The sequence below is a fragment of the Lissotriton vulgaris genome, chromosome 1_1 (genome assembly GCF_964263255.1).
Source record: "Lissotriton vulgaris chromosome 1_1, aLisVul1.2, whole genome shotgun sequence".
In the NCBI taxonomy this organism is placed as follows: Eukaryota; Metazoa; Chordata; class Amphibia; order Caudata; family Salamandridae; genus Lissotriton; species Lissotriton vulgaris.
Window position 1 is genome coordinate 1,878,825,463 of NC_141685.1, and position 1,153,433 is coordinate 1,879,978,895.

At 43.8% G+C, this 1,153,433-nt stretch overlaps 1 protein-coding gene across 2 annotated transcripts; it reads right to left on the bottom strand.

The window, feature by feature from the left end:
- Positions 1–152,172: 152,172 nt before the first annotated feature.
- On the bottom strand, positions 152,173–822,403 carry CTTNBP2 (cortactin binding protein 2). Of its 2 annotated transcripts, XM_086919417.1 has the most exons (23): positions 822,281–822,403; positions 741,302–741,409; positions 574,873–575,094; positions 488,204–489,863; positions 479,347–479,550; positions 461,895–461,994; positions 429,421–429,571; positions 425,477–425,731; positions 417,433–417,550; positions 411,680–411,955; positions 401,557–401,652; positions 393,960–394,039; positions 372,883–372,969; positions 372,697–372,796; positions 335,758–335,910; positions 290,440–290,627; positions 286,431–286,609; positions 258,850–259,055; positions 249,198–249,383; positions 219,942–220,005; positions 196,175–196,307; positions 179,039–179,125; positions 152,173–153,418 (listed from the first exon to the last, which is right to left on the bottom strand). In XM_086919417.1, the coding sequence occupies exons 1-23, from the start codon at positions 822,350–822,352 to the stop codon at positions 153,173–153,175; spliced, it is 4,971 nt and encodes a 1,656-aa protein (XP_086775543.1). In that variant the 5' UTR covers positions 822,353–822,403; the 3' UTR covers positions 152,173–153,172. The 2 variants fall into 2 exon arrangements, with proteins under 2 accessions (XP_086775543.1, XP_086775544.1); XM_086919418.1 differs by lacking the exons at positions 574,873–575,094; positions 741,302–741,409; positions 822,281–822,403 and having other exon boundaries at positions 488,367–488,502.
- Positions 822,404–1,153,433: the final 331,030 nt, after the last annotated feature.

Consider the following 1,153,433-nt stretch of genomic DNA (forward strand, 5'->3'; position numbering starts at 1 on the left):
TTGATGAGGTCCCCTAGTTGCACCCCAGGGACCCTTAGGATTCAAGGGGACTTAATCCCCCAACTTCAAACGCGCCAGAGGTGACATGTGTGCAAAAACACCCTCTAGCTCATTTTAATTTGTGGAATTAATTCCTCTTCAATCCAGAGGTCCCCTGGGGGCCAACTAGCCCACCAGGTACCTCCAATAAGTGCCACAGAGCTGCATTGCAGAGTGTTGTAACAAGCATTTGCAATGCAATAGGTCTCGCATTAGGAATGTTTGAGCTATTGGTATTGTAAATGACAAATTTTGTATTTATGTGTTGGTTTTGAAAATAGCTAAATTAATAGCTTTGTCATTTACAATGCCAATAGTTTTAACTTTCGCAAATGTGACACCTATAGCATTTGTAATGCAATGTGTGTTGTATTTACGTGACTTAGATGTATTGATGTTACAAATAACAATGGCTTTTAATTTTTTAAATAATTAATACTTAACTAAAAGGTATTGTAATGTATAATGCCAATAGCTTAAACTTTTGTAAATAACTTTTGGGAAGATTATGTTCAATATATTTTATTGTGACGAAAATCCAAGAACAGAAGCGAAAACATTTAACATCTTTTTATGACATTTGTAATAAAGCTTGAAACATTGACAGAACATATTTGAACCAGTTGTTGTTGAATGGTTGCACAGATTGATGCTGTGGTGGCGATGAGTGATGTTGTTTTGGCGACAAGTAATGCTGTGGCGTTCAGTGATGCTGTTGTAGCGCATAGTGATGTTGTGATGCCCCTGAGTGATGCTGTGGTGGTGCTGAGTGATGCTATGGTGATGCAATAGATAGAGTGAGTGCGATAGATAGATAGAGGGAGGGAGGGCGATAGAGGGAGGGAGGGCGATAGAGGGAGGGAGGGCGATAGAGGGAGGGAGGGTGATAGAGGGAGGGAGGGCGATAGAGGGAGGGAGGGCGATAGAGGGAGGGAGGGCGATAGAGTGAGGGAGGGCGATAGAGTGAGGGAGGGCGATAGAGTGAGGGAGGGCGATAGAGTGAGGGAGGGCGATAGAGTGAGGGAGGGCGGTAGAGTCAGTGAGGGTGGTAGAGTGAGTGAGGGCGGTAGAGTGAGTGAGGGTGGTAGAGTGAGGGTGGTAGAGTGAGGGCGGTTGAGTGGTAGGGTGAGGGCGGTAGAGTGAGGGCGGTAGAGTGAGGGCGGTAGAGTGGTAGGGTGAGGGTGGTAGAGTCTCCCAACCAGAAAAAAATTGGAGGTGGGGCGATTAACTAATGAGGAAGTAAAAAAAAAAGCATTAAAAATGCAATAGGTCTCGTCTTTGATTAATTTAAAGCCATTTGCTTTGCTATACAATACCATTAGCAAAGCAAATGGCTTTAACTTAATCAAAGGCAAGACCTATTGCAATTTCAATACTTTTTTAGCTGTCTCCCACAAGTGCTTACCACCCCACTCGTGTTGCTTTCTCTCATCCTATTCGCTTTTTCTTCTTGCGCGCTATTATCTCCTTTTTTTTGTTTTGGTTTTGGTCTAAAAATAATTTTCTTCTGCCATCCTAGATCAGTACACCATGGTACCCATGTCATTCTGCTGGTGCACACTGCCCTAGAGATGTAGGTTTCCTGGGCAATCTGATCACACTCTTTTCGCACCATCATAGGATTTCACAAATATTGCATAGGTGACACTTGAATCCTGTTCACCGACACGCCACAGGCAGTCAGGTTTTTGAACATTTTAACATTTGTGCCCCATCTCGATGATGATAAAACTTCGCCACGTTTTAAGATGATGGTGATCTGGGCGCCTATGTGCACCGGACTCCTTCCTGGATGGTATACTTCAGTACTGGTTTCCTTATGCAGCCTCCCCTATCTGCAACATTCAAAATAAACCCGGAAGTGAACAGCTGGGACCACCCAGGCGGAACGGAGATTATGAAGGAAGGTAGATGCAGAACCTGGGAAAATTACAGAGCAAGCATCATTACAGACCATGGCGGGGACATCTAAAGAGCACCAGCTGTGACCCTGCCCTGCTGTGTACCTAGTGAGGGCTGCCTGTGCCTGTTCTTTGCTGTCTCAAGGGGACCACGCCTGCTGTGCCCCATCTCCTGTAATGTCCATAGGTCAGCAGTAGTTGTCTCTAGTATCGAGCAGGGGTGTAGCTATCAATGTTGCAACAGGTGCAGTGGTCCCAGTGCTCTCTTCAGGTCTTGTGGTGTCCGTAGTTTATTAAGTGTGTTTCTTGGGTCTGACCGGGTTCCTAGGTGCGCGCGCTTCCTTGCCCTGGCACAGCCATTTTTTTCTATAAGCCAGCCTGCCGGTCTGTCCGGTCTAAAAATTTCTCTAGACGTTCATACTGCACGTGCTGATACTGTAGGTGTGAAACTCTCCCTTGTTAGCCGTACGTCAGTGACCCTAGAGGACATACAGAGCGCTGAGCGAAAAATATAGTGTGTTATCCCATTTGGCACGATTTCCAACCGTTCAACCCAAGGACAAATAACCCCAAGTGGGGGGGAACATTAACATCACATGCCCAAAAATCTTAATGCTTTAAAAAACACAATCATTTAAACACAGTGCGGTAGTTTAGCGCTTGTACTTTTAACATTCACAAATCAAGGTACTGTAAGGTAAATAACACACCCCGCACGCTTCAAGTTAAAGTAACTAAACAACAGGGTGTTTTAATAAAAACATGTGAAAACGCAAACAGACAATAAGCAAATTAACAGCAGACACCCACATAAAGAAATAAAATGCAACTCATTGAGATCTTTATGCTAAAACGAAGCACTGAACGTTGTTGGTAAGATGCATAACGTGGATCACGTCTATTCTACTAAAATTATTGTTTAAGAATGGCTAGCTAGAAATAGCACTATGTACATCTCTACCTACTAAATTGGAACTTTCTGATTTGTTGAATTAATAACAGGCTAAAGTTGTGAATTCAAGGTGAAAGTGTGTTTCAGAATTTATACGCTAAAGACAAATGGCTGAACGTCCAAATATATTTAAAGCAGATTTTAGAGTGAAATCGTGTTGGAAGCCCAATTACTAAATTTTTGTGCTGAGGTGCTGCAGAGGTGATTGGCATGGGAGAGGCATTCGAAATTAGCAAAGCAATTTTCACATTACTGCTGACATCACTGCCTGATGCACCCAAGGTGAAGTGATCACTGCTGGTAATCTTTCATACTGTGGGCACATGTGATCTTGTCGGATGTGGTCACTATTAGAACACCAATATTAGTAGTGCACAATGATTTTAATTAAACATAAGTGGCTCTTAGAACACAATGGGCTGGTGGTCCCAGTGTATACCCTCAAATAGATCCTGAAAGCGTAAGCACAGCAGCTGATTGCACAACACAAATGCGATAGCACGATGTAGTGGAGTATACACTCATTCTGAAAAAACACGTTTTAGAGAAACATTTGCATGTTATGGATTTTAAGGTATAGCACTCAAGTTAAAGGCAGTAATGAGGACAAACGTAAACATTCGGAATTTGGGCGCATGCGATACTTAAATAAGAACCATTTTTAAAACTATACAGATTCGAACTCGTAAACAATAGGTCAATGTGCGGCGCGGGAGCGTATGTGCAATACTATCGGACAAATGACAGTTAATCAATGGCACTTTTACACAGGAACACGACATACCCGAGAAGAATTGCACTATCTCTTCTTTATCACACCCGAATGGGAGACCGCGAAGACGAGCAAAACCATCGTTCGCCGTGTCTGGGCTGTTAGGGCCTATGTGTTTTAAAACCCAATCCACGTTATTCGACCTAAACACTGAAACAATGAGGGGGAAACGGGTTATGAGAACATGGTTGTCGAGGAATACAGGATTATGAACTTTGATGTGACACTCCAAACCAACCTTCAACGTATCGATGGCCCATTATTTCACGGTCCTTTTTCAGTGCCATTTTCACGTCTTCTTCGTCTTCCAGTTCAACAAAAGCATCTCCACTAGGCCTCCCCTCGCGGGTGTAAATAAAACGAATACCTACAGCTCCATTCAATATTTTGCACTCTTGGGGGGGAAAGTAAATGAATTGTTCAATTGAACACTCAGCCAGAAGCCAACTTCCAAAGCGTCTCAGACTAAGATGAGAAGCGACGTCTCCCTCAATAGTGAAGCCGCTCACAAAGCTAAAGCATAGTTAAACAAGCCGTGGGCGTGCACACTCCCGAACTTCCGGTTTCGGGAACACTCCCGAACTTCCAGTTTTGGGATGTGAACGCTCACGGCTGTCGTGGGGCGGGACTTATGTCTTTCGGAGAAGCCCGCGCCCACGGAGTGGATGGCCCAGGGGACTGGTGGCACCAGTGGCGGCTGAGGCCACTGATGCGGTAAGTGGGGCTTGGGGGGTTGGCACGTGTGTGTGTGTGTGTGCGTGTGTGTGTGCGTGTGTGCGTGTGTGTGTGCCTGCGTGTGTGTGTGCCTGCGTGTGTGTGCGCGCGACTGAGAGAGAGGCATGGCTGACTGACTGAGATGTGCACGGCTCCGGGGGGCAGGGCATGCGCGTCAACGCTGTGAAATCGCCGCGCGTGCCCCTGTCTACGTCCCTTGAGAGCCGACTTAATAACAATAGGTCTCGAGCGAGACCTAAAAAGGGGCATGGCCTATGAACGCCTCTCTGCAACGCAGCTCACTGGTGCATTCTGGAGGTACCTGGTGGGCTAGTTGGCCACCAGTGACCCTCAGGATTAAAGAGGAATTTTTTCCCCAACTTAAAACGCGCCATGGGGGTGTTTGCACACATGTCACGTCATGCCTGCCCCCTTCCTTCACTACTGTGCAACCACGCCCCCTGGAGAGTTGTACGTTGAGGAATTAATTCCTCTTCAATCCTGAGGGTTCCTGGGGGCTAACTAGCCCACTAGTTACCTCCAGTATGCACCAGGGAGCTGCGTTGCAGACAGGTGTTCAGAGGCCACTCCCCTTTTTACACCTCTCTGGAACGGCAGCTCTGTGGTGCTTACTGGAGGTACCTAGTGGGCTAGTTCGACCCTAGGGACCCTCAGGATTCAAGAGGACTTAACCGCCCAACTTAAACCGGCCACAGGGCGTGTTTACACAGTAGTGAAGGGAGAGGACCGGGCCTGAGGTGACATGTGCAAACACGCCCTGTGGCGCGTTTTAAGTTGGGAAAATAATTCCCCTTCAATCCTAAGGGCCCCTGGGGGCTAACTAGCCCACCAGGTGCTTCCACTAAGCGCCACTGTGCAGCGTTGCAGAGAGGTGGTCCAGGCCGTGCCCCTTTTTACACCTCTCTGCAACTGGTGCTTACTGGAGGTACCTAGCGGGCTAGTTTGACCCTAGGAACTCTCAGGATTCAAGGGGACCTTATCCCCCAATTTAAAACAGCCGCAGGGCATGTTTGCACACATGTCACCTCAGGCCCTCCCCTCCTTCACCAGTGTGCAAACACGCCCTGTTGAGTCAAATTCCTGCATGTTATATGCTGATGATACTGTCTTATTGGCTAGAACCGCATTGGGTCGCCAGACTTTGTTAGATGGTTTTGTGAGTTACATGAATCAATTAGACCTTTCCACCAACTATAGCAAATCCCAGGTAATGGTGTTTGGGGCTAAAAAGACTAAGTTAAGATCTTTTCATGTACAGGGCAACAGTCTGTCTAAGGTATAGCTTTAGTTTTATTTCGGGGTGGTCTTTGATAATCAGAATACTTTGGGGCACTGCTTGAAGACAATAAATTAGCTTTTCTGAAAACTCTAGCTGCACTTTTTTTTCCCTCTAAAATTAGTCATAAACCACTGAACGCCCTGAGTCTGTCCCAGTGGTCACTTATGGTCACTTATGGTAGTGATCATTATTCCCTGTGTGAGCGCATGTGTGCGCGTGCATTCTAACTTTCTAGTGCGCAGTCTGTAGTGTGAAGCACGCACACTTCACCATTCACACAAGAGGCCGTTTGCAGCTGCTTTAAATAACATGAGCTGCATTAGAAAACAGTCACTTCTGTGATGGAAAACCACTGGGAGAAGTGGAGGCAATATAGTGTGGAGAAGGCAGAAGCAGTTCACTGTGGAAGAGGCAGTGTAGAGAGAGATGGGGTGATGCAGAGGTTCAGAAGCAGGGCTGGGCGTAATTGGTTGACTGGGACTGTGCCCTTAGCTGAAAGAAACTTTGATGTTTGTTGTGGGGGAAGGGATCATTGCATTGTGACAGAGGTGTGAGGAAGATGGGAGGAGGGCAGGGGATTGATGGGGTGTAACAATTACACTTAAGTACATTAAGGGCTGGTCACAAGGTGCGCACTTGCCACTTGCTTCATAAGTGTTGAAATTGGCAGCGGCTACAGTAATATACAGACAACAGTGGTGTCTCTGATAAATGTATTTTTTTACTGCCATGCATCAATTGGCATTATTTGAATGCCTGGTAATAATATTAAGTTTAAAGTGCACAGTGCATTGTTCGAGCTTAGAAAGGGACAGCTGATGCTTGTGGATAAAGATCAGTCTGATAGTTCTTAGTGCATCCGTGCAGAGGCCCCTTTTAGAATCTGAGCCATTAATCATGCAGCAACCATCACCCAAAATAAGATATAGCCTCTTCAAAATACAAAAATCCACTGATTAAAAGTACGTTTAAAAAAAATAACCATTCTTTCCCTCCCCCATAGCAATGTGGTTTGTGAACTGAGGAAAGTAAGTTGTCATGTGCACTCTGTATGTGGCCCACATTCTTGAATAGAGGGCAACATTATAGTCTAGTAAATCAAAACAATATGTTTGTATGCCTCTTATGCTGGACTCACTTATTTAAAGATGCTTTCAAATATGATAATAAAGAAGATGGCATATTGCTGAAATAAACGATTTGCTTACGGTCACACAATTTGGTTATGAGAGAAAGCTGGGATCAATCGCAGGTTTTCTAGTTTCATTGTGTACAAATCAGCCACTAAATGGGTGTTTGAACTGTGAAATACAGCAATAGTCAGCATTCTGTGGGCCCCTCTGGCCCGAGCCCCAGTGTCTTTGCACCTGCTGCACCAATGGAAGCTACACGTCTGCACAACACTAATTGTATCTGTTGCAAAGCCATCCTGTGCCCTGGGTACCCCCAACTTTTTGCTGACTGGAACTGGTGGTAACTGACTCTGACCCTGGGCTCTGTTTAACCAGGCCCAGGGCCAAGCTAGAAGGAACACGTTAGAATACAGTTAAGACACCCAACATACACTAGGGTACACTATGTATGGTGGGGTACTCCTGTAATTGGCATGCCCTACCCCATAAGCCCCTAGTATGTAATAGGGAAGGGGATTGAAACTACCTAGAAGTCTCCAGTATCCTGGGCCATGGCAGTTTAGAAGCCAGCAGATTTTCTGCACCAGCATGTGTGCAGTGATGAAGCCAGAGGTCAGTTTAAAAGCAGCACTGGTTGCCAGGACAGCTTTTAAACCTTAAATTGTGCCCAAACTCGACTTTTGGGGTAGGGGCCCTAAACAATAAAACAAACTACCATGTTTTTGCATATTAGGGATCCCCAGGGTCTCCCCTAGGTATCCCAGGGGTTGGGGGTCAGTTATCTATAAGGTACGCCCTTATAAAATGAGTTTTTATATGCCTGGGTAAAGTGAAATTTTCCATTTCACTCCCCACCTTGTATTAAAGAGCTGCTCAAATTCGACGTTGATGTTAGAAGAACTTGGTATGGAAGATCTACAATATTTCTGCAGATTCAGAACTCCTGAAGTCTTCCCTAGTTGCACAGGGGGTGGGGGTCCTGTAGAAATTAGGGAAATACTTATAAAATATGGTTTTATAAGCCCTGGTGCTAGAAAAGTGGCCCAAGTCATTGTCCCCATTGCAACCCCCATGGCCCATATGTTAACATGGTAGGAAGTTATTGATTAATAGATAATTGATAGGAGAGGACTAGCCGGACCATTCAAAGACTTCCCAGAATGGTAGTAGTAAATCCAACAATATGATATTGTTGAATTTCTCCTAAAGTGTACATACAAGATTGGTCAGAGTTAAGTGGATTAGCCAGGTTGCTTTGAAGAGGTGATAAAGAACCCCTCTCCTGGGAGGGCAGTTTGTTGGTCTATAGGAATGCCAGGCCAGGGGGTGGAGTCGTAAACCATCCTCTTTATAGGCAGAGGGGAGGCCTGGGTTTCAGTTTCAATCTGACACTCTTGACCCAGAGTCAGGGCTAGGCTTAAGGAAGGTATGTGCAGATGGTAGGGGGGAGAGAGTTCATGGAAATAAGCCATCCCAGGGGGTGTGTTTAGCCAGCTCTTACCTCCTTGCTGGAAAATCAGCCATTATGGATTTAGAAGAATGGTGCACTCTGGGACAAACCAATGCCACACTCTAGAGGATGTGGTCATAACTATGAGGAGTTGCCCTGCTCTCATTGGTCAGCAGTGACCTGGTGCTTGACCCAGAGAATGTTGAAAAAGTATCTGGAAGGGGCAGAGCCCTCCAGATCTGCTGCTTGAAACTGAATTAAGCAAGAAGTGCCCTGCTGAAAAGATTTTGCTGTACAAGGAACTCTAAGGCCTGACCTCTGAGGACTACACCAAGTGAAACTGCAGCCCTGTGGATTACCTTGCTGCAAAAGGATTCAGTGGACTCCCTGCAAGCTACAGGTTAATAGAGCTGACCTGGACAGCCCCACAAAGAATTCAAAGCCTGGAGTACCAGTGGATTTGTTAGGGTTTTGTTCAAGTGGATTGCGGAATTGAAGTTTCACACTTTCAAGGACCCTCTTGGAGATTCTAGAACCTTGAATGGCGTGTTGGATACTTTGGGACCCGTAAGTAGAAGTCCAGGAAGGTGTTTTAACTGGACCCCTCTTGCTGAAGAAGGCGGCCCACCACAGTGGTGAGAAAATTCTTCAGAACAATTTATAAAGGTGTGTCCCTGACAGAGAAAACGAAATGACTAAAAGGGGCACTGTTGGTTTCTAAGCCCTAAAACGTGACTAATCTTTAAAAATTCATATCTCTGGTTCCCTACAGTGGATTTTTTCGTTTTGGTGTCATTTAAAAGGTAAACATATTACCTATTTTTATAAATTGGTGTTGGATTTATATTTTGCGTGGTGTTTCAATTATTTACTGAAATTGTGTTTTTAAATGCTTTACACACCTGTCTTTGAAGTTAAGCCTGTCTGCTCGCAGCCACATACCAAGGATAGACCATAGGAATAATTTTCTAAGACCTATGCTGGGTCCTATCAAGTGTTAGTGGCTTTATTGCTAGTGGCAGACCTACATTTGCCCCTACCAATAACCCACTTTCCAACAGTATCATTTTCTTTTACAGGCACAGGTTCACTGTTTTCATTTATTGGGCCTGCTCTGACGTTAGTACCAGGGAAGTAGCTATCATTGGTGCAGCAGGTGCAGTGGCACCAGGGGCCATATATTCTCCTATCCCCACAACAGTCAGAAGGGCCATTTCCCATGCTTGCTCCATAGCCCATGGCATAATGTTATGCTACTGGCATTTACCTGGTCTTTCCAAAATATGCATAAACCTTAGCTACGTGCCACTGCTATCAAATATGGAAGACTGCATTTTTTGACAGGAAAGTGAATTTGCTCAGGACTTCACACAGGTAACAATACCATTATTATGTGTAATTGCAGCACCACTGTCTGGGCAGGTGTGAACCCTTTGCCTGCCTCTTCTTGGTTCCTGCAGGCTTCCCATCAACCTGAAATAAAGCTTTTCATTTGTAACATGTAGAAGTAATAATAATCACGGTACAGTACATGCAATAATAAAGCCACCTGTTTTGGAAATGCACACCACACACATTCTTACATTAACAGTCACTCCATTACCAGCCATGTTTGCCCATTTATGCTGAGATGCATGAATGCTTCATGTAATCTTTCATTGTGCATTACTTAAGAGGATGAGGATTTACAAATGTATATTTGCAGTTTAATACACACTATATGATAGTGCATACTGTGGACTGAGTTGCAGCCATGTGTCTTATTAAGTAAAAACAGTGGGTGTGTGATTATGATGGGACATGCTTGAGAGCTTTGTACTTACTTAAGGCAGAATGCAGTGCCAGTTTCTCACAGTGCCTGTCAGTGAGTCCTAAAGCTGTTCATACTACATGCAGCTCCAATGTTGGCTTACGTACAAATCAAAGAGAGTGTGAAAAGATAGGCCAACATGACTGCAGCAAAGTAGGTCAAATATATATTCTGTTCACTTCATCAAGCGCTGGAGATTTGAGTAACAACTCTCCAACAGCTCACTATATTAGCAATGACTTAAATGGCTTGGGTAGCAGCACTCCAGTCGATCAGAGTGAATTTACCCCCATTACCCCTCCGAAAATGTTCAAGTCAAGTCAAGTCAAGTCAAAGAATTTATATAGCGCACTACATACCCAGAGGGTTTCAAGGCGCTTAGGAAGGGGAGGAGGATTACTTGTCAAATATCCACGTTTTAAGTTGCTTTCTGAATGTTAAGTGGTTCTGGGTAAGGCGAAGGTAAGCGGGGAGTGAGTTCCATGTTTTAGCAGCCAGGTATGAAAAGGATCTGCCTCCCATGGTGGTCTTGTTGATGCGAGGTACAGTGGCGAGGGCTTGGCCGGAAGAACGTAGTTGGCGGGAGGGGGTGTAGAAGGACAGTCGAGAGTTGAGGCATTCTGGACCGATGTCGTAGAGTGATTTGTGTGCGTGGGTGAGCAGTCGGAAAGTAATCCTCTTCTTGACGGGTAGCCAGTGGAGGTCTTTAAGGTGACCAGAGATGTGTTCGCTGCGTGGGATGTCTAATATGAGTCTGGCTGAGGCGTTTTGGATTCGTTGGAGTTTCTTCTGGAGTTTTGCGGTAGTACCTGCGTAGAGGGTGTTTCCGTAGTCCATACGGCTCGTGACCAGAGCGTGGGTGACTGTTTTCCTTGTTTCGGAGGGGATCCAACGAAATGTTTTTCTGAGCATGCGAAGAATGTTGAAGCAGGAAGAGGATACGGCGCTGACTTGTCTGTTCATTGAGAGTGAAGAGTCCAGGATGACGCCTAGGTTCCGTGCGTGGTCTGTCGGGATGGGTGCTTTTCCGAGGGCTTCCGGCCACCAGGAGTCGTCCCATGCGGAGGGGGATGTACCTAAGATGAGGACTTCTGTTTTGTCTGAGTTCAGTTTTAGACGGCTTTGTTTCATCCATTCGGCGACTTCTTTCATTCCTTCGTGTAGGTTGGTTTTGGCGGTGCTGGGGTCATTGGTGAGAGAAAGGATCAGTTGAGTGTCATCCGCGTAAGAGATGATGTTGAGGTTGTGTTGGCGTGCGATGGCCGCGAGGGGGCTCATGTATACGTTGAAGAGGGTGGGACTGAGAGAGGATCCTTGTGGTACGCCGCAGATGACTTCAGAGGCCTCGGATTTGAATGGTGGAAGGCGGACTCTCTGGGTTCTTCCAGTGAGGAACGAGGTGATCCAATCAAGTGCTTTTCCTTGGATTCCGATGTTATTGAGGCGTTGTAGAAGGGTGCTGTGGCAGACTGTGTCGAATGCTGCAGAGAGGTCAAGGAGGATGAGGGCGACTGTGTCTCCATTGTCCAGTAGAGTACGAATATCATCTGTTGCTGCGATGAGGGCGGTCTCAGTGCTGTGTTTTGCTCGGAAGCCAGATTGTGAGGGGTCGAGGGATTTGTTGGCTTCGAGAAAGGCGGCGAGCTGGTTGTTGACTGCTTTCTCGATGACTTTGGCCGGGAATGGAAGAAGCGAGATGGGGCGGTAATTTTTGAGTTCGGTGGGGTCCGCTGTGGGTTTTTTCAGGAGGGCGGTGAGTTCAGCGTGTTTCCAGTCTTCCGGGAAGGTGGCGGAGATGAAGGAGCAGTTGATGACGTCTCGGAGGTGCGGTGCTATGACGGAGTCTGCTTTGTTGAAGATGTGGTGAGGACATGGGTCTGTGGGGGATCCTGAGTGTATGGAGTTCATCAGGCGGATGGTGTCCTCAGTGGAGATTGGGTTCCAGTCGTTGAGGGTGTTCACGGGGGGAAGATGATCAGCAGATGGTAGGGTGGGTTGGTTTCCGGGTTGGTTGTCAAAGCTGTTGTGGATGTCTGCGATCTTGTTGTGGAAAAATGAGGCTAGGGAGTCGCAGAGGGTTTGAGAGGGGGTGATGTCGTTGGAGTTGGCCGAGGGATTGGAAAATTCCTTGACGATGTTGAAGAGTTCCTTGCTGTTGTGAGCGTTGTTGTCGAGTCGATCCTTGAATGCTGCTTTCTTGGCTTTTCGGATTAGTTGGTGGTGAGTGCGGGTGGCGTTTTTGAAGGCGTCTTTGGTGCTGGTGGTTGGGTCTTTTTTCCAGGCCTTTTCAAGGGAGCGGCAGAGTTTCTTGAACTTCTTGAGATCATTGTTCAACCATGAGGCCTTCTTGCTGCCAGGTTTGTTTTGACGTTTTTTCAGAGGTGCTAAGGTGTCAGCGGTGTTGGATAACCATAGGGTGAGGTTAGCGGCGGCTTCGTTAGCGTTGGAGGAGGGGGCTGGGGTGTGTTGAAGGAGCGATGCGGAGATTTGGTCCGTGGTGGTTTTGTTCCAGTTCCTTTTCAAGGTAGGTTGGAGGTGGATGCTGGGTTTTGGTTTGTTGTAGGTGAAGTGAACGCATCTGTGGTCAGTCCAGATGAGGTCCGTAGTGTGGCTGAAGGAGACATGGTTGCTGGAGGTGAAGATGGGGTCGAGTGTGTGGCCTGCGATGTGGGTGGGGGAAGTGACCAGTTGTTTAAGTCCGAGGTTGGTGAGGTTGTCCACGAGGGTGGCGGTGTTGCGGTCGTTGATCTTATCGAGGTGAAAGTTGAGGTCTCCCAGAAGGATGTAGTCTTTGGAGGGGAGCGCGTGAGGAGTGATGAAGTCCGTGATGTCTTCACTGAATTTTGCGCGGGGTCCTGGTGGTCTGTAGAGGAGGGTGCCTCCATTCTACCAAATCCGTATCTCCCTACGACCCGTGCACCCCTGCCATTCTTATGCAGATCCATGTACTTATAGCTCCCTATCTGACCAACATCTTTAATAGGATGTTTGCTGCAGGAATTTGTCCCATCATGTGGCAGAAGGCCTCTATCCTTCAACTTCTTAAGAAGCCCAATCTGGGCCCAGAAAATCCAGCCAACTACTGTCCTATTTCCAGACTGCCCTTCCAGCGAAGCTAATAGACAAAAATGATAAATACTCAACTGACACAATTTATTCAAACTAATCATCTATTGGACTCCGCACAATTTGGTTTTATGGCTGAGCACAGTACAGAGACTACATTGATCAAAAACACAGATGAGTTAAGAACCATCTTGGATGAGGGAGGCATGGCAGCCCTCATTCTTCTTGACTTATCTGCGGCCTTTGATACAATGGGTCATTCCGCTCTGATCCTTCACCTCAAACACCTTGGCATCAATAACAAAGCTCTTGCCCTGCTATGGTCCTTCCTGACGGGCAGAGAATATTCAGTGATGTTGAAAAATGTCACATCCAAACCATTCTTTCTTCCTTGTGTGGTCCTTTAAGGGTCCCCACTCAGCCCTTACTTTTTAACATCTAAGTCACTGAATTAACATCCCTTATCAGCTCTTTTGGCTTCTCACCCATGTCTTACACTGATGACACACAAATTGTGTTGTCTACCTCCAACAACCTCCACTACACTAACTTCCAACTTCACAACAGCTGGAGAGCTATCAGCAATTGGATGGGCAAACATTGCCTTAAATTGAACTCTGACAAAACCGAGGTCATCCTCTTTGGTAATAATCCACAATTCTGGAATACCACTTGCTGGCGCACAGAACTAGGAGCACTCCCATCCCCAGTCCAAAAAGCAAAAAACCTGGGAGTCTTAATTTATGACAAGTTACATTTTAGCAAACGCATCAATTCAGTGATCTCCTCATGCTTCAACACCCTCAGATTCATCAGGAAAATCTTCCCCCTTATTCCCCCCAACTCGAGGAAAACAGTAATCACCTTGTTAATCCTTAAAAAACGGGATCATTGCAATGGACTGCACCTAAATCTCTAAAAGCAACATCTGAATAAACTGCTAAGTGTACAGAATATGGCTGTTTGACTCCTCCTTGACCTTCTGAAATTCCAGTCAGTCTCCCAAGACATTAAAGGACTCCACGGGTTATATTTCGGCAATCAAATTAAATTTAAAGTACTGTCTTACCTACAAAGCTCTCCACAACTTCGGCCCTGATCATCTTAAATAATTCCTAGTGTGGTATGAACCCAGTAGGGACCTGCAATCCAAAGGCTCTCTGAAGGTCACCCGCCCCAGATTCAAAAGACTTACATTGGGTGGTAGTTGTTTTGCCGTAGAAGCCCCTATACTCGGGAATGCATTACATTATAACATCGGAGCTGCTTCCTCCTTATTAACCTTTAGAAAACTGCTGAAAATCTTGCTTTTTAACAATTAGCATCCTTCTCACTCCGTATTTGTTATACTTAGTCAGCGCCAAGACACCCCTGGGTGTACATGTGCTTTAAAAAATGTATGAACATGACATATATGTTATATGTGACTGTGGAAAAATGTGTGCAAGAGTTATACAACTTTCCAACTAAGACAGCACCAAAGAGAAACAAAATGTAGCATTTGGAGCAGGTGAGTGGGTGTGTAATGTGTGTGTTGGTGGTGTCGAAGCAGAGGAGGTGAAATGAAGTATGTTCAGGAGAGAGAGAGACACAAGAAGAAAGAGATGACATGTGAGATATGCATATTGAAGATTTCAGAAAGCTGTGGGGACAAAAAGGATACGTGTTACGGGCAGATATTTTCAGTTCACATTATCTTGACAAAATTATTGCTCTCATTTGTTTGATACAGCAAAAAAGCATTGGAAAAGTGAATAGGTCTGGCTTGTTTCAGTCCTAGGTCCCATTGTTGTGCTATGCCTGATGTAGTAACTGAAAAATCTCTTTGTTATGGTATCCGTAACCTGATGTGATATTGAAGAATGGCTCTTGAGGTTACAATCTGATTCTGCATATTCAGTGCAATGAAACAGTTAGGTGTCAGGTTTTTGGGTTGTGGCAGTCTGCTGCCCAATTCCTATGGTGTCAATGTTTGTCATCCTCATTTTGCTGTGCCGTCATCTATTGTAATACAAATACATTCGAATTCAACTGTAAACAAAATGATCTCTTTATAGTTTGAAAGAGTCTTTGACTTTTTTTGCTTGCCACTTGCTGTATCATTACATTTGGGATATTCTAAAGGATCGTATCTGGCAACCCTCCCAATGAATTTTCAGTCTTGCATAGTTCTACCTCTCATGTAGAATGAATGCCAGGGAAAAGCTAAATCACAGAAGGACTAACACACAAAGCAGGTTTATAAACCTGTTCAGCATAACAAATGCTAATAAAGAAACATGTGAGTACACACATGCCTGTTTGGCCTAGAGTGGAAATCCAGGTAACTCTTGCATGCATTGTCAGTTTTTAACAAACATAGCCTTAGCTGCAGGGCACAGAGATGTTACATTGCTGCACTCAGAGGAAATAAATTAGAAGGCAGGGCCGTTTCTGCCATTAGGCAAGTCTAGGCGGCCGCCTAGGGCGGCAAAAGGGGGAGGGCGGCAAAATAGTGTAGGTAGCAGCACCTGTGAGTGGAGTGCAAGCGCACCTGCTTGTACATGCTGCGCGCACCCTAGCTAGTGGTGTGTGGAGTGGGCCGGCGGTATACACTACCAGTGTATGTGTGGGTCCCCAGCGCCGTCAATCTTGTAGCGCGGTATAGTGCTACCTATGACAATGACGGCCTTGGCATCATTTCTGGTCAATCCCCAAGCGGTGCTTCAGCAGCCATTGACGGTGACGCGTACCACCCTCTCTTTCTCGGCGCACGGGGGACGGACTGAGGTCTGCACAAGTCTGCAAACAGCACATCTGGGATATGTTCCGCATCCCACATAGAGCAGCACATGAACTCGGGGACGTGCTTTTCACCCGAGCGCAGGTGAGTCACCGCAGTTAGTGAGTGAAGCTATGTTTAGAACACGCAGGCCTGCGAACATGTAAAATATTTCGGATGTAATGTTATAAAAGACTGAGGCCTGTGAGTCCCCCAGCTCGTCCTCACAGCCCCAAAGATGGGCGGACAACAGAGCCAGGACTGAAGGGTAAATTTCTCTGCCCTCACTTCCCAGAGAAATCTATTTATTTCGTTTCTAATGACCATGCCTTTTTCTTCTGTGGGTCATAAATAATTTGCACCTCACATGAGCCTCAAAGGCCCCAAACGATCAATTGGTGGGTGAAACTAGCCTCACGCTCCAAACTTCATTTTATTAAAGATAGTCCATGAGAGTGGCATTAGGCTTAGGCAGACTGGCGTTGTTCATAGATCACTTGTTGTTTCGAGTAGGTCGCTCAGCTGAAAGTTCCGGAAAATTACCATCAGGTATGTCAGAGGCGTGACAACTGAAAATTATCTCGGCGCTGTGATGTATTCTACCAGGCTATGTTCTGATTTGAGGGCGTCTGAAAAACTTGGGAGCATTCAATTTTCTCTGTCTTTCACTCACTATATTGCCATGGCAAAAACATTGAGATACATTAAAGAAAATCATAAAAAAGCTGCTGCAAACCTGCATGACCTGTGTGTCCTTAATGAGCAATGGCGTATCAAATAATAATGGCCCCCAGCAGAAATTGAAAAGGGGCCCATGAGTCTCCCATATCGCACAGCTATTCCTTGGCCTTGGGCTTAATGGGGGCCCTTTCGCCTCAGGGGTAGCAGGGACTTTCGTAACGCCACTGTTAATGAGTATGAACTTATATGAGTTATATTCCTGTTTTTGTTGAGCATTTTATATCTAAAAAATGCTCTCTTTTTCAGCCCAACTTCTTGCTTATTGAAATAGGGAATCATTCTATAAAGAATATAGGAATATGTTGTTACATTTTCCTTGTAAAACCTTCAATCACCACAATTGCAATCTACGGGATGTATTAACCCTACAAACTTCCTCTGAGTTCCAAGGGGTAGCGCCGCCAGAGGTATATGGATGTTGGTGCTGGGTTTTAATATCAAATGCATTAATTCTTCTAGCCTGTATGACGGTGGGAGAGAGTGATGGTAGTAAAAGGGAGGGGGCGGCATTTTTCAATTCTCGCCTAGGGAGACAAAACACCTAGAAACGGCCCTGTTAGAAGGAACATTGGTAGTGATGTCTGGTGCTACGTTCATTTGAGGGAACTTCAGGTGGCAGAGAACAGCTTTTGTAGGCTTTTCTTGGCAGTTCCAGCATCTACCTTGGTTTTTATGGTTAATGAGGAACTGGGGCTCCTCTAGCTCTCAAATCTTATTGCACTTCGCCCCCTGATTATGTGGCTTATCATCTGGGTAAGCCCGGAAAATTTCCTGGACAGAGAAATACTTCAAGACTGTTTGAGTGGAGGTCAATTAAACGGTTGACTTATATTAGGGACACCTTTGCTAGGTTAGGTAGGCCTACCTTGCTCGACTTACCCTCTTCCATCTCTAAAGATGATATTGCCTAGATCAGGAATTAGAATAATATTGCAGAGGTCATCCGAGAAGGAAACCTTTGAGTTGGATAAACCTACGGTATGCAGCAAGGCTCTAATAAGCACAGGTCCTGTCATTGAGTCGTATTTGCTCACTAATATTAATGCCCATCATAGATTTCTCCTTACTAGATTCAGGTTTTACCAGTTTCACATGCTGTTAGCTTTTCCTAAAACTATCGACTGGAGCACAAAGTTAAGCCTTAGTGCTTGTGACAATTTTTTGCCCCAGGATTTATTGCACTTTGTTTTCTTTTGTGGCTAGTATGATACGCCCCGAAGAATGTTTGTGGCTGAGAAAGTTGTTTGATGAAGGAAGTCGAAATGTACCTGCTGCCAGTTTTCTGGGTATGAAGGTGCTTGAGGACATGTCATTTATATTATTATAGTCCTTGTAAAATTTATGATGTGCTTTTTAATCTTTTAGTTGTGATGTACAATTTTTTTTAACGTACGTTTTTATTGATATCAGTCACTTACCGATAAAGCTCCTGGTTTGTAATGAATATTATGTCTTTATGGATATAAGTGGCATATTGCCATATCACTTGGAATGTTGTATTTATTGTGTGAATTGTATGTATTTATTCATGCCTATTGCACTGTTATGGCCTTTTTTAGACCAAATAAAGTTATTTTTCTATATTTTGATGACGTAGTTATTATATTATAGATATAATTAAGTGTGTGCAAAGTCGAGGAAGTGAGAAATGCACATCATTTTGTTGTGTTGAAATAAGTAAAATGTTGTGTTGTGTATTCCATATGAAATGCATTCTTGTATCAGTTTTGTATCCAATGACATACTTCCCACTACAGAAATAGACCAAAAAATAGAAGGGCTTTCAAACAAGAGCCACTCACATTCTGTCCATTCCCATTACCCTGTACTCTCGCAATAGAATGTTTCCCCAGAGTGGTCCCCAGTCACGCCTTGTAGTGTAATGTCGTACTTGTGTGGAATTTTCCATAAAACCCATAAAACGCATAATGGGAAATGGCAGGAAATGCTTGCATAAATTAAAGATTGAAACAGTGAACAATTATGAGGTTTGGCTTCAAGTCGCTATAGCTGTCATATAAACCTCATCTCAACAATTTTCTAAAGTGCAAGAAGAAGAGTTACAGATAGAGAGTGAGCTTTTGTCCCTGACGACCTCTCCTTTTTAGAACTGGCTCCAGGCAGCTATCCCTGTCATAAAAACCTTGTCTCAACAATTTTTTAAAAAGCACAATAGGTAGATGCACAGACAGACCTCTTCCTTCATTGTGTTTTGTGTGTTTTCCATGGCTCTCCATTGTTTTGGTTGGATCTCTATCAAGAGAATGGCATTTCTTGTGGATTGTTACATTATCCTATTTGTTTTCTCAAAAGGTTTTGGTGATGGGGCTCAAGTATTCCTTTTGATAACCCGCATATGCAACATGAAATGCAGCTTATAATTGAGTCAGTGTGCAATTAATTTGCTAAGTTATGTTTTTTAATTGCTTAGGAAATGCGTGCTGTTTGGGGATATTCACCTGTTAGAAAAGATGTTGGGGCACATTTATCAAAATTTCATGCAGTGCAGCGAGCCACCTTGCTCTGCTGCAATGTGTGATAGGAAAGTGCAGGAATGTGCCCTATTTACATTATGGAGTGCATCAGCTTTACCGCATTCAAAAAAGAGAGTTTGACAAAGCCGCCAAACTACATGGCATCAAAACAAGCATGGATGGTCCGTTCTACAAACCTTCACCGATTCGGGTCCACCACCCTATTTTCTAAGTCACATATCTCCATTGATTTGGCACTCCTTGCTTTTAATCTGTTTGAGAGCCTTTCCATCAAAAGACCAGGTGCCAGCCTGGAAACAAACCTGGTCGGACCCTTATTGCCTTTTATGTGAATGTTTCGAGGAAAGTGTATGTCACTTCCTATGGACTACGGGAACACCCTCTACGCCGGAACCACAGCCAAACTACAGAAAAGACTCAAGCCCGTACAGAACGCTTCTGCGCGACTCATCCTGGACAACTCCAGTCATAGCCACATCTCTGCCCATCTGAGAGACCTGCACTGGCTCCCCGTCAGCAAGAGGATCACGTTCAGACTCCTCACCCACGCACACAAGGCTCTCCACGACATAGGCCCCAAATACCTCAACAGCCACCTCACGTTCTACGCACCCACCCGCCAGCTTCGATCCGCCAGCCTCACCCTCGCCACCGTCCCACGTTTTCGCAGAGCCACCACCAAAGGAAGATCCTTCTCCTACCTGGCGGCTAAGGCATGGAACTACGGCTGACCCAGGACCACCTCTCCTTCAGGAAACAACTCAAGACGTGGCTTTTCAAGCAGTAGCGGCTCCCCCCCCCCTCCTCCCAGTGCCTTGAGACCCTAGTGGGTGAGTAGCCCGCTTTACAAATGTTGTTGATTGATTGATTGATTGAAATGCATCTGCCCCGCTGTCAGTCACCTCTGACAGAAACTCCTATGGACGTTTATACGGGCTCCCCAGATAAGATCCTGTCACCCCGCTGTGATGTCTCTATTAAACAGCATTGGCTCCAGCATACTTGTAGGGCAACAACGTTTTTATTACAAGTAAAAAGACTGCTATCCGTGCAGCAGGGTCATCGCATGGGGACATTGTTGCACAGTTCAGCCGAAGGTACGCTACCCACGATTTGGCTGCACAGCATTTTGGCTAGCAATAGTTTATTGCAGTGCAGCCCTGTTGGGACTTCCAGCCCCTCCAGGGCTTAACTGGTTCTAACTGTACTTACGCTTTCATGTGATTGACTTTATTTACACAGCAGATTGTATTACTGGAATGCATGGTTTACTCACCAGTTCAGATGTAGACTTTTTTTATTTTTTTATTTTTGCAATGGTTTATTTATTTTCAATTTGCAAACATTTTAATTAATCAGCAAATAAAGATTTACTACTACATTATACGGCGCATACCTGTCTTTTCCCTGCCCTGGCGCACATTATGCTGCTAGCACCAACACAGGCACCCTCGAACCATGGTGCATGGGTGCCTGAATTGTAAGCAGGATTGTTGTGGAGCAGGAAGGGACAATCCTCTGAGTCATTTTTCTCTTTCTATGTGTACTGCAGAAAGTGGAGAGTTGTAGCATTTTGACAATTTCCCAGATCTACCAATAATGCTAAATCTGGGACTGCGCCAAAATCCATGGATGGATGCGTGGGAACAGCCACGCTCCAACCATGGAATGCCTCCCTGGGGCAGAGTAAGGCAAGACAGTGATATGCACTGCCTTACTCGAGATTGATCAGGCCGCACAGGCCCACACAGGGTGGCCTTGTGCGGCTTGATAAATCCTACTTACTAGTTTTGTCACCCTTGCACCTAATTGCATGGCACAAGGGCGGCACAAGTGCATGATAAATAGGGACCATAATGTTCTTTACTAATCATAGATGTGTCTTCAGTAATTTTAATTTACTGACATGATAACATATTATTGGGTTTAGAGTTTTTTGTGTAAATAAATTTAAAGCATGTGCAAAGTTAACCTTTCCTAAAGTCGCAACAAAAACTGTTATCTTCAAAGCTATATTTTGCTAGTATGTCTTTTAACTTCCCTACTTAAAACAAAAATATAATTTCTGTCACCTTTTTCTACCACACTTTTCATTAAAGTACAGCTTAACTCTACCAATACAATCTGTTAGGCAAAGATGATCTATGTATAGCTTCCATAGTCTTGTAGCCCAAGATTTTCCTTCCTTACGGGTTTTTCTTCTAGGACAATTTGGTGTAAGGAGAGCCATAGCTATGTGTAGTACAGCGTGGGCAGTAGAACTGGGGGTTGTGGGTGTGATGGTCCCATTGCAATCCAAATAAGGAGTTTGTTGCTATTATATCAGACATAGGGGCCCGAATTTCTGTGCTTACATTAGGGCCATTTGCACCATTGCTAAGCCACTAGGAGCAACACACACAAAATTGCTAAACTATTGACAAACACTTCCTCTGGCAAAAGCCAGACCTCATTGAGGGCCTGAAGAATCTGACCACGTCACTTACATCCTGATGGCGTACCATTAGTTTCCCTTGCACGCTATCACTATTTTCAAAACCACCTCTATCAACTACAAGAAGATCACAAAGGGCATTCCCTCCAATGTGGCTGACAAGTTCACCAACTATGGTGGCTGTTGGCACAGCCAGGGCACCAACTTTCTAGATACAAAGAACCACAACAAATAAAAACAAGACTTCAGACCTTTGCCATCGATGTAACGACTTCTGAATTGACATCCCCTTATCCATCAGGATGAATCCAACCCACAGCTATTTAGGAAAGAGCTGAATACACACATCTTTAAAGAACATTACACCCTAATGAAATAACAAATCATGCCCACTCTCAACCTACCTAAATCACTTTCCTTTGACACTGTGCAGTTCTCTGCTGTCTTTCCACTAGGTTTGTGCTATACAAATACCACATACATACATACATACCTATAGGCTTTGCTAAAGCTTGATACGTTTGATTAAATGGTGATTCCACTATTCATTGCAAATCATTGCTTTCAAATTAAAGGAAGGGTTTGGGGTGGTTGGTTCTTTGCAATTGCTTTATGATTGATTAATGCAGAGAGGCTGTAATGCCCTTACTTATCAACACATTTTCCCATAAACACAGAAAGGGTAAAAACCTTTGCTACCTCGGCGTTAGCCCCTAAATGTGTTCTGGGAGAGGTGGTCTTCATTTATTTCAATTAACCAACACAATTGTTAACAATAATGTTTAAATGGATTAAAGGGATAGTGTAGGAATAGACAGACAGGGCCTCAGTTACCAAGTCAGTTCAAGTTTCACTGCAACTAATATATGGAATTGGGTTGACTAACTAGTCCAAATTCATTTCTGCAATTCACAAAAGGGTTAATTTGCAATTAAACACCTAGGGGCACCGGAATACGTTCTGCAAAAACTTCAGCGGATTCAGAATTGTGCTGCACACACGCTGCTTCAGCTCCCACGAAGAGCGTCAGTAGAATCCGGGATGAGGACTTTGCACTGGCTCCCGGTTAGGGAGAGAATCAAATTTAAAGGCATGTGTATCTCCCACCAAGCCTTCTGGAAAACTGGCCCCAAGATTAACCACCCTTTGCTCTCCCCTTACCACCCCAGCGAACAGCTCCGCTCTGCCCATGCATTCCTGGCCGTAGCTCCTCGGATTAGGAGATCAAGAGCTGGAGGCAGGTCCTTTACCTTCAACGCCGCCAAACTGTGGAACTCGCTCCCTCTACACCTAAGACCCAATCCTAACCTGTCATCCTTCCGCAAGCAGCTCAAAACCTTCCTCTTTATTAAACAAAACTAACTCCTAAACCTGTTGTACCATGAGGCACTATCCTTTTTTTCTCAGCGCTTGGACGCCCGAGGGCAGCAGTTGCGCTTAATAAATCCCCTTTTCATTTCATTTCATTCAAACGCCTGCAATATTAACCATGTATGGTACAAGTAAATGTACTCCCATGAGAAATAAGTAGTGTTCTAGAAGGAGGCCATCCCAAGAAGTTTCTGCACATCCACAAACTTTTTTGATCTTTCCAAAATATCCCCTGGGTGCATTACCACCTCGGAAATTATAAGATTCTTGCTCATATCAACGGCAGAAATAAGTCTGGTAATACTCTCAAAATTGGTTGGGCTTAAAGGATAGGATTTTTTCCTACGCCACAAAATATTCTCTACAGAGGAAAAAAGAGAAACGGCGATTGTACCAATGTAGAGCCAAGAATATATATAAAGAATATTGAGCCGAATACCTTGAAGGCTGAATCCCAAAATCTGAGGCCCATTGCCTTTAATGAGGCGAGAATATGCATCCCCTCTACCCTGCGAAAGGAGGTCAGAAAACCCAGAGTACGAAGTGCCTGCTGGAGCAACAAGAGTGTGGTTCCTGCTTTCCAGCGTCCCTCTGACGGACCTGCAGACTGTAAACTCTGGATGACAGTACCTCATGCCGCAAAGACTTGTAGTGGTGCTGCAGGGAGGGCAATCAAAAGAATAAAGAATCCTGACTTCAATCTACGACGTTTTTCAGCAACGGGCCTGCTCTTCAATACTAATAAAATCACTTAAAAAGCAGCTGATTACACCAACTGGTGTGTCCCCGCACTGGACGCCACTCTCCAGAAAGCCTGGAAGGAAAAAACGACTCTAGAACAGTGTCATGATGAACGCAAACCTCACAACTGAAAGAGTCATGTTTTCAATCGTTACTAGAAAATATTTGCTGATGGCTCAATTCACAGAAAGAGGGTTAGTGTGTTCCAATTTTTGGCTGCCAGGTAGCCAAACGAGCGCACACCCATTCTGGCTCTTAAGACTTTAGGGACTTTGACCAGGTGGCTGCCCGTTGACCTAAGATGGCGGGCAGGGTGATGAGGAATGCGAAGATGGTGAAGATAGCTAGGCCTTTACCCTGTAGACTCCGATGGCAAAAGCACAGGGCTTTGAAAATAAAAAATGTTCTCAATAGGTAGCCAGTGCAGGGCGTCACGGGCTTTCGAGGACGAGGCTCTTCAAGGTAAGTTAAGAACCAGGTGTGCCGCCGCATTCTGGTTATGTTGCAGCCTGCGGAGACACTTTTTTTATGCTCCAAGATATAGAACATTTCCATAGCCCAGCTGGGACGTTACAAGAGCATAAACCAGGGGTTTCTCTGCCGAGACAGGGAGAATGTCCAGGGTTTTTCTCAACATTTTGTGAATCCCAAAACGTTTCACTGTAACCTTCCTAGTGTGAGTTTCAAAGGAAAGTTTGGAGTCCAGGCAGACTCCTAAATTTGTTGCTTCCTCCTTTGGGATGTACATTGGGCCCAGAGTCTGGGGCCACCAAGCCGAGGACCAGGTGGAGGGAGACAACCCAATGACCAGGACCTCGATTGTGCTGCCGTTCAACTTGAGGCGGCTGCTCGAAATCCATGGAGTGAGGTCACTCAGGCAAAGGAGAACTGGGTAACTGCAACTTCCGAGTTCTGGGGCAGAGTAACAATAAGCTGCGTGCCCTTCATCTGCATGCCTACGTAGTGTCTCCGTGGTGTGAAGTTGTGCTGACTCCGTAGAGTACCCAGCCTTAAATCCTGATTGCGTGGGATGGTAGAGGCTGTGTCGATTAATGTGCGCAACCAATTGAGAGTTTACTGCCTTCTCTGCTATGTTAGAGAAGTAGGGCAGGCGTGAGATAGGGCACAGGTTATCCAATAAGCCCGGATCAGCAGAAGGTTTTTTCTTTAAGGGGAGGACAACCACCTGTTTCCACTTACACTGGACCTACCCACAGCTGAAACAGAGCTCCAGGAGTAGCTGTACATAAGGCAATAATACGTCCAGACCTTCCCTGATAATTTCAGGCGGGGCTGGGTCCACTGGGGAGCCAGATTTGGTGCTTAAAGCTATGCCTTTTACATCTTCCAACGCTGGAGGGGAGAACTCCAAGAGGAGATTGCCCTTGACTGCCAGGATACTCTCAGGTTGAGGAAGTGTGCCATTACGGGTCTCATGAGGAAAGGAGTCATATATTTTGGATATCTCAAGGCAAAGAATCAACAATCTGGTTGCACAACTCAGGATAACAAGTGACAGGAGCAACGATTCTATCTAAGGAGGATACATCTTTAAGGATGGAGAACAGTTCTTTGGGAGAATTATCAGCTTGCTCTATTATTTTGTTGCAATATGCAGCACAGGTTTTCTTAATAAGGGTATGATAGTTCTTTAGTTCTAACTTCTAGGCAGTCTTATTGCTATCGGAGAAGTCTTTCCTACATTGAGACTCTAATCGCTTGCAGGATTTTTTTGCTATCAAAAGATCTTCATTGAAGCACGGAAGTTAGTGTTCCGGGTAGCAACTTCATACAGTGCTTTGACAATACACTCATCCACTGCTATGTTGGAGACATTTATATCCTCACTCATTTGGGGACGTCTCTGCTGAAGAGCTTGAGTGAAGTTCACAGCATTAAATTTGGTCCATTTCCTGCGCACAGTGGTTGGGCAGGTTCTGGCTGGTGGGGGGGTTAGGTAGAGAAATAAAAAACACAACGAGATGGTGATCAGACCAGGGTACTGGTGTCGGGACTTCAACCTCCAACTCTGGGCAGTTTGAGAAGATGGGGTCTAATAATTGACCTAGCTGATGAGTATGGGATGTGGATTTCAGTTCTGGCTGTATAGCAGCTAGTTTCTGGCAGAGCAATTGAGCTTCATTGCTCGTAAAGTTGTCAGAACCATCAAGTTATTGTAGCGGAGCGCTGGGTGAACCACTGTTTCCACTAGACTCGAAATTGTTGGCCAGATCCAGAACCATATATCACATGGTCATCAGCTGCCGCTAGAGAAAGCTGATTCACTGTTGTCAATATTGGCCATTTTCAAATTACATTTTAGGGATAGTTGATAGATAATAGCTTTCCTTCCTCTGAGCTTGATAGGGTGATCCTATCTCAGGATGCCATAGTCCTGAGAAAGAGCTTGCAATATCTCTGGGGCAGAGCCTCATTCAGCCATGTCTCCGTGAGAAACATGGTGTCTGGTTAATGGTCTAAAATATTGCAATAGATTTCAAATGTGTGTTTGCTAAGCGACCTACAATTAATAAGAAGGAGCTTTACTTTGTGCTCTTTCCTGGAGCCTACCTTCAATACAGTTGATTTAAACAGACAATGGCTGCAGCAAAGTATATCTGCCTCAGTGGATAAAGTGTGGTGGCAAGATTCCAGAGTCGGTGGTTCCAACTCTTTTAAATGATCAGCCAAGTACCTCAGAGGCTGGTCGCTCATAAAATGGGTAGGGGTTCTGGCTGCGGACAGGTGCAGATGGGCGTGCCATGGAGAAGATGATCGCCTCCACAAGGAGGAAAAGATATACTAAGGGCGCCAGGCACCTCCCAGCAATATGTGCTTACAATGATATTTAAAGTCTCATTAAAAGAGTGAAGGATAGTGTAGTTAAAACATGACACAACATTCCAGCCAGAGTGGAGACCCACTCAGGGGGAAATCAGAGCACCAAACGAGCGTTCCTACCAGGAGTGGAGTCCAGCGCATCCGTGTTGCAGGCATAGAAGAGAAGACCTCCTCGGGGGCGTGGGCAGAGCAGGCCAATCGGGTGCAGCGGGCTGTGAAGCGAAACAACTTGCCGCGCCCTGCACTCGGTATTCGGTGATTTCAGGTCCAGGGAGTGAGCGTCATGCAGCGGTAAGTAGAGGGGGGGAGCCAAGCAACTCTGGCACCGGGGTGCTACAAGGAAACAACAGAGGCAAAACACCATCTCTTACAGAGAAAAAGGAGGAAGATATGTTGTGCAATCCCGCTGCTCCCTTATTATGCTCCTATTTCTTTTAGTAGTAAATACATTGTTGCATTTTGTACTGCACGAAAGGCCGAAAATGTATAATTAAACTAAGCTTCATATACCAATGTGTAAAAGAGTAGCTGAAAGCAGGAGATTATACAGACCGGAAAGAGTTAACGTTTCATTTGACTCTACTGAGATTTAATTGGTCGTAGAAACGGGATTTCCTAACATGGTTGCAGGATGTCTTTTATTTTATAGACACTGGTACAGACTGCACTCAGACTTGGATCCCTTGTAGGTCTATAAAAACTAGCACCGATATTGTAGGTCAGAAACGAAAAGCACACAGTTGTTGAAAAACTCTGAGCAACTTTTCCAAAGTGCTGCAAAGACGTGTAGCATTTTAAAGTAACAGTTGTCACCAGCGGACGTACAATACTTCTACTTACCTCAAACGTACTGAAAACAATTAAAGAAGAAAGACGTTACTTGCAAGAAGCAATGTATATTCAATTTAACTCTTTAAACTGCACAACACATTCTATTATCTTTGTTTATTTTTTGTTATTGACTGCGACATTTGGGAATGCTCTTAGACGGAGAGGCTAAATACGGTTCCCAACTGAGAACAAAATTGTTATAAGACAGAGAGTAACAGTGCATACCTATAATGTCAGCACTGAGTTCCAGGTCACAATGCTAATCCAGTCATGTTCTTTTTATGCACAATGCCAATATCCCGGGATCTGCACCTTGTTCAAGATTGCAGGCGCCACATCGTTTACAAAGCTGACGTACCTCATGCCACAGGCCTGTATTTTTGTGTTTCAACGCCTTTATGTCTGAGTGAACCCGCAGCATTGTTTAGATCGGAAGGAGATTTACATTAGTGAACGGCGGAAAACCAGACTTTTGCTGCCATCTGCAGATTGTCACCAGACAAACTCAGGGTAGTTTTCTTCTGTCAGCACTGACAAAACAACATGCCATTGATTACACACACTGGGCCTATTCACAAAACAATGCTGAAAGTTAGGGGTGGGCAGAACTCGGAGAGTTTCACTTCACGTAATTCCAGGGAGTTACATAAAAACTCCGCCAGATTCCGCAGATTACCACGAACGGCGACTTGCCAGAGGGCGCTGCTTCTTTCTGCCGCATGAGTAGATGTTCTCCTTGAGTGACAGCTTTCTCACCGTGAACGGTCGCATTGAGAAATGTCGCCTTCGAGCCAGGGACGGCTCTAGGCTCATGGCGGCCCTGGGCAGGGAGCGTAGGTAGGGGGCCCCCGAAGGAACGCAGGCGCGGAGGTCAGTGAAGGTGGGGGGTCGGGGTGTTTGAAAGTGGAACAGAGCCATAGGCCGTCAAATCCCTGCCAGGGTCTGCCACGCTAATATGTATTTATCCTCAGAGGATTATTATATTAAGTATATATATATTGGCGTGGTGGCCCCTCGGGTTTGGGGGCCCTGTGCAGGTGCACAGCTTGCACATGCCTAAGGCCGCCCCTGTTCGCCACACAAACATCGCACTAGGGGATCAACTTTTCGCTCGCCAATTTACCATAATCAGTGGTTGGCGGAGTTTTGTCAGATCGCAAGTGGGCAAAACTCCACGAACTCCGCCAGTGGAACAGAGTTTATCGCAAATACGTACTCATATAAGCCAGAATATTTTCCATCCTGCTTTTTGGTTATTGATAAAGCCATTCCAGGTTATGCCTGTAAAGCTGCACCAGTCGAAGAGGGTGTAATGGTGCAACTCTTTTTGATTTTGTTTTTGCCTTGAGGAAATATTTTCCACAACCGTCTCTTACACCCCATTGAAATGTGTGGCTAGTTCGAGTCCCTTCGAATCCATGAAAAACATTTACTCCTATGTTCTTGACAGGAGTACATACCCATTTCCTGGCAGGAAATGGCCAGAGAAGATACCACAAACTCACCTATTTGTGATTACTAACGAACACCTACGAAAGTTCTCTCCCCACTCCTTGAGTGGGAATTAGTCCTATTTAACATTATATGATTCTGGGATGATATATATAATGTGATCTGCGACTAGAGGATCACCTTTTGTGAATTCATTTCAGTAATAAACCCAGTCATTTGTTATTGCAGATCTGATTTACGATCACAAATGATTTTCCGAGGTTCCCCATTGCACTGTGTTTGCATCAGGATAGGTCTTGCTTCAGTCTAATATATTTGGAACTTTAGAGAAAAAATATGAATTTGAACTTGTTTCATTGCTTGCACAGGATGGTCGTTTTGGTCCCTTGATTCATTTCTACAATTCGGCAGCGGTGTCACATTTTTACAGTTCATTTGTTATTTTTTAATGAGTTTTTTTAACCCCTTGTTGCTAATAGAAACAACGCTGTATACCATTGATGGACGTTCCATACAACATAAGCACAAGATAATTTCTCTTCCAATATGTGATGAGCCCTTACCTTTAGGATAACTCAAGTTGCTGACATTTATGTGAATAATAATGGCCCATCAGGCATTTACTAATGCCATAAGCAAGCTTAGGGACGGCTGATCCTTACACAGGTCTCCTCGAATCATGGTTGTAATCGATTTGAATGAGAGATCAACTTACCTGGCAGAGTAGGGGGGAGAATTCCGACTAAATAGGTCTTGCTCGGTTCCACTTTGTTCAAATTGGCTCAAAGAAGATTACATTATTTTGAACAATTTTAACGTTGGTTTTCAGTTCAAATCAGGTTTCTTCAGCCACTTTGAACTCATTATTTAATATATAAATAAGTCCAAGAGAACGCTCAAAAGAGACACCGCTTGTCAGGAACCACAGATCTCAGGAAGCTTCAATCATCCATGGAGGGCGCAATTGTAGGAGAATTAGATCAGCAGGAGGTTCTTGGTCCGAGTTAACACGGAACCAGCATTTTAGAATGACCACCGGTTGCGAACTCGGGTTAGCGGTCTAGTCGTCAAGAGAATCGTCACCGGCGTTCAGGTGAGGTGCGCGCTAGATTCGAGCTGCGCACTTCACCACGGTTCATACCTGAGGAGGAAGTGTGTTTTGGACTCTGGAGTATTTCAGTCAGAATTTGCTTTCTAGGAAGTGTTAGGCGAGTGTATTCGTCTCGCTAACGCAGAGTTAAGAGAAGTAGTTGCCAGCTGGGTGTTTTCCACAAAGTTTGTCATCTTGAAGGACGTTTCCAAAGAAGTCGGCAGTCGGTTATCTGTGAAGAGATAACGGCAAAACCAGAGCTAAGTCACGTATTCGCAAAGAATGCTACAGCATTACATCACATAGCAAAATTTGATATACTTACCTTATATGCAACGAAATAACTCGCATAGAAATACTTTCTTGAAAAGGTTGAACAAAATTACCGGATTCATTCTAGAGGAAAGAAAAGAGAAGCAAAGGCATCAGTGATTTGATATGAACTTGAATAACTAAACTAAAAAGAATAAAGAAGAAAAGCATACACAAGAGAGCAGCGAAAATACAGTTCAGCTTGATAATTAATTAAGTGAGTAAAGGGAATAATAAGAGAATATAAAAGGGTCAAGGTGTAGCTAACAGCGTGATAACAACTGTTAATTGTATGCGCAGATATCAGGCAGAACGAGAGGAAAAGAGAATCACTAGGAAGAAGACTAACACACACGTCAAAAAATTATAAGTGAGTAAAGAAAGTATCAGAGAATAATAAGGGCCAGGAGGTCTTGTTAAGAACGAATTAATGAATGTTATTTTAAATGCGCAGACTTGAAAACCTAGAGAAGAGAGAAAAACATAGAAAGACAAGGAGTGCGTCACTGTTCACCTGTGAAGACATAACAGAGGCTACACATGATGAAAACCAGTCTAATGTAAACTAGAGGAGAGAGGCTAGTTCTTGGAAGCTATAGGTAGGTGTAAAAGAGAGTTAACAAATACAATCTAGTGAGAGTAGTAGAGTAGGAAATCTCAGATAATAATAACAGTCTCATTACAGGTATCCTATTGAACGGTCTGCAGGACGAACTGACGAAAAGGACAACCAAGACGGTCTCTTCTCTTCTCTTCTGTGTCTGTTGTTTTATCCAATATCCCCCTTCCCCTTAGGTAATAATTTGGAGTCTTGTTTCAAACCAAGCTCCGGATTGTTGTCAGGGTGGATTTGGCACAAGGCATCTCTGTTTCTGTGCTACAAAACAAAAGCGTATTTAAGGTTCTGACAGAGTGAAGTGCCCACATTGCACTTAGCACCGAGCAGAGATGGCTGAGGGAATAGATGTCCAGAGTTTAGGAGTGATTCTAGATACAATTCAAAAAGAGTTGAGCGCAGTTAGGGAATAAAATCAAAACCTTAAGGCAGAGATAATTAGCTCCAGAAAAGAAACTGCAGAACTGGCACAAAGACTTAGACAACCATTTAGTTCAGGGCAAGACGCTTCAGGCTCCTTCTCATAGAGTTCGAGTAGGGCAACCACTCAAGTAATCTTTTCCTTTTCTCCAGTCATTCCTATAGCAGCCCCAGAACGATTTAGCGGTGACCTTCAAAAGGCGCAAATATTTATTACACAGTGTTCACTACATTTCCTATGTCGCCCTTCAATTTTCCTTGACGCACAGTCTAGAGTCGCTTTCGTGTTGTCGTATCTCAGTGGAGATGCAGCGTCTTGGTCGCTACCTTTGATAACAAAAAATGATCCAATCTTATGGAATTTCGAAGAATTCAAACAGGAATTTCTTCAAATCTTCGACCGAAGAAGAATATCACAGGCGGTGGACAACAAATTACTTGACTTAAGACAAGGAAATCGAGATGTGGTTTCCTATCTGGCACAATTCAATAAACTGGTGGTGGAGACTAACTGGCCTGAGAGCAAGAGAGCGGCAGTCTTCTATAGAGGGTTGAAAGACGAGCTGAAAGATGTGCTAGCTGGAATACCAAACAGACCAACGGAGATTTCAGCATTGGTGGACCTGGTGTTGGAAATAGATTTTCGACAAGGAGAGAGAAAGGAAGAGAAAAGAAAAGACTTTAGACCAACCGTTCCAAGGTTCGACAGAGTCAGATCTGAGAACAATCGGGGAAATGATGGAGAATCTGTTCTGGAGCCAATGGACATTGGAATCATACGTGGTCCTTTGACAAAAGAGGAAAAAGAAAAAAGAAGGTCAGGTAACCTGTGCATGTACTGTGGATCTAGGGGCCATTTTGTTAGGAATTGTCCAAGGAAACCCAAAACAATATTCAAGCCGAAGGAAAACTGATTGTACCACCTGTTGGAGGAGTTGGACAGGTGGGTGCGATTCAAGAACAAACTCCCAAGGAGCATAGGGTAGCAAATACCTTGCAGTCAATGGAAATTAGATTCAGAAACAAGACATTAACAGACGTTTCGGTTATGATTGATTCAGGAGCCACAGGAAACTTTTGTGATTTGAAGTTTGCCGATAAGGCTGGAATACAACCAATCAAGAAATTCAAGAGTGAACCCGTCAGAGGGGTTGATGGAACTAACTTATCTTCGGGTCCAATTGTGAGCCACACAGAGATAATTCACCTTATTTCCAGTGATGGGCATGCAGAAAGAATCCTATTTAACTTGATCGATGCTCCTCAATTCGAATTGATACTTGGTCTACCTTGGCTCACTGAGCATAATCCCAAGATTGATTGGTGTGCAAGAACCATACAAATTAATTCAAGTTATTGCTTGGAAAATATCTATGGGAATCACGAAAGAATTCGAGAATCAAATCCAGCCTATTCGCTGTGTCAGAATGGTGAGACGATATGCATCATCGATGCTCAAGAGATACCAGAGGAGTACAAGGAGTTTGAAGAAGTGTTCAATGAGGTGGAGGCAGAACAACTTCCGCCCCACCGAGTTTATGATTGTAAGATAGAAATTGAACCAGGTTCAAATCTGCCTTGCAGTAGAGTGTACGCCCTGACGGAAAAGGAACACCAGCATCTGAAGGAGTACTTGGACAAATACCTAGCTAACGGTTTTATTCGGCCGTCGCAATCCCCTGTGTCATCACCCATATTTTTCTTGCCGAAGAAGGATGGGGATTTGCGAATGTGCATCGATTATAGAGCTATAAACAAAATAACCAAGAAGAATCAGTATCCATTACCTCTAATTTCAGTGTTGCTAGACCAGGTCAAAGGAGCTCAGATATTTACCAAACTCTACCTGAAGGGGGCCTACCACCTGGTAAGGATGCGTGAAGGCGATGAGTAGAAAGCCTTTCGGACAAAATTTGGACTGTTCGAATACCAGGTTATGCCTTATGGGCTTTGTAACGCCCCAGCTGCTTTCCAGCATTTCATAAATGAAGTTTTAAAAGGAGTACATCGATCAATGTGCAATTGTATACATTGACGATATTCTAATTCATTCCACAGATACGGAGAAACATTGAGATCAGGTCAAAGGGGTCATCAGCAAATTAAAAAAACATCGGCTATTTGTGAAGCTGGAAAAATGTGCATTCCATGTCTCAAAGGTAGAGTTTTTGGGATTCATCATTTCTCCTAATGGGATACTAATGGACAAGAAGAAGATCAAATCAGTGGTTGGTTGGAAGTCACCAGCGAGTGTCAAAGAAGTTCAGAGCTTTATAGGCTTTGCAAATTTCTATCGAAGATTCATTAGTGAATTTTCACGAAAAATTCTACCCCTAACTAAACTGCTGAAGAAAGGAATTCAGTTCGAATGGTCGAAAGAGGCGGAAGAAGCATTTGAAGCCCTAATACAGGACTTCACTTCAGCACCAATTTTACCGGATCCCTCGGAACCTTTCTACGTAGAGACAGATGCCTCAGATCAAGCGGTGGGAGGAGTTTTATCTCAACGGAACAAGGTGACTGGGCAACTGCATCCAGTTGCCTATAGGTCCAGAAAATTGAACCCTGCAGAAATCAACTATACCATCACGGAGAAGGAATTGTTGGCCATAAAGGACGCATTCAAGCAGTGGCAACACTATCTCATGGGAGCACAGCATCAAGTAACGGTGTTTACGGATCATCGTAATCTGAAATTTTTGAAAACAACAAGGACGCTTACTCCTAGACAGTAAGGTGGTCATTGTATTTCGCAGACTACGACTTTGTGATCACCTACAGGCCGGGAGCGCAAAACGGAAAGGCTGATGCTCTATCCCGGTTAGGCACAGAAAATTCTAGGACTCCTGTAGAAAACCAATCGATCATCCCGAGTGACAAGATTATTGGAGCCCTGACCTCAATTAATCTGGAAAAGAGTATCTCCGAAGTGATGGATTCTGAAGCCATGCTTCATTGGGCGAAGGAAGGAGCATCATTCGTCAATTGCCTTACTTTCGGGAAACCTTATTCATACCCACTAAAGAGTTGTAGCGACAAGTCATGCAAGAAGGTCACGACGATAAACTGGCAGGACATAAGAGAGAGACGAAGACGAAAGAACTAATTAAGAGACACTATTGGTGGCCTGAGATGTCTAAAGACATAGAGGACAATGTGAAGACTTGTGAGATTTGTGCTCAGGGAAAATCTGAACGGCAATCCCCGAAGGGTCTGCTTCAGCCTATGCCTACACCACCTTATCCCTGGCACACTGTAACCTTAGACCTTATCACAGATTTACCACTTAGTCAAGGACACAACACAATTTTGGTGGTAGTCGATTCTCTCACCAAAATGGCACACTTTATTGCCTTAAAGAGTGTTCCAAATGCAAAACAATTAGCCAATCATTTCAGTACAGAGATAGTGAGAATACATGGCATCCCTAAGATTATAATCTCAGACAGGGGAACCCAATTCCTTTCTCATTTTTGGAAATCGTTCATGGAGGGTTTAGGAACAGAAGTGAGGTACTCCACCAGTTATCATCCCGAAACAGATGGTCAGACTGAAAGGGTAATCAAGAGTTGGAACAATATCTCAGGTTGTTTCTTTTGAAACAAGAAGGGAATTGGTCTGATTATTTGTGGGCAGCTGAGTTTGCCCACAATAATGCTAAAAACGTCTCAACTGGGTTTTCCCCGTTCTATATGAATTACGGTAGACACCCAAACTCAACGATCAGACAAACCGAAATATCAGTTCCAGCTGTTGAGGAAATAGTGACCCATCTAGAACAGGTTCATCAGAGTGCTAAGGAAAATCTTGAACTAGCAAAGGAAAGGTATAAAACCTATGCCAACAGGAAAAGGAGAGAGGGACCCCCAATCGAAAAAGGGGACCAAGTCTGGTTGAGTACAAAAAATCTGAGATTAAAAGGAAACCGAAAATTCCAGCCCAGATTCATAGGTCTTTTTCCAGTGGAAGAAAAAATAAGTCAAGTGACTTTTCGAATTACCCTGCCACCTAAGCTAAGAATCCATCCGGTCTTCCATGTATCCTTGCTGAAGCAGGCTTCAGTAAATTTACGAAAGACCTTGCCTCCAAAAGCTGTTCAGGTCGAAGACGGAATAGAGTTTGAGGTGAAAGAAATTTTAGACTCTAAGTGGTCTAAAAGACAGTTATACTATCTGGTGGACTGGAAGGGCTACGGCCCAGAGGAGCGATCTTGGGGAAAAGACGAAGATGTTCATGCTCCCAGGCTACTAAAAAAGTTTCACCAACGATTCCCTACCAAGCCGAGACGGAAGGAATCTACCTTGTTGGGGGGTACTGTCAGGACCCACAGATCTCAGGTAGCTCATCCATGGAGGGCGCAATTGTAGGAGAATTAGATCAGCAGGAGGTTCTTGGTCCGAGTTAACATGGAACCGGCATTTTAGATTGACCGCCGGTTGCGAACTCGGGTTAGCGGTCCAGTTGTCAAGAGAATCGTCACCGGAGTTCAGGTGAGGCGCGCGCTAGATTCGAGCTGCGCACTTCACCGCAGTTCTCACCTGAGGAGGAAGCGTGTTTTGGACTCCGGAGTATTTCAGTCAGAATTTGTTTTCTAGGAAGTGTTAGGCGAGTGTATTCGTCTCGTTAATGCAGAGCCAAGAGAAGTAGTTGCCAGCTGGGTGTTTTCCACAAAGTTCGTCATCTTGAAGGACGTTTCCAAAGAAGTCGGCAGTCGATTATCTGTGAAGAGATAACGACAAAACCAGAGCTAAGTCACGTATTCGCAAAGAATGCTACAGCATTACATCACATAGAAAAATTTGATATACTTACCTTATATGCAACGAAATACCTCGCATAGAAATACTTTCTTGAAAAGGTTGCACAGAATTACTGGATTCATTCTAGAGGAAAGAAAAGAGAAGCAAAGGCATCAGTGATTTGATATGAACTTGAATAACTAAACTAAAAAAAATAAAGAAGAAAAGCATACACAAGAGAGCAGAGAAAATACAGTTCAGCTTGATAATTAATTAAGTGAGTAAAGGGAATAATAAGAGAATATAAAAGGGCCAAGGTGTAGCTAACAGCGTGATAACAACTGTTAATTGTATGCGCAGATATCAGGCAGAAAGAGAGGAAAAGAGAGTCACTAGGAAGAAGACTAACACACACGTCAAAAAATTATAAGTGAGTACAGAAAGTATCAGAGAATAATAAGGGTCAGGAGGTCTTGTTAAGAGCGAATTAATGAATGTTATTTTAAATGCGCAGACTTGAAAACCTAGAGAAGAGAGAAGAACATAGAAAGACAAGGAGTGCATCACTGTTCCGCTGTGAAGACATAACAGAGGCTACACGTGATGAAAACCGATCTAAGGTAAACTAGAGGAGAGAGGCTAGTTCTTGGAAGCTATAGGTAGGTGTAAAAGAGAGTTAACAAATAAAATCTAGTGAGAGTAGTAGTGTAGGAAATCTCAGATAATAATAACAGTTTCATTACAGGTATCCTATCGAACGGTCTGCAGGACGGGCTGACTAAAAGGACAACCAAGACGGTCTCTTCTATTCTCTGTTTGTTGTTTTATCCAATATCCCCCTTCCCCCCCCAGGTAATAATTTGGAGTCTCGTTTCAAACCGAGCTCCGGATTGTTGTCAGGGTGGATTTGGGACAAGGCATCTCTGTTCCTGTGCTACAAAACAAAAGCGTATTTAAGGTTCTGACACCACTAATTAAACAACTAGAAGAAATTCTTGATTTAATTCCATCTGATAGCTTTACTATAATTGGTGGTAATTTTAATTGTTGTTATGAGCCGCTAAGTGGTATGGAAACTGTTTTTGATGAGGAAGACCTGGCATTGGGCATCCTCTTACTTAGAACAGAAAGACAGATGGGGTGCACTGTTTCTGCATTACAGATTCTAGACTTTACGATAGAAAAAGGATTACAATCCTGTAATGGAAGAAGCCCCTCTGATTTTATGCGGTCAAAAACGTTCTCAAGCGGTCAATCGTCCTCTTGTATTGACTACATTATGATTAGTGTTGTATATTGGCTGTTTGTGACCAATTTTAGAGTAGAGCCCAGGAGGGAAAGTGATCACTTCCTGCTTTGCTTAGATCTTGAGGGGGAACACTTTCAGAATTTGCACATACTAGATCAAGAGGAATTCCAGCCTATAATGTGCAATAATAAAAGGGCAGGTAAATGGCCCCTTATATTAGGAAACCTTGAACCCCTTACCTTTATTTATAATATTTTTTAGGATCTTCTTTCTTCTTTTCTTCTAAATCAGGATTCGAACCCTATACCAATTACCCAAATCCATTTATCAATAATGGAAAATATCAAACCTCACTTAACTAAGCCAGGGAGAAGGAAATGTTCTAATAGTAATAATACATTTCTGTCTAACCCGTGGTTTAATGAAGACTGTAGGAAAGCTAAAAAGAGTCTAATCAAAGCGCTAAGGCTGAAAGAACTGGGAAAGGTTAGATTAGAAAGGAGACTTTATAACCAGGTACTAAAAACTACACGCAGAAATTGGGAGGACTCCAGTTGGGAAGATCTGTTAGGTGCCGCAAAAACAGGAGATCAAACCTTATTTTGGAGGATCGTTGCAAATGGCAATAATATTAGTAAACCGGTCCAGGACCATAACCTAGACCTCAAAACATGATTTAGCCATTTTGCACAATTATATGCATGTCCAGGGCCCTTAGTAAGTGAGCATCAATGTACCATTATAGACTTGATGGAGTCGAGCGACCTTGAACCCCTACATTTTAGTATTGCAGATACTGAGCAAGCTACAGCTGCCATTAAGCTATCCGAAGCGCCGGGACCAGATAAAATCCCATGGGATCTATTTAGGCATGCTCCTGATGTATCGGCTCCATACCTTATTTACTATGTAATGCAATAAGTAAAGGTTAGCCTATCCCCCTATCATGGAAGGGTGCGGAGATCGTCCCATATATAAGAAGGGTAATAGAGACGGTCCCGCAAATTTTAGACCCATCAGTCTAATAGATATCACCCAAAAGGTCTATTCTAAACAGTTACTGGAAAAACTAAACAAATGGATAGTGGATAACAGTATTTTGTCAACTTGCCAGGCAGGTTTTAGGAAAAGAACCAGTACCATTGACCAGGTATTTAGGTTACAAAATATAGCCTGGAAATACACCAAACTAAGGCAAGGCAATCACTACGTGGCCTTTATTGACTTAAAGGCTGCTTTTGACTCAATTCCTAGAGACCTGTTGTGGGTAAACCTATTGAAACAAGGGGTTCCAAGAAACATACTAGTGCAGCTTATCAGACTTCGTGAAGATAACTTTGCCAAGGTGCGTTGGGGTAAAGGTGGGGAGCTTAGGGAGAAAATACCGGTTGGGAGGGGGTACGCCAGGGGTGCGTCCTGGCACCCACCTTGTTCCTCCTTTATGTTAATGACATGGTTGAGTTCTTGCAAAAAACAAACCATGATTCCCCAAAATTGGGTGGTATCCATATATGTGCCTTGACATTTGCAGATGACACTATCTTGCTCTCACAGACACCGAGGGGATTGCAAAGTGTATTGAACAAACTTGATGTGTGCTGCAAATTAAAAGGCCTGGAAATAAATCCTATGAAAACAAAATATATGGCTATCAGGCCACATAAAAGTAAGAGTAACATTATGCTGAATGGCGCTAATTTAGAGAGAGTCAAAACATTTGTTTACCTGGGGGTCACTATAGATTCCACCCTTTCATGGCATCCACACATAAAACAATCTAGGACTATCTTAACGCAATATGCAGCACCCATTCTGAAAAAAACTTCATGCCACTAGAATAAAGGCTATTACACCTGCATTGGAGGTTTATAAATCCAGAGCGCAAACAGCCGCTTTGTATGGCTCTGAATTGTGGGGAGGAGAGCAGCTCTCTATACTTATTGTGGGAAAAAATAGGGCTTTAAGAGCGATGGTCCCCCTTCCCCAAAATACCCCACTGATTCCTTACACCTATGATTTGGGGCTAAAACGCATTGAACCTAGGGCTGTTTGGATGACACTATCTTACTGGATAAGGATATGGGTTACTGAGGAACTTTTCATTTATAGGCAGGCATTGGGAGAATTACTTGCATTGGATATCCATGTCAGTTTCCCTTGGTTGGCTAATGTCCGTAAATGACTCTTGGATTTGGGCCTACGGAAATTTTGGACTGATCCTGGTGCGCTGACCATTGAATCTAAAAGGGAACTAAAAAATGTTTATCGGAACTTTATTTCACGTAAAGTCACTTTGAATTGTGAACATGGTTCATTAACAACTGAATTTCTAATGTTTAAGCCAACTCCCTGCTTCGAAATATTTTTAGATCAGATTGAACCACCACTCGCGAAAATACTCTACCTCAAATTCAGGTATGGTATCCTCCGAGTTGGAACATTTACATCCAAATGGGAAAGGCCTCAGAAGAGTGAAGAAGATAGCAAGTGTAAAATGTGCCACTTAGGTGAGTTGGAGGACGTAGCACATATCCTTTTTTTCTGCCCAACCTATTTTTATGCTAGAAGAAAGTACATAAAACCGTTGGGGAGGAAATTGGGCATTAGGAAGTTTAACGATATGCTACGTATCCTAAAGACTGATAGTACACAACTAATAGTATTTGGTATTAGTAGATTCCTGTTGGCTATCAATTTTATGAGAATGAAGATAGGATTTAAGTTTTAATTATCTACTTATACTAGAGCACTTTAGAATACAATCTTGTACTGTTGGAATAAACTGATGGACATTCTTTCTGCACTTGCACATTGCACTTTATATTGAAGTACTCAATGAAAAGTTGATTTTTATTTATTTATTTAACTGATTTTAATACAAAGGTTAAAGGGTCAAGTTTTTACATTCCGAAATTGTAGTCAGCCATTAAAAGCATTTTAGTATTTTATTTATATATTGTAGTCTTATCTCTTTAAATATGCCTTTTGTATTTTGCACTGAAGTAAAGATCCTCAAACTTGTGTGAATATAATTATAAAAATCTGTGAAACCCATGTAGGTTGTTTTAAATGTAGGAATTCTAGAGGTTTGTTGTACTAGATTGATATAATGTACTTTTTTAACATTTTTTGCTCTTTTATGATTCTATGAATCGAATAAAGATGTTTTTTTTTAAACCTGTGAAAAAAGACTGGCACCATAACTGTGAAGAACATAAAAGAGAAGCTGGAGTGACAGTCCGACAGCATCCTGAGAGTTGAACAAAAGATCCAAGAGTGTGTGATGGCAATGAAAGACCTGTAGAACGTTCAAGTCTTTAGTCAAAGGACATGTCGTGTCTGGTGTAGTTGAAGAACAGGCTAGAATTTTTAGATGGTTTCTGGAAATGCACTCACTTGCAATTTTGGCACTTATTGCTAAACTTTCATCGCATGCTCTTTGTGGGATCATGAGAGAGGTCATTTTGGATCTGTGGGTACTCTGGTTGGGGGACATGACTGGAGTCACCGGAAAGGCCTTCAGATTCCCCAGAGGCTCAGGGCATTGAAAAATAGAGTGAGCAGCACCATGATAGTGATTCTCCAAACCCCTGACTGGAGAAAGCAGATACTGCTAGCAGCTATGCAGAGAGAAGCAGAAGAAAGCCAACATCTCTAGATAAAAAGGTGTCCTGATCTTCATAAAGCAAGAGGGGGGATCATAGCATCTTGGGTTGCTCATTAGCCATTGAGTGGAGTATGTTGGACAGAGGTTTGTGCATGCACAGGTGGAAGCAGCAACAGCCTTCCTGGACAGTCTGGTATCCAACAAAGGGTGATTTGAATAGAGCTGAGTGGAGGTTAAATTTAGAGGCTTACCTGGATTTAGGGTGATTCTCTACCTCTCCCATGAGTAAGGTCTAGGGATTACCCGCTCTTCAATGAGGATTGTCGCATATATATCCATTAATACAGTTTTAGAATTCAAGAAAATGCCCTGGATTTTGGTATTCCCAAAATGAATTAAGGTAATTGTGGCAGCTGGAAGCATACAAATGCATTGTCAGTTAGTCTGTCATTCAAATACCTTCCAAACCTCAGAATCAAGAATGGCATTATTGTTATCATACCTCACTGCTTGATTGATCCTGACAGTCAGTGACGATAAACATCTTGTTTATGAATTAAATTAGTTCAAGGGTGTGATCTGTAGAAAGTTGTCCAAGGAGCAAATGTAAGATAAGATAACAAAGAGCTCTTCCCTTATCTGAAATTAGTTTAGTTGGAGTCTGAGCCATTAGAGCCCAAAAGAGATTCTAATTTCTGTAGAGGTCTTCAAGATGAGTAAAATAACACGGTAGCTCAGGTTGTTAATATACCCACCAAATGTGATACCTTTTTAGAAAATTGTTGTCATGTTAAATTTAACTGTAGTGAAAAGAAAGGTGAGAGAACATTGGTATTAATACAACACCTCTTGTCGAACAATAAAAGTTATAATAAGGTTGCAACCAACGGCTATATGCCAAGAGCTGATAGAAATCTAAAACAGTGACAGGAGGTCTAAGGGTGAGCGGGACGAATGGAAAGCCATGATTCTATTCAACGTTTGTGGCTTGGTCAAGTTTTTTATAAAGTAGCACACATATTTCCCTAGTTGAAAGACTTCAGACATGTTTTTTACATTTTTATCTGCTACAAGTATAGTCATACCTGTTGCCCCCACCCCCAAACATACAAGCATAATGTGAGAAGCAAATTGAATAGTGAGGTCTTCTGGACACATCAATCATTATACATTTGAGACCCTTTTAAATTGCTAGATGGCACAAAAGATATACGAATTAGACCTCATAGTTCAATTACCCTTTGGTATGCTAAGTTCAGCAGAATGTGGGAAAGATATTCAGTAGGCCATCAGGCCTTTAAAGACTGGCAGATGCAGAACAGCTGCTAAAAAATGTAAGTTGTCCCATTCAATATATTTAGAGTACATATGTTTATATATTCTCTAAATAGGAGGGACAGGGTTCCTGCCCTATTGACCACCATTCTGATCACACCCGTTTTTGGTGGATGCCCTTCACCAGCTAAAGGCTAAATAATATCAATGGTCTTTTGAGGTAAATTTGTCTTTTTGTCACTCAACACTGTACTATTCCAGAAAAAAAAGAATACCATTAAGAACCAGTACTAACCACCCATGTTTGCAATTATGCTCAATCCCTCATGCCATTTAAGGGAATCATGCTCCGTCCATCACCACCCCCTTTTGTACCGCTTTTGGCCACCATAAGTGTGGCAGGGTATGCTCAGACGTGAGTCCCTTGCTCACTTTGCCACTGGATTCAAGCAAGCCGGGCTGAAGACGGCTGGAATGCCAGAAACCGGTCCTCGGAAGCTTGTTTCCGGTCCAGGGAAGACATGGCTTGGCAGTTCGGGCTGGGCTGTTCCCATGAGGCACAGGATCAGACTGATTTGCATATAGCCATGTCTGAACTGGGGTGGCAGAGTGGGCTAAAGAACGGTGATGGATTAAACCCAGATCTTTTGACTGGGTGTGAGTGTTTGATTGATTCAGATGCTCCGTCCATCACCACCCCCTTTTGTACCGCTTTTGGCCACCATAAGTGTGGCAGGGTATGCTCAGACGTGAGTCCCTTGCTCACTTTGCCACTGGATTCAAGCAAGGCGGGCTGAAGACGGCTGGAATGCCAGAAACCGGTCCTCGGAAGCTTGTTTCCGGTCCAGGGAAGACATGGCTTGGCAGTTCGGGCTGGGCTGTTCCCATGAGGCACAGGGTCAGACTGATTTGCATATAGCCATGTCTGAACTGGGGTGGCAGAGTGGGCTAAAGAACGGTGATGGATTAAACCCAGATATTTTGACTGGGTGTGAGTGTTTGATTGATTCAGATGCTCCGTCCATCACCACCCCCTTTTTTACCGCTTTTGGCCACCATAAGTGTAGCAGGGTATGCTCAGACGTGAGTCCCTTGCTCACTTTGCCACTGGATTCAAGCAAGCCGGGCTGAAGACGGCTGGAATGCCAGAAACCGGTCCTCAGAAGCTTGTTTCCGGTCCAGGGAAGACATGGCTTGGCAGTTCGGGCTGGGCTGTTCCCATGAGGCACAGGGTCAGACTGATTTGCATATAGCCATGTCTGAACTGGGGTGGCAGAGTGGGCTAAAGAACGGTGATGGATTAAACCCAGATCTTTTGACTGGGTGTGAGTGTTTGATTGATTCAGATGCTCCGTCCATCACCACCCCCTTTTGTACCGATTTAAGGGAATCATTGCATGTGGTCAAAGCCGAAAAGATGGAAAATGAAAGACAGAATTTAAGGCTAGACATGACTTGTACGAAAAGTAGATTATGGCATTTGGGTTATGTAAGGATTTGATCATCTTCCATTATATTTCATAAAGAATATATTGAACATACAAACATCTTTGCGATTATTTATTGAGATTATAGACATATTCTGTTTATGAGGCCCAGCATATCATCCACATCCAAAAGGTTCTAGAAATACTGTGTGATAATCTTCATGTGGAAAATTGATCTGGTTACGCTGGTTTGCTCCTTAGCTGTCATCAAATTCCTTAAGCCACAAGGAAGAAAGCCTAATCCCCCATTCATTGCTGGAGGGCAGACAATTTTCAGCCAAAACTTCTCTTCCACCTTAAAGTCTGGGATGGGCTTAATCTGTCAGTTCTAGCCTACATAGCAGTTTTAGGGGGAGAATTTCCAAAAAGTCATGCAGCAGACCCCCACGAGGTTGCGCTGCATTGCACGACACAGAGGGAACAGGAGAGTGCCATTTCCTCAAAAACATGGCTCGCTCCTCCCCTTTCCCTTGCACCAGCGCTGATTTCAGTTGCCATGCACCATGCACACACCTTAGCTCCGTAGCGCTAGGGTGTGTGCATGAGAGTAGCATAGGTTTTGTACAGGAAGGTTTTCCTTCCTGTACAAAATACTATACTAGGCACGATTCAAATCGTTTATCACTTTGCATATATGCTGCACAGTGCAGCACGCATGCAAAGTTGGAAAAGCACAGCGGAGTGAAAGCATTTTTCCTGTTAACGCCTCCTTAGAAGGGTGTAACGGGGTCGGGGAGGGAAGCAGGGAAGACTGGTGGAACCCTGATTGTGCCCCTTCTGCTCTACAGACTGCAACACCGAGGGATGAATGGGAACAGGATCAGGGTTCCACCAGTCTTCCCTGCTTCCCTCCCCGACCCCGTTACAAAGGGGCATTGACTTTTGACGCAAAACCATTACAATTCTTTGCAAATATGGTTTTGCATCAAAAGGCATGGGTGGTTCCATGGGAACGCCCATGTACCAACCATGTAACGACCTTCAGCACAAAGTAACGCAAAGCAGTGCCTGTCAAGGTAGGGGCCACTCAACCGGCCGTCAGTTCCACCAGAATGCTCAAAGGGGACAAGGCCCCAGACAGTATCAGGACCAGTCCCAATATGAGAACATTTACCTGACAAGAGGACATCATGGTAAAAGCAGAGGCTTGCGAGGAGTAGTGGCCATATGAAGTCCTGGTGAGTATTTCCCCTTCTTCTGGTCTAAAAATAGGGGGGCGACTGGCGAATTTTTTCCTGGTATAGGTTTCCCTCACAGGGGATGTATGGGTCCTTCAGACTGTGCAAGGGTTCCATTTAGACTATCTAGGGGAGCATGTCCAGAGGTCCAGACCCCGTCCCATTCAGTTCTCTCTCCAGGAGACCGCCCTCATGGACGAGGAAGTGACATCCCTCCTTGACAAGGGCGCCATCTCTCCCGTCTCTCCACATCCTGCAGGCTCTATCAGCAGTATATTCTTGGTTGACACGACTGATGGTGAAAAGAGGCCGGTCATAATTCTGAGCGGATTCAACGAGTGGCTAATGTATCACCACTTCAAGATGGAGGCTATTCACTTCCTCAGAGACGAATTGCGACCTCAGGATTGGATGGTGCGCCTACACCTAAAAGGCGCCTACCTGATAATCCCAATTTTTCCTCCACACAGACGTTTCCTTTGGTTCGTTAGGTGTCATCAAACTTACGAGTTTTGCGCTCTTCCATTCGGATTGTCCTCAGCTCCCTGGTGCTTCCCCAAGGTTCCCAAACCAGTGGTGGAGTTCCTGAGAGCTTGAGGCATTCGGATGATTGTTTATCTGGACGACCTCCTTCTTATGGGGGCTTGCCTTTGTCAGTTGTCGGCGCATCTTCAGATGGCAGCAGATCTACTTCAGGGCCTTGGTTTTGTAGTAAACGAGAAAAAAGCCCCTGTTACAGCCCTCTCAGTCCATCACCTTTTTGGGGTTTGTAATAGACTCCACCTCCTCCACGCTCAGTCTTCCCCCCAGGAAGGTATGAGAAATCCGGCACGAACCCGGACGTGTCCTTTCCAGGAAACAGGTTTCCCTCCACCAATTGGCTTGATTTGACAGCCTCCTTTCAGTGTCCATACAAGCTATTTTCCCAGGACAGCTCCATTATCGGGCCCTGCAGTGCCTGAAGGTGTATTTCCTTCACAAGGGGTTCCCTTACTCCCACAAAGTTTCCTTGTCCAGCGAGGCTCGTGAGGAGATGCAGTGGTGGTTAGACCACATGGATGCCTGGTACAGCTGCACGATTTTCTGCTCAGCCCCAGACCTGGGTATAGAGTCTGATGCCAGCAGGTTAGGATGGGAAGCCAGGTGCGGAGACCTCTCTACGGATGGTTTGTGGTCTCCCAACGAACATAAGATACATATAAATTGTTTAGAGCTTCTGGCGGCATCTTTCACAGTCCGCTGCTTGACGAGGGAATCAGTGCAGTCATGCGGCCTTCTCAAGATGGACAACATTTCAGCAGTCCGGTATATAAACCAACTGGGGGGCACCAGACCCAAAGCCCTTTCGTACCTAGCTTCTGGTAGTACTGCCTGGACAGTCAGGTAGCAGTGACAGTGGAATACTTGCGAGGCCGGGAGAACCAGGAGGCAGACTTTCAATCCCGCAATTTCTGGGATTCCAGCCTCTGGGTGCTCGAGCTGAGCATATTCACGATGTTGAACAACCGCTGGGGTCCCTTCTCAGTGGATCTGTTTGCCTCGTGGCTAGACCACCAGCTTCCCCGGTTTTTCACCTGGTGGCTGGATCCCTTGGCAATGACTACAGACGCTTTTATGCAGGACTGGAGCTTGAAGAAGGGGTATGCATCCCCTCCGTTTGCGATGATCATGAGATCTGAAGCTCAGGATTGGCGTCAAAACGCAGAGTTGGTCATAATCACCCCCTATTGGAGGTCACAAGTCTGGTTTCCAGTTCTTCTGGAACTTTTGTGATATTCTCCAATCCTACTCCCCCAGTCTCTGACTCTCCTTCTGAGTCCCGACAAGGATCCACATCCTCTGGTGCGGACAAACTTATTGTGGCTCATGGCGTGGATGATTTCAGGGGACGATTGGAGGTCCCAGGACTTTCGCAGGAGGCTTAAACCTTTAAATCCAAGGCTTGGGTGGCAAGCACTGTCAAGACATTCAGATCAGCTTGGGGCAGATGGTGCCGTTGGTGTTTACGATAGGGTTTCGATCCCCTGGTCGCCGGTGTAGTGCAAGTCATCAATTTCTTGGCACAACTGGAATCCAAAGGTAGGGCGTATGTGTTGATAAACACCTTTTGCTCTGCCATTTCCTCCGGACATGTACCAGTAAATGATGCATATGTGGGCGAACACCCTTTGGTATGCAGGCTTCTGCGGTGTATTCGACCTCCAGAACTTCGCTACTCCACCCTTTGGGGTGTGAACCAAGTGCTTAACTTATTTTTGTCTTGGCAACCAAACAGTTTACTTTCCAGAAAGGAGCTTTCGGCAAAATTAGCTATCCTTCTATGCCTCATCTCCTGTAGACGAGACTCTGATGTCAGAGTTTTAGATGTCTCAAGTAGAATGTTTACTCTGAATGGGGTGACTTTCACTCTCCTTAGAAGAACGAAATGTCATTCCAGGGTCATCTCTTACTCAGAGTTTCCAGATTCCCCAAAACTGTTTGTTGTTAGATATCTTACAGCATATGAAGAAATGATGGAGGAGGTTCGTCCACCAGGTGAATGTCAGCTTCTTATTGCTCTTCGGAAACCTTTTAAAGTGGTCTCTTCTCTTACCATTACTAGATGGGTAAGATGGGTGATGCAGGAAGCAGGCATCAGTCTCCTCACTTTGGTGCCCATTTGGCACAGGGGGCTATGGCCTCCAAAGCATTCGGCTTGGGTGCCCACCTTGCGGATATCCTCAATGCCGCAGATTGGTCTTCGGACTCAACATTCAAGAGATTTTATTTCAAGCTGGTGCTGGACATGGCTCACCTCATTGGGAGCAAGCTTTGAACTAGCATAATCCTCGACTCCAGTCTTGACATAGAATGAAAAAATGTCCTAGCTATCGTAATGGAAAGTCCAAAGAAGGACAGCCTCCCCGTATGCGAGTAAGTATTTTGCTTTTATTGAGTGGGTTTGGTAGGGAACTATTGCTCTGTAATGCACTAACTATGTGTCCTCTTATCTTTCGCAGGTTTTGTAGTTTTGGCTCAGATGGTAATGTGCTCCCTATCTTCACAGTTTCTGATGCGAACAAACAGGAGGCATGAAGGTGCTCCAACGGCTGGCTTCGCGCAATGAAAGAGGACAAACGGCCAGTGACAGAGGACAATGTTGGTCTATGAGCCCCCTGATTGGACAGTGTTACTATGCCACAATTAGATTTTTCTATGTATTTTTGCTAGACTACCTTTTTCCTATGATGTTGGGAAACATAGTTGTTTGTTATCCTTTTAATTATCCGCTATGTTAATAAAGTGAAGAAAGAAGGCATCTCTGTAGCTTGACCATGAAGTCAACTTTATGGCCCTTGGAGTCCACTTCTTTTCCCTGTTTACTATCAAGAGTTGATGCAGTCCTTCAGGGCTCCTCTCAGGTAATAGACAGCAAGTCCAGGCCTTTACTGTTCTTTCTCAGGTCCAGCAGTATTCTGAAGTGTGTGCCTGGAGATTCCACATGTTTGCCTGGACAAGCAAGTAGTTTGGACTCCTGGGCACGCCCCAACCAATGGGACAAATGTTCCTGAGGCCAACCCTGTCCACTTTTTGTATTTCCAAGTTAGTGAACATCTTCAGCCATACTAAACATGGAGTTTGAGGGCTGGAGGTATGTGGAAATGTACTATGGTAATCCTAGTGTCATCCCACATATGACACTAAAATCCAGTTTGAATCAGCCACAATTAACCTAGAGACAGAAGTCTGCTAAGACAAAGCAGGTTTCATCAGCAAAAAGACAGCGGATGCAAGAATTGTTTTGCCATCTGTTTCCCATCCTTTGAAGTGCATCTTGAGTGCTATAATTTAATCTAGCAGACCTGTAAGCCAGGATTTTACATTCCAGCAAGACTTGACAAAGTAATGTCAAAAAGGATGCTCACAGCCTCTACCCTGCATATTCTATGAGGCAGGACGATAGCCATTGACCGCTTCAGGTTAGCTTTTCTTTTTGCTCCGGAGAGGTATTTCACTCCTATACAAATGCTAATTACTTGTTGGCAGAAGTTGGAGAGCAAATGCAAATTTAGCCTTCAGAAAGTTCAGGCAGGGAAAAGGCAACTTTCTAAAAGTTACTTTTTCTTAATATAGATTGGAAACCTAACGTCACTTACGTTAACATTAGATAGTTACATGTACTACTTTAAAATACATTGAACCTTGCCTTGCGGACTACAGTGGCCTAATAAAGTTACGTATTAATACTTAAGAGTGAGGTTTGAACCTTTCAAAAGGGTTTATTTAATAAAATAATATTGTATCTCCTAAAGAAAGGAAACATGCACAAGTTCAAGGTACAATCGTCGATATTTATTTGTAAGCCTGAGGAGAAAGTCACAGAACAACTGGTTCCAAGGTATCTCCATCTTTCATAGACACTCTCATGTTATTTATGCATTGTTGTTTATATAAATTAATATTACACAAGTTGACTCATCACCAAACCTAGACAGGGTGTGCAAGGTCAAGGTTTATCAGCACGAAAATTCTCAGGATAGTTAAAATATCCACCACCTGAAAGTACACGAGTTGCACATTGATAACAGTAGAAAAAGAGGTAACGTTTTCAAAGGAACTTGAGGACAGACAAGGGTATTTGTTAGCAAGCCACAATTTTTGACAGCTTATAAGATGGTGGTCTTTATGCAAAATGAAATCCCATGTTTTTGCAGTTCCACTCACCTGTAAGACCAGGAGCCGCAAAAACGGAGATAGCCCTACCTCTCACCTCCAGACCAACCTTTCACACTGCACAGGCAATACGAATGGTTTGACCTGAGGGTAAAAGAGGGAAAAAATAATATCAGGGAGAAGGTTGGGAGTCCGGAATGCTGCAGTGACCACACTGTGAGGACTGGTTCTGTTCTGGGAAATCCCTCTCTTAGTGATTTTGACTGTTTCAGAAATCATCTAGTAAAGGTCACAATCACAAGGACACAAGATAGGTAACCAGCAACACCACTCTCAGAGAAGACCTCACCCAAAAACATAAATCCTGGAAACATGAACAGGCACTCACCAAGTCAAATGCGTATGCAGGCACCTTTTCCCTAAAAATCTCCAGAAGTAGAAAAGTAAAACCAAAATCAAGCCCAGGAATTGCAATTATTTTCATAGGAACCAACATTCATCCAAAAGGCCAGAAAACACAGTCATGATGGTATCCCCAAAATGCTATAAGGAAGCATGAAAGGCACACTGCTCAGATTCAAGCATGTCCATGAGAGCAGCCCTGGTACAAGGTAACTAAGGATAATGTCAGAGATCCCACCATACTATGGGATAAAAATAACAGCACCTAAGAAAACTAATACGTATATACCTAGAGTACAGTGCACTGACCAAAATAACATATCTAAGGAAAACAATACATGCGAGCATTGCTGGCCCAATCCTGCCAGTGGGTAACCAATGAGAATGTTCAAAGTAATGACTCGCAGAAGGAACTTTTCTGGTCCAAAATACGGGCTTCCTCAGAACGCGACCAGAGTCTTCAGAGAACAAAAAAAATAGAGAAAATGAAGGGTGACCCAAGCACCAGCAGCACGAGTCCAGGAACTGCAGGGAAAATACAGCAAGTAGTGCCGCGCTGGGGAACACACAAGGAAATCCAAAAACTCCTGAGGCTGACCTAGCAAAGATACTTCTGATTGGAGGAACAAGAAGGAAAGTTAAGAAGGACTGTGGAAGCAGGGAATGTGCATTAAGTAGACCATGCCCCAGCGAGATCTTGGGTCATCCAGGAAACACAGGCTGTAGGAAGGCATGATCAACAACAAGATACGGTGAGGAGAAAAGCAATCATTTCAGATGCACACATCTAGTAAACCCTGTGGAAATAAGGAGTTAGCTTCGAGGAGTCATGTTCCTCCTGCGTGTTTGTCATGGATACACACTGAGCAAATAGACCAGGTGGTAACAAATATATGTATATTTCAATAGATTTGCAAATACAGTTCTTTATCTCAATCGCTCCTTTTGAACTGATGTTCAACCATTAGGCAAACTTTATTCTAATTTTATTACCATCACATTTTCAAATTAACTTACCTTTTACTTTTGTGAGAACATTCTAGCTTTTTCATCAGACATTTTTCTTACTACACATGTTTATACACATTTAAATACATGAGTGTAATACACTAATGAATACACAGCATATTAGCAGGCGACTACTATAACCAAGGCTTTTTTTTAGCAGCCACTAAATCCAGTTTACGAATAGGGACCCTATAGAAGCCCATCATTGTCTTTCAGTTACCTCATGTATTTGATGTCCAATATCAAAATATCATGGAGCTTTTCCACTGCTTTGTACTCACTTGGAGCATTATCTGGGATGGAATAGAGCACTCAGTTTTAATCATCCTACAGACCTTGCCTTTCTCAGCTAGTATCATGTCTACTCCCAGCATCTTCTTTTTCCCCTAAGTACAGAATTGTCAATGCATGCTTTTGTAAAATTTCCTTTTGTCATTTTAGCATAGTAGGAAATACCCATACTATATAGCAAGAACCTCCCCAATTGTTTGGTAACCAGGTGTAAGCCCTTTGCCCACATATAAAATAAACTTGATTCCCCTGATACATTGGGTAGCCTAATGAGAAAGTGATGCTTATATTGAAATGCTGCTTACATTCACGATCCCCTAATGGTACCCTACCTTCATCTGTTAGACAGATGCTCCCCTTAACTTAAAAGGCACAGGATAGGCAGGGCTGCATCGTTCCAGATTAGATCTAGAAATTTGCTACGATGTATTGTAGTAATTAGTAAGGGTTCCTCTTCCTAATTACCTGACATCTCCTATTCCGTAGATCCAGAAGATATGGCAACCTGCCTATTATATTCCGAATAATATTTTTATTGTGGGTTTTCTAACCCTTCTTTGCACCCTCCCAAAGGTAAAAGTCCTAAATAGAGACCAAAATGCATAACAGGATGCATTTAATGGTAGAAGTATGTGTTAGAAATATGGCCTCCTGTTAACTTCGGCAGGCATTTGTAAGCAGATTAATTTCCTCATGGTATGCATTTATCATTTGTACATCTACATTGGCATGAAATTCTTTGGTGTGTTATTTATATAAGTCTAAGTCATTACCATTTTAATTCTTTCCCGTGTTCCTGGCGTTGCTGTAGCATATGCCATGTATATTATCACTATAAAAAATGCTAATGTCGTTAATATGGTCATTATTATTAGTCCAAATGATGGTCCAGAAAACAGTTTTCTTTCATTTCCTACCCATGGTACAGACTCTTTCATTGTCTGTGTCACGAAGCCCCCAGAGGTTACTAGTACTTGTGAGGTTCCAAATTCAGTATGTATTACTTGTGGCTAATTGTATTGGGGTTTATCCGTATGCACTGCTTACAGCAAATCTGTTTGCTTGCCAGACTGTTCTTGACTCATCGCTGGAGGTGACCTTTTTACATGTTACCCCAAAACCGGTCCCAGGATACATGGTTATGGTCCAGGGAGGAACCGGCTTGGCTGTTCGGGCTAGACTGTTTCAATGAGGAACAGGGTCAAGACTGACTTGCGTATGGCTGGGTCCAAACTGGGGTGGCATAGTGAGCAAAAGAATGATGGATTTAACCTAGATCTCTTGACTGGCTGTGAATGTTTGATTCATTCCGCATTCTGTCCATCATTTGTTGCTGCAACACTTTTCGCCCTAAGTGGGATGGGTATGTCCAGACATGGGTTCCTTGCTCACTGTAATACCTATCTTAAGTGAAATATACACTTAACCTCTGTTCACTGTTGCTGATGTGGTTCTAACTTTAGAACAACACTCTACATTTTTCTAGTTCTACTGTATGACACAATGATACTCAATACACATCAATTAATTTGATCTTGTTCATATTTACTCAATGAACTTGATACTTCAAAGGTACTTCTATGTGTAGAACTATGTTCAGAACATTTCAAAACATTATTGTTATCAATCACAATAAATCTAGTACATTTTTAACATGATCAAAATTAAATTTGTAATATCATCCTATCCTAGACGACTCTTCTTTGTGCCCAATGCATTTCAAGCTCTACAAGCTCTTCATCAGGGGCCTGTGGACTGAATGTGATATTCAATTACTCAACTGTAATTATTAAATATGCTGGACATCAGATATTCACAAGGTACACGGCACGAAAAGAATAAAAAGAATAAAAGAGGGTGTAACAAGTTTTTTTTTTTCTTGCTCACTGTGCCACTGGATTCAAGCTAGCCTGGCTGATGAGGGGTTACCTCGAAACTGGTCCCATGAGGCTTGTTTCTGGTCCAAGGAGGACTGGACTGGACTGGACTGGACTGTTCGGGCTGGACTGTTCCCATGAGGAATAGTGTCAAGACCGATTTGCAAATGGCTGGGTCCAAACTGGATTGGCGTAGTAAGCAAAAGCACAATAGATTTAACCCTGATTTTTTGATTGGGGGTGAATGTTTGATTCATTTAGCATTCCGTCCATCATTTGTTGCTGCAACACTCTTTACATGCAAAGCATGTATCCAGTTCTCATAGCCCATTCACTTTACTCCAGTGTTGATCACCAACAGGACATGTACTGGGCCCTTCCACCTAGACTGTAGGTAGCTGTTTATCTGAAAGTTATTTGCATCACCCACTTGCACAGCGCAATGTTGTGACTAGCTTCACTCAGAGGTGTGGGCAACATGCTCATCACCTTTTGGTGCAAACTTTGCACGCTTTTAGTCAGCTGTATGCAATAGTCTCCCATTAGGCCATCCGGAAGATGCATTGTGGCAGTGTACTGCGGTGCCCCCATACTCGCAAAAGTCGTCCAGGAATTATTTTATAAGGACTCAGGAAATTAACAGAGCATCCTTTTTCTTTGTTGGATAGCTTCTATTTGGCCTGAGAATATGCAGACTAATCCCAGTGCATATCGATACTCATTCCTTGGAAACATGTCAATGAAATCCATTAAAAAAAAGTCAAAAGGTGTTTTTAGGAGGTGCAAAATATGTGGGGGGAGTCTGAGTTCCCTTTACAGCATTATGTTGTGCACAAACCATACTGTATTTACATATCTGCTCTGCAGTCTTTCTAAACTTGGTGTTACTCCTCCATGTACTGAACTATGTGCACATTGCATCTCTCCCTAAATGCTCTGGACTGTGTTTGGATAATGCCATTTGATGGACCATAGAGTTTGGCAATCTTATATGATCATCCCACTCCTTCCACATTCCATCTACTTGTTTCCCAGTTTTGGCCCATGTAGTCAGTACCTCCTGTGTGGCAAGTTTTTGCAGGTCCTCAACACTGTCTGTTTAAAGTTAGTTCATTTGTACAGCTGTCTGAAATAAATAAGACAGATAGGTAAGGGAACCGTTCCTTTATGCTGTTTCCTTTACTACTGCAGCAGCAAAAGCAATCTCCTTCCCCAAACCATCCATAATTTTCCTATGAGCACTACATTTTATATAATGGCCACTTGCTTGGGTAAGGCTAAAGCATTTAGCAACTTTCCAATTCAGAAACCATGTTGTGTTTTTTGACCTTGAGAGGTGAGAAATCTTCTCTCCTTCAACAGTTTTCCAAAATGATGAGCCACGCCAAAGACATACTGGCTATTAGTGTAAATGTTCACAATTAGTCTGTTACTTAATTCACATGCTGTAGTCACTCCCATAATCTCGGTACCTTGTGCAGAACATTGTGATATTTTGCATGTCTCCACCACTGTCTCAAGGTAGTAATGACAAATGCTGCTGTTGCTCTACTGTTTAAGTTAGAAGCAAGAGCCATCTACCCGCAGGTCTCCGTATCTTTGCTGTAACAGGGTATCAGTTATATCTGGTCTTCCTCTGGTTTGTTCCTCTTATCAAAACACAATCATGGGGTACTTTACTGTTGGATGTTGGCAATGGTGGCAGTGTGGCAGGATTCAGAGTTTTACATCTGTGCAGAATTTCATTGGGTGCATATAGGCATACTTCGTAATGTGTGCTTGTTTAGTGAGATTGTCTTGCAATGCTATCATCCTCCCTTTCAATAAGTTTGTTCCTTTTCCATATACTGCCTTCTTATTATTGCTGACTGTGCCACGGACGGAACAGTGGCACCAAGGCTGGAGGTGCTGTGCCATGGTGGCATCACTAGCATCAGATTCTACTTCTGCTTTTCCACAAGCATGATGTAGTGAAACTTTGATGTTCTTTTAAGAAAGATATGGGGGAGGGGCACCAGTCTTGGCTCTAACCCCAGAGTCTGGGGTTGTCATGTGGTTAATCGCTTGCATACTAAGAGAACAGAAAACAGGAGTGGTTAGGAGGAACTTGCCTTTGGCCACATTTATTTATGGCTTTATTGATAAATATCTGTATGGAAAGAGCTTTCTCAATTCAATTCTGGTCCCTTTTATTATGGTAAGCCTCTTTCAATTCCTGAAATAAAGTATACTGATGTGTATGCAGAGGTCATCATGGTGGATAGGAAATAAGGACCATCATATTTCTGAGGCCAGAGAACACTACATGTCACACAGGAGCCGTCCGTTCACGATAGACGGCTACCGGGAACCAACGGAGGAGGGATACCTAACTACGGCACACCGCCAACTGAGAAAACGAACCCGTTTTTAGATGTTTTCCGATTGATGGATCCCCTCCCGGTTACTGCCTGAAATGCACCCGTATTCAGCGCTAAATCTTGAAGACTCTGACACACCTAATAGGGCGGAACATAGCGGATAGAACGTAATCTCGCTTCTGACTCCACTGGATATTCCACCCCTACTTACCTACTTTTTTGAATCTGAAAAACTCAGTGCCCTGAAGAGTCGTGTTGACTCAACGGCACACGACGAAACACGTGTCGGCATATTGTGACATTCCTCAAGTCTGGATACAATAAATCATCACCATGCTGGGACAAGAAACACACTAAAGAATCTGCTTCTGTTCATTTATTCATACTTGTTATTGTACTCAATTGTGTGACACTTTATTGTAGTTGCGAGAGCACAGCTGTATAAATGTCACACAGGAGGGAACTCCTACACTTTCTTGGGAACACTGATGAATAATATTGTAGAGAGCTTGATGAGCAGCCTGAAATATGTTGTACAATGTATCCTTATGCATTACAAGCTGGAAGTCACGGTCCACAAGCTATTTATGTGCTGATTGAGAAAATCATTTTTTCTGGATTTAATTCTTGCACCCTGGCATAGAGTGGTGATCTGTTTGGTAACTCCAAATCACCTCTATTCTTGTCTTCTGAATTCTTTGCGTTTGAAATCATAAGAGAAGAACAGATCTGCGTTGCAATGTCCTCTTTTTGCCACATTTCCTTACTTTTTTGACATTTTCTCTTAATCATATGAACAGTGTGCAATGTTTAAATAAAATTATCCAATATTATTTCAACCAACTTAAACAGTCACTCAAACTCACATCTAGGTGCTAGATTAACAAGAGGGTAAAGATTGAAAATACTCATGATGAAGATACAGGGACAAAGCAATGCTGCACAGTGCTAACAGCCAGATAGAACACAACATCAATTTCTCACAAGTAGGAAGTATAGATGTAAGGAACATGCACTAGAGGTGCCTGGCCTTTGAAAAGACTTGCTGCCTTGATATGCTTGAAACAAAACTCTTTGGACACCGCTCACAAAACACTTTTTTGCACACCATGCAGGCCCTAGACAGCGGAGCCTCTTGCCCTGTGATGTGTCAGCAGAGGACTTTCTGTCCTGCACTACTCACAAGAAACGTTTCTACATTATAATCATGATTTACACCCATATAACCATATGACCATATAACTTATTTACAACTTGCCCTTCTACTTGCCAAAGTCTATATCCATCTTGTCACCACAAAATACATTTATAAAAATCTGGTGCTCTGCTTAATGAGGCAAACCTACACTCCCCTATGCGGTGATAACCTATATGCAGTAGACATCCTAAAATAGGAGTATATAGACAATAGCAACTATGTGGCCAGTTCACATATATACATCTTCATCCTATTGTAGGGGCATGTAACTTTGATAAATTAGAAACATTCCCATTTCAAAACTCTTTTGTAGTCATTATTCATGGGCAGGCGTGTCAGGGAACTCCAAGAGGTACATTAGTGAAAGGTTATCTTCATGAATATTTCATCATCATTTCATCAACATTTGTTTTTAGGTTAACCTCTCTACATTAAAATCATTTGTACTCTGTGTGATTATTTTTTTGGACGAACATGCTCCTGTAAAAGTAAAATAAATTAGGAATAAGATGAGTGGCTCAACAACGACCATCACAACAAAGGTATTAAAGGAAAAATTATGTTAGGCAAACCTGGTGGCATCCGGACTGCATTGACCTTTCAGAGTAAATCCAGGAATTAGCAGGGCTCACTTCCTGGCACTGCGAGGATAGTGAGTTTGTGCAAGGATTGTGGTGGCCGCCCGCACGTAGAGTCTTCAAACTATTTGATGTCGAGACCCCCTTGTCAAACATTTTTAGGCGTAAGGACCCTTTCTGACAAAATTTTCTAGAAACTGGTTCTCCTCATCATCAACATCTATCAACAACCATAAATGCCCCTGTTAGACCTGGCATCTTTTGGCATGTTTCCCCTGTTTTTTCCCATTCTGACCTTCTTATGAAATACGGTGCATTCCAGTCCTTTTTCCTTCACAAATTGCTACATAGCACCAACGTAGGCAGGATTGTTTTTGTGCCGGAAGAGGCACCTACCTTCACCAAAACAATCCTATGGGGTGTTTTCCTATTTCTATGTGAGCTGCAGAATGCAGCGTGCATGGAAAAATGAAAAAACAAGGAGAAATGTTTTAATTTCTCGTTACGCCTCCACTGAAGAGGTGTCAGTGTTTTGGAGCTGCAATAGGTTTACGTGATTTTGTAAATAAGGGGCAGCATCAAAATCCATGGGCTTTGTGTGGGAACCCCACACAAAGCCCATGGAACCCCTCATTGACGCAGAGTAAGGCAACGCAGTGACTTGCGATGCTATGTCTTACTCCATATCTATAAGGCAATGCAGAGCCATGCAGGGTGACCTTGCACCGCCTCATAGGTAAGGTTGAAACGCTTGCCCCACCGGAGCATCAAAAAAGTGATGCTCTGGCGATGCAAGCCTCTCATACATAAGCCCAAAATATTTTGTACGTTTTTTAGGTCTTTCACCTTCAGGTATCTACAGATAAAATAATGGGCAGCGTAAATGAAAAATACATTTAAAAAAGTTATTGCTCAGTGGGAAATGCACTGTAGTACATTATAACATTTCTAATAGTTAATGCACTGCAGAGGTCTGTGTGTAACCAGAGAATCTTGATTGGTGCAGTGGAGAATACTGATGTGTCGTTTTAGTGCTACGAAGTCACAGCCTGTGACGGAAAGCACTGTGGATATGTAAGTCAATTTTTAATACTTGCATTACAAACAGGGTAAGATAGAATGCTGCAAAACAAGTGAATAGTTTTACAATAAAATGGTTCTTTCAAAATGCAGTTTTAATAATGCCAGAGTGTATGTAATGCAGTTTTCTTTTTTTACATAACTGTCCCTTCAACACCTCTTTAGGGGCACTAAGGGTTGTGTAAATGCAGTTAAAATTAAAAGCAAGAACTTCTCCCAGCCCAGTTTCTAACTCTTTGCACTTACACTAAAAAAAACACATCTTTGTCTTCACAAAGAGCCAGAATGATGATGCGCTCCTGTAAAAGTAAATTAAATTTGATGAGTCACTTACCCCAACAATACATACTCAATGTCACTGCCCCCCTCGTGGCACATTACAGTTTCACTTATGGCTGGTGGGAGCGCATTGCTGGCTCAGAGAACCACTTCTGGTGAGTGTGATGCCCCCCAGCTCTCCTCCGCAAATGCCAGCCATGCTGGTACTTGGCCTGGCTGTGTTGTGTCAGCGAGCACGGATTGATGATGGAACAAGGTGTCGTGTTCTTATCTAGGACCCTAATTCGATATTCCCGATTTATGCCCTTGTGAGGTTATAATCAATAATGTCCTGACAACGGCATAATAATCAGATTCATATTCAGTAATAGCCCATGCAATCCAAAGCACAGCACGGCTACTCCCATCGACTCCTAGAAAGCACAGCGCCTTCTTTAAACAAACCAAGCCTTCAGCAGCCCGGGAAAACCCCCTGCTTTTGTTTTGATTTGAACAAGAACTCCTGAAGTCCTGCAAGAACTGTTAGTTCTTGGTGACGTCTTATGTCCAACCTTACGTCAAACCCGGCACCTTTCAGGTATAAAATACCAACAGTTGCCTTAAGCAAACACACAGTGGTTTGGAGAAGAGCGACCATCTACTTGCCCGAGAGCCCAGCTGATGCGAGTGCCCGCGGAAGCCGCCCCTCCTGTTTGACGCACTGAGAGAGACGCTGTCTTTTTCTCCAGACGAGAAAATCCAGCTCTGGTGTTTCCAGCCTACCCTTGTGGGTTGCTGGGATATCGAGTCCTGAGGAAAGAGATACCAGACCTCCCACATTCTAATACCAAGGTACGGAGTTGACTAAACCCTTAGGAGAATTCTTGATGCAGATTCTTGGCAAAACTATCTTAACCAACTTCACTTAACATCGCTACTTACTTGTCCCTTCCAGAGTATTAGGCTTAAGCCAGGTACACCGGGGTAGGCTTAGTTAGAAGCAACAGTTGAGTATTTTAGTCAATGTATTTGTGTATGTATATATTTTATCCATTTTAAAGTATCATATGGCTAAGAAACCGTATCAATGTTTTTACAGTATTATTTCATAATACTACCTTTACTGTACGCACTTTACTTTACTCTAAGTATTGCAATTGTGGCAATTCACTTCTCTTGTATGAGAAAGAAGACTGAAAACGCCCGTCTCTCTATTTCTCTGCACTCTGGTGAAACTAAGTATGCACTGATGACTGAGTGAAATATCTGTCTATTGTTTTCACACAACTCTAGAGATATACTCTTATTCTGAGGGAGCAAAGTTGTCATGTTTATGCGGTTGTCGGAAACTGAATCCCTTCTTGTCTGAGCCAGGGAAGGTTATCCATCCCTCTTCATTCAAGAAAGTTTCCAGTGACCTCTGAGCTAGCTGGCGGAAACCTAAATTAAGTTTAACATAGTCAGTAGAGACCTAGATGACCTCAGTCCTACGTCTACACTGCTGTTTATGTTATTCCAATGGGCAGCGCCTATTGGGAAAATAGGAACTACACTACATGGCGCCCAACGTTTGGTAAGGCGATAATCTAACGCAAGACAATAGAGTAACTCAGTCGTGCTTTTTCACACAGAACCCTTTCCCCGTAAACACTCCAATAGACGTCTGGAGTGGGTGAAAGGTTAATATCCGCCGGAACTTAATAGGAGGAGAATCCTATGTATTAGTTTCTGGGTTTGATCAACGTTGAAGGATACAGTGTTCCAAAATATTGTGCACCTAATCTTTGTTTCCTTGAAACTCGATCTGCAACAGAAAACTTTCAGTCAGTAAAATGACAGAAAGTGACGAAGAAAGGGAGCGAGTAAGACTAGCAGCTCGACTCTTAGAGGAAGACACAAGTCTTCATGAAACCGTACGGATGCAATACTCATTCCGGTCAATCTAAGAAGAACTATAACTCTAAAACTTATAGAAAATGGCCTGACACCGCGAGGTGATAGAGGCACACGAATATTGGCAGACAGAGGTATTCTATTCATGGATACACTTTCCAGCAGCACACGCTACGACAAAAGACTTCCACTATTACAAAATAGAGGAACCTCCGGATGAATACACTCCTTTCGATGAGATTGAAATCCCACTAAAATACCAAGAGCACCTGCTTTGGTTTAAAGGCGCCCTAAAACATAATAATCACATCACCAGGCTCGGTCCACTAGGTAGACGAGGAGCAACGTGGCCGGTTCTAGCCAGCTACACACCACATCCAGACATTGAAAAAATGTCAGTTCCTGAACTTTTAGCTCAGCTAAAACTCTTAATTAAAATACATAGACAATTAGTCCAATATGTCATGCGGACCTCAATAGTTCAACCGACATTTAACATTCCACAGCAGACCCCGCACCAGGGGACCATAAACAAAATCACACCACAAAACATACAATCATGTCTTGGTAAAGTACCCATAAAACGTGAACAAATTCCATTTTGGTAAGCACAGAAAATTACTCAAATAGAGGTAGTATTTCCTGATACTACGCCTACTGATGAACACAGAATTCTGACTATCTGTCTCCCAATGGGGATCGCACCACATGTGGAGGACTGTGACACTTGGGGCACAGTCTTTGCTTCCATCTACACAAAAACACACGGTGTCCCGTCTATGGCGGTCATACCAGATGTATTAAGACAAATTCAAAACGAATACGGTCCAGAACCAGCTTTAACTCTAGGTATGAAATTACTAAAAGACTTCAAGCTGGTCTCGGCTATATTACTAGCCAACATAAAAGTTGAAGCAGCATCTGTGGCGATTCGCCAGAAACTGAAGGAAACAGATATAGCAGCCCAACCATTGGAACTTGCCAGAATCATAGAAAAATCCTATAAAGAGGTAGGAAGAGATAGTTTGGGTGGGAAACCGATAAAACCCCAAGTAACTGAAAATCCTGAAAAATCATTTATTAAAAATAATTTAAAGACTCCAAAAAAGAGCTGGGATGGTAATAAACAATCCAATCCCAGGGAAAAACGTTTCCAGTCCAGAGGAAGGTCTCCTCAGCGTAGAGAGAGATCTCCAGGCCGAGAAGACAAGTCTCCCCAAAGGGAACCCTCTGAAAAAAGATACAACCTTAGAGATAGGGATAAAATAAGAAAACCAGACAGATATCAAGATGTTGATACACGTCCCTCTAGATCATTCTCACTAAATCCTTCTCGATCTTCCTCACAGAAATCAGAAAGAAGAGGACGATCAGAACACAGAGAAGAGCACGCCAAGTCCAAAGACAAGGAACCTGCTCATCAAAGTAAAGAATTACAATTTCCCAGAAAGAAGGTAGCAAGTATTTAGATTAAACATGCCGAGAATTCTGAGGACACACCTGAAAAACGGAGAGTGGGCACAGACAATGCTAGACAGCGGAGCAGAAGTGACCATAGCTCACAAGACCCTGATGAATCTTCTGGAGACAGTGGACACGAATGAATACATTCAAGTGGAAACTGCAGACACACGAGTTAGTGTGCCCCATAAGCTATATGAAATAACATTACGTATAGAGGGAGATAGAACCAGGAAAATAAAAAGTCTCTTTTGGGAAAAACTTTCAAAAGGCTATGACATTCTGTTAGCTGAGAAAGACTGGACACCAGAGTTTGTCAGGGTGTGCCCTCATGGCGAACAAATGATTATGCCTGCCTTCTCGAATCTTATCCCGACTCACAAAAAATGTACTTATGCAAGAAAATGGGCAGTAGCCCAAGCTCCTGCTTTATATAAAAATCATGTAGGATGGGATGAGGACTCACCTCACCACAAGATCCAGTTAAAAAACTCAGCCCACTGCACAAAGGCAGTACCCAGTTAAACAAGAAGCTAAAAAACAAGTCAGGGAGATCTTAGATCAACTTGAATACCAAGGGGTGATTGAAACATGCACCTCTCAAAGGAGCAATCCTTTGTTTCCTGTCTCCAAGCCAGACGATTCATATCGTCTAGTTTTGGACTACAGACACCTAAACTCTTGTTGTAAAACATTTGCAGTGCAAAACTCACATAATGCAGCACTAATGAATAACATTGTGTGAAAAAGATATAAAACGACACTAGACATCTCTAATGGATTCTTCTGTCAAAATATTGCGCCAGAAAGCAGGTATTTGACCGCTTTCTCAATATTTGGATCGCAAAAACAATTTTGCAGACTCCCACAGGGATTCAAGAATAGCCTAGGATTATTCTCAGCAAGAGTAACAGAGTTACTACAAATATATGATGATGAAGCATTATCATATGTCAATGACATCTATCTCACAGATCATGACTTGGAGACTCACTTAAAAAGGGTGCACACCATAATACTTGGACTTGCCTCAGAGGGTTACAAATTCAACTTTAAAAAGTCACAAATTGCCCATTTAACTGTCCTATTTTTAGGTTATGAATTATCAAGTGAAGGCAAAAGCCTGGCAGACAATTTCTTAGAGAAATGTGCTATACTCCAAGCACCAAAAACGCTGAAGAACTTACAATCACTACTAGGTTTCCTGAATTTCGGAAGAAGATACATTCTAAATTACGTGGAGAGGGTTAAACCTCTATGAATTAATAAAACCAGATTTCAAACAAATGAATTTTGAGATCACTACAAACAGACATGTTAACTAAAACAAAATTGCAAACAGGTGAGAACACATGCAATCTTGTAATCCTTTTTACAAAGGATTGCTGCCTGATTGTGCCGGTGCCACTGCCATTTGCTTCGCGTTCACGCTGTTTGGGCCCCAATACTGTAGCGCTTTTGGCCTGCTGCCATTTTGTTGTTGTTGTTGTGCCTCTCTGCCTGGATCTCCACCCCGCTCCCGCCTCCCAGCTGATCCTCCCTCCCACTAATACCGTAAGCCCCGCTCCCCCCGTTGTAGCGCTGTGACCGTCCTGTTCGTAACAGAAGCGGTCGCTCCTCATGCTGCTCCCCGCTCTGCCTGCCACCTGGACTGCTGTCTGCTACCTCGCCTCGCTCCCACATTTGCCTTTGCCTGCTCGAGTATCGCAAATACACTGTAGCGCTAGACTGCCTGATAGTTTGCTAATTTGTTGATCATTTTAAATCGTAGCGCTTTGATTGCCGAAGTACGCTTTATTTATATTTTAAATAGTGCTGCGCTGCCTGTAATATTGATTGCTGCCTGATTGTGCCGGTGCCACTGCCATTTGCTTCGCGTTCACGCTGTTTGTGCCCCAATACTGTAGTGCTTTTGGCCTGCTGCCATTTTTTTGTTGTTGTTGTGCCTCCCTGCCCGGATCTCCACCCCGCTCCCGCCTCCCAGCTGATCCTCCCTTGCCCCTCCCTTTCCACTATCCACATATGACAGATGCCTTTGCGCGCAGCGTTCACGGGCAGCGGACGCGCCCCATGCGTGCCGAAGGTAAGCCCGTCTACGCCCGTCCGCGCCTGGACCGCGCCCAGGGCCAGACCCCCTGCCCCCCGTAATTCCCACTTCACCCACATAACGTACGACGCCGCATCCCTCTCTGCTCTAAACCCCGGCTGACTCCCAAACTGCTACCAAGCCGCCCCAGGACACACCCATGGACCCTTCACCTGCCACTCCTGCAAGTTCGACTGCATCAGGACCCTCACCAAATCCACTAATTCCAAACAGAGCTCCGACTACAACCACCTAAAGTGCATCCTGCTCAACACCCGCTCGGTCCACAGACACTCCATTGAACTTTGGAACCTACTCGACACCACATCGCCGGACATCGCCTTCCTTACAGAAACCTGGATGAACGCCTCATCGGCGCCCGACATCACCATAGCTATCCCGGACGGCTACAAGATCATTCGAAAGGACCGCATCAACCAAACGGGAGGAGGAATAGCCATCGTCCATAAGAACACTATCCGCATCACGACCAGTTCCGACGATAACCTCGCTACCGCCGAACACCTTCACTTCCAGATCCACACCGACCACAAGACCACACTCAGAGGCACCCTCATCTACAGACCTCCAGGACCCCGCACACAATTCAGCGAAGACATCACTGACTTCATCAGCCCACATGCCCTCCCCTCCAAGAACTACATCCTACTGGGAGACCTAAACTTCCACCTGGAAAAGAATAATGACTACAACATCACCACCCTTCTGGACAACCTGGCCAATCTCGGACTCTAACAACTTGTTGACACCCCCACCCACCTTGCCGGACACACGCTCGACCCAATCTTCACCTCCAGCAAACACATCTCCTTCGATCACACCACAGCTCTCCATTGGACGGACCACAGCTGCGTTCACTTCAACTACAAAAAGACCACGATCCACATCCCCCCACAACCTATTCCCCGGAGAAACTGGAACAAAATTACTACCGACCAGCTCTACACATCGCTTCACATAAACCCTCCTGCCAAATCATCGGACCCAAACCAAGCAGCCACCAACCTCACACATTGGATCACCCGCAGCGCCGACGAACTAGCACCCTTGAAAAACCATCAAATCAAGCAAGGTATCAAAAAAGCTCCCTGGTTCAACAATGACCTTAAGAAATCCAAGAAGTTCTGCCGCACCCTCGAGAAAGCCTGGAGAAAAAACCCAACCTCTGACAACCTGGCCTCCTTCAAGAACGCCACCCGCAAACACCACCAACTGATCCGATCCACCCAGAAATCAGCACTCAAAGATCGACTTGACAACAACGCCCAAAATAGCAAGGAACTATTCAACATCGTAAAAGAATTTACCAAGCCCACCGCCGGCACCAACGACATCACTCCCTCCCAAAACCTCTGTGACTCTTTATCCTCATTCTTCCACAACAAAATCGCCGACATACATAACAGCTTTGAAAACCAGTCCGAAGACCAATCAAACAATCTTTGCGCCTGGAACCCAATCACTACTGAAGACACCATCCGCCTGATGAACTCCATCCACTCAGGATCGCCAACCGACCCATGCCCCCACCACATTTACAACAAAGCAGACTCCATCATCGCACCCCATCTCCGCGACGTCATCAACTGTTCCTTCAACTCCGCTACCTTCTCGGAAATCTGTAAACATGCCGAACTCAGCGCCCTCCTGAAGAAACCCACAGCAGACCCCTCTGAACTTAAGAACTACCGCCCCATCTCGCTCCTCCCATTCCCTGCCAAAGTCATTGAGAAAGCCGTCAACAATCAGCTCGCCACCTTCCTTGAATCCAACAAATCCCTCGACCCCTCACAGTCCGGCTTCCGAGCCAAACACAGCACCGAAACCGCCCTCATCGCAGCCACTGATGACATCCGCACGCTACTGGACATTGGAGAAACAGCTGCCCTCATCCTACTTGACCTCTCCACCGCCTTCGACACAGTCTGTCATAACACCCTTATACAACGCCTCAGCAACGTCGGACTACAAGGAAAAGCTTTGGACTGGATCATCTCGTTCCTCGCAGGAAGAACCCAGAGAGTCCGCCTCCCCCCATTCAAATCAGAGGGCACCAAAGTCATCTGCGGCGTACCACAAGGATCATCACTCAGTCCCACCCTCTTCAACGTCTACATGAGTCCCCTCGCATCCATCGCCCGACAACACAACCTCAACATCAACTCCTACCCAGACGACACCCAGCTGATCCTCTCCCTCACCAAAGAACCAAACACCGCCAAAACAAATCTACACGAAGGAATGAAAGAAGTAGCCGAATGGATGAAGAACAGCAGTTTAAAACTGAACTCGGACAAAATGAAAGTCCTCATCTTAGGATCATCCCCTTCTGCCTGGGACGACTCATGGTGGCCACCGGCCCTGGGTACAACACCCATACCTACAGATCACGCACGTAACCTGGGCTTCATCCTAGACTCCTCCCTCTCGATGACCAGACAAGTCAACGCCGTCTCATCATCATGCTTCAACATCCTACGCATGCGCAAAAAAATATTCCGTTGGATCCCCACCGAAACAAGAAAAACAGTCACCCAAGCACTGGTCACAAGTCGACTGGATTATGGAAACACCCTTTACGCCGGAACCACAGCTAAACTACAGAAAAACTCCAACGCATCCAAAACGCCTCAGCCAGACTCATATTGGACATCCCCCGTCAAGCTCACATTTCCGGTCACCTGAAAGACCTCCACTGGCTCCCCGTCAACAAGAGAATAACGTTACGTCTCCTCACCCACGCACACAAGGCCCTCTACGACCTAGGACCCGAATGCCTCAACACACGACTGCCCTTCTACACCCCCACCCGCCAACTACGATCGTCCAACCAAGCCCTCGCCACAATTCTGCGCATCCATAGATCCACTATGGGGGGAACCCCCACTTAGCGGCCAAAACCTGGAATTCTCTCCCCACCCACCTCCACCTTACACAGAACCACCTCTCCTTCAGAAAGCAGCTAAAAACCTGGCTATTCGATAAGTAAAGCACCCACCCTCCCTCAAGCGCCTTGAGACCCTCTGGGTGAGTAGTGCGCTATACAAATTCCTGAACTTGAACTTAAACTTATCCGAGTCATCCCAGGAAGATGGGGTTCACATACCTGACCTCTAATGAGGGAGAAACGGTACCTATAGCTTACAAATCACACTTGTACACTCAAGCTGAAATGAAATTCAGCTCCACAGAGAGAATTCTAACTGCGGTTAAAACTGCTGTAGCAAAAGAAAGAGCCCTAGCCCAAGGCAGAAGAATATCTGTTTTTTCAGCAGAATCAGCCCTTGAGGCATTAACAAGTCCTCGTAACTTGGTTAAAGGAGTATTAGATCCAGAATGGATAGAATGGGAAACTTCTTTTGCTACAGAGGACGTTAAATACTATTTTGACCCAAATCTGAAAAAATTAGCTGATCTAGTATATGAACGCGAATATCCTCTGCCAGCTGAAATTCTGCCTCTAGAAAAATATACCTGCGTAATCTACATGGACAGATACGCACAACACTACGATGTAGAAAATAAATCCTATGATGCAGCGTGCGCAATTGTTAAAGGTCGCTGGCGCTCTGGTAAATTCAAACCAATGATTACCAAAACAGAATCACTCAGGAAATGTTCAGCTCAGCGAGCTGAAATAAGAACGTTAAAGATGGCGCTCGAAAATGCCGATCGTGAATTCCCCATACTAATAGTGTGCGATTCGTATTTCTGCGTCAAATCCTATAACAGTGACATGCAGAAATTGATCAAAAATGGTTACAAAGATGACACAGGTGCCACAATAAAGCATAAAAAGCTTTGGGAACAGGTAGTTCTTTTACAGAAAGAACTACGAAAGACTCACGTGATACACGCATTGAGTCATCAACGTGATGGCGTTCACGTTGCAGGGAATTCATTGGCTATCACAGCCACAGCGGAAGTGGTTCACCCGGCTTCCGTAGCCACTAAAAAGCGTTCAGAAAATACATAGATGGGGAAACCATGCTAGCGGTGAAAGCCTCATTAAAAGGCAATTATTCAGCACTACCTCTCAACTATCCACTCAGTAATACATAAATAATTGATGCAAACTCCGTTCCGTTTGCTCGAATCCCTGGAGTGGGGGATAGGGTAATTCCAAACACGAACCGGAGAATCTTCTTACTACAAGAAGCACATATGGGGTTGGGTCTGAGGCACCAAGAGATCCTGAAATCTCTGATGGAACTACAATTGGAGTAGTGACCGTAGATATCTACTATTTTGCAAAGAATTGCAAGGACTGCAACAGAGATCGCAGTTTAGAACCGGTCCTGCCTGTAGCCCAGATACCACTATTAGAAAGCATTAGGCTCTCTATATCGCAGAAATCCAGTCGGAGAAATGCGTCCCCATAATAATTAAGACTGAATTCACTTAAAATGTAGGCCCCCAGCACTCGGCTGACGCCAGAACAGTTATAAAAGATTTGCGAGTCTTTATCGGCACATACGCAATTGGCATGCTACATTCTGATCAGGGTCCTGCGTTTAGCTCTCGAGCTTACAAAGAGGCCATGAACAGTATGGGCATCACATTGCGGTATTCTTCTCCCTTCCATCCTGAGGGAAATGCGGTTGTGGAAAGAAAAAACTGGGACATAAAGCAATCTATAACGGCGAGGGTATTAGGTTCGGGTGATGGGTGGGTCAAACATTTAACAAGTGTCCAACGTAGTCTTAATAATCCGCCAAGAAACTCTCTAAAAGGTCTCACTCCATACGAACTATTGTTCGGAACTAGAATGCTTATTCAGGACTTAGATAGTCATACTTCAGTGGTAGAAGAAAAAAGCTTTGATATCAAAGATCGTTTGGCTGTTTTACAGGATTTAAATGAAACAAGAAAAAACCTGAGTAACATAAAGTTGAAACAACAGTCAAAATCCACTGAAGAAAAACCTACTTGTCTTAGCTATCAACGGAACAAGATCAGTAGTACTACCGGCCCTTGCTGGTAAAAAGGAGAACCGAGTTGTATCCATCGACCTGGTAAAACCACAATCATGTGGCCAATAATAATTAGTAGGCCAAGTGGACTCCCAAGAAATAGCAGAATACCAAAGTTTGCTACAATCCAAGAGGCTCATGCTGAGAGACTAATCAAAAATGAAAAATCTGCAATGAATAAAAAAGGACTATGCAATAATGCCATGGAACTTGTGCCTCTTGAAACCCAAATAATAACAGTTCGTCAAGAAACACCAATCTACAATGATGTAGCTTCAGACTATTCTAATGAAACAACGAAAAATGCAAAAGCAAATGAAAAACCGGAAGCAATTCCAACAATTGACAGAACTGCATCAGGCTACTTCATCAACTTCGACAATTTCTCTGAAGACCCAAGCGAACATGAAGAAACGCCTCCAACACAAAGTTTTAAAAACAAAGTAATTGAACTTTTTCACCAACCGAAAGAGACATATCTAATGTCACCATGGATTGAATTTTGGATTGTGTTAGGTGTACTTTTCCTCCTGCTTTGGCTAATCATGGTTATATGTTTGGGAAGATTCATTGAAGGAAAATATAGTACAATGGACACAGCAAGTCAGAACATCAACTTGGTCCAAAAGCCACACACATCTTCTCACATCGAGAAAAGAGACCTGTCATCAGTGAACATAACAGCCATTCCAATACCTGGTGGGGTAGCATGGGACAGAACTGATTATGACATTTTGGGCCCGGTCGAGCTTTTAAAGTATTCCCACAGCTCAAGATTTCATTAAGTGACTTTGTAACACCTAGTACCTTCTCTGATGACTGGGACTTTGGAAACATTAATAATATGATGTCAGATTTAGTAATGTCAGCAAAATTTACAGAACAAGATTACTTGCAGGGTTCGTCCAATTATGAGGAGCGTTACTGCTACAACCATTATGGTGATCACTATTTGCATAAAAGTGCTCAAGCTAGAAATGTTTTTTCTTTTAACCAGTGGGAACACTGTCCAACACCACCAAAAGGCAGTTCTAAAAAGTTTTCTGATAAATTCCAATACTTCTCAGGACTTAATAACAGTGACCCAAGAACGTTTTATTTTAAAATGTCAAATAGAACAGGAATGAAAACAATGTTGACAAATACTAAATTGATATATTCAGAAAAATTTTATGACGAAATGTTTACATTAGGTTTTGAAATTTGGAAAAATACCATTGAAACAAAAACAATCTGGGGTTCCAAAGGTTGGCAAGTACAAGGCCTAGAAGCACTGTTTAGGGCCTGCATGATCCCAGAACAAATTATTTTCTTGAATGACACAGTTCAACAAACTACTTGTCTTGGCCTTGCTAAGATAAAAGACATGAACACACCGTCTATTCCAAAACCCATGCCTGATAGTGACAGCACTACTGATATGGAGATAGACGTTTCTGATATTTTATACCAAAACAGAACACATACTGATTGAAAAAAGTGGTTGAGCTGGCCAACAGACACGAATAACTATCAAGATAGATTCCTGAACAAAACACAGGGGTTCAAAATTACCAGACCAGACCCTAGATATTCCCAGAGACAACATCCAGGGATAGTTACAACATACAGTGTAGGGAAACTATGCCTTGAGTGGCTACAGAAATCCACACTGGCTGAAATTAAGCAACACTTGACTTTACTTAAAGATGGTGCAGACTTGCGTGATTTCATAATGGGACCACGCAAATAGCGTCAAAATCGTTTCATAGCGGCCGGTATACACGCTGCATACAACGAAGCATGGAAAGTAATGCAAATTGAAACTGCTGAAAAAATACGATAAATTGATCGTATTCATTTGGAAAAATCACTTTCTGTTGTGGACAATGGGTTAACGACTCTGTCAGAATATATTCACTGGACAGTTTTGTATCATCTGCCTTTGATATAATAGAGCAGGACTTACTAATGCTACAACATGGTCAGTCTCAATTACGTTCTATTGTACAGCTTGGATGGACATTGCAAAATCTGCGTTCAGGCTACGTACCATGGCGTCTAATCAACACAACGTCATTATTCGGTCTCTTTAACCTTACTGATAAACAAATCAGTTTGGCACAAAAAGGAGAAGATTATACAATCCTGAGCATTGAAAAACTCGAGAGATTACCATTGACAATGTCAGAAAGACCTGTCATTGAATAGATTACAACTCCGATAACAACTTTCCAGTTTAATTACTGTCAAGAGTATATACCAGCAGGCCAGTATGAAAAGTTGGGTAAAAATACATCAAATCAACCTGGGATTTACCTTATACACACAGATGTTACAGTGAAGGAAACAGAGAGATATTTCTTAGTGGCAAAAATTGAAAAAAATCACTAAGCGGTACACTTCTGTGTCAGGGAATTAATTTGCATGGAGCCTGCGAAAGGTCTTCAAATAACCTTTCATGTCACCTGCATGGCACACCTGCAAAACAGATAGAGCCATTCTTCAGACCAGTTTCAAACGGTAGTTACATTTTAATAAGTGACCACAGCTGTTGTGGCATGCTGCCAGGAAAAGCCTATCTGACAACTGTAACTTCCAGGGCCATTTGCTGTATGCAAGTTTTGTAACCACACAGCAATCCAGATATGGGGGCTGCGCTATGGCCTCGGTTGAATATCTCTTCTATTCGAATTGATACTTTAAGCAGAATGAAGTCTATTCTTTTACAAACAACTGTGCCTCTAACGTCATCAAAAGAAACATATGATCTGCAAGTTGCAAGGACAGCAGCAGAGATACATACCTTTTTATCAACAAATTGCCCCATACATTTCGTAGAAGTGTTGAGCCAAATCTTAACCATGTCTGATACCAGTGGCATCGCACATGTATTTAAGACAATTTTTTTGGGACTGTTAGCACCCTTTGAAACAGTTCTGGGCATCTTTCCAAATTTTATCCACTCTGTCTTGGCGGCCTACCCTTAATCTTGGGACTCGTAGCAGGAATTGTATTGTTGCTTCTTCTGTACCGATATGGCAAGCCAATCCACAGGCAAGACTCTAGCAATGATGGAAGAAACAATCCTAGCAATACGATACCGAGACCGTATCACTAAGGTCCTCGGATTGGCCCGGCTAAGAGATCTAAGTACAACTTGGTTTCTTTCATTCAGACCGATCTGGAAAGACTGCATCATACCTGTGCTTCGATGTCTGCTATGCAGAGAAGAATGCATGTTGGACATCTGTCTTACACTACAATCAGCAGTACCAATGGATATCGATACTTTGCTAGTTCCGGTAACAACTCATGCATCGTGTTGTCCCCAGCGGCTACCGATTTTGATGACGGCATTCGTTGAGACTTCACCACTACGAGTATGTGGCGGTGAGGTAAGAGAGGAAAGCAGCACCGAACAGGTACAGCCTTCTGTGAGCATTGCTGATCCCACCATCGATGATAGCACTTATGTAGAAAACTGCACAGTTGCAGCATTTTCATACTTGGTCGAACTTTCACCTGATGTGGTAGACCTATTCTTTGCGAACATGTCTGAAACAATGTTCTCTCCATCCAACGAGAATAACTCTTAGGAAAAACAATGAGCACACAGCGTTCCCTGAACTCTGAATTCGGCCTTCAGTTTTTGATAAACAAAGCTACAGAAAATATTTGGAACTTTTGCCCTGAAAGCGAAATCATTTTTGCCCATATTTTCAAAATATTTACCTTTTGTTTTGGCACATGGCACTCTGCTTAAAGTAGAACTATCTTTAGAGAACAGACCTTCTATTTTAGGATACTAGAGACAATATTTTAACTCAGCCTCTAGCACATATAACAGACATTTGTATGAATATGTGATGAAATGGTCTCGACCTTCTTTTCTGTATTTAGAGCCATTTCATGTGTAATTTTTTCAATTTGTTCAGTTAAAATATAAATGCATTTCTCTGAATGATAACACTGCTTGAAAAGCGTACAGTACAAATACTCATTTTCCGTGTATTTACCGTATACCATTTCAAATGCGAAATATGTATTTTGGGGTGGGTCGGAAAAAAACACATGCACCTTTGAATGTTTAATATTGCTGAGTTTTAATAATGATGGACATCAATTCGTGGAGTGGGTGTTGTGTTCTTATTCAGGACCCTAATTCGATATTCCCGATTTATGCCCTTGTGAGGTTATAATCAATAATGTCCTGACAACGGCATAAGAATCAGATTCATATTCAGTAATAGCCCATGCAATCCAAAGCACAGCACGGCTACTGCCATCGACTCCTAGAAAGCACAAAGCGTTCTTTAAACAAACCAAGCCTTCAGCAGCCCGGGAAACTCCCCCCTGCTTTTGTTTTGATTTGAGCAAGAACTCCTGAAGTCCTGCAAGAACTGTTAGTTCTTGGTGACATCTTATGTCCAACCTTAGGTCAAACCCGGCACCTTTCAGGTATAAAATACCAACAGTTGCCTTAAGCAAACACACAGTGGTTTGGAGCAGAGCGGCCATCTACTTGCCCGAGAGCCCAGCTGATGCGAGTGCCCGCGGAAGCCGCCCCTCCTGTTTGACGCACTGAGAGAGACGCTGTCTTTTTCTCCAGCAGAGAAAATCCAGCTCCGGTGTTTCCAGCCTACCCTTGCGGGTTGCTGGGATATCGAGTCCTGAGGAAAGAGATACCAGACCTCCCACATTCTAATACGAAGGTACGAAGTTGACTAAACCCTTAGGAGAATTCTTGATGCAGATTCTTGGCAAAACTATCTTAACCAACTTAACTTAACATCGCTACTTATTTGTCCCTTCCCGAGTATTAGGCTTAGGCCAGGTACACCGGGGTAGGCTTAGTTAGAAGCACCAGTTGAGTATTTTAGTCAATGTATTTGTGTATTTATATATTTTATCCATTTTAAAGTATCATATGGCTAAGAAACCGTATCAATGCTTTTACAGTATTATTTCATAATACTACTTTTACTGTCGCACTTTACTTTACTCTAAGTATTGCAATTGTGGCAATTCACTTCTCTTGTATAAGAAAGAAGACTGCTCAATAAATAACACCTTTTTATTGAAAACGCCCGTCTCTCTATTTCTCTGCACTCTGGTGAAACTAAGTATGCACTGATGACTGAGTGAAATATCTGTCTATTGTTTTCACACGACTTTAGAGATATACTCTTATTCTGAGGGAGCAAAGTTGTCATGTTTATGCGGTTGTCGGAAACTGAATCCCTTCTTGTCTGAGCTAGGGAGGGTTATCCATTCCCCTTCATTCAAGAAAGTTTCCAGTGACCTCTGAGCTAGCTGGCGCAAACCTAAATTAAGTTTAACATAGTCAGTATAGACCTAGATGACCTCAGTCCTACGTCTACACTGCTGTTTATGTTATTCCAATGCGCAGAGCCTATTGGGAAAATAGGAACTACACTACAAAGGAACATGGCGGACAGGCCCAGTCCCGACGTGCACTGGGTAAAGTGGTCCAAGAGGAGAGGATCGACTCCAACTTGCAACCCTGCACTCACTCGGTTGCGATACAAGTTTGACCTTTTGTTGCCATGGGGCGTAATTTTCTAGAATTGCATTTTCCCTGCCTAGGAACTATTAGCAGTATCAAGGGGTCCTTTATTTTGACATTAGATTTACCCACAGCTTGTCTGTGTGGGACTGAAATTTCTTTTTATCTATGCTTCACTATTTAATCACGGTTTGCTATCTTTTTCTCTCACTCGTAATACTTCGTGACTTTCAATTTGTCGGATTCATTCATTTTCTCCACTCTTGCTTGAACTTAATTTCTTCTTTATTATTGGATCTGTTGTCATAAATCACAATTTTCTTTTCTCATTTATTTATTCTCATTCTATTTCCCGTTCTTATTATGGACCAATTAAAAACATTTTAATTACTGATGAAGAGTTTGCCACTTTAGTAGGCTCTAATACGAACTTTGGTAACATCACCAATTCCAACATTAGAGTTAATGATGATGTCAATCAAACGTATGGAGGCACAGGGAGAATTTATGTTATGTTATCATTTAGGGTTCGTACCATCCCAGGCCTGTTTGTTCACATCAAACAGTTCCGGGAAAAATGGACAATGATCGCAAACAGATGTTTACGAGATCTAATGATTCTTACTGTGGAGACTGCTAAAGAGTTAGTAGCACTCAAAAATGAACTCGCAGAACTAGAAGAAAATATCCAAAAAACAAATGCCCTTGAAGAGGCAAAAAGAAATTAGAGGAAGCAGACAGAGAAATATCTTCATTTACAGAATACCTACTCAAACGTAAAACAGACAAATTGAACAAAGACATACGTTATAATTCTCGTGAAAAGACTTACCCCTATTCAGAAGAATTTTTTGTATAAACAAAACCAATATTCAAATGAAGATAGTCCAAGGAATCATTGAGTTCATACTTTCTACAATACCTCAGTTTCTGAGGGGAAAAGTAACACATATCATTATGATCAACAAGGACACTGTAAACCATTTGATGTCAAGCAAGGCATGATGCAACCTTTTTTAGGCCAGCGAGGTGCCCGTAGGGGCAGACAAAAAGTTTGTTTCCAGACTCAATCCTGAGGCAACTGTCAAACTCAATATTACCAGCCGAACATTCAACATATGCTGGAAACCCGCAACGGCCAATACTGGAGGCAGGGAACATGATACCAATTTTCAATCTATCCTCTGTACCTCTAGATGCTCCCTGTACTACACTCCTGTCTAAAGGGCTGTCATTTGTGCCGAATGCTACCGCTAATACATTTGAACTATATCAGGACATTGTGACCTTTTTTCATAAGATCAGACTTAAAAAATTATTTGCAGATACCGAAATACAATCCACCACAGCACAGAACATATCGGGATTAACGAACCCTCTCCATGTTCACTCCTTCATTAGATCAATTAAATCTGGTGGCTGCAGTTTTTGAACATACAGTACTTAATCGCCTAGACAAAGCGACTCGCTACATACCCAAACCTGTCAACAATCTGAGTCAAGAAGAATTCACTTCCCTTCAGTGCATTTCTCAGGAGAAATCACTTACCATTAAGAGTTGTGATAAGGGAGGAGGCATCGTTGTCTTAGACACATCCACTTATGAATGTAAAATGAAAACTTTACTTAATGATCTGAATTTTTACATCAAGATCTCTACAGACCCTACGTGTAAAGTGGCATTTCAAATCCAACAGTTGACCTCCATCGCATTTCGAAATGGAGACATCTGTAATAAAGAGTTTGACTATCTGCACCCAAAATGCAATGCATTTATGGGGTTCCTAAAATTCACAAAGACGCTAAAGATCAGCGTTTCGCCCCATAGTCTCTACTATTGGGCCGATCACAGAACCTCTCTCGAAATATGCAGACAACTTGTTGAGGTCCCATATACCTAAAATTCTGAGATACATTATGGCCACAAGAGCCATCATCAATAAAGTTGAGAATCTTCCATTTAATCATGTCAGACACACCTTAGTAACATTAGATATTGAATCACTGTATAGTAACATCCCCCAGATAGAAGCTGTTGAGACTGTTACTTGGTTTATTGGCACATTCAACATCCAATGCCCTAAAACTTTCCTTCTTAAATGCCTGAAAATCGTGCTTACTGAAAATACAGTTGAATTTGGAAAGACTCTTTACAAACAATTCAAAGGTGTAAGTATGGGGGCCTCGTTAGCTCCATCTGTGGCCAATAACTACATGGCGCTCTTTGAAGTGAAATTCATTCACAATGAAATTGCGTCTTTCTTTGGATCAGTCACACATTGGTCCAAATATATTGATGCTATTTTCTTTATCTGGACCAACACTGAAGAATGTCTGACTGAATTTCTACAGTGGTTATATCTGTGCAACATTGATCTCAAATTTACGGCTCATACTAGTCAATCACAAGTGGAACTCATAGATATTGTCATTTGACACAACAGTGGTATCTTGGAGGTCGATCTCTTTGTCAAGCCAACTGCATGAAACACTCTACTGCATTATGACAGTTACCACCTGCACGCTCAGAAACACAGTATACCGTTTGGGCAGACTGCAATGAAACTGTTATAACCTGCAAGATTTCGACCGACAAGCAACAACAATGAAAGCTAAATTCTTAGCTAGGGGTTATACCCATCGACTTATTAGTGAATCATACAAAGGAGCAAGATTCTACAACAGAGATGCCCTCTTAAAATCAAGTACCATTCCAATAGCCACACAGTTGGTTTGTGTCACTAAACATTCAACTATGAATGAGAAAATCAGACAGATCATTAATTACAATTAGGCTATCTGGTTTTAGGTTTAAACCTATAATAACTGAGAAAACCCCACCGAAAGGAAAATAGCCATCACCAGTGTAAACATATAAACACTGAAAAAACACCTTTGCAACCACAAACTAAGTGCCATTCAATGAAAGGAAAAGATGAGGGAAAGAGACATTGTTATTTCTTCCTGAAGGGGCCAATACAATGTAGCTTTGTTGTAAAAGGTAGCATCAAGAAAGACTGGGCTACCATTATTCTGCTTGAGTTGTGTTGTTTAAGGATGTCACTAAAACAGTGTCTCTTCTTCTTCTGCTTTTTTCAGTTTTGTGGTCTTTGGTCTAAAGATACAGTGTTTATAAGCATTTTTTAGGCCTTTTTAGTTATTTTTTAAACAATAGAGAATCTTAAAATAGCATAATCATATTTGATATTTTGGCTACATTTGATTTCACTGATAGGTAAAAAGGCTGGGTTCATAAGAATCGTTCCTAATATGTACCATCACATCTACCCACAGACAGAGAATGGGTGAAATCCTTTGGTACATCAGCCCCATTTTCTAGTGAGTCAGTGTTGATTGCAAGTGAATTGCCACACATCCCAAGCTTTAAACATTCAATGCAAGATGTAGTGACAGGTATATGTGAAAAGAATGTTGTCACTAAGCATCTAAGATAGTGGTGAAAATATGACACCAGACATTTGGTAAAAATGGAACGCAGTGTCGCTTGGAATGCTGCTGTAAAACATTTCTACCAAGTTCAATAAAGATTAGAGTGATATTGTTTGTATTTGCAGTTATTCAGCTATGTATGTGAAAAAGTTGTATGATGGTCTGTCAAAATCGATACCTGAGCTGAAGTGCTTCGCTCTAAGAGATCCTTGTCACTTGCTAGACGGTATGCTGAAAGCATCTTTACAATCTTTACAATCTTCAGAATTAATGAAGAATGCTTTTGACTTTGTAGTCCATTCTGGTGCAGTAAAAATTTATTTGGACCTTATATACCTCATCAGTGCAGAAAGCAAGCAATAAATGAAATTAAATTAAAATTCCATAAACCCCCGGAAAAACACTGTTTCTGTTATTTTTAATGGCACGGAAATGTGTAACCACTGATAACCACTGTTTTTTTAAGGTATTGAAAAAACCCCACCAGAATTTACCATAAATAGAAACTGAAAACAGAAATGCCTAATTATAATTGGCACATCTTAAACAGCGATACCGACCAGAAACACAAACTCCCAAATCCTCTATTTGCCCAGTGGAGGAATAAAAACATCAATGACATTGTCATGCATTCACGGTTCATAGAGGGCGTACAGTTCATTCAGAAAACCATTGACGGTTTAGCACCTGTGAGAGAAACTTTTAAATATTCGCAATGTAAATCATGCACCACTGTCATTGAAGGGGATACATTCACCCATGATGGATACACTATTACAGCAAAAAAATTATTTAACTATAAAACAAAAAATATGATCCAACTCCTACTTTGTCCATGCAGTTTGGGCTATGTAGGAGAAACTTTCAATACTTAGCTCACTGAACATCGATCTGCAATCCACACCTCCAAAACTACTGCACCGTTGGTGAAACATTTTCTTGATTTAAAGCATACAGCCAATGACATTAGATGGCTTATAATGAAAAATGTAGCTAACTGATGAAAGTAGAAGCAATGAAATTCGTAAAAGGGGGGACCCAGGGGGAGTTGGGCGTGAGCCGGTCTCCCCCTGGGTTAATTCGCACGTGGAGCAGGCAACCAGGTGCGGGGGATTAGGTCCGGGTAGAGAGGCGCGCGGGGAGGGAAAGTTTATTATTGGGGCCTGGCGGGGCAGGAAAGACACTGTGTCCGTGGGAGGCGGGAGGTGGAGGTATACATTTTTGATATTAGTGTTGCACACTTACTGGGGTCCCTGGGGCGTCGGTATGGCGGTGTCAGCGGAGGTACGCGAGGCGATGAGGAATTTCGAGTTCGCATGAGTGTGTTTAATGATAGACCCTGGGGTGATGTGGACTCGGTGTTATGGCTGCAATGGATGGTGTCCTCTCAACCGCCTGCTACTACTCACACTGCGAGTGGGTTGTCAGTATCTTACCGGCCCTTTCAATATTGTCCAGCCCAGCCAGGGGTGGGGTTTAGTGGCAGGGGGCAGCCAGCAGTTTTTGGGGCCTGTTGGAATATCAACAGAGGTTTTTGCAGTAGGCCGTTCTGTAGACACACGCATGAGTGCTCTCAATGTGGAGGCAGACATCCCCTCACACAATGTTTCCCAGGCCAGAGATTCAGTGATCAGGGACAGGGGCAGAGGGGGAGAGGCCAGGCCCTACAGTTTGTTCCAAAGGGCTCATACACCCATTAGGTTGGAGCAATGGCTGGCAGCATATCTAGATACTGAAGCTGCGAAAATAATGTTTTGGGGTTTCAAAGATGGATTTAAGATCGGTTACCAAGGTCCCCGTCAGAGCCGGTGGTCGGACAACTTAAAATCTGCTAAAGAACTCCCTCAGGTTGTTGAGCAAAAGTTATGGGCTGAAGTCAAAGCAGGCAGAGTTGCTGGTCCTTTTGTTCATTGTCCAATGCAAAAATTGATTGTGTCTCCTCTGGGGGTGGTACCGAAAAAGAAGGCTGCGGAGTTCCGTTTGATACACCACCTGTCTTGGCCCGAAGGCTCCTCTATTAATGACTTCATAGTACCTGAAGATTCTAGTGTTTCTTACGCATCGGTGGATGATGCATTGAGGTTGGTGAGATTGGCAGGTAAAGCAGCTCAATTGGCCAAAAGTGATATACAGTCTGCGTTTAGGCTTCTGCCCATCCATCCTTCTGACTTTGGTCTGTTGGGTATGAACTTCCAGGGAGCGTTCTATGTGGATAAAGTTCTGCCCATCGGGTGTTCGGTATCTTGTGCGCTATTTGAAACATTCAGTACCTTCTTACAGTGGCATTTTACCTACATTAGTGGCCATGAGCTCATCTGTCACTATTTGGACGATTTTTTGTTCATTGGTGTCCAGAATTCAGGGCAGTGTCAAAAAGCGCTACACATTTTTCAAGACATGACTCAGGAGCTTGGTGTGCCTTTGGCGGTAAACAGTCAAAATATTGAGTAAAATATCGAATGGACATATTATCGAGTTTAAAATATAGAATGGACAAAATATCGAATGGAGAGCATATAGACATCAAAAATATCATTTTTGAGGTAAGTAATGTAATATCGAATGTTAAAAATATAGAAAGTTAAAATATAAAAGTATATAATATAGGTTAACAAAATTATCGAATTTTTATTAATATCGAATTTTTTATAGTGTTTTTATGTTATTATATGTGTGAAAAGTGTGTATTTATGTTATAATTTATTTTAATTAATGAATTTTATTTTTTTAATTTTTGCATAATTTAATTCTGTAGCGGGTTGTGGGTTTATAGGGGAATAGGGTGGGAAGTAATTTAATTATAAATAATTAAATATGTAAATTTCTTAATTGGTATTAATTTTTAATTAATTGTTGAGTAATTTATATTTGGTAATTAATTAAATTTTAACTGGCAATTCATTTTAATTAATTGATTAATTGTAATTATGTTAATTTTACTCATTTATTTTCTGTAGCGGGTTGTGGGTTTATAGGGGAATTGGGTGGAAAGTAATTTATTTATAATTATTTAAATATGTAAAATTATTTATTGGTATTTATTTAGAATTAATTGTTAATTATTTTTTTATGGGTAATTAATTAAATTTTAATTGCCAAATAATTTTATTTAATTGATTAATTGCTAATTATGTTAATTTTACAAATGTATTTTCTGTAGCGAGTTGTGGGTTTATAGGGGAATAGGGTGGGAAGTAATTTATTTATAATTCATTAAATAATTCAATTTATTTAATTGCATTTAATTTGAACTAATTGTTAATTAATTTTTAATTGTTAATTAATTAATTGTTAATTTGTAATTCATTTGTATTAATAGGTAACTAATTGTAATAATTAATTTTAATTTGTAATTTTAATTGATTAATCATTATATTAAATTGGTAATTACTTTTAATACTTTTTTTATAGATATTAATTTATATTTTTTTTAATAATATATGAAGTATTTACTTTCCCTACTGTTGCACTCTCTGGAGTGGGAAAAGTAATTATTACCCCTACGCTAGCCAACGCTTTCCCTACTGTTGCACTCTTTGAAATGGGAATAGTAATTTTAAACCCTACGCTATCCCATGCTTTCCCTACTGTTGCACTCTTTGAAATGGGAATAGTAATTTTAACCCCTATGCTATCCAGCGGTTTCCCTACTGTTGCACTCACTGGAGTGGGAATAGTAATTTTTACCCCTACGCTATCTAACGCTTTCCCTACTGTTGCACCCACTGGAGTGGGAATAGTAATTTTTACCTCTACGCTATCCAACGCTTTCCCTACTGTTGCACTCACTGGAGTGGGAATAGTAATTTTTACCCCTACGCTATCCAACGCTTTCCCTACTGTTGCACCCACTGGAGTGGGAATAGTAATTTTTACCCCTACGCTATCTAATGCTTTCCCTACTGTTGCACCCACTGGAGTGGGAATAGTAATTTTTACCTCTACGCTATCCAACGCTTTCCCTACTGTTGCACTCACTGGAGTGGGAATAGTAATTTTTACCCCTACGCTATCCAACGCTTTCCCTACTGTTGCACCCACTGGAGTGGGAATAGTAATTTTTCCCCCTACGCTATCCAACGCTTTCCCTACTGTTGCACTCTTTGGAGTGGTGATAGTAATTTTAACCCCTACCCTATCCAACACTTTCCCTACGGTTGCACTCTTTGGAGTGGGAATAGTAATTTTTACCCCTACGCTATCCAACGCTTTCCCTACTGTTGCACCCACTGGAGTGGGAATAGTAATTGTTACCCCTACGCTATCCAACGCTTTCTTTACTGTTGCACTCACTGGAGTGTGAATAGTAATTTTTACCCCTATGCTATCCAATGCTTTCCCTACTGTTGCACTCTTTGGAGTGGGAATAGTAATTTTTACCCCTACGCTATCCAACGCTTTCCCTACTGTTGCACTCACTGGAGTGGGAATAGTAATTTTTACCCCTACGCTATCCAACGCTTTCTCTACTGTTGCACTCACTGGAGTGGGAATAGTAATTTTTACCCCTACGCTATCCAACGCTTTCCCTACTGTTGAACTCACTGGAGTGGCAATAGTAATTTTTACCCCTACGCTATCCAACGCTTTCCCTACTATTGCACTCTTTGGAGTGGGAATAGTAATGTTTACCCATACGCTATCCAACGCTTTCCCTACTGTTGCACTCTTTGGAGTGGGAATAGTAATTTTTACCCCTACGCTATCCAACGCTTTCCCTACTGTTGCACTCTTTGGAGTGGGAATAGTGATTTTTACCGCTACGCTATCCAACGCTTTCCCTACTGTTGCACTCATTGGAGTGGGAATAATAATTTTAACACTCTTGCTATGCTACGGTAATAATATTGTATATTTTTTAATAATAATATGTTAATATATATATATATGTTTTAACAAATAAAATTGTATTATTTTTTTAATAACTTAAATTAATTATTTAATAATTTTAAGGTTATTTAAGTATTTTTAAGTATATATATATATATTTTTTTTAATTTTACATTAATTTTAATAAACTCGATATTTTTATAAAGTGCATATTTTTAAACGATATTTTTTATTCGATATTTTTGTACTTACCTGTTTGTAGATAGGACTTCAATATTTTTGTAGTCGATATTTTAAATGCCTATATTTTTGTAGTCGATATTATGTCACTGATCCGCCTTTGGCACATGACAAAACTGAAGGTCCTAGTACCACACTGACATTTATGGGGATAGAGATAGACACTTTGGAAATGGTGGTGAGATTGCCAGCGGACAAAGTTCAGGACATTTCAGCCTTTTTGTCCTCAGTGTTGGAGGAGCGTAAACTGGAGCTCCGGAAGGTGCAGAAATTGTTGGGATACCTGAATTTCGCCTGTAGGGTAGTTAGAGCTGGGAGAACTTTCTGTAGGAGGCTTGGAATGTCATCGACTGGGGCCTATCTCCCACACCATAGAGTGGGCATTTCAACAGCAATCAGGGCGGATCTGTCCATATGACTCACCTTCCTCAAGGACTTTAATGAAGTATCTTTGTTTTTTGCGGACGAAGATATGATTTGGCTAGTGCAGGTATACATTGATGCTTCTGGTGCTAAAGGCTTTGGCATTTTCTGGGAGGGGTGGTGGTGCGCGAAGAGTTGGCCCTTGCATTGGTGGCGGCAGGGTCGCAGTATCGCCTTTATGGAGCTTTTTCCGCTCCTGAATGCATTGTATGTTTGGGGCGAGGAATTTCAGAATAGAACTGTTTTGTTCAATGTTGACAACCTAGCGGTGGTAGAGTTGTTTAACAGGCAAAAGTCCAGGGATTCGCGAGTGTTGCGGTTGTTACGTGCTTTCATGCTTACGTGTCTACAGTTGAACATTATTTTTAAAGCGAAACATATTCCTGATTTAAATAATTGTATAGCAGACGCTCTGTCTCGTTTTCAGTGGGAAGAATTCCGCAGGCTGGATCCTGGGGCAGAGCCCAACAAGACTCAGATCCCACAGTGCGTCTGGGCATGGGGGGAGTGAGAATTGTCAAGTTAGTAGAGCAATCAGTAGCGGAATCCACCAGAGAAAGCTATCAACAAGCCTGGAACGAGTTCTTGAGTTATGGTAACAGGTTTCATATACATGGGATGGTGATTGATGAGGAACAGTTTTTGTTGAATTTCGTTTTGCACCTGATAGATAAAGGTCTTTCTCACACTACTATTTCTGGCAAATTGGCTGGCATTTCGTTTTATGGGCAGTCAAGACGGGGTAGGGATCTGGTCGGGGGTATTAGTGAGGAAGGTTCTTAAGGGGTTGGGTAGGGAACTGGCTGGTAACAAACAGTTGCGAAAGCCGGTGTCTTTTGAGTTGCTGCAAAGGATGCTTTTGCAGTTGCCCTCTTGCTGCTATGAGTTTGAGTGTGGCGGGTTTAAGTTATTTTTTTTGGTTGTTTTTTAGGGCATTTAGGGCCTCTGAGTTACTAGGTTTAAGGAATGGGGTAGGCATTTAGAGTAATGAAGTTTTTGTTGAAGGCCACAGGCTGCGAATTTGGTTGAGGGCTTCTAAGACTGACCAATTAGGCAGGGGGAAATGGGTTTTCTTGAACAAGAGTGGTATGGAACTTTGTTGTCCTGTTAGAGAATGGGAGGTTTTTCAGGCTTCTTCTTTTTTCACACCTGGGTATGTATTTTGTCATGTACAGGGGAGGCTGACTTTAGTGGCTCAGTTGCGAAAGGTGCTCATTAGTCTAGGTGAGAATCCACAGCATTTTGGAACGCACTCCTTTCGCATTGGAGCAGCTACAGAAGCTGCAAGGTTGGGGTGGTCGTGGTCTTGGTCAGCCATATGCAGGATTGGTAGGTGGAAATCCAGATGTTGCGAAAAGTATATGAGGAAATGATTTCAGTGGTTCTGTTTCCCTTGTTAATATTTGTTTCTCTATCTAGGTCTGATTGGCAGACTTACACACTTTAAGAGGACAACTCGGATAGTAGGACACTCCTTCATTAAATGGGCTGCTGTTTATGCTGAGCAAACATTTGTGGGAGATCGCTTGGACTCACAAGTGTTAACCATGAGTTGATATGGAATGGAAAAGGGGGAATGCGTTGGGGTGGGTTGTTCCCAGTTTTGTCTCTGATGTGTTCTAGGGGGGCCATCCGGATTTGCTGGTCATTCACCTTGGAGAGAACGATCTAGTAGACTTATCAGGTCTGACTCTGATCAAATTAATGAAATTGGATCTATCTGTCATCAAAGACAAGTGGGTGAGCACCACGGTGGTTTGGACAGAATTCATCCCGCGGCTGCATTGGAGAGGAGCAAGAAGCCATGCAGCTTTGGAGAAGGCGAGAAGAAAACTTAACAGAGCTATGCGTCTCTTCTGTGGGGGCATGGAAGTTACTGTTTTATTCTCACCCTACCCTAATATACAGAGTACTGAGGGGCATCTTTTTCGTACGGATGGGGTCCACCTGTCTCAAATGGGGCAAGCATTTTATTTACTGGAATTACGGGATTTGATTGCACAGATTTGGAAAGAAAATATATGGTGCTCTAGGGAGAGGACTTGAAGGTTCTCTTTGGTGGGGCAGGAAAACTCTGTACGGTTTTCCTGGTTGGTGGTTTTTCTGGGGGGTGGGCAGCCTGGAGCCGGTTTGTCCATCCTCAAAGGGGGGAGGTGGGGTACACAGCGGAAGGAAATGAGGGGGATCTCAACTGGAGTCAGTTCCTTTCTGGGTTTGGTTGGGTTAACTTTGTTGGGGTTTAGGTTTTGTAGGCAGGATTTGCTTTATCTGACAAATGGCAAGATGTTTTGGAAAGAATATTTACTTTGCACCTGTCTTAATAAAGTTGCCTTACTTGCTAATAAAGAATTTGTGGACAGTGAGTTATATTGCGAGGGGGGAACCAGGGGGAGCTGGGCGCATGCCGGTCTCCCCCAGGTTAATTCATGCATGGACCAGGCCACCAGGTGCGGGGGATTAGGTCCAGGTAGAGAGGCGCGCGTGGAGGGAAAGTTTATTAATAGGGGCCTGGCGGGGCGGGAAAGACACTGTGTCCGTGGGAGGCGGGAGGCGGAGGCATAAACTTTTGTACCACCCACCCTTCCCTCTTTTTTCGCCTTTTATGGGTCCCGGTTTGGTTATTGGGTTAGTCAGCTTTGGTTTTTGCCATTGCTGTCTTACACTATTTGCCACTCTAAAACAGGTTTAGCTTAGTTGTTAGACTTGGTAGGAGGTTTTTCTGGGGGGTGGGCAGCCTGGACGGGTTTGTCCATCCTCAAAAGAGGGAGGTGAGGTACACAGCAAAAGGAAATGAGGGAGATCTCAACTGGAGTCAGTTCCTTTCTGGGTTTGGTTGAGTTACCTTTGTTGGGGTTTAGGTTTTGTAGGCAGGATAAATTAGGTTTGGGGATTTGCTTTATCTGACAAATGAAAAACCAAAACGAGCAACAATATTGCCACTTACTTCTTTGTGAGGCTACTAGTGACCACTCAACCTACCGAACTAAACAGTAAATCTCAGGACGCTCTTTTCAGACCAGAATGAATCAATTATTTTTAATCTTCAAATTTCAACAAAACATATTTAGAAAAGATTTCATAACATTAGAAAACATTGCCTACCTCACTCCAATTTCTCTCATACAAAGACACAATCATTCACTCAACCATACAACCTATACAAACCATGAAAAAGCTATACATCAGTTGATACAAAAGTTATTTACAATTCAAATTAGTACAACACAGCATAGGAACAAATTTACATTTTTTTACAATATTTTGTTTTTGTACAACAATCCTAATGCTGTAGAAAGGAGGTCTACGCGTTTCAATAACCCTTAATTTAAGGGAAATCTCATCAGGACCACGTAGATGTGAATGGAAAAGAAAGGCGTGAGTCAATCTGCTAGAAGACCCACCCTCTGTTACTTCTAACATTAAGGAGGGAACCTAATCCTACCTCAAAGGTGCTCGTTTTCTTTGGGTTTGAATGCTGTAAACAGAAAGACAGGTACAAACTCTACTTAGTTTCAATATTATATGCGTTGCTGTCTTAAGACCAAGTACCAAACAACGAATCAAATATACTCACAGGCTTCGCATTCAGCACAGCCTATTATTCAGAGGGGAGTGAAATCTGTTTAATGAAAATTTATATGTCAGTGGTGGTTTTACGAAAGCGATATCGAATCATTTCCAAGTACATTGTATCGTTTAAATTAAGGCATTAGCGGTGGGCTTCTTACTTGTGACGTGGCGTGATCCACAACCCAGCATTTGGTTATGTGGAGGCGGGCGAAACAAGTCGCGCCTGTGGGAGTCAAGAGTATCGGGGTTAGTCGGCCATGCGTAACGCAATGGTGTTTAAAGCCAGACGCTGCTTGGTCTCTTGAAAGTCTATGTTTACCTTATTTGCACGATCAGTGTAGCAGAACAGGTCTTCACGCCATCAGTCTCCGTCTCTTTCTTCACGAGACTGCCGCGATCAAGGCTGAACTGGTGTTTTTACGTTTGGGCGTCCTGTTACTTCCTGGTATAAAGGATTCTGGGATTTGTAGTTTTAGAACAACAAAATCGCCACTGATAAATATCCAATTGGTAAAAGTTGAACTTCTTGCTTCCGTTATCCATACGCCTGTTACATACATCTCGATCAAAAATGGGATTATAGCTAAATCGGTGCAAGGGCAGCTGCCAGTCTTGCTCCTTCAGAAAAAATTTCAAAGAATGTTCTCAAGGGGTCGGGGCTAGATCTAACATAGCTCCTTTTCGTTCAGACGTCTTATCACGTGTGCTCACAGTCGATATAATTCTGACATTTCATTTAGACCATCAATGGCTGTATTAAATTTGACTATTAGCATGGCTTCATGGCGTGACAGTTTCTCTTCGATTTCACCGCCTCGCGGGTCCTTCTCGATTTTGGCCATAGCTGTCCATTTTAACTCATCCACAGTATGGTTGTTGGTCATCTAGTGATTAACCAGAGGCGCAGTAATCACATTGTTCTTAATGCGTGATTTATGCTGGCTTATTCTGCATCGGATCTCTTGACTAGTTTTTCCGATATACAATTTTCCACAAGGGCATTTTATGCCACATATGACAAATCGTGTTTTGCAATTAGAGAATTTTTCATGTTTCCAGTAAATCTGTTTATGTTGAAAGAGGGTACCTTCCTCTGTGCTCGAGCAACAGGTGTATGAGCCGCATTTATTGTGTCCCTGTATTGGTGGCAGTCCCAGGAGAGAGCAGACTGTTGGTTGTTTTTTCTTCATAGCTGCTCTCACTAGATGGTTTGACAAATGGCAAGATGTTTTAGAAAGAATATTTACTTTGCACCTGTCTTAATAAAGTGGCCTTTCTTGCTAATAAAGAATTTGTTGACAGTGAGTTATTGCGCAATAAGAGAAGTATTCTGAATTTTTGTTTAGACACCTACAAGCGTGGACTTAACAGCGAAATACCAAGGAAGAATGCAATCTGTTACATTTCGTAATATACATTATCCATATGTTTAGTTGTGAAGCACCAACTCAATATCATTATCATTATTCAGGCACGACTCAACCTACCTGCCTTGCGGCTGAGCTGCCTCTTGCGATGTATTATTCACATCACGTTACTCCTATAGTTTCTATCTGGTACTTTTAAGATACATAGGGATACCCCCTATGGTTTAGGGGGCATTTCTCTGTTCTGTTCCTCTATGTAGGAAAAAATATACCAATCAGTGCATATTTTGTATTCCTCAGTCTACGTCATATTGTAGACACATTCTTGGGAAGTTACCACACTTTATCCATCTGGTTCTGACAATTTCGTTTTTTGTTACATTTATATTAGTTTCATTATATTGACTCCTAACCGTCCTCTATTTTTGAAGCCTTTTTGACCAGGGCACTGTCTGTGTTTGATTCACACTTCAAACAATTGATGTATATGTTTTCATAGACGTACCCCTTTCTACTATCTTTTGACTTCCGTATTCATTTAAATACGCTACTCCTTGGTTAGTGTTCCAGTTCTTATTATTCACGGAACGCGGACATACGTGATGATGTAATCATGTGGCACCACAACTTTTAAAACCGTCTCTTGGCCACAATTACCATCTTTGACTAATTGACTGGACCGCTGCCACCTATCCGTAAATTACTTGCGTTTGTAACAGAAAGCTATGCGCATTGAAATAACAAGATCCCGTATATATTTTATAGTCCGAATAGTCAGAGGAACACATATTTCCTGTATGCCTTTCTAATAGCATTTTTGAGCAAGCAAAGTAACGCGCACTGAAACAGCAAGATATGTATACACTGTATATTTCAGAACAGTCAGAGAATCATGCATATCCTGTATGTTTTTCAGTGGGTTTGTCACATTCTTTTTGCTGTAACGAAAAGAACACATTGGGAGTTTTTTCCATACTAATTGAGCCACGATTTAAATTAAGGCTATCTGCCGCTATATTTAGTCCGTGTATGCAAAATTGAATCTTCTGTCCATTATTAAAGTCCTACCCACCGAGGAATATCAATCAAACACATTACTAAATAACTTATTGTTTTCATTTATTTTTTACTCTTAATAGAGCACAACACGTAGTTAGTGACATCTTAGGAACCATCGACCAAAAGTATAGTGATGTGACACCGCTCACTGAAGGAACCCAGCAGTTATCCCTTGAGAAGTTTTATATATACATCACTAGCAATCCCAGTACAAGATTAAACAGTGACTGAATTATACGTTAACCTGTTTTTATTTGAAATCTATAAGATACTGTGTCTTTACAATACTAATCAGTTTTTTATTTACATCCGTACTCTCTTTGTCAATAGAAAAACCTTTCCACTCCAGTCTTTGGATTCCAGTCCACGGTAACTTGGGCTTAACTGCCGAGTGAGACTTGTGGAGGTACTCTTATCTCAAACATCTCCCCATCCTCTAATCTGGAAGTAGAGTTCTTTGGACTACTATTAAATATGTGAGATTCACACAATGTAATCTGTTCCTTTTAGAACCTACACACATTGCTAATTAAAGCATTTTTTATCTTCATCCGTTGGTCCATTTGGCTGCTTATGGTAAGCATAAGACCGACACAACTTGTTTTTTTTATTAACCTCACCCACTCTCCCTATTACCAAACTATTATGGGGACACTGTTTTCTATTCACAAGTGACATCTTTCAGTCACCTAAGGCACAAGTATTACTTCATCATGTGAAGGAGTACTGTCTTCCCCTTTCCTTTCTTGTACCCTTATCTGAATCACTCACCAGTTTCCCCTCTTTTGAGTTAGGGAGTAAGAAAGGCTTGCCACTATGCTTATATTGAGAATTTTAATTAGACTCAGTGTACACTTATGTATTTTTATGTTTAGGAATTATTGTGGCTTTCCTGAAGAAGGCATCTAATACGCAGAAACGCATGTAGAAAACAAAAAAATTAATCACTCAGCCACTTATGTAAATCCTCAAGTATCTAAATTTTCTTGTTCATTGTCAAATTATAATAATATCTAAACCATTGTTCACTTTGACCTTTATGCATGTTCGTCTATTGTAAATATTTGTATTGGTTTATTGTAGGAGGTAGGTTGTAATGTTATTTTTTGGCTTTTTATGTTTGTGGAAATATTTATTTAATCTCCATGATATCATTATCTGAAATTGTATCAATAAAATGAAGTTTTAATGAAAATTTGTGTGCACTGAGTTTGCAATATCATGATTGTGTTGGAGTAGGTTGCGATACAAGTTTGAACTTTTGTTGCCTAGGGGCGTTATTGTCTAGAACTGCAGTGCAGGGTGGCCAGGCTGCTGAGGCACCTGGCACCACTCAGCTGTGGCCGCAGGCCCCATTGACTTCAGATAGTGCGCAGCAGTACTGTTTGATAAATCTTCGAGCACCGACCTCAATGAAAGCTTCCAGCAGAGTGCCTGGGAAATACATACAGGCTGTCAAAGGCTTTCAGTTGACCCAGCTGGGCCTTGCAGCGATACACATTAGCCTTCTGTGGTAGGAGAGGAACGTCCTGGTGTGTGTGGGCACCAGGTTCTTACACCTCCTCAGAATGGCAGATATGCCAATCTTCCAACAGATGGAAGCTGTTTGTGTCACACAAAGAGGGAGTGAAGTGACCCCCCAGTGTATAGAGTCAGTGGCAGGTAAATTCAGTCCACACCATCTCCAAATCTTTATGCTGCTGAGGCCCATCCTAGCTAAGCAGCACAACATGGTGCAATCTGCAGGGTGGGCTCCCGGCTGCGCTACCTCAAGCTGGCTCAGACTGCCACACTTAAATGAACCCTACCCGCCCAATTTTGTCACACTATTGGCTGTTGCGATTGGGCAACTGATCACATTACCGAACTCTCGTAATGGGTGTTGGGTGAAACATTGCACCCAGCAGAGCCCAGAGCAAACTGAGCCACCCCCAAGCTAAGCTTGCCGGCTGCAAGCAGCACAGACATGCGGTGTCATCTAAGAGCTTTGCTTATAGTGTTGTGTTAATTAGCAGTGCTCTGGCGTTTGTTGACGAGGTGCTATAAATGCATGACAATGCATTTCAGAGCAGAGATGCTGACCACCACACTGAAATAAGTTAGTTTAACCCCTGAAGCATTGTACTTGGCAGGCCTGTCAAGTACCATGCATCATTTTATAGAACAGAAGTTGAGTAACTGGAGGCACTTGGTTTTCTCTGAACAGCTTGTATATAGATTGAAAACAATGTCCTGTAGTGGTTACCCATCTACTGGTGTTTGATTGTTTATATGAACTCAGCTACCCATGAAGTGTATGGTCAAGGGTTAATGTACATCACACAAGTTTGCTTTACTTAAGGGAGTTGTATGTGTGATGGCATTGATGATGCTATATAGTATTCTGAGCTATTTGGTACTTACTTTCAAACCTCTAATGCCATACCTGCGAGTATTTATTTTTTATTTTGACTGACTCAAAGGTGGAACCGTGTAAAATAAAAGGATTCACAGGCTCCCACGCATCTATTTTTGAAAGCCCCCAGGTGGGCCAAATCCCGGGGGCATGAGGTTAATCAAGGAGGGGGGCTCCTTCTAGGCTTTTCTTAAGCCCCGGGGGTCACCACCTCTCTGGGACACTGAACACTATAAATGCGGGGGTGCTTGGCTCCACCACAGCCCTGGGGACCACCACCTCTCGAGGCACATACATTAATTTGAGGGAAAAACAATGCGGGGGAGGCCCTATGGCCTTCCCTGCAGCCCGGGGACTGCTACCTCCCCGGAGCAGTAATAATATGCGGGGGACCCGCTCGGCTCTCCCACTGTCTCAGGGACTGCCATCTTCCTAGGGCACATAAACATTTTATTATTTTGAATACGCTTACAGCCTCCCCCGCAGCCTCTGGGACCGCCACCACCTGCAGCCCCCTCCCTAGATTTATACTTTAAAAAAAAGTAAGGGACGGCCCCCGGGGATGGGGTCCTTGGGGCCCAAATCGGGATGGGGGAGCCATGAGACCTCCCTTCCCATAATCAGCCAGGGGAAGGGGGCTGCATGGACCCCCTTTCCATTCTAAAAAATGCCTGGCCTGGGGGATGGCATCCCTGGGGAAAAATTCAGCTCAGGGAAGGGGGCCATGCGATCCTCCACCCATAGAAAAAATAAATAGACCCACCCCTTTCTCAACTACTCTGCAAATGTGCCTCATTGCATGCTGCTAGTTGGAGAATGAAGGCCCCCATCACCGCTGAGAGTCCTTAAGGGCCAACAAGACCTCCTGTTGCCTCCAGTAAATCCCACTCAGCTGGATTTCTGAGAGGTGGTCAGATGCCATGCCCCCATATGCCACCACTTTGCAAACATGCCTCCCAGCTCACTGCTCGTAGGGGGATGATATCCCCTAGCCTCCTGAGGGCCTCAGGACTAAAGCAGACTTCTTCACCCAACCAGGAGTGCGCCAGGAGGCCTGTTTGCAGAGTGGTGGAGAAAGGAGACATGGTCTCTGATGACCTCTCAGCAATCCAGCTGTGTGGGTATTACTGGATGTAACAGAAGGGATAGTTGGCTCCCAAGAACCTTCAATAGCCAAGAGGCCCACTCAGAGACTCATGCACCCATTGACACATCCACTCAGACACGGACACACCCACTTTCAGAACTACTAAGTTTCTCATGCACCCACTGACACCCACTCAGAAAGTACCTTGTGCACTCACAGACCCACTGAGACAGTTATGCACTCACTTGCACACACACTTATACACTCAGAAAACTACTCACAGAGCCATTGCCACAGGCATAGAGTGAAACTGAAAGTAATTAAACTTAAATGTGCTTTTGTGCATTGAGTTTGTGCTTTTGCTTTGCGGATCCGTGATGGAGTTGCAACTCCAGATTACTTTTTAAATCAAATGATTTAATGTGAAAATGATTCAGTATTTGGTAAAAGGATGGCTCTCAGAAGAGGCTTTGGGTTTATTGTGTGTAGATGATTACTTCACATAAAACAGGATGTAGCCTTTCAAGTTGTCAATTAATATCTTTTTGCCTTTCTCAGAGAAATGTTCTCCATTCCTTCTATATAAATGTTCCATTTCAAAGCACAAGTTGTTGTAGGTGGAGCCCATGTTGTGGTCTCTAAGGAATGCAGAAACAGTTTAATTTATCATGTTTCCTGGCTTTGTCTATTTGTGGACATAATTTGCCTGACCATTTCCATTTCTGCCTTTGGCAAATGTTGGAGAACACCAAGGCAGTGCGAGGGAAATGTGCAATTATTTGGCCAAAGGTCTCTTTCACTACTATTTCCAAATCTACACCAGTAAGTGTGCCTATGTCATTGTCACCACAGTGCACAACTAAGAAATCTAGATGTTGGCAATCTGCAACGTTCTCAACCAAAGGCAGCAATTTCTTCCACTTTAACCCTCTCTGCCCAATCCAAGTAAAGTCCACATTAGGCAAACCAAAGTCTCTGTCAATGCAACTCTTTCTAGCAGCCTCTCTGGCCCAAAAAACATATCTGTGACCCACAATCCACACTCTAACCATGTTGAAGGAATGAGCAGTAGTACACAGGAAAAGACTGCAGCTGAATGTGACAGTTAGTAGAATGAAAGACAGTTAAAATGGAGGAGTGGACCTGGTTTAAGAAAAGTATGTCTTTTATTCGATGGTAACATTAATTTTGCATCTGAAAATAGGTAGTGATTTAATTAGCAAAGTAAGTGGAGCTGTGATTGGCTATGGATACATGTAAAAGAAGTTACACTATTGTGGATGTGCCTACATTTTCAAATATTCAACCAAACCTGCTACATTTTAACTTGAAGCTGGTATGCTACAGTTAGAAAGTGGTATGAACTTTTGACTTACTGGTACAGTAGAATGTTTCAAACAAAGTTGCTATGAGAAGTGAGGTGAAGGAGTGTGGGTGCAGTGGTTTAAATAGGTTCAGTGACTAAATATTGAGGGACATAATATAGAATTCCCAAAATATCGACTCCAAAATTTCGAAGTACAGAATATAGAATCCCTATCTACAAACAGGTACTAAAATATTGAATCCAAAATATAGATTGTTAAAATATAGTCAACTAAAATATCAATTTTTTTAAATGTATTCAAAATAATATAAAAGTAATTACATATTAAAAACAATTAAATAAAACATACTTAAAATAATGTAAAAAAGCTTAAAATGTAAAAATAATAAATGTAATGTAAAACAAAAGTAGAGATTTTGTTGGATAGTGAGAGGGTAAAAATTACTATTCCCACTCCATCGAGTGCAACAGTAGGGAAAACGTTGGATAGCGTAGGGGTAAACATTACAATTCCCACTCCAAAGAGTGCAACAGTAGGGAAAGCGTTGGATAGCGGGCGGGTAAAAATTACTATTCCCACTCCAGTGAGAGCAACAGTAGGGAAAGCGTTGGATAGCATAGGGGTAAAAATTACTACTCCCACTCCAGTGAGTGCAACAGTAGGGAAAACATTGGCTAGCGTAGGGGTAAAAATTACTATTCCCACTCCAGTGAGTGCAACAGCAGGGAAAGCGTAGGATAGCATAGGGGTAAACATTTCCATTTCCACTCCAGTGAGTGCAACAGTAGGGAAAATGTTGGATAGGAGGGTAAAAATTACTATTCCCACTCCAGTGAGTGCAACAGTAGGGAAAGCGTTGGATAGCATAGGGGTAAAAAATCTTGGGGCATATTACCAACAACTAGCGATAATTTTTGTCTCTAACTTGTTTAGAGACAAAAATTATCGCCGCACATCGGCGATTTTTATCGCAGATAAACCTTGCTATTAGCAAGGTTTATCGCAGATAAACCTTGCTATTAGCAAGGTTTATCGCAAATGCGATAAAAAACGGCCGCAATGCATGAATATCGCTGAAAAGTCAGCGATATTCATGCATTATCGAGCAAATGCTCTTAGCCATGTTATCCACCTCCCATTGGATAACATGGCTAAGAACTGCTCAGGGCAGGTGTTAGCTTTTGGAGATATTCGCGCTTAGCGCGAATATCTCCAAAAGTTGGTAATAGGAGATAGCGATGTTAGCGACTGTTTCCAGTCGCTAACATCTTGGCACGCCCACTTTGCATGTCATTAGTGATAAATATCACTGACATGCAAAGCGGGGCCCAAGATGGTCGCTATCTCCTATTAGCTGTCACTAACTGGTGTTAGCGACAGCTTGGTAATAGGGAGATAATTTTATCTCCGCTTTCTTGGCTTTTAAAACCAAAAAAGCGGAGATAAACCCCCTTGATAATATGCCCCACTATTCCCACTCCTGAGAGTGCAACAGTAGGGAAAGTAATGATTCAATATTAAAATAAGATTACATTAATTATCCATACTAATAAAAAATGAATTACAAATAATTACCAATTTATAAAAATTAATTACCAATTAATACTTAATTATCAATTAATTATCAATACATATAAATACAAATAAATATTTACTTTCTTACAATTAAAAACGTACCACCCTATTCCCCTATGAACCCACAACCCGCTCCAAATAATTAAAATTCAATTAACATAATTATCAATTAATAAAAATTAATACCAATATAAATGTATCACCAATTAATAAAAATAATTAAAAATTAATAATTAATTATGAAGCAAATAATTATCAATACATATAAATACAAATAAGTATTTACTTTATTACAATTAAATTACTTCCCACCCTATTCCCCTATAAACCGACAACCCGCTCCAAATAATAAATAATACAATCAACATAATTATCAATTATTAAAAATGAATTACCAATTAATAAAAATTAATTACCGATTAATAATTAATTATCAATACATATAAATAAAAATTAAATTACGTAACATTCATTACTTAAAAAAAATTAAACATATATTACAAAATAATACATAATTTTAACACATATACTACCATACATAACACTAATTGATTAATCGATATTTTAAATTCGATATCATGGAAATCGATATTTCCTACCCCAATTTCGATATTCTGACTAACTATATTTTGGTGATTTGATTCGAGTCGATATTCTGGCCTGTCTATATTTTCGATTCTATATTTTGGGCGTTCACCGTGTAAATGCACTGTAGTTTGAAACCACAAACTAGAATACTTTAGAGATGGTATATGTTCTGAAATGGAAATTTCCCAACTCAGGAATATGATAGGATGTAAAATGTAATTGCAAAATGGTAGTTATATTATGGCAAATGCTTTTACGGACTCCCTTATGAATTTGCAACTTCATCACAAAGGTATATGGGGAGGCTGCGCTAGGCACTACAAATTCACAAACAGGCACTAGCAGACTGGGATTCTTGTCAGGAGTGTATGAAAGGGTTAAAAAACTGACCAATGAAAAGTAGTATAGGAACAGCAAAAACAGTCAACCGCACCTGGTACATTTGAACTAGAAGCTGGTATGCAACATTCAGAAAGTGGTGTAAACTTGTGACTTACTGGTACAGTACAACTTCAAACAAATTTGTATGGGAAATGTGGTGAAGAAGTGTGGGGGCAGGATTGTAAATACACTGTAGTTTGAAACGACAAACTAGAGTACTTTAGAGATGGTATATGTTCTGAAATGGAAATTTTCCAACTTAGTATAATGATAGGATGTAAAATGTAGTTGAAAAATGGTAGTAGTATTATTGTAAATGTTTTTATGAACTTCCATATGGATTTGCGACTTCATCATAAAGTTACATGGGGAGGCCACACTTGGCATCGCGGATCCACACACAGGCACTAGCAGATTGGGATTCTTGTCAGGAGGGTATGAAAGGGTTACAACAAACTGGCCAGTAAAATGTAGTGTAAGAACAGGAAAAAAATGAAAGGAAAGTTTGAATTTACTAAGTACATCAGTATCACTGGTAAAAAAGAGGGGACATTTGCCATTACTGTTTTTTTCTTACAGAGAGTGGTTCTTTTTTTTAAAACATATTTTTATTAATTTTCTCAAGTGTACAAGTCTTATTAACAAGTGTTCATACTGTGCACATTATATTGTAGTAAAGAAAACAAACAAGACTCAGACTTACATTTGTATATACGTTTTAGCAGGTAGTACACGGTATAAGCAGTAGTACATAGTAACTCAGTTACATTCCAGGACTTTTGCTTCATATAAAAGATGTACACTGTCCCGTTTGTTATCCAACATAGTGGTATGAGTGTTCACCTGATGTGTACATGTGATCTATTATTGTGCTTCCATATCTATGGCTATAAATTCTCCCAACATTGTATTCCATTCCAGTGAGATGGGTATTTTTCTTAATCCTTTCGGTTCCTCCAGCTTAAGCTCCACAGCTTTTGCTCTGCCCCATCTAACCATTTCAATATACCAATCTAATATCAAAGGTGCTCTGGCCATTTTCGATCTCATAGTGATATTTCTTTTAGCTACTATCAAGGGCAAATTCGTAAATTTGCATACAGAGCTATTCCCAAAAGGCAATATTCCAGTGTCTCACTGTTTCGCACCAGGGACACATTTTTTATTATTCCCTGTATTGATGACCAGTACTGGGTCAGCCTCGGGAAATCCCATAACATATGTATTAGATCCGCGTGTGAGGAATGGCATCGGGGGCATGCGTCTGCTGTATCTGGGAACATTAAACTCAATTTGTGCGGGATCAAATAAGCACGGTGTACAATCATAAGATGTATGAATTTAAATTTGGGGTTTCTGGATATCTTTTTCGGGTATTCCATTTGTGAGAAGAAATTCGAAGTGAATGTGGTAAAATTAGAGAATCAACAAAGCAAATTCACAGATATGTCAATAATGGGGACATTGATAATGTATGTATATATATATATATATATATATATTCACTTAAAAAACCATAGGTTTCAGGCCTTATATAGTTAGGAATTAGCATTTAAAAAACCAATAAAATTGCTCCTGTATAGTTAGTTGTACTAACTATATTTCGCGCACCCGCAATCCACTGCTGATGATGTCACATATTACATCATTCATGACATGTCGTGATAGGGTCCGTCCAGCACTCTTGTTTTACATTTACTTTCTCTGTGGTATAATCTCTTTCTTAGCAAGGGAACCGGATCTAGAACCACTTTTTGCCGACAGGATAACGTTTGCCTACAATAGATCCAAAAATTTGAAAGAACTGCTAAAAAAGAAAAATGAACCAAAAGAAATTAATCACAAAGGCATGCAGAGATGCGAAAATTGCATTCATTGCAACAACGTAATGACAGGACATTTGTTTACACACCCAATGACAGGCAAGAAGGTGACCTTGTTACACTCAGGAACATGTGATACGAAGAATGTCATATATGGAATCAAGTGTCCATGTGGAAAATTGTATATAGGTCAGACAGAGAGAAAAATAAAAGTAAGAATAACTGAACACAAAAGTAATATCCGCTTGAAAAATTTGAAATCCACATTGGCAACACATTGGCTAGAAGCAGGACATAATGTAGCACAATTGCGTTTTACAATACTTGAAGTCATCAAACCTCACCCTGAAAAAGACACACACAAATCAAGACTAAGATCAGAATACTTCTGGATAAAGAAAATGGGCAGCCTACAACCAAATGGACTGAATGACAGGATAGAATTATCCTGCTTTTTATAAAGAGACTGTGTAAAGCCGACTTTATTTGCCTGCATGACAACCACAATGAGAACTCCCCTACCTAAAATGGCCGACACCAAAGTTGATTTAACTTGTATTTTCCTTATTATTTGCATTAGTATATGTCATCAGAGTCTTTTTTACTATGTGATAGCTTAGCTAAATAACAAACAGGAAATGTTGAACTATACTGCACTGCTAAAACATCGAGTGAACATGTCTCGTAATTATTTTTATTTTTATTTTTTAATTTATGGTTTAATTTCTCTCTGTTAACATAGATTCCTTCGAAAGAGACAATTCTTATAGCTGTGCAAGTTTTTAGCATATGTTTAAACAAAAAAATAAGGACTGTAAAGCAGTCCGATGTTGCGATCACATGATCGCTAATAGAGCCAATCAGAGAACAGAGAGCTTTAAATAGCGGCCCACAGACTGTAAGGAAGTAGCGGATTCGCCGAGAGTGCGCAAGTGAGGGACGTTTTTCATTTCTCAGTAAGTACAGCGTGAGAGAGGTGCAGATTGTTTGTTAGGGTAAACTTTGTTTGGTTTAGAACGAATCCAAAGTTAAACGGAGGGTATTAGGCTTTTCTTTTATGGCATTTCATTGTAAAGGTTTCTATATGGTTTTTTTGGTGTTTGGCATATTTATTAGCGCTAACACGAACAAGGATTTGTGGTGTAAATAGTGATAACGATCGACAAAATAGGTCATTTCGTGAATTATAGATGTTTGTTTGCTTTTTGAGAATATAGTGGTTTAAATCACATATAAATGTTAATGCATATATGTACCTAAGTTCAAGGGCTGATTGCAACTTTTTCTTGATTTTTTCATTAGAGACCCCCGAAGAAGGGTCACCATAGACCCGAAATGCATTGGGTAAATGGGAGATGATAAATAAAATTGTCCTGGAAACGAAAGAATTCAAATGAATGAGAAAGAAGTAATAAACAGAGATCTTTGAAAATAAGGAAAACTGTATGGATCATTATTATTTTGATATACATGCATACCTGAGGAGAACCAAGTGGCTCATGTGAAAGTGTGCAGCGCGTTACCATTTAGACATTGGGATCCCCCAGTGTCTCACTTTTCGCATCATTCATGACATGGTCAGTGACATCACTGATGACATCTCAAATGACATCACTGACGAGGAGTCGATCCAAATATTGCTGGTGCAAAGCGTGGTTTATTCAATAGATGCCAGCGCTGCCTTCACAAAAACCGTCCAGACTTGAGGCCGCACTCCTCATTCAGGTGGGTATCAAACCATTTATTGTTAAACATGCAGCTTCCCATCTCGTTCAAGGAATCCCTTGGCACGGCGCGTTTCGAATCCATCATGATTCTCTTCAGAGGCCGACATCAGAAAACAGTTCTTTGCTACCACACCCCCTTTATGCACTTACATATTTAAATGGCCCCTGATGTGCCGTTGTAAACGAGTTAATTGTTCACAGTGCATTGTGGGGCGTGTAGTTAATTCATGGATTTTTTAACACTCAAGTGCTTTTTGTTATTCTTCAGTACAATAGTGGGATAAGTTTAACAGTCCTCCGGTGGGTCCCAGCTAGAACTCTGCATGTTTGCAATCCTATCACCTTCAGCGCTCATGCAAAGAGGAACTTTATGCCTCTGGCGGACCGTTGCTTTGCTTTTCGGGCGGTGCGTCGCCTCCATGGCCGGAACCGCCGTGTTGATTGCCTTCACAAAAAACACCCAGATTTGAGGCTTCACTCCGCATTCAGGTGGGTATCAAACCTTTTATTGTTAAGTATGACGCTTCCCATTTCGTTCAAGAAATCCCTTGGCCTGACGCGTTTCAAATCCATCATGATTCTCTTCAGAGGTCGACATCAGAAAACATGCATTTTATAACACTCCAGTGCTTTTTGTTATTCTTCAGTACAGTAGCGGGATGAGTTTAAAAGCCCTCTGGTGGGCCCCAGATAGCACTCTGCATGTTTGCAATTCTTTCTCCTTCAGCGCCCATACAGATAGGACCCTTGCATTGCTTTTTGGTTGGTGCGTTGCCTCCATGGACAGAACCGCTGTGTTAATTGCCTTCACAAAAACCGCCCAGATTTGAGGCCACACTCCGCATTCAGGGGGGTATCAAACCTTTTATTGTTAAACATGCAGCTTCAAGTATGTACCTTTGGCGATTTTGAATCATGTAGTATGCATTAATATCTATATTCAAACAGTCTACATTTATAATGTATTTTAAGCACTACACTGTTGAAAGATGCGTTGAAGCACGTCATAACAATTTAGTTTCATAGCAAACATGGTATTGTCCAAACGTTGTGAGACGGCGGCTATAATAGTGATATTAGTCCTATGTTGATGTCTCTGTGAGACCCGAGGTTGCAGTCCTACCTCTGTTGCACATTTTTCATATGTAATGGACTCCATGTCATTGCTTCACTTGTGTGATCAAGGCTGCCTGACGGCAGAAATTCGTCACATTAACGATTTATGACAAAATAAATCGGTGTTTGTGGATTTTGCAGTGTTATTCCTGAGAGCAAGTCTTACTTTGTTTGAACTCTGGATGGATATACATATATATATATATATATATATATATATATATATATATATATATATATATATATATATATATATACTAGCAGCCCGTCCCGTCGTTGTCCGGGTATGAAATAGAATGTCTGCAATGGTTGTAATAGGCAAGGGAATTTTATTTTAAAATTTCACGGTATACAACATTTTTTGTTTCATTTGATTTTGGAAGGTTATTAAATTGGTTTTCGACATTGCCGGACCTAGGGAGTACGACATACAACTGTCCATGAGTGAAGCAGCCTTCTCGTAAGTCTACGCCTATGACTTTGTATGTTTGACCTTGAGATTTTTTAATGGCGGAAGCAAATGCAATGTTATTAGGGAACTGCAAGCTTTTAAATCGAAATGATAGATCAGTAGGGATCATGGGTATGCGTGGAATGTGAGCTAACTGTCCTGCAGCTGGGCAAGAGAGAATAGTTGCTTTAATGACATATGGCAAAAGAGTTTTAACTTGTAGGCGCATACCACTGCATAGATTGGGCGGATGTAGGTTCTGTAATAACATGATAGGAATTCCGAATTTAATTTTGAGTATATGAGGTGGAAGTCCGGAAGGGTTAAGTGAGTTTAGGAATGCTTGAGGTGAATGCACGGCGTCTTGAGTATCTAATACTGCATCAATGGATTTATAGACTTTGGCGTCACCCAGGACTTGTAGTAGTATGTGTTCATTGATATGGTTGACACTTGAGTTTCTGGCCGCAACTATAGCTCTTTCGCAAATCCATTGGTAGTCTTTTGTGAAAATATGCTCAATGTCAGAGTATACACGGTCTATGAGGTCATGTAAGCTACAGGCAGGCGTACCTAAGTTGTGTATGTGAATATTGCCATTTGTGTTAGGTACTTCTCCATTACTCAATTGTAGTAGAAGATCTGCAAATTGAGTATCTCCACCTCCCAAATGTGTCCTCATGTTAGTGCGTAAGGTGAGAAATTGTAAAGAGTTCCAGAGGTGTGATGCTTTTAAGCATGCTTTCAGTATATCAGCACGCATTCCTCTTGGAACCACAGGAAGAGTTTGTCGGAAGTAACCAGCAAACACAAAAGTAACACCACCCATAATCTTTGTGGAACTCCTAATGTCTTTCAGAGTTCTGTCGACGGCCTCGATATGTGAGCGGTGTGTCATAGTTCATTCGTCCCACATGATAAGAGACACATTTTGAAGCAGCGTGCCTAATGATCCGTTTTTCCATATAGAGCATGTAGAATCCTTTTCCAGGGAAACTGTCAAAGGTAGCTTAAATGTTGAATGTGCGGTTTTCCCTCCAGTTAGCAAAGTTGCACCTATTCCAGAAGAGGCAGCAGCAAGAGCCAATAGTCCTAAAGAGCGTACTTTGGCTAGTATGAGGTTTATTAAGTAAGTGTTGCCAGTACCTCCAGGGGCACCTAAGAAGAATAATTTGCCTTGTTTGGTCTCCACACTATGAACTATGCTGTTGTAGGCGAGTGTCTGATCAGGAACTAAGTTTGGCAAGTGCTGTGCAAGGTATTGATGTAAGTTGTGTATACTATCTCCGTTTTCTGTATGGTTGTACGTTCTATGGATTGTCCTGACCGCTGGTGGCAGGTTGAAATCTGGTAAGGATTTCTCGCTTAGTAGATACAATGAGTCTTCTATTTGTATGAGTCCCTGGTTAAAGATGTCATTGCTGATTGGCATTGAGTTATCATGTGTTTGCTGATGCATAGTGTGCAGTATATCTTCACGTAGATGATCTTTATATTCGTCCCATAAAGCCATTGGATCTGATGGGTTACAAAACAACAGAATAGTAACAAATAAGTCACATAGTTTTGACGGAGAATCAGAAAGGGCTGCATCAGCGAATGTATGTTTCCAATGTTCGTCGTCTTCAATAAGACCGAGTTGTTTACACGCCGCTTGATAGGTAGGCATTATTTGGTCATTAACGGTCAAAAGAGTATCAACCCCCGTAGGCCCACGAACATGTTGTAAAGGAATGTGTAAGTGGAAGCACGCCGATTGGTTTGGGTGAATACTGTACATCCTACCAAGAGTAGAGTGTTTACTTACCCCTGGGTGGCTTAATACCTCTTTAACTTTAATTCAAAGGTTGAATTAGCCCACGTATAGTGTTGCGGATCTTCTTGGTATAGCAATGTTTTTGCAAAAGTGTCAGACTCACACAATTTGAAGAACGCAGTAAGAGTTATGGGCGTTGGGTTCTGTACTACGTGTTTCAAGTTTTTGTCATGGAAATATACTCTTTGTCCATTAGGTAGATGTACGGCCAGATGTGTGACAATGGGATGCCTTTCATGAATGTGAAACTCTAGAAGCCGCCACACTGCCTCTGATGTGCTAATATAACTGCCATTGACATATGTTTCTATCTCATTGTGTTTGTTTTCAATAGTAGCAGTTGCCTGATCCGAGCCTTTGTTAATATATTTGCAAATATATTTGATAGCTTTAACCGATTGGCAGTATTCAATATTAATGTGAGCATTAAAACTGCGGCACAATACAGGCGAATATGAAAATACCCACTGATTATTGACAGTGACCTCCTGTCCTCTGACAGTGATTGTGACAGTATGTCCACCATGCTCCAGACTTCTCCTATGGTAAATGGGATAACCATTAACACCAGTTTCGGTCTCATTAGTGAGAGTGTGTGGGTATTTTTTAGTACAAATGCAGTTTTTCATACATGGTGAAAGAATGTTGTGTTCACCACACGGGCCATGTAACATGTTTTTTTTGATGATCATAAATAGTAGTTGATCGGTGACAGGATCAGGCAGCTCAGCGGATATAATGTGATCAACCTCGTCTGGCTGTATTTTTGGTCCAAGCCACAATAGGATGTGTAAGTGAGGCAGCCCTCTCTTTTGCCATTCGATAGTAAAAATGTAAGCTTTTGCAGCTCCAAATGTAGCCTTTTGTGTCAGCAGCTTCATGAGTGCTTTCACCTTCAAATTGAATACACGCGCGACTATGTCATGTCTATCGCATGATCTTTGTCTTGTGAATAATTGAGCTTTAATTTCTGGTCACTCTGGATTGCATGTGAATGTGATAAACAAATCGGGTCTACCATACTGCCTGACGTATGTCATGCCATCTTGCGTCTTTTCATGCATGTTCCTTGGTGAACCAGTGAAGGTAGCTGGTAATATAACGTGTTGTCTAATATCGAGTGCATTAACGTTCTGATCTTGATTAACGGCATCTTTTAAATTGATGTAGTTGTCCGCACGTAGTTGTGTTTGATTACGCCGGATAAAGTCCAGTCTTTCCGTGATCGTCTTTGCCATCATATCCACAATGTATTGATTAAATAGATTGCAGAACCAATGCAAGGTATTGAAAGTGCCGGATCTAACCACAAGAGTATTGGCATAGTACTGCATGCGTGTTACCGTTTTGTTATTAACAGAACAGGCTTGTGGTATATTCGGACAATACCAGTCCTCCCCTTTAGGGAATAGAATGGGGTATTGTAAAGGATCATATGATCTAAGACAATGTCGCGGGCCCTTTGTTTTCGTTCACTAAAAGAACAGCAACCTCATCTGTGGTGGGTGCATTATATCTGCCACAATGTGAATTTGGAGGACGTTGATCAGCGTGGATAATTATTTGCAAGTCATCACTTTTGAAATTCATCTCATAGTTGTACTTCAGGGACTGAATGTAGGTGTTATGAGTGTGCAATGTGTCCTGTAGTTCTTGAATAAGCTGTATGTTTAAATGTGACACCATGTGTGACCATGCGTCTAGTTGTTGCTGTTGCGATAGGAAATATATTTGTAGAAACTGTGGAGGCTTGCCTTCTTGTGGAAGCAGACTGCCAATTAAGTGGTATAACTGCCCATATATTATAAATGTTGGCATGAAATTCCCTTCCCTTACTTCATTTGCCCCAAAGGATGTCATTTGGAAGAGAGTATTGTAACGGCGTGTGTTTGTTAAGAAATTACTTGAAAGTGGATGAGTCCCATCAAGAAGTTGTCTAATGAGTACAGGTGGATCTTGAATGTTGTTGATAAGTACCTTTCATGAGGAGCAGCAAAGCCCTTGAGGTTCAGCCTTCCATTTAAGTGCGTAGCACTTGTTACAGACATTGTCCATGTTTCCAGTGTTTACATGTGGATGGTTGATGTAGTCAGTAAGTAGGTTGTAGTGGAATGCAGATCTGACAGTGTGTACAGTGTGTGGCTGTTGGAGTAAATAGAGTAGTGGTACTTGTATTTCAGATTGCAGTGTTGTCCGTAATAAAGTTGTTGTTTCAGGTATGTTGTGTGTGTTCTGCTGCTGACCATCAATGAAAGTGTGAGGTATGTGTGTTTTCATGTTGTTAGGCTCTGTGGTAGTGGAGGTGGTGGCCTGTGCACTCCTGTGAGCAAGACGGTCTGAACGGCGTATAGTTTAATCAGTGCAAACAGCAGAGGTTGATGGAGCTGACGTGTTTGGTAACATTTGCTCATGTGTGTCCTGGCTTTTCCGTATGTGCTTATTCTTCTGTGCCAGTGTTTTATATGTTGTCCTTGCAAGTTGTGTCTTCCTCTTCACCATTGTTGCTTGCCCTTGGAGTTGAGTTTACAATTACAATGATAATGAGTGTGTGGCTGACCTTGACTGTTGTAGAATAGTTATCCTTGCGATAATCTGTGTTGCAGGCAGCGTTTTAAATTGTGTAATGAGGACGTTTACATGCATGAAGTGGCACAATACTTAGCCATGTATGTGCACATACTGTGTGCACCTCGGAGTAAGATGTATTTGCAGATGTATATAGTGTCCATGTCCTCCCCCTACGTAGGTAGGGCAGATCTGTAAGGCACATCCGTTACAATCCGCTCCTTGTCCCATACGTGAATTATAATGAACGGAGGACCGACTATGTCCATGAAAACCTGTTATTTACAGTGAGTACACACATTTAAATATAAATTGATACTTGTATAGCGCACTACCCACCCGCAAGGGTCTCAAGGCGCTTGTACGAATACCGCTGTGGAACCCATCCTGGCTTTCCCTGTGAGGCGTCCACTCCTGGGCACCCGCAAGGTGGAGGCCAGGCATCCTTAGCGTTGTGGGGGCCGTTGTGGAGATTAAGCAAGCTATTGCCCAGAGTTGCAGAGTGGGACTCCATGATTGGAATAGGCACCGAGGCGAGAATTATCAGGTCCGTGGAATTTTGAGCCCAAGACCCGCCGAGGCGGGGAATTGAACCCTGGTCCCGGGCCAGACCTCAGGGTCTGTGGCTCTAACCATTGAGCCACACAAATCGTCACGTATGCAGCATTAGGTAAGTATCACAAAAGGTAAAATGAGTCAGATGCCTTCTTTAACAATGACCTTGCACGCCGTCTTTTACCTGTTCAGTTTAGTTGTGCATATAGGGTAACGGTACTTGTCCATTGCTGTGCAACATGGGCGTCTGCTTGTGCAGCCAGTGTGAGGAACCGGACTTGTGACATGTGCCTCAGCAGGGGTAACGTTTGCAGCCTGTGTGTGCTGTGTAGTCCGTTGGTGTGACTGTCCCCGACAGCGTTGTGGTTGATGTTGTGCGCCTGGTGTTCAGTCCTTTATGCTGAGAGTTCAGTGCGTGACAGCTTGCACGTGACGCTGTGTGTGTGTGTGTGTGTGTGAAAGAGCAGTCTGTTGAATTTTGTGTTTCCCCGCTGGTACGCTGACTTGCCTCAGCCCCCGCCTGAGCACCGGAGCAATCTGTTAAGGTGTGTGGTGGCTCCAGCCGCATGTGTGTTTGTTCGCTGTAGTTGAGGCCACTGCAAAATGCGAAGTGTGTGAGCCGGGAACGTGTTTACCTGCTGTCTTGCCAGTTAGACGACCCACTTGGTGTCAACGGGCGAATGCGCCGCAAATTGGCAAAAGCACTGCCCAGTGGTATTGTAACGGTAGTTGCCCCCAGAACGCTTGGCGCAAGCGGTGGAATACAGCTTGGTTTGAGACACGCCCATCGCTGTATGCACACGCCCCCAGGACAACGCACACGCCCACAACGGAGTACTGTGAACGCCTATTTTACACGCCCCCAGCTCAACGCACACGCCCACAACAGAGCACTATGAACGCTTGTTTTCCAGGATTGCTGCACCTCATTTTCTACGAATGCCATGCCCATCGATGTATGGCCACACCCCCAGGACAATGCACACGCCCACTTGGGAGTACTGTGAACGCTTTGTTTTTCGGAATGCCGCGCCCATCGCTTTGTATGCATACCGCGCATTTTGCTGTATGCACACGCCCTCAGCACAACACCCGAGCAGAACGCCCATGCCCACAAAGGACTACTTTGCCCCTAAGGTTCTTTTACCCTTCTAATGTATATGGTGGGCAGCTGTATAGCCTATATCCATTTGCTGCAACTGTCCTTTCCAATGCTGTATTAGGTGTTGTGATTGGTGCTGTGGTTTCTGAGATTACCCGCCTCAAAGGCCTCTCTCTTTATAATATTAGTATGGATATATATATATATACTAGCATCCCGCCCCAGTGTTGCCTGGGGCAGGAAGGGGCTGGGGGCAGTACACCCGGTCCCGCCCCGACCCCCTCCCGCACCGACTCCCTCCCGCCCTGACTCACTCGCGCCCCCCTCCCGCCCCAACTCACTCGCGCCCCCTCCCGCCCCAACTCACTCGCGCCCCCCTCCCGCCCCAACTCACTCGCACCCCCTCCCGCCCCGACTCACTCGCGCCCCCCTCCCGCCCCAACTCACTCGCGCTCCGACATTTGCATCACACAGTCTCACTTTCCCTTTCCTTACCTGTGCCGCCACTCGTCCCTGCACAGCCGCTCGTCACTGCACCACCCTCCTCCTTCGTCATCACGCACATCGCGTAGCGGCCAGCGCTAGGTCCCGGCCGGCGCTACTTTCAGGGGACTACTTTGTTTACAAACTTAATTTTTTTTATTTACTTTTTTTAAAAAAATTTATATAGCCTATGTCCATTTACACACCCTGACATTTTCATAGATGTATCGGGTGTGTAGATTGGCGCTGTGGTTCCCGAGTTTACCTGGCCAAAAGGTGCAAGTTCTCTCTTTATAATAGTAGTATAGATTATATATATATATATATATAACATTGGCCTTTGGAACTGCAGGTACCACAATGCCTTACAAACAGGAAGTAATCCTGACATTCAAGTACCACCGGAGGAAGTGAAACCTAACATCTATCATTGGACTGCAGAAACCAACGGTGCACAAGCGGTGTAAATGGCTCACCTTGAGAAAGTTCAAGCAGAACGAAACGCGTCGGAAAATGCCACATGCTGTTCCTGTTTAAATAAATTGGCGAAAAAACAAAGGTTCGTGTTGCGACTCAATTACTTTCCGAGAGGGGAGAAGTGTGAGAATTAATATCGGCTGGCTCCGCCGAAGAGAAACGCACCACCAGAAGAGCGCCATCATCCTCCAACCTGGAGCCTCTCTGCGGACTCGTACAAACGAAGAGGGGGATGCGGTGCCGCCAGGAACCTGCCCTGGTATTGGACCTGGGTCAACTTTGAAAGTGAGCGGACCTGGGGAACCTTAGCACACACAATCTTGTGTTTTAATTGAAAATAAAAATGACTCCAATTTCGGAACAGTAGTAAACTACATCACCCACTGGAGGGAAATAAACATTGGCCTTTGGAACTGCAGGTACCACAATGCCTTACAAACAGGAAGTAATCCTGACACTCAAGTACCACCGGAGGAAGTGAAACCTAACATCTATCATTGGACTGCAGAAACCAACGGTGCACAAGCGGTGTAAATGGCTCACCTTGAGAAAGTTCAAGCAGAACGAAACGCGTCGGAAAATGCCACATGCTGTTCCTGTTTAAATAAATTGGCGAAAAAACAAAGGTTCGTGTTGCGACTCAATTACTTTCCGAGAGGGGAGAAGTGTGAGAATTAATATCGGCTGGCTCCGCCGAAGAGAAACGCACCACCAGAAGAGCGCCATCATCCTCCAACCTGGAGCCTCTCTGCGGACTCGTACAAACGAAGAGGGGGATGCGGTGCCGCCAGGAACCTGCCCTGGTATTGGACCTGGGTCAAGTTTGAAAGTGAGCGGACCTGGGGAACCTTAGCACACACAATCTTGTGTTTTAATTGAAAATAAAAATGACTCCAATTTCGGAACAGTAGTAAACTACATCACCCACTGGAGGGAAATAAACATTGGCCTTTGGAACTGCAGGTACCACAATGCCTTACAAACAGGAAGTAATCCTGACACTCAAGTACCACCGGAGGAAGTGAAACCTAACATCTATCATTGGACTGCAGAAACCAACGGTGCACAAGCGGTGTAAATGGCTCACCTTGAGAAAGTTCAAGCAGAACGAAACGCGTCGGAAAATGCCACATGCTGTTCCTGTTTAAATAAATTGGCGAAAAAACAAAGGTTCGTGTTGCGACTCAATTACTTTCCGAGAGGGGAGAAGTGTGAGAATTAATATCGGCTGGCTCCGCCGAAGAGAAACGCACCACCAGAAGAGCGCCATCATCCTCCAACCTGGAGCCTCTCTGCGGACTCGTACAAACGAAGAGGGGGATGCGGTGCCGCCAGGAACCTGCCCTGGTATTGGACCTGGGTCAACTTTGAAAGTGAGCGGACCTGGGGAACCTTAGCACACACAATCTTGTGTTTTAATTGAAAATAAAAATGACTCCAATTTTGGAACAGTAGTAAACTACATCACCCACTGGAGGGAAATAAACATTGGCCTTTGGAACTGCAGGTACCACAATGCCTTACAAACAGGAAGTAATCCTGACACTCAAGTACCACCGGAGGAAGTGAAACCTAACATCTATCATTGGACTGCAGAAACCAACGGTGCACAAGCGGTGTAAATGGCTCACCTTGAGAAAGTTCAAGCAGAACAAAACGCGTCGGAAAATGCCACATGCTGTTCCTGTTTAAATAAATTGGCGAAAAAACAAAGGTTCGTGTTGCGACTCAATTACTATATATATATATATATAGATATAGATATAGATATATATAGATATATATATATCCTACTGGCGGTTGCCAGTAGGTAGTTATAGTTAGAGCCTAGTTTTCATAGGAAGCATTTTTTGAATTGTTAATAACTTTAGCGTTGGTTGACGAATCTTTGCGAAATTCTCAAAAAAAAAGGCAATCCCGGTCAGCTCCTATCAAGAAAGTTTGGGGGTGAATCACCAAGCAGGGGCGGATAAAAAAGGGGGGACCCAAAAAGAGTTTTCTTCATGTTCATCTCCATAGGAAACTTTATCAAAGGTTACAGCTCGAACTGCTGAACGGAATTACAGCAAATTTGTCAAAAAGGTAGCGCTTGGGTCAGAATGCGTCCTTTTTTTTAAAAAATGTTGTAAATCTGTTCAGTAGTTGCTGAGAAATTCGATAAATAAAAGTAAAAAAATCAATTTCCCATAGGAAACTTTAGCCAAGGCTACAGACCGGATGGTATTTTTTGATTCAGAAAGCTACCTCTTGTAAAATGGCGTTAATCCGTTCAGTAGTTTTGCTGAGAAAATCAAAAAATATAAAGGTAGGGGCGTGATGGGTTTGCGAACCTGTCCGATCACGAGCTTTATTCTAATTGGCTGCCAACACTCCAAACCAGGAAGTGTTGGCAGCCATCTTGTGACTCTGTAGAACTGAGTCACAAGAAAACAGTAAAAGAAAGTGAAAAATGATGAAAAGGGGGCAGGGTAGTAACACCCTGACCCCCTAAGCCTGCTCAGGGGGCCCCACAAAGACCCCCCCCCCCCATCAAAACATCAAAATCTGTGCTGGATGCGCGAATCCGGATGAAATGTAAAAGAAATATGCAGCGGGGCTCCCCCATTTCATTTAAATGAGCCCCAGGTGGGCTAGGTCCCGGGGGCAATCGTATAATTATACTGCCACCTTCTCGGGGCTAAGTAAATTTCCTCCTGGCCCACCCGAAGCCCAGGGGACCACCACCCCGGGGCTTTGAAAATAGAGGGAGGGGGCCCCCCTCCTGGAGCGCTTGAAGGCCCTGGGGACCGCAACCCTCCGGCTCCGTCAATGTCCCAGGGTGTCCACCCTCCGGGACATCACCGTTTGCTATGACAAGGCAGGAGCATGGCTTCCACCCTGTGATGGCAAACCCTGGTTGGATTTGTTCAGTTTGTTGAAGCGAGAGGAGGAATACCTCCCCTCGCTTCAATAAAGGAAATGAGAATTGCTTTTGGACAAGGGAAGCTGCATGTTAGCAGCTACTGTAGCCCAAAAGCAATGCCGGCTCCCGCAGGAGGCAGGGAGCCGGTGGGACGGTGGGGGCTTTGGGACTCCCCCACGGTCCCCAACAGAGAGGCCTGGCCCCAGGAGATGGGGTCGCATGAGCCAGAAGTTGCCTGGGAGGGGGGCCACGCCCCACTACCCTTTAAAAAAAAAGAAATGTAGATCTGGGCATGCCTTGGGGGATGGGGTCCCCGAGGCGAATGTAAATTAATGAAAGTAAACTTTTTTTGTCAAAAAGTTTGGAGTCGCGACCCTAGCGCGGCCCCTAGTGTGAACAGGAAAGGTGCACGGCTCTTAGCGCGGCCCCCTAGTGTGAATACAAAAGCTCCGTGGCTCTCAGAGCGGCCTCCTAGTGTGAACGCGCTGGGTGCGCGGCTCTCAGCGCGGCACTTGAGTACTTCTCAGGTCTTTAAAACACTGAGAGGCATATTCTCAAAGACACTCACGAAGTTAACAGCACTTTATCACTGCCAAATAGTGATAAATTAAATGCACTATTCACAAGCTGGTGCAAACAGCCCATATCACCAGTTTACCAGCGAAAGCAGCCTCAAAAAACATCATCACGGATGACCGCCCAAATATCGCTAATGTGTGCAGAGTAGGCGTTCCCGTGCAAAAAACTGCGAACACACCACTTCACAACTTTCTCAATCACCAGCATAATCGGCCAAGAGAACACAAAATAGGCAATAAGGTGTGTTAGCACCAGGAAGTTTACACCTGCTCTGACCTGGTGTAAAGCCGTACTACAACCTACAACCTGCAACCTGAAAGGGAGCCCAGCCCACAGCCACACCTGAAAGACAACAGATGCCATGGAGCCAACGATCATGCAGCACGGACACCCAAGAGTGCCCCAACACCCCCTGCCACCACCCCCTTTGTCCGCCATCCCTCCTGATCCCCCGATACACAAATGTGACAACAACCTTCTGAAATCTGGAACGTAACAAATCGGCTGATGTCGCACAATTATAGCAATCAAGATGCATGTGAGGGAGGACAAATGAGAATCATCATCTATGGATTTACATATAAAACAGTTTATTTAAACAAAACAAAAAAAATACAGGCATGGTGTGTCATCCCTAGACAATCTGTGAATCACAGCCTGCAAGACAAAAAGCAAGTGAGAGAGAGAGGAAGAGAGAGAGGAATAGAGAGAGAAAGAGTGAGAAAGAGAGAGGGAAAGAAAGAAAGAGAGAGAGGAAGTGAGAGAGAAAGAGAAAAAGAGTGAGAGAGAAAAAGGAAATGAGAGAAAGAGTGTGAGAGAGAAAGAGAGAGAGAGGAAGAGAGAGAGAGAGAAAGTAAGAGATGTAGAGGGAGAGTGAGTGCCGACACTGCAGGCAATACCCTCACAGCTCACCTTTCCACCACCGGTGTGTCTCCAACCACGTGCCAGGACATACTGCAGCCCTCAGGCTTACTCAAACATAATATAGAATCAGTAATGGCAGAGTACATACAACTGCACAATACTTTATCTCTGTCCTGCCGCTGTGCACCTAGGCTGCTGCCCCCATCCACTCTCACCACCCAGAGGTGTCTGCCCACCCCTGCGCACCCAGGCTGCTGCACACCATCCACTCCCACTGCTCAGAGGAGACTGCCTGCCGCTGCACAAACAAGCCTCTCTGCTCACCTTCCGCCACCAGCGTGTGTCCAAGAGGGTCCACCACATGCTGAAGTAAGCCCCAAGTCTGGGGCCCGCATCCTTGGCAGCCAGAAGGTCGCACATTTGATTCTGGGTCTTGATATCGCAATGGCTGAGAACATATCAATGCATCGCGCGACAAGTCATCTTTGTGTTGCGTATACACGGTCCAACCGGGTCCACAATCCAAATCGGGTCTTGATTGCCAGGATGGTGTATCGAGGCATACGCATCATCGCAGGCTGCACACCCGCTCAGCTCTGGTGGCACTAACTCAGTGGAACTCAAGTCATCGCCACATGGTGGGAGGCCCGTGTCGGGCAAAGTGCCTCGGCTGCCACCTTCTCTGCTTCATCGGAGAGAATGGAAATGGCCTCCAGCACGTGCACCCGGCCCTTTTTATAGGCAGGGTCACATGTCCTGTGATGCCTGTGCTGCATGGGTGTGATGTGGGTGAAACCAGCCATGAAGGAGTGGCTGTGGCATGCTGACAACTAGACCTGTGATCAGCAGATAACTACAGGGAAGACCTGGGACATGTAGCATTGTCGTTCCTTCCCTGTAAGCATAATCGAAGAGGGCTGGCTGAAACGCATATCTTTCACGACTTTACCAATATGGCGGTTTGAATTCGTGCACACACCAAGATGGATACACAATGGGTGCGTGACTCCACTTTTTTCTCAAAAAAATAATATATTTAAGTATTTAATGAAAAAGAAGACATTATATACTTTTAATAACAAACACAAAAAATTACAAAAACTATTTTTAGGATGTTTACAAATTGTCACCAAACAAAATCAAAATTACTGAAAAAACCATTGATTTAATGAATGTTATAATTAGAAATTAGCATTTAAAAAACCTTTGAAATTAACAAAAAAAAACATAGGTTTCAGGGACGTTATAATTAGAAATTAGCATTTCAAAAACCTTAGAAATTCACTGAAAAAACCATAGGTTCCCGGGACGTTATTGTTAGTTGGACATTTCACTCGTATAAAACCTTATAAATTCCGCCGTTATAGTTAGTTCAGCTAACTATAACTGGCACCCCGCAATGCACTGCTGATGATGTCACATATCACATCAATCATGACATGGTCAGTGACATCACTGATGACATATCAAATGACATCACTGATGACATCATCTACATGGTAATCTGATGCACCTCCTCATACCCTAATATAACCTTTGATACACCAACCCTAAAATACAGACTTCCATTTTCGAAACCATAGACACACCAATACCAGTTACTACATACGCATTCACTGATTCCTAGGTCTACACACACACCCACTCATTCACCCATACAATCACTCATACATTAGTCACTCATCAATACAACACTATCATATGCACTCATATACCTATACAGACACTCACACACCGCCACTCATCCAGAGTTACTCATACACCTCGTCAATCATGCAAAGAATCAATCACACTTCCATTTACTCACCTACACAGTTATACACACACTACCTCACTTATCCATACAGATACTAACGCATACTTACTCTCTTATACAATCACTGATACAAGTACACACTCATTCATACAGCCACTCTCACAATCACGGACTCTCAGGTATAGTCATTTCTGTACTCCAACACTCACATATACTGCCTTTTACAAATGCAGTTACTCACACATGTACCACATAGACACCCATTCACCCACCAACACACCCATACACACACTCACCCACCCATACAGCCCTTCACGGATGCACTCTTGAACCCATACACCTAGTGAATCACCCACTCACACATCTATGCACAGAGTCAAATACACCCACCCACCCACACAGACACAGTGGCACCCATGCAGATACTCTGACAACCAATCAATTACACATATAGACACCCATGTAGCTACTCACCAATCCATGCAGCCGCGTACACACCAACTGACAGACTGATACAGACATTTACACAGATTAGTCACTACCCCATGCATTCAGACAGACACGTTTAATCACTGACTTATACAGTCAGTCACGTACCTACTAAATCATATATTCAGACACTCAAACACCCACTCATACTTCAATACACATTTGCATATATATTTATAAAACATATTTGAACTTTACAGAAACACACAGTCACTGGACACACAGTCACTGGATGATGTAATCAGTGATGTCATCAGTGATGTCATTTGAGATGTCATCAGTGATGTCATCAGTGATGTCACTGACCATGTCATGAATGATGTAATATGTGATGTCATCAGCAGTTCACAGCGGGGGCACGAGTTATAGTTAGCTAAACTAAATATAACCACGGAATTTCTATGGTTTTGTACGAGTGAAATGTCCAACTAACTATAAGATCCCTGAAACCTTTGGTTTTTTTCAGTGAAAAAAAATAAAATATATATATTTACATTCATATGTATAGTGACTTATAAGTCAATTTACTGCAATAAACTGTGAATATCAGTTATATATCCTGTATCATACCTTAAGAGGGATGAAATAATTGCTCATATCTATACAACTATTATAAAGGAAGAACTTTGAACATTTGAGGCGGGTAAACTCGGGAACCACAGCGCCAATCCATACACCCGATACGATTGTAATTGTCAGGGTGTGCAGATGAACATAGGCTATATAAATTAAAAAAATATAAGTTATTTAAAAAATTTACGAGAAAAAAAAAGTAGTCCCATGGAAGTAGCGCCGGCCGTGACGTGCGTGCTGACATCAAGAGCGCGGGGAGGAGCGGCGTCCAGGAGCGCGTGGAGGAGCGGTGGACATGAGCGCGGGGAGGAGCGGCGGACAGGCTGGGAGGAGCGGAGAGGAGCGGCAGACAGGCTGGTAGGAGCGGAGAGGAGCGGCGGACAGGCTGGGAGGAGCGGAGAGGAGCAGTGGACAGGCGGGGAGGAGCGAGAGGTGTCGTGGACAGGCGGGGAGGAGCGGCGAGGAGCGGCAGACAGGCTGGGAGGAGAGGCGGACAGGCGGGGAAGAGCGGCGAGGAGCGGTGGACCGGTGAACTCAGGAGCGCGGGGAGGTGCGGCGGATGAGGTAAGGCTGCGGGGGACCCACAGACAATGTCGGAGCGGGTGGGGGCCATGGCGGGCGGGGGCCCTGACGCCTGATTGCTCCCGGACAAGGTCGGGACGGGCTGCTAGTATGAAGTGAAGTGCTTATAGAACTAGTCGACCATTTGAACAGTAACTAATATATTCATGTAAATAATTTTACATATACATGTTTGGATAATGAAAAAGCCACTAACAAATGCTGTTAGGTACTGAGCCACATAGATGCAGTTAGGCAACTGAAAACTGCTTTAGTAGTAAACTGAATATTTTTCTTTCCTACATATAGTTCTGTTAGCGTATCTGCAAATGATATATTTAATTTGTTTGTAAGGATGTAGTTCAGTGCTGTAGCTGTGATAGGATCTGTAATTGATATACTAGTAGATGTATTGTATGTCTGATTGTGCAACACAGAGAAGGAATTTAAATATGTGGAAGACATGAGACTGCTGAACCATTGTTTGGATTTTACACAGCTATTTTGAACTAATATTTAGAACACTCTGCAAAGTCTTCATTGTACCTTCAATTAAATATAAATCATCCCTAAATTAAGCTGTAGGCAGTTAATAGTGAAGGAATGGGAGTGTTTAAAAGGAAAAGCATGTAGTTTCAACTTTTAGTGAGTAAGAAACTTACTTACAGAGCAATAAACTCAGTTAAACATGCACTCATGTATCCATGCACTCACTGAGATATCTAATTAGAAAACCTCAGACCCAGTAATACACTCAGTGTGACAGTTACGGATGCACTCTCTTAGCCATACTGCAAATCACATACTTATGTGTAAAAGTATAAAGCCAGATATACACGCAGTGAGAGAGTGGCAAAGAGCAGTGTTAAGCCCAGATGGCTAACAGCATGCCCCGTCACTTTAGAAACGCAGGGCTGTACCATATTTACAACAGTACGGTTCAGCCCTGCGCTTCTCCCTGCTCTGGAGGTAAATGTAGCGGCCTAGCGCCAAATCAGGCACCCTTGCAGCATAGTGTAAGCGTGCCTGATAGTAGGAAATGATTGTTTAGGTGCAGGAAGTTGCCCCTTTCTGCACATAAACAATTTTAAATGGTGATTTGTAACTTCTGTGTGTGCTGCTTGTGTAGCACACATGGAAGTTGCAACTGGTAGTTTTTACATGATTGTTTGTGTGCAGGAAGGGACACCTTCCTGCAGATAAACAATCATACATGGCGTTTTGCTGTTTCCATGTGTGCTGCACAATGCAGCACACATAGAAACAGCAAGAATGAGGAGAAACAAAGTATTTCTCCTTATTTCACCTGTTTAAGACAAGGTTTTCCCTGACATGAATTTTGGCACTGCTCCATATTTACACCACCCTTATAAATATGGGGCAGCGTCAAAATCAATGGGTGTTGCAGCGAAATGCCCATCGCAACACCCATTGCCCACCCCTTTCACGCTAAGGATAGCGTGAAAGGTGCCTTATTCTCAAGGTGGCGTTAAGCCATCTTAAGTGGCTGAACTCAGCCCTGTGAATAAGGTGAAGTCCCTATCGCCACAGAAACGTCAGAAAAAGTGACGCTCCTATGGGGATAGGGGCTTGTAAATATGCCCTTTATTTAGATAACCAATGACACATGCACATAGGCACTGAGATATTGTATTAGAAATGTACTGAGAAACTGACACTAAGTAGTCACTCCTTGAGACAAGTAGGCATTTAAACATGTCTTTCATGTGTTCCTATAGAGCCACTATACATGCAGTTTTCTTGCTAGGGTGACATGACATTCAAACACACTGCTAAGCCTTAAAGTCCAGTTCTACAACATATAAGTCACCCCTAAGTCAGGCTGTAGGTACGCTATAGGACAGGGCACTATGAGCTTTATAGATACCACATGTTGCATCAAGTTTGATTGAGTTACATGCACACTTGCAGACCCATTTGTACAGTTACAGAGTCAGTCTTCTACCTATACTGCAACTCACATACCTATGTGCTAAAGGATAGGCCCAGTAATACACCCATACAGACCGTGACAACCCCAACTCACACATGCATACAGCTCTGATGAATCCAGTAGTATTAGAGGGACTTTCATGCATAGTTCAATTCCCCAATATTCACTAACACAGCTAGTAAGCAATCCATGCAGTTCCCTGTATACACAATTAGATACCCATCGAGTTATTAAGAAAGGCAGACATAAACCCACATGCTAACTCAGATAACCAGTGACAGGTCTTAAACTGCTCTCCTACTAAGTATAAGTAACTCTTAAGGAAGGGCATATGTATTTATAATGGAAAATTAAATGCTTAACTTATGTAATTTTAAAATACAAAATTAAAAGCTCCAAAGTTCTACTTCTATTTGAAAACCGATACCTAAAATGTCAAATAAAAATCAAAGAAGAAAGAAACAGAGGAAAGGATTCTGGCCCACATGCATCATTGTTTCATTTTGCACTTCCTAATTTGCGATTTTTAGGGAATCGCAAATTAGGAAATGCAAAATGGGATGCATGTACATTTTCTCAAAATATTTGAGAATCGGTAAAAATCGCAATTTTTACTGATTCTCAAATATTATGCGATTAGCAAAGTGCGAATTCGCAATTCCCATTCATTCCTATGGGCTAAAATGCCCATAGGAATGAATGGGAATTGCGAATTCACACTTAGAATATCGCAAATCCTGAGTGCATTTCAAGGGTGGAGAGGGGGGTTCAAATGACCCCCCCCCCTGCACCCATGAAATGTTGTTTTCGCATCATGTTGCACACACACATATCCTAAGGACATGTGTGTCCGTAACATGAATGTGTAAAAAATGCTTTTTCAGCGTTTTTAACACCTTTTGCAAATTTCCCGAGTGGTTCAACCACTCGGTAAATTTGACACCCTAATTGCGCATTCGCAATTATAAAAGTAATCATGCATTGCTTTTAAGAAATCGCAAATTTGCGATTTCTTAAAAGCAATCGCATTTTTAGAAATCTCAAAAATGTTGCGATTTCTAAAAATGCTTGATGCATTCCAAAAAGCATTTTTGGAATCGCAAACGGCCGATTTTAAGGAATCGCACCGTTTGCGACTCCAAAAATGCTTGATGCATGTGGGCCATAATGTGCATGCAACAAAGAAAGAAAAGGGCCAGAAAGTGACATTGTGGTTAAGGAGAAAACAACTGCTGGAAGAAAACTAAGAGTTTTCTTAAAATAATATCTACAAAGTTACAAACTGAGCAAAACCCAGTACATCAGCTACAAAACGGATAAATCTAAATACCAGTAAGTCTAATAAATCATATCAGAAAAGAGATAGATTATCAAGGATACAAAGGAAGTTTAAATAAAATAAAGTCAGAATGCTTCATAGTAGGGTAACTCAGAATCTCCTATGTACTATGAAATAGTATAAAAGAAGAAGAGAAGTAGTGAAACAAAAGGAACATGTTGAGGCTCTAGTTGATAAGGCATTTGTCCTGAAGAGAAAGCTATTTATTTTGATTCTGCAAAGAATGAGAACACTGGATAAAAAAGTGTTGTCAATGAAAAGAAGATATCAAAAGAAAAGACTAGTCAATAAAAGTAATTTCAGTCAAATGTTCAATGGAAGCATTCTTCCAGTACTAAGCCTTTCTTAAATGAAGGAGGCTACCTGCAAGAGAACACATTAGTACATGTAGTTGAAAGGATAACAATGGAACTCCCATTCCAAAAGAGGAGATAGTTCCTATGATGGTAGAGGAAGTGAAAGCAAAAGAGGTATATGGAAGATGTGGACATGCCGTTGTGTCCAAATGGAACAGTAGTAGTATTTGCAATGTTTGACAGCAATCTATTGATATATTGAGAAACTTCCTACGTAACATTCCATTCAAAAGTGTGAAACAGAAAATAGGGATTTTACAAGGATTAGATCCATGCAAATTAAGGAAATATACAAATTTACAGAGATAATCACTGGAGTGTTTATCAAAGAAAGTGTGCCAAAGTACTTTAAAATGTTAGGCATTTACCAATCTAAAATGCTAAATTTAATTAGGAGGCTTTAGTACCTCAAAACTCCTGTCCTGTGTTTAGGAGAAAGGAATAGAGCTCTTTTGTATGGTACAGTAGCAGAGGAAGAAAAAGTTTGTGAAAATGTTCAATTTCATTTCTTTGGTCCTGAGGAAAAGTGTAGGGAAAATGAGGAGAAGGAATGTACAAGTGAGGAGGAACAGGAGTCGAGTATTCGTGTTGATAACTTTACAGAAGAGTTTAGAATATTTAACACAGTTTCTTCAGAGAAACCAAACTGTGTTTGTATTTGTTGTCAATGCACTCACTACAAAAGTCAAACTCTCAACTTTGATCTGTACTCAAAAACTGAACAAGAGCACAATGATAAGTGGCAAGAATTTACTGTTTATTTATTTGTAGAGGAACGGTTTCAGTTGTCTGCACAACAGATTATATGTAAGTACTTTGACGATATGTTAAAGGAAAACAAGATGCCAGCTAGAACAGTACATAACAAGATAGAATTAGTATCTATTACAGTAGAACTTGTAGTACAACTTGATTAATTTGATGGAATGAATGCGTATTGGTATTGCCGTCATGGAAAGCTGAAATATATGTTAAGAAAACTACGTGCACCTATTTGGATTCTGACTCTCAGCTGTGTTGAGTAAATCTTGGATGACCTGCATGCATTTTTGAGAGAAGCAAACTCAAGCATAAAGGATACCAAAGTGAAGACAGCCAAGAACTTTGCTCCTTGGATTCTGCAAATGTTTGCAGATATTTTAACCACAGGTTACAATCCATGATGTCTTTCAACAACAAAAAAAAGTAATCCTCCTTTTGGTGAAGTTGTTGATTTCTTTTCGCACCAAGAGTACCAAGCATGAGGTGCTAGTCACATTTACATGCTATTATGGATAAAGGATGCATCGAAACTTGGAACTGACAGCGATGAGTCAGTCTGGTCTTTCATACAACAGTATGTTGGATGTGCCTTGCTTAGAGACGGTAGTGAAAAGGGCTTGAGACAACCAGTGCTACAATTTCAAACTCATAGAAGTGGGAAGTATTGTCGACGAAAATACAGTTGCAAAGGGGAATTTTACACGAGATGTCGATTTGGATTCCCACAACCTGCGATTTCACAAGGAAGAGTGAACAGTTTTATGTCTGCAGACATACAGTAACACCTAAATCACTGAAACACACTTACAACCTGAGAAGAACAGGGGCCTTCAAATACATAAATGACTACAAGCCTGTGATTCTGAAGATTTGGAATGCAAATCTCGATCTACAATTTGTTGCAGACAACTCCATTGCTGTTGCTCGATACATCACTTGATCCATTACAAAATCAGAGAAGACAGAAATAAAGGCGATGTAGGAGGAGATTTCTGCACAGAAGAGTCTATCAAAGAAATTGCACATCTTCGGCTTGAAAATGCTTTCCCATAGGGAGAAGGGCCCCGATGAGTGTTGTGACCACCTGAGCTTGACGAATTTGTTCTCAAAGTCAAAGGGGATTGTTTGGGCGAGTGTTGGACATGGCCCTTCTTAGAGGGATTTCCCTGACACATTTTGCTTTTTGCCTGCCTGTTTTTTGCTGACTCTCTTTTCATGACCTTAGGACTCTGGGCACTGTCCCATTATACTGCTGTGGGTAACTGTGTGTGCCCTTCCTACACATGCCAGGAAGTGGTGCTTACTTGATAGGATTAGGTGTCGTACCTGTGAGTGCTCTGTAAAAAGGTACACCACAGAACCAGGCTGGGTCCAGCACTGGCTAGTAGTAGGACGCAACACTGATTGTGCCAACCACTGGAATAGCTTGTCAAACATTTATCATGCTCAGGTTGGCCTTTCTCACTCATCAAAATAAACAACAAAGGCCTCACCTCAATTACACCTACTCCTAACAGGAATGACAATCCAAGGGTTTTCAATAACTTTCACAATTCCCTTGAGTCCGATAACTTACACTACTCTGATTTGTCACAATGTGTCTATCTCTACCTAAAAAACCATCGTCCAGGCTAAATTCCACCTCCCACCAAGAAAATGTGCGAGGGAAGAGAGAGAGTACCTCACGGTAGCGACACCAAAGGGGTTGCTGGCTGGTACTCACAATTTACCCACTTCTCATTATCGGCAACTCTCTCTCTTTGTGTGTGGGAAAGAAGAAAGAAAAGTATATATTCTCACATAAACAGAATATAGTGAAAAAGTAATAGTCAGTGCAGCAACCGTGCTTGCTATTCAATCTGTGTGCTCATTGAACCCCTGTGAGAACCAGTGAACATAATTTGCACCTTTAAAACCCGGTAGGGCTTGCTGGCCAACCAGTTTTATTTCAAGCTGCAAGCCCTCCCCATTAAAAATGGTTACCAATAAACCATAATCAATTCAACATTGCCAACATTTTTCGTTGCCACAATTTCTCGCAACTTCATCAGGGCTGATAGGGGCTCCAACTCTCAGTCTTCACTTTAAAATTCTCCCAAAACCTGTGATGGTATTAAAAACAAGGGCCAGTCATGAGTATCCATCTGCCTTCATCAAAGGCATAATGAAATCCAAAGTTTGTTAAAGCACACAATTAACTAATTCCAGCACACATTCTTAAACTGACGGTAACGAAGTCACTGCATACCTGCAACCATATGGACACGTGTCCTTTGATCACGTGTCCGCGGAAGGCCTATCCATGTAGGTTTGTAACAAAACATAAAGGACACCAAGGATGATTAGCTTCTGTTGCCTTTATTGCTCTTTTCAAACTTGCCACCCTCAACACGAAATATGCACTTGTGTGAGTCATTCTATCTCCGACATCACTTTTATCACTGTCTTTATCATTTAGTATTATACCCGGTCCTCAAAACCGCTCTCCTTAAGTTTGTCATTCACTTGAAACAACCATGTGGTTTTCTCAGCAGTTTCCGTTATCCATGCCTACCCTTAACTCTCACACTGCACGTCTGTGTAACCCAAGGCCACCAACCTCCTTACCCATGCAGAGTCCCACCGGCGTGTTTGAAGGTCCAGCATTGAGCTCACACCACCGTGGGATTTGACAAAGCTCTTACCCACGCCCTGTCCACGCGTCAGCTTCCGGCATCAAACACGCTCTTGGTATTTCGGTGGCGGCCATCTTAGAACAGGCAAACTGGCCACCACGCCCCTGAATCAAGTTTTCAAATGATGTTTTCCAATCAGATTTTAGTTCTATCACGTTCTAATATCATACAATCCAGGAATTATCACAAAATGTATAGCAGCGTCATATTATGCATTCTGCATATCCTAAAAAGCGATAATAATAATTATTTACTTGATAGATCCACTGCTGTATTGCAAGCAATATTTTGTTTATTGAGATCATAAAGTCACTTTTTATAATTACAACAACAAATTGCAGCATAATTTTCGCTTTATCCTCAGTTATATCTGGTTGACCAAACTCGCTAATCCTACTGTAATTCCACTTATACCAGTGATCACATCGCTATCTCTCTGCCATGATCATGATGCCTATTGGCACATGGAGGGGAAGGGATAAACAAAGATATGTAAACTCTTAGGAGTATATGCTAACCACAGCGATAAACTCAGAGATAGACCCCCAGCATCGCCCCCAAAAATCTCCTGATGTGTATGGACGCTCCACAGAGGACCAATTCTCATCATGACTCAAAATAGTCTAGATATAAAAAACCACTCTGAGTTGATAACGTGGGGGCTGAACGATCTACTTCACCTATATTCCTCAATATTTTCATGCATATGCCTGCCCATCTCAACGTTTGCTAACCTTACTCTATTCAATGGAATCATTCAATCCCTCCCGATCTACTCGTTCGGAAAAAATCCATTCAGCCTCCTTTCTTGCTAATATAGTTTCAAGGTTGTGTGTATCACCCACCACCTTCTCAAGGACAATCCATCTCAGATCCCTGAGATTGTGTCCCTTTTCAGTAAAGTGTTGCACTTAGCGTGTTGTCAATTTATTCGCCTTGATTGTGCTTAGATGTTCTTGTATACGCACTTTTACTTTGCGTGAAGTTAGACCAATGTAATGTAATCCGCAACTGCAGGTCAACCTATAAATCACATTGGGCGTGTTGCAATTCCTGAACATGTTCAAAAACCAGGTTCTGCCATCATGTAGAGTGACATTTTTGGTTGCTTGTGTAAGACTGCATACCGAGCATCCTCCACACGGATAGTGACCTGCTGGAAGGGATTTTGACTGTAACCTCACAGGTATGCGAGTATGGACCAACTTATCCTTGAGATTAGGGGCTCTTTTGAACGCAAAACATGGAATTGGCATCTTACTTGTGGCAGTGTCTAGAATGGACCAATGCTTTCTCATGATTTGTCTCATTTTAGTGGAAAGGGGATCGAAAATGGTTACCACTGGTAGACAGTCTTTCCTCTCCTTGATATTTCTCTCCAACAGAGCTTCACGTAGAGTATTCAATGTTCGCTTGCGGACCTTCTTGATGATCCTCATAGGATATTCCCTCTCCCTCAGTTTCATCACTAACTGTTATGACTGTTCCATAAAGGTACCAGTCGTAGAGCAATTGTGCCGGTAGCTCAAAAACTGGCCCACCGGGAGATTATCCCTTAGGGCTCTGGGGTGGAATGAATGGTAATGGAGGAGGGAATTTCTGTCCGTTGTTTTGTGATGGACATTGGTGGCCAACTTCTGATTCATGACAGTAATATCCACATTTAAATATTCAGCAGATATGGCACTGATAGTCCATGTGAAATGTAGACACTCCTCGGCTTGATTCAACCAAGTAAAGAATGTCTTCAAATGGTCCTCTGTACCTTTCCAGATACAGAGGACATCGTCAATATACCTCCACCACAAACAGATATTCTCCTTAAAAGGGTTCCTGGAGTGGTGGATGACATTCTCCTCGAACTGGCCCACATAAATGCAGGCCAGACTCGGGGCAAATGTAGCCCCTATTGAAGTCCCCGACACCTGCAGATACAATTGGTTATTGTATTCAAAAGGTTTTTGGAAGTGCCAGTTTGATACATTGCAAGATGAAGAACTGGGGCGTATCATAAAACCATTCGAGCGTCCCCAGAGCCCGCGCTGCTGCCACCAGCTTGGCATCCTGGGGGATGCTGGTGTGTAACGATTCGATGTCAATATTCACCAGCAGTTGGTTCTGAGGGTCGAATTCAACGTCCTTCAAAATATTCAGTATGTCAGTCGTATCCTGTACATACGAACTTTGTGTAATTACTGCCTCCCTCAAGAAAAAAATCAGCAAATAGGGATAATGGCTCCAAGACAGAATGGATGCCTGAAACGATCAAGCGCCCTGGTGGCGGAAGCTGGGGCTTATGAATCTTTGGCAAGATGTAAAATGCCAGAACACGCGGTTTCATATTAATAATGAAATCTGCCTCTTTAGATGTTATCCACCTCTTCCCTCCAGTGTCCACCACCATGCTTTTGATCATGTCGAGGAGCTCAGGTGTCAGACCCCGCATCAATGGATGATAATTTGTGCGGACCCCCAACAGTCTCAACACTTCCGCTTCGTAATCACAAGTATTGAGCACGACTACGGCTCCACCTTTATCTGCTTTTTTAATCATGATAAGGTTATTATCTTGCAACGATTTTACAGCCAGCCAGTCAGCCTTACTCATATATTATTTGAGGATATTTGCTCCTGAGTTTGTTCGAGAATTTCAATATCATGTAATACTCGCTGTTCAAAAAAAGCCACCTCAGAGCTCCATCAGCCAACCCTGAGGGAGCCTTCACTACCATCAGAGCGGTCCTAGGGTAAGTCCCAAAGGGTGAAGCTCTGGGTAGGTGAGCGGCTGGGTAGGTGCACATGTGTGTTCTCTGCCCGCTTAGTGAAGAACCCCCAGGTGGGTTTTTCCCTATCTAGGGTTCGGCTCTTACTATGGGACACCTCGTGGTTTGTGCAGATTCTCTTGCTGTTGCCTTATGGCTTAGGGGGAGTTTCCCACTGTAAATGCCATGTGAAGGTGTGTGCACCATTTCTACCCATGTTAGGAAGTGGTACTTATCTGATGTTTGTAAGGCTGATGTGTGCATACTTGCACCTATGGTGGTTTTAAACATGTGTCTAGTCTGCCATTTCAGGTCGGTGTGTGCACTTGCACCAATGATTTGCTGAAACATGTGTCCAGACTGCCATTGCAGGCTGGATTATCCACTTGCACCAATGATGTGCTTAAACATGTGTCCAGCCTGCCATTGCAGGCTGGTATGCACACACTGTACCTATGGGGTTTCTAATCAACTGTCCAGCCTGCTGTTGCACGCAGTTGTGCACACTTGCTCTCATGGTGTTACTAAACATGTGTCCAACCTGCCATTGCAGATCTGTGTGCGCGCAATTGCACATCTGATAAGGCAGCCTTTAAAACCACTAGCCATCTTGAGAGGACCTTACACTTAGGTACATCCTAAGGGGTGAAGTGAGTGGTAGGTGATAGGTCGGGCCAGATGTGTCTCCTGCCCAGGTAATGAGGAATAACCATGTGTGTTTTCACTGGCTATGAGGTTTGTTCCTCCCATTGGTTAAACTTGGGAAATTGTTGAGATTACTTCAGGCTGCAATAAAAGATTGCAGCCTCATCATTTTTCCTATCAATGAATTCACAATGACAACCCCTTTCCTGCGGTAATGTGGTTTTGTCATCAGTACCTTAGAAATGCGACTCCTAGAAAGTGGGCATTTCTCTGCTCTAAAACTCTTTGTGTGTCTTTAGCTTGACTCCAGTCCACACTGGAGGCTGGGGAGCACATCTGATACATTCCCCGGTGACAGCTATAAGACACTGTACATGCAGATGCAGACCTCTGCCATTTGCCGGCCTGGCTGGATAAACTGGAGGAAGACGTTTTGACACTTGGACTCTGGGAGCCAGATCATGGTCCTTCTAAAGATTCATATCTGCATTCTGTGGCCTCTTGGCAGGCAGGACCAAAATTTAGGGGAGACATCTGTGGTTCAAAGCGAAACTTCTGAATCACCCACGACTTCAAAGGCTCACTACAGTATAACTATTGGTGCTATAATTTCGGCACAGCAGAGTAACACTTGTGGGGACATGGGACCGAAGAACCTTGAACTGTGTGGTGCCCACTGCCAGAGGAATCTGTAGTGCACAAGGTTGATTACTGCTGTTGAAAGGGACTGTGCGTACTTTCTGAATAGTAGCTTGCCTGGGCTGACTACCTTCTTGTGTGTAGCACCCTGAAGTGTGCTCTCCAATGGCTTGTTGGCTTGCCCCCTGTTCTTTCGGAGGTCTCAGGGATATCATAGAGTGCTTACAAGGGACCCACACCGTCCAATTGTCACACCTGAAGATCCATGCCCTCTTAAGTGCCCACATCATCTGCTGGATCCCAACTGGTAGCGTGGCGTGAATGTGAAACTAAGAGTTGTGCCTGGAGACTGGATTGCCTTGTGCTGAGCCCAAGAAATCCTGTCCACATCTAAGGTGTGGAGACCTCTACACCTATAAGTTCTGTTGGTGGTGAGCAAATTCACCTGTTGTGGGATCCAGTGTGTTCCGCTTCATCAATCGTGTCACATCTATCTCGTGCAACATACCTCCTGCATGCTCATTGCGTGCACTGTCTGATTCACAGTTTGCGACCTTTAGAGGTTAGGGCATAACTGTAGTAGTGTGTGTGAAAGGAATTGCCTGGTGTGACCAGTATCAACACACACCAGGCACTGTGCCTCATTTCCAGGGCACTATGAGTGAAGGGAGACTGCAATGCAACAAGCATGACAGGAAAGTGTAGAATTTGAACACTTAGTAGCACAACTGAATTATGAACACAAAGAAATGTATATTTGAGTAAAAGATAAAAATAGAACACAGATTTCAGAACAAATAATGTAAATGCTCATCAAGTAAGCCAATTCTACTATACATCAGTGGTCAAGCTGGCACTGGAAAATGATTTTTATTTAAAGTACTCACTGGTTAGCTACAGAGGACTACAGAATCTAATTTATAATGTTTAGTAACAGCACCAACTGGATTAGCCGCGCACAACATCAAAGGAATTAATTTACACAGACTTCTAATGCTACCTGTTGAACATGACAATAAACTAGAATACCAGAAGTTATCTGGTGAAGCTTGGCATGAGGTGTCAAGAGTACTAAAGAAATGGACGCTTTTGATCATCGATTAAGTATGCATGGTTTCCAACTTAATGATTACCTTCATACCCTTAAGAATGCAGCAGATTTTAAAAACATTTGGGGCAGGGAGTCCATAATTCAAGTCAGTTTGAGGACATCCCGGGTCCAGTCTTTTTTTCACTAGTTCTGCACCTTTTTTCACATTTGATCCCATTCGGTGTTCTTTTTATGTGTTGTATTGTCTTCCCCTCCCTATTGCTCCACCTCCTGCGTTGGCTAGCGCAGAGGTGTGTTAGCAGCCCTATGATGAAGCGTGACACAGCTTGCTGTGTGTGAGGGCAGTTTTAGACACCTGGCTATCTCCCCTGGTACCCAATAGATCATAGCGATCTGGTTTTTATGAGTCCTACTTCTCTTATGTGTATTTAGGTCATCACAGGACGTCGAAGTGGGACATATATTCCTCCTACCCCTTACTCTTTTTGTGTAGTGGGCCATTTTGTATAGGCAGCTGGTGTGATTTTGTCATAGGCCTGCATGCATTCTTGTTTTTAGGGTCTACTGCTTCTTGTTGTGACCATGTGGGTGGTGGCCATTTTGTGTATCCAGCCAGTGTGCTTTCCCTATAGGCCTAAATATCTTCCCTTTGTTCCCAATGAATGTCTCCCTACTCATTGTAGTTGTTGATGACAAGGTGGCACTGGCAGGCAGCCATTTTATGCGTACAACTAAATTCGGCCCTTTGCTGCATGGATGGTTGAGCAATGAGAGAGCAATTTAATAACTTAATATTATATCTTTGACGATAACCTCTCTTATGCTTAATTGTTTTAATTTACATCATTCAATACATTTTTTTAATTGGTAAATTATAGTTTATATTCTTTCCATTTTTTTTACATTTGTGTATACTTTTTTTAGATTTTTTTTATTCGAACTATTTCGCACTATATCTGGCATCAATCAACTCCATGTCTGTAATAGGTGCACAATAGCATTAATTGTCTAGGGATTATTCCTTCTATTATCATTTGTCAGCTGCACCTCCCTGAGTGCAACATCACAAGTGTGTGAGGTCACGGGATGCACATTACAGTTTCATCTGCATGTTTTTGTTTTTGCTCTCTCTTATCCTTCCTGAGTGTACAGTCAGTCACCATTAAAGTTTATGTTGATGTGGTTTTTCCTTTTACGAATAGTTATATACTGTATTGTTAATTAAGCGAGTAACCAGTGACTAAACTAAATGATATTGTGTTTGTTTGTACTACTAATTGAATAGCAACAGTGCCACCTTTCACTGATGTCCTTCTTGCTTCTTTTCGTTTAGGTGCACAACAAGAGATAACATCACCCACAGCACTGCCATGGCATGTGATTGACCTACACATCACAGACATCTCTATAACTTGTGAAGCTAAGTGCCACTGCTAACTGACATCTTCAAGATGGCCCAAAAGAAAGGTTCTAAAACTGCTACCAAGAAAGTGGCCAGTGAGAAGAAAAAGCATACCACCACCACCACTACTGGTATGTCGCCTCAGATGTTGTTTGGAAAACAATGAACTGTGACTGCTGCACCGGCCTCTGGGGAGCAAGCTGGAAGCAGCACCACCAAATCAGTGGACCCACCCCAATCTGGGCCCAAGACCATGTCTGTCACAGAATCAGCCAATTTAATCAAGGCAAAGCCGACAAGCAGTGATGTTGACATTGACTTATCTTTATTACAAAGTAGTACCCAATCATTGCAGGAAACTCAGAAGTGAACAACAACAAGAACATCAGCCACAACTGCCAATAGTAGTTCCTCCGAAATAGGAGCAGTTCAAGAGATGGAGCTTCATGCTGAGGAAATAGAGCAATCTAATCCAGAAGATCCATTATCTTACAGATCTCCAGCTAGAAAAAGGAGGGTTAGTGGTACATCATCTTCTTCTTCAAGCCCCCTTCTGATGATCTAAACACCACTTGGATCCTGCCTCAGTCTGAAAATGAGACATGCAACAAGACGACTCAGATGAGGCTAGGGAAAAGGAAGGTTCAAGAAAGCCTTAAAGTTATTGAGGCAGATGTAGTAGAGGAGGACAACGAGCCAATCATCATGGATGTTAGCCAAGCCCCATTGAAGAAAAACTTTATCCCATTTCCAACTTTCTGGGGGGATGTGGCAGTGGCACCACAGATCCAACCATCGCCAGCTGCCATATTTGCAAAGTCCCAGCAGTGACCTACATCCACAACCACCTCAGTAGAAGAAGGTACTGTAGAGAGTCAAATGTCAAAACTTCTACCTACCACCAGTTCATCTGACAGTGGCACTACCCTCAGAAAGTTGGACTCCCTAGTTTGGGACTTCTTTTTGGTTAGTCAGAAAGAGGGAACATTGCTTTATGCTACCTTTGCGGAGCAAGTGTTAGTCGAAGTAAGCTTGATACAAACTATGGTACGGAGGGCCAAACAACCCATTTGATAAAGCACTATACGGTTTGTTGGGAGGCACTCCTTAGTGGCCAAAAAACTGCAAGTGTTGTTGGTGAAGGGGATGAAAGTTGGCTGAGCAGGGAATCTGATCCGATCATGGTGAAAGGTGAAAAAGGTGAAGAAGAGGAAGACATTCTCACTGCCCAGCAGTGCAGTTGTATCACCCACATCAGCAACATCGCAATGGCACCAGACTCAGGTCGAGACACAGAGACTGCACCGCTAAAAAAGCGCATTGAGCCTACCACGCCTCCTCTCAAGAAGTCACCTGCATTCGTGGCATCAGGAAAGAAAATAAATCAGGCTACTATTCCTGCCATGTTTACGCCAGAGGAGCAGTATGAACGTAACCACCCAACGGCCTGTTTTTGCAACACAAAGGTGGCTAAAATGTTAGCGCTGGACCTCCTCCCTTTTTTATGTGGAAGGGGTGGGTTTTCTTGAATTTGTGGCAGCCATCTGACCAGGTTCCTAGTTGGTCCAAATTTGCCAGTGTTGCTGTTCCAACGCTACATCATGATGAGCTTGAATTGCTTGGACAAGCGTTGCAGCAGAGTGCTGTTTACAGTATCCACCTGACAACATACATGTGGACCAGTTGCTAGTGACTGATTACATGGGCATCACTGTACACTGGATTTTTTTGTGGGGAGGACTAGAGAAAAAATATCTGCAGGTGTTGACACTGCTGAGATTTTTAAAGCTGCTCTGAAGCATGCAACAGTAGCGATGTTCGCAATGGAGAACTCCCATACAAATGCAAACATTTTGGAAGACTTTAACAACAAGGTCTTTGAATGGATGCGACCAAGAAGGTTTAAGATTGGATTTTTTGCCATGGACAATGACAGTGATATAATTAAGTCTGCGTTCTAGCTGCTGAATGGCATGCACCGCTTCTTACGCACATGTGATGATGCGGTCACGTCATCATGCTTAGCCACGCCCCGGGCCACTGCCGGGAAGCGTTTAAAGAACTGTAGCCACCATCTTCAGTTACCGGCAGGATCTCGAGAAGACCGGAATAGGTGAGGTTGGCGGGCAGTCAGCATTGAGGAAGTAAGTGTCCACCATTAGACTTAGGCCCGATTCGACTCCACTTAGCCACAATTTCCATTGTGTAGAGCTCCAGTACTCACTTATATGCCGCATTTGTTTCTCAACAGTGTTTGACTACAGGAGTCCCCCCCCCTTCCGGGATCCATTACAGCTACTTTATTCACGTAGCTGGTGTAGGATACTTCTGGCTTTTTACGTTTACGCACACGTTTACTTTTGTGACAATAAGAATGTTTTAATATCGCATGCTTTTGATTGTGCATGCATTCACAGCAAGGCAAATTTCTTCCTGGACCACCAGTTCTAGGTCATCTCTACTGGTAATAACATTTACTATGTAGAGTCCAAACAGTAGCTTCAAATATTATACCTTGATTCGGGCTGCGATCGCATAGATATGTGGTCAGGCAGTCAGTTTAGAATGTTCATTATGAGACATGCATGCCTGCACCAACCACCATGCATGAAATTGCATACACTACGTGTATGTTCCATGTTTATGTCAGAATGACTGTATGAAAAGAATTCTAGAAACAGACTCATGGAGTGCACTTGAATACATAGGTAAGCATATCACGAGCAAAAGGATAATGAAGCTAGAACTGAACAGTCACAATTATGCTTCTCTACATGTCCTTTATGTTGTGTTTTGTCTTCCAGGTTTTAACCTGACGGTGGGTCCGCAAATACGGTTACACCACTGCATCCACAGCACACCTTAGTGTGTGCTGAAAAAATTCAAGTAGCTTTATTCTTTTTTTGCCACATCACATTTCACGTTGTATGGTCCTGATGAAAGCCTCATTATTGTTGACGAGGGTGAAACATGTCGACCGGTGTTTAGGGGATAACGAAGACCAATATTTCATCTTCACTATATCCCCATTCTCTTTTTGACTGTGTCCTAGGACCCCGGGAATAAAACATTATCAGTAGGGCTCCCAGTTTTATGGTATTTATATTTTTAACATTACCGTCTGTATTTATCCATATTTATTTTTTGGCCATCTTATTGGTATTTATCCATATTTATTTTGTGTTTTGTGAACATATGAGGCGATAACTAGTATATTTCTGCATTTATATAATGGATAAACCTTGGACTCATACTTTGAAGAATGTCAGATTTTAGCACATTACACAGCCAAAAATAATAAACCCACATTAATAAAATAGTATAATAGCATATATACATGTTGAGATGTGCAGTAATTTAAGCACATCCCACTGAGCTTTGTCGGTTCACGTGCTGCCATTGTGTACAGCTATTGGCCTGAAAGTCATCAATCTCAGCATGGTGAGTCACTCAAAAGAAGCCATATTATCAGTATTTTTCTGCATTTAAAAATAAATACAGACAGGAAAGACAGTGTTTCCTGTCTGTATTTAGCTGTAAAAATCAGAAAAAACAGAAAACAGGGAGTCCTAATTATCAGTAGGGGATCACAGAGGCATTTTTAACATCACCACTTTGAGCACACATCACATTGAAAAAACAAACCAGCTCCGCTGTAACTCAGGCGTGTAAGCGCAGCTGCGTTGCATTCGGCAGCCCAGCTGGGAACCCAATGATGAAGCATGCCACCAACTAGGTTGGTGGGCGAGGGTTCTTTTTACAAACCAATTTGGTTCCTTGCATTCCAGTATATGAGAGTCGTCTTGGTATGAGGATTCACTAGTCGGCCCGTTCACTTTGTTCTAGATTACTGTTAAATAGGGAAAAGGACGTACCCCATTGTCCTTCCGTGCTCTCTTTTTGTTACTTTAGTAATATAATTAAGGCCATGGATGATGGTGGTTATTTCAGGGTCCAGTGGTTGGTGCACTGCATCAACATCAGAGTACAGGACTTTAAAAAAAAAAGAAGACCAAGTTAGCAACTTACTGCTCACCTGCAGAAGAATATGCACTCATTTCAGCCATTCATTTAAAGTCCAGGAACATCTGAGGTTCATTCAGCATGATAATAGAATGCCAGTTAAAGCACTCATTCAGGAGGTGCTAACATGCTGGAACTCCACGTATTGCATGTTTGATGGCTGTTTAAACTGTACAGACCCATCAATAAATATGTCATGGAAAAAGGGGATGCAGCTGTGAAAGTCATGATCATTGAGATGGACCAATGTGGCCGAGTCAAATGCCTGACAGAGGATGCTGCTTCCTTTTGAAGTGTTCACACGAGGACAGTACCATAGGCCAAGCTATCCCATTGTTGCAGATGCTACAGGAACAGCTAAAGGACGTGTGTGCAATATACACAGGCGTGGAGGAAAAAATATGTGTATGACTTGGTGCAGAGATTAACCCTTCACTTGTCTGCTAAACATCTGTGCCATAATTCTTGATCCACAGTACAAACCATTACTGTCCACTTTCCTTCCTTTTTCAGACAGGGATGTTAGAAAATACAAAACATGGATAGTTGAGCAAGGCAGTGAGCTAGAAAAAGATTGGCAGGGAATTAGAGGCTCACTGCTCCAGGGCACACGTCCTGTGGGGCAGCCTTCAAGTTCAGTTCAGAGCCTGAGGGCAGTGCTATTGGCATACAGCAGCCAAAACCAACAACAAGAACACAGTCAACAACAGGACCAGTGGCATCAGCCCCAAAATCTGCAACTGAGTGGTTTCTACTGGCAGGGCTTACATCTAGTGCAGAGGTTAACGGAAAAAGAGGTCAAGCAAAGTGGAGCACCAGCAATGAACATTGAGTGAAAGGTCCAGGCCTAATTGTATGAAGCAACAGAGGTCTACCTTGATCAAAACCCATTGGTGTATTGGTATGGGAAGAGGCACCAATGGCCAGTGCTCAGCAGTCTGGCAATAAACTATCTGGCTTGACCTGTAGCCAGTGTCTCCGCTGAGCGTGTTTCAGGCCTGCTGGTGCCATTGTCACAATGAGAAGGACCAGTCTCTTGCCCCAAAACATGGAGAGATTAACCATGATCATAATGAATCAGCACTTTATATACCTGATTACATTATACCTGAAGTACCACAGGAGGAAGATGAGGGAGACTCAGGTCATAGAAGTAGTGTGTTAGATGACCTACTTCTGAGCGAACCACCAGAGTTTCAGGACGAGCTCTACTTCCCTGACTACTAGGTCTGGGCCAACAACAGTCCTAAACCTTTCTGTATCAGTCTATAGTCTATCACTGATCTGCTTTCTTTCTTTGACACTCAAAAAAAGATATAGCTAGGGAACATTTGCTTTACTTATTTGTGTTTTTCTGGTTCGCCAAGTCATCCCCACCATCTTACTCTTACTCTGAGACATATTTTATTGCCAGATTGAAGTTGCAGCTGTGTGCAGTCAAGAATTCCCAACTCACCCCTGAAAGCCATTTCCCTGAGGCCAGGCATTGGACTGAGAATACAAACAAATGTGTGCCTGCCTCCAACCCTGGGCTGTGACTATCTGTCCTTTCCTAACCTAGAGGGACTGCCCCACATGTGATATTATAATTTGATTTACACTGGCAATTCTTTGCTTCGTGAACAAATGAACGATCTGCGTTCTGCAATGTACCCCCAATCCATCATGGTGAGCACAACGGCAGGACACGCAAATGCTGACATGCATTACACGTTGAGTGATTGTTGTTTGCTATTATGTGAACTTGTTGTGATGTGTCATCATCACTTCTTGTTGTTCAACAACAACATTCTACTACTACAAGCCGATCTAGTGCATTTTGAGTCTTGACTCAGGACACAGTTGGTACGGAGTTGGATGCAATACTCTGAGTCAAACTCCGGAGGATCACAGATGTTGGAATATCTCAGGGAGTGAGCGTTACTAGGTCGAGTACTGCCAACAGAAGAATATGAAAGTTTTCAAATTCACAGAAATCAACCAATTTTTATGATGACTTTGAAGTTGCCTGAAAGTAAACAACAGACCTCCACAAGTCTGTGTAGTGGTGGTGAGTGATGACTGACAGCGGTGCATTGATTTTTTACTTGATTTGGAAATGCTATGTTGCTGGGGGGTGTGTGTACTCAGTGCTGTCTGGTTCAAATTCAAGGCTAAGTGGTGTTTGGGTGAGGGGGCCGTTGTTGAAGGTGACTGCCAGAAATAGGCATGTAGATACGTTACCTCTGAGTCTTCCTCCTTATGCAGTTTAACTTTTCTCCTTGATTCTTCAATATCATTTTTGTTTTTCAATGTACAGGCCCTTTACCCTGCGCCATACTGGAAAAACAATATAACATACTCACACTTTCCTTACCGAACCGCATCCACCAGGTACCCAAGATTGACTGACATTCCAAGAGGAATGCAGATGCAACTCCCAATTTGGCAATACAGTATCATTTGTTCTCTTCCATCATTAGAACTGTGTGTGTTGTTTATATTTGTTTACTTGACTCCAACTGATATTTAAATTTTATTTTCAAAGTATCTTTTACAGCTCGGTATAAAAGAACATAATGTAACTTGGATCTCTCTGGGGACAGATGGGCAATTTGATTTGGTTTACCTGTACTAGTACTCATAATCATGCATGCATTTCCTTTTCCTCCCATAAAAGATTTATGATGGTCGGCTGCCAAGATGAATGTTGTCCTTGTGTAGTATTTGTCTTTGTCAAATCTCTCCCTCAAATCCCCCTTCCCATTCCTTCATCGAAACCCTAACCCTCTTCCGCTGGGCACTGTGAGTTATTGAGGTGGGAGTAAATTAAATATACACAATTTATTGATCCCACACTTGGTGGGGTGGATGTGGTGAAAGCAACACCAACTCAAGGCAGGGCAATAATCTTCTGCTGCTCTAAGTATAGCCCACACACACTGGTAATATTGTATATATTAGATTGCCCACTCATGCACAGTATCCAATATTTTTTTTCTTCATAGGAACATAATTCATAATTGCCAGCATCATCATACTTCCAGCACTAAATGTTTCGCTTTTCCACTTCATAGCTTGAGTTAACTTCATTTTGTAACTTTTACTAGCTCACAATTCTGATTATTTTAGTTTAGCTTGCTTATCATATTTTCTAGTTTGGCTCTCTTCTTCTTGTTTACTGTTAGTTGTACTCTCGTCTCCCTCTGGTAACTGTCATTTGTTTTGCAAAGCTTGCATCAAAAACAGCATTAACTCTGCTTTTATTTCACTTTAATTAGTTCCTTGAAATGAATATTCCTTGTCCTACAGTTTGGGTTTGGCTATGAGGGAGTGGAACCTTGATTCTGGATCTGGTGATTTTACTAATATTCGACTAGTGGCTAGCATGCTGCTACTGTCACCTACCACTTTCATGGCACCTTGGGAAACCATGCAGCCATCGCTTTGCCTAATCATAGGTAAGAGAAGAACTGTGGGGGATTCATTGTTGAGCTGCAATCAATATACAATGGGAATTCACACACCCACACCCCCTCAAAGTCCTTAGGGATTAATATAGTTGCAGACTGCAGAGACTAGGAGAGAGTAGTAGGATAAGTGAGGGTACTGCATAACAATTTTTTGGTGTGTTACACTATAGGCCGATTTTAAAAACTGGCTGCAGGCCTGCGGCAAAGGAAACAGTGAGAAGTAAAAGAGTAACCCCCCAAAAAGATTTCAATTATATGTATAACTATAAACAAAATTTTTTCCTAACAAATATAAACTCACGACACCTGGTCTACACCTTTCCCTAACCCCAACCAATATCTAAAGTAAAGAAAGTCCAAAAACGTAATTGTCCATAAATCAAATGTCCATACATAAATACACAAAAAAAAATAAGATTGCCCAAACTCCCACTCTCTCCCCAACAAGTCCCACTCACCAAACAAAAGATTAAAAAGGGGGCAAGAGAGGCCTAGCAGAGGGCTAGGAACTTCCTCTCCAACCTGTCAAAATGCTCCTATATCCTGACTTCCAGGTGCGCAATCCTTTGGAACATGTGGCGCTGAAAGTCTCTATAGAGTCTATAGGGGGGAGCAGCAGTGGTTGAATGGTGGCGGGTGGCTGCCTGACCACAGCGCTGTACTACCGGAACACTGGGGCCAGACTGGGGCCCGGGGCATTGGAGGCTAGTATCCTGGACAGTTCAATCTATCTACTCTACATTTCCTAAACCTAACTAGCCCGCCTATTCCAAAGACTTTGGAATAGAAGTTCTGATCTCATTCACAATCATTCTCAACCCCCTTTGATGGGCCTAATCACTAAATCTGCATTTTGTCTTTAAATGCATATATGGATGCATGCATACACCAAATTGGTTGGTTGCTTGTCATTGTATGAGCTACAGAAAAGGTTCTAATAACTGAAGTGAGAGGACACTCACCACTAAATTACCAATACTAATAACCACTATCTTAGTGAAGGACAAAGGAAAGGAGTCTCTCTCTAGTCTGCATTACTTAACTTAAGTTCTTAGATAATCCCAAAGTTTCAAACAAGTACGATTAGGTAGCGTAGAGCACCTATCTAAATTAAGGATCACATAATATAAGATTTGTAAACGTAACTTACCTGCATGTGAGCATCATGGTTTCTATTTGGGAAAAAAACATTAGCAAGCATATAGAACACACAAGAAAAAATAATATTAATAATTAGCTACTCACCAAGCCCTGCAACCTAAACCCCTAGCAGGTCCAGCAGGTACTGCCCTCGGTCCAGGATGTCGGACCACCAGTGCATCAGATGATTGTGGGAGCGCCGGATCCCACAGCAGTGATACACTGCCTGGTGCACCCTAGCACAGAGCTGCTGGCATAACCCGAGCCCTGTACCCGGACCCAGGCTCATCCCCTGCAGCCAGGGTGGAGTGGAGGTGGCACTGCACAAAAAAAAAAAAGTGCTGCAACCACCACATCTGAAAACAATGCCCAGGGCTGCACCCCTTACAGGCACTGCCTTCCGCAAGGAAGGCAGCTCTTGTTTTCTGCCTTTTTCGTGGCACACTTGACATAAGGAAGAAAACAAATTAGGGAAGAAGTAGAGAGAAAAAAATGCAAAACTCAATAAAAACACGCAAAAAAGTAGAAAAACCTCAAAATATACACTTAGGAAGACAGAGGGAAAGATAATAAAAAAAGATAATAAAAAAGAGCAGTAAAAATGTTTTGGGAAACAAGGACTGAAAAGATTAGGAAGGATTCAAAAACTAGGCCCAGGACCATAACAGAGAAGAAAACAAGATGGCGTAGTGCAGTTTGCGTGTGATATTCCTCCCCCCCCCCACCCCACCCCCGAACAGGTAATCCGCATTGCCGTATAGCAGAAATGTCATGCGAACAGGTGGAACTCCGCATAGCGCAGTGGAGTTTTTTTACAGCTTCGCGGAGTTCCACATAGTGCAGCTATGCAAACTCCGCCCAGGCTTACTATTTTGGGTCTTTAGGAAATGTACACCATCTCATGGTAATCATAAACAAATATTCATGCCTTCCTTTGGTGGAAGACCTATCTTCGACAACCCATGACAAAGTCATAGAATGGCTTGATGACATCTTTGCAACTTGGGACCCCCTTGAAATCCTCAAATCTGATAACAGCCCGCCTTTTAACAGAAAAGTGTTCAAACAATTTCTTGTCCAAACTCACATCAAACTCAAAAGGAGTACACTCCTCTGGCCCTAGGCCAATGGTTTAGTTGAAGGATTCATGGGAACCCTCAAGAGGGTCATGCAACGAGCATGTATGGAGGGAGTCAATCTAAATTAAGCCCTGTGCCTGACCATTCAGGCCCATTGATCAGCCCCTCCCTCCACAATTAGTGAGGGTCCATCCACTTTGCTATTTTGGAGAGCCATTAGAACAAAACTACCTCAATGGACCCTGTATCAGTGAATACGACAAGGTTCGAGACACCAACACGACACAGAAGAGGAAAATGAAAATGTATGCAAATCAATGTCGTCATGCCCAGGAGATGGCCTTTGACAAAGAAGACTGGTTACTGGTTAAGCAGGGACGAAAACAGACACTCCTTTTGATGCTATGTTACAGCTTGGAACTTGAAAGGGACATATGGTGATAGCACTTTGTACTGGACAATTCACACATTTCAAAAACTTACCAAGGGACAAATCACATTTTAAACACTTACCACAACACTTGTGGAGTTATGAAAACATGCATGAGATGACCCTGCCAACAGGTCTGGCTCAAGTGCCTTAGCCTATGCTGCCTTTGACTGATCAGGGTGGACCTCGACCATCTCAGATCACTCCAGCCGGCTGATAAGTGGGGGCACCTCGTCGACTAATTGAGGAAATTGGATTTTAGTGATGTATGCCATTTTTTATTCAACAAAGGGGAATATGTAGCATATTGATGTGATGCGATCTAAGACCCTTGTGGTTCTGGGCGGACTCTGGAGAGGAAATACGTGATATGCGGGAAGGAGTTAGGATGTGGTTAACGTGAAGTATGATGCAAAGTTCAGTGTGAGAGTGTATGCTGAGGAATAAAATAATGCTTGATAGCAACTTCTGTGTGGCGTAGTTGATCTGCATGCTCCTGGGCAGGGGAAGACGCTACAATACTGAAGTCACCCAACCTTGTATGCCCAGACTGTGCCTGTGAATTGCTCTGCTGTATTCCAACTGCCAGGCTTGCCATTAGGAATGCCACAGATCAGCCAGTCGATCTTAATGTCATTTCTCCTGACAAGTTAGAGACCACCCACTGACATTCTGCAGACATGTTGAGCTGCAGTTTGCTCTATTTCCTACTCTGGTTGCTTACAGCCAAGCCAGCTATCAGCCTTTGATTGTGGTGAATGACAAATGGGACCCTTTGGCGCTAGCGGCTTTGTGAAGGTCTTGATCATCATGTTCTGAGGTTCCCTTTATGTACTGCTCTGACATATCAGAAATTCTTATTATGAAATTAATCTACCTACAAACTCTTCAGAGCTATTAGCCTCTCAGGAAGAGCTGCACCCTGGGGCAGTGGGCCGTCATTGCTCATCATGCTAGAGAGAATCATTGTTCCCTGTAACATGTGTGCGCACACTGCCTTCCCCCAGCGTGGACATATGTGCATAAGTCACTGCTTCACGCTAGATTACTGGACTATTCACCAGCCACAACCTTTAAAATGTGAGTGGCACAAAAAGAAATTTTTATTGGCTCTGAAGTGCAGAGAGACTTTCAGGTGCGTGTACAAGGCTGGGCTCAAGAGAAGTACATTGTGCAACCAGTGCTTCAGAAGGTAAGTCTTTCCCTGCCATCTGCCTGTGGTATTTCATAACAGCCCAGAGCAGGCGACAGTTACACATGCTGTTTGCACTATTTGTGTCAGGAGCCAGCAAGGATGGTCGCATCTAGAGTCACAGCGCCAAAATGTTTTTTAGGTCTCGCCTACGCAGCGCTCAAGCGCTGCTTAGGAGGGACCTCGTGGCATCGCTTTGTACTTTCTTGGAAACTCGTGCATGTTTTGCACTGTTTCCAATGAGTACTTGTGCATGCAGAGCGTTTGCCTTGTGGGAGCGTGCAGTGGTGCCATCAGTTTGCAATTAACATGCTTGCTCCTGCAAGGTAAATGTTGAGGCTGCTCAGGGCTCAGCTTGTGTAAAGCTCCCATCACAAACACGCCCCTCCCTCTGCTGTGAGCTCCTCGAACTTGAGCAAATGGCACTGAAACCAGCGACGCTCCTCCCTAAAAGACCATTAAATACTGTCTCCATTTCCTCGATAGTTATTGCTTCGTTCAGTAGGGCTTGCTCTCAATACTAATTTTTGACAGAAAAGTTCAATATCCGATTCCTCAGGGTCATGTTGTTTATATAGCTCTTGATAAAACTCGTGAAAGAAGCCCATAATACCCTCCTCTGTGCCAACTGTGTTACCTACCTCATCAATCAGACTACATTTTTTGAGAGGATTGTCTAGCTCTAAGTCTTTGTGCAAGACATTACCTGGTCGACACTCCGTACTCATATCTACTTTGTTTAAAAGTGTTATATTGAAGGGCAATCTCCTTGCACCAAGCCATATTTATTTTGGTTTTAGCGGATGCCATTTTACTACAAATACTTTTAACATCTGCCCCTGTCTAAGAATTTGTATTAAATCCAATTACACTTCCCGAAGCTCATCCAATAACTGGTGAATAGCTATTTGTCCTTGTTTTACTTTGGAAAACCAAAATCTAATAAATCCCTTGTCCAGGAAATCATATGAACTCCAAATGCCTTATCATTCAATAATATAATATCATTCAATAATTTCCTAAAAATGTCCTCCGACCCTTACACTGGCTAATCGTATACAAATTCAGCAGGAGGAGGCCATGATCAGCCGTAATCCTGGGCCAAACCTGCATTTTTGCTCCAACTATGAATGCCTTAGACATATAAATATAATATAATCTTACCAGTTTTTTATGCGGATGTGAAAATAAACGTATATCCAGGATCTGACGTCCTCCATGTGTTCACTAACATGTGATCCCTCAATAATTGAGCTATGGCCCTAAAGACTTTGGGTTTAAGGCCAACATACTTATATTTAGGGCATATATTTGTCCCTCTAAGTGAATGTTAAAATCCCCACATAAAATCAATTGAGTGGGCCAAAATGCCAATTCGACATTTAGATTTTCCAATATATTAGCTTAGTCTGCATTTGACCCATAAACCGAACAAATTGTACACTTAGTTGTTCCTATTAAACATTCAACAATCGCCCATCTGCCATAATTATCGACCAAAGCCCACCCTGTTCCCATGATACCGCCATGTGCCAAAATTGCTACGCCTCTATTGGAAGTGGCCTGCCTAGTCACAGCAAGAATTGTATACCTAATTCTTCCATCAGTTTACATTTGGCCCAGGTTATATGTGTTTCCTGAAGACACAGGATATCTGATTTTATTATACGCATTTCTGCAGCAATTCTACACCTTTTATTACTATTATTGAGGCCGCAGACATTAAAAGAACATATCCGGATACCCTTAGCTGCCATATCTCAGGTTAAGGACCAAAACCAAATGACTCATTCTTAATATTTTCCTATTGCTTATTAGTCGTCTCGCTAAAAATAAAGGTACTTGCACATGGATTGATTTTTTTATGAAATGCAACCCCCCACCATCCCCTCGCACCAACCCTGAAACCCCCCAGTGCACCCAGCCCCCACCCCCCAACCAAGCACCCCCCTCCCCACTCTCTCTCCCCAATTTGGAGGCAATTGGGCCCAAGGCCCTGTGATGCCGATTGAGATCTCCCCCGTGTTCCCCCATCCTACCAATCACAATCTAGCTGGCATAAACCTAAATAAATTACATTGCAAATCATTTCTCAGTTCACTTGTCATTCTATAGCATGAACATAATATTAACACAACCAATTTATACCAAGTTATACCATCTATTAGATACTGCAACATTACACGCGGCTAAGAGGGCAAATACTTTCCAAATACGAAAATAAACATTCATATTAAGGCCAAATATTCTTTCACAGTAGACTCTGAGGTAAAAAACGTGTTTGGCCCTTAAAAAGTACTTTAAGGGTAGCTGGATTTAACAAAAAACGCTTGCGCTCCCTTTCCCTCAAGGGTATTAATTAACTGACGTAGTTACCATATTTTCTCCACAGTTAGGTGGTAAAAATCAGGTTGAACGAAAAATTGTGTTCCCTTAGCAGCCCCCTTTTTTGTCTGGCCGTACCATGTTATATATCGCCTGTTGTGCCAGAAAATTACTCAGGCAAATCAGAATGGCTCGTGGTCTGATATCCTTATCGCCCAGGTTTGTTGGTCTCTGTTTGAAAGGAAACCTATGTGCCTGCTACACTTCGTTGAGTCAGTTCCAATCCGTTAATTCAGGGAAGGCTTCTATGAATAGATCCGCTACAAATTTGCAAAGATCTTATCCCTCTATACCCTAAGTAATTCCTAAAATCCGCAAATTATTCCTCCAAATAAATTTTTCCAAGTCTACAAATTTAGCTCGTACATCTTCATTGTATTGCTGCGAAGCGTCCACCGTTGCCCTTTGACTAGTCAGATCGTTTTCCAATGTGGAAATTCTTGCTTCAGCCTCATACAGTCTTTCTGAAAACTCAGTACATGATTTCGCTATCCGCCTAACAGCATTCTGGAGTTTTCAACAAGCGACGTGTGTTTTGGCACTTTCCATATGTGTCTCAGCCCTGTGTTCACACACCTCTTCCCGTAGAGGTCCGCTCAGCATGACAGCATTCCTGCTGCCGCCGCAGTCAGTCCTCACAGCTGTGAGACTCACTCGCTGGAGCGCCGATGCCCAACCTGTGAAAACTACTCAATCACAGCTTCTCAATCTCAGCCTCGGCTTTCCGACTGAATGGCCATCAGCGTTGGCGTTCGCAAATCCGGACGATCAATCGAAGCCAACAACGTGCCAAGAGATAAGTCTATGAATGTAGTGATGGAGGAACTGCTCCAGAGCTCCTCACTTACACGTCCAGCACGGACGCCATATTGCCTCCTCCTGTCCCATTAGGACAGTTAGCATATGGAAAAGCAGCTGTCCAGATAAATGACCATTAGAAATGTATCAGTTACTTTATCCAGTGCTGAAATGTGCCTGCTGGGTCTCTTCCTGCAAGCCCAGCTGGGACATGCCCCCCCCATCTTGGGACGAGGCTACAATCATAGTGTTTAAAAAGAAGGACAAGCCCCCTAATATACCAGGATCATATAGACCGATATCATTGCTAAACGATGACAGCAAACTCTATGCTAAGATTTTAGCTAATAGGTTAATGCTGGTTATTACGCCCTTGGTCTCAATGTCTCAACATGAATTAATTCCAGGTAGAAGCACCATTAATCACATTCACAGAGTTATTGCTCCTATTGCTAATGTCCACCATAATGAGCTGGGCCTAATATTCCTCGACGTGGAGAAGGCGTTTGATCGTGTATCGTGGGTTTTTATGTGGGGAATTATGGTCAGAATGGGGTTTGGGCCCGAATGTATTAAGTCGATTCAAAGTATGTATAATGCACCGAGAGCCAGAATTTGTGTCATGGGCAGGGAATCTCAGCAAGCTGTTATTAATAGGGGAACAAGGCAGGGATGTCCCTGCTCCCCACTACTTTTTGCATCGTATATAGCCCCTTTCATCCAGATGCTTGAACAAAGTAACATAATATAGTCTATGGAATGTGGGCTTTATCAGACACGTGTTCTAGCATATGGAGATGATATTGTGATAGCCTCTGCAGATCCTGCAGAGCCTTTAAGGGAGATAGAAAAGCTGGCTCTAGAATTTGGGGAGGGGTCGGGATATAAAATAAATGCAGCCAAAACTCAGATAGTGTGCACTTATCAGGTCAGTCCGAGAGAGAGCCGGGTAACTGATGAAGCTCGGAATCTTGGCATTAAAATTAGAATATCCCTACAAGAACTAATTGAGGTTAATTGGGGTGGCATTATCTCAGCGGTTAACTACCAGTTAGATTGTTTAGAATGTCTAGTTGAAAGACGAAATGTCCTAAAAGTGATTGTCCTTCCTAAAGTACTGTATTATTCTAGAGCAGTACCTCTAGAGTTAACAAACAAACTGCTACAAGGGATTCAATTAATTTGCAACAGATTCATGTGCAAATTAATCCTTCATTAACAAAAAGAAACATGTAACAAGCAGTTAACAAAAAGAAACATTCAGGACTAAAAGTAACAATATACCATCTCACATGCAGGCTTTAATCAAATCTGTTAGAAATCTCTTCAACTACACTGCATACTGTCTTTTCTTAACCTCTTTAGAGGATCCTTTCCACACTGACCAGCATGCCTCCCTTTTTTCTACTAATTACATCCTAACACCATCATACTAGTGGTAAATATAAAACTCTTATATCTTCACTTTTAATTTTGATGACTTAGAAGGTCCCAAAGGGGTGCGTGTAAATAGGAGCAGCTGTGTGGGGTATGTTTGTGTTTATCTGTGAATTCTTTCTGCCTGACGGTGTGAAACTTTGCAAACAAGTCGGTCTACCAACGTGTGCTAATGGCCACCTGTTGTTTTCTCTGAATAGTGCATGCATGTGTTCATCTGTGTGTTTATTTGTTGTATGGCTCTTCAATCCCTGGCAAAACATGTACCCACAAGAATACCCTGCATAGCTAAAAAGCGAGCCCTATTGGCTATGCCATTGCCTGTTTTTATTGTGAATGTCACTGGTTCTATTAAAAGCGCCCCAGATGTTGGGCTGTGGGTGTGTAATTTATCTCGCGTACCGTCAGTCCGGTACCTCGGACCTGCAGTCCAATGTCCCAAGGCTCTGGAAAGAGGAAAGGCCTGCCGTTCTCCGCATTGCATCACCATTTCTTGTTGCTTTAAGAGATTGCAAAGGCCCGGACATAGAGAATTGGAAAGAAAAAGCATATGTACTCATCTGTAACATGAATCGTCTGCCTTTCTTTATTTAATTATTAGTCAGGGATCGTTAACCCAATTCTAGAACACATTTAAAAGTGCTTTCAATGTATATTTTCTGTTTGAAGGATGTAGAGATTAAGGCTACAAATACTGGCTTTAGGTGATTTTGTTAATTTTTCTGCCAGCCAGGATATTAAAATATCTAGAATACCGACCCAGTGGCAGGACTTTTTGTGAAAGAAGTTTGGCCATCAGTCTAAATGCATGTGCATACACAACAGAACTCGGTACTCCACTCTCACCTTTACTTCCACCTCACCGGACACCTGACACACTTGGGTAAAAGTCGCATCGCTGCTGAATATTTGGCCCTACAAACTGTTTATTTCGATTCTCAAGGGTAGGGTGACCAGGTGCCCTGGATTTGTCAGGACGGTCCCCGTTTTTCACCAGCTGTCCGGGCAGATTTTGAGAAATTTAGCTCATGTCCCGGTTTTTGGAGAGGTGCGACTAAAAACGGGGGGAGGTGTTTTTTATGTTTTGCAAAGTAGGGATAGTTAGCAGTTGTTCCAAGAAAGCAATCTAATTCACAGGCAAGCTACTGGGTTTAAAAATTGCATCTTATGTATCTACCTACTGCCTGTTTTGTAATTCTCTGCTGAGGAGCACTTACATTCTGTGCCCTTGCTTGACAAAGTTAGTCCTTCTTCTATTTTTGTGAACTGTCCCTTTTTTGCTTTAAAATTCTGGTCACCCTATTCAAGGGAGCACACAGAATGACAGCGATCCTCAGCAGAGAATTACAGAATAGGCAGAAGCTTGCCTGTTCATTAAATTGCTTTCTTTAAACAACTGCTAACTATCTCTGCTTTGTAAAACATAAAAAAGCACCTAGAACTGTTTTCAGTTGACCCTCTCCAAAAACCAGGACAGGAGCAAAATTTCATGAAATCTACCGGGACAGCTGGGGAAGAACCTGGTCACCCTAGGCATGTGTGATCCAGAAACAGCAAACCAGACATATGATTTACAATCACAAAGACATCGCCCCGTGTTATTCCCTTTATATCTTTATTTATTGTGTCTCAGATCATCCTAGGTCCTCGAGGCCTTTCAGTCAACATATGTGCGGCTCCATTCTTTTCTATAAACCTCCATTAAAGGCAGCCAACTGGTCAGTTCTTCTGCATGGAGGCGCAGGAGGACATGCTGATCAGACAAGGGACATTACCTGGATCACAAGAAAGAAGGACTCTGACTTCACTTATAAATACTTAAAGCACAATATATTCAAAAATGACGGATCCATACACATTCTAGAATGGTGCTCACTGGCCAGTTGTTGACCACACTGAAATACACTGTGCAGAAAAGATTCAATTGTGAGGTAGGCTCCATCTCCCAACTGGAAAAAATTGGGCAGAATAGATTCCATAGTGTGGCCGGCTCCAAATTGTAATTAAAACACTGAGCAGAACAGACTGGAAGGGAACAGGTTTCAGCTCCATATTGGACTACACTGGGTAAAAAGGATTCAATTGTGTGGCAGGCTCCTGCAGCAATAACAGGGAAGTAGCCTATGATCACAAGGAGGCAATAAACTAACAAAACCTAATTGGGAGTCTGTGAATCTTAGGAGTCATAGTATATTGGAATTGAAATGATGGATCGACTAACAATTTTTCTCCCCTCGAGGCTTTTATGCTGATAAAAAGAACCATCGACCTGAGGTTCCAGAGCGGATCTAGAACATGGGACCCGGCTCATAAAATACATTGCAAAACTGTTGCAAAGACCCTATTGAATGGAGCTATATGTGTGAAATGCACCTTATAATTGTCACAGATTTATATACTTGCGTGCTGTGCTCGCATGCTTGATGCACATAGTCTTGGCTGCAGCGCACAGAGATCTTGCACTGCCATACACAAACAATTAGAGGGAACATTGGTGAGAATGTGTTTCAACTATATGTTCCAAAAGAAACATCATTATTTTAATGTCTGATTCATGTCAACAACTTCAATTTTGCAATCATTTTTTTTCCACCCAATTTCAGCTCACTGATTGCTTGCATTTTCTTTCTAGAAAAAAAGCGCTGTTCTTGATGTGAAGTTTATGGATTTTGTAATAATTGTAGAGTATTTTTTACTGGTAACGTTATTTTTGTTTTGTATTTTCAAAGTACGAATCGGCATTAAAACGGGAAGTGAAGGGTAGCAAAACACAGTTGAGCATTTAAACTTAGTTTCTACTATTACAAGAATAAGTAGAACTTGATGTAAAATGTTACAGATGCTGGCAATTGATGTTACTGTGCAGGACAGGGACTAAAGGTTGCACTTTTTAAGTTAGGCGACCAGGTCTCTGTATCTGACTGGCATGGTGTGCTATCTTAAGCAAATTAGTATTTTTGAAATGGTTTCAATTCATCAGCTGTAAACTAGAAGAACCTAGAAATGTGCTCTTGTGATGTTAGGCACAATGAAAGATATGTTTCTAATCGTAATGCATGCTCAATAAATAATTTTCAGCAGTGTTATTCATTGTATTATCCCACAGAAAAAAAGACAATTTCATAGGCATAAACTCAGGCATCCAGTTGTGGATCAAAGGCTTTGTCTCAAAGTCTTCAGTGGGGAGGGAAGCAAAGCTTTCTTCTTCCAAAATGGAAATTGTGAAACCAACTTCAGACTTTCACTATTAATATTCACAGTTAGCTTGTCGTCTGCAGAGACATTAGGAAACAACTGAAGGCTGTTGTGAAGAACACACAACTATCATTATCACTACAAGTCCCTTAGATCCTATACAACTACCAACTGTGCTGAATCCTAGTAGGTAACTGTGAGAAATAGGTTCCCACCCCATTTAAATCCCTTAATTTTTGGCTTTTTGGACTATCTGGTTTATAGACTTCAGCCATGTGTGGGCCTCACTACCTGAGTTTTACTCGCTGTAAGCTCTGTTATAATGGATCGTGAGTACTCATCACCAGTGTCTACCTTTTAAGATAAGGCTGACTGCTGCTTAGCTAGGATAAGGGTCACTAGGCTGGTTGTGTGTGAACACTTTCTCGGACATGTGTACTGGCTGAGTGCGCGAGACTAAGTATCTGGTATCTACACACAAGTAGTTCATCAAAGGGTGAACCCTTCAAGGGTTGGTGCTGACCTGTGTAGGCCTTATATTACTTTGTGGGCATTTATAATGTAAGTACATCTCTAGTGCTTCACTGAAGTAGATAGAGTATTATACATTAAACGGCAAAATCTGCATCAAAGGCTCCATAGGTAGGCCTAGAAATGAGTGTTGCATACAATGCCAATGGTAAATCAAGATGCTAAATGCAGATTACATTATTTTAAACATATCTACATAATGATGTACCATTTTCTCAAACTTGGCTTCTAATTAAATCTGGACCTTACAATCACCCTGCTGAGACAAATTAACTACCCTCCTGGCAAGTTGGAGGATTAAAACCCTTACCACACAATGGGGCGATTAGGCAGTTTTTAGGCTTGCTCCTAGGTAAATGTAAATGTAAATGTAAAATGTAAATGTAGTGTATTTTGTAAAGCGCACAGCTGCCCCAACGGGGCGTCCCGGCGCTGTATAACGCTGTGGAACCCATTCTTGGCTCTCTCTGTGTGATGCCCCTTCTGGGCACCCCCAAGGTGAAGCCAGGCATCCCAATGCTGTAGGGGCCGTTGTGGAGATTAAGCAAGCTATTGCCCAGAGTTGCAGAGTGGGACCCATGATTAGAGTAGGCGCCGAGGCGAGAATTATCAAGTCCGCAGACATTGAGCCCAAGACCTTGCCGCGTCAGGACTTGAACCCTGGTCCCGTGCCCGATCTCTGCTTCAGAGTCTGCCGCTCTAACCAGTGAGCCACACCCTCCCCCCCTCTCTGGGAGGGGGGAGGGTTGGGGAGGAATGTGCATGTTGTAACTACAATACACAGAGCACCTGGCCTGGGAAGGCTCAACCCCACAGAAACAAAGGAGGGTAGCCTTTAAAAAGGTTTGATGGGAACGGACCACACAGCTGTGGCAGTTAGGGGCTGGGCATTGACTCTCAGAGGAGGTATTTCATTAGAATAGACTGTATCATCTTAGAAATTAAACAAATACTTGGCAGGAGGTTGGGACAGTGGTGGATTGATGAGGTCTCCCTAGAATCTATCAAAAGTGGCTAGCATCTGGAATGTCCTACTTCCTCATTCAAACCCATGCACAAGAGGGAGACTTTGAAGAACAGTGATGCCAAAGGACTGTCCAGTAGAGCGAGAGAAACCTGGTCCCCTACTGTTATGTTTATTTGTAAAGCACACCATCTGTGGATTTCAGAATTTTTAATTTCAGTTGGTGCACAGGGACTAGGATTGGTTTCTTCCAAGGGGACAGTAGAGGGATGTACCTACTTGGGGAGTAGACACTGAAGGTTCGTCTAGATCTTCTATGAACTAGTGTGGCATCCAGATGGAAGGGGACCTTAATTTCTGCTGGACCAGGTGCTCTGCAAGTCCCGAAAGGAGGCAGTGGGAGCTGGAGGGGGCATGGCACATGCCAGGCTCCCAGACAGGAGACCTGTTTTGTGTGAGAAGTGAGAACAGTAAAAACCAGGCTAAAACGTAGAGGCCAGGATGCCTGAAAATACCCTCCTGGTGACTGAAGCATACCACCACATGCAAAATGCAACCTTCCCCATGCAGTGAATGATTACAGGCATTAATGAAGGACACTGTAAGAGGTTACCATCCTTACTGGTTTTAATGGCATTGCATTGGTTTATCGTGACATATTGTTGCTTTATAAAGGTGACACCCTGACACAGCCAGTAGGCCTGAATTTTGATAACTACACCCTATAGTATTGTATTTCGTATTGTTGATTTAGAGTGTAGGGCTAGCTAGGAGTGTGAACTGTAAGGAGGGAGCCCCTATAGGTATTTTTACCTTTTATTATGTATGTATTTGTAAATTAATGTATAGTATTAAGTAGAGTGTGTGTAAAAAAGTATTTAGCTTTTTATAAGTAAAGGCACTGGCTAGTCAATTATTTATTGACTGGTGTTTATTGCATGCATGTGGCCTGGAGTTACTAGCCTATACCACCTCCCCGGAGTTGGTCTCTGCCTAGCTACCCTGAGATAGTCAGGTGGTACAACAGTGTTGTTGGTTCCCAGTCGACTGAAGGTCTACCTTTTTCTTGTGATGGACCCACATCCTGTGCAACTAATAAACCACAGTAACATGATGCAACCTAACTTCTTTTCTGTAGAACACATTGGTCAGTATCCCAGTCTGTCTTCCACTATTTTACTGGCCGCAATGCTCCTCTCTACACTGCTTTACAGTCAAGTGTGTTACACAGCACTACCCAACTCTTTGCAGATAGACCACACTAACCAGCACCTCTCCCATCCATAAATACAAGCACCTACATATATTTCATGGGCAGAGAACAGCTATTTAGGTTCTACTTGTACCAGCAATGCACACTATAAACAATAGTCGAAATATAAGCATAATGGTGTATAAAATAAATACAGTAAGAACAAAACCATTTTTAATTTACCATTCCTTCAGAACTGCAGCAAACAACATCAAGCACTACAAAACGGAAGAACTTTCTCTGTGAGGGTTCACATATGTTCGAAATCACATTTTCACTTGTTTTTCATGTTTTCTGTTAACAGTTACTATAGTGGCAGACAACCAGGGACTCAAAATTCTCACCACACCCATCCCCAGGACTAAAGTAAACAACCTCCATTAACTCAATTCTCAAAGATACAAAGGATGTCTCAAATTGCCACCTTTACAATACAAAAGGGAGATGCTAAAACATTACTTGGCATTTAATGCATTAGGATTTCAATTTGGTACAGTAGTGAAAATGTAAATGACATAATTGTAAAGTACTTTCTATTTAAGAAAAATATTTCAAGATAAATATTGTACTTTTTATGAAACCACAAACCCATAATACACTAGGGAACCATTATGGATATTCCACATATGGCTTGTTGTGAATAGTAACTGTTCAGTGTCTCCTAAAGGATTGTTATTGCCACATTCCATTTATTCTCAGAAACGTAAAGATAAGATCTTTATCTTACAGATATATGTACAGATGCAGTGAGCCTATAATGTACATAACTATGCACAAAGTACAGTTAAACACAAGAGGTTCATTGAATATTCCTCTATACATTTTGTAGTAATAACCCTGAATATTAACCAGTAACAACTTCAAACTATAGCAATTATGTTCATATTACAGACGATTTAAAAAATATTGTGGTCTCAGGTATCCAATACTGTAGTTCAAATCAACACCATTTCAAATGAAAGGAAATACAACTTTAGCTTTACATAAACATATATAAAAACAATTTATTTACATATAAATGTTTCTGTGGTCCCATATACACATTATATATCAGGGAAACTACTCCTTTAATATGTACATAAATAATACTTTGCATTTATTAAATATGATACAGAATAAGTAAACCTTGAATAGAAAGTTTTTTAGGCAGGTCTATTTGTTAGGTTTATCTATCTGTGTGCTTTTGTGCAAGTTCCAAATCTCATCATTTGAGTTGTTATTTAGCTCTATTTGCCTTGTATTGCTGCTGCTTCTTTTGGTGCTCTTAGAAGAGTGAGACAGTTTATTCTTCGGTACAGGAAGAAGGGACTTAACTTTGGAATCACTCCATCCCATCTTTGATGCACTGAGTTGTTCAGTGGTTCTATTGCTGCTGCTGCTCAGAGGACAGAACCCATCCTGAAATTAGAAATGCCACTGGTGAGTACCTTTATTTTCTTCGTGCACACGTTCAATAATCAGACAATTTAAAAATGGCAGTGGGCGTAATTATAGGAAAACTGACCTATTTCTTTAACTCTCGTTGGAGGTAGTGATTTCATGTAATTAAATCTCAACATACGGGATCAAAGACAAAGAGACTGTGTAACATATGAGGGCAGAGGATAGCCACCTCGAATTCACCATAAAGTCAGAAAAACAATGGGATGGGTATACACCACCACATCACTTGATTTAGGAAATGATCATTAAAATAAAATGTATCTATGTTTCGTAAGCCACTACTATTCATTAGAAAGGCATGGTTTATTTTGTCTGTCTGATGTTACCAGCTAACAGCAAAGTTAATAAAATCACACAAACCAGTCTTCCTTAGATCTGGTTTAACATCTTCTCCATACATTTTGAAACAATGAATAGGATTAAAGGGGTGTATGACAGAACCAAGCATGCCATTAGAGTGCATGCCTTTCTAACACTTAACAACTCATATGGCTTTACATTTTTTTTTTTTTTTTATCCTCATTTGCCTGGCCCTCCTCTTATTTAGCCTCCAACTGCCATCATTCGAGTCAGCAGGAGAAGGCCCGAAGAGGAAACGGGGATGACTCCAAACTAGATATTAAAACCTGTTGAACCAGCCATTGAACCGAGAGGAGGGGCCTAGTTCTTGGAGCTTTAAGGCATAATCATAGGACCGGGGAAAAAAAAAAAAAAAAAAAAAAAACCAAAAAAAAAACCCCGGTTACTGTCTCCACTGAACCAAAAAGTTCCAAAAAGCCAGGTTTCGTGAGCCACAAGATCTCATCATGTCTGTTTTAGAAGTTGCATACAGAGATGACAGCCAGTTTGCATGTGTTGGTGCCGAGTTTTCTGTCCAAACCTTGCATATCTCTCTTCTTGCAAGCAATATTGCATAGAACAAAAATTTCCTTGCATGACCCTTTATGCTGTTATTCCATCCGAATATAATCAGGGGTAGTGTGATAGGTACCGAGATGTTAAGAATAGAATCCAAGGTCGCTTTCACTTCATTCCAGAACTGTAATATATTAGGACATTCTTTAAACATGTGGATGTCCAAAGCCGCAATATAATTGCATTTATTACATTTCTTCCCTGAGATGAATTTAGACAGTTTTAAAGGGGTAAAATAGGCTCGATGTATCGTAAAGAAGTGGTTACGCCTAAGCCATGCAGGTTTAACGCACTTATATAACAAGGTACAGGATTTCTGCCAGATTTCGATACTTTGGACCCCAAGTTCTGTTCCCCACAATTGTTCCGGCAGGGTAAATTCTCCATCGATCTCTTCTAACAGATTCCAGTACCACTGCGAAACTTCTTTGCCCCCTCCTGGTTGTTCTACCAATTTTTCTTCAATGGTGCTGCTCTTCCCAAGTGTTACCCCTGACCTAGCCAATGCTTTGACCCAACTGTCTAGTTGTATAAACTTGAACCTCGAAAACTCTGAGCCCAGTTGTTCCCGTAGCTCTACCCAGGGCCTGAGTGATTCACCTGCCAACAACTCTCCCCATGTTAATAATCCTCCTTCTCTCAGCGGGATTGCCAGCCTATCTTTCAGACAAAGCGGCAACCCCGGAGATTCCCAGATGGGAGCAAAATTTGAAAAATATGGCAGACCGAGTTTTTTCCTTATCTGTGACCAGGCCTTTGCCTGGGATGTAAGAATTTTTAATTTTACTTTTTTAAAGTACTTCTGATCCCCGTATTTAAACATAAAACCATTAGTTGGTAAACCAGCACCAATCAGCATAGCTTTAAACATGAGACCAATAGATGTGTTAGAAGGAACTTTTAAAAGCATTCTGGAGTGGGACAGCTGAAAAGCCCAGGAATAGTACTGCAAGTCAGGCAAAGACAGTCCCCCCTTTTCCCTCCTCCTCCTCAATTTCTTCCATGCCACTCTCGCTGATTTATAGTTCCAGACAAAGGAGTTAAGCTCTCTCTGACACTTCTCCAAGATTGCCTTGTCAAAAGCGAGAGGGATGGTATTAAAAATAAAAGTGAATTTAGGGAGGATAGACATCTTTATCAGATTTATTCTACCGAGGATAGTCAGTGGAAGATTGGACCAAGATTTTAACAGTTTCCTACTCTCTTTGAACACTCTCTCAAGATTAACTTGGGCAATTTTGCCGACATCATGTACTACTCGAATACCCAGGTATCGCATTGAGTTGGTTGCATCCAGCTGTAGATCTGGGATGTTCCATGCCATGATGTCGGTTTTGCTTGGGTTGATCTCATATCCTGAAATGCGACCAAACTCTTCGGCTCTCTTGATTACCTCTGGGAATGTAGTCTCCGGCTCTGAAGTGAAAATTAAAATGTCGTCTGCATAGAGAGCTACCCGCCTTTCCCACTCCCCAAATCTGAAAGATGGAATAAGTGCATTCCGTCTTAGGACTTCTGCAAACGGTTCGATGTACAGATTGAAGAGGAGGGGGGAAAGCGGGCAACCCTGTCTAGTGCCTCTCGTGATTTTAAATGAGTCAGACAATGTACCATTTATTAAGAGCCGTGCAGATGGTGAGTTATACATAAGTACAACAGTGCGACAAAACTTATTTATTATTTATTTTTGAATTTTATAGAGCGCACGGCTACCCCCGAGGGGGTGTCCCGGCGCTAACAACTAATGAGCTCAAAGAAGGAGGAGAGAATCAAGAAGAGAACAACCAAGTCTTTAGTTTGCGGCGAAAGATGGATTCAGTGGGGACAAATCTTAGCTCCAAGGGGAGGTTATTCCACAGTCTAGCTGCTGCTACTCCAAAAGCTCTACCGCCTACTCTAGAAAGGCGGAAGCGTGGGACAACCAAGAGACGTAAACTATTGGATCGTAAGGATCTCACAGAGTGTGATAGAACAAGACGTTTTTTCAGATAGCCTGGGCCAAGATTGTTCAAGGCTCGAAAAGCAAGAATCAGTATCTTAAAGTGGATCCGTTTAGTAATAGGGAGCCAATGCAGTTGTTTACGATAGAGTGCTACAGATTGTCGAAACGGAATGTTGCCAATCAATCTGGCAGCGGCATTCTGCACAATTTGCAGACGTTCAATCTGGTACAGAGGGGCACCTGCGTAGAGACTGTTCGCATAGTCCAAGTGAGACGTGATCAGTGATTGAACCACCGTTCTACGAGCATTCAATGGGAGGTAAGGCAGAATCTTTTTAATCATACCCAATTTCGCAAAACAGGCAGATGTAGTCTTAGTGATGTGAGGAGCACAAGAAAGGGTATTATCAAACAGGAAGCCCAGATTGCGAACTGTGACAGCTGGTATCGGGGGGGGGTCAAGGACCACTGGCCACCACAGGCTGGATGGAATAGGAGTTTTCTGATTAAAAAACATAACCTCCGTTTTATCAGTATTAAGCCTGAGGTGGTTGGTGGTCATCCAATTGCAGATGTTATTTAAACACTGACGAAAGTTGGCAAAAGAGGTGTCAGAGTGATCCCTAAAAGAAAACACCAGCTGGGTATCATCAGCATAGGAGATCACTCTGACTCCCCAAGATTCCACCACCTTGGCCAGAGGGGCAAGATATACATTAAATAATAAAGGGCTCAGGGCCGAGCCCTGGGGGACACCACAAAGAAGAGGTTTCTCAGTCGAAGTAAAAGGTTTCAGAAAGACCCTCTGAGAACGATCCTTCAAGAAGGAACTAATCCAGGTCAACACAGTACCTCCTATGCCCAACTGGCACAGGCGATCCAATAAGATTGTGTGGGAAACCGTATCGAAGGCGGCGGATAGGTCGAGGAGGACCAACATGGCCTCCTCGCCCCTATCCACACACTCTCTAACAGTTTCGGAGACTTCAAGGAGAGCTGTCTCCGTACTGAAGCCTGCTCCGAATCCCGACTGAGAGTCATGGAGAAGCAGATTAGTCTCCAGAAATTCAGCCAATTGCAGTTGGACTGCTTTCTCCAAGATCTTAGCTGACTGGGGAAGAAGGGAAATGGGCCGGTAGTTTGAGAAGAGGCTAGGATCTGAATGCGCCTTTTTTAAGATCGGGACCAGCATGGCCTCCTTCCAAATGGAGGGAAACTGGCCTGAACCCAGAGAACAATTCCAGATGTCGAGAAGGGGCTCAATCAATATAGGGGCAAGAATACCCATCATGGTAGCCGGAATCAGATCAAGAGGAGAGCCGGATTTGCACTGTGTAATTAGTCTCTGAGAAGACTCAATAGTCATCTCCTTAAAAGATTCGAGGAGAGGGATGTCCCTATCTATCTCACTAGGGGCTGGTGAGATACCCTCTGGGGGGAAGGAGGACCTGATGGTCACGATCTTCTCCTGAAAGTATTCGGAGAGACCACTACACAGTACCTGGCTGGCCGGGATCTGAGAAGATAAGGCCGCTGGATGCGAAAAGTCCTTCACAATTTTAAAAAGGGATTTGGAGGAATTCCTAGATTTCTCGATTTGGAGGACAAAAAAATCTCTCATAGTTGACCGTTTTAAGGAGAGAAACTTTCTCAGAGCGGATTTATAAACAACTTTGGCCTCTGGATCATAGTTTTTTCGCCATAGACGTTCAAGTTTTTTACAACGGCTCTTCTCCTCCCTAAGCGTCTGGGAGAACCAGGGTGATGAAGGACGAGATCTAGCAGACGTGATGGATTGGAGGGGCGCGATGGTATCTATGGCGCTCAGCAAAGTTGCATTGAATTCGGACACCATTTCATCAACAGTGTTACAGGACGAGGGTGCATGACCATTAAGCAGAAGAGGACTCAAGGTGGCGCAGGTTACTTTGTGCCATTTTCTCCTGACCTCCTTATTGAGTACAGTAGGTAAGGGCGCCAAGATAAGGGGAAGATCAAAAGGCACGAGATAGTGGTCCGACCAGGTAAGAGGGAGAGGTGGATGAAGCAGGATGTCCAGGTGCCCTGAGAAGACCAAATCCAAAGTATGGCCTGCTTTATGCGTGGGGCCCTGAACTAGTTGAGGGAGATTTAGACCCCTCAAAGCATCCAGAAACTGGTTAGCCGGAGAGCATAGAGGATCATCCACGTGTAAATTGAAATCACCAAGTACAATAAAATTCGAGTGTTTAAGAGACAGGTCAGCAATCAAATGTACAAGCGACATAAGAGAGCCAGACGAGGCAGTAGGTGGATTGTATACTAGAATCCCAGCTAAGATAACAGCCGCGGAATCTGCCAGAGTAAAGTACATGGCTTCAATTTTACCAATATTTCCAAGTTTGGTAGTCGTCAATTTGAAATGTGCCTTAGCAATAATAGCAATACCCCCGCCCATTTGGCCACCCTCACGATGACAACCTTTGAAGAGGTAATCAGGAGGCGTGGCCAAAAGAATATCGGGGTTCGAGGAATCCTTCAGCCACGTCTCAGTGAGAAATAGTACATCCCATGTGTCCGCAGTAAGGGATGACCAGATCTCACCAGCATGGCGTGGCAGGGAACGACAGTTAAGCAACGCAGTTTTAAGCGTTGGGGCTAGAGTATGACGCTTACTTATGTTACCGTTTTGGGTAAAACGTTTCTTCGCTGGTCGCAGACTAAAAGCACATAGTGAACATTTAAACGAGGAATCCTCTAATTGGCTGGGACAGCATAAGGGAATCAGGGAACATGCCCTAGGGCGCAGTTGTAGTAGTGCTATTTTGGACCAGATAATGTTAGAAACCCCTACGGAACGGGCAGGGGGACCGGCACTAGGCACGGGCCAGGCACGGACGGGCGCAGACGGGCTTGTCTTAGGCGCGCCATCGGCGCGCCCGCTGCGCACGTCCGCTGCGCGGACGGGAAGTCCCATTGTTTATATACATGAGGAGGGTGGGAGGCGGCCAGAACTGGACCGCTCCCCTGCCTGTCCCAAGATGGCGGCTGTCCCTCTCTGTGCCGGCGTCAGCGCCAATATCGGCTGATCCGGTGGGGAGAGACGTGCAGGGACCCTCCGGCGAAGTAAATCTCGCCTTCAAGGTAAATGCACCAATGTGGTAGTAAAATAGGAACACATAAAATATATACAGTTTTTAAAATCAGCGACCCAACAAAGTGCAAAGCGCAAGTGTGGAAAGAGAGAAGCGCCCCCGGCTTTCCGCCTCAGGGGAAGAGCAAAGTTAGTCTGGCTGACCGCTCACACAAGCGCGCCTTAAGTAAACAAGGGAGGGCGGGAGGCGGCCAGAACTGGACCGCTCCCCTGCCTGTCCCAAGATGGCGGCTGTCCCTCTCTGTGCCGGCGTCAGCGCCAATATCGGCTGATCCGGTGGGGAGAGACGTGCAGGGACCCTCCGGCGAAGTAAATCTCGCCTTCAAGGTAAATGCACCAATGTGGTAGTAAAATAGGAACACATAAAATATATACAGTTTTTAAAATCAGCGACCCAACAAAGTGCAAGTGTGGAAAGAGAGAAGCGCCCCCGGCTTTCCGCCTCAGGGGAAGAGCAAAGTTAGTCTGGCTGACCGCTCACACAAGCGCGCCTTAAGTAAACAAGGGAGGGCGGGAGGCGGCCAGAACTGGACCGCTCCCCTGCCTGTCCCAAGATGGCGGCTGTCCCTCTCTGTGCCGGCGTCAGCGCCAATATCGGCTGATCCGGTGGGGAGAGACGTGCAGGGACCCTCCGGCGAAGTAAATCTCGCCTTCAAGGTAAATGCACCAATGTGGTAGTAAAATAGGAACACATAAAATATATACAGTTTTTAAAATCAGCGACCCAACAAAGTGCAAAGCGCAAGTGTGGAAAGAGAGAAGCGCCCCCGGCTTTCCGCCTCAGGGGAAGAGCAAAGTTAGACTTCTCCCCAAAGTTAAACTTCTTCAAGACGTCGCTGAGATAGGGCCAGTTCACCCTATCAAAGGCTTTAGCCGCGTCTAAAGTGAGTGTTGCCAACGGAAGGGAAAAGGATGTGGCAATATCAATTGCCCCCACAAGATCATACGTTAGGTCGGATAGCTGGCGACCTTTAATGAATCCCTTCTGGTCCTGATGTATAATTTCCCCCACTACCGAACCCAGTCTAGATGAAATGATGGACGCAAAAATCTTATAATCGCTGTTCAATAGTGATATTGGGCGATATGACCCACATAAAGTTGGGTCTTTGCCAGGTTTGGGGATCAGTACTATGGTGGCCTCACTCCAAGATCGAGGAGGGTCATGGCCCTCCCTCAAGATACCATTAAAGAGGGCTGTTAAAGTTGGGACAATTACATCTATCAAGGCGCGGTATAATTCCCCTGGAAGCCCATCGGGGCCTGCAGCTTTGCCATGTTTTAGAGACCTAATGACCTTCCTCACTTCTGCTTCGGAGATATCCATCTCGATCCCTTCACGTTGTGCAAATGAAAGGGATGGTAGAGATATCTGGTTTAACCATAGGTCCCTAGTATGTTGATCGTCGAGGATATCTTCCCTGTATATCTCCTCGAAGAATTCCCTAAAGGCTGTACTAATTTCTTGGTTAGATGTCCTAACCCCGCTTTCTCCCTCTACATTGATTTCTCTTATATAGCTTTTGGCCTGATCAGCCTTAACCCTCCAGGCCAAAATCTTGCCCGCTGTTTCCCCAAATTCAAAGTTAGAAATTTTGCTCGCCTCCCATCTCTTCGTTACTCTCTCTTGTAAGATATTTTCTAGTTGGATTTTTAAATCAGACATATTCTTTTGGTCTTGAAGAGAGCCAACTGAGGCTTCAAGCCTCTGCTCAATTTTTCCTAGCTCTTGTTCAAGATTTTGAATTTTCAATCTGTAGATTTTACCCAGGTGGGAGGCTCTGTTTGTTATACAACCTCTCAAGTATGCTTTTAAAGCCTCCCAGACTGTACCAAGGGAAGCTGAGCACAAATTAATATCCAAGAACATACTTGTTTCGCTCTTCAAGAATGTCACTTCCTCTGGTTCTAATAAAATGGTACGATCAAATGACCAAGAGGGGTGTTTGATTTGAGCTGGAAGTTTTAGAGTAAATAAAAGAGCCGAGTGATCCGATAAGTGAGAGGGAATATAATTAATACTGGTTATAGAGTTTTGGAGGCAGTAACTAAATAAAGCAAAATCAATTCTTGAGGTATGTTTGTATTTTAAATTTCTATAGGATATCCCTTGTTTAGTGCCCGCTTTTTCTCTCCATAGATCTGCCAGGCCTATTTGATATGGCTTTACATTGTATGTCTTTACTAAGCAACATATTACCATGCATATGTCTTTTCTATGAAAATATAAGTATTTTGTAGGTAAGTATAACACCTTTTTGTGTGTGTGTGTGTGTGTGTGTGTATATATACACACACATATCCATACTTAATATAATAAAGAGAGAGCCCAACACCTTTGATGCGGGTAATCTCAGGAACCACAACCCCAATCACAACACCCAATACAGCGTTGGAAAGGGCAGTTGTAGCAGAAGGACATAGGCTATGCAGACGATCACCATATACACTTAAAAGGTAAAAGAACCATGCCAGCAAAGTAGTCTCTTGTGGGCGTGTCTGCGTTGTGCTGTGGGCGTGTGCTGGGGGCGTTACAAACGCTGGGGGCGTGTGGTACGTTCTGCCCTTCATGCCATGTCTCATATTGTGAGATAATCCCACCCGGCTCCCTTTAAATACCCCTGCACCCCATAATCATAACCCACCCTTACTCCTTAAAATACCCCAACACCCTTAAACACTAACCAATCTTAACCCTATAAATATACCCTGTACCCCAAAACCCAAACCTACCCTAAGCCCTAAAATTACCCCTCTACCTCAAAACCCATACCTACCCCTGAACCCTAAAAATACCCCTGTACCCCAAAACCCACACCTAGCCCTGAACCCTAAAAATACCATTGTACCCCAAAACCCAAACCTACTGCTGAACCCTAAAATACCCCTGTACCCCAAAACCCAAACCTAGCCCTGAACCTTTAAAATACCCCTGTACCCCAAAACCCAAACCTACCCCTGTACCCTAAAAAATACCCCTGTACCCAAAAACCCAATTCCAGCCCTGAACCCTAAAAATAACCCTGTACCCCAAAACCCAAGCCTATCCCTGAACCCTAATATACCCCTGTACCCCAAAACCCAAACCTAGCCCTGAACCCTAAAAATACCCCTGTACCCCAAAACCCAAATCTAGCCCTGAACCATTAAAATACCCCTGTACCCCAAAACCCAAACCTACCCCTGAACCCTAAAAATACCCCATACACTAAAACACAAACCTAGCCCTGAACCCTTAAAATACCTCTGTACCCCCAAACCCATACCTATCCCTCAACCCTAAAACTACCCCTGTACCCCATAACCCAAAACTATATCTGAACCCTTAAAATACCCAAACACCCAAAACATATACCTCAGTACCGCAAAATATATACCCCTATACCCATACTTACCATATCCAAACATTTTAAAAAACATGCTTTTACCATTCATGCATTTACAACGAATTTCATTGTAAATGTATGCATGGTAAAAGCATATAAAATGTAATGCCATGCGTTATAATGGCATTGCGGAGTCATGGTACTTTCGTAATGAAAGTATGCGGAGTGATGGTATGCGGAAAGAAAGTTGCGGAATAATGGGTGTTTACCCACCCCTGGTAAGTACATTGGTGGCACGGCGGTCCACATCTCCAGCAACATACTCATATTTTTTCACTACCATTTGAAAAATGCACAGGTCTCTCTCATTGATGGCCAGCACAGACATACGCTTTTAGACACACCTCCCGCCACAAGTTCTATAATTGCGAACTTTAGAGCTGGGGAGCTACGTTCGAATCTCGGCATCAGCTAAACATCCTGTGATTCCAGGCAAATCACTTTGTCTCCCTGTGCCTACCACAAATGAATGTGTTCTTCTGTAATGTAAATTGTGCTCATGCCAGGTTGTCAAGTTCGTGCTATATAATATTGCAAGGAAAAATAAAGTAGAGAAACTCGAGTTCACACACTACTGAACGCGCACTCTTAAGTGCATCAGCAGTGCACTGTGAATCGGAGCGTTTCACAGGCCTGTCACAGATAAGAAATGCTATCAAAACGAAAACCTACAAAACAATATACTACTGGCCGGCAGCAATTGATACCCGGACAACGTCGGGACGGGCCGCTAGTGTATATATATATATATATATATATATTCACTGAAAAAAACCAAAGGTTTCAGAGACTCTGTAGTTAGGCTCAGATTTCATTCGTACAACACCATTCAAATTCATCAGTTACCTGAGCTAACTATAACTTATGACCGCTCAGTGGGTGACTATGTGAGTGGGTGTGTGAGTGCTTCTGTGGATGAAGTCATCAGTGATGTCACTTACCATGTCATGAGTGATGTAATATGTGAGGTCATAAGCAGAGCATTGTGGGGGAGTAAGTTGTAGTTAGCTCAGGTAACTATAATTGCTGAATTTCAATGGTGTTGTACAACTGAAATCTGAGCCTAACTATAACGTCCCTGTAACCTTTGTTTTTTTGAGCTTTTGGGCTCTGATACCTGCCGTGAGGGAAACAGCTCGAGGGACTCCCGCACTGCTGTGAGGGTAACGGCCATTGCAATCACCACCCACCATCCACACTGCTAGGGGTCTGGACTACAACCCCCAGCAGCCCACCACTGGTGCAGTGAATACACGTCATCTAAGCGCCTCCAGCCGCCACCACAAAAGTCCTCGCGACCTCCTGCAGTCCGGGACGTGCTTTTTGGCTCTGATACCTGCCATAAGGGAAACGGCTCGAGTGACTCCTGCACTGCTGTGAGGGGAACAGCCATCGCAAACACCACCCACCATCCACGCTGCTAGGGGTCTGGACTACAACCCCCAACAGCCCACCACCGGTGCGGGGAATCCACGTCATCTAAGCACCTCCAGCCGCAACCACAAAAGTGCTCTGGACCTCCCACTGCGCGGGAAGGGCAGGCCCGTCCTTGCCTGTCATTGCCAGGAAGAGGCAGGGCATGGCCACCTCCCTTGCATTCACCATCCAGGTCCTCCCTACAGATACTGTTGCTATTGCTTTGTGTTATTATACTTTTTCCCCCCAGCCAGCAGAGGTGCTGTCCGGAGATCTGTAAACCTAGACCATTTTTTATTCGCCCTGGTGGTCTTGTCGTGAGCTATCCATTTCATAATGAACCTGTCTTTGTTAACATTACTGGACTAAAAACTCCATCCTGAGTGCCTGGAACTTGAACTGTATTTTGAACTTTAGTGTCATCCTACAATTCAACTGTTTTTATTAAAATACTGCTGTCTATTTTAAAAGCACTTAGCACTTTTCTGAGGATTGCAACAACGGTTTCGAGGTGCTTTTATTCCAAGCTATTTTAGTATTTTGTGTCTTAGTTTTGAATTGTATCCTTGAACATTGCACTTTGCACATTATACTATGTAATTGGCCAATAACTGTAGGTTATCATTATATCAGGGATTGGTGTATTTTCTATAGGGTGTTTACAGCCCAATATTAATGAGCAAGCGGAAAGCAAACGTGGGGAATAGTGTGGTCGACGCGCTGGATGCCTTCATTCTGAGGGCAGAATCTGCCCTCATACATGAAATTCAATTGACAGAAAGATCCAAAATCCCCGCTAGGTAGACTTTCCCTAACCCCTGCATTCCCTGACTCCTTGCCGGCAATAAGCCAGGATGTCTCCATAGTTAGACGAGTCCACCACCTTTAGTACCCTCAGCTACAATGTTAAATTCTGGTTCTTGTCCCTCTAAGGAGCACAAACCCACCCCTGTGAAAACCAAAACAACCACTATAGGCCAGATAGCTAACCTTAAATAAATCGATAATAAGGAATCCTCCAATACAAAAAGGAGGGGCTGAGGTTGTACAAAATCAAAACCTGCTCAGGGGATCCCTGGATGGCCCTCCCATCTGCATCCCCCCCCCCCACCCCCAAGATTTAATAATGTGGGTAACTCAATCTCCATGAACCAGACTTTGGTAGGGAAATCTATTGATAGCACAGAGGGGAGCTTTTGGATAAGGCAGGAAACCCTGTTATCCACCATGCTAGACCCCATGCTTTAATAAATAAGTGTGATAGAAGCCAGGCTAGCTACACTAGAGGGGTCCATTGGTTGTAATCCTCCAACTATTCAGGCAGCGAGCACACCCACTGACTCTGTTGACATGGTCATGAAGGGTAAAAGAGGGGTGCGGGAAGGGGCAGAGGTTGGGCCTACCGTAAGAATTACAGCTAATGGTGAGGCACAGGACATGAATAGTCCTATTAGTACTGGGCCAAGAGGCCCAGACACCAGGGCTATTTCATGCCAGCCCCTCAGTACAGCAGGATTACCTGTGTCCCATAGGGAAAGGAGGCAGGAGGGTATGGATCACCAATTATCGAGCCTTCCAACCATAGGCCTCCCACCTGAATCTACCCCATATGTAGTGGTACTGGGGAATGCACATTCTCTCCCTACTGGGGCAAAGGAAGACTATGTGCAACTAAGAAATAAAGTAACTCACTGGTTCTCACATAATAATAAAACATTAATGGCATATAGGGTCAGTTGGATAGGGAACTCATGCAAAACAGACAGAGGAGATTGTGTTATCGTAAACTTTTATAAACCCTTTTACTGCCGGGCACATTTTATCTAGGGACATTAGTCTCACCCCACTATCCGGATCTGTTATTAAGGCTTTACCCCTAGGTTACTTCTACAAGCCAGCCACCCATAGAGAAATGCCAGAGCATGGTCATAGGGCACGCCATTTAGGAGATTGGCCAAATAAATAAGCTCCCGGCAACAGCCTTCCGTCCCAGCCTATTATGCTTCTAAATCAGATGTGCAGCTACACAGCACTCAAACTCTGGAGTAAGACAACAGATTTGCAGCTCTATTTGGGCTGGAGAATTGCGATTGACTGCGGGCTTCTGCACCACCTGGACCTCAATGTGCTATATCCCCCCAGACTCCAAGGGCTGTAGCCGTGAGGCATACAGCAGCGAGGTCCAATCATTATTTATCTTGGAATATTGCTGGGTTGGCTAATAAATTTCATGACCCATGGTGGGTACGTTATGTGAAGCAATACACCGTAATTAGCTTACAAGAAACATGGTCGGTGGACTGTATCCTTTTCATAGAAGGCTACAAAGCATTTTTTGTCCCGGCCACTCCTTCGGCGAGTGGAAGACCAAGGGGTGGTCTAGTTACTTACATCTCTGTGCCCATTGATTGTAGGTTGCAAGTAATCCCAACTACACACAGGGGAATTTTGGCATTGTCAGCAACTAGGGGGCATACTAGATGGGGAATTCTCAATTTCTACAACTCGGTGGCCTGTTCGCATGAGGAGTGTAACATTACCAACTTGGGAGGATTCATAAAAAAGTCATAAAAAAGTCTATGGGCCCCTGGTTTTCATAACCTCCTGGTTTCTGGCGATTTTAATATACACCCTTGTGGTAATCCTCTAACATCTTGTATTTCGGAGATGGGTTGCCCTCGTATGACGGGTTTTCATTTTGAACACCATCCTCAAGGGGAACTGCTGAATAATATGTTGAACAAACTAGATATGGTGGTCATTATGTACTTAACTGACCCAGCCACCAAGTTCCCTGTACCAACATTTAAAGGAAATGGAAGAGGATCTTTTATGGATTTTATCTTATTTCTGCGGCGTTGCAATCCTTTATTAATGGTTTTAATATTGTAGACAGCGAATTCAGTGACCATAATCCTGTAACAGTTAACATGTCGGGCCTTCTAGCGATAAAAAGAGGCAAGGTCCCCATCAGTGGTACCCTGAAACCGAAGGATGGAAAGCATAGACTAAAGTGGTCCCAAGTATCTCCTGCCAGCCTTTACAATAACGTGAAATTAGTTTGTGCCCATGAATTGAAATTATGTACAGCTGAGAGGTCCACCCTTAATGAGATTCTTTGTGCCTATGAAGTATTAGCGCAAAAAGTGGGGGAACTGTTAAGTGTTCCGGCTAGAAGCATTGCTGCACACGGCCCCAGATGGTTTGACTCAAATTGCTCCAAATCGTCTAAGAGGCTGAGTGAAACCAAGAAATCAATCTGAGGTCCGTGTATGTCGCACGGAATATAAGTTAGCCTTGGCCAAACGAAAGGAAGCTCTGAAGGAAGACGCATGGAAGGAGCTGATTGACTCTAGTACCTTGAGGAACAGCTTGAGGTTTTGGAGGGTAGTGAATGGGCCCCTATTTGCCAAGGAAGGGGGGAGGTCATTGCAGCCCACATCACAGAGGACGAGTGGGTACTCATGTTTGATTGTCTGCCCGACTTTAACCGTAGTGAACCCCAGAATAGGAAGGTTGCTGTGATCAGTTTTGACAGGAGTGAGATCATGGAAGGGATTCTAGGGCTAACGGTTAACAAAGCCCCAGGCCCAGATGGGATCCCTCCTGATCTATTCAAGTCAGACCCCTTGTTCTGGGCCCCGATTCTAGAATCTCTATTTAATACTGCGGCAAAGAATGGGTGCCCTCAGTCCTGGGCTTCTTCCACCATAGTCCCAGTTTTTAAGGAGGGCAACATAAATAGTACTTACTGCTACAGAGCTATTTTGCTTATTGAATCAGTGGTCAAAGTGGTGGGCCGGGTCCTTTTACAAAGATTAAACACATGGGCAGATGAAAACAGGATCATGTCCGACGCCAAGTACGGCTTCCGGCCGAGGCGCTCTACTGTTGCTCAGTGTCTCAATTTATATATGGTATTGAGCAAATACACTGTTGCGCATTCCGGAACCTTCCACCTTGCCTTCATGGATCTGTCATCTGCTTTTGACTGTGTTAATAGGACCAAGCTGTGGAAGTCGACGGGGGCAATGGGGGTGGAAGATAGTATTGTCAATTTTCTTGAGGACCTGCACTCATCAACCAAAGCTAGTGTCAGGTTCTCACAAGATCTGCAGGTTTCAAGGGACATCAAGATCAAGAAAGGAGTCCGCCACGGCTGCATTCTGGTGCCATTTTTAAATTAATGAACTAGAAAGTGTGCTGTTGGCAACTGGAGCTGATTTCCACCGCATATAGCTGACGCGGCCAAACAACTTAGCAAAACTGAGAGGTAAGCTCCTGAGGCGGAAGCCAGGAGCGAGGCACTATCTTTGAAAATAATTGCGGTCACAGATTGCTTGTGATTTTAAAACTATGTGGTGTCACTAATTGCCTGTGTATTTTTTTAAAGAAAACAGACTGCTTGTTTATTAAGAAAACTTCACCTTCTTAGACCTTCTGAGACCCAGTTGGTGTACGCAGCAGAGCCAGCGCTGACGCTGCACGCTGGGCAGATACTCCCCCTCGCGCCCTCCCGCCACGAGCGGAGGCCACGCCCCCTCTTAGGCCACGCCCCCTCTATCCTCAGCCCGAACACCATAAATTATGTGCATTTTTCGGTAGCGCAGCGGGCGCCAAAACCCCTGCCCTTTCTTCTACAGATCTGCTAACCTATAATAGACAGGTCCTATGGAACTTATGCCCGCCGATAAACGAGTGTTGCAAGCACAAAATGGAGGTCAAATGCCGACATTGCACATTTAAAACCTGTAAACAGATAGGTAACGGAGAACGGACTATGAGCCTCAGAGGAGGCTTGTTAAACTGTCGATCCCTCCCGAGACACGCCTTACAAATTTGGGACCTGCTCTTAGAGGAGGACCTGGATATACTCTTTCTGACAGAGACATGGCTGGGGGTAGACTCCGACCCTGAGATCATCGAATCCCTTCCACCAGGCTATAGTATAGCCAGGGTGGACTGACCGTCTGGCCGCGGAGGTGGGATTGCAATGATTAACAAGGCCCCCCTGATATGCTCCCTCGAACCTCTTGGAATAGAGAACTGCGAAGCTGGCAAATTCGCACTGAAGCTTGGCCAACAGGATCACATCTCAGGTGTCCTCCTTTACAGACCTCCTGGGACCCTGGGAAAGTTTAGGCAGAGTTTGCAAGAACACCTTGAACACCTAGCACTTAGACATAGGAAGGTTCTCCTTTTGGGTGATCTTAATATTCACTTTGATGATATCCAGCTAAAGGAAGCCACGGAGATGAGGCAGGAATTACAAAATGCAAATCTGGTACTAATAAATCAAACACCCACACATACCCATGGCCATCTATTGGACCCGGTGTTTGCCAACTAGGACGGCTTAACCACGAGTACTCCTAACCCACTTCCCTGGACAGACCATTTCCTAGTCCCTTTTGAAATCTGCACTTTAAGTAAGCCTACCCCCCAGTTGAATGGCAAAAATAGCTACCCATACCGCAAATAGAAAACATTTTCTCAACCCATCTTTAGCGAGCTGCTACGTTTAGGTGGGATGCCGGGAGGCACAGATAGTGAAAGTGCAGATCAAAACTTAGAAACCCGGATCCTTGATGCCTTGAACAAGGTAGCCCCTCTTGCCACGGCCAAACAGGGGAATAGAGTTAGGAAATCGGCCCCATGGTATAATATAGATCTGCAGTCGATTAGATCAGATTGTAAAAAGCTAGAAAGACATTGGCGCAAGGACAAGAATGAATGCACTAAACTTCAATATAGAACAGCCCAGAGAAGGTACCAAAAACAGGTCAGAGCTGCAAAAGCCATCTTTTATGGAAACAGAATTAGGGAGGCGGACTGCTCATCCAGAGAGCTCTTTAAAATTTATAAAGAAATTTCAGTCGTCGCACTCTCCAATGTTCCGGAAACTGATTCAGTTATGGAATGTAACAAGGTGGCAGAATATTTTGCCAATAAGGTTAATAAAATATACAGCTCTTTCTCCAAATGTCCTACGAATGGAGAAACATTTATAGAACTGAAGGAAGGGGCGTTGTTAAATTCAAAACCGAGGTTACAGTGTTTTAGCGTACCACCCAGTAAAGAACTTGAAATCATCTGAACTAGTATAAAATCGGGCTCGCCGCGGGATCCCGCCCCTCCACGGGTCCTGGACGCCAGCATAACGGTCTTAGAACCTTACATCCGCCACGTCCTCAGGACATCCTTTGACTCCCAAACCCTTCTGATAAACTGGAAAAAGGCAATTATGCTACCTATTAGAAAAAAAACCTAATGTAAGCCATGATGTCCTGGAGAACCTACGACCGATTTCTCTACTGCCCTACACCGCAAAAATTGCAGAGAAAATTGCAAATGTACAACTGATGGAATTTGCAGAGAAGAATAATCTTCTACACCCATCCCAATCGGGTTTCCGAGGAGGCTTCTCTACTGAGACGGCCTTATTACGAGCCACCGAAACTCTACGTCTAGGAGCTGATGCAGGCCTAACCATGGCACTGGTCATGCCTCAGTGCAGCGTTCGACACTGTAGCACATATCACCTTGCTACAGTGTCTGAACAGAGGAGGTGTAACTGATAGAGCACTAGGTTGGCTGAAATTGTTTCTGACGGGCAGAAGCTTTCAGGTTCAACGGGGCTCGTTTCAGTCGGAAGAGAGGGCATTAGAGCAGGGGGTACCTCAGGGCTCTGCCCTAAGTCCTACCCTTTTTAACCTATATATGGCCCCCATGGCAGAGCTAGTCCAATCATTTGGCGTAGAGATTGTCTCCTATGCCGACGATACACAGCTCTTACTCACCCTCTCCCATACTCCTGCCGCTGGAGCCAATCATTTCTGAGCCTGTATGCTAGCATTGGCCACTTGGATGGATAATCACTGCCTAAAATTAAACGGCTCCAAGACAGAAGTCCTGGTGGTTGGGGGGGATCAACGGCTCTGGACATGTGACTGGTGGCAAAGCTGTTTAGGCGCCATGCCTACACCATGCCCTGAAGCGAAGAATCTAGGGATATGGATGGACCCCAAACTCTCTTATGAAACACACACCAACCGCTTAGTAGGCAAGTGTTTTGGAGTCCTAAGGACTCTCAATAAAACCCTGGACCTCCTTCCTTTGGAGGCTCGGCGTACTATGACCCAGGCATTGATTACGTCATGCCTCGACTACGGGAACGTCCTCTTCTTGGGAGCTTCGAGTAAAAGCATAGGACGACACCAGATACTGCAAAATGCCGCAGCCCGCCTAGTGCTTGGACTCCCAAAAAGAGCCAACTCTGGAACCGCCCTGAAAACTCTCCACTGGCTCCCAGTGAATAAAAGAATAATGTACAAAGCCCTCCTAATATGTCATCGGATCCTTTGGAACAAAGCTCCCAGCTAACTGACAGGTCTGGTTACCTGGTATGAACCACGCAGATCGCTTAGATCGGGCGGCATGGGCAAGCTTGTAACCCACCGCTACAGGAGAGAAAAAATGGGAGGGAGGTCCTTTAGAGTGGCGGCTGCCATAGGATGGAACAAACTTCCCATCAGTCTCCGCATTGAGCCTTCCGAAACCATTTTCCGACGTCAACTGAAAACTCACTTGTTCCCCTTATAACTTTACTTATGCCTACTGCCTTGTACTCTCCTCTCCTCTGGCGAGCTTTCTTCTCCCTTTTAGCGCGGGGACACGCCGAGATGGCGTAATCCATGCGCTCTATAAATGTCTTTATTATTATTATTAGGACGGCGGGGCATTCCTGTTTTGCTTTACGCGGATGACACCGTCCTAATATCTAGAACTGAACTGGGCTTACAAACCCTCTTAACTGCCTACCTGGGATTTATGACAGAACGGGACCCGACTATGTCCTATGTCATGAAGGTAGGGAAACATACGAAAAGGAGCTTTCAGTTTAGATCCGGCAACGATAAAATTCCCTGCACGAGTGTCTTCTCCTATCTAGGAGTCCTATTTGACAATCAACTAAAATAGGACCCCTTAATTCAGAGGAAAAAAGGGGACCTGGCCCGGGTCAATGCAGCAATTTTCAACTTTGCCTCTAAAGTGGGGAAGAAATCGACAGGAGCTATGCTACAAGTTTACCAAGCCAAAAGCTTAGCCATAGCAACCTACAGTAGCGAGATCTGGGGACACTCGGCAATAAAACCCCTCCAGGTAGTGGAAAATGGGTTCCTAAAAAGATGATTATGTGTCCCGCAAGGAACCGTCAACATGGCTGTACATGAGGAACTGTGGGTACCTACCCAAGTGACACTCTTGCTCTGCGCCCTCTGATCTTTTGGTTAAAATGTTGGCTAAATGACGATATAATTTTCACCAAATTGATTCTAAGGGAATGTCTGGCCCTAGACAATATGGCTCATATCCCCTGGCTTAGCTACATCAAAAGAGGGTTTGAACGGATTGAGCGGGGCGTTTTATTCTTTAAGCCAGATGTTATTGATAAAAAGGATGCAGAATTAACCAAGACAGCCTTTTTGAACCAAAGGCGATTAGATCGGGAGGCAGAAGAGGTACGGAAACCAAGTGTACGGGCACACCTTCTTTTAAAATGAACACCTTTGCCAGAACCATATCTTATGGGATCTATGACGACACATGAGAAGTTCCTTCTAACAAGGTTTCGGATGAATCTTTTCCACCTCCTGTTGGCAAGACCCAAGGGGGCCTCAAGGGGCCAAGTGTTGGCTCCCTGTGTCTGCGAAGGAAAGTCTCCATAGGATTTGCTGCACGTCATGTTCTTTTGGAGACTGTATGTAGTCCCCAGGAGGCAACAACACTTATGTATCTACAACTGTTGAAGGATGACTGTACCATTTTTATTGTAGGGTTTTTAAAAGCATCTTTAAAAGGCAATTTATGGACATGTAGAGTCTATTCACTAAGACATGTTTACAGATGATTTATTGTATGAATATGGAGCTTGCTTCTTTTTTAATATTAAGTCAATAACCAATTGTTTTTTTTAATGTAAGCACCTGTGTAACTTTTATGGTTTTGTAAATATAAACCGAATAAAGTTTATTGACTGACAGTGAATTTCTAAGATTTTTTTAAATTGTATTTCCTACCTGTAACCATTGAGACTCAGTGTGTCAGTGAGTGTATGAGTGTCAGTGAGTGTATGAGTCTGTGAGTGGGTGTGAGAGAGTCTGAATTTTGCTACTGCCTCCATGAGTGTCTGGGCCTGTGAGTGGGTGCAGGAGTTCCTCAATGGGTCTGTGAGTAGGTGAATGAGTATCTGAGTGGGTCTGTAAGTGGCTGTGAGACATCATAGTGGTTCAGTGAGTGGGTGCATGAGTGGGTTTGTGAGCTGGTACGAGTGTATCTGTGAGTTGGTGCATAAATATCTGAGTGGGTCTATAAGTGCGTGTGAGTGTCTGAGTGGGTCTGTGAGTGGGTGTATGTGTCTGAGTGGGTCTGTCAGTGGGTGTGTGAGTGACTGGGCCACAAAAAAAACATGCCTGTGACTTAATCCAACAAGACTCTACAGTTTTGCACTAAATAATTACGCAAGTAGAGTACTTTCTATTTATTTATTACTAAGTGCTTCCAACTCCTTGGGTAAATGTCCAGTACGTATTCTACTCTACAGCTAGGTAATGGCGTATGGGGAAATGTCACTGGTGACCTTATGTGCATTTTGGCAATGTGATTGTTCCTGCTGTGTATGTGATTGTTCCTGGTGTGGCTTTATCAAGAGATATCTGATAACTTAAATCCTTCTAAAGATAAGACAAAACGAGACTACAAAGAAGTAAATCTCCACAAAACAAAGGTCTTTCTTCTTAACTATATAAAGCATGTGCTTCTTTGTTTGGTGGAGATGTCCTCCTATTCCACGGCATCAACAACGCCTCACCAAATCGGCAGGAAAAGTGCTGGAGGCGCCGCTTGTTAAGCTGTCCATCTTCCTGGCACAAGGCAGGAAGACCTTTGCATACCACTATGATGGGTGAGGCCAAATGGCGAAGCTTCCAAGTTATTTGTATATTTGACTACTTGCAGCACTTTTATGGGAGAACCGTGGACTCTGCTTTCACCAGGTAAGGACAAGAAAAGACTCATCATAGTCACTACAGATTGTGTTCACTAGCTCAAAGATGCATTCACCTCCAAGAAGCATTTCCGATCGTCATTCAATATGGAATTGCAGAGAAAACACTCTTGCTTTGCCTTCACCAACCCACTAGTTAGAATAATTTGTCTTTTGCAGAAGTGGAGCTTCAGTTAGGGCACTGCTATGTTTATGTTTGTAAATGCTTTCTTCTGAGGTTTAATTTCAGTGAAATAAGCATCAGGGCCAGAATGGCCCGGGAACTCTATCCCCCGGGGCTAGGTCGTGACTTATTAGGAGAGGGATCTGTGCAGCACCCACCGACTGATTTGAGCCCCGGGGGTTCGACCTCCCTGGGCCAAGCCAAAATTAAATGGGGGCGGTGGACCGCACGGCCCCCCCTTCACCGGGCTGATTTCAGCCTTTGGGACCCCATCCCCTGGGGCCTGCCCACATTTCAAAGGGGGAGGGGCCGTGTGGCACACCTTTATTAGCTGATTTTGGCACCACGGGACTTAGCAGGAGCCAGCGGGCAGCGGTCCCCCACCTTTTTTTAGAAGCATTTGGCCCTAGGGAGGTGGGTGTCCCTGGGGTCTGGGGTGGTCTGCAAAGCCATACCCATCTATTTTTTATGTAAAACCTTGGGGAGGTGGTGATCCCAGGGTCCGAGGGGGTCCATGCACCCCCTGCAATAATATAAAAAAGACCCCCAGGGGGGTTGTGTTTCCTGGGGCACAAATAAGCCCTAGGAGGGGGGCCCTGTAGACTCACACTTGATGATTAAACTACACATGCCCCCCGGACTTGGCCCACTAGGGGGAATATCAAAAGCAAGCTCAGGGGACTGTGTTTTTTTAAATATATATAATTCACTGTGACATTCGAGAATTTAGCCACAAATTGGAAAAAAAATGTGGCCCTCTAGGACCGCACGACCAAGTCTAGGGCGTTAGGGTATTAGTACTCTGCCCTGCTTTTTTGGGGGGGACTCGGCTGAAATAACACTTTAGTTGCAGCTTAGATCTCTTATTGATTCACATACCAGATACAGAAATGGAAACATACATTAAAATAAAACATTATATATACTGGTGTGAAAATAGCTGAATGATTTGAAGGTGCGCTGCAGCATAAATATTTTTCCTTATGTAGACTCCTTTACTAAAAGCAACATCTCAGGTCTCATAGTAACTACTAGCAAAGAAGGTTTACAGTAATATGGTAATACCTGATTAATTTACAGAAATACAATGAATGGTTTTCGATATCCAGACCTGAGGTGATTGAATGTGAAAAGGTGTGGTTAAAAGTGTTAACTCTGGCTTCCCCCCCATGCTTCTGCACATTTGAAGTCTCGAGGTAATGACACGCCTTAGCTTTATTACCTCTGAACAATATTACCTTAATACTTAGCATAAACCTCTAAATGAGGCAATCTACAGCAAACATAAAAAATATAGAGGAAATATATTTTGACCAAGCATATAACCTTGGAAAAGTTTATAAGCTATAACTGTCAAAGTATAAGTATATTTAAGTGGTGCAGGGACAATTTTCAGAGTGTGGGTGCTGTCATCACATTACATGACCTAAGCAGGAGAGTGGTGAAAGTGCAGTATGTAGCCAGCCGGTGGATTTTTGAAGCACACTCTCTCAAATATATTATACAGCGTGGTGTGGTACTGCACTGCTATTTACGGACAGCACATTTTTCTTTGAAATGGACACTAGAGTTTACCAGTAAACCTATATTGTGCACAAACGACAGGTTTCAGCAAATAATTATAATTTGCACACCGATAAGTAAAGTTTCTGTTGAGCTAATCAAGATCTACAATGCCAAATGTGTTTCTGGTGCCACCTATGGGAGTGGGGTGTGGGGTTTTGCAGATCCTACACCCATCCAGGTAGATGAAAACTCCTTCCTGAAATTTATCCTTGCAGTACCTAAGAGCACCTCTAACTATAACTGCCATGCAGAATTAGGACTCCCATATATATCTGATTTGATTAAGCTTGAGCCTGTGCTTCTATGGCACAGGCTAGGGACTAAAGAAGAAACCATGCTGAATAGAGGCATCCTGTCAGATATTTTGAAATTAGAAGGAGAAATGAGGATATCATGGCTGAGCTATGTGTGTACGTTTTTTACGGATATTGGAAAATTAGAATACTTTCTAAATCCTCTCACTATTTCAGCCATTTCAAGAAAGGACTTGAGGAAGGAGGGTTTGTCCTTCTTGGACTCCTTAAGAATAACATCTGAGATCCTAAAACCTACTGTCCTGCAACATCATTTGATATTAACAACTTTTAATATTCAATATGAGAGATTTTATTTATCTCGTTTTAGATTTGGAGTTTTTCACAGACTGGTTAGTTTTCCTACTGTAAAAGACTGGTCACATGATTTAACACCTTGGCTGCTAATGGTTTTCCCCTCCTGTGCTGATCCTCATCGAACCTCATTGTTCATTACGAGCTAAGCTCCTCATAAGCACAGCTCCACTGTGCCTCATGACGAGCTGAGCTCGTCATGAGCATGGAAGGGGCTAAAGCCCTGTCCCTGTGATGACGTGTCGCCACAAAGTACCATGCATGTCCTTTTATTTTGTAAATTTTATAGATTACTTAGATGCAGTCTTTTACTACCTTTATTGAAAGAGATGGGCCTGCGTCAATCTTGCTTGGCTATGCTAACTACTCAATATTTGGATAATCAACAATGTGTTGCAATAATCACAGTGTTTTTTAAAAGAGTGATCTATTGTAGAAAAACCAGGATTATATAGTATATTTTGCATTAGAGAAATGATGCCTTAAATGGAATTTTGACATCAATGAATTTATGAGTATATGCTCTTTTTACGTTTCTGTTGTGATACTGTGATAATTTAAAATGAATTGTAATGAATTGTAATGTAATAATGTTTTTATGTATGCTTTTATGATTGCTTTTAACTATCGAATAAAGCTTTATTCGACTGATTGATTATTAGTTTTGATCCTATTAAAAAGGTTTGTTCCTATCACACTTCAGAATTACAGAAATGCTTAATTTGTGCTTTCTTAAACTGCTGATATATTTTGAAATTCCCGTGCAGTACATTTGAAGGTACTTAGAAGTTGTTTCAAAAAACAAAAAGGCATTCTACATTGTTTCCTTCCCATCTACCTGTACTCCAGCAAGATTGTCACATAAATAATTTTACTAAATTCTCTTCCAGCCTCCGTGTTAAACACATAAGCAGCAAATCATCCAAAGACATTTGACCTTTTTTTTAAACATATAGCAAATGACCATATTAACACAGTTTGTGATTTTATTCACTATATAATCTAAATCTTAAAAATTGCATATCTCAGTTGTACCAATTGGATTTTAGCCCACTGCCAAGGGCTATACGGGTTGTTAAAGGCCCTGAAATTGAGTGAAGTTTTACATTAAAAAGGGAGACAGAGGAAGACAAATATTTGAATGTTGTAGCAGAAGGCTTATACCAGTCATTATAAGCCCAGAGCTACACCACTGTTTTCAGTGGAACTCCCAACATTCCGATGTTCTAATAAATTTTACTCAATTTTTCTAAATTGGTGTGGGATTTTTCTTGTGTTGTGTTTTCACATTATTTCGGTTTGCATGCTGCATAAATACGTTAAACGTTACCTCTAAGTTCAGCCTGACTGCTATGTGGCAAACTGCCAGAGTGTTAAGCATAGGTTAATTTGGGGTCTGCTTGTTTCTCATCCTGACAAGATTGTAGTTGCTGCATGAGTAGGGTTTCAACCCCCTCAACCAGTAACGGTAAGTCTTACAATATGGGACTGTGCTTCTCTCTTCATTTGATGCAACCCAGTAATGCAACTTTGGTTGCTGTGCTACATTGCAACAAAAGATAGTAAATCTGGTCCTAACTTTCCAGAAAAGTCACAACACTGTTATGTGAATGACCTTCAAAACATATCAGTCCTTTCATCAACCGGTGGAAGAAATGGGTAAAAACAGAATTAATTGGTGCAGATTCCTATTGCTTGTAGAATTGCCAAATTCAAGCTGAAACTCCTCGCAGGAGTAGCCAAAGAGAGGGATGAGAGCAGCAAAGTATGTAGCCTCTGACCTTGTTAGTGTTCACGTTCACATAGTAGTCACAAATTATTTTAGACGTTCTTTTATTGGCTAAATGGTTATTATTCTATACTCAAGGATTTACTAGGTTTCAACATGTTCTATTCAAGTTTAGTTTAATTATTGACAGGATTAATTAGATGACTGCACCGTTCTGCGGAACAAACACATTGGACAATACTTGAAATTATCATAGTATACTACACATTCCCCTATTACTCATGACGGCATTTGAGCTCATTGGGTACAATATCAAAACAATGGTATTTATTTGTTCATGGATAAAGCTAGAAATGAAAGAAAATAATTCCCTAATGCAATTATGTTGCAGAATCGAAATTTTCAAAATGTTTTAAGTTAATGCAAGGTGGTCAATCGGGCTTCATTCGAATATGTTTCTGCTTGGGTGATTAAAACTATTTTCTCGAAGCCTTTACATTGTAAAGGGTATTATAGTGAGGTAAATGCACTATATTTGGTATCTCTGAACTTCTCAACAAGTAACATTCATGATGTTTACCTTCACACTTACATTAAGAAACCAATCAAATGCAGTGTTTTTGGACGTGATGGACACCTTCTGCCACCTACCTTATGTGGATTCGAAAGTGTTGTCGAAGACGTTGGGTCATTCTGAGAGTCTCTGAACAATGAGAAACGATCCTCAGAATTTCCAATCTGAAACAGATGAGAACAAACATTGATGCTAGTGTTATGAATTATTTTAAATTCCTTCCCAAGAGTCTGCATTGAAGATTTAGGGCTATTCACGCAAGTTACGACAGAAACACGAAGTATCAGGAAAGCTGTGTTGTACAAGTATGTTCTGAGATCAACCTGCATTTGTTATTCACAAAATGGAGCCATCATTCGCATCATCTCACACTGCCACAGTTGGGGGTCATCCATACTAACAAGATTTGCAGCAAAATTATTTTACACCATTTATACATCTTCCAAAACACACAAAAATTGTTTTGGACAATTATGGAGACTCTACTGTGTGCACAGGTTCAGAACCTGTCTCGGAAAAGAATCACTGGTTTACTTCGTCAAGGGAATTGAATATCACTTACGGTCATGCGCAGATACTAATGAAACAACCACTCCACTTTCTCTTTCTGTTAAACATCTGGTGTGATCTGTTACCGAATCCTTCTAAGACTTTGTGGAAGTCTTGCTGGGGATCAAAGACTTAAAGCCGCCATTGGACCAAGTCATTATCAGTATAACTTTTGAATGCTCTCCAAATGGCAAACCATCTCTATTGTTTAACGTCCTGATTTTATATATTTTATTGTGAACAATTCATCCTTATCTCATTGCTCACTTGGGACAGTATTAGAGATAGAGGTGGGGAAGAATGGGGGTCATAATGTATGTGTGCACCAATTTTTAGTGCTCTTGGGATACTTGGTATTACAGGCTGCCCCAGAGCACATGTAGCAGCGGCACAGTATCAACAGGGTGCTCCCTCATTTGCAAGGGGATGTGGCACCATGCAAATGAAGGATAGCTTTGCTTTTTCACCCTTGCTGCATTCAGATGTGAGCACAGAGGCAAAAAAGCGGTCAGAGGACACACTGATTGTTAGTCACAAAGAAAAGGTGCATCCCCCTGGAGTGAGCCTTAAAAGTGGGGAAAAGGGTCACAGAACCAAAGCAGATATCATCCAACCGGCAGGTGCAGTCACTTGCTGAAGCTGTCTGCAGGGGAACTCTGCCCCCTTTGTAATGAAGGATGTGTTGCAGACTGCAAAGTGACGTATGGACCAGTTTCTTCAAACAACCATTCAGCTTTTCACTAATTTACTGCCTTCAGGACTGGCGCGAGTTAGTAGCTGCTCTGTGAACAACGCAAAAACTATAATAGGGCACAGTAACAAGGTCTGTGGCTGGCGCAGGCCAGGGCATAAGGTCCTTTACATAATATGGCCTCTGAACAAGATCAGACTTGCAGTATGTGAAACAGTGTAGTTTCACATTCTCTTTGTAGACACTTACAGTCTTTACTTCTCAGATTAGGCCGGTTACACAGCACCTCTCCGACCCTCTTTATTCCCCATGATAAAGTTCAACATGTACATCACCACTGCATTCCTGAAGAGGTTCTTTACTTCCCTTACTTATTATTCTCCTCTTTAGCCCATTAAGGTGACTGTCGCCTCTCAAGTAAAAATAATCACCCTCCACTAGTTAGAACTTTAACAGATATTTTCGTAGCTCTTTTATTCAGAATGGTATAGTCTAGTGATTGAGCAGTGCTTACAAGGGACATTTATGAAGTAGAAATCTAGCAACCAAGGTTAGCAGAGTCCATCGCAGTGACAATTAAATATACAGGTGAAAGGCAAGTGCTGTCAGTACAGTCTTCAGCATTTCCTTTAATTGTTGGTAGAAGGGGGTAGCTTTGTATATTTCCAGTTCAGCTAAGAGTACAAAAATATTGTAAAACTTTGGAAAAATGTTGGATCTTATTCTATGATCCCCTCAAAAAGTTCTCTTGAATCAAGCACAACAAGCTTATGAAAGGTGATCCATGTCAAAATCAATTCTCGGGCTAAATAAAAAAGGGTTCCACATTGTAGACACTCCTGGGGCCATTTAGACTTGAAGGCGTACAGTCTCTCTTACTTAGAGCTCCTCAGATGCCTGACACCACAATGAGTGACTCCCTCCACAGCAGTGAAGGTTTGTTGTGCAAATTGCATGCATAAGACACACGCTTCTCGAACATTTTTGTATTGAGAAAATAAACTCCCACAGTCACAGTACTTATTGATCTTAGACAAAGGGGGCACCACTGCCCTGGTCCTCCTAGGCCTTTTAGCTGCATTCTATACTGTTTCACCTACCAAACAGCAAAAATTAATCTGTGAAGTTGGGGTGAGACATCTTACTTGTCCAATCAAAACCAGGTTGCATTTTGGGCAGAGGCAAACTCGATTAAGTAAGCAGTTAGGGGGAGCATAGAGATAATCGATTAACTATGAAGCTTGATAAATGGGACAGAAGACTGAATTATTTGCAAATTACAATGATTATCGAGGGATAATCAAGAATTATTGTAATTTTCTTGGTGAATTGCAAGGTTGAAACGCTGACATCTGAGTGGGACTTAGTGCTTGTATAAATGGACCCAAAGGAGACTGCTCGAGTGCAGAATACCATTCAGTTAGAATGAGTGACAAAAGCGGTGCAATGCATGGGGTTTTAGGCGGAACTAGGAGGCAACGATTTACCCAGTGCTGAGCCAAGGATGGACTACTTATTGATGAAGGGAACCAGCAAAGAAAGTAGAAGAGGTAGAGAGGGCCTTCAAAGTCAGGGTGAGAAGCTTCAAATGGGCTGCAGCTTCTGCTAGCTCCAGAGTGAGCATGTCAAGGGAGAGAGGAAGTTTGGTGGTGTACGAAATAAGTAGAAGAGGAGTCAAAGTTGATCCCATTGTTGAGTGACAAGGAGAACTTCATGCAGGATAAAATTACAACAATTTATCTAATGAGTTAAAGTGTGATGTGCCGAAATTTGAGACAAGACTCAGATTTTCAACACAGGCAGTTATCGCTATGGCAGAAATAAAAGATTCAAAATGTGTTGAAGCATCAACTAGGATTCCAAGGTTTTTAGCTTTGACGAAGCAGTAAGAGACATCAGGAGGGAAAGAGATTGAGGGAGCAGAAAGATGTGACCTGAAGCTGGAAAATAGGTGATTCAGTTATGGCTTAGTTTCCCATTACTGGGTGCATTGTAAAGAGTCTTAGAACATTTGTTTTTTGGGTGTTGAGTTGATGACTGAGCAAAGTGCGAGAAAATATGGACAGCATTAGCAAAGAGGTGATGAGAAGATAGTAGGTAGTAACACAGAAATATGATGTAGCGGGAGAAGTTCTTTTGGTACATGGCTGAACCATAAGAGAAGCTATTAAGAGGTGATTTGATTGTAGTGAGAGCAATGACAAGAAATGCAAAGGTTTTTTGCAAGATTTACTAGTCAACTGCATTAAAAGGCCCAGATTGGTCAATAAGGTAGCAAGGCAATGGATGTGAGCATTGCTAATAAAGTCAAATACATGAAAGACAAATTGAGCTTAGAGGAGTGGAGGGCTTCAGGAACTGAATAGGGAGGTTGCGTACAATGTACAAAGTGAAGTAGAAAAGACACTTTGTTAAAGATTTTTTAGGAAAAAAAGCAGTTTATGGGAGCCAACAGCTGGTGGGTGTGAAACCCCAACAGCCACTGTTAAGTTTCGGATGTGGGAATACCACAGCAGACTTGAAGTAAAGGGAGTGTACCCTTATGAGAATGGGTGGATTTAACAATTATTGGGGAGTAGAACTAGACTTACTCCAGAGTTACAGAGATTTGTAAATCTGAGAATATAAAGAACCATTAGGACTGCATGGATTGTTCCTCTTGTTAAGGGTGGGGAAAATCCAACTAATGGATGCACCAATGAATAAGGTAAAGTTGACAGAGAAGACTATTGATGAGAGAGAAGTGTAAGAAGGAGCTGGCTGTTAAGAGTGGCAAGTATGGATGTGATGTTCTTTATATTATTATGAATGGATGTACTCGTATCTTCAGCTAGGGGACAAATGGAGGATATAATAGTATGAAGGGACATGAGAGGAGTGAGATATTTATATGGGACACACATTTAAGTTGAGGCAAGAGCAGCAAAATAAGGTGGTGGCTGTATTAGGCTTTCTCTTCATCAGGAGGGGTGATTAGTGTCTGTATGTACTCCTTGAAATGTCCAGGAACTGTAACTTTTAACTATTTTTGCTGCCAGGTGTGTCTAATGGATTTTATGGAACAGATGTTGAGAGAGGACTGGGGTTGTAAATAGGGGTGGAGGGTAGGTACAAAGTGGGTAATGGAAATTAAGGACAGAATGAAGAATTCCATTAAATGCATTAAGAGAAATTAGACTTTGTTGGTAAATGAATATCATTGTAAATATGGTTAAAGAACTTGGTGTATGTATATTTGGAATGGTAGCAGAGTGGCATGAGAGTATACAGGAGGATGATACTGTGATCACAGCATGGCGGATCACTAGTGGCTTAGGTGTGGTTGAGATTAGGACTATTTGATTGCCATGGGAATGGGTAAAAAAAGTTGGCAAACGAATGATCAGAGAGATTTTGGGAGCAAAAGGTATTTTAAATATATATTGTCTTTAAAGTGGTGAAGAAGGTGATTGGCTCGCAATCCAGCATGAGGACTTCAATGACCTTTGCTATGGATAGTGGAACACCCAGGCAGGTGCCTGCTCACTACGATCTCTGCTCAGCAGCACCCTGGCATGGCAGCAGGGCTCCAGGGGAGATGTTCACACTTGGTGTCCCTCTGCAGCACTGATCCCCAAATATATGGTGTCTGGTGTGATGATGAGCTTGGGTGGCATACACCTTGCCTTGAAAATATGCAGAATGGGAACTAAGTGATTAGCCAGGAAGGTTCTTGTAGTATAGGATTGATTAAATGGTTGCATGATTTGTGGGTTATGAACATGTGTCTATTGCATAAATGTCCACTTTGTTATGGCAGAAAGTTTATTTAAGAGCCCAGTGATCAGTAAAATGTCACCTTCAATAAGTGTTAGAACAAATTTTTCCTTGCAAAGCACTGACTAAGATGTCTTTCAGGACCAAAGCATGATGTGTCTCTCTATATTTAGACATTGAGTCAAATACATGGCAAAGGGGGAAACAGACTACTCTGTATTATAAATACCCTTCTGCCATATATACCCTTAATTAGTGAGCTATCTGTTTTTCCACAGACACAGTATTCACTTTGTAATGATGTATAAATGGCATCATAATGTGAGATGTAAAATAATGTCAAGAATAAAGAATGTTGAGGGAACATTCATGGGATATACCAAAGAGAAAATGAAGTACTATGCAAAAAAAGGAAAAACTTATCAAGGCAAAGATTATCAAATTGGTGATTTAGTTTTAGTTAAACAGCAGCAAGTTAAGAAATCACAAACTAGATTTCACCCAATGCCTTTGAAAGTTACAAAAATACATGACACAGCAATGACTGAAGAAAATGATAGCAGAACAATTACAAGAAACAAGTATTTCTTTAGGAAAGTTGCAACAGGCAATGTACAGAGAAACATGCAACCAAATGATCAACAAGATGAGTGGATACAAATGTCAAATAAAATCAGCAATGGAAAAAAAAAATGAAACACAGTTTAAAGGAAAACGATTGTGTTACAAATGTGGATTTCAATTTCCACATCAGAAGAAATGTCCAGCATTAGGACAACAGTGCAAAGAATGCAAAGGTTATAACCATTTTGCAAGTGTTTGCAGATTTAAGAAAGAAAAAAAACAAAGTTCGAAACAAGTTAATCCAATTAAAAAAAAATTGGAAATGCTACATTTATAAGACACATGGAAGGAACTGAAGAAGAATATGATGAAGAAGAAGAATTTGTGCAGCCAGAAAGATTATACATGATGCAGGAAAGTGACATTCACCAGCAGATTATTTGTCTAGACACCCATCTTTAACAACAGATGCACAACTATTAGAGGCAGAAGAATACATACACTTTATAGTGAAATCAGCAATGCCAAGAGTTGTGAAAGAAAATGAACTAAATGACGAAACGGAGAAAGATTATACTCTTCAAGAGGTGAAGAAAATCATACATGAAAATAAGTGTAGATTGATAAATAAAGGAAGTCAATTTCAAATTAATATTAGGAAAAATGATATGTTGGCGTTTAAAAATATAAATTCGGAATTATCTATAACCTCCTCAGGAATACTACTCAGAGGAACAAAAATAATAATACCAGACAGTCTTCAACGTCGTGTAATTGATTTGGCTCATGAAAGTCATTGTGGTGTATCAGCAACAAAGAATTTTCTAAGAGAGAAACTATGGTTCCCAAGGCTGGACAAACAAGTGGAAGAAATTGTTCAGTCTTGTTATATCTGCCAATGTACCGTAAAGGAGAAAGGAATTGAAGAGTTGCACATGTCGGATTTTCCAAATGCTGTTTGGTCAAACGTGGCAGCAGATTTTTATGGGCCTTTGGATTCTGGGCATTACCTACTGGCAGTGGTAGATGAATATTCTCGTTTTCCAATTGTAAAATTGATATCATCTACGTCTACTTCAACAGTACTTCCAATATTAGATGAAATATTTTCAACATGGGGAATACCTAGTATATTGAAAACAGACAATGGGCCACCATTTAGTGGAGAGGATTTTGGAAAATTTATGAACTATTTGGGAATAGTACATAGGAAGATAACTCCAATGTGGCCTAGAGCAAATGGAATGGTAGAAAGATTGATGGCAACAATTAAAAAGGGAGTACAAAGAGCAAAACGTTCACAGATTTCAGTAAATCAAGCTTTGTGTCAAATTTTAAGAGACTATAGAAATACCCCTCATCCATCAACTGGGAAGTGACATTCAGAATTAATGTTTGGGCAATCAAGGAGAACTCGATTATTACAATTACCTGCAAGTCCACCAAAAGCACATGAAGAAGCCTTAAAACAGGACAAAGAGGCCAAAGAGAAAATTAAGTACTATGCAGAAAAAGGAAAAATGTATCAAGGCAAAGATTATCAAATTGGTGATTTAGTTTTAGTTAAACAACAGCAAGTTAAGAAATCACAAACTAGATTTCACCCAATGCCTTTGGAAGTTACAAAATACATGGCACAGCAATGACTGCAGAAAATGATAGCAGAACAATTACAAGAAACAAGTCTTTCTTTAGGAAAGTTGCAACAGGCAATGTACAGAGAAACATACAACCAAATGATCAACAAGATGAGTGGATACAAAGGAGATCAGAAAGAATTTCAAAAAGACCCGAGAGACTAATTGAACAATGTTAATCTATTTATTTATTTAAATTATTTCACTTATTTTAGGGGGGAGGAGGGGGGGGGAAGAATGTAATGATGTATAAAGGACATCATAATGTGAGATGTAAAAGAATGTCAAGAATAAAGAATGGTGAGGGAACATTCATGGGATATACCAGGACAGATATGGAAGCTCATTTACAAGCTCCTTTAAAGATATATTAATTAATTATAATTAATGTGTCTAATGGGTTTCTTTACACACTTCATTGTTAGTAATTCTTCAGCTTGATCATGGTTTATCTCATTGATACATGTTCACAAACTCACTAATGTATTACTGCTCTTGATTCATTGTACAAATAATACAAATGGCATATAAATGGTGTGTCGTATATGTAAATATGCGTGAATCATGTATATGTGAAACGAACCACAGATCTAAATGTATTTCCATAAAGGATCCATACAGCACCAGTGGGCAATCTATCAGTTGTGAACCATCATTAAGTTTTATTTGGAGGTTCATAAAACTCCATATTTTCTTTATGTAATCACTTCTGAGACCTGTATTTTATTTGGTAAATGTTGGCAAATTTACTAGAGGGACAATTACAATGGGTATATGCTTGACCTATGGCACCTGGGTGGGGTTGTATCTATAAAATAATGTTCTGATATTTAGAAAACCATATTTACATTTTGTATTTAAGAGATTGCACACTGCTGCAATTCACAGGTGGAACATTATTTTTCAGTGTTCAGTCCCTGTGGTTCCTTAGTTTACAATGTTCTGATGTGCAGGATTCAAGTCTGCGCAACTGCAATTCCTTATTACCATGGGGCGTTGTGCCTATTACATAAAACTTCCAAAATGAACTGATGTCAAACCGATACTTGTGTATCCACTTTTGACTTATCTGAGTCATATGTTTGAGATGCTTGTTTCTTGTGCATGAGTAACAGTCTTGAATAGGCAAACTAATAAATGAAATAACAAAATGTAAATCACACAAGCCAAAGCAACTGTGGATTTGCCTAGGGACAGATATGCAGTGGTGTTTTCAACATACCAAATTACATTAAAGGTTTAATATCATTTACTTCAAATATCTACAGATGTCCATGCCAATGCCAATTTTCAACAAACCAAATGCAAACGATCACATGAAAATTTAAATGCTAACTGTTGGACCGGTCACCCTTGGTCTTCTCCAAACGCTTTGCCTTCACGTCTCCTATTTTTGCCAATTTGTTGACCTTAGGACTCCGTGCACTGTACCACTTCAAATCAGTGCTAATGTGCGTGTGCTCTCTCCTCCCAGACATGGTAGAATTGGCTTATACCCAAAAGGCACATTTGATTTACTTATAAGTCCTTAGTAAAGTGGTACCTACATGTACCCAGGACCTGTAAATGAAATGCTACTGGTGAGCATGCAGCACTGATTCTGCCACCCACTTATGTCACCATTTCAGCCTGTGTGTGCATTTCGACGTAGCAAAAAAACCTTTTACTTATAGCCAAAAAGTATCCCTTCAGGAGTTCAGATGCCTCCACAGGAAACAAAGATGGGGGGATTGTGTTAAGTACCACACCTATACACTATTCCAACTGGCATAGGGAAGAGGAAGACACACTTTTTTTATACAACCCTCATCCACTCAACTAGACAGTGAGGATGCAAAGAGGAGACTAGTATAAGTCATGAATGTTGTTTTGCATGAGTATTACTTGCTCCATGCATGCTTTAAGTAGTTTGTGTGCCGCACTAAAAAGACACATAAGACACGTCATTACGGGAGTGACTACTTTACGAGCCCACCCTGATGAAAACATGGGCCCTTCTTAGGACGTCAGAACAGGACTGAAACATGTTGGTGAATTAGGGTCATAGCACCATCACATCCAAAAAACCCTATATAGTCATTGTTTTAAACCTTCCCATCCACCTCACTAATAAAGGGATAACTTGGGAGTGGATGAGGAAATTTTATCTTTAAACTTACGTCCCCTAACTAACAACTAACAACTTCATAAGAGCTCACTGGAATATGGTTGAGCCCACCCTGACCTCTAAGAGTCACAGTGAAACCGATGATGAAGCATGCCACTATTAGAGTGGGTGAGGGTTGTATAAAAAAAGCTTTTTTCCTCTTGCCTACTGCATTTGGAGTAGTGCATATGTGTGACATGTAACATAATAGCCCCTCTTTTTTCCTGTGAAGGAGTCTGACCTCCAGGAGGGATACTCTTTGGTTATTAGTCAAGTCAAGTCAAGTCATAAAATTTATATAGCGCACTACATACCCAGAGGGTCTCAAGGCGCTTAGGGAGGGAGGAGGATTACTTGTCAAATATCCACGTTTTAAGTTGCTTTCTGAATGCTAGGTGGTTCTGGGTGAGGCGAAGGTAAGTGGGAAGTGAGTTCCATGTTTTAGCTGCCAGGTATGAAAAGGATCTACCTCCCATGGTGGTCTTGTTGATACGAGGTACAGTGGCGAGGGCTTGGCTAGAAGATCGTAGATGGCGGGAGGGGGTGTAGAAGGATAGTCGTGAGTTGAGGCATTCTGGTCCGATTTCGTAGAGTGCTTTGTGTGCGTGGGTGAGAAGTCGGAAAGTGATCCTCTTATTGACGGGTAGCCAGTGGAGGTTTTTCAGATGACCAGAGATGTGTTCGTTACGCGGGATGTCTAATATGATCCTGGCTGAGGCGTTTTGGATTCGTTGGAGTTTTTTCTGGAGTTTAGCGGTAGTACCTGCGTAGAGGGTGTTTCCGTAGTCCAATCGGCTCGTGACCAGAGCATGGGTGACTGTTTTTCTGGTTTCGGTGGGGATCCAGCGAAATGTTTTTTTGAGCATGCGAAGAATGTTGAAGCAGGATGAGGAGACGGCGTTGACTTGTCTGTTCATTGAAAGTGAAGAATCCAGGATAACACCTAGGTTCCGTGCGTGGTCTGTCGGGATGGGTGCTTTTCCAAGGGCTTCCGGCCACTAAGAGTCGTCCCATGCAGAGGGGGAAGTACCTAAGATGAGGACTTCTGTTTTATCTGAGTTCAGTTTCAGACGGCTGTGTTTCATCCATTCGGCAACTTCTTTCATTCCTTCGTGTAGGTTAGTTTTGGCGGTGCTGGGGTCATTGGTGAGTGAAAGGATCAGTTGAGTGTCATCCGCGTAGGAGATGATGTTGAGGTTGTGTTGGCGGGCGATGGCCGCGAGGGGGCTCATGTATACGTTGAAGAGGGTGGGACTGAGTGAAGATCCTTGTGGTACGCCGCAGATGACTTCAGAGGCCTCTGACTTGAATGGTGGAAGTCGGACTCTCTGGGTTCTTCCGGTGAGGAACGAGGTGATCCATTCAAGTGCTTTTCCTTGTATTCCGATGTTTCTGAGGCGTTGTAAAAGGGTGCTGTGGCAGACTGTGTCGAAGGCTGCAGAGAGGTCGAGGAGGATGAGGGCGACTGTGTCTCCATTGTCCAGTAGAGTTCGAATGTCGTCTGTTGCTGCGATGAGGGCGGTCTCAGTGCTGTGTTTTGCTCGGAAGCCAGACTGTGAGGAGTCGAGGGATTTGTTGGCTTCGAGGAAAGCGGCGAGCTGGTTGTTGACAGCTTTCTCGATGACTTTGGCCGGGAAAGGAAGGAGCGAGATGGGGCGGTAATTTTTGAGTTCGGTGGGGTCCGCTGTGGGTTTTTTCAGAAGGGCGCTGAGTTCAGCGTGTTTCCAGCTTTCCGGGAAGGTGGCGGATTTGAAGGAGCAGTTGATGACATCTCGAAGGTGCGGTGCTATGACGGAGTCTGCTTTGTTGAAGATGTGGTGAGGGCAAGGGTCTGTGGGGGATCCTGAGTGGATGGAGTTCATCAGGCGGATGGTGTCCTCAGTGGAGATTGGGTTCCAGTCGTTAAGGGTGTTCAAGGGGGGTGAAAGTTCAGCATATGGTTGGGTGGGTTGGTCGCCGGGTTGGTTGTCGAAGCTGTTGTGGATGTCTGCAATTTTGTTGTGGAAGAATGAGGCTAGGGAGTCGCAGAGGGCTTGAGAGGGGGTGATGTCGTTGGAGTTGGCCGAGGGATTGGTGAATTCTTTGACGATGTTGAAAAGTTCCTTGCTGTTGTGGGCGTTGTAGTCTAGTCGATCCTTGAACGCTGTTTTCTTGGCCTTTCGGATTAGTTGGTGGTGTATGCGGGTGGCGTTTTTGAAGGCGTCCTTGGTGATGGTGGTTGGGTCTTTTTTCCAGGCCTTTTCAAGGGAGCGGCAGAGTTTCTTGGACTTCTTAAGATCATCGTTGAACCATGAGGCCTTCTTGCTGCCAGGTTTGCTTTGACGTTTTTTCAGTGGTGCTAGGATGTCGGCGCTGTTGGATAACCATAGGGTGAAGTTGGTGGCGGCTTGGTCTGGGTTAGAAGAGTGGTCTGGGGTGTTTAGAAGGAGCGATGAGGAGATCTGGTCGCTGGTGATTTTGCTCCAGTTTCTTTGCAGAGTCGGTTGGGGTGGTTGATGGGTTTCGGCTTGTTGTAGGTAAAGTGAACGCAGCTGTGGTCAGTCCAGAGGAGAGCCGTAGTGTGGCTGAAGGAGACGTGATTGCTGGAGGTGAAGATAGGGTCGAGAGTATGACCTGCTATGTGGGTGGGGGAGGTGACCTCCAGTCCTCAATGTGTTAAGAATTAAACATTTTGCCTGACCTAAACTTTCCATTTTAATACATGTAAGTCACCACTAGGGTAGGCTCAGAGTGCAGTGTATTTTAAAAGTTCAACATGTACTTTTAAGTTTTGCTTGTCCTGGTAGGGAAATACGTAATTATAAAAACTAGTTTTTAATTACAAGGCCGACCATTCCCGTAAGATAACATTGGGTTTCCTTATTACATTTAATAAGTGATAACTAAGGAATAGTAATTTAAAGCCCTGTTTAATTGAAAAGCCAATTTGTAAGTCACAATTCTGAAAATGGCACTTTGTGAAAGCCGGCTTTGGCTTGTACTAACAATTTGGTGCCTACCCCCTGTACCTGGGTCACATGACTAGGTGTAGCTGGAGGTTAGTCCTTGTGTGTTGCTCCCAGACAGCGAGACAAAGGGAAGACAGGTGTTGAGATGTGCCACTCTGACTTAACGAGGGGGCAGAGCTGTCACCTACCACACTTGCATATCACAAAGGGCATGTCTAAACCCACTCACAAAGAATGTCACTAGTTGTTTGTGTCCCCCAGACAAGCTGGGGCCAGGGCGGGGAGGAAGGGGATGCCTGACAACTCCGGGAGTGGAAACCCCCAAAACCTGCTCCTACTTCAAACTGGGTATCAGGTATAAATAATGGAACCACCGACCCAACTCTTAAGTACACATCTGGACCTATGGAACACTGAGAGGGAGGAGTGCTGTGCTGCTGCTGTATTGTGCTGCCCTCCTGTCTGATTGAGGACCAGGCCTGCATCTTGAGCTCAGGCAGGACCACCACAGTGTGTCCAAGGGATAGTTGGCGGTCCTCCTCGAGGACTGAACAGGCTGCAATAACCTTGAACACAGCACCTGGACTCAGCCAACTGTAAGTCCTGCCCTCCCAAGTTGTGCCACCCCAGTCCTGGATCCTTGGAAGTGGGCCTGAATGTGCTCTTCCAGACCATCTGTAGTTCAAGCAGAACAGACGCAGGATGATGAATCTCAAGACTCCGCATTTGAACTGCTGCACAACGCATCTCCAAAACCTTGCAATACCTCTGCTGATCGCCACATTTACAATGCAGGCCTCTGCATCACTATGCAAACAGGATTTCAGGTACTTTGTTCAGCTGGTCTAACTGGTTCCCTTTAGCCTCCTGCGCTTCATTGTGGTCGGCCTGAACGTGTGGCTTTGTCCCGGTCTAGCACGAACAAATAACAGTTGACGTTTTTGTGCTTTTTGTCGGTATTGTCACTTAAATCATTACAAATGCATAGCTCTGGTTCCATTGATTGGTTGTTTGTCATTTTGGTCTTCAATTATTTATGAGTAGGGTTTATTCCCTCCCTTGACTCGTAAACCATTTTCTTACACTGACCATACAGAAGTGAATCATACTGTAAGAAACTGGGTTAGTAGTTGAGAGAGGTGGAAGCCCCACTCAAATAATAAAACAATCCTTGTCAGGTAGAACCACAAAAATCACTACATTAATCTGTGCGTAATCCTCGGGTAGATTGGAACAAAGCAGTTAGGTTTAATTAGCTGCATCCAAACAGTAACAAAGTGAAAACATAACACAAACAAATCCCAAACCAACAAAAAAATAATAGAATACATTTTAATAAATTAAACTACACCAACACCAACATGAATAAAATCCAGTCAGTAGAACTGGATCTATGCAGTTTAAAAGCCCGGAGTAAAAGTAGTGCCAAAAAGCACAAATTGTCAACTGGGGGTATCTAGTTGCGCTGACTGGGAAAAAATTAACACAAGATCAGGCAGACCATGATGGAGTGTGGACTGGGGGTAGGACAGAGTTTGGCCCGCCGGAAAGTATACATGTAGTGCTTGGGTTGAGCTGCAAAGGTCCTTCATTGTGCTCTGTGGAGTTTGCTTGCTGTATTGGTTCCGATGGGGCTGTCGATCAGGAGCTATGATGTGTTGCAATCTGAAGTCCTGGATCAAGTTGCATTGTGCTGTGTCGGTTCTGGTGAGGCCGATGATCAGGGCTGGTGAAGTGCTACAATGCAAGGTCCTGCATCCAGTTGCGCTGGTTCCCATGAGGCCTATGATCTGGAATTTCGAGGCACTGTGATTTTAAGTCCCACGTTGAGTTATGGTGGCTTTGAGGGAACCCTTATTTGGACAAGCAGGAGTACACTCTGGTGTCAGCCAATGATCCAGGACTCGCTCCATCATAGGCCAGTAGCATGGCACAAGTAGGACCAGTTGGATCTGATCAGCTGGGAAGACGAAGGACAGGTCTCTCCAGCTCACAAAGGAGGCCAGCCAAAAAGCCTTTGGAGTCACTCTGCTGGTCCTGGGTTGACAGTAAAATGTCTAGCCTTCCTTCCTGAGGCAGCAGGGCAGTCCCTTCGGCATCAGTGCAGTCCTTTTGGCATCAGGGCAGCAGAGCCGTCCCCCTTCTGATTCTTCCACAAGTCCAGATGGGATCTGATGAGTTGTGCAGGAGTTATATTTTTACCTAGTGACAGCATTTGATGTGAAGGGACTCACTATTACTCCCACATCTGGTTCTACCATTCCAATGTCAATGCTCCAAGACGTCTGAGGTGACAAAAGACTAGTGTCAAGTTCCTTTGTGTGTGCAGGCGGCAAAGCCTTTTTAAAATGTAAGCTGGTCTGGGTACAGCCCCGCCCACAATCATATTAGCAGGAGGGCCTCCCCCCAATCATATTAGCAGGAGGGCCCATCATGTCCACACCTAATCCCATTTTTTGGCACTATCTGGGAGGAAAACTCCAATAGCAGAGCCATGCACAGTCATGTGACTGCGGATGCTGGCAGAAGGCACAAATGGTTAGGATAAAAAAATGCCAACTTCTGAACTTAGCATTTTCAGAAATACGACATAAACCCAACTTTAGAATTAAAGAAGGTATTGAATTATAATTCGTTTGAGTGTAAACATTATTATCCTATCTGCTCCCACACAAAGTGAAAGTTGTGACAGACCTTTCACTGCTTGTATTCCTAGGCCAATGGCCAAGAAGACAACCATGAAACTGTACAGACTTTTGGAACACCAGTGAAGAAGGTATAGGGCAAGTCCTATAGTTTTGAACTTTTTATTAGCTGCTTTAAAAAAATATTCACTGCTATGAATGAGTTACTGTGTATATAGGACAGAATTTTCCAAAGCCTATTTCAATTCAAACACATTCTACATGGAGAATGACTTTATCTTGGCGTCCAGTAAATGTGTACTGTTACTCCCAGTGACTGTGTATGAAAACCACAACTAGCAAATTTTCTTAATTTTGCTTCCATAGATAAATTTTCCTTCAAAAAGGCATCCGTGTTTATTTTCTAAGACCACATGTTCTCTTTGTCAGATTAACTTTATTTTTGTGGCACTGTGATCATTGCATTTTGTGCCAAACTATACTAATATGGGAATGTTAACTTGCTTATGTCTTACCTGTTATATTGAGTTGGTGTTGATTTTCCATGTTCCGCATTCAAGAAAGCCCACACTGCTTGTACAAAATTGCAAGCTAGTTACCCCGCAACAGGAACCTGTTTACTTATGAAGAATCTGATAGTTTTGGTCTTATGGGAGCTCAACCACAGCTCACAAAAATAATGTGGTCCCTCTCCTTCATAGTTTATGAGCCTGGTTTCTTACGATCTAACCTAGTCTACGACCACATAGTCTATAATCTAATTTCAACAACTCAAATAATGTTGGCATTAACTATTTGGTTGCTTTTCAGTCACGGAACGTTGCCTGTAAAAGACATGAAATTACTTGTGCTGGCCTATCATAACATAATGTGCTGGGGAGAAAGTTAGAGTAATGAATCCATGGCACCTATACAATAATATTGGTGTTAGGGACTTGCTGGTCAATCCGTTAGATCTATAAATAGAGAATGTATAAATAGAGAATGTATAAATCGAGAACTAAAGTCTCCTTGAAAGTGAGAAGCTTGACTTCTAATGTAGCATCTTCCTCTTTGAATAATCCAACATAGCATCAGATAAGACCTCATGGCTGCAATTCGAGCCAATTGCATCAATAATATGCTCGATTTCTACTAACAGGGTTGCATCTTTAGAACATGGAAACCTAAACCCAATATTTTCAGATCTGTAGATGATTGAGATATTAACACTAAAATAATGTATGGATCATCAATGCCACTGGACACCAGAAACACATTGGGATAATGCTCAGGTCTTTGAACTAGAGGCTTGTTCATGAATTACTGTTTTATTTTTTTGTGAGCCAAGGTATAGCATTTGACTTTACATCTGTTACAATATAGAATTGTTTTGACTGAACAGAGTTTAAAATGGTCCCCTGGCTAATGGGCTATGCAGAAGCAAAATGGGATTGACAATCAAATAGACAAATGGTTAGAAATGAATGCCTCCTAACCCCTTTATGTATGTATATATGTGTGCATTTTTATGTATGAGTTTTTATTAAATGAGTCTAAGGCAGCTAAAGTTGCCTCTTGACCTAAAAAAAGCAAGTTGCCTACTCACGAAGAGTGAGAACAAGAAAGACCCTGACAAATTTCAGACAGCTTAAACCTGTTTACTGCTGCATTAAAAGTTACTCACTGAGTGAAATTCTTGCTCATTTCCCTAAAATTCTGATGCATATATATGGGCTCCAAATGACAAGAGAAAACTGCAAGTACATATTTACAACAATGTATATTTTACAGCTTCGGTATATATTTATACATTTCTGTGAAAATTACAATTTACAATGCACTTAAAGTGCATTAAAACACTGGAGTGTTGGGAGATCCATTGAAGTCTAAAAAGTGGCTTTGGGCTTATAATGGCTGGTATAGGTCTTCTGCTCCAACAGTCCAATGGTTGTCTTTCAGTTTCTCCCTTTTTAATCCATAACATTCTACATTCAGTGGGAGGAATGTCCTAACAGCCGTATAGCTTTTCTGCCTTTGGTTAAAGAAATGTGTCCCTCATTAAAGGCCCTCGTCCATGGCTTGGCTTTAACAATCAGTATATCCCTTGGCAATGGGCTACAAGTCTATAATATATATCTCTTACAATATATTCCACAAGTTATATCCTTTTCTTTGACCTCTCTAGTTCATAAATTATGCTTTTTCATTTGTTGCACCACAAATGTACACATAAACTGGCCAAAGATCTTCTTCAATAATAGGGAAAAGGATTAACATTTTTTTTTATATCTTCACCTTTCTGATATCGGGCTCCGATTTGCTGAAACACATACTTTGAAGTTCATGTACAAGATCCACCTCATCGTCCGAACCATGTGAAGACTGCTGCTCCAAGTTCAACACTCTTGCCTGGTTATTCTGCCAGTCTCTACAGAAAAAAGCAAGCAGCAAGATGGTGAAATGTAATACATATGTTAACTGTCCATGTAACAGCCAATGCAATAAAACAGTGTATTCAATTTTTTCATGCCAATCAGAAGCAGCAAACTAGAGAACAAATCAGAAGCAAAGGTATTGATATTCTCACAAAACTTGCACGTAAATAGGTCGTAATCTTCTGACAGTAGACGCAAACACAAACAACTTGATCTTCTGATAGCTGCACATACAAACGTCTTGTTTTTTCGGACAATAGATGCATATGGAAAGGGCCTGATATCCTGACAGTAGAGGCAGATACAAAGATCTTGGTCTTCTGACAGGACATGCAATTAAACACACGAAAGATACCAAGGGTCTGAATCAACTGAGTTACTGATTGGAACCTGTGTAGTGTCCCACAGAAAAGACAATACCAAGAGGTTATTGAGGAAATAGACACAGGAGAGAGGAAGGTAAGAAGTAGGGTTCAGAATAAAGAACAAGAAGATAGACCCATCAGCCCACTCAATAGTGGAACTTCGTCATCTGGGTTTTCACGTTGGAAACTGGTGTCCAGTATGCTTCTCCTCAAGAAGAACCTGAGGCTGGCTGCTCTTGGACCCAATGGTTGAACCCTCAACCAAAGAAGATGACAGTATAGAGGCTGAAGGGGCAAGTTGCAGTGCTCAAAAATTGTGAAAAAAGAAAGAAGAAAAGGAAAATAATCCAGGTGATTAAAAATACCTATCTTGACGTCATGAAGAAACTTTATTAGGTTTGTCCATCAAGGTGGTATGATTAAAAGCAGAGTGACAATAGCATGCAAGGAATTGCTATTCACCATGAATGATATCTGGTCAACATGTTTCAGCCCTTATGGGCTTTCGTCAGGACCTATGATGCACTACTGCAACACTTACCACGTGCTGTGATTAATAATTTATAGACATTGTTCAATTCTATGTCTGAATTGGAGTTTTCGCAACTTGTAAGGAACTTTAGAAGAGCCGTGACTCTTTTAAAGTTAGATGAAAGTGTTTTGTTCCTGCACTCACCAACTCAACTAAAATTCCTGTTAAAACAGGCTTCGTGGGAACTATGCTTTCTGACAGATAAGAATACAATACAAGGAAAAGGGGGTTGTGATTTTCTCCTTAATTCATATGTCATTAAGAGGGCCCAACCCTATGCTATATGGAATTTGCCCCATGGCATTCGAAGATTATGGTTCCTTTTACGCTATGACTTATTACCTTTAAATGTACTTTTATCCAAATGGTATGGATCGTCTCAAATGTGTAATCTCTGTAATCGGAGTATACAGGACCGTATGCATGTCTTGCTGATTTGCCCTGCACTCCGTACATTGCGCCTCAAATGGTTAAAACCTATATGCCTCCGTTTAGGTATTTCTAATGTGAATATCTTTGTTCAATCCTTATATTGGCCTCCGAATGAAATGTTCTGCTTCCACATTTTTAATTTTTTTTTAAGGTTTTTTAGCTATTTATTAATATGTTATTGGAGTGGTCTGACCTGGCTTTTTGTTGTATTTCTGTCAATGGATGGTATTTGATTTAAATGTGTTTATTGAATATTATGCTTTTATTTGTACTTGTTTTTGAATTTGTAGTATGTATTTTATGTGGCCCTCGTTGAGAGCCAAAACATAATAAAATAAAATTGAATTGAATTGTGTACCTTCTCCTGTGAATATAGTGAAAAACACAAAAAAATCACAAAGAAATGATTGAGTTGTCCTAGACATCTATCATATATTTATACAATGGTTTTCATTAATTGGTTTTCACATTGTGTTTTTGTTTTCAACTCACCCAAATGTTAGGGAGGAAGCGCCTCACCTCACCTGGCACTCGCTCAGGATAAAGGAGGCCACGCACTACAAATTAAAATATTTGGTTAGTTCATCTTATGATTCGGACTGGAAAATCCAAAACCTTCCTATGTGACACAACTCTGCAGCGCGAATAGCTACGGGTTGGATGACACCTTGAAATAAGTGACAGAACGCTATGTTGTTGTTGTGGTATTACAATTCCAAAGAAGGTTGGGCTTTTGCTCATCCTAGGTTGACCATTTTAGAAAGTGGTGTAATGAACTCTATTCTTGCAGAAGATGGTTTAAGCAAAAAAAGAGTGTTTTGTATTTATAATTGAAACAGGAAATAACCATATCTAAAAGGATTTTCTAGAAATGCAGATAATTTTCTAGCTGGCAGAGTCCTAATGTTAACCTTACTTAGTGTGCAAAAGGTTAGTATTGCAAAAACAGTAAGAAGTATATCAGAGAGTATAAGTATTCTTTATTCTGTAAACAAGGGAAAAGAGACTAACTCCCTGTCTACAGTTGAATATAGTAAGAACCAGGTATCCATCGCATCACAGAACACACTTACCTCTCCGTCGTTGCCTCGGTTTTGAAGCTGAGCCGAGGGGGAGGTGGTGTGGCTGTGCGATGTTAGAGAATTTGTACATTTCAAACGGACCGGAGAGGGAGCTGTCTTAATGCGGCTCAATGATAGGCTCATACTGAAGTAGATAATTGTCTCGCTATAGGTCAAACGTAATCCATCGTGACGCCTTTGGCTCCGATTAACAACCGGATACATACACACAAAGGAGAAAGGAGAATGACGAGGCTCTGCGCATGTGTCGGCTTGCGGACCGCTACGGGAGCATGTTTTAGATATGGCCTGCACTGGTGATTGGTCCGTTTCGAGCGGAAACAGAAGTACAACAAGTGTCTGTTCTGTTGGCACAAATCGATAGAGGAAACAGCAGATGTGCGCATGCGTCTACTCGACAGGTGCTAGCGGACCGCTATGAAGGCAGGTGTTTAATAAGGCCTACATCTGTGATTGGCTTGCCAGATGGAGTAAGGGGGAGGAGCCGGAAATGCAACCGGCGTCTGTTTGATTTGCGCAAATATCTGTTGAAAACACGCTAACATTTGTACTACGTGTTAAAAAAGGAGGAAAGAGTATTAGATACCGTATCTCTGTAAAATATAGTCAAAATATGTGAAGAGATATTTATAATGTGAGTGCGAGCACACCCTATTTTCACATTAAAAAAAGCCCAGCAAAGCTATGCTGCGCTTATGACAGGGTGGCCGACCATGCAGTTTGAGGCCGGAAAACATGTCCCGAAATCCTACAATGTTAATGTTATTACATGGTGTCTTTAGCTTTTAGTCAGCTGATGTGGCTATGTTGTGACAGTTATAGAAAATCTAAAGGCAAAGTGGGCTCCCTGCTGCTCTGTGCCAGAACTGGTGGATGAGGTGGTATGCAGCTTCCTGTGATGGTATTCGCTAGCGGACATGTGCCTGTCTATGGTTTGAGTGGTGTCCATATAAACCACCATATTGTAGATTTCAATATAAGCGTGGAATTTTTTTTTTAATATACTATCAATTTAGATCTGGAGCTGTTATATCATACTGAATAAACCCATGTGTATTATGAAGAACAGGGAAGTGATTATCTGTTTAGGCTTGTATGGGTTGCCGTGTAACAAGGAACTTACCCTTTACACCTCAGAGATACGTTGACAATTGCAGATCATACTCCCAAAGATTTGTCAACAAAGAGTAGAGCGAAACTTATGTTACGTTCAAGTCAGTACAGGCGGCAGAGGGCTGTTGCGCACAGAGATATTCAGGGCTTATAACTGCATCCATGGGATGTCATCATTCAACCCTTCCGTGCCGCTTTTTAATCTATACACCCATTTTTGTTCTTTCCTCAGTAGAAACTGTGAGACATCCGTAACATGTTGGGGTATGTAGGGTTGTTCCAAAACTAGCCACTCTAAATCATCTGCATGGTGTTTTTTGGTGAGAAAGTGAGACGTGAGCCGAGTCGCTTGCTTGTTGCGCCTGATTGTGCTCTTGTGCTCCTGTATGCGTAGTTTGATTTTTCTTGTTGTCATCCCTATGTATCTCAAACTGCATGGGCAGGTGATCAAATAAATAACTTTCTCACTATTACAGTTGGTGTGGCGTTTGAGCAACCAAGGTAGAGTTGTGCCAATGTCTACTGATAGGGTCTTTTTAGTCTGGGGGCACACCGAGCAGTTCCCACACGGGTGGTGTCCTTGAACTGGAGGGAGATTCCACAAAGTAGATGTGGGTTCTTCCATGGTGTGTCGAGGTCTGGTATTACCAGTTTGTCTCTTAAGTTTGTACTTCTCTTGCATGAGAACAGTGGCAAGGGAATACTGTCGCCAGAACTGTTCAGAATCCGCCATTTCTGTCTTATGATTTTCTGAATCTTGGAAGATGAGGTATTGAAAGTGGTGACACGTGCCAGTCTGTTTAGAGGCGGTTTCTCAACTGGAGGTTCTAAGAGTGCCTCAGGATGGTTGTTTGCAGCTCGTTTGAGGGACTTGGTGACCAAAGAACCAGGATACAGACTTGTTTTCAATTTCTGTGATAGATCTTTTGCCTGGGATTGAAAATCTGTTCTTTCAGAGCAATTCCTACGAACCCTGAGGAACTGACCAAATGGGAGGTTCTCTCGAAGGGAACGAGGGTGGTGACTATCAAATCTCAGCAAAGAGTTGCGTGCCATGGGTTTACGATATAGAGAGCTTGCTAAATGACCTCCTTGTGGGAAGATCAATAGGTCCAGAAATGGAAGTTTGGTTTTACTGTAGTCTAGAGTAAACCTTAGATAAGGATTTTGACTGTTCAACCATATTTGGAAAGACAGTAAGGATTGTTCATCTCCACGCCAGACCACCAGAATATCATCAATGTACCTTTTCCACATCACCAATTGGTGATGATGTGGATTGTTGTGATTCAGGACATGTTGGGTTTCAAAGTGGTGGACATAAAGATTCGCCAGACTAGGCGCAAATTTACTACCCATAGATGTCCCTGATATCTGTAGGTACAGGGAATCCTCAAAGGCAAAAAAAATTTCTGTCATCGCAATTCTTGCTAGTTCCATTATGAAATGAATCGGTGTAATACCATCAAGAGAAAAAGTCTCTAGAAGCTCTTGTACTGTTTGTAGGGTGTCCAATTGAGGTATACATGTATATAACGATTCCACATCCAGGCTTGCCAGTATGTCAGAATCGGTATCAAACTGAACCTCAGGTAGTACACGTAAGATATCTTTAGTGCCTTGGAGGTATGATGGCATAGTTTTTACAAGAGGACTAAGAAAAACGTCTACAAATGATGATAAGGGTTCTAAGAGAGACCCTATGCCCGAGATTATTGGACGACCTGGAGATGGTCTGGTTGGTTTATGAATCTTGGGCAATGTGTAGAAGTACGGGGTAATTGGATATGTAGTGATCAGGAAGGTGGCCTCTTGTGACGTGATCCAACCCTCCGTACTGGCTTCTTCTACTAGGTGTTTAATTTCATTTGTGAGTCTCGCAGTTGGATTTTCATCTAGGGGTGTGTAGAAATGGGTATTCCCTAGTTGTCTCAGGCATTCAGTCCGATAAGAGGTGGTATCTTGGATGACTATAGCACCCCCCTTGTCAGCTGGTTTTATCACAATATTCGTGTCTCTTGACAGGGTTTCGAGTGCATTCCTCTCAGTTCTGGAAAGATTCTGATAATCACCTTGTCTGCAGAAATCAAGGGATTTGATCTCATGTAGCACTGCTGCCTCGAAGGCATCCACTTTGGATGGCACCTGTTGAAGCAGAGGCATGAAAGTGGACTTAACCTTAAGCCCTTTGTTCGTATCTGTGATTGGTATATCATGATCTTTATCTTTGAAAAAGAAGTGTAGCCTTACTGTTCTGAAAAATCTTTCTATTCCCCCTCGTAGTTGAAAAGAGTCTCTACTGTTAGTGGGAACGAAGCCGAGCCCTTTGTTCAGTTCCTCCTGTTCGCTGGAGGTCAAAGCTCGAGTGCTAAGATTAACTACAAGGTCTTCATTCAACTGTGGTCTGGAATTCATTGTCCTCGCTTGCTGCGGGTCATTGGTGGTTCTTGATTGTCTGACCAGTGTACTTGACCTTGACCTTGGCCTCTCCGTCTCCCTCGATTCCAGCCCCGGCCCTGTCCTAAAAAAGCCTGGCTGTCAAAGTATTGAGGCTGCATTGGATAATGGGACATAGGTGGAGGAAATTGGGGATATCCCCATGGGGCAGGAGGCCACCATGGTCCAGGTTGGTACATATTACCGTGCCCATTAAATCTCCGATTTGGTCGACTATTGCGACCTTTTCCTCTCCACTGATTAGTACCGCTGTTGTCTGAGTCAGAAGACTCGGAATCAGAAGATGTGGTATAGGTGGACCCATATGTGTATTTTTGTTTGTTGGAATCAGCAGGGGTATAATTATCACTTGTATACGGATACACTTTTTCATGCGAGAATTTCGCTCGATCCTTCTTGAATTTCTCTATTTTAGCAAAGAAAATCGGATCTTTATACTCTTTGTTTGCCTTGTTGGAGTCTTCTTGCTGTTTCTCAAACTTTTTAGTTGACAGTGTAGTTTTAATTTGCCCTTCTAGAACTTGTATTTCTACTAGAATAGCATCTGCAATTCTTTTTGCAGTTGTGATGATTAGAATGAGCCACTCTGCCAGCTAAAAAATTGCCTGCATTTCTAGAAAATCCTTTTAGATATGGTTATTTCCTGTTTCAATTATAAATACAAAACACTCTTTTTTTGCTTAAACCACCTTCTGCAAGAATAGAGTTCATTACGCCACTTTCTAAAATGGTCAACCTAGGATGAGCAAAAGCCCAACCTTCTTTGGAATTGTAATACCACAACAACAACATAGCGTTCTGTCACTTATTTCAAGGTGTCATCCAACCCGTAGCTATTCACGCTGCAGAGTTGTGTCACATAGGAAGGTTTTGGATTTTCCAGTCCGAATCATAAGATGAACTAACCAAATATTTTAATTTGTAGTGCGTGGCCTCCTTTATCCTGAGCGAGTGCCAGGTGAGGCGCTTCCTCCCTAACATTTGGGTGAGTTGAAAACAAAAACACAATGTGAAAACCAATTAATGAAAACCATTGTATAAATATATGATAGATGTCTAGGACAACTCAATCATTTCTTTGTGATTTTCTTTGTGTTTTTCACTATATTCACAGGAGAAGGTACACCAATTCAGACATAGAATTGAACAATGTCTATAAATTATTAATCACAGCACGTGGTAAGTGTTGCAGTAGTGCATCATAGGTCCTGACGAAAGCCCATAAGGGCTGAAACATGTTGACCAGATATCATTCATGGTGAATAGCAATTCCTTGCATGCTATTGTCACTCTGCTTTTAATCATACCACCTTGATGGACAAACCTAATAAAGTTTCTTCATGACATCAAGATAGGTATTTTTAATCACCTGGATTATTTTCCTTTTCTTCTTTCTTTTTTCACAATTTTTGAGCACTGCAACTTGCCCCTTCAGCCTCTATACTGTCATCTTCTTTGGTTGAGGGTTCAACCATTGGGTCCAAGAGCAGCCAACCTCAGGTTCTTCTTGAGGAGAAGCATATTGGACACCAGTTTCCAACGTGAAATCCCAGATGACGAAGTTCCACTATTGAGTGGGCTGATGGGTATATCTTCTTGTTCTTTATTCTGAACCCTACTTCTTACCTTCCTCTCTCCTGTGTCTATTTCCTCAATAACCTCTTGGTATTGTCTTGTCTGTGGGACACTACACAGGTTCCAATCAGTAACTCAGTTGATTCAGACCCTTGGTATCTTTCGTGTGTTTAATTGTCTAGTTGGGGGACAAGGTACAAGCAGGTCTATAAAAATACTCTCCCCTAAGGCCCCCCATCATCCTCTGTTTTTCTGTAAGGACATGCAATTATTCTTTCAGCTGATGCAGACAGAACCATCCTGATCTTCTGACAGTAGAAGCAAATACTTAGGTAAAGCTATCCTGATAGTAAATGAAGATACAAATGCTTCATATTCTGACAGCAGCTGCAGATGTATGTTGAAAGAGAAGCAGTACAAGATATCGAGTTCCGGATGTACAAAGAGACAGGTTGCAAATAGCTGACATAAATTGTGCAGTGAGTATGTGCGACCTGTCCCTGATAGAACAATTCAACCAATCTACTAATAGGTCATGTCACAAAATCACCAATCTCGGGGGACAGCAGAACAACACTCCTAATGAATGTGAATTAAGCCAGTCTTTGTATTTGTTACTCCATGTTATAGGCTCCGAACACAGGGAGGGTGTCCTTGAAGGAAGAGCGGGCCCTTATTGCTGTGTTTGAATTGCCAATAAGGAAACTTTTTTTAAGTACTCATGTTCCTCGAAGGAATTGGCCCTTCTTTTTAAAAAACATGTTTCCCATATTGGAACATTTTGAGTGGACCGTGAATAGTTCTCTGGACCTCTGCCTGCTCCTCCTGAGCTAATCTGAAGCGATTCCAAAACAGGAACATGTCCACAAGGGGCAGCTTCTCCATTGTGAATGCGTTACCACCTCCTCTGAGGAGTCGACAACTTATCACTGCTTTATCAAAGCAGATGCAACCACAAACTACTGATACATCTCATTGCAATAAACAGTTGACACACCCCTCATACACCCATTCCTAATTGTAATTCAGAAGGAGCTGGTAAACCCATTTTGAGATGCATAAAAGCTTTACTGAATGGCAAAATAAGTTTTGTAGATAGCAGAAAAGCAGTATGCACAATCACTGTGATTTGGTGAATCACAGGTCTTGCAAACAATACATTGCGTTGTTTATGAGACTCTATATGCAGAATGATTTATTGGTTTATCGCCCTACCTGGGATGAATATTTTCCCAATTAGTGCCAGGTAACATGTTTTCCATGCAGTTAGAGGTGTTAGTTTCATCACAGGATTCCCAGACTCTTAATCAGATTGGTTCGCTCCCTGTGATAGCATATGTACCTTCTAGGCGCTAAAATCTGTTTGTCATCATCTACATTCTCAACAATTCATCATTAATTACAGTTAATCGTAAACATTATTACCTACATGTAAAACTTGTAAATCTATTAATTATTTCATTATTGTAACTTATAACACTAAAATCCACACTGGGGTACCCACAGCAATAAAAAGTTATGCAGAGGAAATTCTCTTCTTAACAGATTTTGGGAGAATTTGAGTTTTCTACTAATTTCACAACATTGCAGGCTCAGGAAACAGTATTTGTTTTTCATAGAAAGACAAAATGCATTTTGTCGACCTCTGATTGAATAAATATGACAGTCAACCATTGTTGTTGACAGACATTTAGCTTGTGGTATCAAAAAGTTGTGAAAAATGGTTTTAGTCACTCGACCAATGCATATGCAAAAACTTCTTTCCTGAGCACCTTTTTACCCCACCATAGAAAGGATGCCAAATCAAAACCTTTTAAACCCTCTGTGAAGGACAGGTGATAGGGATGTGTTGTCATATTTTTAAAATATTGACACATATTGAGTAGTGTTCAATCTAGTAATATTAGCTCGAGCCCCAGCAGTGGTGCGTTCACTTTTATAATCCTCTACTGCTCCTTTCCAGACTGTTGGCGAGTCTGAACAATTTGTATATGCATTAAAAAAGCTACTTGCCACCATTCACCTTTCGCCATTTATATATTTCCTTATGGAAGGTAACCATGGAGTCTAGCCATGTGCGTTTTTAGGTTTAAAGACCTTTTGCTAAAATGTGCAAAATATATAGTTACTTATAAGGACTTTCAGTCGGCACTCGTCATCCTCTGATCTTTTATTGTGTCATTCAAATGTTTCTTCCACCCAGTACTGCACACAGCATGGGGCACTGGGTGAGTCCACTTCAGCTATTGACAAGCTTCGCTGCGAGTGATGGCATTCTTCTGTTTCAAGCGCGCATCAACACACAAAGTAGTTTCCTGCAGTGCCAAGGACTACTATGTTAGTGTGTGCCTTTAGAGGCGAACAAAAACTATTGTGTTCTTTTTAGATTGACTTGAGCCTAACAGCTTCCCCCAGCAATAATGTTTTTCAAAAACCATGACGAGACTATGGAAAACAAGCACAGACAAAGCCAAAATTCTGGCAGCCGATGCCAGATGTTTAAGCTTTGTCAATGCTTGTACTTTTATAGCACTCTTCATAAAATAAAGGTGTATCAGCACAGTAGTTGCTCCTAAATCTGTTTCAACTCACAGGGCAGGGACTGTGCAGGAACTTGCTCTGTTTTTGTGTATTCCATAATGCAATGAGCATTAGGTAGATAGGCAAGTAACTTGAGCCGACTTCACATTCGGAGCCCTAACACTTTCATTAGCGTGTGGTGAGGCTGCAGCGTAGTGTAACTGAAGGCATGCTGTGACAGCCATGAGAACCTGCAGACGAAAAGTGTGCCTCAGAAGCTTCCTTTATTTAATATTATTTTTTGTCCATGTCCGTAATCAGGCCTGTAATACCCAGGGTCATGAAAAAGATTTTGGGAGTCCTGAGAAATACATACTTTAGGGGCTCCTGTTGAGGACAACTTTGCATGTTGTTACTCCTTTTCTGCACATTGAAGCCCCCGGTGTCAAACTACATTGATAAACACGTTTAAGTTTGACTTGAGACGGAGAAACAGATGTGAGAGAGAGTCACCCGGGGCCCTTTGTAAGGTTGGGCACTGGGCAACAAAACCTCGCGAAATGTTCAAGACACGGAATTACAATACAAATATGTTTTTTTGCTAATACTTGTATTTAAGCGATGTTTAATCACTTTTACAAGACAATTCTGGATAGAAGAGACATCGTTTTCCCTATTACCGGCCATACATTTAGCGTACCTTATATTGTAACTAAAGAATAGCCTAACACGCATTTAGAAGTGTTTTCCGCTCTTCCTAACTTTTTTTTGCTACAATTACTGATTAAAAACATTAATATAAGAATATCTAATTATTTTCTTGTTTAACTCTAAATATTTTATTGTTCACATGGTAAAACATAATTAATATATAATACAAGAAAACATATTTTCAGCGTCTACATTAGAGCATTGCCGTCCTTAGAAACAACACATTTCGTTCGGCTCAAATCCTTTTGATATTTTTCAAAACTGAAAAGCAACCACGAGATGGCAGTCGTTCCACATCATACCGTTTCTCCTTTCATCACAGTCTGCATCAATGGAAGTCCGCATGCAAGTCCAGTTCATTTTCATCCCACCCTAATATTTGACCCGGTCATGTTAACAAAAACAATAATGTCAACCATGATTTGAAATAAATTAAACTTAAAGCTTCCTCAGCAACTGTGAGTTACTCGTCTGTGTACAAGTATAAATACTCTTTACTCTGGAATAATAGAACCTCTCTAGATCATTGGTTCTTAACCTTTTGACTTCGGTGGCCCCCCCAATTTACTGGAAGCCGGGGACCTCCATTGAGTCAAATGGAATCTGCAGCTCAAGACTAAGTGAGCAGTTTCGATGATTTGAACCACACAGAAGTAAGCTAACAGACAGAAACACGCATGTATCAAATAAATACACAAATTACTGAATACTTTAATTAATTCACAGCCAAATATAAAAACAAAATCTGAATTATAATTTTTTATGGGAAAGTTGGCGCTTTTTTAAATTCAGTTGAGCCCCCTATCACCATTCCATACTCCGTATAGGGGACTGGCACTGGTCCCACAAATCAATCTGAAATTACATTTTAGCCTCAAATTTGAAATTTCTTAACATTTACAGAACGTTTTGAAATCTTCAATTTTACATTTGGCTTCTTTATATACATGCACTTCATTAACGTGTCAATGATAGTTTATTTTCTAAGTAGTCGCCGGCCCCCTGAGTAGATTTCGTGGTCCCCTCGCCACAGGTCACTGCTCCATATTCATTATTGGAAACAGTTCTAAGCCAATCACACAGCTCAGAGCTTTGCATTAAAATTGGCCAATGTTTATTTACAGGCAATTTGGAGTCAATGCATCTGCACCTAAGCAACGAATAAGATGAATTTTAGTGTCCTTAGGGGCTTTAAGTCTACGCTCATCTAGTGACTTTTCTTGCAAGCTTATGTCCCAAGTGCAATCACCTCAGTTTCAACCACTTTCTGAATGGGGAAATTCCATTCTTGATGCAGAGGATAAGAACCATGTTCACATCACACAATCTTTTTCTGTGGGTTTCCTGATTGTTTATGCTGAGAATGATGAAAGATTAACCACAATCACATCATGATGACAGCATAGAAGTGAACGATTAACTTTGTTTACTCTTGTGGAAGTTGCACAATGCACATTGATCTAAATATCATAATGGGCGTTTAATATTTCCTCATTCCTGGTGATGAGTTCCAAATAATTATACACTGAAGTGCCTTCAACATACGACTCGGTGTGAGGCTAGTTAGTGGATTTGTGGTTCGATGTCACCACTAAGGGATACCTTGATTACCCCTCATATTCACTAGGGATGGACAATAAATTCTGCTCTGCCCACAGAGTTGGCAGAGTTTTGGCCACTCCGCCTCATGCCTGTAACATGGACTTCCAGTCAAATTCCGCCAACAGCTGAGTGGCTGAGTTTTTCTTGTGCACAGCATGGTTTTTGAGTGCCTAGAGGGCACTGGGCGATATTTTCCCAGCGTGTGTGGTTGCAACAGTTCATGGTGAGAAGGACGCCGCTCGAGTGGAACATCTACTAAAGAGGCAGCAAACGCAATTCGAGAAGCAGTGCCCATGAACACAAGCTCATTTATGCATGTTTTAGTGCGCATGTGTACTTCTAATGCGTCCTGACGAAGGGTGGGAACACCTCTCTCTCTCTCTCTCTCTCTCTCTCTCTCTCTCTCTCTCTCTCTCTCTCTCTCTCTCTCTCTCTCTCTCTCTCATTATTGCTGAGATTTAGAGACTCGATAGGAACTCTTGTTAGGTCAATAGGGAAATGCAACATCTCAATATGTGACATGAAGTCACCCGTGGCATTTCACTTTTTTCATGCAGTGCATAACATTAATCAAATACCGCGCCAAAGTAATTGAAACTATCAAACATTACAGAGGTGACAGTTAAAGGATTGCATCACATTGAGAGACGTTTTGGATACAATCTAGACATACTACCGCCAGAAGGATTGAATGATAGCGTTGACTGTTAGTGCTACTTATAACACGAACTACTAATGAAACAGAAAAAGCACAGATGAAGAGAAGTGGAAAGTAAGAATAGACATACCCACATCATGTGTTTTTATAACCAAAACTGGGCGGCCTAGCTAAAGCACCGCACATAACCCATTAGTGATTAGACCACGTGGTAATAAAGACCCCTATTCAGTGCAGGTAGCACTGCAGAAACATGTGAAAGAAACTAAGGTGAGGTCTTACTGAAGAGTCTGTAACACAATCCATGCACTACATGATCAAAATATGTCTTGTTGAGACTACGGTACGTGTATAACATGCATAACCTTACAATTCATTTTTTATGTCTTTAGAATAAAGATTGAACTCGTAGAACAGCGTAAGGTTACTGAGCGAATGTTCAACTCCCGAAAAAGTACCATGCAAGCGTAAAACACATCGAGTAAAGAGCATATACCATTGGGGACTGACAAAGAACGCATAAATATTTGTTGAAAATGATAACTCTAAGTAATTCCACCGTAAATATTAATCAGGAAGACGGAATTCAAATAATAAATCAACTACATTTAGCTGATTGAAATTCCTTCATTTTCAGGCATAAACCAGACTTCTCGGCTTTAAAACTACTTTGCTAAAATCGAAACATTCCACATTCAGACTGTTTTAGAATGCTGAAATGAATGCTTTGTACAAGGAACACGACAACATCAAGCACTTACCAGATGTCAATATTATTGTATGGCTCGGACAACACAGCATATTTTTATGTAAACAGAGGAAATCAAATTGGTGATAAAAAAGTCTCTCTGCTACTTCTGCATTTAAGGGATTCAAAGATGGTAACTCCTATTTGCTGCCCAGTCAATCACTGCCCGTATCAAAACACTGCCACATCTCCAGAAACTCGCATTCGAACAGCTTAAGGAAGGTGCTGTCCGTGGTGCTGGTGGAGATGGGAAGCAGGGTGGGTCATTCAGACTAGCTCAGTCAGCGATGCCGCCTCCTAAGTCCCAATATGCGTCGTGGCGCCCACTACTACTGAGACAACCGATTATGCTTCCGTACACAGCATGGTAAAGAAGCTCATACGAATTTGAAGAGTAATAAAAAGGGAACTTCACTGTGCAGCATTGAGCCCGTACTCACCTGCTGCTAAAGGCAGCAAAATCACTGAGGAACACAGAGTGTAAACTGAGCAGCCAGCAGGCAACACCAAGAAAACCAGGAGTGACCTCCTGGAGAAGAGTAGGAGATGCTGCTAATTGAGTATTAAACGCTTATTTTACTAGTTAGCATCAAAGCAACCATTGCCAGGTCCCACTTAGTTTCTAGTCAGCATCCAAGCTGCCTCCGATATTCCCTTTGAAACATCAGACAACCAGCAGTGTGAAAGTCCAAGGCGGTGAGCCAGAGGAAAGCCCCGGGTGGTGTGCCAGAGGAAAAGAACACCATGGAGTGTGCTGGCAGGGCTGGGAAAAGGAGGAAAATGAACACCTAAGACCCCCTGAATCAGCTCATGGCAGATATCTTTTCATCCATTGATATTTCCTGATCACCTTCCAAGAATATGATTGGTGTGCTTTTTCTTTTCAATATTGCTCTCTATGCTTTGCTCATGAGGTGCAGAAGCATGTCATCACTTCAAAGGTTTCTTTGTTATACTTAAAGCAATTCTACTTAAGCTTCCTGGTTGCAAAAAAAAAGCTGGTGTGAGAGAAGTTGATAGTACAAGCCACAAACGGAAACTGAAATGGCATACTGCAAACCTCCACAAAATGCCCATGGTAGACCCAAAATGCAATGGACAGCCCATTGAGCCAATGGCTGTTGGGGCTCACAGATACAAGCAATGGCTGAAGGGAGCCGGCTCAATGCACTGCGACTGTATGCAATCTGTGTTGCCCCTGTTTTGTCTTGTGCTGACAATTTGGTCTTGCTAGAGAGTTGACGGTGTCAGTCTATGGACCTAATGAGTTATTTCAGAAGAGTGACAAGTCTGTTTATGCTCTAGGACAGGGTTCTCCAAAGTCTGTATTGGAGGGCAGGATCCATGCCAGATTTTTTGCATATCCCTATTTAGATAAATGTAGTTATCTTAAAATCTGGCATGAATCTGTCCCTACAGGACCGACTTTGGAGCAGCCAGCTCTAGGAGTACGGAGGCAAGTATGGAGACTCAGAAACTGGGCTCAGATTGAGATATTTTGCCAAGGAATGGGGGTTCCCTCATACGCACTATGCGACGGAACGTGCATTCTGTTCTGGCAAGACAGTCAGTGATAGAGTAGAGAGCAGTCTGTGTGGTGAGGGCACTGAAGAGAGAGCAGAGAGAGACAGCCATGTTAGGGGAAACCTTCATAAAGAACAAGCATTGCAAAGCCAAGCGGTCCAGGATTTGCTTTGCAAATACTTGTGTGCCAGTGCTGCCAGTCATTAGCGAACAATATAGAACGCAAACCATTCAATCAACACTAGCTGCCGACGCGTGCACCTGCAGACTGAGCCATTTTTCAATGTTTTTGAAATGTTTTAGCACTGCGCATTGTTCCAAGGTGTTTGACACCCTGAAAGTGCTTTGGACATGTTGTAGTGCTAAAGAAATATAAAGCATTGAAAGAACAGTACTATATGGCCCGGTTGCATTGGCATCTATTGACACCCATTTTGGAATGATTATAGGTATAGCTTTACCAAACTCATTCAAAGATGGCTCCTTGTGGGTGCACATGCATACGCACAGGTAACTATCTTGGAATGTTGTTCACCATGCTTTATTAGCTTTATTATTTTAACAATCCAGGTTGTCAGTTAAGTATTTTGAGTGGGACACACACAATAAGATGACTGTGGGTGCTGGTAGCAGCATCCATGGAACTGGTAGGCCCTTTCAAAACAACAAAAAATAGCCATCACCAAACCAATAAGTCTAGGTTGTTTCAGGTGAAAGTTTTCTTTGTTGCAATGACGGTATGCTGTTATATATGTAGATGCACAGGCAGACAACATACATGTTGGCCAACTGACAAAGCGCATAGAAGCACACATGCAGACACAGGATGTATGCTGCAAGTAGTGCAACGCAGATTCGACTTTCTAACACCATAGACTTCGTACTATCTTCCCTGACTTCTTCACCCTGGACCTTTAAATCAGCTTGTATAGAGGTTTTAACTTTTCCAGAGACCCCATACCACACGACTGCAGTAGGACTGCACAATAGATCACAAATGAGATGACAGAAGTTAATGTTTTATATGCTTTGTTTTGGTAACATTGTATATAGATTCAATTTATACATCGTGTTGTGTTGTGTGCAAAGAAAATCCATAATTTGGACTGTATCACTTTGTCAACTTTGAAAATAATGAAAAAATGACAAGTAAAACTATGACATTGTGAGTTCTGGGGTTTATACAGAGTTGGCACTGATTAATCAAATGTTTAAAATGAAATAAGTGAAGACATTTCTCCTGCAGATAAAGAAAGTATTCTGTAGTTGAAAACAGTTGGTAGAATCTATGGTACAGGAGGCATCTGTTCCTTGTTGAGTATCAAGTTAATTTAGCATAAATAACAAAAGATAATGGGTACAGCCATGCAGGTTTGATTTTAAAGAGGTACACAGGTCAAAACTGAGTATCTAGAATTAAGCTTCATACAAAACGCCTTAAAGCAACAATCTGATGTCATAACAACTACAGGAAGCAGGGTTTTAATATGTGAAAAGAATTTTACACAAAAATCACAAAAAAATTGCAGCGGCGCAGCAGTGTTGAGGCTGCAAAATGCTTGGCGGGGCCACTGTAGCATCGCCAAGCATATTATGAGTTTCCTCACCGCCACACTTTCATGGCAGTGCGACAGCCTTGAAAAGTGTGTAGGTAAGGAAACAAAGGAGGCCCTACAGGACTCCCTTATTCCTCAAGCCATGTGGATACACACAGGGCACAACATGTGTCCCCTGTGTGCATGCACCCTAGTACCTGAACTGCATGGTCAGCGGCAGTCCTGGGAATGCCAAAGAACAGCTTGCAAGACAGGATAAAACTCATGACCTGGTGGGCAGTTCCTACATGGGTTTGGCGGTGCGGGAGCTCCCGCACCACCAAACTCTTAATAAGGCCCTACATTTTCTCCATCATCTATGGCATCTAATTACCTGACACATACCTTACATTTGAGGGATGCTGGACAGAGAGTTTGAGCTGGACTATATTGGAGTTGTTGGTAGCACACTGTGTGTCTATAAGATAAGTGGCATTAGGCTGTGTTTTGCCGTACACTGTGACAATGATGAGTTACTGTGCTTATCACTAGAACGTGGTGCTTGCATGGGTGACTGTCGTAGAATTGTTTTGATTGCTGAGTGGCAGTGGTAACTAGCCCAGTGTGTCTAGATGCAGATGAAGATACTGCTCCAAAAGAAAGCATGAAAACTCACCAGTCAACAAAGGGCCGTTACCATAGAAAAACAGTTTTTACATCGGCAACGTACCTTTGCATCAGGGTTACACAATGTTTTCAACAGTCAATACCTCGAAGACAATATTTTTCAATAAAGCACATGTGACCTTATTGTATCACAGGTATTCTATAAATTGCACTAACATTTGTATTTTCTATCGCATTCTTTGCAACCTTTGCATCATTCTATTAAAAATATATAAACATAGCTACTACATTTCTTTACCACGTATGCTTGTGTGTTCATATGAAATAATACACTATGGACGCATCATGACAAAAATATCACATGAAATAAGTACACAGCAAAATAGTGCTAGAGAAAAAGCCACTCCATGAAACCGCATCAAGAATCAATCAGAGCGAATGAAGAAGTATATTAATGGCTAATTATTAATTATGTGCACTCACCATTCTAGCCAGAGACACAATATTTTTCTTTCTACAGTTTTTCTACAGTTTCACCTACTCAGATTGCATATGATTCCAAAAGCCTCTTCTCACCACATGCTAAAACTGCTATTAATTTAAAACTTAACGGTTTCCCCTATTTCCTTTGAATGACCACTACCCCCACCCCTCCTATTACCGCCATCCTCCATGTGCCTGCTCTCACTGGTATAGCCTACTCAAAGTTTCAAGCCTGTCTACCTTATTGCTAATTGAATTTCTGAAAACTCCCTACACCATCTTGCATAAATCCCAACTTTGCCTTATTCGAAACCATATGCCTGCAATCTAACAATAACTCATCTCTTCTAGGCTATCTATTCATACCTGATAGCTCCTGAGGCGTGAGCCGGGAGTAGGACTAACGCTGCTCATCCCCATTGTTTTACCGCGGTTTTTCAACAAGTAATGTTTCTGGGCACCTTGGAATTCGTAGGCAGAATATTTTAGACATTTTAAAATTTTTTGGGAAAGGTGTTTTTTTAGGGCATGTAATTTACCGACTATTACACTATTGAAGCAGGAAGTCACGGGCTGTGTTGTACTTACAGCAGAGGCTCAGGAGGGGGGACTCTCGAACCAGCTCTCACCTGGACGGCCGCCATCTTGAGTGGGCCAAGGTGAGCGCTCTAGGCTTTCTCCTTCTAGCACTTCAAAAACAGGGCTGGCGCGACCGCGCCGGCGGCGCGCCAAAGGCTAGCCCGTCTGCGCCTGTCCGCGCCGGGCCCGCGACAAGTGCCACCACCCCTGGCCAATTAACCTCCGGCAGTTCCTCACGTAAGGTCTATGGGCGCGACACACTCCTGGGACTGAACTGGGCGGGGAGAAAGGCTGGCTGTAAAGCGCTGAGGGTTTAGGTGACTACACAAGGGGGCCCCCATGTCTGCCAATCATGTAATAGGGCCACCCCAGACATCCTCATGAGGCCAGTTCAGGCTAATATTACATCGACCAGGATTAGGGGGGAGACCATAAGGAGTGACTCAGACTGTCTTATGATTAATGCTAGATCACTGGTCAAGCATAGCTTACAGATAGCCGAGTTGATTCAGGACAAAGCTATAAAGCTTGCGTTTGTCACTGAGACATGGACAGACGCGGCCTCTGGGCCGGACGTCGTGAAGGCTACCCCAGCAGATTACCTGAGCTTCATTTTAGATAGGCCTCGGAAAAGAGGAGGGGGTTTGGCGATTATCTACCACTCCTCTATTAAAGGTAGATTTTTCCCAATACTTTCCAACTCCTGTGACGCTCTGGCATTTAACTAAATTCTATCCGACCACCAATCTTTTAAGGGCTGTCTTCCATACAGACCTCCCGGCACTAACACATATTTCCTGGGCGCAGCAGGTAACTTCTTAAAGGAAGCACTGTGTGCAAAAGCCTACACCTTCTTGGGGGACTTTAACTTTCATTTAGAAAATAGTCAGGCGATACAACAGCCCTAAAAGGGTTAATGGAGGGGGGAGGTCTAGCACAGGTGGTTATGGGCCCCACTCATAGGGCTGGCCACACCCTGGATGGTATCTATACAAATCATCCAGATTTAAAATTCTTACAAACAGAGCCAGTCGCTTGGTCAGACCATGCTGCGGTCCGGTTCAGCATCTTAGCCACAGCACCGCAGAGAGCGAGACAGGACAAGAAGGAAGCCAGGACCTGTAGAGCCTGGAATAAGATAGAGGGGACCGCCCTGGAGGAGCTGTTGGTGGCCTCCAGGATTACCATGCCGTTAGGGGCAGACGAAGCGGCAGCCACATATGCCAATTGGATAGACCAGGCCTGCACTACTCTAGCTCCACCAAAAATCTGGCGCCCTTCCCGAACTGTCCCGTCAGCCCCCTGGTATTCAGAGGAACTCAGGGAGCTAAAACTCGAGTGTAAGAAGTTTGAACGGGCTTGGCGTAAAAACTATAGTGAGGCTGACAAAAAGAAATATAGAGCTAGCCAGGGGACTTATAAAGAGAGGATTAGACAACTTAAACAATCCTATTTCACGGATCATATTCTTGGGGCCAAGAGCTCATCCAAGGAACTTTTTTATAGGGTTGGAAGCTTGGCTACGCCCAAGCCAGTGGCCACACCCCCCAGCCCGGAACTCTGCGAGAACCTTGCCCAGTTCTTTGTGAGCAAGGTGGAGAACATTTTTGTATCTTTGGAAATCCAAGTCAGGCAGAGCCTGCAAGAATCCAGGTCCAAGAATCGGACAGCAAACATGCAGGAGATCAAACTGCTTTAGTTCGCTCTAGTTAGTGGAGAAGAGGTCAAGAAGCAGCTGCTGAGCATAAAGTCAGGCTCGCCACATGATCCGTGTCAGGCAACAGGGGCAAAGCAGGCTGCGGCTCTTTTAGCCGATACCCTAGCCAAGTTATTTATTCAGCTATTTGAGACAGGGAACTTTCCATCCAGCTGGAAATTGGCCTAGATTAAAGCGCGTTTAAAAAAACCTAACCTGGATATTACCGACCCCAACAACTATCGGCCGATTGCGAGATTACCATTGCCGGTGAAAATCATAGAAAGAGCTATGAACACCCAGCTCAGTGCATACTTAGGAACTGCTCAAGGCCTTGATATCTCACAGCATGGGTTTAGACCTGGCCCTAGTACGGAATCTGCCCTGATCAAATCAACGGAAGAAATCAGGAAAGTGATGGACTCAGGGGGTCGAGCGGCTTTGGTCATGCTGGACTTATCGGCGGCCTTTGATGCGGTCCACCACACCATCTTGGTGGACCGTTTGGAAGAGTGCGGGGTACAGGGGAATGCCTTGGACATCTTGAGAGCCTTCCTGACCAACAGGGTTCAGGTGGTGGCAATGGGGGAATACGAGTCTAAACCATTTCAGCCACCTTGTGGGGTTCCTTAGGGATCCTCGCTTCGCCCCACCCTATTTAATATTTACGAATCTTCCTTGGCCCCGGTTATCCACTCCTATGGGTTCGAATTACCATCTTATGCAGACGACACACAGATTGTGGTGTCGCTGCTTCCAGGGAGAGAGGATGGCGTGGCCGGTAAGTTCCAGGAGTGCATGACAGCAGTGAGCACCTGGATGGAAGGGAACTGCCTAAAGCTTAACTCAGCCAAAACTGAAGTGATACTGCTTGGCTCCACAGTCAACTTTTGGAGCTCGCGGTGGTGGCCGGAAGAGATGGGGGGCCTCCCCACCCTGGTAAACAAGGTAAAGAACTTGGGGGTCGTGATAGATGATAGACTCTCTTTCAGACCTCAAGTAAACGCCCTATCCTCATACATTCATTGGACGTTGAAAATCCTCCGGAAAGTCCTCCCGTTCCTACCAGAAGACTGCAAAAAATCGGTGGTGGCGGCCCTTGTGCTGTCACAACTTGATTATTGTAATAGCCTACTCCTTGAAGCCCAGCAAGGAGTGCTCAACAAGCTGCAGATACTACAGAACGCAGCTGCTTGCCTTCTCACACGCCTACCTAAGTTCGCCTCCATCTCGCAGGAACTGGTGAAGCTTCACTGGCTCCCAGTGGGGAAGCGGATCTTATTCAAAACAATGTGCATTGTTTTTAAGGCAGTCCATGGAATTGGCCCACCATTCTTTGGGCAATATTTCCACTGGTACAGACCAGGGAGACTCCTCAGGTCAGCCGCCCTCTGGCTGATTAAGATCCCACGCATCAGGAAAGTGTGTTGGGGGGCAGAAGTTTCTTTCGCGGGGCCACTCTGGCTTGGAATGCCCTCCTGGTGGCTCTCCGACTGTCCACGGACCTTATGACTTTTCGGAGAAGCTTGAAAACGTGCTTGTTTATAAACTAAACCGGAGGCTTAGCTAGGGGAGCTATCATTACAGCGCCAGGACACCGCTCAGTAACAGTGCGCTTTATAAATGTTAAAAATAAATACCACCACCCATTTGAATTCCATCACATAGCTCCCACTAATGATCCCACCTTAGGTTCCGGAATAGCGTACTACTCCCTGTGTTATGAATAGAACGGTGGTGTGCTGCATCCACATCCAGCCCCAACAAAGTTAAGAATTGGGTCAGTAACAGTGTCTGAAAAACAGGGGACTGCCTATCCAAAGGCTGTAAAAAGAAGAATGGGAACACACACACACGCAAATTGACAAGATGTCAACCAGCACTAATGAAAGGTGCAAAGGTCACATGTGTGAACATATTCAATAAGGTCGACATGCTTCACTGCTAAAGTAACTCTGTTCAGTATTGATTTTTCCTTTACACATGGGGTTTCAAATTGTTGTTTTAGAACCAAACTGTTAGCAAACCACTCTTTATTTTTCTGTTAAAATTAAAAAAAGCTTTGCATTAATTGATAACAGAAATCAAAGGTGGAAGAGCTTGCGTTTCCATGACTTGTGTAATTCGATCTAGATCGAGTTCTTCCCAAACCTTTTAGAACCACAACCCAATTTTTAGAAAGACAAGCTTTCGCGAATCACCTAGCTTTCATGGACAAGAGTCGAGAGATTTTTTTTAATGTAGCTAAAGCACAGTGTGGTCAAGCACTGTCATTTACAGAGAGCACATTTTATCTGAAATGTCCACTATATTTGCACAGACATACAGTTTTACATATAAAACTATATGACCCACAAATGATAATGTGCAGAAATCCGGTTTCATGAATATTTTTCATTTGTGGATCACCCAATACATTGTCTAGAATTATTTTGATCCTATTCAAATCTTTGTTTCCATCACGCTTCTAAATTACCTAAAAAATATGCTTAATTCTGCTTTCTTAACTACTGAATGTGTACAGTTACTTTACAGATATTTACATGCTGTTGTGTGCTAGAAAAAAATGTCATCCTACAGCCTTCCTTTCACACTTCCTATACCCAAGCAAGATAGACACTTAATTCAACTTACTTTTCTTTCTCTGATTGCAAAGTGAGAGAAGTTTATAAACACCAATTACCATGCTAAAAAACATAAGCAGCAATTTGGCAGAAGGAATCGCCTGACATTTGACTAATGTCTTCGAAGTCCAGCAAATGTGACCAGATAGAAACAGAATTTAAAGGCATCTTTATGTATTGGTTGAACTTGAAACGGGTCAAAAAATGTAACATGAATGAACCCTTTTTTTTTAACTGACTTTCTGTTTATGAGAATACAGTAACAACATTTTCAGACTGAACGGTTTTAGAATTACCTGCGTTTAGTTAAAGTCTTTGGTTGCAGATAACATTAGTTAGAATGGACACTCCACATTCTGCACAATCCTGCGGTGGGTATTTGTGCAAAAACTGCATCCAGAAATTGTGCAATGTATGGCTATGCTTAAAGAACTGCAGGTAAAATTCTGTATTCAGCCTCCTACTTGTCTGCATCCTCATTTTTGCTTAACTCTCTTTGATAACATTTACATTATTGGATGTATGAATGTATGTTGCTTATTTTATTTTTTTGTAATTGTGAAATCAATCTAATAAATATATTAAAAGACATTGACAAAAGGGGAAAGCTTTTATGAATATGTCTTTCGAATAATGTACTAAACTACAATGTCTATCTCTTAGGTTTTGAATACATTGATTACGTTTCTCATCCATCTTTTAATAAAAGGGCAGCCTTTGAGGACAAAAACTACAACATACTTAAAAGTAGACCGTGAACTCACTTGTGCTTCTCGGGAGAAATCTTTTTAATGGAAGCTTGTTGTAACATGTTTTTCATGATTTCACCTATAATCAAAACAATTTGATATTAGAGAAAATGGTTTCTTATTTTACAAATCTGTATAATTTACAGAGCATATGCCATTACACGTTAGTTATCACCCTTTCAAGCATCATGCATTTAAAAGGACCCCCAGTTCTTGAAATTACTTTCTGAAAGAAGCCACACTATGAAACATTTCCGGTTGGCACGGGCAGTCATTCCTACATTGTTTCACATATCCAGCATTTCTTACAAACCGCTACTAGCAAGTCTCTGGCATCTTGGGAAAGACATGTGTAATATCTTTAATTGGTTTTATATATGCATTATCATTGTTGCTTAAGGCAACTTCCTCTGTTCTAGAATGTTGTTATTGAAAAGGCTTTAAGTAATTCCGAGAGTCAGTTATTTCCTTTATGCTTATGTGGATAGGACGTCTTTTACTTACCTGTTTACTTGAAGAACAAACCTGCTTTATTTAGTCTTCTACTGGTGTGATGGTACTTCATTACACTGGTGACGATCTGGCATAAAACCCTTCTGAGAGTCTGCGGCGTTTCCTTGGGTGCAGAAAAGAAATCCGCTCTTTTCATGCATTGCTTGGGATCTGAGGGCCAAGACGTTTTTGAACATCTACTTGAACTTGGTGATGAAGAATCTAACGGCTTAATGAGTTTGAGATTTGTCTTAAAAAGTTAGATAAACACTATCTATGCAACTTCCACAAGAGTCTGTTGAAGTATATATTACTCACTTACGGAAATTGGCAGCTACCTGCAATTTACGTTGGGATGCAACTTAGATAAGATAAATCCTGGCTTTCCCTGTGAGGCGTCCACTCCTGGGCACCCCCAAGGTGGAGGCCAGGCATCCTTAGCGTTGTGGGGGTCGTTGTGGAGATTAAGCAAGCTATTGCCCAGAGTTACAGAGTGGGACTCCATGATTGGAATAGGTACCGAGGCGAGAATGATCAGGTCCGTGGAATTTTGAGCCCAAGACCCGCAGAGGCGGGGAATTGAACCCTGGTCCCGGGCTAGACTTCTGCATCAGGGTCTGCCGCTCTAACCATTGAGCCACACTTCTCCACTCGTCTCAATTGCCAAACGTCTTGAACACTCTCTTGCATGTGTAGAAGTGATTAAAAAAAAGAGTCTAATGTTAGTCCTACTAATACTGAGAAAGTTCAAAGTGTAACAAAACCTAGTGTTTCAAAATATAAAGATTCAACCAATGTACAACCTAGATTCAAAGATTCTGCTAATGCAAATTCCCAAAAAGGTTCTTATGTGAAGTGTTTTCGTTGTGACACTGTTGGCCATCTGACAAATGATAAATCCTGTCCTGCGTTATTTGTTAAATGTAAAACGTGTGGGAAAATAGGTAATTTTACAAAGGTGTGTAGGAAGAAAATTTATAAGAAAAACAAACGTGTGAAAGAAGTGTTTATTTCGAATGCTTCTGATTTTGAATCAGATGATCTTCACTGTGGTGAAGTTTTAGTTCAATCTGTTGACGGTACTAACAAAGTATTAAAGAATCCGATTGATGGGGTACAAGTAAATGGTTGTACAGTTAATATGCTTTTCGACTCTGGTGCTAAAATTACTTTAATCCCTAAAGCGTTTTATGATTCCAATTTAAGTCACAAGGTAAAAATGTTCAAAACCTGACTTTAGACGTTTAGCGTATTGAGGACAGCCGATAAAACTATTTGGCTACTTTACAGATGAAATTGAGTATAAAGGAAGAATTACTGATGGAAAGATTTACATACCCTGCAGAGGAGACTGTATTATCAGTTGGTTCCATCAAGCTGACCTAGGTGTGATGTTGGTCCCTGGTGCTGATCCTTGTATAGTTTTGAGGAATCCTGTTATCACCTCTACCAATAAAGTTACAGATAAGGTTACATACGAAAATGATCATCCTAAGAATCTAGTTGAAGTTCCTCAGACTCACGATTTGAGGTCAGAATTTGATGAGGTCTTCAGTGAAAAGTTAGGGTGTCTCTCTGATTATACTCATAAGATCATACTGAAATCTGACTCTGTTCCAGTCTCTTGCAAAGTACGAAACGTACCCCTGGCACCCAATGGAGCCTATGCAGAATGAATTAGAAAAACTTAAGAGTGAAGGTATCATAGTAGAAACAGAGGCAAGTGATTGGTTGGTTCCGGCTGTTTTGCCTCGCGAGGCTTCTGGTGAGATTAGGTTATGTGTTCGCAATCTCAATCGTGCTGTTGTTGCTGACAAGTACCCACTTCCAAACATCTCTGAGATGTTGACTCAACTTGAGGGTGCGGAAGTTTTCACTACGTTAGATCTGAGGGCAGCATATCAGCAGATCAAGATAGATAAGGATTCCATGGATTTAACATCTTTTATGACGCCCTTTGGGACATATACATTTACTCGTCTTCCTTTCGTTCTTAACTCGGCTGCATCAGTGTTCCAAAGAGCTATGGAAAATGTTTTGCAGGGTGTGCCAGGTGTTAAGGTATATCAAGACTACGTTTTGGTATTTGGTTCGTCACAAAAGGAACATGATTAAAGACTTAGGGAGGTATTGTCAAGGTTTAAGTCTTGTGGTTTGACACTTCGTGATAACAAATGCAAGTTCAATTTGAGTGAATTGGATTATTTGGGACATAAACTAACCAAAGGAGGTGTTAAGCCTAGATATCATTTAGTTGGAACTATTGCCAGCCTTTCTGAACCTCAAAGTAGAGAGGAATTAGTTAGTTTTCTTGGGATGGCAGAATACTGTAATACATTTGTTCCTCAGTTTGCTTCAAGAACACATACCTTAAGAACCCTTTTAAAGAAAGGGACAACAGTTGTGTGGTCTAGCAAATGTAAAGAATAATTTGATGATGTCAAGAATGCCCTGAGAAGTGTCCCTGCTCTTCACAGTTTTGACATCTCTGCTAAGTCAATCTTGATTACGGATGCCAGTTCTAAAGGACTAGGTGCCGTTCTTAAGCAAGTAAAAGATGAGAAGGAAGTGACCATCATGTTTCTTTCAAGAGCTCTCGTAGGACCAGACAATGCATATTCTGTTATAGAAAAAGAGACCTAGTGCATTTTTTGGGCCATCAGAAAATCGAAAAATAATTTATAGGGAAACTCTTTCTTAGTTCGTTCAGATCACAAGCCATTAAAAGATCTTTTTAGTAAAAAAAACTAGACACAGTCTCCTCAAGAATTTGCAGATGGGTCATTGCTCTTCAAGACTATGATTTTGTAGTGAGTTATATACCTGGCATAGAAAACAAAGTATCTGATTGTCTCTCTCGTCTTGTTCAGACAAATTTGAATGTAGACTCAGAGAACATTGGTGAATTGTGGAATAATGATGAATACAAGGTGTGTGAAATTACTACTAAAGTTGTGAGTGAGGATGAGTGAAAAAACTGTTTAAGAAAAGATGTGGTCCTTGTGAAAATCTCGGAGTTAGTCACTAAAGGTTGGAAGAGTATGAAAGGGCTCGATGAGGATGTTTGCAAATTTTGGAATGTTCGTGATGAATTATCTATTAATTCTGGTGTATTAGGGAGAGGTACGAAACTCATACCTCCCACCTGTGTCAGACCAAGGATCATCCAACAAGCTCATCAGGGACATCTAGGTGTCTCAAAGACTTAAGAAAGAATTTGCATGCACTTTTTTCGTGGCCCGGTATTGATTTCCAAGTTGAGTGTGTTTTGAGAGATTGTGCACCGTGTAATACTTGTGATAAAAACCTAAAGAATGAGAATCCAACCCATGGTAATACGTAAAGAACCCTCTAGATGCTGGGTGGAAATTGCTGTTGATCTGCTGGGACCAATTTCTAGTTCTTCTGGCCAGTATTTTGTGTTGGTTTTAATAGACGTGTTCTCCAGATGGCCGGAAATTAAAGTTGTAAGGAATACAGAGACGAAAGATGTCATTAACTTTCTTGAAGAAATCTTTGCCAGGGAAGGACTTTCCGATTCTCTACTGACCGACAATGGGGTCCAGTTGGTCTCAAAAGAGATGGAAGAGTATTTAACTAAAAATGGAATTAAACATAAACGGTGTTCTCTCTATCATCCCGAAACCAACGGGATGGTAGAGAGATTTAATTGAGTCCTCAAGGAGTCTGTACTGCGTGATGGTACTTCATTACAACATCTGACCCGAAAGCCAATACTCAGGTTGCACCAGGAGACAGGGGCCAACAGCAATAACAGAAACAGTCACATTATGGAAAGGTACAAGTCTGTACACATTATCATCCTAGACACTTAGCAGATATTGGGGACCCAAAGGGTAAACTTCACTTCTGAACTTTCCAATTGTTCAACACATTTATAATTCGTATCACTTCAGTATTTCATTGGCATCCAACCTTTTTTTTGTCAAGAATTTAAACATACATTGAAAGGTGACCACCTGGGCCGCATTTTGTAAAGGACACACTGCTCCCTGTTTGCTGGGCCCAAACAGGGCCAGTGCTCCCTATAAATATAATGCACTGCCATTAGTGCAGCACATTAATGAACGACAGATCAGATGAATGAATTAGGTTGAAGCTTAAAGCAAAAGCCTGTTGCCAAAATCTCTAAATAAAGCCAGAGGTTGTGTGAACCAAGGATTACTTTCTAGTGGAGGGCTGGGTGCATTCCCTTGGTATACAGTCAAAGCCTTGTGCTATGAACCAAGACTGTGTATCATTGAGGCTTATCAGTTATGGACGGTTGGGTACAGGGCTTGTCTGACGATTATAGTTCACTACTTATGGCTCAAGGGCTAGCCATTCAGGTGGTTTAGCTCAAAGTGTCATTGTAAGTGAGCCGCTAAGTTAAACTCCATTCTGCACAGCGGAAGACTGTGTGTAGTGTAGGATGACCAACTGCAGAGGACTGTCCATAGGGCCTAAGTGAAAAACAACCTTTGTGATCAATATTTGCTGCACTTTGGCAAAGAGTATGTGCATAATTTTGGGTTTATTGCTCACAATCGATTGGGCAGTCGGGCAAAAGACAGCCCTAGAGTCTCACTCTCAATGCGAATGAGTAGTACCATAATTCTAAAATGTCATCTGGGATGTCAACAGAGATGTCATCAATGATGCCATTTAACATGTCATGAGTGATGTAATATGTGAGATCTTAATTAGTGCATGATGGGGGTGCAAGTTATGTATAGTTTTACTTTTCTAATCATACCTTCAATTTAACTGTTTGCTTTCAGTGAATTTCAGAGGCTTGTTAAGCATACATAAGTGTGTTATGAGAAAACCTAAGCATAACTTCTCTTTACACTTTTTAATTTAGGGAAATTTGTGTTGTTTTAATCACATTCAACATTGATGTGTTTTTTACACTTCAATCTAAGTTAAATTCCAACCATTGCAGTGCACAAACTTTGGCTATCACTAAGGCAATACCTAAAGTCTCCTTAGAAAACTTGTGTAGAGCATTACATGACATGTCTTTCACCACCCCCTTTTGTACCGCTTTGTTCGCCATACGTCGGCAGGGTATGCTCAGCCGTGAGTCCCTTGCTCACTTTGCCACTGGATTCAAGCAAGCCTGGCTGAAGACGGCTGTAATGCCAGAAACCGGTCCTAGGAAGCTTGTTTCTGGTCAAGGGAAGGCATGGCTTGGCATTTTGGGCTGGACTGTTCCCATGAGGCACAGGGTCAGAATGATTTGCATATGGCCATGGCTGAACTGGGGTGGCAGAGTGGGCTAAAGAACGGTGATGGATTAAACCCAGATCTGTTGACTGGATGTGAGTGTTTGATTGGTTCAGATGCTCCGTCCATCACCACCCCCTTTTGTACCGCTTTGTTCGCCATAAATTGGCACGGTATGCTCAGACGTCAGTCCCTTGCTCACTTTGCCACTGGATTCAAGCAAGCCTGGCTGAAGACGGCTGTAATGCCGGAAACCGGTCCTAGGAAGATTGTTTCCGGTCCAGGGAAGGCATGGCTTGGCAGTTCGGGCTGGACTGTTCCCATGAGGCACAGGGTCAGACTGATTTGCATATGGCCATGGCTAAACTGTGGTGGCAGAGTGGGCTAAAGACCGGTGATGGATTAAACCCAGATCTGTTGACTGGGTGTGAGTGTTTGATTGGTTCAGATGCTCCGTCCATCACCATCCCCTTTTCTACCGCTTTGAATAATATGAAGCATGGGCTGACAGCATATTATGTTTTTATAAGGAACTCCGGTATCCTAATTATAGCAGGGATGTGTACGCACAAATCTACGACCACAGCTAATCTGCACTGTGTAATCTCCTTGACTGCATGGGTAGACTGTCAAGCCATGCAGGCCAAACTCTATGCACCAATGAGAACAGGCCACCTTTGGCTGTGCAGAGCAGAGGGGGAGGTGGAGGCTGTGAACCTGGTGGTGGTGCAAGTCCCTCTATAGCTAACTCCACTCCATATTGCTGGCAGAGGACATTTCTCTGAAGGGTCTGGCCCTGACCAGACCCTTTTATAAAAAATTATTTTGGGTCCTCGAATACACAACTTGATCCTCAAATCCACATTGGAGGGCATCCCTATGATCCTGATATCCAGCAACTGGATACACAGAGATCTTGTGACAAAATGTATCTTTTTAAAATTTTGAAAACACTTTGGGGGTCTACAACATAAGCCTGGGGGTAAGGGTGTCCTTCCCCTTTGCCTTTATTGATCCCTTAAATTTGTATAATTCAGGACCGAGGGACTAAGCCCCTGAGCTTTTAATGGTTGCCAGAGCTTTTTGTTTCAATGTTGTGGCAACCATACAGATCTTTCCAAGTCTTTTAACCCTGATCCTAAATGGTTGATAGGAATAAAAAGCACCCATGGTCAATACGTTTAGCTTTTTTTTGAATTTTAGTAAAGTTAGGGACCTAAAAGGTACATATTTCACTCACTTTTTCTTAAATTTAACCAGTTTAAGTCTAAGCTGAGCCTCTTTACATGCTATTTTCTCATAAAGCACTGAGCAGATTTACATATAAACAACAAAAGCATAATCCTTGAGTAAAGCTCTACCTTGTGTCAAGATTGGTGTGATTCTGTTCAGTTATTTCAGGCAGCGGGAAATTTACAGTTATAATCATGTTTCCATAGAAAAAGAGCCTTTGTGTTTAGAGTGTGTTGTGCACACTTATAAGTAGAGCTGAATACAATCCTTGATATTGTTAAGGAAGATCGGATTCCCTTCTGCTGTGAAACGAAGTCCATCCTTTCAGAATACTCCAGGCAAGTCGAGCCAGATATTGTGGTAAATGGAGCTTATCATTATGGTGAGGGAGAAATTCTGAAAATGTTTTAGTGACATCTCCTAAATTTCTTATTCTTTGGACAAAAGTCAGATGACCACTACCACTTCTGCCTTTGACATATGTTGGAAAATATAAAGGCATTGTGAAAATATAGAGCCATCAATTGTGTCAATGTCTCCTCCCTGGATACCAAGTCCATCGTCTGATTATACCCAGGTTGTTGCCGTCACAGTACAGAATCATGAGGTCTGAGTGCTCACAATCCGAAATGCTCTCAAGAATAGGCAACAATTGATGCCACTTCATGCCTCTCTAGCCAATCCAAGTGATGTCCACTTGAGGAAATCCTAGATCATTGTCAATGCCACAATGTATTGAATGCACACTCTACCCATGATGCTTCTATTGAGGAACTGGATACAGTGGGAGTATGTAGCAGAATGAGAAACATCAATACTGGGCATGGAGAGTGATGAAAAATATGGGGAAAACAGATAAGATTGTGGTTGGCTGAAAGTAAAGATTGTAGTTGGCTGAAGGTTTACTGTAGTAAGTTACATAGTGAATAAGTGCTATCTGAACAGTGTACTCTGATTGGTAGGTAGCAGAATGTATCTCTTACACTCACTATAATAGGTTTAAATGTTCCCATTATAGAAATTAACATCCAATTAAACTGTTTTTCAGAATGACAGAGCAGCCAACATTTTATGAACTTTTCACCTGGAGCTTGGTACTAAGGATTTTAAATTTGGTTATCATGGAAACTACTCTGGTGGAAAAATGTATGGGGGAAGGGAGCATTAAAATAAAAAGTATATGGGTTGACCTACCATAGTTTTGATTTTTAAACATGAAAGGAGAGATTACAAAAGAATAACCTATATGTCCATTTATGTTGGTTGTGTACTGTTTCTAAGGGTATTGGTATTCAAGGGATCCGCAGATCCATTGTGAATTTACTCTGGGCAGCGCTGAGTGCCGCCACAGATCTGCAAATCTACCGGACAAGATTTACTATCTGAAGCATGCTTCTGACGACTTTGCGGGGGATCCACTACAACATGTACAGAGAGGTTAAAGGAACAGTCAACTTGCCCAGTAAAATGTGTATACAATGCTGCTTTATGATTAGGTTTGCACAGTGTATAATAACTTTAATATGGACAGCAACGTTTTATGCAGCTCAAGTTTATTGCAAGAAATCATCAATTAGTAAATGAATTATTTTTTGTGCGCGCAAGTTGTTCTAAATTGCAAACATTGTGTAAGATTTTATATAAAATGTTTTTAATTCTATTGTTTAGCATTGGTGTGGATGAAATAATATGCAGTAAAGACATTTGTCTTTTTTTTCTCATAATGCTTCTGATGTGTTAATCATTTTCAATTTGGACAAATAATTTGATATGTGTATAAAGTTGCAGATTTAGGAGCCGATTAGGATTGCGGACGGAAACGGGTTCCGTCCGCCAAGGACGCGGCCAAAATACTCCCGATCGCTCTGCGGATAAACCACTGATGCGATTAGGATAATATTGTCACGAAACTCCGACCGCGGCGGACGTACCACATCAAACACCGTCCGCTGCGGACGGAGTACACCAGAGACTGCCGCAAGCGGACGGAACCAAAGAAACACCGTCCGCCGCGGACGAACATGACCGCGGGAACAGGCACAGCCACCGCAATACCTGCGGAGGCTCCGTGTCTGCAATTAGGATAACGCCGCAAGTCCTACGGAACTCACCTCCATCCACGACCGCAGCGGAAACAATGCAACGATAAACGGAGCATGCCAGCGGAAGGACAACACGAAAACCAACCCTACCGTCAAACCAATTCCAAAATGGCTGACGGAAGTAAATACAAATCACACTAAACAGGACACCCACCCACCTGACACACCCACAGCAATTACACGCCACAATGGCAACCCCCCCAAGCACCTAAAAATCCACACAAGTCAACACACCCACCTAGCACCTGACTGGCAACAACCATTGGGACACAACCACGACACAGGGTATAAAATGGATCCCACCCAGTACCACAATCCTTTGCATCACAGCATAGCTGCAAGCGAGAGGCTGAATACCACGAACAGCAGACACAAAAATTACACATACAACCTGCACACAAACACACCCACCACAGAAACACCAACCACACCATTTCTACACACCACACACCTGCACATCCCAACCCACTCCACCCACACCTTGCACATCACACACCATGGCCCCAAAGAAAAGTCCAAAATTCACTGAGACAGAGTTGAAGGTCATGGTGGATGAAATCGTCCATTTCGAACCACACCTTTTCGGTACACTAGTCCAGCAGACCACCATGGCAACCAAAAACCACAAGTGGGACAGGATAGTTAACTGAGTGAATGTGTCAGGGACCGTGCCACGACAAAGAACGACATACAGAGGCGGTGGCACTCTCATGTGCTGCCTCTGATGTACCTGCTCTGTTGTACCCAGTGCCCATGCTCTTGCATACTCAGAGATTGTACCCCGATTATGTTTAATAAAGCAAGTCAATCATGTGTAGTGGTTTGTCGTTGTCATTCCTGCTTGTGTACTTCAATTGAGGATATCTTTGTGCGATCTAATGTGGTTTCTCAAACATGACACTCCCCCTCCCAACATCACAGCCCAGGCAGGTACTCCCCTTCCGACAGCAAATGGTGTGTAGCGTACCTGCGTCATCGTCGATGATGGTCCATGACTTGCTGGTGGTGGAGCGCGAAGAGTATCGGAAATGCGTGTAGCGCTGGGTCCATGTGGGCGAGCTGCTTGTGGTGGGTATCTCTGCAATGTCTGGTTTCTTCGCTGTGGGGAAATTGCCGTGTTCAGGCAGGTTCTTTTTCTGCAGCGGTTTTATGTGTGTTTTCCACCATCGTGATTTGGGGGACGGTCGGTGACGTCAGTCCGTATGGCGGTGTCTCTGGATTGGTTACGTCCGCCGCGGGGTCGGGTGTAGTTCCGCGGCGGTGCGTGCTCTTCCGTTGCGCACAGACTTTTGACAGTGTTTACTATCCTAATATGGCGGAGGAGTGACCGCGGCAGGCGGACACGGAAAAGGCATTTTCCGCCTACTCCAGGACAGTGGTCGCACTTCCGTCCGCCATCCTAATGAGCCCCTTAGTGTTGAAAACAACTTAGTCTCCAATTTCTTATAATGTTAGGTACAGTTAAACATACTTACTGTGTGACAATTAGTAAGACTGATTGCAAGTCATTGCTTGTTGAAAAAACATGTTAAAATTTGGACGGAGAGAAAATGTAACTTTGTTGGACATAACAAAAATATCTGCAATAAGTTGATTGTAATGAAATGTAGGAGTGAGCAGGTCACTTACTAGGAAATTCAATTGGAGGTGCAGTATGGTATTTAACAATTGGGCTGATTTGGGTAAAAACAGTATGTAATAGAACCTTTGAAAAAGAAATCCCTGTTGTACACATTCCTGCTTGATGAGTATGTTGAGGGTGACTTGAGTATGTTGAGGGTGACTTGTGTATGTTGGAGAGGCTCAGTGGAGTGCTTTGTAGGGAACAACTGTTCTTATGATAAACTGCAGAGAATGCAAACAAATTGTTAAACTAGGTTTTCATAATTTTAGGTTATAAAGTTTATGATGCAATGGTATGTTAGCGATGTACCTTTAACCACACCTCACAGGTTACTCATTACTTAACTATTATTCATATTATTTGATAAAAGGTTCAAGCGTCTTAATATACAAGTTTCTACCAGAGCAGAAGTGACTGTGTACTGTCCACTCTTAGTCCATACATATCATGTACTGGTTGGTGAGAGTACTGAGCACACAAGTCTCATTCTAAACAATGTTCTGTATGAAAAGAACAGTCCCCACATGCACTCATCACCTCATTCCAGGCACCCTCCTTCTCAATACACCTCCTACCCAAATTAAGCTGATAATTAACTGGTCTAGTCCTCTTGTACATATGTTATGTGTTAAATAGCCTGAGCCTTTTTCACAGTTAAGTTTCTATCAAAGCAGAAGTGAGCATAAAGACTCATTGCATGTGCTAGTAGATAAAGTCACTTGCACATAGTTTCCTCCTTAAACAAAGGTGTGCATCATAAGGCCTGTCTCTCAGTGAACATATAACCTATTACCAGGCCCAGGAATATCTGAATATAAATCTCCCACTAAGAAAAGCTTACAACTAAGTGCTTGGTCCCCTACTAGACACGTTAGGTGTTAAAAGGCATGGCCTTCTTTAATATACATTTTTCTTCCAGAACAGAGCTGATTATGAACACTCCAGTCCCAGCCCATACATACCATGTACTGGTAGGTGAGGTCAATTCTGCATACAGTTCTCACCCGAAAAATACCTCTACATGAAAAACTAAATCCCTAAGTGCACACATCACTTATTGAATATCCCATTGCCCCTTAAGGAAAGCTTAGAGCTCAGTGTCTATTCCCATACTGGACATATTAGGTGAGAAAAGGCCCAATCCTCTTTACTATACAAGTTTGTCCCTTAACAGAGCTCACTGTGCATGACCCAGCCTCAGACCGTGGGAGTGTCCCCTGACTGTGCAGAGTTAACTTGTCAACATCATCAAACCCCTCCCTCCCTGTGGATTTGCGCCTAAAGGGACTGGACTGGGGTTTTGTCTCCCCCTTTCTTGCCTGCTCTTTAGGGAGGCCCCAAGTCAGGGTTCCTCCACACTTTGGTCCTTTAACCTGGGGGTGTTTGTGACATTGGGAGGAGAGTGGTGACCCAACCAACAACTTACACAGAGAGGAGACTGTGACAGAGCCAAGAGTTGTGATTAAAGCACTCCCGCCACTACTGCCTCACTGCAAGACAACCCTGTTTGCCGGAGGGTCTGCTGTGACTCTAGGGCAGATATTCTGATTTCTCCACACCGATTATGCAGGCTGACGCTGGCCTTCTCTGCAAGGAAGATCCTAGGGTGTTGCATGGCCTCTATCACTGGAGACACCTTCAGCCCACTGACCTGGGCTGAAGACAGTGCAGGGATTTCACGTTTTTTTTTAGTTAGTAGAGGGTTGCAGGGGACTCTGATGCTGCCTCTCTGTAAGGCTGCCCCAACAGCGGCAGCAGGAAATAGAGGTCGGGGGTAGGGGCGGTTGGTTTTGGGAGGAGGGTAAAAAATGTTAAAAATGACAACACGAGAATGAGAGCTGTTGAAGATGATCATAGAGAGATGTTAATATTTATGTTCAGATCAGAAGAGGGCAATATATTTATGAAATGTATCGATTTAGATGCTTAGCCTGGAATGTTGCAGGCCTTAACAGTAAGAATAAGAGGCAATTAGTCTATGAGGAGCTTCAGATGTATAACCCCCATTTAGTGTTACTAACAGAGACTCATATTTTTTATAAAGATAGGAAGCTACTAGGGCAACTGGGCTACGAGGTAATAGCCTGTTCAACATTAAATGCCTCTATTAGAGGGGTTCCCACCCTGAAACAAAAGCAATTAAGATTAGAAGTCACCAAAACTGCTGTGGATAAGGGGGGTAGATGGGCAATTGTTCAAATAGACTTGGAAAACTGTAAATATGTATTTTGTGTTGTATATGGACCCAATACTGATGATCCTTTTATGTTTGATTGGTTAAATATCGAATTGCTGGACTGGGAGGGAGAACTTATATTCATGGGATATTTTAACTGTATAATGAATTATGAATTGGATACTACTAGGCGGGGGGCTTTCCAATGGATGCGCAAGACACGAGCCGCCATATTAGAACTAGGCCGCTTACACAATATAAAAGATGCTTGGCGAATTATACATTCTAACTTAGCAGGGTATACTTACTACTCTGCACCCCATAAATTACGCTCACACATTGATATGGCCTGGGTGTCTGATATGACCCTAGCTTCCAGTACTATAGAGATTTGTCCAAGGGTCACTTCAGATCACAATCCGATCCTTCTTGCCTTCAATATCTCATCAAGGAAACAGAGGCCAAGGTTATTTTCATTCCTCAGATATCTATTATTAGATTCAGTATTTATCTTACAACTCAAAGAACACATCAAAGAATTTATAGAAATTAATCTTAACTCTACTTTACCTATTTATGTTTGGGATGCCTGTAAGGCCAGTACAAGGGGATTTGCTCAACAGTTCATGCTGAGACAGAATTCAGAGCATAGAAAAAGAGATTAAAACTATGACGTCCAATATTCTGTCACTCGAAAATCAATTGGCGGAAGCTCTTCGACAAGGCTTACAAAACATCGTTGAATTAGAAATTAAATTAGTGAGTCTTCGATCGGCCACGAAAAACTCTCTTAGAGAGAAAAGTAGCGTCAAACTTCATAAATACCAATTGTGGAGACAAAATAGGGTAAATCCTTGCATACAAAGTTGCTGACGATAAGGCTAATACATTAATCAAGTCAATCAAGGGACCTAATAATGCTACAATGCTACAAATCACCAGCCTGTACAGATAATGGAGCAATTTGTTGACTATTATAGTAACTTGTATACCCCTGAAAACTACCCTACTATGAACAGTATAGAAACGTACATTCATAATAATATGATAAATAACAGAGAAATAGAAGGAATGGGGCAACTGGTCAAGAATATTACCACCACAGAGCTTAGAACTGCGATTGCTTCTCTGCGGGGGAGGACGTGCTTCCCATAGAACTGTATAAAATCTGTATTGACAAATTGCTCCCTCTTTTTTTAGTAATTAACTCAATTGGCGAAAGCGGAAGGGGCCCTAACTCGTCAAATACAGCTAAGATAGTGTTTTTTCTAAAAAAGAATAAACCTGCTAATGTGTGGGTCATTTTGACCCATTTCACTCATTAACGCGGATGCAAAAGCATTCGCGAAAGTTCTTGCCATGCAACTGGCTCCTCTTATGCCACAGCTAGTGAACCCACAACACCATGGCTTTGTTGTCGGTAGAAATACAACAGCCCATGTAAACATGGCAAAAACCGCCTTTGATGTAGCGGCGACTAGTTCCACCCCACTCTATTGTGTAACGATGGTTAAAAGCATCCTTCGGGAATATTCTAGCCTTGGTACCCTTGTGATTTAACTCGCACAGGTCAGGGAGCACTGTTTCAACTCAGGCAGGTGAAAAAAGACGGCGTGTTTTCAAAACCACCGGACATCGGTTTAGCCTCATCAGAGGAACTTGTAAAGCTGATCCTGCTTGTGAGCAAAATGTACAACATAGGGGTTATCAGTGAAGCAGGACGGTGAGGAGGAGGCAGGAGAGCAGCGATGTCGAGAAGTAGACAGCCATGGGGCAGGTGCCAGCCAAACCAAACCAGTAAACGGGGTGCCGCTCGCAGCTGTGTTGAGAGACCGTGACTCTGCTCTTGAACCTTCCCGTCCGCCTGCTGAAGCGTGTGGAGAGGCAAACTTTACTTTAAGGAGAGTGAAAGGCTGCTGCAACAGGGGCTGGGACTGCGAGACCCAGGGTTCCGCGCAGGATCACCGTAGTGCACCTGGAGTCTCTTCCCGCCCCATCTCCTCCCTGATTGCCTGGCCTGCCCTTCAAAACAGCTCGCGGCCCCCGCTTCGCGGGAGCCGCTCGCAGCTGTGTTGAGAGACTGTCACTCTGCTCTTGAACCTTCCCGTCCGCCTGCTGAAGCGTGTGGAGAGGCGAACTTTACTTTAAGGAGAGTGAAAGGCTGCTGCAACAGGGGCTGGGACTGCGAGACCCAGGGTTCCGCGCAGGATCACCGTAGCGCACCTGGAGTCTCTTCCCGCCCCCTGCTCCTCCTACAAAAACGTACCATTGACGTACAGAGGGACGCGTGTGCGGGATGCCGGACGAAGCCCGGACTAAGGGCGGACAGTCTTAGACAGTCCGAGACAGGCTGAGACTGGACTGGGCACGCCACTCTGCCCCTGCTGAACCTGATCTGCATGGTTGCAGTAAGACTATTTACCCCTGATTATAATTTACACCCTGGATATACTTGCATTGTATTTTGTGTGCCCTCTCATATTTTCCGATTGATAAAGAGTGGGTATTAATATCAGTATAAACGAGAATGCCAAAAAAGAATCCAGTGGCGGGGGGTAATACTATGGACAATTATATGGTACATGTAGTGTCAAAGATTAATAACGAAAGGAGACAATCCTTAGGCCTTAGTCAATCCCCTAATCTATCCCCCTTAAGCCCATCACCAGACTCACCGTGGATAGATATACCTTCTCAGGTTGAGGGAAGTGTAATCTTAGATTCTGATACACAAGATAATGGTACCTTAAACCAGAGTGTTCACATAACACAGCTCTGGAAAATGATTCTGATTCCCAGATAGTTGATATTGAACAAGATCTAACTGTGCAGGAGAGTGAACAGAGAAATAATGATGTTGACCCCCCTGTTCAAGTCCCTGTTACTCGTGCTATCAGAAAGTGTAGAAAACCACAAATACATCATGGTGGAGCTCACTCTGGGAGGAAGAGGGCTGCGTCACCTGTGAGAAGCAAGGGGAAAAGTAGGGGGAAAGGAGAAGATGCTGAGAAGTTAAATGTGGATGAAGAGCTATTATCCAGGATAGCAGAATTAATTAATATCAAATTTAAAGCTTTAATTAAACCAGTAGTGACTAAACTGGACAAGCTATCTGCAGATGTAAAGAAATTAGGCGCAGACCAGAAAAAGATAGTAGAAGAGGTGTTAAACATATCAGTAACAGTCACAAATTTGGCTTCACCCGTAAAAGAGGCCTTTGGACTTGGAATAGAGGGAGGCATAAATTCCAATACTACACAAGCAAATCTATTGGAACAGACCCCAAATACTGTGTCTAATCATTTATTGCCAAGAGAGGTTCAGCCCTAAACCCTCCTGTAATGTCCGTACCAAGTGTAGAAGAAGATACACTACACTTTATAGAAGATGCGGCACCATTAGTGCTGGTACTGGCAAATGCCCCCCCACTGGCAACAGATCAATCAGAATCCCTCCCGGCGTTAACAAGTAAGGCCCTGCATTGGTTATCTGGCAACATGCAGTTGGCCCCATGGGGGAAACAACAGCTAGCTGGAGACATCAAGTCAGCCAGAAGGGTTTCGTGGATAGGGCAAAACCCCAAAAAATTTAAAGGTGACTGTATAATTATAAATTTTGTAAACTCTGCTGTCTTACCAAACATTCTACCAAACATCCAGCCGCCGCAGCGCAGGAGAGGTACCATCATTCCTCTCACCCTAGAATTTTTCGGCAAAAAACAACGGAGTATGACATACCCTAAGCCAAGTCATACCCATACCAGGCCAATATGGCCAGAAACAACTAACGGCTGGGGTTTTGGTGCACCAACTAATAACTGGGGTTACAGTTTGGACAGATGGGAACGTCCAATACGGACACACCAACAAGATCATCAATACCCTAGCCACTTCAATAATCGATTCAACATCCCCATTTCCAATAGGTATGACGTCTTTTTTGATGAGGGTGGGCTGGAAGGGGTGGAATGACTACCTGACACACTTCTTAACCCTGCCCACAATGATCGCCTGCCAGAAGACGTAGGTTTAGGAAATGACACCCAAGTCCTAGAATAGCAAGGTAGTAATGTTGTGATGTTGGGAGTTGCGAATCAGTTAATGAATATAACTAGATCACATAATGATATAAATTCAGTCCCCTTCCCAGTTCATACTACGGCCAATTCTGTGAAAGAACGGGTATGTTGCAGCACAGGTCTAATACCCACTAGTTCAGATGTATGTGAGAAAGTTGACACAACACAACGTGAACTTCAAAAATGCAAGGAGAGGTTATTATCGTGGAGTATAGCTGGACTCCATGACAAATTGAGTGATAAAGGATGGTTGTCTCTTGTCAAAGAATATCCGATAATATGTCCCCAAGAAACTTGGGTAGTGGGAAAAAATGTACATATTGAAGGCTACCAGAGTTTTATAATTTCTGCAGTTCCATCAGCTAGTGGAAGAGCAAAAGGGGGTTTGGCAATTTTTGTTAACTTGACACTTGTATGCCATAAAGTCGAACACCATTCTGGTAACAGTAATATTCAGGTTTTAGAGCTCAAGAGGGGTAAAACAAAACTTGTATTGATCAACTTTTACAACGCAGTGAATCAGTCCGGAGATTGTAATATTGAGTCTTTGTGTGAATTCCTAAGGGCAAATGTTGGTTCTTTGCCTCGCCAAAAGATAATAGTGGGTGATTTTAAGACACATTTATGTGGGAACCCTAGTTTGAGAACTGTTGGTCAAATGGGTTGTAATAGTATGGAAGGAATTCATTTTGATCACTCGCGGAGGGGAACAGAACTAAATGACTTATTGAACGAAAATAATTTCTTTATAGCAATGTCGTTAGTATCGGAGCTAACTGTTTTCCCAACCCCCACATTTAAAGGTCACGCAACAGGGACATACATAGATCATATTTTACTATCGGCAGACTTTGTTAATATTGTTGAGGATTTCTCGATTCAATTGAGCATTTATAGCGACCATAACCCTTTATGCATTAAAATGGGTGAGAATACATTTGAAAAACGCAATTCTCGAGAGGATCGAGGCCTTATAAAATGTATCAACGGTAAGCGACGCTTAAAATGGTCAATGGTGGATTGTGAACAGTTTTACTCCTCTATTATTAATGTGTGTAACTATGAACTGTCAGTATGTACATCTCCAGTATCAGCGCCATTTCAAATCTTAGCATCTTTCAAGGAGATTGCCAAAAAGGTGGAGTCAATTTTAACGGTACCTACCAAAGGGAAAGTCAATCCAAATAGTAATCCAAAATGGTTCGACAGTGATTGTTCGAAGGCCAGTTGTGAGCTTAAGAAAGCCCTAAAAATAAATGCTATGCTACTTACCAGTATGCATCTGTTCTTGGCATGTAGGGCTGCTGACATTCATATCTGTGCATAGTCCGCCACCTAGTGTTGGGTCCGGATGATTGCACATTGTTGTCCTGGAAGAGTCTTCGAAGTATCACGAGATAGGTGGCTCCTCCCCTGGACTACAGTGCGCATGGGCATCGCCTCCATCCCCAGATTGTTTTTAGCCATTGGCAGAGATGGAGTGAAGAATGTGAGTGATGACCATGCTATGAGCATATGTGTATATATGAATAAATACTGCAGCTGCTACAGGCGCCGGGGAGGAGGGTGGGCGATATGAATGTCAGCAGCCCTACATGCCAAGAACAGATGCATACTGGTAAGTAGCATTAGCAGTTCGAGGCATGTGGGCTGCTGAATTCATATCTGTGCATAGAATACATAGCAGTCCCTCCATTATCTGCGGCCGCCCGTGCCAGCTGCAGCAGTCTGAAAAAGCGTTTTTAGAACAGCCTGACCAACAGCTGCCTGCTGCTTAGAATGCACGTCTACACAGTAGTGCTTAGTGAAAGTGTGTGTGGTAGACCATGTGGCTGCTCTACAGATATCTTCTAAGGGAATGTTACCTAGAAAAGCCATAGAGGCCCCCAACTTCCTGGTGGAGTGGGCCCTTGGTGGGATAGTGAGAGTGCGCTTAGCTTTAGCGTAACAGATCTGGATGCACTTAACTATCCACCTAGCAATCCCCGCTTTGGAGATAGCGTTTCCCTTGTGGTGCGTGGCAAAAGCAACAAAAAGCTGTTTGGTTTTGCGGAAATCTTTTGTCCTGTCTACATAGTACATCAAGGCCCTTTTCACATCAAGGGTATGGAGCATGCGCTCCGCCAGCGTCTCTGGGTTTTGGAAAAACACCGGCAATTCAATTGTCTGGTTTATGTGGAATTGTGAAACCACTTTGGGTAAGAATTTAGGGTTAGTGCGGAGCACCACCCTGTTAGCATGTACTTGGAAGAAAGGTTCTTGGATAGTGAGCGCCTGCAGTTCGCTAACCCTCCGTAGCGATGTAATAGCTACTAAGAACGCAACCTTCCAAGTTAGAAACTGGAGCTCACAGGAGTGCAGTGGCTCAAAGGGAGGACCCATCAGCCTTGTAAGAACCACATTGAGGTTCCATTCCGGAGCTGGTGGGGTCCTTGGTGGAATGACCCTTTTGAGTCCTTCCAGAAAGGCCTTGATAGCAGGGACCTTAAAGAGTGACAGGTGCTGCCTATTCTGAAGGTATGCTGCCATAGCAGACAGGTGAATGCGGATGGAAGAGTACGCTAGATTACATCTATACAGGTGAAAAAGGTAACAGATGATGTTTTGAATGGAAGCGTCTAGCGGGTCAATGTTGTGGTTAGCACAGTAGATGACAAACCTCTTCCATTTAGCCGCATAACAAGCTCTAGTAGTGGGCTTCCTTGCCTCCCGAATGATGTCCATGCAGTCAGAAGGAAGATTAAGGTAGCCAAACTCTAGGACTTCAGGAGCCAGATCGCCAGGTTGAGCTGTTGCGGATCTGGGTGCTGAATGTCGCCATGGCTCTGCGTCAGAAGGCTGGGAGTGAGATGAAGCCTTTGATGCGGTACCACGGAGAGTTCCAGAAACGTGGTGTACCATGGTTGGCGAGCCCACGTCGGAGCAACCAGGATGAGAGTCATCGAGTGCTGCCTGAGCTTGCGTGCCACCAGCGGTATCAGAGGTGCTGGGGGAAAAGCGTACGCAAATCTGCCTGACCAGTTCTTCCAAATCGCATTGCCCTGTGATTGGGGGTGTGGGAACCTGGCGGCGAAGCTTTGGCATTTTGCGTTCTCCTTTGTGGCGAACAGGTCTATCTCTGGATGACCCCACCTTTGGAAGTACGGTTGGAGTACTGATGGATGTATCTCCCACTCATGCATCTGATGGCTGTGCCTGCTGAGCAGATCTGCCATTTGATTGTCCTTGCCCGGGAGATGCTCCGCCATGAGGAAGATGTTCCTCTGAATGGCCCACTTCCACATGCTCTGAGCCAGATGAGACAGCTGCGGAGAGTGTGTGCCTCCCTGCTTCTGAATGTAGTACATGGCCGTCATGTTGTCCGTCCGGATCAACACGACCTTGTTGCACAGATGTACTTTGAACGCCTTTAAGGCCATGAAGATTGCCATCAGTTCCAACACATTGATGAGCATCTTCCTTTGCTGTAGTGTCCATAGTCCCTGCACAGTGTAATGGAGTACATGCGCTCCCCATCCCTGGAGAGAGGCGTCCGTTGTCAGGATAATCTGTGGGACAGGCTCTTGGAATGGTCGGCCCTTGCAAAGGTTTTGTGGATTCCACCAATGCAGAGAGTTGTATGCCCGACCGCTCACCAACACTAGGTCTGTCAGTTGCCCACGAGCCTGAGTCCACTGACGTGCTAGGCACTCCTGAAGCGGGCGCATATGTAGTCTCGCGTGCGGGACAATGGAGATGCAGGAGGCCATCATGCCTATCAACTGCATGAACACCTTCGCGGGAAGCGAGTGTTGGGGTCTGAATCGTTGGATCAGCGCCTGGATACTGGCGATTCTCACTGAATTTGGCTGCGCAGTGGCTGCCAGAGTGTCGATTGTTGCGCCCAGATACTGTCGCACGTGGGCGGGCTGGAGATGGGACTTTGGGTAGTTCAGAGAGAATCCCAGATCGTGCAGGAGATGAATGGTGCGTGACACGTGGTCGACGCACTGCTGCTCTGTTTTTGCTTGAATGAGCCAGTCGTCCAGGTATGGAAAGACGTGGACGTGCTGGCGACGTAGATGCGCCGCCAGTCGCCAGGCATTTTGTAAATACCCTTGGTGCTGTGGTGACCCCGAACGGCAGGACCCTGAACTGGTAATGCTGGTCTAAGATTGTGAATCTGAGATACTTCCTGTGGGAAGGATGCAGGGGAATATGAAAATAAGCATCCTTCAGATCCAGCGTAGCCAGAAAATCCCCCTGCTGAAGCAGGGGAAGCACCTGCTGCAACGTGAGCATATGGAAGTGCTCCGAGAGGATGTACCAGTTCAGGGGCCTGAGGTCCAGGATCGGTCTGAGCGATCCGTCCTTTTTGGGGATCAAAAAGTACAGGGAGTAAACCCCTGTTCCCCGCTCTTGCAATGGAACGAGCTCTATCGCCCCTTTTTGCAGCATAACGAGAACTTCTTGCTGCAACAAGGTCAAGTGCTCGCCGGACATAGGACGGCTTTTTGGTGGTATGTCCGGTGGAATGGATGTAAGCTCTAGACAGTACCCGTACTGGATAAGGGACCTCACCCACCTGTCCGTGGTGATGGCCTTCCACGCTGGCAGGAACTGCTGGAGTCTCCCCCCGACCGGTGTTGTGTGGTCGGGGGGCAGTGACAAGACGTCACTGTTTGTTGGTGGTGGTGGACCTGGAGCCATTGTTTCCACGTCCTCTGCCTTTGATATTATTGCCTCTGTAACCCCCTCTACCCTTGTTGTTATATGAGGGTTGGGTGTTACCCTTGTAGTATTGTGTGGACTGGGATGCCTGTCCCCTCGTGGTGCCTTTTGAATTTGAGCGGCGAAAGGAACCACCCCGAAACTGCTGACTTTGTAAAGCCCCCATTGACTTGGCAGTTTCGGTATCCTTTTTCATTTTTTCCAGGGAGGCATCCACCTCGGGGCCAAACAAATGGTCGGGATTCACTGTTTGAGCCAATAACGTGGTTTGGATGTCGGGTTTAAACCCCGAAATTCTGAGCCAGGCATGGCGTCTAAGTAACACACTGGTATTGATAGCTCTTGAGGCTGTGTCTGCCACATCCAGGGCACATTTGATGGATGCATTTGTAATGAGTTTACCCTCCTGAATGAGCATCTCTCCCGCCTCCTTGTATTGGTCAGGCAAGTGCTGCAGAATGGCCTCTAAGGTGTCATAATGTGCCCTATCATAACGTGCAAGCAGGGCTTGGGTGTTAGATATTCTCCAGATGTTTGCTGCCTGCGCAGCAATGCGTTTGCCCGAGGCCTCAAAGATCTTCGACTCTTTGTCTGGGGGAGGAGCGTCACCAGTAGTCTGCGAATTCGCCCTTTTCCGAGCGTTGGAAACAACCAAGGAGTCCAATGGCAAGTGTCCCGTGATGTAAGTGGGATCCGTGGGCGCCGCTTTATATTTCCTGTCAATGCGAGGGTTGACCACCCGTGCCCGGGTGGGCTCTTTGAAAACCTCCGGCGCATGTTTCAGCACCCCTTTAAGCATCGGTAGCGTTTTGACTTGCTTTTCGGCTACCGAGAAGGTGTCGACTAAGAAGTCCGCATCCACGGGGTCCGAGTGCAGCTCGACGTCATGGTTCGCCGCAGCTCTCTCTATTAAGGCATTGAAGGCCGCCGAGTCCTCCGTCGGGGACGTCTTGGCGGCGAAAAGTTGAGTGTCCTGACCCGACTGCGGGTCATCTGTGTCACCTCCTGCGGCCCAAGGCACATGCTCCTCCTCCGGATCCGAGTACGCAGGGTAGTCGTACTCGGCATCTTCCTCGTCCGCATCAGCCACGGGGGAGTGCGTCGGCGAGTGTTCCAAGGCCTGTGGGGACACGGGCTCCACCAGAACCGGAGAGTCCTCAGAGCACTTCTTGTTCTTGAGTGGGATCTTAAAAGGTTCCAACGCCGGCTCCGACGTAATCTTACGTTTGAGGAGCGACAGCTTCCCAGTGTTCGCGTCGATGAGTACTTCACGACGTTCTTCCGCCACAAGCGGCTGGAGCCGAAGCTTCGACACCACCAAGGCAGCTTTCGGCGTCAATACCTCCTTTGAGTGTCCGCCCTGTTTAGGCGCGAAGGCCTTCGGCGCCGACTTGGGTGGAAGGGTAAAACGAATGGGCGTTTGCTGTTTAGCAGTCTTAGGTGTGGGTTGAGGCACTACAGTGTCCTGATCGGGAACCACAGTGGACTGTCGGATCCGCTGGAGGGATTCCCCCACCTTCTTTGAAAAGGCTGCCGAGGGCTGAACCGGCCCGAGCGACCCCTCTTCTCCGAGAGCCTGATCTCCGGTAGGCTTCTTTTTCGGTGCCGACGCCCCATGGCTATGCGCGCCGTCGTCTTGACGCCTTTTCGGAGCCGTCTTCGGGTCCACGACCCCTTTCGGCGCCGACGCAGCCGCGTCGGAGGCCTTCACCTTCGGCGCCGACCCAGAGGGCTTCGGGTCGGCCATCTTGGCGTGGCTCTTCAAGTCGGCCATTTTGGTGTGGCTCTTCAAGTCGGCCATTTTGGTTTTTGTGGAAGTTGACGCCTCCAGAACCTTCTTCACCAACGCCACTTTCAGTTTCGGTTTCGCATCCGAGGGTGTGAGACCAGTTGGCTTCACTTTTGTTTTCTTCACGATAAGTGATGGCTTAGAAATGTCCGTGACCGGGCCCGAAGGCGGGGACGTAGGACTTATAGTTAGATCTCGGGTAAGGCCCGAAGGCGATCCCTCGACCTGGGCCGTATGAAGGGGAATAACCCCTGAGTCTGATTGGGGATGCTCGTCCTCCGAGCTATCTCCCATCGTGGCAAAAACCTGATCGTCGTCCCCTACCTCGTCGGTGACTTCGTCAAAGTTCTCCTCACCCGCGTCGTAGGTCTCACCCTCGGATGCGGGATTCGAGTCCGAACCTTGCTCGTCGTCTTCTCCCTCGACAGATTCTTGGAAAATGTCGTCTGGTGGGGGTGCCGAAGCCGACAATTGAGCCTGTAGCCGATTTGCCCGGCGAATCTTTAGAGTCTTCTTACTTCGGAACTTCGAACACGCCATGCAGGTGTCTTCGCGGTGATCGGGTGACAAGCAGGTATTGCACACGGGGTGCACATCGAGGTGTGAATATTTAGAATGACACAGCGGACACTTCTTGAATGGAGTCCACTCCATAGCAAAGGGTGTAGTGCAGGCCTGTCCGCGCCAAAGCACGTGGAAGGGCAGTAGAAGATCGGAGCTGAGAGTCAGAAAGAAACCCGCACGCAACTATACCGACGCCCAGCCTAAAGACCTTTTGGTCTCGAGTATAAGTTGAACAACCAACGGTTCCGACAGAGGGAACCGAAACACATCCGAACCCAATGGCGGAAAAAAACAATCTGGGGATGGAGGCGATGCCCATGCGCACTGTAGTCCAGGGGAGGAGCCACCTATCTCGTGATACTTCGAAGACTCTTCCAGGACAACAATGTGCAATCATCCGGACCCAACACTAGGTGGCGGACTATGCACAGATATGAATTCAGCAGCCGACATGCCTCGAACACCTAGAGACCTAACGCTTATCAGGGATTTGCGGGCTAGGTATAAGAAGCCACTTGCCAATCGCAAGCGAGCGGTAAAAAAAAGTCTATGGGAGTCTTTGTTAGACCCTGAGACATTGAAAAACAGCTCGAAGTTCTGGGAGATTATTAATAAGCCTATATTTGACCATTCTAGCATTTCCAATGTGGGCACTAACATCCCAGAGGAAGAATGGATTAACCACTTCAGCTCTATTTGTAAAAGTAATGAGTCGCAGGCAGAATGCAGTTTAAATGAAAGTAGAGAAAATGCATTGCTCTTCTCAATTGATGAGGTAATAAAGGGAATTGAAGGGCTATCAAACAACAAGGCCCCAGGACCTGATGGTCTTCCTCCTGACCTTTTAAAATCTCGTATAGTACTTTGGGCACCGGTCCTTACAGCAGTACTTAATGCGGCTGTGTCATGTGGATGCCCAAAATCATGGGGGGTATCTACCATTGTGCCCGTATTTAAGAAAGGAGACCGCAACAGCCCTCTCTGCTATAGACCAATATCATTAATAAACTCCGTGGTCAAAGTTGTGGGAGGAGTAATTTTGAATAGATTGGTCAGGTGGTCAGAGGAAAACAAAATAATATCTTCAATCCAATATGGATTTAGGCCTGGACATTCCACGATCTCTCAATGTTTAAATTTATACCTTATTATTGGGAAGTATACTAAGGCCCGACAAGGAACGATCCACATGGCGTTCATGGATCTTTCCTCGGCTTTCGATTGTGTGAGTCGGGGGAAGCTCTGGGGCGCCATGGCAAAAATGGGTGTGGACCAGAACTTAGTTAATTTGCTAGAAGATATGCATTCTGACACCAAAGCGAATGTCAGATACACACAAGATCTAAATGTGACAAAAGACTTTGGAGTGTATCGGGGTGTACGACAAGGATGCATTCTGGCCCCGTTCCTTTTTAACCTCTACATAAATGATTTGGAAGAGCACCTTTTAAGTACTTATACAGACTACCCGTACATTGGCCGAAAGGGACTGCCGGTTCTGCTATATGCGGATGACGCAGTCCTTTTATCTAGGACCGCCAATGGACTTCAAATTTTATTAGACTCCTTCTTTTCTTTCATGAAATCCAGAAATGTAAGTATTAATAATTCTAAATACTACATAATGAAGGTTGGCCAAGGAAATAAAAAACCAAATCGCTTAAATGTAAATGGAGTACAAATCCCTGCAACAAACACATTCTCCTACCTTGGAGTCCTTTTTGATAGTCAATTAAATTGGGGACCCGTGATTCAAAAAAAGAAGGGAGAGGTCATCAGGGCAAATGCGGCTATACTGGACTTTTCCAGGAAAATGGGAAATAGTCCAGTTGCTGCACTACTCCAACTTTACCAGGCCAAAAGTGTTACTACAGCATGCTACGGTAGTGAAATATGGGGATATGCTCCTCTGGAAGCCCTAGAGATAGTCGAAAATAACTTTCTAAAACAATTACTAAGGGTTCCCAGGGGTACGGCAAACTTCTCTGTGCATGAGGAATTGTATGTGACAAAATTGCAGTGAATCCCTTATTATGTTGGATGAATTGCTGGCTAAATGACAACATACCACTCACCCAGCTTATATTAAGAGAAGCACTTATATGGGATAACAGGATGAAGGTTCCCTGGTTAAAGTACTTGTATAAGTGCTTTACTGATTTAGGTCGTCCTGAACTTTTCTTATTCCCTGATTCCATTACTAAATTGGATGTTATTGCGGTCAAGAAGGCTTTTATTGATTCTAGATACCAGGATAGGGAGTCATGTGAATTAAAAAAAGATAGTGTACAAAATCATGTACTAATTAAAAATACATTGTTCATGGAACCGTACCTAACATGGCAAATATCTAGTTATGACCGTTTTTTTATTGACAAGGTTCAGGTTCAACCTGTTTCATTTACTGTTGGCTGTTCCTAGGGGATCTCACCGTGGGCAAGTGTTGCCGGCTTGCGGCTGCGACGATAAGTCTCCGCAAGACCTTGCACACTTTTTGTTCTTTTGTCCCTATTATGTTATACAGAGGAAGCTATATTTAAAACCCTGCTTGAAAAAACTGAATTTTCTACAATTTCGTCCTGCACTACATTTCCTTCAGCTGCTAAGAAGTGAATACACCTTGTATATATGTAGTTTTTTAAAACTGGCAATGAAATTTAGAAACAGTATGGAAGGATAAAAGTATTGATACATGAATTGCTATTTCCTTTTCAGGTCTCTTTTAAACATTCTGAATGTCCAATGTAGATCTGTCTTTTTTATGACTCTATTTTTACTTGATTTCTTCTTTTAATGAATAATTGTGTTAATAAATGTATAATGTAAATGCTTTTATGGTTGTCAACAAGAACAACCGAATAAAGTTTCTTGACTTGACATACGTAAAATGAATTTGAGGGAAGTTTCTGATTTCTGGACTTGTCTTTACTCGGAAAAGACGAAATCATTAATTAGTGAGGGCTACAAATGCCTTAATTATTATAAGGCTGATGATTGCGCGAAGCTTGCTATGAAATAGACCACAAGATTAGGTATTAACATATCGGCCAATAAGATCTCTGCTTCACTTTGTAGCATTAACAATCTAGTACAACCCTCTAGTCTAAGGCTTCAATTATATAAAACAATATGTCTTCTATATTATATCCCGCAAAGAATATCAAAATGGTCCCAAAATAGTCCATCAAGTGATCGCTCGAAGTGTCCCAAATGCGATCTAGCAGCAGCGGATCTCGAACACATGTTAATTTCATGTCCAGCATTGTCTGAGTTCTGTTTCAGGATTGGAAAATATTCTGAATAAAAAAAAAGTTATTTTCTCCCCTTTTTCTGTGATTACGGTATTATTAGGTATACAACCGCTAAATTGCCCACATAAAGATTTATTAACTATTTTATTCTCATGTGCTAGATTGACTATTGCTAGGGCATGGATATCTCTGAAACCACCGCACATTATGGAATGGTGGTCTCTTGTTAATGAAATTTATATTATGGAGTCTGCACTAGCTAAAATAAGGGAAGTGCGATCAATGATGAAATTGGATAGAATCTGGGGAACTTTTCTTTCTTTAAATTTATCTTAAATAAATTTTGCATCTAATGAATGTTAAGGCTTAATGAATGTGATGGTTAAAAATCAATTTTTCTGCCTGTTGTGTAATGCTGTTTTATGATCTATAGTCTTTGTCTGATCTGGCTAGAATTATATCTCTTTATGGATCTGTTATTATTATATTGTTTTTTTTTCTTACTGTTTATGTGACTAAAGTTATTTTCTTCTTGTTTTCTCGTGTTGTTAATAAAAATATATATAAAAAAAAAAAGATGTTGGCATCATTCCAGTTGCTGCAAAAACAGTTTACTGGAAGGATACTGTATCTAAATTTTAGATAACGGATTTCGCAAGCGGATGTTCAATGGATTCAAGCATTTGGTCTTTAAAACGTAAAAACTTGACTGTCAACTCCCCTGCAATTCTCTTGCTTGACCAAGTGTCATTCACATAACTCCAGTATCTCGTTTTAAGAAGGTTTAAGGAACTTTTTCAAATACTATCAGGTTTAAACCAGAGGACGCACATACCCAATTTGACCAGCTCAACCCTTAATGTAATTGAATCACTGGCAATGCCCTCTAATGTCAGATGATAATACACCTGAAAGTGATTCTTTCATAGGCAGAGGAGAGTCATTTTACCAGATGTGGATCCAGATTGTATGGGGCCTGAGAGCAATGACATGAGCGACGCTCTTCAGACCCAGGTCCAAACACATGGTGCGTTTCAGGGAAGTTCCAAAACTGATCTCAAATATATTTAGATTTTTTTCAATAGGACCCGCATTAGTGTGACTCCATAGCTCTGCCCCATAAAGTGTAGCTCTTATGCCCTGGGCATGATATACTTGGATCGCAAGAGTCACCGCTCTATAGACTGAATTCTTTAGCTTTTTAACTAGGTGGGTCCCTACATGTTGTAATGAAAGCTGACTTTTTACTATTTGAGGGGTCCATGATTGTGTGCAAGTTAGCCTTACCTCTAAGTAATCAAATTGTTTCACCTCTTCTGGTAAATGGAAGCCCAACTTTATACAACAATTAAATGGCTTGTGACGATCAAAAACCATAAATTTGGTTTTTGAGATGTTAATTTCTCTCACCTATGATTATAGTACCTTCACCCCAATTATTTTCAGAGCGAAAAGTGCAAGTACTCTTGAGGCCAGGCTTGTACCCGGCAAAAAAAAGTAACCGAATGAGGAGTTGTGGACAATGGCCAAAACGTCAAGGGAGACGGGGTCGAAAAAGTATGGAAACAACTATTATCATCTAAAAGGAGAATACCTAAAACAGAAAATAAAAGAGAAATGGCATGAGATACTGCTGTTAAGTCCATCTGTAGCCAAACCTAAAATGTGCCTGTTAAACGAACACCTAAGTAACTGAACCTTGCCTATCTTCTATTCACATATGCCTAGGATTGTGTATGATCCCAATTTCCTTGCCCACGCATATGTTGGAACCTTCCTCCTGTTCATGGGTCTTTCCTCCTTTAGATACACTGTTGTTCCTATATACTTAATTGTCTTCTGCACATACTCTTGCTTTTCTCATATAAGTTTTAGATTATAAGTAAATCAATTACGGTGTCCTTTCCAACCGAGTCTGTACTTCACAAGATTATTCAAATAAATTCAAAATAAAATTATGAGAATACATGTGTGAGGTCCATTATGCCACTGCATCATTTTCATTTGAATAACAAGTACATACCATCCTCATGCTCTTCCAGTGTATTCCAGTCCTGTGTAGACAAATGGCTAGACTTCTTCCGAGGGCTTGTGCTCACTTTTCTCCAAGATTCACTCCCTCCCGTTTTTCTATTTTTATTCTTGTAGGTTGTAACCGCTGATAATGGAAAATTTCCACCTCTGAAATCTGCTGTATACTGATCCAGCTCTGAAAATAAAAAATACAACAAAGTGAAAGTTCTGCTTTAACAAGTAGGAGCAGTGTTTACATTTTGCGAACTTCTCAACTAAACAGTAGATTATGACTATTCATCTGATAATAAAATAATTAACTATTTTGCCCAATCTAATTGCAATAAGCTAAGCAATACAGGATACCATTGTATACTTTGCTAAATATCTGTGCAATGGGGAACTTAGAAAATGGAATTAAGAAAAATTATAGTAAAACAGCCTTTATAAAGGGTTATATGCAAGACGTTTTCAGGATTTATAAAGTGCAAATGACAGATGCCACAGTCATCCAAACTAAATGGCACTCATTTTGCCAAGCCACATTCAAAAGCTAAAACCTATATAGTTTTCTGACTGCACACAGATCTCAGCAGCAGGGGCTATGACCACTGACCTCAAAAATTACCCAGACTAGCATTTAACACAAAACAGGCATTTGCCTATCATATACAGACATGAATACTGCAATCTCCACTTAATCGCTCACTTGTAATTATGAAGCAATATACAAGAATGTACTTGTGAAGGACTATAAACCATGTGTTCTCTACACACAAGCATGTTCTCAAATGAGATCCATCACTGTTATAATTGTACACCCTACCAGCATAGTTTTTTAAAACCGTGCCCGTTGATACTTTGCAGGTATGTCATATTACATCAAGGAAGTAACTAAACACAGTGGACTGGGATGGACCAGTGGGTGGACCAAACTGGGAGAGTACCCGTGAAAGAACTCTGACTTTGATTGCCATCAACGAAGCCTAAATCTACCATACCAGGATACTGCATATTCTACTTTCGATTAAGCTGGTAAAACAACATAACGTGGTGCCCAAAGCCTGGAAGGGAAAGATCTATGTCCCTTTGGGAAATGGAAAACATGACGCTCCACATGTTTTTAGGGATTAGGTGGTTCATATTATGTAAGGATATCCACCTATATATATTGTAATAGGTTGAAGCAGACCTGTGCATGCTTGGTGTCAGGATCTTTATGAAGCAAATACTGTCACCCCAACAATTACCAATCAAGACAGAGGAGTAGTAGAATACGTCTTCAAAGATAGATTGCAACCACTGTCTGGGACCCTGATCACCTAAGACATACGGCATCACCCAGCGAAATGCACACATTGGCTTGCAATTCTAATTCACAGTATTTTCTTCATAACATCAAGTCTATATATTACTCAACATCTTGACAACATTTATCCCCTCTGGTCATTTAATAAGGAATAGAGTTTCAATGCAATGTGGGATAGTAATCCACTCATGTGGGCTGGAAAATAATGGCAAATGACTTCTTGAGCAGCTATAGCTACACGGCTTAGACTATAGCTACCTGAATGTTTTTGGAACCTTAAATATCAGGGAATGCTCTGGGTATGCACGAGTGGTTCAGGATGGCGATCGATCTTCAAGCATGATACAGGCACAAACTGTGTGAAGTTAAAATAAACAGATGTCAAAGGATTTGCGAATGATGAGGTGCCCTTAGTGAGGTCTTCAAATATTGAAACATGAAGCATTCCACTTTCCTTTGGTGTTTCCAATTTCGCTTCCATCATTAGTCTACCTTTCTTTTCTGTTTTGCCTTAGAGAAGCTGTTACTTAAACTTGTGCCACCTACTGCCTCTGGACAACAATATACTGACCTACATCTATTAAGGCTAACCTAACCCTTTCATGCCGCTTCCCATAGGATCAAGTGTATGCAGTTGTTGATGCAAAGTGGGTACTTAGCTTCTTCAGTTTGTTGACTGGCTTCAGAGGCAGGCAGATAGGACTGTGTTTCTTTTGTCTCCTCGAGCTGAAAGTGAAAGCAGTCTTGAAGAGTGAAGCATGCCACATTTCCGGCTGCTTTTCTGTATGGACCTGTGGATTATTCTTATCATGGCTCACAAACTGACTCTCCATTTGACTTCCGTTGAGACACTTACACTCCCTTTTCCTCATTTTAACATCAGCTATGCTTCTACAAGGGACCTCAAATAAGTCCCTTTACCGCCCATGAATTTAACTCTGATGCTGCCACTGAATCTATGTGAAGTTAAATGAGAGTTTGCACTTTACTATGCTTCCAACATGGCACTGTCATGGAATCCCTGTAATAGGCTAATGAAGAAGATGTAGTACCATCACAACTGTGCCATGCAAATGTTTTTCTCCATTAGATCTTCCAGATTTCTAACTTATGGTCAGCAGACACTTCCAGGTTTCCTCTCAAGTATTGTCTCTCCTGCATGTACTCTATTCCCCTTCACTAGTTCCGGTCATCATTTTCTGGTTCCACACAGGTGGTAATTTAATTCTTAATTTATATTCCGGAACTCAAAAGAGATCCAAATAAAACTAAATATAACAGGCATAGATCAGATTAATATACACTTAAAAACATTTGCACAAATAATCTCATTTTGTTGGTGATGGTCCGAGAATTTCTCCACCACCGCTGACTTTATATTATACCTAAAAACATTGGCTTTAAATTGCGGTGGCGCAGAAGAATCATTGTGGGGCAAACAAATGGCACATGATTAAAATCCTTTATATCCATATTGCATAAATTGCAAACAATCCCTTTATCTACTGAGTCAGACCAATTTGCAGTTTGCACATTTAGCCGGAGCAAGTTCATTCATAGTAACATGCAGAAATGACAAAGACCATGCTCCAGAATCCAAGACAGGTACAGCTGAGCTACCTTGAAATGGCAGGAAGAGATCACCACTTTGCCCTTCTCCTTAGACATACAGTATGGTATGTCCAATCATTGACTAATAAAACTGGAGGCATCCTTTAAGAAACGTTCAAGTTGGGTGTGCGGGAGTAATGCCAGTGTAGCTTCCTGTAGAATGAATTGGTTTAGAGCATGGACGAAGGTCCAGGAAAATGAATATTTTTCTAGTTCTGAGCCACAAATTTCAGTGTGCAAAAAGCCCCTCAGAGTCTCTTTATCTTTTTAAGCTGAGACCGCCACCGAATCACACTAGCCAACCCTTGTACATAGCAACTTATTAAACAAAATTCCAACCTTAAGGCAGGCACCGGAACTGATGAGTTTAAGTTACAAAGTTTCTGTACAATTTGCCCTTCCATTTTCTCCAAGAAATCCCGATTCAACAAGTTACTCGATTCAATGACCTATTAAAATGACAGAGGAACTTTCACCTTAAAAACTAATAACAAATGAAGAAAATGTCTACAACCAATTGTGCTATGAAAAGCTTGCAACACATTGGCATGTGAGGAAGCCTTGGCGGAACCTTGATCAATCTGTGCCATTTCAAACATGCTACCTGTTACAATTTTCCCCAAATAGGGATATGAATTTACTACCTCCAGCTTCTCCAGTCCTAAAACCCAAACATAACTGCTGATTTCCTATATTGAAAGATCAATGTCCTCATTTTGAAGGGTGACATACTGCTGTAAAGAAACCATTCTATTATTTATGCCCTAGGGGGTTAAATCGAGGATTTAGATATCATCCACGTACATCAAGCAGCAAAAGGGTGACCACCTATCCTAGTTGCTCGACTGTCAGAGAGGTCTGAAACATGCAACGAAAATAGTAGTGAAGCAAATAGGCAACCCTGTTTTAAACCATTTTGGTTGGAATTATGGGAGACAATCCCCGATACCCGCCCAGCAACACCTGACACCAAGTGAAAGAATGGAGAGCAATTACTAATAAAAGGAGAGTCTCAGGCATGACCAGCTTAATTAATTTTTTCAACACTGTTGGAAATTCCAACCTATCAAGCAATGTAGAAAAGTCTATGAATGCCACATGCCCATTAAGCCCTCAAATGGAACCTTACTTTTTTCCTATATGCTTCAACATGAAAATATTATCAAGCGTACAATGTTTCTCCCTTAAACCCTCTTATTCTATAGGGAGAATGTTGTATTTAGCCTGTCTCTTTTCTACCTGTGGGATTTCAGGTCATTCACATGATGTCACTACTAGAACCAGGCTCCAGGCTTCTATTTACAATAGAGAATCATTTCCTCTTCAACTTTCCCAACAATGGCCAACAAAGCGATTTAAAGATAATTACAGAGGAAATTTTGGGGGCCTTTTTTGTGTAGTTGTATTAATATGCTTCTGTACCAAGAGAGGGGTGTAACTCTGAGTTGATAACAATAGGGAAGAAGGGTAGTCAGATGAGCCCAAATAGAAGGCTCCAGTTTAATAATGGTGATGGGGAGCTCATTAGGCCCCATCGCCTCGGATAATATCATTCCTATAATAATACCCTCAATCTCTCTCTCTTGTAGTAGGGGCACAGTATGCTAGGTGAGGAGGGTTGTGATCAGTGGAAGGAATATAATACCACTCTGCATCAGCATTGCTTGAACATAGCTCCACTTGTTAAGCTCTCAATTATTCTGCTTCCATTATCGGAATTGGAAGGGATTTTACTCTGGTGCCACTACTATTGGAGATAATTTTCCAGCATCTCTAAAAATCTTTGGAAGAGGCCGCTTCTTTGAGCTGAAACCAGTTTTGGTCATCCTTCTCCTTTTTTAGGGATAATTCAGTCCATGTCTTCTTCTTTTAAGGAGATTAATTAATTTACTTTGTTCTGTGGAGAGGAGGGCTAATTGGACCCTCACTAGTATATTTATCTATTTATATTAAAAACACAGGGTTAGGATACAGTCTCCTAGAGGAGACCGAGTTGTTTATTTTACAGGTTGTGACCAATATTTTCATATAGTTTCCGTGCTTTAGTAAGGGGTCAGCGCCCAGAAACTGCAGGTCTTCTATTATTCGATCACCAATCTTTTTAGCTTACCAGATGACTTGGAATTCCAATGGGTTCTACCATTTGATCTCTCAGACCCCACTGTTATATCTTTGAAATTCCAGGCTTCTCCATTCTTTGGAGCACCGTAAATCACGCAGGAAACCAACTTTTGGTCACTATAGAGATTATCATAAACATTCATGTCAGAAATTATATTGCATGTTGAAAATGGAATGAAAATATAATCATTAATAGAGAAGCTAGAAGAAGCATTATGAGTAAAATTGGTAGTTTTATTGTTCTCTATTCTTCCATTTACTATTAAGAATACATTGTTCCTTAACGCTTGCAGCAATAGTAGTCCTCTTTTATCAATTCTACTGTTAAGAGGAAACATTGTAGGGAGAATTTGTAAAGCTTTCTGTTTGGGTACATTTGCGAATGACCTTAAAGCATGATTGGAAATGTTTGCATTTAGGTCACCTACTAATACTATCAATTTACAAGCCTTTCTCTTCAAAGTAATAGTGATCAAGGAAAACATGTCCATTACAAGTTGAACATAGTAGGCTCAAGGGGGGGATGTAGACATTAAACATCAACAATAATTCATTACTATCTTGTTCCTCCTTAAGAAAGATTTTTACCACTTGGATTAATTTTGAGCCGTGTGTGAATACATTAACTGTCCAACTATAGTCGGTACTCAGCAGTGTTGCTACACCTCCTTTTGAATGGCCAATCCTAGAAAGGGTTGTGGTGCAGCTGAAAACAAAGTATCCTTCTATGGTCCAATAATTTATAAGCAAGGTTTCTTGGATGCATATTAAGTCAGTCTTCAAGCTGATCAGAAATAGATTTTATTACTATCCATCAGTAACCCAGTTGCATTCCAAGAAACCAGTTTAAGATTATCACAAGTTCCTTTTTTTGCAATTTTGCCCCCAAGAGCCCTTAGAATTAAGGACTCCTGCAACCCAACCCTAGCTTGCCACTTCATTGTCTGGGACCGGGGCATTGCTCTCCTATTTCTCACCAAACAGGGAAACCCTCCCACTCCTTTTTCCGATCAAGACCCCAAAGTTATTTAGTTTCTCAGTGATTTGGCTTTGGTCTATTTACAAGCATGTGAATAAACCAATCTCTCATAGCGTAGTTTCTTGGCCGTCATGGCTTCTACTCCCTTGCAAGGGGGATCATTTACAAGTGTAAACCAGAAATAGCTACTACACTCTGCTAAAGAGACCACAAGCTGCACCCAGGCTGCCAGCCAAGCCTACCCCAGCAATATAGGCACACACCTTTCCCCACACCCCCTCTCCCTCAGCAATAGCAGCTACCAGCCTCAACTCCCTCTGCCCTTACCTGAATATTCTGGTAGCCTCCACTTCCGAGATAACAGGCCGAGGAGAGGGCAGTAAGCAGCACTTCTCAGATGCCAAAATAGGCCTAACCATACCTTCAGGGGTTAGCTACAAGGGCTAGTACCGGTTGTGGCATGTGCACCTAGGCCACTTCCGTTGGCTCAAGTAGCCACAGATGCTTCTGTAAAGGCTGAATCAAGGGCTTTTAGCTTCCAGCTGAGTTTAAAGGGCAGGTGTTTAATAGACATGGTCTATAAGTCAACGTAATAAACGTGGTGATAACAACAAGAGAGGGCTTCCTTAATGTAGCTGCATCAGTTCTCCTAAAATACAATGCTTTCAAAATAGCACCACTATGCTTCACCAGCTAACCACCAAACCTCGCTCACTAGTGTTCACCGGTACTCTTACTGCCTGTCACATTCTATGTGGTTCTGTGGTTTTTAGAGGGCTCATCTTTAGTGGTACTACTGGGATACAAGATTCGTTTTAACTAGGTCTAAGTGCAGAGGAGTACACAGCATGGTGCAAATTGCACCACAGGCCTAGTCGGGTTCCTTCAGCACTTCGCCGGATCAAACCTCGAGAAAAGTGCTAAAACTCCACCCACTCACCCTGAACCTAGTTGTGGTCAGAACAGGAGATGTTTGTTGCTGCCTCAGCTTGCCTTGTGCCCTCAAGAACTGCCTCCAATGGTCCAAGAAAGCCTGTAGCCCCTGAACTGCCCCCTCTCCACCACCCCACCTCTGCAATTAATGCACCTTACACCTCCACTGCACTCTTACCTCAATCTCAGCCAGGTCCTAATTCCCTTAAGTGACCCTCTTTGCTCCTGCTTAGCTTTGAGGCAGTCCAGAAGTGGAAATCCATACTTTGCACTTGGCCAGCATTACATGCTGTAACAATCCAATCGCTTGCATCCTCCTTTACTCTTACCTTCCTCTGCAGCAATTCCCTGTGCCTACCCATAACCCCTCTTCAATCTTACCTCTGCTGTGGCACAATCTTAAATGTCCTAACTTCATTTATACACACCTAAATATACTACTACACACATGCATACACCTCACCTACCCTGCATGTGCCCACTGTTTATCTTTGTAACCAACACAGCAACAAATACCAATCCACAGAAAACATTGTGGATTTACAAAAAAATTGCATTTATCCTTTTGCAATAAGATTTTCATTCCTTGAACACATGTCCATCCCAACCGAGAATCATACATCCTACATCTGTCCATACTGTTTTGCTTGAATCGCAATGAAAGCAATATCAGAGCCCCACACAATGGCAATGTGTTACTATGAACACCACACTTTTTGCACTGCTTGGGCCAACCTCTGTCATAGATGTATCACTCCTCTCCATACAGTCACCACAAAACTCAAAGTTAATATTCATAAAGTATCCTTAGTATGCAACCACCTTCAACACACAAATATGAATCAAACACCAGACCACTTTATCAGAGATGCCTTTGTGTCATACATACACACATTTGTTTGTTTTTAGAATTTCTTAAAGACCGCAAGCTTCCAAAAGTTTGATGCTGCAGAATGTGAATCACTTCTTCACACTTCACCCACTCCCCAACCATCACACTCTCTTGTATGCTGATATGCAAGCCTCCTCAGGATAATAGCTCTCTCAGATGCTCTTCTTGATGCCACCACCAAAATCACTATGGATCAAAACAATCTCTGTACTTTGGGAAGCCTGAACATCTGTTTGACCAATCCAACTTCCCTCAAACAATAACCGTCCTGACGAATCTAGAGGCTTTCAACTCATGTCAGCAAGTTCCCAGGTTAAAACACTCAGCTGGATCCATGCAGGATACTAATTTGTCATCACCAAAACAGAACATAGTAACAGGAAATCTCCCAATTTTTAGCAGCACCCACCATTTCATCTCATTCGAGGTAAACCTGCCACTGGAACAACACAAACCAACAATGTTACCTACAGACAATGAAACAAGCTCATACTCTTCACACGTGACTCTCACTTAGATACCTCCATCCCCCAAAATCTACCACTGGGTTTGTGAAGGCTTTGACAGACCGATACTCTTAAAAGCCCCTCATCCTCAAACCACTGGCCCCCGTGCCCAAAGAAAATCTAACCCTTTGTATAAGAGACAGATGACTGAAAATTAGGACATTGTAGAAACCAAATGGAAATTTAGGCTTCCAAACACACCGTGATCTAAAATGTACAGGAAAAAGGGTAATCTTATTTAATTTTTTTCGCAGCGTATCTCCAATAGAAACACCCAGCCAATGGACAACATCATATGTCCATATTCCATAATGTGCTGACATAAATTTACATCAATTCTCAGATTTCTGTGCCCTCCATCAAAGACCACCACATAACACCACATAACAAGAGCAAAGACCCTGGATTACAAACTTATAAGGGAGTCATCCAGCAACCTCCCTCTCCAAATCACAAACAGCAAGACAGTGTCTGCCTACAGACACTGGCTAACTTCAAACAATGTATCACCACTGAATTAAAAAAAATGCTCCAGGTGAGCTCCCCAGTTCATTACTGACCATCTCACCTTTCGCGAAAATCCTACTCCCCACTATCTCATCAAGAATGATCATGAACACGTCTCTAACCTGTGGTATCTTCCTCTATGACCTCATACATAAAGTTGATCACAAGAAGAACTTCAGTTCATCTGACCCAGCCAGTCACTGACTGATCACCAATGGATCATTCCTACGAAAGCCAGTTTAAAGAGAGGCCTTCCTTCAGACCCCAAATTTATAGGAGTGAACAGCCTGCTCTCGGACTATCAAACTTGAATCAACCTGGACAGAGGACCTGAATCAGGTCTAAATTGCTTCTTGGATGACCTAAGAACCAGTTGGCAGAAATGAAGTTGCCGCCCTATGACTTGTAGAGAGATCCACTACTTTTGACATAGTCAGCCAACTTTCTCCATTGATGAGGGTACAGAGGGTTTGTTTTCAAGGTAACTTCCCAGACAGTATCTCTACTACCTTTTCAACAGATCAAGCTTCATTTTACTCCCTCTCTACAACTCTGATCCTTAACTCTACAACTGAGGCATCAGAAATAAAATTGCACTGACAGCATTGGTGCAGATCTCATTACTGCTCTGCCAGCGCACTGAAATACAGGCTTTGCAAAACTAACCTGATTTGTTTGACAGAAATAGCACATGCTCATGACCATTTAATGTAGGTCTTTCTACTGCATTAGAACTAAGTGCAATCGTTGTCTTTGACGTTTTTTATTTTGTTGTTAAATTAACATTACCAATAGGTGTGTTACCTGCTCTGGGGAGAGGGCAGCCATGTAGAACAGCTTTATTTAGCAAGATACTGAGTGCAGCTCTTACTACAGCCTGCTGTCCTTGGCTTGGAGGTTTTCTGCTGACTCTGTGACCACCTAGGGAGTGTCTCTTCACCGATGCCCTGGAGAAAATTGCTTCTTGGACTCTTGGAGCAACGACAGCATTCCACAGCTTTGACATCCAACTGCAGGCATAAATGGATCATGATAAACAACTGAATAATATACACAGCTGATGATTAAATTAGGTTTTTGCACCTACAACATGTCTTAAACTTGTTTCTCAACAATGAAAGCTGCATCCACAACGACTATATTGTGACTAGGTTCAGGGAAAAATCAATAGCCAGGGAGCGAGGCTAACATTTCGTTGTAAATATTCACAGATAAGAACGACGTATACATTAAGGCATGGGCAAAAGATAAAAGGCCATTGCCTTTTCACGGTGAAATGCTTTACTGGGACAGAAATTACAAAAAGCCACTTTTAAAGAATTCAGAAATATGTTAAGGCACCAAATGCTCAAGTATATTTTTAATAAAAGCTTTTCTGTAAGATATGGTGTGAGGGACATCATTATAATTCATTATTCCTGTCACATACTGGCAGCATTCTAATTCATCATTAAATATATTGCATGCAAAACTCATTCGACCAGAGTAAAAAAGAAACGTATTGCATATAATGTAGTCATATTAAGTGGTAAATATGTTCAATCAACAGCCAGTGACAGAACATATATATATTCCCTTCCTATATGTATAATCATAAAGAGCTTTAATCCAAAGTGAATTAGGTACTCTTTAAATGTAAAAACAAATACAATGCCAACTGGTCAGGCCTCTTCAGTTACCGATGAGTTTAGGCACTCACCCATGCATTCTGGGCTCGTACATCCATTCATTTGCCTACAGACTCAGTTTTGTATTCAGCCAATTACCCAACAGTAATAAAACATGCACACGTATTAAACAAGAATAAAGATGATGAATTACAAGAATAAAAGTAGAAAAGCAAAAATACCACCAGCTAAACTGTCCATCACTCTTTTCTGTGCTGATTTATAATCCCTGACAATGCCTGTATTTCCCTATTAAATGTGCTCTGAATTCATGACCTTATATAGTACTGTGCTGGTCTTACTTTGAACCCATAATCACACTGAACATGGCCGATAGGCTAGAAGTGGCAAATGACAGTGGGTTGAGAGTTATGGGCTTAATAAGTGTAATTGCTCTGTCTCTCCTGCCACAAAGGATAGACTCAAACTTCCTGGGCTTCCATCAAATTAGGAGGCCACACAAAAAAAAGAAGGTTATAGCCCTTCATAGCGCTTAAGCCTTTTAGGACTGATGCTATGCGTCAAAGTTATGGGGCAGACTAGACCTTGTGCATGCTGGTACACTATGCAACACATTAATCAACATTTTGCTGTGGCCGATGAACTGATGACTATTAAGGTTGTTAACAGCAATTCCTGTAATTTGTAGTGCAGTAAAATAGTAAAACCGACATCTTATTGAGATACAACCATACACACAAAACCACAGATTGAGAAACCCCTTCAAAAATCTCGGTACCATGGCATATTGTGGAAGTGGTGTGGTGCAGCGGCCCGGGTGCCTGACTCCGGACTACGAAGTTCATGGTTCGATCCCTGCTGCCGGCGGCAGGTTAGCCCAGCAGCATGTGACTCTGGGCAATAGCTTGCTTAATCTTCCCGAGGGCCCCCAGCGCCGGGACACCACTACGAAGGTAGCTGTGCACTTTACAAATACTGGTATTTCATTTCATATCAAGATGTTCGCTATAAACAGCAACTCTACAGCCCTATTTTGGCGTCAGCACCTTGAAATCATTGACTCCACATTGGAAAGAACTTCTAGGTTTTCTTTTTTTTTTAAGCGGCAAGTCGTAAACTCTTTTCTAAATTAGAGCAGTGTTAGGGTGGTCCTGATGGATACAGGTATGATGTTCCAGATCCTGGGTGCATTGATGGAAACGGCCTGCTGTCTTGCTGAAACACATCAGAAAAGGGAAACTGTGGGTAAAAAGTAGATGCTCTACTCCAGTCATTAAGATCCCATGTTCATACTTAAACTGCAGCAAAGAACCAGGCCAAAACTTTAGAGCTCGAGCCATGAGCATTGTTTAATGCAGTGTACTAAAATACCCCATACACATGCTAGTGTAATGGGGTATGTAGGAGGGGCATTGGAATATTAGAAATGGGCCTTGTGAGGTACATTTGGTGTGCATAATCAGCATGTTAGGAATGAGCTTCATACTCGCTAACCACAGCAGGCATTTATAAGCGGTTGTCTGGACACTAACATATCTATGGTCGAGGAGGTCCTATCGAAGTCGAGGCGGTCCCAATACCAGCAGATTTATCCAGTCATGTTACGTAAAAAAGATGTGGTGTGTATCATACTTTTGGGATAAATCAAGCCTGTCAGCATGTTGGACTTCACCAATCTGAAGGTTTAAAAGTAAGGGACCTATATGCATCCTAAATGGGCCCAATTACAGGTGATATCGCAGGACTTGTGAGCTGAATAGAGACATGACGACTGTTTCTGTGTTCTCTAGGAAGGGAACTCAGATCTGGTCATAAAAAGCCAATTGGTCATTTATTTTGTTGATTATCCTTGGTCAAGATACAGTAAGAGACAGTTTTCGTGACCATTCAACCATTTTTGGGGTAGTCCGACCCCTCCAATAACCCAGAATGCATAGTTTAGCTGTCACTGGTGAGACCACTAATTATTTACACATGGGATGTGGAAAATCTGAGAGGTCTGTGTAGTGTGATACTTACCAGTCTTTTCTCTATGTAACTACGGGCTCGCATTAGTGGCTCGTGTCTGAATGTTATGACATGCAATTAGATGCATGTATTTGCCCTGCACCCATGCTTCCAAGTTCTTTCCCCATGGTTGCCAACTCCAACTCTATTAGTTGGAGTTGAGAAACACTGGAGAAGGTACCAACTGGACATGGGCTCCTTGTCTTGGAATAAAGTTACTTTCTTCAATGCACCTGCCACCTCAGACTTGCCATTGTTGTACTACTGTGCTCACCACATTTGGTGATGAGTTGAACCAGGAGCTCGCTGTCAGTGACGATTTTCATTAGTTTCAGGCTTTTCTCCTGTCAGTGACTTTTTTCCTGTGCCCTTCTCCACAGGAACCGTATTTCATTGTTTCTTCTACAAAATTGTATGGTATTGTCCTCTTTGCTTACTTTGGCCTCCAGGTGCACCCTCCTTGCCCGCCTTCTTCAGACGCTGCTGCCCATGCACCTATACAAAGGAGCACAGCACACCCATGAGCAGTTGCTCACACTCAAATTCTGCTTTGGCCATGTTGAGTAACACACGCTCAAGTGATGTAATCACGTGTCTGAGTGGTGGCCATCTTTAATTTGGCACATTTTCACGTTCATTTATTGTCTGCACTGATTTTACACACTGCGCTTTACGGTTCTGCCGGGCGTAGGTGACACACAGGCCTGTCAAGATGATGTTGTGATTTTCGGAGAAAGTGTTCGGAAAACAATGTGATTTCGTCCAAAGTCTTAGATGTTTTCAAGGAAGTTGGCATTGCTCTCAAAATAGACAATTGTTACTTTTTAGTGCAGCTAGACTATCTGGGACATCACATTTCTGTAGACGGCATCAAACCAAATGTTGCCTTAGTACAAGATATCAGCGAGGTGCTGCCACCCAAGGATAAAGAATCTCTCCTTGGGATGAGTGATTATTACTCTAAGTTCATACAAGGATATGCATTTGTGATTCAACCCTTGCGTAAGCGATTGCTAAAAGGTCAAAGGTTTGTTTGAGAGGATACGACTGCTCAAGCATTTGAAAACATCAAGGATCTTATTGTGAAGCCTGCAGCTCTGTCGTCTTACAATTCTGGTTGCAAGTGTATACTCATGGTTGATGTCAGTCAGTGTGGTTTGGGTGTGGTGTTGAAGTGGTACAAGGGAGTGAATGTACTATTGCTTCAGGCAGGGACACATTACAGCATGATCAAGAGGGAGGTGTTAGCTTGCTCCTTGGTTACTGAAATTTTTAAAAATGTCCTTTGGGGCACATATTTTTATCTTTACACTTACCAGAAACTGTTACTACACATGCTTAATGGCAGCAGAACTGGCAAGGCGTCTGCCAGACTGGTAAGGTTGTTATCACGCCTAGAGGAGTATAACTTTAACATCAATTACATTGCGGAAGGGAAAAACATGAGGGCTGACTGTCTCCCCAGATTGCCCTTAAAAAGCAATGATGTAAGTGATGAAAAGTATGATATGAAGAGCGTAGTGGCCACATTGAATGATGCTTTACAGTTCTCATTTGGTGTGGTTTCCTTCAATGACTGGATGAATGCTCTGAGCAAAGATGAAATCCTCTATTTAGTTAAAGGTTGGCCTAAAAAAAAAGTCCCTTGTTTTATCTCTGAAGCCTTTTGCTCAAGTTGAAGGGGAACTCTCACTGGTTAATGGAGTCCTAATGAAAAATGATGTTTTCATACCACCATCGTCCTTCAGAGAAAAGATGATTGAAGCTGAACATCAAGATCATTCAGGTGTGGGTGGCACTCACAACAATTTGAACTGGTTCTTTTGGTAGCCATCTATGGACTCTCAAGTCTCTACGTGGGTTTTCAAGTGTAACATATGCTTGCTGTCTGACAAGCACAAGGCAACTCATTGCACTCCACTTCACATAGTTCCGCTGCCAGATGATGTCTGGTCCAAAGCAGCTCTGGATTTTTCTGGCCCTTTTGAAATAATACAGACTGATCAGACGTTTCTGGTAGGCCTCATTGGGTACTTTGTTTCCACAGCATCTACCACCAATGTTATTAAAAGCTTGCAAAATGTTTAGAAATTTAGGATCCCTCAAGACAATTGGTTACAGACAGTGGCATCCACGTTACATCACCTCTTATGAAAGATTGTATTGAGTGTTTCCACATCAAGCATTTGAAGATAGCACTATATTCTCCTACCTCAAATGGTCTTGTGGAAACGATTTTGGTTAGTCATTTTCTTGCCCTAAACATGTTGTGCCTACTGTATCCTGGGTCACATGACTAGGTGTACCTGGCAGTGGGTCTTTGTGCATTGCTTCCAGACAGTGAGACAAAGAGGAATAGGTGTTTGCAGAATGGGCCATCTCTGACTTGATGAAGGGTGGGAATTGTCACCTACCACACTCACAAACGTTTGAAACTAGTCTTTTGTGACCCTGGACAAACTGGGGCCAGGGCAAAGAGGCAGGAAGTTACAAGCACTTGGTGGAAGCATCGAAAAACTTCTCTTACTTCAGTCAGTCAGTCAAAATCCTTCTATTCCGCTTCTTTATTTATTTGTATTTTGTAAAGCGCGTGGTACATTAGCAAGTGTGTCCCCGCGCTGATCGCTACAGTTGTTTCCAAGAGTCCATGGCATGATTGCGTGAAGAGTCTTCGGTCCGGTCCTAGTCTTTGGGGAAGAGGACTGTTTTCAGGTGTCTTCGAAAGTTGGACTCAGAGGGTTCCAGACGCAGCTTTTCTGGCAGCTGGTTCCATATCCTAGCGGTCATGACTGTAAAAGATTTTCCACCCATTCTAGCTGTTTTAACCTTCAGGACCTGTACTTGCCCAGTGCCGCATGATCTAAGCTGGCGGGTAGGCTCGTATCGTTTCAGAAGCCCATGCAGATACCTTGGGCCTCTTCCATGAAAATAAAACATACAGGTACATTAAAAGCATAGAAGCAATAAAACAAGCCTGATAAAAACCAATACCAATAAAACATTAAAATCATGTTAAAAACAAATAGTTGAATTTACAAGCAAGATAGAAAGGAACTGGGCAAAATTATTAGGCAACATTGAATCACAGCTAAACCCCTTCATTGAAAGCCTCAATTTGCCTGCATCTCTCAGGAAACCGGCCACCGTCTGTAACAACTGTAGAAAAAGTAATGGTGGTCTTACTTGAGACAAATTGTGATTCTTTAAAAGAATTACAACATGATGGAGCCCTGCGCCAAACTATACTTTTTTTTTATCCAAAAAGATAAACCCTGAAACTGGATTTTCTTTTTGAAAGAAAAAAAAACATGATAACTTCTCCTTGGGCGTTCTATTTCATAGCAAGGGGAACACTCACCAGTTTTCTCTGCTCTTTACATTCATGGTTTTCCTGACACTGACGGGCAGTGAAAACTGACCTCTAATTCTACCCATCTAAATTAGTTTGGTGGAATTTTAGGTCTGACTCAAATGACCCTTACTTCACAGGGCATCAGGGCACTTTAATCAGGGTGGGCCCAGAGTAGTCTACACCACAATTAAACAAAGGTCCACCTGCATCTAAGGTTGGTAGGCGGACAACATTCTTGGGGGTAAGCATACTCTACAACAGAGTATCCTAACCACTAAGAATTAAATCAGGCCCTAAAGTTCAACCAGTAGTGTAATGAAGGAAGTTGTGGTGTGGGAGAGCACCATGCTTTACACATCGTAGGAACCCACTACAGCCCAGCTAGGTTGGATGCAAAGAAATTACAAGCATTGGCAAAGGAAATAGGTCTCATCTTTTGGACATGTTGACTTTGTGATGCTAATAGCGGACGCTATATAAGATCAGCAAGAAGCAAAATGTTCTATGCCAAAATGCACAGGATCAGCAAAAAAGATAAATTAAGAAATAAAAGGCTAGATGAAACACCAGCTTTTTCCGGTTGTGCCTTTCTGTAGGTACAATTATCAATTTTTAATGACTGAGCTAAGCTGATGGACTGAACTTGAAAGGCTTAATTTAAATAAATTACTGTGTGTGACAGTGCTTTTGATGTTGCAGAGCACATGGAAGCAAATGGCAGCTGCTGAGCCCTCCAAATAACTGCGCAAAAGGATGAAATGCATGTCAGAAATGGGGGAGCAGTAAGCTGGAAGGATAAAACCAAGGCCAACCTGCATCTAAATTTGGCAGGTGGAGTGCATTCTTGGGCGTCAGGATACTCAATTGCTGTTGCAATGGAATTTCCTTATTTTCAAAAATTAAATCAGGCCCTAAGTTACAACCAGTGGTGTAATGAAGATTACTGTGGTTTGGGAGAGCCCCACGACTTACTCATCTTAGGAGGCTACTGCAACCTAGGTAGGCTGTCTGCACAGAAATTATGAGCATTGGTAAACGAAATAGGTCTCATCTTTTGGACAAATTGACTTTGCTGATGCTATTTGCTGAGGCTATGCAACATCATAAAATAACAAGCATTTGCAATGCAATCGGTCTCGCCTTTGGGACCTTTTATGCATTTAGCTATGCAGCACATTAGCCTGGGTGCTGAAACATCTACTGATCTTTAACATGGAGGGAAAGTAAGCACCAAACTGCATGACACGCCAGGTATGAGAACACATGGAGAGAAATATTGCCTTTCAGCTGGAAATGGTATAGTCCAAAACTCTGCTTTTAATATAAAATCAGGGCCTTCGGTGGTCATATAACTGAAAATACAAGATTTGAAAAAAATATTATTGTCTACTGGTGCTCGTGGAAGACAATTTCTATGGACTGGAATCTAGAGAATGCTAAAGTGATTCTGATATTTTACTGACCTCTGCTGGTCGTGGTCTATCAAGAAAGTTAAATAGAGGCAGTTGCCAGAAAAATTTTAAAAAAGAAAGTCCCTCAACAGAAAGCAATTCTGGTATTTTACTGACCTCTACTGGTCGTTTTCTATCAAGACAGTTAAATAGAGGCAGTTGAACAAGCAGAAAGCAATTCTGGTATTTTACTGACCTCTACTGGTCGTTTTCTATCAAGACAGTTAAATAGAGGCAGTTGAAGAGAAAAAAAAAGCCCTAAGCGGAAGCAGACAAGCCTAGGGCTAATCTCCGGAGACCACAAAGTACATACACATATAAGTATATACTAAAGTATATACAACAGATCTCGAATGCTCGACCTAAAAAGAAAGTTGGGTAGTGGAGGGAGAGCAATGCTGTACATGAGGGAGAGAGCAACAAGGAGTCCAGGGAGAGAAGCAGACAAGAAAGAGGGCAGTCTACGAGGAAGAGCAACACAAAATGCAAGTTTTCGTAGAAGGAAGCACAAAAGGGGGAGAGCTAGAAAATACATGCATGCCTACGTGGTGCTGAAATAAAAAGGAAAAAGTAGTTCCCTAAATTGGAAGACTAAAGGGATACACCCGATCCTATTGAAGGAATGATAGAGGCTATGCTCAAATAGAGGAACAGAGAAAGGAAGAGGAAAGCCATTGAATAAGAATTAAGCCAATGAGACGGACAATAAATGGGTTGGTTCTAAGCTCACTGTAAGGTTTTGGTAAGCCCACAACTGCGCAACCAGACAACTTTGTCTGTCTGGTAGACAAGACTTAAAATGAAAGCTAGAAGTTGTGATTTTACACCGCCCATCAGCACAGGAAGTGACATCACTGGATCTCCCATCATTCACCTGCACATGAAGTGTGATCACTGAATTTCTATTCATCTATCTGGACAGGAAGTGACATTACAAGATTTCCTGCCAAAGCCATCTTTAATAGTAGAAGCAAAGCAAGAAGATGTCATTTCCCATCACCCATCAGTACAGGGAGCTATTTCACTAGATCACCCATTATCCACCTGCACAGGAAGTGACATCTCTGACTTTCCCATTATCCATCTGGACAGGAAGTGACTTTACTAGTTTTCTCACCAAAAACATATTTAACATAAGAAGCCAAGCAAGAGAACTTCATTTCCCAACACACATCAACCATCAACACAGGAAATGACATCACTAGATCTCCCATTTTCCACCTGCATAGAAGGTGAGATCATTGAATTTCCTATCATCCATCTAAAAAGGAAGTGACATTACTGGTTTTCCCATTAATAACATCTTTAAAAGAAGAAGCCAAGCAAACCAATCAAGGGGACTTCATTTCCCATCATCCATGAGCACAGGAAATGAAATCATGGCATCTTTGACTCCTCCCCCCTCCAAGGACCTTTCCAAATAACAGCTTTAATACAGACCTGCAGGGGACGCGCACAGCTGGTGGCACAAAGGCAAGCCGCACTGCACCGTACACAGTCGCAGAAACTCTGGTCTGCAAAACTCCTTAGGTCGCAAGACCCTGGCCACCATTCCCCTAACTGCTGCTGTACCGCAACTCACACCACAGTAGGAGCTTCCACCTGCACCAACTGCTGGTTATCCAGCAGCCACCCATCCAAACCCTACAAGCAAATACTAAGAACACCCTCAGCACCCCCTTCTAACACACACACACACACACACACACACAAGCACCAACAACCCCTACACTCCCACCCTACACCACAAGTCACAGTAAAACTGCATATCAACATCCTCTTGCATGCATGCTTCTCAACACACTATCACTTAGCAAACACACATCTAAAATATGGGACATTCTGTGCAGCAATGCATCCGACATCCTCTACATCACAGAGAACTGACTCAACCCCTCATTGGCTCCTGACATTGCTTCGGCAAATCCAGCCGGCAACAAGATTGCTCGACAGGACGGCCTTCTCAAGCCAGGGTGAATACAGGGAATCCATCAAATTCACAACATCCACAGAGAACACCGCCCCATTCATGGAACACCTGCACTTCAAGCTTCAAATCTCCGAAAACTTTACCTTAAATGGAACCCTTGCTTATCTACCACCTAACGATTCAGAAAAGGGGGTGGTGATGAACAGAGTGTCTGAATTAAGCAGACCACTCTTACCCAGTCCAAAGATCAGGGCTTGATCCATCACCGTTATTTAGCTCACTGCACCATCCCCGCTCAGAACCTGGCTATATGCAAATCAGTCTGTCCCTGGCCCAGTGCATCATGGGAACAGGGCAGACTAAACTACCAAGCCAATTCTTCACCAGAAAGGAGACAAGCTTCCGGGGACCGGTTTCTGGCATTTCAGCCGTCGTCGGCCCGGCTTGCTTGAATCCTGATGGTGCAGTGAGCAAGGGACTCACGTCTGAGTATACCCTGCCACACCTATAGTGGCCAAAAACGATTCAGAAAAGGGGGTGGTGATGAACAGAGTGTCTGAATTAAGCAGACCACTCTTACCCAGTCCAAAGATCAGGGCTTGATCCATCACCGTTATTTAGCTCACTGCACCATCCCCGCTCAGAACCTGGCTATATGCAAATCAGTATGTCCCTGGCCCAGTGCATCATGGGAACAGGGCAGACTAAACTACCAAGCCAATTCTTCTCCAGAAAGGAGACAAGCTTCCGAGGACCGGTTTCTGGCATTTCAGTCGTCGTCGGCCTGGCTTGCTTGAATCCTGATGGTGCAGTGAGCAAGGGACTCACGTCTGAGTATACCCTGCCACACCTATAGTGGCCAAAAACGATTCAGAAAAGGGGGTGGTGATGAACAGAGTGTCTGAATTAAGCAGACCACTCTTATCCAGTCCAAATATCAGGGCTTGATCCATCACCGTTATTTAGCTCACTGCACCATCCCCGCTCAGAACCTGGCTATATGCAAATCAGTCTGTCCCTGGCCCAGTGCATCATGGGAACAGGGCAGACTAAACTACCAAGCCAATTCTTCACCAGAAAGGAGACAAGCTTCCGGGGACCGGTTTCTGGCATTTCAGCCGTCGTCGGCCCGGCTTGCTTGAATCCTGATGGTGCAGTGAGCAAGGGACTCACGTCTGAGTATACCCTGCCACACCTGTAGTGGCCAAAAACGATTCAGAAAAGGGGGTGGTGATGAACAGAGTGTCTAAATTAAGCAGACCACTCTTACCCAGTCCAAAGATCAGGGCTTGATCCATCACCGTTATTTAGCTCACTGCACCTTCCCCGCTCAGAACCTGGCTATATGCAAATCAGTCTCTCCCTGGCCCAGTGCATCATGGGAACAGGGCAGACTAAACTACCAAGCCAATTCTTCACCAGAAAGGAGACAAGCTTCCGGGGACCGGTTTCTGGCATTTCAGCCGTCGTCGGCCCGGCTTGCTTGAATCCTGATGGTGCAGTGAGCAAGGGACTCACGTCTGAGTATACCCTGCCACACCTATAGTGGCCAAAAACGATTCAGAAAAGGGGGTGGTGATGAACAGAGTGTCTGAATTAAGCAGACCACTCTTACCCAGTCCAAAGATCAGGGCTTGATCCATCACTGTTATTTAGCTCACTGCACCATCCCCGCTCAGAACCTGGCTATATGCAAATCAGTCTGTCCCTGGCCCAGTGCATCATGGGAACAGGGCAGACAAAACTACCAAGCCAATTCTTCACCAGAAAGGAGACAAGCTTCCGGGGACCGGTTTCTGGCATTTCAGCCGTCGTCGGCCCGGCTTGCTTGAATCCTGATGGTGCAGTGAGCAAGGGACTCACGTCCGAGTATACCCTGCCACACCTATAGTGGCCAAAAAAAGATTCACCTAAGCCATGAGCCAACTTTACCAAACTCATCACCCACTTATTTGCTCCGCTCACCATCGACAACAGATCCTACATTCTCCTCTGTGACGTCAATTTTCACCTGGAAGCCTGAAACAACCCCTGCTCCACAGCCCTCCTCAAAAGCTTGAGCAACATCGGATTCACTCAACTAGTTACAGAACTAATACAAAGCGCAGCAGACACACTGGACCACATCATTACCTCAAGTGACCGCATCAAATACAACTCCACTACACAGCTCACATGGATCAAACATGCCATCATCCACTTCCAAACCAGCACACCTCAAGTCAACACCCCTACCAGGTACAGCACTCCAAGCTGAAGCTGGGGCAAAATCACAAAAGTAGACTGGCTCAGCGCCTCTTTATTGATCAGCTAAGCATCACAGAAAACCTCAACAAGGACACCAACAACTTCAACAACTGGATCAAAAACTTTGCTGACTTCCTCACACCGATCAAACCCAATATGCATTGTAGATCAAACAAGAAGGCCAGCTGGTACACAGAAGACCTGGAAGACACCAAACGACACTGCAAACAGCTAGAAAGGAAATGGAGAGCCAGCCACAACACCACCAACATAACTACCTACAAAGCTACACTCAGATCTTATCATCAGCAGATAAGAGACACCAAGTAAAAAGCACTAGTGGGCGGCATCAAAGGAAGCTCCAACAGCTGTAAGGAGATCTTCTCAATCATCTAGTGTTTCACCTCGCACTCAGCCACTTTGAACAACATTGCTGACTCCTAACAACTCTGCGACAACCTATAAACTTCTTCCACAACAACATTGCAAACATCTACAGCAACTTTGCACACCAACCCAACACCAGAGAACTGATTGCTGATCTGCCCACTACCAACCAAGAGAGCCACCAGGCCAAATGGTTAACCTTCATCAGAAACAACACAGCGGCAATAAGGCGGACCATCCACTCAGGGGTCCAAACGGAGCCCTGACCCCACCACATCTACAACCTGGGAACATCACCAATCAGCACCACCCTGACCCACATCATCAACACCTTCATCAGGTCCGCCACTTTCACGGATGAATGGAAACTTGCAGAAATCAACATCCTCCCCTTGAAGCCCACAACCAACCTGAATCAACTGAGCAACTTCTGACCTATCCCCCTGCTCCCCTTTCCAGCCAAAGAGATTGAGAAGGCCATCAACAAGAAAATCACAACCCACCTCGAACTTCGCCATCTTCTAGTCAATACACAATAAGGATTCAGAAGCAACCACATTAGTAACCGAAACAGTACTTATCTGGCCACTGCCAACATCTGAAAGATCCTAGACGAGGAGGAACAGAAGCCCTCATCCTGCTTGACCGCTCAGTGACCTTCAACACTGTATTTGACAATATCCTCATCCGAAGACTCTACAAATTACTCAACTTGTCAATACACCTGGTGCAGCGATCTGTATAAACTTCAGGTTCACAAGTGTAAAGCATGAATAAGTCTACTTGTCCTTTCATCCTCTCCAGGTTAATAATGCAGTTGGTGTAATAATAACTCAAACTATTAAATCATTAATTTCAAATGTAGAAGTGCCCAATGCAAGATTTCACCTCGGGATCCAGGCATGAATCTAATTTACTTGAAAGAACGGGGCAAGGATTAGTCTTCCAGCCTAAGTGAAACATTGAATGATTAAAGTACTGTAGGGAAAGAGGCTAAAATATGCTTGTGAGGTGCCTCAGTGAGTTGAGCACATTGATCTGCATGTAATCTTCAGGTTACAGTAGACATACCTACCGCAATAGCTCAGCTCTGAGACCCAGAGTTATGTTTGCAATCTGTAGGAGCAAACATGGATCTTAAGAAGAAAGCTCACTTAGTTGATGTACCTTCTGCATAGATATGGTATAGTATGCGGGAAACAACCTTAATAACGAAGATTGAAAAACGACTGACCTGAACAACGAATCCTAAACAACGACCAATCTGTTAACCACGACATCCTTAAATACGATTTACACGAACAACGACTCTCATAAACAACGAAAAAAACGACCTTGTGACTGGCCAATAGATGGCGCTATTGTAATTACAATGAAAAAACGTATATCTATAGCTCCCAAAATATAATGTAAATTTCTACAAACTAGAACCTTTTTTGCAGAAATATGAGAAAAATAAGAGTGTGCTTTTGAAGACCCGTACACTGACTACATCAGTTCTTAAAGGCCTTCTCCCTGGTTACAGGCACTCCCCTTCAACTCTGATGTAAAAGAGGGCTTTTAATGACCCGTATTGCCCTATTGCCCTTTGACATTCCTGTCCCCGTCTTAAGTCCTCCCCACACCCTGCCTCCCGGGGCCCCAAAATCCCGGGGGGGCGAGCCTCCCTACGGTCGGCCACCCCCCGCAAAGCCCCATTCTCTCTTCCCCTCCAGCTTTTCTTTTCCCCTCCACCTTTTTTGTGTAAGTTTTCTGAAATACTTGATGGTGGATCCTACTGTTTTAATATGTTGTCTAATTTAGGAATGAACTAGTCATCCAAGGAATATTGACTTAAGTCTCATGTGAATATATGTTGTCTCATAGTTCTCAGCAGTCTTCATTTAAGAGGGACAGTCCTCATTTTCAGGCCTACTGTTTGTATTTATTTTCTTTGCTTAGCCATATTAAAAATGCATTGTTCAGTTAGCATTTTAGTGTGAAACTGGTTCTTCTTTATGACTCCATCTGTTCCTTTGTTCAACTATCTAATGTTGAGAGGCATACATTCCTATTTTTGGAGAATGGGATGGTGAAATGTGGAACAGACTAAATATTAATATGTTCCTATTTCTTAATTTAATAAAATAAAGTACGCTATTTAGATGCCCTCGAGCTGAAACCCAGTTTTATGGTGTTCTATTAGGTGTAACAATCACAACCCAATTTACCCAACCCAAAATACCCAATTTAAAGCTACTTATTTTGCTTTTCCTAAAAGTATTCACTCTTCTGTTGGTCTTGCTTAAATTTAAATATGTGGTCTACAGAATCCATTAGCAGGTATACTTGCAAAGCAAGCCTTACTGTATATTTAACATGTGACGTACATCGTGCACACAGATCTCTACAATAGCAGATTCTCCACTTTTTTCCTTGGGTACAATTGACCTGATAGCCATATACACAGCTCTGTGACAGGTGATTTAGACCTCAACTATTTTATGGGATTAGGAGCCTATGAACCTCCGGTTACACAAATCTTTTTACCTAGTGCTTTAACCTTGTGAGCTACTTTACTAGGACTGGAATAAGAAATGTGCATAATTTGGATGTATGATTATACAACTACTGCCTAAACAACGAATTCCTTAACAACGAAGGCTAAACCACGAGCAATGCCAAACCACTACATTGTTAACAACGAGTTCCTGAACCACGAAAATTTTTCAATTTGCTCATTACCCATTAACACCACTTTTTTCTTTAAAATATGCATCTTTGAAACATGAAAAAACAACTTTTTATACTATCAATAAAAAAAGGTTAAAAGTGTCTGGCACATTTTAAATTTACATTCGAGACTCCTCTCCTTCCATTTTCCTCTTTAAATTCCGCCCCGTCCATGTTTTCTTGCAGCTTCCCTACTACCATGTTTAGAGGATCTTTATTGGCAGCAGCACGTATAATACACACATAATGACGTATATGTAATCAAATCCTCTCTGATCTGAATCCGGAGACTATCTGTACCGTGGCCCGCAGTGCAGCGGAAACCAGGTGAAATCATTTTTTTATAGTTTTAGTCACCACTGTAGTTGAATAAGTGGGTTGTTTGCAAAAATGCGAGCTATCTGTGATCGTACCAGCCCAGCCACCTCAATAAGCTTCCTGGGGAGAGAAGCTGCCTTCTTTGAAGACCTACCTTTCTTCTTTAGGGAGGAGCAGAGGGCAAACCCATCGGGGAGGCAGAACCTATTTTTTCCTAAAGTCTTTATTATAATTTCTAGCCGCAAGTATTGTAATATTTTATTTTCCATTTTTGAATTATGTTATCTTCCCAGCCCCTGACGTAAGTAAATTAATGCGGATCAATATAATTTCCCTTCAAAAATGTGCAGTGCTTTCCCGTTATATTTTAGCAGCTATTTTGTTCTAAAGTGCATATAATCTTAAAAACCTAGCTAGCCGCAGGCTTCTATGACTTGTACACTGTAGATCAAACAGCTTTCAATTTTGAACAGAAATAACAGTTTACCTCTGCAAATTTCTATTCTTGAAGCACACGGTTTAAATGAAGATTTGCAATTCACTCTGGGCAATACTAAAGCAATAGGGCAATACGGGTCATTAAAAGCCCTCTTTTACATCAGAGTTGAAGGGGAGTGCCTGTAACCATTCTAAGCACTGCAAAATGTATTATCTGTAAAGCGCTCTGATACCCATTTGGGTCATGTCCACGGTATATAAAACTTTATGTATATAAACATAGAAAGTAAGAGCATCAACTGAGGGGTCTATTCAGCAATATTGCCACCTAACCAGAGTGTGAAAAGACAATGTTGTTCCTATGTTCAGTGTGGAATACTTCGCGAATGTTGCAGTCTTCAACGTGAGAAAGGAGAAAGACAATGGACCCCTGATGATGCGAACAGAGGGGTGTTACATGAATGATTACACTTTCTGAGGTTACTGCATTTTTACCTGGACTTGAGAGGCTTAGACCTCTACGCTTCCTTGATTCTTTTCTAAGTGTGGCTTAGGCTAAAACTTACTTCTGGCCCAAGAAGACTCTTGACCGAGATACCTCAATGCTAACACCATCCTACTTAATTTTTCCAGCCTTGTACTATTTTTCCTTTGTTGAAGTTCCCTGAACTTTCAGATCCTTTAGGTTTCTAAAACCATCCTTTTAGTTTGGACTTTACCTTAGGTGATTTACGTTCAGCATTGCATTAACAAGAAACTCTGAGACTCTTCTCTAAGCATAAAATACTTGTGTTACTCTTTTGTATTGCTGTGACTGAACTCCTTGTCTGCTTGATGCTGGTCTGCCTAAACATTTTTTGGGATTTGGCTTCCCAGTTATTATTCTGTATTTTTACAGCATGGTATTATGAGTTGTACACCTTAACTTGATTGTTAACTTGTAACAGCCTTCTTAAACATAGCTATTGTCTCCTGGTCCTTAGTGGGTAGATATGTGGGTAGAACTGTTAATTTGAACTTTGATTGATGTCATGTTAACTCCCATCACCTCCAGTCAGAGAAAAAATGTCCATCGGAAGACTAATGGTAAGAGGGTTGGCTCAACACGCTGCATCACTACACTGGTATAGTGTGCAGCACCTTCCTATGCGTTGTAACACATGGTAATAGATATAATGGTATAACCATGTAACTGTCAATGCAGTAAAGTCTGTGTTTATTTACAGCTATACCCATTGTGAGATAATATGTGGCCTGTTCCCAGGCATTCTAGGGAAATACCCACACAGCTTTCAGGGTGGTCGGACTTTAGTTTCCCCATTCCCTTATAGTTAACTGATGAGTTCATATCACCAAAGATGCAGTGATCCATTTCTGTGGTTCAGTTTAACTACATAATGAATTCTTCCATTTTTTGCCCTGGTGCGCTTCAGGTGTGACCATTGCATCAATGGAACTGAATACAAAGATCTGAGAAAGAAAATCAGAAAACTAAAGCATTGTGTTGATGACAGAGTCAGCTATTCCCTTATCCTCTCTGGATATCCACCTAGATGTTGACATTTTGTATTGCAAGACATTATATAAAATAGCAGATTATTAATGCATTATGAAACTGTGTTTAGTGATAGACATGGTTTTCCAATAGGCATACTAGTGGGCCATGAAGGAAAGAAACATGGATATGGGAGACAGGGTAGTTAGTGAAATAGATGTACAATAGGGTGATGATGCCCCCTTCACCTCACTCAGGTGCTTAGGTTTCGCTACACCACAGACACCACAGACCAGACCAGATGTAATGCCCATGACTCTAGACCAGAAAGACACAGATGACAGAAAAACAGAATAGCCACCAACAAAGACCACAAACTCAGCAAGACAGCCTCGACCAAGACCACCCGTTGAGGAAGGTCAAGAAAAATGCCAAAGCAAACGGCGCTCCAGACTAGTGACTGAGAAATTAAGGCACAGAAGGAATCCCATGACAATTTGCCAGATGTATCAGAGAGGTGACCACCATCAGAAGGACCATCTCAGCGAAAGAAGAGTCAGAGAAACCGAGAAAAGGGCCACAAGTGCAAGCTTCTTAAACACAAACCACAAATGGGAGACCAAAGTAAGGAACAAGAACCCTCCTACCAGGATTCTGCAACAGAAAGTGCCAAAGGTTGAAAGCACTGAAAGAGTAAACTCTTTGAAAGGGACAGAAGCAGGTCACAGAACAACAGATGACATATGCAGAGAGCCAATGGTAGTGCTCACACATTCCCAACATTGCAGTCCCAAAGACAGACTGCAATCCAAAAGACTGAGTAGGTCAAACTCACAACAGTCTGACACTGAAAGGTATGGAAGCAGCCGCACCATCCCTGGGCACAAGTAAGAGCTAACCTCAGGTAGAAAAACAGCCATGACTGCTACAGCCAACCTGAAGAGAAGTTTTTTTTTTTTTTAAATTCTTTTTATTAACAGTTTTTTACAATTTATTTTCCCCCGCCCTAAACCGGGAGGGGGTGAGGAACAATTTGCTAAATCAATTCAATCGTATTTCCGCCCTGGAAATATAGAAACAATATATAATCTTAAAGTATAAACAACATTTGACACATTATTGCTTATGTAACACCTAAAGCTCCTCCCTCCTACCTTAGTATTTTCACTAATCATATTTAGCACAGGTGCAATATATATATATATTATACTTCTACTACTTGCATATTTACATATAAACAAATCATACATCACTTCATTTCTTATTAATGCTAATGACCCTCCCTTATATCCCAGTAATCTTTACAACCTTTTATACATTATATATGAGAGAGCGCAAATTTGAATAAAAAATATGTATGAGCCATATTTACAAGCACATCGTATAACGTAGGAATGAAATGTATATCGTAACGTGAAGTTGACACTTATAGCGTAAAGTTAACAGATGTAATTAACGTAATATAGGAAATGTAACTGTATTCACTTTAGAACATGTAGTAGATCTAGAAGGCCCGTATACGTAGTGGGCTAATGTAGAAATGCGTAGAAATGCTTACGAAATATAGAACGTGCAAAGTAGAATTCATGTACGTGTGTAACTTTGAATGGAGAAACGGCGTGAAATGTAACATGGAGAAATGTGCAGAGAGCATACACGGAGATGTAACAAATGAGAATATAAAGTTATACTTTATGTAGTCTATATTCTATGTACCATATATTCACTTATATGTAAGAGTTTGCTAAATGCGATTGTATATAAATGTGTGTTAAAGGTTATACTGTGTAGAAAGCTTTTGTAAGAATGTTAGAAGGGTTTAGGTCATTTGTGGGTTTAACCTGACTGACCAAGGGTTCACAGAAGTGTAGTCCGCTGTTTATAATTTAGTGGGCTCACAGGAGTCGTGAATAGCCTTGCTGTGAACGTGCGAGCCAAAGAGTCTAGCGCTTGCTAGATTTAGGGTGACAACGCTGGACAAGGTTTATGGCCTGAACGTGATAAGAAGCGCTTAGAATTTGAGAAGTTGTTTTGAGAAGTCCATTCACAGGACCTAGAAGGGTCAAAATTATAGTCGTAAAAGTTTAAAGTTCTGCTGAAATTGTTGACTTATGATCTGAAATGTCAATTGTAATATTGAATGAAGTCACCAACAAGAAGACGAAGATGACATCTGAGGAGAAAGGTCAACTTAACGGACGGCGAAAGAGACGAAGCAAGGGAAAAGGCTGGAAGATTACCTCATGGGGAAAGTCCGTGGTGGGCGTCGAAGGGGCGTTCCACCCACACTGTGATTGTGTATTTTAGGGACAGCACCCCGGGGTGAAGATGGCAATTGGCAATTAGCGATTAGAGGGAGCTCAGAGAGAAGGGCGAAGGGTAGATGACTTGAGCAGATGCGCTGAGAGAGATCATAGCGCGAGAGAGCAGTAGGCCGAGGACCCTTATAGAGCGGATGGGTAGGCAGAGAGGGTACTGCTTCTTAAACTTAAAGTTACCTTTAGAGGCTAAGAGAGTTTGAACTTCTTTGGGAGTCAAACTGCTGACACCTTTTTAGGTTAGGAACTTGCGAAGTAGGGATGTCACTTAGTATAGAGTAGGGACAGATTTAACTTGATACTTTTCTCTTTCTGTAGATGACGCAAAGGAACCACTTCACATCGATGCTTTAAATTGCTGATTCTGGAATTGATTTTGTATTCTTTTGTATACTTTTGAGATTTATCCTAAGAGGATTGTATTCGCATTTAAATTTGACTTTTATATAAAACTTTCAAACTTTATCAGTTGTAAGTGGTTCTTCCGAGTGGCGTCAGTTTATGGGGTTGCTCTAACCTATGCGGGGTTTGTCTTTTACTCAACGACAGAAATCAATCGATCCAAAATTTTCGAATGAGATAAGTTATTAAATTGATCATAAATTGATATCAAAATCTCATTCCTCGCATATACATTATGTTTCTTCCTTCCATTTCATTATTGGCTCCCATATTTCCAATCCTAACTTCCTCCCATTCTTCCCTCTTCTTGAATATATTGCTTTTTCCAAATTGTATATACTTAAAACCTTAGCTAACCATTGCTGAAATACTGGTGCAGACTGTTCCAGCCAGGCTGAGGCAATACATAATCTAAAAACTGCCATAGCAACAAAAATAAAATATTTACCCTCTCCATACTCGTTGCCCGGATCTACACCCAATAATACAGTCGTAGGTGTTAAATTAATAGATAATTTCAATGCCCTTTGAAAAAACATTTCTATTTCATTCAATATTGTTGATAGGCATGGGCATGTTGCAAAAATATGGATCACATCTGCCTCTAGACTTCTACATCTAGGGCAATTTATGCCGGTAGTTGCCCCCCATTGTGCAAGTTTTGCTGGAGTATAGTATAACCGATAAATGGTTTTATAATGCTGGGCCTGCAAAGACGCAGAGCACAAGATGTTGTTTCCTAATTCTACTGATGTACTAAAGCACTCCTGCTCTATATCCAGCTTCGCCGCCCAACTTTCCCCCCACTTAACCATATCATCCGGTTTTGATTCAATTAGCTCTGCATAAAACCTTTTGATAGTACAATCTACTCCGTTATGTATTGCCTCTAATATACAATTTTTCTCAAATCCTCTCAGTCCCTCCCTTTTATTTTGCAAAAAACTTCTTACTTGTAAATATTTAAAAAAGTGCCTTGTTGCCAAATCATATTTCTCCTGTATTTTTACAAATTGTTTCATCCCCTGTGGGGCCATCAGATCCCCCACTTTTATTATCCCCTTCCGATACCATTCTATATACACTAAATCAGAAAATATATTTTCAGGAAATATTGCGTTGTCTTTTATTCTCGTATATCTGTTAATTTTGCCCAATCCAGATTTCTTAGAAAAGACCTTCCAGATATTATGTGCAGCCCAAATAGTCTTAAATCGTGTTCTTTTAAAATAAGCTGTGTCAAAATGTTTCAAAAATATTTTTTTAACTTCTTCTCCCATCAATATACCATATATCGCAAGTGAACCTAGATCATCTTCTCCTTCCACTTCTGCTCCACCTATTAATCCAACCATATATTGTAAGGCTGCAGCCCAATAGTAAAATTTTAGATCCGGTAGTGCCCATCCTCCTCTCTCCCGTGGGAGTACCATGTATCTTGCTGCTCGCCTAGTTTTACCTTTGGACCAGATAAATCTGTTAATCATTCCTTCAATTTTTTTAAACCAAAGATTATCGAACCATAACGGGATTGTCCTAAACAAATATAAAAATTTCGGCAATATTAGCATTTTAATGATGTTTACTCTGCCAACTATTGTAAGATGTAAATTATTAAGTCTGTCTAAATCTTTCCCAACCTTTCGTATAATGGGGTCTATATTTAGCTCTACTATTTTTTCTAATTCTGTAGTTATAGTTATGCCCAGATCGGTCCCTGTCTGTGCAACTCTTGGGTCTTGACATACTGCCTTATTATTTTTTATAATTTGTGTTTTTCCAGTATTTAAGGAATATCCCGACACTTTTCCAAATTTTATAGCCTCCAGCTCCACATGTCTAATAGCCTCTGTGGGTATTGGTGTTACGACAGCCAAGTCATCGGCATAAGCAAGTATCTTGCAATCCCCCCTAGGTGTGACAACTGGAGGTATATTCTCATTTGCTTCCATTCTGCGTATTAAGGGATCCAAGTATATTGCGAAAAGTAGTGGGGAACACGGGCATCCCTGCCTAGTACCCCTAATAATTTTCACTTGTTCAGTTATTCCCGAATTTATTCTAATCGTAGCTACTGGGTCTCTATACAAGGTCTTTATTGCTGTAAGGAAACCATTTCCAAACCCCATTCTTTCTAAAACGCTCTACAGATATACCCAAGATACACGATCGAATGCTTTCTCAGCATCTAACAATAAGACCGAGAATGGTTCGTCAGTAACCTCCATTTTATCCATAAGGGTTATTAATTTTCGTGTATGGTGCGTAGTTCCTCGTCCAGGTATAAATCCATGCTGACTAACAGTGACTAATGGTGTTATTACGCTGGCAAATCTTATTGCCAGCGCTTTTGAATAGATCTTTGTGTCAGTGTTCCTGAGTGTGATCGGTCTATACGATCCCGGATCTATAGGTATCTTTCCTTTCTTTAAGATAACAACTATTTCTGCCCCGGACCAAGAGTTTGGTATTGACAGTCCCAGCTGTGCTTGTTTCATAGTGCGTACCATATCTTCCCCTATCTCCTCCCAGAACACCTTATAAAATTCTAACGGGATCTTATCTGGTCCGGCCGCTTTCCCAGATGGAAGATTCTTCAAGGCACCTCTTATCTCCTCTTTATCTAATGGATTGTCTATCCTCTTTTTCTCTGTTTCATCCAGTTCAACCCCTTCATAATAATTCAAATAGTCCGCTATCTCATCAGGATCTCTTACATCATTTTCGTGATATAGATTCGTATAAAAATTCCTAAAGACTTCTCTAATTTGTTGCACACTTGTTACAACTACTCCTGAACTATCTTTTATTGCTTTTATCTCTCCAAGTGATACTTTTTGCCTTGCTCTAATTGCTAGCATTTTACCAACTCGTTCACTCATCTCATAGCAATTTTCCCTATTAACCACATATTGTTTTGCTGCCTTCTCTGCTATATATTCTTCTGCTTCCATTCGCAATTTTGCTAGCTTCATACAGGCAGGATCTAGTACACCTCCATTACTATTAGAATTATCTGAGATATTACTTACTTCTTCCTCAGCTAGAAGTATTTCCCTCTTTAAAGCATCACTTCTCTCTTTTTCCTGTTTCCTTCTCCTAGCTCCAAAACTAATAGTCTCTCCCCTAACCCCTGCCTTGAAACAGTCCCATACCATCCCATCAGATTTTGTATCTCTATTTATTGTCATGAATTCAGTTATCCAGCCCTTCACATGTTGAATATATGCCTCGTCTTCCAGCAGTGCTCTTTCAAAGGTCCACACTGAGACCCCCCTTGCCGTTACCAATCCCTTTAAAGTAACAATTAACGGGTTATGGTCCGACAGAAGTCTTGGTAGTCTCTCAATACCTACACCATCAATGCCTTGACTACTGATTAAAAAATAGTCTAGTCTTGCACTTACTCTGTGTGGTGCTGAATAATACGTATAACCATCTTCTCCTGCCTTAAGAGTGTCCCAGACATCCAGTAACCCATTATTCCTAGCTAAAGAGCAAACTGCTTGAAACACTCTTTTCTTCCTTCCTTTATATTTAACTGGAGGTCCTAGCCCCAAGCCTAATCCACCTGCGCCATTAATATTGAAATCCCCTCCTATTACTATATATGGAGCCCAGGTCGCCAGTTCAATATCAATCTGTTCGAAAATTTCCGCATCATCTCCTGTAGACCCATAGATTGAACTAAGGGTTACCCATTGTTCTCCTACCAGGCATTCTATTAAAGCCCATCTCCCCCAAGCATCCTCCCATTTTTTCCTAGTTACAATGTCTCTTTGTCTTGCCATTACAGCCACCCCCCTATTCCTAGCCCCCTGTCTAGAATACGCTATCACAGTAAGACCTAGTTGTTCAAGTAATTGAATTTCGGATGCCTGTATGTGTGTCTCTTGCAGTATTAAAAAATCTAGTCTAAGACTTTTAATCAAGATAGCAACCTTCTGTCTCTTTACTTTATCATTAAGTCCACAGACATTCCACGTCATTATTCGAGTATTCATCCTGGATTTTCAGGTAAGTCATCATTGATTATACAAATGCACAGCTCATTACTTATACATAGTGGACTAGCAGCCAAATACAACTCATATGTGTTTTATTGATCCTTATATTCCAGGTTACTTCCTTCTTCCCTCTGTGATAATACCAACTTTTTTGTTGTTCCTCACCCCCCCCCCTTCTTCCCCCCTGAGTCCCCACCCTGACTGTCCCACCCCCCCTACAGGCAAATAGGTCCATAAGACCTATATGTGACAGCTGTGACTGTACGGGACCACCGTGCCCCCCCTCCCCCTTTCTTATAAACAACCTATCCAAACAAGGTGATACCATCCTATGACATGTCTATATACAAATTTCGTACAATACTTTACTCTCTTCTTTTATAGTTCTTATCTGTTTTTATACATATATATTTTCTGACTTCTATTTTTCTTTGGCGACCAAAGCTACTGCTCGTTCTCTATCAGCCTGCGACTGAGACTGTGGGTTATTCTCTTTAAGCCATGTCAGGAACTCATACGCTTTAATTTCAGAGTAAAACATTTTAAACTGGCTATCCCTTACCACTTTCAGTCTGCTAGGAAACATCAAGTACGCCTCGCATCCTACTTTTTGAAATGGTGATATCAATTCCCGCAATCTCCACCTCCGTTCTACCGTTGTATGGCAAAAGTCGGGCCTAGCGAAGAACTCAACATCTTTATATCTACACTTAGCCTGTGGTTTCGCCTTCGCCATTATCTCCTCTCTCAACAGATAATTTCCAACATATATAAGTATTGCTCTAGGCTTATTTGAGACATCCCCCTTTCTCTGTGTAAAAGGAAATCTGTGTGCACGTTGAATTTCTGACTCCCAATCCCAACCTTTTATGTCGGGAAGTGCACTCTTGAGAAGCTCTATAACATAGGATCTCACATCTTGCCCCTCTCTACCTTCCACAATACCCAAAAGTCTAATGTTGTTTCTGCGTTGCCTATTCTCAAAATCTTCCATCTTCCATAGCATATCGGTGGTAGTCTTCTCTTGCTCCTGCCTGAATTCCTTCCAGCCCTTTATTTCATCTTCCAGCACCCCATTTCTTTCTTCTACCTCTGTGACTCTCCCTGCCAGATCTACATATAATTTATTTACTTTACGGAGAGATCCTTGTATCTTTTTACTCTCCTGCCTGACTCTACGACTTTCCACTCTCGCCTCGGTTTGTATTTGCTTCAACATTGTAAACATCATTTCAAACCCCTTTTGTGGTGTTTGCCCCTGGGATTGACTTTGACTCTGACTCTGGTTCTGACTTTCACTCTGTCTAGATCTTTGTTCCATACTTTGCTCATGTATCCCTAAAGTGCCCATATTTTTATCTGCTGACCCCCCGGCAGTCTCTTGGTACATCTGTGACGTAGCCGAATAGTCCCAATCAAGTCTCTTTGCAACATCAAGGTTCATAGGACTCACAATGCCTTTTAATTTTCTTCGTTTTTTGGTCAAGATTTTTGATTTACACTTTGCAGATAGTTCTTGAGCCGAAGCCTCTCCAGACTCTGATGTGGCTACAGTTTCTGTTACTAACCCCGACATTGTTTGGTCACTCTCCGTCTCCTCAGCGCTAGAGGAGTCCTCTGACTCCCCCTCCCCTTCTCCGACCACCTCCTCATCCTCGTCCTCCTCCCCCTCTCCCTCGTTCACAGAGAAAAAACATTCATCAGTTGGGGAGCCTGGTATTACCACTGAACCATCAGTAATTAAAGTAGCCATATTCTTTCCTACTGTCACTGAGCTATTCATATTGAGTGCAAAATTCGTCTCTCCTTCACTAACTACCAAGTTTTGAGTGCTTACTTCATCCGGGATAACAGCACTGCATCTCTTTGTTAGATCCTCTGACAATACCTCTGTTAGCACAGAGATCTTATCGGCAGCTGCAGACACAAAACTTTCCTCAGCCTGGTGGCTAACACTACCGACATTAACTGCCGCTTCTTTTTCTATTTCCTGCGGAGCCAGCACTTCTTCAACGCGAGTTACTTTAGCCATTTGCACCACTTGAGCGTCGATCTCTCTCCTAGCCTTCCCTTGTTCTACTTCCTCCGCCTGCTCCTGCTCCTGTGTCGTTACCCCTCCTGACAGCACAGCAGCCACATCACCCGCTCCTTGCACATTCACAACGCCAGTTACCTCTACGATTGTCTTGAAGCCTTCTGGATCCGTTGTTGTGAGCCCGTCTTGAACCGAATGCTGAGCTGCAGGGGCACCCCCGCTCGATAAACTTGCAGCAGGATCTACTGGGGACGACTCGGCAGCTGATATCCCACGTATATTGGCAGTAACAGCAGGTAGGAACGCCTCATACACTGAAGGCTGTCTCATGGTTACCTGCTCCGAAGATTTTCCTTTTTTAGTGGATGCCGCCTTGCTCTTCTCCTTCTTCTTCTTTTTCTCTCCCATCATGTTATCGGTCTCGTTGTTCCTGCCGGCGCTCTTCCCCTGCTCGGCAGCGCGCAAATCCTCCCGCTCTTCCTGTGTCCACATCGGCTTCTTCGCTCGGAGATTAGCTGCCGGAACGTCCGATTCACTCCAGGCAGCTTTCTCTTTCTCTTCCCTCAGGCTCTTAACAATCTTCGGAGCCATCGTTCGCCACAAACTGGATACAGCGTCTGCCGCCCTTCGATAACGCTGCTGTCTCCAAACAAAAGCCTTCACCATCAGCTGACTCATACGAGCCAATGTCCACGCCAGCACTGACCCCACCGTTAGGGAAGCTGTAACCTTCGTATTCGGGCTGTATTCCGTTACAGCTACAGTCGAGAGAATCACTTTCGAGCTATGCAGCATGTCTTCTTTTCCTCACTCATGGGTCTGTGCTTCTAAAAAATGCAGTCCACCAGTTATGAAATCCGCATCACCTTTCACTCGGTAAACGATCTCAGGGAGAGAAGGGAGAACACGTCCTCTCCCTACAGCCTGTCAGCGGCCATCTTGCCCCAGAAGTTTTTTTTTTACTTGAAATCAAAACCCAGAGTAGGCCTACTTGCTGAAGTACAAAAACCATAACAGCTAAGGACAGTCCACCTTTTATCTCTTCACTTTTTTGACACCATACTGAAACTTTTTTTCCGACTGTACTAAAACATCAGTCTGCCCATTTCTATCACAATGTATTGATTATTGTAATTAGGTGTGCACCACAAATTCACCCTCACAGAATTTAGTGTTGCCTCATGCTCCCTGGGTATCAGTAAAAACATCTAATTATGAGGAACCTAACATTTCTAATATGCATACATATGTCCACTGTTTTACCATGTAATGTACCTATGCATTGTTTGCGAATGAAAAGGTAAATTTGAATCTTCTTTTTCTAGAAATGCAAACCTCTAAATAAAACCGATTCAACTACTTTTATTATGTATAAAACCATGTTCTTCTTCAATAAAATGGCACTGAGGGGAGACTCCATTCTCTGTTTTCTTATCTTTCATAAGTGCCACATATCAACAGCACAAAAAATCTGTTGCCCGCATAAAATATTAATTATAAAACTAACATCAAATTAAACATAACAATGTGGGGATTTTATACATCCCAGATCAATGTGAAAGCAAGGCTACCACTAACTTAATGGAGAGAGTAGTGCCAACTTCATGCATGAGTACTGAGGCAACCGATTTTGAATGATAGTAAATACAGTTACTCACTTTACTATGCTTTGAGCATTTCCTGGCACTATCGGACAAGACAAGAAATGTTTCGGTCCTATGAGTGCCTCAGGTGTGCCCAAGCGTGATAAGCAGGCGTTCAGCTGATGCCAGACGGAGCAGACCCAATCAATGCTCTTACATACTGGATCACACAGTGGGGGCGTTTTACCTTTGAACTATAAAAGAAAAGAAAGACACATATGATTTATTACTTTATGTACTGAATAAACCTACAGAAGCTAAATAAACCATAAAAAGAGAAAACAAACGATTGGTAAATCATTGTACTTCAATGAAAATGAACAATGAAGGAAAAATCCTTTACAAACCACACTATTTTTAATAAAGGTTTTTGGTTCAATGGTTGAAAATGAAAGGAACTTACTCACTTGTTGAACTAGTATGATATAAACTATCAAGACTGTGAAACATTAACTTTACTAAAAACTGTTTATTACAAGGGCAGACAAATAATTTAAATAATATAAATCTACTCATCCAGTTCAAGATGAATATCGTTACCACAGTGAAAAACTTATTATTAGAATGTATCTGATCACTGTATACAAACTATATTCCCATGAAAGGTTTATATGATATAAAGACCCAATAAATTGTTATTAAAATATAAGATTAACCCCAATGTACTCTAACATTTGGATTTGACAACTACTTAGTTTTTTTCTGGTGCATCTTTAAAGGTATCCCATATTTTGCCAAAGAAGGAAAACATGTAATATCCTCCTGTCTTGTGAGAAATAAATAAGAAACACTGGAGTGCTAGGGGACAGTAACCGGAATAAGAAGACAGAGAATAAGAAAAATGAAGTTCAAGAATACATGTTCAGATCAGAACAGACTATGAGAACAATCTGATTGATGGCAGCTTAAAACATTGGGCTGTATCATGAATAGATAGATCCAGGCACTGCCGCACACCTGTATTCATGAGCTTGCACTGTCCTAAGCTCAATCATTTAACCGGATAGTTCTTAGAGTTAATGCATTACTTTAGACAACAGAGCACAGAAAGGTGCAAACCATGCTCACTGTTTCCAAGCTATACTGTCTGAAAACCAAGCTCGAACTAGGAGAAATATAGGGCAAAAGGAATTCACTTTACATCCTGATGGCACATATAACATGCGCTTGGTTCTGGGCTGAGCTGGCGCAGCTGTTCATGATACGACCCAGGTAGCAGCTATCGAGAAGTCCAGTTGAGTGCACAGAAGGAGAAACAAATACTTAACTGAACAGTTAAGAATGGTACTCTGCTTCTGGGTGTTACTTGTGAAGAGTTGAATAATAACCCAAGAAATTTCAAGTTCAAAAAAGAAGGCTGAGTTCCTTATGGGCAAAATTTAGGAAGCATTATTTCAGGTCCATTCCTGCAAAATGTAGTAATTAAATGGGCATCTTTTTGACCCATTAAATTATGTGACCGTCACAAAATAGCGGTCAACAACCCATCCTTGAAGAACTGTAACAAGTTCTCAAATTACATTATACGCAGAAAAATGTTTTCCTTACTGATCAAAATTATAACCTTATCCCTTGCAGGAGGTATCTTCCCTCATGCTCTTAAATCTGGGCAAATTACCCCACTTACAAAAATAAATAAATAAATAATACAGACCCAGAAAATCTACAGATGAGCAACAAGGGAGAAAGGAAGTCTAACGCTTGAAATCCCATCCTCAAAGAAAATATAAACCAAATCTCTGAGGCTATAAGATTAATTTCCAATCTCCTAACATTTTGAAAAATTTTCAAAACTCATCTGTTCAAAATTGCCTTACAGAACTCCAGAGTTGATAACGATTGTTTGATATTTATGTCGATTATAGAATGCATCTAAATAGGTTATCAATGTCATTAGTAAAAATACATACTGCTCGCCCTAGATATTCACAAATAAAAAAAAGTGAACAAAGTGCAAATGCAAAGTTCTCAGAGCAGCAATAGAGCTACACAAACCAATAACATATGTACAATGATCAACAAACCCAATTCACCTCATGGGTTAAAACATCAACATTATATAAGTGGTCTCAACTATTTGGATTTAGACTTATTTCGATTGATTGATGAACACCCTTCGTTTAAGACAAATTGTTTGCTACTTATATTCTAAGAGAAAAATGTCTATGTTGATGATTGTATCTATACTGCGCCCTATGCCGTTATCAGTTTGTTACTTTGTTCTCTTGATATAATTTGCTAGTACCTATGCCAGTCAGAAACACACGTTTTACATAACTTTTGAGCTGTTGTAAATGCCAGCATTTGTAAAGCGCACAGCTACCTCCAACTGAGGTGTCCCAGCGCTGGGGGCAGTCGGGAAGATTAAGCAAGCTATTGCCCAGAGTCACATGGTGCTGAGTTAACCTGCCGCCGGAGCCGGGGATCGAACCGAGAACCCTGTGGTCCGGAGTCAGGAACCCTGGCCGCTGCGCCACACCTCTTCCACACCTCTTGTTGTAGTGGGTGTCACTTGTTTGCTTATTTTTTTGTACCAAAATTATCTATTGCAAGCTATTTTTTTCCCATCCCAGTAATAATTATGTAAGAAGAACCAGTATTGTTGCTGTTTGTAATGTGCATTATCTATTTACCACACAAAAGGTGCTTAGGTTGTAAAAAGGAGTGAACAAGCTTTACACTCCTAGATCATCTGCAGGCATCCTAAAAGGTCTGGATAGGCCATCTCAACCACCTGTTGTAGCATGATTCATCTTGGTGACCTATCCACACCAAGGCAGGTAAATACCACCATAGCAGACTCAACTACTGAATGGGAGTTCAGGTAAGATAAACTGGACAATGGCAGGGATCCAGGGTTGTAAAAATATGTTCGGGTATTCCCTGTAGGCTATTTTGTCTTTATTGAGGGAGTGCCCTAGATATGATTAAAACCATATGACATGTATGTTACATGAAGTATAATGAATCATTTATATACTGTAACCTAGCAAACATGTTTCGGCCTTCTATGTTCCTGCTGGTCCTCAGCCTTCATCACAGCTTTACTTAGTTAAGTCTCTTTCCAACCCTATATCACATTCATTCCATGCATCACACTAAGGAGTGCAAATACAGTTACCGTATGTAACTGCCAAGATGCTACTCACAAAATACCTTGTGAATAGCAAACAATCATAAACTTACACAAAAGTGTAAGGTTACTTTTGTGAATCAGGCCCTAAAATAATATGATAGATTTTAGTACACTAAGGCATGCCTACCGCTTGGACGAGGACACCTGCTTAGTCTGAGCACACTTTGAAAATATTTTTCTGAGAGTACTTTATTATCACTCCGGTCCTGGGTGTAAGTTATGCCTGAATTCCAGTAGCAAGATTGACTGTAGTAAACATGCTTTGAGATTTGGGGGTGCAAAAGGACGTGGAGGTAATTAGATGATAAAATGTAAACAGATTGTGGGAGGTTTACAACTACATTTACTCAACTTATAGTATAGTTTTAATTAAACATGCTTGTGAATATTCCAAAGAACTCCTGAGGCTACTTTATGATTTTAATAAATAATGAAAGAAAAAATATTTTGTGGGGAAAACGTGATCTTGAAAGTTCGAGGCAGCAATGTGTACTATTAAAAAATTGATCAAAATGTTGTTGATGGGATCATATTTGTAGTGCTTTAGACTTTCCTGTCACTTGCCAAATAATCCCTTTGTTAGAACCTTTTAACCCTCACACTTTTTTATTTCCTTTAAAATTATAAGAAAACAGCATACACTGTCAAATAGCATGGTAATTAGGACAAAACATTCAAAATAAGTACGCATACTGTAGCCAGGAACCACACATACGCTGCTGCAGTTCACCAGGCTAACGAGGCTGCTCTGACTTTAATTAGCATGACGTGCCAGCCCCCTGCCTCGAACTGCAGCTGCTGATTCATCGCTGTGGTAAAATTATCCCGTTCCCCTGGCTCCGAATATGTGTCTATTAATAACCTCGCCAGCCCAGCACAGCGGCTTACCTTATGTATAGCTTTCCTTCTTAAAAACCGTTTTAACAAGCCATGAATTGGTTCGCCGTCCCACCGCAGCTGAACCCACCGGAAATGTTGCTGCACAAGTAAATCAGACCCCTGAAGTCGTGCCTTCGCGATGGTTCCCATCAGGTAGCAGTTCTCGTGGAAGTAATACGCGTCCGAAGATCCGTTTGCTGAAAAGAGGCCGAAGGAACAGGCAATGAGGTCCCCAGACTGGTAGTATCGGTATATACACCTCTGTGCAAGAGGACCGTCTCGTGTCATAGAAAGGAGACAAAACATTATTTCTATTCCACAAATACTTTTACGCCAAACATATTTAACTCGACGAGAAACTTTACTTGCATCCATTTTCATGTAGAAAGTGTTATTCAGTTTTTTGTTACATGTGCATTGTGTTTTTATTAAAGCCATAAGGGGTGTGCAAAATCGGCTTTATTTGGGGGGGGGGGGGGGGGGGGATGTGGGAGCACAAAAAAAATTGCTGATACGAGTGATATTTTCGTGTATAGACATACCTTGCATAAAAAAAGTCAAGCAAAATACCAGCATAAAACTATTTTAAGTTAAAAAAAAAATGTCTTCAAAAAAAGTTTCTGCCTAAAACAAGTCTCCGAGAAGCAAAACTTGCGTAATTGAATATTTCATGAATTTTGTTTTAACGCATAAAAATTGTACCCAGGCCCAATCTATGCAATGCAAAATTGGGTCGAAAAAGCGAACCGATGCACCCCATTAAATGTCTGCAAAACGTCTTGGCCCCTCTTATCCAATTAAAGAAATGTAATGCAGCAATAGCATAAGTGCCAGCAAGCTGCATACTACAACTCATAAGCAACCATCTGTCTTCCATTTCAAGACCACTTATGCTCTAACAAGCATTGCTTTAAGTATAATAAATTGCTCTACCCCACAATAAGATCGTAAGTTAGACAGTATTAGTTATTATTATTATTTTTGCGCAATGTGGTTTCCCGCCGGATCGCTCGACAGTGGGTGCAGGCGTGGGGCCAAACCAAAGGCCAGGGTAAATTTTGGTACAAAAGACGCCGCACTCTGGAACTTTATTTTATTGCACAGATCCCAAGTCTGTCACACAGACTTGTGCAGTAAAATAAGATAACTCAAGTTCCAAAGTGCGGCGTCTTTTGTACCTAAAAAAAAAAGTATTAGTTATTACTAATGTTATATGGAAAAATTACGTGCAATTCAGAACTTGAATTTGAGGCGATATTTCAACACAAAATACGTCCTTGCATCCAAAATGGACATGAGTACGCATTTAATGCTAAAAAAGTGTGCAAAACCCACAAGCACAGCAAACAGGAACTGCTCCTGTTTTGGGAGTTGAGCACATGGCTTACAACTATTCAGTGTTGTATAAAAGGGCCAATTCTGGAATTTCAGGTAAAAAGCGTACCACAAAACTTCTGAAATTGTGTGAGCTTATGCTTACATAGCAGAAACTTCACCGGGCCCAATTATTACTTGCAAGGTGTACATATTCCATTGTAGCTTTAATTGTTTGAACTACAACTGTTTTAAATAGTTTTGTAATGACCCTAACTCTCGTCTTTCATAAAAGGTAAAGAAATGAACCAGTGGCAGAAGTTTTCATGAAAGGGTAAAGAAATAAACCAGTGTCAGAGGTTTATAACCACACAATAAAAAACAGATATGTTGTAGAGGTACCAGCTTCTAGAAGGTATGTCATTTCTTCACTTTGCAGAGAGCGGTTGTACACTCAATCTCTAAGGTCAATGAAATGTCACAAAACTGGTGATGTCACTTACGTACAATGTTGACGGGGATTGTGTTTATGTCTGTGCCATTGTGCATCTTTGTTTCAATATATGTGTGTGGGACATTGGCGTAGCAAGGGGGCAGGCAGTCCGCCTCCTTGCGGCACGGGTTTTGAGGGTGGCGGCTTCCTCCCTCGCTCTTCGACGTTGCCAAGACCGCCACTGGCAGCAAAGTGCCTAGCTACGCCAATGGTGGGTGACCCTCCATATGTGTCTGGTCCTTAATAGCGACCTGCAGGGACAGTCATACTCCTTCCCTTTCTAAGGGGAAAGGCAGATTTCTGACTGTAGACAGACCTTCAGTATTTTCAGCAAGAAATGCATACTTCAGGTGATTATCCCCTCACGTCTGGGAGACTGGTTGTCAAGCACACACCATCCCTGGTCACACAGCAGTCCTTTGGGCATCCTGCACAGCATATCACTCCTTGGTCATTAAGAACTTGGAAATAGAACAAAGTGGATTGGTTTGGATCCCACTTTTATACTCATTTTCCAGATGAGGGATTTGGATCCACTGTCCAAAGTGGCAGAACTAGTTTGGGTTTCAAATACCATTTTTAGGTTGCTTCTCAGGCACAGCCTTTGTGCAAGATGATAACTTACACAGCAGGCAGCAGCGACGCTGACTCGAAGCTGGAGTATTGAAAATAAGGACACACTGACGTGGGAGATCTCTGCACCTGGCTGTCACCCATCAGCCTTTCTGAAGGAGTAATCAGTGACAAACAAAAGGGCAGGCATGCAAAAAATTCTCTCACATTACACAATAGAAAATGAAGTCTCACTAGCATTCACCAAATGGAACAATTATAAAGAACTAAGCAGCAGCTTTTTGCTAATGGGGACCTCATTGAATTGAGTGTATCTCGTTATCCAGCCTCCCTAGCTTCAGTGTCTTGAGATCAACCCTCCTGCCACAGGAATGCACTCAATACACTTCTACTGTCCAGGGAAACTGTATCCACCTCCATCTTGTATCAGGCATACACCAAAGCCTTTCAAATGTATCCCACTGGTTCAAGCACTTAGACTCAGACCACCACAGAATCCTAACACCACACGTGCTGAACATTCACAGCACTTCCATGCACTCAACTCACACATGGAATATCACTGAGAGGGTCTCCGTTTCACCTAAACGCAGATCTGTATATGTGTGGCCAGTGCTCTATTTTGAAACCGGAAAAAATGTATGGTTATATTACTGATTTACCCAAACTTAGTAAGATGCCAACACTTTATGTGACTTATCTTGGGCGCGGACAATAGTCCTATGCCTGCTAAAAGGACATGCTTGGTGTGCATCCTGGTCACCGAAAGGCTTCTGGAACTATTAGAGCATGGGGCAGGTCTAGTCCTATGCGTATATGCTAGATAGCATGATAGCATGGCCAAGCAAAAAGTCAGAATATAAATTTGATATGCATTCTGGCGCTCAGGTAAAGGGTACACACTACGTTACCATTCCCGTTGCAACATGATTATCAGGGCAGAGGCACACGTGCACTGCTCAACCAATCAGTACACTAAAAAAGACGAGTTTCCACCTACTCTTAAGCTCATCCAACTCATTTATTTTAACTTATAATGCGTAACAGCTACCCGCAGTGGGTTTCCCGGCGCCAGGATAGACAAAAGGAGAAAAGAAGACACAGCACAGTGTAATGAGCCAGCTAGAGCAAAAGGACAGACTACTGAAAGAGCAGGGTCTTAAGTTTTTTCCGAAAGCAAAATAAATCAGTCTCTGATTTCAGGGCGATAGGTAGTGCGTTCCAGGATTTGGGGCCAAGATGGGAGAAGGACCGGCCCCCCATCTTTACAAGTTTAAATCTTGGAACAACAAAAGCGCCATTTGCAGAAGATCTCAATGTGAGACTGGGTTTGTAGGTTTGGACAAGACTCTGTAGATATTTTGGGGCCAAGCCCTGCTTAATTTAAAGGGATGACACAGGGCTTTAAATTTGATACGGCTCGGGACCCTAAGCCAATGTAGGTCACGAAGAGCCTGTGAGGCCGAAGATCTCCTCGGTACATTACAAAGAAGTCAGGCCGACGAATTTTGCACCACCTGAAGTTTGTTGATGGCTAAAGAGTCGGCACCGAGATATTGGACATTTCCGTAGTCCAGGCGGGAGATTACTAGCGCCTGGACAACGGTTCTCTGGGTGGCACGGGGCAGCATCCATAGGATTTTGTGGAGCCATCGCAAGGTAGCAAAACAAACGGAGGCCACCTTAGTGCCCTGCTGCCTCATAGAGAGCTTGTCATCTATAAGAAATCCGAGGTTGCGAACCACAGAGACCGGCTGGGGAAGGGGTCCCATGTCACTAGGCCAGTGCTGAGGGCCCCAAAGATCTTTGTTCTTCCCCAAGATGACGATCTTGGTCTTGTCACCGTTTAACTTGAGGAGATGCTTCTGCATCCACTCAGCGACATGCGACAGTCCGACCTTCAGGTCCGATATATTGCTGCCCTCACTGCTGGAAAGGGAGAAAACAATCTGAGTGTCATCGGCGTATGAAAATATGGTCAGCCCAGCGTCCTCCACGATGGTAGCCAGGGGTCTAACATAGATGTTAAATAGTAGGGGGCTGAGTATAGACCCCTGGAGAACGCCATACGGTGATGAACAAGTACCAGAAACAGCTTTCGTTGAAAAGACCTGGAAAGTGCGCTCACTTAAAAAGGAGGCAATCCAGGCTATCGCAGGACCATCTACTCCCAGGGACCGGAGAGAGTTCAGGAGGATGGAATGGGACACGGTATCGAACGCCGCACTCAAATCCAAGAGGATGAGTGCAGATGTCTCCCCGCGATCGATACCGTGCCGTAAACTCTCCGTCACCCCAAGGAGCGCGGTCTCGGTGGAGTGGTGCGCTCGAAAGCCGGACTGGGAAGGATGTAAGAATCCAGAACTTTCCACAAGATGATTTAACTGAGTGTTAACATGCCTTTCCAACATTTTTGAAAAAACAGGCAGCAAAGATATGGGTCTAAAGTTAGCGAGATTGGACATGTCTGCTCCTGCCTTCTTTAGGAGGGGGACAGCCATTGCATGCTTCCATTCCTGTAACACATGAGACTCAATTAGAGATGCATTAAGCAATCTCATAAGAACCCGCCGGGGTTCAAGGTCCAATAACTTAAGGACTTTCGCAGGTATTGGATCACGTGGTGATCCAGATCTAACACTGTTCAAGCAGGAAAGGAACGAGGTATCATCAAACAGTTGCCAGTTTGTAACTCTCGCCATTAGAAGGGGTTGTTCAATCACCACAGTCTGTCCTAGTCGGGGTTCAATTACTGTCAAGGGAGTACTCATAGAGTCATATATGCGCTCAACCTTGGCAATAAAGAACTCAGCGATAGAGTTGCATTGAGCTTCCTCCAACGCTGGAGGAATCGGGACAGTATTCGCTCCTGTTAACTTCTTGACAACTGAGAAAAGAGTGCGTGGACAGTTCTGTGCTTGCTTCACTGTACTCACAGTGTATGCAGCTCTCGCAATTTTGCATTGTGAGTGATACCCCTTCAAAGCTTCTTTATAAACAGCTTTCCAAGAAACAGAGTAAGAATGCCTCCATTTCCTTTCGAGGGCCTTGCAATTGGCTCGTAAGATCTTCAGATCATCAGAGAACCAAGGTGCAGGGGGATGGTGGGACCTAGAATGTTTCGGCGTTAAGGGGAGAAGAGTAGTTACAGCATTATTGAGCCAGTGTGATACTTCGGTGTTCAGTTCCAAAACAGGAACATCAATGTCAGGGCGAGTATTTGAAAGGTACTGGTTTAACTTCATAATATCAAGTTTACCCCACCGACGGATTAATTCGCCCTTACCGCAGCCACCCTTTACCAGGCTCTTAGCATGAGGTAAGGAAAAGTGGACTGCGAAGTTGTCAGACCACTCCAGCGGGCGGGCACTCTGTGAACAATCAAAATGAAAGTTGAAAGAATAGGATCCAATTGATGTCCAGCAGAATGAGTAGATCCAAAGTTACGCAGTGAAAGATTCAGAACTTCAAGGTCAGATAAGAAGTGCTTGCTGGTAGTACATAAAGGATCTTCAAGGTGCAAATTAATGTGCCGCCCTAAGAAGTAAGGGAGCTAAAGTCTCGGCAAATGAGGACGTCCAGGTGTTAGCATTGCCGGGTGGGCGATAAACCAGAAGGCCCGACAAAGTAAGTTGGGGATTAATTGCTAGTTTAAAAACGGCAGCTTCACATCCGGAAAAGGGAAAGGCTTCAAACTTACAGCTGTAAGTAGATTTAAAAATTATAGCAATGCCCCCTCCCCCCTTTTCCGGAGTCTCTGTCCTGCATCACTATAACGTAGTTATTAGGAACTGCGATGGCAATGTCAGGACCAGAGCTTTCATGGAGCCAAGTTTCAGTAAGAAATATGGCGTCAGGCTGCTCATCAACGATGAAGTCATAAATGTTTTGTTTTGTGCTTCGGGAGGGACCTGCAGTTTATACTCCAAAACTGGAGTGGAGGGCAGCTAAGAGGAGTTTTTGCGTCCCTCCGTCTACCTCGTGTTCGAGTATGACTCAATGCTTTACATCTGGACATTTTACCAGTAGAGAAATTACAGCCTGAGCATTTAAAATTATGAGTTGGTAAAATGCAGGAAGTGCAGTCAGCATATATGGGAGGGCGTAAGAATTTAAAAACCTCACCGGTATAAGAATGGATCCCGGAAGACACGCAGCAGGCTGCCGAGCTTGATACAGGAGTCATGGCTCCTAGGCCCGTCCCGGCGCAGACGGGCTGAACTCAGGCGGAAATCCGGCAGGCCCGCTGCGCGGGCCCGCTGCGCGTCAGCATGACAGCCTTAAATAGATGTCTAGTGTCCTTATGGCGACTAGACCGTCACCAAAGATGGCGCCGCCAGGCGTCCTTCTCTCCCCCAAGATTTCCTCCAACAGTGGGAATAGATCGTGAAGGGACTCGCCAAAGAAGCGATGATAATAACGATTATCGTGCAAGCAGGTGGGGCGAGGAGTTAAAAACAGGGGAAGGGTAAATTAAATTAAATTAAATGCACCAAACAGGATATTTAAAAATATCACGGCAAAGCTCGCAGATTTGCGCAAATAGATGTGACACGCTTTAGTTAAGGTTCATGCAGCTGGTCTGTTCTAAAAACTCATCATAATAGCTGAGCTTTACGGAGAGCATTTCGCAACTTGGCCTACAGAACTTGGAGCATTTCACCATGAAAATAAATCTCTACATGATGGAACATCATTCAACCCTTGACCAGAGTTGTGGGGGGCCTCTATGATGTGTATATTTTAATTCTTACTATTCAGTGCACTAGCCCTTCTAGGCAGAGGGCCATGAAGACCAAAGTAAGGGTGCAGTACTTCACATGTTTGGTGACAGGGAGCCGGTCAAGTCTGCGCACTGTTGGAGTGATGCGATATTGCTGATTATAGCTTCTACCAAACCAGGCTTCGAAAATGAATTTTCTGAAACGGATTTAAGATCTGCTTGGGAGTGCTTACAAACAAGATACTGCGGTATGTTGCTAAGATCCTATTACAGAATTGGGTAAAGTTGCTCTTCATTCTTTGGCAAATATGGTCCTTGCATTGACAGTCGACAAACACGATGGCCACATTTCTTAGATACATAGTTCACATTTGACACCCTCAACAGCCAACTTTTATGAATTTCACTCAATGTTTTTATGGTGGAAAGAGAGCTCACCATAAACAATTCAGTCTTAGTGGCTTTGAGCGAGGGACAGCTTTCTCACATGCCCAGTATCTGCTTCATCAAGGTATGTAAAGCTTTTGAATCTGGAAGTAGCACCTGGGAGTTACCAGTGTAGATGTGATATCCTACACCAAGTTTCTAATAAGTGATGCAGATAGCTTCATATAGTAATTAAGATATGTGGCGCTGCATATGCAGATTCCACCACCCGACCTGATGTGATCTGCCGGAAAGTGCTGATTTGAACTACTCAAATGTTGCAGAAGATACCCCAGCTATTTACTGCAACTGGTTACATAGAATACGAGGGTCCCCAGCATAAAATAAGGCTCCCTGTTGAATGCTGTTCTCCTCATTAGCTACGAGCTATAACAAACTCTGTATGATATCCATTATTACAATTTCTATACTGCAGTGATCCCTAAAACTTGATTACAAATCTACCAACATGTTGTTGGACTTTGGGTACAGAGTTAACATATTTGTATCCATCTTTTAAAATAATTAGTGAGGTAAGAAAAGCCCAGTTTAAGTCTAACAACAACCTTGGAATACAAAAGAGCAGAATCTTACTAGGAAACTAGCCTCCTGGTCTAGTACCTCATGGAGGTCCTTAATGGGGTACCTGTATGGTTTAGGGAGCCAAGTTGTCAGTAAAAACATTAAACTCTGGGAGTATTCACCCAGCCCCCTCTTAGCCTTGGGAGCATGTCATACTCAGTCTTGTAGGCTGAATAGCCCCTTTAAGCACCATTTAAAATGAAGGAGGGTGTGGCTTTGACATTTCCCTATCTTATTAGGTGTAGGCACAGCTGTAAATCGTTTCACCCTCTTCAGTTCAGGTGCAATAGCTCACATAGGATTCACAGCTTCTATCTCTATTTCCCATTCCAGCATTACGGCTCGGTGAAACAATTAGCTGAAAAGCAAAGCAAGAAATAGCTAATGGTGTAGGGTTTGTTCATCTGCGAAGTGAAACTAGCTATAAAAGAAAAAAACACCCAAATGTACTCCAGAGGGGAAACAGAGATGCAGGCAGCGTTCAAGTCCTAACTGCTTGAACGTTCCAGTTTATACAGACTGCTGCAAGCCAGAAATGCTGCAGTGGTTCGACAAGCGCTGGCAAATCACAGCCTGCAGTTTACCTTTCCTTGGAGTGTTTGGAGATGTCACATCTGGCAAAACGATTGGACTGGGATGTAGCACTGAGTGATCAATAGTGGCTACGATTAATTCAAGCATTCCATCTATTACCTTGTTTTCAGTTGCAGTAGGCGGCCTAAATGCAACCGGTCTGCCCAGACATGAGTCCCATGCTCACTGTACCAAAGTACTCCAACTTTACCTTATGAGGCCTAAACCGCTCACTGAAACCGTTTCAGTGTGTTCTCATCTGAAAGGGGCAAGGCCTGGCAGCTTGGGCTGGACTGTTCCTATTAGAGCAAAAACAAAACTGATTTTAAATAGCTGGTTTCAGAGGGTGCATAGTGGCTAAAAACAAAAGACTGGGATGTGACTCTGACTGATCTCCAGTGGCTGAGATCACTTCAAGTATTTCTTCCACCACCTTGTGGTTTGTTACATTAGAGAAGCATGCAGGAATGTTTGCTTTGTAGTGTTGTGCTTTTAAGATTAATGCACCCCCTGATTACCCGGTGATGTTGCCTTTACCATTTTGGATCTGTCTTGAATAGACAGGAGTGGATGATGAAACCATCCAACCTAGGTTTAACAGAATATTTAGTAAGTTTGCTTTTGGTTTACAGAAGCAACTGACACTTGGTTCTTAGCAGCAACAGTGGAGGTCTGTGCCTTTGACACTCTGAATAATAAAGAACAGTCTTGCATCAAATAGCATGAAGCATTCGGAATGCCTTGCAAAATAAATGCATCTGTTTTCTCACACTTGAAGCAGAAAACATTTTCCTTTTTTCAAACACATACGACGTGCCTTCCATCTTGGCAGTCTCAAATGTATTCCCATTATCTTCGGTAAAAGAGCATTTGGGGGTTCTAATGGAAGGTCTTGCCATCTATGGCTCAGGATCTGATCTTTGAACTAGTTAAGCGTTCTTTCAAATTTAAAGATTGAATAATGTGAGCCAGTCTTGAAAATGTGATTAGAGGAATTGCTGGAGCTCAGAAGAGGACAGCTATTGTAAGTTTTTGCTCACTACCAATTTTGGCTGAGGGTTTGGGAGAGGACTTATTCTCAGGACATTCATTATGGTTTGAAAATTTGAAGTTTGAGGAAAGTTTCATGTTTTAGTGTTGATGCCTATAGTGGTACCCAGTTTTTCTGTGAAAATCGAGTCACTGGATGAATTTAGTGTGACCTCTCAGATCTATGAGTCAGAAGTAATGCCTTCTATAGATTGATATATCTATGAAGTGAACTCCAAAAATAGGTCTCAATAATCTTTTCAATTGAAGGCAACCTGTTCGTTCAATAACAAGCACCTCCTGAAAACTTTCCATCACTCCTTGGACCAAAATTCTTTGACTACTCAACCATCTGTATTTTTATAGGTTTGAGAAAATAGGCAGGACATGTGTGCAGGCAACTCAATTACTCCTAAGAAAGAAGTGATAAGCCTTTAGATAGTCTAATGGTGTCTGCAATTACAGCCAAGGGAACCATACGACATTCTCTTCCAAAGTTAGCTTTAGCACTATAAAACCTGGTGTTGTGTGCATACACAATATTATATATTCTGTAACCCTCAACTGTCGTTACTGTATTGCGTACATATTCAGGTATATAATGATTAGGTTTATCATTTCATGGTAGTGTGCTTTTCATTCATAAATATTCAATTGATTATATAGTGCTTTGTTTGAACATAGTTTCTCTCACAATATGCCAGTGTAATAACCCTTTCTTACTCTGTTCATGCAAACACACTATTCTATTCTAGGAAGACAGCCATTCTGTCTCTCCAAGTTTGAGTTTCTCTCACAATATGCCAGTGTAATAACCCTTTCTTACTCTGTTCATGCAAACACACTATTCTATTCTAGGAAGACAGCCATTCTGTCTCTCCAAGTTTGATCATTGCTTCAAGGACGTATGGCTTAACATAGACTAAAAATGACTGTTGGCCATGCTAGACAAAACCCAGCATAGCCCAAAGACTTTGATATAATGTATGCAATTGCACTATTCCACTTCTCATGCTGACAAACGTCTTAGGGCCCGATTCTGATTCAGTTTGGAAAGGTTCCCAACCGAATGGGTTTGGGAATGGTTTCCGACCAAATCAGATTGGGAGAATCCAACCGACCAAGTATGATGCATCCGGATGTTTCCAGATACAATTTGGTTGGACTCCCATTGACTTCAGTGGGAGCCTCTGTTCTGACCGAATGCATACGCTGGGGACAATCGGGTACCCTGTGGCGGGCCGCCACACTGTAAATGGCTGGTAAGGGGGGACCCATGATCAGGGGATGTTTCTTGATTAGGGAAGCAGGGCACCGCCCTCGTTCAATGTCTGCATCAATTGCCATCTCGTATTTTTTATAAAACAAATGTTTTATCCATTAAACCTCATAATTGTGAGCGCCTCTCAGCGCGAGGGTCTGTCAAACCCGGGCACTTCCAATATAGGCACATGTGCTAAAGCACATGTGCCGGCAGTCTCAGGATTTGTAGGGCTTACCTGATTTCAGCCCTGGTCCTCGGTGTCCAACAACACTGTAAGGCACTGCCCCTTTATGACGCTCTGCAGCCTTGATGATTGAAAACAGCCTGGGCGCTTTAGGCATAAGCCCTGGGTTTTGAGAGAGCGCAAACTGACCAAAATGTAGAAGTGCGTCACACTTACACGTAGTAAGCACAAGTCATGAAGAGAAATGCCATGAGTGCTGATAGTACCTACATCTATATTCTGAAATGTGCAGTTAATGTAGAGATTTAAGTAGAAGTGGAACTAATACAGAAATGTGTGAAACGAATGATATAATTAAACGTGATTATTCCTGAAGCCATGTTGTGTAGCTGCTAAAATATAAGATGGCATACGGAAACGCTGAACGTGGTAGGCCTCAGGGCCAGAGCTAGAAGGGAGGGGGAAGGTGGTTCAATTTCACAACGTGGCTTGCACTAATGTTTTAGTAATAACAAATAGACCATGATTTATAGATGTGTTTACTGAATAGCAGAATAAGAGTACTAACATGCCATAATTAAAGAAAAGTCGAAAGTTATAATCATTATGAGAAATGTTGTAGGCCTGAAAAGTTTAACGTTGATTTACACATATTAGTCTGGGCCGGGGAACGTTGCAACGATGTTGGAAGTCTATGAGAATTGGGATTTGGCTGCAACTATCTGTCTGTAAGAGAAAAGGGGGTATTCAATTAGAAATAAAATGAATAGAAGTCTGTTCAAGAAGCGGACCAGACATGGAGGAGGGTTCCGGAATGTTTAAGGGGTATCAGCGGGCCGGAGACGAGTCTGAGAAGCAAGGTCGACTCTGACCACAAGGCCTCATCATGGAAAAAGCCAGAAGCTACACCACGTGAGGGGCGTCTCACGAGGGGCGTCCTAAATGTTGTTGTATTTTTGTATTAGGGACAGCACCCCTGGGGGGAGTTAGAGCAGAAGCCTGAGGACCCTTAAGAGAGCGGATGGGTAGGCAGAGAGGGGTCATGATTGGAGAACTATAGGTTTTCACCAAGAGACTGAGAGTGGGTGACTTCCCTTGGGGGTCATTCACTGCTGACACCTTTGTTAGGTAGGGACCTGATTAAGTAGGGATACCATCTAGATCAGGGTAGGGACAGCCTAACCTGTCTTTTCCCTCCGGCTGTAAATGACTGAGAGATCTCAGTATGTGTCTATGCTAATAGCCCTATTATTTTTAGAACTGGTTCTGGTAGTTTCCGTTGCTCGTCTGAGGGCTTTCAGAGAGCACATGTATGTAGTTGGGCCCGTGTATCTTGTGAATCTCATCTTGAGATGCTTGTACCTGCAACTTATCTTGACTTTATAATAAATGCTTGAAAGCTAGAAGTTGTTTGTGATCCTTTGAAGCGGAGTCCTTTATTGGGTGAACTAACTTGGTAAGAGATGCACTTTCTTCCCTCAATGACAGGCAATAAAGATTCAGTCGACCAGATCGAGGTTTAGATCAATAGTGATAAGATATCGATCAAAATCTCGCCCTTCCAGTTGGTAGCTATAGAGAATGGTTGCCTTCTTGAGGAAGGTGATCTAGGCCAGGTTAGATTACCCCAAGGCCCCTAGAGATCGATGATCGGAAGAACCGCCCGCCGAAGAAGGACCGGATGACGTGAGACAGAAAAGCAGCAGTATCGGTCGAGAGTGAGTATAAAGGGTCATGCGTGTTAAGATTGCGGTGTTTTGTATTGTATCTATGTTGTACATGTCTGGCGGAGTTGAATGCTTGTAGAGTGACTGTGGAACAGGTTGTGAGCGCGCACAACCGGTGGAAATCTTAAGTTCAAGGAGAGCTTAAGTGGTTCGGGTGTATCGGACACCCAGAGTAATTGCTAACTAGAGTGAAGGGGGTCACGAGGTACCACTGATCACCCGAAGGACCGAGATAGGGGGAACGTAAGAGTGAGTGCGTGAGTAACGGACGCTGGTCGGAAGTTACTGTGTGTGTAAAGAACCTATCAGAGAGACGATAGACATCTCGTCAGTTGTGTTGACAATTACAGATAGACTGTGGACGTACAGTCGAGGGAAGTGACCGCTTGGTCGGAAGTAGTCATTTTTCGGAGTATGAATGGGACGCATGCATGACCGCGAAGAGAGCTGAGAAAGGAGGGGTGCTGCTGCGAAGCGGAGACTAGTGACGTCAGAAAGTGCCGCGCTGGGATTGGCCGGCCGGTGAAAGACCGCGCTGCGATAGGCCAGCTAGCAAAGCCGCGCTAGGATTGGTGGATTGTCATCAGGAAGTAAACAGAGTATTCAAGCTGGAAATTTTGCGCATAATTATGAAGTGTTTTAAATGGTTAAGAGCGCTGTTTAAAAGACAGCGCAGGGGATCGTATGAAGGGGAAGAAGCCCCGCCGGAGGGTACACCAGCCCGTTATATGGGGACAAATGTTGGGCTGCATACGATTCTATGGATCACAGAGTGGAGTAAGATGACAGATGGAAATGAGGAACTCACGTTCCCGAAGTACGGGACGTTCAGATTAGAGGTGCTACACAGATTAAAAGCAATTATGACCTCAACGAGACCCTTGCCTAGACCAACCCAGTTTGAAGCCCTTAATGCATGGATTAGGGCAGCGCATGAAAAGAACATGAACAGGCGGCAAGAAAGAGTGAAACGCTCGGTAAGGGCAGTACAGGATGCCAAGTGGGATGCGGATGCTAAAAGATGGAGGGTGCATAACCTGGAAGTAAATAAATTATATCCAGTGTTAGAGATGCCCGGGAACAAAAGCCCCCTAGAGGAGGATGACGAGAGCGAGACAGAGGACAGCCTGATAAACAGATTATTGACAGACAGGCCACCTCCGTATAACAGAGCAGGGGGAGATGTTGAGAATAGTGACAAAGGGGTGGGCAATGCAGGAGAGCATGGGCCGCTTCCCAGCCCCGATTGGGATCCCGCTGCAAGGAAAGAACTGTCCCAGCCTAGCCAGGTGCAACAGGTGGTCGGGAGGTTTGTGGTGCAAAGGCCGCCAGAGACGGAGTGTGCCACATCCTACGCATTACCTGATGCACTACAGGTACCTGTTACCATAGGTCCTATAGTATCGATATATGACCCAGAGAGGGCTAGAGGGGAGGAACGGGTACGGAGGGACAGAGAAAGAGCAGAGATGGCAAGGAGGAATGATACGATCAACTCCCCAAGCCAGTTGCCGATACCAAGAGAGTGGAGCACCCCAGTACCCACGGCAGGGGATCTGGGGGACATTAGATGGCCAGAGGATATGAGGGGATCAGGACGGAAATCCTTTCAGGAGTTAAATGAGTACATGAAGAAGTGGGATGAGGCAGTAGAGGCTCACAAGAACATCATAACGGCGGAAGCTGAAAGGGAAAGGCAGGACAGCAGAGCCCAGACTCACTGCGGGGCTGAAGAGAGCAGTCCGGAGTGGGACGGGAGGGAGAAAGACAGTAGGAGAGGCACCCATTGGGCCCGGAGTGGAGGTAGATCAGACCTGGAAAACGGGGGGGTGTCTCGCCCAATACGTAGTGATGAAGACAGAAGGGCTCGGGAGTACAGAGACAGCTTTAAGTGTATCCACTGCGTGCCAGACAATAGAGAACAGAGTGGGAGTCGCGAAAGGCCGCACCATAGTCTCTGTGATGACGGACATGAGCGCAGCCCAGGGAATATGGGAAACCAGGAAGGATCGTATCAGATACTGAGTGATACGAGGCCAAGAGAGAATGGGGATCGAAGGGAGAATAGCAGAGAGGCTTACTGTGAAAAGAGAGGAGAGAATGGACAAAGTAAGGTAGGGGGTAACAGGCCCGTCTTCCATCACCTTCCCAGATCGGATGGCCGAGCATGGGACCTGGAGAGATGGGAACAAGAGAGAGCACTCCCCAACTCTCCCGAACCCAAACGTAGGGCCCGAAGTTGGGATGGGAGAGAAACCTGTGAACCCCCCTCGAAGGAGGTATTGCGAGCAGAAATAAAAGCCAAAAGACTCGATGTCTCCAGCTTAAAGTCGGATCTGGATGACATGGTAGACGGTACCCTGCCCTTAGAAAGAATGGACATGTATGAGCAGGATGAAATTCTGTTCATGGCAAAGGACGTAACTCGAAAGGCGAGGGCAACCCATGAGAAATTGGTAGAACTAGCAGGCAAATATATGGTGGACCTGTCAAGAACCAAAGCATTACAGGGCAACCACAGACTACATTACACAGACCGAGATCTAGATGAGAGGAGAACCATCGGATTGAAAACACACATAAGGGAGCTGATCACTGGAATAAGGACATGGAGGGCCCTAGATAAGTGGGAAGAGAGGTGGTCCAAGAGAGGGACCGTCAGGAGAAGCACACTTGGTATGACACCAGGAGGACAGCAGGGAGTAGAGACATACCCTTTGAGGGAAGTCGCAAATGGGACCTATGTCCACGTCCCTTGGAGTAGGGGGGATTTAGCTGCTTTTACCACCTCTTTCCCCAAACTGCGGGAAAACCCAGTGGAGTGGTATAAGCAAGTTGAGAGATTCGTAAAAATCTCAAAGGTCCTATGGATAGATTTGAACACGCTGTTTGACATAGTAGTGCCAGGAGATTTGTGGACCGCATGCAAGGTTAGCGCTGAGTGGCCCACCATAGAGCCCGAGAGAGACGCTAAGACTAATGGGCCGTCCGAGAGTGTGATGGCAAAGTTCGAGAGAGTAATGACTTGGCTGAAAGATAAAGTGCCAATGCAAGACATAGATTGGGTAAAAATTGACCGAACAAGACAGGAACCCAAAGAGACAGTTCACGAATACTATGAGAGATTGCTGAAGGCGTTCAAACAGTATAGCGGTCTGGATGTAATGGATCCAAAGGACATAGGGCAATTTGTGTCCAAGTTCGTCTTGGGCCTGAGACCGGATATTAGTTTAATGATACAGCAACACTTGATCTGTTGGCAAAATAAACCCCTAGACGAAATACTGAGGTATGCCAGGTACTGCTGTGATGAGATAGACTCCAAGGCTAAGAAACTAAAGGAGAAACTGATGGTGGTACAGATGCAGGCAGCTGGGAAGGGGGGACAGCAGCAACAGCAACCAGGAACCGGTACTGGAGGAAAGAAACAGTACAGTCAGAACAAGGGCAATGAGGAGAACTCCACCTTTAGGCCCAGGATAGATATAGCTGCCTTAAAGAAAACAACTAGGTGCCACCAGTGTAACGAGGTGGGACATTGGAAACGCGAGTGTCCCTATAATGTTGAGATAGGAGACCAAGAGGTAGAAGAGGAAGTGACCCAGAGTGCGCCTGCAAGAGGGGTAACGCAATACCAGGGAAAGGTGCTCAAAGGGGGGGGGGGCCCACCTCCCCGAGCTCAGTTCCCGCAGCCACCCAGAGTAGGGACTATGGGTAAGACCTATAGACAGATGCCACTGTTTGTCGGGGGAGAGGAATGCTATTATGTGGACCCACTAACTGGACAGAGGGTAGAAAGGGATGACTGCACCCTCGGGGCAGCTCTGGAGGTCAATCAGAGGGGACCCTATGTTGAGGCCGAAGTGGCAGGGTTCCCCACGACATTTCTAGTGGACACAGGAGCCACCCGATCCACGATCAGGTCAGCCGCAGTGCCAGGCCTGCCCATGTCTGGAGAGACCATACAAGTGGTGGGGGTTGCTAACAGGAGAATGACCAGTCCTCTGACTGAACCCGTGCAGGTGAAAATAGGGAAGTACAGTGATGAGCATCAGTTTGTGGTTTGCGATTCTAGTCCTGTATGTCTGCTAGGAAGAGACCTTTTGTGCAAGTTAAATTGCACCATATACTGCACACCACAGGGCGTGGAGGTATTGACTAATGACGATGATGCAGATTTTAAAGTCGCAAATTCCAGAATATGTGTGGAATTGTATCCCACTCTGACAGTAGATGAGCTCCCCTGGGATCTGAGAGAGACGGTCGCTCCAGAAGTGTGGGATTTCACTGGGGAAGAGATTGGGTTGGTGAAAGGGGTGGACCCAGTGAAAATTGTAGTGAAACCGCATGCTGAGTTTCCAAGAACACCTCAATATAAATTGACTCCAGAAACGATTGCAGGCATCAAACCTGTGATCGAATCCATGATTAAGCAGGGAATACTGAAGGAAATCGTGGGTAGTCCATGTAACTCCCCGATTATGGGTTTGCAGAAACCAAATGGGAAATTCCGGATAGTGCAGGACCTCAGAAAGATTAATAACATAGTCGTTTCGTGTTGTCCAGTGGTACCGAATCCATCCGTGATACTGTTTCAGATACCGTTCCAAGCAGAATGGTTCACTGTAATTGATCTTTGTCAGGCTTTCTTCTCGATCCCTCTGGACGAAGAAAGCCATTTTCTTTTCGCATTTAAGCTGGAAGGTCGCGTCCTAACATGGTGTCGTATTCCTCAGGGGTATACAGAGAGCCCATCGATCTTCAACCAGCTTTTAAAGAAAAATCTTGAAAGTCTAGTGCTGCCCCAGAGGTCAGTTCTGGTCCAGTACATAGACGACCTCCTTGTGGCGTCAGAGACAGAGGAAGCTTGCAGGGAAGACTCTATTGCTTTGTTAAATCACCTAGCTGAGAATGGGCATAAGGTGTCCCCGGGAAAATTGCAGTACTGCCTGACAGAGGTGCAGTACTTGGGACACAGAATTGAGAAAGGTAAACGGAAAGTGTCACCAGACAGGATAGAGGCCATCATGAAGATGAATGCGCCTAAAACACAGAGAGAAGTCAGGATGTTCCTAGGAATGGTGGGTTATTGCCGACAGTGGATTGCAAACTTTTCACTGAAAGCAAAGCCCTTGCAAAAACTGACGCACAAAGAGGTGAGCGATCCGGTACCATGGGACAAAGACTGTTTGATGGCATTCCTGCAGCTGAGAGAGGACTTGTGTCGTGCTCCGGCTCTGGGAATGCCGGATTACGATAAACCATTCTTGCTCTACTGTTGTGAGAGAGAGGGTTGCGCGCTGTCTGTGTTAGTCCAAATTCATGGGAATGCCCGTAGACCAGTCGCTTATTTCTCGGCTACTTTAGACCCAGTAGCCGCAGCGTTGCCCGGATGTCTCAAATCCGTTGCCGCAACAGGTGTCAGCATCGAGAGGTGTGAGAATATTGTCATGGGGCACCCGTTAGAGGTGCACGTGCCCCATTCTGTTGAATTGCTGATGACCAGGACTAAAACACAGCATCTGACGAACAGCAGGCTCACGCGCTATGAGCAAGTCATTCTTGCTGCAGAGAACGTGACCCTCAGGAGATGCTCTGTTTTAAATCCTGCTACCTTGATGCCACTTCCAAACGATATTGAGGATGATGAAGATTGTACAGACCATGACTGCCTCGATGTGACTGAACTATGCACCAAACCAAGACCCGACATCGTAGATGAGCCACTGACTGACCCAGATGAAATTTTCTTTGTCGATGGCTCATGTGTAAGAGACGAAGTTGGGCAGTTAAGAGCAGCTTACGCTGTTTGTACTATTACTGGAGTTGTGGAAGCCGGATGCCTGGAAGGAGTACACTCCGCTCAGGTAGCCGAGATTATTGCCCTGACACGTGCCTGCCTGGCAAGCAATCAAATCCGAGTCACCATATACACTGACAGTCAATATGGTTACGGGGTAGTTCATGATTACGGGCAGTTGTGGTCTCAAAGAGGTTTCATGACCTCTTCAGGCTCTCCCATTCGCAATGGAGAATTTGTGCGCCTGTTGTTAGAGGCATTGCAATGTCCAGCAGGTATCGCAGTTGTGAAATGCACCGCACATACCAGAAATATGGACTTCGTGTCACAAGGCAATAGATATGCCGACGAAGTCGCACGGTATTGCGCGGAAACAGGGTACTCTTTCACAGAGGTGGAAGTGGGTGGAATAAATGTAAGGACTGAATTAGCCATGATATTAGAAACTGTCGATACATGGGACGAACTAAAGGAAATGCAAGAAAATGCTCCTGATTGTGAAAAGGAAACATGGCAAAAGGCAGGATGTGTGATGGGTGAGGCCCATTTCTGGGTCTCAGCAGATGGCAGAGCAGTGTTGCCCAATGAGATGGTGAGCCCAATGGCCAGACACATACATGGTCCTGTCCACTTAGGAAGAGATGCTATGCTGAGAGTGTTTAGACAGACCTGGTACAACCCTAAGTTCAGAGTAGCAGCCGAAGCAGTGTGCCAGCGTTGTGTGACGTGTCAGCAGTTGAATGTAGGGAAAAAGACACCAGTTGCACTGAGCCACATTGGGAGGTCAGGAGGTCCATTCAATCGAATGCAGATAGATTTCATTGAAATGCCAAGGTGCAGCCGCCTCCGTTATATCCTGGTGGTTGTTTGCGTTTTCTCCAGATGGGTTGAGGCATATCCTACACGTAGGTGCGACACCCTGACAGTAGCCAAGTTACTGCTTAGGGAGCTTATCCCGCGCTTCGGGGTGCCGGCCTCTTTGGAATCAGATAGGGGGACGCATTTCAACAGCTCGCTTGTGAAAATGATTTGTGCAGCTTTGAACATAGATCAGAAACTACATTGCAGTTATCGACCAGAGGCTTCAGGAATTGTGGAGCAAATAAATGGCACCATCAAGGCCAGAATTGCAAAGGTGTGTTCATCAACATCCTTGAGTTGGCCTGATGCGTTGCCATTGGTCCTTATGAGCCTCCGTAGTACCCCGGATAGGAGAACTGGTTTGTCTCCTCATGAGGTATTGATGGGAAGAGCAATGAGGTTACCTTCTGTCCCAACTGCTGCACTGATTAGCATCACAGATGATATGATCCTGGACTATTGTAAGGGGCTGTCTGACGCCATTCATTCTGTGTCCCTTCAGGTGCAGGCTGCCGAGGTACCATCGTGCCAGGACCCGTGTCATGACTTGCTTCCTGGGGACTGGGTCCTGGTGAAAAAGCACGTGAGAAGAAGCTGCTTGGATGTTCGTTGGCGTGGGCCCTTTCAGATCATCCTGATCACGAACACGGCAGTGAAAGTGGGAGGCCTGCCCAACTGGATCCACGCGTCGCACACGCGGAGAGTACCAGCACCTCTGGAAGACACAGCTCCTCTCTCGGATAGACGTCCAGCTGCGGACCGAGAAGCCATAGAGGGGGCTAGCCAAGCTGTAGAGGTGCCAGCGGAAGAAAGGAACGAGTCTGACCAAGCTGAGGACGGTCAGTACAGCAGCGAAACAGACGACGCTACTGAAGGAGAAAGTAGCTGGGAGTACGAGTCAGACACTGACAGGTCTGACAGAGAGCGTGAACAGACAAGGAGGAGAAGGAGTAGAAGGGTACGTGGAGAAGCGGATTGGCCGCAGAGAAGAAGCTCTAGTCTGAGGTCAACTCCAGAGAGAACCCTTCCTCCGATATCAGAAGATTCAGACCCGGAAGAAGGTGCTCAGGGCGCTGAAGCACCGGTCTTGTGGAGGTCAAGAAGAGTGCGTGTACCTAGCAGGAGATACTCCACCCCTGAGTGGACATATCTGGCGACAGATGGCTTCGAAACCAGTGACAGGGAGGATCCGAGCGGTGGTGGTGTCCAGTTCTGAGCCCATCATAACAGTAGAGATACGACTGTTAGTGCCCGGTGTCGAACAAGAAGGGTCACTGACATTTATGGTTCCCCGACCTCCCCGCCTCAGCAAGTTAAAGCACATGTTTCTCACAGAATTGCAATTCCCCGATTTTGGTACAAAGATATCAGCCCAAGAAGAGCACAATCTTCGTATGGAGATATTGAACTTTGCTGTCGAAGCTGCAGGCGATCGCCTGATAGTGGATGCTTAAAAGACTTTGTAAATAAGCGAGAAGAAAAGAAGATTACCTAGCGCCCAGGAAGCAGAGAATCTTAGGGACCTTCCCTTGAGTTACTGGAGAAGGGCTAGGGTTGTCTGTATTGGACTGTAAAGAACTTTTGCGAAGAAGGTTGTCAGCTTCCAGTTGTGTGGTTCTAAGGACAAAAGGAGTAAGAGAGACTGTAAAGGAACGAAAGGAAAAAACTTTGTGCCAAGATAAGAAAGAGCCATACAGTCTGACGAAATGGAGGCCGGCACCCAGAACCGCAGAGCGAAATGTATAATAGGTACACTAATAGTAGGAGTGATAATATTAATAGCTTTAGTAGTAACAGTCTCTTATGTAAAGGGACGTGAGGAAGAGGCAAAGGTAACTGATGTGAAATCTGTAGAGGCGCTTACACCCACCGTTGCTGGTGAGAAAGGGGAAAACACTCAAGAAAAAGCGTTATTAGCTGCAGAAGCCCGCAGGTTACACGTAGATGAGTCCCAAGGAGACTTTAGGTCTAATGCTTATGCTAAACTTCTGTATGAATACGTGGATGCCATGGAGGTTAAGGACTGTTACGTCTGCATGCAGTTGCCGGCGTCTGTAGATGAAGGCATTCGATATCATCACCTCCCGCTGACATATGGCATTACATGTAGCTTATTGCTTAGTATATTTTATGGGAGAGATAGTTTTGAATACTATTTCTCCAATTACGATGCAGTGTTACCAGAAGTCCCTAATTATAAACAAATGAATAAATGGGACTACTGGAAGAGTGAAGACAGGTTGGCAAAGTTTTTCATTCCTTGGATTACCTTAGATACTTCACATGCCCGCAGAAATAACCTGACATGCAAGGTGTCAGAAGTCGAGAAAAAGTTCATAGGGCAGGTGGATGATCGAAATAGGAGACAAAGGATTTTGAAGAAATCAGGGCAATGGAAAACAGATTGGACCGAGGAAGAGAAGGCACACAAAAGAAAGGGTAGTAGTGGTCCAATAGCTTTAGATAGAACACAGAGAGGAAAGTTATGTCTTCATAGAGCCAAAACGTATTATGAAAATGTATACGTGGGAGAAGTTAGCTGTGAACATGCTTTCAATTTAGAGTACTATACTAAAGACTTCCTGAAGGGAATGCAAGCGATTCCAAATGTATATTTTGTATGTGGGAGAAATGCCTACGTAAGACTACCTGACAACTGGTATGGATCATGTTACTTGGCAATTATCTTCCCTAAAATATATCATGCCCAAGACTTAGAGATCATCGAGGGCAAGACATCATCGAGGGGAAGGAGAGATGTAGGAGGTGTAGAAATGGTTGGAGACGTCTTTGGAGCTGTGTTCCCTCTTTTGGGATTAATCCTTAATGACGTCAAAATTAGACGACTGGCAACAGTCGTAGACAGGTTGTCTGCCAGCACTGCTCAGTCCTTAATGCTGGTAGAAGGAGAGATGCAATCGATAAGGGCTATGGTTCTTCAGAACCGTCTTGCCTTAGACGTCCTATTAGCAAAAGAGGGCGGAGTCTGTAAGGCTTTGAAGGTCCAGGAATGTTGTACCTACATTCCAGACAATTCGAAGCCCCTTGAGAAAGTTATTAGGAACATAACTGATATTCACAAGGAGATCGAAGACCTGAGCAGAGAAAATGTCTGGGAAAAGGTGGGCCATGGAATAAGTGAGGCTGGAGGTTGGCTCACCACCTTAGGCAAAAGCTTTGTGTGGAAAATACTAAAACCTATCATCATAATATTGATCTGTGGGATCGTGTTGTGGGGATTGGTGAGGGTATTCAAATGGTATAGATCAAGAAGGTCAGAGAGGGCTCGGAGAAAACAGCTGCAGAGATTGGCTGCCATACAAGATAGTCAGTACCGGAGTCTGAGGGCTTTGGAAACACAGAAACGAGTTATGCTAGCAATCACTGCAGTTTGAATGTTAATGATGACCCCGAGAGGTCATCAAAGGGGGGAACTGAGAGAGCGCAAACTGACCAAAATGTAAAAGTGCGTCACACTTACACGTAGTAAGCACAAGTCATGAAGAGAAATGCCATGAGTGCTGATAGTACCTACATCTATATTCTGAAATGTGCAGTTAATGTAGAGATTTAAGTAGAAGTGGAACTAATACAGAAATGTGTGAAACGAATGATATAATTAAACGTGATTATTCCTGAAGCCATGTTGTGTAGCTGCTAAAATATAAGATGGCATACGGAAACGCTGAACGTGGTAGGCCTCAGGGCCAGAGCTAGAAGGGAGGGGGAAGGTGGTTCAATTTCACAACGTGGCTTGCACTAATGTTTTAGTAATAACAAATAGACCATGATTTATAGATGTGTTTACTGAATAGCAGAATAAGAGTACTAACATGCCATAATTAAAGAAAAGTCGAAAGTTATAATCATTATGAGAAATGTTGTAGGCCTGAAAAGTTTAACGTTGATTTACACATATTAGTCTGGGCCGGGGAATGTTGCAACGATGTTGGAAGTCTATGAGAATTGGGATTTGGCTGCAACTATCTGTCTGTAAGAGAAAAGGGGGTATTCAATTAGAAATAAAATGAATAGAAGTCTGTTCAAGAAGCGGACCAGACATGGAGGAGGGTTCCGGAATGTTTAAGGGGTATCAGCGGGCCGGAGACGAGTCTGAGAAGCAAGGTCGACTCTGACCACAAGGCCTCATCATGGAAAAAGCCAGAAGCTACACCACGTGAGGGGCGTCTCACGAGGGGCGTCCTAAATGTTGTTGTATTTTTGTATTAGGGACAGCACCCCTGGGGGGAGTTAGAGCAGAAGCCTGAGGACCCTTAAGAGAGCGGATGGGTAGGCAGAGAGGGGTCATGATTGGAGAACTATAGGTTTTCACCAAGAGACTGAGAGTGGGTGACTTCCCTTGGGGGTCATTCACTGCTGACACCTTTGTTAGGTAGGGACCTGATTAAGTAGGGATACCATCTAGATCAGGGTAGGGACAGCCTAACCTGTCTTTTCCCTCCGGCTGTAAATGACTGAGAGATCTCAGTATGTGTCTATGCTAATAGCCCTATTATTTTTAGAACTGGTTCTGGTAGTTTCCGTTGCTCGTCTGAGGGCTTTCAGAGAGCACATGTATGTAGTTGGGCCCGTGTATCTTGTGAATCTCATCTTGAGATGCTTGTACCTGCAACTTATCTTGACTTTATAATAAATGCTTGAAAGCTAGAAGTTGTTTGTGATCCTTTGAAGCGGAGTCCTTTATTGGGTGAACTAACTTGGTAAGAGATGCACTTTCTTCCCTCAATGACAGGCAATAAAGATTCAGTCGACCAGATCGAGGTTTAGATCAATAGTGATAAGATATCGATCAAAATCTCGCCCTTCCAGTTTCAAAGGCTGTTTATCAGCGAGGGTGTAGCATTGCACCCCACCCATTTCCTAACCCGTCACAAAGTAAAGTGGGAACACGCCTCCATGGTCCCACCCCACTCTGGGAGGAGCTGGGAGATGTTTGCAGTGCACACAAGGCTGGCTGTCCACAAAGTGACATGTCTGCATGATAAAAGCAAACAGACTGCTGAAAAGCTAAGACGGGTACCAGCAGAGAAAACCCGATTCTGACTACTTCTCTTCACCCCGTACGTTTAGAGCGTCTCCTTTGTGTCTACCATACCAAGACTCGGGTAACAAGAAAAAAATATAACAGCCATCACGTTACCACAGATTAGTAAGGAATGTATATTTATTGTCACATAAATCTTCATTTGTAGAATCTATAGCGAAGCTCCGTAAGAAAAACGCCATTTGTGTATTTGAAAAATCTCCTCCTCCTATCTGCCGTGCCTGGCATCATGCGTGCAGGCTAATATTAGTCCGGAAATGGCGGTCCAGTGTTTGGAGTTGTGGGTTTTATTAATGGGGAAGAGTGTCTTAAATACTCTTCACAGTAGTGAATCCATGTCAGTGGGTCATGTTCGCCAATGGCGTCCGTCCTCTTGTGCTGTCTGCACTGATGGTTTTGTTGTAAAGCAGTGCGAGTTTACTGTTGTGCTGGGCAGATGGACCAATCCTTGGTCCACGTGGAGGAACCAGGGTACAAGGCCGGGACACCAAGTCTGCTTTATCAGCTTCTCCGCTGCACTGGAGAGTGCTGTCTGCCCGGGAAGCTCCATGCCGAGTCCCTGTCTGTCCCTCCTACAGTGCTGCCTGACACATAATCTAGCTCACGGCAACCCCAAAAACCACAGGCAATTGCAGACAGCAGCCATCCAGGGAAGTGACTCCCCTAGTATCTCACGTGCTGTCTCATCACCGACACTGAGTGCTGCCAGGATTGATTTAGTGAGTAATGCAGCTATGCAGGTACTTTTCACAACAGTCATGTCTCTGAGTTCAGGCCTAGTGCTTGCTGCACTCGATAGTGCCCTGAATGTACATGGGGTTTGGGGCATCAGTATTCATGCTTAAAATGTTCTATTAACTTTCACTGGAAAAGAAACCACCACATCCTCGTTTTCTTTGCTTACGCCAGGGCCCGCAATACAGTACCCTTGTTATACTGCTGACTTGAAAAACCGCGGGGCATATTATCAAGGGGGTTTATCTCCGCTTTTTTGGCTTTAAAAGCCAAGAAAGCAGAGATAAAATTATCTCCCTATTACCTAGCTGCCGCTAACACCAGTTAGCGACAGCTAGTAGGAGATAGCGACCATCTTGGGCCCCACTTTGCATGTCAGTGATATTTATCACTAATGAGATGCAAAGTGGGCGTGCCAAGATGTTAGAGACTGAAAACAGTCGCTAACATCGCTATCTCCTATTACCAACTTTTGGAGATATTCGCGCTAAGCGGGAATATCTCCAAAAGCTAACACCTGCCCTGAGCAGTTCTTAGCCATGTTATCCAATGGGAGGTGGATAACATGGCTAAGAGCATTAGTTCGCTAATGCATGAATATCGCTGACTTTTCAGCGATATTCATGATTTGCGGCGATTTTTACCGCATTTGCGTTAAACCTTGGTAATACCAAGGTTTATCTGCGATAAAAATCGCCGATGTGCGGCGATAATTTTTGTCTCTAAACAAGTTAGAGACAAAAATTATCGCTAGTTGTTGGTAATATGCCCCCATGTTCTGAGGTTTGCCTAAAGCACTGCTTTGTATTTTGTGATTTTCTAATCATTTATTTTAATGCACTATAAAGAGACAAAAAAAGCAGTGTTTTTTCGAAAACATCGGGTCATTGTTTTCATAGTGCCGCCTTTACTTCTAGTTTATCACTGTAAGGCTGTTCTGAAGTAACATAGGAAGGCTGCCTCGGGAGCCAGTTGTCTGTCTGTGCCCTAGAGGCCCACTAGACTCCCTGTAGCATCCAGCAAGCTAACCCCCTGCCCTGCCTTGCCTTAAATCATGTGTATTGTCAAGCAAGGTCGGATTTAGGTCCTGCTACAGCCAAACGTTGATTGGGGGAAGAGCGGGGGAGCTATTTGGGCTCTGCCCTTTCTGTATTCGCAATATTGAATATGTGATTGTGTTATTTCACGCGTTAATATTTGGAAGCCCTCATCTCCCATTTAAATACCAAATCCCAAATTGGAGACATTGTAACTTTAGGCCAAAGCTGCCGTCAACCAGGTTTGAGTCCCAGCGATTGCTCAACCTCCTGTGATTCTGGGCAAATCACTTAATCTCCTGTATCACCCCCTCCCCAAGAGAAACAAACCCAACCTTGTGTAATGTTACTGCCAGGGTGCCCATGTAAAGCGCTTGAGTTTCCGATTAATGTATATACATAAAAACTGCCTGCACTGGTGCAGCCATGTAAGAAACATGCCCTGGCACTGTGCCCTGCACAGCAGATAACTCACAGGCTCTTAAAACTCATGCTTCAGCAGCTCGCCATGTTTTGGTGTTTTGTTGCACAGTTCTAAACTTGTAATTGCAGTTCTTCAATTAAAAGTCCAAATATATAAATATATGTTCCAGCAGGCAACATATAGACTGCAGCAACATCTACCTGCAGGAGGAGACTATTGTGGACTTCTGCTGCTATCAATACAATAGCATCTTGTATGATGGCAAGAAGCCCATTGGTACAGCAGGTACAGTGGCCCCATGGCTCAGAGACCAGAAAGTCCACTATACCATGATTATTGTTGTATTTTCTAGTACAAATGAACGCCAATGGATTATTAGATTTATGGATATGAAACCCTTGGGGTGCCTACCTTTTGGGGGTGGGTGGGTGTGCTTGTCTTGGGAGTTGTAGAGTATTTTGCTAACAGATGAATTGTATGCTTGGAGTATTTCTTGGCACGCTTCTAATGTTTCTTGGCACATGTTCTTTTGAAGCATATGTTTGCTGTAAAACCCACCCACTTAAATCCATAAAAAAAATTCTTAATAGGAAGAACCTCTCCGACACCACACACATTCCGCTTAATAATTTTGGGCTGTGCTATTTGCTCTCTTGAAATTTGCACTCTGGTCAACGATTACTGCCTCACCACTTATAAAATCCACCAGCCGCCACTGCCCATGGGCACCCCCACATGCCCGATTGGGAAGGCTCTGGATGCAGGGGGCCCCTTATGGCCCCCCAAAGTCTGGTTACGAACTGCCAATTCAAGTCGGAAGGCACGATTCAGAAAGGCTGTCCAAATTGAGCATCGTACTTGGCCATTCGGAAACGAGGCCTGTAGAGACTTAAAATTCTGCTCTTTACGGCTCAGTCATTCCAAATGCCGTCAGGTTCGAATTGGGATATTCCTAACACCTAATGCCTAACTCGCATCATACTTGGTCGGTCGGAAACCTTTCTGAGTCGATCGGAAAGACACGTTCCCGATACGATTTAGATGGAGCAAATGCTGTTAGGAGGGTTCCTAACCACATCAGAATGAGGCCCTCAGATGCTACTCATTAGTAACAGATGCTTTGTAGTAGGAAGAAATATCAATAATACCAGGTGATCTCTTTTCCATATTATTTCAATTTTTGTATTCCCTATTTCCTAAAAAAGACTGATATTTGCAACCATTTTCATATATTTTGATTTAGTTTGGCTACCCGTTACAAATTCTAATAGCATTAGTCCAGATGTCTAGAGTGTGTGCTACCTCAGGGAAAAGAGTGAGGGGAACCCTTCCGCCGCACGGCCCCCCTCCACCCCAGCGCCGTGGCGTTATTACAGCCGCGGCCAAGGGGTTAAAGTATGTTTATTTTGGTTAGAGAACTGGTGGTGGCATACCCCAATTTCCATGACCAGTTGGCTCTTAGCCTACCCTTTTTTATTTGGCAGCTCACGTTTTTTTGATTCAGCTGCACGATTTGGATTATGAGACACTATTTACAACTTTTTTTTGCCCTGTTTTGCAATATTTGTGGAATTGTTCTTTAATGCCCCCAACATATCCCAGTACTTGAGATAGAATAGTAAATACACTTCCTTAACTACTCTGAGCACTGTTACATTTTCCCCAAATATTCTAGAACTGAATTAGAATAGTAACAATGCAGTATTATCATTGCAAAACCTCTTCTGTCCTCATGGTACAACTTAAGGCAAGACACTTAAGGCAGCGTTTTACTTTATAATCTGGATAGGCTAATGTATTGGCCAGCATATAAAGACGAGAGGCAGAGAATAGTTGAATCCTGGATCCATAAGTGGGTGGGAGGTATTTGATGAGCAGATCTGGTGGTAGAAAGACGCAGCTTTAGAGAAAACAGAACAGCATGGCATCAGGCTGGACTAGCCCAAGCATAGGAGTCCCCACCTTTGCTTTCATGCATCAGTCTGCCATCACACTCTAAAGACATGCCTCCTAGAAGCCGGAATCCAAGAGAAGGCCCTTGACTGGACCACGTCCCTCCTCTCCGGCAGAACCCAGCGCGTCCGCCTCCCGCTCTTCCGTTCCGAGGCCACCAACATCATCTGCTGCGTCCCCCTGGGCTCACCCCTCAGCCCGACGCTGTTCAACATCTACATGGCCCCCTTCGCACAAGTGGCCCGCCAACACGACCTCAACATCATCTCCTACGCCGACGACACCCAGCTCATCCTCTCCCTCACCAAGGACCCGCACATCGCCAAAACCAACCTCCACGAGGAAATGAAATCCGTCGCCGACTGGATGAGCAACAGCCGCCTGAAGCTGAATTAGGACATAGCGGAGGTACTCATCCTTGGACCCACCCCCTCAGCCTGGGATGACTCCTGGTGGCCGACCACACTGGGAACAGCACCGACACCCACCAACCATGCACGCAACCTAGGATTCATCCTCAACTCCTCCCTCTCCATGTCTAAACAGGTCAACTCCGTCTCCTCCTCCTGCTACAACACCCTGCGCATGCTCTGCAGGATCTACAAGTGGATCCCAACCGAAACAAGAAGAACGGTGACATAGGCCCTTGTCAGCAGCAGACTGGACTACGGCAACGCACTCTACACAGGAATCCCAGCCAAACACCTAAGACGACTACAATGCATCCAAAACGCCTCCGCCCGACTGATCGTCAACGTTCCCCCGCTGCAGCCACATAACCCCCCACCTGAGAGACCTACACTGGCTCCCCGTCGACAAGAGGATCACCTTCAAGCTCCTCACCCATGCACACAAAGCACTTCACAACGCCGGACCAGCCTACCTGTACAGCAGACTCAGCTTCTACACCCTCACTCGCCAGCTCCGCTCCACCAGCCTCGCCCTGTCCCCCGCATCCAACGAACAACTTCCTGCGGCAGATCCATCTCCTACCTCGCCAAGACCTGGAACACCCTCCCTACCCAACTACGGCAGACCCAAGACCTACTCGCCTTCAGAAGACTCCTCAAGACCTGGCTCTTCGAGCAGTAGCGGCACCCCCTCCCCTCAGCGCCTTGAGACCCTCACGGGTAAGTAGCGCGCTTTACAAGTATTCTGATTGATTGATTGATTGATGCATCTAAGGGTAATCAGAGTAAGAGGTGGCATACTACAGGTGTAACAGTGGCGGCACAAAGAAATCCCCATCCAAGACAGAAATCACTGCAAACACTAGATCAGGACTCAGTATGTTTGGTCCTGAAGTCTTGGGTGAGTGTGAAAGATCTAGGTAAGGTTGCTGGGAAAGATTGAATAGTGATAACACAGTCTGGCAGTGACACCTGACCGAAGCTGACCTCATAGAGTACGGAAGATTGGGATGCAATGGCAAGTGAATCTGCTTTTTTGTTGGATGGTGGGCTAGGCTGAAAGATGTGCCATCTAGAATTAATGTCTTAAGCACTGGATAACCAGTGAGATCTAATCATGGAGCAGCCTATCTGCTTGCCATTTTGTTAAAAATGTCCTGCAGAACTGGAGACTGAACTCCAGCGCCTAGAGACACAACATGCTTCCTTGCCCAGTGAGGATTTGGTGCATCAATTAATTGTTACACAGCTAGAATACAAAACCCTGGCGAGGGAAAAGACCAGGGCCAGGTTACTACTGTCCCAACACAAGGTTTATGAAATGAGAGATAGAGCAGGGAAAATGTTGGCATGGCTGGAGAAGGGGGAGCATTGGGTTCCCCAACTGATTGTCGACAGGACGAGAAACGTCTCAGATCCACAGGAAATTGCGAAAATATTCGCAGATCACTTAGAAAAGGTCTATACCCTCTCCACTCAGTATACAGCTGAGGTCTCCCGGCAACTGCTGGCTGACTTGCGCCTACACACCCTATTGGAGATAGAGCGGGACTTCATAGACGGAGATCTGAAGGATGATGAAATTTGCAAGGACATACATAGTATCCAGTCAGGGAAGGCAATGGGGCCTAATGGGGTCCCTATAGAATTCCTAAAGTCCGTAGCCCAATGGGTCGCACCCCACCTGAAAAACATGTATAACGAGAGCCTTGAGAAAGGGATTCTGCCAGAGGACCAGCGGCTGGCCTCTATTGTTGTCATTCGGAAACCGGGAAAGCCCGCTGACAGTTGCCCCTAATTAACGTTGGGGCAGAAGTAATTGCAATGCTCCTGGCTTCTCGCTTGGTTTCAGTAATCCCTGTGTTGTTCCATGCGGACCAATCCGGGTTTATACCAGGGAGATACACAGCTCTAAACATTCGCTGTGTTGATAATGTTCTAGGTCGCCGAACCTTTATCGAGGAAGATGCAGTAGTTCTCTCTTTGGATGCCTCTATGGCGTTTGACTCTATAGAATGGCCTTATCTATTCGAGGTGCTGAAACGCCTGGGGTTTGGCCTGAGATTTCTGGGGTAGATTAGACTTCTTTATACGGACTCGAGGGGCCAGGTGAAAGTCAATAACCGCACTTCTAGAGTGTTCCCGTTGGGTAGAGGTACCAGGCAGGGCTGCCCCCTATCCCCCCTGATCTTCTCCTTAATTCTTGAGCCACAGTCGACCTGGGTGAGAGGGGACATTTAAGAGGGCTGAAATGGGCGTAGGGACATGAAGATAGAATTTCATTGTATGCGTATGACATCCTGATATATCTAGTGTCCCCATATGCCTCCATATGCCTTCATACATGCACTGTTAAACATCTTCATCAACTTTGGCAAATATTCAGGATATGCCATCAATTGGACCAAGTTGGTGCTGTTTATTCTTTGGGGTACTGTCCCAATGGCTCCCTTGGGGCTCTGAGATTGAAATAGTTCTTGAAGGATTGCAATATTTAGGGGTGTATATCACACCGGATCCCCAACTCTGCTATGATAGGAATCTGGCCGTCCTCTTAGAAAGATTACTTGTCAAATATTGGAGATCTTTGCCCCCATCTCTGCTGTGCAGATTTGCTCTGCTTAAAATGCTGACTCTCCCGCGATTCCTTCATATCCTTCAAAATTGCCCCAACAAAGTCCCTGACTCATACTTTAAGAGTATTGAAGGTGAGGTTTGATTGCTACTATGGGATGGAGGAGTGCCTCGGATAGCGCTACACCTGATTAAGGGGTGGTGTGATAGTGGGATTGCTCTCCCGGACGTCAGACTTTATTATTGGGCCTCACAGTTGGTGGCCATAAATCACTGGCTGTACCGTTTGTGAGAAGTTGGCCAGATATACGATGCTCACTAGTTCTAGTGATCACCTTGTATCAGTCCAAACAACCCTTATGGTGATTGGTTGTAAGTCAACCTTATAGACCAGCTATCCTAATGGTAGCATGGACAAACAGTCTTAGGCTAAACTCTTTTGGCATGTGAAGCCAGCTGTTTTACCACATATAACTCCTTGAATACCAAATGAAAGGACACCACTCAGGTAGTTATGAAAATAAACAAGATATTTACTAACTAACAAACACCTCTGAACTCTTTATGCGATCAGAGGGCTAAGCACATGACAAGACTCTTAGGAAAAATACGTTTAAGTTGCACAGTTACAATGTTGCCCTAGGGGCACAACAAACCATATACTAAGTAAGTGGAATGTGAAAGTCGATTGAAGGAACGGAGCTGTCCAGAGGCTGTAGGATCGCTGGGACCACACTACCCTAACCTTAGGTAAGTAATAGGAGGCCCACGGAACGCGTGTGCATAGTGTGAACTCACACGTGAGATGCGTAACAACGTCTATGGACAGTACAGTTCAAGTAAAAGGTGAGTACGGACAATCCTGACTAGTTAGGACTAAAACGACTGTGGAACTGGACACTAGGAGAGTCAATCAACCCTTGAGCACCGAAATGCTCTTGTTACCTCACCCACAGGCTGCGGGTGCATAGGTGCGAAGTCGTGTCGCGTTCCGGCGTTGAAGTCTATGGAGCCTGGAAGAAGAGATGCTGCAGGCGACCAGGAGGAAGATGTCTGGTGTGATCCAAGGGTGGATCAGTGAAGAGAAGGACCTGAAAGCAGAGGGGACAATGTTCAAAGTCACTAGCCAGTGACTGGAGTGGAACCAGGAGTGGAACCAGATGTTGTCGTCGTGATCAGGTGAAGAGTGGACACTTGTCTCTGCAGCCACGTGGACCAGGAGGGGTCTTCGATGACCAGGATGGAGGCACGAGCTGTCCCACACAGGCTCTCGCTGTCGGCGGTGTCGGATCCGGATTTGGAGTCAACAGGCCTTGGCAAAGGCAACCCACGGGGTGAGTGGAAACGGCGTCTGGAGTGGACCAGTAGGGTCCGGTGTGCTTCTCCTTTGCAGGGAAGCAAGAGCCAGTCTGGCGCAACCAGACCAGTAGATTGGATTTCAAGGTTTGTCGTCCAGGAGGTCACTAGCCAGCCGGCAAGTGACCAGACAAAGCGTCGAGCAGCAAACAGGCAGAAGGGCCCCGCGCAGATCTCGTGGATGCTGGAGGGCTGGTCTTCGATGCAGGAGCTGCTCGGGGTCGGGGCTTCTCAGTCCCCAAAGCACTTGGTTGAGGTTACCTCAGAAGTCGTGCATATCGCCATTGTCTAACCCAGGGTGGTGTGGAGTGCAAAAAAATGATGGATTTGGGCCCAGATCTTTGGACTGGGGTGAGTGTGTGACATTGATCCACATTCGGTCCATCACCTGTTGTGTTTGCATATTCCGCCCTAAGTGTGCTGGGGAGGCCCAGACGTGGGTCCCAGGCACTCCACACCACTGGAGTCAAGCTAGCCGGGATGATGAGAGGTGTTACCTCGAAACCGGTCCGGTCCTCGGATGCTTGATTCTGTTCTGGGAAGGACATGGCTTTTGTAGTTCGAACTGGACTGTTCCCATGGGGCACAGGGTCAGAGCTGATTTGCATATCGCCATTGTCTAACCCAGGGTGGTGTGGAGTGCAAAAAAACGATGGATTTGGGCCCAGATCTTTGGACTGGGGTGAGTGTGTGACATTGATCCACATTCGGTCAATCACCTGTTGTGTTTGCATATTCCGCCCTAAGTGTGCTGGGGAGGCCCAGACGTGGGTCCCAGGCACTCCACACCACTGGAGTCAAGCTAGCCGGGCTGATGAGGTGTTACCTCGAAACCGGTCCGGTCCTCGGATGCTTGATTCCGTTCTGGGAAGGACATGGGTTTTGTAGTTCGGACTGGACTGTTCCCATGGGGCACAGGGTCAGAGCTGATTTGCATATCGACATTGTCTAACCCAGGGTGGTGTGGAGTGCAAAAAAATGATGGATTTGGGCCCAGATCTTTGGACTGGGGTGAGTGTGTGACATTGATCCACATTCGGTCCATCACCTGATGTGTTTGCATATTCCGCCCTAAGTGCGCTGGGGATGCCCAGACGTGGGTCCCAGGCACTCCACACCACTGGAGTCAAGCTAGCCGGGCTGATGAGAGGTGTTACCTCGAAACCGGTCCGGTCCTCGGATGCTTGATTCTGTTCTGGGAAGGACATGGCTTTTGTAGTTCGAACTGGACTGTTCCCATGGGGCACAGGGTCAGAGCTGATTTGCATATCGCCATTGTCTAACCCAGGGTGGTGTGGAGTGCAAAAAAACGATGGATTTGGGCCCAGATCTTTGGACTGGGGTGAGTGTGTGACATTGATCCACATTCGGTCCATCACCTGTTGTGTTTGCATATTCCGCCCTAAGTGTGCTGGGGAGGCCCAGACGTGGGTCCCAGGCACTCCACACCACTGGAGTCAAGCTAGCCGGGCTGATGAGGTGTTACCTCGAAACCGGTCCGGTCCTCGGATGCTTGATTCCGTTCTGGGAAGGACATGGGTTTTGTAGTTCGGACTGGACTGTTCCCATGGGGCACAGGGTCAGAGCTGATTTGCATATCGACATTGTCTAACCCAGGGTGGTGTGGAGTGCAAAAAAACGATGGATTTGGGCCCAGATCTTTGGACTGGGGTGAGTGTGTGACATTGATCCACATTCGGTCCATCACCTGATGTGTTTGCATATTCCGCCCTAAGTGCGCTGGGGATGCCCAGACGTGGGTCCCAGGCACTCCACACCACTGGAGTCAAGCTAGCCGGGCTGATGAGAGGTGTTACCTCGAAACCGGTCCGGTCCTCGGATGCTTGATTCCGTTCTGGGAAGGACATGGCTTTTGTAGTTCGGACTGGACTGTTCCCATGGGGCACAGGGTCAGAGCTGATTTGCATATCGCCATTGTCTACCCCAGGGTGGTGTGGAGTGCAAAAAAACGATGGATTTGGGCCCAGATCTTTGGACTGGGGTGAGTGTGTGACATTGATCCACATTCGGTCCATCACCTGTTGTGTTTGCTTCTTCCAAGATGGCCGGTCCCACGTGTCTCGTCGCACCCACGGATCTCAGCTGTGCTGCAGATGTAGGTAGAGGTCGGAGAGGTCTGGGAATCCGGGTCTCATCGGGCTCTGAAGTCTGGATCCTCGAGGGAAGACGACAAAGGGAAGCCCCTGGACGCTGATGGTGCCTGCTTGTGCAGGGTAGACACTCCTTGCCCACAAGGGAGATTTCTTCAGTCTTCTTGGCAGAAAGTCGAAGTCCAGAGTTTCTTCTTGTAGAGTTTCAGTTCAGGATTAATCTAACTTGGAATGGGACCAGCTCCTACCTTTATCCTGCTAAAGGGGGCTGTACTACGACTAGGTCCCTCCTATGGGTGGGACCAGGAAGTGGGGTGGTTACACCCCCTATCCTTTGTCCGGTCTTGCGCCAGAGCTGGGGCTGGAGAGCCCCAGGAACTGGTTTAGACTGGTGTATGCACAGGGACACCTTGTGTGCCCCACGCATGTCTCATTCCTTTCAGCCCTGTCCTAACCAATACACAAAATCCTGTCTGGGGTGGTGCTAGCACCTCCCAAGGCAGGAAACCCTTTGTCCAAGACTCCCTCGCTGGAAGGACTCCCAGCAGCAGGAGGTCAGACTTGTGTCTGTGGTGGCAGCATTCATTTTATGATGCTGAGGCTCGGGTTAACTTTAACCGGGGTTCACAGTTAGGTACATGTCGTGTCCCTCTAAAAGGGTGGAATGCTACCCCCGTCGCCAGAATTGGTGAGGGGGTAGTATTCCTATTCGCATGACACCTTACTCAACATGTTTTGATAATGCTATGCCAAAGTTAGCAATAACCGCAAGGATTATAATGCACTTAAGAGTATATGGTATAGCGTGATCATGGAAACAGCTAAAGGACTTGGTTCCGAAAGCTGTAGACAGGCTCAGCTCATGCCAGAGCACTATCTCACATAATTCCAAGCACTCTGCCTCCAGGATTGTTAAGGCCTGCCATAGGATTGACTTATAGGAGTATATGTTTCCATTTTAGGGTTAGATATAGGTATACTATATCTAAAGCAAAGGGTGATTACACCACCTTGCCCCAGCTGATTGATCAGCCAGTTGTGTCAGATTTGGAGGGCCAGCCAGGGGTGGCATAATACATGCTGCAGCCCCTGGTAGGCCTTGGGTTCTCTTATGCCCTGGGTACCTATGGTACACTTACAAGGACTTACAAGAGTGACCCAATACCAATTGGTAAATGCACCTAAGGTACATGGATGTCAATTTAGAGAGAGAACAGCTAGGCTGTGGGTCTGATTAGCAGGCCCACAGCCAGGGAAAGTCGTAAACCAGTGAAGCAAAAAGCAAAAATCTGGGGTGACCATAGGATTGCAGACCCTACTCTCCTACACTGTTCCATGGTGGACCCTGCATATATGCTAGATGGATACCAGATGGGAAGGGAAGGGTATCTAGGGGCTCTATATACAAAGAGCTGGAGAGGGAGATACCTAGGCACTACCGTACAGACGGTCGACATTTGGCATCAGGCAAATAAACATCTAGGTTGGACCGCTGTGTTGACCAAGGCCACTCCTTTATGGTCTACTCAAACACTTGGTCTCCTGTGTTTTCAACAGGGCTTTGATAAATGGGACACAATTGATATATCTAATATTGGCCATTTTGTGAAGAGGGGCAAAATCCTCACATTTAGTGAACTACAACAGAAATATAAATTGGCCCATGGGGAATTATTCTGTTATTTGCAAATCCGCCATGCACTCCTGACAGCACTTCTGGACCTGAATACCTTACAGGACTCGTCCTGTCTGGAGGACTGGCTACTGTCCGAGCCCATGCCAAACAAAGCTGTATCGCTAACGTATCGAAAACTTTACAATAATCTGCCAGGTCCCTTCCAGGCTTTGCGGGACAGGTGCCATGGAGACATAGGACAAATTTAGGCAGAGGACTGGCAGACAGCACTGATGTCCAAGGGAAGCAGCCATCACTCTCCATTTTCATTTAATTCAATTAAAATTTCCTTCATAGAGCAGATCTCACGGGAGGACCTTAGTAAAAATGGGAACCACGGTCTGCGGGGCTGGCAGCAAGAGGCAACCTTCTTTGTCCTCTCCTGCGTCACGTATGGGAAGGATACAGAAAGGCGGTGGTGATGAACAGAGTGTCTGAATTAAGCAGACCACTCTTACCCAGTCCAAAGATCAGGGCTTGATCCATCACCGTTTTTTAGCTCACTGCACCATTCCAGCTCAGAACCTGGCTACATGCAAATTAGTCTGTCCCTGGCCCAGTGCATCATGGGAACAGGGCAGACCAGACTACCAAGCCAATTCTTCACTGGAAAGGAGACAAGCTTCCGGGGACAGGTTTCTGGCATTTCAGCCGTCGTCGGCCCGGCTTGCTTGAATCCTGATGGTGCAGTGAGCAAGGGACTCATGTCTGAGTCAGTTAGAGGGAATTTTCTAATAATTATGCCCAACCTAATCTGTCCTCTGTTCCAATTATCAATCAGTACGGCGTGAACCGATGGACTGTGCTTTTCATGATAATGTGTAAAAATGTGGTCAGTCAATAGTTTTAAGAAGAGATTAATTGAAACTGTCCATTTTCCTCCCTCAGCACAAGAAATGTGGTTTTTGATTGTATGATTCTCGGAGTTGTGGAAATCTTGTTAGATAAGTAAAGTGTGGTGGTTGGAAAAATAGAACTGCTTCCACTCCAAGAAGCCTCAAAGGAAACACTAAAAAGGATGTTGTTTAGAGAAGAGAAACAGCCATACCTTCTACTCCCACATCTATTCAGCAGCCCCCCTTTAGATGAATGAAGATCAGGTTAAGCCACTGCCATTAGGAATATTCCAGAGTCAACAGTGAGGGCAACAAAAGCATTGGGTCCTACTATCCCTACTTTTCAATGATAATTGGCATTTACATTCTATTTGGGGGCTAATTGGAAGACTCTGTGTAGAAGTGGGTCTCTCACAAGAAAAGGACCAGGCGTAGAAAGTTAAAGTTAGTGGACGTTATTCAAGTAAGAAGAGGCTTTGAGACCCCATCCAGCAGCAAGTCAGGCGAACTGCTCTCACAGTTCAAACAGTGCTAGGGAACCTTCACCACATTCCAGAACCAGGAATCTGTGGCTGACAAGAAGGTGCAGAACACCACATCACCTCCTCCTTCATAAATAAACAGAAGAACAATAAAGATAATTAAACAAAAAAGATAAAGAAAGGCATCAAATAAACAAGTTGTGCATAACACAAATACATTAAGAAACAAAATCTTGTAAACGAAGAGGAACACGTTTCAAATGAAGCAGCGTTAAACACCTCTCAGAAAATCCTCCACTAAATGTAAAGTAAATTAAACTTCATTATCAGACAAAATGGTTTGCAGGAAGCCTTCTCGCTCAAAAAGTTCATTCATGAACTCTACTACAACAACAGACTGAACAGAGTTCACAATCCTAATCTCCGGCCACCGTGAAAACAAGTCAATACACACAATGACATAACGATCTTGTGATTTCATCTGGACCAAGGTCAGCGGACTCGATAATTCTCTCGCCTCGGTGCCCACTCTGATCAGCGATCACACTCGGCAACTCTGGGCACTAGCTTGCCTCATCTTCACTAACGGCCCCATCAGACCGCCGGGGATGCCTGGTCTCACCCTGGACATACCCATTAAGGGACCATCTCTCAGAAGTTTTCCTCTCTGCAGTAATGGAGGTACCACAGACACAGGTATAGTGAGAAAATACCTTCTTCCACTTTTACCAGGGGATTGGAGCTACACTTAGGAAAGAGAGGAAAAACGGTGGTGCAGGAACATTCTGCATTATTCTTGTAATGTTTTACTATTACGTAAAATGAGAGTCAGAAAGTAATAAGCTGTGTCTATCAATGAGAGTGGCACTCACCTATTTGAGGAAAGACAATCTGTAATACACCAGGGAACAGCTATTCGTAATAACACAGTGGCTGAAACAAAGCTAATGCGACTAATAAACACAAATAAGAAAAACTCTGCCAATCAGCGCGTAATGAGCAAGAAATAAAAGAACAAGCTGTGCGCATCAGCGAATGAGTGGTGTCTTCAATGTAGGATCCTACTGTATGTTTAATGGAATGTGTCAGTAGATGATCTCTGAAGTGGTGATGCCAGATCAAAAGAGCTGTGCGCATCAGCGCACAACAAAGGAAGTGAGAATACAAGCTGTGCGCATCAGCACGTAGGTAAAACATTACTTGAAAGTAACAAAGCTCTTAAGAAGTGAGGGATCAGCTGTGCGTGTCAACGCACAACTTGACAGCTGTCAGCCCAAACAGGAAGATCCCAAAAAGATGGCCACCGTGTTTGCTTGAGATACTGCGGGGCACAGGCGAGCAGAAAATGGCCGCCGCGTATCTATGCGATGACGTTAGGTCCAGGCAAACAAGAATAAGTCCACACAGGAAGTCAGGAAAGTAGGAGAGGCCTAAGATAGCCGCCACGTTTGTACGTGATCATGTTGAGGCCAGGCAATCAAGGAGAAAGCTGCACCGCAAGTCAGGCAAGACGGAAAGCCGGGAAAGATATCCGGGGAAGTCGAGAGAACAACGTGCAGCGCAAGTACCTTGAGCTGTGCACTTAATTCAAACTGCAAAACTTCCTCCCAGAGTCCGCACAACTTACGAAGTCAGTGCGATGACGTTGAGGCAGCATACTCACGATAATACAGGAATATGAAACACTGCAGCAGGATACAGTAAAACACAGGAACCTTCTCCTCTTCTGCAGATGAAGAAGAAGATCGGCCCACAGGCAGGTAGAAAAGTTAGTCGTTGCGAGTAAACAGTTGTAGAGCTGTCTTATTTAAAAATAGGCTGTTGGGGTCTTATAATTTGTGTGTAAGTAGATTGTTGCCAAAATGTAGAAGTAGGTCTCTCACAAGAAAAGGTTTAATAGTAGAAGTGAGTAGACTGTATTCAAGTAAGAAGAGGCTTTGAGGCCCCATCCAGCAGCAAGTCAGGTTTAACTGCCCTCACAGTTCAAACAGTGCTAGGCAACCTTCAACACATTCCAGAACAAGGAATCTGTGGCTGACAAGAAGGTGCAGAACACCACACTCTGTAGCCAACTCTGAAAACAGTCTTCTTCTCATGCCCCCTTATAAAGAAACCAACTTAAGCAAGTCTCTACATAAATGCGTTGTTCTTCTGTTGTTTTAGAATAATAAAGCTCCACTCTTCTGTATTTTCTTATCACTCCAAATATATGGTTTGGGTTATTTTTGTATGGGTAATATGTTTGTTTTTACATTGCAATAGTACTAATGCATTATATAACAATTGACGTTTATCAGAGCAGTATACATGCGACAAGTCTGTGGTTTAATTGACAAGTGTCTCTCCCTCATATGAGACTCTACAGTGCTTTAAATGGTGTAAGTTTCTTAGGAGTTCAGACACCCCAAATATATATGGTATATCATTTGTTAAATCATTTACTGAACTATGCTCTGGGGATGTTCCCTGAAATATCATTAACCCATTTGGTTACTGCTAGCATAAATGCCCCACATTATTTGCTGGCTGAAATTATTAGGTCAGTTATCATAAGAGCTAATTCCCAAGAACATGATAGAGGAGAACAACAAGTAGTGATCAGAAGAAACATTCAATCTACCAGTGTCCCTATTTTTTTCCAACTCAATGCCAACGTCTGTTTTACAGAAGCTATGTTCTCCTCCTCTCTGTCCCAAAACATGTATTGTTGGTCCTCCATTATACTTTGAAATTTAGTCACCAACAATACTTAGGATTTGATCCAAAGTATTACAAAGTCAAGCTGAACTCTTCACAGGTCTACTTTGAGCTCTGTTTCTGGATTTAGGTTGTTGAAAACAAATAGGTGCCTTTTTTTCTATGTGTTATTTGCAGGTTTTCCTTGTTTTCTGGCCAGGGTAATCATGGAAACCATTCAGCCTAGCAAATTGTTTGAGTATTTTTTCTGGTGGAGAGATACTGCTAGTCACTGCTTCAATGGACAAGGTTGAAGTTCATGAAGAAATAGAGGGAGTGCATATTATATATAACTGGGCATCCATTGTAATTGAACATCACAAGTCAATTAGCTCACCACATTCCTAACCCACCTACAGTTCTTCCCAATATGCAAACTTGGGTCATAAATATACACAATGATTTTGTGAATCTGGTTCCCATGATTCTAGATTCTTCAAAGATGTTTTCAGACTGAATCATTTAATGATTTATATTAAGTCATTGTCTCCTATCGGGTCCAGGGCCCATTTCTAGGATCTGTAGATATTCCTCTCCTTTGCTGGCCGGCTCCAATAGTAAAGGCTTGATCTTCTCTTTACAGCTTTATACAATGGCCTCCTGTCTCAATATGAAATCACTGTCCTGTTCCTGCATCTCTACCACCTTTAAGGACATCAATTCCACTGCTCTTGTTTTGGGCTCCAGATCACGTTCATGTTGGCCAGTTCTAAATTCAGACAGACTTGTGAAGCTAATCTACTGTATTGGTCTGGTAACTGTCGAGAGTCAGACATGGCAATAATTAATACAGGTTCTGATCAACCTCTATATTCATGTTTTTAACATTACTGGCTGAAGTACTGATCAATTTCTCAACAATTACTGTAAAGTAAAATCCTTAATGTAATCCATGTCAGCTATGCAATTTAGGTTTACATTTTTGATGTTACTTCATCTTGCATTCTCAAAGATTATTAACTTTTTTTTCCATGACGCTGTAGGTCTGTATTTTTTTCATTAAACATATGACTTTTGTATAGTCCATACAGTGAACTGAGTCCCTTCCATGGGTTAGCGTGAGTTCCCTTTGTGGGTGGGTATTTATGGTGGCACACACTTGAGAACTCTGAAGTTAAGGCAGAAGAAAGTGTATGTTTCTCATAGTGCTGGTCAATTGGTAATAAAGGTGCACAAACTATATAAAAATCCAATCAGTGGCCTTGCTGCAGAGCACATAGTGTGATGGTTGCATATATGGCAAATGTAATTGGGGGAAATTGTGAGATATGCAGATGAAGGATTTCAGAAAGATGATTTCAGATGAATGACATAAGCATTTAATGGAGTGAGAGTTGTGTGAAGGGGAGAACAGGGATTTTGAAGCATTCGTAAGGCCACTACTACAGGCCTTAGTAATGTTTAATTCACAGTCTCTCAATATTTACAACAAAATCAATTTTGTTATTCATTTATCTGATACAGCTATTAAAAATGGGTAATGCCAATAAGTCTGGCTTGTTTGAGGTATATGTGTTTGTTGTTGCATGACATGTCTGACTGAAGACAATGCATAGAAAATACATAAAGGTGTATGAAATACTGTGTGGGTGACACACTGTATGTGGTAGAAGATTTCGTTTACATACTCTAAACCACGTCCTTAATTATTTAATTTGGTTATGCCTCTTGGATACGATTCCTAGTTAGTTTCCTTTTACCACACCCCTTTTAGAGGGGCACCACCTTTTTCATCCCACTTCGAGCACTGGTCCGATTGCCTGTTTGAAGAAGGTACAATAACTTTTTGAACGGGAGCACTCACCAGGTAGTTTATAATCCATTTTACTATGCTGTTTTGTTGTCTTCTCTTGTAAGATTATATCCTTGTCATCTTAATACGTATTTGGAGATTTAACACAACTGTTGCTCTCTATGCTCTCTTAGCGAAGATGGTTTAGTATGGTTTGTAATCCACAAAATGAACTAAGATTCCATTGTCACCCTGTTAAGTGGGACCTGGATTTAGCTTTTTGTGATTATTTGAAAAACCAATTATTTGAAAACCAAACTTCACTGTCCTACTTGCATAGACATCGCCTATCTGCTCCTTAAGAATACTTTAATCCACTCTCAGTAAGGCTGACATCAAGACGTGAGTTTCCTAAAACAGTCAGCACATTCCAAAAGGTTTGCAGCATGCACACAATGTCCCTATGAAGAATGCCAAGTTTGTTGACAGTTGTTTCCACCTAATGCCTCTTCATTCCACCACCCTACATTTCCTGTCACTCTTGCATATTTTTTTCATCCATTTTATTCCTTAGTCTGTGTTCTAAATTGTTATTACTCCACCTTCTTTACTTTTCTGCCTTTCCTTCTCTTGGTTTGAGTCAAACGTCTGATGATAAAAATGAGTTACAATTCTATACATAAAAATTAGGGGTCTATTACTGGCAGCCACTTGCTAAATTGGAGAAACATTGAAAGTATGTATATAACTATATGGTATTTCTGTAGCGCCCACTTAGCCAAAAGGCAGTGGAGCGAGGCACAGTGTCAAACACGAGCATAAAGTCAATGAGTGATAGTAGAGTTAGCCGGGATGTGGGCAGTTAATGCATTGTGTTGTAGTGTTCTTTAAAGAGATGAGCCTTCAACCACCAATAAATCTGGTAATTTCCACCTATGACCCAAAAAGCAGACAAAATGTTTATTTCTATGATAGCACTTATAACATCATTTACAATATATGAAATTACTTATTTCGAACAGAATAAATATTTCAGTTTTTTTATCTGATTACAAAACCTCAAGGGCAGTGTGGTATATTCACATTAAAACTTGCCCAAATCAATGTCTCATACGGCACATATGAGAAACTTTATACTGTTTTGATAACTGTCATATCAAAATTTACTATTAGCTGAAGACTTGCTTGGTATAGACTTACATGTCTTCACACCCTCAAAACAGGGGATGTAGCCTGTTTAAGCAGGATTTGCAGATGTAATGTTACTACTGTTAACTTTTCATATGTAGGCAGAAGCCTCTGCCACCTGGGCGGGCTCTCCTTATGGCAAAGTATAAGGGAATATAATGTAATAAGTTTATTAGTGATCTTAAAAAAAAATACAAATATTTTAATGTAAAATGGAAATTAATTAACATAAAACTTAAAAATGCAATGTTATCTCACATTAACTCATCAAAGGTAAAAATGTTTAATACATAAATTAAATCAAATAGATGTATAGCTATAGTTTAAAATAGTTTTTAAAAATCCCACCCACACTATCATTTTTCATATTAAATTAAGAAAGTTTTTTAAATTGGTTTGTGTAATTATTTTAATGAACTTTATTTGTTTACTAAAAGTTGTATTTAATTATTTATAAACACTTTATTTTACTTAGGGCTGTTATTTTAAGTCCCTGTCTCCATTATTTTCTAAAGGAGTGTTTGCAGTGCCCATGAGTAGGCATGTGTGGTGCTGGACTTACTGTAAGGCTGGGCTGACGTTCTTCTACAACTGTCTGTTAAAGGTCCTTTTTGGCTGTAGTAACTTTAGAAGTGCAGTTTACGAATAACAAAGGGCCTACTCTTTTATGGGTGGGGGTTTGCGGGAACATGTTGCTTTAGATATTTTGTTCAAAAGACTACATCTGATGACTGCACTGTGGTGGGAGCTTACATTTGTTTTACACTGGATAATCCTATGTATTCTCTTTGCTAGAATCCATCTTGAGGAAGCTGCTTGGCCATGAAACACATTTGCTATGTTCGCTGTGAGAGTAATTAATATAAATATTGGCTGCGGATGTAATCCATGATAATAACAACAGAAATGTCTTTGGAAACTAGCTGATTTTATGAACTTCAAGATTATTAAAAGAAATGAATAACCAAAAACAAACAGGGCTTGGACTATATGATTATGATCACCTCTATGAACCAATCCATTTTATTTTATTAAGCACATATAAAGGCATCAGAGGGTAACGGGTGCTGATGAGAGGTGTAGTACCGGGCATATATCTTGTTTACTCCCCTCTTGTTGTGATTTTTATTTTCATGTCCCTGCCGAAACCCCTCCATGCTCCTCCCTGAACTCCTCTCTAATCTGCACCTATTTAGTAGTCAGTATTCCCCATTACGCAAGCGTTAACCCAGAATCCTCCAACATTTGCTACTAAAAGATTTAACAACTATGTGTGGAAATCTCTACATAGAAAAGATAAAAGAGGAGGATGTCTGCCGCCAAGGTTTATTAATAGCATTTTGTAGTATGTTAGTAGTATTATTGTAGTACTACTAAACTTACTACAAAGTGCAGTGTGTGCAGTTTTGCTTCTGCCATTGGATGGCACGGAGCATAAAACAAAATGGCTTTTTTTATTTTTACCTTTTTGAAAGGAACAGCTGCTGGTCGGGCCACGGTTTTCAAGCGGTTCCAAAAAATCTCCTAACAGTTCCAATAGACGCGTTCTCTCCAAGTTCTCCAGAATTACGATCTTTCGTTTGGCCGGCGCTTGTGCCACTACAGGTACCAGGCATTCTGTAACAGGAAGAGACCATTACTATTCGCTCGTGAAGACAAGTCCAACAAGAGAGGCGATCATGCATCGGAAGAAATTCAATATTCTTGTTGCAATACATTTCCTTTTACACCTCAGGGGGAGGAGATTTGCAGATACAGACAATGCACGTTTAATGAAGTAGAACTCAATTTAGTGCTCAATAGGAAAATGTTCCATCATCAATCATCAAAAAAGAGAGCAACTAATAGGATTAGGGTTTAAAGAGAAAAACTGAAGAGGTGTAAGGACAGTTAGAAAAGAAAAGATTGTAGCACAAAATTGAGGGCATACTGGAGATAGATTAAATCACTACTAGGCAGCAGCCTAGGACCGAAGGAGTATTAAATACTACCACAAATACCAAGATACAAAGTGGGAAAATTAAATTTTGTCTGACGGCTACAGCCACTAGAACTGCATTTGAAGAGTTTTCAGTTCAGCCCTCACCTATCTTGCAATTGTAATTTTATTTTGTAAAGCACACAATCACCCAAAGGTGTCTTAGCACTAGTGGTTCATCACATATCTTTACAGTTTGCTATACTTCCTCCATCTGAACCCTTAACAATGTCCCTTTGCCAAATGTCTGGGGCACTGTTACCACGTCCCTGCTTATACTTAATGTCCTACTTTCATTCTAGTCTTTCTTCCCTTCTCTTCCTCTTTCCGTTATTACTGTTCTTTGTATTCTAGCTCTTTATAATGTTGGTTGTTAATTATACAGTGCTAGGGCAAGAGTTGCTATTGATAAAAATCACAAATAAATAAAATCAACAAAAAATATATGGCAAAAAAAGTTCCAGAAACGTTGTCATTCAGGTTTCAATTAACAGCATCCCTCCAACCCAGCATTATACGTGGCCACATTTTGTGCCACAAAGCGAAAACAATCATATTTTTTTCCCAACTTTATTTATAGGCGATTGTTGTTAATGGGGGATTGTTCCTTACAGCAGTTTCAAAGGAAACTTTGTCCAGGACTAGTACAGTCAGGCGTAGTAAGAGTAGGCAATTAAAACAAGCCACTTTTTTCCAGGAAACTCACTAAGTGAGGTACAGATACGAGGGCTTAGCATCTGTTGCAGGTACCTCTGTGTAAAAATTATTGGAAGTTGTAGTATGCAAAATATTACGATTTATTGCTAAAGGTTATAAAACTTACAGGTCATATTGTTAAATACAGGCAGTTATCATTTAATATTTTATTTTTACAGAGTGGATAAGGTGAGCATTATGGGGTTGGGACACTAAAACGGAATCAGAAAGGTAGGAATCTAGGTAGAGGTGACTCCCCTTGTTGTGCTTCTGAAGTTAAGTATAAGTAATTTCAAACAGCAGGTCAAAAGCATGAATTAGGAAGAGGTGATTTAACATTGTATCAATTTCAAGTGTCTAAAATGAGTACCAGTAAGTTCCATTATGATGTCACCTATTTTAAAGTGGCAGACATCAGTTCATGTAGTTGTCTGGGACACACACTAAAGTCATTTAACTATTTCTAAAGCTTTATTTTACTTAAGTTGAGAGATTCATCTGTTCAGGAGCAGCTCACTATTAGGTCAGATGAAAATATTTTGAGCTATTGTTCACAAAACTGTCACAAAGACTGATTATTTGGTATTTAGCCCTGATAAGTGCTCAGACCTTTCCACCCATTTTGGGCCAGGTTATTGAAGGTTTAGCAGGTATCTGAGCTCATGTCACCAATACCAAAAACATAAACAGAGAAGACCTTTGGATTAGCCGCTTTCATCCAGTGCTTGGGACCATTCCCTTCGTGGTGGTTTTAAAACATGTGTGATTCACATTTTGTATCAGGCCAGAGGAATATTTTAGGTGTATTTTAGGAGTGTTTGCCACTGCACTGCACCTAAAGACATTTGCACTAATTTGTGGCACATCTGTGTTCCTAAACGTTTTTCAACACTCCTGTTGGTGTTACACCAACCGGAATCTGCACGTAAATGTGATTTGAGCTTCTAACCACTTTTCCACTCTAATGCTGATGCTACACCAAGGATGATTTTTACCTGAATATTCTGCTAACCAAATGTGATGTCACAGTAATGAACACCTTTTAAACCTAAAGAGTCAATTTACTCACACATTCTCTTTCTATGTTGACTGAATTTGCATCTAAATGTGATACCAAACTCCTGCTGACTTCGCAACACTACTTAGTCATCTCGATAAGGGCATCACTACTGTTCTAGAAGAATGAATCCCTACCTCAGTCTGAATAAAAAGCTTAATGGAAGACAAGAGCACAAAACAGCTGCTTTGCCATTGAATCAAAATCCTGAAAATAAAGGTCAACTAAGCTGAAAGTAAATTAGGAAGCACTATTTACCCACGGTCCAAGTGCCTTTTGGATGGCTTAATATAAAAGTAAGTTATAGGAGGTAAACAAAGTGTATTTTTCTCAGCCCAGTGTATCTAGCTCAAACTCTTTCATATTGTAGTGGAAATCTAAACTCTCTGTTTCTTGCTCTGTTATCTATCTTTCCAGGGAGCTATGTGATCAATTATCACATCTTATCGAGGGCAAAATATCCAGAATCACGGATGCCATCTCTAAAGTGACAATTTTACCTACAGAGAACAATAATTAGGAGTGGTATTTCCCAGTTCTTCAAGTCTTCTTTCAGTATTCTAACTAATTATTCACTGAAAAACATCATCTGACCATAATATCATACTTAGAATATCAGGACTACAAATATATCATGGACATAACTATTCAGGCATATCTTTTCTTTTTTTTTTACAATTGTAACAAAAATATAACAGTTTAATATTCCTTACTCAAACTTTTTCTATGTTTTAAATATATTTACTTGTATTGTATTATGTAATTATGTCATTATCTATGCTATCATTAAATTTATTTTGGGTTATTTTTTAAGAAATAGTATACTAATGTATACATTTGTAGTTGAGTTTATTGGGGGATTGAGGATTTTTTTTACATTGTGCATGGTTTAATGACGATTATTATGTTCTTAATTCAGATTTTTTTACACGTTTAATAAATATTCAATATATAGTGGTCGATTAGGATGGCGGATGAGGTGGAGAGACCGACCGCAGAGGCAGCGGCGGTCCCTCCGTAGCAATTAGGATGTGACCGCCACCCTGGCGGTCACATCCCGTATATTTTACATTGCGGCGGGTGCTGCTTTGAGCAACACCCACCACAATGTAAAATATGCATGTTTAACTTTGGCATGCACAACTTGGCAGGCACCGCGTGGTGCCTGCCACCTTGTGCATGCCAAAGCAGGGGGGTACCATAGGAACCCCCCATGTGCACCCCCCACACCTCCACCACCCTGGGGGCCCGCAACGGGACCCCAAACACAAAAGACCACATGCTTTTCCCTGGCGGAAAAGCCGCCGCAGAAAAGCATGTTTCCGCCTGCAACCTAATATGGCTGGCGGTGTCTTGCAGACACCGCCACCATATTTGCTTGCATACACCGCGGATCAGCGGCGGACGGACTTGCCGTCCGCCGCTGATCTCACCGGCATCCTAATGTCACGGTGGGTGTTTGCAATGTCCGCGGCGGTGAATCCGCATCCTCCGGGCCGGCGGTGGCTTCCACCGGCCTGGAGGATGCGGATTTACCACCAACATAATCGACCCCATAGTTAGTTTTAATTTTGGCTAGTGGGGTTCATGGGGAAGTTTGTAGTGTTTGACAATTTGTATATATATATATATATATATATATATATATATATATATATATATATATATATATATATATATATATATATGTATATATATATATTTTCAGTGAATATATATATGTGGGGTTCATGGGGAAGTTAGTAGTGTTTGACAATTTGTATATATATATATATATATATATATATATATATATATATATATATATATATATATATATATATATATATATATGTATATATATATATATATATATATATATACAAATTGTCAAACACTACTAACTTCCCCATGAACCCCACATATATATTCACTGAAAAAACCATAAGTTTCAGCAACGTTATAGTTAGAAATTAGCATTTAAAAAACCTTGCAAATTCACTGAAAAAAACATAGGTTTCACACATGTTATAGTTAGCTGGAGATTTCACTCATACAAATTCCCCCGTTATAGTTCAGCTAACAATAACTTGCGCGCCAGCAATGTAAATGTATGTAAATGTACAGGAATTTATATAGCGCAAATCACCACTGGTTTCTAAGCGCTTGCTTAGGGAACCCGTCCTGGTATTCCCCTGCGAGATAACCCCGGCAGGGGCCGTTGTGGAGATTAAGCAAGCTATTGCCCAGAGTTGCAGAGTGTGAACCCATGAATTGAGTAGGCACCGGAGCGAGAATTGTCGAGTCCATGGACATTTTAGGACTCAAGACGCCGCTGAGCCGGGAATTGAACCCTGGTCCCGGCCTGACCTCTGCTTCCAGGTCTGCCTCCTCTAACCAGTGAGCCACACTTCTCCACAATGCACTGCTGATGATGTCACATACTACATCACTATTGACATGGTCAGTGACATCACTCATGCCATCACTGATGACATCTCAAATGACATCACTGATGACATCATCCTTGTGAAAGAGTGGCAGACCTCCTCTCACAGTCCATAAATAAGGGCATTCGGCTGAATAGCTCACTACAATACTGAATCAGCAATCACAAAGAGTTTGCTGGAAGTGTAAGAATATAGACTGGATAATAGAAGCTATAAAAGACAAGTTTGCCCATGCATAGAAGAGTGCATGCATAGTGTATAGGAGTTTGAAGCAGTCCATTCCCTAAGGCCCACTTTGCACCATGACTACTTGGGTACTTGCTGAATCATTACAATTCTGCAAGGAGAGTGTCTGGCAAAATATATAGCAACTTCACTTTTAGAACAGTGTATACATAAACGCATACTGCTGAATGGCTCACTACAATACTAAAATAGCAGTACCAAAATGTTTGGAGGAAGTGTAAAGATACAGACTGGGCAATTGAAAGTTTAAAAGCCAAGTTTACAGGTGCATATAAAAGAGCATTTATTATTAATTAACCTTCCCAAAGCCCCAAGCGCCAGCACAACTTTACGAGGGTAGGATTACAATTTACAAATGCTAGCATTTTTTAAATTAAGAACCATAAAAATAACAAATATTAAATCTTTTTTTTTCTTCTAATGATAACTATGTTTTTTTTATACATCTTCTATTTAGATGCTTTTAATCATGAAAATGAAAAAACACATTTTACAGAGTAACACTTTTTAAACTCTCCAACGTATATAGATAATAATACCTTATACATGTTACTATCAAAATCTAAACCTTACAGCCACATCTTCCTTCCCTAGACTACTATACAACGAAAACTATATAAACCACACCTACTGTGCAATTAGTTTAGTTTTTAGCGAGTTATTTCTGAATCGCCAATCTCTGTTGCAGGTTCTGTTCTCTAGCATCTGATTCTCTTTTTGCGCCAACAAACATATTCCGGAGTTGTAAGTTGTTTCAATATGGCATAGGCATAGTACTTAGTTATAAATTGTGGCTAGTCAATATTTAAACATTTATATGTAGAAAAAAATGTTATTGCATGTTTTTCGCTTTTTCTCTGTAACGTCAGCAGCTTGTTCTTAGAAACACATATATTTTAACAAATATTACTCCTTTTCTGGCTCCTTTCACCTTATATATAGTGACTTTTTATATTATAATATTGATACTGTACTACGCTCGAGAGGTGTTGCTAACCCGTCGACGTAAACCCTAAACATTTACAATCAATGTCACAATGTTACACTTGTTATTGTATTTCCCCTAGAGATCACATAGTGTTAATATGTATATTATAAAATTAACAGTCTTAGTGATCTTAGCGGAATTCACACTCCGTCGTCACAAACAGTAACGATAAGTAAGCAACGTTAACGGCTTGCAGCTTTCAGTCTATTTTCCCCTTGTGATCATATGCTATGAGAATATATACATATTTCTCACCGTCATGATCTCAGAAGAGTTTATGACCAGTCGCCATGAAGATCAGATTTTTTCACCTCCCGGAGAAAAGAAGTTCAGTAAATAATTACCCCTCAACAGTATTTCATTATGGATGTTCTGTTAAATACATACCTTTATTTTCCTTTTCTTTTTACTGTAACAATGGTATCAATCGTTATATTATAATAGATTGTCCTATTGCTACAGAAGAGGAATGGGAGATTTTTCAGCGCCATCTCTAATATAATTATCAAATATTTATAAGTACTTGATCAGATATTTTTATATATATTAAAATATAGCTATCATGCATACTTTGGTACTGTAAATATTTAATAAACCCTACATTTCTGAATGTTATTTTCTAATTTCTATTCTTATTTGCGATTCCTATTCCCCTTCCCCCTAAAGAATATATAAGACCTGTACTATATAGTATAAAAGTAACATTGTATATATTCTTTGGTGAGTATGTGATTTGTTAGCGGAACAGTCTGCAACCTGTAAACACTACGACAGCACGTTTCTGAATTGTACAGAATACACATTTGAAAAATGATAATGCATGCATTTCCATGTAATATGAAATAATTTATATTTTACTGTTTTACTTGTTCTCTTGATCTGAGATAATGTAGTGCAGGAGTGTTTGTTGTAGCACTTCTATTCTACTTTTTCTAAAAGTAACTGATGCCCTCTTACATCAACAAGAATGTGAGGCAAGACTTTTACAAACTGTAGCAAAAAAAAGAAGTATATACCCACACTTAACTAATATTTTATGAAATTCCATTTTTAATTGTCACCCCTTTCATATATACTGCGACAGTTTCTGAAGAAAGTTTATTTGTATTTGCTTAATAAAAACTGTTTCAAACCTAGACTGAATTTTTTGCTGCGCAACCACACCTCCCCATCAGGAAAGTAAACACCACATTATAAGTAAATAGTACTACTAAGAAGTAGGTCACCTACAAACTTGATAAAAGAAAACACCGTAAGACACTGTAATTTTTCCGCCGTGATTTATACACCACACGGAAATTATATAAATGACCCTGTTGTTCCACAGACGAGCAAGGAATGACTGCTAAGCCTTCAACTTTTATTACTTTACAGCCAATGAACATTAAACTTCGTAAAATCCCGCTTGGAGCACGTTACCCCAATACTCCCCGAACAGGAAGGAATCCCTAACAAAACCTTTTCACAGACTTCTACGACTAATGGTTCCTATGAAAAAAATTAATGTAAATCTCCAGCACAGTAACTATTTCAACTAACAACATATTGTGATGAACTTCTAACCTCTGTACTCACGCAAGTAATCCATTAACTGTTACTATGGTAACAGGCAAAAAGGTAGTGGCTATTTTTTTTTATATTTACCCTGGATCCACTACAAGACAGAAACGAAACCAAAATACCACATTTACAACACCTGTGCAAAGTTTTTTTTAATAAAAAGAGGCCTGGGGGGGCTCGAGTGGAGGAGGAGGCGGTCCCCGGATCTCCGGGGGGGCCCCCATTATGAAAAACAAATTGCCCCAGGGATTTGGCCCCCGGAGGCTAATCAACAAAAAAGCGGGCTTTGCGTTTTTTTTCTTTTTCGCCCAAAACGTGTACCCTACGTATAAAAAAAATAATGTATATCCCGCGTGACGTCATATACGGCGCCCCGAACACGTACGGCATGAAAGATTCTAATTGTTCAAAAACATATATTTATGTATTTAATGTGCATATGAAGGGATGGCATTATCTTGGATAATCATGAAAATAATTTTTTTAACTTTAAAAAAGCGTATATTACTTTTAAAATCACTTACGGAAATATCGGCCGTACGCCGTAAGAGTAAAGATAGTTTGAAAACGTATAAATTTTATAAAACAATATAGTACTGCACACTAAAGAAGAAAAGTCAACACAATTATTGACCCCTCTCCTGAATACTGAATACGTTAGTACAGCCTACTGTGCTTACGCTACCAGGAAAACACAACAGTACAAAGCCCATATTTCCATTATAGTGATTTCTTAGTTGCAGGTCTAGTTGTCAGATCGACACACTCTCTCATGGCTGGTATACACCCACACCACACCTATCCAGCACATCCGTCACTACACACATGACCCTGTGTATCAAAAAGACGGGGCGCACATGTTCTACGCCATTTTACCGAACAAGGGGCCCACTACATGCATGGCCTCTTTGGTCATTGAGTTAGTGGTGCCCGAAGCACTGAGCGGGTGAACAACCTGCGATGATAATGATAATGATGGGAGCACGAGTATGTCGTTAGCCATATACATTTACCACCCATGATAAAGGCATAAGCATGATAATGGCTCTCTGGTGACGGACACACGTTGTAATGACTGTGCCTTACGTGCTTCAAATGAGTTTTTAGGTATACATGTGACCAAGTCTGATAACATCGGAGGCCAAGGACAAACACAGGAAATCTCATCGATCACAGACAAGATAGGCGGAGGGTAAAATGAAAGTAACAGGTATAAAAAAAATAACGGAGGAAAACTACTAAAATGGCGGAGGACAGAGTATGTAATCAATGTTTGTCGCCTCAGCAATATGATTATTAATATATTACAAAAGTATAGCAGCGGATGACACACACGGCCCGGGAAAAGAAAGCAGCAAATTTAATACCTGAAATGAAGACAGCTTTGCTTGGCGAACTTAAAGAAAAAGAAATTAACATGGGCTTGGAAACTAGGCTGCTCAGGCATAGTGAGTACAACTTGTGCACAAAAAAAAACCGGAAAGTTTCACATACTATCATAGAAATATAGCTCTTTTTTCACCAGTAAAGTTAGTTCTCAAAAAGAACAGGTTTTTTTAGCCCCAATGCCCCCACGATCCTTCCCGTGTCCTTCGAGAGCCGGCATTGCTTTGTCAGAGAGAGCAGCTTACATGCTGCTCTCTCTATCGAAAACAAATCTGCGTTCCTACTTGAAAGTGTTGTAAACGTATCTAGGTCCCTAATTAAATATTCCCGATTTATGCCCTAATGTGGTTATAACAAATCATCAGCCTGATTCATCAATCTCCCGTTTTGCGAGGCCCAAATAGCGAATTATAGCGATTCGCTATTAAGGACTCGCAAAACGGGATTCATGTAGGATTAGCAAAATTTATTGCGATTCCTACTGATTCCTTATTTACGATTAGCAAATTGCTAATCGCAAATAAGGAAAAACTCCCCATTCATTCCTATGGGCCAAAAGGCCCATAGGAATGAATGGGGAGTTTTTCCTTATTTGCGATTAGCAATTTGCTAATCGCAAATAAGATTGCGATTTGAAGGGTGCCAGGGGTGTCCAAAGGACACCCTCTAGCACCCCTCAAATGCACATTTGAACAGGTGTTGCGCACACACATGTCCAGAGGACATGTGTGTGTGTAACAATCAAAAGAAAAAAATGCACAAAAGTGCTTTTTACTCTTTTTTCGCAATTTACCACCAAGTCAGACTTGGTGGTAAATTGCGACCAAATATTGCGAATTCGCAATTTCCAATTGGTTGATGAATTGAATCTCTATTAGAGATTCCTTAAATCCAATTCCTCGCAAATATGCGATTTCGGTAATAGCGATTTTTGCATTTGGGATGATGAATCCCAAATGCAAAAATCGCACTCGCAAACGGCCAGATTCTCAGAATCTGGCCATTTGCGAGCGCAATTCATGTTGATGAATATGGCCGCATATCCTTATAAAGGCATAAGAATCATATCAATATTTAGTCATAACCAATGCAGTCCAAATACGGCAAGGCTACTTCCTTAGACTCCTAGAAAGTACAACGCGTTCTTTAAACAAACCAAACCTCCAGAAACCTGGGAATTCCCCCTGCTTTTTGTTTTTATTTGTCCTAGAACTACTGCGAGTCCTGAAAGAAATGCCAGTTCTTAGTGACAGTTCTTATTGACGTCTTATGTCCAACCTTACGTCAAACATGGCACCTTTCAGGTATAAATATACCAGCATTTGCCTTACGCAAGACACAGTGGTTACCTACTTACTCAAAGCCCAGCTGATGCGAGTGCCGAAGGAAGCCGTACCTCCCATTTGACGCACTGAGAAAGACGCTGTCTTTTCTCCTGCCTAGAAAATCCAGCTCCAGTGTTTCCAGTCAGTCTTGCGAGTTACTGGGAGATCGAGTCCTGAGAACGAGATACAAGACCTCCTTCATTCTAAAACCAAGGTACGGAGCTGATTAGATCCTTAGAGAATTCTTGATTCAGATTCTTGGCAAAACTAACTTAACTTAAACTGCAACTCCCTTACTCCTTCCCACGTACTAGGCTTAGGTTAGGTACACCGGGGTAGGCGTATTTTAGAAGCACCAGTTGAGTATGTTTAGTCAACTTTTATCATTCTAGGTAACTGTATATATTTTATCCGTTTTAAGTATCATATGGCTCAGAAACCATATCAATGCTTTTACAGTATTATTTCATAATACTCATTTTACTGTACGCACTTTACTTTATAAGTATTGCAATTGTGGCAATTCACTTCTTTTGCATGAGAAAGAAGACTGCTCAATATATAACACCTTTTATTGAAAACGCCCGTCTCTCTATTTCTCTGCACTCTGGTGAAACTAAGTATTCATGATTGACTGAGTGAAATAGCTATCTATTGTTTTCACACCACTCTGGAGATATACTCCTTATTCTGGAGGGCGCAAAGTTGTCATGTTTATGTGGTTGTCAGAAACTAATCCCTTCTTGTCTAATCAGGAAAGTTAACTCCTTCCTGTTCATTCGAGAAAGTTTCTAGTGACCTCTGAGCTAGCTGGCATACCTAATTAAGTCCAACATATTCAGTAGAGACCTAGTCAACCTCAGTCCTACGTCTAAACTACCGTTTATGGTATTCCAATGCGCAGAGCCTATTGGGAATATAGGAACTACACTACAAAAGAGAGAGCAGATTAACTTGCTCTCTCTTTCAAATAGAAAAGCGGTTTGCTGTGATAAAGTGGGAACAGCGACGCTCCCGTCCTACCATAGCAAACAGCAGTGTCCTGAGGGTAGGCACCCCGAGACACTGCAGGAGCCAGCCCTGAGAGGCGCTGGTCCCCATGGCCATCAAGGGCTCCCGGAGGGGGGCCGCGCGACCCCCTCCCAACATTAAAAAGCCCCGAGGGGTGCAGGTCCCCAGGGCTGAAAGGTCATTTTACATATTACTGCCCCAGGAAGGTGGCGGTCTCGGGGGGGTGTACGGGGGGGGGCTGAAAACATACCAAGAGGGTGGCGTTCCCCGGGGCTGCGGGGGGCCTTACAAGCCCCCCTTTATGGATAAACATTGCCCCTGAGATTTGGCCCCCCGGGAGGCTAATTAAGAATAAAACGGACTTCTAGTTTTTTTTTACCTGTACGCGTACCCCGCGATCTCTTTTTTTCTTTTTTTTTTAAATTGGGGGCCTAAAGATCCATGTGGGCCTAGAAGGTCATGATGTTTCTACACTGCCGCCTTTCCTTTTTTTTTCAACTTTGTTGTACTGTTTGAGGCACAAGATGGCTGCCAACACTTCCTAGTTTGGAGTGTTGAAAGACAGTTGACATCCAATCAGCATGCAGCTTGTGCTCGTAATTGTACGGATTTTGGTACGCGTGCAGTACTTCGTCTCTAGATATCACTATGATTTTACTTTTGATTTTCTCAGGAACTACTGAACGGATTAACACCATTTAACAAAAAGCACAATCGGCGAACCGAACTCTACCTCTCTGCCAAGTTTGGTGTAATTACGTTCAGCCGTTCGGGCTCTAGCCCTGGCTAAAGGTACCTATGGAAAATTGCATGGGGAAAACACGTTTTGGGACCCCCCTTTTTTCTTGGCCTCCATGTGACGAATCACCCCCAGACTTTCAGGGAAGGAGCCAAGCGGAGCAGGCCATTTTCTTGGAGAAATTCACGAAGATTCGTCCACCAGCGCCAAAGTTATTCCAAATAGAATGTTGTGGATTTCCAATGGAAACTAGGTCCTAACTACAACTACCTACTGGCGACTGCCAGTAGGTAATATATATATGTATCCACAGCCATTGGCGAGAAAGAAACCAGCGCCTACTGTGGAAAATAGACAAATTGATGTACATAAGCAGCGTTCATTTCCCTTTTTCCCACTCCTCTCCCTGTATGCACCATGAATACCATAAAATATTGACCGTATCACTCCCCCAGTAAAAGCCCGTGCCCATATGTACATAACAGCCATTTTTAGCACCTTGGCCTCTTGCCCACTCATTAGGATCACTGGCTTCCCTCCTGCGCGCATTTGAGCACCCCCCTCCCACTCTCACATGCATAGACCATGAAACCCAGCACTCTGCGCGACCCTGCTATGAAAGGCAACCCTCCTGCTTGACCCAGGCACCCCCCCATTTCCCTCTTGAAGAGGCATCCTTCGCCTCAGCTGACATAGCCCCCCAGCTGTATCTGACTGCCCCTGTTCTCTCATGTACGGGTCATAAGACCTCTCTCTCTCTCTGTGCGACTCTGACCCTGCGCGCACCCTGACCCCCTCCTTCTCCCTCACATGGACAAGTCATAAACCTTCTCCTTCTGCAAGACCCTGTCCTTGGGAGTCACGGCCGCGCCTGACCAACACCTCCTTTCCTTCCATGAATGCCCCTCTGTTGACAAGCCTTCCCTCCGCGCTCGATTGTCCACGCGGCATGAATACCACTCCTTTGATGACCCCTTCCCCCGAGTCCGACTGACCACACATGTCCGAGGCCATCGCCTAAGCCAGAGGATACCATTTACTGCACTTTATTGTATGAAGTCGCTCCTCTTCAAAGGACCCACTATTGATCCTGGTCTCCCCACCCCCTGGGCTACGATCAGGCGCACACATCCAAATAATCAGCGGAACATTCAGCTGCGTCATTGCCCCCTCTCTTATCAGCAGGTCAAGGGTCCCTATTATGAACACATGTGGGGTAGGATGGACACGAGGATTATGGGGTTATCTTTTCTTTGTTTCACAATGCTGTGACTGTAATGCCAAGTGTTTTGTAAGGTATAAAAGGCTGAGTCTCAGCTCACTTGTTAGAGCACCTCGAGACGATACCTTGTTGTCTGATCTGACGTGTTCTGCTCCGTCGGAATAAACTTCTGTTTCCTGCCTTCTGGTCTCCGGCGCCTGCCTCATTGCTTGGTAAACTTGAATGGTACAAGGGCGGTTAGCGCCGGGCAAATCTTGAGAAAGGTCCTAGCCCTACCTTTTTTCTACAATTGGCGCCCAACGTGGGGCCCATCAGCGACACGTGGATCCAGTGGGAGAGGTCCCGACGACAGAGTGAACGACTGCAACGATCGGGAAGAGCTCGTGTCCGATAGACCCTCGTCTGACAGCCGATCATCCGACCATCACTAGTTCTGAACAGACCTCTCTCGAGTGATCCACGGTCCTGACTGGGAACCATCAGGAGTGCCACGGGCATCACGAAGAAGAGAGGACGATCGGGCGCTGGATCCAGGAGACAGGAAACCGTCCACGCGGTCCGGGTAAGGTCGTGTAAACACGACGAATTAAGGAAACTTGTTTTGTTTGGATAATACTAGTATTACGCTTTGTTGAAACCTCTGGAGATTCGCTGTCTGCAAACGGGGAAAAACAAACAGGCTCTCTCTTTGCAAACAGTGAAGGATAGGTAACGCAGACTTTTGTCCCCATTGTAATCCGTCGTGCCTATCTTCCTCCCCCACTGTTTCCCGAACTGTCGTTCGTGGATTATTGTCTGGAGATTCTTTGTCTGCAAACAGGGAAGAACAAGGTCTCTCTTTGCAGGTAGAGAAAGAGTGGGTAGCGATAACTTTTCGTGCCCACTTATTCTCCCCACTGAATTGTTTGATTGGCCGATTATTCGGTATTGGTTCGTTTGAGGTATTCACCACCGGCAAACAACGGAGAATAGAAATATTCTGTCTAGTCTTTGCCCGCCGTGATAAGATAGGTAGTGCAGACTTTTGTCCCCGTTGTAATCCGTCATGCCTGTCTTCTCCCCACTGGTTGGTAGCCTGTTTAGCCCGGACCGCTTATTAGAGATGAACCATCCAGCTCCACTGGAGGGCACCCCTAATAAGGACATGTTCACTAAGCATGGACTAGTCGCTTTAGCTTATAATAGGTTATGGCATAAAAATACAAGAAAAGGAGTTGAGCGAAATCAGTAGGCCACTGAGGAGTTATCAACTTCGCTAAAAATAAAATAAGAAACGCTAGAAACAACCCGTAATAAGAAACATACAAATGGCGAGGGAAGACAAGTTTGACAGCAGGCAAGCCACGAGGTAGCTAGGTTCCGTTGCCTATTCCTGCCCTAAACATGTCTGCCTCATTGCCCACCACGCCCAAATAACGGTCACGTGAAATAGATACAAATCAATAGGTACCTACCCCCATCCCGGAAACTCCCGAAGTGCCACAGGTCCGCGGTTACGCCCATCCGGTAGGCGAGGCCTCGAGGCATGCGGGGCTCGCCTGGACGCAGTCGGAGGGGGAGGCTGTGGGGCGGACGGCCCAGAAAACCGTGATGGCCTCTCCTTCTCTCCTCCTCTGCTGCCCTGCAGGCCACGGGGGGGGGGGGCTGTCTTGCCTCAGCCACCGACCACCCCCCCCCTCTGTCTCTCGCCTGGTCCGACCCGCGAAGAAGGCCGAAGCCAAAAGCGAGAACGGCGGCGCTTGCAAGTAGTCCCGCCACATGTCAAATTCCTGGATAGTTACAGGTAGTCCCGCCACATGTCCACCTCCGGAGAGTTGGAGGTAGTCCCGCCACCTGTCAAAGAGGAAGGGGGGGGGCTGTCTTGCCTCAGCCGCCGACCACCCCCCCCATCTTCAATAGCCGGCACGGCCAATACCGAAGCGGCGGAGCCAAGGAACGGCGCGGGGTCGCTGGAAGGGGGAGGTGACGCGAACGGGCCTCCCCCACCTCCCTTCAGGTGGAGGCTTCCAGCGACACCCCAACGCTCTTACTTAAAGAGGGTCCACAACGAAAAACGGTCTTTTGCCCAGGACGGGCACACGCCCCATGCCTTCTCTCCTCGACTTTGAAGATTCTATGAGAGCCGGGGGGCCCCCGACCCCTCCGCATGGGTGCCCCCGTCCCCCTCACAGGGAACCGCGACATCGACGCACTCCTGCCGGCGCCAGCCTCAGTTTGGAAATGGCTAAAACACAGCCAAGGTACAGACTTGTTCAGTTCCGGTGGAACACCAGAGTGACCCGGTAGGAAAATTGTTGCCGCCCTCCCCACTCTTTGACTAAATGGTCCATATTGTTAGACTGTTACCACATTGCACAAAAACTTTTTGAACTGCCAACGGAAGGTTCTGGTCCAACCATGAGTCATTGGAGACATTCTGACTATACCGGAACCTGCCTGACCTCGCCCAAAATGGCGCCGATGCACGAAACAAACTTTCAAACTCCCTGTTCACCCGGATTGCTCGAATCTTGATGCTCTGAGATACGTGTGCATTTTTGGACAATGAAAGTCGATAAGATGGATAGTGATTATGAGCTTAGAGAAGAAAAGCAATACCGATATTGATCATGTGTTTGGACAATGAACTGATTTAGGGTGGGTACTAATTATGAATGGGAACAATGAAATGGTGTAATTTAGACAGTGAACGAGCATCCGGATAATGAATTAATGAACTAATTGAAAAAGTGAATTCTTGATATGCATCATGCCTGCTCTGTAGTAAAGTTCGATACGATTTTATTGCACTGCCGCACTTTATGCAATGAACTGCCATCAACTTCTTTCTTCCTATGTACAGTTCCAATCTGCTCCGTGGCTGGTCCACTGGGTTGTAGGCCTGTATTTTATACGCCAGCACTTTTTATTAAAAGTATTTTGAAAAAGAAAGCATAGTTGTAGTGGTTGCATTAATGAGTTTTGAATGTATTACTACTGTGAGCAACGAGAAAATATGATGAAGGCTGAAGGTTAAAAAGGACCCGATATTTAGCAGCTACATTATGTGTGACAGACAGCCGGAAAAGTGTTTTAGACGCTTTTAAACGACACCACAGAAATGCCACCTGATCGCCACCCTTGCACGCAACCTAAAGGGGTCGCGACCAAGCAACTCATGTAGATACGCAGATCATCAATGATTATCTATCTGACCCTACTGGTCCCTCTGGGCTTAAACGCCGAGATGGCAAAGAAATGCACTACGTGGAGATAGGTCGAGTATGTGGTAGGTAAAAACATTTCCGGATTACTGCATGCTGATGAGGTTTGAATGCTGCCCCCCACCCCTTCTTTCTCCTCCCTTCTGCAGGTCGCGTTGGAACATCGGCTGAAGTATGGGAGAACGATGATCGAACAACCGACGAAAAAGGGAAGGAGGGAATATGAGCATAGTCCTTATAACGATAAGTTTTTAGAGACATAGACTTAAATATGACTGTTCCTCCATTAGAGCATAGCGACTGAGAAAATGGACTGACATAGAAACTCGACGGGTACTGTATGACGGAAATTGACTGGAAATTAGCACGTTAGAACGGCTGGGAGGATGGACTGACATAGAGACTTGACGGGTACTGTATGACGAAAATTGACTTGAGATAACACGTTAAAGAACGTAACTAGACGTTTGACTAGGTAGGGAAAGGACAGAAGAAAAATGCAAGAGTTAGGGTTACCAAGGCTGCTGCCGTCTGGGAAGTTAGAAATGTTGCTGATGTTCAAAAATACTGCTCCCCCCCCCCCCCTTCTCACATTATAGATCTAGCCAAGCTGTCCGACTGTTCTCCCGATCAATACTTGCCGTTGCCTCAGCCTGGAGAACTTCCCACCAAAGGAAGAAACTGAAAAAATGATTTAAGATCCAACCATGAGTAAATAGCGCGACAAGGTTAATTTCTGATCAACTAATCGAGGTGTAAGTATTGGCAAATGAGAAGGCTCGAAGAAATAACAAACGAAAAGGGAAATGAGAGGAAAAGGAGGAAAAAGGTAAAAAGAGCTCAGCACGTAGATAAATAGGATACTGAAGATGCGCAGCATGCAGAAGTTCTGTTTGGCCAATAATTGTTTTATGTTTTGTCGTGAACTCTTTTGTATGTAACACATGTACTGTCTTCCCTTGTCTGAGTTTGTGTGTATGTAATGTACGGGTTTATGTCTTCCCTCTGTCTGCGTTTGCGTGTTACCTGACCTCTGTCGTTCTGTGTTGTGAGCACACTAAATGACCTATTTTCGTACACGTCTCTCTCTCTCTCTCTCCCTCTCTCTACATGTCATACGTGTACCGAATGGCTCATTTAGGTTGCGGACGACTCTCACTCCCTACGAGAGTCCCCCTGTCCCATCCTTTTTGTATGGTAATATTGTGCCCCGTCGGCACCAGTCTGATTGGATACTTATTGAACGCGAAGGTGTTCAGCGAAATTGACCAAAACTAAAATGACTGTATCTCGCCATATTACTACCTCTCCTTTCTACAAAATGAATGAACTCGAATTGGCTGAGAAGGAAAGGACAGGTAAGACGACTAAGGTCCCCCAATTTGGCCTTTTATAGGGGAACTGTATGTCAATGGCACCTTATTTTTTTTTGTTCATTAGAGACAAGCGCTGAGGTCCAGATTGACCCCCAATGCCCAGATTGCCCTACCCCTTTGCACCCAAGCACGAATGCCCGAAGCGTCCCCGCCCCACTTGATTGACCCCAGCTACTGTCCCCGATATATATATATGATGACCATGAGTAACTGCAGCCCATCGAGAAACACCTGTTTGACCGTGTCTTTCAATGATTGCACACCCCGCTCTGTTTGAAAGAGTTAGCAAGCTCTAAAGGGAAATGTAAGACTGTTAAGGCTCGGGTTAGAAGGACGAGTCTCCCCTGAATGTTGTCAATCTTGGGGTTTTTGATGAAATACGCAAGTGACAGGAGTCTGACCTCTGTCCATATATGTCATGAACGAACGCCGATTAGACTTGGTGCGAATGCAGTAGAAATACCCACCTACTTACTTCATGCTAATAGACTTCTGACTATGACCAATGAGCATAACGCCAGGTGCTAGGATTGCGAGTGGAATTCAAATGTAAAAATCTCTTCTCCTGCCAGGTCTCTAAAACTTGTTTTTACCCATTTAAAGATACTCGATCACCGGAGGAGAAGGGCCGGACGTGACGCACAGCGTGGCTGCAGATCATGAGACACATGCGACCTCGACCAAAGGTGGAGCCGCAGCACAACAAGAAACGGGACGAGGCAGCACCCTCAGAGGCGGTAAAAGAAAGGATGAAGGGCTGTCCTGAAGCTCTCTGTCCGCCAACCCACGTGTGCCTGGAGCCTCCGTCCCTCTTTTCAAGCCCGATTGATGGGCCCGCTTGCTTGTTATCCATTGCTCCCTTGGTCCCTTTGGTGTGTCCCAGGAAATCTGCCCCCACTCCGCCCTCTCACTCCCATCGACTATCGAAACAACACACCCTCTTTTCCATGCGACTCTCTGCTGAAAGGAAGAACAGCATCTAGATGGAAATGGGATTACGCCACGGAAATATAGGTGCCAAACTTAAGGCGCCACTAAAAGGATTGGTTAGGGAACAGGACTGTGGTCTAACAGCAGAGGACTGACCGCACTCTGCAACGCGTAAGGATAGAACCGAGCTGGACCTATAGCTCCACCGCCGGTGCTCAACAGCGCCAACGAAAGGACACGGACTAGAGCCTACCAGTGATGGCTCACTACTAAAAAGACACTGTGACGAAGAGATCTTATTGGACTGAATTCCTCCCTCAACTACTTGGTCAAAATGTTCATTGGTCACATTCGTTTTTGAAAGTCAGAAGCATTTATGCTATGTAGTACGTTTACAAATGCAATTTCCTATGTACTGCATTTTGCCAATCGCACCAACTGTTCATGATTTTTATGCAATATGTTAGTATTGACAAATGCTATTTCATCAACCACATGTTTATATGTACCCCCATCAACTACAAAAATGAACTCTGTTATGTAAAAAGGGGCGACTGTGGAAAATAGACAAATTGATGTACATAAGCAGCGTTCATTTCCCTTTTTCCCACTCCTCTCCCTGTATGCACCATGAATACCATAAAATATTGACCGTATCACTCCCCCAGTAAAAGCCCGTGCCCATATGTACATAACAGCCATTTTTAGCACCTTGGCCTCTTGCCCACTCATTAGGATCACTGGCTTCCCTCCTGCGCGCATTTGAGCACCCCCCTCCCACTCTCACATGCATAGACCATGAAACCCAGCACTCTGCGCGACCCTGCTATGAAAGGCAACCCTCCTGCTTGACCCAGGCACCCCCCCATTTCCCTCTTGAAGAGGCATCCTTCGCCTCAGCTGACATAGCCCCCCAGCTGTATCTGACTGCCCCTGTTCTCTCATGTACAGGTCATAAGACCTCTCTCTCTCTCTGTGCGACTCTGACCCTGCGCGCACCCTGACCCCCTCCTTCTCCCTCACATGGACAAGTCATAAACCTTCTCCTTCTGCAAGACCCTGTCCTTGGGAGTCACGGCCGCGCCTGACCAACACCTCCTTTCCTTCCATGAATGCCCCTCTGTTGACAAGCCTTCCCTCCGCGCTCGATTGTCCACGCGGCATGAATACCACTCCTTTGATGACCCCTTCCCCCGAGTCCGACTGACCACACATGTCCGAGGCCATCGCCTAAGCCAGAGGATACCATTTACTGCACTTTATTGTATGAAGTCACTCCTCTTCAAAGGACCCACTATTGATCCTGGTCTCCCCACCCCCTGGGCTACGATCAGGCGCACACATCCAAATAATCAGCGGAACATTCAGCTGCGTCATTGCCCCCTCTCTTATCAGCAGGTCAAGGGTCCCTATTATGAACACATGTGGGGTAGGATGGACACGAGGATTATGGGGTTATCTTTTCTTTGTTTCACAATGCTGTGACTGTAATGCCAAGTGTTTTGTAAGGTATAAAAGGCTGAGTCTCAGCTCACTTGTTAGAGCACCTCGAGACGATACCTTGTTGTCTGATCTGACGTGTTCTGCTCCGTCGGATTAAACTTCTGTTTCCTGCCTTCTGGTCTCCGGCGCCTGCCTCATTGCTTGGTAAACTTGAATGGTACAAGGGCGGTTAGCGCCGGGCAAATCTTGAGAAAGGTCCTAGCCCTACCTTTTTTCTACAATACTTCATCACGGCAGGCCGCAGCCGGGTTTGCCACCCCCAATAAATCTAAACACAGTTGTCCTTTCAATTGATAAATAACACGCTGAGGCCCATTCATCGCTCCTTAGAGAGTTTTTATTTGGCAAATTCCACCCAACGCGTTTTGCAGCGTCCGCTGCTTGTTCACCGGTACGGGTGTCATGACCATCAATAAAGTTATATTCAAAACATGTATCATGTGACATTCTTTTCCACAACCAGTGAAAACAGACTAATATAAATACAATGCGCTCATAATGTGATAGATATAACCTCAACATTCATTTTTTGAGCAAATCATAATGTCCTTAAAACGCTGTACAAATTTAAAGGGCACGTTTATGACGACATTGCATTTACAAGTCATTGCTTTCAATATTTGATTTCAATGCTTGATAGCTGGACTCCATTTCCCATGGATCCCCCATTAAATCATGGAGATCCAGTTACGCTTGTAACCACATACCGTTTAGTGACAGATATTGTACCAAATATCACGCCAAGTGGCACATATTCAAAACAATGGTACTAACTCTAATCGTAGTACCGCATATACATTCGTCACATTTTGTATGGTACCTAAGAGTTTTTAAGAGTTTTTTTCGACAGTCAGATTCCTCAAAGACTCTATTTCCCATAATGCTGTATTTACAGCTTTGGAAACACAATTATGTGCAACATAATTACACCATACATCCAGCCCATGTGGGCTTTCTCTGAATGTAGGCATATCCAAATTATAATACTAACTCTCATCGTAGTACCACATATACTTTAGTCACTGTTTATGCTGCCTACGGATTTCCGGCAGAGTCAAATTCGTCAAAAATTCTATTTCCCGTAATGCTATATTTACAGCTTTGGAGACACACTTCTGTCAGTTAATGTACAACATAATTACACCAAACATCAAGCCCATGTGGGCAATAAATAATTCATAGTTTAACTTAGGGCAACTATCCTAATCAGTGGTAGTTGACTTTCAATGTAACAAACATGAACAGTGATTGCATACACATATTCTACTTACATATGTATCAGTAGAACCACTGTCATCTAAACTTTGGCATATCCAACGTCAAACCTATGCTGTCACATAGGTAAAAAACCGGTCACATTTCAACCAATGAACCCGGATATATATATATATATATATATATATATATATATATATATATATATATATATATATATATATATATATATATATATTGTTTCACAAAGCTTCCTGCATTCGAAGGTGCACTCCAGAGCAGAAATTAACAGCAACCGGCATTTCCTTTCCCTTTTTATTTCATGAATGAGGCCCAACGCGTTTCGAAGACTTCTCTTCTTGTTCACGGGCACAAACGTCTGTAGAAGCTTAATCATTGCAGGGCACTCCCTTTTCCAAGCACATGATGTTACCGCCCTCGGGTGGGGCTTTTCACTGTTATTCAACTCTGTGCTGCATTGTGGGGTTTGTGGTACTAGTGCCATTTCCAAAGTGGATTTTAAGCTGCTTCAGGTTCTTTGTCATTAATTTGCTTTTTTCTTTTTCTTTTTTCGGCCCACAGTGGGCTACAGGTCAGTAATATGCCAGTTAATTGATAAGCCAGGCTGCTCTCCTCTTCACAGACTGTGAATAGTTCTGTGTCTGTGTGGCCTCTTTACTTACGAGTGGTGCTGCCTTGACGACTGGAATCGCCGTTAGCAGAACTACACAGAACTATTCACAGTCTGTGAAGAGCTGGACTTGGAGAAACCCCAAAAAATTAAATGAATCATGTTGTCAATTCAATGTGTACTAATTTTATGTATTGAAATATTTGATAACTTGTTTGATTAATAATTATGGTTGGTGTGATAGGATTGTATATATATACTTTAATTGTTACATGATGAAAAGACACAACCATCATCTATCCTTTTGCCATGGCAGTTTAAGGCACATGACAGTGAAATTGGACTTTGCAGCGTTAAAATTCATGGTTCAGGACTTTCAGTAACCTCATGTATAATTTTTGTTTACACGCATTTGTGCTCGTTTTTTAAACTGACATACAACAGATACATTCTAGGGAGGGCGGGGCACATGAGTGAAACGGTTGTACAAGAGGCAAGGCAAATTAAGAACGACCAGTATTTTTATGAAAACTCTGATGTAAACGCAGATTGACGCATTGTATTATGGGAGTCATAGTTCGTAAAGGGTAGTGAGCTGCAATAATTCAGGTTAACACCATTGGTTAACTGTGAGGGGAGGAGTTTTGAGAAGTACTAGTTAAAAACCAGGATGTTAGCAGTGTGAGTAAAGTTGTATTTTGAACACAAGAGACCGTAATGACTATGACAAAAGGTATGAAGGGAGGAAGGGTGGTATAATTGTAGAGATAGGTTGTTGCGTTTAAAAGTTCGAATTACGGATTTAGAAGTATGGGGAGCAATGTGATAAGATGTGTTTTTAAATGAACGTTATAAAACAAATTAGTGATATGTGTTGTGAACAGAGTTTAAGCGGGAGATCACTGCGCATGATATCGCGCATAGTGGGAAAATGTCAATTAGAGAACCAGGTTAATATAAAATTATGAATTGTGGAATGTATAATTGATGTGAGGCATAGTCTAATAGGCATGTACTCTTAAACATATAGTGAACCTCTGAAGAAGGGTTATAGATTGAGCCCGAAATGCATTAAGACAAGAAGAACCACTAAGGATATGATTAACGTATGGGGCATGCAACAGTAAGAGGCTTGAGGCACTGCTGCCGTGTAGAAGCTAATCATACAGCAAAGTCTACCATGTAACAGGATGAAGTGACATGACAATTTTGGATTACCTGAAATAAAAGGAGTAAAATTATGATAAACTTGGTATATTTGTGATGCACCGTTGGGATTTTGCAGTGCAACCGATGTTTGGAGTGCACACACGCTTCGACTTCCGTACATTGCTGATACCTTGTCGGAGGCCCTGCCCCCTTACTCAACCACTCTGCGGAGTGGAGTTTACCACCCACCCCTAAAATAAAGGTTAAAAAACAAGCAGAAAGGCAAAATATAGGTGAAAAATGAGAAAGAGGCAAAATAGAGGTCAGAAACCAGCAGCAAAGTAAAGGTGAGAAATGAGCAGAAAATAAAAAAGGTAAGAATGAGGAGAAAGAGGCAAAATAGAGGTGAGAAACCAGCAGCAAAATAGAGGTGCAAAATGAGCAGAAAGAGGCCAAATATAGGTCAGAAACCAGCAGCAAGAGACAAAATAAAGGTGAGATATGACCTGAAAGATGCAAAGTAACAGAATGAGCAGAAAGAGGCTAAATAGAGGTCGGAAAGAGCAGGGAGAGGCAGAATAAAGGCCAGGAGTGATCAGAAAGACACAAAATAATGGGTTGAATGAGCACAAAGAGGCAAAAGAGGACAGTAGTGAGAAGAGGCCGAAAAATGAGTTGAAAATTAACAGAGTTGGCACAAAACTGAATGCAGCTGAGGGTAGTGGATTGTAACAAGGCTGGACAGGAGGATTGTCACAGGGGGAGCTGGCACAAGGACCTGCTCCCATGCGCCCTCATACTTTTTTTTACCACCTGCCCACTGACTGTCCTACTCAGCCACTCAAACTCCCACTCACTCACCCACTCAGACATGTACCCATTCACAGATCCACACAGGCCCTCCTACACCCACTTACACAGCTATGTACCGACCCATACAATCACTCACAGACCCACTCACAGACCGATACAGCCACTCACCCACAAACCCATTAATACACCCACTTAGAGACCCGTACTGCCACTCACACACTCACTCACCTACCTATAATGCCACTCTCACACCCACTCTCAAGTGTTACAAGTTACAGCTATGAAATACAAATTTAAAAACTGTTGAAATTCATTGAAAAAAACAAAGGTTACGAGGACTTTATAGTTAGGGAATAGAATTTAAAAAGCCATAGAAATTTACTGAAAAAACAAAGGTTACAGAGACGTTATAGTTCAGAAATAGAATTTAAAAAAATAACTAGAAATTCAGTGGAAAAAATCAAAGGTTACAGGGACATTATAATTAGGCTCAGATTTCACTCGTTCAAAAAAAGTGAAATTCAGCAGTTATAATTACCTGAGTTAACTATAACTTACGACCCTGCAATGCACTGCTTATGATCTCACATGTTATAACACTCATGACATGGTCAGTGACATCACTCATGAGAGTTTGAGTTTAAGTTTGAGTTTAAAAGTTCTTCTTAAGCGCACGTATACCAGCGGCTTCTTGGCGCTATAGCTAACGGGGACTGAGGGTGGAGGAAGGGAGGTCAAAGCGGGCAATTAGTCAAAGGATTTTGTAAAAAGATGGGTTTTGAGGCTTTTACGGAATTGTGAATAGAGGGGGATGGAGCGAAGTTCAAGGGGAAGGGAATTCCAGAGGGTAGGGGCGAGGACAGCAAATTTAGATCCACCCCACTTCTTTCTCCGGAAACGTGGGATGGTAAGGAGGGACTGGGAGGAGGATCGTAGAGCCCTAGTAGGGACATAAGAGACGATCTCCGAGGAGATGAAAGCTGGCGCCGAACTGGAGCGGGCCAGGAAAGTAATGCATGCGAGCTTGAATTGAATTCTAGCTCGCACGGGGAGCCAGTGCAGTTGTTTCAGGAGAGGGGTAGAGTGGTGGAATTTTGGGAGATTGAAGGCCAGGCGGGCCGCCTGGTTCTGTATTTGTTGAAGGCGACGCAAACTGTATGCGGGAATGCCGGCATACAGGGCGTTCCCGTAGTTCAGGCGGGACACCACCATGGCCAGGATGATGAGTTTAAGTGCGGAGAAAGTGAAGAATCGGGACACCCTGCGAATAGTGCGCAGTGAGAGAAAGGAAGAAGATACCACAGAGCTAACCTGGGAGTGAAGGGTGAGTTGCGAATTGAGTTTAATGCCTAAGGTTTTGACTGAGGGAGAGGGAACAGGAGAAGGACCAAGAGAGGGGGGCCAGAAGAGAGGGGACCAGGGGCTGGATGAACCACCCGTCAACACCAGTTCTGTTTTATCGGGGTTGAGTTTAAGGTGGTTGTGGTTCATCCAGTCCCTGATATGAAGCATAACAGTTTGAAAATTTAGTGTAGCAGAAGGAGAAGAGAGATTGAAGACCAGCTGGAGGTCATCCGCATAATTAAATACGGTGACCTCCATCTGTTGAAGGGAGAAGATAAGAGGGGCAATATACAGATTAAATAGGAGGGGAGAGAGAGAGGAACCCTGGGGAACCCCGCACTGAACTCTTCGGGTGTCCGCTGTGTAGTCACCCAGGCGGACAGCCTGGGTGCGGTCACTCAAGAAGGAGGACAACCAGACCAGGGCACTCCCCCCGATCCCCGCCGCCGCGATACGGGAGAGTAAGGTGTTATGGTCCACCGTATCGAAAGCGGCTGAGAGATCGAGGAGCACAAGCGCCTGGTGCTGATTGGTGTCCATACCCTCCCTGAGGGTGTCAAGGACCGACATAACAACAGACTCCGTGGAGTGTGCGGGGCGAAAACCGGCTTGACGGGGGGCAAGGGCACCGTGTTTCTCCACAAAGGAACTCAGAGCGCAGGTGACATGGCGCTCGAGCACCTTGGCCAGGAAAGGTAGGAGGGAGATGGGGCGGAAATTGGCCGGGACAGAAGGATCTGCCCCCGGTTTCTTCAGAATGGGCACAATGACCGCGGATTTCATAGAGTTGGGAACTATGCCTTGAGAGAGGGAACTATTAAGGAGATGGAGGGGAGGGTCTGGACAAGAGACAAAGACGTGGCGGAGAATGTGGGCAGGGCAGGGATCAAGCGGAGAGCCGGATTTGATCAGTGGCACTAAAGAGGTCAGATTTTCCCGAGTGATAGGGGGAAAGGAGGTTAGTGCACCTTTTGGGGGAGGACATTGAGGATCAACAAAAGATGGGGAGGGAAGGGGGATGTTGGCCTTAATGGTGGTAATTTTATGAATAAAATAATCATTAAGAGAGAGACAGAGGTCTTCGGATGGGGCTGGTTTGAGAGTAGTTCTGTCCGAGAACGCCAGGTTGTGGACGATGGAAAAAATCTCTTTGGACTGGCTCTCTGCTGCTAGAATTTTCGAAGAGAAGTAGGATGTTTTGGCCTCCAGGATGGCTTTTTATACTGGCTCAAGATGTTGGTGTATTCCAGTTTTAGAGTGGGGCAATAGTTTCTTCTCCAGGCCCGCTCTGCGCGACGGACAGTTAATTTGGTGGTTTTAAGCTCATTATTAAACCACCGATTGGCGTCTTTGTCGCGTTTGGAGGTTATGCGTTTGAGCGGGGCAACAGAGTCGCAGCTGTGAGTGAGCCATAGATTTATGGAATCAACCTGGGAAGCAGTGGTGAGACCCTGGAGAGCGGGAAGAGAATTAGTCAGGAGGGAGGAGAAATTTTCAAGATTGACACGACTCCATGATCGGACCCAGGTGTTTTTGGGTCGGAGGGTCTTAGCTGGGGGAAGAATGGGAAGGAGAAAGGAGATCAAGTGATGGTCAGACCAAGGGCAAGGGGAGATTGAAAGTGATTCCACAGGGCACTTCAGGGACCAGATCTGGTCAAGCTGATGACCTTTAGTGTGGGTAGGGGAGTGGACATGGGATGTAAAGTTGAGCGAGTGAAGGGTTTCGGAGAATTCCTTTGATGAAGGGCATTCGGCAGGATCGGAGGGCCAGAAATTAAAGTCGCCAAGGAGTAAAATAGAAGAGTTGTTGACAGTAATAGTGGCCAGGACCTCCATAAAGTCGGGGAGGAACTGTAGGGGAGACTGGGGGGGACGATAAGTGAGGAAGCAGGTTAGGGGGGGAGAAGTGGAGAGTGTGCGGGTCACTAGGAATTCGGTGGTAGCAATGGTAGGTAGGGATAGGATTTGGAAGGGGAGATCGGTACGTGCGACGACCGCCACGCCGCCCCCGGCTCTACCTGATGGACGATCAGCCCTAAGGGCGTAGTAGGAGGCCGGTAAGGTGGAAAGAAGTGCGGGGAGGGAGTCGTCGCAGAACCAGGTCTCAGTTAGGAAGAGGAGGTCGGGGGTGTGAAGGTCCAGCAGGACCGAAAGTTCGTGCGCATGGGCGACCGCAGATCGGGTGTTGAGGTAGATGACTGTGAGGTTTTTAGGGATAAAGGGAGTGGCAGTTCCACAGTTAGTGGGAGAGGAAGTGACTGTGGGAGGGGAGTGAGGAAGAGGGGTAGGGGGTGCTATACCAAGAGTGGTGATGAGGGAGCTGGTTGTGGCCGAGATGGGCCAAGGACCCTGGTAGCTACGTAGTAGGTCCGGGGAGTAGGTGATGAGAGGGACAGAGTGGAACGCCCCTAGTCCCCGCCTGTCGTGGACGGGCGCAGACGGGCTTGCCTTAGGCGCGCCTTCGGCGCGCAATCGACGCGCCCGCTGCGCTCGTCCGCTGCGCTTCTTACCAAGACACATGATTTATAGCAGCCAGACGGGAAGTGGGGGGGGGTGTGGCCAACCGAGGGGGCGTGTATCAATCACGCGCCGCGCCCTCGAGAATGGCTACCCAGGAACAGGAACAGAGTCGTTGCAGCGTGAAGCGCTGTTCAATAAATCAAGAAGTGCTGGTAAGTGGGGAGGTGATTAGAGCAAAGTATTACAATAAGTTTTAAAAGGGTTTTTAAAAAAAACGCGTTTCTCTCGCTCCCGGCTTCCGCCTCAGGAGTCCTAGCGTTAGTGCGACGCCTAGCGTTGACGCGCACTATTTATACCGTCAGCGAGGGGGCGTGGCCAACCGAGGGGGCGTGTATCAATCACGCGCCGCGCCCTCGAGAATGGCTACCCAGGAACAGGAACAGAGTCGTTGCAGCGTGAAGCGCTGTTCAATAAATCAAGAAGTGCTGGTAAGTGGGGAGGTGATTAGAGCAAAGTATTACAATAAGTTTTAAAAGGGTTTTTAAAAAAAACGCGTTTCTCTCGCTCCCGGCTTCCGCCTCAGGAGTCCTAGCGTTAGTGCGACGCCTAGCGTTGACGCGCACTATTTATACCGTCAGCGAGGGGGCGTGCCCAACCGAGGGGGCGTGTATCAATCACGCGCCGCGCCCTCGAGAATGGCTACCCAGGAACAGGAACAGAGTCGTTGCAGCGTGAAGCGCTGTTCAATAAATCAAGAAGTGCTGGTAAGTGGGGAGGTGATTAGAGCAAAGTATTACAATAAGTTTTAAAAGGGTTTTTAAAAAAAACGCGTTTCTCTCGCTCCCGGCTTCCGCCTCAGGAGTCCTAGCGTTAGTGCGACGCCTAGCGTTGACGCGCACTATTTATACCGCCAGCGAGGGGGTGTGGCCAACCGAGGGGGCGTGTATCAATCACGCGCCGCGCCCTCGAGAATGGCTACCCAGGAACAGGAACAGGAACAGTCGTTGCAGCGTGAAGCGCTGTTCAATAAATCAAGAAGTGCTGGTAAGTGGGGAGGTGATTAGAGCAAAGTATTACAATAAGTTTTAAAAGGGTTTTTAAAAAAAACGCGTTTCTCTCGCTCCCGGCTTCCGCCTCAGGAGTCCTAGCGTTAGTGCGACGCCTAGCGTTGACGCGCACTATTTATACCGTCAGCGAGGGGGCGTGGCCAACCGAGGGGGCGTGTATCAATCACGCGCCGCGCCCTCGAGAATGGCTACCCAGGAACAGGAACAGAGTCGTTGCAGCGTGAAGCGCTGTTCAATAAATCAAGAAGTGCTGGTAAGTGGGGAGGTGATTAGAGCAAAGTATTACAATAAGTTTTAAAAGGGTTTTTAAAAAAAAAGCGTTTCTCTCGCTCCCGGCTTCCGCCTCAGGAGTCCTAGCGTTAGAGATCATTGATATCTCAAATGACATCACTAATGATATCATCCAATGAGTGTAAGTGTTTCGGAAAAGTTTCTGAGAGTTAAAGATATATAATGAGCTACTGCAGAAGTTAAATTACTATTCTATGTTTACAACTGAGTGATACTGTTTCTAATATATGTATGTTATCGAAGTGGCTCTGTGACTGTCTGTATCAGTGTGGGAGTGGGTGTCCAAATGTGTCCCAGCGGCGGAGAGCGGGCGCTAAGCATGTTCACCAGCAGGGTGGGCCTTTTGAATAAGTGCTTCTCCCCAGCCCCCTCGGGTGAGTCTGCCATTCGGGTGCTACGTCACATCTAGCAGCGAATCTAGGGAGTAGGTCCGTTTACAATATGGAGACATTTTTTCACTAATTCGAAAACCGAGTGTTGTATGTTGTTGTGGGTGGATGTGGGGACAGATTCTATATTGGAATCATTGACTGTATTTCCACTAGTATGGCAACAGACACTTCAAGTGGGGGTCTGCATAATCCATGACCTCAGGGGCTAGTTGTAACTGATATGCATATGCGCTACTCATACCCCTGCCTGCGGCATACTAACAAGATTATGAGCTATCTGAAGTATGAGTGCAATGACAAGAGATGATTCCCTTCGTCTCTCACATTCTACTTTTTTCTTACTGCCTGATTTATGATTGTAGTCAGGTGACTACCATACTCCTAGAGCAATGAGTATACTGTATGTAGTGTATAGACTGATTACTTTTATCCTTTTGAATCCAGATTTCACTAGTGTGTGACTTTGTTCAAGAAGCCAGTATCCCTTATAATCTAGGGTAAGATTGCAAATGTACAGCTAGAGTATTGCTTTTCCATAAATGGTTATGTTATCTATTTCACCACACGCATACTGCACGCGCAAAGTTTTCGCATGCTTTATTCACTAAACATGGGTGTAGGGAGTGCTATGGTTTTGCTGTGAAATGTCATCATACGTTCTCTCTCTCCTAGTAAACGAAAAAAGGGAAGTCATTTGATCTGCATATTAATTAATTGATCTTCCAACTTGTTTTTTCTCATTTATGAAAAGGTCATTGTCCTTGTGCGTTTTTAGGTTAAATTCATCTGAGCACATTAGCAATACTTTTCTTTTGTCCTCCACCCTAAGGAAGCAGGAAAATCGGCCCCCTAGAGGAAGTTAGGGATTCCTGGCCCTGAGGAATGTCCCTGACCCGTATGGGCTCCGACAGGCAGAAACATGTTGGCCTAACTCTGATGGCGGTGTGAGTCATTGCTCTCACATTATCACCCCACCCGTTTTAACCCTAGCCAATGTACCCACTAATAAAGACAAATAGCAGGGATACATTAATGTATTTTTAATTCACTGACCTGGATCTCTCTGTTGTCCAGTAGCTTTTATCCAAGAACTCCCTCCTGAACCGAGTCCAACAGGAGGTAGAGTCTGCCCTGGAGGTACTATCCTTCCAGGTTGGGGAGAGGGAGCCAATGAGGAAGCATGACACAATTGTGTGTGCGAGGCTTCCTCTTCCATAAGGATGACCTTCCCTCCCTTCAGCACTCACACAGCGTTTCTGTGACCATCCAAGTGGGAATTGTCGCTGGTCTTCAGGCAAGAATAGTAATTGTCTTTTTTACCTGCAGCTGTGTTACTTTTTGTGGTAACGTTCTCTTCTTAAATGGGTGTATGGCAACTTACCTCCTTCCATCTTATAAGTGTTATGGTGTAGCTAGTACAGTACAAGGTGATGAGGTTCCAGTAGCAATATGAATTAGTTATCTATAATAGAGAGAAATAATGCCCTCCAGATTTCCACTGTGTCAGATGAGTATGTGTCAGCCATCCTGGCCATACCTTTCCTCTTGGGCAACACTACTATGGCCCAAACTATTGCTCAGTTAGGGGACTAGGACACACTAGTAGAGATAAAAAGATGTCAGGTCAAGGCAGTACTTCACGGTGCAGTAATGACTAATCATCACTATTGAGCCCAGGTTCTTCGTAGACGACAAGGATTTTAGGAAGGACTGGGCTCTCATTGAATGGAAATACACATGTGATTGGCTGGTCATTATCATAAAAACAGCCAAAAGAGTGGCAGATGCTTTGTAGATAAAAGTTAAGACCAGTGAAAAAAAGTTAAAAAAAGGTCTTACAACAACTCTTTTTAAGAAGAAACTCGAGGAATCTAATAAAACAATCTCTGAATTCAAGGATTATCTCACTGAACAGAAAACCAACAATTTTCAAATAGACCTTAAAAAGCATACTCATGAAACCGCGTACCCCTATACCAGGGATGATTATGTCCCAAAATCTACTTCCCTTCCAGACACATCCTCAAGGAGCAAAACCTCCTCCGATTCACAGAATGAATATCGGGGCAATGGACAACAGCAAAGAGGGAGAAGGTGGAACCAGCAGGGAACCTTTAACCCTCCTCCACCCCAGAATGAGAATGCGCCGGAGTAGAATCCTAACTATAGGGTCCCGCCTCTACATGAAGTACCAGTGTTCCTTCCACCTCAGAGCATTTCCTGGTTCTACTCTTGTAGTCTCCTGTTTATTTTAGGGAGGAGCCAATGGAGAGGAAGAGGGGAAAGGAAAGGGGTATCATAGTAGAGCAGGGATACTCATCAGGAGCCATATGCTGCAGCAGATGCAACGCCAAGCATGAGCAGAACAAAGACCCCTCAACTACAGCAATCACGTACTCACTGATAGTGAAAAGAAGGTCCTTTACAAAGGTCTGGGGTTTATTCCAACCCACAAGGATGACATCTTTAAGCTGAAAGTAGAAACAGCTGAATTCCTATAGGAAAATAAGGCTGGGGATATTTTGTCAAGAGAAACCCTACTCAGATAGGGAACAAGCCTTGGAATCAAAAATACACTTTCACTCCACCTCCCTTTGAGATGCCCCCAGAGGATCTGGACTTTGAGAAAGCCTTGAACAGGAAAATTGATTGTATGAGGCAGAACCACCATAATCACGTCTGTTATACCAGCAAAGACAAAATTAGTGCTTGAAGTCACTTGCAGCCAACAACTCCATTGTAATAAAACAAGCAGATAAAGGGGGTGCTGTTATCCTTCCAAGGGAAATGTACAAAAATGAGTGCTTAAAACTCTTAAATGATACTCGGAATTACAAGCATCAGACTAAGGACCCTACCCTGAGGTCGAGGAGGAAGTGGCTTTTTGTGTATCCAAGGGCCTGGACAACAATTGGATCACCAAACATGAGGCTGAGTTTTTGACCCAAAAAGATCCTAAGTTACTGTACATTTATGTCCTTCCCAAGGAGCACAAAAATGTTTCCCTCGCTCAGGTCTACCAATTGTCTCTGGCATTGGTTCTATGCTTAAACCCTTGTCTTCTGGCCTCTGGTGAAAAAGATGCCCACTTAAGATACAAAGTATGTTCCTAATCTAATTAAGGTTTAGTCTTTGACATAAGGAAGGAACTGCTGATCAGTCTGTAAGTGGAGTCCTTATATACCAACATTCCACAGGAGACCACATTGGATGTTGTTGATAAAATTATGAGTGGCACTAAATGGGAAGACATGACCCCACAAGATTATTTCCTGGATTTGGCACACTTATCTTTGGTGCAAAACTTTTGCGGATTTGAAGGGTATTTTTTGGCCAAGTCCATCGGACTTCCATGGGGAGCACATTTGCTCCCAGTCTGGCATGTCTATGTCCACTCCTTCAAATTCGAATATGTCTTACATTATTTGAATGGAGATGATAGAGGGGAAAAATAGCAAAAAAGATCAAAAAGACCAAGGTTATTTTTTAGCAATCAATTGCAAATCCAGACCACTTAGTAGAAAAAAATTTAACTGGCCTAGGTGCAGGAATAGGAGGAATGTCTCATACTGTAGATGCATTCATATGCAGAACCTGCATGAAAAACTTTTCTATTAAAACAGCTATAGTAGCAGTCTCCAGTCCCTTCTTGCGGGCTATGATAGAGGAGGTGGTAGCAGAGTCAAATAGAGTGTAATGATAGTTCTGTTCTTTCTTATCTTATTAAATCGAAAATCCATCATTGTTGACAGTAAGTTTGAGTTTAATGTTATTCTAATGACTAAATCCTGGCCATCAGGGCTCTTGCCTCTGCGCATTGTTTTAATGTTCATGTTCAGATGCTGCATCAAGCCTTTCCTGAACAAGTACGGTGGACTTCTATTTTGACAACACAGCACTGTTTATACGTACTGACCTACAAGAGACAGTTCTTGCTTTAAGCCTTAGTCCACTTTAGCTATGTAGGCATGGGCAAATGGCAATTGGTTTAACCTAAGTAAGTGAAAAACTAAATTGTGCTGCTCTATAGATGCAATTGGGTAGTATTTAACACAGGTTAAGATTGGTACATCTTTCTCTTAGCTCATATAAAATATGTAGGGTCCGAGTCCCACGTATGCCTATAAAGGCTTACATACATATAGAGATTTTCCATTATCAAACTATTATTGAAAAAAATCATGAACAGAATCTGTTCTGTTATTGCTCAAAGACAAAGTGCAACCACTGGGGAAAATTACTGCCTTCAAATTAGATTTTTGCAATAGTTTGCTTTCTGGAGTGCCCAAGGCACAAGTTCAGAAATGACAAAGACTACAACACTCATGCGTAGGTTGTGCCAACGTTGCATCCATTCTCCTCTCTGTGCAGAAATGTTAAGTGGTTGTTGTTTGTTGCCAGAGCTGATCTTAAAGTATTGACTGACTTATTAAGCAAGTTTTGGTAACCAGCCTACTTCATATTATATCACATCTAAAATCTATTTCATATAAGTCTTCACCCAAAAGTACAGTACTGAAGAAAGGAAGGTGACATGTCACACAGCTTTAGAGCTTCCTGAATGGCAACCTAAGAGCTACAGAGAAATACACCAATAAATCATCCTGCCTGTAGCAAACTGCTTAAATCACTCCTATTCTGTTTGCCATAATATCTCCTATCTTTAGGTGTAAGCATTCGGTTACCAAAGGATTTTTAACACTAGGTTTGTACTGATGAAGAAGATATTGTAATATAAGGTATGATCTTGAATGCAGATATTGAAGTCACCTAGTTTGCCCTGTAAGAAGTGGACTGTAACTGAACATGAACAAAAAAACATAAGCAGCATAGGCACATTCCTGCATATATCGGTCACCACAAAATAAAATAAAAAAAGGTTTACCCCCACCCGATTCTTGCATGCCTCCAAGAACAATTTGCCAGAAAGAAAAGCATGTACGGATGTAGTGAGTAGAGATAAGCTGTATGTAAAAGTTCACACCATTCACATATAATTCATTTGTTTGACCAGTTAATTAATTCCTCCCTTTTAAAAAGAAGAGTCTCAAAAGTAAGATTCAGAAATTACAAGTCATGTTGAGCAGGCAATGGATAAGCAAATATGAACAATTTACTTAGGGCACAATATACTATCCCTGTCCACAAACCGGAGTTTTGCAAATTGTACACCAACTAGTTAGCAATGGGGATCTACTAACAAGTCACAAGGCATATTTTCCATTTGCAGGAGGTTGGCTAATGAATATTAACTGGTAAGGATGTTATATGCTGTCCCCTTGTATTTGATTGTGAATGCAGGGATGGGGGCCTGCAAGGGACACAAAATTCCATTCCTACATTCCCAGATATATTTTTTTATTTTTTTTAATCAGACTGTGCTCCTTAAAGAACTGGGGGAAGGGGGTGGGTTGTAAATCTCACATTTCTCAACTACAAAACCAGTGGGCCACAGGGTGAATGTGTAAGCTGCCCAAGGTTCCGGTAGGACTGTTCCCATGAGGAGCATGGTCAGACAGGCAAAGTGGGTGAAAAACAATGTTTTGGAATGCTACCGAAGGATTGGCAGTGTTAGACTATTAACAAGCATTCATCCTATCTCGATCACCACCTCAGTTTCACTCCCTAGTTCTGAATTCAACACCGTAACCGGTAGTTAAAAAACCAATTCGCAACAGGAAGGAGATGTATCTTCCTAGGAAAGGGCATGTGTACCAGGGTGATATTGCTTATAGTAGTGATTGTACTATGTAATAGATAGATGACAATTCAGAGAAATGACTAATTCCCAATGTTTAACAACGCACAAAATGTAGTCAACCTCAATGGTTTACCACGCAATGCATTTCTCTTATGAAAATATTAATAAAAATATTTGACACCAAAAAAAAAACAAGCATTTGTCCTATCACCTTTTGGGTGTTTGAGTGCCAGTATTATGACTTCAAATCTGAAACTAACAAAGATTTCCAAGAGAGTTGATGCAGATTTGCTACTATTTTGGTAAACAGGTCAGTAAGGAGCATTTTTACAAAGAAGTGGCACAATGCTGCACAGCAAGCAACATTGCTGTGCTGCATTGCACCAACGCAGACACCATTGCATCATACTGCAAGAATGCCTGCCTTATGGTTTGTGCAGGAAGCTGTACCTTCCTGCACGGTCTGTGGGGGCTTTTTCCTCTTTGCATGTATGCTGCAGACTGTAGAACACAAACCATTGTCTACAACTTATTGTAAATATGAACTTGCATCAAAATCCATGGGTGGATGCACAAAATGCCCATGCACCTCCCACTGAATGCCTTCATGGGGCAGAGTAACGCAAGGCAGCGCAATATGCTGTGTTGGGTTACTTATTGTTAGAAAGCCATGCAAATTGACATTTGTGCTGCTTTGTAACTATCAACAAGGATTTTGCATTGGGCTGCATCAAAACAGTGACCCATCCTCAATGCAAAATCTTTGTTAATCTGGGCCTAAGTACATTTACATTTGTAGTTAAAAAAATGAACAAGTAAAAACTCGTTTGTGAAATCAGGATGACAAAGAAAACAGGCACAGCAGTCTCTACTCGGGGCCCCCAGACCCAACTTCTTAGTAGAGAATGTAGTTATTTGGGGGGTGTCACACCTCAAACCCCCACCCCGAAGCTACACCCCTTGTGGTGCACTGAACATCTGATCCCCCTGAGGCTGCCCGATATGATTCTCAAAGGGGAAACTGCCCCTGACTGACAGCTTCCTCTTTGTAAATAAGTTACACTCTCCTTCGAGGTAACGGTTCAATGATTTACGATTGCAATTGTGTCGAAATCCATTGAATAATATAACTGCAAATCTGAAATTGGAGAGGCCAGTTTCACACCCTATCACTAATGTTTCCAACTCACAAAAGGGGTTTAGTACTTGGCTGAACTCCATTTTGAGTTCACAGACTCTGTGATTGTGTGTATTGCAGGGTTTGTGACTACAAAATGATGCGGTACATCAGTTCTTCACTCAAAAGGTCTTCCAATGCACAGTTGACCAACAAGTTTGACCAGTAAATTAAACGTTTAAAAAGCAACACATTTCCTTTAATTCTTGAGAGAAATCTGCACACTCTTACTACAAGAGAACCTAATGGATACTGCTGCCTGCCCAGTCACTGCAATAACTTAAAGAAAAATTAAATAATACATAAGTTTTGAGCCACACAGGTTCAGACATTTTTTTAGGTGTTATTTTTCTGCATATCCTCTAGTCACTTAGCAATTCAATAAAATGAACAGATTATCATTAAAACGTACACATGGCTACACACATAGTCCTTCGGATTTTTCTTTCCAATCCATCATTTGACATTCTGCTGAGGGCTTATTAATATCATATATATGAGAGTTTCCTTACCACGACTAATGAATAATTCCACAAGCTGCTCCTTGGAGAATTCCGCATCCAACTGCACTTTAACTATTTCACAGCAGAAACCCAATGACTCATGCTTGTGCTGTGTTAAAAATAGAGGGGTTCAGTGATGATCTGCTTGCGGTGCTACAAACCAAAGGCATATGTTTCATGTGCATGCATCATTACCTTAATGCACAGTGCAATTTGATGTGCAATGTAGTCTTGCAAGCTTTCTTCTGGCCCATGAAAGATGACATTATGGTACTGCTCCACCTAATTGTCATATAAAAGAATAGTCGTGGATGTTCTTGAAAAATATGATAGAATTTTCAAATTCAAAATAACATTATGTACTGTACATCATAACAGAAATCCAACTCTTGACATCTTATTGGAGTTATTGACCTTAATATGTTAATATGTCACATTTTATAGGCTTTCAGAGCCAGAGTCTCTCAGATAGTCAGGAGGTAGAAATAGGATTAAGAGAAGGAATAAGAGCTGTTTTAGTACAGCATCTCTGTTACAGAAAGAATAGAAATTAAATGTGCTTTCATTGGATACAAAGAATGACAAGCATTAGCAAAAGCCAATAGAACTGGCCATAACCAGCCTGCCATGTTTGTTTCATTTGTTTTTGTTTCAACACATGCAATCTGAAAAAGGCAATATTTTAATAAGGTAAAAATTAAAGTTGTGACCAACCATCGCAGGCACACCAGTTCTGGCACATGTTATTTTGCAAGAGACTGTGTACATGTGATCAGGCAAAATCTAAATCCCTCAAAGTGCAAGTCAACCAGCGCCCCCCAAGTGCAATTCAACCAGTGCCGGAAGTGGGATGATCCATTGCTGTGTGCAGTGGTAAGCAGAAACAAAATATGATTGACATGTAAACAGACAAATGGGTGAAAAGAGCGGGCTAAAAGCCCAGCTGAATATGTATTTTTATTATGAAATTTTTTGTGAAACATGAGGCTGGCAGATACTATGGCTGCCACTAGGCCAGCCCTAAAAAATGAAAGTCAAACAAATGTGAAACTATAGTGAACTGTAGCACAACCTAGATAATCGAGAAAAAGATTGAACATTCAGTTTTGTATCGAAACTTGAACGATAAGTTACATTTCCCATAGAGCTCGCTAAAATAATGCAATTGAGTACATTATTTTAAAATGTTTTACTTATGTGGTATTTCTCATACACTCCAAATGTAACGAATACAATGGAGGAAGGTTTTTGTTGAATGAAAATCTATCTTTTTGTTTTTGACCTCGAAGTAGTACGCCTTCAAAGTACACCGTGTTCCATTGTTTCTACTCGAAACAATGAAGAAACCATACTGTTTTCCTTATTGCTCTTAATGGGGGCACATCCTCGTAGCCTCCCTGCCCTCTCTCCACTACACTTACAGTCTTCTATGAGGGTTATTATGCTGGTGTTGCAAGCCTAAATGGTCTGATATTAGTTTATTTTACTTTTGTTGCACTGAATCACTTTAAACATGGACTGTGTCCTGAATACTATACAAATTTGTTTTTAAATAAAGTTAAAACCTTTGCCAAGGGTAAGTTTTCCTGCCCACTAGTCCAGGTAACTGGACTGTTTCCGAGCAACAGTAAGGCCATGCCAGGACTGGTTAGGACGTCCTGTAGATGGGAAAGAGAGCTAAAGGAAATCCTGACTTTTGCAACAACGAGACTATTTTCGTGCTGGCACAAGTGGCCATGACACTTGGGAAAAAAAAGTCTTAAAAATTGCAGAACTTTCAGGTTGTTTCATTTTGCACAGACCTAATTGCTAGTCTAGAGAGCTGTTTTTTGTATGTCATACTTTTAAAATGTCACAGGAATTTAGAAATTCGCACAAAGACATAAAAGGATGAAGAGATGCAAATTTAATATAGCCCTAGGTTAATATCAAGGCGTCTTCAGTGCGGCTGCTTGGAACTAAGCACCTATTTTGGCAGATTATACGAGAATGTGGTTGGGTTTAAGTTGGTGGTCGTTGCCACTGAAGGTTTTTAACTTTAGACTTAGATTTTGTTTTAGAAGGTTGAAAATGTATAGCTACAGCCTGGAGGTTGTAGCTGCACACAGGCCCAAATTTGGTTACATGCTTTCTTCTAGCCTCAAAATTCAAGCCAAAGGCTGAGAATAGGAAAAACGGATAAAATAAAGCTGCTACGGGATCTCATTCTCATACAGGTTTTGGCGTTTTGGCCCGGTCATTCAGAGATGTCCCAATTGTTTTGTAGATATTCTCTAGCACTACTGCCTTAAAAAAAGATCATTACATCTTCAGAGTGATTCCTCAGATGTCATTCAGTTGTTTGTAGTTCCATAAATGTCAGAGCCACAGGAACAAGTCTATTTTGAGTTGATTTCATCTTTAAACAAACACATTTCTTTCCCCCAATTCCCGGAGCTTCTGCTCACTTCAGTCACATAGAAAAGTGAGAAGACAAATGTATTTGTAAATATCCAACTTGAGTTTGCCCTGACCCTCCAGTCATGGGCTTTAATCTACCCCAGGGCAAGTTGGCTTCTGGGGCATGACATAGAACTCCTTATCCACTCCAGCTGAGAAGAAGGCGGGAACACCAAGCCTTAGTGGAAAATGCAGGAGCAGAAGTCCAAGAAAGACCTGAAGTCAAATTTCTTTACCATTCAGACAGACAGGAATTCTTTGGTCTCTTGGGAGGCATGGACGTTTTCTCTCCACTTCATTTCCTGCCACGCTCTCTGCTTGGCATGCAGGGAATTATAATATGGTATCCTCTTTTTTCATTTTTGGCACTTTAATACCTTTCAATTCTTTTTATTTGCTGGAAAATGCTGTGTGTCCATAACATCTATTTCAGATTTACATGCACCCACAAAGTAATGTCTGCAGCTCTCACTCAGCTGTGTGTGGCTCTCTCCAGACCAATAACTGTGGATCTGCACCCCCTACTTTACCCACTAATCTTCATAGGAAATCACCTGTGTATTGCCCTGGAGGCCTCTAGTGTCTATTTCCGGAAAGGTTTGGGGAACCCTTTTCTTAACAGAAAAGATGCTACTGAGGTCTATTTAAATCCACAATTCTGACTCATCTGTAATTTTCAATTTTATCATCCCATTTCTGTGTTCGACCATTTGAAGTAGAAGATGACATGCCTAGATTCCCTAAAGGTGTGAAAGATGTGTGATACAAGGCATACATGCATAAATGCAAAAATGGGCATTCTAAAGTGTCACGTCCAGCACTAACCTGCTCTCTCTATGGGCACAATATTTCAAAGGTAAACCGATCCAGAAATAAATAATATAAAACAGGAGTTATCAATTCTAAATGTGTATTATCATACAATGATTATTGTAAGAGGAAAACGTCACCCAGCATGTGTTCTGAAACAAATCTGTTTCTTCAGGGCAAACCAAAGTATTAAAGTTCAGTGTGTGGATTACTGCCATTTTATGGGGGTATTACATCATAGGATACGAGAAATGTCTCCGTCCTTGGAATGAACTAAGCAGAGCTACTGGAGAATATATTTCATATTCACTAGTGATCTTTTCAGTCCTGATAAATGCATATTTTGTTTCAATATAATTTTCCCAAGAAAAATTACCGTTTTAAGGTTATTGGCAACTATAGTCTGTAGCAAACGGCTACTGAACATTGGCAAATTGTTTTGTGTTAGGTGTAAAATGGGTTCTGCACAGCGATAATTGACTTGACAGCTGTGCCTAATTGGAAATAAGAACAGCTGTCCATTTAAAAAGGGCACATGTGAGCAAACCCTGTTTAGCATCCTAACTGAAATGTTGGTTCCTTTATTTTTTTATGTGATTTAGTATTTCCTTTAAGTGCAGTAAACAGACTGACGGGAATACAATTTTGCTCAGTGCAAGGGAATTGTTTATTTTGTGTCTCTTTTTGTGGATTCACGATTATTGTGTATTTTCTTCCCTGGTACGGTAGTTCAACATTTTGTCTCTTGTACTGAGATTGTACTTCTTATTGCAGAAAACGGTAAGGCACCCAAGGTGCCAGTCTTAAACAATTGCCCTGTTATGGAAGTAAAATTGGAACTTAGCTTGCTGGAACATTAGGCCTTTTTTTTAATGATCCTGTGGATAATGCAGAGTGTTTTGAAGGTAGATGGTCTGGCTATATAGGCAGCCGATAAGTAGTCAGTGAAGTACATAGAGCTTTGATATGATAAGCTCCAATGGCTAAAGGCGTAAGAACTGTCATACTGAGGTGGTTTGATTTATTTTGAAAGCAACTTTATTCGGCATGTTGTGCCAGGACAGTACAGAAATAAAATCACAATAAATCGGGGATTAAACAATAAAATTTCACTTCATTTTAAAAATACAACTCTTAAAACGTTAGATAAAAAAGTAAGGTCATACCATACGTGTACATCTAGATAGTTTTAAAAAGTAGATACTTTGGTGCATCACAGAGTCGAGCCAGAGGAGAACATACTTTAAAATATTTAATAATTCATTTGTTCTACCACTGTGCTAATTAACTTATATCATTAACCTATTACAAAACTCTAAAAGACAGAACTACACAAACTAGTATATAGATGTTTAAAACCTTACAGAAAAACACAAACATGCTAAAAAAGCTAAAAATAGATCCTACTTGATGCAGACCACTTGCCTAATTCTCAACATTGTCAGTAGCAAACGAAATAAAGCAAAAAAACGATAGTTTGGCTTACATTGGTCAACAATATTCACAGGATATTTTTGTGTGCTCTAGTGCCCAAGCCTCGGCAAATTGGAATAAGCCACTTTTTCCCAATAAAAAGATAGGAAGGGCTGAAAAAGAACATATGCTCTATTGTTTCCTTCTCAGGCCCACAAGTGGGGCAGGAGCATCCTGTTGAGCCAGATTTGTGGGCCCATTTGCTGGTATAAGATGCCATTGGTAATGTTCTATATCTAAAATGTAAATAGGGCTTTCGAGCCAACGGAGGTTCAATAGCATCTGAAAATTTTTCAAAGCTGTAAGTTACTTTGACTAATAGAAATTGTTCCGTCATAATACCTAAGTGAGGATTCAACAAGATCTGGCCCAATTTGAACTGGTGATAACTTTCTTTAATCTGTTGTTTACTAGTGGAGAGTGAATTCTCCGGCACTTCCCAGAGATCAATGAACGCAATCTTGGCAAGGGTGATGATTTATTTGCACAATTCATCTTTACTTTATACCTTGTTCGCTACATCCACATCCTTCTCCCTCCTTTCCAGTGGTGACTCATTCATTAATGGTGATGACGCTACATTGGAGCAGAGAGTGAGGGATTCCACTGATGAACTAGCCAAGAGATGATTGATTTACATTTAATGCAGTGCTGACTACAGATGGTTCAAGTGAACTCCACATATAATACAGGAACCAATGTCTCAGTACTGTTATAATGCATGTACAGTCTTTGGTGCATACAAAAAGCCTTGAGAGTTTGTTATGAAATGTTTATCCTAAATGCATACAAAACTAGTTAAGTCTCAGAAAGATCTGTAATATAATGTTTTGTTCTGTCATTAATACTTCTGGGGGATACAATACAGAGTCATTAGCTAAAATAACACCTGTTTTCAAATGACAAACATATTCATTGCCTCCATTTCCACACCCACGTCACAATTCATGACTACAGTAGGCATTCGGATAACTGACTGGACGAGATATAAGAAGGTGGGTTAGACAGGCCTTCAAGAGGTGTGCCAGGGTCATGTTGGAATGTATAAAGATTGTTCAGCTGTATGCCTCAATCCTTGTCCAATGGATTTTCCACAGGAATGCCAAGAACAATTCTATATGACAGTGCGGATATCATCGGACAGGCCAACCAATCAATCCTTGGAAAGTATGTTTTGTTAAAAGGAAATAAAGGTAACAGTGTACAAAATTAGATTCTGAATGAGACAGGTCCTAAGGGAAGGAGAAGATACACTTTGGTAATACAAAACATCTGTTTGGATGACTATAATGATGGATAGAGGAAGAACGATATGAAGGATGAAGAGAAATGGAGAGAAAAGATGTTTATTTTCACAATGGGCCTGAGCAAAATGATAGGTTTGTCTCCTACATAACACATGGGAAGGTGAAACTTTCCATGAAGATAATGAATATGAAAAAGACACCTATGTGTATCAATGCTAGCTTTATGTAGGGTCTATCTGGACAATAAAGTTTGATCCTTAAAAATAATTATTAGTTTGTCATGACATTAGGATTCATATCGAACTCTCTGTGGGAAGCTAGTAGTGGTAACTTACTGGCCTGAAAACAGATCATTACAATGCTGAACCCCATACTGCTGGAACTTCTCATAACACAGACTTTCAGCTCTATTGTAGGATCTTCAGTACTACTTGGAGAACATGGGAAGATGTAAGATAAAATTCGCTCAAACATAATCCCTACTACAGATGCTTAAAAAGGGCTTTGACAAATTGAATAGGCTGTACATTTTCTGGTTGAGAAAGGTGCGGGGAGGGGGAGGTTGTAAAATGAATATTTTGCCACAGCTATTATAAAGGTTTTGACATTGCGGACACAGATGTTCTTGGTTTTCTTGAATGAGTGAAAGTAAATGACAGTGAAGCTTAAACGGGAGAATGTTGACAAGACTTGAGAAACTCATGAGTGCACTGAACGCTAAGGAAGAGGACCATTGCTGCATATAGCACATGACCTTAGAGCTGTTCAACGGAGGCTCAGCAAGCATATGTAACATTGTTAAACTGCAATAGCAAGGAATATGGATTACCAAAAATGAGACCATGCATGGTCTGACATGCAAAAGCATATGACCTATGTGAAAACTAGGAAATTACACTGCAAAATAATGATCAACTAGTACCAAATGGCCATCAAGCTATGATGGGTGTTCCTACGGAATGTAGGAAGAAATGGAGAAAACAATGAGTGAATGAAATAGAGTTTTGTAAAGCGCATTACTACCCGGAGGCCTCGTAGCGCTGAGGACGGGTGGGAAACGGTAACAACCAACTGAGGATTAGTGGAAGAGAAGTGTTTTCAAGGTTTTGCGAAATTTTTGAAGATTGGGTTCACTACACAAGGAAAGCGGCAGGGAATTCCAGTCAGATGCCGCATTCCACGAGAAAGAGCGGCCACCCCATCTGGATAGTTTAATTTTCTTGGTTGTAGCCAGAAAGGTTGTGCTGGAGCGCAACGATCTCCGAGGATGGTAGGGAGTAACTAAAGAACAGATCATTGCGGGACCTTTTTGCCACATAGCTTTGTGCGTTATAAACATTTGCCTTGAATTTTACCCTGGCCTGTATGGGCAGCCAGTGTAGTTTCCTCAAGGCGGCCACGCCTGAGTGTCTTCGAGAGAGTCCGAGAAGAAGACGTGCCGCCGCATTCTGGGTTACTTGGAGTTTTTTAATAGTGCTGAGAGGAGCGCCGAAATAAAGGGCGTTCCCGTAGTCAAGGCGGGACAGGACAATAGCCTGGATCATTATCCTTTGGGCTTGAAAGGGGAAAAGAGGCAGGATTTTCCTCAACGTTTTCATCAGGCCAACACATGTGGCAGAGAGTTTGGTGGCTTGCTGATTAAAGCTTAAGTTGTTATCCAGCCATATTCCCAGACTTTTGATCAAATCTTTTGGTTCTGGGGGGACACCCATGCAGGTCGGCCAATCAATGGTGGGTCTTGGTACACCTAATTTTCCCAAGAACATCAGCTCCGTTTTCTCTCCATTCAATTTTAGGTGTGACAGGGACATCCATTTTGTTATTGCTTCTAGGCAACTGACCAGATTGTTGGATGTGCCCTCTAGCTGGTTCAGAGCCACCACTAGTTGGGTATCATCTGCATAGGTTACTATATCAAGGCCATGGGAACGCACAATCTCTGCCAGGGGCTCCATATAAGCATTAAAAAGGGTAGGGCTTAGGGAGGAACCCTGGGGCACTCCGCAAGTGAGGGGCCAAGCTTTGGATTGAGTGGCACCCTCCGACACCTGAAACATCCTATCCTCTAAGAAGGATCGCAACCAAGTGAAGGCTTGACCTGCCACTCCAAGATGTTTTAGGCGAGAGATTAAGATGTTGTGGTTCACGGTGTCAAAGGCGGCACTCAGGTCTAGCAGCATAATTGCCGTGGTGCCACCTTGATCCATGTGCTTCCCGGCTCTGTTACTGTCAGCAGATAAGCCTCTGTCCCTAGTTTAGGGCGGAAGCCTGCTTGAGAGTCACGGAGTAGGTGGTTGAATTCCAAATAGTCAACCAAGATGGAATTGATGTGCCTCTCAAGCAGCTTACTCATCCAGGGGTGGAGGGAGATTGGGCGATAGTTAGCCATAATTGCTGGGTCGAGATTAGGTTTTTTCAATAAAGCCCTGAATTGAGCGCCTTTCCAATCCGTTGGTACATTTCCTGTAGTAATAGAGGTATTCAGGATGTTTAGGATAATTGGTCTGATAATATCCGCAACCTTCAATAGATGGCGCAGTGAAACAGGATCGGTAGGAGAACCCGATGTCACTTTTAGCATTAATGCATTCAGGGTCTTCATTAAGCAGTGGAATCTCCACTAGCTGGCAGATGGATTTTGCAGGGATGTTTCCTGTATCAAAAGGATTCTGTTCATTCGGTTTAAAAGAAAGGGAGATTGATTGAATCTTTTGGAAGAAGTACTCTGCCTGCTTGTCGCAGCGGCTTTGAGCTTCTTTTGGATCAGGGGGAATAAGTGGGTTTTAATCAAAGATTTGGCGATCCAAAAGATTTCCCTCGGGGCATTAGCTGCCATCCTTATCTTTTGTTCATAAAACACTGATTGTGCCAGCGTAATTTCGGCCTTACATTTCTTGATGGATTCCCTATAAAGGTTCCTGTCTTGCGAATTTATTGTACGTCTCCACATCCTCTCTAATTTCCTACAGCGCTGTTTTAGCTCTTTCGGTTTGGGAGTGTACCATGGTGCCTCTTTGGACTTGGTTTTTCCTTAAGAAGTTTCAAAGGGGCCACCGACTCTAGTGACATCTGTATCCACTCATTAAAGCGCATGTTAAGTATGTCTGGGTAGAGGGAATGCGGAAAGGGAATTTGTCCATTGGTCGGCTAATACCTTCGACCAATTCCCCCCCATTAGGGTGGCAGGGGAAGGTGCCATGGAGTCTGCACACAATGAAGGAGTGTTCAAAGAAGTATTACCTGCCATCTACATAGTCATGGGAAACCCTTAGGCTAGCTACCAAATGGTGTGATACTTGCAATGAATATTCCAAGAATTCACTTATGACTGATGCTAACATTATTAGTATAATAATGTTGCATGCGCATAATGAACTATTGATTTAATTACGCACCCAACAACCTTAGTAATAATGCATCCTTTTGAAATTGTTGCCTTACAGTTACCCCCGACGAAGGGCTCGTAATAAGCCCGAAATGCATTGGGTTTTTCAAAATAAAGAAATGCTGCTTTGAACATTTGTTTGGTTTGGGATCGTATTTCCGAAAAGGTCCGGATGGACATACGAAAATATGAGAAGTTTTCCTAAAACAGAATATGGCATAACGTGGAAGAGAAGAACTGACTAAAGTTTGATAAAAATTTGAAAAATTTGGATCTAAATTGGATTAATTTGAACAATGGTAAAATGAAAAAAATGACTGGATCTGGCATCCATATTACGCAGTGCGTCTGGGTGTGGAGAGTCGATGAGGCTCTCCCCATATGTTTGTAACATTATTAGTACCACATACTTTAAGAGCAGCAGAACTGGCAGATGCCCCAGGGAAATATTTGCCACTTGGGCAGGGATACAGATGGGAATATGTAACAATATAATACCCTTTCTGCATTAGTCTGCCCTGATTAGTGTACCAGTAATAACTTGTTTTTATAGCACTCCTGACATTTCCAAAGCTATAAATAACATTTCCTACTCTTATCCAAGTAGTGGTACTCAATTTACCAACGTCAGAAAGATGGATGCCAGAGTTGAGCCAGGATATGAATTAATGCCCTGCAGATCACAGATGATGTAAGAGAAGTGGGTTTAACCAACTCATCCCCCTTCCTGGCTGTTAGAGTGACACTCTCTTTAATGCCATGGACCACCTATTTCCCTTTCTCAATTTACAATGATACTGGTCCACTCCCCAACTTAAGACACCATTACTATCGCACCATGAAGAAAGGCAAAGGGGAGGGGACGTACTCATGCACAATGTTCTTACAAGAAGGAAGCGGCTGTTGAGGGATATTTCTTTGGCAGCACTGTGGGATGGTACAGTAGCACAGTAGGTTACTGCTTTTAAGCAGAGGAACCCAAACAAGTTATTAAAAATCTAAATCTAAACGTATTGAATGTGTTAATGTCAGGGGAGCACTAGTGCTTTATTTCAATCCAACATTTCTTATTTTCTGCAGATTTGCTGCACTTTTAAGGTATTGCTGTCCTGCTTCTTCCTTTTACTTAGTACATGTTTCATGCATTAGATTCCTTTTCAAGAGCTTATCTTTTAGGTCATGAACAATTTGGCACTTCTGTTTTTCAAGCATGTGTTGACACGTATGTTAATTCTTTATTTGCATACCTAGGAACTAAGACAGTTCAGAATTCCTGAATTGTGTATAACTGCTGTAAATCTGCACTCATCTCCCAGACGCTACAATACCTGGTCCCTGTCAAACAAATGCATGATAATTACAAAGGCGACCATCATAGGCTCCCCAGTAGAATTAATAACATAAGCCTGTTCTCTTTAGCCACAATGCTCACCAGTTAGATTTTTTATACACAGACACTTGCTTCCCTAATAACTAATACCTCCATACAGTTGGCACTGACATTTGCATTGCAGCAGACCTTCCATGCAAATGTCCTGGTTGTTGAGGAACTGTGAAGCACTCCTTCACAATTATTTAACATTTTGAAAATTGTAATTTTATATTTTGCTTCTTTATTGTCATACAGTGTATTAGTCTGTTAAAAGTATTTCATTTCTAAGCATTCGCAGACCCCACTGAACAAGCGCTGTCGAGCCTCAGGTGTTCCCAGACCACTGTAGTAGATCATTATTTGGCTAGCTCAAGAACGAAAAAAAAGGACACTATGTAACTAATTTTCAAAATCCATGTTAAAAAAAACTTCTCAGTTAGGAGCCTTCTATTTGTTGGTTAACAAAATGAAATTGAAAGTATTTTCTTAGCACTGCTATGTACTTTATCTATGATACCACTATAAGCTGAATAGCTATGTATTTTTCTAAATGAAAACACATTCCTGAGGAATTATAACACCACACATATAGATACTGTTCATGTCAATAAGTGAAGTCAAATGGTTTAAGGCTAGTTTCTTAATATAAATTGCTGAGGTCACCAGGTATACTACAAAAGATTTTGGGAACTCGTATACATAGTGAGTGATTGTAAACTGTATCAATTGTTCTACCTGAAACAGCCTTCACTCCAAATACAAGCCAGTGCTTAATTTGTGCCGTAACAAGGTCAGGCTACTGAATTTTTCTCCCTAGTGAGATGAGCCCAATAATTATTCAAAAGAAATGTACCTACCTGTCCTGTGTCCTCCTCCTTCCATTTGGATTCACGTCTTGTCTGGTATGTCCTCTAAGGATGGCCCACCCAGGTCCAGGCATGATGACTGCATCACCTTAGTGATGTCAGTTGTGCACGCCTGCCTTTCAAGGAGCATTTTCTTTCCCATTGGTTAATTATTACGGTTGAGGGTGGGCTGATGGGTGAGCTGTGGGCCAGGCAGGCTGGGTCCTGGAAAGTTCCGGTTTCGGCAATAAACGTAATGCGACATCTCCAAAGTAATTAAACGTGCGTAGCTGCTTTCTGTTAACAACTGCACTGAAATGAAAACCCAGCAGAAGCAGCTGTTCCAGCTGCGAAAAATCCGTAAGATTTCCCACCTGCTTTCGCACGCGGCGTTGGTACAAGTTGTGATCTCCCTGGTACTATCCTGCCTCGACTTCTCTAATTCCCTCTATGTAGGCCTACCACAGTCATTGCTTCGCCACCTTCAAATCGTGCAAAACCAGGCACCAAGACTAATCCACAAAACCCCGAAATGGCAATCAGCAAGAACTCTGCTGCGTAAATTGCACTGGCTACCAATTGAACAAAGGGCAGCCTTCAAGACTGTCTAATTTTTAAAGCCCTTTATTGCAACAGCCCAGACTTTCTGAAAGCCCTCCTCTTGAAGCACCCTCCTGCTCGCAATCTTCGGTCGGCCCACCTCCTTCTGCTGGCCGCCCCCGTTGTCAAACTCAAAAAATTAGGTGGCCGCAGATTCGCCCACCTGGCACCTAAGCTGTGGAACCCCCTCCCTCTATCTATCAAGACCAGCGGCTCCCTACTGAACTTCAGAAAGTCCCTAAAAACCTGGCTTTTCTCCCAAACTGGCTAGCCTGCTCCGCCGCAACCTCTGCACTCTCTGAGCGCCAGGAAACTTATAGAGTCAGTGCGCTTTATAAATTCAGCTTAAGATAAGATAAGATAAGAAGCAGGCCATAAATGATTCCTTTTGTCTTGCATGGAATGCTGATGCTCTTGGCCTGGGCTGGAGGCCGGAGGCCTACCAAAATACATTATTTGCCAGCGATCTAATGGAGCCAGTCCCAAGGAGACTGCAGGTCACTGGTAAGAGACTAGTAGATATTACTCCAACAGATCTCTATTAAGTAATCTTGAACAAATTTACCAACGTGTGTCCTCTTCACAAATTTCTTTGCAGAAAATAAATGTATAAGTTAACTTTCAACTCTGCTTTTTCAACTTCAGCGCCTCGTGACTCCACAGCCCCTTTCCCCTGCCACACCTGACCTTCCAAGTTATGGGCTCCCAGAGTAAATTGCCAGTTCCAGTGCTTTTCCTGCATATGTAAACCGGCATGTTTTTCTTTTTGCAGAATCTGCAAATGAAAAAGAGCAGGTAACAGCACTTGTCTGCAGCTGCAGTACACGTTTTAGGCAGAACCCAGTGACATATGTATGGACAGAAGTTCCTGCAGGCTATCTATGTTCATGTTTCTAGCCCAAATTGGTCCACTGTAGGGACCCTGGCTCTAGCATCTCTATTCTTGTAGTAACCTTAGATGTAAATCATGCAGTTGAATGATTATCAGACAGGCCTTGTGCGTGAACACGCACAGATATCTTAAATTTGCGCATTCATCTTAAAGGCTCGGAGTGTGTCACATTTCACGTGGCAGTTTCCATCTGCACTGCTTCCCCGCAAACACAAGGCAACATTAAATGAATAATACACTCTCCATGCAAGGTACTTGGAGAACCTCCAGGCTCTATGTTATGTTATGGGTGTCTTATATAGCGCTCGGCTACTCCGAGGAGTGTCCCGGCGCTTTCTGACCCATAGCTGAAACAGAAGGGAAAAATAAACAAGCATTTGCAATGCAATAGGTCTCGCATTAGGAAAGTTTGAGCTATTGGTATTGTAAATGACAATTTTTTTATTTATGTGTTGGTTTTGAAAATAGCAAAATTAATAGCTTCGTCATTTACAATGCTAATATTTTTAACTTTCGCAAATGTGACACCTATAGCATTTGTAATGTAATATGTGTTGTATTTACGTGTCACAGCAGCAGAAGAGGGTGGCACAGCAGCAGAAGAGGGTGGCACAGCAGCAGAAGAGGGTGGCACAGCAGCAGAAGAGGGTGGCACAGCAGCAGAAGAGGGTGGCACAGCAGCAGAGGAGGGTGGCACAGCATCAGAAGGGGTGGCACTGTGGCTGAAGAGGGTGGCACAGCGGCTGAAGAGGGTGGCACAGCGGCAGAAGAGGGTGGCACAGCGGCAGAAGAGGGTGGCACAGCGGCAGAAGAGAGAGGCACAGCAGCAGAAGAGAGAGGCACAGCAGCAGAAGAGAGAGGTACAGCAGCAGAAGAGAGAGGTACAGCAGCAGAAGAGAGAGGTACAGCAACAGAAGAGAGAGGCACAGCAGCAGAAGAGAGAGGCACAGCAGCAGCAGAAGAGAGAGGCACAGCAGCAGCAGAAGAGAGAGGCACAGCAGCAGCAGAAGAGAGAGGTACAGCAGCAGAAGAGAGAGGTACAGCAGCAGAAGAGAGAGGCACAGCAGCAGAAGAGAGGTACAGCAACAGAAGAGAGAGGCACAGCGGCAGAAGAGAGGCACAACACCAGAAGAGAGAGGCACAGTGGTGAAAGCAGAAGAGGAAGCAGAGTAACTCTATGTGGCAACGTAGAAAAAGATTGGTTAGGCCATAAGGCTCCGGACATCATGAGAGCTACCACCTAAAAGATAGGGTAAATACAAAAATGGGCTTACATCAGATGGTCCCACATATAACATTGCCATGTACAATGAACCGTGCTATACATAAAGTGTCAGTACTACCCAGCCGGGTTAAAAACGAAATGATTACCATATAACAGAGGAAGTCACAAAAAGCTCACATTGTAAGAGTGTGAGTCAATGTCATTGTCGCTACCTTTAGCAATAAGTCGCATTGCGTAAACTTGAGTAAAGATATGTGCCATTAAGAAGTTATCGAAATATTGAAATGCCAAAAGCCACCAGAAACGGCATTCTCACTTGGTAAAATGTGTTGTCGGTTACCTCGTTTAAGAAAAACCAAAACATGCCACCTGACTTTCAATATCAAAGCTCACCCGAGCAAAAATCAGATACTAGCGGGATCCGAAACATTGTGTAACACATGATCCCTGTATAACCAGTGTTAATACTACGGGGCCTCCCAAGCGACACAAGAAGGAAATATAATTATATTTTAATTCGAGGGTGCTTACCCCTCTTGCCCCCGAAAGAAATCACCGCCGCAGCCCTGCTCCGTGAAAACCGGAAGTCAGGCACTTTTGGCCGAGACGGGGGCGGGGCCTGCAATCCGGCAGGAAGTCCCGCCCGCCGACACCGAGGAAGAAGTGAAGATGGCCTCTCCGCAGCCCGGGGCTCCCATGAGTTGAGGAGAGTCCCGGGGCTGCCAACAGCCAGAGTGTTGCAGGGCTCCCAGGTGCTGGAGGGAGCCCCGGAAGTGAAGTCCTGTCCCCTGGTGCCGTGAGGAGACTGCCGCAGAGAGGAGCCCGATGCCCAGCAACAGCCCGGTGAGTGCCCGACCAGCCCGAAAGAGCCCGGTGAGTGGGAGGGGAGGGGGGTGTACGCGCGTGTGTCTGTGTGTGTTCGAATGTGTCTGTGTCTGTGTGTGTGCGTGTGGGTCTGCGTGTGTGTATGCAGTGTGTGCCTGTGTATGGCTGTGTATGTGCGCATGCATGAGTGTGGTGTGTGTCTCTGTGTATGCGCATGCGTGTGTGGTGCTGTGCGCGGCCCCGAGGAGGAATCTGAGACCGCGACGCTCGTGCTTGAGCTCCGTCTCAGATTCCTTCTAACACGCCAACAACAGTTGTCTTCGCAGACAAAGCAGGCTCCGCCTGCTTTTAGGTCTGCTCGCCCTAAAAAGGAAACAGACCTATCATTGACTATAGAGCCAAGTTTTCAAACCTTTTCTAAAGGCCAGCAGGTTCGAAGTACAACTGAGTGCCAGGGGGAGGGCATTCCACAACTTGGGAGCAAGATGTTTAAAGGAGCGCCCCCCTACCCTAGCTCTCCTGATAGTAGGGACCGTTGCCAGACCAAGAGATTCTGATCTTGTCGGTTTGTAAAAGGTAAGACGTTTCTGGATGTACTTAGCACCTACACCATTGAGTGCCTTGTGTGCCAATGTAAGTGCCTTAAAAACAATCCTCTTTCTGACAGGAAGCCAGTGAAGGGAGAGTAACAAATCCGAGGCTCTAGCATGGCGGGGGAGGCCAAAAATGGCCCTTGCCGCCGAGCTTTGGACCACTTGTAGTTTTTGCAATAGGTAGTCCGGAAGATTCAAATATAAAACATTTGAGTAATCGAGCCTGGAGCAGATTAAGGCCTGAACCGTCGTTTTCCTATGGACCAGAGGGAGCAAAGGGAGAAACTTGCGTAGCATTTTAAGAAGACCAAAACAGGTACCAGTTAGGCCTATGATCTGAGACTTCAATGATAGACTATTATCAATTTTAACCCCGAGGTTCTTAGCAACCGAGGAGGAAGATGAGGGAGGAAACATATTCACAGGCCACCAATCCTGCCATGGCGGGTCAGCCTGACATCCGAAGAAAAGCACCTCCGATTTGTCAGGGTTGCACTTGAGGCTGTTTCGCTGAAACCAGTCGAAAACAGCCCCAAGGCACCTGCGGATTCCCTCTCCGTCGAGCTCGGCACCCTTTCTACAGGTGAAGATAAGCTGGGTGTCATCAGCGTATGATATGATCTGGGCCCCAAAAGACTCTGCCAGTACCGCCAAGGGAGTCATAAAGATGTTAAAAAGGGTCAGGCTAAGCACCGACCCTTGAGGAACTCCGACCTCCAAAGGCGGCACTTCGGCAGAGAACGGGGGGGCCCAGACCACCTGTCGACGACCCGCTAGATAAGATCTAAGCCAGCTCAACACCGTCCCTCTCAGACCGATCTCATAAAGTCTGCTGAGGAGACACTCATGAGGGACGGTGTCAAAGGCCGCCGACAGATCTAACATCACCAGCATAGCACTTCCACCTGAGTCAAGTACTTCCTTAATGGCTTCATTTACCTCTAGGAGAGCAGTCTCGGTACTCAGATTGGAGCGAAAGCCTGACTGGGTAGAATGAAGTAGGCCATGAGTTTCAAGAAAAGTTTAGAGCACAGAGTGGACGTGCTTTTCCACGATCTTTGCTAAACCCGGTAAAAGCGGAATTGGCCTATAGTTGGCATGATTCTCAGGATCAAGGCCAGGTTTTTTAAGAAGTGGGACACCCATTGCCTGTGTCCAAGCCAGAGGGACAATGCCACTCGCCAGCGATAGATTGAGAACTGGATTGATCAAATGGTTTAGAATCTTCGCGGAACTGGCCAAGAAAGTAGCAGGACAAGGGCCCAAAGGGGAGCCTGACTTGATCTTGAGGAGGAGGTCAAGAGAGGTGGAAACAGACATAGCTGGAAACTCAGAGAGAACAGGACTGGACTTGGTTGATAGAGTAGATGGGTTACTAGAGTTGGAAACTACGCTCAGGCCAGAGGAGGGAAAGGAGTCTTGAATCTGTTTAATTTTTGTTGTAAAGAAGTTTGCCAGCGAGATAACCCATGGCTCAGAATGCTCTAGGGCTCATGGCGACTGATGGAGTTAAAATGAGAATTATTTTTTCCCAAAACAAGCAGTAGTTTCACATTGAATTTTTTTTCTTCTGAGCTTGAAACTAATTTAACACCATCGCTGCTGATGGTATCCTCCTCCTGTGCTGGGCCCTAATGTAAATGGGTGTGGTCATGACGAGCTCAGCTCGTCATGAGCACAGCTCCACTGTGCCTCATGACGAGCTGAGCTCGTCATGAGCATCGAAGGGGTTAAACACCAGAATGTAAACAATGCACACGCTCTATTACTTGTGTTTTGGCCCAATACAAAAATACCACTATTACTCTTACATACACACTTTTAGCATGCACTTTGTGCCCCCTTCATGTAATTCACACTAGCGCATCCACAGCTATCTTCTGGCTGCCTGGCCACTTCATTGTTTGGCAAAGGGATGATTTAGCGCTGTTTCTGTTTGAAGTAATTTGTAGCTGCTTAACTTGGGAATTTCTCAGGAGGCTGGAAGGTAGAGGGTCTGTTTGCTGTTGCCTTGAACATTCATCACCACTTTTTCTCACAGTGTACACGATTTGAAGCTTGGTATGGTTAGAGGAGACTGGGATGTTTTGCTTATGTCCATATGGAATAATGCTACACAAAACCGGACATTGCATGGTGATGAACAACTTAGAGGACCTTATTAAGGAGGAAATAAAATATGAGCAGCAATTGCAAATAGAGCTCAACTGTAACTTTTGTCTATGAAGTATTGGTGCGGCTCACCTAAAACTCATAGATGGTGTAAATATTATATATAATATCACAAAGAATCACTTCTTGTTCTCTGTGGTTGGGACGAGGCTGCTGCTGTATTTAGGGAGCAGGGGTTGCGAGACATTATTGTATGATCAAATATTGCGAAGGCGAGCCTGCTTTCCTGCTAGTGCATTGTAGTGATTGATGCTTCTTTTTTGGAGGAACATGTCTGGTTGCAGCTAGGGAGAAGGGGTTGGGCAGTCAGGTGTGAGTAAGTGACATTCCAGAATAAGCATCACCAGAAAGGAACAGCAAGGCTTCAATTTCAGAGTTTACCCGGGTCTACTCGCTGCCAACACTGGACTACAGACAGGAGCTCTGTCTTTGCAAGGCTCTCTACCCACTATTGGGCACCTGCACTGATTCTGCAAGTCAGATCCTTACAGCCTGTGTATTCAGGAGCTAATGGGGCCTTGACGGACTTCCTGTGGACCAGGGATGTGGAGGTTAGAGGTCATGGGTGTGTGGTTCTCAGTCTTTCACCTCTCTGGGTGGATGTGTGGTGTTTTCAGATTTACACCCCTGTGTGTGACTGGCACCTCCTCAGGATCTTGCTGTGCCACAGCTTGGCCCATCTGTGCTTCGATGAAACACGTCTAGTGACTGGTACTCAGCCACAGGTGCACAGTACAGGGTATAGACTGTTGTGTCATGCATCCTATGGCCATGCACAAGGCTCATTTCCTGACCTTTCAACCTGGAGATTTTGGTTCTAACCCTTGTTATGGCATGTTCAGCTATACTAGTTCTGGATGTGGGTGGGATGGAGCCAATAGAGGAAGTGGGTGGAGCCAGGGGTTTGGGTGTGGCCTCCTGAAACAATTTGAGCACTTGCACTTAATATTTTACAAATTAATCACTGTACAAAGCACAAGATGACAAATGTTTATACTGCTCTTGGATAAAACCAGAGGAAATGCTACACGGTTCCTTACAGGCCTAGGATGGAGACCCCAGAAGCATATGTCAGTAGATGATCATTCTTGTTATCAACAGAGAGAGAATGCTGGTGATTGATTTGCTTTTAGCTGGAAAAGCTGTATCTCCTTACTCTAGGGCACACAGGCTTTCAATGTACCGATTTGGAGTACAGTTCACCAGGTGTGACCCTTGAACATTTAACAAATCTATACTTGATTCATTTATATTTAACGCCTAGCCTGCAGAGTTGCATGGCTACAGAACCCAAATCACTGCTCATTGTGTAAATGTCCTCCCAGTACTGTATCCATCTACCTCCTAGGTATTTGCAAGCAAGGTGGCCTGTGTTTCTTTTTGACCTGTGTAATGTAAAAGTCTAAGGCAGACAGAAGACATCACTAGTATGCAGGTGATCCTGAGAAAGACCTGCCATATGCTAGGACTGTCACTACTTTTTGTAGTATGGCTTGACAGCGCCCCATCACCACACAATTATGTGAATACCACTCAACAAGGCTGTTGGGGCCACCCACATGATGGGATCCAGATATACATTGTACATAATCTGTGTGCTTCCACAAAACAGTGCTTGCCCTCCACACAGCTGTGATCAATTTGTTTATTTATTCAGCTGCCTAAGCTTGAACTTTCAGGTGCGTATACACACACACGCGCACACCTACCTACACACACACACACAAAACTGTAATGCAGTAAAAGTGTCTTCGATAAGATAATTTATAGTGGTTTTCTCTGGCAACCGCACAGTCATTAACCTACATGGATGTTCGGCTCTGGCTCCATAGTGGAATTGTCACCTGACCTTTTAACCTTCACCAATATTAGTCTATAGTTCTTTGCTTCCAAACAAAGGCCTATATACCCATCCCATGCTATTTGCTTCTAATACTTCACATCACCATACAACATTCCTTCAAAGCCAGACCTATTGGCATTACCAATGCATGTTGATGTTAGCGGTTGAAGGTAGGTTTATGATGTAAATGGTTTACCTAATGCAATTGCCTTAGGATTCCTCAACTTTAAGGTCGGTGTCTTCAAAGAATCTAAAGATGAGTACAAGATTGTAGAAATTCTAGCATGCATAGTAAAAAGGTATTTTTTGTTAACTGTTTTCCAACATATCTTTCCTACTTGCATAGAGACAGACAGGCTGTTGAAATTATTTTTACGCAGTTTTCTATCTACCTCTGTCTTTTTGTTCCCCTTTACTTAAAAAGAACGGTTTTAACAGAACATTAGTTACTGATGGATTTCATCCTTGGTGTGTGTCATTCATTTTTCAAATAGTCTTGAAATGATCCAGCAGGAGGTTTATTTTTTGGTGAGTAATTAGGAGAAAGTCATATACTTATTTTAGGTGCAGTGCTTACACTTTTCCAAGTCCACATATTCACTTACTGTCTCTTGAACTTCCATATATCCATATTAAATGTCTCTTTTACTACCGAAGATGAATATTTAATGTCTTATGTACTACCATGCGTCCATATTTAGTTACTGTCTCTTGGACTACCACGCATCCATATTTGGTAAATGTTTTTTGTATTTGGCACTGTAGATGAGCATAGAATAAAGGAAAATAGAATGCATGCTACGTTCCTCGCATGGCTATAGCTGCCATTTTACGTTCCTACAGCACCTCTTTTCATGCAAGTAGGGCACATATATTGTAGTGACTGGTGGCGATTGGAAAAGGATTCAAAAAATTATTTTTGTGAATTTTAGTGAAATTATGTCAATTTAAACTAGAAATAGGTGTTACTCAAACTGCTGGATTCGCAGAGGCCCACAGCACTGAAAATAGTGCATACATAATGATGAGGATCCATGGTAAATAAGGAAAAATCTATGCATTCTTTGGGTGGATGAGGGACGATCTCTTGTGACCGCTGAGTATACACCAGGAGGACTAGTTATTTGTTGTTCGCATGTGATGGAGCCATATTTAAACTAAAAAAGTGTATGGAGCAGTAAGCTACAATGGAACACAAGTGCACAAAGATCACCAGGGCGGAGCTGGTGTTTGGTGAAAGTTGATGTACAAATAGGTATTTTCTTGTATTGCATACTATAGTCTGAAAATATCACAAAGAGGTCAGAACATGCGAGAAATTAATAATACAAAAGGTAGTTATATATGTACCCTTAGTAATCGTGCCATTAGTGAATGAATAGGAATTGCATAAAATATTAAATGGTGCTGCGAACAAATGGGGGGGGGGGTGTCAATCCTTTTCTCTACATATTTATTTGATGAGTGATTTCAATACAAATCTGCATGATCACATTCACAGAACCAGCGATATCAGCACAAAAATGATATCATACTGTTTTGGAAACTCACCAGCCGGAGGAAATTCTGCAGCGTTGGAAGCGGAATCATGGATGCATATGACGCGTTGTGCAGGCAGCCGTCTTCTGGGCCTAAAATATACATTGCTTGTGTTAGATGTCAGTACACACAAACCTTACCCTAGAAAATGTCAGGTGCTGCAAAAGGATTGCATGGCCCTGCAATCCGCGCAAACGTTGCTGGCATTTTGCAGAGGCGCCGTCTCTAAGCCCACGCGGCTCAGCTGTACTGACTTTCACATTCTGAACGGCTCATTTTATCTTCTCAGATTCCCGCCCTTAGCCTCAGAGGTTGACATTCTTCCTGACACCAGAGGGGAGGGGGCCCTGAGCCGTGGGTGTCTCTGGAGATAATCACCACCATGGAAGATTAGTGCCACTCCATGGATCATCACGCACCGGGGCTATCATTAACTTCAAACCCACTCCGGGACTTTACTACTTTGCTGATAATAGCAAGGAATGGTTGAAACATCTGCAGAGCAAGGAAATCTCTAGAATTCAGAAATTAAAGACTACACTGCCATTTGATTCCTTCATTTAAGACGGATCATATCGACCTGCTGTTTGCTTGCTGGAGGATAGCGGCGGACCAGCTGCCCTGTGGATCATCTTACCTTTTCTCCTTTTCTTGAACTCACGACTCGCCGGACCCGCTTCGCGGGTCCCGCAGCGCGTCGTTTTACCAAAGGGCTGCACCAGGAGCTGAGGAGGAGCGCGGGGGTCAGGCAAGTGCACCGGCGGGGCTGCGAGCAAGGCAGGGGACTCCAGTGACCAGGAGCCCCTGCGCGCCCAACCAGTAACACCTGGGCTGCTCTCCCCGCTGGACACGCCCCCCCGCCAACGGAGACAAAAGCAGCTTCCAAACCAACGCCTGTGGGACACTTAAGACGGATCATATCGACCTGCTGTTTGCTTGCTGGAGGATAGCGGCGGACCAGCTGCCCTGTGGATCATCTTACCTTTTCTCCTTTTCTTGAACTCACGACTCGCCGGACCCGCTTCGCGGGTCCCGCAGCGCGTCGTTTTACCAAAGGGCTGCACCAGGAGCTGAGGAGGAGCGCGGGGGTCAGGCAAGTGCACCGGCGGGGCTGCGAGCAAGGCAGGGGACTCCAGTGACCAGGAGCCCCTGCGCGCCCAACCAGTAACACCTGGGCTGCTCTCCCCGCTGGACACGCCCCCCCGCCAACGGAGACAAAAGCAGCTTCCAAACCAACGCCTGTGGGACACTTAAGACGGATCATATCGACCTGCTGTTTGCTTGCTGGAGGATAGCGGCGGACCAGCTGCCCTGTGGATCATCTTACCTTTTCTCCTTTTCTTGAACTCACGACTCGCCGGACCCGCTTCGCGGGTCCCGCAGCGCGTCGTTTTACCAAAGGGCTGCACCAGGAGCTGAGGAGGAGCGCGGGGGTCAGGCAAGTGCACCGGCGGGGCTGCGAGCAAGGCAGGGGACTCCAGTGACCAGGAGCCCCTGCGCGCCCAATCAGTAACACCTGGGCTGCTCTCCCCGCTGGACACGCCCCCCCCGCCTATCACCAATAGGAAACATAGCAGTAGTATATTAAGAGGGTAGTACGTCCGCTTCGCGGGAGCGAGCGGGAGCGACCGGGAGAAGCCCGGGACAAGGGCGGGACCGTTCGAGGCCTGAGCGGACAGGACTGGGCCATCTCTCTAAGCCTCTCGATACGGGCTCCATTGTCACCACCAGAAACCATGTCATCTAGGGAGTATAAGGTGAGGGCGGCAAAATCCAAATTAAAAAATGGAACATTGGATGATTTCATTACCAAAACCCATTCCGCCATAGACAGTGAGATTGCCAAAATGCAGCGCCGAGTCTCATCTGAATTGGACGCTGCAAGGAGGCTATCAGTGGAGATAGCCGCGGCAAAAAAATCCTCCTTAGGTGCTTTCGCTTTTGCCAAAACCCCTGACCGCTCTACCGCCCAGCCACCAAAACTGATTGAAACCATTGCAGATATCCATCAGCCAATTGTTTCTGCTACACCCACACCAAAGGAGACCTCACCATTGCCCCAAGTACCCCCTACTACTTCCCCAAAAGTATCTATGTTTGGGGGAGTGGAGGTAATAAAGGAAATGAATGAGTGTAAGAAAGACGTGCCGGTGTTGGGTCCAGAATCTACATCTATAGGGCACGCTGGGGGATTTTCTGAAAATAAACAACAAGGGCCATATACCAAAAGGAAGCGTGGTAATCAAACATCATATGCTAGGAAAAAGGTAAAGGTTGCAAAATCCCAATTATCCACTAAACTGCCTTCCCCGCCCCCGGTGACAACTACACAATCTTTTGACTCTATTCCCGTGGTCAATATGGATGCGTTAGAGATAACCCAGGACAGGGACAAATTGATAATAATGAAGGAGAACAACGAAACTCCTCTTTGTGTTATAAATGGGGAAGATTTTGAATTCTTGAATGTAGTGTGGGAAACGCTCAAAAAGCTTTTAAATCCCTTTGAGGACAGATTAGCACAGATAGGTTCCCAAATTTCCAATATGGAAAAGAATTTTTTACAGCCAGGGAAAAAGCCCTCCTCTAAGGAAGACAAGGACTTAATGATTGGTGTTGAGAAACTTGTAAAAAGCCTATTGAATCCCCTGATAGAGAAAACTCAAATACTAAATCTAAAATTAGACCAACTGGAGTTCTTAACATCTAAGAACACCGCTCTATTGGAAAGCCTGGTAGGAAATAAAAAAGAACAACCAGCTCCCATAGATGACAAGACTAAAAGTGATAATATCAGTGTAGGAAAAAAGGGCCCTAAGCCTAAGCCTAATCAGATACCTCAACCTCGACCTAGCGGTACTACTCCCTGTATTACCCCCTGTCCGGTTCTAACTCCCTTAATAAAAAATCAGCAGGGGCACACAGTGGGACAAAAGCAAAGTAACTCGCTGGTGGTAACTACGCCAGTTGTTACATCTGGGCCTGGCCAGATAGATAATAAAGAAAAAGATAAAGATAAAGATAAAGTGAAAGAAACCCCATTGAGTAAACCTCAGGTCCCCAGTAAAACTCCACTACAAGGTAGACAAATCTACGTAAATATACCACCGGAGTCTGCTCCATACATGGCTATCTTGACGGGTGTACCATTAATCCCAGAGAATAAATACGAGAAAAATGAGGACCTCCTGAATAAAACAAAATATTGGCTAAACACAAATAGGCCATTAACTGAGGATACTATCACAAAAATCCTAAGTGTACGGAGGGTTCCCTGGGTTGGACCTAGTAAAAAAGACCTGGAGGGTGACTGTATATTGATAAACTTTAGAGATAACTGGGTCAAGGATATTATCTGCAGTAAGGCTAGGTTTGGGCGGATGGGGGATATCCAGTGCATTGGTCTAGAATATTTTTATCCCAATCTCCATCAGTCTTTCCCTGACCCAAATTCCTTTCGCCAAGGATATGGTATAAATAGTAGACACCAAATGGGGTGGGCACATAATCCAAATATGAATTGTGGCCCGCATCACCTTTATACTCCTTGGCATGAGACAGCTAATCTTATGGGGCCACAAAGTATGGGAAATTTCATGCAAGTCCCTTATAACCCGCGAAGATCCAGGTTCATGGGAGCAGAATATCCTGGCTGGTTCCCAAATAACAACAATAATAATTATAACAACAACATCCAATTGAGGAATCGATTTGACCCTTTGATGAACCTAGATGAGGTAGATTGACTGTCGCCCAGAGTTAAGGTCATAGAAATATCAAAAATTGAGGGTATAAATGTAGACCAAGGGATATGTATTCATGATGGTAATTCAGTGCGGGATACTCTTGAAGGCGAAAATACGACCACTGGACACCTACAGAAGGGGTCTGTTGCCGTGCCGATGGCCAACATAGATAAGGGATATGAACAGAATATGTTATCATTGCTTAACCCAGATACCACTATTGCAGGAGATGTTTTGGGTAATAGAGATGAAACGCAGGGGTCTTCACCTTCATCCTCATCTTCATTGATTTCCTTATTGTGCTGGAACATTTCTGGAATAACAAATAAGCTAGAGGATGATATTTGGATAGACTTTGTGAAAACTCATGAAATCTTGTGTCTACAAGAGACATGGTCTAAGACCACCTGTGACATTGAGGGTTTTCAATCATTGGCTGTCCCGGCTGTTCCATCTACATCGGGAAGGGCCAAAGGTGGAATATTAACTGCTTTGTCTATAAAACTTCAGGATTCCAAAATCTCATCACTGGCAAAAACAAACTGGTATCAAGTATTGTTGCTGGAGCACCTTTTCCCTGAACCTGTGTTATTAATCAATTGGTACTATAACATCTTTAATGGGCATGACACCTCAATAATTCAGGATTTGGAGTATGTCTTGGTTAAAGTCCGTGGTAGGCACCCTTCTTCCCCACTTATCTGGGTGGGTGATTTCAACTGCAGACTTTGTATACATGCAGGGTCGAATGTATGTGGTCTGGAGGATCTGAATGCTCAGCCTCTAAACCACTTTAGGCACACATCGCAGGGGGACGCCCTGAATAATATCATCCTAACAAACGATCTGTGTATAGTAGATCCCTGGTCCCCCCCAGATACCTTGCATTTACCAAGCTTTCATGGTCTGAGGGGTGAAATGAGTACAATTGATTTTGTTTTGGTATCAGGTACCTTTTTAAAGTATGTAGATAAGTTGGAGGTGGTAGCAAACCCCGCCAGCGATCATAACCCTCTAATATTATCAATCTGGGTTCCGACACATGAATCACTAAGGTCCTGTGAACAACCTATCCAGTACAAGAAAAATCAGGGTGTCACTCTGAAATGGAAAAAGATAAATGTGTCCCAGTTGCAGGATGACATTACCGCAAACTGTAAAGCCGAAATAGATACATGTCTAGCAGGATCTGATTCTCAAAAGGTCATAGGAAGTTTTGAAAAGTTGTGTTGTCACATAGGACAGTGCCTAAAAAAGCCTAAAGGGAAAGGTGGCCAAAGGGCCTTTAGATGGTTTGATTCTGTGTGCTCTGCGACGCATAGGTCATTAAAATCAGCTTTGTCCCAAAAGCCAAGAAATAAGGAGCTTGTAAAAACCAGTAGGAAAGCTTATAGAGATGCAATTACAAAAAGAAAGCAAGATTTGAGAGATATGGCCTGGGATGACCTTGAAAAGGCAGCACAACTCAAAGATAGCAGGCTATTCTGGGAGGTTATAAATCGTCCCCTTTTTAAGAGTGATAACAATGAAGCTATAGCTATGCAGGTCACGGCCGAACAATGGGTCCAACACTATAGTAAGATTTTTAACCCTAAATCATATTCACTTATTTCGGGGGTGGAGGAGATAGGGGGCGTGGTGGAACCATCTCCCTCGGCTTTGACCCTCAGCTCATCAATTACCTTGATTGAGATTGAGGAAGCCTTAGGGAAAGGAGCATCTTTAAAAGCGCCAGGCCCCGATGCTGTTCCCCTTGATCTTTTTAAATCTAATACTAGCCTGTGGGCACCCATCTTATTAAATGTATTTAAAGCTGTGGTGGTTGGTCGCATCCCCGACACATGGAAAGAGGCAACCGTTGTGCCAATTTTTAAGAAGGGTAACAGATCTGATCCCTGCTGTTACCGCCCAATTTCTTTGATAGACTCTGCTTGTAAAATTCTTGGCAGAGTCATTCTGGCGAGACTGGAAAGTTGGGCTGATTCGGTTGGCCTATTAGTCGACTCCCAATATGGTTTTAGGCACGGAAAGGGGACAAATGAGCAGTGTCTCAATTTGGCCCTGATCCTTGGCAAGTATATGAAGGCCAAAAAATCTGTTATTCATTTGGCCTTCATGGACCTGACAAGTGCCTTCGACACAGTCTGCAGGAGTAAGTTGTGGAAGATGATGACTGATATGGGCTTTGAGGAACCCCTGGTGACCTTGCTCCGTAGATTGCATGAAGCAACAAATGTGTCCATTAGATTTGGTCCGGGAGGGGAACTAACGAAGCCAATACCTTCGACGGAAGGAGTACGTCAAGGATGTATCTTGGCGCCTTTCCTTTTCTTGGTTTACACAAATGGTTTAGAACAATACCTATTAAACCAGGGTTGTGATTTTCCAAAAATTAATGGTAAAAGCATTCCAATGCTTTCATATGCGGACGATACTGTCCTAATGACATTAACAGGCAACAGCATGCAAACGTGCTTAAATGCTTTTAACAAATTCATGCTTGATTTAGATTTAAAGGTAAACTTTGAGAAATCCTTTATAATGTCCTGTGGCCCAAAGGGGCCGTCAACTAGGAAGTTCGAGGTAAACAGCCGCACAATAGGGAAAGTTGATAACTTTAATTACCTTGGTAACCTGTTTGACAGTAAACTAAGTTGGACACCGGTAATGAAGGTCCGAGCCCAGAACATGACAAGGGCTATAGAGGGGATCTTCCGCTTCTGTAGTAAACTGGGGCAAAAACACATTATGCACCTCAGAACCCTTTACACCTCAAAGTGCCTATCCGTTGCCACCTATGGGGCAGGGGTGTGGGGGACTGAAATGCCTGCCGCAATACAGGTGGTAGAAAATAACTTTATAAAAAGGGTTTTGGCAGTTCCTAAAAGTACCTCAAACACCTTTTGTCATGATGAAATTGGTATGGTCAGCGTATCTGATATAATCAGTATGTCCCCTTTACTTTTATGGTGTAAAATTTGGCAATCAGAGGACTTGCAACTAACTAAAGAAATTATAACTGATTGTATGGCTTTAGATAATTCCAAACAGATCCCCTGGTTATCGTATGTTTGTAACATGCTGAATAAAATTGAACTCGGTTTCTATTTCAATAGCCCTGAGAAAATCAAGGGGAATTATAAAAATGAGATAAAATTAAAGTTTACGAAGTCGGGTATCCAGCCTCTTATGGATAAACCTGGCACTGAAATCGTGCATGTTTGTAAACCATACCCGCAGTTCTATTTAACATTTACTCTTAATGCGCAATGGCGATTTCTGTTAACACGGTTTAGGCTGGAGACTCTTCACTACTTATTTGCTTTTCCCAAACAAGGGGGCTGGGTTGAGAGACTGCTCCCTTGTCCATGTAGTAACAAGGAAAGGCAGAGTACCTTACACTTGGTTCTCTTCTGTTCCCTGTATAAAGAGTCAAGACTCCGGTTTATTAAACCTATTCTGAAGGGTAGGCAACCCTGTACCTACAGGGAAGGCTATGAACATTTGTTATCCTTATCCTCTGTGGAAATCTGTTGCGCAATGTTAAATTTTATCAGAATCTCTCTAAAGATCAGAAAGAATTATGGGTAGCTTATAGGTTAAGAATATTGTAAAACTTTTAAACTGTAATTTTAAATTCTGTTACTGTTATTATTTTGTCTTTTTTTATAATCAAATTGTGTTTACAAATTAGTTTTAAATGGTTAGTAGAAATGATCTGAAATGTGATATGATTGTTTGTTCAATACTTTTATGATTCATTTTATGTATCGAATAAAGTTTTTGAATACGAATACGATTCCTTCATTTACAGTACTGGGCAATCGTAGCGCAGTGTTTGCGCTCTCAGGGAAAAACCTTACCGAGTAGCCTAACCGCTACAGTCTCAGCCTGGCCATTCTTCAACATCTCCCAGGGAGAATTGGGAAAAATCTGGTCTGGAATCCATGATGCATTGCCTGCAAGAAAGGCATGAGCGAAAATGAATGGTGCATCGTTATCACCGGGAGACTATATTACATCACATTGTGGAAACTCTAGTATTTTACTCGTTCCCCAAGGACGTGTAACCACCTTCATAGGAATGCCATCCATTTGGCCTGTTCCATATATGTAATTAATCTGCCCCCACCCCCTCAGTGTGTTTGCCAAACCTTTAACTAAGACGTGTGCATTTCCCAAAACCCCAAGGTCGCCTAAAAGGTTGGGAAAAAAACTCACAATCATTTTCAGAGTCCATAAAGTCAATTAATATTTACTGTTCTCGAGTTATTGGGTATAACATCAACAATATAGAGCTTTATAGTTTAGTGATACGCTGATGCACCCACCATCTTTGAAAAGATTTTTGGGTCCAATTCACCAAGCGCTTTATATGCTTCTGTTAGATATGTGGACCTAAGTACCCAAGTACCCAAGTAGCAGCACCCCCTTTGTCCAAAATCCGAGCCTAAGTTACAAAGGCTCACAATTTTCTTTGCATTTTGAGAAGTTATTTAAGAATATAAAAAGTTCTGCAAATCAATCAGATGTTTCTGCACTTCAAATGACATCAGGTGGGTGTTTAAAAACAAGAGTATGTAAGTGGTTCATGCAGTTGAGGCGCACACCCACAGCATCACAACATTATGTGATAGGGGTGTGCGACGGAAAATGCTACTTACCAGTATGCATCTGTTCTTGGCATGTAGAGCTGCAGAGTTACACACTGTGCATAGATCACCACCTAGTGTTGGGCCCGGATGCTTGTAGTTTGTTGTTGTCCTGAAAAGTTCTTTGGAAGTCACGAGATAGGCGACTGCTCCTTTGGACCACATTGCGCATGGGCTTCGGCTCCATTCTCAGATTTGTTTTCGCTATTAGGCAAATGATGGAGCTTTGCAAGAAAAGGAAGGATGTCCATGCAATCTGTATCTAATTAAGATAATACTGGAACAGACAAGGGTAGCCGGGGAGGCGGGTGGGCGTGTGTAACTCTGCAGCTCTACATGCCAAGAACAGATGCATACTGGTAAGTAGCATTTTCTGTTCGAGGCATATGAGCTGCAGATTACACACTGTGCATAGATTGTATAGAAGTACCCACTCTTAGTGGCGACCACCCCTATCTGTTGCAGTAGTTTGAAATAATGTTTTGAGAACAGCCTGGCCCACATTAGCTTGTTGTTTGGTTTGCACATCTACACAATAGTGTTTTGTGAATGTGTGCGGTGTAGACCATGTAGCTGCTCTGCAGGTGTCATCTAGGGGAATGTTCCCTAAAAATGCCATTGAAGCCCCTATTTTCCTTGTAGAGTGGGCTTTAGGAGGAACAGAAAATGCATGTTTAGCTTTGTGGTAACAAATCTGTATGCATTTGACAATCCATCTAGCTATCCCAGATTTTGAAATGGGATTACCTTTGTGTGGTTATGAGAAAGACACAAAAAGTTGTTTTGTCTTATGAAAGGGTTGTGTTCTCTCGATATAGTATAGCAATGCTCTTTTGACATCTAGGGTATGAAGAGCTTTCAGCTACTGTCTGTGGCTGGGAGAAGAAAATGGGCAGTTCCACAGATTGATTGAGGTGGAAAGGAGAAATGACTTTGGGCAGGAATTCTGGATTAGTGCGTAGAACGACCTTACTATGATGCATTTGCAAGAAGGGTTCTTGAATGGTTAGTGCTTGTAGTTCACTAACTCTTCGCAGAGAAGTAATAGCTACTAGGAACGCAACCTTCCATGTTAAAAATTGTAGTTCACATTTATGTTATGGTTCGAAGGGAGGACCCATTAGCTGTGTGAGAACAATGTTTAAATTCCACACAGGTGAAGGTGGCACTCTGGGAGGAATTATTCTCTAAAGACTTTCCATAAAGGCTTTAATAGCAGGCACTCTGAACAGAGATAGATGTCTGCTTTTCAGATATGCTGCTATTGCAGCAAGATGCAGTCTAATAGACGTGTAGGCTAAGATACATCTTTGGAGGCGCAGTAAGTATCCTAGGATGTGTTGAATAGACACGTGTAAGGGATTAATATTATTGTTGTGACTATATATGTCAAAGCGTTTCCACTTGGCTGCATAACATGCTCTAGTGGTTGGGCGTCTAGCTTCTTTTATGACATTCATGCTGTCAGGAGGAAGGTTCAGATATCCAAATTCTAAGACCTCAGGAGCCAAATCGCTAGGTTGAGCTGAGCTGGGTCTGGCTGCCTGATCTCTGCATGGTTCTGTGTTAAGAGCTGTGGTTCAGGTATAATTTTTGGTGCGGTACCACAGACAGTTGTAGGAGTGTGGTGTACCACGGCTGCCTGGCCCACATTGGAGCAACTAGGATGAGGGTCAGAGAATGCTGCTGTAGTTTGCGTACTACTATTTGCGGCAAAGCTTGGGCATTTGGCCATTTCGTGAGTGGCAAAGAGGTCTATTTGAGGTTGTCCCCACATCTGAAAGAATGGTTGAAGAACTTGCGTATGAAGTTCCCACTCGTGGGCCTGTTGTGTCTGATGACTTAACAGATCTGCTATGGTATTTTGTACTCCTGGAACATGTTGGGCTAGAAGGAATACATTTTGAGGTATAGCCCACCGCCATATGTCCTGAGATAGTTGAGAAAGTTGCAGGGAGTGTGTTCCGCCCTGTTTCTGTATGTAATACATGGCTGTCATGTTGTCCGTGCGGACTAACACAGCTTTGTTTGATACTTGTTTTTGGAAAGCTTCCAGTTCTAGGAATTTAGCTAGTAACTCCAGGTGATTGATATGGAGTAACTTTTGTTGTGGTGTCCACCTTCCTTGCATGGTGTGTTGCAGTAGGTGGGCTCCCCAGCCAGAGAGCGATGCGTCCACGGTCAAGACTATTTGGGGAACTGGCTCTAGGAACGGTCGCCCTTTGGAAAGGGTTTTGGTGTTCCACGACTGTAGAGAGCGATGAGTCCGACCGTCTACCAACACTAGGTCTGTTAATTGACCTTGAGCCTGGTTCCATTGACGTGCTAAGCACTCTTGTAGAGGACGCATTTGAAGTCTTGCATGGGGGACTATGAAAATGCAAGAGGCCATCATCCCTACGAGCTGCCTGAACACTCGTGCTGGAAGGGAGTGTTGTGGCTGAAACTTTGTGAGAAGAGTTTGCATGCTGGCTATCCTTGCTGGAGTGGGATAAGCTAGCGCTGTTGAGGTGTTTATTGTGGCACCGAGGTACTGTTGTACTTTGGATGGTTGCAGATGAGACTTGGTGTGGTTTATTGTGAACCCCAAGTTGTGGAACAGTTGGATTGTGGTACGAGTGTGTTCCACACACTGGTTGTATGAAATGGCCTTTATGAGCCAGTCATCGAGGTACGGGAAGACGTGGATGTGCTGTCTTCGTAAATGTGCTGCCCCTACTGCTAGGCATTTGGTGAATACCCTTGGTGCTGTTGTGACTCCGAATGGGAGTACTTTGAATTGATAGTGCTGCCTGTCTATTACAAATCTGTGAGCTTTGTAAATGGGAATGTGGAAGCATGCGTCCTTGAGATGTAGAGTAGCAAGGAAGTGTTTTTTTAACAGGAGATAAAGGACTTGTTAGAGTGTGACTATGTGAAAATGGTCTGACTGTATGTATATGTTTAGCAGTCGGAGGTCTAGAATAGGCCTTAGAGAGCTGTCCTTCTTTGGGATAAGAAAGTATAGGGAGTAAACCCCGTTGTTTTGTTGGTGCATAGGAACTGGTTCTATTGCACTTTTTGTAGCAAGAAATTACTTCTTGCTTTAACATTGTTAGATGTTCTTGTGACATTGAACGCTGTTTGGGTGGTATGTTTGTGGGGGTAGATGTTAGTTCTAGACAGTAACCTGACTGAATAATTTGTCGCACCCACCTGTCTGATTTGATGTTGTTCCAGGCAGGAAGGAATTGTTGCAATCTTCCCCCCACAGGAGTGGAATGTTTGGGGGGGAAGGGGAGGAAAGTCATTGAATAGGGGTGGAGGCAGAGCGGGAGTTGTTGGTTTTGCCTCTGCCTTTGTTGTCGTTACCCCTGTAACCCCCTCTTTGGTAGCCCCTAGTGAATCTGGATGGGTTAGGGGTCTTGTAAGAAATGGAGGGACTTTCGGAAAAGTAGCCTCTTGTATTGCCTCTATATGATGAACGACGAAAAGAACGTCTGGGAGCTTGCTGCTGCAAGGTTCCCATAGATTTTGCTGTGTAGGTGTCTTTTTTCATTTTTTTTAAGGACACTTCATCATTTGGGCCAAATAAATGTGTCTTATCAAATGGCTGATTAAGGATGGAATTTTGTACCTTAGGTTTAAAACCTGAAATATGTAGCCAGGCATGTCTACATAGAAGGGTACTTGTATTGATTGCCCTTGAGGCAGTATCTGCAGCATCTAGGGCACAAAGAATGGAAGTATTAGTAATATTTTTACCTTCATGTATGAGTTCATTGGTCCTATTTTTATATTTGTCTGGTAGACGCTACATTATGAACTCCAGTTCCTCATAATGTGCCCTGTCATATCTTGCCAACAACGCTTGGGTATTGGCAATGCGCTAAATGTTAGCTGCCTGTGACGCTGTCCGTTTACCGGAGGCGTCAAGGAGCTTAGATTCTTTATATGGTGGTGAGGCCTCACCTGATGTTTGTGAATTAGCCCGCTTACGTGCATTAGACACTACTAAAGAATCTAGTGGTGCTGGACCTCTAATGTAAACTGGATCCGTAGGGGCAGCTTTGTATTTTTTCTCAATGCAAGGGTTGAGGACCCGAGCCCTGACAGGATCTTTAAAAACCTCTGTTACATGCTTGATGACACCTTTAAGCATTGGCAAAATGACAGTAGACCTTTGTGTGTTATCAAAAGTGTCTAATATGAAATCTTCCTCCACAGTATCGGTGTGCAAGTCAACCCCATGGTACTGGGCAGCTCTCTGTACTAGTAGGTTAAACCCTATAGTGTCCTCTGGTGGGAAGGTCTGAAAGGATATACATCGTCTTGTGGCACGTAAGGCACATCAGGGGTGTTATAATCATCCCATGGGTTAGGTGACTGAGGGGGAATATTGTCCCTGCTGGGTCATGTGCACCCCCACCTGTTTCATCAGAGTGTGTATCAACATCATCATCGGGATTAGTGGATGGTGTAGGCGAATGATGTGGTGGAGGAGGTGGAGGAGGAGGAACAGTATGGGGAGGTGGTGGAGAAGGTTGCAATGTCTCTTCTTTGGAGAAGGAGGAGGTGCAGGCGCCTCTAGTGGTCTCTTCTTGGAGCTAGGAGCTAGTTGGCCAGTCTTAGGATCCTTTACAAGAGTTTTTTTAGTAGGATCTGGTGTAAAAAGTTCTTCTGTGTAGGGCAGATCCTTCAGCGTCAACGTTTTCGGTTCCGGAGGTTTGTTCGGCACCAAGTCGGTAGCTGGTCTAGGGTCTTTTGGTTTAGAAGTGTGACCATTTGAAATGTCTTTTACCGGAACGTGTTTTTTCGGTTCCGGGTGTTTTTTTCGGCTCCGAAGCGTGTAAATCTGGACATTTAGGCGTTTTTTTACTTGGCTCCGGGTGCGGTTTCGGCATCGATGAGCCACTGCCAGTCTTAAGCGCCGAGTGCTTAAGTGTCGGAGCAGCGGTTGGCGTGGTTGAGGAAGATGGCTTCTTTTTCGGTGTGGGATCGGCACCGGTAATAGGCTGGCTTGAGCCCGAGCCGCCTGAAGGCTTAGTAGGCTTCTTTGCCGGGCCTGAAGGCGGGGCGTGGGAAGCAGTCTCTCGGGGTGCACCTGGGCCCGAAGGTGAGGGTGTGACGGAAGCCTTTTTTGAGAGTGTCGAGGAAGAGTTGGGGTCGACGGTCTTACTTACGACCTGTTGAGCTGGAGTGATGTCCTCGACGTCTGAGTCTTCGGCATCAGAGGAGCTGGCACTTTCTTCGGCGTGCTGGTGTTCTGGCATGTCGACGCTCTCTTCAAAGATGTCGTCGGGATGGAAGCTGACGAGCGAGCCATTGTTCTTTGAGCTCGTTGGTCCCAAATCGTCTTCTTGGAGCAGAAAGGGGCACAAGCGGAACAGTCTTTGGCCTCGTGCTCCGGTGAGAGGCAAAGGTTGCACACCTCATGTAGATTGGTGTGGGGAAACTTCGACTCAACTCGAGGACACTTCTTGAATGGCGTCCTTTCCATGAGCCAGAGAGTAAGGCCTAGATAAGCCCGAAGGCCTTCCTCGACGACCGGAATCGAAGACTTCGAAGTGGTGAAGAATCGCGTTGATGTTGAGCGCGATCGAAACAATACAGTCGAACTGGGTGACGCTTCCGTTCCGAAGGAAATTCGGTTCCAAACCGGAGCGCAGGAAACACATCCGAGCCCGATGGCGGAAAAAAACAATGTGAGGAGCCGATGCCCATGCGCAATGTGGTCCAAAAGAGGAGTCACCTATCTCGTGACTTCCAAAGAACTTTTCAGGACAACAACAAACTGCAAAAATCCGGGCCCAACACTAGGTGGCGATCTATGCACAGTGTGTAATCTGCAGCTCATATGCCTCGAACATTCACTTATGTACAGTTACACAATACTTTAGTTAATTCAGCATTACCTCAAGTCAAGTTCGAACTTCAGAACCTGGAATTTCAGGTAAACCCTCCAGATACGTTATGTTTTAATGAAATATTTAAAGTTGATCTCCTTGAGACAGCCGCTTTGCATACTATGAATTAGATCTTTATAATGTGTGGATCTTTAAACTTAGAACTTCTCAACCACCCAATGTGATCAACTCAAGCCTACTACACAAGATGCAAGGTCTGCTGTACCCTCTACAACAGTTCATGCATAAGAATGTAAGTATTTTTGCCCTCATCTTAGTTGAGAGAAGACACGAATCAATTTTGGTGGCACTAATGGATATATTTAGTGCTAATCCTAGAATTAATTTCTAATACTCATGTCTCCCTCCATATCTGTAGGTCTGGTTATGTTCCACACTGAAGAGCTCAGCCACACATAATATTTGTGAACATCCGTGTTTATAGAGTATGGTTATAGGCTGGGTTGTATTTGGCTTCCACTGAAAACATTAAGCATGAATTACTGGCACTCAATCTGGTTATTTACAGCAAATGGTTAGTTGCAACATTACCCAGAGGAAGCACTCACTTGCTCTTTGTTACTCAACCTTTCCTGGGTTCCCAGATCCCTGAGCACAATGGCAAAATGGCGACTGGCAGTCTCACAGCCTTTGCCACCTCTCCCAGGTCTCCATAGACCCAAGAGAAATGGGAGAACACAGGTGGTGCTGTTCCTGCACCAACCATTTTGCCCCTTGTCAGCACGGATCTCTGCAGACCCATGCTGACAGGGGAGATAAAGCCCCATTGACCAGCAAAAACTAGTTAAAAGAAACCAGTATGGATGCTTATGACCTGCTTCTTTTTGTTCTTAACTTTTCATTCTCTCTTGTCCAGTGATTGTAAGAAAGAGGAACACCAGGACACTCGTATAAGAACTTGACCCACTATGCATTAGTAACAAGCTATACATATCACCTAGACGGACCTGAAAGTTAGAACACGCCTGATTGTATGTCAGGCAATGTGGGCAACCTCTGTGCCTGTTCACAAGTGGCCCAATCCAGGTGCAGGAACACCTGGCATAATTTTGCCAGATGGAAAATGTGGCTGATAATATTTTTTAAGGATTGGGCAAGGACAGCGAGCTTACCCGTAGCCTGTCTCTCTTCTTTGGCATAGAAAGGGCATGAATTACTCTCACCCTGCAAGGCAACAGCACAAGCTTCCCCTGGATATTCTCCCCTGTCCACTTCTCCAACCCTGCATAGCAGTGGCATAACGCAAAATGATGAGTTCCGCCTACAGAACGTGACAAGGGGCCCCTTATCTACAGATATATACATTGGTCTTAGGCGAATGGGAGTCACCAGATGGTTTGGGGGTCCTTTGAAAGGTTGGAGGCCCCAGCGCTGCACAGGCTGCATATGTTGCAGGGGTTGCATATGGTTCTGTTACGCCCCTGCTGCACAGATTCATTGGCTCACGTATGCCACCTGCTCAGAGCATGGACTATTGTGTGGATTTCCACCAAGCACAATTAGGTCCACATCCTTAGTGCTCATTCTGTGGAGATTAACTAATACCTGAATGGTACTGGTGAGATGCTCTCGCACTGTAGCGGCATCAGTGCCATGCAGCATCATAATTGGGACCTTACTGTGCGACTGTATTAAGCTATTACCCTATAATCAGGTGACTATTTCCAGTGACTGCTGCGTTATGAATAAGTAAAGGTCAGGCAGCTCTCTGCAGCGGAATGCACTTTGGCATGGAGCACTTATTCCCACTTTTAATGTCACCTCTACATTATGATGAGCAATGCAAGCATATAAACTTAAAACGGTTGCTAATACTCAACTATATATTCCATCGCTCAACCATTTAACTAAGGTTACTAGATTTTATTCACATTAAGTTTCTGATAAACTCATTGTGAATGTATCGCTTTCGATGAGGCAAATTATATACCCCACGTTAGCTACACTATTGCTAATACATTTCAACGCGTCAGAATTAAAATTCCAGGAATTTAGTTAACACTAATTGAGTTTCTTGCTTCCATTTTTCATTTAGATTGTTTTTAACGGTTTGATGATACAGTAAACAAACTAAACTTTGTGCCTGGATTCATAATGATTAATGCATGCCTTTTCCTCATGGAAGTATGAAGTTCCAGTTCTATATCGATGCAGTGTGTTTGGGATCAATGGGTGGGGCCCGTGCTATATGGCACAGGTAGAAGCGCTTTATCCTGCTGCGCCGAGTCAAGTTCACTATGTCGGCCATCACTCTTATGGGATATCATTTACCATGCAGCTGTATTTTCCTCGCAAGATAAAGCACATCGATGACTGAAATCAATCAAAACTAAGATACAAAGCATTTAGTTGAAAAATAGATGTCAGTTGGCAGTTCCTGAAGAAAGGTTATATTGAAAAGAATATAAAAGAATTAAAAGAAAAAACCTACAAACGCTCTTTCTCAGGAATGGCTCCCAGGATTTGGAACTCACTCCCCCCTGAAATCAGACTCATCCCATCTACCATACTTTTCAAGAAAGAAGTAAAAGCGATCCTCATGGCTAAATGCACTTGAACCACTACTGGGGATCAACTTCAAAGACTCAGTGCTCATCTTTACTACTTGTTCGAACCCTTTGCTTTTGTTTGACTTTGAAATTGACTACTTGAGTGTTTATGATATCATTTCACTGTACTTTTAACACTATAGATGTATCTGTGTATATCTGCACCTCTCCTATGTAAAGCGCTCTGATATCTGCGAAGATCTTGTTCGCGCTATATAAAACTTTCAAAATAAATAAATAAATAAATATTAAAGGCCTCCTTATCAGACTTAGAGTAATTCAAATTCCAATCGAACGAGTTTACAGTTTAAACGCCAGGAAACCCTGTGCAGCTCAGTTATTGTATTTGCACTTTTATCCAGGAAATACCTGGCGAAATGAGCGTGTGGAAAAGTGCATAGACACTGATTTGCAATTTCCTATTGTAAGTCCCCATTACGAGCTCGGAAACGTGGAATACTATAGGAATGTCTCCCAGGTGAAATACCGACACCTTCATACTGGTAAGTGAGCTGTTTGTATTGGGAAGCATGTAATGAGCGCCCAAAAGTCTTCAGTATAGCTCTATGCTCTGAATGCCGCAAAAGAAAATGGCTGAGAATACTGGTGTGCTATAATATTTGTAATTGAACGGTACCATGTACGTCTTCAGGTTCACAAGGCTACTTGAATTTTCAATACAATTTGCCATGCATTATGGCGCTATTGGCTATGCATCCAAATTTGCTATCAGATGTCATCTAACTGTATGGCGTTCTGTTTACTCTTACAATAGATATCATATGCATGTATGGTGCTCAGCTAAGGTTACAGAACCCAAATAAGAGTTAAGGCATCCTTGACTGTGTCCTAAAAGTATGCATGGAGTGGTTATAGTACCTAGTTTGACAGAGGAGATGCTGTTTACGCTCAGCCCCATGCTGGATTCGCCTTCATTGAAGGATTGTCGGTCTTCTGTACTCCCCCATTCATTGGACACGATGTCGTGGAAATGATTCATGATCGCCTGAGTCACAGCTTCAGAAAAGTCTTCCCATGTCGTTTGTTTGCGGATGGTCAAAGCACAAATGATGTGTTCACTCTCGCTGTAATCGGTATCACAGTACATGTGGGTTTTCTCGTCAACTGAAATACTTAAATGCACTTTAAGAACATCTGCAAAAACAAAAATCATAAATTAAAGATACATCGTTATACATTAGCTGACCATTATGCAAGAGTCGAAGATATGCATCTTAATCGTTGCCGATGCTGCAGGATTTAAAATATTTTCCATAGTAGTTAAGTAGCTAGCTGTTAGGAACAAATGCATTAAATGAATACAGATCCATCAACAATTTTAAATGACAGCGAGAATGATGGATATGCAGAAGGCAACATCAGCTGAGAATACATTTAGAAAATGTAAAGCAGGGTCTTGTGTAAAATAAAATCATTGTGTTCTCAGAGAGACAAATCTATTTTATTCTAAGTATTCTGTAAGATTGGTAGCTCTGTACGTATTATGCAATTCAAACACTGCAGATATTTTCATATATTTTAAAAATGCCATCAAATACATGATTGTCACAATGCTAGTGGTAGTATTGACTTCCTAAAGCGAGAACCTGTCAACATTTGGATCGTTTATCAGAAAGGGGGGTGCTTTGAGGAATATTTGGAGCCCTGCAGCCACGACATGAGCAAAAATAGACATTACTTACTCACTGCCACTCTGCTTTGAGTTTCCTGTTTTACATTAAAATAGAATATCATCCTTCCAAATATGGTTATGGGTTTGTAAACTTTGAACAGAATAAATTGTTAAAGGATTGATGTTAGGTCTGGCAACCGTGGCTTGGTGTTACTCTCACCTTTGCCTTCAGACCTCCTGTTGTTCTGACTTCTTTTATTGCTAGCCATAGGACTCTGTACACTTTACCACTAATAAATAGCGCTAAAGTGCTTGTGCACTTTCCTTAAAAACATATTTAATTAGACGTTGGTGGCTTAGATGATGATGATTGGTTATATTAGAGAGGTAGCCGTTAAGGCAGGATTTAGGTTGAGCCAACTCAACATATTACACAGGGTTTACTACGCTTACACTCGACTCGTGAAAATGGGTAGGATACAAACTAAACTATCGCTGTATGTGTAATAAAAAGGGCACCTTCTTTCATATTATTTGGAAATCCTCTGCCATACAACCCCATTGATAGGCAGTGATAACAAAAATGAATGCGGTATGGGAGGGGTCGACAACACCAACTCAAAAATGGTGCCTCCTGAATATCTTTTACAACAATGGGAAAAATTTGGATGACGTTGGGTTTGATTGTTGCCAAATAAAACGTAGCTCGTAATTTGGGGAGCATCAGTGACTTTGAGCCTCAAAGACTTGGAAAAGGACATGGACAAATATCTGGTGGCAGAGAAGACAGTTAATACTAATAGAGGTTGCCCCGGGAAATGGGTTAAGGTTTGGGGTAAGTGGAACAACTTCCCCTGGCAGGCGCCACACATCCCCCCAGAAGGGTGCTAAGAGACTAGAGGGAGGGACAGAATGGAAAGAGTCTCATTAAGTTAATATTGCTGTGTCACTCACCAGAAATGTCGCCTGATTTAATTGCTTAATGATGTCTCTTGGTGCTGCATTGCATTGTAACGGTTTTGTTGTGTAGCCCTTGTTTTTCTTTTTTCCCGCCCGCCCCTCCATTTCCCTTTGTTTCCCTTCTATATCTTAATAAAAATATATATTAAAAAAATATTGAATTGGCTTACACCCAACTGGCATATTTAATTGACTTCTAAGTCCCTAGTACAGTGGCACTACAAGTGCCCAGGGCCTGTAAATGAAACGCTACTAGTGGGCCTGCAGCATTAATTGTGTCACCCACTGAAGTTGCACTTTAAACATGTTGCACGCCTGCCATTGCAGCCTGTGTGTGTGCAGTGTTGAATTGCAATTCCGATCTGGCAATGTAAACGTTTTGCCAGGCCAAAACTTTTCATTTAATACATATACGTCATCCTTACGATAGGCCTTAGAAGGTGCAGAGGGCAGGGTTCAATGTATTTAAAAAGCAGGACATATACGTTTAGGTTTCACATGTCCTAATAGTTTAACCACATCGCGGCTGCACCAATTCCACTCCTGTGCTGAGTTTTTTAAAACCGCACTTTACGTGACGAGCTGGGCTCGTCATCAGCGTGCGAGGAGGCTACGCCATGACGAGCCCAGCTCGTCATGAGCGTGGAAGGGGTTAAAACTCAAATTGGTTCTGCCCTCCTGCAAGGCCTACTTCTCCATTAGAGCTACCCTATTACAATTTAGGAGTGTAATTTCCAAATGGGAATAGGTAACCAGTTCATGTTTGGTGTCTCTGGAAATCACAATTTAAAATCCTAACTTATGGTGAAGTTGGATTTTAAATTGCAATTCTGTAAATTTCACTTTTAGAAGGGTGTCGTTTTCTTGCTGGAGCCATTGGGTGCCGGTAGCCTACCTTTATGTCACGTGACTGAATATTGCTGACAGCTGGGCTTGTGTATTCGTCCTAGACAGCCACACACAATGAGGAGCTTAGGTGTGACTAGATGGGCCATCTCTGGCAGAATGGGAGCGAGGAGCTGGGCCCTGTCCAATTTATATATTCAACAAGTAGCACAGAGGGAAAAAGTAACAGGTCGCCATCCACTCAAAATCTATTCATAAACCAAGCCTGGTTTCTGAGGCGTCTAATTTCAAAACACTACCTCTAAAAAGTATGCAAATTACTGTAGTTTCCTACTATTCATCCACTCCTCTTTTCCTTTTCTTTATGAGGTAGTTGCATCACTTTTTTCACCTCTTATTAAAACATATTTTTCAACTGACAGTCCACCAACTGGTAAACACTGAAGTATTTTCAAAATGACTCCGTATATTTTCAATCTCACAGTGATATCCTGCCTGAGCAGGAAAACGTAGTGAACACCACAAATATATTTGTGAAAAAAGGAAAACGTGAAAAAGAACAAAATGACCCCTCACGTGAGCACCACCAACGAGGTCACTGGCAGGTGCTCACCAGTTGTGCCCACTTTTATCATCATCGGTGGTCATTTTGTTCAAAAGAAAATGTGTCCAAATGAAACCTAAAAAAGTGCATAGATCACATCACACGTTGTGACCAATTGTGATTAAAATTGACACACACAAACGCCTGTCGCAATCACTATTATTTACTGAGTGCATACTGTCAAATTAAAATAGGCAGGTTGCTATTCATGCATACCATTCCCATGGCGTTGCGAATGGTATGCATGAATAGCAACCTGCCTATTTAACTGGTGAGTACCTGCAAGTGACCCTGTGGGTGGTGCGCACGTGAGGGGTCATTTTGTTCTTTTCCACGTTTTCCTTTTTTCACATAGATATTTGTGGTGTTCACTACGTTTTCCTGCTCATTCAGGATATCACTGTGGGATTGAATATACACGGAGTAATTTTGAAAAGACTTCAGTGTTTACCGGTTGGTGGACTGTCAGTTGAAAAATATGTTTAAATAAGAGGCGAAAAATGTGATGCAGCTACCTCAAAGAAAAGGAAAAGAGGAGTGGATGTATAGTAGAAAACTACAGTAATTTGCATACGTTTTAGAGGTAGTGTTTTGAAATTAGACACCTCAGAAACCAGGCCTTGGTGTATGAATACCCAGTCCAATTTACACTTGAATAGGCTGTGTTCTGCCCTCACACCAAAGGCTGCATACTCCTGTAGTTAGTTAGGGGCATTAAAGCATGGCACCTGTGCACTTCAAAGGGATGTCTCTATTAGCTTCTGTCCACTTCAAAGGCATAACTGGGTATAAATACTGGACCCCACACACCAATGCTTGAATACACTTTTGGACCTGTGGATACTCTGTCAAGGAGGAGGACTGGTATGCTGCTAAAAGGACTGACACACTGCTGGACTGCTGCTCAGAAGGAACTGCTGCCCTGCTGTGCTGACCTGCTGCCCTCTTGCCTGGAATAGAATGACTATACCTGCATTTCTTGAACGCAGAACCCAGAGTGACTTCAAGGGCTAGTTGACTCCCCTCCTGATCGCAGCCTCAGGGACATAAAAGGCTTCCAACAACCTTGCACCTGCAGCTTGACTCCCCAGTCCTGGACCCTTAGCAGTGGGCTTAAGGTGTCTGCCAGCCTCTGTGGATCCAGCAGAGCCTATGCATCTCCTCTGTGGTGCGGCGCAACCCCGAGCAGAACAGACGCTTCTTCGCTGCTTCATGGATTGGACCAGTCGCAAATACCCGCATTGCTGCTGCAGCCTGCAACACATTCAGAACCACCACTGCGTGAAGCATCCCCTGTGGATGCCCTCTCATCTATCATCGATGATTATGCTAGACTCCACATTACAACTTTGCAGCTCTTCGGAACCGATGCATCGCCCCAACTGCGCGCTACAGCCTCAATGCCAGACTTTGCAAAGCAAGCCCTATCAACAGGATCCTTGATGACATAGGCCCTCGCATCGCACACCGCTGCATCTCAGAATCAACGCATTGCTACGGCAGCATGAAGCAAATCCTCACAACGTTCTATACACTAGGATTTAAGGTACTCTGTTTAGTGGGCCTAACTAGGTCCCTGTAACCAGAACCTATCATTGTCCACCTGAACTTGTGACTTTGTCCCGGTCTGCTGCAACCAGATATCCTCAGTTGTCACTTTCTGCTTTTCAAAGCTATTTTCAATACAATCTTTAAAATTGTATATCTCCAGTTCTACTGATTTGGTCTTGTTTTATTTATAAAATGTTATTCTATGTTTTTTACTTAGTGTGGGATTCTCTTTGTCTGGTGTTTTGCACTTTATTACTGCTTAAAGTGTTGCACAGATTTTTTACACAGTGCCCCCAAGTTAAGTCTGAATGCTCACTGCGAAGGTACCAGAGGGTTGAGCACAAGTTAATTTAAGGCCGGCTTGTTCCTTACCCTGACAAGGAATGTGGTTGATGCTTGACCAGTGCTCACACACCAATTAACCAAAAACCCAATGTCTCTCACCTGTTCATTCTGGAAAGATATCCGTTTTTGGAATTCTTAATTTTAGGCAGTTTTTTGTCATTAACCATAAGTGAGATGTGTGCGTCTGTTATCCACACTAGAATCAATTAATCCATCAATACATTACCCTCTGTGTATGACCGGTTTTACCTATCAGTCTTTGGCTTAGACTGAACTGTCAAATGATAGGCTCAAGTAAGAGATCAGTTGGATGTGTCAGGCAATTATTGGGTACAGCTACCTCTATCAGGAGAACAACCAAAGAACACATTACAATAGATGAATTTGGAAGCAATTAAATGTACACAACATATAGATATACCTCAACAAGTAATCACAAGCAATTGCAGCCTGCAGAAACAATGAGACTGCATGTATTATTGAAGATTCCAGTTTGCAGCTTTTCTTAGCAAAATCAATTTCTGGAAATATTGTCAATCAAATACATTGTAGTTGTACTTGGTATTCGCTACGTGGCAACAACAGCCATCTGAGCTTTGGATTTTCAACATAATCTATAATTTGAAACAAAAGTTCAATAACTCCTTTTTAAACTTCCACAACGCAACCGTAATGACTAAATTTGTCACTCACTCAGATTCTCTAGCAGCTGTTTGCAGTCATCAGTGGCCACGTCATGCACTGTCCTATTGCACTTGTCTTTCTTTTCAATATCCAGTCCATGATGTTTGCAAAGAATTTCAAGGCAGTCCTGGAAAAATGACACCTTTATGAGTGATATTTTAGTAGGACAAATTCTAACTCTTAAAATACACATTTAAATAAATAATTCAAAATAGTAGAATCATATAAATCCATTTAATCACTTGAATCAATCAATTTCTTTGTCAACGGGACCTTTGTTAATGGGATTACACTTTAAAGTCGAGGAATAACAGAGAAGGCGAGTTCTTTAGTTGAAGAAAGTTGCATGCTAGTTTCAAACATTCTATGTGGAAGTTTGAAATACAGTTTGCACCTAAAGGCAAAGAAACAATTTTCAGTAATTACAGGCATGCTTTACCTCATGCGATGCTTCAATGTGTGATGTATGTGGGGTGTTTGAAGAGGAATGTGGCTTCAGGACAGTTAAACAGAACAAAATTAGTAAGAATAATCACAGCAGGCTGCCTGCTTCTTAAATACCAAGGGAACAGCACGTTTTCAAGCTGGCATTTGCAGTGCGAATGCCAGCAGAAAAACATGCACTGAACTTAACTAGTACCATTTTAGAAACTGAATCAGAGACAAGTGGCTTTGGACGTTTTCCTAAACTAGTAAAAATGATCTTTAAATCTAGCTAAGTTCTGACCAATGTTATTGGTCAAATGTGTTTTGAAATGCTTCTCAAGTTTAATGTTCAAATAATCATTGTTGGAGATTCCCCAATCTCTCCTGTAGTGTAGCTCCTACATATTTCAAATATTTGACTGTCATTTGCCAAATGAGTTTGCAAATACTCTATTTGAAGAACCCTAATTCTATTAGTAAAGTAGTCTTTAAATCTCACAGTCTTGCCTACATGTGCTGGCCTAATGTGTCAAACACTGGAAATTAGCTGCAAGATGCGGTAAAGACCATCAAAACCAATAAGTAGAATACCAATTTAAAACAACACAAATGCAAACTTGTCCATATTGACTTCATTCCAACGCCCTCTGTGTGCCAATCTGCCGTGTCTGAGTTTTAAGAAGGTAGCTCATTTTGAAATAGTAACCACTTGCCCATTTACAGAGCTAAATGTGTCCAACAACGTTGACTGTAGTAGAAAGAAGCACCAGCCTGAAATAAGTTTGGATGTTGAGTGAGAAAGGAGGTTCTGAACCACTGTTATGTGGAATAACCAATCTGAGAAATAATGGGGCCACAGTTTCGATATCTAGGAGAGCAGAATTAAAAGACAGTGATGAAACAGACATTTTATTTTCAATGTTATTGCCTTCAGGTTGAAAGAAAGCCTATTTTGTCCATGTAGAAAGACTCACTTTTCTTTAAGGGTAGACCAACATCGTGCTCTGCATGTTGTGCCATATGTAGGTATTTGTAGTCATTTTTCACAGCCTTAAATGTGGTGAATTAGTATAATTCCTTTAACCACAGAACTGAAAGCCATGTGATACAGATTAGTAAGAATTAAGTGAATTTCTTTATGAAAATATGTATTTTGCTTCATCATTAGCTGTCTGAGGGCTAATAGAGAGGGTTTTTTCCAGGATAACTCTGAGGTTGCAGATACATGTGGTCACTTTGATCATTCAAATATCTTTTCAGCTCGGTTCTTAGAGGGGATTTGGTATCATGCACATACAAGCTTAAGCTTGCAATATATGTTAAACAAGGGGTCTGCATAAACCCCTGTGATGTTCCAATGACACCTAAGAGAACCATAGTTAATATTTTAAGCCTAAAGTATAGTATATGACATAACCCATGTCGGGGAGATATCTTTCATATCTGCTATATTGTAAAAGACCCTTGTAAAACGGTAGGGTGGCCCACTGTGGGGCAAAGTGGTGATGATATCCAGAAAGATGAGCATATACTCATTCACTTTATCTTTTGCTTCCAATGGTGTCTCACAGATATCAAGTATGGCCTTTCTAACGCCGTGGTCAACTGGGAAACAAATTTAACTCTAGGTTTTTGTCTTAAATTGGTTTGAATGTGGTTAAGGAACACTTTCTCTAATAGTTTAATGACTATTGGCAGTCCAGCAATTAGTTGGGGTCTTATTAGGTTTTTTGATTAAAGGAGAAATCACCGCTCTTTTCTCTTGCTGAGGTATAATGCCTTCTTTAATTTGAGAGATTGATTATTCTAAAGAATTACAAAGAGTAGGGCAGTTCTTAGGAGAGAATCTCAGTGAAAATATCACTGGTAATCAGTTGCAGTATCATGATGGTAATCAGCTGCGCGGTAAAGAGAATGGGTCTCAGGTGTTGTGACAGAGGAGGCTGTGAGCAAGAACAGGTGAGGGGGTGGGCTAGGCATCAACGTACTGGGTTGAATAATTTCTTGAAAATGTTTGGATATTTACAAATATAATTCTATAAGTATACAGGCTTAAATCCAAGGATACCACTGAAGTAACCAGCCTGGTGAGATTTAAGTTATGTAGAGATGGTTGTACGTTTATTTTAATTGTAACGTGTGGAAAAATTAGAGTGTTCATCTAGGAAGCGACATTTAATAAAAGAAAGGACTGATGACCTTGATGTATGTTGAAATTGGTCAAGCATAAAATATTTGTTCAAACAGTCAAATGTAGTAAATTGGCATTTAGGTGGTAGCAATACTGCTGGAACAGTTTGCAAATCTACTATTTAATATCAAGAAATGTATATACTCTATTTAATGAATTATGAAATACTTAGATATCGTGATTTTTTTTAAAGTTAATTTCATTGTTCTTTTGCGTCCCATTAGGGTGCAATGGTTAAAGAGAACAGTGATCACTGCTCTCAGATCACAGCACACAATGTCCAATTACGTAATGATAACTGGGCATTCTCTTCATAGGACAACTGATAATCTGTGTTTTGAGTCATGAGGAAAACACTCACTCCCAAAGCAGCAATTTCTCTACATATTTTCTTTTTAGGTAATCTCTTATTTCACACTTCCTGAAATGAACATGAACACTAGTAATGCTGGTGCTGATGGGCAGTGGTTGCAGACTGTGGCAGCCAAGGCTAGAGAGGGCCCTTTATTACTCTGGTATTTTTTCTGGTAGGCTACACAGTAGGGGGCTGGTTTCAGAGCAGGATGCCATGACTCATGAGTGCCCCATTCTTGTTGTGGCATACTGCAGGGCGGGGCTGTTCTGAACCTTTTGACAATTTCTGAATTTAGTGTCCAGTTCTGTTCTGGTGGTAGCTAGGGGCACTCGAGGCACCGGCACTGATAGACATTGTAGTGGAACAATGACATTGATGACCATGTAAATAGAGTTATCAGATGGGAAGTGATAGTGATGGTTCCATCATTGAGTGCTCTGGCAATTCATAGTATGGTGGATACTGCTACTTCTGGCAAATCATTATGGATATTATTGCTACCTCCTGTAACAATGCTATTGATGCAATTGTAAATTGTAAATTGATACTTGTATAGCGCACTACTCACCCGCAAGGGTCTCAAGGCGCTTGTACGAATACCGCTGTGGAACCCATCCTGGCTTTCCCTGTGAGGTGTCCACTCCTGGGCACCCCCAAGGTGGAGGCCAGGCATCCTTAGCGTTGTGGGGGCCATTGTGGAGATTAAGCAAGCTATTGCCCAGAGTTGCAGAGTGGGACTTCATGATTGGAATAGGCACCGAGGCGAGAATTATCGGGTCCATGCAATTTTGGGGCCCAAGACCCGCCGAGGCGGGGAAATGAACCCTGGCTAGACCTCTGCATCAGGGTCTGCCGCTCTAATCATTGAGCCACACAATACCACATTTGCCATTTGCCTACTAATCCACCATAATGTAGGGGTTACGTCAATGCTAACAAGTTAGTGAACAATAATTTTATGCTAAGCTTTTAAAGTGACAGTTACTTGGTTGAAATATTTCAAGTTTGCCAGTATGCCATCTTCAGAGGGTTAGTTTTTAAAAAATATTTTTTAAATATTACATGGCAAGTAATACCTGAATTCAATAAAATTGAAACGGTCTTTTTAGATCTGCTCTCCTAGATATCTGGAACTATGTCTCCATTATTTCTCAGATTGGTTATTCCACATAACAGTACTTTACTTAAATGTAATGGCATGTAAGTACATATAAATGTAATACCTGCAATACAATTAGACAAACAATGGGTATGCCCATGCAACTGGACATTTTCTCACAAGAAAGTTCTTAATGTTTAATATACAGTTGATAATTACACGTCAAAATAGTCAACAAACTAAGTTAACAGACAGTGCATAGATAGCAACTACAATATGTTGATTATTGCACTGATACAGTGTTAAAAAACATGGAGCAAGATAATTTTATGCACAGTTTTAAATATTTAACACCTAAAGAACCATGTTAGTTTTATTGCCAGACAGACATTAAGGGAGCGGAAGGGGGGAAGCTCTCCTAGGAAAAGGAGTGGCACTGACCTGAGGAAATTTGTGACAGAATGTCTAGCAAACCCAGAATAATTCTCTACTGATCAAAGAATAATCAAGGAACACAACTGTCTAGACATACGGCAAGGACTGCACCAGCTTTGGTAAAAATTATAAGTAACTTTGATGCAAGCGCGAAATCCTGTATTACACTAACCAGGATGCAAAGGGGTATTTGTGCAGGAATGTGCGGCAGTATGCTCCTAACCCCACCTTACTGTTTAGAAAGGCTCCTACGAGCCTACAAGCTGACAAGCTTTGGAGATCCTGCATGCCTGTTGACCTGAGGAAATTTGTGGCAGAATGTCCAGCAACCCCAGAATAATTCACTTCTGATGACAGAATTATCCAGAAACACACAGTTGAGATGTGAGGCAGAGCACCTCTACCCCCCCTTACTGTCTTTCATCAGGATGCAGTTTATTTAATGCTGTGTGGCAGATTTATTAGGTTTGGTGTAGGAGTGTCTGCGGGCTGTCCAACGATCAATACTTCTCATTTCTTTACATTTTAATTAGCTCCTTGGAGGCTAACATTACTTAATTTGCAAGTGTTCATAATTATTTTTAATCAACATGATACAAGTATACTCTAAAATTAACAACAGAAAAAAACAAACACGGCCAACATGGATAGATTAATTGTCAATCAAAGATGTTGAAACCGATGCTGAAGGAGGAACAGTACAGAAAACGTGACTAGAATCTGTAAAATAACATGAGCCCCATCAGGCAATGTTTCAAGATCACTGACAGTGACATCCCGGTTGTCAAACTCTCCTCTGATACGAAAGTGATTGCTATGGTCTCAACGACTTGGAATTAAATTATATAAATTTTCTCTAGACCATCAAAATTTGCAAGGGTTCATTCCAGGGGGTCAATTTCCAGTGTCGATAAGAAACGAAGCACACATAATAAAACACCCATCTTCGTTTTAATGAAATGTATCCATTGTATTCAATAGCATTTCATGTTCCTCCAATACATTTCTGGCAGCATGCATCCTTCGTCAGGGAGAGAAGCTACAGAAAAAACAATGTATGTAAAATAGGAAACGAGAACTGATGGAAAAAGTGCCACCATGTGTTGTAAACGCACAGACATTAGAAAAAGTTTTTACGGGGTACTGAGAATATAACCACTTTCTCTCCTGCCATTACAAAACACCAAAAACACCACAAAACACCACAAAACACCATAAAACACCCAAACCATGCGAATTAGAAGCAGCTAAAGAATGCATGCTGAAACCAGTGACCTCTGCCAGTGCTTTAAAAAACTAAGAAATGTGGGTATGGAAAAGAGATCAACTATCACCCAAAACAGCATTCTGATACCGTGCTGACAACAACATGTGGACAACCGTAATGACTGAAACAACCTCCACCTTTAATGCAATCCTACAGGCTCTCCTCATCATTGAACTATAAAAGTATATATATGCCCCTCTCGTCCGTTTTAAGTTAGTGAAGCTCCTGGTCACTCTTAATCTGCAATGCCAGAGTTAAACTCGGTCACATTTCATACCTCCCCACCCACCTCAGAACCATCTGCCAGGACAAAGCCATTGTCTCTGCTCTGAGAGCAATATTTCCAACCCTATCAAAGCAGCACTGACAGGCCACATGCAGTTAGGTGAATGCTAATTAGCCTACAGGGGCTTCAAGTGAGGAAGTCTAACTTTTTTTAACTGACTTTCCTGAATATTTATCAAGAAACCAACGTTGAACTGCATTTTAATAAATAAATATTAAAAACAGTGATTGCACTTTCACTGTAGTGTACTCCAACCTCAATATACAAAATTAACATTAACTGTAGTTGAGATCTTTCTTCATTGAACTAGCAACAGCTCTAACAGTGAAAATAACTTTTGGGGATAGTAACTGTTGGAACAAGCAAACATTTATTTATTTATATTTATACCATTTATAAAGCGCGCTGTTACCGAGCGGTGTCCTGGCGCTGAAATGATAGCTCCCCTAAGTGTCAGGTCTTTCCTAATGTATAAAAAGCCAAGTTTTAATATTTTTTCGAAAGGCCAAAAGGTTTGCACTTTGTTTCAAGGCCAGGGGAAGGGAATTCCAAGCAGTGGCAGCTCCTCTAACGAAGCTTCTGCCCCCCCATCGTGCCTTCCTGATCCTGGTTGTCTTAATCAGCTCTTTATTGGCCGATCTCAGCTGTCTGCCTGACGTATACAGTTGGAACATTAAAGTTGTGTTTTAATAAATACCAGACACCCCACTATTTGGCCACTAACCTTACTAAGAAGAGACTTAGTTACTATTTAAAAGTAGAATTCCCCTTTTATGCCACGATTATTTTGGCAGATCTGCCTGTAGGTTTCAAAACTGCAGGAATCAGACTAACATATAGGCCTAAAACCATATTTTTCTTGTCCGCCTAATGAATGGAACAATAGGTGTTGCAGTCCACAGGTGACATTTAACTTACTGTACCATTGGAGTATTTCCTTACACCATGTACTGTGGCATTACTGGAAAGTTAAATTTGCCAATTGGGGTTAGCTTGTTTTTATCAGGTTTTAGGGGTTAGAGAACATGCACTGGAGACTAGACAACAGTGCCCCAGTTTTCAGAGTTTAAATATAAGAAAACAGCACTAGCAGTTCACAAAATGGACAGGGGTGAGCATGCAAAAAGAGGCCCTTTCGCACAAAGTGTTAATTTGTTAATGTTTGCCCCGCTGTTTTTATATGGCTTTATGGGTCACACCCGATATAAACTTAATTTGACTGACTGATAAAAGTTTAATTTTTCAGTAGATAGGCTACAATGCCAGATAATCGATAAACCAGAAAATGTCACTTTCACCATTATTGAAAAAGGTATTATATGTTCAAGTTCAACAATAAAATTCAGTTCCCAGACTTCTTGAATACATTAACTTATACAGATCACAATCTTGCGCTGATGCATATATTTTTATGTGCTGTACGAATGCACGTAGCATATATAAGCAGTTCAGGATTCTTATTTATCGTTTTTTTGGGGGACTTCACATTCTTGGGGGCTTGTACAACCCCTCGTCTGTGCTTTATGCTGTAATTAGATATAATTAAGCAGGGAGCAAAGTGGAAAACCACCAAGGTGACATACCAAACCTCCCAAATCGAAGTGTGTTTGCAATTTTGTGATGCATCATTTAAATGCAGTTAATTATAGGGAAAAACAGATTGAGTGTAAATTTATAAATGTTACATCGGTGGATTTTTGTGCATTATTTTACATCCACATAAGTCAATAGATTTAACATTAACTGTTATATGTAGTGCAGGTTCGAAGTCAAAACAATATTGGAAAGTCATCTTGTGCTTCAGCATCATTGCAGAGCCAGATTAGCTCTGCAAACACCTAGGCTGACCTTAACAACTGATGAAGAAGTAGCATGGTGTTTGTTGGCTAGTGTAGTGATGTTGCCTAACAAACTTCTTCAGCGACAAGCGTTGAATCAAATGAACCAGCATATAGCCTGTGCACTATCAGCAAGATACTCTAAGGAGAACAAACCTTGAAACCTTTCGATGCTGCTATATGGGCAGGAGTCCAGCCCTCATTGTCAGCGTGGTTGATGAGGTTCGCAGAAACAACAGGCTTTGCTTTGGTACTGGAGTCGTCGTCTCTGTACTCTGAATCACAGAAGCCTAAATCAGGCTCAGCATCATTAGTAATGATTCCACCACCCGCTACATCATAGTACAAGAGCAGGTTGAGACTCTCGGTGTTACCAGAATCCACTGCAGCATGAATTGGGGTGCGCCCCTCCTGCAAAGAAAAGCGAATTATTCTTTGATTTTATTGAACACATCTCCAAAATGAGAGTGTTTCAGTGCTGAATAATAAATTGACAAATATGAATGGTGCAGTGGAACAGAATAACATTGTGAATGTATGCACATGCAATTGAATGAATAAAGCCTGGATCTCTGCGGCTTACACGGCTCACTAAATTTCACTTCATTTCACGTACACAAGAACAATTAATCATATATATATATCTATTTTTTAAAGACCCCACTTTCTATATGAAAATCTTTCCTCTGGTTTTGTATCTGAATTTATGGTTACCACTCAGAATTTTCTAATGCAGCACAGATCAGAGAAAGCTGCTGTTATGCATCAAAATTTAGAAAAACAGTTTTTTTTGTAAGTGATATCCTCTTGTGGCGGTGGTCTTTGTTGATATAATAAAGATCATACAATGACCTTGCAAAGCCTTACAAAGTCCAACATTCAATACTCAAACAAATCGCTTGTGTGGGCTTACTTTTCTTACAGACTTCCTTTTTGAGGTCAAAGCCTCCCAGGAAGCATAGCGGTTTGGTCTGCCAACGACATCTTGAGGTCATTCGGAAAGCTTCCCTTGCAACGCTTTCCAACCATTGCTTACCATTGGCTATGTAACTCTCATTCGCTTGCTTTTTATTTTCTGTTTTAGGCTGTCCAGCTTCAGTTTGTCCCCTCGGTTGCCCAAACCTTAGATACTGCATTCTTTCACCAGTACTGGATTTCTGTAAACAGGCCTTTAAATCTTGTTTCTATCTTGTCACATTTGCTGAACATTCAAAGACAGAGGCCAAATGTCATGCCCGGTCTCCAAGGGAGCTTGGTGTTTACTTTTCTTTTTCTGACTTCAAAGTGAGAGGTTTTATGTGACAATCATGCTGGCTACTGGGGTTGTGCTTGAGGAAGGTTTTACAATGTTATTCTTTTTCTAGCACACAACAAAAGTGTAAATGAACTGTGCAGATATTTCAAACTATGTCATAATTAGAATAGTGCACATAAAGCACATTGTTTTTTAGTAATACTGATGTGTGGTGGAAACAAATATTTTATGATTAATACAAAGAAATACATTGCCACCGATTATCGTTTGCGTGCTGTAAATATAGATAGGACAGAATATTGAATCACCAAAATATAGTTAGTCAGAATATCGAAATTGGGGTAGAAAATATCGATTTCCATAATATCGAATTTAAAATATCAATTTCCATAATATCAAAAAAAATTGTGTTATGTATGGTAGTATATGTGTTATAATTATGTATTATTTTTGTAATGTATGTTTAATTTTTTTAAAGTAATGAATGTTATGTAATTTAATTTTTGCGTAATTTAATTCCGTAGCGGGTTGTGGGTTTATAGGGGAATAGGGTGGGAAGTAATTTATTTATAGTAAATTAAATATTAATTTTTATTTATATGTATTGATAATAGATTGATAATTGTTAATTTGTAATTACGTTTTATTAATTGGTAATTAAGTTTTATTGATTGATTAATTGATAATTATGTTAATTGTATTATTTATTATTTGGAGCGGGCTGTGGGTTTATATAGGAGTAGGATGGGAAGTAATTTAATTGTAATAAAGTAAATATTTATTTTTATTTATATGTATTGATAATTAATTGCTTGATAATTAATAATTGGTAATTATTTTGTATTAATTGGTAATACATTTTTATTAATTGGTTTTAAATTTTTATTAATTGATTAATTGAGAATGATGTTAATTGTATTTTTTATCATTTAGAGCGTTTTGTGGGTTTATAGGGGAATAGGGTGGTAAGTAATTTAATTGTAAAAAAGTAAATATTTTATGTATATGTATTGATAATTAATTGCTAATTAATTATTAATTGGTAATTAACTTTTTTATTTGGTAATTATTTTTTTATTGATATTTATAATTAATTTAATATTAAATCATTACTTTCCCTACTGTTGCGCTCTCAGGAGTGGGAATAGTAATTTGTACCCCTACGCTATCCAATGCTTTCCCTACTGTTGCACTCTCTGAAGTGGGAATAGTAATGTTTACCCTCCCGCTATCCAACTCTTTCCCTACTGTTGCACTCACTGCAGTGGGAATAGTAATTTTTACCCTCCCACTATCCAACACTTTCCCTAATGTTGAACTCACTGGAGTGGGAATAGTATTTTTTACCCTCCCACTATCCAACGCTTTCCCTACTGGTGCACTCACTGGAGTTGGAATAGTTATTTTTACCCTCCCGCTATCCAACGCTTTCCCTACTGCTGCACTCTTTGGAGTGGGGATAGTAATCTTTACCCCTACGCTATCCAACGTTTTCCCTACTGTTGCACTCACTGGAGTGGGAATAGTAACTTTTACCCTCTCGCCATCCAACAAAATCTCTCCTTTTTTTTACATTACATTTATTATATTTACATTTTAAGCTATTTTACATTATTTTAAGTATGTTTTATTTAATTGTTTTTAATATTTAATTACTTTTATATTATTTTTAATACATTTAAAAAATTAGATATTTTAGTTAACTCTGTTTTAACAATCTATATTTTGGATTCAATATTTTAGTACTTACCTGTTTGTAGATAGGTATTCTATATTCTGTACTTTGATATTTTGGAGTCAATATTTTGGGCATTTTATATTATGTCCCTCGATATTTAGTCACGGAACCATTGCAGAGTATCGCAACATAGGTATGTGCAATTGCATTTATGTTTGGTTAAAACACGCTATGTGAACCCTTTGTGTATTCCTCTACAGCTAGATCTTGTTTGTCTGCAACCACCTCTGTGCTATTAACCTTCTCTCTCATTTGTCCATCTTTCAATAACACTATAAATCCAATTTGCAGGCTTTAAAATTGTGTCAAACATGACTGTGCACACTGACACTTGAAAAACTGCACTGCCCCTCCATTTGTACTTGTACCGATTGTGATACGTATGTCAATACCCAAGCCCAGGTCAACCCTTAATAATTTCCTTATTTATTTCGACATGCTGTTTCTTGATGTTGCCAATTACGTTTGTCTTCTACTACGGCATTTGGTGTATATAAAGTGTCAAAAAGTTGAATTTGCTATTTTATCCCTGTAAACCTCTACTTTATAATATATTCTTTTTTGTTATTGTGTGGATTTATCAGTATGCTTCATGGCTCATGCATAGGTAAACCGCCTTAAGTGACTGCACACTTTATTTGTGCGTGTGGACAGTCTCTCCTTCTAAAGTTGCTCCTGACATTTATGCCGATCTGATCCTTTGCTGTGATGACTTTCTTGACCACTTAACACCTTCAAGTTCCTGCTAACCGTAACACGGCAAAATCTAATCCTCACACTCAACCCTTGCCTAATAATGGTATAAACGTCTGCACGACTATTAACATCCGATAGGATCACTTAATCTGTTAGCAGCCACCTATTTACAGGGCAGCAGTATGCAAACCCAGCAGACCTTCATGAATGGCGTGGCCAATCCCATATTGTTCTGTGTTTCCTGTCAAGCTCTTCCTATCTGTGTTCCATATTGTTCGCGAACGCATGCACACAGAGAACTCTGCCACAACTCCCCCAAGAAAAATAGAAAACCAGGAATGAGTAGACATCAACGAAGTACTTAAGAGTTAAATAAGAAACGAGTTCTTTAAAAGATACAGGTTAACTTACACTGGTTATGAATCCCCGATCTGCTCCGAGTACCAATAACAGTTTGATACATTCATTGTTTCCATTTCGAGATGCCAGGTAAAGGGGAGTCTGTCCTCTCTCAGCAGCATGGTTAATGTTTGCATTGTATGCAATTAATAATTCCATACACCTAGAGCCGGAATGTTAAATGAAAATATTAGAGCATGTTCAACTGAACCCCAATAGTGTTAAAATATTGCCATGACAACGGAAACCAGTACTTAATTTGTAGAGGAATAAATGCCGGTGCCTAAATCGATGCATCTTATACCAACGCTGCATAGTCTGGAGTACACCTCATACCTCTTTATACAACTACCAGACACTTCATGTTCCTTTATCTCACTCCAGCAGATTAATGGTTTCCCCATTGTGACTGTTTTTAAGTCTTCCTATTTCTTTCTCCTGTGTGTGTGTTCAGTCTCTTGCTCTTGAGAAATGTCCAATGAGTAAAATTAAGGGCCCATTCTACAAAATGAGTGCCAAAGGGCCTCACCAGCAACCACCAGCTCAAATTACGCACAGGCAGAAACATATACAACTAATGTGTTTTCTTTTTGCAAAAAGGTTTGAAACTGCATGCTGAATACGGTTTCAGAAACAGGCAAAAGGAAGGCACAAGGCAAAATTTCAACTGCTGCATAGTGTTTTTCCCCAGGTAACTTGGCAAGTGATAATTGGCGTCCCCAGCGCAATATATGGGCGCTAAGTTAGTACCTGGTGAGATTTTCTCAAAGAAAGCGGGCCTGACCATTTGCAGTGAGAAAGCTGCCAGTCGAATAGAAAATCTAATCGAGCAACAGCAAAGTAGCATTGCCCTTTGGCATGCTGCATGGTGCAGTTCGCACTGATTTTGCAGCACGAAATAAGCTCCCGGGGCTAAACATCAGGGCGAGCTTAACGATGTGCTGATTCTGCCAACTCGCTGAGTTTTCGTATAACTCCACGAAATCCCGCTGAGTGAAACCCTGCACATTGTGCCCACCTCTTGTAATACCCCAGATGCAATCACTTTAAGGAGATGTTCCGTTTTAGTAGAGCTGCAAATAGGTGTGACAAATTTTGGGATACGGAACTGCAGACTATTGCACGTGGTTGTAGAACACACCAAAGTATGCACCCTTTGGCACATGGTGTGCTAAAGTGACAGCAAGACTTTTTAATATTCCAGCTTGTAAAAAGGGGAAAACAAAACACATTAATAAAACTAAAACATGTTGCTAATGAGAGCCAACGTATTCATATAAGGCACTGATCACTTACACTATAGGTCTGAATTAAAATAGGGTGCATATTTCGTATGTGGGAATTCAGATGCATTTTGGGAACATATGAATGAAAATATGAAATGCAAATATATAACGGTTTTATAACAAATGTTTTATAAAACAGGTTTTAATGAAGCAAATATTGTTGAGCACATCTCCATTGCACTGCTCAGTGGAGCAAACCCATGACTTGGGAGGTGAAATTTAAGTGATCTCCTATTCTCAGGCACAAATCACTGCACCCTAGAGATAAAAAGTATCGGCTTTCCTGTTCTTTCCTGCTCACAATAGATGGTTACCATCATCGAGGACATGGAGCAGGACACAATGATGAAGCGCTGTAGCACAGTGTCTACAGAGATGTTGTAGATGGACTGTTCAGAACAAGTGAGGTGGGTAGAGGCAGTGCATAGAAGCAAACTGTGGGACAGAATACATGCTGAGAATCCACATGTCAAATGGTGGTAACACCTTAGTGGAGTCTTCAGCACCAGATGCATGACTGCTTATTGGGAGTCCACCTGCAGATATTTGCCACAGTTACTTCCTACGCTAATTGACAATAGAATAGGATCCCTAACATTGCAGAGGCGCACCCAAACATTACAGAAAGTATGCATGCCTGAAAAAAACACTATAACTCAGTATGTAAAGTGGTCAGTGTGTCCCAGATAGTGTTCTGTAGTTGATATCCATCCCTTGTGAGAAATATCATGAAGCTCATCTTTTCTCCATTGACCTTCTCATCGGTTCTTTACTTTCACTGCAAGCTCTTGGAAGTAGTATCTCTTACTGCTTTCAAACAAAGTAGTGGCTACTCCATGTTCAGTATCCTAGTGTCTTGGAGCACACTTTCAGAATTCTATACAGCGCTCTTTGAAATCAGTGCTTTAGCCCCTGGTTGTCATCCCATGTTGCTGGAAAAAAGGAGCTATGGTGGAACAGGACACCAGGGAATAACTTACTCTAAGCGGTAAAAAAGAAGAATCAAGACATCGATTAAGTGGCTACGCATAATCACTCCCTATTCCCTTCCCGTGAAATCTGGGACAGTCTGTGTTGGATGGCACTGGCTTAACATTGTATTCAAACTTTCAATTACAGTTCATGAGGTGGACTCTACAGAGAATAAGCAATGACATTATCCATATTTTATAAGTATTAAATATTCTTCTCAAAGGCACTGGCACATGCCAAAAGGACTTTCACTGTGTGATGTTGTGTTCTAGGCTCTTCAATCAGAGTTAAATATGACATTCTTGCCTTCCTGTCTATCTAAATCATGAATAATCTTATCATCAAAGGCACATTTTTTAAGTATGCACATTTCACCTAGATTTAAGTAAGTAATCTCTTTGTTGCGTGATTAATTAAAACCTTTGCAACCAGTTAAAACATAAGTGTAAAAAGCAAAACAACATGATTTGTAATACTAGAATTAGTTAACTGCATTTAAAATTTGCAATGTTTCCATAAAATTACAAGAAGAGTAAAAGCTGGCATACAGTACAGCCAATAAGGTGCGTAAGGTAGCGAAAGTGCAAAAACATTTTTGGGGAGTATAAACTTCTAAGCGTTCCTTTAACCCCTCCCCTGCTGATGACGGAACCGCTCCGTCATCAGCCACGGTGGCGCTGTGCTGATGACGGAGCGGTTCCATCATGGCCCTCCCGACGCTCCTGCGCGGCGCGAATTCCGCGCCTGCGCTGAGCGTTTCATTGAGTGGGCGGGGCCATGATGGACCCGCTCCGTCATAAGCACAGCGCAACCAACGCTGGTGACGGAGCGGTTCCGTCACCAGCATGCGCCCGCCGCATTTCCGCCCCACCCCCTTAGCACTGCGGCGGAATTTCCTTCCACAAGTGGGAGTTCAGTGTGCCTGGCTCGCTCCCTTTATTTTAAACCAGCACTTGGCATAGGCGCCCTTCCGTGATATTTGCTGCTTTTGGAGGCAGAACTCTAGCCTTATTTGTGCTGGCGAAGTGAACTGCAGGAGATTGAATATTATTCTCACGGCCTTGGAGACCGTATTATCCAAGGTAACCTCGTCTCTCCCTCTCATTGATTCACTGTCGTAAGTGATCGTAGGTAAAAGCTTTGCTCAAGGCACTTCTAGTAAAGGAATAAGATTGGGCCGGTTATTTTGTGCTTGATATTTTTTAATGCAACTGCCAGTATGGTCCCTCTGCCTTTGACAGTTGCTTTCTGTTTGAGGAACAAGCCGTTCCTGTCAAAAATTACTCCCAGATATTTATAATCCTCAACCATCACCAGCAGCCGGTCCCCGAACGTCCATCATGGTTGCTGTTTGTTGTTCCTCTGGTTTAGAACCATGACTTTGGATCTTTCAAGGTTTATACTGAACCCGTTCTTGACTGCAAAGTTGCTTGTGGTGTTTATCAGATGCTGCAGGCCGGCTGGAGTTCGACTGATGAGTATCAGGTCATCGGCATACAGTAGGTTTGAAAGAGTTAAGCCCCCCAGATTCTTGATTTGTTTGGTTTGATTAGATGACATTAGGACCTTTGTTACCTAGGGGTGGCTCCTTCGTTTGAGCGGAGGAGCGTCGCCCCCAAAAAAGCCACGGAGATGAAAAATAAAATGGTAATAAACTTAATTTATTAAAAATTTAGTTTTCGTACACCCATCCTGAGCAGTGCTAGGATAGGGCGGGACCTGCTATGTGACAGAAGCAGGGAGGAGGGCTGGCTGCCTGTGCAGTTCAAAGTGCACATGTCCCTTTGTCAGGTCGGCTTGCAATGGCCAGCCAGACATCAGCACTTTGAAACCTCTAACACAGCTGTCTTAAGTCAACTGGGTTAGACCAAAACCCAGGCCTCCAGTGCACTTTGGAGCACTCAGAGAGGACACTGCCTTCAATACTGGCGCTGCTCTCATGCTGGCTAACAGCCTGAGAGCAGCACCAGGATTGGTTAGGGGAGTTGTTGAGGGTCCCACGCTGGAGGCTGAGACGAGCAGAAGAAAACCGGACCAGAGCCATAAGGAGCTAGTGCAGGCAAGTGCCATTTTAATTTTTATTATAATTTGTGTATATGCAGTCACCCATCTATTTACCCGCCCCACAACTCATTAGCACTGTCAGCCGCGACTGTTTGTACTTAAAATATATAATTATATTTTGCAATCAACAAGCTTGAATGAGTATACCCATGATTGTTCAGTCTATTTTGCATGAACAAATGAAACACCACCACATAATAGGTGCATGATTGCTCAGACAATCTATTTTGAATGAACAGGTCAAACACCACTACACCATGGGAGGCGGTGATCTCCAGAATTCCATATTTACCTTCCATTTATTTTTCATTGCAGTGTATATTGCACCATTAGCTTTGTGAACTATGGAGGGCCTCACACAAAAAAGCTTTCCCCACAAACTACACTGGCACTATAACCATGTTCAGAATTACAGAATAAGCAGGGCTGATGTTGCCAGGCCTAAAACCAGCCTCTAGTAAGTTTCAATCAAATCTCCCTTGGCTGGCCGTATTCCATCTAGTGTTGGTGAGGAAGGGGGGTCTGTGGCGAAGCACAGTATCATCACTTGAAGGTAGGAAAGACCACATTAGTTGCCATCTGAGGGTCTAGAACACGACAAGCAGGACTTCAGGGCAAATCTAACATACCCATTCACTGCTAGACAGAACATCAAGCACTTTTTTCTTTATTCATTCTTTACTAAACCGTACTGTTCCTTCTGAATAATATACCATTAAGCTAGGCTGGTGGGGGATATTATGCTCTAAGGCCCTTCTGGAAGAGTGTGCTTTGAGTACAGCGACTACAAGCTTCCAAATCAGGATTCAGAATCACACATTTGAGCAGAAATACTTATTAATTTGCTTGCAGTTTTGAAGTTCCCAAATCCTGTTAGCTTGGTTTCCCACATTTGTTCTGCACTGCTGTCACAATGAGAAGCATAGGTATAGAGGTGGGCATCAGCGCTCTATTTTAGAGTGGATTTTAGTTGCCTTTCTAGTTGGCTTTCATATACAAGTGTAAGAAAAAGATTGAAGGAACTCATGTACAAAGGGTTTTTCGTACTTGCAACCCCTCTTATTTTGTAAATGAGAGGTTTTGTGAACATCAAAATCCTTTTTTCCAACATACTTATCACATTTATTGGTTTGGAAAAGATTTTAAGAAGCCATGCCTAACAGATACTTGTAAGAGGTGTGTTTAGGGAGTTTCTTCCAAATACTTACTTCTTTTTAAATAATGTTTTCAGCTGAAATCCGACACTGAGGCTTGAATACATTAAGGTTTATTTTTAAAATGAAATGACTAAAATAGAAATCCCATTCTTAGGCCCACAATCTCAAGCCATAGATTTCATGGTCTCCTGTGTATATACTCCTGGCCCAGTCCACCTGCTAAGAATCATAATTCAGAGAATATCTCCTGAAAAAAATCTAAAAGTTCACTAGTGAAAACTTGTGGTTTCTAATATTGACCTTAGGAAAATGCCTCCCATGTGTTAAAGGCAAATCCCTAGTTGTCATTAATAGTTCATTGCGGTGTTTCAAATTTACGGTTGTCTTAAAATGTTGGGCACCGGGGCTACCTGATACATATTCTGTCTCCTGGGAAATGCCAGAAATGGTTCAAACTCAAGGTGCTTTGCTTTCATGGCAAGTCCCTCTTTTCTTACATTTCTGCTTTCACACAACCATACAAATTTTGAGACACTTTCTTCATTCTGGTCTTTGTCCTCCTCTGCCTTTTCATCTTTAGAGGAAGAATGTCACAAAGCTCTGTGACATTAGAACAATTGTACAACTCTGCAACCTGTCAGACATGCATCCTGCTCTGACTGGGATCACCACTATAGCCTGCCTGATAACACACTGCCGGGGCTATAAAGGTTGAGAAAGGCAGTGAACTCAAGTTATAGGCCTGAGCTGCAGCAGAGAGAGCCTATAACAAGGGAGAGGGCCTTTAACAATTATTGGAACATTGCAATGTTGGGAGCACCATTGAAAACAATGGAGCGCTCCAGGCTTATAATGGCTAGTATAAGCTTGGAGCTCCAACATTCCAATGTTTATTTGTTCACAGCTCTTCAGGCTTCAGGGAGCCTGAGGGGATTCCAATACCCTCAAGCTCCCATAAGTCTTTGTTTTTTTTGTTAGAACATTCTGCCCTCAAGTGGCAGAATGTTCTAATAGCCTTATAGCCCTTCGTTGCTGTGCTATACCGCCTATTAAAGTCCCTCTCCCTTGTTAAAGTCTCGAGCCGAACGCTGGAGAGGGCCTTTAAGAGCCGGTATAGCCCTCTACGGCGGGCTATAAGGCTATAGTGTAGCGTGAGGCATACCGAGTATAAGGCTATTAAAACATTTCACCCACTGAGAGTAGAATATGCTATATTAAAAACAGAGAAACATAAAGCCAAACATTGGTGTGTTGGAGCAAAAGGCTATCAGCCATTATAAGCCTGGAGCAACTCTAATGTCTTTAATGGAGCTCTCAACATTCCAATGTTCTAATATAGCCATAGAGCCCGGCGTAGCAGGCTCTACTGGACATTAAAGGCTTGCTCCAGCGTGAAAGGCCCCAGTCCTTCGGCTCAGGCCTTTAATAAGGGAGCAGGCCTTTAATGGTCGGTAGAGGCCACTATGCAGGGCTCTAAGGCTATTGAAACATTCCACTTCTAGAGGGCGGAATGATCAAATTCGTGAAAATAAAGACCTCACGGAGCCCAATCGGATTTGAATCCCCTCGGGCCCCAAGAGACTTTCTTCACAGCAACAGGTGAAAAATGAAAAAAAAACATTGGAATATGCTCTACGGACTTCTACAGGCCTGCAGCAGCTCAGAGAGCTCCATTGTCTTCAAGGAAGCGCTCAACATTCCAGTGCTCGAATATAGCCTTATAGCCCATCGTAGCAGGCTATACCGGCTATTAAAGGCCCGCTGAATCGTTAAAGGCCCGAGCCAAAGGCGAGGGACTTTAACGAGACAGCGGGACTTTAATAGCCAGTATAGCCCTGCTACGAAGGGCTATAAGGCTATTAGAACATTCTGCCAACTTTACGTTTTCTGCTTTTTTCTCTATTTTAGATGTATTGTGATTTATGGAAAAGATCATAAATAAGGGAGAAATGGTCTAGCATGCCATCTTCCCTATATACTTGTAGTAAAAGGGTGATAAGGTTCCATACTTAATATAACAAGACCCTGCAATTTGGTGAGAAAACTGTTGTGCAAGTATGAGCTATTTATTTTCTGGATTATAGGAGTTAGTGTTGAAAGGTTGAGCATGCATGGCTTTTCACATTGAACAACTTTGGTAATTCTTTTATTTTTTATTTCATTTTCGAATAAATTAATATTATGTGCAATGTTTTAATTTTTACACTTGAATGGTTAATGCTACCTATTGGAGCTTACCAGCTCGTTATCATATGGATACACCTTCCAGGTAGTCTGTTCCCCATTTTATAACAGATTAGTTCTATTTCAGACGCCGTCTTCACTCAAGTAATTCCGTGTTAGTTGGACACCAGTATGTTATAGGACCTTGAGGTGAAATGATTTCCCCGGTAAAGCTGACAGCGATTTATATATCATGTACTGTCATTTTTGTAGTTGGGAAATTTTGCTTCACAATTTTGATCTTTTTTTAGGGGGCTCAATTATAAGTTGCCATGATATTTAGACTCATGCACAAAATAAAGATTTTTCCGAGCCAGTGTATTCGCCGGTACACGTGGCGATACAGGAACTTTGTTCTCAGGCTATAGGGCGCAGATTATATTGTAGAATATGCTACTTAGGAACCTCTGTGGTGCGGTCACTGTTCCATCTGAGACAGCTTCCAACTCTTCCGTATTTATGGATTCTTCACTGTCCCCCTGTATTGTGTTCTTTCCTTTCCTGTTGACAGATGCCCATCTGAGAGGATTTTCACAAATACGGATACATTTATAGTGACAGTTTATTCCCTCTTTTCCATGGAGGCCATTTTCCTATTTTTATCAGTGAGTATTTAAAGACCTTGCTTGTACGGCATCAGAAATTTGCTACTACAACACCGGTGTACAGAGTTGGTGCTGCAACTTTGCCTGTTACACGTCCAGAGCTACGAAAGGCGCACACGCCTAAAGACTGCATTTACCATGATGCTCGAGGGTTACACCCGCTGGGGAGGTCAGAAGTGTGCGACCCATAGACTTTTCACTTTATAAGGTTCCCTTGAACCTTGGAGCTAACGAGCTCGGACACCGCATCTTCGCGCCACGAGGGGTAACAAACCTGTTAATACTTTGGCGACCTAACCAGTAATCCCTGAAGAAACCTACACTCTGCTGATGAGGAACAATAATTCCGAAACACCGGTGTACAGAGTTGGTGCTGCAACTTTGCCTGTTACACGTCCAGAACTACGAAAGGCGCACACGCCTAAAGACTGCATTTACCATGATGCTCGAGGGTTACACCCGCTGGTGAGGTCAGAAGTGTGCGACCCATAGACTTTTCACTTTATATGGTTCCCTTGAACCTTGGAGCTGACGAGCTCGGACACCGCATCTTCGTGCCACGAGGGGTACCAAACCTGTTAATACTTTGGCGACCTATCCAGTAATCCCTGAAGAAACCTACACTCTGCTGATGAGGAACAACAATTCCAAAACACCGGTGTACAGAGTTGGTGCTGCAACTTTGCCTGTTACACGTCCAGAGCTACGAAAAGCGCACACGCCTAAAGACTGCATTTACCATGATGCTCGAGGGTTACACCCGCTGGTGAGGTCAGAAGTGTGCGACCCATAGACTTTTCACTTTATATGGTTCCCTTGAACCTTGGAGCTGACAGGCTCGGACACCGCATCTTCGCGCCATGAGGGGTACCAAACCTGTTAATACTTTGGCGACCTATCCAGTAATCCCTGAAGAAACCTACACTCTGCTGATGAGGAACAACAATTCCGAAACACCGGTGTACAGAGTTGGTGCTGCAACTTTGCCTGTTACACGTCCAGAGCTACGAAAGGCGCACACGCCTAAAGACTGCATTTACCATGATGCTCGAGGGTTACACCTGCTGGTGAGGTCAGAAGTGTGCGACCCATAAACGTTTCACTTTATATGGTTCCCTTGAAGCTGACGAGCTCGGACACCGCATCTTCGCGCCACGAGGGGTACCAAACCTGTTAATACTTTGGCGACCTATCCAGTAATCCCTGAAGAAACCTACACTCTGCTGATGAGGAACAACAATTCCGTAACACTGGCGTACAGAGTTGGTGCTGCAACTTTGCCTGTTACACGTCCAGAGCTACGAAAGGCGCACACGCCTAAAGACTGCATTTACCATGATGCTCGAGGGTTACACCCGCTGGTGAGGTCAGAAGTGTGCAACCAATAGACTTTTCACTTTATATGGTTCCCTTGAACCTTGGAGCCGACGAGCTCGGACACCGCATCTTCGCGCCACGAGGGGTACCAAACCTGTTAATCCTTTGGCCACCTATCCAGTAATCCCTGAAGAAACCTACACTCTGCTGATGAGGAATAACAATTCCGAAACAGCGGTGTACAGAGTTGGTGCAGCAACTTTGCCTGTTACACTTCCAGAGCTACGAAAGGCGCACACGCCTAAAGACTGCATTTACCATGATGCTCGAGGGTTACACCCGCTGGTGAGGTCAGAAGTGTGCCACCCATAGACTTTTCACTTTATATGGTTCCCTTGAACCTTGGAGCTGCGAGCTCGGACACCGCATCTTCGCGCCACGAGGGGTACCAAAACCTGTTAATACTTTGGCGACCTATCCAGTAATCCCTGAAGAAACCTACACTCTGCTGATGAGGAACAACAATTCCGAAACACCGGTGTACAGAGTTGGTGCTGCAACTTTGCCTGTTACACGTCTAGAGCTACGAAAGCCGCACACGCCTAAAGACTGCATTTACCATGATGCTTGAGGGTTACACCCGCTGGTGAGGTCAGAAGTGTGCGACCCATAGACTTTTCACTTTATATGGTTCCCTTGAACCTTGGAGCTGACGAGCTCGGACACCGCATCTTCGTGCCACGAGGGGTACCCAACCTGTTAATACTTTGGCGACCTATCCAGTAATCCCTGAAGAAACCTACACTCTGCTGATGAGGAACAACAATTCCGAAACACCGGTGTACAGAGTTGGTGCTGCAACTTTGCCTGTTACACGTCCAGAGCTACGAAAGGCACACACGCCTAAAGACTGCATTTGCCATGATGCTCGAGGGTTACACCCGCTGGTGAGGTCAGAAGTGTGCGACCCATAGACTTTTCATTTGCTACTAAGCTGCTGGTCTTTAACCATCACTTTATCATCATGTGTACTTCCAGGTTCATGGTCCTCCATTTCTTTGCGGCACTCTCAATGTTCAATTTGCATCTCCCCGGATTGTGGTTATAATCATTCCCTTGTGGGAGGCAAATTAAGGATATTTACATGGTGTCCCTAGGAGCTCTCCCATGCAACACAATTCCTGGTGAGCACTTGGACATGCAAGTATGGTACACACCACACAATTCTACCCCACGCAAATCCACAACTAACAATTTCAAATCACCACATAATTCCAATCCACACACACATATCCACTCCACTCAAAACATTTTCATGATAAAAAAAAACATGTTATTTACAATTCCAATAGCTCAAACTCTTACAAATGCGAGACCTTTTGCCTTGCAAATGCTTGTTTTCCATGCGGACACACATGAGCACCTACCCCTTACTGAGAATTGCAAGACATATGAACATTTCTATGACACATGACAAGTATACTTGTGAAGAACAATTTCTTTATATAAAATGTTTTGATAATTAAATACTGTAAAAAAAGGAACAGCCCTGGCCTGGCTGGAAGAGCGCACGATAATGCCTCCTCACTGTGAAATCCTGTGGGCGAAATCAATTCTGTTCAATAGCACCCCAGGGCCTGACCTTCTGCTTCTCCTTTCTGGTATTTTAATAGTTGTGCCACTGCACACATCACAGATCACATCTATCTTGTCAGTGCCAGTTAAGTGTTCAAGGCTGACATAATGGTGTTTTGACAGATCTCCAGACACGTTGTTCTCCATATATATTCATTTTGTTAAGGCAGCATCTGCTTCCACAGACAAGCTCATGATTAATTTTCCTGGAGTGGGATTCACGCTGCCATTTCTTCCAAACAAAGAGTGGTCTTCAGACCTGCTGTCTATAATATGTAATGCCCAAAATGCTACTAGTATAAACATATTTTTGCAACTCTTTTGTCCTAAGCACTCCTGAATGGAACATACACACACAAATTGCCATACCATAGTCCATTAACTAGTGAAATAAAGGAAGAAAATAATGAAATACTTAAATATACATAGAAAGTGGTCGGTAGATAAGTCAATGAAATTCCAAATTTAAAGTTTTGCTTTGTCCTTGGGGTTGGTAGGAAATGGAGTTGTTAGTTGTGTGGCCATCATAAGTAATAGGTCCACAATTCCCCCTTACTGGGAACCAAGCACCCCATTGTAGCGCTTAACTCTGTCAAGGTAGGGAAGTAGAGTATTCCAAGGCCTATTCAGGGGAGGTGGTGTGGAACAATAATCATCATCCTCTGGCAACCGATAATAACACTCAATACCTTAATTTCCAGTCAGCGCTATTTCTTTAGAAAAGGAAAAGTATGTTTATTACACACACACACAAAAAATACTATACAGTACTTTATTAATATATTTATTAGGCAGATGGAAAATACCATAGATGACATTGACACATTTGACCCCATAAAGAGTCATACAAACATATCAAGTAAGTCTATTGGCTTGGTCAAAGATTCAAGTTTAACAAACCACTTCCTGGGTTTCCTGTCGAGGTTTTCCCACTCACCGTTCTTCCCACCAACAGAAGCCCCAACCAGCCCAGGATCTTCTTAATGCAGACCGCAGCACAAGCACTCCACTGGTGTGTCAAAGTCCTGTCTGCGCACATCTTTGCCCGTACCGTGCCCAGTCCCAGAAACACTGGCCCCATGACCATCCAAAGCAACATCACAATCACAGACATCATTGGAGCCAACAAGCGTTGCCGCTACTCCTCTGTCATCGTCTGCAACCTGACCAACACACATCCGCAAACACGTTGCTGCTGCGCATCTCTCAGTACCACTGTAGGACCTTTATCCTGAACCAATGCATTTTCACATGCAACACCTAAATCACTCACACCACAGCCTCCAAACACCGATGCACGCCACCATCACCACAACCCTGCACCAATTGTCCAACATGCTCCTCAATGTCCAATCCCTCGGGAAACACTAGACCGAAAGCTGGGACCTCCTCAGCAACACAACCGACCTTCTCTTCCTCACCGAAACATGGCTCAACTTGGCCTCCAACCCAGACATTGCCCAAGTCATCCCTCCCACCTACTAAATCATACACCAGGACCAAACTCACAAACCAGGCAGACTACTTGTGATCATCTACAAAAACACGATTGACTGCATTATCTCCATAAACTCAAACACCATCCTCATGGAACACCTCCACTTCAAAATACGAATCAACTACAATGTTATGTTATGTTATGTTATGGGTTTTATAGAGCACACAGCTGCTCCAGCAAAGGGGCGTCCCGGCGCTGATCCTAAACAAAACACAACAGAAAACAAGAAACCGGAATTTTTAAGGAAACAAAAAAGTTTTGATAGCCTTCCTAAATTGGTACAGATCATTTATTTCTCGCAAGTTGGAAGGTAGGGCATTCCAGAGCTTGGCTGCTAGATATCGGAAAGAGCGTCCCCAGCTCTAGAACGATTGAACCGGGGGATTTCAACCAGATTCTGGTTGGCTAAGCGAAGGGCTCGCGTAGGCACATACATCTTTAGGAGTGGTTTTAACATTTTAGGATTAGGATGTTTTAAGATTTTAAAGGAGATGCATAGCGCTTTAAATTGTATTCGTTGGGCTACTGGGAGCCAGTTGAGCTTACGAATAGTATTTGAGGTGGAACTAAAGCGGGGCAGGCCTACTACAACTCTTGCAGCTGCGTTCTGGACGCGCTGGAGGCGAGCCGTTTCTGCTGTATTAGTCCCAAGGAGCAGAGAGGACGCATAATCCAATCTAGACAATATCATTGACTGGACAATAAGTTGTCTGGTATCAGAGTCAAAACATTTCAGAATGGTTCTTAAGCTCCGTAAAATTCCGAAACATACGGCGGCCACCTTTTTAGTTTGAGTAATAAAACTAAGGGAAGGGTCTATCCAGACTCCCAGGTTTTTAACTTCTAGTTTCGGTTTAGGAGTCACTCCCAGGTTGGAGGGCCACCAATGATCTCCCCATCGTTCTGGATTTTTTCCCACCAGTAATACCTCCGTCTTTGAGGCATTGAGCTGTAGACAGTTGGCCGTGAGCCATTCTGCTACAGCCGCCAGGCCTGAACTAAATTTGAGAGGGTCCCTTTCGTTTCCATCCGATAAGGCAACGGCTAGCTGCGTATCATCAGCGTAGGACACGATGTTAAGGTCCCACGCTATGGCGACAGCAGCCAGCGGCTGAACATAAAGATTGAACAGGGTGGCACCTTTAAAGGAACCCCTCGCCTACCATCCACCAGCCCCCAAGCTGTATATTACTACTAAACAGTCAGTCACAAATGCAGTTATTTTGCAGGCAGCAGGGACATGATTCCAATGGTGCAGCAGGTGCAGTGGTACCAGTCCCATAAGTTGTCAGAGCTCTTCTAAAAACATAATATTTCTATTTAATCTATCAATTCAATAATTTCCCTCTTTCAGTTCATTTTAAAAATGTTTCTTTTGCCTATTCGCACTATATCACTAGTAACATCACAATATATTGCCTTTTTCTACATAGACAAGTTATATTACTTTAGCAGACTTTCTGTAACTTATATTGTATAACTACTCAGCAAGCTACAACTTACAAGAAAAGCAGCTTATTATTAATAACATAGGCGAAACCTAATGCATTTACTAATGCTTGTTTAATGTTGGGGGTGCCCCAGGCAACCTGAGTGCACCAGAAGTGGAGAAAAGGGCGTGCATATTTGCCTCCCAGGACATTATGGGGGAACACCCTCATGGAGAGTTGTTATTATGTGATGAGCATCTCTCTCAATGAGCCAGGGAGAGCTTCTGCCTTTTATCTTGCTCGGAGCCTTGCACCATGCAAATTTTCATTTTTGTTTTCCTTTTTAGGTCGAGCCCAAAGTCAGCGCGCATGTGCTGCTCTGCGAGACTTGTTCTACTGGAGTATGGAATAGAAGCCCCGCCCACTCTCCAGCCATATTTGTCATTGGCTTGTGTCATTGTCCTTCGTAAATGTTGGATTCTAATTGGTAAATAGGCTTGTTAGTCCCTCCTTAGTACCTCCTTGTCTTCATTTGTAAACTCCCATGGTGAATGGCCCTTTTACTTCGGTTGTTACACGGTATGTCTTCTTAAGTCTGTAAGCATGATTTTCTTTATTGAGTTTTGCTTACTGCAGATACAACGTGCTTTTTATTATTTGTTTACTTATCTTTAGGCTGCTCGGGTGTTGCAAACTTTTTACCCGCTTGTAATGTATTCAAATGATGACTCGTAGCCAGTGGTTGAAGTTCTATTCTTATTTATTTACTATAAGAATATATTTAACCGAGGAGTGCCGGCCGGCGCTCTGCTCTATTCAATGCTCGGCGCGCTAATGCCTGCGCGCGCACCCGGCGCCAACATGGCCGCCGTACGTCACGTCAACGTGACGTAAATAAACTAGAACGCTACATATCTCCCCCTTTTACCAATACCAAGTTCAGTCACTTACAGTTCGCTGTCTAGTTCAAAGTCTGGAAATCTGGAAGGCCTTACGACTTGCCTTCCACTCCTGGTCACCTTACCAGGGTTCTCTCGAGTCCCTTGACCTTGCGTCTCCGTATCTTCCATTCCTTCGCTCACCGCTCCCTCACTGTTCATATTTCCTCCCGGCATGTCCATCTCCGCTCCCGGAGTCTCGCTCCCTTCTTCACCTTCTTGCACCTCCACTGCACTTGCTCCATCCCCTTGCTCACTTCCGCTGAACCTACTCTCCACATTCACGTCGTCCATGTCTTCGCCTTCCATGGACCATCGTCCCCATCTCAATATCTTGTTGCACCGGGCCATGCGGTCCTGCGACCACACGTTTCCATCGCTGAGCAGAGCCACTCGATCGTATACTTCCTTGACTTGCATCGGCTTGCTATACTTGCTGTCTCCTTTCCTTTGTAGGGTGGCTAGCTTTACTCTCACCCACTCTCCCCTTTCTAAGTGAGTGTCCTTCACATTCCTCCGCTTGTTGTAGTTATTGGTGTAGATGGCCTGTGCTCTTTCCAGGTTGGCCCTTACTACGGCAGGAGACCACTCACTGGTTACCACCTTCTCCTTCCAGATCCTGTTGTCATGCGTGAAGGGTTCACGTCCTCTCAATATTTGAAACGGACTGTAACCCGTGCCTGTGGGGGTTATTCTGTAGGCCCACACCATGTTCTCCAGCGCCTTCTTCCAATCTTTATTGCTGGAGATGGCCGCTTGTATGGCTCCCATCACTACTCTGTTAAATCGTTCAACGAGGCCGTTTCCCGCTGGATGGTAGATGGCCGTGTGTCTGATGGAGATGCCATTTCTCTCCATGAATTGTTTCCATCTTTCCGACGTGAACTGTGGTCCATTGTCGCTTAAGATGGACTTGGGAATTCCTTCTCTGGTGAACGTTTCGGAAAGAAATTCTAAGATGTTCTCAGTGTCCATGGATTCACTCACTTTTATCTCTGGCCATTTGGAGTAACGGTCTATGAGGACACACACATATCTCTGTGTGCTCTGGTCATCAAGCACAGGTCCTAAAATGTCTATGGATAACTCTTCCCATGGATTGGAGGGATTGTCGAACTTTCCAAGGGCTGGCCGTAGTGGTCTCAATGTTTTGTCGGCCCCTTGGCATTGGGGACACTCTCTGACATGCCTCTCTGCTCTTACGTCCATACCTGGCCACCAGTAATTTTGTTTCGATCTGGCCTTGAGCTTTCCTATGCCCAGATGGCCCTCATGTAGTAAGTCCAGCAACTTGATGATGAGATTCCTTGGAGGAATCACCTTGTTTCCTCTGTAGATGAATATACCCTTGTCTCCTACTGACAGTTCCTCCTTTACTTCGTAAAATGGCTTAAGGTTCGTCTTCACCTTTCTCTTTTCTGGCCAACCTTGTATGATGTGCGCCTTTACATCCTTGATGCCGGTATCTTCTTCATATGCTTCAGTCCATTCTTGTAGGCTGATTATCTTCTCTTGGTCTTCTATGAGAGCTACCATCTCTTCTCCGTCTGCCGGGTCTTCCTCTCCGGGCTCCATGGCCGCTGCTCTACTCAAGTAGTCTGCAACTCGGTTCTTGTTTCCGGGGATGTACTCTACATCATATCTGAATTCTAACAACTTTAAGGACATTTTTGATATCCTGGGTGTGGCGCTGGCATGTCCGCACGACGTTAGTACCTTCACCAACGGCTTGTGGTCCGTCTTGAGCAAGAATCGGGTACCCCATAGGAATTGCCGGAACCTCGTCATGGCCCACACTACCGCTAGCATCTCCTTCTCGATGACGCTGTACTTGCTTTCGGTCTCCGTCAATGCCCTGGATGCGAAGCTGATTGTCTCCATGTCCCCTCTTCCTCGGTCTTGCATAAGTACAGCACCTAGCCCTTTGTCACTGGCGTCGGTGATGAGCACCGTAGTGCCTTGTGGATCGTATCCCTTGAGCGGTATTGCTCCCGAGATCTCCTTTTTGATGATTTCAAACTCTGCTTGGGCTTCCGGTGTCCACTGAAACGCCGTGCTCTCTCTGGTCAGCAACCTCATGTTGTAGGTCTTTGAAGCAAAGTGTACCACGAACTTGCTATAGTACTCCGCCATTCCCAGGAACGACCTAACTTCTTCCTTGTTCTTGGGGGGCGGTGCCTCAGCAATGGCCTTCACGTTCTCTGCCTTTGGTGTGATCCCTTGTTGTCCAATTTCATGGCCTAAGTATGTCACCGATTGTAGTCCCAACCGACATTTTGACCATTCTGCCGTGAGGCCTTTGACTTCCAGTGTTTGTAGCACTTTTTCTAGTTTCCGGTCATGATCCCTCCTATCACTCCCCATCACTAGAATGTCGTCCTGAAAATATTGGACGCCCTCGCAGTCTCTGAATAGTTGGTGCATCATCTTTTGAAAGACTGCTGCCGCCGAGGCCAGTCCGAACGGCATGCGACAGAATCGGTAGCACCCAAACGGGGTGATGAACGACGTTAGGCTCTTGCTGTCCGGGTGCAGTGCTATCTGGTGGTAGGCCGATGTAAGGTCAATGGTGGAGTACCACTTCACTCCTCTAGTTTTGGCCAACATCTCCTCTATCCTGGGAAGGGGAAATTTCTCCACCACTATGTTTTTATTAAGTTCTCTCAGGTCCACACAGAGCCTGACCTTCCCGTTGGGTTTCATTACGACTACCAAGGGCGCCAGCCATTCGGCGCATGTGATTGGTTCTATGATGCCCTTCCTCTCCAGTTCTTGGAGTTCCATCTGGACCGCTTCCCTCACTGCGATGGGCACATTTCTCACCTTGTGTGCTACTGGAATGGCTCCATTCTTAAGCACAATCTTATGTTGAAATTTCTCAATTTTTCCTACTGTACCCCCGAACACCTTCGGGTAGTTCTTCTTCCATTTGTTCATGTCCGGCCATTCCTCCTGTTCTGTAAGTAGAATTTGTTCCTTCCCTCCTGGGTCGAGTTTTATTCCTAGATCGCCCTGGTCTAACCATCCTAGGACGGAGGGTCCTTTCTCTGCAACGTATAGTTTGCACCACGCTGATCGGCCTCTGAACTCAAACAATAGGTGTCGGAAGCCTAACATGGGAATGCGATCCCCGTTGTAGGTGACTGGCCGTATATCTAGTTTCTCTAGTTCTGGGCCCAACTTGGGTTGGAACTCTTCTTCCCACACTGCTCTCTGCACGATGGTAAATGGAGATCCGGTGTCTGCCACTACTGTGATGGTGATGCCACCCATGGACATGTCTAGGACAGGTTTGGTTGATCTCTTGCCGTCCACGCTCAACACTTGGTCGTATATGCATAAGACGGTGACCACTTCTTCCTCCGTGACTTCCTCTAGGTCTTCTTCACTTTGGTCAACGTATTTCACCATTCCCTTTTGCTGTTTCTTTCGACATACCTTCTCGTAGTGGCCTACGATGCCGCAGTGCAGGCATTTGGCCCGGAATGCCGGACATCTTCTGTCGTGTGCTTCGTGGGACCAACTTCCGCACCTGTAGCACGTTTTCTTGTTCTCACTGCTCGCCTGTTTCCCTTGCCATCTGCTGGTTCCTTTGGTCCCTGGTTGCTTGTTTCTTTGGTCTTTGCGGTGATCCTCTTCCTGTATCCTGTTCACCATGGTTGGGGTGTCCACCTCTTTCTTGGTTGCATTTGCGCACCTCTTTGCGAGTTCTGCCCTCTTCACTATGACCAACACTTCTTTGAGTGTGGTGTCGCCGCTCGCCCACAGCTTGTCTTGTACATTTGCGCTCGTGGTGTGCATGACCACCTGGTCTTTTATGAATTCATCTTCCCACAGCGCGTATTTGCACGTGGCTGCCAGTTTTCTCAATGCTGCTACATACTCTTCGATGGTTTCTCCCGCCTTTTGTTTCCTTTGCTGGAAGTTATATCTATCCACTGACACGCAGATGGTGGGGCGATAACGTTCATCTAGGTCCTCCACTGCATGTGCATACACGTCGTCATCTGTGTCTTCTCTTTTTTTCGGTACTAGACTCTTGTATATTCTGAGTCCCTCTGGTCCTAGGTTTAGTAGCAGGATACGTTTCTTTTTCTGAGGAGTGAATTTTTCTTCATTTTCATCCTCTAGGACCCCTATGAAATTGTCTATATATTCCTTCCAGTCCTCCCACTTCATCAGTGGATCTCCGGGCTTCGGCAGGAATTGTACAGGTGCGATCGCATACCCCGCCGGGGTACTCATCTTCACTTCCTTGGCGCCTGTCCCGTCAGTGGTTTTACCTGGGGGGCTGCCTGGGGCGCTGTTCTTGTTCCCTGTGTGCGTGTTTCTCTGGGGGCTCTGGTTGCTAGTCCCCACCTCCTCCTCTTTGGTAGCCAGCGCAGCGCTCCCTGTGCGTGGGTAAGCAGGAAGGTGGCGCGTGTGCCCTTGACTATGCCGTGGTAGCGCTGCCTCTCTGGCCTATGTGCCGCTTCTGTGATGTGCTGTGGCACTGCCACGCTCCTCGGTTTCACTATACCTCAGTTCGTCCAATTGTGACTGGCTGTGACGTTTCCTCGACCGTGCTGATCCAGGTAAACCTTTCTGGTGTCTGGGTGGGCCAGGTGACCTTGTGCGTGAGTCTTCCTGTGCCTCGTGGTAGCCACATGGAGTGCTAACTCCCTTCTGTGCTCCTAGCGTCGGTCTGGTCGCTCTCCCGACCTCGTCGCCACTGTAATGTATTCAAATGATGACTCGTAGCCAGTGGTTGAAGTGCTATTCTTATTTATTTACTATAAGAATATATTTAACCGAGGAGTGCCGGCCGGCGCTCTGCTCTATTCAATGCTCGGCGCGCTAATGCCTGCGCGCGCACCCGGCGCCAACATGGCCGCCGTACGTCACGTCGACGTGACGTAAATAAACTAGAACGCTACACCGCTCCCTTCTGTTTTGCTTTTCTAATTCAGTGCCGTGCCACTTTATGGGTGTTGCGCTGTAACTTTTAAATATGCTCTGGGTTTGTTCACCCTCCCACTGTGCAGAAGCTTCCTCTATGCCCCATTGTTCCCCCTCCTTCTCTGGCTACCCCCTCCCCCCACTCGGTGTCTGATTTATTGTGTTTACTGCAGAGTGGTGGTTATGTTTTAGTAAATACCGCCTGCCCGCAGCCAGGCAGAAAAGTTCAAATGTGCACTGATAAATAAACCAGTCCTGCTTGCCCAAGCACTTTAGCGCGCTTTCTCTGCATGCTTGGGTCAATCAGGAGGAAACATGATGTATGCAGCTGGACTGATTTACATCCAAACGTGCAGGACAAGGAAGGTACATTAGGCATTCACAGCTCCTTATGTGTAACATTTAAAGCCCTTGGTAGTTGTTTACTGTACACAGCGCTTCTTTAAAAACGTACAGGTGGTGTTTGCCTACGAACTCTTGGAGGCGGAGCCGCCCTACGAAAGGCTTCATGTGCGGCTGCTTCCATGGGTCTGGCTCATCTTCACTTTCTACTACTGGTATCTCTGGTGTGGCTGCTGCCTCAGCAGTAAAAGGTAACATTAGATTCCTACGTGAGTGGACGAGTCTGTGTTTGCTTTGCTCACAATGCCACCCGGGTGTGTTGACAACTCTCCTTCGTTTGAAATTCAATGTAAGGACTGTGCTTGGCATCATTGTTGTCCTCCGCTAGGACAATTAGTAATTATTTAAGAAAAGGGCAAATTCCACTTTGGCAAAAGGACAGCTCATTAAAAAAATAATTGCGACATGAAAAATAATAAAACATTGTGGTGTTTAGTTAGCACTTTAAATGTGGCGCATGACTCTTCTCCCACACGTCCAGGTTAAGTTGGTGTCACTTCTTAAGGACAGAATTGGCAGAAAATCCAGCTTCCCTAATCAAATCCTCTCCCTGCCCACCTGCCTGCAGACGCCCTCCACACATTCTTCAACGTTTCTGACAATTGAAGGCCATTAGAGTGTGACCGTGAGCTAGCACAGCTCCTGTCTTTTCCCAATCTTTTCCACTCCCTTCCTGTGTGTTGTGTTGTAATGTTGGCAGAGTCAAACTTAACGCTGTGAATGGTGCTTTCTGGAAGGGATGGAGATTTTTTTTAACTCATGCAAGTTGTCTGCTCAACCCTGTTATGCACAAACGAGTGGTGCTGAAGAACAATACATATTTAGCTGTCAGGTTCACCTGAAGTAGCCATACTGGATATACTAACAGCAATTATTAGTCATTTATTTGTTTCATTACAATCCTCCAGTAGCTCTTTTAAGTTTACATTCAAAACACATACTTGGGAATTAACATTCACGACTTTGACAGAGCAGGTTGCAAATGAACACATTTTGTTTTCCTTTAATTGCAGTCTATTAAATGTATTTCTTTTTTGTCCTACAGCAATTTGGGATACTGTATAAAATGTAGAACATGAGCAACAAACGTAGCACACATTCAAATTGGAATTCACCACACTTTTTGCTTATGTAGTTTGTGTTTAAATGCACAAAATGTGCAGAACAAAGGGAAGGTCCTGGTTCACATTATCAGGATAGGATGTGAATGCATTTTCCTCAGCAGATGGTTTTTGATGGTGTTGGCAATTTACAAGCATCACCAGTTTCCTTCAGCCCTTATAAAAAAAAATGTGTGTGCGACACCAATAGCTCAAACTATCACTAATGGAAGACCTATTGCATTGCAAATGCTTGCTTTTCATTCATGTGAAGAAGCCTACTGGGGACATCCTTACAGACGACAAAGTCAACAGATTGTGAAACTGCTGCTGTTGGCCGCTATTGGAATGCTAGATTCTCCAGCTGGGGAGGGGATGGTGGAGGGGGGGTGGGGGTGGGGGGGGGGGCAAATTGCCTACTGTGTCCGAAGGCAAGGCGGTTATTGGATAACATAACACAGGATAATTTTCAAAATCTTTTCTTTCTAGCCTTTGCTTGTCGCTACTTCTTTTCTCAGTTACTTCTTGACTCCCTCAGGGTCTCTCCACCCTTGTTTTTTGTAATTGTGGCTTCTCTTCAGCTCTATACCAATGTCACAGGGGTCTCTGCTTACTTTTCAGGAGTATCTCCTTCAAGCATACCCTTTTCACTATCATCTTCCCAATCATACCTCACTGTGCCCCACTTGTTTGACCTCTGCTTCATTACTTTTGACCTATAGTGCTTCCGATTTCTCGGTCTATTTTTTAATATATATAATGCTCCACCTCCCAACTAAGACTGGCCAGAGTAATTTCTGTATTTTCACTTTACACCAGACGCAAAATAATCTTGCTTAACTTTGCTGTAATTTAGTGTAGTTACACTACAGCGAACTAAGAATCACGCCCAACCCTCCTCTCCGCTTCTGTCTGGGTCACAAGAGGCGGTTAGCACATTTAGTTCGTTCAGTGCCCCCTTGCTCTCTAATCCCAAGTTCCTTTGTCGTCGCTGGTTCATGAGACATTTAATTGACATATGTTGGTTGACTGCCTCTTGCTTGCCAGCCCCTCTTGTCTTTGAGTGCCGATCGAATGCCCTTTCCATTTTAGGTCAAGCCTGGGCCGCACATGCATTGCTCTGCATGGAATGCGGTCTTAGAGAATGGACTTGAATCTCCGCCTACTCTCCACCCATGTTTTTTATTGGCTTGTGTTGTCCTTTGTAAATGCTGTCTTCTGATTCATTAATAGGCTTTTAATCCCTCCTAAGTACCGCCTTGTCTTCATTTGTAACCACCCTTGAGGACGGGCCCTTTTACTTCTGTTGTTACACGTTATGCCTTATTTAGTCTGTAAGCACTATTTTCTATAATGAGCTTCTCCTTCTGCAGGCATGACAGGCTTTACTGCAACAATTGTACCACGCCATTCGATCTTTCACTTTCCAAGCAGCCAGGGGCATTGCCGGACGAGATTTCGCATTTACAAGAGGAGGCGCTATTGGCATTTTGAATGACAATGCCTTTTATTTAGGTGTTAATTATCAAAACAGAAAAATAAAAAGGCATTGTCATTTACGATGCCAATAGCTTAAACGCTTGCAAAAGCAAGACCTATTGCATTGCAAATGCTTGTTTTAATTGGGGGTGCCCAGTCCCATACGGGAACTCACATACCTCCAAACATTGAGGACAGCTGAGGGAGCCCACCCCTTGGCTGGCTCGCTGGCTCCTGCATGGCCCAGACTTCTGCGTGCAACCACAGGAGCCAACAGCTTCTCCTTCCCTGAATGCAGGCAGGGATCTCTTCCCTGGAGGTGGATGCCCGCTCTCCCAAACATGGGCATGATGAGTGGGGCTGCCCTACCGCTACTAGAGGGGCATGACGGGGATCCCCCTTCCTTGTGGATATTTGGGTTCAGGGATGGGGTCTCGAACCCTTGTCTGTATTCACGGTCAGGGAATGGGGTACTCTGGCCAATGGAGAGTCTGGGGAGGATGCCCTACGCATGCTGTTTCCCTGGAAAAATTAAAGAGTTGATCCTACACCAACGCCGAGGCCCTGGTCCACCCCAGGGACATTTTTAGAAAAGGCGGCAGAGCCCCACAGTGCCCGCTTGGCGAAAAGGGGATCAAAGGTGACCAATCATCAAAATGGCATAACTTGGGCCCTGTTAAGCCAATTTGAGGGGTCCTAGTCTCATTTTGCTCCTGGTGGAGAGTTTTGGCTGTTTCGGCAGACCTCCTAAGTGGTAATACACAAGGCATTGGTTCTTCCGGCTTCATGTGTCAGCCTTCCTCCTTGTCTTTGTGTCTGGGTGCAAAAGTCTAGGGTTTTCCCCCCAACTAGTCCTCAGGGGATGTAGGGGCCAGCCTCACTAGCCTTAGGGTGACCCACTGATCCTGGGGTCAACTGGAACAAAGTCCTTAGCTTTTTTCAGCATCAAGAGGTTCCTTCTTCTAGCTGTGCATGCAGCCCTAAGGTGCAGCAGCTAAGTGCTGAAAAGCACCAACCAAGAGAGAGTCTCCCCCTTGTGCAAAAGTTTTTAAAGGGAGTGGAAGGTTCTAGAAGCTAGTCCTAGGGTGCCACGTCACCTCTCACCTCTCTACCCCCGTCCCAACCCTCCTGAATGGATGGGAAGTTAGCACAGTTAAAGAGGGCATCATCCAGGAGTCCCTAATCACATCTACTTTGGGGCCTCAGCTCTGCCCCTTGCTAACATCACTGCCAGGGCCATTCTCACCAATATTTTCAAAGGGAGCCCCCTCCTGTTTTGGCTCTGCAGGTCTGTGCTCCCTCCTTTGTTCATTGGACTTGAGCTGGCCCATCCCCGCTACAGTGTAACAGCTGATTGATTGATGAAGATCCTTAATACCCACCCTGTTCCTCCTCAGGAGATGAATGAAGCACTGTTAATTGCTGCCATATGTGGAGAGGCCTTTGTTCCTGCTGTTGTAGAGAAATGTAATTAACTTGGCAAAGCTAAGTGACAAAAGGCCTGGGCTCTGATTCTGAGTGGAGTCAGAGAAATGCCAATTCTGAATAACCCATAAGTTGAACAGCTATTATCTTGGAACTCACAGATTTGATTTTCTGACACAGGTTCCACTTCATTATGATATGTGACTAAACATTGTAGGCCAATGGGAAACAGGGCTGCACTCGAAGGCTGTTATCCTCCAATGTGTATAATAAGGTGCCACTACAATCAAAACAGTAAATCACACTAGCCTTCCTTATTAGTCTACACTAACATGGCAAAGGCCTCCCCATACTAATATCTAATCCTGTAGAGTCCCCTTTGCGCCAGTCAACCTTTGGCCACTTACCGAGCTGCGCATAACAGTAGTCTCACACGCGTACCCTGAAGACTTGTGTGCACACATGTAACCAGCCAAGTGCCCCTTTACACTTATCTTAAAAGATGATGTGATACTGCGACCTCCCCTACCTCTCTGACGCAGCGTCATCCCAGACGATCCCCCTCCTCGGAGCCTGACCAAGAAGCGTCTCTAACAACCAGCACTCCACCCCTCTGTCCTTTGTTTCAGGATCCAATCAGAACCGGAGTAGTACCTGAAAAACAATCCTGTGACCCCGGAAGCCCCTCCCTGATCCAGGTTCACGAGACCGGAAAAGACGGAGAAGAGGAGAGAGACACGTTCAGAGCGGCGAACTCGTGGCAGGAGGCTCGGACGAACACGGAACCAGAGACGGCGATCCAAGGAGAAGAGGAAGACCTTTGGAGTGAGGACTGGTGGAGTCCGCAGGAGGTGGTTGGGGAGCGGCCGCAACTCTCGGAAGAGTTGCTGCGGGGCATGAGAGTACCTAAATCTCGAGAATAACTTTGGTGGCACCCTAAGTGCATTGTACATACTAGCCTCACTCCTGGGTCTGTTATATACACTGTATATATATTTTTTATAGCACCGCTGGAGTTTCACTATCCCTATCAAACACTATTGTAAATACACCTGTCCTCCGTTCACAAAACCCTCACCTGACACCCTTCCAACTTACGCTCTTTACCCCCCCCCTACCGTTATCCAAACCCTGACCTTCCTCACTGTTTCTTTTGATCTCACCACACCCCCTGGTGTCGGTAGTAGAACTCGGTCCTTACAGTCCAGTCGGACTAACGGCTCCTTTTGTTTCTTTGTTCCCTACAACCTCCGAGGACTACAACAGGAGCAGCCCTGCCCGAAGACCAGGCATCCCGGCTCGTCATCCGGAGAAGACCCGAACGCCCATCCCTTGGAGTCCAACTTTTGTGTTCCACCTTGTCAGTGACAAAACATCTGTATTTACCAATAAATAGACATCGCACACTATATACAGCCTCCGCGCCAGTTATTCCGGTCCTCCACCCCCCCACGATCACAGACGTACACTGGAGCTAAACACGTGCAGCCCATTTGTCATGTTAATACCATGGGTGAGACACATGTATTAAAAGAAGCATTATCACAAAAGCAATACAGCAATGTGACCGGGCAAAAGGAATGGGGATCAGGTTGTCAGATATGGAGAAGGCATTTTTAAAAAGAAGAGGTGAGAAGGAGAGTATGTTCATTTCAAGTCTAAAGGGAAAGACGTTGGCACATGGAGAGAGGTAGCGTCAAAAAAAGGATGATATAAAGAAAAGGAAAGCATGAAGATGGCAGAGTTATGGAGAAGCTTTTTCTGTGGAGATGTTATGTTGATTAGTCAATGAAGTGCGTTGACCGGTAACCTACGTAGGAGAGAGTGGACAGTTTCCACAGGTATTTCATAGCTTATAATAGCAAAAATGAACTTGTGAAATTGTCGAGGGTATCCAATACAGGTGAAAAGCTGACTGAAATACTAATATTATATACAGAGGTGGTAAAGAGAAAAGTACTGAGTTTTCAATAAATGATACAGCTGAAAAGATAAAGGACAAAGATCAGAAGAAGAATCAGCAAAAATAAGAGCATTTTAGTTTTGTGTGAGTTTAAGGAAGCAAAATGTGTTCTCGTTCAAGATACTTCTCAGTTCATTAAGAATAGGAGACAACTGTACATCAACTGTGAGAAAGAAACAAGACATCCACTTTGCGAGGACTTGCCTTAGCACCTTTAGAAAGCATAAAATAATTTTACATCTGCCAAAAATACTACTGTTGCCTAAAAGTGATGCTATTTATTTCATCTACCGTATAAGGATGAATAGTATTTAAATAGACAACATGATGATTGCACACAGATCCTGGCAGAAGGTGTGCAGCAGCTATGGCGTGCCTTTTTCCTATGAAGAATTATATATTTTGCCTATTTTGGAAATGATTGCTTTCAGAGTGGGATACTAATCAATTAAAAACAGAGGTAATTAATTCATAAGGAACACAAAGAAATAAGGCAAAAGTATTAGAGCAGTAAAGAAACTTCCATTGAAGAAAATGAAGCAGAGCATAGCACTGGACAATAGAATAGTGTGAAGAGAACCAACATTAAAAAAATGCAATTGAAAGTGGATAAAGGTGGATAAAATAAGTGCTATCAGTAAAGACATTGTTAGTATGGTGAAGGAAAGACAGTTGTTCAGTTAGTGTAGGCTGGTAAGATACCAGACTGTGTGGATGTTAGAAGAAGGCATGATTTGAATTCAAGCACTTAGGACCACAGTGCTAAAAAATCTGTTGCGAAGTGACTTCACAGAACTACAGTGGAAATCCAATGGAATGGCTGGAGTCAGGAAGATTTTTAAGGTGTTGGGAAAGAAAATTAAAGACATAAAGAAGCATGCCAGGAGAGTATGAATGACTAAAACAAAAAGGGGGGAGTAGAAACAGAATGTGGAATTGGGGAACATGTGTTATGAGAATTGGGATCAGCAGGAGAAAAAGGATAAGTTTTACTGAACACATGTTCTGTGATATTAGATAATTGTGTTTTGGAATGTTGGAAAGTAAGTGAATGCAAGAAATGAATATCATAAAACCACCTCATAAAATTCTGCATACCCCCACCTAAACAACTCCTTGTGGAAAGCACTGATCCGACCCGCCCACGCAGAAACTAGTCCAAGTTTAACCACAAGAGTTTTTCCAAGGCGCTTCAAAAAACTCCACCCCTGTTGTTAATCTAGCGAACATGTCTATAAATAAGTGGATAACAGAGGCACTTGACAAAGCAGCCCCCTAGACCACAAAGCCCCTTAAGCGTGGGTCTAAATCGGCACCCTGGTTCAAATTTGAGATTAGAATAGCCATATAGGGATGTAAGCGCCTAGAACGAAAATGGAGGATAGCTTTCTCAAAAGAAGCTTACAAAGCAGCACAGAATAAATATCACTCCCTCCTCAAAAAAAGGCGGTCCATGTATTATAAAGAAAGAATCAACATGGCTGAGAACTCCTCTAAGGAACTGTACACCACTCTGAAAGATCTCTGGTCTCTGGAGAGAACACTCACAACACCTAGCAGCTCCGAAGAGCGCTGCGACGTAATTGCAGACTACTTTCTCCAAAAAGTGTCCACTATATATAGGACTCCTTCCCTGTGGAAACCCGTAACTGCCTCAATGGTCCTAATGAGGAACTCAATGAGATCTGCTTGATACCCTTGTACGAGTTCCTCACCCAACCCACACTGGTGCTCAAGGAAATGGCTCTTCAAATCAAATCGGGCTCCCCAGACGACCAAGCAGCACCGAACAGATTAAAGGAGGGCATTGAACTTATAATACCCAAAATACATGAACTAATAAATACATCCTTCAATTGTGGAAAGGTTCCGATGGCATGGAAATACGCGATTTTATACCTCTAAAGAGAAAGCCCTCAACCAACCCTGAGCTATTGGAGAACCTACGTCCCATCTCCTTGCTCCCATACATATCTAAACTCACTGAAAAGGTTGTGAACAAGCAATTGGTGGAGTATATCAATACACACAACCTTCTTCATCCGACGCAGACTGGCTTTAGAGCATTCCTCTCTACTGAATCTGCTCTCCTTTTTGCAACAGAGACCCTACGGAGGCAAGTGGATGCTGGTCAGACGGCGGCCTTGGTCCTGTTGGACCTAAGTTCCACCTTCGACACAATATCCCACAATCTCCTCATCCAACGCTTAAAGGTGTGTGGTCTTAATGGGGTAGTGCTACAGTGGATGTGGTCCTACCTGGAAGATCGCAGTTTCCAAATTGTACAAAACCCCCATCGCTCCAAACCCCTTCCACACCACCAAAGAGTCCCACCCTCTTTAATCATTTACATTGGACCGCTGGCCAAGATCATGAACAACTACAAGATCTCCATGGTGTCATATGCTGACAACACTCAGCTTGTGGTGACCCTGGCACAAGATTCTGGCGAATCTTCACAACAATTCTCCTCATGTCTCAATGATCTGGCCACCTGGATGTCCAACAACTGCCTTAAATTGAATGGTAGTAAGACGGAGGTCATGATCGTTGAGAAATCACCCTCCATCTGGGATACAGCCTGGTGGCTTCAAACACTGGGGTCTATGCTGGAGATCAAAAGTGAGGTTAAAAGCCTAGGAGTATGGCTCAAGTCCAGACTTTCCTTTGAGTCCCAAACCAGGAAAGTGGTAGGGAGATCCTATAGCACCTTGAAGATGCTGAAAAAAAACGTTGACGCCCGCCCTGTATCAGCTAGAAAAACCTTAGTTCACACTCTGGTGACCTCACAACTCGATTACGGGAACGTCCTTTATCTAGGGGTGCCAAAACACTGCATGATGCGCCTCCAACGTATTAAAAAAGCAGTGGCATGCCGTGTCCTTAATCTTCCTAGCCGTGCTTCCACGAAAAAAACTCTAGACTCCCTACACTGGCTGCCTGTTGACAAAAGAGTTATCTTTAAAGCCATGTGTTTCTGTCACAGGAGCCTACAAGGGAAAGGCCCCAGCTACCTACATGACTTTCTCACTCCATACAATCCCAGCCGCCAGCTAAGATCGACAGGAGCATACCTGCTCAAGGTTCCCAGGATAAAGAAACCTAGGATGGGCACCCAATCTTTTGGCTACCTAGCGGCCAAGAATTGGAATAGACTACCTCTATGGCTACGTGCAGAGAAATCCGAACCTTCCTTCCGCAGAGGACTAAAAAATTGGCTGTACAAACACTAGCCCAGTAATCTTGTTTCTTGCAGGTATGCTTCTAGCGCGGGGACACGCTATACAAATGAACTATTATTATTGTTATAATGCTACTCCACAAATTCCTATGTGGCGGTTCAGGCTTATGGAGTTCTGTATCGATTGGAGTACATTCCTGGGTCTAGGAACATCTTTGCTGACAGTTAGGCCCGTTTGCCCTTGGATAAGGTGCAGGGAGTTGAAGACAAGGATGGTAATGATTTTGTTATGGTTAGTACTGTTGCTAGTGTTACCGAAGGATGCATTTTGTAAATTGATTGAAGAACTGCTTTGGTCGGTTGCAAGGGCTTCTCTACCACTCGTCGCCAATGAAAAGAAGACCACTGAAGATTAGTAGGTTTTCCTAATTTTATTGAAAAGCAGAACAAATCCACGCTAAAAGTATGCAACTGACCACGCATGAAGAAACAGCCAACTGCCCAATCGTTCATACCGTAACATCCCAGGCCTCCCAATATTCTACCCCACAATTCTAGTCCCAGCAATGTGATAAACGAAAGACATGACGCTGTCCAGTAACATAAGACTGTTTCGGGTTCCCATGAAAAGGCTTCACAGTCATAGGACAATATTGAAGTTATAAAAATAGTGAGTACTTATTCATTATGTCCTAATTTTAATAATATCTATCTACATTTTTAGAGCATCCTAATACTATACATATCACGGTGCAAACATTATCTCAGAACAGCTTTCTAATTGCTTATTAGGTCCCTGTGTTATTCTGAAGATATATTTCTATTACTTTTACTGATGTTTTTCAATAAAAGTGTGGATAGTATTTACTCATCAATTAATTCACAGCCACCATGTTCTGGAAACTGTATGTCATCGGTGACAGAGCGAGGCAGAGAGACAGATAAAAAGAGTTGGCGAGTGTGTTTTTTGATTTGCTATTCCCCTTCCTTCTGCTCTCAATTATTCTTTATTACCATCTTCTAGGACATAAGCGATGGAAAGGGGTTTCGCTGAACAAGTTTGCTATGTCATGCTCACCACGATAGAGGCTAGGAAAAAGCATAAAGCCCCAGCAAATACTTGATGGTGATTCTATCTTCTACAGCTACTGAAATGTATAGGCATAGTTGGTCTCAAGGACAGGCCTGCTTGAGGCAATTTACTGATGCTTCTTCCCACAAAATCATACAACACCTGAAACTGATTCTTTCTGGGCCCAGGCAAAAGTTCAATTATGGCGGAGTTATCGGGGTAAATTTGGTAATTCCATGTTGCTCTTCAATGCCAATTTACTGATGATAATGTGATTACTCCTGCTTGTATAATTAAGAGTAATTTGGGGAGGGACAAAATCCCACAAGAGCATATTTATCTGGTGCAAATGGCTGCTCATGCTAGCTACTTGTGTTCTGCTGCATTTAGCTCTATTTATTAGCGCTAAATGCATCCTCACATCCATTTTAGCTGGGAAGTAGAATTTTATGCTAAGAAAATATCGCTAAATGCCAGGTGTAAGTTGGAGGGAAATCCTATCCCAAGAACACATTTATCTAGTACAAGTGGCTGCCCATGCTCACTATTCGTGTAATCGCAAATTGCATTCTGGCACATTTTTCGAATGCAAGGGAAATCTTTGCACTTGAGGTTCTGTAATTTCCAAGTACAATAGATTGCACGACTCCACTTTAGAATATGGGTTCCATTTTGTACTGTGCCACCATTTCTGTGTTGCCCTCGCGTAGGCTCATGAAGGCAGCCTGACGAACAAAGTGACCTGGCCTTCTTAGTCCATGTATACATTAACTAAGGTTTGTTTTTGACACTGAAATTAACTGTAAGAAATTGACCTCTTCACCTGAAACGTTGCTCTTAAATGCCAAATTACTGATGATAACGTGATTACTCCTGCTTGTATAATTAAGAGTAATTTGGGGGCGGGGGGACGAAATCCCACAAGAGCATATTTATCTGGTGCAAATGGCTACTCATGCTAGCTACTTGTGTTCTCCTGCATTTAGCTCGATTTATTAGCGCTAAATGCATCCTCACATCCATTTTAGCTGGGAAGGTGAATTTTATGCTAAGAAAATATCGCTAAATGCCAGGTGTAAGTTGGAGGGAAATCCTATCCCAAGAACACATTTATCTAGTACAAGTGGCTGCCCATGCTCACAATTCTGTAAGTGCAAATTGCATTCTGGCACATTTTTCGAATGCAATGGAAATCTTTGCACTAAGAAATAGTGCTAAATGCTGAATTATTCTTCTCGCATAATAATGCGTACTCGTGTAGAATTCTTAGGAATTCTGCTACAATGAATTCAGCGAATTATACCCACCTTTGATTTTTCCAGCAAGCTGAAGCATCCATGGTGTCCGAAATGGTGAAGTACAGACTGAAGCATTAAAGGCCACAGAATTATTGAGAAGATTAACATTTCATGTCCTTAGCTGCCAAACTTGGAACCTTGTAACTATGAGGTTGGTTCAAGCAACTATAGTTTAAATATAATTTCTTGACCAGCTAAGCAGGAAACAGTCCAGAGGGGAGAACCAGAAGGTGAGAGCTCAGACACCTTAAAGCAAGTCCTGGATGAATGGATATAGATTTTTTTGTAATGTCTACCGGTAATCTTTTGACTATCTCCATGTTTTATCAAGATATGCTAAGCCATGCTGGGAGTTTAAGGCAACATGACCAAGTTCAGACAGCATTTGATTTAAGATATTTAAATGAAGCATTGAAAAGGAATACTGAAAATTAGATATCCCTGTACAATTCTTTTTGTTGCCAATACAAAAAATACAAACTTGGTTTCAGCAAATTACTTACCTGAAATGTCCCTGAGCAGCGGCTGAGCACAAAGCCGTAAAGCCATTTTTGTCAGCAATGTTTACTTGTGCTCCTGCAGTCAGCAGCAATCTCACACATTCTAGAAATTCAACAAAAAGTAATCTAACATTAGCAAAAGCAGAGATCTGAAAAAAGCCTTAAGACTTTAGGCGGTATATGCATTCCATTGCAAGCCCATACATACATTCTAACTCTTGCCATCAAATGATTATATTTAATTATTTAAAGGAGAGGCCAAATTGATGCATCACAAATGAAGAAACATTTTATACATTTACAGTTTAATTGACCTGAATTATTAATAAAGTAAATACATACTTAATTGAGTCAGAAAATGTGTATAGATCAGCATATTAAGCAAACTAAAGGAGGATAAGAAAGGAAAGAAAGATCATGTGTTTCTAGTTTGCAGCTATATAGTTCATATATCTGTCTTTGAATATGGCGTTAAAAGAAAATAATGTATGTTTCAAGGTGAAGAAAACCAGAATATCATTGTCCATCATTTTTACCCAGCTCTACTTCATTGTTAATCCTTCCATCCATCTCTGTTTGTGTGCGTGTATATATATATATATATATATATATATTCATGGAAAAAAAACAAAGGTTACCGGGATATTCTAGTTAGGCTGACATTTCTTTCATACAAAACCAGAGAAATTCAGCTGTTCTAATTAGCTGTGCCAACTATAACTGACGCTCCCACAATCCACTGCTTATGACCTCACATATTACATCACTCATGACATGGTCAGTGACATCACTAATGACCTCACTCATGACATTTCAAATGACATCAGTGATCTCATCAGTGATGACATCACCCAGTGACTGAGTGTTTTTAAAAAGATTATGAGCGTTAAGTATATATACACCAAGGTGTACTGCTGAACCAGTGGAGGTATGAGTGACTGTATGGATGACTCAGTGGGTTCGTGACTTACTGTATAATTGAGTAAATAAGGTTTCTCAGTGAATGTATGGATGAGTGGCTGGTTGTGTAACTGTGTGAAACTATCAGTTGATGTCTAAGTGGGTGTAAGAGTGTGTTAGTGGGTACGTGAATGGCTCTATGGGTGATTAATTGGTTGTCTGTCTACGTCTATGTTTGTCTGGGTATCTGTGTTTGTGGGTGAAGAGGTGTGTGACTGCCTGTATGGATCAGTGAGTGGGTGAGTCAGTGGCTGCATGGGGTGCTATTGGGTGTTTGAGAAGTTGTATGGTTGAGAGAGTGTCTGTATGACTGTGTAGGTGATTGAGTGCCTGTGTCAGTATCAATGAGTAACTGAGTATGTGCAAGGCAGTATATGTGCTTGACAGGGTATATGAGTGACTGTATGCATGAGAGTCAATGTGAGAGTGGCTACATGGATGAGTGCATGCTTCTGTCAGTGATTGTATAGCTGAGTGTGTATGTGTTACTATTTGTATGAATAAGTTTGTGGATGTGTAAGTGTTTGGGTGAGAAAGTGGCTGTATGATTGACTGTATGAATGAGTGTCTAGGTGTGCGAGTAGATTTATGGGGGACTCACTCAGTGTGTGCGCGCCTGTATGGTGTATGAGTGGATATGTTAATGGCAGTATTAGTGAGTAAGTGGGTCAATGAGTGGCAGTATGAGTGAGTGGATGTGTGTGTAGATCAATTAATCAATGAGTGGGTGTGTAAGTACTGGTATGGCTCGGTGAAATGGTTTGTGAATGGTTGTGTGGTACTGGATGTATAAAAGATTCTATAGGGGTGTAAGTGGGTGCGTCAGAGATGCTGTGGATGAGGTCATCACTGTTGTCATCAGTGATGTCATTTGAGATGTCATCAGTGATGTCATACGTTATGTTACTGACCATGTCATGAGTGATGTAATATGTGAGGTCATAAGCAGTGCACTGCGGGCCTGAGTTATAGTAAGCTCAGCTAACTATATTGGCTGAATTTCTCTGGTATTGGTGGAATGCCAGCCTGACTAGAATTTCTAAGGTTTTTTAAATGCTAATTTCTTACTATAACGTCCCTGAAATCTGTGTTTTTTTCATTGAAGTCCTAAGGTTTTTTTAAATGTTGATTTCTTACTCCAATGTCCCTGACATCTGTTGTTTTTTCAGTGAATTTCTAAGGTTTTTTAAATGCTAATTTCAAATTGTAACGGCCCCGAAACCTGTGGTTTTTTTCTGTGAATTTCTATGGTTTTTTCACAAGCAGCCGCATTTAAAGAGTGGGGCTGGCCCTACAACTAGCAGCCAGGAATTCCACTGCGTAGGACTTACAGGAGGTACCAGGAGGGCTTCTTGGCCGCCAAGGTCCCTCAGGATTAAAGTGGACTCCTTCCCCCAACCAGTAGTGCATTAAGAGGCACATTTGAAGAGTAGGGGAGAAAGGGAGGTGTGGCTCTGATGCGGGCAGGGAAACAGATTGACAGATTGCTCCTGCCCGGAGGAAGCAGCATAAATAGTTGCTCCCTGCCAGAAGGAGCAATGCCGCTTTAGGTCGTGGAAGCCTTAGGGCTACCCAGGGCCTCCCTCCAGCCCAAACAAGTGTATGGTGGGTGCCCAGGGTGGGCACCATGGTACCCACCCAAATTAATGGCATGCCCCAGGGGATGGGGCCAAAAAAGGCTTGTGAAGGGGGAGGCTGGTGGCCTTCCTCCCCTTTAGGGGATGGGATCCCTTGGGCCTTTTCAAGGCACAGGGGTCACATAACCTTCTTTCCCCAGTCCCAAGGAAAAAAAAGGGGTCCTTGGATCCAGGGTCCCCAGGGCCTAATGAGGCTTGGGGAAGGAGGGGCCAAGTGGCCCCTCTCCCCTTTAAAATAGTTAAGGTCCTGGATGATGGAGTACCCAGGGCCTAATGTATTTGGGAAGGGGGCAATGTGGCACTCTACCTTCTAAAAAAGGCACTGGCTATGGGGTCCCCAGGGCCTAATGAGTTTTGGGATGGGGCAATGTGGCCCTCTTCCCTTTAAAATACCTAAGTCTATTAGGAATGGGGCTCCCAGGTCCTAATGATGCTCGGGGAGGGGGGCCCTCACCCCCTCTCCTTTAAAACAAATGTAGTCCTGGGGCATAAAGTCCAACGCACACCCCCCCTTAAAAAAATGTGGTCCTTTGGGATGGATTACCTTGTGCCTTATGAGACTTGGGGAGGGGACAACATGGTCCCCTCCCCTTTAAAATACTTAGGATCCTTGGGGATGAGGTCCCCAAGAACTAATGAGACTCTGGGAGCGAGGGAGGTGGCCACCTCCCCTTTAAAATACAATATGCCCTGGGGGATGGGATCCCCAGGACCAAATGAGGCTCAATTAGTGGGGCACATGGCTCCCCTTTTTTTATTGTTATGTTCCCGGGGATGGGGCCGAGGGCCTAACGAGGCTCAGGGATGTGGCCTGAAGGCCAAAGCTGCGCTGCTCATGCCAAAGACTGTGCATGGTGTGGTGTGGGGTTAGGAGTCCGCTAAGGGTTTGGCCACAGGGTCCGGAGACGGGCCAAGCCCTATGGTTGACATGCTGCTGTGCATGGCCAAAGGATGTGTGCAGCGTAGGATAGGCTGCCTGTGGGTTGTTGGAAAAAGGGCCTGACTGCAAAACAGGCCCTGAGGCTTACCCAATGCCACACACGACCAAAGGCAGTGCAGGACGTTGGGTTGGTGGCATCCAGGTGGCTGCCTGTGGAGAGTTAGGTGCAGGTCTGGCAGCAAGCCCACACTGTGCATGACGAAGGGCCGTGCCCAATCTGGGGTTTGAGGGTGGGGGGGTTGTAGGCCAGGTAATGTGGCCAATCCCACGCTGTGCACTGCTAATAGCCATGGGCAGGTGGGATTTGGCTTTATGTATTGAAATAACATTTTACATTACATTTTTTTACAAACTAGAAATTCACTGAAAAAAAACCAAGGTTAAAGTAACGTTATAGTTAGGCCAGATAAATAGATCGTTTTTTTTTTCTTAAACTTTAGAAATTCACTGGAAAAAAACAAAGGTTAAGGTAATTTTATGGTTAGGTGAAAGAGAACATTCATATTTTAAACAAAAAAACCCACAGAAATTCATCATAGTTAGCAGAGCAAACTATATCTTGAACCCCCGCCATGCACTGGTTATGACCTCACATATTACATCACTTATGACATGTTCTATGGCATCATTTATGACATTTCAAAGACATCATTAATGGCATCATCCAATGAGTGTGTTAGTGTCTTTTATAGTTTACATAGGGGCGAGTAACCACCATAGTGCTTCTCTACCTAAGTTTGTACAGCCTGTGTCCAGCTAATGGGTGTAAGGGTTTATAAAACACATGTGCTACTAATACATCATAGCTGTGTATACGTATTGAACCCGTTATAAATCTTTAAATTGAAGAGCAACTCTGTGTGCAAGCTACAGTTGGTGTTGAGCATGTTCCACCCAATTATTTGGGCTCTGCAGAAAAAGTTTGAAACAAAGCAAAGATTCTGCATACTATATACTAAGTATTGTAAGCCGCTTTGCGTTATTAGAAAGAATCGTCTAAGCATGACAATTTCTATGTAAGATAGAAGACTGTGTACACCAGGTATTAACCTACGTACATGGGCTTCTTTTGCTTCAGGCGATGGGCTATCTGTAAAGCTTTCACCACAGTGTGAAGGCTGCAGGTGAATGATCTTTAGCACCTTCATTCCTTGGCTATTTTAAGTGAATAGTGTATTTTTCACCAAGTGTTGCATAGAGTGTACATTGTTCTTAGAAGAATTACTCTGTAGAGTATTTCTCATGAGAGTTTCACTGTCTGAAAACAGTGTGGCACACAGTAAATCCTCTCCATAGAATGAACACGGTGTACAATACCCACTTTTCTACTTATATCAACTTAATTTCTCAATGTAGGTTCAATGACTGTCAGGGGTGTGATAGAGATAAAAGCTGTCCATAGTAGGGCATTCATTTTGGAACAGATTCAGAGTATTTTGAGGAGCTTGGCTTTCTCTGAACAGTTGTATACATATTGAACACTATGGGTTTCCCATACATCTGTGGTTGATTGTTAATGTGGACTAGGGTACCCGTGAAGTGTGTGGTATAGGGTCAGTGTTGCAAATAACACATGCTTGCTACATCTAAGGGAGTTGTATCTGTGATGGCATTATTGATCCTTCATATAATCTGAGCTATTTTACAGTTACTTTCATACTGGTTTATAAAGCAATGTATTCAAAAGAAGTTTGAATTAGGTCACCAGTGCTGTTATCAATGTCATTTGAGATAACTTCAGTAATGCCATAAGTTATGTCATAGAAAATGTCATGAGTGAAGTAATATGTGAGATTATAAGCAGTACATGGCAGGGGAGCAAGTTATAGTTAACTCTGCTAACTGTAACAAGTGAATTTCTGTATTTTTTTAAGTTTGAAACGTTAATGTTATCACTGACATTCACCTCACTATAACATCTTTTCAGTGAATATACACACACATATATATATTCCAGTAATAGTTTCCTGAGCTATTATAACTTGTGCCCCATGCACTGTTTATGACCCCACATATCACATAATTTTGTTTGGATCTGTGTATTAGTTTTTTAAGTGTTAAAGTGGTCAAACAATTAGATAAATCAGTGTTACAAATGCTGAGCTTCATTTTGGAATACAGATTATTTTTAACACAAGTAGATAATACTGAGAGCAGGAAGCCACAAATCAGCGTATAAATGTCATACTGGGTTGAATGCTACATTGTGGGAGAAAGGCATAATACTAGGTTGGTGATTCTATTGAGTGTCCAGCCATATATTTATCAAGGATTAGGCAAACAGTTCAATTTTTAAGAAAGAAATTACAACAAGTACAGAAGCTAAGAAAACTTAGTTGTAGCCCTCCACCACTCCCCACACCCGACATGTTCAATCAGGAGGACACATGACTTCAACTTCCAGGTACATATTCAGAGACCTGGAATAACGTGTACAGGGGAAAGGGTTAGACCTCAGCGAATGTCATATGATTACTTGGTAACATTACCAATTGACACTCCATCTTCATCTTCCAGTGGTTCTACTAGAGCATTAGCATATTGCGGTTTGTTAGCTTGGAAATCGACTAGTATGGTAACTCATTTAGTGGCTATAGGATGTTTGTGCAGCCCTAGGCTGTCTTCCATGTGCAACGCAACACTTTCTGCCTGTGCCCACGCATAGAGAGATCTCGTCCAGGCTACCAGTGTTGGGGGTTCAGGTGATTTCCACTGCCAAGTAATGAGCCGTTTGGCTGTCAGCAATCCCAGGTTGAGAAAGCGAGAGGTAACTCAGCGCTTCTGGTCCCTATGGTATTGCAGGGATTCTTCTCAGGAACAGAACTATGCTTGGGACCATAGAACATCGGCATGTAGGGACGGAGCTCCCATACCACCTCAGTACATATGAGCCAGAGTCTGACTAGCTATAGTGCCTCACTTGCCCTCCTAACCTTACCAGAGAAACAAGTGAATTGGCACCCCAGAGGACAACACTCGCAGCTCTCTCAGGGATCGCACTAACAGGACACACTCTTTCGCTCTCTCACTCATCCACAATAAGATAAATAAAAGACACAAAGGTAGTTTAGAATGTTTAGTCGAAATATTGTGTCCTAGAATGCAGCAATCGTGCCACAATTAGAAAACAAATACATATCAGAAACACTATTAGCATGGCTATTGAACCATATACTAGAAAAAGCTGTGTCATGATAGAAGACAGAATAGCCTAACCGCCCACCCTTTCCTACTGAAGCTAAATGAATATATCTAAAAGATCTCTGGGATTAATGGTGGAGCCCGTACCTCAGCATACACAGATGGCTGTACTACATCTCAGCTGATGCAGTGATCTTGCCTCTGAACTCAGACTCCATGTGTGTTTACTTACTCTCTTGGACTCCATTATTTGACAAGACATATGCGCTAATAAACAGCAGCTGCTAGTGTCTGACCAGAGAAAATAACAAGGGCCATTGTTTGACCTTGTCTAAGATGTTCAGTCTAAATCCCAGGAAAAGAACAGAACACGGAAACAGATTCAGGTTTCATGAGAAAGTACAGTAGGGCACAAAGCAAGTGTGTTTAGAAAAATGCGACCTATGATGTACACGTTTAGGTTAACATAGGGAAAACTTCAATGGGCCACACAGGAAACACATGACAATGGTAGAAACCCAGGAGGCACATCTTCCATGTGTCTTGCCCTGGAAGTCCAATGCAGGTATAAAGTTGAGACGTGACACCTCGCCAATAGTGTTGGAGGGCTGGGCAGACCCACTGCATGTGGAGAAGATCCACATTAACCAGTTGACAGTGAGGGCAATCAGTGTCTGTACAGTGGAAGTAGCAGTTTGTTTTGGCTGGGGTGAGGTAGGCTCTGTGTCTGATGTAAAATTGGATAAGGTGAAATTGGGCGTTGCGTGGAATATGTGTTGGGCTTTCCAATAGGCAGCCCATTCCTGATCTGTATAGGGCAGGCTAATACGCCCTCCCAATGATGGCATAGGTATGCAACTTGCAGTGTAGTATGGGTCCGCAGTGACTTTGTGACCCAGTGTATTAAAAGGTGACCTGTCCCCATCACATAAAGGTATTGGACAGTGAGGTGGGTCGGATGCTCCAGTCACCTCATTTGTTTCTTATTAACATCATCAGCATATGGGATGAGGTACCATGCTGGTACTGATCTCCCACGGTGTTCCAAATGGGGAGTTCAGCTGATGAGGTCAGGTTGCAGCCTCTATCTCACATATTACATCATGACATGTTCAATAACAGCATTGAAGATATCACTGATTACATCACTGATGTCCTCTCAGTAGTGATGACATTTCTGATTACATAATCCAATGAGTGTGATAGTTTGCTATATGATTCACTCACTGAAAAGTAGTGAGAAACATCCAGAGCAAATTGTCAATAGCTTCTGTATTGTAAATTAGTGTAACAATTTACTCAATGCTTAGACTGTTAATGGGGTTTGCATGTAAATGATAATTACGCACTTATATAGCGCACAACTACCCGGAGGCATCTCGGCGCTTGTACGAATACCGCAGAGTAACCCTTCCTGGCCTTTCCCTGTGAGGAGCCCACTCCTGGGCACCCCCAAGGTGAAGTCAGGCATCCTCCGCGTTGTTGGGGCAGTTGTAGAGATTAAGCAAGCTATTGCCCAGAGGTGCAGAGTGGGGCTCATGATCAGAATAGGCACCGAGGCGAGAATTATCAGGTCCGAGGAAATTGAGCCCGAGACCCGCCGAGGCGGGAATTGAACCCTGGTCCCGGCCAGACTACTGCATCAGGGTCTGCCGCTCTAACCATTGAGCCACACTTCTCTACCATGTGTGGAAGGTGTGGGATCTCCATAAGGGAGCTGTCCACATGTCAAAAGCTGTGCTTAGGAGAGCTTTCACCACCTAGGATGGTTTGAGTCTTTAGGTAGTAGTCTCTCCAGAAAACGTTGTGCAGATGGCAACAGCCGTGCACAGTAGGGAGTTGGTGACCTAATGGGCCTTAGCTGTCTGGAGGGAGTGAGATTTCAAGGAAGTGCTGTGCACAGGGTAAAGGCTATATGTAGTAGGGGCTCAGCCATCAAATGGAGATTGGGAGTGTGGAGGGAGAGGGCTATCCATGAAGACTTTTCAGCAGGGTGAAGACTGTGTGTAATAGAAGTTTGGCTATCTGGAGGTAGTGGACTCTAAAAATGTGAGCACATTGCAAGGGATGTGCGTAGTAGGGGCTTGGCCACCGAGTGGGGTTTGTGTATCTAGAGAGAGTGGACTATAGTATAATTATTTTATAGAATCACATATGTTTATGTAAGTTATCCTTTACATTATTCTGTGCCATTTAGTCCTTTTTTACATATTTATTACAAAGACTGTTCTAGTTTGTAGACTAACTGAACAGCAGTATGGTGAATGATGTCATCAGTGATGTTATCAATGCTGTCATTGGAGATGTCATAAGTGATGTCATCAATGATTTCATTGAACATGTCACGAGTGATATGATATATGAGGATATAAGCAGTGCATGGTAAAGGCACAAGTTATAGTTTGCGCTGTAAACTATAATTACTGTGTTTTTTCCAGCTTAAAACTGTATTTTTAACTGACATTTTCACCTAACTATAACCTCATTTTAATCTGTAATTTTTTCAGTGAATTGCTATGTTTTTTTTAATGCAGGGCTCGAAAGCCCAAAATTTTTTACTAGACTTGCAGGTCTAGTAACTTTAAAAAAACACTACTCAACCTTACTGTAATGCACTAGACCTCTGTGAGCAAATGTGACAATTTGAGAAGATTTAAAGGCATTTTTATTGCTCATTCACTTTGTGAGCAATAAAGATGCCTTTAAATCTTGCTATCTTTTCACATCTGCTCTGCTTTCAGAGACAGAAGTCAAAAGTCAGTTTGTCTTCCTACTCACCAGAAAGGGCAAGTAGGATCCAAAAATAGCTTGCCCTACTTAAATCTGGCTTGCAAATGCGAGCGGGGGAGAGGATTTTCGAGCCCTGTAATGTAAAGTAAGATATTATTATAACATCACTTTAACCGTTTGTATTTTCAGTGAATTTCTGTAAACATACCTAGCTGTGCCTAGTAGGCCCTTCGCAACATAACGAGGCTTGAGTATGTGGAGGAAGTGAGCTCTCTGTGAGAGCGGCACAGAAAGCTCAGCCTCTCTGTAGTAGTGACTTTCCCACCTAATTTGGCTTGGTTTTCTTGGGGTAGTGGGCTCTCCAGGAAAAGCAGAGTAGAGAACAGACTCTGCATAGTAGGGGCTTGCCCAACTAATGGGGCTTAGTTCTCTGGAGGAAGTGGGCTGTATGCACAGTCTTTGCACTCAGCACTGACTGTTTATAGTAGACGCTTTCTCACCTAATAGTGCTTACATGTCTGTAGGGAGTGGGCTCTATTCACAGTCTGCACCCTGAGCACAGACTGGGTGGATTAAGGGCTTGATCACCTAATAGACCTTTGGTCTTTTGAGGGAGGAGGCTCTGTACACAGTCTTTGTACTCTACACTGACTGTGCGCAGTAGAGAATTCCCCATCTAATAGCACTTATGTGTCTGAAGGGAGTGGGATACTCACAGTATATGAACTAAGTGTAGATTGTGCATAGTAGAGGGTTTGCCCACCTGATGGGGCTTAGGTCTATGAAGGGTGTGGGCTCTAATCATAGGTTTGCCCACTGAGCGCAGACTGTGAATGGTGGAGGCTTACCTATGTCATGGGGTTTCATAGTGTATTATGAGTCAACTCTGCTTAACCCCTTCGCTGCTGATGACGAGCTCAGCTCGTCATCAGCCACGGGTGGCGTGTGCTGATGACGAGCTGAGCTCGTCATGTAACGCGGAAAACGGAAAACAGCCGCACAGCGCAAAAATCACTGCAGCAGCGATGCGGTTAAAGAGCTTTACATAGCCTAAAGGCTGTGCTTTAAGTTTTTGGGGGGTCTCTTCAATTCCACTGGGTCCCCCATGGGACTATAACTAGGGGTGGGTTATAAATCCCGCTCCACCTTGGGAGTTGGGTAAATTTTGGACACTCTGCGTTATACTTGTTTTGTGGAGTACTGGCCAAATTCCACCAATTGCCACGAGGGAGTTTTTTCTTGCATGCAACTCGCCAATTTAAGTTAGCGAGTGAGATTTGGTGCGCCCTGACGTGATTTTCGTTTACTAGGAGGGCAACCAGCGAGATTTCTCCAAAGCAGATATTCTTGACCATTCATGGTCAGATAGCTGCAGCTCAAGTAGAAAATCTACTAGAGTGCAGCAAAATCAACTCAGGAAGAAGCGCCCCATGACATGCAGTGTGGTGCCTTTCACACTGATTTTTCAGCGTGTAACGAGCTCCTGCTGCTAAGTCACAGCATGAGCAGTGTGGTTTGCCTATTTTCACCTGTTCCCGGGAACTCTGTGGAATCTCGCAGAGTTTTCATCTAACCCCAACTGTGACAACATTACATTGTTTTTGTAAATTTGGACCTTCCACAATGGGTTCGGGGTCAGGGTATACATACATGCCCCCTTATGTCATTTTCTTTTTAATTTTCCGGATTTTGGGACTGAAATTGAATCAAGCAATGGTAGCCGCAGCATTTTTCTTCATGAGGCAGTTGCCAATGAGGTCCTTTGGTCCTGTAGAACTCCTACGATACTAGTAAATGAGTTTGCTTTTGTCTCATATTTCCAATTGCAGTCCTACAGACTACCTCATCAACAGATATCTATACATCTTGGGAATTCATTTCTTTAAAATGGCTGAAAAGATGTAGAACAGATGACTAAAAGTAAGCTTTTTGGGTTCTAGCGGTCTGCCAAATTTGGTGCAATTCATTTCAGCCCTTTTTTCTGTCGATTTGTCCAAAGTTCCTACAGGAAATTGCAAGGGGAAAACATATTTCAAATAAATAAATATTTTAGACCACCTCTTTGTAGCAGACCTGGCTTGATGGATCACGCCAAAGCTTTTCAGAAGGAGCTGAGGTGGATTAACTTTTTTTGGGAAAGCTTTGTGAAGATTCATCCAACGGTTCCAAAGACAACAAAAATGATCTTCCGTTGTAAAGCCAGTCTTAACCATAGCAGTTGCCACTGGGTTGTTATAGGCAAGACCAAGTTTCCATAGATGTTGTGCTTTGCTAAGAACTTTAGTGCCATTTGACAGATCTTCACTGACCTTTTCAAACAAAAGTCCCATCATCCTCAGATCCTTCCTGAAAAGTTTTGGGGTGATCTGTCAAGCGGGTGCCAAGAAAATGCATTTTCCACATGCAATGTTTCATAGGAAAATTGAACAGTGATACAGAAAAAACAGCTGAACGGAATTATACAAATTTTGGCAGAAAGCTAGATCTTAACTTAGAAGGTGTGCTTTTTGTGATTTGGTGGTGACCCAGTTCAAGTCAGTTCAATAATCTTTATTCGGATTCCATACTTTTTTAGGAAACCATAAAAGCACATAAAAAACATTTCATAATATAAAACCATTTTCTGTTTTTAAAAAGAGGTAGATAAAAAAGGGCGGAATTAATTATACATGCAAACATTTATACAGTACTAGAATTTCGTAGTTCATGTTATTACAAAGTGCTAATGCATCAGAAATCAGTCATAGCTAATACGATATTTAATACAAGCCTTCAAAAAACAAGCAGTTGATTTAGCACAGAGCTCAGAATCTAAGAATTGTAATGCAAGAAACGCAGGACGACAGCGTTGTTAGCCCAAGAGTTTCAGTACAGGGATAATCCATCTCCTTCGTGGAAACTCATAGTATCTACAGAAAAATACTATATGCAGTGTAGATTGTTCTGATGTTTCATCGCAAGGACAGAGTGGGAGATTATTGGACTAATCACTCTGCTTCGGGAAAGTAATCAAGCGATGATAGATGTTAAAATGGAACCGGGTCAATAGGTATTTTTCGTAGCTATTCAGGTTGTACTGTAAGTACGGTTGCACCCCGGGAGTGGTCTGGATGGCTAAAATCTGGCGATTGGAGATTTTACTGATTTCTTGGGTTAGTCGTAACTCTCTCAGGTGGGATAGACATAGAGCTTTTAGATTTTTCCTTGCTATTTCCACAATAGTAGATGGATGGGAAAAAAAGGGTGCTAGATTTAAATCTATCAGAAAATTGCGCACATAGTCCAACCAGGGAATATTCATCCATTTATCTAACCCAAGACAGTCAGTAATCAGAGAACGTGTCAACTTGCAGTGTTCATTTGCAGTGTTCTGTTTGTCAAACACAGTGCCATAGGAGAATTGGCTGGATGCTAATAATATCTGTTATATAATCCAGGCCTAATTCAATGTGGCAACCAAAGGTCGGTGAACTCTGAGGGACTGCCAGCAAGTATCTTATAAAGCCGTTCTCTACCTTCTGTAAGGGATCTACAGCAACATGACCCCAGACCCCAGCACCGTATGTAGCTATGCGGAGGCATTTCGCATGGTATATTTTAATCATTTCTTGGGGAGACCGCTTCCCTAGCTCTTGGGCGAATGCTACCAGGGCGGTGGTGGCTCTGAGAAATAATAGCTTTCTGGCCAAGATAGCTTGTTGCCAGCGAGACTTATTGTCGATTAAAATTCCCAAATATAGGTAGGAATTGGTGCATTCCAATTTGTTGTTATCAATGAAAATAGCTTTAGTCTTTTTTACACGGTTGCCTGAATGCATTACAAAGGTTTTATTAATATTAACCATAAGGTCTAGGCTTGCCATAAATTGGCAATATCCATCAAGGAGATACTGTAGTTGGAGTGGTGTTTTGGCCATAATCACCGCGTCGTCCGCGTATAGTAATACAGGGATTGGGCGGCGATCGATTGCGGGCAGGTCCAGGCTCCCTTCCAACATTGCAGATTCTAAACCGTTAGTATAAAGGTTAAATAAGAAGGGAGCCAGGACACAGCCCTGTCTGACCCCCTTTACCACAGGAAATGAATTGGTAAGTTCCCCTCCATGGCCATATCTGACTCTGGCTGAAGCCTCAGCGTAGAGATCTTGTATAAAGGCAACCAATGGGGGGTCTACACCCATTTTCAGAAGGATTGACCACAGCTTTAAATGGGAAACACAGTCAAACGCTGTGGATAAGTCTACGTAGACCAGATGTAAATGACCACTCTTTGCGACAATGTATTTTCCCATTAACAAGGAGAGATTTAATGCTTGCTCTACGGTTCCCAGACCCTCACAGAACCCGTATTGTAAATCGGATATTATGTGTTTTTCGGTGGCCCAGTCCTGTAAAAGTTCAAGAACTAATCGGCCTGCCACTTTGCCAACGGAGTCCAGGAGGGAAATAGGCCTATAGCAAGCTGGGTTGTTTCGATCTCCCTTTTTGAAGATGGGGAGCAATATAGAGGTTGACCAAGATTCGACTAAACCTACTGTGGTTGCAGCTTCAAGAACCCGTGTAAGAATTGGGGACCACAGATCCAGATTATGGGTGAATATGTCCAACGGCACCCCATCGGGGCCGGTGGACATCGGTGGTGACCCATCAAGCAGGGTCCAAGAAAAAGGAGGGTTCCAAAACGCAATTTCCCAATGCAATTTCCATTGATACCAAAACAGCTGAACGGAATGACACCAAATTTGGCAGCAGGCTAGATCTTTACCCAATAGTTGTGCTTTGGTTTAAATCCATTCAGTACTGCTTGAGCAATTAAGGTTCAAAATCTATAGATACCTATATAGTTGGGTACACAAGAGTCTTGCAAGATCCATGACAACAAAACTTCAAATGATGTGATCTGAATGGCCACAATTGCCTTTTTTCCTGTTGGCTAGCCTCATCTCATGAGTGAGTAAGGCTCCCATGAGAGGACTCACTCGGTTTAGCTGGTCAACAACACAAACACGAATGTTGCAGCCACCAGTACAGGACTTATGGACTCAGTCCCCATGTCCTGAAAATTAAAACAAAAACTAATTAAGGTCTAAGGACCAGGGTAGGAATCCCTTGATCCTCTAAGCTGTTGTAGGGGACGTCCATAAAGGACCCCTACACCCAGAGTCATAAAAAGAATTTGTAGGGTACTGCAATCCTGCATGAGTCTTGCAGGAGCACAGGCAGATGCCCTGGCTCGTTAGACACTCTTGCAAGTGTCATGTGGGACTGAGAAAATCATTTTGTAAAAAAAGGGACCGTGTGCAGTGGGGGTGTTGATCACCTGCTGGTGGTTGGGAGGAGGGCCTAGCTGTATGCCTGGCCCTATAACCAACCCCACACTATGCATGACCAAAGACTGTAAAAGGAAGGGGTTGGCATAGTTACATTTGGAAATAAAATCTTTATGTTAAAAAAGTAGAAATCTATTGACAAATAAAAGGTTTAAGTGATCTTTTTGTTAGGTATGGTAATATCTTACTTTACATTTTAAAAAATCTTAAAATTCCCTGAAAAAACAAAAAACAGCAATAACTCGCACCCTTACCAAGCACTGCTTATGACCACACATCACTTCACACATGAAATGTTCTACGACATTATTAATAACATCACCGAGAACAACGCTATGTATAGTAGGGGCATGAGCTATAGTTTCTTCAGTAAACATTATCTGATCAATTTCAATGTTTTTTGTTCGTTTACAATGTTACTTTTTAACTGACATTTTCACCTAACTATAACATCACTTGAACCTTTGTCATTTTTAGTGAATGGTCATATACAATAGGTAGGTAGACAGACAGACAGAAAGGTCATAGGCAGTGCATGGTGGGGGCACATGTTTTGGAAAGGAGATGCACTACTGATGCAGACATCTCTCTCAAATAATGTTTAGCCTATTTAAAAATATATCATGGCCCAAATTACTATAAACACACACCACCCCTAACATTTTTAACCTTCTCGTTTCATGCCTGCATTAACATTTCATACTCATTTATTTCAGCTTGCTACGGAGGAATGGCTTTAAATTCAACAGCATCAATTCTAACAAAATGGCATTTAGGAATTTCCAGTTAGCGCAGTAAACTATAACTGTTTAATTTCAGTTTTTTTTTGTTTAAAATGTGATGTTTCAACTAACTATAATATAAATATTTACATTGAATTTGAGGTTCTTTTTAATGTAAAGTAAGATCTCATTACCATAACCAACTATAATGTCACTTTAGCCTTTGCTTTCTCAGTGAATTTCTAGGGTTCTTTTTAACGCAAAGTAAGATCTTATAATCATACCGACCCCTCTGTGGGTTCTCAATCACCAGCCACACACAGCCTGTATCTGTGTGCAGCGTGGGGTTGGAAGCAGGGCTTGGTGGGCAACCAGGCTGCGTGTCCAACCTCCCGTGGGCAGCCAATCCCCCATAGACACCCCCACACTTTTTTTGTACTTCATTTTCCCAGTTTACCTGGTGTTCTCGAGGAACTCTAGTGGGACCACGGCGAACCCCCAATGGTTTTGTTTACATTTTGGGCCTGTAATAGTGGCTGCAACATTTCTTCTGTTGGTGCAGCCTGCCAATCAGAGAGCTCAGTTCCGCAGGAGCAAAATGACAAACTGAAGCAAGAGCCTGCTTGGCCAATCACAACACTTTTTAAATTCCCTGTCCTGCTAACTCCCCGACAGACTTTCAATGTATCTCTATTCTTCTAACCTGAATTTCTCCAAAATTACTGAATGGACTTACACCTAATCACAAAAAGTACACTTTCGGGAGAAAGATCGAACGGTCTGATGAATTTGGTGCAACTCCACTAAACTATTTTGGCTGTAGTTCAGTCTAAAATTCCCTATGGAAATTGCATATTTAAGGTGGTTTGCAATATCCATTTACAACAATGTAGGTGGAGGTTATCTGTAATGCATGATCACCTTCTTCCTCTCCAATACTAGTTGTGACGTGGTTTCTGGTGCAAGACATACATAGACTGTAATTGTACTAATTTTACTACATGTTCACCATCATCCTCTCCAATACTAGTTGTAATGTTCTTTATGAGATACATAGACCATGTAGAGAGTCAGGGTCCAAATCTATATAATGAATGTGATATATGTACTGTGTAATTAAGGAAAACTCGTTTTCAGCCTCTAGTTTGTGGCAAGAAAATTCTTGTAATAATCCAATGTAAATTAGTTTCAAAGTTAGAAAACACGGTTTTCAGAAAGTGTGAAACTTCAAGTGAAAGGTACGTGTCAGGGTGAGATGGTATTTTCTGTTCCTATAAGTGGTGCACCGTTTGCACACAAGGCAGTGGCACTGGTTTTCATTCATCATAACAATTAAATCCTATGGATGCTGCAGTGGCAAGGGGCTTGACTCGGGGAGTTGGTGTGATTTTCTTGCTTTGGCCTTGAGCCTCACTATCGAGGTTAGTCCGCTCTGGACACAGTCTTGATGTATGTGCACCTCACTTGTGCTTTACATCAGGGTAAGTAGCGAGACCCTACCTGATCTGCAGACTAGGATTTCGGATTAGCATCAAGTCATTTGCTGTATCACATCTTTCTTAATACGGTCTAGTATTTCATATGTCTGCAGTCGTTTAACATATGTAAGGAGCTGAAACCGTAACATCTTTAAGAACAAATAGACCACGTTACAAAAGAAATACATTAATTTGTCAGCATTTGTTTTCCTGTGGGGATGATGTCGAGTCCTAATCGCTGGAATACATTTGCAAAATGGCACATATGTTTGCTACTAGTTCACTGTTAGATGTATAATAAAATAGATAACATCTGAATAAATACATTACAGCTTTTCAATTTGACTGTGTAAAAATCATTGTTATTTTAATCTTTTGAATTAAAATCATATTCTCTGAGATGGCTCTTGGCACTTAGCAGCAGACCATACCTTAAGGAGCTTTACAATAAATTCCGTTTCATGAAAAATGATGTAAGAGGGGGCGGGGTTAGGGGAAGTAATTGTAAATAAATTACCTGTATGTCCATTCTCAGCAGCAGAATACAAGGCAGGATAGCCATCTTCACAGGAGTAATTAATGTTCGTTCCTTCTTCATTAAGCAGCATTGACAATAAAGTGACATTTCCCTGGGCAGCAGCTTGGTGAAGAAGGGTGGACCCGCCACCCAGGGGGGCAGGACCACCACTCATTAGCAAAGGGGTTAGGGAGGGAGACCAGCCTGTGAGTTAAAGCAACACACATTAGAAAGAAATACACCCATGAATTAAGACTCCACACTTATGTTTCAATGTTTTTGATTAGGTTCAGTGCAGCCTTATCAGTATTTAGCAAAAACATTGCAAGAGCAATACTGCCCCACACGACACAGGCTTTCAGTTTCCAATGCAAATGATAGTTACCATTGGCATGACAAAAAATATAAAGATAATAATCTTGGATTTAAGAAAACTGCTTACAATTTGAAATTAAACTGCAATGCCCAATTAGAACTATAATTTATATCTGGTCCAATGATGCATTTTGCAGTTAACTGAAAATCTGCTTTGAAAATGTAAGAATTTCACTCAACATGTTAATATATGTATCAAATCCTATTGTGGTGATACATACTGGGTTCTACAAGTAGATCTAGAGATGCAGTTCCTATGTCACAGGCTCAAATGTCCATGACCACAAGCAACTCTTTCAATCTGTTTATCGATTTAATGATTTTTAAGACACACTTTAACCTTTGCTAACTAAGAAAAACATTCTGTACAATAATATTAGAAACGGTGTTATCTGGGTTAAAAGTTCTTAGTGCAATTCTTAAGCTGCAGCTTTAGAAGGAGATTTGCTAAGCGCATGACGTTTCTTGCATGTGGGGTGGAAAACCTTGTTAACTCTGCATTGCGCAAAAGGCTGCAAAAAGAAAAAAAAAGAAAACGAAAGAGCTTTATTTGTGCTGTTATGATACCATGGAGACTGAAGAGCAGAAACCACGCAGTATTTGCTTTTTGCACATTGAAAAAATCATATTATATATATCCAAGATAGACAAATCCAACCACCAGTTGTGCCAGGTGTCTGAACACGCTTTTCTAGTCCAAAGAAGGCAAATCTAAACACATATTTAATTTTAAATGACACATCCCCACATACTCCATCATTAAAGTAATCACATTCAGAAGCGAATTTTCAGCGTTACAAACAAATATGACATTCCAGTTAAGGAACCCCGGTGACTAGGCACATGTATAAACACACAAGATGACATAACATATTTGGACTACTTAAGGAAAAACCCCAAGGGAGTGAGAAATAACTAAGGTGAACAGATGAAACCACTGCACAATCCATGATCCAGTAGCGGGCTTTGCTTTAACAGCACTGAGTCTTCAGGGATCTGTGGACTTTCATACAAGACTACTTGGTCATTGGCACTGACAGCCCAGAGTAAAATTACATTTGTGCCGTTCAGTCAGTGCCATTCTTTGGCGCATCTCCTGATGCAGACCTGTACACCACTGTTGTGATCTTGGTCAATCTGTACCATAGTCATGCTGGTTTATGCGAACACAGGAGTGGCGCATGGTGGCACCTGGGACATGGAATTCCATGGCAACCATATTGAAAGATTACATAAAAGGTACAATGCTATTTACTTGTATTTGAAGCGCTATGGCATTAACCCACTCTTATTAGCTGATCAGGGAAGCTTTCTTCCAGTGGCTCAATCATGGCTTCTTAAGCAGGGAGTGTTCCAGCCTGAGCCTTCAGGCCTCGGGAATAGCCCAATGTAAAATGATGGTGACTAAGAAAGCCTGCAAGCGTTTAACAGTTTAGATGCCATCTACAATGTGCCATGCCTAAATATTTATCAAATGTTACTTGGTTTTAGGCTGGGCTTCTGCAGGAATGAAAAAACTATGTAGGAATGTTCCACTTGAGCTACATTTGAATATAGTGGGATTTAATGATGGAATGCAATACTGGGGAATTGTACACTAGAATACAGGCAAAGCCACATGTGATAGTATTAAGAGGCATCAAATGGTCAGATGTGTCTTACAAAGAGAAGTTGCTCTATTTCAAGAAAACCTGACGTCTAGAGTAGTTACTGGTTCAGCTGGAAGATGTTTGATATGTAAAAAAAAGGGGGGGGTTGTAAAAGAATGGGCCCTGTTTATAATTTTGGGTATCAGTTGTTTCAAGGAAAATAGTTTAATTGTTCCTACTATCTTATTTCAACTCACATGCAGATCTAAATATTTGAATTAAGACTGGTACAAGGTGACATATTTAATTAAACTGTTTATGTCTGGTATAAGTAGGAACTAAATACCTATAAAATACTCTAAAATTCAAAATACCCCAGAAGTTTATGAGATGAGTGCATGGACCACATGTCATCAAATTTTACAGAGCATGCTCAAATCCACACATTCTTACACATATAAAGGACAGGTACAGCAGCGCATGCATAAAACATGTTTCTCAAAGTCCGTTTTTGATCATGTTAAAGTGCCAAATTATTGATATGAAAATATCAGACTTCACACCTAATTTGGGGATCAAACACTTAAAATAGTAAGTGTAGAAATCCAACCTCAAGTCGCTCTTAACGATCAACAGAACATGCTAGTACATTGTGAAGGATCTCCTTTGTCCTTTCAAGAGGCACAGAAACTGGAAGATTTTAAATGTCTCGATTTAGACAAATAGATTTTGGTGAGACCAGACGCAGGCAACCCGATTTTGTGCCATGCTGCTCAGTCCAATGAAGTATGCAGTAATGCATAGAAGCATCATAGGTCAGTTTAGTTGAAGCCAGAAAAAGATCTAGCAGGACCAAAAACTCAGTCTTGTGAGCACAGTGCACCATGTAGTAGCTGGTTCGTGATTATTGGTGACAAACTTTGCAGATGACCGAGCAGGTTCTGATGTTTTAGGTATTTTCAGTGATTGAACCACAACTCATGTTCAGCAGAAATAAAATGTCCATAACCAGTTTTTTCTTTGGTGGCATTCTTGCAGTCAACACATGGTGCCTGGCTGGTGAGCGAGTCACCGCCAGCATCCTCTACACTGCACTGATTTATAACTGAGGGATGCAGCCAATGAATTGCCAGTGTGGGGCCATTCAGTTGAACAGCAGTCACAACAGTGCGCTAGCACTATCTGATTTGGGATTCGGTAAGGCCCAAATTTTGCATTCTATCGCAAACCAACATCTATCTTCTAAAAGACGTAATTTAAGTGATTGCAAACATTGCGCACATCTGTAATCTTGATGCATGTAAGAAGACATAAGATTTGCCCCACTGTGATTGTCAAAAAAATCTAAACGTGTTAACAAATTGGCAGGCCACTTCCCAACACAAATCTTGCTTCAGCGAGGTCAGGAAATTGCTCTAAATTACATGTTTGTCTTTAGGAAAAATATATTAAAATGCTAGTCGAGAACCAACACTGGCACCGCGACCACTTCAAGATGTTTTGATTTTTTTCGTTAACATTGGAATATATAACTCAAAGTTGTGCAGAGCAAGACATTTTAAAAAATCAGGAAAAAGTTTCTCCCATTTTGATAAGAGGACATTAAAGTGTGCTCCCTTTTCTTATAGCACAGATTTCCGGAGATGACTCTGAGTGCATGTAACACACACTATACCTACATTATAAGTGGAGGGCAGCATTAACCTACTCTTATAAGAAGTGGAGGGTGGACTTTTGTCAGACTCGTTTGTCCACATGTGAGACTGATGCCATATGATGGTAGAAAATGATAATTACTGAATATTAATAAATCAGAGCAATTTTAAAAATTCTAAATTATAGAGCAAATTAAAAAAAAATCTAAATGGATGAGAATCTTTTTGTTTCACACTCAAGAATGTTTGCGTCCCAAAACACAATTTCCTAAGGACGAAAACATAAATGTATTGGCAGATGATCAGCAATCAAAATAAATGTAAACTCTGGCTGGGAAGCTGCAAGATTCAGTCTGCCTTTGCAAGCGGATTCCTTTACTAGCTGTATTGTCAGAAAACGTGATGATACCTGTAAATTAATAATATCAGAGTTATAACATCATTAGACATGTCTGCTTTAGTCTGAAGGCGTCTTTGTGAAACAAAAATATCTTACATACACAAAAGACTTCATTGCACAGAGCCTGCAACGATATGCAGTACATACCTGGCTTGAGAGCAGAATTAGAGCTATTACAGTGCATTCATGTAATGAAATTGCTTTAAAGACACAAAGGTTAGATAACAGTGTGGCGTGGATGTGAAAGTGACAAAGAAGGCATGCAGTGACTACAGCACACAGGGAGAGATAAACAGCTTCTGGCATCAGCTTCAGAAATGGAGAGGGTTAATTTTAGAACCCAGAGTAAGAATTCGCCTGTAGCTTTTAAGCCAATCACATTCACGGCCCAAACAACCAGTAACAAAAAAAATTAATAAACGTGACTTTTTAAGTGCAATCATAAAAAGAAGGGTGAGGAAAAAGGTTGTATCGGGTATGGTAATCCACCTGCTTCGGGTATTTATTTATTTATTGCATGGTTTTCGTTAAACATGTGAATGCATATTTAAATATAACTCATAACTAAACTACTCTTCCTTTTTTTAATAATTGTATGTCTTTTGAAAGCAGCTGATTGCAGGAATAAGCTAAAATAGTAAATTGCGGCTCTTCGTTGTTGTCGTTTTTTTCCAGCAACCAAACATCTAAGAGGGCTTGGGGTATGTTGTGACAGAAGAGTTCTCTCATTGAACTGGGCGTGTTGTTCTAAACATGGAGGAATGTGGCCTCTTTCTGTCGAGACAGTTAAGCTGTCATTCCTCCCGCACAAAAACAGACTTCTTAGCTTTCGCACAGGGTACTCGCGCATGTTCATTTAGTTGCATTTCCTTTCGTGTTCAACCTTTCACGACCTTTGTTTTCACTTCAGCCATGTGAGTGGTGTAATAGAAATTAAAATACCCCCTGCATTTTACGGAGTCCTATCGTCAGGTCTGACACAAGACTCCAATGAGAACCTGAGCAGTCACCTCACCGCGGGTCGGCGCCGAATCAGCCTACCCGTCACACACAGTGCTCGCACGTGACCTTGAGGCACGGGAACGTAGGGCACGTGCGTACCGCGCACTGTTGACCTCTCCACTAATTCACGCTAGGACGCCGAGGACAGGGAAGTTACATTTGTCCAGCGATATAAACTGGCACAGCCTCGATTTCGAAACTCGCTCCCAAACGGGCATGTCAACTAGGCAGGATAAAATAGGACTTGGGATATCCAATTGCAGGATCTTTAATATGTTGCACAAGCTTGTTCTGAAACGTTCTGAGGTGCTGCCTCCCCTCTGGACAAGCAACTCTGTTAGCAGACTCAGGCAGTGCTTAATTTGAGCCAGAGGTTTCCATTGCTCAGCATCGTCACTTAATTGTCAACAATCGCACTTATGACAGAGTGTCACATGGTGGCGCTGTTTTATTTATTTAGAGATGAGCACTAAAACAACTGTTGATTACTTCAACATATTCTCAAAATGACCAATATCTGCTGTCCAAGCCGTTCTTACAGCTTTGGGTGCCTGGAATAGTCTGAATCATCACACTTGCAGTGTGTGATGGTTAGTACTGCTGTTGGTTCTGTAATCTGGAGCACTGGAAGGGGCAATGGGAAATGCAAGCAGCAGTGCCCTGCTGACAAGGGTCCTGACACAGATTTTTTAATTTTTTATATATATATACTTTTTTACAAATGAAGCACTGGATTCAGGACGTGTATGGAGCATCCCAAGGCTGTGTACCCACTCCATGAGCCTACACTTCCCACGTCTGACAGAAGTAAAGGGGAGTACACAATAATGCAATGAATGGAGTCCTCCTCTTATAACCTCACAATTCCAGCAGTTCACTCAACTGGACTTTGGCAAGCACTGAAGTAATCTCAAGTGACTCAGATTGATGTCAGTCATCCAACTGAACGCCTGTGGTGCGTTTTTCAATAAATGTACCGCATGTAGAGCAAGTCACAGCAGGCTAAAATACCAGCCAATAATCGGTCGAAGTAGACCACAAAACTACACATGTTTTCTGGAGAATCATAGGTTAGCGGAGTTCTGGTTATTAACATGAAATATGGAACTAGCATTGCATTGATTAATCAATAAAGCGTAATTGGCTAACCATGACTTGCATAAACCTAGGAAAACAGGATCCCTACTTTCCAGGTGTTCCACAACTGCTGATTTCAATTCTACACAACAGCCGCTTGTGCACATCTACTTGGAAATTATATATTGTGTTGATTGTTTCACTGTGAATTGTCCATTATTGTATGCTTACGACAATTAGCACGATTTTGTTTAAAATAGATTTTGAAGATTTTGCTAACCAAATATGTCCAAAGCTCTCACTTCATTCTTTACCAAAATGGATATCATTTTTTTAAACACTGCAGAACAGTAACATTAGGCATTTTGGCTTCCTGTATGCACCAAGGGAAGCTCTTAATTAAAATATTGTGATTTAGAGCACACAGAACTGCGTCACAAATGCACCTGTACAGTGACCCCGATTTAACAAAGGACATGTTTTTTCTGATCACAATACGCATCATGCGCAAGTTGTACATGGGGGTAAAAAGTACAAATGATGACCATGAAAATATCTATGCTTCATGGTGTTGTCGCTCATGCACACAGCGAATGACGTCTCTAGCAACTAAAAAGTTTCTGTTGAAGGTTTCATGACTTTCACTTTGCTGAAACCCTCCTGATCACAAGGTTTCCTTACTTGAGTCTGGCAGAGGCAGCAGCGGTTTGGGAGAAAGGCCAATCGAAGCAAGTTATAGTTGCAATGTTTGTGTCTCAGGAAATAATGTAGATTTCTTTTCCTGTCTGGAAAAGAACCTCCTTCTCGTTTCTGTCGTGTCCTGACTCAATGAAGACAGACACGATTATTTATATTATAAGGAGCTTTATTCTTTGCATCCTTCTCCGTCCATGCCCCTACTCTATCTGCCCCTTTCCTGCCTACACTCCTCCTCTTCCCCTTGTCCCTGTCTAACTCCGCCCACCCAACTACTAGACTGCTGATTACATTACAGTTTCTTGAACCATCACTTCTTATATCTATTCTCTTTTGTGCGGCGGTTCATTGTTTGTATGTGCATACATTGAGCACACACTGCACATGCTATGTAGAAGCAACACAAATTTTAGCAAACACGACTCACAGTTTTACTTTTTCATGGACCGAGTTCATGTGTGCGCACAGTTATGTTCTGCATTTTATGGGCTAAACACCCAGGTGCGATAAGAACACATTTTGCGAACCAAGGCCCACACAAAGCGGTCTCTAGGTGCTGAACCGTTAAATGAAACCATTTCCTGCCACAGAGTGAAGGTGGCCTGGGCTTACACAATAAGAAGGTCTTAAACTTGTTTCTGAATATCTCAAATCTGAGAGACGTTCCTATGTCTCAAAAAAGTTTATTACATAAATAGGTGCCTAATTCACCCATAGATTTTAAATTGAAATGAATGCGGGCAAGTAATTCTTTAACCTGGGTCTGCAGCAATCTCTGTGGGATACAGGACTCCATATTTTCTCATAAATATGAGCAGGTAGCGCTATGAAGGCACATGCATAGCAGGCACAGACCTTGGAGGGAGTCTTTGACTGTACTGGAAAACAATGTAGCCCGCGCCTGGTCCCCTGCACATGACCGTCATCTCTGATGTTGAACACTACTCGCATTTTCCTGCTTTGGATTTTCTGGAGACAATAAGCTTCTTAATATATATATATATAATATATAATATATAATATATAATATATAATAATATTTATAATAATAATTATAATAATATATAATATAATAGAGGGCATTGCCATAATCTAACCATTAGTTCACCGTTGCTCCAACCAATGTAGCTCTTGATATTCTGGGATACACTCAAAGGTTATGCTCAACAGGAGCGGTAAAATGAGCACTGCACTCCCACTACCTATATCTACATTCAAAGTAGCATAGATAGTGTTGTGTTTTACAAGGTGGCGCACTATGAGCCTTGCTCCTGCCGGGGCCAACAGTAGGAGCGAGCTACAGGACGTAATTATGCCACCCTACTTCTCACACAAAGCATAGTCATGGCGATAGGGGTCCCAGAGCATACATGGTGAACCCATGAGGTATCTCCTTTCTATTTCAAGCAGCTCAGGCACTCAGCCGATGTAATACACCCATCTATGAGGTTTCAATGAAAGTGGAACCCCAAGATGATTAGAGACAAACCCTTAGCATGGAAGGGTAGCTTGACTGTGGATGGTGAATGAGGCTGCCAAGATTTCAAGAGTAGAACATTAACCTATAATAAAAAAACACAAAGTCTCCAGTAACTTTACCTCCCTTAACCTTCCCTCTGCGACCCTTCCATGCGGCTTCCTCACACTGAGCATTCTGTGTGATTAGACACTGCTTTTGGAGTTCTACAGATCCTGAATTCTTAGACATCAAAATTCGTACAATGTAAAGTATGCCGTTTTCTGGGAATCCTTTTCATTTAACAATGAACTAATACTGTTGAAATTGTTTCTATATGAAATATGATTTGGCTACAACCTGAAGAATTATTGAGACAGTTTACATCTTAATAAGGCAGTTTACTCCTAAACTGACTTCATAGTTTCATGTGAAAATAGGACTTTCGTGAGGAATTACCATACACCCAAAAACTGAAAAGTGCTATCAGCAAAATCTAGGACAGTAACATAAACCACAGAGCTAAAAAATATTCTGAAGTGCAGATAGTAAAGAAGAGGAGACAGGACATTCTAGGAGACAGTTGGTAAATGTACAATCCCTTTACCTGATGCTGTTACCAGTAGGCTGTCTGAATCACATGGTCTACAGGATGAAGCACATACAGGGTTTATGGAGGAGTTAGAGGCAATGGTGGTGGAAATGACAAGGGAGCTTTCGGAACATGCAGGTTGTTTCAGTCCAGGGGATTTGGGAGGCCAGGCACCCACCTGTGATGTGGCTATGGCTGGAATGACGCAGCCGGCAGATGCCACAGAAAGTTCAATAGTTGGTTTTGGTGGAAGCTGAGGTGAGGAGGACTTTGACAAAGTTTCCTCATTAATGCCCCTGATCCCTTGTAGTGATGTAGATGGAAGTGAATTCATGGATTTGTTTTCAACCTTCCCCGCAACATGAGAGGATCGGCTGCCATCCATGAGAACTTTCAACTGTGGGTGTGGTGGAGATGGAGTTTGTGAAAGCCCTGGCTTTTTGGGAGGTATTGGTGGAGGGTTGCCCCGATCAATTCTTGATACCGTGGGAGATTTTAAACCAAAAGTTTGATGAGCCATTCTTGCAGCTATTGGTGGATATGTGCCCACTTCCATTGAATGTGGCAATCCTGGTCTCAAACTGGCACCTCCATGTGGACTTGTAAATCGTGAAAGAACTTGTGTGACAGTGTTCCTGGCTAGCTGCTTTGCAGCTACATTGTCACGAGGAGGTATTTCTCTTGTTGAAGCATTCGGAGTTGCATTCCCATTTTGGTCGTGGTCATTAGCGTTGGCTTGGAACCTGAACCTAGCCGCTTGCACTCGGGGATTTAGGCCTGAATGCGAAGTTGTGTTGGCACAATGTGATTGTAAACTATGCATAGAAGAGGATAAGTAGCTGGGCGACGCTGGTAATGTAGAAAAGGCGGGGTTATTTTGATAAAGAGAGGTGCTACTTGCTAAATCTGGTGAAGAGCTAGAACCATTCTCCTCAGTCCTGCTAAGAGGTGGGCATGACAAATGGGCTGTGGAAGAAACAATAACTGAGTCATTACAGGCCACGTGCCTGTCAATACCTGGTTTCCCGATTAATGAATTTGTGCAAACATTCATTTTTGTATTACCAGCAGCCATGGCTGTGGGCTTGGCTGGGACAGTCAACGGTGACTTCTTTGTGATTTCAGTTTGATTATCAACCCTGAATATATCAGTTTGACAAGAAATAGATTGCGAAGACGGTCTATCCGCTCCAACGCCTATCGAAACAAAATGCAGTTCTTTCGTTTTTGGCGGATGTGAGGAGTTTAATTTGGAGTCATTTTCCTTTTGTATGTGCTCAACTACCATTTTCATTTTCTCCATCTCCTCTTTAAGGTCCTTGGTGTGTGCTTCTTCTCGAAAGAGTTTGGCACGAAGCTGTTCCCTCTCCGTGTCAAATTCCGAAAGCTGCTTTTCCATCTGAGCTTCCATCTGTGCTTCCATTTGTGTGCTTTTGAGCTTCTCGGCAGCGAGCGCCTCCTCCAGCTCAGAACATTTTTGCTTTTCTGCCTCTAGCTTTGACATGAGTTCTTCAAGTTTCTGGGACTCTTCGATGATTTTGCTGGATAGTTGTTTGCATTCTTTCACCAGCATCAACACGACGTGCTTATTCTTGGCCCGCTCTTCTTCAAGGCGCGTTGATACATTCTTATGCTCTTGCTCTAGGTTTTGCAACTGGGTCTTTTCGAACTCAAGCTGAAAAATATACAAAAGAAGAGATTACAGTCAGAGAAAGGCAGATGCAGGTGGTGAGTTTTTTTCAAATATTGTACCCTTAAGTTTGAAAGATATTTTGTTCGTTCTAAAGATTATTTATTCAACTACAGTACAGTACTTAAATCAACTGTGGCTAGTTTGCAGTACAATGGAGAAAGCAACAGGGCCATTAGATTTTAGCCAACTCAGGCTTAGAGATATTTATTGTGCAGGAATCGATGATGGGATAGTGATTTGGGCTAAATTTGCATGAGGCGTACAGGTAGGCAGGTTGCCAATTTGATGACCAAGCATTTCAGTTTTTATTAACCCAATCAGCTTCAAAAGCTGCAAAACTAGCACAGGTAAAAAAAAATTAGAAAGCTGCAGTGCATCAGGAACTTTCCTGCTGCTAGACAGGGGTGGGAGAAGCAGAGGTTTACCATTATTGCTGTAAGAGCTGCGCACCATCTCCTTTCGCTGCTGCTTGAAGTCGGAGGGTAGGACTTCTTGAGTGGAAAAAGGATATGATGTGCCAAGCAGTGAACATGGTCTTCCCAATGGGGAAGCACAAAACCCTGCAGCCTTATTTCCCATCTATGTTTGATTATGCCAGCCCAGTCAAATTCGGTAATATTTTCAAATTCGACAAACTACATGAGAATAATTTAAAAAATTGCCCACTTCTAATGAGGAACCATATTATGCTAAATTGGCACTTATGCACATAAATGAATGCCATCAATTCTGAAGCATGTTTGCTTAATGCCAGGGGCGGCTCTAGGCTCATGGCGGCCCCGGGCAGGGAGCGTAGTTAGGGGGCCCCAGAAGAGGTGGTCCGGGCGGGGTGGAGCGCGGAGGCCAGTGAGGGGGGGTGGGGGGGGGGGGAGTTTGGGGGGGTCAGGGTGTTTGGAAGTGGAACAGAGCCGGAGGCCGCCAAATCCCTGCCAGGGGCCACCATGCAAATATGTATCCATCCTCAGAGGATTATTATATTGAGGATATATATTGGCGTGGTGGCCCCTGGATTTTGGTGGCCCTGTGCAGGTGCACAGCTTGCACATGCCTAAGGCTGCCCCTGTTAATACAGAATGGAACAAACACGTTCAGGTTTTGTTAGAACCGGGGTTCTCTAGTTGGCAATGGTTTGCGCCTTTGTCCAAATAGGGACCCTTGCTTTTAGTCAGGGTAAGGGGCGACACTCCTAAAATAACCCCGGCTCAACTCTGTGGTAGCTTGGCATGAGCAGGAAGGCTTATCTCAGAGGCAGTATGTAAAGCAGTTGTGAACACATACAGTAATACAGTGAAAACACTAGATGGACACAACACAGGTTTTTATAAAAAGAAGTATTCTTTTTATACTTAACACAAGACCCAAATGTCAAAAAAATCCACAATACAATATTAAGAAAATTACTTTTAGATGGTAAAAACAGCCTAGTTCAAAGATGATGGTAAATTCGACACATTATTCACAAAGTACCTTTGGATGGGAAACGCAAGTTAAACAAAAGGTTTGCAGGGAGAACGATGTGTCGGTTCCTTGCTCCAGGGGAGGCGATGCGTCTGTTCCTCAGTGCTTGCGCAAAGTAGGTGATGCGTCTGTTCCTTACCGGAGAGGAGATGATGCGACAAACTCGTGGTGCGTCCCGGTTGCGATGAGACAAGATGGTGCCTCAATACGATGCGACGATGTGAAGGTGATGCGTGCATGCCCGACGGCTGTGCGGCGAATTCTGTAACTTCAAAGCAGCGACAGGCTCTGCGACAAGCTTCTCCGGTGATGTGACAGCGAGCACATTTCTCTGGTGATGCGACGGCAACCCTTGCAGTGGCGACGCACTTCTCCGATGATGCAACGGCAACAGCTGTGGATGCGACCGGCTTCTCATTGAGACCCTCTTCCATGCCCCAACACCACGCAGGCTTCTGCAGACAAAATTCCCAGCAAGGAAACTCAGGGGGGAGCTGGTGGTGAAGTCCTCTATCCCGGAGACTTCAGCAGGAGGCAAGCACAGTTCAAGCCCTTTGAAATTCTTCTTCAAGATGATGAAAGTTGCAATAAAAGTCTTTCTCCTTTCCTTGGCAATAAAGAAACCACTGCAGGCCAACCCCGAAAGCAACACACTGGCATAGGGGTAGTCCAACTCCAGCAGATTCTCTGGCTCTTCTCCTTGGCAAAAAGTCTGTCTTGATGTCCAGAAGTGATCTAAAGTCTTGGGGTCTGGGCCCCAATATGTATACAAGTAAATCCTTTGTCCTCTGAGAGCAGAGGGGGCCTGTACCTAGCCAAAACCAGTTCTGTGCAGCTTCCTGGCAGGAGGTGGAGACAGCATTGTTGAAAGCAGACCTGGCCCAGGTAGCTGAAAGGAAATCTCTTCCCCCTACTCTCTATTCTATGAGTTCTCAGGGGAGTAAAAGGAAATCTCCCCCCCCCCCACTCTCTATGCAGCCAAGGTACTATTCAGCCCAGCCCTGACTCATCAGACTGCTGGAGCCCAAGACCTCCTGTCGCTCACAAACCAGACATGCAATACACAACCTAGCAGAGGCAGGCAGGATGGTTAGGTCAGAAAATACCTACTTTGTAAAAGTGGTATTTTCAAACACAAAATATTAAAACCAACTTTACTAAAAGATGTGTTTTATTTTTCTGAGTTCAGGCATACTAAATTTGTTTTTCTATCATGTTCTCTGGGTCAGTTAGGATTATAAGATGTTATAATCAAACTGCCCGTTCTGGCCTATGGGGACAGGTAGCCTTGCAATAGTGAAAAATCGAAATTGGCTGTAAATCACTATCAGGACATGCCACACACACCAGGGCATGTCCTAACTTTCACATACAATGCACCCTGCCCTTGGGCCTACCTTAGGGGTGTCTAACATGTAGAAAATGGAATGTTTAGGGACTGGTAAGTGGGTGCACTTACCAAGTCGATATGGCACTACTAGACTGCACACAAGCTCTGCAATGGCAGGCCTGAGACACACTTTACCAGCTGCTTCTGTGGGTGGCACAATCAGTGCGGCAAGTCCACTAGCAGCATTCAATCTACAGGCCCTGGGTGCACATGGTGCGCTGTACTAGGGTCTGACAAGTAAATCAAATAAGTCAATAATATAATCACTAATATATTACAACAATTTACAATAGGGAACACTTGCATTGTGGCACTGAATAGCAGTGGCACAGTGCCAAAAGCATCTAAAACCAGCAAAACATTAACAACAGATGAGACAACAGTGAAAAATGGAAGGGAGACTCAGGGCATTGGTACCAGGTCTAACAGGTTGTATAAAGAATGAAACTTGAACTAAGTTGGTAAAAAAATATGCCAAATGGCGTTCTGTCCCATTCATATTGCTTGCATGATAGAGAATGGAGCACACAAAGTTATTTCCAAATCCATCCTGGAGTAAAATACAGAGTATTTTTCAACAGGGAAAATGGAACCAAGTAATTTTGCACTATATTTTAGTGGTTGCATTAATAAGGATGTGACCCATCTGGTTCTGATTCCATCTGGACTTACTTTTTATTATCCCCTAGACAAGCGCTGAGATGCCCCCGGGTGAGTCACGCGCTGCATAAGAGTTCATAACATAACATAACCCAGACGTTCGCTTTTGAAATGTGAAATCAGTTTATGCTCTTTCTTATTAAGCAAACATAGTGTAAAGTCCATTTGCTATATTTTTGCTTTAGACTTTATAAAACGTGGATTGGCCCAATGTCTGCTCGTTTTTTTTCCCAATTACAAAAACTGCAGAAATGGTACAAAATAGGATGGCTCAATTTTTTTGCATCACCACAAACTTTACATAAATGGCCCCAATATTTAGTGATTCGGAGCTTGTAAGAAAAATTGGCAAAACAGGACCACTGTGCAGAGCTATTGTATTGCATGGGCTAATTACAGATAAATAACTGCATTTCAGTAAAAGGCATGGTTATCACTGAGAGCTTAATTCTTTCAAAATTAAATAAAGAGATAATGAGTGATGGGGCATGTCTGTAATTTGCATTGCAGAAATGTAAAGCTTAGAAAAATCACATACTTTGGTCATCAAACAGATGGTCCCATTGCAAGGGAATCACATGCATATACGTGCCGATATTTAAGTGGCCAGTACTTATACATGTATGTTGGCAGTTTCATATCAGGAGCAAGACCCGAATGGATCTCAGACCACTGTACATTCGAGCATGCACTCAGTTTTCATAATAACAGTTTCACAAGTTGTACTGCATGCCAGTAGTTTACAAAGGAAAAGGGTTCTCAGAAGGTTTACAAAAGGGATTATTTTCTCAGTATAACACTAGCCTCATAATATGTTTCAGGGCCTTCTAATTTGGTACTATATGTCCAGTTATTTTGTAATTTGTGTGTGAGTAACAACATGTATCAAAATGACCACAGAGATCGAGGTAGGATTCATGTGGAGTTGAGGTGGAGTGGGACCAGCCCATTAACCTCGGAGGTTTAGACGTTGTCCACTACACATATCAACAGTATGGTTACTGCCATAAAGATCCTAGACTGATTTAGAACTGGGCCAGTTAGTGGAATGACGAAGACTCTAATAACACTAATCACTTGACAACATAGCATTTTAATTTGTAGTGCAAAACCTTTATACTAAAGGGCGGTTCCTCTTCAGGGATTTCCTGGCATAGCCATGTCACCTGTGAGCTCACCAAGCGATTACTAAATTAAATTATTACACTTTTAACATTTTAATTTAGCAATGTACATGCAAAAACGACTTTTGTGTTTACATGAACTCTGCAATGCACTGGTTAGCCCTCTCTGCCTCTCCACAGGCTCCTGATGACAGGCGTTGGAGGAGGGAACTGAGCAACGATCCAGCTGCCGCATTCGGTGGATGGATGTCTGGATTGGGTGTGTGAGGGGCCTAGTTCAACTATAACCCCCTAACACAGGCACAACCATTTTTATTTAGCAAACACACTGCAACTGTCTCAGACAGCAGAGTGTACCTACTGAAATGGAACTGTCAAGGCACACAATGTATCCCAGGTGGCCAATGGGGAGCCAAACAGAGCAGCAGGGACAGGACGCCTAGCACCGTCCCAGCGTTTGATAGAGATGTCATTCCAGACCCATCAAGAAGCTAGGAGGAGGCTTGAGGTGAGTCTTTCCCTTTCAAAACCTAGCCTTGCTGCCCTGCTGCTCATTCTGGCTTCTTGTTAGGAATCATGGCTTGCAGGTTCCAATGTCCAGCGCTGGATTCCCTCTCTGTCGGTGCCATGGGGCCTCTGAGTTGCCAGCAAATGAAACAAGAGGTTTCGCGCTGCGCGTGCAGTGCTGCGCACTGCAACACTGCGCACTGCAACGCTAGGCGCGAGACCTAAAAAGGTAAGTAAAGAAATAATAAATTAGTGTTGTTTCTCTATTTATATATGAGTGAAAGTGTGTGCGGATGTGATTGAGAAAGAATGAGATTGAGTTAGGTGTGTGTTAGTTTAATGTGTTTGAGAGTGTCAAAGAGAATGAAAAAGTGAGAATCAATGAGGAAGAAAGATAGTATGAATAAGGGAAAACGAGGGAGTGAATAAAGCAGTGCAAATGAATCTGAGTGAGTAAGGGGAATATTGTAAAAGAGGGTAAGAGTGAGTCAGGATGCAGCAGATGCAGTTGCACCAGGATGCAGGGGTCCTGTTGCTACTGCACTGTTTAAGCAGAACACAACACATGTACACAAGGTGTACAAATCTGAACCCTGAACACTTGCAATTATTATTGAGGGTCAGTGATTGTGAAAGTGTGAGTGTGTGCAGGTCTGCTTGTGTGTGAGAAGCAGTGAGAGTGAGTGTATGGGTGCATTTCTGTCTGAGGGAACCCAAGGAATATGTTGAAAATAGTGAGGTAAACCTGTGACAAGTATTTCACCCATCAGTTTTAGGGATCACAAGCCACCACTGTTTATGCCCCTGGTAATACCAAAAGAGAAATTATTTGTTGCAATAAGCTGCGGACATTACACTCCTCACACTTTGCTAATCACAAATACACAACTGCGTGTAACACTGATCAATCCAAATATCGCTGATACATCTGTTTATGTAATTTAACGACTACTGCCAATAAATTAAATACAAGCATCACAAAACTGTGTATATGGTACAACAGCATGTGTTCAAATGCAACAGAGCCACGCTCCATTGAAACAAAATGTTCTGCAACCATAAAACTCCATAGTGTTGCCACCTATTCGGCTGCTATGTTACATTAAGCTGTAACATATGCAAAACCATCTGTCTGCTAGTGGTATTCAGTCTACCATAGAGATTCACTCCATGGCTCTTTAATACAGATTTTCTCTTAGAAGCACAACATTTCAATTGAGTGCAAGATTCAAGAATAATTTTGGTCGACTGACTGGAAAAGATTTAATTTGTTTTGGGTGGGTAACTGGCTTTTTTTTGTAGCTCTAATCCAGGGCTATTGACTTTTCAAAAACTAGCGAAAGAACTGTGCAGAAGATCACCAATTAATCCAAGAAATGAAATTCCTAAATCTGTAGTAATGTTTTTGATACGCAAATTACTGCATTATCAAAGTAATTATAATGGCTTGTCTGTCCGCGCTTTGATAATATTAGAACAATCTACTGGGTGTGACCAAGATCATCACACATCAACGACTGTTCCAGGTGAACACTAGTACATCATGCATATATTCGCATTTTTTCCACATTTCAGGCAGTGGAGGCGTGGCAAATTAAATTGCTGTTATGGAAGAATAATCCGCGCCACGAGATTTACAAAATGTTTAGAAGGTCTGGTTATGTCCAATTTTAATTTATGAGCATTTTGAATTATGTGCTCAATGTATAACTATCAATATTGTAAATAATTTAGCACTAACCATGCAACCAATAACTTATATAACTGTATTTATATGTAAAGTTATCGTACAAAAATAATAAAATTGTGTTTATTTTTGAGCAAACTGCTCATATGCCACCAAATCACTGATGTAAGGAGGAATTAATTCTAAGTTTATGCTATGTCGGAGCACAATGAACTGTACTAATTTACCAAATATTACATTTTAAGAAAGGAGCACATTTGAAATACTTGATTTAATTATTGCCCAAAATAATAAATTATGCTATCTCACTTAGACATGGCTACAAGACAGTGCATGCAATGGGTACACAAAAGGACTCTTTAGATGGACAGAAATTAACTGTGTCTGGAAGGGGAGCATAAGTTATCAGTTTGCCAATATGCTGGCATATGTCAAACGCCACTGTGAAATCATCTGTTCATTGTTGTGAATCCTTATTCTTCAAACCCTGAGGCAGATACTTGTACTTTTCTATGCTACGGAGACCTCCTGATTGAAAACCCTGGTTCGCAGACCAGCTAGCAGATATTTAGTCAAATTAATTATAAATTGCTTGGCCCTTTTCGCGCTCAGGGTTATGAATGTCTGGGACGAAAGCCACCACGATCCAGCCACTCATCACTTAACATCCACCAATTGGCATCTGTCGCATGCATTCCACAGGCCACAAACTCAACTTGGGTTTCTCTATTGAGAGCATCATCTCAGTGACCTCTTCTAAATTAATTGCCTGATCTGATTAGCTCGCTATTAAATTACAGGCAGTTGTTGAGAAAGCACCCTCTTCCAGTCATTAATCCTTACTTCTTAGTCTAACTTCCTGGTCCCTTGCTTAATCATCTTCACAGAGACACTTGCATAATGCAACAACACCATATTAGAAGCATTATTTTAATCAATAGTTTGTTCTAAATAACAGCATAAATTACACCAGTTTTAATCCCAACTAGGGAAAGTTAAAATCAAAGACACCAAATTGATAGGGTATTCTCCCCAATGTGCTATAGAACCTATAGGCAACAAAAATGGCTAAAAGGCCTTGATAGATAATTACAAAAACACTGTATGAAATAAACCTTTTATTTCTTTGTTTGCCTATAAAATGATCTACAATAGTGCAAAGATGTTCCCCGTAAAGCCCTAAACAATTAACTGGATCCACTCCAGTAATTTTCCAACTTATTGTTTCAGATTTTCGCAGTTGAAAATCCAACTGTTCACTCGTATCTTAAACCGATTACCATCTAAGTAGAGATGGAATATGGCTGGGCATTCAACTTAGCAATAAGGCCCTCTCAGTGACTGAAACACCTAAACTAATCAAAATGGTACAGGTGAATAAAGCTGTTGGATATGGATATATATATATATATTCCACAACACCAGTCCACCGGCAGCAGAACGCAGCAGCGGGTGCCTCCGTAAGGTAGGTGACTCCTTCTTGCCTTGCCAGCAACTTCAAACACACGGAGCACAAGCGGGATTGTTTAACAAAATAAAGGTTTAATGTGGCAAATGCATTTCGGTAATTGTACCTTCCTCAGTGCCAAACCAATTGTTAATGCCCTGTTCAGCCTCCAATATTTGAATCCTCTCTGCATCTTTATTGGTGGGGCTTCAGTCCATCTGTAACGGCACCTCCTTCTATAGGTAGCGAGAACGGAAGTGGCGGGGACTCAGTGTTCCATAATGCACCTTTTCATTCTCTTCCGTTATCGTTGTTTATGAATGCTTGGGCTTTCTCATTGTAATGCCAAAATTCGAGTATATAAATATTCACTGAAAAAAAACATAGGTTTCAGGCCTGATATAGTTAGGAATTAGCATTTAAAAAACCTTTAAAATTCACTCTAAAAACTATAAGTTTTAGGGGTGTTATAGTTAGCTGGACATTTCACTCATACAAAACCATTGAAATTGCTCCTATATAGTTAGTTGTACTAACTATATTTCACGCACCCGCAATCCACTGCTGATGATGTCACATATTACATAATTCATGACATGGTCAGTGACATCACTGATGACATCTCAAATGACATCACTGATGACATCACTGATGACACCATCCAGTGAATGTGGTTTGCTTCGTTATTTAAATATGCATTATATAATTTTGCAATTTGCATTGAAGAATGAGTGGATATATAAAAATAAATATTTGGATGGAGGATTTAGTAGCAGTGTAATTGACTGTTTACTTGACCAATTTATAGTGTCTCACTAAATATAGTGGATAGTGACTAAACTGTGTGAATATCTGTATCACTTTGTCAGTTGTTGTGTAAACTGGTTCTCCAGTTGGTAACTAGCTATGTGAAAGTCTATATTAGTTATTGATTAGTTAACTGAGTATTTGTTTGGGAGAGTGAATGTGTGTGTGGTTCGGTGGGGGGTGTGTGACTGCCCAAAGATGTGTGAATACTTCATTCACTAGATATATGAAGTTAAAACTACATGTTCTAACAGTTGTTTGGGTGAGTGAATATCTTTATGGGTGTGATGATGAGCAAATATATTTCTCAATGGTACATGTCCAACAAACTAGAAATATAAAAGGCAATGAAAGGCAGTGTATGTGTCAGTTGTTGTATATAAATTAGTATACATAAGACTCAATCATTGTGTGAGTGACTGTATGGATAACTGTATACTTGTAATAATGATTTTATAATTCACTAAGTATGACTTACTATCTATCTAAATTAATAGATGAAGTTGTGTTTGTATAAGTGTGTAGCTAAGTAAATATGTCAGTATGATCCATTGTTTGCATAAGTGAGTAGGATGACTTCATATGTGAATAGGATGTGTGCTGGTCTGTAATGTCGATATAGGTGTATAAGTATTTTTGATAGTGTTCTATTGTTCATTGACCGCATGTATGAGTGAATCTACAGGTAAGTGATTAGATGTGTGTATACATCTATGAATCACTGAGTGGGTTTTTAAATACTTGTATTGCTGTGACAATGGATTCAAATAGGATACTCTGTATTTTACAAAGAGTGATGAAATATTTTACTAGTGTATGAAAAGGTGTATGTGATTGTCACGTGGATGATGTCATCAGTGATGTCATCAGTGATGTCATTTGAGATGTCATCAGTGATGTCACTGACCATGTCATGAATGATGTAATATGTGACATTATCAGCAGTGGATTGCGGGTGCGCGAAATTTAGTTAGTTCAACTAACTATATAGGAGCAATTTCAATGGTTTTGTATGAGTGAAATGTCCAGCTAACTATAACACCCCTAAAACTTATAGTTTTTGGAGTGAATTTTAAAGGTTTTTTAAATGCTAATTCCCAACTATATAAGGCCTGAAACCTATGGTTTTTTCAGTGAATTTCAAAGGTTTTTAAAATGCTAATTCCTATCTATATAAGGCCTGAAACCTATGTTTTTTTCAGTGAATTTCAAAGGTTTTTTTAATGCCAATTCCTAACTATATAAGACCTGAAGGCCCACCAGGAATCTCCAGTATGCGCCTGGGGACTGCATTGCAGAGAGGTGTAATGAAGCTACGCCCCTTTTTACACCTCTCTGCAACGCAGCCCCCAGGCGTGTTTGCAGAGGGGGAACTAATTCCTCTTGTATACTGGGGTCCCTGGGGGCCAACTAGCCCACCTTGAACCTGCAATATGCGCCAGGGGGCTGCATTGCAGAGAGGTGTAATGAGGCCACACCCTTTTTTACACCTCTCTGCAACGCAGCCCCCGTGCATGTTTGAAGGGGGGGAACTAATTCCCCTTGCATACTAGGGGCCCCTGGGGGCCAATTAGCCCACCTGGAACCTCCAGTATGCGCCAGGGGGCTGAATTGCACAGAGGTGAAATGAGGCTATGTCCCTTGTTACACCTCTCTGCAACACAGCCCCCTGGCGCGTTTGCAGAGGGGGAACTAATCCCTTTGCATACTGGGGGTCCCTGGGGGCCAACTAGCCCACCAGGAGCCTCCAGTATGTGCCAGGGGCTGCATTGCAGAGAGGTGTAATGAGGCCACACCCTTTTTTACACCTCTCTGCAACGCAGCCCCCGTGCATGTTTGAAGAGGGGGAACTAATTCCCCTTGCATACTGGGGGTCCCTGGGGCCCAACTAGCCCACCAGGAGCCTCCAGTATGCGACGAGGGGCTGTGTTGCTTTGCCCCGGAGGGCGGCGGTCCCCGGAGCAGTGTGGGGGGGATTGGGCACCCCCCACACCTCTTTATCACTATGCCCCTGCGATTTGGTCCCCCTGGGGGGGGTAATTTTTAAAAAACATACCGGGTTTAAAAAAAAAAAAATTGGCCTTGGGGGTCTTTGTGGGACCACCGTAACAGGCCTAGGGGGTCAGGGTGGTTCTACCCTGCCCCCTTTTTGTGTTCTACACGTTTGTTTTTCTGCTTTCGTGTGCCTCAGTCTAATGAGCACAAGATGGCTGCCAACACTTCCTGGTTTGGAGTGTTGACAGCCAATAAGCATGCAGCTTTCTCGGAAAGATAGGCGCACCGTCCACGTACAGTACGCGGACCCGTGCGCGCACCCGCGATTTTTCGAATTTTTTATTTTTTTTTTGCCTTGGAGGGTCCTAGTGGGACCCCCTGAGCAGGCCTAGGGGGTCAGGGTGCTTCTACCCTGCCCCCTTTTTGAGATCTACACGTTTGTTTTTCTGCTTTCTTCTGCCTCAGTCTACCGAGGCACAAGATGGCTGCCAACAATTTCTGTTTTGGAGAGTTGACAGACATTGGCAGCCAATCAGCATGCAGCTCGTGCGCGCGAAGGTCCGCGCACGTCCGCACACGTATATATAAATATATATATATATATATATTATAGTTAGCTGGACATTTTACTCATACAAAACCATTGAACTTCCCCCATTATAGTTAGTTGTACTCACTATAACTTGCGAACCCGCAATCCACTGCTGATGATGTCACATATTACATCATTCATGACATGGTCAGTGACATCACTGATGACATCATCCAGTGAATGTGGTTTGCTTTGATATTTAAATATGTATTATAAATACACTACTTTGCATTGAAGAATGAGTGGATATATAAATATAAATGTGTGGATGGTGGATTTAGTAACAGTATCATTGATTGTTTCCATGACTAATTTGTAGAGTCTCACTATATATAATGTGTAGTTACTAAACTGTGTGAAAGTCTATTGCTTTGTCTTAATTGCTATGTTAAAGACTATATTTGTTATTGGTTTCTTAACTGAGTATTTATATGGGTAAATGAATGTCTATGTGGTTTGGTTGGGGGTGTGTGATTGCCAAAAAATGTGTGAATATTTCATTCAGTAGGTATATGAGGTTAAGACTACATGTTATAACACTTGTTTCAGTGAGTGTATATGTTTATGGGTGTGGTGGTGATGAAATATTTCTCTCAATGGTACATCTCCATTAAACTTGAAAAAAAGACAGTGTATGTGACAGTTATATCTAATTAAGTGTGCCTAAGACTTAGTGATTGTATGAGTCACTATATGGATAACTGTATACTTGTAATAGTGATTTTATAACGTACTAAGTGTGAGTTACTATCTATATAAATAGATGAAGTGGTGTTTGTATAAGTGTGTAGGTGAGTAAATGTAAGTATAATCAATTGTTTGCATAAGTCAGAAGGATGTCTTTATAAGTGAATACAATGTGTGCTGGTGTGTAATGTTGAAATAGGCGTATAAGTATATTTGATAGTGTTCTGTTGATTATTCACTGCATGGAACACTGAATCTATAGGTAAGTGATTAGATGTGTGTATAGTTCTATGAATAACTGAGTGAATAACTGAGTGGTTGTTTAGAAATTTCTATTGGTGTGTCAATGGTTTCAAATATGGCACTTTCTATTTTACAGTGAGTGATGAAAGATTATACCAGTGTGTGATGAGGTGTATTTGATTGTCACATGGATGATGTCATCAGTGATGTCATCTGAGATGTCATCAGTGATGTCACTGACCATGTCATGAATGATGCACTTTTTGTGACGTTCCAGTGGCGCAGAAGACTGAGTGATATTTATCAGGCAGGACTAAGCCACTTTTTGTGGCGTAATCCTGCCTGATAAATATCAGTCCCTTTAACGCAGGGGTGTGCAATGGGTGTTGCTGGGAGCGTTCCCAGCAGCATCCATGGACTTGAGTAATTTATAGCATCCTCAAAGTCAGTCTTTCAAAAATGCCAAAGTATAGGACATGATAATCCAAATCCAAATGTTTCTCAAGAAAAGTCATAAACCGTGTCCGTGGGTAATATCTGCCCAAACGCCGATATTCCGAACAATTGAAAAAGACTTTTCTTGAGAAACATTTGGATTTGGATTATCATGTCCTATACTTTGGAATTTTTGAAAGACTGACTTTGAGGATGCTATAAATTACTCAAGTCTGCCCGAATTGTGTGGTTAAATCGATACCTAGTCACTTTGAATAGGAATGTACTTACGTCTCGTCTAATATTTGGAAGAAATATCTAGTTATATGACAACAGGATACCGACATAACTTGAAGGAAATAAGAACGCCCTGAAGAAGTTCTGTTGTACAGAAAGAAACGCGTCGGCTGGCTGTGGTACATAAACTTAAGGAAAATAAAAGCATTTGAATATACACCAAGATTCAGCGCTTCAATAAGGACTCTAAGTGATATGATTTGATTGGACTTGTTGTGCAAGTGGTGCTGTGCCAAACTTTGGAATATTCTCCACTACTCTCTACTACTCACTCTCTACTACTCCACTACTCTCGAATACTCACTCTCTACTACTCATTCTCTACTTCTCTAGTACTCTCTACTACTCTCTCTCTACTACTCACTCCCTACTACTCACTATCTACTACTCTCTACTACTCACTCTCTACTACTCTTTACTCTCTACTACTAACTCTCTACTACTTACTTGTTACTACTCACTCGTTACTACTCACTCTCTACTACTCTCTACTACTCACTCTCTACTACTCTCTACTACTCACTCTCTACTTCTCACTCTCTACTACTCTCTACTACTCACTTTCTACTACTCTCTCTCTACTACTCTACTACTCACTCTCTACTACTCTCTCTCTACTACTCACTCTCTACTACTCACTCTCTACTACTCACTCTCTACTACTCACTCTCTACTACTCACTCTCTACTACTCACTCTCTACTACTCACTCTCTACTACTCACTCTCTACTTCTCTCTCTCTGCTACTCACTCTCTGCTACTCACTCTCTGCTACTCACTCTCTGCTACTCACTCTCTGCTACTCACTCTCTGCTACTCACTCTCTGCTACTCACTCTCTGCTACTCACTCTCTGCTACTCACTCTCTACTACTCACTCTCTGCTACTCACTCTCTGCTCCTTTTTAAATTAAATGTTTTCAGACTTACCACTTCATTCCAATCAAGATGGCTTCTGGTGTGCCATACTTCTGTCATAAGTAAGACTGTTAGCGCTCTAGTTGTTATTTAGAACACTCTGGGACATTCTGTCATTGGGCTATACTTGGGCTACATCTGGGTGATATTTGGGCTACATTTGGGCTCTTTTGTCTCTGGTGGCCATCTTGGGAGACTGCATGTCAGAATTTTTTTTAATGAAATAGAAGAGGATTTGAGAAGTCACTCAAAATGTGCCCTAATTTTTCTTTCTGCAGCACTAGTCATACTTTCTATGGCAAAATATACCCCCTAATTTTGTTCCTTTTTAAATTAAATGTTTTAAGAGTTACCACTTTATTCCAATCAAGATGGCTTCAGGTGTGCCATACCTTTGTAATAAGTAGGAATGTTAGCGCTCTAGTTGTTCTTAAGAACACTCTAGGAGGCTGCAGTAGAACACAAAGGAATCAACTGACCGTCTCTGTCCTTGTTGGATGCACATGTTATACTGAGAATGTCAGACTTCATTCTCACATGACTGACAATGATAATGTGAATTTACAGAAAATATGCTTTCAGTTTAGATTATAGATCCCCTTCCAAACCACTGTGGGAAAAGCATTAGATAATAGTTTTCTTTCAAACATGATTCATGATATCCCAGCAGAAGGCTTTTTCACATGGTAAAATCGCCTTAGAACATACCACAATTCCTAAAATGAGTATGGTACCATCAACAAATGATTTATAATGTAACCAAGTCTTAAAACCTTCTATTAACTGCAATGCTTTTTAATGGAGGTGCTATCATGTACTCGTACCCCACGATTTAAAAAAAAAAACACACAAAAATGTAGGGCCTGGGGGGTCCTTATGGGACCCCCTGAGCAGGCCTAGGGGGTCAGGGTGCTTCTACCCTGCTCCCTTTGCGTGTTTTGCACCTTTGTTTTTCTGCTTTCCTGTGCCTCAGTCTTCCGAGGCACAAGATGGCTGCCAACACTTTCTGGTTTGGAGTGTTGACAGACATTGGCAGCCAATCAGCATGCAGCTCGTGCTCGGAATGGTACAGAGTACAGTAAGCTTACAGTAAGCGTACAGTAAGCTGCTATATATATATATTTTTTCTCTTTTGATTTTCTCACGAACTACTGGAGGGATTTACACCATTTAAACAAAATGCACTTAGGCGTACCAGTCCCTACAATTTTGCCAAGGTTGGTGTAATTCCATTCAGCGGTTCGGGCTGTAGCCGTGTCTAAATGTCCTATGGAAATTAACATGGGGAAAACAAGTTTTGGGACCCCCCTTTTTTCTCAGCCCCCGCTTGACGAATCCCCCCCAAAACTTTCAGGGAAGGAGCAGAACTGAGCTGGCCAAAATTTTGGAAACTTGCACGCAAATTCCTCAATCGACGCCAAAGTTATTCCAAATAGAATGTTGCAAATTTCCTATGGAAACTAGGTCCTAACTATATCTCCCCATCTCCCCATATCTCCATCTCCATCTCCCCATATCTCCATCTCCATCTCCCCATATCTCCATCTCCCCATATCTCCATCTCCCCATATCTCCATCTCCCCATATCTCCATCTCCCCATATCTCCATCTCCCCATATCTCCATCTCCATCTCCCCATATCTCCATCTCCATCTCCCCATATCTCCATCTCCATCTCCATCTCCCCATATCTCCATCTCCATCTCCATCTCCCCATATCTCCATCTCCATCTCCATCTCCCCATATCTCCATCTCCATCTCCATCTCCATCTCCCCATATCTCCATATCTCCATCTCCATCTCCCCATATCTCCATCTCCCCATATCTCCATCTCCATCTCCCCATATCTCCATCTCCATCTCCCCATATCTCCATCTCCCCATATCTCCATATCTCCATATCTCCATCTCCCCATATCTCCATCTCCCCATATCTCCATCTCCATCTCCATCTCCCCATATCTCCATCTCCATCTCCCCATATCTCCATCTCCATCTCCCCATATCTCCATCTCCATCTCCCCATATCTCCATCTCCATCTCCATATCTCCATCTCCATCTCCCCATATCTCCATCTCCATCTCCCCATATCTCCATCTCCATCTCCCCATATCTCCATCTCCATCTCCCCATATCTCCATCTCCATCTCCCCATATCTCCATCTCCATCTCCCCATATCTCCATCTCCCCATATCTCCATCTCCATCTCCCCATATCTCCATCTCCATCTCCCCATATCTCCATCTCCCCATATCTCCATCTCCCCATATCTCCATCTCCATCTCCCCATATCTCCATCTCCATCTCCCCATATCTCCATCTCCATCTCCCCATATCTCCATCTCCATCTCCCCATATCTCCATCTCCATCTCCATCTCCCCATATCTCCATCTCCATATCTCCATCTCCATCTCCCCATATCTCCATCTCCATCTCCCCATATCTCCATCTCCATCTCCCCATATCTCCATCTCCATCTCCATCTCCATCTCCCCATATCTCCATCTCCATATCTCCATCTCCATCTCCATCTCCCCATATCTCCATCTCCATCTCCCCATATCTCCATCTCCCCATATCTCCATCTCCATATCTCCATCTCCATCTCCATCTCCCCATATCTCCATCTCCATCTCCCCATATCTCCATCTCCATCTCCATCTCCCTATATCTCCATCTCCATCTCCCCATATCTCCATCTCCCCATATCTCCATCTCCATCTCCCCATATCTCCATCTCCCCATATCTCCATCTCCCCATATCTCCATCTCCCCATATCTCCATCTCCCCATATCTCCATCTCCCCATATCTCCATCTCCCCATATCTCCATCTCCATCTCCCCATATCTCCATCTCCATCTCCCCATATCTCCATCTCCATCTCCCCATATCTCCATCTCCATCTCCATCTCCATCTCCCCATATCTCCATCTCCATATCTCCATCTCCATCTCCATCTCCCCATATCTCCATCTCCATCTCCCCATATCTCCATCTCCATCTCCCCATATCTCCATCTCCATCTCCATCTCCCCATATCTCCATCTCCATCTCCCCATATCTCCATCTCCCCATATCTCCATCTCCATCTCCCCATATCTCCATCTCCATCTCCATCTCCCCATATCTCCATCTCCCCATATCTCCATCTCCCCATATCTCCATTTCCCCATATCTCCATCTTCATCTCCCCATATCTCCATCTCCCCATATCTCCATCTCCATCTCCCCATATCTCCATCTCCATCTCCCCATATCTCCATCTCCCCATATCTCCATCTCCCCATATCTCCATATCTCCATATCTCCATCTCCCCATATCTCCATCTCCATCTCCATCTCCCCATATCTCCATCTCCATCTCCCCATATCTCCATCTCCATCTCCCCATATCGCCATCTCCATCTCCCCATATCTCCATCTCCATCTCCCCATATCTCCATCTCCATCTCCATCTCCATCTCCCCATATCTCCATCTCCATATCTCCATCTCCATCTCCATCTCCCCATATCTTCATCTCCATCTCCCCATATCTCCATCTCCATCTCCCCATATCTCCATCTCCATCTCCCCATATCTCCATCTCCATCTCCCCATATCTCCATCTCCCCATATCTCCATCTCCATCTCCCCATATCTCCATCTCCCCATATCTCCATCTCCCCATATCTCCATCTCCCCATATCTCCATCTCCATCTCCCCATATCTCCATCTCCCCATATCTCCATCTCCCCATATCTCCATCTCCCCATATCTCCATCTCCCCATATCTCCATCTCCATCTCCATCTCCATCTCCATCTCCCCATATCTCCATCTCCCCATATCTCCATCTCCATCTCCCCATATCTCCATCTCCATCTCCATCTCCATCTCCATCTCCATGAGGTTTCGGGCCGGTCATAGCACGGAGACGGCTCTACTATATATGGTGGAGCATTTGCGCTCCGTGCTCGATGCGGGTCAAACGGCGGCGCTGGTGTTATTAGATCTGAGCGCCGCCTTTGACACCGTATCGCACCCCATCCTTCTGCGTCGTTTAGAGGAGGCTGGTGTCACCGGCATCGCTCTCCAATGGTTCCGGTCTTTTTTAGCCAATCGGGCCTTTAGCGCGACCGTCCCACCGTTTCAGTCCAAATACCATCCGTTGGGTCTGGGGGTCCCCCAAGGCTCCTCGCTGAGTCCTACGTTGTTCAACCTATACGTAAGGCCGCTGGCTGAGGTTGTCCGGCAACGGGGTATGACAATGGTGTCATACGCCGATGATACCCAGCTAGCGGTCACGATCAGCGGGGATGCCGATGTGGATGCACCCAGATTCCAACAAGGACTGCGGGCGGTCGCCGGCTGGATGACGTCCAACTGAACGCTAGTAAGACCGAGGTCATGATTTTTGGCAGACAACCGGAACTTTGGGGAGAGAGATGGTGGCCAGGGGATTTGGGTCCTAAACCCACCCCAGTCCCTGAGCTTAAAAACCTCGGGGTCTGGTTGGACCCTTCCCTTACGTTTGTATGTCATACCAAACGTACGGCGGCCTGTTGCTTCGGCATCTTGCGGGGGCTCCGTCCTGTGCTTAAGTTTTTTGATGCCGCCACTAGGCAGCTCGTGATCCAAGCCACTGTCATCTCTAGGCTGGATTACGCGAGCTCCCTATTAGCAGGCCGGAACCAGGCAGAAATGGGACGCCTGCAGCGGATCCAGAATGCCGCAGCGAGATCGGTGGTAGGATTACCTAGATCGTGCCCCACTTCCAGTACCCTGCGCTCGTTGCACTGGCTCCCGGTGGCTCAGCGTATTCAGTTTAAGGTCCTCTGTGTTGCCTATAAAATACTCAAGGGGTCTCCAGCCATGATTCTTTCCAAACTCCTGGTGCATTACATCCCAGCGCGAGCTTTAAGATCTGCTGACCTAGAACTGGCTGTTGTTCCTCGTTTTAAGCGGAGCAGAGCTGGCGGACACTCTTTTCAAGTCCGTGCGGCGGTGCTTTGGAACTCCCTTCCCCCGGCAATTCGCGCCCTTAGGGATCTGCTTTCCTTTCGCCGTGCGGTGAAAACCTTTTTATTCCCTTAGTTTTAAATTTCTCTGTTTGTTGTTTTCGTTGTGTTGTACTGCTACCTTGTCGGGCGCCAGGACGCTCCTTTGCTGGAGCATCTGTGCGCCTAATAAAATCGCATAACATAACATAACATAACATAACATATCTATATCCATATCTATATCCATATCTATATCCATATCTATATCCATATCTATATATATATATATAAAATCCACCAGATCCCTCGTTGGCTCACAGCACCAATGCACATTACTTCTGCCACGAAAAGAATCACGAACCACTGGAACTGCAGGCAAAATTAGATGTTTATTCTGGCTTCCTAGTATTAAAAAACGACGTTTACATCGTATAGGTCCTTAGTAATGGAGTGTATCTGGACATGAATAAAATCCACCTCCAAATGTTTCCCCACTACTATAAAGTTGCTGCTGCAAAATTTCATAATTATATCTACAATTGGTGCAAACATAAATGGTTCCCATATTTCATTTCTTTACATATTGATGCAAAAATAAGTGCTAAAGCTACCAAACAGGCTACATACTGATATTCTATACCTACAGCAAGAAAATGATCGACTATAAAAAATTGTGTAAGTCCTCCCTGTTATTTAACCCACGAGGATGCTTAGAATACAGTTCTACAATCAATTTCGACTCTAGCTCCCTAAGGGCTTTTTCTCGGTCACCTCCCCATCTGGGTTTAGGAACGGCAGCTGCCACAAAGTAACTCAAACGACTACGATCATTGTTATCTGTCTGTTTGAAGTGGCGAGCTACCGGGTATATAGGATCGTTATTGACAATGGCACGTAAATGCTGCAATATCCTGACATGCACCTTTAACTTTGTACTCCCCACATACTGGAGTCCACAGGTGCACGTCAGGACATATACAGCAAATTCTGTTCTGCATGAGAAGTTGCCCCTAATGGCTATTTCTTCTGGACAAAATGGAGATATATAGTGTGTGGTGTTTTTACCAAACTTGCAAGCTCTGCAAGTACTACATTTTATAAAACCATTTTTAGGTTGCAGCCACATTTTAGCAGCTACTAACTCTGGGCAAGCCTTCCCTATTTGTATGTGCATCGAAACGCCCTTTCTGTAGGTGACAGTGGATAGCGGTGGTAATCTGGTGGACAGAACACTGTCAGTTAACACAATCGGCCAATGCCTCTTACCTTTCTCTCCTGCTTACTGAAGGCAGTTATCATTCTTGGGGCAGAATCATTATCCTCACTCTTTTCCAAGTTGTTACTAAATAAAAATTCCCTTGATCTTTCGTTCATCTAATTTAAAGCTGTTTTCAAGATCTTATCACTGTAGCCCCTTTGTTTAAAATCTATAACATACCTCTTCTGTGAATCCCGTTAAATCTTCTTTGTTATTGCATATTCTCTTTAGACGCAGGAATTCCCCATAAGGAATGTTGTCTTTCATATGTTTGGCATGCAAGGTTAGATTGCCACAGTGTCTATTCTATACAGGGTAGTGTACACTTTTCATTCTTTTTTGTACACCTTGACGTCTAAAAAATCAATGCTGCTCTCACTGATATTTGAAGTAAATTTAAGATTGGCAGCATTGATACTAATCTGTTCGATAAAATCAGTTGCACTAGAGCGATTACCATGCCATACAATAAAAACATCATCACTATATTTAAGCCAGTGTAAAATGTGTTCATTAAATGCGGTAGCATGTATCACCTTGAGAACCTGCTCCTAATTAACTGAATCCACTCCAGTGATTTTCCAATAAATTGGTTCAGATTTTGGCAGTTGAAAATCCAACTCGTATCTTAAAACGATTACCATCTGAGTAGAGCTGGAATATGGCTGGGCATTCAACTTAGCAATTAGGCCCTCTCAGTGACTGAAACACCTAAACTACTCAAAATGGTACAGGTGAATCAAGCTGCTGGTTATATATGTATACAAAAAAAGAACTAAGCAACAGTATGCTTGCAGGCAACCCAGCATCATAATAGAATTGTGTGTTTTCTCAGGATCAGTTTGTGGTTAATAGTGGATTTGAATGATGGTATGCTACAGGTACACAAAGCCTTCTTGAAAGTCACCTCTGCTTTTATTTATTTATTTATATAGCACAGCACTCATTCCATCGGGATATCAAGGCGCTAAAGCACATGGTCCGGTGAAGCTGAAAAGGGTCGGGCTGAAGTTTCTTGGGTTTTGAGGAACAGGTGGGCCTTTAGTTTTTTCCGGAAAGCTAAATGGTTGGATGTGAGCCGTATATCCAAAAGGTATCTCATTCCATTTCTTTGTCGCTAGGTATGTGAAGGATCTCCCTCCGGACCTCACTCTCTTAATGCGCTTTGTTCTAGCCAGCGCTAAATGTAGTGACCGTAGACTCCTTGAGGGGATATAAAATTAAATTTTGTCCTGGAGTATTTTTGGGCCGCTTTGGTACAGTACTTTATGAGTGTGGCAGAGCAATTTAAATACTGCTCGTTGACGCACAGGTAGCCAGTGCAGAGTCTTCATGCACATTGATGCAGAGCTCCTCCTATTTTGGTTGCAGACTAGTTTGGTGGCGGCGTTTTGGAGTATCTGAAGCCTCGTGAACAGATGCTCATTCATGCCGACAAATAGTGCATTACCATAGTTGAGTTGACTTATCATCAGGGCCTGCATAACTGATTTCCGACAGTCCATTGGTATCCACAGAATCGGTCTTGTTAGTAATTTTAGCGTCGCAAAACCCCTTCGACAGAGGATCCGTACGTGGTCCTTCATTGATAGGGTGTCGTTGATAAGGACGCCTACATTTTTTGCACATTGTTTAGGACTTGGGGCAGTGCCCAGTGTTTGTGGCCACCACGTGGCGTCCCTGAGAAGCTTGGCCCCTCCAAAAAGTAAAATCTCGGATTTCCCCGCATTCAGTTTTAGGCAGTGCTTATTGACCCATTGGGACATCTCTGTCAGGCAATTATGAAGTTTATGTTTGGAGACTTCAGGCCTTTCTTCCAGTGCTACCATTAATTGCGTGTCATCTGCTTCAGACATCTAACACATCAAACACTACAAGCAAATCATCCAGGCCTGAATGTCCAGCACCTACCTGAAACTCAACCCAACCAACAGAATTCCTGTTATTTACCAACATTAACAAAAAAGAAACAGTACAAACCTGGCTTAATGACATGAACCTTTACAGCTTTAAACCCTATCTTTCACTGAATGTCAACTCACTTGGATTTACCCTGGACATCAACCTCTCCCTCAAGGAACATATTACCAGAAAAAACAAAGACAGTGTGGTATCACATTTCTCTCCCCTAAGTAGGGAAAAACAGTTTCTTCCAAAAAGTGACTTCAGGATTGCTGTCTAAGCCCTCATACACTTGCATCTTGATGGTGGTAAAGCCCTATTCTATGGCCTCTCCCCCAGACTTTGCACTGGCATCCTACACACTTTAGCATGCCCTAATCAGTACCTGAAAAAAAATGATCCCTTGCCGGCACACACCATCTTGAAGGCCAGCTGCAACATTTACAAATCCATCACCACCCACATCCCTGTTTATCTCGCAGACAAGATTTTCTTCAGATCTAACAGGGTGTGAAAACTCTGCTATATTAGCCAAGATCATTAGCTGGACTGTGTGATGTTTTTTTCCTGAACTCATCAGGTTCAGAGTTTGAGTGTGTTGATCTTTTCATGAACTGGTTATGGAATAACTTGTATTTGAGGTTTTTGAAGTACATTCCATAGATCCTAAAATGGTTTCAGGATGAAGGTACAAGCTTGCTATACAAGGCACCTTGCTACTGCTGACTAGTCTTCATTGTCAAAAAAACTAAGTGTAAATTGTTGTGTCTAGGCCACGGAGTCTTCTACATTCCAGACCAGAGTTTCTTTTAGATATATTGGGGAAGACTGTTTCTGTGCACTGGTCTCAAAATATAATAAGGTATCCTGTCTATATAAGCACTTTACAATTTATAAGGTAAACTGTGAATTACCAAATGCACTTTGGACCCACCTCTTTGTAATGTCACTAGTGAGTACTTAGCACAGTATCAAACCACCATACTTGGCAGAGTTCGATCCAGCTCAAGGACAAATGATCAACAATGTTCCAAATCTCTGTATTCTCCTATTTACTATCAGCCATGTAACGGAAAATGGTGTCATTGTTTCAAGTGAAAAGCAAAAAAAAAAAAAAATTGTCAGAATTTTAGATTTTACATTGGTGAACACTAAACAGTGGTAAATAGTGAGGATCCTGTGAATTACTATTTTCAGGTTTGGCCCGTAATAACACATTCTAGTTGTATTATCTAAAGGCACACATGCACACAGTGGCGGTTCCTCCTCTAAGGCGGAGGAGCGCCGCACCACTGCTTTGCAGGAGTAAAACAAAGGAAACATAAAATGATAATACCTCAATTGTATCATCATTTTAAGTTTTCCTGCTGCAGCAGCTTTGCGAGTGGGGTGGGGCTGGGCTGCTCACACAGGAGCAGGGGGAGGAGTGTTTGCCTACTCCAAGTGCGCATGATTCTTTGGCCGGCCGTCTTGGGCCAACCAAACAGTCATGCCAAGGTGGAGAACATGCCCACTGCCTCTCTGAGTGCAGAACCACAGCGCTCAGACCAATCACAATGCAGCATTGCAGCGTTGTTATTAGCTGTGGGGTGTCTGGTGCTTCCTGCTTCTTGTCCTGGCCTTGTGACAAAATGGAGGGATGACAGAGGACAGAAGTAGCAATCAGGTGTGTTTTTTCTTTTTCTTTTTAAATCCCTCGATTGGTGCCATCCACCACTGCCTGAAACAAGTTTGCTGTGCTGTTGAACACATACTTTTCACTGTTGTGACATCTGCTTTCAAATTCTGAATATTACAACTTGTTTACTTCGAAGATTGAGTTTCAGTTTCACATAACTGAAACTCACAATGCATCAGCACGCATACTCAACATTATATTATTGTATTTTTACCCATCTGAGTAGGTGTGTCTGCTTGTCTGTGCATAGTGTAAACATGAAACTCTTTAGTCAAGCAGCCAACAAAATCTATACGTTTTAACTGCATGGGAGGTGATTATTGCATGTGAAGCCACAACATGAGAAGCTTAAATATTTTGTCATAGTTGAGTCACATTGTCATTTGCATCATGTCTTCTTGACAGTAAACTGGGAAACCAAAGCAGCCATGGCAAATGTTATCAGACTATGTTATGTTATGTTATAAGGATTTTATAAAGCGCACGTACGCCAGTTGGTTTGTTGGCGCTGATTCTAGGAGATCTTGATCCCAGTGGGAGTTTATTCATAGGCCTGGATATTCAACCATGTTTTGAGAGATTTTCTGAAGCTCAGTAGGTCAGTACATGATCTAATTTGCACAGGAAGGGAATTCCACAATCTGGGATCCAAAGTTGCAAACCTGCAGCCCCTTGTCGCTTCAACTTAAAGGTAGGAGTTGCCAAAAGTTGGAGGTGAGCCGAGCGAAGGTTGCTTGAGGGGGTGTACCTTGAGATGAGGCTATCTATGAATTTGGGGCTCCGGCCATGTAGAGATTTAAACACCAAACAACCTACTTTGAATGCGCCACATTGAGGAATAGGGAGCCAGTGCAGCTTCCTTAGGAGAGGGGTGGCATGTTACCTTCTAGGTTGCTGGTAAATAAGTCTGGCCACTTGATTCTGTACCATCTGTAATGGTTTGGTTAGAAAAAGTGGCAGACCAAGGTAGACTGAGCTGCCGTAGTCTAGGTGTGACAGAACCGTGGCTATCATGACTTGTATTAATGCTGCTTGGGTCAAGTCAAGTCAAGTCAAAGCATTTATATAGCGCACTACATACCCAGAGGGTTTCAAGGCGCTTAGGAAGGGGAGGAGGATTATTTGTCAAATATCCACGTTTTAAGCTGCTTTCTGAACGCTAGGTGATTCTGGGTGAGGCGAAGGTAAGCGGGGAGTGGGTTCCATGTTTTGGCAGCCAGGTATGAGAAGGATCTGCCTCCCATGGTGGTCTTGTTGATGCGAGGTACAGTGGCGTAGGCTTGGCTGGAAGAGCGAAGTTGGGGGGAGGGGGTGTAGAAGGACAGTCGAGAGTTGAGGCATTCTGGTCCGATGTCGTAGAGTGATTTGTGTGCGTGGGTTAGCAGTCGGAAAGTGATTCTCTTATTGACGGGTAGCCAGTGGAGGTCTTTAAGGTGACCAGAGATGTGTTCGTTGCGTGGGATGTCTAATATGAGCCTGGCTGAGGCGTTTTGGATTCGTTGTAGTTTCTTCTGGAGTTTAGCGGTGGTACCTGCGTAGAGGGTGTTTCCGTAGTCCAGTCGGCTCGTGACTAGAACGTGGGTGACTGTTTTCCTTGTTTCGGCGGGGATCCAGCGAAATGTTTTTCTGAGCATGCGAAGAATGTTAAAACAGGAGGAGGATACGGCGCTGACTTGTCTGTTCATTGAGAGTGAAGAATCCAGGATGACGCCAAGGTTCCGTGCGTGGTCTGTCGGGATGGGTGCATTTCCGAGGGCTTCCGGCCACCAGGAGTCGTCCCATGCAGAGGGGGATTTACCTAAGATGAGGACTTCTGTCTTGTCTGAGTTCAGTTTCAGACGGCTTTGTTTCATCCATTCGGCGACTTCTTTCATTCCTTCGTGTAGGTTAGTTTTGGCGGTGCTGGGGTCCTTGGTGAGAGATAGGATCAGTTGAGTGTCATCCGCGTAAGAGATGATGTTGAGGTTGTGTTGGCGGGCGATGGCCGCGAGGGGGCTCATGTATACGTTGAAGAGGGTGGGACTGAGTGAGGATCCTTGTGGTACGCCGCAGATGATTTCAGAGGCCTCGGATTTGAATGGTGGGAGGCGGACCCTCTGTGTTCTTCCGGTGAGGAACGACGTGATCCATTCCAGTGCCTTTTCTTGGATTCCGATGTTTCTGAGGCGTTGTAAAAGGGTTTTGTGGCAGACAGTGTCGAAGGCTGCAGAGAGGTCGAGGAGGATGAGGGCGACTGTGTCTCCATTGTCCAGTAGAGTTCGAATGTCGTCTGTTGCTGCGATGAGGGCGGTCTCAGTGCTGTGTTTGGCTCGGAAGCCAGATTGTGAGGGGTCGAGTGATTTGTTGGCTTCGAGGAAGGCGGCGAGCTGGTTGTTGACAGCTTTCTCGATGACTTTGGCCGGGAATGGAAGAAGCGAGATGGGGCGGTAGTTTTTGAGTTCGGTGGGGTCTGCTGTTGGTTTTTTCAGAAGGGCGGTGAGTTCAGCGTGTTTCCAGTCTTCTGGGAAGGTAGCGGAGTTGAAGGAGCAGTTGATGACGTCTCGGAGGTGCGGAGCTATGACGGAGTCTGCTTTGTTGAAGATGTGGTGAGGGCATGGGTCTGTGGGGGATCCAGAGTGGATGGAATTCATCAGGCGGATGGTGTCCTCAGTGGAGATTAGGTTCCAGGCGTTAAGGGTGTTAACAGGGGGAAGATGGTCAGCTGATGGTAGGGTGGGTTGGCTTCCGGCTTGGTTGTCAAAGCTGTTGTGGATGTCTGCAATCTTGTTGTGGAAGAATGAGGCTAGGGAGTCGCAGAGGGCTTGAGAGGGGGTGATGTCGTTGGAGTTGGCCGAGGGATTGGAAAATTCCTTGACGATGTTGAAAAGTTCCTTGCTGTTGTGGGCGTTGTTGTCAAGTCGATCCTTGAATGCTGTTTTCTTGGCTTTTCGGATCAGTTGGTGGTGAGTGCGGGTGGCGTTTTTGAAGGCGTCCTTGTTGCTGGAGGATGGGTCTTTTTTCCAGGCCTTTTCAAGGGAGCGGCACAGTTTCTTGGATTTCTTGAGGTCGTCGTTGAACCATGAGGCCTTCTTGTTGCCAGGTTTGTTTTGACGTTTTTTCAGTGGTGCTAAGGTGTCGGCGGTTTTGGATAACCAAAGGGTGAGGTTGGAGGCGGCTTCGTTGGTGTTAGAAGAGAGGGCTGGGGAGGTTTGAAGGAGCGAAGTGGAGATCTGCTCCGTGGTGATTTTGTTCCAGTTTCTTTGTAGAGTTGGTTGGAGGTGGGTGATGGGTTTCGGCTTGTTGTAGGTGAAGTGAACGCAGCTGTGGTCAGTCCAGAGGAGAGCTGTAGTGTGGCTGAAGGAGACATGGTTGCTGGAGGTGAAGATAGGGTCGAGAGTGTGACCTGCGATGTGGGTAGGGGAGGTGACCAGTTGTTTAAGTCCGAGGTTGGCGAGGTTGTCCAAGAGGGTGGCGGTGTTGCGGTCGTTGATCTTTTCAAGGTGGAAGTTGAGGTCTCCCAGAAGGATGTATTCTTTGGAGAGGAGCGCGTGTGGAGTGATGAAGTCCGTGATGTCTTCACTGAATTTGGCGCGGGGTCCTGGTGGTCTGTAGAGGAGGGTGCCTCTGAGTGTGGTCTTGGGGTCGATGTGGATCTGGAAGTGAAGGTGTTCGGAGTTAGCGAGGTTGGCGTCAGAGCTGGTTGAGATGCGGATTGATTTCTTATGGACGATAGCGATTCCACCTCCTGTATGGTCGGTGCGGTCCTTGCGTGTGATCTTATAGTCATCAGGGATAGCGATGGCGATGTCAGGGGCGGAGGAAGCGTTCATCCATGTTTCCGTTAGGAAGGCGACGTCTGGAGAGGTGGTCTCTAGTAGGTTCCAAAGGTCAATGGCGTGCCTGTGGACCGAGCGGGTGTTGAGAAGGATGCATTTTAGGTGGTTGGGGTCGGGGATCTGTGTTGTGGTCGAAGCGGTGATGTTGTCGGTGCCGCTGAATCTGCAGGAGAAGCAGGAGAACGGTCCATGGGTGCGTCCAGGAGCGGCTTGGACGCAGGTGGGGGTGCGGCCGGGGTTAAGGGCTAGGAGGGTGGCGGCATCGTAGGAAATGCGGGATGGCTGGGCAGCGCGAGGGGTAGGGGGTGTGGCGCTGGGCGCGGTCCAGGCGCGGACGGGCGTAGACGGGCTTACCTTTGGCGCACCTTCGGCGTGGACGTAGCGCGTGGACGCTGCGCGTGGGGGCATTGACCATAAATGGATGGTGGAGGGGGCGGAGCGTGGGAGGGTCAGCAGCTGGGAGGCGGTAGCAGCGAGGAGGGGCGGGCCAGGGGGTCACACAACAAGATGGAGGGTCACAGGGCACCGGGGGCTAAAGGCAGAATTCAATAAGCAAACACAGCGCGAGGCTGAAATAATTAAATTAATGCAGCGCGAGGCAGAATTATTTAATTTAATGCAGGTAGGGAGCACTCTGTTCGTGGGTGGGAGGGTCAGCAGCTGGGAGGCGGTAGCAGGGAGGAGGGGCGGGCCAGGGGGTCACACAACAAGATGGAGGGTCACAGGGCACCGGGGGCTAAAGGCAGAATTCAATAAGCAAACACAGCGCGAGGCTGAAATAATTAAATTAATGCAGCGCGAGGCAGAATTATTTAATTTAATGCAGGTAGGGAGCACTCTGTTCGTGGGTGGGAGGGTCAGCAGCTGGGAGGCGGTAGCAGGGAGGAGGGGCGGGCCAGGGGGTCACACAACAAGATGGAGGGTCACAGGGCACCGGGGGCTAAAGGCAGAATTCAATAAGCAAACACAGCGCGAGGCTGAAATAATTAAATTAATGCAGCGCGAGGCAGAATTATTTAATTTAATGCAGGTAGGGAGCACTCTGTTCGTGGGTGGGAGGGTCAGCAGCTGGGAGGCGGTAGCAGGGAGGAGGGGCGGGCCAGGGGGTCACACAACAAGATGGAGGGTCACAGGGCACCGGGGGCTAAAGGCAGAATTCAATAAGCAAACACAGCGCGAGGCTGAAATAATTAAATTAATGCAGCGCGAGGCAGAATTATTTAATTTAATGCAGGTAGGGAGCACTCTGTTCGTGGGTGGGAGGGTCAGCAGCTGGGAGGCGGTAGCAGGGAGGAGGGGCGGGCCAGGGGGTCACACAACAAGATGGAGGGTCACAGGGCACCGGGGGCTAAAGGCAGAATTAATTACACAGACACAGCGCGAGGCTGAATTAATTACACAGACACAGCGCGAGGCTGAAATAAATAAATAAATGCAGCGCAAGGCAGATTTAAATAAATAAACACAACGCGAGGCAAAATTACATAAATAAGTAGTTACAGCTCTGTAGTCTCGAAGCGGTACCACCAGCCGGCCAGATGGTCAACAGGAGCTGGGATCAGGGAGCATGGGGGGAGCGACCGTGCTGGATGAGGTCTGAGTAGTTGGATGAGTAGTCTGCTAATCTTTCTAATCTTTCACAGCTGGAAAAAGCAAGTAGAGATCACAGAGCCAACTTGTGATTTTAGAGACAGGTCATTATTTATTGTAACACCAAGGCTTTTGGCAGAGGAGGAAGGGGTTGGGGAGGGTCATAGTTCCAATGGCCAATAGAATGGGCCCATGAAATTGTGGCTGCCCTCCATCAGGACTAGTTGGGTCTTGCCTGGGTTAAGCTTTAAATGGTTGTAGTCCATTCAGTGGGCATAAATAGCATGGTAGACTGAAATTCAGAGGCTGATTGCAGTGAGTTGTCGATGGTAAACATTAATTGTAAATTTTCTGCTGATTAAAGGTGGCCACTTTCCTTTGCTTCAGGGACCGGATCAGAGGGAGAAGGTAGAGTGAGGGGATAGTGAGGAACCCTGTGGAACCCCACAAGTGGTTCTTAGCTTAGGTGCCATAAACTGGGCTATGCGGATGGACTGGGAGTGATTTTCCAGAAAAGAGCTGATCCAGCCGAAGGCTGAGCCATGGATGCTAGCCTCCCTGACACGATCTGCCAAGATGCCATGGTGGACCGTGTCAAAGGCGGCCGAAAGATCTAACAGCACCAGGGCCTTAGGAGTACCTCGGTCAGCAGAGAGTCCAGTACTGCCAATATTACGGTCTCCGTTGAGTGGGCAGAACGGAATCCAGCTTGTTGTGAATTGAGGTAGTTGGTTTGTTCCATAAAATACGACAGACACTTCGCCACATGGGCCCCCAGTACCTTAGCCAGGTATGGGAGCAAAGATAGGGCGGTAGTTTGACAAAATCATGGGATCTGCCCCTGGTATCTTCAAGAGGGGAACCACAATTGCCTCTTTAAAGACCTTGGGGACACAACACTGGGATAGGAAACCTTTCAAAAGAACGAGGGCTGGACCCGGGAAGATGGTGAAGGCCATGTGATGGGCCGCAGTCCGTAGGGGAATCAGATTATACTTTGGACAGCAGGTCCTGGAAGGCCTGGGTGTTAATGGCCGGAATGTATTCAAGAGAGCAGGGGACTAGCCCCCATACGCTGCATACCGAGCAAACCTGACCATTACAAGTGGATTTGGAGGGGGGCGTTATCCCCGGAGAAAATGTGGAAAAAATTGTGCATTTAACAACACATTTTTTATTATAATTCAATTGAATTAATACTTAAAGCATAGTAAAAGATGACTTTACAGTGCATAAAAATACAGCAATCTTTATTTGGGCTCCTCAATGACTCCCTCACTAACTTCCTCCAACAGTACCTCTCAGCTCTCCATGGTCTCTCTCCCAAATGTATTTCATTTGGTTTACAGCACCTCTCAAACCAGTGTAGGGTGTCAGAACATTTTGCATCACACACACATACAGAGACAATGAATCATACATGTGTAAATCAGTGTATAGAAAATGTTATATCAAACAAAGGCACAAAAAGGTGTAGGATGCACACAACATACATACTGGTCTGAATTTTTTTAGGAGTCCTTGGTCTGTGGAAGCACACACTCAGATTCATAATGTAACACAGTGGTTATGACTGACTTTACTAATAAGAATGTATTTCTACCCAAACAAAACCATTTTAGCAAAATTAGGATAAAGAAAGACTGGGAATAAAACATAACTTTCTAATCAGATTACAATTGTAATTTATGAACTGCACAGTAAAAAAAAAAAGATTGCTGTGACAAAAGCAGTAACCCATTGAGCTATACACAAAAAATACTGTTCTGTGATCTGCATAGTACACACTCTGTGCAGCAGGCATATTAACCCTCTGCGCTACCCTAGAGTTGTCACAACTGCTACTAGAGAAGCTTTGATCTCTCTCCAGCAGGTATATTATTCACCAGAGTTATCTTGGCACTTTTATTATTGCATGACATCTGTTGGATATACAAGGAACACTGCAGTGCTTTTAAAACTGCTGCAATACTACAAAACCACGCCCCCTAACAAAAGCGGCCCAACCCTTCCAGCCTCCAAGGGAAATGCCCAATGCTTGGTATGGCCAGTCCAGCCATAATTTTTGAACACCCCTTGATTTGCTCCAACAGTAAATGAGTGACCCATTTAAATAAGGTTGAGCAAGTATACAAAAGATGGAAAGTACAGATAGTTGTTGAAAAAAATTATGTTTTTTAGAACCGGTTGGCTCATTTGGGCAACTTTCCTTCTATGAATGTCCACGAAATAACATTTTGTGAATGTGTTCACTGATAAACTTTTTTTTAAATTTTACATTTTTTTTATTTTAGAGGGTTTTATAGAACGCGAACAAGATTCTTGCGGATATCAGAGCACTTTACAATGATCAAAGCTGAATAAACATAATGAATAGTATGACACATTAAACATGCAGTAATATGGGGGAAAGACCAAGCATGGGATAAATATAAGAATACACATGAAAAAGTCGATTAAGTACAGAAACATGGGATCATAGTACAAAACCACATAAAAGTCGTCAAAGAACATAACGGCGCATCTCGGTTGAAAAAGGATAGGGGCAGGGTTGAATGGTCAAGTAAATTTTGCCATGAGAATCGCTTTTACTTCTTTTTTGAAAGATGCAGTAAGAATTCAGTCTGGTTTCAGGGGGAAGAGTATTCCTAATCCTAGGGTCTATCCCAGAGAAGGATCATTTATATTTTTTTTTTATTGAATCTTTGAGGTGTCAGTAGTAGGTTATCAGCACCCCTAAAGGGCCGTGAGCCACCAGAGATTGTCGATTTCTATGAGAGGTAAATGGGTGCCTTGTGGTGTAAGGCCTATTGTGTCATGCAAGCGATTTTAGATGAATTCTTGCATCGAACGGGAGCCAGTTCAAGGATTTTAGGTCAGGGGAGATGTGGGAACTTCTTTTCGAGCCATTGATGAGTCTTGCTGCAGAGTTTATTGAGGCTCTAAGGGGGGCTGTAGTCGCTTTTGGAAGGACGCATAAAGAGACGCTACCATAATCCACACGAGGGATAACTAGAGCTTGTACAGCCGTTTTGAAGTCGTTGACTGGCAAGAATGGCTTCAATTTCCTTAGAATGTTTATCTGGAAGTTGTTTCCCTTTGTAGTGTTGCTAACATGTTTCTGCATAGTGAGATTGCTGTCCTGAGTTATTCCCAAGGATTTTGCTGAGTCCACAATAGTTGGTTGAACGGTGAGCGCAGTGAGACGTTGGATTAAGTTTTGCATCAAGGGAATTTTAGCTGGGGGCTATAAAGAGGAATTCGGTCTTTAGAGCGTTCAGTTTGAGATGATTTTCTGCCCTGCCAATCATGTTTGGGTGTTCATGAGTGTGGAGTTAAGCTGTTTAATATCTTCTAAGGTACTAATCTTTAGATACAATTGTGTGTCATCAGCGTACATATGATAGTGCACGTTAGCCGCTTGTAGAATTTTGGTGAGCGGCTCCATGAACAGGTTAAACAGTGTTGGGGATAGTGAGGATCCTTGCGGGACGCCCCGCCTTACTGGTACTGGATTGGAAAGAGTGTTGTTGATCTTGAATTGTTGTGTTCGGTTATGTAGAAAGGAGGTAAACTAGTTTAGTACTGCTCCTGATAGCCCATCCTAAGTCTGAACAGATCAAGCAGACTCTCGTGTTTGACTGTATCAAAAGCTGAAGATAGGTCCAGTAGGATGAGTAGGCATGATCCATTCTGGTCCAGGATTTAAAGCGCATCATCAATGATGTAAGTCATGGCTGATTCCGTTCTGTGCCCTGCTCTGAAGCCTGATTGGTAGTTGTTAAGGAGGTCAAAGTGAACAATATCTTTGGTGGTGCACACATTTTTCAAGCAGTTTGGCCAGGGTAAGGATATTCCATTAATGCTTTGATAACAGAAATTTCCCAAACTGTAAGGGATTGTCTCTTTTTATGTAGGCTGCTATTTCAGATGAAAATACTCAAATGGAAGTGAATGCTGGACTGCTAATTTTAGACAAAAAAAGTTATTTTACAATGCGAGAAGGACTTTGTGTAAATGGAGGTAAAGAATTTAATTTATAGTAATGGACAAACCATTTCTATTTTGCTGCATAACATGCCTTGTAGTGAGAGGATGTGCTTTGTTAAGAATAATAAGGAGGAATGGCAACCGTCTTGCACTCAGTGAACAAGTATATAAACTGTTGACAATTCAACTATGTTAGTACAAAAAGAAACTATGCGTGCAGCGGGGTAAATAGGCTCTGCAAGCCTATTGAGAATATAAGCAAAGAGTGCCAGATAGGAATCTGGTTGTACCGGTGCACTGCTGCCAGTCACTCAATTTGAGTGCACTAAGTTAAGCAGTAATATAAAACATATTTCACAAATATTATCATCATCATTCCAATTTTAGCAAAAAAGCAATTTCAAACAGTAAAACAGAAATGGTCCTTTTAGTTTTGAAACAAAAGTCTTTATGTAAGTTCAAGTTACTAATATTACTGCTTAACTTAGTACACTCAAATTGAGTGACTGGAGGCAGTGCACCGGTACAACCAGATTCTTATCTGGCACTCTTTGCTTTGTTTTTTTTTATTTTTTTTTATTTTTTGAAAACCTTTATTGTGCATGAAGAATGGTACAAATACGGGCCTACAACCGTCAGGCCGGCCACAATACTGTTTAGCACATAAGTAAGCAATACGGTCCCCCAGCGACGACAGGCAATATGGCAACAATTAACAGTAGTTACACTGAACGGAATAGTGTCGCTAGGGAATAGGAGCATTGAAGGTTAAGATTTTTTAATTTTTAGTCTAAAGATAAAACAATGAAGAATAAGCCAAGGAGAATCGAGTCCGTATATTAACTACATCACATGGGCAGGCAGCATCAAGAAGTAGCATCAATAAGGAGGAACCCCCCATCAAATCGGCGGTACAGTATAAATCAACAGGAGAGTCATTCGCATTTACGCACCACCTACAGTGCTACCCACCCCCACTAATCCCTATCACAGACCCAAAACAGAAAGAGGAAAAATTATAAGAGAAGATCATACATAGGCACCATAGAAATTAACTAAAACGAAATATAACCCCCCACCCTACACACATGCAAAGGCTACGGCCTGCCCCCCCCCTAGCAGAGTGTCTGTCGCCCCAGTAAACCCGAAATTTAGAAGAAAAGAGAAGGAAGGAAAGGAAGAGAAAGAGGAAGGAAAGAAAAATTAGGGAAGAGAAGAGAAGGAAGTTAAGAAATATAATGAAAGAAAAATATAAAGCAATGATATAGGGAGCAAGAAAGGAATTCTATCTTATAACTCCCACTAAAGAAAAGCCGGGAGGAGGGCTAGTTACACATATGCGCGGACACCGCCGGTCTCTCAAACATTCTCCACCCCAATATCGGCAACAAATAATGTCGACAAAGTCCAACAGTTAGGGAGAGTCAATTCACATTGTGCAATGAAACAAACCGAATTCGGGTCCCTCACAGTCTCCACCCGCCAGCGTATCAGTGTAACAAAGGGACCACCTAGCCCTGGCCCGATCTGGGACTCATCCTCTCACCCACCCTCCGTAGTAATCCAGTGCAAACCAAGTTGGAGATAGAAAATGGCCGCTTTGAAAGGGGGGGAGGTGCATACGCACAGAAGTATCGTCGCCTGTCCCCTGGAAGCGTACCTCCCCCAGACACAAACTGCTCCGAAATGCCCAGACGACCAAAGTCACGAAGCAGGGAGATTAAAAAACCTAAGAAAAGAGCAGGTGAAGGGCCATAAGGACAGGCTGCTGTCGTCCAGAGCAGCGAAGCTGTTAAACGTGGCGTACAGTCGGGCTCGGGACAAAGGGGATACAATATTGCAGCCACAGTCTTGATGGGTGGCGGTGAATCGCTGCACGCCGCAGCAACAGCTACTGTAACTTCGGCAGTGTCACTCAAAGGCGGTGGTGGGCTGATAGAATGTAGCGATGCAGAATCAACACTTTGCCAGGGATGCGCCTCCTGCTCCCGGCATAGAGCACGGGCACAAGCATCCAGTCTCGCTCCCAACAAGTTGCAATTACGCGCCATCTCTGATCTTAGCTCACCCAAAGCCGTTAACACATCCTTGTTGGTCCAGTCAGGATATAGGTCCAGCAGCTCTGAACTCACGAAGGGAGACTGTGCCCCGGCCCGCTTCACAGTAGTAAGCTCACAGTCCCATGCTGAGGGCTCGTAGTCGCCCCCACCGTGTAGGATAATAGGCAGCGCCATCTTGTCCTCAGTCCACCGGAGTGATGAGGGAGGGGAAGGGGGGTCGCAGGGCGCGACCGATCCACAGCTGTCGTCCCCAGAATATTCGGTATCCCCCTCGATCTAAAGCGTAGGCAGGGAACCGCCGGCAGGATAGTGGAGTAGGCAGAGTAGAGAGGGGCACACCAATGCCGGGCAGATCAACACTGGGAGACGATCAGTATCATGGCGGCCACGAACAAAGGGGCCGCGGGCAAAGCACATCTCACCTCTGCTCCCGTGTAAATCAATGTACACTCAATGATTCTTGGCGGCAGGCGTCGGCCAGGCAGTGTGGAAATAAAGATGCCTCTCCGCTGTTTCAGTGCCTCCGTAGCAAATCAGCCGTCTCGAGGCACTCGAGGTCCAACAAAGCACTGTGGAGCGAACGGGGTCCCGGGCTTAGGCGATCCGTCCGATATCTTCTGTCTCCGGGCGGGTGGAGAAACCGGAGGAACACCGTCGAAATCAGCGCCGCTTCCCGCACCTTACAGTTCAATAAACATCAGGATGGCAAGCAGGATTTCGGTGCGGGAATCCAGGGCCGGCGGTGCCGAGGTGCTGCACGTCCGCTCAGGTCGCCATCTTGGCTCCTCCACTCTTTGCTTTGTTAAGAATAGTCATACACTCTGATGGTATGTAAAAGTCACCAAATTCTATAACTTCAGGAGCCAAATCGCAAGATTTAGCAACTTCGGTTTGGATGCCAAATTTGGTCATTGTGTATTGTTAACCAGTGGCGGCTGGTGACATTTAGAAGTTGTGGGTGTAATCCTTGGTTCTAATTCCATTGAGCTTCTTGTTGAAAAGTTCTCACACGTTCTTGCACTAAGGGCATGATTTACAAATATTTGGCTTAGGGCAGTGCTGCATGTCTTTCTGCTGTGCTGCCCTACACCAAGCCAAAAGGGCAGGAATGCACAATATATACGAGATACAGTACATTCTTGTCATTTCAGCCGGTGCCTTTGCACAATTCTGCACCTAGCAGACATGCAGGCACTCTCGTTCTATGTTGTTGGAAGATTGTTTTTGTGCAGGAAGGGACACCCATAGTTCAATGTATGCAGCACACATGAAAAGAGGAAAAAATATGGAGAAATGAAAGCATTTCTCCTCTTTACACCTGCTCTGGGGGGGCGTATTATTTGGGTGCTGTCCCAGGTTTATGCTACTTTATAAATCTGGGGCAGGGTCAAAATCCAGGGGTGTTGTGGGAGAACACCCACCACAATGCCCATGGAATGCCTTCTTGACACTGACTAAGGCATGCAGCGCATTGTGCGGACTTGTTTTGCTCCATATCTCTGAGGCCATGCAAAACCACGCAGGATGGCTTTGCGTCGCCGCATAAATATGCTTGAGAGGCCTGCGCCATTGAAGAATCTAAAAATATGGCCTCTGGTAAATAAACCCCTAAGTTTACAGTCTCACTTTAACTCACTCAGTCACTCAAGTCTCACTCTGTCTCACTAATTCACTCTGCATCACTCATTCTACTCTGACCCACTCTGTCTTTCTCAGTCCGACTCATTCTGAATTACTAAGTCTTAATGTGCCTCACACACAGTAATACTCAGTTACAATCACCATCATTCACCCTCACTCACACACGTCCTTATTGTCACTCGTTCTCACTCACTTTGACTTTCTCTTTCACAGACTCTCTCTCACATCATCTCACACACATAGTCACACAGACATGCTCACGGTGCTGGAATGGCACAGGCACCTCCATGCACCTGTGTCAACAATCAAAAAATGTCACTAGCTGTCTCCATTGGTTGCTGGACCCAAAGCAGTCTGCTTTTCAATTGTATTGTATCAAGAGTGAATAATTATTCACTCTTGACACAATAAAAATAGACCACAAAATAATGAGGGTGTAGTGTAGCTCTGCAGGGGGCGTGGCTTGGATGCCGAGGAGGTAGGCAGCGTGAGCTCGGAGCTCCGTGCCCGATCCCGGAAAATATCCTGAAAATTCATTCGAACCCCGAGATAAAGGACATTATCCGGTACTGGACGGTACTGCGGAGGGTCCGGGACCCGCGGAAGACGACACCGAGCCTTCCCGCAGCAGTAACTTAACTTCGAAAGCTGAACTCGGCCGAGAAGTCGCGGACCCCAAAATGGCGGCGATGGCATGAGATCGCTTGTGACGGAGACATCTGCCCGGAGACCCACTGAAGACCGCTCCCGGACACGCTAGGGGTGCTGGCGGCCGTGTCGCGCCTCTCCCCAGGTGTTGGTAGAACTTTGGGCGCGCCCTTGGGCGGTGGTTGAGGACCGTCTCCTGATTGGGGCGACAACGGTGCGACAGTGACTCGGAGACGAGAACCCCGGATCTCAGGCGCAACTGGCGCTGGCCGAGCCACGACCGCTCGGTGCTTCCTGCCTCTTGGTGACATTTCTGGACCTGAGAACCCGGCCGGAGGACGGTGCCCGGCGACGCTCGGAGGGCGGCCAAGAACATATTTGAGGACCACCGCCCATCCCGGCCCAGATGGGGAAACCGAAGGGGAAGGGGGATGGCGCGACCGACACTGAGGCGGCGGAAGGAGCAGAGAGAGACCAGGCGGCGCTACAGCGGATGCAGGATCGCATCCTGGAAGCCATCGCCACCACAAAGGATGCCCTACAGCAAGATATAGCTCAGGTGGCAACGGGCCTGGGCCTCCTGAAGGCCGACCACGACAAACTTAAGGACAGGGTGAAATCCGTGGAGACCACGGTTAAGGACTTAGCCCCGGCCCAGGCAACGGTGAAGGCCCAGATGGCCGACGTGATGGACCGTCTGAAGGTACTGGAAAGGAGGGCCGAGGATGCAGAAAACAGGAACAGGCGCAACAACGTACGCCTAGTGGGCCTGCCGGAGAAAATTGAAGGCGACGACATGGTGGGCTACTTGGATAACTGGCTGCGGACGGAGGTGGCACCTGAAGGCCTGTCCCCCTTCTTCTCCCTGGAGCGGGCACATAGAGTTCCGGCGCGTCCGCCAGCCTTGGGCCTTCCTCCTCGCCCGGTGGTGTTCAAGTTGCTCCATTACCGGGACAGAGACTGGCTTTTACAGAGGGCGAGAGAGGCAGGGCCCTTTCAAGTGGAAAACAACAGAGTCACCATGTTCCCGGACTACACGTTTGAGACTCAGCGACTTCGGGCAAACTTCTTGTCCCTCAAGCGCGAGCTCCGCCAGGAAGGCATCAAGTACTCCCTGTTGTTTCCAGCCAAGCTAAGAGTGGTGGTGGACGAAAAGTCTTTATTCTTTACGACTTCTGCGGATGCATGGGACTGGTGGGATACTTATAAGGCCGGAACGGACGGTGCTAAGGCCAGGGAGGAAGAGGCCAAGATGGAAAAGCCGATCAGACAGTCCCAACGGATCAGAAAGAATCGCAGGAGGACCGGGAAACCCTCGATGTCGCAGACGGAGGCGGAGAGGCAGGCGGCCCTACAGGCGGTGGTGGACTTATCTAGAGCCGCCAGGACTCAGTCTGGGAAGGGCACGGATTCGGAGGCCCCGGGAACGGGCTCAGAGACAGGACAATCGGAATTTGGTGGAGCCCGGGGCCCTATTGTGACGCCGCAGACCTCGGGAGAGATACTGGAGGCGTGTTGAACTGGTTTGGCGGAATGGACTCGTTGGTTGGACACCGGGGCGATGGACCCGCAGCAGTGGAAAGACATTGATTGAGGTTTTGGGGATCTGTAATGTGGGGATTGTGGGGTGGAGCGCGCGGGGCTGATTTGTTGGAGGTTCTATAGCATTGAGCCGCGCCTTACTGGCCCCTAAGGTCATCGCAGTGGGGACTGCGAATATTACCACCTTTCCTTGAGGGGTGATCGGGAGTGTTGGTTTGGATGGGGGTACTTCCAGTTGCAGGGGGGCCTGTCCTGGGGGGGTGGGAGTTGCGAGCAGTTGGGGTTGCTCAAGGGGTTGTAGTTGTTGGAGGGGTTTGGCTTCCTGTTTGGAGAGGGTGGGGGGGAGGGCCCGTGGTCGCGGGAATTAGGCGAACACTGTTCTTTGTTGTATGGTCCGGTTGTGTAGGGGGGAATGGCTAGTACTGGAGCGTTGAAATGTGTGACCTGGAATGTGCGGGGCATGCAGTCCATGGCGCGCAGACATAAGGTTCAGGCGTACCTCAAGCGTAGGGGGGTTCACATAGCGTTCCTGCAGGAGACGCACCTAAATAAGCAGGAAGGGGCGGCTCTACAAAGGCGCTGGAGGGGGCAGTTATTCTACACGACATTCTCAGCATTTGCGAGGGGGACATTGATTTGGATACGGGCGGGGGTCCCCTTCCAAGTCTCGAAGTCATCGATAGACCCAGAGGGTAGATATGTGGCGGTGGAAGGAAGGCTGAGAGGCAGGATGATATCGCTCTGCAATGTGTATGCTCCTAATGTAGACCTGCCCGCTTTCTTGTCTAACGTCTCGGGCAAATTGGCGGGTTACTTGGCGGGGCCGGTCCTCCTGGGGGGGGACTTCAACTCGGTTGAGGATGTGCTACTAGATAGGTCCCATCCCCCGCTACGCGCGTCCCCAGCACATAGGATCGCCAAGCGTAGATTAGAATGGCAGGAGAGCTGGGCCCTCACGGATGCATGGAGGGCGTTGCACCCCACCACTAGGGATTACTCCTTTCACTCGCACCTGCATGATTTACATGTGAGGCTGGATGCGTTTCTTTGTTCGGAATGTGTGCTCCCTGCGGTGGGAGGGGCGGAATACTTGGCAAGGACGATATCGGACCACAACCCCTTGTTGATGTCTCTGGAATGGATGGTGACTGTTAACTGCGTGCCAACATGGCGCCTGCAACCTGACACCCTGGACGACTTGTTGTTCAGGGAGGCCCTGAGTGACCGTATCGAGAGGTTTTTTGAGGTGGACAGTGGTTCGGCTTCCACGAGGGCGGTTGAATGGGATGCTTTCAAGGTGGTGGTGCGGGGACACTGTATTGGGCACACGGCAGGGGCACGGAAGACTTTGTTGGACGACTTAGACAAGGCTGAGACACGGCTGAGGGATCTTGAGAAGAGGCGCCCGAATCACCCAGAACTGCAGGAGGGGCTTAGCGGGGCGCGGGAGGGGCTGGCGGTAGAGCTAGAGCGGCTGCGTAGCTTCGACCACAAGGCATACGTGACGAGGGCGCATGCGGAAGGTGATAAGGCGGGGGCGATGTTGGCTTGGCTTGCTAACCCTATCCGGGGGGGAGGGCCGATCATGAGGATACAGGAACCAGGGGAGGAGCCTTGCCACACCCAACCCGGGATCCTGAACAAGTTCCGAGCTTATTATGAGGGGCTCTATCTGAGTGGTGATACGGGAGGGACGGAGGAGCTTGAGGAGTTCTTGGACGGGCTAGAGTTGCCGCGAGTGGAGGACTCGGAGGCAGAAGAGTTAGGGCGGCCAATCTCCCTCGGAGAAATAGGTTGCGCTGTAAAACAGATGGCTAGAAACAAGACCCCGGGCCTTGACGGTCTACCGATCGAATTTTATGGCAAATACCTAGAGCATCTTGCTCCACGGCTGCGCGAGGTATACAATGAGGCGCAGGAGAAGGGCCGACTCCCGGGCTCTATGTGCGAGGCCCTTATGATCCCACTCTTGAAGCCGGGCAGAGAAGGTGCGGCGCTGTCCTCGTACCGTCCGTTATCTATGTTGACGACGGATTACAAAATCCTCAGTAAAATACTGGCCAACAGATTGCTGGTGCACATGACGAGCCTGGTTCATGGTGACCAGTGCGGTTTCATACCGACACGCAACACCACTCATAACATCCGCAGACTCACGAGACTGATGGGTGTGGACTGGCCAGACACCGTCTCCCCATTTGTCCTGTCCATCGACATTGAGAAGGCATTTGACAGCCTCGAATGGGGATACCTGTATGAGGTGATGCGCCGCTTCGGGTTGGGAGACGGATACATACAGTGGACCAAGGTCCTCTATACTGAGGCGGTGGCGAGGGTCCGGGTGGGTGCGCTGATCTCGAGACAATACCCGATCAGGCGTGGCACTAGACAGGGTTGTTCCCTGTCCCCGCTACTGTTTGCGTTAGCAATGGAACCCTTCGCTGCGGTAGCCAGACTGGGCCGCCACTACGCAGGTCTGCCTTTTAGGGGGAGGCCGCACCTCATCTCCCTTTACGCGGATGACTTGTTGATGTTTTTGGCCAATGCCGGCGCCGAACTTCAGGGGGCGCGGAGGCTACTGGAGCAGTTCGGTAGGTTATCGGGCCTGAGGGTCAACTGGCCTAAATCCTGTCTGTTTCCCCTGAGGCCGGGAGAGCCGTGCCCACTCACTGCTCAGGAACTCCGGTGGGAGCCGCGCTGCCTACATTATCTAGGGGTTTATGTTTACCACACCCCGTCCGACCTGCTGGATGGCAACGTAACTCGCTGTATTAACGCCCTGCGTGGATCTATGGATTTCTGGGCGACTCTACCGCTCTCTCTGGCTGGTAGGATTTCCCTGCTTAAAATGATAGCCCTGCCCAGGCTTTTGTACTATTTTAGGACACTGCCGGTATGGATCCCGAGTTCGGTTTTCAAACGCCTGAGGTCACTGATTATAGCGTTCCTGTGGGGCACGGGTAGGAGACGCATAGCGCTCGACACGCTGCTACGCCCCAAAGATGAGGGAGGTATGGCAGTGCCGGACTTCGAAGGGTATTACCTCGCTGCCCAGCTGCAGACTTTTACTCAGGAGGTGGCAAGAGTTTATAGAGGTCCCGAGGACGCGAGAGTCGAAGGCACCCCGCGACACGTTCTGGCTTATATCACGCTGCACCAGAAACTCCGAGTGGGAGACCTGACGGTCGAGGAGCAGACTTTCCGTCTATGTTGGGACCGGGCCCGTAAGCGGGCGGGTGTCCGCCTTATGTACGCCCCCGAAATTCCGTTGGGAATGGTCACTGCCCTCCCACATGGAGGTGACTGGTCACGCTTGCTCGGGTGGGAGGAGGCGGGAGTACACGTGCTGGGTGACCTCTACGAAGATGGGGTGTTGCTGCCGTTTCGGGACCTGCAAGAGAGATTTGACCTACCGAGGGGTGACTATCTGCTGCACGTGGCAGTCACAGGCGCCATGCGAGCCCACTGGGGAGAAGGGCTGCAGGAACCAGGTACCTCAATGGCCTGCCAGTACGCCATGATGGCGGCGGGAACCTTTAAGGCCGTCACATGCCTGTACTCGCGGATACAGCGGGAGGCCTTGCAACCTCTGGCAGCCCTGAAGGCCAAGTGGGAGTTGGACCTCCAGGTGGAGATACCAGACACGACCTGGGGCCAACTGCTGAGGAGGGCGCGGAAGAGCTCGAGGAATGCCAGGTTCCAATTAATCCACTTCTATGTTATCCACAGGGCATACCTTACGCCCGGGAAAATCCAACAGTACTTTGGGGCGACCGACGCTGCTTGCCCCAGATGTAATACAGCGGGGGCGGATTTCTGTCATATGCTGTGGGATTGCCCCTCTTTAGGCGACTACTGGCAGGAAGTTGGACGGGCCCTTAACGGGGCGACGGACAGGGATATCCAATACACTAAGGCAGTTGGCATCCTTCACTGGTTCCCACACACACCTAGAAATACGATGTCAAGTAAATTTATAGATTTAGGGCTTATCCTGGCCAAGCGGGAGATCACACGAAATTGGAAGTCCAGAGTGGGGCCCACATATAAAAGATGGTATGGGGAGTGTCTGAGATGGGCCGCGTGTGATAGTACCCTACGATACCAGATGGCCTGGAGGTCGAATGATGAGAAAGCACTGGAAAGGGCGACTGCATGGGAGGTGATGGTGCAGGCGCTCAGGGATGTGGACGATGAGGGGCAGGAAGGCGAGAGCGAACTAGCCGGAGCAGACCCTAACACTATACAGGAGAACACACCTTAGCGATTGTTTGCTTCCTCCTGCAACACACCAGGCACTGATACAGGGTTACTCAAGCGCAGCGCGACCACGGGGGAGGGCGGGTAGGAAGCTGGTTTGGAGGGATGTTGGGGTACCGAAATTTGGGGAGGGGGAGGGGCGTAAATCACAAAAGCATTCCAGGGTTATGTGCACAATGAAGCGGTCAGACAATGTAAGACGTATGAGACCAAGACGGAGATGAAGCTGCCCACATCGCAAGCGGGGAGAGCTCCCCGGACGAAAAACGAATGTATTCAACTGAACTGGTCCATGTCATAATTATTTTGCTGAATATCTTGTCTGTACTTTTATATTGGTGATGCAATAAAAATGATGTTAAAAAAAAAAAAAAAAGTAGTGTAGCTCTGCAGCCCATAAACGAGAGGTGCCACGGGTCCAGGGACACCCATCCATCAAAACAATTAATCCACCCACTCAGACATCCATTCATTTATCCTCCCCCTTTCATCCATCCATTCAATCATACTTTCATTCTTTCACTTATTAATCCACCCTTTCACTCCACTTATCCATCCTTTAACTCCATCCATCCATTCACTCCATCCTTCCTTTCACTCCATCCTTCCTTTCACTCCATCATCCATCCTCCTCCCTTTTGCTCATCCATCCAACACTCCATTTTCACTTTCACTCAGCCATACATCCTTTAATTGAGTCATCCATCTAATCATATATCCATCAATTCGCCCTTTTACTCATCCATCCATTCTTTCATCTAGACATCCATCTACCCTGCCTTTCACTCATCCATTCATTGTTTTATTCATCCATCTTTACATACACCCTTTCGCTTATCCATCGATATGTCCATTCCATCCATCCATCTATCTACTCATCCATTCATTTACACTTCCACTGATCCATCCATCCTTTCACTCATTCTTCCATCCATCCATCTTCTCATCATTCATCATTTCACTACTCCATCTATTCACTTTTTCAACTATCCATTTATCCCTACAGCCATCCAACCCCCTTTCACACATACACCCTCTCCCCCTTTTACTCTTCCATTCTTCCATTCTTATATCCATCCTTTCACTCATTTGTCCATGCATCTATCCATCCACCATTACATACATACATCATTCCATCCATCTATCCATCCATTCACTCACTCCCTCCCTCACTCACGCTCCCAAGTTCATTATGAGCCTTTGTTTGCCAAGCTGCAGTCAGAAGAGGCCCATCAAGAACCCCGCTCCCTCTGTAGGTACTAAAGCAGAGAGTCGGTGGGACTAGGGGTGGCAAATCCAATAAGGAGCACGCTGTGTGCTCAGCTGCATAATGTTTTTTTCCAAAATGAAACCAAATCCAGTACTAAACCTGTTACTGCCAGGAGAGCAGCCCCTTGTGCCCCTCATACAGATTGCCCCTCTGTGATAATGATCTAATTGTTGTCCCCCACTCCCTCCTTGTCCAGTGGCATAATGAAACTTGAGGGGTGCCACCTGCAAGGTACATGGAGGGGCAACCTCTGGCTCGATCAGGAGCGCTCAGGCCGGGGTACTGTGCTGAAGGGCCCCCGACACAGCAGGGGCTGTGGGGTCCTATGTTATGCTCACTGTCCTTGTCCTCGTAGGCCTGTCCCAACCCCAGCCAGCGAAATGCATGGAGTTTTGTAAATCCTCCCAGGGTCTCTGTTCGTGCGCCCCCAAAAGCAACCAGATCCATGGCATTCTACTTCAGCCCTCCCTCTCATGAGATGCCACTGCTGTAGCTTGTGCCTGCAGGCCGAAGAAAACGTCGCTGGGCTGGCTGTTGCACAATAGGACATCTGCAAAGTTCACTAGAGTTCAACCAGAAGATTAAGCACACTGCCTCAGAGCAGTAATTTCTTTTCAGCTGCTGTGTTCATTTTCCCTGTTCTTGCCGCTTCCCCAAAGTTGGCTGGGCAACACCCGTTTTGCCCATGAACACCATTTGCCCCTGTTGTTAACAAGTCTGGGCATAACTGGAGCTTGAAAGGCAACTGCGCTAACATTCCCAGCAAAAGTGAGTACTATTCTTGTCTGACCCATATTGGAGCAATTAAGATAATTGTCTGACTTCTGACACATTTGGCACATCAGTACTGGCATCATTGAAACAGTGGAAACAGAGCCATGTTTGGGGTCATCCACCTTTGCAGATATGGTTTAAGAATGCTAAAGTTCATTTCCATTTGTGTGTGGTTTGATTGTATCTGCTAAAAGGTTCACAAAATCATCCACACCTTACCACAGGGGAGCCATTTACCCGTCATGTGACACTGGCAGAAACGCACATTTGACTTAGACAGGACATTCTTCTTGTTTTCCTAGGACCCTGTACCGTGTCCCTTTAAAGCCTGGGGCTCCACAGTCTCTGTGATCCACACTTTTTAGCCAGGTTGGGATTTTACCAGAGTGGCCTTCCCATCATAACACTGATTCTGGACTTCCTTACTTGCCTCCAGGTTCTCATTGACCTCTTTCCAGAAGCCCTCAATTGAGATTGGAGGCCTAAAATGTACTTCACTACATCTTGCGGGGCTTCTTGGTAACTTGCTCCCACCCCTCCTTTACAAGACTGAAGTCCTCTCACAGGGTGGCCAAACAGAAGCTTGAAGGAGCTAAAGCACACTTCCTTCTACAGTACCTCCCTATAGACAAACAGGCATGGAATGAAGACACTTGTACCTCATGGGTTCTGGTAAGCCTATAATCATGCATTTCAAGGTTGTGTTGTATGTTCCAACAAGCCCATTGGTTTGGGGGTGGTATGGTCTGGAGAACTTTTAGGTGACTCCAAACTCATCATACATGGCCTTCATGTACGCATACATGAAGTTGGAGATCCTGTCAGATGCCACCTCCTTGGGGAAACCCACTCAGGTAAGTTCGTCATCATTTCCCTGGTCACCACAGGTGCAGTCACCAACCTCAGAGTGGTAGCCTCAGGGTACCGAGTGGCATGGTCCTCTAAGACCAGGATGAACCTGTTGCTCACGATTGTCTTGGGGTGTAGAGGACCAACAATATCAATGCTCACCCTCTCAAAGAGGGTTTCTACCATGGGAAAGGTTGCAAGGGAGCCGTATCCTTTTCCCCTAGTTTACTACTGGCTTGGCAGGTATCTTAGGATCGGCAGAAAGTATCTAGATTGGCCCTCATCTGGGCTAGAAGTGGATGACAAGGTGGCCAAAGGTTTTGTCCTGCCCCAGATGTCCTGCTAAAGGTATCTCATGAGCCAGCTCCAGTAAGAATGTTCTATAGCATTGGAGGATCATCAACACTCAGGTTACCCCAGGAACCATAGGCTCACTACACAGGAAGCCATTGGCCCAATAGATGTGGTGATCAACAGAGGTGTTACCTTTTGGCCTGGGCCTCTGCCTGCCACACTAGGCCCCAAACAGTGGAACACTCCCTCTGTGCCATTCAGAAATCTGCCTGGGTTGGTCCTGGACTGTGAGAACATCTGAGGAAAGTTTCCTACAGCCCCTCCTCTTCACCGAATGCACTTGGGCCAAGGTGTCCTGCGCCAGGTCCTTCTGACTTACTTGACAGCCTGCAATGGATTGTGTGGTCATCATTACACACTCAGGCAACTCAACGTCTCCGGGTGAGAGCGGAGCTCCACTTCTTTCCAGATAGTGCACCCATGGTGATTCCCAAACAGACAATCAGCAGGCATTGCTGGACTTTCAGTTACTTCCAGGGTACCCTTGCCCCCCCCCCACTCTATACAAGAACCAAAGATTAATTACCTTGTTGTCACAATCTGCAGAATTATAAAAGGAATAACCTGCTCTGAATACACTAGATGGAACCTCACAGCAGTCATGCTGACTCCTGTGTCTATAGAGTTACCACCCTCTGCCCATTGATGATGAACAGCAAGACACACAAGATGATGGACGGAATGTTGCACAATGGCAAAACATTCACCCCCAGTCACAGATCTGGGTTTAATCCATCGTTATTTTGCTCACCAAGCCACCCTTTGATGATGAGCTGCTTCATTTATTTTTTGTGTGTTTTAGGCACCATCTCTGTCAACCAGGGATGCTAGGGTAACCTCCTTCCTCTCCCCCGAAACCGAATGGGGCCACTTCCTTCCCAAGCACTACAATAGCAGTACCTGGGGTTGGCCCATCAGTGGGGGCCTGTTTCCAGCAGGAGCAGATAGCATCCCCTTTCTTGTGCCATGACTAATAGCACTTGGAAGGGCTTTTGGGACCTCTTTCTAAAGCGATCTACCTTCTTAAGGTCAGAGGAAAGCTGGGACTGCTTTCCCTGAAATCTCTTTTGGCAGCCTTCAGGGAACTCCTTGTGATTTTTTCTGCTCCCCCATCCTTCTGTTGAGGAGACCTGATCCACACTTTTCTTCCCCTCAGGTACCTTCTGGGACACTCTGGTAGGGACCCGGAGTATTCGATAAATTCATAATCAAATTATAAAAACCATTGTGATAGTTTTCACCCTTCCCTCTAGTACCCAGCACCCCCTCCCTCCATTGCACAGTACCCTTTTGACACCCTGCCTACCATATGACCCTCAGATTCTTTAAAGCTCTCCGGTGTACTGGTCTCTTGTGATAACCGTCTTTTCTGTATTACTCTATGAACCTGTAAAGCGCTCTGATACCCTCACGGGTCAAGTTCGCGCTCTATAAAACCTTAAAATAAATAAATAACCATCCAGATCCGTACTTTAGAAGTCCACCAAGAAGTCAACCCTGGAGTGGTGTAAATGATTCTGGATATCCTTGAACTTCAGACAATAACGCTCAGGGGTCAGGCTAAACCAGGTGATAAGGGCTTCTTCCATGAGGTCATAGGCCATCTGGTCAGCTACCTCTAAGGCCAGCAGGGTATCCCTCCCAACAATTGGCATGTGCTTCTGTAGATTAGCCCTAGTCCTCCTCTGCATATGCAAGGTCACCTCAAATGCTGCAAACCACTTATTAATGTCACGACCTCCACAGAGATAGGAACTAGGTATTTGGGGATGTGGACTCTTTTACCTCTCCTACGCATTTCAGTGTCATAGTCACCATCTTCACTGGACTCAGAAGCCCAGTTTGCTCTCAGGTCCAGTTCTCTCTAGTCCCTCTGGTGAGCCAGCAGGGCTTCCTACTCCTCTACTCAAAAGGTTTCTCCTCCAGGGCGAGAGTAGCCAGCTGTAATTTGAGGGCCCTTTCTTCCTTCATATACTCCAACTCTGTAGGGGTCAGGCTGTGCGAGGACACACTGTTCTTAGCTCTAGATGGAGCAGGTAAACTCACTTTTGGGGGGCCCCTTTCCTCTACCACTAGGACCACTAGAGAAGTATCCTTCCCTTCCTCTAGCTCTGGGGCCAATGTCAAGCCATCTTCTCCTCAACTTCTTCTTCATCATCCCCTATCTCCTATACTGCAGACTGCAGCATGCAGACCTCCCCTCAGGATCTGATGGCTATCTGGTACATGCACAATTAAAAATACAAGATGAGAGAAATTTATGAAATAGAAAAAATAAAGAAGAATTTAAAATTCAAAAATCGATTCTGATGTTAGGTAATGACTGGATTTTTGATTGTCCCTAGATCACAGAGTTGTACTACAAAAACACATGTACTAGATCCCTCTTCGGCACACCACTGAAAGAGATTGGAGTGTTAGTTTGGAGGGGGAGGGGTGAAACCCCACCTCAAATAATAATCAGAACCCTTGTCAGGGTGACCTATATAAGTCACTCAATAAACGTGTTTGACCATCTGATAGCTTGGCACAAAAACAGTCAGGCTTAACTTAGAGGCAAAGTGTAAAGTATTTATGCAGCACTCAAACAGTAATAAAGCGAAACAAAATGCAAGAAAAATCCCAAACCAATTTATACAAATAGAGTATTAATAAATAAAATGACAGTAAAATGACAAAAGTCCGATAATTAGAGCCAGAGTAATCAATTTTTAAAGTTTAGGATTCAAAATAGCGCCAACAAGGGTTAAGCACCAACCACAGTCATCTTATTAAGCTTGACTGGGACAGAGTCAAAACTTAAGTCTGACTGCAATAGAGCATAGTTCAGATACAAGGACTGGGTTCGTCCCACTGATAGCTTTTACCTTCGAACTGTAAGTCTAAAATCCTCAGTGAGGCAAGGCAGCAGACTGTAGTAGAAGAGCGCTGGACATCATCGGATAGCTGCAAGATGAGGTATTGTTGGAGTCATAGCCTTTTGGTGAGAAAATACAGAGCAGGAGAAATTTGAATTTCAAGCCTAGAGAAGGTCCCTCGGTGGACGGATACTTTTCTCACTGTTGCCAGTGAAGATTTTCTCCTCCCGACTTGGTGAAGGAGTCTGCACGCAGTTAGCACCTTTTCTGCAAGGTTTATCTGGCTATGATTTGTACTGTGGAAAAAAACGCAGGGGGAGCAACCTGAATATTTGACCCATGGGCAATGCAACTTCATTGGATCGGATAGGTAGGTTTGCCCAGGTACTCCGTCAGTTCCTAGAGCAGTAAGTTGGCAAAATGTTTCTAAATCCCAGGTTTGAGGAAACTTCAGGAGCAGTTTAATATGACATCAGCCATGGGTCCAGGAGCTTTGGGAGCAGCACTTGGCGGTCACGGCTCACTCCAGCACAGGCCCAGCATCAGGGTCCTGGGCAGGTCCATTGTAACTGGTCAGATGAGAATGAAGGAAATGGCCTTTTGGACATTTTGGTGTCACTGTAGCCCAAACAGGTCAGCCTTTTGACCCCCGGAGACAACTTTTGTCCTGGCTACAAGAGGGAGAGGAAGTCCAGTCTTTCAGGTCACATACAACGGTTCCAGTCCTCTTCTGTTCCTTCACAGGTCCTGATCGAATTTGAGAGAGGTACTGGGAATGCCACTTTAATGCGTAGTGCCAGCCTGTGGGTGGGAACAACTCCTGGCCACTCCCTAATCAAAAGGGTAAAACTTCCCAGGAGTGACCCTACCCAATTTTGCAGCACTTTGTGTTTTAATGTAACCCATCCCACAGAGACTTTCATTATCTAAATCCAACACAGCAAAATCCTTCTACCTCTGGTCATAGCTACCTGTGCCCACCCTAAGGGGTCGGCTATGATAATGAGCAAACCCTCCCTTGTGGTCTCTCCAAACCAGTTCTGGGGCAGCTCCTCTCTCGCAGTGGGTTTGGACCCAACCTGACTAGGAAGACAAAGGAAGCAAGCAGGCCTAGGAGTGGGCTACATATTCCGGTGAGAGGGTAGGCACCTTTTGAAGCTCAGGAGGGGGCTGGGCACAGCCCCCTTGCCATCATGCTCAAGGGAGAAAAACGTTTCTCCACACCCAATCCACTTTCTGGAAGCAGTCCCTAACTCACCACAGGGGAACCATTCACCAGTCATGTGACACTGTACACTGATATAAAGGCACATTTGACTTAGAGTGAAAAATGTCAAATTTCTAAAAATGCAATTTTTAAAATAGTAATATAAAATCAGACTTTGCCATTAGGTTGGATTTTAAATTACTATTTAATAATCCTCTAATCGTTTTTCTAACTGCTTCCAAATTAAAATCGATCGTTATAAGTTTTTGTAATGTAACCCAGTGTTTCCTTTGTGGGAGAACTAGTCTTGCTACAATAAAAACTTACTTTGGAAGTTTTTGGCTGCCAAGATATGTAAAACGTCAAATACACATCTTCGATTTTACAATACCATGCACCGTAGCCTATGGGCATTTAGGGCCTACCTTGGAGGTGACTTATAAGAATTCAAATGGTAGGTTTAGGCCTAGTGAACAATTTATTTTGTCAGTTTGAAATAGCAGTTTAAAACTGCACACTGTAGTGGGTGGCACAATATATGCTGCAACCCACTTGTCGCATTTTATTTACAGGCAATAGGTACATGTAGAACCATATACTAGGGATGTCTAAGTAAATAAAATGTGCCAATTAGGTGTATGCAAATGATTAGAAGGGAGGTCACAAGCACTTTACTTCTGGTTGACTGGGATAGAGTCCAATAGCCTGCAAAAATGGGTTCAGCAAAAATCTTGGCAAATACCACATTAAATATGGTTGTCTACAACATATATTTGTAATAGGTCTCCTTTATTGTCATCATCAAAACTTTATTTTGCAAAGTTTCTGATGCATAAAAGGTACACACATTACAAACCACGGAATCATGTTCCAAAATACATCTATAACTCTTAAAAAATATGATGCAGTCAGAATACAAATACATGCAAAACTATTAAAACATGAATTTAAAACACAATTCCTTTTAGACTGGTTAATTACTGTTAAAAACATTTTGTCCCAATAATTTATACCTGTGTGTCTGGTGCAACTTTATATGCCCTATTCTTGCCTAGTTATAATGCATGAAGAGAAATGATATTCATTCAGTCATGGCTAATTCAACAACCCAGCCAACCTTGGCAGATCCCTTTCCATAGGTCTAGAACGCTTCCCTACGTTTCAGGGCTGACCAACGAAAAGTAGCCAGTACATGGAACATCAGTGGATCCTCAAGCGGTTGGAAATATAAAAAAGCTGGCCTACATTGTGTAAAGTTAATGCTGCACAAAAAAAGAGACTATTATTCTTTACCTTTGTTAGGGAATAAAATAAACCAACGAATATTATGTGCAGAGCTGACTGGTAACATGCTCCATCGCAAGCGCATAAGGACCGGTTTTCAAGTGAGTGGGATGCAATGTATACGAAACCTTTCCAGAATAAAGCAATGCTGCAAATTATGCACATAAGCCAGGTAAGATTACGTATCATACTTTGGTGGGAGGGTGTATGGGGGGGGCGACAGATTGTATAAACCAACACTGCTTTTATTTTGCTCCCATCTAATAGCAGCTGGGTCTGCAAGGAAAATCTTTTTCAGCTTAGCCTTAGGAAAAGCGGTGTACTGAGGTTCCGTGAATTCTGAACCTGGGTCATAAAGGTCGTGGTTCTGTTACGATTTTGGTAACAGCGAACCTTAAACAGTGAGTTCAGCAAGTATGAGTGTTTTCGTAATGTTACACACATGGATTCACTATGTATTTGGAGATTTCATTCTGAACCATGGGTTCCATTTCGTGCATGGCAGCCATTTTGTGGTTGCCCTCACATAGGCCGATGACTTTAGCGGACTCCTGGATCACCTGAGTGAACTGACCCTGTTGCCTGAAGCTGACCTTGTTAGACCAGTTCCTTGCCCAGTAGCTGATCAAGATTAAGGATCAGAGCACAGGAGATTGTAAAGTTTGTTATGCACATACACACCCCTTATCCTACTTCTCATCTGTTTCTGTTCCTTCTTTTATGGCTTGTTTACGATATGGGTTGTGGTCTTTTATTATGGGTTTGTCCGGCTTGTGTAAGAAGGAATGTTGGGCTTTTTGCATGCTTGCAAACGCTAGGACTGCCCCTTACTTTTATGCTGAGTTTTGTAACCCTAAGCATATAAAAGGCCTCTGTTCTCTGTATTCCTCAGACTACCTCATTCAGTTGCTACGGCTTCTGTTTGACGTGGCCTCACTTATTAAATTTAATAAAGATGTCTTTTCATATTTCAGCTTCTGTGACAAGTCCTTTTTTTTCTATTAGTAAGTATTCCCGGAGAATGAAGATTTTCAGTTCTTCAGTACTCTGGAGGGGAATAAAATAATTCTCGCAAGCCCATTCTTGCTAGAGTAGAGCCTACATAACACAATCACAGTATCTTTTTGGCAAGGTCCAATTTTAGACACTCCCTTAACACTACTTGATGTAAAGCGACCGTCTCCCTCCTCCATATCGAGTGCTACAATAGTAGTGGAGCCAAACAAATTGCGTTGCCGATATACGGGAGATCCAACTCCCTGTGACAGATATCATTTGTACAACTACGGGGCAAAGAGAGCAATCTTTTGACCAAAGCATCTTCCACATGTAGCAAGGGTTCTATATCTACCATACCCCACACTGCCTCCCGCATGTGGCTGTAGCCTTTGTTTTTGCTGCATAACTGTGTAAATTTTCAGAGATGGGCTTGTTCCCCAGTTTCTTTAAGAAATTAAATAGTGTTGTAATGCTCCTTTCAAAGTGAAGAGCTCTATTTAAAACCACATCTTTAGATAGGAATTTCCCATCAAAAAGTATCCCAAAGTATAAAAAAACGTATCTACCACCTCTATCCTGTGGTGGGCTAAATGGAAGACCGGGAGTTTCTTCAGATGTGTCAATGTAATTAAAATGTACAATTTCATTAAGTTCACATGTACGGCCAGGGTGTCCATAAATCTAGTATACTCCTCTATGAGACTCTGCAGTGCCCTGGGGGTTCTAGCTAAAAGCAATATATCTCTGCATAGAGGAGTATCAACAGGGGGGGCTGCCTTAGTATACGGGACATACTTAGTGCGCTTTTCTAAAGCTGCTTACACCCTATTTGTATAACGGGGAACAGGAATGGGGCGAGGATGCACTCCTGTCTTCCACCACGCTCAATACCAAAGGGTTTTGTGCATTACCCCTCTCTACCAAAACGGACACAAGCTGTTGCCCCTGCATAAAGTTGTTGTATAAATTTAATTATTAGAGGGTCCACTCCCATAATCTCCATAATTTGTCATAGCTTGCTATGGACCATACAATCAAGTGCGGCTGAGAGGTCCATAAATGTCATGCAGAGATGGCCCTTCTTCGCCACCATATACTTGGCAACCACCATGCTTAGGTTGAGACATTTATCGATGGTTCCTTTGCCCTTCCTGAACCTGTATTTAGTGTTAGGCCGTTCCTCTCCTCCATCCACTCCTCCAATGTACTTATTGTCACCTAAAAGTGTGTATTGAGTCTGCATTCTTCTAAGTATGCTGGAATAAGAAGCATTCAGTGCACCTCAAAAGAATGACTAGACAGGTCTTCCCCCCAGGTACTTGTGTACAATCAGAGGGAAGGAAGGTATGTCTCTTCATTCATACTGTATAACAGGCATGCCTCACCTTCTATATTTGGCTTTGCCCTTTCTACTGTAGCATTTCCCACATTCGGTAGTCATCAATATATTATTGTTCAAGCTGCAAAGAGTAGACAATAAAAATCAAGGGTCCTGCAGCCGTACGTGGAAGCTGCAGGGAAAGCTCATATGACTGGTTTGTGATGGTGATTTCATTCGGGCAAAAAGAACAGTTGTAGCCCAGGACTGAGGAGGTTGCACTGAAGACAACGAGTCTTATATTCTTCTAAGTGCCTCGTTATCAGAGTCATCAGCCGTGTTCTTTCGCTCTCCAAAAACACCTTTGCCTTGAAATGACAAATCTGAAAGTTGACGCACTGAAATCCCTCACCAGATGCCAAAAGGCTTACATCAACTATTCAATCTGAACTCATTCTAATCTAAGATATACACTGTCACTTTTAAAAAATACTGAATATTTACACAGGGATTTTAGCAACTTAGAAAACCGGCACTCCGAGTTTACAGAAGAGGACATTGATGGCTTGTATGCACAAAAGTGTAACCATGGAAAAGTCTGCTGCGCAAGCAGCGACCACCCTAAAAAGTCACGTTGTTTATCAACCTCACTTTCAATTTTTTATAAAAATGCAATTCTGAGAAATCAGAAGTCTACAATAGAACTCGGTTTGAGATCACCAGACTCCTAGACTATTTCATTTTAATTATGTTTTTGACAATGCTTAACCCTTTCGATGCTGATGACGAGCTCAGCTCGTCATCACCCACGGGTGTCGTGTGCTGATGACAAGCTGAGCTCGTCATGGTGCCAGTAAAATGGCAATTTCCAGCACAGGGGGGGGGAAACGCCCAGCAGCCATGTGGTTAATTTAAAATAGAGTGAGTGGTGCCTGGAGCTCTGCTCAGAAACCCTTGGACATCGCCACATGTCAGCACGCAAATATAGTGCTTAATTTGACCCAGTGGTTTATAGTACTCAGCACCGGAACTTAGTTGTCAACACAGGCACTTTTGATAGTCTGCACATGGTGGCGATCGTTGTCCAATTTAGAGATAGCACAACAACAGTTGTTTGTTAATTTAATATGCCGTAAAATGATTAATAAATGCCTCCCAAGCCATTCTTATAGCTTTGGACCCCGGAAATAGTCGGAATTGTCACATTTGGAACAGGGGCCGCTCTAGGCTCATGGTGGCCCTGGGCAGGGAGCGTAGGTAGGGGGTTCCGGAAGAGGGGGTCCGGGTGGGGTGGAGCGCAGAGGCCAGTGAAGAGGGGGGGGTCAGGGTGTTTGGAAGTGGAACAGAGCCGGAGGCCGCCAAATCCCTGCCAGGGGCCTCCACGCAAATATGTATCCATCCTCAGAGGATTATTATATTAAGGATATATATTGGCGTGGTGGCCCCAGGGGTTTGGTGGCCCTGTTGTGCAGGTGCACAGCTTGCACATGCCTAAGGCCGCCCCTGTTTGGAAGCATATGATGCTTAGTAGCTCTCTTGGTACTATCATTGGCAGTGCTGGCAGGGGCGTTGGGTGGTGCAAGCTGCACTGGCCTCCTGTCAAGGGCCATGGCCTTATTTTTCCACAGATTAAGCACTGACCAAATACCAAGACAGTGAGTGTTGAATCCACCTCATGCCTTCTTAATCTGCTACCAGACACTCAATGAGTGCTGGTTGACCCCACCAGCAACCACCGCATCAAAATAGGTATTGCTTTCTTTCCATTATCGTTTACAAATGTTTCACAACTGTAAACCTATAGGCAGGGGTGTACATTAAAAAAAAAAAGTCTCTCGTCACTGGTAAGAAAAAGTAAACGCCTGGATATGATTTATCCTGCTTGCGAAATTGCATAAACCGGTTAAGATCTTTGAGGAAAAAGTGGATCACCGTCATGACATTTAAATCCCTATTTACATTAATTAATTACAAGACACTAATGTAAATAACTAAAACGTGTATACAGTTATATGGACTGCATTCATCACTGATGTACATGAAGGACTTTCTACAGCGCTGAAGGGTAGTGTTCTGAATCACAACTATAAATTTCAGTGTCAAGTATAATCCACGTGTACGAAACGAATTAAGACGGTGTCTGTTAATATGTTAAGTACGGAAAATCATTTGCTCAAGCCAGTTTCTATTTTCTAATAAAACATTTCCGTTACTGAACATTTAAAGTTGCAAATAAAGAAATTCATTCTGACTACCATAGAATTTCCAAGAAAGAAAAATACAAGTGAAGTTAAAAAAAAATGGCAGCTAAGTAATTGGAAGCCTACGGGCTACCTGGCTGCTGGGTAGACATATGATGTCTACTGTTTGATTTAAAATCATTTTAATAGCGGAAGATGACGTGGTAATACAGACTTTTGCAAATAATGGGGAAAACATTTTGTGTCTGCGTGGGGGATAGTTGAGTGCTTTTTTTTTTTAATTAACGATTGAAGCAACACAGTTGCACATATAGAAACGCAATAGAAACGCAAACTGAAGTCCCATGTAACCATATTTAAAAAATAACAGAAGTAGATACACAGTCCTTGTCAGTTTAACCTTGACAGAAACAAAACGGAGAAAAATACCACAACAATGCCCGTATTGGACATTTCCTAAAAGCAGCCTTTTACCAAGGCTGCCTGGAAGGATTACCTGCACACGGGTGGGTCGCGCTAATAAACACCGCATGGTTAACGTGAAGACTGGGAGACACTGGAGCAGAGCGCGCGAGAGGAAATGCCGGGGCGGGGTCATGTTTCACAGAGGATCGGCTTGCGCAGAGTTATCAACCAGAAGAAGCCTTGGCCGCCACACTGGGCTATTGTTAGCTCTGCCTTTTCAGCACACAGCATGAGCTCGCCCGCGACTCTAAGGTACCGGTACCCTGTCATTCCGATGCAAAACTGCCCCTGTGAAATATTCATGCTTTGCGAATTAATAATGTGTCCAGAAGAAATCCGGAGGCCAGGTTCCTGGGGTGAAGCCAGAGAAACTGCAGCGCCATCTGATCTTAGAATTTCTCTTAGTCACGACTGACTGGGAGAATGGAGAATTAGTGTGGCTTTCAAATTAGAATATTCTTACTAAAAAAATCCCCCATCTTTTAACTGAAATTTGTATTTTTTTAGCTTTACTCCAGGGCAAGCAGAGTAAGGGAAAGTCGACCGGGTTTTAATGAACTTTAATGACGAGCGACGCGCACTCACGAGGCGGCTGCAATGGGCTCGTTCAATGCGGCCCACTGTGCTTTGCATTTACAAAGGACATATACTAAATGCAGTAATTATTGAATTAAAAAGTGAATGTCTGCTAAGTTATGTAGATATATTTTAGCTACGAGTAACGCCTTCACAAGAATTTACTCGCGTGCTATGTATTGCTTCTAAAACTCATTGTTGTTTCTGCTGGAAGTGCTAGTGCATCAGTAAGCACGTGTAAATACTAGAGGTGCATTCTTTCCATTTCTGGGAGGAAGGGAAAATGAAAAGTTCCTTTACCACCACTGCGTCTCGTCAATACACATTGTCACGATTCTTTTATGGTTTCTGCCCAGTGCTTGCCTTGTCTTTCACGCTGATTTCACATTTTTAGCCTAAAATAAGTCACAGCATAGTCCACCTTTGTATAAACTAAAAACAATTTTTTTTAAACTAGCAACAACATAATTTTATAAATATGTTATCTGAGAGAAATCCAAAGGTCAAAGTTTATACACGATGCCATAGTTAACCAGTTTCAGCAGCCCTGTCAAGTTTCCCAGGTCTATCTGTGATGTGCTGCTCCAGTCTCGCTCTGAAGACCTGATGTATCATATCTGAGTGGCTTTTAACACACCCCTTGCTTGCCATTTGTTCTTGTGTGTGCTTTTTAAAATTCCTCGCCTTTCTGTGGCTACTTGCTCACATTTGTCCCTCATTCCCGTGGGTGGTTCTTGCCGTGGGCGACTGGCCCTGTTACTTTAATGGCTGCTTGTTTATTTTTCTTTCCTAGCACTCCTTTTTAGGTTCAACCTGAGCCAGCGCGCATGCGCTGCTCTGCGACACGTATTGTAGAGTAGCCAATAGAGGCCCCCATAATTGCGAGACCTATTACATTGCAAATTCTTTTTAGTGCACTTCGACTGCTGGAGCTACCTAACCTGCGTTTAAACTAGCTAACACCTTCAGTGTACAGCCTCGGCTAGCATAGCTTTAACAAGTGCCCCAGCCCCTTCCATCACCTTTAGCCTTCCAGTGTCTAGCTCTGACCTCCTTCCTGGCGGTGACTCACTTTCTTTGTGTGATGAGTGGCTGTGAAGTGGGAGAGCTTTGTGGAACTTTGCATGTGTGCTGGGAGGCGAAGTTCTTCGGCCAGCATCAGAGGGAGTGAAGAAATGGGTGTGAGCTCCTACGGGACAGAGTGTAGAGCAGGAGGAGTGAGGAGCACTGACTGAGAATCTTCAAGGCGCTGCCAGGGATGAGTCACCTTAGGGCTTTCCGTTCCATGTCGTGACTCGGTTCGAAACTTATCCTCGTCGGCATCATCAGCAGCTGCCGGATGATGAGTCCTCGTGCACACTCACACCCAGAGCACAATGTTTTGTGAACCCATGCATGCCCCTGCACACAGAACCAGCACACTCGTGGATTAACCCTCGCACTTTCATGGGCAATTTCTCAAGACTCACCGTCACTCCCGAGATCACAACCGCACACTCGCCCTGACATCCACTGCACTTTTCACTGATGAAAAAGATCACTGTGCCACTTTTTAAAATTTCTTGAAGACACCGCCAAAATCGCTGCCAGTCGCCCTTCACCATGCAGACTTACATTGTCGAATGAATACAGGCTCACTGGTATAACGCCCTCACTCAATTTTTCACCCACAAATTCACAGACAGTTGCTTCAAATTTACTTTCTTGAAAACCAACACTTATCATGCTCACTGTCACGCTCGCTTACATGATTACAGTGACTGAAAATCCACTTCAGAAACTCTAGGACAGAGAACCCTACCCGCCCAGAGTCACCAAAACAAAATCCCCCCAGCACTCACTTATGCAGTCACTCTCAGAATTGCTTCCCCACACACACAGGTCCCTAAAATTGCGAATTATTTATTCCCACAAACACTACTAGTCACTTGTACAAACAGTTAAAGACTCACTGAAAGTCGCAATAATTCACTGGCACTGTGCCTTGAATTCTGACACATTCACAACTAAGGCTGCCTGTAAAACTCCTAAACTCAATAAACGTAACAAAAAAGTCACTATTGAACAAATCACACTGAAACTCAGTGTAGGACTTGGCCTTTTTGGCTAAAGTTCCCTAAACTTTTTGCTTTCCCCCCTAGACCGCTTTCCTGACAAGAGTTGCCAATTCAGATGCTTTGGGTACTTTGCCACTGCTGATCAGTGTCAAAGTACACGTGTTCTCTATGTAAAGTGTAATGGTAATTGGTTGGCCATGATCTGTTTGTTTGCCTTACTAGTAAAGTCCCTAGTGTTGTGCACTGTGTGTGCCAGGGCTAGTAATTCAAAGGCGAACTCAGGCCTGCAGTGTGGGCCTGCACGTAGTTTGTGAAGTTAGCATGTTGTCCTGACAAGTGTAACCACATGTCAGGCTTTACTTTCCCTTTTTAAAACACATTGGCTACCCCCTGGGCAGGGAGCAGTGTAGGTAAAAGGCAGGACATATACTAAGGTGTGTGTTATGTCCTGACATTGAAAAACACTTTATTTCGTTTTTCACTGCTGAGAGGCCATTCTGCCCATAGGACAGAATGGGGGAGGCTGGCTGTTGTGTTTTGGTAGCCTAGTTTGCTGTAAGTTTATAATGGAGAGGTGAAGTTTAGTATGCATAAACTCACAGTGCCATAAGTTATCTTTCTATGAAAGTAGTTTTGTCATGGTGTGATCAGAAACCACTCTTTGAGAAAGTGGCTGAGCTTTGTGCTTTAAGCATTTCTGAATGTGGATTGACTTTCTGGATCTGAGAGGAGCTGGGAGAGGTCTTGACCCAGGGAGGGGTTGAGATGGCACCAGGCTGCCCTGCATCTGGAGAGTAGGGGGAGGAGAAGCCCAGGAGGTGAAAAGGCCTCGGCTGGTGCTATAAACCAATTGACCCATCTCCTTCTGAATGATTAAGGCTCCAGACCCCCAGTATCAAAGGGAGAAAGGTGACACAGGGAGGGAGACACCCAGAACTGATTTGGGGAGGGGTCAGGGACTCCTGAGCACAACAAACTTCAAAGACATTAAGGGGTATAACTATGGGAGTTGAAACCCCTGAACGTTGGAATAAAACAGAAATGGATTGAGACTGAAAAGGCTTGGACCCATTTCGTGGTCAAGAGGAACCTCTGCTAGGGAAGGAGCAACTGAAGAGGCTGCTGGGGAAAGACCAAATCATGCTTCGTGATCTGGGGCTGGTCTGCAGTTTGCTGTTCTAACCAAGGAAGAGGCTGTTGGGACTGTGCTTGGAGGTGCTGGGTCCCCCTGCTTGACGGAGACTGTACTTTGTGCTTTGTCTTGTAACCCCAAGGGCCCGAGGTGAGCTGGCTCCTTGTTTGGAAACACAGGAACATAAAAGTTTCCGGAGAAGTTTCAAGCGACGCAGTGGGAGCGTGTTATGGCAGCTTGAGACCCTCGGAACGTGTGCCCTGTGATCTTGGACACACGAAGGAGGAGTGAGTTTTGGACACGCTGGGTGCGTGTCGTGGCGCACAGGAAGCACAGGTGAAGAGCGCCTCGCCAACTTGGGAATCGCAGGTGAAGTGAGTCTCGGATGCGCTGGGTGCGTGTTGTGGTGCAAAGCAGGCGTTAGTGAAGAGTGCCTGGTCAGCATGTGCACCGACGCTTGAGAGAGACTCGGACGCGCAGGGTGCGTATCGTGGTGCATTGAAGGCGTTGGTGAGGAGCGCTTGTTCATCGAGTGCACCGAAGGAGAAGTGAGGTTCGGACACAGTGAGCGTGTTGTGGTGCGCCCAACAGCGTTGGTGAAGAGCGCCTGGATATTGGGGCACCTGAGTATGAGTAAGTCTCAGTAAAGCAGTGTCCTGGAAGCGAAGTGGGCGCAGCAACACCTCCTCCAGGTCGGCGTGCGTTGAGTCCACGAAGAGGGTGGCACGGCTGTAGGGATACCGCAGGACCAGTGGGCCCGGTTTCTCCCTCTGGCTTTGCTTGTGCACCTCAGCCGCAAGAAGGTTGAGTTAGGTACATCCAAATGACCTTGTCCGCAGCAGGCTACTTTGCTTATGCCCCATTCAGTCAATCGGAAGGTGTGTTCACTTATTAAAACAAAAGCAAGGAGCGGGGGCTGGGGAGCAAATAAAATTAAAATGCACAATTTACGGCCCTTCTCCTAGGGAAGGCGTTCCCTTGAGCAAGATTAATAGGCTTTGCACGGGGTTTTCCAACCCGCGCACAAGGGCCACTAATGCACTCTTTGGTTACTTGTACATCAGTCTGGATTTTTATTTTCAGTAATTTGCCTAAAGAAGCAATCCCCGTGGTATAACACTTGCACTTGGGGCAAGTTTTGGCATTAACAGGGCAGCAGCACCCCACAGCGCTACAAGGAACAATAGCATTTTAACCAAAGGAAGCAGGTCAGAATGGCAAACCACAACCAAGGAGACCAGCCAGCAGAGCTAGGGGAATTATTGCAAATCAGGGCAGCATGGGAAGCGCATGGGACCAGTTGTCTGCAGGCGCACATGGAGGAGGAAGCTGAGATAGGAGCCAGTCAACAGGTTGTCCAGAGCCCCAGAAGAGGCAAAGAGCCCGAGCGAAGGCAGCAAGGAAGCTGGCAGCTAAGAGGGGTTCCAAGGGAGATGACCTGCCACCTACAGCCATCCCGGCGGATGCAGGACCGAGATGACAACACCACCACTTGTGTTGTCATCTCAGCTTATTGGTGCGATTGTGCAGAAATGCTTGAAGTCAATTGCTCCATTGTTATTTAGTGGCCCGGGTGCATAGGGGTTGGGGGAGGCAAGCACTCCACCGCAAGGGGGTTTAAGGGCTGCCATAGCACCTTATTGACCCAGGCCGCGCACAAGAATGTTTAAGGAACCAGTCGGTTGGGCCAACTCAGCCCAGCACCCAAGCACAGGAGGCAGGGGTGGGGATGGCATCCTCCATAAAGGCATGGGGTAGAGCAAACAGAGCGAACAACACAGATAGAGCATGCCGACCCCCTGAGGCATACACTAGGCCTTCACCAGGTCCCACATCTCTGGTTGCAAGGGCCTTCAGTTTAGCAAGCCTCATCCCTTTAGCCATGAAGGAGAGGATATTGAGTAAGGAGTTCAAAGATATTTTTTTATTGTTGGAGATACAACTGGAGGGGCTAGACTTAACGGTGTGCGACAAGAAGGATGAGGATAGGAGAAAGAGGAGAAAGGAGATGAAGGAAAGGCCCGTTGAAAATTGGTTGGATGCCTTCAGAATCATGGCCTGGATTATAGTTGAGAAATTACCACAGAAAGCAGCGGATCTGTGGCTGTATGAGGCCACTTTCCATGGGGCACACAGGAAATTCCCAGGGGATGCATTGTTAGAATACGATAAAGGTTTTAGGTTAAAAATACAGACCCACAATGAGATGGAATGGAACGAGGAGGACGTGTCAGGTTTTATACATAAAATGATGATGGCAAAAAAGGTAAAAACATGGGTAGATAAGGGTGAGCAGCCCTTTCAGGTTTTCCTTCGCAAAGGCAAAAGTAGTTCATTTCACAGGATCAAAACATATATTAATTGAAATCTCTGCCCACAAGCGGCCCACCTGCCATTTGTTGGAAATATGAGGCCAACGAGTGCACTTGGGGGGGCCGCTTGTAAGTTTCAACACATGTTCCATCTGCGGAGGGGTACCCAGCAACTGGGTGCAGATGCAAGAAAGAGCAGGGAGAGGACAAGAAAGAGAAAAAGAAGACACAGGGCTGGGGGACTAGAAGACTTGAGCGGTTATCAGCCAGCTGCATCCCCCATTAACACGCACCGGCTTAGATGGCTAGCTAACAAGTATCATAACAAAAAGTGTGCAAGAATGCTAGTGAAAGGTTTTGAAGAAGGATTTGTCATACCATGTGAGGGCCCCTTTCAAACGGGCAACGCCAACAACTTGAAGTCAGTGCTGCAGGACCCAGAGATAGTGAGGCAGAAAATAAACAAAGAAATAGCCCTAGGTAGAGTGTAAATCCCCCTTCCCTTCCAGTACCAAAGGGACATTTACAATGCATGCCTTTACAATGCAGTTTTTACATCGCAACATCCTTTACAACGCATTCCATTACATCGCATTATACCTTTACAAGGCATACCATTACAATGCATACCATTACATTGCATTTAAGGTAAGTATTGGATAGTATAGGGGTAAAAATTACTATTCTAACTCCAGGGGGTGCAACAGTAGGGTAAGTGTTGGATAGTGTAGGGGTAAAAAGTACTATTCTAACTGCAGGGTGTGCAACAGTAGGGTAAGTGTTGGCTAGTGTGAGGGTAAAACTTACTATTCTAACTCTAGGGAGTGCAACAGTAGGGTAAGTTTTGGATAGTGTAGGGGTACTATGCGTTGTAATGGTATGCGTTGTAATTGTATGCGTTGTAGTGACATGCGAAGCAATGTCATGCGATATAGTGTCATGCGTTGTAATGACATGTGTTGTAAAGGATGTTGCGATGTAATGACTGTGTTGTAAGTGTAGTGCGATGTAATGGTTACGTTGTAAAGGCTGTTTCCCACCCATGGGATGTTCAGTGTCCTGTGCATACTTTTAGCAGTTTAGCCCCTTTTCAGAATGGGCCTTACATAACCAGCACCCCACAGGGGGCAAACTGCACCACCTTAACGACTTCTTGTTCATAGGCCCAGCAAGGTCGGTGGAGTGTGGTGAGACCCGGGCATTATTTCAGGAGCTGGCGGGAGAGCTGTGAGTACCTTTTGCAGCAGATAAAACAGTCGGTCCGCCACCCGGCTCACATTTTTAAGGATTGAACTTGACTCAGTTGCAGAAATGTCCAGACTCCCAGAGGCGAAAGTAAGAGAATTCAGGGATGACATTAGAAACTTACACAATAGGGAGAAGGCACAACAGTTTATTGGGAAGCTCAACTTCGCTGCCAAAATCATCCCTGCCGGTCGGGTCTTTGCCAGACACCTAACTCAGTTAACCACTGGGCTCACGCACAAACACCACCATTTTAGGTTGGGGGCAGGGGTCAAGAACAACCTCATCATGTGGAATACATTTCTAGCGAAGTTTAACAGATAGTTCATTTGGAGAGAGCGTTGGGTGATGGCCAGGCAGATCGCCCTGTTTACAGATGCAGCAGGCAGCACATGTTTTGGGAAAATTCTAAGGGACAAATGGTGTGCAGGGCTTTGGCAGGGCAGCTGGTATAAACTGGTCGTCACCAGCATCATCACATTTCTAGAACTGTTCCCCATCATAGTCGCCCTGGTGGTCTGGAAGAAAAAATTGAGGGACATGAAGTCAATGCTGTGGTCTGATAACAAAGGAGTAGTGCAGGCAATCAACAGAGGGACAGCCAGGTGCCCTGACACATTAAGGCTAATGCGTCGCTTGGTTCAATTACAGTTGGAAGGGAACATAGAGCTGAGAGCACGTCATGTACCGGGGGTGGAGAACGAAGTGGCGGATGCCTTCTCCCACGCACAGATGAGCAGATTCAGGGAGCTGGCACCAGGGGCGGAGAAGGACACTACGCCCTCTCCAGAAGACTTATGGTCTCTGGCAAAATGGTTTTGTCTAGACTAGTGGATCAAGCCCTCACCCACCAGGCGGCCAAGTGCCACAAGAAATACGCAGGGACAGTAAAGCGAATAGGAAATATCAAGACCCAGGCTGATACGGGCAGGACAAGGAAGGCTGTGCAGCGATTCATTCAATGGCCATTCATGAACAAAAGGACCCATGTCCTGGGCCCAGGCCCACCTATTAGCAGTAGCACACATCTCCAAGCTAATCACGGGACAGGACCCCACCACCTCCTATTACAACAAAGCAGCAATGAAGGGTTGGAGGTGCTCAGAAGGGGTAAAAGCGGACAGCCGTAGGCCCACAGACTTCACTGGATTGATTTTACTCATGGATGCACTGAGGGAAATAGCAAAAGACACATATGAGCTAAACCTGTTCAAAGCAACCTTTGCAACCAAATTCTTTGGGGCATTTAGGCTTAGCGAGCTAGGACAGTCCCTGCAGAGCACTGCCTACAAGCAGCCAATGTCAGGCCCAGATAGCAGAGGTTGAACTGCAGCTGAGACAGTCAAAGACGGATAAGGCCGGTAAAGGTGCGATAATAAGGATAGAGTGCATCAGGGACCCCAAATACTGCGCAGTACGCTGCCTACTAACCTACATGGCATAAAGGCAAGTGGAGGAGGGCCACCTGTTCAAGGATAAGGATGGTAACCTCTTAAGTAGATTCCAGTTCTCAGCAATGATGCGCCAGGCCCTGAGCAGAACGGGCCTCCTGCCAGCGGCCTTTGGTTCACATTCATTCAGGATTGGGGCGACGACCACAGCAGCCAGCATAGGATGTCCGAGAAAGGGATTAAAACCATCGTCAGATGGCAGTCCAAGGCATACAGGACCTATGTAAGGCCCCAGCTGCTGTAAACAACCCTGGCAAAGCACATGAACACGTGGTTGCCTAACATTCTCCTGACAATGTGATTATTGCCTCAGTAGGACGGCGGCACCCTTGGCTGGTATGTGTGGTGGTTCACTCTTTTGTTTTCCGGATGAATTCAAGGTTGGCAGCGGTGAGGCCACAAGCAGAGAGGTTGGCCGGTCAACACATGCGTCCGATGGTGGGGTTGCCTGGGCATGAGATGGGACCAATTACCAGCGGTCCTCGAGGAACTGTGGATGGGCGCAGCCTGGCACTGGATGTGCTCATAATTTATCTGGGCGGGAACGATCTAGCCCGTCGGGGGACAAAAGAGCTACTCCTCCCCATCCAGGTTGACCTAACAGAGGCAGCACAGTGCTTCGGGAGCACCGTCATCATTTGGTCAAAACTGATTAGCAGGCTGCTGTGGCTGGAGGCTGCACATAACAGAGGACGAAGATGTAAACGGACTACACAGTGGGGGAGCTGCAGGAAGACAGGAGCCTACCTGGCAGCGTGGAGGATACGAAAGGTACATTTGGTTGGTTATGGAAGTACACTAACAGGGCGGTGTGTAGAAGGAGGGTTGCTCACTTTGGGATGCCTTACAGCAGGGTGAGTAGGACTGACAAAACGGGGTAGCAAACAGATGGCTCTCACAACTCAGACCGCGCCAGACGGCAACGCACAAAAGAGACTAACAAGGTAGCGAGTTGGGGCCTAAGAGGAGAGGCTAGGCCCCACACTCAAAGGGGCGTGGAAACCAACTGAACAATCTACGAACTGTCAGGGTGATTTATGACTCTATGATATGGAAACTAGTTATGTCAAACAAGTGATTTATGACCAACAAATGATTTCTGGCTGATGTATGACAATAATGCAGGATCATATATGGCAGCAAATTTATGACTGCTTGTAACACAATGATTTACGATACACCAATGATTTATGATGAGCTACAAATTGATGTATGACACCCGTTTTTATGATCACTCATGACGATTTATGACCCTGGCCATGAAAATATGTCCTGGGGAATGACCAATGTGTAGGTATGTAAAGGTAATAAACTGTGGCCAACAACGACCACAAAATACAAAGAGTGTTGGCTATCCTTTGTAATACATTTTTTTTTTAAATTTGTTTTTATTGCAGAATTAGAAACCACAGAATACAAATGCTCAACCAGTCCACTCGTAATGTCCCCCCGTTCAAGCATTAAAACGTATTACATACACAGCCATTCAGCCCGCATCCCGGAGGCCGGGCGGCGTAGTACCGTAAATAGCAGGAAGGCATCACGGTGAGTGTCCCACTGGGACAATGGTCGAAAGGTCAGTTTACGTATCCGCATTTTACCCCCCCACCCACAACAACGAACACCGTCAGCCATCCTACTTACGCAGGTCAATGCTACCAGCCGCTTCCCAACCCGCCCCGTGCACTGCAGGGCCCCCCATACTAACCAGTGGTCCTACACCACCTCCCGCTCATCACCCACGTTCCATAGGCCCCCGCAGCTCAGTGTCACCATCGCGATCAACCAATCTCCTGGCTTCCGACCCACCCCGAACTCCCACTAAACAACCCCCCAGAGACCCCCCCCGGCAACTGCTAATGGTGTGTGTCCCGCCCGTAAATGTAGTATGGATCTCGCTACAGTGTCAATGACGACTCCGAGTTAGTACGCCTCGCGGTGTCCACAGGTCCCTTGCATTCAGTCCTCATCCTCCACTAAAGAGTCACGCAAGGCTTGCACCACCAATTCCCATGCACGCGCTGCATCCAAGGCTTTCTCATTACCAAGCTTGACAGCCTGTTTCATTCGGAGCACACTCTCACAATCAGACCACCTCAACAATTCATTCTTCCACCTCCTCACCGACGGCCCGCTCCTGGACTTCCAATGCCATGAGATCTCCCTTTGTGCCAGTATCAGACCCAAATCAATAAATTTGCTCGTCACCTTAGTGTGTTTGGTATGCGGGAACCAGAGTAGCAGACACGCCGCCATGTCGAAGTCGACCTCCCTGTCGGTTACCTCGTTTAGAAGGTCCCCCACCTCTGCCCAGTAGGCCTCCAAATGTGGGCAACCCCAGAACAGATGATCCATGTCCGCTTCCGGAGACGAGCACCTCGGGCACCGTGCGTCCTGCACCTGAAAGTACAGCCGTATTTTTTCCGGAGTCAGATAGGCCCTATGTAGCACAAAGAAATGCACTTGTTGGAAACGCGCATTCCTCGTACCTTTCCATGTGCGCCGTAGAATGTGGCTCCACACCGTGTCCGGAATGGGTCTGCCCACACTCTCCTCCCATTTAGCTCTGAGCCCCTGGAGCGGTTCCAGTCCCTCGTTCAGCATCCTGTTATGGAGGCAGGTCACAGCCTTAAAGGTGCCCGCTGCCATCACCACATACTGGCAATCCATAGTGGTATCCGGTTCTATGAGCCCCCCCTGCCAGTGCTTCTGTACAGCCGCTACCACCGCCGCATGCAACAGAAACCCCCCGTCAGACAGCCCGAACTGCTCCTGAAGCACACCGAAGGGCACCAAGGTACCGTCGACATACAGGTCTCCCACCACCTGAAGTCCAGCCTCCTCCCATTCCAACAATGGGGACCAATCGCCCCCATGTGGCAGGGCCGTTAGCATGCCTATCGGAATTTCCGGCGCATAAGGTCGAGTCGCCCTCGCTCTCCTAAGACTCCTTTGCCAGCATAGCCTGAGCGTCCGTTCCTCCATAGTGAGGCCCCGCAGCTCCAGCTTTTGCTGCATGACGATATAAGACAGTACATGGCGTTGTATCCCCAGCTCTCGGTCACCTTCCGGTCCCCTAAACACCCGGGCCACATGTTGCGTGAGGATCTGGAGCTGCGCCGCCAAGTAATACAGTTCAAAATCAGGAACAGCCATCCCCCCCTCAATCTTGGGGCGCAGCAATGTGGTCAGAGCCACTCGTCGGCGGCCATGGCCCCACAGGAAACCAATAATCATCGTCCTCAGATCCCTAAAGATCTTCTGCGGAATCCAGATGGGTAACGTCCGGAAGTAGTACAGGAGGCGGGGGAGTGCCACCATTTTCAAGAGAGCAATCCTACCCAGTACCGTCAGCGGGAGGGTCGACCAAAAAGACATACTGCCCCTCAGCGCCCGAATGCACCGACCAATGTTGCCTTCCAATAGGTCCGCAGTCCCGTGGTAGATGCGGACTCCCAGATAAGTAAAACAAGATGGCTCCCAGATTACCCCTAAGTCACGAGCAGGGCCGGGCGTCTCCGCTCTCAGCGGGAACACGCATGTCTTCGCCCAGTTGACCTTGAGGCCCGACAGCTGGCCGAATTCTAACAACAAGTCCATCGCACCTTCCAGAGCCTGCTCCGTGTCATCTAGGTACAGCAACAGGTTGTCCGCATATAGCGAGATGTGATGTAGCCGCCCGCCGCTATTTATCCCCGCGAATCTGTCACCCGACCTAGCGTGGACCGCAAAGGGTTCCATCGCCAGGGCAAACAGGAGGGGGGAAAGGGAGCACCCCTGCCTCGTGCCCCTACCCACCGGGTATGCCGCCGACACCATAGCACCCAGACGTACTCGCGCCGTCGCCGAGGAGTACAAAACCTTCGTCCACTGGCGGAACCCGTCCCCTATGCCATACCTCTCCAGCACTCCATCCAGATAGACCCATTTCAAACTATCAAACGCCTTCTCTATGTCCACGGACAAGACCGCTTGGGTCCCATCCTCGTCCAAAATGGCATCCATTATCCGGACCAGACGACGAATATTCATCGCCGTGCTCCTCGTGGGGATAAACCCCGCCTGATCTCTATGTACCAGGCCCGTCATGTGCGGGGCCAGCCTGGCGGCCAGAATCCGGCTCAGGATTTTGTAGTCCACTGTCAGCATGGACAACGGGCGATAGGACCTTACATCTGTGGCATCCCTGCCGGGTTTTAAGAGCAGCACAATCAATGCTTCCCTCATGGACCCAGGCAAACCCCCTGACTCATAAGCCTCTGTGTAAACCACCAGCAGTCTGGGCGCCAAGCTGTCTACAAACTGCAGGTAGAATTCTACTGGCAGCCCGTCCACCCCTGGCGTTTTGTTCCGAGCCATATTTTTAATGGCCACCCGTATTTCCGTGAGCGTGATCGGACCACCTAACTCCTTCGCGTCCTCCTCATCAAGGACCGGAAGCTGCCTCGCCTCTAGGTACTCCGCTATTTCCAGAGCCTCCACTCCCAACTGACTCTGGTACAATTCCTCGTAATACACCCGAAAGCACTCCAACACCGCCGCCTGAGAATACACCGTCTCCCCCAGTGCGTTGTTGATGCTAAGGACCGGGCAGCCCCTAAGTTCGGGGGTAGCGAGTCTGGCCAAGAGCGTGCCCACCTTATCCCGTTCAGCGTGCGCTCTGATGGCGTATTGCCTGTAATCGTAACACCTCAACCGTTCCGTTTCTGTGGCGACCACCTCCTTCGCTTCCAACAACCGGGCCTGTTAGTCTGGCCTGGCCGGCCTGCGCCGCTCCAAGTCTCTCAGATTCTCCTCCGCTTTCGCAAGAGCATTCAACACAGTCGTACGAGCATGCGAAAACCGACCCAGACATACCCCTCTCACCACCACTTTCATCGCATCCCATTCAGTGGACCTACACGAGGCCGTACCCTCGTTCTCGCCAAAGTAATTATCGATGCCCTGTTGGATAGCGTCACTAAACACTGAGTCCTCCAGCGTGTCCGGCCGGAGCCGCCATGTTGGAATCGCTGAACGCTCCCGCTGCCATTGGACATGTACCAATAGGGGATTATGATCCGAAATGGTTCTAGCCAAGTATTCTGTGTGTGAAATCAATGGGGCCAGGGATCCGCCACAGAGCACTGAATCTATCCTCACATGTAGTGCATGGAGAGCTGAGTAAAAGGAATAGTCCCTGGTATCCCTGTGCTGTTCCCGCCACACATCCAGCAACCCCCACCTGTCCTGCCAGTCCTTCCTGTGCATGGCCAACTTACGTACCGGGGAATCCACAAGGGGGGGGGTGAGACATATCCAATGCCACATCCGTAATCGAGTTAAAATCCCCCCCAGTACCACCGGGCCCGCTAGGAAAGAGGCCAAGGACCCAGAAAGGCCATCGAAGAATCGGGCCTGGTCAGTATTTGGCGCATACACACAACAGAGAACCACATCTCTACCATACAGCCTCCCCTCCACCGCCACAAACCTGCCATCAGGGTCCACCACTTGGTTCAGCACCTGGAACGGTATCCCCGCTCTCACCCAAATCAACACCCCCCTGGCATACGCTGAGTAAGTGGTGCCGAACACCTGGCCCCGCCATCTTTTCTGCAACGCCGCACACTCCTTTTTTGTCAGATGGGTCTCCTGTAACATAGCAATCTGCACCCCCCTTCGCACCAGAAATGCGTGCACCTTGTGGCGCTTGACCATGGTACGTAGTCCCCGGACATTCCACGTTAGGCATTTTAAGCTAGGTAACGTCCCCATACCAGCAGCAATTAGTCCAGGTCAAACTACACCAGTTCACATCCCCCCCAAAGCAGTTGCCCCCCCAAAACAAACTCTAAAAAGAAAAACACCCCAAACCCCACTCCCCAGGACAGAGCCCACAAACCCAGTCTCAGCCCCAATCCAAACCTCGGTCCAACCACACATTCTCCTAACCTGTGGTCTCCACCACAGAAGGCCTTAAGGGCCCTGGGGAGGTGAGTTATCGCCGACCCCAGCTAGCGGAGCCCACGCCCCGCGCTCCCATCCCATCCTGCCGACGTGGCACCCAACCGGCAACCCACCCATCGCCAACAGGATACCACCCTACCATCAGTTCTTGTCCATGTCCCAGCACAGTCTCAACCATGAAATATCCCATCAGAGGTCTGGGGGGTCACCACCGGCCCCTTCGAGCTTTCCGCTTCCGAAAGGTCCTCTCCTGTCCTGCTGCCTTCTCCGCCGGAGTCTGTCTCCACCAGTTCACTGTCCTGCTGCGACCCCGTGATGGCCGCCGTCGCTGCGAGCGCATCCCTCTTTTCCGCAGCCATTTGAGCCTCCCGTTTCTCCCGCTGGCGCCTATTACGGGACCGGATGCGTTGCGATTGTCTGACCTGAGGCTGTTTAGGCCGATCTCGCCTACTTTTGTGGGACCGATCCGTCCCCGCTCTATACGACTCCAGCCACTGCCATGCCTCGTCCGGGGTCTGAAAGAAGTGCGTAGTCTCATCCAGGATAACCCGCAGCTTGGCCGGGAAGAGCAAGCAGTATTGAATGCCCTCCTCTCGCAGCTCCTTCTTCACCACCAGGAACGATGCTCTGCTTTTCTGGACCGCCTGGGTGTAGTCCGGGAAGATTGTAACCCTGCTGTTCTCTAGCTCAAACGGGCCCGACATCCGAGCCTTCTGAATGAGGAGGTCCCGGTCCTTATAGTGGAGGAGCCGTACCACCATCGGTCGGGGGGGGGCGGCCAAGCCCTGGCGGGCGAGCAGGCACCCTGTGGGCTCGTTCCAACGTAAAGAAAGGAGTAAGCCCCTCCGGCGCCACCACTGTTCGAAACCAGTCCTCCATGTAGGCCACCGCATCCTCCCCCTCAATTCGTTCCGGCAGGCCTACGACCCGCACGTTGTTCCTCCTATTGCGGCCTTCGGCATCCTCCGCACGCCGTTCCAGCGAGTCCAGCCGGGCCAGGATGTCCGCGATTTTATGCTCCGCGGTCACTACCGACGGTTTCAGGTCCAATAGCAGCTGATCATGGTCCTTGACCTTATCCGCCAACTTCGCATGGTCCGCTCGCAAGAGCCCCAGCCCCGTGGCTACTTGCGCCATGTCCTGCTGCAACGCCTCCTTGGTCGAGGTAATCGCATCTAGTATGGCATCCAGGCGTCTGTTCAGTCGTTGCTCCTGGTCCAACTCCTTCGGGGGGGTCTCGCCCATCTGGGACGGCGCCGCCAGGTCCCCCTGTCCGTGTTCCACGGCCACCGGTCCTCCCTTGGCCGCCATCTTAGGGTACTGCGTCACAGGCCAGGAAACCCGTCCGTCCCGGCACTCGTGAGCCGGTGCAACCTTCCCAGTATTGAACAGGATCAAATGCCACCGCCGGTGCCCGTAGTTCCAAGGGCCAAGCGGGTGAACTCTGTCCGACCCGACCCCTTGTGATCCCGGAGGAGGAAGGGGAAAGGGAAGGGTAGCGGCCGGCAAATGTCCTCGAAGCCCGAGCGGGGTCGGGTCCTTTGTCCCCCGATCTTCAGGACTGTCGCCGCAGTCCCTGCCGCCTCGACCTCTCAGCTACAGAGCCCTCCACCAGTGGGCACCAAGTCAGCTCAATGTCGATGTCCGGAGTTGCCCTGCCGCTCCGCCGCCATCTTCTTCTCACTCTCGGCGACACCTCAGCCGTCGCCCAGCTGGGTCTCCACGGGGCCAGCAGTCCCCGGACAACTTTCTATCAACGCCCAGTGGACCCCCTACACTTCGTAGGGCAGGAGCGCTGACCACGGGTCGCCCAGGGTGCTGAAATCAGGAGAATTAGCGGGATTCCGCGCGGAGCTGCAAGCTCACGCCGCCATCCCGATCGGCGTCCAAGCCACGCCCCCATCCTTTGTAATACATATATGTAAGATTTGCATGCCATCCGGGAATCGGCACAGTGCAGGTGTTATAAGTCTGATGCCTGTATCCAGCTGTTCCTCATGTTACTGCCCTCTCCTGCCCTCTTCCTGCTATTAATGTTCGCCTTCCCCCATCTGCACCAATTCAGTCATAGATTTTAATATTATGGGGTGATACATGCCAGGGATCGAAGATCTGAAGCCACCACAGGTTTGAGTCAGATGTCAACCCCTCCTCCACACAAGTTTCTTGCAGTTTATTACCTCTTTCACAAATCAGCTTTCTGGGAGATAAACAGAACATGTGAGCTGAGGCAGACTAACCTTTCCAGCCATCTCCATGTTCTGCATACACTTCATGATAATCATATCGATGTAACCAGATCTCAACTGTCCAAATTCGTATTTGTTTTCATAGGCTGTTTTGCCTAGTTGCACCACACAGAATGTTGTAGTGCTTTTGACTTTAAACAAGGAACTTCTCTTTTTGTCTAAGTGTTAAAAAGCCTTTTTTGTTGCAGCTCTTTCTCTTTGCTCCGCTCCCTCTTAGTTATTTTAAGCTGTAAAATTGTATTTACTATAAATTAATGATGGCGTTGTTCTGTTTAAGCGATTTATATGTATACCTATTTAATTGTTTTGGCTGCAAACGTGTTGCAATTTACCCTCTTTAGAGAGTTTAAGACACTGTGAGCAGACAGAATTTTAGAAAATAAATGTCATAAACCAGCCCAGCACCATCACCTCAGCTTGACACAGCACCACCTTAGCATCACTCAGCACCAGCACAGCACCATTTTAGCATCACAGCTTCACCCCAGCATCAGTGCAACACTATTGCAGCACCTCCCCAGCATCTGCACAACACCACGTCAGCACCAGTTAGCGTCACTCATCACCACTACAGCAGCACCACCACAGCACCGCCTGCGCTTCACTCAGCAGCACTTGAGTACCACCACAGCACCACCTCAGCATCACTCAGCCCCAGCGCACCACCACCCCGGCACAGTGACACCTCAATATCACTCGACACCAGGACAGCACCACCGCAACACCAATGCATGAGTGAAGCACTACTTCAGCACCATGTCAGCATCACTTCAGCACTAGTCCGCTTCACTCAGCACCTCTTCAGCAGCACCACTGCAGCAGCACCTGAGCACTACCACAATCAGCGCAACACCACCTCAATATTATTCAGCCCCAGTGCAGCACCACCTCAGTACCAGCGCAGCACCACCTCAGCACTAGCACAACACCAGTGCAGCGCCACCTGACTTCTAACACAGCACAACCTTAACATTAGTTCAGCACCACTGCCTCAGCACCAGCACAGAATCACTCAGCACCAATATCTCCTCAGCATCACTCAACACCATCTCAGCATCACTCGGCACCACCTGAGCACCATCACAGCATTACCAAAGCACCACCAAAGCATGACTCAGCACCACCTTAGCATCACTTGAACAACACGTCAGTATCACTCAGCACCACCTCTGCACAAGCACACCAACACTTTAGCACTACTTCAATTTAACTCAGCATGATCTGAGCACCAGTGCTGCACCACCTCAGCACCAGCACAGCACCACCTCACTACGAGTGCAGCACTACCTTGGTATCGGTGCAGCATTACCACCTCTGCGTCAGAATAGCACCAGCACAGCATCACTCAGCGCCGCCATAGCATCACTCAGCACCACATCTGCACTAGCATAGAATCTCCTCAGCATTACTCAACACCACCACAGCAACACCTCCGTTTCAGCACAGCACCACCTCCGCATCAGCACCAGCACAGCCCCATCACAGCATCAGCGCAGCACCAACTCAGCACCAATGCAGCATCACTCCAGAATAAGTACAGTAGCAGCACAGCACCAACTCAGCATCACTCAGCACCAGCCCTGGAACACTGAGCACCACCTCCACACAAGCACACCACCACCTCAGCACCATGTCAGTATAACTCAGCATCATCACAGCATTACCTCAGCACCAGGATAACTGGAAGACATTGTATATGTTCATTTTCTATAATAGGGTTGTTCGTTTGTACATATTGTTTATATTTAAGGTAATAAAAAGGCTTATAACACTTTATTATAACTTTTTAACATGCCGCACAGCAGCCACACTGCTCTACAACATAGTTTAAACACATTGGCAAAGCCAATAGCTATGGCAAAACCCTTAAAAGGCCCCAAAGGCGAGATCTATTTGCTATTCTAATGCTTGTTCGTTGAACTCTGGGAATGCAGTCTTGGTTATTCCATTATAAAACAGGACTCAGGGTCCCAAAATTCAAAGATAAAAAGTCTGGACGGGATATGGTGTGTTGATGCATTCGTGTCAACACTTAGGTCACATACCTGCCCTCCTTTATTTATTTATACTCCGATGATGATACAATTTACCTACCACATGTATGTTTTAAACATTCACAGTTGTTTGTGTTGTTGATATCTGTAGAAGAACGCGAGTACTGTCCAAACTACAGATCTTTCAGCGTACCGTCCTAACACCCTATCTGCCTGGCTATCGGCCATCTCAGAGCACAAGGCTGGTAGGCACTTGCCACGAACAGACCAGCATGCTAGCCATGAACTAGAGATCCTGCTGCCTTGCCACTCTTGTTCACTCATTCAATGGTCATCTCTCTGCCACACTCCTAGTTAAGCTGCTGGCTACCCTGTGTTTTTATTGGGGATTACTGACGAGTGCTGTGAAGCTCAATGACGGTCCCACAGCTGCTTGTAATGCTTTATTTACTTTATTTAGTATGACCTTGTTGTCTGGCAGGACATGCGTCTTTATATCCTTTACAAATCCTTGCTGTTTACTCTGAGTTTATAAATATACTACATGTACACTTACCACCCCCTGCACCAAGATCTTTCTCCAATAGGAAAAACAGTTTCAACATTCTGGACTGGATTCAGGAATCGATTCATTTTCTACTGTTACACGGCAGAACGAAATCAATGCGCTCAGCCAGGAGTTAAAATGCAGAAAAATATCTGTGCCCTGATTCTCTGTTTTCGATTCCATCTTCCTGCCTTTAGAAATCAAAGTTCTGTGGAGAGTGATATTGTAGTGCAACTGCAAACCTATTCTTAAACGTACAGTCTGTGCATTATTTTTTAAAATAATTTTGGTATGCAAAACACCAACTTAAACTAAAACTGTGCAATTATCAAAATGGGGATACAGTTTTCATGTAGGGTGTTCACATTAAATTAGCAAGAACAATCTCCTCCTTTTCCATTTGTTTTTATGCAAGTCACTTCATTAGAGGCCATCTAGAGTCACTGTCCTTTATGGATAGTCTTGTTGTTCTTTTCATGTTGACTTCAAATGTCTAATATGGATGATTACTTTTCCATCTTTTATCGTTCAGGCCATAAACTCTTAATTAAGCAGTGTGCAGAACCCGGTTGTGGGAGTAGAATGTGTGCATGGCTCTCAGAACCAATGCATAGCCTTGAGAGCCCGACAGATGGGAACCGCGCATTGCCGCTGCTGAAGTGTTGAGAGATCGACATATACCCTCGACTATGTGGAGAAACCTAGCACATCGCACTTCGGAAACAACGCATCTCAGCTCGGTGCTTTATCTTCGGAACCAAAGCATTGCCATCACTGTGTAAAGAAAATCAATGCATGATCCACTGTGTAATCAACAAAGACGCACTGTTCGATCCAGTCTTCGATGTTACCACATCTCGCTGTTGACAGCCTGTGCCCTATCGTAGTTGGCATGAACTATTGACTTTTTCACAATCTAGTGCGACTAGATTATGCCCATTAGTGCTCGTGGCTTCAGAGCACCAAAACTCTTTTTAATATTCGAAAATTCACACCGACTCCTGCTCATTGGATTTTTGTTGTTTTGGCCTTGATCTATTTATAAAATGGTCGACTTTTACTAAACATGTGTGGAGTATTATTGTGGTGTTTTCATTGTGTTTGTGTGTTGCACAAATACTTTACGCATTGCCACTATAGATAGGCCTAACTCTTCTGTGCCAAGCTACTCGAGGGTGAGCACAGGCTATCTTTGTGTTTATCTAGCTTACCCTGACTAGGATTGTGATTCCTGCTTGGTCAGGGTGCAACCCTTTGCCAACCAGAAACCCAGTTTGGTTTAATTGCTAATCACTGCTTCTTTGAAGATCAATTCATGGGTCCATTAAGAACTCTTGGATATGATCTTCTATTAGGGGATATAAATAAGGATGTGCTATTGATATATGTAGGTGCTGACTTGAACAATAACTATAATATACAGCTTACTATGTCATATGATAAAATAGAATTGCATTTTCGGATGTTGAAATGTACTCATCTAGAATTTAATGCACACCTTAGATTTCAAATCAAATCTATACCTTATGGGGAAATGATTTAAATCAGAAAAAAATGAAGTCTGGATTTTCACCTAGAATGTGACAAGTGAAGAGGTTCATTTCAAGATGATATGATAATAAGGATATTGTGGAAGTAAAAAGCAAGATTAAAAGAATTCATAGAGCAACCACACTGAAGTAAAACCTGGGAACACATCACAAGAAAACATGAATGTAGGTTTGTTGCATCTCATGGTTATGAAATATATAAAGTGCTAAGTGTTCTTAGCAGGCATATCTTTAAGGAGAAAGGTATTACACAACACCTCTGTATGAAATTCCATTGCTAAATTACACTTAGAAATGTCCTTTCGCCTAGCTATTTGAGACACTTGCCTACTTGAACCTGCTGCCTGTACAAAGTCAAATTGCTGAAAGCAAAAAAACAAAACAAAGTACTATAACTATGACATAACACATTTTTTTGATCATTGTCCTCCACACTGCTGTACAATATGGCTAAAAACATTGATAAAGACAGTAGGACACTCAGGGAGGTGAGTTATTGGCTTTGCCAGTGCTTATTGGACATGAGGTGAACTCAACATGAATACACACACCCTGATGAAAAACTCGTGTTTCACTGTTCATCATTTTGTTTTTATGTAGATGCACCTGAACTGCTCGACTTCAAAAACCAAAGGCAGCACGATTCATTTTTATTAGACATGGCTTTCCCCTGCTGCCCTACACACACACACATACCAATAGATAGAAGTCAAGCTAGTCTTGCACTTAGAAAGAAGTTGGTGTAAACCTCACTGCCTGGAACTTTATGCACAGTTTAATATTTGTGTTTGACTTCCACATATACATAAAATCGTAGAACTGAGTTTTTAGCAGAGTATATTTTATATTTGACCACACGGTCACATAGGCTGCCTCTGTGTTGTTGCTTACCCCATCCCCCAAATGTCTTTTCACCCTCCTGTGATACAACCCATCTGATTTATGATTTTTATCAATTACATAGGCCGGTGGTCAGGGAAGTGCCAGCGCCTGGCTGTCCATGTTGCCCTCTCAGTTTATGCATCCCAGCCCCAGCCAAATAAAAATGAAATATACGGCAATTGCTGTGCTGTCAATTGGCACATGATGAGAGGAACCCTCACCTTGATTTCTGGTGAAATGGCTTCTCTATTGCTTTGTGGTGGGAGATAGGCATGCAGTGACTTTATGGGGCGGGAAAGCCCTACTGTTAATGTGGCTGTGAAAGTACTCGGGCACCACTGAAGGAAGGGATCGATGAAAAAGCAGGAATCACAGCAGTCACAGATGGAAAGTAAGGAATCTACAGACATTAGCCCCTCTTTCTTGCTCCAATTTTAGGTCTCGCCTGGTGTTGGCAGCACGCATTCGTTGCTCTCGCCATGCGAGCGCCTTTTGGAATCAATATGGATTCCAGATGTGCATGCGGACAGGAAGATGTGCACGCGGGGACTGGATGCTTTACTTGCAGCGTGAGAAGGCGCACTACTTCTTTCTCAGGTCCCGTGACAGCTTGTCTTCTCTTCGCTCGTCTTCTCTTCGCTCCTCCCCTCAGCTCAGTTTGCCTCGCGCTTTCGCTTGTTCTTCATTTAGTTTTGCCCAAGATTGAGATAACAATCTGAATATTTCCTCAATGTGTGCATCTTATGATGACTCAAATGTTCACACTTTCATTTCAGCTTGCTATGCTTCAAGGAAGCATCTCAGTTTGCCTCGGTTATGAAATTTCCCATGACTTTTCGTGTTTGTCAAAAGACCCTGACTCATCCTGTTAACCCCCCTCCCCGGTAAAACCCTGCAGACACCAAATTCCTCTTTTCATTAGAACTGCTGTTCACTTTGTTGCTGGAAGCATGGAGAGCACAGTGACTCTCTCGACAGAGTCTTGGTGGTACATGGGGAGCAGTGCCCTAAACATTTCTCACTGGGCGAGCAACGTTACAATGACACTGGACTGGTGTCCCCAAAGCTGTGCATTGCTGGTGCCAAATTCCAGTACCGCCTCCTACCGGCCGTCTATGGGATTGTCTGCATCCTGAGCCTCGCTGGGAACCTGGCAGCCACCTACAGCTGCTTCACACAGAGGCCGCGCACTGCACCGGTAACCATCTTCCTCCACAACGTCATCTTCATCGACATCCTCTCCAGACTCTCGCTCCCGCTGCAGTCACTCTCCCCGAGCACGAGTGTTAATTGCCGGGGCCAGAGTGCCACGCTTGAAGCCCGATTTTGTACAAGAGCGCATTGGCCTTTCTGACAGATTCCAAAAAGCTAAATGGAAGAGCACAAGATAAGCTAACAAGCAATAGGTCTCACCTTTAATTAAGTTAAAGCCATTTGCTTCTTGCTAATGGTATTGTATAGCAAAGCAAATGGCTTTAACTTAATAAAAGTTGAGACCTATTGCATTTTTAATGCTCGTTAATGTTGCAATTTTATTGAATTCTCATATGGTATATACCATACAAAATATTCCCAAAAGTGAATGCCCAGCCTTTTGCCTTGCACGCAACTTTTTAATATTACAGTAATCAAAATAGAAATTAGAAATTGCCACCCACCACATTTATTATCCAGCAATATTGTCAAAGAGGAATATCCCCCCACCACCCCAATTTCTACAGTCCACATCACACTACCCAGAACAATTCCTCTGTATTCCCACCCATCAGTCCGAATGTTGGCATGTTTGTTCAGGCTGTCTCTAATTTCATAGATAGGCAGTTTCAGAGTCATGCAGTGATGGAACCCTTTGGTCCATCTCTCCAGTAATGGGCTTAGCGCACTCCCGCACCCCTTGCAATTTCGTCTCAGCCACCAATAGAACCAGGTGAAGGAAGGCCTCCTTGTATCTGTTGGATTGGAGATCTTCAGTGATATGAAGTAGGGTTATTTAGGTTACGATACCAGGGAACATTCTAGCACCTCACTCATCGTGTCCAGGACCCCAAACCAGAAGTAACTAAGTTCAGGGCATGACCAGAGAGTACGAAATAAACCCTATGCCAGCACCACATTTAAAGTAGTCAGTGGAGGGGAATGTTCCAAAGTGACTGACTTTAAGTCGAATAATATAAACTCCATGCCATAATTAACCTAACTTGTATGGTAATGGCTACTACGCTGGGGGCCATTCTAGTGGCATGCCATTCCTAGTCGGACAAGCCCCCAATATCCTTATCCCATGCAGCTCAGAGGAGATCAAAAGTGTTGGGAGAGGCATCTACGAGTTGATCATGGAAATTTGTTTCCTTCCTATTTTGCCCACCTGTAGCCGGGATTCTAAGGAGTTAAACTCGGGAACGTCAGACAAATGTGCAATATGTGGATGCAAAGAATGGTGCAACCGAAGGTAGCAAAATTGAGGTGTTTGTGCAAGAGCAAGTTGACTGCAGTCAATTGGACATTACCATCCGGGTCCCCTGCAACATGTCCAACAGCAGAGATAGATCTTTCAAATCCCAAACCCAGATACTCTTAAGAGTCCTTAAGTTTCGTCCCTACCGATCGTGGGGGTCATCTCAGTAAGTTTTCTGTGCCATCGAAGATCCCCAAAGGTTTCCCACAAGATCTTTAACACCCCCTTAGTCACCGAAGGATTCTCTCTTAGTTAAAGCGTGCCCGAAAGGAAACAGAAGTCAGCACAAAGTCTATGTGTGACCCACGTTTATGCAGTTTGATGTATTTCCAACTTAAGTTTCTGTATTATGATGAATATATACCTAATACACATATTCAAGTTTCCATTGTGTTAAATAGATGAAACTTTGAGTACAGTGCTGCTCAATAAGACACGTTTATCTGTTTACGTTTCTATCCCCTTATGCTTCTTCTCTCTATTACTCATACTCTGTCTTTCGCCCCCATTTTTGCTCTAATCTCACCCTAGCTTTCTTTCTGCATACCACTCTTAATTTCACTTTTCTCTCACTCTCACACTGTCCAATCTCCCATTTCTTTTTTCTTCCTGATCTTTCTCTCTGATTTGCCCTCTTGTTTTCTTTCTAATTTATGTGTCTCGTTTCCGTTTCAATCCCACCTTTCTCTTTTTCCCCTCTCCTGTCGATGATCTTCTCTTTCTCTGTCCCCTTCCTCTCTCTCCTTTTCTACTTTATTCTCCCTCTTCTAATCATATTCACTTCCTTCCTCCCTGCTTTATTCTCTCACACATATACAGTAATACTCAGTTTCACAACGAACCATTTATTATTGTGCCCCTTAAGTTAGCCAATATCCAAAGGCTTTTTTTTATTTTAGCCACGCCACACAGCATCATGGATGTTGTGCAGCATGGCTAAAAAACCACTGTCAAAGGCAATAGCTCACAAAAGCGACACTTATTGGCTTTGCCAATGCTTAATACTGATTGCAGCCTTCCATTTAAGGTATATGCAAATAATGAGGATATAGTTCTTGAGGAGATAGCTGGAAAGAAACAAAGAAGTCTTGCAAGCATTTGCTTTAAAGTCTGATGTTTGGGTGTTTAAGTCCTAAACTAACAATCAAATTTACCTATTTTCGACTAACAGTATGTTGTTTCATCCACACATCTCTGTCTCATGCATTCTTCTTCCCTACACCCCCCAGTTTGTTCACTTACATTTTCCTAGGCGATGCACTGATCAGGGATTTAAGAAACTTCCCAATTTCCAACTTTTAAGGAGGCATTTGAAACATTCCCATTTTATAAAAAGAAATATAGAGTGTAATACCATCGTACTGGTGAATCTGCTGCAAATGATATTATAATAAATGTGATCAGTCTTGTGTGTGCTTTAAACTCTTCAGCAGACACTTGAGGCATATTTAGCACTACTTAATATGTTTGAATAAATAAAATGAAGGGTGGGAGGAGTGCATATGTGGTGCTATTTAACATGAGACGTGCAAATTTATTAAGCACTCAGCAGAAGAGCTGCTTGGCTGGGATTCAAAACTGCATTTCAATACACAACTCCCTTTGAAGTCAATTATTTTGATGACGTTGTCATCTACAAAATGAAGAATACTAACGGATCTTTGGGGAAAAAAATAAATGTACTGATGGATGCCGATAACCAAAGTACTCTCAAAAATCTGACAATCCAGAGACTTACTTCCCAACTAACCGTGGATCAGAGGCTGTGGTGAGAAGTAGAACAAGAAGGAGAGATACCAAAAAGCAGCATTTGTGTGACTGTAGTGGATTGATAATCTGCAAGGAGAAGATATAAGCCACTGGAGCGAATCTTCTGACTCTAGGTCAAAGGGCCAACTTTGGAAACTGGTGATCTGGGTCTAATCTAGTTTTCTTCGGCAAATGACTGAAAAGTGGATGATTCTGGACAGCTGCTTGATGTCCCTATACCTACCACAAAGGTAAAAACAGGGCTGGCTCTAGGGCGGTGCCACCGCACTGGGTGCTGGCTTCTGGAGGGGGGGGGGGCACCATGTTTGCAAGTTTATTATTATTTTAAAGTACCTACTGCCGCTTTCTCCAGCAATTTCCGGGCAACAAAAAAATGTCAGGATAAATCCTGTGATGAATGTTCCTCCTGAAGAGAGAACAGAGTTGTGTTTAATTACAGTTTTGACTCACTATGAAGTAGTGCAGAGGGTTAATACAACTGTTGCCGAAGCGCCGAGCAGATTACAAAGTGCATAGAATGTAAATAGATCAGTGGGTCACTGCTTTTAAAAGAGACATCATTTTGTTACTTGCAATTTATAAGTTAAAATTCAAACGTAGGATTTGAACTTATACGTTGCAAGTAACAAAAGGATGTCTCTTTTAACAGCAGTAACCTATTGACCTATTTACATTCTATGCACTTTGTAACTGTACTGAACTATTAACTTTTATCAAAGAAATGTCTGCACGCTGAAAAGCATAGATGTGAGCAAAGATTAATGTTGCAAAAAGAATTAATTGGGACAGAAATCTATTCTCTTTATTAAAGAGAACATCCAATTACGGTGTTCCTTTTTGAATTCTGAGTTTGTGCTTCTCTAGACCAAGCACTATTAAACTATACTGTCTACCAGTATTGATAACATGCGATTCCTACACCTTGTAGTCCTGTGTCTTAAGTAACATTTCCTATACGCTAAGTTACACATATGATTGATTGTCTATGTGTAGTGTTTGTGATGCAAAGTGCTCTGACACCCTACACTGGTATGAGTGGCGCTATATATGCATCAGAGAGAGAGAGTGGTTATGGAGTCTTGGGCACTGTTAAAGGGTGGTGGTGAGAGAATACATGGTGGAGGGGGTTATTGGGGGGCGCCAACAAACATTGTCGCACAGGGCACCACCAGCTCTAAAGCCGGCCATGGGTAAAAATGCAAAATGTAAGTGGTACCATGTGTAATTTATAACTCTAGATCTATACGATTCTGTATCATCTTGCATCCACCTATTCCTGCACAAATAGATGTTTTCAAATAGACTAGAACTCCAGAGTTTGTTGTAAAAACAGTAGAACCCACAATTTTCGTCCAATCAAATCCGCAAAACCTACTGGGGGTAAACGTGCGGAAAACTTAAAGAAGCTCTGTAAACAATATTCAGATTTCCACAACAAAGAGAATGACATCAAACGTCATGACTTATTAGCAGTGGGATGCCCACAAAAGAAAAAACTTCTAACATCGAAATGTTACCAATTTGATAAATAGATTTATCTAGAGAACAGAAAAAGATGCTAATTAAGGTTATTGTTTCATGTAAAGCAATCAAAACAAATAATTATGTGACTTTCGCATTCAGTACCTTTCTTTGCCTTCGTTCAGCAGCAGCCAATTGTAAAGACATTCTCTCCTGCATCTTCCTACAGTGAGCCATGACTATTTCCAAGATTGAGATGGGGTTGGTACAGATGGGTCTTTTCTGTTTTTCACCACCTGCCTCATAGTCTCGCTGGAGAGCCAGAAAGGGGTCGCTCAGGTTGAACTTCCCATAGCGATCCTGGACGAAAGCCTCCCTCGTCCGTGCCTATAATATATATAAAAAAAGAAGTGAGAACATGTTACTGACATAAACACGCTGTCATGATCATAAACACATACATGCTTGCATACTTCAGTAACTAAAACTCAGTAAATAGGAGTGGCTCTTGCAAATCACTATTGGCATTAACATTTAATATTCTAATGTTTATTTTGAATTGTATTAATGGGAAAAACGTGCCTGCTTTGAAGAGGAAATAGCGAGTTTGACCTCTGTTTTAAGTAAGTCTAGAACAGCACAGTCGTCAAACATCCATCATCTTTATTTCTATACTTTGCAGCTGGTATAGCACACTCAAGGCCAGGAGAGACAGAGCTTTGTGTAGTAAATCAGTAAGTAATAGGACATATATATTGTACATTGGGGCTTCAACCGGATATTGAGTAGTCGCCCAATTTAACAAAGATAATGAGAGGAACGGGTATAGTGGAACATGAGTTTACAATCTGAACGTGAAAAATTGCATTGATATCTCATGGAGATAAACAGCAGGGTCTCACCAGGCGAGTGCTCGTGTAGTCAGTGCATTTATCAAGCAGAGTATTGTGAGGTAGCAAGTGTAATATAGTTTTCTCACGCGCATTCTGTGAATAGCTCAAAACAGAGAACTCTCTTGGCACCCAAATAAAAGGATAGACCAAATGAGGTGTAGCAAGCATTATCTTCCAAAATACATTTGTGTCATTAAGGCTAATCATCGCAGCTGATGTGATATTGAGGTGGACAAGGGGATTACGGACCTCAGAGGAGTAGCTAAGAAAGAGAGGGGGTGTTGGAAAATATCCCCTCTCTGAAGAGTCACTTCAAAGTTTTAGCCCTCCTCCTCCTCTTTTACGGACCTTATTTTTGTTGACTTTAGGACTCCGGGCACTTTACCACTGCTGCCCAGTGCTAAAGTGCATGTGCTCAACTCTCTAAACATTTTATGATTGGTTTACAGCCTTTTGGCATATTTGATTTACTTGTAAGTCTCTTGTAAGGTGGTATACCACATACCCATAGCATGTGAATTAAATGCCACTAGTGAGCCTGCACCACTGATTGTGCCACCCACAAAAGTAGCCTTTCGAACCTGTCTGAGGTCTGCCAATGCACTGACTGGGTTTGCAGTTTACTTACACTTCAACTTGGTATTTAAAACAACTTGCCAAGCTTGAAACTCCCCTTTATTTACACTTACATCACCCCTAAAGTGGAGAATAGATACCCCTAAGGGCAGGGTGCTCTGTAAATGAAAGGTAGGACATGTACCAGTATGTTTTTCATGTCCTGTTAGTGACAAACACCCGATTTCATTTTTCACTACTGTGAGCTCTACTCCTCTAATAGGCTAATGTTGGGAATTCCTTAATTCACTTTTAAGCTGTAATTCCTGACCAGAGAAGAATAGCTTTTTCATGTTTCATATGTTTGGAATGGTAATGACAAATCCTCCTTACTGGTGAAGTTGTATTTGACATTACTGTTTTAAAAAATACCCCTTTTAGAAAGTGGCCATTTATCTGTGCTTATAACTCTGTTTTTCTTTGCAGCCTGTCACCAAAACATGTCTGGGCTGGGTGACAGCTGCACTTTCCGCATTTCCTCTAGACAGCCACAAACACAGGAAGGTAAGGCTCATCTGCATTCTGAGCACTCATCTGCATTCTGATGGGTCTTCCTGGGCAGGGAATAATGAGACGGGCTGACACTTACACTTTAATAAGTATGTCCTGACCACACACAAATCACTGAATTACCCCCCCACAGATAGCCTTGCAGACAGGGCTGATTTGAAAGGGATCCTTGCGCACTTGATGTAACTGCTTTGAAGTAACCCTCTACATCGAAGGCACTTTTGGGTATATGTTCTTTGTCTCGGACCCCAAAAATCAATGGATCTTGAACCGAACTCTGTCAGAAGGACTACTGTGCTGCTTAAAGGACTCAACTGGACTGCTATTCTGAAAGGACTGCTTGTACTACTTGTTGCCCTGCTGCTGTCTGCTGCTCCCCTACTCTGCTGAAGGAGAGATGGACTCTGCTTTACCTCCAAGTAATCTCCAAAGCCTTGTTGGCTTGCCTCATGTTCTCTGAAGTCTCAGGGACTCAAAAGGCTTAATACAATTCTGCTGGTTCGCTGGACTCTGCCTTCTGTGAGTCCTACCCTTGCCTAAGGTGCCCTCTCCAAGTTCTGGGCATCAGGAGTGGGTTCTGCAGGGTTTTGCTACAAAACAAATGCATCGTCATCTTCGTGCTGATCGGTGTTGATGCATTGCCCTTCAACACCGACACAGGCTGTTCGACGACAGCGGTTCTACTTGGCTTTTCGACAACGCATTGGCTTCACAGAAACAAAGCGCATTGATGACCTAAATGAATGGAAAAGATTGTGCCCTCAGCATTGACGCTTTGTCCCATTAAAGGTAATTTCTTAGTGGGACCCAGGGCCAGACTCGCTGTAGCGGACATCAGGCGTTTCTCAAGGAGGCTGGAAGGGTGAGGGCTGGTTTTACAGTGGTGGGGGTCAGTTTTGTTACTAGGGGACAGTTTTGCAGTGGGGCAGCAATTTTGGTCCTAGTAACAAAAGCATCAGTGCTTCACTCTTTTACCCCGCCAACCCCCTCTCCCACAGAGTGGCTGGTACAACAAAATGTTCAGGGCTGCTTTGGGTTCTCAATCTGGCCATGGCAGGACCTGCTTGGGTCCTGGATGGGCACTCCATCACGGTCAGCCTGCCTTCTAAGCACTGTATTTGCTTTTAATCTTTAGAAATTCATATCTCAACTGATTCTGATTGGATTTTTTGCCTCATTTTGTTCAGATAAACATTCTCTGTTTTTCTAAACCTGTGTGGAGTCTTTTTGTGGAGTGTTCATTGTGTTACTCTGTGTGTGTGTGTGTGTGTGTGTGTGGGTGTGTGTGTGTGTGTGCGTGTTGCAGAAATACTTTACACATTGCCTTTTTAGATAAGTCGGACTGCTCTGTGCCAAGCTACCAGAAGGTGAGCACAGGTTATCTTTTAGGTTGTATCTAGCTTACCCCGATTAGAGTGGAGTTTCCAGACTGGTATAGGTGTATACCACAGCCAACAGGAATCCAATTTCCAACAGAGGGAGCGAGAAAGTAGCAACTGAAAATTAACACAGTTAGCCCAGTTTTGAAAGGTCAAAAGGAGGGGATTTATACAGTTAAAGGGAGGTGGAATTCTAAGCTTCAGCTATGAAACAAGGAATTAAAACATCTGGGTGCGTTTTTTTCTTGAAAACCTAAGTTTAAATTACTTGTTTGCCAGGCTCCTTGTGGGCAGAGAAACTGTTGATATCATGGCATAAACCAAGTCAGCCGATGTACAACTTCTCCTAGGACATTCTTGGCCAATGTTGAACCTTCAGGTGGGCATCAAAATTCAGTTGTTTGGCTTCATAGAATAATGGTCCATTCCCAATGCATAATATAACTTCAGCACTTCACAAAATATTGATTTACATTATTTTTTCAATATTCTACTAGTTGTCAAAGCAATTTTCGGAAATTGCTATTTAATTAGGCAAACAAAATTATTACATTAAAAGAAACTCGTGGGATAAAACAGTGCCAGTGCCAGTTAATGGAAACTTTTTTTTTATGTGAGGGTCACATGCATCTCTTTAGTATCACTGCTGCCTTTGTTAAAGCTCCTTCAGTGAAGATATTTATGTTTGTCTTGGATGTGGAAATATTGAGGAAGCAGGACTTTATTAATAGACTAAACCAAAGACAGAATATGGGTACATCTTGGTCTTGGCAGAAGGTTCAGAAAGGCTTCCCATAAACAATGCAATGTAGGCAGCACCGCTCCCTAAACCTGATAAATAACTTGTATATATGTCTTCTTGAAGCAGAACATTAACATGAAAAGAAACACTGCATGTGTAGTATTTAAAGGCTCGCTTGGGCTCAGAGTTTGTCAGAGCTTTCTAAACACGCTGCACATCCAGTTCTATTTTTAATTTGAATAGAAGATGTAGGACCTTTTTCAGTGTAGTACAAGGTAAGAGAGTAATGGATTGTTGATTGCTGAAGACTTTGCATGAGATGATGGGACTTCTGGGGATGATTTCTTGGGCTCAGGTTTGACTGTGTACCGGTTACACAGACCTATTGGTTCTATTACACGTAAAGTGGCCTCTGGGCCCACCCCTTTCAACCAATGACCATTTGAACAATCTCTTAAAGGAGTGATTGGCATCAGGCTTTGTCAACCACATCCTGGTTAAGCCCAGATGAGTATTGCTCTCCCGCACGATGCTATTGGATGTTGTGGTCTATCCTTCCACGTCCAATGGAGTACTTGCATTGAAGTGCCTGAGGGACAATGCGCTTCTATGTGAGCACCACCGTCCTGGTTACTGCCTGCTCCACTTGTATCCACATGCGTTTGCTTCCACCCACCAATCTCGCTGTTCTGCGTCTTTTTTCTGTGTCACAAATTCCTCCTGCACCATCCTTTTATTCCTCCTCCCTCACTCACTCACGCCCTTCCGCCTCTCCCTCTTTCCAGTTTGTCACTCTTCATTCTTAGCTCGCGTCTTTCCATCGCAGTAGCTTCTCCTTAGTGAAAAGTTAGTGTATAATTAATGCCGCCTTTCCTTCATTACAGTCCGTTTTTTCTTTCTAGGTGTACTAACGGTTGGGTGACAAGGGGACATTCATTATAAACCTTTTTTCATATTTGTAAAGTGCGGCCTCATTCCAAGCAGCCTGGTAAATGGTGTGATATTTATGGCACCTGAGAAAACCAGGCTTCCCATTTGTAATCTAGTGGGTGCAATAAATCCCACCCAACTGCAAGATTTTGGGAAACAATACGCAGACTTTGATGCTTACTGCATTAAAATCCACATGTTCCACTAAATACCGGTTGCCCTCCCCCTCCCCAGTATCAGCAGGTTAGAATTTTCACTATTCATCATAGAACCCATAGTTGCAATATGAGCAGGAACAGTATTTACCGCACATTTCCTAATTCAGCAGGCTTCTCATAATGAAGGCCTTAGAATAATGAAGGGCTGCAGTGAAGGGCCCCTTGACATCAGACCTACATTTCACGTAAAAATAAAAAAGGACTGCAATTAAGATAATGGTTTCCAATACAATACAATTTTAGTTTCTTTCAGATGTGACTTTAATGTGCAAACTCACTGTTTTCTTGCAGTACTACATTAGACACCGCTCTTTTGGCTTTGGCAAGGTTTGTTAAAATTAGCATTCACACCATACACAAGCAGGTGTTCACTATGAGGATAAGGGTGTGTATTCATATAGTTCTATAAATGGCGAGCTTCCTATGAGCTTCCATGTACCAATGCCCATTGTCTCCATCTATTACATCTGGGTTTTGGCAACAGAGTTGCCAAACAGGCCAATTGCGAACAACAAACATGGAGTGGGTTTTGGTCTTGCACTTTCAACCATTAAGCCGTCTTCTTTCAGGCATTGGCTGGAGACTTTGTTGATCATGTCCTAGCTCAGCTCATTAGAGTATTAATTTCTCACCTAAAGCCTACAGCCGTTTGAATGTATCTTTCCACCTCCACTTGAGTGCTTCTATTGGACTACTTTATAACAATAGCACTCTATGTCCTCTCCAGTTGGCGGTCTACCCGGTGTCTTGCTGTTAAATGCTATCACTGAATACATTTGCCCATTAAACTCAGATCTATTGTTTTTAGCATCTCACAGAGATCATTACTGCATGCAATGATATTAAACCCAAATGTACAGGGTACACTTGCTGAAAGGTAAAAAGGATGTAATAATAGTGTATGCTTCTTATATGTTAATGCGTGCTTGAATGTTTCTTCCTCTGTACCTGCTCTTGTACAGCAGATAGGGGGCAACCCATCCTCATTTCCAGGCTCTAAAGTCAATGTAGACAAATCATTTGTTCTCCCTATCCCCAAAGAGATCAAGTCGTCTAACCGCAATCCCTGGTCATTTGAATGGGCTCTTAAGTATATCAAATACCTTGGTATAATTCCTATCTGAGGGCACAATTTAAAAGCTCTCATCTGAAATTATTAAATGCAGTATACTGGCTTTGAAATACGGCCCTGTAAGATTTGCATCCATGAAAAAAGATCATCTGTATCCAGATGGTCTATTTGCCAAAATTATATTTATTTCAGAACATGCTAATGCTATACTCATTTTAGGATTTGTCCCAAATAAATAGGCTTAGTAGAGAGGTTTTGTGGGCATGGATAAGATACCAAACTCTCATTGGGCGGATGCAAACTTGAGAGCATGGCTTTGGATGTTGTAGTCCTGAACTCACAATAAGACATTCAACTGAAATCAAACACATTAGACATCCAGCATGCACCTCCTTTGTGAATGATCAATCATTGGACCGGTACTCTCTCCTGCACTGAGCCCCAAGCCATGGGCCTGTATTGGAATTTCTGCACATTCAATATCCACGCTAAATGCGGTGAAATCTTGAATTGAGGATTTCATAGGAGGAGCCTGGTATCATAAACATATGCGTTTTCTATATTCTACAAGTGATATGCGTTAGGTCTCATTTCTTCAGGTGTTGTCCTTTCAGCAGACCTGCAGATATGTAGCGCATTGAGGGCAAAAGGTTTGACTGCAAAATATCATTAAAGTAAAGAGTAGCAAGAAGCAAATGTGGAGGAGGAGCTTAGCGGTCGACCAAGATGGCCGCGTGAGCTCGGAGCTCCGAAGACCTCCCGACCCTCCGCAAAGATCCTGCCACCTATCCTGTCCCACGACGGTGGGAATTACTAGCTGAGCTGGTGCTGAAGCGGCGCCCGTTCCCGGATCGAAAATCCGAGCCTCCGGGACCGAGTTATGCCGTCGTGAAGTTGGCGGTCCCCGTCTGCGTCACTGGCTGACACCGCTGGGTCTATGTGATGGCCTGCCACGGGACGCCCTGATCGGGCCTATTTGACTGTCTGGACCTGCTGGCCCGGGAAATCCTCGCTGCACTCTCCCCTTGGTGGCTCTTTGGGACCTTATTGTCGCCACTCGCGTGCTGGCAGAAGGTGCGACTTGGTGACCTGCCCCTCCCCCTTGGCTATCCTGCCACTGCGTTTCAATATGGCGGGTAAAGGGGACTTGGACAAAGGGAAGCCTCCAAGGGTCAGTAGGAAGCCGACCCAGTCCCAATCTACCATTCCAGAACGATTCTCTCAATCGAAGGGGTCACCGGTTATGATGGGCCGAACTAAAGACTCGTTGCGGGACGTGTCCCCTGAGGATCCTGAGATCACACTTCGGGACGTGATGGGCGCCATTGCTGGAGTGAAGGCTGAGATGCATAGCCTCCATGAAGCGCTGTCCACCAAAGTAGATACTTTGAAGATCGAACTTAATCTCCTTAGGGCCGATCTTGGCAAGACAAAACGACAAGGTGAAGTCGCTGGACCTCAAGACATCGAGCCTGACCAACGACATGTCGGACATACAGACTGAGGTCCGCGACCTGAAACTGGCTAATGGTATGCTTGCACGCCGGCTCGACGATTTCGAGGGACGGGCGCGGCGCCAGAATGTGCGCATCACGGGAGTGCCGGAGAAGGCCGAGGAAGATTCGGTTGAACTCTTTGTGGAGGACTTGGTGGTCAAGAACTTGGTGCCGGGAGGTCTGAGCAAGTTTTTTTCGGTTGAGAGAGCTCACAGGATCCCTGGTGGTCCACCGAAGTCGGGCGCTGCCCCTCGCCCCATAATTGCGAGACTCTTTAACTATAGAGATCGGGACGCCATTTTGCAGGCATCGAGGAGCGCTGGCCCGTTGCGATTCCAGAACGTTGATATCAACTTTTTCCCTGACTTTACTCAGGCTGTCCAGAAACGCCGGCAAAGTTTTACTGGTGTAAAGCGGCGGCTTAGGGAGTTGGCGATGCGCTACTCCATGCTTTATCCTGCGAAACTCCGCATTGAACATGGCAACCGGGCAATGTTTTTTGACCTTCCAGAGGCGGCAGGGGACTGGTTGGACACTTTGCCTCAGAGGCGGACGGAGCCAGAGGACCGAACGGAGGATGCTGCAGGAGGCTCAGGTTCCCGGGAATGACCACTTTGCCTGTGACTTTGTCTGGGAGGGCTGCTGCGGCTGGCACCAACTTTGACTATTGTTTTTCTTGTTATCATCACTTCTGCACTTTCGATATGGGGGTGACAGGGGGGGATAGGATGTCTCTTTCTCCTCTAGGGGCTTCTTGTAGGTTAGTTTAAGGGGCGACAGGCACACTGCTAGTTGGGGTGGCTTTTAGTCTAATGCAGGGGTGCAGGGTGGGGGGTCGTTGGGGTTTGTCTTTATTGTTTGTACAATTCTTTCTAATCTTCTCATGGCTGAGGTTCGATTGTTCTGCTGCTCCTGTCTCGTGGGCTGGGTTCCGGGGGGGGATGATGGGGTGGGGCGTCCTTGATGATGGGGGGTAAATCATTGAATCTGTTGAGTTGGAACGTTAATGGGCTGGGGGATCGAATCAAACGTGGTGTTGTTTTGCAAATGCTTAAACGTTGTGCCCCCGATGTTGTTCTTTTGCAGGAAACCCATCTTGTCGGCAACACCTGTAGGGCTTTGAACAGGAGAGGATTCAAAATGGTGGCCCATTCGGGGTTCTCTACGGGGTCCCGAGGGGTGGGCATCATGGTGCGCATGTCCCTTCCCCTGGAGGTGGAGTCTACCCTGATTGATGATAGGGGCCGATATGTCGCAGTGGCGTGCAGGTGGGAGGGGCACATTTTGGTTTTGGTTTACGTCCCCCCGGGGCTGCAAACATCCACTTTTCAAGATCTTGGTGGCGCCATTTTGGGACTCCCGGAGGGCCTGTTGATTCTGGGGGGGGATTTCAACTCTGTAGTTTCAGGTGACCTAGACCGCTTCCCATCCAGAGACCTACGTAGTTCTCAATCCTGGCTCCCGGATTTCATTGCCGCCATGGGCCTGGTTGATTGTTGGCGGCTCCTGCACCCTACCCAGAGGCACTACACCTTCCACTCCGGGGCTCACGGTAGTCTTTCCCGCATCGATTATATCCTGACACCTGCTGCCCAGGCGCAATCGGTCTCTACCGCCCGCCTCATGGCTAGGGGTATTTCTGACCACTCCCCGGTCTGGGTGTCTTTCGACTTTCACATCGTGGCGACGTCGAGAGTTGCGCCTATTAACCCTTGGTATTTTCGCAACCCTAAGACCCGCGATCTCCTAGCGAAATCTATTGATCTTTATTTTGCCGAAAATACTGGCTCTGTTGACTCCGCCGTTTCCTTTTGGGAGGCCTTTAAAACCGTTCTTAGGGGAGAGGCCTTCTCCTTGATAGCCGAGGCGCGCAGGAAGCGGGATGTAGATCTAGTCCGCCTGGAACTGGATTTTGCTGATCTTAATTCTCAGCTGGCCCTGGGACCGACTTCGGAATTGCTCCATGCTCTTGCCCTGAAGCAGTCGGAACTTGGGGCCACTGCTACCGACGCGGCCAAGGCGTTGAGCAGGGAACAGCAGGGCAGGATATATGATGCTGGGGATAAAGCGGGCAAGCTTCTTGCATGGCTAGATAAGAGGGAACTTGCGTCTCGAGTGGTACAAGAGATCCTGGGCGACGACGGCCTGGTCGTGATTGACCCTGCCGCTATCGCCGAAACGTTTGCGGACTATTTCGAGGAGGTCTACACGTCCGCTTCTGCCCGGTCCGAGTCCGACTCGGCCTCCTTTCTGGAGGAGATCGAGCTTCCCTGTTTGTCAGAAACTGAGCGGGAAGATATGGACCGGGGCATGACGGTAGATGAGATAGCGTTGGCGATCAAGTCGCTGCGCTCCGGTAAGGCGCCGGGGCCCAATGGGATTCCGGTGGAACTGTATAAGCTCAGGGCTGACACCGTTGCTGCGCCTCTGAGAAATATGTTCCTTGCGGCCCGCGAGGCTGGAGAACTCCCGTTTGACCAGCGGCTGGCCACTATCGTGGTCATACACAAGGAGGGGAAGCCTCGCGATCTCTGCCGTTCCTATCGTCCTATATCCCTACTGAACGCCGAGCCCAAAATTTTGGCAAAGCTATTGGCTAATCGGCTGGTGGGAGTGATCTCGGATCTGGTCCACCCGGACCAGTCCGGATTCATACCACATCGTAACACGGCTCTAAATCTCAGGAGACTCCACGCGGTTATGGCGCGGGCACAGTTGCTCACGGCACCGACGGTTCTTGCCTCGCTGGATGCAACCATGGCGTTCGACTCCCTTGAGTGGAATTACCTGTGGGCCGTGCTTGCTAAATTTGGGTTTGGGCCCGAGTACATTGGCTGGGTCCGACTCCTTTACTCCTCCCCGCTTGCCAATGTGACGGTGAATGGTCGACTGTCTGCCTCCTTTGCCTTGTGCAGGGGTACTAGACAGGGGTGCCCGCTGTCGCCGCTCCTGTTTGCTCTAGCGCTCGAGCCTTTGGCCGCGTGGATCCTGGTGCATCCCGATGTCGCGGGTATCACATGGTCACCGGGCTTCGAGGATCGTATATCGCTCTATGCCGACGACATCCTATTGTACCTCACCTCTCCTGGCCGGTCCCTGATTGTGGTGTTTGACTTATTGGGCACCTTTGGAGCTTACTCGGGCCTGGTCATTAATTGGTCCAAGTCCTCCCTCTACGCGTTGTGTGGTTCTACCCCCCGCCTCCCTCGCGGCTGCACTATTCAGATTGCACAACAGGGCTTTCAGTACCTGGGCATCTAAGTCTCAAAGGATGCCCGTGCCAGTTACGCTTATAACCTGCTCCCTCCTCTGGTGAGGCTGCGGCGGGACGTGGAGGGTTGGAAAAAGCTACCGATATCGCTGCTGGGCCGGGCGGCACTGTTCAAAATGATGTCTTTGCCGCGGTTCCTCTACGCGCTCCAGAACACGCAGGATCCGGTTCCGTCCAAATACTTTGGTGAAGTTGAGAGCCTACAACGTAGCCTGCTGTGGGATGGCAGGCCACGGATATCTATAACCAAGCTAACTATACCGTGGTATGATGGCGGTATCGCCCTACCCGACATCCGTCGCTACTATTGGGCGTCTCAGCTGGCGGCCATTAACCACGGTTTTTACGGACCGGCGGTCAACCCCGCCGTGGACCGTTGGCTCATGGGTGAGGGGAACTACTACAGAGCGTTGTATTCTAGGTCTCTGGATCGGAAGCTGACGGGACTCACTAAAACAGCGGTGCACCTGTGGAGGGCGGTGACCAAGATTTTGGGCTGGCAGGGCAAACTCACTATGGCTACTCCCCTGTTCGATTCTGACCTGCTTGGGAAACTGTGGCACTCCAAAGGGTTTGACAGATGGGACCTTATTGGTATCTCGAAGGTTGCCGATATGATGTCTAGAGGGGAGGTAAAATCTTTCAAGGCACTACAGGCCGAATTCCAACTGGGTACAACCGAATACTTCCGTTACGCACAACTTCGGCACGCTCTCACATCCTCTATACCTGTGGGGGAGAAAGTGCCTGAGTCATCTCCACTAGAGGACAGAATACTGGACGGCCATATGCCGGACAGCGCCATCTCCCTGGCTTATAAAAAGCTTATCAATGTTAGGACTGACCTTCTGGTGAGACTGAGGGACCTCTGGGTGCAAGATGGGATCGAAATGGATGAGGAGGAGTGGCAGTCAGCGGTTTCCTCGCCTAAGGAGGTGGCGATCTCGGCTAGGCTGAGACTTGTCCAACTGAAGGTCCTCCACAGGATTTACTTTACGGGCCCCAGGTTGATACGCATGGGTCTCTCTCAGGATGGGTTGTGCAGGAGGGGATGTGGAGTGGTGGCTACCTTTATGCACATCATCTGGGAGTGCCCGGAGGTTGCCCAGTTCTGGGGTCGAGTGCATGAGGTGATGAGAGCTGTGACCGGTGTGACCTTGCCTGCGGAGGCCCGACGCTGCCTTCTGAATGTCTGGGGCCCGAATGATTACAATGTGGCCCAGACCCGATGGGTCACCCTGGGCAATATGATAGCCAAAAGGGACATAGCCTAGAAATGGGGCGCCCCCGCGCCCCCCACGATTGGCCTGTGGAAGTCCAATATGGACTGGGTGCATGCTCCGTGAGAAGTCTGTCTATGTAGCTCGGGGTAAGCCCAGGATGTGGGGATTGGTATGGGGGGTGTGGAACTCGTACAGAGGAGACATTTGTGTGCCCCCGGAGATGACACCGCCTGAGGTCCGTCTGTCTCCGTAGCTCCCCCCTCCCAAGGTTCCAAGCTTGGTATCCTGGATCTCTGCTCCCCATCTATACGTTTGATACACCTCATGTTGTTAAGATAGAGGTGCTAACCCCGCCCCTTCCCCGTGATACGTGCCTACGATATTTCTCTTGTCCTCAGCCTTGTTTCTTCCTCTGTTTACCTTTCTCTGCTCTTTTCTCTCTCTCTTTTACTCTGTTTTTCTTTTCGACTCTGGTTGTCGTTATTGATAACTTAAAGTTTCTATTGTAAAATTAAACCTGACCACTCCTGTGCCTTATTTCTGTACATGGATCCGAGATGCACTATGATGCTGCCTGGCCTCCGGGATGTATGGCTGAATAGCGGTGTACTTGTTTTGGTAAATAAAGGTTTTCCCAAAAAAAAAAAAAAAAAAAAAGAAGCAAATGTGCAGCACACTTTGAAGACGCCATTCATGCCCACTGACCTCATAGTGGACAACTGGGATAGAGTCAATGTGGGTTTTATCATACAGAACTTTCTATACCAAGAAGCGTCATCATCATCCACTGTCCTTAGAGGTGCTTTGCCTCGAATGTCTGGAGGGACTTGTGAAACGGATTAATGCGCTCCTCAGATTCCCACCACCTAGGACTAAAGACTCTCCTAGGTCAAATCACAGAAATAATTGGTCTTTAACAAAGTGGAGAAAACCTCCTAAGCATATATTCATTCAAAATCCATTTTTCTTTTACATTATATCAAATTCGCCTGTAGTTAGTAACTCTAATGCTAGTGGTCCTGATGATAAATCACAATAAATGCGAATTCATTTGGGCGCCAATAATTTTAACTGCATTGTTCATGTCAGCTTATCTCATATTCAAAAGCTGTTGTCATGCTAACTGATTAGATTATTGAATTTTATTTAACTTTTGTTCCCTGGCTAAGATATTTGCCAATTTTTTCTTGACTAACTGAATTTTGGGATTCTCAGAAAAGGATTTCTGTACCCCCCTAAAGCTCCATTCTGAAAAAGGGGGTCCATCCACTACTCAACACAAAGTATTTGACCGGGGGCGTAGTCTTGCTTCATTGCATGATTGTGAACTGTTGTGAAAATTCAAACTCCCCAGTAACACACGATTGAAGAAAGTAGGCATGACCTGGATAGTTGGTAAAGTATAGCCCACCCCACTATAACACTGTGCCGCATTGCCAGGTTCAGTCCTTCGACGTCTGGGATGCCACCGGCATGCATGGGAACAAGTGTGCGAAGGCTGCATCGGTTTCCTTTCATTGGGCATTCTTTCCAACAGTGTACAGAATAGCTCCCATTACAACCAGAGTTCCCGTCAGTGTGACAGCAGGGAAATTCAAAGGTAGTATGCCTGGCTTCCATTCCAGAGCCCTTGAGTCCCCAGTGCTGCCTACGAAGATAAGCTGAAGCTAGAGCGAATAGCCCGCAGACCGCCCCTGGATGAGGGCAGGATGGGCGTATGGGATGCGTCTGCGGCTTGAAACACTTTCGGTAAAGACACAAAAGTAAATGAAGCCACTGTGATTGGGTAGTGGGTAGAGAGGTAGACTCTTTCTCAGAAGCAGCAAGCTGCGAGGCATCAAATCGCTCCCTTGGAAGGGCGCTGTGCTCCACTGTGCAAAAACATGACAAGGAGACCGCCATAGACACTGAAAGTAGCAGTGTAGGGGAATGGCCACATGGATAGCAGCAGGACATACAGTACATACTTGCCACCACCGAGGCAAGCTCCTACTTAAAATGCCTCCCTGTACAAAGATAGAAACTGCATCCCTCAGCCAAGATTCTTGCATCCACAACACACATCGGTTGGCTATGAAAGGAGTAACCTTACTACGAAAGCATAGTCATGAATCACACAGTAAGGATGATAAGCCAAGCTCCAGAAGACCAGCAAATTAATTTCATTTTCATAAACATCTGTTATTCCGAAGGCAGTGAATTGTGATGCATTGAACGTGACCTCAACATTAAAGATGAAAGCTTGTCACCTTGAACCCCTGCCAACTTGGCACTTACATTTTGTCTTTGACTTTCACTTATGTTTGTTGTGGGGTGTGAATTTCAATACAGCGGTGTACCAAACTAAACGTTTCAATATGAACTATTTTGTATTCCTCTTTACAAAGCAAAAGGAAAGGGGAGGGTCGCATCGGCCCCCCCGCACGTATGGCAGGGCGCCGGTCCCCTCTTCCCCTTGCCAGCAACCACGGTGGGGCACACCCCCGCCTCGTCAGTATGACACGGAGGGCGCAATCCACTACTGATTGGTGCACGGCTCCCCAGTTGACCCGGAGGAGATAGAATCGCTTCCGGGTCAAAGGGGGGAGACAAGGAGCAGACCAGTTGAGACTGGTCTCCTGTGGAGGGGTTAAAAGGCTGGGGAACGCGGGAGGCGTTCTCTTGTTCCCGTGCTCCCCAGGCCTGCCTTTTGCCCCCCAGCCCCTTGAGGCTGTTACCGTTTTTCTCTCCTTTTGTCTTCCAGCCCAAAAGCCCCATGTGGGCGAAAACTGGACTCGGAGCACGTCTGAGTTTCTATTCTTTTCATCCTTTTGCAGGTCGGGCAGAAAGCCGGAGGAGCGGGCAGGAGTGGACAGTGAATCGCGCAGACATTGGAGGACATCGGGAGTGTGGCGGGAGAGGGAGAACCGGCCCGCCAGCCCCGCCTCACCATCACAGCCCGAGTCCCCAGCTGATGATATGTTACGTTTTGGCGCTGCAGAGACCGTAGCAAAGTAAACGCTTCGCAAACATGATAAGGCAGCGGGGGTTACACTCACAGGGCCCGGGCCGAGCGGGGCACTCGGGGGCAATTTTCTCCCATAGAAATTTAAAAAGAGCAGTCAGCAGGGGATGGAGACTGCATGGAAATACCAGGTGCTGTAGAAATTTAAATAATTGCACAGCGCTCACGTAAAAACTACTCCTCGCCAGAGGGGCATGAGGGGGGCTACACAGGGCAACGAGGCTGATTTTTAAAAACGTATTTCTCAGCGCAGAGGACATTTTTAATGTGAGTGTGGCAAACTGAGGATAATGTGTTATCAAAAGAGACTAGCTTAAATGTGACCAATATTGTTAGGACTCTGATTAGATTTGTCATGGGCACCTTGTTGGTGAGTTCATGAAGCCCTCACCCACCAACCTGGTTGGTGGCATGCTTCATCATCGGGCCCATCCAGTGACACCTAATGTGTCCCGGGTGTGCTGCAACGCCTGATTACAGCGGAGCTGGTATTTTACTGAGAGTGCAGTGTGAGGTGTAAAGTGAAGTGTGAGTTAAAACGGCTTGGCGAGGGTCCCAGTACCCGAGGGTAAATTACATTTTAATAACTGGGCCCCCGTCAGCGGTTAAAATAAGGCTTGGGGATGTTTAAGGGAGGCAAGTTACTACCTCCTACATCCATCAGTTGGTCGACATGTTTCAGCCAGTGCCTTAAACTAAATCTGGCTTTCCTCAGGACCTTTTTAAAATAGAGTGTAGTGCAGGATAAAAAGGAGTGTAATCCAGGCTATGTGTTACACTCACTAAGGTGTTTCTCTAAGTGTGAGTACGAGGACGGTGCAACAGGTACAAGGCAGGCTCTGACCAGAAAAGCTGGTCAACCCCTTACCGCTTCACTCCTGGAAGCATTGGCTGCAAAATCTAAGCACATATATGAGAAGGGAATCCCCTCTCACACTTATTTTAACCGCTGACGGGGCCCAGTTATTAAAATTTAATTTACCCTCGGGTACTGGGACCCTCGCAAAGCTGTTTTAACTCACACTTCACTTTACACCTCACACTGCACTCTCAGTAAAATACCAGCTCCGCTGTGATCAGGCGTTGCAGCACACCCGGGACACATTAGGTGTCACTGGTTGGGCCCGATGATGAAGCATGCCACCAACCAGGTTGGTGGGTGAGGGCTTCATGAACTCCCCAACGAGGTGCCCATGACAAATCTAATCAGAGTCCAAACAATATTGGTCATATTTAAGCTAGTCTCTTTTGATAACACATATAAACTATGGGGACTCGGACTAGCTTTCTAGTCCTCTCTCTTGATACGCGCAAACTGAGGATAATCACATGGCAATGTTTTAATAAGCACAGTTTTGAAAAATTGAGGGTGTTCAAAGATATTGAAGGTTAAAGAATTCTGAATATTCTTGTGTTTTTAACGCTTGTGTGATTTAACTGATGCTCATGTAAAGGGCTTGGATACCTAGTCTAGAGGTTATTCGCCTTGCATTTGAACAGCATACTAGCTTTCTTTTGAGTGACTGATTCTGGAGTGCACAGCTATAAGGTTGAATAGATTTTTGGCTTTTTGTGTGGCAGTGCTATATGCTAATCTTTTTTTCATCATAGGACCTCATTGAGGGAGGCACTGCTTGCTGAGACGACGGGGAGCGAAGCGGTGGACAACAAAATCAGGGGACACAGGCAGGCCTGGCCTGCACTTCACTGCTTCTGGTGGGCCGCCGGGCTAGAGTGCGCTCGCCCATCACCCAGGCTAGTTGGTGTGGCGCGGTCCCAGTTGCATGGTGCTTATGGCCGGTCTTTGTACCCCCAACTTTGTGCAGGTAAAAGCCGGGTTAGGTCCTAGTGGTAGCAGGGATACATTGTGCTCACAGTGTTATCACAGGTGTATGTGGCCTAACAGTTGCGAGGTGAAAGAAGACGTGGCGCCAAACGTTCCCGCACGGAACATACGCTGCAAGGTATGATGCGTAGTATGGCAACAATGAACAGGAGATGGGGGAAAGTAGATCAGATAGGAAAGAGCGTGGCGAAGCTCAGGCAGAGGTTGGATGATCAGGCTGGGTCATCTGGAAGGCCCAAGCAAACAATAATACCCCTGCAGCCCAGGGGGGAATTGTATCCACTACCCAAGCGGGCCAGAGCCAAGAGGGGGAATGGTTGAGTCCCAAAGCAACATGGGGGAGAGGGTCCTTCTGGGGGACCCTGAAGGGGGGCTGGTGCCAGGGGTGATCCCTATAAATACTCCTCAAAACCCGGCAATTATACCTGTAACACCGGCACCTGCTGTGCCGGTGCCAATACCAAGCTCAGTGCCTCTGGTGGTCCCAGCGGTAGTCCCGGTGGTCCCCACGTTTAACCCCGCGCCAGTCCCGGGGAGTCCTGTTTCAAGCCCAGCAGCCCCCATCTTGGTCTCAGCACCTGCAGGGGTTGGTCAGGTCCCACCGGAGCTAGCGGCACAGATAGGGGCAATTCTCCCTTGGCAGAAATAGGGGGGGATGTTACCATCAGGCGTGAAGGAGGTGGGGAAGGATCCTTTGGTGGAGGCGCATAAGATGGTGGCAAGGATCATGACTGCCCCAAGTAGCGGGGGGCAAGTATGCCTATTCCTCCACAAACAGCGTGTCCAGGCAGCGACCCCGGAAAGGACAAGATGGTAGAACCAACGCGTGCCGGGGAAATTTGTAAGGAGGTGGCATTACCAATGCTGGGCAAGGGTACAGTACCCTCTAGGAGGGAACAGTTGGCTCAACATGTAGTTAAGGATTTAATTTGGGCGGGCAAATAAGTCAATATGTTTTACTTTGCTTGTGGATAACAGGGAAATGGAGTATGCTAGGAAGCAGAAGGATTGGATGTTGCCTAGCGAATGGCGGGTGGAAATGGCGAGATTCAAGGTGGAAGAGCATTGAACAACTGGATTAGAGCCTTCTCTGTGTTTATGGTGATTACAGCCAAGCGTTCCCCTAACTTGCAGGCAGAGATGGCGTGTTACCAGAGTAGGATCACAACTTTCCATGATAACTATGGAGGGGGGGGGAAGGATGGAAGGACTATGACATGAGTTTTATGAAATCTAAATAGTTCAACTCCTCACTTTCCTGGGATCAGGTTGGTTCCATTTCATGGTATGGCGAGTTTACAGCAGGGCAGCCTGGTAGTGCGGGCCGAGTTGGAACAGAAGCTACCCCTCCAAATCCCAACAGCCCTTTTGGCCAGCACAGGGCGGTGGCACAGCCCCTAGGGCAGGGAGCAGTGGGAGGCAAAAAGGGGTGTGCTGGGATTTTATTAAGCGATCATGCACCAGGGCACAAGGCACATGCAAGTTCAGACACGCATGTTCCATTTGTAACCAACCTTCCCACCCAGAAACAACATGCCGCAATAAAGGTAACGCCTCTGGAAACAGAGGAAGAAAGAAACAGGAAATAGGGAGAGAGTACGACTGGTGTCGCATTCACCCATTGACGTTGTGGCTATGACTCCTTGGCTGAACAGGTACCCAGACCATGCCTCTGCTAGGATGTTGCAAGAAGGTTTTTTGCAGGGCTTTAGGATCCCAGCGGGAGCTACACCGGAACGGCAGAGTGTAGGAACCAACTATCTGTTAGGAACAACCCAGATGTGGCAGCGACAAAAATTGCAAAGGAACTGTGCCTAGGCAGGATAGCGAGTACTTTTGATCACCTCCCTGTTCACAATTTTGTTTGCTTACCTCTCGGCGTGGTGCCAAAGAAGGATGAGGGTGAGTTCAGGCTGATCCATAATCTGTCAGCGCCTAGGGGCGCATCACTAAATGACGCCATCAATGAAGACATTTGTAGCGTTAAGTATGCGTCCTTTGATGGATGGCGGTGGATATGTTGAGGACTTTGGGACCTGGAGCCTTGTTGTCAAAGTCGGATATTGAGTATGCTTACCGGCTACTGCCGGTTCATCCTCTAGATCAGCATCTGCTAGGTTTCTCATTTCAAGGCAAATTCTATATGGATAAGTGTATGCCCATGGGTTGTTCTGTTTCCTGCGCCTACTTTGAGATATTCAGTTCTTTTTTGGAATGGGTATTCAGACAGACGACTGGACACCAACACGTCATGAATTACCTGGATGACTTTCTCTTTCTCGGGTCGGCGGGCTCGCAGTAGTGTGCGTTGGCATTGCAGGAATTTTGCGTGCTCATGCGGGCTTTTGGGGTCCCGCTGGTGCCGGGAAAGATGGTGGGTCCAGCAACCACATTGGAATTCCTAGGCATTGAATTGGACTCAATAGAGGGTTGTTTTAGGTTACCTAAAGACAAAATCATGAAATTTAGAGCAGCCCTCCAGCAATGTTTGGCCAAGGACAAAGTGACATTACATCAGCTACAGCAGACTGTGGGCCAGTTGAACTTCGCACTGAGAGTGATACCCATGGCACGACCATTCTCCCGCTCAATCTCGCAGACCAAGACAGGTGTGAGGGAGAAGCACCATCACACGAGACGTCCGGCCGAGGTCCGCCAGGACATGCGTATTTGGATCGCATTTCTGGAGTGCTTCAACGGCAGGGTAGTGTGGCTCGGTCTCCCCACTACGTCTGCAGAGTTAGGTTTGTGGACTGACGCTGCGGGCAGTGTGGGATTTGGCGCCATACTTGGAAAAAATTGGGTGGCACAACAGTGGCCGGTATGGTGGGAGGAGAGTGGTCTGACATCTAATATAGGGTTCCTGGAACTATTTCCAATCTGGGTTGCATTGACAGTTTGGCCTAATCAGTTGTGTACTCAATCTGTGATTTTCTGGTCTGATAACATGACAGTAGTGGAATGTATCAACCAGCAGGCGTCATGGTGTAAAATGATACTTCGCCTTCTGAAGGAAATAGTGCTGGTGTGCATGAAACTTAACATACAGTTTAGGGCCAAACATGTCCCAGGGGTGTTAAATAAGGCAGCTGATGCACTCTCTAGTTTCATTGTGAGGAAGGTGCTAAAAGGGTGGGGGCGCCTCCAAGCAACCGTCACGGACACGAGGCAACCGGAAGGGTGTAGAGCAGCTGGCATCACTATTAAATGCCCGGTGTGGCATCTGCAGTTCATCAGGGGAGGTACTATTGTTCAGAGCTGCCTTTACACTAGCCTTTAATGGGGCATTCGGGTAGGGGAACTGGTGGCTAGCAATAAGCAGGACCTACTAGGTGGACTCCAGTTTGAACACACAAGGATATTTAGGTGATAAACTGTTAATTATCATCAGCAAATCAAAAACTGATCAGGAAGCCCATGTTAAGGGGCTGGTACTCCATCGGGCGTGAACTAATCCATGCAGCCCAGTGATGCACGTGGAGACCTTCCTCAACCAGAGAGTAGGCGCAGTAGGGTGGCATTATTAATGCATGCAGATGGTACCCAACTTACCAGGTTTCCATTCAAAAGGGTGTTGGCTATGACAATTGACAAGGCAGGTTTAAATCCGAAAGTTTTTGGGACACATTAGTTCCGAATAGGGGCTGCCACTGAAGCAACTGCTAGAGGGTTACACAATTGCAGTGTGAGGAGAATTGGGAGATGGTCTTCCAACTGTTACAAGCGTTATGTGCGGCTGCAAATGTTGTGTGGGTGGCAGAATAATTACGCTGATGCCTGTTTTGTTTGCTTATATTTCAGTTTCCCGAACCGGTCACGCAGGGCAAAAACTGCCGTCAGCACATCACCAACAAGTATCTTCGTCACGGCGGACCCAGGCACAGGAAAAGGAGACACAAGTTGTATGGGTTATTGGTCATTCTTATGTGAAAAGTGTTAATTCTGTTTTTCTTATGAATAATTACAGACAGAGGGCAGAACAGGGAAGTTTCAGGGTCTCCTTTCATGGTAGGGTGGTTTCTGCCTCAGTCAGTTTAGGGGGTTCGTTACGGAGTTGCTCAACAGACACACCCCGCTGCCCACAGGGGTAGGCTGGTTAGCCAGGGCTGCACCATAGTTTGGTCCCAGATAATTCCTAGACTCAGATGGAGGGGGGGGGTGCGGGGGGTGCAGTCAAAGCGTTGAATCACTCGGTAAAGAGGATCAACAATAAGATAGAGAAATTTTTTCGGTCACCTCAATTGCAAAACATACCACATGGGTGTGTCAGGGGGGGGAACAGTGCTTCTTATAAGATGAGGTTCAACTGACTAGTGCGGGCAACAACTTATTTTTGGAGAACATCTTGGCATGGCTAGGGGGTGTAAGGTATGGGCATGACCTTGCAGAGCAGGAGGATAGGGGGGGCCAGAAAGTCGGGCAACTATGCTGGCCTGTGGCGGTAAGGTCATGATTGGTGAGCAATCAATTTAAGGTCCTTAGGGGGCGGTGGCATTCTTGAATGGGGTTGCCCATAGGGAGGGACAAGTGCTCTCTCCTAGAATCCGTTGGCGGTACATCCGGTTGGTTGGATGGGTGCGGGGAGGGGGGTGTCACGCTTTCTTTAGGCTGGTTGGCCACCCTGCGCGTGCACTATGACGTCATTAAACGGCGCAGAGTGTAAGGGCCCCCCTTTGGTTAATGGAGTTCATGGAGTGTTGGGGAGTTAACCGGGAGGGGGGTAAGTACCCTCTCGGTAAACAGGCCTTGTGCGCATGCGCACTCATACGTAAGGGCGTGGCTGTTTGATAAGGATCTGACACCGGTTAGCGACCTTGCCGTAGACCCAAAAATAGGATATGCAGAAAAATGTATAATGTGTGATTATGATCCAAAATATTAGATTCAGATAGGAAATATTCTGTATTAGAAATATGTTAAGGTTAGCCCTTGGATACCTGGCTACATGGATTGTAATCTAATGTCAGTTGCCTTTTTCTGCATAAATGATTGTGTAAATATTGTTTATTTAAAAAAATGTTTGGTTTGTTTTCATGTTTTAATAAATACGGCCGGGGGGGTTGTGAGACCCGCCTTCCAAAGAAACTCCTCTCTCATGTCCAATTTCTAATAATTGTGGGGTCCACAAGGCAGGGGAGAGGGAGGGTCGGTAGTCCCTGACCATATGAAACGGATGCACAGCTGGGGGAAGCCATCATTAGTGGCGCAAGCGCAGCGGTACCAGCGCATGTGGGCATGGACGACCTCTGCGCCATGGTTATGGTTTTCTTTCACTGCGCAGTCACAACATTGAGTGACTTTCAGCACCATTGTTAATCTTTTAGGCTACCGAGGGAAGCCGGCGGCACACACTGCATTTACACATCGCTTTACCAGGCGACACACAAACCTGCCATTCTGGTTATTGTTTCGATGTTCAACATACATATAAGAGCGGGATAAATATACAAACTAGATTGACTGATTAACAACATTTACTATGGAGTAGAGAGAATATTATTTACGTGATTTAAGGTTATCGCAGCTTTCACAAAAGTCTGGTGATCGCAACATACCAACAATTACATAACGCAGTTTTCATGGCACCACCACGTACCGTGATGCTTATTGCGGAATGTCCTTGTAGCATTCTTTGTAACATGTCTTGAGGGGTTTCATATGATCAATTAGTTAAAGAAAAAAAATGTATGCCTTTTAACCAGCTCCTACTTGCTCTGCTGTGCATATTAATGTGAATAAGAAAATTGTCGCATAGGACGTTATTCCCATGTGACACCGTTCTGCCTCCTGCACATAAAGTTTAAGCACTTATATAATGAGACAGTGAGATTATTGTGTATATGTCAATAGAGCACTCTTTACAGTTCCACTTTTGGAAGTGGAGGGATCAACATCATGCCCTACAACAGGACTCAGAAAACAAGAGGCTGCTTTATTAATGACTAAATAGTCAATACTCTAAAATAAGGGGTGATGCCCTCCCCCACCGAACCGAGTCTATGTGCCCCATTTGTATTGAAAGAGGAGGGAGGCCTGCTGCTCACCTCTCCAAGCCTATACTGGCCCTGGGGACCCCATACCCTTGGGTCAACATTCATGTAAACAGGGAGTGAGAGTGCAGCCCTCCAGAGAGCCAATACTGGCACGGAGGAACCCCATCCCCTAGGGCCTAAAGTCATTACAAAAATGACAAATAATTATGATGAAATGTATATTTCAAAGTCATTACAAAAATGACAAATAATTATGATGAAATGTATATTTCAATCATTCACACAGTGCAATATCTAATGAAAGTGATTGTCATAAAAAAATAAGAACGTTTAACTAAAAAAAAAGCCTCAAAATGTTTGAGACTTCTTAAAATGTTTTTGAAGCTACGACGTGTAGCCATAGCATCCACCACAAGGGGGACAACCCTCCGCAACACTCCAGCTGAAGAGTTCAGAGCTCAGGCTAGGAGTGCTGTAAAATATATGGTAAGCTATCCTAAGGCCATGATTTTAATGACCCAGGAAACTAATCCTTTTTTTTATTGTTCCTGTAGGGATGCAGCACTCTCTGCATTCACCCCTCCCCCCGCCCCCACATAAAAAAAATGCTTGGTAGTGCACCTGCCTCTTCTAGGGGCAGCAACAGCAGGAAAGTAATTTACTATAAAAAAGGAATAGGGCATTATTGGGGGCACCTTACCCGAGAAAGTTAACTTTTTCTGTTTAGAAATGTTTTGTGGGTATCCAGGTGCCCACACAGGGCACCAACATATTTTGTTGGGGCCCACGTGGGGAAGCCCCAGTGCATCCATGAACCCAGCCTGCTCGATATCCGTTATCCATTGCGTGTGCCAGTGGGAGATGGAATTTTCGTATTAAGTGAGTGCACTGGGGCCCAGCATTGGTACACAGCTCCCTATCTGTGAGGTGGCACAGGTGGAGCACCGGCGCCCCCCCACCCCCCAAGCCCCAGCTGGGTCTCCTGGCAGAAACTGTAAATTGTCTCGAATTTCAGTCGGGTGCCCCAGTGTCCTTTTGGGGCACCCACAATGCAGGCCAGGTTGGGAGGTCCGGGGGGGGGGGGGGGGGGAGCCTTAAGGTCCCCACTCCCTAAGCTGATGTCCCAGCCAGCACCACACTGGTTGCTGGTGGAAGCCAACGCCATTCATTTGCTCCCACCCGGTGAGAGCAGCGTTTTGTTTTTTTGCTGCTCAAATCGGGTAGAAGCAAATTTGCGTTCCCCTTGTCCGGAGACAAACAATGCCCTCACTTTCCTGAGCAGGAGACTACAATGTCCGGGGGTGGGATCACCGGGACACTGCAAAGCACTGACCCCAAGCGATGGGGTTACAGGTCTGATGTCAGCTCAGAGAGGGGGTGCACACCCCTCCCCTTCATTAGGAAAATGGCCTTCAGAGAATGGGGTCCCCAGGGCCTCAGCGAGGCTCGGGGAGGGGACCTGGCTCCCCTCTGGCCTTAATTAAAAACCAACCCCAGGGGTGGGTTTCCTGGGACTTGCAGAGGCTTGGGAAGAAGGGCTGCATCCCCCCTGCCCTTTAAATATGCATTAGCCTTTTCTGGATGGGATCCCCAGGGCCTCAACGCGGCTCGGTGAGGTGGGGCCACATGCCCTCTCCTCTTTTTAATTGATTCACCTCCAGGCCATGGGATCCCCAGAGCCTGAAGAAGGCTCAGGGAGAGAAAGATGCATGCCTCCCTGTCCTTTTAAAACCATCGCACTATCACCTGTCCCACCCCTGGGGGTTATTTATTTATTGCAGCGGAGTGTGTGTGTTTTTTTTTCTTTTTTAAGTTTGCCAAGAATGTGTGGAAACACAGCATACGTATTTGGCTCTAGTTAAGCCTCTGGAACCCACCCCACCAGACCTAGGTATCTCTACCCTGCCCCCTTATATTTTTTTTGATGTTTTCCAGGACTCGGCGGAGCCCCAAGACCTCAGATTGCTGCTGCCTCATCATTGGTGAAGTGGTGGCAGCCGTCAGATCTCACCTGTATTTTCATCCACAATCGAACTTCCTTATGACATTTTTACTGCTTTTTCAATTGTACTTTGCATCTCTCTATTAGTAGTCATTGTAATAGTTGTGTGGACCAGTGTTACCTGTAAACGCAAATTGTAAACTAGGCCCTTGCCCCACGTGTGAGCACTAGGCTCTCGCGCCTACCTCACGTCGACAACAGTCTGCCGCCACCCCACACATTGCACTTTGTGACCCCAGCCACTTGTTCAAGCACTTCACAAGATTCCCTACTGTAGCGTTCTAGTTTATGCACGTCACGTAGACGTGACGTGCGGCAGCCATGTTGGCGGCGGTGCGGGCGCAATGTTATTGCGCGCCGGGAATTGAACTGGACGGTAGCGCCGGCCGGCACTCCTCGGAAATAACTTTATGTACCTTAAATAAAGTAGAGTTAAATCGACACGACCTGATACCTGTGATTATTGCACAACTTTACAGTGGCGACGAGGTCGGGAGGCACCATCCAGACTGAGAAAATAATAAGAGAAAAAAACGGACCCTCCACGTGGGCAGCCACAAGAAAAAAATATAAGAGGACTAAACACAGTCATCCGGCCCACCCAGACCCGGGCAAGGATTACCCTGCACGGCCCAGCTGACGGGACGAATCACAAGAGGCAGGACACACCTGAGGTACGGCGAATCCGAGGAGCGTGGCAGTGCCACAGCTACCCACAGAGGCGGCGAATAGGCCAGAGAGGCAGCGCGAACACCACACGGCAGCTAGGCCGTAGGCGCAACATTCCTGCGAGACAACACCAGGGAGGATTTGCGCTGGCTACCAAAGAGGAGGAGGTGGGGACTAGCACCGAGAGTCCCCAGGGAGAAACGAGTACAGGAGTCAAGGACAGCACCCCAGGTAGTCCCACTGGCAAAGACACCAACACAACAGCGACCAGGGAGGTGAAAATGAGCGCACCGGCGGGATATGCAATAGCGCCTGTGCAATTCCTACCGAAACCCGGAGAACCACTGATGAAGTGGGAGGACTGGAAAGAATATATTGATAATTTCATAGGGGTCCTGGAGGACGAAAATGAAGAAACATTCACCCCCCAAAGGAAGAAACGCATACTATTGTTAAACCTGGGACCGGAGGGATTCAGAATTTACAAGAGTCTGGTGCCCAAAAAGAGAGATGACACCGATGACGACGTGTATGCCCACGCAGTGGAAGACCTAGATGAACGTTATCGCCCCACTATCTGTGTGTCAGTGGACAGATTTAACTTCCAGCAGAGAAAACAACGGGCTGGAGAAACCATAGAAGAATATGTAGCGGCCTTGAGGAAGCTGGCGGCCACGTGCAAATATGCACTGTGGGAAGATGAATTCATCAAGGATCAGATAGTGATGCACACCACGAGCACGAATGTGCAAGACAAGTTATGGGCAAGCGGCGACACCACACTCAACGACGTTTTGGTCATCGTAAAAAGGGCGGAACTCGCTGATGCAACCAAGAAAGAGACAGTGACCCCAACGATGGTGAACAGGGTACAAGAAGAAGATCACCGCAGAGACCAGAGGGGCAAGAATCCTACACCCAAGGGAGCCAACAGATGGCAGGGGAACTCCGGGTCGCAAGGGAAGCAAACAAGCAACGACAGCAAGAAAACGTGCTATAGGTGCGGACGTTGGTCCCATGAGGCACACGATAGAAGATGTCCAGCGTTCCGGGCTAAGTGCCTGCACTGCGGCATCACGGGTCATTACGAGAAAGTGTGCTGGAAGAAGCAATCTAAAGGTGTAGTGAAGTGTGTCGACCAAGGCGAGGAAGATCTAGAGGAAATCGCAGAGGAAGACGTGGTCACCGTCTTATGCATCTACGACCAGGTATTGTGCGTGGAAGGGATGAGGTCAACCAAACCCGTACTGGAAATGTCGATGGGCGGAATCACCATCAGTGTTGTGGCGGACACATGATCTCCATACACCATTGTTCAACGTGCCGTGTGGGATGAAGCGTTCAGACCGAAGTTGGGCTCGAAGTTGGAAAGGCTAGACATTAGACCGGTCACATACAATGGCGATCGCATTCCGATGGTGGGGTTCCGACGCCTGTTGTTTGAGTTCAGGGGACGATCATCATGGTGCAAGCTGTACATTGCAGAGAAGGGACCCTCCGTCTTGGGCTGGCTAGACCAGGGCGACCTAGGAATTAAATTGGACCCAGGAGGGAAAGAACCAATATTGCTCACGGAACCGGAGGAGTGGCCCGATTTGAAGAAATGGAAGGAGAACTACCCAAAGGTGTTCGGAGGCACAGTGGGAAAGATGGAGAAATTCCAACACAAGATCGTGCTCAAGGAAGGAGCCACCCCTGTAGCCCACAAGGTGAGGAACGTGCCCATAGCGGTAAGAGAGGCAGTCCAGACGGAACTCCAAGAATTGGAAAGGAAGGGCATAATCGAACCGATCACCTGCGCAGAATGGCTGGCGCCATTAGTGGTAGTCATAAAGCCCAACGGGAAGGTCAGGCTCTGCGTGGATTTGAGAGAACTGAACAAGAACATTGTCGTGGAGAGATTTCCCTTTCCTAGAATCGAGGAGATGTTGGCAAAGACCAGAGGAGTCAGGTGGTACTCCACTATCGACTTGACCTCAGCCTACCATCAGATAGCACTGCACCCGGACAGCAAAAGCCTTACATCTTTCATCACCCCGTTCGGGTGCTACCAGTTCTGCCGCATGTCGTTCGGACTGGCCTCGGCGGCTGCAGTCTTTCAGAAAATGATGCACCAGCTGTTCAGAGACATCAAAGGCGTCCAGTATTTCCAGGACGACATCCTGGTGATGGGTCGCGACAGACTGGACCACGACCAAAAGCTGGGAAGAGTGCTACAGACGCTGGAGAACAACGGCCTCACAGCAGAGTGGACCAAGTGCCGATTGGGCCTAGAATCGGTGACGTACCTAGGACATGAAATCGGAGTGCAGGGCATCACACCCAAGGCAGAAAACGTACAAGCAATCGCAGAAGCACCGCCCCCAAGAACAAGGAAGAGGTCAGGTCATTCTTGGGGATGGCGGAGTACTACAGCAAGTTCGTGGTACACTTTGCATCGAAGACCCACCACATGAGGTTGCTGACCAGGGAGAGCACAGCGTTCCAATGGACACCGGAAGCGCAAACCGAGTTCGAGACTATCAAGAAGGACGTCACAGGAGCGGTCCCGCTCAAGGGATACGACCCACAAGGCACCACAGTACTCACGACCGACGCTAGCGACAAGGGCCTGGGGGCCGTGCTCATGCAAGACCGAGGAAGAGGAGAGATGGAGACAATCAGCTTTGCATCCAGAGCCTTGACGGACACCGAGAGCAAATACAGCATAATCGAGAAGGAGATGCTGGCGGTGGTATGGGCCATGACGAGATTCCGGCAATTCCTGTGGGGCACCCGGTTTCTACTAAAGACAGATCACAAGCCGCTGGTAAAGGTACTAACGTCAAGTGGACATGCCAGCGCCACTCCCCGGATATCCAAAATGACTCTAAAATTACTCGAGTTCAGGTATGACGTGGAGTACATCCCCGGGAATAGGAACCGAGTAGCTGACTACTTGAGTAGGGCGGCCGCCATGGAACCAGGGGAGGAAGACCCTGCAGGCAGAGGGGAGCTGGTAGCTCTCGTAGAAGACCAGGAGAAACTAATCAGCCTGCAGGAATGGACAGAGGCATATGAGGAGGACACAAATATGAAGGAAGTGAAAATGCACATTGTACAAGGATGGCCCGCCAAAAGAAACGTGAGTGAGAGCATGAAGCCGTACTACGAGGTGAGGGAAGAACTGTCGCTAGGAGATAAAGGGGTGTTCAAGTACAGAGGAGACAAGGTGATCCCCCCCAAGGAACCTCACCACCAAGCTTTTGGACCTGCTGCACGAGGGCCACTTAGGCATAGGAAAACTCAAGGCAAGAGCCAAACAAAACTACTGGTGGCCAGGTATGGACATAAGGGCGGAAAGGCATGTCAGGGAGTGTCCACAATGCCAAGGAGCGGACAAGACCCTAAAACCTTTGCGGCCAGCGTTAGGGAAGTTTGACCCCCCCTTGAATCCGTGGGAAGAACTATCTATAGACATTTTGGGACCGGTCCTAGATGACCAGGGCACACAGAAGTACGTGTGTGTACTCATGGATCGGTACTCTAAGTGGCCGGAGGTGAGGGTGGACGAGTCCATGGACACAGAGAACATCTTAAAGTTTCTGTCAGAGACCTTCACAAGGGAAGGAATCCCCAAGTCCATTCTAAGCGATAATAGCCCCCAGTTCACATCGGAAAGGTGGAACAAGTTTATGCAAAGAAACGGCATCACCATCAAACACACAGCGATTTACCATCCAGCCGGAAATGGCCTAGTGGAGCGATTTAATAGGGTAGTGATGGGAGCCATACAAGCCGCCATATCCAGCAACAAAGACTGGGAGAAAGCAATAGAGAACATGGTGTGGGCCTACAGAATAACCCCCACCGGCACGGGGTACAGCCCGTTCCAAATATTGAGAGGGCGAGAACCCTTCACGCATGACAACAGGATCTGGAAGGAAAAGGTCGTCACCAGCGAGTGGTCCCCTGCAGTGGTGCGGGCCAATCTGGAAAGAGCACAAACAATCTACACCAACCATTACAACAAACGAAGGAATGTGAGAGGAACAGGCCTGGAAAAGGGAGAGTGGGTGAGAGTAAAGCGAGCCACTCTACAGAAGAAAGGAGACAGCAAGTATAGCAAGCCCATGCAAGTTAAAGAAGTGTATGAGCGAGCGGCCCTGCTGAGCGACGGAAACGTGTGGTCTCAGGACCGCATGGCCCGGTGCAACAAGGTATTGAGCTGGGAACAACCCGGAATGGAATGGGAAGAAGTGGATGAATTGAATACGGAAAGGGGACAATGTGGAAGTGATCTATGTGACGGAGCAGGTGCAGAGAAGGCGCGAGAAGGTGAAGAGGTGAGCAAGAGTAAAGGAGCTGAGACGGACTGGCCGGGGAGAAGCATGAATGATGGTGTAGTGGCAAGTGAAGAAACGGAAGGAACTGGAATGCAGTACCAAGGGGCTCCAGGGAACCCCGTGCGGGTTACTAGGAGCGGAAGGCAGGTGGTAAGGCCCTCCAGATTTCGAGACTTTGAATTGGACAATGATTTGTAAGTGACTGCTTAAAGTTCAGTAAAAGGGGGAGATATGTAGCGTTCTAGTTTATGCACGTCACGTAGACGTGACGTGCGGCGGCCATGTTGGCGGCGGTGCGCGCACAATGTTATTGCGCGCCGGGAATTGAACTGGACGGTAGCGCCGGCCGGCGCTCCTCGGAAATAACTTTATGTTCCTTAAATAAAGTAGAGTTAAATCAACACGACCTGATACCTGTGATTATTGCACAACTTTACACCTACCAGGGCCACTGCTTACCAAGTGCTTTTTATGCTCTGGGCTTTTAGTGTCGCTATCCTGCTCTCTGTTTACAGATGAGCTTGTTTATGAAATCCTTGCTGCTGTTTCATATATTGCCCTTTGCTCTTATTAGTCATGGGTGCAGCTGCCTGCGCCAGCATTGCCGTCAAAGGTAAAATGTGCACTAAAGAGCTCGCCGCAGGTGTGAACATTAGGCTGGTTCCAGTGCTCCTTATTAGTATTTTGCCTACAGTTGAGCTTGTTTATGAAACGTTTATTGCTACCTTATTTTCTGCACCTTGCACTTTGATTTAATTAGTCGATGGAGCAGTTGTCTGTCCCAGCGTTATAGCCAAAGGCAAAATGTAAATGACGTGCTTGCCCCCAGGTGTGAACATGAGGCTCCTGCACCTCCCTCCTGTTGATAAAGGCTTGCTTCTTTTCTGCATATTGCACTTTTCACTTTGCTCCTGTTACGCACTGGAACTGTCACCCGCACCAGCAGTTTCTACAAAACGTAGAAAGCTCGAAAGTCATTTTGTTCTTGTATTTAAGATAATTTCATATGACTACTGTTTGTATTGGCACATTGATAAATGTAAAACTATTTTGAAAGTCCTCTGACTTGGAATTTTAACATGTACCTGCTATTGTCAATTGTAATAGTTTTAAGTAAACAAACAAAGTTATTGTTATTATTAAGAGGTGATGCATATATGCTGGACAGCAACTCTCAATCTAAAATAAAGTCTATATCTTTCATCCACAGGAGTCGGATGTTAGCACTAACAAAGAAGGGGTTTCGTAGAGCAGAAGCGAAAACACCATGAGGAAATAGCTCTAGTTCATAAATATGCTAATTTGAGCCGAGGTTAAAACAACAGCTACTTGTTTAATTAGCGTTTGGGAAGGGAAGAAAATATAGGATAACTCTTTAAAGAGAGACCTGTCTTTGCTTATCATCATTACAAATAATGAAGTTTTAGACCCAACAGATGCTCCATCCTCTGCCCACGGATGCTAACTTTATTTACCATTATCGTCAGACGCAATATGTCAAAGGGTTTGACATAGAAAATATGGACAAAGAATGACCAGCTGCACAAAATACAGTCACTAACGTCAGTGGGAGAAAACTGCTCAAAACGGTAGCATCAGGCCCTAATAAACATGCTTAAGGCGACTGGAACACAGGTGGACACACTGTGCACATCTGGGTTGCAGAACATTATAGTAAGTATGAACGATGAGCACCTTTTCCTGGAGCTGATAAGAATGCGGAGAGGTCCCACATGGTCTTGGATGTGCACCTGAGTTGAGCCACGTCATCCGACGTTTAATGAGGCAAAAATGATCCAGGCAAAAGTACTATGGTGAACACTCAGGCTAGCAAATTAAAGCCAAAGGAGAATGCCTCAAAACTGAAAGTTTAGATCTTCCGCCAAAAACTAAAGATATTACCTATGGCCTTCTGAAAACTGTTTTGTTTCTGGCAATAAACATTTTCCGAAAAAGCTTTGCGCTTAGCATTGCTTTAGTCTTTGTATCCGTAATAAAAAACATAAATGAGAAAGTAGCTCTTAGCTCTGAATTACACTAGAATGTATTTGGCTGATTGATTCATTTATGAACGTCAACAAGAAGATCCATGCGATCCTACTAAGTGACCTTCATTGGGGGATTTGGAAAGGACAGTTTGAAACAAAACTATCCACAGATGTTGGTAAAGCAGACAGCACTGTTTTTAAGAGAGGAAAATATATTTCCTGAGCTTGAAATATTTGCAGGCATGCCAATTTCCAGCTGGTGGAATACGCGAGCCATCACAGAAATGAAGCTGACTTTTGGATTTGTAAACAAAGAGGACAATAGCTTTTGGTTCCTTCAGATGCAGGGCTCCTACCTGTATCTCGGCTCATTGATCGGTCAGATCCTACACTGCAGAAAATGTTGAGGACTCCCGTGCACCCCAAGTTACGCTTAGATGAATGGAGGGTTGTCTAGTCATGACAAGCAGTATTTTGCCTCTCAAGAACCCTGAAATATGGTGAGAACACATCTTATTATTCAAGAAGTGGAAAATTTTCTTCCCAACAACAGAAGTAGATTAAATTCTTCTTTTGTACCCTGCATAAAATACTGCACATTTTACCAATGGCAGGGTTATCGCACATTGCAGCAAGGCATTATGCTGATCTGATTACATTGTATGTATTATTTCTGTTTTTATCCACCATATAGTATGAATTTGTTACCAAATTCCTGGCTACAGGGTCGATAAACATCTGTACCTTTCTGAAAATACCACGTTCAGTGAGGGCTTAAAATGATTTTGAAAAGCACATGGTGAGAGTGGCGCTCTGTTATCACTCAGTGCAGCGATGACTGCACAGAATTGTTCTTGGCTCATATGTAGGCATCTAAAATCTGCCCTACTTTGATTTTCTGAACCTATTAATTCCCATGACTTACATGGGGAAATAGTAAGATTCTCCAATAAGGACGGACTTGTCACCAGATGTCTGTCTAATTGAAGATCCGTTACCCCAGAAACATTACCTTCTGTAGTATCAGGATATCCCGGAAAGGCATTACTCTTACATTCAAATGTTTGGTCTTTTAGGAGCACACTGCCTACACTCCTATCCACATACTTTTTAAAACAGGAAGGGTAGTTGTCCTTGTCATCCGAGAATGCATGCCTTTCACCATCAAGAGCTCCCCAATACCCATGGGGCTCAGGACCAGGTTAAACCTGCTTACATTGTAGGTTAATTTTGCAGCTCAAAAGTCCAAACTCAACAAAAGCTATCCTTTTTTTAATGGAAGAAACTTTAATATTTAGATACTGGACTAACCAGCATCTAAAGTACTCTCCCATCCCTAAAGAACACAACAGGACTCTGGAAAGCATGCAGATGTAAGAGCATATAGCATACCTCTCTACAAAATCCATAAAGACAGTTTAGTTGAGGTCTTAGATCTTGGACAGCTGAGTCCGTCTCTGGCGGCATCGTTAATAAGAAGGAAGCAGAGATTTTGAGAACTGGCAATTATCTGGGACTACGAGCCTCAGGTTAATACATTTGATTCGTCGTAACATACATATTTTCTCGGTCTGAACCATCTCCAAAGATAAGACAACAAAAGGAGGAATATGTAAGCGGAAGCAAAAGAGGATGAGTGGTGCTGTTTCAGTCAGTCTAGGTTACAGTCTGAGAAGTTACACAAAGGATGAAGCATTTGGCATTGAGAAGTTACATGTAGGTGCCTTTAGCCTGACATTTGCTTCGGAAGAATCCTGGAACTCATCTATGCAGAAATGTTCTCCCATATTAAACAAGCATTTGCAATGCAATAGGTCTCGCATTTGCGAGAGTTTGAGCTATTGGCATTGTAAATTTCAATGCCTTTTATTTATGTGTTTTGAAAACCTGCAAGCATTACGTAAACATACACTTTGTACTTCTAGCAGTTGCTTATGAGAAGCAAGGCAGGCAGTAACTGTCCCTCTTTCGCTTCTCTTAATCAAGGGCTATACGTACAAAGTCGATGTTTACGCATCACTTGCAGGTTTTCAAAACACATAAATAAAAGGCATTGTCATTTACAATGCCAGTAGCTCAAACGTCGCAAAATGCGAGACCTATTGCATTGCAAATGCTTGTTTCCAGTTCCAGCAGAAGGGCAAAGCGTACCAGGACTGGCTTTTATGCCTCTATTGTAAATAACCCGCAAACAAACAGCTTTAATAGCATTCTCCAACTGTCGGCTCCATGCATTAGCATGCTAGCTAAGGGTCCATCATCTATTTCAGCAGGTTTATAAGGCGGACATGACCCAAGGGCATCGGAGTTCTATAGTTAACTTCAAAAATTCACAACAGTCAGGTACAAATTTAGTGGGCCTTTATGTGGCTTGTAGTTCCGTGTATGATGAATGCGTTAATGGCAGATACCCGAAGGGGACAGCAGTACTTACAGGCATAAGCTGCAGATACTACCATTCGCACCGACATGGAAACCAAAAAAGCACATACAAGTGTGCAGAAAATAACTGATGTGACGCCATTCTCCTACACAATGAAACAAGACGCAGCTGCCGTTGCTGAAGCTGGAGTCCCACCAGTACTGTGTGGGGTGGCAGCCATTATAAAATACAAACAAGCAGCCGACAAGGCCGGTGTCTCACAAGTGCTGCGTGTGGCAGCAGCCATTGTAAAATACAAAAAAGTGGCCGCCATTGCCGAAGCAAGTGCTCTATTGTTTTGCACTCCCTGTCTGTTATGCCGGCGTCCCACGAGTGCTGCGTGGGGTGGCAGCTATTGTTAAAGTGATAGCGTGCATGGTGCCCTGCAAATACAAACAAGTGGCCACCATTGCTGAAGCCGCCATCCTGCAAGTGCTGTGTGGGGCTGCATCTAAAATAAGCGACAGACATTAATAAAGCAAATACACGCACGGAGTGCTGCAAATACGAAACAAGAAGGGTGCCATTGCTGTGTGCTCTGTCCTGCCTAGTTCAGCAAGACATGAATTAAGTAAATAGTGCTTCCTACCTGCTGATGAAAGCTAGAGTGTAAGGCCACATGTGAGAGGGACTCTGGGAAGTAACAACAGAAGAGAGGGACTACTTAGCCTATTTACGAATCAAAAGCCATCATTTACAAAGGATAGGAAGGGAAGCCAATTGTAAAGGTGGGTGGTACATGGGAGGAGCTTAAAGTCAATACCTGAATGCAGCATGTCTCAAAGAGAGAGCGCAAGTACTGCCTAGGTGAGATCTAAAAACAAGAGAATACAATATATCCATCTGGAAAATGTATGGACAATGTGTCTTTGTCAAAGAAAGGTTATGAATATATAATGTATGGTAGTGCACTTTTAAAACAATTGCCCATAATTGTTTGTCCATTTGTTATGCTATGCTATTTTATATATGCGGGTATATGTCGTGTTATGTTATTTATAAGTTTTGTACAGCATTGTATGTAGCCCGACTGTTACTTCGGAGAACGGAGGATTGTACAGATGTCATGTTTTACAAAAATAGAAAGGTATAAGTTACTGAAATTTTCCTAAACTGTTTGGGATTTAATTGGTGTGCATCTCAGATTAACATCGAGGATTTTCCCCAGCCTAGGCCCGGTTAGGTTATACAACTGGCATTTGTAGAACACACAATTTGCCGACTGGATGGTGTCACTGCACTTTCATTTATACAGAGGCAACTTTCCGAATGGTTCCTAGATTTTCATTGCGAACTACAGTCCGCTTGTGAAGTTAGGTTATCAAATAGTATCCTTTGATTAGGTGATTGCGTTAAATTCAGTGATGTGTGGGGGAGTGTTGTGGGCCTTGACAGGTGAAACCAGAGGGCTGTACCAAATTGAGTATACTTTTACTGGGTTGGGTGACATGCACGAGGCCTCAGAGTCGCAAGGCGGGAAGGCAGCTAGATATAGGCAGTGTTGTCTGGTGCTTTAATAGTAAATAGCATATTTGAGCTATGTTAGATGTATGTTAGGAGCTCTGTCGTACTGTTTCTTTTAGAACAGTGTGGTTTACACGGAGTCCCCATGCGCACAGACCCAGAAACCTTTCAGACACAGGTCCAGTTAGTCGTCAGCCTTTGTTTGGGCTTGAAAACATCACTTTCAATGCATGCATACATTTCACTTACAATTCCCGTAAAACGGCTCATAATTGTGGAAAACAGGGATCTTATTGTTTCCTATACCTTGGGGCAACACTCAAATTTTCCTGAACTTATCTACGTTCAGAACAGCAAGGTATTGTTTAAGAGGGAGGTAATTGCATCCAAATCCACAAACAGGAAAAAATATTTTTCACAAGCATAGTCTATCACCAAACAAAACATTTATTCAACCCTTTAAATATTTCGGAGGCTCACTCAAAAGCAGGACATGGGCAACGCGCGGGGCTATCAACACAATAGTCATCCACTAACCGCATGTGTCTTAATCCTTAGAATTAGAATCAGGAACAGCAGTTACACAGATACTGCTAAATGGGTTTAGCATTGAAGGTTTGCTTGATTCCACCTCTCTGCCAATGTGCCATTTATGTCTTAGTTACAAAACACAGAAGGCATCTGTCAGTCAGTGAGAGTAGAGTAGAGCAGAAGCAAACCACACCTCTCCAATTCCTCTGTGTTTATTTCTACATAATGAGTTCATGAGTGGGAATCCAACTCACTCACAACTTGGTGCCGGATTCCCCAATAAAACTTATAGTGGTTATTAAGCATGGGCGGAAAATCCGTTACGCTCGCGGATTTTGCGGATTTTCGGTAAATTCGCAATCCGCGAGATTCGCGAATTTCCCGCAAAATCCGCAAATTCGCACGCAGCGGATTTTTTTTCTTTGCGGTGTAAGTTCGCAATTGCGAACATGTAGGTGCGGCGGGCAGCAACCATCTTGCACTCGCGAAATTACAAAAATTGCAATTCCGCACAAGAAATCTACTAGCAAGCAGCATAGACCTTCTGAAAATGATTATTTTTATCAGAATAACTCCTCAGGTTGACATTTGCCTGCACTTTTTTAGATTTGAGGCCTTTTGATTTTCTTTGGATAACTTTTGGATTAGAAATCAACTTTCTCATATAAGCTTGGTGGGGCATTAAAGTTGCTGTAATGCTGCTCTGCAGAAAAACGAGTTTTGCAAAAGTGAAAGCAGGTTCAAAAGTTCAAACTCATCATTAGTAACCGTTCCCTGTAGTGCTTCCTGACAAGGGCCCCTCCAGAGTTCAGTTGCTAGTTGCAACAATTGTATGACCCTGCTCTGACCCTCACAGCAGGCTCATAGAATAGCTACAAGTAGGCCACAAAGGTCCTGGAAAAAAAAATTGCACTGCAACAGAAAGCAAATTACAGATAAGGATGCAGGTGCCAGACTGGAATTTTAAAACAGTGACACATTAATAAATCAGCCCCAAATTAATTCATGTCAGTTGAAGCAGGCAGGTGTGCTGCTTTTTCCCCCCATAATCTACAGTGATGATGAACCAGAGGGTGGCATAGGGAATTGATGTACCAGAGGGTGGCATGGGTAAAACAGAGGGTGGCAGGGGTGAAACAGAGGGTGCTGGGAACCTATGATGATGAACCAGACGTAGAAACAACATAATCGTGACCATTGCGAGCCGACATGTAAGTTCGCGATTGCGAACTGTTACAAAACCCTCGCGAACTGTCAGAAATCCTTGCGAACTGGCAGAAATCCTTGCGAACACCAAAAAAAAAAAAATCCGCTAATTCGCGAGAATTCCCGGATTTTGCAGATTGCGAGTTCGCAAATTCGCAAAATTCGCGAACGCCAGATTCGCAAAATTCGCCCATGCTTAGTGGTTATTCCTGCAACTCATTCTTAAAGTTGTCAGTCAGGAGACCCAATACTATATATACATTTCCCCCCATCGTTGGTTTCGACGGGCTGTGTAAAGTTGCTCCTGCAGTCACTTTGTTGTTTTCCATTATGCTGCTCATTCAATGAAAGGTATCCCTGCTCGCTGTTGAACTGGTCTGGTTGGTCTCATGAAAATGGCCTGCAAATTGTTTTTCGCTCTGGCGTTATCCAAGATCTTTTCATTTTATTAGAATTATATGTGTAATATACTTACTTATAGGGGCATTCAGCTATCTTTGTTCATCCATGGGTGTGTTGCGTCTCGCATTTCACTTCTGCCCCCACAGCATAGAGTATGGGACTGTAGGTCAGCCTACTTAAGCTGCTGGTGAACTTCACTTTGAGTGACTACAGTTTGCTCTCTCACTATGAGCACATCCGCACAAAAGGTAGTTTCCTTCTGTGCCAGCGCTTTTGTTTTAACTTATAAATTACTTTAGTGTTGCCTTTGTATTTAGAGACCGATGAAAATAGCAGGACACATTTGATGTAAGCACAGGGCACCGTCCACTTTCATCAGTTCTCGTCTCCTACCAATGCGATTGTAAATTCCTTTTAGAAAGACCTTTTTCCATCTGACTACTGCTATTTCACTAGTCTATTACAGTTTTCTTTCAAAAGACTATCATGCTCTCCTCCTTAAAACAGCAGCTAATACAAACTCTAAATATAACCTCTTGAGTGTTCTCTATCTGTGCAAACCGGTCTATTTTTCTACATTTCTTTATTGCTTTTTTCTTCTATCCTTCCTTTTGCTTTCTTTCTTTTATCCTTTGTTTTCCTTCGTTTTTCTTTGTTTTTTCTTTACTTATTTGTGTCATTGCTTTCCTTTCTTCCTTCATCCTGTATATCTCTCCTTTCTTTCTGACTTTTATTAACTACCTTCTTGCCTCATTTTTCTTCCTTTTTCCTTTCTTCTATATATCCTTAATTTCTTTCTTGGTTTCTTTCTTTCTCTTTTTTTGCTTTCTTTCCGTCATTTTGTAACATCCTTTTATTCTCTCCTCCTTTTGTCTTCTTTTTCTTCCATCTATCATTTTTCTTTCCTAACTTTTGCTTTCTTTCCTTAGTTTTTTGCTTTCTTTTTTCTCTTTCCTTTTTTCTTCTCTTCTTTCTGCCCTTCTTGCCTCCTTTCTCTTTCCTCCTTTATTTCGGCACCTTTCTTTCTTGCAATCTCTTTCATTCCTTCTTTTCCTCCTCCTTTCTCATTTTTTTACTTTCTTTCCTCCTTTTTATCTTCACCAAGATTTATTTTTCTTCCTTCCTTGTTCTTTCTTCTTTCTTCCTTCTCTTTTTTCTTTTTTCTCTTTCTTTCTTACATTCTTTGTTTTTCCGTCCTTCTTTCTTTCCTTGCTTTCTTTCTTGTCTTCATTCATTCATTCTTTCATGCCTTCTTTCTTTCTTACCTTCTTTCTTTCTTGCTCAAATGCAAGAGGATGGCAGCAAATGCCAGACTAATTGGCTTTTGTAGGTGTGTGCTGGCCAAGACCATTTGACTTTTCAAAGATTATGTGTATAACCTTATTACTTATACAGTGTTTACTTCCAGGTGTCATCCATTAGTCTCTGGTTGTGGTATTTACATTTTTCTTCCACCCACTCCAGCATGCATCAAGGGGCAATGCGTCAGCCTACTCGAGCCATTAGCTGACTTTTCTATGAGCTACGTCATGCTGCCACAAGAAGCACAGCCACACACAACATAGTTCCCTTCAGTGCTAGGAAGTAAAAAAATGGAACGGTCTGCATTTCGGAGACCCCAACATTTTTTTGCCTTTAGGTAATGTTTTTTTATTTATTTTATTATTCTTTTTTTTTTTATTATGGGGCCCGGCAGTTACTTGATCAAAAAATCATTTTACAAAAAAGGTGTGTGCTTATGTTTACTTCATGCTTGTGGTGTTTATCAGATGAACTTGCACAACTCCTTCCTTGTCAAGTCTTTCATGTGTCTTTCTTCATTTAAAATTTTTAAATTGACAGTTTGCTTGCCGCTTTTTACAAAAACTCTTCTGTCCATGTTGACTTGATGCACTTTCATATGAACAGACTAATTCACTTCCCTGCAACATTATAGGTTCATGCATAGTTACCCATCACTACAAATCATGGTCATTCTTTTATCGGGCTTTCTGCTTTAGATCCTATTTGATCCTTATCTTATTTGATTTCTTAAGGGGAAGCTTTAGGTTTTGTGCCGTAAGTTATATTTTTTTCTTTTTGATGAAATTCATTCATCCAGGGCATTTTAATAGCCTAAGAAATCCCTCTAATGCTCGCTCCACATCTCCCTACTTTAAATTCACTAATATTGGCAAACGTGACCTGATTCTTCTAATTGATTTTAACATTTACGTACTAACAATCTATTTGAAGTGCTCAGTTTGCTTCTTGGCACCGTTGTGGTGCATCTTTCGCCGTCCACGTCTGACTCTAGATAGTAGCAAAATGTCATTGTTGCAACAATTTCATTAACATATTTTGCTCTATCAGCACTCTTCACTGTAAGCCTGTGAATCTTGAACAGATATCTGAAACAGTGATCTAAACGTGTTATGTGCTAATTATCTTTTTGAGCATGAAATGCATTTGGAAGAAGCTTCAAAGGGTTTTGAATTGAACAATAATCCTCAGGGGCGATGGATTTATTAATAGAAAATGCCCTGGCAGGGACTAGCAAGTCTCATGGTCTTAATCTTGCCAAATAATTAATAGCTTGTTAAGTGAGAGGCAGCATTGATTATTGCTCCCTTTAACCATTTCATAGCTTTTATTGTTCTTGTGACGAGAAACAGCAGGTTCACAAACCACAAAAAGGTTGGAAATGTTAATGCTTTTCTAGCATTTTTTCCAGTTTCACAAAGGTCTACCTCGAAAATTGTTCTTGCTGAATCCCTCAACTGCACCCCCTTTGTTGAGCACTATTCTTTTTCACCCCATGCAATGTCTGTAATTATTCCAATAATCACCATTTATTTATTTATTTATTTATAGTCTTGTATCGCGCTTGAATCAGCCCCGAAGGGGTATCTCCGCGCGTGGCTTCTGAATGAGTAATGCAAAACTATAAGTCGGAAAGGGCAAAGGGGAGGCTAAATTAGTCCTGTGTAAATAAGTAGGTCTTTAGTTTCTTCCTAAAGTTCAGAAGGTGAGGAATTTGTCTTAGCTGGGGAGGGAGTGAGTTCCACAGCATTGGACCTTTAAGGGAAGGGGCACGACCACCCTGTCTTGCTCTATTTATTTTAGGTACGTGTAGCAACATAGTGTTGCTGGAGCGTAGGGTACGTCCAGGAGAGTAAGGAAGAAAGATATCTTTCAGATATTTGGGACCAGAGCCGTAGATACATTTATGCATAATGCAGCACAGCTTAAAATGAATACGCTGTTGCACCGGGAGCCAGTGAAGATGAGAGAGGAGGGGGCGGGAGGGGGTGCGGGGCGGAGCATTCATGATAAGTCTTGCCGCGGTGTTCTGTACCACCTGCAGTCTGCGAAGTTGTTCCTGGTTGGCAGAAATGAGTAGACTATTGCAGTAGTCCACTCGTCCAAGGACTAGTGCCTGAACCAGCGTCTTCCTATGGGTGTTTGGTAGGAGGGGGAAGATACGCCGTAAAAGACCAATTGTGCGGAAGCACGTTCCCGCAACCTGACTGACGTGATCTTTCATAATCAGGGATTGGTCCAGGCGTACTCCCAAGTTTTTGATGGTTTGCTTGGGCGCTGGGACAGGACCGAGCTCCATTGGCCACCATTCCGGGGACCAGAGCAGGGATGCCCCTCCAAACAACATGACCTCAGTTTTGGTCACGTTGCATTGGAGGAAATTCTGGGCCATCCAACCTGCCACCGCTCTCATACCGTCTTGGAAAGATTGCATGACTGCAGGTGTAATGGTTTGAAAGGGGAAAAGCAGCTGAGTGTCGTCAGCATAAGAGATTGGTGAAAACCCGTGAGATCTAATGATCTCTGCCAGGGGGGCCACATATACGTTGAATAACGTGGGGCTTAGACATGAGCCTTGTGGCACCCCCTTGGTAAGCTTCCTGCAGACAGATTTATAGGAGCCTAATTTGACACCTTGTTGTCTGTCTCCGAGGAAGCTCTTCAGCCACGCAAGGGCGGTCCCTTCTACTCCTGCTCCCTTCAGACGGCCGAGAAGAACTTCATGCGACACCGTGTCGAAGGCAGCGGACAAATCCAATAGCACCAGAATCACTGAGCTCCCTCTGTCAAGTAACATTCTGATGTTATCTGTCACTGACAGAAGGGCTGATTCGGTGCTATGGTTGGGCCTAAACCCAGATTGTGAGTGGTCTAGGCCGCCCGCTGCCTCGATGTAGTTGGACAGGTGTGCATTAACATGTTTCTCGGCCATCTTGCTGTAATAGGGTAGGAGCGAGATAGGACGGAGGTTGGGGAGCTCCGTCCAAGGAAGGGCCGCATTCTTGCGGATTGGGTTCACCACTGCTCTCTTCCATTCAGTTGGTACTTTTCCCTCTTTAAGGGACTGGTTGATGATATCTTGAATGTAAGGGGCTAACAGGGTACGAAGTGGGGTTATGATTTTAGCGGGAATAAGATCGTCCGGAGATCCAGATTTGACTTGAGTCATTATTGTATCAAGCTCTTCGATATTTATGGGAGGGAATGTGGTTAAGGTAGAGTTTATATTCAGATTGAGTGAGGAGGCCTTATGGGAGTCGCTATTGGGTTGGGATCCTAGGATTTTGCCATAAATGGATTCTATTTTATTTTCAAAGTAAGATGACACTTCTTCACATAGGCTTAGTGAGAAGTCGTCTGGGCATATACATGCCGTGGGTTTTACAAAAGTGTCAAGAATCCTATACAATTCTCTAGGAGAATTGCCACAGATACTCTGTTCTTTGTTCCTGAAGTGTTATTTGTCTTTCAACTGTCTTTGTACTTAATAAAAGTCCTTTTCTACTTGTCCTATCTTCCATCCATTTTCACCAAAATATAAAATACTTCTACTGAACTCCTCCATCTTGTTGCATTTTAAACATGTTATCTATTCATCTTTTATGCTGTATGATAGAAACAAGAACATGTTCAAGTATTATTGAATTCTGGCAGCACATGATGTCGGTATTATGGCAAAACATTATCGTCCAGGGTATTATGCAACATTTTACTCAAACATAATCTGTCCTGGACATACAGCACACAGTGACGACCCCCAGTCGTGTACAGCTGTACATTATCTATCATTTGCTAATACCCCCCTGACATTCACCTACCCCCGTGTTTACATCATCCTCTTGCATTTATTTTAATAGGTAACTCTGAAGTGGCGTCCATATGTCCTTTTGTATGGATGCAGAAGCAAGCTGAAAGCATCCACCGTGTTGTATAATATACCGAAACGTGCACCCAGTCTTGGATTCTCGGAAGAGGGCCTCTGCCCCATCTCATCTACACCGCCCTCTATTTTACTGAACTACTGCACTATATTTAATTTCCTCAGTGGAACCTCTTTTAGATCGCCTAACAGAGCTACCAGTAAGGATGGATCAACATTCTCACCTCAATGTAGAACTTTCCCTAGTATGCCTGAATACCCTGGCACCACCTACCAGATGCCGGAGGTTTGGTGGCATGGTTGAGTGTCGGCATTTAGTTACTTACACCAGGTCGTTCCTCTGTGGCCTATACAGAGTCTAATGGCACCACTGAGTAAATTTAAACTGAGTGAGATTCCTTGAATCATGGAACAGAGCTTCCACTGCACGCCAGTGACAATACTCTCTTGAGCTTGTTCCCATAAATAGTGGAGAAGTGTGGCTCACTGGTTAGAGCAGACAGACCCTGAAGCAGAGGTCAGACCCGGGACCAGGGTTCAATTCCCGACGCAGCAGGGTCTTGAGCTCAAATGTCCACGGACTCGATAATTCTCGCTTCGGTGCCTGTCCTAATCATGGGTTCACACTCTGCAACTCTGGGCATTAAGCTTGCTTAATCTCCACAACGCCCCCCCCCCGCGGCGGGATGCCTGGCTTTCACCTTGGGGATGCCCTGTAGGGGCTATCTCACAGGGAAAAGCCAGGACGGGCTCCCAAGGCAAGCGCCGAGATGCCTGCCCGGTGATTCGAGCACTATATAAGAACATACAAAAAAAAAATATATATATACATGAGTAGCTTAGTAAACAGTCAAATAACCTCATCTCTGGTAACGTAGATGCAGACTCATACTGCTCCAGTTTAAATGTGAGAGATATGCAGGACTAATAATAGGCATATTGGAATTGGGGTATTTAGCAATATAATCACTGTTCCAGGTCTGCCATCACTCTGTTCATGTGGGAATATCATTGTACACCACTTAATCTTCAGCTGCCTACCCACCCAGGCCAGTGGAATGATCAGTCCTCTGCGGTACAAAAGAATGCTCGGTGGGTATCAGGGGATGCGGAGAAATGAGGTACAACATTCTCGGAAGCACTTTCATCCTCATGATGGCTGTTGTGTCTACTAGAGATGGTGGGAGCTTCCTCCACCTCTCAATGAAGTGTTCTAATTCATCTATAGCCATTCCATAATTGCAGCCGAATACTTCCACAGGATCCCTGTGCACCATTATCCCCAGGTATCACCTGGGCTCCTGTGCCCATTGGAAAGGGGATTTTGATTCACACTAATGTGTGGACTCTGTCAAAGCAAAAATTCGGGTCTCGCTCCACTTTATTCTGAATCCGTAGAAATTCTTGGAGGATAGAGAAAAGATTTAGAAACTGGACCTCTACTGTACAGTAACAATGAATTGGCTTATGCTCAGATGACATTCTTGGTGCCAATGGTCCTCAATCCCGTTGGCGGCACTCAATCAGGGTGCATGCCTGGGGCTCAGCAGCTGTGTCATGTAGAAGCACTGAAAGTGGACATCCTTGCTCCATTTCCCTTTGCATAGGGATGGTTTCAGTTAAGCAGCCATTTAGTCTAATTCCGGAAATGGGATCTGTATAGGGAAGTGGCATCACTTTTAGAAAGGTGTCTCCCACCCAAATGTTTGCTAACACTGTGGGAACATAGCCCCCTCCACAGAGTCAATACCTTCTTAGACTCTAAAAAGACCGCCACAGCATTTATAGCAGAGTGCAGTTGTTCAATAAATCAATAAAAAGGCCTGAGTTTTTGTGCCATCGATCTGCCAGGGATAAACTCATACTAGTCTGGCAACACCAACCCAGTCAAGAATGGGGATAGCTGATTAGCTAAACTTTTGGCCAGTATTTTGGTATCCATTCTATATGTTATATCGAGAGGAGCCTGTAAGAGGAGCAGAGACCTGCAGGCTTGTAAGGCTTCAAAATTGAGACCATCATGGCTTTTCTCAGTGTACGGGTGAAGTTGCTCTCTATTAGCAGGCTCTAAGGCAAGGTTATTAGGTGGGGCATCAACTCATTCCAAATTCTAAAGGTTTGTTATTAGTTTATTCATACCCTGGGAGTGTACACTTGGCATTCCTTTTACTGGATTTTTTACCTTGCCCAGTGTCAGGTGTGCCAATAGCACTTCCCTATCTGTATTTTCCAGCCACACCATAGTTGGATCCTCTAGGTATTTCTTTATGTAATTTCGTAAAAGAGTCGCAAAGAGTCACGATAGCTGACCATCTGGGCTTTAATTCCTGATACATATTTCTTAGACCACTTCCCTAATATTCATGCCAATGTGCATCTGGAATGCTCTTCCTCTCCCTAAGCCCGGGCCATCACATATTTTCCTAAATATTTAACCTCCTTACCTGCCATTTCATGATATTAACCTAACTCTGCATTAATCATAGTAAGAAGTTTCCAATGTCCTGTCTAAGCTTGAGCCTTTTTGAGAGAATCCCAATCTGCCTCCTGCCCTGCCAGTCTATGCTGCAGAGATTGTAGGACTCTAGCATGCTTCACAATACATATATGGATGTAGACCTTAAACCCCTTCCAGACTGATTCAAAGTGCTCTACTGTTTCAATATGACATTTAAAGAACACGGTTGGTGTGCTACCAATCTCAGCCCAGAACGCACTGTCCATCAGTACCTCCAAAGGGAATCACCATGAGAAGCATTGTGGATGTTATGGCAGGCAATTTAGCTTGCCCTGTAGTTGAGCGTGATCTGAGTAAGAGTGCGTGTGATGCATGCACAAGAACACCCACAAGGGTACCCCTATCGACAGCAATATGTACTCAATTTGAGAAGACATGCCACTCACTGCAGATTAAACCATATAATCCAGGTCTTGCGGACTCCTGTGTCTCCGTATAGAGAAAAGCTGCTCATACTGTATGATTCGTATATTCCCTGGCTGCCGCTGACAGTCGTCTTAGAGTCCCCTGGGAGCTGTCAAGTTGTCGGTCCACAATGCAATTAAAGCCGCCACTTCAAATCACATCTGCACAGTTAAATACAATGAAAGCCAACTGTACTGCAGAGTAAAATTGTAGGCCATCATGTTTAGGGACCTATACCTTGATTACAATCATAGTAAGCATAGCTTTTCATTTAAGAAAATACAATCTCACTGACCAGTAGCATACTAGTGTCTTTTTTAGCACCTCTGCCAGTTTCGACTGCAAATTCCTATCCCATTTCATTAGTACAAACGCCAAATCCCCCACCCAACTTATTGTACTTTTCGAAATTAAGCATTTGACTAGTGTGGGACACATTCAGGGAAAAACAAACAAGACCCACTAGCAGCAGCAGTGCTTCAAGTGTCTTAAACAGGACATGCCAGCATTCATTTTTTAATATTACCCATACATAACCAATGTGGGCCAGTTGGCACCAAGAAACCTCCCCCAGAAGTTACATCAGTTCTCTTTGTGTTAAGAATCCACCCGAGCCTCACTGCCGCATCAGTCACCATTCAAGCAAACATGTACATTTCCACTATGGTAGTACAACTCTACCTGGTTCAGCCTCAACCACAGGTATAATCTACACTATAATGCCAATATCATTGACAAGTGAAACCAAGATAATATTAGGACCGGTCTACAAGGTTCGCCTCTTGTTGTGCCTTCTACTGTCTCCACTTCCTCGTCACTCACTCCCTCTAGATCTAGAGATTTCCCAGGGCCAAGAAAATGCTCACCAACAGCTAAAAACTCATCTCCACCATCTTGATTTAGTCTGGCAGGGCCCGAAAATCTCAGTGCAGGTCACGGATGTGGGTAGAAACTGCCATCAACACCGCAGAATTATCCCCTTCCTCCTGTCTTGAATGACCCTGTCACACAGAATTTGACAGACTACGGGCATGATCGGAGGAACTGCATTACAGCAAAGCCATTTCCGAGCCTGGATGACTCTGCCCCATCAATACATGTATATTTATGGTTTATTAGTTATGGTTTAGGGAACAATATTTTACTGTGGGGTTTGCACAGTTTGGAAACAGGAAGCCGTAATTTAGGAAAGTGCACCGAAAATTAGATACAATGAGCTAAACTTCTTCGACCAGGATCACACAATTTTGACAACAGGTGAAGCAGAGATTGGACCCGATGTTTCTCAATACTACAGTCTGTAATGCAACCGGGCGCGCAACACCCATTGGGCTCAAAGGGCTTCAGCACCCCCGTCCCCTCCCCAGCCCGGGCTGAGACAGCTTCCAGGGCTGGCAACCGTCTGATTTCAGCCGCACCCGAGGACTTCACAGGTCTTTAAAAGACCATTTACTTGTTAACGAGGCTTTTTTGTGTTTCACCCCTTCTTAGAGCCCCTACATCTCCACTCTGCCTATTGCAATACGAATAAGTCTCCCCTGACATTTTTATTAGCCCCCCCCCCGAAATTTGGCTCCAGTTGCACCTCTGACTGCAACTATAGAATGTATTGCATCCTGCTACAAGCATCATTGGAAATTGCAATGCTTTGTTACAGCTATTTTTCAAGAGTTTCATTAATTCACTTTCGCTGACAGGGAACAAGTTGCAAAATCATAACTGGGTGCTAATTAGCATAGACAATGTGCAGAAAAACCACTGGTAGTGGCAACATAAGAAAAGGTTAGTGTGTATGTGCATTAGCATGGTAAAGCACTGCTTTGAGCTAAATAACATGGCGGGTCCAATACAATAATAGTATTGTGAGGGCAAGTTCATGTTGTTAACTTATCCCCAGAGAGAAAATATCAACATAAGAAATGGCATCAGAAACCTATCACACTCCTGATTTAATCTTAGTTGTCCTCTTTAAAATCTATTACTGTGTAATATATGTATTGATCTATGCAACATTCTTTCGACTTTCCTGCATAGGGAAATGTTCTTCCATCTCACATACAGTTTTTCTTGTGACCCTAGTCTGTCTTATTTAAGGATGAAAACCGGAATCCATGTTTCAACAGATCCTGCGTGGGGCAGGGTAGTGGGAGGTTAAACACCCTCTGCTAAGATGCCTGGATCATTTGTAGATTAACATTTCAGAAAGAAGTGGTTAGCTCAGCCTTTTACCCTGATCAACAAAATGAGAGCTACATTAGAGTGGACAACAAGTGCAAACACGATTTGTAAAAAGCTATGAATAAAAGTGCTATGTAAGGCGCCATGTTATATTATTATTATTATTATTATTATTCAGTTTTATTCCTCGCAGGGGAAGTGTAATGTATTTTTCCTCCAGGTACTGTTTTCATTTAGCCAAAACATACATTTGCATTTGTCAACCCTTTGGTATCTGAATGCTGTGATCAAAGGGCAAATGGTAGGCAAACACCTCTTCACAATAAAAAGATCCAAACACTGTGTGATCCTGGTCCTCCCCAGAGAGGAGGACCCCTACCCGGTTTATAATAAAGTGAAACTGTTCCCTCCTCCAGCAGAGAGTCCTACCTTGAAGATCTAATGGGGGGCAGTGGCTTTATGAGCCAGTTCGTAACTGGCGGAAGGTGCAGGTCTTACTTCCAGCCTGGCGGAGCAGCCACTCTCAGAATTCTTTAGGGGTGGGTTTTATGAAACTGTATTTTCACCCATACCTGGCTCCACAGATATCAAGCATACGATAAATAATGTTTAGTCAGGATGAAACAAACTATGTAACACCGTCTGTAAAAACAACAGCATCTGTAACCAGTATTTGCAATGCAATAAGTCAAGCTTGCTGAAAGTTTGCGCTATTGGCATTGCTAATAATAATGTAACACCAATAACTAATCTTTCCGCAATGCGAGACCTATTGCATTGCAAATAGATTGCGGCCCTCACACTAAGCTAAAGTGTGGGTGCCGAGATTGCTTCAAAAGTAAAGAAATAGAAAAAAACATTTTTTTCAATTACTTTACTTCTGAAGCAATTGCGGCACCCGCGCTTTAGTTTAAGGTGTTTAAAGCTAAAGCTCGGGTGCCGCGATTGTAACAAAATTCACCTATTAACCCACTGAATATAGGTTGTCAGATTTATATGTTTCTTGGACCATATCCGTTCCAATTTTTTATTTTTGGAAGTAGGGACTGGTTTCAGTGCGGTTTAACGACATGTCATTTAACTAATGGAAGAATAGATGGCTTGCTTTTTTTTCTATTTGTTTACCTTTGTTACAATAACGCAATCCGCATTTAGACTTTGAACATCATAAGCAATAGTGCCGGTGCTGTGATTGCTTCAAAAGTAAAGAAATAGAAAAGAATGCAATTTTTTAAATCTATTTCTTTACTTTTGAAGCAATTGCGGCACCTGCGCTTTAGCTTAAGATGTTTAAAGCCAAGTAAGGGTGCCGCCATTATATGAGATGTAAATAAACAGGGGAAAAAAGACATGCAGCCGGTTCAGCGATCACAATTAACAAAAAAAAAAAAAAGCACGGCCGTCATTATTAGTGCTGAGACGTGCTGCACTGGTTGCATTTTTTTTTCAAAGCGTTGCACGGAGAGCATGTCCTACCTGCAACAGCAGGCAGGAGAAGGGCATTTAAGAAAATGGCTATAATTAAAAGGTACCGAGTAGCAACATGTAACAAGGGGTGTTCTTATGGCAGGTTACAAGAAGAGAAAAGGTGATACTAATGAGGGACTACTATTTGTATTAACCAATGAAAAGCAACTATTTACAAAGGACAGTAACAGGATCCAATTAAAAAGATGGGCAGAAAGCGGACGGAGCTTCATGCCCTTATCCTGCATACATCATGTCTCGAAGAGACAGCGCAAGTGTTGCCTAGGCGAGACCTAAAAACTATGCACTGCCATGTATAAAAACTAAGTACAACCATCTGTTATGATCTGCAGGAAACATAGTTTCAGATTTGCTAATCTCAAGAAAAGAAATGTTTTAGCAAAATAAAAGACTATATTGGACAGTGATCTTACACACCGAATAACAGAACGTTTTTTGTAGTCACACACAAAAATACAAGCAAGCAATGTAGCTTTGAGTGGCTTCACTGGTTGGATTCAAGCAATGAACAGGGTAGTGCATTAAAGGGACCATCCAGTGTATGAGGTCACAATACATCTCACAATCCCAGCTGACATCATTAAATACATTAACAATCTGGAAGCCCATTGTTGCTGATTGTTAAAGATGCTGGACGGGGGGGGGGGGGGATGAGAGTGGGGAGCTTCTTTGTTTTCTTCTACACTTAGCTGCCCCTTTAAGAGTTACATGTGTAATCCTGACGTTTCGTTATGTCTTCTGTGAAACTGTTCCTAAATGGAGCGCAGGAAGAAGGAGCTTGTTTAGCTACAGAAAGAAAGATCTTAATGTCAAACAGGCCACATATCCACTACAAGCTCCCTTCTTTCATTAATTGGGCCACGTGATATATCCGATTTCGACCTCTGTGAGAACTTTTCGTTGCCTGTTAGGGTATCATTTTGACTCTACTGGTAGTGCCAACTCGGGCACCAGGGGGGGTCATATGCCGGGAGCAGCAATACAAGGTGGGCAGTTAGCTCACATCCCAGAATATTCCCAGGGCAGTTATTGCTAGTAAAAACCTGGCATCCTTATGTCGGGAAACAAACGGATCAGAAAGTGGGGAAACATACAATAATTCAGAGTGTAAACTCCAGTGCAGCAGTTTAGCCCACATTGCAAGAAGAGACACTCGGAATGGGTTTTGAGTGCGCCAGTGACAAACTGAAAAATGCAGTATCAGGATTTTCCTGAGGTGAAATTAGCAGCCGGTGAATCTGGCAAATTTGGAATACAAAACGATGGAATTATCGAATTACAAACCCCAGGTGAACTAAACAAAAACAAATGCTGCTAAATGCAAGATGGGCCCATGCGTTGACTGGCTCCAATGTCTCTCCTAAGGAATGAAAACTCACATTGATAAACGCGACAAATGGCAGCGCGAGCGCCTGCTGAGATGAATTTATAACGCGTAACAAACGGTGCCGACTGATGCATCACACTTTACCATGAATGTGAATTGTGCTGTTGAGAGCAATCTGGTGTTTTCTTTCTCCGTGCATATATTATCATTCCTAATTTCAAACATTTTACAAATATGATTTCCAATTTGCGATGAGAGGTTTATGTTTTCCAAACATCTGGTGTTGGAATGTTAAACACGCCTCTGTCTCTGTAGTGTTTACGAGCACGTTATGAACGTTGTTGTTGAGGCGACGTGCACAGGTGGAGTGTGAGCAGAGGCCGTTCTTCTGAAAAGATGAAACGTGACAGCTTGGAAATAAAGTAAAAGGGCATTTTCATAAGAGTGGAAATGCCCTTTGTACACAATTATCTACTCTTGGGTTTGAGGGCGCGGCTCTGAATTCTAACATGAGTGGCCGGTGTGAAACCCTAGCAGATTGAGGCTCTGAGCAGTGTTTACTCTGAAGGTAAAGAGATCCCCGTGGCCAGATGCCAATGCCTAGAGTATCCTTCCCCAATGCCCACTCTGTGTGAGCCTCTGCATACCACCACCCTGGTGAGGATTGGTCATGCATTGGCAGGTCACGTGCAGCCTCGCTGAACCTTCAAAGAGCCTTGTATAATCTTTGATGACGCAGACACACCACTGCAGCTCATTAATGAATCTACTGTAAGTAGAGCAGATTAAGGCACCACCGCAGGGCTGGATGATTGCTTTGTGGAGGGAGGGCGCGAATGATCATTATGTAGATGTGCGCTGGAAGGAATCTCGGTGAGCTAGAGAATTGTTGTGATAAGGCCTGTATATGAGGCAGTCCCCTTCAGAGCAGTTCACTCCACCAGGGCATGGCATTTTTGACCACAGAATCCATAGATCTCATTGAAGGTAAAGGAAACTGCGACAATGTGCCTTGTCCAGAGAGGTCACCACTCGAAGAGCTCCATTGCAGACAGTGTTAAAGGAAGAGGTAGGAACTCACCTTACTAGAGGTAGGACACACACACCTAGGAATATTGTAAGTCTTCCGGTGCTATTTGTTCATTCTTTTAATTATATGGTAACACCCAGTGTAAGCAGACTCTGGCACATCAGAGCAGGGTATGTGTTTGGCAAAGCCCATATCACATAGGCGCACAGAATAATATGACATGTCGAAGAGCCCGCAAGAGCATCAGTGCGTCAGAATGTACCCTAGAGCTCATTAGTCCAGTTCAAAGCTCTGAACCTCCCTACCATATGGAATCTTTCTTGTATCCATTGCATTGTGTGCCGCTGTGCAAGTAAGCTGCAGATGGTCACGTGTATGGATGTTTTCAGGAATCTTTTATGGACATCAGTAGTGATCGCTGCCCTACTGACCGGGACAGCTCGGAGAGCGGAGGCGGGAGCAGCGGAGTGTCTGGGATCAGGTGGTTGTGGGCTGGAGGTAGTAGGGGGGCATACAGATATGTAACCAATCAGGCCTAATGTATGTAAATATTCAGAGGGAACAGCTGCTCAAAGCAGGCATGAGGAGGGAAAGGCAAGGCAGGCTCTGAGGGAATGCTGGCTGGGCATGGACGGTGCGGGTAAGCCTCAATCATTGTGTGGACAATGAGGGCTCAGTTCAGGGTACGATGTGCGGGCTGGAAGTGGTTTGTCTGTGCAATGTCAGAGTGCAGTACAACTATACGTTTACAGTTTTTGGCAGTTGTAGAAAAAGATAGACTCTACAGTTAGCACATTTAAACAGCTTTGCTTTGTGTAGTTCTTGACAGAAGACACTAGGTACCAGTAAGCAAGTACAACAACTACCACAGCATGTAAAATAAATACCCGCTTAGGATTCATGCATAAATGGTACTTGCACATTTATTATCCTGCGGGACTCGCGTAAACTAGTGTGCACCGGCCAAGGCTTACTGAGACGGCTACCTAGGTCAAATAAAAAGAAGCCCGCCGCATGCACACCATGAACTGCAGAAAAATGACCATCCCCTGGGAGAACATTCATCAGCACACCCGCTGTCCCAAAATAACTTGCGTGGTCATCTGACCTTTAAAGAGATTTCAACCAGTACAGTGCCAAAGTGATCCTAGACAGAGTGCAGTCACGTGTGACCATCTATTCCACGCTATATGTTCTAGAAGATCAAACCGAGAAGGGTTCTTTCACTGATGACCACGCAGTGCATGAATCGCACACGTCTCCGCAATGCTCATACATTGCTTCTGTTCACTCCATGCCATGCACAGCTCACACTTAGAGAAAGCAGCACTTCACACCAAGAGCACGCAGCGGCCCAGGAAGGGACTGAGCGTAGAGTCACGTGGCCTTTTACGCGCCCTTCCAAACTGTTCAGCAATCCGAACAATCCAAGACCCTTTCTACATGGCATAACCCCACCTAAACACAGGGTTCCTGTGTCCTGCCTCCTGTATGAAACACCAGAAACGTAAATACTCTTCAACCGCACAGGCACAATTTTACAGGACTTGTGCATGACATATGAATGATATATTTCTGCTCTCACTAAAGTGCATCAGCAGAGACATACATATGTTGCTGAGGCTCATAAAACTATTTTAAAATGATGCCTTCCTTTTTAACACGTCAATAACTATGTCCACTATTGTTAATTTCTGAATCAAGTCACTACAATATTTGTATGCTTTTATGTATCTTTATGCACATTATGCTAGGAAACAAAGCGGTTAAACGGAGATCATGAGAATTGTGTAGGTTAAGTATAAAATATGTGCATTAAGCAGTAGTTATAATTAGTATGGATCACCAATAACGCATAAGATAAGGGTTAATACTACTTTAAATTGTGCTCTCAAATTAATTTAGCAATCGCATTTTAAAGCACAAATAGGTTTTTAAAACTGCAGTTTGTTCCCCCAATGTTTGCCAAACGAATGAAACAACCCGTTGCACCTGGAAGCATGCGGTCTTAATGTCGAGCACACGAGCATGGCTTTAGATTTACAATCACGCCCTCATTGAAAGACCGATGGGTAAATGCCCATTCCTGCCTTGATGTGGATGGCCGGAGGAGCGCTAGGTAGATGGAAGATGACGAGAGGAGTTTTTAACAAATAGAAAAGCAAAAGATGCCTTTCCTCCTCATGTTATCACCGTCACACATTATAAAATGCAAGTAACCAAGAGGGGTTAGCATAATGAATGAACCTCCAATATAGGAACTGATGATGTAGAAGTAAAGAAATACATACATCATTTCAAACATAGTATGCCAGTAGGCTCAACCCTCGGATACACACAATATTCCAACAAAAATAAAGTTTCCTTATTCAGAAAGGAAGCTCCATCAATGTTCTCTTTGTCAGGTCGTTAGGGTATCTCAAACTGCATCATTCTTAACTCCTGAGCCAAGTAGTCTGTTGGACCGTTTCGTTTACGAAAATAGTGTATTACATTAAAAATACCATTAACCACTGCATATCATTTTAAATAAAAACAGACAATCATACTTAAACAAAAAGGTAGACAAAGACAACCCCTTTTTAGCTGTAATGCACAGGAAAATATTTAATTACTGTAAGGTGAAGACGTAATTAAAACACACAGATAACTAAAGAGAAAAATGGTAAACAATGGAAAGAAAAGGTAATAGTAAAGAAAGTTATTGGCGCTCTAGCCCTGGCACTGAAGTGCAAATCTTTTGTAGGGAGTTATGGCAAGACAAACTGGTATTCCTCAGTGCCCCAAAAAAGTGGATGAAGTGCACTGAAGCATGCTGTGGTGTGGTGGGTCGAAGCAAATTACAATTTATAATATTTGTAATTCAGGACTGAAACGCCTGTCGTGGATACCCGTTTTCCTACTTATATGATAATAACTGGGATAGAAATATGAATTATTTTTAATTACATTAATTGTCTGATCACTGATCATGGCACAATGGATGGCGTTAATTTCCCCATATTTTAAGGATGTTGTTCCAGGAGCTAGAAATTACCCAAGTACTTTGTATGGGCAACATTGCACCTTAAAATACTCTTTTACTTTTTATCTGGTTTATCTTCTCTTTATTGGCAGGGTAAAGTTTTTATTATTTATTTTAACCTCATCGCTGCTACGGAGATTTTCCTCCAGTGCTGGATCCTCTAAAATGGGTGTGGTCATGACGGAAAGGTTCCGTCATGAGCACAGCTCAACCGATGCTCATGACAGAACCGTTCCGTCATGAGAATCGAAGGGGTTAAGTCCTCATTCGCCTTCAGATAAAAAGGATCACAATCTAAGAGGTGTCCATTTTCCCTCTGAGGGATTGCTGGCAAAAAGACCAGTGAAGAGGAAAGAAAACCCTCTACCACTGTTTCCTCTCACCCAATCCAGCTTCATCACAGGACCTGAGAGTTTGATTACCCAGTGGCGTAACAATGACCCACATATCCCCCACAGTGCGGGGGCCGAGATCAAGGGGGCTACCTCTGGCACTATGCACAGTCAGTGTCTGAGAGCTCCTGACTGGGTGTGGAGCATGGGGGCCTCTATGTGCTTTGCAGGGGGGCCCTCAAGTTTCATTATGCCGCTGTGATTACCCTCTCTACATACTGTATACTTTGACAATAACAACACTGTACTCCTATTATAATTGCTGCAGTCCAGATCCAATCTGCACACTTTATCTACTACTGCCTTCAGGCACCTACACAATCGCTCGCCTAGCAAGCAACATCATTTTAAAGAGGAGTCTTAACACTTAAGGTTATTGTTGGATCCAACCGAGCATCCTTTCCAAACAGAATCCGCAGTGGATTTGCCTCTATTTGGGAGCATGCCATATCTGAAAAAATCCTGCTTACACACTCCCAAAAAGGTGCTCAACTTGACGTAGGAGACAAACATATGAATGTCACTGGCTTTGTCCTCCCCGCACCGGTTGCAGCAAGGTATAGATATTTAATTAATTTTGCCATCGTCTTTGACGACAAACAAATTCTGTGAGACATAAGAAAATGATTGTTCCCAAGGTCTGCTAATTTAACTGTGTGGTAAAGTATATGTAGAGATTCTTGCCATAAATGTGGCTGCTCCTCCTGTGGCGAATAACCTTCCCATGAATGCAGAGGAATTTTACACTTTTTGTGTCTGTCTACATTTCTCAATGTCAGATAAAAACTTCATTTTTTAGGGGTCAGAATCCTGTACTCTCTTCAAACTCCAAGCTCTCCCGAATTATACCCCATATCGAAGGTTCATCTGATGTTGTACCACAAGTCTGCGAAAGTCTGCAGAACCTTTAGCCACATTTTGTTAGAGAATCAAGGATCCCCAAATTTGTGAAAAAACTTTTCCTGCTCCAACAGAACCAGCATTTCACCATATATAACACCCCTGCTGGAATAGTCGGGTTGGCAGGAGCATTCTACAATTCCTACATTGGAAGGAGTAATAATATAGTAAAATGATAGGAAATGCCATCACATTTTTTTCTAAATCCCTTCTTATTTTCTGCCAGCTGAGCCTGGATCCTTGAGAAGTCTAGTTAAAGTTCCTCAATGTGCCCTGTATCCTCGCTATTCTTTTGGAAAAGTTAATGGCAGATTATCAAATAGGTGTGTCAACTTAGGTAGGCTCACCATCTTGACTACGTTTGCGCTGCCACATAATGTGAGTTGCTCCATTTTTCTAATAACCCGTAAATATCCTTCATTACCCTTTGTATGTTCAACTTTGGCGCCTCATCTAATTTTTGAGCTAATATGATTACCAAATACTTAATCTTAGTGTGGCTGGGGATCCTAATGCTGTTCAGATTCCACCCCATCACCTCAGTCTCATCTTTATTTATTGCATATCCTGAGAACTTCCCAAATGCCTCTGTGTTTTCCCCCAGGCAGGCAACTGTCTTGTTTGGATCCTTTGGATACACGCTATCACCCGCATGCAAAGCAATTTTATGTTACTCTGATATTGAAATAGGATTATTCCCCCCACCTCCCTCATCCCACTGTTTGACTTGATATTGAACCTTTACTACTGACATTCAGGGGAGACGGATATAATCCCATTTCAGTCCCAGAATTGCGTAAATAAAATGTCTTGGTTGCAGGCAATATTATCATGTACTAGCATTGTAATGTAGAATAATTTTGCACAAAATAAGAAATTAAATACGTTTACTCTAGCTAACTCTTCGTTTAAACCTAGAATCAAGTCAAGCGGATTATTTAATTTGAAATTCAATCAGCATAGTGTAATTGTTATTGTTGTCATTGTATATTGGTATTAGTTTGTAAAATGCCTCCTCTATAAAGCTGGTTTTGAGTAAAAATGTAAATAAAATAAAAAAATCCCAAAAATAATTTCTTTGAAATCAGAAAATCAGTATGCTCAAACAAGCAGACAGCCTATCATTCCTTACAACAGCAATACATTGAAAAGTGGAGTTGGAGTTGCTTTAACCAATCCTTATTTTGCCTGTCCTTCCTCTCTGTCCATAAAGGGTCTAGAAGTGGATATCCCATCCACAATACCATGAGTAAATTTTCATCAATGGCACTCTAACAAAGGTGGATGGGACAACCTTCACTGATTTGGATGTCCTATTCCGTTAAAACTCCAAATAAGCTCGTTCTACACGTGTAAACCTATGGCATCCAAATTATTTATTGACAGGTACACCTCCTTTTATAAACACCAGAGAGAAACGTCACTTTCAACTGGGAACCATCTTTTGCCCTTGATTTAACATCTGCACTGCACACTTGAATTCTAGTACTGGGTGACTAATATCTGAACAGAGGTTGTGGAAACCTCCTTCATAATGGAAGTCCTAGAAACAATTGCCAACCTCTGCTTCGTTACCCACACAAACGGGCTGTTTCAAGGGTCACTTGTGGTACCACTGATCCACAATCTCAAACTTTCCCTTGGTCAGCCTCCATGTATCTACCCAAGCCCAGAAAGCCAAAACAATTCAGTTATCAGTGCCAGTGCAAAACAAGTATTTTCTTGTGATTCCAAAAAAAAGAGGATATCATTTGAAAGATTCTTATTGTAGTATAGAGGTACCAAAATGGGACATCAGTAGACAAAAAAGTGAAAAATAACTAGATTGTGTGTCAACATTAAATTTTCTGTGGCATTCAAAACATAGGACATTATATCATGGCAAAAGTCAAATCACGCCCTAACAAAATCCAAATATGCCGTCCACATAGAAAGTGGTCGCTTACAAATTGCAGTATGCTTCATGACATTTTCATATGAACAAAATCTATAATCTCAAAAAATATGACATTTCAGCTGCTGTAGCCCATCCAACTGTCTCCCACAGTCCTCCTTCAAAATTACACAGCAAGTGCTTTTGCTCATTCACCTACCTACGATATTTCAAGAAAACAAACTTTTGGGTAAATATAAATGGCATTCTAAAGGTAGCCTGGAGATACTAGAAACCTTTACACGCCTCATTTGGATTCAGGAAAAAGCACAGCTCCGGGTCCTTTTCAGAACCGGATCGTCTAGTGTAGGAGTTTAACGAGTCAGCTGACTAACATAGTCCCTTTGATTTGGGCAGTTTACGTTGACCCTGTTTAGTGTTTACCATTACATGCTTATGGCTTGATTGACTAACATGTTTCTTATCAAGATCAGCCTTCACCTCACCATAATGATTCATTATAAACTATTCTCAGTAGGAAACATTCTTCCTTACCTTTCGCCCTTTATCTCACCAGACCGCAGAGTTCATCAAAGCTCTACTTTATCCTCTCTACTCTTGAACACTTACATGAACCACTAACAAAGCATCTACGCTCTTCAGGTTGGACTGTACGCTGGTGCACACCACTAAGTAGTTTGGGACTGTGACATGCTGCAGGAGCCTAGGAACATTAAACTACATACATCTGCCTCAAAGCCTCACGACATTTCAGAGCCCAGAAAATGTCACATTCATTGGTAGGACAAAAGCAATAATGCTTAGTTTCTGATCCAAACTCAGCATACTATGCTTCCATTGGTTCAACAGCAACGTTATGAGTGCTCAGTCTCCTGCACTCAGCATAGTCCACATACTTGGTTGGAGTCCTATTCAACATAAAACCTTCATTCAAGAAACACACCAGTCAATGTGTTCTCAATCTGGCAAGGAACTGAACATCTTTCTACCAATGAAACTGAAACAAGCCTTCTTTTGATCCAGAATCCTTTCCTGAGCAGACAGACTATTCCTTCTCCCTTTAACTTGGTCTGCTTTATCTCAAAACTGCACAATTGTAGACCATCCAGAAGGAGGCAACTGGACTCAGTAATAGACCCGCTGGCTTTAAATCTGATTTACATCACTGGAGCTAAGTGCGCAAAGCAAGGTGGGAAGGTAAGTTGTTAAATTCCTAAAAAGCGCTTCATTGTGTTAGCCTCTCCTTTCCTCCTCTTGGCGCCCTCAGAGTAATTATTCCGCTTACGTTAAACAGGGGAACATTGCACGCTCCAAAGCATCTTTGTCGTTTCGAATACGGGAAGCCACTTGGACAAAAGTAATTGTCTTAAACGGGAAGGAAGCAGTCGGCGGGCGTCGGATGTGCTGCGCCTGCAGTAATGCAGCACGTGTCGTGCTGTGAAAGGAGCCTCCCTCACGCGGCTGCCAGCTGGAGGGAATCAGAAGTGATGCCCCCGAAAGAGAGCCCGTCTCGAGGACGCCATCAGCAGCGTGATAGATGAAGCAGCGCGTGGCATCTCGCGCAGGATTCATCAAATTGTTTCCATGAAATCCGACTACAACAGGGGGCACAGCGGGTAAGCGCTGCCAGGAAGGCTCTGCCTTGGCACCGTCTTTCCTCAGTACCCTCACCTCGGAGAGGCTGGCAGTGTGTAGCGCGAGCAGAAGGACTACACAAGCAAAAAAGGCACTTTACAGAGATGTGCTAGTTGTGGTTGTGTAGCTGCGTGGCTTCCGGAAGAATGGATTGGGTTTTGGACAAGGGATGGGAATTGTTGCAAAACGTCCTACTCTGGAGCACGAGGCAATGACTGAGAAGCAGCTTCAGTCGAGAGTGGGCTCAGGCCTTTTCAACAACAGTCCAACAGCATCTCCACAGATTCAGATCATTCTGTTTGATTTTCTTTGTTTTTTTTTAATCTAATGCAAATTTAATCCGATTATTAAAAAGTGTCAACATATAATTAGTCACCTTGAATGAAATACAACTATAATTAATCAAAAACGATCACAGACATGTTTGAAAGATTCCATTCGAATGGTTTAAAGCAATTCATATTTAGAAGATATTAATGTCGAATCTAAAGAAATATTTTTTTGTTAAGAGCAATACATAAACGATATCTTTGGGAAATGAAAGGGAGTTTTCTTTTTTTAAGTGCAATACATAAAAACAGCGTTTGTTCAAGTGCCTCTTTACCAAATTTGCATTATCTGCACCCAGCTCCAGGTGCCATGCATAGCCAAGCATCTGTCACTGCCAATAAAAGTAAATGGTTAAATCTGATTCCCAAACGTTTTCAAAATAAAAAAAGGCATTTAAGGATTTACAAAACATGGGGCTCAAGCAAACATCTTAAACTATCTTACTGAGGGCTTGGTTCAAGGTCAATGAATCTAAATCTTCGTCTAAATCAAGCTTTATAGTGCTCTGTTGATGTTTTCTTTGAATGCACTACTGAGAATGGAAGAATAAGAAAAAGCTCTGCCCATACCCACGTACCATCAGAAAGTTTAAAAAGTCTATGTACCGTTTAGCTCTCCTCTTTTTAGACTTAAATGCTGTACCTTCATAAGAATGAAGCTAGTTGTTCCTAGCTCTACTCAACCTGGATAGTTGTCTTGGTTCAGCAAAATTATTAGCTTTGCCAATGCTTTTTGCCCACTGCATATGTCAAGGCACCTGCGCACGGATGGCTGGCTATCTTGAAATGGGCTTTGTATTCAACAAACCCTTTCCAAGCTGGCTGCTGATGGTCACACTTGCATTGTGCCGCCAAACAGGTTGTGGCACGTGCATATGCTGTGTCATGACATAGGTAGCCAGTGTGTTAGACCTGGGTGGGCGCACTTGCAGCGATCGAAAGTCTGCATGAGGGGCACATTTGGTGTCCTCTTTCATAGTCCAGTTCAAACCAGTCCCGGGAGCCATTGGCTCCTGCTCTGGTGTGAAACTGGACAAAGGACATGGAAGAAACCTCCCCACTGTCCTGACCATCCCCTGGGAGGGTCCCCTGATTCTGTTCAACCCTCTCCCGTGGGTACAAAATGGCTTACCTGGCTGCAGGACCCTAGATTCTACGTTGACAAGATTCTGAACCAGAAACCATTGAACTTCGACCGGAGGGACACACTGGACTTCGCTGGACTTCATTTGGGACTGACTTCGTCTCCCTCTCAATCTGAAGTACGTCTGTGCCTGTGCACCATACAGGCTCCATGTAGGACCTGTGGAGCATCAAGGACAACCAAAGATATCTCCCTTGGAGTGTAGGAGTCACTCCCCTGCAACCGCAGGCACCGCATCATGATTGACCGGTTTGCTGCTCCTGAAATCCGACGGACTCCAAAGGCTCCAGCAAAACAGGAGGTGGGTTTCCAAGACCCCCGAGAGGTTCGAGGAGCCCACTCACCAATTTTGAGGTCAGAATCCCTTGTGGGGGCTGCAAAACCCCTGTGCCCTGCATATTTTTGCAAGTCCATATACTTGTTGGCATTCCCAAAACAAGTGCACTGGGCTCTGAGTAGCCTCGACCGCTGACACCATTTCCACCAAAGAACTTTGGCCTCTTCACACTGACGGCTCTGTGGGCCATTGCTTTGTAAATCTGCTTGAAGTTCCCTCACAACTCCTGTGCCTCGGGCCTGTGGGTCTTCTCGAGTGTCAACACTGCTTTTCTTGAGCTTCCTTGGTTGCTCCAGGCTTGCCCGACTCCCTTGTGTTTGGTGAGTCTCTTGGACCTTGCTGGTCTGAACCGTAACATTTCTTGACCATCTTCGTGGGTTGCCACTGCCAAGGATTTTTGGCGCTCCAGCCGAACATGACCCCTCAGCACTACACACCCTTTGTGGGACAGCTCCTGGTCATCCTCGACATCTCCTGGTCCCAGTGGCTGCAGAGTCAAGAACCCCCTCACTGCACCTGAAGCACCCAACATCAGTGGGCATTCGCCTACCGAGCCCCTGGTCACTCCTGAGTGACCCAGACTCTGTCCTCTCTGCCTCTAGGTACCTTTAATCCCAAATCCACCATTGGATTCCAACGGACACTTCTTCCCAGCAGTGGCTCTTCCTTGAAGTCTCCATTGAGATCGATTGCGGTTTCCGACACCACTTCAGCCCTATACACCCAGCTTCCCTGTGATAGGTAGCTCTGGTACTATTGTATCCACGGTCGGGTGGATCTTCAACCTCCTATGATCCAAAGGGCTTCCTCATAATCCACTGGGAAGGGTTCTTAAACTTCAAAACTGCAACCACAACTCTCCCATACAATTGTACGGCGCACGCGGTCGTGTTACCACACTGCACCTCTCCTTTGTGGGGTCCCTACCTACTCACCATGGGTGGTTCCTTGGGCTCCCAGCGATTCTACGTCCTCTAGACACTGTTTTGACTCAAGTTGTGGTTCTTTTACCACTATTTTAGTATATGGTTTGGTCTACCCTGGAGTCCACTGCGTATTATTGCTACTTACGGATGTTTCTGTGCTACAGTATTGTGTGTTTTGTGTTTATCTGCGTGTAGCAGATACTGTGAGGTATTTAGAGTGTGTTATAATAATAAATACATATTTTTTATAACTACTGTGTGGTTCTCCTTTCATTTAACCAACACAATAAGGCTGCATTTTGGTAAAACAAGCTGCTTAACATTCCTTCAACACTAAGCATGAAGGCTGCTCTGCACAGCTACCACTTGGATAGCTTTCTAAGGTTATCTTTGATCTCTTAAATCACCGGAAGGGTTGTTTGAACTGGTGCAAGGTGCCCACTTTAATTAGTGGACAGCATATACCAGGCCAACTTCTCACAATGTGAGAGAAATATGGCTCACTGGTTAGAGCAGGCAGACCCTGAAGCAGAGGTCAGACCCGGGACCAGGGTTCAATTCCCGACGCGGCAGGATCTTGAGCTCAAATGTCCACGGACTCGATAATTCTCGCTTCGGTGCCTGACCTAATCATGGGTTCACACTCTGCAACTCTGGGCAATAGCTGCTTAACCACATGGCTGCTGGGCGTTTTCCCCCCCAGTGCTGGAAAATGCCATTTTAGTGGCACTATGACGAGCTGAGCTCGTCATCAGCACACGACACCCTTGGGTGATGACGAGCTGAGCTCGTCATCAGCATCGAAAGGGTTAATCTCCACAACGGCCCCCCGCGGCGGGAGGCCTGGCTTTCACCTTGGGGATGCCCTGTAGGGGCTATCTCACAGGGAAAAGCCAGGACGGGTTCCCAAGGCAAGCGCTTAGAGACCCCTGGGTTATAAGCGCTATATAAATCCGACATACAATACAATACAATGGTGAAGATACCAAAGATAATATTTCAGGACTGGATCATGGAATTTCCATTTTCAAAAACCTTTGAGGCAGAGCTCACAATTCTAGTTATGATAATTTGCAATTGTATATTTTTTCTATTAAGTCCTTCAAGAAAAAGGGAAAAGCACAGCATATCAGTCCAGTAGGGTATTTCATCATTAAATAGAGAGTAGATCAATTTTTAATGCAACTCAACGCGACACAATGCTACTCCACGACATACAATGCCACTCCCTGCCACACAATACTACTCCATGCCACACAGTACCACACCACACCGAGCCACTCCATGCAACACAGCGCCAATCCAAGCCACAAAATGCCATTCCACTCAATGCCATCCCACTACATGCTACTTCACGCTACTCCACACAATGCCACTCGCCACTCCACTGACTGCCACACCACACAATTCCTCTCTACTCCGAACCACACAATGCCTCTCCATGCAATGCCACTCTATTTCATGCCACACAATGTCACTTCACAGTGCCATACCACTCCACTCAGGGCCACACCATGCCAAACCAAGCCAGCATTTCTACTCCATGCCACACTGCACAATGTTAATCCACTTTATGCCACTCAATTTCTTCCCAGTCCACTCAAATCACTGCCACTTTTTAAAAAACTTTCTTTTGTAAGAATCTTTAGCCTCTGTTATTTTCCAATGCTGTTTTCTCTTAGCTGTCGAGAGGGAGGTGCTAAAAAGCCGAAATAATACTTGCCAAAGCGATGAAGATCCTTTCTCTTTTTTTCCAGCAACAGTCAATGGTTTAGGTTTTATTCGCAACAGCTGTCATGATTGCTCAGTGAGTAAAATGCTTGCAACCGACATCTCCTGTGGCTGTAAATGACATGTTCTAATCCCTGAACAAGTAACTCAGCCTTTCACCCTTCGGGGGTTGCCAAACCGAGTACCAATAAATGGGTTAATAGTTACAACTAACATTTACACTTTTCGAAAGTGGCAACAAATGTGTAATTTCAGGTTACAGAAAAACAAGCTATTATTAATATCAGTTAAATATCTCTTTCTAGAGCACAAACACTGTGATAGGTCTTAGCCTCCAGCTGTACCAAACTCATAGTCAGGACTGAGCTACATAAAGTACAATGTACAAAGTTACAAAAACGAATAACAAGTACAAAACATAACTTTCCTACCTCAAAAGCCAGCAAACAGAAAATCAGTCACCACCGTAACCAACAAATTTGACATTGCAGAACCTCAATTACAAACATACACGATCCACGGTCTGAGTCATAACAGTTTAGCTGAAAAAACACTGAAAACGATTGCATGAGCACCAGGGTTCCCCCTCATTCTGCCAGCAGCGAGTGGGCTAATTATAGTGTTCGCATCTTCTCATGATTTTTGATGTTGCTCCCCTGCAGTTAGCAAGAACATTGCACTGAGAAAAAGGAGCATGTTTCGGAGTCTCTCTGCAGAATGTGTCGCTGCTGACTGTCAATGATTGCGAACAATGCACAGCAACCTGCAGCAATGAGCACGGTTAAGACATAGGCGGAGTGACCTCGGGTTAATTACCGCCAGTGTTTAATCTGAGTCAGAAGTTTCAGGTGGCGGCTCACCAGCAGTCTTTTTTGGAACCGAAACTTCTTTTTAATATCGAATTTGACCCAGTACACAACAGAGAACAAGCATTTGCAATGCAATCGGTCTCGCCTTTGTGAACTTATATGTATTTAGCTCTGCAGCACAATAGCCTGGGTGCTGAAACATCTTCTGTTCTTTAAAATGGAGGGAAAGTAAACACCAAACTGCGTGACACACCAGGTATGGGAACATATGGAGAGAAATATTGCCTTTCATCTGGAAATGGTATAGTCCAAAGCTCTGTTAATATAAAATTAGGGCCTTCGGTGGTCATATCACTAAAAATACAAGATTAAAAAAAAAAGATTATAGTCTACGGGTGCTTGTGGCAGAATTTTCTATGGAAGGGAATCTAGAGAATGCTAAAGTGATTCTAGTATTTTACTGACCTCGGCTGATCGTTAACTATCAAGACATTTAAATATAGGTAGTTGAACAGATAAAAAAAGTCCTTTAGCGGAAGCAGATAAGTCCTAGGGCTGATCTCCAGAGCCCACAGAGTACAAACACATATAAGTTTATACTAAAGTATATACAGGAGGTCTCAAATGCTCAACATCAAAAAGCAGCAAAAAAATAGAGAAGGAACAGAAAAATCGAAAAACAAAGCATTTGCAAAGAGGCAAAACAGGAATAGCAAGCATTGGTTCATGCATTAGGTTTCGGCTATGCTACTTGTATATGATTTAGAGGCATGCATGGAAAAGGCCTTGGCAAGTGCAATATAAATAGTAGTTTAAAAAATGTACAATGTAACTGCCGAGACTAACTAAAAATGCTTCAGAAATATCAGTGTGTTGGAATTCCAGTTTGACGAATGTGGATCAAATAATTTGGACTGACTTTAATAGACTTCTAAAAATCTGAAACATTCATGCATCATGTGCTCTCAATAATACAACCCCTCCTATTCTGCCACAAAGTTACCCTGAGCTGGTTAAAATATACACCACCGAACATTTGTGACACACTGAAAGACTGAATTATAGAACATAGGCAACATTACTCTGAAACTGGTGAAAGATACCAAACATACAAAATGTCAACTAAATATATTAGTGGTGCAAAGATAGAGGTCTCTAAACATGTGCCAAAAATCTACAGATGCCAACATAATGGTGCTCATTAAAGACTTGAAATGTGCTACATTAACAGCATAATTTGACTTTTCTTGCCACCTCATTAGTCAAACCTGCTGCTTAATTCCAGTGACCATAAATAATGACCTTCAGCTAGGATACGATGTAAGATGTTCAATGTATATTATTTTATTCATTTGCAACTTCCTGGTTTTTATATAGGAAAAATACTATCAACAGCCCTGCCAAGTACCACGCATCATGCGTTACACTAACGATTTTCAGTGTGGTGATCCACATCACCACACTGAAATTCAAAGTCACACATAACAGGCCTGTATCAGCTGTCAAGCCATAGTGCTGCTAATTCCCAAATGCTAACAGAGAAGCTGAAGCTGATGGCAGTGCGTTGTGCTGCCCATGCTGCTCCCGGCAGGCTTGGGGGCTGCCTGAGCTGCCACAATGTAACAACAGCCTGGATTCCCGAACCCGTGCAGAGGTAACTTAATTATATTCACTGACGCCAGTCGGGGACTTCAAAGGCGAACCGCCTGCTGCCTCCCACGGTGGCGCGTGCAGGTGGCTGCAGTTCATAATGAGAAGTTGTGTGGGAGGATGCAGCATTAACAGCGCTGCTCACACCGCCGCAAGGTACATTTTTTAAATCAACAATGTTGATCCCCGCAACAGGACAGACCAGGGCCCATCCACATGGACTGCGGTTGACGGTAGAGCCCAGAGAAGAGCACACCATTGTGCTGCAGTTGAGAATCTGAAGATTCGTGCCCGGATGGCGCATTTGTTATGGGAGTTGTTGCGGCCAGGCACGAGGCGGGCCGTAAACCGAATTGCAGATCACCCCAAAAGTAAGTGTGTCTGTCAGTGCCCTGGAGCGTGTAATCTGACTTTTGGTTTATAAATTATAATAAATAGCGGTTTAGCACACGGTCATCATCTGGCTGCCCTTGGTGTTACAGATGAAGTGTAGTTTTCAGCGACCCGCCCTAGTTTTTTTTGGCCTGGTTGGTGTCCCATTAAGACCTGCACAATGGTTATGGAGGCATTGGAGCTGGGAACCCTCTAGCCAGTGTGGACAATGGGGAGGTCTAGCAGGTGTGAATAACCCCACAGGATGGAGTCCCTGATATAAAAAAATTAAATAAGTACGTAAACGCAAATACAAGGGAACATGCGTTTCTTAAACGTAAATGCCGCAGAGATGAAGGAAGCTCTGGGACACTGGAAGAGATGCATTATAAATTGTGAAAAAACACTTAAGGAAAAACTGAACAAGTAGAACAAAAAAGCAATACCACAATGTGTAATGAGAGGCAATGCTATATATTTTAATACATGACAAAGCAGCTATGAGGAAAATGGAATGGCTGGAAGTGAAATGTCTGCCCATCTGAATTCGAATAGTAGTTACTCACAGAGAAAGAAGAGCGGTAGTGGTGCAGTCTACGGTGCAATCAACCTTCAGAACAAAAAACAAAAGGCTGTTTGTGTGTGCCTCTCCACGTTCTTTAAACCCGTAAGTTCTTTATTTATTTATTTGGAACTTTCTATTAAGTAAAACATATTGCCAAAATAACAATGCAAAGTGCAATTAAGAACATATCAAGTCTGAAAACATACTGCAACTTGGAATTTTTCATTCACTGCCCTAAGTTCTGTTCTAAAGGCAGGGTGTTTAAAACAATGTATAGCCTGGGGCCCCCATGCCTACGATATGCCTCTTTGTTTCTGATGTTTAAAGGGTTGTATGGGAATCAGATGTGGGTTGTCCGACCATTTGTTTCTGACCAGAATGTCGTAGGGAAAGGCCCAACAAGTGGCTGCAACCTTCATTCCAGCAGGTCTTGTGGATGGTCTGAAGAAATTTAAAAATGAATCCTTGGCTTCACCGATGACCACTGAATTGTCCTTCCATTTCTGGCACTTTGCAGCATTTTTAAGAAAGTAGAGTTTCTTGTTGCTCATATGGGTTGTAATTTATGATATCTATGTGTTTCCTTAATCTTAATGGTTGATTTTGCTGCAGAGAAAATGTCTCTCAGTCATTGAATGTCACTCATAATTACACTGAAATTTTGAAAATGCCGCACATAAGCTAACTGAAACCTTGGTACCTATGTATTGACTTTGGTACATGAATAGCAAAGTGTGCATGCGCTCCGTGACATATCGTACCTACCATTTTATTTTTAATACAAGGTGACCCACACATTTTGTTTTAGAATGATTGTATGTATGGCCTCTTCATTGTAAGAGTACTTCTGTTGCCATTGATGTGGTTTGTATTATATAAGCCTTCAAAAATAAAATAGGTCAGAAACACTTCAAGCACAGCTATGCCCTTTCCCCGGTGGTTAATCACGCTACTAGAGCAGGCACACTGGCAGTCAAACTGAGAACCACTGATAATCCTAACATCTGTAATCGGAGTCCTGTCAATTGTCGGTCTAAACCAATGGGAAAATCATTCACCCTACTATTTTTTTTTAAATCTCCCTCTTGCATGCTCTAAAATGTTGGCATGTATGAGATACGGTGTCTGTAATAAACTACAATGGGTTGGCCAGCCTAAATGCGCAGCACTCAAAGAAAATGAAATCAAGAATTTGTGGCAGAAGATCCGATCACAGTCAATAGATGAAAAAAAAAAACAATCAGTTTCTTAATTTTTTTTTTAGAAGTTTTAGAGGTTGTGGGAGATTTGGAGAACAGATGTCCCATACTTCAGTCTAAGGAAAGCATTTCTAACTTTGGAAGGGTAAAGTGATTCCAAGGAGGGTGACAGTATCTAGACAAGAGCAAGCTGAGGGATACACCTTAAGGCTCTAACGAGCTAGTGGGAGTGTTTGCATTCAGTTGCACTTTCCTGAATGATCGAACGCACTAATGCCAAAAGCCAAGGCTCAAAATGAATATTTGTGCCAGCTGATTTGTCAGCACAAAATTTACAGACTGCATCAAATTGGGTTGGGGTAGTACCATAGTGTCTCGCTTGGAGGGAATATGGGGTTTGTGGGAGTGAGGACGACACATCTAGTTAAGGTGGGAGGGGGAGGCATGATGCACCCTAGGAGTAGATTACACAGGGGAGTTTACAGCTCACCTTGGAGAAGTGTGCAGAGGGTAGCACAGCTGGCAGGTACCATACCAGGAAAAGGAATCACCCAACACAGAGTTGAAGTCATCAGAGGAAGAGGACGAGTCTGCCCTAATCGTCAAACAACAGCCTAAAAAGAGAGAGCTAGAGGGACTCGTACTGGAGCCATCTTATCCGTCTCTATATTTGTTGTTACTGTGTTTATTGCTATGGACTTCTGTGTAGACATGGAAGATGGCACTGGAAGAGGACTCCAGTATCTGTGGATAAGGGGGTCATGTTTGAGTGTACATTTTGTGGCTCATGGACAAACATTACACACCAGAAAAGCTAAAAAGCTAAAGATATTGCAAATGTTAATTCAAACAGTAGTGCATCAATACCCGTTGATTTTTAAACGATTTATCGAGTTATTTAGTTAAACTCAACTGTTGATAACACAAATTAAAAGCCCCTCACCCTGAAGTCCCTCATGATTTTCCAACAGAAATCAAGAATTGTATACCAGTTATGAATGCTGGCAGAGGCTGGAACCACCAGTAAACACAATTTGGCTCGAGTTGGTAGTCTCGATCTGGAGAGTGATGGAAAACAGCTGTTTTGTGCGGGAGAAAGAAAACTGCTTGGAGCTTCAATTGTGAACAGTGATTGGTCCATGATAATCCTTCCCCAATTGGCTGAAGCTCGAGCAGGCGCCAGGCTGGGACTCATCCTGTGAGTAACTAGAATGCTGGCTGCTATGAATGCTCGGAACTAAAAAAAAACTTTCTAGGTTGCACAATAAGAAATTTCAATATGTGGCCCAATGAGACAAACATTGAATGCGTTTGTGAGTCTGCTCATATTTTAAGCACTAACCAATGGAAGAAAGCAGCCTCATCTGAGTAAATTCGCACATGCACTGCCCTCAGGTGCAACTTGGGGCAAACAACTTGACCCTGTCATTGGGTTGTACCGTGATGGTATGCCATGTTTCTGGCCTTCAAACTTTCCCTCAGGCAGCACATGCTCTGATTGATACACATTATTCTGGCTCCCTGTACCAGCAAGGCGAGCAACGGGGAGGCATTGGTTAACAAGTACTGAAGTGGATGCCTGCTTATGCCCCAGGGATACTAGGTAGTTTATGATTTTTTTTTATGAGCGCAAAGAAGGAATAAATGGCCCAGGACAGCGCTGTAACTTTAAAGCAAGGGTGTAGCTCTAGTTGGGTTTTAATTTGTTTTCCTGATCGTTGCTTGAGACGCTCACACGAAGGTCCAACAAAGTGCATGAACACAGTACATTGCCAATGGGAAACTGATAAGAGAAACACACGGAAGAACAAGAAATAGAACACCTACAACCAATAGAAATGTGGAAAAGTAAAGTGACAAGCACAAGGGCGAATATGAAGTGAAGGTGGGCTGTAATTCCCTTTTAGGATATATTTAATACAATAGATTTCAAAAGGCGAAACCTAAAAAGGAACTACAACAGTGAGGAATAGGGGCAGCAATACTGTATTGGACGATAAAAGAGGCACAAGGTGAAATTAAAAAGAACACAGTCTTGGTGTTTAGCAATCCCGATGTTTGGCGGCAGCACCAGCGGACTTTTTAGAAACATGTGTACCCTGCACTAATTAATTTCCAAATTAAGCACTAATTATTGCATCCACCGGCATCTGGAAAAAATGTTTTCTTTCGCTCAAGTACCTTTAACTTTAAAAAAAAATGTAAATAATATTTCTTTTGTGGAGAGAGCAAAAATAGCCATCCACCTTCCATCCATTTGTTATTACTGAAGTCTAAGGGCATTATTAAGAGTTTAGCGGTCCCATGGACTGCCGTATCGATGGTGGCGGTTTGAGTGCCGTATTACGATTTGGGCTGGTTGGCTTTGGGTAGGGAACAACTGGACCTCCGAGACCACAAGCAGACCACCGGGTTCACGAGCGGGACAAGGCAGCCATCATATGGTAGTACAGGAGAGATGCACTGCGCGTATTCGGAGTTGGCAGATCCACGAGCAGACTGCCTGTTTCGAGGTGGCAGTGACAAAGGATTTGGGTTGAGTACTCACCCCTTTCTTCTTCTTCCAGGCAGAGTCTAAATTTGATCCCGGTCTGCAGGTCCCCCTTTCACAGCAGGATCTTCACCACGAGGATTATGACCCTCTGTGCGGTGATATACAGGTGAGTCTTTTTTGTACCATATACCCATTGCCAGGAATACCCACATCTGGGCTGAACCCTGGTAATGGGTGTATGTATTTTTCAACATATATCATTTGTATGTGTGCATCCAACACATATGCAATCGAAATGCACACACATGCATCAATATATTTGAAAAAAGTACTCACCACCGCCGCAAGATCCCCGCATCCACACCACCCCATGGTCAACTCCTAACCTGGGGGTCTTGGGACCGCCAGTGCTGTGGGCTGCTGGCAGTGGCGGTTCTATGGCGGTCGAACTGTCAAAAACGTAACAAGGCCCTAAATCTCCACAGATGATCTTCCTTGCGCATTCCTCAATTAATGCATTTAATGGGAAATATGTCATTGTACTCTCTCAATTAAAATTTTCATTTATCATTTTTTTTTCAGATCTAAATAATGACATTTAAAGAAGCCATATCTTTGATCTGGAGGCTGCCTTATAACAGTTTTTATTAAAAAAAATTACTGCAACAATATTCTCAATTTGACTAAAAGTCCAATCTTTAAAGGAAGCTCTGATGGCTTGTTCACATTGGCATGACATATTCAGAACATGATGGCAATGCTTTGCCATCAAAGCTGGCACTGAAAATCCAGTTACCCTGAGTATGGCATACTTTTAGAATGTTATTCAACAAAAATTACATATTTGCCTACAATTATCAGGCAACCGGCTGTGGTTGTAGAAATCATTAATTCTTGGCAAGTTACTATGGGCCTGATTTAGATCTCAATGGACAACAGTGACGGATATCCCGTCCTCTGAAATATAAATCCCATTATATTTCGGCAGACAAGATATCAGTCTGTTGTGATGGAGTAACCCATCCGCCAAGATCTTAACCAGGCCCTATATTTTTATTTCTCAGAATGTATGGACCTGAGATATTTTCAGTGAGTTACAGATTTTAACCAATGTTTAGAAAATGAGTTTTTTTGTGTGCTTTCTTGATTTTATTAATCACTGAACATGTCATAACAAGGATAACTAAAAAATTTGCTTGTTGGTCTTTGCCCTTTTTGCAGGGGCATCCCTTAACTTTTTGCCTTCCTCCTGGTATTTTTTATGTCCTGGTGTTGGTGGTTTTAGGACTCTTGGCACTTTATCACTGCTGTCCAGTGTGAAGTGCACTCTATGTAAATTCGGTAAGATTGGTCTACACCAGTTTGGCGCATTTAATTTACCCATCAGTCCCTTGTAAAGTGGTATCTCATATACCCGGGTCAGTAAATTAAATGCTACTGGTGTGCTTGCAGCGCTGATTGCGCCACCCACAAAAGTAGCCTTTCAAATTATTCTCAGGTCCCTGCCATTGCAGGGCCTACATGCACAATTTACTGCCGCTGTGACGTAGCACATCAAGTACTTGCCACGTCTGTGACTCCCCTTTTACTACATATCAGTCACCCCTAAGGTAGGCCCTAGCTAGGCCTATGGGCAGCGTGCGCTGTAGGTAAAAGGTAGGACATGTGCCTTAACTGTGTGGCATGTCCTGGTCGTGACAAACAGCCATTTTGGGTCCTCATTACTGTGACCCTTCCCTCTCTTAGGAACGCATTGGGGATTCCTAGATATGTGTTTCAGTGTTATTGCGCGACATGAGAGAAGTAGCGTGATCAAGTTTGGTATGTTTGGAATACTGCGTAAAGGTGTTCGCAGATTCAGTAACACTATTTTAGAAATGCCACTTTTAGAAGTGGGAATTTCTGTGTACTATGTGTCTTTGTGCCTGCCTGATGTGTATTGCAAGTCCGGCTATGGAGTGACAGGGGCTGAGGAGGTGCATTGGCTTCAGAGGGGCTGGGTGAGTCAGCACTAGGCTGAATAGGCTGATCTGCATTTGGAGTAGTGGGAGGAGTAGAACCTGGGACTGAATGGGACTGTGCCAGCCTTCCATAATACTGGCTCTGCCCCCCTGTGGTGTGTCTGGGGCCAGAGCCTACACTGACAAGGGAGGTGGTCGTGCACCTCTAGAGAAAGGTGTGATTGCCACCAGAACTGGTTTTGACTGGGCACAAAGCCCTGTGCCAGGGCAGGACAAAGACCTTCCTGAGTATAAGTATTGGGGCTGTGACCCCATGTGTGGGCTTGTGGAACTTTGTGCTTGCTAAAGTCAAAGTCAAAGTCAAATAATTTATATAGCGCGCTACATACCCAGAGGATCTCAAGGCGCTTGTAGAAGGGTGGGGAATTACTTGTCGAATATCCAAGTTTTAAGTTGCTTTCTGAATGCTAGGTGGTTCTGAGTGAGGCGAAGGTGAATGGGAAGTGAGTTCCAGGTTTTAGCTGCCAAGTAGGAGAAGGATCTTCCTCCCATGGTGGTTTTGTTGATGCGAGGTACAGCAGCAAGGGCTTGGTTGGAGGAGCGTAGCTGGCGGGAGGGGCTGTAGGAGGAAAGTCGTGTGTTGAGGCATTCGGGTCCAAGTTCGTAAAGTGCTTTGTGTGCGTGGGTTAGGAGGCGGAATGTTATCCTCTTATTGACGGGAAGCCAGTGGAGGTCTTTCAGGTGGCTAGAAATGTGGTCTTTACGCGGGATGTCCAGTATGAGTCTGGCTGATGCGTTCTGGATGCGCTGCAGTTTTTTCTGAAGTTTTGCGGTGGTACCGGCGTAAAGGGTGTTTCCGTAGTCCAGGCGGCTTGTGACCAGTGCGTGGGTGACCGTTTTTCTAGTTTCGGTGGGGATCCAGCGAAATGTTTTTTTGAGCATGCGAAGAATGTTGTAGCAAGATGATGAAACGGCGTTGACTTGTCTGTTCATCGAGAGTGAGGAGTCCAGGATGATGCCTAGGTTCCGTGCGTGTCCGTTGGGATGGGTGCTTTACCAAGGGCCTCTGGCCACCGAGAGTCATCCCAGGCGGAGGGGGAGGTACCTAAGATAAGGACTTCTGTTTTGTCTGAGTTCAATTTCAGACGGCTGTGCTTCATCCACTCGGCTACTTCTTTCATTCCTTCATGCAGGTTGGTTTTGGCGGTGTTCGGGTCTTTGGTGAGTGAGAGGATCAGTTGAGTGTCATCAGCGTAGGAGATGATGTTGAGGTTGTGTTTGCGTGCGATGGCCGCGAGGGGGCTCATGTATACGTTGAAGAGGGTGGGGCTGAGTGAAGATCCTTGTGGCACGCCGCAAATGACTTCAGAGGCCTCTGACTTGAATGGTGGGAGGCGGACTCTCTGAGTTCTTCCGGTAAGGAACAAGGTGATCCAATCCAGTGCTTTTCCTTGGATTCCGATGTTTCTGAGGCGTTGTAGCAGGGTGCTATGACAGACTGCGTCGAAGGCTGCGGAGAGGTCAAGGAGGATGAGAGAGCGACTGTGTCTCCATTGTCCAGTAGAGTTCGAATGTCGTCTGTTGCTGCGATGAGTGCGGTCTCAGTGCTGTGTTTTGCTCGGAAGCCGGACTGTGAGGAGTCGAGGGATTTGTTGGTTTCGAGGAATGCGGCGAGCTGGTTGTTGACAGCTTTCTCGATGACTTTGGCCGGGAATGGAAGGAGCGAGATGGGGCTGTAGTTTTTGAGTTCGGTGGGGTCAGCTGTGGGTTTTTTCAGAAGGGCGCTGACTTTGGCGTGTTTCCAGCTTTCCGGGAAGGTGGCGGAATTGAGGGAGCAGTTGATGACGTCTCGGAGGTGTGGTGCTATGATGGCGTCTGCTTTGTTGAAGATGTGGTGAGGGCATGGGTCTGTGGGGGATCCTGAGTGGATGGAGTTCATCAGGCGGATGGTGTCCTCAGTGGAGATTGGGTTCCAGTCATTAAGGATGTTCAAGGGGGGTGAAGGTACGGCAGAAGGTTGGGTGGGTTGGTCTCCGGGTTGGTTGACGAAGCAGTTGTGGATGTCTGCGATTTTGTTGTGGAAGGACGAAGCTAGGGAGTTGCAAAGGGTTTGAGAGGGAGTGATGTCGTTGGAGTTGGCTGAGGGGTTGGTAAATTCTTTGACGATGTTGAATAATTCCTTGCTGTTGTGGGCGTTGTTGTCTAGTCGGTCTTTAAGTGCGGCTTTCTTGGCAGTCCGGATCAGTTGGTGGTGTGTGCGGGTGGCGTTTTTGAAGGCGTTCTTGATGCTGGTGTTTGGGTCTTTTTTCCAGGCCTTCTCAAGGGAGCGACAGAGTTTCTTGGATTTCTTAAGTTCATCGTTGAACCAGGGGGCGTTTTTGCTGCCTAGTTTGATTTGACGTTTTTTCAAAGGTGCTAGGTTGTCGGCGCTGTTGGTTAGCCATTGAGTGAGGTTGATGGCTGCTTGGTTGGGGTTCGAAGAGTGGGTAGGGGGGTTTTGAAGAAGTGATGAGGAGATCTGTTTGATGGTGATTTTGTTCCAGTTTCTTCGCAGAGTGGGTTGAGGATGGTTGTGGGTTGTGGTCTTTTTGTAGACAAAGTGAACGCAGCTGTGGTCCGTCCAATGGAGAACTGTGGTGTGACTGAAGGAGATATGTTTGCTGGAGGTGAAGATGGGGTCGAGTGTGTGACCTGCGTAGTGAGTGGGGGTATTAACGAGTTGTTTGAGTCCGAGGTTGGCGAGCTTGTCCAGAAGGGTGGTGGCGTTGCGGTTGTTGCTCTTTTCCAGTTGAAAATTGTAGTCCTCGGAGGGGAGGGCGTGTGGGGTGATAAAGTCAGTGATGTCTTCACTGAATTGTGCGCGGGGTCTTGGAGGCCTGTAGAGGAGGGGATTGCTGGGCGCCAGGAGGAACCTCAGTGGGACCCAGCTGCTGTCTCCTGGGGGTCCCCAAGTGCTGGCCTGCCTGTGCCCAGCCCTGCCCTATCGGTCTCTGGACTTAGCGCCTGGCTGAGCGTTCAATCTTCATTTCCCTTGGAGCCTGAGAAGGGAGCTCCTGCTTTAAAACGTGCGGTGAGCGCTGTGGGCTCTTGGACAGAAGAGGGAGCAGCTGGTGTGCATGTTGGTACCCCCCTCCCCCCAACGGTGTGGTGAGCACCCTCCCAGTTTCAGTTTCAAGGCTCAAAGTCGCGGAGAAGCGCAGGATGAGCACGTCAAGATTCCCTTTAGTGCGGGAGAAGTCATCTACAATTGAGCCGAAAAGAGCTGCCGCAGCCGCTCATTAGTACGCTGTAACCTGGCAAACAAGCTCTGTGGTGGGAAAGCTGTAAACCAGGCAGGGGCTGTGCCTGATTGTGGGCCAAGTCTCGCGGGCCCCCACAAGCTGTGTCTCCACCGAGAGTGATCTCTTCTGCCGGAAGGCAGGCAGGGTCAGAAGCCTGTCCGTGGGCAGAGACCCCTGGAAGAAGTGCAAAGACTGACAAGGCCACCCAGAAAGGGAGACAAGCGCTGGAAGAAGAAAAATCCCTGCTGGGATTGGCAACGCAGAAGTGCAGACTTGGATGGCATCTGCACAGCACAGATGGGAGCAGCTGCCGGAAGTAGGGCCATGGTCAGAGTTCACTCGAGTGCGCGAGTAGCAGCGAAGCGAGTCCCCATTTCCGACATGTGGGTGCTGCACCGCATTGCCGTGGGCAGCTCCACTTTGCTTTGACATGGAGAGCAATCTCTCCGGCGGGTATGAAACTAAGTGAGGTCTCCCTGCCTCGGGGGGCATTTTTGTTCGTGGGATCGTGATAAAGGGGTGGAACCTTGATGAAGGCCCCCAAGCTTGGGTGGAGGAAGCGCCCTCCACAGACTACTGCACAATCCAGGTAGAGGGCGCTGGGATGTTCAATTGGGGGCAAGTGAACTCTCGTGGACATGGTGACCTATTGTGTCATTATGGGTATACCTATGAGGGGCAGCATGTATTGTAGAAGGTGCACCGCTATTAATGTATGCCCTTCTGTGCTATGCTGATGATTAGGATGTTGGCCTAACAATCATGCCTGATGCCTAATGTGGTGTCCTGGGCGCACTTTTACCAGTAGTTACTGGTTGTGGTTGCTTTTACTGACTGTGAGATATGTGATGTGACAGTTGCCCGATTGCCCCTTGGTGCATATAATCCCTGTAAAGTGAAACCTAGTGCCATGTGGCACAGTATATATTATATATCTATCTATATATCTATATATCTATATATCTATATAATTATATATAGATATATAGATATATAGATATACAATTATATTTATGCTTTAATGTGTTTAATATGTTTAATAATTAATACAAAGGCTATTTTTGATATAACTCTGTGTGGAGTTTCTTTTGTGGTATGCCTAGTGTGTCGCTGCTGTGTGAGTGTGTTTCGCAAACGCTTTGCACATTGCCTCTGGGATAACCCTGACTGCTCTGCCAAGTTACCAAGGGGGTCAGCAGGGGTTATCTTCAGTGTGTAACTTCCTAGTCCCGACTAGAGTGGTGGTTACAGCCTGGCTTAGGCGCTTGCCCTCGCCAACCAGAAATCCAGCCTTAAAAACACACAACTTTCATGGATAGACGTGTTCACTTTAACTCCATCTAGAGACTTACAATGACATGGTTTTCTATTACTGCAGACTACCAAATATTAAACACATCACATGTTACAGTATCAAATAATCTTTTAATGAGACCATAGGAGTCTGAAAGAGTTATACCCTGTCATGATCTCTTTTATGCAATGCTGAATTACAATAATCCATGTATTATGACCAATGTTGCAATCTGCTGGTTTTCATAACGTATAAACACCTTTGGTTTATAGTTTATTAGCACGAGATCTGAAAATCTGTATGGAACTACAGCACCATGACAAAAGGTAATCTGTTACTTGTGTGAAGGTAATATACTCCTGTTTTCCTCAAGCTTTTTTCAACAATATTTACGATTGCCGATTGTTAGAACCGGGTCTCTAGTTGGCAGGGGTATGCACCCTAGCCCAAATAGGGACCACCCCTTCCGACAGGGTAGCTTGGCACAGAGCAGGAAGGCTTAACTTCAGAGGCAATGTGCAAAGTATTTGTGCAACACACAACAACGATGACACAGTAAGCGCACTCACAAAAGGAACACCACACCAGTTTTATATAAAAATATGAATATCTTGATCTAAAAATTAAGCAAGATCCCAAAAATAGTGGGGATTCACCACATCCAATCAATAGGCGTCAGTAAAATAACTGTTGGTATGATTGATACACAGTTCTGAGTTGGGACTGACTTTTAATGAGCAAACATCAGAGCAAAGCAGTTCCTCAGTCACCTATGGCAGAATTAGCCAGTCTCTGTTCCTTTAAAGTAAACAGTTCCCCTGAAATGGTGATGCACAGGGCTAACAATGCGTGTCACTTCCGCTCTGTTTGTATTACTGTTGATACGATTTTGACCTATTTGGAGGCCAAGAGTGTCAGGCTGAGAAAGACCCGGCACTGCACCTCTCTCCCGTGCAGATGCGGCCCGGCATAATCACCAGGGAAAGGAGGCGGGTGAGGCCTGATTCTAGGAGAAATGCCAGAGTGGTCTGATGTAGCCCGCCCTTAACCCCACACTGTCTCTGGGGCTTGGAGGACACAACACAAAGTCCCCGGCGGTCCCGCTATTGGAACTGGGAAGTCCCTTGGGACCAGGTATTACAGTCCCCGCTATCCGCTATTAACTGCAGCAGTCTTCGGTGTGAAAAGAAAATGCCCCCAAACAGGAACAAAAGCTTGGCCCGGCCCGCAATTAAATAGAAATAGCCCCGCAGTCCCGCTCAAGGCAATTGGGTGCGCCCTGGAAGCATTACCTGAAAGGTGGGTGTTGACGCCGTTGCGGGCCTCCTCAGCACTCCGGGTTACTCGCTGGCGCTGCACAGGTGAGGAGCGAGGCAATCCTTCATGATTTGCAACTCGGCCTCGCTCCAGGACTAGCCCCTCCTTGCTGGGTAACGATAACCACCAGCACCAATCCCTGTGCGGCTCCTCCTCTGACGTCAGAGGAGCTGCGCACGGGATTCCTGAGGCTCCCGGGCCCACAGTTGTGATTCTGGGTGTAAGTTAGAGCTTTCCTCCACAGCGCTTTAAGGACACAGGGCGGCTGGATGCCCGGGCCGGCAAGGGTGATTATGTGTGAGGCAGCGCTCTTCTTCAGAGCGCTGTATAGCGCTCCACAGTGCCGGATTAACTAGTTGGGTTTCCACACCCCGTGTGGCAGAAACAGTCTCTTTAAAGGTCCCAGAGCCAGCGAGGCTGATTATAAGCACAGAGGTGCAGAGACAAGTCCTTAGAAGAGTTGCGGTCCCCCAAAAGGCAATACTGAAAACAATGTTGTTCAAGGAAAGGTAGTTTTCTTCAAATCAAACAGGGTGCAGTCCCAACAAAGGAACTCGTTCTCATGTATGCTGTGGAGACACTCTGGAGATGTTTCCTCAGTCTCCCTGACAGGGCAGGATCAGCAGGCAGTAAAGCAGCTCAGTAGGTAGGTGCAGCAGTTCCTTGGCAATCCTTCCTGGCGCAGCAGTCCTCACTCCCACAGAGGTTCTTCCAGGTCCAACAGTGTAGCAAAGAAGTGAGACCAGGACCCTCCCTTATATATCCTACAGTCTAGTGGCTAGAAGGTGGTGGAAGTCTCTAGAAGAGTCTGGGGGCAGGAGTTTCTAGAAGAGTGCAGAGAGTTCTGGGATGTTCCCTGCCTTCCCTGACCTGGCTGTCACAGAGACGAAAGACAGGGCCATTAAGGCTGCAGTGGGAAGCTGGTCACAGCCCATTCCAGGGAAGAAGGTGTGAATCACCACTCCCACCTCCCAACCCAGGCAGGCTATCAATATGCAGAGGGAGGGGGGAGTCCACAGTGCCGAAACTAAGTATAGGCAAAAAAAGGTCCACTTTCCAAAATTGGGATTTTTAAAGTAGTAGGGCCCAAAACCCATATATACTTGGAAAGGGTTCCCCACCCAGAGTCCAACAAGACCAAACATGACAGACTTATGAGGTCCCTGTCAGAAAGTATCCCACATGGGAGGTTCCCAATGTTAGCCTATGGAGGGTTAAGCCTTACTGCAGTAGCAGGAGCTTGTGGCAGATATGCCAGCGTCACAAGGTTTTAGGGGAGAGCACCTGCACCTCAGCAGTGTTTAGCAGTGGTGAGGAGCCCAGAGTCCTAAATCCAACAAAAAGGTACAGTGAAAATGAGAGGCACAAAGGAAAAAAGGTAGGGGAAGACCACCCTAAGGCGGACAGGTCCAACACCGATATACTAGTTTACATAGTATAAAATAATGCTTATGTACTTTCTTGGTGCCTACAAATGTCGAAAAAAGGGCTTCTGCTACCCACTATATACGGTATTCATTTTGTCAATATTGAACTACTTAATCACACATCTCGCAGTACAAGAATTCAGTGATATAGCAAAATCATCCTGAAGCAAGCAGGAATCAAAAATCCCCTATATGCTGATGACACTAAACTCTATTACAAAATAAAATCACCGAGTGACATCCTACATCTCAACGCCACACTGACCAAGACACAATCTTGGTTTAATTCCAACCACCTAATGTTGAACCCCAACAAAACAGAAATAATACTGCTTTCCTCTAAAAGTAACCACCTACCAATCCATGACTGGCTCAACGACCTGAATGCACTAAATTGATCTCTCGCTCTTTCTAACTCTGCAAAGGCTTAGGCATCACTGTGGATAAAAACAGGTCAATGAAGCATCACATCAAAAACTCAGCCATAGGAACGCTTTACACACTCAAACACATCCAGAAAATTAAACCATTCTTTCCCTCTGATGACTTCAAGATGGTAGGACAATCTCTTGTCTTCTCCAACCTGGACTGTGGAAATGCCATCCTCATAGGGACGCAAAAAACTCACCTCACCCCCCTTAGATCAGTTCTAAACATGGCAGCCTGGCTTATAACAGGTATTAAATGGTTTGAACACATCACACCAGGCCTCAAGTTTCTAAACTGGCTACCCATCGAAGGAAGATGTACTTATAAGACTCCCTGTATCACCCACAAAGCCCTTCACACACGTCCCCAACTATCTAGACCACAACACACAAAAGCAGGAAGAACCAGAACTCCGAGAAGCTCCAACTCACTTATTTTAATACCTCCCAAACTAAAAAGGAAATCAACCCAGACTATCATTTCTGGAAATGCACCCAGCATATGGAACTATCTCTAGAGATCTGCGATACAACACCACCTGTTCTTGCTTCAAAAGAGCCTTCAAACTCCTTCTTTTCAACAAATACTTTAACACTTAAGCAAACTGAACTTTGTTCGAATCTCTCTCTTTCTAGGACCAGCCCCTCTGTGACAGTCGGTTATTTGTTTGCTTCAACTGTTTATTAGGTCTTTCTCTACCTTAACTCATACTGTTCTAATTGCCCGCATAAGGTAACCATCTTCATTGCCTGATGATTCTCTTTGTATATATTTATATTTGTACTAGTATCGGAGTGTCTCGCATCTTATGTTCAGCGACTTGATTATATTGTTGTTTTTCACAGTTATGTAAAGCGCTTTGATTCCTTTGGGTCTATCTAGTGCTATATAAAATCTATAAATAAAAGTGGCAGGTGCCTTAGTGCAACCGGGAAAGGGGCCCTCTTAAACCTAAGTTGGATAGTAAAAACAGTATTTTGGTGAGCCCTTCAAATGATTGTGCACTGGAGCCACTGAACCTACCATAGCTGCAGCCCAGCTTCAAACTGACACATTATTCTGAAGCCATTTATGCCCTGAGTCCAGTTACAAGTAATGAGAAAGGACTTCAACGGTCAATGGCCAAGGTGTGTTAAATGTACAACACCTTCAACTATTAGATGAGATTAAGAAAAGCAAGAAGTGAACAGCAGTCATGAAAAAGTGTGCAGAGTTCTCTCAACTCATAGCCGGAGAGCGGAAGTCAGGCAGCTGACTTCACCTGTTTGTGTCACTTGAGAAGACACTAGATGCACAGTCAAGCCTGCGGTCAGCTCAGTGCCCTGCAGCAACAAAAAAAGCGGAGCACAGGGGAGTAACTAGGAAGAGTTCTCGCGGTTACATTTCCAGCCCAGGCACTCCAGTGCTTTTCCATCAAGTGCTGTCATCAATAAACCCCAGAGGAGAAGGTTGTAGTTTCATACGGCACGTCTTGATGACCACGTTTCTTTTAAAAACACTTACCCTGCGGCAATTGGCAACATACCCACTGAGGAAGTCCCTTAGCACGGACGCTTTTAATTAGCATCAGATTGGTCTGACAGTTCACTCACTTCTCCAAGTGATAATCTGCCTAAGATATAACCAGAGGCCCTGAAAACTCTGCCTCTGCAAGTAGAGACAAACACTGGATTCTATGTCAGTGATTAATTTGAGCCAGTGGTTTCCAGCGCTCAGCACCCTCACTTAATTGTCAACACCAGCATTTATGACAGTCTGCCACATTGTGACACTGTCTTAGAGATGATCACAACAGTTGTTTATTAATACTGGCATGTATTAATTGTTAGAAGAAATTAAGCACTGTCTTAATGAACATTAAGAGTCAAGCAATAAGAATAGATTTTTCCTTTGGTCAAAGAAAAGTAGCAATCTCCAAAGAGAATGTGATTGAATGTTTTATGGCATATAGTGTCCTATACATCTGATTAAACAAATGAACATTATGGTGTTGACCTACCTGACTTCTTATCACAGTGACATTTGCTCACGTATTGAGTAGTTCCAATTATATTACAACAAGAAAAGTGAGATGGACGGATGTCTTTATCAAGTGCAAATTAAAGCAAAATAGGTAGCTGCTTCAATGTTTCTGAGGGAGACCTTACAAATGATCGATTTTTGACACACAAATCCTCAAGCCAAAATGCCAGAGTTGGGACTTTTTCCACAGCTGGGAAACTTCCATAAAGATATTGGCATACGTTGAAGTGGCCGAAACTTAAGGATTGCTCCTCACATGTTCCACACCCAATTTATCAAGCGTATGCCAGTCAGTCGAGTGCTATCCCCATACTGGAGAACCTTGAAAAGTTATGATTGGTGGTTCAAAATATCCAAGTGTATGAAATGTAGCCACATGAGAGACGTTTGTAATAACACGTTTCTTGCTATCCTCGTGCAGATTTAAAATCCAATAAAGCACTTCCATTGCAGTGCACTACACATTTGTGTGATGGGATACAAGCACGCAACAAAACCTGTCAATCTGAAAGATTCTTCAAAAGCGAATGACCACACAATGCCGGAGTCCCTAGCTTTTTCCCCGGGCACAGTACTCCCAAAATTTAGTCTTTTTGAGTTTTAGTATTTAACTTTGATAAATGTTTTCTTATGGAATCTTGCTTGATAAACAAGAGTGTCAGAATCTACAGCAATTCTTTGATGAACAGTTCTACCACGAAGAAAGAAAATCTCAGTAGGTGGGGAGCTACCAGATGCACCGGGAAGGCCGATGAAACATGGGGTCAATGCAGTTTTAGTGAAAGCATTTCTCCATACAGCACCAAGTACAAAAAAGTGAATTAATTTTTCAGTTTTGTACATTCACTGTAGTGAAAAATAGCCTGATGCTTCAAGTTTGAATTTTATACGAACGTAGTTTTATCAAAGGCAATTAATAAGGGCATTCATCTATAAGGCAATCTGCGATGCATAAAGAACCTTTATTCACTTCACATAGAACCCTTACCAGTCATATTAAATCTCAGTAATAGTGAAATTGTAGTAATTTGTTGCCTATGAGAGTTTTTATATAGCATATTTTTTTTTAGCACATACAAGCTAAAAGAGCATTAGAGTGCTTTACAGAGGTCGGTCGATATATAAAAGAAGCATTGGCAATGTCAATGGGTTTGACTTATGAATGCACTGTCAAGCTAGATCTAAAAATCCATGTGCATTGATTACTGCACTTCAACCATCTGTGCTGCTGCCAGAGAGAAACTCCATGAATTATCTAGTGAACCAAGACACTTTAATAGCATGGCAATGGCATGTGTGTGCCCCTAAAAGTTCAAGCTCATGCAACTGGCTAAATAAACACAATGATGACAGCTGTTTGAAAGGAAAGTAATTTTTGGTGGAAGCACATAAATTCTGCCCAATCAAAACTTGTACTCCTGGCTCCCAACATGTGGGGGGACCCAAAGCCTAACTCATGGTGATACTCACATAATTGTCTGGCAACATCTGCACTGGCAGACCAGACTATAGAATAGAACCATATCAGATATTATAGAGCGGTCAATGTACTGGGGAATAAAATAGGGAGAAATGGATAGTAAACATAACTATCCTAAATCTATCCACAAAATCTTCAAGTGGATCCCCATCAACACCGGGAAGACAGTAACGCAGGCCCTCATCATCAGCCGACTGGACTACGGCAATGCACTCTTTACAGGCTCTATCACCAAACTCATGCAAAGCCCCAGACAATCCAGAATGCAGCAGCAAGACTGATCCTCAACCTGCCTAAGAGAACCCACATCACCCAACACCTGAAAGACCTCCACTGGCTCCCGGTCCAAAAGAGATGGCACTTCAAACTTCTGACCCACATCTACAAAGCCTCCATGACCAAGGAACTGCCTACATGAACCACTGCCTTCATTTCCACTGACTCTTCAGGAACATCCACTCTGCACACCTCGCACAGTTCCTCTGCATACACAGCTGCCGCACTGGAGGACGCTCATTCTTCCATCTCACCACCAAAACCTGTAACACCTTCCCTTATCCTCCACCTCCGCACTGCACCCTCGCTGACTGACTTTAGTAATAGGCTCAGGACCTGGTTCTTCGACAAACCTGTAGCTTGCACCTGGGTACCATCTCGGGTGACAAGTCTCACTCTAAATGTACGTCCTGATTTATTGATTGCTACCAGAGAGAGCAAACAGAAAATTCAGGTCAACATACCACAAGGGATAATTAGAAGACTATACATGCAGCAAATTAAACAAGCATTTACAATGCAACAGTCTCGCCTTTGCAAAAGTTAGAGCTATTGGCATTGTAAATGACAAAATTGTCATTTATGCGTTGGTTTTGAAAACAGATAAATAAATGGCATTGTCATTTACAATGCCAATAGCTTAATCTCTCGCAAATGTCACACACAAACCCACACCTACACACACACATAGAGCCCCCCACACACAGAGCCCCACACACACACAGAGCCCCCCACACACACACATACACAAAGATCCACACACAGAGCCACACACACACAGAGCTGTTGCATTGAAAATGCTTGTTAAAATAATTGGTTTGAGCCAGTCCTTCCATCTGTAGAGCGTGGTAGGTGCATATTATGTGTGTGAACTGCTTTCTTCTGACACGTTCTGCTGGTGAAGATCTTTAAGGCAACCATATGCTATTCTGTGCATGCTTTGGCCTTAAGAAAGCACAAATGACCCAACGATGGCTGGTTTTATAGGACAGTGTTGCAGAATCAATTAATTTTGATAGCAGGCTGTTTAATGTTAACCTCACTTTCTCTTGTAGTTGCTGCTTTGACATTTTATTCAAGAAACGATGGGTTTGGGACTTAGTGAGAATAAGTCACAATCACTTTTATAACGTTCAATGCACATAATACGTCTGCACCCTGCTAAACAGAGAGCTGGTCTGTGTCTCCCTACTCAGTGGAAAGGAAATAGAAGCAGCACAATGAACAAATGCACGGCGCCATCAGGTGTGAGCACATATTTTACACTATAGTTGACGTTTCTATACAACATATAGGGAGAAGGAGCAGCAGGCCCCAGCAAACACATCGGACTTACATATACCACCGCACACAGGCCGAAATTCTGCTAAACAATCAGGGCGGCTGAGGCAAGAAAAATGATTCAGAAAAGGGGGTGGTGATGAACAGAGTGTCTGAACTAAGCAGACCACTCTTACCCAGTCCAAAGATCAGGGCTTGATCCATCACCGTTATTTATCTCACTGCACCATCCCAGCTCAGAACCTGGCTATATGCAAATCAGTCTGTCCCTGGCCCAGTGCATCATGGGAACAGGGCAGACTAAACTACCAAGCCAATTCTTCACCAGAAAGGAGACAAGCTACCGGGGACCGGTTTCTGGCATTTCAGCCGTCTTCGGCACGGCTTGCTTGAATCCTGATAGTGCAGTGAGAAAGGGACTCATGTCTGAGTATACCCTGCCACACCTATAGTGGCCGAAAACGATTCAGAAAAGGGGGTGGTGATGAACAGAGTGTTTGAACTAAGCAGACCAAGCCGGGCCGAAGACGGCTGAAATGCCAGAAACCGGTCCCCGGAAGCTTGTTTCCTTCCCAGTATAAGAATTTGCTTGGTAGTTTGGTCTGCCCTGTTCCCATGATGCACTGGGCCAGGATCAGACTAATTTGCATATAGCCAAGTTCTGAGCTGGGATGGTGCAGTGAGCTAAAAAACGGTGATGGATCAAGCCCTGATCTTTGGACTGGGTAAGAGTGGTCTGCTTAATTCAGACACTCTGTTCATCACCACCCCCTTTTCTGAGGCAAGAAAAATGGCACAATCAGGGGGGCAAAGGCAAGAAAAATGGCACAATCAGGGGGGCAGAGGCCAGAAAAATGGCACAATTAGGGGAGCAGAGGCAAGAAAAATGGCACAATCAGGGGAGCAGAGGCAAAAAAAAAACGATTGCAATCAGGGGGCAGAAGGCAAGAAAAAAACGAGTGCAATCAGGGGGCAGAAGGCAAGAAAAACACGAGTGCAATCAGGGGGCAGAAGGCAAGAAAAACACGAGTGCAATCAGGGGGCAGAAGGCAAGACAAGATGTAACACAATTCAAACCTATATTGTTGGCTAAGCGTTTGCCACATGTGGTACATTGAAATGCTGACATGCATATCAAATATGCATAGAATGACATCAAAGCCACATATTAGACACAGCTGTCTCGAAACCTAACATCCTGATGCTGAGCAAGGGCAGCTGCGCCTGGTCTGCAACCTGTTTCCTTTGCTTACAGCTTCATTTGATAGGAAAGTAACCACAACAGAACCCGATTAGAGCTTCAAAGTTCAAGCGTCTATTTTAAGGATGACTAGTACTAATAAGGCATTTTACCTCTATTTCCCAATATAGCAATTTTTTGGACTAGGACACGCGTTTAGGCTTTTTTAATGTAGAGTCAAACCAATGTCTTCAATGTATTATTAGGGCAGGCAACAACACCTTGTAGTAATATGGATGAGCGTAATTACATCACCTAAAACTACTTTCTGCACCCGTTATGATGGCTACTAGGGAAAATTCTGGAACCATGCCACAGTTACAGACATTATATTTGACATTTAATGAGGCCTGGTGTTGATCGGTAGTGGCAGACACTAGATGGAATCAGTAAAAGGACTTGGTCACTTTTACCCTCGGGCATTCAAGCAAACTACTCTTTTTCAGATCAAATAATAATTGCAGTGCAGATGAAGTTATTGAGTCATGCGAGCCTTCCCATTCACTTACACCAGTGTGACCCAAAAATTTTAATACCTTTTTCCACAGTATTTGCCATTTGAGCGCTAAATATTTCTTTGCTATACGTTTGCATATTATTTAGTTATTTGATTTATCACCTTGAGCCCAACCCCAGCGAGCAGTGGAGCACCTCCATCCTGAGCTGGTGAATGTAAAACAGCCTGCATGCAATGGGACCCTTTAAACCAGATAAGAGTAAACAAAACCGGACGTGATGGAGAAGAAGGTGGAAAAGTATCTGGGTCAGTAATTGTGCACAGTGCGGTTTTCTTTCTACATCGCACATATTAACCATTTGAGGTGCAAGTGAGAGAAAAATAAGATTGCTTGCTCACTAGCCTAACTCTGCACTAGTAGCAGCAGTATAACAAACCCCGCAGCCCTCACAGAAGGGCAGGGGTCATGGGCTTTAGCGGGTTTCAATATGAAAACTTGGCAGCTGCTGGCTGCTATGTGAAGTGTTGCGCTCCGTTATAAAAAGCTTCTTTCAGGAAGTGACATGGAGTCGCGTTTGCCCAGAATCGCATGCTTTTTATAGGTACAAAGCACTCAGCTGCCTCCTCTGAGCTGGGCATGCTGCGCACAGGTAACTAACAACTTTCCTTCAGGAAGTGGGTGGGAGTGCCCTTGGAAGTCAATAGGAGTGGGGTTTACGGATATTGGACATTGTGGGACGTCTGGAGCATGGTGGCATACGCACGAGTGATAACGAAACTAACACCATTGCAGTTGGTTTCGTTATTAAAATACCCGATGATGCAGAGGTTCTCCACAGGGATTTTCGCACCAATTCACTGCGTGCCATTTGAGTCACTCTGTGCTGATTCCACAGACTTGGGGACCTTCCCTGGTCAGCCCCCCTGCTTCAGCCGATCCATAGTCTGCCTCTGGCCTAGTGCTGCGCGTGTCCAAGCAGAGGATAAAAGGTGAGTTTGAGAGTAAGCTGAAAACCGGATTCGGCTCCTGCCTCGTGCTGCGCTTTTTATGTCGAACTGCTTGCAAGTACCATTTACAGACCCGAGAAGAACTCTAAAATAACAAGTACCTACCACAGTAAACCTCCACTCCAGCGCGCACGCTCGGCAGCAGCTAGGCGAGGAAAAGGACGAGAGGAATATAGGGCAAAGGGAAGGGAGCAGCGGGAAATAACCCGCCCGCCCCCGCTCCATGAAAAAAATGGCGGCCGCAAACATCATGAACAAAAAAAAAAAAAGGAAACCCCCATCTCTTCATGACGAAACAAAGACGGCAAAGGGGGCGGAGCTTAAAAAAAACACAGAACACCCACGAATCTGCTCCGAGAATGATTGCCACATCTCTCTTCCAATGGCTAGCCTCCATTTATGGAGCTAGCCAATGGAAGAGAGAGGCGGGTTAAAGCCCCATACTGGAGATCAAAATTTCTCCCCTGCGCGACACTGCTTGCGCAGTGAACGCGAGGCTTCGACCTAAAAATTAGAAGGGTCATAACAGAGGTCACTATACAGGGAAATACAAAGTAAGCTAGTAAAAAAGTATGGGTCAGTCTGCCAGGTCATTAAACACACAACTCACCCCCAAATGGGCTATTCAAGAAGTCATATTATTTATTCCAATATTATTTATACCAATAATCAACTCGACTTAAAAAAAATATCAGTGAACAGCAACACATATGCAAACAAAGTAGACTATCAATGTCAAAAGTTAGGTGATAAGTAATGTCACAGATGTAATTTCTGATGCATCATGAGAAATAGTATGGGTGATTGGGGCACAATTTATGCTTCTTGTAGTGGACCATAACTAGCAGATTTCAGGGGTTTTAGGTTTTGATGTGGAACCATAATGCTACTTTAACTGTGGGAGATATATATATATATATATTACCTACTGGCAGTCGCCAGTAGGTAGTTATAGTTAGGATCTACTTTCCATAAGAAATCCGCAACATTCTATTGGGAATAACTTTGGCGCTCGTGGACGAATCTTCGCGAATTTCTCAAAGTTCGTGGCCCGCTCTGCTCCTTCCCTGAAAATGTGGGGGGGATTCGTCAAGCGGGGGCCGAGATAAAAGGGGGGTCCCAAAACGTGTTTTCCCCATGTCAATTTCCATAGGGCGGTCGAACTCACTTTTAGCCCGTACGGCTGAATGGATTTCCACCAGATTTGGCAAAATTGTAGGGACTGGTACCCCGATGGGCCTTTGCTATGTCTCAAGATATATGCTCCAGTGGTTTTTACGAAAATTAACTTTGAAAAAATATATATTGGGCTACATTGGGCTATATATATGTTAGAGCCCAAATGTAGACCAATGTAGCCCAAGGATGGCCACCAGAGACAAAAAAAAAACAAATGTAGCCCAAATATCAGCCAGATGTAGCCCAACAATTTGCTATTAAAAAACCTATGAAATTCACTGAAAAAACCATAGGTTTCACACACGTTATAGTTAGGAATTAGCATTTAAAAAACCTTTGAAATTCACTGAAGAAACCATAGGTTTCACACACGTTATAGTTAGGAATTAGCATTTAAAAAACCTTTGAAATTCACTGAAAAAAACATAGGTTTCACACTAGTTATAGTTAGGAATTAGCATTTAAAAAACCTTTGAAATTCACTGAAAAAACCATAGGTTTCACACCAGTTATAGTTAGCTGGAAATTTTACTGACATAAAACCATTGAAATTCCCACGTTATAGTTAGTTGGACTCACTATAACTTGTGCGCCTGCAATGCACTGCTGATGACGTCACATATTACATCACTCATGACATGCTCAGTGACATCACATCATCCAGTGACTGTGTGTTTCTGTAAAGTTTAAATATGTTTTACATACTGAAGAATGAGTGGATGTATAAGTGTCTGGATGAAGGATTTAGTAGGTGCGCGACTGACTGTATGAGTGAGTGATTAAATGTGTCTTACTAAAGGCATGGGTTAGTGACTAAACTGTATGAATGTGTGCATCAGTATGTCTGTTGTTGTGTAAACTGCTGCATGTGTTGATCAGTAGCTATATGAGTGGCTATAAGGGTTATTGATTGGTTGCCCAAGTATTTGAATGGGAGACTGAGTGTGTGTGTGAGTGGCTGGGAGGTGTGTGACTCTGTGCATAGATATGTGAGCAGTTGATTCACTAGGTGTATGAGTTCAAGAGTGCATGTGGAAACAGCTATATGGGCGGTTGACTGTGCGCATGGGTGTGTTGGTGAGTGAATGGATATCTCAGTGCTGCATGTGCAAGTAAGTACATATGTAAAACACAGTGCATGTGAGAGTTGGCATATATAAATGGCTATACATGAGAGCCAGTGAATGTGCGAGTGGCTATATGGATCATTTTTTACTTGTATCAGTGATTGTATAAGAGAGTAAGTATGTGTTAGTATATGTTTGAATAAGTAAGGTGGTGTGTGTATAACTGTATAGTTGAGGAAATGGAAGTAATATCCATTACTAAAACAAGCATTAGGAATGCATTAGGGCTCGGGTTTGTTTTAAGTTAGAGATAATGGCATTGTAAATGTAAATGTGCTTTAGGCACTCTGCACTACCACTCTGCACTACCACTCTGCACTACCACTCTGCACTACCACTCTGCACTCTGCACTCTGCACTCTGCACTCTGCACTCTGCACTCTCCACTACCACTCTCCACTACCACTCTCCACTACCACTCTCCACTACCACTCTCCACTACCACTCACCACTCTCCACTACCACTCTCCACTCTCCACTACCACTCTCCACTACCACTCACCACTCTCCACTACCACTCTCCACTCTCCACTACCACTCTCCACTACCACTCACCACTCTCCACTACCACTCTCCACTCTCCACTACCACTCTCCACTACCACTCTCCACTACCACTCTCCACTACCACTCTCCACTACCACTCTCCACTACCACTCTCCACTACCACTCTCCACTACCACTCTCCACTCTCCACTACCACTCTCCACTACCACTCTCCACTACCACTCTCCACTACCACTCTCCACTACCACTCTCCACTACCACTCTCCACTACCACTCTCCACTCTGCACTACCACTCTCCACTCTGCACTCTGCACTACCACTCTCCACTCTGCACTCTGCACTACCACTCTCCACTCTGCACTACCACTCTCCACTCTGCACTACCACTCTCCACTCTGCACTACCACTCTCCACTCTGCACTACCACTCTCCACTCTGCACTACCACTCTCCACTCTGCACTACCACTCTGCACTACCACTCTGCACTACCACTCTGCACTACCACTCTGCACTACCACTCTGCACTACCACTCTGCACTACCACTCTGCACTACCACTCTGCACTACCACTCTGCACTACCACTCCCGGGCTGCCACACACGACGGGGGGGGGGGGCTGAAGCCCGGTGAGTTCAATGGGTGTTGCGCGCCTGGTGCATCCCTTTTACCACCTACGACACAATTAGGTCACAATTATTATAATAAATACATAAACTCCAGATTCAAATGTGCCTGTCTTTTTCTGTCACACTTGCGGTTCCCATCTTTCCCTGCCTCTCTATTTAAGGTTGGTTTGCATTTGTTCATGTTCTCTCCTACTTTGCTCTGTCTGTTCTTTCATCCCTCCGTTTCCCTTATAAACAGTTTCTGCCTCCATGACCTTCGCTCTGTTTTGCCCTTTGTTTCACCTTTGCCTTTTGTGATTTATTTCTGCCGTTTTTAGTTTATTTTGGGTGCCGTTTCTTCTTTCTGTTAAATTCCTTCTTGCTTCAATTTTTATTTCTTTCTCTGTTTTACCGGTTGTTGATCTACCTCCGACCACGTGCAACGCTTATTTTGGCATCGTGTTTTTCCTTTTTTTACACCTTTCTCCCACTTCTATTACCTTAAGTCCTCTGTTTTCCTCAAAATTTAGCATCTAATCACTTTCCTCTTTCTGCGGCACACATGCTGTGTTTTCTTTACTTCCATGTGCCGTGCTGTTCTTCTCATATTGACCCGGCCCTCTTCTCTCTCTGTTTTCCGTCCGTCCTCTCACCTCACCAAGAGCAGGGCAGACTGCACGAATATTCTCTGTTTTGCCAGAACCCCCTGAAGCGCCTCCTTTAATTTCCCGTGCTCCTCGTATAGCTCAGTGGCAGCGTCCGCCTGCTGCAGTCGCGTGTGGCAGGTTGTGAGTGCTGCCTGATAGCTTCACTTCGCCGGTTTGAATGAAAGCGGGACTGGCTCAGCATTTCATCCTTTTGATGTGGATAAAAGGAGAATCCTTTTGGTGGGAATACCAACAACGGGCAGTAAAGCGCCATAAGCACCGCGCAGTGTCCTCTACATCAGTTTTTGAAAAATATTATATTTACTCCTGAGTCCAGGCTCACCACACTCCGACCCAAATACACAAGACATTGACAATGTAAGCACCGAGTTTAGGCAGTAATCCTAATATTGAAAATATTAAATGTGGTACCGCTGCAAATGTTGACTATTGTCATATCGTTTTTATATGTCATTGGCTAGCACTTGCAAGTACTAACATGACTTAGTAGAGCGCTTCAACGCAGCTTCCCGTAAGCGCTATACACATGAAATGAATAGCGCATCATGCTACATAACTGGCGGAATTACTCCAAATAAAGACGCAAAAGAGTCCCCTTTAATACACTTCTATTAAACACGAACCTTAAGGACTAGAAAAGGCATTTGCAGAAACACGTTTCACTTCAAATTAAATATATTTAAAAACTGTGAGAAAACGAGGTCTGTGGTGCGGAAGCAAAGCGATGAAGCGTTATTATGGGGGTAAAAAAATATATATGTACTCAAACCTGGAAGAACGTGTGTGTGAAATACGTACGTAAAAATCAACTCAAGGCGATGGTAAATAACACACGCCGCAATCTACATAGGTGTTTTTGTGTTTTGCGAAAATCTCTGTTAAACTCTAACATATTGAAGGGAGGAGAAACCAGCAACAGAAATCACTCCTCGCAGACAAGAGGCAAATGTTCGTGCAACCCTAGAAATATCTTTTCAGAAATATTGAAAGCCTTCGCACTTTTATTTTAGAAGACACGTGGATTGGGGTGGCAAGGATGCTTGTCTTACCTTCAAGAATCTGCGAGGTATCCTAAAAAGTACTGTGCCTGGCCTTGAAGCTACAGGAAACTTCTCGCTTTTTCACTTTTTTTTTAAAGGTTTTACACTTTACTTTGATGCGGACGCTTTCTTACACTGTGGCATGGAGTCATCGTGCTCAGCTCTCGGCCGCGCGCGCCACTGCAGGCACATGCTTTCAATTATCTCCGCAGGGAACGCGGCACCCTGACAGCTCCTAATTTAAATTAATGGACTGCCGTTCATGCGGATGCTTTCTTACACTGTGGCATGGAGTCATCGTGCTCAGCTCTCGGCCTCGCGCGCGCGCCACTGCAGACATATGCTTTCAATTATCTCCGCATGGAACGCAGCACCCTGACAGCTCCTAATTTAAATTAATGGACTGCTGTGCGCGTAACCACAGACAAAATGCCAAAAATGGCGGACGATAATCATGTATAGCCTATCGCGTCAAGGCTACTAAAAAGACAGCACAGCGAAGACGAATCACTATGCAGATGCCATAAAACACTAAGGAATGTTTCTGGCCGGAGCCCTAAAGAAACTTTTTTTTTTCTTTAACATAAGAGCTCGAAGCTCCGCCCCACTTCGTGGTGACGAAGGCCGAGCCCTAAACATGTAATTGGGTTTCCACACAATGTCTCTCAATTTAGTAAGGAAGTCACCAGTGTCTCTCAAGTAGGTAGGAAGAGCCTCCATAAAATCATGAAGAAAATAATCCACATATTTGGATACAGGTTCCAAAAGTCCATTTTGGGCAGAAATAATGGGGCGCCCAGGTATAGGTATAGTACCTTTATGGATCTTGGGTAATAGGTATAATGTAGGAGTGATAGGAAATCCTTCTTAAGGAACTAAAACTCTTTTTTACTTATCAAACCTTCCCTTTTCCATTGTGCCAAGTTAGTGTGCACTAATTGCTTCACTTTATTCAATTCATTGAATGAGGCTTTTCTGTAGCAAGCAGGATCACTTAATTGTCTCTCAGCTTCCTTTACATACATATCTCGTGGCCACAAGACGATGTTTCCGCCTTTATCTGCTTTGTTAACAATAATATTACCATGGGAATTGATTTTCCGAATCAACAAAAAATACTGCTTGTCTCTATAGCTTCTATATTTATCTTTCTTAGCAATAGTTCGATTGAGTTCCTTTAAATCATCAATAACACGATCATTAAATATATCAATGGCATCCCTAGGCATAAACGGGACAAAAGTTGACTTAGGGCAAAAAGAACTATTGCCGGCGCTGCCACTGCTGATTCCCATAGACCTCAAAACTTCCTGAGTGTTGGCTATGGAATCTGTGTCGTCATTGGCAAGCGAATGAGCAATTTTCAAAGCTGTAGTATCCGCTATGGAGAAATTCTTGCTCACCTGAGATTCTTTCAAAATAGTGTTTGCTATATCACTCTTTTTGTTGATAGTATGGAATTTAAGAAGTTTCAATTTCCTGATGAATTTAAAAGTATCAATTCTCGCTTGTACATATTTGAACCCATTTTTAGGACAAAAAGAAAGTCCCAGAGAAAGAAGCTGGGTTTCAGCCGCATTTAAGTCCAGTTCTGTCAAGTTAATCACAGTGTTTACAACATCATTGTTTTTTGAAGTTTTTAATTCAAGTTTTTTCCTTTTTTTCCTTTTCACATTTTTCTTCATTTTTATCATTTTCTTGAGTTTTATCATGGCTTTCCTCAAACTCAGCTGGTGGTGTCATATCCTGCAAGGTCAATGCGGTGGGTGAATTAATAATTTTTATTATTGTTTCGCTTGGGCGTTCCCCCTTCCTCTTCTCTTCTTTGTGTAGTTGCCGGCGTTTCCTCCTCTCTTTGCGGGATTTGTTTCGCCTCCTCTTCCTTTCGCTTGTAGTGTCCCTCTCGATCTTAAAGTGTTTCGCCGATCTTCCACCATAAAAACCAATTCCTCAGATGGAGTAAAACTACTAACCCCAATTTGTTGATCATTATTCTCATCTTCAGAACCACCACTGCTGTAAATAGAGCTTTGATCGGTATCTGAGCGTGCAGGGGCAGCCGTTTGTTGAATTTGCGGTGTTTGAGATGTTGAGGCAGGTAGAGATGAAGTCAGTGCTTGTTTCTTAACTGATTCAAACTTCCTTGAGAATGTAAATATCCTCCCATTCTCATAGTTGGCTTTATCTCTTGCAAACTTAAATGCTTTACGAGTTTTAATGGTTTCCTCATATTTAGCCAGGCGTTTCTTGGTCTCATCCCGCCCTTTGATAATAGTTAAGTTCAAGGTTGAGTTTTTCAATCTGGGACATTAGTTCGACTATCGATTTCGGCATATTTTATCAAAATGCATACCATACCCATAGATGCATCCAAATTATGCTGGGCCCACTCCTTAAGCATGAGGGGATTGGGGTTTTCGAATGAAGGTGCTATCAATACCCTCAAACCACGGGGGACCCTCTTCGCTCTTCGCTTCTTTATATTTTTCCAAGCTTTTTGGTTCCCACCACTTAGTCAGCTCGGTTCGGAGCAACTTTTCCAATTTCTTTAATTTAGATTTAACATCATCAGCTTCATTAATATTCTCCTTGGGTTTCACTCCAAGGGTAGTAGTAGCCGGTAAATTAAAAAAAAGAGCATCAGCTGCTTGCTCTCGATCTCTGAAAATGTCAGCTGCCATCGCCATCTTGATTTCGGAATAATAAGTGTTAAGCACAAGTTCAAAATTTCCACGTGTACTGATTATCACGCACTGGAATTAGAACAATATTGTCCCTCAAATCTCATGTAACCCGCAAATAACCAAGGGGTAGCAATAAGCGGCAAACAAGCTCACCTCCGTCCGCCGTCAAGGAAGAAATACTCGGGTCCTCCGATCCTTGTAGAACTCCACATAGACGGCAAAACTTACGCAAGCCGTGTCGCATTGCAATCCCACTTTGCTTCCGGTCGCGGGGGGCTGGATTTCGGAATACTCCTTCCGGATCAAAGAAACAGATCGTCAAAGACGATGTCGGCCAAAAATACTGTCCAGCCACGAAGAAAAGCGAGAGGGTCTGTGAGGGACGGAATCGGCCACTCCGTCCAATTGAACAGAAATCCACAATCCTGAAGTGCCAGCAACCAAAAGACAGCTCGAACACAAACCAGGTACAGACCACAACGAGGGTTTCTGGTGAAATAAAGTGCTTTTATTCCATCGATGGGAACGGCAACATGACGCGTTTCGTCCGGGGAACCCGGACTTGATCACATGACAGACCCAGAGATCCATGTGGTTAAATACTGGTAGTACTGCATATGGCCCCTCCCATAGCATCAAGGACATAGAACAAATACTGTTTGTAACTGACACGGCTGGCAAGAATCATAAACTAATCAAAGTACATCGAGAGAGAGAGAGACAAATAAGAGAAAGAAAGAGGGAGAAAGAGAGAGAAAAAGAGAACACAAGAGATCCTTTCAAAAGCATAACCTTGACTACAGATTCATCCTTGGAAGTATGAGGCAGAGCAAATTAGCTGGTAGCTTAATTATTTTCTTAGTGTGAAACGAACTGTGCTTTTGACAAAAAAGAAGATCAAATGTCTTAGAAGAAAACTGAACTAGGCAAATCCAACAAAAGTATTCCCCTGGTAAGACATGTGACTGCCACTTAGAGAGCTGCATACCCATTTCAGATCACAGAAGCACACTGTTTTTTTCTTTCTAACAGAACATGCATCAAAGGAAGTAAATAAGGTCCTGATCCCAATATTTCAAGCACAATAAACATTCTAGTGTAGGTCTGCAGAATTTAGCCATTTTCAATACAGAAGGCAAATATTTACCAAAAACATGTATAGCCGGGTTTTTCCAAGCACAGGCCACCAGACTCTAGGTTGCTTTTTACCCCATGTTAAAAATATTGCTTAACCCACCAGCTCTTCACCAAACCCATGAACTAGGCATTTAAAAGAAAGCTTTGCTGGCTGTCTTGTACCAGGGGATGCAGTGACTGAATTTTGCTGGAGTGGGCACCATCCTGTGTCCTATGCTGTGGGAAATGTTGCATACACATCTAGTGTTGTGCATTCCCTTCATTACCAATCACTTATTCATTGTCACTTTCTGTCCAGACATGGATCCAGTAAACATCTTCCTCAATAACACAGACACACCTGTAGGCTGCAGCATCTTCAAGCAACATGTACCCCTTTGAGTTCTAATGCAGCAAACACACCACCCACACCACCCTGTACACCTTCGACCCAAACAATATAAAATATCCCAATGCAACTGGGTAGAATTGCTACGAAGCACACTCCGGAGGCTTAGATTTACATGTCTGGCAGTGCAGTTATCTGAAGTAATAAATACAAAGCACTGGCAAAGCCAATAGGTTATGGCTTTGGCAAGCCTGCTTTTTTGCAAACATATGTAACAGGCATGTAAAGTGTTATTGCAATAAAAATTAAACGCTACCATCTTAGAGAGGAATCTATACATTTGAAACTAAAAGTACAAAAAGGACCACCCACAAACCAGTTCAAACAAGCATTGGCATAGCGAATAGGTCTCGCCTTTGGGACCTTATAAGTGTATAGCCAGAGTTGTTGGCTTTGCCATTGTGTTCAAGCTATGTTGTAGAGCATTGTGGCGGCTGTGCAGCATGTTGAAAAGTTAGAATAAAAAAAGTCTTAAAAACATTTTTTTTTACTTGTATCTATCCAAGTAGACATTATGTAAAACTGAATGAGCCCATTAAAAAAGAATTAACATATTGTTTTTCTAGTTCTGCGATTATTGTCCTACTACGATGGCAGCGAAATTAAGATGTATTTTATGGTTGTGTGTTTCGAGTGGGAGATGAGGAGTTATAATAATGCAGCACACGTTTTCAATTAGTTAAGCATGTTTTAATGAAAAAACAAATATAGAAAAATTAAAATCCCCCAAAAATGGGATAGTGTGTGTAATATGGGCAATAATGTATTTTAGAAGGGCTGGTACTTAGTAACTTCCTTTTTACAACTGATTAGTACTTTAACAGCTGTTGTAAACAGACAACTGTAAGTAGTAATTTTTTTAAAATAATTTGTATGCGGATTACTGCAATAGTAATATCGTTATTTATGACATAGGGCCTTTTTAGGTGCTTCTAATGTTTCATCCTTGTAGCCAGGGCTTTAAGTGGGATGAAAAAACAGAGGGGGGGGGGGGCATCTCTAAGAGGGGTGTGGACAATGTAATTAAGGGCGTGTCTTAAAAATATTTAAACTACTAATATGTGCTTACTTAGCATAGTGTGCCTCCTGAATGGTATTTTGCGGCATCCGTCATTGCATCCAGATATATAATACAACAAGTCACATTACACTTACAACTAGCCTGGACTATTGGTTTTTTCAATGGCTGTTGGTTGCATATGATAAACAAAAAAAGCAACAACTGTGGCTTTGTTGTACATATAGCACATCGAAAAAGCTATAGTTCTAAAATGATGAGTGTGAAAGAACTGTAACCAGTGTCTTTGAAATTACACTAAACGCAGTGCCGGTGAAGATTTTCTTTTCACAGAGGGTGAGGGCAAAAATGGAGAAGTTTTAACTGTAAAATGGGCGGGTCGGGAAGGATTGATGCAAAGTAGCCTGCAAGGAAAAGCACACGTACGAGCAAGAAATACTAGGGCCACAAAAAAAATCACAGGGTATAACGCTGTATGAGTGTGGGAGAGTTATGGGGGGAGCAAAAACAGATGGGAAAAACTGGTGTGTTGGTGTGCAGAGAAGCGCATAGTGCTTTAAAGTAACACAGAGAGCGTGATGACTGAAAGCATAGAAGGGAGGCCACTGCAAAACACACAATATCATCTTAGCAAATCAGGTAAACATAATGTAACTGGCACGCACAGCGCTCCGATACCTTTGGGTTGGAGTTGCACTATTTAAATAAGTGCAAAAATAAATGCAATCATAAAGTGTTTATCTTCAATACCTACATGGAATAGGGGGCAGCAAACTTGGGCTGCTGGGGTCCCGTGGAGGTCAGGGTGTCCTTAGCTTTCTGATAGCTGTGGAAGGCAGCAGCTCAGTGTGGTGGTTGTGGAGCAAGTAGAGCTCTGGGCTGCAGCTCGTTGTCCCAGTCGTAATCATGCACACAGCCTCTGTGTCCAGGCTCCAGAAGCAGGAAGACACAGGCGCCGTAAAAAACAGAAGGCAAAAAGTAAAGTGGTACGCCCTCGGGCAGACAAGGGAACCCGTAATCTCACTAAGAAGGCGTCTATCACATTAAGAATATATTGAACCTTCCCAGGGAGGTGGCGATCCCAGCACGCCTTAGATTTGTTCAACTTAAGATTCTACATAGGATTTACCTTACCGGACCTAGATTGGTACGTATGGGGCTTTCAGACTCGGGGCAGTGCAAGAGGCAATGTGGTTCGTTTGGTGCCTTCATGCATATTATCTGGGAGTGTGAGTATGTCACCACTTACTGGCGCAGCATACATAACACTATACATAGAGTTCTCCGAGTCTCCCTGTCCCCTGAGGCAAGGAGATGCTTACTTAACATATGGGAACCGACTGACTTAAACACTGCACAGACGCAATGGGTCACTCTAGGCTATATGATCGCCAAGCGGAATATCGCCCAGCTGTGTGGAGCTGAACAGTCCCCCTCCTTGGAAGGATGGGAAAACAATCTAGATTGGTGTATGTTCAGGGAGAAAACTACGTACCTTGCGAGGGGACGCCCTAGGAAATAGTCTTTGATTTGGGGGACTTGGAACAGTTACAGAGGAGAAATATGCACACCACCTATGAACGCTGTCCCTGATGATTCCCCCTCTTCGTGAAGTTCTGATATGTTTTTTTAATTTGTTTATCCTGTGACCCCATGATGTATACTCTGCTGCGGTATTTGATCCTCTGTAATGTACATTTTCTGCTGATGTTTGTTTCAATAAAAAGAAATATAACAAGATGTACAACCTGTAACTGATTTATGCACATCATTCACTCTTGTAATATGCCCAATATTGTTATTGTATTTATACAGCGCTTCTATCCCTGATGATGCGTCAAAGCACTTTAGGGAGTGAGCAGCATGCGACTCCGGAACACAAAAAGGATTAGTGGTGGGTTAATACAGGGAAATATATTTTAATTTGAACGACGGACACATGAGTCTGTTAGTTTCATTGAATGGGATAATGGAGGGATAGAAGAGGGAAGCGTCTAGAAAGTGTTTTTCAGGAGATCATAGTAGTAATATGAGGTTTGGGATGGGTTGAGGGAGGGATAGAGGAGGGGAGAATCTAGAAAGGGTTATTAGGGAGCTCATAGTAGTAAGATGAGGCTTGGGATGAGTAAAGGACAGATGGAGGAGGGACGAGTCTCTAGAAAGGGATTTACTCCCACAACTGCATTGTAAATAGGCATAAACGGAACATTTCTTAACCCAATTGGCATCCCTTAGCCTGAGCCTTTAAAATAATATTCCCAACATACAACAGTTCCTTTTGCTCCCTAACATGAGGTAATACACAATGATGTAGCTGTCAAACCTCAACCAGCACAGCATACAATTGACAACAGACTGTAAAGAGGTCTATGTTTGACAGGGTGCATAGAAGAAGAGAAAATGGACCAAAATCATTTGAACATTGATACCATCCTGTTTTATTTTCATGTATAGTAAACGCGAAATGAAATTTTAAGGTTAATAAACACAACTGTACAAAATGCACTACACACAATAATACAAATGCACAGGACACTAGATACAGCCAAATACGCTCTGCTTGATTTGAGAACATGTTTTGCATTCTGTCATTTTAAAACTTAAAACACTTAAAGATTCAATACATTTGTAACAATCAAACCGTAATCTTGCAACTGAAAAACGAAGGAAAATCACACTAAGCCTGTATATTGGTATTTGTCTTTTTTTTTAATTTAAATTTTTTTTTAAAAAACACATGAATGTGTCTTACACTTAACAAAAATAATAAAACCCACAACACCTGTGGCCACAGTGCATTCTGGCTGCGGTGTTCTTCAAAATAGGACCGAACAGTGCCATGCCAGAGCAGAGTTCTAAAACCTCTTTGTGGCCAAATTAGCTTCCATGTATTGGGGGCGAGGGAGGGATGCTGCAGCGCCTTTTTTACAGAGTTTTATATAGCGCAAACTTGACTCGAATCGGGTATCAGAGCCCTTTACATAGCACCAGTGCATTGCATGAGGACACATTCATTTTTGTTAGGCATTTTCCTTAAGTGCTATTAGTAAAATAAAATACAGCATTTTGTGTTTGTGACTATTCCAACTATTAAGAGTTTTGTAAGGTAAAATGAAAAAGGGATGCAGCCTGCAAAGTGTCTGGATTTGAACTGTTACATTTTCCTGAAGTTAAAAACATTATTCTGTATTATGTCATCACACAAGGTTATGATGAGCACTGCAATCAGGGCTGTACAAAATGCACTACACACAATAATACAAATGCACAATAAGAGGGAGAGGTGGCCTTTCTAGGAGTGGCATATGGGCATGTTGTTGCATGTTGTTGTGGACTCGAGGTAATACACAGGCATTAGACCTGTCCCTTGAACGTACACAGAGTCACAGTCAAGCTCTTAGGTGAAATTCCAGCGTGAACAGAAAATACCTAAGCTCAATTGGTGCTGTTTCTTTAAAATAAAACAAACAGCAGCTGCCATGTCTCAGTCAACAGCACCCTGCAGTTATGTCGGTCGCAGAGAAAGGCTTCCTCACTCGTTTAAAGCTACCTAGTAAATGACTATGTCCTCAGGTACCAAAGCACTGTGACTCACCTCGGCCTGAAGTTGCAGCTTGCATGAAAGAATAAATTCATTTTGGCTACAGGAAACTCCGTGGAGGAAAAACGTGTTCTACTGAGGAACTCCCTAGACCTTCAGTAACCAATAGGAAGCTGGAGAAGGGTTATGTGACAGGTAACGGACATGAGTCCAGCCTTCTTCCGCTCCTCACCGGGCTCTTTAACTTGCTGGGGGAAGGGCAAGTCATGTTAACTGCAGAAATAAAGACAGCTCTTGGAGAGCATGTTAGCTTTTTTATTAGTAAAAGGTTTAAAGTTGAAATTAAATCACCAGCCAGCCAGGAGTGCAGGGGTTGAGGAATGGGTGAGAGTGAGAGGCTGCACACTGCGCAGCACCGACGAGTGGGAAAAGTAAAGCTGTCTCACTTTCTGCATGTATTCCTGAAAAATTAAATTCACCACCACTGCCTCTTGAAAATAAATGATAGCCCGGCCCTGACAATAAAGTACCGGTGCTGAGCACCGGAAAGCACCGGCACAAATTAAGCACTGCTTATAGCCCTTCTACCTCTGGCTATGCTGGTTGTTAAAGGCCCTCTCCCTTATTATAGGCCCTTGATTGTGGCTCGGGCTTATAATTTGGGTTCAGGGCCTTTAACAACCAGTATAGCTCTTGGCAGTGGGCTATAAGACTATATTCTGTCTCTTTATTTGAAGAGCACAAGTAAGACTATAGTAGTGTGCGAGAAGTAGGATAGAAAATAGTGACCTGATTTTACTTTTACATGCCACTGTACAAAGAATTAATTACAGATCAGGCAAAGAAATATTAAGTATTTCGCGACTAAGTAACTGTTACTTATCTTGAAAGAAGTTATAGGCACTTTCTGTCAGGTCAACTCAGATCTGTGACTGGGGGTGAGTGTCTGAAAAGTTTCAACGCTCCGTCCATCATCTCCTTGTTTTTGCTTTGTTCGTCCTAAGTTGGCAGGGTATGCCCAGACGTGGATCCCTTGCTCACTTTGCCACTGGATTAACCCCTTCAGTGCGGCGCACGTTCAGCGGACGTAGCGTGCACTAACTCGGTAGTGCTGCGTACGTCCGCTGAACGTTCCAGCCCGCCCGCGCAATAGAACGTTTCGCACCAGCGCGGAACGTTCGGCGCAGCGGAGAGGTTAAGCTAGCCTGGCTGATGAGGGCTGTTAGCCCGAAACCGGTCCCAGGATGGTTATTTTCGGTCCAGGGAAGACATGGCTTGGCAGTTCGGGCTGGACTGTTCCTATGAGGCACAGGGTCAAGACTGATTTACATATAGCTGTGTCTGAACTGGGGTGGCAAAATGAGCTAAAGAACGATGATGGATTCAACCCATATCTTTGACTGGGAATGAGTGTCTGAAAAGTTTCAGCGCTCCGTCCATCATCTCCTTGTGTTTATTATAGCCTTATAGCCCGCCGTAGAGGGCTATACCGGCTATTAAAGGCCCTCTCCGGTGTTAAAGGCCCCGAGCCGAAGGCGAGGGCCTTTAACAAGGGAGAGGGACTTTAATAGCGGTATAGCCCATCTACGAAGGGCTATAAGGCTATTAGAACATTCTGTCACTAGAGGACAGAATGTTCTAACAAAAAAAAAAGCCTTTTGGAAGCGTGAGGGGATTGGAATCCCCTCATGCTCCCTGAAGCCTTTCTTCACAGCCAGAGCTGTGAACAAAGAAACATTGGAATGTTGAAGCTCCAGGCTTATACCAGCCATTATAAGCCCAGAGCACTCCATTGTTTTCAATGGAGCTCCCAACATTCCAATGTTCTAATTTCTGTTAGGTACCAGCAGTATGGACATAAACATCCACAGATGTTAAAGAATACAAACTATAGAAACGTTGCCCTTAACTGTACAAATGATCATGAGCCAGCTTCAGAAGGGTTTGCAATCAATCCATGATGTGGGTGACAAAACCTGGCAGTTGAAAGGAGGGAGAGGGAACTACACCAATAAAAGGAAGGATAACCTGCGTTTTACAGGTAAGATACAGGGGACTCATACTTGGAATCTCAATGGGGTGCTCTTTACGCTCTGCAGCTCTTTTTAGCAGGATGGGTCTCTTCCCCTCTTGCCTGCAAGGCCAGTTATGATCATAGGGATAAAGAGAGCGAATGGCAGTCAGGACTGTGTTTCAATACAAAAATATTGGCAACAATAACGATAGGCATCACTAATGGGCCAGTTAAAGTCGGCCATAGGAAACATACATGTGGGTGAGTTATTTAGTCAATACCTCTTTATAGTCCAATACATTATCATCTGATAAGTGCAGTGCTTAATTTGAGCTGGTGGTTTCTGGTGCTCAGCACAAGCACTTGATTGTCAGCACCGGGGCTTGCAACTGTCTGCCACATGACAGCACTGTTCTGCCTAATTTAGAGATGAGCACAACAACAGCTGTTTATTGATTCAATACATAAAAAATGACTATTGACTGCTGCCCAAACCAATCTTATAGCTCTGGGGGCCTGGAATTGCCTGAATTGTCACACTTGTTGGAGTGAGATGGCTAGTAATTGTGCTGGTAGGGGCGATGTCTGGTGCAAGTTGCAGTGGCCTCCTGATGAGGACCCTGGCACACACTTTTTATTTTGAATTAAGCTGTTAAAACAACAAACTATAGACGCTCTTTTTTGTCATTATATTGTCATACTCCTTTCTCTACCAGCCAGATAGACCTTGTTAATGACGTCAGACCTTGTTTTGTGTACAATAGGAGACAAGCTGCTCCTTATTTGGTTTGGCTGCACTGAAAGTTTTAAACCAACTAGTTGGTTGGCCAACAACAAGTTAATCCTCAGAGGAATTTTAGAATTTTAGACCTACCCTTTGAAAATAATCTTGAATATACATTTCACAAGTAAACGTGGTTTCATATTACTATGAAATGCATCTGCCTGATAGTTTATCTCTCTGGCTATAATTAGTGACTCCAGGCTACACATCTCAAGTGGTGATAAGATTTAAACTGGCCGAACTGGTAGATTTTAATCAAAGAACAGCATATATTGTGTACATTTTGGATTTTTTACTGGCCTGTGATAAGTAATGTTGAGTCAAAAGCGACAAAGTCTGCACGACGTGGCACTTAGAACATGATATACCCAATCACATTTCCTTCCCAATAGGATGTGCCCTCCTGGGGGAAAAGTTCTGCCTGTCACAATCCTGACAATTAGATCGTCCTAATTATGCAATTATGACACGTTAGAGAGTAATTGGGCAATTACACAATGGCAAGTTGTTGCCAGATCATTTTTCTGCTTGGAACACTTGTCTAAACACGTTTGCAAACTTCAGTGCGGAGCTCCCGAATGAGTTACCAGTCACTCTAATCGCACAAGAATCTATTAAATAGGCTTTCAGTGACTAAGACATTAAATAATGTCTCAGGCAAAGTTTTGAACACAGGCCTGCAAATTCTGCATCAACAATGAAGACAGTTACATTTGCCTTTTACTAGAATCATGTACGCGATTACATCGGAACAATAATCAATGCACTTAGGTAGAACTGAAACATTGACAAAACCAGAGCAGTCACGTTCAAATCAAATGTATTGACATGACAAGTTACTCTATTGTTGTCAAAGGCATCACATGTCATCCATAACACCGAAAACCAGCACGAGCAGTCCAGTGTTATTCCTCTGTTGTAACGCAAAGTTATGCAGGTTGATGAAGTGGGTTAGACATACATTCATTTACGTTTCAGTCTCTGCAGCCTCTAGTCCATGCTAAAGTTAGATTTATAGTTTAACTCAGATGCCAGAGAGTAAACTTGATCCAGCTCAGGAATGTTATCTTTGCAACCAGGAGATCCTGGTCCGAGGGACATCTTAGTCACTTGATGAAATTGCGTGAACCTGGGCAATTCGAATAGCTGCCTATGCCTCACCTCTTGGCCACTCTCTGGGGTGATTGCAAGTGAACCAATAGCAGGTTGAAGCCTATATTTATAGATCACCCATGGCTCACCTTTGGCTCTTCCTATATTAAGCATGCAATGGAATGATGCAAAGCAACGGAGGCATGGACGCGCGAGTGTTCGGTTACCCTTGGGAACTCGGAGACCAATGCCAGAAAAATTAGTTATGTAACTCGAGCAGAGTGGTGCCCACCCATGAAGAACAGATCATTAAAGAGCTCTTCGATGACATTTAGAACAAATGACTTCGGATTTTAATGTATTTGATCATTTTCTGCATGGAAGCCTTGGTATTGCAGCTAAAATGTTTACCTGATTTACTGACTTGTTTTTAGACCCCATTTTCTGATTATATTTGCTGCTATTGCTGGCTGCAGTTGTTTCTCTTTGCTGCACTACTAGATACTATTTGCTGCTATTTACGAACCCTAGCGGTTTGCACTGTCACTTTAGTCCACATCTGATAAATCTGCTGCTACTCACGAACCCACGTGTTTTTGCACGGCCACTTTAGTTTCAAGAAAAACGACTGTATTTGTGAGCTGTTGTATTCTTTTTAAACGGATAATGAGTTTGTATTCGCTGTGATTGGTTTTATATTATGTTTATACCTATGTGTATGTTTTATGTCCTGTCTTTGGAAAGACAAATAAAGAAAGAATTGATTGATTGATTGATTGATTGACTGACTTAGGAGGCAAAATCCATTCAGTAACTCCACTCCTGTAAAGAGTACCAGCGGCGGAACAAGCATTGTAACCTATTTACCCTTAAACGGACTGCTTCATCTCCATTACAGCAAATGCACCATTGTAGGTATTCCACGCACTCCTTTAAAGGTTCTAATGCTAGGCCATAGCTGCATCATCAGATCTGGGTTTGTGGAGGTATCGTTACCTTCCAGTACAAACTCATTCATTAGCAGCCATTTTACGCACAGGTTTAGAAACAACTTTTATTTGCAGTGCGTTTATCTGTTTTTCTGCAATTTTCTTCAGGCCGCAGTGAGGTCTTCACATATGTTATTGTTAATTGGTGTTTGTATGGTTCACAATCTGCCATTAATATGCATTGCTAGGCCTTGCCGGAGTCCCCCTTATGACTTTTCAACACAGACCGGGTCTGATTTGACTGTGTGGACGAGTATAGTCGGGAAGGGTGGAATGTCAATTTTAATGAGTTCAGAGTTTTATGGTTTTTTTTAATGGATAAGGCCCAAATGCTGTTGTACCCAATTGCAGACAACTAAATAGGTAATACAGTAAGACCAAAGTATCTCACGCATTAATGCAGGCATTAGAAAATCTTTACCATCATAATTAAGGCGACATCCATTCATGATCATCATTTTGGAAAAGTTTGAGTGTAAGAAGACAGACAGCTCTGCAGGGCTTCTCAAAGAAAGCCACAGGCATAGAAACAAGGATTGCAGACCAGTTAGTGAAGGAAAAATCACACACTGAATTTCAAAGCTGCACCATTACTTTCATGATGCACATCAAGGTCCAGATTGACCATTAGGAATGGAATGGAATGAGATTTTTAAAGCGCATGGCTGCCCAAGAGCGTCCCAGCGCTGACAGAAAATCCACGTAGTCAGGTCAGGCAAAAGCAAGAAGAAAGTCAAGGGAACAGCCACGTCTTCAAGGATTTGCGGAAGGACAGGAGGTTAGGTTGGGCCCGGAGGTCCAGTGGGAGAACATTCCACATCTTGGACGCCTGGTAGGAGAACCGCCGGCCTCCGGAGCGTGTTTTCTTAATCCTAGGTATTTGAGTGAGGTGGACATTTGAGGATCGGAGGGTTCTGTTTGTGATATAAGGCATCACGAGATCTTTAAGGACAGGCGGGGCGTTTCAGTGGAGGATTCTGTGAGTTAAGCACATGGCCTTAAACTGCACCCTTTGCTCCACCGGAAGCCAATGGAGTGCTCTGATAGCTGGTTTGGCAGAGCAATGATTTTTTGTGCCCGTGAGAATCCGGGCGGCCGCGTTTTGCACCACCTGCAGCCTGGCAATAACTTTCTTTGGTGAACCGAGGTAAAGGGCATTGCCGTAATCCAGTCTCGACAGGATAAGACCCTGTAAGAGTATTTTTTTTGACTGGAAAGGAAGCAGGGGGAGGATCTTGCGGGTGGTGCGTAGTAGACCAAAGCATGTTCCCGCTGTTTTTCTGGCCTGGGTGTTAAGGGTTAGATTATGATCCAGCCAGATCCCCAAGCTTTTGATGTCAGTTTTGGGGATTGGGGGGGGGCCATGCTCGGGGGCCATAGAGACTCCGGACGGTAATGGGACGGATTACCCAATACCATTAGCTCAGTTTTATCCCCATTGAGCTTTAAATCGGAGGCGTTCATCCAACTGACTATGTCCCCCAGGCAGGAATGCAGATCAATGGTGGGGTTATTTGACTGGCTGAGGGAGACAACCAGCTGAGTGTCGTCCGCGTAGGTCAGAAGTTTAATACCACACGGGACGACAATTCTTTCCAGGGGTGACATATACACGTTGAAGAGCGTTGGGCTCAATGAGGAGCCCTGGGGCACTCCGCAACGTATAGGGGTCTCCCTGGAGATGAAGTCACCCTCCGCCACCTGGAAAGAGCGGTTGTGAAGATAGGATTTGAGCCAAGAAAGGGCAGACCCAGAAATACCAAGATTTTCCAGTCGCTGAGCCAGGATGCTATGGTTGACGGTGTTGAATGCTGCGCTGAGATCCAGGAGGATCACTGCCACTGATCCTCCTGCGTCAATGATCTTCCTAGCCTCTTCGACAACCGCCACCATCGCAGGAGGACATTGTATGCAAAGTAACCTATCAGCACAAGGAGTACTGAATAAGACAGAAAGAAATTCTCACTCTTACATGTTCCAGGAAAATTTGGAGAAATAGATTCTGCTAACAAGTCAACATCTAGCATAGAAAGCCTATAGAGTCCATACAAGGAAACACAAAAAGGGAGGAAATTGAGCCAAGACTGTGATTGGTAGACCAGGCAATGCATCATTGGAAAGAAAATGTATGCTGCAAGAGGTGAATAAATGGCAAGATGTGACGGTGACTAGAGAAAAGATCCTAAATGGACATCTGCAATGAATCAGGAGTTCATGGCACTCCAGTTGGAGGTACATCAATGGCATCCTGTCATGCTGAACATTTATCATGCGGGTCCTATGCATACTTTCACAAGAGCAGAAATGGTAAAGTACTATATAGAGGATTCGAGCCATGCAAGCTGGGATGACGGGCGGGGCGATATAATGTTTCTCAGCAGATTTTATAGCTACCTTAAAGATGTGCCTTTGCATATTTGGTGAGTCGTTGGGCATGTGAGGCAACTGCTTGCCAGTGAGTTTTGTAACTGACTATGTGTTTTTGAGTTCCCCCTTGAGCTTTGCTTCATTCCCCTTCCTCCCAGGTCATCTCTTCTTTGCTTGCTGAAGGAAAGGTGCTGGTTCTCTCTGAGTTTTTTAGGTGGACATTATATTGGATAAGTGATTCAATATCCCCGGGATTTGAAATGGTTGAATATACTATTAATAAAACATAAAACACTGAAACGGATACTGTAGATGCTCTATCTAGTACTGCTCATGATGCGATGTGGCATGTTAAAATTAAGCTTACCTTTTCTACTCTTCAACTTAAATAATGACCAGCCCAAAACTAAGAGAGGTGGTGGGAAGTGATGTAAATTTATGAGAAGTACTGCCAAAGTAGATAACTATAATTATTGTGTATGAAACATTTTCCCTTTTTCTGTCCCATATTCTGTCTGTATTCCCTTGACAATTAACTCATTGCTCGATAGAAATTCCATTTGTATTTTAAAGTCCGTGTTTCAACAAAAAGCATTTAAATTTTTGTTAAACATTATAATGTGACAACTAAAGAAATATCAAGATAAATACATTTTCTTTAACACTATGATCACTTTACATGTACAAAAATATCTTTTGTCTCCTAAATCCTTCCTTCTCACAACCCACTTAGCTCACAGCGTGGTCATATTCAACTGAAACATACACAATCCACCCAAAACATGCCCACCATCTAACGACCAATTCATTTAGCTCATCAAGCCAATACTGACATTTATATATCCTGCCTCATTCTAAATAACAACAGAAGGGAAGGCTTTGTGTTTATATTACATATGTTTAATGCAGTAATGGAACAATGCATACATGGCAACAACGGTAGAAGCAGTCACACACCTTCCCTGTGCTGTACAGTTACCACTCTTTATCACTCTGGAAATCAATAACATATAGAGATATTTTCATTTGTTTATTAGACAAGGTAGTGGGTTAATATAAGGGTTATGCAAGTGTGGGAAGAGCTAAAGACAATTCTGCTGGCTGCCAGCCTGATTAGACAACTGGCACCATTATTACTGTGCACCAGATTCAGTACCTTTTACCATTCACCCCACATCTGGACCCTATATTCCAGGAACATACTAACTCATACATTTCAATTCTTGCACCATCCGATGTGTAGCAGGTCACACAGTTCATCTTGGAAAGCAAGCCTCTGCCATGCAAATAAACAGTACTTGAATCACACTAAATGATTGTATGATCATTTTCCCTGGACTCATATTTAACTGGGACATTTGCTTCTTCCTACAACTAGGACTTCTTTTTCCTGGAGCGGTAGGGTTGGACCCTCCATGGAATGAACCGTGGAGCAGGTAGCACCAGTATCGATTAAAACATTATATGGGGTGGCAATTTTACTCGCCATCTATGTAAAGGGCACTCTGGTCTACCTCTAGGACTGCGTCAAGCATGCAGTACTACTCCCCTCTCAAGCAATGTCATTGCATATTAGTCACATCCATTGAAAATTGGGGAAAATATTGTCTCCGAATCAATTGATTTTGTTTTAATCTTGGGCTGTTCAGCATTTCCCATGTTTTGCTGCAACACTGGAGCTACAAGCATAATCATATGCAATTGCCCCGGATTCCGCCCACTCTGCATGGCAGTCTGTGGGGCTGAGACAGTTAACTGCAATTAAGACTAATTTGCATTCTGCTGCATCCGTAGTACAAAAACATTTTGGCGTTGATGTGGGTTCTATCTATACTTTTGCTTCTAGTGCCCAATTTTCCACAGAAATGACAAACAGTTCTCTTCTTTTGCAAATTTTCATTCACATTCTTTCTAGAAATGTTCTCAAACTCTCTACCCATACCATGGGCTTGCACCAACACCACATTAGCTCTCGCTCCTGCTCTTTGCACTCCTTGCATGCCAAAACTTGTTTTGGCATTTAGACCAGAATTCACAGGTAACATGAAATCTGCATCTGAGTTCATCATCTGATTTCTGCTGCCTCTTTAAATAGATTTTGTCTGCACAATCATCAACTTATCACTTTTTCTGCTTCACGTCAGAACAGTCACTATAGTGTTTGGTAGGACTAGCTCATCAATATTCTTGGTCTGCTAACACATCACACTGAATGTGAGCTAAGTTCAAGACGCAAAACCAAAATCAAGCGGATACCAACATGCTAATTCCCTCCCTTGCCACCTCCTCAACTCCACTGTATTTGCTATACATTAGAATAACTCTCTAATAATATGCATGCACAGACTCTCTCCGTTCTTGTGTGGCTCTCATTAATTTTGCCCAATTCTCTTTTTCTGGCACTTTCTTTCTTAACTACTTGGGTATTTCTCCATAACTAGAGCGGCCTGGGCGTTATTTGAAATATCAGCATTTGTTAAGCGCACAGCAGAGGCGTCCCGGCGCTGGGAGCTGTCGGGAAGATTAAGCGAGCTATTGCCCAGAGTCACATGGTGCTGGGCTAACCTGTCGCCGGCGCCGGGGATCAAACTGCGAACCCTGTTGTCCGGAAACAGGCACCCTGGCCACTGCGCCACACCACTTCCACATTTGGCTGAACTCTTGCTGGTTAACCTGTCAGCCATGCAAAAGCCATTTGCATTCTGTACATGAATTTCAGACAATGGATTCAAACCAACCAAAAGCACTTTTGAAATGGTCACTAATCCATTGACCCCTCTGTGTATAATTTGTCGATTCCTCTTTCAACTTCAGAAAATGTGTCACAAAGTAAAAAGATCACACTGGACCAAGGAACATGCACATAATTCGTGCCCTGTAGTTTTCCCAAAGAAAACTCGATCAAAACCGATCCCATCTCAGGCTTACTCATGACCTCATCCGCCTTGTTTCCTGTATCAAACCTTTTATTTTAGAACTAGCTTTTTACTGCTACTTATCTTTGGATTTTATTGAATTTCTTCAGTCTTTCATGTAATTGATTAACTCCTAAATATGAGCTCGCAGAGTAATTAATCTCTTATTTTCTACTTCTTGAACACCCAATTCTCTTTTGTAGTTTGTACACAAGCTCCTTGTTTAGTATTAATCAATAATGAAATCTTCTGCTAAATCTTCAAACTTCTCATGAGCCTCATTTGCATATCTTGCTGATTTTCAAATTAAATCTCTCAATTCATCTGAATTAAATGTCAGCAATTTTTTTATATCAATTGTACCAGGCAACATGTCTCCATATTCAATATTCAAATGAGCAATATTAATTTCTCCCTTCTCAGAAACTGGCAATGCACACTCAGGCAGAGAACCTGAAGTAGTAAGCGCTATTTCTTGTGTACTCACACATGCACCCATATATTAGATACTGGGCGGTCTCTGCGTTTGTGCACCATCTATAAAAGGTCTAAAATTCAGTAGATTATTTAGGAAAATATCCTCCTCACTTGAATTAATGTCTTCATCTCTTTTTCGATTTTCATTTTTAGAATTGTCAATTTTTTTGTTGTCTGATTCATTAGCTATCTAAGGGAAAATTCTCACCCCTTGCATTTTGTCCTCTCTCCATGCCTTTTTCTGAATGCCATACTTGGGTTCTAACCACTGCCTCACTGAATTTTTTAACTGCTTTTTCATTTTCATGCTCTCCTTTTCTATGGCAACTCAGTCCTATTCATTGAATGCACCCAATTGTGTAGTTCTGGGCTTTGGCTTTCTGTAATACATTTCAGGTCTTAAGAAAACAAGCTTTCTAGAATTAAAGGCATCCTCCAAAGGAAATTTCATATCCTTGTAGCAAGAAGTGAACTCATGCCAGTCTTTTAACCACACACACAACCACACACACACACACACACACAACCACACACACACACACAGAAAGCCTGGCGTTAGTCATCATTTAGAACATAGGAGAATCTCCGGAAGAATCTTCTCACCTTCCATAACAGAAATGCAGAGAATCTCCAGAAGAATCTTCTCACCTTCCATAACAGAAATGCTAGGAGATTTACAGCCACATGCATCAAAGGAAATTGCATTCGCAAGCGGTGCGAATCGCAAAATTCAGCCGTTTGCGAATGCAATTTCCATTTTTGGGATGCATTAACATTTTAGTAATTTTCGCAATTTAAGAAATCGCAAAATTGTGATTTCTTAAATTGCAATTGCATTTAAGGAATCTCAAATTGAGATTCCTTAAATGCAATGCATCAAACCTTAAAAATGTGCGAATTCGCAAAGAAGGGGAGCAAATTACCATGAAGTTTACTTTCATGGTAATTTGCGAAAATTTTGAAAAATGCACTATAGTGCAATTTTTCATAGTTCCATTTCACACACACACATGCCCTTGGGGCATGCGAGTGTGCAAAATGTACTCCTGAGCAGATTTCAGGGGTGCAACAGGGTGTTCTTTGGACACCCCTGCACCCTTGAAATTGCATTCTTAATTTGCGAATTTTCAATGGTGAATTCAAATTAGGAATGTCTTTCCATTCATTCCTATGGGCCTCTAGGCCCATAGGAATGGATGGGGAAGTATTCCTTAATTGCGATTCTCAATTAGAGAATCGCAATTAAGGAATTTTAAGAAATCACTATTTTTATAGCGATTTCTTGATGCATTGCAGTTTGCAATTCCTTAATTGCGATTCCTTATTTTTCGCAATTAAGGAATCGCAAAATGCAATATTGATGCATGTGCCTGATAGGCTTATTCAAAAGAGCACCGATGATTCTCACTCAGAAAAAATCCCAAAAATGCACCATATAAACAAACAATCAACCAGTACCAGCGCAGCCGTGGCAAAGGTCAAACAATTATAGAACAACTAACAGTGGCAACAACTAACCAATGGCAGTGCAACTCGTGATGACTTCTCACCAGTGAGACTCTCAGAATCATTCAGCCATTACAGTGCAACTCTTCCATGAACAGAAATCTACACAATGCATTTCGCTACCTCACATAAACAAATATAAAATCAAAACCTTGTCTGCTCAAGTGGAATATAAACAATAAACTATAAATATATTAAAAACAATTCTGCAATTGATTGAAAGCTAACTAGTACATCCCCTGCACATGTCAATCACAAAAACTCATACCAAGGCATATTCCCATTCTGCAGTAATCAACCCCTGATCAATGCATTTACTCCTGTGTACCAAAGACAAAATAAAAACGAATCCAAGATAAACACATTCAATCTAAAGATTTAAATTTGTATTAATACAGAATTCAAGACAAAGAAACTGTATGTGTATGCAGCGCCTCACTAACATACTATCATACAGACAAATTGAACATTGTTTCTTGAGTTCTTAGACTACGATGAATACAATTATATTACTCCACAAACAGTATAAAATTCATCAACGTTATTGATGCATATAAAATTCAACCAAAACAATGAAGCAAACACAGTAACAAATACCAATTCCCCAATTCACAAATACGAACAAAACATCAGAATCACAGAAATTATGCCACCTAATGTATCACAAGATCTATAATGCCTCCATCCATCTCCCACATGCTTAGTTGCTTGCATTTGTAGGTGAAGAGCAGGTTGAAGGGGAACCCCCCTTTGCACAAGAGGATTTCCCAATGGAGACGTGTGTGGTGATCTTGACGAACCCCCTGGAGCGTACTAGGGTGGATGGTGACATGTCCTGAAATATCATTAAGTTGGAGTCTCTGAAGGTGATCGGTTCCTGTTTGCAGGCTGTAGATAGAATTGCCTTTATCCTTCATGAAGTAGACAGTAGTGTGCAATTGTGCATATCTGGGTTTAAGTTTCTCCTAAATTGATACACTGAGAGCACCCTGCGCATTTAATCGAGTCAAATTGGGTTAGGTGGCGGAGTTGGAAGAATATGCAGGAAGAGGGCCAGTTTATAATCCTCTAGGTCTGTGGAAGCAATTTGTTTCAGGACTCCTCTCACTCTAATGTTAGTTCTTCTAGAGTCTTATTCAAGTCTTTATGATGAGCCGACAGTAATAGGCTGTCCTGGTTATGTGGTTTTTTACTTTTTGGGTAGAGTGGTCATGGTCTGAGATCTCTTTGCAATGTTCTGATGCCATGCTGCCACATCTTTGTGAAACAAGAAGTGCCTGAATGTCTGCCTTTCTTGCTGGTTCCTGCAGGCTAGGATCTGCGGAGGAGGCAGTATTGTTAGTGGGGGTTACTATCACAACCTCTTGGCTCTGACCCCACTCGGTTCTTTGGGTTTGTAGCATATTTCTTATGGATGAGGTTGTGGTAGACTTAGGCTATGATGCGATCATGATTGTAGGAGGTAGATACAGTGGAGGTTGCCAAGTCACCATCCGCCTGTCAGGGAGGGACATTTGATGTGGCAGTAATCTGGCCTAGGATTGTGTCTGTATCTTGTACCCCTGATTTAGGGTACATCTTGGGTAGCCATCTAGGGCCGACATGGCAGTGCTCTTTTTTCAATTAGGTAGTCCCCGGTGCAGTTGGACTGTTCATCGATCCCACAGTTGTCATTTACACAGGCTCTGCCTTCCAGCACATTGCCCATTCGCTGACTCTTCAGGTGCTAAAAGGTATTCCAGGAGCTCAAGCAGGACACGTTGTCGGTCCCAGGTGCGGGCTTTGGCCACGCCCCTTTTATTGAATCTTTAAGAAAGATTATAATGTGTGCACTACCTTAGTTTATGGACAAAGGAAATCTGTAATTCCAACAGCATATTACAATAACACCAAAATGAAACAAATGCCTATTGGCAAACCGTGTTTTGTCTTTAGATCAGACTAAAACTGCACACTCTTCCTATACAAAAAAGTTGTAAATTGCCTTGTCAACAAGCATGTACATAACAAAACTAGCACTGGGCTTTGATTCCATGCCAAACGTCTACCTGTTCACTACTCCGGATATTCACTCTTCTTTAGGTCAGACTAAAACCTACAAACTGCACACTAACAAAAAAGTTGTCAATTTCCCCAAGCAAATACGTAAAGAAACGAGCACTGGGCCTTAATTTCACATCACATGTCTGCCTGTTTCACTGCTCCAGATATTCACTCTTCATTCTGATTTCATTAAATAATTAGAACTGGTGCAGTCTGTCCACCACTTCAGTTGCACAAGATTAGTGTCAGATGTTGGATATTAAAAGGCTGCTCAAGTGGACATTTGTTTCCCACAACCTGGGATGGAAACAAACTATTTTCTCACTATATTAATTAAACTCGATTTCCTATCTGCAGTGTGTCAATCCAAGAAGAACATAAATCCCAAAAAATTATCACAAAAAAATCTTACATCTTTGTCAACAAAGCTGAAAATCAGGTAGCTGTCAAATAGGGCTGAGCTCTGTCCACTGTGTAATGTTCACAAATAAGACTTCTGACTGCCATGGTGTTGTGGGTGGCTAGTAGGAATCTAGCAAAAGCCACTGTAATGTAAATGAGTGAGTAGGACCACTAGTGCAGAGATGTAGGCCAAGGATAGGATAGGATAGGATGAGGATTTATAAATCACACTAAAACCCGAAGGTGCCAAGTCGCTGGGCGGTAGTGAGGAAGAGAGGAAAAAGACGGGTTGCTAACTAAACTGAAAAAAGGCAAGTCTTCAGCACTTTTTTGAACACCAGAAGCGAATCTACCTGGGAAATCGAGGAAGTTAGGGTATTCCAAAGTTGTGCGGCCGCAACCAAGAAGGAACAGCCCCCATCAAGCTTTGCGGACTCTGGGGATGATCAATTTTCTCTGGGAGCAAGATCTCAAAGCCCTCCCAGGCATGTACTATTTAAACACAGATTTAAGCCACTGCGAACCTTTAATATGCAGGGCCTTGTGAACCATGCACAGGGCTTTGAAAAAATGTGCCTCTTAATAGGGAGCCAGTGTAGAGTGCAAAGCCCTTCCTTTGCTGAGTGCTGCTTAGGGATATGAAGGATCAGCCAGGCAGCTGTGTTTTGTACAACCTGAATCCTTGTTTAAGCTAATATTCAGGTACAAAAGTCAAGCCAGGAGGTGGCTAGTGCCATGATCGTGGGCCGATGGAGTGCTGATGGAATATACGGGAGCACCTTTCTGAAGAGTATTCAAAATGTAAGAGCAAGTGCTGACAGTGCGGCTGGCCTGAGATTCGAAGGTCAGGCCCAAGTCAAAAATAACGCCCACATTTTTGACTGTCTTGGCGGGAACAGGAAGGGGACCGCCATCTCCCGGCCACCAGGCACTCGACCAGATTGAGCTCTGAAGACCAAAAACTAGGACCTCAGTTTTTTTCTGCATTGATCTTAAGGGAGTTGCTCTGCATCCATCTGATAATGCTGGCCATGCACTGGTTAAATTTCCCAGCGACCGACTGCAGATCATGAAAAATGGAAACAATGATCTGGGTGTCATCAGTGTAGGAAATCACCTGGAACCCAAAAGTCTGACCAGTTTAGCCAAAGGGAACACATACACATTAAAGAGGGTGGGGTTCAGGGATGAGCCCTGGGGAACGCCACAGGGTAGGCTGAATGCCTTAGATCTACAACCCCCACAGCTAACAGCATTAGTTCTCTCTGTCAAGAAGGAGTGGCGAACCTGCAGGGCCTTACCAGAGATTCCTACCTCTTTCAAAATCCGCCGACAGATCGTGCATAATCAGCACTGCCAAACCACCCTGATTGACCTGCATGTGGATGTAATCAGTGGCAGCAATAAGGGCAGATTCGGTGCTGTAGTCGGCACGGAAACAGTTTTGAGACTGGTCTTGAATCTCATGGGAATCCAAGTGGTTCATCAACTCAATGTTGATGAACTTCTCTAGGATTTTTGCGGGGACAGGAAGAGAGATAGAGTGAAGATTTTTCAGTTCAGAGGGTCCGGTGTTGGGTTTCTTGAGCAGGGGCGTATCAATTGCCTCCTTCCACGCGTCCGGATAACAAACGGAACAGGGGTGATGTTAAACACCCTGCAGAGAAAGTCTGCAATCGGGTTGGGGACCATCTTGAGAGTGAGGGGCAAGCAAGGGTCAGAGGGAGAGCCGGATTTGGGGCCCAAAAGAAGAGCCAAAGTTTGCTGAGCAGTGATCTGAGGAAAAGTTACAAGAGTAGCAGGGGAATTCCCCATCACGTGATCCTGTGTGACTTCCTCGCCCTCCAATTCTACCCTTTTCATATGGTCAAGCTCCCTAAAGATGTTAAGGACCTTGTCCTCAAAGTAGGTAGCTATCCTATCAGAGAGATCTTGAGTGAGGAGCGCAACACTTGTGTCCCAGAAGGTTCTGAGATTTCCTTGATCACCTTGAAGAGCATACTATTGGAATTGTCTGCAGCGAGGATCTTCTTAGTGAGGAGTAAGCATTAGCTTGAAAGATGGCTGGCTTATATTTCTGGAGCAGGGCTTTCTGCTTGGTTTTCTCCCTAATACAACGGTCTAGCCGCTATCGACGCTCCTGCCTGCCAAGAGGCCACATGATTAATGATCCAGGGTGGAGGATTGGTTACAATGGCTCCAAGCAGATGGAGATAGAAGAAAACAATTTCTGCCACTACAGCTTCTCACAGGTAGGTTGTGGGCGCTGGCACTCATTTTTGGGAATCAAATCTTATTTTTCATCATCTGGAGCTACTCTTTTCTTATTTATATTGTAGCACTCTATAAGACTCCATACGTGTTTGCAGACTGTCTATCCTTCTTCCATGCCCAGCGTCACTTCTTGGACCTGCTAAACCCATCATTCCTGCTTACATACACTCCCTTCTTTGTTGCTGCTTACACCTGGCACCCACCTACCTCCTGTCCTATTGCTGCTTTCACCTCTTCCCTCATTGCTTTCACTCATCCGCCCCCTCCCACATCATTGTTTGCACTTGCGCCCTCCCCTGCAGTTGCTTATACCCTCCCCTGTACCCTTTGTTTCTCCTTGCACCCGCCAGTGTTCCACATCACTGCTGCTTCCACCCATCCCCTACCTCCTTGTTGCTGCTTTAATCTGCCCCTTCCTCTTCCACATTGTTGCTTGAGCTGTTCCCCATCATTGCTCACCCTGTCATTGCTTGCCCATCCCCCGCAGTTACTTGCCCCACACTCCCAGCCTCTATCCTCGTCATTGATTGCCCCGGCTCCCACTGTTGATCACCCCTTCCACACACCAGAAAAAATAAAGTGTTATGATACAGCCAGCCCTGGTCGTGTCAGAGCTTTTTTACCTAAGCATTGGTGTAGCTAATAAGTCACACTAATATGAGATCTATTGGCTACGTCAATTTTCCTTGCTATATTGTAAAGCAGCACAGCTGCTTTGCAGCATGGTTCGAAGTAAAAAAAAAAATAATTCTTTAACTTTTGGCCCTGCTGCACAGCACCCATGCTGCTGTACAATAGGGCTGAAAAGACACATTTACATAGCCAATAGATCTCACATAGTCAAAACGTCTGGGCTTTGCCAATGCTTTTTATGTTTCAGTGCAGTCAATTTCAAGCTCACTCAAAATCGCCACTGGGTAGGTTATTAACCCTAAAGGGAGATTCTGTCCAGGTCAGGAAGACCGGGAGCTATAACTATGAGCGGTGTTTAGGATTACTGGTTTTATGAAGGTGGGCAAGTTTCTTCTCCCAGCATCCACACAAGGTGCAGAAAGCCAGAGTCTCCCTAAACTGTAAGCGGTCTCCGAAGGTAGTTAAGTGTCAGAACCAGGTAGAATGATAGTCAAACAAGAAGATGCCTTTGAATGCCAGGAGACCTGTCTGTGTGTGCATTGCAAGCCGAGAAAAGGACATCTGAGACCTCAATGAATACATGTTGTGCCTTCTCTAGTGCCACAATCGTAAGGCATAGGTTTCAGGGTCCCAATGTCCTCTCGCGTAACAAGTTCTAACCACCCCTCCTCCCTCCCATCCGACCCTCGACAGCATAACTTTGCATAATGACTTTCTAAACATCACAACTCCCTGACAGCTTGACAAAGGGCCTGATTACGAGTTTGGTGGATGGGATCCTCCGTCACAAACATGACTGATATCCCGACCGCCATACTACAAGTTCCATAGGATATAATAGAATTGTAATATGCTGGATGGAATATCCGTCACATTTGTGGCAGAGTATCCCATCCGCCACGATCGTAATCAGGCCCAAAGTCTCTGTAGCTCGAGACTAATCACATATCTTCACAGAAAAGTTAATTGCAAATGACTCTGGAATACGTACATAAAATCCCAAATATAAATACTTTTCATTATCGCTTGCTTTTGCAGACATACTCCTTCAGGGCACTTTAGATCATATGTAAAGCTATTGTCCAACTGAACAATATTTCTTTGCAGTACTGGGGGCTGGGAAAGTCTTAGTCCGCAGTACAGGTTCCCCTTCCACCCCTTCCCTAATTGTTTGTTGCTCCCCCACCTCCTCCCACTCACGTTGCTTGAACGGTACCCTCATCCCTTTTCTCTTTCATTGCTTGCCCCATACACCCAGCGCCTTGCCCCATTTTTGCTTGACCCAACCGGTCCCCTCCTTTTTGATACCCCCATTGCTCCCCATCAGAAAGAAAGTGGTATGACGCAGCCACCGCTGTCGGCGTCATTGCACTTTTTTTTAACTTAAGTATTGGAAAAGCCAATAAGTCTCGCCTATGCAAGATCTATTGGCTTTGCCATTGTGTTAACCATGCTGTGAAGCATAGATAAATGTTAAAAAATAGGTCTATAAAATCTTTAACAGTCTATACACTTCACATAGGCGAGACCTATTGGCTTTGCCGTTGTTGTTTCATGTATTACTCACTGTTTAACACAGAGTAGATGCAACCTGAGGAGCTCTAGAAATCAAGTGCAGTGAGCTGGGCATTGAGGTGCTGTGGCATCAGACAACTAAGGCGACACTAAGGCAGCAGGAGGTGTAGGACAGAGAAGATGCAGCCTCACTTTCATGAGTTAGATGAAAAAAGCTGCCGACATAAATGTTGCAGGAAATGTTGTCTTGCTAGGCATGCTAGAGTATTTATTTTCGTCCACAGTGGTCAGCAGATATCCGAATCAGACAGCCATTGTGTCCCAGTTCTTATTAACGGAGCTGAGCGTGTGTTTTGCTCCTGGAAAAAAGCTCTAAATGCCTTCTGCCCTAGAACTAATTAATTCTGTTTTTACTAGCTGGAATGTGGAAAATAGCAACTGTTCGAATATCCTGCATTAAACAAAGTATTAATAATGTTTTTATTCATGTATTAATACCTCTTATGACATGAGAAAAATACATATTACATATATGTGTGTGTATATATATATATATATATATATATATATATATATATATATATATATATATATATACGCCAGTATGTAGTTATAGTTAGGATTTTTTTCAATGCAAAATCTCAAAATTCTATTTTGAATAACTTTTGCGCCGGTTGACGAATCTGCCTGAAAATTTCCTCAAATTTGCCTCATCAAGCTCCGGTCCTCCGGTCCTTCCCTGAAAGTTTGGGGGGGATTCGTCAAGCGGGGGCCGAGATAAAAGGGGGTCCCAAAACGTGTTTTCCCCATGTTAATTTCCATAGGGCGGTCAAACTCACTTTTAGCCTGAATGGCTGAATGGATTTGCACCAAACTTGGCAAAATTGTAGGGACTGGTAGCCCGATGTGCCTTTGCTATGTCTCAAGATATGTGCTGCAGTGGATTTTGAGTAATTTAGGTTAAAAAAAATATATATATCTATGGCAGCCCACCGGTACGCGGACCGGGAGCGCTCCGGGCGCGCCACGCAAGGTGCGCATGGAAAGCTGATTGGCTCTCGGGTGTCTGTAAACATTCGAAACAGTCCGGACCGGCCGCCATCTTGTGTCTCGGTAGGATAGAGACACAAGAGGTGGAAAAAGAAAAGGGGGAAATGACCATAAGGGGGCAGGGATAGACCCCCCTGACCCCCTAGGTTTGATGTGGGGGCCATAAAAGGGCCCAGCGGGGCAAAAATGTTTTTTTTTTTTTTGATTTGCGCGGGGGAGCGCCCGGTACGCGCACCGGGGAGCGGACCATGGGGAAAAAAGAATGACAGAGTTTTAAAAAAATGTAGCCTTTTTTTATAAATTGGAGTTAGTTTTAAAAAGAACTGTTTTTTTCTTCTTTTTGTTGTTTTATATTTTTTTATTTTTTTTTAACATTTTAAACTTTTTTGGGGTTTTCTGAACAGTTTTATATTTTTTTGTATTTTTCATGGGGAGAAACGAAAAAATAGGGAATTGAAAATGGCTCAATTGGAGCAAAAAAAAAAAAAGAAAAGAAATAATTAGGGTTTATTGGGGCATTTGTGGTTGTCCCCAGCAAGGACGATGAGCTTTACGCTCTGTTCTCCGTAGGAGATGGTCTTCCCACAATATGTACAGATAATTTGGAAATCTGCAAACCGTGGCTGAATGCAAGGCATCGTCTCTCTTGCCTCTTGTCCCGACGGAGTGCGTTCCTTTCTTTTGGAGGAGGTGCTTGTAGTTTGTTGAGGGTTTCTGGCCAGTTCCCTCATCTCTGCAGCAGAATAGTTGATGGAATGCTTGCGCTGCATGTGCCTAATCATTGTGTTGGTTCCAAATGAATATTTTTTATTAGGGTTCCCCCTAGAAACTTCCATGCCACAGATTAGGCAAGTCACCTTGGCTGCATTTACTTTTTTCTTCCCCTCTGGGATCTGAAAAAACTCCCATATAATGTGTGGTCTTGGCTGGAATGGGGTATTGTTTTCTTCAAGCCATCTTCTCCTCCCCTCCTCCTCCTCCTCCTCCTCTTGTTGACCACCAATGTAATCTTGTGGTGGTCCTCTTGGTGGTTGTGGTGGTGGTGGTGGTGGTGGGGCAGATGCACCAGCTGCTGCTGCTACTGAAGCCATTATATAGATCAAAAAGGTACAGAGAGGTACAAACAGGTCTTCCTAAGTCAAAGGACAAAGTCAGAATAAGGAAAAAAGGTGGGGTCTTTCATCATTTGGAGAAAAACAACTGTCCTGAACCAATGAGAAGTGTTATTTTCAGGTCACAAGACCAGGGGCTTCATCATTATGAAACCAAAACTGTTATAAACCAATGAAAAGTGTTATTTTCAGGTCACATGACCCAACGCGATTACGCTACGCGCCCCAGGGCGCGCACCCCGGGTCGCGTTACGTAAGCGCGCCGGATGTTTACGTTGCGCGATCGTATTCGCTCGAGTGCTTCCGGGTGTGCTTACGCCGTGCGTATCACGCGGACGTGGCTACGCGATACGTCACGATCATGTTTTCGTTCGCGATATTGGCGCTTACGGGACGCTCCCCGGTACGCGCCCCGGGGCGCTTCATAATACTACGCTTTCCGGGGCGCTCACCCGGGCGCGCACCGGGAGCGCTCCATGGCAAACAAATATATATTTTTTTTAAATATACAAAAACAAAATGGCAAAATTGTAGGGACTGGTAGCCCGATGTGCCTTTGCTATGTCTCAAGATATATGCTCAAGTGGTTTTTACGAAAATTAACTTTGAAAAAATATATATTAGGCTACATTGGGCTATATATATGTTAGAGCCCAAATGTAGCCCAATGTAGCCCAAAGATGGCCACCAGAGACAAAAAAAACAAAAGTAGCCCAAACATCAGCCAGATGTAGCCCAACTATAGCCCAATGACAGAATGTCCCAGAGTGTTCTAAAGAACAACTAGAGCGCTAACAGTCTTACTTATAAACTGAGACTTATAGTTAGGAATTAGCATTTAAAAAACCTATGAAATTCACTGAAAAAACCATAGGTTTCACACCAGTTATAGTTAGGAATTAGCATTTAAAAAACCTATTAGATTCACTGAAAAAAACATAGGTTTCACACCAGTTATAGTTAGCTTGAACTTTTACTGACATAAAACCATTGAAATTCCCACGTTATAGTTAGTTGGACTCACTATAACTTGCGCGCCTGCAATGCACTACTGATGACGTCACATATCACATCACTCATGACATGGTCAGTGAAATCACTCATGACATCACTGATGACACCATCCTTGTGAGAAAGTAACAGATATCCTTTCAGTGTAATGTAACCCTTGAAACACATATTCAAAAATAGAAACTAACATTTTCAAAAAAATGGAGATACCCATACCAGTTACAACAACCAATTCAGTAAATCCACCATCTATATACACATCCACTCATTCACCAACAGTTCTATATAGTCACTCATAATATACTCACTCATCATATGTAGTGATACACCTATACATCCTGTTACACACCGACAGTCATCCAAAAGTTACTCACACATGCAAATAAACTATTGAACATCCATAGGAAACGTACACATAATTACTCACTTAAAAAATCACTTATAGAAACACATACTTATTTAAACAGGAACTCTTACAAACTCTCACTCTTTCATATACTCACTTATATACATCAATACTCACATATACTAGATTAAAACATATCTTGTTACTGATAAAGACACTAGTGAGACAGTCATTCACTCACTAACACACACATATATACACACTCATCCACCCATACAGTCCTGCACATATGCCGTCTTCAAAACACATATAAACAGTGAGTCAGTCACCAACCCATGCAGCCACTTATACACAAAGTGAAACACTGATACATATATTACAATATTTAAAAGTTACTCGCTAATATATGTATTCACTAAGATACACTTAATAAGGCAGTTAACCAATCAATTCTTTAAAAAAAAAAACATCCATTTACACACTTATTTAACCATTTATTCTTCCATCGTCCTTTACAAATACATATATAAAACATATTTATTTTTCAGAAAGACTCACTTTCACTGGATGTGTCATGAGTGATGTCATGAGTGATGTCACTGACCATGTCATGAGTGATGTAATATGTGACCGCATCAGCAGTTCATTGCAGGCGCGCAAGTTATAGTGAGTCCAACTAACTATAACGTGGGAATTTCAATGGTTTTATGTCAGTAAAATTTCAAGCTAACTATAACTGGTGTGAAACCTATGGTTTTTTCAGTGAATATATATATATATATATATATATATATATATATATATATATATATATATATATATATATATTTTTATTCCAGTCCCTCCTTTTGGGAAAACAGTTGTTGCTGAAGCATACGGCCGAAAATGCAAACATATTTTGGTCCATAATATCATGCAAGTGAGACAGCAAATCAGCTTTATTTATCCGAACATAAAATATCACAGATGGGCTTTTACCACATGATGCCATTAATTTTTCTTTAACTTCCAAGAATACGTGCCTGCTCGTTATTGCATATTTTATGTGGGAAATTGCACATTCCAGCTGTCTGTTAAAATAAAAAAGGATTTAAAATGGAATTAACAATTTAACACGATTATTTTATCAACTAACATAACCATAATTAGTTATTAGAATTTCTTTCTGATGTAGAAATATGTTTATCTTGAACAAAACAACACAATATGCAAGTACAAACTTAAGTCAAGCTCCACTAGTAAGTAAAAGTCTGGCTGAAGGTAGTCAGTTTCATAAACCGTGAAAAGCCACCAGAGTGTGGATTTACGTTTAGTCATCATTTTGTTTTGCATGGTCTTTGTGTCATGTCATGTAATTACCCTGGATTTCCTGTAGCACTGAGAGTGTCTAGTATCAGTGCAGGGATGTGGCGTGTTTGGGGATAATGGCAAGTTTGTTTGGACTACTTCTCTTGAAAGGCTACAACTATTTTTGCGAATTACTGGATTATTACTTTCTTTCATTATTCTCCCAACAAGGTGTGTTGGGGAGGACTTATAGACTCACGTCACGCATTTGGAAACTAGTATATGCCCAATTCTTAGAAGGTGCACACCTACCCAGTTTTTTCTACAGTATTTTGGGTGGGTAATGATGGTTTAGAAGTGTTACTGTTTGTGAATATTGCATATAGATTGATGGGTCTTTTTCAGGCTATTTGATTTGTACCCTGTATGGAAGTTCTGGTAGATGAGGACATTCCGAATGAACGATGAGCCCTTGAATCTCTCGCCTACTGCACTGCACTATCTACTGAGAATGTTTTGTTGGGACCATATTATTTCCAAATTGAAAAATGTTTCAGTGGTGAAGAAGCACATGGAGTACTGAAACAAAGGGTGCTGTGGCTGACATATTTTAGAAGTTGCCTCCCCCTCGCAGCCTCAGTTCTATTACATGAGTTGTTCTTATCCATAGCTAATGAGAGGTGGTCGAGACGGGGTGTCAGGTCTTTAACCGGTTCCATGCTGGTGACGGAACCGCTCCGTCACCAGCCTCTTGATGCGCTGTGCTGGTGACGGAATGGTTCCGTCATGGCCCACCCGGCACGCCTGTGCGGCGCGTTCTATTGAACCGGCGGGGCTGTGACGCCCGAGGCTCGTGATGGAGCGGTTCCGTCATGAGCATGGGAACGCTGTGCGGTCCTCCTCCCCCTAGCACTGCGGCAGAATTACCGCGACAGAATTACAGCGAAGGAGTTAAAGCGCAGGACCCAGCACTGTGGAATTCTACCTGTACAGATACAGTGTGTGTTTTTCACAAGTCTTTCTTAAACAATAAGCCAACAACGTCAACGTGTGTTTGAATTAAAGAACTAAATATTCTGCTTAATCCTGAATACATATTAAATTAAAACAAGCATCTGGCTTATGAATGCACTGACTGTCAAACCAGAGCTAAAAATTCAAGTATATTAGTGACTGCCTCCACCCAATTGTGCTTGTCAGAAAAATACAAAACCTAAATTATCTAGCTATCAAAGAGTCTTTAAAATCATTAAAATGGCATGTGTGTGCCCTGAAATTTCATGGTCCATAGCTGGATAAATAAAAAATAAAAAAAGATCACAGCTGTGCAGAGGGCGAGCACTTTTTAGGTCTAGCCTGGGCAGCGCATGCACTGCTTGCTCTACGAGACTACTGTATTGTAGTATTGAATCGAAGCCCCGCCTACTCTCTGGCCATATTTGTCATTGGCTTCTGTCATTGCCCTCCGTAAATGCTGGCTTCTGATTCGTTAATAGGCTTGTTAGTCCTTTCTTAGTACCACCTTGTCTTCATAAGTAACCTTCCATGAGGACTGGCCCTTTTACTTCGTTTGTTACAAGATACATCTTTTTAGGTCTCACCTAGCGTTGCAGAGAATGAGTCGTTCGCTTTGCGAGACATGCAGTATACAATATAGCATGGAAGCTTTGTGGAAGCTCCGCCCACTCTCCACCCATGATTTCAGTATGGCCATGTTGTCATTGGTATCCTTCCACGGCTACTGGCCCCTTTACTCCTAACACTATTTTCTTTCTCGTCTCCCCCCCACCCCATCCCGCAGTCCATGACTTCTCGGTACCCCCCCCATCCCCCACTCACGGTCATGCCGTCTCACCCCCACACTCCTGTTTCCAATGTAATAGGTCTCCCGTAAATGCGAGTCATATTGCATTGTAAATGCTTTTTTAGTCTGTAAACACTCGTTTCTTAAATGAGTTTCTCCTGCTGCAGGCCGACTGCAACATTCAGCGCGCCATGTGTGCTTTAACTTTCTAAGCAGCCCGGGACAATGGCGGCCACTTCTTTGAACAGGTCTCGCATTCACAAGAGATTGAGCTATTGGCATTGTAAATGACAATGTCCTTTATTTATATGTTAATTAGCAAAACAGAGAAATAAAGGGCAGTGTCATTTACAATGCCAATAGCTTAAACTCTCGGAATGTGAAACATATTGCATTGCAAATCCTTGTTTGTGGACTGGGCCTCAGCTATACCCTCGTCTAAAGCCAGTTGCAGACTGCCAAAGGTCATACACAACGGGTTTTGTGGAGCAGGTGCTGATGCAGGGCTTAGCTTCAGGCAATTCCTTGTGCCCAGAACATGCTGCACAAGGTAAAGGCCATGTGCAGCTGACTTGGTGGTATGGGCTAGCACAGGACCCAGCTAAAGAACAGTTCCTGCATTCAACCTCCACTGTGTGTCTCCAAAGGCTAAGCACAATAAGTCATATCAACAAGGACACTTTATACATTATTTAAAAACAAATGCACTTGAAGTCTTTGTCAAAGGTAGTTTATTCTTATCTGCGCTCATACACATGAACATCATTCAGGGATCACCAGGGGTCCTACCTGCAACCCCTGCCACTGTCTTTCCATCCCCTGGCCTCAGAGGTAGCAAAATCAGTGCCAACAACACAGGGGCAGCTCCACATTCCCTGTTTTTGGCCCTCTTTTCTTTATAGTAATATGTTAATACGATGTATAGAGAACATGACAGCCCCAGCAATGGGGCTCCCCAGTGCTTCCCACAGCAAAGGGCATCGCACAACGAGAAAAGTAGAGAAAAGGGACACAGTGAGAAGATAAGGAAGAGACCTAGTTGCAAAATAATGATTAACATTCTATAATACACTATAAGCATAATAAAAAATAGAGCACACTAAGCTGGAATGGGGCCTTTGGTGGCGGCTGTGATAAGTAAGAATGTCTGTTGTGGGTAAGAGTGTGTTTATATTGGAGAAAGCATGGGTACGTGTGAGCATGTGTATATGTGTAAGCATGTGTGTGTGAGTGAAAGTGAGTGAGAGTGACAGGTAGTGAGTGAGATTGTGGGATAGATTTAGCATTCTTTGATTCAAGGCAACACTGCACTGCACCAAAGATGCTGCACTGCCTTGTGTCAATGGGAGAGAGAAAAGATAAGATGCATTGTTTTTCTCCATGTGTACTGGTGCACTTTTGGCAGCCACATGCCAATGCACACATCCTTACACCATAGTGCAAGGGTATATGTGTTATCTGAAGCATAGGTTTTGTACTGAAAGGGGTTCTGAAAGTGGGAAATTCTGAAAGAAGTTCCAGTATTATAGTAGGATCATCATTTTAAAAGGGCCATGCAGCCCAGTACATTGGATGGTAGTTCTGCCCATCTCTGAAGATCAGATTTTATCGCAGATGTCATGCTAAAAGTCCAGGTCAGCTCCGGGCGAAATGCACAAAATGTGAATTTCCAGGTATTTAAAGTTCAGGCGTTTTGTCGGTATGAACAATTGCCATTGTATGGCCTCATTATCTCCTTGAACTGGTACTAACAGGGATTTGCTCATATTTTCTCTACACCCCGGGTCCCCTTCTAAAGTTCATAGAGTTGAAGAGATTACAGTCCCATCAAATGAGGGATTGAAAAAAAAAGTGGACATCATAGCCATAAAGTGCAATTCTTTCCTCTGTCGTACTCTACCAGGGCCTATGGGGAAGTTTGTGAATCCCTTTATGAGGGCTTCATAGGTTTGGAATGGCAGATGAGTTAGAACATACACACTAACGATGTTGTAATATGGACGTGTTTGTTTAACTTCATTTGATTTACTTAGAGATATGTAGTTAAGGACAGTAAAAACAATGTTAAGAATTTTCATTATGGAAGTATGATTTGGAAAAATTAAACAAGACACAAATCATTTTCACAAATAAAGAGTCAAGTATAGCCACTGCAGGTCCTTCCTAAAATAAACTACACAGGAAAACACTCAACTGCATTTGATCACTTTTCAACAGGTCTTATGTTGGCATTCCAGAAGTTCATTATATTAGAGAAACTTCATTATGTGACAAATATTCTTTATTTAATGTATTCTCTTCAATAAATTTCAGATTAAATGTAAATCCATTCATACTTTTTCACCTTGAAGACTGTGGGGGTCTGCCATTGCAATAATTAAGATGCTGTTTTTACGGACATTTTTATTCCTTTCTTCAACTACTTTGCATGTTTGAGACATAACATTGTCACACATACAAACACATATGTAGAAATATACACATTTATCATTGTTTTTTTTAAGTGCTACACTTACATGCAAAAACAACAATTGATGGACAGAATGCAAAACAATGTCATGCATTCACCCCAGTAAAGAGATCTGGGCCTAAATCCATCATTGTTTTGTTCACCATGCCAATCCAGTTTGAACCCAGCCATATGCAATCAGTCGTGACCCTGTGCCCAATGGGAACTGTCCTACCCGAACTGCCAGCCCAGGTCCTCCCTGGACTGGAAACATGCATCCTAGGACCGGTTTCGGGGTTTCACCGCTCATCTGTCAGGGTAGCTTGATTCCAGTGGCATGAGAGGAGCACGGGACCCACGTCTGGGCATACCAGTCCCATAGGATGCAAAAACAACAATTGATGAAAAAAATGCTGAATAATGTTTCCATGAGGCACAGGGTCAAGACTGATTTGCATATAGCTGTGTCTGAACAGGAGTGGCAAAGTGAGGTAAAGAACGATGTTGGATTCAACCCAGATCTGTGACTGGAGGAGAGGGTCTTAAAAGGTTCAGCGCTCAGTCCATCATCTCCTTGTGTTTGCTTCACACCTACATGGGTAGCATGGACGCCTGGATATTTTGACTTTATATAGTAAAAATGTTCGATCATAAATAGAATTCCACATTGCATTCTATCCTTCATGAATCGATCTGCCTGTTCTAAAAGATCACTTTAAAATAAAGTTAAAAGTGTTTGATACAAATATTCTTGATTAAAATCACTGTTATGACCTAATTTGTGCAATTCTTTTAGTGCCTCTATTATTTGGTAAGAAAATCTTCCTTTTAATGATATGTTGCTCGTTGGCCTGCTTATCAAAAATGAAGGTGTCATAACCAATGTGAGTTACTAAAAAAACATTACAATTACATACTGTGCATACATTTGGAACTAACCATCAATCTCTAGAAATAAAATGAGTAATCTCTAATTTGAAGGCTGCAGCCGTTTTCGAACTAGTACAAAATGGCTAAATATTTGACAGTCGTAGACAGGATACATATCAAAAGAGTGTCTTATAATAAAGCACAAAGTTGAAGAGTTTCATTGTTATAACCCCTTTCTAGGCGTAAGAAGGGGAAAAATGTTTCAGGAAGTAAGAAAACCCTTCAAGTGATATGAGACTTGAACATGTATACGGGAAACAGCAACGTGAGCATATTAAAGAGCCAGTCCGAAATGACAATTCAACCTCACTCTGCAATATAAAAATTAACATTCGGATCAGAAAACATCTGGATTGTTACAAGAGTCTGTGAATGCTACACACTAGTAAGAGATTGACAATAGGAACAAACACTACATTCCTCAATATAAGAAACAATGTGCTTCCTAGAGATAATAGGAAAGATGCCCCTTCTTATGCTTCTGCCCCCATCCATACAAATACATTTTACTCCCTCAACACAACATTTTTCCGGAATATGCCAACTTGACCACTTAATAGTTTTCTTCTTTCTTGTCCAGATCTATAATTTAAAGTGGAGGAACCACTAACTCTGCTTCAAAGTAGTATGTTGAGCTTAAAGGAAGCAGCACTGTTAACACCTTCCCACACCCAGGTTGACATCAATGTCAAACCTCTCAACAGCATTCAGCTTCAGCAAGGCTGATATTCTTTTGCATTAATTTACTGTGATTACGCATGACAGCAACTACCTCACAATTAACTCTGACAATTGACACAGCAAAACTGTGGAAATGAAGTAACTCTATAATCCTTAAGAGCAAAAAAATGTACTTATTTGCGGACTCTAGGCCTATAACATCTGTGCTTTCTTTCTGGCTCAAGAAGATAGGAATTAATGCATATACTTGAATCCAAAAGCTCTGTGATTTAGATACCGCAATATGCTTTTGAAGAGAATTCAGAAAAATTACATTTCAAGTGCTTTCCTGAATGTGTGGCGGGTGGTATTGTAATAAATATTTGTTTGGAAAGTGCCATAATACATGGCAATCCCACTGAATATTTGCCTCTTTCGTGCAGCACCATGTTAAAGAGACCCACTGCTTGTGGGTTTTTGTAGAATGCTCTTTGGGTTGCTATGTTGTAGTTTGCTGTTGGAGTAGGTAGTGTGGAGATTTTCTGTGTAGACACTTGTAAGTAGATAAGATGGCCTTGGAGAAGACCTAGGTGTTAATGTGGGATTGAGCGTAGTTACTGTTGTCATAGAAACTAGTTCTTGGTTTTTTGTTCTGCAATCAATATTCCTATCAGGTATATCTGTGATTTTCATTACACTCGCATAAATAACATTTCAGAGAATCTACATTATATGATATACCAATATTTTCTGGAATTGTTTGAGTAAAATTGTTCACACTTTTTGCCATGGTGACGAATGTCAGCAGAAAATTCCTTGCTGGAGAAATGTTCTCCTCAAGCCAGTGCTCTTGACTAAGGTTTGCCCTCACAATCCCTGTTCATTCAAGATACCGCCTGAATTTCATTTTGCAAATTTTACGTGTAAATTAATTTAATTATTTCTAAAATTTCTGGGGAAAAATAGACAGAATCTGAATGTTTAGAATTTCAACACTTGCATTATTTTTAGACCCACCGAAATAACTCATGAGTTTCATTTCAAGGAAGATCCACTCACTCTGGTTGGTGAGGTAGATCTTAATCTCAACCAGTCACTTGGAAATTCACAGAAATGCTTGTAAACTAACCAATTCATAAAATCGTCAAACAGTACTCATCAAGAATCCTGTATTCCCTAGCCCATCCTCCGAAGTGTGGCTCAATGGTTAGAGCGGCAGACCGTGATGCCGAGGTCTAGCCTGGGACCAGGGTTCAATTCCCCGCCTCGGCGGGGCTTGGGCTCAAAATTCCACAGACCTGATAATTCTCGCCTCGGTGCCTATTCTAATCATAGAGTCCCACTCTGCAACTCTGGGCAATAACTTGCTTAGTCTCCACAACGGCCCCCACAAAGCTAAGGATGCCTGGCCTTCACCCTGGGGGTTCCCAGGAGTGGACGCCTCACAGGGAAAGCCAGGACGGATTCCACAGCGGTATTCGTACAAGCGCCTTGAGACCCTTGCGGGTGAGTAGTGCGCTATACAAGTATCAATTTACATTTACAATTCTCGAAATCAGCAAACATAACAGGGCTGCAAAGATTTTTTCTAGTCTCAGCATACAATTTGGTAATTTATCCTAATAAATCCTTAGTAGGAATTTCTGATAAAATTCTAGAAAAATCGTTAAAAAACTCTTTTTGTATATATTATACATCCCTTCTTATTAAAATTACAACCCATACATTCCATTTACATTAATTCATATTACCACCACTACAATTATTTAAATGAAGGTAAAAGATCCTTAGCAAGCAGCTCGTGTCAGGTAATTTCCCTATTATGATATATTAAACTTAAGATCATTCGTGTTATCTAATTACTTCATCAGCTCAAATTACAAAGGTGACTACCCCACCTTGTGCCGCACTCAGAACATTATTAGTAAAATGAGTCATCTGATTAAATTTGCTTGTAATTGGTGAATTTGAAATGTGTATACAGCAAAATACTGAATAGATATATTTTAGACAAAGGACCAGTAATTTTGCCACATCTTTCAGAAAGCCTAAATAAGTGTACAAATCTTTACTTTGTGAAGAGAAATGCTGCAAATCCGGCATTTTATTATAGCTGTAAAGTGAAACAAATGAACACACAGAGGTGATTAGTGAATACTATTATGCCTTAAGGCTTAAGGCAACCAAAAAGCAGCAGTTTGCAAACAAAAAGGGCATACATCAGCAATTCATATGCCATCGTGTCATCAAAGTTAATAATCAAAGAACATAGACTGGGCCTCAAGGTACGTCACATCAGTATTATCATAAAAATAATACTTGAAGGCCCAATTGCAAAAACGAAATGGGAATATAAATGGGATAATGTAACATCTTCAAACTGCTTTTGCCTTGATGGACAGTCTGTAAAATTACTGGCAAACCATGAAAAACGTGAACAGCATTACTCAAGAATGCTGGCCAAAGCCCACTCCCTGTAGTGGTTATTGAATTTTGGGAGAATTGATAGCAAGATGTTGTCCAGACATTAAAGATTTCTATAGTCAGACCTAAAACTATGCTTATGAATTGGTGCCTTGCAATACTTATTTCTTTTAATTTAGCATTATTATTGCCAGAATAGAGCTCGCACGTTTAGGCTGATGAATGTCTTCCTTTTCTCTGCCTTCAATTTAAGTTTGATTTAAAGGTTGCAATAAAATAAATACCATCATAGCAGAAGGACAAGGCCAGACATATTTGTTTGCCAATGCTTGTTTATGCAGTGCTTGTTATAAATGACTGTTGCCCTTTTGGAGTGATGTAACTAGCGGCTGATACTATCATGTAAATCAATTGTGCTCACTGCATCACCCTCTGAAAGATGAACATTGAAATTTAATTGATGCCCTATACATTAAAGTCATTACATCTCGGCTCGCAAGCACATTAAAAAGGCCTAGTCTTACCACCTCAATGAGTCCTGTTCTCCACTCCTTAAAATCCTTTTCACCAAACGTGCATCCCTAATATAGTAAAGCAATATTATAGTTCGTAAGGAAAGGGTTAGTAATTAATAGTCTCATCATTTTCTAAGCCAGCCGCCTCTCCACGGTCATCCATTCCCAGTGACCATCGTTGACCCATTGACACCTAATGAGGAAGATGGAAGCTTGGGCGGCGCTTCCCAGACTCCACTCTAACATTTCAGGTGCCATGGGATTCTGAGCGGCAGTCTCTCAACTAAGGTTTCATTCTGATTGGGTAAGGGAATATTTAAATGACTCCCATTAACTAGGATGAGGCATTTTCCCATTAAAGTGGCAGGCGTCCTTGGAACCTGCGACAATTCCTAAGAAACCACCGCAAATTACTGATTGCTAGATCAGTCTTGGAGGCTTCATTACAGAATTGCAATAGTTCAGCCATTACACTCCATAGGGTTAAAGTGAAACCACGATTATGGGCACATTAATTGGAGAAGATAATGAAGTAAAACGAATGAGAGAGTGTTTTGCTTCTATAATGATAGTACATTAAGTGGAAAGATCCTGCGACATTGTTTGATGTTTAAACTGCGTGCCGTACACGGAAATCAGTCAAAAGATTATCTGTGCAGTTAGAGGACGCGTGATAATAAGCCGCCGAAATCCTGTTCCTACCAGCAGCTTTGTTTCCAGGCCGGTGCACTCCATACAGCGTTGCTAACGTGCTGTGGCAGCATAATTGTCAACTTATTAGCAGTGAGCTGCAATTGAAAAGGAACGCTCAGTAGAAAAATAATGAATTTATGTGCCAACAATTAAACAGCAAATCCCCATCTAATCTCTAAGCGCCCCTCAGCCTACACGGATATATTTGTTTTGTTATGTAACACCTCCTGCCCACTTTCTCCCGCACACACTACAATCTGCACCCCTTTCTATGGCGAATCTATGCATGCCCTACAGCCATCGGCCAAACATGTTAAATCCATTTCTTAAGTACTCAAACACCTCCTACCAACAACACACACTCATACAGGTGTACATACCCGCAGACACCCCCCCCCCCCCCCCCATTGTACATCATTCCACTGCCCTTCCTAATTCCATCAAACAGATCCCTTCGGATATTTCCGGCCCTTCGTTCCAGCCCCTGCCTAGACACCATTATTTCTGCACCTATTAAAATTCAACAAGACCATACAGGATTGAAAGACAGGACACAAGGCCTAGGAATAACAAACCGGGGTTGTGCACAATAAAGCACACACATGATCACTGGCTCGCTCCATGATTAATTTGTAAATGAATTCATTTGTCTGGGCTCAGAGATTTGCTCAGAAGCACATAGCCTGCGCTATTGAGTGTCCGTGTCCCAAATACCAAGGCTGTGTAGTCTTGATTCCACCTCATGCTTCTTGCATCCACCAACAGACATTCCCTGCCCCTTCATCCCTCTTTCAGATTTTGTTTCACCCCCCCTTTCTTTCTTTGTCACAGTTTTTCAGTCTCTCTTCTTCCTTCTTTCCTCCTTCCGTGGTTTTCACTCTTGACTGGGTCAAAGATTGAAGAGAAATAACAAGCTTTGGGAAAGTCAATAGGTTTCCCCTATGTGAGACGTATTGCGCTGTCAAAGTTTTTTTAAGCTGTTGCCAAGCAGCGTGGGGTGCTATGCAACATGGCTCGAAGTAAGTAAAAACAAAGCTCTATGGTACGGCTAGCAATAATAATCTTTATTTAGATATAAAACAAATATCTTTAAAAGGGAAATTTCCGGTTCATGTTGTTTACAAATATTAAAAACAGTACAGACAGTCAAATACACAGCAGAAATATGCATAATCATCTTCTTTGGTCTCTTAGTTACAAATATTATTAAAACTGCTCCCCTAATCTGTGATGACATACATAAAACAAACCATGGTCCTAAAAAGCTGTTTAGCTGTTCTTGTCTCTAATTACCCAATGGTTTTGGGGTTATTTGTTTTAAAAGCATTGATTAGTTTAAAAAAGGTTAGGAGAAAGCTGTAACTGGTACGGCCAGCATTAACCACACCATAGCTCTCTGCGCTGCTGTGCAGTAGGTCTTAAAACAGTGCGGGGGGTTGGGGGTGCAACAACAAGACGGAGGAGAGTGGGAAACAAAAAATGTGTAGCACGAGGTGGCAGGGTAAGTGAAAGAGAACGACAGTGGGAGGTATTCTTTAAACGAATGGACAGCGAGAGGAGGGCAGGTTCAAAGATCAGACAGCCGAAGAGGGTGTCGGGGTTGACAATACAGAGGTTTGGGAGGAAGTTGACAACAGAGTGGGAGGAGGGCAGGGGTGAAGGAGAGGGACTGTGGAGGCAAGCACTGACTAAGAGTGCACACCAAAAGTATAAAAAGAGTACCATTAGGAGCCTGCGGCAAGTGGAAGGACACTGCCCACAAGAACCTATACTTGTTCCATGCTTCACATCAGGGGCGAAGACTGAAGCCCAGGTGGAAGCTGGTGGCGAGGGGGAAGCCCTGACCAATAGGAAGCAAGGAAATGAGAGTGACGTGGGAGCCAAACAATGGTAAGTAAAGGCAATTAACAAGAGGGCTCTAAGCCTCTTTTAAGATATTTTTTTTCTTTGCAAGAGGCTTTACAAGCACAGGAAACATAATAAGGGCTGGTTCCCAAAAATGAGTTCGCCTGTGCCCCAACTGCAACCACCAGCTCCAACTAAGCTCTGCGCTTGTCTCTAATCAAACATTAAGATCAGATTGCAAACTAGTAATTGTTGTTGCAAAGGCCCAATGGGAATGTTTTAATATAATCGTAAAAACTAGGACACTCTTTGAGAAATATTTATTGACTTCTTCTTTAACTTCAGAAATAAGCCAAACCGTAATTAATGCCATCTTCTTCCTTAACCCAAGACAAAACAAATACATTTTCTGTGGAAATATAGGTCGCCCAGCAGATTGCGCAAATAAAATATATTTTTTTAAACATATGCAGTACTCTTCTTAATCCAGAAGTAAGTCTAACTCTGACACAGACCTTAATAGTGTGAAGAACATTTTTAAGTACATCTTGAGCATGACTAGGACTATTGTCCATCAGGCCAATAAATCATGCTTTGTTTTTATCAAGTTAAGAAAAAAAGCCACTCTTCAATAGTTTCTAAATGCTTTGCCATCATGAATGTGTTTGTTTTATAGTAGCCCCTATTACATGGGCCAGTGGATTTATTTATTGTATATGAGGCACTCAGTGAACCGGCAATTCCTTCAAGGTGCTTTGATCGACACTCAGTTACACTGGGGTCACACACGATAGTCAGGATGCTGTGTAGCGGCAGCCATGTATGGAGGGTGGTGAGGCGGGTGGGCCAAAAATAAAAGTAAAACAGGAGTTAAAAAGCATAATTACACTTACCTTCCTGGCTCGACGTCCTCCTCGCTCGGGTCTGCTCCTGGCAGGCTCCAACCCGGAACCCAAGAAACTGCAGTAACCATTCATGGCGCTGGTCTCATGCAGCATGAAAGAAGCGCAGAAGCTTTGCAGGGAGCGGCCTCCTTCGGCGCTCCAGAAGATATTGGAGCCCTATGCTGTCTCTAACCCAGCTGTTTTAAACAGCTGGGTTAGAGAGGTTTAAAGTGTTCAAGTCTGAACGGCCAAAGAGACATGCACACTTTGAGCCCACATGCCCCGTCCTGATGCTTGGCTCGGGACAAGCCTTTGAAAAATAAAATGGTAATAAATGACATTTATTGATATTTTATTTTTCCATCTCTGGGGTCAATTTATTTAGTAGGGCAATGGTCCTCCACCTTAACGGAGGAGCCACCCCTGCCAGGATGGCAGGTCAGAGTCTCCCATGGTATCCAGTGTGCAGAGCCCATTTCTGAAAAGCTCCAGGGTGATATTTTAGCTGACGATTGTAAAGCTTGGTTTAAGGTGGTAATAGAAAGAGACAAGTCTTGCATGTAAGATTCATGTGCAATTTTCTGTGGGTAGTCTTAGATATGTGACTCGTAAATGAGGTTGGAAGAACTATTATAGCATTTGGCGAGTTACCGGCACAGGCATTTACTCACTGGCAAACTTAACAGCATAAGTGTGTATTCAGTAAAGGCACAAAGTGTTCTTCCTTCTTTGGGATGAGAGCTCAGCATGAGAAATGTCCAGAGAGAGAAGCTTTGCACATGTAGCTACTGCCCTCAAACTTTTCAGTTTTCAGTTTTTAACGTCTTTATTTCGATTTTTCATCATAAAAGACACACAAATACACAAAAATTACATTAAATACAAATTGGTGTGACAAAGTCATAGAGTCATAAATATTTAAATAAACATACTAAATAAATCAAAAGAAACAAGACAAAAATAGTTAAGGCAAGACAAATATAGTTAAAAATCTCAATTAAACATGCATGTAAAGACGTCAAGAGAAATTATAAAAACATTTGAGCATATATAAAAAATGGCAGATCATCAATACTAATAAAGTCATAGGCCAGAAAATCAGTGGGATAACATAATATACAAGTTATTTAGGTCATAATACTATGAACTGACTGACTTAATCCTTATCAGCCAAGCCCACCCAAGGAATTTGGCCAATCCAATGGTTAGCCATTCAGAAGTGTTAGTTCTCAAGATGTACAGTGCTTCACTACTCACTCGGGTGTTTAGTCTAGTACATATAGGTTTCAGCCACTTATAACGTGGTTCACAATAAGCAGTACAGACAAATAAAAAGTGACCTAGTGTTTCTTTACAAACGGTACAACAAGGGCAGGAGCTTGACTCCGTCCTCTGCCAGCCGCTAGTAAAAGCCCTCAGAGGCAGTGTACCTACACGGAACTGATGGTATAGTTTCCTATCTAATGTTTTAAGGATAACATCCCAGTATACTTCTTTGTTAGGAACTGCTTTGTGGAGCAAAAACTGGCCTGTCAAGTTCGATTTCTCTGAAAATGCCACATGTTCCGTTTTTACCATGGACCAAAAAAGAAGTTTAAATTCATTCTTGGTAGGAAAGGTTTGAGAAACCGGCTCTGACCAAAGCAAGGGAAGACCCATTTCGGTAAGAGTATTCTTAATTAGCTTTAGCCATGGTATATCACCTGCCCCTTGTTGCATTCTCACATCCTGTAGTTCACGGGCAAACATGGCCAGTTCCGGGGTGGACCATATGCTTCTCCATAACGCCACCATCCTATAGAGGGCCTGGTGTTTAATGGTATACATGCCCATATCCATCAAAAGTGGAAGGACTGGTGTTGAGGGGGGGAGACTAACTAAGTTTCGAAGGAATTTATTCTGTATCCTATCCAGGACAGCCAAGTCCACACATCCCCAAATATCGGCCCCGTATAATATGGCTGAGCTGATTTTAGCACTATAAATTTTAAGTGCGGGCAGTACTCTTTTAGTCAGGGAACACCGCTGCTCTTTTATTAGACAACCGGTCAGGCGAGCAAATTTCAGACTGAGTGCCGCAACTTGCTCTTTCCATCGTAGCCTATAATCCAAAGTAACACCAAGATAAGTCATTACATCAACCTGCTCCAGTCTAGACCCATTCATTAAAACATGGCCCCTCAGTGGCTTTTTCTTAGTCAGGACCATGAACTTGGTTTTATTAATATTGATCTCAAGATCGTTCATATTGCAAAAGTCCATAAATGTATTTATTGCTGCCTGTAAACCCTTCTGTGTTTTGGCCAGTATGAGAGTATCATCTGCAAAAATTAAAAGAGGGAATTTGGTCCCACCCAGTGAAGGAGCATCAGTGGGGGTATCTGAGAGGAACTTAACCACCTGATTAATGAAGAGTACAAATAGGGTGGGGGCCAGGACACAACCCTGCCTCACACCGCGGGTCACGGGGAAGGATTCGGTAACCTGGCCCTGACGACCCCATCTGACTCTTGCAAAGTTTCCCTCATGCATCCTAATGGTAAGTTCTAATAGTGCAATAGGGACCCCCATCCTTCTCAATGCTGCCCACATCTTCCCTCTAGGGACCAGATCAAACGCTGATTTGAGGTCCACAAATGCAGCGAAGATCTTCCCGTCTCTCAGTAACACAGTTTTCCAATAGATCAAACTTTTGTATCTGGGTAATGCACAGCTGGTGTGCTAAGAGTCGCAGGCTGATTGGAGGGTGTCAGCATGAATGGTCTCACTATCTTAGAGAGTGGCTGTGTTGATATTAGGGAAATATAGGCAAAATCTGGAACTGCAACCTTACTTTGATTGGAAGCTCAAAGATGACCTTCAACATGGGTCTGATGTGGTCACCATGGGGGAGGCCATATATGAGCTGGTACAGAGGACCTTGGTCTCTCTAAAGAGAGCAGTAGTTTAGACTCATGTGAACTGTGTTTCATTAGTAAAGTTGGGACTTCACTGCAGTTAGAATTAAAACAATTTTCAGTTTTTTTATGCAAGAGTGGAAACATCGTATTTAGACTGCATTAAGATGGCAATTAAAACACTCGTCATAAAAGACTAGCTTGCTCTTAAACATAACCAAAGAAACCTCATTAGAGACTAAAATTCCAATTGTATAAATATCTTCTTAAAGTTATCGGAGCCAAGTTGTCCCGACCATTTCTTATGGCTCCCCTACCATCAAGGGAAAGGATGCCAAACTATTGGAATTATTGATAATATCGGCCTGCATGTCTGTTTTTAAAATTCCAAAAGCTATTGGACCAGCTGAAATATGTTTGGAATTTGGACCCCGAAGACACCTCATTGTGAGTCAGGGGTCATTCCTGAAAAGAATGCATTCTCTGTTTCTATAAGAAGTTGGCTCTTTAGCAAATAATTTGCTGGTCCCGAAATAAATCATTCTGAATACACCTGTGATTTGAGCTCTTACCTGTCACAGTGCTTTCAAAGGTTCGATTTACAGTCGGGGTTTCCTGATATGAACACATTCTGTTTTAAACTGGTTTTAAAAGGAAAAATACAAGTTAACTCGTTTATTGCTGAAAATGAGGCCTTAGCTGCAAAGAAGCATGCCTGGCAAGTGATACCTTCTCTTCAGAGAATGGAAATTGAGCCTTATTTAACCTCCTATTTACCATCACACATGTGCGACACATTTCTACAATTGTGATTTAGCAGGAATCCTACTAAGGATGGCACTCCACAATGGATCCGGTAATTGGCATCTAGAGAATGTAGACTGTACAGGCTTTCACAAGAAACTATATTGCATATTGTATCTGGTCTGCTGAAACTTATTTACTGCATGCCACATATTGTTAAAGCCTTCATTTCTCAATGCCCGGGTTAGAACTGTCCCCCAGGCCCTCCTTGTATGCTTATCAGCTGTCTCAATTACACGGATTTATCAGTAGATAACGTTTTTGACCATGGTAGAAAGAATGTTTGTATACTTACTATAAGCACTAGACACTTTGATTTCTCTCTTTTTCGTTGAGTGGGGGCTGCTATTTTCTTTTCTTCCTCAATGTGGGTGGGCCTTCATGCTAGAATAGTAGGAGCCATTGAAATGGTCGGGACAAGTTGTTATGTAAAGTTTTAACTATAAGGCAATGAATGTTTATTTTTCAGTAATATGTTTTATAGCCCTTTTTATTACTTTTTCTAAGCTTGGTCGGTTTGAGGTCTTTTCAGGACAATGAATAAAGCAATTTTCTGAAAATCTACTCGTCTCGGTCTGCATAGGTCAAAGGTTTTGTCAATTAAGGATATACATTGTATTGACTCACATGGCACTTTGACCTATGAATTTTTATGTATAATGTCTACAAACACTAGGCACTTTGAAGCAACTTGTACAATTTTCTGTTGGCTAGGATAAATGCATCTTTATTTTCACCCTGATCAACTCTATAAGCATTAGTTTTAATCGGACTGTTAAATGATTTCATAAGGCACTTTTTACGCATTGATTAAACCGGAGGAATTTTTATGTATGGCATTTTGACATATGCATTATTATGTATTTCAGGTTTATAAGCACTTTGAAGCAACCCCTACGGTTTTCTATGGGCTAGGTTACATGCAGCTTTATTTTTACTCTGTTGAATTCTATATGTATTGGTTTTAATCGGACTGCCGAACGATTTCACATGGCATTTTGACATATTGTTTAACACAGATTCATTTTTACGCATATAATGTCTACAAGCATTTGACACTTTTGCGCAACCTGTATGGTTTTCTGCGAGCTAGGACTTCTGTAGCTTAATTTTTAACTTTGGTGAATTTTATGTGTAGTAGGTCTAATAAAATTGCCGAATGATGCCATAATGTTGTATGGTCGATACAAGAATATTATATGTCATATTGCTGGAAGTGATTGGTGATGTATCACTCTGGGATTATGTTAATTAATCAGACAATATATCTGTTCACTCACTAGCGAATAGGTTTTTATCTGATAGATAACTCTTAATTTATTTATTTATTTTGAAGTTTATAAAGCGCACGGCAACACCCTACGGGGTGTCCCGGCGCTGCGGACAGCTGCGCAGCAAGGAAAGCTAATGGGGTAGAGGTTGGAGAACAGCAAGGTCTTCAAGCTGCACCTGAACAAGGATTCAGTTTTAGTAAGTCGGAGACTTAAAGGTAAACTCTTCCAGAGCTTAGCCGTAACCACAGCAAATGCTCTATCCCCCATTCTGGAATGTTGGAAACGTGGGGGGGAGGGGGCAGAAGGCGGAGGTGATTGGATCTAAGAGCTCGGGAAGAGTGCACCAGCTTCAGTCTCTGTCTAAGGTAGGCCGGTCCCATGCCATTCAGAGCCCTGAAAGTCAGGACCAGGGCCTTGAACTGAATGCGAATGGGCGCCAGTGGAGTTTCAACAGAGGAGGGGTTATTGAATGGCGATAAGGGATGTTACATATCAGCCTAGCAGAGGCATTCTGAACAATCTGCAACAAATTGATCAGATATGCTGGAGCTCCCACGTAAAGGCTGTTCGAATAGTCCAGGTGGGAGGTGATAAGGGCATGGATGACCGTCCTCCTAGAATCCATAGGGAGAAATGGGAGGATTTTGCAAATCATGGGAAGTTTGCCAAAGCATGCAGAAGTGACCTTATTGATTTGAGCCTTACAAGACAATTCATTGTCTACTTGGAACCCCAAATTGCATGCGGATTTAACGGGATAAGGGGGGGTTGAGTTCGACGGCCACCACAGAGGAGGCGAAAGTGGGGCCCTTTGATTGAAAAACAGCACCTCGGTTTTGTCAGTATTAATCTTGAGGCTGTTGACGGTCATCCAAGCTACAACGTTGCTTAACGTTAATGGCAGTAGTTATGTCCTGCAATGTAAAGGGCACCATTTTACATTCTGGTATTACCCCCACAACTGTACTGCAGTCCTTGTTTGAGGACGAATGCAGTTTAGCTATTTAATCTGCCAATCTCTCCTTGGATAAAACCATGTCAATGATATTACTCAGTGGCTCAGGCTCAATTCACTGATACTTAAAGGGGATAAAACAGAGATACTCTGCTGTGCCACCCGTACAATCACAGAGGCTCTACTTCCAAATTTCTGGTCTGGATTGTTCAAGGGGCCTGTTGCCCCTTTCAATACAGTTTTGGAATCTGGGAGTTACCTTTGAAGATAAACTTAGTGTGAAAAGCCATGTAAATAAAAGGACTGCAACTTGGTTTGCGCTTCTGAAAACTCTTCGGAAGATCCTGCAGTTACTTCCTCCTTCCATAGCCTTGGTCATCCGTAGTGTTGTTCTTATCTGTCTGGACTACTGCAATGCTCTTCTTCTGGATGCACTAGATTTTCTCTTGCATCATCTGTCAAGGGTGCGGATTAGAGCCACCAAACTTACTTTGAACAGATCTCCAAAAGCCTCTGCATCTTTGGTTCTAAATGAGTTACACTGGCTGTCACTTAAGCAAATAATTCAGTTTGAATCTCTTTGCCTGGCCTTCAAACCCTTTCATGGGCTAGGCCCTGCCCCTTGCAAAAGAGTCTAAGAAGATGCATTCCTAAAAGACCTCTTCGTTTTGCATCTGCTAACTTGGTCTATGAGCCCAAGTTTAGGAAATGCAGGCAGGTTGGCAGTACGTTTACGATACGGCAACTAAGCTCTGGAATTCACTTCATTTCTCTGACTTGTCAAAGTTTAGGAAGGCACACAAGACCTGGCTGTTTCCTCAGTAACTGTACTGAGCGTCTCATCTCTGTAACTTTGAGTTGTCCTGTTCGATGGTCCTTTTCCTTTTCGCGAACCTCCTTTCACCGGTTTGGCCAGCACCAGGATACCAGATGGTGACAGAGCGCTTCATAAAAAACTAATAAAATAATTTAAAAAATGACCATTAGCCTCTGGCCCTTGCTGGGATCAAGTCACCAGAATGTACTAGAATCTTAGGAACACAGGAAGCATGTAAAGTAGCTTAGCCTGTCCCCCTCATTCCCACCTTTCTATCACGATTACTTTTTTCTTTAGGACTGTTAGTAACAAATTACCCCAGATTGTGAGCCATAGCTTAGCATAGTTTTTATGGCCTCCAAAGCCCCTGCCTAGTTTACATGTGACTTTAAAACATTCCATGTCGGGAAATCTATGTTGCACAGTACCCAATAACATCTTAGACACATACCTACCTATATCAAGAAAGCCGACAGTCAGTGCAGCATTGTCCTAGTCTGTGGCCAAACAACAAAGCATAAGGGCAAATATAGAATTAACTATCTCAGTAGAGACATTTGTGTGGGTTAACTTGTGTCAAATGTAGTCTTTTACAATTATTAGTTACTGACACAACAGTTGGTTTGAATATTCATCCTGAATTGTAAACCTTAGTATCGGCTATACCCATCGATACTAAAGAGGAAATGGCTACGAGCTCATCTTGGAGAGAACTATGTGATACAATTAAGCATTCAGTAAAGGCCAAAATGCATTAAAAAATGGATAGCCCTCTTCCCTCAAAAGCTGGACAATCCATATCTATCCAAAGGAAAGTGTCTGTTAGGGATATATAGGTTATGACCTGATAGTTAATCTAACAGAGTGCCTCTACTTAAGTCACTAAAAAGTGTTCTGGAATCCCACTTGCTTACTACAGTCTAACTTTGGCACCTGCTCACTGTGATATATGCCAAGTTGGGCATTAAAATCACTCATTACTATCATCCCGAATGGACAAGTCTGCACTGCATATCAAGCACTAGATATTACTTCAAGAAGTTCAATACACTCACTAAATGAGGAGTACCAAAGTAGACTGTTGTAGGAATCAATAGTGAGCAAAATCAAAGCATTGTGAAATTTGAGCTCCACTGTCTACAAGTTAAGAGTGAGTTAAATAACTTATAAAGTACCATATGTGCCCGGGCATGCCAAAGTTTCTGCTACCCCAATTGTCAAACACGGATCATTGACAGAACATCGATTGACATAATATCGAGATGCCAAAATATCGAGGATAAAATATCGACTGACAGAATATCGACTTCCTATCTTCAAACAGGTAAGTACAAAAATATCGACTCCAAAATATCGAGTGTAAAAAATATAGAATGTCAAAATATTGATTTTTTAAAATATGTTAAAAGTAACTTAAAAGTAATATAACATTAAATTAAATTAATATAAACATATTTAAAATACTTAAACGTAAAATTAAGAAATAATTAATGTAACTTAAAATTATTTTTTTAACACGTATATATATATATAAATATACATATCATTAACAAAACATAGACAATATTTTTACCGTACGATAGCAAGAGGGTTAAAAGTACTGTAACAACTCCAGTGAGTGCAAGAGTAGGGTAAGCGTTGGATAGCGTAAGGGTAAAAATTACTATTCCAACTCCAGAGAGTGTAACAGTAGGGAAAGCGTTGGATAGCGTAGGGGTTTAAATTACTATTCCAACTCCATAGAGTGCGACAGTAGGAAAAGCGTTGGATAGCGTAGGGGTAAAAATTACTATTACCACCCCAGAGAGTGCAACAGTAGGGAAAGGGTTGGATAGCGTAAGGGTAAAAATTACTACTGCCACTCCAATAATTGCAACATTAGGAAAAGCGTTGGATAGCTTAAGGGTTTAAATTACTATTCCAACTTCAGTGAGTGTAACAGTAGGGTAAGCATTGGATAGCGTAGGGGTAAAATTTACTATTCCATCTCCAGAGAGTGTAACAGTAAAGTAAGCGTTGGATAGCGTAGGGGGGAAATTTAATATTCCAACTCCAGAGAGTGTAACAGTAGGGAAAACGTTGGATAGCGTAGGGGTTTAAATTACTATTCCAACTCCAGAGAGTGTAACAGCAGGGTAAGCGTTGGATAGCGTAGGTGTAAAATTCACTATTCCAACTCCAGAGAGTGTAACAGAAGGGAAAGCGTTGGAAAGCGTAGGGGTTAACATTACTATTCCAACTCCAGTGAGTACAACAGTATGGAAAGTAAATACTTGTTATATAAATATAAATAACAAATATTTAAATGTATTACAAAATAATGTATTATTTTAGAATTGTGTAAAATATATTACATAAACTATTAGATTGAGAAATATTTATTTAATTATATAAATTACCTACTACTAATAATTTACCTATTAACAATCAATTAATGTAAAATTTAAAAATATTTTCCAAATTAAAATCAATATATTTATTTAAACAATGTAATAACTTACAATTAAATTACTTACAAAACTATTCCTCTACAAACACACAACCCACTACCGAAATTAAATTAATTAATTGTAACATATTTATTAATCAATCATTTAAATGTTTTTACCAATTATATTGTAATTAATTACCAAATAATGAATTAACTTAATTCTAAATAAAAACCAATAAATTAAATAACATTTAATTAATTATTATTAAATTACTTACCACCCTAATATCCTATAAACCCACAACCCACTACAGAAAATAAATTACTAAAATTAAAATATTTATCAAATAATCAATTTTAATTAATTACCAATTATATTTCAAATAATTACCAATTAATTATTAATTAGCAATTATTTTTAAATAAATACCAATAAATGTGATAACATATTTAATTAATTATTAAATTACTTCCCACGCTAATCCCCTATATATCCACAACCCGCTACAGAAAATAAATTACTAAACAAAAATATTTATCAATTATAATTAATTACCAATTATATTTTAATTAATTACCAATTAATAATTAAGAATTATTTTAAAATAAATACCAATTAATTAAATAACATTTAATTAATTATAATTAAATTACTTCCCACCCCATTCCCCTATAAACCCACAACAGAAACTAAAAGACTAAAAATAAAATATTTATCAATTAAAATTAATTACCTATTATATTTTAATTAATTACCAATTAATAATTAATTAACAATTAATTTTAAATAAATACCAATTTTTTACATAACATTTAATTATATTTAAATTACTTCCAACCCTATTCCCCTATAAACCCACAACCCGCTACAGAATTATTTTACACAAAAATTAAACATTAATATTAACTTACCTTAAAATCGATATTTTTGTCGTCTATATTCTGTCTAGTCGATATTATGTCCATTTTATATTTTTGAATCAATATTATTGCTATTCTAGTCGATATTACATTTTTCTAGTCAATATTTTTGTAGTCTATATTATGTCCAGTCAATATTATGTCTAGTCGAAATTAAAAACTCAATATTATGTCTAGTCGAAATTAAAAACTCGATATTATGTCTGCATACCGTCAAACACCCTGATGGGCAGTCAACTGTGAGTTGTGCCAGCTAATATTGCCTCAGGATGGTAAATTACCTCATCCTCTCTAATGAAAAACATCCACTCGTGGCTTCTTCTGCATACAGTGTGGTTGACCTCAATTGTACGTAAAAATATTTGTCTCCAAACTGGACCAAGTTGCTTTAGAAGCGCCTATATCGGCGATGCTCAGCTGACTAGGTTCAATACACCATAATGCAGTCCCTTCACAGATGCAACAGCTAAAAGTCTCATTTACTCAAATGTAGGATTGACTGGCAAATTCCTACATCATCTATAAGTTGTTTATTCAGTGCCTTCCAACAATGAGGTTGGGCTATGTCTGTTGATTATTAATATATATGGTTCTGTGGCAGAGAAAAGCAAATTCCTGTCCATGTACGAATCACTATTCTCATTGAAGTATTCACTAAGAGACTATAATCATGAAACTATTGATCAGGTCTCAGGATTTAGATCCCTTATATAAATGTATGTGCATGCATACCACTTCAGTGTAAGTTCCTACAGGACAGCACATAAAAAAGACTTACTTTAGCTTCCTAACCTACAACCCTGAACAAAATGAAAACCCAAAATCAAGTTATCATGTTGGGGCCTTTTAGAGAGGAGAAATTGCTTAAATATAGTGTTCCCCAGAGTTCTTCACTACGCCCAACTTTATTCAATGTGTATATGTCCACCCTTGTTACTCTCATCAAATCATTTGGAATCTCCAATATATCTTATGCGGATGATACACAACTGATTTTTAACCTGGACAAGAATTCCACCAGCACTGAATGACATTTTTCAAACTGCCTTTCATTAGCTATTACGTGGTTAAATGAAAATGTACTAAAGTACAACACGGATAAAACAGAAAATTCACTTTTTTGAATAACAACAAGTTCTTTAACTCAGATTGGTGCCCAAACAATCTTGTTACCCCACCTCCTCCCCCAGGAAATGTGGGAGTCAAGCTTGATAATGATTTGTCTTTTACCCCATGTAAAAAAAAAACTGTCATGAATATATTTTTTGTGTGATTAAGTCTCTAAAGAAAGTGTGTTGTCTTTTTACCTTTTTCAGCAAGGAGGTCTGTTGTTCATACAGTGAGCACCTCAAGGCTGGACTAATGCAATAGTCTCCTGGGTCTGCCCAATTATCTGATCAAGAAGATTCAGGTGGTAAAACAGTGGCACAAAATGCAGCAGTGGCACTGGAACTTCAAATCCCTTATCAATGCTCGGTCACAGAGGATTTGTGGGTGCTCCATTGATTACCAGTTGGTAAATCGATTCTTGTTGAAGTTTTGACTATTGTGTACAGGGCTTATTATCAAACTGGTCCAAATTACTCTCTGATCATTTTGGTCCCTACCAGCCAACAAGAACTTTGAGATATGCCTGTTATAATCTTCTAGCTCTGATCTCGAGGTAAAGGCATTGAAGAATCTTCTGTTCACTCAACAACAAGCTGCCAACTTTGCTACTTTCAGAAAAAGTCTGAAAAAATGGCTGTTTACTCAATCTTAAGAGTTTCTTTTCTGAAAGGAGAGGTTTCTTTCTGTTGTTTTAATGTTGTTAGCACCAAGATGCCTCTAAAGGGGACTGTTGTACTTTACAAATGCCAAGTCATGCTTTCATTCATGAAACTAACCTTTTGTGAATCCAAACAGAATACCCACTTGTTGGAGAACTGGTGTTACAGGGAAGTTACATTTCTCATATGATGTGTTATCGGCAAAACTACAGCCTTGAATAAAATAATAAGTATGCAATGAAGAACATGCCTGATATACAAGACAACACATTGTCCTTGGACAAGCTGCTTCATTGTAACTCCATGTGATACCAAGTCATGTACTTAAATCCTCTAAATTAATTGCTGCCTAACCTTGCTTGCCCTTCTGTTTTTGTTACGTAATTTGTTCTGCATGCTTAACCCTTTTCATGCAGATGGCCTCCAGCTGTCCAAGGTCACAGTGGGCGTGTGCGTCGGATGACCAGGGGCCGCCCGATCTGCGCACGCGTGGAAGCCGTCCGCACAGCGGGGGGATTTCCGGCTGCGCCCAAATGGTTAATGGCAAATTGTAAGCATAGTTTTTTGTAAACAAGAAAACACGGATATGTATCCTCTATAAGATGTGCATGGTTACATGCTTCATAGCATACTATGAGAAATTACGTTGTCGCAATAAGAGACCTGCAAATGTATGTTGTAATATACAAAAGAAATAAGTTGCATATGCTCAGGCTGTAGCATAATGCCACGTTAATCCCGCAAAAAAAACTTGTTTAAAAAAACAAAGTATCCAATGAAGAGGCAGTTTAAAAGAGAATATTCATCAGACACACGTGCTTCAATGCTACCTTTTCCGCACATAACGTCAGCCCTTGCGTTAGTGTCACCATACTAGTGTTGGCTTGTCGTAGTGCTACAGAGCTCTTTAAAAGGAGAGTGTATCAAACATGTCTTTGTAGTAGGGCAGACATGTCCAGAATGAGATGCTATATGTAATAAGATTCCCAAAAATACCGTTTTGTACTATTCATTAGCAGAAATAGCCTGATAAAGCATGTTTTGAAGCCTGGTGTGCAGTAGCGTACATAAATATGATGCCCACCCCCCTGCAGAATGTGAAGCGTGGCCCCCTGAGTCTCCTATATCTCACATTTATGCATTGGCCTTGGGATAAATGGGTCCCTCTGAAGGGGTGGGGCCCCCGGAGGGTTTTGCTCACTCGCCCTCCCCGCAGCAGTGGCCTGTATTACGACCCTGCTGGTTTGTGAACACTAATAATCAAAATGCAGTTGTCATGGAAATGCAGAAGTGATTTATGAAGCAACCATTCCAAAGATGAGGGACATGTCCTAGGTCTATAAAAGGCAGGCTCATGACCTGGTTCAAATTATAATCATGGGAAATATTTGGAGATGTAAACAAAATGGTACTGTTATACCTGGCAGCCTTGGCGTGGGTTTCCACTGCATTTATTCCTTCGCCACCTGTATTTTTACTGCGACATGGATTTTATTTTGCTGGTCTAGATACTTTGGGCTCTAAGTCCCTAGTACAGTGCACCATGTGTACCCAGGACCTGTGCTTCTGAGCCTGCAGCACTGATTGTGCCACCCACACAAGCAGCTTTTGCAACAAGGTCCCAGGCCGACCATTGCTGGGCCTGTGTGCAGTTTAGCACTACCAAATCGACCTGGCAAGTGCACCCACTTGCCAGGCCCTAACCTTCACTTTTCTTACATGGGAGTCACCCCTAAGGTAGGCCCTAGATACTCCTGTGGGCAGGGTGCAGTGTATGTGAAAGGTCCTGATGTGTGTAGCATGTGCTGATAGTGAAATACTGCCAATTTTGTTTTTCACTATTGTAAGGCTATCTGTCCACTTAAGATAGAATGGGGAGTTTGCTCATAACATCCTATGAGCATTACTGCCAATGGGAACAAGATAGGAAAATAAAGTTTGGTATGGCTTAACTCGGAATGTTAAGATGCATCTTTTAGTGTGGGAGATTTTAACATTCTGGTTTGAACATACCACTTTTAGAAAGTAGGTTTTTTCTTGCGTAACCATCCAGTGTGCCTCTGCTAGGTTGTGTATTGACTGTTTGGCTTTGGAGTGACAGGGGCTGGGGATGTGCATTCAGTTCAGATAGCCACTTGGGGGATTAGGTGTCATGCCTTTCCAGAGTGAGTCAGGGCTGGGTTGAATAGACCTGGGCTGCATTCAGAGTAGGGGGAGGAGATTTCTTTCACACCTGAATGGGCATGGTCTGCTGTAGACAATGGTGTCTCCACCTCCTGCCAGGAAGCTGCATCAGTGAGGACCAAACTGGTTTTGGCTGGGCAAAGACACTCTCTGCCTCCAGAGAACAAAGGATTTTGTATTATAAAAAGTGGGATCCAGAAGTTTAGATCACTTTTGGACTTAAAGAGGAACCTCTGCCAAGGGAAAGAGCTGGAGAAACTGGAGGAGGAGTACTGCTGCTTCGCTGTGTGCTGTCTGAGGTTGGCCTGCAGTGGCTGTTTCTGCCAAGGAGAGGAACTGTGTGTGTATCCTGCTTGAGAAAGTATATGCAAGGGCTTGGAAGTGGGGCTTGCCCCCTGTTCAAGAGGTCTTAGGAATGGCAAAGACCTCACCATCCTCCTGGGCACCATCTCTGGAACCGAGGGTTTCAGTCACCGCAAAAGAAAAGGGCAACCAACTCTTGCACCGACGCAGGTTTTCATGTCCTGAAGGCCCCACATTACTATGCACTGCGTCCTTGGCCTATCTGACACAGTCTTGATGATAGTCACCGAGCCACTGCTCGCACCGAGTCCTGTGGGCACCGCATTCTGCACTGACTCGCTTCACCCTGCCTGGACGTCATAAACACCATGGCTGCCCGGCCGGAACATCGACCGGCTGCGTCGTCTGCAACGCAACCTGCCAGCACCGCAAAGAGCACTGCTTCACCCTGGACCGTAAGCCTATGCTCGATTCTGTCTTCGCTTTAACTGACCCCCACAGACACGGTTGGCTGAGATTGTTAGATACTGACATTATCAGCATCACTGTATCCCCGGACAGAGCTACCGACTCAGAAAAACTGTGTTTTCCAGTTTTTTTTTCATTTTAAAGGTTAGTTTACAAAGTAACTACTTTTACAGTATTGTATATTGATATTTTTGACGTATTTGATCTCGTTTTGGTTTAGTTAAAGATTACTTATTTTTCTAAACTGGTGTGGTGTCCATTTGTCGTGTTTTCATTGCATTACTGTATGTGTTCACAAATGCTTTACACTCTGCCTCTGAGATAAGACTGCCTGTTCCTGCCGATCTACCAAGGGGGTGAGCAGGGGTTATTTTAGAAGTGTCTACCCTTTATCCTGACCAGAAGAAGGGTCCCAACTTAGACAAAGGTGCAAACCCTTGCCAACTAGAGACCCCCATTTCTAACAGGTACATATAATTGCATCACTGTGGTTGAAACTGAGAATGTCAAAATAGTACACAATGCTGTAACTTATTTCCCTTGCTCATAGAATTCTTAACTGACAGAAGGCCTGCAGTGTAGCACGTATTATGTACGCTAATTACTTCAAAAGGGTCTTTTGAGTGCATGGAAGGAATATGCTAAAGCCGTCCAATTAGCCGCCGGGTCATTCAAATGAAAATCTGATTTTTCTAAGACAAGTTGGGTAGTGTATAATCTTTTGCTTTATGACATAAGGTATTCACCACCTTATTTCCTGCAGGAATTAAGAGACCTATTGATACTAATGAATATGAGATGTTATTTCCATTCCATTACTTCGCATGGTGTTACTACACGGTTTTTACTTAGCAATAACTGTTACTATGCAAGTTTTTACTTCGCATACCATTACATTGAAACTTGCCTGGTAATAATAATGGTATACGGAATACCATGTCATATTTTTTTTTAAATGTTTAAAACACAACACTATAGAAAATACACTACCCTACACATCTAAAACGCTAAAACACTACCAAAACACTAAAACACTACACTACACTACTAAAACACCACTACACTACCCTAAACCCTAACTACTACCCCCTTCTTTAACATACACATTTCCCCACTCCGCTCCCTATACTCATTCAATACCCACCACAACCCCCGACACTACACTAAACACTAAAACAGTAAAGTACACTACACTATCACTACAACACTACCCTAAACCCTAAAACACTACCCCCAGCACAACACTGCCCCTAGCCCCAGTCCTGTCCCTACTCCTAAAAACTACCCTGCCTAACACCCGACACTACCCTACACTACACTAACAAGTACACATCCCACATCTCTACACTAACACAAGTACACAACACTGAAAGACCCTACACAGCCCCTGCACGACCCTACACAGCCCCTACACGACCCCACTTACCTCTTTCCACACGTGGTCCCAATCTTCTCCCCCTTCAGGCTTCCTACGTCATGAGCAGGCTGGATATAAAGCTGATAGGGGCGGGCTGGAGGGCAGGCACAGAGAGTGGCACCAGGAAAAGCAGCAGCAGCAGACCCCTCACATCCATAACTTGAGCAAATGGACTCCGTGACTACCTCCAAGAGCAGCGCCCGCCCCCTACGCATGCTGCCTAACTACACATGCGATGTAACATGACGCGTATTATAGTCAATGCGTTATATCGCATGCGTAGTAACGCTTCCAAAGTAATGGCATGTGTACAAACAGCCGCGCACTAATGGCTGTTCAACATTCTAATTATGTATAAAAAGTAAAAATGTTTACTCTCAAAAACGGACAGATGGGGTGACAGATATTTTGGGTATTCTTTTAGTACACTCATACCATCTGCAGAACGTTCATTGCCCTGCTCTACATTCACCAGACAGTCAAGATGAGTGAGTAGTGCATTACAAGACACATGACAACTACGTGTCCTAAAATAGAATTAGCCTCCCTTAACTCCAAAAACAAAAATTTCGCCATTAGCCAACATACGTAGGCCAAAACAACATATGTAACATGATGTAAGGGACATTCAGAACTTGGTTAACCTGTGATTTATGGCGATTTATTTGTGAAAGATGGGAATGCAGGCAAGGTGTACAGTGCCAAACAAGGGCAATTTAGTAAATGAGAGTAACCAAGGAATTCCACAGCCTCTTTCTGGGATGTACGTATACAACATTTTCTTTTCCCAGTTAATACTTTTTCGACTGCCAGAATACCTCAGGCATGAGAAATTGTTTTGAACACTCTTCCACTTGTCTTTCACAAGGTTTGGCTTCTACACAAGCCTATTACAGAGCAATGGCATGCATACCAAAGTTTCTAAGGTGTAATACTTGTCATTGTCACAAAGCGAACAACTGATGGTGGATTGTAGGCATGGCAGATGCAAATGGTGGCTTAATAGTGGGGAATACTGAATATTGCTTGTGATAGGACAGAAAAAGGTCTCCTTCGTGGTTGTGAATAGCATGTGCCCCTACCACACGATCATTATAGCAAGCTGTATATTTTCTAGCCACACCTCAACAAACTGAATGATCTTATTGGCACAGCAGGTATTTTGTGACAAGGATTGAGCCGCAGAGCGGGGCTTTGTAGTCTGCAGGGGCACACTGTTGGTACTCTCCTACTTTTAACTCACCTGGCTTTAGAGGTCTGAGAGTGCCGGCAGCAATTCAGCTAAAGCTGCAAGGTAGACCGTGCAGGCCAAACACTGAACATTTGCGTGCATACCAAAATATCCAATTGTGGATTTGATTTAAGGAAGATGGATGGTCTTGTGAGTCATGGAGAATTTTGGATACTAGCAGTGTTGCAAGGAAGAAAGGTCCCATGTGTGGCTCCAAAGAATATGTGCCCCTGCCTTGTGTGCAGCATAGCAAGCTATAGGTTTCTGTTACCCACCACATTCACTCTCCTCTTGTTTGCTCCCTTTGCAGTAGTGGACTCACAGTGGTGTCAGCGACAGAGTTATAGTGGCAAGTCAGGCCTTTTGTAACCGTCCATGCCACAGAAAATCACTTACAGACCTCTGCCTTTACAAATTGGTCTGCTAGTCCCCGGCAACTGGGTGTTTTGCCCATCCATGTGGAACGTTGACGTCACGTGTGTACATCTATTTGTATGTGTGATACATGTGGTCATGCCACAATGAAATTTAATTTTGTATTTGTATTGTACAAGATCAAAAACACTTTTTTTTACACATTATGTGGGAGTAGGCTATGGCCCATTTGACCTCTGCCTACTCTTAAAAAGAGTTTAACAAGTATTTTGTTTTTGACATAGCTCATTTTCCTTGAAGAAAAAACTAGCTGCTTTTGGGGAAAAAAAGATTGCTTCATTTAAAAGCAATCACAAACATGGGGGCCTGCTAATGTCAGCATGCCACCATCCCTGTGATGGCAACTAATCATAGTGTGTTGCAATTTTACCTCATTAACATGGATTAGATACGTGGGACATTGACCCACCACGATTTGGATTTTTAAAACCAGACTATAAAGAACATAGGTTTTTTAAAACATTATTAAGGCGCCAAGTACTGGTTGCAAATTTCAACCTGTATTTTGCGACCATTAAATAGCACATCGAGCCCTGGACTTCTTTCCCCTAAAAGCCTGGTACTGATAAGACTTAGAGACCTTCAGTTTTGCTTTGGTCCTCTTATAAAACAAGATCGAAGGAGATTGCCCCAAGAAACAAACTCTGCTGCCACCTGGATGCGATGAGGTCTGAGTGAATGCCTTTTGTTTTCATCTGCCACCTCTCTGCATTCAGGATTCCTCAAAGAACAATCCTTTCATAAGTGAAGTATTTTTACATATATTCCACTCCATAATCCGAAAAATATTCAAGCTCTATTGAACCATCCAACATTATAAACATATCCACCATAAAATAAAGAAATAGCTGGAAGTAAAAGGGCTGAAAGAAAACACGTTGCAGTCATGTAAGAAGAAGAAATGAGCATTATGTTTTACATAGTTTGGTTTCATAAACATTTTACAGAATGTATTGGCTCCTGCACTTCAGGACAGTAGATTCAGCAGTGTGAATGTATTCAGGAAACGTAATGGCAGATCAATGTATATGATATGGTGAGAAAAGCAAGTTAAATAACACTATTATTTCAAGGAGTTTCCAGTAATTAAACTATATATTCGTTATTTTATTAAAAACATTATCATCAAACACAGCCTTTCATCAGGCTCCTCTGGAGTAAACCACAAGTCAGTGTGGATGAGCACTATCCAAACCAAAGCTTGTAACATACTATAAATCACACTTCCTAAATTCGGTTGCCTGTTTTAGATTTCATAATTTTTTTCTTTTTAGCAGAGGTGATCATTTCTAAGATCTTGGAATGGTAATACTCTATCAAGCCACTGGTCTTAAACAAATGCTGTACAGTTTTAAAACCAAAAGGGCAAGGAGATAACAATTTATTTTAATGGAGTATGTAAAGTGAACCATAAATAGTGAATGATCAAGTTCAAATATGTGAACTTCTCTGAGAGCACTATACAAGTAGAACTATACCAAGAAAGCATTACAATTACAGAACCCTACTTACATAATATTAATGTCACTTAAAAAACAAAGTTCTCAACCCTATTTAGTCTTTTAATGCTTCGACCACATCTTTTCAACACCCTTTATTGTTCTACCCTGTGAATTTAGTGATCTTCTTCAAGATGATGAAGTCTGCTTTCATAGTCATTACACTGGAGTTTCACAACATTTTTCACGTTTCAAATACATTAGTCATCCATCTTGATGGCATTTCTGAAGACTTTCAACACCATCATAGCATCAGTTAATTTCATTGACTTCCCATGACTCACAAGAGATTTTAAATCAATCAAATGACCAACTATCATTCTAAGTTTCTTCTCTGCTTTTCTACCATCAACATATTGTTTTCCACTTAACAACTGTCTCTCTGTTTCTACTCACCACCTTCCCCAACATCCTCATCCTACTTTCCTTCGTTAAAGTAAGCAGGACACAATATGATATTTTCTTTACTCCCTCCGAATAACTTAAAGGTATCTTGACCAGTAGTGCCATGTTGTGTGATTCTATATGCATCCAACTACCCATATAGAACTGTTTCCAACAGTTTTTTTTAAATTTACATAGTCCTATTTATGATTCGGTAAACTTTAACTGAATCACAAATTGGGTTTGCGATTCAGTATTAGGAAGGGGGCATGTATAGGGTGTCCCTTCCCAATACCGAATCTCAAGCGTATGCACTAATGGTATGCAACCAAAATGCGGTTGAAAAGTTTTTCATTTTACCACCAACTTCAAGTTGGTGGTAACCCATTTGAAAATGGGAAGGGATCTCTAAGGGACCCCTTCCCCTTTGTGAATGTTTGTAAAAATATTTTTTTAAGAGCAGGCAGTGGTTCCTTGGACCACTACCTAATCTTAAAAAAATGTAAAGAAAAAATTTCAATTTTAAACATATCCAGTTTTTCTTAAAGGAAAACGGCTGCATTTCAACAACAACAAAAAATGCTTTATTGAAAAACAAATCACGGACATGGTGGTCTGCTGATCCCAGCAGGCCACCATCAGTGTGATGTTTGTGATTCCAAATGAGTCGCAAACCAAGACCTACCTCATGAATATTAATGAGGTAGGTCTCTTTGGGTCCCACTGGAACTGTGTTAAACACACATTTGTGCATTGCTGTTTGAGATTACCAAATAGCAAATCACAAAAAAATCATTATTTGGTAATCACAAAGACTTACCTAAGTACACCTGACCCTTCATTATCCTTGGTTTGTGGCCAGTCCTTACTGTACATTTTCTAGCAAAACAAAGCATTCACTTTCTAAATTGCCAAAAACACCACCAAATGTTTCTCTATTATCTAATATCGTCTTTCAGCATCTTTCAAACATCAGGAAATAAGCATAATTCCTTTTTCTTTACCCCTAACCCTCACTCCTTTGTAAACATAATTGTTTTTTTTAATCTCACTCTTTTGTAAACTAGTTTTGATTACTCCCACTCTTTTGCAAGGGTAATAGCCTAAACCTTTGATACTTGCATCTGGTCATGCTATACATTATCATATCATATGTAATCTTTGTGTTCCTTCCATCTCTAACCTCAGACACTCCTATTCACATTCATCATCCCGCACAAATTCCACCTTATCTTTAACAGTTTCATTATAGCAGTTTTATCAGAAAACCTAGGTAAAAATATACTTTTAAACACTGCTAACTCCAAAAAGATGCAAGTTCATTCTTATTTTCAGACGGCTGCATTTGATTAATATTTTAAATTAGTTGCTTTTTATGTTTCAAACAAAGTATGACCCAGAAAGCCAAATTCCTCTGTAAAATCTACATTTCTCCACTTTCAAAGTTAACTCTTTCTTATTCAGCCTAGTCAAAACCACTCTCAACCTTGCATCAGGTTCTTTAATATAACTGCAACGCACCAAGATATCATCCTTATACACTTTAAAACCTTTTAATTATCCTAGGACACTGTTCAGCACCCTCTAGAAAAATTGAGGTGTCTAAGATTAGTCTAAATTGCATCTTTGTGAATCTAAATGTCTGTTTGGGTGTCACAAATGCTGCGCAAGCAATTGACCTTTGATGCAATCTAATCTCATGGTACTCCAGCGATAGATCAAGGGTAGAAAACCAATTTGCATCACTCAACATACCTAACAATTTGTTAATACGAAGAATGGAAAATCTGTCAACCGCCACAAATATGTTTAACCCTTTAAAGGAGTCAGCCATTTTGTTCCTTCCACCCTCTCAACTTCTGATGATTGTAGTTTCTTCAACTCTTGCTGCATTCCTTTTTTCGAGTGGTATATTCCTCTCTGTATTTACTAATGGAAGTGCACCTTCTTTGAGTCTAACCTTATGTGTGTAATATTTTAAACAATCTAGAGTCCCACTGTAAACCTTTTGGCATGACATACATTTTACCTGTTGCAAATCTTGATTTATGTTCCAATTCACCACTGAAAAAACATAAACTTTATCATTTCACCCCCATAACCAGTTGGTTTTATAACCAGTTTAAACAGTTGCCCATTCTCATATTCTATTTCTGAACAAATCCTAGGAAATTATAGTTAATTTTGCTCTTGAATGAAACTAAATATTAACCTTCTTCACTTCAACAATCACTTCATCATAGGGTCTTTGATAATTTCTTCCTGTTATTTGTACAATGATCTCATTATAATCATCTTCCACATTCTCAGTGTTATCTTCTCTTTGTTGCCCTTATTTCAACAATACTTGCTTTGCTTCCACATATTTTGCATGTGCCTTTCCGCCCTGAGCACATTGTGGTTGTTAGCTATAAGACTAATCATACCACACCTCTAACATCTTACCACAAATTGCTTGACACAACCATGACATTAAATCACTGCTGAGATTTATACGATCATCCTTACATATGCTTTTGTTCTTGCTCTTTCTCTTATTGTCTACCACACTCATACTATATTGGTTTGTACTTTTTTTCTTGATTCCATCCACACATGCTAACCTATGATCCAGTCTCTTCACCAATGCAATACATTCTGTCAAAGAAAGATCATCAAATAACCATAACTCTTATCTGTCTTTATCATTATCACACTCTAGCATAATATGCTCATTACCACTAGAATCAAACCTATGCGACAAGTCTAATCTCCTTAAATAAGGTTTGCAGTCCTCCACAGACTCACCTTTCACCAAAATTGAATCTTTCTCAAATTGTGGTTATTTTAGATAAGTAATAGTTGCCTCAATTTTTATGCACACCTCCTATTCATACAAAGCATTATCTTATTCACTTGAACTTTCAATTTAAGTGATCAAAGACCTCTTGATCCTCTGGGCCAAGACATTTCTCCCATTTTATACTAGGACCACTAGAAGACGTAAAACAAATAGTGGAGTAATTCCCGTCTGCATGGTAATAAAGGATGTGACTAATGTCCCTTAATGTAATAATTAGGAGAAACTAATGCATCACAGAAGAATGTAATAATGTTCTTGACCCAAACCAAAATACCAACGTTCACATGACCTTAGGACCTGCTATTTTTCAAGGTAATCAAATAGGACAAGAGCCAAATGCAACCCACTACATACCTATATGTGAATCTGCTGGACACATTCCAAGGTTTTGATTGTGGTGAACTTTGCAATAGTCTTTGACAGATACCGGTCACACAGTGTTCACTTTAAATACAACGTTTATCAGAACTTTCAGTGTTAATGTCCAACAATGATGTTGCCTGAACCACTCTAAATTTCGATAATGCACTGGTAGCCAATCCTCATTGCATTATACTTTAAAATGGAGCGATGACGATGAAGTTTGCGCCACACTGTACACCGAAGTAATCCACTAGTAGCCAATCCTAAGCTATGTTATAATTGAGGCTCCCGGTTTTCTGGATTTTTACAGACAGAAAACAAAGTGTTTCCTGTGTGTATTTATTCTTAAAAGCGGAAACATGTGAAAAGTGTGCTTCTTGAGTGTGACTCTCCAAGCTGTTTTTTGTGATTTCTCAGCCCACAGCTGAGCAGATAGGTAGCATGGGAAATTAAAAATATGTTAAGTTTTCCCTAAATGCAAGTGTATGGTAACATATATTTGTATAATAATGCTTGTATTTACCTGAAGGTGTAGTGTTTTGCTATATCTGGCTGCTTAATGTGCTAAAACAGGACAGGCAGCAAAGTAGGAGTGCATGTTTATAAGTTAAATAAACGTGGAAATATACCATTTTAGGACACCGTATATTTGCAAAACACAAAATAAATATGGATAAATACCAATAAGATGGACAAAAAATAAATATAGATGGAAAAGTTTTAAAAAAATACCATAAAGCCGGGAGCCCTAGTTATAATTAAGGCTCCAAGTTTTCTGTTTCTATTGATTTTTACAGATAAATAGACACAGGAAACAATTTGTTTCCTGACTGCATTTACTTTTTAAAGCAGAAAAATACTGAAAATTAGGCTTCTTTTTTAAGTGACTCTCCATGTTGTCTTAGGTAAATTCCAGGCCAACAGCTGAGTAGACACATAGCATGGGAAGTTAAAAAAAGAGGATGTGATATCCTTAAATGACTGCATAAGTCAACATATATTTAAAGTAGAATGCTAATATTTACATGTGGGTGTATTGTTTTGTTATATTGCTTAATTAGCTAAAACACAAAAGGCATCAAAGTATGAGTGCATGTGTATCAGTTAAATACATGTAGAAATATACAATTCTATGTATCATTTATTCACAAAGCACAAACAAAATAAATATGTATAAATACCAATAGAATAGCAAAAAAAAATATGGATGAATACAAAAGAAAACGTTAAAAAAATATAACACTGGGAACTCTAGTTATAATCTGTTTTGATGCTCATGAAGCAACCTTAAACAGTGTTTAGTCCATCACAGTGTGAAGCAGAAAGTCATTCCACTATTTTGCTGGCATCCCTCCATTTAACCACCGCTAAAAAAAACATGTTGTCAAAGTCACACTCACAGCTGATTCAAGTCTCCACTTGGGCTTTCTGTGAAAGTGAGAAGCAAGGGCTTCTTCTGTGATGTGTTCTCACCAATGTCTCTTTCTACGTTAACTAACAATGACCCCATAAGACATCCCAAATGAATAATGGGTGATTATATGAACATTTAAACTTGGCATAAATACAGGCATGCCCAATTGAAAAAAGGGGTAACAAATGACACACACTTATTCAAATGCCTCCAGCTTACTACATGTATTGAAAGATAAAACACGAGCAATTAGACCGTATGAAGGTATCTGCACAAGACAATGATATAATAACAATCATTTAGTTAAAACCCATGCATCCTAAAAAGCCAATATAAAACTTGCACAGCATATTTAACTTTTACTTCAATTCTAGTTTTTTCAAATTGGAGTTCTCCATAGGGTACCTTCAGCAATATCCCATAATTAAGTGGCATTTACTCCAGGCTTATGCCCATTACAAACTTAAAAGTAAGGTCTCAACTGCAAGTTGGTTTGTAAATAAAGCAAATGTAATCCATTATAATACTACCACATAGGCATTTATGTGCTCCCAAGCGCACGCTTCTCCATACTCCCTTTGCATCATCTGAAACCCGTAACATTCTAGGTTCTTACCATACATCATAATGGAACAGCAAACTCTGTTATAACTAAGATGTGAATATACCACACAATGGACATTCATATAATCCCATAAACATTAAGTATATTAGTATAAACATGTGTTATAGTCACTACATTAAATGACACCTGTAGCACTTAATTCAGTATGGTTTCGCTGTTCTTTGAGAGACAGAGTTAACAAGAGTGGGTGCTGTTACTGTAAAAATATATATCAGTGGCTATTCACAATGTTCAACTATCTTGAAAAATATACACATTTTAAAATGTCTTGACTGAGTAAGGGGAAAGCAGGTCTTTTGCAGAATGGCACTACATACTTGAGTCTTGCCTGGTCCCAATGGTTTTTCTGTTTAGAACACTTGTGCATTTTGGTTTCATCAAGTGAATTTTAAAGCAAACTAGATATTGCTTCCCATTAATACAAAAAATGGTAATCAAGTTTGTACAAGACATATTCTTAGATAATGCGTGTAATCAGCCAATGTATCTGCTAAAATTCATTAAAATCTTCTTGATACACTGATTTCTTCTAAGGTAGTTAGTAAATGTTCTCAGTACTTTGCTTTTAACCGAATCTGCAAAGATGTATGCATGTATTGGAAAAAAAAATGTAACCCCTATTTCTTGGATTTGCAGCCCCAGTGTAAATTGTATTCCTCTTTACATCTGAAATGAGGTACTGCTTAACAATGAGCAAGACAATGTCACCATTGTTTAATAGCTATGTACGCCAACTCTATAACATGTTGAATTAATTTCACTGTGCTTCTGTTGTCTCTTATTGGTCGATTTGTTTCCTTCTCATTTAATTTCATAACCTTAAAGAATGTAATGGACGTTGGAAAACAAAGAACGTATGCATCAGTTCTACATTTTATTTCATTTACATCTTTGTAATAAGTTATAGCAGTGGGTCTGTAAAATATGCTTTAAAGTAAAGGAGCATTGATAATCAGTGCAATAGTATAGCTAGATAAAACTTTGTATTTGAAAATGATTCTGCACATCTTTCAAATCTTCATTTTTTTTTAAATCCGAGGCAAAGGGTTTCCCCTGAAATTAGCCTTTTATGTTGGGCAACATATGCCACATACAACATTATACAAGCACACATACACATTTTTTCAGTATGTTATATGTTCCTTGTGGTGCATTCTGCATAATAAATGGTAGGGAAAGAATCAAGATGTTCATACTATGAAGCATTAAAGATCAAGGGAGAGGGAAGGAACACGTTAAATAAAGGCCTACTGGAAGAAAAGTATTTTTCTTAGTTTTTAAGAGTGCTATTATCAAGGCGTCTGATACCATACTGGAGGTGTATTTCAGAAAATAACATCCTGCCCCCTGAAGGTATGATTTAATGCACCTTAAATGCATGATGGCCACAGATCTGATGCTGTTGACATCATGATATGGTAAAGTCAGATAGTTCTGTCTGGTGACCATATAACCCTTTGCAGGAACATCGGCAACTGTGATGGTGTTTGCCTCTTCACCAGCCACCCAGGAGGAAATGTAAAGGCTGGAATAGGTGGCTCCTGGCTTGAATTGGAAGATCGGGCTAGCAACCCCATTTTTCATGAAATTTGGACTATGTTTAGCAACATGAGTGACAGTCCTGAGTTTTAGGAGGTGCAGCAAGCCTGGTCTAATAAGAACATTGAGTACTTATTTTCTCTGCTAGGTGGTAAACAACTTGGTGATATTTGTTCAGAGGGTGGGGTGGTATAGGGTCCGATGCCTCAGCAAACCTATGGTAGTAGAGCTGGTCTTGTGAGGTTTACTCGTTCATGACAATGGGAAACCCCTTCCCCATAACTGTTAGAGGACTTGAAAATGTGTTGGAACAAGTAAGAAAAGCAAGTATTCCTTGGAATCAATTCCAATTTATCTTTCTCGTGTTTCGTAGCCAAGTGAGGTGAACCTTCTGAAGCCAACACTTGTTTCGCCCCATAACATCGGCCATCTGGCCTGGGGCTTCCTCAGGGCGTTGGGAGCTGTTTAGGGTAAGATAATTAGTCCTATCCCAAGCAGTATTGCGGTCGGGTAGATCAGATACTGTGTAGCGTCTGCTGCGGTCAGTCAGCTTGCAGGCACTTGACGACGAAACACGTGAAAAATAATTGGAATTAACTTGGTGATATTGCAGGCCAATTTCAGAAGTAAATTGCATTGCATAAATCGACTGGTTCAGTTGCTGTTAATGAAAAGCTTGTAAAAGAAAGTAATACCCAGGTTGGAGAAAGTGGTGATAATCATATGGAATCTTTTCTCTAAGTACCAGGTGCAAGGAATTTTTCAAGCTCTTCATAGTCTGGTTAGCAGTATTCTAATCGTGGACGTATTGAGGCATTGGCCAGCCTGCCCTCATCATACCAAGACTGCTGCTATAGACCTATATAACAGAGTCTCAATGTCAGTCTGAAAATAAGACTTACCCTTAAAGCTTCAATCACAAGATCCCTTGCTTCCAATTCTCCTTCTAGGATACTTAGAAGAAAACGTAATTCGGACTGGGTGAGGCTGTCCACGTCAAACCCTTTTTTCTGAAAAAAGAAGGAGAAACAATTAAAACATGCCTTCAATCTGTACAAAGAATATAATTTAAATGCCAATTAAGGCAAACAGAATATTTAATCACCCAAAGAATAGGAATGGCATGGAAAAGTCAGTAGAAGTAAAAATGCACACTTGGGCACGTGCACAGCGGAATACATGTTTGAAGAAAATCAATCGTCAAAAAAAGCTGGACTTCTTGCATTACATGTACAAACCTTTACAATATTTATCGAGCCCTTTTTATGGCACAAAAAAACAACTGGCTATGGAAGCAATGCAAAGTACCACATGCTCACTACTCCTACTGAGCCTCCTTCAATTGTTGTGAGGATAACTAAAGGAACACTATTTTTCAAGGGATAATGTACACAAAGCAACAATGCCCCCACCTGCAGTCCCTTCGCAAGGATTTTCACTTCGCGGTCCAAGGGAAAAGTAGAAGCAGTGAAAGCCATGGCAAGCAGTTTGCCAGTATCTGTATATTGATTTGAACTCCTGTCCAGGGATGCCTGTGATGTCCCCACTCTAAAACCAATATCTTTAAATTCCAGGTTATTTTCTAGATTTCTTTGATCTCATTACTGATTTGAAAATTGAGGTGAAGGACTTGATCCCTGGTGCCAAAGATCAGATCCTTCGAGCATTTCAAAAGGACCGAAGCTCTTGTGAAATAATAATAAAGCTCTGTTCCAAAGACTACAAACACATATTTAATGTCAACTCCCAAAACATAGAGAAGCTTTCTTTGGCACACTGTGCACTGCCATAAGAAGTCAGGCACTAGTGGCAAAAATGGTGCTTGCTAATCCTTTCTTGGCACATGACCGATAAGCTTTTGAAAAAGGCTATGCTTAGGAATGCCTACCAGCAAGTTAGGCAACATCTGCAGAGTACAATCCTATGGCGAGTTTATCGTGATATTTATCAACCACAGTTTAAAAGCTTTACACACACGTATAAATGTTTGCGGAGTTTATGATTCTAGGTTTTTTAGACAATGTCTCCATATAGTAAATAGCTGCACATCTCGATTACAAATGTATTGAACTGTAAGCATTTTGTAAAGGGCTAGTCAAATCAACTTTAGTTTTTCTTTAAAGCTTCCTAGAGAACCATAAAAGCCTGAAAGATTTAAAGTCCTGTAGAACTACTAAAATAGGGCAGAACATAATTAAATTAATGGAATCGAATAGACCATTTCTAAGTGCACAATCACTGAATGGCATCTTCATCTTGATAAAGCACGGAACTGACATGCTTCTCAAAACAGATTACACTCTCAAAAGTAAGAAAATATATAGATCTCTTAAAAGATTTACGAAAAAGTTACTGGTATGGGATTACTCAAAGATTAGGAGTTGATTCCATAGCATCAGAGCCAGAATAGAATGATTTTCTTCCGAAACAGAACAGCCTAGAGCCTGGAAGCACCAGTACCAAGGAGGGCCCAGTGATTCGGCACATGGATTAAAATAAAAAAATCTTTGTTCAAGCAGTAACCAGTATAGTCTACTTCAGGCATCTGTTACGTGAGCACATCTGCCCAATCCATAGATAAATCACACTGCCATATTCTGATAAAGCCGTAATCTGGCGAACAGTTTAGTGGGAAGTCCTAATAAGCAGGTATTGGCATGGTCCATTAATACACAAAACAAGAAACGGGTAGGAGGTTGGTATAGTTCATCATAGATCCTCCCAACTCAATCATAAATCAAAAAAATGATGTGGCGGGAAAACACAGGGTCTAGTCTAATTCCGTAGTCAAGATTTATGTATTACTTTCTTTGTTATTATTGTTGACACAACAGAGCTATGAGGAATCTATCTGTTCAGGAGAAAAAAGAAATCGCACCTTCAAACGTGCTATGTTTCATCAAAGTATTCTGTCCCACACTGGGTGGGCAGTGCAATGCCTAGCGGGCCCCTGAAGTGGGGCTCTTTGATCAAGATCTTTTTGCTACCCGCGAAGGGTGCTGGTGCATCCGTGATGATAGTGGGCATTGTCTCTAGTGAAAGGAAATTTAAAAATTGTATATAGATCCCCAAACGGATTTAACTTTTATTTTTGGGAGAGAAGGAAATATGGCAAGATTAAAAACTCTGAGGACTAGTTGAACTTTAGTTGTTCTGTCGTCCCTCTCCTTCGGTGTACACGTTTCTCCACTATTGCCTCACATGGTCACGCGGTCTTGCTTCTGGACCTTCTAGTCATACTATTTCAGGACAATAGCTAAATCTGTAATAATGCTATTACCATTATTGCACTTGCTTCTTGAGAGTTCGTAATGAAGAAAGTCAAAATTGAGATAAAGGGGCTGATACTGTGTACTTTTCTGTGACAGACGAAAAGGTCTTTAAAAGTGTTCTCTTACATTTAGGGATGTAGGGAGTCCGTATTAGCTTTCTAGATGGTTTATGGTGTGTTCCCTGGAGGGAAGGTCTTGAACCTTATCTGGCAACTGAATTCTGAACTAGCAGAGGCTTGTTAATTAAGCATAAGATGGTGCAGACTTAAATGAGCAGCATTTCCATAATAAATTAAGGCTAATATCACCCAAGTAATCATTCTCTAGGACTACTGGTTAGAAGTTAAAGAATGTTGCATAGACGTCCAAGAGCCAAGAATCAGGAAGCACTACCTTAACAATCTGGGGTTTAAAAGACAGTGCTTAATCAAACACTATACACCAGAAGTTCTACCAACTATAACCTCCACACACAGTATCTCAGTCTTGCCCGAGTAAACCTAAAGGTGTCCACGGAACATCCTCAGGACACTGCTAGAAGACAATTATGAAGATGCAGCTGGAGAGATGGGAGTTCTGGTTTCACAGCTAGCTGGAGCTGCCTGGATAGCAAAAGAACTAGAGATGAAACCATCTTATAAGGGTCGCCAGCCAAAATTATAGAGGGACACACTACATAACTGAAAGTAGGAAAGAGCATGTCTTATTCCTGACTAGACAGAAAAGAAGTTAGGCAGCCATGTTTCAGGCCGGCCATCTTAATGTCCTGTAGTCTGGAGAGTAATATGGGATGGGCGACTTAATCAAAGTATGTTGAGAAGTCAATACTAATAAGGGTAGCCGAACCACTGACATCGAAGATCATGTATAGCTTGTTGGAAGTGGCTGTAAGGAGAGACTCATTTCTGTGAAACTTGCTTAGACAGGGTCAAGGAGAGAATAATATTCCACATAAGCACTGGCAAAACCAATGGATCACACACTAACTGTGCCAATGCATGAAGCGCTGGCATATTCCAGCAAAACCCTTGAAAGGCAGACAGCAGAGAAGGAAATAGTTGTAAAATAGTCTGTTAAGCAGTTCAATGTGGAGGTGGAAAGACCATTAAATGAGTGATTATTACAGTGAGAAAGTACCACTTTTTGCGTGTTCACCCAACTACTTGTGGACTGATGATGTTGGTTTTTAAATGCTTCACACAAACATTTTTGTCCAGTGTATGTTCCCTAACCTATTCCTAATAAAAAATAATTGAGCAACTCCTAAATGGCATATTTAACTTTCCAGTAAGGCCATAGTGTAAAGTGGAGGAAAACAAACCAACGGCGTGGAAAGTTAAATGTCATTTGTGGTGCCTGACTGTTGTAGCTTTCAAACCTATGGGCAAACCTGTCAAAATAACTTTTTAGAAATCTTAACGTTCAAGAATTTAGAATTGGCTTATGACTACAGTGACTAGCCGCCAAAACCTAATTCAGTGTGCAAGGCTGCACCTGCTCCTATGTGAAAAACGAAAGTTCATATAAAATAACTCTGCTATATTTGGTTTGAGTTAAGATACAGACACTATTTTTAATGTCTATTAAAATCATATTCACTGGTAAAGTTGAATGTTTAATAAATATATAGGGAAAGTAACTTTTAAAAATGTAGACTTTTTCTGGCTGAACCTCCAGCAACTGGGCCCTATCTGTACTTCCCCTTAATGCCTTAATGAGGTGTAAAAACTGCTGTCAGAGCTGAAAAAAGGGCTGCGGCCTTTTAGCAGGAAGACTTGGTTGTGAGGTATGTGCCTCCTCTCAACTCAGAAAGGACAGTTGGGGGGGTTTCAGGAACGTCAACTTGAAAGGGACTAGGTAGAGACATGCCCATTTGAAGTAAAGTATAAGTGGAGGCCTGAAGAAGAGAAACCTTTGTTCCAATGGATATCCGTTGCCATCCTGATACAGCCCAGTGAGAGGGGGAGCTTGTCCTTCAACCAGTCTGGTGTAGTGGAGGAGACTGCTCATTTCCCTAAATATGCTGTAAGAAATTGGGCTACTGGTCAAGGGGGGGGTGAAACTCAAAAAGCAACCACAACCCTTGTCAGAGTGAGGCACAAGCAAACCCCAAATTAAGCTGTGCTCAACCATCTGGTAGCGTGGCACAGTCCAGTAAGGCTTAAAGTAGAGGCACTGTCGAAGGTATTATGCAGCACTTTAAACAGTAATAATATGAAAGCAAAACACAAATAGGTTCCCTCAATATAGGACAATAGATTACATTTTAATAAAAGACAAAAATGACAAAAATCCAACCAGGAGAACCAGAGATATGCAAGTTTAAAGATTTAAGTAAATACAGTGCCATAAAACACAAAACGCCAGCTGTGGATAACTGGTCACGCTGGACTGGGACAAAGTCACAAGTTCAGGCCAACCAACATACAGGGACCCAGTTAGGGCAGCTGAACAAAAGTACCATAAGTTCTTCTTGTGGAGCATTGTGTGAGCCCGCACAGAAGATGTGTTGGTGCAGCTGAGGCACTGCCTCATGCAGTCAAGGCCCTGGAGCTACGATGCAAGGTCCTGTGTTGTCATGGATTCTGTTGATTGGGGCTTGGGATGCGAAGTCTGGTGTCTAGGATGTGTCCCATAGTCGAGGTGATGAGTCTGTCTCAAAGAGCTGCGAGACTGTGATGCAAAAACAAACGTAGTCGTAAAAGCTATCAACAAGAGATTTGCGATGCAGCGGGGAAACTTTGCACAGGCATTGATTCTGATGTGGGCTGCAAGATTTATGCAGAGTCCTTGCATCAGGAGTACCCCCGCAACAGGGGCCAGGTGTTGATTCTGCTCGGGGCTGCGCCATGACGAAGAGAAAATGCGTTGGTTCTGCTGGATTAACAGAAGGGCTGGCAGAGCACCATCAGGCCTTCTTATAAGGGTTCATGACTTGGGTGACATCATTAGGTAGGGTAGGACTCACAGATGGCAGAGTCCAGATGCTAGGTTCAAGATTCTAGAAACCTTCAGTCCCAAAGGCTCTAGACAGGAGCCAGCCAACTAGCCCTTGTGTTCAGCAGATGCAGGTCCAATTTTTCTCACCAAGTCAAGAGGCAGCAGGTAAGCACAGAAGGGCTGCAGTTCTTTCAGAGCACAACAGGCCTTCTTCCTGGCAGAGAATGCACAGGTCCAGAAGTGTACTGAAGACTTAGAGTTGGGGGTCCAATATCTATACCTGGGTCTTCCTTTCAAGTGGGAGAAGCTTCTAGAGGTTTCCATTTGAAGTCCCTAGGCATCCTGCCTTAGCTGTCCTGGCTACAGACAAACTACAAGGGGTATGGAGCCCCATGTGTGGAGGCAGGGCACAGCCTATTCAAGTACAATAAGGGCTCTGCCCCGCTCTCCCCTCCCTTCCTGTCAGTGATGGCCATCCAGGCACACCTAAGCTCTCTATTGTGTGTGGTTGATTAGGAGGAATACACAAAGCTCAACTGTCAACTACACCCAGTACTGTGACCCTCAGACAGGCTGCTGGCACTAAATGGCTAAGACATGAAAATTCCAGGTTTTCTAAAAGAGGCATTTTCAGAACTGTAACAAACAATCTGACTCCACCGTATAATAGGATTTTGCATTACAATTCCAAGACACCAAACATGAACTGGTTGCACGTCCCCATTTTGGAATTATCACTTATTAAAGGTATTACGGTAACCCAAGTATTAGCCTCTGGGGGAGGTAGGCCTTACAGTAGTGAAAAACAAATGTAAGAGTTTTTCACTACCAGGACATGCTAAAATAAAAAGTACATGCCCCACGTTTTAGATACATACACCCGGCCCTCTGGGCTGTCCAGGGCCTACACTAGAGGTGACTTACATGCATTAAAAAAAAAGTTTGGGCCAGGTCGACAAGGCACTTAAAATACTGCCCACACACGCTGTAATGTCAGACCTGAGATATGTTTAAAGTGCTACTTAAGTGGGTGGCACAATAAGTGCTGCAGACCCATTAGTAGAATTTAATTTACAGGTCCTAGGCACAAGTAGTGCCACTTTACTAGGGAGTTACAGGTAAATTAAGTATGCCAGTTAGGAATAAGCCAATTCCACCATGTTTTAGGGAGAGAACTCTAGCATGTTAGCATTGGTTAGCCACAAAAAAACAGCAGATTTGAAGGCAAAACGTTAGGAGGAAACCATGTCAAGGATGCCAGGTTTAACACATGCTCCTTGCTGGTTCACCAGAAACCCCCAAGGGCATAAGGGTGCTGCCATTTTGGATCTCCCTCAGTACTACACACTGTGGGATAGATGGCAGTAAGGCAAACATGGTGTCCTGCAAAGGTGGGAAGGGTGGCCCCAGGCAGGGTTTTTCTCATTTGTTTGGGATGTTAATGACCACCCCTCCACTCACTGGGCAGTAATTCTTATAAAAGTGACCTCTAACTCACAGCTTCTTGTAACACATATAGACCTGCAGAAGAACAGAAGAGGCCTGGATCTATTGTTTGTTACTTGTACAGAGACATGTTTCCACTTGTACCTAGCACTGAGAACTGGATTCAAGGGGTTGATTAGATGACCTCCTGTGTGGCTACAGTGACAAAACAAGTTGTCTCATGCTTGGACACTGGTGGCATCTGCTGGAGTGAGTATTTGCCCCTAGGTTTTGTCCCAAGGGCCTGGAGCCTTAGAAGTGACCAGGAAGTGCTGCACTACAACATCTGAAAAACTGGGACTTCGAAAGAATTCCAAGGACTCTGGAGCATCAGCAGGACCTTGCGGCAAAGGTGTCCAACTTCATCGGATATGACTTCTAGGCTTGCTCGAATAGTGGAGCTAAACATCCTTAAATCAGAAAGTTTAACTCTTGACTGGGCGATGGTGCAAAAATAATTTGCCCAATGAGAGTTCTTCGACAGACATGAAATTTGAAATTTTCTCAGCCTGGAGGTTTTCCCATGAAAAACAACAGTGCCAGCAGGACCTCGCCCAACAGCTATCTTGCTTCAAGAGGACTATGCCAGATACTTCTTGCAACTTTGCATGCTGGAGTATTTCAACTTTCATTACAAAGACTAAGGGCCAGATTTAAATCTCGGCAGACGGGTTACTCCATCACAACAGTGACGGATATCCCGTTCAACAAAATATATATCCCAATATATCCTATAGGATTTATATTTCAGCTGACTGGATGTCAGTCTGCTGTGATGAGTAACCCACCCATCGAGATCCTAATCAGGCCCTTAGTCAGAAGATAAAATCATTGACTGGGACAACTTACTTTGGCTATCCAACCTCTGCTTTATTGTGGTCAACTGATTGGTGCCTTATCTGCTTTAGCGCTTTTTGGTCTAAAACTTAAAAAAATCATATCTCTGGTATTACTAATGAAATATTCCTCTATTAATGGAAATTGGGTGGGTATTATTTTTATTGTGCTTTGTTTTGCCTTTTCAATTAGTTTTCATACTATGGAATACTTTACATACTTTTTCTTAAGTTTAAGTCCATAGCTACGAGGGGTGGGGCCAGGTTTATATACTGAACTTTTGTGTTGGACCGGACACAAACTTAGACTTATTTGGGGAGGACTGACATCCTCCCAAACTAAAAATCTATTTACTTACAAATACCCCACTAGACTGAGCCAATACATCATTGACAAAGTCTCAAGCCAATGGCTGAAAGAGACATGTTGAAGAAAGTCAGTTGTTAAAAGGGATGGAACCAAAGCCCATCCATTTTGTAAACATTATTATACAACATTATACATAATATATAGTGGCATAGTCAAAACCCAGGCCTTTAAAAACAGAACCAAATCCAAAATCCCAAAAGTCACTGTTGGCTTTAACATGACCCAGAATCCATATGAAATATGTAGTCAGCATTCCATCATGAAACTAGTGTACTCAGGTGTCTCATCCCCTTTCGCACTGCAGAGTGGCACTCAGTAGTAGTTGGAACTACATAAAATCTGCCTTTACTCTAGGTCAGCCTGCCCAGAACAACATATTCCATGCCTCTTGGAGGTCCAGAGTGGCACATCCAGGCTATTTGGTAAATGGAAGCCCATGGAATCCTAAATTCTATGACTCTTCGGTCACTGCAGAGGCTCAAAGAAAAACCCAAAAATTAGTATCAGCCGCAAACGCACCCACATTAAGGCCTCTTAGTATGTCTGCAAGAAAAATACAGCACCACATCTTTTGATGCTCCCTACCTTGCGTGAACCAGCTGCAGATCCCAAAACTAGCAGCAGCACAAAAAGAGGACGCGGTTCTACAGTTCAAGGACACTGGCTATTGATTGTGCAACTTATCACAACCCACAACACTGCTTAGCCAAAAAACTATAACACATAGTTTCTCAATTCAATGTGCATCAGTCAGCAAGTAGTTTAGGGAGATTGAGTTTGCAGGGAGATGTAGTCTGCAGAGCCATGATATACAACTCCTTCATTAATTTACTAATTTAAGCCTTTCAGAAACATTTTAAAACATCACTGAATGACTCGATTTTTATGTTAAATTGCCATTTGTGTACCTATTTCTAAACACTGCCAGATTCTGTCTGGTCTACAATTAGCCTTTTACTCTCTGCTTCTATAACAAATCAGATGTGCATGCGCTAGTGCTCCATTGTATTCTCAGATCATCACACAAGTATTAAATACTGTGTCTTACACAAACTAATACACCATATATCAGCCACTGCTTGTGGAACAGATTTAATATAGGATTGCAGGTAACTGAGTAAGTAACAGCAGTAAAGATTCATAATCTAAGCCTGGCTTGGGGGCAAGTATGTCTATGTTTCTTGAGTTTGAAACACCCAATTTATTAAAGCCTTTACGCTGAATGCCCATATTTCACAGATGCAAGGTAGAAATATAGTTCTAAATCACTGTCCGTCATATTTATTTAGGTATTTTTGGAGTTTTGTATAGCGCTGGCTAGACCCGTAGGTATCAGAGCGCTTTACAAAGGTTGAGAACACGCAACACAGTTTACATAAAAGTAGATACACACATCAATGTCCAACATTAGAGGGGTTAAGCGGAGCAAGGGATAAACACAAGCAAACCCCGCAAGGAGCAGAGGGGGATCGGGAACCAGGCAGGCCATGATTTAGCACTTTGTTTATAAAGCCAATCTCTGTGTCTCATTGTACTCAGGTTGGAATGTTGCAGTTATATTCTTAAGATACGTGTCCATTATATTCAGTTTTTGAGTGTTCATTTTTGCAGCCTGGTTAGGTCTGATCCAGAGACAACTTTAAATGTCTTGCCAGCCTCATGCAAGCAAAATAATTCATAATTAAAAAATAAAATGGGTCTGTCGTAGGCTCAGTGGGAGTGTGTTCCAGGTCTTGGCGGCGAGGTGTGAGAAGGATCTGCCGCGGTGGTTGTTATTCGGATGCAAGGGACGGTGACGAGGACGGCAGAGCGGAGCTGCCGGTTGGGGATGTAGAAGAAAAGTTGTCTGTTGAGGTAGGCTGGGCCGGTCTTATGGAGTGCCTTGTGCGCGTGGATGATGAGCTTGAAGGGAATCCTCTTGTTGACGGGGAGCCAGTGCAGGTTTCTCAGGTGGGGGGTGATGTGGCTGTGGCATGGTACGTCGAGGATCAGGCGTGCAGAGGCATTTTGAATGTGGTTGAAGTCGTTTGATGAGCTTGGCCAGGCTCCCGCGTAGAGGGCGTTTCCATAGTCGAGTCTGCTACTGAAGAGGGCCTGGGTGACTGTTCTTGTATTTGTCTGGATCCACCTGTAGATCTTGCGGAGGGTGTTGAAGCAGGAGGAGGAGACTGCATTGACTTGCTTGTTCATGGAGAGTGTTGAGTCGACGATGACTTCCATGTTGCGTGCATGGTCGGTGGGTGTCGGGGCTGCCCCCAGTGCCGTAGGCCATCAGGAGTCGTCCCAGGCTGAAGGGTTAGATATGAGGATGTCAGCTCCCTTTAGCCAATGGCTCTCTTTCACTGTGAGGGACAGCACTTTTTTAATTGAGTTTTATTAACTGGAAAGGGACAGCATTTTTAGGTCTTGGCGAGACAGAGCATGTGCTGTCTCGATCCGAAGAAACATGAATATATTTTGCGGGCTACAGCCAGACCATACTGTTCCCATTTGCTCTCTCCATCGTCACTCTCATATTCTTTCTCCCCATTTGCCCATGGGATGCATTTGTCATGACTCTTCCTGTTTTTAGCCCCCGCCAAGAGCATGGCCCAATTACACTATTCCTCCACTGTTTCTATTTTAGGATCTGTTTCAGGAGCTACTTTTTTCTTTGTATAAGAGTACTTAACATGGGCGCTCATGTTTTCACTCACTGCTCCAAGCTCCTATGTAAACAGGACTGTAAATTTTGTTCTTATCTTGTCACATTTGCTGTGCATTCAAAGACTGAGGTCAAATGCCAGATGCTGCTTTACGAGGGTGACTGTTTAACTAATTTACACGATTGGTGTATGCAAACACTCCGGTCCAGCATCAGTACGATATACTTGTAATTCTGTGTGCCAGTGATTGACTTTCAAAACACGTGGCTAAATCATACTTCTATCGCTTCAATTTAAAAACTTTATTTGGGTGAGTGTTTACGAAGCCTTTGTTTAGATGCATGTTGAGAAAGTAATTCACCTGCATTTATAATTAAATGTAATGTTGCACCAGCAAATCAAAGTTAAAAACTTTCAACCTATTGGGATTATTTTTTATTTTGATTTGCGGGTGCAACTTTACTTCTAACTCTGACTCATTCTGATTTAATTGCAGAACATACACTTAAACAAATGCTTTTAATCGTATGATTTGTTTGTAAATACATACCTAAATAAACTCTTTCCATTTCAGTGATAGAAGTGTGATTTAAGTGTGTGTTTTGGGCGCAATTACAATTAAAAATGTTTCACCAGCAAATCAGGGTACAAATAAACACAATGATTTGGTTTCACTTTTCAGGTATGCATTCACATAACGCCTCAATGAAATACCCAGAAGTGTGAGTTTATATTGATATTTCCCCTGATGTATTATTTTATCATGCCTCTGTGCTTGATTTTCAATTGTCACAAATTTAATGCTGACCATCGCATCGAAACGATAGTGACTAAGTTATATTTACTGACATACATTCCCTTTATATACCATTTTCATTAATTCCTTTCACGTGATGGAACAAGAACTATAAAGTGGAAATAAGCATACTTAATAAGAACCTATATATTGTTCCACGCATGCAGGGAGACCACAATAACATAAACCAATAGCTTACATTTTGCCAACTAATGAAAATAACATTGTTATTACATGATGCCATTTGTAAGAGGAGAACTGCTGTGGACGCGTCGCTACTGTATGGCGATGCATGTCTGCTGCACTGCTTTCGGGAACCCTGAGGGGCGAGGGCACATTACACACTGCGCTGGTGACACTGCAGGGAGGGTAGGCCTCACCTGGCACAGAGTGTGCATCGCTGTATTGATGTGCCATTAGCATTGTCAATGGCTATAGACATTAACATTGATAACACCTATAGCTCTTAGATTGCCAAGACCTATTGACTTTGCCAGAGCTTGTTCCTGATTACATGTTCTAATCTACTTCAATGCAATGGTTAGTGGGCAAATGTTTTACTTAGCCAATGTGTTTTTTTTTTCCCTTTTACCTTTTTTATTTTCTAGCCGTCATTGTGGGTTTACACTAGATTTTCACGTTACAGTAATTAAAAGTAAATAGTGCCTTTTGTTTTTGTCAATAATAATCATATTTCTCATGATGTGTATTAAAAGTAAAAATCTATTTGTACACATGTTCTAAATACACACATCTGGAGGAAAGCACAAATACTGTTCTATTAAAATATATTTGATTAATAAAGGATTTTGAATTTAAATTACTCTTTTACTGTAAGGTTGCGGCCACTGCAAGCCTTTTTCATTTTTTAGGTCGAACCTAGCAGCGCACATGCGTTGCTCTGCGAGGTTCTTGTGTTAACTCCACGTGGGTCTGACTCCTCCCACACATTGGATGGGCTTTTGAGTGTGTCTTTCAATAATGAAAGCACGCAAATGGCTAAAGGTGGGTGCATGTCCAACCTCTTTTGTAATGTTCACTCCCACGGTGTTTTGCTCTTGGAACAAGCAGCGGCACGCAGGGTGGCAGCTCATTCCTCGTGGGTCAGGTTACTATTTACACACAACGCGCGTTGTTTTCGCTGTCGCTTGCTAATTGTTTCCTACGCTCTGGATTGGCAAGCTGCTCCCACAGTGTTCTCAGGGCCACCGTTGTCTATCTGTTTTCTGTGTTAGCCGTTCAATTTTTCAATAGTTTACGGCGGCCTGCAACTGATAGCTCCATCTGATGTGTTTTTTATGGCTGAGCACAGACCAGTTGGTACTTTTGTTGGCACTTTCATGAGGACGTGCGAGGAAGCTGGAAACATTTGTTTTCGAACTTTGAACATAAAAGTTCCCTTGACATGCACTTGGCCGCAATATGCTCAGGATTTGTTGCATTTTCTGTTGGTTTTCTCCATTCGGTCTGGTTTAAGGCATTTATTTTTTTGGGGCATGCCACTGCTTGCCATCCTAAACCTCTCCTCTCCCTGATCCTGCTTTAACTATTTCTTAGTAAAGGTGTGCACGGGCAGGATTCTCACACACGGGTCTCAAGACACCCGTAGCCAATCTGTTTTTCACATTTGCCATTCATTTTTTCAAAAGTTTAGTGTTCTGAACCCAAGAGTGACCCCTAAAGTGCTTTTGACAGCCAAGCACCATCCAGGCGGTTCTTTCGTTGGCGCTTTCATGATAGCCTGAGGATGAAGCTGGGGTTGCAATAGGCTCAGGGTTAGCTGCATTTTCTGTTGGTTTACTCCATTCCCATCAGACTGCACATTCATGCCTCTACTTTCATAGGACTGGTTTAAGGCATCTATTATTCGGACCACGTACTGAACTGACATTCTACCAGGTTGGTGCTTATGCCCTTTGCTAAATCGGGTCATTGCATTTCATCCACCTCATTCCTCCACCCCCAGCCAATGCCACATCTTCCTACTAGTTTCGTACCACCACCGGGTCCTCTGACTTTTAATAGTTGGGGCTGTCCGCCTGTGGCAGTTGTTGCAGTGCAGCTTGGTTTTGCATTTTTTGCTCTACAGTCTCTTTTAATTACATACTTCCATTTACGATTCATCCCACTTCTTCTTTCTTAATACTTTACTTGCTCCTTCCTTCCTCTCATTCTTTCTCCTCCTTTCTTCAGAAACAACCCATCTCTCTTTTCATTGTCACTATGTCTCCCCATTCACCATCTGCTCTTTTTCTCTTCTCTCCCTGCTCATTATTTGTTCCCACTCATCACAGGCTCTCCTTTCCTTCTCACGCCGTCTCCTCTCTCACCACACACTGCTCTGCCTTCTTCCTCGGTCACGACCGGCCGCTTATAAACGACCGGATGCAAACGCGTGCCTCCTGCACGCCAAGGGCGCGCCGGAGGCATGCCAGAGGCAAGCCCGTCTCCGCCCGTCCGCGCCCTGCAGCGCCCAGAGGCCAGCCATCATGTCCCTTCTGTATCAGGGAGCAGCTCATGCCTGAAATACTCTGCAGCCGCTTTGCGTCGGGTGCGAGGTAAATCTCACATCTGTGCACCCCTTGATATACTGTCGGAACTTTATGTCAAGTGACCTGATTGTAATTTCACTTTCAGCTGCAGTTCGGTAACGAGTCAGTTGGAACCCCCCCTTAAGGTTTCTTCGGGCTCAGTTAACTCCACGTTTAAATTCTGGAGTATCAACTGTCGCTCTTTATCTTAAAATAAGGAACATATATTCGACCTGTTAAATGAGGCGCAGCCAGATGCACTATTTCATACTGAAACATGGCTCCAACTTAGCTCTGGTCCTGATGTGGCCAGTGCTCTTCTGCCTGGCTACGTGATAGTGAGAAGAGACAGGGCCACAGGGAAGGGTGGCGGGATTGCTATTATTTTTAAAGCCATCTTCACTTGTCTGTTAGAGGCTCTGTCTTTCCCGGACTGTGAGACGGGATTGTTTAAATTGGCACTCTCTCCTCAACTTACTTTCTCTAGCATTCTTCTTTACCGTCCCCCTGATAAACCTACTCATTGGCTCTCAGCGTTCTCCAAGTTAGTTGCTCCTCTTGCTCTAAAATATGCAAATTATATTATCTTGGGGGATCTTAATCTTCACCTAGAAGACACCCATAACAACTTGAGCAAAATTTTCCTTTCCGATTGTGAGGCCATTGAACTTGTCCTGCGCAATCATGGACCTACTCATCAAGCTGGTCATTTACTTAACCCTATTCTCTCTAATACTCCACTGGATTGCAGCATTCCACCCTTGCCCCTAGATTGGTCAGACCATTTCGCTGTTCAATTCAGCTTGACTGTAGAGAGGAACAGAGATTCGACTCCACCAGATATTTCTGCAAAATGTAAAGCCTGGTCTAAATTGAATATTGATGCATTTAATGCCACGCTCTCCTCTAACCGCCCCGATATCGCCCTTCCTTTGTCTTCCCTTTACCCAGCAGTCTCATATTGGCTATCCTCTTCTGTTGATTGCCATTTACCTCTCCGCTCCAGACGTCCTTTCGTGCATCTACCTCCGTCCCCTTGGTTTACGGAGGACTTAAAAATCTTGAAATCAAACTGCAAATGCCTGGAGGGGTGTTGGAGGAAAACGTACGCCTTGAATTGCAAATTAGCTTATAGATCTGCTCTAAAAAATTACCATCTAGCATGTCGAAAAGTTAAGGCGGAGTATGTCTCCAACTCCATTTTTAACGCGTGTAACCACCCTAAAACAATTTTTGCCATGGTAAAAAAGTTAGCTGACGTCTTACACTGAACTTCCCCAAGAACAGGAGGGGTAGGTAACGAAATTGCGGACTTTTTCATCACCAAAGTGGAAACTATTTATAATTCTCTTTCAGTCCTTCCCCTTTTATGTAGTAGAGAGTCCGTTGGAATGGACCTTAGTAAGGCTCCTACTGGAGTCCTGCTATCTGAGTGGCCTCGGCGGGATCAAATTTCTTTCCTTAGTTGCCTTGAAAAGGTGAAATCTGGCTCCCCGAGGATCCTATTCCTGTTGCAGTTTTGCGACATCTTTCTATGGACTCCCTCTTGGTCATTAAAGACTTACTTAATGCCTTGTTGTGCGAGTCCACAGTTCCTGCTGACTGGAAGAGAGCCATGGTGGTTCCCTTGCTGAAAAAGCCGGGGCAGACCCCAATGTCCACTCTAATTTCCGCCCTATTTCCCTGTTGCCTGTGTTTTCAAAGATTCTTGAAAAACACGTTAACATCCATTTGACTTCTCATATTGAGAAGGTGGGATACTTACATCCTTCCCAATCAGGGTTCCGTACGTATTTTTCCACCGAAACGGCCCTTTTAGGGGTAACAGAGGCCTTGCGGCTCCGCCTGGTTCAGGGAGAAACTGCGGCACTTATCCTATTGGATCTAAGTGCCACGTTTGACACGGTGTCGCACTCTATTCTCCTTAAGGCGCTTAGAATCGCGGGAGTGGTAGGACCAGCTTTGAATTGGTTAGCCTCCTTCCTGACCCAGCGCACCTTCCAGGTTTGTTCCCCTAATTGCTCTTCCTCTGTTCAAGCATCTGCCTATGGGGTCCTCCAGGGGTCCACGTTGAGTCCAATGCTCTTTAATATCTACGTGAGACCCCTAGCCTCAATAGTGGAGGAGGCTGGGCTAGCACTGTTCTCCTACGCAGATGATACTCAAATTATCTTTACACTCTACTCGGACAAGGACTGCTCTCCCTCCACTCTTCAGCTAGGCCTGAGTCGGGTGGCTGAATGGATGCAGGCTAACCTCTTGAAGTTGAATGGGAACAAAACTGAGGTGGTGATACTAGATAAGGACAAACATCTCTGGGGCCCTCAACATTGGCCCCCAGAAATAGGTCCGCTACCTCAACCTGTCTCCCAAGTGCGCAACTTGGGCTTCATGTTCGATGATTCTCTATCTATGCGTCAACAAGCAGTCAGTTTGGCAGCCACCTATTTTACCATCTTAAGGTGGCTGCGGAAAATCTTCTGGATGCTCTCAGATTCTACCAGACGAACTGTGGTCCAGGCCCTTGTCATCTCTAGCCTGGACTACGGTAACGTGCTTTTCTTGGGAGGTAGCCAGGAGATTCAGAGGAAGCTTCAACTGGTACAGAATTCGGCTGCCCGTCTCCTCTGCAGTGTCTCAAGGAGATCGTCGATCTCCCCTTTCCTTCGGAACTTACACTGGCTGCGGATAGAGAGCCGCATAAAGTTCAGGGCGTTTTGTTTCAGGTTTAAAATCAAGCAGGGTTTAGTACCCCCATATCTTCTGTCCCTCGTCCACCCTTATGTTCCCCGCCATTCTCTCAGGTCCTCATCGCTGGGTAATTATTCGCTACCGTGGATCAGACTTGTTAGAATGGGCGGTCACTCCTTCGCTCACCTTGGTCCGAAGCTCTGGAACTCTCTTCCTGTGACATTGAAATTTGAATCCGCATCTGCCAAGTTCCGTAAGGACTTGAAGACTTGGTTCTTCCCTCAGTAAGCTGTCTTTTAACCTGCAGGCCTTGTCATCTTGGCGTCGGGAAACTCCACGGTGGGTAGCTGGGCGCCCTATAAATTTAATGACATACATTCCTCAAACTTTCTACCCCTCGGGTGTTCTCCCTCCCCATCTCACTCATTTGCTGTGGCTCAGTTCGTAACAGACTCCCCTCCTTCCACTCATGATGGCCCCTCTGCCCTTCCTCACTCTGCCCCTTCATTCTCCACAACAGCACTCTCTCTTACTCTGTAGACACTTCTTTACAGGGGATCTGTCTCTCGCGCTCACTGGCTCGCAAATATCGTTAGAACACCGAATCCTCAAACTTTATCTTGCATTTCTTTGAATTATTCTCTCCACCCATCGCAGGTCATTCTCTGTTCTCCCTCCTGCTACAGTAGACAGGCAGGATGCTCTAGTCTTATTGTTGACTATATTACTTGGGTTGTGGATCCTAGGTTGAATCTTGCCTTCACCGCTTATACAAATTGTGTGACCCTGGATAAAACATCATCTATACTTTATCACCTCTCTGTTTCCATTTTGGAACACTTAAAAAAACTTTTAAGCAGTAAGAAAATTAGCGAATAAAACGCACATCACTGGAGCAAACACCACCAATATCTTTATTGACTGCAGTGGTAAAAGACCCCTCTCAAGCTTCTCACAACCACCCCGTGGGCCATACACACCCAATCCCAATATAATTCATAACTTCCTAAGAGTCACCCCAACCAATCTATAACCAAGCTATATCCCTTAGCTCATAAAAGCCTCCAATGCAACCAGCCAGTGATCAAACAATACTACCTTCTCAGAAGATGCAGAACACTACCGGTTGGTTTCATAGATTGTGCATCCTATGAACTAAATAATCTACACGTCCCAGAGTAACTAGCTATGAATTTTTATTGGAAAACACAGAGGACCACAAAGAACATTTTAGAGGAGCAAGGCATTATGAATATACAGGTCATGTTAAAAAAATAGGTTTTCATTTTGGTACCTACATTTTTATTAGCAACGTTTATTCTCCCAAAGTTAAAATAAAAATAACATTGCATGGTAAAATCGCTATATGTTCTGCGCACGCAACTTTAAGGAACATGGCAATCGAGCTGAAGAAGCAATTGAAGTTGTTTGTGGATGGTGAACACCTTTGATGTTGTTTATATAGCCATTGAGTTATTTAATGAAATTCATGGTTCTTTGAAGTGTCAATCCATCATCGTTTATATTTTCTTTACAGGTTGGTTACAGGAAATGCTTTGGTGACACCATTTCATTTTACTGGAAAGTTTGTGTCCTTTCACATATGTTATGCATGTCAGCTTCTGATTATAATATGCCTTGGTTGTATATCACACCTCTCACTGTAACAAATAATGGAATAATACTGCTGTATCATAACACCATTTACTAAATTTTAGCACGTACTGTACAACCACACAGCTTAACAAAACAGCTAAAATAGGCTAAACCCATACATCTCGCAGAGGCACTCAGGAGCCTCGGGAGCAAGCAGCGGAGCGCCGGGTTGCAGCTGCATTCCTCATGGGTCAGGTTACTATTAACACAATGTGCCGTGCTTTCGCTTTCGTCTGAGGGCCGCCCGCTTTTGCATATGTAAAAAAATGTTTTACAGCGTTGCGCTTTTCACAAGCGCTACTGCCTATTTGTTAACAGTAGTCCAGTTAGAAGGTCCCAAAAGGCGAGACATATTGGCTATGCCAATGCTTGTACTGCATATGCTTGCAATAAAAAAAACAAAAAATATGTAGCCATCGCACAAGCTAGTCATGGCATACTGTTTGAATGCTGAACTTCAATAACATCGTTCAGCCAGAGTCTTCAAAGACAGAAGTAATGATTAATTATTGTATGGGGTGCTCAATAGAGCTTTTTGGCCATGTGTGATGCTTTGAAACTATCCTTGTGAAAGAATACTACAGGAGCCACTCAAAAGCAAGTGAAACTATATCCACTTACATGATGTGGAAGACCGACTGCCTATTCGGTGGAGCCTTCTCATTTTAGGTTCAGCAGAGAGATAGTAAACAGTTCTCTTTCCAGTTGTATGTAAAAGGGTCTGTTGCCCGTGTGGCTGGGTCTGCACTATATAAATACTACAAATAAATAAATAAATATGAAAAGACATTGCTTTGTCTCTTTCAGGTTGATGTCAAACAATTAGCAAACCTCTATATAATGGAATCAATGCTCATGATCACAACGAAAAAGATTTAAATTTTGTTTTATCTCAAATAGGTTGATTAAAAACAGGCATTTACAATGCAATGGTCTCGGCATTGTTAAAGTTAGAGCTATTGGCATTGCTCATGACATTATTTTTATTTATATTTTTGTTTTTAAAACATAAATAAATGGCATTGTCATTTACAATGCCAATAGCTTAATCGCTCGCAAATGCCAGACCTATTGCATTTGCACCCACACAAAGCCACCCACACACACACATACAGAGCCACCAACACAGTCATTCACATAGAGCCACCTACACACACACAGAGCCACCCACACAGAGCCCCCCACACACACAGAGCCACCCACACAGAGCCACCTACACAGACACACACACACACAGAGCCACCCACACAGAGCCACCTACACACACACAGAGCCACACAAACACACCTTCAGTGCCATCACAAGGAAAACCCCTGTGCAGGAGGGATGTTCATAAGCCAAAGTAGATTCACCAAAATGCCAGAGATACCACAAGTGACATCACTGTACCTTTTACCTTCAGTGCCATCACAAGGAAAACCCCTCTGTAGCCCCCTTTGCTACTCATCAGCCTCCAGTTTGTTCTGTTCCTGCAGTTGCCTTAATTACACATGACACCAGGGTAGCAAGGGCAGTGCTAGAGAATAAATGCCATAGACCAAGCCAAGGTTAGACACTGATACCTCTCAGTTGGCGCCACACTGTGCAGAGGGAGGTGGATGTGTGCATATGTGCACAACAAGGTCGTAGAAACAGTTTTGGGACTGCTGTGTTCCTGATTAGAGTCTTGGTCAAATAATTACAGCTGGACTGATTCTACTGAACCAAGTCTGATTCGCATCACTGATCTCTGCTTGGAGTAGAACAGTAGGCAAAAAAGAAAAACCCGGTATGCAGTGCTGTGTAATTATAAATGGGGGACATTATTTCAAGCATTCTACCCATCACTTTTCTGTGTTTCAAGGACCGCATGCAAAGTCCCTGGTAACAGGAGAGGTATCATTAACCACCCCTTGGGTCTGAATGACATCACAAAGATTACCCCTTTTACCATCTTTAATCCCCCAAGGGCCTCCTATTCGCTAAATATTGCCTGTGAGAATGGCAGGGATTGGAATCTAGGGATTGGAATCTAGTGAACAGGGTTCTTCCATTCCTGCTTTCTTCCATCCGAGGGTTACCCTAACAAACAAATACCGTAGATAGCAACACAGTGCCAGAGATATCAAAGAGCAAAGCAGTGCTAGCAGTTCCATTTGTTGATGACCACAGACTCTCCTGCTATAATTTCCTGCATCACACTGCTTAATTACATTAAGATTGCATAGATAGCCATGCCGTGGTCCTATTTCCTATGCTGTGCCAGAGAAAATGGGATCTGTGCATCTCTTTTTTGGCATCTTGAGCGCATACAATAACTGAAATCTATCTGAATTAATGCATGTTTTGCTGAGATCAGAGCTTGGGCAAACAAAGAAGCAAATATTGCCCTGTGTCTCTGAGCTTTGTTGTTACAAAAGCATTCATTAACTCCGAGATATCTCAAGTTAATATATGCACAAGACCCACTCGGGCACGAGGTCTTCTCACCAGGTGAAGAAAAATCGCTCTTTTGAAGTACAAACACGGAAAGATATTGTGGAACTCTGCATTCACTCTCTCGCCATGCTGAGACTTGGAACACAGAGTTAAACCACTGTTAGAAACACACCAGCCTTGAAATACGGCTGTGATGTTTGGTCGGCGACAAATAGAGCGTCCATCTTTAAAGTTCCTAAATCTCGTTCTTTACTGAGATAACTTCATCATACACTGCAAAAAAAAAATGTTCTTACAAAATTAAAAAAAACAAGTGTTACCAAGAAACACATTCTATTATAGGAGTACACAAATAAAAGAATTGATCTCTACATATAATCTCATATATGTATTTTATTAGTTGATGCGATGGTGTAAATGTCTGATACTTCGGATCAGCTTCCAAATAGTAACATTCTATAAATTCCATTGGTGATAGGGTTGTTTATCATGCTTATTGTGCAGAAAGATAGGGGGAAAGCAATTCAGGAAAGCTGTTATTATGGAGTACATCACGGAGGCGTGATCTTTAGCCTGATCTTACTATGACCAGCGCCGGGACACTGCTTTGCCCATGCGCATTGTAGATTAAGGAAATATTTCTGTGTGGCGCTTCCTCGAATATGACCATAGAGAACTGAGACAGTTCTGTTCCATCCCTTCCCTTCCCTCCCCTCTACCGTTTCGAAGTTCTGACGTCACGCAATCAGGCAGCGCTCCGGTCTGTCCCAGCCCGGTAGGACTCCTTCCGAGTTGTGACGTCACGCAGGGACACCAACCTTAGGTGGTCGGCTGGCAGGAGGGAGAACATGGCAGAGGCGGCTGCAGTGGCAGAGGTGTTGGTGTCTCAACACCGCTTTTACCACATTAATAGTTTCTCATCCAAAATTCCCTACTCTTATAGTCCTTCACCCCCATTTAGCAATTTACATGGTCAGTCGTTAGTTCACAAAGACTTAGTTGCACTATGACCTTATCCAAGAGATACTTGGCCACCTATCTACTTCTGTCGATGGCATTCGTTCATTGTACTCCTTACTTGTTCTTCTTACTCTTGGGGGGAGAGGAGGCGATGTGTCTGCTCACGCTTCCTGCACGCCCAACTCGGCTCTCTGATTGGTTAATAAGGAACACCAATCAGGGAGCTGACTTGGGTGTGCAGGCAGCGTGATGATGGGCTGCTCTCTCCCGATGATGTCAGGGAGAGAAAGAACAGCGAAAACACGCCCCTATATCCCAAAAAGACGGGGCTTGAACGGAGTGATGTCCCTCTCCTCCAATGGCTTGCCTCCGTTTAGGAAGCCAGCCAATGGAGAAGAGGGGCCGGTTCAAGTCCCACTCTAGGAAAAACATAAAATCTCGGCTGCGCGACACTGCTGCACAGTGTACGCTAGGCCGAGACCTAAAAAACACACACAAACAGGTACAGAATCAGGGACAAATTCATGCGTCTTTCTTATGCAGAACAAAGTATTGGTTTCTTGCTAGCACATGTATCTCAAAGATGTGTGCCCAACTGCAAATGGTTGTTAATGTATGACCTTATCAAGGACTGCTTTGTGAGTTCTGCAAATAAAATACTTAACATTTGCCAGCACTAGAGAAAAAAACACACATTCTCTTGCATTCAACACCTTCAGGATTGATGACTCTCTGCTACTGACGTCCATCCGCAGCCGTGGCAACAGCACTGTATTTCTGTCCAGTATTTATTATGTTAGTAAGTTTCCACATATAAGCAATGACTGTTTAGAAAAACTTAAAACGACCTGAAAGTTGGCTGCGCGCGCACACTCGCACTTGAACACAGCTCCACTCTCAGTTAACATGCACACATTCTGAGGCGCAGCAATGAAAATGCAACATTCTGTCGTTTTTCAATAAGCTGCACATGTTCAAGGGCTTTCACGCCAGTTCTTATCCAGGAATGTCATTAGAAAGAGACCTTTCAAGAGAGGAGTCTGCTGAACTCGGCGATGACAGCAGCCGATAGCATTTCACTGACAGAACGGAATGCTATGCACACTGTCCTTACAAATCACACAAACCAGACCATTTGCTTACAGAGCACGTATTACCTCTCTAAGAAAGACACAAAAAATCAACATGAAACACACCTTTGGCAACCATACTGCACTTTCAGCTAAAAAGATATACTTTTCTGGGCAATGTCGCCAAGGAAACAATTGGAAGCATGCATACATTAACGTGATAATAAGGGGACGGTGTGTGTGTGTGTGTTTGTTCTAGGTATAGGACCCAAGATTCGATCTTTTTATCCACTGTGTTATGGCACCGTAAACAGAGGTTACTAGGCAATGAAGAACAGCCAGACATTCAGAAGGTTCCAACAAAGCAGGGACATTCCTGGTGTCAAACAATTCCTGTTGCAAGCATCGACTTATGCGCAGCGGAAATGAACACAGCATGCAAGAGCACTGAAAAGTGGCAGCTGGGAAAAAACACGAAACAATTGCTTAGAGCAGTCACTGGTTATATTTGATGAGTTTCTGATCACCAGCACTATAATAATAACCTTAACCTCCTTTATTAAGCTTTGTTCACCGCATTGCAGCGGTTTCTAAGCACTGCAAATACCAGATTTAACCAAATGTATATATGTATTTATCGAGTGTACATACCTCATTACTAAAGTACCTGTATTTAATGCAACACCAACCATGTTTGGCTGGAACCTCATAACGGGAATGCTAATGTACCTGTTTATAAAAAAAATAACAAAAAGAACGAAAGGCTGAGTCAGCCATACCCCGACCCCAGGAACACCACGTATTGTCAGCCAAGCGTCCAGCTCACTAAGACACATAGCGGCAAAGTCACAAATAAAATACTCTTATTCAAGGTTTCCATTTCATTTTCTAATGTGTACTGTCTATATAGACAAACAAAATGCCCTAACCAAGCAGAAACTTTCAATTAAAAGTTAAAAAGTATGCTAGTGAATATGGTTTCATGCACGAAATATCTGTAAAATAAAATGGCTAATACAATACCAATTAATATTCAGACTTACAGCTCAGTGACAAATAGTGGGGCTTACATGTAGACTACGTTGAGGGGGGTTTAAAAAGCCTGGTGCTCACCATAGCACTGAAAGTATAAGTGTGCCATCGCCACAAAGGTCTCACTTGTAATGATAGTCGTCCTCACTGCTGCAAGTGTCAGAGGACTTCGGTGTTAATACAAGCAGAGTGCTGACCTTCTACCAATGTCTGATGCCCCGGAAGAAGAACTGTGAAATATGCTAAAGGGTCACTGAGAGTTAGAGAGGAAGAGAGAGCGAGAGGGTCACTGCACAGAGACATATAGGCCACAACTGAGAGTTAGGTAGAGAAAGCGAGCGGGTCAATCCGCAGAGACACATAGGCCAAAACTGAGAGTTAGAGCGGAAGAGAAAGGAAGAGGGTCAATGCGCAGAGACTCATAGGCCAAAACTGAGAGTTACAGAGGAAGAGAAAGCGAGAGGGTCAATGCACAGAGACATATAGGCCAAAACTGAGAGTTAGAGAAGAAGAGAAAGCGAGAGGGTCAATGCGCAGAGACACATAGGCCAAAACTGAGAGTTAGAGAGGAAGAGAAAGCGAGAGGGTCAATGCACAGAGACTCATAGGCCAAACCCTGACTTCTTCAGATATTCAATGGCTGAGTCAGTCTCTGGGGTGCATGGCCAGAGCGCACAAAGAAATGTCAGCCACTCATCTCATAACCCAGCAACTGACCCTACACTCAAAACTTGTACAATACTAAAGCCAATTTGATTTTGACGAGGGGTGGGCAGAATATTTTGGACGGAATTTAGGAACTCTGCCTTACTCTTGTAACACCGAGTTCCAGTCAAATTCCACCATTTGCTGCATGGCAGAATTTTTTCACGCAAGCGTTCAGGAGTGCGGGCGAGATTTGGCCCTCCCTGGCTCCATTTTCTCATGCAGGAGGTCATAGGTGGTCAGAGGGCTGCTTCTTGAGTAGATTTGCTGCCACTCAGGTAGGTTTTCTACTCGAGGTGCAGCAAAAGCAAATAGACTGCACACACGCTCTTGCGCACCACGTGGTGCCATCCGCGCTGTTTTTTCATCACTGCTCTTGCTACTGGTGCTAAATTGCAGCGTGACATGAATTGATTTGCTCATTGGCAGAACTCTGTCAAATCTCGCAGTTTTTTATGCAATTCCACAGAATGAACACCGTGATTTCTGTCTACCCCTAATATTGACTTCCATTGCAATTTAAGGGGCTGGGGGTGAATACTCGTGTTTAACACCCATTTCTCCACAACAGATCACTTTGCGCTACAAAATGATGGCTGATGTGAATAAGAAGGGTACCTGGGCAGGTAAGAAATCACATTGAAGAAGCCTTGTGGCAACGGACTTGGTGTGGCCTGAACCCCTGGATTTTTCTTGCGAAAGATTCATTAGCATTAGTTCAGAGGGCCTTGAGCACAGTGTATTCTGATTCAGGGTTCAGAACACAAAGAATGAGCATCCTATTATGGTTCCCATTTGCATGCTATGTGTGCCCAGCCTTCTGTGATAAAGAGCATGGTGAGAGTCAATCGAGAATCTATTCGATAGACACTCTAGCTCCAGTTCCATGCCCAAGCACAGTATCACAGGTGTGAGAAAACACATTCCTGGAAGGGCGAATCAGCATTTCTTTCAGACTACAGTCAGGTCGTTTGATACTACATCAACGTGCCAGCACACAAGGCGAAAACTCCACAATTTAACAAACAGATGGTACACAAATGAATGGCGTTCAGCTTGGTGAACTCATTTCTTCAAACATCCATACAACAAGATCCAAAACCTGGGGACGAGCAAACACATTTTCTACCAAGAACCTGATGTAGTAAGGGCTGTGGGATTAAACAAACATGTTGTTCAGTGAGCAAACGTGGAGCAATCCTGAACTATTAAGGACATTCCTCAATGATCTGTGGAGTCCTACCATCACTAGGCCCAATTATTAAATTACGCGTACATTAAAAGGATGGTTAAGTTTAAGAAGCTGCCTAAATTTAGACTGCTGTATTTTGAGCTAATAGTATTTCAAATATTTTGCTCTTTTAAGGTTTGACTTAAGAGTAGTGGTAGAAATGTAGTCAGGGTTTAAACAGTTATAAAATTCCCATTTAAGTAATCCCTTATTTCGGTGGTTATTTTGTATTCAATAGAAAAATTATTTTATTAACCTAAAGATGAAACCCACAGGTGAGACTTTTGTTTAATTGTTTATATTTAAAAGATAGTCAAAAGGAGTGCAAAGGTTTGAAATTTGGTGGTTTATGTCGTCATCACATTTAAGTAATGTCACAGTTGTCGCTACATTAACAAGTTGTGACCGGGTTTGCATTTTTAGGTCTCACTTACAAGACAAGCTGCCTGTATGCAAAATACCTATTGTGAAATGGCAGTGTGGTTACAGCTGCAGATCACATTGGTAAGGTGAGGCTAATGAGTGGTTCATCTTTTGCACCAACTGTAGCACTAGAGGATCAAAGAGGTAAAGCCCTAGAGGAAGCATAGAGTTATGGGTCATTACATGACTCTGACTGTATCAGACTTATTCACCCTAAAGCACAACTCTACAGGCTAGCGCCATAGGGTAAGTTGAGCCAGCTGTAAGTCTACAGGTACACCAACCACAGAGGAGTGGGCATTAAAGGGTCCTGCCTGCATGTGTAAAACCAAATCTGAACGTTTGAATTATGACAGCAGAAAATAATAAAAGTATGAAGTTCTATGGCATTATAGTACAGTTACATCTCGTGCTAGGTCTGGGAAGGCTCAGCACCTCTTTCAATTGTGTGAACATTCAGGACTTTGAAAGCATAAATTAAACATATAATTTAATACTGGCATAAAATTCCCAAGAATGTTGGTTTGAAATCTAAAGCAAGTGGCAACAAAATAATAATGTATGGATGATGGGGGAGAGGGTTAAGGGTTTAGTAGCACCGACATATAGGGTGCAGTGTCAATCTCAGGCATTGGTGTCTCTCGGATGTACTAGAGAGCATTGTAAATGATTCCGAATTATGAGGCTGTACAGGGCTTAAATTGCATACAGTCTAACTGTTATGATTTTGACAATAGTGTATATTATGTGTTCATTTTCCCGGGGTTGTTGTATCTGAACAGCTTGTAACACTAGTCTGAAAAATATAAAAATAATTTATGTTCGACGCTGTAATCAGCAGATCTGTACCATATAGCAGTAAAACATGAGAGATAGCCACTGATACTTTCCATACTACAATTCTTTGCAAGCAAAGGATCCCTTTTTAAAACAAATGTACACTTTTTTCTTACCTGAAGCGGCCATTAAGATTTTAATTGAAAAACAAATTATACACAATGTATCAAATAACCATAGGCCACTTGTTTGGTCCATAATAAGAATTACTTGTTTTAACTGTGGTAATACTTTGTAACAAATCTTTTTTGCTCAGGATGATTCCTTTCTTACTAGGGGTGGGTGGAACGCATGGAGTTTTACTCCGCGGAATTCCGAGGAGTTACATAAAAAAATTAGTGAGATTCTGCAGAGTACCACGAGTGGGGGGCTTTTGGCACGTTGTGCAGCTCATGCAGATTTTTAGTGCAGGCGACTTTTAATGCTGTAAAATCAGTGCGAACGGCACCACACACCACAACAGTGAGTAACTCATCTGTCTATCGCACAAGTCAAATTTTTACTCGAGCAACAGCTTTCTCAATGCGAATGTGAGCGACCTGTCGGGACTGCCTGGGTTGAGAAATTATGGTGGGATATGTCCTAGTTCTCAATTTCATTCGCTAACCAACTTAGCGTTGGGCAGCCGTGTGTGAGGAAAAGTCCACCACAAATTGGTTCATGGAGTTTTTACAAACTCCATGCTCCTAGCAGATCTTGGAGTGGGAAAAACTCTGCCGTGGAGCATAATTTACCTCCCATCCCAATAGATGAGCCAGACCAAATTTGGTATTGGTTGTAGGAAGCCCTGAATTGTTCCCTAATAAAATGCAGGGGTAGCTGTGTGTTTACAGATAGGCGACTATGGTATTCTACAGATATGAAGCATTGCAGGTTGTAAGGATGAAGGGCCATGTGATAATTGCAGTATACAGATACGCATGAAATGGTAGAAGTGTAATGAAACTGGGCTATTAGTTGTGTGGGATGGGAGGCCACAGCAAGTAATAGGACACCAATAACCTCCTTGCTGGGAACGAAGCATGCCATTGTAGTGCTTGACGTTCTAAGGGCAGCAAAGCTGAGCAGTTAAAGGCCTTCTCAGGTGAGGTGAGCTAGTCATCACCATTCACTGGCATGCAACAATAAACCTGAATAAATGATTTTCCAGTGTGTGTTTTTTCATTGGAAAAGGAAAAGTACATTTATTACACACACTACTAAATACTACGGTGACAAGCTGAAATCACATTTGACTCCTAGGGGGGTATGAACCCCAAAAACCACTGTAGCCCCCTCATATACCATAGAACATTACAATATAGGGGGTATCACTTCAAATAAAGTATGCGTATAGGCTCTCTCAGGGTTACCACATTAACAGACCAGGAATCACGTTATAAACATTCCTCGGTCACAGACATCAATAAGCATTGTTATCTCCTATCATTATTATCAATAAAGCTTTGAAACGTCTATGAAAAATCAGTCAGCAAGACATCTTTTATGTAGAGCATCCGGAACATCATAACGTGTTTGTGTCTTTCTTAAACAACAACACATTGCACCACAGAAACAAACACTAGAGGCCATGCAATCCCAGGCTTGTGAGCGCTGGGTCTTTGGGTGAAAATCGGGGCGGAGGGCTTTGGGGAATTCATAGATTTCTGTACCCAGCAAACTTAGGGTCACTTATGAAATTCTTAGGGGAGGGGCTGCTGTGACTTCTGCAGCCCACCACAACTCTGTTACAGGTTTGTGATACTGAGGCTTCTCTTCGATTGTCCCTGGTTTCATGCCTTACGTCTTCTTTTTACTTCTTCTTTTTTGGGTGTGCCCAGTTCCAGCCAGACACCCAGATATGCACCTTTGTTGGAGCAGCACAGAAAGCCCACTCATGCACTGCCCAGCCGCCTCCATGCCCACAAGCTCTGTTGACTGTTGGTGCGGGAACTGGAAACTAGATTCTCCTAGCCCGCTCAGAACTTATCTCTTTTACCCTATTATAAATATTTTTGCTCCACTGTGCTTTGAAACATTTCCATAGTGCAATGTTTTAGGTGAAGGTAAAATTGACAAAGAAATTGGCCAGGGACAACAGAGGGGTCACACACTCCTCAGTGAGATAACAGAATTGGTCATAACTTGTGAAAAACCTATTCCTGTTTTGATTACAGTGCAGCATATTTGATTTTGGATTATAGCATTAGATAATGTATTTTCACATACATTGCTTTCATTTTTTATGATCATAAATCAATCTCTTTTCTGACAATTGATGATTCCCTCAGAGGTCTAGTCTCCGCTGTATAAATCCCACATTAACAATCTTCTCAGACTAACTTCAATCAAATAGCTTACGATACAACAATACAATGAACCCACACCTATAATATCGCCGTGCTTTGAATGAATAAAGGGTCAAGATTCCTCTATCATAAATCCTTCGATTCAGACCTAATCAGGTTAGCTCTTAATCACAATCAAAACGGTAACACTGTCCCCACTTTACGATATGCACTTTTACTATTTCAAATTTAAACTAGGCTTGTGTTACAGTTTGATTTCATCCTGCAATTAGCAACCTGGGAAAATATAAGGTGGAATCCTATTGATGTCGTCAATTCTGTAGCCTCTCCTGCTAGATGCATTTTCTAACCAGTCATACGGCCTCTCGTAAAGATGTCCAATAATGCCCTCCACCCACTCATCACCTTGGTACTCAAAGACCCCAGTGAACCTCTTGAAGGAGGGGCATACACTAAGGCCCATCACACAACCTCTCGTAAAGATGTCCAATAATGCCCTCCACCCACTCATCACCTTGGTACTCAAAGACCCCAGTGAACCTCTTGAAGGAGGGGCATACACTAAGGCCCATCACACAACCTCTCGTAAAGATGTCCAATAATGCCCTTCACCCACTCATCACCTTGGTACTCAAGACCCGCAGTGAACCTCTTGAAGGAGGGGCATACACTAAGGCCCATCACACACTTCTTTGAAGCCCAGGATTCTATGGGCTACAAGTATTATGAGGATGTTACTTTGTATTGATGGTATTAGAGTTGCACCCACCTGCCAACTACATACTGCAACTACATATGCAAACTACACAGAGCAGATAATGAGCAGTAACTGCAAGTTACCTAAGCTCCTCACGAGTCCCCAGTATAAAGAAAACCAATTTCGTAAAGACCATGAACTCGCCGATCAAGTTTAACTGGAAATTGGTTGTTTTTCATCAAACTGAAAGGCATGTTTTGCACATCACATCCAGAGGTGAAATGAACAAAATGTGATATATTTCTTCAACTGGCTATTTTTAGTATACTGGCTGTGTCTGTGAAGGTGGTTTGTTCTTCCTTACATGCAAGAAGTATGGTGTCCTCCTCTTGTGCAGAATGGTGCAGAGGAAGAAGGAATAATATGTGTCCCTCCAGGTTCTTCCTGTGATGAACTTCTAACTGGAGGATAGGAGTCTGCATTTCAAGGCCTTGTGATTGACTGGTTGAATGCCAAAGCTAGGCTTCTGACGTTTGTTGTTCCTGGACTAATTATATGGAGGGAATGAGATGGTTGTCTTTGGGTCCACATCCCTCTATGCTACTAAACCAAACAAGTGAATTTCAGAACAGAGAGTAAGGAAAAGAGTAGACAAGTTGGTGTGCAGCAGAGGTGATAAATTTATCAAAGGGTATCTCTGGTGGAGCAGGCTTAAAGAAGGCTAACATATTAAACTAAGAGTCAGAGCTTGAACTAAGGTATGCATTCTATTGCCATTTTTGAAGAGGTACTTCTGCATATCTTTTAGGAAGAGGAGCTAATTCAATAAAAACAGGTTAAGCAACTATATTGTGAAATAATATAAATAACACTGTCATTCTAAAATAGGGTAACTAAAACGCTCTGCCTTATTAAACAAATGCAGTCAATTTGCATGAAAAGGTGATTTACCTATAATTATATTAATTAAATAAACAATTCAAATAAATTATATCTCTGATGTATTTGAAGTAATGGTTTAAGGATTAAGACACCGAATTCAGTGTTGGCCTCTTTCTACTTTCACATGAACCCATAAGCCATCACTCGGGGAAGAGGATGGGAGCAACAAGGGCTGGGACTGACTGCTATGTGTATCACCAAAGATCATACCGGTACAGCGAGAATATTCTACAAATCTTAAAGTAAGCAGAGATTTTTCTAAATTAAACGATTTAAAAAATTCAATCGTTACACTGTCAACTGAACTTCTACGCCTCCCCCCTTTATTTCTCCCTTCTGCGAGAAAAGCACGTTTAAAATGTAGAACCCTGAAAATGTCGTGACGAGCGTGCGAAGGTCGCAGCAGGGGTGCTTGTTAAGCCCCTGCAGTGCTTGTTTTGACTCTAAAAAGACCACAAGGAGCGCACCATTGCCTAACACATATAAACGTACCGTTTGGACACTTTAAATGTCTTTAAGCAATCATGAATGGTGCAAAATCCAACACCCATAAGCCATCATGTGGCCTAGCAATAACTATCGTTTTCGATGTGACTCAAGACTGATTTGCTTACAATTGTCTCCTACCTGTAATTGCACCGACAAGAAATAAATGAATGGAATGGAATACTGCCCAGAGTAATACCCAGTGCTCAAGACTGATTCACGCTTTTTATGCAATTACCTTTTGCTGTTTAAATCACTTTACATGGCAGACAACAGTTAAAATAAAACTAAAAGTCCATCCTTCCATTCTCAGAAAAATAAGTATTTAATAGCGAAAGTGCAACCACGGCCAGAGCTAAAAACTAACAAGGCACTTAAACAGTACTAAGTCAATCAATCAACTATGGCCAATCGAGCAACTAAGACCAGTCACTCTAGTTTTAAAAGACAGATAAAGGCACCATAGCCAGAGTAATATTATATACATCAAGCAGATGTCGAGCAGGTGGATGAACTACATTACATTTTGAACGGGTCAGTATCTTCTCAAGGCCAATGAAGGGATCTAGTCAAGTAGTCCTCTAATGGAAAGAACAGGCATGAACTTTAGTATTGATTAAATGATTCTGACATGATTCATGCCACTGGCATTGCATAGAGAACTGCCAAGAGACAGAGTTTGCCTATTTGTCTGTTAAGACTTTAAGAACTTTGCACACTTCTCTCCAAACTCCAACTGAGGCCTTCAGTCCTTAAATGCAAAGTACACGATTTCCCCAAACCCACAACGAAAGCGACCTCGATACCAACTTGATACATTTCACTTTGCTGTTGTAAAACATTTTTGAAAGGTATTTTAAAAGTTAACAATGGCGTTAAAACTGTTGTCTGGGTCAGAATGGGACTTTCCCATGAGGCATCTGCATATTTCCTCCTCTTAGCAGTTTTCTGTCCTGTCGCCGTGCAAGGGGAGGGCCCTGCAGCCCACATGGAGTGAATCGAGTGAGACAGCCTGGCCATACACAGAGCACAGAGAGGGTCATTGCTACGCAGGTCAGCAGCCTCCACATGTGTGGCTATTTAACAGAAAGTGTACCCTTTCAAAGTCCAGATCATTCTTCTACGATGAATCTCGTCAGTTCTATTAAGCTCTTCCCCACTTGAGGGGCTGTTTATTCACGAACATTGTTCGCATTGCTGGCCTTGTAATCTGAAAGATAAAGCACACTTGAAGCCAGTGGCGTAACAAAGGCCCCCGCGGTGTGGGGTCCCTAGCGCTCCAGGGAGCCCCATCAGCACAGTACCCTGGCCTGAGAGCTCCTAAGTGAGTCCGGAGGGGGGCCACTCCATGTGCTTTGCAAGGGGGGAGGGGCTCAAGTTTCGCTGTGCCACTGCTTGGAGAACAGCGACAAGTCGAGCACAGAATTAGTAAGTTAGTCATAGACTCTGCTTTGTGAGTTGACTATATTAATCCATTTGACAGTCATTTAAGAATCAGTTTGACACATCAGTTAAACCTCTAACCACATTAAGATATTCTGGCCTTTCAAACAACTTTACTATAGAACGTATAATACATGGAAGCCTGCAATCCTTATATAAAAACCCATCTCTAATTTCCTTGTTCCTGTCAACTTGTGACAAAGCTAGACATCTGTAGGAAAGAAATGGCGTAGTCGCTCACCAGTAAGAACTTATTACGGTTGAGTTCGGACATCGCAAAGCCTGCTGCCCGAGACAGCATCCAAAGGGGATGTCAGGTCACATAGCATAATTAAAGCAGCTGTTTCAAAAGCAAAACCTGGCTTTTCTATCTTCTGCTCTGTTGTTCTAGATGAGCATTGAGAACCAGAAAGCAGATATTTATGGCAACACATTTATTTTTTCACACTTTAGGTAATTTGAATGAAAGATAAAATTCCTCTGCACGTTTCTACAAATTATGAGATACAGCATTTCGTTCCACGTGAATTGTATCAAATTATCTTTTTGCAACAAATATTTAACTGCTTTTTGGTGCATTTGTTTTGCACTACAAATTCAAAATGTATTCTTTGTGTTTACAACAATCCCGTCTCTGTCACATGAAAGAAGAAAATATCTAGGATTTCAGTGTGTTGTGGGAAGGGTGATGGTGTGGCCATGCATTATAAGTAGTAAAACACCCCAGGCCGTATAATATAAGAATATTACAAGTCACCTTCAAGCTCCATGACCTAATGAAGGAACTAGGCCTTCTGTGGTGTTCCTGTGTGCAGTCATGGAACATGTCCTCAGTGACTTGTCCTACACTTCTAATGTACAGCAGGAGAAGGGGCGGCTCTAGGCTCATAGCGGCCCTGGGCAGGGAGCATAGGTAGGGGGTCCAGGAAGAGGGGGTCCAGGCGGGGCGGGGAACGCAGGCGCGGAGGCCAGTGAAGAGAGGGGGTCAGGGTGTTTGGAAGTGGAACAGAGCCGAGGCTGCCATATCCCTGCCAGGGGCCGCCACGCAAATATGTATCCATCCTCAGTGGATTATTATATTAAGGATATATATTGGCGGGGCACCCCAGGGTTTGGCGGCCCTGTGCAGGTGCACAGCTTGCACATGCCTAAGGCTGCCCCTGGCAGGAGGTACTTTATCCCATATATAAAAGCAGTTTAGAAAAGTTTATAGAGGTGTATTTTGGCTAGTTCCTTAAATACATGTGGTGGGTTTCACAGGAAAGGATTGAAAATCATATTGTCTATAAAATCATTACCAGGATGCTGATAGAGTCATCGAACAGATAACTTATTTATAATGCACCCCACTGAGAAATGTCCTCATTTAAAGATCGAAAGGATTTACTTTTTTTCATTACAGAAGCCTATGTGACTGTCTGTAATGATCTTAATGAAATAGAAATAAATTGTGTGGAAGATGACAAAAAGGAAGGGGAAAAAAGAGGTCAATGGAGTGAAAGGCAATTCCTAACATATTGGTTTATCACTTAGACTTTGAAGGAAAATATGGGCAGTGGAAGCCAAAATTAGAGCTGTGTTCTTGCATCCATTCAATATCAGAATTGTTGGACCCCTACTTTAATCTATATGTTTTTAGTGACTATCTTCGAATTAGAATTAATATTTTTTGACTACTCGCATATGCCTAAAACTTTTAGGAGTTAGCCTTTGTTACTGCACATTATTACTCAGGCAACATCGTCATCTGTGAGCATTATTTTGTGCTTAGTGTCTCGAGTTTGGACTTTATTTTAATATACATGCAGTCACACAAAAATGAACCTCATCCCCAAGTCAAGTCATGCTAGGAAAAAGCACTACAGATAGCAGGACATTAGCATCTTCTAACCTTCCGAATGGTGTGTGTAGATATATATCTTGCACTTGTTGTTCCTTCCAGACTCCCATAAAAGAAAGAGGAGGAGATAGGGTAAAACTCCTAAGGCAGATTGAGGCCAAATACATAGTGGAGCTACATACTTGTGTCCCTTGGGGGCTAAACAGTGAAGAAGAATTGTGGTCATACATTGGGTAGGTTAGTAAAGTCTGTTAACCATCCTCTTTAGTCCGAATAACATAACAAATTTTACTATGAACGCCCACACGAACACAATATGTATAGACTGTAACAGAATATAGGTAGTTGTGATCTGGAATGGTGAACCAGGCTCATTCAGAGCTGGATTGCATTTCTGATGCTTTACTTGGCAAAAGCAAATTGAATTATAGAATTTGTTTCTTCAATTATGCCCGAGCATTTGCTCATTAACTGAAGCAATGACCAAGTATTTATGGGCGATGAAGTACCTTGCATTAATTATGCATAGTACTTTTACAATATGAATTCCCTTCTGCTGAAATAATGTTTACCCCTTCAATGCGTCGTTAACAGCTTGTTAGGTTTTGCCTAGCAAATGCGTACGAAATACGCATGCGCTAGGAAAACCTTATGTTTTTTTCTCTGTGGGGTCGGGTACCCGCCCCCTCCTCCCATTGGCTAGCTCCATAAATGGAGGCTAGCCATTGGGATAGGGCTCTGTCCGTCAATCTCGGACCAGATTCGGGGGCGTTCCCGAGAATTTTCCCCTTTTGGCTACGTCAGCCGAAAGCCTCTTCTCGGGAACGCCCCCGAATCTGTGCCGGCATTGACGGCACCCGCCTTCCTGCCGAAAGAAGAAGCCACCCATCTCTAGCCAGGGCCGCGCTGGGATTGGCCCAGCCGCCCGAGCCCCCGCCGCGTCATGGGGAGGAGGAGGAGGAGTGGAGAGCAGGAAGCAGCCTGCGTCTTTGCCCGTTCTCGCTTCACTGTCCCTCGACTGTTTTACTGTCCCTTCCAAATGCAGAGGACCCAGGAATACAAACAAAGCCTGTTTAGCGCTTTATTAAGCGCTAAGAACTGTGTGCCTTTGAAGGAGCCGAAAGCACAGCCGCCGCCGGCGTTCTGGGTACAGAGCCCGGTTCTAATACATGCAAAGCCCCGGACGGCGGGAGAAACGCCTCTGACTGGCTCCGCCGCCTCCCCAGAAGTGAGATTTGAATGTTACACGCAGACCTGTACACTGGAGGGTGTAAACCATTTGCTGATCCAAACCTTTGACATTTAGGCCCAGATCTGTACAAGGAATTCTTTAGTTCACTCTTTACCTTACCTGTCTTGTAGGCGCAGGTACGCCCGTTCCCGCCCCCCTCCCCTTTCACTCCCCGTTGCTTGTTGTCATGTGCCTGCTGTGGGCGGGTGCCTCCAGGGCTCTGTAGCCCTTCTATTCCAGGAGCCTCTGTGGAGGCCCTGGGTTTGCTGTACCCACCTCCCGATGCTGGCCTGTTCGACCCCCGGTGTCTTCCCGCCAGGGTCTCTGCACTGCGGAGAGGCCTAGAAGCGGCAGTGCTGGACCCGACAGAGGTTGCTGGGTCCTGCTCTGGTGTGCACTGGTAGGAGGCGGGCTGCGACGAGCACATATGGCCCGACTGGAGAGTCCTGGAGAGGAGGAGAGGCTGCTCGAGCGCATGTCTGGTTTCCTGGCTCCGCGGTATCCCTTCTCGCCACCCATCTTAGTGCCCCTCGGGACATGAAGACTCGACTGGAGTTGTTGATCCTGGTTACCCAGGCCGAGGTGTGCCGAGCCCTCCATGAGGCAGACAGCGGGACTGACTTCACCGTGCACCGCTGGCAGCGAGAACAAGGTAATCGGACAAAGGAGTTATCACCTGCATGCACTTTTTGTTAGCTCGCGCTTGTGTCTCCGTAGTATCTCAAACATCCCCACACTCTAATTCTAACCCCTAATCGATGCCCAAACATCTGTTTGTCACACTCTCTCACATCAGTAGTTGCATTCCCATGCCTGCTGTCACTTCTGTATTTTCACTTTCCAAAGTCTTACCTCGGTGACCGCCGTCCCAGATTTCCTTCTTACAGCCTCCTGTCCCTTTACTCCTTACTTTCCAAATCCCATACGAATCATCCTCTTTCCTATCCACTTGCTATTTAGTGTTCACATCCATACTAACCTTTCTCACACCATCCTGAGTATTCCTTGACCATGCTCAGCCACCCCTGCCACATATCCGTCTCTCGTGCTAAACTGAATTCTGTCCAAGTCTTTTTTTTTTCAGGCCTCCCTCCCTCCTTAATCACCCCTTTTATTCCAAGGCCTCGCTGCATCGAACTGCCATATTCCTGTGCCTCCTTTAGTGATATCCCTATTTTCTCATTTCTTCCTTCCCATTTCCCATGGCTGCTATTTGTCTCCCTTCTTGGTGGCTCCTCTTCCTTCCCAAGAATCCTTACTTGGTGCTACCCTCTTCGATGCCCCATCCCGTGCTTTCCTCCTTAGCCTTCTCCTCCCTCCTTGTCATTGACCTGGCAGCCCTGCTTTTCCTGGTCCATTTCCATTCCCAGGTCTCCGTGTTCGCCTCTTCCTTCATAGGCCTTACCATTTGCAGATTATTTCCCAAGCCAGGGTTGAACAAGAAATGCAACCCAGCCCTACGTATTTTTCATACCAGGACGTAATTGCACTTAGCAAGTAAGTGTAGAGCGAGGCCAACCCATTGCACAAGTGTTAGGGGAATGTCTCATACACCTAACACTTGCCAAACAATGAATTTTACAGCACACACAAAATGTACTGGCTATAATGAAATCTATTTTACAGGGAGTTATTATTGGGAATTAATTAAACTGAATACTGCTAATACAAGAGGGAGTGCGTTTTTCAGGCATTGTTTCTAAACCTTCAGATGGGATTCTGCCTTTCCATTTCTTCCTCTCTGAATATCTCTTATGCAATGCTTGTTAGCTCTCTGAAGTACCTAAAAGGTTGCACATAGCACTTTACAAAACTCTTAAACTGTGGAATCGGGGTAGGTTGAAGCCCTAAATCGATGCCATTGTTTCAACAGCAATATAACTCCAAAGTGAAGCATGATTCTACAGAGCACTAGTGTGTAGCACTATCACTGAGTGACTGTTCACGATTCCTAAGCACCTACCTTCCCAAGGCCAGTTTTATTCTAAATACAACTGTATGCAAAGCTCCTATCCTAGACCACTACCTAGCAGATCCCATCATGTAAAATACCATGCACAAGCAGGTATCTGCAGTATCCAGTTGTGTAATGCATAATGCCGCATTTCAGCCTTCGTTTTTTGGCCTTCACTGGACGAAGTTAACACAGTATCGTGTGAAAAATATCCAGTGCCTTAATTTATGATGCGGGTAATTGCTGCATTCCTTAATATCTGTTCCTGTGTGGAAGGGTACTGGTGCTTTCTCTTTTGTGTGTGACTGGAGGAAAAGTAACTGAAGTGCAGGCTGAAACACTTCAACACTTTTTACGCTTGAGTCCACTGGATGTACCTTTACAGCTTCGTTTTCGCACATTTTCAAACCTTTTAAAAAAAGACTTCAATTAACTGCATACTTGTAAATCATTTTGGATGTTTTAAAACTGCAGTTCATAATGGCATTCATCATGTAAGAAAATGCGCAAAATTAAGCAGTGCAGTGAACTTGCCTCGAGCAATATCAGTCTCCAAGACGCTGCTTGTAATAATTTGGCACAGTTGAGTAAAGTTGGTTGGTTTGTGATTATCTGTGTAGCATATTTACCTATAAAAGATGTAGGGGCTTGCACAGTTGTGACTTGGAAATATTCCCACTTACCATTTTAAAAGATATATATTTTAGGTCTCGCTTACTGACTGATTTAGTTGTATGTTGGCAGACAGACCTGTTGTATCCAGTATAGATTTAGAGTGGGCTTTGTGTCAGCCCCCTGCTTAAGCATCATTGGCTTTCATCTGGGATGGGTGGGAGTACCACCCCATGCATGAGCAAGTGCCCCTCCACCCCCAAGGAAAAACGGAGCAGTCTTGCTGTCCTCTCCCCCAAAGGTGACAGAAACCCTTCTAGACACCAGAGGGAAACGAGCATTTGCAATGTGTTGTAAATAGGGTTCAAACAGATGTGGTTGGAAAGTCTAGTTTATTTCCATTGCAATCAAACGATGCCCCCGGCTTGACAGCTCTCCACAAGGAGGTCAGTTTGCCAACGTTCTATCTCTGCCTCAACAGGAGGTGCAGGGACATACGAAGGGGAGGGAGAGGGTAGGGGTGGCGGGAGGTACCATTACTGGTTATAAGTTACAATACAATGCAATTGACCTCGCATTTTTTTACGTGTTGTCTCTATGGACTAGTTCGTAATCACATATCCTTTGTTTACCAACTACGTACTCCCATTGTTCTGTCATCTGTTTTGCATTTTGTGCCATAGTGGCATAGTTAGGTCTCACATTACTATAAATTACAGCAATTGGTGTTGCATTATAATTTGTAACTTCAAAAGCTCTAACTCTAACTGATGCGAGACCTATTGTATTGCAAATGCTTGTTTTACATTGACGTAAACCTCAAAATAACTAACCATGGCATGCGTCACTGCAGCAGTGATGAGTGGGAATATGAGGCTGCATGTTGTCCTCTTTATTGGCACAGGGAGATTAAATCATTTGAAGCAGAACTCTAAAACATTTTGGTATTTTACACCAGTACAGTTGCTTCAATAAATGTTTGAAATACCAATTCTTGTATTTCTTGTGTCTCCCTTTGGACATGCCTGAGCTACTAATGAAAGGATAAGATCTGTTTCCACGGTTTGGGAATTAGGGTTGTAATATTTTGAGGTTGCCTTTTTTTTGTGCCAATCTGCCCTCAGTTATAATTGTTTCCCGTCGTTTTTGTGTCCTTCTGCCCTCTGTCTGCCTAGTGTTTTGTGCCGTTCCTCCACCTGAACTGAGCCCTTTAAAATAAGCCCATGCTCCAAAAAGTACCGCAGCTCCCTGCCCTGAACCATAAAAAACTGCCCCCTACCTCCGTGAAGTACTCTGACTCTGCTCCCTACCCTCCCTTGGCGCCTAAATCTGTCCCCTTCCATGCACCCTACAAAGCCTCAACTTAGTAAACTGTCCCTTCTCTGTGTGCTTCGAGGCCGTAAAATGTAAGCCTAGGCCCAAATAGATGGTTTGATTTGTGGGGTAAAGTTTTATTTAATGTGATTTTATGTAGCGCAAACTTTACCCGAAGGTGTCGGAGTGCTTTACATAAGAACCAGTTGCCAAACCTAAGGACTTTGATTTACATGCGTTAAGTAAAAGATACAAACAGGAAAACAATTGAAATGTACTAGATGTAGTCACACAAAGAAGAGACTGTTCATTCTCGTTATATTTTTATATACATATGGAAGGGATATGAATAGATATACTGCAAGAGTCACATAGGAATGTTAGAGTAGAAAGGTCTACTGCATATACTAGTGAATACAGTCATCTCTATATACAGAAAAAATGAGTTATATTTAGAGGGGTCGGAGTGGGACGCAGTGGGTGGATGGATGCATGATGGATCGATGTATGCATGATGCATGGGTGGATGCATGGATGGGTTGTTGGTTGGATGGGTTGTTGGATTGCATAAATTGTTGAGGGATTGGCTGTATATATGCATCTATCCATCCACCCATCCATGCATCTATCCATACACCCATCCATGCATGCACCCATCCATGCATCCACCAACTCATCCATGCAAGCATTACAACAAGAGCCCGTAGCTCTCCTTCGTCTCTCCTCGCCCCCTTCCCTGAGCCCGCAGCTCTCCTTCGTCTCTCCTCGCCCCCCATTCCCTGAGCCCGAAGCTCTCCTTCGTCTGTCCTCGTCCCCTTCCCTGTGCCCTGTCCTGCTATTGTAAATGACAATGCCATTTATTTATGTTAAAAAAAACATAAATAAAAATAATGTCAAGAGCAATGCCAATAGCTCTAACTTAAACAAAGGCAAAACCATTGCATTGTAAATGCTTGTTTTGTTTTCTGCTACTAACCAATTAAATGAATTGTTGTTATAAGGCAGCCTTTTGTATACACCTACTGCCATTGATTAAGGGCAAGAGGCTGAAACACGTAGGTCAATATGCCTGAAGTTACATCTATTAAATAAATAATCATTGTAATTATGGCAGGAGTCCACAGCATTTTTCTGAACTGTGCTTTACCTATTACACGAGATCGCCCTTGTGGCTGCTGCACCCACTGTGTGGAGAGTGGGGAATTTGGCAAACAACGTGTAGAGGTAGAGATAGATACAAAGCACAGTATTCCACCTGAGGCCAGCCGAACTCGTGGGGTGTGCAGCCGGGAAGCAGTGGTGGAAACAGCTTATAAAACAGCATAAACAAGGTGTTCATGATACTACCAAGGTCCTGTGCATTCACGGGGTGTGTGTCAGATGTTTTATAGCTGACACACACCCAGTGAGTGCACCTGACCTTGGGAGTACCATGAACTCCTTGTTTTTGCTATATATATATATATATATATATATATATATATATATATATATATATATATATATATATATATATATATATATATATATATATATATATATATATATATATATATATATACACATATGTATTTATTATAAATGTGCCTCCACATGGAATCGGTTCACCAACTAATGACAGCAGCAAATAGCAAGCTCAGATAACAATAGTAGATAGTGCATGAAACAAAATATTTATTGTATGCTTCCCAATATAGCACATATAATGACATGCAAAATACAAAAATCATTACGGCTGACATGTTTCGGCTTGATGCATACATACATATATCATACAAAGTTTGCCGTTCATGAAAAGCGCACTCGCAAGGCAGTGTATAACTCAGCAGAGTCTTTTATTTCCAGCAAATAGCATTTCACATTTAGGATAGATTTTCTTCGCCTTACGCGTTTCAAGCGTCATCGCTCTTGATCACAGGCTTTGTTGCATAGTCCTGGCAACACGCCGGGACTTTACTCTCCTCTGCATACTAATTGGATGATTGCCCTCCGGTGGGTTTCTCTAGTGTGTCAATCTCCCAAAGCATGCTGGAGTTCGTAGTCCATTGTAAAACAATGTTTACCCTCCAGTGGGTTGTGTGCTAAAACCATTGGTATTAAGTTATTTTAAAAGCCCTGTAGTGGGCCTCTCAATGAAAAGTGTGGTTTGCATATTTATATTTCTGCAGTTCCATATTTAAGCTCTGAAGAGTTCAGAGACATTTGAGGTGAGCAGATCTAGAGTGTCGCTGGTGTTGAGTGCTCTAACAGGAGCTGCTTTCCACCTAAATTTGAGAACTACCCAGAGTTGTCTCCTTCTTTTTTGCATAATTTATGCATCACTCTATGCGCGGGTTTTGTTTTTACTTATTCTGGGTGCTCCCTTGTGTCTGGACAAAGCTTTACCTCTCTGTAGAAGTGTGGCTCACTGGTTAGAGCAGACAGACCCTGAAGCAGAAGTCAGGGTCAGGGTTCAATTCCCGACGCGGAGGGTCTTGAGCTCAAATGTCCATGGACTCGATAATTCTCGCTTCGGTGCCTGACCTAATCATGGGTTCACACTCTGCAACTCTGGGCATTAAGCTTGCTTAATCTCCACAACGGCCCCCCCGCGGCGGGATGCCTGGCTTTCACCTTGGGGATGCCCTGTAGGGGCTATCTCACTGGGAAAAGCCAGGACGGGTTCCCAAGGCAAGCGCGGAGATACCCCTTCGGGGGTCGAATCAGGCACTATATAAGAACATCATAATAATAATAATAATAATAATAATAATAATAATAATTAGAGCGAAACACTGTCAGGGGTTGCTTTTACTCATTTCAGGTTGGCTTCAGTTGGCATTTTACCATTTCAAAGCTTTAATACTGTGCCTGGAGTGGTAAATGGCTTGTCATTTTACAGCTCGGCAAGGACAGCACTGTGTTAGTCCTATGCTTAAAGACTTTGCTGTAGAAATGGCAAAAGACTTTGTCCTTTTCTATCTCGGCTTGGATGGCACTGTGCTAATCCTATGCTTAAAGACTTTGATAGAAAAACAGACATTTGAGGTGAGCATATCAAGAGTGTCGCTGGTGTTGAGAGTGCTCTAACAGGAGCTGCTTTCCACCTAAATTTGAGAACTACCCAGAGTTCTCTCCTTCTTTTTTGCATAATTTATGCGTCACTCTATGCCTGAAAGGGTTTTGTTTTGACTTATACTGGGTGCTCCCTTGTATCTGGACAAAGCTATAACTCTCTGAAGAGCTATAATTAGAGCAAAACACGGTGCCAGGGGTTGCCTTTACTCATTTCAGGTTGGCTTGAGTTGGTATTTTACCATTTCAAAGCTGTAATACTGTGCCTGGAGTGGTAAATGGCTTTTGTCATTTTACAGCTCGGCAAGGACACCACTGTTAGTCCTATGCTTAAAGACTTTGATAGAAAAACAGACATTTGAGGTGAGCAGATTTAGAGTGTCGCAGGTGTTGAGAGTGCTCTAACAGGAGCTGCTTTCCACCTAAATTTGAGAACTACCCAGACTTCTCTCCTTTTTTGCACAATTTATGAGTCACTCTATGCCTGAAAGGGTTTTGTTTTGAGATATATATATATATATATAAAAACTCCTCCATTGCGGACAGGAAAAGAGGCCACACAGGGAAAATTTCGTTGGAAGCTCTTTATTAAAACAGCTGTAAGGCACGATGCATTTCGGCTATGTCTGCCTTCCTCGGGTGCCGCTGTTAAGCCAGGATGCTTCCCCCTCCATGCTTTGAACAGTCCTGCATCCCTCCCATTGGTGGGAGCACACAGAACTCCTGATCATGTGCTCGCTCCTCACGATGTAGTGCTGTGCACACTACAACTCCCAGAGCTCATCTTGCCTGGGTGGAAGTTGCGCCAAGCTGGATTTTGCTGACAATGATTCCATATCACCTGGTTCTGTGCAGGACAAACATGGGTGACTGAATTGGAAATGTCCTGGTTCCCAAAGGTATTAAAAAGCACTTCCTCGGGTCCCCTCCCGCTCCAGCCTCCTTAAATAAGTGTCCACCAGGCTGCGGGTTTACGTTGCAGTGAACAAAACACCTTGCGAAGTCATAAGCCGCTATGAGCAGCAGCCTTTGTATCTCCTACTCCTTGAGGCGGGCTGGAGAAAATCCAATACCTCAGGGAAAGATGAAGCGCCGCAGGCGCTGGTGCCAGTAACTCTCCAGCCAACTTTTCAGAGCGGGGCCTCTTGATACGCTTCTGGCAAGCGTGAATAGATACACCAGAACTCCTCCCTTGCTGACAGGAAAAGAGACCACACAGGGAACATTTTGTTGTAAGCCACAAGTCCACCCTCTAGGTCGCCACCCACGCAGACGACACCCTCAACACCGCCGAAAACCTGCACTTCCGGATCCACACCGACCCCAACACCACCCTCAGAGGAACACTCATCTACAGACCCTCCGGATCCCGGGCTCAGTTCAGCGACTCAATCGCGGACCTCGCCAGCACCCACGCGCTCACGTCCACGGACTACATCCTCCTCAGGGACTTGAACTTCCACCTCGAGAACAACAACGACGCCAACTCCGCCACCCTGATCGACAACCTCGCCAAACTCGGCCACAGACAACTCGTCACCGCACCCATCCACGCCACCGGCCACACGCTGGCACTGGTACGTCACCTTCAACCACACCACCGAACTCTACTGGACCGACCACCGCTGCATCCACTTCACCTTCAAGAAACCAACCTCACACCACTACACCAACAGCCGCTTCGCAGCGGCTGGAGCAAAGTCACCAAAGACCAGCTAAGCACCACACTCGCCCTGAACCCACCCACCGACACCACCAACCCAGACGCCGCAGCCCAAAACCTCAGACAGTGGATCGACGACTGCGCCAACGCCCTCGCCCCGCTCAAGAAACCCTCCAACAGCCACGCCAGCAAGAGAGCCACCTGGTTTACTGAAGAGCTCCAGACCTCCAAAGGTTCATGCCGGAAACTGGAGAGGAAATGGCTCTACGATCGCACACCGGACAACCACGCAGCCCACAAGGACGCCACCCGCAGACATCACAACCTCATCAGACTAGCCAAGAGATCCTCCTTCAAAGACCACCTGGATACCAACGCACACAACAGCAAAGAGCTCTTCAGCATCGTGAAGGAACTCTCCAACCCCAGCACCAACGACATTCCGCCCTCACAAGAGATGTGTGACTCTCTAGCCATCTTCTTCCACCGCAAGATCACTGACATCCATGATAGATTCACCACCACGACCGCCCCGACCACGCCAGACTCCACCTCCCATGTCAAAACCACCAGCGCCATCCGCCTGACCTCCTGGTCCAGTGTCAATGACGATGAGACGCGCAAGGTCATGAACTCCATCCACTCAGGATCTCCGTCAGACCCATGCCCACACCACATATTCAACAAAGCAGACGCAGCCATCGCACCCCATTTACGGAAGGTCATCAACATGTCCTTCGAAACAGCTACTTTCCCAGAAAGCTGGAAACACGCCGAAATCAACGCCCTCCTCAAGAAGCCCAAAGCGGACCCCAAGAACCTCAAGAACTTCCGGCCCATCTCCCTGCTCCCGTTCCCAGCAAAGGTCATCGAGAAAATCGTCAACATGCAACTGACCCGCCACCTCGAAAACAAAAACTTCCTGGACCCAGACGCAACCAGAGCACCGAGACAGTCACAGCCTTCATCGGCGCCACAGACGACATCAGGCGCCAACTAGACAACAGCGAAACATCAGCCCTCATCCTCCTGGACCTGTCGGCTGCCTTCGACACGGTCTGCCATTGCACTCTAAGGACACGCCTCCTAGAAGCCGGAATCCAAGGAAAAGACCTTGACTGGACCACGTCCTTCCTCTCCGGCAGAACCCAGAGCGTCCGCGTCCGCCTCCCACCCTTCCGATCCGAAGCCACGGACATAATCTGCGGCGTCCCCCAGGGCTCATCCCTCAGCTACAGGCTGTTCAATATCTACATGGCCCCCCTCACAAAATTGGGCCACCATCACGACCTTAACATCATCTCCTACGCTGATGACACCCAACTCATCCTCTCCCTCACCAAGGACCCACACACCGCCAAAACCAACCTCCAAGAGGGAATGAAGGCCATCGCTGACTGGATGAGGAGCAGCCGTCTGAAGCTGAATTCGGACAAGACGGAGGTCCTCATCCTCGAACCCACCCCCACAGCATGGGACAACTCCTTGTGGCCGACCACATGGGGAACAGCACCAACACCCACCAACCATGCTCGCAACCAAGGATCCATCCTCAACTCCTCCCTCTCCATGTCCAAGCAGGTCAACGCCGTCTCCTCCTCCTGCTACAACACCCTCCGCATGCTCCGCAGGATCTACGAGTGGATCCCAACCAAGAGAAGAACGGTAACACAGGCCATTGTCAGTAGCAGATTGGAATACGGCAACGCACTCTACACAGGAATCCCAGCCAAACATCTACGACTACTACAACGCATCCAAAACGCCTCGGCCCGACTGATCGTCAACGTCCCCCGCCGCAGTCACATCACCCCCACCTGTGAGAGCTACACTGGCTCCTCGTCGACAAAAGAATCACCTTCAAGCTACTCACCCACGCACACAAAGCACTACACAACACCGGACCAGCCTACCTGAACAACAGCCTCAGCTTCCACACCCCCACCTGTCAGCTCCGCCAGCCTCGCCCTCGCCGCAGTCTCCCGCATCCAACGTGTGACATACGGGAGCAGATCTGTCTTCTACCTCACCGCCAAGACCTGGAATACCCTCTCGACCCACCTACGGCAGACCCAAGACCTACTCACCTTCAGAAGACTCCTCAAAACCTGGCTCTTTGTACAGTAGCAGCACCCCCCCCCCCCTCCCCTCAGCGCCTTGAGACCCGCACAGGTAAGGAGCGCGCTTTACAAATACCACGATTGATTGATTAATTAAAACAGCTGTCAGGCACGATGCATTTCGGCTATGTCTGCCTTTCTCAGGTGCCGCTGTTAAGCCAGGATGCTGGCCCACCCATGCTTTGAACAATATATATATATATATATATATATATATATAATATATATATATAATATATATATATATATATATATATATATATATATATATATATATATATCGCAACACACTCCTAGAAATCGGCTCCAGGACAAAAACGGCCAGCACTCCAGTGTCAGTGTTCTTAGATTATTTTATTTCCAAACCCCCCAGCACCCTCGACAGACGCGTTTCGCACAAGGCTTCGTCAGTGTCATCTGTATTCAAACTTACTCGCCATATTTAAACCATCCGCCCTTTTTGACAGTCATAGACATCAACAATGGTGTTAGACACATATTCGTGGCGGCCATCTTGTAGTATATATATATATACATAGTTATTTACATGGTTTAAGCTTGGCGGCTAATAGAAAAGTGCTCAGTGCAAATAAATTAAAGTGAGGTTTGACAATTGACAAAAGAATATGTTTTCTGAGACTGTCACGTATGTACATTAATTTACAATTCGATACGGAGAGCAGTGTTTCAGCAACTCTGTCATAAACGTTAATTCAGGGGTGTATCCCCTAAGGTGTTCTGATAGCATTATGTAGATTGTAATCTCGTATGTGGTGTGTTGTTAAACCCACAGTGTCTGGTTATTGAACATCTTTACGGTTGTGCAGGGGTGTATCCCCGAATTGAAAAATGATTAAAATGTGTGCTTATTATGTACACAATTTACAAGTATACAGTTTACCAATGTGGTGACCCCATGTCAACAAAATATACATATTTACATAGTATTTACATTTTTTGAGGAAAATATATTCTTCCGCTGAACTTCTGGGTTCTTATTTGGTATCATATTGACTTGCAATTGTGCCACAGTTTAACCTGACCTGATGTTCTGGTATCTACATTGCATTGTTCTCACTGCTCTCATTAATCCATATGAAGGGAAATTATATTTACAAGCCAAACAGCAATATTGTTCACATATGTTCAAAGAGTACTTCTATATTCTAGTTGCAGATCTATCCTCTTCTTACAGATCCCAGGTTGTCTTATAGGTGCACCCACATTTCAGCATCGTTATTCAGACCCCATGGTGTCATCGTTTTAAGGTCTAAGATATAACGGGATTCCAGTATCCGTAGGGATTTTCCTCTATCCCCCCCTCGTTCTTTCTTTGGGACCTGGTCTATGCAATAGTATGCTAGTAAATCCCTATTGCTGTTGTGGTGTTCGGCAAAATGACGGGCTATCGGATATGTCTTGTCCTTGTTCACGATAGCCCTCATGTGTTCTAAAATTCTCATTTTTGCCGGTTTTATGGTGCTCCCTATGTAACGTTTGTTACAAGGGCAGACCAGGCAGTAGACTGTAAAGTCTGAATTACAGTTTAGGTGTTTTGTGATTTTTCTGCTTGGTCTTCCTTCACCTGTTCTGCAAGGGTACTCTTTGACTTTTTTGCTGAATTTACAAGCTTTGCACTGTAAGCAAGGGAAAAAGCCAACTATCTTGTTCGTCATTTGATTGGCCTTATTGGGGGAGTAATGGCTATGAACCAGATGGTCCGACAGAGACTGGCACCTCCTGTAAGTTATCATAGGTCTGTCTGATAATGTTTTCTTCAAGATGGTGTCAGTTCTTAAAATGTGCCAGTTTCTTTTAAATGCTTGGACCAGTTCTCCAGATTGATTATTGAATGTTGTGATCATTCTGACCTGCTCGTTCTCTTTCTTCGACTCTTTCATAATCAGAAGGTCCCTTCTGTCAACAGTATCTGCCTTAGTTTGGGCTTGTTCTAAGATGTTTCTAGAATAGCCTCTTGCTTGGAATCTGTCACTCGCGTCTTCCTGAGCTTTCTTAAGATCCTCAGTTACAGAGCAATTACGTTTGAGTCTCAGGTACTCACCATAAGGTACATTTTTTATTAGACTTCTAGGATGGTGGCTGGCAGCGTGTAATACTGCATTGCCAGCCGTTGGTTTTCTATAAAGTCTAGTGTGGAGCTGGTCGTTAACCACAAAGACCTCTAGGTCCAGATAGCATACAGACTCGTTGCTTATCGTACTGGTGAACTTGAGATTTAATTCGTTGTCATTTAGAGCCGAGACATACTCCTCAGCCGAGGCCCTGTCTCCCCTCCAAATGACAAACAGGTCATCAATGTACCTGGTCCACATCAATATGTGTTCATTCCATCTTTCGTTTCTCCCACCCCATGCTTCGTGCTTCTCCCACCAGCCCACGAAGAGATTCGCGTAGCTGGGGGAGAAGCACGAACCCATTGAGGTCCCTCTGATCTGCTTGTAGATTTGGCCTGCAAAAAGAAAATAGTTATGAAACAAGCAGAATCTTATCATGCTAAGAATCATCTCACTATGCGCTTGGTATTTTGGTTGTTTCTGTTCCAAAAACCATTTCGTGGCATGGATACCCTGTTCATGATCTATGCATGTATACAAGTTCATGACATCCATAGTGATAAGTAGCATGTCTTTGTCCCAGGAAATATTGTCCATGATGCGGAGAAAGTCCTGTGTGTCCCTAACGTATGAGGGCAAAAAAAAAAAAAGAAATATATATATATATATATATATATATATATATATATATATATATATATATATATATATATATATATATATATATATATATATATATATATATATATATATATATATATATATATATATATATATATATATATATATATATATATTTGAAGGAAAAGCCTCTGACCTCCACACCAACGGTGCGGCGAAAGAAGGAGACAGACCCCACGGCTTCAGGCAAGATGTTGCTTTATTTGATACCTTCCTGGCGACGCGTTTCGAGTAGCTGGTACTCTTGATCACACACCAATGGATAAGTCAGCCTGTCATTTTTAAATGCTAGATTTCCCTGACCTCTTCTATGGGCCACACCTCCAAAAGTGCATCACATGATTAGTTTGAAACATAGGCATGGAAAAGGTATTTGGGTCGTAATGGAATGAACAACAGACTGCTATACACTTTTTCTGTTTAAAAAAGCAATAACCTTTTGCCTGAAACAATGCTTTATACATAGTTGTTTTAATTTATACCAATTATGTAAATTTTTATGATTTTATAATGCTAAATTATGGCATATAAAAACATTGATAGCTTCCATTGATTACTATTGCACAAATAACATGTTCTGTAAACAAAAATTATCATGACTGCATGAATGCAGAAAAATCCTTACGGCTGATAAAGTGACTAGTGCTGTTACTGATATCCTTTTATCATGCCTGCATGAATGCATAACAGCCTCGCTGCTGATAAAGTGACTAGTGCTATATCCTTACTGCATGAATGCAAAATAACCAGTAACGAAAACATTTTGTTACAAACATCAGACTTGTGCATGTTAATTCAACCTGCTAGTGAAACAATCATGTGACATTGAAGTCTAAGTGAATTGGAACTAAACCATGAAACCCCCAACTGATGTACTAAATATTAATTGATGATTCAAGAATCCTTGAATTTATAAACATCATAAATATTAATATTATATACACTGTACATACTAATGCAAAAGAAAAAATAATGATATTCTTCCTCTATCAAAGTAACAGTGCTGTTGTTTTATGTACATGTGCTAAATTGTGAATGAGGAAAAAACTGTGAGGAAAACCCTGCAAATGACCCAACATAAAAATAAAGGATACTGATATAAAAGTACTATACAACCTATGTACAAAGTATACAAGAAGAGAGATAAAAGATTCTATTTAATACAACACTTTACTTACTAAATCAAATGTGCTAATTTCATGTTGCACGCCTGAAATGTAGTAGTGTCTGGCCGGATAGGTTAATCATTGTGATTGTTGCAGTAATTCGGGAGTGGGGTACTGCTCAACTCAAAACCACAGATGTAAACATGACCACAAGGGACGCAAAAGAAATGATCGCGGAGGACAAAAACCGAAGTTTACAGAAAGTTGTGAAGGTCTTCCATAGCGTTGAGCCCATAAGGCTGTTTACTATCCAACGCTATGATATATTGGGTTTCCAACTTTCTTAGTGCTTTATCCCTGTCACCTCCCCGTTTTAGTGGTGATACCTTTGCGTGATCAATCACAATACTTCCTTTCCAAGATTGTTGTTATCAGATTGCTTTTTTTAGGTCTCGGCTAGAATCGAGCGAAGCTCGCTCTCGCCAGAGACCTATAGTTAGCGGCTCAGCTTCCGAGGAGGACAGCACCTGGCCGCGCGCAAGGCGATTTGCGCCGGCCGCGCGAACGCGCTCGCAGTGGCCAGGTGCTGTCCTCCTCGGAAGCGGAGCCCCTAGCTATACCTCCCGCTGCTTGCGCATGTGCCGTGCCCCATGGAAGGTTTCGGGCTTACGCATGCGCCGTGCCCCTTCCTGCATGACCGGCCGCGGCAGACCCGGGGCTGCGGCCGTCCACGGAGCGTGCGAGGACGATGTAAGTGTTTGTTTTCTTTCTTCGGCTCCTCCTCTTGTTTTTATTACAAAAGCGATCTCTGTAATGAGCGCTAAAACATTATGAGGGAAACCCTCTTCCAAGAGAGATGTTCCCCTAGTCTTGCCAATCAAGTGACAGTTTTTACACCACTTGCTGCTCTGGATATTTTATTATAATTTTGGTCCACACGGTGCAGTGGAATTTCAAGTTTGCCATTCCCAATGATAGTTTTGAAAAAAATACATCACAATTGTGTTTGCCGTGCATAGTGACCCTGGCGTTGGTGAGACTAGAGGTCACAAGTGACAGAGGAGGGTGACAGCGTATGACAGTCATTGGCCGGGTGACGGCTCACAGACGACCCCCTCTGACACCGGTCTGTTTACATAGCGCCTACTGCAAGCACTACCTGCCACTGGAAGTGAGCGCAAGACAGTGCGGGAATCTCCTCAGAGAGATCGGATTATTTGAACAGTTGGTTGTAGGCAGTGGTGGTTTATTCTCATGGCTGTTTAATCGCCGTGGTGACAGTGCCATTCCTCCTGGGGGTAACAGGGAGATGTGTGCCAAACGTGTACGGAAAGGCCGAATCACTGAGCCGCCTAGGGCAGAAAGGCAAGTCTCGGGGAGTTGACTCCCCACCCCCTTAACGCAGCATTCGCTGTAGTTGTCCAGTGTCGGTCCGGTTTCCTCTGTGGAACGTTGTGATAAATGTCCTACAAAAAACACAATTTAGTAGCTGCATCCTTCCTGGTATTCAATCATCATAATATATAAAGCGCTCTTTCACATTTGAGTGAGGGGTGGCGCTATAACAAACAGCACTCCTCTCTCCACTTACCGCACTGGCTAGCCTCCTCCCCCGGGCACACTTCACCAGCCCTCCCCCGTGGTTTGCTTTCCATGCCTCGCCCGTCTCCCAGCACGGGCTGTCCCTTTTATCACGAGCCTTTCCCCCATCACTTCAGCACTATCTCCCTGCACCCTTTTTCATCTGCCAGCACTGGATCACTCTTCCCCTCGCCGCTGGTTCTCACCCCTCTTGCTCCTCAGCCCTCGCTACCTCTCCCCCTCCCCGGACGCACTCTCCATTCTCTGCCCACAACCAGCTGTAACTCAGAACCCGACTCCGCTATCGCTCTCTCTCCCGCCTATCTCTCACACTCCCCGGCACCAACTTCAATCTCCCTTTCTCCTCCACCACTACGCCCTCCCTTGAGCACGGGTTCGGAATGTAGCCTCTCCTTTGTCCGGTAATGGTATTTTCTCCTCTCATTTTTTTTGCACTTACTTTGATTATTTTTCTCACGCCCTGTTCTTCTATTACCCCCCCCATCCTCCAGCACCGCCCCCTTCCACGCCCGTCATCCAGGAGTAGCTTGCTGTTTTTTTCTCTCTCCCACATCTCCAACACCTCTATTGCCCCTCCTGCCACTCTCTCCTTTACTAGCTCACGCTCCTTCACCCACCCTTTCCCCTCGGTTACCACATCTCCAGCCCCCCTCAGCAGGGTGATCAGTATGTGGGTGTCCAGGGCCCAGCCGTCGCTCTCTCTCCTGCCTATCTCTCACCCTCCCCGGCACCGACTTCAATCTCCCTTTCTCCTCCACCACTGCCCCCCCCCCCCTTGAGCACAGGTTTTTATTTATTTATTTATGCAATTTTATATAGCGCAGACTTTACCCGAAGGTGTCAGAGCGCTTCACAAAAGGACCAATAAGGATACACGAGGAACAAAATACAAAATACAAAAGCAAACAACGGGTTTGGACTGTAGCCTCTCCTTTGTCCAGTAAGGGTATTTTCTCCTCTAATTTTTTTTGCTCTTACTTTGATTATTTTTCTTTTGCCCTGTTCTTCGATTACTTCCCCCCCCCCCATCCTCCAGCACCGCCCCCTTCCACGCCCGTCATCCAGGAGATGCTCGCTGTTTTTTCTCTCTCCCACATCTCCAACACCTCTATTCCCCCTCCTGTCACTCTCTCCAGCACTAGCTTGCGCTCCTTCACCCACCCTTTCCCCTCTGTTACCACATCTCCAGCCCCCCTCAGCAGGGTGATCAGTATGTGGGTGTCCAGGGCCAGCAGTGTGTGAGTGTGCAGGGTGAGCAGAGTGTGAGTGTGCTGGGTGAGCAGAGTGTGAGTGTGCTGGGTGAGCAGAGTGTGAGTGTGCAGGAGGAGCAGTGCGAGTATGCAGGGTGAGCAGTGTTTGAGTATGCAGGGTGATCAGTATGTGAGTATGCAAGGTGATCAGTATGTGGGTGTCCAGGGCCATCAGTGTGTGAGTGTACAGAGTGAGCAGTGTGTTAGTATGCAGGGTGATCAGTATGTGGGTGTTCAGGGCCAGCAGTGTGTGAGTGTGCAGGGTGATCAGCAGGTCTGTGTGCGAGTGTGCAGAGTGAGCAGTGTGTGAGTATGCAGGGTGATCAGTGTGTAAGTATGCAGGGTGAGCAGTATGTGAGTAGGCAGGGTGAGCAGTATGTGAGTAGGCAGGGTGAGCAGTGTGTAAGTATGCACAGTGATCAATATGTGAGTATGCAGGATGATCAGTATGTGGGTGTCCAGGGCCAGCAGTGTGTGTGTGCAGGGTAGGCAGTGTGTGAGTATGCAGGGTGCACGCTTTCACCAGGCATACACCACCAGCCGCCAGTGCACGCTTCCACCAGGCACACACACACCACCATCCGGCAGTGTACACTTCCAGCAGGCACACACACCCCCAGCCATCAGTGCACAATTTCTACATGCACACACACCACCAGCCATCAGTACACACATCAATTGTTAACGCATCTACAATTAACCATTGTAGCAATCGCAGTATTGTGCACTTTACTTTTAAACATAGTCATCTAAAGCGCAGCATGCCACCATTGCTACAATTCCAATCCAACCCACATAATTCCACTACACACCACATGCATACACTCCATAACACAAGGCAAAAAGACATTGCCATTTGCAATGCCATTTGCTCTAAATCAAATAATTCCGAGACCTATTGCATTTCCAATGCTTGTTCCTAAGGAAGAATCCACTTTAATAAGAAATGTAAAATCTCTCAATTGTCCTTCTGTTTTGACTCCTGAAAATTTCCAAAATTGAATCAGTAACTAACAACTGCAATCAATTTACATCTATTTCAGAGAGCAAAATGCATTTGACTATACTAAAATGTACATATGGGTCTCCTTTAGACTACTTCCAATTAAGCATTTTCACCGATTAGCACCTAATATTCCATTACTCTTATCCAAGTCAATCAATTCATCGTTGACACAGGGCTTAGGCCTCCTGGAGCTCAAGAAATGGATTGTCAGCCTTTGATGTAGAAATACAATTTCAACGTCATTTTTCGAGGTAATTACAGCCCCATCACTTTATTGTCAGATCTTGCCAGATGAATAGAACTTCATATTGCCACACACCTCAATTCACAAGATATCCTTGACGATGCCCAACTACATTTTCACCCAGGTTAATGCACACAATTGGCATTAATAGCAGCCATTGATAATCTCTGTATGCCTTGAGATGAGGACAATGTCAACAGTCTCATTATATAAGACCTCTTGCTGGCAGTCAGCGCAATACACTACAACATCCTTTTAAAAAGGCTGTTTGAAGTCAGCATTACTGGACAGCTACTGAACGGTTTCCTCTTTTTGGGAAAATTGTTCTCAAAGAGTTAACTTTGGCAACTTTATCTCCAAGATCTTTTTGGTTACCTGTAGGGAACTTCTGGGATCAGCATTTTCTCATGACTGTTTTAATATCTATGTTCAATTTCTTTCTAGGCAGATTTATTCTTTTGATCTGCAATTACTATTCTGAATCAATGGCTCCATAAAGGAAGACATCACTTGGTGGATTTCAAGTGCTGAATGTCCACAAATGGAGATCAATTATAGAGAGACGACCTTCACTCTGGACCACCAGTGTCTTGCTTGCTGAATTTGAACCATACCCATCACATAATCACTGGTAAATGACTAGATAAGTAACTGTTCAAAAAATGCTGGAAGCTTTCTAATGTGTGCAGTAATTGTGGGCAGTGTGTATTAGGTTGAGCAAGCAGCATACAGGGACTTGTAAAATCAGATTTCCACACATTTATGAAGAACACTTGCCTGGTAGGGAGCACAAGCATTGTTCTCAAACAAATATTGGCAAGTTATTTTTTTTTTTACAAACTTTTTATTGCAGGCTTTCAGGTAGCAGCATTGTGTTTCTTATAATTTTGTGGCATATTTTGCTAAAATAATTCTAAATATTAACCATAAAACCAACTTGCCAAGGCAGACATGGTGGCTTTGTTAATGCTTGTTTTCATATGATGAGCGCATGTGCTAGTCCATACCCAGAGTAAATTATACTTAAGCTATAGAAGCAGAATATGAAGAAATACGTACACTTCATGGTTGTAGCAATTCAATGTGTATCATCTGCTACTCAGGTTGTCTAGGGCCATGCATTATGTGTGGATCTTGAAAGAGCTTTTGGGTTGAAATGAAATGTTGATGAACCAGTGGCTTTTTCAATGACAGATTTATTTCCACTATTTTGCACATTTAACACTGCCTTTCACCAAATTGCATGAAAAAAAGAAGAATAAATTATTTTGTACTATTGCACACCCGGCTTACGAGCTCCACTGTTTAACAACACTCGACATTTGTGGATAACTCAAGGGAGTGTATACTTCAGAAAATGATTATTACCAGGGGTGTACAAATCGACCAGTGCGTACAATATTTTACTGTGAAAGGCATCAATTGTTTTATGTGAAGATCCATTTTGCGCTAACACAATAGCACAAAACACATATTGCCAGCACCAACAATAGTTAGTGTTCTAATTGTCTGCATTGTTCCCACATTCCCTTGTTAATAATGTTGCCTCATACAGCAATATACACACCAGGCAATTAAACATCAAAGAAGACAACAGAATTATGTTAGATATAGCATCCCTGACGGCATTACAAAAGACATAATGCAACAAATCGTAAAAGTATAATTCTCAGTTCCCTACATGATTAATCCTGTACTTGGCAATTCAAAATATCCATTAATGCCATTGCTGTAATCTTCAGTACTTGTTAGCTATCAAGGGAAAAGTCGTATGTCAACTGGAATATGTCAGATATGAGAAAGTTGTTTAAGTGAGTGAACAAATAAGCAGATGAGTGGGTGAGTGGAAAACTTGACAAATACACGTGTGAATGAATGGGTAGATGAGTAGTCGAGTTTGTGGGTCAGTAGGTTGACTAAGCTTTGAGAGTCCTAAAGAGGTGGGCAAATGAATAAGTGAAAGAGTAGTGAATGGAACAGAAGTGACATGAGCTGCACAAAAAAGAAAAGGTTTCATATGGGCAGAATAGGTAATCATATACCTCAGACATATTATACGGTGCATTCATGTGCCCAAATGTGTCTTCATATACAATGTCATGTTTTGCCTGAATATGAAATCATGGCCCTAATGGGCCATATCTTCTGAAAGCACCCGCATATGCATAAATTGTATAATCATGTATCCAAGAGTCCAGTCATAAATCCCTAAATGTACCTTCATGTACCAAACAATATTCTAGCTTGTAGCCCAGTTATGCATACCATGAACTGAAATGGTAGCATTTGAGGTCACTTTAAAGATGCCGTGTAGATGATATCAATGGTGATGTCAGGGTATCAAGTATGCAATTGATTTAAGAGTACTTGACTGTCAGACCATTTTTGTTATATAGTTAAACTCTCTTTACAGCTTTTCCAAGGAGTATACGAACCCATATAACCTAGAAATGGTAGGAAAGAACGAGGATCGTATTTAATTAAACAATACCTTGTTGAAGTGCTGTATTTCCCTGCACCTAATATAAAGCTAGGATAAAGACACTAGTTAATGCAAGTTGTGCATTTCCAGAACTTTCAGTGGTATTTGGCTCTGAATGCTTAATACCGTGGATCAATGCCTAGCTGAAGGCGATCACTATCTCTTCCACAACTCATTCATAAACCCTAGCAAGCCAGTGCACTAGTGACAACTTTGCTTTATGGACACAGGGTGACCACACATCAGCATGCATGAGGTTGAGCACTTCCAGGTTACCTTAAAAAGGGAGTTACACGATGTGGAGCAGTTTCTTCTGTGCAGTTCATACAGGGGGAGCAGAGATAATACATTTGCCAATGTAGCTCTCATAAAAAGTCAAGTGCTTTTTTTTTAATGGTATGTTCTCCAAGAAAACTCACCAAAATTATCGGGAATGATGGAAACAATTCGATTTTCATGAATGCGTGCTTGCCGTCCAAAAGCAGCCTTTTCTTAACCTCTGTTTGGCTAAAACATTGGACTCCAACCATTTCTGCAGTAAGAGCCACTTATGGTCAATGAAAATTATCCAGAGCTACTATTATTATTAGTGATGTAACAGCAACCACATCAGATAGATTACAGCAGTGGCCGCCATATACAAGCCATGATCACCTCAGTGCAAGATGGCATGGTTGCCAGCACTAGTGTAAAACGCGCTTTGTCAATTCAGAATGTCTCTGCATCTGTTATGCACAACAACCATAGATACAATAACAATACCCCGACAAAAAAGTAATAGAATTAGAAATACATGGCACATGATTTATCCCTCAAATATCAGCTTTCGAACATTGGTTTATGAGTTCTGAAAATACTCGAGTTGTCTGAAATAAAGTCTACATTTTGGTCTACATATAGATTCAGAGAAGCAAAAGCTTCAAACATATCAGGCTTGGCTGCACGCTGGAGGGCCACTTCAAGAAGCTGGAGAGCTCTCAGTAGCTCACAAGCTACTTGTTGAAGAAACCTGAGCTAAAACATGGACAGATCATGCCATGTATTGAAGGTCTTTAGGAGTAATAAGGGCATTTATCACTAGAAGATTGGATTCTATTAAAGGCCGCCTCACTGCTTGACAGGTGGCCAGTGCCAAGAGCTTCAAACCACATTAACTAGACATTATCAACAATATGAGAAGGCTGTTGAAATAGTTTAGTTTTGTGTATAAATCAGTGTTAAGATTTATTTTTATCCAGAATTATTTACTTTCTGTTAAAAGAAGAGTTATGAACTGAAAGCAGTATATGTTCTGACAACCTCTCTTGCTCCCTCACCGGATAAAAATGTGAGAAAAATATAAATGGAACTGCCTTCCCGGTACAGAATATTTACCAAAAAATAAAATCAATATAATCAAAAAATCTGTAACAAAAGTATTTCCGCGCTGCGGATCACGCCACTTTCGTTAGTGATCCGTTGCTTAGCAACCTCCAAGATGTAGTCTCGAACCAGCGATTTGGCAATTAGGAGTAAAATGCAAATACAGCTGACGTCTAGATCTTCCCACAATCTTTTCGCATGCTTATTCACAGCAACAGTATGCCGTCTTCGGATTTTAATTATGAGCATACTAGTTGAAAATGGACTTTCCAACATCTTTCGCACTTATTGTAAAATACAGTCTTGGTTTCTGTTTTCGTGATATTCAGTAATGCGGCTGTGGATATATAGTAACAATGGTTTTACACATACACTGGAATCATGACTGTTTCAATGCACAGCATTTTAAACTGTTTTTGGTTAAGCGAAATTTCTACTTCATCATCATGCGCCATTTGAGGTAAATATTTACAACAATGCAAGAATCATGGTAAAAAAATTCCACAAACGCATAGGAATAGAGCACGAGCAGCTAATGTTTGTGGTGATTTTTATTTTGTACTTTATTTCTGTGCAAAATGTGTCCTTACTTCAAACATTTACACCGAGATGAATTTCACACATTTTATCACAAACATATGCATTTAACAAAAATACTCATAATTTAACATAATTTTGCCAAGATTTCACGTGATTGGACAAGAGCAAATCGGACACATTTTGCACACCCCTAGCATATAGCCTCTTATACAACGGAACCAATATGTTTTATTAATTTGGTGTGACTTATTCAGTTTTGAATATATTTCGAAATGTTTTTCTTTTCTCAGAAAAGCAATCTCCAAGTTTCTGAAACCCCAGACATTTCACAATGAAATGCAAAAAAATCTATTTTGCACAGTTACCCCGAAGTCCTACAAACAGACGCTTGCAGTTATTATGAACAGTATTTGTGTGTTGCAATGCTAGTAAATAGGAGTTTGGCGTTGAAACAAAAGCTATACATTTTCGACAAGCACTAATATACACTACGGTCACACAGAGAGATTCTACTTCATGCTCCTTTTTATCATCATAATCCTTTTCTGCCATGGATGTGCAATATACGTAACAGATTTATCACCACCACTGTGCCAGGTTTATGTGAACAATGGGTACAAGTCAAGAATTAACACCCTTGTGCCAGTACCACCACCACTATGCAACGAGCAGCCACAATTATGTCTGGAACACTGGCAATATGTCAAGAATAGGTGAATTTTAGGGACAAGCAGAATATCAACAAATTCCACAATATATCACGGATGAACCCACATTATGCGGGGCATAGCAGGAAGTTTATAAAAAATGCCAGTACCACCACCATTATGCAACGAGCAGCCACAATTATGTCCGGAACACTGGCAATATGTCAAGAATAGGTGAATTTTAGGGACAAGCAGAATATCAACAAATTCCACAATATATCACGGATGAACCCACATTATGCGGGGCATAGTAGGAAGTTTATAAAAAATGCCAGTACCACCACCATTATGCAACGAGCAGCCACAATTATGTCCGGAACACTGGCAATATGTCAAGAATAGGTGAATTTTATTCTAGGGACAAGCAGAATATCAACAAATTCCACAATGTATCAAGGATGAACCTACATTATGCGGGGCATAGAAGGAAGTTTATAAAAAATGCCCACAATATATGTTCCAGAAATAGCCAGACTATTGCCAAAGATTTCAAAAATAGGACAAGGTAACAACTACAGTACAAGAGAGACTAACAGAATGTTGTCAAGAATGCCCACTATATGTCCAGAGCTAGTCTCTCACAGATCGGGGATAGCCAGAATGTTACCAAAAATTGCCACAATGTGTCAATGATCCCTCTCTTATGCCATTGATAGCCAGGACATGATGATTGGCTACTATATGTGAAGGTAGGGCCACTGCCAAGTCAGCATGCCAAATATAGACTGAATGTTGCTAAGAGTATCCAGAATGTCCAATAATAGGCCCAGGTCAATGCACCCTACAACAAAAGCATACATATATAAATGCACCCAACACCCCCATGCTTGTATAACCAACTGTAAACATGTACACACATACAAATGTTTACACATAGAAATAATTGAAAAGAGGGGGGATGGAGCGGTCACTGCTTTTAGAAACACATTTAAATGCAACACCTTCCAGGTGGAGGACCCTCTGCTTCATCATTTCACCCTCTGCCCAATGCTCTTTTGCAGGAGTTTTGTTATATCATCCCCCAAGGTATACTGGAGAGGTCATTAACACCATCACTCAAGCAATGGCCACAAAACCCTACACTACGCTGATTTCACAGTTTTGGGTAATTTTAATATTCACCTTGCTAACTCTTTGATAATGCTGCAGGGAAACTGACTAAGGTATTAGCTGAGGTCAACCTTTCTACTTCTCTAGAGGGCCTACTCACAAAGCAGGCCATACTATTGATGACATTTTCTCCAATATCATGCTTGACCTAGACATGCCCAAAGAAGTTCCATGGTCTGACCATTTCATCATACCCTTCTCCTGTGCCTGGTCTCCCCCCCAGAAACTTGAGTAAATTAGGTACCAATACTAGAGATCATGCATGGAATAAAGTTGACATCCCCTGTTGAAGGAATCCCTTGCAGCCACCAAACCCACGTTAATACAGGATTTCTCATCTGACGAAAGTGTGGTTAACAACTGGATGGCAGAAACTGCTGTTATTGCTGCTCCCTCGGCAACTAATAAGACTTCTTGAAGGAAATCTTCAGCCCTTAGTTCACCAGTAATTTAACAGAGGAGAGATAGGGCTCTAAACTGTTGGAACGCGCCTGTAGGAAACGCTGCAATGTGTCCAAAAAAATACATTATAAAACTGCACTTAGCACCTTTCACATGAATCTAAAGGTAGCAAGCCGCACATTCTACACCAATGCTGTTAATAAAGCAAATAATAATGCAAAAGACATTTTTAAAATTGTATCTGATTTTACAGATCCTAAAAGAACTGCCCCCCTATTGACGCTAGTACTATCCAAAGCTTCTAGTTAAACACTTTCTTTGAAACAAAGATTCAGAAAATCCAAAACATACTTGTGATAATACAACCCGTAGAGCCATTAAATACTATATACCATTCAATGCCACAGGCCCAGGATAAACTCACTCAGGTCTCACCCCCAACACTTGTGGAGGTGATAGATCTTCTCTCTAAAAGTAAAACCGCTCGTCCCTGTATCAGATTCCCCCTCACATCATGAGCCTTTTAAGGGATGCTTAGGACCCACCTTCCATACACTAAGGCATGGTGCCCAGTTCCTGGAAAAGAGAAAATGTCATCCCCTTGCTAAAAAACCCAAGGTGGATCCTAATATCCTATCAAATGTTAGACCTTTTGCTCTGACCCAGAAGCCTCTAAGCTTATCGAACAATTAGTTAACTCTCAATTCACGAAATTCCTGGACACTAATCATCTCTTACACCTGACACTATCAGGCTTTGAGGCCCTCCATAGCACAGAGTCCGCTCTGATGAAAATTACTGATTCCATCAAATTTACACTAGGCACCAGCGAAAAAACTCAAATATGGTGTGCCTCAGGGATCAGCCCTGAGTCCCCCAATATATGATGCCATTGCCATATCTCATTGATACTATCGACATCCATGTTATCTCCTATGCGGACGACAAACAATGTTGCAGGGATTCTGCACATACACAGAACTATGCGGAGGAAACCAGGACCTCTGTAGAAAGTGGTGTACCAACGTATCCCCTCAGTACCCAAAATCCCAAAAACTGACTAGCAATAGTGTCTCATTCGTACTCCGACTAACAGCAAAGCTACCAATGATTAGACAACCCAGAACATTACACTCCCGACTCTCTCAGGAATCGCTCATAATTGTCCACAATAGGAATATTCAGAGTCACGGTATAGTTTAAAATGTTTATTTTAACTACTGTGCTCTATGGTACAGTACACGTGCAATTACTAGCAGCAAAATACATTGAAATAATATTGTCAGTATTGTCACAATTCCATGGAATACAAATGGGGATATCATTTTATAAAGACAGTTGAAAAGGGCTACAGTGCCTAACTACCCTCCCGTGCTAAGATCTAGTTTATTATCAAAAAAAGAAGACTTCTGGGCTTCGTCATCAGATCCCATACCTTAAGGCCTAGATGAAAGTGTTTACATCTCAGGACAAGCACAGCTCTTCTCTCTGGAAAGGTCTCTCTCCAAGTGCGTGTACAACATTTTGAGACCAAAAGAATAAGTTGTCATTGAAAGACTGAACACAGTAATAAGAATCACACACAATTAAAAGTAGACACATTCAGATCTGCAAACTCGAGAACAAGAAAAAGAGCGCGCAGCTCAGCCAATTGGGCGGTACAGTCTCCTAGCGCCTGCGTATGCACTATATTAGACTTGAATTCTCCACTCACTATTGTACCAGCCACAATAGCACAAGCCCCTGAATAAGCATGTTTCAAGCCAGTGGCCGGTTACGCTGAACCATTGTTGTAAATAATACACGTGTACTCCTCTAAAGGAAGCATAAACAGAGAAGGTGGATGAACGTGTTCATGTTGCAAGAACTCCTGTATCTGAAGAGATGGGTCAAAGATAAACGTGACATCTGGAGAAGTCAAAGAAGCGACCCATTGTATCCAACGGGGATGTAATGCTTTAGAGTTTGGTACACTTGCCTTTGTCACTGCTTCTAAGGCAGTGTAAGGAGTAACCTCCAAAATGTGTTTCCCCTGTGCCAGTGTGCATTCCTTCAGGGCCGCCATCTACACAGCTGTCACAACTTTTTCAACAGTAGAAAAATGCATTTCGGCTGAAGTGTATAAATGCGATTTGTTAGCAATAGGTACTGTTTCACCTTCATTGTACGTCAAGTAAGTAAAACCCTCTGTGCCTGGCATGATTTGTATCACCAGATTTGTGTGGTCAACAAGTACTTGGATTCAAGAAGATCAGAGTGCAAAGATTGCAGTATAGCTGAATGTTCCAGAAGCCAGCTGGCTTTTGAAAATGTAGGTTGTATCAAAGCATAAAGAGGTTTGATACGCTGGGCATGATCGGGAATGTAAGACCGCCCAAATTTAAGAAATCCCAGCAAAGACTGAAGTTTCTTCAGATCAGTTGGAGACCGCAAACGGGTGCATTTCTAAAAAAAGTGGGGTGATACCTTCATTATTGAGCTCATAGCCCAAAAAGAGCACTGCATAGCAGGCGATGTGTGATTTAGCAAAGTTAAATTTGTAACCGTAGTCCGCAAACATAAGAATGATGTGGTCGACATGCCAGAGATGCGGCCAAAGTTTGTTATCTATCAGATAAATATTGTCAATGTACGAGTATGCATCTGAGTCAATGCTGCCTAACAAAGAGACAACACTGGCGGCAAAAAACCCTGGGCTATTCTTATACCCCATAGGTAGAGGCCAAAAATGTTTCTGTTTTCCACCGGCCGTGAATACTGTCCATTGACTGCATTCAGGGGACAGGTTGTGGCTATAAAAGCCATTCGAAATGTCAAGTGTTGTTTAATATTTTTTTTACGAACAAGACTGTCTACAAGAGCAGAGCTATGGGTATTCTGTACCGCAAAAGTACGACAATGAGTGTTCATATGCCGGTAATCTAAAACTATGCAATAAGACCCATCTGGTTTAGATACAGTAAAAAGAGGATTATTCATCTGGGGAACACACGTCTCAATCACTCCTTGATACTCCAACTCAGTTAGAACATCAGAAACAGGACCTTTAGCTTCCCGCCAGATGGGATATTGGGATTGAGGTTGTGGCATAGACCCCAATGGAATCTCATGTGATCGAGAATCTTTATCCCAGCCCACTTGATCATGGTACACCCCCGGTGCAAGGGCCAAAGCCCACTCAGCTGCAAAGGCCTACACATGCTCTTTGGGGACGTAATGTGAAAAACTCTGAAGTTTCACATTTTCCCCCCTTGATGCAGCCAGAACAAATGGTGGGGGGCCAATCTGCCTCCGCCAACAAAATATCGTAAGAAGAGGTCAGATTCTCCCAATAAATCCCTGTGATTACACACTCCATGTCACCTTCAATTTGAAAAACTATATTTTACAGTCGATCGGGGGGGCAACTCAGGTGTCTGCTGTCTCTACAGTAATGAAAGTTTCAGTTGATGTCGCTTCCAGACAAGGACGCAATGCCTCCCGCACTATGGTACCTTCTGCTTCTCTGTCGAGCAGAGTCACTGCCCAAGTCCAATCCAAAAGTCGTGTTCTCAACTTCTGAGGCATATCTCGCTGTTAAAGCAGCAACTTTTTTATTTTGAAAAGAAGGTCGAGAACAGTGTAGACCCTCCCATTTTCATTTAACGTCAAACTGACGAGGCTGATCACGTACCTGTGGCGCAGGATGACTCTTGCCACGATCTTGGCGATCCCCTCCACCGACTTGTGAGCCAGATGTGTCCTGTGAAGAACGAGGAGAACACTGATCAGGGACTTGAAATCTATCAGGAGTTTTATTTTGTGCGCAGTCGCGTAAGTCATAAGTATGCTCAGAAGCTGCCCCTGGCTTTTTTTCCAGTTCTTTTTAGGAAAGACTGGATGCCCATCTTCATCAGACAGAGCTTTTTTTGTGTTTGAGATTGAGTTTGCGTTTGAGTAAAACGCTTAACTCCCAAACTACTGCGGCCTATGGTTTTATAAGCCTTTGCAATAATTTTTGGTAATTTGCGTGGTTTGTCTGCCTCAGGGACAGCCTCCAAGCGTTTGCCACTTGAAAGCTCACTTCATCACCTTTGACATTGGCAAGGTTCATATTGACAATCACGTCAAACACCCCCACCAGTCTCCTCCCCAGCTCCACAGCTGCTTCGCTCCATGTTCATCTTGAACACGTTTAATCACAGAGGGGAGTACGGTCGTGGAGGGAGTACGGTCATGGAGGGAGTGCTGAAGCACTTCGAATATACCACTGCAAACACCTTACCGCAAGTGTTACAATTAGCCAACTCAGGAAGTAAGTCTTTAAGTAAACTAATAGTCCATACCCAGTGTTTCTCCACAGGAGAGGTATTAGGAAAAACAGCTTCTAGCTGGCCACATTTTTCAGCAAGCCAATAAGGCAACTCATCCTTATTCATGGGCCGGTTGCCCGTTTCCGAATTAACCAGAACAGGACTGATGGTCGCACCTGGACGTTGCCCATAATGTATTGTATAACAGCTCAATGTACGCATATCAAGGACATGTGCAAGACACAAAGGTCCCCAAATGCAAGAGTTAAATATCATGGTGTGGGGTGTACCCAGCCAAAACGGGACAAGTGGCCCCATCAATCGATAAAGGACCTAAACAGACCGGTGATACTGGGTGAGGGAGGGCGCCATTAAACCAAATATGGTGTTGCCAAGATGTAAGTGGAATTTCAAGAGCCCTATAAGGCTGATAATTAGGAGGAAGGAACGTGGCAGTGAATGTATGAAACAGACCATCCATTCCATCCACTGCCGGAAAGGTGACCCAAGAATATCCTCGAAGTGGTAAGCTGGATTCACTTCCACTACGAATATATGCTCCGCACCCTCATTAGGCACTCCTTATTGAGCCAGGTATGTCTGTGCTGCGTTGCGCGGCTGTGAGGCGGAATATCAACCGCCACCACAGAAAACAAAGATTAGCAACCTAAAAGGTGTCAGTGCAATAAAGGGTTAAGAATAAAGAGAGAAGCCTTTTTAAAACTTCAAGCTTGAAAGAACGTATAACAACATCAATATAGGAGGTTACACCGTCATAGCTGTCTCCGGAAACAGAGGTGAGGGGGTTGTGGACAAGCACTACTCGAGCGTCTCGCAGATTAGAACCAGACCACACGCTGGCAGCGCAATATTGCAGGGATCCTGCACATACACAGGACTATGCGCAGGAAACCAGGACCTCTGTAGATAGTGGTGTACCAACCTATCCTTTCAGTACCCAAAATCCCAAAAATCGACTAGCAATAGTGTCTCATTCGTTCTCCGACTAAAAGCGAAGCTACCAATGATTAGACAACTCAGAACATAACACTCTTGGCTCTCTCGGGAATCGTGGGAGCAAGACAACTCTTTCGCTCACTCACTCATACTTGTCCACAATAAGAGTATTCAGAGTCACGGTATAGTTTAAAATGTTTATTTTAACTAACCCGCTTTGTGCTACAGTACACGTGCCATTACTAGCAGCAAAATAAATAGAAATAAGATTGTCAGCATTGTCATAATTCCATAGAATACAAACGGGGATATCATCATTATAAAAACATTGGAAAAGGGCTACAGTGCCTAACCATCTGCCCGTGCTAAGATCTAGCTTATTATAAAAAAGAAGACCTCTGGGCTTTATCAGTTGACCCCATACCTCAAGGCCTAGATGAAAGGTTTACATCTCAGGACAAGCACAGCTCTTCTCTCTGGAAAGGTCTCTCTCCAAGTTCAGGTACAACATGCTTCGCTTGCAAAATTAAAGCATACGACTTTCAGTAGTGCAGCTGTGTGTCACGTTATGTCGAAGTGCGAGGGACCGACCAGAACAGATTAACAAGGGGGATCGTTTATGGACCTTGTACATAGTGTGCAGACTAAAGCTTAGAGCACAGCAGAGAATGCAAAAAGCAGACAGTCCTCATGTGAAAAGGTTACAAACAAAGTGTTGCAAAATAAAGGCATGTAGTGTTGTGTACAAAAGCAGCCTCATGGCAACGAAGCTCATGCTAAGTTAGCAATATCGACAATGAACCCACCATCCATACTTCAACAACTCCTGAGGACTTACAGCAACAATGATCTCAAGACAAAAACAAATTTTGCAGCCCGCTTAACAGAGTGATGGGATGGATGAGAGCTAATTCCCTACAAAGTAAACCCGACAAAGAGGGGTCCTGCTGTTTGGCAACAACTCCTAACCCGGCTAGACTGGGGCCTGGTCTGTCATCTACATGCCACCTCCTCCAACGGAAGTGGCCAAAAACCTGGCTCTTCTTGTGGATACTAACTTATCCCTCAAGCTCCTAGTCACAGCAGTGGTAAAATCTGCATGTTGGATCAGCATGATGCTAAAGAGATTTCTTACGCTCTTGCCTTAAGAAGCTCAGAAAATGGTGGTACAGGCTCTGGTTATATCTAAACATTGCGAGCATCCTATATCTAGGCATCTCAGATTGCTTTATGCAGAAACTTAAAAAAATACAAAACATGGCCAAGCGCCTCCTGTTTAACCTTCCTAAACATGCAGTGATCTCTCAGTATCATCGCCAACTGCACTGGCTCCCAGAGAAGAAAATAATCATATTTAAAGGCCTGGCAGTGGCACACGCACCCTCTTATAGAACAGGCCCTAAATACCTACAGGATAAACTGACAACCTACGACCCTGAAATAACTCTGAGATCACAGTCTGCCCTCCTATTGTCTATCCCTTTCACCGGGTGTAAGAAATGGCACACCTCTACATGCTCAGTTTTGGCAGCCAAATAATGGCATGAACTCCCTTTGGCCATAAGATGCATCCCTGACAAAAAAATCCTTCTGCAAACAACTGAAAACCCACCTGTTCAAACATTAAACTGGTCATCCTCCCGCTCTGCCTTTGCCTAGTGCCTGGACACTCCAATAGTAGCCTTGCGCTTTACAAATCCATACATTTACACACATGCAGGCTCTTCTTCACCCCATCAAAACTTACCAGCTAGCAGTGCTCTGCACTTATGTTTAGGAGCAGCAGCAGAGAGAAGTTAAAGCTTTTATGATTATTTGCTTTTCTCATTCGATTCTGGTACGTATCTCCTGCCAACTAGCAGTGAATGTAGGATCAAAAGGGGACTTTGCCTTCGCGTGGAGCTTTTCCTTTCACTGCTCTTCACTCAGGTAAATGGGGATTCTCTTGCAGGCAGTATATAAAGGAAGCACAATTGCTTAGTCGCAAGCCTTACATGCAGTGCCCATGTTAAAAGTATTGGGATTTGTTAACAAGGTTGATAGACCATGAATTGAACTAATAATTCCATAAGAGGCAGCTGGACAGATGTGGGACCCCCCACTGTGATGGTCTAACCACCGTGTTTACTGGGCCACACTAGGACCTTCAGGAGACTCTATACTGTAACCAGGAGATGACAAGGCCTGCTAGGGTGTTCTGAAAGGAATGTGTACGCCTGTCACTGCATCAGCAGCCACAGAAGACTTCGTTCAGCCGAGGGACAACCTTTTGACGTACTAGACCAGGACCAGTATGAGATGAACTCCAAGGGAAAGATTCTGACGGAAATATTAAATCCACAAAGCAATGAAGAGGCAGATTTTAGTACAACCTAGTAAATGGATAACTGGACATAAAATGTAACAATATTCAAGGCTGCTACAGATTATACGTATTGGTAATTCGACAACAAAATGAAGTGTATCAAATGTGTCACACTCCTTTTACCCCTCAATCCCATCATTGGAAATGATGTTGATCAAACTATGACCTCAACGGCGGCTCATTGCAATTTTCTTTTAAACAATCATGTCTGAATAATCGAGGCTGCAAGCAGCTAAAAAAACATAGCAACAGTTCAAGACATTTTAATTTTTACATGATCGCTAATTAGCGTCATTATCAAACAGACATGCGAAGCAGCTTGAAGAGGATGGAAGACGCAGCACTGGGAACAACTGCAAACCATAAACGAGACCCTTGCTCAAAGTTCAGAGTTAAAGCGCAGAGATCTTTTGAGAGAAGACTTGAGGCATCTGATCCAGAAACAGCTGGATGTCTCTCAAAGTGATCGTGTTTAAGCTGTACTTTGTTTTGTTTTTCTATTGTCCATGGAGGACATTATGAAATCACCCAAGACCTGGAGCCAACGTAGAATTGACTGCATTAAAGAAAACACTTAAAGAGCAGACTCTAGTGGACTGTGCCTGCTGTTAACATCTGTGCATTAACGTATCGGCATGTGCACCAGAGGCATGTAGACCTGTAATTAGCAGATGCTAACATGATGCTCAAGAGGCCCTTCTAGCTGCACTCGGATGTACTATAGATCCTTTCTTCAGCTTCATAAGAGACCGTGGGCCACACCCAAACTGATGTGACAATTCACAATAGCGAGTAGAACTCCCCAAGTCCCAAGATGAGGGCCTTTCACAGAACACTGCTGATGTCAAAATGAAAAGTATAGTATAATAGGAATGCTCAGGTACATAGACGTTTATGTAAAAACATTCTCCAAAAACACAAGGCATGTTCTTATGAGATGCAGGATAAACTATCTGGTTTTGGGACACGAAGACACCTCCACTGAGCTATATTATGCAGGAATTTAAGGAACTCACTTACCCAATCAGAATTCGAATTCTAAATATTTCCAAGTGAGAAGGCAAGAAGTGAGGGCATTAAAAAAGTGGTACAGGAAGGCAGCTACGAAGAGGTAAAGGTAGCAGGTGTAAACTTCTGTGGTCTCGATGTATGGCAAATTACCACCCTTTATAAAATAGTGAAGGTCTAGGGAGGGGAGGATGGATGAAAGGGGCAATGGGGTGAGAGAAGGAATGAGTGCATGATTCATGGTTTGATGTTACATTGTTTATTGTAGTTGAAAATCAATGAAAATCTGGTAAAAATTAGAGAGCCCATTTCATGTGCTTAGAACCCCCATGTCCAAAAATTGTTAACTGTGAAATCGCCTGTTTACTAATTATATGCTAGTGGACGAAAGCATGCCTTTAAGGGGTGAAGCAGGGGAGATATGAAGGCACATGGGTTCAGGACTTTAGAGATGAAGGAATGAAGGAAGCATTTTGCAGATTAATTTGAACTCCATAGGAGCTAATGTCAGTAGGTAGGTCTCCAAAACGCAAAAATGACTTTTACAGTGGCTGTACCACAGAGACTACAAAAAATTAGGAATAGTTGAAAGTGTTAAAGATGTTTTGGCCTGGCTTACACTATGTCTAGTTCAACAGAAGTTTTTGCTGAGATTTCACTGGTCTTAATGTAAACATATTAAACTCCATTTAGCAGAAGGTTGTAGATGTTTGAGGTGAGGTAAAGAAAGCCATCATGTTTTACTGGTGAATTGAACAATGGTAATGGTATTCTGAGCGGGCACCGTCTTTAGAAGCAACAATGTCATGAAATAGAATTCATCTGCAGAGAAGAAAATAATTCTAAATAGCTTACCAGCTACATTGAGTTAAGGATGTCAGAAAAGGTCCCGGATCTTACAAAGCCTGAAGATACGTACCCAAGTAATGCCCAAGAACTGGAAGAAGAAATCTAAAATAAATATCCGACTGTGTGGGAAGGGGCTGATGAGTCTAGAAGGGTTGGACAGATAGTTCACAAATACGGTGAAGGTTTTTGATGTGGAAGTGTAAATATGTTTTGGAATGATTAAGAAGGCGTAAAGGATTTTAAAGCCATTTTTGGAGAGTGCTCTTTAGTTACTGAAAGCACTTTAGAATAATCCTAAATAAATACTTGTATGCATTCCGATTAGGGTAATGTTCCTTTTGGAGTTGGAAGCATACAAATTGTTCATCTATGTTTTTCTTTTGATGATTTTCTTGTTTTCTTATTATCATTCTGCTAATCTGTTGTTGATTTATTGCATATGCTGTTTAATTGTTCATAAAAGTATATTGCCCAAATGCACCTTTTAAATATGTACAAAGCTGCTAAGATCTTTATCTGTTCAAACGCAAGAAATTTTTCAAAACACAACAAAAAATTGCCACAAAGACACCAGAAATGACAATTCAGAGTAATCTCTCTATAGCGGACATTGATCTTATGAGAGAATATAGAGAGCTGGCATTAGAAACCACTTGGATGAAGGGAAACATCCGAGAGGTTGAATTTATATCTGATCAGAATTTACTATGAGGAGAGAGGATGGTGACTCCATTCAAACATAAGTCTAAATTCAATCCAATTATGCCGCACAACTACATAGATGCCTTAAGTGACAGTGTAGTCCTAGCGCTCAAGAAAATAGGAGAACAACAAATCCATAAAGATAAATACAATATGCCTCAAAGGGGGATGAACTGAAAGACGCAGTAACTAAATTGCATCCAGGGAAAGCCCCAGGTCCGAACGGATTACTGTCGGAATTTTATAAGAAAGGGGCAGACCTCCTGGCGGTACATCTCTTCGCTTTGTTCCGTGACACGGCGTAGGAGGGTGTTCTCCCTTTGGATCTCAGGATGGCCACGATTATTCCCATACATAAACAGGAAAAACCCCCGGAAGAGTGTGCCTCCTATCGCCCAATCTCACTCCTCAACATAGAGTCCAAACTCCTGGTGACCATCTTAGCCCTCCGTCTACGCCAAGTAATCTTGAGCTTCATTCACTACGATCAGACAGGTTTTCTACCAGAGCGGGCAACCAGATAGAACTTGTGGAGGGCCCACAATTGGCTCACGACGGTGCAGGACCGTGACGATCTCCATATGTTCCTCTCCCTAGACACCGAAAAAGCGTTTGACGCTGTACATTGGACATTTCTAGAGGCCGCTCGTGTCAAATTTGGCTTTGGGTCCAACTTCTGGAAGTAGGTCGGACTTCTTTATACAGACCCCCGATCGCGGGTTAAGGTGAATGGACTGTTGTCAGATGACTTCCCCATTCGGCGGGGAACCAGGCAGGGTTGCCCATTATCCCCCTACTATTTGCCCTTACAGTCAAAATAGTGGCGTGCGAGTTCAGACAGAATGAGAAGATACAGGGTTTTAGATCACGCCATCAGATAAAAGGGAGGAAAAAATCTCGCTATATGTAGATGATATATTGTTATATGTCACTTGACCGGAGGACACGGTTCCCGCCCTGTTTCACCCCATGGATAGATATGGGTCCGTCTCGGGCTATGCCTTCAATTGGCACAAATCTGTCATATCCAGCCCAAGAGACAGGGAGACGTGGCCACCCCTTCCCGAGGCACTACAGATAGCACAGCCGGGATTTAAGTATCAGGGGGTCTATTTAACCACGGATAGACATCTGTCATACCAAAACAATATTCATCGGGTCATAAAGAATGTTGCGGCTGACGCCCAGCGGCGGAAGGCACTCCCTCTTACGATCTTCGGCCGTGCCGCGATGTTCAAAATGATCACCTTGTCCCGCTTCCTACATGCTCTTCAAAATGAATACTTCCCACACCCCGGGCAGATGTTTGGGATGATTGAAGCGGAACTACGCTCCCTGCTGTGGCTAGGGAAGAATCCCCGGATTGCCCTGAGTAGGCTACTGTGGAACCAGTACAACGGGGGAATATCCTTGTCGGATATCGAGGCCTATTACTGGGTGGAGCATTTGACGCCGGTAAATGACTGGATCCATGTACCAGCACCACCATGCCTATAAGCTAGAGAGGAGCACTTTGGCACATAGTTCATGCCTGTAGTTTCTATATGGAGGGCGAGGGAGAGGACACCTACTCCCGGCCACGCAAATAACCTTGGCAGTCTGGGACAGGGCGACGAGGTAATGGGCTGGACACACAACTCAACAAAACAGACCCCGATTTGGTACTGTACCTGGCTGAAGGAACTCCGCAAACTGCAGTGCTTCGGAGGCTGAGATGCTATAGGCATTTCCAATTTAGGCAACGTGGTAGAGCGGGGTGGGCTCAAACCTTTTTGGATACTTGCAATAGAGTTCGGTCTCCACACTACTCAATTTCTCAAGTATGCGCAGTTGAGGCATGCCTGGATGGCCGAAAGCTCCCTCTCCCCTTCCCTGACAGAATATGCCCCGTTAGAGGGTTGCCTGTTGCAGGAAAGGATACACAACAAAGCAGTCTCTCTCACGTTCAAGACACTGAATAATAATATGCCTGACAGACTAGGGAAACTTTGAGATGCGTGGGAACGAGACTCGGGCACACTAGAAATTGTGGACTGGGAGGCGGTCCTAATGCACCACCGAGAAATAGCGATAAAATCTCGCCCACGACTCATCCAAAACAAAATACTGCACAGGGTGTATTATGATAGGGTGCACCTGCACCATATGCGCCGAGGCATAGACCCCTACTGCTTACATTACGGACAGCCACAGGGGAATTTCTATCATATTCTCTGGGACTGCCCCGTGCTACAAGTGTACTGGTCCTGCTTATTGGGTGAGCTGAGTAACGTACTGGGGGAAAACGTTGCCTGTAGATCCCAAATGTGTGCTGCGGGATGTGGCCTGCACGTGGTGAGCGTCACTGTCTCTCCAACTGGGAGATTGGACAAGAGCAATGGACATGTTTATGGCGGCGGAGAGGGTTACATACAAGGCAAGAGGGTGCCCGCGGAAGTTCCGTAAGGTGTAGGGAAAATGGAGGAAATATCATGGGATGGATGAGGGCTGGGAGAGGCTTAGCGTGACAAGGTTCTCGGATCTAACTGGGCTCTTGATTGGGGGACCACTGGGCCTCTATCTCCGAATATTCAGGGAGACATAGTGGTTGGGGAGCATAATGTTAGTACAGCGCTTGGCGAAGGTATCACCTGTCTCACTGGGCTCTGGATTGTGGGGAAAGAGGGGTCTTTCGATGTAGATATTATGCAGCTGTTTTGCTGTGGTTGTGCTAAACTGTGACACGCTGCTTGTTTTGTATTGTTCTATAAAAATGTAAATAAAAATATTTTTTTTTAAATAAATAAATACAATATGCCTTGGAACTTGAAGTTCAATAGAGTAATGAAAAAATTGTCTCATAGCGACAAATATATTATTTGTGGTTCTGATAAGGCTGGTAATATAGTCATCTGGCCCAAAGAAATTAATTTACAATTAGCATACACTCAATTAAATGATCACAAATGTCATTGTGAGATTTTGAAAACCTGAAGGAGAAATTTTATAGTGATCTTTAAGGGTGGAGAGAAGCCATTTTATTCAGCTTTGAGGAGTACAATTTTTTGTGAAACATACACCCAAAATTGCCCACATTGTATCCTCTGAATATGATACACAAAGATAAGGAATATCCTCCTGGTAGATCGATTATTTTGCCTATAGGTAGCTTATTGGAAAATGACTCCAAATTTGTAGACTATTTTTTAAAACCTTACGTGCGAAACCTACCCTCTTACATTAGGGATAGAACTGATTTTTTTAAACAAGTTTTTGATAGTTCATTAGGAACCTCATTATTTGATGGTATGCCTAGACATCTACTCCCTCTACACTAGCATTAGACACACTGATGGGATGAATGCAGTACGACACTGTTTGAAAACTAGACCAATACACTTCTTTAAAACATAATGAAATGCTGTTGAGTATGATTGAATGGTGTTTGAAAAGTAACATTTCTTTCAGCAACTACAAGGGGCTGCAACGGGCACCTGCTTCGCCCCAGTTATACAAATTTGCATGTGTGCTGGTGGGAGGAGCATTGCTCCGCAACACAGGAATGCATGACTGGTCATCCAACATCATCATATGGCTTAGGTATATTGATGACCTCTTTGTACTATGGAAAAGTGACCATAGGTATGTTACTAAATTTGTCATGGAGATTAACAACAATGACTTAAATCTATCTTTCACTAGTCGTGTAAGTGACAAAAGTATTGATTTTTTTTTAGATGTAATAGTGCAGTCTACCACCTCTAGTCTGACATCTAGAATATAGAGAAAAGAAACCTCTGGAAATTCAACAAGTTCACATGTGGTTGATGTTAAGCAAAGCATACCATGTGGTGAACTATTAAGAGCAAAAAGAATTTGCAGTATACAAAATCTTTTCATAAAGACAAAGGATGAGATGGTAAACAGATTGTGCAAAAGAGGATATAGCGAATTAGACCCAAGACATGCTAAACAACAGGTGTCCACAAAAGTAGGATAGATTTGTTATTTTTAAAAAACTGATTAAAAAAACAGGATTTAAGGAAGGCAGACGCAACAGGGAAGACAACAAAATCAGGCATAGATGTACAACAAGAGTGTAGCTTTATCACTACAGTCAATAAAGTACATAGTAAAGTGAGACGAGCCTACCATATCATTGGCACTTGATTCACCAGGACCCGGTGGTGAGAAATGATTTTGAGAAAAGACCCCTGATCACCCACATGAGATCACTGTTGATTAAGGACTATTTAGTTGAGAACCAAGTTACCAATCATGGCACTTGGCTTAAACCACTAAATGGGTCCCGGAAATGCAGCAGATGCAAAGCATGTGTACAAGGTGTAAATATTACAGAGACCTATCCTGATTTGGGATAAAAATTACAATCAAAAATCCCTTAACTGTAAAACTGATTTTGTGATCTACTTATTGCCATGTCCCTGTAAGAAAAAATACATTCGAAGTACTATTCTACAGGTACACAAATGCATCCTGCAGGATATACGGGCAATAAGGAACGTGGACGAGTCTTATCCTATAGCAAGACATTTTCAACAACATCATGACTGTAACCCACAACATCTGACCTATAGAGCGATTGATCAAATAGAAAAATCACCCGGGGGGGGGGGAAGCCAGAGAAAGGATACCTAGGATGCTAGAATGTTGGTACATTTTACATCTGAATACTAAATTATCCAGCAGGTTTGAAGGTGGATGAAAAATTGTACACATATGTATAGGAATGAGCTAATGGACCAGCCTTTGACTCATTAGATACAGATACTGTTTTTAATTTTGCACAGTGAGAGCACGCATTAAGGAATATGTAATATTTTTGACTATTTATTAGTCAATAAGGTAAAGTTGATTTTGGTTTGTTTGCAGGTACAGTATTCGTGAAAATAATATTTTGGGGTGTGTGTTTTATCAGCTGCTCAAGCTTGGTTTCATTTGAATGCAAAAGGGCTAAGATATCTAATGTTATCTAAATTTGTTTTTTCTTATTTTTTGAGTATGATGTTTGTAATAGTTACAATTCATGTATATCCGTTGCCCAATGGGGCGTGATTGAGTTTCATAGATTATCATTGAATAGCTCATTTGTGACTCTGATCTTATGTTTATCCGTTGCCCAGTGGGGTTTGACTGAATGTTTGGGATAATTGTCTAAAAGATTTTTTCTGATACTGATCTTGTGGATATTTCAATTAATTTGGATCCACAAAAGATACTGGAAATGTTTATGAATTTGACACCCAACACCTAAAATGTTAGCCCATTTGGGCAGAATGGTAGAGGTTTCTTTCTAAAGAGCTTATTTAGGTCTATATTTAATTTCAATTTTATATTTATTTGTAATTTCTTTCATTTAATTCCATACACGTCGTGTATGAAATTACAAGAACAAAACTCACAACTGGTCACTTTGCACTTGTAGTGTTCTAATATTCATTTTAAGATGGGATGCATAAGGCGAATAAATGCATGTTTTACTGGTAACCTAGGATTGTGTGCCAAGTTATAGACCAGTAAATTTACTGTCACATTAAAAAAGTCTTTGAAATGAGTGCCATGTGTACAGTTTTGAGTATTATTCTTGTAATTCTCAGGTTTGCATAAACATTTGGGTTGCTCTTGTTCACTTTATATGTTGGTCTGTTTTAGTGGCTGAAATGACTTACTTTGTTGTGCATACACTCCAATACAGAGTTCCAGTAGCCACGGTTGGCAGAAAAATAGTTCTGGACAGAGGTCTTTTTTTGCTTGGTTTTTTTTTTATATACTACAGAAGTATCATAGTACCATAGTAAGAAATCTGATAGGTGTTCTGCAGGAACTGGCACTCTAATGTGGAGAGAAAGGTCACTGATGAAGCCTAGTTTCTTAATTTGTGTAGGTCATATTCATGCCTAATATCGATCTGGATGCTCAGTCACCAATTAATTTGTTGCAACTGTATAGAAAATGACTTTGGATTTGTTGAAATTAATAAGATTATCTAAATTTACTTACAAAATTTAAATGGAGAAACAGCACTACCTAGGCTGAAATCACAATTTCCGAGCTAGCAGAAAGGGTTTTAATATCTTTCATGAAGATATGCTTTAAGTTACAGACATGCCTATGCATTTGCACATTAAGTTTGTTATGACAACATGTACCTTCAAGCATTCTTTGTCAGGTTAGATTTGAAAGTGCACAAGGGAGGAACATTTGCCTCAATTTCGCAATCAGTGGAATGGCCTAAATGACTCCATCCACTAATTACTGTGACTGATAATTAATGTGGGTGGGAGATTCGGTAAAGTGACCACCTCTCTGCTGCTGCGGCGGTTAGAAACAAAGAAAATGGCCCATCTGAAGAGAGACTGTCTCTGGATCATAGCTGTCATTAGCCAATCAATAGAAGTTGAAATTGAGACTTCTGGCAACACACTATAAAATCAATTATGCTAATCTAGGTTTCACCACATGTCCCTTTTAATTGATCTTGGGCATCCATATCACTTACCCAAATCTCCTTTAAAAACATGGTCAATGTTGGTGAGAAGGGACATTTACACAAAAAAAAGGAATTAGGAACTATGCTGGTAATAACGGCATAAAGGACTGAGTGGGTAATGACATTACTGGCAACCCGTTTCACCACATTTAGACTTTGCCATTATTATTATTATGTGTTTCTTATATAGCGCCTGAATCGACCCCCGAAGGGGTATCTCCGCGCTTGCCTTGGGAACCCGTCCTGGCTTTTCCCTGTGAGATAGCCCCTACAGGGCATCCCCAAGGTGAAAGCCAGGCATCCCGCCGCGGGGGGCCGTTGTGGAGATTAAGCAAGCTTAATGCCCAGAGTTGCAGAGTGTGAACCCATGATTAGGTCAGGCACCGAAGCGAGAATTATCGAGTCCATGGACATTTGAGCTCAAGACCCTGCCGCGTCGGGAATTGAACCCTGGTCCCGGGTCTGACCTCTGCTTCAGGGTCTGCCTGCTCTAACCAGTGAGCCACACTTCTCCACGGTAGATTGAAACCACTGGCATAAACACTGGTGCCCCTAGTAATTCAGCCACCTTACCTTACAGCACAAAATCTGTCGAAGATAGCTCTGTTAATTACCAGGTGAAGTGAATACACCCTTGAATTATAACTGCGACATCGGTTAAAACTCGAGGAGTTTTCACAATTGTGCAGAGAAAGGTTTGGTACCCAACTACTAGCCATTACCTCCATTCTGTGCAGTTACTGACAAATGTATGATCTGGACCCGAATTATTTTTAGGCTAGACATGGCTTAGTAAAGATGGACGTCAATATTTTTTTCTCTATGGGTTATGTCAATTGGCCACCAATGTTGGTGGGAGTAGGGGTTTGAAATGGAAGAGCAAGTGCAGTGGAACACACACAACCAGGGCCTCTGGTCAAAGCATCGCCAAGGAGAGCCATCACTAGCATAAATCGGAAAGGCACAGTAAAATGTTTGACTTGCACCATTCATGTTTGCTTTTCCAAAGCTTGGCATCCTTCAATTCAAGTGTACGACTTCAGGCACGTTAACTTGCACTATGTGATATTGAATATAACCAAACAGATGACATATTCTAAGGTGTGTGAGGTCATCCAGATTCATGTACAAGTCTATCACAGTTAATGAACAAAATGAAATAAAAGAATTGCAATGAATAGATCCCGAACATTTATTAATATGTCATTATAAATACTTTAAAAACAGTAACCCTGTGCGAGGGACCTTCCCACCACAGTTAATACAAAGAACATTACGCTTACACCGTCGTACCTTGCTTCATCTCGTGCTTCATCTGATGGCAGTCGCCCTTAGACTGTAAGCATGCACTCTGCAGCGCTCTGAAGTGAGCTCATTGTGGAATGCGGCGCTCTAAAAAGAACCACTAATATACGGACTAGCATGTGACCCTACATAAAAACATGAATACCTGCACAATATATTCACCAGCAGGAAGCGCGATATTACACTTTTTCATTTATTATTGTAAAAAATGGGCCGTATATGACTCACTGGCGCGCCGTCGCCCAAATAAATGTGAGATTTCACGGTGCACCCGCACATACACCGTCTACTTTACCAACCCACCTGCTTGCTCGAGTCTTTTACTAATTCGTACCCAGTCCTTTAAAGTACACACGTGTTCCCATTTTGAAGTCGGTTTAACCATACAAACAACTCGTCAGAGGGGCACAGAGCGCTCTAAGGAGGACAGACCGATGGACTCGACTTAAAAACATAATAGCTGCAGGTGCACCAAAGGGTCAGGTTGAGAACCCCGTCCCCACTAAACTTCCAGGCACACAAGCAAAGCAACAGCCCCGGTACGCTGACGTGCACGGTTGCTTGCTGGACGAGTACTGGTTAAAAGGCTGCCATATGCGCTGTGCTATAAAGAAAAACTGCGCCCAGCTCTGTATGGAACACTGTACTCTCGCTCGCTTTACCAGCGAACTGTTGTCTGTAAATAAAAATATATATATATATATACATGCGGATTGCTGTACAGTGCTCCGATGCCCACGGGGCCTGGCAGGCACATGCGGTGGAAAACCATAAAAATACATAAATAAAGAAAAACGTAATTAAGCGTCACAGGCATTCTCTGTAACCCAAGCACCCCTCGGCCGGTGGGGACTCCGGCCGCGAGGTGACACCGAGGGAGCGCTGGGCGGGCGGGGGGAGGCTCTGAAATGCTATCCCCCCAGCAGGCCAATAGTTAACCTGAATGTCAACAGGCCGGCGCTAAGAACCATCACTCAGTACAGGCTGAGCCACAATAAGCCGCGTCGGAGGCCGCGCAGGGTCCGGGAGGCAGAGGCTGCTGCTCGGAGCCTGACGCACCTCGCCATCCAAAGGGACGTTTTGAAGCAATAAATAGAAATTAGCCCTCGGGGGTGGTCACGTTACACCGACACGGCAAAGCACCGAGTCAAGTTACACCGATAAAAATATGCAGGTTTAAAACATTGGAGGGGGGCCGCGGACATGGCTGGAATATAGATAGTGTATCCTGAAAGGAGATACATTGTCTCAGCGAAAGGGCTGGTGTGTGTCAGATAGTACGGCACGCGCAGTGTGTCAGAAAAGGAAATACTCTGTCAAGAAAAGAGATACTGCGTTTCTAACTGGAAGATACAGGATCTCTAATGGAAAGAAACAACGTTGACGTAAAAGAGATTAATTTTTCAACAAAGAGACATTTTTTCCACGTCCAGCCTTCGGCGTCTGCATTTGTGCTCAGCGGAGACTGGAGCCGAGTCCCGGCGCTGCTGCAGCCCCCGCACAGTGATCTGCACGGATTGGGAGCCGTGCACAACAAATGCACTATTAAAGAGCCGAGCACCAGAACAAAGGCTGCCCGGGGTCTCCTTGCACCTCCGGCAGAGAGGAGGCGCCTCTGCCGGGGCTCCAGCACCTGCCCGGCCGGGAGACATCCCCGGAGATGGGTCTACGGACACCTCGGGCTCCGCTTCTTTTTATGCTGGATCCCGGGGGGCCAGAAAGGGTGTGTTCAGGGGCCCCAGCCATGCGAGGTATGAGGGCCCGCATTCACCACATCTCCGCCAAGCCAAGAACGGCCGCTCACCTTCTCGGCTGCTTCCCCCGGCTCAGGGGAGAGAGCTCCTTCCCCGGCGGCGCTCGCACCGTCCGTCGCCATCTTCCTGCTGTAGAGGGTCTGCGAACAGGAGAAGGGTAGAGAGGCAGGGAGAAGCACACCCCCGCCGCAGAGAGGAGGAGGAGTAACCCGCTCACTGCCAGCAGCGACCCAGGCTGCACTATCCCTGACGGAACCAAGCACACCGCACACGCGCGAGCGGAGAGTCTGAGAATAAACACAAAGTAAAGGACCTGGGCGTCCCCACGGAAAGACAGTCTAGGACTGTTTATCACACCTAGTAGTTGGAATCTAGGGTGAGAGTACCGTTTATCAGGAAACAACTTTATAAAGCATGCCAATAATCTGGCAGGAGAGGTAAAGTTACAATAATTCGGGCCTGATTTCTATCTGTGTATGTTCAAAAACAGGCTATGTACATTCGTAATCCTAATCAATTGTATCCCTAAAGATGCCAACTAATCAAAAAAGGGGGCTGTTCTCTCGCCGTACAATCAACATCATATAATCCACATTGGAAATGACAGTTTACTAGTAATGTACACAATGAACTGGAAGGCCTAGTTCTCATAAAAACTTATATAAGTCAATATTTTAAGTGAATGTTAAAAAAGTTTACCACACCAGGAGTTGCTCTGTTACACATTTATTATACATACAAGTTTAAAAAAATTCATCATCACAAAGTATACAGTTCATCAAAAAAACAATGTTAACACATTTGCATAAAACAATAAAAACAAAGAATCACAGGTCGACGCGGCGTTTCGGTTTCTTCTATTTCTACCTTCTTCAGGACAGATTCTTAAAACAAGTGGAGTAACTTCCCCCACTGGACAGTACTTTCTGTTCAAAACCTTGTTGCCATCTTATTTCTGGGCTTGTTCGCGGTTTCTGTTAGGTATATTACCTCTTATATTTAGTCTTTACACGCTTGGTCGTCGACTACCAGGAGGAGCCACCTAATTCACCTTAATGGGTTTCTTCAATGACCCACTCAAGGTTGAAAGTTGCTACTAGTTGCAGTTTTCTCTTGTATTCTGGTTCTCAGGCACCTCAATATGGATGTCAGAACTTGTGCTTTTGCATAAAAAAAGGCCTCCTTGCTCCTCAATCCTGGTAGTCTGTCCACAGCGTCCCTTATCCGGTCTTGTCCGATCCGTCAGGGGAAGTCGACGACCAAGCGTGTAAAGACTAAATATAAGAGGTAAATGTGAAGGGTTGGTCCCTACATCGGGGGCACAACGAAGCGCTATGGACTCTTACCCCTCCGGAACTACTCCTCTCTCTGTCTTCCCACAGGCTCCACCGATAACTCCGAATCAGGACAGATTGGAAACGTCCCTCCATGACCCCGGAAGTTGGGTCACTAGCGAAGGACCGGAAGTGAACCCGCCTAACCCTGGAAGTCCTTCAACCGGATACAGGCCAGAGAGTAGAAAAGCCGACGACCCAAACGACTCGGGGTTCCCAACAGCGAGCTCGTGGCAGGAGTTAGTAGACCCCGGAGAACCAGCAGCGGAAGGACCGAAGGACCGGAACGAAGAAGCAGACGAGGAAGACGTTTGGTGTGAGGACTGGTGGCGTCCTCAGGAGGTGGCTGGAGAGCGGCCGTAACTCACAGGAGAGTTACGGCGGGGCATGTGAGTAACTCGTTACCATTTTCCCCTACTTCCACTGGTAGAGGTGTACATAGTGTAAATAGCGCCCTGAAGCACTTTTCACTGTATAAACGTGCACCGCCCCTGTATAGTACGTCGCACTATTTCCCGTCTCGTTCACGCCTACGCTCACCCCTACCCTTTCTCCCCGCAACCCCAACCCCGTCACGTCCTATCCAATCCCTTCCATTCACGACCCAGGGGTTGGTGATAGAACTGAGAGAAGTTTTGTTACCTCTGAACTAACCGCCCTGTTTTCGTTCTCTTTTTCCTCCGAGGAACGCACCACTTCCACACGACGACGAAAAGACGACCACAGCCCAGCCGTAACCATCCCCACGAAACCCTCCCGGATCCCGGATACCTCATCTCTACAACCCCGGACCTTTTTTTCATTCCACGACCTACGTTTCGTTTATGTGAACAATAAAGTTTTCGCTAATCATAGCGCACTTCATACGGCCTCCACGCCTGTTATTCCGGCCCGCCCTAAATCCCGTTCCACAGGTGGTGTCAGAAGTGGGATTGTCCGGAAGCATGGAGGCCGCGGTCAAACAACTGGCGGAGGGCCAGGAACACCTAGGAAAACTGATGGAACAATTCCTGAAAACCGCCGAAGACGACCGAGGACAATTGTATGATGTTCTAAAAGGCCAGGGTACTGCTCAGGATAAGACTCTTGAAAAGCTTACAACAGTCATGGGCCAACAAAAACCGCTAGCCTCTCTTCCCTCTGTTGTACTACAGAAATACGTAGCTGGAGAAGACCCAGACTTCTTCTTCACAAACTTTGAACGCTTGGCTCAGGCCGCCGCATGGCCCGCTGACCGGTGGGGTCATTACCTTGGTCCCCTGCTCACGGGGGAGTTACAAGCAGCGTATCAACAGGCAAACATTCAGGGTACGACCCCATACGACGATATTAAGACTTGTATACTAGAACGGCTTGGAATTGACGATGAGACGTATAGACTTCGTCTTCGTCAAGCTAAGGAAGGTCCACAAGAGAATCCCCGGGCGTTGTCTTTCCGAATAAAAGATTTGGCTAACCGTTGGCTAAAACCAGCCACGTCCAGTAAAGACGAGATAATGGCCAAAATTTATTTGGAACAGTTCCTTACCTCCCTACACCCTGCTACACAAAAGTGGGTTCGGCAACACGCCAGACTTACCCTGGACACCGCAGTCGAAATTGCTAGTGCGTACAACCGAGCACAAGAATCTCAACGAGCAAAAGAAGAACATCCTGCCAGGCCGAGTCATGGCAACCATGTACGGCCACCAAGACCTTCACCTGTACCTCGTAAACCGGAGACGATACCTCCAATGCCATATCCCGTGATGCCGAGAGCGCCACCTCCCGGTCCACAGTGTTATCATTGTGGAGGGTACGGTCATATTGCTCGTATATGCCCCCAAAAAGAAGAGCCGATGGAAATAGGTGTGGCTAAAAACTATGTGTGTCTCAGTGCGGATTCCGCTCCACCGCCCTTTCATTGTCCCGTACAAATCAATGGACACAAAATGATGGCACTTGCTGATACAGGATGCAGACATAGCGTATTAAGACCTCAAGATCTCCCTCACTCCCCGGAACCGGTGACAGGAACTGTAGCCATCAAGTGTGTCCATGGAGACACGAAATGCTATCCAACCGCCAAAGTATATGTACAACACCCCAGTAATAGTGGTAGCTCTTTGACTGTTGGTCTGGTTCCAAATCTTCCTGAGGAAGCGATATTAGGCAGTGACTATAGTGGTCTGCCTCACCTGTTACAGGATACCACGGACTCCTTAAAGAAGTGGTGGGCTGAAGCACCTTTTTCCGGAGTCTCCCCTGCTATCGAACAGTCAGGAAAACCTTTGAAGTCCAAAACCCAGAAGAAAAAAGAGAGAAGGGAATATTCCTTGGCTTGTCCTGCACAACCGGAAACCCACCCCTGGGAGACCGACAGAGAATTCCGGGCCGCTCAACAGGAAGATCCGGTTCTCCAAGATGCATGGGGTCGGGCTCTTCCCAACGAGGATCCATTACAAGTAGGTCCTTATTTTTTCATAAAGAATGGACTGCTGTATAGAAAAGGGGGTCCTCAGAAAAATGCCCAGTTAATCATTCCAGGACTATTTAGAGAGAAGGTACTCTTTTTGGCCCATAGTCATTTACTGGGAGGGCACTTCAGTGACGAGAAAACGGGGGAAGCTATTCTAGAGAAGTTTTATTGGCCTGGAGTATATGCCGAAATTAAAAGATACTGTAGGGAATGCCCGGTATGCCAAAAGACTAGTCGGTATCGACCCCCAAGAGTTCCTCTCCAACCCCTACCATTGATTGATGTTCCTTTCTCTAGAGTAGGAATGGATCTTATAGGACCCCTGTTGCCGTCCAAAAGTGGGTGCAGGTACGCTCTAGTGCTAGTGGACTACGCCACTCGTTTTCCCGAAGCAGTTCCCCTCAGACAACCCACAACACAGAACATAGCCAAAGCCCTCATTGCCATTTTTTCTAGAGTAGGTTTTCCCCGAGAGATTTTAACCGATCAGGGCACCCCCTTTGTTTCCTCGCTAATGCGCCAGGTCTGTTCCACCTTGGGAATCAAGCAGATAAGAACTTCGGCTTACCATCCACAAACCGACGGTTTAGTCGAGCGTTATAACGCCACCTTAAAAACCACTCTAAAAAAACTGTTGGGCTTAGAGAGTAAACGATGGGAGGAAATGCTGCCCCTTGCTCTTTTTGCTATTCGCTGTAAAGTACAAAGTAGTACAGGCTACTCCCCATATGAACTCTTGTATGGCAGGGCGCCCCGAACGCTATTGGACATGGCTCGTGAAGCTTGGGAAGCCGAGCCGTATCGGACCCGCCCTCTTCCAGAGTACATTGAAAATTTAAAGACTCATTTGGGTGAGATCCGTGAAATTGTCAAACAGAATCTTGTAGCCGCACAGTCCACTCAGAAAACCCAGTACGATAAGGGGACCAAACCCAGAGCGTTTGTCCCAGGAGACCAGGTACTCCTCCTAATTCCCTCTTCAGACCATAAGCTGTTAGGACAGTGGCAGGGTCCGTTTACGGTACTGAGACAAGTGACCCCAGTCACTTACGAGGTGGAAACAGATGCCACTAGAGGAATCAATCAAATCTATCACATCAACCTCCTCAAGAAGTGGGAGGGACCGCGCCCTGTTTTAGCGGGTCACGAGCCCTTCCTGTTTGAAGGTTGTTTCGATACTGGTTTGATGGAACGCCAAAAACGGGAACTTTGTCATTCACTTGTACCCCTACAATCAGTCTTCTCAACCCTGCCGGGGCATACCACTGTGGTGGAACACGCCATTCACACTGAGCCAGGGAAAACGGTCCGGCAACGACCGTACCGTATTCCAGAAGCCCGTAGGGCTGTCATCAAAGAAGAAACAAATCAAATGCTTAAAATGAATATCATTGAACCATCGAGTAGTAGCTGGAATTCGCCCATTGTTTTGGTCCCTAAACCCGATGGTTCTACACGATTTTGCATTGATTTCCGGGAGGTGAATAAGATCTCCGCCTTTGATTCCTATCCTCTTCCCCGTGTGGACGAGATGATTGAGCGTATAGGCAAAGCAAAGTACATTAGCACTCTTGACCTCTGCAAAGGCTATTGGCAGATCCCACTGAAAGCTGAGGACAAGCACAAGACCGCCTTCTCCACCCCTGAAGGATTGTTTCAGTTCAAAGTAATGCCCTTCGGCTTACACGGAGCCCCGGCGACCTTTCAAAGGGCCATGAATCAAGTCCTACGTCCTCATGTTTCATATGCGGGCGCCTATCTTGATGACATCGTCATTTATAGTGACACTTGGGAGCAACACCTTTCTCACTTATATTCAGTGGTCTCCTCTTTGGGCAAGTACAGGTTTACCATTAACCCAGCCAAAACCACATTAGCAGCCCAGAGTGTTAAATATCTTGGTTATTTGTTGGGTGAAGGACATATTCGGCCCCAAGAGAGCAAAGTCAAAACAATACAGACTATACCATTTCCAAAAACACGAAAAGATCTCCGTGCCTTCTTGGGTATGTTGGGCTATTACAGGAGGTTTATCCCCAACTTTTCCCAAGTAGCAGCTCCCCTTACTGACCTCCTCAAAAAGACTGCAAAAACAGAAGAAATCCTCCAACAACCGTCTCCTGTACTTCAGCAAGCCTTCAATGTTCTAAAGGATGCTTTGACTTCTGAGCCTGTATTGATGAGCCCCGACTATAGTCAGCCTTTTATTTTGCAAACTGATACATCGGACCAAGGTTTAGGGGCTGTTCTGTCCCAAAAGGACTCGGAAGGTGAAGAGAAACCCATTCTGTATCTTAGCAGAAAGCTATTTCCCAGAGAAATCAACTACTCCGTTGTCGAAAAGGAAGCACTCGCTATCAAGTGGGCCGTGGAAAGCCTTCGCTACTACCTTGATGGTAGAGAATTCATTTTGTATACTGATCACGCTCCCCTTGAATGGATGGCTCGCAATAGAGGACACAATGACCGAGTGCTTCGTTGGTTTCTTTCCCTCCAACCTTTTCGTTTCCGAACACTACACCGGAAAGGCCTGGAACAGGGCAACGCAGACTATTTGTCCCGATATCCGCCACCTACCAGCCCTACAAGAAACACTCCTAGGGGAAGGGAATGTGAAGGGTTGGTCCCTACATCGGGGGCACAACGAAGCGCTATGGACTCTTACCCCTCCGGAACTACTCCTCTCTCTGTCTTCCCACAGGCTCCACCGATAACTCCGAATCAGGACAGATTGGAAACGTCCCTCCATGACCCCGGAAGTTGGGTCACTAGCGAAGGACCGGAAGTGAACCCGCCTAACCCTGGAAGTCCTTCAACCGGATACAGGCCAGAGAGTAGAAAAGCCGACGACCCAAACGACTCGGGGTTCCCAACAGCGAGCTCGTGGCAGGAGTTAGTAGACCCCGGAGAACCAGCAGCGGAAGGACCGAAGGACCGGAACGAAGAAGCAGACGAGGAAGACGTTTGGTGTGAGGACTGGTGGCGTCCTCAGGAGGTGGCTGGAGAGCGGCCGTAACTCACAGGAGAGTTACGGCGGGGCATGTGAGTAACTCGTTACCATTTTCCCCTACTTCCACTGGTAGAGGTGTACATAGTGTAAATAGCGCCCTGAAGCACTTTTCACTGTATAAACGTGCACCGCCCCTGTATAGTACGTCGCACTATTTCCCGTCTCGTTCACGCCTACGCTCACCCCTACCCTTTCTCCCCGCAACCCCAACCCCGTCACGTCCTATCCAATCCCTTCCATTCACGACCCAGGGGTTGGTGATAGAACTGAGAGAAGTTTTGTTACCTCTGAACTAACCGCCCTGTTTTCGTTCTCTTTTTCCTCCGAGGAACGCACCACTTCCACACGACGACGAAAAGACGACCACAGCCCAGCCGTAACCATCCCCACGAAACCCTCCCGGATCCCGGATACCTCATCTCTACAACCCCGGACCTTTTTTTCATTCCACGACCTACGTTTCGTTTATGTGAACAATAAAGTTTTCGCTAATCATAGCGCACTTCATACGGCCTCCACGCCTGTTATTCCGGCCCGCCCTAAATCCCGTTCCACAGTAATATACCTAACAGAAACCGCGAACAAGCCCAGAAATAAGATGGCAACAAGGTTTTGAACAGAAAGTACTGTCCAGTGGGGGAAGTTACTCCACTTGTTTTAAGAATCTGTCCTGAAGAAGGTAGAAATAGAAGAAACCGAAACGCCGCGTCGACCTGTGATTCTTTGTTTTTATTGTTTTATGCAAATGTGTTAACATTGTTTTTTTGATGAACTGTATACTTTGTGATGATGAATTTTTTTAAACTTGTATGTATAATAAATGTGTAACAGAGCAACTCCTGGTGTGGTAAACTTTTTTAACATTCACTTAAAATATTGACTTATATAAGTTTTTATGAGAACTAGGCCTTCCAGTTCATTGTGTACATTACTAGTAAACTGTCATTTCCAATGTGGATTATATGATGTTGATTGTACGGCGAGAGAACAGCCCCCTTTTTTGATTAGTTGGCATCTTTAGGGATACAATTGATTAGGATTACGAATGTACATAGCCTGTTTTTGAACATACACAGATAGAAATCAGGCCCGAATTATTGTAACTTTACCTCTCCTGCCAGATTATTGGTATGCTTTATAAAGTTGTTTCCTGATAAACGGTACTCTCACCCTAGATTCCAACTACTAGGTGTGATAAACAGTCCTAGACTGTCTTTCCGTGGGGACGCCCAGGTCCTTTACTTTGAAAACTCCCCCCAGTCCCCTATCAGCCTGCGTGGGGTCCTCCTTTTCTTTTTAACGTGAGAATAAACACAGCCAGAACCGAACTCTCGCACGTCATAAATACACGCCGGGGCTGGGCGTCAGAAATAAACACAGCTCAGGAGCAACTCTAAATGATAAGAAACACTCCGCCGGACCAGGGCTGGACATATTTAAACACAAACCAAGGCTAACCTTACTAGAGACTTCACAAAACCAGTACCAAGTTCAGAGCCCTACTTAGTTATTGTCACCCAGGATTGTCCCTACCAGACAGCAATCCTAATCTGTGCTGTACTTTTCTCAAAATAAAGACTGCAGAGAGCTAAACAGGCCAGTGAATAAACTTGACGCAGCGCAGAAGAACCCCTGACTTAAAAGAGACAATGTTCAGAACCAGGCTAGCAATACAATAAACACAGACCAATGCTATCTTTATTAGAAAATAAATTCACGCGGATCCAAGGCAATTTTGAATAATAAATGCAGCCGAACTAACCCTGCCCAGAAACACATCTACCTGCTGAAGAATGCAGCTAGTACGAAACCCTTCATGATCATGAACAAAGCCAAGAATTAAATATAATAAGTAAAGGTAGCTCAGTGCCAAGACTAACCATATGGAGAAAAAATGCAGCCCCAATCAATCATGTTTATAATTTAAACCAGCACAGGGGTAACCCTACACTAGAATAAACACATACACAACACTAACACACCTAGAGAAAAAAACACAATAAACACAGTGATTATTTTATCGCTAAGGAAAGCCCTGGCCTAACCCTAGTAGAGAATAAACATTGGTGAAGATGAACTCTACTATAGAATTATTGCAACCAGCACTGAAACTTTCGTGGGAATAAACATGCCCTAGACATAGCTATGTCAAAGAAAAAAACACAGCTCAAAACAATCTTTGCAAAATGAAGCACGTCCCAGTGATAGGGCTAACCACAAAATACATACACCCCAGGACAACACTTGTTGGAGAACATCTCCGTCTCACGACTAACTTTGGCAAAAATGGAGCACTGCTAATGGGCAGTAAAATGCACACTATATAGAAAATACATGTTCTGGGAATACTGCTACTAGATAATAAACCCAGCCATACCATACCCCTTCCTGGTAATAAACACATCCAAGAACATCTCAGAGGATAACCACATCCCAGTACCAGTGCAACCAAAAACCTATTTATTTGTTCATTGAATTTATTTTTAATAAACAAAGGAAAGGACTATACAAATCAAAGTAAAATCAGAGTTCAGGACATTAACTCCGAACAAGCCAATATAAAAGGGTTTGTTCATGCAATATATTTATATATTTATGTTAAGGCTTTGTAAAATGCTATGCACTCATGTTTCAGTTACACTGGAGCACTTATAGTGAAGACATATTGTAGAAAACAAATAGGAGCAGCTGTTGGAGTCGGTTCAGGTACAGTGAGAAATCCAGTCTGGCATTCTGGAGTCAGAACCATTGTTCTGTATGGGGTTCAGTTGAAAGCCAGCCTAAATATTTCTGATCTCAGTTTACATTTTTAAAATAAAGTACAGAAACCTTACATCGGCACTCCCAATATTTAAAGCTCTATTCATAAGCAGTATTCAAGACAAGCATCCCATGTGTAATAAATATGACATCTCACAGGAAACACCAGTATGGAAATCATTCTGAAGATTTCATTCTATTTAATGTTTTGTAACAGTGATCCACTCTGGACATCGTAGTTCATATGATTTACAGTACACATATATCCATTGGTCACATTCAGACTGCATTTATACAATTAGTACATGACAATCCATTTCATAGAACATCATGGTGCCGAGGATGATGGCAGCCGACACGTGTTTTGTTACAACCGTAACTTCTTCAAGGCTGCAAAGGATGAAAACATGTGTGTAAGTATCAAACATTATTACAAATGTGTATACATTGTCCACCATAATGTACCTTGCAAATACAGAAATCCAAAGGAAGACTGTGTAAAAAATATACCAAACGTGAATCACCCAAGAGGCATAGGCATAGAGAATTTCCAATATAATAGTTACATTGTGAAAAAGGTAAAACACCGGAAGAATGAAATATACCTATTCATGAAAAGAGATGAAAAGCCAATCTGACCCGTTATAAACTAGGCACAACAAAGGTCTCGAAAGTTGCGAGTGTCAGACATAAGAGAATTATAAATAGGAGCATTCAGAACAGAGAAAATAATTTCAGTAATAGATTAGGAAAGTGGCTCCCACCTGGGTTACACATATGGCAGGTTCAGTAATTTAAATCATTAGATAATTAAGGAAAATCTACCTTAACCCCTTGGGTCACATCGTGATTGCATGATACCATGAAAATTTAAGCTTGTCATTGTCATATTTGGATGAAAAGTGTTTAAATGGACCGCTAGAGGATAACTCATTTTGTTGTTGCGGATTGCCCTCATGTGTTCCTGAATTCTCTCTTTTAACGGCTGTATCGTGCTGCCAAAGGATATTAATCCGTATTGGCATCTAATAAAATATACAACAAATCTGGTGTTGCAGTTTATGAATTATTGAAAATTATGCATGGTAGTTGTGTTGTATCTAAATTATGTCATTTTATCACATGCAAATGGACACACATTACACTGAGTACATCTATAGAAACCTTTAGGCTAATTGCGCCATTTCTGTTTTTTAGAGGATCATATTATAAACTCTATTTCTAGAACACTTCACTACCAGTTTGAAACTAAGACGAGTTTTCAGCATAGACATTTACACGTAAGCCAACCCTTTTTCTCGTTCATACTTTTAAGCAATACTTAGCAAAGAAACTTTATAATATTTTCCAACATTCTGTCTAATTGGTACTATAATTACTCCCTTATCTTTGGTAGAAAACCTTTACAATGAATTTGAGGCTGGACACACCTTTCTTGGGACCCCGGTCCGCCCCGGATGTGTGCCGTTTGTGCGGAGGGTCAGCCTTATGAGCGACACTTCCTGCCTGGTCCTGCACCACTTCCGCCCTGCCTCTCCACCGTGCAGGTCAGCGGTCTAGTGGCTCACGGCAAGACGGCATAAATGACGACCTGGAGTAAGCGCAGCGGACGAGCGCAGCGGGAGCGCCGACTTCGCGCCGAAGTCGCGCACAAGTCAAGCCCGTCTGCGCCCGTCCGCGGCCGACCGGGGCTAGGGGCACGTCACTCTGCCCCATACATCACCTATACCCCCTCCCAACTCCGCAGCTTCCAGGGCACTTGGCCTTTATCCGCCACTGCCTGCACCCGCATCTCTTCTCTTGGCCTGTCCCCTGCCCCCCCTTCCTCCTACCCCCCCTTTCCCCATTCCCCCTCACCCTTCTGGAGGTGATGCTAACCTTGGAACTTCTAGAACCCTTTCGGCCTATTATTTGAACACCCGGTCAGCAGTAGCCCACTCGCACGAACTATCGGTACTGCTGGACCTCCATGCACCAGATCTTCTCTTTTTAACAGAAACCTGGTTTTGCGATGACTCTCTCCCCGTTTTACTGGCCACCCTCCCAGCCCCATAGTATGCTCTACGTGCGGACCGCCCTAATGGTAGGGCTGGGGGCGGTGTAGCGGTCATTACTCGAGCTGACCTCCCTTTTCAAATCCTTTCTCTGCCAGATATTGCCACTACGGAGTACCTGGCTATTCGCACCACTTCTACCACCCCCCCTCTCACTTGTGTTCTTACTTACCGTCCCCCACAATCCCCTTTATTGTTTCTTTCTGATTTTCAGGAGGTACTGGCCACAATCACGGTCAATAACTCCTCTATTTTACTTTTGGGTGATTTTAACTTTTGGCCTTCAGACCCCGCAGAATGTCCTTCCTCAAGAGAATTCTCAGACACCCTTTAATCTCTTAATTTTATATCCCATATCCACTCTCCTACCCATGTCAAAGGACATATCTTAGACCAGATTTGGTCCCTGAATTGTCCCGTAGAGTCCCTATCCATCTTACCCTGCACGTGGTCGGACCATCATCTGATTTCATTTTCCCTTCCCACCAACTCCCCTGCTAAGCCCCCACTTCCTAAAAATGTCTGGGTCCGCGCTTGGGGGCGAGTAGATCTTGACAATCTATCAGCCTTCCTAACTGCTTCCTATCCCTCCCTACAAGGTCTATCCACTCTCTCTCAGGTCACGGCTATTGATCAATGGTTCTCTTCAGGTTGTGACTCTATTGCCCCATTGAAGCGGGTTACTTCAAAGCGGGAGAAGGATGCCAATCTGTGGTTCAATGAGGATCTCAAAACCACCAAATTAACAGTACGCCGAGCTGAGCGCGCCTGGAAGAGGAACTATTGTCCACTACTCCGATCGGAGTTCATTAACATATTGGCTCAATATAAAAAGGCTATCTTGGCTGCTAAAACAGCCTATTTTTCCTCAAAGATTCTCGCAGCTGAGAACCAATCGAGGGAAATTTTCTCGATTGTGCATAATCTGGCATTCTCCGACAGGACATCTCTGAAGCCCACCCCTTCCCAGGAACTTTGTCACTCCTTAAACAATTTCTTCATTGAGAAGATTGCCATCATCAAAGCCAACATTCCTCCACCTCCCCCTACTTTTGTTGATCCTCAGTGTCCTCCCTCCAAGGGACAACTCGTTGCCTTCCCTCCCTTGACTAACGAATCCCTGATTTCGATAATCCCCCTTGTCAAATCCGGCTCCCCCTTAGATCTTTGCCCTGCCCACATCCTCCGTCACATTTTTACTACTTGCCCAGACCCCCCTCTCCACTTCCTTAATAGCTCTCTTTCTCAGGGTGTTGTAGCCAACCCACTTAAAACAGCAGTTATCGTCCCCATCCTAAAGAAGCCTGGCGCAGACCCCTCGGTCCCCGCCAATTATCGCCCCATCTCCCTCCTGCCATTTTTGGCCAAAGTGCTCGAGCGCCATGTCACCTGTTCTTTGAGCTCTTTTGTGGAGGAGTATGGGGTTTTGGCCCCCCGCCAGGCCGGTTTCCGCCCCGCACACTCTACGGAGTCCGTAGTACTTTCGGTACTTGACAACCTCAGGGAGGGAATGGACACCAACCAGACACAGGCTTTGGTTCTCCTCGATCTCTCAGCCGCCTTTGACACGGTTGACCACACCATCTTGCTTTCCCGTGTCAAGGCGGCGGGGATCGGGGGTACCGCCCTGGTATGGTTGTCCCCCTTCCTGAGGGACCGCACCCAGGCGGTTCGCCTGGGTGATTTTTCTGCAGACTTCCGGAAAGTTCAGTGCGGGGTCCCCCAAGGCTCCTCCATTTCACCTCTTTTGTTTAATCTTTATATTGCCCCTCTTATTTTTTCACTGCAGCAAATGGAGGTCAGCGTATATAATTATGCGGATGACCTCCAACTTGTCTTCAATCTGTCTTCTTCTCCTGCTTCTGTCCTAAATTTCCAATCTATTATGATTTATATCCGGGATTGGATGAACCACAACCATCTGAAACTCAACCCAGACAAGACTGAGCTGGTGTTGACGGGTGGTTCATCCAGTCCCTGGTCTTCTCTTTTTTGGCCCCCATCCCTAGGCCCTCCACCTGTCCCTTCTACCTCAGTTAAAACATTAGGCATTAAACTTAATTCCCAGCTCACTCTTCACTCCCAGGTTAGTTCAGTGGTGTCCTCTTCTTTTCTGTCACTGCGCACCATACGCAAGGTGTCCCGTTTTGTTTCCTTTGATGCTCTGAAATTGATCACCCTGGCAATGGTCATCTCCCGCCTGGATTACGGCAACGCTCTATATGCAAGTATACCTGCATATAGCTTAAGGCGTTTGCAGCTGATCCAGAACCAGGCGGCGCGCCTGGTGTTCAAACTGCCAAAATTCCACCACGTTACTCCCCTCCTCAAGTCTTTACATTGGCTCCCTGTCCGTGAACGTGTCCAGTTTAAGCTTGCCTCTATCACCTTTCAAGCACGACTGGGCACGGCCCCGGCTTTCATTTCATCAGAGATCACTCCCTATGTCCCTACTAGGGAACTGCGCTCATCCACTCAATCCCTTCTTACAGTCTCTCGTTTCCGGAGGAAGAAATGGGGAGGATCGAAATTCGCGACCCTTGCACCACTCCTTTGGAATTCCTTGCCTTTAGAGCGTAGAGCTTTAGCTCTCTACCCGCAATTCCGGAAACGGCTTAAAGCTTATTTATTTGCTAAATCCTTTAATTAGTTCACTTGCTGTTTTTTTCTTCCTTTCTGTTTAATACCCGTCATTCCCACCCAGCGCCATGAAACCGCTGGTGAAAGTGCGCTATATAAATAATTTTAAACTCAAACCCGGTCCGTTTGGAATAGAGTACCGGAATAATCTTTTGGTGCCGATATTACATATTACAAGGTGCCTATACTATACTATGCCTATACTACATGGACTCAGTTTCCCTAAATTTGCAAACCAAGAGTGACTGTTCATATTTTTTGACTATTTATATATATACACTTACTCCCTTGTTTTTGTCTCAAGGGTCTTTTTGAATGTCTTTAAGTACCCCTAATTGCTTTGAGTTTTGGATCAAAGGAAAAACCGGTCGCAAACGGGCAGATTCTCAGAATCTGCCCCTTTGCGACCACTATTTTTGCATTTGGGATGATGCAATTTAGGGAATCTCTAAATTGCGATTCCTTAAATTGCGATTGCATTTAAGGAATCCCAAATTGAGATTCCTTAAATGCAATGCATTAAAGTAAAAAAAAATAGTGATTTCGCTAATAGGAGTAGCAAATTACCATGAAGTTGAACTTCATGGTAATTTGCAAAAACTACGAAAAATGCACTTTTGTGCATTTCTCAAAGTTTGATGTTGCATGTGTGTGTGCAACATATGTGCACAGATCAATTTCAGGGGTGCAACAGGGTGTCATTTTGACACCCTTGCACCCTTGAAATTGCTCATGCAATCTCCAATTCATTCCTATGGGCCTGGAGGCCCATAGGAATGAATGGATCATCATTCCTTAATTGCGACTTGCAATTTGCGAGTCGCAATTAAGGAATGTGTAGGAATCGCTATTTTTATAGCGATTCCTACATGCATAGGCTTTTGCAACACATCTCACACGATGGTCAAGGCAAACAGGCCTGCCGGCAGCCCTTCTGACCCCTGTCCGCCACAAACTTTCAAGACAATTCTTTTCACAACCTCTGCTGCCACTCCAGTAACAAGATTCATCAACGATTCCTTAACTACTGGAATATTTCCAGAAGAACTCAAAAAGTCATACATACGCCCTTTACTGAAGAAAACAAACTTGGACCCGCTGAACCCTGATAACTACATACCCATTAGAAATGGACTGTTCCTGGGCAAATTGATAGAAAGAGCAGCGTTTGCCCAGATGTCACAATTCATTGAAGAGAATGACATACTTTCAGACTTCCAAACAGGGGTCCGTCCGGGAAGAGGCACTGAATCTGCCCTCCTTGCCATCTGGGATGACCTACAGAATACAGTTGAACGCAACAGGGTTGCTGCGCTCCTCCTCATGGACCTCTCAGCTGCCTTTGACACGGTTGACCTGACACTCTGAAACAAAGACTCTATGAAGCCGGCATAGAGGGAACTGCACTAGACTGGATCGCGTCCTACCTTCGAAACAGAACTAATGTCATCCATACCCCACCTTTCTCGTCCAAACCGTACTCCACAAAAGCACGGGTCCCTCAAGGTTCTATCATCTCGCCCATGCTTTTCAACATCTACATGAAGTCATTACCAGCACTGATCAATAAATTTCACCTTACGTACTATAACTATGCAGATGACACGCAAATACTCCTTCAACTTGAATGCCCCAAAGACATTGGAAAATCACCAATTTTCAGCTGTCTCAGAGCCATGGTTCAGTGGATGACCTGGAGCCATCTCAAATTGAATGCTTCAAAAACTGAAATACTCACGTATGGCAATTGGAAACATTACAACCTGTTTGCCACATGGCCTGATGAACTGGGATCACTGCCTAAAGTATCGAAGGAAGTAAGAAACATCGGAATGACCATGGACTCCAAGCTGTCGATGAATGCCCAATTGGATAAACTAGCAAGGTCAAGCTTTGCTACTATAAAAAATGCTGCACATTCTTTTAACCTCATTTGGGATTTCCACACAAGGTCCAAGCTACCATCTCCTTTGTTCTGTCCAAACTCGATTACACCAATAGCCTCTACCACGGATCACCTTTAACGACCATGAAAACACTACAACGGATTCAGAACTCGGCTGCCAGACTACTCTTGCATATCAAACCGCGAGACCACATCTCCCCTGTCTTGAAAGCCCTGCATTGGTTACTGGTTGCCAGAAGATCCACGTTCAAGCTGATTTGCATCACCCACAAAGCAATACATGGAATGGGACCACTCTTCATCAGGAATAAAATCATCAAACACATTCAACAAAGGAACCTCCGCTCTAAAGGAGCATCTTGCCTCAAAATCCTACCATACAAGGAAAAAACCTTGGGTGGCACACCCTTCTCTGTTCAAGCAGACAAACTATGGAACTGTTTACCCCCCAGCATAAGGTCCACCGACAACCACCTTATCTTCAGAAAACTACTCAAGATTTGGCTCTTCCCCACATAAGCACCATACGCATACAGAAATTTACAGCATATGCCTCTGTATACAAGCATTTTTTTCACTATTGATATGTACCTATCTTTGTGTATTACTTTGTATAAACATGTAAAATAATTATGTTGTTGAGAGAAAAAAAAATAATAATAAATAAATAAAAATCATCTTTGGTCTACATGTACATACTTCCATTGTGCATCTTTAAACTTTCCATGTACTTGGATCTGTGTGTCTGTTACTTTTCTCCTGAAAAAGCATATCCAATGCACTACCCTATTTCTCATCCTGTGCCTCTATCAATATCTTTGATCTACAAATACTTACCTCCTTTATGTATCTATATACTTTCAATGTAATTATGGATCTATATATTTGTCACTTTCTTCTAATTTAGCATTTCCAATGCACTACCCTATTTCTCAGCCCATACCTCGCTCAATATATCTTCTAGCCCAACCTTCTGACTCATCTCAAACTTCTTCTACTACTCCTTCCAATGCACTACCCTATCTCTCATCCTATACATCTATCAATATATCCTCTACATCCACTCTCTCATTTATCCCAAACTATGATTGCCAAAATAACCCTTTCTAGACTCTCTCCTACTCTACATCTCCTTGCATCATCTGACACCTCTTTTACTATACCGATCCCCTAAAACAAACCTTTCTGAACTCTTCCCTCTGAGTCCTCCCCTCCAAAACTCCTTTTTACTCATCCAAAAGCCTCCTCCTACAGCTAAGACCTAAAAAAACAAACATTTTGTTTTAAAAATCCTTCACTTTTATCCCTCCACTATCCTTTTCAATCCAAATTAACAGACTAACATGTTCACTTCTCAAATTCCATATTAAACTATACTAACATACTACCCAAATAACTGACTAACATATCCACTACTCAAAGTACTTCATATTTTATTTTTACTATACTAAGTTTCAACAGTAATCCTTTATGGGTTCCTTAGTGGCGTGCTACTCGCCAGAAAAGCGCTTCAATACCCATCAGCGGTAACAAGTGCTATATGAATGCAAATCTTTCTTTTCCTTTTATCCCTCCGCTATCCTTCTCACTCCAAGTAACTGACTAATATCCACCACTGAAATTACTTCATATTTCACCATATTAATTCACCACTAATCCTTTGTAGGCTTCCTGAATAGCGTGCGTCAACAAGCGCTATATAAATACAAACCTTTGTCCTCCTCTATCCTTCTGCTATCATTCCAAATCTAATTAACTGACTATCCACCACTTAAAATGTACTTGCATGTTTCACTATACTAATTCAAGATGTAAATAGCGCACAAACAAAGTGAGTGCGTCCCTGTTTTTGGGCACACTGTGTGGGTTCTTCTTATGAGAAAGACTCCAAAATGTTATTAAACAAAATGCGCTGTTTTGATCAGAAACATGCTTTTATTTTGTAAATATTTCAATTCATTTCTTTTTTGTTGCTTAATTTCCAAAAATACAACTGCTCCAATGCATTCCGGGCATGGCCCTTTATCGAGGAGCTCTGTAGGCGAAAATAATACACTTAAGAATACGCTTTTGAACATAATGATTCATCACATCATATTGATATTAGCATGAACTAATGATGACTCTCAAATTATATCAACTTAGCATGTACATTTCAACAAAATAGAATACCATGGTTATTATTTAAGAAAAAGGTGGCGGTTAACTAATGCGAGTCAAAAGAACAAAGAAAAAAATGCAGATCAAACGTACCGGGTTTTTCTTATGGTAAGTTATGAGAACAGTTAAAGTTCGGTGCTGTAAAAAGAAATGAGCCGGATGTTAGAATGTTGACCTAACGTGACGGTAGGTCGGTAGAAATGCGAGTCGATTGTCTAATGAACTTACTTCATGACGGAGCCGAGGCCGTCTAGAACGTTTACGATTCCGGTGGGGCAAGGTGAAGAGTTTCTTCTGGTGCTGGATTGGGAACGCGCCGGTGGGAGTTTAAGTTTGACCAGAGCCCGGAAGAGGTCAGAGGGTCAAGAAAAGGAAAGATGGACTAATACTGAGTGCGAAAAAAACGGCGGCCATGTTTGTTTAGGCTAATTTAAGTGTTTCGGGTGATAGCTGGAATGAAAATATAGATAACTTTCATGACAATGTTTACGATAATTCACAAAAAGTGATTACTAAAGTGGTTAAAAAAGAAATACATAGTTGAATTGACTACATGAAGCAGAACCGCTTAAATTACAATGTGTCCATGGTCATGACGACCTTTACAAGTACGATTTACCAAAGGGGGTGGTGATGAACAGAGTGTCTGAGTTAAACAGACCACTCTTACCCAGTCCAAAGATCAGGGCTTGATCCATCACCGTTATTTATCTCACTGCCCCATCCCAGCTCAGAACCTGGCTATATGCAAATCAGTCTGTCCCTGGCCCAGTGCATCATGGGAACAGGGCAGACTAAACTACCAAGCCAATTCTTCACCAGAAAGGAGACAAGCTACCGGGGACCGGTTTCTGGCATTTCAGCCTTCTTCGGCCCGGCTTGCTTGAATCCTGATGGAGCAGTGAGAAAGGGACTCATGTCTGAGTATACCCTGCCACACCTATAGTGGCCAAAAACGATTTACCAAAGGGGGTGGTGATGAACAGAGTGTCTGAGTTAAACAGACCACTCTTACCCAGTCCAAAGATCAGGGCTTGATCCATCACCGTTATTTATCTCACTGCCCCATCCCAGCTCAGAACCTGGCTATATGCAAATCAGTCTGTCCCTGGCCCAGTGCATCATGGGAACAGGGCAGACTAAACTACCAAGCCAATTCTTCACCAGAAAGGAGACAAGCTACCGGGGACCGGTTTCTGGCATTTCAGCCTTCTTCGGCCCGGCTTGCTTGAATACTGATGGAGCAGTGAGAAAGGGACTCATGTCTGAGTATACCCTGCCACACCTATAGTGGCCAAAAACGATTTACCAAAGGGGGTGGTGATGAACAGAGTGTCTGAGTTAAACAGACCACTCTTACCCAGTCCAAAGATCAGGACTTGATCCATCACCGTTATTTATCTCACTGCCCCATCCCAGCTCAGAACCTGGCTATATGCAAATCAGTCTGTCCCTGGCCCAGTGCATCATGGGAACAGGGCAGACTAAACTACCAAGCCAATTCTTCACCAGAAAGGAGACAAGCTAACAGACAGGAACAGACTAATTTGCATACAGCCAGGTTCTGAAACTGGGATGGTGCAGTGAGCTAAAAAACGGTGTTGGATCTAGCCCTGATCTCTTGACTGGGTGAGAGCTTTCTGCTTAATTCAGAGACTCTGTCCCTCACCACCCCTTGTTGTAAATATTTTTGTCCACCCTAAGCGTGGAAGGGTATTCTCAGATGTGAGACCCTTGCTCATTGCACCATCAGGATTCAAGCAAACCGGGCCGAAGACGGCTGTAATGCCAGAAACCGGTCCCCGGGAGCTTGTTTCCTTCCCAGTGTAAGAATTGGCTTTTGTAGTTTGGTTTGCCCTGTTCCCATCATGCACTGGGACAGGAACAGACTAATTTGCATACAGCCAGGTTCTGAAACTGGGATGGTGCAGTGAGCTAAAAAACGGTGTTGGATCTAGCCCTGATCTCTTGACTGGGTGAGAGCTTTCTGCTTAATTCAGAGACTCTGTCCCTCACCACCCCTTGTTGTAAATATTTTTGTCCACCCTAAGCGTGGAAGGGTATTCTCAGATGTGAGACCCTTGCTCATTGCACCATCAGGATTCAAGCAAACCGGGCCGAAGACGGCTGTAATGCCAGAAACCGGTCCCCGGGAGCTTGTTTCCTTCCCAGTGTAAGAATTGGCTTTTGTAGTTTGGTTTGCCCTGTTCCCATCATGCACTGGGACAGGAACAGACTAATTTGCATACAGCCAGGTTCTGAAACTGGGATGGTGCAGTGTGCTAAAAAACGGTGTTGGATCTAGCCCTGATCTCTTGACTGGGTGAGAGCTTTCTGCTTAATTCAGAGACTCTGTCCCTCACCACCCCTTGTTGTAAATATTTTTGACCTTTACAAGTAACAACTCAGTTCAATACGGTCATTGAGACCGAAAGGTTTCAAAGATTGAAGACGATAAATCCAAAACGTCTTGCGTTGCAATAAAGTTTTATTGTTGTCTCTCCCTTCTCTTTTATCCACCAGTTCAAGGACCATGAATTTGAGTTGGGCTATGTTGTGTCTTAGTTCATTGAAGTGCATAGCAATGCTTGAATGTTCATTCTTGGTCCGAATGTTTGACTTGTGCTCATTGAGTCGTATTTTAATTTTTCTTTCAGTCTTCCCAATATAGATCTTTCCGCATGGGCATTTCAATAGATAGATCAAATTCATTGAGTCACATGTGGCATTTACGTTCACTTTAATGCTGTTCCCCTTCATGGGGTGGTTTATTTTATTTCCTTTGATGATGTTGTTACAACTATTGCAGTTGTAACAGGGACGTGTCCCGTTGTATATGGTTGATTCCTGGGGTTCTTTAGATAGTATCTCTTTGAGGTTGGATCTTCGGGTGTAGGCAAATATTGGTGGATTTATAAACAAGCCTTTAAATTCAGGTTCAGTTGTGAGTATACACCAGTGTTTCAACACGATTTTTTAAAATTGGTTGCTTTGGGTGGAGTACTGTGAGACCACCATCCATCCGGTTGTCATCTTTTTTGTTGGCTCTGGCGAGAGCTTCCTTGCGTGAAATGGCATTAACTCTTTCTGTTGCTTCAGTTATAACTTCTTGAGGATATCCTCTTTTTTGAAATCTAGTGCCCATTTCTTTGATGCGGGTGCTGTATGTGTTAGGATCAGATGTTATGCGTTTGATGCGTAACATGTGGCTGTATGGAAGGTGTTTCTTTAAGGAGTTCTGGTGAAAACTGATATAGTTTAACCTGTTGTTACGATCTGTGCTTTTCCTGAATAGATCCGTTTCTATTCTGCCTTCTGTTAGTTCAATGGATACATCTAGGAAGCTTATAATGTGATCACTGAATTCCAGGTTAATTGAATCCTTTCATCTTTGGTGTTCAGTTCTGTGAGAGCTATCTCCAAGTTTTCTCTGGTGTCTTTCCATATAAAAAACAGATTGTCGATATAACGGACGAACAGTTTAAGATTGTCTTTCCAAATGTCTTTGTCGTAAATGAATGAATTTTCAAACTCGGCCATATACATGTTGGCATAGGTTGGCGCTGCACAATTGCCCATAGACATACCGGACAGTTGTGCATACCAGTGTTGGTCATAGGAAAAGTAGCTGTGATACAAAGTGTATATCATTAACTCCATGCGGAATGTTTGTAAGTTGGTGGGGATGTCACTATTCAAGATCGCTTTTTCCACGGCTTCGATCCTTCCGCCATGTGGGATTGATGTATACAGACTAATTCAACACTAATCCTCTATGGGTCCCGGAGTAGCGCGCTACTCGCTGAAAAAGCGCTTCGACGCCTCGTCAGGGGTAGTAAGTGCTATACAATGCAATTACAATACAATACAATACAATTGCAATTCCTTATTTATCACAATTAAGGAATCGCAAAAGCCTACGTTGATGCATGTGCCAGCTAATTATTTAAATTACTGATCCTGCCGTATGGCTCCTATTTGTGTAACCCAGGGGGGTGCCACTTTCCTAATCTATGACTGAAATCATTTTCTCTGTTCTGCATGCTCCTATTTATAATTCTCTTATGTCTGACACTCATGACTTTTGAGACCTTTTTTTGCGCCTAGCTTATAACGGGTCAGACGAAACACATGTTGGCGGGCGTAAGAAGTTGAGAAATAAAGAACACAGAAGAAACTCATGTGAACTGAACTTTTTACTTAAATTGTACTTTATTTTGATGTGTGCTCTGGATTATGGGTATACTAAGTTGGCAAAGTGATTTATGTGATTGCAGTCTAATGTGTTTTATGTATAATACAAAGGATATTTTTGTATAACCTTGCATGGAGTCTATTTTAGTGGTGTGTTTAGTGTGCCACTGGTGTGTGTGTGAGTTATGAGCAAATGCTTTACAGATTGCCTCTAGAATAAGCCTGATTGCTCTGCCAAGCTACCAAGACAGCGAGCAGGGTTTATCTATGTTGTGTAACTCCCTTACCCTGACTAGAGTGGTTGGTTCTACCTGGCTTGAGTGCATATCCTAGCCAGCCAGAAACCCCATTTCTAACATTGGTTTCAACGGTGAGGACAGGACTTGATTTTGTGCAGCATCACAGTGACTCACTGTTTCACTACAAACTCTGCATCTTGACTTAAGTGACCATATACTGCTTTCTTGTTGTTCTATTTTTTGTGAGACCCTTTAAAAATCAGTCATGTCTCACCTGAGTGACTCAGCAGTTGTTGCAGCCATACAGTTTGGGGAGGATAAGGGATATTATAACAAGGAACGGGGAGAGGAAATGTAGTCAGGGGAATTTGTGGCTCAGAATGTGCCTGCAGGGAGAGGGTTCCCCAGGCAAGGCAGTAACGGATCCACCAGAAGTGTGTCTCCCAGAGGAGCTAGTGGGCAGGAAGCTCAAAATAGAAGAAAATGAAATAATTATGGTTCATGAGATGAGAATGAGAGAGAGTGATGAGGAGCTTGAGAGAGAAGAAAAGCAAATGATTCTGTTTCAAGAGAGGAGAATGAGAGAGTTTGATGAGTAACTCGAGACTCTTAAGGCCATGAGTGTCTTAGCCAATCAAAAAGAAATGTGTGTTGCTCAGGAACTGAGCTTGGCTGGAGATGGAAACCATGAGGGTGGTGTCCAGCTCAGATGATAGCAGCAAAAATGTTATATCTAGTGGAGAGAAAAGTACATACACCCAGAGATAAGGTGCCTGCCTTGGAGGTAGTTGACATACATCAGGGGATTCAGGTTTATAGGTAGCACCAGGGGTGCGAAGGGTACCTGAGGTGGATTGGGGAACTGACACTGAGGATCATAATCCTAATAGTGGAAGGAACACTCTACTGACTCTAGATGAGAGGTGCAGGGAGAGGGGTGTCCCCATGCTAGAAGCCCTGGTATGTGTGTGTGGAGACTGCCTAAAAGTGTGGGTTGAGAGACAGAAACTGTCAGACACTGTCTTAAAAGTCTGAGGAGGGGGATGTGAGGTACGTTTGCAAGGTATTTATTGGATGTTGAGGTGAAGGGTAGCACGGTTAACACATATGAGGGGCTCTGCCAAGCTACCAAAGGGGTGAGCAGGGGCTATCTTGGTTATGTAGAACAAGTTACATACCTTCGGTAACAAATGTACTGGTAGAGACGATATCTAGCTAGAGATTCTTTACCTTAGAATTTCCCAGGCGTCAGGCTGGATCCGGAAACCTTTGCACAAGCAATACCCCTTGCCTTGTCAGGTGGCTCAATTCGGCTCCGCGTGATGTAGCTGGGAATGTTAGCGTTGGTGTTGACATTGCATTCACCTATATAGGCACCACCCATGTGGGCGGACATCAGTACTTTTTACTTTTCCATGCCTGACGGGCAGAGCCATGAAGTGACTGACGTAAGTGTCTGCCAAAACTAGGGCCCTGAAAAAGGGAGTAACCCTAGCCCTAAGGAATAAATCAGCAGAGCGGGGAGGCATGGATAGGTCTGTAAGCACTCTGCAGCTAGATATTGTTTTGAGCAAATAATGCGTTACCGAAGGTAAGTAACTTGTTAATCTGATAGAAACTTCTATCTACAGATTCCTTACCTTAGAATATAAACCGAAGACATACCCTACTGGCAGGGGGCTGCGGAAAAATTCCTCACACTAGAAATTCCTCCAGGACCGAATGGGCAAAATGCCTGTCACTGCAGACCTGACTGTCCCAGCAGACATGCGGAAAGAAGCTCATATTACTGCCTGACAGATGTCCAGGACTGGGACACTCTGAGCCAAGGCCATAGTGTCAGCCTTGCCCCTGGTGGATCTGGGCTCTTAATCCCTATGGGGCATGCATTTTGGCTAAAGCATAGCCGATCATTATGCAGAGAATGACCCAGTGAGAAATGGTCCTCTTCTGCACTGTCCAACCTTTCTTAGCTCCCACATACCCCCCAAAGAGTTGGTTGTCCACACGGAACCCTTTTGTGAGTCAAGGTAGTATGACTATGCTCTTTTTAGGTCCAGATGGTGGAGACACTCTTCTTCTTTAGAGGGATGCAGAGGAGCAAACAAGGTGGGCAGCATGATAGACTGGCCGAGATGGAATGGGGGCACCACCTTTAGAAGAAACGAAGAACCACTTTATCTGCCAAAGTCATCATGTTGAGGGGCTTACATGATAACGTCTGCAACCCACTCACCCTCTCGCAGATGTTATCACCGCCAGAAATGCTGTTTTGCTGCTAAGCAGTCAGAGTGCAAAGGCTCGAAGGGAGCACACATAAGAAAAGGAAGGACCAAATTAAGGTCCTACTGTGGCATGACAAAAGTCGTGGGTGGAAACAAGAACCTATTTACAATTGGAGACTTAAAGAGATAGGGTGGGTCTGGCAGACGCAAAAAAGCCGATAGAACAGAAAGATAACCCTTTAGAGTACCCAAAGCAGAGGCCTGCTGGGCAAGGGTAAGAAGAAAAAGAAGAACAGCAGACAGAGAAGCAGAAAGTGGGTCAATAGACCTTTCTGTACAATATGATTCAAACGTTTGCCAATGGCAGGTGCATACTGCCTTAGTGGAGGGCCGCCTGGCCACCAATATAACATTGCATACTTCGGGATGGAGGTCAAAAGCCATAAACTGCTGCTGATCAATCTCTATGCATGGAGGCGGAATGTTGACAGGTTCGAGGGGAGAACCTACTGCGACAGAAGATCCTCCTGAAATGGCAGCCTGATCGGAGGAACAATGCTCATTTTGAGAAGCAACGGATACCAGACTCTCCTTGCGTAGTCCGAAGCCACAAGAATGTCTTGCATCCAGTTGCTCATGATCTTCTTCAGAACCCTGGTCAGAAGTGGTATGGGTGTTAATGCGTACAACAGGCTTGAACTCCACTCACGATGAAAAGCGTCACAGAGTGATAGCCGCATTGGAAACTCAAGCGCACAAAACTGCTGACATTGCGCGTTCTCTTCAGAGGTAAACAGATCTAACCAAGGCTCTCCCCACTGCTGAAAAAACTACCCCGACTGGAGATGCCATTCTTAATATGCTGCGGTACAAAAGGGGGTGGTTATGGATGGAGCATCTGAACCAATCAAACACTCACACCCAGTCAACAGATCTGGGTTTAATCCATCACCGTTTTTTTTGGCCCACTCTGCCACCCCAGTTCAGACATGGCCATATGCAAATCAGTCTGACCCTGTGCCTCATGGGAATAGTCCAGCTCGAACTGCCAAGCCATGCCTTCCCAGGTCCGGAAACAAGCTTCTGAGGACCAGTTTCTGGCATTTCAGCCGTCTTCAGCCCGGCTTGCTTGAATCCAGTGGCAAAGTGAGCAAGGGACTTACGTCTGAGCATACCCTGCCAACTTATGGCTAACAAAGCGGTACAAAAGGGGGTGGTGATGGACGGAGCATCTGAACCAATTACACACTCACACCCAGTCAACAGATCTGGGTTTAATCCATCACCGTTCTTTAGCCCACTCTGCCACCCCAGTTCAGACATGGCCATATGCAAATCAGTCTGACCCTGTGCCTCATGGGAACAGTCCAGCCTGAACTGCCAAGCCATGTCTTCCCTGGACCGGAAACAAGCATCCTGGGACCGGTTTCGGATTCATAATCCTCATCAGCTAGGCTATCTTGAATCCAGTGGCCAAGTGAGCAAGGGACTCACGTCTGAGTATACCCTGCCAACTTAGGGCGAACAAAGCGAAACAAAACATTTGATACACACATCATTTTGTTGTAGAATTACCATTAAGTATAATCTATAGCAGCCTTGAATATTGTTATATTTTATGTCCAGTTATCCATCTACTAGGTTGTACTAAAATCTGCCTCTTCATTGCTTTGTGGATTTAATATTTCCGTCAGAATCTTTGCCTTCGAGTTCATCTCATACTGGTCCTGGTCTAGTACGTAAAAAGGTTGTCCCTCTGCTGAACGAAGTCTTCTGTGGCTGCTGATGCAGTGACAGGCGTACACATTCCTTTCAGAACACTCTAGCAGGCCTTGTCATCTCCTGGTTACAGTATAGAGTCTCCTGAAGGTCCTAGTGTGGCCCAGACGGCTGAAATGCCAGAAACCGGTCCCCGGTAGCTTGTTTCCTTCCCAGTATAAGAATTGGCTTGGTAGTTTGGTCTGCCCTGTTCCCATGATGCACTGGGCCAGGGTCAGACTAATTTGCATATAGCCAAGTTCTGAGCTGGGATGGTGCAGTGAGCTAAAAAACGGTGATGGATCAAGCCCTGATCTTTGGACTGGGTAAGAGTGGTCTGCTTAATTCAGACACTCTGTTCATCACCACCCCCTTTTCTGAATCAGCTTGAACTGCCAAGCCATGCCTTCCCTGGACCGGAAACAAGCTTCCGAGGACCGGTTTCTGGCAGATCTGTTGACTGGGTGTGAGTGTTTGATTGATTCAGATGCTTTGACGTCACCGAGAAGTATCCTGTGTCTCTGTATTCTAAGACAGGTGAACCCGAAGACATTGGGCGTGCCCCTGGCACCGCTGGGTTCTAAAACCCGGTTCTTCAGTTGGCGCCCAATGTGGGGCGACTTCAGTGGTACCGGTCCAAGCCTAAAGATCGTGAGGAGCTTCGTGAAAAAATTCTGGAGGAAGGCCAACCACCTCATCGACCCCTGTATGTCGTTGTGGTCCGAAAGTCTTTGCTGCGAGGCTTCCCGCTTTCCGACGGCTATGAAGGACTGCTGCCCTGACTGTCGCCTTGTCTTGGAGCCCTTTGAATATTTGTAGAGCGAGACGATAGACGGGTCTTCTGGCGACGTCATCGATATTTCAGTTAAGTATGAGTAGAGCGTCTCCCAGTCCTTAGTTTTTGGGTATCCCCTTGAGATCTTTGATTTGGGACTTGCAAGCTCCAAAGCCGACGGACTTGTGTATTCGTGAGGCTGTCGTATTCGATATTCCCTTGAAGTTTGAAGCTAGACTAGTGAGCGAAGAGGCCTGGTCTTAGCAGACTTGGAAAGATATTTTTTTGTGGTTGTAATAGGGATTCCCGATTGGAGGACTCGTGTCTGGTGCCTCCGATTGGAACTCCGACCTATGAGCTCTATTTGAAACATGGCGTGGGCCCCATCACGTATAATGAGGTATGGATTAGATATACTAGGAAGGATGGTGTCCTAAAGTGGCCCCAATATGGTAGTTATGATGCAGAGAATTTAGATAATCTAGAAGTTAAACTTTTCAAGAAGAAAGCCCGGCGGGCGATGTTTGACTCTTTCCGCCTATTGTGAAAGGAAGCCAAACAGAAAGAAATTAAATTAGCGAAGAGAAATAAAAGAGAGAAGGGTATCTCGATAATGCAAGCTGCTATACAGTTTAAAGATAACGAAGAAGAATAAGTGAGTGAGCAGTTGCACAGGCAACGTAAAATGGCGATTGATAAGTGTTATCCAGCTTTGCCACCTCATCAGCAAGGTGCAACGAAGGACCTTGAGAAAGATCCTTTGATGTCACATTTGTTGAGTTCGCCACCCCCTTATGTGCAGAGTGCTACAGCACCTCCGCAACCTTTAGTTGCGCAACCTCCGGTTGCTTTGCCTCCTGCTATTGTACAGCCGCCAGCTCCTCTTCAGTTGGCTCCTATTCCTCTGGTGCAGCCTTCTCAAGGGCCGCCGACTTTGCTACCTGCTCCGTCTCCAATCCCTACGACTTTGTCTCCTGTATTGTCTACTTCTTCCGATACTCCTTCTGCTCGTCCTGTTTTTCCTCCTGTTCTTATGTCAACTTCTCCTTCTATTCGACAGAGAATGACTGATACTGTTACTGGTCTTTGTCTCCTCTCTTTGGGTCATTGAGTATGACCCCTGTTTCAGCGTGTAAACAGTTGCGTAGCCAACTGCCTGGTCCCGATGAGCGGGAAGTATTGGATACTTTAGCGCGTAAATGGGTTACTCATTCTTTAAGGTATAATTTAGAGTCTGTTATGGATGTCTTCTGTCAATGGGAAGCACCGAAGCAGAGGCATGTTTTCGATAAAATGTGTACTTTCCTTCGTGAAGAATGGGAAGATGGTGATTTGGGACAGACTCCGTCTGAGTTGTTCCGTGTACAGTCCGAGTTTGCGAAAGGAACTATAGTGGGTCTCGATGTTGAAAGAGCAGTTGCGACATTGTTGTCGTTTAGGAGTGAGTCTCCTTCTCAGCCGTTTGCTTGAGCCTGATCCTTCTGTTAGGAGAAAAGTGCGACAAAATCCAATGGGAGAGGTTTCTCCGGTGTGGAAAGAGGCCGTTGTGGCCAATGCTCAAGCTGGTATTCAAGCTGCACCTGCTCGTTTCCAGCGTGTTTGGGTACATGTTCCATGGAAGAAACCTGAAGTTTTGGCCCTTAAGCAGACTTTGCCTGATCCACGTAAAAATCCTGCAGGGTACTTACTATAAGGAATTATCACAGACTGCAGACCCATGTGTCATGAATTTACCTGACATAGACCTGTTGTTTGGAAATGTAGTTCCACAGCCTTTATGGGGATTGATTCGTCATACGGATCATGCGCAAGAGTTAGGTGATACATGGGTTAATATTGGTGCTGCAAATGGCCGACAAGTTGGTGGTGCTAAACCTGAGCCTTTAGTTGCAGAATTCCCTGGTAGGATTATTAAATATATGAAGACCTTGATGCCTGCTATGCGTGTAAACTGGGACAAATTATCTGCATGTAAGCAGAAGAAAGACGAAAGTGTGTCTGATTTCTTCACTAGGTTTGAAGAGACGTTTATCGACCATAGTGGTCAGGACATGAGTATGGAAGGAGGTCAACGGTTGTTCGTCAATAAGTTTGTGCATAATTTGCTTCCAGATTTGTGTACTAAGTTGAAGGATTCAGAGAGTTCTTGGGCTGTTTCTTCGTCAGCTCAGATATTGGCTACTGCACAATACTATGAGAATAGGGATAAGGATGAGAAAGATAGAGCCAACAAGAAGACTAAAGAGTTAAAGACGAAGGTTCTTTTGCAGCAAGCATATCCGCCTCGTAATAATCAGCGCGATTATCAGCAACCTCAGCAGTATCAGAGAAACTCGCAAAGGTTCGAGTCTTCTCAACAGCGTTTTCCTGTAGGCCCTAATCAGTGTGCGTATTGCAAAGAAGAGGGTCATTTCAAGAATTGGTGTCCGGTTCTGTTGCAGCGCACGAATGATGCTTCTGGTGTGAGAGGTCAAGGTGTTCAGCAAGCTCCTAGAGGTAGAGGACGTGGTGTGTTTCCCCAGAATGCGCGTTCCTTGCCTCCACAGAATTCAATGAATAGTTTTGATCAGCAGAATGGTGCGTCTGGTAGGACGACTCAGTACTATGCGGACGACTACTATGTCGAAGGTGAGAATATGGATGGTAATGATTGCTAGGACAGCCATAGACAAAGAGAGGGAGTTGTTTCAGTTCCAGTAGATCAGAGTGGACCTTATGTTGAAGTGATTACATCAGGTGTGTCAGAGCCTTTTCTGTTGGATACTGGTGCTGCGAAGAGTTCTATCATGCACTCTAAACTCCCTGGCGCACCATTGTCTGGCTTAACAAATGTTTCAGTAGGTTTTTCTGGCACCCCAGTTAGTAATCCGATTTCTAGTCCTTTGTCTCTTTCTGTTGGACCTTGTGAATTCGAAGCACCCCTTATTCTGACGACAGGTTGTGATGAGAACTTGTTGGGTTTGGACTTGTTGAAAAGATTGTATGCGACGCTACATTGTTCTCCTTCAGGAGTACAGCTTACATTGGGTAAGAGAGTGATCTCTCCGATGTATTTGTCTAAAGATCGACTTCCAGTTGAATTGTCTTCTCTCCCTGATTCTCTTTGGGCTACTGGTCCTAATGATGTGAGTCTTTTGGAGATTCCGCCATACGTTGTAACTCTGAAAGCGAATGCTAGATTGCCACGTATTCCCCAATATTGGATTTCCAGTGATGGTGAAAGAGCACTTTTAGCGATTCAACTGATTGAGAAAGGTGTGATTGAAGAAAAGAGAGGTAATGTGTGCAATAGTCCGGTTTTGCCTGTTCTGAAACGTACTGATTCTTCTCAACCGCCTGTGTATAGGTTTGTGATCGATCTTCGTGAGGTGAATAAGATCGCCATGCCACAATTTCCAGTTGTGCCAGATATCACTGCTTTACTGACTCTGATTCCAGCTTCTGCTACCTGGTTTTCGGTGATTGACTTGAAGAATGCTTTCTTCAGCATCCAGATTGCCGAGGAGAGTAGAGATATTTTTGGCTTCTCTTTAGGAGGCCGAAGTTTCCGGTTCAAGCGCGCTCCTCAAGGCTATTGTGAGAGTACATCCATCTATAGTCAGGCTTTGAAAACACAGCTTGATATGATTGTTTTACCTGATGGTGCTGCCCTTATTCAGTATGTCGACAATTTGTTAGTTGCTGCTGATAATGAAGAGATTTGTAAAGAGGCTACTTTGTCGTTGTTGCGTCATTTGTCTGACTTCCATCATAAGTTGGCTCTTTCGAAGTTGCAGTATTGTCGACAAGAAGTGACCTACTTATGTCATCTCTTACCGAAGGAGGGAAGAAGATTGACCCCAGAAAGAATTCAAGCTATTGCAAAAATGAGTGTGCCAACGACACAGAGAGAAGTGCGTGCTTTCCTGGGTATTACATCGTATTGTAGACAGTGGATTCCGAATTTTTCGCTTCTTGCGAAACCTTTGATAGCTCTTACTGTTAAAGATACTCTGAATCCTATTCCTTGGACTGACGAATGTCAGAAGATTTTTTCAGATTGGCGTGATGCGTTGTGTTCGGCTCCTGTGTTGGGTACTCCCGACTACAGTAAGCCTTTTACATTCTATGTCCACGAGAGAGAGGGATGTGCATTGTCAGTTTTGACACAGCAGTTTGGCGATAAGCAACGTCCATGTGCGTATTTTTCGTCGACATTGGATCCGGTTGCTAGAGCGTTGCCGAGTTGTTTGAGAGCTACAGCGGCAGCGGCTGTCTCTATCCGACAGTCTGCTGGTTTGGTGATGGATAATACGTTGATTGTGAGGGTTCCACATGCAGTGGATACCTTGTTGAATAGGACAAAGACACAGCACTTAACTAGTGCTTGGTTGTCAGGTTACGAGTTGACACTCTTAGCGAGTCATGTGCATATAAAGAGATGCAATACGTTGAATACAGCTATGTTGTTGCCAATTTCAGTAGAGACAGATGTTTCTGAACAGCATGATTGCTTTCTTAGGACAGAGGAGGAAACGAAACGGAGAATAGATCTTAGGGACACTCCTCTTCCAAAGTGTGATGGTGCCTTATGGGTCGATGGTTCGTGCTTCAAGCTTCCGAATGGTGATACGACTGCGGCATATGCTGGTACGACTTTGCATACGATTGTTGAAGCTGCACGTATCCCACATAATTCAGCGCAAGCAGCAGAGTTGATTGCATTGACAAGAGCGTGTGTGTTGTCGAAAGGGAAACGAGTGACTGTGTACACTGACAGCCAGTATGCGTTTGGTGTGGCTCATAGTTTTGGACGTTTGTGGAAAGAGCGTGGGTTCCTGACTTCGCATGGAACTAAGATTCAGCATGATCAGTTGGTGAATGAACTTCTTGAGTCACTTACTTTGCCGTTGCAAGTTGCGATTGTGAAATGCAGTGCACATAAGAAAGTTACTGATGACGTTGGTCATGGTAATGCGTTTGCAGATGAAGTTGCGAAAGAAACGGCGAGAGATGTGATGAGTCGAATGTATGTTGCGGGTCCGGCGAGATGGATTCCGGGTAGAAGTATGTGTGAAGATACGATGGAGAGTGTGAAGTCAATTCAAGCTGAAGCTACAGAGAAAGAGTTGAATGAATGGAGAGAAAGTAAGGGTAAATTGGATTCGAATGGTTGTTGGGTTGAGTTGTCAGAGCATCAGCGATGGTTGTTACCTGATGCGTACGTGCTTGCAGTGGTTACAATGGCTCATGGAATGGCTCATATCAGTGTGAAAAGGATTTGTAAGTTGTTGGCTCCAGTATGGCAAAATGCTGGTATTCCTAAGTGTGCAGAGAATGCGGTCAAGAATTGTATGGTTTGTCTGATGTACAATCCTGGTAAGGGAACTCCAACTCCAGCTGGTCATTTTGCACCTCCGACGTATCCGTTTGAGGCTTTGCAGTTAGATTTCATCCACATGGAGTGGTGCAACAACTTAAAATATGTGCTCGTGGTTGTTTGTGCCTTTTCGAGATGGGTAGAAGCATATCCCCTCAAAGATAATACTGCCCTGTCCACAGCTAAAGCCCTTGTTAAGGAATTCTTTCCTAGGTTTGGTTTGCCGAGAATGGTCTGGAGTGACAATGGGAGTGAAATTGTGGGTCAAGTGATGAAGAGAGTGTGTGAAGGTTTGGGAATCCGACAAAGGTTTCACGCTGCAAATCACCCCCAATTAGCTGGTCTGGTAGAATGCTATAATGGCACCCTTAAGTTGAAACTGGCCAAGATTCAGGCGAGCTCCGGTCTACAATGGCCCGATGCTTTGCCGTTGGCACTTTTGTCAACAAGGATGACTGTACATTCACGAGTGGGACTTAGTCCTTACGAAATCATTTTTGGTCGCCCGGCAAACATTTGGGGAGTGCCGTGGCCGACCAAGTTCAGTGAAATAGAGCACCCTGTATTGCTTGATTATCTGTGCGAATTGACGGCTAAATTGCGTGTTTTACACCAACAGGTTCATGATACACTGCCACAAGCATCTGATGATCCGGGACACGCCATCGAACCTGGTTCCTGGGTTTTGGTAAAGAATTTTCAGCGGACAAAGAACGATCAGCCCCGCTGGACCGGACCCTACTTGGTGCTATTTTCAACGCGATCTGCAGTACGAGTGCGCGGGAAAAAGAACTGGATCCACGGCGTACATTGTAAGAGGGCCCCTTTGCCTCTGCCGTACGACCAGTGGGTCCAGAAAGGTATTCCAGACTCTGAAACTGAAACCGTGCCTCGTTTTCTGCCTTTTAGCGATGCACGTTTAATTGGGACAAACTCTGAACGAGAAAGCGACGATTTTCTGCAAGAAGCAGTGCCTCCGTCAAATCGCTTAGACACTTCCGAACTTGAACTTTTGTTTCGAGATAAGACATTGCCTGGCAAAGTCCGTTATAATTTGCGACCAAGAGTCGTGGGACAAATAAATTGAAATTATTTTCTTTGCTATTTTTTGAATTTATGCTCTCTCCTCAGAGGAACTGTTTTGATGGATTTTTGTTTTTCGAACCGCCATCCGGGTTCAGCTGTAGGGTCGTGGTATAAAGACTTAGAACGTACTGCCGTGTAGACACAAGGTCGACGGTTCTGTTTTGTTCTAGGGCGTTCCCTAGGGCATTCAGAGGTACACTGAGTGAATCAAACCAACTGCCGCGAACAGCACTGTTAGAGGATGGAGTTTTTCGAGATGGAGAGACCTGTTGAAAGAATGAACTTTAAGAGCAAAATGTGTAAAGTATTGAGCAGAAAGTGTTTTTTAATACTATGTCTTTTTATGCTACTTAGTTTAATGATGTTTTTGATAGGATATGTGACTTTCTCTTTCAAAGTGACGTTTACACCCACTACACAACCTATGCCTCCTCCTACTGTTTCTTCGCATTCTTTTCACCCTCTGCCTGAACATGAGTCCATTAGGAGATTGGAATTCGCCAATAATTCGTTTGTTCAGCTTCTGCACCAACACCAGCTAGTAGTGAACACGACTAATTGTTGGGTGTGTGGTCTTATGCCTCATACTACCCATAAAGGTATTCCTTACCTGGTCCTGCCTTTTAGCTACAATAGTTCTGTGTGGGCATACAGAACGATGTTCATCTATGCTCGTGAAGTTTACCCCCTACGTTCTGTGAAAGATAATCCAAAGAATAGTGCTCTAGTTAAGGGTATAGTCGATATGATTAGAGGAATTAATTCCTACGAGACTATCCCGAGAGATGAGCCACTAGCATATATTGGATGGAACGTTACTGGATATGGAGTTAGTCTGAGTGGAAGCTAGCGAGCGAAAAGATCCTCTCCGATTTGGATTGTACCCCATCAGGGTCATTACTGTCTGCAAGGTAATGGCAAGAATCCGAAAGCTCAGTTAGGGAAGAGTGTCTGCACTGATACTTATGTTTTTGTGTCCCAGTCTTCCCCATCGTTTTTAGCAGCTAAGGGTACCTATTTTGTCTGTTACGATAGAGCGTACACATGGTTGCCCCCTGATTTCTCGGGCACATGTTTTGTCTCGTTCCTGTTGCCTCCTACATATACAGTTGTGGCAGACGAGAGTTGTTAGAGGTGTCTTCAGTAGAGAAGATACTGCTGGACAAGAATTAGGAGATTTTTTGAAGGGTTTTCTGCCGTTTTGGGGACCTATGGTCAACAGCAGGAACATACGGCAATTGACGAGAGTGGTTGAGTCCACCATAGTTGAGACTACCGGTGCCCTTAGTAATTTGACTGCTGAGCTCCAATCGGATCGTCTTATGACGTTGCAGAACTGAGTTGCGCTAGACGTCATACTTGCAGATAGAGGAGGGGTATGTAAATTGATAAAATCGAGCTGCTGCGTTTTCATTCCAGACAATGCTCCGACAGTGTACCAGGCCATTTCCAAGCTACATAAGATCTCCGAGTCTATAAATGTGGACGAAGGAGATTGGTCGTTAATGGGATGGTTTTGGGGATTGTTATACACTTGGGGATGGAAGGTTCTGATGATCATTGGGATGGTTTTAGCTATCCTTTTCCTGTTCTGTCTTTGTGTACAGTGTGCTCCTGCTATATGTGGCCTTTGTGCTACTTCGTGCGCAAGGAGACCTGTCCAGAGAGAGTTACTAAGTAATAGGATGATGCTTCAGCAACATCTTGATGATCTGATGAATATAGACCTGCATTCAGATTGACGTGAGTTTAGGTCATTGCCTATGTAAGGGCAAAAGGAGGGTCTGAGGTTCCGTAAATCTGAACCCGTTTCTTAAAGGTAATGGTATTGTTACGATTTTGGTAGTAGCGAACCGTAAATGATGAGTGCGGCAAGTACAAGTGTTTTCGTCATGTTCGATTGATGGATTCACTATGTATTTAGGGATTTCGTTCTGAACCCTCGGGTTCCATTTTGTGTACGGCAGCCATTTTGTGGTTGCCCTCACATAGGCCGATGACTACGGCCGAACGAGTCTTTGGGTCACGTACACCTTTAGCTGACTTTTAGATGACGTGAGTGAACTGACCTCGTTGCCTGAAGCTAACCTTGCTGAGCCAGTTCCTTGTCCGGTAGCTGGTCTAGATAGAGATCAAAGAGCAGGACATTGTTGAGTTTATTGTACACACATACGCCCTTCTATCTTGCCTGTTTATGGTTTGGTTTGTGGTCTTTTATTATGGGTTTGTCCGGCCTGTCTGAGCAAGAATGTTGGGCTTTCCCGTGTAATTGATGGTGGGCTGGACAACTGAAAAGTGGGTTTGTCGTCATGCGATACCTTTTGCAATGTTACCTATGATTGGACAATTCGTAAATAATGGGTGTTTGTCAGGAATGTGATTTTTAGCATAAAAGACGATGTCTCGCAATACGAAAATTGAGCAGTCTCTAGCGAACCTACTGGTGTCGTACTTCGTAGATTTCTGTTCCTGATTGCAGCCAATAAATTTGATCTTTGACGTCACCGAGAAGTATCCCGTGTCCCTGTATTCTAAGACAGGTGAACCCGAAGACATTGGGTGTGCCCCTGGCGCTGCTGGGTTCTAAAACCTGGTTCTTCAAGATGCTCCGTCCTCACCACCCCCTTTTGTACCGCATTCTTAATACGCTAGCATTGATGGCTAAGTTCACCCGCCCTGGTGTTTAGAAAACCTACCAGGTGTTGAACCACCACGGTTATGCCCTTGTGTTTCAGCCATATCCAGAGACACAGAGCCTCTTGACAAAAGGTCCACCCTGTTTGTTACAGTACCACATAGCAATGGTGTTGTCCGCAAACACATGCACTAACTTCCCCTTGACAGAGGGTTCGATTCCCGGCGCGGCAGGTTTCTGGACCAGGGTCAGCGGACTCGATAATTCTCTCGCCTCGGTGCCCACTCTGATCAGCGATCACACTCGGCAACTCTGGGCATTAGCTTGCCTCATCTTCACTAACGGCCCCACCAGACCGCCGGGGATGCCTGGTCTCACCCTGGAGATACCCATTAAGGGACCATCTCTCAGGGAAGCCAGGAAGGGTTTCGCAGCGGTCGAAGCGCCTTGGGACCCTATGGGTAAGTAGTGCGCTATATAAATGCCTATACATTTACATACATTTACATCTAACAGGTGGCGACTGCATCCCAGGAGTGACGTATCTGTCACCATAATGTGATCTGATTGGGGAAGTTAGAGGAGTATACCCTCAACTTAATCGCAGTTCATTAACCTCCACTGCAGATCTCTTGCAGTTCCTTCCGAGATCTGGACCATGTCTGTGAGATTTCCTCAATGCTGTGCCCACTGGAACTTCAGTCCCCACTGCGAGCCCGTATACGCCAATTGGTCATGCTTTACCAACAGGATGCATGAGGCCCAACAGCCTCGGAGGCAGTCACACCAAAAATCAGGATAGAGGTTGAAACATCCAAAGCATAACCTAAATATCCTGGACCTGCTGCTCGGGTGGATAGGCCAGAAACTGCACTGTGTCCAGAACAGTTTCTATGAAAGGGAGCATCTGAGAAAGAGTCGGGTGTGACTTTGGCATGTTTAGAGAGAACCCCAGCGAATGCAGGAGGTTCGCCGTAGTCTGAAGGTGGGAGACGACAGCCTAGGGTGAGGATGCCTTCAACAGCCAGTCATCGAGACAGGGGAAGACTGAAACCCCTAACCTGCGTAGATTAGCTGTAACCACCACCATCCCCTTGGTCAATACCCATGGGGCACTGGTAAGGCAGAAGGGAGCACAGTAAAATGAAAGTGTTTGTGGCTTACCTTGAACCGCTGGTAAAGCCTGTGGCCAGCAGGACCGGAATGCGGAAATTTGCATCCTGCAGGTCCAACACTACCATCCAGGTTTCTTAGTCTAGGGCAGACAAGACCTAAGGTAAAGTAAGCATCCTGAACTTCTCCTTCTTGAGGAAGAGATTGAAGGCCTGAAGATACAAAATGGGCCTTTACCCTTTGTTCTGCTACTGTATCAGAAAGTAGCGGGAATAACAGACACTGCTTACTTCTGAAACTGGGACCCTCTTTATAGCCCCTTCGACCATGATTGTTGTAACTTCCCCTTGGAGCAATTTTAAATGGCCCTCCACCAGCCATTCTCGATTTGGTTGAATAGGAGGTGGAAAAGAAAGGAAAGTAAGAGAATAGCCATCTTGAATTATCTGTGAGACCCACTTGTCCGATGTTATAGACCTCCAGTGGGGGAAATGATGATGGATTCTCCCTTGGCGTGGTCTTGCTGAGTTAGAGTAGGAGTCCTTGGAGGCTGCGGCTGCCCCAACGGCAGGGTGGCTGATGACATCTGGCTACCATTCCTAGGACAGAATGAGTTGCGTTCACGTTCCTGCACAACTAGGGAAGTCTGTGCAGGACAGTGGGTAGGATATGGCTGGTGTGGTTGAAACCCCCTTCTGTTGCCATGAAATCGGCGAAAGCTAGACTTAGCCGCGAGATGTTGTAGAAAGACGCAAGCATTTGGCCATAGCAGGAAAATCACTGAACCGTTCCAGGGCCAAGTCTGCCTTGTCACAAAACAAATGGAAACCATCAAAGGGTATGTCCATCAAATTAGCCAGATCACCACCCAAGAAGCCAGATGTTCTATGCTGTGTCAAGTCCACCCTGATGGTGAATTTTGCTGCTTCTCTCCTATCCCTAACTGCCAGGGAGAGCACAGCCAAGGCCTCCTCCGGGACTTGTGACAGCACTTACGCAACCATCTCCCAGAGGAAATGGAAGAAATTACTCAATAAGCATGCAGTATTCACTGTCCGAAATGCTTGTCCAGAGGAAGAAAACATCTTCTTCCCAAGTGATTCCACCCTCTTGGTTTCCCTATCTGGAAGGGTGGGAGGGAACATGCCTTGGGAGGTAGCAGCCTGCACTACCAAGCTTTCGGGGATGGGGTGTTGGCTGAGGAACTTTGAGTCAGCCGGAGCCGGGCGATAGCAGCGTGCAATTGTCCTATTCACAGGAGCCCCTGTGTCATGTTTGAACCACGTGCCTAGTAGGACATCAGTAAGTACCTCATTGAAGGGCAATAGGGGTCAGAAACCCCAGGCTGAAGCAACTTGGTCAGGAGATTAGTCCTGACCTGCACAGAGAGCCGCAGTTGGCAGAGAGAGCATGCCAGCATCTGGGGATGTGTCCAGTCCACCAAATTCCTCTTACTAGTACATCTGCTTTATACTCAGGTGCTCTAAAGGGTCCATAGACCCCTCCCAGTCTTCTCCCATGCCTCAAACATCAAGAAAATGCTCAGGGCAAAAACATACCGGCGCTTGAATCGGACTTTGAGCAACAATGATTAGACTCCATGTCATCAGGGATAAGGATGGGGGTGGAGACGTTGGTGGGCACCGGCAGCTCTGTAGGCACTGACTTCGGGTCCGATGCCGGGGAAGGTCGCATTGGCATGACCTGCACCGTCCCGGATCTAGAATTTTTTCTTCGAGGTCCCACTGGCACCATGGCCAGAGCTGATGGCATCAAATCCAATTATGCCCCTTCTGATCCCGTGGGCCCAAAGGCTCACCAGAGGGGCAGGCCCACTCAAATACCCAGTGCATGGCCTCGTAAAACTCTTCGATCTGAGCGGGGGTCACTCCGGCTCCCAGAAAGGGAGGGAGGCACGAAGTCAAACCTAGATCCGATCCAGAGAACCATGCTTGGAGCGTTGGTGCTCCTTACCTCGTTTCTCGATGGATGACAGTCTAAGCGAAGATGAAGTCTGCTTGGGCTTCTTCTTCTTGTGCCTCTTCCCCAAGTTTTTCATGGACTTCAAGTGGGAGAAAGAGAACGTGGGGCTCCGGGAGCAGTAGCGTAACTTTCTCTTTTTCAATCAGAACTGGGATCTCTGTGAAGTCTCGCTGGATGGGGTCGACTGCCAAGGCCACAAGGAGCTTCATAGCTTGCTCCCATAAGGCCTTCCAAGCCATGGCCCAAGAGACACCAAAGGCAAGCAAGGTGGGGATAAGTAACTGATATGGGGCGGTGACATGTGCCACATGGTTTGAATCCTGTCCTCCTCAAAGACATCCTCGACACACAATGGAAAAAACTTCTGAAGTTGGCTAAAAGCCAAAAAAGGCCTGTCTGAAAGCGACAGTAGGGGTAGCTCTTCCAAGATCGGTGCTTAAATGGCACGGAAAGAAAAGAACTGACGTCCGTGCACCTGGGTGGCGCTGGGATAGGTGACCGCAACATCATAACTGACTCTACTGACTACATTACGCCGAGCTGAATGGTGCCACTTGACAGCACAAGCAAGGAGTATTGCTCGAGCAAAAGTTTCCAGATCCAGCCTGACACTTTGGAAATTCAAAGGTAAAGAATCTGCAGCTAAAAGTCTCTATCAGATGCTCCCTTACCTTGACTAGAGTGGTGGGTTCTGCCTGGCTTGGGTGCAGACCCTAGCCAACCAGAAATCCCCTTTCAAACATAGACCAAGAGGATGATGGGATGATTTAAATGCAGCTTCATTTTATTCATGTATTGTTAGTAAACATCTGATGATTTTGGGCAACCTTTATGAATATGATGTGTGTACTTGTGTTAGACTTGTCAGCCGAAGGGTGCTCTTACTCTAAATATTGTGCCTTCTACCCTCCTGTCTTAATGAATTTGTTTAGGTTGGTGTTTGGACTTTGCACTTTACCACTGCTGACCAGCACTAAAGTTATGTTATGTATAGTTTCATAAAGCGTAACAGCTGCCCCAGCAGAGAGGCGTCCCAGTGCTAACAGCAGTTAGGCAGGGGGAGACAAGCCTATGTCTGTGGGAAGAGGTGTGTCTTGATAGCCTTCCTGAATTCTAAAGTGCTTTTGTTCACTCCCAAAAACATGGTGACCTTGGCTTACACCTGATTGGCATATTTATTTTACTTTTAAGTCCCTAATGAAGTGGTAAACCATATAAATTAAATGCTAGTTGGCTTGCAGCACTAATTGTGCCACCCACTTACGTAGCCTCTTAAACATGCATCAGGCCTGCCATTGAAGCCTGTATGCCAATTTGAACTGGCCATTAGACTTGCTGAAATAAATCCCTTGCCAAACCATAAAAGTAGGGGTGGGTGGAAATGGCGTAATTTGATTTCTCGGAAATCCACCGAATTAAATTAAAATTCTGCAAGATTCCGCAGAAATCTGCGCTGGGGCAGAGTGGGCATTTGGTGCTATTTAATTGGAGCAAAAGGCTCTCTTTCATCGAAGAATGAATGCTAGGATGTGATTTGTACTAAGAAATAGCACTGCCAAATAACAAATGCACTGCTGTTCACACCCCTTGGTGCCCTTACATACTCCAAGGTAAATCCCTCCAGAGTATGTGAGGGCACCGAGGGGGTGTGCACTGCAAGCCCTTACATCCTCTGCAGTAATCACTGTAGACAGTCGTGGCTCGCATGATTTGTGGGCTTGGGCCACGTGCGGTTTTGTGCAGGGCAGTTAATAAAAACAAAAACTTACCTTACCGGGTCCTGAGCCACCTCCGCTCCTGGCCGGGTCCCGCATTCAGCATTAACAAGAAGCATTGATCCTCCCTCCCCTTCCCATAACCAATCAAAATGCTGCAATGGCAGTAGTGCATACCCCTCAGCTCCCTAACATACTCTGCATTGATGACTACAGAGTATGTAAGGACCCTCAGAGGTATGCACTCTACATACTCCTCTGCACCTTTACATACTCTGCAGTAATCACTGCAGTATATGTCAGTGCGCCGAGGGGTACGCACTGCAGTGCATGCCCCTCGAGTACATAAAGGGGGTTACCAAACAGGGCCAGAAGAGGGAGCTTTCCCTCTATGTTTCAAAGTCTCTGCAGGCTAAACTTTAACCGGTAGTGGTTTTTAAACATAGGAGGACTGTTCCCTCTTCCAGCCCTGTTTAAGAATCAAACACTGTAGACTAATTCCCCTGGTGGAGTGGCAGAATTTATTAGTAATTCTGTGTTACCATAATAACACAGAATTACAAAATTCCTCCGCTACTGCTGGTGAAATTAATATTTCCTAATTAGTACAAGATTACAGAGATCAAATGAAGCCCATAGCTTATTACTTTTCTGCCTTTGACACAGTTGAAGTGGGTCTTCCACTGGTCTAACAGCAGTAGTTCTGTCACCTATATTATAGAAGCCTTTGAAAATATTGTCCCCGGCTCTACCCTCATTGAGACACTGACCCATGCTGTAGTTGCTAATCTGTTCACCACTGAAACCCAAAATCTATTCACAGCTTGATTGTCCTACGACTTATATTATCCTAGTCCGCTGTCATGTCTCAAACTCAGCTTTCTTGTTACCCAGAGACCAAGATGAGGGGCCCCATGACTGCTTACTAGATACCAGCCAACTAAGCCAATGTTATGTCTTTGGTGCACCAATATGCATGTGTGAACTCCTATGTTTTGTTGATGGTTCATGTCTCTGAAATGATTGTTTTTGCTCTCGGTAAACTATTTGAAGTTTCTGAGGGTCATTGTTTATCCCAAGTGCACTGTGCTCAAGTTGCCAAAGCGATTGTTCTAACCTGTGCTTATCTATACAAAAAGTGTTACTATTTTTAATGATTCAAAGTACACTTTTGGAGTGTCACATGGTAGGAAGCTGACTCTGCATATACTATACCAAAGTAAGGTACAGTGTGCACAGAGTCCAGGGAGTCCCCAGAGGTGTAGCAGAGGATAAATTAGGTAAGTTCTAACAGCTGTCTTTGTGGTTGTGTGGGCGAGCAGTTAGGCTTATCCAGAGGTTGTGTTAAGCATTTATTTTATTCACTCATTAAAAGAGTGATTGCATACACTCAGAGACAGAATCACGACCAATTAGGTAACTATAAAAAAGGTATACTTGTATTTTATTTCTAGAACCAAGTACAAATACAATTTGGAATGGATTTGCAATTGTTACAGGTTGGTATATCTTTCAAAAGCAGTTTGAATTACACAGGAATTACTTTTAAGATACTTTTGGATTACTTTCATTTTACAATGAGTGCTGGGGGTGGTATGCCCAGATAGCACAACCAAGGATCTCACAATTCTCAGTAAGATAGTCTTTTTAGAATTTGAAGTTTAGTTATCTTTTCTCCATACAAACATCAATTCAACACAGAACTTTTAGGCCCAAAACCTCATAACTTGGGTTTATAAGGGATAAAAAGGGTTAGCGGTTTCTCAGGTTAGTACACAACTTATGATTGAGATTTTTGGGGGTTAGGACCAAGGTTTCCCAAGGTCTAGCTGGGCACTCAATTTGCACCGCCAGCGGCACTGGGGTGTCCGGGTGCAGAGTGCATGGGCCCAATGTTAGCCAATGGGGCTAAGGGGCCCTTAGGTTAAGGACTGATTACGAGCAGGCCACTCAGGTGTGGGAGCCAATCTCCTGGGGTTAAGATCAGCACTGGAGGGGTCGGCGCAGGAGCTGCACCACCAGCGGCACATGGGCGGCCGAGTGCAGAGTGCCAAGGCGACATTGGGGACCCAATGAATGCAGCAAAGACACTGCAGGCTCAGACAGGGTGATTTCTTGAAGATGACCTCTGGCTGGAGAGATAAGTTGGATTCTTGGGGGACTCCTCGGCACTGTTGGTTGGGCCACCCAAGGCCATGGGACATCAGGTGCAGGGGTGTCTTCTGGCATCGGGCTTTCTTACCAGCTCCAGTTGCGGTCGGGGGAGACCCTTCAAGTTGAGGCTGCAGACATTGTTCTGAAGCTTGAGGAGGTCAGGGATCACCAGATTCCAGGTCAGGATTGCTGCTGAAACCTCCTCGTGATGTTTGGCCACTCAGTCTCGGGATGTGGGCATCGGGTGCAGAGACGCTGGAATCAGGATTCTGTGGGGGAGTCTTTGCTTGAACCGGGTGCTCATGGGAGGTAGAGTTTGTAAGATGGTTGCAGGGCATGTCCTCCAGGCTCTGTCGGTTACTGACTGCTGGACTCACTGGGGTTCTTGCTGAAGGCATGACGTAGACGGGACAGGATGGTAGGGCTGGGCCCAAAGCAGTTGGTGTCCTCTTCTTCTTCATCAGTCTTTCTAACTTGAATCTGAGGAGGCAAGGTTCAGCGTTGCCCCTAAATACTAGATTCAGGGGTGTTTAAAGGGGTGTGTAGGTCGGGACCAATAGGCTCCTTCCATGGGATGGGTACACTCCCTATTATGCCAAGCTCCAGTGGGAGGAGGCATGAACCTCTCCCTAATTAGCTGAGTCCCTTCATCTCCAAGATTGATGGGACTTAGATGTGTGCTTCACATTGCTTCCCCAGCCTGAGGGGGGGTGGCAAAGGTGGGCACCACCTCTCTTCCTAGCTTGGTTTTCCTGCTGATTTCCCCCACCGTCCCAAGTAGTGACAGAACCAGTGGGAGCCAGTTGCTGGGGATTAAGCAAAAGGCAGGGACAGCTACCAAAAGTGGCAGGACTAAGAAGCTTCCCCTTTGTGGACCCAGCCCATCCTGGGCGAGGAGACATGACACCTCTGTCCAGGACGAGCTTTTTTCCACACCCAGAGAGCAGAGGTGCTCTACCCAGGGGTCCAGAAACCTGTCTGGTGGCCATTCAGGAACCACACTAGGGCTGGTTGTTTTTCAGTGGACATCTCTAGGATGCCCTCTGAGTATATTTTACATTAAATCCCACACTGGCATCAGTGTGGGCTGAATGTGCTGGGAAGTTTGCTACCAAACTTCCCAGTTTTCAGCAAAGCCATTATGGAGCGGTGGAGTTTGTAATGACCAACTCCCAGACAATATACTCTTTATGGCCTTACTAAACTTACGATATCTAGGAATGGACTTCAACACTGTAGGCGTACAGGACTCATGCCACTGTACCCTCATCTGAGGGCTAATGCACTGTGTTAGAAGGGTGACTTACCTAGGCCACAGGCAGTGGGTTGTAGGCCATGTTGACTTTTCACCTTTCTCTGCACCAAAACATGCAGCCTGCAATGGCAGTTTGTGGGCGTTATGGCGCAGGGCCTCTAAGGGTGGCACAATAGGTGCTGCAGCCCTTAGAGGCCTTCTTTGGTCACAATGCCCTTGGTACCCATGGTACCTTTTACAAGGGGCTTACCTGTGGCCAAAGAGATGCCAGTTTTGGATACAAAGGTACAGTCCTAGGAAAGAACACAGGCCCAGGGCACGTCAAGTCTGGCTGCATCAGATGTCAGGCAAAATGTGGGGGGTAACCATGACTTTGGTATTCTGTAGCTACAATGGGATTTACTCACATACTCATTTATTACCTTTTAAAGGTGCTGGTTATTAATCCTCTCGATCAATCAATCAATCAAAGCATTTGTAATGCGCGCTACATACCCTTGAGGGTCTCAAGGCGCTGGGGGTGGGGGGGCTGCCACTGATCGAAGAGCCAGGTCTTGAGAAGTCTCCTGAAGGCCAGCAGGTCCTGGGTCTGTCGTAGGCTGGTAGGGAGAGCGTTCCAGGTCTTGGCAGCGAGGTAGGAGAAGGATCTGCCGCCGGCGGTGGTTTTCCAGATACGAGGAACTGTGGCGAGGGCGACGGTGGCAGAGCGGAGGTTGCGGGTGGGGGTGTGGAAGCTGAGTTGGTTGTTGAGGTATGTTGGTCCAGTGTTGTGTAGTGCTTTGTGTGCGTGGGTGAGGAGTTTGAAGGTGATTCTCTTGTTGACGGGGAGCCAGTGTAGGCCTCTCAGGTGGGGTGTGATGTGGCTGCGTCGGGGGATGTTGAGGGTCAGTCGTGCCGAGGCGTTCTGAATTCGTTGTAGTCGTCTCAGGAGCTCGGTTGTTGTTCCTGAGTAGAGGGCGTTCCCGTAGTCGAGTCTGCTGGTGATGAGGGCCTGGGTGATGGTTTTTCTCGTGTCGAGAGGGATCCATTTGAAGATCCTGCGGAACATTCGGAGGGCGATGAAGCAGGATGCGGAGACGGCGTTGAATTGCTTGGTCATGGAGAAGGTGGAGTCGAGGATGAACCCCAGGTTGCGTGCGTGTTTGGTGGGTTCCGGGGCTGTGCCTAGCAATGTGGGCCACCAGGAGTCGTCCCAGGCTGATGGGGTGGGTCCGAGGATGAGGACCTCCGTCTTGTCTGAATTCAACTTCAGTCTGCTGTCCTTCATCCAGTCGGCGACGGCCTTCATTCCTCTGTGGAGGTTGGCTTTGGCGGTGTGGGGGTCTTCGGTGAGGGATATGATCAGCTGGTTGTTGTCGGCGTAGGAGATGATGTTGAGGTTGTGCTGTCGTGCGATGTGGGCGAGAGGTGCCATGTAGATGTTGAACAGCGTTGGGCTAAGGGAGGATCCCTGTGGGATGCCGCAGATGATCTTGGTGGTTTTTGAGCGGAAGGGTGGGAGGCTGGCGCTCTGGGTTTTGCTGGAGAGGAAGGATGTGGTCCAGGCCAGGGCCTTCTCTTGAATTCCGGCGTCATGGAGGCGTGCTGATAGGGTGCGGTGGCAGACCATGTCGAAGGCAGCTGACAGGTCCAGGAGGATGAGAGCGGCTGTTTCTCTTTTGTCCATCATGTTCCTGATGTCGACGGTGGCGGCGATGAGGGCAGTCTCGGTGCTGTGGTTGCTGCGGAAGCCGGATTGGGAAGGGTTCCAGGATGTTGTTGTCTTCGAGGTATCGGGTCAGCTGTTTGTTGACAATTTTCTCTGTCACTTTTGCCGGGAACGGGAGCAGGGAGATGGGCCGGAAGTTCTTGTGGTCCTTGGGGTCCGCCTTGGGTTTCTTCAGAAGGGCGTTGATCCCGGCGTGCTTCCAGCTTTCCAGAAAGGATGCTGTCTCGAAGGAGATGTTGATTTATTTCCGGAGGTGGGGTGCGATGGTTGTGCTGGCTAGGTTGAAACGTGGTGAGGGCACGGGTCGAATGGGGATCCGGAGTGGATGGAGTTCATGGTTTTGATGGTGTCTTTGTCGCTGACGTTGGACCAGGCAGTCAGGCGAATGGTGTGGGTGGAGGTCGCGGGGATGGTGGTCTTGGTGGTGGGTGCGGGGTGTCGCAGTTGAAGCTTTCGTGGATGTCGGTGATCTTACAGTGAAAGAAGGTGGCCAGGGAGTCGCACAGGAATTGTGATGGTGGAATGTCGTTGGTGTTGGAGCTGGGGTTGGAGAGTTCTTTCATGATGCTGAAGAGCTCTTTGGTGTTGTGTGCGTTGTTGTCTAGGTGGTCCTTGAAGGCGGTCCTTTTGGCAGTCCTGATGAGTTGGTGGTGTCTGCGACTGGCATTCTTGTGGGCTGCGAGGCTGTCTGGTGATCGGTCGCGGAGCCATTTCTTCTCCAGCTTCCGACAGGTGTGCTTGGAGGTGTGGTTGGTTCTGGAGATCTTGAGAGGGGCGAGGGTGTTGGCACAGTCGTTGATCCACTGTTTGAGGTTGGTAGCGGCGGTGTTGGGGTCGATGGGGTCGGTGGATGGTCTCAGGGCGAGGGCAGTGGTCAGTTGGTCCTTGGTGACCTTGCCCCAGTTGCGGTGTGGCAACTGTTGGGTGCGGTGGTGTGTGGTGGGTTTCCTGAAGGTGGAGTGGACGCATCTGTGGTCGGTCCAGTGGGGTACGGTGGTGTGGTCGAAGGAGATGTGCGGGCTTGTGGGGAAGATGGGGTCCAGCATGTGTCCAGCGGCGTGCGTGGGTGTTGTCACGAGCTGTTTGAGACAGAGGTTGGCGAGATTGTCGATTAGGGCGGTGGAGTTGGTGTAGTTGTTGTTCTCGAGGTGAAAGTTCAGGTCCCCGAGGAGGATGTCGTCCTTGGAGGCGAGGGCGTGGGTGCTGACGAGGTCGGCGATGGTGTCGATGAACTGTGGTCGTGGTCCGGGTGGTCTGTAGATGAGTGTTCCTCTGAGGGTCGTGTTGGGGTCGGTGTGGATCTGGAAGTGCATGTGCTCGGCAGTGGTGAGGGTTTCGTGGGTGTTGGTTGAGACTCTGGGGGTGTCTTTTTGGACGATGGTGATTCCTCCTCCAACTCCGTTGGTGTGGTCTCTGCGGGAGATCTTGTAGCCCTGTGGGATGGCTATGGCGATGTCAGGTGCTGAGGTGGCATTCAACCAGGTCGCCGTCAGAAAGGCGACGTCGCAGGCGGTAGAGTCTAGGAGGTCCCAGAGTTCGATGGATTGCTTGCGAGCGGAGCAGGTGTTGAGGAGGGTGCATCTGAGGTGGTTGGGTTCTCTGGCTGGTGGTTTGGCGGGCTGGATGCTGGTGTATCTGCAGTTCCGGCAGGTGAAAGGGCCTTGGGTGTGCTTCGGGATGGCCTGGCAGCAGGGGTGGTGTCGTCCGGGGTTGAGTGCCTGGAGGGTGCTGGAGTCGTAGTGCAGTCTGGCGTGGCGTAGCAGGGGCGCGGGGTACAGGGGTTATGGCGCTGGGCGTGGTCCAGGCACGGACGGGAGCAGACGGGCTTGCCTTTGGCTGGCCAGCGGCACGCCCGCTGCACGCGTCTGCTACGCTTCCGCTTGGCGACCTCCATAGGAGGCGAAGTGGGAGGGAGGAGCAGCTGGGAGTTGGGAGCAGGGCGGCCAATGGGCGAGGGTAAGGGATACAGAAGGCAAAAGGGGGCGGGGCCACAGAGGAGCAGCGGCGGTAAGCGTGGAGCGGGGGGGGGGGGACACAGAGGGCAAGGGGCGCAAAGGAATGCCAAACAGAATTAAAAACAGAATATAAAACACAGAAAAACCAATGCCAAGACGAAAAATCAACTGAGCAGGAGAACGCAAAGACAGTCACCAGGGGCACACCAGTGGCAGCAGACGGGAGAGTCACGGGCGCACAGGAGGAGCCGTGCAGCGTGGGGAGCGACCAGAGGTCAGGTCACCTGGATTAAGTGGGATGGGGTAATGCGTTGTTGATTATACTACTAAGAAAACTGTGTTATCCCACATTCTGATTTGACTCTGTACATAGCCCATGCTGCTAAATCTCTAGTACCTACACTCAAAGATTTTTCTGAAATACATGTGTGCATTAGAAGCTGAGAAACCGGCATGAAGGAAACCATTGAAAAAGGGATAAGAAAGTAAATTTACTTGATTATGAGCCTTAATGCTTGTTTATTTTTGCAGTTTACAAGATCTGCAGAAGCTAAGAGGTCAAGAAGCCCTCCCAGAAACCTACTCATGACTCCCTGGATTAAGGTTTTGGCATTTACGCTTACTTTTCAATTACTCCAGAGAACCCAACACTGATCTTTTGGATCACTTCCAAATTGTGTGTTTGACGCTTATTGAGGGAGTACGTGGTCTGGGTTTTCTCGCGGAATTAAAAACAAGATTTTTCCAGGTCACTAGCCATTTTGGATTGCTCTATAGCTATATAAGCCACCCCCTTCACACATGCAGGTGCTGACTTTCCAAAACCAAGGAGAAAGGTTGCCTCGAGCTCCCACGTTCACTTACCTGAAAAAACTGGACCTTTGCTTTCCGGTCACACTCAACTCATTGCCATGACACTTCATGGTGTGGCTGCACCAACACATTCAAGCTGCAAAAAAACATAAGAATTAAGGTTGTTAATTTTATTGTTGGTTCCAAGAAATTATAGCAAAAAAAACTCTGCTTACTAAAATTGCACATAACTAAGTAAATTATAACACAATAAAAAAAAGACTTAACAATCGTCATAGAGCTCCAACATTTTAATAAAATGGCTTCTAGGCTTACTAGAGTCACAAAACGTAACATACATTTTGAGGCTAATGGGCACTTCAGATTTATAAAAAAACATACATATTTCATTATAAAATATATCAGTGCACTGAGTGATATACATATGCAGGGAACATTACATTGAATCAACAGAAATGGGGCAGTGATAAACCCAAAAATGGAAGAGTACCTGTGGGATCACCGGTGGATGGAGCACAAGGAGGTAACGCGTAAACAAGTTGTGTATTGAGACTGACTGACAGCAAAACTCCTGGCAGGGGCATGCGATTGACAAGACAAGATGCAGGCTACACTACTGTGGATCTGTAAGGTCTCTCGCAGCTGGTCAGTGAGATCTCCAAAAGCAAAGCCACACAATTACTCGAACAAGCATTAAGAAGGACAGCAGACTGATTAGGAGATGCTTCCTCTTCCCTCATTCCAGCAACACATACAATGAAGATCCCATCTCATCCTTCCGTAAACCCCTCCTTCCATTGAGAGACTACTCATCAGCCAGTGGTAGAATATCTGGTCACATTCCTTGGACTCCTCCTCACATGATGAGCATTGATAAACAAATCCCTATTATTTATTAGAGAAAACCCAGGCCAGTCTGGTGAAGAGTTGCACAGTGTGGTTGAAGAGTATAGAGTTAGACTAAACTGGGTGGTTTATGACCATATAAAAATAAATTATGGACTCTAACAAGCCTTTAGGATCGATGTTGAAGGATGTGCCAGTTTACATATTACATCACCCCTACCTTTTTATGCTGGAAACCTTCTACCGCCCATGTATTTGCCATCCTGTAAGCCCTAGGTATGTACTATACAAATTCACATACAAACATACACCAACATGCATGCAATAATAAATGCATATATCATGCTATTCCGCCTCTACAGTTTGTTAACATTTTGAAATTTTAAAGAAAAAGAGAGATTGAGACGGAAAGAGTGTCAGGAAGAAGCTGAGGCATAGTCAGAGAGAGAGTAGCAAGCAGGTTCAGAGCGGCGTGGAGCAGTAACGGGGCGGGGGGAGACAGGTGGCAGAGGGGAAGAGCGGCACAGAGCTTTAAAAACAGAATAATAAAGACGAGTGAGAAAAAAGCTAAGAAATAAGGGAGATGTGTTGAACTGAGAGGGTAACAAATATGGGACGTGGTAGACAAAGAGACGAGACGACTGAAGTAATGCACTAAAAACACACACTGTTACCTCGCTGCCGGTCCCGGTCCGCGCCACCTCTGGGCTCTGCTCCCCACACGTCACAGGCTCACAGCGCTGAGGTTCCGTGACAATTGTAAGTGGTGTTTTCGACTCGCACGAATATAGTCGAGTCTGGTATCTATGAACCGCAAATGACGAGTTTAGTAAGTGTGCGCAGTTTCGCTGTGCTAACTTAAACCGTTCGTTTGTTAAGTGGGTTTTTCATCTGTACCCACGGGTTCCATCTTAGATACGGCATCCATTTTGTCTCTTGCCCTCAAGTAGCCAGCGAACGGACGTTGTCCGCTTCGCGACCCTGGGACTCCCAAGATATCTGCGGAAGACACATGTTCTTTGTGAGTGTCTTTATGACGAGGGGGTTGCTACTGTAAGGCAGATGGCGCCGCTCGAGGCTCATCTTGCCGCACGGACTTATTGTCTCAGCCGTGCATCTCATTAGGCACGTCCCTTTGATGCCTGTATCTCGTGTTTCCCGATACCTCCCCTTTTACACCCTTTCCGATCTCCCCACTGTCTCCGTCTTCCTCTACACCTGTCCTTGTTCCTATTTCGATCTGTTTTACTGCTGATTGGAATTTGCTAATGGTGGGAAGATGGTTTTTACAGTTGGGAACCGCCAAATGTTTCCGCACTTATGTTCCGGACCTCATGTGTTTCAAAGTGACCAAAGTGACCCCTCTGGGGGATAATGGTGGGAACCGGGTTGTAAACTTTTGTGTTCAATGTTATCGTATGGGTAAAAACTGTATAAAAGGAGCGATTCACAGAACCAATTTGAAGCAGTCTCCCCAAGTTGCACGCTGTGTACTTGTCGTGATCTCTGTGTTCCCTGCAGCAAATAAACCTTGAATCTTTGACGTCGAAGGAAGTGTCCCGTGTCTCTGTGATTCGTACGCCGGAGCAGGTTACCCACGAAGGTTTCAGGTGTTGTGCCCTGGCACCGCTGGGTCTTAAAGAACCCAGTCCTTCAGCGCCCCTGGCCAATCCTGGCGCCAGGGGCACAGGTACCGTCTCGCCCGCAGCACGCCCATTAGGGCTTCTGATGCGCATGCGCAACGCCGCAAAAACACAAGTGCGCATGCGTGGGCACGGGTAAAAATGTCACCCTCCGTCCCCACGCATGCGTACTTGTGTTGCCGCCTGTACGATCTCAATGAATCAACATGACGCCCGCCCGGCAGTCTGACGTCATGTTGATTCATTGACATGATTGTCATGAGGGAGCTGCGGGCGGCGTTGGGCAGATGGGGCTACGCCCCCACACCCCAATGGACGAACCGCGCCTGGTGGTTTGTTTAATTTGGTGGTACCCAGTGAAGTGAGAGATGATAAGTAGAGAAGTCCGCATGGCCTAGGCAGAATCCCATAGATGAAGGGACCCAGAACAGAAACCCCCCCAGGAAATCAAGGCTTGATTTGGGGTGCAAAATAAGAAAATTGCAGCCACGCAAAAGTAACATTTGCTGCATTTTTGCGAGAAGCACATTATGTGCCTGTCTCAAAAATACTCTGGCCCAGCCAGCAAACCATCACTGCACAGCCAGCCAGCGAGAACTGGGGAACGAGATGTCTGATGCCAGAAAACGCAGATTACAGTTTAAAATCTGCATTCTTTCTGGCACTATTCAGATACGTTTTCCAGTGAGTCACATATGCTGCTTGAGGGGGCCGATAATGTGCCCTCCTTCCATCTCAATGTAAGGTAGAAGGAGGGTGGAAGGGGCTACTGTAATGCCCCCTGGCAGCAACATTTGTTTCACGGTGCTCTGTGATGCAGGACGTGTGGGGAGAGTGGAAAAATATAAGGCCATGGGGAAATGAGAGAGGGCTGGAAAATACACATTACTAGGAGGGGAGGGGGTGAGAAAAAAAGAAGTACTGCCAAGGGCAGGTGGGTGGATAAGAGGAGGATGAGGCCTGCGAGGCAAAGGGGCTTTGACAAGGAGAAAGACTGCCAAGGGAGGCCTGGACACCATACATCATTGCTATGAAATTGGGGGGAGGAGGTTATCAAAAAGTTTAACTATACTGTTCTTGTCCTTGAGCCGCACTGCTCCTCTCTGTATGAAATATTTCCTAAATTCTGTTACTTGAGAAATATTGCCCATTATTCTTTCTTCCTGCTGTATTTGCACACACTTGCTGATGTCTTGGGGGTGTGTCTTTCTTTGAGACACCCGTAAGCAGAAGTGAGACATGTCTGATCTGTTCTGTCATGGACACTGACAAGTTGACCTAGGGAGGGAGCTCAGTGATGCAAACTGGGACCAAACCCTATATCACCCCTCTACAGTATCCCGCAATGCCTGCTTTAAACTAATACAGTTCTATATCTTGCACAGAGCATACCTAACTCCAGCAAAGATAAAGGCCTAGTTTCCAGAGGCTGACTCCTTGTGCCCTTAATGTCATCTTTCCGGGGCTGACATGCTTCATGTGTTCTGCACGTGCCCATCACAGCAGCACTTCTGGAAGTCTGGTACAGATCACCTACATCGTCTTTTTGAATGCTGCGATCTTCACAGCAGGGAGGTCTGTGCCATCGGCCTATTCCCACGCTCTGAAACAGATAAGGCCATGTCCAGCTTCCTTGATCTTGCCCTCCTACTGGCACAGAGCTCCATAACATGCCTTTAGAAAGCCCACACTCCTCCAAAAAAGGAGTTGCCTGGCACCAAAGGTTCCTGTTTTGGGCTGATTCGGAAGGTGCGCTGCTTCGGTATGATGAGGCTGAAGAACTGGGAAAATACCCCTAGTCACAGAGTTGGGATGTGCTTCTCATGACCTTTTTGACCACATTGGAGATGACACTCTTCCGCTGTAAGCTTATGGCCCTTGGGGTGGCCCAACCTATGACTCAATCCTCATGCTCTCCCCCTCAGAGCCTACAGCCTGGGGTGTGTTGAACCAACTTGTTTGTGGGTCCTCTCTCTCTGGGAGTGCCAGGAGAGGGCTAGTGCATGGGATCTAGGTTCTGCGCTGCATGCTGCGATTACCCAATCCCACTAACCTTTATTGATCAGGGTCCAGTTGCCCAACTATATTTTCATTACTTTACTAAGGATGATGTCGTAGGTTTTTTATTCTTGATTACTGTTTATTCAGTCGATGATCACTGTTGGATATCCCTTGTTGTTATTAAGTGAAGATCCCTGGTATGAACAGACATGCTGCCTAAGAGGTCCCAGATTGAGTATGGTGGGCGAAACTGCAAAACTGTACCAGTTTATTAAAATATAACAGAGTGCACCAACATAACTTGTTTCTTCAAATGATATGCTGAACATAAAATTGTTCTGTGAAAATAATGTAGAAACATTGTATCTACCTCCAGTTGCAATATGCGCCCAAATTGTTGTTAATAGTTAAAACAGCAAAATGTACAATAAAAATATGCACCCCCTCTTGGTCTTTCCAAGGCTTTGTAAAATATAACAGACTCAACGTTCACTACTAAGTTGATGGTACTCATCTTGCCTTTTCTGAAAAGGAGTTGTTTTAGGATCAAATTAAAGCAAAAAACTGGAGAATCATTGTGGCCCAAAGTGTATGTGGGATTGTGGCAGAGATTACACACCATGAAGCAATCCCCTTGTAATGCCGGCTCCCCACTGACATGAAGTTTTACGTAAGTGTCAATGTCAAGAAGGGTATGCATATTTTATCTGTGGCAAGATATGTGGCCAGAAAGCCTTGCCCTGGTTGCCTCGAGAGTGGGCAGAATTTACCCTGGCTATATTCCCCTGCTCTGTTGGTCACCCTCACCAACAGTAGCAGGGACCCTCAAAGGTCTCTAAAATGAATAGACTCTTCTCCATTTTATTAACCAACTATGGTGTAGGGTAGGCAATTCGAGAGCCTAGACACAATGCTAAGATATTGGAAGAAGTTACACAGTCCATCCCCATTGTCCTAGGTTTGATAACAGATCAGTTAGTTGTCAGAAAAGCATCCACTCTTGCAGAATTGGATGGCCTTAGACTAAACCCTAGCAGCCAAAGAGGAGGTCTGGGCGGTAGTAAATTCGGAGTGTTGTACCCACCACCCAATAGACCCCAACATACACAAGGAGATGGATCACATTAAGGGTAGTTATAAGAAATTATACAAGATCAAAAATAGCTTTGGTTCAATGTAAGCAGCATCTGGTCTTGGTTGTCAGGGACATTCTTGTTCTGGAGAATGAAGATTTTTTGAGACTGTGATTGAGATCATACCTGTCATAACAATAACACTAGGGGCCAGATGTAGGTAGGCTTTTACCGGTCGGTAACTGCCGAATTCGGCCGTTACCGACCGGTAAAAGCCTTTTGAGATGTAGGAGGCATTTTACCGATTCGGTAATTACCGAATCATCATTTACCGATTCGGTATTTACCGAATCGGTGAATGATATGTAGGAAGCACTGTAAACAGTGCTTCCGGGCTTTAAGAATTCGTTATTTACCACCAACTATTAGTTGGTGGTAAATAATGAATTCCTATGTTAATGCATAAATGTGCATTTACACCTGTGCCATGTGACAGACATACATGCCCTTAGGGCATGTATGTATGCCACATGTGCACACCTGCACTAATCAGGGGTGCAGCAGGGTGTCAAAGTGACACCCTGCCACCCTTGACTATTTTACAATTTTACCGAATCGGTATTTACCGATTCGGTAATTGACATTCATTCCTATGGGCCTCAAGGCCCATAGGAATGAATGGCAAATACAGAATCGGTAATTACCGATTCGGTAAATACCGAATCTTACCGATTCTGTATTTTTTACAGAATTTTTTCCTACATACCATTTACCGATTCTGAAATACCGAATCGGTAAAATTCGGTATTTAAGAATCGGTAAATGGAACTTACCTACATCTGGCCTTATATGTTTTAATAAAATTGAGTTTGAGCATCATTCAACATACTTGCCGTAATAAAGGTATTTCCCCAGCAAATCCACTTACTGCACTTGGGAATGTTGTAAAGTATGATAATGAAGAATGAAAAACGAAAATAAATGTTCTATATTCGATGGAGATGTAGGGATTTCGACTCCCAGTGTGTGGGGGTGGGGGGGGTGAGAAAGCAAATCCTTCTGCATATGTTGGGCAGAACTTGCAGAGTTACATAAATACTCTGTGCGATTACAGGAGTTCCGCGAGCAGGCAACATTCAGAATGTTGCGCTGATTGTTCTGAATTTTAGCACCTGGAGCTTGTTCTGCACTGCAAAATCAATAAGAAAGGGACCACGTGGTGTGCCAGAGGGTATTATTTCTTTGTTGCAGCAACAGTAGATTTTCGATTCGAGTGGCAGCTTTCTCACAGCAAATGGTCAGAACCCCTGATGCTACTGCCTGAGTTGATAAAATCTCATTGGGTGCCATTCTAGTGCCAGAAAATCAGGCTAGGGGATGCAAATTCTCGCTCACCAACTTAAATTTGGTGAGCCGCGTGTGAGGAAAAACATAGTTTAGCTAGAACTCCATGTTAAAAGCGTAAAATAGAGTGGGCAGAACTATGAGAACTCCACCATTGGTGCGAAATTTATCACTCTCCCATACTTACTTAATACCATATATACTATGCTAGAAATGGGGATTGTGGTTGGCAGTGGCTTACACCCAGTCCAATAGGAACCCTTTATTCTAGTCAGAGTATGGGAGTTACACACCCAAGATAACCCCTGATCACCCCCTTGGTAGCTTTGCATGAGCAGTCTGGACTATCTCAGAGGCAATGTGTAAAGCATACAAAACACACACATTAACACAGTGCAAACACAACATGTGGCCACCACATCAGTTTAGAGAAATTAACAATCTTTATATAAACTAAACAAGACCAAAATGGCAAAAATACAATATAAAGGACTCAAGATATTCCTTGTTAAAGGTTTAAGCACAAAGTACCTTAGATGCATCAAAATCCAAGACAAAAAGACAGCAGCAGAGGAAGGGAGACATAAGAAAACACTGTGATGCATCGATTCCGGAGTCCCTGAGGAATGGAGTCACCAGTTCTGCTGCATGCAGGAGAAGTGTTGCATCATTTCCGTACTGCGAGGAGAAGCGATGCGTCGACATTCAAAGACAGTTCCTTTCTGCGGGGCGATGCCTGAAAATCCAAATGTTCTGAAGACGATGTTGTGGTAGAGAAGCAGGCGCGGCATTGATTCTTCCAGCCATGAACCGGTGAGGCATGTCTTGTACATCAGAGACTCAGTGCTTTGGACTCAGGCTGCAGCGGTTCCTCTGCCCGCGAACAGGCGCTTCATTGATTTTTCAACCACACTGCATTAATGCATTGGTTTTTCAACTGAACGCGGGGCTGGTAGGGAAATGCGTGGATGTGTGTCTTTGATACAGCCAAACCACTTCCATGGGCCCAGAACTGGAATGGCACCACTTAGCAGGTCAGAGCTCCAGCAGAGGAGTGTAAGGGGGGCTGCAGATGAAGTCTTTTATGGCCCTGAGACTTCTTAACAGGAGGCAAGTGAAGAACTGAAATCTTCATTCTCAGGGGTCTCACTAATACAAAGAAACTTGGCACAGAAGCTGAAATATGAAAAGACATCTTTATTAAACTTAATAAGTGAGGCCACGTCACACAGAAGCCGCAGCAACCGAATGAGGCAGTCTAAAGAGTACAAAACACAGAGGCCTTTTATATGCTTAGAGTTACAAACTCGAAAAAAGGGGGGAGGCCCAAACCTTATAACATATTCAAACAATTATTTCATCAAGACCAAATACCAATTGATTAGGTCTGGTCAGGTACTTTTATTTATACCAATTATTTGTATTTCTTATTTATATCCTTTTTTTGGTGAACTTGTTTTCGTAGGCAAAAAAAGAGAAACTATACATTTACATACAATATAACAAAGTAAGCATTTGGCAAACAAAAACAATAAATTGAAAATCCACAGTGCATCCAATAAACACTAAACATAAAACGTAACAAAATACATTTCATTCATATTTACAAATCAGTTTCCAATTAAAGACAGACTAAGCCCCATTTGATCACAAGAGTGAAATAATGTATAGTTGTTTTCATATACCACTCAATGATACAGTTAACTCTTGTTGGTATGCCGACGCGTTTCAGGTTCGAGGAACCAGTTCTCGAACCCTCATCAAGGCTTTGTTAGTTGTCTGTATAGGATGCAAAAAACAATAAAGTTTTATTGACAACCTGTACACCTCAATACTGTCACCCACAGCTTGAGAAATCATGAAAAATCTACCTTCGTCTTTTGGACAGGCGGTATCTTCAATAATATCGACGTGAGGAGCGTTATGTTGTGCTTGTGGTTAATTTCTACAATAAATAAGGCACAAGACATGTAACAAATATAACCAACAGAACACCGTTTGTAAACACTCGTGTCTTAGTTCTACATACCTCAGTGTGCACCATCCGGCGCCTCTTGGAGGGGAGGGAGGTCATGCTCAAATTGTCTGATTCCCTGTTTGAAAAAAGGGATTTTATGTGTGATTTGTGTATGACTTTTGATAAAACACGGAGATATACAGTTGTCTATAGCATTGTCCCATACCTTATATTCTTCTCTTATCTTAGGGTCGTCTCTATCTTCTCTTTGGCATTCAATGCTGTTCGTAATAAGCGACCTATCAGATTCGGGATTCCAGTTAAACCCGAAACATACCCAAGAGGTATGAAAAACACAAATTAGTATGGTTGCATGTCGTTTGAAATGTAAGGTACCTGCATTCGAACCGAAGTTCGATGTCTCCCTCGTTATTTAATCTTTTCGCGGTGGGCCCGGTGGTCCGTTCTAACCTTCTTGAATTGTCAAGCGCTACCTAAATGCAAAGAAGTAAATGCGCTCAGTAAGTGTCAGCGTTCGGTGCGAGCACTGCGTGGTGCTATTTCAGAGCTTGCTCGTTCTCACCTGGACTCGGTCGCGCAGAGCCTCTACTGGCCGATTCGCCGGATCGCCTCACAAACTGTGACGGCCATTTTGGATAGATAAAAATGCACTAGTGTAGCGTCCCATTGCATTCTGGGACTTGTAGTTGGTCCAGCGCTCAACATTAACCGCAAACAATTGGCAATTGGGGAGACAGTTGTGTAGTCGAATGCAATATGCGTCATACTCATCAGTAGTTAGTTGCCCATAGGATTCTAACTATATACGTTTATTTAGAAACATTGGATGGATTTACGGTTTCACAGACGACAAGCTAATTATCTGGGAACGTTCTTTGTGTATGACTCTAGTGTTAACAATGTTGTGAACATTCTGCAGTCTCGTATGTTTACACAAGTAGATTTTAATTCCATGTGTTATCGCAAAGCCATTGTGAATAAAGGCTCACTCCAGATCCTTGATAGTTCAGACATGCTGTTCAGGCCTGTTAATGTGCTGTTAAATTTGAGAATGAGGTATGCTTCTTTTTGCAGCAACACCTTGTCTACATCCGCGGGGCGCTGTACTGTACCCATTGTAAAAAGTACCGACCATTTGAAATCGCTCTCAGAGTGGGAATTCTCTATGAAATGTTCAACCATAGGAGCAGTGAGTACCTTCTTTTTGATCCTTGATCTATGTTGGCTGATGCGTAGATTCACTTGTTGATTTGTTTTGCCAATATAGATCTTTTGGCACGGACAGGTGATAACATATATCACATTTCTGGTCCGGCAATTTGAGAAACCCAAGTGTTTCCACTAGACCCCCTGTTGTTCAAATTCATTTCCTTCAATAGTATTTGGACATGCGACACAATTGCCGCATATGTGATGCCCATCAATTGGCTTCATGTTCCAATGGGACAAGAGGTCGTGTTTAGGTTTAGGTTGCGCTATATTGGCTCTCACAATTTGCTGTCTAATACTCTTGTTCTTTCTATACGCAAAAATTGGACGGGGGAAGGGACATTCCAAACCTTCAAGCAAATGCCAATTTTTTAATACTGTTTGTCTCAATTTGTGTGCGTCAGGCCAAAAAGTGGTCACACAGACCAACCGGTTTAGCTCTTTCTTTTCTTTTATTTGTAGCAAGAATTCACGTGGTGTGAAGCGTGCTCTTTTGTATGAATGTTTTAGGAGTTTTTAGGGTAACCCCTATGTACCATTTCCTGGCAGAATGTCTGGGCATGATGGTCAAAATCACTAGTGTCCGTGCAATTTCTGCGTATCTGCAATAGTTGCCCATAGGGCAAGTTCGCTTTAAGGTTCCTGGGGTGATGGCTTCTGTGGTGGAGGATGGTGTTTTTGTCAGTTGCTTTCTTATATAATGAAGTTTTTAAAACCCCATCCACACAAGTGACTTCCACATCCAAAAATGTCATTTTGGTGCTGCTTGCTTCCATGAAAAATTTGATGTCATTATGTCTGGCATTGATCCATTCGTAGAACGTTAATAGATCGGTCTGGCTCCCCTGCCGCAGGAGCCAGACGTCATCTATATAGCACCACCATTGCACGATGTTCCCAATGTATGGACTGTTATTGTCCACAAACCTCATTTCATACTGCGCCATGTATAGCACTGCCATTTCTCGGACATGTCTGTATGCAGTTAGGCCAGCTAGTGTCTGAGATTGCTTTCAAAGCAAAGACAGAGGGGGGGTTTCTACACGTTGCAGTCCAAAGGGCAGGAACACTTCATGAATAGAGCAGTCTGTGTAAAGGCAACACAAATTGATGACAAATGTAAGATGGAGTCAAAATTATAAAGAACCTCAGACCCTGCTTTTGCCATTACACAGGCAAATACTAAAATTATTTAGCAAACATTATGTATTTCAGTGACTATTGACAATGCCAATAAAACAATAAGAATCAGTCTCCAAACACCCATTCTATGCAATTGCACAGGAAATACCCAGAGTCCGTCGAAGCCTCTCTGGCAGGCTTCTATTGTCCATCAAATCCTGCTTCTGTTGTTTTCTTCCGCATGGGCCTCTTCATTCAGGCCTTTCATGAAAATGATGTTACTCAGTATCAGTTGGAGTGCCTTCCTGGCAAACACTCACAGCTCACTTGAAAGTCTCAATGTCTCAATGCAGTGCACAAATATGCAGACCCAAGTACTATTAATCGGGAAAGAGCAACATACTGTCACTCTCAGCAACACTTTCAGGCTCCAACACTCTCTATTCAGTGTCAGAGGATGCTTGGGCTGCTCTTTCATGGGCACCATAATGTAGTGCCTTTTGCCAATCTCAAATCCTCCAGGGCACTGCACTTCTGTTGGAGCAAAGGAAAAGGGTGTGTGTGTGGCCAAAAACTCAGGCCAAGGGGCTCAAGGGACTGCACACTGTCAGAGGTTAACCAGCACATGACAGGTGGAAAACTGAAGCCTAAAAAACAAGAATCCTTCTCTTTCGCTCTTTTGCACTGAAATTCTGGTTCTGTGGCAAAACCAGATCCTCCTTCTTTTCTGATGTTCAATGCCTTCTGATGAAGCAAGTACAATACGTTGGAGATACCACTGATGGCACGCTGGCGATCGCTGTCCAATCTTGCTACTTTTCTGGGTGCTGGGACTTTTCATCTGTTAACTGTCACTGATGGGATTGTGGGTGAGTTCCGCAGGTTATCATGACTTAATCCTGCAGAACCTAGTGACGTAGGAAATGTGACACAGTTGTTTCCTTCAATTAAGTACAAAAACAGTTAATTGTATAACAAGGCGACTGCAAGCAAGTGGCCTGCAATCTTTAAAGGAGTGACCATACGTCATGGGACATTTCTGGTCTAGAATACACTGTCATTCTCAAAGGCAATACAAAGACAAAGGCAGTAGGCAAAACAGTGCCTCTAGCCTCTTTAATTGGGTTTACATGTGAGAGCATATCCTCTACCTTCTAAGGGTAGATAGCTACATGGGAATTCTATCTGAATGGATGTCCTCACATATGGTGGCATTGTCTAATGGGGCAAACACATTTTTTCCCTCAATGATTACATATAGGTGTTCCTAAATTCCTTATCTAGAACACCTCAAAAGAGAGATCACATAATACATATTATCAGGGGCATGTAGACACCTCCCTTTAATAAATTGTGCATCAGGTGGACTATACAATACAAAAGCTAATGATCAAAATGTGGAAACAAAAGACAAGAACTAGAGAGTCCTGGTATTTCCATTATTTAAAATACATCTGGTCCATCAAAAATTAAAGCAGCAGAAAAAAAGAACTAAACAACCAAATTAGAATAGGCATTGAATTTGTCATATTCAAAAAAACATAAGGTGTCTCCTATTGATGTGGAAAACTTATCTTACTATAGTATTGAGTCAGTTAATCAGTCCATCACTACCCTAACAGTCAGACTGGAAAACATCAGAGTAGGCCTAAAGAACATTTTTGAAAACCAGACTGGTCATACAAAAGGGAATTATTCATAATATGGGGTCTTTGGTACATTACTGCAGTCTGGAAGCGTGAACCTGAGCAATACACCAACTGGTGAAAGGAATTTGGAAAAGGGAAATGGGACTAGGTAAAAATGAAGCCTTGTTTCCTTTATGGTACAAAGCCATACACTACTTAGGAAGCAGAGCAAAACTGACTAATGTAATATAGAAATTAGGTTACCATGTACAAGAGTCACAAATCTATCATTTATCCTTACGTCCAATCAGGATACATAAATTTAGGGCTGCCTGTTCCTTTAAGGTAAGAGGACAGTATCGTGACTAATTGTAGATGACAAACTTTGATTCTGTATATCTCTTTTTTATTTTCCTTCAAATACCATTAAAGCCAAATTTGACATACACTGGTGAAGTGTTGTCTTGTTTTGTTCACAGCATGAAAAATCATATCTGTGAAATTTAGTATCAGCGCAAAAAAAAACCACACATATGCCAAGCCATCAGATATACGCGCTGTATATCTAGCACAAAAAGCATAGACAAAACAATAGCATATGTGAATAAGCGGTGACACACAACACTATTGCATGCACTTTTATGCACTGTGAACCTGCAGCCCAAAACAGAATATTCAGGCCTGCTTAATTTGTCAGGCTTAAAATCCTCACCCTCCTTTTGACAGCAGATCACCAGTTAGTGGACATTTGGCTATCAAACACAACTAACTGTGTCGCTTCTGACCACAGGACCAGCAGGAACAATCCACAAAAGGACAAAATGCTAAAATATGTAAAACGCACAAACATTTCTGCACATAACACACAAAATATCAACTGTAACAACCATCTTTTGAAAATGCTAAACCTTTTTAACTTTCCAAAAACTTTTTCACAGACACTCTGCGTGTCCCGTGCGCCAACACCCTTTGAGGCCCTGCTTTTCCAAGCAATAATTTCTCCATCTCTTTACACTTCCTCCTATCCTACCTCACTTACCTTAAGGTCAAAATCTGCCTTGCGGGCTCCTCTGCCCTCTATCTCTTCCTCACTCTAAGGCTGAAAAAGGAAAAAAAACCTTCCCAACTCTTTCTAACCTGCAATAACCAACCCTATTTAAAAACACATGATATAGATATTACTCCTGTTAGGGGCTACAATTTATTTCTATACTTAGATTATTAAAACAGTTACTGTGAATAATTCGCAGAACATAATAACACACATACCAGTTTTTTAGAACAAATGCTTGTTTGCAATGGTACTCATTTTATCAACCTTAAAAGGATGAAGGTCTCAGTTAGGTCCAGCAAAAGTTAAAACCTTCCACCCTGATATTAAACTCAAACCTCGGCACCAGGCACATTGGCTCACTGACCTATTTAAGGAAACCCAAATGGGAACAACCTGCAAATTTGTATTATACCTAAATGTATGCATTTACTGAATCCTAAAGCACCTTAAAGCTATTGTAAATGGCAAAAATGCCCAAATTTTACCCAAATTCGACTTTGATATTGAGGGCACTTAAAAATAAAGATCCTACAATTGCATTACTTATTAATCATCCTCAGAATGTTCTTTACAAATTGCAGATATTGGACATTAGACATATCTCCTGCAAATCCAGTTTTTCACGCCTGCGTCAAGTGAAATTCTATATGCTAATGTCCTCATTATGCAGTATACCATACCTTAAATTAAATTATAATGCTAGGAGGTCACAGTATAAGTATTAAGCTTCATAAATAGTAAAAAACGAATTTTGTAGCACTTATTTTTATAACCCATTAATTTTTGATAATTCCACATATTAAGGCTCTGTAATTCCTCGAATCTGACTTCATTTTATTTTTATTTTTAATTTTCTCTGTGCCACTTAGGCCTGCAAAGATAGCCTGACGAACAAGGTGGTCTTGCCTCCCCAGGTCATGTACACATTAACCAGATTAAACTGTAAGAAACTAACCTCTTCACCCGAAACTGACCTCGCAAAACCCTGATAGATCTTTATCTGAGATTGCCAATCAATGTTCAAGACATCGTTAACTTTTTAGTTTCCTTGCACTTGCCTTATCTTGTTTCAGCATCTGTTACAGTTTCTTTCTTTTTAAATGTTTCTTCATTACATGGGTTAATTATTATTTAGCAACTGAGCCAAGAATATACTCACAGAAATGCTTAAAGAGAGGAAAACCCTCAATTGAAATGTCTTCTTATTATACAAAATAATGAACCTTAGTTTTAGAACCTTTTTAAAACAACATTCTGAAATGCAAAATTTCACCCTGTGCAACTGAGGGCAAAATCCTGGTTGAATAAATATTCCTGTTTATGTAGCTTGTCTCTAAATGTTTGTTACATGAGCAGCTGGCAGTCTTTTTCAAACTAAAACATATCAATGCGTGTTCTATAATATTTTGAGTTCAGCAGGAATTTACTTCAGCTGATCTGTTTGCCAGTTAATATCTAACACAATGTATGTAAGTAAAAAAATACTATAAGTTTATTTATTTTTTTGCAAAACACCCAATATCGTTTTTGGGGGCTTTTTATTCCTAGTGAATGTGAATTTACATTTTAGTTTTTAAACATTTAGTCATCTTGCTTAATAGACTGAAAACATCAAAAAGAAACACAAACACACATTTGAGCTCATTTTAGACATAAACAGAAAAGGGGTCAAACACTCAGGACACACAATACGGCGCGCTTTAGCCATGCATTTTCGTGAATAGCGCCATCACCATTCACTTACAGAAATTGCACTAATGGAAAAACACACATTTAACCCACATATCAAAACTCAGGACAGAAATAAAGGACAACCCACAGACTGTACTTAAACCAAACCATTTGTAAATACTAGTTGTAAGTCATATTTACAAGAAACGCTTCTCAATTGTGTTCCAAAAGACTGCAAAAAAAGCCCAACAGACTGATGTATGTCCAAGAAACGAAAATACACTCAATTCACTAGCTTTGACTAGCAGAGCACCAAAAAACGCTCTGCATATCTTCATTCATAAAATTGCGCAGAACAAAGGATCCTTGTATGTATTATGTCCATATTTTAATTCCCTGGGGATACAAAATCACCAAGGAAGATATATGTTTGTAAATCTAAACCTATTTAGATATTCCCTCTAGGGAAGCCGGCTAATTTACTTCACATCACACTATGGTACCTTCCAAATAAAGCAACACATTCCTCTGTGTGAGCTTTGAAACAGGCATGCCAAAAATATTGCAAAATATACAATATTATAATCAAAATAGTGCTTAATGTACTTTTCGTACGTGCACGTTTCAACTAAACCAAATAGAGAATATTCTCCTCATTACCTGTCTACACAAATTGCAATTCGCATATACAAAACTATACAAATCGATAGTTGGCCAACACAAATTCCAAAGTTCCAAAGCTACAGTAAGCGTTACTAAACTACCTTACTCTTCCAAAGCTACAGTAAGGGTTACTAAACTACCTTACTCTTACCAATCAAAAAGGTTATCCAAATTCTAACTGCCAAGTTCTAAATGACCTAACGGTCTCTTTGTTTTTTTTTTTAATACTCACGCCAAAAAGGTTCTCAGTCAGGAGTGACATCATGTGGATGATCAAAATCAGGAAGAGCAGAAATACACTGGGCTGCAGAGACGAAGAATCCCCAGAATCCCTGTGTACAGAGTACCTTCTTAGTAGAATCCTGTCTTGTCCTCCTCAGTAGATTTCTGTCTCCTGACAAGATCACTCCCACAGAAAGTCACTTTTCTGATGAAGCCTGCGTTGGCCGCGCCATCTGAAGAACTGAAATCTTCATTCTCAGGGGTCTCACTAATACAAAAGAACTTGGCACAGAAGCTGAAATACAAAAAGACATCTTTATTAAACGTAATAAGTGAGGCCACGTCACACAGAAGCCGCAGCAACCGAATGAGGCAGTCTAAAGAGTACAAAACACAGAGGCCTTTTATATGTTTGGAGTTACAAACTCAGCATCAAAGAAAGGGGCAGTCTTAGCTTCTGCAAGGATACAAAATACCTAATATGGACATACAAGATCTGCAAAATATTAGCCAATAGAAAAACATCATGTAACCAGAATGTCCCCCTTACGTTGTGTTTCTGCCCTACCCATAAGTCAATCAATTACAGCACTTATAGGTCAATCAGTAATGGCAGAACATGTCTGTATGCAGTTTGGCCAGCTGGTGTCTGAGATTGCTTTCAAAGCAAGGACAGAGGGGGATTTTCTACACGTTGCAGTCCAAAGGGCAGACACACTTCATGAATAGAGCAGTCTGTGTAAAGGCAACACAAATTGATGACAAATGTAAGATGGAGTCAAAATTAAAGAACCTCACAAGCACACACAAGCCCTTGGAGAATCTTCTCAAGCAGGATACCTTAGCAAAGTCCAGTCCTTGTCCTCTCCAAGACAGAAGCAGCAATTGAAGGCCAACCCAGCAGAGCAACACGGCGAAGGAGCAGTACTCTTCCTGATAGCTCTCCAGCAGAGTCTCCCCTTGATCCAGAAGTGTTTTCCCAATTTCGGGTTAAAGGTCCAGCACTTATACCCTTACACCCCTTTTGGCCTTTGAAGTAGATACACTTCAAATGAAAGCCTTTGTTGTCCACAAGATCCTGTCTTGCCCCACCTTGGCTCAAGACACAATACAGGGGCGGGGGTAGAGGCAGCATTGTGAGATGACAGGCACATCCATATTCAGGTGTCAGTGACAACTCCTCCCATCACTCTATCTCAAGAAGGCCATCAGCCTGGCGATGGGCCATCAGAATAGGCACGGAGTCCATCAGCTCCCTTTGTCTGACTGTCTAGAGTGAATGCACAAACAGCCCCTGTCAGTCTAAACCAGATGTTGATTTGACAGGCAGGCGGGACACAAATGGTAAAGCAAGAAAACCTCCACTTTCTAAAAGAGGCCTTTTTAAACACATAATTTAAAAAGCAACTTCACTAAAAGCTGTATTTTTAATTTCTGAATTCCAAATCTCTATCTCTTCCCAATTGAAAGTTACACTTGTAAGATGTTACAGATTAGCTCCAATGATAATCTATGGGAGAGAGAGCTCTTGCAACAATGATCAATGACATTGGCAGTATTTAATTTCACTATCAAGACAAAACACACCAGTCAGTACATGTCCTACCTTCCACATACAATGCAGCCTGACCAAGGTGCTCCCTTTGGCCTACTTTGGGGTGCCTTACATGTAGCAAACGGGAAGGGTTGGTCCTGGCAAGTGGGTGCACTTGCCAGGTCGACATGGCAGTTTAAAACTGCAGTAGAAACTAAAGTGGCAGGCCTGAGACATGATTACAGGGCTACTCATGTGAGAGGCACAATCAATGCTGCAGGCCTACTAGTAGCATTTCATTTACAGGCCCTGGGCACACTCAGTGCCAAACATAGATAACCATTCATAACCACAATTTACACAGGGAATACTTAGTACACAAAAAGCAAAACCAAAGTCCAGCATACAATAAAAAATACAGAAGGTAGAGGCAAAAAGACAGGGGAAACCTCTCCAAGGATGCAGGTCTAACATACTGAGAAATACTAATGCATATATGTGCCTTAATGTGTGTGGGTGCATTTTAATAATCAATTGCTATTTTATGTTTGTACCTGCTTGAAACCCACTAAAACCTTAGCTTTATTGCACACTTTCACACATTTTAGTCCATATTTTTTTGTATAGTGCACATTTTAGTTGAACCCTTCAAATAAGTGAAGCCTAGTTCTAAAATTAGCACATCAAAGCAAGAATGTAAGAAAGCAGTTGTTTGCAGTATTTTTGCCCATCAATATTTTCTTGCATTCTTCAAATAAGAAGTGCCTGGCACCTGCTCATTAGAGTCTATCTGAATGTTTTGGTTGTATTATACAATCTCGCTTCCATTCACTTGCACTGAAAAAAGGTACAAATGTACCACTAAAATGAATGGATTTTAGCATAAGATGCTCCAACTGACTAAGGGTGAAGCTTTGATCCGTTAAATAGACAATTGATTTGTTAGCTATTTTTCTATTAAACACATTATTCAGTGTTTGTGATTTCTTTTACAGGTACTATGATAAAGTGTGGAGAGACATCACCCAGCAAGTGGTTACCCTGAAAGTTTTCTTCCAAGCCTCACCAGGTTGCACCATGGCATTGCTCCATTTTTTATATCTTACTTTTCTCAAACATATAACTACCCCTCTGCCACTTGCCAAGAGTGTAATATTGGAAAGGGGATTAAAACCACACTCATTGCCCACCCACTTCCATGGGAGGATTTCATCAATCCACAGATGGATTTTCTTCAAATGCCTCAATGCTGTTCATACTGTTATGTCCAAGTGATTGTTTGAATATTTTCTGGTTCAATTAATGCGTACTTTTGTATAAGAGCACATGCTATTACAATGGCTAAAAGACTAATCTGAGATTTTCTACCTCAACTAGGAGTCCTTCTTGAGCTATCCATTGACAAGGGCTCTGACTTTGTGTCCTTTGTCGTTCAGGAATTATGCAAGGCTCTATAGATTTTACCACCCAAAGTCATCAGGTACAGTTGAGTACTTTAATTATACACTGAATAAAAAGCTAGCAAAAATCTGTTCTAAAACTGTTCTTAAATGTCTGGAAGCACTACCCTCTGCAAGTGGGCCGATAAGAGCCAAACCTATACAGAAAACTAAACTAAGTCCCTATGGGATTGTCATGGGGCATCATATGCTGCTCCCATCAAACTCTCCAATGTCTTAAGCCACTGCAAGCAGGTCTTCAGGAAAGACCTGGCTTGGCAGTTCGGGCTCAACTGTTCACATGAGGCACAGGGTCAAGAATGATTTGCATAAAGCTGGGTTTGAACTGAGGTGGCAGAGTGAGCTAAAGAACTATGATGGATTGAACCCAGATCTGTGACTGGGGGTGAGTGTCTGTAAAGTTTCAGCGCTCCGTCCATCATCTCCTTGTGTTTGCTTTGTACGCCCTAAATTGGCAGGATATGCTCAGACATAAGTCCCTTGCTCACTTTGCTACTGGATTCTAGTTAGCCTGGCTGATGAGGGGTGTTACCCCGAAATTAATCCCAGGATGCTTGTTTTCAGTTCAGGGAAGACCTGGCTTGGCAGTTCGGGCAAGACTGTTCCCATGAGGCACAGGGTCAAGACTGATTTGTATATAGCTGGGTCTGAACTTAGGTAGCGAAGTGAGCTAAAGAATGATGATGGATTTAACCCAGATCTGTCACAGGGGGTGAGTGAAAAGTTTCAGTGCTCCGTCCATCATCTTGTTTTTGCAACATTTTAATGATGCCAGTGTAATTTATGTAATTTTGGAAATTTTGCAGTACGCTTGATATGTAAAATGTCACAAATTATGCCATTTTTAGTAATTATGCTGCAGTTCATGGCAAAATTATAGTGAGATCAATATGAACAAGCTGAACATGTGCAGCTGTTGTTCACAGCACTTGTGTTTTTCATGCTTTTTTGCGTAAAATGCATCCTTGCATAAAAGATTGATATTTGAACTAATTTTGTGCTAAAATATACTACTAAATGATGGATATGCTTTTCATGCTATAACTCCAATTGGGTCCATTAACATGTTCATCAGCAAAAGTCTGCCTTCAAGCCCTAGTGGTTTGGGGGAAACAGCCTTACAAAGTGGTCATTACAATGCAATACCCTAACCACGCTTCCATTATCTTGAATATGCCTTTACCATGCATGCCTGTACCATGACAACTTTTACCATGCATATACATTTACGACACATACCTTTACAATGAAAATGTAGGTATTTCGCAGGTATACATCTTTCTATCTATCCAGTAGCAGCTCCTCTAATGAGGCAGAGGAGATAAATTGACGCACTCAGAGTCTTGGATCTCCAAACTAACTGAATTGTTTACCAGCAAAATTAGGACTATCCAGACCTCCTTCGGGATCTCTAATATGAGTAACCCTCCCTTCACATGGCCTCTCGATCCCCCCCAGACCTTGACAGCTCCCTCCCTCTGGAATTTTCCTCCACTGTCCCTCCAGTCCTCCTTAGACCTCCTCTCCAAATTAAAATCTGGCTCACCTCTTGACCCATGTCCTGCCAAATTTCTTGCGCAGATGGCCCCTACCCTTGACCATCTCATCAATCCTATTCTCAACCTCTCGCTCAACACAGGTGAAGTCCCTCAATCTTGGAAGCAGGCCCTCATTTTGCCTCTTCTGAAGAAAGCCAACCTGAACCCTGAATCACATGCCAACTACAGACCCATCTCCCTTCTGCCAGCTTTGGCGAACGTGGTTGAAAAGCATGTCCACACTACCCTGTCCCACTTTCTAGAATCAAACGATATATATTACATAAATCCCAATCTGGCTTCCGCTCTAATCTGAGCACCGAAACAGCTTTGCTTGAGGTCACCGAAGTGATCAAAGAAACCTTGGACAGGGGAGGAAAAGCTATGCTGGTGATGCTTGACCTCTCCGCAGCCTTCGACACCGTCCCCCATGACCGCCTCCTATCTAGACTCTGGGAGGTGGGTCTAAGGGGGACGGTGTTTAGATGGTTCAGGTCATTCCTCTCCAACCGCCAGCAAACGATCTGGGCCCCACCTTTTTCTGCCACAATGCCGCCTCTGGAGGTCGGAGTTCCGCAGGGCTCGATTCTGAGCCCTTCGCTCTTCAACATTTATATGACCCCTCTGGCGGCACTTGCGGAGGACTTTGGGGCCCAGATCGTGTCGTACGCTGACAACACTCAACTCCTGTTCACATGCGACAGGGGTCACGACTTCGAGAGGGCATCTATTCGGGGCTGTCTTGGGGCTGTGTTCGACTGGTTTAATCGTCACAGCCTCAAGTGTAACTCCGACAAATCCGAGGTGCTCTTCTTCGGATGCCCCGCAGACCCCAGATGCAAAGAGTGGTGGCCTTCAGCCATGTTCCCTCCTGTCAGCGACTCAGGGGCGGCAAAAAACCTGGGTATTCAGGTCGATAACTGCCTTTCTTTCAGGGCTCAGGTGTCGGGCCTAGCCGGCAAATGTTTTGCCTTCCTGAAGTTGTTGAGAAAGTTCCTGCCGCTCCTGTCCTTGGAGCACAGAAAGACCACTGTTCAGGCCCTGATCGGCTCGCGGCTGGACTAATCTAACGTCCTGTACCTAGGACTGCCGGAATACCTCCTATCACGTCTCCAGGTTGTGCAGAACTCGGCGGCCCGTGCCATCTTCGGCCTCACTAGGAGAGGCAGGGCCAGTGAGCTCCTCAGAACCCTTCAGTGGCTGCCCATGAAGAAGCGGATCACTTTCAAGGCCCTGACCATCGCTTTAAAAGCCCTTAATGGCATAGGTGCCCGCTATCTTCAGAAATGGATCAGTTTCTACTTTCCATCTAGATCCCTGCGCTCTTCAACCCAGGCCAAGGCAGTCACTCCTATGATCCGTCGTGCTCGCTGTGGGGGCGCTCTTTCAAACATCTCGCCCCCCGGCTGTGGAACGACCTTCCTCTTTCTCTCAGATCTAGCCCCAATCTGTTGGCTTTCAGGAAAGATCTGAAGACCCTGCTTTTCCTGCAATAATGCTGGGAAAGGTGATAGTGCGCGCGCTATGCTGCTGTGATTTTAAGCGTGCAGCGCTTATTACTATTTTAAAATTACCGTTTATTGTATCTTGGTTTCTTTTAATTTTGTTTCCCCTGATTTTAAAACATTACCGTTGTGCCCCCACACTTGCTCTGTAATTGTGCCCTCACCGCGTTTAGACCGGAGTTTGTTGCCTTCTTTGCTGCCTGCTCGCTGGCGCCTGGTCGCCATCTTGGGGGTGGTCACTGCTGAATTCGCCACTTGCCTGAGCGCTCTAGCGCTCCTCAGGAGTCCAGGTGAGCCTATACTTAAGGCGAGCATTTCATTTGCTCGGCCTTGGGGAAGGTGATAGTACGCGCGCTATGCTGCTGTGATTTTAAGCGTGCAGCGCTTATTACTATTTTAAAACTACTGTTTATTGTATCTTGGTTTCTTTTAATTTTGTTTCCCCTGATTTTAAAACATTACCGTTGTGCCCCCACACTTGCACTGTAATTGTGCCCTCACCGCGTTTAGAGCGGAGTTTGTTGCCTTCTTTGCTGCCTGCTCGCTGGCGCCTGGTCGCCATCTCGGGGGTGGTCACTGCTGAACGCGCCACTTGCCTGATTGCTCTAGCGCTTCTCAGGAGTCCAGGTGAGCCTATACTTAAAGCTCACTCCACCCGCGCAGGAGTTTTTTGGGGTAACCCCTATGTATCATTTCCTGGCAGAATGTCTGGGCATGATGGTCAAAATCACTAGTGTCCGTGCAATTTCTGCGTATCTTCAATAGTTGCCCATAGGGCAAGTTCGCTTTAAGGTTCCTGGGGTGATGGCTTCTGTGGTGGAGGATGGTGTTTTTGTCAGTTGCTTTCTTATATAATGAAGTTTTTAAAACCCCATCCACACAAGTGACTTCCACATCCAAAAATGTCATTTTGGTGCTGCTTGCTTCCATGGAAAATTTGATGTCATTATGTCTGGCATTGATCCATTCGTGGAACGTTAATAGATCGGTCTGGCTCCCCTGCCACAGGAGCCAGACGTCATCTAAATAGCACCACCATTGCACGATGTTCCCAATGTATGGATTGTTATTGTCCACAAACCTCATTTCATACTGCGCCATGTATAGCACTGCCATTTCTCGGACATGTCTGTATGCAGTTAGGCCAGCTAGTGTCTGAGATTGCTTTCAAAACAAGGACAGAGGGGGGTTTTCTACACGTTGCAGTCCAAAGGGCAGGAACACTTCATGAATAGAGCAGTCTGTGTAAAAGCAACACAAATTGATGACAAATGTAAGATGGAGTCAAAATTAAAGAACCTCAGACCCTGCTTTTGCCATTACACAGGCAAATCCTAAAATTATTTAGCAAACATTATGTATTTCAGTGACTATTGACAATGCCAATAAAACAATAAGAATCAGTCTCCAAACACCCATTCTATGCAATTGCACGGGAAATACCCAGAGTCCGTCGAAGCCTCTCTGGCAGGCTTCTATTGTCCATCAAATCCTGTTTCTGTTGTTTTCTTCCGCATGGGCCTCTTCATTCAGGCCTTTCATGAAAATGATGTTACTCAGTATCAGTTGGAGTGGCTTCCTGGCAAACACTCACAGCTCACTTGAAAGTCTCAATGTCTCAATGCAGTGCACAAATATGCAGACCCAAGTACTATTAATCGGGAAAGAGCAACATACTGTCACTCTCAGCAACACTTTCAGGCTCCAACACTCTCTATTCAGTGTCAGAGGATGCTTGGGGCTGCTCTTTCATGGGCACCATAATGTAGTGCCTTTTGCCAATCTCAAATCCTCCAGGGCACTGCACTTCTGTTGGAGCAAAGGAAAAGGGTGTGTGTGTGGCCAAAAACTCAGGCCAAGGGGCTCAAGGGACTGCACACTGTCAGAGGTTAACCAGCACATGACAGGTGGAAAACTGAAGCCTAAAAAACAAGAATCCTTCTCTTTCGCTCTTTTGCACTGAAATTCTGGTTCTGTGCCAAAACCAGATCCTCCTTCTTTTCTGATGTTCAATGCCTTCTGATGAAGCAAGTACAATACGTTGGAGATACCACTGATGGCACGCTGGCGATCGATGTCCAATCTTGCTACTTTTCTGGGTGCTGGGACTTTTCATCTGTTAACTGTCACTGATGGGATTGTGGGTGAGTTCCGCAGGTTATCATGACTTAATCCTGCAGAACCTAGTGACGTAGGAAATGTGACACAGTTGTTTCCTTCAATTAAGTACAAAAACAGTTAATTGTATAACAAGGGGACTGCAAGCAAGTGGCCTGCAATCTTTAAAGGAGTGACCATACGTCATGGGACATTTCTGGTCTAGAATACACTGTCATTCTCAAAGGCAATACAAAGACAAAGGCAGTAGGCAAAACAGTGCCTCTAGCCTCTTTAATTGGTTTTACATGTGAGAGCATATCCTCTACCTTCTAAGGGTAGATAGCTACATGGGAATTCTATCTGAATGGATGTCCTCACATATGGTGGCATTGTCTAATGGGGCAAACACATTTTTTCTCTCAATGATTACATATAGGTGTTCCTAAATTCCTTATCTAGAACACCTCAAAAGAGAGATCACATAATACATATTATCAGGGGCATGTAGACACCTCCCTTTAATAATTGTGCATCAGGTGGACTATACAATACAAAAGCTAATGATCAAAATGTGAAAACAAAAGACAAGAACTAGAGAGTCCTGGTATTTCCATTATTTAAAATACATCTGGTCCATCAAAAATTAAAGCAGCAGAAAAAAAGAACTAAACAACCAAATTAGAATAGGCATTGAATTTGTCATATTCAAAAAAACATAAGGTGTCTCCTATTGATGTGGAAAACTTATCTTACTATAGTATTGAGTCAGTTAATCAGTCCATCACTACCCTAACAGTCAGACTGGAAAACATCAGAGTAGGCCTAAAGAACATTTTTGAAAACCAGACTGGTCATACAAAAGGGAATTATTCATAATATGGGGTCTTTGGTACATTACTGCAGTCTGGAAGCGTGAACCTGAGCAATACACCAACTGGTGAAAGGAATTTGGAAAAGGGAAATGGGACTAGGTAAAAATGAAGCCTTGTTTCCTTTATGGTACAAAGCCATACACTACTTAGGAAGCAGAACAAAACTGACTAATGTAATATAGAAATTAGGTCACCATGTACAAGAGTCACAAATCTATCATTTATCCTTACGTCCAATCAGGATACATAAATTTAGGGCTGCCTGTTCCTTTAAGGTAAGAGGACAGTATCGTGACTAATTGTAGATGACAAACTTTGATTCTGTATATCTCTTTTTTATTTTCCTTCAAATACCATTAAAGCCAAATTTGACATACACTGGTGAAGTGTTGTCTTGTTTTGTTCACAGCATGAAAAACCATATCTGTGAAATTTAGTATCAGCGCAAAAAAAAAACACACATATGCCAAGCCATCAGATATACGCGCTGTATATCTAGCACAAAAAGCATAGACAAAACAATAGCATATGTGAATAAGCGGTGACACACAACACTATTGCATGCACTTTTATGCACTGTGAACCTGCAGCCCAAAACAGAATATTCAGGCCTGCTTAATTTGTCAGGCTTAAAATCCTCACCCTCCTTTTGACAGCAGATCACCAGTTAGTGGACATTTGGCTGTCAAACACAACTAACTGTGTCGCTTCTGACACACAGGACCAGCAGGAACAATCCACAAAAGGACAAAATGCAAAAATATGTAAAACGCACAAACATTTCTGCACATAACACACAACATATCAACTGTAACAACCATCTTTTGAAAATGCTAAACCTTTTTAACATTCCAAAAACTTTTTCACAGACACTCTGCGTGTCCCGTGCGCCAACACCCTTTGAGGCCCTGCTTTTCCAAGCAATAATTTCTCCATCTCTTTACACTTCCTCCTATCCTACCTCACTTACCTTAAGGTCAAAATCTGCCTGGCGGGCTCCTCTGCCCTCTATCTCTTCCTCACTCTAAGGCTGAAAAAGGAAAAAAAAACCTTCCCAACTCTTTCTAACCTGCAATAACCAACCCTATTTAAAAACACATGATATAGATATTACTCCTGTTAGGGGCTACAATTTATTTCTATACTTAGATTATTAAAACAGTTACTGTGAATAAGTCGCAGAACATAATAACACACATACCAGTTTTTTAGAACAAATGCTTGTTTGCAATGGTACTCATTTTATCAACCTTAAAAGGATGAAGGTCTCAGTTAGGTCCAGCAAAAGTTAAAACCTTCCACCCTGATATTAAACTCAAACCTCTGCACCAGGCACATTGGCTCACTGACCTATTTAAGGAAACCCAAATGGGAACAACCTGCAAATTTGTATTATACCTAAATGTATGCATTTACTGAATCCTAAAGCACCTTAAAGCTATTGTAAATGGCAAAAATGCCCAAATTTTACCCAAATTCGACTTTGATATTGAGGGCACTTAAAAATAAAGATCCTACAATTGCATTACTTATTAATCATCCTCAGAATGTTCTTTACAAATTGCAGATATTGGACATTAGACATATCTCCTGCAAATCCAGTTTTTCACGCCTGCGTCAAGTGAAATTCTATATGCTAATGTCCTCATTATGCAGTATACCATACCTTAAATTAAATTATAATGCTAGGAGGTCACAGTATAAGTATTAAGCTTCATAAATAGTAAAAAACGAATTTTGTAGCACTTATTTTTATAACCCATTCATTTTTGATAATTCCACATATTAAGGCTCTGTAATTCCTCGAATCTGACTTCATTTTCTTTTTTTTTTTAATTTTCTCTGTGCCACGTAGGCCTGCAAAGATAGCCTGACGAACAAGGTGGTCTTGCCTCCCCAGGTCATGTACACATTAACCAGATTAAACTGTAAGAAACTAACCTCTTCACCCGAAACTGACCTCGCAAAACCCTGATAGATCTTTATCTGAGATTGCCAATCAATGTTCAAGACATCGTTAACTTTTTAGTTTCCTTGCACTTGCCTTATCTTGTTTCAGCATCTGTTACAGTTTCTTTCTTTTTAAATGTTTCTTCATTACATGGGTTAATTATAATTTAGCAACTGAGCCAAGAATATACTCACAGAAATGCTTAAAGAGAGGAAAACCCTCAATTGAAATGTCTTCTTATTATACAAAATAATGAACCTTAGTTTTAGAACCTTTTTAAAACAACATTCTGAAATGCAAAATTTCACCCGTGCAACTGAGGGCAAAATCCTGGTTGAGTAAATATTCCTGTTTATGTAGCTTGTCTCTAAATGTTTGTTACATGAGCAGCTGGCAGTCTTTTTCAAACTAAAACATATCAATGCGTGTTCTATAATATTTTGAGTTCAGCAGGAATTTACTTCAGCTGATCTGTTTGCCTGTTAATATCTAACACAATGTATGTAAGTAAAAAAATACTATAAGTTTATTTGTTTTTTTGCAAAACACCCAATTTCGTTTTTGGGGGCTTTTTATTCCTAGTGAATGTGAATTTTCATTTTAGTTTTTAAACATTTAGACATCTTGCTTAATAGACTGAAAACATCAAAAAGAAACACAAACACACATTTGAGCTCATTTTAGACATAAACAGAAAAGGGGTCAAACACTCAGGACACACAATACGGCGCGCTTTAGCCATGCATTTTCGTGAATAGCGCCATCACCATTCACTTACAGAAATTGCACTAATGGGAAAACCACATAGACATTTAAACACAAATTTAACCCACATATCAATACTCAGGACAGAAATAAAGGACAACCCACAGACTGTACTTAAACCAAACCATTTGTAAATACTAGTTGTAAGTCATATTTACAAGAAACGCTTCTCAATTGTGTTCCAAAAGACTGCAAAAACAGCCCAACAGACTGATGTATGTCCAAGAAACGAAGATACACTCAATTCACTAGCTTTGACTAGCAGAGCACCAAAAATCGCTCTGCATATCTTCATTCATAAAATTGCGCAGAACAAAGGATCCTTGTATGTTTTATGTCCATATTTTAATTCCCTGGGGATACAAAATCACCAAGGAAGAAATATGTTTGTAAATCTAAACCTATTTAGATATTCCCTCTAGGGAGGCCGGCTAATTTACTTCACATCACACTATGGTACCTTCCAAATAAAGCAACACATTCCTCTGTGTGAGCTTTGAAACAGGCATGCCAAACATATTGCAAAATATACAATATTATAATCAAAATAGTGCTTAATGTACTTTTCGTATGTGCACCGTTCAACTAAACCAAATAGAGAAAATTCTCCTCATTACCTGTCTACACAAATTGCAATTCGCATATACAAAACTATACAAATCGAAAGTTGGCCAACACAAATTCCAAAGTTCCAAAGCTACAGTAAGTGTTACTAAACTACCTTACTCTTCCAAAGCTACAGTAAGGGTTACTAAACTACCTTACTCTTACCAATCAAAAAGGTTATCCAAATTCTAACTGCCAAGTTCTAAATGACCTAACGGTCTCTTTGTTTTTTTTTTTAATACTCACGCCAAAAAGGTTCTCAGTCAGGAGTGACATCATGTGGATGATCAAAATCAGGAAGAGCAGAAATACACTGGGCTGCAGAGACGAAGAATTCCCAGAATCCCTGTGTACAGAGTAGCTTCTTAGTAGAATCCTGTCTTGTCCTCCTCAGTAGATTTCTGTCTCCTGACAAGATCACTCCCACAGAAAGTCACTTTTCTGATGAAGCCTGCGTTGGCCGCGCCATCTGAAGAACTGAAATCTTCATTCTCAGGGGTCTCACTAATACAAAAGAACTTGGCACAGAAGCTGAAATACGAAAAGACATCTTTATTAAACTTAATAAGTGAGGCCACGTCACACAGAAGCCGCAGCAACCGAATGAGGCAGTTTAAAGAGTACAAAACACAGAGGCCTTTTATATGTTTGGAGTTATAAACTCAGCATCAAAGAAAGGGGCAGTCCTAGCTTCTGCAAGGATACAAAATACCTAATATGGACATACAAGATCTGCAAAATATTAGCCAATAGAAAAACATCATGTAACCAGAATGTCCCCCTTACGTCGTGTTTCTGCCCTACCCATAAGTCAATCAATTACAGCACTTATAGGTCAATCAGTAATGGCAGAACATGTCTGTATGCAGTTAGGCCAGCTGGTGTCTGAGATTGCTTTCAAAGCAAGGACAGAGGGGGATTTTCTACATGTTGCAGTCCAAAGGGCAGACACACTTCATGAATAGAGCAGTCTGTGTAAAGGCAACACAAATTGATGACAAATGTAAGATGGAGTCAAAATTAAAGAACCTCACAAGCACACACAAGCCCTTGGAGAATCTTCTCAAGCAGGATACCTTAGCAAAGTCCAGTCCTTGTCCTCTCCAAGACAGAAGCAGCAATTGAAGGCCAACCCAGCAGAGCAACATGGCGAAGGAGCAGTACTCTTCCTGATAGCTCTCCAGCAGAGTCTCCCCTTGATCCAGAAGTGTTTTCCCAATTTCGGGTTAAAGGTCCAGCACTTATACCCTTACACCCCTTTTGGCCTTTGAAGTAGATACACTTCAAATGAAAGCCTTTGTTGTCCACAAGATCCTGTCTTGCCCCACCTTGGCTCAAGACACAATACAGGGGCGGGGGTAGAGGCAGCATTGTGAGAGGACAGGCACATCCATATTCAGGTGTCAGTGACAACTCCTCCCATCACTCTATCTCAAGAAGGCCATCAGCCTGGCGATGGGCCATCAGAATATGCACGGAGTCCATCAGCTCCCTTTGTCTGACTGTCTAGAGTGAATGCACAAACAGCCCCTGTCAGTCTAAACCAGATGTTGATTTGACAGGCAGGCGGGACACACATGGTAAAGCAAGAAAACTTCCACTTTCTAAAAGAGGCCTTTTTAAACACATAATTTAAAAAGCAACTTCACTAAAAGCTGTATTTTTAATTTCTGAATTCCAAATCTCTATCTCTTCCCAATTGAAAGTTACACTTGTAAGATGTTACAGATTAGCTCCAATGATAATCTATGGGAGAGAGAGCTCTTGCAAAAATGATCAATGACATTGGCAGTATTTAATTTCACTATCAAGACAAAACACACCAGTCAGTACATGTCCTACCTTCCACATACACTGCAGCCTGACCAAGGTGCTCCCTTTGGCCTACTTTGGGGTGCCTTACATGTAGCAAACGGGAAGGGTTGGTCCTGGCAAGTGGGTGCACTTGCCAGGTCGACATGGCAGTTTAAAACTGCAGTAGAAACTAAAGTGGCAGGCCTGAGACATGATTACAGGGCTACTCATGTGAGAGGCACAATCAATGCTGCAGGCCTACTAGTAGCATTTAATTTACAGGCCCTGGGCACACTCAGTGCCAAACATAGATAACCATTCATAACCACAATTTACACAGGGAATACTTAGTACACAAAAAGCAAAACCAAAGTCCAGCATACAATAAAAAATACAGAAGGTAGAGGCAAAAAGACAGGGGAAACCTCTCCAAGGATGCGGGTCTAACATACTGAGAAATACTAATGCATATATGTGCCTTAATGTGTGTGGGTGCATTTTAATAATCAATTGCTATTTTATGTTTGTACCTGCTTGAAACCCACTAAAACCTTAGCTTTATTGCACACTTTCACACATTTTAGTCCATATTTTTTTGTATAGTGCACATTTTAGTTGAACCCTTCAAATAAGTGAAGCCTAGTTCTAAAATTAGCACATCAAAGCAAGAATGTAAGAAAGCAGTTGTTTGCAGTATTTCTCCCATCAATATTTTCTTGCATTCTTCAAATAAGAAGTGCCTGGCACCTGCTCATTAGAGTCTATCTGAATGTTTTGGTTGTATTATACAATCTCGCTTCCATTCACTTGCACTGAAAAAAGGTACAAATGTACCACTAAAATGAATGGATTTTAGCATAAGATGCTCCAACTGACTAAGGGTGAAGCTTTGATCCGTTAAATAGACAATTGCCTTGTTAGCTATTTTTCTATTAAACACATTATTCAGTGTTTGTGATTTCTTTTACAGGTACTATGATAAAGTGTGGAGAGACATCACCCAGCAAGTGGTTACCCTGAAAGTTTTCTTCCAAGCCTCACCAGGTTGCACCATGGCATTGCTCCATTTTTTATATCTTACTTTTCTCAAACATATAACTACCCCTCTGCCACTTGCCAAGAGTGTAATATTGGAAAGGGGATTAAAACCACACTCATTGCCCACCCACTTCCATGGGAGGATTTCGTCAATCCACAGATGGATTTTCTTCAAATGCCTCAATGCTGTTCATACTGTTATGTCCAAGTGATTGTTTGAATATTTTCTGGTTCAATTAATGCGTACCTTTGTATAAGAGCACATGCTATTACAATGGCTAAAAGACTAATCTGAGATTTTCTACCTCAACTAGGAGTCCTTCTTGAGCTATCCAGTGACAAGGGCTCTGACTTTGTGTCCTTTGTCGTTCAGGAATTATGCAAGGCTCTATAGATTTTACCACCCAAAGTCATCAGGTACAGTTGAGTACTTTAATTATACACTGAATAAAAAGCTAGCAAAAATCTGTTCTAAAACTGTTCTTAAATGTCTGGAAGCACTACCCTCTGCAAGTGGGCCGATAAGAGCCAAACCTATACAGAAAACTAAACTAAGTCCCTATGGGATTGTCATGGGGCATCATATGCTGCTCCCATCAAACTCTCCAATGTCTTAAGCCACTGCAAGCAGGTCTTCAGGAAAGACCTGGCTTGGCAGTTCAGGCTCAACTGTTCACATGAGGCACAGGGTCAAGAATGATTTGCATAAAGCTGGGTTTGAACTGAGGTGGCAGAGTAAGCTAAAGAACTATGATGGATTGAACCCAGATCTGTGACTGGGGGTGAGTGTCTGTAAAGTTTCAGCGCTCCGTCCATCATCTCCTTGTGTTTGCTTTGTACGCCCTAAATTGGCAGGATATGCTCAGACATAAGTCCCTTGCTCACTTTGCTACTGAATTCAAGTTAGCCTGGCTGATGAGGGGTGTTACCCCGAAATTAATCCCAGGATGCTTGTTTTCAGTTCAGGGAAGACCTGGCTTGGCAGTTCGGGCAAGACTGTTCCCATGAGTCACAGGGTCAAGACTGATTTGTATATAGCTGGGTCTGAACTTAGGTAGCGAAGTGAGCTAAAGAATGATGATGGATTTAACCCAGATCTGTCACAGGGGTTGAGTGAAAAGTTTCAGTGCTCCGTCCATCATCTTGTTTTTGCAACATTTTAATGATGCCAGTGTAATTTAAGTAATTTTGGAAATTTTGCAGTACGCTTGATATGTAAAATGTCACAAATTATGCCATTTTGAGTAATTATGCTGCAGTTCATGGCAAAATTATAGTGAGATCAATATGAACAAGCTGAACATGTGCAGCTGTTGTTCACAGCACTTGTGTTTTTCATGCTTTTTTGCGTAAAATGCATCCTTGCATAAAAGATTGATTATTGAACTAATTTTGTGCTAAAATATACTACTAACTGATGGATATGCTTTTCATGCTATAACTCCAATTGGGGCCATTAACATGTTCATCAGCAAAAGTCTGCCTTCAAGCCCTAGTGGTTTGGGGGAAACAGCCTTACAAAGTGGTCATTACAATGCAATACCCTAACCACGCTTCCATTATCTTGAATATGCCTTTACCATGCATGCCTGTACCATGACAACTTTTACCATGCATATACATTTACGACACATACCTTTACAATGAAAATGTAGGTATTTCGCAGGTATACATCTTTCTATCTATCCAGTAGCAGCTCCTCTAATAAGGCAGAGGAGATAAATTGACGCACTCAGAGTCTTGGATCTCCGAACTAGCTGAATTGTTTACCAGCAAAATTAGGACTATCCAGACCTCCTTCGGGATCTCTAATATGAGTAACCCTCCCTTCACATGGCCTCTCGATCCCCCCCAGACCTCGACAGCTCCCTCCCTCTGGAATTTTCCTCCACTGTCCCTCCAGTCCTCCTTAGACCTCCTCTCCAAATTAAAATCTGGCTCACCTCTTGACCCATGTCCTGCCAAATTTCTTGCGCAGATGGCCCCTACCCATGACCATCTCATCAATCCTATTCTCAACCTCTCGCTCAACACAGGTGAAGTCCCTCAATCTTGGAAGCAGGCCCTCATTTTGCCTCTTCTGAAGAAAGCCAACCTGAACCCTGAATCACATGCCAACTACAGACCCTTCTCCCTTCTGCCAGCTTTGGCGAAAGTGGTTGAAAAGCATGTCCACACTACCCTGTCCCACTTTCTAGAATCAAACGATATATTACATAAATCCCAATCTGGCTTCCGCTCTAATCTGAGCACCGAAACAGCTTTGCTTGAGGTCACCGAAGTGATCAAAGAAACCTTGGACAGGGGAGGAAAAGCTATGCTGGTGATGCTTGACCTCTCCGCAGCCTTCGACACCGTCCCCCATGACCGCCTCCTATCTAGACGCTGGGAGGTGGGTCTAAGGGGGACGGTGTTTAGATGGTTCAGGTCATTCCTCTCCAACCGCCAGCAAACGATCTGGGCCCCACCTTTTTCTGCCACAATGCCGCCTCTGGAGGTCGGAGTTCCGCAGGGCTCGATTCTGAGCCCTTCCGCTCTTCAACATTTATATGACCCCTCTGGCGGCACTTGCGGAGGACTTTGGGGCCCAGATCGTGTCGTACGCTGACAACACTCAACTCCTGTTCACATGCGACAGGGGTCACGACTTCGAGAGGGCATCTATTCGAGGCTGCCTTGGGGCTGTGTTCGACTGGTTTAATCGTCACAGCCTCAAGTGTAACTCCGACAAATCCGAGGTGCTCTTCTTCGGATGCCCCGCAGACCCCAGATGGAAAGAGTGGTGGCCTTCAGCCATGTACCCTCCTGTCAGCGACTCAGGGGCGGCAAAAAACCTGGGTATTCAGGTCGATAACTGCCTTTCTTTCAGGGCTCAGGTGTCGGGCCTAGCCGGCAAATGTTTTGCCTTCCTGAAGATGTTGAGAAAGTTCCTGCCGCTCCTGTCCTTGGAGCACAGAAAGACCACTGTTCAGGCCCTGATCGGCTCGCGGCTGGACTAATCTAACGTCCTGTACCTAGGACTGCCGGAATACCTCCTATCACGTCTCCAGGTTGTGCAGAACTCGGCGGCCCGTGCCATCTTCGGCCTCACTAGGAGAGCCAGGGCCAGTGAGCTCCTCAGAACCCTTCAGTGGCTGCCCATGAAGAACGGATCACTTTCAAGGCCCTAACCATCGCTTTAAAAGCCCTTAATGGCATAGGTGCCCGCTATCTACAGAAATGGATCAGTTTCTACTTTCCGTCTAGATCCCTGCGCTCTTCAACCCAGGCCAAGGCAGTCACTCCTATGATCCGTCGTGCTCGCTGTGGGGGGCGCTCTTTCAAACATCTTGCCCCCCGGCTGTGGAACGACCTTCCTCTTTCTCTCAGATCTAGCCCCAATCTGTTGGCTTTCAGGAAAGATCTGAAGACCCTGCTTTTCCTGCAATAATACTGGGAAAGGTGATAGTACACGCGCTATGCTGCCGTGATTTTAAGCGTGCAGCGCTTATTACTATTTTAAAATTACCGTTTATTGTATCTTGTTTCTTTTAATTTTGTTTCCCCTGATTTTAAAACATTACAGTTGTGCCCCCACACTTGCACTGTAATTGTGCCCTCACCGCGTTTAGAGCGGAGTTTGTTGCCTTCTTTGCTGCCTGCTCGCTGGCGCCTGGTCGCCATCTTGGGGGTGGTCACTGCTGAACGCGCCACTTGCCGGAGCGCTCTAGCGCTTCTCAGGAGTCCAGGTGAGCCTATACTTAAGGCGAGCATTTCATTTGCTCGGCCTTGGGAAAGGTAATAGTACGCGCGCTATGCTGCTGTGATTTTAAGCGTGCAGCGCTTATTACTATTTTAAAATTACCGTTTATTGTATCTTGATTTCTTTTAATTTTGTTTCCCCTGATTTTAAAACATTACCGTTGTGCCCCCACACTTGCACTGTAATTGTGCCCTCACCGCGTTTAGAGCGGAGTTTGTTGCCTTCTTTGCTGCCTGCTCGCTGGCGCCTGGTCGCCATCTTGGGGGTGGTAACTGCTGAACGCGCCACTTGCCTGAGCGCTCTAGCGCTTCTCAGGAGTCCAGGTGAGCCTATACTTAAAGCTCACTCCACCCGCGCAGCGGTGACGCGCAGCTGTAGCGCCTGACTCGCGCCTGAGTCCGCGCAAGGGAGACGCAGGATGCGTCAGGACACTATCGTGCTACAAATATGATCTATCAGTATTCCAGTCAGGCTCTTCATTCGATCAGACGACGTCTGCCTTCTTGTTCGCATCGGCTCATCATCCCCTATGCGGCCCTCATATTTGCCCATGCGGCTGGTGGGAATTATCTGCACCAACAATAGCCCCTAGTCAGGCACTGCCGCATCGTAAGAAGGAACCTTTACCCCCCAGTGCCGTCAAACTTTGGCACCATAATGTCAGATCTCTGCCGAAACATCATCGAGATATTTATGAACTTATCTCTTTAGAAGGCCCAGATGTCTTCTTCATGACGGAGACCTGGCTAGGTGATGAGGATTCGGCCATTATTAATCTGGCCCTCCCTCCGGGCTACGCAATCCATACACTAAACTGCAAGGGAAGAGGCGGAGGCATAGCCGTGGCTTTTAAAACTTGCTTCACTTGCACCTGGAAGCCTATGGACTTGACCGGCGCAGAGTGTGCCCATTTTTCCATCAGCATTAGTCAGCATCAAACATTATCAGGTCTTTTGATTTATCGTCCTCCAGGGAGTGACAGTGCTTTCAGGAAAGCCCTTCCTGAGCTGGTAAGCTCTCTCTCTCTGCTCTCCTCCAACATTACCATCATCGGCGATCTTAATATACACTTTGATGCCATGGAGACACCAGTGGTTAGAGGTCTGCTGGACGACCTTGAAACAGTACAGCTACTCCAACTGGTCCGTCATCCGACCCATGAGGGAGGTCATATCCTCGATCCGGTCTTTACAAACGGGCCGAGGTTTCATCCCCTAGACCCATGGGATGGAGTGATCATTACCTCATTGAGCTTTTTGTCACAATGGTGACAACATCTATTGGGAAGCCTGTTAAAACATCTTTCAGGCGGCCCTGGAAAAAGCTCAAATTGGAGGACTTCCATCGCCTTCTGATCACTACACCTCTGGCTCACACGGATGACGTTGCAACCGGGTATACCAACTTTTGCACTTGCATTGTTAAAGTCCTTGACGTATTAATCCCAGCCGGCTGGAGTAGAAATCGACATTCTCAGCCCAATCCCTGGTACACGGAGGCACTCAGATGTATTAAAGCTACCTGCCGACAAGCCGAAAGAGCATGGAGGAAGAATTATGATAAAGACCTGAAAGTATGCTACCTGGCCAAAGTAAAGACATACCACAGAGCTGTCTGCCGGGCCCGAGCTGACTATTATGCACGGGAGTTCCAGGCGAGCTCTAACCCGTCCAAACTGGTTTCCAAAGTCTTGAAGGAGCTCACAGTGAACAGACTTCCTATTACGGAGATCTGTTCCCTCGCCCACTGTGAGTCGTTAGCCAGCTTCTTTGTGGAAAAAGTAAATGCCATCTACCGCTCTTTTCCCAAAGCTGACCCTGACAGTACGATCTTGACATCACGTACTTCTCAGTGCTTGGCCTCTCTCTCTATACCATCGGAGCAGGAGTTTAATCTCCTAGCGGCCAAGGTCAAGTCTGGCTCCCCAGATGACCCTATGAGACCTGCCCAGTTTATGGACTCGGCGTCCTTCTGCCTTCCTCCTATTCGCCATCTGGTGGAGCAATCCCTTACCATCGGTTCAGTTCCACCTAGTTGGAAGGCTGCCTGCGTCATGCCCATCATAAAGAAGCCTGGATTGGACCCGCTGAAGCCGGAGAGTTATCGACCCATCTCCCTCCTTCCCTGGGTGGCAAAGATCACAGAGGCCCATGTGAATAACATCTTAACAAACCATCTGGAATCCGCACATCTATTAGATCCTACACAGAATGGTTTTAGATCTGGACATAGTACAGAGACGGCACTTTTATTCATGGTCGAACATCTCCGCTCTGTACTAGATGCAGGTCAAACGGCGGCACTGCTCCTCTTGGACCTCAGTGCCGCCTTTGACACTGTATCTCACACCATTCTTATTCGAAGGCTTGGTGAGGCCAGCATTTCAGGCAGGGCGTTGGATTGGTTTCAATCGTTCCTTTCGGAACGATCCTTTCAGGTTGTAGTGCCACCGTTCAGATCCAAGCCCCATGCCATCACTCAAGGAGTCCCGCAAGGTTCGGCATTGAGCCCCACTCTCTTCAACCTCTATGTCCAACCTTTGGCGGAGGTTGCGAAGAGTTGGGGTCTCACTATGGTATCATACGCCGATGATACCCAGTTGGCGGTGGCTCTTAACGGGGACTCTGACCAACTGGCATCGAACTTTGCGGATGGTCTGAGGGCTGTTGCTAGTTGGCTTACGTCCAATTGTTTACAACTTAACGCCCTCAAAACTGAGGTGATGGTGCTGGGGAAACATCTTGATTTGTGGGGCGTTAGCTGGTGGCCTAAGGAGCTGGGACCTCCCCCAAAACCTGTCTCCGAACTCAAAAATCTCGGCGTCTGGTTGGATTCCAAACTAACCTTCTAGTTCCACACTAAGAAGGTGGCATCCATGTGCTTCGGCATCTTATGTGGTTTGAGGCCCATCCTCAAATTTTTTGATGCCCCTACTCGCCAGATGGTGATCCAAGCTAGCGTATTATCGAGGCTCGATTACGCGAGCTCACTGTTCTTGGGCGCCAACCAGGCGGAAGTCCTGCGACTTCAACGGGTGCAGAATGCGGCAGCTAGGGCCCTGGTGGGCCTGCCACGCTTCTGTTCAGCCCGTAGCACAATTTTTAACCTGCACTGGCTGCCAGTAATCAGGCGCATAGAGTTCAAGGCCCTCTGCTTTGCTTTTAAAATTCTTAAATCCGACACCCCCATCATCCTTCAGCACCTTCTGTCTTCATACACTCCTTCACGCAGCCTTCGCTCTGCTAGCCAAAATCTGGCACTTGTCCCCCGTTTTCAAAAATGCAGATTGGGTGGCCGATCGTTTACGGTCTTGGCCTCAAAACTTTGGAACGCACTTCCTGCTTACATTCGCTCTTTGGATGACCTTCTTGTTTTTAGGAAAGCTGTCAAGACTCATTTCTTTCCTCTGTCTTATTAATCACTCCATACTCTTTCTGTGTTATTAGTTATGTTACTTTTTCCAGTTATAGCGCCGGGACGCCCCTTAGCTGGGGCAGCTGTGCGCTTAAAAAATCCAAATAACATAACATAACATAACATAACCTCTGAGCTACGCTCTTTTCACTCGTCCTTGTTCCCCACTCTGGACCTGTGAGGCTCCGACAGCGCCGGGACACTCCTCGGAGTAGCCGTGCGCTATAGAAGCACTCCCCTATAACATAACATAAAATGATAATAATGTGTCTGAATATATTTAAATATATATTGTGCATTTATGTATGTATATATTCCTCTACATCATCTGTGACTTTCCAACGGTCCAGCTGCACTATCCCTACAATAACAGCACAGGACACACTGGTGAGTCCAATCTCTTAATTCATGTTTTTAATTGATGTTTTTCATGCAGCAACACCAACAGAGGGTACCTATGCATTTTGGCTTACACCTTCAACCAGGTAACTGGGTAATATATAAAAGAAGCAGAGTAGCTCTCAAGTTTTGGTGGAGAACAGCTCCTGTATGTATTTTTTGCATTTTATGCAGCACTCTATGCCTGAAAGGGTATTGTTTTGATATAAATATAAATAAAGGCATACAATAATTATTTAAAACTTCTGATTATCACACAAATACATATACAGTAAAATCATCTAGCCATACAGATCCGATTAAAATGCCGCAGTCCTGATTTGAATTAATGAGCTATTAATAAACAACATTTAATTCAATAAAACATTAACCAGAGATCCTGATAAAACTCATAATTATTTCCCACTATGTGCCTGTATTTTATTGCATGAACAAGGGATCTATATACAGTAATACATATATATACATATATATATATATATATATTCACTGAAAAAACCATAGGTTATAGACCATATATAGTTAGGAATTCGCATTTACAAAACCTTATTTTACTCACACAAAACCATTGAAATTCCATATATAGTTAGTTGCACTAACTATATATCGCGCACCCGCAATCCACTGCTGATGATGTCACATATTACATCATTCATGACATGGTCAGTGACATCACTGATGACATCACTGATGACATCTCAAATGACATCACTGATGACATCTCAAATGACATCACTGATGACATCACTGATGACATCTCATTTGACATTACTGATCACATCACTGATGATATCATTCATGTGATAATACGATGAACCTCTTCAGACTCTAATATAACCTTAGATACAATCAGTGTAAACAGACACTCACAGACTGTCACTCATCCATGGAGTTACTCACACACCTAGTCAGTCAATCAAAGAATCAATCACACTTCCATTTCCTCAACTATACAGTTATACAAACTTTACTTATTCAAACATATACTAACACATATTAACTCTCTTATACAATCCCTGATACAAGTTCACAATGATCCATACAGCCACTCACACATTCACTGGCTCTTATGCACAGTTATTTATATATGTCAACTCTCACATGTACTGTGTTTTACATATGTACTTACTTTGACATGTAGCACTGAGATATCCATTCACTCACCAATACACTCATGCACACAGTCAACCGCCCATACAGCTGTTTCCACATGCACTTTTGAAACCATACATCTAGTGAATCAACTGCTCACACATCTATGCACAGAGTCATACACCTCCCAGCCACCCACACACACACTCAGTATCCCATACAAATACTTGGGCAACCAATCAATAACCCATATAGTTACTCATATAGCTACTTATCAACACATGCAACAGTTTACAGAACAACAGACATAATGATGCACAAATTAAGACAGTTTAGTCACTAACCCATGCACTCAGTGAGACACATTTAATCACTCACTCATACAGTCAGTCATGCACCTACTAAATCCTTCATCCAGACACTTATACATCCACTCATTCTTCAATATGTAAGACATATTTTAACTTTACAGAAACATACAGTCACTGGATGTTGTCATCAGTGATGTCATCAGTGATGTCATTTGAGATGTCATCAGTGATGTCATCAGTGATGTCACTGACCATGTCATGAATGATGTAATATGTGACATCATCAGCAGTGGATTGCGGGTGCGCGATATATAGTTAGTGCAACTAACTATATATGGAATTTCAATGGTTTTGTGTGAGTAAAATAAGGTTTTGTAAATGCGAATTCCTAACTATATATGGTCTATAACCTATGGTTTTTTCAGTGAATTTTCAAGGTTTTGTAAATGCTAATTCCTAACTATATATGGTCTATAACCTACGGTTTTTTCAGTGAATTTTCAAGGTTTTGTAAATGCTAATTCCTAACTATATATGGTCTATAGCCTATGGTTTTTTCAGTGAATATATATATATACATACATATATAAACATATATCATCTGTATATCTACATATAAATACAAACATAAATGCATGCATACATATACTTATATGCATTTTAGGGTTGTTAGGGCGTTTTCGTGTGTATTATGTTGCTTTTTTAGGGCTTTTGGGTCAATTAAGTAGGGTTCCCGGAGCCTAGGGCTGAGGGGCCGGTTCAGTTTCGTGCGTATTGGTGTTGGCAAGGTTTTGAGGGATTTTGGCGGTTTTTGGTCGAGATTTGGCCGTTTTATGGCTTTTTTTTGTGTTTGCGGGGGGTGCGTATTCGGGTTGAAATTCGTCCCCGTTCCAGTGGATGGATTGAGCTGATTTTTGGTGAGATGTTAGGGAATCGCTGGTACTAGTGTCCAGCCAAGTTTGAAGCAGATCGGAGCAGTGGAAGTGCTTTAAAGAGCAATTTTTGTGCAGAGTAGCGAATTGTCATGTTATTCAATGGGAGTTTTTGGTGCGCATGGAGAAGGTGAATTTGGGATGTTCCAGTTGCGCTAGAGGGACAGGGCTTGGGTGAGCTGTAGGGAGAGTGGATCGGCAGGTGTGCCGAATTTTTGGGATTTGTTGGCCGAAGGGAAGGGTGTGCTTGGGCAAAGTCGATTTGGTGAAAACGGTGCGTTATTTACATGAAAGTTGAAAAAACACTAATAAAAGCAAAGCTAAAAAGCCACCTCATTACAAACAGAATGGCTTTAACTTAAATGAGGGCGAGATCTATTGCATTTTCAATGCTTGTTTACTTTGGTTCCATCAAGAAGGCATTCAGATGTGTCACACATTTGCCATAAATTCTGAATGTTAGCACTCTAGTTGCACATTAGATCACTGTAGTAAAGCTACTGCTCACCAGGGACGTCTGCTGCTGGTATTCAAAGTGCATGTTTCAGTCTGCATGTCAGAATTTTTTTAATGAAATAGAAGAGGATTTGAGAAGTCACTCAAAATGATCCCTAATTTTTCTTTCTGAAGCACTAATCATACTTTCTATGGCAAAATTAACCCCCTCATGTTGTTCCTTTTTAAATTGAGTGTTTTCAGACTTACCACTTCATTCCAATCAAGATGGCTTCTAGTGTGCCATACTTTTGTCATAAGTAAGACTGTTAGCGCTCTAGTTGTTCTTTAGAACACTCTGATACATTCTGTCATTGGGCTATACTTGGGGTACATCTGGGTGATATTTGGGCTACATTTAGGCTCTTTTGTCTCTGGTGGCCATCTTGCGAGACTATGTCAGAATATTTTAATGAAATTGAAGAGGGTTTGAGAAGTCACTCAAAATGTGCCCTAATTTTTCTTTCTGCAGCACTAATCATAATTCATATGGCAAAATATACCCCCTCATTTTGTTCCTTTTTAAATTAAATGTTTTAAGAGTTACCACTTTATTCCAATCAAGATGGCTTCAGGTGTGCCATACCTTTGTAATAAGTAGGACTGTTAGCGCTCTAGTTGTTCTTTAGAACACTCTGGGACATTCTGTCATTGGGCTATACTTGGGCTACATCTGGGTGATATTTGGGCTACATTTGGGCTCTTTTGTCTCTGGTGGCCATTTTGGGAGACTGCATGTCAGAATTTTTTAATGAAATAGAAGAGGATTTGAAAAGTCACTCAAAATGTGCCCTAATTTTTCTTTCTGCAGCACTAATAATACCTTCTATTGCATAATATACCCCCTCATTTTGTTCCTTTTTAAATTAAATGTCTTAAGAGTTACCACTTTATTCCCATCACGATGGCTCCAGGTGTGCTATACCTTTGTAATAAGTAGGACTGTTAGCGCTCTAGTTGTTCTTTAGAACACTCTGGGACATTCTGTCATTGGGCTATACTTGGGCTACATCTGGGTGATATTTGGGCTACATTTGGGCTCTTTTGTCTCTGGTGGCCATTTTGGGAGACTGCATGTCAGAATGTTTTAATGAAATAGAAAAGGATTTGAGAAGTCACTCAAAATGTGCCCTAATTTTTCATTCTGCAGCACTAATCATACTTTCTATGGCAAAATATACCCCTCATGTTGTTTCTTTTTAAATTAAATGTTTTAAGAGTTACCACTTTATTCCAATCAAGATGGCTTCAGGTGTGCCATACCTTTGTAATAAGTAGGACTGTTAGCGCTCTAGTTGTTCTTTAGAACACTCTGGGACATTCTGTCATTGGGCTATACTTGGGCTACATCTGGGTGATATTTGGGCTACATTTGGGCTCTTTTGTCTCTGGTGGCCATTTTGGGAGACTGCATGTCAGAATGTTTTAATGAAATAGAAAAGGATTTGAGAAGTCACTCAAAATGTGCCCTAATTTTTCATTCTGCAGCACTAATCATACTTTCTATGGCAAAATATACCCCTTCATGTTGTTTCTTTTTAAATTAAATGTTTTAAGAGTTACCACTTTATTCCAATCAAGATGGCTTCAGGTGTGCCATACCTTTGTAATAAGTAGGACTGTTAGCGCTCTAGTTGTTCTTTAGAACACTCTAGGAGGCTGCAGTAGAACACAAAGGAATCAACTGACAGTCTCTGTCCTTGTTGGATGTACATGTTTTACTGAGAATGTCAGACTTCATTTTCACATGACTGAGAAAGATAATGTGAATTTACAGAAAATATGCTTTCAGTTTAGCTTATAGATCCCCTTCCAAACCACTGTGGGAAAATCATGAGATATTAGTTTTCTTTCAAACAATATTCATGATATCACAGCAGAAGGTTTTTTCACATGGTAAAATCACCTTAGAACCCACCACAATTCCTAAAACGAGTATGGTACCATCAACAAATGATTTATAATGTAACTAAAGTCCTAAAACCCTCTATTAACTACAATGCTTTTTAATGAGGTGCTATCATGTATATTGGTCCCAAGATGGCTGCCAACACTTCTTGGATGAAGTGCTGACAGCCAATCAGATCAGATGTGTGGTTAGGCTCCGCCCAGATATATATATTTTTTTGAACCTAAATTACTCAAAATCCACTGGAGCACATATATTGAGACCTAGCAAAGGCACATCAGGCTAACAGTCCCTATAATTTTGCCAAGTTTCGTGCAAATCCATTCAGCCGTTCGAGCTAAAAGTGAGGCCAACCGCCCTATGGAAATTAACATGGGAAAAATGCGTTTTGGGACCCCCCTTTTTTCTCGGCCCCCCCTTGATGAAACCCCCCCAAATTGTCAGGGGCTGCTCAGAAACAAAATGTTCCATTTTCCTGAAAATTTCAGCCAATTCCGTCCACAAACGCCAAAGTTATTAGACATAGAATTTTCAAAAATCCCATAGAGAAAAAATCCTAACTATATATACCTACTGGCGACCGCCAGTAGGTAATATATATATATATATATATATATATATATATATATATATATATATATATATATATATATATATATATATATATATATATATATATATATATATATATATATATATATATATATATATATATATATGTATTCACTGAAAAAACCATAGGTTATAGACCATATATAGTTAGGAATTAGCATTTACAAAACCTTCATTTACTCGCACAAAACCATAGAAATTCGCATATATAGTTAGTTGCAATAACTATATATCGCGCACCCGCAATCCACTGCTGATGATGTCACATATTACATCATACATGACATGGTCAGTGACATCACTGATGACATCACTGATGACAACTCAAATGACATCACTGACAACATCACTGATGACGTCATTCATGTGATAATACGATGAATCTGTTCAGACTCTAATATAACCTTAGATACACTCAGTGTAAACAGACACTCACAGAGTGTCACTTATCCATAGAGTTACTCATACACCTAGTCGGTCATGCAAAGAATCAATCACACCTCCATTTCCTCAACTATACAGTTATACACATCTGACTTATTGAAACTTATTCTAACACATATTTACTCTCTTATACAATCACTGATACAAGTTTTCAATGATCCATGCAGCCACTCACACATTCACTAGCTATTATACACAGTAATTTATATATCTCAACTCTCACATGCACTGTGTTTTACATATGTACTTACTTTGACATATAGCACTGAGATATTCATTTACTCACCAATACACTCATGCACACAGTCAACCACCCATACAGCTGTTTCCACATGCAGTTTTGAACCCATACATTTAGTGAATCAACCGTTCACACATCTATGCACAGAGTCACACACCTCCCAGCCACCCACCCACACACACTCACTCACTCTCCCATACAAATACTTGGGCAACCAATCAATAACCCATATAGTTACTCATATAGCTACTGATCAACACATGCAGCAGTTTACAGAACAACAGACATAATGATGCACAAATTAAGACAGTTTAGTCACTAACCCATGCACTCAGTGAGACACATTTAATCACTCTCTCATACAGTCTGTCATGCATCTACTAAATCCTTCATCCAGACACTTATACATCCACTCATTCTTCAATATGTAAGACATATTTTAACTTTACAGAAACATACAGTCACTGGATGATGTCATCAGTGATGTCATTTTATTTGTCATTAGTGATGTTGTCAGTGATGTCATTTGAGTTGTCATCAGTGATGTCATCAGTGATGTCACTGGCCATGTCATGAATGATGTAATATGTGACATCATCAGCAGTGGATTGCGGGTGCGCGATATATAGTTATTGCAACTAACTATATATGCGAATTTCTATGGTTTTGTGCGAGTAAATTAAGGTTTTGTAAATGCTAATTCCTAACTATATATGGTCTATAACCTATGGTTTGTTCAGTGAATTTCAATGGTTTTTTAATAGCAAATATGAAAAGCTTTAAAATGTCAAGTACGTGGTAGGTAAAAACATTTTCGTGTCTATGCACGCTGATGTGCTTTGAACGCTGCCCCCCCCCTTTTTTTTCTTTTAGGAGTATTCTCTCTTTGCAGATAGTGAAGGGTAGGTAACGCAGGCCTTTGCCCCCGTTGTAATCCGTCGTGCCTGTTTCTCTCTCCATTTGATTGATTGTTATCCAAGCATTTACTGTTTTAGAATTGGTTCTCTTTGGTTCATTCTCTAATAACAAACAAGCACAGAGTCGCAATACTCTGTTTAGTCTTTGCAGATAGTGAAAAATCGTTTTAAAAAAACAAAAGGAATCGAGCAAAATCAGTAGGCCACTAATGGGATCTCTTTTTGACCTCGCTAAAATAGAAACATTAGGAACAACCCCTCATGAGAAATACGAAACTAGTAAGATGAACTGAGCTCGACGCCATGATGGCTGCAAGACAGCTCGGCTCCGCCACCCACCCCAACCAAATTATAAAAGTTCCGGTGGAGCCCCAACGTGAACAGGTAGAGAACAACTTGCCCTCCCCTCTTTGACTGAAGGTTCTTGTTGCCTGTCCCTTCTGTTGTCATTTAACAGAACTTTTTGGACTACTGAAAGGGGTTGTGTTCCGACCGCTGGTTGGTGGAGACATTTTGACTATATTCTGGACCTGCGTTGTCGCGTAATGCGTCATATGACGCGCCGCATTAGCGCACCCGGAAGTACTCCGGTGCGCGAGGCGCAGCTTCCCGGAAGCGATGCAGAGCGCGGCGCGCAGCGCGTAACATAAGCATAACAGGTCGGCCGGGGAGGGTTCCCTTTATTTGGCCTTTATGGACCTCTCCTCGGCCTTCGATTTGGTAAATAGGTCCAAATTATGGGCAATCCTACTTGAGATGGGGATAGACTCTTCCCTGGTTGCTTTTTTAGCCTCCTTACACCAGGAGCTATTCGCCAAAGTAAGGGTCACAAATGAGGGGAGATGTACGGGGACCTTCAGGTCAGAGAAAGGGGTCCGCCAAGGGTGCATCCTGGCCCCCCTCCTTTTCACCATTTATATAAATGGGTTGGAAAAACAGCTGGAGGAGGGGGGCGCAGATGTGCCGCGGGCGGGAGGACAGTCGATTCCGGCCCTCCTATACGCTGATGATGCGGTACTGATTGCTCGTACAGGCATCGGTCTGCAGACATTATTGGATAGTTTTGGCCTCTTTATGGAAAAACTTGACCTGAAAGTAAATGCGAAAAAATCCCACACAATGGTAGTGGGGAAGCAGAAAGGGAAATTAAGATCTAAAATCTTCAAATGTAAGGGGGAGGTGGTTTCCAGGGTTCCGGTTTTTCCATATTTGGGGGTCCTTTTTGATGAAAGGGGGTCGTGGGCCCCACAGCTAAAGGCAAAGAGTTTAGCCCTAGCCCGTTCAACATCTGCTTTGTTGGGTTTTGCCAAAAGGCTGGGGGCCAGGCCGATGGAAGCACTTTTGAAGGTTTATAACACTAAGTGCATCCCCATTGCCTCCTATGGAGCCGCTCTGTGGGGTTATGTTAATCAAGAAAAAATCCAAAGGGTAGAAAACAGGCTAATTAGAACATTGCTTTCAGTGCCAAAATCGTCCCCCACATTTTCTATCCATGAGGAAGTAGGGTTGAGTTATATCACAGACAAATTGAACTTGGCCCCTCTTTTATTATGGGCAAGGACATGGCTGAACCCAGAATTAACTTTAAACCATCTTATTCTGGAGGACGTCATGTCCTTGGACCATGCCATAAAAATACCCTGGTTGAAGTATTTAAAAAACACTTTCTCAGCTTTGGGTAGAGAGGAACTTTTCTTACTGCCTCGTAACATCAAGAGAGAGGACGTAAGGTGGATTAAAGTCCATTTTTCAGATAGGGCCCGCCTTAGTAGAGAGGGGAGGGAAATGATGAAACCATCCATAAGAGCCCATGCCATGTTAATTACTACCCCAACCCTGGAACCATATTTGAATTTTGTTACAAAACCCCTTCACAGATTTCTATTAACAAGATTTAGGTTTAATTTAATCCAATTCTCTCTCGGTTACTACCCTTCATGGAATCACCCAAAAGATGCACCCCCTTGTGACTGTGATAAATTTTCCGAGCAGGATACCATGCATTTTACGATGTTTTGTGAGTATTATACTGCTGCCAGGAAAAAACATCTATTACCTGTGCTGAGGGAGGCTGGTTTTACCCAAGTTAGACCTGCCTTAATTTACCTCCAGATGTTGGGCAATATTTACATTACTTTTAGTGTGGCCAGTTTCCTGGCAGAAGCCTTCTATTTTAGAAAAAAACGAGAAAAACGAGCTCCACTGAACATTTTATTGTAAATAAGGTATCTTTTATTAGTATTAGACATGATGTAGTTTAGTAAAATTTTAGGTCATCTCGTTGTATCATTTAATTATGAAATGTGATTTTAATGTATATGTATTGTATGTGCTTTTTATGGTTTCTTTGTAAATCGAATAAAGCGTGCTTTGACTGACTGACTGAGGTCATTGGACTTGTTAATAAAACTTTTCATTGGTTCATTTTACTTTTGTTATTCTAATGATGAAAGGCTTGGTCATATGACCTAAAAATAACGCTTTTCATTGCTTTCGAACATTTTTTTTTCTTAAACATATATGTTATAATGTTCCAGGCTAATGTATTTTCCCGGAAAATTTACAACTGTCCTGCAAGTAAAATATATTCCTTTTTCGAGAAAAAGGGCGTTTCTTCATCCCATGAGGGAGCCGTTGAGCAAAAGAGGCTCGGCCTGCTGTCTTAGTCGCTGATATGCCTGAATATCAGATTCTTATCGATCACTTTATGTTGCAGGAGTAGAAAACACAACAGCCCTTGACCATTTATCTTTACTACGTTCCTGCGTATTATACCTTTTTAACAGTCATGTAATTGGACTGCTTTATTTCACTTGCCTTTTACTGATTCGAAAACAGTGGCTATTATTCAAAACTTTACCAATGTAGGTACTACTACCATGTTTTTTTAAAAAAACCTTTATTGTGAAAATGACAGTATACAAATACGGGCCTATAACCACGTGGGCCGGCCACGGAGCAAACTTGAATCGTATATGATGAGGGAACATTTACACTGTACAAGAACGTAACGGGCGACCCATTAGGTTGCAAGAACTAAGGTGTCTAACAATAGCGGAATCGGTGGAAGTACATTTTATAATTAAAGTACGACAGGGCCAGTTACAATAAAATTATCTAGATATACATTTGCGGGCAAGTACCATGGGTGACGTTAATTCGAACTTTCAATAGTACAGTAATCAATAACACATCAGAACTTAATATCAATAGGGATGTCAAAATGTTCAATCAATTCTCGTCCCCGCCCGCCATGTGCTTCAAAACTGCATACGTATCTCGTGATATCAAGGTTGGGCAGTCCAAAAATGTTCTGTTAAATGACAACAGAAGAAATAGGCAACAAGAACAATCAATCAAAAGAGGGGACGCTTTCGTGAATGGGGCCCATGCCCTAGCAGGCAATCGTCCGAGTTCCAAGGTGTCCCAGAGCCATTTTAGTGGACCAGGCCCAAATCCAAAGAGCTGGCCGCCATTTTGAGAGTCTTGTTGCAGCCGGCTATCGCTGCACCACAAGAATAGCCGCAATTCAGCTAGATGGCGGGTGAGTCACTGTACCGCAAAAGCGGGCGGAACTCAGCTGAAAGGCGAGTGAAACGCTAAGAGGCACCCCACTGCAGATGAGGTGCCTCCACCTGGGGAGGAGGGAGAGGCCCGTTTGCGCTGCCTCCCCCCCCCCCCGGGCACCCCACGCCGTCTTTCGGCGCAGCATTGTAGGATGGCCACAACAGTGAAACTTGCTGGACACCACCTCGGTGCCATCCGGATCTCGGCGCGTTCGAGTCACTGTACCGCAAGAGCGGGAGAAACTCAGCTGGACACGCCGTCTTTCAGCGCAGCATTGTAGGATGGCCACACCAGTGCGGCAACTTGCTGGACACCACCTCGGTGCCATCTGGATCTCGGGGCGTTCTGCTGCCTTCGGCGTACTGCAGCAGCAAGAGTGACCGCAACTCAGCTGAACACGCCGTCTTTCGGCGCAGCATTGTAGGATGGCCACACCAGTGCGGCAACTTGCTGGACACCACCTCGGTGCCATCCGGATCTCGGCGCGTTCGAGTCACTGTACCGCAAAAGCGGGAGAAACTCAGCTGGACACGCCGTCTTTCGGCGCAGTATTGTAGGATGGCCATACCAGTGCGGCAACTTGCTGGACACCACCTCGGTGCCATCCGGATCTCGGCGCGTTCTGCTGCCTTCGGCCTACTGTAGCAGCAAGTGCGGACCCAACTCTGCTGGACGGCGTGTGAAACGCTAAGGGGCGCCGCACTGCAGATGAGGTGCCTCCACCTGGGGAGGCGGAAGAGGGCAGTTCGCGCCGCCTCCCCCCGGGCACCCCACGCCGTCTTTCGGCGCAGCATTGTAGGATGGCCACACCAGTGCAACTTGCTGGACACCACCTCGGTGCCATCCGGATCTCGGCGCGTTGTGCTGCCTTCGGCCTATTTGCACATCGGTCCGCTACTGACGCCGCCTCATGGGCCAACGGACTTTGTACGCTTTTTATAGCCCAAAGCCGCATAACAGGTCATGTGACTTGTTTATAAAACTTTTCATTGGTTCATTTTACTTTTGGTTTCCTAATGATGGAAGGCTTGATCATATGACCTAAAAATAACACTTTTCATTGGATTAAAACATTTTTTTTTCCCCAAACGATGAAAGACCCACCTTTTTTTTTCTCACTCGGCAATCAAAAAAGGTTCCGTTAGATGACAACAGAGGGGACAGGCAACAAGAACCATCACTCAAAAAAGGGGAGGGCAAATTCTTCCCTACCGGGTCACGTTGGGGCTCCGCTGGAACTCATCGAATTGATAGTCTACAGTGTTTCTGGATTTTCAGACTGAAGCTGGCGTCAGCATGAGAGCACCACCATCTCGTAGCACCGTCGTGGCCATTCCGCAAGCAATCATGGCAGCCGCTCCCCACCGGAAGCCTGCGGGAGTCGGGGGCCCCCAAGACTTTTGTAGAATCTTCAAGGCTGAGGGGACGCTTTCGAGAATAGGGCCCAAGCCCTAGCAGACAAGCGTCCGAGTTCCAAGGTATCCCAGGGCCATTTTAGTGGACCAGGCCCAAATCCGAAGAGCCGGCCGCCATTTTAAGAGTCCTGTGGCAGCCGCCTATCGCTGCACCGCAAGAGTGGGCACAACTCAACTACATGGTGAGCGAGACGCTGTACCCGCAAGAGCGGGCGGTAAACAGCTGAATGGCGGATGAGGCACAGTGTAGCAAAAGCGAGCGGAATGGCAACTGAAACGGTAAAGGGGCGCCCCACTACAACAGACGAGCCTCCACCTGGGGAGGCCCATTCACGCCACCTCCCCCCCCCGGGGCGCCCCACGCCGTTTTTCGGAGCAGCATTGTAGGATGCCAAAACCAGTGCGGCAACTTACTGGACATCACCTGGGTGTCGTCCAGATCTCAGCACGTTCTGCTGCCTTGGGACTGTTCGCACAACAGACCGCTACTGACGAGGCACAGTGCAGCAAAAGCGGGCGGAAAACCGCTGAATGGCAAGTGAAACGCTAAAGGGGCGCCCCACTACAGCAGACGAACCTCCACCTGGGGAGGCCCGTTCACGCCGCCTCCCCCCCCCGGGGCGCCCCACGCCGTTTTTCTGAGCAGCATTGTAGGATACCAAAACCAGTGCGGCACCCAGGTGACATCACCTGGGTGCCGTCCAGAACTCAGCACGTTGTGCTGCCTTCGGACTATTCGCACAACAGACCGCTACTGACCATTGTTGCTTCTGTTTAAAAACATTTTTTTAACGTGTTTACTGTTTTTGTTGCGTTGTATATATTTATAAGTTATTAAAGTGTTATAATCCTACTACTTTGTTGGAGTGCTATATATTTTTAATGTGACACATAATTGTGAAGACTTTGATGTACAAAAAGGCATCCCTGGAATCTTCCGCTTCAGGCTCTGTCCCACACACCCTCACAGTGAGAATCCCCTCCCCAATCACAAACAATACAGGATGGTTATCAGATAGTAGGAACGCGTGTGGTGTGACGGATCTCATCGGGTGGGGGCCTTGATCTACTGTAACTCCTTTGAAGAGGGGTGATTCTTTACAGTTGAGGCCATAAACTATATCCGCAGGGCTAGGTGATAGCCTGGGACCGGCCTGGACAATCAGACACAAAGGAAGAGGAATGTCAGAGGGTGCGGTAGTGAATAGGGTGAAAGGGTGGTGTCGGGCGGGCACAGGGTGTGATTCTCATGGATGTGCAGCGCAGATGGGGGGAGGTTTATGGCCCATGCATAAGACAGAGAGCGGGGGTGGCCAGTGCGTGAGGGAGATGCTTGCGAGGGTGGGGAGCCATGCTGAGGATCGGCGGCGTGCAGAGAGTGGGTCTGGTCAAGGCATCTAAAATGGCTGCCGTGCACGACAAAAGTGTGGCATTGAAAAAAAGCAAGATGGCGCAGACAATGTTTATCAATACGAATTAACTTATAACAATTATTTTTAACAATATATTTACTCGCAGTGTCAAAATGGCGGTCAACACTTCCTGATTTCCTTCGAATCGAACGTTAACAGACGTCACGCAGCAAAAAAAAAAAAAAACGCTCACGCGCAGCCGCTGGAAGACAAGTATCAACATATATGAGCATCCTCAGTCACCCTCAGAAAACATAGGGGGTCAGGATACGTCTCCCGTACCCCCTTATACCCATTTCTCACATTGTTTTTCCTCCATCTTGTAATTTAATTAAATCGAAACACAAAAAGGCGAATTCCCGTTTCGCGTCCCGGTTCACTAACCGGTTCGCGAACCGGAAAGCGCTTCTACCGCAAAAAATCAATATTTTTTTATTTGTCCCACGGGACCCTTTAATAACCCCAACATCATTCCTAGGGGGTCAAGAAGGGTCTACCTTGCCCCCTTTCATTAAATTCCCTCTTCGTTTTTCTCCTCCTCTTGTCTCTCGATCCTACCGAGAAACAAGATGGCAGCCGCTCCGGACTGTTTAGAATGTTGACAGACACCAGAGAGCCAATCAGCTTCGCTACGCAAAGTTCCGTTACGCGAAAAGTTCACGAACCGGAGCGCTATCCGGGACGCTGTCACAGTTATATCTGTTTTTTAAAACGTTAATTTCTCAAAATCCACTGGAGCACATATATTGAGACCCAGCAAAGGCACATCGGGCTAACAGTCCCTACAATTTTGCCAAGTTTCGTGCAAATCCATTCAGCCGTTCGAGCTAAAAGTGAGGCCAAACGCCCTATGGAAAACTCAATGTTAAAAACGCGTTTTGGGACCCCCCTTTTTTCTCGGCCCCCCCTTGAAAATTTCAGCCGATTCCGTCCACAAACGCCAAAGTTATTAGACATAGAATTTTCAAAAGTTCCATAGAGAAAAAATCCTAACTATATGTACCTACTGGCGACCGCCAGTAGGTAATGTGTATATATATATATATATATATATATATATATATATATATATATATATATATATATATATATATATATATATATATATATATATATATATATATATATATATATATATATATATATATATATATATATATATATATATATATATATATATATATATATATATATATATATATATATATGGTCCGTGTCCGAGTTTCTTTGCCGGCTGGCGAGATTCTGGTTCAGCGCACTTGAAAGCGGATTACCTAATATATATATATATATATTAGGTAATCCGCTTTCAAGTGCGCTGAACCAGAATCTCGCCAGCCGGCAAAGAAACTCGGACACGGACCAAATGGGCTCTGTATTTTCTTTATTGCAGAGTTACTGTCAAAGACGTTTCGGCTCAACGGAGCCTTGTTCACATGACTATATATATATATATATATATAGCTGAAAACTACCCTCAGAGGGCAATGAAAACGCACTCCCTCGTCTATTTTCAGTGATAGCGGTTTTAATAAGTAACCAGTACCCAACGCGTTTCGCTTCTTACAAAGCTTGCTCACGGATTTTGAGCTAGTTTCTAAGTCCTCCTTTTAAACACCAGGTCATGTGACTTCCCATGTTGTATATTGTATGCATGCTGGTTAATGTAGTTACAATACATTATAGTCACCAGTATACACTTTTCTTTAGTTCATAGTCTTTGACAACAGGGAAGAGGGGAAGGGGGGAGGGCATTTCTTTGTTTGCAGACAATATTTACAGACTATTCAGTGAGTGTTAGTCATGTTACTTTCTGTTCTATCCAATGAGCCCATCGGATTTCAATTTTTCTGTGTTCCTCCTTCATTGCACTCTGGTCGGTTTTGTCTAATTCTGTTATTATATTCAGATTTGTTTATAATCACCCTCTGGTGGGCGTGTTTATTAATCCATATGCGGGGTTCACTGTGCGTGGTACACCACCTAATCATCAGAGATGAACATAGAGTTCTTCGGTCAAGTTCAGGCCTGTCGGTTCAAGAGTTCTGAAGTTAATTATGTGCTTTGATTCTTTGCGTCTTAAGGTTTTCAGTCGGTCACCTCCTCTCTCCATTTGTTGGACTTGTTCTATTGCACAGAATTTCAAGAGTTCCCAGTTATTGCTGTGTGTTTGCTCCATGTGTTTGGCTACCGCGTAGCTGCGATATTTATTTGTTGTCGATCTGGTATGTTCCAGGATTCGCTTCTTGCATTCAAAGGTGGTGCTGCCTATGTATTTTTTGTTACATGGGCATTCGATTAAGTATACCACATAGGTACTCTTGCATGTCAGGTGTTGTGGTATTGTCCATTTCATACCTTCTCTGATCACAATTTCTTTGGTTGCTTTCGCGATCTTGCACACTTTGCAATGTCTGCATGGGAAGAAGCCTTTCCGTTGTAACCAATCCATTTTTGGCACTTCTTTATAGTGACTATTTACCAGGTCGTCTCCCAAGTTTCTAGTACGTCTGTACGTTATATTGGGGTGGTTGCCTATAATTTGTGACAAAGTAGGATCAGTTTTTAGAATCGGCCAATGTTTTTGTATAATCTTCGCCAACTTGTTGTTTTCTGCGCTATGGGTGGTGATTAATCCGATTACTTCTACTTGTGCTGGATTTTTTTCCGATTTTGGTAAAATTTCTTTGCGATCTTGTGCCTGTGTTCTTCTAAGGCTCTGTTCCACCACTTTCCTGGGGTATCCTCTTTTCACAAATCTAGTGATTGCATTGGCACTGTGGCGCTCAAACTCTTCATCCTCCGAGCAATTGCGTCTGTATCGTAAGAATTCTCCATATGGTATGCTCCATTTCAATTTCTTGTTGTGGAAGCTTTCCCCATGGAGAATCGCGTTGGTTGCCGTCTTTTTTCGGTGCAACGTGGTATGTATGGTGCCGTCCTTTATGTAGATCTCTGAGTCCAGGAATGCCACCCTTTCCGTGCTTATTTCCACAGTGAATTTCAAGTTGGTGGCGGTGCTGTTCAGTTTATCAAAGTAATTGAGAAAATCTTCCTTACACCCATCCCAAATGATAAGCAGATTATCAATGAATCTGAGCCATAGGATGATCTTCGTGCTCCATTGATAGTTACTTGTATGCCACGCTAAATGCTGTTCAAACCATCCCATGGTTAGGTTCGCGTAATTAGGCGAAAAAGAAAAGCCCATGGCACATCCTTTGATCTGTTTGTATAGCTTTTTGTTGAACAGAAAGATGTTCTGGTTCAAGCACAGGTTGATCATTTCATTCAGCATTTTGTTGTGGTCTTTGTATTGAATGTTCCTTTTTGCTAGGAAAAATTTGCAAGCTTTAGTTCCTATGTGGTGTATGATGTTGGTGTACAAAGACACCACGTCCATTGTGATCAGTATGTACTTATCTGACCAGGTGATTGTTTCCAGTTTTTGTTGTGTCCTTCAGATATGCTGGTAGTTGTTTGACCAGGGGTGCCAGAAATTTGTCAATGTAGTTGGAAATGGGCTCCATTAGAGAGTTTTTTGCCGACACTATTGGTCTTCCCGGGGGTTTAAATTCATCTTTGTGGACCTTCGGAAGGTGGTAGAAGGTAGGTGTTACAGGATTCTTATTGTCCAGGTATTTGCGTTCATGATCATCAATTAGGCCTTGATCGTACCATTCTGATAATTTGTTTTGCAGATTAAGCTGTAGTTCCTTAGTAGGATCTTTCTCCAATTCTACATAGCATTTTTTGTCTGCCAGTTGACGTTGGGCCTCTGCCACATATTCCGTTTTGTCCATGATGACGATGTTACCACCCTTGTCCGCGGGTTTTATCTCTATTCGTGGGTCCATTTCCAACTGTTTTAGTTGGGTCATCTTGTTTTTAGTTAAGTTGTTCTTGATCCTGGTAGGCTGTAGTTTATATAAATCTTCTACTACTAGCTCTTGGAAGAGGTCAATTTTGTTCCCCGGTGGCAACTGTGGGTTGAACTTTGATTTGTTCCTCAAACCACTCTCACTGGCTCCTTGAATGGGCAGCGCCCCCTCCAGAGATATTATGGCTTCTTCTTCTTGTGAGAGGGTAGTCGCTCCCATGGTCACCAGTGTGTTTAAGCCCTCGAGGTCTTCCACTCGTAGTTGTTCTGTTGGTTCCCCCAGTGTGTTTTTAGTTTCTCTCTTTGATTTTTCAGCATAGATCTTAGCCAGTTTGAGTTTTCTTGTATATTTGTATATGTCAATCCTGACTTATGTGGTGTTAATGTGGGAAGTAGGGCAGAAGTTGAGGCCCCTCGTTAGGATATCATTTTCCATTGATGTGAATTCCCTACTTGAGAGGTTAATAATATTCAATTCATGTGGGGGCTCTTCCATTGCCCTCACTTTTGTGGCTGTCTCAGACGGGTTTTTGACCACGTGTCCTCCCTTGGGGTTGCGTTGGCCCCTCCGGCCTCTTCTTGTTTGTCTCCTCTTCCCCGTCCTCGGGTGCCTCTGCCTCTTCCCCTCTTTGGTGGGTCGCTTTTCTTTTGGCGATTTTCCACTGCCTCTCTCATCTCGATTAAAAAATTGGGGTTTTTTCCTGTTTCTGTCGGGGTTGTTATTGCCTCTGTTTCATTTTCTTCCAAGCTTGAAAGAGAGTCAAAGCTAGAAGTTTCCTCGCCTTGTGCTGTTTGGTGTTGAGTTGATTTCTTCACTCTATCTGGTTTCTTCGCGAAGGTGAAAATTCGTCCTTCCTCGAAATCTGCCTTGTCACGTAGGAATTTATATTGTTTCCTCATTTTCACTCTGCCTTCGTGTCTTTCAAGATTTTTGATGATCCCTGCTTTTAATTTCAGCAGTTCCTCATCTAAGGTCAGTGATTCCACTTCATCCTCCAGTGTTTTCAGTTCGCCTTTGATTTGTTTCACCGTTTTCTCAAGATGTTTGATTAGTATTGTCATAAGGCCCACAGAAGAGTTCAGTAAGTGTTCACCCCACTCTTGAAGAAGTTCAGAGCTTGTATCTTGGTGACTGGGCATTAACATGAGTCGAAGTCCCCTCGGTATTCGTCTAGCTTCAATGTATTTTTTAAGAGTGAGAAGCTCCCACCACTTGTTGATCTCTCTTTTGGAAAGACGTTCCCAAAGTCTCAGTTTCTCTCTATTTGTGTTTGGTGGTGTATTTATTTGGCCCCTTTCTCTGCGTGTCGTTGAAGGAGTAACACCTGAGAATAGTTCCTCTATGTCTGCTATTCTTTGCGCATCTCTTTGCTCCATGGTTACTGTACTTGTTAGGTATTTGTGCTAAAACCGCTATCTTGTAAGACGAGCCCTTCACTTTTTCCACTGTGCGTGTTTGTTGCTGTTATACGTTTCCCCACACGACACGACTTTCACATTTGCTAGCTAGCAATTAAATGTAAAAGAATGGATGTGCTTGGAGATAATATATATATATTTATACATATAATATATAATTACCTACTGTATATATAGTTAGGATTATTTCTCTATGGAACTTTTGAAAATTCTATGTCTAATAACTTTGGCGTTTGTGGACGGAATCGGCTGAAATTTTCAGGAAAATGGCACATTTTGTTTCTGAGCAGCCCTTGAAAATTTGGGGGGGTTTCGTCAAGGGGGGGCCGAGAAAAAAGGGGGGTCCCAAAATGCGTTTTTCCCATGTTAATTTCTATAGGGCGTTTGGCCTCACTTTTAGCTCGAACGGCTGAATGGATTTGCACGAAACTTGGCAAAATTGTAGGGACTGTTAGCCCGATGTGCCTTTGCTGGGTCTCAATATATGTGCTCCAGTGGATTTTGAGAAATTAACGTTTTAAAAAATTTATATATCTGTGACAGCGTCCCAGATAGCGCTCCAGATCGCGTACTTTTCGCGTCACGGAGCTTTGCGAAGCGATGCTGATTGGCTCTCCGGTGTCTGTCAACATTCTAAACAGTCCGGAGCGGCCGCCATCTTGTCTCTCGGTAGGATCGAGAGACAAGAGGAGGAGAAAAACGAAGGGGGAATTTAATGAAAGTGGGCAAGGTAGACCCCTCTTGACCCCCTTGGAATGATGTTGGGGTTATTAAAGGGTCCCGTGGGAAAAATAAAAAAAAATTGATTTTTCACGGTAGAAGCGCTTCCCGGGCCGCGAACTGGGCCGCAAACTGGTAGCGAAACGGGAATACGCCATTTTGTGTTTCGTTTTAATTAAATTACAGGGTATAAGGGGGGACGGGAGACGTATCCTGACCACTTATGTTTTCTGAGGGTGGCTGAGGAGGCTCATTTATGTTGATACATGTCTTCCAGCGGCTGTGCGTGAGCGTTTTTTTTTTGTTGCTGCGTGACGTCTGTTAACGTTCGATTCGATGGAAATCAGGAACTGTTGACCGCCATTTTGTCACTGCGATAAAATATTTTGTTATAAATTAATCCTTATTGATAAACATTGTCTGCGCCATCTTGCCTTTTTTCCAATGCCACAATTTTGTCGTGCAGGGCAGCCATTGTAGATGCCTTGACCAGACCCACTCTCTGCACGCCGTTGATCCTCAGCACGGCTCCCCACCCTCGCAAGCATCCCCCCCACGCACTGGTCACCCCCGCTCTCTCTCTCTCATGCATGGGCCAGAAACCTCCTCCCATCTGCGCTGTTCTTCTCTGAGAATCACACCCCATGCCCGCCCGACACCTCCCTTTCACCCTATTCACTACCGCACTCTCTGACACTCCTCTTCCTCTGTGTCCGATTGTCCAGGCCGGTCCCAGGCTATCACCTAGCCCTGCGGATGTAGTTTATGGCCCCAGCTGTAGAGAATCACCCCTCTTCAAAGGAGTTACAGTAGATCAAGGCCCCCACCCCATGAGATCCGTCACACCATACGCGTTCCTACTATCTGATAACCATCCTGTATTGTGCTTGGGGAGGGGATTCTCACTGTGAGGGTGTGTGGGACCGAGCCTGAAGCGGAAGATTCCAGGGATGCCTCTTTGTACATCAAAGTCTTCACAATTATGTGTCACATTAACAATATTTAGCACTCCAACAAAGTAGTAGGATTATAAAACTTTAATAACTTATAAATATATACAACGCAACAAAAACAGTAAACACATTTAAAAAATTTTTTGAAAAAAGAAGCAACAATGGTCAGTAGCTGTGTTTTGTGCGAATAGTCCCAAGGCAGCACAACGAGCTGAGTTCTGAATGGCACCCAGGTGATGTCACCTGGGTGCCGCACTGGTTTTTAGTATCCTACAATGCAGCTCCGAAAAATGGCGTGGGGTGTCCCGGGGGAGGCCTTGTCAGTAGTGGTCTGTTGTGCGAATAGTTCCAAGGCAGCAGAACGCGCTGAGATGTGGATGGCACCCAGGTGATGTCCAGTAAACTGCCGCACTGGTTTTGGTATCCTATAATGCTGCTCCGAAAACGGCGTGGGGCGCCCCGGGGGGGTGGGTGGGGAGGCGGCTCGTGTGCTGTAGTGGGGCGCCCCTTTACCGTTTCAGTTGCCATTCCGCCCGCTTATGGTACACTGTGCCAAAATCCGCCATTCAGCTGAGTTGCACCCACTCTTACGGTTCAGCGATAGGCGGCTGCCACAGGACTCTCAAAATGGCGGCAGGCTCTTTCCTTTTTGGGCGTGGTCCACTAAAATGGCCCTGGGACACCTTGGAACTCGGACGCTTGTCTGCTAGGTCTTGGACCCCATTCTCGAAAGCGTCCCCTCAGCCTTGAAGATTCTACAAAAGTCTTGGGGGGCCCGACTCCTGCAGGCTTTCGGTGGGGAGCGGCTGCCATGATTGCTCGCGGAATGACCACGATGGAGCCACGAGATGGTGGTGCTCTCATGCTGACGCCAGCTTCAGTCTGAAACATCCAGAAACAAGGTGGGGCTTTCATCGTTTGGGAAAAAAAAAATGTTTTAATCCAATGAAAAGTGTTATTTTTAGGTCATATGATCAAGCCTTCCATCATTAGGAAACCAAAAGTAAAATGAACCAATGAAAAGTTTTATAAACAAGTCACATGACCTGTTATGCGGCATAGGGCTATAAAAAGCGTAGAAAATCCGTTGGCACGTGAGGCGGCGTCAGTAGTGGACCGATGTGCGAATAGGCCGAAGGCAGCACAACGCGCCGAGATCCGGATGGCACCGAGGTGGTGTCCAGCAAGTTGCCGCACTGGTGTGGCCATCCTACAATGCTGCGCCGAAAGTCGGCGTGGGGCGCCCCGTTGGCCTGTGAGGTCGCGTCAGTCAGTGGGGGCTGTGCGTCTCCCCCAAGATGGAGGCTCCTCGGCTGCAGTGGGGCGCCCCTTAGCGCTTCACTCTCCGTCCAACTGAGTTGCGTCCGCACTTGCGGCTACAGTAGGCCGAAGGCAGCACAGCGCGCCGAGATCTGGATGGCACCGAGGTGGTGTCCAGCAAGTTGCCGCACTGGTGTGGCCATCCTACAATGCTGCGCCGAAAGTCGGCGTGGGGCCCCCCGTTGGCCTGTGAGGTCGCGTCAGTCAGTGGGGGCTGTTTGAGGATCTGACTGCATTGGTGATGCTGTGCGTCGCCCCCAAGATGGAGGCTCCTCGGCTGCAGTGGGGCGCCCCTTGGTGTTTCACTCGCTATCCAGTTGAGTTGCGTCCGCACTTGCGGCTACAGTAGGCCGAAGGCAGTACAACGCGCCGAGATCTGGATGGCACCGAGGTGGTGTTTAGCAAGTTGCTGCTCTGGTGTGGCCATCCTACAATGCTGCGCCGAAAGTCGGCGTGGGGTGCCCCGTTGGCCTGTGAGGTGGTGTCAGTAGCGGACCGATGTGTGAATAGGCCGGAACCAGCACAAGGCGCCAAGATCCGGATGGCACCGAGGTGGTGTCATAGTTGAGAGTTCTGAGCAGTGCTTGTAACACTGTCTGAAGCTTATTTGCACCTGCTGCAGCTTCACTATCGCCCTGGTGTGGCCAAAGATCGTCCATGACATAGGCGGCCGGCTCCCGGGGTCTGGCGGAACTTTTTTCCTTTTCCTTTCTGTATCTTGTCCCACAATCCGTTTGACCTGAAGACACAACCAGGTCCCTGAATGTGTGCAGAGGGGCGCTATTGATTGAATCAAAATGGCGGCTTCACACAAAGCTGACTCAAGCGTTGCTGCTGATGCTATACAGACAAAAATTGGTTTTCAGTTTGTACATTCTTCAGGATTTTTCCATCCAAGGCTGGTTGAGAGTTTGTAGAACAATGGCTTCAGATTTTCAACATACTACTCTTCAACATTCTTCCTAAATGTAACAATGTGAGACTCACTAGGAGAACGGCTGTTTATCTTTCCTTTCAAAATGCTGCCAACAATATTTTCTGAATGGAAGACACCATCTTGTAGCATAAAGGGCTGCGTCAAGGGTGGTATTGCCCAAAATGGCGCCGGTATAAATGGGACTCGTAACTTCTTGTTGTGTACTGGTTGCACAACCTTGATATCACGAGATACGTATGCAGTTTTGAAGCACATGGCGGGCGGGGACGAGAATTGATTGAATATTTCGACATCCCTATTGATATTAAGTTCTGATGTGTTATTGATTACTGTACTATTGAAAGTTCAAATTAACGTCACCCATGGTACTTGCCCGCAAATGTATATCTAGATAATTTTATTGAAAGTGGCCCTGTCGTATTTTAATTACAAAATGTACGTCCACCGATTCCGCAACTGTTAGACACCTTAGTTCTTGCAACCTAATGGCCCGCTCGTTACGTTCCTCTACAATGTAAATGCCTCCTCATCATATACGATTCCAGTTTGCTCCGTGGCCGGCCCACGTGGTTATAGGCCCGTATTTGTATACTGATATTTTCACAATAAAGGTTTTTAAAACAAAACATGGTAGTAGTATTTACATTGGTAAAGTTTTTAATTTTAGTCACTGTTTTCGAATCAGTAGAAGGCAAGTGAAATAAAGCAGTCCAATTACATGACGGATAAAAGGAGACTGACTGACTGATCCAATCCAGTCCTGCTTTTCGGACAGACCGGACCGGAGCCAGAAGCAGCCAGAGAGAAAGTGGGAACGGGAGCAGGAGGACGCTGAGGAAACTCCGAAAACGACGAAAACCTTCTGAAAAGCCCCAACTGCTTCAGCCGCATTCAGACGCTGAATTCCCTGCATTGGGGGCCGTCCCAGCTTGCCAACAGCTGTGAGTAGTGCCCAAACTTGCCGGTGCGTCCCTGTGCAGCCCGAGGTGTGTATACAGCGCGAGCCTCGTGAGATCTACTGCAACCATATGGTGTTTCCCGCTAGAGTGCAGTAGGTTGCGGCCGTTACTCTGGGCCAGCGGTCCGGTGAGCTGCGGAAAGGAGTGAGGCGGCGAGGCACTTTGCGACTGCGGGGTGCTCAGTGGGGGTCCGTGGCAGCCTGTGTTTGGGCTGAGAGAGACTGCCAGCTGCCTTTTGCTGGTGAACAGAGGTGAGCTGTGGACAGTAGTGCAAACCACGGGGTGGGGCAGCCTCGGAGCAGACCCAGCTGCACTCCCGGGCATCACGCATTGTGCCGAGTGAGAAGGCAGGTGAGCACGGTCCCAGCGAGCCCCCGTGAGCCGGCTGCGTGCGGTGAGCCGAGAGCGAGCTAGCGTGTGAACAGACTACGCTTTACGCCTTTGTTTGCTGGCTGGCCGGTTCTTGTCTTCCTCTTTGTAACCTTTGCAGTTTTGCAGTTTCTTTTCCCTGTTTTCCCCGAGCCACAGCGCTGCAGAGTGCCACGGAGCTTCAGTGAAGTGCAGTGTGGCGCACTAGTTCCTGGCGCTGCCATCATAGTACTACTATCAAAGCCCCACAAATTTTCAAGCATGAGTGGAGGTGTTTAAGTGTGCGCCTTATCCCTCATCCTTCGCATTTCACACGTATCTGCCACACCTCTCCTTGCTCTGCTGTGCCGAAGAGGGTCAGAAGGGGGCCGGAGCTGGTGCCCCTGGCCGTGGAGGCAGGAAAATAATCGGAGTCCTGTGGAGTCCTGCGGAGTCGTGTAAAGAGCTCTGTGGCAAGGCCAGGCAAGGCGAATTAGAGAATAAGGTACAGGGTGGTGTATTGTACAACTGTTTACTTACTGACCAAAAGATAAAGACAAAGAAAGACACACTTAAGTCATACCATGAGGTCTGGTAAAGTGAGAAAACCACCAGGGGATAAGATATCAGCCTCACGAGGTTCTCTCAAAAGGAAAAGACTGGAGAAATTGAATGCTAATAAGGCAAATAGTCCAAAACGGAATCCACTCATCTCACCAATTGCAACTCTCTTTGAGAAATCAATTCAAAATAAAAACTCTTCATGTTTAAGATTCCAGTTTCTGAAAGACCCGGGAGATGTATTATTTTCCTCAACGGAGGGAGTCTTGGGCCTATCAACTCCAATTGCTCCTTCAACGACAAGGACTTCCCCGGGGGAGTACATGGCGGCTATGCCATATAATGCTTTTTCATCATTATCAATGATAACTGCCCCTGCCCCTGGGAGGCTTAGTATTCAACCCAATGACACTTATGATACTTGTGAGCCCAGCAAACATACTGAACAGTCGGAGGCTTTTGATAACATAGAAAAAACAACAGGTTGTCGGGGGAAACATAGTGAAGGTACAACAGTAGCATTAGTACACACTACCCCAGTGGTTAAACCAATGACATCTTCAATAAAACTCCAGCCCCCAAAAATGCAAACAACTACCAATCTAAGTCCAGCTTCAATAGATTCCACAGTCACTCTGGAAGTTAAAGGCGCGGCCCTGATGGAATTGGCGCCAGATGTGCTAGCCTGCCACAGCCCCAATACAAGCCTATCGACAGAGAGAGGCGAACATATGGTTGAGCCCGTTGAGTTTTTCCCAGGCAATAGGGAGTTAGTGGGGGTAGGAGCAATTGAGAGTAACATTGAGAGTAACAAGGAGGATAGACGCCTGGACAGTGAGCGCCTCATAGACCACTCATTGAGGCCAACGGGTCTCAGGGCGGTCCAACCGCCAGTAGTGAATACAAATTATAACGATCCGTTAAAGGAGGAACCCATGACTAAAACGCAAATGGACATGGCGTTTGTGAACCTGGTTTCCCCACTTTTAAAAGCCTTGCAAACGTCCACCAAAACTTTGATAATGCAATCTGACAAGTTGGACATTCAAATCGACTTAATGAACATTATAGCGTCTAATATTGCTGGGATAAACATAAAGTTGGACAATCTGAACAGCCTAATAATTAAAGCTCAAGCACACACTTATCAGTTACAATCCCCTTGCTCCTGTGGCCCTGTTCTGGATAAACTGAGTTCTCTTCCTATCATTCTTGAACAGATTCTAAAATTAAATCAAAGACAGATCAACGCAGATCAGAAGTTGGACGGTTTGATCAGTTCCAATTCTGAAGTAATTGTACAGTATGACGAAATAACCCAAGCTGCGTTAAGAACAAATGAGGCAATTACGCCCAAGTTCAATGACAATATTGGTGAAGGAACCAACAAAACTGCTGAGAAAGACTCCAGTAATAATGAGTCCGCAAAACGAATGTTAACCAAGAGACAAAGGAAAAAAGAGAGGAAAGCCCGAAACAAGAAAAGTGAGGTAACTTCAAAAATGGGTAATGGATTATATCCCATCTTTTCTATCCTGGAACAAGGAACATCAAAAAATAATGACAACTGTACCAGCCATCCAGTCATATCAGCAAGTCATGACACATCTAAAGTTGGTAAAACATTGTCTACAACAGCCTCAAAAAGCCTTCAGCAAACGGGGACAGTAAATAAATCCTTACACAATACCAAAACACTGCAAACTGAGATGGGCTGCACCAATCATCTGATCATTTCAAATCCAGACAACAAGTGTAAGAATACAGGAGATCTGAGTATGGAGCCAGCAGTAAAAGTCAAGATCAAGCCTACTGAAGACAGTGACCAAGGTGGGGAAAAGGACGACAAGGAGGGGCGATTACAATCTAGTATCTGTACAGTGAAGTTAATACCATCTAAACCACAGGTAATTGATCAATTGGCAGATAAAAATACTGCCTCAGATTGTTTAATCAGCCGTGCCCAAATGTCAGTGTATAGTCCAAAGGTACTACCAGATTTCTCGACACAAACAATAACAGATCTGGCAATTCCAACCAGAAAGGATTTACAATATCCTGAGCACCAAAGACCGAACGTGGAGCCAAACTCCCCGACGCAGAAAAGTTTAAAATTTTGTGTAAGGAACCCAGAAGTTGCTCAAGTAAAGACGGAACCTGGCATTTCGAAACGGCCAACCAATCAAGAACCTGGAATAGAATTCCTTAAAATAATATGGGCACCAGAGTACAAGACACAGGGAGCCCATGACATACTGAATAGGTCCAACATTCTGAAGTTACTAGCTGAATTTGAAGACCTAAAAGATATCAAAACAACGGATCTTGAGCAGGTTCAATTTCTTAAAGGCCATAATGATATATCAACAGATCAGTCCCTGACAACCTGGAAATCAACAGAAATAGCAGAAGCAATTATGGGAAAAGCGGACATTTTCCAATCTTGGGGCATTCAAATATCCTACCAAATTTCCCCACGCTACCCACCTCCACTGAAGAGGTCGGGCGGAGTTCAACTTATTAGGAAAATTGATGATGCATATACAAACCAACAAAAACCTGTATACTCAATTTTGTTCAACGCAAAGGGTAGAAATGAACCTTTACAAACATGTGATCAAGTAGTCCGGCACAACGGGGAGTCACAAAACACCATGGATAACTGGAAATGGCTCCCTGGAATGTTAAATGCAAAACGGAAGGTCTGACCGTTCAAAGGTAAACTGAAACAAGATACAAACAAGGTCATACACGTGTTATCTTGGAACATTGCGGGTGCAAAAAGACTATTAGAAGGAGGCCTACCATTGGAAGAATGGCGCGGTTGTGACATAATTGCGTTACAGGAAACTTGGCTACAAGAAGAAATTGCACTAGTGGGGTTTACACACCATAACGTAGTTGCTGAAAAAAGTAAGAGCCATGGACGTGCCATGGGTGGCCTTTCAGTATATGTGTCCTCATCTCTAAAAATTAACTCAGTTCAACTACAATCACCAGATCCTAGTATTCAGCTAATCAAACTATCAGATCAACACACAAAGAATTCTAAGCCAACAATCTTGGTTAATTATTACACGCAACCCAAAATTAAGGAGAAAAAGTTGAAGAATGCGATATTGTGCAACGTCATTACTGACCTTCGATCCTCAGACCCACTATCCAATATAATAATCACGGGTGACTTTAATTCCAACTTGATCTTAACACCGGATGAGGATGATAAATTATCAGCTGATAACATCCATTGGGGTGTTCCTCAACAGATGCAAGGTGGTCTTGGGACACGGAAGGATCGACTAGCAACCGAACTAGTGACTGAACTGGAGTTTCTTGGGTTGCGTGCACTGAATGGGAGGTTTCCTGAAGATCAACCCCCCAGTAAAACATATTATGGTCCACACTCCCAATCCACCTTGGACTTTACAATGGTCAGTCTTTCAATAATCCCCTTGGTGATCAGCTTTCAAATTGAGTTTACCCTGTTGAGTGACCATGCAATGCAACACACTAAAATCAACCTCAATAAGGAAAGATTGCAACCGTCATACATGTTAGAAGGTCAGCTAAGTTATGTTAACCTGAAACGCATAAATTGGTCCAACATCAATGATCACAAGTGGTTCACTATAATGAAGGACACATTGAGTGAGATCGGAAATGCATCAACGGATGCGATTCAAGCATGGTCCCATTTTCTGTTAAAACTAAAACAAAAAATGAAGTTGCCAGTTATGAAATCCAGTATAGATGGACCACAGCAACAACATCCGAAAGAGCTACAAGACCTGCGTAGACAACTTCAGAAAACTCAAAGGAAGATAAAGTTGACTGACCGTGGTACCAGTCAATGGGCCAGCTTCCGCATACAAAGAAAAGAATATAAAAATAAGGTCTGGGAACATAAAAGGTCAACTAATGAGAGTTTTTGGTCCAAATTAATCTTCAGTTCAAAACTCCAGAATACCAATATATTTTGGCAAACCATAAACCAGTTAACAAGACCCTGTAACTCCCTCATATCAAATGTGCAGGAATCGGAGTGGGCATCATTTCTTGCTATTAAATTTACAGATATCGTGAAAAAAACTCAGAGCAGCACTCTTGGTCTAAACAGTCAAAACAAAATGTGCCCCGCAGAAGAACAAGGGAGACAACCTTTGACTACTGATCCCTGTAACGTATCCAGCACTGTTCCTCAGAATAAACAATATACGGCGGAAGAGATCATTAAACTGATCAAAAAAGCTAAACCCAATGGGGCGCCAGGCCCGAACGGTATCCCGCAAGCAGCTTACAAACATGCTCCGGAATTCTGGGGACCCTGTCTGGCGCAACTATTTTTGGAGGTGCAAAACTGGAACAGAGTACCCGAAAGCTGGCAAGGATCCATATTTACGCCAATCTACAAAGGTGGTGAAAGATCAAATCCAAATAACTATCGCCTAATAGCATTGCAGGACGTTGAGGCAAAATATTTTGCAACGCTTCTCTTAAATGATTTGGTCAATTGGTCAAGTGAAAAAGAGCTGATACCCATTAATCAGACAGGGTTCAGGAAGGGGATAGGTACAACAGTAAATATCCTATCTATCACTATGATCGCGGAGAAGTGTATTACCAGCAAACGGGACCTGAACCTGTGTTTTATTGATCTTCAGGCCGCATTTGACAGTGTGGACCGTAACTTATTGTGGTCGAAATTGAGAGCATGGGCAATACCGGAGAATATTTTAAGGGGTTTGCTGTTATTTTATTCTAGTACTTGGTCGCAAGTAAAAATTGGGGATGGCACACGGTTGTCGAGAAAAGTCTTTACATCAATTGGACTCAAACAGGGGTGTGTCCTTGCCCCTCATCTATTTAATCTCTTCATCTCGGATCTCACCGTGAAACTGAACAATTGTAATGCTCACCCACCTAAATTAGGAGACCTACAGCTGTCCCACTTGGCTTACGCTGATGATATAGTACTCATGAGCCTAACGAAAGTTGGTATAACCAGATTAGTTACTGAACTCTCAACATTTCTGTTGGCAAATAAGTTGGCTTTAAATGTTTCAAAAACCAAATCCATGTTGATAACCAATCGCCGTGGATCTAATTGTAACATCTGGCTAAAAGGAAAACCATTAGAGAGAGTCTCAGCATACAAGTATTTGGGTTTCTATCTGGATGATAAGCTTGATTTTAAAGAACAGAAGAAATATCTGACGCAAAGAGCGGGTGCCCTGATATTCGGACTAAGTACATTGACAAAAAAACTTGAAGGTCCATCACTTAAACCTTTAATCATTGTAATGGCCAACAAAGTTCTTCCAACACTGTCCTATGCAAGTGAGGCATTGCATGGAAAGGATATGGTCCTACTTAACAGTTTAACAACAAAAATCTACAAGAAGGTCTTACGATTACCCAGGATGGCGTCGCCAGCCCAAATGCGACTAGAATTTGGAATAAAAAACGAAACTGTGGGCAGATTATACTCCTATATCAAGGTATGGTATCAGATCAAGCAAAAAGCAACTAACAATAACCTTAATACACACCTATGGCAAGAGCTTGAATCCCAAAAAAAATCCAAAGCAAATCAGTTCCTCACGCACGCTTTGGAGGTGACTTGTTCAAAAACCCTATGGGATAAAAATCTGTCATTTGCAGCACTAAAACAGGCATTAAATAAAGCGGCCAAACTCCATTCATTGGTATTGGACAAAGAGATTTTTTCCCATCGCTCGCACTCCTGGGCTGTGATAAACGGCTATAAAACACTAACCCCAGCAGTGTACCTGGAAACAACATATTCCATTTTCATTAAAAGAAAGGTGATGTTACTGAGATTTGGCAAATTCCCGACATTGGCAGAGGAACCAGCTTGGAAACAGCATGTAGCTGTAAAATGTCGATTGTGTGGTAGCCCCAAAGAAGATTTAATACACATAATCTGCCACTGTAGGAAGCTGTCTAAAGAACGTTCATACTTTTTAAAGCAAAGCTTTCGGATCAAGAAGCTACGAACATGTAGATCTGCTATAATTGGAAGCTTGGATACAACTGCCCCTCGAATGCATTGCAAGTTGGTGAAGTTCTTGCAAGCATTTGAGAAATATCTTAAAAAACAGGAAGATCTCAACTGTTAATAATCTGGAAAAGCATTGACTCTCAATTCTTGCTCTTATAAAATATTTTTAATCCTTTTTAAATGATAATTTATACATTTTTATAATGTGTGCGAAATATATCAAATTGTTATGGTTTTAACTAACTAAACAATAAAGTTTAAATTTACAAAAAAAAAAAAAAAAAAAAAATTTACAGTAAAGATAAATGGTCAAGGGAAGTTGTGTTTTCCACTCCTGCAACATAAAGTGATGGATAAGAATCTGATATTCAGGCGTATCAGCGACTAAGACAGCAGGCCGAGCCTCTTTTACTCAACGGCTCCGTCATGGGACGAAGAAACGCCCTTTTTCTCGAAAAAGGAATATATTTTACTTGCAGGACAGTTGTAAATTTTTCGGGAAAGTACATTAGCTTGAAACATTATAACATATATGTTTAAGAAAAAATAATGTTCGAAACCAATAAAAAGCGTAATTTTTAGGTCATATGACCAAGCCTTTCATCATTAAAATAACAAAAGTAAAATGAACCAATGAAAAGTTTTATTAACAAGTCACATGACCTGTTATGCTTACGTTACGCGCTGCACGCCGCGCCCCGGATCGCTTCCGGGAAGCTGCGCTTCGCGCACCGGAGCACTTCCGGGTGCGCTAACGCGGCGTGTCATATAACGCATTACGCGACAACGTAGGTCCAGAATATAGTCAAAATGTCTCCACCAACCAGCGTTCGGAACACAACCCCTTTCAGCAGTCTAAAAAGTTCTGTTAAATGACAACAGAAGGGACAGGCAACAAGAACCATCAGTCAAAGAGGGGAGGGCAAGTTCTTCTCTACCGGGTCACGTTGGGGCGCTACCGGAACTGATTGAATTGGTAGTCTACAGGGTTTCTGGATGTTTCAGACTGAAGCTGGCGTCAGCATGAGAGCACCACCATCTCGTAGCTTAGTCGTGGCCATTCCACGAGCAATCATGGCAGCCGCTCCCCACCAGAAGCCTGCGGGAGTCGGGGGCCCCCAAGACTTTTGTAGAATCTTCAAGGCTGAGGGGACGCTTTCGAGAATGGGACCCAAGCCCTAGCAGACAAACTTCCGAGTTCCAAGGTGTCCCAGGGCCATTTTAGTGGACCACGCCCAAATCTGAAGAGCCGGCCGCCATTTTGAGAGTCCTGTGGCAGCCGCCTATCGCTGCATCGCAAGAGCGGGAGCAACTCAACTACATGGTGAGCGAGACGCTGTAGTCGCAAGAGTGGGCGGTAAACAGCTGAATGGCGGAAGAGGCACAGTGTAGCAAAAGCGGGCGGAATGGCAACTGAAACGGTAAAGGGGCGCCCCACTACAGCGTGTCTTCAGGTCAAACGGATTGTGGGACAAGGTCCAGAATGGAAGAGTCATCAAAAGGCAAAAAGTTCCGCCGGACCCCGGGAGCCGGCCGCCTATGTCGGGGGCGATCTCAGGCCACACCAGGGCAACACGACTTGGGGAGGGGGCAGGAGCCAAGCGCCCCCTCCCAGTCCGCGCCATCTCACCGCCCCTCGGGGGCCTCCGTCAAGCGGTTTAGGGAGGCACCGCATCACATTGTTTTCCAATGCAGTCAGGTCCACAAACGGCCCTCACTTACTTTGAGAATAGTGAAGCTGCAGCAGGTGCAAATAAGCTTCAGACAGTGTTACAAGCGCTGCTCAGAACTCTGAACTATGGCACCCAACATCCAGGACTTATGCCATTTGAGCATGGCAGTGACATCGAAGCAACTCAGGGACCAAAACCATGAACGTACACTCACGTATGAAAATCCTACTTGGGGAGGGGGCAGGAGCCAAGCGCTCCCTCCCAGTCCGCGCCACTACACCGTATGTTGAAAATCTGAAGCCATCGTTCTACAAACTCTCAACCAGCCTTGGATGGAAAAATCTTGAAGAATGTACAAACTGAAAACCAGTTTTTGTCTGCATAGCATCAGCAGCAACGCTTGCTATCAGAGTGCATGAGTTTCATGCTCAATCGATTGAGCTAGCCGGATCGGGCAACAAAAAGTATAAAATAGTTATGTAAATAGTTATTTAATAAAATGTTTTACCCTGTTACTTTGCTGGTGTGTTGTATATATTTATAATATTTGCATAGGGTTTGTTGTTATTTTGGGTGGGGTGGGGTGGGCGGCAGAGTCGAGCTGTCTTGCAGCCATCATGGTGTGGAGTTAAGTTCATCTCACTAGTTTCGTATTTCTCATGAGGGGTTGTTCTTAATGTTTTTATTTTAGCGAGGTCAAAAACAGATCCCATTAGTGGCCTACTGATTTTGCTCGATTCCTTTTGTTTTTTTAAACGATTTTTCACTATCTGCAAAGACTAAACAGAGTATTGCGACTCTGTGCTTGTTTGTAAATACAGAATGAACCAAAGAGAACCAATTCAAAAATATTAAATGCTTGGATAACAATCAATCAAAATTGTGAGAGAAGCAGGCACGACGGATTACAACGGGGGCAAAGGCCTGCGTTAACTACCCTTCACTATCTGCAAAGAGAGAGTACTCCTAAGAGAAAAGAGGGGGGGGGCAGCATTCAAAGCACATCAGCGTGCATAAACACGAAAATGTTTTTACCTATCATGTACTTGACATTTGACAGCATTTGATATTTGCTATTAAAAAACCATTGAAATTCACTGAAAAAACCATAGGTTATAGACCATATATAGTTAGGAATTAGCATTTACAAAACCTTGAAAATTCACTGAAAAAACCATAGGTTATAGACCATATATAGTTAGGGATTAGCATTTACAAAACCTTATTTTACTCGCATAAAACCATTGAAATTCGCATATATAGTTAGTTGCGCTAACTGTATATCGCGCACCCGCAATCCACTGCTGATGATGTCACATATTACATCATTCATGACATGGTCAGTGACATCACTTATGACATCTCAAATGACATCACTGATGACATCACTGATGACATCTCAAATGACATCACTGATGACATCTCAAATGATATCACTGATAACATCACTGATGACATCTCATTTGACATTACTGATCACATCAATGATGACATCATTCATGTGATAATACGATGAACCTCTTCAGACTCTAATATAACCTTAGATACACTCAGTGTAAACAGACACTCACAGACTGTCACTCATCCATGGAGTTACTCACACACCTAGTCAGTCATGCAAAGAATCAATCACATCTCCATTTCCTCAACTATACAGTTATACACACCTTACTTATTCAAACATATACTAACACATATTTACTCTCTTATCCAATCCCTGATACAAGTTCACAATGATCCATACAGCCACTCACATATTCACTGGCTCTTATGCACAGTTATTTATATATGTCAACTCTCACATGTACTGTGTTTTACATATGTACTTACTTTGACATGTAGCACTGAGATATCCATTCACTCACCAATACACGCATGCACACAGTCAACCGCTCATTCAGCTGTTTCCACATGCACTTTTGAACCCATAGATCTAGTGAATCAACTGCTCACACATCTATGCACAGAGTCATACACCTCCCAGCCACCCACACACACACTCAGTCTCCCATACAAATACTTGGGCAACCAACCAATAACCCATATAGTTACTCATATAGCTCCTGATCAACACATGCAGCAGTTTACAGAACAACAGACATAATGATGCACACATTAAGACAGTTTAGTCACTAACCCATGCACTCAGTGAGACACATTTAATCACTCACTCATACAGTCAGTCATGCACCTACTAAATCCTTCATCCAGACACTTATACATCCACTCATTCTTCAATATGTAAGACAAATTTTAACTTTACAGAAACAGACAGCCACTGGATGTTGTCATCAGTGATGTCATCAGTGATGTCACTGACCATGTCATGAATGATGTAATATGTGACATTATCAGCAGTGGATTGCGGGTGCGTGATATATAGTTAGCGCAACTAACTATATATGCGAATTTCAATGGTTTTATGCGAGTAAAATAAGGTTTTGTAAATGCTAATCCCTAACTATATATGGTCTATAACCTATGGTTCTTTCACTGAATTTTCAAGGTTTTGTAAATGCTATTTCCTAACTATATATGGTCTATAACCTATGGTTTTTTCAGTGAATATAATATATATATATATATACATATTACCTACTGGCGGTCGCATTGTGAATAACTTTGGCGCCGGTTGAGGAATCTGCCTGAAAATTTCCTCAAATATGCCTCGCGGCGCCCCGGTCTTTCCCTGAAAGTTTGGGGGGGATTTGTCAAGCGGGGGCCGAGATAAAAGGGGGGTCCCAAAACATGTTTTCCCCATGTTAATTTCCATGGGGCGGTCGACCTCACTTTTAGCCCGAACGGCTGAATGGATTTCCACCAAACTTGGCAAAATTGTAGGGACTGGTAGCCCGATGTGCTTTTGCTATGTCTCAAGATATGTGCTCCAGTGGATTTTGAGTAATGTAGGTTCAAAAAAATATATATATCTATAAGTGCTCCCCGGTACGCGCACCGGGGCGCTAACCAGCGCGCTACGTGAGTTCGCGCGTGGAAAGCTGATTGGCTCTCGGGTGTCTGTCAACATTCCAAACAGTCCGGAGCAGCCGCCATCTTGTGTCTCGGTAGGATCGAGACACAAGAGGTGGCAAAAACAAAGGGGGAAATGACCATAAGGGGGCAGAGTAGACCCCCCCTGACCCCCTAGGTTTGATGTGGGGGCCCTGCGGGGCAAAAAAAAATATATATTTTTTTGATTTGCGCAGGGGGAGCGCCCGGTACGTGCACCGCGGAGCGTACCGGGGAGCGTTCCATGGGGAAAAAAGAATGATAGAGTTTTTAAAAAATGTAGCCATTTTTTATAATTTGGAGGTAGTTCTAAAAAGAACTGTTTTTTTTCTTCTTTTTGTTGTTTTATATTTTTTTAATGTTTTTTGAACATTTTGTACTTTTTTTGGCTTTCATGAACTATTTTGTATTTTTTTTGTTATTTTTTAGCTGGAAATTTAACTGACATAAAACCATAGAAATTCTAACGTTATAGTTAGTTGGACTCACTATTACAAGTGCTCATGCAATGCACTGCTGATGACGTCCAACTAACTATAACGTTGGAATTTCTATGGTTTTATGTCAGTAAAATTTCCAGCTAACTATAACTGGTGTGAAACCTATGTTTTTTTCAGTGAATATATATATATATATATATATATATATATTCACTGCAAAGGTTACAGGGATGTTATTGTTAGGCTCAGATTTTACACTCACAATACATACACATTCAGCAGTTATAGTTACCAGAGATAACCATAACTTATGCACCCGCAATCCACTACTTATGACCTGCCATATTTTCTGTGAATCTCTTAGTTCTTCTTAATTCTAGTTACTAATTATAACATCCCTGTAACCCTTTGTTTTTGTCTGTGAATTTCTACTGTTTTCTAATGCCATTTTCTACCCATAAAGTCCCTGTAACCTTTGTTTTTTTTAGTGAATTTCACCACTTTTTTAATACAAATTGTACTAGAATTTGGCCCATAAGTTCAATTCAGTAATATACATTTTTATACGTTTATAAATACATTTTATTAACACATTTTACAATTTAAATCAAACAATTAACAAATAAATGTAGCATAGCGTATTTAACTATTTGCAAATACAAACTTTTCTTCAACTTGTTTTATGGATATTCAGATCCTGTGCAATACCATCCACATTGAAAACCATACCCTAAATCAGTTATTCTAGTGTCACATCTCTCTGCAACAGAGCTCCTTTGTACAATTTATTTTCCTTTAAAAGAAGTGCATTTTGAAGTTAAGATCTCTTCTGCTGAGGATAGAAAACAATATAAAGAGCAGAATGAAAACGTAGAACACTTACCACTTCCCAAAAAGTTTCCAAATCAATAAATGCAGCAAGAAACTGCCAAGCGATACATAGAAGAAGTGTTCATAGGGCCCATCATCTGTTTCATAACACCTGAACACCATACATTCAAGGACACATCAGAGCATGATAAGATAGATGGAAGGTGGTGCATTATATTCACCAGTTGGACCATCTGTCAGACCCTTACAACTTGACCACATACTTACCATTCTCGCTAATTCACCAAAAACTGCAAGATATGGTGACTGGTGCGGAACGTCATACCAGTCGAACTAAATATACCATCTGTTGCCCAAATTATGAATGCTGTTAAGAAGCATATTTCTTAACATGATTTTCACCTCATCCTTCCATATTCCATTACTCTTTAAACACAAGTAGGTATTTGAAAAGCAAATACAGAATACATTTAACTTCAGAATACATACTAGTACATTACCTAAGTGGTTATATCAGTGTGTAACAGGCTCTATAAGTGTCTGAGTATGAGTTTCTAAACGGGTATGTAAGCGGCTGTATGGATTGGTAACTGACTGTGTTAGTGAGTGTTTGGGTGTGTAACTGAGTGTGTAAGTGGCTCTATTAGTGGTGGGTATATAAGTGATGTGTGGATGTGTGATTCGGTGTGTATGTATTTTTGTCACTCTCTAACTAGGTGTGTAAGTGGCTGCATGGTTTTGTAAATAGGGTTGTGAGTGGCTGTATGGGTGGTGATTGAGTATATAACTAGATGTATGGGTGTGTAAGTGCATGTGTAACTGACTGAGTGCTGGGTGCGTGAATGGCTGTATAGGTGTGTGAGTGGGTGTGACAGGGCCTGTATCTATAGCTAAGTAAATAGGTGTGTCAGTGGTTTTATGGGTATGTGACAGAGTGGGCTTGTGTGCTATGCGTGTGTGAGTGGCTATGTGCAGGTGTGATTGTGTAAGAATGGTGTGTGAGTGTCAGTCAGTGAGTGGGTGTGCGATTGGTTTTGTGGGTCTGTGAGTGGGTGTTCGAGTGGTTGTATAGGTGTGTGAGTGGGTGTGTGAATAGATGTGGCATTGGCTGAGTGTGTCTGTGAGTCGTTTTGTGGGTCTGTGAGTGGGGGTGTGGGTGCCTGAGTAGCAGTGGGGTGTAAGTGGGTATCTGAGTGTCTGTCAGTAGGTGTATGATCTGTTTTGCGGGTCTGAGAGAGTTTTTGAAAGGGCGTGCGATGTGGGTGTATTTTGCTTTTTAATTGGGCTCTCAATCCGCAGATTCACACAGGGCCACACTGAGAGCCTTAGTGGATCTAGGATCAACAGGACCAACCCAATAATAGTTTTGGGCAATTTCTTGCCCATGAGGGGTCCCTCAAAGACCCCGCAATCAGATCTCTTGGGGATAGGATGCCTCTACCCTGACTCCTTATGTCTAATTTATATATATATTCACTGAAAAAACCTTAGGTTTCAGGGGCGTTATAGTTAGTTGGGCATTTCACTCGTACAAAACCATTGAAATTCCCCAGTTATAGTTAGTTCAGCTAACTATAACTTGCGCGCCCGCAATGCACTGCTGATGACGTCATATATTATATCACTCATGACATGGTCAGTGACATCATTGATGACATCACTGATGACATCAACCAGTGAATGTGTGTTTTTCTGAAAATTATTATTTTTTTATATTTGTATATCTCAAGGTCGATGGAAGAATAAATGGGTATATAAGTGTCTAAATGGATGATTTGTTTTGTGAAAAATTGATTGTATAACTGACTGATTAAGTGTATCTTAGTGAATACATGGGTTAGGGAGTAATGTTTAAATATGTAAATATCTTTATCAGTCTCTCACTTTGTGTAAAAGTGGCTGCATGGGTTCGTGAGTAGCTACATGAGTGTCTATATAGGTGTATTAGTTGGTTTTTTGAGTATCAGTATGAGTGTCTGAGTCTCTTTATGGTTCGGTGGGGGTATTACTTATTGCATAGATGCATGAATGAGTGATTCACTGTTTGTATGTGTTGAAGGCCGCATGTGTGCAGGACTGTACGGGTGGATGAGTGTGAGTATGGGTGTGTTAGTGAGTGAATGACTGTCTCAATAGTGTCTTCTGAGTAACTACACATGTTTTAAACTAGTATATGTGAGTTTTGGTGTATATAAGTGAGTATATGTGAGAGTGATAGATTGGAAGAGTTCTTGTATAAATTAGTATGTGTTTCTATAAGTAATTGCTTAAGAGAGTAAGTATGTGTAAGTTTCTGTAGCAGCAGCAGCAGCAAGAAAGCCACATGGTTCACAAAGGAGCTCCAGACCTCCAAACGCACATGCCAGAAACTGGAGAAGAAATGGCTCCACGAACGTACACTGGACAGCCACGAAGCCCACAAGGACGCCATCCGTAGACATCACCACCTCATCAGAACTGCCAAGAGATCCTCCTTCAAAGCCCACCAGGACAACAACGCACACGACAGCAAAGAGCTATTCAACATAGTGAATGAAATCTCCAACCCCAGCGCCAACACCAACGACATCCCACCCTCATAGAGTGCTTTGCCCTAGTCCAGCCTGCTGCTGACGAGGGCTTGGGTCACCGTTCTTCTTGTTTCAGTCGGGATCCACTTGTAGATCCTGCGGAGCATGCAGAGGTGTTGTAGCAGGCTGAAGAGATGGCATTAACCTGCATTGACATGGAGAGGGAGGAGTGGAAGTTGAATCCTAAGTTGCGTGCGTGGTTCGTGGGTGTCGGTGCTGTTCCTAGAGTGGTCGGCCACCAGGAGTCATCCCAGGCAGACGGTGTGGGGCTGAGGATGAGGACCTCTGTCTTGCTGAGTTCAGTTTCAGGTGGCTGCTCCCCATCCACTCAGCGACGGCCTTCATTCCCTCGTGGAGGTTGTTTTTGGTGGTGTGCGGGTCCTTGGTGAGGGAGAGGATGAGCTGAGTGTCGTCAGAGTAGGAGATGATGTTGAGGTCGTGCTGGCGGGTCCCTGGGGTGCAACTAGCCCACCATGTACCTCCATCAAGCGCCACAGAGCTGTGTTGCAGAGAGGTGTAAAAAGGGGCGTGGCCTCAGAACACCTCTCTGCAACGCAGCTCCCTGCTGCATACTGGTGGTTCCTGGTGGGCTCGTTGGCCCACAGGGACCCCCAGTATTCAAGGGAAATTAGTTCCCCATCTGCAAACGTGCCAGGGGATGCGTTTGCAGAGTGCAGCAGGGAGGGGGCGGGGCCTGCGGCGTGATGTTGGTCTTTTTATTTTTTCAAGAAGAGGAGCTGTGTGCCCCCCCTTCTTTTGCTAATATTTTGGCCCTGGGGACCCTATTCCCCAGGGCCTGACCATTCTTTAATATAAATTTGGGCCATGTGGCCCCCTCCCAAGGCCATAATTGGCCCCGTTGACCCCATTCCCCCCGGGCCTGTCCATTTATTAAATTTTAATTTTAGGAGGGCGCCCCTCTCCTTAGGCCATTTATGGCCCCGGGGACCCCATCCCCAGGGGCTGACCTTGCCTTTTTTTTTATAGATTTTTTTTATAATTGGGGAGGGGGCCATGTGGCTCCCTTCCCGGGCCACTTATGGCCCGGGACTCCATCCCACGGGGCTGGCCCTCTCCTTTGGGGACCGTGGGGAGTCCCCAATTCCCCCACGGTCCCGCCGGCTCCCCGATTCCTGCGGGAGCCGGCATTGCTTTTCCACATGGGGAGCTGGTAACATGCAGCTCCCCATGTGGAAAAGCAATCAGGTTTGGTATTTGGAAGAGAGAGCAGGTTTCCTGCTCTCTCTTCCAAATACCAAAGCAGAGTTTGCTATGGCAGGTTGGGAGCCGCGAGGCTCCCGCCCTGCCACAGCAAATCTTTGTGTCCTGTAGTTCCGTAGTTTGAGGGTCTGAGGCTCGGTGGTTCCAAACCCGTTCAATAAAGGTCGTCGGAAATAGACGATTTTGGTATCAGCGAACCGCAAATCATGAGTGCAATATGTACAAGTGTTTTCGCATTAATCGATCAATGAGAAAACGATGTATTCAGGGATTTCGTTTGAACCTTCGGGTTCCATTTTGTGAACGGCAGCCATTTTGTGTGGTTGCCCTCACCTAGGCCGATGACTACAGCCGAACGAGTCTTTGAGACACGTACACCTTAGCTGACTTCTGAATGACCTGGCCGAACTGACTCCTTGCCCGAGGCTGACCTCGCTGAGCCAGTTCCTTGTTAAGCAGCTGGTCAGATAAAGATCAAAGAGCAGGACATGCTGAAGTTTACAGCACACTGCACCCACCTTTCCATCTTGCTTCCAATCTGTTTCTGCTCCTGCCTTTACGACATAATCACTGATTTGGGTTGAGGTTTTATGATGGGTTTGTCCGGCCTGATCCGACAGGATATTGGAATGTGCTTGGTCATTTCTGGTGGGTTGGACAACGGAAAATGGGATTGTCGTCATGCGATGTGTTTGAAATGTCACCCCGTGATTGGCTAGTTTGTGTGTAATCAATGCCACCTTTGGAATGTGATTTTTGGCATAAAAGACCATGCTCCGCTCATTGAATTTGTGCAGTCTCTAGCGAACCACCCGTGTTGTGCTTCGTAGATCTCTGTTCCTGGTTGCAGCCAATAAACTTTGGTCTTTGACGTCATCAAGAAGCGTCCCGTGTCTCTGTTTGCCGAGGCAGGGGAACTCGAAGGCATCGGGCGTTTTCCCTGGCGCCGCTAGGTCCTAAAACCTGGTCCTTCAGTCCCAGGGTGGGCACCCTGGGATACTACAGGAGCCGGGGGGTGGTGGTCCCCAGGGCCATGACAGGGCTCCCCCGCAAATATTTTCTTAAAGCTCCAGGGGTGGCGGTCCACGGGGCTTGGGGAGGCCTTTGAGACCCCCACCCACGTATTTAAGAAGCCCCGGGGGGCACAATGAAGCACCACAATAGAGGTCCACTTCAATGAACAAAAAGCCTTTATTCGAGCTGTAGCACAGCATTCCTTAATGTCCCAACTAGTTTCGGCTAGGCATGGGCGGAAAATCCGTTCCGCTCGCGGATTTTGCGGATTTTCGGGAAATCCGCAATCCGCGAGATTTGCGAATTTCCTGAAAAATCCGCAAATCCGCGAGCAGCGGATTTTGCTCGCACTGCTCGCACTGTTCGCGTGAGTTCGCGCCCCGCGAATAAGTGCGAAATTGCAGAAATACGATCTAAGCAAAACTGAAAGTAACTACTTACCAGGTTCAAAAGTTCAGGCACATCATTAGTAGCCATTTCCTGTAGTGCTTCCTGAGGGGCCCCTCCAGAGTTCAGTTGCCAGTTGCAACTATTATGTGACCCTGCTCTGAACCTCAGAATAGTTACACATATGCCACAAAGGTCCTGAATTACAGCTAAGGGAGACAAGCAGGAGCCAGGCTGGAAGTTAAAATCCATTAATCAGCCCCTAATTCATTATTGTCAGTTGGGGCAGGGCAGGTGTTGTAACTAATTTTGCAACAATGAAAGCACTTAGCAAGTGCAAAAGATCACTAATCAGGGCGCACTAAGGAAGCAGGTGCCAGCTAAAAAAATATTCTGTGACACATTAATCAGCCCCAAATTAATTCAGGTCACTTGAGGCAGGGAAGGTGTGCTTTGCTTTGCCGAAAATAATGTACACTGGACAACCAGAGGGTGTGGTGATGAAACAGAGGGTGGCATGGGTGGGCCAGAGGGTGGCATGAGTAGTCAGAGAGTGGCAGTGGTGACAGAGAGTGGCAGTGATGAAGAAGAGTGTCCCAAACAGGTTGGACACGTAGAAACAACAAGTTCGCAAAACTTGCGACCCGACAGGTAAGTTCGCAAATTGCGAAATTGTAAAAACCCTCGCGAACTGGCAGAAACACGGGCGAACACAAAAAAAAAAAAAAATCCGCAAATTCGCGGGAATTCGCGGATTTTGCGGATTGCGAGTTTGCAAATCCGCAAATTCGCGGATTGCCAATCCGCAAAATCCGCTCATGCCTAGTTTCGGCACCTTTGGCCTTGATCACGGGCGGGAATTACATCAGTAGTGTTTGCCATCATTTTTACCAAGAAAAAAAACCTCTGACTGGGGAGCCCCCGACCCTGCAGGGCGGCCTCTTCACACCAGGCACGGAGAGACCTGGTGTGGAATTGGATGCTACAATCAGTTAGGTGCAGCTCGAATAAAAGCTTCTTGTTCATTGAAGTGGGCCTCTATTGTGGTGCACTTACACGTATGAACTGTTGCATTGTGGGAATTGGATGCTTCAATCAGTCAGGTGAGCAGGAACGGTATAAATTCTGCAGGCACAAACACTACTGATGTCATTCCCTCCCGTGATCAAGGCCGAAGGTGCTGAAACTAGTTGGGACATTGAGGAATATATATATATCTATATCTCTTAGGGTAAGGGTGTTTTTAGGCTTTAGGGGTGAATGAGGGTATAGGCAAGGATATGTTTAGGGTTTAGTGTGGGTAAAGGTATTTGGGTGCCAGGGTTATTTTTATTGTTAAGGGTTGATTAAGGAATTTGGGTGGCAAGTTTAATTTTTGGGTTTAGGGTTGGGTGTGTTTAGGCCTGGGTGGAGTTCCGCATGTAAATGGCACCACACAAGAGGGTGCTGCTTATTTCTACTGCTTGAATAGATGTTCTACTTGAGCTGCTGCTTCCTCAACATGAACGGAAGCTTTCTTAACGTGAGCGATAGTGACCATCCGTGCCCACCCACATTAAAAAATCTCGCCATGAGGTGTCTGGAGTAAGATTTTCCTCGCTCAGAACTCTGCGTGCTACGTGAAGTGTGTAGTGAGAAACTCAGGCGTCGATAGTACAAAACCACAATCCACGTACAGGTCCAACAAAGTTGAATTTATTGCTCCATAAATCAACGTGACGCATTTCGCTCTCCAAAGAGCGCTTGATCACACAAGTTGCTGTTGCCATTACAAACAATTTATGTTTACATTTTCGTCAAAATCGAAAACAGACTGCCTGCGCGGTTGCCGCTCTATCGAATTGCGAGGGTGCCGCCATATTGGAACAGTATACACATTGAATCTAAACATTATAGTACTCATCTGTATGTAATACATTGCAATAGTGCTAGAACGTAATTCATATTGTTCAATTTTAAATTATAAGTTATACAAGTTCATTACGCATGGTAAAAATTCGTCTGTTTGTAAATTCATTGCAAATAGTGCTTGTGCAATAATATAATTTGTAACATTCGTATTATATGTGTCCTTTTAACCAATACGTATGGACAAAACCAGCCACGTTTAAGTGCTTACTGTTGCCCGGGGTCAGGTTACAGAGCGAGTGTGAACGAGCGTGGTCATGGTTACCAAGCCGCCCGTGACGTGTGGGTTGCTTCGCCTGTGATAATATTGTGAACCACAAGGACGGAGAATTAAGTGTAATAGGAGCCCGGCTACCCGATCAGGACCTCTCTCATAGGGGGGTTAATGAAGGTCCTAAGACAATTCTTAGACAGGATGTTACGATCGCACTGTAGTGCGAAAGAGGGTAATCATGTCCTGGTTAGTGGATTAGTTTTACTTTCCTGGTTAGTGGAAAAGTAGAACATTGCTGGTTTTGTCTCATTTGTTATGGTTAAGGACCATCCGTATGTATATTTATACAAATTAATTTCATTAACAGAACAAACATTACGTGTATAGAAGATGCTATACAATCCGAACTGTTTGTTAAAGGCAACACATGCAACTTTTTATCTCATTGTGAATAAAGTGAAAAAAAGGTTAAAAACCAAATACTTTCGTCCAGATGGAAGATGACCACAGTGAAAGGATTAGGGTACTTGTGTCATGGATCTCTAGACACCATCCCTCCCTTTGCATCTGTGGGAAAGAAGGAGTGATAGACAGAAGTCAGGAAGGTCTATGTGTGTAACTGGCATACATAGCTTTGCACACATTATTATGCATATGTTACACATGTTATAAATATCATTCTTGCAGGTGTACATTGTATTCCTCGTCGATATTATGGCCTTTTGGGTAACGGGTACATAGGCTTATAAAATATCTGGATTCCTTTTGTCTCAATTTCATTAGACGATTACCACCTCTAGGGCCTACATTTACTTGTTCTAAGACATAGTAAGCTAATTTTTTGGGATCTGAAAAATGATGGCTTTCGAAGTGGCGTGCTATAGCATATTGTTGATCCAGGTTACTTATAGCACGAGTGTGTTCAAGTACTCGTTTTTTGGCCATGTGTGTTGTGCTGCCAATGTAGATTAATTTGCATGAACATATCAATGCATAGATAACAAAGGTGGTAGTGCAAGTTAAGAATTGTTTAATCTGTTGCATCGCTTTGCTGCTAGGGTTCCAGTATTCTTTTACCATGTGGCTATTTGCGCAAGCTTTGCAATGGCCACATGGGTAAAAGCCCTGTAGATTGATTCCTCTAGGGGTTACATTTTTACCTATGTCATTGTGCACAAGTATATCCTTAAGGGTACGTCCTCTTTTGTAGGTTATACTTGGTCGACTAGGAAGAGTATCACCAATGATAGGATCATTGGTTAGTAAGTTCCAATTCTTAACCAAGCTTCTCTTAATTTGGTTGGAATTATCGTTAAAGGTTAAGATGACTCTGGTAGTGCCCCCTTCTTCCTCATCTTTGTTGTCCTTCTCTTTGACAGATAATAAATCTTCTCTTCTCATTTCTGCCACCTTTTTGCTCGCTTTTATGATAACCCACATAGGGTATCCTCTGTTAAGAAACCTTTGTGTCATCACTTTTTCTTCAGCAAGATAATCTTTGTTGTTACTACAATTACGTTTAGCCCATAGTAACTCCCCAAAGGGGATGCTCCACTTGAGGTTTTCAGGATGACTACTCTCTGCATGAAGCAGAGAGTTGCCTGCTGTGCTTTTTCTAAAGAGTACTGTTTGGATGGTATTCTGTCTAATTTGGACTTTAGTGTCTAAATACTCTACTTCTTTGTCACTGATGTTACTTGTGAGAGTTATGTTTCTAGTATTGTTGTTCAATCTCTCTATGAATTCGGAGGCCTGTGTTTTCCCACCTTTCCAAATGACGAAAATATCGTCTATGTACAGTAGCCATAATTGGACTTTGTCAAAGTCCTCTTTAAATTGTGCATCGTTTTTGATATCAGCCTCCCATGCTCCCATGAAGAGGTTTGCCAGGCTCAGTGCAAAAGAAGTGCCCATCGCAGTACCATGGGCTTGTACAAAGATATTATCATTGAACGTGAAGAAATTATTTTCAAGGCAGTGCTTGATCATGTCTAATAACATGGTGGTATGTCCCAAAAATCTGATATCTCTCCCTTTAAGGAATCTAGCGCATGCTTCCATCCCCTGTTTGTGTTCGATTATAGTGTAAAGGGCATTTACATCCATTGTTATTAGAAGACACTCTTGCGATCGTAACATCCCGTCTAAGAATTGTCTTAGGACATTCATTACCCCCCCCTATGAGAGAGGTCCTGATCGGGTAGCCGGGTTCCTATTACACTTTATTCTCCGTCCTTGTGGTTCACAATATTATCACAGGCGAAGTAACTCACACGTTACGGGCGGCTTGGTAACGATGACCACACTCGTTGACACTCGCTCTGTAACCTGACCCCGGGCAACAGTAAGCACTTAAACGTGGCTGGTTTTGTCCATACGTATTGGTTAAAAGGACACATATAATACGAATGTTACGAATTATATTATTGCACAAGCACTATTTGCAATGAAATTACAAACAGACAAATTTTTACCATGCGTAATGAACTTGTATAATTTATAATTTAAAATTGAACAATATGAATTACGTTCTAGCACTATTGCAATGTATTACATACAGATTTGATTTGATTTGATTTGATTTGATTTTATGTTTTCTAGAGCGCACAGCTACCCTGAGGCATCCCGGCGCTGAGAAAAAGACCACGGTACTGAGGGAAGGAATGGTCAGGAAGGCGAACTCAAGGGAAAAGTAGGGTTTTTAGGCGTTTCCTAAACCTGAGGTGGTTATGTTCTTGCCTCAGGGAAAGAGGAAGGGCGTTCCACAGTCTAGGAGCGTTATAGGAGAACAGGCGGCCGCCTGTTCTGGCCTTTCTAATTCTAGGGACATTGGCGAGGGAAAGAGAGTTGGATCTTAGTTGACGACAGATGAGTACTATAATGTTTAGACTCAATGTGTATACTGTTCCAATACGGGGGCACCCTCGCAATTCGATAGGGCGGCAACCGCGCAGGCAGTCTGTTTTCGATTTCGACGAAAATGTAAACATAAATTGTTTGTAATGGCAACAGCAACTTGTGTGATCAAGCGCTCTTTGGAGCGCGAAACGCGTCACGTTGATTTATGGAGCAATAAATTCAACTTTGTTGGACCTGTACGTGGATTGTGGTTTTGTACTATCGACGCCTGAGTGCTCGTTTAGGAATGCCGTTGGTACATGGATATTGTTGCCGGTTGCTCCGCCGGATCGAGCCACCCCAGGAAAAGACGAGGGGTTGTCAGCAGGAGCAGTTTGCTGTAGAATATTGATTGAAGGCAACCTACGCGGTCTGAGAGCATTGCTTGCTATAAGGAGTTCATTGGACTATCCGAGATATAAGATGTGGTCGCAGCTCCTCCGTGTGGAGAATACGTCTACATGAGGTAAGCGTTCCGCTCTCATATGAACCCAACGAAACTATCTTTGCAAGATTGAATCAATTAAATTATATTTACCCTATACAAAGAACTTTAAGGGTTATATTAGATTATTTGATTCATGTGCTCAAGACATTGGGGAACTCTGTAATCACAGAGAGGCAACAGTGTACATTACAGCAAACCACAACACAAGCGCAAGGGTAAAAAGTCACACATTACCCAGAAATAAGATGGACGATGAAAAAGAAAGAAGAGAAGCGGCTATATCTTTGTTCACCAGAGCACCTGGAAAAACGATAACACTCCCTACATCTATCAGGGCAGACAAAATGATCATGGATAGATTACGCAGATATGAAAAACTACATAAACTTGAAGTCTCAAAGTTGTGGGAGGCGACTTCACTGCAAGATTATCTGGATAAAAATATGATACCAAGAGGTCTACGACTGTACCTTATTCCATCTTATGACTCATTAGATCCTCAAATGTTAGAAGATTGGTCTGAGAATGCTACCAATAGTTCCAGGGTGATGATGCAAATTCTTGTAAAGTATGCATGGGCAGACAGAATTAAAATTAAGAAAGAAATTGAAGAAATAACAGAAGAACTCAACAAACATGATGATCAAGAAATAATTAGCAAATTCATAGAAGAAATGAAGAAACTATTAAAAATTCTGGAAGATGATATTAAAAAGAGAAAACAATACAAGTTACACAGAGACTGTGGGGATTATGAGTCAGGTAGGATACTCACACACAGCAAAAAATACGATCATCTGTACGATACCCATGCTCAAACAAGTAAGACCCAAAATACTAACGATGAAATAGAAACTGAGGAGGATGAGAACAGTGACTCATTAACAGATATGTCGGATCTGACGATAAGTTCGGAAAGCATCAAATCTAATGAAGGAGCAATACCTAAACAGAATAATTTTTTAGTGCAATACCGGCTCATGAAACAGAGCTGGGAAGCCACCAGATCATCAACGAGACTACAGGAGAAGAACAAAGCAAAACCATCAAATGTAAGAGGAAGACCAAGAAATATCAGATCAAGAGGAGGAAGAAACACAAACAGAGGAACAAACAAATCAGACAATCAACAGCCAGTGGGAACCAAAGGGGCTCAACAGCAGAAGAGAAAATAATCATGGATGACACAGAGGTAAATAAAACTATTATTAACCTGTTGGATAGACATATAAGTCAAAAAGACAAAAGAACCTTATGTTTAGGCCTATCATTTTGTCCCACAGTACCCATGAACTATGTTGAAGAAAAGATTGACATTTTTAAATTCTGTAGAAAATTAAAATTGAAAAAATGGCACAAATTGAAACCCAATAGGAATAAAAGACAGTGGGACAAAGATTCAACTATAGAGAATGACAACATGATTATAGGAGACATTGACAATTTCGTTGCTATTGATGAATTAACCAATGAACAAGAAGAACTAAACCTCAGTAGTGAGGCTATAAGAATTCTGGATGCGTTAGAAATCCAACATGATCAAGCGGCTGGCACAGCCTTTAAACCAAAATCGACTTTTACTCCTAAAATGAACCATGAGAGCATAGACACCTTCCAAGAACAGATGGGTAAAGATCTATTAGAATTACGGAGTCAGAACTGGACCAAAATCAGAAAAAAAGTGAAGTATAACATGACTATGACACAGAAGAAAGCTATGTTAGACCTGGCCAATGATGATAGCATCCTCATCAGAGAAGAATTGTCTTAGGACCTTCATTACCCCCCTATGAGAGAGGTCCTGATCGGGTAGCCGGGTTCCTATTACACTTTATTCTCCGTCCTTGTGGTTCACAATATTATCACAGGCGAAGTAACCCACACGTCACGGGCGGCTTGGTAACCATGACCACGCTCGTTGACATTCGCTCTGTAACCTGACCCCGGGCAACAGTAAGCACTTAAACGTGGCTGGTTTTGTCCATACGTATTGGTTAAAAGGACACATATAATACGAATGTTACGAATTATATTATTGCACAAGCACTATTTGCAATGAATTTACAAACAGACGAATTTTTACCATGCGTAATGAACTTGTATAATTTATAATTTAAAATTGAACAATATGAATTACGATCTAGCACTATTGCAATGTATTACATACAGATGAGTACTATAATGTTTAGACTCAATGTGTATACTGTTCCAATATGGCGGCACCCTCGCAATTCGATAGGGCGGCAACCGCGCAGGCAGTCTGTTTTCGATTTCGACGAAAATGTAAACATAAATTGTTTGTAATGGCAACAGCAACTTGTGTGATCAAACGCTCTTTGGAGCGCGAAACGCGTCACGTTGATTTATGGAGCAATAAATTAAACTTTGTTGGACCTGTACGTGGATTGTGGTTTTGTACTATCGACGCCTGAGTGCTCATTTAGGAACGCCGTTGGTACATGGATATTGTTGCCGGTTGCTCCGCCGGATCGAGCCACCCCAGGAAAAGACGAAGGGTTGTCAGCAGGAGCAGTTTGCTGTAGAATATATATATATACAGTATCCAAAAAGGCGCGATCGGCAAGATAATCAATCAAAATTGGTCACTAATACGCTCTGATCCGATAATTGGCCACAAGATGCCAGCCAAGCCCAGCATCACCTACAAGAGAGCCACTTCACTCCATAACAGTCTAGTTTCCAATTGTCCTGAAGTCATCCCATCCAAGGATTGGCTTAAAAGTTCACGGGGGTTTACCAAATGTCACACATGTAAAGCCTGTACTTACGGCATAAATAAAACCAGTTACCGTACAGCCTTCAGTAATAGAGAAATCAAGATTTCTAAATCCCTCCATTGCAAAACAGAGTACGCCATCTACATCTTGGAGTGTACCTGTCCCTTACGTTATGTAGGGAGCACTAAACTATCAGCTAGTGCTAGGGTATTACAACATATCAGAGCGATCAACAATTCTGACCCCACCTACCCAGTGGCGAGACATTTTCGTGAGGTCCACAACAACAACCTGAAGGACCTCCGATATTATGTCATCGACACCATTCCCAAAACAAAACAGGGAGGTGATAGGGAACGCAAGATGCGCATGTTGGAGACCAGATACATTCTAAACTTCAACAGTAAAAGCCCTGGAGGATTAAACAATACTGAAGATTTACATACATGTTTATGACTTACATCTTTGAGTTATACTACCCCCACTAAGAAATGTAGTGAATTTTTTCTGTCTGCCGCTCCTGACACGTTTTGTTAACCAGCCCCCTGTATCCTTTTCCAATTTTCTCATGCATTATATTTTGCATCCGGTGCATTTAATTGAAAGTCTGTACCTGATAACCAAGTCTATATTCCGTTCTATCTAGAAATAGACTTTAAACTGTAGCCCAATGCAACTGCCTTATGTCTCTCACCCAATCCTACTCATTCAGGGTTTTTTATCCCATTTTATTTTATTTTCAGGATTATCCCCCCCTCAATTTTGAGCACTTAGAGCACTTTATGCACTTTTTGTAACATCATCCAACTGTGTTTTGCCATTGATTGCTTAACAACACAATTGAAGTTTTTTTTTCTACCAAACGGTATTTAGGCCGATAATTTTCAATATGACCGGTAGCTACTAAATACGCATTGTGTAAATATATGAATTAAATATTGCTTGTATATATATGATCTTATATTTTTGTATATATATGTCAAAGAAACTATTTTTCTATCTCAAATGTATATATATTTATATATATATTTTTTCACGATGGGATATTATTTATTTAAACTTTGAAATCTAAGATGCCATGCAATGTATGTATTTATACTGACAGTCATGCATTTATGCGTATACATTTTGGAAAACAACACAAATTTCTCTTTTCTCAATGCAAATCTTTTTTACGATGTTACTGGCAATTCTGTACAAATGTAATTGTTTGCCCTTCTATCAGTTGGCAAAAGCAACATTATTTGCAATTTTCTTGGTATTTAACAAAGCGCAGTCTATCTTTTAAATAGCGCTTAAATGTTGCTTGTTTACACTTCCTTTTATGTCACTTACACTTGCAATCACGTGTTTAAAGTGCTAGCTGTTTAAAAGGTCCAGTAGAAATGGTTAACGTTGTCATGTGATCAAGCCACTCCGGTGGTGAAACGCGTTATGGCGGACTCATGAAAGAATAAACGCTACTTGCTTTTTGCACATATTTTGGGCTCGTGTCTGCTTCCTTGGTGCTGACTGGGAATTCGTCGTTGCACCTAACCTTTGCAAGCAGCCTTTTGGATATATATATATATATATATATATACGCCACCTTGAAACTAAGGAAGGACAACGCCGTGTTCTGGCTCAATAAAGTTGTTTATTCAGTTGATAGGAAAGTCCTGCACGCTTGCTCACCAACAATGCATTACGTGAAAACAACCATTTTTTAATTTCCGTGCTCATACCAAGTCACGTGATGTGACTACATTCATAGTGCATTAAAAGAAAGACTGGTAGTTCTTTTGTATCGTGTGGACATGGCGCATGTTACAATATAAAAAACAATTTCATTAAGGTAACTGGTAATAAATGTGCACATCTTATGCCTTGGAAAATAAAATACAAATAATCACTACCTTCTTCAGAAGCAATTGTCAGTCTCATAAATATAGACTGTCGTGATGATTTTCCAGAATGCGATATAATCATTACTGCCTAAATGCCGTACATAGTTTCGACACCGCATGGCATGATTCATTTATAATCAAGGTGCCAATGTATTACCTTTCCAAACATTTGCGCCCTAATATTCATGCTCATTATTAAGCCCAAGTGGGCATTAATATACCGCAAGTTGTCATTGTTAGAGATCAATACTCAGTCCCTCGAAAACAAATAAATAATAAATGTGATAATAAACAAATCAAAAATGGTTAAAACAAACAGATTTGAGGAGGCTGCATTTTTTAAACCTGATACAGCTTTAACTTCATCAAGATACCCTCAAGTAATTACAAATGTGTTATCAGGTCTTCTTGCATGTTCAAACCTACTGGAGTGCGTGTGTTAAGTGTCAGTATATAGTTTGACTCTAATTTTCTGAGTTTCTTTTCCCTATTTTGCCTCGGACATTGGGCGGTATACTGTCAGTCGCAAACTATATTAAACCTTGCTCATTTTTCTCATGATTTGACTCTAAGTGGCACGCCAGTGGATATGTTCTATCCCCATTATGTATAGCTCTTAGAGGCTGTAGCACCCTCTTGTGCACAGGATGGATAGAGCTGGACGTTACAAACATTACATTCTGGCCACGTGCCATGGAGTTACATCAACAGTACCAGTCTGTTTTCAGCACACGATCTAACAGGAAGACAGATAATAATGGCACGCAGAGAAGTGAAATATACCAGGTTACACATTGAAAAAAGAGACCAATTACCTTTCAGCATGGCTGAGACACCATCCACTGACTGGATAATTCATGGTTATATCACCCTACCGGTCACAACATTCCAATTCTAGTATTCTCTCCAATACCAACTCAAAGGCATATATGAAGCACTAGGGGAAGGTTTTGTGCATGAGTTTGGGGAATTACCATGCAGGTTTAAATGCAGGAATGGGGACACTGAGAATTTCCTTAGCGGTTCCGATTGTGAGGATAGGTTAAGCGGTTCCTTAGTCTGCTAGGGACATGCAATGCTTCAGTATCTAACTCGTCTTTTTATCTGAAGGGTTCTCCAGCTGCTGTGATTAATTTAGTGTTTAAGCTGCTCTTAAATGGGATCTATTTGATGCTGAATGATCAAGATTGCTGGGAAATGGAACCGAGCATCGTTTATCTAGTGTCCGTTAATTCCATAGTGACATGTTGCACACAAGTACTGTATCCACCTGCCCGCACAGTTTGGATGGCAGTGCTATGGCCTTCGATAAATGTTTCCAACATACAGCTCCTGCCTGCGCCTCATCGCTGGTGGTCCGGTGGGAGAGTCTTGCTCATCTGCTGGTTCTGCTTGGCCAGCCTTTCCTTTTATTTCTCTGTTTGTCTTTTTCTGTCTGTCTGGTTTCTGTTATTGTTGTCTATCTGTTGCCTTTTTATTATTTTTTTCCCAATCTATCGTGCCTTGTTGTGTTCTTTTTAGGTTGAGCATTCGAGGCCTCTTGTATATACTTTAGTACATACTTATATGTGTTCGTACTTTGTGGGTTCTGGAAATCAGCCCTAGGACTTGTCTGCTTCCACTTAGGGACTTCTTTTCCTGTTCAACTACCTCTATTTAACTGTCTTAATAGAAAACAACCAGTAGAGGTCCGTAAAATACAATAATTGCTTTCTGCTTGTTCAACTACCTCTATTTAACTGTCTTGATGGAAAACGGCCAGTAGAGGTCAGTAAAGTGCCAGAAGTGCTTTCTGCTGAGGGACTTCCTTTTTTGTATTCTTCTGGCAACTACCTCTATTTAACTTTATTGATATAAAACGACCAGCAGAGGTCAGTAAAATACCAGAATCACTTTAGCATTCTCTAGATTCCATTTCATAGAATTTTTCTTCCACTGACACCCATAGACATTAATATTTTTTCAAATCTGGTATTTTCTGTGATATGACCACCAAAGGCCCTGATTTTATATCAAAACCAGAGCTTTGGACCATACCATTTCATGCTAAAGGGCAATCTTTTCTCCATGTGTTCCTATACCTGACGTTTCATGCAGTTTGGTGCTTACTTTCCCTCCATGTTAAAGAACAGTAGATGTTTCAGCACCCAGTCTAATGTGCTGCATAGCTAAATACATATAAGGTCCCAAAGGCGAGACCGATTGAATTGCGAATGATTGTTTGTATTGTGCCTTGTTCTGTCCTTCTCATGCCATTTTCCTGCCACTGCCGCCCCCCGGCCCCTTCCCTCCTGCTGGTACCCACTCCAGCATCCCAGCTGCGCTCCCTCCCCCTACTTAATGGCGGCCCCTACGTAATGGAACTACTATTATTTTTATGGATTTATATGATATAAGATACATTTAAATTTAATTCTAAAGAATTACCTGTGAAGTAAAATACTCCAGATGAAAATGAAGAAACAGTTACCTGCAATGTAATTGCCCCAATGATACACTTACAGCAATCTAATTAATCCAAATATTATGCTGCCAAAGTAATCCAACCACACCATATAGAGCCTTGGGAATATGCATTTAGGCTTTATGTTGGCTAACAGCTTTTCTAAACTATTTCACCTTCCAGCTCTCCTTTCAAAGACATCTGTTGTGGGGAGCTTCAAGGCTCCACCTTTAGTCCAATTCTTCTCAGTCTTTATGTAGCTTCTCTGCTCTGACGGAATTGATTCACTCCTATCAGGTTGCTATGTTTATGCCGATGCCACCCAACTCATGTTCAACTAGTTGGGGCTATCTCTCCTCTAGGCCTGAGATTAACTTTAATGACACTAGAGTAATCTGTCATTTGGGGGTAACAAATCCCACAGGGAGAGCACATTTAGTTAATGTGAACAGCTGCTCATGCTGCTACTTAGTCTCAGTTTTATTTAGTGCTATTTTCTTTGTGAAAAATGAATCCTCTCATTCATTTCAGATCTGAGAATGCCTTATGCACTAAGAAACTAGTGCTAAATGGCGGGAGTACGTTGTGGGAAAATCCTACCCCAGGTGCATGCTTAGTGATTGTAAGTGGCTGCTCATGTTAGCAAATCATGTTTGGTTGCATGTAGCACTATTTCTTAGCACAAAATGCATACTCTAGTCCCTTTTGGATATGAAGGTGACATTTTTGCACTAAGAAAATAGCAATAACGTAGAATTACTCTTCTTGCATAATTGTTCATAATCTTGCTGAATTTTTAGATGATTCTGCATGATTACGTTGCACAGAATTGCCCGACGTTTGCTCACTCCTACTCTTCCCATAGTAACAGTTTTACAACTGTAAGCATCAAATAACTACTTGGAAGGACAATAATTCATTTTGAGTAAACACTGAAAAGACTGAACTCCTTATTTTGATGAATTCTCAGCTTAGTTTTTATCTTGGTGGCCTCAAGATCAGAGCCCATCTCCTTAACCTGCTATCTCTGCCCACAATCTAAGCATCCTGTTTGATTCTGTCAGGTCTGCCTTACAGTTGTGTCATTAAAATTGTAGAGGAATCCCAATCTTGTTACTATTCACCGTCCAAACTTCTGACCGGGCCTTAATAGGTAATTTCTGCATCTATTGTTTATATGAAAAGATTAATATTTCAAGTTTGATGGAATGCTGCATTCACATCACCATGGTGGTGTCCAACCACCTCTTGGGACTGGAACTAAAGTGCTGTGCTGAGAAGAAAGAACCATTTTGTGACTAACCAAATGTGCTGCCGCATGCAGTAGGGTTTCATTCATTCAAAAGATCTTTATTTCGGCATTGCGCTATAAAAGAAAACAGTAGTTAAAAAACATTATGACATTATAACAGTTTAAATTCATCGTGAAGGAAGCAATTACAGCAGAATTAACAACACATAAGGATTAACAGGTTACATAGGTATCAGCCGTCATTTAAAAGAAATTAAAACAATAAATAGTAATCCCAAACTGGGATTCGCCCTGGTCATTCATGGAGGATTAAAGATCATAAATTTCCTTTTTAAAGAATTGATCTCCAAACCAGGAATGTTACAAAAATCCTCGAAACCATCCAGTATTCTCTGGATCCCCATCGGGGTTTTGGACAGCAAGAGGGTATCATCGTCAAACATAATTGCCGGTACCCTGTTGCCGGCCAACTTTGGAGCATCGTTGTGGGGAACATCATTAAGATGCTTGATCACTCGGTTGACATAGAGGCGGAACAGGGTTGTTGCAAGGACACAATCCTGTCTTACCCCCCTGTCAACGGGAAATCTAGAAGAGAGTGAACCATTTTTCCCACACCTGACCTGCCCAAAGTCCACCTCGTGGCGCCTAATCAAAATCGTCAAAAGGTGTATAGGCATACCAAGATCAAGAAGGACGGCCCAGAGTTTAATCCTGGGAACAAGATCGACGGCGGAGCGGAGGTCTACAAATACCGTATAGAGGCTGCCACCCTCTATTCTCACTGTTTTCCAATATAGTAGTTGGAGCCGAAAAATTTGGTCCACAATGGAGGTATTTTTTCTAAACCCCGCCTGGTATGGGCTGAGAATTGCCGACTCTTCCATCCAGTCCTGGATCTGGTCCAGTATTAATCTAGAAAAAATCTTCTGGGGTACATCAATGAGGCTTATTGGTCTGTAGTTGGATGGGAGCAGAGGCGAGCCCTTTTTAAATATGGGCACTATCTCTGCGCCCAGCCAAGTACAGGGGACCGGCATGCCTCTCAGAATCGTGTTAAACACAATCTGAAAGTATGGACCCCAGATTCCCGGCTCCTGCCTGAAGAGATCCCCAGGAAGTTTGTCCAGACCGGGGGCTTTCCCAGAGGCAAGTTTGGAGATGGCATTACAAACCTCTTGCACAGTGAACTCAATCGTCTCATGGTGGGATAGTACAGCGAGCTGAACCGCTGGGTCCACTGTGTGGTTAGTGAGACCCTCTGGAGAATATAAAACCCGATAATGACCGTCCCAGGCTTCGGGGGCTATATTCCGTTCAATAGCTGGTTTCAGTTCACCAGTGCCGTTATTTACTATGCTCCAGAACTTACGGAAATCCTTAGCCTCGAGTGCCAATGAAAGACTGGTCCATTTTTCGTGGTCCCATTCTTCCTTAGCACGTTCAACTGTCCTCTTATAGTCTACCCTCTTGATTTTAATTCTAGTTCTATCGTTATCCTTAATGGCCAACAAGAGATCTTGTTTTGCCCGCCTGCAGGCTGGCATATACCAGGAGCAGTGTGGGGCCCTTTTGGTCCTCCCAGATGCCCCTGGGTTCAGTAGCTCGGCCAAGGTCAAAGAAACCCTGTTATTGAGTTCCTCTAATTGAGGTAGATAATTTTGAGATAGAGGTTGGTCAGTTAATTTTGAGAGCTCACTGAGCATGGGAAGAATTGAATTATAAAGATTCCCTAATAATTCCGGATGATCACCTAGTTTACGCCAGCTAACTCTGCGTCTATCATTAGAGACAGTGAGATTACGGTCTTCGATAGGTGCAACATCGCTTCCACAGCTATAGGGTAAGCCCAATTTTAAAATAAGAGCATTATGATCACTATCTGCTCTTGTAACGACATTAAAATCGATGACCAGGGGCATCTGTCCCGGTTTATTATAAGTGTATTTTGCAGGGGTATCAGAAGGAGTGCGACCGTTACAAGCCCGTAGCGAATAGTTTAAAGTAAGTGACAGAATTTGGATGGTTAATGGGGTCCATGCCTTAGGTAAAGGAGCCTGGATTGCAGGTATGGACCAATGCTCGTCCTCAGCATTGAGTGCCTCATCTTTTAAACCTTTAAAGGGGTTCGTAGTGGCAGTTCAAATTACCACCCACCAACAGTTGAGTACCAGTTGGAATTGTAGGAATAAAGAGGAAAAGATCCTCAATGGTACTGGACTCGCTAGCTGGACTTACGGGGCGAGAATATACATTGATCAATGCAAGTTTTGATGTGTCTGGCCAAGTAAGAACCACACATTGTATGTCTTTCGAGTTGGTGTTCAAAACCTTGGTTGTACATCCAAGGTGTGTGCCAACCCATATAGTGAGGCCCCCAGACGGGCGACCTCTCCCGCCCAAAACAGCCGGAACCGAGAATGTAGCAAAGCCTGTTCGGTGTAACTCAGTGCGTGCCCATGTCTCTTGGAAGAGACAGACATCGCTTTCATCCACAAAAGAGCCCTAATCGGGGCAGGTCAATTTGCTTGGAAGCCCGGCCATATTCCAGCATCTTCACTGTGTGAATTCATTTTTCCAGATCAATCCCCACCCCTAGGTACTCTTGAGATGTAGTTATGTTAGTAGCCTCAACTGCTGGAACACAGGGCTTATTGTGTCTACCAGTGGGGCTACTATTAGTGGGCAATAGTGTTAGTGTAGACATCCCATGTCCGCCCACCATCCTTTGTAAGCTAGTTTAGTCTATTTTCCTTTTGCCTGAGGAACCAACCAAAGTCGTGTCGGCCAATGCAATGTCATGCACTGCCCCCTCTGTGGACCCCTGATTGGGCCGCCGTCAATCCATTTGTTCAAGGCTGCTAAACCTGTTTTGTAGGCTTAGGACCAGCGGGCTTGAAAGATCTCTGTGCCACCCGTACCACTTCCTCCCTTCACCTGAACCCAGGGTTGCTCAGTACTCTTACTATTGCCAGATTTACCCTGGGGATAAAAGCATGAAAGAGGGAGCGTCTGTATGGCTGTATTTGTACTGGACTGACCCCAATGGCAGATGTGAGACACTGTCCGTGTGTATCTAAAATTAATTAGCACACAATCCGCCTTTTAGATCCTTAGCCCTATTGCCCAACCACGAAACCCTTCGAACAAGTAATATTTCACTGGTTACGGTTGGTGGCAAGGGCCTGTGTTTATTGAGCCAATCTGTAACCTTGTTCTTGGGCAGGTATATGACTCATCTTTCTCGTTGGTTAGTTCAGGAATCCCTGATAAAACCACCACATAGGGATTGGAATCTGGTGGAAGGTTGATCTGGGGGGATTTGGGGTTGCCTGGGCGTTGTAACTGTAGAGGAACGTTAGGGGCCTTACTTGATGCAGGATTTGGCCGTGGGTTTGGGTCCTGGCTGGCATTGGGAGCAGCAACTGCACACTCCCTTGACCCTACCCCCACTGACCTGTCCTCCTGGCCTGGCGGAGCGGCACTGAAGTCTCGTGAAACTAGCCCATCCAGGCCAACTCCAGACAAGACAGTAGGAATTGTTGGAGGGCAGTTGTCACCATCCCTCTGTTGTGTTCCTGCCACCCCCTTCAATTGGTTAGAAGCATTAGATAACGAAAATAAATTAGCTTCAATTGCAGCTAATCTCATAATAAGAGGGGACAAGAGGTCCGAAAACACCACCCCCACTTTAGTCCAAAAATCATTGTTCGTTGTGAGGACTTGTGCATTTTCTGGGTCACCGGTAATGAGATCCACATCAATATATGCTTCTTCTCCAACTACACATGGACCCAAAGTTTTAGGGTCATGTTCCTCCAACCTTCTTCTTCTTGATTTAGGAGGCTTTCTTGTACAATTACCTGTGTCCTGAGTCTTTTTGGCCGCTCTTTTGAGTTTATGTGAAAGTACCTTTCCTCTTGACAGGTGGGCAGTCATTGACCTCGTTTTCGGGTGTAGAGATTCAACTGGTGACCTTGAGTCTGTTACCAGGGGTACCTGAGAGGTTTCCAGAGAGTTTGTCACCCGGAGAGGAGAAGAAGTGGTACACGCCGGGCTCTGAGCTGATGAACTAGTGATTGGAAGAGCAGCCCCCGGCCCAGGAGAGTGGACAAGCGTACCCATCGATAGCCGCCGCTCTGCGACTGCAATTTCCTGCTCAATGACATTTGATGCTTTGGTGAAAAAAGAATCCAATGTTCCCAGCATGCCCCACTTTTCGAATTCAACTTATCCTTAGTTGTACCCATGGCCGTCTCTAAAAGTTGGAACACAATTCCAGCCCTGATGGTAAGATCTAATATGGATTTACCAGGCAACTTCTTGCTTCCGATTTCAGACCAGAAGATAGGGGGTAGAGGGTAGAGGGTAGAGGGTAGGCCCGGCCCGTTCTCGGACGGGCCCGCCCTTGGTGTTGCAGGAGGCACAGCTTTGTAGCATCTCCGGGCGCTACCTGGAACTTCACCGGTGCGCCGATGGTCCCTGGGGGATGTAATTTTCCAGCCGTTCCCCTCACGGCGATTGCGAAGACAGTAGTGGGCCCCCACAGCCCTTCCCCTCACGGCGAGAGCCTTCATGCCTTTGTGCCAGTATGTCAGCGTTTCACCCTTAATTATACAGCTGAAAACTTTTTTTTTTAATAAACTAAGGGCAGCTTTGAGTTCAAGTTCAAGCAGCAGGTGGGGCAGTTTTTTTACACTCGCTGTAAGGCAGCCCCCTTAGTTCCCCTAAGCGCCAGTTCGTGTTTGCGACCCCTGCTCCTGCTGCCCCTGCTGCAAACTGCAACCCGGGGGGCTCACTCGCAGCTTGGCTCGACTAGCTGGCTGGTGCCCTGGCTAACTCAGCATGTCACGGTGTATCAAACCGCATCACTGGCCCTCCGCACTCACTCACGTCTCACCTCTCTCCAGCTGGGTTCGCACACGAAGGCTTGAAGCTGAAGCTGAGGGTCATATGCGCCTTGCACGTTCTCCCGCCGCTGCAGAGACACCCAGCAGGGCTCGGCACAGCTCAAGACGCCGACCGCATCTTCCCCCTGGCTCCACCTTGGACCCTGGGCCGCGCTCTCCTCCTCCTTACACGGGACCCGGCATGGCAGTGGCAGTCAGTGCTCTGGTCCGCGCTCTGGTCTCCCGGAGCAGTGAAAACATGGGCAATCTTGCCGCAGAAGCTTTTCGGGACGTCCCGGTTTGGTTAAGCTTCTCCAAGCGGTTTGCTCCGTGGCGGGGTCAGTCCGCCATCTTGCTCCTCCCAGTGTGAGCTTCGAGTATCACTTAACCTGCTATCTCTGTCCACAATCCATCCTGTTTGATTCTGTCAGGTCTCAAGCGAGCTAGAATTGCTTACAAATTCTTGAGGAAACCTTATAATATGGGGGGCTGTAATTTTCCTGATTGGGAGAAATACCAAGTTTCTTTTTTTAGCCTCTCAAGGAGCTCTTTGGTTTTCTTTGGATCCTGATCATATGACCTCCTGGATGTTCATTGAACAAGAACTTTCTGCTCCTTTGCCACCTTCTTCGTTTTTAACCACTTCCACTTTATATATTCCGTTTTCTCGTTCGATCATTTTAGATACCATTGCAGCAGTCCAGTTGATCGACAAAAGAGTTGCTACTCCTCTTCACAAATCACGATGGTCCTCAATCTGGCGTAATTCTAAAATTAAAATTGTTATTGATCACAAGCTGATGTCTTATTGGGATACTAAGGGAATATCGCTTGTGCGCCATCTTTATGATGCAAATAATGATCCGTTACCCTTCTCCTCCTTAGCTCAACAATTTTCTCTCACTAACTTAGACTTCTACACATTTCGAAAAATTAAAGTTGCCCTTGCTAAATTGCGATTGGTTCCCAATTCATCTACCGTTACCTTATTTCATTTGTGTATTAGATCTGGTCATGTAGCTTCCCACATCTATACATTTTTATCTGCCACTACTTCTGCTCAGCATACGGTTACCCAACACAAATGGTTGCACCATTTTGCTCCTGATCTTACAGAACATATTTCACCAGATTCTTGGCAGTTAATTGGGAAGATGTCTTTGCGTAACAAAATTGCTCCTTCTTTAATGCAGTCTAAGTTCTTTTCTATCAATCTCCTTCATTGGACTCCAGTTCGATTGTATTCCCCGTCTCTAAAGGAAGACGATCTATGCTGGAGTTGTGGTTTTTCGGCTAGTACTTTTTCATATATGTTTTTGAGTGTTCTCTTCTGCAATCATTTTGGAATTTGATACATAAGCATCTTATGTTAATATTTGATGTTCAATTCCAACTTTCTTTTCCCATGATTTTATTTGGTCCTTTGGACTCTCCAATCCCGTTGCCTTTAGATTCCTTAGAATTACAACTCATGGATATTTTACTTAATGTTGCTGTCAAAGTGATTCTTATGGAATGGAAGTCTTTTTCCTCAGTCTCATATCACACCTGGTGGGCATGGGTTTCCTTTTTGAGAAGTGCCCATACTTCGGTTGATGAGGCCCATCTCTCTCCTTCGATTTCTAGTAATGTTTGGAGAGCTTTAGATGCTTATGTGGACTTAGCATCGAAAGGTTTGGTTGCTCAATATCCCTTTGTGTTGCCTGATTAAGTGTGTCTTGTGTGTCTTGTTTGGTGGAACCCTACAGGAGTTCGTTTCTATATCCTTTCTTTCCTTTCTCTTCTTTCCCCGCTTTCTTCCTCTTTTCCTTTCCTTTCTCTTTCTCTTTCTCCTTTTCTCCTTTCTCTTGCTACTTCTCCTCTCTTTATTGCATGGATATACTGTTGATTCTTTTTATTATTCCGATACTGACTCTTAGTTTTCTTCAATATTTATATGCAATTTATCCAATGAACTATTTGTAACTTAGCCTTCATGACATATTATTCTTTATTGATACTCATTACCTGTATCACTTGTTATTATGTTTAATTATTTCTTTACTGCCTCAAATTCTAATAAATTCTTTTGAAATAAAAAAAAAAAGGTCTCCCTTACAGTTGTGTCATTAAAATTGTAGAGGCATCCCAATCTTGTTACTATCCACCGTCCCTACTTCTGACGGGACCTTAATAGGTCGTTTCTGCATCTACTGTTTATATGAAAAGATTCACATTTCAAGTTTGATGGAATGCTGCATTCACATCACCATGGTGATGTCCAACCACCTCTTGGGACTGGAACTATAGTGCTGGGAAGAAAGAACCATTTTGTGACTAACCAAATGTGCTGCCGCATGTAGTAGGGGTTCAGTCTTCGAGTACATATATCCCTGATGATCAGTACTATGCAGTTGGCTATTTATTTTATCAGGACGTTTGTGTATCAAGGCTGGGAAGAATAAATAAATGTGAGCTGAGTGTGCCGGCATCATGCATTTATTTATTTATTTATTTTAAACATTTCTAAAGCGCGACAAATACCCGTAGGTGTCTCGGCGCTGCGACTTAAGCTGGCAATCTCAGTTAATCAAGCAGTCTACCTTATGAGGAGAAATGTTGGGCAGTTATTGGTCAAATAACCATGTTTTTACCCGTTTTCTGAATTGGATCAGTGAGGGTGCCAATTTTAGTTCCAGTGGAAGCGTGTTCCAGAGTTTGGCTGCGGAGTTTATGAAGCATCGATCGCCCCATTTAACAGTCCTGGTGCGAGGCACCACCAGAAGAAGTCTCTGTTCCGATCGAAGCTGTCTTTTCGGGAGATAGTAACATAGTTTCTGTTTAAGAAACGCTGGGCCTTGACCTTTGAGGGCTTTATATGTGAGACACAAGGTCTTGAATCTGATGCGATTCCTCACAGTTAACCAATGCAAGTTTCTTATTGCCTGTTTGGTCGACTGGAATCTGGGGATGCGTGCTAACAGCCTTGCCGCAGCATTTTGAATGATCTGCAACTTGGCTACCACCTTTGCCTGCGCATTTACAAAGAGTCCATTACAATAGTCAAGAGACGAGAGTACCAAAGAAGTCACCACCGTTTTCCTTGTACTCTCGGGTAAGAATGGCAATATTTTTCTGATGATCTTAAGCTTGTAAAAAGCAGAGGAGGCTACCTGGTTGGCATGGTTGATGAAACTAAGGTTGTCGTCAAAGACGACTCCCAGATTTCTGACTTTGTGTACAGGTTCTGGGGGGGCTCCAAGCGAGGTTGGCCACCACTTATTAGACCAATGTGGGGATAATTTTCCGAAGATCATAACCTCGGTTTTTTCAGAATTGAGGCGCAAACAGTTCTCGGCCATCCAATCTTTAATGGCTATCATACCCTCCTGGAAGCTGGCAGATACTTCTTCGCCGTCGTTCTTGATCGCGATCACCAATTGGGTGTCGTCGGCGTAAGATGTAAGGCTCATCCGGTAGGTCTTAATTACCCTAGCTAAGTCCGACACATAGATGTTGAAAAGTGTCGGACTTAGGGATGAGCCTTGTGGAACGCCGCATGGGAGGGCGAGTTCGGTGGATTGAAATGCGCCCAAAGTCACTGCCTGCGTCCTATTTGAGAGGAAAGAGGCCAAAAGCTCTTTGGCCGTTGAGCAGATGCCCATCTCCTCGACACGGTCAATCAGAACTGTATGATTGACCGTGTCGAAGGCTGCCGAGAGATCTAGTAGGATCAGGATCGCTGTTCCTCCCTGGTCCCTGATGGTTCTTATATCATCGGCAGCTTTTATAAGAGCGGTCTCAGTTCCATGGAGTTTACGAAATCCGAACTGGGACTCGTCCAGGAGATTATTCTGTTCTATATACTCAGCCAATTGGCTGTTCATGGCTCTTTCCACCACTTTGGCCAGAAAAGGCAAGCTAGCGATGGGTCTATAGTTTTTGAGAGTTGTTTTCTCCAATCCACTTTTTTTAAGGAGGGGTTTCAGTAAGGTATTTTTTAGCTTATCTGGGAAGATGCCAGCATGGAACATAGCGTTACATATTGGAGTGAGCATTACCTTGAATAGTTTAAACATACCCTAAACGTGTTTTCCATATTTCATCCCTGTTTGCAGAAGGTAATACATTATTGGTAGACGTTGTGCTGGGTTTTGCTAATATGATAATCTCGCTCATTTAGCCTTTTCATGAACGTCTTCCCAAAAGTATTTAATTCCCGGAATTCAGAGGTGCAGCTGCAACTGCGAAATCACTAACTTAAGCGCAGTAGCGTGTTCATTCACCACTGCCAAGTATGTTTGGTATTTAATGGTGGTCAACATTTACTTATTCATGCTCTGAGATCAGCGATCTTTATTTCTCAGTGTCAGCTGCTAAACGTTTTGTCTTTTTTATTCTTTATTTACCAGTATGTTTTGTATTTACCTAACCCAGTGTTCAGGAGTATACAAGAATGTCGCTTCGTTTGACCCTTATTATGAGACATGTCAATATTAAATTGCCTGTCTGGGAATGTACTACTGGCAGCGAAACGTTGACTGCAAATGTAATAACTTTCAAGTTTAAAAGCATCGCAATGAGACTGTCAGCAGAAAGGTAATTTTCCGCAGCTATTGAAAGATGTAAAACATCTAGGAACATTCAGTGCCTGAATTATTTGGTTAAATTAGATGAACGTTCTGTACAAGCACAAAAAAGAATGTGTAAAGGAAAAATGAACAAAGCAGGGAGTTGTTATGCTTACTGCAAGGAAATTTTAGCACTTGTAGATTAGTACGAGTAAACTATAGAAAGGTTCATTAGCAGTGGAGTGAAGATTTGTTTCTAATGTAGCCTCTTTATTACAACGTAAACTCTCTAAGGACCTGATTACAAGTCGGCCTGGTAATTAAAATAGGAGTATGCACAGGAATCGGAATTAGGAGGTGTGTGAAGGTTACTTCACCCTTGCAGTTTTCCATTTATACATCTCACCGGTAAATACCTGGTGAAATATTTTTTTATAAAACGCCTGGAAAAGAGGCAAAACAAAGCATTTATATATTTCTGCACTAATATTGCATGCACATCCCACTTAAATTTCAGGACAGAAACTTGTGATAACAGGTGATTACGGTACCTGATGAATACTCAACTCAGGATGATATATTTACCAGGGGCAGGGCATTTCCCCGAGTTTAGTCAAACTCAGAATCAGGCATTAACTGTCTGCACCCCAGTCCCTGCACCTTCCCACCATTGTGTCCTCTCCAGACTGCCTCCTGTAGCTAATCAGGCTTCCTTAGGACATTGTATAGTCAACCCAGGATGGGCTCTTTAAACCCCACTTTGGGATCAACATAGACTGGCTCACTGTGCCCACCATTGACTTGACATCACATGCTGGACGACGATCTTGAACTACATCCCTAAATCCTACCACATTTTTCTTGTCATAGAAATGATGGTTAGTGCTTTAGAAAGCTAAAATGAGGCACATTTTCTATGAGTTCTTAATCTTTCTCCTGCGTCAGTATATCTTCTGACATCCAGACTGAAGCATGTACTTTCAACACAGCAGCAGCCTGTCAGTTGATTCCCAAATGTTCTACTGCAACTTCCCGCATAATGAGCATTGAGATCACTAACATTCTGCATTTATAACAAAACTGCGGCACATGTAGTATGCAAAGTGCAATATGTTTCACTCGCTTTGTTTATGTACTCGTGCATTTATGTTACACATGCACATACCAGTACTTACAGTACTGTTACCTACCTTTCCATCTATTATGGGAATGGCTTGCATTCCTTGCATCCTCTAGTTTGTTTATATAATTCCTTGAAGTTGACGGGGGTTCTGGAATTTAGGATAACAGCAGTTGCCTAAGGATTGCGAGCCTGATGGATGCTTTCAAGGTTGTGGGTCTGTTGTGTTAATAAACTTCAGCCTTATTCCAATATTGGACGCTTCGTGTTTGATCTGGAACATTGAGCCACCCCATACTACATTTTTGGTACTAGGAGTGGGGCAGCCCCATCGTCTACAGGCCACTAACTTAAAAACCAGCACTGGCAGCACTTTACCAGGACTGAAGACCTTGCATCAAAGGTTAGAATGACTTACTTACTCATACAGTAAATCATATAGTGCTGTGGTAGTTTTGGACAATTTACGTTTTTTGAAGGCTGTTCCCGCCTCGTGGTGAAGCTCCTTTGGAACCACTGACATGGGAGCAACATGAGACTGCTTGAGGCCACGCAGCCAGGGTTAGAGCATGACAATACCTGGATCGACTCTCTCTCTCGCTACACAAGTCAAACAGATCAAGCGCGCTTGGAACCAGTGTAAGTTGCATTTACTATTTTACTCCTGGAGCATTGTTTGCCATATCTTGTGGTGCTTTCTACAGGAAACTCCTCCTAGAGGGAGTCTCTCCATAATTCTGTGAGGGCACAGAGACAGTATCACACCACATTTCCATGCGCAATACCACAAGTCTGTGCGGGTGATATCAGGTGGCATATTGTTTAGGCTGGGATGTCATAGGCCTGTGTACAGCTATTTCACTTTCGCTGTGTTTGTGCTCATGATCTTTGAAGTTTAACTCCATCTTGGTTTGGATACAGCTACCAGGAACTGTGCTTCTCGATCATGGCCTGAATAAACACTTTGCAGGATCACACATCGTACTCCTGAGATACTTATCAAACTTCCTTGTTGGTCCTTCCAACAGCAGGTGGGTGCATTTATCTTGTGACAATATGACAACAGTGCAGGGGCTATGCAACCACCTCCTTTTCTCCCCGAGAGCAGGTAAACCAGACATCAAATGGAGAGAATGGATCCACATTTTGGGGAATTACCTTGCCGCTATCGATGCTACTGGATGCAACTGAATACAATTCGCCCAGGAAATTAACACTGCTTTTTAATCATTTGGGAATGACCGGGCAGAGGGCTCTTGACACCCTACCTGTTGTTCCAGCAAGAATGGTTTAAAATGAGTACTTAGAGGCCAAAGCGAGACTTGCCAAGCAGTTTCAGGAGCAATCTAGTATCCTGTTGGAAAGACACAATTTCTTTAGGTGTAAACAGTCAAGCAATGAATATGTTGAAGAATACATTGCAGCACTTGCAGATACGTGTACACTCGAAAATTGTGTAGATATATACATAGGAGGCCTGTTTGTTTTTCCAAGAAGATCCAGGAGCATCTGCTAACATGTAAGAACTCTTCTCCAATAGAATTTAGAGACATCACAATGAGTGTTAAGAGGTCAAGTGTAGCTTCACAGTTTATCTCACATCAGGAGGGTTCATCTCCTATTAGCTATGTCTCACTCTGCTATACATTTTAAGAATTTTAACCCAGAAGGAATCAGTACACATCTTTTAGATGTGGCTTCAGTGGTCACTAGGGAACAATGCTTCGTGTCCAGCACTAAGCAAGAAGTGCAATAGGTGTTGGAAAATAAGTCCCTTTCCCACAGTATGCAAACATTTTAGTGAGGTGACAAAGTCAATATTGCCAGAGCTAGTCTGAGTGAGGATGGTATGCAAGAGTGTGTGAAAAATTTTACTAATGTTTGTCTAACCATTGACACTCCTGACATTAGAGGGAGAAAAAAGAAAATCAAAGAGCCAGTGTATTGGGCAACCATTAAAGGACAAGATGTAATGGCAATGACAAACTAAGAGGCACCAGGCACTATTTTGGCAGACACCACTTTTAATTAAAGTTGGCCTGACTGTATAAAATTAGCTACTTCCTCAAACACATTTGGGGGACAGAGCATAGGATTATTTGGCTATTTTCAAGCTGACTTAGCATGCTGGGTAGGCAAATGTGGACCATGTGGCAGCAAAACATTGTGGGTTGGTTAGATCTAGACATGCAAGGCCTTCATTTGCGGCCTAGATGTGATCTACCAATAGTTTTTGGAGCATCGTCTATTTTGTCTATCAGTCCCAATGATTGTTATGTTCTTTAGGCAATGATCTTCAAGTTTCTCAATGTATTCAGGAACGAAATTGGGACAGTCAAGGACTTCGGGCACAAAATTAAACTCAAGAAAAATGTGCTGCCAGATGCTTTATCAGTTGCAGTAACTATTGGTCCTGCTGTTCCATTGGACAAGGAATTTCACAAGTACATAATTTAACAATTCCCAATAGAAATATGATTGTGGGAAGTGAACGGTTGAAAGAGAATAGTGGAGCAAATACCAATGCCGTTGCGAGAGAAGGGTTAGAACCACTAATTCGAGTTTCAGTAAATTCAGCAGAAGCACCATAAAGAATTGTATATATAGATCCAAAGAGGATGTTGCAAATTGAAAGATTGATGACACTATCAACAGAAGGGTCAATGACAGGGGGAATTAGTGAAGGTGGTTCCGAACCCGTTCAATAAAGGTCGTCGGAAATAGACGATTTTGGTGTCAGCAGACCGCAAATGGCTAGTGTAGCGTGTACGAGTGTTTTTGCATGAATCGATCTATGAGAACACTACGTATTCGGGGATTTCGTTTGAACCTTCGGGTTCCATTTTGTGTATGGCAGCCATTTTGTGTGGTTGCCCTCACATAGGCCGATGACTGCGGCCGAACGGGTCCTTGATTTAATGCAGCTGTGGCTACCTGGTCTGAGCCTACTGGATGAAAGCAGGACTGTTGGCAGACAAGGCCAGACAAGCTTGCAGGCCTAGGCTTCAAAATGGCCACCAGCCACATGGCCAGGCCCAACAACAAAAATCCCACCCCAAAGAAAACACATTTCCCAACTCAATCCAATGCCATCCATGCCCTAAATGATGTCTAAATTCAACAGACCACCCAGAAACACGTTTGTTTAATGCAGCTGTGGCTACCTGCTCTGAGCCTACTGGATGAAAGCAGGCCTGTTGGCAGACAAGGCCACACAAGCTTGCAGGCCTAGGCTTCTAAATGGCTACTAGCCACATGGCCAGGCCCAACAACAGAAAGGCCACCCCAAAAAAAACAAATTTCCCAACTCAAGCCAATACCATCCATGCCCTAAATGACGCTTGAAAATGAAATACATTTAAAACACACCAAAGGTACAGTTGCTTCATCATGCACCCTCCCATGACTAGCTCTGGGCCTACTGACTACTACTACCCACAACAATTTAAAAAAAAGGAATGATATGTACCAAAATTAAATTGTAGTTGCAACAACTGCAATGCCCCCAATCAAACAGACACAACAACCACAAAATATCCAATTCAAAATCCTCAAATCCAATGATAATGATGCAGCAGACAAAAAGAGTGATCTTTCCAGCTCAAAATCCAAAGGCAGAATGAGCAGGAAATAGACAAAGCACTGGGAGGAGCCTGCTGGACAGGAACAGGAAGTTGGAGATTCTGTGCCACTTCCTCCCTCTCCCCCATTTAAAAAAAGGACTCCTTGCACAAAAAAGGACAGCCAAATGTCAATCTGAGAAGTTTTTTTCATCCAAATCATCATTAGCAGAAGGTTTTATGCTACTAGAGATGATATTCTTCTCCAGATTGAAAATTTTACATGTTCGAGTTCTCGAGCTTCACCTTACTCCCGCTGGATGTCAATGGCGCATCCAAAATAACATGTTGGCGTTCTCTCGCTCCCTCTCGCATTCGATATGACGTGTTCGCGTCCTCACGCTCTCGCTCGTGGTGGAGAATGACGTGTTAAGGTTATCTAGCTCCTTGTCGCGTTCGATATGACGTGTTCGCGTCCTCATGCTCTTGCTCGCGGTGGAGAATGACGTGTTCGAGATCTCATACTCTCGTGGTGCATGATCGCGAGATGAATGACGTGATCGCGGGTGTGAACTCTCGCGAGATAGCGCAAACGGCTACCAACATCTCGTGGAGCACGCGTACGGATCAGGAAAGCTTGTCGGCGAACGCAAGGATCCTGGTAAGGTGATCGCGCGGGCAAGAACGTGTTTTCAAAGTGCAAGCATGAAAAAAATCTCCGGTACGCTGCGGATCGAGGAAATTTTGCCATTTACGGTCTCTCCGAGGAACCCTAAAACTGAGAGAGAGTTGTCACTGAAAGTAATGAAGTAAGAGAGAGAAGCGAATTAACTAAGCGAAGTCTCAAGACAAATGAAGTAAACAGTATACCAGAAAAACAAGGGTGATAAATGGCTTGGATGAACTGAGCAGTTGATAGATACTTTGAACAAAAGGATTGCACAACTGCAGTAGAAGTTTCTAGCCAATCAGAACAAAGTGATACAGACAGAGAAGAAAGCCCAGTACACAGAACAAAGAGACCACAAGTTCAAGTCAAAGATACGCAGCACCTGAATGGACATATTTTCCTTCCACAAGTGCAAGTACAAATGACTGGGAGAAAGAGTTCATTGCGTTTTGTTTAAGGAGCAACTCATCATATGAGCTACCCTAAACGAACTGAGTTTGAAAAAAGAGTGCTGAAAATTAAAAGAGAGGAGATTGTGAGGCTGTGATCTGAAGTTGAAGCTGAAGACGAAGCTCAAGTTTAAGAAAGTGTGGGATCCATAAAATGTTGCTAATTAGCTGAGTGAATATTTTTTCCCTTTTTTAATTTCTCACTTTTTTATTTTTATTTTTTCTCCTTTTTAAAATGGATAGTTTTGAGACTGGAAATCAAAATCAAAGTTCAAATAGACAAAAGTGTTTTAACACTTGTCTTATATGTGTTTTCTTATTATTACATGCCTTGCTGATGTTAGTACTAATAGTGCCTTATTTTATGTTTCCTGTTAAACCTAATAATGAATATGTGGATACAATCACATAAATAACTAAAGTACTAAAAGAGGACACAGAGATAGATATTAAGAAACTGACAGGGAATGACTTATATCAAGATAAATCTATTGATGATTTCTCATTAAACGTTTGTACCAAACGTTTGTATGAGTACGTCAATACTATGGATGCAAGAGATTGTTATGTGTGCATGCAAATACCTTCACTGTTTTGGAAGGTGTGACTTATCACCATCTTTCTTTAACTTATGGAATTTTTCATTTAGTGCACTAACAAGTTTGTTTAACGGCAAAGAGCAATTTCACTACTATTACTCAAACTACCATTTCGTTTTTTCAGATATTGCTGTTAAAAAGACCTTAATACAATGGTATCTCAAAGAATGCTGATTATATGCGTGAATTTTTTTATACCACTAAGCCTACTGATACTGTATACGGGCACAGAAATAATTTAACCTGTAGTTTACATAGTGTAGAAATAGAGTTAATAAATACTGTAGAGGATAGATGACAAGTGATTAAAAGAAAATCTGTAGAACAGAAATCTAGAATACCTCCGTGGGCTCATAGGCAGGGTGATTACAAATAGGGTGAGACGTAAGCTTCAATAACTCTGGATTGGCATCACAAGGGGAAGCTTTGCTTGCTAAGACAACAGACTGACTATAATAATTATTTCATTGGTTCTAGCGAATGTGAACATACCTTCCTAATTACGGGGGATTGGGGATTAAAAGGTGGTGCTGATCCAGTTTACCCTGGAATGTATTTTATGTGTGGTAGAAATACTTACTATAGCCACAACATTGGTATGGTTGTTGTTATGTTGGTATTGTTTTTCAAAAAAGTTACCATGTGGATAACCATGGAACCAGTGGAACCAATGAAAAGAAATGAACCTGGAGTAAAGGGGTAATAAGTGTTGCAGAAATTGTGGGTGAAAGATTTGGGGCATGAATACCCACAGCAGATTTCCTTTCAAATGGAAAGATATCTGCCAACAACTAGTACTTCCATTTTGTCATCATTTGATTTCAGACTGGTGGCGAACATCCAGTCTGCAACTTTCCTTAGACATCAATTGAGTTGACAGGATATTACTGCTGTGTCAGGCATCAGTGAGATAACAATCTGCATGTCATGTGCATAGGACACCATTGAAAGCCCATGGGAACATATAATCTCTGAAAGCGGGCGGACATAAAGATGAGGCGTGTGGACCCAACATTTTTAAGAGATGAGAAGCTGAGAGGAAAAGTCCCCACAACATTGAAAGCTTCTGTTAGTTTCGATTCAATAAGCTTTATTCGGTTAAAATGTGGCAACTATAAAAGCAGAAGTACATACACAAATAATAAAATCCAGTTACAAATTCATTAAGCAGACAAAATACAATCACAACTCTTATTACGTTAAAACATCATACTTTTCCTTGCATGGATTGATCCTAAAATAAATGTTGCAACATAAAAACAAATCTCAGGCTCTCTAAGTGTAAACAGGAGACTCATAGCAGCATTAGTAGTTATGGTGTGATATTTTTTAAACAGGGGTTTTAAATAAACAATACGGAAGTTCGAGTACAGGTCGCATAGGAGAAGAAAGTGCAAGGTGCTTTGTTTTGTATGCCCATCACATGGGCATGGGGAGACTGGACGCTGTTTCACACTAGGAAATGCTACTAAATTATGGACAAGGCCCAGTCTCATTCTTGTTAGGACAAAACAATGTGAAGGTCTTGTTACCATTGTCAGATAGGTTTGAAAACCATCATAATCTAAATAGGAATGATAAAACTGATATATTATTTGCTTCCCTACAGATCTCATCTTGTGCTCCTTCCTTAGTAACAGGAACATATTCTTTATCTCTTGTTTGGTAATCTCTGTTACTTTGTTTGGATTATCCAGGATTGTAAGTTTAAATAGGTCTTTGTAGGCATGTGCTATATATTTAAGCCAGGGGATCTTAAAACAGCTGTCTAATCGAAGGCAATCTCTAATGATCACTTTATTAAATTGTGTCTCTTTTTCAACCATATTGATACCCAAAGCAGTAGGGGTCTAAGCGCATTCAGGTGCGACAGGTAATTAAGCCCCACTTCGCAATGAATTCATTCAGAGGACGCTAAAGTAGGCAGAAAAAGTAGCTTTTTAAGAAAATAATTTTCCTCAATTTGCAATTCTTCACTAGAATGATGATCCCATACCCCTGCTCCATATAATGCGATAAAGGTACATCTAGCTTTGTAAATATGTGTCATGTCTTTGATTCGGCGATCCCCTAATTTGGATGCGAACTTGAAGACCCCATGCACACTTTTTGACATCTTAGCTCGGACATTAGACATCTCCCATGACCATTTGTCGTCACCAGAGAAAGATATCCCTAGATAGCAGAAATTGTCGACCGTTTGCACTTTTTGCCCATCTATAAAAAGGATTTTGCCTTTCTGGGTTTCGGACCACAGATCATAGTATAAGTTTTCATCTTGTTGATCCGCAGCTTCCTCCCGTTAATAAAATCAGTGAGCCTGTCTATTAGCCGTTGTAGGCCTACCGGCGTTCGGGATAAAAGTACAGCGTCATCTGCATAAAGCAGAACCGGTACATCCTGCCCCTCAGCTTGTGGAGCACCTGACTGTACCAGTTTAAGTACTGCGTCTACTTCATTAATAAATAGAGTAAAAAGCAAAGGTGCTAGGATGCAGCCTTGGCGGATGCCACGTTTAACTTTAAATTTGGGTGTGCATTCGCCCCTTTGGCTGTATCGAACTGATGTCGATAGTTTGTCATAAAGCCTGGCTAAAAAATAAATAATGGGCTCTGGGGCTCCAAGGTTAAGTAGGGTTGGCCAGAGTATAGCGTAGTCCACTAGATCAAAGACGCTGCTAAGGTCAGCAAAACATAAAAAGAGGCACCCTTGCTTGGCACAGGTATATTTTCCAATTAAAAGTTCTAAATTGATACACTGTTCTAAGGTGCCCAGCCCCTTCCTAAAACCATATTGGGCCTGTTTCAATATTCCACTATCCTCAATCCACTCCTCCAATCTAACTAATAAAACCCTACTCATCACTTTTATTGATGAATCCAATAAAGAAATTGGCCGGTAATTCTTGGCTTCTGATTTATTCCCCTTCTTATAGATGGGTATAATAACCGATTCACCCCATGTAAGGGGGGCTCCCTCCATCACTGCTGCATTAAGAACTCTGGTAAGTATTGGCCCCCAGAGGGCAGGCACAGTTTTATAAACATCTATGAGTACACCGTCCGGGCCTGGTGCTTTCCCTCCCTTGCTGCTTCTGATTCCTTGCTCGACCTCTGAAAGGGTAATGTTTAAGAGGATAGTGGGCCATAGACTTGGGTTTATAAAGTCCTCAGTAATATTATCACATGGGTTAAAGATACCGGAGAAATATGCCACCTACGACACACTGCTAACATGGCACAACAATTCGGGAACAGAATAATTTTTAAGAAAAGTTGAGTTAACCATTTCCCAGAAAGAGTATCCCCATAAGTATTATGTGGGAAATGTACACAGTAATCACCAACATCATTTCTGAACCCACATACCTTGGTCATAGACAAAGTACAAATTGGCGTATTAAAATCTCCGACCCATTCAGAGCGACCCTTGACCATGCCAGGTAGGTCGCTCCCCCACTGCAGCTCCACCAGCGCTCCGAGTGTCCTCTGTGCCCTGTGATCCTCTTTGGCCACTTGCTGTTCCCTGACCCTCTGTGCCCTTTTTCCCGCAGTTCCCGCCGCTGCTGCCACTGCGACCCCGCGCCCATTTGCTGCCACCTGCCACCTGCCTCCCAGCTGCCCCTCCCTCCCACCTCCCCTTAAAAAGGCAGCCGCACGCCTCTGATACGACGCTAGCACCCTCATCACTCTCAACCAAGGACGGACCCCCACCTGCTGCAGGGCCACCCCAAAGCGCATCCACGGTCCCTTCACCTGCCAGAACTGCAGCTTCTCCTGCATCAAAGAAGCAGAGACTCCCGCCACTACAGAACACAACCAGCTCCGATGCATCCTGATCAACACCCGCTCCGCACGTAAACACGCAGTTGATCTCTGGGACCTACTCAACACCGCATCACCAGACGTCGCCTTCCGGACCAAGACCTGGATGAACAAAGCCTCCTCTCTAGACATCGCCATAGCCATCCCCGACCGATACAAGATCGCCCACAGAGACCGCACCAACTGACTCGGAGGAGGAATAGCCATCGTCCACAAGAAGACCATCAGGGTCTCAACGAACACCGATGACACTCTCAGCACCGTCAAACACATGCACTTCCAGTCCACACGGACCCCAAGACCACCCTAAGAGGCACCCTCGTATACAAACCACCCGGACCCCGACCACAATTCTGCAACGCCATTGACGACTTCATTAGCACGCACGCACTGACCTCCACCAACTACACCCTCCTCGGAGTCCTGAACTTTCATCTGGAGAACAACAACGACAGCAACTCCTCCACCCTGATAGACAACCTCACCAACCTCGGACTGGAACAGCTCGTCACGACGCCGACCCACATCGCCGGACACACGCTCAACGCCATCTTCTCCTCAAGCCCCCACGTCTCCTTCAGCCACGTCTCCATGCCCACCTGGACCGACCACCACTGCATCCACTTCACCTTTCGGAAACCTGTCGCACATCACTGCATCCTACAGATCCCCCGTCGCTGGTGGGGCAAAATCAAAAAAGTACAACTACAGACAAACCTCACACTCAACCCACCGACCAACCCCTCCAACCCCGACGATGGTATGTGCACCATCAGACGATGGATGGACGACTGCGCCAACACCTTAGCCCCGCTGAAAAAACAAACCATCAAAGACACCAGCAAGAGAGCCAACTGGTTCACCCCGGAACTCCTAGCGTCAAAGCGCACCTGCCAGAAGTTGGGGAATATATAGCACAGTGAGAAGTCGCTGAGCAGCCTCGCAGCCCACAAAGACGCCATCCTCAACCACCACACCTCATCAGGACCGCCAAGAGAACCTCCTTCAAAGAGCGCCTGGACAACAACGCACACAACAGCAAGGAGCTCTTCAATGTCGTGAAGGAACTCTCCAACCCCAGCTCCAACACCAACGCCATCCCGCCATTGCAAGCCCTGTGCGACTCCCTCGCCACCTTCTTTCACCGCAAGATCGCCGACATCCACTACAGCTTCAACCCCCGGATGACCCTAACAGGCCCCAACACTCCGGACCGACCACACCCCACCGACCACGCCCCCCTGACAACCTGGGCCAACGTGAGCATCAAGGACACAATCAAGACCATGGGCACAATCCACTCCGGCTCACCGTCTGACCCTTTTCCACACCACATCTTCAACAAAGACGGCAGCTCCATCGCACCCTATCTGCACAACATCATCAACCTCTCCTTTGAGACCGCGACCTTCCCTAAGAGCTGAAACACGCCGAGATCAACGTCCTACTGAAGAAACCCAAGGGAGGACCCAAGAAAACTCAAAAACTTCCGGCAACGGCATCCTGGACCCCTCCCAGTCAGGATTCTGCAGCAACCACAGCACCAAGACCACCCTCATTGCCGCCACAGACGACATCAGGATCCTACTGGACAATGGCGAGACAGCGGCCCTCATCCTTCTGGACCACTCCGCCGCCTTTGACACCGTCTGCCACTGCACCCTAGGCACACATCTCCACAACGGATATCTTTGGATACAGAACGTTACTGCGAGGCTTACCCCTAATCAGACGCTGCTTCTTACAGCCCAGGGTTTGGGATACTGCTTGGGACCCCGGCCGCCTGTCTCCCACCGCCTGACTCCTCCAGCCAGCTTGGGGTCGGGCCGCCGAGCGGAGTACGGGAGAGGCGCAGGACCACAACTCCCAGCAGTCTTTGCGGCGCTGACAACGACATCTGAGCGCCAGGAGGCGCATAAATTCTGTATCACCCTGGTCGAGGGGTGATATCTTTGGATACGTCGTGGGACGCCGGGCGAAGCCCGGGCAAAGGGCGGGCCCTCTGTGGCCCTCAGTGGCCGAGGTAGGCCGGGCTGGGCCCTGTTATTTTATTTTTATTCTAAGCAAGGCCTATTAGTGACTGGAGATGTGTAACCTGTGAAGGAGATATTTCTGTATACTGGCCGAATATCTATCGACAACTTCTCTCTGGAGTCATTTTTATGGATTAATTATCGTTATTTATATATATCTTCTGTGCAAAAGCCTGCTGCTTGGCTGGTTACTTTTCTGTTCAACATGACTGCAAAGAAATTACGCTCTGGAAGAGTCCTAGGGGGGAGGTCATGTATAAAAACCAGATCTAACCCCTTGAGGAATAAACATGGCAATAGTGTATTACTGAAGGGACAGATGCAGCTACTGAAATTATGGGAAAAACCTGTTGATAAGACTGTGGCAGTCCCGGTAGCTGCTGATTCTGAGATGATGCTATTGGCGGATGCACCGTCTGATGTAGAGAAAGATCTCAAACTCGAGCCAGCCCCTGTAAAAAACTTGCCTTCCCTGTCTATAACTATTGATGCTATTCTCCCAGTAGGTTCGCTAAGAGGAGAGCATCTTGATAATATGATAGCAGATACGAAAGCCCCTCTGCCAAGCATTCTTAAAATTGCAGAAAGTCTGGACGTGGCTATAAAAGAAGAGTCTTTTCTGTCCAGTATCGATCTCGAATTGTGTGGTCGCTACATGGACGACAGAATTTTGAAACATCCTGATCCTAGTAAGACACCAAACGGAGCCACGCCGTCAGGATTATTGCTATATAGTAGTACTCATCTATAACTCCTAATGACATTTCTTCATTGCAGAATGACTCTAGGACTCCACAACTTAATCTATCTGGTATCTGCCCTCTTACTGCTTCCGGGTTCCCTAAAGATGATAAACCTATTTCTGATTTCCTGATAGCACTAGAACATTTATTGGCTTCCATATTGTTTTTATTGGGCAAATTTGTTGGGAGCTCTGATTGCATCTTGGACTCAGTTACACAGATATTGAAAGTATTACTGGCAAAAAATACAGAAAATGGTACTACTTCTCCCCCGGAGACTGTTGTGCAGAATGTCCTGGATAGCAATAACTTACTGGTAAAAAATGCGCCTGTGGGTATGCCAGTAGTGGTTGACATACATGAGCCCTCAGGGATGCCTACCCCATTCGTTTCAAATTGCAGGAAGGAATCTGAACCTTCCCTAAAGGAAGAAAGTTTGGTGGATTTGAACCAGAACGCTGGAACTGAATTATTTCCAATCTTCAACCAGGACAAAAAAGAACCTGAAGGAAGTCTTTATGTAACTGGAAAAGTAAAAGAATAAAGCAGAAAGAACAAAGGGAAAAATAGGAAACCTGTTCGCAAGTATAAGAAGAAAAGACAGAGGGAAATTATTTTCCAAAAACATATAAATACAGAAGTGCTTGGGTAACTAGACATAATATCGACTACATAATATCGAATGGACAAAATATCGAGTAAAAAATATTGACATTAATAAAATATCGACTTCAAAAATATCGTTGGACAAAATATCGACTAAAAAAATGATAAAAAAATATCGTTTACAAAAATATCGACTCAAAAATATCGACCAGACAAAATATCGATAAATAGTCAAAGTAAAAAATATCGACAATATGTTTAAAAAATGTAAAAAAAAAAAAATTGGTTTTAATATTAATATAAATAGTAGTTAATGTTTAGGAGCGGGTTGTGGGTTTATAGGGGAATAGGGTGGGAAGTAATTTAATAATAATTAATTAATTAATATATGTTTGTTAATTTTTTTAATTATTACTTAATTGGTAATTAATTAATATTAATTAGTTAATTATTTAATTAATTTTTTAACATATTTCTTTAATTAATTAATTGGTAATTAATTAATTTTAATTAGTTAATTACATTAATTAGAGTAATTTTATTATTATCTATAATTTTGTGTTAATGTTAATTAATTGGAAATAACTCATATTAATGAATAAATTCTATTAATTACAGCTAATGTGCTAATATATTTACTTTTTTGTTATTGTTAATTATTAATTAATTGGTAATTAAATAATAATATTTAATGTTGTGTAAAGGAGTCTTTTTAGGGTTCAGGGTCAGTTTAAAAATCTTGGTTAAAGGAGTATTTTTTTGGGCTCAGAGTCAGTTTTCAGTTTGTTGGTAAAGAGGTTTTTTAAGGGTTCAGGGTCAGTTTTTAGTTCTTGGGTAAAGGTGTATTGTTTGGGTTCAGGGTCAGTTTTCAGTTTGTGGGTAAAGGGGTTTTTAAAGGGTTCAGGGTCAGTTTTCAGTTTGTGGGTTAAGGGGTTTTTTAAGAGTTCAGGGTCAGTTTTCAGTTCTTGGGTAAAGGTGTATTTTTTGGGTTCAGGGTCAGTTTTCAGTTTGTGGGTAAAGGGGTTTTTAAAGGGTTCAGGGTCAGTTTTCAGTTTGTGGGTTAAGGGGTTTTTTAAGAGTTCAGGGTCAGTTTTCAGTTCTTGGGTAAAGGTGTATTTTTTGGGTTCAGGGTCAGTTTTCAGTTTGTGGGTAAAGGGTTTTTTAAAGGGTTCAGGGTCAGTTTTCAGTTTGTGGGTAAAGGGGTATTTATAGGGTTCAGGGTCAGATTTCAGTTCTTGGGTTAAGGGGTATTTTTTGGGTTGAGGGTCAGTTTTCAGTTTGTGGGTTAAGGTGTTTTTTAAGGGTTCAGGGTCAGTTTTCAGTTCTTGGGTAAAGGTGTATTTTTTGGGATCATGGTCAGTTTTCAGTTTGTGGGTAAAGGGTTTTTTAAAGGGTTCAGGGTCAGTTTTCAGTTTGTGGGTTAAGGGGTTTTTTAAGAGTTCAGGGCCAGTTTTCAGTTCTTGGGTAAAGGTGTATTTTTTGGGTTCAGGGTCAGTTTTCAGTTTGTGGGTAAAGGGGTTTTTAAAGGGTTCTGGGTCAGTTTTCAGTTAGTGGGTAAAGGGGTATTTATAGGGTTCAGGGTCAGATTTCAGTTCTTGGGTTAAGGGGTATTTTTTGGGTTGAGGGTCAGTTTTCAGTTTGTGGGTTAAGGTGTTTTTTAAGGGTTCAGGGTCAGTTTTCAGTTCTTGGGTAAAGGTGTATTTTTTGGGATCATGGTCAGTTTTCAGTTTGTGGGTAAAGGGGTATTTATAGGGTTTAGGGTCAGTTTTCAGTTTGTGGATAACGGGGTATTTGTAGGGTTCTGGGTCAGTTTTCAGTTCTTGGGTAAAGGGGTATGCTTTGGGGTTCAGGGTCAGTTTTCAGTTTTTGGGTTAAGGGGTGTTTTAAGGGTTCAGGGTCAGTTTTCAGTTTTTGGGTAAAGGGGTATTTTTAGGGTTCAGGGTCAGTTTTCAGTTCTTGGGTAAAGGGGTATTTTTTGGGTTCAGGGTCAGTTTTCAGTTTTTGGGTTAAGGGGTATTTTTAGGGTTCAGGGTCAGTTTTGGGTTTTTGGGTGAAGGGGTATTTTTAGTGTTCAGGGTCAGTTTTGGGTTTTTGGGGTACAGGCGTACAGGGTAAAAAAACAAAAAAATACATTAAAGCTATTGAATGAAATTACAAATAAAAAAATTAGATTACACTATTAAGTTTGTAATTTATCTACAAAATTTATGTATTAGCAACTTCCCTGATAGTAGCTAGACTGGAGTTGGAATAGTAATTATTAATTGGTTAGTGTCCAGCACCTTCACTGATATTAGCTACACTGGAGTTGGATTAGTAATTAATCATTGGTCAGTGTCCACCACCTTCACTGATATTAGGTTGACTGGAGTAGGAATAGTAAATAATTATTGGTCAGTGTCCAGCACCTTCCATGATATTAGCTTGACTGGAGTAGCAATAGGAAATATTAAATTGGTCAGTGTACAGCACATTTGCATACATTTTTACATTACTGTCTTATAATATTAAAAAATAATGCAACATGGATGTTTTAAAAAAACTTTATTAAACATTTTTGAAATTTTTAATGTGTACTACAATACAATCACAAACAAAAATTACATAACATTATTTTGAAATGTAGTATTTGCAGAATAACACATTATCATTTATATACATGTTGTCAATTATAAAACAAAATTAGTTAACAACATTATTTCAGTAAATATAAAAAAATTTCATCATTAACTTTGAGTTACAAGTATTTATATTGAATTTAAAAAAACAAGTTTTTTTTAAACATCTTCCATTAATATTTAATAATGTTAATATTAATTATTAATATTATTAAATATATATTTTTTACATTTACATTTTTATAAAGTAACATGACTATTATTACATTTGCTCAAGAAATTGAAATACAAATTAAAACATTTGTTGTTACATATTTCACACAATGTTGTTTTTAAATGAAACATATTCATATATTATGTTGTAAACTTTATACCAGTATAGGGGAACAATATGTTTAATAATAATGTCTGGTATTGCCAAAAGATTATTTATGCAATTATATACTTTTATAATAGTTACAAATTATTATAAAACATTTTGTAATAATTAATAAAAATAATAACAAATATATTTATTATTATTATTATTAATTAATAAACATAATCATTTATTTATTCTTTTCAGAAAAACATACATTCAGAGATAAAAAAATACATTATTTCAGGGCATTGTTTATATATTAAATGGTTATAATTTTGATATTAATAACAATAAATAAGTTTTATTATTTATTATTATTAATTATTACCATAAACAATTATAATGTTTACTTAAAAACAAACACAAACTTATTCCTATAAATGTACACAATAACAAAATATTTACATCTTTTATTCCAAGTCTTACATAATTTTTTAATATTATTAATATATAATAATTACTATATATTAATTAATATTAAATATATTTGTATTTCTTAAACATGTTAAATTATAATGAGTCTAGTGTATTAATTTGTAAAATTAAAAATGTGTATGTATTATATTTTTTAACTATAACATTGTATTGTCTATGATACTTTTACAAAAATGGTTTTAGGGGACTACTTTTTTACCGCGTAAGGTTATTGCGCTTCATTCAGGACTGGAGAAGCTCGCGGTTGGGAGTTGCTTCGCGTGGAGAGAGGTAAGGTTATTTTTACATACAAATTATAACTAAGTGGTAATGTTTGAGGGTATATTCCAACTGTGTAGTGTTTTTTTGTGTATGTATGAATTGTTTAAGTAGCGTTTAGGTGAAATGTCGTCGATAGAGATGCGTCGTGTATGTTTTAGTTCTAGTGTTATTTTAAGTGTTCGGAAATGTCTTCTTACATGGTTACTGTTAATTGTGAGTGTATTTACAAATGTTATGGGCTATTTGTGGGTGGGTTTCGTTATGTGTGTTATTTTACAGGTTCCGGTTCCTCGCATGAAAACTACATGGAAGGAAGCGTGTTTTTTTCCGGAGAATGTAATGTTTGACTTATTATGGTTATATTTTGACATTTATCTCCTATTTTTAGTGTTTGCCAGGAGCGTTTTTTACACATTTTCAACATTTTTCGGGTTTTTGGAGGGTTTCGAATTGTATTGATACATTGATATGCGTGACCATTTTTTAAAAGTTGTGTGTATATCACTTTAAATACTAAAGTGTTATTACTACTGTTTTCGGGATTTCCTGGAGCGTTTTTTTTTTTTAACTTAATTTTCGGGTTTTTGAGGGTTTCCCATATTGGATTTGTCCTATATTGGATTGGATTGTATGGATTGCATTTTGCTGGATTACGTCTTTTTCATCTACAAAAATTGTAAGTATTTAAATTACTATTTTTATTGGGTGGGAAATGTCGATTTTTATGTAATGTGTATGTGTGATGTAATTATAAATATTGCATATTTGTTCAGAAATATTGTTCCAAATTTTGATAAGTTTGTTAAACAAATATATATTATTTATAATTGATTACAAATGTTTATGAAATGTAATTTTACCATTATTGTAAGAAGACATTAGTATATTTTGTAGACATTTTTATAGTAGACTTTTAGCTATTATTGAGAGGTATTCTAATCCTCTAGTTGTAGGGTATAGTGTGACTTGACTTTGCAGTAGTCGGAACATTTGTTAAGTTTGTTTAGTGAGTTTTGGACCAATTTGGGACACAGATTGTTCCATTCTTAGTTCTTGATAGCTTTGTTCTTTTTTCAAAGCTTCTAGAAGGTTATGGAATGTGGGTTTGCCTCTGCTTGTGGTAGCTTGGAAAGCATTATGCCACCCTTCTACACTGTTGTTTGTTTTAGCCTCTTGGTTTAAAGTACTATGATAGACATTCCACCAAGGGATTTGGAATTTGGGTTGGCGTCGATGTCCAGATCTGTGCAACCTTCCCACCCAAGTATCTTCGAAATAGTCCAGTAATGGGGTTAGTTTATCTTCATTCCTCTTGTAATATGTGCTGTCAATTAATAAATTGTAGTGTTCCGCTACATCGGTAACAGGAACGTAGGCCAGGGCTATCAATTTTTTAACTTGATAGGCAAAGGTGCTATCTGTTGAGTATAGTATACTTAAAGTTGATTTTTGGAGATGCCTCCATATGCTCTGATTAAAATGATAATAGCAACCCTGGATTGCTGTGTGGGGGAAATGTCCTCAAAATGCTATTAATCATAGCTAATTCGAAATCAATAATTATTTTTCTGAAAAATAATTCTTGATTTCAGTTTTGAGAACATTTAATATTTCTGTATAAGTGTTTTGCTGTTTGTTGGGTAGCAAACAGTAAATGAAAGGTATGTTAGAGTTATGGTATAAACCGTGGATGGAATATAGTTGATAAAAAGGTTTTGGGCATGGTTTAAATGTTCCATCCATCATCCATTGGGGACACTGTTGGATTTTTCTTAAATTACTTGCAGTTGCAAACATAATTATTCTGTTTGTACTGCTTTCATTGTCAAAAAGGATAAATTTGTCTTTATTGTGTGTGATGGCCATTTCTGGTGAAATAATAATTTCCTCAAAAGTAGTTGGGTTGGGTTGGGTTGTGCTAGTGAGTCTTTTAGTGCGTGCAATTGTGCGTTTCAGGGAGTCAATAGAGGGTAGTTGACCTGAAGCATGGGCTGGGACTTTTAACAGTTCTTCTTTAAGGATTTGTGTTGTTGGTTTATCACTTTGTGTGCTAGCAGTTTTAATACTTTCTAAAGCATCTCTTATTTCAATTTCTGTGACATTTGGGGGATGATTGTGTTCCCTGGTAAATAACACATTAGTTTCCTCAGTAGTAGCCCTCCCATAACATTTGTTGGAGTAATATTTGGTACACTTCCCAAAAACTTTTCTACCACTTTGTCTTTCCTGATTATACACATAACCCATATAACATAATAGTAATTTATTTTTCTGTGACATAACAAATTCCGCACCTTCTGTCATTTTGTTTTACTTGTACTAGGAAAGAGTAGGAAGAAACAAAATCAAAACACATATATTTCACTTTTTGGTGCAAACATCATTAATGATGTATTTATACTTACAGTTACTAAAAGTAGTAATCACAAATGCAGAACTGTATTTTGAAGGATTTTCTTGTATGTATTTCTTTATTTACTGTTGGTATGAAAATATAGAAATGCTAAGTTAATGTTTACACATAACAAACGTTTTTCCTACGAAAAAGCAGTTGTCCATTTAGCTTAGTAGTACATTTGATGTAAACATTACATATACTTACTTGTTTAAATAGTAGAGTTGTAGTATTTGGTGGAGTACATCAAGGTAGTAAAGTTCAGATCTGTAGAGAAGATAGAATAAATAAATGTAAATTATTATAATTAATATTTTGAACCGTTGGGAAATGGGAAATATTTAAAAGTATACTAACTTTTATATAAGTCGTTTTCTTTGCTGTAGGCAGAATAGCTGTATGATGTATTCAGAATATCTGTAGAGGAAATATGAAATATATAACATGTTGTTAAGAACATAGTTTGCGTTTTTTTCGGAAGTTTTAGACAAATTGCAAGTATACCTACATTTTTTACAAGGGTAGTCTTGTCTTTTGGTATAGTTGGTGTTGGATGTTTTTATAGGATCTGTAGAATAGATGTATGATGTATTCAGAATATCTGTAGAGGAAATTAAAAAACATATAACATGGTGTTAAGAACATAGTTAGCGTTTTTTTCTGAAGTTTTAGAGAAATTACAAGTATACTTACATTTTTTACAAGGGTAGTCTTGTCTTTTGGTATAGTTGATGTTGGATGTTTTATATGATCTGTAGGGAAGATGTAATATGCAAGATATGTTGTTTAGAAATTTGCATTTTTAATATTGGGTGTTTAATAACAAAAACATCTATACTTACATGTTTAATTAGTGTAGTTTTATACATTTGTAGTGTAGAAATAGGAAAATCTCAGTATATCTGTAAATATAATGTTTAAAATAAAGAAAGAATCTTGTGAAATAGTGTTTAAAAACAGCAGTTGGTGTATAACAGAGCATTAATATATACTTACTATCTGATTTTCCATGTGAAGAAATATGACCATGTATTAGGAATTGATTTGGAGTAGTTTCTATCAGAAATGTAGGAAGAGATAAAAATAAAATAAGTGCAAGAGTTAGGAGATGTAAGTAAAATAGTACACTTCTAATTTAGATTTCTAAATAATGCACTGTTACTTACTTGAATAATTAGCTAGTGAGCTGGATCTTTAAAGATGTTTCTTCAGGAACAAAATCTTCAGAGTGTTGGCATCTACTTTCTATAGAGTTAGCAGCAACAAATGGTAGAATGCATGTATCCCTTTTATAGTATGTGTATTTTGTGTGCTTTGATTTGATTAGTTGTAGGATGTAATGAAGCATTGTATAGGCTAGTTTGAATTTTTTTTTTGTTAATTGGTGTGTTTGTTGATGTGAGAATGGTGGTATGTGGTGATTACCGCATTAAAGCAGGTTAGTTGTTAAATGAAATAGATTTTGAAGTGAAAATAAGTAATGAAAATGTTTGTTAAATGCAAAGAATATTTAGAAAATGATAGAACGCATGTAATAGAATGTATAGCAAATGTAGATAAATAGGAATGTTATAAAAGTTACAGGTATTATATGTTAAATGTATTTTGTATAGAGCAATGACTTTTATTGATGATTAATATGGTATTTTAGACATGAAAGGGTACAAAAATGAACTCGATATTTTTAAAAAAACGATATTTTAGTAGTCTATATTTTAGTTGTCGATATTTTTGTAGTGTTAGGGCTAATTTCATGTAAAACGATATATTTGTAGTCGATATTTATTAAGGCGATATTTATGTACTCGATATTGTAAGTACTCGATATTTTTGACTCGATATTTTTGTAGTTTGTGTAATAAGTATAGAAAGTCGATATTTTTGTCGTCGATAATTTTTCAACGATATTTTAGCAAGTCGATAATGTGACCGTCGATAATATTTCAGTGATCCAAGTGCTTGATGTTGTAGAAATTGAAGATAACTTTTTACTGGACACTTCTTCTGATAAGGTTGCTGCTTGCACTACTGGTTCTGTAGTCGAAGGTCCTCTTGATGTTCATGCTAATGTTGGGGTAGTCCCTCGTCAATTAGTGCCCCTAGCCTCAATAGAAGAGGTGACAAGAACTATTCCTGTTGCAACAGGGACACTTAACCCATCAGCGCCTATTTTTCGGCTGCCGGTTGTTGTGGCCACAAACTCTCCCCCTGTATTTTTTAAAGCCCCTAATTCTTATGTGGATACTTTGACACTGGACTTTCTGCCCTTATTTGATTCTGACTTATACTTAAACAGGTCATGGTTGCTTAATTGCTTTAAGGATATTGAAAGTTTAAAACTTATTCAGTCGAGTGACATTAACTTGGTTTCCTTAATAAGATTTGAAAATGGGCTACGAGTACGGGTAAAATTCTGTTCTAAAATAATTGCTAACCTTGTCCTTCAACAGGCGGAATCATTTCAATGTAGAGGGATTGATGTGTTACCCGTTTTCCATAATGGAAAGGATATTTTCTTTAGAGAAGGGACCACAAAGTTGGGTTTTAGGCAGGAAACCCGTCTACACACAATAAAGACCTAATAATCTGGGTCTCTAGAGGTAAACGTATGGTTTCCCAGGTACTTCCTATCCCCATGAACCTGACTGTTCCTACAACTGAGGATAATCATCGGTGGAACTGGCTGCTAGGAGTTTTATCTAATAATATATCGAATAATCCAAGACTGTTTCAACATCTTTAACAGTCACTTAAAAGTCATATCCTGGAATGCAGCAGGGTTACATAATCGACCAGAGAAACTTGATTTCCTATTTTCCCTGAATGCAGATGTGATATGCATTCAAGAAACTTGGCGTAAAAATATCCTATACGGGGGGGAAAGATTATTGTGTGCTTGAGGCTGCAGCTACACCATCGAAAAAAGGTCACGCAAAAGGCGGTATTGCTTGCCTCTTGTCTAATTCATTACAATAGCAATTTTCCCATTATGTTGACACAAGTAACCTTTTTCAAGCAATAACTATTAATAATCTAGCTAGTGTAGGTAGCCAGTCCTTTCTGGTAATTATCAATGCATACATTCCACCTGAAGATATTTTTAGTATTGTTTTGAAGCGAATGTTTTCTTATGTTAAACAACTATTAGAGCTTGACCAGCCCCCTTATATTCTACTCATGGGTGATTTAAATAGCAAAGTTTCTAACTCAAGCATAGACTTGTTTAGAAATAAGTCTAAGGAAGAGGCATACAATATACCCCAATCAATCTTTCTTAATAAAACAAAAACTAGCAAAAGAGGAAAGATACTGTTAGAAGAACTTAGCTATCTAGAGGGGTTAATTGTAAATGGTAGGATGCCATCTGATACTCGCGCTAATTTCACTCATAGGTCCCCTAAGGGTGAATCCATCCTGGATTATGTAATTACGGACTATGACACTTTCTCCTTTATTCAGGACATAATGATTTCTCAATCTTCCTTGAGCGACCACAACGTGATCAGTATAACTGTCTCATTACAACCTCCTGACACTGATTCTTGGTCTTTAAGTAATAGAGGAGTCTCTTTCCATTGTAATTCCGGAAAATGCTTCTGGAACCCTACCACTATGAAGGATGTGCAAAACATTCTTGCACAAACTTTACTTGAACTAAAAGAATGGCAGGGCAGTGAATTCTTACATTTTGAAATCTTTATGAAGAAGCTTACTGCGACTGCAAAGAAGCCAAGATATCCTAGGAAAGTGAACCTCGTTCCTAGTATATTATTACCCTTAAATAAAGAAATAAATAAACTTGTGAGGCAACAGTTCCTATTTAGATCTAGGGAAAATGATCATAAGTTAGCCTTACTAAAAAGAAGGAGGACTAGACTGAGAACAAAATTAAAAAAAGAAAAAGAAGACTCACTCTGGATTAGTTTAAGGGAGGCTTCTGTCTTTGGTAAATCTAGAGAATTCTGGTCCATAATTGGTAAGGGATGTGGTGCAAGAACTTCCCCTATTCCCATCTCTATTCCTGAAGATGTCTGGATTTCATTTATATCGAATCTGTATGCGTCTAATGGCTTAGAGGGTGAAGATTGTGACCCTGTCTTGGATAGTGGGTATACTATGGAGCTCCCGACTGAGAAATCCATTGCTTCCGTGATCAAGAGTATGCGCTCATCCGGAGCAATGGGTCCGGACGAGTTGCCCATTTCAGTACTGAAGCAAGATGTCACCTCATGGAGTAGGATTCTCCTTCCTTTGTTTAAAGCCTGCTTCTTATTGAGATTAGTTCCTACATCTTGGAGAGGAAGTATACTAATACCCATATTTAAGAAGGGAGAGCGGGATAAACCCATGAATTACCGTTTAATAGCTTTACTGGATTCCATAGGGAAAGTTTTTGCTAAATGTCTTTTAATATTAATCACTGATTGGGTGGAGGCAAATGGAATTTTACCTCTGGAACAAACTGGGTTCCGTAAAGAGCATGGTACACTTGATAATTTAACAGCTCTTCAAGTGATTGTGGACAAATATGTTCGAGCTCGAGGAGGTGGAATATATGCGGCATTCATAGACTTCTCCACAGCGTTTGACAAGGTGGACCGTCCGACGCTGTGGAGAAAGCTCGCTGCATTGGGTATGCCACCACAGCTACTCGAACTTGTAAAATCCCTTCACTCGAACACATGGTGTAAGGTGTTACAAGGCGGAGAAAGGGGCCTTTCACAGACTATCCCATCTCCGAATGGATTAAAACAGGGGTGTATATTGGCCCCTATATTGTTTTCATTATATACTTCAGACCTACCTGCTTCCATTGCTGCATGTGGTGGGTTAGCCCCGGTAATTGGAGGTACATCCATTTCGGTTTTAATGTATGCGGATGATATTTTCATCTTAGACTTAACTCCGAAGGGCTTGTCTAATCGCCTGCAAGCATTACATTCATTTGCAGAAGCACATTTTATGAAGATCAATGCTTCTAAAAGCAAAATCATGTGCATTTCTGGAAGGAAAAAATGTAGGTCTGAAAACTTTGGATGGGCTATAGGAGGACAGACACTAGAGGTGGTTAAAACTTACACCTTCTTAGGTAAAATAATCTCAGCAAACCTAAGTGAGAAACCCCATATTGAGCATAATTCGCGTAAAGCATTGGCTCATGGTATGGGGTTATGTTCCTTGTATTCTGCTACAGGAAAAAGACACTTTGCACGATTTTTGGAAGTATATAGAGCAAAAATCCCTGCAACTCTACTGTATGGAATAGAATTGGTGGAGTTAAGGCATTGGGGATTCTTGCAGGTAATGGAAGGAAAGGTACTAAGAAGAATTTCTTCCCTTAATACAGCTTGCTCTGTGTCATCATGCAGGCTGGAATTCGGCCTCCGGAGCTGTTGGGTACAGGGGTTGATTGCCCTAGTAAGGTGGGTGGCCTGTTTGGCCACAGGCAAATCGGGTTCCTTACGGGGATATATTAAAAACGAACTACTGGGCAATTTAAACGAGTTTTCCCTATTAGTAAAAAACTTTAGAAAAGCGGTAACAATGTTAGAGTTGGATGCAAGTACTTTGTTCTTACTTTCTCCTTCTCAACTAAAGTCTCAGTTGAAATATGCATCTTGGGAACTCTGCTTTAAACTAGATATGACTGCTCTACACGGAAAAAAGGGTAGTGATTCACTCTTAAGCACGTACTCACTAAAGCAGGCCCAGCAGTACCTCTCTTGGAATATCCCTCATAGAGTCCGTAGGCTATGGTACCTTTTAAGACATGATTTGCTTCCTCTAAATTCTCTCTTAGCAAAGTGGTACGGATCATCTCCAGTATGTAACCTCTGTAATAATGCAGTGCAGGACCGAAATCATGTTTTGTTCATTTGTCCTGCATTACGTCCACTGCACTCTAAATGGTTAAAATCTATTTGTCTACAATTAGGAATCCTAAATGTAAAAACTTTTTTCCATGCACTTTATTGTCCACCTAATGAAATGTTCTGCTTCAAAATGTATAACTTTTTTAAGGGATTTTTAGATATTTATTAATGATACCTAGAGATGTTGTTGGATAATTGTTCAGCCAGTGTTTAAGATGTGATTTTCTATTTTGGTTTTTAATTGTGATTTTTATTGTAATTAGTGGTGTATAACTATGTGATTGTTTTATGTGGCCCTCTTTTGAGAGCCAAAAACATAATAAACTTAAACTTGAAACTCAACGACGCAGGGAACCGAGACAAGGCCCTCGATTGGACCTCCTCCTTCCTCTCCGGCAGAACCCAGAGAGTCCGCCTCCCCCGTTCCGATCTGAAGCCTCCGAGATCATCTTCGGCGTCCCGCAGGGATCCTCCCTCAGCCCGACACTGTTCAACGTATACATGGCACCCCTCAAACGCATCGCCTGACATCACGGCCTCAACATAATCTCCTACGCCGACGACATGCAACTGATCCTCTCCCTCACCAAGGACCCCCTCACCGCCAAATCCAACCTCCACCAGGGAATGAAGGCCGTCGCCGAATGGATGGAGGATAGCCGCCTTAAGCTGAACACAGACAAGACGAAGATCCTCATCCTTGGGCCCAACCCCTCAGCATGGGACAACTCCTGGTGGTCCGTATCACTAGGGACACCCCCCGCACCCACCAACCAGGAACCAACCTGGGAGTCATCCTCGACTCGAAACTCACCATGACCAAACAAGTCAGCTCTGTCTCCTCCGCCTGCTTCAAAACCCTCTGTATGCTCCGCAAGATCTACAGATGGATCCTGACAGACACAAGGCAAAAAGTCACCCAGGTCCTAGTCAGTTGCAGACTCGACTACAGAAATGTCCTCTACGCCGGCGTCCCGACCAAGCTCATCAACAGACTGCAAAGAATCCAGAATGCCTCTGCACGCCTGATCCTTGACTTCCCGCGCCGCGACCACATCACCCCCCACCTGAGGAACCTGCACTGACTCCCTGTCGACAAAAGAATCTTCTTCAAGCTCCTGATCCATGCACACAAGGCACTCCACAAGACCGGCCCAGCCTACCTCAACAGTCAACTCTCCTTCTACGTACCCAACAAGAAACTCCGCTCCGCAGACCTCTCCCTGGCTACCATCCCATGCATCCGTAGAACCACAGCCGGAGGCATATCCTTCTCCCACCGCGCCGCCAAGACCTGGAACACTCTCCCCCTTATCCTACGACAAACCGAAGACCTTCTAACCTTCAGGAGACAACTCAAGACCTGGCTGTTCGACCAATAGCAACAGCACCCCCCCTACCCTCCCTCAGCGCCTTTGAACCCTTGCGGGTATGTAGTGCGCTCTACAAATTATTTGATTGATTGATTGATTGATTGATTGATTGATTGATTGATTGATTGATACAACGTGGAAGTTGATATTTACTTCTTTGCCCAGATTACCTATTTCCGTCTCTAATTCAATAACTACTTTATGACGGGTAGAATCAAATAAATTATTATAGAAGTTTATCAATAGGACATCCTGTCTGTCTTTATGGTATAACCATAATATCTGCGAATGATACCCTACGTTCATAAGCCTTTTAACTTCCTGGGGCAATTTGTTTGACAGCTAGGAATGCAATGCTGGTAGATCATATGATGTGAACTCTTCAAAGTAAACACGATCAGTACTCCAGGTTTCCTGGAGGCATATTATATTGTGTTTATTGATGAAATCCAACCAACTCAACATATCCCTTTTATTTGCCAGTCCGGCTATATTCTAGGAGACTATGGTAAACCCATTAGCTGGGGGGCTACCTGCATTAACTTCAGGTTGGGTATTTATACATACGCTGCCCTCAGTCTCACTAATTAGGGAGTCCAATGTGGAAGAGATAATAGCTTTTTCCATTAATTGCCCTGTATTTCCATCTGGATTAACCCCTTGCTCCCAACTTAGGGCCTCATTAGGATGGCGGACAGACCTGCGTCCGTCCGCCACCCCCGGGGTGGAGGGACCGTCCACAGCGGCAGCGGCGGTCCCCCCAGTGAAATTAGGATGTGAACGCCACCCTGGCGGTCACATCCTGGATCTTTAACCTTGCGGCGGTTGCTGCTTGAAGCAGCACCCGCCTCAAGGTTAAAAAAGCATGTTTTACATTTACATGCACAAAGCGGCAGGCACCCTGCGGTGCCTGCCGCTTTGTGCATGCAAATGCAGGGGGGTACCATAGGTACCCCCCATGTGCACCCCCACCCCTCCTTCACCCCACAGAAGCAAAAGTCCATATGATTTTCCACGGCGGAAAAACCGTGGATGCATGCTTCCTAATTTGGCTGATGGTGTCTTGCAGACACCGCCACCAAATAACCCTCCAAAACCCGTGGATCAGCGGCGGATGGACCTGCCATCCGCCGCTGGTTCCAACGCATTCCCACCGCCATCCTAATCTGGCGGTGGGTGTTTTATGTGGCCACAGCGGTGAATCCGCAAGCCACCGCCGGCCCGGAGGATGTTGATTAACCGCCATCCTAATGAGGCCCTTAGTATGTTTGCAGCAGACAAGTTTATGTTATCCTCCGCATTTAGCACCGCACCTACTAACCGCCCTACACACAAACTGCCCAATACCATTGAGGCCCGCCTTCCCATTGGGCGGGCGGGCAATGCTTTGTCAGTCATTTTCCTTTTGTGTACTGAGCGGTTGGAATCTATTAAATATAGGTAGTGCGTAGTGCGGCTGGGGTAACATTACCAAGTTGGCTCTGCGTTGCTCCTGGTCTGCTCCCATATTGGGTGGGGGCCTTAGGTGTCTATAAAAGAAGCCCAAGGGGAGAAGTAATGTTTTAGAATCATTATGTGGTAAAGCAGCTGCTCTGTCCTGAAATTAATAATTACACAATAACCTTGCAAGGTTTTCCTTAGGGGTTTGATCCAGTTTACTCTTCTGGTGATGAGTATCTGATCTGCATGGTTCACAGGATAACCACATTTTCGGTTTAACCAATGCACCACTTTGTTTTTCAGGGAAAAGTGTGTTTCCCTTTGAGCAGGGTCAAGTTGAGGAGCATTCACCAAGACTGCCACTTATGGACAGCATTCTGGGGGTAAGTTAATTGATCTCCCATTTCTTCCCTCTATGTCCTCTTTCTTCGACAAATGTTTAGGGGCCTGGGTTATCTCTACTTTTGAAGTCCTGTCCCCTCTGGTACCGCAGGGACGGTTACTCCTTGTCCCATTCTGTCTGGGGCCTAAAGGGATTAACTTGGCACCTGTTTAAGGTGCACAGGGATTAAAGCCTTGCTCCTCCCAGGCCCACTCATTCCTGTCAGTAACGGATTGGACGCTAGTTAATGGATTAGCAGTCGATGATCCTAATTTTTGGCGATCTTGTAGACCCCCCTTTTGCCCATTCACATTCTCTGTTGGCAATTCGATAGTATGTTTAAGTAGACTGCTAAATTTAATAATTTCTCCATTAAGTTTATCTATTTTGTCATGGAGTGGTTTGGTAAAAAGTTCTAGTTTAAGTGTTAAAACAGCTATGATGGGGTTAACTTGCTCATCGTACAGAGATCCTAAACTAGAAGGTTTCTCCACTGTTTTAGCAGAAGAATTCAATGGTGGGCCTTTTTTTACTTTATGAATTGTCCCAGGTTTTTGCTGGGTTTTTCTACAACTCCTTTTCCTTTTCGGTGTAGGTGAACCATTGGGTGAGAGTAAACATAACACTTCAGTGGATACAGGATGATCTGGGCCAGGGTCTGGGATACCAGAATTCACAATTGGAGTAGTGTCTTGTTAATTTCTTAGAGTGGACTCTACTTCCAATCCTGTAACATCTTCTAGCACTGTACCTACTCCTAATGAAAGGCGGCGTTCCGCCCTATCTATTTCAACATTAATAGCACTAACCGCCCTCACAAGACAGGAGTCAATAGTGGAGCAAGGGGAATCAGCTACAGTTTTATGTAATTTTGTAGTTTACGTTTCGACATACTGGGCAAAAGTACTATATCATTAATAGGAGGATACGTGACAGGATCCAAAGAAAACCTGGCACGATGCCTACGGTGTGCAAGATTACGATATGCTAAATGCTAAGTATATAAAGTGCAAGTAGTGCCATAAGAACAGGGCATGCAAAGTATATGCACAACTACCTCGAGGCAAACGGTAAAATAAGTAATAGAATGGCCAGGCACCAGTAAGAGCAACAAGAGCCTGTAAAATCTGATAAAAATTAAATCACTCAATTCATGCTAATTATCCCACAAAATATATAAAACAATAACCGTGACACACACTATTATACACACATCTATAGTTGTAACTGGTGCATTAATATCTAGTATGCTCCACAGACCCTAACTAAAACTTTCTATTATCCAGCTTATTAAGTGTTAATTTGTTAATGTCACAATGGCCAGGACTCTAGAGGAATGGGAGCGAGGTTATGGGTCAAGACCCTCCTCCCTCCTCCCTCTGCGCAGCAGCACTTCGTATTAGGCAGCACTTCGATTACTGCCAGAGAGTCTTGTGGTCTTAATCGGTTGTGGACTTAGCCGGGCTACTTGCAGCACCACCAACAATCCCGAGTGTCCAAGTCACAAGGCCAAAAGATGGGGCCCAGCCCAGTCACACACAGTCTCGGACAGGGTCAGACGGGGCCGACCTTGGTCTGGGCTTCATCCGTGTTCCTCCAGCGGACGTCCCACACTGCGTGGGTCTCGGCCTGCCTTTGTAGGCGCCTCCTGGCACTGCGACGGTGATGGTGGCAGCAAGGGAGCTTGATAAGTGTAGTCCAGCACTCTCCCACTCCCCATCAGGTTCGCCCAGCTCACAGCAGACTTGGCCCCCACCTCAGGACTCTCCCGGCATCAGGTAGGCTGTCAATCATTTTTATCCATCTAAGATAGGAGCTCTTTGGTGAACTGATGCTTTCTCTATTGTTCAACTGAGTTCCTGTTATGCACAGCGAAAAGAAGATATATGGCTCTCAAGAGGTTGATGTGGCGTGAAGAGATCCCTTCAGATTCAACTTTTTATATCAGTAGCAGCTGCACAAGTTGCACAAGCAGCGCTCCTGCTGATGGCTCCGCTGCTCCAAGGAGCTTCCTTGGTCTCCTGCTCGGATGCGCTGTGTTGGTAATTCCGGCCTCTTCTAGTCTCTGAATTAAGATTGGGTGGTATACTGTGTCAAAGGCTGAGCTTAGGTCTTACAGCTTAACTACCACTGAGCTTCCTTGATCAAGGCTTTTATTCAATTTTCTGTGAACATTAGTAATGCTGTTTTCATGCTACTTTCGGGCCGAAAACCCATTTGTCACAATGCATTATAATATAAATATACAGTTCATTGGTAAATCCAAAAGATACAAAAATACAAAAAGTAATTAATATTAATCAGAAAACATGGCTAAAAATTTATTATAATCAATTTTTAGCCATGCTTTCTGTTTAATGACATATAAAAATTACAAAGTGCACAACAAGAAACTAATTGTTGGATCTAAATCAATGAATGTTAGAAAATTAGATCTATAATATTATTACTAAATAAAGCATTTTTTAACTACATGCTATAGTGTGTATTGTTAATCCATAGTCAGTACTCTCTGTTGTCAGTTTGGGTCCACTTGTAATCCTTGTTCCTAAATTTCTGTCTTTACAAATAATATAGTGATCCCGAGTTAGGAACTTTAGTCGGGGATACCTCCTTTTCTCACACACCTTTCATCAGTATGCCAAGAGGTGCCAGATTAAGCGGGGATCTGGATTTTATTGTTTTTATAAGTTCTCTAATATCTTTTTTTGTCATTAGCGGGAGGGAAAATAGTTTCTCATGTCTCAGCCCATCCCATGGGACGTTATCAACATCATTGTTGGCCACTGATTCATCTGCCAAAGTAGCACAAATATTAACAATGCTTCATAATATTCTGAGGGTATATAAGTTAACAATATTTACACTCAGAATAATATGAAGCATCATTAATGCCATCACGATACAACTCCCTTGGGTGTAGCAAGCATGGGTTATGTGAAATATTAACCCTATACCTTGCACTTCATGGGTAGCCTAGTTCACATTAACAATCAACCACAGATATGTAGGAAACCCTTTCAGAGAAAGCCAAGTCCCTCAAGATGCTCAATTCTTCTTCCAAACTTAATAACCTACTACAGACAGCCTTTATCTGCATGAAACATCTGACAGTCACCAAACCTACATTGAGAAATGAAGTGGATATGAGTAGAAAACTGGCTGCTGTAAGCACTGTTTACTCTATGGAGAGAGTTTACTCTGTACACATTATTTGTAGATAGTGAAACTCTCATGAGAAATACACCACAGAGTAATCAAAAAGTATCTACAATGAACAGTGTACGCTCTATGCAAAACTTGCAAAAAAGATAATATTCACTTACAATAAACAAGGTCTGAAGGTGCTAAAGATGACACTAACTGCAGCTTTCATATTGTGGTGAAAGCTTTACAGATAGCCCAACTCCTCAAGGAAAATAAGCACAACTACATAGGTTAGTACCTGGTGCGCACAGTCTTCTATGTTATGTAATAATTGTCATGCTGCGACAACTCTGCCTAATAACTCAAGGCTGCTTACAATACATATAATCTACTATGTAGAATCTATGACCTGTTAGAAACCTTTTCTGCAGAGCCCAAAAACGTGTTTGAAACATACTGAACAAAACTCGTCAGCTGTCATCTGCATACAGAGTTACTATTCAATAAAAAGATTTTTAATATGTTCATTAAATAAGGCTCTGGGGAGAAGTCTCATTAAGCATTGGGGACCCACTTCCCAAGCCGTTTTTGGCCCTGGGGACCACATCTCCCAGGGCCTGAATTACCAAAGAGGGGTATCACTGTGCCCACCGAGCACACCCACCAAGCATAATGTTGTGGGCTGTGGGGGAGACCCCGGGCTTCCGAGGCAATAGCTGTCTCCCTGCATGCTGCAGGAGCCGGCATTGGTCCGCCCGGAGGGAGCAGCTATTTGTGCTGCTCCCTCCATATAGGAGCAATTTCTTGTTTTGTTTCCCTGCACATGTCAGTACGAGCAGGGAAACAGAATACACGGCTGCTCTCAGCCAGCAAGGGTATTTTTAAAGCTCAATGTGTTTGTGTCCATTTGGTGGGAGGTTAGAAAATGCTCCCGCCAGGTGGGAGCAAACACAAGTTTCACTGCCTGCATCGGTGCGGGTGGGGAAACTGCTGTGTCCCTGCAGTGGGCTCCCAGTATTTGGCACTGGGGCATGGAAATCCCCGGGGACTTTGAAGGCTTGAGTAGGAAGGCCACACTGCCCACTCACCTTCTTAATGGACCTGGCTCTGGGAATGGGGCCCTGGCACAATTAATGGTTGGGGATGAGGTCCCAGAGGAATAAAGGACAACCTTACACTACGCACACCAAAGGATGTGCACAGTGTGGGGATATCAGCTTGCTGAGGGTTTGGCAGTTGGCACCATGGCCTAGCATGGCCAAATTCTGTGTGCAATGTGGGGTTTGGCTGCCTGCAGGGAGTTGGAAGCAAGGCCTGGCTGCAAGACAGGACCTGCAGCTCACCCCATGCCAGGCACACCCAAAGGCTGAGCGTGGTGTAGGGTTAGCAGCCTTCTGGGGTTTTGGCCACAGTACCTGTGACTAACACCCCGCTACATATAGCCAAAGGCTGTGTGAAGCATTATGGTGGCTGCCTGCGGGGAGCATGAAGCCGGGCCTGGCTGCAATGAAGGCCCTACAGCTCACCCCACACCAGGCATGCCCCAAGGCCGTCTGCAGCATGGTTTGGCTAACTGTGAGGGGGTTATCATAGGGTCTGGTTGAAAAAAACAACGGTTAAAGTAATGTTATAGTTAGGTGCACTTAAAAGATCTGTTTTTTAAAAACAAAACCTTACAAATTCACTGAAAAAAACAAAGGTTAAATCAACGTTATAGTTAGGTGAATATGGCAGTCACAACATTAATATCTGGAACTAAAAAACACAAAAATCTTTCAGTTATATTAAACAGACCTAACTATAACTTGTGCCCTCACCATGCATTGCTTATAACCTCAAATAGTACATCATTTAAGGCTCGGAGCCTTGTAGGTGAATGAGCCACGTATTCCTGATTACCAAATTTGGGCAGGATACGAGCATTCCTCAGCAGACCATGACGCAGAGTTAGGTCCCATTTCAATGTACAATGTGACCATTAAGACGTATGTACTAATGCATGCCTTATTATTGCAGCATTAATTTCTTTAATTTTATTCACTTTTTCCTTAATATAGCACTGGTTAGAAGTGGCGTACACAGGGCTGGTCCCTGTGTAGTCCTGAAGAAGAGATAGGGGAATCTCGAAACATGTTGACACAAGTGAATAGGCATACCTAACTCATTGACAGTAGGGACCCTAGTTCTCTACCCCACTTTTAATATACCACCCAGGAGCAAGAATAAATCATTTACAGCTCACTAGGCAGGTATTTTTAACCCACATAGATCATACAACTCCATATTCACAAACACCACTTGCACCACACATAGTCTATCACATAAAAAGTGCTCCTACGTAGTTCGCAAGTCGTAGCACGCCTCAGTCCGTAGAGGACTAGGATGGCCCCAATGATGATTAGCATGTCACCGTGGGGAAACCCTGGTGAGTGAGGGGACTCAAGAAAGAAATATCTTTTTCTTTCTACCAACATCACACAGATATTCCAACCCCAATGAGCGTTGTGAATACTATCTACCGGCCAGGTTTCTTACTTTTGTCTTACAAAAGTTTTTTTGATTAGTGCTAATGATAGGATGGTGAACCTGGTCCTACCCTCTTTCTCCCCCTTTTTTTGATGTAACACTATAATCTGAGCATTGATGGAACTTGCAGATGTGGCCACATGGGAAACCTGCACTCTGGGCATTTTCAAACATGAGAAACGCATAGCAGTAAAGGCAAGTTTTGATAGCCTCTCTCTCCTCCTTGCCAAATGGGTCATTACATTACACTGGCAGTTCAGCTACGACCCTACACCTGAGGCCTGGCACAGAGCACTGCAATGAAGGAGGGGGCGAGGACAAGGCCCTGCGTTTCAAGGAGGTCCGCCCCCTATGCATTCATCCCATCTCACCTACGTGGAAAACCCCCTCAACCACTTTCTCCAGTTAACTTGGAACGATGACCTGTCCCCTTGAATCCCGGCCTGCCATCCCCCAGCCGCCAGGGTCCCTTGCCCATCACCAGTGCCATTGGCACATTACTATGCCATTTCCCACTCCTGCCATCCTCAGATATTGCCGCCCCCCCCTCCCCTTTGGCGTGCCCCCGGAGATCCTACATCAGATATACCACCCTGAGCACAATAGCACTCACTTTGCAGCCACACACCGATTAACTGGGAGTTTCAACCAACAGTGCCCTGGGCCCAACTTGCCCCTCAGCTTCTGCCATGTTTTCTCTTCGCCCAGCTCAGGAACATGCTGTCAAATTACTAGAGAAGACTAACGACCTAAGCATTTGTTGTATTATGTGCCACATGTGGCCCACCCTCTTTTCAGACACACCTGAGTACTACCTGCCCTTGTCGTCAAACCAATTCTCTATTCAAATACATGTAATGCTTGAGCTGTTCGAATTCATGTAATTGTTTATTGTAAATTGCAATAAAAACACTTGGTAAAAATACTGGGAGGGGGCTGCATGGGCCCTGGGAGCACCGATCCCCTAGGTCTTAATTAGGGGGCGGGCGGTTGCTCACCTCCCCGAGCATTGTTAGGCTCTGGGGACCGGAAGTCACAGAACCATTGTTTTCAATTAAAGTAGAGAAGGGGTCAAGTGGAACCCTACCCAAGCCTTATTAGGCCTTGTGGACAGCATCCCCCAGGGCCATTTTTCATAAAGGAGAAGAGGGCCATTTGGCTCCCCTCCCTGTGCTTTGTTTGGCCCTGGGGACCCCATTCCCCAGGGTCACTCCTTAAAATACGGGGAAGGGGGGCCATGCAGTCCCCCTCCAGAGCTGTTATGGGCCCTGAAACCCACATCTCCCAGGGTCCACACTGTAAAAGGTGGGTGCCCAGGTGCCCACCCAGGGCTCCCACCATACACTTGTTGGGGGCCACAGGGGGAGCCCCCGGCCCCAACCCATTCCCAGGATGCAGCGGGAACTATCTTTGCTCCTGCCCTCAGGGAGCAGCTACTTATGCTGCTGCCTCCGGAAGGGAGCAATATTTTGATCTGTTTCCCTGCCCGCTTCTAGTGATGTCTCAGTTAGAGGTGGTTTATCTTATACTGGTATTGTAAGACTGACTCTAAAGTTTAGGCCATTATGCCATCTTAGGAATGTGTAGTGAATTTTATTAAACTACGGGGGGTGGTCCCTATGGCCTGACAGAAGGTGTCTTTACAGCGGCAAATATAAACCTGCCAACCACTTGACTTAAAATAAAGGCCAAGCACAGTCTTTAAGAGGGTAATCCTAGTAAGGTGAATAGTAGTGTTGTGTGTTGAATTACTTCAAGTCCACAAACTCTATTGGAAAATGTCACAATAATTGTATGTATGATGTCATCAGTGATGTTATCATTGGTGTCATTTAAGATAACTTCAGTGATGTCATCAATTATGTAATTTAACATGTCATGAGTGATGTATTATGGGTGGTCATAAGCAGTGCAGGGAGTGCTTAAAAATTATAGTTAGGCCAATAAATTTCAGAGACTTCTTGTTTTTTAAGCACTTATTTTTACCGTATTTCAACTCCTAAATGTACTTTCACTCTAACCTTTGTTTATTCAGTAAATATATATGGATGCACACACACAAAATGCTTATGTAATTTAACATTAAATATTGCTCAGTGTGATCAAGTCAGGTTGTTAAAGGTACCACTTAGAAGTAGCTGCGTGGTAAAGTAAGCATACCAAAAAAGAATACACATTTTTTAAAGTGGGTTGTCCCAGTGGTTCTAGCTAAAGTGAAACATAATTAAAATGTTCCAGTTGACACCCAAAATATGCCATTTTGTTATCTTCTCAGCTGTTTTTATGTGACTGTGCCAATACAAAATTGGGATTAGGAGCATGGTGGGCTGCATGAGCTATGGCTTGTGCTGGGTCCCGCAGACACCAGCCCACCCGCCGGACCTACGACGCCGCCACCCTCAACGCACTCAACACCGGCCGAATCCCGGGATGCTACCAAGCCACCCCGAGACGAACCCACGGACCCTTCAGCTGCCACGCCTGCAAGTTCACCTGCATCCGGACCGGTCCCGCACCAACACCCGCCAAGCCGAACACCAGCAGCAACCACCTGAAGTGCATCCTCCTCAACACCCGCTCCGTCCACAGACACGCCATCGAACTCTGGAACCTCCTCAACACCACAGCCCCTGACGTCGCCTTCCTCACGGAAACCTGGATGAACGACTCCTCAGCGCCCGACATCGCCATCGCCATCCCTGAGGGCTACAAGATCACCTGAAGAGACCGCAACAACCAGACTGGAGGAGGCATCGCCATCATCTACAGGGACACCATCCGCATCAAGACCAACACCGACGACACCCTGACAACCGCCGAACACCTGCACTTCCAGATCCACACCGACCCCAAAACCACCCTCAGAGGCACCCTGATCTACCGACCCCCGGGACAACGCACACAATTCAGCGAGGACATCGCCGACTTCATCAGCCCGCATGCCCTCCCCTCCGCTGACTACATCCTCCTGGGGGACATCAACTTCCACCTGGAGAACAACAACGACCGCAACACCATCACCCTGCTCGACAACCTCGCCAACCTCGGTCTCAAGCAGCTGGTGTCCACCCCCACCCACCTCGCCGGACACACACTCGACGCCGTCTTCTCATCCAGCAAAGACATCGCCTTCAGCCACTGAAATGCCAGAAACCGGTCCCCGGTAGCTTGTCTCCTTTCTGGTGAAGAATTGGCTTGGTAGTTTAGTCTGCCCTGTTCCCATGATGCACTGGGCCAGGGACAGACTGATTTGCATATAGCCAGGTTCTGAGCTGGGATGGTGCAGTGAGATAAATAACGGTGATGGATCAAGCCCTGATCTTTGGACTGGGTAAGAGTGGTCTGCTTAATTCAGACACTCTGTTCATCACCACCCCCTTTTCTGAATCGTTTTGGCCACTATAGGTGTGGCAGGGTATACTCAGACATGAGTCCCTTTCTCACTGCACCATCAGGATTCAAGCAAGCCGGGCCGAAGACGGCTGAAATGCCAGAAACCGGTCCCCGGTAGCTTGTCTCCTTTCTGGTGAAGAATTGGCTTGGTAGTTTAGTCTGCCCTGTTCCCATGATGCACTGGGCCAGGGACAGACTGATTTGCATATAGCCAGGTTCTGAGCTGGGATGGTGCAGTGAGATAAATAACGGTGATGGATCAAGCCCTGATCTTTGGACTGGGTAAGAGTGGTCTGCTTAATTCAGACACTCTGTTCATCACCACCACCCCCTTTTCTGAATCGCCTTCAGCCACGCCACCGGACTCCACTGGATGGACCACAGCTGCGTCCACTTCACCTTCAAAAGAACGACGATCCACCACCACCAGCAACAGGTTGCTCAAAGAAGCTGGAACAAGATCACAGCCGACCAGCTCGCCGCTTCCCTGAGCCAGCACCCTCCCGCCAGCTCAGCGAACCCCAGCCAGGCCGCCGACAACCTCACGAAGTGGATCAGCAATTGCGCGGACGAACTCGCCCCACTGAGGACCCCGCCCAGCAGACCCGGCAGCAAGAAGGCCCCTTGTTTCACCGGTTAACTCAAGAGCTCCAAGAAGAACTGCCGAGCCCTCGAGAAAGCCTGGAGAAGGGAACCAACACCGGACAACATGACCACCCTCAAGCTTGCCACCCGGAAGCACCACCAACTGATCCGCGCCACCAAGAAAACTGCATTCAAGGACCGGCTGGACAACAACACACACAACTGCAAGGAACTCTTCAACATCGTGAAAGAGCTCTCCAACCCCAACGCCGGAAACAACGACATCACCCCATCGCAAGACCTCTGCAACTCCCTCGCCTCCTACTTCCACAACAAGATCGCGGACATACACAACAGCTTCAGCACTCAACCGACGCACGCCACGACCGAACCACCGCCCCCCACCACCACCCTCCGCGCCTGGACTCCGATCAGCACCGAAGACACCGTCCGCATGATGAACTCCATCCACTCCGGATCTCCAACCGACCCCTGCCCTCACCACGTCTTCAACAAGGCCGACGCTGTCATCACACCCCACCTGCGGGACATCATCAACACCTCCTTCGACACCGCCACCTTCCCGGAGAGCTGGAAGCACGCCGAACTCAGCGCCCTACTCAAGAAACCTACAGCGGACCCCACCGAACTCAAGAATTACCGCCCCATCTCGCTCCTCCCGTTTCCAGCCAAAGTCATCGAGAAGACCGTCAACAAACAGCTGGCCGCCTTCCTCGAGACGAATGGATCCCTCGACCCCTCACAGTCTGGCTTCCGAGCCAACCACAGCACCGAGACCGCCCTCATCGCTGCCACCGATGACATCCGAGCCCTGATGGACAACGGAGAAACAGCGGCCCTCATCCTCCTAGACCTTTCCGCGGCATTCAACACTGTCTGCCACCGCACCCTAGTGCATCGCCTCAGCAACGTCGGAATCCAGGAGAAGGCACTGGAATGGATCATCTCCTTCCTCGACGGAAGAACACAGAGAGTCCGTCTACCACCGTACAAGTCAGAGGCCACCGAAGTCATCTGCGGCGTCCCTCAAGGATCCTCGCTGAGCCCCACCCTCTTCAACGTCTACATGAGCCCCCTCGCGGCCATCGCACGCCAACACAACCTCAACATCATCTCCTACGCCGACGACACCCAGCTGATCCTCTCCCTGACCAACGACCCCGCCGCCGCCAGAGCCGACCTTCACGAAGGGATGAAAGATGTAGCCGAGTGGATGACAACCAGCCGCCTGAAACTGAACTCAGACAAGACGGAAGTCCTCATCCTGGGCTCCTCGCCCTCCGCCTGGGACGACTCCTGGTGGCCCCCCGTCCTGGGCACCGCACCCAAACCGACAGACCACGCACGCAACCTGGGCTTCATCCTGGACTCCTCCCTCTCCATGACCAGACAAGTCAACGCCGTCTCCGCGTCCTGTTTTAACATCCTGTGCATGCTACGGAAGATCTTCCGGTGGATCCCCACCGAGACCAGAAGACGGTCACCCAGGCCCTCGTCACCAGCCGACTGGACTACGGCAACGCCCTCTACGCCGGAACCACCACCAAGCTCCAGAAGAGACTCCAGCGGATCCAGAACGCCTCAGCCAGACTCATCCTCGACATCCCCCGACGCAGCCACATCTCCGAACATCTGAGAGACCTGCACTGGCTCCCCGTCAACAAGAGAATCACCTTCCGTCTCCTCACCCACGCACACAAAGCCCTACACGACCAAGGCCCGAGCTACCTCAACAACCGCCTCAACTTCTACGCTCCCAAACGCCACCTCCGATCGACCAACCACGCCCTCGCCGCCGTCCCCCGCATCCGAAGAGCAACAACAGGAGGAAGGTCCTTCTCCTACCTGGCCGCCAAGACCTGGAACTCCCTCCCTCCCGACCTGCGCCTGACCCAAGACCACCTCTCCTTCAGGAAGAAGCTCAAGACCTAGCTGTTCGAGCAGTAGCAGCCCCCCCCCCCAAGCGCCTTGAGACCCTCCGGGTAAGTAGTGCGCTCTACAAATGCCTTTGATTGATTGATTGATTGATTGATTGATTGAGTAAATCTATCCACCTTACGTTCATCCGGTAAGGCACAGCTATACCATATAGTTGGCTATCTAGGTGAAAACAATGTCACTGTCTCCCATTATGCTCCATTCATTCATATTCAAAAGAATATGTAGGCTTTCCTGTGTTAAGTGTTTATTTTTTGTGGATTTCACAGGTGTTTTCCAAACCTTTTGAAATCAATGCTTATTAGTGTTTATTTGAGGGATAACTCCCAAAATAGATAAAAACTGACTTTGTTTTTCCAGTGTTTACCATACAGATTTCAGGGGTTGTTATAATGCACATACTTAATTTGAAAGAGAAGTACTGCAGTGACTTCCCATTGGCAGTGTGTACAATGGATTAATGGTAGACTGCATGTTTATTTCACTCTGCCTCACACTCACAGACTCTCTCATATACACTCTCTCACACTGTCACTCTCCAGGAGCTCTATCTGGTTTACAGGGCTATTAATGGATTAGGAAAGTAAGAAACTTTTACATTAAATGTTTTAATACAATTCAGGACACAGTAGCAGCGTTCGCCAACTCCTTATTGAATATTATGAAATTGTCGGTTCAATCAATTTTCCCAAAAGCACAGCAACTTGCAAAACGTTAAAAAGTTTAAATTAGACGGATTAATTTATAGACCTGTATTTTAAAATAGCTTAAATCAGACGTTTTTAGCATGCTTGCCACTGCTTTTCTGTGCTCTTCACCTGAATGTGATGCTATTGCTGCCAAGTGTCCCCAGGTCAAGTTCTCACTTTAAGTTAGTTCTGACTTTTTATTCAACATCACATTCTATTTTGGGACTCAACTTTGTGTTGTTAACATTATAAGTATGGGGCAAACCCCCAGCTGTAAAGTGCAGTTATGTGAAAAGCCAGGATTATCTGGAGGTATTACTCATAATAATGGGACATCTTGCAGCTATGATTTTTTTTATTGTTAAGCTACTTTCGTAAGTGGAAAGGTTTGTGCCATTCTTTCACTATTGTCTTATGTACATAGTGACAACATACATTTCACAGGTACCTGTCATTTTGTATTGAATATTTGAAGCCTTAAGTGTTTGGCAGTTGACCTGCTATCTATACATTAATACTGATTTGTGAACAAAGGGGGCTGATGTATCAAATGGTTTTTCTCATAATGTGTCTATGGTATAATGTGATAGTGAGAAAATTATATACTGCCAAAAGACCAAATATGATTTTAAAACTTCCAATCAAGTGCAGAGCTGCCTATAGCACTGAAACATCCAATATACAGACAATGGACTGTGCTCTTCATATCTTGGCTAACCGTGATTGTTACATATTTATACTCAGCAACTTATCTGAAGCTTTCAATACAATCACAACATCCTAGTAAACACTCTCAAGGAGGTAATGGTACAGTCCCAATACACTTTTCCTCATACCTGAACAACCAGTTTAAAAAACATTACAATGAACAGGACCCTATCAAACCTGACACCTGTCATCTGAGGGGCACCCCAACTCTTTTAACTTGCACATGAAACCTCTGACCACAAACCTAAAACTCACAAAACCCACCTACCATCCTTATGCTTACAATACACAGCTATACCTATAAGTTTCATCTTTGAAAGGCATGTAAACCCAAAATCATTAACTGCACAAAATCTTTTGGGATCAGTCTAGTCAACCTTCAAGCTCTCATTCTACAACAAAACGTACCCCAACTCAGACTTTTGAAAAATATTACACCTTTAATTCCTCGTTCAGATGTTATTGGTGCAATCACTGGTTATATTAAGACAACTATGGTAATACATTACTGGAGGGTAACCCTCAATGTAGCAGCATGGCTGATCATAGGTGCTCACTGCTTCCTTAGTTGTGCTCGCTGCGTATCACTCTCAACTAGCTCCTGATTGAAGACAGATGCATATTTACTTTGACATCCCAAAATATCTGGCTCAAAATCTCACCCTTTCTAGGGGAAGCTACTCTCTGCAGTGCCAAATCCGTACATGTAAAAATTACTGGAATCAAGAAACATAGAGCCAACTCCTGATACTGCTCTCTGGAAGTGCACCACAGAGAATATAAAACCTGATCCCTCCAGGCATACACACAGGAATAACTTAAAAATCCCTTCTGATTGAGTAATAGCCATGTAATTAATCTTTTCTATTTTATGTTGCTTTGAAATAGAATCTGGGTTGTCCCTCCCTGGTTGTCATTAATTTCATCTTTTTTTCATAGTGACTAAGATACTTCTTTATACACGTTTTCTGGCAAATTTCCAAGCAATATTGTACAGAATTCTGACACCCCTGAAGGCAAATATGTAAATATACACTCCCTCCGCACTGGGAAGTGCTCTCCAGCATGCCAGCTGCCATGTTGGTTTGGGTTGCTAAGGTGGACTGAACAGGAAGTGAGCCACGCCTCCTACGTCTGGAGGCAAGCTGTCTGACCAGCAAATTACACTACAACAGCCTAATCTATAATATGTCCCTGGCTGACCAAGATGCCAAGTTCTGTTCAACCCTCTATGCAGCCTTCTTTTCTTTCATGCCTTGACACCAGCGTAAATCCTCCTATGGTCACAGGAGCGGGTGATGTTGCCATCGGGTAGGTCATATCAGTAAACAGTGTGTTTGGCAAGAACTGTCAAATCAATACCCCTTCCTCTGCACCACACCAACATACATCTAAACATTTAGATGAATTGAAATGAAACAACCCAGAACATCATGTGCACAGTAATACATCATAGGATTTTAGCTGACTTACCAAGCAGTCTAGCAAACAAATTGCATAGGCCAGTCAATGGTGAACCAAGAACCCAAATTAATAAAGAATAGCAATGACCTGCGCACATCCATTCATACATACAACACACTACAGATATATTTAGCAGGAGAAAATTAATCTTGCATTACTAAACTAGATACTTAACAAATGGCAACTAACTGTGTATAAACAACCACAGACCACCACATTAGTCCATGCCTGTTGTACCACAGCGCCATGAGGCCAGTGTACCCAGATTGTCAAATGTAAGGAAGAAAGCAACATAATCATTAGAACTGGAAAAAACGCAACAGGAAGATAACAACACCAACAGGATAGAAGGAGGACTATAAGGGGAAATCCAACAGAAAGAGGACTCCCAAAACCTATCTGTATGCATGCAGGGAGGACGACAAGAATGCAGAGGAGAACACTGCCAGGAATCTGGAATACACCATGCACAAGCAAGCTAGCGGTAAACACTGAACAACTCCAGCAGCTGGCGCATGATCAGAGTAAGGGTCCCACCAGTTCGGCACACAAAACCAAGGTAAAATGTCTGCTAGAGGTCCTAGTCCTGTCACAGTCAACAGAAGAGTCATTGTTACCCAGGTGTGTGAAAGGATGTCCTTAGGAAAAAGGGTAAGCTATGCTACTGGAATAGAGAGGACATTGATAAATGTAGAAGAGGAAGGTGGGAAAATAATGTTGGGGTCCAAAGAAACAATAGAAAGGACGCTAAAGACGCTAGGGGCAGGGCAAGAACAAAGTACCCTTACAATTTAAGGAAGGAAAGAGCTAATTTAAGGAAGGAAATGGAAAAAAGAAGGATAGATGAGATAGAGATAAACAGTGCAAACTTGTAATGAACAGCTTCAAAATATAAAAAGACAAGGGAGAGATACAGAATATAACCCTAACCGCTTTTATACTTACCTTGTTCAGCACTTCTATGAGGGTTATCACACAGGAGGTGGATAACCAGAGGAAAAATGGACTAAAAGAGGCAGAAAAGAAGACAATCTAATGTCCCTGTCTAAAGCAAGACACTGGTGAAATTAAGAAACAAGAGTGAGAAAATTCTTTACCATTTGGCTTACTACCACTTGGGCTTAAATTTCCAGAACTTTAAAAGATTTTTTTTCCCGACACTCTAGGCATGAAAACCTTAAATTTGATGGACCATATCCCCACCATTTGCAGACACTCCACGACCCAAGGTAGGAGACGACAGCCCCTAGGCTCCACCACTTCATTGTTGGCGTCAGGAGGCGCATAAAAGCATCTGCGTGGGCCACGCTCAGGCCAAGGGCGGGCCCGTCCTTCCCCGTCATTTCCAGGAAGAGGCAGGGCAGGGCCACCCCCTTTGTGCTTCATTCTTTGGAGGACCATGGACTCAGCTGCCATCCCACGAGGTTCTGCAACTTTATTTTCTTGTTTGGCTTTGGCCTAGGTCTACAGCTCCCACAGACTAACTATACTGTATCGATTCCACAAGTCACCTTTTTGCAACTCGCCACCCCGGCGCAAGGACACATTTCTTGGGTGTCTTGGTATTTGTTTATTCTTCTCCCTGTTTCTAATTATTCTTATTATTTGTAGCCAGTGAAAGTTAGCAGGTCTAGAATTCTGGGGGTGTATTGCAGTGTGGTCTATTGGTTGTGCTTAGCGAAGTGCATGTATAAGACCAGCACCCCTCTATCGCTAGTTTTTTGGACGGGGCAACAAAACGTGATGGGGAAAAGGAAAGCAGTGGAAGGCATGGGAGGCGGGCCTGCGGGAAAGCGGAAAAAAACAAGAAATCAGCAAAACACGCAGGTAGCAACTGCATTTTAGACCGCATTGACTCCCTGTTAGAGGAATGCGAAGGCCTTCTAGACACTGAACCAGCGACCTCACCATGCACTGCGGCTACTCAGACCCCCACCAATAACTAGAAGCCTGCTGGTTGCCCCGGTTATATGTTTAAAAGATGTGCCAACATGAATGCCACCCACAGAGTACAGGAAGCTGCAACACACATTGCGAGATCCATCCAACCCCTATTGGCACCCATCCATTGAGCCAACCTGTCCTAGCACTCCCATGCAGTCACAGGTTCACTCCCCTCCTAGATTTAACGGAGGACCCGAAGAAAAATAACACCCGCCAGTCACTTGAGGTGATGCATAAGCCAGCACTGAATTTCCACAGTTGGGACCAGGGCACCCACCATCTCATTAGTGACCTAAGGGCAGAAGTGGGGCCAATGAGATCCAACTGGAGGAGCTACTGGTCAAGAGACCCCACAATCAAGACTAATAATAGCGGGCGACTTCAACACCACATTCAAACCCTTAGACAAAGATGACATAGTAGGGACACGCAAAGACAATCCGAAGTGGGATATTACTTCCCTAGATCTCCCAAGGTAAGAAATGGACTCAGTTTGCACTCCAGGAAAACACCCCAAACTTAGAGCATGGACTAAGGGCTGCGAATGGGAGAACGCCATCTGACAGTCTTGGTGCAAATACCTTCAATAGGATAAGTAGCCCATCTTGTATCAACACATTCTTCTAGATCTTAGGCTCTGGAGAAGTGTGGTCGACATGAATGTGGGGTTCACATCCGATAGTGACCACAACCCACTTTGTTTAAGTCTGAAGCCACTTTGGGAAGGCCATCCTACCGGAACCCACTCCCTGAGCATTCCCAAGGAAGTCTTTCCATCCAACGACTGCCGCAGACTGAAAAGTTAGCCTTATATGAAGATGAGATTATGGGCATACAGCATGAACTGGTGGCAGGCACACTCGAACTACTATCCCTCGCCCAAAGTGCAGGGGGAATGGCAGAAGTAGATTCAGCCCACTCCCACCTCTTCGATAGAATAAGCACCTACTTTACTGCACCCAGAAGTAGTTTAAGGGCTAGTAAATAAAAGGGGGAAATTAATTTCCCTGAGCACTCAAAAGGGGGGCCAGCTTCGTGGTACACAAAGGACTGCATAACCAAACGGCTAAACCTAGCCCTGGTCATCAGATCAAAAGACACTGACTAAATTAGAATTCTAGTGTTATAAGGTAACCATACACCATGCTAAAAGGACATGGGATGAGGCTCGTTGGCAGTAACTTAAGTAACTTAAACAGTGTTCAATTGTGCCTGACATCATAGAAACACTAAAGAATGTGTGAGGAGTTGGGGCAATGAAGCAAACACAAGGAGATGATGGGCGGAGCACTGAAACTTTTCAGACACTCAGCCCCAGTCACAGATCTGGGTTGAATCCATCATAGTTCTTTAGCTCACTTCGGCACACCAGTTCAGACACAACTATATGCAAATCAGTCTTCTACCTGTTTCCCATGAGAACAGTCCAGCCCAAACCGCCAAGCCATGTGTTCCCTGGACCGGAAATAAGCACCCTGGGACCAGTTTTGGGGTAACACCCCTCTTCCGCCAGACTAGCTTGAATCCAGTGGCAAAGTGAGCAAGGGACGCACGTCTGGATATACACTGCCAACTCAGGGCAGACGGGGCAATGAGCAGGTGCCAACAATAAACTGCACCTAGAAACTATATATGGGGAGTGTCACCCGTGCATCTGACACTCTCTATCTACTTGCACCCAGAAAGGGGGTAACCTAAGGACACAAAGCTTCAAAAGTGAGCCTGGGAGAACATGCATAGCTGAGCTGATGGCCTATGCTTATTGGCCCTAAATAAAAAGGGTATCATTAAACTGGATTTGTAAAGCGCTGATTATCACCTGTAAGGGTATCCAGGTGCTGGGGGTTGCTGCTGTTGGGTATAGTTAGTTGAACAGACAGGTTTTCAGACCTTTTCTGGATTCCTGCAGGGTGGGGGAGGTCCGCAGGTGGAATGGGAGGTGGTTATAGGTCTTGGCTGCCAGGTAGGATAAGGAGGGTCTACCGCTGCTGCTTCAATGGAAGCGGGAGCGTGGGAGAGGGAGAGGGTGGTGGAGCGCAGTTGCCTGAGGGGTAGGTGGAAGTTGAACCTGTAGTTGATGTTGGCTGGTCCTTGATTGTGCAGGGTCCTGTAGGTGTTGGTTAGCATTTTAAACTGGGACCTTTTGGGGATGGGGAGCCAGTGATGTATTCTGAAGAGAGAGATGATGTGGGTCTGCCTTGGGGTGTATGATAAAAAATGCAATTTTACAGACAAGACAAACCAGCATCTACAGAATTTACAGTGGGTACCCCCATAGGCAAAATTCAAACTGAGCAAGTGCATAAAGATGGGAAATCAGCATAAAAAAACACGTTTCATATTGGTTAAAGTGTTTTCAAAATGAGCAGCAATGTTTCACTCCTTTTGTTTCTTAACCTTAAGTTATGATGCAGAACGTCGAAAGGTTGTTTTTCATGATTTGTATGAACCATAACTGAAGGAAATGAGAGAATATTTAACGCTGTCCTGCACACAGTCTCCCTAAACTATCAATTCATACCAATAGTTGGTATGCTGTTCCGCTGTATGATAAAAGAATAAATTGATACTCAGGTCCACAAGCTTTCACAGATCATAGAGATTCTTATTTTGGGAAAGCAATAGCCCTCACCCAGCTATGTGGCATACTTCATCATCGGGCCTGTTTCTTGCTGGGGGGGTGCTGCAATACTCCGCATGCTCCCAGAAGCTGGGTTTCCTTGACAGAGATTAGAGTATCTCCAAATTCATGCACACATTCATATCTGATCTTAGAATCTGGTTATTCTCATCCCAGGTCTGGCCTGTTTGCTAGACACACCTTAGCAAACTGAGTATCTGTTTACCACTATGCTGGTGGGAGCACTAACATTAGAGAAAGCTGTTCTAAAGGAAATCTCAAAAATAGAAGGGGTAATGCTTTTTACAATTTATCAAAGTAGGGGACAATGGCCATCAATACCCTCTCAACTGACCGATCACTCATCATTAAGCAAGCAGATGAGGGTGGAGGTATTGTTATCATGAACATTGAAGACTATAGTAAAGAGTGTCTAAGGCTCCTATCAGATGAGACCCACTGAACACACATCAGAACAGACCCCATGCCGGCTTTGTGCAAGAAAATTAGAGTTTGGGTGCATGCAGCAGAAACACTGTGGTGGATCACTCCCAAAGAATCTGAGTTCCTCCAGAAGAAGAATCCTAAAATCCTGTATTTCTACATTCTCCCTATGATTCATAAGGGAATTACTCCACCTTCAGGCAGATCCACTGTATCTTGTATTGAATCAGTACTTTAATCTCTGTCTATTTTTTTGGATTATTTTCTGAATCCAATGGTACAAGAAAGGCCATCTTTCTTGAAGGATACCAATGATGTTCTGAACCTCTTGAACACTTGTGAGGGTATCACTATCCCTCTCATCACCCTAAATGTGTAAGCCTTATACACCAGCATTCCCCAAGAAACAACTCTCACAGTCATGGAGGGATGAGAACATGGACCTCCATTATACCCATAAACTTCATCATGGAATGCGTAACAACAGCACTAATGGAGAATTATTTTGAATTTGAAGAATCATTATATCTTGAACTCCAAACTGTAACAGACTCATTGACTTTAAGAATCAAGCAGATCTGCTACCAGAGAAGCTCCAAACAAGGGTTTATCCATTTAAACCTCTTTGTGAAGCACATAAACGGGCCAGGAATAACAATACAGAAGCTCTACTGAAAACACAGCAAAAGAATAATGCCAAAATGTAAATTTGCATAGCTACATATAATTCCATTTAAAATCAAATGAAAATGATTGTAATAAATAAATGGTGTATCTTGAATGCTGGGAAAATGCAATTAAATACACCACTCTTTTCCTTCAAGAGATCAAGGAATCTAAGGGATTCTCTGATCCACACCAGAAGTTACAAAATACCTGATTCCTCGGCCCTCAGCACAATTTGGAATCTTCCTAAGGTTAGGGCCAGTTTCCTTGAAGTGGGTGTAATGTCTTCCCCCTTGCAACCAGAAAAACAGAAATCCACCTTGGAATTCCAAACAAATGGCAGCTGAAGGAACATACAAACTGCAATACAAAGAAGTGTGTGTATTTGATCCAATGCCCATATTCTATCAAATATTTGGGGAAGACAACTCGTCCTATAAGGGTTAATTAAGATCAATGAGCACAGCAGCACAATCAGATGCCTACGCGCAGCAACTCGATTAACAATTCACTATATGGAACAGGGACATACACTAGATGGCATGCATCAGTCATTAATGGAAAGATTGTAAGATGGCCATGATATTAAAAAAGATACTCTAGCAGAGAGCACAAAAGGTTGTTCAGACTCCATAAAGATGTCATCGGTCTCAACAAAGAAATACCGGGGATGCCATTTTCCAAACATTAATTTTGCAATTCAGTTGGTGTCCATGCTTTAATCACCTACTCAAGTATGCATCAAACACCATGATGGGGAGTGTCTAAAGTAATTATGCACACATTCATAGCTCCCCGATGGTGTGCTAAAATTGTCCCCAAATAGGGATGATTTCTGCAGAATTGTTACCACCATTTTCATCATCAAAACTTAAACCTTGCAATTTAGACATCTTGGTGTGGTGATATATGTTTGTAAGGAAACTTTCTGAACTTCCCACAGCTAAACCATTGTACTGACGCTTGAACCACAATTTAATGAAATGTAGAGAGAATATTTAACGTGCTCCAGTACACAGTCTCCACGAACTATCAATTCATACCCATAAGTAGTATGCTGTTCTGCTGTATGCCCAAAGAATAAAACTCTTATCCGCTAGTTTTCCACAGATTTCAGGGATCGTTATTTTAAGGATGCAATATCCCTCGTCCACCTAGGTGGCATGAATCATCATTGGGCCTGGTGCTGACTAGCTGGGAGCTGTAATGCCTAGCAGGCTCTCAGAAACTGGGGCTCTTTGAGGGAAATCCAAGTAGCCCCTTAAACATGCACCCATTCATAACCCCTGTTAGAACCTGGGTATCCTCACCCCAGGTCCGGCCTGTTTTGCTAGACACTCCTTTAAAAACTGAGTATCTCAATTATGAAGCAGAAAATACTCTGTTTTTTTAATATGCTAAAACCTTTTTTATGTGCTTCTGCTTTTAAGAATTTGGTCCTTTTTTGTGTGCTTCACCCTTCAACATCTGCATTACACGTATACATGTCTAGAACATGTAGCTAGGTATGGCTTTCATTAATGAAGATCATTTTCCAGGTGGGTCATTACTCCTGGAATATGCGGGCATCCCACTCCACTCTGTAGGGGGAACAGCGTTTACAACACAACTTTTACCACGCACTACCTTTACCACGCAACTTTTACAATGCAAGTCATTACAACGACTTGCGCTGGGGGGCGCTGTAGGATAGGGAATGGTTTAATTTACTATCAAAAACCTTCCCTTCTATCCACGGGGACTGGAGTTGGAATAGTAAATTAAACTATTCACTATCCAGCGCCCCCCAAAGCAAGCCAGTGTAACGACTTGCGTTGTAAAAGTTGCGTGGTAAAGGCATTCGTTGTAAAAGCATGCGTAGTAACGACATACATCCCTGTGTAGAATTACAATTAGGAGCATTCTTTGTCAAGTGTTTATGCTCCACTCAAATATGCAGCCGCCGTTACCGACAGAGGAGCGCTTCAACTTTAGACTGGGCCTACCATTCGCCCTTTAAAAAAAAAAATCTCCTGAGCATTATATACGCTGGTGTCAGCACACAATCTTGTCTCAAATTCCAGTCCTGATACGGAATTTGGTGCTCCCCAACTGGAATTGTCACTATTTCTATTTAGGTAAATCATCATGAATATGCTGTAACACTCCCTTAAGAATGACAGACAAGGGTTGTAATTTCAAAGCTTCATATAAAGAATTGATGGGCAGATTACAATAGGCATGCCATAAGAGAATTTAGCAGCAAAGCATACAAATCATAAGTACAAAGAATTCGGTACACTTCTAAGTGAAATTCGGCACAGATTTGCCTTCTAGTGGTGAGAAACGGTGTTTTCTTGGATACAGAAATCCATGTACTTTTATAGGGCTTTAGACTTGCGGGCACATGCATCATTGTGAATTGCATTCACAAATGGTGCGAATCGCAATTTTCGGCCGTTTGCGAATGCAATTGACAACATTGGGATGCATCATGTTTTTCGCAATTTTAGAAATCGCAATCATGTTGTGATTTCTAAAATTGCGATTGCATTTAAGAAATCGCAATTTTAGATTTCTTAAATGCAATGCATGAACATTTTCAATTTGCAAATAGGGAAAGGTAAATTACCATGAAGTTGACCTTCATGGTAATTTGCGAAAACTTTCAAAAATGCACAAAAGTGCATTTTTTTAAGTTTCATTTTACACACACACATGCCCTTGGGGCATGTGTGTGTGAAAAATGCACTTAAAGTTAAATTTCAGGGGTGCAGGGGAGGGTCCTTTGGACCCCCCCCTGCACCCTTGAAATTACATTTTCAATTTGCGATTGCAAAAATGACTTTCCATCGATCCCTAAGGGCCTCTAGGCCCATAGGAATCAATGGGAAGGAATTCCTTAATTGCGATTCGCAAATTGTGAATCGCAATTAAGGAAATGTAAGAAATCACAAAAAATATTGAGCATTCTTAATGCATAGCCTTTTGCGATTTCTTAATTGCGATTCCTTAATTTTCGCAATTAAGAAATTGCAAATGACAACAATGATGCATGTGGCCGAAAGACTTTCATAGATTCTGTGGGAATACATGGTTCTCAGGATTTGCACCAATAGGGAACAAGCTAGAAGAAACATTTTTCCACAGAATGCTTTTGAGATTTAGTCGTTCTCACAGCTTTAGCCAGATGGTTGAACAGATACATTGTTTTAGCAAGAGAATGGGACAATTGAAAACATCCTTGGTTCAGTACAGTGAGAAACTTTCTCAGAACAGTCTCTGCCTAGTCATGTGGACACTAGCCATACTTTATTTAGAACCAAAGTCAGCAATAAACATCAAATGGTATTTGTGATGTTGAGGCAAGATGGAGGACAGTGCACACACAATCTTATAAGCTTAGTTTGTCATGCTCTTTATTGACAGAAAATCAATTCCCACGCTGGCTATTCTTTTCATTTTATAAGAGTGTTGTTTTTCTCTCTGGGAATATCTCAATTAACAAAAACATTCACCTTGCATCAAGCACTCTCTATTTCACCCAGGCACAATTTCAAGATGGCGACCAGTATTTGCACACTTGCAGCGTGCTGATGCCAGCAGTCACGTTAAGCACCGGGAAAGCGTTCTATCCAATTACGATTCAGGGACTGCATTGGACTGCTGAGGATTTCCTTTTGGAGCAAGAATCCTTTTCTGTGTAATGCTGGGGTTTGTTCTGCCAGCATTGCCTCATCACTACCGACGGTACTGATACAAGTGAGAGTGAGTCGCTGTGACTGCTGCCGCTGGGGACTGCACAGCCCGGATTTCCCTCCTTCCCCACTCCTATGCCGAATTATTCTTACTTAAAGGTTGCGCTACAGTCTCGCAACCTGGGAGCTGCATTGGACTGCTGAGGATTACCATTGGGGCAAGAATCCTTTTCTGTGTAATGCTGGGGTTTGCTCTGCTAGCATAACATTATCTCTATCGGGTGCACTGATACAAGTAAGGGTGAGCCGCAGCGACTGACCACCACCCCTGGGGACTGCAAAGCCCAGAATTCCTTCCTTCTTTGCACCTGTGCAAGAATATCATCACTTTAAAAGTCATGCTGCAGCCCTGCAACATGGGATCTCAAAGGGCCACACCCGGGCCAAGGAAGGCCCCCTCAGAGGCAGGGCAGGGCCACCCCCCCTTGGCCCTGCTGTGAAGTCCATCTGTGGTTTGGGGCCAAACCATCACGTAACTAATGGCTCATGTCTCCAGAAATACGGCATACTGTGTTATATTAATTAGGGGCCGTACTAAGATTATTTGTCTGGAATAATATTCTGTTCTATGCCACATATCTACCATCCATGTGTGACATACAACAGAATGATGGGAATGTATGGAAGAATGTAAGTGGAATGATAGAACTTTAGGTAGAACTACTTGGTGAGAATCTGAGAGAATGAAAGTATGATTGAAGTGTGGATTGTTGCTGGGTAGGTCTCGAAGTGAAAATGCATCTTTGTCACTTTTATCTCTTTCCAATTTTCTATGTATGTTGTGCAATATTATGTGTTATTTATGTACGTTAAAAAAAAAAAATTCTATATCAATTCTAAAAGTGTACAGATAAATAAATAAAAATACATATATATTTGAAAAAAAAATTCTCTCTTGCATATACTTGGATTGTACAAATTTTGTCCTGTGCAGTGCCATCTCCTAGATTTATCACCCCACACATATTGGGATCCCAGTTTCGGGGGACCACTAGATCAATTGGCGGGGTACGTGCCTTGTTCTTTATTCAGTTTCCTTTCCCCCTACGACCTGCCTACATCCCAAAAGAAACCCATTGGGGAACCCCCTTCTTTCACTTCATCACGTAACTAAAGTCTGAACTTTTCTTTTAAGAGCGGTTATCACGTTTCCCTTTTTGTCTTATTGTACTTCTTGATTTTGCATTGTCTCTGGGCTCTGCCACTTTCGACATGCGGTGCACATTGGGACCAGACCTTCTTGCCTTTCCGCCCCGTGTTCTTGGTGTCTTTTCCTTTACTGGGAATATTAAGTAACTTTTCCTTGTGTAGCTATGGGCAACTACACGCAAGAAAGCATCTGTCTAACCCCATTAGCATTGAGGTTATGAACAGGATCAATCAATCAATCAGGATTTGTAGAGGACGTTAATCACACCGCTGGGTATCCAGGACCTAGCGTGAGGTCCAGCTACTTGAAGAGCCAGGTCTTGAGTCTACTCCTGAAATTGGCAAGTAAAGTAGATGTTAGGAGGTGGATGTGGAGGTAATTCCAGGCTTGGTGCGAGGTGGGAGAAGAAGCGTCCTACAGCTTGGGTATGAAGGATACGGGAGACGTTGGTGAGGGCCAGGGCAGCAGCATGTAGGTGTCTGGTGGGCTGGTGGAAGGTCAGGCGGTTATTCCGGTATTCTGGTCCTGTGTTGATGAGGGCTTTGTAGGTGTGTGTGAGAAGCTTGAAGTGGCATCTCTTCTTGATGGGGAGCAAGTGCAGACTACAGAGGTGGGTGGTGGTGTTGGCTCAACTGGGCAGGTTCAGGATGATTCTTGCTGCTGCATTGTGGATTGTTTGGAGGTGCTTGAGGCAGAGGGTGCTGACTCCGGCCTAGAGGGCATTCCAGTAGTCAAGTTGAGTGGTGATGAGGGCTTGAGTGACGTTTTTCTGGTGACGGTTGGGATCCATCTGAAGACTTTCCAGAGCATTCTTAGGTATTGAAATAGGTGAAGGTGCTGATCTGACGTCTTTTGGAGAGCTTGTTGTCGAGTATGATTTGAGGTTGCCGGCATGGGTGGTGGGGTTGGAAGATGGTCCTAGGGCAGAGGGCCACCATGATTTATCCCATGGTGAGGGGGTCTTCCGAAGAGAACTTCAGTATTTTCACTGATAGGTTTAAGGTAGTAGGCTCTCATCCAGTCTGTGACTTTGGTCATAGCGTCTGGAAGCTCGCTCTGGTGGTAACAGTGTCTTCGGTGAGGTAGAGTATAAGCTTGGTGTTCTCAGTGTAGGAGATGATGTTGAGACTGTGGCTGCGAGTGGTGGGTGCCAGCATAGTCATGTAGACGTGGAACATATGGAGCTGTGAGGAGCCTTGGGGTACGCTGACAATGTCAAATATTTCTTTGGTGGATTGGAGGCAGGCGATGAGTGCTGCTTTCTTAGCTTCTCTGATGGCGTGGTGGTAGGATTTAAGGTCTGTTTTGGAAGCTGTGAGGTCACCTGGGTCGCTGCTGGTACACTAGAGGTTTGCATTAGTATTTTTCTGCTTTGAGTTCGGGGGTGAACCAGTTGGCGTGCTTGTTGGTTCTTCTGTTGATGGGTATGATGGAGTCAGTGCTACAGGTGATCCATTGGGCTAGGTAAACTGCTGCTTGATTGACGTCGTCGGGTGTGTAGAGGGTGGTGGTGTTGATGGCAGTCATGCATTGGGATTCGGTGATAGTGTTCCAGATGCAGCATCTACATCCTGCTGTTTGAGTGCCAAGTTACTGCAAACCCTCCACTCTTCGGTATAGAAAATTCACCAAATAATCCAACCCCAACACCCAACTCAAAGGAGGTTATACTTAATCCCCCCACTAAAATTAGACAGAAATGACCTAGTATTCGTTCTGGCATGGTTATGGGCTGTGAGGGAGGAAGAGAGGAGGTGCACTCCTGTAAATCTTTGAAAGGGGCGGACCAGCTGGATAGTCACAACAGGTATGCTGCCCTATCCATAGTGCACAACATAGGGGAAGGGGATGGGGTGACTCCTTCGGGTAAGACTAATGAGAAACTTTTATCTCTGTTCCAGGATTGAAGGGGCAAAATTGAGGAGCACAGCCAACAAACCAAAAGTGGACATTGACTAGACAGCAGGATGCATCACATTGAAATAATCAGCAGGCTGCTGCCTTCTCCTATCCAGTGGTGCATACAGTCAGTCACCATCTTTTAACAGCCATTGGCTTTCGTCTTTTCCGGCTGTACCTCCCCATCACCTCCTTCCCCAATCAGTGGTGGGCTCCGGTTGGGCAAAGGTCAGGCCATGCCCCCCCCTCCAACATGAGGCGATCTACAGGGTAGAGGCCTGGGAAGAGGCAACGGAAGAGGGTTAGTGGCAAAAGAGGAGAGTAAAACCTATGCCACAACATCTGCCTAATTTCATTCCAGGGAGGTGGTTGAAAATGGTTTATACATCAGAAATCGGGCCCAGAGGAAGGAAGCTATGGTTATCCTCATGCAGGTTCCAATGTTATCTACTGGTGCAAGAGAGGACTAGACTGCCTTAAAAACAAAGTTGCATATTGGTTTAGGGTGATCCACCAATGCTTTTCCTTTATAAGGAGGTCGACCAGCACTCTTCTACATATAAGTTAACCCTTACTGATTTCTGCACACAGAATTGATGATGTGCGTTGCTCTGAGTTTCCCTATGAAAACTTCAATATTGGAGCAAATTGGTGCGTTTCTTTGAAGCCTATGCTATTTGTGGTTTTAATTGTCATAGGCATGTTATACCTGATTAATTCTGAGCAAGTCTCCTTTCGGGGACCCCTGACATGTGTGCTGCATATTTCCTGTTTGGGCCACATACAAAAATGTTGTGTGCACCATAATGTAATGGCAATGGATATATCATTCAAATAAATATCTATTCATCATTTTGTCTAGGGGCATTGTGAAACCTTCTTTTTTTTTTAAATGTATTGGCATACATTATTCTCTACTAAGTATGGTTCTGATGTAATGCCTAGACCTATCTGGGACTTGTCCTTATCCTGTACCCAGAGTAGGCCGAAAACGTATCAATCAAAGAGATAAGATGCAGAACAGAAGCCCCTAAGTCACTCAAGGACAGTAAAATGTCATCTGCATAAAGCAAAATCTTGCATTCACCCATAGGAGTTTCAATACCCCTGACGGGGTCCGACTGTTGGATGGCAGTTGCCAAGGGCCCCCCAAGTAAAACAATGGACAACGGATATCTCTCCCTTGTCTCCTGCATGAGAGAAAAGGTTTGAGACAAGTGGCCTCTGCAATCAACCCGTGAGGAGAGGGAAGTGGAAAGGCATTTAACCTTGGTCATAAAATCAGGACTCAGCACAGCCCTCTCTAGCATGCAGAATAAGTACCCCCACCCACCCTATCGAAAGCCTTTTCAGCGTCTAACGACAGAAGCAGCTTATCAGCCATGTAATCATGGATTTGCCTATAGATATTCATCAAGTGACGTTTATGGTTGCGGGAGGAACGACCGGACATAAATCCCACTTGGGAATCATGTGTACGATTCGGGATCACCCTCTTAAGAATAATTCGCAAGAACCTTTCTAAGCACCTTCATGGCTGCATTGTGGTGCAGAATGGGGTGGTAGCTCACACAACTAGTTGGGTCCTTATTGGGCTCCAGAATGAGAGTAATGAGCGATTTCTTATAATCGGAGTGGAGGGTGTCGAGGCCTTCCAGCTCTTTGAAGTGTTTGAAGGGCAGTGGGACAACCAGGCCCTTATTAATCCTATAGAACTCTATCTGGAACCTGTTGTTCTAAGGGCTCTAATGACCCAGGTAGACAGATGGAAGAGTTCTACCTTCTCATGTTGCATCGGCACGCGTTAGAGATCTCGATTCATTCTTCAATTCAAATATCCATACCCGCACTGACGGTACTATTGTGTCCTTGGTTTAAATACTACATGTGCAGGCCAGAGCGGACGCACCGCCTGCACAACTGGAATTCCACCTGAGATCCACTCGTACCACTATCAGCCCGAGTCTACAGTCTCTTCATCTTCCGATACACTGCCAATAATTATGTTGTGCATATCCAGGGTTGCCAGCCCTTTCTACTCTTAATAGGCACCCGGCGGGATCCCTTGTGAGTATTATCTCTATCTTTTTTTTCACTTTACTGGTGGTGCGCAACCCCCTTGACAGATGTCCCTATACCCCTAGGACCTGATGAGAACCTACAACGCACACAGGGTCGAAACGCCATCGACAGCTAACTAATGTGAATCATTCCAATCAGCTCTTACTATTTCGTACAGCAGCTGAGATATTGTTCAATCATTGATGGTCATCTTTAAATATTGTGGAACCCAAGCTTTATATGTCACAAATTTAATACTCATGTTTTTAGGTCCCATTAACACAAGGGACAGAGAGCACTATGGTTTTTCCTTTTCTGTATATAATTCGCATAATTTTTAAATGACATAAAATAATCATTGTAAATACAAACAGAGGTGTTCATGGTCTCCTTTCCTTTTGACATTCTTATAACCCTTTAATACTGTGATTGTGCATATTACTATCAATATAGACTAGTAATTCTTTCCACAGGAACCGTTGTTTCTGTTATACTTAATGACTCAGGTTCCTAGTGAGTTGGGTGTTCCTTGTTTTTGATTTCGAATCCCATCATTTGAAGACAGAGTCCAGTCTCAATCATTCAGAAAAGGTGAAGGTTGAATCCCTCTGGAGTGTAGCAGACAAAGTCAGGTCACCCCAGGGGACGGCCCAGGTTCCACAGGCGCGGAGTCCATGTCCCTATCCGAGAACCCAGTCAAGTACTGTTCTAACTCCTCTGGGTCATCAAACTCCTGTTTTTTTCCATTGATAGTAAGCAGCATCATGGCTGGTTCCAGTAAGCTGTATCATGTGGATCGTGGAGAAGTGTGGCTCACGGTGTAGAGCAGGCAGACCCGGAAGCTGAGGTCAGACCCGGGACCAGGGTTCAATTCCCGACGCGGCAGGGTCTTGAGCTCAAATGTCCACGGACTCGATAATTCTCGCTTCGGTGCCTGCTCTAATCATGGGTTCTCACTCTGCAACTCTGGGCATTAAGCTTGCTTAATCTCCACAACGGCCCCCCTGCGGCGGGATGCCTGGCTTTCACCTTGGGGATGCCCTGTAGGGGCTATCTCACAGGGAAAAGCCAGGACGGGTTCCCAAGGCAAGCGCCGGGAAACCTCTGGGTAGCTGTGCGCTCAATAAATGCAATAATAATAATAATAATAATAATAATAAATGTGAGGTCAGAAAGAAAAGTGGTCAGAAAGAAAAGTGGTCAGAAATCTGGGCATGTCCCTCGCCTCCAGCCCTTCCGGTATTTCATGGAAATGGACATTATTGTGCTGGCTACCATCTTCCATGTCGATCAACTTCCGATGGAGATGCCACACTTCACTACTAACGTCAGGGTTGATGTACAACACAGTGATGTAATCATTCAAGGCCTCCACCCTGACGTCCGTAGCGACAGGGCACATGTTAAAAGAGCGCAGATTAGCACAGAAAGATCAAAGATCAGCAGCCACTGAGGCAGTAGCAGCATGGATGGAGTCCCTGGTTGCATTGAAACCTGTGAGCTCCTTCATGATGGTCTCCAGGGAGATTCCCGTCATGGCCTTCAGAGGGCGGTGCAGCTTGCCTGCCACCATGTACGTGAATAAGAGCTGCCAGGTGGTTTTCACTCTGTGCATCAGAGCATGGCAGTCCAGAATGGACACGGATGTCATAGGCCCAACGGGCAGGAAACAGTCAAAGAAAGGGCCTCAGCACGTTAGGCGAAGACTGCGGGAACTCCAGTACCCAACAGAACCACCAGAGTGGTGTACCATTATAGCAGAGAGTGCCTGGGCCCGATGCAGCCCAACTAGCCACCATGCAAGTGAGTGGCACAGGGCACACACAGTTCTAGAGCTGCAGGCTTCCACCACTGTCGATTTGTGGGACAGCCCAGGCGCAGGAGTCAGTCCTCAGAGGGTCACAGTCGACCTTTCCACCCCAAAGTATGGCTGAGAGCCTCAACAGACAGATGGGGCCAAACTGTAAAATAGAATAGGCCTCGACCAAACCTTGTGGAGGAAGTCAGCCGGTGCGTGAGCACCTCTCGCACATGATGCATCCGGGCGCAAGCCCGCTCGGAAAAGGTGCAGGGGGGTGAGATACGCAACATGCAGGCAGTAGAGCTGAATCAGCTTAAGTTTGGCGGAGACGGTGACTGTCCTGGGGGCCATGAGAGCATTGCGCCAATCCACTTCGTCGAGGGGGCCCACCCAGTCCACCCATTGTTGCCTCAACTTATCTAAGGATGTGGGGGTGTTGTCAACTAAAGTGCTATAGATGCGGGAGATGCCCCCTTACCTAAGTCTCCCATCATTGTCTGGGCCACAGTGGGGCTATATTCGGGGATCCTCGGGTCCTCCGGGATGTGCGTAAGGAAGGCGTGTCTCATCTACATCCACTAGCTGTGAGATGCCAATAAGTTCCCAAGTTTTAAATACCTGTAGTCCGTTAACCTCCCTGAGCCAGGCCCTTTGCCAGAGGGGTGAACATTGGGTCAGCATATGCGTCCATCCAGTTTGATGCAATGAGGCCCGCCAGACCAATAACACGGAGCGTGTCACATCAAGCAATCGGGATGGAATGGGCCCCCCGTACATCATGGCCTGGATTTTAGTTAGACCTAGTTCGCTTAGCTCAAGCCTATAGGCCGGGTCAGACCAGCCCCCATTGAACCAGTTGTGGACCACCAGGAGACGTACAGCCAGAAAATAAAGGTATAAGTGTGTCATCCCCATACCCCCATCGAAGGAGGGAATCCGGCATGCAGATAGAGCCAGGCACGCCCTCCCTCCGCTTCAGAGAAACTTGGTAGTTAGACTGTCCAGTTCCCGGGAAAGCAGAAGGGGGTATTTTGAAGGACATAAGGAAACTTGGGAAAGATCCTCATTTTAATTAGGGCCACCCTCCCCAGAGGGTTCAAAGGTAGTGCTTTCCATTTAAGGAGGTCTTCCTTGGCCTTCTTAACCAACGGGGCTATGTTGAGAGCCCAGCCCAGCTCGAGAAGGAGGGTAATCCATATCCCCAAATATTTAAAGGATTGTCACCGAAGTGGTATGGTGGATTGCCACTCAAAGCAATCCCTAGAGAGATGCAGGGGGACCAGAACTGAATTCCCATGGTTTAGCCGCAGACCAGAGGCCTGCTTGAAAGAATGTAATATCTGGGGGCAGTATGCCCTGGAGGAGGCTGGTTCAGCCAGGAAGAACAGGACGTCATCCGTATATAATGCAATATTGTCCGTTTCAGTATTAGGCCACTCCCAGCCACAAATGCGGTCCTCAGCCTGCATTAGGGAAGCCAAGGGCTCTATTGCCAGGGCGAATTACAATGGGGAGAGGGGGCATCCCTGCCTAGTGCCCCTGGCAATGGGAAAGGCCTCCGATAGGACCCCGTTGACCAGCACCCGCGCTCTTGGGTGGGTGTAAAGGACACAAACTAGAGATCTGAATTGGGGCCCGAACCCCATCTCGGCCAGCACACCCTGCAAATATGTCCAGTCCACCGAATGAAATGCTTTTTCGAAGTCCACGGACAAGTGTGCTAAGTACGGTGTAAGCAAGTGCCAGTGGGCTAGAGCCAGCTGCAGCCTGCGGAGGCAATGGCGGGTCCCACGCTGAGGCATGAACCCACATTGGTCTGGGTGGACCAGCAGGGTTAAATAGGGTTTCAATCATTGAGCCAGAATGGTGGCATACAGCTTAATTTTCGTATTGAGGAGGGAGATGTGACGGTAGCCCGCGCATCTACGGGAGGGAGGCTGGGATTTCGGGAGAACCACGATGGTGGCGATATCCATTTCTTGCGGAACGGAACCCCTCTCCACTGCTTCGTGGAATAAGCAGACCAGGTGGCACATTAGAGTGTCTCAGTATGCCGCATAATACTCCTGAGGAAGGTCCAAGGAGGTGAGGGTGATCGCTTCTTCAATTTCTTTCCGTTAAATGGGGCAATCTAGGTTCTTCTGAGTGGCCATTTCTAGCCTAGGGAGACACTCCCTACACCGTTCAAGGAGGGCTGAGAGTGAGAGCTCAGGGGTGTGTGCTGTGTATAGTCTTCGGTAGTAGGCAGCAAAGGTTTTAGCCATCGCCAGAGGGGCACGGTGCACCGCTCCAGCCTCGTCAACCACCTCTGGGATGATAGAGTTTGCCCTGGGGTATGTGGTAGCCTGTGCAGGATCATGCCATTTTTGTCCCCCGAACCATAGATTCTCGCCACCGAAGACCTCCAGAGGAGCTTAGCAGCATCCAGGGATAATTGTCTAATGTCGTCCCGAAAGTGGGCAAGTTTTCGGGCCTGGGCGACATCTTCTGATATAGATAGTAGCTGTTCCAAGCCGAGCGCCTGCGCTTCCTTGGTTGAGATCTCACGCACCTGCGCTTGCCTTTGGATCTTTAGCTACCCTTTAGCGACACCCCGTATGGTCGTCTTCCCTGCCTCCGATAGGGTACCTGGGGAGACAACAGAACCACCATTAGTAGCAAAGTATTGTTTAAGCTCCTGCTCACCACTTTTTTAAAGACTTTATCTTGGAGAAACCAGGCGTTCATCCTCCATGTTTGGCGGGCCGAAGGAGCGGGTCCCCTATGCTAAGGAGTATTGGAGAGTGGTGGGAAATACCTCTGGGCAGAATGCGGACGTCTAGAATCTCAGAACAGTCAGGCACGGGGACAAAGATCACATCTATGCGTGCTTGTGTGTGGTGGGCAGAGGAGGTATGTGTGAATTGAGTGGTGCGGGGTGCCATGTGCGCCATGCATCGCAGAGTCCCAGGGATTCGGACCAGCTATTCAGCTGTTTCACGGGCACCGTTCAGGCAGCGGTTGGAGGACCCACTGTGTCAAGGGCAGGGGCTAAAACTGCATTAAAATCACCCGCAGCAACCATGTTGGCCATGGGCATATTTTTCAGCAGGGCAGCAGTGTGCGCAATTGTGGGTGTGAGCATCGAGGGGGGCATATACAGACATGAGAGTGAGGGGGAGCAGACCAACGACCCACAAACTGTCGCAGACGACCCTTGAGGATCTTGAATCACTTGAGAAAGGACGATGGGCAAGGTGCGTCTCAGGAGGATGTCCACCCCTCGTGCGCCCCTGGAGAAGCCAGAATGCCATACTCTATTGTATCCATAGTGAGCCAAGAAGGGGCAGCAGTTACCCAGGAGGTGCGTTTCCTGGAGCATAAAAATATCTATGTGGAGAAGCTGCTCATATCTTAGAACCGCTGTGCATTTGTGCCGGTCCAGCAGGCCATTGACGTTCCACGACAGCAAGTGGAGGAATGCCCTAGGCGTAGTATTAGCGATCATGGTAGGTGTTATCTGGTCTAGGACGCGTAGTCTGATAGGGGTATGTAGATGCGCGTGGGAGCCCGCATTGATGTGAGCATTCGCTTGCTATAAGAGCATATCCTGACCTAATAAAAGTAGCTTGGGTTGTTCTGTTGTAGCTGAAACAATAAAAAACAACAAAAATAACAACATAGGGAAATAACCTTCCCAAACCTTCCACCTACCCCCACCCCCAACCCTACACTTCGGGAACTGAAGCATCTGTCGACCCCACATGTGAACAATACCAAATTGCAATGCGTGAACAACCAAACTAAAACACTTGGGAATGGGGAAGCGTGGAGTACCCCTTGTCATGTCCAGATGCGTGTATATGAGTACATTAGAAAAATAAGAAACGTTCTGAGCTAGAGCACTGTCTCTGGCCGCAGGGCCAAGCCTGGCAGGTAGAGACCGGCTCAAGCAGGGTCCTTCAGGAGCCTAGGGCTTTGTGATAGGTCCCTGTCTGGGAGGTCAATCACCGAAGACCGGGGTGAAGCACCCGTGCCATCCTGCCCATGGTGCCTGCGGGATCGGTCACATTGAGGCTGAGGAGCAAAGGGAGTGAGATGGCCAAGTCCGCCCTCTGCTCCCCCCAAGTCCAGGGTTCGGTCTTCAGCCCGCAGAGGGCGCTCCTCCGTTGCCCAGGTCCAGGCCTTCGTCAGGTTGTCGAAGAACAATGTCTTGTTTGCGAACACCACTCGCAGGCAAGCCAGGAGGAGGAGCCGATACTAAATTGTTAAGTGCCCTCAACTTTTGCTTGACCTCCCAGGACCTCGCGTGTATAATCTGGGAAGATCATGATAGCAGAGTTTTCATCACTTCATAATTCATAACATCAATTAGCCAGGGCCTCTATAAGACAATTGCATTGACTTCTGGTCTGCCATCGGATTACCTTTAAGGCTCTTTATTTAGCCTATAAAACTCTTTATGGAAAAGCCCCAGCCTTCTTTACGAAGAAGTTTGAGTTGTATACTCCTGGCAGATCATTACGCTCTGGCTCAGCCAATTTGCTGAAGGTTGCCTCCTTTAAACGTGCTACTTGTAGGGGGGGATGGAGAAGAAGCTCATAGCCTCTTCAGTGGAACACTGCTCTTCAGGCTCACAGTTCTTCAGTGGAACCATCTGACACTAACTCTGAAAACAGCACCTTCACCCATGATTTTCTGGAAAAGCCTTAATACCTGGTTATTTAACCTGTGCTCTTTAAGCACTTTGCTTTCGTCTGCTCCGTATAGTTCCACTGAGTGCCAAGACGCCTCCGGGTATTCGTGCAGTTCATAAATTATATCATAAATCATGAATCATAAACTAGAGGCTCTTAAGCAGTTAGAAGATTGGGGTGAGCAAAATACAACATTAACAGATGCCAAGGCGCAACTGGCAAATATAGAGATTATGGAAAAGAGATTATGATATTTAAAACAAACACAATAGCCCAAAAACGGAAGAATTTATGGAAAAATATTTCCAATTATAGCATCAAGGAGCCCTTTTTTATTGAAAGACTTTTATTCTTTATCAGCAAACAATTGAGCACTCACAGAATATCAGGGAATGAGCAGGAGGTGTTTAATACATTTTTTCAAAGAGCTCGTCATACGCTGACTCCTCAGTGATTCTGCTCCCAACACAACCATATTTAAAGAATGTGGTAGAGGACGTCTTTAGGATGAGGACAAAGGAGAAGCATAGACAAGAGATGGCAGAACCAAGGCATGGGGGCACTTAGAAATGGACAGATTAGGCATGGAGACACAACTCACAACTCAAAACCAGTAGTGTCTTTAATTGCTACGAAAATAGTTTGGGAAAGGATTGTCTTTTATACCAGCTAAATCTACTAACTTTACTCAGGTTAGAAGGGAGCTGATACAGTTTTTCCGTAAAATATGAATACGGAGGTACTTTGGTAATAAACAAGGAATGCAAAATCATGGAATTACTGACCAACACAGGCCATCCATGTTTTTCCCACCTTCACAGAAAACATCCATGGAGATCCTTACGTTTGAGAACACTATATTGAGAGACTTGAGGAAAAACAACCGAAAAGTGTGGCACCATCATGCTCCAAAATAAACCCAAAACATAAGGATGAAATCAGATGTCAACTAAAAAAAGGTGAACACTACAGGAAGATAGGTTATGATTCCACTGAAGAACCACAGGAGGAAATCAAGAAGATGTTAACTGAAGGAAAGGAAGATGGCAGACGAACATAAAAGGAATTTGCATATCTGGGCAATCGGAATGCAAAAACACCTGTGATTTATACGCTCCCTAAAATCCACAAAAATACATGAAACCCTCCAGAAATGGCAATATTATGAGGAGTCAACTCAATTTATATTTGTCCAAGTATGCAGATATTTTTCTAAAGTCATTTATTGATGAGTTCCCTTCGTATATCAGGGTTACTTTGGACATTATTAACCAGACTGAAGAGTTGCATTTCAATGATCAGGAAGAGATCTTGGTAACAACGGATGTTGAGAGTCTATATGCCAACATTCCACAGCAAGAAGCTCATGGTGCACTCAAAAGGTACAACACCAAGCTACACCCTATCCTACCACAGTTTATTTAACAACTGTCTGAAATTTGTCTCACTAAGATTTGTTTTTTAAATTCCGTTATGAACTGAATATTATAAAAGATACTGCAATGTTGTGTCCTTCTGCCCTAGCATTGGCCATGTTGTTTATGGCAAATTATGATAAAAGATGGGCTTACACAAACAATCCTTTCAATGAAAAAATCTTACTGCTTTTCATTTTCTTACCTTTCTCGCCGGTTCGCCAGTCCACCGCTGACTTTGGTCAGATTGATGTGGAGGGAAGACGGACTTGCAGCGCACACCGGAAGTGAGTAAGACGTCCGCCTTAACTTGAGGTGCAGGTTAGTTGGTTCCTGAGTATAAGTAGGAATGTCCCTCCAAATGCACAGCGGACGCACGCAGCGGGCGCGCCGGTGGCGCACCAAAGGCAACCCGTCTGCGCCCGTCCGCGCCAGTACGTCGCCTCTCGCCAGGTATGCTGGTCGAGGTGAGTCGGGTGGCTATACCCACTCAAGGGATACTCTACTACATTGGAACCCGCTAGGCAACCGATGTAACATGACTCCACTATACCCTTTGAGTGGCCCCATTCACTGTGTATATGGGATGTTTTCCCTCCCTAAACCAATAGCACTTCCACCCCCTCGTGTCATCTGCCCCCAACAACGGCTAAAAAAATGTCAGCTGAATGTAAGATCCCTAGTTAAGCACCATGCTGAAATCTATGACCTTATTATGGATAAAAGCCTGGATATTTTCTTCCTGACAGAGACGTGGCTGCAGGAGGATATGGTGACGGTATCTAACCTAGCCCTACCTCCTGGCTACTCCATGTGCACGATAAACAGGGAAACGAGGGGCAGTGGTATTGCAGTGTTTGTTAAATCTCGTTACTCATGCCTCTTCTCCAAAGTTGATATGGAGGGCAGCGAATGCGCTCGTTTTAGCATTCTGATAAACCCACACCTGACCCTTTCCGGGGTTTTGGTGCATAGGCCACCTGGTCAAGCCTGCAGTTTTAAAAATGCTCTTTTGGAGGCAGTAGGGTCACTTGCTGTAGGTAGTGCTAATTTTAGCATCTTCTGAGACTTGAATCTTCATTTCGACCTTTTCAAGACAAGACTATTGGCAGCCTGCTTGCAGATTTAGAGGCATTTCAGCTGTACCAATTAATCGCGAGTCCCACTCATAGCGGGGGGCATCTGTTAGACCCCATCTTTTCAAATATTGATTCAGCCACGGTGGCGGCTCCCACCCCGGTAGCTTGGTCGGATCATATGTTGGTTAAAATGACCCTCCCTTTATTAGAACCTCTGGGTAGGATCACCATGCAACCAGTTTACAAGTGACCATGGCGGAAATTGAGATTAGATTACTTGTATGCCCTGCTCAGAGATGACCCCCTCGAAACTCTTGACAATGCAGAGTCTGGTTATGAGATGTTCTGTGCCTGGATAACTCGGGCTCTTGATTCTCTTATCCCGGCGAGTTCGTTCAAGGGACGATCTCAAGAGTCTAGTCCATGGTATTATGACACCTTAACTACACAAAGGAAATTGTGTAAAAGAATTGAACGGGACTGGAGGAAAGATTATGACCCGGAAATAAAAAAAACACTATATGGCAGAACTTAAAAACTGTTGATTATAACAGAGAGAGACCTCCTGCGCCAGTGGAATAGGGTACTTTTCAACAGTGAAATTAAAAAATTTCCCTTGGCAAGATTACTAGTAAAGCCCAAATGTTAACATTGGACATTACTATTAGACAAGTATGACAAAACATATAGATATGTAAGAAAATTATATAAAATGTATTTGTATATTAAAAACATTAACAATAAAAACAAATTAACATTTCATTAGCATATTACACTAAAATTGTCACAGTTCTAAATCGTCTAAAAATTGTGAGCAAGAGACAAAATTTGTATCAACCTAAATCAGACAGTACCATACAATTGTCAATTACAAAAATATATAAAAGGGGGAGAGACGAACACAAGACAATATAGTTTGTCATCAAAACTTGCACATCAAGTGTCAAAAATTCAAAAACCCAATCCTGGACACATTTGATTCTTGCAATACACAGGATAGGCTTATTTACTCGATTATGTAATTTGTTTGGTGTCGACGCGTTTCGATGGCTTATCTTTGAATATTATGCCATCTTTCTCAAGACTGAATATAGGATCTCTCCTAATGAACGGCACTGGGTGGTTGCCTTGTAGTAGAACGTCCTGTTGGTAAACATACTACAATCAGTGACTTGCACAGCATTCTCACAATTACATTTGTCAATTTTACATTTTTTAGCCTCTCATTTGTTACCCTATTGAATAGATCAGGTCCATAGTTATTGTGCAGACATAAACTTTGTTACTTAATCGTCTCTGTATTTTTGGGCCTGTCTTTGACCTGACATTTGGATCTTACTCATTTGTATCTTATGTTACATCACATGTTTAATCATACCACAGTGTTTAATTTCATATTCTCTCCATAGTACTTTGGAAAATATACATGTCCAATATTACCATGTGTGCTTTTAAAATCACATATAAAAACCACTGGTACGGGGACTCTACTGCCCAGGGACCCACTAGGGATTGAGATATTGGTGCTTGTTTTTTTAATTCGGGTGACCTTTCATCTAGGCTGATCGACATTTTGCAACTGGTGATTCATTATTGTACCCTCACTTCCAGTTATTACCCTAATTCATATTATTCCTGAAGTTCTTCTGATTTTCCGAACTCCACATCGTAGGGTTATGGTGAATCTACATATTAATTTATTATATTTAAAAAAAAAATTGAGCAGAAAAGAATTCTTTGTCACTGACATCTTGTCTCTCTATCTGAGTGCGATTCATTAATTTGAAATCCTTCGTTACCTGAGTGTCTTTTTTGTTGTTACTTCCACTCATACCACTGTCAAAGAATTGTGTGCAGTCAAAATCTATATAAAGAAAAGTTAATTGTTGTAATTGTCTATTTCGTTATAGTTATTAGACCCATAGTTTTAGTACCAATAATACGAAAGGGGGACCGTCTCGGCATCGGATACTCCTTACCTATTGCAAATTGTAGTCTCCGCGTCTCCACACCCTCCAGCATCCACCGGCGAACTCGTCTGTTCTCTGAATAGCGCGAATTCCATCGTCTATTTTGCTATCGCTTTATACCGTGTTTGCTTGTTATCTATTGGCCAGCTTCTGTCGGTTCAGCTTGTGTTCCTAATTGACAGCCCTGACTAGTTGCATTATGGTCCTGCGGTCTGTATTGCGAAGCGTTCCACGCCTCGTTTTCATTGGCAGTCACGAGCTGGTTCCACACCTCCTTCTCATTTGGAATCCAAGCCTCGTTTTCATTTTTTGTTGCACGCATTAAAGTCCTGCGGTCTGTATTGCGAAGCGTTCCACGCCTCGTTTTCATAGGCAGTCACGAGCTGGTTCCACACCTCCTTCTCATTTGGAGTCCAAGCCTCGTTTTCATTTTTTGTTGCACGTAGTTATAGCAACCTTTGTTTAGCGTCATTGCTTACAATAGCTCTCTAAGACGATTGATTTTAATGCTATCATAAAAATCAATCGTCTTAGAGAGCTATTGTAAGCAATAGGTAAGGAGTATCCGATGCCAAGACGGTCCCCTTTCGTATTATTGGTACTAAAACTATGGGCGGTAGGATTGAAAGCTAATAGAGCCCCGTGTTTTAATTTAATCTCACTGCAGGCAACAACACGCCAGCAAATGGTTTCGCCTATCCACACAATGGAAGACGCATGAAGTTGCCATACGAGGTGGGTCTCTTGTAGAGAACAAATACTATCTACAGAGAGGGAAAATAGCTCTAGACTAAGGCGTTTATCGCATGTTAAACTCTTTTAGAAAGAATCCAATACTCTGAGCACAGGGAGTGACGTTTATGAGAAGCTGGTGGCGTAGAAGATTGCAAGGTCAAAATAAACAGAATATCGGAACTAGCACGGTTGTAAGCAGGTAAAACATAAGAAAAATAATTAGTCCAATTGTTGCATAAGATGCTAGTAAGGCAGTCTAATAACTATAACGAAATAGACAATTACAACAATTAACTTTTCTTTATATAGATTTTGACTACACACAATTCTTTGACAGTAGTATGAGTGGAAGTAACAACAAAAAAGACACTCAGGTAACGAAGGATTTCAAATTAATAAATTGCACTCAGATAGAGAGACTAGATGTCAGTGACAAAGAATTCTTTTCTGCTCAATTTTTTTTAAAATATAATAAATTAATCTGCAGATTCACCATAACCCTATGATGTGGAGTTCGGAAAATCAGAAGAAGTTCAGGAATAATATGAATGAAGGTAATAACCGGAAGTGAGGGTACAATAATGAATCAGAAAAAATACAGGATATATGAAGTCAGACTATGTGTTGTACTAAATCTAAAAACTACACTGGGTCAAGGAGAACACCAAAGATTACATGTGGCTGAAAACTCCCATCAGACCACCATTATGGCGGAGTATCGTCACGTGGGATACGGATGGTGAATCCAAATCTTACCCAACCCATGAGGTGATGGTGTAGAGATGGATAGTAAACGTAACCAACTAGCCACAATGTATCTTTTGGGTGGTGATGGTGTGTAAAGTGAAAAAGTGTATGCTAAAATTAACTACTGTAACAGAAAATATGTTTAATGAGTACTATTACAGTGTTAAGGTTAAAAAGTAGCGCTCCATAGTGTGAAAATATAACTATGTGAAGGCGCGGTGCAGTGTGGCCGACATGTTTCAGCTTTATGGACAAAGTATGTCCAGCTTTCTTCAGGACCGTGATGTTCTGACCCTGCGCGGTTTGGAACATTGCTTTGCTTTCCGCAGGTGGGCCGTATGGCAACCAATTAACTCGGGTTTAAAAAGGCGCGCTTTCCTCCCGTTCGGTACCTCCACTCTCACTTGGAAGCAGGCAAGGGGTACCGACGGAGAGGTGAGTACATGTGCTGTAGTTAGGTTATTCAACCTTTTTGCTGGTTTTCCAGGAACTGCCTTTCTGAACTCTTATACTTTATAACCTATAACCTTGAACTTCACTAGAGGGGTTCCTTGCGCTCTACATCTGATGTTATTTTAACAAATAAGATTCAGTCTCTGGTCTGGACCTTCTTTGGGTTCAGTCATTGGTCTGAGGTGTCCGTTTGTGTGAGCAACTGGAGGTTGTTTTGAAATCCTTTTTGGAAGTCTTGCTGGGAATCTAATGCAATTATGACATTTCTGTAATGCAAGTTGTTCCACTACCTCTTCCATTTTTTCAAACAGAGCGGGGCCTCATTTGCCCGAGTGGGTGCCGGGCGAGGTGAGGCATCTTCCCACATAAAGCTGGGTGAGTATGCAATTTCAAACATAATATGGCATACAAATGCAGGAGGACTTTTGCCTCTGTCTAGTGAAGTAGACTATATGCTTGTCTTCACTATATGTGTTGTGTATACTTTTTTCTTTTTGCTTTATTGGTGTTTTGGAGAACACAGTTTGATATCACGTACTGTATATATATTTCTTTCCACAGGAAGGGATAACTATTCCATTTTCCTCCAGACAACATTGGGGATCCAAGTTTCTGGTAGGATTAGTTTTGACTTGATATTTTTCTGGTTTCACACATCACTTGGCTGTTCACTGACATTAGAAGTGTTAAACACATCACGGTCCTGAAGAAAGCTGGACATACTTTGTCCATAAAGCTGAAACATGTCGACCACACTGCACCACGCCTTCACATAGTTATATTTTCACACTATGGAGCGCTACTTTTTAACCTTAACACTGTAATAGTACTCAATAAACATATTTTCTGTTACAGTAGTTAATTTTAGCATACACTTTTTCACTTTACACACCATCACCACCTAAAAGATACATTGTGGCTAGTTGGTTACGTTTACTATCCATCTCTACACCATCACCTGATGGGTTGGGTAAGATTTGGATTCACCATCCGTATCCCATGTGACGATACTCCGCCATAATGGTGGTCTAATGGGAGTTTTCAGACACATGTAATCTTTGGTGTTCTCCTTGACCCAGTGTAGTTTTTAGATTTAGTACAACACATAGTCTGACTTCATATCTCCTGTATTTTTTCTGATTCTGCTAGGGTTTGAGATATAGAGGTCAATAAACCAACCCATAGACCCCCCTCCACTTCCTCCTTTTTGTACAATAATGAATCACCAGTTGCAAAATGTCGATCAGCCTAGATGAAAGGTCACCCAAATTAAAAAAACAAGCACCAATATCTCAATCCCTAGTGGGTCCCTGGGCAGTAGAGTCCCCGTACCAGTGGTTTTTATATGTGATTTTAAAAGCGCACATGGTAATATTGGACATGTATATTTTCCAAAGTACTATGGAGAGAATATGAAATTAAACACTGTGGTATGATTAAACATGTGATGTAACATAAGATGCAAATGAGTAAGATCCAAATGTCAGGTCAAAGACAGGCCCAAAAATACAGAGACGGTTAAGTAACAACGTTTATGTCTGCACAATAACTATTGACCTGATCTATTCAATAGGGTAACAAATGAGAGGCTAAAAAATGTAAAATTGACAAATGTAATTGTGAGAATGCTGTGCAAGTCACTGATTGTAGTATGTTTACCAACAGGACGTTCTACTACAAGGCAACCACCCAGTGCCGTTCATTAGGAGAGATCTTATATTCAGTCTTGAGAAAGATGGCATAATATTCAAAGATAAGCCATCGAAACGCGTTGACACCAAACAAATTGCACAATCGAGTAAATAAGCCTATCCTGTGTATTGCAAGAATCAAATGTGTCCAGGATTGGGTTTTTGAATTTTTGACACTTGATGTGCAAGTTTTGATGACAAACTATATTGTCTTGTGTTCGTCTCTCCCCCTTTGATATGTTTTTGTAATTGACAATTGTATGGTACTGTCTGATTTAGGTTGATACAAATTTTGTCTCTTGCTCACAATTTTTAGACGATTTAGAACTGTGACAATTTTAGTGTAATATGCTAATGAAATGTTAATTTGTTGTTTTTGTTAATTTTTTTAATATACAAATACATTTTATATAATTTTCTTACATATCTATATGTTTTGTCATACTTGTCTAATAGTAATGTCCAATGTTAACATTTGGCTTGATTTACTAGTAATCTTGCCAAGGGAAAGTTTTTTAATTTCAGTGTTGAAAAGAACTTAAAAACTACCATAGAGCCATTTGCAGGACGTGGGTGGTTTACTATGCCAATGAGATTAGGCTTAGCCCGAATCCTTCCAAATGTATTTTTAAAATCTTAAAAGACCTTAGTGCCAGGAGATCCACGGTATCTGTAACCATCTCAGAATTGCACTGCAAAGAACTGGCCTCCTTTTATGTGGAAAAAGTATGTGTAATTTATAGGTCTTTTCCACCCATGTCAACACCCTGCAAACCTATCCCTTCTAGTCCAGGGCTGATCGCCAAACTCATGGCGATCCCTGAGATCTCCTATGAGGAGCTCAATAGACCGTGTGGAAAAATTAAGTCTGGCTCTCCAGCTGACCCCCTAAAGCCCGCCCAATTTAGGGAAGCGTCCACGCTCTTGCTGACTCCCCTCCGTCAGATAATCAATTCTTCCTTCTTGTCGGCTGTGATACCAGCTCAGTGGAAACAGGCGTGGGTATCCCCCATTATCAAAAAGCCAACTTTGGTTTCCTCCAAACCAGAGAATTTCAGGCCGATCTCCCTTCTTCCCTGGGTGGCTAAGGTAGCAGAGTCACATGTTAATAGTACTCTTACAAGTTTCTTGTGCTCCAACAACACTCTGGATGCCTCACAACATAGCTTCCGCTCCGCCACAGCACAGAGACAGCGCTCTTAGCCATGACCGAGCACCTGCGGACCACTCTTGACTCTGGTCAAACGGCAGCACTGATCCTATTGGATCTGAGTGCCGCCTTTGATACGGTCTCGCATGGTGTTCTGCTTCGTCGTCTGGAAGAAGCGGTGTCACTGGCCTGGCCTTGAAGTGGTTTAGATCCTTTCTCACTGGAAGATCCTTTCGTGTTTCCACTCCCCCATTTCTATCCCAGGAACGACCTATTGAGCAGGGGGTACCTCAGGGTTCGGCGCTCAGCCCAACTTTTTTCAATCTTTATGTTCAGCCACTGGCAGTGGTTGCCAAGCAGTGGGAACTCTCAATGGTCTCATATGCGGACGACATGCAGCTTGTGGTTGCCTTGGCGGATGACTGTACTCTGAGCGCCTCCAGGTTTAAGAATAGTCTGACGGCCGTGGCGAACTGGATGACTGCTAATTACTTGCAGTTAAATGCGAGTAAGACAGAAGTTCTGCTAGTGGGCAAGAACGCCAATCTTTGGGGTGAACAGTGGTGGCAGAAAACATTAGGCAAAATCCCGGACCCCAAGACGGAAGTAAAAAATCTAGGGGTGTGGATAGATTCCTCCCTTAGCTTTTGCACCCATACTAAAAAACGGCAGGGACGTGTTTTGGGCTCTTATGGGGTCTTAGACCCATTTTGAAATTCTTTGACCCTCCTACCCGCCAGCTGTTAGTGCAATCGACTATCCTCCCCCGCCTGGATTATGCTAGTTCCTTGCTTCTGGAGGCTAATCAAGCAGAGATTAGGAGGATGCAGCGTATACAAAATGTGGCAGCTAGAACTCTGGTAGGACTTCCACGTTTCCATCCTATTGCCGATACCATTTGCAAACTTCACTGGCTCCCTGTGGCAGAGCGGATCCAATTTAAAGTTCTTTGTCTCTCTTTTAAGATCCTAAAGCTCGCCACTCCACAGATGCTCTGTACGCTATTGACCCCGTATGTACCTATGCGCTTCTTAGGTCAGCACTTGGTAGCGGTCCCTCAGGTGAAACGTTCCCGGATGGGCGGCCGCTCCTTCCGCTATCTTGCAGCTAAACTGTGAAACTCTTTGCTGATCCAAATACGTGGCTTAGAGGATCTGCTGACTTTTAGAAAGGCCATTAAGACCTATCTTTTCCCTTTAAAGTAAGCTCAGGCATCTGTTATTTTGAGTTTTGTTGTCCTTCCTGTTGGGGCAGCCTGCCCTTCTTGCTAATGACAGCGCCGGGACGCCCCTTGGCTGGGGCAGCTGAGCGCTATATAAAACCATATAACATAAAATAACATAACGGAACTGTGTTGAAGATACATTGATGACATACTGATGATTTGGAAAGGAAATACTGAGGGTCTCAATGCATTTCACGTTCAATTAAACAGAAGCAGGTTATTCACAGCGGTAACTTACACTTGTGAATATCTTACACATGTACCTTTACTCTTACACTATTGAGTTACTGTTTTTCACTATTCACAAAATCTGGATGCAAAGTTACTCAAAGTGTGGACTCACATGTCTCCATTCCCTGAAACAGGGGTGGAGCCAAATTTGCCAGTGGAAATTACCATTGGGGGAAAGAATCAGTAGTACCGCCAGTACCTCACATTGCCAACTACTGATAATTTAATAGCCTCCCATAGAAAAGAATTCTGGTACGTAAAGCAAAATCTCATGGAAAACTATGTTAAATAAATTAAATTATTTAAAATAGTTAACTCTAGGCCTACATTTAAATCTATAACAAATTATGACTTTTTCTAAAACTTCCTAATGCTTTAGCATAACATTCAGACCCTATTATGCTCTGTTGAAACCAAAGACGTAGTGTTTGCTCCCTCCCTGCTTTAGGATCTGTACTGTAGTACAGGTAGTATTAATCTTTGTAATTCTTTGTAGGGTCTTCTAACAACAATTGATTAAGTCTTGGCAATCTACATGGTCACATATTAATGTCATATGCTTTCTTTGCTTCAGGTGGTGCAGCACACTATGCTTTGAGTTACACATGAGGTGAGTTCCAAATCGTTTGGCTTTTTGCACTGTTCTTTGTTTTTTTTTAGAAATTATCTTTTCTTATAAAAAAAATTGATTACACAACAAAGGATTAGGACACCACTCAGGAATCGTAAACAAAGTGTTCCAGATCATGGGTGCATAGATAAAAAAAAGAACTCTTGTTTTGTTTTTTCTGTTTTTTACACTTCTTAGTCTGGTGTCCTGGCTTTGAGTGTGCAGAGAACCGATAGTGGTAGTGAGCTTGTCTGAAAGATAAGCTGGAGTGCAGGTTGTGATGGCATTGTAAATGTTGCAGCTGATTTTTAAAATGGCAGGGGCTGGCATTGTGAGGTCCAGAAGGCCATGCATTAGGTTGTTACCACCATCCAGATGAGAGAATACAAGGGCTTATCCAGCAGTTATGAAGTTACTTTCTGGAAGAAAAAGTTGGAATTTCTGTAGACAAGAGATCAGGTACCTGGCAATGTGTTCCTTGAGTGAGAGGTTGGTGTCCAGAGCGATTCCAAGTGGTTTGTCATTTGATACGGTTGTAGTTCGAAGCCGTCATGGTTCATGTCATTAAACCAAGTTTGAAATGTATCTTGTTTGTTGTTCTAGGCAAATTGCAGGAATTCTGTCCTTTTAGGCTTGAACTTCAGGTAGGCGCCGGACATCCAGGTATGGGTGATGCCAAACAGTGTGTGAGGAGTTAGAAGTCTGGAACAGAGGAGATTCTCAAAGGGAATAGTGTATCATAAGCATATTGGCGAATTTAGATGCAGTTATCTGGGAGTAGGGCACCAAGTAGTGGTTGAAGATGACAGGAGATAGCTTTGAGTCCTGAGGGACTCTTCCGCTGTGATAGTCATCTTTTGTGATCTGGAGATGCTGTCATTATCAACAAATGTTTTTGTTTGTAATGGAGGAGAAGAACCAGGGAAGGGACATTTTTATGCCAATACGTTCCAAAAAGCCCTTCCCTTTCTCACTTATTGCATTATCTTTGAAGAGGAATTCTGCAAGTCGATTGGCTCATCAGTTTTTGGTGGAAACTAAGCATGGGCGAATTTTGCGAATCTCGCGTTCGCGAATTTTGCGGATTTGCGAACTCGCAATCCGCAAAATCCGCGAATTCTTGCGAATTTGCGGATTTTTTTTTTTTTTTGTGTTCGCAAGGATTTCTGCCAGTTCGCGAGGGTTTCGTACCAGTTCGCAATTGCGAACTTACATTTCGTCGCGCAACGGTCGCAAATTATGTTGTTTCTACGTCTGGTTCATCATCACAGGTTCCCAATCCCAGCACCCTCTGTTTCACCACTGCAACCCTCTGTTACATCAATGCCACCCTCTGGTTCATCATTACTGTAGATTATGGGGGGGAAAAGCAAGCACACCAGCCCTGCTTCAACTGAGATGAATTAATTTGGGGTTAGTTTATTAATGTGTCACTGTTTTAAAATTCCAGTCTGGCACCTGCTTCCTTATCTGTAATTTTGCTTTCTGTTGCAGTGCATTTTTTTTCCCCATGACCTTCTTTGTGGCCTACTTGTAGCTATTGTATGAGCCTGCTGTGAGGGTCAGAGCAGGGTCATACAATTGTTGCAACTAGCAACTGAATTCTGGAGGGGCCCCAGTCAGGAAGCACTACCGGGAATTGTTACTAATGATGAGTTTGAACTCTTGCCCCTGCCGAGTGCTTTCAGTTTTGAAAAACTCGTTTTTCTGCAATTTCGCGGGGTTCGCGGGGTGCGAACACGCGCGAGATCGGATTCGGAAGCCGCAAATTCGTGCGAATATGCAATTTGTTTTTTTTGCGGCGTGTTAGTTGGCAAGGTTTTGTGCGTTTTTGCGAGCCGCTCGTAGCGCAAGACGCGAAGTTACCCTCGCGGTCGTTCAAGGGCGCAGCCATCTTGTTTGCCTGACGTATTTCCGTTTCCGGGCGCGAAGTGTAATCTCGCAAAGTCCGCGGCTTGCCAGTACAGTCTCGCGCGTGTTCGCAAGGAAAATCTCGCGCGAACTTACCCGCGCGGTCGTGAACGGGCGCGGCCATCTTGTTTCTCATTCATTGCTATGGTTCTGGGCATGGTCTTTGTATCCTCTGTCAATCTCTGCCATCCTTTGCTTGTTTGAAGTTTTTTTGGATCTATTTTACTTATTATCTATCCCTCTATTTTTCTAGCCCTATATTTTTGTGTTTACTGCTACTTTTGGTTAATTTTAAACTACTTTTGTAAACTCTTTTCTTTTCTTCTCTTCCCTATTCTATTTTCTTTATTCCTTTCCGCCCAGACCATGGTGAAGGGAGCCGGGAAGCATCCCGAGAAGGGGAAGGGTCCCGCACCCCGTGTCCGGCTCCCGTGCGGGCGTTTGAGGGGGGAGCTAGTGATGCCACGGGAGATCTTTACCCCGGAGGAGGTGGCCCAACTCATTTTTTATGCTCAGCGCCGCCTCCCCAGGACCATCATGGGAGGCGGCAAGATCAGTGCCGGGTACGGGGCCCGGGAGCGCCGGAAGCGGTGGGAGAAGGTGTGCCAGGCCATTTACCACCACTCTCGGGTCTGGCGCACCTACAACCAGGCCACCCACCGCTGGACGGATGTCCTGATCCGTGAGCGAGATCTGCTCGACCTCCTTGGCCTTGAGATCCCCGGGCTTGGTGAGTAGTAGTAGCTATGTCTTTACTACTATGTTTTCTACTGCTGTGTTATTATATTGCAAATTTTTGTTTTTTACCAAGAGCAATAATGCTGCTCATTACATTGTAGGTAAATTTTATTTCAAAATCTTCTGTGCATTTCAGGTACACTGCTCTCCTTCTCAGTAGTGTTGCTACTATGCTTATTTGTTTTAGATTTTGTGTTCATTTCATTGGCCTGTGAAATTATGTATGAGTGTAGTTGAAAGAACTGCGTAATGCTACACACTAAGGTTCAGATTTTTAATTACCGGCGCATCCCTGCAAAGTTGCAGGGATGCGCCAGTAATTGTGCGTCACGCCACCATCACCCATGGTGCGCCGTATTTACAATGCGGCCGCCATGGGCCCAAAACGTCACCAAAGCGTTACGCATCTGTGCCGTAAAGGCGGCGCATTGCTGGAGTTGCGTCGCAACGATGGTGCAGCTCCATCAATGCTCTGGGGTGCCCTATCTCCCCAATGCTGCGTCAAGCCGTACGTCTGCTTCAAGCAGGCGCAGGGTTTGAGTCACGCATCATTGTCCTCAAAGTGACTGATTGAAATCTTGTAGATTTCCCTCAGCCAGTTTTAGGATGCGTTCCTGCGCAGGAACGCCCTCCCTTGCGCTGGACCACCCCTATTGGCGCAGGGCTTTACAACGTGATGCATCTCCCAGATGCGTCACGTTGTTAATATACGCCGCACCATTGCGCCTCTTTTGTGCTGTCGCTGCGTCACAAAAGTCACGCAACAATGGAGCAAAAGAGCCGGAAGGGCCTTCTAAATCAGCTCCTACAGACTCAAGTCCAGTCCTTCCTTTGTACACATGGCGATAAGAAGAAATAGTGGTGGTGGATTAATAGTTTGAGTATTTTAATGACTGGTGAATGTAGTAGGAAACTTTAGTGTTGTCGCTGATCTTCAATCACGATGGACTTTGGCTGTCACTTTGCGTGCTGCGGACTGCTGCCTGCCAATCCTAGGCAAACCTTTTTAGTACTTTGTTTAGTGAGTTACATAGGGTAGTTTCCAATTCGACGGTCCTCAAATCAAGCAATACTAAAGTAATGACGTAGTCGACCACATGAGATTGGTCAATAATATATCCCGTGGAGTCGTTCCCTATTTGCTATTTCGCAAAAATATTTTGTTACTTTGTTAGTTCTTTTTTAAATGTTTGATTTGGTTGAGAAATATCATCCATGTTTTCTGTTTTTCTTTCTTTCATGTTGTACATCAGCTTCCCCCAGGGGCAAGAGGAGGACACAGGAGGAGGAGGAGGAGGGTGCTGTTGTCGATGCAGGCCAGGACCGGGCAGTCGAGGGCTCCTTTGCTGGCCCCAGTAAGTTTTAATTTTAATATAGAGTACTTCTTTTTTCCTAGCGTTCCTCATTCGATTTTTTCTAAATCGTCTTTGATCTTCTTGTAGACAGGATCTAAATTCTTATCCTGCCTCGACTATGACTCCGTGTGGTATTACTAGATTATTCTTATTAGTCTGTCTGTGTAGCTAACTAAGATTGCACATTTGGCATTTCCATTGGACTCCCATTCTAGTCAGCAATAGCTCTATGCACTGAGTGTAGTCCTCTGGGATTGTCCATAATGTCTTTTCAAGTATTCTAAATGTTTATGCTTTGACCATTGCCAACAATAAAAAGGTGAATGACCACCACCAAGAAATAATAAGATACTACTTTACTTTTGGTTTGGATAGGAGGACAATCCATTCTACTACTGTTGCAGGGACAAATCTGCACAAACAGAACTATGGACACTAAATAATGCATCGCTTAGCTTATCAATTATAATAGGTGCTGTAACTGTTAGACTTTCCACATACCTCAGTGATAACAGACTTTGTAGTTGAACCCCCAATCTCCTTACTGACTAGATAGTGTGGCAGAGTCATTTAGCTCCCAAAGTCACCGATGGCAGAGGCACGGACTCATGCTTGCAAAAATTCGAAAACCTTTAGCTCATCCACTCTAGTCTGGAGGACCAAAAACCACAGAGTCTATTTAAGTTTAAAAGCTTTATTAAAAGTAAACACATTTATTAAATTCAAGTTTGTCATAAAAGTGAACGTGTAACTGAAAATGGAAAAGTGCTTAGTGCTGACGATTAATTGGACACATTTCTTGTGGTCGAGCCGAGCTCTCACCTGGTTTGAACTTGATCCTGCTCGTGTTCTTAGAAGTCAAGGTTCTGTCTGTTAGGAGAAAAAGTGGTGCGTGTTAAAAAGTAAAAAGCAAACATTCATCAGTTGTGCCAAAAAGTGCAGCAAGACAACAGCCTTCCCTGGAAAAAGGGACATTTTTACTCTATAGTACACAGTCAAAAATTATTAAATTGTACGCTTTTTTTCACATTTCTTTCTTCCTCCTAGACCAAATATTATATAGTAGTGAGTGGTGTATTCTAACATTATTAAATGTACTTTGTAGGTGGAACATCTGGAGACGGGGCCAGCGCGGAGGTGGTGGTGGCATTGGACGAGGAGGACAACTCTGGGGAGGAGGCGGTGCAAGTGCCGGACAAGGACATGCCTGTGAGGGTTCACACGGTGGTGGCGGGCAGAGGTAAGCTATACATTCCTTAGTCATTGGGATTGAAGACTGCAGAGTGTGCTTTCTGCACGGGTGTATTATAAAAAAAGCAGGTAGTAGCCTCCTCTAAATGTACTTCGACTTAGCTGTGAAGTTTTTGGCGAGAAGAATCCCAATCAGATCTGAGGTGAACTTGATGGATGGGATGAACGAAAAGCGAAAGAAGGGTGTAAGTGTGGAAGCACGAGAAATGTAATGATGACTGGCAAAGAAGAATGATATGTGTTTGCTTGGTCCCCGAGGTGGCTGGGAAGGTAAGAAAATGGTATGGTGCATGGCTGGGTGAATGATGAAGCAAGGATGGGTGGAAGGAGAACAGCCTGGGTGGGTGAGACAGAAACTGTATGTGTGCAATATACTTTGAATGGATGGATGCCTGGATCATTCATGGTACTATCTGACTCTTAGATAGCATATGTGAATCTAGAGAGAGTAGACGGTCACTGGATGAACTAAGTGTTACTTTGAAGAGCATGTAACACCGCACCCGCACGTCCGTTCCAGTGTAGGAAAGGCAAGGAAAAGAAGTTGTAACGTTGTCCAAAGACTACCATGAATAGTAGCAGTAGTTTGTATTGCAACTGCAAGCACAGCATATATCCAGTTATTACGGTGGACACTCCCTACCTCCCTTAATAACTTTAGTTTAGTAGTAGTACGTCATTCATGTGTGGGGGTATCACTGTTCACTCAATAATAAGCAAAGCACCTAAAGTCATCCCATATGTCATCAAATACATCCCATGTGAAGTGATAGATAATCAGATAATTTAGCTTCTTCATTTTCCTTTTCTAATACTCATTTGCACTGTAGGGTGAAAGCTAAATTAATTAAGCAGTAGCCCTTTTAACAGAGTATTCTCAGTGCCACCCGTAATAGAAAAGTAAGAGCTTCACCACCTGCATGTACTGGACCGGTACAGTAACGCAAGTCTGTCTCACTCACCATGGTGTGCGTCTGTTTTTCTCGGGTGCAAGTTCACTGCGCTGGCATTATGCCGGCTTGCATAAGATAACGTACCAATTTTCCTAAACAAGAGAGAAGAAGAAGAATAAGAGTGGTGTACTGTCATAGTCGACTGTAATAGAAGTCCATAGTGCTCGTAGAATTTGTTCCTTAAACTCCCACTAATGTTAGAGCAAGGATGAAGAAGTCGGAGGTTACATAGATACTGTCCTCAATAGTTATGCACTGTGCTTTCAATTTGCTACTTGTACTGTGACAACTTTCTGCTCAATCATTTAGTGTTAATCTTAAGGAGCATTGGTTACAGACTATGTCTTTCTTTTTTCATGTAGTTGCTCCTTCCAAATCCAAGACACCATCAAGGAGGAAGGAGCTGGCTCGAATGGCCCGGCAACGGAGGCTGGATGCCACTGTTGCTGAATATCGGCGGCTGGTGGCCCTGGAGGAGGAGGAGACGCAGTCTGGTACAACAACAAAGTCCACTGGGACAGCTGCATCCTCCTCCGTGCGGGCTGCCAGCCAGCGCAGTGCTCCAGCGGTACGGAGCCGGGCTACCAAAGCCAAACGCCACCGCCCAGCAGCAAAGAAAGCAGCTGCCCCTCACAGGATTTGCAAGGCACACCGGCGCCGCTTATCCCTCAGACTGTCCTACCTGGAGCAGGAGGTCCATAATTATAAGAACGTGGTGGAGGGCCTCCGCTTCGAACTTGCCACCCTCCGCAAGGAGCATGATGCCCTGGCTGCTAATTCCAACAGCACCCTGCCATAGTGTCCCTTGCCCCTTTTTTAGAGACTTTTGGGGGGTGGGAATTGGGAGTTGTGATTTTTGGGGACTTTTGAAGGACAATCGTTGGGGTTAGGGAGGGTCTTGCGGGAGATTCTTTTGTTAGGGCTATAAAAATATACTTTTTGAAACTTTATCTGACCATACCTGTTTTTTACTGCTTTTGAGTCTGGTGGGTGGGGGTTTAACATAACAGTAAGTTTGTTTTCCTGAATAGTCCTAGGACTTTAGTAGTACTACCGTCAATCAAATCTCTCGTCTCTCCTAATACTCCATTATACTACCTCCAACCAAATGCCTATCTTACCTGTAAATTACTGTTTGCAAGTAGGGCTAGGCCCAGGGCTGGCTCCACGGGAAACAGCAAATAAGGTTGGCAATCCTGGGCGGATAAAATTTCCTCATAGCGGTGGTACTAGTGGTGTGACACAGTGGCAGTTGCTTGCCTATGAAAAAAAAGAAAATGAAATCTGGTTTGTCCTCCTGAGCAATACAAAGGTACAATACAGAATATAGCAGGTGACAGAAGTACACTAGAACAGTGCCACATTGTAGCCTAACAAATGTTAAAGTATAACTAATTCGGTTGAAGTTCTTTGACATTAGCCATGGGTCTTTGTCAAGCAGAGTAAGAATATATCCTCGGATTTCTTCACCAGCCTGTTGCTATCACCTTATCCTCCCCAGCAAGTGTGTGGATTTATTGCTGTAATTTAGTCACACATCAATCAAAACCGCACAGCGCGGGGGAAGAGGGTTAGGGTTTGAAAAATGGATGGGTACGGGGGTTTTTGGGAAAGGTTTTGGGAGACAAGAAAAAGTAGCACAGCATGGACAAACAAATGTGAACATAAACAAATCTTTGGGTACAAACCTATCCATCAATCTTTGAAAGTGCATACACTACTGCATGCATGTCAGTTAAAAGTAAGTAGTACTTTCGACAACTGTGGAAGAAAGAATGCGACAGTACAGGGCGTGGGTGGAAATATTGATAACTATATTCAACATAAGGTCTCTGTAGCCAGATACCTGAGAGCCTTGCTGGTCACTATAAATCCATTCACAACAACACTCAATGGGGTTGGTCTGGAAGGTATAGTAGATAGAAAAGGAGAAATTGCTTGTTTTCTAGGTGTCCCCTCACTCACCAGGGTTGCCCCTTGGTGACATGCTTCATCATTGGGGCCATCCCAGTCCTCTACGGGCTGGGGCGTGCTGCGACTTGCGAATTACGTAGGAGCACTTACAAATGACTATGTGTGGTGCAGATGTGATAGTGGAGTGGACTAAGTGATGTGTTAAGGGATCAATTTAGAAGCAGAGAGAGATCCAAGAAATGCAGTCACAGTCAGAGAAAAAGGCAAGGGATACTGTATCTATGTGGTTGTAGTGGTCCTGTTGGAAGTGGTAAGTAAGTTGCCTGCAGAAAAAAAATCCTCCTTTTAGCAGCACTCCTCCATTGCAGCCGACGCTTCGTCCATCGATGTTGGTCACCAGAAGACACCCTGTAAAAAAAAGCACAGCATAGACAAACAATGGAACATAAACAATTCTTTGGGTACAAACCTCTCCATCAATCTTTGAAAGTGCATGCACTACTGCATGCATGTCAGTGAAAAGTAAGTAGTACATTCGACAACTGTGGAAGAAAGAATGCGACAGTACAGGGCCTGTGTGGAATTATTGATAACGATATTCAACATAAGGTCTCTGTACTTAGCCAGATACCCGAGAGCCTTGCTGGTCACTATAAATCCATTCACAACAACACTCAGTGGGGTTGGTCTGGAAGGTATAGTAGATAGAAAAGGAGAAATTGCTTTTTTTCTAGGTGTCCCCTCACTCACCAGGGTTGCCCCTTGGTGACATGCTTCATCATTGGGGCCATCCCAGTCCTCTACGGGCTGGGGCGTGCTGTGACTTGCGAATTACGTAGGAGCACTTACAAATGACTATGTGTGGTGCAGATGTGATAGTGGAGTGGACTAAGTGATGTGTTAAGGGATCAATTTAGAAGCAGAGAGAGATCCAAGAAATGCAGTCACAGTCAGAGAAAAAGGCAAGGGATACTGTATCTATGTGGTTGTAGTGGTCCTGTTGGAAGTGGTAAGTAAGTTGCCTGCAGAAAAAAAATCCTCCTATTAGCGGCACTCCTCCATTGCAGCCGACGCTTCGTCCATCGATGTTGGTCACCAGAAGACACCCTGTCCACTGCCTGCCTGATGCTGAATTGTGGCTCGCTACTGTGAAGCCTGACTCCATCCTTTTTTCCCCATTGCAGAGACTGAAACCCGGCCTGTAATTATTCAACGAAAAACAGGAAGTGATATAATATTACAACACCACTGATAAATAAATATAAGGTATGTAGGCTGTGGAGTGCAAAAAGTCACAATTTGATTTTCCTAGTAGACAGTACAATATTTTTGAAAGTGCGTACTCTGAGTCACCTTTTGAAGGATAAATAAGTATGGGCAAATTAATGTACCGGATCTTGCCCCTCAAGCTAGGTGTACTGTAAACTGTGTTTTAGAACAAAATTAGATCTTCCTAGCAGTGCTCCCACCCAGACCCTTACTAAAGCCAGTCGCAAAAATGTAGAAGACCCCCAATCAAATCTCAAAAAACGAGGCCTAGCAGAAAACTGGTGACAAAACTTACTTTGAAAGTAAAAGTAGGCCGAAGTACCCCCTTCCTAATTACCCATTACCCACCGTGGATTGCATTCAAACCACTTGCAAGCAACCAAGCAAAAGTAGCCATAGCCAGCATCGCTCCAAGACTCGAAATCCCCCCCACTCAAACACATGCAATAGAAATACTGCGAACCCTAAGTTAAGAATAGTGGCAAAGGCTTTCTTTAACTATGCCAAATCCCCCCTTTCCCACCATGGATTTTCTTCAAATGACTTGCAACCAAAATTACACATTCTCACGAGTGCTCTAAGACCCCAGAACTCAGTTGGAAAAATCTAGAACACCCCGAAACACATGCAATCCTGCTGCTAGGGCTAACCCTAACGAACCCTAAGTTACAAAAAGTGCCAAAACTAAAGGCTTTTCTGCGAGGATTTTGTCCCAACCACTTCTACCCGGTATTAGACCTTCCCAGGAATGCCCCAAGACCCGCCAACCCACCCGCCAAGAAGCATAACACCCCCAAACAGGCCAAAAGCAAAATCTCATACTTGCAATATTTCTGGGCCTTCGGTCCAAACGCACTGTGTAGCTAGGCCATAAGTCAGGGTTGCCACGACGGATTTCCTGAAAAGCTAATGCAATCAAGATTAGAGTGTCCCAGCAGTGCTCCCAGACCACGAAACTCACCCACAAACACCAGGAAGCCCCCCAAACAGGCTCCCGAAAACGCTACATAGAGCAAAATGTCAGAAATAGCCCAAAAAAAATCGGCCTGGATTTTGTCCCAACCACTTCCACCCGGTATTAGACCTTCCCAGGAATGCCCCAAGACCCGCCAACCCACCCGCCAAGAAGCATAACACCCCCAAACAGGCCAAAAGCAAAATCTCATACTTGCAATATTTCTGGGCCTTCGGTCCAAACGCGCTGCGTAGCTAGGCCATAAGTCGGGGTTGCCACGACGGATTTCCTGAAAAGCAAATGCAATCAAGATTAGAGTGTCCCAGCAGTGCTCCCAGACCACGAAACTCACCCACAAACAGACGGAACCCCCCCTAAGAGCACCTCAAAGGCAAGCAAGTCATCAAAAACACAAAAAAATTTCCGCCTGGGATTTGGTCCAAAACACTTTTATCCGGTATTAGAGCTTCCCAGCAATGGCCCCAGAGCCGTCAACCCAGGAGAAAACGAGTAGAAGACCCCCAAACAGCCAAAGAGCAAAAGTACAAAAATGGGGACTTAGTCAATTTTTCACAAATTTCCCAAATCACTCCGCGCGCGCTCTGCAGCTAGGCCCTAACTCCCCTCTGCCACCATGGATTTGCTTCAAACCTCTTGCAAAGTAAAGTATATATAGCCAGCAGTGCTCCCAGACCACGAAACTCACCCACAAACACCAGGAAGCCCCCCAAACAGGCCCCCGAAAACGCTACATAGAGCAAAATGTCAGAAATAGCCAAAAAAAATCGGCCTGGATTTTGTCCCAACCACTTCCACCCGGTATTAGACCTTCCCAGGAATGCCCCAAGACCCGCCAACCCACCCGCCAAGAAGCATAACACACCCAAACAGGCCAAAAGCAAAATCTCATACTTGCAATATTTCTGGGCCTTCGGTCCAAACGCACTGCGTAGCTAGGCCATAAGTCGGGGTTGCCACGACGGATTTCCTGAAAAGCAAATGCAATCAAGATTAGAGTGTCCCAGCAGTGCTCCCAGACCACGAAACTCACCCACAAACAGACGGAACCCCCCCTAAGAGCACCTCAAAGGCAAGCAAGTCATCAAAAACACAAAAAAAATTCCGCCTGGGATTTGGTCCAAAACACTTTTATCCGGTATTAGAGCTTCCCAGCAATGGCCCCAGAGCTGTCAACCCAGGAGAAAACGAGTAGAAGACCCCCAAACAGCCAAAGAGCAAAAGTACAAAAATGGGGACTTAGTCAATTTTTCACAAATTTCCCAAATCACTCCGCGCGCGCTCTGCAGCTAGGCCCTAACTCCCCTCTGCCACCATGGATTTGCTTCAAACCTCTTGCAAAGTAAAGTATATATAGCCAGCAGTGCTCCCAGACCACGAAACTCACCCACAAACACCAGGAAGCCCCCCAAACAGGCCCCCGAAAACGCTACATAGAGCAAAATGTCAGAAATAGCCAAAAAAAAATCGGCCTGGATTTTGTCCCAACCACTTCCACCCGGTATTAGACCTTCCCAGGAATGCCCCAAGACCCGCCAACCCACCCGCCAAGAAGCATAACACCCCCAAACAGGCCAAAAGCAAAATCTCATACTTGCAATATTTCTGGGCCTTCGGTCCAAACGCGCTGCGTAGCTAGGCCATAAGTCGGGGTTGCCACGACGGATTTCCTGAAAAGCAAATGCAATCAAGATTAGAGTGTCCCAGCAGTGCTCCCAGACCACGAAACTCACCCACAAACAGACGGAACCCCCCTAAGAGCACCTCAAAGGCAAGCAAGTCATCAAAAACACAAAAAAATTTCTGCCTGGGATTTGGTCCAAAACACTTTTATCCGGTATTAGAGCTTCCCAGCAATGGCCCCAGAGCCGTCAACCCAGGAGAAAACGAGTAGAAGACCCCCAAACAGCCAAAGAGCAAAAGTACAAAAATGGGGACTTAGTCAATTTTTCACAAATTTCCCAAATCACTCCGCGCGCGCTCTGCAGCTAGGCCCTAACTCCCCTCTGCCACCATGGATTTGCTTCAAACCTCTTGCAAAGTAAAGTATATATAGCCAGCAGTGCTCCCAGACCACGAAACTCACCCACAAACACCAGGAAGCCCCCCAAACAGGCCCCCGAAAACGCTACATAGAGCAAAATGTCAGAAATAGCCAAAAAAAAATCGGCCTGGATTTTGTCCCAACCACTTCTACCCGGTATTAGACCTTCCCAGGAATGCCCCAAGACCCGCCAACCCACCAGACAAGAAGCATAACACCCCTAAACAGGCCAAAAGCAAAATCTCATACTTGCAATATTTCTCGGCCTTCGGTCCAAACGCGCTGCGTAGCTAGGCCATAAGTCGGGGTTGCCACGACGGATTTCCTGATAAGCAAATGCAATCAAGATTAGAGTGTCCCAGCAGTGCTCCCAGACCACGAAACTCACCCACAAACACCAGGAAGCCCCCCAAACAGGCCCCCGAAAACGCTACATAGAGCAAAATGTCAGAAATAGCCAAAAAAAAATCGGCCTGGATTTTGTCCCAACCACTTCTACCCGATATTAGACCTTCCCAGGAATGCCCCAAGACCCGCCAACCCACCCGCCAAGAAGCATAACACCCCTAAACAGGCCAAAAGCAAAATCTCATACTTGCAATATTTCTCGGCCTTCGGTCCAAACGCGCTGCGTAGCTAGGCCATAAGTCGGGGTTGGCACGACGGATTTCCTGAAAAGCAAATGCAATCAAGATTAGAGTGTCCCAGCAGTGCTCCCAGACCACGAAACTCACCCACAAACACCAGGAAGCCCCCCAAACAGGCCCCCGAAAACGCTACATAGAGCAAAATGTCAGAAATAGCCAAAAAAAAATCGGCCTGGATTTTGTCCCAACCACTTCTACCCGGTATTAGACCTTCCTAGGAATGCCCCAAGACCCGCCAACCCACCCGCCAAGAAGCATAACACCCCTAAACAGGCCAAAAGCAAAATCTCATACTTGCAATATTTCTCGGCCTTCGGTCCAAACGCGCTGCGTAGCTAGGCCATAAGTCGGGGTTGGCACGACGGATTTCCTGAAAAGCAATTGCAATCAAGATTAGAGTGTCCCAGCAATGCTCCCAGACCACGAAACTCACCCACAAACAGACGGAACCTTCCCTAAGAGCACCTAAAAGGCAAGCAAGTCATCAAAAACACAAAAAAATTTCTTCCTGGGATTTGGTCCAAACCACTTTTATCCGGTATTAGAGCTTCCCAACAATGGTCCCAGAGCCGTCAACTCACCTGCAAAGAGGTACAACAACACCCCCACAAGTGCTGAGTCTTTCTTCATTGGGCGTAAACCAGCCCTCTGGTTTGATGGAAATAGGAGTCTGGAGGAGGATAGAGGAGCATGTTCTTCTGAACTTGTGAACCTGAGGAATGCAGACTGCGGCAACTTCAAATCAATTAGCAAACCAGCGAAGACAGTTCTGCTGATGGGCTTGATTTTGTGATTATCTGATTAAAGTTTGAAATATATTAACTGTGCACAACAAAGAAAGACAGACACACAGGAATAAAAGTGAATAGGGACGAAAAAGAAAGTTATTGATTCGTTGTCTCATTTTCAGGGCTCGGTATCACGGTCCAGGAATGAGAATAAGGCTTCGTCATCATACTCTGCAAATTCAGGCAGGGTGAGCTCAGTGTCACCTGACAGAGTAGAAATTCCCTCATCTATGTTGCTGGCCACCTCCTCTTCATCCGGCACGCTCTCTCGTACTCTGAAATCTGGTGGTATGAGGTGCTGATTCATCTTGATCATTGTTAACCTCTCCACATTTTTGGGCGAGAGGCGGCTCCGTTTGGGAGTTACAATCCCACCAGCCGCACTGAAAACCCATTCAGAAGACACGCTTGCGAGTGGGCAAGACAAGTAGTTTAAAGCCAGGTTGGTGAGCTGTGGCCACAATTCTTTTTTCCCATGCCAAAACGCCAATGGGTCAGAATTAACATAGACCTCTGTTGAGTCATTCAGATAGTCCTTCACCATCGACTCAAGGTCCTCATCCAAGGTTCCTCCACTTTGCTTAGCTCTTGCTGTGCCTCTGACCTTTTGAGAACCAAACCCACGCAGAGCTAGCCAATCCTCTTCAGCCTCCAATGTTTCTGTTGTGTTTCGTGCAGATGATCCGGTTGCCGGTGTCTTTAACGGCTGAGAGGTCACTTGTGCCACAGCCACAGGTGCAGAAGTGGATTGTTTTGACTGGGGATGGCCTGCTGATGTACTGCCATTTCCTTCAATTTCCAGCCGTTCTGTTTCAAACCTCTTGGCTGACAAGGCTAGCCAACGTTTGTACTTTGGAACATGTTCATCATCAAAAGGAAAGAATGCTTGGCCTGCCAGCGCCTTTTTGTAGCGTGGATCCAGAATAGTAGCACAAATGTAATGCTGTTCTGAGTGGATCTTTTTATGACGTTCATCACCTTGTAGGAGCTCTAATAATTGCTCAGCCAGAAGCAAAGAGTCTTGGTTTTGGTCATCTTTTCCAAACACAGAACACACCTCCTTCAGTTGGTCCTCCAGCATGTACAACAATGGGATAGCTTTTCCCAAATTAGAGTCCTCCTTGCTGACTGCACGCGTGAAGAACTCAAAAGGACGAAGCATGCGTGTCAGGCTTTCAACTATGTTCCATTGCGGCCCACCCATCCTCAGCTCCTCTGTACCCTCTTTAAGGAAGTATTGATCGAGTTCCGTATACTGCTCATACAGACGCTCAAGCATGTAGAAGGTTGAGTTCCAACGTGTTACCACCTCCTGGATGAGTGCTTTCACTGGCATTTGACGTTGATATAGCAGGCTCCTCAGCTGCTTCCGGGCCTTAAAAGAATGGCTGAAATGCTTGCACATTTTTCGGCAGGTCTCCAATACACTGTACGCTGCACTGCCTTTATTACCCAAGAATTTTTGGACAACCAGGTTTATACAGTGCGCCAAACACGGCACTCTGAAATAGTAACCGTCCCTCATGGCCTTCACTATATTGGCGCCATTGTCCGTGGAAACATAACCAACCTTGCGTTTTAGTGGGGACAGCCAGTTAAGGACCTTTGTGTTAAAGACATCCAAAATGTTTTCTGCTGTGTGACGTTTCTCCAAACCAAACATGGCTAGTGTTGCATGTTTCCGAGCAGCTTTAAAAACAATGTTCGTGTCAACACCTGTGTTTAGCTTTGCTTTAGCCCCTGAAAAAGAGACCCAGTGTGCAGTGATGCACATGTAATCAGCGCCTGCGCCACTGGTCCACATGTCTGTTGTCAGATGTGTAGTGTGAACAGCACTCTTCTGCAAAGCTGCCCCAATCACCTTCAGAACATCTTCATGTAGTGCTGGAACCGCAACTCGGGCAAAATAGAACCGGCTAGGAACCTTCCATTTAGGGCAGAGCGCTGCCACTAATTCTAGAAAACCAACCCCTTCTACAAAAGAAAAAGGGAGAAGGTCCAGAGCTAGCATTTTAGCCAGCTTAGTGTTATACAGACGGGTCATTGGGTGGTTGCGTTCATATTGTGCTTCTGTAAACAACATCTTTTTAATGTTGCTCTGGACCAAGGATTTACGGGATGATGATGATCTCTTCGACCCAGTTACGCTCGCTGATGAACTTTTCCGCATTGATGTCTCACTCTCTCCCACACTCTTAGTGTGGCTCCCATGGGGTGTGCTGCTGACAGGGGAACTGGGTGTAAGTGAAGTGTTTGAATCGTCTTCTTCCTCCTCGTCATCATTAGATGAAAAATCAACGTTTTCATTGCGTGCAATTCCGGCTTCCTTGATCGCGTGTAGGTGCGCAAACCATTGGACATCGTGCGTTCTCCTAAGATGACCTCTCTGGCCTCCGGTACCATAGTTGGTACCAAACTTACCACGACTAACTCGAAGCTTACAAATGCTACAAATGGCTACGTTTTCCTTTTTTGGGCAAACACTAAAGAAGTCCCAAACTGGAGACTTGAAATGTCTTTGGGGGCCGGAGGAGGCGGCGATACTGGTGGTGGTGGTCCTGCTGCTAATGCCAGATGAAGTGGAGGATGTGGATTGCCGAACTTCAGTACGTTTTGCACTTTCACCACCACGAATTGAGGTCGAGGACGAGGTGGGTACCTTCTTGCGAGGAAGAAATATGGAAGCGGTAGGTTTTGGTGTACTACTTAACTCCAAATCTAATGATTCCATTTCCATTGCCTCCTCGCCGACATCATCATCACGCTCAGCAGCTTCTCGGGATAGGGTCAAAATGTCTCTCTGCTGCATGCCCGGTGGGGCTGCAGTGACCTTTGTGATGACTGGCTCGTCGTCATTGTGAGAGGCTTCATCACCAGCAGTATCTGTCACTTCTTGTTGAGCCTCATCACACTCCATAGGTTTGAGTTTTTGGACGACCTTCCTTTTACGCTTAGGTACCGGTGTCAGATCATGGTGTGCCTCACTGTCAGACCGCAGTTGTGGTTCCCAAGACAGATCACTTGCATCAGAACGAGGTGGGCTTGAAGAAGATGTAGACACCCCCCTTGATCTTTTCCTTGCTAGGGATGTGGAAGACAATGAATGATCATCAGGAGGAGTGGCTTCCAATGATACCTCGGCTTCATTGTCGATTTCCTGATGTGCCCCTACTTCGGGAGGAACAACTATTGTGGGCACTTGTGAACCTCCATGCACCTTTGCTTGCGCATCTCCTTTTGCTGCCTCTCCTTCCACATGTACTTGGGCGTGTACTTGCACATGGTGTTGTTGTTGCGGCTGTGGTTGTTCAACACTTGTCAGATGAGTTACAACAACCTGTGTTGATTCAGGGACATTGCTGCTACTTTCTTGCGATGAGCCAACATCACTGGTCGATGGTGATTGGAGAAGTACACTGACTGCCTCTGAAGCACTCAAGGGCTTTGACTTAAGTTGGCGTGGTGGTGGAGGCACTGAACCCAATGGAGCAGGGGTGCTGCTCCCAGCTTGGTCCCCAGCAGATCCTGCTGCTGCAGGCGTACTTTTTTTTTTCTCCCAAAAAACGTGGCGGGTGGCACACCAGCCTCCTTGGTAACTTGCTTCTTCTGCTCCTTACTAGCAACTTTCTTGCTAGAGGAGCTACGGAGAACTTTCTTTGGGGCCATCTTCTTCAGAGCAGGTCAGACAGCAGGCCGCAGTTGCACGAATTGTAGAGTTGTCTGAGGCCAGACGTGACGTCGCGTGACGTTATGCTGCACACACACACCGCTGCAGGACTTCTTCCTGGCACTGGTGGTTCTCTTGAGTCTTGTGCACCTAAAAAAAATGGAAGACAGAGGAACATCAGTTCAGTTATAGAGCACAAAAAAATCGAAAAACACTGCAAAATCAGCACAATCCCAATCCATCCATGCCCTCCATGATGTTTAAATTCAAGACAACCCACAGAAAGACTAGGCCCATGCAAGACTCACTACCCCTGGGCATAAATAAAGGTTGAAAAGTAGGCAAAATGGTTGGAGGCCTAACAACAAAGCCTGCATTCAAAATGGCCACTTGCCTCCTAGCACATGGCCAGGGCCTGCCTGTACCAGCACTCAAAATGGCCCCCACCCACATGGCCTGTCCCCATGAACACCCCCAAAAATCGAAAAACACTGCAAAATCAGCACAATCCCATTCCATCCATGCCCTCCATGATGTTTAAATTCAAGACACCCCACAGAAAGACTAGGCCCATGCACCACTCACTACCCCTGGTCAAGGCCCCAACAACAGGTCAAAAATCGAAAAACACAGAAAAATCAGCACAATCCTATTCCATCCATGCCCTCCATGATGTTTAAGTTCAAGACAGCCCACAGAAAGACTAGGCCCATGCTAGACTCAAATACCCCTGGTGAAAAGGCCACAAGTACAGGCCCAAAAAACGAAAATCACTGAAAAAGCTGCACAATCCCATTCCATCCATGGCCTCCATGATGTTTAAATTCAAGACAACCCACAGAAAGACTAGGCCCATGCAAGACTCACTACCCCTGGGCATAAATAAAGGTTGAAAAGTAGGCAAAATGGTTGGAGGCCTAACAACAAAGCCTGCATTCAAAATGGCCACTTGCCTGCCAGCACATGGCCAGTGCCTGTAGCTGCACTCAAAATGGCCACCAGCCACATGGCATGTCCCTCCCCATGAACACCCCCAAAAATCGAAAAACACTGCAAAATCAGCACAATCCCATTCCATCCATGGCCTCCATGATGTTTAAATTCAAGACAACCCACAGAAAGACTAGGCCCATGCAAGACTCACGACCCCTGGGCATAAATAAAGGTTGAAAAGTAGGCAAAATGGTTGGAGGCCTAACAACAAAGCCTGCATTCAAAATGGCCACTTGCCTCCTAGCACATGGCCAGGGCCTGCCTGTACCAGCACTCAAAATGGCCCCCACCCACATGGCCTGTCCCCATGAGCAATCCAAAAATTCGAAAAACACAGAAAAATCAGCACAATCCCCATGGCATCCATGCCCTCCATGATGTTTAAATTCAAGACACCCCACAGAAAGACTAGGCCCATGCACCACTCACTACCCCTGGTCAAGGCCCCAACAACAGGTCAAAAATCGAAAAACACAGAAAAATCAGCACAATCCCATTCCATCCATGCCCTCCATGATGTTTAAGTTCAAGACAGCCCACAGAAAGACTAGGCCCATGCTAGACTCAAATACCCCTGGTGAAAAGGCCACAAGTACAGGCCCAAAAAACGAAAATCACTGAAAAATCTGCACAATCCCATTCCATCCATGGCCTCCATGATGTTTAAATTCAAGACAACCCACAGAAAGACTAGGCCCATGCAAGACTCACTACCCCTGGGCATAAATAAAGGTTGAAAAGTAGGCAAAATGGTTGGAGGCCTAACAACAAAGCCTGCATTCAAAATGGCCACTTGCCTGCCAGCACATGGCCAGTGCCTGTAGCTGCACTCAAAATGGCCACCAGCCACATGGCATGTCCCTCCCCATGAACACCCCCAAAAATCGAAAAACACTGCAAAATCAGCACAATCCCATTCCATCCATGGCCTCCATGATGTTTAAATTCAAGACAACCCACAGAAAGACTAGGCCCATGCAAGACTCACTACCCCTGGGCATAAATAAAGGTTGAAAAGTAGGCAAAATGGTTGGAGGCCTAACAACAAAGCCTGCATTCAAAATGGCCACTTGCCTCCTAGCACATGGCCAGGGTCTGCCTGTACCAGCACTCAAAATGGCCCCCACCCACATGGCCTGTCCCCATGAGCAATCCAAAAATTCGAAAAACACAGAAAAATCAGCAGAATCCCCATGGCATCCATGCCCTCCATGATGTTTAAATTCAAGACACCCCACAGAAAGACTAGGCCCATGCACCACTCACTACCCCTGGTCAAGGCCCCAACAACAGGTCAAAAATCGAAAAACACAGAAAAATCAGCACAATCCCATTCCATCCATGCCCTCCATGATGTTTAAGTTCAAGACAGCCCACAGAAAGACTAGGCCCATGCACCACTCACTACCCCTGGTCAAGGCCCCAACAACAGGTCAAAAATCGAAAAACACAGAAAAATCAGCACAATCCCAATTCATCCATGGCCTCCATGATGTTTAAGTTCAAGACAACCCACAGAAAGACTCAGTCCACCCACCACTGAGTACCCCTGGGCAAAAGGCCCCAAAACAGCCCAAAAATCGAAAATTCCAAAATTTTAATTGCAGCAACTGTAATGCCCCAAACAAACTTACTTGTAACATTTCTAATCCAACAGTGATCCAAAGAAAGTCAAAAAGGCCTCAAATCCAAATATCCAGCAGCATCCACAAAAAGTAATCCTTCCAGCTCCAGACCCAAATGAAAAGTGACCAGGAGATGGACAAAGCACTGGGAGGAGCCTGCTGAACAGGAACAGGAAGTTGAAGACTGTGGGGCACTTCCTTCCTCCCACCCCTCTGCCCCCCTCCCCAAAATGGACTCCTCGCTAAAAAAGTGCAGGCAAATGTCAAACTAAGGAGTTATTCAGATAAAAATCATCATTTCTAGAAGGTTTATGCTGCTTGCTGGTGGATTTCTTGTGCAGAATTGCAAATTTATATTTTCGCTCGCCGCATCTCAAATCTCGCAATTGCGAAGTACCGCGAGACGTGATCTCGCCGTACTCGCGTTGACAAACTATCGCTGGCAAGCCGCGATGACGTAATCGCGCTCGCCAATTCCCGCGGGATCACACAGCAAGATCCAAAATGGCGCAGCACTCGCAAACTATCGAAAAAAACAACTCGGCAAACGATGATAAAATTTGTATCACCAACGCCGCGCGCCGCCAAAAAAATCCGCTGCGTGCGAATTTGCGGATTTTGCGGGAAATTCGCAAATCTCGCAGATTGCGAATTTCCCAAAAATCCGCAAAATCCGCGAGCGTAACGGATTTTCCGCCCATGACTAGTGGAAACCTGTCTGCTATTTTAAAAAGTGAGATTATGTGAACTATTTTGCAGGATTTCAAGTCAGTTCCTGTTGAAATTACTGCATTCACTTCATTTAGCAATGGCATAGCAAGGGTGCGATGGGCGCAGATGCTAGCAAGTAAAGTACATTTCCCTGCCCTTGGTTCGTTACTAAATAACAGGCCTTGTTGCAGTGCAGTGAGTCGCATATGCTCTGAGCCCCTATGATGTTGCACCTGATGTACTCCATTTAGATTTGCTTCCCATTTCCTAAATTAGTTAAATGCAAAACAGAAGCATATGCATTGGAGCAATGGGCCCTTGAGCCCAATAACAGTTCTCATTTTTATAACTGTAACCAATATACTTTCATACATAGAACACGTAAGCAAATGTATTCCCAGTGAGGTAATGCATTGATGATCCGTGAGATTCACACAGGAACGTTCCAGTGTGCCAGTGGTCATGTAGACGACATAATTGGTAGAGAGATGTGTAATCCGTGGTTTAGTGAACGTAAGCGGCGGGGGGAGGGGATACAGGTCCCTACACACTGGTGAACTCACTCCTTCTAAAACATTCATTATTTATGGACTTCGTGTGTCTGCATGTTTGAAGGAAATGCTCATAAATAACACCCTGAGGAAATGCTATGACAGGGTGATGTGTGCTTGGGTTGACAGGCACAGTGAAGAAAGCAGGAAAAGAAAGTATAAAAAGGAAGGAAGGATGGACAAAAAGAAGAAAACATGAAAGGGAAGAAGGAAAAAAGGTGAAAGGTAGGATGAAAGGGTGGAAGTAAAGGTGAATGAATTTATGGCAGGGCGAAAGGATGTACAAGATGCAAGTGTAAAACGATAAATGCGAGGGTGAAAAGAAGAATATTGGAAAGGTGATCGCGTAAAGTGAAGATTAAAAAATCGATAAGTGAAAGTCTGAGTGAATGGAAGAATGAACAGGTGTGTGAAATGATGAGAAAGGAAGAGACAAAGGTTTGATGGGTGGCAAGTGGATAGATACGAGGATTTACTGATAGGTGCTAGAATGAATATATATATGAAACAGTGCAAGGATGGATAGATTGAAGAAAGGATAGTTGGATGTGTGAGTGAATACAAAGATAAATGAAAAACCGAATAATGAAAGAATACATGGGAAGGTGAGAGGATTGATAGTAGGGTGGTTGAAAGGAGACAGAACATTTGAATGGAACTCTTCTAAGGAGGGTCGTGTTCAATGCTTTGCATGCTCAGTGTCATTAGAGATATGGCTCAAAGTGGGGGTTATTTGATTTTTCTGGCTGCTCCTTTGCGTGTAACAATTATAACATATACCTAGCTTCCATAATTCACTGTACCACTTGAGAATTCGAAAGTGTCTATTTCTCTATTTCCAGTGTTCATTTGCTTGCTTAAGAGGTTTATCAGATTCCAGCTTCAATACTAATTGGTAAACAAGAGCAGGCCTGTTGACATGCAGTTTGGGTAGCCTTAATTTCAATAAATTTACTATTTTATCTTTTGTTGTATTTGCTTTGAGACATCGCAATTGCTGAGAGCATGACCATTTGAAAGTTGTTCACGCCATTCTTGCCGTTTCTTCATGTTCTCTTTGTGAATTTTGTTTAAAGTGCTACCCGCATGTATTTGTGTTAATTTACTGTGAATCTGTTAATTTTATTGGCTTTAGACCACTGTATAAACTTGGCCACCACAAATCTACAATGATCAGTAAGCTAAGAGTAGAAGTAGTCATACAGGAAAGATGAAGGAATCGTACATGTAGGACTACAAAAGAACCATGATTCAGAATGTTTTGTTGTTTTGGTGCATATTAAATGCTCCAAATATTTTTAAGTCTCCAAAAACAGCCTTTATTTCATGCTGCTGCTGTTAAGCAAGGTGGGGACCTATTTCTTCTGTTGAATCAAGTGTTGGGGGAAATATATATTTTTTAATATTGCGATTTTTGTTTATACATTGTAGATTATACTCAAATGTCCAACTTCTCTGACTCTGCTATACCAATTTGCTCTGTGTAATCAACTGTATTTTCAATGTGTATCTTGTATTGCTTGGATTTTGCTTGTATCACATGTATATCTGGATTTTTGCTCCTTTTTCATTTTTAACTAATAAAAATACTTGAACTAAAAAATAAAAAAAAATGTAGACCATAACATATCATTGATTTGATAGGCAACGCTGTTGATCAGAGCTTATATTAATGAAGGCACACAATGAAATACCAATTGATTAAATGAAAAGCCAATGAGAGGGAAAGCTGTGATTGTGAATCCCACTCTAGGGATACCTTTCTGGTACCCACATTAGGGGACACCAGTTCCACCATGGTCCACAGAAATAATGGAACTGTTGTCACAAAGCTTTTCACCCAAGGAAGCTCACAGCAGGATGTTGAAGGAGTCACAGGGGAAGCAGCTTGACTTCCCTTTTGAGAAACTTTAAATGTGGCGAACCCTCCCCCACAGCTATGCCTGAGAGGTGTCTTCCACCACACCAGCAGCTGGAGAAGGTCCAACTGCCAGCACTTGCTCTAAGTGCTGCAACTTTAAGTAAAATTACAACGATTTTCTTTTAACTTGAGTGTATTTCGTTTAAGCCACTTGTACAGTAATAATGCTTACATCCACTTGCATGCTTCATGAAACATTTATTATAAGCACGCTGCTACTCGGTCTCTTCCGTTGGTGCAAGTCTTCCTATAGCAGGCTCAGGACCATTAAAACAAGTGAGTCTTTTAAGCTTTCTTGGAGGCGGTCAATAATGTGACTGGGCTTTGAGGGGCAGCTATAACGAGAGTTAACTATAAGCATGCAACGTCCTGGTAGGACAAAGCCTTTCTTCCTTTGGAAACAAGTTTTCATTTCAGTATCCATTCCGAGGGCCAACAAATGAATGATTGTGGGGGGCGGAGCTAGCCAAGCTAGGAAATGGCCGCATTGTAGGCGAGCTCTCCCGGCCGAGACCACATCCTTCATGAATCCTGTGTCACAGAACTGCCCATAAGCTACTAAACATTTAAAACTGCTTACCGGAGACATCCTGCAGCAGACTGACGCACCGATCTTGCCCAAAAACCGACTCGAGAACTGTGCAGAAGAAGATCTTGAGGCGCTGAGAGCTGGAGACGTGTGTGTCGCTCCTGACGGCGCGCTGCTGGACCTACGTTAGCCCGAGGCGCGATAGGCCCATTACAGGCCTGTAGCCGCGGACATCGCCGAGGGGCCAGGTGACTGGTGCGGACCTGTGGTGTTGATGTGTGGCCCAGGACCCTCCGGCTGTGACAGCCGCTTCCCCGGATTGTCTCGCAGCCTGGGGGCGGGGGTGATGGCGTGGACCATTAATAGCCGCTCCGTTTGAGAGGTGCCCGTTGTGTGGCCGTGACTGGCGCTGTGCCTCTGAGGTGTCCGGGGTTGAAGTGGCGCCTGCGAGGGCAGCTCCCTGCCATCCCTATCGAGCGCTATTTGGGGACAGGCACCCGCGCCGCATATTGGAGGCCACATCGGACTGACGCGATAGGCGGGAATGACCCGCAGTCTTAGCAGCGTGGTGCTCCTTTGGCCCACAGGCGAACACTGCGAAATGGCCACAGCGACCATTGCCAGTAATCTGGAACATACGTAGCCCTGCATGGGATTTCTCCACCTACCCATGTTACTGCCCTATAGCCTAAACTGGTACAAAAAGGGTTGGTGATGGACGGAGCTTCCGAATCAATCAGACACTCACACCCAGTCAAGAGATCTGGGTTTAATCCATCACCGTTCTTTAGCCCACTCTGCCACCCCAGTTCAGACATGGCTATATGCAAATCAGTCTGACCCTGTGCCTCATGGGAACAGTGCAGCCCGAACTGCCAAGCCATGTCTTCCCTGGACCGGAACCAAGCTTCCGAGGACCGGTTTCTGGCATTCCAGCCTTCTTCAGCCCGACTTGCTTGAATCCAGTGGCAAAGTGAGCAAGGGACTCACATCTGAGTATACCCTGCCACACTTATGGTGGCCAAAAGCAGTACAAAAGGGGTTGGTGATGGACGGAGCTTCTGAATCAATCAGACACTCACACCCAGTCAAGAGATCTGGGTTTAATCCATCACCGTTCTTCAGCCCACTCTGCCACCCCAGTTCAGACATGGCTATATGCAAATCAGTCTGACCCTGTGCCTCATGGGAACAGTGCAGCCCGAACTGCCAAGCCATGTCTTCCCTGGACCGGAAACTAGCTTCCGAGGACCGGTTTCTGGCATTCCAGCCTTCTTCAGCCCGGCTTGCTTGAATCCAGTGGCAAAGTGAGCAAGGGACTCACATCTGAGTATACCCTGCCACACTTATGGTGACCAAAAGCGGTACAAAAGGGGTTGGTGATGGACGGAGCTTCTGAATCAATCAGACACTCACACCCAGTCAAGAGATCTGGGTTTAATCCATCACCGTTCTTTAGCCCACTCTGCCACCCCAGTTCAGACATGGCTATATGCAAATCAGTCTGACCCTGTGCCTCATGGGAACAGTGCAGCCCGAACTGCCAAGCCATGTCTTCCCTGGACCGGAAACAAGCTTCAGAGGACCGGTTTCTGGCATTCCAGCCTTCTTCAGCCCGGCTTGCTTGAATCCAGTGGCAAAGTGAGCATGGGACTCACATCTGAGTATACCCTGCCACACTTATGGTGGCCAAAAGCGGTACAAAAGGGGTTGGTGATGGACGGAGCTTCTGAATCAATCAGACACTCACACCCAGTCAAGAGATCTGGGTTTAATCCATCACCGTTCTTTAGCCCACTCTGCCACCCCAGTTCAGACATGGCTATATGCAAATCAGTCTGACCCTGTGCCTCATGGGAACAGTGCAGCCCGAACTGCCAAGCCATGTCTTCCCTGGACCGGAACCAAGCTTCCGAGGACCGGTTTCTGGCATTCCAGCCTTCTTCAGCCCGGCTTGCTTGAATCCAGTGGCAAAGTGAGCAAGGGACTCACATCTGAGTATACCCTGCCACACTTATGGTGGCCAAAAGCGGTACAAAAGGGGTTGGTGATGGACGGAGCTTCTGAATCAATCAGACACTCACACCCAGTCAAGAGATCTGGGTTTAATCCATCACCGTTCTTTAGCCCACTCTGCCACCCCAGTTCAGACATGGCTATATGCAAATCAGTCTGACCCTGTGCCTCATGGGAACAGTGCAGCCCGAACTGCCAAGCCATGTCTTCCCTGGACCGGAAACTAGCTTCCGAGGACCGGTTTCTGGCATTCCAGCCTTCTTCAGCCCGGCTTGCTTGAATCCAGTGGCAAAGTGAGCAAGGGACTCACATCTGAGTATAACCTGCCACACTTATGGTGACCAAAAGCGGTACAAAAGGGGTTGGTGATGGACGGAGCTTCTGAATCAATCAGACACTCACACCCAGTCAAGAGATCTGGGTTTAATCCATCACCGTTCTTTAGCCCACTCTGCCACCCCAGTTCAGACATGGCTATATGCAAATCAGTCTGACCCTGTGCCTCATGGGAACAGTGCAGCCCGAACTGCCAAGCCATGTCTTCCCTGGACCGGAAACAAGCTTCCGAGGACCGGTTTCTGGCATTCCAGCCTTCTTCAGCCCGGCTTACTTGAATCCAGTGGCAAAGTGAGCAAGGGACTCACATCTGAGTATACCCTGCCACACTTATGGTGTCCAAAAGCGGTACAAAAGGGGTTGGTGATGGACGGAGCTTCTGAATCAATCAGACACTCACACCCAGTCAAGAGATCTGGGTTTAATCCATCACCGTTCTTTAGCCCACTCTGCCACCCCAGTTCAGACATGGCTATATGCAAATCAGTCTGACCCTGTGCCTCATGGGAACAGTGCAGCCCGAACTGCCAAGCCATGTCTTCCCTGGACCGGAAACTAGCTTCCGAGGACCGGTTTCTGGCATTCCAGCCTTCTTCAGCCCGGCTTGCTTGAATCCAGTGGCAAAGTGAGCAAGGGACTCACATCTGAGTATACCCTGCCACACTTATGGTGGCCAAAAGCGGTACAAAAGGGGTTGGTGATGGACGGAGCTTCTGAATCAATCAGACACTCACACCCAGTCAAGAGATCTGGGTTTAATCCATCACCGTTCTTTAGCCCACTCTGCCACCCCAGTTCAGACATGGCTATATGCAAATCAGTCTGACCCTGTGCCTCATGGGAACAGTGCAGCCCGAAATGCCAAGCCATGTCTTCCCTGGACCGGAAACAAGCTTCCGAGGACCGGTTTCTGGCATTCCAGCCTTCTTCAGCCCGGCTTGCTTGAATCCAGTGGCAAAGTGAGCATGTGACTCACATCTGAGTATACCCTGCCACACTTATGGTGTCCAAAAGCGGTACAAAAGGGGTTGGTGATGGTCGGAGCTTCTGAATCAATCAGACACTCACACCCAGTCATGAGATCTGGGTTTAATCCATCACCGTTCTTTAGCCCACTCTGCCACCCCAGTTCAGACATGGCTATATGCAAATCAGTCTGACCCTGTGCCTCATGGGAACAGTGCAGCCCGAACTGCCAAGCCATGTCTTCCCTGGACCGGAACCAAGCTTCCGAGGACCGGTTTCTGGCATTCCAGCCTTCTTCAGCCCGGCTTGCTTGAATCCAGTGGCAAAGTGAGCAAGGGACTCACATCTGAGTATACCCTGCCACACTTATGGTGGCCAAAAGCAGTACAAAAGGGGTTGGTGATGGACGGAGCTTCTGAATCAATCAGACACTCACACCCAGTCAAGAGATCTGGGTTTAATCCATCACCGTTCTTCAGCCCACTCTGCCACCCCAGTTCAGACATGGCTATATGCAAATCAGTCTGACCCTGTGCCTCATGGGAACAGTGCAGCCCGAACTGCCAAGCCATGTCTTCCCTGGACCGGAAACTAGCTTCCGAGGACCGGTTTCTGGCATTCCAGCCTTCTTCAGCCCGGCTTGCTTGAATCCAGTGGCAAAGTGAGCAAGGGACTCACATCTGAGTATACCCTGCCACACTTATGGTGACCAAAAGCGGTACAAAAGGGGTTGGTGATGGACGGAGCTTCTGAATCAATCAGACACTCACACCCAGTCAAGAGATCTGGGTTTAATCCATCACCGTTCTTTAGCCCACTCTGCCACCCCAGTTCAGACATGGCTATATGCAAATCAGTCTGACCCTGTGCCTCATGGGAACAGTGCAGCCCGAACTGCCAAGCCATGTCTTCCCTGGACCGGAAACAAGCTTCAGAGGACCGGTTTCTGGCATTCCAGCCTTCTTCAGCCCGGCTTGCTTGAATCCAGTGGCAAAGTGAGCATGGGACTCACATCTGAGTATACCCTGCCACACTTATGGTGGCCAAAAGCGGTACAAAAGGGGTTGGTGATGGACGGAGCTTCTGAATCAATCAGACACTCACACCCAGTCAAGAGATCTGGGTTTAATCCATCACCGTTCTTTAGCCCACTCTGCCACCCCAGTTCAGACATGGCTATATGCAAATCAGTCTGACCCTGTGCCTCATGGGAACAGTGCAGCCCGAAATGCCAAGCCATGTCTTCCCTGGACCGGAAACAAGCTTCCGAGGACCGGTTTCTGGCATTCCAGCCTTCTTCAGCCCGGCTTGCTTGAATCCAGTGGCAAAGTGAGCATGTGACTCACATCTGAGTATACCCTGCCACACTTATGGTGTCCAAAAGCGGTACAAAAGGGGTTGGTGATGGTCGGAGCTTCTGAATCAATCAGACACTCACACCCAGTCATGAGATCTGGGTTTAATCCATCACCGTTCTTTAGCCCACTCTGCCACCCCAGTTCAGACATGGCTATATGCAAATCAGTCTGACCCTGTGCCTCATGGGAACAGTGCAGCCCGAACTGCCAAGCCATGTCTTCCCTGGACCGGAACCAAGCTTCCGAGGACCGGTTTCTGGCATTCCAGCCTTCTTCAGCCCGGCTTGCTTGAATCCAGTGGCAAAGTGAGCAAGGGACTCACATCTGAGTATACCCTGCCACACTTATGGTGGCCAAAAGCAGTACAAAAGGGGTTGGTGATGGACGGAGCTTCTGAATCAATCAGACACTCACACCCAGTCAAGAGATCTGGGTTTAATCCATCACCGTTCTTCAGCCCACTCTGCCACCCCAGTTCAGACATGGCTATATGCAAATCAGTCTGACCCTGTGCCTCATGGGAACAGTGCAGCCCGAACTGCCAAGCCATGTCTTCCCTGGACCGGAAACTAGCTTCCGAGGACCGGTTTCTGGCATTCCAGCCTTCTTCAGCCCGGCTTGCTTGAATCCAGTGGCAAAGTGAGCAAGGGACTCACATCTGAGTATACCCTGCCACACTTATGGTGACCAAAAGCGGTACAAAAGGGGTTGGTGATGGACGGAGCTTCTGAATCAATCAGACACTCACACCCAGTCAAGAGATCTGGGTTTAATCCATCACCGTTCTTTAGCCCACTCTGCCACCCCAGTTCAGACATGGCTATATGCAAATCATTCTAACCCTGTGCCTCATGGGAACAGTGCAGCCCGAACTGCCAAGCCATGTCTTCCCTGGACCGGAAACAAGCTTCAGAGGACCGGTTTCTGGCATTCCAGCCTTCTTCAGCCCGGCTTGCTTGAATCCAGTGGCAAAGTGAGCATGGGACTCACATCTGAGTATACCCTGCCACACTTATGGTGGCCAAAAGCGGTACAAAAGGGGTTGGTGATGGACGGAGCTTCTGAATCAATCAGACACTCACACCCAGTCAAGAGATCTGGGTTTAATCCATCACCGTTCTTTAGCCCACTCTGCCACCCCAGTTCAGACATGGCTATATGCAAATCAGTCTGACCCTGTGCCTCATGGGAACAGTGCAGCCCGAACTGCCAAGCCATGTCTTCCCTGGACCGGAACCAAGCTTCCGAGGACCGGTTTCTGGCATTCCAGCCTTCTTCAGCCCGGCTTGCTTGAATCCAGTGGCAAAGTGAGCAAGGGACTCACATCTGAGTATACCCTGCCACACTTATGGTGGCCAAAAGCGGTACAAAAGGGGTTGGTGATGGACGGAGCTTCTGAATCAATCAGACACTCACACCCAGTCAAGAGATCTGGGTTTAATCCATCACCGTTCTTCAGCCCACTCTGCCACCCCAGTTCAGACATGGCTATATGCAAATCAGTCTGACCCTGTGCCTCATGGGAACAGTGCAGCCCGAACTGCCAAGCCATGTCTTCCCTGGACCGGAAACTAGCTTCCGAGGACCGGTTTCTGGCATTCCAGCCTTCTTCAGCCCGGCTTGCTTGAATCCAGTGGCAAAGTGAGCAAGGGACTCACATCTGAGTATAACCTGCCACACTTATGGTGACCAAAAGCGGTACAAAAGGGGTTGGTGATGGACGGAGCTTCTGAATCAATCAGACACTCACACCCAGTCAAGAGATCTGGGTTTAATCCATCACCGTTCTTTAGCCCACTCTGCCACCCCAGTTCAGACATGGCTATATGCAAATCAGTCTGACCCTGTGCCTCATGGGAACAGTGCAGCCCGAACTGCCAAGCCATGTCTTCCCTGGACCGGAAACAAGCTTCAGAGGACCGGTTTCTGGCATTCCAGCCTTCTTCAGCCCGGCTTGCTTGAATCCAGTGGCAAAGTGAGCATGGGACTCACATCTGAGTATACCCTGCCACACTTATGGTGGCCAAAAGCGGTACAAAAGGGGTTGGTGATGGACGGAGCTTCTGAATCAATCAGACACTCACACCCAGTCAAGAGATCTGGGTTTAATCCATCACCGTTCTTTAGCCCACTCTGCCACCCCAGTTCAGACATGGCTATATGCAAATCAGTCTGACCCTGTGCCTCATGGGAACAGTGCAGCCCGAACTGCCAAGCCATGTCTTCCCTGGACCGGAACCAAGCTTCCGAGGACCGGTTTCTGGCATTCCAGCCTTCTTCAGCCCGGCTTGCTTGAATCCAGTGGCAAAGTGAGCAAGGGACTCACATCTGAGTATACCCTGCCACACTTATGGTGGCCAAAAGCGGTACAAAAGGGGTTGGTGATGGACGGAGCTTCTGAATCAATCAGACACTCACACCCAGTCAAGAGATCTGGGTTTAATCCATCACCGTTCTTCAGCCCACTCTGCCACCCCAGTTCAGACATGGCTATATGCAAATCAGTCTGACCCTGTGCCTCATGGGAACAGTGCAGCCCGAACTGCCAAGCCATGTCTTCCCTGGACCGGAAACTAGCTTCCGAGGACCGGTTTCTGGCATTCCAGCCTTCTTCAGCCCGGCTTGCTTGAATCCAGTGGCAAAGTGAGCAAGGGACTCACATCTGAGTATAACCTGCCACACTTATGGTGACCAAAAGCGGTACAAAAGGGGTTGGTGATGGACGGAGCTTCTGAATCAATCAGACACTCACACCCAGTCAAGAGATCTGGGTTTAATCCATCACCGTTCTTTAGCCCACTCTGCCACCCCAGTTCAGACATGGCTATATGCAAATCAGTCTGACCCTGTGCCTCATGGGAACAGTGCAGCCCGAACTGCCAAGCCATGTCTTCCCTGGACCGGAAACAAGCTTCCGAGGACCGGTTTCTGGCATTCCAGCCTTCTTCAGCCCGGCTTACTTGAATCCAGTGGCAAAGTGAGCAAGGGACTCACATCTGAGTATACCCTGCCACACTTATGGTGTCCAAAAGCGGTACAAAAGGGGTTGGTGATGGACGGAGCTTCTGAATCAATCAGACACTCACACCCAGTCAAGAGATCTGGGTTTAATCCATCACCGTTCTTTAGCCCACTCTGCCACCCCAGTTCAGACATGGCTATATGCAAATCAGTCTGACCCTGTGCCTCATGGGAACAGTGCAGCCCGAACTGCCAAGCCATGTCTTCCCTGGACCGGAAACTAGCTTCCGAGGACCGGTTTCTGGCATTCCAGCCTTCTTCAGCCCGGCTTGCTTGAATCCAGTGGCAAAGTGAGCAAGGGACTCACATCTGAGTATACCCTGCCACACTTATGGTGGCCAAAAGCGGTACAAAAGGGGTTGGTGATGGACGGAGCTTCTGAATCAATCAGACACTCACACCCAGTCAAGAGATCTGGGTTTAATCCATCACCGTTCTTTAGCCCACTCTGCCACCCCAGTTCAGACATGGCTATATGCAAATCAGTCTGACCCTGTGCCTCATGGGAACAGTGCAGCCCGAAATGCCAAGCCATGTCTTCCCTGGACCGGAAACAAGCTTCCGAGGACCGGTTTCTGGCATTCCAGCCTTCTTCAGCCCGGCTTGCTTGAATCCAGTGGCAAAGTGAGCATGTGACTCACATCTGAGTATACCCTGCCACACTTATGGTGTCCAAAAGCGGTACAAAAGGGGTTGGTGATGGTCGGAGCTTCTGAATCAATCAGACACTCACACCCAGTCATGAGATCTGGGTTTAATCCATCACCGTTCTTTAGCCCACTCTGCCACCCCAGTTCAGACATGGCTATATGCAAATCAGTCTGACCCTGTGCCTCATGGGAACAGTGCAGCCCGAACTGCCAAGCCATGTCTTCCCTGGACCGGAAACAAGCTTCCGAGGACCGGTTTCTGGCATTCCAGCCTTCTTCAGCCCGGCTTACTTGAATCCAGTGGCAAAGTGAGCAAGGGACTCACATCTGAGTATACCCTGCCACACTTATGGTGTCCAAAAGCGGTACAAAAGGGGTTGGTGATGGACGGAGCTTCTGAATCAATCAGACGCTCACACCCAGTCAAGAGATCTGGGTTTAATCCATCACTGTTCTTTAGCCCACTCTGCCACCCTAGTTCAGACATGGCTATATGCAAATCAGTCTGACCCTGTGCCTCATGGGAACAGTGCAGCCCGAACTGCCAAGCCATGTCTTCCCTGGACCGGAAACTAGCTTCCGAGGACCGGTTTCTGGCATTCCAGCCTTCTTCAGCCCGGCTTGCTTGAATCCAGTGGCAAAGTGAGCAAGGGACTCACATCTAAGTATACCCTGCCACACTTATGGTGGCCAAAAGCGGTACAAAAGGGGTTGGTGATGGACGGAGCTTCTGAATCAATCAGACACTCACACCCAGTCAAGAGATCTGGGTTTAATCCATCACCGTTCTTTAGCCCACTCTGCCACCCCAGTTCAGACATGGCTATATGCAAATCAGTCTGACCCAGTGCCTCATGGGAACAGTGCAGCCCGAACTGCCAAGCCATGTCTTCCCTGGACCGGAAACAAGCTTCCGAGGACCGGTTTCTGGCATTCCAGCCTTCTTCAGCCCGGCTTGCTTGAATCCAGTGGCAAAGTGAGCAAGGGACTCACATCTGAGTATACCCTGCCACACGTATGGTGTCCAAAAGCGGTACAAAAGGGGTTGGTGATGGACGGAGCTTCTGAATCAATCAGACACTCACACCCAGTCAAGAGATCTGGGTTTAATCCATCACCGTTCTTTAGCTCACTCTGCCACCCCAGTTCAGACATGGCTATATGCAAATCAGTCTGACCCTGTGCCTCATGGGAACAGTGCAGCCCGAACTGCCAAGCCATGTCTTCCCTGGACCGGAAACAAGCTTCCGAGGACCGGTTTCTGGCATTCCAGCCTTCTTCAGCCCGGCTTGCTTGAATCCAGTGGCAAAGTGAGCAAGGGACTCACATCTGAGTATACCCTGCCACACTTATGGTGGCCAAAAGCGGTACAAAAGGGGTTGGTGATGGACGGAGCTTCTGAATCAATCAGACACTCACACCGAGTCAAGAGATCTGGGTTTAATCCATCACCGTTCTTTAGCCCACTCTGCCACCCCAGTTCAGACATGGCTATATGCAAATCAGTCTGACCCTGTGCCTCATGGGAACAGTGCAGCCCGAACTGCCAAGCCATGTCTTCCCTGGACCGGAAACAAGCTTCCGAGGACCGGTTTCTGGCATTCCAGCCTTCTTCAGCCCGGCTTACTTGAATCCAGTGGCAAAGTGAGCAAGGGACTCACATCTGAGTATACCCTGCCACACTTATGGTGTCCAAAAGCGGTACAAAAGGGGTTGGTGATGGACGGAGCTTCTGAATCAATCAGACACTCACACCCAGTCAAGAGATCTGGGTTTAATCCATCACCGTTCTTTAGCCCACTCTGCCACCCCAGTTCAGACATGGCTATATGCAAATCAGTCTGACCCTGTGCCTCATGGGAACAGTGCAGCCCGAACTGCCAAGCCATGTCTTCCCTGGACCGGAAACAAGCTTCCGAGGACCGGTTTCTGGCATTCCAGCCTTCTTCAGCCCGGCTTGCTTGAATCCAGTGGCAAAGTGAGCAAGGGACTAACATCTGAGTATACCCTGCCACACTTATGGTGGCCAAAAGCGGTACAAAAGGGGTTGGTGATGGACGGAGCTTCTGAATCAATCAGACACTCACACCCAGTCAAGAGATCTGGGTTTAATCCATCACCGTTCTTTAGCCCACTCTGCCACCCCAGTTCAGACATGGCTATATGCAAATCAGTCTGACCCTGTGCCTCATGGGAACAGTGCAGCCCGAAATGCCAAGCCATGTCTTCCCTGGACCGGAAACAAGCTTCCGAGGACCGGTTTCTGGCATTCCAGCCTTCTTCAGCCCGGCTTACTTGAATCCAGTGGCAAAGTGAGCAAGGGACTCACATCTGAGTATACCCTGCCACACTTATGGTGTCCAAAAGCGGTACAAAAGGGGTTGGTGATGGACGGAGCTTCTGAATCAATCAGACACTCACACCCAGTCAAGAGATCTGGGTTTAATCCATCACCGTTCTTTAGCCCACTCTGCCACCCCAGTTCAGACATGGCTATATGCAAATCAGTCTGACCCTGTGCCTCATGGGAACAGTGCAGCCCGAACTGCCAAGCCATGTCTTCCCTGGACCGGAAACTAGCTTCCGAGGACCGGTTTCTGGCATTCCAGCCTTCTTCAGCCCGGCTTGCTTGAATCCAGTGGCAAAGTGAGCATGTGACTCACATCTGAGTATACCCTGCCACACTTATGGTGTCCAAAAGCGGTACAAAAGGGGTTGGTGATGGTCGGAGCTTCTGAATCAATCAGACACTCACACCCAGTCATGAGATCTGGGTTTAATCCATCACCGTTCTTTAGCCCACTCTGCCACCCCAGTTCAGACATGGCTATATGCAAATCAGTCTGACCCTGTGCCTCATGGGAACAGTGCAGCCCGAACTGCCAAGCCATGTCTTCCCTGGACCGGAAACAAGCTTCCGAGGACCGGTTTCTGGCATTCCAGCCTTCTTCAGCCCGGCTTACTTGAATCCAGTGGCAAAGTGAGCAAGGGACTCACATCTGAGTATACCCTGCCACACTTATGGTGTCCAAAAGCGGTACAAAAGGGGTTGGTGATGGACGGAGCTTCTGAATCAATCAGACACTCACACCCAGTCAAGAGATCTGGGTTTAATCCATCACTGTTCTTTAGCCCACTCTGCCACCCCAGTTCAGACATGGCTATATGCAAATCAGTCTGACCCTGTGCCTCATGGGAACAGTGCAGCCCGAACTGCCAAGCCATGTCTTCCCTGGACCGGAAACTAGCTTCCGAGGACCGGTTTCTGGCATTCCAGCCTTCTTCAGCCCGGCTTGCTTGAATCCAGTGGCAAAGTGAGCAAGGGACTCACATCTAAGTATACCCTGCCACACTTATGGTGGCCAAAAGCGGTACAAAAGGGGTTGGTGATGGACGGAGCTTCTGAATCAATCAGACACTCACACCCAGTCAAGAGATCTGGGTTTAATCCATCACCGTTCTTTAGCCCACTCTGCCACCCCAGTTCAGACATGGCTATATGCAAATCAGTCTGACCCAGTGCCTCATGGGAACAGTGCAGCCCGAACTGCCAAGCCATGTCTTCCCTGGACCGGAAACAAGCTTCCGAGGACCGGTTTCTGGCATTCCAGCCTTCTTCAGCCCGGCTTGCTTGAATCCAGTGGCAAAGTGAGCAAGGGACTCACATCTGAGTATACCCTGCCACACGTATGGTGTCCAAAAGCGGTACAAAAGGGGTTGGTGATGGACGGAGCTTCTGAATCAATCAGACACTCACACCCAGTCAAGAGATCTGGGTTTAATCCATCACCGTTCTTTAGCTCACTCTGCCACCCCAGTTCAGACATGGCTATATGCAAATCAGTCTGACCCTGTGCCTCATGGGAACAGTGCAGCCCGAACTGCCAAGCCATGTCTTCCCTGGACCGGAAACAAGCTTCCGAGGACCGGTTTCTGGCATTCCAGCCTTCTTCAGCCCGGCTTGCTTGAATCCAGTGGCAAACTGAGCAAGGGACTCACATCTGAGTATACCCTGCCACACTTATGGTGGCCAAAAGCGGTACAAAAGGGGTTGGTGATGGACGGAGCTTCTGAATCAATCAGACACTCACACCCAGTCAAGAGATCTGGGTTTAATCCATCACCGTTCTTTAGCCCACTCTGCCACCCCAGTTCAGACATGGCTATTTGCAAATCAGTCTGACCCTGTGCCTCATGGGAACAGTGCAGCCCCAACTGCCAAGCCATGTCTTCCCTGGACCGGAAACAAGCTTCTGAGGACCGGTTTCTGGCATTCCAGCCTTCTTCAGCCCGGCTTGCTTGAATCCAGTGGCAAAGTGAGCAAGGGACTCACATCTTAGTATACCCTGAGTATAGCCTAAACTGGCAGAGTGACACAGTGAGGCTGCACGTGTTGTGGAGGCCTGATCTCAAAACGGGGAGAGATATTATCTACTGGCTATATAGATGGACTATGGGGTACTCAATGTGCCAGGAGTGAGGCAGCTGTGCCATCCTACTTTGAAACCTATCTGCACACATCAAACTACTGGGGTACTGACTGACCCAACTGCCACTCCAATATAACTACAGGACTCCCAAGGTTTCTCTGCCCGCGTCTGCTCATACACCAAACATTATCTACACATTAGCACCGGAGTTAATTGCAAGGTAGAGGTGCTTGACTGCCTGAGTGACATCGCTGGTGCTGTTCCATTGGCCCCCCCCCCCACCCCCCCCAAAAAAAGGAGTCGACGAGCAATGGGGAAACCGGACAACCATCAGTTAAAACTGAACTTTGAACAGCAGCGGAAGGCGCCAGAAATGAACCCTGATGCACCTGAACGGAGCCAAACAAACACTGCAACCACTATGGGATCGGACAATACGGTCGACTTCCACTCAATGTTTACGACGATACAATCAACTTTATCCAACATAGACGGGAAAATAGACTCCCTAACATATCGTGTAGACCGTATGTCCGAACGTCTAGATAAACATACTGAACCTATTGACATGGCTGAATGTCGTATATCAGACATGGAAGACACCCATCAGCAATTGGATCTGAAACAAACCAGGGTGGACAAGACTCTGCAGACCCGGCTAACCAAAACAGAAGATTTAGAAGCCAGATCGCAAAGATGCAACTTACGCATCATGGAAGTGGTGGAAACAACATGCACAGGAAACATGGAACGGTACATTGAGTCACTATTAACCACAATACTAGGCAAAGACACCTTCTCTGAGGTGTTCATAGTGGAGCGGGTCCACAGGTCCCTGGCCGACACCTGCGCCTGGTGCATGACCTTGCCCCATAATCGCCAAAATTTTAAACTACAGAGACAGGGATGCCGCGCTTCATAACGCCTGGGAGCTGGGGAACCTCACCCACGAGGGGATGGAGATATCTCTGTACCCAGATTTCACGTCGCAAGTTCAAGAGGCACGAAATAAATTTATGGATGTAACAAAAAAAACTAAGAGAGCACAATATCTCCTACTCTATGATATAGCCTGCTCGTTTGAAAATAACCATCGATGGCAAGAACACCATTTGCAATGATCCTAAAGAAGTAATCAAATTCTTACAATTGCACCATCCGCATGTTCTACGTCGCAAATCTCCATGAGGCCAAGCCGCTGAAAAAGATCGCACCTCGGATGTCGAATAAAGTCCAGGCTGATCAGCAGGATGCGGGAAGTAGCAGAGACTCAAATAAAGCCGAATGGCAGGACTCATAACAATTCCTATCTGTGTTAATAACAATGCCTAGAGCTGCTAAGAAACACTTTGGATATGTAAGGAATGTTAAGATCGTAACTGATGCAGACTGTCATGATGTGGATAAATTTGAGGTCTGAAGAACCTTGGGATGCAGGTAACTAGAATGCTATGGGTAGGATGTGTCACGTAACTATTATGTTTCGTAAACACATAGGATGTGGGATCGGTCCCTCAGCATGTTGTTGCTGAGGTTGTTAGCTGGAGGCTACCGCCTTCCAGTGTATACCACTACCTTTGTACTTGTTTAGGGGTTTTTAACTGGGGGGGGGTTCTAGGGGTTTTTTTTTTGCACTTAGTAACAGTTAATGGGACTTGTCTTTGTCAGGGTTGGGTTAGCAAAGTGGGTGGAGGGCGGGGGGATGGGTGGTTTGGAAAATTGGTGAAAGACTACTTGTTGAATGTTAAAATCTATACATTTGAGCGCATACCACTGTTATGTAATATACACACAAGTGACACAGAGCAATACCAAAACTATGCAACACCAGGCCAATTATGCATGATTGTAGATACAGGCATCACATAGTGCATCCATAATTGCACCAATACGATTTTTAACCTGGATTGTTAGAGTCCTAAATAGTCCCAAAAAGATCAGACAAGTACTAGCTTACCTTGATAGACAGCATGTTGACATAGCACTACTCCAAGGGACGCACCTGTTACCACGTAACTCTGACAGACTGGGCTTCGGATGGGCAGAACACACAGCATCGGCAACTTATGCCTCATATGTAGGAGGTGTGTCAATCCTTATACGCAAGGGCACCCATTTTATATTAGACCAAACACTCACTGACCCGCAGGGACGGTTTGTTCTTATTACAGGCACACTGCGGGGCACCAAGGTCGGTATCATTAATGTATATGGACCGAATACAGGCGATCCTGACTTTTTTCAAAACTCTTCCCTACCATTCGCACATTACGGCCACTGGGGCTGATATGGGGGGGCGACTTCAATCTAACACTAGATGCTGGGAAAGACAGATCTCAAAATACCACGGAGTACCACAAACGCGCAGTTTCGGTACTAATAAATGGCATGACAGAGTTTTGCCTGCGTGATATATGGTGTATACGGCATCCCACTACATTAGAGAGCACGCACTTGTTAACAGTTCATAACAGTTGGTCCAGATTGGACTATTGGCTTCTCACTGAACACGCTTTAACATGGACTACAGACATGAGGCATTTTCCCAAGACCCTATCGGACCACACGCCTGTTCTCCTGGCCATATTGATCCCGACATACACACCCCCACCATTTGTATGGCGCTTCAATGCAACAGCACTGTTAGATCCTATTTACAAAGAGGCAAATCACCAGGCGATAGAAGACTACTTTGCAGATACCAAACACTCAGTCGACAGCGCCCGGTTGCCATCGGAGGCGTTCAAGGCGGCGCTGCGAGGCATATGAATCAGCACACATGCTGGTATTTTAAAAGATATAAGAACGCAATTGAAGACCTGCGAAGATAGGATAAAGGCACTGGAGGGAGATTATGAGACCACCCACAGTGCATTCACACTGGGTGACCTACGGGACGAGATCAATGAACTTGCAGATGATGAAATACAATATATCAGTTGGCGCTCTACAGCGCGTAAACTAGGGGAAGGAGGTAGGCTGGGCTGAATATTAGCGCAAAAAATGCGTATTGAGTATAAAAAGCACACTGTTACAAAGCTAATGGACGGCAGCGGACAGATACACTACGACACTCAAGGTACATTATCAACGTTTGTGGACACATATAGTGACTTTTACAGCACGCAGTATACGATACCAGACTCTGAAATACTACAATATGTTGAAGACATCGCGCTGGTATGGCTATCTGACTCACATCGTGAATACCTAGCCCAACCACAGAGGAGGAAGTACAGCTAGCTATAAAAATCGTTGCCCAATGGAAAGTCACCTGGCCCTGACGGCTACACTGGAGAGTTTTATAAGGCACATTCTGATCTATTAATCCCCCACATGCTTGAGATGTACGATGAGGCCTATAACAATAAGATCCTACCACCCGCGTTGCGAGAAGCGCTCATAGTAGCCCTGTTGAGACCAGATAAAACTCCGGACAAAGCGGAGTCTTATAGGCCCCTCTCTCTAATAAACACGGACGTTAAGATACTAGCAAAAATTATTGCCACGAAATTACAGCCACTTATGTCCACAATAGTCTTACCAGAACAATCAGGATTTATCCCTGAAAGATCGACCGCACATAACCTATGAACCATATTTGCCTTACTACATCAGCTGAATCCAGATTTGCAGGCGGTAGTGGTCCTACTGGACGCAGCTAAAGCTTTTGATTCCGTTGAATGGCCCTATAGGCTTGCCATTCTAAAAAGAATAGGGCTACCACCAATGCTTATTAACTGGATCACCCTCCTATACACTAAGCCCACTGATCGTGTCAAGGTAAATAGACACGTTTCAGATGTCATACCCATACAACGCGGCACCAGACAAGGTTGCCCGCTATCCCCACTGTTTTTTTCCATAGCTTTGGAGCCATTAGCCTGCAAAATACGACAGAACTATGCACACACGGCGCTCCGGTTCTATCTTCGGCCAATTAGCATATCATTATATGCGGATGATATGGTATTATACTTAAGAGATCCCGAAGACAACCTATCCCTACTTCTGCGAGAATATATAACATTCGGACGTCACTCAGGATTGCAAATTAATTGGGACAAATCAGCAATAATACCACTGACAGTAAAAACAAAAGCGCCGACTTTGGACTTTCCCCCTAATATGGCAGGAAGATCCCTGATATCTACTTATATTACTTGTGCGCACAGGCACAATTTGCCTACTATTGGTATCATCCCGTTAAATACCTACCACACATTGGAAGATGGCAACTCGAATCTGATACCACTAGCCCATATCCTTCCTCATACGCGACCTCACCTATCCACGCGGGACATCAACACAATACGTACAACATCGCAGGCATGACAGCGTATGGGTCACTTAGCAAACAAAACTCCCCTATACACTCCAAATCTACCACTAGCAAACCACCCGGACATATCGGTCACACAAGAACACAATAGTATGCTGTTGCTGGAACAAGTAGGTATAACAAAGATGGGCGATCTATACACCGACGGGAATTTTATTACCCCTGACGATCTATCATATATTAGAAACCAATCGCTACTATTTCGATTTAATTATCATAGACTGAGAGCGGCCGTAAGGGAATTATACCCCTCATTCCCCATGGAACCCCCTAGCCTTCAACCACTGCAGACACTAATAGCCGCTACCACGCACTCCCACCTTGTCTCACGACTGTATAAAACAATACAAATTGAAATTGGCGCCGATACATATAAAGCACACAACAACTGGAATAAAGTACTAGATAATCCACTGACAGACGAAGACTGGGTTTCCTGCTGCACACTTATAACATTGCTCACTCCTAACGGAAATCTCTGCATCATACATTTTAAATATTTACATCAAACGCACCACACCCAAGCCAAATTATGTAGGTATGGGCTGCAAGATAATGCACACTGTAAAAGATGCGGTATGGACCAAGCAAACTTTATTCATCTCGCATGGCATTGTGAGAGGGTACAGAAGATCTGGGAAGTTGTGATTTGCCATTTAGGGGTACTGGTGTCAAATACATTACCGTGCACACACCAGCTCTGTTTATTGGGACTTGGCATACCTGCTAGAGCTATGAAAAAGAAACTGTTAGCCATAATGTTGTTACTTGCAAAACGCAGGATTGCGATGCACTGGGACAGCAAAATGCCCCCCACTCTTCAACGCTGGCTATTAGATGCTGTCTACTATAGAGATAACTTCCTGATATATGCAGAAGAACTGCCAACTACCTCTAAGCCATCGGACATTTGGGAACCCCTGACAAACTAACTTCGTGAACATCCGGACTTACTTCAATATGATTGATAAGCCAAATGCTTCATTGTTAAAAGTGACATTGATGTAATATGTGCATCGCTCCACTATGTCTTATTGGATGCTGTGTACTGTTGATTTACTCACTTTGCTGTAACCCAAGGTAACGATATAGCTGTGTTCACCAATGTGTAAAATTGCTGGAATTTTCAATAAAAATCTTTATTAAAAAAAAATAATGAATGATTGTGCTATGACACACAGGGTGGGGATAGGCCTTGTAGGCACTTAAAAACCAGGAAGCCTATCTTAAAACAGATCTTATCTTTCACAAATTGAAGGCATTTGCTGCAATAGTATTAGCTTTCTACTTCAGCCCTAGCACATGCTATGCCACTGTATTCTGTGTCATACAAAAGGGATATATCTGACCCGTAGGAGAACTTCATATAACGTATTACAAAAATGTTGCCTTGCGTTAATAAAGGCTCCCGGTACTAAGCTCTATTTGAGATGGAAAATAAAGAAATGATATGCTGAACTTTGCTAAGACTGTAGAAACATTTGCTAATACAAGTGCTGATGTTGCTGTTTGTGGACACATTTGTTCAAGAATCACTCCCAAACTTTTTAACTCCTCTGATGTTGGGTTTAAATGACCAAGCTGCTCCATGGGATGTTGGAATCTCAAGGCAGTCCTATTATGTGCCTCAATATAGTAATTTCAGTTTTAGAGATATTTAAAAGTCATGATCTGTAAACACACTTACCACCTCACACTGGTCTTGCTCTGGCTTCAGAGAGAGGTGTGATACTTTGAACTGCTAAATGTGTGTATCCTCAGAAACAGGATAGGCTGGTCATCTTCATGGATTGGGCACTGCTTGGAAAGATCGTCCACATCTCCAATGGGTGCAACACGTGGCATTCATATGTGAACTATATAAATAATGAAAACACAGGACTCTCAGGATTCGGAAAGGACTGCGGCCATTTTGAACTCTTAGAGTATACATTCCTCATGGTCATCAGCATCCTTGCTAGGTCACCGAGATATATACATGCTGCAGCCAGGATCTTGTTGTGAGAGTTTTGAAAGTTTGCTTCTTTTGGAAGTACAGGAAAGACTGAACTGTATACAAAGAAGTATTTAGGGCAATTTCAGGATTTAGACTTTGTTATTAAACACTGTTTTTCTGGAATCCTCTATTGAGGATTATCAACAAGCATCCTCATCTTTATACAAACGTTGATGACCTTTCCTTTGAAAGACATGTGGTATTAAAGTATAGACTTAGTGGGGTTAAAGTGACACTTGTTGGTAGGTGAACTTTGTAATACTAATGCACATTCCAGTCGAAGGGTGTTTTCATATACCAATGAAGGTAGTTGTTTATAGTGCGTAACGCATAATGCGCAGATTATTCATGGCATTTGTTACATCGACTATAATTGTTTTTCAACTTTAGGAAGACAATAAAGACTTAGTGGGGGAAAGTGACACTTGTTGGTAGGTGAACTCTGTAATACTAATGCTCATTCCAGTCGAAGGTAGTTGTTTATAGTGAGGAACGCATAGTACGCAGAATATTCACGGCATTGTTACATAGATTATAATTGTGTTTCAACTTTAGGAAGAAAATAGTTAGAAATACGATGGTTAAACAGTAAATCACATACAATATTAGGAGTTAGGTCTGAAGTCAGAAAGACAAAATCACTAAAACCTTCCTTTAGATATCAACATTGCTTCAGAGCAGACAATGCCAGGAAGAATGATGATATCCATGTCTCAGTTTCACTCTCTGATACAATTTCTGTTTTTTCAGGTCTGCTTCTAACCCACACATTTCAGCGTATGGTTAGCAGTGGGAATGGAGAAGTGTAGAAGAACATGTCGCTCCTGCTGAATCCACTTTGAAAGGTTAGTGCAGTCCACCATCTGAGCTCTCTAAATTATTACCTTCCCTAGAGTTCACCCTAAGGCCATTATAGATCTGTTATTATCAGAGAATCTTATATCTGTGAATCACCAGCATATTTATGTTCCATTGAAAGCTTCATCCTTGAAGAAGTTAGAAAGGGAGATAGATAAATGTTTCAGAGCATAGGAGAAAGAGAAGATCCCTCCTGAGTGGCACCAGTAAGTGAAGCTAGCTAGATTAACTCTCTGTCATGCTGCTGGCTACTACACCTATGGCCGTTCTATTGGGGTGATGGAATGATCAACAGTGTCAAAGGCTGCAGAGAGGTCCAGCATGACCAATAACCACCTCTTCATCTGCCTTCCACTTAGGATTGTACCATAAAATCTAGAGAGCAGTTCAGTCCTGTGTATTGATCGACAACTTGACTGAATGGCTGAAAACCATTGGTGGGTCTCTAAACGTTTCCCTTCTCCAAATGTAGTAGAGTGCTGGGGGGGCTAGAAATGGTCCAGAAATTGGTCAAAATGGGGAGGGTCCAAGTTCGGCTTTCTAAAGTGTGGAAAAACTGTAACGCTGTTGATGGCGGCAGGCCTGCCATTTTCAGCTTCTATTCATCTGTTTAATGCCCTGCACATGCAAAGGTTTCAGATCCTTGCTGTTTAGCAAAGAGTGGAAGGGGACAATTAAGATAAATTAGTAAACCAAGATAAAAGGAGAGACAAATATATCACTCGTGACATTGATTTAAACTTGAAAGCATTCACAGCGGGAACTAGAGCATCTGCAGCATTTCATTTTCTCTTTCTGAAAAACAGCTATGGAAATGCCGGCAAGAGAGGCCAGCTGATTATCTCAGCGTTCAGATGTCTCAATAAAATCTTCAAACCTCTGTGGCCATTTGCATAAAGTAGCATTGCTGCACATTTTATTTTTGCACGTTTCATTTCGTTTGTTTACTGGCATTGCAGTGTCTTCTAAACACTGTTCCATATTTAGTTTTCTCTTGCTTTGTGTAGTTTGTTTCAAGATTTGAAGCCAGAGTGTTGTTGCTACAAAAGTGATGCTTCCATAACATGCAGGTGTGAGCAATGTTCTGGTGACAGCTGTGCAGCTTCTTTCTAGTCACAGCCAGTTGCAACTATGTGTTTGGCCTTTGCAAATCCAGTGTGCGGTTCTAGCAGGGGAGGGGTCACTCTCATGACCATAGGAAGCAATAGCACCATTGTTTCTTGCACTTACTGCTTCGGAAGAAGCCTGCAGTCCTTCAGCATGACGGGAGAGTAGATAATTCAGAGGTGGTTGCTTTACGCTCTTATTTGCTATTTTCCAATAACTCAGTGCCTTTTGATATGAACAACGAAGGATTGGTCTCTACTTCAATCTCTCTGACTGCATCACTGCACATGTTATCTCCTCCTCTCCATTGCTTCTTCTCATCACCTTCTGGTTTCAAAGGAGGATAGGAGTAGATCACTGCCAAGGGGAGCTGCTGGAACCAGGGCACCAGATTATTCCTAGAAGGAGAAAAACAATGAGCCTGTGCATCAACATGTCACTTCCACGAGTGAATTAAAACTCTGTACTCAGGTCCTTTCTGGGCTGCTGGCTGAGACTCGGCAATATCATCATGTCTAGAAAACTTGCAAATATTATGTTTGATACAAAAGTCCTGCAAAGATGATGCTCATTTATTTTAACTACTCTCTGTGCTCACCAAAAAGTATGGACTTTTGCACACTTCACTTGTTGGGATCAAAGCCACGACTTCGGATCCCCTAACCGAGAGAGTGAACCCAGAAAAGTAAAGGTTCAATGGAATATCTTGTATTCTTCATCAATAAGGTGTGAATGAATGCCCTCTGAAATATAGTGACATTTCCTCCTTTATGACAATGTCACTGTGCTGGGATGTCTTGTGGGACTTCCACAAATTGTTCCAGATACCTTTAACTCATGAACCACGCTTCTTCCCAACCTTCACTTGAAGTGGACATTTCTTTATAACTGAGGGGCGTTAAACAGCAAGAAGGCGTGGTGGGTTAAGGCTTGCTGTGGTCAAAGGTTGTCTGAAGGTCACGAGTTTGAATCCCAGGAAGATAGACTCAGCCACACCTGCTCCTGGGGTCAGTGATCTGAGTACCAATATCTTGTGTAACAGTAACATCTGATCAAGTTCAAGTTCAATTTATTTATGATTTGGAACTCAAAAGAGATCCACGTAAAAAGAAGAACAAAAGATGAAACATACATTCTCAGACAGTAAAATATGATTTACAAATACACAAAATATTATAAAACATCCAATAAAATCGATATTAATGATCATGACATCCATATAAAGTTTTAATACATATCTAAAAAACATTAAAAAAAGTTAAAAATCCTGTGACAAAACATTACATTTGGTGGATTATAGATGGTGTCTATAAATGCTGAGGCAGACAAAATGGATAGTTATAGACAGATTGGCCTCATCCACTTACGTCGATATAATAAAAGAGCAGGACAAATAAAGAGCACATGGGTAACATCCTGGATAGAATTATTGCACAAATTACAGACTGGGGAGGAACCGTACCATTTGAATAATACATTTTTTAGTGGAAGAGAACCCTGCCTCAATAAAAGCCAAAAACTGCGCACTCCATGGGGGAGGTTCTAAGTAATATAAGATTGTGCTTTATTTATCAGACAGGAGTCAATAGCTGGATGAATGCCTCTCTTTAGAATACGGGCTTCCCTGTCCATGGTGAAACGTAATTTCCAGGTGGCCTGTTTCAAAATGGCCTTTAGCTGATATGAAGATAAAGTAAAAAGTACTGATTCGTCCAATTGGAGCAAGTCAACCGCAATTCTAATTTTTTTTACAATTAACGATTGCTCATTTAAGGTTCCTAGTAATTCTTTCTGAATAAAAGATCTTAATGTACCAGGATCACCCTTTACAAGGCTTGTGACCCATCGCACTATCCATGCAAGACCCTATACCCAACTACTTCGCCGACCAAATTCCAACCTGAGTGCGGCGACAGGACAAGCAGAATTAACTGAGGCTAGGTTCCGTAAGATTTTACCTTCTGTTGTATTTAAAAAACCCCATTTAACTGAGGGGCGTTAGACAGCAAGGAGGCGTGGTGAGTTAAGGCTTGCTGTGATCAAAGGTGGTCTGAAGTTCACGAGTTTGAATCCCAGGAAGATAGACTCAGCCACACATGCTCCTGGGATCAGTGACCTGAGTACCAATATCTTGTGTAACAGTAACATCTGATATTGACAGTAATTCGAAATTGCATAAGTGCAATATGGATAATTTTTAAATCATTGTTTCATTAATAGCTATTGGGGACATGGACATTTCCCAAAGTGTTCCACCTAGCACAGAAATTTACACAAATGAGAAAGCGTAAAATAATTTGAATACTGATTTTGACTTTGTAAGAGCACTCCTTGTTTTCAAGCTTTTTTCTTGCTTTTTTTAGTGTTGAGAAGGAAAGATTTTTGAATAGCTGCTCCATACAGTTAAACACCATTGCCAATCAACTGAGTTCTGGGGTGCAAATTCCAGCAGAGTACCAACAATACCCAAGTCTTCCTGATTCCTCTATGCCAATTATCAGCTGACTCTGAAACTCTGATCAAAGAGTTCTGCCTTTTCAGAGACAGAATGCATGTTGATTTCTCGGTTTAAAGCCAGAAAAAGTAAAATCGATATTTTCTTGTCAGGCCTCTATAATCAACAAGGAAGAATGCCCAAGTATTATTAATCAGAAAGTAAATATGACACATTCAGCGTAACTGTTACAAAAATAGTTTGGCTTCATCATCTGTATCTGCTAAGAGTGATGATCCATCCCGGTACTTAAATCCTTCCACACCATGGTTCCATTTTTATCCACCTCAGCTGCAGTACGTTGATTCGGACAGCTTATACCTGAGCTTCCAGAAATGATGAACCAATTATTTTCCAATGTAGTCTAGTCCTGGCTCATGCTCTATCTACTTCTGGACTAAGGCCCCACATTACTCCCTGGCAGATAGGCCACCGAGAGCCTGAGACAGTGAAGGCCCCACCTCCCTTACCTCAGCAGAGGTCCATTGTAAAGTTACCTGTGGAAGGAAAATGATCACTAAAAGTTCTTCTGCTGGTAGAGTAGGTGCTCTTGGCAAAATGTAATACTGAGTGGGCTGCCTTGTCTGGCAGCACATTTGCATGTATTGTGATTCACTGAAACAAGCTCCAACGTATAACCTTGTTTTGAGGAAGAAAAAGAGTAGTTTCACTTGCCTCATTTCCAGTGTAGCAGCAAGGGGCATCTCCTATCCATAGTGGATGTCCAGGTTCATCCCACTCCTACTTCCTCTGCCTCAACTAGTGTTGGTGAGGTAACCTCTAGGTTTCTGAGGGTGGAGACACACCTGGCTCCATGAAGACAAGCTTAAGTAGGGGCTCATCTGCCACAGGGCTGCTGTCTTCAGAATGTCACAGGGACTGCCCTACTTAGGGAAGATCTTTCAATACCCATTTTCCTGCCCGGGTCTGCCATATCAGGAACTGCGGTCCCTGTAAGAAACAAATAGAGAACTGTACCAAGCTCTGTGGTCTTGGTGCAAATTACATCTTTTTAGTTTTGGTCATGAAAACTATACAAGGATCATTAGGTGAACGCTAGATGGTAGAAATCCGCATAACAGTCTTTTGACTTTGTGTCACCAGAACAATGCTAGTTGTGAAGGGGAATTTATTTGTGGTTACATAATTAAAGCTCCAATTTCAATCTCGATGTGCATGTGTATTATTTTAATGCTCTGCACTAGTCCACTAAACATCCACCAAGTCAACCTTACCATTACTTTCCTACAATGGATGGATACATAATTCCATAATATATATAGAATTATTGATGGAAAGAATTTTATTAATTAACTTGTATCCCAAGAAAGGGTTCCAAGTGACCTCAATTAAATGACAAGAGTGAAGTAGACCCTCATTGACCGTGGAACAGGTGGTTGGCATTCATCCACTTCAGTCTGTAGACTGTCAACTGCTGTTCCACTGCCTCCCTTTAGACATTAACTGCTTGGATGAGGAGGAGCTAGACAAAGGACGCAAGCACTTTCCATAGTAATGTGACAGCAGTGGACATATAATCTTGGTTTTTGCATTGTTATTTCATCGTACCACTGAATAACCATTTTCAGAATACAGTAACTACAAGACAAAAAACTATCTTGATCCAAACTCGAAATTACATGGCCTTATCAATGCTTGTTCAACCCTTCTTTTGGTGCCTTTGAGCTGGGGGATGCAGAGCAACCTGCCCTTTCAGCTGTTATGGCATGGTCCCATTTCAAAAGGTTTAATGTACAATTCAATATTGTTTAACATCAAAAGAGTTTGAATTAGCTGAAAATATATTCAACGTTGTTCCAAGCCTGGGCTCCAAAATATTTCTTGCCTGGGTCCCCAAAAAATCCATAATATGACAAAGCGGTGTAAAAAAACCGATTGATTAGCTTGCCTGGTGACAAAGGTTAGAGGACTGCGCTGACGGTGCTGAAAAAACATTTGGGCATAGACTTGACTTGAGGAATGAAAGCAAGGCCATAATCAAACGGTAACCCAAAACCTCACACTTCCTGAGTGTGTTGAAGCAAGGAAGCCAATAAGTGGCCGCAAACTGAAAAGAAGGATGATGATATTGGCTAGGCCCTGGATCAGGATCTTCATCTTATAAGTCTTGATGCAAACTATTTTGTGGGTCCTCCGCACCTGAATGTGAAACTAGCAAACTCAAGTAGCACTTGTGACCTTACTGTATTTTCAGAGTAGATGAGATAGGCACTGTTGTTGGTTTTAATGGGGTTGGCCCTGGAGACAAGAGATTAACCTCTGTGGTTTACAGCAAAGGTTCTGGTGGATTGTTTTGAAATGTTTTTGCTGGGCATGGGACTTATTGTTGTGGGGCTGTACTTTGTGACTAGCTAATGTTTAGATTGGTGGTGGATCTATTGATGTGACTGGGACAGTGTATGTGAAGCTCTGAACTGCAGAGAACTAGGCTAGTATGTCTCTCATATGTGACATGGAGGTCTCTACTGGCAGTGTTCTTGTTTCCTGTATGGTTGGCTCCAGAGTGAAGGCTGCAACCGAGGGCAGCAAAACATGGCCAGCTTATAAAGTCCAGCAGAAATAGGTGGTGGACCTGGGATAGAGGGAGGGAGGGAAACAAAAGGCAGGGCAGCACTCGTTTTCGTATACCCTGTAATCTGAATATTAACATTTTCCACTAATTTACATCTCTTGAAAAGATATACACACAATTGTACTGCTTTTTATTAAGGGAGCATTACACAGGTGTTACAGTGCAAACATCCATAGTTTTTGGTGCAAAGCGCTAGCTAGAAAGACAGGCCCGCCTTTGTGTCAACAACGAAAACTTCCAAGAAACAGGCTCTAACAAGGAGAATTATTTAATTTCTTAAAACCCCACAGTAAATTTCCAGTGCATGGGACAATTTTATGTTTGACTAGGCATATAAATGTGTTTTCTCGGAGGCTATGCTTCCACTACAAATTATATGCTACACAATGTACACTCACCTCTGTGAGACTATGTGTCACTCAAGGGAGCCTTTAAGAGCAACAGCCCAAAGGAGTACAGCAGCAGGTTAATCCTAATAGATATGGCTCTGTGCTTTTTGTGCAATACAACGAAGCAAATTTGGTTGGTGCACTGCATTGTAGTAAACATTTGTAAACCCTGTAGTTTTACCAAGATAAAATGTGGCTTCTATGCCAGAAACCCCAACGCGAAGCTTGACACAGTAAATGAGTGATCTATTTGATTTTTGTTGAAAACATGTTGTTAAGCTTTGGCTAGAGCATAAAACAGAAGAAATGCATCCAACATATTACATCATTCTAAAGTCAACATAATTGACTGTGTGTAAGAAACAGGATTATTAATTGAGATAGATGACTACCTACCTAAAGTAATAATCCCAACCCTTGTGAAGGTGAATTCTCAAAGTCACTACATTAACCTGATCTCAAACTACTGGTAGCCCTGGCACAGAGAAGACAGGCTTAACTTAAGGCACTGTGTAAACTATTTACGCACTACCAAAACAGAAATAAAGTCAAAATGCAAGGGATGAGCATGATAGAGCTTCCGGGAACTGATGCATCCTAGTCTTCTCTCTCTTTCCATTGTCAGGAGCTCCTTATTGGTACAATTACTTAATTGTATGCCTGCTGTTATGAGAATATTTTCCCCATTGCTTTCATCGTATTGGCTCCTTGTTCCAGGGCGGTGGATGTTATTCGAGCTTGGAGAAAAGAAATTCAACCATTCAAGAAGTGTTTTTATGTTTCAGTTTATCTCTACCCCCTTCTGAAGACAGTCTTAAATCTAAATGGACATTGGGACCAATTTGCAGATGTGCATACGATTGCTTACAGGCATTACATTTGCATCAAAACCTCAAAAGATCTCTTCTTGAATCATTAGCTTTAACAATGACTCTTTTTGGTGTCAGTAGCAAGCAACTTTCCTTCAGTTCCTTGTCTAGGTCATACACCTCTTGCTAAAAAGATGGCTTTTTAAAACTCAAGGCTGTTTCAGTCTCCAGTATATCATGGTTAGGGCTATTTGCCCAGCAGCAAAAGTGCCACTGGTTACATTGAGACTCATTAAAGATGCCCATAATTAGGAATCACGAGAGCAGATGAGTAAATCCAGGACACGCTGAAAGTTATGTAAGAACTATGATTAGGCTTCAATATTGTAATAGCAGGTAACCATGGCTAAGTGCAAATGTTGCTTGTGTGTAATAACCGTAAAGCTAGATCTACTGGCTTTTACAAAGCATATTTTAATTTCTTTTACATGTCAGCCTGTTACAGAACTGCCACTACAACATCCAAGTCACCCAGCAACTTGTGCACTAATTAGGCCATCCAGCATTCAAGGTGCACTGATCACCCAGTGTGCTCACATTCTGTTTGCCTAGCTACTAAGCGAGGTGCAATCTACCATGAAAGGAACAAAAAACTCGTCATAAGTTTCTCAGCATACAGTTGCTTCTATATTGAACAATCTTGTGGAATTTCTATGTTCAGTTTCGACGTGAAAGCCCAATAGCATTATGACAGAATGATCCGTCAGAAACTTCGGATAGCATCATACAATGTAGAGTAAGTGATTGGTTTGAGACGTTTACATCTTTTCATTGAGCCCTACTTTTGCTTTTATTATTGGAATATAGTTGTGCCTAGTTTTTATGGTATTCAATTCTAGTGTTTCATGGGAATCTTTCCAGTAGTCAGTCAGAATTGAAGAGTTAGATTTTGGCAGTAGCCAGACATCCCGGCAACCTGATTTATAATGTATACATAGATGGCTGTACACTCAAAATAGGGTGAAGTGGACAACCACCAGTTTTTGGTGGATGTCCCACATCTGTCAAACTCTAGACAATGACTCTATCTTTGGACAAAAAGTTTGGCCTACCTCATTTCCTGGTGTATCCAGAACTTGACTTGTCATCTTTCTTTCTCTTTCCAGTTATGAACTGAGCATAGGGTCTCAGGTATTTCATAAACATCTTGTTTATTATTGCCTTTACAACTCCGCCGTTTGTTTGACATACAATATTTGAACAGCTTAAGCTAATACATGCATTTCTTTCAGATAAAGATTAAGTCTCCGATATCACAACGATTATACCCATCTTTGCAAAGAGCAACATTTTCAGACTTCACACTATTATGCAGATGGAATTTGTAGAATCTCCACTCGAGGCCTATATACATCCCCGGATTGACTGGAAAGCAAATTAATGATACCAACCTGAAGACCAGCAAGATACTACTTTGGAGAAAAGATAGCGCTGAAAGGTCTCATCATTAATCCAGAATAATACATTCCCTAAATACTCACCCCCTCTTTATCAGTGGCATAACACGAATAGATGGGGCTCCTGCAGTACGTGAAGAGGAGCTCTTAGTCTCCTATATCTCACAGATATTCATTGGCTTTGGGCTGACTAGAGATACCCTGGATGTTTGGGGACCCCTGAAGAGTTGGGCACCACCCATGTGCCGCAGGGGCAGCAGAGGTCTGCTTTATGCCCATGACACATAACTATCTCCTCTTACCTATCTTGGGCTAAGATTGTTTAATGTAATTAGCATATACATACAGTTCTCCTAATTGTAAGGCCAAACATTGCACTTCACCAGTATCTTATGTGGTCACTGTCATTGCAAACTTTATGTGATACAGGTTTATTAGGAGTCAATGAAATGTACCTACACATGTATTATTGTGGAACAGTCTCCAAGTTACATAGTGCAATAACGCATATTTAATATTTACTTTGTGTTTGTACACAGGTGGAATTTCTTGACAGATTGGAAATTATTTCCTCGGCCAGCTCTGATGCGAAAAATTTTCTTTTTTATGTTTTTACAATTATTGCATTCTTTTTTACATATGGCTATTGTTAGATCTGGTGGTCTCTAGTTGGGAGAGGTAGGTACCACTGTCCAAGTAGGGACCCTTGCTTCTAGTCAGGGTAAAAAGGATACACTCTTTAGATAACCCCTGCTCACCCCCTTGGTAGCTTGGCACGAGCAGTCAGGCTTATCAAACGGCAATGTGTAAAGTATTTGTACCAACACTCAGAGTAACACAGTGAAAACACCACAAATGGACTCCACAATAATTTAGAAAAATAAAGGTATTTTAATCTAAACTACACAAGATTAAAATGACAAAAATCCAACATACACAGTTCAAGAATATGGTTTCAAATGAGTTCTTAAGGTTGCATTAAAATAATCCACAGTTGCGTCACGTTTTAGCCAACAGTACCTTTAGATGCGACAAAAGTTCCAAGTGAAAGCTGCAGCGTTGAAAAGCAAGCGATGCATCCCTCCTGAGACCCTGGGGAGGCGATGCGACAACCCTGCTGGACGTAGCGGGCTTGTTGCGGTGACTCCGGTCTGTATGGGTAGGGATGCGATACCTTGCGTGGATTTCAGTGCGCAGGTTTCGGTGGAAGCGGCTCGCAAAAGGTATGATGCGACGATCTTCGGGGGGGGCGACGATCTCTGGTGCGGCAACGATGCGCAGCATCGATCTTCTCCTCTCGCGGCCCCTTGATGCGATGGCTCTGCAACGACACTCGCAGCGACGTGATGCGGTCCTCAAGCAAGCGGTGCGACGATCTCACCCAGTGACGACAGGCTCTGCGACGATACTCGCAGCGATGGTAATCTTCCTGCACCGGACTGGTGCGTCCCGCAAACGAAGGATGCGATGACTCTGACAGCGGCAACAGGCGCTGCGACGATCTCGGCATTCGTAGCAGCGGGAATTTCCTCGCACTGACGGGGATGCGCTCCGCAAGCAAGCGATGCGTTAAAATTTGCAGAAAGTCTTTAAAATCTTAGTTTCCTGCTTCCCAACACAGGTACAACTTCCAGAGGCACCACCACTGGCCCAAGCACTCTAGGAGGGACAGAACTCTCTCAGCAGAGTTCAGGGAAGCAGGGGGTGAAGGCCTTTTGTTCCTGGGACTTCTTAACAGGGAGAAAGCTCTTCTTCAGGCCCTTGGAGATTCCTTCAAGCAAGGGGACACTGCACAAAGCAACGTCCTTCCCCTCTCCTTGATAGCAAAGCAACTGCAGGTCTGTCCAGCAAAGCAGCAGCAGGAGAGTCTTCCTTCTTCAGTCTTCCAGCTTTCTCCTTGGCAACGGTTCCTTCTTGATTCCAGGATGATCTAATTTTCTGTAGTCTGGGGTCCTGTTCTTATACCCCTAAAAGTCTTTGTTCCCTTTGTGCAGGAGGGCTCTGAGCCCGGTTTGAACCAGTTCTGGGTATTCCTTGAACACTTTGCTTTCCTGGCCTCTCCTTTCCTTCCACAGTGCAGAGCAGAAACATCAGACGCCCCAGGAGGTGAAGCCAGCATTGTGGAGGGAAAGCACAGTCCTTGAGCACTTTGTTGACAAGATTCCTTCTCTCCTTTCACAGTGCAGGGCAGAGACATCAGACGCACCACAGGGGGAGGAGCCAGCACTGTGGGGGGCAGGCACAGTCCTATTCAGGTCCGAGGTGCAACCCCTTCCTTCCATCTAGATGCAGATCTCTCTATTCACCACTGGACGGGCTCACTCTGTCTCCTGGAATCCCCCAGCCCTGTCACTCACAAACCAGACAGTCAATTCACAAACATACAAAGGCACACAGAAAGGTCAGACAAGAAAGCAGCCTTTTCTAAAAGTGCCGCTTTCAAACACAGGATTTAAAAACCATCCTTCCTAAAAGATGTGTTATTAAGTTCTGAGTTCAGGGATACCAGACTTCAATTTTCTATCTTGCTTCTATGGGAAGATATGCAGCATTTCCCATTATAGCCTATGGACAAGATAGCCCTCTCAATAGTGAAAAACGCAAATGGCTGTAATTCACTACCAGAGCATGTCACACACACTAGTACATGTTCCACCTTTCATATACACCGCACGCTGCTCAGAGGGGTACCTAGGGCCTTCTATAGGGGTCTCCAATGTGTACAGAAAGGGAAGGGTTAGGCCTGGCCAGTGGGGACACTGGTCAGGGCAGCATGGCAGTTATCAACTGCACAGAGGCACTGCGGTGGCAGGCCTGAGACACCATTTTAGGGCTACTCATGTGGGTGGCACAATCCGTGCTGCAGGCCCACCAGTAGCATTTGAATCACCAGCCCTGGCACACTCAGTGCACTTTACTAGGAACTTCCTGGTAACACAAATATGCCAATCTTGGATAACCAATCACAATAACAATTTATAGAGAAAGAGCATATGCACCTTAGCAGTGATCAGCAGTGGTAAAGTGCCCAGAGTCCTATTGCCAACAACCACGGGTCAGGAAAAATAAAGGAGGAAGAAGCAAAACATTTGGGGATAACCCTGCAAAAAGGGCCATTTCCAACAGCTATCAGCTATCTGAATATGACCAATAGTTAAGTATGCAGTGATTACTAATTAGTCAATGTAGAAGAGAACACAATTACTTCAAACCAAAAAAACAACGAGAAAAAAACATTAAACAGAGGAGACATTAGGATGTCACAAACTATAGTGACAAAAAACACTGTTGAAGAGATTTCATATTACGACATTTTCGCCAAACCGTCCGCTCTCAGATTAAAACAAAGACCGAATGAAAGTAAAACAATTAGTATAACTGAAACCTCCGATCCAACCTCCGGATTATGTGAGGTCGAACATAAAACATTACAAGAGGCGCAAACAATAAATAAAATTTACCCAAATGGATGCATAATAAATGATCTCACTCTTTTCGGAATCCAAAACGACCAAACCCAGAGTATGATTAATGAAAATATTGTTAAACCCACAAGAGATTTAGGAACCATATTGTCTAATGTGAAGGACGTACAAAGTCACATGCGTCAACATAACCAAATCCGGATCGACCGCACCGAAAACAACCCATCCAGTCTATTGAGAACCTGTAAAAAACATGATGTTCCCCGGAACGGAACAAAATGGGAAGTAAAGGTCTAATGATAAATTGCTCCAAACGAGAAGAAACGATTGATGATCTGAATTATAACAAAATGCAAGAAAATTTAGTCATTGTAAAAAGAGGGAAGAGCAGGCAGATCACCTGCATGTAAAACAGAAGAACAAGGGAAAACATAGGGGTAACAACTCCAAATAAAAAAAGGACCACACAAATAGTCCTCAAGCCAGTATATGAATCTAGAGGTCTCCATGACATTCTAAATAGAGGAAATATCCTCCGGTTAATGAAAAACTTACCAACTCTTGATAGTATATCATCAGAAGACATTGAAACAGTAGGCTTTCAGCCGAATCCGGAAGGCACTCTGCCACTAACACTGATATCAGTACCCACAGGCCCAATAACGGACTGCATATTGAAGGAGCATGGATGTTTCCGTGATTGAGGTATATTAATGAGTCAACTCCCGCCAAAGGTTTATCCAACACCCCTTTTACATACCAGAAGTAATGCAAAAAAATCTCAGTCTGTTGAACGCACGCCATTTTCTCCATATTAAAAACCCCCCTGAGGGAAATAAACCATGAAGCCAAATCCTGTTCTATCCCAATAGAGAAAATAGACAGAAATGAGGTAAACGACCACTGGATTAAGGCATCTCTTCATTGCTCAAAGGACCATTGACAAAACCTACCGCAAGACCCAACTCCAAGAAAATCCTAGGGTATTGTCTAATTTGAAGCTATGCTCATGGAATATTAATGGGATCTCTGGTCAGTGGAAGGAAGCTAAAATCCAAAGTTTTTCAACTCAAACCCATATCATTTTATTGCAGGAAACATGGGCAATAGACCCATTTATGTTAAAACATCATACGGGATACTTTGAACCAGCCGTAAAATATCAGAAATTTGGACGGCCCTGTGGAGGTTTAGCAATTTTCGTATCAAATGATCTAGATGCGAAACATGAACTAATTCATACGAACAATTCTAACCTTCTTGCATTAAACATTTATTATAAACCCTGTAAAAATATACCTTACAAAATTTTTACTCTAGTAAACGTCTATATCCCGCCGAATAGGACCACAAAGAAAGTGCTGATTAATGCCTTAAATAACCTACTGAGCAAATATTGGATGAGCCACTGGCTGATTATATTGTTACAGGGGACTTCAACACCAATTTGTTAATGCCCTTGGTACGGAGTGAATTTGTCCAATCACAAAATCAACAAAGGGCAATCCCTGACCCAATAACGGAACCTAAAAACGTCAGTCAACAAAATAAAATAGGGATAAAACTGGTGAACGACATGGAAGCGTTAGGTCTTAGAATATTGAACGGCAGATTTTCAACTGACTCTCCACCAGCTTGTTCATTTCACTCAAGACATTGTTCTTCACAAATTGATTACACCTTGACATCTCTATCTATGTTCCACAAGGTGATATCTTATTCCTTGAATAAAGTGACGGAAAGTGACCACAGCCAACAAATCATCGATATAAATATATTGTGTCCAAAATCTGAGACCTTCCAGACAATCCCTGGAGAGATCTGTACTATTAATCACACAAAACTTATATGGAAACCCGAAAATAAGGATGAGATCATGGCAAGGGCAAAAAAGCTGGTGACAGAATCTATGGTCGAAAAAAGTATAAATCCCATTGAACAATGGGAAGATTTTACACACAAAGTAGTCACTGATAATACTACAACAACAAGTGCTCATGGAAGGAAAGGTCCATATAGCGAAAAAGGGGAAGGCGCAGTAAACTACATCTTCCTTTCATATGCTGCAAGGAAACTCAGATGCCCACGAAACAGGCTGAGGAGACACCTAATGAGGTCTCCGCTTAACAAAGATACAGCAGCTTCACTGAAGAATATCAACCGTAAATTAAAGAAAGTGATATGGAATGAAAAGAATAAAGCCAGGCAAGACCTATGGACAAAAGTATTTCATGCAAGTACATTGACAAATGCAAGGGAGTTCTGGAGAATAATTAATGGCTCATCTAGACCAAAGAATCTTGGAATTGGAACAAGTCTATGTGAAGAAAAATGGGTGACGTTTCTTAAAACTCATCTTAACCCAAACCAACTGATTCTGATGCAACCCAATGTCGACAGTTCTGTAACAAAGATCTGCAAAGAAGGAGATAGCGAGATAATTATAACAAACAGTCAAGTGGCAAGCTTGATAAAAAAACAAAAGGATGGTGCCCCTGGTCCGAATGGCATTCCTTTTGCACTCTTTAAAGAAGCGCCCGACTTTTGGTCAGTTTACCTTACAGATGTTTTTAATGATGTGGTTGAGAGAGGAGAAGTCCCGAACTCATGGAAAGGATCGCTTATAATACCCATATTTAAGAAAGGCAACTGGCAACAACCCAGCATTTCTGTTTAATCACTTTACAGGATACAGATGCAAAGCTGTTCGCCGGTATTCTCCTGATGAACTTAACAGACTGGGCAAAAGAAAAGCAGGTAATACCCCCAAACCAAACAGGCTTTGTCAAAGGCCTTGGTACGACAACAGATCTTTTAATCTTAGCAATACTAATAGAAAAAGCAATACTAGCTAAATTACCTTTATATTTGTGTTTCATAAATTTTAAATCTGCCTTTGACTGTGTCGATCGAGAGCTTCTATGGGTCAAGCTTGGAAAACAAGGAATTCCAGTAAAGCTGTTAAAGATGATTAAGCTCTTGCACTCTAAAACTTGGGTTAGGGTGAGGACGGGTAACGGCTCAACGTTAACCAAAATAATTCCAACATCGAATGGGCTCAAACAGGGTTGTGTGTTGGCTCCCTTACTTTTTAATTTATTTTTAGCTGATCTTACTTCCGAACTAAACGCCATTAACGCCCATCCACCAAGATTAGCTCAAACTCAGATATCCAGCTTACTATATGCGGATGATGTTATACTTATGAGTTATACAAAGGTGGGGATGCAACGACTGATTGACGGAATCTCTAAGTACTCCGAGGAATATGGTATGCATATAAACGATGCCAAGACCAAAGTGATGGTAATTACAAAAAACGTACGACTAAAGCACGCAAATACATGGTTCCTGCAAGGAAATAAACTGGAACACGTAAATGACTATAAGTACTTGGGAGTAACTTACAGTGATAATGGCAAGTTCGTGACTCAAAAACGCAATATTACAAGGAAAGCGAACTCCCTTATCGGTGCATTTAGATCAATCCAGAAATCCAATTAGAGATTTGTCTTATCGTTCCTTAATAAAATCAATTGCAGCAAAATTACTACCTACTCTGACATATGGCAGTGAGGTGCTCAATGGGAAAGATGCAGAGATTATCAACACCTTGGTTGCAAAAACGTATAGACTTTTATTTTCTCTCCCAAAGAATGCCTCACAAGCCCAAGCGAGATTGGAATTCGGGCTAAACGACCAATCTTGTGCAAGAAAAGGAAATATAATGAAAGTGTGGAACAGAATAAAAAACGACAATGAAATGTCTCGTCTACTTTGGCAAGAAATAAGTAATAACTGCTCCTTAACTACCGCCTCCTATTTAAATCTAGCAATTAATGAGTATGGTATAGCTCCTATCTGGAACTCCACGGTTATGCAGGAGAGTTTCAACAAGACAGTAAATAAAATTACTGACTATCTTTCCTTGATAAAGGACAAAGATAACTTCGTTAAAAGACAGCATGCGTGGCCAATCGTAAATGGTCTTAAGAAAAAGAAGATACAAATCTATCTGAAAACATCTTGGTCGAAAAAATATTTTTTTTTTATGAATGCTAGGTTTGGTATCTTTCCAGGCTTATGCCATTTGGTACCATGGAAAAGAACTGAAGATATCTGTTTGTGTAGGCTATGTAAATCTGGTAAAGAAAACATCTTACACTTAATGTGCCTTTGCCCGAACCTGGAAGCGGAAAGAAAAAGTATACTTAAGAAACTGTTTAATGAACGAGGTGTAAGGACTTGTAGGCAGGCACTAATGGCAAACTTAGATCCAGAAGACCTATCAATTAATTCAGCTTTCGTGAAATTTCTCATATTGGTTCAAAAAAAATTGGAAGCCTGTCTTTGAATAGACTATAATCAGTGTCAAGATGATTCTACCAAATTAATAATTTTAAAGGACAGAATATTTTGTCTTACGAGTAGTATTTGAATATATGCATTGTTTTAGCATTTAATATTTATATAGGTTTTAGCTGTTTTGTAAGATTTTAATTAATCAAACAAATAAAAACAAATTGAAATTGAAATTGAAAAAACTAATTAGTCAACGTTAGGTGCTCAGAGTGTGCTGCGCACTACAAACTTAATCTTACATATCTCCGTTTAGCATTTCTGTCATTCATGACCTACAAGATGCTTTTGAGGCTGCCATGAATATATTTCAAATTCACAATCTAGATTCAATATTGCTCTTGGGGGAGGTTGGTTTATAAGAGTAAACTCCGATAGATCAACTAGAATGTTTTTCCATCTAAAACCCGATGTTCTAACTTGTATTAACAGTCACCGTGCTTTGTGTGTTAATGTTCCTCTGCAGTGTCTCGCCCATGCTTGAATGTTCTCCTTTCACTTGATGTTTTCTGTTCTCTGCTACTTGAATTATGTTCTCTGGTCTCCTGGCACCTTGGCGCTGTCTGTGGGTGGCATACACTGCTATATATAGCCCAAATAAAACAAATCTTTGATAGTCATTACTTCCTTGCAACTGGGATTAAAGAAATGTGCTGACGAAAATGGATTTGGACTGGAGACGTTAACCGGACTCACCAGAGAGAATTTAATGCAGTTACTGTGTTGGCACAAACATTGTTTCAAGGATATACACAGTTACTAATGTAATTTACATGAAAAGAATCACATACTGACAGTAAACCCAGATCTTTTAGTGCAGCCTTTGAAACCCATCTCAGCACATTGTAAAATATGAACAAAGAATAAATGGCATTTTTATCCACTAAGCTACAAGTGCCTTTCTGTATACCACCTACATTTTTAGAAAGGTGCTTAAATTAAAAATAAGAAGTCCCAGACATATCACATTCATAATTACCTGCTCTTATACTACTGCGTGTACAGTTTTCAAATAAAAGTGATATTTCTCACTGAGGTTTTCCCAGTGTTTGTAATATCAGGACCATGGACAGACCATTTTATCAGGGAAACAGCCATTACAACGCAACTAAAACAACGCACTACCATTACAACAAAAGTTTTACAATGCAGGATCCATTACAACGCATGCGATTACAACGCATGCCATTACAACGCAGCTGCTATTACAACGCATGCCATTACAACGTAAGTATGGGTAAGTATTTAATTACATTTTAACCCCTACACCATCCAACACTTACCCTAAAATTACGCCGCCTAGGAGTTAGAATAGTAATTTTAACCCCTACACTATCCAACACTTATCCTACTATTACACCCCCCCGGAGTTAGAATAGTAATTTTAACCCCTACACTATCCAACACTTACACTACTATTACATTCCCATTAATTAAAAAAAAAGTACTTACCCATACTTGCGTTGTAATGGCATGCCTTGTAATGGCATGCCTTGTAATGGATCCTGCGTTGTAAAAGTTTTGTTGTAATGGTATGCGTTGTTAATGTATGCGTTGTAACGTCATACATCCTTTTATCAGGGGTTCTCCAAGCACCACTACGGTGTAGAAGGTTGCCATGAAGTGAAGATGTGTAGAAACATGTGTCAAGTGTTGGAGGACAGGCATCAGAAGGCGATGGGTGGCCAAGGCGATGGGTGGCCAAAAGAAGAGACAGTTTAGACATGGACATGTTGTCCGGACTTACAGCTACAATGGCTTTGGGGCAGTAGTGTAGACTGTAGGCTAGTTTGGAGGCCTTTCTGTTGCAGCACCATGCATATTTCTTTGCAGTTATGGATTTGGGAGCCAGTATCTGCCAGGAACACCATGCGCAATGTAAGCATGCTCAATAGACTGAGGACACTTAAAGAGCCCTCTCCCACACACACACACAAGCACAGTAGACTTTAAAGGGCCCAGGAGTGTATCCTTGTTCACGCGGGTAGAGGATGAACCAGTGTTAATAGGGGATTGAGGGATGGTTAATTATATCCTGACACCAATTCGCTAGTTCTGCGCCTAAAAATATCACTCTCTACAACAACAAAGATAGGTGCTCTGGAATTCCACAACACACCATCGTCTCCTTATGCCTGTCCATATTCCTCAACACAAGCCTGTGGGCAGGATAGTCCTGGGAGGACTTTCTCTTCACCTTGGTGTGCACCAATGAACTAACACCGAATATTACAATACAAGGCAGTTTCTCTGGTATTTGCTGAAATGCTGCAGCAGTCAGCAGTGGCACCTGGGATAACACAAAACAAATTAGCAGGAGTTGGGATCATTAAAATGTATGTCTGCCTTTCAATCTTATTAAAGATAGTATTGGAATTGAGTATACTGTCAACTTTCATTGGTGTCCCCTATAACCAAAGGCAATAACATTTGTTCTTTTTGCCAGCTGCAAACTGTCTTTAACACAGTGCTGCCACAAAACGCAAAGCTACCTTTTCAGCCTCAGTACCTTATCTGCCCGATCTCTCCTAAGGGCCTGATTAGGGGTTTGGTGGTGTGAGACTCCGTCGCCAGTGTACCGCACTGCCATACCCGCATGGGCACCACCTGCCAGATTATGACTTTTTCAGTCATTGGCGGGTGGTTCTTTGTCGTTCCAACGGCGGTGTCTATCAAACAGGCACCGCAATGGGAACATCAACGGCAGTTCTTGCACGGCATGGACTGGTGCAGGCCATGCTGTACAGGTACGGGAGTGCATGCACACAGGAAGGCACTACATGTGGCCACCTGCATGCACCCAATGGCCTAGAGGCAACAGGGGGCCCTGCAGCGCTCCCTTTGTTTCCAATCTGCCATGGTTTTCATGGAGGAGGAACTGCCATGATAACCATGGCCGAGAGGAAACTCATAATATGCTGGGTAGGACCCGGGCGGTCCCACCAAGCATATCGCAACCTCAAGACTTCAGTGCCAATGCCAGGGATCTCTGACCTCTGGCGGTTGGGGTGGAGAAATGGTGGTCTGACCGTCCAAGGCATATTAGGGCTGTCGGACAGCCGGTGGGGTGGTGGCTCGACCACCACCGTAGCGCAACAGGGAGTCTGGCAGTCTTTGGATCACCAGCCTCGGAATCAGGCGCTAAATGTGTTGAGTTCCTTTCTTTATTGATATACATATCACTTCCCACCTACCTTAATATAGGCATGTGCACTTTATGGAAATGACAAAGAGTCAATACTGTGACACAGTTGTTTTCTATGCTCGTTTTATTTTCTCAAATGTGGTTATAGACTAAATCAATATCCTTTTCTCCTAGAGTCTACTGGGTAGTTTCCTCCTTGTTCCTCCAAGCCGCAGTCGTGCTTTGGTGAAGAAGATATAGCTCAGGTAAGTGGTCTTGTCCTTTTTCTTCTTTATATTATTTTAGGTACTGAGTGGGGGAGAGAACTTATATTACCCAAAACAAGCCTTCATCAGTGATGCAGTGCATGGAAAATTATATACCGTAACAAAAAAGGTTTCATCCCTGTCCCCCAGTTTCAGACTTCTTTATTGTCTGAATTTTGTCTGCCCAGAAAGCCCTAAGGCGTCCACATACCTGGGAGAGCCACGATCCTCCGGGAACGTGGCAGGTCAATTTATGGCATTATTCACCTCCCTGGTCTTCTCTCCTCTCTGAGACCACTATGCGACAAATACCCTTGTCTTTGGCAGGTCCAAGTCTCAAGACTCGTGCTCCTCAGTGAAACTCCTCCTGTCAGCAAAACTCCTCTGTTGGTACACTTGTCTCGAGTTTTCCTTATTGCTCCTGATGGTGACTGTTAGAAATGGGATTTTTGGCCGGCTAGGGCATGTGCCAAAGTCGGACAGAAACCACCACTCTAGTCAGGATAAGGGAGTTACACTCCTACAATTACCCACGCTCACCCCCTTGGTAGCTTGGCACGAGCTGTCAGGCTTATCTTAGAGGAAGTGTGTAAAGCAGTTGCACATAACAAACAGTAATACAGTGTAAGCACTACAAAGGGACCCCACACAAGTTTAGAAAAATATCCAATATTCTTATATACTTAAGACAAGACCAAAAACGATAAAAATCCACAATACAGTACTTTAAAATCTTCAGTTATCAAAATATGCTTAACAAATAGTTCCTTGATGTCGATAGCTCTGTCCGGGGCTATCACGGTGTAATGAGCAAACAAATCCAAACAGTTCTGGCTGACCGCGGCGTCGCAGGGCAGCTACGGTGTCAGGAAGACCCACAAATGGTACCTTTTAAGAATGCAGAGCGTCTGCGACCTCTCGTTGAGCTTCCGAAAGCACAAAGTTTGCAGGTGTCGGTTCCAAGGTCCGTGCAGGAGTCGTCGGGGCCCTCGAAGTCACACGCACTGCAGATCGATCTCCTCTATGTTGAAGTCAGGAGTGCTGGCGTCAGCAGATGTCGGGTGCTGCGGTGCGAAGTGCAGTGGTGTGGCGTGCAGTGCCCTCAGGTCACGGTGCGAGCAACGGCTCAGTGGGTGCATCAGATGACATCGTCGGTGAGACCAGGGTCACAGTGCGAAATTAATACGGTGCTCGTCACGATGCTGGTAGGTCACGGTGCAAGCAGCGGCAGTGTTGTTGCTGAAGCGCTGTCGTCGGCTGACGAACTGGAGTCAATGGTGCCGGTGTCGGTAGGCCAGGGCTGCGGTGCAGGAGGAGGGCTGTGCATCGTGTACCTTTACGAGCGGTGCCTCGAACCACGGTGCAAGCAGCAGCGTAGATTTCGGCGGCGGCGGGGATACCAATGCATCGTTGTGAAGCAAGGCGGTGTGGAGTGCGGTGCCCACAGGTCGCGGTGCGAGCAGTTGCTCGGTGGCTGCATCAGCAGGCGTCTTCGGTGAGACCACTGTCGGGGTGCGGAGTTGCGGTGGTGCCCTCTACGGTGCCTTCAGGACACTGAGTCTGGAGCGGTGTCTTAGACATCCTTGGGTTGCTTTTCTGTTGCAGCACAAAACACACAGTCCCCAGTGCTGAGGGCAGAAGAGCTTGAAGTCTTTGCTGTTCCTGAGACTTCTTGAACAGGGGACAAGCTCTACCTCAAGCTCTTGGAGAAAAGTAGGTTGCAGAAAGTTCAGTCCAGTCCTTTCACTGCCCAATACAGAAGCAGCCACTGCAGGCCAACAAAGCAAAAGCACACAGCAAAGTGGTAGTTCCTACTCATAGCTTCTCCAGCTCTTCTTCTTGGTAGTCTTCTTGGTCCAAAAGAGTTCTCAAGTTCAGGGGTCTGGGCCCCAGTATTTTTATCCCAAAATCCTTTGATCTCCTAGGCAAAGAGTGTCTTTGCCCAGCCAGAACCAGTTCTGCCTTCTCTGGTGTGACTTCATGGCAGGAGGTGGTGACGTCATTGTCAGAGGTAGACTAGGCCCTTTGAGGTGCAAGGAAATCTCCTCCCCCTTCTCAAATTGCCGCCCACATATATTGAGCCCTTTCCTGACCCACCTAGACTATCTGGAGTCAATATTGCTCCCCAGTCTACTGTCATCCAAAACCAGACAGGCAATCCACATTCCAACAGAGACACACGGGATGACCGAGCAAGGATATACCTACTTTCTAAAAGTGGTGTTTTCAAACACAGAATTTAAAAATTACCTTCACTAAAAGATACATTTATGTTTATAAGATGTTATAAACAAACTTCCCATTCTGTCCTATGGGGAACAGGTAGTCTTGCCATAGCGAAAAACTAAATGAGCTGTAGTTCGCTACCAGGACACGCCACAAACACCAAAGCATGTCCTACCTTACAATTATACTGCACCTGGCCCACAGGGGTACCTTGGGCCTACCTTAGGGGTGATGGACATGTAAGAAAAGTGGAGGTGAGGGACTGGCAAGTATGAGCACTTGCCGGTCAACATGGCGGTACCAGACCGCACACGGGATCTGCGATGGTAGGCCTGAGTTAGCTTTTACAGGTAGTTCATGTGAGTGGCGCAATCCAGTGCTGCAGCTCACCAACTGCATTTGATTCACTGGCCCTGGCACATGCAGTGCACTTTACTAGGGACTGACACATAAATCAAACAGACCAATCATGGAAATACCAATCCATAACACATTTCACCACAGGAGCACTTGCACTTTACCACTGATCAGCAGTGAGAAAGCTGGGCACAAACACTAAGCCAGCAAATTCAGAGTCAGAACCGGGAGGTCAGAAAGCAAAAACTCAGGGGAACCACGCCAACTGATGCCAAGTCAAACAGTGACAACGTTTTTTTCAGAGAGTCGGGCTTCAAACTTCCGCGCTCCGAGAATCAGCTGTGATTCGTGCTCGTGACACAGTATGTGAGCACACTCAGATCCCAGGAAGTTGTTTTCCTTAAGGGGATGCAGCTGGTGTCAAGGTAGGTAGTATGCGTTGGGTGTCTGAAAACAGAAGAGAGGAGAAACATAAAGAGGGAGTACGTGGTCTTCCTCTTACCTCTCTTTGATTGTCTCGCTGTGTCCTGTCACTTCTTGACATCGCACTTACACCTTCAAGATGGTACACCTCTCATCCTTCCACATGTCTTCTTCATCTAGAACTAACATGAGCACCGTTGCTCCCCCCGGGGTCCCCCAGAGAGGTTCTAAAAACAAAAGTAGGGCTACAGGCATATGTAGCTTGCTACCTGCCCCTCCAAAACCAGTCCCCCATCTATATTATTCTTTAGAAACAAGGATTAAATGGAGTGGAGGTATGAGTTACAAAGAAAGAATGTCCCTCTCATTGAGAAAATGTAATTACTACCTCCGCAAGGAGGTATACTGGTGGTTACTTGACATGTCTGTAGCAGGTACAAACCACCACAGGATGGTAAGAGGTTCTCTTGATGTGCCTAGATGGTAAGGAACACAGACTCTGCCAGACAGAGAAAGGTCCCACTAACCTTTGTAGCCGGATCCACCGAAATAGCAATACCCAGAGAAATATATAACACTGCTGGAATAATACCACCACGGGTTGCAGCTGTCTGGCATGGATAAGGGAAATCGTCAGGTGCAGTGAAACTCACTCTCCTTCTTTCCACCCCATCAGCCCTGTAAGTGAAACACAAGACATACATAAGAAGGCTCCCCTCCCTACTGCTTGCACCTCCTACACTCACCCTATGTGTAAGTACTTACTTGATCAACAGCTGCACTCTCTCAATTAAACATACAAAAAAAAGAAAACGAAATAAAAAAAAAATGAATGCCAGCGATCTAGTCCAGAACAAATGTGGCACTTATCTGGATGAAGATACTTCTCTCCGTTTTGACTGGGTTGTCTTATGCACCTTCTATACAATCTCCAGTCTATTCCAGGCATCAGAATTTGCCAAGGCTTGTTACTGAAGAGACTATGTATAAAACAGTTCAAGAGCGCTCCTTAGCGCTAATCCTTTTTATAGCTATAGATATGTACAAAGAAAGAAACTGTAGCATTCGTTTTCTTCTCCACGATAAACTGGTACAGATAAGTTTGTTGGTAGCAATGACTGGAAGAAAAATGATCTGCGTGTACACAGGCCGACCCACAGGCTGTTACACGAAATGTCAGTGTGGCTCTTGCCCAGTAGCGTATGAGACGCTACTCAGTAAAACTCTCCCGCTTTGGAAGTTCTCTGAGGAAATAGACCAGAATGCTCCGTTTCATATTGGAGAGCAAAATGGGGTTTCTTGAAGATGCGGTGCTAGATGCCTCGAGGCAAACGTCGTCGGGGCAAAAGCGGAATATAGATTTCCGCGATGCAGGGCAGAACTGCCTCGGATAAGGCGTCGCCTAGGTGGAAGCAGGATGGTATCTCCTACTTGGCGTCGTAGATATTTCTTGTGCAGAACGCCGCTCCACCTGTAATTGCGGACAGAAGAATGGCAGCCGTCTTCAGGCAGATGCTGCTCGGTATAATCAAGGTTAGGAAAAACACGGGGCTCGAACTCCTCCAGGATGCAGGTTTCTCGAGTGACAAGCCCCGTGTAATTGCAAGGGCGGGGCTTATATGATTTCAGTCTTGTGCTCTGATTTCATCTCCCTAAGGCTTATGGGGGATGTAGTCTACTATACACACCATTCATTCAAGATATGTTCCTGTTCTCTGTGCCTATCTCTGATTAGTTATGACAGACTCTCTACTACTATTGACATCTAGTCAGTGGCAGAGTAAAATGCTTTTCATGTTTCTAAAAAGTGTTCAGGCACAGCGTTGCTATAGGAACCGGTAGAGTTGTTGGAATGACGATCCTAGCATGGGCTCCTCTCTGTGTAACCAGCAGAGCACAGAGTGAGCACCATGAGAGGAGGGACCATCTTGCTAATATAAAAGAGGAACAAAAAGAAAAGAGGATGTCTTTTGTACACCCCACAAGAAGTAAGAGGTATGGATTCTGTTCTTATATTAAAGATTAAAACTAATATAGATGATGCTAGGTGGATTTATCTAAGTCCCAACCTAAAGAGATAATTAGGGTGATCCCTTGAGAACTATTAAACTATCAAATGAAACGGAGGATAGGGAAAGCAAAAAATACTAAGTAGTTGCATATTTTGCCTTCGTTTTCTCCTCCAATTACGACCTCTTCTATGCCTGTGTAGGATTTAATAGAATATGACGAGGAGGCAAAATCCAACCGCCTTTTTAGGTGAACGTACATCAGGCAATCGGGCAGCGTATTAAGAAAACTCATTCTCTTGACCCGATGGCATGTGTGAGTGTAAATTGAAAGCAACCAAAGCCAGAAACAATGGTTCCGATCAATTTGACCATCTTTGTTCTCCTAAGCCAGTGATGCATACAGGAATGGAGGCAATGGATATAACTGTTCCCAAATTCACGAAGAGGTGATGTTTGATAAAAGGAACTGTACCAGAATTAACTCAATCAACTAAGGTAGATTTCATGTTGGCGTACACGGTGGGATTCTTGGCCTTGAAACCAGATGATGTTTAGTGGATTTAAAGGTATATGTGGTCCTGAGGAAATACTATGCAGTCTCATACTTGATGCTGTATAGTCACATTCACTCCATTCCATCAATGATAATTTTCAGAGGCTGACTGGCAATATAGCAAGAGTGTGGGAATAATAATGACTTCCTCAATTAAATGAAAATCCAGCCACAGTTTCTATGTGATGTGCCATTTAAAGGGCACATGTTTGTTTTAGATGCGGGAACACAGAGGAAAATTGTTTTGCATGACATTTTTCATTTGGTCCAGTGATGCAACATTAGATGAATAATGTATTTAAGGGAAAGAAACAGACCAAGACATTTCTGACAAAGAAAAACATGGAAAGCTCCTCCTCATCGATTATTGTTGACCTAATTAATCGCAACAGCACTAATGTTGTGTATCTAATCATTTGTTCTTGTGGACTAATATATATGGATGAAACCAAACAGAAGCTGCAGCCAAAAATACTATTGTATTGTGGCAGAATAAGATGGCTTAAAATGGTTTGAAAGGTGCAAAAGGTGGCACAATAAAGCACAAAATGCTTTGGGAACACGAAGTTCAGCTGCGAAACGGATTACAAAACACTCAGATGATACACACGCTGAGTCATCAACGTGATGTTGTTCATGTTACAGGGAATTCATTGGCTGACGAAGCCGCGTAGGGGGCTGTGCAAACCGCTTCCATACCTGCAATCACTCGTTCAAAAACAAAAATAGACAGTGAAATAATACTGGCTGTCAATTCTTCAAGCAAAGGCAGCGGTGCAGCGTTACCTAAAAAGTTTCCAATCAAATACTAATATATAATTGATGCAAACAATGTTCCGTTTGCTCAAATCCCTGGAGTGGGGGATAGGGTAATACCAAACATGGAACATAGATTAGGACTAATCCTAGTATCACATAAAGGGATCGCCTCTGCTAATGCAGATTTTTCCGCCACAGTATCGTTATTAAAACAGAGATACTGGTAGCCAGGAATTAGGAAACAAACCAGAAATTATGTTTTGGACTGTGAAATATGTCAGAAGATGAAAGTCTCCACTGTGAAACGTCATGCGCCCCTGTTATTCTCAGATAAACCATTAGCGTGTGTTTACCTGGACCACTGCGGTCTCTTACAAAGGAATGGTAACTATAAATATATAATGGTCGCAGTGGATTCGTGATCAAGGTTCCTATGGATGTGGCCTCAGCGCTCGGCTGACACTCGAACTGTTATAAAAGATTTGCGAGTCTTTATTGGCACATACGCAATTGGCACACTGCTCTCTAAACAGGGCCCTGCATTTAGCTCTCGAGCTTATAAAGAAGCTATGGCCAGTTTGGGCATAGCATTGCAGTATGCTTCTCCATTCCATCCTGAGGGAAATTCTGTGGTGGAAAGAAAAAAAACGGGACATAAAGCAGGTTATAATAGCTAGGGTATTAGTTTCAAGTGATGGGTGGGTCAAACATCTTTATGGGGTCCAACGCTCATTAAACAATTTGCCAAGAAGTTCTCTAGGGGGTGTCACTCCATATGAGGTCCTATTTGGGACTAGAATGTTGGTACCGTACCTTGACATGAAAGGCACAGTGGTGGAAAATAAGAAATTTGATATCAAAGATCGTTTGGCTGTTTTACAGAACTTAAATGAACTAAGATCGAAACAAAGCAACGTGCTCCTGAAGTCAACCACCACTGGGGAAAAACTAGATGTCCCAGCAAGGCCTGTCTGGATCCCAAAGCTTGGTGATCTAGTCAGAGAAAAGATCGCGGACAAGAAGCAATTTGGGCCTTCTTACAGACATCCAGTACCTGTCCTAGCAATCCACGGATCAAGAACAGTACTCTTGCCGCACCTTGCTGGTAAAAAGGAGAAAAGATTTGTGTCTATTGACCTGATCAAACCGCACTATGTGGCTGATACTCAGCAGTAGGCCAAGTGGACTCTGACAATGTAGCAGACACACTCCTCTAGCTACAATCCAAGAGGTTCAAACTGAGGGACTCATCACCCTTGAAGATTCTACAGTGAGAAATGAAGGACTAAGCAACAAAGCTATGGTACTTCCTCTTGAAACCCAAATAACAGTTCGTCCTGACATACCTGTCTACAACGAAGTAACAAGTGATTAACTTGTTCGAGCGATTTTAAAGAATCCTGAAGCAATTCCAACCATTGACAGAACTGTCTCTGGCTATTTCATTAACTTTGATACATTTTCTGAGGATACCAGCGAACCAGAAACAACGGCAGCACAAAGAACTTTCAAAGAACAAGCAACAGAATTTTTCATCTCCTGAAAAAGACTTATCTGGTTTCACCAAGGATTGAACTATGGATTGTTTTGGGAATATTCTTCTTTCTACTTTGATTAGCTCTGTTAATAACTCTGGGTATGCTGATAAATAAAAGATATATTCAAATGGACACAGCAAGTAAAAGAGTGAACTTACTTCTCCAGCCACACAAATCATCCCATCGTGAAGCAAGAGACTTGTCAGCAGTGAACATCACAGCCGTTCCTATACCAGATGGTATAGTTTGGGTCAAAACTGATTATGACATTTTTGGCCCGTCGGAACTCTTAAAGATTCCACACTTGTTTAAAATTTCATTTAGTGACTTTATTACCTCTAGTACCTTTTCCGATGATTGGGACTTTGAGAATGTTAATAACATGATGTCTGATCTTGAAATTTCAGCAGTGTTCACAAATCATGAATATTTGGAGGGTTCATCAGACTATGAACAAACAAATTGTTATAACCATTATGGCCATCATTTCTTGCATAAGGATGCAACACGTAGAAATGTATTTATGTATAGCCAAAGGGAACATTGTCCTACACCTCCAAAGGGTAGCTGAAAAACTTTTGCAAAGAAATTTCCATATTTTTCAGGGTTCAACTTGTCAAATCCAGAAACGTTTTTCTTTAAAAATGTGAACAAGACAGGAACAAAAAATACGTTAGCCAATACAAAACAGATGTATTCTGTAGCCTTTATTGCCCAACTGTCTAGACAAGGGTTCAACTTTTGGAAAGACAATATTGAGACAAAATATGTCTGGGGTACAAAAGATTGGCAAGTGCAGGGGGTAGAAGCATTGTTTAAAGCCTGTATCATTCCTGAGCAAATTATGTTTTTGAATTACGCTGTCCAACAAACGTATTGCCTTGGGATAGCCCGGATCAAAGACATGTACACTCCGTCCATACCTGCACCTGCAAGTAATAGCACTACACAGGGGGAGGTCGACGTACATACTATTTTGCATCACAACAGATCATATCCAGATTGAAACAAATGGTTGCTCTGGCCCACAGACACAAACAACTGTCAAGATTGATTCCTGAACAAAACACAGGATTTCACTATCAATAGGCCAGACCCACACTATGTTCAAAGACAGCATCCAGGGGTAGTAACAACATACATTGTAGGAAAACTTTGCCTTGATTGGCTACAGAAAGCTACACTAGAGGATGTGAAACACCACTTAACTTTACTTCATGAAGGTGCATACCTTAGGGAATTCTTGCTAGGTCCAAGAAAACCACTGCAAAATGTTTTCTATATGCCGGTATCTGTGCTGCTTATAATGAAATATGGAAGGTTACCCAAGCAGAAACTGCAGAAAGAATACGAGAAATTGATCGTATTAATTTAGAGAAATCTCTCTCTGTAGTAGACAATGGGTTAACAACTCTGTCGTCCGGGATATATTCATTGGACAGCATTGTATCTTCTGCCATAGACATCATGGGCCAAGACTTGGTCATGTTGCAACACGGTCAGTCGGAACTACGTTCTATCATGCTATTAGGCTGGACGCTACAAAACGTGCATGCAGGCTATGTGCCAGGGCGTTTGATCAACACTACGTCACTGTTTTCAGAATTCAATATCACTGATACACAGATCAAACTGCCTCAAAGGGGAACAGACTATACGGTGCTGAACATTGAAAAACTGGAAAAATTACCATTTACTGTGGCATAAAAAACAGCTACAGAGTGGATCATACATGGACATGGTAAAATTACTCTGCCTGTTACAAATTTCCAATTTCAGTATTGCCTAAAACATATAGGAGCAGGCAAATATAAAAGGTTGGGTAAAGAATACATCAAGACATCCTGGGATCTACCTTACACACACAGATGTTGGAGTGGATGGGCGTGAAGTGTTTCTTAGCGGTACAAACTGTGCAAACGCACTAAGGGGTTCTCTTCTATGACAGGGTATTAATTTACACGGCCCTGTGATGGTTTCACTAGAAACTTATCCTGCCACCTGCAAGGTTGACCAGCTGCAGTGATTAATCCAATTTTTGGCCAACTTTCAAATGGAAGTTACATTATGTTGAATGATCACAGCTGCTGTGGCCTGTTGCCAAGTGTAGGAGAGTAGGGTCTGCAATCCTATGATCACCCAGATTTTTTTGCTTTGTTTCACTGGTTTACGACTTTCTCTGGCTGTGGGCCTGCCAATCAGACCCACAGCCTAGCTGTTCTCTCTCTAAATTACGACATGTACGCTAGGTGCATTTACCAATTGGTACTGGGCCACCTTATCAGACCCTGTAACTCAGGGCATAGGTGTACCCAGGGCCTACCAGGGGCTGAAGCATGTATTATGCCACCCCTGGCTGGCCTCCTAAATTTGACACAACTGGCTGCATGACAGCTGGGGCAAAGTCGTGTAATCACCCTTTGCTGTAGATATAGTATACCTATATCTAACCCTAAAAATGGACACACAGATTCCTATCAGTCACTCCTATGGCAGGCCTTAACAATCCTGAAGGCAGAGTGCATGGAATCGTGTGAAATGGTGCTCTGGCATGAGCTGAGCCCGTTTGCAGCTTGCGGAACCAAGTCCTAATAGCTGTTCCATGATAACGCATACCATATACTCTTAAGTGCATTATAATCCTCGCGGTTATATGCTATCTCTGGTATTGCTTTATCAAAACATGTCGAGTAAGGTGTCATACGAATTGGAATACTAACCCCTCGCCAATTCTGGTGACGGGGTTAGCATTCCACCCTTCTAGAGGGACACGACATGTATGTAACCCTGAACCCCGGTTAAAGTTAACTCGAGCCTCAGCATCACAAAATGAATGCTGCTACCACAGACACAAGTCTGACCCCCTACAGCTGGGAGTCCTTCCAGCGAGGGGAGCTTGGACAAAGGGTTTCCTGTCAGGGGCGGTGCTAGCACCATCCCAGACAGGGTTTTGTGTATCCTGGGTAGGCAGGGCTTTTCAGGAAGGTGACTGCAGAGTGGCACCCCGGTGCTCACTACGCATAGGCCGGCCAGAACCAGTTCCAGGGGCACACCAGCCCCTGGCCTGGGGAAGTCCGGCATGGGAAGGGGGTGTAACCACCCCCCTCCTAGTCCCACCCATAGGCAGGACCTAGTCACCGGGCCAGCCCCTTTTTCTTAGTATAAAGTTAGGAGCGGGCCCCCTTTCAAATTAGATCATCCTTGGAATCAAGTCACGACTTTCTACGAAAGGACTTCAAGATTTCTTCTTCAAGATTCTCCCTTGTGACTAAGGAGTAGTCACCCTGCATCCGCAGGCACCATCTTAAGAACACTGCGGTCTGCTGCAAGTCCTTCCTCCGGAATCCGACTGCCCAGCTCGACGAAAACTGGCTTCCCTGGCACCTCTGACCTCTACCCACCTCTACAGCTAAGCTGAGACCCGTGGGTGCGACGAGACCTCGAGGGACCGGCCATCTTCAAGACTGCACGACTTCTTTCCAGCACGACCGCCGAGGGATCCTCTGGTGAGTGCCTTGGGGTCCGAGAAGCCCCGACCCTGAGCAGCTCCAGCACCGAAGTACAGCCTCCCAGCATCTCCACGATCTGCGTGGGGCCCTTCTGCTTTTTGCTGCTCACCGCGTTGTTTGGCTACTAGCCCGCTGGCTTGTGGCCTTCTTAACGACGCCCGACGACATCACTGCTGCTGGTCTGGTTGCTCCAGACTGGCCCTTGCTCCCTTCCAAGAGAGGAGCACCCCGGACCCTCCTGGTCCACTCCAGACGCCATTTTAGGTCCACCGCGTGGGCTTGAATTAGCCAAGGCTTTGTTGCCCAATCCTGGGTCCAGCGACGCCGACAGCTTCATCCATCGTGGGACAGCTCGCTCCTCCATCCTGGTCGCCGACAACGCCTCCTGGCCCATGAGATCTGCAGAGCCCAGCGTCGCCCACTCACCTAGTCGAGGTGACTACCATCCGGTGCCCTCCTGGTGCCACCTGACTACTGGCTAGTAGTCACGAACTTGGTCCCCTCTGCTTTCAGGTATCGTCCATCTTCAAGATCCAGGCTTGGATCACTTCGAACTCTGTTCACTGGTCGCCTGCCAGCATCTTTCTCCCAGGCTCCTGGTTCGTCTACGAGGATTCCCGACGTCTTTTGAGACATATGCAGCTGCAGCCCCTGGGATAGGTAACTTCGGCATTTCGGTGCCCCAGCATAGCCTCACTATCCAAGGGTCAGAATCCACTTTCGTTTTTCTCCTACCAGGTTGGGTTCGCCCGAGAACACTAACTTTGTCTTTACTAGCTACCATAGACTTTGTCCCGCATCCCGCGGGAGAGTGTACACTCTGCACCCGAGTCCCCTAGGCCTCCTGTAAGTAATCTGAAGGTTCTATAGTCAAGTCCTCTCGATTCCAAAGCCTATTAGTACTGTACTTACCTGCTAGTGATTTCGCATTCCACTTCCAGAGTATATGGTTTTACGTGCCCCTTGGGCATTTGTGTATATTGTGCTAACTTAAGTATTTTCGTAAGAGTTTTGTTTTGTGCTTAGTACCCTGTCCTCATAAAGAGTACAGGGCTGTTGTGATTCTAATAAATACACTGTTTATTTTCATAACACTTGTGTGGTGTCCTTTCACTTGGTGTTCAAGGGGTATATGTGTGGTAAACAGCTGGCTTAACACGCCCTCTAGAGTCTTAGCCTTAGACTGCTCGTATCCATGCTACTAGGATAGCTGGTCTATAAGGTTGACTTACAACCAATCATCAATAAGGGCTGTTGGACTGATACATAGTGATCACTAGAATAGTGAGCACTGCATATCAGGCCACCTTCTCACATTGGTGAGCAGCGGTTGGGATTTGAGCTTGCTGTTGTTTTACCACACCTATCCTAAGAATATCTTGTGAAAGATCACATAAGTACTCCAGGTACATATAACTTAGCTTAGAATACTCTGAGTTCTACTGAACCAGCTGTTGTAGTTCCTCAAGGCTTAGCACACCTTGGCTGCAACTCTTAGCAAGGGATCAGTAGGCAAACAAATAGTGTAGGTAGGTGCATCACTTACACCACACTAGAAGCATGTCTAACCACGGAGAGTCTTCAGAGACCCCTCTTGTGGTTGTGGACCCTCCACAGGCCACTTCCAGATATGCTGCTCTTAGCTTCCAGGAGATGAGGCAAATCTGCACATCAAGGAAGTTAAAACAGAGTTCTAACCCTACAATTCCCTTTCTGATTGGTCTCTTAGAGACCTATGATGCCAAGAAGGCTGCTAACACAGACCCTTCTCATCCAGATGGGAACATGCCTCCCCTAGAGGGAACCAGGGGTGACCCAGACCGTATCCATCTCTCTGCAGAAGGTGAAGAGGAGGATGAGGATCTGGAGCCCTCTGATGACGAGGCAGACAAAGGTCCAGAAGTAGTTAGTCAGCTAACTAGGGACAACTTAAGCAGGCATGAGAATGGTACTAGGAGACCCCTGGGGCCCCTCTCAGGCCAGCTTAACATTGGGAATGGACGAGTTAGGTCTCTATCAAGAGGCTCTAACAGATCCCTTCAAACCAATGGCTCTCAGGCCTCTGCTCAGAGGAGGATGACATCCCCTCAGAGGAGAGTATATGAAGCCAAGGAAAGGGAAGTCAATCTGAGGATTGAAAGGGAAGAACTTGCCCTGGCCAAAGAAAGACTTGCCTTTGCTAGAGAGCAAGAATTGAGTGGGACAATTCCCACTGGTGGCAGCATTCCCCCAAGGGAAAACAGGAGTTTAGACACTAGACACCTGAGTAAGATAGTGCCCCCCTTTAAACAAGGGGATGACATCCACAAATGGATTACTGCTTTGGAGAGGGCCTGCACTGTACCGTGTGTCCCCCAGAGTCAGTGGGCAGCTATCTTGTGGCTCTCCTTTGAAGGTAAAGGTAGAGATAAGCTCCTCACTACTAGAGCTGAGGATGCTAACAATTACCAGATCCTGAAGAACACACTGATTGATGGGTTTGGCCTAACCACTGAGCAGTACAGGTTGCTGTTCAGGGATACCCAGAAAACTCAGTCTCAGGACTGGTCTGATTTTGTCGATTGTGCCACTAAGGCTTTGGAGGGCTGGTTGCTGGGCAGTAAGGTTACTGATTACACAGGATTGTATAATTTGATCATGAGAGAACAAATTTTAAACAATTGTCAGAACCAGTTGTTGCATCAGCATCTTGTTGACTCAGATCTGACCTCTCCCCAAGAATTGGGAAAGAAGGCAGACAGATGGGTCAGAACAAGAGTTAAGCAAAACCAGGGCCAGAACCAGGGTGGTCAGAAGAAAGCAGACCAGAAGGGTAAAGATTCTAAAGGTGAAAATGACCAGAAGTCTTCAACAGGTCCCCAACAACCCAAAGAGGGTGGGGGTCAGGCTTCCCAGAAAAAGAAGAATCAAGAAGGCCAATCTAAAAGGTGGTGCCAATACTGTAAAAGTAAAACTCACTGGTTTAGTGAGTGCACCAAGAAAGGAGGGCAGACTCCTGCTACTGCAGCCCCTAAGGCACCTGTGCCCCCTAGTACAGCCAGCAGTAGTAGTGCACCTCCCAAGGGTTTAGTTGGGTTAACTTTGGGTTCTGAGGGGTATGACAACTTAGTTGGCACACTCACTCAGGCTGTCCTTGTTTGTACAGGGGATGTGGATACATCCCCTGATATAAGTCCCAATACTTTGGGCAAATACAGACAGACACCTTTGATAAATGGAAAAATGGCTCAGGCCTATAGGGACACTTGTGCCAGTGTCACCATGGTGACACCTAACTTTGTGGACCCTGGACAGATCATGCCAGGTACAGATTTCCTGGTGACCAATGCAAGCAATGTCACTACCAGTCATAGTATGGCAATTGTTGCTTTCTCCTGGGGAGGGGTAAATGGCCAAAAGAAGGTTGTTGTTAGTTCAGACCTCCCAGTGGATTGTTTGTTGGGCAATGATTTGGAGTCATCACAATGGTCAGAAGTGGAGCATAGGACTCACATGGAGATGTTAGGCTTGCCAGCACATGTGCTTGCTGTGACTAGGTCACAGGCCAGAAGATGCCCCACTGAACAGGTGCTGGATCCTGGAACCATGGACCAGTCACCTTCCAAGAAGAAGAGCAGTAGGGTTAAGGCATTGCCTTCCCCCTTGCCCCAGGTTGTGGATCAAGTCTCAGAGGAGGCTGACCTACAGGAATTGAGGGAAACTGAGCCTAAAGAGTTCGAACTTGATCAAGTTGAATTTCTGGGTTCAGGTGGCCCCTCAAGGGAAGACCTGGGGAAGGAACAGTTAGACTGCCCTTCCCTTGAACCCCTCAGACAGCAGGCTGCTGCTGAGGCTGCTGGGAACGCCACAGGTACCCACAAGGTATACTGGGAAGATGGACTCCTGTACACTGAGGCAAGAGACCCCAAGCCTGGCATGGCCAGGAGGCTGGTTATCCCCTTGTCTCAGAGAGGTTTCCTCCTTACCTTGGCCCATGAGATTCCCTTAGCAGGTCACTTAGGCCAGACAAAGACTTGGGACAGGCTTGTCTCACACTTTCACTGGCCTCATATGAATGAAGATACCAGGGAGTTTTGTCGCTCCTGTGTCACTTGCCAAGCCAGTGGTAAGTCAGGTGGCACTACAAAGGCCCCCCTTATACCAATGCCTGTGGTGGGGGTGCCCTTTGAAAGAGTGGGGATTGACATTGTTGGTCCAATGGAACCCCAGACAGCATCAGGGCACAAGTTTATACTGGTGGTAGTGGATCATGCCACCAGGTATCCTGAAGCTATTCCACTTAGGACCACTACAGCACCTGTAGTGGCAAGGGCCCTAGTTGGAGTGTTCTCCAGAGTGGGCTTCCCTAAGGAGGTTGTCTCTGACAGAGGTGAAAACTTCATGTCAAGCTACTTAACTGCTATGTGGAAGGAATGTGGTGTCAACTACAAGTTCACCACCCCCTATCACCCACAATGCAATGGGCTTGTTGAAAGGTTCAACAGGACCCTAAAAGGGATGATTCATGGACTACCTGAAAAGCTCAGGCGTAGATGGGATGTCCTGATTCCCTGCCTTCTGTTTGCTTACAGAGAGGTCCCACAGAAGGGGGTTGGCTTCAGCCCTTTTGAACTTTTGTATGGGCATCCTGTAAGAGGACCCCTGTGCTTGGTGAAGGAAGGATGGGAGAGACCTCTCAAAAAGCCTGCAACCAGCATAGTGGACTATGTACTTGGTCTCCGCTCCAGGATGGCTGAGTATATGGAGAAGGCATCTGAAAACCTTAAGGCCAGCCAAGAACTCCAAAAAGCTTGGCATGACCAAAAGGCTGTCCTGACTGTGTATCAGCCTGGACAGAAGGTGTGGGTGTTGGAGCCAGTGGCCCCAGCAGCACTCAAAGACAAATGGTCTGGGCCCCACACAATACTTGAGCAAAAGGGAGAGGTCACCTACCTGGTGGACCTTGGAACTCCCAGGAGCCCCCACAGGGTGCTCCATGTCAACAGGCTCAAAGCATATGTCGACAGGAAGGACATGAGCTTGCTCATGGCCATTGATGAGGGACAGGAGGAAGGGAGTGACCCTCTCCCAGACCTGCTCACTCAGAATCCTGACGATGGATCAGTGGATGGTGTTGTCTTTTGTGGCAGCCTCTCTGAACATCAACAGAAAGACTGTAAACAGGTTCTTCAGTCTTCCAGACATATGTTTTCTCTAACACCCAGTCAGACCAATTGGTGCACCCATGAGGTTGACACTGGTGACAGCTTGCCAGTTAAGAGTAAAATCTACAGGCAGCCTGATCATGTCAGAGACTGCATCAAAAGTGAAGTGCAGAAAATGTTGGAGTTGGGAGTCATTGAACCCTCAGATAGCCCTTGGGCTAGTCCAGTAGTTCTAGTGCCAAAACCTCACACCCAGGGTGGTAAGAAAGAGATGAGGTTCTGCGTAGACTACAGGGGTCTCAATGCAGTCACTAAGACTGATGCCCACCCAATACCAAGGGCAGATGAGCTTATAGATAGATTGGCTTCTGCCAACTACTTAAGCACATTTGACCTGACAGCTGGGTATTGGCAGATCAGGTTAGCTGAGGATGCCAAGCCGAAGACAGCATTTTCAACCCCTGGTGGACATTATCAATTTGTGGTAATGCCCTTTGGTCTGAAAAATGCACCTGCCACCTTCCAAAGGTTGGTGAATCATGTTCTCACTGGGCTGGATGACTTCTGTGCAGCATATCTAGATGATATAGCTGTCTTTAGTTCCACCTGGGAGGATCACCTGGTCCACCTGAGGAAAGTGTTAGAGGCCCTGCAAGCAGCAGGCCTCACTATCAAGGCCACCAAGTGCCAGATAGGGCAGACACAGGTTGTATACCTGGGCCACCTTGTAGGTGGAGGCCAGGTTCAGCCACTGGAGAGCAAAATGCAGTCAATCAGGGACTGGGCTCCTCCAACCACCTAGACTCAGGTTCGAGCTTTCTTGGGCCTGACTGGTTACTACAGAAAGTTTGTCAGGAACTATGGATCAATTGTGACTCCATTAAATGAACTGACAAGTAAGAAAATGCCAAAAAAGGTTCAGTGGACAGCAGGCTGTCAAAAAGCAATCGATGACCTAAAGCAGGCCATGTGCACAGCACCTATCCTCAAGAGTCCAGACTACTCCAAACTATTCATTGTCCAAACAGATGCTTCTGAGTTGGGTGTGGGAGCTGTTCTATCTCAACTGAATTTTGATGGTCAAGACCAGCCCATAGCTTTTATAAGCAGAAGGCTGACCCCCAGAGAGAAAAATTGGTCAGCTATTGAGAGAGAGGCCTTTGCTGTGGTTTGGGCCCTGAAGAAGCTGAGGCCATACTTGTTTGGCACTCACTTCAAGATTCAGACCGACCATAAGCCCCTCTTGTGGCTAAATCAGATGAAGGGTGAAAACCCCAAACTGCTTAGGTGGTCCATTTCCCTACAGGGGATGGACTTTACAGTGGAACATAGACCTGGTACTGATCATGGCAATGCCGATGGGCTCTCCAGATATTTCCACTTAGAACAAGAAGACTCACCTGGTCAAGGTTAGCTTATTGTCCCAAAGTTTGGGGGGGGGGTCATGTAGGAGAGTAGGGTCTGCAATCCTATGATCACCCAGATTTGTTTGCTTTGTTTTACTGGTTTACGACTTTCTCTGGCTGTGGGCCTGCCAATCAGACCCACAGCCTAGCTGTTCTCTCTCTAAATTACGACATGTACCCTAGGTGCATTTACCAATTGGTACTGGGCCACCTTATCAGACCCTGTAACTCAGGGCATAGGTGTACCCAGGGCCTACCAGGGGCTGAAGCATGTATTATGCCACCCCTGGCTGGCCTCCTAAATTTGACACAACTGGCTGCATGACAGCTGGGGCAAAGTCGTGTAATCACCCTTTGCTGTAGATATAGTATACCTATATCTAACCCTAAAAATGGACACACAGATTCCTATCAGTCACTCCTATGGCAGGCCTTAACAATCCTGAAGGCAGAGTGCATGGAATCGTGTGAAATGGCGCTCTGGCATGAGCTGAGCCCGTTTGCAGCTTGCGGAACCAAGTCCTAATAGCTGTTCCATGATAACGCATACCATATACTCCTAAGTGCATTATAATCCTTGCGGTTATATGCTATCTCTGGTATTGCTTTATCAAAACATGTCGAGTAAGGTGTCATACGAATTGGAATACTAACCCCTCGCCAATTCTGGCGACGGGGTTAGCATTCCACCCTTCTAGAGGGACACGACATGTATGTAACCCTGAACCCCGGTTAAAGTTAACTCGAGCCTCAGCATCACAAAATGGATGCTGCTACCACAGACACAAGTCTGACCCCCTACAGCTGGGAGTCCTTCCAGCGAGGGGAGCTTGGACAAAGGGTTTCCTGTCAGGGGCGGTGCTAGCACCATCCCAGACAGGGTTTTGTGTATCCTGGGTAGGCAGGGCTTTTCAGGAAGGTGACTGCAGAGTGGCATCCCGGTGCTCACTACGCATAGGCCGGCCAGAACCAGTTCCAGGGGCACACCAGCCCCTGGCCTGGGGAAGTCCGGCATGGGAAGGGGGTGTAACCACCCCCCTCCTAGTCCCACCCATAGGCAGGACCTAGTCACCGGGTCAGCCCCTTTTTCTTAGTATAAAGTTAGGAGCGGGCCCCCTTTCAAATTAGATCATCTTTGGAATCAAGACACAACTTTCTACGAAAGGACTTCAAGATTTCTTCTTCAAGATTCTCTCTTGTGACTAAGGAGTAGTCACCCTGCATCCGCAGGCACCATCTTAAGAACACTGCGGTCTGCTGCAAGTCCTTCCTCCGGAATTCGACTGCCCAGCTCGACGAAAACCGGCTTCCCTGGCACCTCTGACCTTTACCCACCTCTACAGCTAAGCTGAGACCCGTGGGTGCGACGAGACCTCGAGGGACCGGCCATCTTCAAGACTGCACGACTTCTTTCCAGCACGACCGCCAAGGGATCCTCTGGTGAGTGCTTTAGGGTCCGAGAAGCCCTGACCCTGAGCAGCTCCAGCACCGAAGTACAGCCTCCCAGCATCTCCACGATCTGCGTGGGGCCCTTCTGCTTTTTGCTGCTCACCGCGTTGTTTGGCTACTAGCCCGCTGGCTTGTGGCCTTCTTAACGACGCCCGACGACATCACTGCTGCTGGTCTGGTTGTCCAGACTGGCCCTTGCTCCCTTCCAAGAGAGGAGCACCCCGGACCCTCCTGGTCCACTCCAGACGCCATTTTAGGTCCACCGCGTGGGCTTGAATTAGCCAAGGCTTTGTTGCCCAATCCTGGGTCCAGCGACACCGACAGCTTCATCCATCGTGGGACAGCTCGCTCCTCCATCCTGGTCGCCGACAACGCCTCCTGGCCCGTGAGATCTGCAGAGCCCAGCGTCGCCCACTCACCTAGTCGAGGTGACTACCATCCGGTGCCCTCCTGGTGCCACCTGACTACTGGCTAGTAGTCACGAACTTGGTCCCCTCTGCTTTCAGGTATCGTCCATCTTCAAGATCCAGGCTTGGATCACTTCGAACTCTCTTCACTGGTCGCCTGCCAGCATCTTTCTCCCAGGCTCCTGGTTCGTCTACGAGGATTTCCGACGTCTTTTGAGACATATGCAGCTGCAGCCCCTGGGCTAGGTAACTTCGGCATTTCGGTGCCCCAGCATAGCCTCACTATCCAAGGGTCAGAATCCACTTTCGTTTTTCTCCTGCCAGGTCGGGTTCGCCCGAGAACACTAACTTTGTCTTTACTAGTTACCATAGACTTTGTCCCGCATCCCGCGTGAGAGTGTACACTCTGCACCCGAGTCCCCTAGGCCTCCTGTAAGTAATCTGAAGGTTCTATAGTCAAGTCCTAGCGATTCCAAAGCCTATTAGTACTGTACTTACCTGCTAGTAATTTCGCATTCCACTTCCAGAGTATATGGTTTTACGTGGCCCTCGGGCATTTGTGTATATTGTGCTAACTTAAGTATTTTCGTAAGAGTTTTGTTTTGTGCTTAGTACCCTGTCCTCATAAAGAGTACAGGGCTGTTGTGATTCTAATAAATACACTGTTTATTTTCATAACACTTGTGTGGTGTCCTTTCACTTGGTGTTCAAGGGGTATATGTGTGGTAAACAGCAGGCTTAACACGCCCTCTAGAGTCTTAGCCTTAGACTGCTCGTATCCATGCTACTAGGATAGCTGGTCTATAAGGTTGACTTACAACCAATCATCAATAAGGGCTGTTGGACTGATACATAGTGATCACTAGAATAGTGAGCACTGCATATCAGGCCACCTTCTCACACCAAGTATTCCATATCTAGTAACAGTTACATCCAGGGTCACTTGCTGTAAGCAAGTTTTGTTCCCTCAGTTTAGATTGGCAACACCAATCTAAACTATAGCCCAACTAGACTATAGGAAAAACAGCACCTACTTCTCACCTCGTACTACACTTAGGTTAGGTACACTGGGGTAGAACTAGCTAGAAGCATCAGATGAGTATTCACATTTTAGCCTGTGTTATTTATGTATGTATGTTTATGAATATATGTCATAGCTACAAACCATGCTATGGCAATATTATTTTATCTTGCTGCTAACGCTGTACGTATTATACTTTGCATTCTGTCTTACGATTGTAGCAGTTCATATCTCTTGCACAAGAAATAAGACTGTTCAATAAACCCTTTTTATTAAAACGCCCGTCTACATATTTTTGTGTAAACTCTGTAGAAACTAAGCATGCACGATTGACTGAGTGAAACTGTTATCTATTGTTTCCACGTTTCTGAGACTGTTCCGATTTTAAAGGAAACAAAGTTGTCATGTTTATGCGGTTGTCAGAAAGTAATCCCTTCTTGTTTATTCGAGAAGTTTCTAGTAACCTCTGAGTTAGCTGGCACACACAAGTAGTTAGGTTTAATGTACCCAATAGAGGCATACTGACCTCAGTCCTATACCAAAACTATAGTGTATATTATTCCAATGTGCAGATCCTATCAGGGATATAGGAACTACTCTACAATAGCTTTTCAATATGAAGCATGCCCTAGCTTTGTTGCCTGAAGCCTTCACCTGTAAGATCTGTTTAACCTGAAGGATACTGCTATTGTCCAAAAGAACAACAAATAGTTCTCATTTTGACAAAACCTACCCATGCATAATCACAGTCATAACATAAGCCATGTTAAAGAATATACTTGTAAGGTGCACAGTGTGGAATTTAAATTGCGTATCTCTCTTTCCACCTGTACATCCCTCCCAGACGACCAAAATTCAAACCTCAACCGTTGCTTGGTTTTGTTGATCCCAAGATGGCCTTCGTGTGCTATGTCAATCAGTTTCCTCCTAAGAGTTTCAGGAGGTATCAATTTTGTACACAACAACAACAAGTGAGGAGGGTCTGAGGGCAAGTTTACCGACCAACCAGATATACGCCCCTAACACAATATATCACAACAACTGATATCTGGGGGTCAAAATAGAAAAGCAAGTTTGACAGTAAGAACCACTATACCGAATACACACAGAACAGTATCAGTGAGAGATGAAATATTGTTCCCATCAGAAGCCACACTGTACCGCCCTTGTTATCATCATATGGGATCTCCTTACCCAGGAGACAAGACGGCCGGTAAACATTAATAAAATTCCTTTTTACCACCCATCGACCTAATTTTAGTACCCTTCACTTTTTCACTCCAAATCACCATACACTGCTTTTTTTCATTAGCCACTATCACACTCCTCTGTTCTGCTCTCATACTACATTTCGGTCACGGTAATGTTTACCGGCCGTCTTGTCTCCTGGGTAAGGAGATCCCATATGATGATAACAAGGGCGGTACAGTGTGGCTTCTGATGGGAACAATATTTCTCTCCTGGTACTCTTGAGTCTTGACTTGACCATTCTCTAACTATCATCTCTCACTGATACTGTTCTGTGTGTATTCGGTATAGTGGTTCTTACTGTCAAACTTGCTTTTCTATTTTGACCCCCAGATATCAGTTGTTGTGAGGTATCAATTTTGTACCTTTGGCGAGGCATCCATTACTTCTGGAAATTCTTCTCTGACCCTCCAATATGGCCTCAGCCACTCTTCATAATTTTCTATACCATCCCACCCCTGGATTAACAAATCTCGTACTTTACTTTGAATGGGATCTGTTTGTAACTCTTTTTTCCAATTTTTCGCCTCAACCACCCCATTGGTGATCACACACACATTTTCTTTGTGTAATTCTATTTCCACACTTTGGTTGTTCCAGAATTTCTCTTCCTTTTCTGCGTTATCAACACATCGGAACAAGCATCTGCTGCAAAGTTACGTGTACCAGGGATATATTCCATGCCAAATGTGTATTCTCACAGATTAATGACCCATCTTTTAATTCTAATTGAAATCGCCCCAGACCTTTTTCTGTAAACACATCCTGGAGAGACTTGTGGTCTGTCCTTAACTTGAACATAGTACCCAATATAAAGTTATTGAATTTGTTTAGTGCCCAGTACACTGCTAATGCTTCTTTTTCGATTACAGCATAGTTGAACTTTGAACTCAGATTTCCTAGGTGCTCTTGAAGCAAATGCAATGTTTTTCTCACCTTTTCCACTTTCTTGTAGAAGTACATCCCTTTTGAATTGACATCTGTTGTAATGATCATTTTTTTTCTCTGGAACAAACGTTTTCAAGTATGTTGCAGTGCTCAGGGCATTCTTAACATCTTTAAATTCTGTCTCTCAATGTCCATCCCACTCAAATGTCACTCTATTTTTGTCAAAATGGTGTTTATTAACATTTTGTTACATACCATCATAAAAAACATATGTAGAAGCAGCATGACCCCATCATCCCGCCTTTGACCAGCAAAATACAAGTACAGTATCTCTCTGGTGCTGAAACAAGTCAAAAACGTGTGTTGACAAGGATTATGGGTTTAGATTATTGGACAGGAAGATCTGGCGCCCAAGCGTGTGTGATTCTGAGTAAGACTTCTGATTTGCAGTTTCACGGTGCAAACAGGTCAGGGGAAACAAACCCAGACAACAAAACAACCCCTGCAGTAGTGTAGGGAGGCCTACACCAAACAGATAAATACAAAGTCCTGTGCACACGTTATAGAGAAATAGGTCCTGGCGTCAGAACCCAAAATTTGAGACAATGTTCATTAGAATTGAAGGAATGAAGGTCAAACTTCAAATTTTGCATGAAGAAAAGATTTATAAGTCAATCTTGATCAGTACATTTGACATAAGCCAGCTAACACGTGTTTCGTCACACCGCGTGGAAGATGTGACTCTTCAGGGCTTTAAGTTTCTGGTGTAAAATGGTGATCGCAGAAACGGTGTTAAATCCAACCCGGTTGCGAACGAAATGGAGTGAATGGTGGTAAAAGGAATGACCGGATCCTGCTGGGCGTGTGCAACCGCATGGAACACTGAGGACGGATACGTTCCAAGTTAGAAGCAGGGATCTGTATTCAGGTGGATCGCACGGATCGGTGCGGGGAATAGTAAGCCGAGGATCCAGGTTGCGGATCAAAAACGTGTGTGCAGTACAATACCTTGACCTCCACATTGTTGTCGTAGCTCATAAAACATTTTCCCCAACCTGAAGTAAAAACTCCCCATACCTCACATGAGGTAATATTAGAAAAAATAATCAGATAGTGACTAGTGGAATGGAAGCTCCTAGTATGTAAGTGTTGTGGGGTTGTGCGAAGGGATCCCAGGAGGTGAAGAGTCACGGCAGACAACCTTACAAAAGTTGTCTTAAAACTGGAAGAGATGGAGAGCCCTCATCCTGGTGGGGCAAGTCACCAGCGTGAGACCCATCGTGACATATGCTACTAGCAGACCCCAAACGAACACAAAAGCTTTTAAATCATCTCAGAAAATGTCTGCTATCCTGTCAATGGTGAAAGGGCCTGCCGTAGACGAGCAGGCCATTGAGTTAGAGCTGTGGCCTCCTTTTTCTTTCAGGCTGCCGCTATTGCTATTTTTGCGGCCCCTAGACAAAGCCACGTAATCGCTTTGTCTCCTTTTGTTTGGTGCTTCAGTTTGTCCTCTCTCAGACCTAACAGTGTGAAACTTGGTGTTTCCAAGATTGGGTAACCCAAGATGTTCTTAATTTTTGCTAGGATTTCAGTCCAGAACGGGCAAATAGTTGGGCAGTCCCACAATATATGTCGGAAGTCTCCCAATAACCCACATCCTCTCCAACACTGGTCTGATGTGTTTGGGAATATCTTTTTAAAATGTGATAGGGTATAAATACCAATCATACATGATCTTTTAGTATGCCTTCCTCATGCCCAATGAGTGATTACATTTTGTAATGTCTATCCACAAGTATCTCAATTTTGATTCTGGTATGTCTTGTGTTAAATATGTGGATTGTGAAGCGTGTCTGATAAAGAAGAGTATAGAAAGGATATGTTTCCTCTAGTGCTCATGGCCCGCTTAACAAATTGTTAGATGGGGGTAAGGTAACTAGTGTTCTAATGTCTGGTCGTAATGCCCAGTGTTTCAATTGGGTGTAGCAGTAGCATTCAGAACCTGTGAAGTGGAAGTCGCATTTGCAATTTTCGAAGGTTAAAATATACCAATTGTGGAAGAGATCTACTAGCTCTAGACACCCACCCTCTTTCCACGTATCACAGGGGCTGGGTTCCAGCACCGGTGGAAAGGCTGGGTTAAAATGAATGGGTGTATACAGTAGTCCATTCCGGTTATCTATTCACTTGCTCCCACGTTTTTAAGGTCGGTCTTGTGGGTGTGCCCAGATAGGTGTTACGGGGCTGTTCCATTTTAAGTTTCCACAATACATCCCAGGGAACTCTCCTAACTATTGCTCTGTCCATATGTGACCAGTGTTTGTCTGATTCCCGGAGAGACCACTTAATAATAACTCTTAACTGGGCCTCTTTAAAGTAGAGGTAGAAGTCTGGAAGGGCCAGCCCATCCCTTCACTCAGCAGTCTAAGAAGGTGATGTAGTAGTCTGGCTATGCAGTTTTGTTATATAAAATCCATGACCAGTGAATGCAAGGTTGTAAGGAAGTCTCTGTTCAATACGATAGGGAAACTCTGAAAATTGTATAAGACCTTAGCTAAAACAGTCATCTGGATCGCGTTGATGCTAACCAACCACGTTGTCTAGAGATGACCCCCACTCTTGAGATATGCTTTTAATTGGCAAAGGAATTGGGGGTGATTGGCCTTGTAGATGCTTGATAAGTCAGGAGTGATTTTTATGCCACAATAGTTTAACATGGAGAAGACAGAGGTCCTCGTCCTCGGACCCTCCCCCTCTGTATGGGACAACACCTGGTGGCCCACCGCCTTCGGCAGTCCTCCCACCCCCAACGGCCACGCCAGGAACTTCAGCATCATTCTCGCCTCCTCCCTCTGCCTGACCCGACAGGTCAAAGCCGTTGCCTCCAGGCCCTTCAACACCCTCCGCACCCTCCGAAAAACCTTCAAATAGATTCTCCCAAATCAAGATAGACCATCACCCACGCACTCATAACCAGCAAACTTGACTATGGCAACGCCCACCATGCTGGAATGAACATGTCTCTACTCTGCAAGCTTAAGACTATAGAGAACACTGCAGCCACACTCGTACTCAGCATCCCTCGACAGGAACACATCACCCAACCCCTTTGGAACCTCCACTGGCTCCCTGTCGAGAATAGAGGCACCTTCAAGCTACTCACACACACCTACAAATGCATCCACAACACCAGACCCCAATACTTTAACAAAAGAATCTCCTTCCACCTACCCCAAAGAAACCTCCGATCCTCCTACCTCACACTCACTGAACCCCCTCACATCCACAGAGCCAGAACAGGTGGAAGAGCCTTCTCCTACATCGTGGCTAAGACCTGGAACGAGCTCCCGATCGACATCAGATGCTACCCCTCCCTGAATATCTTCAAGAGCACACTCAATACCTGGCTCTTCCACTGAACGGAGCTGCTACACCCCAGCGCCTTGAAACACTCATGGGTGAGTAGTGCACTTACAATTCCCCTGATAAATTGATTGATATTGATATCCTGTTTTCCCATTGAAATGGAGTTGAAGCCACAAGTCTCTCTATAACAGTGTTGAACAGTCAGATTAAGGAGGAAGGATTTGGTCAAATTAATGTGGAAGCCTGCAACACCCTCATATCTGCACAGTTCATCTTCCAGGGCTGCAACAGAGGAGGCAGGGGAGGTAAGAGTTAAGAGTACATTGTATGCGAAAAGAAATATGTTGTGTTCTGTTGCACCAAACATAACGCCCTGGATCATTGGTGTGGCCCTAATCTGGGCTGCCAATAGTTCGATGATCAAAGCAAATAACAGCGGAGAGAGGGGACATCCGTCTCATCCTTCTGCCAAGTTGTAAGGGCTCAGAGCTGACCCCATTGATTAAGACTCTAGACCACAGGGCAGCATAGTTTGCTATGAATGCATCACAGTAACCGAAGTGCTTCCTTTTGCGAAAGAGTAAGGACAAATCCAACCTGTCAAATGCCTTTTCAGTGTCCAGGCTTAGAAGCACTTCCAGTATCTGTATATTTATGGCTTTCTGTATTAGATGAAGAACCCTTCTCACATTGTCATGAGTCTGTCTCCCTTTAATGAAGCCAGATTTATCTGGGTGGATCAAATCTGCCATCAAATTGTCAAAGTCCGATTCCAGTATTTTTGAGTATAACTTAACATCCAGATTAAGTAGTACTAGGGGTCTGTAGGAGCCACAGGAGCTCACGTCTTTTTCAGTTTTCGGAATCAACATCACCAAGGCCTCACTCAAGGAAGGGATAGTTGCCCAGTCTCTGAAAATTGGTTAAAAAGAGCTGTTCACTGCAGGCCAGGTTCAGAACTAAATGTCTTGTGGAACTGAGCCGTGAGGCTGTCCAGCCCTGGTGCTTTTAATTTTTTTGTCAAATCTATTTTATTAGCATTTTATATTTCAGGGTACAGTGCAAGAGTCAGTCAGCATAACTTGGCAAACCAGACACGTCTGTACAGCATTAGGGTAGCACAGAACAGAGCGGTGTACAATCATTTAGCCATGCTTATGTTAACACATGTGGGGATACGTGCAGTATGGCCTGGCACGCACATCCAAGATGTAGTCCGAAACTTCCTGGAGCATAGTACAGCTGCCCGGTAGTCCAATCTGGCATAGTGACATAATTACGGGGTGAATTCCGCTACCGTGTAGTCACGTATAGAGATGACATTAATCTAACATGTATGCAAACATTTAAACTACAGTGGCATAAACTCATACACATGTGCATGCTTCTCCCCCCCCGTCCCGCCTCCCCGGCGCCCCCCCCAGTGCGCATCATCTTGTGTGAGCCTGTGTACATCTCAGGCCTGCGCGCCCAGAGGCAGTAAGGCTTAGTATGGCATCGAGTCTCGACAGTGAAGTAGCCCGCGGCGTGTTCGACCATCCAGGGCAGCTATCTAGGCCACTCCAGCATCCAGCGCATCTGTCCCCTCCGGCAAGTGTAGGGCGCTAAGCATGTGTTCCCACTGTTCCGCCATAGGCTCCTAACGGTTCTCAGTCGTTTCCTCTCTCCGTATGGCTATCCATTCCGCTTGCGCCCACGCCCTAAGAGAGGATACCCACGCCTGCGCAGCTGGTGGTTCGCGCGCCTTCCACCGTCTCGTGAGCAGTCGCTTAGCCACCACTAAACCCAGATCCAGAAAACGGGAAGATGCCTCGTCTTGGGGTTTCCTCTTGAATTGGTGCAGGAGGTACTCAGGCAAGCTGTAGGGAATGACGCGGCCAGTGCACGCCCTAAGCGCTCCACAGATCACGTGCCAGTAAGTACCCAGCCTGGGGCAGCTCCATAAGAGGTCGACCAGCCCTGCATCCATCTCATCGCACCTGGGGCAGGATGAGTCGGATCGGTGGAAGTACCTATTAATGAGCTCAGGGGTGAGGTATGCTCTATGGACAATGAAGAGGTGTATCTGGCAAAGGCGCATGTTTTCGGGGTATGCGCACCGGGCTCTTAAGCAGCCTCTCCCACTCCTTATCAGTTAGCACCCTGTCTATGTCTCGTTCCCACTTGCCTCTGAGTGGGGCTAGGCTGATCTCTGGGTGCGCCCGTATCGATGCGGTGAACCAACGGACCAGATGCCTACCCCTCCCCATGACGTGCAGGTACTGCATAGTGAGTTGTTGCGTGGGCTCCGTCGCCATGTCGCCCCCAACGAGCTGCCATTTTCGCCACCAGCGAGCGGTGCAGCAGGAATCCCCCGGGCGGTAACCCGTCTTCAGCTATCAATGTTTCATAGGCCACCAGCTCTCCGTCTCTATATAAGTCCCCCAGCGTCTGAATATCTGCCTCTCCCCACTGTTCTAGCAAAGTGTGAGTGGTAGCCCCCCAGCTCCCTGGGGAGCCCTCCAAGGGTATAGCAGGCACGTATGGGAACACCTTATGAGTGAGGAATAGGGCTCTACGAAAGCATTTGTATACGAATGCCAGCAACGGCGGAGTGGGCTTCTCAGGCGGCGCCAGTAGGTGAAAGAGAGCGGTGATGTGGCTCAGAGAGTACGGCGGCTCAACCGTGGCAGTGTCTTCCCTACCCCTATCTGCCAACCAGTGGGCAATCCACTGTAGCTGCGCGGCGAGGTAGTAGTGTTCAAAGCAAGGGGCAGCCAATCCCCCCTGTCCGTTGGCAGGAACAGTTTCGGCAGCACTAGCCGATGCCGGGATGTGCCCAGATGAAGTCACGGAGGACCACGCTAAGTTTAGAGAAGAAGGAGCTTGGGATGAACAGGGGAAAATTACCGAAATAGTATAGAAGCCTAGGAAGCATGATAATTTTGGCCAGCGCCACTCTACCTGTAATTGTTAGCAGGAGCGTGGACCAAAAGCTTATCTTGGACTTAAGCGCTGCCACCGCTCGCCCCAGGTTCCCGTCGAACAGGTCAGCCGGTTGGCAATAGATCTGGATCCCCAGATATTTAAAGGAATCAGCCCTCCATAGGACTCTTGTGCCCCCTAGGCAGTACTCTGTATCGTCCACACCGCTGTAGAACGCGTATAAACCGGACTTGGCCACATTTACCCAAAGTCCCGAGATTGTAGCAAACTCGTTGAGCAGTTGGGCCAGCTGCCCCGGTATACAGTGCACGTCTCTAATAAATACTAGCAGGTCATCAGCATATAGCGAGACGTGGTGTGTGGCATCTCCTAGGGGAATCCCTGCGTCCAAAGTCTGCCGCAGCGCTGCCGCCAAAGGCTCTATTGCTAGTGCAAACAGTAGGGGCGACAGGGGGCAACCCTGCCTGGTGCCCCTGCCCACCGCCACTGCCTCCGAGACGTAGGGGCCCAACCGCACCCGCACCACAGGTCGCTTATAGAGGAGGTCAACCATTTGCAGGAAGTCCACATCAAACTCAAAGCGCGTCAACACCTCGGCCAAATACCCCCACTCCAGGCTATCAAAAGCCTTTTCTAGGTCAAGCATTAGGCATCCCGCCCTGGGCCACCTCCCCAGCGCCCCATCCGCTATCCTAAAGAATATCCTGAGGTTCAAGGACGTGGACAGCGCCGGCACCAACCCATTTTGGTCAGTATGTACGAGGTGCGGGACCACTGGCGCCAGCCGTTCAGCCAGCAGCTTAGCTAGGATCTTGTAGTCAACATTAAGCATTGCCAGCGGTCTGTAGGAGCCCAGTGCCGCCGGATCCCTATCAGGTTTGGGCAAAGAGACCAGAAACGCCTACCGCATGGATGCAGGAAGCGAGCCCTCATCAATCGCCGTGTTGTACATGCTTAGGAGTAAGGGAGTCAGGGCGTCACGGTAGGCCTTATAATACTCAGCTGGCAGTCCGTCAGGCCCCGATGTCTTCCCAGTTGCCAGGGCCTGGATCGCATCTTCCACCTCTTCTAGTGTGAGGGGTGCGTTGAGGGCGTCTTGATGTTCCTCAGGAACCACCGGCAAGGTGACTGAGTCCAGAAAGCTTTCTAAGGGCCAGTGCCCCGGGCCCGGTATAGCTGCGCGTAGTGCACAACCAGGGCACGGTGAATCTCGCGCTGCGTATATAGCATCCCTCCCTCCGGCGTGCGGAGCGCTCCAATTGGGGCTCCCCGGCTCTCCTTTTGTATCAATGTAACGACCGGATTCTCGGACCAGATAGAATCAGCTCACCAAGACACCACTAATCCAACCGAAACGTAACCACCTCCCTCCTTAGGACCTATTTACAACAGGTATCTGTGTTCCTACCCAAGGATGGGGAATTAGCAATATAAAAGCTTAGATCTTCTAAAATACCACACTCATACAATATAGTTTCGCGGCCACATGGGCCCAGACCAACCTACCCTGGGGCAGTTCTGATTACTTACCGTTACACACTGACTACAACCAGTGCTCTCTCAAGCCACAATCCTGTGGGTATAAGCACTGTATCCTCCCAGTGCTCTCACTATTGCACAAGCCACAATCCTGTGGGTATACACATCGACATCAGTCAATGCTCTCACTAACGCCGCTTTCCCTAGAGGCGATCTCACTAAACACTGTTTCCCCCCGGTGCTCTCATTAACGCCGCTACACAACGACTATCACTTTCCTATACATACCTTTAGCTCTTTGGGGAGTCTCTCACTTATCCACTAGAGGTACAATACTACAATATTATGGATCACACAAGAATGGCCGAATTACACGGTGTACAACTTATTCTCTATTTCAAGGGCTCCTCTCTCCCTCATTATTCAGTTACCATTTACCTGGACGGGAATCGCATCCGTTCACATAACAGCATCTGACTAGAAGAAAGGTTAACTTTATCATAAGACAATAAGACATACACACTGGTTCACTAAGAACTGGGGTATCTTTATTATAACAATATCAACAATATAATACTATACTATAACATATAGCCTGAATAGGAAAAGGAAAGGTTAGAATATGTGTGTACACTAATAAGAAAGGGTCGACGTCACCTTATTAATATGAAGTCTGGACTCAGCAGTCATCTGGGTTCCCTTCTCGTCTGTGCCTTGGCTCGTCTTTAGGATCACACCTCTGCAGTCACGGATACACGTCTGTACCGCTATGCTCTGTCTCATCCGTTTCCCTCCAAGTCACTGGAACCTTCCTCTTATTCTCTTTCTCATCAGCTGCTTTCTCTCTGGCTGTTCTGCATTACTCCTCTCTCCTCTCAACCACTGACTGTCTTCACTTCCCAGCTTCGATCTTATAACTCAGTTTCTACCACTCTGGTATTCGTTCTCTCAACTAACCGCTTCACTCTGTATGCTCTGATCTTAATGTCAAAGCTCGCCAGCTGCTCCGACTAAAATAACTTCAATCTTTCTAAGAGAGTATCAGCTTCTCGGTCCTTCTCGGACTTCAAAAATGGCGACTGTCTGCCTTGAATTAATTAATTGCATTGATGCTAACGACTAGCTGCCGCCTACGAACTGACTGACTCACTACCTCATGCGTTCGCTAATATGGAAGCTTGTTCCTGCATGGAAAGTTACGGCCAGTAACCTGCCGCCCACCAAATTCTTGTACCTCCCCGTACCAAGGACACGTTCTCAGCCGGCCGGCCTGATGTTATGTCTTCAGCACGAAGAAAAATACAGTCTTTCAATAAGGGCCAGCCTGAGCCGGTTCTCTCCAAGCGAACAACACCTCATAACTAAAACATTACATTTGACCTAGAAGCATCTCAAGCTGCCGGAGCAGAAAGAAAGATGGAGTCTCTCTCGTTCGAGGCCTACAAGGCCCGAAATAAGCATAACTCCATCAGAAACATACTAGCACTCTCATAAAAGGACGGATTACTACTAATACTAAGGAATCTATCCCTTACCATAGATTTATAAGCCCTAAAATAAAAGGAAGAGTAGGGGATTGCATTAAACGCCTTGTAAATAGGCCCTGTCTAAGGTTCTAATCCTCCTATTAGAATGATAGAAGACTAAAGTTACCTTCAATCACCTTCACTCAAGAAAAGGGGCAAAAAGTCGGTCAGAACAATCAACCAGACTATGAGTCGCCCAGCCCTATCTGCCCTCGCATGTGTTCTAGCTGTATGCACCGCAAAGTTATGGCACCTCAACTGCTGCATGAGAGTTGCATGGGTAGCGTGCATGTCACTCAGCGTTTTTGTGTGCGGCCCTGCCCCCTCGCCCTCCCTCTCGTATTGTAGCAGCTCATTCTCCAAGCGTGTGAGGGAATTGGACAGTTGCTTGCGTATGTTCCATGACGTTCCCATACAATGCCCCCGTATGACCGATTTGTGTGCGTCCCACTCCACCGTAGCGCCGCTTGCAGATCCCTCATTATTTTCAAAGTAGTCTAAAACAGCCGTGCCCAGTGAAGAGCGGAACTCAGGGTCCTCAAGCGTAGCCGGTTGTAGCCTCCACGTAGGCACAGACCGGCCGTCTGCCCCCCAGTCAAGCTTAAACCGCAGGGGGTTGTGGTCAGAGTGTGTCCTTCCTAAGTATTCGTATTCGGCGAGCAAGGGGAGCAGCGACTGGGTGCCAATAATCCGGTCCAGCTGGACATGCAAGCCATGTACTGGGGAGTAGTATGAATACACTTTATCGTCGGGATGTTGCACCCGCCATAGGTCTTGTACCCCCCAATGCTCGAGCCAATCCCTGAATGCTTGCGCAGTGGACATCGCCATTGTAGCTCGGAGCGGGGGGAAAGAGCGGTCCAGCCCGATGTCCAGCACCATGTTGAAGTCCCCACCTAACAACCAGGGGAGGCCAGCATATGGATGGAGGATCTGGTTCAGGGACTCTTGGAAGGAGGCCTGGTTCATATTGGGGGCGTAAAGGGAGCCTAGCAGGATGTCCTGACCATTTAGCCTTCCCCGCACTAGGCAATATCTACCCTCTGGGTCTATTTTCGTGTCTGTACAACTGAACGGGACACCTGCTCTAACCCATATTAGTGTGCCTCGCGCATGTGCCGAGAAGGTGGTACCATGTATTTGCGCCCTCCAGCGCTTCCGGAGCCTACCTAGTTCAACCTGTGTCATTTGTGTCTCCTGAAGGAGGGCAATCCCCACCCCATGGCGCTGCAGGTAGGAAAATACCGAGTAGCGTTGTGTCGGCGTATGCATGTCGCGGATATTCCATGTCAATATATTAGTGTGTGCCATGTGATCACGCGTGTCTTGCTCGCACATCACCAGGAGGGCACCTCAAGGGGGAGCAACGGACAGCCTCTGGGGAGAAAGTCAACATGCAGCATACTAAACAGGAAACAATGGAAAAGAAACTCGTAACTAACTAAAAGGGCGACTCTCCGGAGAAGAATACATCCAAACTTCAACAGGATCCAGCCTCAGTAGAGGTGGGAGGTCAGCGTAGTGGCTGTCTAGTTGGGTGTGGTGTCAACGACCCAAAAACCCGCGGCCAGCAATTACTCCAATGTGTTCCCCTATCCAGGGCCCCTAGAGCGATTGAGATGTGTTCGGTACAGCTGAAGAGCTAAGATGTGCCAGGACTGCTCGGCCCGACCTCCAAGGCCCTCCCTACGCAGCAGGCGTCTAACCACCTCCCCAGTCAGCGCACAGCAAAAAAGCTATGGTGCCCTATCAATTCTGCATTCTAGGCTTGCGCAAGGCACCGAAGTCTGTCACTAGCCCCAGCAGCGCGCCGCAGCCAACATGTAAAGGATATAGCGAACATTCTGAGAAGCATAGGCAGAACAATAGTCCATCAGATATCCATTATCAGTCACGCTGTGTAATCAGTCGTCTGCGGCATCACCGTAGGTAGAGTAGTGTCATCTGACAGCACAGTGGATGGCGAGGACGATCCGCTTGCGATCATTTCAGCCGGCAGCCTATAGTCTGTGCTCTCGGTAGCGTCCACCACTCCTAGCGTTGCCACCGCCTCGAGTGCCTCCTGCCGCTCTTGCCTCATCTTCTCCGGGCTGGGTGCTGCCGGTCCTGGGCCCAGGGTCCTCCGGGCCTCCCTCTTCCTCCTCCTTTTCCTGGAGCGTTGCTCTTACCATCCGCCCTCTTCTGGGCCTGCCGGTCTCGTCCCTGACCTTTGTCCGGTCTCTTTCAGCCAGTCCCAGACATCAGATGGAGCTTCAAAGATGCGCGTGCCCTCCTTGGTGTCCACTCGCAGGCGGGAGGGGAACAGCAAGGAATAGGGTAGGTCCAGCTCCCGGAGTTGTTTCTTCACTTCCAGATAGGAGCCACGCCGTTTCTGCACCGTCGCTGTGTAGTCCGGGAACAGCATTACGCGGCTATTGCCCACCCTGAGGTCGCTCATCTTCCTGGTCCCGTGGAGCACTGTGTCACGGTCACAGTAGTTGTGCAGCTTGAAGAGAAACGGGCGAGGTCTGGCTCCTTGCCTCTGGGCCTGCGCCGGCACCCGGTGCGCCCTTTCCACCACGAAGTACGGGGACAGCGCTCCAACTGGCATGATTGACCACAGCCAGTCCTCAGTATATCTCTCAGGGTCTTTCCCTTCTTCTCCTTCCGGCAGGCCTACCACCTTGACGTTATTGCGACGAGAGCGCCCTTCTGCATCTTCCGCGTGGTCCTACAACGCCTGCCTTCTGTCGACCAGGTCCTGCAGAGTCGAGGCATGGCTGCGCACCACTGGCTGCAGTTCTTGAACCGTGCAACGCTGTTCTGTGACAGAGTCCGACAATTTGCGATGGTCCGCATGAAGCAGCGTGAAGTCAGACGTGACTTTGTCCAGGCGTGCTTCCAGGGAGGTCTTGGTTTGCGCCAGTGTGGCGCCTATGTGTTCCACTGCCGCCAGAACAGTGTCCCTTTTGGCTGCCAGGGTGGCTTCAAGCTTCACGACTTTTCGCCTCTGTACTTGCATGAGATCCGCACCACTCGCTTCTTGTTGTTTCGCCGTGGTCTTGTCTCGTAGCCTGCCCATTACTAACTGCTGCGCCGTAGGCATCAACACGCCAGTCTCTGTGCACAGTGATGGCCTGAGGGGGGGTCGGCCTCACTCAATCGGGTGGCGGTGCGCGTCAAGCAGGTGGGGAAGGACCCGCTGCGTTAGCCTCTCACCGTCGGGCGTCGCGCACGAAGCAGCCAGGGCCCAGTGGTCACTCAGCCCAGCCTCTGTCAGACAGTGCTCGCCCCGCCCCAATGTGGCAGACGGACGCAGGCTATATTCTGCTCTCAGGGGCGCCCCCTTCTCAGCCACACAGGGGGGTTTCACTTGTCCAGTTCCCACCTCCGGCTCCACCTCAGATCCAGCCCTGGTGCTTTTCTTGGTATGGTATATGGGCTGTGCTGGCATTTCATTTTGGGCCTCTGTTATATGTGGAAGCACCACCCCAATAAGTGATAGGGTTTGAGTGTCAACCTGGTCTGCTGTGTAAGGCTTATTATTGAAGTTCCCAAATATGCATGCTTTCTCCATTTCCAAGATTGTCATGAGTCCTGACTGTGTGTATATATCTCTAATGTATTCATTTTCTCATTTGGTCTTTAATTGACACTCTAGGTGTGTACCTGCCTCATTACCCTGGGAGTAAGAGATTTGTTTGAGGTGGAGAAGTGTAAGTTATGCTCTATTATTATAAATAGCGCCTAGTTTCCGCATCACCGCCATGAGTTTTCGCTAAAGGGTTAGTGTTGGTGTGGTTTTGTGTGCCTGCTCAAGCAGATGTAGTTCTGATTCAAGTGCCATCTTTTCCAAGGTTCTCTGTTTATTAAGGACATAATTTAATGCTAAACACTTGCCCCTAACACATGCATTAAATGCATCTCAATTATTAGCAGGTGAGGTGTCCTGGGGGATGTTAAGTTGAAAGAATTGCCTGATAAGTTTTCTATGATTGTCCCATAGAAGACGGTCTCTTGTCAGGGAGGTAGGGAAAAATCATTGTCAGTACTGCATCAGTGGTGTGCCACACTCCAATGTGAGTGAGACTGGTTCATGGTTTGAGAAAGAGATGGGGATGATTCAGTCACTCTGCAAACCTTACAACAGTGCTTGGCTTACAAAAACATAGTCCAGCCTAGAATATGTCCAGTGTGTATAGAGAAGAAAGTATAATTGTGTGCATTGTGGTGGAGTGTCCTCCAAACGTCTATGAGTCCTAGGGCCTGGAAGGCCTGTTTCAGAGGTTTAGGGAAGCTGCCTGTGGACGCTCTACGGAGGTGGGTACTGTTAACGCTTGAGTGCCAAGTCAAGTTGAAATTGACCATCATAATAATGTCCCCATCAGCAAAACCTCCCACCAGGGTCTAAAGAGAATGAAGAAAAGAGACCTGATTGGAGTTAGGAGCACAAATGGAAGCAAAGGTACACAATCTGACCCTGAGGTATCCCTTTACCATGATGGTCCTATGTTCCTTGTCTGTTTGTATCATTCTGATTTGAATTTTAATAAGGAATGGAATAGGAGGGCCATGCCATTATGTTTAGAGGCAGCTGAGGACTTAAATGATATGGGGTAAGTTTTGTGTTTCAATCTATGGCTTCATCTCTTTTGAGATGTGTCTCCTGAAGAGCTACTACATCATGGCATTGGTCCAATAAATATTTCCGCAATTTGTGGCATTTGGCTGGTGACTTGAGACCTTTAACATTCCAAGAATTCAGTTTGTAACATAACCATGGTAATCACTAGATCAGATTTTAGAAGAAACCAAAAACATACAAAATATTTTAGATGATCCACAACAAAATCCAGCAGTATGAAAGAATGCATGTGAATCTTTTCTCACTGCACAGACTAAATGTAATTACCTGTTTAAATAATAATAAAAATACAATCTTCTGTGGATCTCGTGCAGACTACAAAAGGGGGAAATTATTACCAACACTGTGTCTGGCTTCTTCGATGGGCCTTCACCACTTAATATCATGTGATGCAGTGAGCCGTGGTCCCCCTATTTTTCAAATTGTGCATAAGGTATGTTTGATTGGCAAAGTTGCTGATGAATTTACTATAAAATTCTATCCTTTTTAAAAAAGATCTCAGCTCGTCTTTCGTTTTGGATGCCACTCATTTCATTATGGTGTTCACCAGATCTGCTTTGGGCTGCGCCCATTCAGAAGTGAATTCATGCCCAAGAAAGTTTATTTCAGTACATTGAAGTTTACATTTGTCTTTCCTTATGGTAAGATCATACCCTTTCACTCTGTGTAAAATTTGTCTAAGTCATCCTGATAACAGACATTAGACATGGATCTCTGAAAGACCAATGCCTCCATTACTAGACTGAATGGCATGCGTCTAAATTTGTATGCTCCCATTGAGCATGATGAAAGCAGTGAGTTCTTGGGAGTCGGTGTGTACACAGATCTGGTAATAGGCAGATTTAAGATCTAATTAGTTGTGCTTCAGCTACAGTTGTGACCATCTCTGTTGTGTTTGGCAAAGGGAACTTGTCAACTACTACCTCTTTGTTGAGGGCCCTAAGGTCAACACAAAGGCGAATCTTGTCATCTGCTTTTCTTGCCACTACAATGGGTGCCAGCATTCAGTTGCTCCCACAGGTTCTATTGCATCTAGCTTACACAATTCTTCAAACTCTTCTCTCACAGCATTTGGTAGGCTTAAGAGAAGACTAGGTACTTTAGCAGGTGCTAATTCTTTCAATGTTATCTTGTGCATGTATCCCTTGAGGCATCCAAACTTTTCTGTGAATACTTAAACATATTCTTTCTCAAAATCAGATTCTGTATCAGTATTTGGGATTCAGTATGGGATTTCAGATAAACTCCTATGTCTTTTTTTTCTGGTCATCCTAAAATGTTATCTCCCTTTGCATGAACACAAACTTTACATACTATATATCTGCTTTTGTATTCTATCTTTTCCACAAAGTTTCCTATCATCTTTATTGGCTGGCCACAATTTCCTCCTGGGCATACATCCATTTTGTGTAGCCTCATCTGTTTCTTGAACAGTCTATTAAATTCCTCCTCTGAGATTATTGTTACTCTAGAGCATGAATCAAACATTACCTCAACCTCAAGTTCTTCCACCCTTATCACATTTGTGGGGTTTTTAGAGCCTCGATCAGTCATTTGCAGAACTATTTCTTCACACACCCCAGACATTCCTTGTTTATCAGGTTTCTTGCTACCAGAGCTACTTCTACACCATGCCATAAAATGTCCTTTCCTCCCACACTTATTACATATGGCTTTCATTGCTGGGCATTC

Bases quoted from the DNA above. Each gene is read 5' to 3' on its own strand.
- CTTNBP2 (XM_086919417.1), bottom strand. From the start codon at position 822,352: ATGGCGACGGACGGTGCGAGCGCCGCCGGGGAAGGAGCTCTCTCCCCT. The intron at 741,410-822,280 runs GTGAGCGGCCGT...TTCTTTTTTCAG, and splicing joins CGGGGGAAGCAGCCGAGAAG to AAAAAAGGGTTTGACGTGGA. The intron at 411,956-417,432 runs GTGAGTGACAAA...TTGTTTTTGCAG, and splicing joins ACAGCTGCTAGAGAATCTGA to ATGTTCTTAAAGTGCATTTA.